We start from the raw sequence: 1,079,574 nt of genomic DNA on the forward strand, positions 1-1,079,574 counted from the left end.
TTAAATATTTCTATTTTATTTTAAAACAGTTTGGAGTCTTTTATGACTTGTAGTCAAGGAGTGTACATTTTCATTTTAGAAAAGTATGCTCTGGATTCAGGTTAGGGAAAACACCAGAGGGAAGGAGACAAATTCTGAAGCACTGGCAGGAATCTGGTTGATATATTATGGTGACCTGAACTAAAGAAATTAGTAGTGAATACAGCAGGTCAGATGGAGAGAAATCTATGAAGTGAAATGATTAAATACATGCTCATCAATAAGATGTGAGGACAGAAAGTTTAGGGGTAAATAATAATGACAAGGCTATATAGGCTGGATGAGTTGTCACCTGTCAGTACACAGAAGGAGAGTGAAAAAGATGAGATTAATGTAGCACACAGAAAACTTCAATCACTCTGCTAATTAGACAAAACTGTGGAAATAGATTCAGCCCAAAGGCAAGTGTTCAGAACTCTGTTCTAGAGTGAAGAAGGGAACCTAGAATGGGATCCCAAGGAAAGCCAACATTTCAGGGTAGACGGAAAAGGGAAAGCTGTGTTCACTGACAACTATTGGCCAATAATTGATCAAACTCACATAAACCTCATTTACCAAATATCACCTCAAAGAATAGTAAGTCACTGATTCTCTATGTACTGCTGATTTGTTAAACTCAGTTTGGTAAAAATCTTGTCCATTTGTGCACCCACATTTTATAACAGTTTCATTTTGTTGAAGATATCCAAAGAATCAGTCTTTAATTGCTAAAAAAGGATATTGCTACTATGTGATTTGAAGTTAGGTAAATTAGGAGTGAAGAAAACTGGGAGTGTAGTGTCATGTAATATTTAAATGGAGAGAGTGTTTCATAGGGAAGGTCTGCTCAGCAGTGTCAATGCTCAGAGTTCACAATGACCTTGCATGACGATGTATCATGAAGAATAGGAATTACTTAATTCCTATCTGCATTTCAGTATAGTCTCTGAGGCTACAATGAGAATTCCCTAAAAGTAACTTAGCTTAAGGACAGATGCTGGATCTGGTGGCAGGAGTTCATAACCCTTTAACCATTTTCCAACCACCTTGGTCCACTACCACTCACCACGCCAGGTCTCTCTGATCTAGAGTGAAATGGAATTCTGGGGTGTCAGTCATTTTATCCACCTACACTGAGTGGAAAGCTAGGTACCACTGTATGATTCTATAGGCTTCTATCTTATAGAAATTTATCAATTTTCAAATAAAACTTTTTCCAATTTTTTCATACTTTCACATTTAAAAAATTCTTCCATCATTTCCATGGGATTGTATTTCCAGCGCACTTCATTCTTTTTTCTAGATCCATATTTCTATCTGATATCAGTTTACTTGTGCCTGAAGGAACTTCCTTAAACATTTCTTAACAGTGTAGTCTGATGATGGTAAATCTTTTCATCTTTCAAATGTCTGAAAATATGTTATTACAATTTTATTTTAGGAATATACTTTCACTGAGTTTAAAATTCTAGGTTGAAAACTTTTTCTTTCAGTCCTCTAGAGATGTGCTCTATTGTTTCAGGCATTTTTTTTTCCAAAAAGAAACCTATGCTCTCATTATTTTGGTTTTCTGTACATAACATGTCTTTTTATTTTGTATGCTTTTGAGATTTCTTGGTTTTTAGCAATCTGATTATGATTCATCTTGGTTTTCTTCATATTTCTTGCACTAAAGGGCTGAGCTTCTTAGATCCATCAGTACAGGTCCATTTTTACTTTGCATATCAGGAAGGTGAGGAAGGCCCTATCTGATGGCTGCCTCTTTTTTTGTGAAGTAAGAGGTTGTTCATCTATCGTGAATGAGCTCAAAGCAGTATGTCAGAAGTTTGAAGAGATGAAAAATATTTACTGTGAAAAATGTAAGGGTCTTGTGGATATTTACGACTGCTAATGTGTAGTTTTCATTAGTCTCAAGCTTTTGTTATGTTCTCAAGCAGTTCTTTCCTTTTCTGATTTGGGCATCAAGGAGACAGTTGGAAAAAATTAAGATATAAAATTTGCCAGTTGATATACCCTGAGAAAACCATCATTCAAAAAGAGTCATGTACCACAATGTTCATTGCAGCTCTATTTACAATAGTCAGGACATGGAAGCAACCTAAGTGTCCATTGACAGATGAACGGATAAAGAAGATGTGGCACATATATACAATGGAATATTACCCAGCCATAAAAAGAAACGAAATTGAGTTATTTGTAGTGAGGTGGATGGACCTAGAGTCTGTCATACAGAGTGAGGTAAGTCAGAAAGAGAGAAACAAATACCATATACTAACACATATATATGGAATTTAAAAAAAAAGAAAAAGGTTTTGAAGAACCTAGGGGCAGGACAGGAATAAAGACGCAGACATAGAGAATGGACTTGAGGACACAGGGAGGGGGAAGGGTAAGCTGGGATGAAGTGAGAGAGTGGCACGGACATATATACACTATCAAACGTAAGGTAGATAGCTAGTGGGAAGCAGCTGCATAGCACAGGGAGACCAGCTCGGTGCTTTATGACCACCTAGCGGGGTGGGAGGGAGACGCAAGAGGGAGGGGATATGGGGATATATGTATATGTATAGCTGATTCACTTTGTTATAAAGCAGAAGCTAACACAGCATTGTAAAGCAATTATACTCCAATAAAGATGTTAAAAAAAATTTGCCAGTTGAATGATGGCCTATTCAATTTATATTACATAGAGAAGGAAATGAACAGAAGAGGGAGTTCAATGATGAGAAATTTAAGGAGGCAAAAAATGATAGATTCTGAGGTGATGAAAGAATAGGTATAGATGCACAATTCAGAGATCTAAAAGATTAGGACTCTAGGGATAAAATATGGAATTTAGCACTTCAGAGTTGCTGCAGTTCTGTGCTATGGCATGATCCAGAATGTGGCCATGAGAGAGCACTGCTAAAGACATGTGGAGATGGGCTCTCCAAGAGGTTAAAAGGCAGAGAATAGAAGAGATGATCCACATGAAGGTTGAAAGCATCCAGTGTATTAACTGGTGCTTTGGGTTGAAAAGAAAATCAGATAACCAGGTGTCACATCGTTACTAAATCAGGTGGAGTTCTAGGAGTTCAGTAGTTGGTCATCAAGGAAGAGAAGTAGACTGTGGTAAAGAGAGATGGAGGGGCCTTGAAAGGAACACAGGTTTTACAGGATGGTGGAGAAATAACAGGAGGAGAAATGGGAAGGTGAGCGCTCACTCCCAACATCTAAAGCAAGGAATGTGGGACATGGCTGAATGAGCAAACCCACTTGAAGGGGGATCATCTCTCAAATGGATAGAAAATGAAGTCAAAAGAATCAGCATTCTGTTTTATTGGTTAAAACATATTCTGGATGGAGCAGGTCATAGCACAAATGAATGAAAAAAAAGAATGAAGAGGAAAAATAAATCATATGGAGAAAAGTCCTACAGAAAACGGAAGAACATATTACATCTGCAGTAACAGGATGACGATAATTTGGAAAATAATTTCTCATAGAACACTATGAGAAAACATCAAGAAAATGTTTGATGTTTTAAAGTGCAACAAGACATGGATTCTATTAGATAAAAAGGGGAACATTTCAAGGATATCCCAAACAAGAAGCCACTGTAATGAGAAGCCTGCGCACCGCAACGAAGAATAGCCCCCACTAGCCGCAACTAGAGAAAGCCTGCGCGCAGCAACAAAGACCCAACGCAGCCAAAAATAAATAAATTAAAATAAATTTTAAAAATTCTTTTAAAAATCCACATTGGAGTCAGTAAATTGAATGTGTATGAAAAATGGACCAGAGAAAAGAGAAAAAATGATGATAAATGTGAAAGAAGAGTAATTTCTTCAATTAGGTTGAAAGTGCTCTCTGTGCTCCAGAAAAAAGAAAAGTATGAATAAAAATATCTAAAAGAAAGTCTTGAATTACAAGGATGCAAGCATCTCAGCAGAGAACCTGGTCACCCCAGTTTATACAAGTTTTGCGTTATGGTTGATTTTTTTTCTCTGCATGCATTTTATATTTTAAAAATTCTGGTAGTAAACACATTCATTTTATGATTAAAAACTCATTATTTAAAAAATGAGTGGAAAAGGAATGCCAAAAGTGTAAGTAGGCTTCTACGTAAAAACTGAAAAAATTTCTAGAAAACTGCATTTTTATTTTAGGTTTTGTTCAGCAAAGAAATAAATACTTGCTTCATAAACAGTCAAGAGTTGTGTGATGGCTGTGGAAATCTCCCTCTCTGAAATAAAGAGTATACAGCACAAGTTATTAAGTGGTGAAGTGGATATCATCAAATAGTCTGTGAAAAGACCTCTTAGTGTTATGGGAAAGTATCTTTACCTAATAGAAATGGGCTCATTCATTGTTTGGGAGTGCACCAAAGTTTGCTCCATTCCTATCAGATATCAAGGTCAACACTATTATTTCCAGTTAAACCCTACAGAGTTCTCACTGAACGTTAAATAAAAGTCACCTTGTTTCACTGTAGCTACCATAGTGATATTAAGAAGGTGGAAAAGTCTAAATCTGAAGTCTTTAAAAAGGTTTATTTATTTTACTGCATCTGATACAGAGCAGCACTGACTTCCAAACTGAGATTTAGGGTCATCTGAACACTGGGAACCAAACTCATATGTAAATAAACAGTCTTCAGTAAATATCAGAATGTTTCCCTCCTCAGAAAGAAACCCTTCAGAAAGACAACTGAAAGGATTAAATGAGGGAAAATGTTTTTGTATTATTTAAAACAGAGTAGAAAAATATGTTGGAGGATAAGAATCTACAGGATGAGTTGGAAAATATTTATCCCTAAAAAACTTCAAGTATTTGGGGGAAAGGACCTGAGAATAGAATATAGTATCAGACTTGCATGCTGTTAGTGGATAAACTAAATGACCTAAAACACTTTTCACATCAGTTGTCATTTCTTGTAAGATTCTTTTGTTCACAAAAATGGCAAGAGCACAGAGCTTCCTGTCACTGTTTTCAATGATTTTATTCTATGACTGAGAAATAACTACCCAAAAAAGGTTTTGTAAGAGGAATTTAGAAGGGCTTCTTGACCACCCACCCAAAAAAAAATACAATCCTCCTTTTTCAGTTAAGAACGTGGCAAAATACTATATCAGAAGCATCTAGGGGTTCTTACCTGCTATTTGCTGGAATGTCAGATTTAATGTGGTCTCTCTTTCTCCTGAGATGTTCAACGTTTTTTTTTTTAACAGTTTATAATCTCATTAATTTTCTCAAAATCCCTGTGAGCTATGATACTGATATTATTCTCTTAAAGTGAAAGAATTTGAGGCAGAGCTACAAAATGACTGATGATGAAGCAGCAAAAAACCCCTGCTTGGGCTTCCCTGGTGGCGCAGTGGTTGGGAGTCCGCCTGCCGATGCAGGGGACACGGGTTCGTTCCCCAGTCCGGGAGGATCCCACGTGCCGCGGAGCGGCGGGGCCCATGAGCCATGGCCGCTGAGCCTGCGCGTCCGGACCCTGTGCTCCGCAACGGGAGAGGCCACAACAGTGAGAGGCCTGCGTGCTGCAAATAAAAAACAAAAACAAAAAAACCCTGCTTATACAACCTCAGACAATCGGTGTGGACACCCAATTAATGAAACTCAACTTGTTCTTCGTTTTGAATGAGTCCCTGGTGCTATCACCAGTCTGTTTTAAAGGTCTCTGGGAATCTGGAGAAGCGAGCAATAACTGGAGATGTAGGTCAGCTCAGGAAATAAAATGTTATTTGCATGATTTCCTTTCTCCGTATTTCTGTGAAGCTCTATCTTCTTCCTAATTTTTAGCATGTTAGAATTTACAGATAAGTTAAAGATAAAATGGAAATGTATAGATGGGCAGAATAGATGGGCAACTGGAAAATTACCTATTTTCAGAAAAATTGGATTTTAGTCTTATTTTAGAGATAAAACAACTGAAGCCCTGAAGTAGATGACTTTTTTTCTTAGATCACTAGTTTTATTGGACAGCATCTTATATGGAGGGAAGGCATATGAGTTGAAGCCATAAAGGAATCTGCCTAGATTAGTGAAAATGGGAAAAATAAAAAGAAAGGAAAGGAGTTTAAGATTCAAAATAGAGTGAGTGAAATCCTATTTAGGGACTTCTCTGGCAGTCCAGTGGTTAAGACTTCTTCTTCAAATGAAGGAGGTGTGGGTTTGATCCCTGGTCAGGGAGCCAAGATCCCACATGCCTCTCAGCCAAAAAACCAAAGCAATATCGTAACAAATTTAATAAAGACTTTAAAAAATGGTCCACATCAAAAAAATCTTTAAAAAAAGAAATCCTATTTAGAATTTTTTCCTATTTTTACTGAAATTCATTTTAACAAATGATAGCTACTACTATTCATTGAACATTATGTGACATGGACTACTTTAAGGGCTTTACCCATATTAACTCATGTAACCTGAACAAATCCAAAGAGGTAGCCATTGTAATTTCCCCCCACTTTATAGATGAGAAAACTGAGGAAAATGAAATTATGTGTCTTGCCTGATGTTGAATGTGGAGCAACTTAGTTAGCCTTGCCCCAGGACCTGCATTTTTTTTTTTTTTTTACGGTACGCGGGCCTCTCACTGCTGCGGCCTCTCCCGTTGCGGAGCACAGGCTCCAGACACGCAGGCCCAGCGGCCACGGCCCAGGGGCCACGGCCCAGGGGCCCAGACGCTCCGCAGCATGTGGGATCTTCCCGGACCGGAGCACAAACCTGCGTCCCCTGCATCGGCAGGCGAACTCCCAACCACTGCGCCACCAGGGAAGCCCCAGGACCTGCATTCTTAATGGCTATGACATACTACGTGTCTAACGCTAAAAGATTATTTCTTTATATTGTGGTTAACACTGCTTCCAGTTCTGTGGAAGATGCACCAAACACTGTGATGCTTTCTCTGACAGCTCGTGGGGTTAAAATATAGCTTGGCAAATATCAAAGGCATTCTCCAGGTGTATCACCAACGCGGTTAGACTCGACTACTCCATAGGAACAACAGAGAAGAGGATCCAAAAGCATCTTGCCCACAGCAAATCAGCAGCTGTGATAATTTGAGGTGGAAAGATTTATCAACTGTGTGGGTTTCTGGGACCTAATGTGCAGTAGATATAGATAGATGGATGGAAAGACAGACAAATGATAGATCCATAGATCGATAGATCAATAGGTAGATAGACAGATAGATTCTGCCCAATACATTTATTTGGCTGCCATTCACATGAAAGCTCAAATCTTTCTACTCTGGGTAAACCTGCTTTATTTTAACCATTCAACATTTTCCGAGACACTGTCCTTTGTTCAGATGAAACAGCATTTGAACAAAATAATAGGGCACCACTCACTCTTGGAGCCCCACAGATATGCAGTGGCTGCTTCTACTGGGAGAGAGAGTCGGAGGACAGAAGGGTCCACCCACTTGACTGCTCCTACTGAGGTACAGAAACGTACCCCTGTGTATTGGTCCCTCATTGTCTTTTTGTTCATGGTTCCTGGGGCCTCTCTGGAGTTGCTTCTACTTTTGTTGGCTGTACTTTCTGGACTCTTAGAATCTGGGCTACTGTTTTCCTCTTTAATTTATTACTCTCTGCACTTAGTTTTGTGTATATTCTTTACGCTTTCTGGTCCTCAGAAATTAAACTACAGTACTATTTTAAAAAGTATCTTTCAATTATTTCTAGGGTTTGTGCTGAGGAAAGAGAACTCAGTGTGCACTTGTTTGCCATATGAAAAGTGAAAACTGGTATCTCTACTGTTAAAAAGTATTTTTGAAAATGCTGCTTTGAAACTGTGTTCAGACCCTGAAATACAGGCCTTGGAATTTATTAGTGTACTTTTTTTTTTCACCCTTTGGCCACAAGAAATTTGAAGTCAATCCTGGGTAAAACAGGTGATTAAATAGAATAAAAACATTATTGGCAGAAAAGGAAGTTAAAGAGTGGCATGGCCGTATAGTCATGAGACTGATTTTCTTTCCGAAGGTAGAGTTAATGCTCAGCATATCAGAATCCGCACTTATTTACTGGCTCATTTATTGTAGTTGTTCAGTAAATATTTATTATGTGCCATATATTTGTATGCATTATTTAGGCATGTATGTTCCCTGATCATTTTGAAAAATATTACAGTTGAAGATACAACCCCAGTCTTTATGGGTACAGAGTGTTTACAGAATACTTCTGTCTCCCAGGAGCACTGCCATTCAAGGATACTTTTCAGTTGCAATATTATCTCCAGAAAAAATACAGTGAGACTTTTGTATTACCCTATTATTAACAAACTTACTTTCACAAAGCTATAATGAAATCATGTTCTCTGTAATTCAGAGACATTCATGTTATCACTACTAAGCTCTTCAACCACGCTCAGATTACAAGAATTACAAAATCTTGTTCTTTGCAGTTGTCTCAGCTAGAAGTTAAACTCTTAAATTACTTATCCATGATGTCTAGTTGGTAAGTTGTGACTGTATAGCATTTTCTTTTATCTCATAGTATCTTTATTAGTGGGTTTGACCAATGCAGAGCTAAGACCTCAAGAGTTTCTGCTATTTTCCTCAAGTGTTAAAATGGCATTTGTGGCCCTAATAGCCTCAAAATTCTGGCATCTGAGTTTTCTGTTTTTTCTCCAGTAAAAAAATTATCCTGGTGGAAATGTTTTCTATCTCACACTCCACATACAGAATCCAGATGTACAATGTGTAAAAGAAATAACATTAGTGTTTTAATAAGTTGATAGTTAAGGAAACTATAAAGATACTGGCTTCTGAGAAAGTTTTATAAAGAACATTGTCACTCATATTTTGAGTGATATGGTAACAGAATTATGCATGTATATATGAATATGTTATGTATATGTATAGAATTTATGTAAACTGTCTGATTAATTAGCTCTGCACTAGAGGTTAGTATTTTACTAAAACATTTTACTCCTGTTTTCACTATGGCTTGCTATAGAAAGCTGTTTAAAATATACATTAATTGATTCTTTTCTGTGTGAAAAAATCATGAAACTGATAATTTGCTGCTAGTTTCCTTTTACTTTGTTAACAGAACAGCTTAAGCTTGATAAATAACTTACTCTTTATTTGATAAAGAATAACTTAAAAATGATAATGCACAATCTTAACCACCTATCCTCTGCAAAAACAACATAAGGGAAGAAATCCAATGTTAACCATCAATACAACGAGTAGCGTTAAATAATGCAGAAATCAAAGAAATTATTTAGATAAGTCATGTCTTATATAGTAAGACTTTCATAGTAAAAAGAAAAAAAAAAAAGCATTTATCAGCCAATCTAGACAACCACAATAATTCCCTACTTTGCTAAGATAGGTTTAAGATTCAGCAATCTCTAACTTTCAGATTATTCTTTTTGTTGTTGTTGTTTATTATGAATAATGCTGCTATGAACACTTATATACAGGTTTTTTTTTTTTTTTTTCTGGTATGCGGGTCTCTCACTGTTGTGGCCTCTCCCATTGCGGAGCACAGGCTCTGGATGCGCAGGCTCAGCAGCCATGGCTCACGGGCCTAGCCACTCCGCGGCATGTGGGATCTTCCCGGACCGGGGCACGAACCCGTGTCCCCTGCATCGGCAGGCGGACTCTCAACCACTACGCCACCAGGGAAGCCCCAGATTATTCTTTTTTTAAAATATTTATTTATTTAGTTGTGGCGGGTCTTAGTTGTGGCAGGTAGGCTCCTTAGTTGTGGCACGCAAACTCTTAGTTGTGGCATGTGTGTGGGATCTAGTTCCCTGAGCAGGGATCAAACCCGGGCCCACTGCATTGGGAGTGTGGAATCTTATCCACTGTGCTACCAGGGAAGTCCCTCAGATTTTTCTTAAGTGTTGTACTTTGAAATTTCCAACGACATCAAATACTTCTACGTTTGACCACTCAAATTCATGGTTTCAGTGTAAATTTGAAGTTACTAATCTATTTCATAATATTTATAATAATTTGAAGATTAAGTTTATCTTGCTTTTTGGCTTGGATTACTTTTAATTTGCCTAGTATATTAAAAATTGGTGGTGCACTGGTTAAGACTCCGTGCTTCCACTGCAGGGGGCACGGGTTCAACCCCTGGTTGGAGAACTAAGATTCCACGTGCCGCGCAGCACGGCCAAAAAAATAAATTAAATTAAATTAAACAAAATAATAGTATTGCTAGCAAAAGGCCAATAGTGTAAATGGGGTACCTCCCTTATTTAAGTGCAGCTATTAAACTATGGCCAACTTTAGTGAATATATTCAAGGAACTATATGTAACAGAAGGTAGTGCTTGGATTCTTTGTTTTCCCCAGGCTTTAGTGGACAGTGTAAAGATTTAGAGGGTTTTTGAGAATCATTTACTAAATTCTTTCTGGTTGCATTGAAAGAGCACCCCTTTCTCAGTACAAGGCTCCCATTGCCTATTGGGGCTGAGATAAGGTTTTTCTGGAATAGTGGAATGGTATCCTTTACCATTTGGAATCAGAGAGAAGGACGCAGAGCAAGGAGAGAGTGCAGTGTTCGTGAGGATAGCCTGTCTCCTTGCCTTCCCTCCTAGAGGGGTGATGAGAGGTGTGATCACCTGGCTTTCTTCCCTCAAGCTAAGGGATTGAGGCATCAAAAGAATCATTCTTAAAGGGATAGGCTGCCATCTCTGCTGGAAATCTGCTCAGCCCCAAGGCTACTAGTTTGCCCTGATGCTGCCAGAGGAGTGACAGATGCGGAGAGATGGCATAGGGGGTTGCTGAGTCAGAGTGGGGAGAAAAGACTACCTCCTCAAGCTCCCAGGCCCTGAGGCAGGTGGAAGATGGCTTCTGCTCGTGACACAGGCCCCAATGTGATGAAATTGCATGGGAACACTATAGGATGACAAAGACCCTGGCCCCTCAAAGCAATGAAGCATGGGGGCTGCCCAATGAGGATCAGCCAGAAAACGCAGCTGAGGCTTCCCAGCGTCCTCAGTGTCTACGGAGGCTGATTGGGATGGAGTCCTGGCTGGACAACGGGGCCCCTTGAGTCCCCTGCTCTTCCTCAACAAACATGACCTAATCAAAGGGACAGCAATGTAACCATGGACACTCTCCCAAGGAGAACTCTCTCTGCTCCAGTGCCACATGGGTCAGTGCAGGGAAGAATTGGAGGGGGGATGGGGATGAAGGGGGGTAAAGAAGAGAGCAGACCAAGAAGAGAACTTTGTTTTGACTAGGAGTTTGAGGTTTTTAAATAAAAGAAGCAAAGACTTTAAAACTAAAAGTGATAAACATTTAAGAAGTGGATTGATTTGTCTTTAAGGAAGCTCAATACCCAGGGAAAGAGTGAATAGAACTAAAGTGGTAACAATTGTTGAAAAAAATACCCCAAATCTTGTGGTTACTTTTCAAGTGTAGACTATTAGAGATGGGAGGACCTTAGAGACAACAACTTTCTCCTCTTTGAATGACTAACCCACAGTCTCTGCTCAATAGATACTGCTGAACAAATGAATCCTCATAATTTACCAACGAAGTATTTTCTCTAAATTCAGTTAGTAGGACGTGTCAGAAGAAAGCCAGGTGATCACCCTGGAACCATGTTACTTGATTCTCAGTCCAGTACTTTTTTAGCTTTAAAGTTAAGTTATATCTAAATTTGGATATAAACACTGTCTAGATTACTTTTTATTTTATTTATTTTATTTTTTAAAAGGGCTTCAAAAGCTTGGCTATTTATTTATTTATTTATTTATGGCTGTGTTGGGTCTTCATTTCTGTGCGAGGGCTTTCTCTAGTTGTGGAAAGCGGGGGCCACTCTTCATCGCGGTGCGCGGGTCTCTCACTGTCGCGGCCTCTCTTGCTGAGGAGCACAGGCTCCAGACACGCAGGCTCAGTAGTTGTGGCTCACGGGCCTAGTTGCTCCGCGGCATGTGGGATGTTCCCAGACCAGGGCTCGAACCCCTGTCCCCTGCATTAGCAGGCCGATTCTCAACCACTGTGCCACCAGGGAAGCCCTAGATTACTTTTTAGATCTGAATTAAAATGCTACATTAAAGACCTGAACTGTGGAGATTTTATAAATGACTGAATCTTCTGGACTTTGCTTTTTGATCATTGCTAACTTACATGGTTTAGTTAGAAAAACACAGGGACCACTTTATATCCTCCTGAAGAAAATCTTGGGTGTCATTCAAGGCTTCTCTGACCCTGCCTTGTGTATGATCTATGTCTTCTTAAGAAATACCATCAGTTACTATGACAATGTGAAGATGTAGAACTTTTTGGATGGTTCAAATTTAGAGACATCGGCATTAAGAGTTCCTGAATGTCCATCACAAGAATCTCTGATCAAATTAAAAGCTTATGGAAAGCAAAATAACTTTTCATTATACGGGGAAACAGTTCTGGGGTTCCTTGTTACATTTTTGAAGAAAAATGAGTAAAAATATTAAGTTAAAATGGGACTTTTGTATTATCCTGTTGGTGAAGAGAGCAGGATAGGAATATAATATAACTGAACACACTCTGATGATATTAGCAAAAACGTTTGGCAAGCCAAACTTGCAGGGCCCTAGAGATACCGATGATGAACTGTTAATGGACACATCATTAATTCTGCACTCTGTACTTGCATTTTTGCAGAAAAGCACATCCATAGACACTACAGACAACTTATATGGATACTGACAAAAATGTATCCAGCAAAATAAGTGGTGTGATATGTCCTGATCATTGCCACTACCAGCTTTCTTACTCCTAGAAGGAGTTCATGGTTTGGAAAATTTGAAATTATGGCACATTGTGTGATCTCCTTAGCACTCCATCTGCTGACGGTAACCTGCGCAGATGTCTATGTGCCATTGTCCTTCTTGCAACGGTGAGTTGAATTGCAATTGCTATACAATGGATAGGCTATACAACTGCAAAGGCTATACAATGGATAATTGACAACATAAATGATGCGCATACTTGTGAATTTTATAAATTAAATTCTACCTTTTATGAAGCATACAAATAGAATTAAAGTGATAATAACTTTCAGTAACAGATAATTCAGACACTTTTAACCACATTGCTAGACTGATTTAATTGCAAATATCCTCAAGGCTATTCTCAAAGCTCTATTATGTAAGATCATAGAGGAATTTTTCCAATATAAAAAATATATATTTTTGTAAATGGAAACTCTCAGAAGGAAAAGTTGATTTAAAAATAAAGTTCTATAATACAAAATCAAATTTCATGCAATTTGTTCCTATGACTGATTTAAATACTTAGAGTTCCAATCCAGCCACTTTATTTATAAGCCTTCTGCTCTATGGAAACCCCAGGAGGTAGCAGATGTTACTTAGGAAAAAGGCAAAACAAGCCAGTGTAGAGAGACAAAGCTTTCCCCAAACCTATGAAATTCCTTCAAATAAAATTTTGGTCTAGTTTTCTTATTCCTATTTCTTCTACCTTTAAATGTAGAGTGTCAGGAATGGTATCACCACTAGTTGTATGTCTGAGATGAGTATCTGAGGACCTTGTTCCTGGTGAACAGGTTTCAAGCATTTATCAAGAAGTAGAGAGTGAGTAATAGAATATTATCGTTTACTCTGTATGATATATTTTATTAATTGTGGCTCCTTACCTTTCAGGAAGTAGTAGAGAAGTCAGAGGTAAGTTGGGGACAAATAAATATGACTATTCATTGTGAAAAAGCATCACTATCAGGATGGTTATCAAGTACTTTCCAGGTGGAGGACCATATACTAAAGAGTAAACACGGTCCCATCACTACAAGAGATGGTATCATCCAAAAACCAATATAAGTAAATAGATCATAGATTAATAACCGATGATTGAAGTGTAAGTCTTGTGTACAGGCTGCATTGTTAGCTGAATTTATTCTGGAAGAAAGCAAGCATGTCCTCCCTTGGTAACCACAACTGAGGGACAAAATAAGGACTGGTCTGAATAAGATATATTTTTACTGGTCTTTTGTCACTGTGTACTGAACGTAGATGACATATAATGACAAATTCAACTTTAATTGTTTGAATCACCTAATCATATATTTGAGAAATTGAAATTGCATGCCTTTTATATATCCAGCACTGTGTTAGGTGCTAGGAGTAGCGTGATGAGGCTGACAAAGCTTAAAAGCTAGTGTGTGAGATAGAAAAATAAGTAAATAAATAAGCACTAAAATGCCAGGTACTAAGAAGGGCTCTGCAGAGAAATAACAGAGTGTAATGAAGTAAACAGTGACCAGAGGCAGCTTTAAGACTGAGTTGTAATGTCACTGAAGTACATTTAAACAGAAATCTATATAGTAAAGAGGAGCCGTGGTGAATGGGACTTCCTGGCAGAGGGAATGCACAGTATAAAGACTGTAAGGTGAGAAGATCTTAGAAACATCTAATAACAAGAAGGGGTGAATGGTCACCAATGAGGCTGGGTGTGTCATCAGGGGAATCATCACAGAGGATTATGCAGGGCATGGTGAGGACTTTGGATTTTATTATCAATTCAAAGGGATTCACTGCAGGGCTTTAATCCAAAGAGAAACAATTTTGTATTGGGGCTTTAAAAGGATTGTTTTGGCTGCTTTGTGGAGAACAGTTTGTTAGGGGGTGAGGGTGGCAACAGAACCAGAATCCAGCATTCCATTGCTGTAGTCCAGTTGAAACATGATGGTGGAAGTGAAGATGTCATTTCCAGCTTCAGAATAGGTGCTAGAATGACAGTAGGGGGGCTCTGTGGATGAATTAGGTATGGGTGATGCAGGGAGTGGAGGGAAAAGGTATCAAGGATGGTTTCTAGGCTCTCGGCTTGAGCAGCTTGGGTTGGCTGTGTAGGTGAGTGTAACGGGAAATTCTAGGAAGGAGCAGGCTCAAAGGTTTGGTTTTGAAATGGAGATGTTAGATGTGCAGCTGAATATAATGAAAATAATGAAATTAAGGGGTGATGAAAGAGCTGGAGAAATAGCTTTGAGAGTCATGTACAAACGGATGATACGCAAAGCCTTGGCACTGGACATTACTGATACAGGGAAGAAAAAGTGGCACGGGACCATGTATTGGGTCACTTCAAAATTTAGTGGCTAAGTAGAAGTGGATGCAGCCAGCAAAGGAGTTGCGGAGAGTCACCCTTTCTCTCTCCATTTTGGCCCAATTGCATGACATTACTCTGGGTCTTGGCCCAGAAGAGGGAGGATCTTACTTCTAATCACAACTTATCAATGTTTAAGCTCACTCACGTGATCACCCCTGCTGAATTTTCCACCTTTATCATAACATTTTAGCCCTTCATTTCTCTTCGTTAATAAAGGTTTTCATGTTCTCTTCTGTTTGTTTCCCTTCCTACTCTGGTCATAATCACAATACCTTTATCAGAAATATAGAATTCCTGACTCTCCTGAATTTCTCCTGTGCAGCCCTAGAGTCCCCAGCTCTGGATGAGTTTTATCACTTGATTTCATTGTTCCTTGTCCTAAACTGAGGAGCATTCCTTCAGTAATTCATAAAAGCATCTTGGAGCATCCACTACCAATGCTTGGTATCTTAACATAACTGATGGGCTTGAGATATGAGCTCTGTCCATTCCTAGGCAGTTTTCTATTTGCCCCTTATTGACTGTCAGTCCTACCAATCATCATCGTTTTCCAAAAATATGTCCCATTATTTTTTAGCTCGACCTCAATTACCTGTTCCCTCACTCTCAAAAGATGTTGCTTCTATTTTAATCTGATCGTGACAACATTTCTTCTGAATCCTTATAACTTTATGTGTCTTCCATTCAAATCCTTCCATTCTTTTAGTATTCTTTCATTTTGACCAGTTCCAACACATGTGCTCTATATTCCCATTCCTTTATTTTCTCTTAGTAATGTGCTTTGTGAATGACTCTCCCAGATCTCATTTCTAGCATATATTTCTTTTTTGTATGAGTATTGCCACCCTCTGCCTGCAAACACAAGTATTCCTCTCTCTTGAAACAATCTTTCCTTCAAGGTACCATTCTTCATTTCTTGTCTTCCTTGCCACACATCTTGAAAAAGTGGTTTACACTTGCCTCTCACACTCATTGCCACCTTTCCACCTATTATCATTTAATTCGTAGCCCACCACTTTAATGACTCCCTAATCACCGATTCTTCCCTAACCTTCCAAGTTTTCCTCCTCTTTCCTTTGTGCACCTGGTAACAACCTCCGCCTTCCTTTGTAAGTTTCCCTTGTTTCCAGAACAGTAACCTATTTTTCCCACTTATTTTTAACTTTTTCTTTCTTGTGCTTGATCTTCCTACTTTCTCTACATTCTATTTATTATGTTTTGCTTAAGTTTAATTTTTACTGTTACTGTTGTCGTCGTCATCATCATCATCATCGTTGTCATCATCTCCTCTTCTCTATGTTCACAATCTGTTCACCCCCATGGTCTCCTCTTTTCAGACGTGCTCTCTACAGAGTGCTTCTCTTGCATTTCTAGCTGTCAGATCTACTTCTATATTCTGCTGGATTTTTTATTAGTACATTAAACCGAACCGATATAAAAGTGAACTCACTCTATTTTCCCCAAACCGATTCTTTCTCTAGACTTTGACATTTTGATTTATAATAGTATCATTCTTTTAGTTACTAGGGCCAAAAACTGTTGGAGACATAGTTGTGTTTTTTGCTGTTGCTCACACTTCCCAGTCATTTCACCAAGCGGCCACTTTTTTAGATTCAAAATCCTTTCATCTTTATCTCTGGACATTGTCTTGCCTGTCTATTCTCTTTGCCGATTGCTAGTCCCTCTAGCTTGAACGTGTGCACAGTTTCCTGGGTTGCCTTTGATATTCCCATTGATTCATGATATAATTTATATATCCATTCCAATTTTTTATATATAACATCCATATAAATCTTCCCTAAGCACAGAATTAATCATTTAATTCTCCAATGCAAAATGGTTTTCCATTTCCCTAATAAATTAAATTATATACATCCAATCCAAAATATGATTACAATTTCCCTTTCCAAACTTATGTCCCATTACTTCTTTTTGTGTGCATTTTCCATTGACATTACAATATGCATCAAACTCTAAATACTCTTTGCATTTTTTCAAAACATATTCATTTATTAATTTTTTATACTATTTCTTCTGCCTGGTGTATTTCATTTTCTGTCTCTATTTATTGAAACTTTAAAATTGCCCTTTTATGTGAAGCCCTCCCTGATTTCTCCTGACTTCTGAAACTAGAAGTGTTTGCCTCTCTTGAAAAAGTCACTTTCTAATTAAAAGCAAGACAGAAAATGGAGACGTGTTAACAGGTAAACTAGGTGATCATCTGATCTGAAAGGGTAAATGGTAAAGCCAAGGTCAATTACTGGGTCTCTTAAACATAGATACTCTATACTAAATGGGGGCAGTTAATTCTATTGTATTGGGAAAAAATATGAGAAAGCAGTAAACTAAGTAATGCAACAGAGTTGATGTACTGTCTTGAATTCTAGTTAACTGTGTCATCCTTGTTTTCATCTCCTCTCCCTTTTTTTTTTTTTTACAATAACAAAGACAACAATTCTGATATCCTTTTCCATAATAGTGACTCTGACTCATCATGGCACTCATTGATTGAGACAGGAATGGGTCAGTAACATCGCCACAGCAGGGAACATATTCAAATCTTAGTAAAGGTGTCATGAATAGATTAAAGAAGATGCACGTCCACTCTCCCACTCAACTTTTCCCCCGGGCCAAAATACCCGCTATTGTATATTATGTCTTATACGAAATGAAAAATGTTTTGAAGGCAGGTATTATCCGTTATTGCATCTTCCGGATCACAAAATATAGTATATGGCACATAGTTGAGACTAAAATAATTTCTGTTATGATTGGATGAATAGGCGATTTGGATAAAAAAGTTCCACATAGTTTCTTTAATTACAGAATTAGGGTAATTTTTCCTACTTGAATATAATGTAAGATCTTCATTTATAAGGCTTGAGGGCAGATACCATGGTTTCATACTTTCTTCTGAGAATTATTTAACAAAATATCTTATTCTTCTCTCTTACTTATTGGAAAATTGAAGCCTGGAAAATCATAATTTTAATAATTGACAATGGAGTATAATTTTATTCCAGGCACTAGAGTCTCCTAATTTTTAAATTACTTTTCTTTGGTGAATATGATGGGATCTTAAAGAGGGAAGAGAAGAAAATATGAATGTGTGTAGCTGATTGCTTAAGATTCTTATTAAAGGGAAATTTATGCCTTATACAAATTATTTTGTTAAGAGACAAAGTGAAATATTTGACAAAATATCTCAACCAATATTTCATTTTCTTTTCAAAAACAATTTGATATCTATCAAAAGACAAGTCTAGGAAAAAATATAAAAGGGACTTAGTTTAAATGACATATTTTTAAGGAAGTATTAATAAAAATATCTGTGAACTTCTATCAAGCCCAAGATGTAATAAAAGCATCCCTCTTGACAAGCAAATTTTATATTATTTCTAATCTCAGACACATGCTAAAGAGTAATACTAAAATAATATCAACGATTTGAGGTCCCACTCTGTATCAGGCACTTTTCTTAGTATACTGCATACCCTATATTATTGGGTTATTAATGCTACCAAATGCTTTACTTATATTATCTCTAATAGCTCAATAACTTTGCAATGAAAATATTGTTATCTTCACTAGACATAATAAAACAATAAAGCTCTTATAAATTAGTGCCTGACTAGATATGGATATAAGTGTGCCTAACTCCGAAGATTTTTATGTCATCACAAAGAGAATATTTTCCAATTGTCCTGCAGGATTTGATGTAGAATGCTGTGTAAGTCTTAAGTATTCTATCTTCTCTTTTGCTTTCTTCTATGTTTAGATATAAGTCAAGTACAAGTAGGGTTAACAAGAGATGACTTATTGTCCACCAGTGAAGAAGCTTTCCTGTATAAACAGTTCTCTTGCTATACTATTACATCCATTTTGATTTGAATATTTTTAATAAAATGCTTCATACTCTCTCTCTCATACACACCACACACACATGCATATGCAAGTTATGTTTTGCATAGTTAGAATTCCAAAAAGAGGGACAAGAAAACTGGATATAAGTATTTCTTAAAGAGACAGGAACACAAACAAAATGTAGGCAAAAATTCAAAATCTCCAGTATAAAAAGAAGGTAGAATTTTTACTATACAAGTGCTCCAAAAATAAGAACATCCAAAAAGCTACCAAGTTCTACTAAACCACTTGAAGAAAGCACTTGCTATGTGCTGTTGCCTCATACACTGCATCTGAGTGAACCCATCTGTTATTAACAGATGTTTAGTTGCCAAAGAGAGGAATTAAGGCTCATGATTTATGGTGAAATGATATTATATAAAGCCATGCTTTATGTCATCATTTCTGAATTGATAACTATAACCATAAATTGGCCCAAGTCAAACGGTGATTCTTTTGAAGGGGTTGATAAGAAAAGAATCAATAGAGCAGGTGTTTATAGGGTTTGCCAGAAGAAGGCAAGGGATATTTTAGATGTCTCAGTCAAGAGAAGTCATTCAATAATTCATGTGCATAAATATAAATATGTTGTTTAGTTCCATGATGTTTGTTCATCTGCCTTTGTATGTGCGGCATCCTAAAATGGAACAAACTATTGGGGTCTATTAATAGGCCCCTCTCTACGGTAGAGATCTAAAATTAGAGAATCCACTGTTCACACATATGTAGGACAGTCCTGGGTGGATCCACTCACAAGCATGGGTCTTGCAGCCCTGCTTTTCTTCATTAGATTATAGCACTAAATCTGTCACTGTGACCCTGTCTTAGTCCACTTGGGATGCTGTAGCAAAAGCACCATAAATTGGGTGGCTTACAAGTAACAGAAACTCATCCTCACAGTTCTGGAGGATGGGAAATCCAAGTCTACACTGGCAGACCTGGTGTCAGTGATGACCATCTTCCTACTGTAATTTCACGTGGCAGGAGTGAGGGATCTCTTTGAGATCTCTTTCATAAGGGCACAAATCCCATTCATGAGGGATCCACCTTCATGACCTAATCACCTTCCACTTCCTAATACCATTACATTGGGGTTACGATTTCAACATATTAATTTTGGGAGGACACAAACATTCAGACCACAGTAGTCTCTATATAAATAAGATTCATATAACACAGTACAATTACATGAGTCAGGTGGAGGTTGTGCATTGTACGTAGAATTAACATAGAGAGATAAATTAAATACTTAATGATTTTACATCCACTTTGAGTTTAGAATATTTGGATAATATTAAGTAGATTATAGGTCTACATGCACTGTTGGGATGCTTAAATATAGCCTCTATCTGAGGGCATTATATTGCTAAACACAGACCTAACAGAATATGTTGATAAGGTCACATGATCTCTATGTATTTATTTTCCCAGAAGAAAACTACCAGTAGTTTATGGATTTAAAAAACTTATTGGTTTTATTTCAGAACAATGGTTTTGAAAATGTATTCCTGAGGAATAATGATTCTGTAAGTTGTTAGTAAACATTAGGTGAAAACTGGATTCTGAGGATAAATATATTTGAGAGAATATGGTTTAAAAAAGTTATCTTGCAGGACTTCTTAGAACTTTAAAAATGCTAATGAGGGGTGTGCTGGCTCTGGGTGTGAGTGTAAGCATGCCCATCCTGTCTCTCTTACTGAATGTAGCTTCAAAAATAAGGCAGAATGCATGGAGCAGCTATTTGAGATCTCTTAAAAGTAAATGGTAGCAGATGGATTGGGGAAGAAGGCCAGAATCAAAGTACCACTGAAACAGCTGTGAGTTTACCATTTTCACCCCTATTGTGTCTACTGGCCTGGAGTCAAGGCATGTGGAACGCTTGAGCGGACTTCTGTGTGGAAAAAAGGAGTTCCAGGAGAAGTCCTCTAGTTTACATTTGAGGAGTAGGAAAGGGATCCTCTGACAGTGACAGTGGGAACAGCAGGGACTTGCAGTCATCTACAGTTATGAAGAAAAGGAAGCTGCCTCTCCATTCAGAGGAGCTGTGGGCCAATAGGATGGGAATGAAATTTTTTATTTTTTTTTCTCTGTCCTGCTCCTTGGCTTCAGACATGAGTTCATTTAAGGTAAGTACATAGCAGAGCAAGGTAAATCAAGTCCCCGCTTTGTGACCAAAGGTCCAGAAAAGGGAGCCCTAAGGGGAACAAAAGTACCAGGGAGAGCACAGAGTTCAGAAAAGTGACCCAATAAAGTTGTTAATGAATTCCTGTGCTCAGCCCAGAGCTACACATGCAGGGATCTAATCGTACACAATGTATCAAAGACTTTGAGAACTGTAGTAAGTGATAGACTATCATTCAAGCCTTGGAATGGCCACAGGTGCTGCATACAGGGGACAGACTGTAAAACAGTTCAGAGACATCAAAAATAGAAATGGCATTGAAACAATAATACACAAAAAAGGCTGATCTGAATATGTGGCTGGAACCAAACTGTGTTTATGATTTGTTAAAACACAAATATCAACATTCTCTAAAGGATTTAAACCAGTCTCAAAAGATAATATTTAAAATGTGTAAGATACAGTCCAAACCTACTTGGCATACAATACCTACGAACATTTTGAAATGAATAGGGGAGGTTTTGGGATTGGTAAAAAGAGCAGGTGGGCTTTTTCTGCTTCTATAAAGGCTCAATCTGTAAGACAAGTTGTACCAGTTGTCGTCAATTTATAGGACAGTTGTTTTTAATTCCTCAAAGAATTGGGTTGTAACCTGAATGATATTAAGACATTGACCCATCCATCCAACTACATTATCTTCAATTTGCTTTTTTATATCAGAGAGCTTTTCAACTAAGACTGAAATCAAGAGTCCTATGTTCTAGATTTAGAGCTGTTTGTCTTTGGAATGTGTTCTTTTCCTCTGGGTACATGGTTTCATTTAGCTTAGGGCAAAGGCCTAAAGACAAGTTCCTATCAGGCTCTGAATATCATCTTCCAATTTGGCCAACTTCTGACCATAGAGCTACTTAAAAAAAAAAAAAATGCTTTCAAATATCTTGTCAGGTTTTAGCCAGTACAGATAGTAAATATTCATGGAAGCACTGAATGAGCTTATGGACGAAAGAGGCATCCCCCAAAAGAATGCAAAAGACACTACTCACCCAAGATCCAGAGCCAATCCCCAAAATAGCCAAAAGAAAGACTTAGACAATTCCCCTGACAGCTGGTAAGTTGGTAGGACCCAACCCACACTTCTGTCCAACCATATTTTCGGAACCCCAATATGACAGTTGAGTAGTGTGTGTACATAAGACCTGACAACCTGCAAGTCCCAGACAGGCAGAAAGCCAAGCCAAGCTCTGAGGACACAAAAGGAGCCAAACAAGAAGGCAATATCTTTTCCTAGGAATAAAGGTTTGGCAACCAATGGGTACCCCAAAACCAAATGCATAGGAGTCTGGATTTAGAAAGGAGGAAACAGTGTGAAATTTTACTTTCCTCTCTTAATGAGACACTACAGAGATCAGGGAAAGGTGACTCTGATAAGAATTCTCACCCTTTTCCAGCTTCTGCCAGTTTTCCCAGGATCCCATCTGTAGGCTCTGGAGAGAGTTGGGTTTAAAGTGGAGAGCGTAACTCAGAATCTGGTAAGATTTTCCATTAATATTAATTTCAGTTTCTCCTTGACTATTTAAGCGGTTTACCAGGGAATCTCTTGGGAGTCCCACTGACCCTGGGAGGGGCCCACATGGGGGCATTTAAGTTGGTGTGGAAGAATTTGACAAAACCTTGGAGAACCATCTTTCTTCCAGTATCCTAGTCGATTGAAGATGAAAGACCAATTTCTGGTCCAATGTTTTGATGATGGAGCCCTGGGAAGGTGCAGCGGGGGAAGCCCAAGTGTTTTAGGTTTCTAGCCTTGGAGCTGTTGCAGTTGTCAGGCCACTAACTGGGTGGCCTCTTGTTTTCAGTCTTATGGTCTCTTCAACGTGGGTAGGTAATTCAGAAACAGGACCAGTAGAATGAACAACAAGTAAAGGAGGAGAGGGGGAGTAGTAAGAGTCAGGTCGGTCTCCTGTCTTTTCTTTCAGGTACCTCTTGCATTTTTAATTTTTCCTTAGCCTTTGTAATGAAACTTTCAGTGAAACTCTTTTGGAATCTTGAAGCCTATTGGAAGCTTCTGCATGTCAATTAAAACATTCTGTTTGATTTGGGAAAACTCACTTTCAAGTTCCCTTTTTAAATGAATAAGTTTGTCTAATTGGAACGTTCCCAATTGTAATTCTAGACTGTCTTTATAAGACTTTGCTATATTTGTTGATAGCTACAGCTTCTTGGCCCACGGTTCTTTGACATAAAAGAAGCAGGTGTGCCAGAAGGTGCTGTGCTCAACTCTTTGAAACATGAGGATCCTATTTTGTTAGTTCAGTGTTGGGTCTCAGAGCTAAATTAATACTTAAAAGGGATGTGCCACTGGGTCAGGGATTATTTTGTGATGCTTTACGGTTACGTCGTCACGTGGAAATTTTCTTAAGGTGTTGATCTAGCCCTTCTGTGACCAACTTATCTGAGCATAAGAGTCTTAGAGTTAGGTGGTGAGCCCTCTAACAGGTTTAAGTGCTCTATCCGTGCCCAATTCCGTGGATTTGGCTTCTGAGATTTCCATTAGCAAGAGATCTAATATTCCTTCCACGAGATTTCTTTACTGTATTGGATGCCCTGATGACTTTTAATAGACTGGCTTGTACCTACTTAGGATTTGATTTTGATGTTCAAAACAATCTGAATTCCTTGTCTTAATTTATTTTCCCAGGTTCCCCAGCAGTTTATGTTATGGACTTAATTTTGAGGCTTCACGAGTCCCCTAAGGACTGCCACCCATTGTGAACTCCCAGTATAACTCTCCCAGAACTTTTCTGGGAATTTTAATAAACCCCAGGATCTTTCCAGAAACCCCAGAACCTTCCTGAGAAATAAGTAAATAAATAAATAAAATAGTTTTTTTTTTAAATAAAGTTTTTTTTGGATCAGAGAGCTTCACGCAAGGGAGCGGAGCTCAAATCTGAGTGACTTACCCCAGCCCTCCAAAATGATGAGAGGAACAGTGAACTCAAAGAGATCTTGCCCAGGTGTCATAGGCTGTTAGCAGTCAGATTCGAATCCCATTCTTCATCGTCAAACACTGTTTAAAAAATGGAAACAATTTAGGTGATACAACAAACATTAACACTTCACGAAGTGGGCAGTCTCCTGTGGAAAACTGCAAAATGGGGTGGAAGGCAGGATGCTTTTATAGGATAATGAATAAAGAAAAAGAAAGAAACAAATAGAAAATGTCTGATGGGCCGGGGTCACAGAGTCAACCTTGTTTGGGGTGAGAAGGCCTAGAGTTGGTTTGGCATCGGGGGATTGGCTGACTGGATATACTGTGTTTCTGGTCAAGTTTTGGTTTGCCGACCTGTCACCCCAGGCGGAAGTGGCTTCATCTTGGGTTCAGAAAGTTATTTCAACACAGGTGAGTTGTCATAATCTCATTTGAAATGTGTGCTGAAGCTGTAAGATAACTGATCATCCATTATTCTAGGTGAATAAGGGTTTAAATGGAATTCAACATTTGTTCAGGCATTAGTTTTACTGTCCATAAATAACAGAAAGACAATCGAGAAAAGGGAGGCCATGAATGAGACATAAATCTCCTGTTGGCTTTATGCCTAGAACTAATGAAGGAAAAAGAAGGTGGGCCAAAATGAACAATAATTCAAAAGGGCCAACTGCATATCCTCTAACTGATTTTATTCACAGGGTTCATAACCCTGAGATATCAGAACTTGTGACCAAAATTAGGGTGGGTCAAGTCCACAGCAGAGGTGTCACCTTGGGCACTATGCACATCAGAAACGTAGGTAGAAAATAAATTTTACACATACACACACACACACACACACACACACACAGACACAAAGTAATTTCTTGATAGTGACATTGGCCTAGTCTAGCAGCAGCCAACTTCCAGTCTTTTACCAGCATATTGGCCCAAGAGTTGCAATCTAAGATTGATGGCACTTTCCTTTACAATATGAGTCATGGTAGAAAAAAAAAGGCTTTTGAAAAACTACTTAATTTTTTCTGATACTCTCAAATAATTAGTTACTGCTCTACAGAAAAAAAAAAAACATTAAAACAAGCAGTGGCAACTACTTATATTTATCAACTCAATTAATTTACTTAGCTTTCAATTTTAAAAAAGTATCACTCCTTCTAAATAATCTCGGATAATCTCCTAATACTTGCATATGTTAGGAAAATAAAAAAAACCAAGAGGTATGATTTTAAGATCTGGTTTGCAATTAGGGGCCACAACCATAATACTGTGAAGGACATTTTAAGCATATTTTTATTAGAAGAGAAAGTGAAATGTAGAACATTGTTTTTAACTCTTCATTTCTTCTAGTTTACGGGGAAGGTTTACACATGTTTTGCAATACTTATTCCATACAGTGCTTTGTGTTTCCTTCCTCCACAGATTCTTCCTTCCATTTAGACAATGTTGTAAAAAAGCAGACATCCAGGGGAGCCATGTGTGCTTGGCAGTAGTAGTTCATCCTTTCCTAACTTCAGTTCCCTTACCTATAAGGTAGAAAACAATTTCTGTCCTGCCTACATCACCAAGTTATTGTGAGGATCCAATGAACTTACTGCACTTCATAAATTAAGATACCATAAAAATCTGGATTCATAGCGTCATCAAAATTGTTACCTCTTTTATATTCTCCACCATTCCATGCCTATCCAAATATGACTTTATTTTTTTTTTTAACTATTTATTTATTTATTTTGGCTGTGGCGGGTCTTAGCTGCTGCAAGCGGGATCTTCATTGCAGCATGTGGACTCTTAGTTGCGGCATGCATGTGGGAATCTAGTTCCCCGACCAGAGATCAAACTTGGGCCCCATGCATTGGGAGCATGGAGTCTATACCACTTTAATTAAAATTGCTTTGTCGAAGTTTATTTCTATGTGAACTTTACATTTATGCATTGTCCCTTTAATCCTGTTGTTTGGATTGCTTCTTTAAGGGTTCATACCGATAGAAGAATGTGTGTAAATGAATGTATAAGATATCAAAGCATCTACGGCAGTGCTCTGTACATCGCTTGAATTCAGTAAATGTTCATTACAGGAACCCAAGAACCCCAGTGCGAGGGTAGATATGTCCATTCCCTGCTGAAGCCTTCACTGGTTGTTTGCTGCCCAATCTCGAGCTGGGACAGAAGACTCTGGAGCAAGACCACCTGGGTCATATCCCAACTTGCTCAATTCTCAGTTGCGTCATCTTGGGCAAGTGACCTAAACTTCTTCGCACCCTGTGCAGCTGGTTGAAGGATGGGCACACGGTAAGTGCTTAACGGGCATTTGTTGTTAGTGGACATGATGGAAACCTACAGCAAGATTTTGCATGATTTGGCCACTACGTAGCTCATCTTGATTATTCTACAACCCCTGCGCCTCCACACCCTGTCCACACACACACATTTTGAGCCCAGCCATACCTGCTTTCATTAAATTCTTGGATCATGGAACTTGGACCACTTTATCCTGCCTTAAGACATTCGTACTTGCTTTGTCATCGACTTGGACTAGTCTTTCCACTTCCTAATTACTACTTGTCTTTGAGAGCTCACGTAAAATATCACTTCCCTGGGGATGTCTTCCTTAATTTACAAGATTGGGTCAAGTCTTCCTGTTAGTTAACATGATTCCCTGTACTTCTTTTTCGGGGCACTTATCACAAGTATCATGAAATAATTAATTTTGCAAGCCACTCTTTATCATCCGTTCTGCTAAAATTGTCTTATTTACTTCTGTATTCCTAGAGCGTAGCACAGGGTCCAATAAATTTTGTGGAAGGTATGAGTATAAGAATAAGTAATCAAACCACTGGGCAATCTCAAAGGCTCAACTTTCATTAAAAAAAGGCAAATTTTAAAATGTCTAACAACCATGGTTTAGAGTACATTTAAATTGTAAATATCAATTGAGTTAATACATGAAAAAGAACCTGGTATCTAGTTAATACTCTGCAAATTTAAAGGATTATTGTGATTACTATTATCCAGTATCATTCAATTTCCTTCAGACCAAAACAAAAATAGTTCATGACCTGTAAAATTTCCTGTATAATCCATGCTCCCCAGAAATGATGGAGGCTGGGGAAAGGTATCCCAAAGATGTCCATATACAGTATAGTTTTGGAAAATGAGCAGGTTGTTCAGAATATTTCTATAGCACACTTTGGAGGAAGCATAGTGGATAATTATTAAATAACACACCACTAGACTAAATTAGACTTGAACAAACTGATCAACCTCCCTTTCAAGGAAGAGATTTGAACAGGTTTTCATTAACATCTGGTATTTCCCAACTCACTTTTCTCATTATTAAAACCAATAAATGGCTCAGGTTGAGATTATTCTCAGAGGGTCTTTAGATAAGAATTGACCAGATCTATTTATTACTTGGCTTTCCAAATGTTGCCCAAAATATCCTTTGGTAATCAATGCATGAATAGCATTCTAGAACCTATTAAGAACAAAGAATTTGGAATCTGCTCCGCTCTAGGCTTCATTCCTAGTGGAAACTCTGTTAATTAATTTGCTAAGAAATCTTTTATACAAGAGACCTATTTACGATATTCATTCCTCCTTGAAATTCCATTCAAGTAAGAAGTTTGCCCTTGCATATAAACTTGTCTCTTTTTTCTCTGATTAATCATGAATTCTGCATAATTCAAAATATTTTCATTTGTTCTTTTGATACAATCGTGACTGACTGCAGCCACTCACTTACACTAATTTTCCATGAATATCTATATATTTACCACTTGCTGAAATTTTTTCATTCTCCGCTCTGTGTAATTGCCCTGTATAATATACTGTCAAATCTTGTAAGGAGCCTCAAAATCAAGCAAACATATGTCGATTCTAATTTAAAAACAGGGAAACAAAAAAACTGACATTAACGCTGTACAGTGCCTTTTGTACATAGGTGGTAAGTCCAAGCTCCAGACATTTCCTAAGTTTGCTTCATGTTTAATAAAGCTTTAAGAAAACATTATTACTTTCTTTTTCTGGCATGTAATAACAATTTAGATAAAAATATATGTTATGATTTTTTTCTGAAGCGTCAAGAAAGGGACATCACGGTGGTTTACTAGCTCTTAACTCCAGCAGGATTCTTTCCTTGTCCTCTTTTATATTGACTTGTCCTCAAGGATACGCCTCATTTCCAAGATGAATGGTATGCAACCAACCAACCACGTAGCAACTGACACCACAGAGCCAAGGAGATGCTGTCTGGAGGTAGAGCAATGAACTTTCCTCTTTCCCTTTCTTACAAATTACAGAAAAATGGCAGGGGATCCTGGCAGAACAGAAATACAATGTGATTTGGGGTCTGTCAGTGACAGGTTTGGATCCTAATTACTCCACTAACTACCATGAAATTACCCAAGATTCTTGACTTCTCTGTGCCTCAGTATCTTCTCAGTTAAATCCTGGTCACGCTATTATGAGCATTACATGAAATCATGTGTATGAATAGCCAGCCAGAGAGTAGGTGATTTCAAGGATTGGTTATTGGTGTTAGTGTTATTGCTAAGAGCATTGGTGATCTCTGCATGTCCTCTTTACTCTCTCCTCAGTGAGGTGAAATGAGGATGTAGGGGTTTTTGTGGTTCCAACATGGAACGAACTAAAATAAAATCCTAATTCAAAACAAACCAATAAGCCAACCAGTAAGAACCCTAGTATCTTTTCACTTATATGCACTACATTGGAGGCTTAAAAAAATTACCATGTAATAAACCCACTAGCCACAACGGGTCGAGGAGGAAATGTGTGTAAGCTTCTTTCACCAGTGTAAGCTTTCTCTTGGGCTCCTCCCAGGTCTTTGCTCTCACTGTGCCCCCTGGGTGTCTGGAGTCCTTCCTGTAGTCTTTACTCCAGGATCCAGTCTCTCTACACAAGGCTCTCTGTTAGTTAAGTTGACAAACTCACTTTCGGTGTGGTATTAATGGCTCACAGTGGATTTCTAGAGTGACCTTCCAGGTTACATTTGCATTTAAGTAACAATTTTGGCAAATAGAGCGGACAGCATTTTGGAATATGGGTCATTTTTGGTTTTACTGTGGCAACATTTACCAAAGGATTTTTTTTAACTGCATATTAATTATAAGAGATGGAACCAGAGAAACAATGATCAAATACATTGTAGAGACACTAGGTTAAACAAAATTAAGTAGATTTATACTATTCAGAGCTCTTAAGCAGCCATGTGCCTTGTGTACCAGGAGACACTGGATTATGCAAAATCACTAAGTGGGCAACAATTTATCGAGCACTTCCTGCGTATCAGGCACTGGTCAGTAGGTGCTGGTGATACAGTGTCAAGGCAGGTAAGATCCTTGCTCTCATGAAGCTGACAATCCAGTGTTAAGGCTTGCGGGGGGTGGAGAGGGGAGCAGAAAATGAATATGTCAACAAGTACATAAACCAGGTACTTTGAGAGAATGTTAGCTTTTAAGGAGGAAATAAAATACAGTGATACGGTAGAAATTAACTGGTGAGAAAAGGCTACTTTAGATGGAGTGATCTGGAAACTTCTCTGACTGAGAAGAAAGAGCTCTACAGAGTTCTGAAAGTGGGGGGGCGGGGATGAGCTTGGCATGATCACTGTATATAACATTGACTTTGGAAATCGCTTTCCCTGAACTTCACAGAAGAATAGTGTTACACAGAAAATTTTGAGAAAGAGTGTTCTATAGCTTAGGCATCCTTACACTGTTAAGTCCCTCTCTGCCTCCTGCTATCACCTGTGAGGTGGGCTGAAATACCTATCTCAGTGAAACGTCAGAAGATTTTTAAAAAGAGTCACACAGAATGTTTGGTACAAGTAGACACTCAAAACCTATTAATTTCTTTTCACTCTCTCACATTGAAGATCGTCTAGAAAGGAGATATTTAATGCTTAGTGCTATATATCTGCCCTGTTTACCAGTCTCTACTGTTAAGTATTATTGCTAATTTGTTCATGCTGTAATCACTTAATCTTATTATTAATAAAATCTGATTTTATACTAGCAATATCAGAGAGAGAAAAGTAAGTGTAAAGCTATAAAATGCATAAATACCATAATAAAAGATAAATTCTTTTTTCCCCACCAAATGGCATCCTCAGAAAATTACCACCGGGTTCAGATAAAATCCTAGAGTAACATACATTTTTTTTCCTGAAAGTGAGTTTTAATCATAAATACATGTATTAGTAAATACAGAGGGCATTCTAAATATAATTATAGAGGACCACTTGTTCTGTTAATCCTATAGAAAGAAATATGATCCCAGGTTATCTAAATTAAATCGAGTTTCTTACTTAAGAAAAAGGAAAGGGTATTAATTTTTCAATCTGTTCAAGAGGAAAATGTTAGGTGAACTTTTTTAGTGACTCATTTTCCACAGTTTCAGAGAAAAAAAAGTTGGAAATGGAGTAGGTTTTAAACGTGAACAGAAAATTATCTGTCAAAACAAATACTTTCATATGACTTAGAAAGGACCTATTTAAAGGAATTATAGAGATATCTGTCTAAAAGATTTTAATCTTAAACGTACAGTATTAACATGTTTCACACCTTTTATTTCCATTATTATAGGCAACTTAGAGGTAAAATAAGATTATGCTTAAGTAATTTGTTTTCATCTTTGCTGCCACAGAATTCATAGGGGGATTTTTGATGGGCAAATTAGTCAAATATGGATAAATGAGTACAATGGAAATGGAAGGGCTAGTGTGATAAAGCAAAGTTGTAAAATGACTAAGGCTTTTAAAAAATAAAATACTGCCTGCTCATCATTTAAATACAAAACAGTACAGAAATGTAGAAAGGGAAAAGTCTTCCATAGTCCCCCAACCCATATTACCACTTTGGAGGGATAGTCATTAGTGAGAGCATATTTTGAATGCTTCAAAATATCAAATATTTTTTACACAAATGGGTGTACTATTAAACATAATATTCATCTTTTTTTAACTTTTCAATATATTTTGGAAAATGTTTCTACCAGACACAGAGCCTAGCTTCTCCTATTAATGATACCTGGTTTCTACTTAATAGATTTGTAATAATTTGTTTAGCTAATCTCCAATTAGGGTGGGCATTTAATTGTGTCTATTGTTTTGCTTTGGCAAAAAATGCTTTTTTTTTTTTTTTTTTTTTTGGCTGCACCTTAGTTCCCTGGCCAGGGATTGAACCCAAGCCCTGGCAGTGAAAGCACAGAGTCCTAACCACTGGACCACCAGGGAATCCCCCCACAAACAATGCTATTCTGAAATTATATTTACAAGCCCTACCATGTTGTCTGTTGGTTGCTTTTAGTCCCTAACATCTGCCCAGCAGTATGTAGAGCTAGGCAGTATAGTCTACAGAAGAAGTGGCTAGAAAACACTTGCATGAAAATAGCTGCAACTGAGTGCAGTAAGAATCAGGAGAGGAATGAGGACGCTGGCTTTGCCATACTACCTCATTCCGTAAAGCTGTTACACATGGAGTACTTTTACTGTTTTCATACTTTTTCACTTGCAAGTCCATTGACATACTTGGAAGTAATTTTGTACCATCAGAACGTTGAAGGTAAATCCTAAACTAAAGGACATTGGATAAGCACATTTCAAGTTTTTCTACCCTCTTTCTCCAGTGTGCGCACGGGCGCGCGCGCACACACACACACACACACACACACACACACACACACCCCGCACTCACTAAAACCACCACTGCCATCACCTATCACTTTGGTATGCCTCAGTACAGGGGCTAGTCTATCGTAGAACAGCTTCCAGTGGAAGTGTCTTTCTACACACTTTTTGGCACCTCTTTTTGTGACACCATCCCCACCCCCACGTTTTTCAGTCCCACTTCTAGAGACGACAGTTCTCTAACTTGATGAATTGTGTTACTGGGTGTTAGAGCCATACAAGAGAATGCTTCCTAAGCAGTATCTGTGTTGTGCATGCAATTCAACAACTATAAAGTATGCAGCTACCATATAGGAAATAAATGAGTAAGGTAGAGTTCCCTACACTGGAAAAGCTCACAGTATAACAAGAGGGTGGCTGTAAAAGGGGATGGAATACAACAAGTTCAGAATCCGCTAAAATACAGGAAAGGGAAGGCGAACGCCGCTTAACGAACCGCCAGCAAAATTTGGTAGGGATACACAGGAGAGAGACACTTCCGGGATACACAGGAGAGAGAGACTTCCGGGATACACAGGAGAGAGACTTCCGGGATACACAGGAGAGAGAGACTTCCGGGTGCTGGTGTTAGAAACAATTGATGAAGGATCTGGCAGCTTACCTAGGTCTTGAGGACTCAAATATTCGTTTTTTTAGGAAAGGTAGTAGAGGCAGGCCATTCTAAACTCAGCAATAACATGAGTCAAAGGTGGGTATCGGGAAACTCTGAATGCAAAGCGATGAGTACTCCAGTTCTGCGGGAATGTAGGACGAAGAAGAGTAGTGGGAGAGCAGGTAGCAGGGAATTTGGCCCTCAAGGAGAAGTGTCTTTGACATGGCTCCTGGAGGTAACCTCTAAACCCTTGGATAGGAGTGTCTTTGTTAATCATGGGGGATCCCATAGACCCTTGTTGATAGTTTATGCTAAGGGTTGTCTTATGCTAGGCCCTTGGATAGTATCTGCTCACAAAATGACTTAGGATGGGGCTTTCCACAACAGAAGAACCAATGGTGTGATTAGAGGGTTGAGACTTGGGGGCATATATCACTGGCCTGACCTCCACAGAGGGGAAGGGGGCTGGAGACTGAGTTAAACCACATGGGCAATGATCCAGTCAAATGTGCCTACATTATGAAGCCTCAATAAAAACTTTGGACCCTGAAGCTCCAGTGAGCTCCCTGGCTTCCTAGTTCTCTGTGTGTATTCTCACACCTCAATGCCAGAAGATAACTTATGCTGAGGGTGACTGAAGCTTTGCACTTGGAGCCCTCCTAGATTCTGCCCTATATGTCTCTTCTCTTAGCTAGTTCAAACTTATATTCTTGGCAGAGAGAAATGTAGAAAGGAGAGTTGCTGTCATATTGTTAACGACCTTGATTGAGGCTGAGAAATAATAAATATGATATGTAATAAAAATATTTAAAGTTTTGAGCCGAGCAGTGGTATGTTATGATGTTCTCTCTCTCTGCATGTGCGTGTGTGTGTGCGTGTGTGTGTAATTTTGAACTGGGGGAGAAAATTGACTTAAAGGCAGAGGAGAATGAAGATAAGGAAAATAGTTGGGAGACTTATTAGTTTTATTTTTCTGCTGTAACAAATACAGCAAATACACTCAGCTGCCTAAAATAACAAGAGTCTGTTACCTCACAATTCTGCAGACCAAAAGCAAGGTGTCATCAAGGCTGCATTCTTTCCACAAGGCTCCAGGGAAAAATCTGCTTTGGGGCTCATTCAGGTGGTTGGCAGAATTGTAGTCCTTGGGGTTGTAAGACTGAGGTCCCTGTTTCCTTGCTGGCTGTTGCTCAGGGAACCATTCTCATCTTCTAGAAGCCAACTGCATTTCCTGGCTTTATCTTCAAAGGCAGTAACAGTGGGTCAAGTCTCTCTCATGCTTTGAATTCCTCCTGCTTCTTGCCTGTCTGATCTCTTTGACTGACTCTTCTGTTTCCCTCTCCCACTTTTAAGTGCCCATGTGATAATGTTGGGTACATTCAGATAATCAAGATAACCTCTTTAAGGATGGCATATTAGCCACCTTAATCCTACCTGCAAAGTCTATTTTGCCACAAAAGGTAAAGAGTGCGACATGAAGGGATGAAGATTATGGAGCCAAAATCCTGCCTACAGCAGAAATGAAGTGAAAGTTGTGGCCATGGAAATGTAAAGGAGTAGAGAATAAATGAGACATTGTAGAATTATACAACTAGGGATTGTTATCTGACTGGATGTGAAGAACAAATAGAGGGGAATCTCAGAAGTGATGCTCAGGGTTCAACAATAGGAGATTGAAAAACTAGTGATGACAATAATATTGATTAGTTATGATGAAGTTGATCAGTTGTGCTTTAGAGTTTGAGATGCTCATAGGTTATCTAATTGGAAATGGCCAGTAGGAAATTGATAATAAAGGATTCTGTCTTGAGAAAGGGTAAGCTTATAAATAAATATTCAGGACTCACCCATGTAAAGCTGGTAATTTAAATTGTGGAAATGGATAAGAGAAAAATATGGGTTCAGAACAAAACCTGGGTGGAATGTGTACATTTGTGGACTGAAGGAGAAAATATTATCACCCCATCTCTTCTAGATTATTAAATAGCTGCATAAATGTTTGTCTTGCCTACACTCTTACTCCATGCTCCAAACCATGCTCTAAAATATCAACACAAATTATTATTACAAATCTATAAACAATTAGTGTTTCTATCTCCCTCATAAACACAAGGTTCTTAAGGTGCTTTAATTCCCTGTTTAAAATCCTTATATATATATTGCTTCCTGGAGATTTACTTTTATCAAAAAAAAATTATTAGTTTTACTATCAACTATTAATTAAATTTTCTAACATAATTTTATCAATATCTTCATTTATTGATGTTCTTTTAGTCTCATATTATCCCTCTGGGCATACATTATTAAAAAAAATATTTGAGAAGATGCAAGAAATGTTTAACAAAGACCTAGAAGAATTAAAGAACAAACAAACAAAGATGAACAATACAATAACTGAAATGAAAACTACACTAGAAGGAATCAACAGCAGAATAACTGAGGCAGAAGAACAGATAAGTGACCTGGTAGACAAAATGGTGGAATTCACTGCTGCAGAACAGAATAAAGAAAAAAGAATGAAAAGAAATGAAGACAGCCTAAGAGACCTCTGGGACAATATTAAACGCAACAACATTCGCATTATAGGGGTCCCAGAAGGAGAAGAGAGAGAGAAAGGACCAGAGAAAATATTTGAAGAGATTGTAGTCAAAAACTTCCCTAACATGGGAAAGGAAACAGCCAGCCAAGTCCAGGAAGCACAGCGAGTCCCATACAGGATAAACCCAAGGAGAAACACGCTGAGACACATAGTAATAAAATTGGCAAAAATTAAAGACAAAGAAAAATTATTGAAAGCAGAAAGGAAAAAACGACAAATACCATACAAGGGAACACCCATAAGGTTAACAGTTGATTTCTCAGCAGAAACTCTACAAGCCAGAAGGAAGTGGCATGATATACTTAAAGTGATGAAAGGGAAGAACCTACAACCAACATAACTCTACCCTGCAAGGATCTCATTCAGATTCGATGGAGAAATCAAAAGCTTTACAGACAAGCAAAAGTTAAGAGAATTCAGCACCACCAAATCAGCTCTAAAACAAACGCTAAAGTAACTTCTCTAAGTGAGAAACACAAGAGAAGAAAAGGACCTACAAAAACAAACCCAAAACAATTAAGAAAATGGTCAGAGGAACATACATATCGATAATTACCTTAAACATGAATGGATTAAATGCTCCAACCAAAAGACCCAGGCTTGCTGAATAGATACAAAAACAAGACCCATATATATGCTGTCTACAAAAGACCCACTTCAGACCTAGGGACACATACAGACTGAAAGTGAGGGGATGGAAAAAGATATTCCATGCAAATGGAAATCAAAAGAAAGCTGGAGTGTCAATACTCATATCAGATAAAAGACTTTAAAATAAAGAACATTGCAAGAGACAAGGAAGGACACTACGTAATGATCAAGGGATCAATCCAGGAAGAAGATATAACAATTATAAATATATATGCACCCAACATAGGAGCACCTCAATGCATAAGGCAACTGCTAACAGCTGTAAAAGAGGAAATCGACAGTAACACAATAAGAGTGGGGGACGTTAACACCTCACTTACACTGATGGACAGATCATCCAAAATGAAAATAGATAAGGAAACAGAAGCATTAAATGACACAATAGACCAGGACTTTCCATCCCAAAACAGCAGATTACACTTTCTTCTCAATTGCACATGGAACATTCTCCAGGATAGATCGCATCTTGAGTCACAAATCAAGCCTCAGTACATTTAAGAAAATTGAAATCATATCAACCATCTTTTCTGACCACAACACTATGAGATTTGAAATGAATTACAGGGAAAAAAAGTAAAAAACACAAACACATGGAGGCTAAACAATACGTTACTAAGTAACCATGAGATCACAGAAGAAATCAAAGAAGAAATCAAAAATACCTAGAGACAATGAAAACACAATGATCCAAAACCTATGGGATGCAGCAAAAGCAGTTCTAAGAGGGAAGTTTATAGCTATACAGGCCTACCTCAAGAAACAAGAGAAATCTCAAATAAACAATCTAACCTTACACTTAAAGGAACTAGAGAAAGAAGAACAAACAAAACCCAAAGTTAGCAGGAGGAAATAAATCATAAAGATCAGAGCAGAAATAAATGAAATACAAACAAAGAAAACAATAGCAAAGATCAATAAAAGTAAAAGCTGGTTCTTTGAGAAGATAAACAAAATTGATAAACCATTAGCCAGACTCATCAAGAAAAAGAGGAAGGACTCAAATCAATAAAATTAGAAATAAAAAAGGAGAAGTTACAACAGACACTGCAGAAATACAGAGCATCCTAAGAGACTACTACAAGCAACTCTATGCCAATAAAATGGACAACCTGGAAGAAATGGACAAACTCTTAGAAAGGTATAGCCTTCCAAGACTGAACCAGGAATAAATAGAAAATATGAACAGACCAATCACAAGTAATGAAATTGAAACTGTGATTAAAAATCTTCCAACAAGCAAAAGTTCAGGACCAGAAGCCTTCACAGGTGAATTCTATCAAACATTTAGAGAAGAGTTAACACCCATCCTTCTCAAACTCTTCCAAAAAACTGTGGAGGAAGGAACACTCCCAAACTCATTCTAAGAGGCCACCATTACCCTGATACCAAAACCAGACAAAGATACTACAAAAAAAGAAAATTATAGACAAATATCACTGATGAATATAGATGCAAAAATCCTCAACAACATACTAGCAAACAGAATCCAAAAACACATTAAAAGGATCATACACCATGATCAAGTGGGATTTATCCCAGAGATAAAAGGATTCTTCACTGTATGCAAATCAATGTGATACACCATATTAAGAAATTGAAGATTAAAAACCATATGATCATCTCATAGATTCAGAAAAAGCTTCTGACAAAATTCAACACCCATTTATGATAAAAACTCTCCAGAAAGTGGGCATAGAGGGAACCTAAAGGCCATATACGACAAACCCACAGCAAACATCATTCTCAATGGTGAAAAACTGAAAACATTTCCTCTAAGAGCTGGAAAAAGACAAGGATGTCCACTCTCACCACTATTATTCAACATAGTTTTGGAAGTCCTAACCACAGCAATCAGAGAAGAAAAAGAAATAAAAGGAATACAAATTGGAAAAGAAGAAGTAAAACTGTCACTGTTGGCAGATGACATGATACTATACATAGAGAATCCTAAGGATGCCACCAGAAAACTACTACAGCTAATCAATGAATTTTGTAAAGTTGCAGGATACAAAATTAATGCACAGAAATCTGTTGCATTCCTATACACTAATGATGAAAAATCTGAAAGAGAAATTAAGGAAACACTCCCATTTACCACTGCAACAGAAAGAATAAAATACCTAGGAATAAACCTCCCTAGGGAGACAAAAGACGTGTATGCAGAAAACTATTAGACACCAATGAAAGAAATTAAAGATGATATCAACAGATGGAGAGATATTCCATGTTCCTGGATTTGGAAGAATCAACACTGTGAAAATGACTATACTACCCAAAGCAATCTACAGATTCAATGTAATCCCTCTCAAATTACCAATGGCATTTTTTACGGAGCTAGAACAAAAAATCTTAAAATTTGTATGGAGACACAAAAGGCCCTGAATAGCCAAAGCAGTTTTGAGGGGAAAAAACAGAGCTGGAGGAATCAGACTCCCTGACTTCAGACTATACTATAAAGCTACAGTAATCAAGACAATATGGTACTGGCACAAAAACAGAAACATAGATCAATGGCACAAGATAGAAAGCACAGAGATTAACCCACACACGTATGGTCAACTAATCTATGACAAAGGAGGCAAGGATATACCATGGAGAAACAACAGTCTCTTCAATAAGTGGTGCTGGGGAAACTGGACAGCTACATGTAAAACAATGAAATTAGAACACTCCCTAACACCATTCACAAAAATAAACTCAAAATGGATTAGAGACCTAAATGTAAGACTGGACGCTATAAAACTCTTAGAGGAAAACATAGGAAGAACACTCTTTGACATAAATCACAGCAAGATCTTTTTTGATTCACCTCCTAGAGTAATGGAGATAAAAACAAAAATAAACAAATGGGATCTAATGAAACTTAAAAGCTTTTGCACAGCAAAAGAAATCATAAACAACACAAAAAGACAACCCTCAGAATGGGAGAAAATATTTGCAAACGAATCAACGGACAAAGGATTAATCTCCAACATATACAAACAGCTCATGCAGCTCAATATTAAAAAATCAAACAACCCAATCCAAAATGGGCAGAAGACCTAAATAGACATTTCTCCAAAGAAGACATACAGATGGCCACGAAGCACGTGAAAAGCTGCTCAACATCACTAATTATTAGAGAAACGCAAATCAAAAGTACAGTGAGGTATCACCTCACGCCAGCTAGTATGGGCATCATCAGAAAATCTAGAAACAACAAATGCTGGAGATGGTGTGGAGAAAGGGGAACCCTCTTGCACTGTTGGTGCGAATGTAAGCTGATACAGCCACTATGGAGAACAGTATGGAGGTTCCTTAAAAAATTAAAAATAGAATTACCATATGACTCAGCAATCCTACTACTGGGCATATACCCACAGAAATCCATAATTCAAAAAGACACATGCACCCCAATGTTCACTGCAGCACTATTTACAATAGCCAGGTCACGGAAACAACCTAAATGCCCATCGATGGACAAATGGACAAAGAAGATGTGGTACCTATATGCAATGGAATATTACTCAGCCATAAAAAGGAACGAAATTGGGCCATTTTTTGAGACGTGGATGGATCTAGAGACTGTCATACAGAGTGAAGTAAGTCGGAAAGGGAAAAACAAATATCATATATTAACACATGTATGTGGAACCTAGAAAACTGGTACAGATGAACCAGTTTGCCAGGCAGAAGTTGAGCCACAGATATAGAGAACAAACGTATGGACACCAGAGAGGGAAAGCTGCGGGGTTTGGGGATGGTGGTGTAATGAATTGGGTGATTCGGACTGACATGTATACACTGATGTGTATAAAATTGATGACTAATAAGAACCTGCTGTATAAAAAAATAAATTAAATAAAATTCAAAAATTAAAAAAAAATTTGAATGAGGATGTGTGAGCTGTAAACTCTCTTACTTAGTGTTTGTGCATTTGAAATGCCTTTATTTTGCCTTTTGCTCTAAAATGACTATTTAGATGAGTGTAACACTGTTCTTTTCTCTTAGTACTTTGAAGATATTGTTCTATTATTTTTTAGTTTTTATTATTGCTGTTAAGAAGTCAGCTTCAGGCTAATTTGTGATCCTTTGTAGGTAATCTTTTTCCCTATGGTAAATTTCAAGAATTTTAAACAAAAATCTTTGATGATTTGAAGTTTTACAAGGTTGTCCCTATGTCTGAATTTATGTTTATATGCCATTCAGTTCCTGTAGCAAACGTTTGAGCTGAGATGCTGTTTTTTTAAAACATTCTGGAAAACTCTCAATTCTGCTCTTGACAGGCATAGCTTCTCTGTCATTCTCTCTTCTTTTCTTCTGAAACTGATTGAATATACTTTGCAGTCTTTCAATCATCTAACCATATACCCTAATTGCACTTTTCATATTTATTACCTCCTTATCTGTGAATAGATTTTTGGGTACCTATTATTACTCTTTTTCTTTTCTCTTCAATCAGGTCTAGCTTTGAGTTTATCTCTTATGTAGCTCTTTAATTCAAAGGTTATTATTCATATTTAAGATTTCTAAATTTTTATACCCATTTTTGTTTATCACAAGCTGATTTTTCAAGGATTTTAGCTTTATTTTTATCTTGTTGAGCTTTATGTACATACTTATTTTAAAATTGTTCTTTTCAGTTGAGTTGATTTCATGATCTGATTTTTAAATTCTGTTATCTATCTTTATTAGCTTTTGCCTGTTTATGTTTTGAAGTTTTCATTTGTGGAGTAATCTTGAGTGTTCATTTTCTTCTCTCCTTTCTGTCTTCATAGCTATCTAGTTGGTTTTTAGTTTTGTATGTGCTTCTCCTGCTCCCTCTTCCCATTGACACTCAGGCCAGAGTCACATCTTATAACATCTGTTTTATGGCTCTGGGTATATCATGGATGTGGTCACCAAACTCAGCTGCCTTGGCTAGGTCCTGGTCAATAGGCTATGTCTTTGTCTTCCAAATTCTGTAGGTTCACAGTTTTCTGTAGTCATAGTGTATTAGTTTTCTAGAGCTGCCTTAGCAAAGTACCACAAATTAGGTGAATTAAACAACAGAAGTTTATTGTCTCACAATTCTGGGTCCTATAAATCTGAGACCAAGATGTTGACAGTGTTGGTTCTTTATGAGGGCTCTAAGGAAGAATCTGTTCCATGCCTCTTCTCTGGCTTTTTGTGGTTTCCTGGCAATCTTTGGCATGCCTTGAATTTTAGAAGCATCAGATCATCACTGCTTTCATCTGCACATGGTTTTCTCCCTGTGTGCATATGTCTCCAAAATTTCCCCTTTTTATCAGGACACCAGTCATACTAGATTAGGGCCCACCCCACCTTAATGACCTCATTTTAACTTGATTGCTTCAAGGTACTAGGGGTTAGGACCTCAACGTATGCATTTGGGGGGGGGACACAATCTGATCCATAACACATACCCACAGGAAATTTTTGAAGGTATCCCCTTTTTAGCTTTTTTAACTTCCCTATGCTGCTGACTTTAAGCTACAAACCTAGCTTCAGACCCTCTTCTCAAGTGGAGCGTTGTGGTTGTCTTTGACTCACAAGAGCTGACCTTGGGTGCAAAGTGGAGTAAATTCTTAGCTTCAGCTATTTTTGTTATGTATTTTCAGTTGCCTTTCAAGTTTTTAATCTAGAGTTATTGTATGTTGGGGATAAAGAAGATATGTTGAAGTATGAACTAACACCAAGTTGATGCATATTTCTAGTTCAATTGCCCTAAGAATACTAAATGAATCATACTTTTGGAACTAAAGTTCACATAAAATCCATACAATCAAAGTAACTTTGGAAAAATAAGAACAACAGGAGAATGGAACTAACATGAACAGCTAGATATTAAAATGTGTTCCAAAACTTAGTTATTAAAACAATATGGTACTGACAAGAAGACAAATCAGTAGAACAAACTGCAAAGCTCAGAAATAGACCCATGTTCATGGAAATATTTTGGAGATATTCTTGGGGTGCAATTAAAATCAGCAGAACAAATATGGGTTACTCAATAAGTGAATGTATTTGGTTTTTGGAAAGATGAAGTTCGAACGCTACTTCATGCCTCTCAACACAATGATAATTCAATATTAAAAATGAATAAAATTACTTGAAAATATAGCTGAATATTAAGTAGAACATGGCTGAAAGGTGATTTTTTAAAGGAATAAGAAAAGAGAAAGAAACCACAAAGAGGAAAAGAGACATATTAAAACAACTAATAAATAAAGGAAACAATAAGCTATAAATTAGTAAACTCTAAATATGTGGAGAACACTTTCAAAACCCTAAGGATGGGATTAGAGTACCCACTGGAAAAGTGGGTGGTCATTTTATTAAAGAGAGCGAAAACAATAATCAAAATAATACAAAGTAAAACAAAGATGAAAGAAATACAAACAAAAGTAGACCAAGGACATTCACACATTTGCTGTTAGGAATTAAATTGAAACAGTCATTCTGAAGGGTAACTTTACAACATGAAACAGACTATTTATACCCATCAAATTTGCATGTTCTGTGAATTTACACCAAGGAAAAAGAAATCAAATATGTGCACAGTTTACTGTATAAGATTATTCATCAAAGTATTAAATATAGCAAAAGGATATGTAGTGGAAATGTGAGATATATGACTTATTAAATTATTAATGGCACATCTATGAGATATAATGATGAAACTAAAAATCATGTTGTAGAAGAATATTTATTGATTTGAAGATACGTCTCATGAAAAAAGTCATGTTCAAAATATCACAAATGTGTGTATATACATATATATATCTGAAAAAATATATACCAATGTTTCCTTTTGTCTGGGTTATCTTTGGATAATAGGATTATGTGTGATTTTTACTCCTTGATTTTATTTTTGCACTTTAAAAACCTTTCTGTGGGCTTCCCTGGTGGCACAGTGGTTAAGAATCCACCTGCCAATGACTGCCAATGCAGGTTCCAGCCCTGGCCCGGGAAGATCCCACATGCCGCGGAGCAACTAAGCCCGTGCGCCACAACTACTGTACCTGTGCTCTAGAGCTCCTGTGCCACAACTACTGAGCCCGTGTGCCACAACTACCGAAGGCCATGTGCCTAGAGCCCGTGCTTTGCAACAAGAGAAGCAACCGCAATGGGAAGCCCACGCACCGCAATGAAGAGTAGCCCCCTCTCGCCGCAACTAGAGAAAGCCTGGGCACAGCGAAGAAGACCCAATGCAACCAAAAAATAAAATAAAATAAAATAAAAATAAAAACCTTTCTGCATAAACTATACATATCTTTTGTGATGAGACAAAAATAACAAGTTTTACAAAACCACTGTCAAAAATTTTTTCCTTATTTTTAAACCAAACCTCTCATGTTACTGTCAAGATAATTTTTTCCCCTTTTTTTATCTGCAATGGAGATACAGAACAAGTAACTACTATTTTTGTGCAGAATATCACCTATACATTACAAACCTCAGGTGTTTTAGGACTGTTTTTAAATTGCCTTCAACGTTCTTGTTTTTTGAGTAAATTAATCAATTCTTCCAGAATTTTACCTTATGTATTATTTTCAAGCCTTTCCTATCACTATGGATTCACTGAACTTTCTGAACTCTTAGATAACCAAAAGTCTTTATTACAGAATCAGATAAAATAGAACACATGAAAAACTGTCAATATGGCAAATTGGAGATCTGCTCCAGAGTAATACCATAATAGAAAGTCAGTGGTTAATGGTAAGAATGTGTCCCCTAGCACTTCTGTGCATCCAGGCCATCCTGTATGGATGTCTCCTGGCAACAAATGGTACTCTTGGTGCAGAAAGAGTTAATGTAGCTTCCCAATGCACCTAATTTATTTCCAGAGACTGTTTTATTCACTTCTAGAATTTGGCTCATCATTATACAGGTCCTTTTGCTAACAGTATTTAAAAAAAAGAACAAAAAAACTATTTTCATTTTTTTATAGTTTACTGACATAATTATTTATATTTCTACTGCCCACAAATCAAGTTAGTTTAGTGCAGAAATTCTCATTTTGGGAGATTTTGAGGATTATCATTTCAGGCATGTTATAGACTTCTCTGTGAACGCAGCCTGGTTAAACTAACATTTCTGCCAGCCCTGAAATTTGAATGACGTTATAGAGAAAAACAGGTTGGTTTGTTAAAAAAAAATTTATTGACCTTGACATATACATCTGGTAACTTCATAAAGTTAGAACCAATCCATCATTGGATTATGGAACTATTGTTAGAATAGGCAAAGAAATTAAAATATATATTGCATGAAACATTAATATATTTTTAAGAAACACAATGGATTTGGAATTCATCCAGTTTTTCATTTAATGCCGTTTCATTTGATGCCATATTGCAATGATATGAAGGATTACTAGATTTGTTTATATAAGGACATCACAATACATATTTAGATAAATATCTATTATTAGGTTTCAAGTTCTGCAACTAGTTAGCAGCTTACACAGAAATATCTCAATTAACCTTATCTTTCATGCCAATCTGTGATGCTTTATATATTTGAGACGGAGTCTTCCAAACCAGAAAATAATCCCTGATTATAAATTAAGCCCCTTTCAAAGCAGCATGTAATATTTGAGACCATGATATTTCTATTTAAGAAACAGAAATAGCAGTTTGGATTGTGTGGCTAAGAATGTCACCCTCATTTTTATGAGAGAGATATAATGTTTTCTTGTGTACTCATCAACTCTTAGAATGTTGCTTATTGATTCTTAAAATATTTTTTCACAAGTAAAAGGTTCAACGCATAGAGATTTATACACCGTGAAAAGTTTGGTGTTATAAAGTTGGACAAAGAATTATTTTATACCTTTAGCACTTTGGCTATTGGATGCCGTGCTTCTATGTAACCACTCTGCTGTAACTTTATATGTAAGTCATTGTGCTGGTTAAAGATAACCTAAGAATGGTCTTTCTTTACAAAGAAATCTTCATGAGTTTTTGTATAAACTCAAATGGCTTTTTTCCCCCCATACATTGTATAGCCTTGAGCATGGACACTGACTGTTATCTTTTCTTTTAAGAAATGATAATACTCAGTGTTTTAGAATTTCTGGCGGCGTAGGAGGAGGTCATCAAGAGGACATGACCGCCAGACGACCCCTGAGCGCTCTCTCTTTCTCACTCGTGTCCTTGCAAAGTACGCTCCACCCACCCTTTCCACAGCTGGAGCCATTTTCCAGGATGTAAGCTTGAGAGAGTAATGTGTAACTGAGACCATCTGCACGGTATACCCGACTGAACACCGAAAAGGTCTCCCTATAAACTGTTAGGATTCTGGCGGGCCGATTCCGAGACTCAATTTTCGTCGCCCAAGACAAGCCTTGTTTGTAAGTTTCCTTATTAAACCTGCCACCCGCCAATCTGGAGCGGTTTGTCTCTTTTTTGGGGGGTGTGGGGGGGATTTCAGATTTCACCTGGGAAGCTCCCAAGGTTTCGAACCAAAGGGCAGTGATATAAATTTGAAATGTTCTAAGTGTCTTTGAGCTTTGTGGTTTCTTGCTGCCTTGAACTTTTGAGTATAACTGTGCATGTCTGAACAAGTTCCCCGCGTTTGTCTTACCTTCTCATGAAGAAGCCAGAAAACTTGCTTCCCATCTTCCTCGGAGGCTGGAGCCCAGACATGTGCCCTCATCTCCTCCAGGCATGTCAGCAGGATAGTCCAACGTGGAAGTAAGCAGTCTGAGAAAGGATGTCCTGAGCAGAATCCATTTTTTGGGGTGCGGGGGCTGGGGCGTGACGAGGGCAGGCACCTCCGGCTTGAGTGATGGTGGTGGGTGTCTGGTCTGCGTCCGAGTGCAGGAGCGGCATTCCGGCAAACACCGGGAGCAGTGGAGCAGTGAAGTACTCAGGTTCTTTACCACAAATTTTAAAAACCTGTGGTACCTGCAGCTTGTTAGTAGGAGTGCCCGTGGCAGTTGATTTTCTCGTTACCGTTGGGCGGCGTGGCTCAGAGCATTTTGTTTTCAAAGTTTAGGCTTAAGCCTGGTTCTCCAACCCTCTCAACTAATCTTTAGCCATTAAACTTCCTTTCTTTCTATCTTTCTCTCTCTCTTTCTCCCCTCCCTCTCTCCCTCCCTCCCTTCCTCTCTCTGTCTCTGTCTGTCTGTCTCTCTCTCTTTCTTGCTTGCTTGACGAGACACACTCAGCTTCTGTGGTTTCAACTGAGAATCCTGCCACAGATCTTTTTTTTTTTGCCGTACGCGGGCCTCTCACTGTTGTGGCCTCTCCCGTTGCGGAGCACAGGTTCGGGACGCGCAGGCCCAGCGGCCATGGCTCACGGGCCCAGCCGCTCTGCCGGGGCACGAGCCCGCGTCCCCTGCATCGGCAGGCAGTAGACACCTGATTTTACCTCCTCTCTTAGCATACCAACTTATACTTTTGAAACATTTTTTTACTGGTTATCGTAGAGTTTCCCTTACACTTTTTTAACCATTCCAAATCCATCTTCAATTAAAACTATCCTGCTTCATGGGTAGTGCAGGTACTTTATACGTGAGTGTTCCTAATATCTCCCTTCAGTGTCTTATAATATTTCTGCCATTTATACACTTACTCATATGCTATAATTGCACAAAAATGCACTATTGCTATTACTACTTTAAATAATCAGTTATCTTGTAGCTCAATAAAGAATAAGAAAAATGATAGATTTAATTTTACCTTAATTTATTACTTTTCCATACATAGCTCTTCCTTTCTTTGTAAGATGAGTTTCTGAACTGCGTTTTTTCCTTTCTGCCTAAAGAGCTTCTTTTAACAGTTCTTGCAAGGAAAGTCTAGTAGCAATGAATTCCCTCAGTTTTTTGTTTGTTTGCCAGAGATGTCTTTATTTCTCTCTCACATTTGAGGAGAATTTTGCTGGATATAGAGTTCTACGTGTTTGTTTGTTTTTTTCTTTTTTCAACGCTTTAAATATTTCATTCCACTCTCCATTAGAGCCCTTGGCATGTTAACCATAAGTATTTTAATTTCTGTTTTATAAGTCCAACGTCTATGTCATATCTCAGTCTTAATCTGATGATATCTTTGTCTCTTCAGGTTTTATTTTTTAATTTTTGATGTTATTTTTTGCTTTTTGGTACACATTGTTATTTTTATTAGTAGCTAGATGTTTCATGGAATAATGGGAACTAAGGTAAATAGGTCTTTATCATGAGGATTTTTGTTAATCTGGTTAGGAGCTGAGCTGTGTTGTTTGCTGTAGCTGTAGGTAGGAGAACCTTAAAATCCCTTTAGTGTACTTATTTTTGTTTCCCCTCTTGACTTTGGGCTTCCCTAAGAAATCCTTTTTTTAAAAAAATTCTTTTAATTAAAAAAAAAGATTTATTATTTATTTAATTAATTTAAGTTTGGCTGCATCAGGTCTTAGTTGCAGCACTTGGGATCTTCCTTGAGGCATGTGGGATCTTTTGTTGCAGCGCACAGGATCTGCATTGTGGTGCATGGGCTTCTCTCTCGTTGTGGTATGTGGGTTTTCTCTTCTCTAGTGTGGTGCGCAGGCTCCAGGGCACATAGGCTCTGTAGTTGCGGCGCGTGGGCTCTGTAGTTTGCAGCACGTGGTCTCTAGTTGAGGCACACAAGCTCAATAGTTGTGGTGCATGGGCTTATTTGCTCCCTAGCTGTGTGGGATCCTAGTTCCCTGACCAGGGATGGAACCTGCATCCCCTGCATTGTAAGGTGGTTTCTTTACCGCTGGACCACCAGGGAAGTCCCTAATTTTTTAATTAAAAAAATTTTTATTGGAGTATAGTTGCTTTACAATGTTGTGCTAGTTTCTGCTCTACAGCAAAGTGAATCAGCTATATGTTTACGTATATCTCATCTTTTCTGGAAGGAAATCCTTCTTAGAGTCTGAGTCTTGCAGCTCTTTCAGCTGTAATCCACGGTTATTCTGTTGGAGCCCTGTGTGCAGAGGTGAGGTGTGGGCAGAGGAAGCACCGCATAGTCTTGTGATTAAATCTTTTAGTGGGGCCTGTTTCCTACCTTCACAAGTTGTTGCTCTCATACTATAGCTTTTACCCCTTGAGGTGAGACAGGAAGGATAAAGAAGCCTGGATTGGGAGAAATGCCCTCCCCCCAGATAAAACAAGGCTCTGCCAAAGTTTTCTCCCCTGGAGGGTAAGCTTTTGTTATGGAGAACATTGGCTTTATTTCCTAATCATTACCCCTTTCCTCCCCCTGCCAGACTCCAGAGAGAATCCTTCTTCACCATAAGATCCTGGTGGGTTTCCCAGAGGTAAAATTCACAAATATATGAGGTCCCCTTTAAAAGTGAAGTCCCTGGAGCTTTTCACTGTCATGATGGTTTACACTCAGCCTTCAGCAGTTTGTTAAAATTACCAGTTAAGTGTTCCTGCTATTTTATAGTTCGAGGCTTCTGCTCCAGGTTAAGCAGCTATCACTGTGACTCTCCCGGTTCACCTGCCTCTCCAGATTTAGGAATGACTAACTGTCCTGCAACCACAGTTTTTTGATGTGTCCAATAAAAGTCACTGATTTTTAGTTTGTTAGAGTTTTCTTATTTTAAGGGTGGGAGTGACAACTTCCAAGCTCTTGCCATGTTGTAGCTGAAACCATATATCCCTGGATTTACTTTTTTTTTTTTTTGCGGTACGTGGGCCTCTCACTGTTGTGGCCTGTCCCGTTGCGGAGCGCAGGCTCAGCGGCCATGGCTCACGGGCCCAGCCGCTCCGCGGCATGTGGGATCTTCCCGAACCGGGGCACGAACCCGTGTCCCCTGCATTTGCAGGCGGGCTCCCAACCACTGCGCCACCAGGGAAGCCCTGGATTTACTTTTTATACATGTAAAGAGTGATGTTTTGAAAAGACAGATTGAAGAAAATCTATCAAATGTGTTTAGCTTTGGAAAAATACTATGTAGAGATATATTGGGAGAGATCAGATGAAATTCTAGATTAGATACATAATGGAAAGTAAAACTTGTACAGTAGGCTCCCTTAATCAGTGGAAATATTTTCTTATTCTTCAACCACCTTATTGGATGCCCACCTAAGGCAGAGAAGGTCACCTGAGGCCTTGCAAGGGGGTCTGATGAAAGTATTGCCTCCAACTGAGGTGTTTTCCCAATGCACTGGGTCACTGATGGGATTGTGAAGGGCTCACAACTTCCTCTCCAATCAAAATTGAAGCTTTTTATCAATATCATAGTGCTCTAAACCAAGGAAGTAAAACTAGAGCATTCAGGACCTCTTAGCAAAATCAGCCTCCCAGGGTGGTTTCAAAATAATGTGCCATGTCTTACTACTTAGTTGTGGATGGTTACTTCACTTTCAAGAGTCCACCTTCTCCACTTACACTTGATTTACAGCAGCAGTTTTAAAATCGTGTGTTCTGCTGGAATTAGTGCTTCATCCAGAAGTTAACCAGTGTTTGGTGCCACTTTTTTTTTCAGACCATTAGGAACATTTTCATAACCCCGTGGCTCAAGGCAGCTTGAACGCCTGTTCTCAGCATGCTGCAGTGTCACAAACATACCCGTGGTCAGCTTTTAAATTGGTGCTGTCGGAAAGGCTGTTGATTTTATTTGACTAATCCAAATTTACAAGACATATTAAAGGAATCCAACATGATATGTCTTAACGAAATTTTATTTTTTTCTAAGATTTATTTATTTTTGGCTGCGTTGGGTCTTAGTTGTGGCGCGCAGGATCTTCGTTGAGGCATGTGGGATCTTTCACTGCGGTGCGTGGGCTTCTCTCTACTTGTGGCTTGTGGGCTCCAGAGCGCATGGGCTCTCCAGTTTGCAGCATGCAGGCTCTCTAGTTGAGGTGCGTGAGCTCAGTAGTTGTGGCACGCGGGTTTAGTTGACCCGCGGCATGTGGGATCTTAGTTCCCTGACGAGGGATTGAGCCTGTGTCCCATGCATTGGAAGGTGGATTCTCTACCACTGGACCACCAGGGAAGTCCCTTAATGATATTTTAAAATGAGGGTACTTTATTGGGCACACCGAGCTATCGGACAGTTTATGAAGCCATCATTTACCTTTTCTCTTATTTTGGTGAATAATTTTAGGTTTGCAGACATATTTCTTTCATAAGGAGCTTTACTGTTCTTTTTTTTTTTTTTTTTTTTTTTTTTGCGATACACAGGCCTCTCACGGCTGTGGCTTCTCCCGTTGCGGAGCACAGGCTCCAGACACACAGGCTCAGCGACCATGGCTCATGGGCCTAGCCGGTCCGCGGCATGTGGGATCTTCCCAGACCGGGGCGTGAACCCGTGTACCCTACATCGGCAGGCGGACTCTCAACCACTGCGCCACCAGGGAAGGCCTACTGTTCTTTATTCAACACTATTACCCAGAGTAAAAGCCTAAGTCTGCACAATGGCCGAAAGTGCCTATTAGCTCTCTGATCTCACCTCCTTGTTCTCTTCCCCTCGTAACTTCCCTCTGTCTATGGCTTTCTTGCTGTTTCTTGAACATATTATGTGTGTTCTCATTGTAGAACTTTTGTACTGGCTATTCCTTCTGCCTGAACTATTTTTTATTCCTAATAAATGCATGTGTAACTCTCTTGCCTCCTTCATCTCAATTAGACCTACCTTGACCACGTTGTTTAATTTCTAACTTGCCCTCCCCTTGTTTTCTTTATCCCTGTTAATCCAATCTTTTTTCTTTTCGCCTGAGTCACTTTCCATGCTAACATGCTAATAATTTACTCATTTATATTTTAAAATTATTTTTTGTCTATTGTCTCCTGTTAGAACGTAAGTTTGAGGAAGGTGGTATCTTTCCAGATTTTGTCCCATGATAGAACCAGAGCATCTAGAACCCTGTAGGTGCTTGCTACACTGTGGTTGAATGAAGGAATGATCAAGCCTTTATACTGTGCTAATTCTATGTCCCAGGCACTGTGCTAAGGGAAAATGATGATGAATTAGACCTAGGTCTTGCACTTGATAAAGAGACCAGTGAAAGACATGACACTGGTAGTAAAAAGGAATATGGTTTGGAGAGTGTTGAGCAAAAAATGATGCATATCTAAACTAGAGCTATGGCAGTGGAGATGATTTAAGGATAAAATTCAGAGAAATATTCATAGGAAAAACTAAAGAAGTTTTGGCAATTGATTGGATGGTAGAGCATGAAGGAGAAACATGTAAAAATAATTCAGATATTTCTAAATTGTGATTAGCAATGTGGGGAAATAAACACACTTAGGAAGTGAATATATAGACTCAATTATATATATGTTAAATATAAGATTCTGGTGGTATGTTCAGGGGTTGATGTTAAATATGATATAAATGGAGAGCATGAGAGAAAGATCTGAGCTGCAGATGTAAACCTGAGGGTCATTACTATTTTGGATATTTTCAGAGATGGGGAAAGTGAAGTGGATCTAGATGAGCAGAGAGGACACTGAGAACAGCAATTTGAAAGGAGAAGAAAGACCTATGAAGGAGAGAATGGCAAGATGAACCTGGAAAGGTAAGAGAAAAATCAAAGAAGAAAGGTTCATGCGAGGAGCAGGAAATAGTGACAAAGTTTGCAGAGACATGCACACACCATGCAGAGATTAAATGACAGTACATTATCTGAAATATATCAACTTAGAACTTATATATCCCAGTTTAAAAATAGATGTGTTTGAAAGACATGTGTGCCTATGATTTTGGGAGGAAAGAGTTTTAGTAACATATGATTGATTGCAGTTCAGAAAATTCAGTCATAAAAGCTCCATGTACTCTGCTATATTGCAATATCATGCAGTGCTTATTATTTAATTTGGAAAGATTCTAGAAAGGATATGTTTTCATGAGCTGTCAGTTGATGGATTTATAGTGTGAAGAGTGCATCTTTCTATCTGATAGAAAACGTATATCTCTATGCGCTTTAAGTATATGCAAATGTGTATGTACAGGTCTTTTATCTATACATAGAGAAATGAGTGCCACTGAGGGTGATTCAGTTATTGTGTTTAATACAGTGTGATACTAGCTTCCTGGAGGAATTTGCCAGCCTTGATAATGAGGCGTATTGCTCTGAATGTTTAGTATGAATGTGAAATATTGATTATCTTTATTTCCTTGGACATTTAAAAGCTTTTCATGAAGAAAGGTAGTATGCCTTTACTGAACATTATAATGTATATCTTCATGAGTGTCAATGTTTATATGTTAAACTTCGTTATGTGGAGGCTCCATAAAAATACCTTATGCTTCTGGCATCTGGATTTTCACTTAATTTGTGGCTGTTTTCTCCATGTATATTACTGACTGAGAGGATAATAACAGGAAGAACACATATTGTTAATATTTCTTATTCTATCATTGGAGAGATTCTAATCCTGGCTTTGGCACTTTCTACTTTATATAATTCTATTTATGTATGCATCTGCGTTTTCTTTTTTTTTGTTTTTTTTTATAAAAGGAAGGTTTGCCAACATTGTCTTTCTTTATGGTCTCTGCCCAGTTTTTTAAAATTTTATGCTTCTACGAGATGGTATGCAGAAAAGTCAAAGGCGGAAGTGTTCCTTTTGTGCTTTGTTATGAACATTCCTCCAATAATTTGCTGGAACACACAGTGTCTGGAGATGAATGTTTGGAATAATTTGTTTTGTTTGCCTTGACCATTCTATTTCTGACCTAATGGGCTGTTTAACTATTAGGAGGTGTTCCCATTAGAGGCTTTTACTTTGGCAAAGGGCTGGCTTTTGTTAATAGTCGCAGGGCTTTTTTACTAGATCTGAGACAATGTTAAGAGCTCAGGGCCTGAGAGGTAGATGGTTCTCAATGAGTGTTTGTGAAGGAATACACCAGTGGGTGGGTGGACCTATGGGGTGTGATGAGCACAGGAGCGAATAAATATGCCACCTGCATTGACCTCCCAAACCTATGAATTTCTTTATAGTTTAACAACATATTTATGTAATTAAATAATATTAACCATATTAATATCTTATTCAGTTTTACATTTTTGCACTTAAGTCTATGGAACTAGACTCTGAATGCATGTATGTATACATTAATTTCAGTGTTAATGTAATTGTGTGTTAATCTGTATTTTTTTTTGGTTACAACCAACAAGTGTGTAAAAAATTCCCTAGAGTCTTGTGTTAGAGAATGCCAGTGCTCACACAGCTCCTTTCCAGCCACATAGCAATACTGCACTTCCCAGGCTCCTCCGCAGTTAGGCAGGGCTATGGGACCACATTCTGGTCAATGCAGTGTGAACAGAAGTGGTGTACGCCATTTCCTGGCTTGTTCCCAGGAGTCTCCCCAATGCCCATCCCTTTTCCTTAACTCCTAGCCGGAAACACCTAAAATGTGGTATTGGCTTATCCATGACAAGGGATCAGATATCAGACACTTAAAGCCTGGAGAGCCCTGTTATAGCACGTAAAAATCTGGTAAGACTGTTGCCAGTGATAGTCTGGAAGGCAGATCTACTGAGCTTTCAGCTCAAGAGGAAAAAGTTGGAAAAATGTCTGTAGTGTGCATTCACTAAAATTAGCTGCCTTTGGCAAAGTATTCTAAGGAAGAGATGTAAGGAATAGAGACAGTCCAGAAATTTAAGGCACCAAAAAGATAGAAATATCAACTGCTCTGAGGCCCCACAAAGTAAGAGATAAAAATTTTAAGAAGCTTTGTGTGGCAAAGGGTCAGCAAAAGTTTTCAGTTTAATAAACTTGAACAGATTTGTGGCAAAATTCAGATTAAGGGTGGTCTTCCGGCCAAGTCTACTATCCCTATGTCATCATATAAGTCACCCATTAGTTTAACAAAGGGGACACTAAGAAGGAAGCAAAGATGTAATGCACATCTGAGAGCTTTATCTTGGAAAGAAATTTGGATGTGGTCACGGACACATGAAATTAAACGGAAGGAAATAGACTGTAAGCCTACTAATAATTTGAGGGAATTTCACTGCCAAAGAAACAACCTTTAATATTGGATGTTCCAACTGCAAAACAACTGAGATTTTGTTACATGTTGAATTGTGTCCCCTCCAAGATTCACATGTTGAAACTCTAGCCCCCAGTACCTCAACATGTGATTGTATTTGGAGATAGAGCCCTTAAAGAGGTGATTAGGTTAAGATGAGGCCATTTGGTGGGCCCTAGCCCAATCTGACCGAGACCTTATAATGATAAGAAATTGGGACACACAAAGAGACATAAGGATACACACATACATATGAAGACACAGTGGGCAGGCAGCCCACTGCAGGTCAAGGAGAGATGTCTGGAGCAGATCCTTCCCTCACATCTATCAGAAGAAACCAAAATGCTGACACCTTGATCTCAAACTTCTAGCCTCCAGAACTGTGAGAAAATACATTTGTTTAGCTACCAGTGGGTGATATCTTGTTATGGTAGCTCTAGAAAATGAATACAGCTCCCAAATTATCTCCAGCAGGAAGTGGCTTGCAAAAGTGTCCCAGCCCCTAAGGAGAGCTTACTCCTCAGCACCCTTATCAGATGTGGACAGGAAGGATGATCAGTGCAGAATAAACTTCTAGGGTGTGCGGACAAGACCACTTATAAAATATATTTAGAAAATGTATTTTTGTGAAATTAGTTTTTAATGAAGACATAGAAAATTTGTATTTTGCTTCCAGGTCAGAAAAACAGTTAGAAAAATAGGTTTACAACATTACCATATGATTAAGAACAATACAGTAACAAAGAATTATGGAAGTGATTATAACATGAGCTATAATTTACCTTAGACGGAGACTGCTTCTAAAATGGATTATTGAAAGAAAAATCTAGAAGAGTGTTTCATTCTGTCTTTAATGTTCAGACCTCTAGTCAACATGCATTTTATCCATATGTACTTTACAAATCAAAACAAAAATAATCACAGATAAAAATTGTCTTTATTCTCTAGATGGAAGAAATTAACATGCCCAGTTATGTTTTTAGGGAATTTCGACCTTTCAAACATACATTTCCAAATGCATCAACTTTGAAAAATAAGGATGTTTGCAATCTTTATTATGAATACATTCTGAGGATCATCAGGAAAAGAAGCCAAATCTTGAAGTATTCAACGAGGAAGGTGACTGCATTCAGAGCAGGAAGTTTAAGGAAAAAGCTAAGGACCCCACATTTGGGAAGGAACCGTCTTGTCTAAAAGTCATTGCCAAACATATGAAATTTTATTTGCAATTAGGGCAAAGATAGATATTCCTGGGCTCTTTAGAAAACCTCTTGTCATGATGACATACGGCATTAGTCAGGCTGCGGCTTACGGAGAATTACTCTCAGTTCAATATCAAGAGTACATCAGTTAATGTAACGAAATTTTCACGCATAACTAAGCTTTTAAAAAACTCAAATACGTGCTCCCTAACTGGGTCCTCTCAACAGTCATAAATGGGTAGACTATGAAAAGAACCCAGGCGGTATCGTGCTGCATGGGCTTCAATGTTGCTATGGCTGATTAAGCAGTTTGGGGACCACTCGATGTAAACATAGTTTGTCATCCAAGATAGATGATTCCAGCTAACTCACGGCTCCATAAGCCTCCACTTTGCCTTCCTGCTTTATTTTTTTATTTTAAGCAAGTTAACGACAGTTTTAAACACTACAGAATTGTACTTATTTATTAATTTTTAATGTTTTCATTCTGTGTTCTTGGAGAACTTTAAAGTATTTCATATACAATAAGAATGTTAACAATGATCAAAAGACCAAAATTCTCCTTGGAGAAAATTGTCAAAATTTTAAAGATCCATGACAACACTACATATTGATGGTAATAGGAAACTGATTGCCAAAAGATACTAGTAAAATTCAACCTTGGAAAGTCTTTGGACCCTACCCCTTCTGCACAGTAAGAAAGAATTGAAAAAAAACTCAATCAAAATCTTATTATTTAGGGATACCATATTCTTTAGAAATCAACTTTATAGCTAGGTAATTCCTTAAGGTACATATCATAAGAGATTAACTTATTAAATATAATTCCATTCATTTAATCTTTATTTTATTTTGTTTAGTGCAGGCATGGGAATAAAAAGAGAAGAAATTTCACATTAACTAATTTCCTAAAAACAAGTTTCAAAGAACAATTGTATGCCAACAAACAACAGAAAAAACAATAATGTTCTATTTTATGGTATTATTCTTTGTTATTCTCAGAATAGGAAAAATTCCAAACTAGAAGTTAATTGAAAGTAAGGGACTTGTTTTAGAATTTAATCACCCTAAGTATTTTCTACCAGATTCCTTAGTATTTTTTTTTTTTCCTGTTCCAAAATTACTCCATCCAAGGCCGATGCTACTTTCAGTTCCTCCTGGCTATTCAGATCATTTTTTTAGAATCAGTTACTGTTTTACTCAATCTCTCACCAAATCCATGGCCCTGTCCCTCATATGTCTTCATTTCTTGTTAGAGTGATGCCAGTAGAACACATCAAAAGACTGACAGTTCATAAAGATTTTATTGTAGGTATTATATTGGTTTATCACTGTGTATATGGCGATGGCCTAAGAGTCTCAGGTTCTTCTGCTGGAATAAAAAATATTTTCAGAAAAGTCACTTTCCATCCACAGGGTTAGTTTAAAAAATTAATATTAAGCCTGTTTATAGAGGTTAGTTTTGCTAAAGAATTGAGCTCTTGAAATTAAATGAACTAACTTATACAGTCAATATACATAATGAAAGCCAAAGGCTTTCCTTTTTTTCCTAATAGTAAAAGATTTTGGATCTGAGGGTGAAGGTTGCAATTTAACAGATTCTGCAGTTGTATTTTATTTGGTGTGTGGTTATAATTTTAGGGTTCACTGTCTCTGACCTTTTAAAGCTTCTATGTAAACTGATAATCATTTCTGATGGGAAAGTGCACTGAGGATCAACAGTGCCTTTGGGCTGAAGAGTTCGACATGGTTCTTCCCCATTTATTTGTGCTTATATAATAGTAATGTGATATTCTTTGGTGCTGGCATGTTTCTCTTTTGTTTTAATTATTACTTTATTGTACTGTTAACTGCTATGCATTTGTTGTGAACTTTAATTCAAGTTTTGATCAGGCTTTTTTTTTTCGGTAGATTTGTTACGTTTCTAATTCTTATATGCCATACGAAGTTTAACACTGATGTGGGTTGTTTTTAAAATTTCCAACTATAATTACCAATGTTCATGACTCTGAGCTGCAATAAATAATGGTTTGGGGGATGCTTTTAAAACTGTTAGCATTAATCACAAATCTCTAAATTCTGCAAAGGAAATTCTCCATTATCGTTGATAAACTAATCTATGCTATACAAAGCATGTGTATTCTCATGACTGAGGTACTTTTACAATCATATGTGGCTAAATAATTAAGTATAATTTTAACTAAAAATATGCAGTTGCCTGTAGTTTTCGCCATTAAATCTAAAAGGAATGGGAGATGTGTTCCCAGTTTCGATTTTTTAGTAGCTTTAATTCTATATTCTGGCTTCTTGTTTATGGCCAAAAGCCATAAACAGGCATGTCTGTGTCCTCTTATTCTCTTTATCCTGTGCTTTCTCTTGTCTGAGCTAATCCTATTTTTCTTTTCCTTTTTTTTTCTTGAAGAAAATTTTGAGTAGGAGCGGGACCTAGGTTGAAGTTGAGCAGAAATTATTGTAACATAATTTCAACATTGATTTTTTTTTAAATAAAAAATATACATCTATGTTATAATAAAGGTTATCATTTGGGGGAAGAGCCAAAGGCTATCCTTTCCACTACATCACACTATTAAATGCTAATAGCTCGTTTAATTTATTATTCCTCATCTATTCACAGAAAAACAGTTGCATTTCTTATATAAAAATTAAAACAACCAAGTATTTTATATTTTCTGAATTTTCTTGTGCATATTTTTAAAACATAATGGAGTGAAGAGTAACATTTTTGAGAAATAAACCTTTTCTGTGACAAGTGTCTAGATCATATGAATACAAATGCTAATCACTAGAAGCTAACTGGGGCAACTATGTAAATAAGTTATTACTCTCTTTTAATGAATCATAACACATTACTTATCCCTTTAATCATTACAGGAAATGGAAATAAAATATGATCTTACTATGTAGTACACTAAGATACACAAAATGTAAAGCATTAAAATTTTAAATTTGGCTCGAGATTTGGGAGAGGGGAATATAAAGGCCTATAAAATTGAAAATTGTAGAAGGGTTTTTCAGGCATATACGATGAATAAAAATTATATTGTCTATTAGAAAAAAAGGAATCTTTCTGTTCCCACTTGTGTAAATTAGTTAAAATAAAGAAGCTCCTAATGGCTTGTGTACATTTCCTTTGATACCTTATGGTAGAAGGGGACATTGATGAATGTGTCCACGGATGAGTGATCCTGAAATGTAACATCTCATGACCTGCAGGTGTTTCCAAACTGCCTTTCCCCCTGCTTGGGGGTTGTAATTGCTATTTGCAGTTTGCCTGTGAATTATACATCTTTGCTAAAATTGAATCTTGCTTCTTCCACATACCCTGCCATGTGCCAGCTTGATCTCCTGGAGCAGCCATGGGTAGCTGTTCTTCATCTTAATATTGTGATTTCAGGACATCTAGATAATATTCTTTAACTCAGTTCGCTTCTCCATCTTTCCATTGCCTTATTTCAAATTTATTTAAAGTTATTTCATTTTCTTACATTGTCTCCCTTAATTACATGCCAGTTGAAGTGGAATCAGGTCCTGATTGCTTTGAAAAGTTTTATAAATATGTTTCAGAAAACCATATTTTGTGATCAATTTCATTTTTTACTTTTAGGAGTATTTAGCTTAATGAATTTGCATGGAAATTCATGAAATAGTAAAAGACTTGAAGTCTCTTGCTTTGTAGACATTTAATTATTTATTCAGTTATTTTCTGAATTTGAAAACATTTTTAAGTCTCACCAGTTTATGTGACATAATAAAATAAGAGGAGACTGTTTAAGTCCCTTCAAATTCCAGCTTTCATAAGTGAAATAAGTCAGACAGAGAAAGACAAATACTGTATCATAATCAATTATATGTGGAATCTAAAAAGAACAACAAACTAGTGACTGTAACGTAAAAGAAAGACTCACAGATATAGAGAACACACGTTTATCTGTTCCAGTGGTTTACACATTGAGGAAAAGGAAGTGGGGAGGGGCAATATAGGGGTAGGGGACTTAAGAGGTACAAAATATTATGTATTAAATAAGCTACAAGGATATATTGTACAACACAGGGAATATAGCTGATATCTTATAATAACTGTAAGTGGAATATAACCTTTAAAAATTATGAATCACTCTATTATACACCTATAACACATAATATTGTACAACTATACTTCAATGAAAAATATTTTTTAAAAGTCAAGCTTTTTTTACACTAAGACCTTCAAATGAAGAAAATGAGACCTTTCCCCACATCTACACCCTACAAGTTAAGCATACTCACCTGTCAAGATCTATTTAAAAAATAATTTTTCTGATAAAAGATTGCTTTCTCCTAAGCATCAGCACAGGACATTTCCTCTGTTTGTCACTTTCTTTCAAAGTCTTAAGTTTAAAAAAAAAAGTCGCTGACACTGAAAGCTGCAGTGATGTAAAGCAAAGACGTGTATGATGCACTCATGCGTGTTTCTCCCATATCTATGGGAACAAGATGAGGCAACATGCGAGATGAATTAAAAGGCTCGTCACCTAGTGGATTCTGGGCAGAGGACAGTCTTTAAGACCCAGCAGCATAGTATTTGTCTGGAGAGGAGTTGTTGCTTTTTGACAGATGAGAGAAATCCCCTTAGTGCTGGCTGTGGGAAGAGAGAAGGGATGTCAGTCCCCTGGTGGTGAAGTCCAGTAAAACAGCGAAGCAGGAGGAAAATTTTTCTCTTCCTCTCTGGCTTTTCTCTCTCTCTCTTTTATCTCCTCTGTAGGAGCCACCTCCTATTCTCTCAACTCTTTTAGCATAACCTTCAAAGGAGAACGTTCCCTTCAGACTTGATCATCTTGTTTTCCCCACTGAGAGAATACCTCGTAGCTGCAAGACATTTTTTAAGTCTATGCAGGACTTCGGGGATTTGGTTATCCTGCCACGGAAATTGATCATTGCTGAAGCTTGGGACTCACAGTGTGCTAAATTAGCTACCAGAGTAAGCCTGACCGAGGAAGGCTTTTATCGTATACTTCTGTTCAGTTTGAACACATTTGCTTGAAATTTGCCGCATGATGCTGTCCAGGGAAGCAGCTTTTTTTCTTGGGATGCAGCAATTCGCTGGTTTCTAAGCTTATTGCAGAAGAAGAAAAAATCTTAGAGTGGATTTTCCCCCGCCCCCCTTCGCGCCCCCCGCTTGATTCCACTGAGCTGTGTTGCACCGCGGTAAAGATCACCTGTCACTAAATCTTTGAGGAAGTAAAACAAAGTGAATTATAATTATTATTTATTTATTTTTATTATTTTTAACCGGCGGAGGCGGCGTGATCACGGAGAATGAGACTGAGAGATGCTGCCAGGGCTTGGAGGAGGATAAAGCTGAGTTTAGGCTGGAAACTAAAAGACTGACTGTTTTTTGGTACAACTTGCCCGGTCTCTCTTCACTTCCTTTAGTTTCGCTTCATGGACAGATCAACAAACCTGGACATTGAGGAACTCAAGGTACGTGATGTTCGGGGCTGGCGTCGTTCCTTCCTTCCTGGCCCTCGCCTGCTCTCTTGCTCTCCTGTCTGTCTTTTTTCTCTGCCTCTTCCTTGCGCTGCTGGAATAGTTGGTGGCCCCGTGGGACGGCGAGTGGGCATTTGGGGTGAAGTGTACCCGGGCGCCCCTCCTAGGCCCGAGGACGAGCATGGAGGGCGGCTTTCTGGAGTTCGGCGTGCACTCTCGGGCCAGGTCCCCCTCCCACCCCGCCCCGCTGCCTGCTCCTCCCGGCAACAGCCATCCTGTCCTCCCCTCGTCAGTTACAGCAGCACTTTGGGTTCCAGACTCGGCGCCGCGTGCCCGTTAACCTCGCCCGGGAAACGGAGGCGGCGGGCGGCACAGTCCCTGCCCGCTGTCGCCTGGTTGCCCAGCAAAGTTGCCCGAGCTGCGCGGCCACTTTGCCTCCTCTTCCCGCTCCGAGCTGCTTGTCGCCTGGCCCGACACGGGGACAGCCTCTTTCCGCTCAGAAATTCTCAGTACAGAGGCGTCTGCAGCGACGGCTCGTTATCATTCCGGCTCTTCATGAGACCCCTTTCTCCCCCGAGCACTGACACGGTCTCAGCCACAGTTGCATGGCCCTGGGCGCGAACTCGTGTGCAGTGGGGGGACCCGCTGCAATCGAAGGGACTGGAGAGGTTCCCCCGCTGGCCCGGGGGACGCGAGCGCAGCGAATGTGCCTGCCCTGAGCACCCAGCGCAGAGCGGGCCTGGGGGAGTGGGGAGGGGCCGGGGAGGCGGGAGTGGATCTGGGCTGAAAGGAGTGGGGCGGGAAGCGGTACCCAGGGAGATTCTGTGCATCCTTCCCACTGTTGGAGAAGGAGCTGTCCTGACCCGCGCGGAACCCACTCTGCCCCCACCACTCCGCTGGGTCCTCTCAAGGCACCCTCTCCCTCCCGGGTCCCCGGCTCCACAGAGAGGGGTTGGCTGACAGGCGCGTTCAGGCTGACAGTATGCCCCTCTGTCTGTGGGCACGGCTTTAAAAAAGCGATGAGCACCGCTTCAGTGCCCATTAAAAATTTTTTTTAAAAACATCAGCAAACCACAAAATCATTTAAATGTCCCGCTCACTGTAAATGAGAAAACAGGAAAGGGGGCAGTGCTTGGGAGCATCCTTTCTTTTTATTCTTCCTCTTCTTTACCCGCAGGCATTTTCTACCCTCTACTCCATTGCTTCAGGGGATTATTTGACACTAGAGATCAGTTCAGATGGACTCTGTGTTCAGGTGAGGACTTTCAGACGCATCCTCACCAACTGGGGAAACTTCACTAGCAGAGGTTTTCCCAGAAATGTCAGGAAAATGGGTTTGCCCAGTAAGAGGAAAGAGCCGGAGAAATCCCCTGTAGAGGGCAAAAGCCTCTTGTCTGCAGCCTGCTCTCTGCCCTGGCCACAGCGCATGAGCTTGCCCACCCAGGAGCCCGGTTCTCCTGGAACGTGCACCCCAAATCTCCTGGTGCTCTAAATTGCATATTAGGGAAAGGAGGCACAGAGAGAGAATTGGCCCTGCCACCCACTGTAGTTGAAGGTGGGGTGGAGGAAGATAATCAGAAGAACTAAGACACTCCTTCATTTAAGACTCGGGGTTTGTTGGAAAAAGCAAATAGGGAGGTGACATATTTGTTGCCCTAGTTAAAGTTGGGGAACAATAAGTTTTTGTGTTACGGCCAAGGTCACCATCCGTAGACCTTGGCCTGGAAAAGAGGTCTCCTATTATCCGTATACTAAGGTAGGACGCAATGCCTTTGTTTTTGAAAGGATCTCTTGCTGCCTTTTCCCAAGCATCCCAGTCTCTTGGGAGCGAGGTACATGAACAACATTTGTGATGTACATTTCGTGCAGAAGCAGAGTATCCAGATTATTTTTTTGTTAAAAATAGAATATGGTACAGAGATAAGCTTTTGCTCATGGGAAATGGAAGGGAAAAATGATTTGGGGTGATCACTTTCCCTGATATTCCATTAGTTTCCTACCAGCTTATCCCCCTCTGAACCCTGGCATCACTAAATTTTTTAAATCAGTGAAAGAGCAAACCCACGGTGGAAACTTCTGTCAGTTTAGTAGAAGATCCCAGCTTACATTCACTCAGGGCTTCTCACAGCCAGAATGTGCTAGACTCAGTAGAAACTGGAAGAGCTTGTGTGTAAGGGAACATTTGGGCAATGACCTACGGGGAAGAAATGAAGGAATGTCAGAGGCAAAGATTTGTTGAGGGTGCTGAAAAATTATGTGAGGGCCACAATGCTGTGGAAAGTCAAAACTGGCAAGAGAGGAAAGGTAGTCAAACCTTACTAGAAAACATTGAGATCCTCCAGTTTGAGAAATAAAATTTGTGTTGTCATGTTTTTGACTACACTCCTGGAACAAGGAGGCTTTAAAACACTTACACTCTGGAATATATACACTTTGCAGAAATGGGTGCACTACATGTGGAAAAACTTGTCTGGATTTCCTCTTATCAGCAGAATCCATTGGCTTGGGTTTTCTAGACCATTCCAGTTGAAGTTATTTTCTGGTGGCTTCTTGCTGAAGAGTCCCTCATGTGGAGAGAGGGGAGAAAAAAGCTGGGGATACTTATTTTTGACATTATTTGCTTTTTGGCTTTTCTTCCTGTGATCCAAGGATGCTCCAAGGATGCTCACTTTAAGACAGATTTGCATAAGTACTTTAGTTTCTGAGATGCTTTAAATACATGACAAGAAAAACAGTGTTCACTGGGATTTGATGGATAAATAAATGTACATAATACTATAAGAATTCCATTTAGCTTAGTTTTAGATCATTAAAGGAAGATTCTGCTAATTCTTCATCTATGTGCCCCACTATTTTCTCTTTATGAGATTTTTAACAAAGTATATATATATTTTTGCTATGCTGCATGTGTGGATATGGATCTTTAAAACTGCTGTTTAGTAAATAGTATTACCTTTTGCAAGTTTTTAAACTGAAGGTAAGCTTCAATAATTAAATGTTAAGCTATTGCTGTCATTATCATAAAACTAAATTTAATCTGCATATTAAAAGATTTACTGGTGGGAAACTAACATATAGTTATTTGTATAAAACTTGCTAATGAAGACAAGCATGTTTCATCTTCTCTTCTGCACACACGTGCCTGATGAAACAGATCAGTGGTGAAGGGAGAGAGTTCTCATTCAAAGAATTCTGGTCTTTCTTTTCCCTTTGATCTCTATCTGTTTCTTCCTCCAATAAATGTATAACTTTACTCTGGATTTTGCCCTGGTGTTTGTTTTCAAGAAGAAACAACATCAGACAACTCAGCATATGGGTGACTGCTTTGGAAATGTGAGTGCTAATGAATATTGATATTAAGGAAAGTACCCTCTGTCCTGGAATATCTCTGAGTTACAGAGTACTCTTAGTAGTTGATATTTAAAAGAATAACTTTAGCTTTTATTTTAGCTCTGGGGTTGCCCTCTTTTAAACTACATATCTTAGGCACTGGATCACAGAATGCCACTAATTTGTAGAGCTGGCACTTATACATTTGCTTTTTGTAGTGTTTATTTGTAAGAGATATTAGGCTGAGTAAATGGTATGTTTAAGTAACACATATGTCTTCGGCGATTCTTTTACTTAGCTTTTGAAATATGTTTTCATTCACTTGTATTTAGCAATCAAGAAATTATGCTTTCAGATGCTAAGTGTATATTTGTGGATAACGGTAATTTGCTTTGAGATCAAAAACATAAAACACATCAGGAGTATAGTACAATTTTTGCAGTATTATACCAGCTGTTATTTATTTATTTGTCAGGACTGTTCCCACTAAAGGAAATGGGATGATTAGCTAGAAGTTAAAAGTTAAAATGGAATTTTTCCATTACATGTAGAACATAAACAGTATGCTTCTGGAATATTTTCTTAATTATCAATTAAGGTACAAAATTATAAACTATATAGTTATAAACTACATAGTTAATCCTGAGGTGCATGAGACAACTTTTCAATAAATATAATTGTACTTGTTTGAGTTAATTAAATATAGTTCAGTCACTGTTGTTTAATTTCATCTCTTTCATTTAAATAAAATTCCATTTACCAAGAGCTTGAAACTTGCAAGGTAAAAGCTTCCCTGAATAATACAACTGGGTCATTAAGAAAGTACACGGGTGAGAAATGATAATCTAGCCAAAGAATGCATAGGCGTTTAAACAAGTGGTTGATTGAAAAATGCTGAGGTCTAAAACCAAGTCTCATAGTACATTCTTCTACAATTTCAATCAAATAAGAGAGTTGGCACTTAGAAGAATTCTAAAAATGTTTTTTTTTTTTTTTTTGCTTCATCAATAAACCACTCAGCCCAGGAAAGTCGGCTTACTGCAGTGTAGGAGGCTTTGTGATGAGTGTAAGTAGGTGGTATTTTTTTGTTAGTCATTCCATAGTGAAAAATAGTACTCTCCAACAAACATCATATTTTTAGCAACCTGCCTTATATATTCATTTCTTGGCTTAGAATAAGGAAACATAATTGTGAGTACTGAATTATTTGACCTCTTTCACATCTAAATGATTATAACTTTTGTCCATCCAGGTCGAGTTCCAATTCTCTTTTGATAACAGGGACCAGTCACAAAGATGGAGAAACAGTTAACCTTGATTTCTTTGTATGCAGAGTGTAGACTTGTTTCACTGAAGTTAAAGTAAACTTCAAGTAGCCCGAGGGAGACATTCATTTTTTTATATGGCTAGGAGGGATGAGGGAACACTTTTGATATAAGTGGAAAGAGAATTAAGAAAAATACCTTTGAGGGAAGTTGTGCAAATGATAATTGTAGACATATTCAGTGGGCCGCTGTCATCACTAAGCGTATATTCCAGTCTCTGTACTGGCTATTATAGTTTTGCTGATCTCCAGACTTTACCAATTGAAAATACATCAAATTTTGAAGGCCCAGTAAAAAAGAATATTTTAGGATTTATGAACTCAAAATCATAGCTACACAAGATGGCTTCATGCTGTAAGACAATAAATCAGCATGCGTCTTTGGGGGCTTGCCCTTTTATATAATATTTAGTGAGGTGTTTCTCGTACTGTATTGGAATTTCAGCTAAAATACGATTTAGCAGAGCTTACAACTTTAAGTTCTTAAGGAAAATGACCATGTACTTTTGTTCAAATCTCTGTGAAGTGTTTGAGTATATGCATTTAAATAGGTAACTGTATAAATGAATAAATGTTTTGTGTCAAAATACAGGTTTTTAAGTTTAATTGTTTAGAATGGTGCTTGATTTGTGACAAAATTCTTAGCTTCTAAATCTCTATGTGACTAAAAGTGAGCTACCTCATTTTATACAAGTACAGATTTTAACATACTAACATTTAAGTTTTTATTTTACTCTGTCTCTTCTTTTTCTTGGCAAATGTTTAGAAGCGTGAGGTAATCTTACATCCTCAGTGAAACTTTTTAGAGACTTCTAGGCCAACCACAGAATGAACAAACTTAAGGATTACCATCCCTCCAAGAGAATTACAGAGACTCCCATCCTAAAAATTAAAGACTGTGCTAGTGTCTTGAGAGTTTTTTTGATACTCCTAAATTATATTTTTGTAGATTGACTGAAAAATATTGTAAGCCCTTATCCGATCTTAGAACATTTATACTGCTTTGTTGGAATTAAATAGGTTATCTAGAGTGGTCTATGCCAAGTTGAGATTAGAAATCTTTTTTAAAAAAAGGATTTCATTATCTAGCCAGAAGAGCTTTAATTGCCATGGCAATGCCCATCAGTGAAACAGGAGCTGAAGCTTCAGCCTTAGATATTAATTGAAACAATCACTCCACACCAAAATGGAGTTCAGTGGCATTTGGAAGTCAGAAACAACCCAACGTACTAAATCTCTCACTCCAAATCTAACACCTTGTAACCTTTAAGGGGATTGATTGGCATGGTGGGAAGGGCACAGATCTTGTTGAAGGAGTACGTAGAAGACCTTGTTTAAACTCTGGCTTTGCCATCAACCAGAGGTGGCCCCTTGGGTGTATCATAGGTTTCTCAGGTGATGGTGGTATTGCAAGGTAGGAATTGGATTTGGTTCCTGGGTTTTGTTGTAATCATTTTTAGCCACAGCTAAAGAAGCTGTTCAAACAGAATTTTCTAAACAAGTGCAATATCTAATACCAATAAAAGGGGAGCAGTTCTGGTGGGGGCAGGAGAGGTTGGGGGCTCTGTCTAACTTCCCCTTTGCCCCTGCACTTGACCCCAGGACATTGCCTAGAACTGTAAAGACTGAGGAACACAAAGTAAAAACCTCAGGACCAGTTGATCTCTATCTTCCAAGTCTGCGAGTCTAGGGCTCTGAATACTTTTTTGAGAATGACATTTTTGTGCCCTCCTGGGAGAAAATCATTTTCAAATTGATAAATAAAGTTAATATGGCTTTTTTTATTCCCCAAATATAGCCTCATTTGAACATTGTAGTAAATTTGTCTGTTGAATATTATATTCTCATTTAAGGGTACCAAAATGGAGACTCAGAAAAATCAAGTAAAATGCCTAAGATCACAGGGTGAATAAAAAATGGAATAAGAACTCAAATCTATGCTCTCTATATCCAAATACTATGCTCTTATATGTAGGCTAGAATTCCAGGATGTTTGTAGAACTTTTTATGGTAGATATTTTTCACTGAATTTCTCTAATATTCTTGTTTCAAAGAAAAGTGACAGCATTTGAGCCATACTTAGAGTATTTATTCTTGTTACAGAAGAATTGTTATTTCATTTTTTTTTTACTAATATTCTCATTCCTAATCAGTTACTTTGGGTCAAATTACTGTTGGTTGATGGTTGTGGATAAAACCTAAGAGAAAGTGATAGATAAATCATGAATTCAGGCCACTGAGGAACAGTTTCATAACCTTGTTCCAGTCTTTTAAAATAAACCCTCTATATTTTGTCTAGCTCCATGAGTCTTCCTCATTATCTTGCCTCTTGAATCACTGCAAATAATTTTGATTTCGTTAGGACCATAAATTGGATCTAACCTCTAACATGGCTTTGGCATTTCAGCTTGTTGTATGTTTAGTATCAGTCTTGAAATTGAAAAAAACAATAGACCTAAATGATTATACTTACACTACAATTATTATGTATGTAGCTTTTATGATAGCCCCAAAACCTGGAAATAAATACCAGATGATTTAATCCATAATAAAACTAACGTTCTCACTGGCAATCCTTGAGACTTAATATACCAACAATCGCAAATGAAGATATACAGATAACTGAACATTATTTTGGAGGGACATTTCTTTTACATTCTTAAGGGGATCAATATTGAATAATACCATTTTTGAAGAACACTTTTCAAAGCCTTTGCAAGTCTCAACATTTAAGGGTCTAACTAGATGGTATGATTGTACAATAACACATATTTTCTGCCTAAGAACCATCATTTTCTCTAATTTCTTCCCTTTCATTGTCAGACCTAGATTTGGGCATCCTTCTAGAGAACACAGTTGTGACTGGTTAAGTGACACAACCAAGTTGATTTGAGCTTTGGCTTCTGGGTGGGAGATCAGGTTGACTTAAAATCTTAGAGTGTCGCACAAGCACACCTGCTTTGTCAGTGCCTCGGCTGAATTATTAAATTATTAAATGTTCGGCTGTAAAGCACGAACATTCTGGGTTACTCCTAAAGAATTAGAAATACAACCTTAAATCCAAGAGAGGCAAGAGCCTACCATCATCTTCTTTGCTGGAGGCATGTAATGCTTCAATATTAACCCACACATTATCATTATCTTACTTCTTTTCATATTGGTTTTTAAACTTCTGTCTTTGTTTAGAATGGCTAGAAAAAAACATATTATCTACCTGAGATAAAAGAGCCTTTGATTCTTTCTTGGGTAGAAACAACCAATTCAGCTGCCATGAGCAAGAGTGTTTTTGTGAAACATGATTTAATAAATCAATGTAATGAATGGGAAAATACTGTTATCACTGCAATTCCACAAGTTTCTATCTACTCAGAGTATTTGAGGGTTTTTAAAATCCAAGTCAGAAGGAGAAGCTAACTAATCCAAGTAAGAAATTGCTTATCTAAGACTTACTGAATTACATTCTGGGTTTCCACATCCCTCTCAATGTGAGACTCATGAGAGAGAAATACTATCTAGTCTGAGTACCAGAATTAGTTACGCTTCTAAGCAACCAGTTGGTATTCAATCTTAATCTTTTTCATCATAAAACTGATTGTGTTTTCTACTTTGCCTTAGTTGCTAAAAAGCTCAGAGGCAGCTTGTTAGAGCTTGTGACCCAGCTCTAACAAGTATACTTGTGTCTTAACCTAATTCGTAGCCTCATAATACGTTTTTCTCCCACTATTCTTAAATACTTTCATAAAGAATTAGTGGCCATAAATTTGTATATACTTAGAGATTATTAAGACTTTTGCAGAGACTCAGTTATTTTCATAATGTTTCAGTGGACATACCTCAGTATTTCTCATCTCTTCTGAGCAGCTTATACCTCTGTAGGCATTTACTTCCATTTGCCAGGGGCTACAAAGTTTTAAAAGTTTGAATGCATGCTGTGTATATCCAGTTATGCTGTGTGCATGATGTCCATTGCACAGAATAGCTGCATTACTTGTGAACCTGCTTGCCACAAAATGAAACTCACTGTACACCCAGAGACCGCTATTTAGCACTTACGGTATCAAAACTTCTACTTGTTCTAAGACATTCTGTTTTAAATCATTATTATTAGTTCTTAATGTTCTCAAATTTGGCCTTTGTGTAGAATGATCATCTACATTTCTAAATCTCTGCCTTTCTAATGCTTATGACTTTTGTCTCGTGTGGTGACATTATTTTAAGAAAAGTTAAAATAAATGAGCCCATCTGAATCAGCATATTGTTTAACTCTTTTTCAGATTCGCTTTGTAAAAAAATCAATGTTTTAATCAGTTGAATTGCTCTAGGCAGCAGAGGCAGCTGGACTTTGAGGTATTTTATCTCATCAAGTTTCTTAAAGTTCACGCTTGTGTCATGGTTCAAAGAGCAAGCAGTTCCACGAATAGTGTTGTGTCTTAATCATAGAGGTCCTCATTATTAAAGCATTCTTGGGACACATTTTAAGCATTTAGTAATTATGTATGTGAAATATACAGCTGGATTAGTTAAACACATTTTTGGCAGGTGGCGAGTACAAGTGAGGATCTTTCATTTGCGTCTGAGTCCAATTACTGTACAAACCGTATTTCATTTTGGAAATACTGCTATGTTGCTACATATATATTTATTTCACTTAGTTCCTAAATGAAGAGGAGCTCTTTGCACATAATAAAAACACAACTGACTTTAAAGCGTTTAGCATTGACAACTAGTCATTTTTTTTCAATACCTGTTTCATATGTATACACACCTGAAGGGAATTTCGGCAACCTTTGGAAAAATATGATTCAAGAATGCTAAAAATGTAACGTTATATGCAGTGATATTCTATCTCAGAAGATTAAGTAATTAATGCAATACTTTAACTTGGTTTTATAGACTTACATAATTGTCAAAATTATCTGTGATCATGCTCAGTGTATAATTTTTTGTCTTCTTTCCCTCATTTTCTGATGTTTAGTGAGACGCCCTACCCATCTTACCTTAAACTCAGTGCTCATTCAAAGTCGTAGAACTATATGTTAAGTGTATTCCAACATGCACAGTGCGATCAAAAATCTGAAGATTGAGATCTTGCTTTTTCCTTTTCTTGTTTTACGATGAATAGTATTGGAGTATGGATGAATGAAGATGACAAGAAGAAACATCAACTAAGATCTGGTAAAGTTATCAGCAGTTTAAAGCTTAATTGAAAAAGACAGAATGGCTCCAAGTAAACAGAATAAACGTGATGCTCCTCCCCCAAAAATATTTGACTTAACTGGTAATTCTCTTTCTCTTTGGTTTAAATAATCCAGTGTCTAAATTATTACATTACAAAACCTGTGATTCACTATGGTGTTAGTAGACATGACTCTTCTAGATCTTTGATATATGCATTACCCAATTCTTAGCAAGAATTTGTCTTTTTTATATTTTCAATGGGAATGCAATATATGAACTCTTCCAATTTGATCTTTCACTCTCAAAATCTTTACTTTTTACCCTAAGCTCCGAAGTTCCTATTGCCTGGGATTTTGTCCATGGTATTTTTCAGGTCCCTCTTTATACATACTTTCTAAGTGGTCTTATCTACTCATAGCTTCTATTTTTACTTGCAAGGCGATGATACGCAATAATACACATCCACCTTACACCTTTGGTGGCCCAAAGACCATATGCATCTCCTCTTCCCTAGTCTTCAACAATCTATCTAGAAATCCCTTTCTGGATATTTCACACTCACCTCAGTCTAACAAAACTTCTCCTCTGTTTGCTTAGTGTTTCACCGTTCACTTAAGCACCCCTGCTGGTGCTCTTGGGATCCTTTTCTTCTGATCCCGTTGACTCATCCCACTCATCTAATTGATCCGCAGGTCCATCATACCACAGAGTCAGAGTTCTCCCCTTTTACGCTTTTTGTTAAAACCCTAGATCAAATTCTCATCTTCTTTATTCTGAATTTTTGTTGAATGTTCTCTGTCTTATTCTGGAAATTATGCTGGTCTTTTTGCAGTGAATTCTAATGCGATGTTGCAGTTGTGGCCCTAGAGTTAGGGGTATAGTTGGAATCATGTTAAGGGATTTATACATTCTCTTTCTTATTCTTAGTAAGTCATCTCAGAGTAAGGTGGGAAAGAATGGAAACGGGCACACCAAGGCTGGGCCTGATGCTGAATAGAAAGGGATTTAGAGGTTTCTAGAAACGCAAAAAGGTACCCTCAAAAATGAAGAAAAGATGGTTTCTGGAAGCTAGACCTGATAGCAGCCACTGATTAATTATGACTAAAATGTTCAGGTTGGGAGAAGGGAGCCACAGATCATTTGTAGATAATTGTGATTCATTCTATAGTTTCTTTTTTTGTCTTGATGAAATCTTTGCATTACACTGTCCCAGAACCATGAATTATGTTTGACAATTTCCTTAGCTGATTTTCTGTATTTTTGACATTTTGATCAGATTTCTTATAGTCAAACATTTTTATATGCCTCTGGGAATTTGACAGCTCTGTCTCTGAGAGGTGGCCCAAGGACCATATGCTAACAGAGTAAGCCACCTAACTAGGCAGAGAGGCATAGAAAAAAATATGAAGAACTCTCAATAAATATAGGCCAAGGTGTTTGTATTCTGAAATGCACATCACAGCTAATGAAACTGGTTTGTTATCGACCTGTAAATCTCAGCTGTTGGTTAGATGGCTTCACAGTTATTTTATTTTTATATCCTTAGTCTTTCAGTAAAAGCTACTTAGTCATCACAGCTGTGTTCTATGGGACTTATAATATGAGCTAATAAGAGTGAGGTAACCTAGATATGCATATTTCAAAGTAGGAATGGGGAACCAATATCTCACTGAAGATGGCTGGTGATAACGATGGCTAGTGAGGGATCTCCTAAGAAAATGTAACTTATAAGAATGGGGAAGCCCAGGAAGCAAGATCTGTTCATAGTTCTTCAAAGGGAGATTATTCCTTATTAAGGAACCAGCCAGGTTTTTGACACTTTCTAACTGATCTTCCTTTGTCCAGCCTATTCGACAAGCAATCCTCATTCCACAATTCAGATTTCCCATTTAGGACAAGATAATAATATTCGGTCGCTCACCTGCTTAAAAGTCTTTGTCGATTCCCTGTTGCTTATTTTGTAGTCCATACTCCTCAACGTGATACAACATGATATAGAGATTGCTCTATGACCACTCTCCTACCTACCCTCCAACACACACACACAAACACACACACACACACACACACACACACACACACACACATTCTACAATGATGTCACCGAATAACTCACTTCTCCTTGATCATGCCAGCTCTGTTTCCTCTTTTATAATATTTTGTATTCACTTGCCTAGACGACATCTCTGCTTCTTTGCTGAAAGAACTTCTGCTTGTTGACTGGTACCTAGACCCAGGAAGAGATGGTTGTTTCTTTCTTTGTGTTTCTGCACACTTGTATATTTAACTCCACTCTACATTCTTAATTAAATTCTGTGGTAGAAAAAATGGTTGGTATGATAACCAGTCTTTTTAGGCTTGGTGAAAATTGCTTAACTGCCAGTAGAAGTTCAATATTTATAAATGTTCTGAGTTTCCTTGAAAAGAATATATATCTTTTCATTTGTTGGAGGCCAAATCCTATTAGATTAAGTTTATTATTTACATAGTTTTCACCTTCCCTAATCTTTCTATTTTGTTTGTTTAAGCTGTAATTATGAAAGAGATATATTAAAACTTCCTGTTATGATGGTATTCTTGCAGATCTCTTAGCTTTTGCCTTATATATTTGAGATTATGTTATCAGATATGTATAAGTTTAAATTGTTATATTTCTCCGGTGAGTTGAGACCATTATCATTATGTAATGACCTCTCTATTTCTGGTAATTTTATTTTTTCCTGATTTTAATATACATAGATCGCCTTTAAAGCAGTGTACTATTACACGTCTTTATTTTGGTTAGTGTTTCTGATGTGTATTTCTTTCATCCTTTTTTCAGCCTCTTTGTTGTAAGCGTAAAATGAAGGTGCTAAAATAAATAATTGCAAAGAATCTTTTCTAGTTTTGTGATAGGTAACTGCTGGTGAAAGCTAATACATTAAATCATTTATGAGCATTAATATCTTAGTGCAAACTTATTTATCAGATTTGCTAGCCGAGCAGGACTCTGGGGGCATTTTTTCATAGGATAGGATATTTTCCATGACAGAAAAGGAAGAAATTCCTCCCAGGTATTCTGTATCATATCATAACGTCTCATCTTCTCTTAGTGACAGTTTCACATTCCAAAGTAAGTTGTAAAAAATATTTTTGTTTATTTCTTTTCTTGCTATAAAGTGTATGTTCTGTGAAGTCAGTGATCTTGTTTGATCACTTCATTCTCAGTATTTAGATGGATGCCTGGCATAGAGTAAACGCTTAGAAGTTTTATTAAATGAATGAAGGAGTGAATAATTGAATGAATGAGGGGGCCTGGTATGAGGTCCTACATAATCAGAGAACAGAAAAAATACCTTGTAAGTGTAGAGAAAGGAATAGGGAAGGGAAAAGTGGAATGCTGGAAGTGGGTAATGCTAGTTGGGGAAAGTGACCTAATTTATGATATCATTTATGATTATTCCTGTGCCAGACCTGTAACATTACAGGAAAAATCTATAATAGGCTGTCTGTCTGCATCGCTGGGATGGCCTGCCCTTCTAATTTCTTGAGTCTAGCTACTTTACTATAGCTCATTGGGGCATGGCGATACATCTGAGCCAAGTGGGACCAATTAAATTCCTTCTCCATGGTATATGGGTGAAATAACTTGATTTCAACCCTATTGGATCCAATATTCACTTTTAATGGTGAATAATTTTTATAAAGCCTCCTTTAAAATTATCTCATAAAATACTTTGATAATATAACTTACTGGCAAATAATTTTTACAAAGCCCCCTTTAGAATTCTCTTATAAGTGCTTTCACAGTATAATCTACTTGCACATAATTTTGAAAATACCATGCCCTAATTGCAATATAAAAGAAAATAAAAGGAAATAAGAGGAAAGCATTATCTGATGAGGTTCTATGTATTTCAAAATGTAAATGCTAGGACACAGTGAATGCAAAAGCTACAATTTAAGATCGACAGAGATGTGTATGCCACTCAAATTCCAAGAGTGTTTTTTCCTGATGATATTTTTTTGAAGTTGTGAGGACCTCTTGGTAAATTCTGAACAAAATAAAAGACAGCAGTTCTTTCCATTTATATAGATGTTGTATTCCTGGACAGCTCATTAATTGTGTAAAAATTTACTAACTTTTATTTTTAAAATGTGTACAATGGACTAGGATTCAAGGCCCAGTTTGTACACAACTGTTCCACACATTGCTGGGATTTTAGTCTTCTCCCCCCAACCCCCAGCCCAATCACTATGACAACCAAAAATGTCTCAATACATTTTAAATATTCATTCTAGGGGGCAGTATATCCCCTGTCGGAATTTATTGGATTAGCTGATGATAGAGTGGACTTTTTTTTTGAGCATTGCTAGAATTTTTTTTTGAGTTTGGAGCAGAGAAAGGTTTATTGCAAGGCACGTTGCTAGAATTTTAAATGGCTGGAAAATAAGCTTTCAGTCAACTAAGTGCAGTGCACAGCTGTGGACTCTGCTGCTGAAAAAGAATGAAACCCAACAGAGAGGAAAGAATTCCATTCTGTCTAGAGTCCTGTTATATTTCCCTGAAAATAAATTTTGCTTTTTACTCCTCTTCTATCTCCCCTTCCTCATACACATACTAGCTTATTTTGATTTCTCTCACTTGGGATTAAAATAATCTGTTTTAATACTATCCCTCTCTTCTTAAATCCAGAGGAACTCTGGGGTTTTTCATATTGACTTCTACTTCTGAAAGCAAATAAAATTATTTCAATGTACAATAGTTTATGCAGTTTTCTAAAAGCTTATAGCCTAATTGAGTCTAAACAGTCCAGAAACTGAATGCTTAGGACCTGACTTGTCTCTGATTCTAACCAGCATTACCCAGACTATTAGAGGTGGAGGTGAGGCAGGACCCATTTGCTAGAGCCCTGTGGTTTTGATGTCTTCACTTCCTCTCTTTTCAGCCCCCCTTCGCCACTGCTGTAGATAACTGTTAGTAAGAAGGCATGCTTGCTACTATATCTATGATTCTCTACTTCATGGAACATGACCATGTAACGAGAAGTTTGGAGTAAGACTTTTATTTTTATGAACATTGGTTTATTTAAAGAGAGCTATAAAAATGACTTTTGAAATCCCAATTCCTCATATATTAATTAACTCAAAAACTTCTGGTTTTAGTATATACTTTTGACCAGTGGTCCCCAACCTTTGAGGCACCAGGGGCCGGTTTCGTGGAAGACAATTTTTCCATAGATGGGGGCGGAGGGGAGGGCATGGTTCAGGCATAACGAGAGCGACGGGGGAGCGGCAGATGCAGCCTCGCCCGCTCGCCGCTCACCTCCTGCTATGCTGGCCCGGTTCCTGACAGGCCGCGGACCGGTACTGGTTCTTTGGACTCTATTGAGAAAAGTGATTTTCTCTTAGTATTTCAGCTGCTAAGTATGTTTGTAGATGGATGTTTTCTATTTGTTCTTGAAATTATTTTAAGATTAGTATTTGTCAGTTATAAGTTTATATTACAGGTACATGCATTTCAAAGGCATCGTTAAAACCATACGTATGATCCTCATAAGAGTTATGTTAAACAAAATGAATACATTTTATTTCTTATATCTCTTTACAGCTACCATCAAATTATTTTTGTTACTATTTTTTTTTTGTTTTCTCCCCAACATCTAGAAAAGTGCATTACATATAGTAGGTGCTTAATAAATATTTGTCAAATTAATTAACCTTTAAATGAAAGTTGTTTTCTAATACTAATCTTACTGCTCTTCCTCCTCCAAATTCATTATGAGACACAAGTGAGTATGTGATTAGAAATGATCTATGTGCTCAGGACAGATTTCTCCTTAGTAAAGCACCTGGGTGAGGTTGATAATAGTCAACATTCAGGTAAATATGTCATCCACTCAGGCTACCGAGACACTTGCCCTGTTGTGTAATAAAACTATTGGGATAGGGCTTCCCTGGTGGCGCAGTGGTTGAGAGTCCGCCTGCCGATGCAGGGGACACAGGTTCATGACCTGGTCCGGGAAGATCCCACATGCCGCGGAGCGGCTGGGCCCCTGAGCCATGGCCGCTGAGCCTGCGCGTCCGGAGCCTGTGCTCTGCAACGGGAGAGACCACAACAGTGAGAGGCCCGCGTCCCGCAAGGATAAATAAATAAATAAAAACTATTGGGATAAAAGTGTCACACTTCATCCTGGGGTAAAATTCCCATCACCATCTGACAGGCATAAAAAAAAAAACACACCTTTCCCAAATGACCGATCTGTTGAATTTGGTATTCAATCTTTACCTGCGAGTACTAGGAAATAAATGATGGTATATGAAAGTAGAACCTTCAGTAGAAGCTTTGCATCGGATGCATCAGAGTTTATAGATTATATTGACTCAGCAGTGTATTTTAACACAGACAAATCAAGATTGTTAGTTTGTATTTTGTACAAATGACAGACTTCCATGTTTATGTAAAACATATCAAAACTGTTTTGGAGAAATACAAGAGAAAGTTAGGGAGAATAGTATCATGATGGCCACCCACACATGCAATCTCTGAGAGAGTTCAATCCAGAGAATGTTAAACTCTGAAGAAAAATGAATTTAAATAATAACTAATATACTATGAAGACAGCCACCCACTTAGCCAAATATCTTGTACAAAAAGTACTTAATCCATAGTTATTGAACAGAGTTTAATTTGAGTATAAAAGATCTTTACTTTCCTAATCATGGAAAATTCCTAATCATGGAGTAAATGAGTTGCAGGCTTCTCATTGAAGCAGGAATCTAATACAACCTAACAGCCTTTGAGAAGCCGATTTTAGCAGCCACTCTCTCTTTGCTCAGCTTTGGAGCCACATAGACGTGGGTTCATTTTCAGCTCTACTTGTGAGCCGTTTGAACTTGGCCAAGTTACTTAACTTCACTAAATGTCAATGTCCTCAAATAGCAAAATTGGATAAATAATTGTACCTACCCCTTATAGGTTGTAAGACTAAAATGAGATAGTTATGTGGGTACAGTCATCAGTGATTGGCACTGAGCTATCCATCTATATCTCAATTATTATTTCATTATTATGGTTAGCATGGTATTCATGAGAGCGGGCAAGCATGAGTGAAACATGATGGAGATGTAAGAAAAAATGAGTGTATTCACCTGAGAAGGGTGGCAGGTTCACCCTAGACAGAGAAGCTGATGAGCAGGCTGCCTGGGACAGTATTGCCAGCTGGCCACGTAAACATCTAGCTTTGGATGAGACTTGTATTAGTCTTTCCATGGTAGAACTAAATGAAAGTGCTTGAATTTAATAATATCAAAAGCTCTCCAAAGGTTCTTAACTGCCTAAAGGCAGCTTTTAATTTTAAACACTGAAAAAAGCCAATCAGCCTACACCTAAAAATATGCATTGGAATGTGTTTTGCATGCATTAAAACCTAATTTCACATCTCACCAAGTTTAACTACGTTTTTGCTCAACTAGTCTCAGATTCTGGGTATTTTATTTATTTATAATAGAGCACATAGGTTGTTTAAACTTACACAGGCCTGCATTAAATAGCTGTTCTGCCTATATGTATGCATGCTTTCAGCAATGTTGTTTCCTTGAGATATTTTAAAATCTAAAGGCTTTCATCAAAAACTTAAGAAAAACTATATACCATAAGTAAGTTCCCTCTCAACCCATTGGGGAAAGCAAAATCTAATAGAATAGGAAAATGAAATTTTATTAAAATGCATTCATTTTACATAATAAATGGTCTTTATTTTACATAGAATTTATTGCATGTATGTTTACCAAAGTAAAATTCAAATGACACTTTTATTCCGGTATGCAGAGCACTTCAATATGCAGAGCCTTTGTTTTGTAAATTTCATTGCTATTGCTTCACTTTGCTCAAAGACTTTATACAGGAGAATTTCATCTTTTAATTTGTATAAGTAGGCAAGCTAGTCTACTGGTGTATGCTGATATTTCAAAGCTACCAAGTGGAAAAGTGAATGCCTGCAAACTAGGAAAGAAAAAGAGAGAGAGAGAAGGCATTGCTGGTGATATTTTCTCCACATTTTTCAGTGTTGGGTTCGGGGCAAGGGGGGCAAGGACCTTGATTTTAGCCCTTCCAGGGATTGGTGTGATTTGTCATGACTGAGAGTCCAGCCTTATGGTTATGGGACTCAAGCTAACACTATCACTGAAATTTCCAAGAAGTTAGCTCAGTGAGTTCAGTTCTTATCCCAACTTTGTGGGGTTAATATGAGCTGTAATGATAGTCACTTTTTTGATCCTATTAATTTTGTAACATAACATAAGCAGGACATGATGGCTGAAAGGTAAAAAGATTCTCAGTCTTACCAAAAGATTGTCTTCAGTATGATGGTAGAATTCTTTACCCTTTGATCTTCCCGCCTGGCCAAATATCTTTCCACAACTTTCTTATAGCCTTGTATAAAAAGAAATAGTTCAAGAAAAGGTGAATTTTATTCTCTCCCAATTCTAGCGTTCTGTCTGTTAGTGACTCCATTTCTACTACAGCTGCAACTGTTATAACCATATTTTATCCTTTCACTTCTTTAAAATACGTGACATTTAGAAGATACAATTCCAGGAATCTAAAGTAACAAGATATTTTCTGTATTTTCTTTAATAGTGAGTTAATAACAGTAGTGATATCAATGTAGTCCTCTTGACAGTTTTCTGGGAATTCTGTATGGTGATACAGAACTTGTACAGGGTCTTTGACATGGCCAACTTCCTTTAGAACAATTTTGGAATAAAGTAGTACATAAAAACTTCCTTTTTCTTGAAACTGGAAATGCCTTTGCTTTCAACCTTATCCCTAGGGAAGGAATTACTGGCTCTGGGCAGATGTTACTCATAATGGGTACCAGAGTAGATGGGGCCATACAGATGTTCTGGACACTCCTGGGCGGCATTAGCTCCATTTCTTCCTAAACTACAAGGGTGCATTACAAATGGGCTCTTGAGGAAGGAAGGCTCAAACCAGGGTCAAGCATGAACTTTCAATATTCAACCATCATGAAGGAAAAGTGGCATTCTTGAGAACACTAATGACTTCTATCTTTGGATTAATATCTGTACTGCCTCATCACTATCTTACTTTGAACACAGACCCACAACATATTTATTTATTTTTTGGAAAAATGTGTTTAATCAGTTTACTATCTATAAAAGTGTGTATAATCCTTTTAATGAGTGACTGTTAGTGGTTTATTACTATTCCAGAGCTCACCAGAACTGATCAGAGATTGGCGAGGTCAGACTGCTTTAGTGGATGGTTTGGTTCAGCTTGTCTTGGTGATGCTTTGTAATTTGGACCAAGAAAACTTACACTTACTGCTCCTCTCGTGCTTAAAAAGACCCTTGGCAGCCTTCATGATAGTCTCAGATCCAGCTGACTCTAATCATCCTGAGTAACCATTAAGTGGCTAGACCAACCTTAAATATCTATAGACATCACTAGATGTCTTTAGTGATGTGGGCATCCATGGGGTGTGGGTGTGGACGTGGGCATCCATGTGCTCTAGACAGAAATCTGAAATCTAGACTTCCCCTAAAGCAAGTAAAACAGTGCCTGTAAAAATAACAAGTTCAGCAAGATTTTGGTTGTTTGTGTTATATTCAGATAATAGAATTTTCCTGAAACTTAAGTAAGTTTCTTTTTGTGGCTACCAAATGTGATGAATTTCAGGAAAAGTATTTTATAGGGAGTCTACCTATAACTATTTTTTTTAAGAAGAAAGCTTTATACAGATGCAAAGTACTCACTTATTAATCTCTTGAAGAGCAAGGATTATCTAATTGTAATTCTCATGTGTCTAGTTTAATGCCACAAGATGCTCCAATCTACTTCAGTTAACTAAGAGACTTATAAACTAATTTCTTACAGTGTTTGCATATTCAGCAACCTACATTGTCATTATTTAAAGATGAAAAGAGGGAGTTGTTTCAAGATTAAATGTTAAAAGTTGCAAACTAACATGCTCATTTAATTAAGGAATCATGCAGGTGAGTGTGTGGGAAGAATATCAGCCTTAACATTGTGTTTTATATATTGTATCTGCCACTAGTTTTCATCATAGTCTCATTATCTGAAACTTCTCATTTCTTTCTAATTGAAAGAACACCTGCTGTTCATTTCTTATTGAGTTTGCTCTTTTCATTTGCTCTTAGGAACATCTCTAAAGACCACTTACCAAATTATATCCTTAAACTTGCTTCTTCAGCGTTTGAATGGACAGCTACCTTAAAAAGAAGTTAAGTCAAAGTGTTCAAAATTTGTGTCTGAGGTTTCTTATATGTGACCTCTATAAGGACTATGCCTCTTTCAGGAAGACAAGTTATATATAATGTGAGCTCCCCCACTATTTAGGAAACTGGCCTGAGATTGCACAGGAAGAGAGGTACATGTCTAGCATGACAAAATATTCTGACAAAACCCAAGAACCAATTAGAAACTGTACAGAAGTTTTAGATTTCAAATCTAATTTTTATTAGCTAGTATACTGGATATCATATAAGTGATTATACTCACAGACACATCAAAGATGGAAAAGTCAAAATTACAACAATCAAATGAACCTCAGTGAATGTTAATTTTCAAAACATTAAATAAAAGAAGCAGTGTTGAGATTTTAGATTTTCCTGTAGAGTAAGGTAAATGTTTTAAATAATAATTATCTTTGCTAAAATGTGTGTTTTTAGACTCATATTTTGTGTATTCCTTTATGGTAAAAACAAAAAATATATAAAATTTTATCTACAATATTTTATAATTCCAAAAAACAAACAATTTTATGTTCTGGATCATTCATATTATAATGATTGTTTTTCAGTGTCACTTTTGGTGCCTAACTTTTATTATATATAAAAACAGACTTTCTTTTAGATGGCTGAGCATCAATTAGCATTTTTTATATTAGAATAAAATTATGAAAGGCTAAAGTGAATATACAAAAGTTTCTATCAGTCAATGAAATTAAACACGGGCACATTTTAAAACAAAATAGTGGTAACTTAAACAAATTAAAAACTATCTCTATTTTTTTTTTTTTTTTGTGGTACGCGGGCCTCTCACTGTTGTGGCCTCTCCCGTTGCGGAGCACAGGCTCCGGACGCGCAGGCTCAGCGGCCATGGCTCACGGGCCCAGCTGCTCCGTGGCATGTGGGATCTTCCCGGACCGGGGCACGAACCCTTGTCCCCTGCATCGGCAGGCAGACTCCCAACCACTGCGCCACCAGGGAAGCCCATCTATTCTTAAAGGTCATAGAGTACAGCTGAACACCAACAAAACACTTATAATTTTATGGTTTTAATAACCATTCATAGCCACAATGCTTAGAATTGTTCATTTTCTTTTTTCTTTTCCAGAGAAATTTTATTTATTAGGACAGGTAGAAAACATTCTCCTCCTTTTATTAAAGAGTATTCCAAATTTGGAAAAATTTGGAGTATTTTTGGAGTATTCCAAAAATAATTACAAATTTTGAGTTTACCACTTTTCTAACACATATGGCATCCTTATATTTTGTAGAACAAGAAGATCATGGGGTTCATGTCAAGCATCTTGCTTTTTTGCTATAGGAATCCTCTGAAAATTATTTATCAAATGTAAAAAGATTTCTATATATCCATGAGATTTATGAATCTATATAGGAATAACATTTAGGATTCATAACTTGTTTCACATGTAGACTGATGCTGTTTAGTAAATGGAAAGTCACTAGAGAGAATTTTAACTAATATTTTACATAATTATTATTAATACTAATAAGCCTATATTAGAAAATTATTTTTTCACAAATATAATTCTTTTTGGCTCTTCAAATGCTTTATATGTAGAAACATTGATTTTTTTCTGCAATAAATGTATGTATATTTTCTATATGATTTCCCAACAGAAAAAAAAAAGTGTGTATTTTACTTAGTGTATATCTTACTTCTGTATGATGTAACATTTAAAAAAATCAAAACCCCTAGAAGATACATCAATGTATTTAGGGGTAGAGTCACTCTTGTTGCAGTTATGTGGTTAAGACTTTATTTCCCTTAAACTAATTTATTTTAAACTTTACATGGGCTTATCTCCAATTAAGGGGAATTATTTTAAAAAGCATTTAGTTTAAATTATGCTCAGCTGATAGAATCAGTTTTCTCACTTCTTTCTTTATGTTACCCCTCAATGGTGGGAAAAAGGTACTAAATGATTTTATGCATTTAAATTGTTAATCTTACCAAATTCCATGTATTAGAATTCTGATTTTTATTATGAAGAGCACAAACATCTAGAGGCAAATATCTAATCCATGTTTCTATGCTTTTTCACTCCAATAGACCTGTGGTCAGCTATAATCTGTTGCCCCAAAGAGGGAAGCTAAATACCATCTTTTTTCTTCTTTTATGAACTAATGCATGAATATGGAGGAATGAATATACAAGAAAGTAAACATGACATTTTAATAAAGAAAAACGTGAAGAGACTAAAAGAAAAACACCCTATTGAAAGACAAGGACTTTTATATTAATAGAAAAATGTTCAGATGTATAGTTTCCAGGACATGGCTCTTCAGAAAAAATTGGAAAAGCAGTGCTGTAAATACAGGATAGGCCTGCTATCCCATGCAATGAAAATCAACAGAAAAGAGAAAACATTAACTGGGAGAGAAGAGTGTTATCTTTACTTTTTTATATATACAGCAGGTTCTTATTAGTCATCAGTTTTATACACATCAGTGTATACGTGTCAATCCCAATCTCCCAATTCAGCACACCCCCACCCCCATCCCCCCATGTCTTTCCCCACTTGGTGTCCAAACGTTTGTTCTCTACATCTGTGTCTCAATTTCTGCCCTGAAAACTGGTTCATCTGTACCATTTTTCTAGGTTCCACATATATGCATTAATATACGATATTTGTTTTTCTCTTTCTGACTTACTTCACTCCGTATGACAGTCTCTACGTCCATCCATGTCTCAACAAATGGCCCAATTTCGTTCCTTTTTATGGCTGAGTAATATTCCATTGTATATATGTACCACATCTTCTTCATCCATTTGTCTGTCGATGGGCATTTAGGTTGCTTCCATGACCTGGCTATTGTAAATAGTGCTGCAGTGAACATTGGGGTGCATTTGTCTTTTGGAATTATGGTTTTCTCTTGGTATATGCCCAGTAGTGGGATTGCTGGATCATAAAGTAATTCTATTTTTAGTTTTTTAAGGAAGCTCCATACTGTTCTTCATAGTGGCTGTATCAGTTTACATTCCCACCAACAGTGTAAGAGGGTTCCCTTTTCTTCACACCCTCTCCAGCATTTGTTGTTTGTAGATTTTCTAATGAAGCCCATTCTAACTGGTGTGAGGTGATACCTCACTGTAGTTTTGATTTGCACTTCTCTAATAATTAGTGATGTTGAGCAGCTTTTCATGTGCTTCTTGGCCATCTGTATGTCTTCATTGGAGAAATGTCTGTTTAGGACTTCTGCCCATCTTTGGATTGGGTTCTTTGTTTTTTTTAATATCGAGATGGTGAGCTGTTTATATATTTTGGAGACTAATCCTTTGACCATTTATTTGTTTGCAAATATTTTCTCCCATTCTGAGGGTTGTCATTTTGTCTTGTTTATGGTTTCCTTTGCTGTGCAAAAGCTTTGAAGTTACATTAGGTACCATTTGTTCATTTTTGTTTTTATTTCCATTACTCTAGGAGGTAGATCAAAAAAGATCTTGCTGTGATTTATGTCAAAGAGTGTTCTTCCTATGTTTTCCTCTACGAGTTTTATAGTGTCTGATCTTGCATTTAGGTCTCTAGTCCATTTTGAGTTTATTTTTGTGTATGGTGTTAGGGAGTGTTCTAACTTCATTGTTTTACATGTAGCTGTCCAGTTTCCCCAGCACCACTTATTGAAGAGACTGTCTTTTCTCCATTGTATATCCTTGCCTCCTTTGTCATAGATTAGTTGACCATAGGTACATGGGTTTATCTCTGGGCTTTCTATCTTGTGCCATTGATCTATGCTTCTGTTTTGTGCCAGTACCATATTGTCTTGATTACTGTAGCTTTGTAGTATAGTCTGAAGTCAGGGAGCCTGATCCCTCCAGCTCTGTTTTTTTCCCTCAAGACAGCTTTGGCTATTCAGGGTCTTTTGTGTCTCCATACAAATTTTAAGATTTTTTGTTCTAGTTCTGTAAAAAATGCCATCGGTAATTTGAGAGGGATTGCACTGAATCTGTAGATTGCTTTGGGTAGTATAGTCATTTTCACAATATTGATTCTTGCAATCCAAGAACATGGAATATCTCTCCATCTGTTGGTATCATCTTTAATTTCTTTCATCAGTGTCTTATAGTTTTCTGCATACAGGTCTTTTGTCTCTGTAGGTAGGTTTATTCCTAGGTATTTTATTCTTTTTGTTGCAGTGGTAAATGGGAGTGTTTCCTTAACTTCTCTTTCAGATATTTCATCATTAGTGTATAGGAATGCAACAGATTTCTGTGCATTAATTTTGTATCCTGCAACTTTACCAAATTCATTGATTAGCTCTAGTAGTTTTCTGGTGGCATCCTTAGGATTCTCTATGTATAGTATCATGTCATCTGCCAACAGTGACAGTTTTACTTCTTCTTTTCCAATTTGTATTCCTTTTATTTCTTTTTCTTCTCTGATTGCCATGCCTAGGACTTCCAAAACTATGTTGAATAATAGCTGTGAGAGTGGACATCCTTGTCTTTTTCCAGATCTTAGAGGAAATGCTTTCAGTTTTTCACCATTGAAAATAATGTTTGCTGTGGTTTTGTTGTATATGGCCTTTATTATGTTGAGGTACTTTCCCTCTATGCCCACTTTCTGGAGAGCTTTTATCATATGTGGGTGTTGAATTTTGTCAAAAGCTTTTTCTGCATCTGTTGAGATGATCATATGGTTTTTATTCTTCAATTTGTTAATATGGTGTATCACGTTGATTGATTTGCATATATTGAAGAATCCTTGCATCCCTGGTATAAATCCCACTTGATCATGGTGTATGATCCTTTTAATATGCTGTTGGATTTTGTTTGCTAGTATTTTGTTGAGGATTTTTGCATCTATATTCATCAGTTATATTGGTCTGTAATTCTCTTTTTTTGTAGTATCTTTGTCTGGTTTTGGTATCAGGGTGATGGTGCAGAGTGTTCCTTCCTCTGCAAATTTTTGGAAGAGTTTGAGAAGGATGGGTGTTTGCTCTTCTCTAATTGTTTGATAGAATTCACCTGTGAAGCCATCTGGTCCTGGACTTTTGTTTGTTGGAAGATTTTTTATCACAGTTTCAATTTCATTACTTGTGATTGGTCTGTTCATATTTTCTATTTCTACCTGGTTCAGTCTTGGAAGTTTATACCTTCCTAAGAATTTGTCCATTTCTTCCAGGTTGTCCATTTTATTGGCATAGAGTTGCTTGTAGTAGTCTCTTAGGATGCTTTGTATTTCTACAGTGTCTGTTGTAACTTCTCCTTTTTCATTTCTAATTTTATTGACTTGAGTCCTCTCCCTCTTTTTCTTGATGAGTCTTGCTAATGGTTAATCAATTTTGTTTATCTTCTCAGAGAACCAGCTTTTACTTTTATTAATCTTTGCTATTGTTTTCTTTGTTTCTATTTCATTTATTTCTGCTCTGATCTTTATGATTTCTTTCCTTCCGCTAACTTTGGGTTTTGTTTGTTCCTCTTTCTCTAGTTACTTTAGGTGTAAGGTTAGATTATTTATTTGAGATTTCTCTTGTTTCTTGAGGTAGGCTTGTATAGCTATAAACTTCCCTCTTAGAACTGCTTTTGCTGCATCCCATATGTTTTGGATTGTCTTGTTTTTTTCTGTTTGTTTTGTTTTTTGCGGTACACGGGCCTCTCACTGTTGTGGCCTCTCCTGTTGCAGAGCACAGGCTCCGTATGCGCAGGCTCAGTGGCCATGGCTCACGGGCCTAGCCGCTCTGCGGCATGTGGGATCTTCCTGGACCGGGGGATGAACCCGTGCCCCCTTCATCAGCAGGCGGGCTCTCAACCACTGTGCCACCAGGGAAGTCCTACTTGCTCTTTAATGTCTCAATTTACCCACTGCAAATGTAAGGCACTAATAATTAGTAAGATCCTAATAATACCTACCTTATTGAATTCTTGAGAGCTTTCAATGAGGTAACTATCACTAAAAATGCCTCTTCTTTCCAATACACTATGGAATAAGTTAGCTTTTGTAGGTTACTGTGTTAACAGAATCATCATGTTCTATACTATCTTGGGGGAAAAATCTATGAAAAATACATTCTGAGTGTCTGACAACTGGTTTATAAATTCATTTCTGGAAAACACTCTATTTATGAGATTGGAATTGCTAGTGATTAAATATAAAACAAACTTCAGAATAGATTACAAGAAAATTATTTGGATGAGTTAGTTCGAAATTATGTCTTAAATTATACCTGTCACTGGTAATAATTGAGTTTTTGCTATAATGTGCCATACCTTATGCTGGAAATAATCAATGACATCATTGGCTTGGCTCTGATGAGCCCCTCCCCATCTCTTTTCCTGCCTGAGGATCACTTTCTTTAACATCCTTACACATTTTTCCAAGGAAATCCTTTTGGCCTTGAAAGGACTTATCTTTCACTATATGTCTTCCAATGTAGCTTTACTGTTTTATGACTCATCTTTAAACAACAGAGGTAAACAATTTTTAGTAGACATCGGAACCTATTGAACATAGATTAAGAAATTTAAGTTAAAGGTTCCTGAGATTTTGGAGCAATCTGAAAGCACATTAGGAAACCAAAGGAAGCAGAAGGCTTCCATCAGTCATTATTTCTTAGAGCGTAGCAGTTCAAGGAACATTAAAATTGTCAATACTAAATATAAACTTTCTCTTAGAATAGGTGTGTTTTCTATGTCAAACTCCCTTTTAAACCTATCCAATTTTTTTTAAGGGTCTTCCTCACCTTCTACCTTCCCTCGTTGTATGAAAATGCTCTGGTTTCTCCTATCTTAAGCCCCTCCCCTAAATCTTATTGTTCTTTCAAGCTAATTTCTTTTCACTTCTGAAGTTTCTGGTCAGATGGGGGAAATTTTTGCTTCTATTTCTTCAATAGACCTTCTTTCCCAAACTCCTATGTTTGCTGCTGTCACCTCTGCTCCCCCGACCCCTCTCCCCAAACTCTCTTTCATCCCTGACTTCTACCCTCCAGCTCTCCTCATTCCTCTCGTAAACATGGATCTTTTGTCAGTTTCAAGTCTAACGTAATTTTTCTCGGTGCTCTCTTTTTGGCATACCTCCCTTATTCTCAGGACTTAAAAACTTTATCCCGAAAAATGATTCCCACTAAATGTGTAGTCTCTTCTCTCAGAGGTCCACTTTTCCAGTCACTAGCCTGCCATCAGCTGAAACGTCGTGTGTCTGGAATGAAACAGCTTTTCTCTTTGTAAAACTCCTTAGCCTCCTGACTTCCCTTTATCTCTTAGTGACTCCAAAATTCTCACTTTACAAAGATGTGAAACTTAATAGCTTTCCTTTTGCTCTGTCTGCCTTCTTAAGCTCCATATCCCTTCAGTCTTGGAGTTTCTGTGAATTATTTCTTGACAGTATCACTTGCATTTAATCCTTTTTTTTTATTGCAAGCTTTTCTACTCTAGATCCTTACTGGATAATATTTATCTTACTGCAGCAACCTTCCAGATCATATCCTCCCATCTCATCTTTCACTCCGGTTCTTATCCATTCTGCACTCTAAAGGTAAATTCATCTTTCTACAGTACTGCTTTGATTATGCCATTAAAAACAAAATCTTTGATGACTCCTATATTGGAAAAAAGTCTCTTTAGTCACTCATTAAAGACTCTTCCCAATGTAAAAGCAGCTTGTCTTCCTGTTCTTATCTTTCTTCACAAAAGAACCCTTTGCTCCAGCTAATTGGATCAGTCACCACTTGCATGAAATGCTGACGCTCTTATTGGCGCCTTTCCCAGAAGGCCCTTTGTACTGCTCACAACGAACTCAGCCTATAACAGGGAGCTCAGTTCTCACCTCTTCTGCAAAGCCTTCCTGGATCACCTGACACGACATAATCTCTGCTTCTGGAAACTTTGACAGCATTTGTTAACTGATTAATTCATTTTGCAGAGTGTCGTGTGCTGGCATGACAACCTATTCCATCATTATCTTGAACTACTTTCAGAAATCTGTTTTCAAGAACTAAATCTATTTTAAGTTTTACTGTAGATATGCTTCTTTCTGTGTGCTTAATTAGAGTAAAAGACCTTAATGACAAGCGCCATGTTCATTCATTCAACTTTTACTAACAATTTTCTGTGAAATTTTTGAGAAATATGGAGCTGAATCAAGCATGATCCTGCCTATGAAAAGTGCCACTTTGGTGGTACAGACTGGTAGATAAACGGATAATTGCTGGAGCTTGTTTTAAGTGTTATAATAAAAGTTATGTGTGGGATACAGTTAGGATGAAAAGGAGAGATGACCATCACGAGGAGTGTTTAGAAAAGGTCACGCTGATAGATGAGTCTGGAAAGGCTTTCTAGAGGGTAGTAATCAAGATGGGTCCTCCTTTTCTATCATGTTTTATTCTTATAAGGTGCTGTGAACATTTCAAAAGAAGGGGAGACCCCCGTTGGGTGAGGAAATATATCACAGGAAAGCTAACCCTTTAGATGTATATTTTCCAGTAAAATAGAATACATAAAAATTCAGGTCATTTTTAAGAATAAAGTAAGCTGTCCAGTTTGACTGAAGCGTGGTGTTTTATTGGTGGTGATAAAAATTAAAAGTAATATGCTTATGTATAATGTGGATACTTGTTACTTTCCAATACCTATCTAAAGTGACGTTTGTTCATGCATTTCCTTCTATAAACAGCTGTTGAGATAAAACCCTTATGTCTATTGTTTGCATTTTATGTTGGAGAAAACATTATTTGACTTTGGCTTTCTAGAATTTATAAATTGCAAAATCTACTCCAGATTATAATTCATAATTATTGTGAAACAATCTTAAGGTGACCATTTTTCTCTTTAATACCTTTAGATATAGAAAGTTTTCTTCAACAGTTTTCAAGAAACTAGAGATGTAGGAAAATAGGAAGCAGTACTTTTTAAAGGTGGAAGGAAATAGCTACTATAATTGATCATGGTTTGAAAAGTTAATAATTCTGGCCGTACGAATTTTTGCTTTCTCATATGTGATAAATATACAGATAAAGCAATAAGAAGATGAGAAATATTTTTATTGTGAGTCACCTAAAGGTAGCCCAAAGAGAATTTTATTAAGTAAGAGAAACTTTAGTTTTGTAGCCAAAGCTATATAACACATGAGTAGGAAAAATACATCAGTTTGAATTCTGTTTGTATAGTAGTAAATGAATTGCAAAATTATTCTACTTCTTTTAAAATTATTGTCATTTTTTAGATAAGAAACAAAAAAGGAAATTATTGATCCTTAGGTAGAAAAGGAAACGACTGACCCTGAAGCACATGTATGCTTTCAGTAGTTGTGGCACTTGGGCTTAGTTGCCCTGTGGCATGTGGCATCTTAGTTCCCTGACCAGGGATTGAACCCACGTCCCCTGCATTTTCAAGGCAGATTCTTTACCACTGGATCAGTAGGGAAGTCCTACGTGTATGCTTTTTTAATTGAAGTGTAGTTGATTTACAATATTATATTAGTTTCAGATGTACAGCAAATGATTCAATATTTTTAGAGATTATATTTCATTTAAAGTTATAAAATACTGGCTATATTTCCAGTACTGTACATTACATCCTCATATCTTCTTTATTTTATACCCGGTTGTTTGTACCTCTTGATCCTCTTCCCCAGTCTTACCCTTCCCTCTGTCCCTCTGCCTACTGGTAACCACTAGTTTGTTCTCTGTATCTGTGAGTCTGTTTTTGTTTTGTTACATTCATCAATTTATTTTCTTAGATTCTACATACAAGTGAAAATATACAGTAGCTGTCTCTGATTTATTTCACTGAACATAATACCCTCCAGGTCCATCCATGTTGTTGCAAATGGCAAATTTTCATTTTTTTGAATGGCTGAGCAATATTCCATTGTATATATACACACCGCATCTTCCTTATCCACTCATCTGTTGATGGACACTTAGCTTGCTTCTATGTCTTGGCTCTTGTAAATAATGCTACTGTGAACATTGGGGTGCATATATCTTTTCAAATTAGTGTTTTCTTCAGACATATACCCAGGAGTGGAATTGCTGGATCACATTGTAGTTCTATTTTTAATATTTTGAGGAATCTCTATACTATTGTCCATAGTGACTATATCAATTTACATTCCCACCAACATATTATGTTCTAAGTGAACTTCCTGATGGTAGGCCTTACAAGGTCTTGGTGACTTACTTTTTCTCCCTTTTATTTGCACTCTGTTTTTATCACCTACTACAGTAACTATGTGATATATATGAATACCACATTTCTCTATTTGAAAAAACAAAATCAAAACAAATTTAGGTTTTAAGTAGCCTGTGGCATTTGCATGAAGAATCAGTATGCTTCTTGCTGTATAGTTAAATCCACAAAGTCAAGATCATGTTTTACGTAAGTCCTGTGTACTCTGAGCCAAGGCTGATAAAAATGTCCATACGAAACTGCAGTTCTGTCAGGGGGTTTGGACATTCAGGCTTGACACTGGTCTAGCTGAGAGGCCAAATACAAGTCCCATCCCTATAGATTTTGTTATCCCAGTAACAGTGGAGATAAAAGGTAAAGGAATGTTTAGGAACCTTTAGAATATGCATATATGTTTGAATTTTGATTAGAATACTTACAATAGGCAAATATTCTTGCTGAGAGTGGAATGGAATACAGACTTCCAGAAGAGGCACCTAGGCAGAGTGTCACAGAAGCAATGGGCCTTTGGGGTCAGACAGGACAGGTTTGTGCTTTAGTCTAGCTTTCTACTAGCTCTCTGGCCCTGCCCAGGTTCCTTTCAATTTTTCTCATTTCTAAGTGCTGTTGATAGTTCCTACAATTTAGGAATATATATAAAATGTCTGGCTATAGAAAACACGAAATATTCCTATCAGACATGCTATTACTTAGGCAAATATTAACAGTGATAAAATATTACCTTTGGAATCCTACTTTGCTTTGAGATTTTTGACCCATGATCTTGGGTTGTGAAATTGTTATCCAGTTGATTATAAGGCATCTTAATATGAGAATGTTGTTTTTCTGACCCTTACCTGGACCCACTAGCAACAAGTGGTTGTGCCTGTGAAACAAGAGACCATGTCTCTAATTATTTTAGTCATACATAAAAAATGAAAACAAAAGTGCATTAGTGGATAAGCCCTTTAAAAGCACAACAAGTGAATATAGAAAGAGCATGTTTACTCTTAGGGTAAACAGAGAAATGATTCTGCTGTGAAAAACCTGTCTGTATCTTGATTTTTCAAAGAGGTTACCAAAAGGGGAAAAAGCTCAAATTTTATAGATTGCAATATGTGTTTCTTTTCGGTTGTATAATTGCAATGGTTGAGCATAATTTTCCCTGTGAGCTGAGGGCAGCAACATAGCAGTTTCACAAACCCTTGGACAGTGCCCATCAGAAAGCCTAGATGTAGAATCGAAGACTGTTAACTCAGGTGGCTCATGAAGTTCCAACACTGACAGGGGTTCAGGCTTGGCCTTGAACTAACAGTTATTAATCACGTGTCCTTCGGCAAGTTACATTTCTCCAATATTATCTCTTCACCTGTGAAATGAAGGGTTGATAATAGCTGCTCTACCTTGCTGGGTTGTTGTGAAGATTAAATTTGATTATAGATGATTAAATATGAAGAAAACTCTGAGTCATTGGCAGGTGTCAGGTCTCTTCTGTTCCGATCTTTTTATATGGATCTGATTTTGGGGGTGAGGTTGGGTGGAGAGTTTGCTATCCCCAGTGACAGTGGGGACACAAGAGGAAAAGAATGCTTAGGAACTTTCCAAATGTCCATTTATATTTGAACTTTGATTACAACTCTTATAAGAAGCGAATATTACTTCTGAGAATGAAATAGAATATGACATTCCAAAAGGGGGACTGACGTGCAGTGTAACAGAGGCAAGAGGGACTTTGGAGTCAGACAGACACGGGTTTGTATCTCAGCCTAGCTTTTTCCTATCTTCATGACCCTGCCCGGCGCTCTTTTCATTTCTCTCATCTCTTATGACCTTGATAGTTCCTACAACTAGGGAATATTGTTGAGGGAACTTCCATTTCTGACCTACTCTTTTTTGTTCTCTAACCATCTTGCCTTATTCCTGCTCACGTGACAGAAAGGACCCGAGGTGTTGTGACTACACATAACAGTAATTGGAGTGAAGAGAGAACCATGGAAGCTAAGTTTAGTAGTTACTTCTCACACATCATACCCTAAGGCCACCCCTGATGCTCCCTGACCCCTCTCCAGGGAACTCTGGATCCTGTTCATAGAATCCGTGGCACTCAGCCCTTGTGTATCTCACAGTGTTCATGGCAGAACAGCGAGATCATATTCTGATACCTTGTAGGAGGTACAGCGATTGCCAGGAACAACGTGGGAAACCTAAGGGCTCAAGTTCTGGTGGAATACCAGTGAGGCTCTTACTGAATTTTTCACATTTTTAGATCTGGTAACAAGAGATAATTTATTTAAATTCTAGGAACTTAAACCAGTCTGAAGCCACAGATGTAAAAGAGCACGTATGCCCTCAGAACTGACTAAGTTTGAAGATTCTGTGCAGGAGCTTTGAAAACCCACCAAGCACACACCCAGAGAGCTCATCCTGGATAGAAAGTAACATGTTTCTTTTGGTTAAATAATTTTCCCAACTGAAAATTGAAAACTTAACTTGGGTCATTTAAAATCAAGAGAAATGAAAGTATAGACCACAGCAAATATGCCACATCATCTGAAGGTGCTGTCCTTCTTCTTTACAAATCCTCCTATTTATTGTTGTGATTGGTACTTAGAGTTTCATCACGTTGTGATGGGTTGGGTAGAGAAAAAAAGCACTTAAAAATTCTTACCCTATTTCACCCAATTGAAAACAACAAGAAAAATATTTCACCTCCCCCTACTGGCTTGATACTTAAAGTAGATATTTCTTAACCATCATTTGTTTCTTTTGCCGCTCCGCGGCATGTGGGATCTTCCCGGACCGGGGCATGAACATCGCCTGCATCGGCAGGCGGACTCTCAACCACTGTGCCACCAGGGAAACCCCATCATTTGTTTCTTAATTGAGGGTTATTTTTTTCTGAAGTTAGTAAAGTATATCCTTTGGTTCCCTGAGAGATAATTTATATGGTAATTACTAATTTCTGCTTTAATATTATTGGCAGGTATTAGCAAACTGTGAATTTATATGTTCTTGCTTGTAAAGGAATATCAGCTGCTTTATCCCTTGTTTATAGGATGATCTATTAACTTACTTTCTAATCCTAAACGGAAGCCATTATTCCGTTCATGCTTTCCGTCTTGGCTGAAAATCATAATTAGTTCTGTTTCTAGCGTACTATGGGGTGACAATGATTTTGATGGATAATTCCTTGCTCAAGTTTATTACACAAATTGAAAAGATTAAAAGATTAAACATTAGACAGAAATAAATTCTGTGTTTAATGGGGATTAAATTGTTTCACTGGTTGAGAGAATTGCGTCTCTGATCTAGACCAAAAGTAAGCTTCAGATATTTGCTGTTTTCTGCTATCACTACCATAATGCACATTTTATTTATTCATTTTTAATTTTTATTGGAGTAAAGTTGACTTACAATGTTGTGTTAGTGTTAGGTGTACAGCAAAGTGAATCAGTTATATATATATATATATATATATATATATGGCACATTTTAAGATGGCACATTTTAAGAAAGGACTAGCATTATGTTTACACTTTGCAGTCATTCAAGAAGCATTTGTTAAATAAAGGAAGTAATGATGAATGAATGAATGAATTGGAAATACCATCCCAAATTCTGTGAAAATTCCAAATCCTGGGCATCATTTCTGTCCAAAAATGAATGTTTCTAAAATTTACAAAACTTTGGTAGCTAGTGTGTAAACAAGAAGGTCAAGAAGTATCTTTTAAACAAATCATTGTATTATAAAAGGAGATTTAAGTTACCTTGTGTGGTAAAAAATATATTAAATGTGCATTGCACATCGCGTAGATGTTCCATTAGCCTGCTAACCTGTGCTTTTCCCTGATACTCACATCCGACTGTAGACTGAGTTCCTTGACAAAAAACACAGTAGAAGGTAAAGAACAGAAGTCGCAAGGTCACACTGAACCTGAGACTGAAAGTTAGCTGTGCATCATTGAGCTAGAAGCATCTCTCATGCTCCGTGTTGTGTGCCTACTTGGCAAGGAGATGGGCACACAGTAATTCATAGTCAATAGTAGCCATTATTGTGGTGGTTATTTTCACTATTATATTAAGGAGTATATTATGATAACTCCTTTTAGGGCATACATTTAACCACATCTAAGGGGGAGCTGTAGCCATATGCTACTGTTATGCATCAATTTGAATTCTTTTTATTCTAAAGTATAATTATTCTTTTTGTAAAATTTTTACATGTATGAACTAACCCAGGTTAATGTCATACAGATGTTCAGATGACATTAATGTCATAATGTCATACGGATGTCCAGATGACATCTGTCATCTGGACACAGATGCTTAAAATAAGATGAGTATTTATTGTAATGGAAACATTTTTAATAATTTTTAATAATGCCTTTTGCATTCTTTTAAACACCATGTCCCTGGTCCCAAACATAATAGTTTCTTATTGCTACTGTAACAAATTTGTCACAAAGTTACTGCTTAAAACAGCATAAATTTGTTTTCTCATAGTCTGGGAGGTCAGAAGTCCAGAATGGGTTTCACTTGGCTAAAATCAAGTTGTCAGTAGGGCTGTATGTCAGTAAGCCTCTAGAGAAGAATCTGCTTCCTTGCCTTTTTCCAGCCTAAAAGCTGCCTATATTCTTTGGCTAATGGCCTCTTCCATCTGCAAAGTCAGAAGTGTAGCATTTTCGACCCTTGCTCATTATTTTTCCATCCTTACATCTTCTCCCCCTGACTCTGACCTTCCTGCATCCCTCTTATAAGGATCCTTATGATTACATTAGGCCTACTCTGCTATCTAGGATAATCTCCCCACTTCAATGTCATTAATTTAATGACGTCTGCAAACTCCCTTTTGCCAAGTAAAGTGACATATTTACAGTTTCATGGCATTAGGATGTGGACATCTTTGGGGGGCAAGTGGTGAATTATTGTGTCCACCATACTAAGTTATGTACCAATATCTGTCTGAAAGTGTAACCTTTCTGACCTTTATGATAGGGCTCTGATGCCTGTGATGAATGAGGCACCATCTCTTACAGGTTGCTTTACTAATGAGGCTAACTTCATTCTGGGTGAGTTATATCAAAGGGAGGGCTGTGTGTGTATGTGTGTTTAGGGGTGGAGCATAGGGAATAGCTCAGGTCAAAACCTTGCTGAATAAGAAGTACTAAAACTACATAGAAACTCTGTTTATTTAAGCAAAGAGAAAAAAAATATTTTTGCCTAAAAGTCAACTCAGAAAACATTAAATGTTAACAGGCCTGATTTTATTTTAAGCAAAGTGAAAAATAGCTTCATCAAGTCTATAAGTGGGAGCATATATTTTTTAACAAATTATATTGCCTAATTCAAGGGTACAAGAAGGCCAGTGAGAATTTTGTTCCACTTTTTTAGCTACTAGAACGTTAACATAGGAACATATTTGAGAAGTAGCAATTTTAAGGTAACTGCTTATATTTTATCTTAAAATGAGTTCCATGGTTTTACATGTAAGAGCTAACTCAGCTTTGTTTTATTCTTGTCTGCTTCAGCTAAATTGTTGGTTATGTATGGCCAAATGGTGCCACCAGCAGAAAAATATATTTATATAGAAGTATTCTACTATAGATTTTCCATGATAGTTACTAGCTGCTAATATTTCAGCCAGAGATGGGATTATGGAGAATGCTAAGAAGTAGCAGTTATAAGAGAATAATGCTTGAGAATATGGTCACCATGTGTAGACTACGTGAGTTCAAATTCTTCAGTCTACCATTGCTAGGTTGTGGGTGTTGAGCAAGTTATTTGACTGTTCTGTGCCTCAGTTTTGATAGATATATATTTTTATTTGCAAAATACCATTTGAGAGCAACTGCTGTATAGGATTGTTACAATGATTAAATGAGTTAATACATGAGAAGTGCTTAAAACAGCACTTAATACATAGAAAATACTTGATAAGTATTAATATAAATAGTCCAAATTTGTCAAAAATCCCATGTGTGGCGGTTATAAAGGTATTATCACAAGTGCCTTGGACCTAAATGCTTCAGCATGCTTGGCTAAGTATAAAATTATATTCAACACTATATTCAAATAATCTTCCATAATTCTGATACTTATCCTTCTACTGAATGTCTTCCATAATGCTCTTATGATTTCTATTCTTAGTCACATTGGAAAGTTGAGAGGAAAAATATATATTATCAGAATCAGGGAAACTAACCTGAAGGATGTTAGCCTTTTCAGTCAGATGCTTCAGCTGGGCTTACCTGTCTAAGTTAGGTTCCAGACAGCCATATCCCCAGTTTCCATTTCCACTCCCAGTATTTACCATTTTAAGTGGCAAAATTTTAGTGGCAGGCATGAAATAATTTCCACTAAATGAGCAATGTGTGCGAGTTGTAATGCCTCTTTAAAACACTTTTTGGTATGAATCTATTTCTTTATCTGGGAATTCTTATTTCAATACATTTTTTGAAAGTCATCTTTCCTCTATAGATATAGCTTAAAATAAACCAGTTCAGGCTGTTTTTGCTTTTTTCTTGGAATAAGAAACCACAAGGACACAGAATCCAGAAGGATTTCCTTAAAGCAGCTCAAAATTCTCTGTGAAGTTAACTGCGAGGGAGCAGAAGACTTGAACAAAAATGACAATTTTAGGAGCTGTACAATTCCAGAATAAGAAAACATCATAGAACTTCATGGTTGTGAAGCTGGTTTGTTTTACTACTAGTATATGGGATCTCTTGATGTGTTTGACATTGGTGGCAATCAACCATTAAACATTGATTCTGAGATTTTGGAGTAGAAGTTAGCAGCTTTTCCTCCCCAAAATGAAAATTTGGAAATCCAAATTTCAAAGTTGTAGAAGAGAGTAAAGAAGGAATCTTTTCAATTGTTGCTTAGTCACAACTAGAAGACATGCAAATGGAATGATATGATTCTGCTTTCAAAATATTTTCTAGCATCCTTGATTTACTATAAATTAAACTGTTAGGTTTCAGCCTTTTTTCAAGAAGATTCTGAAATACAGGTGTATTTTAAGAGACAGTAATGTTCATTCATTTTTTTCCCCCTATATTATTCATTAAAACAATGTTCTGAAGAAGCTAGAACTATGTTAACATCATTTGCAGGGATTTGGGCCATTGAAAGGAATAAAAGGATATCACCAGGGCAATTATCTATACAGGCAAGGGGATTCAGGAGCAAAATTTTACACTGATGAAGAAATAATACAAAAACCAGTAGCATTTTGGAGTAGGAATATTGCTGTTATTGGAGAAGGGGTTATCATGGCAGAATTAAAAGCACTGGACTATAATGGAGCTCTTATATTGTATAAAGTTCCATGTAATTTATACATATTAACTGATTTAATCTTCATAATCCTTTGATGTAGGTACTACTTTTATGCCATTTTTCAGATAAGAAAACTGAGACACCATTTTCCCCAGGTTTGTTTAACTAGAGCTGAATTTCAAAGCCAGCAATCTGGCCCCTTCAAGATCCTACCATAGAGTGTGGGGAGATGGAAGTGTAATATTTTTCTCCCAGGTTATTTTATCTTTAATATTTTAGAATAATTTTGTATAAGTAGCACTGCTGAAAATTTTAAACAAAGACTTTACCTCTCTCCTGAAAACGATACTTTACAACTTTTTTTTACTTTTATAATGTATTATTTTGTGCACATGCCTTTTTACTACAGGTAACATTCATGTGAGGCATATACTAAATATCAGTTATGTTTATATCCTTGCTGTCTGTTTTTTCTAAATCACACATTAACTACTTTCATATATAGTAAGAATTTAGTAAATATTTTTGGAAACAATGTGGGTAAAGAGAGACATGTTATCTAGGAGAACTTTAGGTCCTAACACGTCTAGTTTAAAAATACTAAGGATTAAAAAAAAATAACCCTTTAAAACCTTAACTCAAGTTGTTCTCAAGGTTAAATACGATTCACATTCTCAAATTTATAGTTTAGTTTAAATCCCTTAAGCAGTGACATTCAACTTGGTCAAACATACTTTCCACATCACTGGTTATGATAAGTTTACCTGCCTGGGCTAGGTATATTTGCAAATATGAAGTGAATACAAACTATTTTCTTTGGGAGAATGAATCAAATGAATACAGACTGGATCAGAAGAAAATTTCAAATTTTTCGGTCTTGAGCAGTGTATATATTTCAGTTTAGATCCCTTTTAATTCATCAGATGAATTATGTGCCAATAATAATCCTGGAAAAATAAACCCAAAGACTTTTATTTACATTGTTTACATATGTTGCATAATTATTAAGCTTTTACATTTATTTCAATTACAATTATTATTGTAATTAAAGTGTATTTGGGAGTTTTAATTTTTGGGACACTGTATTCTTTTTTTTTGCGGTACGCGGGCCTCTCACTGTTGTGGCCTCTCCCGTTGCGGAGCACAGGCTCCAGACGCGCAGGCTCAGCGGGCCTTGGCTCACGGGCCCAGCCGCGCGGCATGTGGGACCGGAGCACAAACCCGTGTCCCCTGCATCGGCAGGTGGACTCTCAACCACTGCGCCACCAGGGAAGCCCTGGGACACTGTATTCTTGATATTTAGAATAGAAAGTTATGAAAGAGTAAAAAGATAGGGGCCAGATTAGGTCATTGGATACCACTGAAAACTTGAAATAAATAATTGTACACCTTGTCCAAATGTAACTGCAGTAAAAGAAATAGTCATTTAGCTGCTACAAACCTATTTTGGAAACACTATTTCTCATACTATTACTACTGAAGAAGACTTTTTATTACATTGCTGATCTTTGTTGATTAGTTTTGATTGCTAGCAAACCAACACAGGCGTATGCACACACACACAATTTTAAATGAGGGTTTAGGCAAGCACTTTGATGACCTTGAAATAATCTGAAAAGTATCTGAATGGTATCAACCTATATGTATCATGCTTCATGCCGGGAGGACTCTGACATCTGAGACAAGCTGATTGTAGAGAGCGTTTCAAGAGGTCTTATTGTAACCAGGAAGTGTTTGGTTGGTAATCTTTGGATTCTTTGTTTCTCTGATTAGACTGTCAATTCAGAGCAGGGCTCCATCTTGTTTACCACTGTCTTTTCTGAGCCTGGCTGTGCCTGGTGCATGGTAGGTGCTTAATACATATTGGATGGATTAATGAATAAATAAGGGAGTTAGTTGTCCTTTTATCTCTCCTTTCCTGATTTGCCCACAAATACTATGCATAGACTGCTCTGTGAAGATGAGGACACTAATATCAGGGTTACATAAATCTGAACGAGCTATAGCATAACGGATACAAAAATAAATTCAGCCCCCGCGATGTGAGGGCGGGGAGCAGGGATTGAGTGTAGCAGAGGAAAAGCAGGCACCCAGTCATGGATTTGTGAAAGGGCCTAGGATGAGAAAGTCAGGTGGGTGTATCACTGGCAGTTTTGTGGAGAATGCCAGGAAATGAAGGTAGGTAGGTTGTAACTAGGTTGTTATGGGCCTGGAATGCAAAGGTAAGGCTTTTGGTCTAGAATACAGGAAGTCAATAGAGAGCTAAGGAGGAGATGAAATAAAGAGAATCTTGAAGATGGCAAGAGGTTTCACGTGGGAAAATGGATCACCGTCCTCATCAAATATTTTGAAATGATAACTGCACCTGAAGAGTCCTGAAACTTAATAGGAAATGAGTGCCAAGTCTGCTGTTTTGGCTATCGTGACTTAGGTGCCAGGTAAATATTTGGATGGAAAATTTCCCTTACAAAAACCTAGAATGACCATTTGAAGCAGGTGTTTCAAGGAAACATCCCTCGGGAGGTTATGAATCCACTGGTGAAACTTGTTTGCTTTTGTATAAAGAGTGTGTTAATACAATGAACAAATACAAATCATCATGGAGACCTAGGTCAAATTCTTTGCTCTTTATGGTTTTTTTTTAGTCCCTTGAAAAATTGACCTGCCAAATTTATTTTCTCTTAGAATGTAACCGAGTACATTTTCCTTACAGAAAATCCTACTTCTAAACTGAAAGAAATGCACATTGATCTATATTAAAGCAAAAACAAAATATGTTTTAGTAAAAGTATGGCCAACTTCCTGAACCACTTTCAATTAACAAATGTATTTATTGCCTACTATGTGCTACACTCTTAAAAGTTTTATAGTCTTCCATGTCTAAGAGCATATCCGTGCTACTTCACGTTTGAGTGAATGGAGATTCAATGTCAAAGTGGGACTATTGCAAAAGACAAGGGAAGATGTTACCATATTGTCTTCAAACTTCTTTCTTTCTTCATCCTCAGACCTCTTGCTATCTCTCTCTGTCTTCTTTCTTTCCTTCCTTTCCTTCCTCTTTCTTCCCTTTGCGAGTTAACACCTCCTGATACAATATGACAAAGAAGTCTTAAAGGAAACAAATACGAGTGACAATGAAATTGCAGAATGTATATTTATTATTCCTCAAGTGAAATGGCAGATTGAAAACCTTTAGCACATTAATTGTTTATATGCAAATAAATTCTGCTAAGTACAAATGATCCTTATCTTTTTATTGAAACAAGCACAACAGGACTTTTACTTGGAAAATGTTTTTCATATTTAGAGCTGTTCTTTGTAGGAAATGCTAAATGAGTCATGCTAATGAGTGAAAACAAAACAAAATAATCCCAACACATTTCATGACTACCAAATAGAAAGACAAAGACAAAAATTTTCCCCAGTAAATTTATTTCTTACACTGGCATATGTACACTCTGTGTTTACAGTTTTAGCTAATTTAGATCTATAGATACACTAAGAAGGACATTTTTAAAATATACTATAGAATATGTTTGTACAGAACAATTCCTCTAGTGACAGACATTCTAGGGCTAATTGAATTTAAAAGCTCATAAGAATGGAAAAGAGGACATGTAATCTACTGATCACATCAATTTTGGGGTGGTCCATTCTTCTTTATTTTATTCAACTTGTATAAGTCCCACTTCATTTAAGTCTCAGATTGATGAATTATGACATTTGGGGAGGTATGCTGCTGTTAAATTCTCTAAAGAATACTAGAACCATGGAAAGTGGAAATTATAATATTATTATGTTGATATGGTTAAGATTGCATATGCATATGTTCATTGTATTGTTCATGAGTAAAAAAGTGTTATATACAATTTTAAATAATTTATAATTATTATATATCATATACAAATGCATGATACAGACACACAGATATGTTTTCTCCTAATCCTTAATCATTTTCATCAATAATATTTGATGAGTTTTTTGTTTTATATCATAAACTAGTTCAAATAGTTTTCTTGGAGTTGAAATTCTACATTTGGAAATGTCATTTGAATTAAAAAAAAAACTTCTTCCCCCATCTAATAAACTGCCATGATTGATTAAACCAACCAGGAGCTTCTATATATACTTTTTAAAACTTCTGTCCATAGTTATCCTGGTGTTTAGAAATAGAAACAATATATTGGCTTTTAAGTCAATAAACTGTTGGTTCTTTACTTGGAGGGTGGTCTAGGGAGGAGAAAGAATGTGCCGAAAAATTACTATGATGTTAACATTTCTTTAGGTGATTTTGCATCTATTTCCTCCATAAATTTGAATATATATATTCAAATTTCTGGGAAATAGATGAGAAAATACCATTTTTTAAAGAAAATTCATGAGTGTCCATGTTTGGATAATATAATGGTTTTGTATCATCTACTTCAAGGAATAATAAGAATAATTGGACTTAATTCAAGAATCAGCTAGTAGAACTAAATAAACAAAATTGCAATTTTTTTTTTTTTTTTTGCAAAAACTTAAAACTTCTTATTGGCTGATGTACGCCTCTTCCTGGAAATCACTGTTCATAGTGTTTTATATCAGTTAGGTTAATTTTAGCTATGAGTAATAGAAAAATCTCCACTTAGACATTAAACCATTAAAAAAGTAATTATCTCATATAAAAAGTAATCCAGAGGCAAAGTTGTCCCAGGGTCTGTTAATTCAGTGGCTCAACAATGCAATAACGTTCTCAGATGTGCAGTTATCCTGTATTCCCTCTGACTCCCCTCATGGCTACAAAAACGCTGCAGTTAATCTGTGCAGATTCTGTGTATCCACTGCATGAAGAGAGAAGACAATCTTCCTCTCTTCTGTCTCTTTTTCAGAGGGAGGAAATTTTACCCATAGGCTGTTCCTGCCCCAAACTTTCCTTCAAGCCTTGTTTTTAAGATTTAAGTCACATGTACCTTTTTTGCTTTATCAGATTCTATCAGGATGTGCTTCTAATCATGTAGAAACTTGAATAACATTTGGATTCTACCATACAGGAAAAAGAAATGGAAATGGCTGTTGGGTGGGTAATGAGTATCTACTATATGAGTCTTAAAAAAAAAGAGAGAGAAAATAAACATTTTAAATAGCAGAATGGGAAATGTTAAGTTTTACATTTATTTGCTGATTCAAAAATTAAGAGTGTCAATAAAACTGAATACCAAGAGTCTTCAGCAAATGTTTGTTGAGTAATACTTGTGCACAGACATTTGCACAGAATAGGAATTGAGATTACTTTAGATAAATTTTAGAGCTATTAGAAAGAAAAAACAATGATTTACTAAATAATTACTATAATCATATAATTAATTAAATATCAGTTGATTGTATAATAATTAATTTATTAAATAATAACTTGTTAAAGGGGAGAGTATAACAAATACAACTTTTTTTTTGGTAAAATGCAAAGTTTGCTTTATTTCAGAGGCCGCAGCTGGTGGAGAGGGTGAACTCTTGTCCAAAGGCCCCCCGCCCGCCCCCAACAATCAGTATGCAAGAACTTTTAAAGGGTAGTTTCAGTCAGAGAGAGGTAGCTACATGCAGAAACAGAACAGTGAGCTCTGACAGTCATCTTGAAATTGGTCATGTGATGATCTGGTCAGCGTCATCTTGATTGTTTTAAGAACAGTTAATCTTCAGTTCCAGGGTCAGTTTGTTCCCATTTCTTTGATGCCAGTTCTCAGAATTGTGGCAGCTTATCTCATGGCTACAGTCTGGTCATCACATAGTTAACTTCTTACACTTGGTGAGGGTTTCAGTATCTACAAAACAGCTCTAATGATATGGCTTCAGACTATTATCTATAACTCTTGAGGAGGAACTAAAGGTCCTTGGCTTTGCTTAATGACTAAATTATTATTAAAAAATAAATATATTTTAAGTGATTTTTATCTAGTTCTTTTGTATTTAATCACAGGATTTCTTTTCACTTGAATAGAACTCTCAACCTAAAGTATCACATCTCATTGACCTTGCATAATTATGGTTCTTGAAATAAAATGGACCCCATTCTTGAAGCATTGTAATGGAAATGTAATCATAGCTTCCCTCAAACTGTCTCCAAAACTTCCACAATGTGCAATCTATCTGTTTAAATTTGAAGTCACGGACAGTTGAATATTAGGCAACAGAGCCAATAAGATCTGCTTAAATGCTTAAAAACACCAGTAGCTAAAAAACTAGCTTTCAAGGTTAATATTTTGGACAAAATCAATGTTGTAGACTTTTTTGTCTCTTAATTATAGACAAAAGTCTTATACAATTGTTAATTGCTGATAGAAATCAGAGTATTCAAATTAAAGTGAAATACCTTTCATTCACTCAATAAATATTGATTGATTGCCTAACATGTGCAGTTTTATGAAGTATGAGTTGTTTATACTTAGAATGGAATTTTACTGCCTTCCTTTTGAAGATAAATTAAAAACTATGACTATGAATTAGGAATTGATATTATTTCAAAACTCCAGGAGTAATGCTTTATAGATACTGACGATTTATAATTAGAAAGAGGTGTGTTCACCTGAAAATGAAAAATTCTACCATTATTTTGGAAAGAAAAAAGAATACCAAATAAAGATTTTCCTCCAATAGTAAGAACCTAGGTGCTTCCTATTAACCAGGGTAGGGGGCCCAACATTTGTAATTATCAGCACTTTGATTATTCTTTACTCTTAGCTCCCATGCTTGACCCTAAGTGCTTAACTTTCTCCCACTCTCCCCAGTCTTATTGCTGTGCTGTTGGCAAGAAACGAACATTCAGTAAATCTAAAGATTCTAGGGATGTTGTAGATGTCCCAAATTTACTTTTCGACTGCTTGGTCAGAAATGCTGTGAACTTACACAGGACACTATGTATAAATGAAAGCCAAAGGCTACATGAAGAGTCCTTACTTCCCTGAACATGGTGTAACACAAGCTATTAACTAAGAACATGTTTCCCGAATAAGGAAATAAATAAATGAATACTCAAGCTCCAAATCTGAAACTTGAAAGGAAAGGAATTCCTTAGTGCAAGATGTATCTTTCAAACAGTTTGAAAATTATCTCCCTTTACTAGTAATTTAAAGCACATCACAAAATAACTAATATTTTCACTGTGAGATGTTTGATGTGATTAAAGAACAGATGATTGAAACTTAGAAAATGGAGAAGAAAAGAGAAAGGCTGAATGTGGACAACATAGTCCATTCGGAAGTAGAAAAATATATTAGAGACATAATGAAGTACATTTTTGTAGTATATTACATTTCCATCCAATTATTGAATAGATAGCTATACTTTTTTACGTTTTCCAACCCAAACCAAGTATCTATCAACATATTATTTTCTAAACAGATATTTTAATTGTCAAATAAATAAAATCATCACTTCCCTACAAATCCTTGACAAATCCTTACTTGCTATAGATTAGACAAATGACTACTCTTTAGACTTGTAAATATCAATAGCAACTGTTTTAGAGGCTATATGCTTAAGAAAACATGCTATGCCTCTGATTTAGTGATTTTTCTACTTAATTCATTTTTGAAAACATAATAAATAGTTCAACAGTTATTTCAAATGGCTTCTCTTACTGTGATCCATTATACTTGCTTAAGCAGCTCTCTAAAGTTTGGGAACAAATCAGCAACACATGCAGAAGAAATGTCCACCAATTTAAAGGAGACTGTTGTAGTTCTTCTAATTCTATATGTTTAGTGTAAAATCAGCATGAGGTCAGTGGTCTCATATTTCAGCTAATAGATGGGGGATAGCAATTAGTGGAAAGGAAAGTTTGAGTGGAAGATGCATCAATGTGAACAGAGCAACAAGGCAACACTTCCACTTTCTCCCCAGTATTTCTTCTCTTTTTGTCTTGGAACAGAAGTGTTATTTGGGTCTATGGCCAACAACTAATGAATAAATTCCTCAGTCTTCCTGGAACCCAGATTTGGTAGTGCTATTTTGTTCTGAACAACAGAATATTAACTGAAATGATAGATGTGACTGTCTAGAGTGTGTATGCCCTTTCTCTTTCTCTTCTTTCTTTTTGCTGGAACAGCAGCCGGGATCATGGGTAAGATCACACTCACAGTCCTACTTAATTATGAGTAGAAGCCTGATTTGGGGATGGAAGATACTGAATCTTCCACTGAAGTCACCATATCAGCCCTTGGAGACTCTTTCTGTTTGGACTATTTTGTGTGAGAGAAATTAACTTCTATGATGCTTAAGTCAATATTATTTTGACCTTTGTTTTATTTTAACCGAAAGAAAAGCTAAAAAAAAAGATGCTCAATTTATTTATAAAGCATGCATGTTTACATATGAAGGTTTTGTAGGCAGAAAATATCATTAACCAAGTTGCAGATCTTAAGGATTTAGATGTCTCAAGTAGTGCAGTCCCAGAGAATTTGCCGTGATGATCTAAAGGGCTCTATTGTGTGCTGTCCAATAGGATAGCTATGGGTCCTTGAAATGGGGCTGAGGCACTGAATTTTAAATTTTATTTAACTTTAATTAGTTTGTGTTTTAGTAGGCACATATGGATAGTGGCTACCATAAGGACAGCGTAGGTAGAGGCAATGAAACATTTACAGAGTAGGGAAGGTGTCCTGAGAATAGCTGTTAGCAACGTAAGCAGCATGGTTTCAGCTGCTTCTCTGCCTTCCTCTACACAGCTTGCCTTCTCTCATCTCTGTCTCATTCTTTTTCATTTGCCATTTTTTTTGAGAAGGCATCGATGAGTAGGTAGATAGCTAGAGCTGTAGATAGTAGAGCGATAGAGTCCCTGTATTTCAAGTGAGTAAATACACAAAAGAGGACTTTAAACAAGTAGGAACCTATGTGTATATCAAGCTGGACAAATGGGAGTGTCCCAGTGAGCACCTAAAGCTGTATGATCAACATGCTGTGTTTTTCTGAAGTAGCAGTTTACCTAATTATTTTGATGGAACTAATTATTTTACCTTAAGAAAAAACTACGTAACGTAATTCTCAGACATTTATAGCAGAACTCAGGAGTTCTGTTTGTCTCTTCAGTATACAAAATCTATTGGCATTGCTAATCCCTCAGGGGAAACAATAAGGAACACCCAGGAGGCTCACCTCAAGCCCTGATCTTCCCTCTGTTTCTTTCTCCACACTCTTAAGTTTCCAAACTTTGTTTTAGAGGGTGTATTGGGAGGTTTATTCCGTCCCGAATTAGAATTCCCATTTTGTTTATATTGCTCCTAATCTGAGTTCAGATTTCCACTTTATATGAAGCAGGATGACATTTGCCTCTGGACCTAAAAGATACCCTGGGAGATAAAGGGGACCTTCCCAGTACAAGGTTGTTTTAGATCTAATTGCTCTTAAGACTCCCCAATTTTTAGTCTCCACTTATTAGTTAGTGGCCAGGCAGGAAACAGATGACTTGCTTATCTGGACTTTTGCTGAAAATTTAATAAAGAGACTATTTAAAGGGAACCAGTGAGAGATGCTGAGGCAGATAGAGATTAGCAAAAACTAGAAACCATCACAAGCCAGGGTTGAGAGGGAGAGTCAACATTACTAAAGCCTGGTGAAGACGAGATCCACGGATGCTGCTGCCAGAACAGCAAAGCAGGAAGGGAGTGGGTGATGGAATAGCCTGTCCTCTTTCTTCTCACTTCCCGAGTCTCTTACCGTGTCTCCCATTGCCTAGTGAAAACAGAGTGCAAGAGAGCAAAGGAAGTGGAACCCTGGGGCATGGAGCAGGACAACAACAGAAAAAGTAGAACATGGGGCTTCCCTGGTGGCGCAGTGGTTGAGAGTCCACCTGCCGATGCAGGGGACGTGGGTTTGTGCCCTGGTGTGGGAGGATCCCACGTGCCGCGGAGCGGTTGGGGCCGTGGGCCACGGCCACTGGGCCTGCGTGTCCGGAGCCTGTGCTCCACAGCGGGAGGGGCCAGAACAGTGAGAGGCCCACATACTGCAAAAAAAAAAAAAAAAAAAAAAAAAAAAAGTAGAACATGGATGGAAGGGGGCAAGCAAAGAATAACCAGCAGCTGAGTTCTCAACAAAACTCCCCAGCTTTGATCCTGCCACCAAGAAGTACGCGCAGGCTCAGCGACCATGGCTCACGGGCCCAGCCGCTACACGGCAGGTGGGATCTTCCCTGACCGGGGCACGAACCTGTGTCCTCTGCATCAGCAGTCAGACTCTCAACCACTGCGCCACCAGGGAAGCCCAGAACCTAGTGTTTTTTAAATGAGATGGTCTTTCCTATTTTGGAGGGATGTAGATGCACCTGTTTTAGCTTTTTTAATGCTGTGATACTTACATATTTGTGGCCGAAGTAGAAATGACACATTTTGGTGTTTTGAGTTTGAGTTTTAAATATGATTGGAATTTTTAAAAAGTGTTGGGTAATCTCTGTCGTGAAATGGGTTTTTGCTCCCTACCAAAAGTCTTCCAGATGAAGTCATATAAAAAGGTTTAGTGTATCATTTTACTTGAAATGAAAAAGAATTTATTATAATTATAATTTTCTTTTATGAGCAAGTGTGCTAAGGAAAAGTAAACATTTTGAGCATAATCATCTTTCAGAAAATATAGAAAATGTGTAATTGGAATGTACTGTTGAAATGGAGGATGAAAATAAATAAAATACATATATTTTCAGCACTGTAAAAGCAGCTAACTGCGTATTCACTCCCCCTTTAAGCATGTATGTCGATTTTGCTCATCATTCTTTCTTATAACAATTCTTTCTTCTATTTGCTTTACATGGACCTTTATTACTCTGCACTACTATGTAGTAATTATGCTTGATCACAGAAAATATTTTTGACTCATAAATGCTAGCTAGTAATTTTTATAAAATGTGGGTAGATTTTGTGAGAAGAAACTGTATTTTGTAACTAAGTATCATTATAATGTCCATCAAAGCATGCTCTCCTTTATCTCGAATCACGATCACTAGTAAAAATAAATTATTGGGAAAGCTATCTTGGCATATTTTAATCCTATATTTTCATAAAAGCATATATGTCAATAAACAAGCAGATATTAGTGATTTTTCTTCTCAAGATGGTAACTTAAATAATGTGTCATAGGATCATTTTGGATTAAACCCAATCCCCTAAAACTTTCACATTTCATTTAGAGCCCAATAATCACTAACGCACAAAATCACCCATAGACTATTTCAAGATCAGGTGACATCTTTTGAGTTTCCAGTTATGTTGTAGATATTTAGTATACTAGTAATTTCTATTATAGTGTATTCTTTTATAGTTTGATGATGTAGGTTTCGCGTAATCCTTTGTCAATTAATCTAAAAATTAAATTAAGGATACTATCTACATCTGGATAAACATTTATGAAACATCAAATACACATATCTGGTTTTGTTTGATGATGAAAAATTGTCATTTTTTTAAATAGAGGGGGCCACTTTGAGATTTTGCTGTTTCATCATTTTAGAAAGAATAAAGTGATTTCTTCATTAATCCTTTAAAGAATGTAGTCAGAACAATGGTTTATCTACTATCCTTAGAAGGCTTTTTGCCACTGCATGGGATGTACCAGAGGTTCAAAAATTGAAAGTTAAAAAATTCGAGGCATTAGAAGTTATCAAGAGAGTGAAGAAACAAAGTACAACTCTCCAAATAATCCTATTTTATTTTTTTATTCTAGATCCAAATATAACTTTTTATCTTACAGATTTCTGTCCATCTTTTACTTCATGCAGTTATGAATTATACACACAGACACATACACACATCTCTATAGATACTTACCTCATATAAAACTGTTCGGTTAATGACTTTTTGTCCTAACAATTCTTGAAAAGTTATCCTCTTTTTGGATGACATTTTGTTTTCATTATATCAAAATCTTCACTGCAGTATACATTAGGTAAGTATATTCTAAGAAGTTGCAGTTCAACATTATGGTTGTAGGCAAAAACACACTCACCAATTTACTTAACATTACAGTTTCCTATGAAAAATGTCTTATGGAACAAATTTCAATTTCGTGCTATGTATGTATGGACCAAAGCTTCTTGCTTTGCCAAGAGTTATGTTAAGAAGGCTTCTCAGTCTGATGGGCACACACACTATTTTGTAGGGGGGGCGCTGTCTAAGCTGTCTCCTGTTTAGTCTTTATTTTGGCCTTTAGGTGTTTTTTGTGTGTGTGCTGTATTCTTAAGTACAGTTTGAATACAAGATAAACTCTTAGAGGACTGAAAATTGGTGAAGAAAAAGGTGTGGAAAGTAAAAAACAAATATAATAAACCTTCATTCTATTTTATATAAAAACTATTTATTTACTTTCAAATTGTTATTTGTAACTTCCATAACTTGTTTTCATTATTCGCTGGATGTGTTTTTTCCTCAGTGACAATTGTTTGGGTATTTTGAAATGAAACACATGAAATGAAGCATACCATAATTTTTCCTCATTGAAATTAATGGAAGTATATTTTTTCACTTAATTACTTTTTATTGAAGTGCCTTGATTTTCAGGAATAAGTTAGTATTGCTAATTGAGAGATGGTGTGTGTGTGTGTGTGTGTGTGTGTGTGTGTATACGTGTGCGTGAGTGAATGTATTTTCATTGAGAATACATACACTTACTCTTTTATTATTTTAGTTTACTGTGAACCATGTAGGTTCATGTGCTGGCATTCTGTTTTGTCCTTTTCTTTGTCAACTTGTCTTTTGCATCTATGCTAAATTTGTGACTGCTTTTATGCCTAGATCAGAGTGAGTATTGCTTTTAATCAAAGATAGGATTTACATAAAACAAAGTAAAAGCAAATTTTTGGTACTTTTTGGACTAAGTCTTACTTTCAGTACCTGTTTCTGAGCCCCAAAGCATGTAATATTGCAAATAGTATTTCATAAGGGGTCTTATCAAGTCAGTTTATGAACATGTTAGTTCAACTGCAGTGTCCCTAATAGATTTACATGAGAGTTTTGAAATCGCCATCAAGAAAGATATGACTTCGAGTTCATGACAGTTGATCTTAATGGATTATCCTAATTGTCATTCATGTTTGAACATCTGTTTTGATTTTACCTTTCAGTGCTGTAGGAGGGATTTTTTTAAAAAAAATTCTAAATGGTTCCAATTGTTTTCAGTTAATCTTTTCTTATTAAGTTTTAGTTTTATTATATTCAGAAAATTTGCCTGAATAATTTCTACTTCCAGGAATTTATCATGGTTTACTTTAAGGCATAATATGCAGTCAATTTTTGTATTTATTCCATAGAAATTTGAAAACAGTGTTATCAAGTAAAAGTATCTTGACACAAATTAAAAAGCAGATATTGTTAGGCTGGGTTAAAAATAAAAAGATCCAACTACCTCTTGTCAATTACAAGCTGCTCATTTTTAATGTAAAGAAATAGGTTAAAAGTTAAAGGATGGAGTAGTGGTAAACATTTCTATAGTGCTTTTTGTATCTCAAGAACTGTTCTAAGTACTTTACATGTATTAGCTCATTTATCTTCATAAGCATCCGATTATGAAGGAGATATTATTACTGTCCCCATTTTACAGAGGAGAAAACTGAGTCAAGTAACTTTTCTAAGGTTACACATTGGTCACACGAAGTTTTAATTTTTATATTTTACAGAGCATTCAGTTACAATGGATTTAGTGTGAATAAGATTGTAAAGCAAAAAGTATACAAAAATTTATTTATATATCTCTGTAAGATAATAACTTTCTGCATCTTTGAAATACTGAGGTAAATGGGGAACGATAAAGTGTGGAATCTCTCTCCGTTTTTGGTGACATCATAATTTTAGTTCTGCTGGACTAGAAGCTAATGGTTTCTCCTTGTGATGGTGACCAGGGTCATTTTTCTTAAAACTACCTGTATAAAGGCTTGCCTGAATGTAGGAACAATAGGAGGAATCTGGGAGAGCCATCTTCTATAATCACTTTTAATCACTTTATACTATGTAGGAAAAAAAATATGTGTATAGTATAGCCAGGCTACTAAACAGAACATTTTGATCTGAATTTCACTGCTGGGATGGGAGCTGGCATGTCCAGTGCTTTGCACGGCTCAGTATGAATCAGTCCAGCTGGTTTACATTCTTGCAGGGCTATTGTTTTATATGGCACAGTTTAGCTCATACCTTCTTCCTAGCCTCTCTCATTCTGTTTGAGAAAGCTACCTTTACTTGCTTCTGCTAGTGATCAGATTAAGTGCCCTCCAGCCTGTTGTTATTTTGCCGCTTATCCTTGATTTCTTGTCATTCTCCTTGATTAAGTTGCCAGAACGATGCTGGTGAGGCTGTCACTTTTTTAGCCCTTAGGGTTACCCTCAAATAGTACTCATTTTCTTTTTCAGTCATAAGTTACTTCCAAAAGCAAAGGCTGTGTACATACTTCATACCATTTAGAATGTGGAATAATGTATTTCCCAGCATCAATTGCAAACTGTTCCCATTACTGAAACAATGAAAATTACTTGTGATTTTTGGTTTTCTGGTTTACAGTTATCAGAACATCTTGGGATCATGAGAACCCTTTAATGCTAGTTTTGGGGTGATTGCTAATCACAAATCATATATAGTATTATATCAAAACTGTGAAGTCCTGAAGAACAATACTAGAAGATACAAAGTCTGTCATCTTATTTTTTTCTTTTTCTTTATGATTTGTTTCTAGTTGAAGCAAATGAATTAGGACAGAGAGGTTTAGAGAAGGGGTACTTCACTATTCATTCACATTCCTCATTCCCTCTACCTAAAAGAAAAAAAAATTGAGATTACCTGAGATTACTTTTTATTGCTTTATTACTTGGACTTCTTCAGATAAATAGAATAAAAAATTATTTTTCCTTAAACATGTCAATTATTATTTAAATAATATCTCTAGACATTTTTGAAATTTGTTCTTTCAGGTTTATTTTCTTCTGAGTGTTTTAGGCAAAACAAAATAACTCTATAGTTTTATGCCTATATATATGTATAATTTATAGTTCTTTAATCTAGTACATCAACTTAACAGAAAGACAGTCTTACAATGTATCCACGTGATAAAACAATAGCTCAATATTTTTATCATATCATTTCTAAATTGACTCACCATGTTTAGTATTAACATTCTATATCCTCATTAAAAATAAGTAATATTTATTGGATAGAGTTTATGTTCAAGGGCAAAAGTATCATTTGTGAAACATTCGTTTGCCTCGCTGTGGACAAAAAAAATGTTGCCTGTCATTTCAGGAAACAGTGAATATCGCCTGCCATCAGCCACCAAGCCATTAGTCACTGTAGCCACCGGAAAGGTGTGCCCCGCAGGAATTTAGGAGAGAGAAAAACAGAATACTGGTCGTAGATAGTTAAGATGCATAATTAAGGAATAATTTCAACAAGCGCAGGCTCTTCCATCTTCCCATATATAGAAAAGCACTAAAATCATTAACTTGAGATGTCCGCTTTTTGTGATTACCAGTAATCATTTGATTTTTTTTTTTTTTTTGCGTTACGCGGGCCTCTCACTGTTGTGGCCTCTCCCGTTGCGGACGCGCAGGCTCAGCGGCCATGGCTCACGGGCCCAGCCGCTCCGCGGCATGTGGGATCTTCCCGGACCGTGGCACGAACCCATGTCCCCTGCATCGGCAGGCGGACTCTCAACCACTGCGCCACCAGGGAAGCCCCTATCTTCTGATGTTTGACTACATGGTTTGTTTGTTTTTTTCTCAGCAAAAACTTTATATGTTCTGGCTCCTTCCTAACTTTTTGGAACAGTTCCTCAGAGCTATCTGAGAGGCTGTCTCCGGGGCTATGGTCCTTAGTAAGGTCCCCAAATAAAACATAACTCACAACTTTTAGGTTGTGTGTTTTGCTTTTTTTTTCAGTCCACATCCCTCTGTATTTTTCTTCCCTGCATTTAATACCCTAGGCCAGGCTTTGTAATCATTGCCTCAGGGATTTGGATGGATAGAATGCAAGGATGTCTGAAGTCGATGGATTTCCCAGTCTTCAGTTAAAGCTCCAACACTCGATAGTTTGTAGCAGGTGTCATGCAGGTGTGGGAGAGAAAGAGAGTGCTTTAGAGAAGTTCCTTGGCAGAAAGAGGAGTGCCCCAGAGGAAGGGGAAGGAATGTTGTGGGAAAAAATCAGGGAATGCGAAAGGGAATGGTTGTATAGAGCTCCAGTTAAGGCTAGGTCTCAAGCTCAGAGCTGAGGGCAGAAGTCCTAGGAAGCAGTAATACCCACAGGGCAATGGCCATGTGGGGCACATGAGAAGGCTGGACCTTAGATTGGAGAGGGAGGTTCTCAGCTTCCACAAGTGTGTGGAATGGAAGCCCAAGAGCCTGCCCCTCTGAAGGGTCCACATAGATTGGTACTAGGGTGGCTCAGGAAATTTTCAGGATGGACTGATGTCATAAGTGGGGAGCCCTCATCTCTTTGTTTTTGGGTCATAGAACAAATTTACTTCATTGATGTTGCATATTGTACATTTTAGATCTTTATCTTTCCTTGAATCTTGACCTTAGCTCATTGTTTCTTTTTTAATTACTCAATTTATGGGTCTATCAGAAATTTGCAAATTTCTTTTATCCTTTTTCATGGGAAAAAATGACCACTTATGATGCCTCCTATTGTAAGATTAAATGTCTAATTTTCCTTATCAAGTAGTTGATATAGTCAACATTTATGGGTAAAACAAAATAAGGCCTCATAATCTGGAATGGTACTGGTCCTGGAAAATTGCTGGATTTCTTGTTAATTAATCTCTTAGTCCTATCAGGTGAGATCAGGCTTCAGCTCCTCTTTCTAGAACATATGGTAGCCCACCTGTTGCACTGGTTCCTATCAGCTGCTGTGAGAGGAATATCCCCCTACCTGCCCCCTCATGGCATAACTTTTACCATCAGGGCACATTGGCATGCCCTTTATTTGCCTTGTTGCGTTTCCTTTATTCTAGAGGTATGTTCATGATTCTATACTGCTATTTGATTCCGTCTATGATTCATATTTGATTTAATAAAGTTTTTCAAGAGCTTTGAGTTGTTATTCCTTAAAGTAAGCCTCACAAATTTTAAAGAACTGTTAACATATAGTTTTTTTTGATAAGATTTGTTTACCCGAGGAAACTATTTACTCCCTTGTGATAAGAAAATTGTTTAAATTTGTAAATCTTTCAAAGTATATTTTGCAATCATTTGCTTTAAATTGTTCACTAATAGTTTAGTTGGATCACATAATAATTATTCTATGAAACATTAACTTTGGAATTTCTGTGGTATTTTTTAGTATAAAGCTAATATGTTTAAAATCTATTCTTTGAAAATGATATATTCGTATACTGTGTTGTTTAACACAAGTATTTTTGAGACTGTTCAATTATAGTGTATTGCCACCAAACACTAAATATTTATCGATGTGAAATATTTAAGAAAAGAAAATCGATGTCTTTAAAATTGAAAATATGACATATGATGCATGAAATAAAAAAGAAGGATAATAAAATTCTATGTCAAAGGAAGAGATAACTCATAGCTGTGGGTTCCATTAACATATCACTGGAGAGTAACTTTCTTGCAACGGTGTGGAAGGTGGGCCAGCAGAAAGCCTCTGTTTTAAATTACCACATTTATTAAACTAAGCTTTCCATTTGATGTGTAAGAACTTTCACTTAACTAAAAATGTGATAGCATATTCATTATATTGTGGATAGTAAGAACATGTTTAATTTATAATTATAGAATTCCTTTTTGTTTTTCATTTTAAATAATTTTCAAAGTTCATATGGACGGTAAATTTTAGTAGAGTTAACCTCTTCATCTTGCTTTTCAATGCTGTACCCAGGAAGGCCTCAAATTATTTTTCTGTTCTTACCTGCAATTAGCCCATCTTCCTACAAACATCACTGCTTTCTGTTCCTGAAATGGCTCTTCTCCTTTTTAACTTTGTTCCTTCATTTTGCAGTCTTCCTCACCTAGAAGTCCTTGTCTTTCTCCATTTATCTAAATTCTGCCTGTGTTTCATCCTTATTTAGTAGGCTTCTACAGCTTGAAGCCCCATCTAGATATAATGTGAATTTACTTTGTATGCTCCTAGCACACCTACCCTACTGGACCTAGCAGGTCAGCTCTTGATGAGCTGTACTAATCCCTCTACTAGAGACTTCAGGATGAGAACACTGTCTTACTCAACTGTGACCACCAAGGCACTCATGAAGTGTTTTGTACTTCTTTGCATGAATTGCATCTGTTTGTAGAATATGCAGCATGATAAATGATGACTCATAACTGAAGTGCAAACGAGAAAGAATATTTAAATGAAATATCTATTCATGAAGAAGTTGTGTCTGAGAAGAAATATAAATGCCACTGAATAATTGTCTAGTCACCATTCTAAATGTATAATATGTGAATATGAAGGAGTGCTCTGTGTACTACCAAGGATAATTTTCAAATGAATCTCCAAGAATTCCATAAAAAATGAGCTTTTTAAAAAATGTGTATCCTAGAATTTTGTTTTCTTCCAGCTTTATTGAGCTATGATTGACAAGTAAAATTGTATATGTTTAGGGTATATAATATGATGTTTTGATATACATATATATTGTGAAATGGTCACCACAATCACTTGTATCACTTATATGTATCACCTTACAGTTATCATTTTGTGTGTGTGTTGACAATACATGAGACCTATTCTGTTAGCAAATTTCAAGTATACAGTACATTATTATTAACTATGGTTACCATTGCTATAACCAGAACTTATTCATCTTATAACTGGAAGTTTACATTCTTTTACCAATGTCTCCCCTTTTCCTTTACCCCCTAGCCCCTGATAACCACCATTCTACTATCTTACTATGAGTCTGATTCTTTTAGATTCTACATAAGAGTGATGTTATGCAGTGTTTGTCTTTCTGTGCCTGATTTATTTTATTTTTTATTTTTTTAAAACATCTTTATTGGAGTATAATTGCTTTACAATGGTGTGTTAGTTTCTGTTTTATAACAAAGTGAATCAGTTATACATATACATATGTCCCCATATCTCTTCCGTCTTGTGTCTCCCTCCCTCTCACCCTCCCTATCCCACCCCTCCAGGCGGTCACAAAGCACCGAGCTGATCTCCCTGTGCTATGCGGCTGCTTCCCACTAGCTATTTATTTTACGTTTGGTAGTGTATATATGTCCATGCCACTCTCTCACTTTGTCCCAGCTTACCCTTCCCCCTCCCCGTATCCTCAAATCCATTCTCTAGTAGGTCTGTGTCTTTATTCCCATCTTGCCCCTATGTTCTTCATGACCATTGTTTTTTCTTTAGATTCCATACATATGTGTTGGCATACGGTAATTTTTTTTCTCTTTCAGACTTACTTCACTCTGTATGACAGACTCTAGGTCCATCCACCTCACTACAAATAACTCAATTTCATTTCTTTTTATGGCTGAGTAATATTCCATTGTATATATGTGCCAGATGTGGCACATATATACAATGATTTATTTTACATAGCATAATGTCCCCCAGGTTCATACATGCTGTTGCAAATGGCAGAATTTCTTTCATTTTAAAGGCTGAATAATATTCTATTAATATTATATCTATCTGTCTATCTATCTATCTACCTAGCATTTTCTTTATCCATTCACCTGTTGATGAACATTTAGGTTGTTTCCATACCTTAGCTACTGTGTATAATATTTTAATGAACATGGAGTGCAGATATCTCTTTGATTTTATTTCCTTTGGGAAAACCCAGAAATGGGATTGCTGGGTTATATGATAGTTCTCTTTTTAATTTTTTGAGGAAACTCCATACTGCTTTCCATAGTGGCTGTATCAATTTACATTCCCCTTCTATCCCATTTTAAGACCTTTGGTTTTCACACCTCTTTGTGAAGACATACTACATATTATAATACAAAAGACACTTCTCTATTTATCATACAATGCAAGAGATTCATGTGATAATTCCTGACATTTAGTGGGTCCTAGGTATGTGCCAGGTGCTGTGTTATGTGCTTGATAGAGGTTATCTCATTTAGTCACCTTGGGAACATGATCTCATTTAGTCACCTTGGGAACATTTGCTCAGTGTCACACCACACCAGTAGTAAGTCAGGCTTATAGCAGTAAGTCTGGGCTTTTCAGTCCTGGATTTACTGCCATCTTCTTCTTGAGGTTGCCGCAAACTTTTAGACTCCAACAAGAAGAAATTAGTTGACCATTTCTATTTTTGAATGTTGTAATGAGTAAATCACTACAATATTTTTATTTCCTCCAAAAATGAGTATAAAATAGGCTTAAAATAATGATTTATTTGATTTTACCGGCTAATAGTTTTTAGTAATAAGTAATTCCTTTACTTTTTTTCTTTTTTGTATACAACTTACCAATAAAACTATCCATCTTTATTGATGTGAAGAATTCAAGTAAAATCTGTGTCTGTGGTATTGGATGATTTAAAAATTATCCACCATTGCCAAATGTTCTGAAGAGATAAAGCACACACTGAAAATGCTTCAACACGTTTCAGTAAGGGTACAATTCTATTCTAGGAAGTTTTTTAATAGACTCCAAGACTGAGTATATTTGTCAGGGTTTGGCACTCCTTTTGAGGTTTGGAAAGGGGTTCTTTGATGTTTCATTAGCCATATGTACAAATGAGTTGTGCACATAAATTGGGGGAAAGTCTTTAGATTAAAAAAATATTTTATTCATTAATATCATGAGATTTAGAGTGGTTATTAAATGGTTTGCTTTATTTCCTGAATCCTAATCCAGTGTAACTTCCACTAGTCATATCCATAAAATGTTTGGTTTCTATTTTACTAAAAAATAAAACTAAAAAGGATTATTTTCCCTTAAGACGAGGCAAAAGATAATGTTGAATAAGTCTGTTTAGGTTAACTGCATTTTGCAATTTGTTTTGCATAGCATTTGGCTTAACATAGAAACCTCCATTTTTAAGATATTAGTTCTCTTTGCTTGCATAAGGGATCAAGATCTCTTTTTTTTTCCTTTTCAATGGAGTGAAGATGCACACTTTCAATTGATTTGGCTGTTCTCTTGGCCTATGTTCAAGGGTGATCTCTGTAAACATAGGGTATAAGCCATTAGGTATAAAAAACTAGATGGGAAATGAGTATACAATAGCTCATGACTTTAGATGAAATTGAAGAAAGGTTTTACTACGGGTCCCTACAGTTCAGACCAAGATGTGGCATTTGACACACCCCAAAATCTAAGATTGCAAATAAACCATCTACAACAGGCTTGATATTTGCCTTAGTCATAAAGGAAGACCGTCAGGGGCTCACACATTAACAAGATTAAGAAGGAAAAAATGACTCAAACTGAAACCAAAAGACCTTCTAACGGGTGGAAATAAAGTTTATTGTCACAGAGAAATCTGAACTTAATAGAACTTTTATGTGATACCCAATTGGGTCTCCAGCTAAGAAGAGAAATAGCTTTCAGAGTATAAATGATGATCAGAGTTCAGAGGCCCTGAAGGGCTGGTGGTTTTTCAGTGGGTGCTTCTTCCACTCTAAGGAGATCACCCTTTTATCTCATGTGTCTGATAAAATTATATGAAATGCAAGGAAACATTTTAAATGGAAAGGGTATTTATGTCTCTAGATTTGTTTTCAGCTACTCAAGCATGATGTACTTTTTCATGAGGCTGAGCAACTCTGCTGGGAATCAATGCTGGGTTCTCTTACCCTGCAAAATCTGTTTTTTTTTACTTTAAGCTTTTAAAATATACTTCTTTGATTATGATAATGCAGGAAAGCTAATTACCTCCAAGACTACTTTATCTGTTTTCGATTAAAGGAGTGGGTAGCAGATAATATCTGCATCCAGAGTTAAGTCCAACAAGGAAGTATTTAGAGGTCATTCTCCTTATCTTTCTTCTATGTAAATTGGTTTTGTTGTTGTTGCTGTTGTTTTAAACTATTATTCTTACTTTTCTTTATATTTCAGAGAACCTTGTAATATTTTTGTTAGTCTAAATATCAAGTGTAACAATCAACACTTAGAATACAGACTGCTCCAAATAATCTACATTTTGTCATTTTCATTTCTCCAAAGAATTTCATAATAGTACGTCTCCTTTTGTTGGATTAAATGAGTTTTGCAATTTCATACCCCTTTCCTCAATTTTAAAGTCCATATCAAAACTCAGGTTAATTTTTTTTTATTCTGATGGATAACTTAGAAGTATTATATGGATACCCTGTAAGCCCTGTATACTGAGATAATTAAAAGCTATGTAATTCTAATTAAAGAGCTATCAAATATCTATCCTGTATAAAGCACTTTTCTAGTGGCTTTTGGAAGAGAGTGGCTAGAATGATTAAAAACATAGGGTGCCGGAAAAAAAAAAAAAAAGAAAGAAACATAGGGTGCCGGATTCCAGGGATGCATGATCTAGTGGACTCTTTAGTTTAAAATGGATTGTCAAATTCCCTAGTCTGTTGAATTAAAAGAAAAAGTTCAGTAGCTGGAGCACAAAGAAAGAATTTGAGCTACAGTAACAGAGGTCTCTAAGAGGTGACTTGTCTAAGCAGGTGTGGGCAATTGTCTATTAATCCAATTTCCTTTTAGACACGACTTCTTCAAGGCCAGGAAATTCTAATTTCTCTTTTCTCTTTATATCTTTGGGGAAGAGGAGGTGCTCAACATGTGCTTGCTTTATGAATGACTGACCGAATGAATGAAGAAATTGAAGCTCGAGAGCAAAGGTTTCACTGAGCAGTGATGGGCCGATCACGATTTTATGATTTCCATACATGTTTCAAAAGTCTCAGCGACCAGCACACTTCAGATGTTGGGCAGACATAGACAAGGTGGTCAGAGAGCAGATATATATGACTTCAGTTTACACGTGGACAAACGTAATTACTGATCTTCAGTTACTTATATTAATAGAAAGGTTTTCAGTTGCCATCTAAAACTTATTTTGGGGCTTCCCTGGTGGTGCAGTGGTTGAGAGTCCGCCTGCCGTTGCAGGGGACACAGGTTCGTGCCCCGGTCCGGGAAGATCCCACATGTGGCGGAGCTGCTGGGCCCGTGAGCCATGGCCGCTGAGCCTGCGCGTCCGGAGCCTGTGCTCCGCAACGGAAGAGGCCACAACAGTGAGAGGCCCGCGTACCGCAAAAAAAAATAATAATAATAAAATTAAAAAAACTTATTTTGAATGATTAACTTCTCAGTTATCCATCTGAAGTGTATCATGTAGCTGTTTCCTCTGACCACAACAGTTAAAATACTTTGATGCAATATTTTTATTGGAAACTATTATCTGTGTTGTTTTAAATAGCTTATTCTTTACTAAGACAGTGTCAAATAAGATATGTCAATCATAGAAATGGTAAACCGTGGTATAGGAAGTTAAATGTTTCCCTGGACAATGGGACCTAGTTTATTCTCTAAACCTCTGCTTGGCACATTTCACTCATATTTGGCTTATTAAAGGACAAACTGTCCTAAGTATTAGAGATTCTTAAGGGTAAAAGAGTCCTCCAGATCAGAGTAACAAAAGTAGTCAGCTAATGACAACTCTAAGCAAATAAATCAGCATTAAATTTAATACTTTACTTTAGGATCTCTAGTTAGGCAATGGGTAGTAGACCTTTTACTTTAAGAAATAGATAAGTAAAATCATTAAATATATTTATTACAGCTTCAAGAGTGAGTGAAGGAAAAAGAAAACACGAAGTCAAAGAAAATAGAGTGAAAGGAAGTTAATTAAGAAGGGTCTAGTATTAATATTTTCTAGCCTAAGAGCAGATATAAATTCAGTTTATTGTAATGGTCAATGGCATGGCTTCTGATAGCGACAGGCTTGAGGCCAGCCTTGGATCTGCCATTTAGTAGCTGTGCCTCTGTTTCCTTAGCTCTGAAGTGAGGCTAATAATGGTGTTTCCCTTATAGGACATTGTGAGAATTAAATATGTTCATGCTTATAAAGTGTTTAGAACAGTGGCTAGCACATGTTACATGTTATGTAAGTGTAGGCCAATTCTATTTAAATAATATGCGTGTAGCTCTTCGAATATGATCCTGAGTAAGACCTGCTATACATAGATGGCTATGTAACTGCTATGTATATAATAAAAGGTATATGACAAGTTCCCTGGTCATCTTTCTGCAGTCCCAGTCACAGTACGTCTGGAGATACAAGTGAGCATGAAAGGATTTTAGAAGAGTGCTTGAAAGGAGTTAGATTTATTATGTAAATGTACTACTATCTACTCTCACCACTTTTCTTTCTTTTCCATTTTCATCTTCATTTTCCTCGTCTAAGTTACTTAGGCTCTTTCAATGGTTTCACTGTTGCTTTACTAGTGTAGCATAATGCTTAGAAAATGTCTATTAAATGTTACTGCCAGAAACTCTCCATATAGGATTTGAACTCTTTAGAGGTAAGATGCTATAAAAACCCAATAAATGATTAAAAGCATGCAGAGACAATAAGAGGAGAAATATATGGAAGTGATGCATTTAGAGGATGGCAATAAGGGGTCCTGGGTATCATCCATTTCGGAGAGCCATGATTTTCCTAACTCTCATAAAAAATGCACATGATTCTAGACTGAGTGTGATTTCAGAGGCTGCTGCTTTTAGGGTATGGGTCATGAAAAGTTGGAGAGGGGAAGTTGTCTTCTCACATTGATGTTCTCTGAGTATCAAACCACTTTGGAAACGCAGAACTGAGTCATAAAGAAATATCTGTTCATGTGTCTTGAAGCTGAAGGATATGTAACTAGTCCTGAAAGTAATTTACATGTAGCTTGTAATAAATAAAAGGATCAACTTAGTAAAACGAGAATGTTTTCCAGTGACTCCATTTAAAATGTTCTTTTTGGTGAGGGCTAGGACAGGTGCTGACTAGAAGATTTTTGACTAGTTTGAAAAATTCTTGTTTATTTCTTCATCTGTCTTCAGTGTGACTAATATAAAGCTATGAGCATGTCTTGAGTTATTTGTCCACCATCTTACCAAGTCTAAGAAAACTTTTGCTCTTTTGAGTTGATAAAATGAGACACTCAAAGCATCATTGGTGTCTTCATTCTACACAAGTGTTGTCCAGAGTATAAGATTAAAATAACCTCAAGATAAACTGATTGTGTTAGGGTGAATCCCTACAATCATGAAGTCAAAGCTGTTTTCCTCTTTTCTTTTTCATAATTTCTTAATTGCTGACTATTTGGCAAGCCATATTTATATTTTGTCAACTAAATAAAATGCAAACATCTTAGTTGACACTTGCTGGTTTCCACTTTTTACAACACTTCTGCTTATCTCTCTTCTTTCCTAAAACTTCAATCTTTGCTTTCATTCATGCCTTCATTCTTACACATTTAATTAATTCAACAAAAACCTATTAAACACTCACTTGCTGCCAGGCACTGCTCACTGCTGAGAATACATTAATAGGCAAAACAGGTAAAATCCTGACTGTCATGAAGCATACGTTCTGGTGGTAGAAGATAGACACTGTCTAAAAAAAGTAAATAAAATGCATAGTATATTGAGAGGTGGTAAACGCTATGGAGAAAAATAAGGCAGGGAAGGAGGATGGGGAGTGTTTCAGGGAATGAGAACATTTGCCATTTTAACTATGGTTTTCTGGGAAAGACCTAACAGGAAAGGTGACATTAAGGGAGGTGAGAAAGGGAGCCAAGGATGATCTGAGGGGAGAGCATTTAAGGTGAACACTGTAAGGCTGGGGAAGGCTGGCATATTCAAGGGACAGTGGAGAGGGCAGTGTTTCTGGAGCTATATAAGGAGAGCGGGGAGTAGTAACGGGTCAGTTCAGAGAGACAACGGAAAACCAGATCCTGTAAGGATTTAGAAGTCATTGCAAGGTCTTTGGATCGTCCACAGAGAGGGAGGGTGTTGGAAGATTGAGCAGGGGAGCATCATGGTTTAAGTCTTAAAAGGTCCCTGTTGAGAATAGACGGAATAGGAGCAAGACCAGTGACAGGTGTTAGGAGGCCACTGCAATGATCCAAGTAAGAGATGAGGGTGGCTTAGACTAGAGGTGGTGCGAAATGGCTGGGATAAGGATATAATTTGAAGCTGCAATATATAGGATTTGCCAACAAAAAATAAAGAGAGGAGTAAAGGGTGGCATTGTGCCTTTTGGCCTGAGCAAATGGAAGGATGCTGTTGCCCTTAATTGATAAGAGACGAGCATCAATGGCAGCTTGATTTGAAGGGAGGATCAGATTAGTTTTGATGTTAAATTAGAGACGCTTATTGGAAGTTTAAGTGGAAGTGTCTGCTTTACTATATAGCTTTTATATGAAAATCTGTTTTCTACAAAGCTTAGACAAGTTTGGTGGTGGATGGATGGATGCAGTAGAAAAAAATTTGCGTATGTAACTCACATGTCTGTCTTTTCCTCTTTCAAGTTGTCCCTCTTGGGAAATAGGGTTATGTTGCTGGGTCAGTCTATGCTTATGGACTGACTCCTATTGATTCCTACTGAAAACTCTCACCTCACACCCATGTGCATAGAAGCATTATTCACAATAGCCAAAAGGTGGAAGCAACCCAAGTGTCCATCACCAGATGAATGGCTAAACACAGTGTGGTATATTCAGAATAAGGAATATTATTCAGCCTTAACAAGAAAGGAAATTCTGAACCATGCTATGAACCTTGAGGACATTATGCTGAGTGAAACAAGCCAGTCATAAAAAAGCAAATACTATTTGAGTCCACATATATAAGGTACCTACAGTAGTCAAGTTCATAGGCGCAGAAATTTTAATGGGTATAGAGTTTCAGATTTGCAAGATAAAGAGATTTGAAGTGGGAATGCACTTAAGACTAGTAAACTGTATACTTAAACTTGTTAAGATGGTAATTTTTATGTTACGCGTATTTCATCACAATTAAAAATGTAAAGAACACCTCATACCTTGATGCTGCTGTTCTCTCTTACTGGTCCATCCTGGACACCTTCTCTCTTTCATCATTCTACCAAGACCCCATCGGCATAAGATCATAGCTGCCTTACAGCTTGTAGATGGCAAGATTAGTGGGTAGAGAAAGGCAGGAATTAAAAGGTAGGAGTCAACCTCAAACTCGATGTCAGATGCAAGAAGCCCCAGAAAATTATCTGCCATTACCTGACACAGACTGATCATAACCCTCCTCAGACTTCACATCATATTTCTAGGGTCTTTCTTTCTCCTTAGGTCTTTGATCATCACTCTTGGTCGTTTTATCCCTCGCCTTCCATCTCCAAAGCAAATTTGTCCTTGGGAAATTCTAAACTCCTCTACTTTCATTTTGTAGACCATGCCTTGAAGGCCTTGCCATTTATATTCAAAGAGCCTATCAAGGTATTTTCTACATGAATTATGAATTCCAAATGAATTATAAGTTCTAAATGAATTTTTAAAGGAGAAGAATTATTACCCCTCCTTAGTATTCTGAATACACTTCAGTAGGCTTTAGCATAAAATAGTAATATTTTTTTTCTTTATACCACTCATGGAAAATATTAAATCACCCTGTGCACCTTGTAGATTAAATATTGAGGGAGTCGTTTTAACCCAAGTATATATCAAATGCTACAGCTCTAATTTCATATTTATTGCTACATGTGCATAAGAAAATGAATGAATATATCAGCTGTGTGGAGAACAACCTTCTTGGGACCTCAGATTCCACCAACAACTAGCGCAAAGGGTAAGAGTTGTGAGGGACATTTTGGCCTGTAGGACCTGCTAGAAAGGATGACAGGTGATGAGCAGGTAGAGAAACCTGGCACATGGTGATGTGGGGAAGAAAGTGATGCCCCAATGATTGAGGGCTTTTTTTTTTTTTTTTTGCAGAAAAGTAGGAAAGATCTGATAAAAATGGAGAAGAGAAGAAATAAGAGATAGCAGCAGAAGAGAGGAAAGACAGTGGCAGGCCTGAGAGATGACAACATTTGTGTAGGGGGTGGTCAGCTGCAGGCGTATAGACAAGGAAAAGAAAAGACAACCAGCAACAGGGAAGCAAAAGTTAGGGCAGCTCTGCGAGTTGCTGGGCAGGAAGAGGCCTGGGTGATGGGCAGGGGAAGGAATGGGCCCTCAGAAGGAGGAGGGACGAGGTCAGATCTCTCAGTGTCCCCTTTGTACAGCAAAGAGTTATCTTGTTTCCTTCGTGCATGTGTTTATAGAAAGAGGGCTGGGTGGGATGGCATATCCCAGATGGAGGGTCCTTCTTTGGCACAGCTCTCTCAGTGAAGCACTTCCAGTGAAGTGTTAGGGCCACAGTGATCTAACACTTTAGAGGTTCATTCGGGGTGTGTGTGTGTGTGTGTGTGTGTGTGTGTGTGTGTGTGCGCGCGCATGTGCGTGTGTGTGTTGTTTAGGAGGGGAGAACAAGAAATTGTCATGTGCTCCAGAATTATATGCCTAAAAGAACCCAGGGCATCAGTCTGAGCGTGTAGCCTCTTGGGCCCGCATAGTGTAAGCCAAGAAAATGTAAGGCATGAATCCTTCAAGTGTAGAATTTAAACATTGTATCAACCCCAAAGGTCTGTTTTGTTTGTTTTTAATTTTCTTTTCTTTGTGAAAGCAAAGGAAAAAGTACTGTGTTCCTCTTATAAGAAAAAAACCACATTGTGAGCAAAAGAAAAAATATTCATGAATAAGTATAAAATAAAATCATCTACCTATATGACGTGAGGCATTTGTCGGCAGAACTGTTTAATTATTCCTCTACTCCTGTATTATCTCAAGGGATAAATCAACAGCAGGTGTATATGCTCACCTAAATTTTAGGCCTTCTGCTCATGTACTTAATGAATGATTCTCAGAGAAAGGAAAATATTTGAGAGTTCTTCTCTTTAAATTAGTACTTTACTGCAATGTCAGAGTTTTGAGAAAATGCCCTTCACTAGGATATGGATGGGCATTTTCAAAAATATGGTTTTATTTCAAGCTGGGGAGGTGATAGAAAGTTAGTGAGAAATAGCAAATCATGACAATCAAAAATTTTGTAGCTTTTTAGGTATTTCTTTTGGAGTACATTCACTATGCAGATACAATGAGTCTATTCCTTGCCATGCTCGCTGAATTGTCTTACGGTTATGACAGTGGCAAGCAGTCCAATCCCCCTCACTTTTTCCTCTGTGGAGCATTCTATTTTTGTGAATGCATGATCATTTTTCAAACCAATTTTATGGCTTAATTATGACATTGTTTCTAGTTGGTTGGTTTTAGATACATTGCTGTGCTGGATATGCTTGTGAATGTATCTTTTGTGCTACTTTAAGAATGTCTAATTAGAGGAAATACCAAAAATTGAAATTTCTAGGTCAAGATAAGGATATATTCATGGTTTTTGACAAGTTTTACCAAATTTTCCTTAAAAGATATATTTATACAAATGCTGTCACGGTGTGAACCATTGGGGACCAGAGTCTTGACTGAAAGTCTCATTTGAATTACACAATATTCCCAGATTTTGTTTATAATTGCTTGACGTTCAACTTTAAGTGCAAAACCTTCTTGAATAATTTCTGGAGGCTGTTTGCTTCCTCCAATATTCGGTACAAATTGTTGACTACCTTTCACCTGTAGCCCAGGCAGGGTGTGGTGTTACAGTATTCTGCTCCTTCTAACTCTGTTAGTCTGTATTATTTGATCAACATACTCTCTGCCCTCTGAGCTGGGGCCTATTCCTACACGTCGCCTCTCTGGTGGCCCTCTCTATGGAAGGCATATCATTCTTACCCCTTCATGTAAGCCTTGTGCATGTGACACTCTGGCCAATGCATGCTGAGATTAAACAAAAGTTTTTAGTCCCATCTTTCCTCTTCTCTCCAGAGAATGGCCTGTTCCAGATAGGGGCCTCCTTCTTTAGCATGGCTCACCCAGTGGAACCAAGCATGGAACCGAGAAGAGGCTCACCCACAGCCAACAGGTGTTGTGAATGAGAAATAACACATTTGTAGCTTTGAGCCATTGGGATGTTATTAGCAAGACTAGTGAAAGCTGACTAAATGTAATCTGTGAGCTGTATCTGAATCTGACAAGCTGCTTTGGTATTCTCCCATTACTGAGGAGATGGAGTTAGTTTTATAATGCTCTGGTTGCAAATTCCACTTTGGCTACAACATGGCTTTCAATATATTTCTTGTGAATATTGTATATGAGATGTTTATTTTGGTTGCAGTTGCTCAAAAGTTTAATGTTTATTTTCAGTCCAGCCACGCAATTGGGTTTGCATGAGAATTAGCCCCTGATGGCCTGAGCCATTCACTGTCTGTGATGGGTTCACTTGTCTCCTCTCATCTAGAATGGTACTAGTTATATGCAATCCTGGTAGTATTGAGAAAATAGTCTTTCAAATAGTATTCTGTGTTCTTTAGTTCATGTGAAAAACCTTGGATAAGTTATTGGAGGCCACGAACAAAACCACTATTTTGTGGTTATGAAAGTGCACTATTCTACACTTTCATATATTTATTTATCTGAGGCTTAGAGAGTACAAGGAAGGACGCCAAACATATATAGTCCCTTTCCTCTACCAGGTAGGCTGGTGGTAATGAGGTTGACTGCCTTTGCTGGGAATCACTGTAGCAGTGAGCAGATCAGTCAGATATATTTGGGTTCAGGTACTTTTCCTCCAGGGAATACAATAATGTTCTTAATTGAGACATTAAACACAATTTGTTTTGCAAATAAAATATATATACCCTGGCACAGCTCCATAAAATTTTTGAGCTGGTAAGTTAAGCATATTAAAGAAATAAAGTTATCTCAAATGAATATGTCCTACTAAAGCAACCTGTTTCCTGTGATTCTGCAGTTCTTAGCTATATTGCTAACAGCTTGACACCCTTCATTATTAGAAGTTGGGTTCTTTTCAAGCTACTTCAGGACACCTCGCTTTTTAACAGAAAACAAGGAAACAAACAACACAAAAGTGATTTTCTCAGAAGGAAATTAAAATTTAAAAAATAAAAACTTTATGATATTTTCTTGTTCTTACTTGAAAGCTTTCCTTAACCACGATTCCAAAGGCTATTGAGGGGCTTCCCTGGTGGCGCAGTGGTTGAGAGTCCGCCTGCCGATGCAGGGGACACGGGTTCGTGCCCTGGTCCGGGAAGATCCCACATGCTGCAGAGCGGCTGGGCCCGTGAGCCATGGCCGCTGAGCCTGCGCGTCCGGAGCCTGCGTGTCCGGAGCCTGTGCTCCGCAACGGGAGAGGCCACAGCAGTGAGAGGCCCGCGTACCGCAAAAAAAAAAAAAAAAAAACAAAAACAAACAAAGGCTATTGAGATCAGTCACTTTGGGTTTTTGGCGTTTCAAATCTTTTCGCCTTAATATATGTGACTTATACACAGATTAACGGGTTCTATCACAAGAGATTGTTTCACAGCCAAGGGTTCTCTGAAGATAATAAAACTTATTAAAGTATATTGAGGGGTAATTATACAGTTGAAAAAGCAGTGTTGTTGCTGGATAATTTGTTCATTTACTAATTGATTCATTCAATATTTATTCACTGGTTTGATCTCATTAGTACTGTTTATGGATCAGTGTCGTTCCTTAATCTGAAATATTATTAAAAAGCAATTCCATGATACTTCATATTGTCTTGTCATGTGTATATAATATATATTTATGTAAATAGTGGATAGATAGATATATAGATAGATAGACAGATATTTTATACCCAGAGAACTAAGAATTACAAAATTCCTACTTAGACCTGAAATTTTCAATGTTTTCAGATTTTCCAGATTTTCACTGATATTATTCAATCATCTGTTTCTCTCACAATAGAATATAGACTTATTTCAGTGAGACTGTATATTTGCAGTCTATTACAGCATATTAAAATACCCTAGGATTTAGTGTCTTAAACAGCAAATATTTATTATTTCACAGTTTATGTTGGTCAGGATTCTGGGAGTGGCTTAGCTGCATGGTTCTGGCTTAGGGTCTCTCCTGCAGCCTCACTATTGGCTGGAGGTGCAGCGTCTGAAGCCCTGACTAGGGCTGGAAGCTGTCCTTCCAAGCAGCTCATTCACATGCTTCGCAGTTGGTGCTGGTTATTGGCTGAGGTGCCTTCTTACTCGTCCGTGTGGCCTCTCACCTTCCAAGGCCCTTCCAGTAGAGTAGCCTGGAGTTTTCTACATGGCGGCTGGACTCTGAGAGAAAGAAAGAGACAAAAAGGAGGAGAGACAAGAGTCAGAGAGTTACGACAGACAGAGAGAAAGAAAGACAAGACAGAGGTAGAGACAGAGAGAGAGATGGAGACAGAAAGACAGGGACAGAGAGAGAATCTAAGACAGAAGCCCATCACTTAGGGCCCATCACTTCTGCTATATTCCATTAGTTAGAAGCAAGACATGTTAAGTCCAGTGCACACTCCAGGGGAATGAATTACACAGGGTGTGAGTACCAGAAGGTGAGGGTCACTGTGGACCGTTTTAGAGACTGCCCATCAGAGATTCATTAGTTGCAAATGGTAGAAAGTCAAACAAATTTAGCTTAAGCCAAAAGGAGAATTTATGGTATCTTCCAGAAATGAATACATCAGTTTCTTTCTGTGGGTACAAATTTTCCTTATCGCTGCTTCTCTTTTGGCGTCTAGGTGGAAATAGTCTTCCAAAAATCCCAATATATCTTTTCAACTCAAGCACCAAAAGGGACCAACTTCAGTTGCTTTGGTCTGAACCAAATCCCTTTGAAAGAGGGATTAACCCAGTTGAATCTTGTTCCAATCAATTCTGTGTGTGAGTGGGTGAAGGGGGAAGGGTTGGGCGTGGAAGCGTGAGTGGGGATGCGGTCACATGACTTTATCTGTGCTCATTGGGGGTTATGGAGCATTTGAGAAGAGACCTTCTTGAGAGGGAAATGCAGGTCAATTAATTCACCTTTAAAATAACTGGCTGACTTAAGTCTAATGCAGGTCTGAGACATTAAACTGTATATGTTTGGCAAAGCAAACGATGTTTATTTTTTCTCAGTTGTAATAACTGTAAAAATTATCTTATCAACTTTTTTAGTATGTTCATTTACTGATTCCACTAAGTTTTAAAAAGCAACACACAAAATGCAAACAATTATACCAACACCACTGTTCAGACAGATCATGTGATGCTTTAAAACAGAGCTCTTGCATGTCAGTGTGATTTTCAAGATACTTACTTATCAGATGATATCATTTTTTTGTATCAGATTTTGTACGAAAGCTGTTTGGGGTGTGTCAGTGCCCAGTGAAGGAAAGTGCGGATAAGCTTTACATGAAATGTGACTATTGTACATATAAGTATAAATAATATGATAGTAGAGTATATATAATTATATACACTTATAAAAGCAATACGTTTTCCTTATAAACTATCCAGAGAATACATACTTTTGTAAAGAAAGAAGTGAAAATCACTTATAAATCCATGAGTCTGGATAACCACCACATACATTTTGGTGTAGAACCTTTCAGACTTTTTCTCAATGAAAATTTTCCACAGGTAGCTGTTCTGTAGCTTGCTTTTTGCATTTGCCAACATATTGCAGATTTTTCCTGTATAACTAAATATAGACATATACAATTAATTTTAATGGCTACAGTGTATTTCTTTGTATGGTGTCCCATAACATTTCCAGATCCCTATTGATGTACATTTTTTTTCTGGTTTCTGATTATTCTCTATTATCAGTAGAATATCCTTGTACTATATCTTTGAACACTCATCTGATTATTAGTGCGTATTTTTAGAAGTGGAATTGCTGGGTCAGTGAATATGCTTGAAGCAGATCGCCAAATTACCCTCCAGGAAGATTTTTTTGCAGTTGATGTTTCTACCAGCAGGCTTTGAGGGTTCCTGTTTCCTTCAACTTCCTTAAGTTGGCTAATATCAATGTTTGTAATCTTAGGGATGATATAAGTGAAAAGTGGTATTTCATTGTTGTTTTAATTTGCATTTAAAATCTTATCTTTAAAACAGAAGGGCTTGGCCAGAGCATATCAAGTTTAGTTTGCAGAGACTCTGGGGCCTGGGAAAGTGTGAAAAAGTGGGATATAGGATAACTTTTTGTGCCTTTTATCCAAATAATTTGCAGCCAGTGCATTGATATTAGGTGATCAAAATTGTTTGATTGTCCTGGGCACATTTGTGAGAAGTCAAGGTAGCCCTTCTGTCTTGTTGGGCACCTTTTATATCTTGAAACTATGCTTTGCTCTTAAACTGTGCTAAATTGGTGACCAGTTACTTGGTAAATTTGGGTTTCTGTCTCTGGGATCCACTTTTCCTTCCAGACCTTACCTCTTACAGGAGGAAGGATTATCTTTCAAACATCATCATGATTAATTAGTTGTCTAGTTAACAATGAAATGAAAGAAGTAATTGCTCCTTCCAATTCCAGTCTGGCTTCCAGAGCCTCTCATCTGCAGGTCAGAGAGGGGCCCACATCACCAGCACTCGCTCCTTCAAAACAGAGACTATGAACGGAGACTTCCAGAATGTTCTCTGATCACTTTCTGCTGCTTTGTGCCAGCTTTCTCAGGAAGGTAAATTCTGGGCAGTGTCCTGTGATGTTCCTCGCTTTGGTTCACACAGCAGTGGATCTGTAACATGTGGTTGGTCCTCCTGCTGGTTTCAGTGCTGATGCAATTTTATTCCCAGTTTTTGCTTCCCCTTGTCCTTCTCAGTCAGTTTTTTGATGACTATGACAGCACATGGAACAAGTGGTTATATGATTCTTTCACCATTCTCTTTCCTGGAGGTTAACATGTCCGAATTTAATCTTGTTATGGCATCCAACGTCCAATTTCTGTATTAGCTTGTGTCTGAAATTCAGTTATAAGTCAAGGATCCAGGCTTGCTTGGAGAACAGTATCAGTATCGCCTGACAAACTCGTGTAATGGGGAAGCATCTTCCGTCTTCACACCTACTAACCATAGTATGTATAAGGGAGACACAAGAATATAGTAACTTCAGGGTTATATTACTCGAGCAAAAATAACTGATGGTGGGCTTCCCTGGTGGCTCAGTGGTTGAGAGTCCGTCTGCCGATGCAGGGGACGTGGGTTCGTGCCGCGGTTCGGGAGGATCCCACATGTCGCGGAGCGGCTGGGCCCGTGAGCCATGGCCGCTGGGCCTGCGCGTCTGGACCCTGTGCTCCGCAACGGGAGAGGCCACAACAGTGAGAGGCACGCGTACCACAGAAAAATAAATAAATAAATAAAAATAATTGATGGTTACTAGACAGAGGATAGTGAGAACGACAGGGAGCATGTCTCCTTGCAATTCCTATCACTCTGGAGAAGACTGCTTTAACCTTTGATTTGCTAATTAATTATGGAGAGGGACAGTCATGCTATAATACCCAGGAGGTCACACAGCTGTACACCTAATTCACTTTTATGTGAAAGAAGCAAATGAGCAAAACTCAAGCTGACAGCAAGGCAGCCTTTTTTTTTTTTTTCAAAATGAAGTTCATTAACCATCAATGAGCTATTCAGCCTGTGTCCTGTATCAGCTTTATGCTCTCAAATCCTCAGTGTGTCCTAACAATTGTTGCCTCAGTTACTAGCTCAGTCATCGAGGACAGGGTGAATTGTTTTGTTCAATTTATTAAAAAAGGCATCCGTGTGTGTATCTTATTTTAGAAAAGTTCTTACTGCAAAGAAATTAGCTAAGTAGAAAATATATGTATTTTCACATAGTCTTTTAGGGGCTGCCTCACCTCTGCCCTAGCAGAAGCCTTTAGAGTAAGTGGCTTTATAATTTATCATCCAATTCAGGACCCTTCTGAGAAGGAAAGGCATCCCTATCCTTACTGATTCCAGGGCAGTAGGTATACATTTGGACTGCTGGACCGAACTGGAAGTTCTAGTTTTTCTACTTAGGAGTCTAGACTCAATGCTGTGCCACAACCCCAGGAAAGCAAGCCCAGCCCCGCCGTGTAAAATGAAAAACTGCATTTTATAAAGGTTGCCCAGAGGATTCAGAGACAAGTGTTCACATTTCTTCTTACGGAGAGATATGTAATAAACACCCATCTTTAGCATGTCTGCCCTTCCACACCAAAGTGCTTCCCCAGGGACACCCAGGAACATGGGCTCTGTCCTTCAAAGAGGCTTCCTGCACCGTGGATTGAGTTCTGGTCCCTGGCCCAGATCTCCTTTTGCACCCAGTCAGGTCTGGGAGGAACCGGCCTCCCTTGGAAGCCTCTTCTCAAGCATTCTCTCTGAGGGGCGTCCCCCACCCAGTCGCAAGTGGAATATCACAAATTAACCCAATAAAACAGATCTTTCTCTTTTTTCTTTTCCTTTTCTTTCTTTTTAACTTTTTTTAAATAGAAGATACAGATAGGTTGGGAGGTTTTACTGTCATCTTATTCAAGTTTTGGAGAGACAGAGGAGATAAAAACATGTGCTTAATCACCCGTGATTAATAGACATTTCTGTGCCACATTCTTTAAATCTTTTACTGAGTCTTCATACCAGTCTAAATGGTTGATGCTACTGTAACGATTCAATATGCAAGAAGATGGAAGTTCAGAAATATTAAGGGGCTTGATCGTTCAAATTTGTTCACATCGTAGATCTGGGATTTCAAAGCCTCAGTAGCCTCCAAAGCCCAAACCTTCCTCAGCCTGCATCACAGAACATCTTTTTAATATGAGGATACTGACAATTCGTAAGCTCCATGAAAAGTTTCCTATCAAAATAATATTTTAATTTTTGCCGTGTTTTAGATCAGTTTCATTGCTGGTCCACTTAATTTAATAGTTGATCAGACATGGGCAGAAAAGATAATATCTAACGAACATGTCTGAATTCCAGAATATTAAAGAATTAGCTAAAACCTTCCCAGAGCAGCCAGAAGAACTGAGGAGATGTGGCAGTACTTGGGGTACAGTGTGCTCTGATCAAAGGCTGCCTAGTGACCCTATGCAATCATTTGAAAATAAAACAAAATCTCCAAGTGCTTAGGGAACACTCAGAGAACAATTTATAGGGAAAAATCATAAGAGTTTATTATGCTAGACAAACTTGACTTCTAGTGTTTTGTAAAATGACATAGTGGATGAAGAAAATGTAAGCAGCAGATGGAAGGTATCAGGGCTTTCACACAACACTTGCTACACCAGAAAATGTTCGGTAAATAATTAATTAAAATTAGTGTCTCTCTAAGCATTGTTGCTTGCACTGAAAATTAACTGAAGTTGAACATAACTTTTAAAAGATGAATGTCAGCCTGCTGAGATGAAGAACATTTTCAAAAGCAAATGGTAGGACCACTTTTAAGCATGCTGCGTTGAATATCCTCATTACACTCGTGACCATAGATACATAAACACTTACAATGACCAGGTTATAAGAAAACCCTACCTTACTTTAGAGGTGGAAAAAGCAAGCCCGAGGAGATGGGTTAATTCATCTAGTCTCAAATATAGAGAGAAAGTTATTAAATAAACCATTAGTTTTTCTGTGTACTCTTGTTTTAATAAGACATGGTTTTCAGAATGGAATAATTTAGCCAAAACAAATTTAAAACGGCACTGTTAACTAATTTCCGAAGATTTGGCTATTATCAATACCTTTGTAAAACTGGAGAATGAGAATATTATGAACACAAAATGTCCCTTTATAATTTTCTTAAAGCATTCCATTTCTTTTCCTAAGAGAATTTACCTGACTTGAGCCATATAGAAATTATTCTGCTTTTGAGTACTAGAGAGAAGAAACATCTTTATTTCTTCAATAGACATTTTTGTATGCCTACTCTGTACTAGTGTTGTGCTAGGCTAGGGGTAGAGGGATAAACTAACATATCAGGTTCCTCTAATGTTGGAGTGTTCATTTCAGTGGAGAACTAGACTTTATATTATGGTTGTAAGCAGGCAATCTAATTAAAATTTTCCTTATTTCCAATGTCCAAGATTTCTGGTTTTCACAACAGCCATCACATAATTATTCTGACATTCTACACATATGGTATTACTAGATAGCCATGGCTGTGAAATGTGGTTCCTTAGCAACTGCAAATGTACCTTGGAAAGGCAAAGAAATTGTCATGAAATGCTCTAGGACAACAAGTCCTTATCCAAAACTGTAGGTTAACCCACAATATAATAGTTTTTAGTATGCGGTGAAAAATATTTCAAGTAGAAAGCATAATTCAAAATAGCATTTTTTTCCTGGTGATTTCTTAATGTTGGAAGTCACACTGTTGCCTAAATGAGACAGATAAGGTTTACCTTAAATTTTTTGCCCAGGGTTTGCGGTGTATGCGCGGCGCAGGGCTAGGCTTCCACATTCACTGTCTGCTCCTCTAGCATCACATTATTCTGAATTAAAATGATTTGAAGGGAAAATTCTTTAGGCTCTAGGTGCTCCCAATTTTACAGGCTCCACACTATAATATATCAAATATGTAAAAATGTACCACATCCCATATTAAATATGTAATTTATCGAGCATTATGTTCAGAAAGTAGAACTTCTCAGAGTGCAATCGGAAGCAGCTTCCCCACTGCCAATCTAAACACACTCTGGGGTAAATTCTTTCCCCACCCCTGGATAAAATCTTAGACCCCAGAACCCATCTGCTTGGTCATAGATGGTTAACTCTACTCTAGTCATTTTGTCAAAAGAATTATCTCATGTAATTGTAACAAATGTTGCCATTCCAGTGTGATGCTCAATTCAAACTTCAGAGTCGGAGGGTTTCTTTTCCTCCAGATTTGGCGGAGGGCCGTGGTCAACTCTTGCTCTTGTGGGAGCGTTTCTGAGCTCCTGAGAAACCCTCTCTGTTGACAGGTCCCTCTAACTGAGCTTTTTTCAGTGCAGTCAGTGCCTAAGGCTGTCCAAAGCTCTGCATTCCACAGCTCTTTTCACTGAGGTTTTCACTTTGCCCAAAGCCTTCTTGCACAAGACCTTGGACAGGACAGAAATAAGTACCCAGATCAAACACTTTACTCTGTCATCATTGAAAGCACCGTTACTTCCTAAAAGTTGTCCTTTTTCTGCAACTACTGGAAACTTCAGCTAACCACGGATGCGTAGACATCTTGTTCAGGTGTGAATCAGCTACAAGTGCCCAAAACTCTGGGTCCCACGTTTCATATAGCCCGGGCCCTAAGAGTCTGTATCCAAGTCAGCATGACTCATTGCAATACGAAGTTAGTATGGGAGCCATAGGCCCTACAGAGAAGGACCTGAGCTGTGAAATCCGACTGAACTGGGTTCAAATCCACAACCTCCAGCTCCAGTCTCTGGCATTGCGGGGTGGTGTGGAAAATACAAGTTACTCAGGTTCTTTGAGTTCCGAATTAGCTAATCGATCGTTCATTTTTCAGTGTTTGGCGTAACATATATATAAGTGAATGATTTTAGATGTAAAATTATACAGCAGGGTGAAAGTTAAATAAATCAAGAAATAAGGGCAAGCGAAATATGTGACCATAAATTTAAGATATAGTCAGAATTAATTTTAGTACACAAAGTGCATGTCATCAGTTTCCTCGTCACTTAAAGTGGAGCTATGAGTCTCTGACATGTAATAGTTACTCATTAGTTATATGGTGGTCATCATTATTGCAGGTATGCACAACTTGTCACTGCAAAGACTGCAAAGATGTATTTGTTTTCACTTTACACTCAGTTTTCAATTCTTCTGAGGTTATCATGAGAAGACAGAAATGAATGGATTTTGAAATCAGGATGGGCTGGGCAGAATGAGTGAGCTGTCTTGATGGATAGTAGATAAAGTGCAATCTGAACTAGAAAAGCTCTCAGATTATAGAAGCAAACAATAAAGGTAGAGAAGTAAATTATGCAGTTACTTATAGAAAAATTAAATATTTGTCAAAATCATTATAGGAGAGGAAGGAGGCCTTAGGGTAAACTATTTGGATGATTTTTATTTTTGTGGGTATTACTATTATTATTTTCAACTAATTTTTGTTGAATTGTAAATATGAGCTAAACCCTGAATGTGTGTTCTCACTTAATTCTCAAGAGTGAAAACATTTGTTATCTTCCAATAGATGGATGAGGGTATTGAGGTTCAATTTGCCCAAGTTAACACAGAATTCAAGTCCAAGACTGATTTTAAAGCACCTCTTAACCAATTACATGGCTTACATTATTTATAAGCCATAAATAAACACAGTAACCAGAGCCTATCCACCCACTTCTAAGGCATAAAATAGAGGTACAAACACTTTATCATGTAACTTGCTCTAGCATAGAATTAGGTATGTAGTAATGAATTTGACAGTAGCTCTTACAATGTGACATGACATGGGGGAACTTCAGTGACCACCATGGTCATTTTTAGCCTATCTCCGATAATAAAAAAGCAGTAGTCATCACAATAATAATGATGCTTTTGTTATGGACCACTGACCTAAATAATAACATCTTTAGGAAATTTGACCACATTTATTGATCCCTAACATATACTCTGGAAAAACAGTGCTTGATGTGTAAACATTCCTTTGAAAAAAGTCCCCAAGGCATACCCCTACCTTTCCCACATTTAATAAATATTGTTATCCATTGAGCTTTCTTTAGAGAATTCTGGAAGCATTAAGGGTATGAACTATGTTCAGGAAATTTTCATACTGAAATTACTAGAGGAATTTAGTTTTGGTGCTTATTATCTGATAATATTTAGCAGCAGGAACTGGAGAGCCACCAAGCTCTGGCCTGTTTATATTGATATTAATTTACCTTGTTTGTCAGGGAGGAAAAGAAAATTTAGAGAAATACATATAAAGAGCAAAATGCTTAACCCAGGTCATGCTTAAATTCAGCATTAACTATCAATCTGTTTAGAAATAGATGAAACCATGGAGCTGATACGAAACTATTTGATTCCTCTAATTGGCATTTTCAAGGTTACATGATTTAGACTTTCCTTTTCTATCTTGAACTCCATCCTCTCTATGCTTTCAGTTCAGCAAGGCTTCATTTTGGTTCTTCTTTCCAAGACATGTGGTATAAAACATTTCTAATCTGGGCATCCTTGTCTAACGACCACTCCATCCCACCATCACAAATAAGTCATCTGTGTATCATTACAAGGTGGTACTTGTAACGGAATGTGCTGGAGTGACACCTGATATTCAGAGGGCACATGTAGCACCTCCCCCATCACTGTGATATTCTCTTAAATAGCTTAAAGCATTGAACCATACAATCATGTTGGTTAGAAGCAGTCAGTTGAGGCAAAGAATGTTTAAATACCCACAGACCAGGTATAATGGTCCTGAGCAGGGGCGTGTACACGATCTAAACATCATTTGATATGTTCACCTAATGGAAATACAGAGTCACAATTTGTAAAAGCCACCATAATTTGTAGAAGGACACCACCTATACTTTAAAGACAAAAAAAAAAAAAGGTTTCTAGACCCAAATTTAGCTCCATCTATTAGAGTTGGTAAATATTTAGAAAACAGCATATACAGATATCTGCACATTTTAATAAGATACTGAATCTTGTTGACAAGGTGACTTTGTTTCCTTTATATGCTGGGAAAATGTGAATGGAAGAATTATAGAATGTCATTTTTTTAATTTAGCATCATTCTATATAGCCCTCTTTGCAAGTGAAAAGCTAGATTAAAATACAAAATCAGCTAAAATGATCCAGTTTAAGCAACTCTGCTTTTCTTGACTTGCTTATTTATCTGAAAATGTTCAGCAATATTTTAGGTGGAAAATATTATCAGGAATAGAATATCTGCCTATAGGGAAATACATTGATCCATTTAACATGAAAAATAAATGGTAAATTGAATGCTCAGAACCATAATTTATCTACAATTTGGAAAGGGTCAAAATTCAAGAAATAAACTTGCACATAATTTTTTCTCAGCTTGCTGGCTGTGGGGAACTAGATGTAGGACAGCATCTTGGATATTAAGATGCCTAAGTGGACCCAAGTCACTCTAATTTAGCTATTGAAGGGCAAAAATGCAAGCAAGCCAGTAACAGACTCTCACAATAACGGCATTTCAAAACAACACTTTTTGAAAAACTGTTGTCTTTCAAAAACAAAGAAGATATTCAGAACAAACTGTTTTACATTCAAATGTGTTTTGGAAACATTGAATACTATATTCCTTTTTTAGAGATTCAAAAAATATATTCATAGATTAAAAGCTGTAATGTATTTATTTTTGTTTTTTTTTCTGTGACACAGTTTTCCCAATTTGCCCTTTATAGCCTTTTTGGAATATCATCTATAACATTTTGTCAAACACAAGTGTTTCAAAAGAAATAACTTGAGAACTCTGAATTGGACTTTTTGGTGACTTTACCTGCATTACTTAAAAATCTTACACATTTACACAAACAGTACATGCTATATTGAGAGTTCCCCGAAGCTTGGTTTTAGTTGTTTCTTCGAGTCATATCCTAAAATTGAAAGGATTTATTCATACAAAAGGAAAAAGCCCTAATTTTCAATACAGTTACAGAAACCTCCTTACTGCTTAGTTAGGGAAGACCTGCTTGGGGATTGCGATTATTCATGAACGTGCCTTAGGGTATATTGCTTAAATTAGATTTTCTGGTGGTTTCGTGACCATGTAATTTAGTTTGTGTTCGAAGGCTAAAATCGACAAATGATTGGAAGTTAAAAAAAAAATTTATATTACTACTCTTTCCACTTTTGTGTATGTTTGAAATTTTCCATGATAAAAAAGTTAAAAAAATAGGCCCCCCCCCAACATTCCTACCATAAACATGTTTACGAGTTGATATTACCCATGGAAGTGACACTTTTCCAACTAATATCAGAAAGATATGTTTTTCTTTCCCTACTGTAAAGGGAAAGGCAGTGTAAACACAGATAATAAAGCTTGATTTAAAAAGGATGCTTAAATATTTATGGAATAGTCTTACAAAAGCCAAATACATTAATTGGTCTCAGTCGTATGCCTTAATCAAGGATATTATAGATGTTAATCGGTGTGTACTTAATGAAGCTGACAAATCTGATACTGTTAATATTAATTTTCTAGAATACTTTAATTTTCTTTGGTAATGCTAAATAACAGAAAATCGAAACAGATGCCTCATGGTAGGCTTACTCGGAATTAAGAATCCGAGCAAATATATACTTCAACCACTAACCTCTTTGGATATGGTCTGATTTTATTAGCTTTGCTGTAAAGGCTACTGTTTTGTTTTGCTGTTGCTAAACTGAATGGACATTACTCATAATTAAGGACAAGAAGGAGAAAGACATCACTTTGCTGTGGTTATGTTACGGATACTTTTTCCTCTACAAGTGAGATACTGCAAACGGTTCTGAATGCAGCATTCGAGAAAAGACTGAACTGGAATAGGTCCAGAAAAGAGTGCCTAAAAAGAGCTGAGGGGAAGAGCAGCAGTATAAGGAAAGTCTAAAATAAATAGGCTTTTTTCAGCCTGAAAAAACCAAGGCTGAGAAGGGATTTCATTGGTGGCTATAAAATCAGGAAGTGTATAGATAGAGAGGACATGGCTTGTTGACCAAATTCATTGACGTTTTAAAGACTCATTTGTCAACTTATTAAAAGAAGTACTTATTTACAAAATGACTAATATTCGTACTACAGTTAAAATCCCAAGAAGCAGACTTGATAAAAACATGTATACAAAAAGAATTTTGAAAAGAAAATGGTAATGGCACATCGTGAGCTGATTATTAGGAAGTTAGAAACATTGGGAATCCTCTTTTTTTTGGTCAGAGGCTTATGAAGGGCTTTGCAATAGTAATGTGGCAAACAGACTCTCAAAAAAAAAAAAAACCAAAAAACCCTGATTGTTAGCATTTGCTGATTTCCGTGGTGTAAATACTCACTCACCGTGATTGATTTCAAGCTACCAAGAGTTTAACAACTGGCTTCCACAACCCACCAAATACACCACTTACATCATATTTACAACCTGTAAACAAAGTCACTGTCAGAGAGGACTGTTATATTTAGACTGAGTGACCAGGAGGGAAGAAACCTACAATACTCCCATAACTTAGCATAATTGGGTTAAAATGGTCATTTAAAAATCAAATTTCATATGTCTTCTCTCCCATTTGTATGCATTCTTCCTTTGGTTTTCATTCACTCATTCACTTATTCAGTCTCTGTGTCTTCACCACCTGGCATGTGATGTGGGCTCAAGAACAGGAAGACTTGGCTGGAGAGAAGATTGGGGTGCAGGCCTCCATAGTCTGATGGTATATGTCTTCTTGGGTAATGAAGAGCAGTGTACTGGGCGGGCAGATATTACATACACAGCATCTGTTGGCAAGTAAAAGATGATGGTTCTGTGGGTATGAGAACCACAGGGCCTCTGGTGCACCCTTTCCCAAATATAATTGCTCTTGAGTCTCTTGCTTTCTTTAACTGCACTCAAGTATGCATGGTTCTTCCTAAATAAATGGCTGTGTTGAAAGAAGCTGTAGGAAAAAAATAATAGCAAGGCAATGACTTGTAGTTAACTGAGTTAACAGCTTCATGTAAGCAAAATGAACAATATCCAGGGGCTTTTCCACCAAAGCACTGAAAGAATTACGATTATACATTTGTTCTAGAAAGTGGCTGGAAGGAGTTAAATTTGTTTAGCTCTATTACTAATAAAAAGACCTGCTTAGTAATTAGCATCAAGGCATTCATTTCATAAAAGGGCATTAATGTCTTGTCATAAAATAGGAAAGATTAAAAATCGAAAAGATGAAGGGCTAGCAGCTCTTTCAGGCTGAGAGATATCTTTTACCTGTACCAAAACTCTATTCTTTTCAAGATGTTTTCAGCCATTCACTATGCCAGCTTCATGGTTGGCTCTGTGGGATGAGCAGGAGGTTGGCCTTTGGTGATGTATATGACGGATAGAGCTAGTTCAAACTGGAAGCCTCACTAACTGCTAGGAAGCAACTGTTTGTTGATTAAAAAAAAAAATTGCTTTCAGTTAAAGAAAGTCTTGTGTTTATTCAGCTAGTCAATATAAATTAGAGTGCAATGCTTAGATAAATACTAGTCCCTCAGAAATCAGGATTTCCTTTGGTTAAAATGTATAAAAGACCTAGAATATTTCTGACTTCACTCTATTTCTACATAAGAGTAACATGTTATGTGGTCGCACACATAAGATACATATTTGGAACTTCAAGAGGCAACATTATTTATTCTATGTCATTAAGTAATAACCTAATGCATCACGATTATTTATTATTAACAAATTTTCAAATATTGGGATGTAAATCCCAAAGTGTCCTAAACTTGCTTACAGATCACATTTTGAGAAAGCACTGGCAGCTTCGTGGTGAGACTGCAGGGCTTCTCAGTTCGTATCTCCATAAACCCCAAGCCTAGCGCAACGCTTGACAACTAGTGAGAGTTCCATGAATGACTGTAAAACAGATAGAATGTGTTCAGAAATATTAAGTAATAACACAGTATCTTCCAGTTGATGGATTTACTAATAATTTTGTCATTCGGATCTCTTCTGTAGACCTAGGTGATGAATATTCAGAAAACATAAGAAATGTAATCTTAGGTAGTATGCATAATTTTGAAATATAATCACTGCTTATCATGCTTACAATTATTTACAGTATTTCATAGCTGTGGAAAATATTTTCATCAGAGTTGTCACCACCCCATTATATCATTTATTCTTAAAGTAACAGACATTGCAAGGGATTGAAGTAACTTAACCAGTGATATAATTGAACAGAAGGTAAATATTGCTTTTCAAAGGTGAACGTCAACCAGCTGACATGAGGAACATTTTTAAAAAGCTTACTAGAGTTTAGCTTACTGTAGTCTTTATTTACTGTTGATACAGAACATTGCCTTTTTGTATTTGCTACAAAATTACAACACTCTTAGTAATCATGTTTATTAATCTTTCCCATTTGCAGGGTTTTGTTTTTCTTTTAGTGCATTCGTATCCCTGGCCTGAATCTGAGCAGTCTGGGCGTGTGGAGCTTTGTGTCAAGTGCTGAGGCTATACATTTGTGTCCCCAGGGGTCCTTCCAGCCAAGTGGCTTACTCTGAATTGTAGCCCTCATGGCTGATGAAGCACTGCAGGGCCGCTCAGCACCACACCACAGCCAAGCTGTGCAGGCTTCCTGTCCTTGGCTCTATGGGAGCCCTTAAAGCAAAGAACAAAGCATCCAGGTAGACCCAACACATTCCTGTGGGAAATGCCACAGCCAACTGGTAAAGAAAGTCCTCAAATATCGGCTCAGATAACACCCAAATTGACCGAAATATGATGTCTCATAACAATTAGGAGAGGAAAAAACAACTCATGCTTTCTGGCCTACTTAGTCATACAGGATGCATCACTGTGTCATTTTAAAAATACTGAGATTACTAAATATATACGTATGTATATGTATATATGCAATTGTGGGAATGTGTTTGTCTGACTTTATGAAACAAGCCCCCGTGTAGCTGTCTGGAGACACAGAGGAAGCACAGCAGAGGGGTACTCACTACCCACCACCCCTGGGTCCTTTCCCATGCCACCTGAAGCATAGCAGCTTCCTGCAAAGGGAGTGACACTTAGTCTAGGTGTTTTTGCAAGGAGATTGAAGGAAGAACTGTGATTTTTAAAAAATGCATCTCTGAATTTACCTAAACTGAATATTGTGAGCTTAATGCTTTTACAACTTCACATTAAATGATGCTGTCTCTACATATGGCTTGTGATCAAACACCTTTCTCAAGTAACAAGAAACACTTAAAAAATATATTATTATTTCTTTCCTTACTTGTGAGTTTCTGACAAATTCATTAAAATCTTTAAGACTTCCGTTCTGGATGTATGAGAGGCGAGGACATTTTGTGGCAATGAATTTGCGGTGTCTTGGAAGAATATTAGGTAAAAAAAATTGGAGATAGCCTTTAGGATTTTGACTACTAAAAGATATTATGGACTGAATGAATTTTAAAATAAGAAGGCCAGTGTAATGACTTGAGGTGCAAAGACTCCATAAGCTTTGAGAGGTGGGCAGGGTCTAGGGAGTCGTGTTTGGGTGTGGTTGTGAGAGTGTATGCCTCGATAGGTGCAGTTAGTGGGAGGGAGAGACAAAAACTACCCTAGGCAAGAGGAAGACGTCCATTCATTTGAGTTATGCAGGCAGAAACCTTAGTGGCCCATGTTGAGTAAAAAAATTCAGCGTTAACAAAGGAGAGACTGTATTCTAAAGCATTATTGCCAGAGAGGGGAAAGGAAATACTGCCATAGGAAGATTTCTCCAACCATAGATCCATAAGGGGTTTTCTTTTGTAAAGAGGAGTGAGTAAGGCTCAAAAGAACAAGGTTTAGGGAAGTGAGTGAGGGTTGCTGGTGGGTGATGGGGTGGTAGATCAGAGAATGGTTTACTCTGAGGTCAAGCCTACTCTCTAGAGGGCCTGTGAAGGATGAGTGTTGTATGCTGGCTCAGACTGAGGGTGGCCCAAAATTTAGGGGTTTGGGGAAGCAGAGATTCCTAGTGAAAGTTGGTTAATATTGTAAGTTTTGTCCTGATCGATCAGTTCATGAGCAAAGAATGGACATATGAAGGATGTCTGTGTGCCCTTGTCACAAGTAAACAAGGGCATCCATGAGTCTTAATCTAAGTCATGTGGGGAAGGGTGTTTTTTTACAGGGGCACATTTTTTGGATCATAAAAGGTTGGAGAATTTAACCTTTACTTTTTCCTAGGATGATAGGGCTCAGGTAAAATTCAGCATTTTCACCAGCCATGGCGGGGGCGGGTGTGCAGAAGATCAGTTGGGTCTGAGCTCCAAGAAGGACCAATGAGGGTGTCTGGAGAAACAGCGTGTGGTGATGGGGAGGAATCTCGGCACAGATGGCAGGCTGGGACCCAGGCAGTCAGGCCTGAAAAACATCCCTGGCAGGAATATGTATCCCAGCAGCAGGGTCTTAGGCGTAGGGCTGAAGATCAGAGGCAAAATTTCATTCCTCAGAGCTCAGGTGTTGAGAGTAAGATGGGGTCCCAAGTCTCAAAGTACGTAAAGTGGCTCCTGGCTTCTGGAACAGGAAAGCATTTCCATTTAGAGTAACCAAGACCTCAGTAGCACTGAAATAAATCAGAGGTATGTTGGAGTTTATTGAAAACAAAGCTTCTTCCAACAATGAGGGAAACTGATTCCCAACTCTGAAGCTTAGTTCAGCTTTTATGGGATGGGTGGGAAAGACAGCAGGCAGAACCTAGCACATACTATCTTTAAAAAGGAATTTCTTCTTCAAGAAAGCCAATTTATTTTCAGCCTGAATAATGACCCACTGCATCATGAACCTCTGTCATTTCCATACTAGATACTTAGGAATTTCTTTTTGTTTTTAGGTCAGCATCCTGAGTGTCATGTGGAAAAAGCATAGTTAAATTTAGGAAGGAAGTAGAATATAAATAGCTATATTAAAGGATTGTAAGGTTTGAAAAATTACACGTCAAAACTGAAAATGTATAAGTTAGTTTTTGGGGTTTCTCTATTTTTAAATTCCTATTTCTCCTCTGTTGATAACATTAATGTTGAATGCTGAGTTATTTTTATTCCAAATGTTGAGTACAGTTTTTATATGCAATATGTGAGACTTTTATAAACGTTATGCATGTGGTTTACCAGTTGCTTTCCTTAGGTTATCTTAAGTTTATTTAAATATCCCAGAAGTGCTGATAATACATAAACATGAATGTATGATAGAAAAGTCTGTTTTATTTTTTTAATTCATAAGAATATTTGTGAAAGTTTTATGTATGGGAAGAAAACATATCATTTTCCTGACCCTGTGTAACACAGTTCCCAAGGATAAATTCAAATACAGCAATGGCTTCAGAACTGCTCTCTCTGTATCTGGTCTAGTTAAGCCCTGGCTTATTTATTCAAATTTCAAATGTTTATTCAACATACAGAGTGGCTGAAGAAGATTTCTCTGATGAATGCTATCTAGTAGCATGTAGTTGTAACTTTGCTATAACACCTATCCTGATGTGACTTATATTTTGGTCATATAAATAGAAAATTTAAAACTTCTTACACCTTACACTGATGTAGGAATACATATATATCTCCCTTCCACATCAGTGTAAGGCTCAAGAAGTATTAGAGGATGATAGATGTACTTTTTTTTTGCGGTACGCGGGCCTCTCACTGTTGTGGCCTCTCCCGTTGCGGAGCACAGGCTCCAGACGCGCAGGCTCAGCGGCCATGGCTCACGGGCCCAGCTGCTTTGTACATATTTGACAGCGCTACAGTTCTCAGAACAGTGTCTCATTCACAATCAGCATTCATTATATGTGGTGATTTAAATAAAAAATTACATCTTAAAACGGAGTGTTATCCTTTTAATCCTATGCATTCCTATCAATCATTAAAACAATGTGTATAATTATGAATTATGCATAGAATTAGAATGTGTCTAGAGATGTGTATGAGATGTCAAAGATAAGCTGCCGGGCTCTGTCCCTTAGTTCCTGATCACAGCCCACCCTCTGGTCTCTGCTCCCTGTCCTGGGCCCCACTTCCTCCCCTTAAGATACGTGCACAGAGTGCCCCTGGAATTGGAGTCCTTTAGAGATCTGACCTCCGTCTGCTCCTCTAACATCAGTTCCTGATTTCCTCCACTTAGGCCCTATGCTTCAATCATCCTTAACCGTGGGCAGGTTGCTGAATAAGCCATGGTTTTCAAGCCTCTTCGGCCTTTGTCTACAGTGTTCCATTTTCCTGGTGAGCTTCCACACAACAATGGGCATTTTCTCTGACTTCCCAGGTGGAATTTGCCGTTGGCATCTCTGCATCCTCACTATACCTCATCCTTACCTCTGCTTTAACATTGACTCCTCTGTACTGCATTTACCTGTTCTTATTCCTGGCTAGCTCACTTCACCAAGAGCTCTTTGAGGATGGGGGTCCAATCTTATTCTGTTTACATTCCAGTCCTTTGCCTTGCACAGTGCCCTGCTGAAAGATTGTCAACGAGTTCCTATTAAATTAATTAATGAAAGTTTGTTTTTCAATATTTTTTTCTTCTATGGAATAACAGGGGTAGATTTAAGTAACTCGATGCCCTTGGAAATTATTCCTCAATATTATCAGATCTATGCAGATAAAAAATCCTATAAAAGTGATACTTTTAGCTGTTATGTATGTAAAATTTTAAGATATTTTGATACAACTAGCACTATGTTAATTCATCTACTTTAGTCAATCATCATACTTTAATTTTTATTTATTTATTATTATTTTTTTTAACATCTTTATTGGAGTATAATTGCTTCACAGTGGTGTGTTAGTTTCTGCTTTATAACAAAGTGAATCAGTTATACATATACATATGTTCCCATATCTCTTCCCTCTTGCGTCTCCCTCCCTCCCACCCTCGCTATCCCACCCCTCTAGGTGGTCACAAAGCACAGAGCTGATCTCCCTGTGCTATGCGGCTGCTTGCCACTAGCTGTCTATTTTACGTTTGGTAGTGTATATATGTCCATGCCACTCTCTTGCTTTGTCATAGCTTACCCTTCCCCCTCCCCATATCCTCAAGTCTATTCTCTAGTAGGTCTGTGTCTTTATTCCCGTCTTGACCTTAGGTTTTGCATGACCATTTTTTTTCTTTTTCTTAGATTCCATATATATGTGTTAGCATATGGTATTTGTTTTTCTCTTTCTGACTTCACTCTGTATGACAGATTCTAGGTCCGTCCATCTCACTACAAATAACTAAATGTCGTTTCTTTTTATGGCTGAGTAATATTCCATTGTATATATGTGCCACATCTTCTTTATCCATTCATCTGTTGATGGACAGTTAGGTTGCTTCCATGTCCAGGCTATTGTAAATACAGCTGCAATGAGCATTTTGGGACATGAATCTTTTTTTTTTTTTTTTGGCGGTACGCGGGCCTCTCACTGTTGTGGCCTCTCCCATTGTGGAACACAGGCTGTGGATGTGCAGGCTCAGCGGCCATGGCTCACGGGCCTAGCTGCTCCGCGGCATGTGGGATCTTCCCAGACCGGGGCATGAACCCGTGTCCCCTGCATTGGCAGGCGGGCTCTCAACCACTGCGCCACCAGAAGCCCCATGACTCTTTGTGAATTATGTTTTTCTCAGGATATATGCCCAGTAGTGGGATTGCTTGGTCATATGGTAGTTCTATTTTTAGTTTTCTAAGGAATCTCCATACTGTTCTCCATAGTGGCTTTATCAATTTACATTTCCACCAACAGTGCAGGAGGGTTCATTTTTCTCCACACCCTCTCCAGCATTAACTGTTTGTAGATTTTTTGATGATGGCCATTCTGACCAGGGAGAGATGATATCTCATTGTAGTTTTGATTTCCATTTCTCTAATAATTAATGATGTTGAGCATTCTTTCATGTGTTTGTTGGCAATCAGTATATCTTGTTTGGAGAAATGTCTATTTAAGTCTTCTGCCCATTTTTGGATTGGGTTGTTTGTTTTTTGATATTGAGCTGCATGAGCTGCTTGTACATTTTGGAGATTAATCCTCTGTCAGTTGCTTCATTTGAAAATATTTTCTCCCATTCGGAGGGTTGTCTTTTCATCTTGTTTATGGTTTCCTTTGTTGTGCAAAAGCTTTTAAGTTTCATTAGGTCCCATTTGTTTATTTTTGTTTTTATTTCCATTTCTCTAGGAGGTGGGTCAAAAAGGATCTTACTATGATTTACGCCATAGTGTGTTTTGACTATCATTTCCTCTAAGAGTTTGATAGTGTCTGGTCTTACATTTAGATCTTTAATCCATTTTGAGTTTATTTTTGTGTTTGGTGTTAGGGAGTGTTCTAATTTCATTCTTTTACATGTAGCTGTCCAGTTTTCCCAGCCCCACTTATTGAAGAGGCTGTCTTTTCTCCACTGTATATTCCTGCCTCCTTTATCAAAGATAAGGTGACCATATTATCCTGTTCCATTGGTCTAGATTTCTGTTTTTGTGCCAGTACCATACTGCCTTGATTACTGTAGCTTTGTAGTATAGTCTGAAGTCAGGGAGCCTGATTCCTCCAGCTCCATTTTTCGTTCTCAAGTTTGCTTTGGCTATTCGGGGTCTTTTGTGTTTCCATACAAATTGTGAAGTGTTTTGTTCTAGTTCTCTGAAAAAATGCCAGTGGTAGTTTGATAGGGATTGCATTGAATCTGTAGATTGCTTTGGGTAGTATAGTCATTTTCAAAATGTTGATTCTTCCAATCCAAGAACATGGTATATCTCTCCATCTGTTTGTATCATCTTTAATTTCTTTCATCAGTGTCTTATAATTTTCTGCATACAGGTCTTTTGTCTCCTTAAGTAGGTTTATTCCTAGATATTTTATTCTTTTTGTTGCAGTGGTAAATGGGAGTGTTTCTTTAATTTCACTTTCAGATTTTTCATCTTTAGTGTATAGGAATGCTAGAGATTTCTGTGCATTAATTTTGTATCCTGCTATTTTACCAAATTCATTGATTAGCTCTAGTAGTTTTCTTGTAGCATCTTTAGGATGCTCTATGTATAGTATCATGTTGTCTGCAAACAGTGACAACTTTCCTTCTTCTTTTCCGATTCAATTTCCTTTTATTTCTTTTTCTTCTCTGATTGCTGTGGCTAAACCTTCCAAAACTCTGTTGCGTAGTAGTGGTGACAGTGGGCAACCTTGTCTTGTTCCTGATCTTAGTGGAAATGGTTTCAGTTTTTCACCATGGAGGACGATGTTGGCTGTGGGTTTGTCATATATGGCCTTTATTATGTTGAGGAAAGTTCCCTGTATGCCTGCTTTCTGGAGGGTTTTTATCATAAATGGGTGTTGAATTTTGTCGCAAGCTTTCTCTGCATCTATTGAGATGTTCATATGGTTTTTCTCCCTCAATTTGTTAATATGGTATATCACATTGATTGATTTGCGTACATTGAAGAATCCTTGCATTCCTGGGATAAACCCCACTTGGTAATGGTGTATGATCCTTTTAATGTGCTGCTGGATTCTGTTTGCTAGTATTTTGTTGAGGATTTTTGCATCTATATTCATCAGTGATATTGGCCTGTAGTTTTCTTTCTTTGTAACATCTTTGTCTGGTTTTGGTATCAGGGTGATGGTGGCCTCATAGAATGAATTTGGGAGTGTTCCTCCCTCTGCTATACTTTGGAAGAGTTTGAGAGGATAGGTGTTAGCTCTTCTCTAAATGTTAGATAGAATTTTCCTGTGTCTCCATCTGGTCCCGGGCTTTTGTTTGTTGGAAGATTTTTAATCACAGTTTCAATTTCAGTGTTTGTGATTGGACTGTTCATATTTTCTATTTCTTCCTGGTTCAGTCTCGGAAGGTTGTGCATTTCTAAGAATTTGCCTATTTTTTCCAGGCTGTCAATTTTATTGGCATATAGTTGCTTGTAGTAATCTCTCATGATCCTTTGTATTTCTGCAGTTTCAGTTGTTACTTCTCCTTTTTCATTTCTAATTCTATTGATTTGAGTCTTCTCCCTTTTTTTGTTGATGAGTGTGGCTAATGGTTTATCAATTTTGTTTATCTTCTCAAAGAACCAGATTTTAGTTTTAATGATCTTTGCTGTTGTTTCCTTCATTTCATTTATTTCTGATCTGATTTTTATGATTTCTTTCCTTCTGCTAACTTTGGGGTTTTTTTTGTTCTTCTTTCTCTAATTGCTTTAGGTGTAAGGGTATGTTGTTTATTTGAGATGTTCCTTGTTTCTTGAGGTAGGATTGTATTGCTATAAACTTCCCTCTTAGAACTGCTTTTGCTGCATCCCACAGGTTTTGGGTCGTCGTGTTTTCATTGTCATTTGTTTCTAGGTATTTTTTGATTTCCTCTTTGATGTCTTCAGTGATCTCTTGGTGATTAAGTAGTGTATTGTTTAGCCTCCATGTGTTTGTATTTTTTACAGATTTCTTCCTGTAATTGATATCTAGTCTCATAGTGTTGTGGTCAGAAAAGATACTTGATACGATTTCAATTTTCTTAAATGTACCAAGGTTTGATTTGTGACCCACGATATGATCTATCCTGGAGAATGTTCCATGAGCACTTGAGAAAAATGTGTATTCTGTTGTTTTTGGATGGAATGTACTATAAATGTCAATTAAGTCCATCTTATTTAATGTATCATTTAAAGCTTGTGTTTCCTTATTTATTTTCATTTTGGATGATCTGTCCATTGGTGAATGTGAGGTGTTAAATTCCCCTACTATGAATGTGTTACTGTTGATTTCCCCTTTTATGGCTGTTAGTATTTGCCTTATGTATTGAGGTGCTCCTATGTTGGGTGCATAAATATTTACAGTTGTTATATCTTCTTCTTGGATCGATCCCTTGATCATTATGTAGTGTCCTTCTTTGTCTCTTCTAATAGTCTTTATTTTAAAGTCTATTTTGTCTGATATGAGAATTGCTACTCCAGATTTCTTTTGGTTTCCATTTGCGTGGAATATCTTTTTCCATCCCCTCACTTTCAGTCTGTATGTGTCTCTAGGTCTGTAGTGGGTCTCTTGTAGACAGCATATATATGGGGCTTGTTTTTGTATCCATTCAGCCAGTCTGTGTCTTTTGGTGGGAGCATTTAATCCATTTACATGTAAGGTAATTATTGATATGTATGTTCCTATTCCCATTTTCTTAATTATTTTGGGCTTGTTATTGTAGGTCTTTTCCTTCTCCTGTGTTTCTTGCCTAGAGAAGATATTTTAGCATTTGTTGTAAAGCTGGTTTGGTGGTGCTGAACTCTCTCAGCTTTTGCCTGTCTGTAAAGGTTTTAATTTCTCCATCAAATCTGAATGAGATCCTTGCTTGGTAGAGTAATCTTAGTTGTAGGATTTTGTCCTTCATCACTTTAAATATGTCCTGCCAGTCCCTTCTGGCTTGCAGAGTTTCTGCTGAAAGATCAGCTGTTAACCTTATGGGGATTCCCTTGTGTGTTATTTGTTGTTTTTCCCTTGTTGGTGTTAATATTTTTTCTTCATATTTAATTTTTGATAGTTTGATTAATATGTGTCTTGGCACGTTTCTCCTTGGATTTATCCTGTATGGGTCTCTCTGTGCTTTCTGGACTTGATTAACTATTTCCTTTCCCAAATTAGGAAAATTCTCAACTGTAATCTCTTCAAATTGTTTCTCAGTCCCTTTCTTTTTCTCTTCTTCTTCTGGGACCCCTATAATTCGTATGTTGGTGCATTTAATGTTGTTCCAGAGGTCTCTGAAACTGTCCTCAATTCTCTTCATTGTTTTTTCTTTATTCTGCTCTGCAGTAGTTATTTCCACTATTTTATCTTCCAGGTCACTTATCCGTTCTCTGCCTCAGTTATTCTGCTATTGATCCCTTCTAGAGAATTTGTAATTTCATTTATTGTGTTGTTCATCTCTGTTTGCTCTTTAGTTCTTCTAGGTCCTTGTTAAATGTTTCTTGTATTTTCTCTATTCTGTTTCCAAGATTTTGGATCATCTTTACTATCATTATTCTGAATTCTTTTTCAGGTAGACTGCCTATTTCCTCTTCATTTGTTAGGTCTGTTGAATTTCTGCCTTGCTCCTTCATCTGCTGTGTGTTTTTCTGCCTTCTCATTTTGCTTCACTTGCTGTGTTTCAAGTCTCCTTTTCGCAGGCTGCAGGTTCGTAGTTCCTGTTGGTTTTGGTGTATGTCCCCAGTGGCTAAGGTTGGTTCAGTGGATAGTGTAGGCTTCATCATGGAGGGGACTAGTGCCTGTGTTCTGGTGGATGAGGCTGTGTCTTGTCTTTCTGGTGGCAGGTCCACATCTGGTGGTGTGTTTGGGGGTGTCTGTGGCCTTATTATGATTTTAGGCAGCCTCTCTACTAATGGATGGGGTTGTGTTCCTGTCTTGCTAGTTGTTTGGCATAGGGTGTCCAGCACTGTAGCTTGCTGGTCATTGAGTGAAGCTGGGTCTTGGCGTTGAGATGGAGATCTCTGGGAGATTTTCACCCTTTGATATTACGTGGAGCTGGGAGGTCTCTTGTGGACCAGTGTCCTGAACTTGGCTCTCCCACCTCAGAGGCACAGCCCTGACGCCTGCCTGGAGCACTAAGAGCCTTTCATCCACCTGGCTCAGAATAAAAGGGAGAAAAAGAAAGAAAGAAAGAATATAAAATAAAATAAAGTAAAATAAAATAAAGTTATTAAAATAAAAAATAATTATTAAGAAAAAAAATTTTTTACGTAATAAAAAGAAAAAACGGACAGATAGAACCCTAGGACAAATGGTAAAAGCAAAGCTATAAAGACAAAATTACACACAGAAGTATACACATACACACTCACAAAAAGAGGAAAAGGAAAAAAATATATATATTTATGTATCTTTGCTCCCACAGTCCACCTCCTCAATGTGGGATGATTCGTTGTCTATTCAGGTATTCCACAGATGCAGGGTACATCAAGTTGATTGTGGAGATTTAATCCGCTGCTCCTGAGGCTGTGCGGAGAAATTTCCGTTTCTCTTCTTTGTTCACACAGCTTCCGGGGTTCAGTTTTGGATTTGGCCCTGCCTCTGTGTGTAGGTCTCCGGAGGGCTTCTGTTCTTCGCTCAGACAGGACGGGGTTAAAGGAGCAGCTGATTCAAGGGCTCTGGCTCACTCAGGCTGGGGGTAGGGAGGGGTACAGATGCGGGGCGAGCCTGCGGCGGCAGAGGCCAGCGTGACGTTGCACCAGCCGGAGGCACACCGTGCGTTCTCCTTGAGAAGTTGTCCCTGGATCCTGGGACCCTAGCAGTGGCGGGCTGCACAGGCTCCCCAGAAGGGAGGTGTGGACAGTGACCTGTGCTTGTACACAGGCTTCCTGGTGGTGGCAGCAGCAGTCTTAGCATCTCATGCCCGTCTCTGGGGTCTGTGCTTATAGCCGTGGCTTGCGCCCGTCTCTGGAGCTCCTTTAAGCGGCGCTCTGAATCCCCTCTCCTCCTGCACCACAAAACAAAGAGGCAAGAAAAAGTCTCTTGCCTCTTTGGCAGCTCCAGACCTTTTCCGGGACTCCCTCCCGGCTAGCTGTGGTGCACTAGCCCCTTTCAGTCTGTGTTCACACCGCCAACCCCAGTTCTCTCCCTGGGATCTGACCTCCGAATCCTGAGCCTCAGCTCCCAGCCCCTGCCCGTCCCGGTGGGTGAGCAGACCAGCCTCTTGGGCTGGTGAGTGCCAGTCGGCACCGATCTTCTGTGCGGGAATCTGTCCGCTTTGCTCTCCGCACCCCTGTGGCTGCGCTCTCCTCCGGAGCTCTGAAGCTTACCCCCTCCACCACCCGCAGTCTCCGCCCGTGAAGGGTCTTCTAGTGTGTGGAAACCTTTCCTCCTTCACAGCTGCCTCCCACTGGTGCAGGTACCGTCCCTATTCTTTTGTCTCTGTTTTTTCTTTTGCCCTACCCAGGTACGTGGGCATTTTCTTGCCTTTTGGGAGGTCTGAGGTCTTCTGCCAGCGTTCAGTAGGTGTTCTGTAGGAGTTGTTCCATGTAGATGTATTTCTGATGTATTTGTGGAGAGGAAGGTGATCTCCGCGTCTTACTCTTCCGCCATCTTGAAGCTCCTCCCCCATACTTTTTTAAGTAACAGATTATTGCACAAGAACTGTGGACATGGCACATCATGAAAATGAATATTTATTATTATTAATTAAATGGGTTTATGTGTACATATGTCAATATTATTTATACGTGTTTATATCTGTATCTCTATTCTCTATCATCTATTTCATTAAGATCCTATGAGTATATCAGAGAATATAAAAAATAGCAAAGTAAAAATGGCGTTTTGTATGTATCTATTTATGAACCTTGTAAATCAAAAGCATACTAGGAGAGTTGATGGAAGCATGCAGAAGAGAATAATTAATTCTTCTTGGAGAGATCAGAGAAGTTGGCACAATGGAGATAATTTTTAATTTAGGTCTTTGATGATGACTAAGACTTTTTCAGATGGAGCGCACCATTCTACCCAGAAAAATAGTACCATGAGCAACCGAAAAGTGGCTGATCACGCTGGGTGTGTTTGGAAAGCTGGAGCGCAGGTCAAAGGGGCCATGGTCCCAGTGTAGATAAGGGAAGATGAATATGGAAAGACAGAGAGGAACCAGTTGTTTAAAAAATCTTAGGACCAAAAAAAAGTAGCAATTATATGCAGATATCCTTTCTTATTTAGTCTAAAGAATAAAGGGTCAACATCCACAGAATGAATATAAATCTCTGCCGATTCTTATTAGTTTTACATTGTAAGCATTTTTCATAATGTATAAAATACCACGTTTGAGTGTGCTTTCTTAAAGCAACTACTGCTATGTGTAATACTTCAATACGGTGTCTATTTTGAGACCTCATTTTCAGAATTCATTGCCATAATATATTATGGCATGAAATAAAATTTTGTACTGATTTCTCTTTGAAGAAAAACTTACGAATTTCTTCAAGTAAACCACATACTTTTTGTGTTTTAAAAGATCATATTGCATCCTCTTGCCTATGTAATGGATGCATTTAGCTAAAATGCAATCACATTGTTTGACCTTGTTTTTCCCCTTTGGCATTTCCAGCGTTTAGACCTCATAATAGTTTAAAAAAATTAAGCTGGCACAGGAGAAACTGCACAACCGCAAAACTGGTTGGAATTGGCAGAGCAATCGAGAGCTTGGCTGATATTTCGGCGCTTGCTTTTGTAATTGAAGAGGAACTCTTCAAGTAAATAGACTATTCCAGTATTGGGGGTTTTGAGAATATTTATTCTAAAATTCTTTTCTATTTTGAATTAAGCCATGTCTATACGTGGCTAGACAAGCTGCCCGGGCATTGAGAACACATCTACAGTCCTCATCTGTAGTTGAGGACTGATGTCCTTACAACTCAAACACTTCTGCCCCATCAGTGAGTTGCAGTAAACCAATTCAATAATTAAGGTTAATAATCTTAACTCCCACAATATGAAATTCTTCCTTGCCAAGTTTTATTTACTTATCAAAGATAAACACATTCTCTTTTTTTTCCATCCTGGTAGTACAGATGCAATATCAAAGGCCTACTTTCAAAATATTAGAGCAGGCTCCCTCCTTTCTGAAATGCAATAATAAAGGCTGTCACTGTCTGTCATATGGATTATTACAATAGTCTTCTAACTGGTTTTCTGGCTTCTATCTCAGCCTCTTCCACCCTGTTCATTCCCCACTTCACAGCTAAAGTTATTCTAAAATACAAATTTGATGAAGTCTCCTTCCTACTTAAAATGTAGTAATAGATTTCAAAATAGAAATTGTAAATTTACTGGTAAGGCCATTCATGATCTCTCCTCACCTACCTGTCTAGTCTCTTTCTTCCCTGCTCCCAGTATGTAGACTGTCTTCTGTACCCCAACCTTCATTTTGTTAACTCACTCTTCTCTTCTCACATGATATATATTTATCTCCAGAAAGCCTCATTTGACTCTCTGAGCCTAGATAACTGTTGCTCCAGTGTACTTATGATAATGCTACACTCTCACATTATATTTACTATTTATTCTCTATTTCTACACGTGAAGCAGAAACTATAAGAGTGGGTGCTTTGTTTACCTTTTTTTCCTTGCGTCGTTCTTGTCACTTAGAATGTACTTATTTATTAAGTGGATGAGATAAGAAATGTGAAAAGCGTGAGATAGGTAAGTCACCAAAGTTCTCATCATCTTGTCAGCTGACAAGTCTTGATCGAATTATTTTAAGCTCTGAGACTATCCCCATTTCATCAGCTGTAAAATGAGGATGTCGGGATTACATAAATTCTATATCCCATCTGGTCTAAAATTCTATGATCCTATTTATCATTAAGCTAAAAACTACTGAGTATCATGTTTTCCCAGCAAAATGTTAGATATAAGATCCAATGCAAAATATTTGAAAGAAAGAAACTAATAATCTAGCTAGAGAAAGAAGGCCTGAATATGATAAACAACAAGAATGAAAGACATAAATCTTTATAAAATGTGTAAGTCTTTATATATTTGCCAAGGATTGGGAGCTAAAGAGTGGTAGAATTAGTTGGTTTTATTTTGAGAAATGTTCTTGGAAAAAACGTATGATGCTACATAAAGTTAGAAAATACCTTTAAGTGAAAAGGCAGTGTGGAAAATGACATCAGTGTCATGGCCGTGAGACCTTTACAACAGCAGAAGAGCATGAAAGCTTCACAAAATGGGATTTCCTATTTACAGAGCAGTATCATAGTGCTATTGGGTAACAAATATCTGCAAGTAGGTTTTTTTGGGGAAATGTTTTTGGGTCAGTTTACTTACAATGTAATTATAGACATTGACTCAATACGACTTGCATGGGAAGCTCCAAGTTTCCAAATAATAATAACCCTTTTGTTAACCTTAAACAAATAGACTGCCAGTTATTTCTCCAGTAAAAATGGGATTATTTGGGATCAGCAAAGAATTGAAATTCGAGGTTTGCAACCCGGGCGAGTTACTGTGCTAGTCCCGCAGAACAAGGAGAGGAGAACTCTCTTAAAGACGGGAAAAGGAAGCCTGGAGGGCTAGAGTAAATAAACAGTCCATTGGAGGAATTGAAAGTTCAGTGTATAGCGGCTTTTCATTGGCTGAGTTGTGACAGTCTCTCATTGGCTGAGCTCTTGCCAGGCAGGAAGAGGAAGTCTTTCTTCTTCCTGTTGAACTCTGCTATTGTTGTAGGGCGTGAGATCCTCCTCTCCTGGTCTCCTGACTCTATTTTAATTGAGGTTTCTGTTTATTCATTTTTATGCTTTTCATGGCCTAACATTATGAACAATATGTCACATCTATGCATTTTGGTATTTCTATCTTCAGTGGACAAACTTAGTTTTCCCAGACCACCTGAGTCCTGTGATACCTTTATAGGTAAAATTTAACAAACAGGAATTGTTACTGACTGATATTTATAGCTAAGCTTATTTGTAGGAATTTGATTTTTAGTAGTGTAAGGGGTCAAGACAGGAAATCTGGAAAACATTTATAATCGGCCTTAATTGTTAAATGAAATAGTATAAATGAAGCACCTAAGACAAAGAGAGACATATGCTAGGCACTCAGTTAATGTCATTCCCATTACTTCTTGTTTTCTGCCTTCTTGGTTAAGATAATGAGCCATTAAAATATGTGTATCTTCAACTCTTAGTTGTTTGTGCTTTTCCTTTTTTATTTATGACTTTCCTTTCCAGAAAGATATTCTATCCTAGAGATATCCTATCCTAAAGATATACTACAAAAAATTTCAGCTCCCAGGAAATAAAGTATTTGAATGCATTTTCTAATGTTTATGACTGGAAGATGATTTTCTAGAATGGAGGGAAAATGAAAAAACAATTTATCAAAGTTTCTAAGTCTTGAATGTCCCTATTTTCCACTTCACTTTAAATTTCTATGACACTTTGAGATCCTATTCAATGTGCCACAATTCTCATTAAGCTGTTCCCAAGTTCCTCACTTGGAAGGAATGGATATTTTTCACACCCATTGCAGATTATCTATCTATATTGCAGAGTTTTTATTTGTTTATTTATTTATTTAATATTTTTGAAATGCAGAGTTTTTAGGTTGAGTGAGCCCATGAAATATTAGAGCTGGGAGGGAATTTGGAGTTATTTTATCCAAACTGCAAATTTAAAAAATGAAGAAATAGTGCCAGAGAAATTAGTCGTTGTCTATTTTTATATAAAAATGTTCAGATTTTTGTATTAAACTTATGTGATATTCCTGCACATCAATATCTCTGCCGCTTTCAGCAACTCTAACTGGTTCAAAAGTTTCTCTAAAATTCTTGTATATCCAACTGATCTTTATTTTCTGCAACTGTTCACGAGAAAACCTCTTTTCAAGTCAGGAGTTTTTGTCTTTGTTTTTATTTTTCCAGAATATATTTTCTTCTTCCCACATATTAGCATCATTTTTGAAACTTTGCTTATTGGATTTTATTTGTTTTCTTGCTTGAAGTGATTTCCATTTATTTATCCTGCCAACCTACCTATTATTTAGGGCTTAAAGCCCTATTTCAGGTTATAGTGAAGCTTTCTAAATTATTGCAACATGTGGTCTTTGCTAAATCTTTATGCATTTATTTCCTGTATTATAAACTCCCACATTATTATATATGTATAGATTCATTCATTGGTTGTTTCATGCACTTATGCTGTACTCTAACAACTAGATTAATATATGCATCTTATGGGTGGAGCTTTTTGCCCAGAGCTGTTGTGTTGTGTGTGTTCAATGATTATTCAAAGCATCTTCTTGGTACTGGGGAGAATAATTTATTGGTCACATTTTGTAATCTTTGAGGTTCGATGAGAAGTTCTCTGAAATGTGTTAAAAGTTCTGTGCCTAGAGCCAATATATCAACTGTGTCTAAAAGAGATGTCATTTGTTGTAGCTTATTAGAAGAAATTGCAAAGATCTGAGAGGGAGGGTGAATGGTTTTGGTGTGATTAGGGTGAATGGAGATTTTTTTTGGACAATACTGGTTTGTAAAGCTATGAGATATAACTTCAAACAGTGCTTTGAGGAGATGGCTCACAGTAATCAAATAAGGGTAAAATGAAATTGTATCACACATTCAGTGTAAATACTTATTAACCAGTCTATGTTCCCATTACAAAATCATTGTGGCAACCTAATGAAAAATCAGAAAAAATGGTTATTTGAAACCGCTTATCCATTGGGTCACTTATCCAATGTGTTCAGATAAACGGAATCTGACAGGATTCCCGGCAGGGCTCTGTCATGGCACTGATGGTTCTGATTAGATACCAAAGAAGGCCATCTTCAGAGGCTGTTATTTGGATTAATTCCCAGGGCTGATTGCTACCTCAGTATCTTTAAAAAGAAATACTGTTACAAGGTATTCATATGCAAATGGAACAGTGATTTAATATTGCAAAGTTTGAGAGAATTGGGAAAATCAACAAAACCCTTCTTTGAAAATTTTGTTGTTATCTAGTTGAACTGAAAGAGATAACAGTTTTGTGAGGTAGACCTAAAGCACGGGTGATGGACATAGCATGTCAATTTATTGTCTCAGGGAGTATAATGGAGCCTTTATAGAAGTCTCTGTCTATTACATCACAGGATGAGACTTCTAAACATTAATACCAGATTGCTAACATTATCACTGTAGTGACTGTAACATCTGCTAAATTGAAAAGGAAGGATAAGCATTTTTTTTTCTTTTTTTTAAATCTGAAAGTGCCACTTTAAAAGAAAAATCCTTGGTAACAGTAGGTATTAACCACTTAAATTAAGTAAAAAATCTAAATAGTTGGAATAGTGGGGAAAATATAGCCTTGAACTGAAATATATTTGACAGTGTTGGGGTTAAATATTATACATATAAAATTTTGATAGAAAACATCTGAATAGACTTATGAAAGAAAGCTTAATTATAGTTGCATCTGATTTTCTCACAATTTACATATGCTTACAGTTTTTATCAAATGTGATAATCTCGAACAAAATCATAGGAATTTTTCAATCTACAAGATCTCATTTTGTATTTATTTATTTATTTTATAACTCTTTGTCAGTATCAGTGAAACATTGTTTGAAAAATATAAAAGCAGAATTGAAAGGTGTTAAGGCCAGAATGTTAAAGCATGGCAGTCATAGGGGAGTGAAGGAACTAAAATGAAGGGTAGGGAAAGAAGAAATTTCTGTGCAGGATGAATGCATCTGACAAAAACGCAAGAGGAACCATATCACTAAAAACAGAGCTAGTTGTGAGGGGAATTGAGCTGTCGTCTAACCTAAAAATACTCTGACCCAATTTTACCATGCATGGACATTTTCTATTAGAAAAATAAGAAGATTTTTAAAGGAATTATTTGCTATTTTAAACTGTCTGCTACCATATAAATATTTGTATAGCTCATTGCTATTTCTATCAGCTGTGCTCTATTTAGAGTGTTAACAAATGGTTCCTTGCATCCTTAAAACAGGGTAAGGACTAAAGCATAAAGATGTACTTCTGAAAAAAAATCGAATCATAATTTATTGCCTAGTGTAAGTTTCCGACAGAGTGCCTATTACTCAAATAGCAGTGAACTGGGAGAAAATGTTCACTTTGTAATTTAGAAAGCCCACATTAAGAGTAAAATCTCAGAGATTTTCTCTGTATAATGTACAAGATTTCATCTGGAACATATTTATACTCCTTTAAAAAGCCAGTACCGTAGCCACAGACTCCTTATTACTTAAAGGCACATATTTATAACTATTTGGAGATGATCTGCAGGGCTGTCCCATGGGGATAATAACCTGTCATAATATGGAAAGCTTGGTTTCCTAGGGTGCCGTTAAATTTTTTTCTAATATATTTCAAATTGGACAGAATAGAGATTTTATTCCCATTACAGTCTAAGCTCCTCCTGATCAGGGGTTCTCAACTTTATTTTTGATCAACCTATTAACTACATTAGGAAAAAAAGACTGTAAGCCTCCCACTCAGATGTCTCTGTATCTTTCACAAACACGAGCAGGCAGAGAGATTTACCTAAACTGGCTCCCTAGAGGGATGGAGAAAAAAAATGTCTGGACAGGGGTGTGCTTCATCTCAGCAGTGGCCAGGAAGGCAGTTCTGGGGGTCCTAGTTAGTGTGTCTGCTACCCCTTTATCTAGCTTCTTTCTTCCTTTGCTCTCTGGAAGCCACACAAAGACCTTAGAGAATCCAACTGAAACCAAGGATGGGCTTAAAGCCCCAAAACTTCTTGGTACATAAAAAAATAAAAATATTCTCCTGAAGACTTTTTACCACTTTCTTTGCCCTATTCAGAAATATAGGAAATCACTAGGAAAGACCTACTGTGTCGATTGAATATCAAACCTTAATTGCTTTTCTTATTTAGCTGTTGAATTCTATAAATAAAGCCTTGGTATATGATTTATAAATCTTATAGTAAAATGAGATTTGAAGATTATTTTTCTGCCCTAAATATTAAAGTGCTCCATGAAAATCTGACAAAGTATAAGGAAATTCTTATCTTTCATGATAATTTGGCATAGATTTAATCATTCCATTTTAGCTATATGCATATTACTATAAACAAATATTTTTCCAAGGATAAAATCCACATTTATTGCATCGAGCATAGCATTAAATACCTAAGGTATATCTAGGTAATACTGAGTTTTTGCATTTGTCCTAATATACAGAATATGTATTTGTTCTAACATATGGGAATCTTGGCCTTAAAGCACAGCTGACTGGTTACATGATATTGTTTATGAATGTGATATGGCAGTCATTTATTTCCTGAGTGGTTAAATTGTCAATTTAGTAAATGACTTTTCTTATCGAAAAGGGATGTTGGGGAAATAATAACAGTAACTCACATTTGTACAGCATTTTGCAGTGTATAAGATAACTTGTTTACAAGTATATTATCTTATAATATCCTCACAAAGTAATGAAAAGTAGGTAGAGCATGTGTCCTTTCCTATGTTTTACAGATGATAAGACAGAAATCAGAAAAGTTATAACCTGATCAACATCACACAGCTAATCAGTATCAGACCCAAGGATTAAAGTCTCATCTTCTGACTCTGCCTTCTGTTTTTTCCATTCTGCTATGATTGATTTATAAATTAATGAGATTTGAAAGGAGATAATATTTGCTTTAAAAAGTAATCAACACCCAGCATATTTGGAACAAATAATACACTTACTCTTACAAGTGACATAATTTAAACGAATTGTTACAGAGCTGTAATTTGAAGAAATAGCATTTTAGAAATGATATAACTGTTATTGTACTTGATGAATTGAGTGATGGCATGAAAATTCATGAGCATGGCTATCTTAAAACTTCCAATCTAGAAGAAAAATCATACAATGTACACCCCTAAAATTATACTTGTATAGAGAGCGTATATCTATGATTGCAGTTGTATTTCTAGAACAATGAGTTCTAACATTACTTGATGACAGTATTTATATATTACTAAGTTACTTGTAGTTTTAAAACTACTATATAATGAGTTTCTGATCCTTTAGGAATGAGAAAAATGATAAAGCACCAAACAAAAATATTTTGAGAGGTAATAAGCAAGCTCTTTCCACTGATATTTGTATAAAGTTGAATGCTTTCCCTTTATTCTTCACTTTTCATGTGTACTTTATTATGTATATTTTATTTGTGATATACACTTTTTTCTTACCATAAGCCTTCTCTTATACCAGTTTTATTGAGAAGCAATAGTTGAACGTGGTTTAATAAAGTAGGACTGGTCACTCAGCCAAAACACCCTTGACAAAATCTACTCTACATTTTCAAGCTGATTAAAAGCCATTTTTATCCAATATACTAAAATTTTTACCCATTTCTTGTTGGAGTATATTGTGTATGCAGGGAATCTATGTTTGAATTTAAACTAATAATTTAAAGACATTCTTTTAACCCAAAGCTGTCACTGGACTACTTTACACAATATGAATTGGAACAAAAAGTACATAACCCATTTGATCTCAATTAATTTTGAAATTTAGTGTAGCCAAATATTGCAGATAACAACAAATGTGTATAGTCTGCTTCTGATTTATTTTCCTTTTTTTTTTTGGCCTAGAGCTAAATTTTAAAGTGATTAGAAGCATAGTATCCAGCACCATTTCAGGATCGTAGATCAGGGCTTGCCAAACTATTGCCTGCAGATCCAATCTGGCCGCACCATTTTTTGTTAATAAAGTTTTATTGGAACATAACCAGTCTCATTTACTTACATGTTATTTAGGGTTGCTTTTATGCTATAAGGGCCAGATTGAGTAAATACAACAAAGATCACGTGTCCTATATAGCTTAATGTATTTACTACCTGACTTGTTGCAGACAAAGTTTGCTGACCCTTTATAAAAATTCCTATTTGTAGACTAACTGGCACTGTTTTCTACATTAATTTTCTTAATCATCTTTAATATTTTCCACCTTTGGAAATATGACTACTTTCAGCAGAAGAACAGGTTTTCATCTGTGAATGAATCTTACACTTTTTTAATATGTGAGGAAGCTCTGTGTTTTTAGTTTACATTTCTTCAAAAATATCATTAAATAGCAGTGATCTAAAAGACGTTTGAACAATAGAACATCTGAATCCAGAATAATTAAGACTGAGTTTTTATGTGCAAATTAATATTTCTTAGACATCTAGCAGTAAGCCCTGAAAATATTTCTCTCTGTGAACCCTGATAACATAGTGTATGTTTTGAGAGGAAAACCTCTGGCATATTTTTAAATTAATAGTCCTTTATAGCTAATGTGTAATCTGCAACAGATGATTAACAATTTATGTAGACATCCTAAGTGGATATGCTTATCCTAAAATCCTAGACTTCCATCAGGGTACACAGTCATACCATTTCGAGTAGAGAGCTTTAGTGCTTACATATATCCAGTTTTCTACTAGTCATGATCTCACAGGAAGAATCCACTTCCAAGATCCTTGCAGTTAGGTGGGGCTCCATAATTAGTTCTAGCCAATGAAATGTACCAGAAATCATGTGTGTGTCACTTGCTGCCAAGGCATTTAAAAGCCACTGTGCCTCTTCCATCCTCTGATTTTCCCTGCCTCTGATACCTCAGAAGCCTTGGGTAGAGATGGCAACACCACAAGATGGTGGAAGCCTGGGTCCCTGAATCACTGGATGAAGGCAAGGCCCTGTTGAACCGTCTGACTTTGTGTGGCCAGAAATAAAATTTCTCTTTTCCTTTTTCAAACTTGTCAGACACTTAGATTTTGGAGTGTATTGATTATTTTCCATGGCCAATTTTGTCATAACTAATGCACTATTGTATTGTAGCCTTGCTTGCAATTATTTATTAATGCCTACTTATTGTCTCTATTAATGGTTTTGAAATAGAATTTTTTCCTTTTTCTGTGCTGAGTTCAGAGGAACACTCATTGGATATAGAATCAAAAGTTCAGCGTTCAAGTTCGCTCTCTGACAGTTTTGACTACGTAGCTCTCTTTACTACTTGCACCTAGGTGATTTGAGATAGTTAAGGAAAAGAGCAAAGCAAATATCTGTATTCTAGGATTGAGAATCAGGGAGGCTACACTGAATATAAATGTATAGCTCGGATCCAAATATCTGTGTGGTTTGAGTAACTATTCTTACTTCAAGTGTCAGGGCAAGATTATTTCATATGTCCAATAATAGGCATAGCTCCCTATAGATATAGGTTTCTGAAAAACAATCACAATTTTGTTGCTGTTGTTACTCAAAGTAGTACTTTAAGTATATTGGAAAGGCTTGTTATCAAAGGAGTTTCTTTCTGAATCATCTTATAAATAAAAATACATTTATAAAGAGAGAATACTATCTTACTTTTTATTTGAATATTAGTTTGAGTTTTGATATTACTAGTCTCAGACTGGGAAAAATATCTAAAGCCATCTAATACAACTATTTGATTTTAGAGTGAAGCAAACTAAAGACCATGGAAGGAAAATAATTTGAGGCCATGCAGCCAGTGAGAGAGAAGACGATAACAAGAACTCAAATGTCTAGATATCCAGGACAGGGTTCTTTCTACTTTTAACCACAAAAATTATATAGGCCAGTGATACGCATTTCAATCAAAAACTTGATTAACTAGAGATAGAAGTAATATATTAGGATATATATGTATATATTTATATATGTATATGTCACATATATAATATATTGCAATCTTTTAGATGAAGTTTACACCAAAATAAGTAAATTAAATGTAAAATTTATCAGGAAACACAATTTATTTCTCTAATACTGAAGGACAAAAGGAAGGAAAGACAAATCCTCATTTAAAATTAGAGACAGATTGTGTTCTCTCAGTTAAAGAATGATTGCAGAACCATAAGCCTGGAGAAAATTGGAAAACAGGGCTGATTGACAAACAGAGGTATCTGGAGCAATGTGGGCTCCATGATGGAGCAAGAAGATGGGGCTTTGGGGGAAACTGTATAAAAGCAGGATGACAATATGGTGAAGAAAATGGATTGGAGGTGGATTGTGGAAAGTCAGGCTAACAAGTTAGGACCTTAGTAAAAGAGCTAGTGGGAACATTTGCATAATTTTAAGCAATAATTTTGGAAAGTGACTGTTAGGCTGCATGAGGAATTTGAGAGGGAAAGTTTGGAAACAGGAATACAGCTGACACCATTTGTATCTCATGGTGCTAGTTCAAGTGCAAGGGATACAACTTGGGCAATTAAAATAGTAATGAGAAAGAAGACACTGAAGCCAGAAATATTTTGAGGAGGAGGATATTGTATTTGGTTATGGGCTAGCCATTGGGCAAGAGTGAAAGAGAGAGAAAATGAGTGAAGTTTAGAGCCAAGTGTAAAGACAGACCAGTTGTTATCATTAGCTGAATGAAGAATTTGGGGGAGAAAATCTGGTATGTTTGGGAGAAGAGGCAATGGAATATATATATAGATGAGTAGGAACATTTGCTAAGGATTTTTGAGATGGAGTTAAATTACGGCTTTCACATGAAGAACTCATTTATGTTTTGCTGTTTAACAAGTGACCCCCAAACTTATGGCATCAAAGGAGGGCAATGATTTATTTTGCTTATGAATTGCAAGTAAGGCAGAACTTGTCAGGGGCACCTCATTTCTATTCCACACAGCATCAGTTGTGGCAGCTCGACTGTAAGCTGGAGGGTACACCAGTAAGGTGACTCTCTTACACAGCTGGTAAGCAGGTGCTGGCTGTCATCTGAGAGCTCCTTTGAGACTATGGGCTGGGAGCCTTATTTCCTCCCCAAGGGGCTGCTTGGGCTTCCTCATGTCATGGCTGGGTTTCAAGAGCAACATGCACAAGAAACAGGAAGTAAAACTGCCTGTTTATTACGGCCTGTGCTCCCAAACTGACATAGTATATTTTCCACTGATTCTATTTGTCCAGGACTCACAGAGCTGAGATTCAAAGTGAGGGGATGTGTGCTCCACATCTCAATTGAGAGAATGTTAAATAACTGTAAGGCCATGTTTTTAAACCACCACAAACAGAAGATCAAACATAAGATCTAATCGAACTAACAGAGAGAGAGAGAGAGAGAGAGAGAGAGATCACAGGACTAGTTGCTTTAATACCTATAGCAAAGCTTTCTCAGCAAGCTGCTGGCTTTTGACGTGCTACTTTGCTCACTGTGTACTAGGGACCAAGGAGGTGGCAGACTCAGGTGTCCTGTGGGGTGGGATGTGCACCCTTTGATTTACTTTGATTTCACTTTGGTGAACCCTGTGGCCTACACTGTGTGGACCAGAGGACCATAATTCTATGATGATAAGTAACTGAAGGCTCTCTGGCTATCTTGCTAGAAAACCATGCACATATTTTACAGTAAATACTGACTTTCATGCAGCATTCAGCTGGCTCAGCCGTCTCCATGGATCTTATGGGAACTACCAGATGATCATCTTGAACACAGTTTTATGAGCCTACATTTTTTACTAAAATCTCTAGAGCACAATGTATCTCATTAATAATTTTCTGATAATACTGCAGTACAGAAGTCTTTTGGAAGCAACTGTGGAGCCCTGAGGTAACTCACGGGTCATCTAGTTGGTCTGCTTCCCCCTCCCTCCAAAAGCAATAATGACCCCTTAAATGCTTGCGCTTTAAAGTAGTAATTTAGCTCCATCCAGAAGTCTCACGAGTGTTCCATTTGTTTTCTAAGTTCTCTCTAGATTTCTCACTCATGCTAGATTTTTTTTAAGTCATAAAGTGACTCTAAGTTATTAACTAATGAAAATGTCTCTGGGGCCTGAAGAGAGATGAAGAGAGACAGAAAGAAAACATTACTCACAAGATATGTATTTGCAAAATGCCCTATGGAAAACTGTAATGTCTATTTTCAAGATTCTTTCATTTGGTAACATATTAAAATTTTTAAAATATATTTTGAATATATACAGAGAATATACATATATATGTATGTATATTTCTATTATCTTGGTTACTTTTTTTTTAACATCCTTATTGGAATATAATTGCTTTACATTGTTGTGTTAGTTTCTGCTGTATAACAAAGTAAATCAGCTATACATATACATATATCCCCATATCTCTTCCCTCTTGTGTCTCCCTCCAACCCTCTCTATTCCACCCCTCTAGGTGGTCACAAAGCACCAAGCTAATCTCCCTGTCCTATGCGTCTGCTTCCCACTAGCTATCTATTTTACATTTGGTAGTGTATATATGTCCATGCCACTCTCACTTCTCCCTTCCCTCTCCCCATGTCCTCAAGTCCATTCTCTACGTCTGCATCTTTATTCCTGTCCTGCCCCTAGGTTCTTCAGAACTTTATTTTTAGATTCCATATATGTGTTAGCATACGGTATTCATTTACCTCTTTCTGACTTATTTCACTCTTGTATGACAGACTCTGGGTCCGTCCACCTCACTACAAATAACTTAATTTCGTTTCTTCTTATGGCTGAGTAATATTCCATTGTATATAGATGCCACATCTTCTTTATCCATTCATCTGTTGATGGACACTTAGGTTGCTTCCATGTCCTGGCTATTGTAAATAGTGCTGCACTGAACATTGTGGTACATGACTCTTTCTGAATTATGGTTTTCTCAGGGTATATGCCTAGTAGTGGGATTGCTGGGTCACATGGTAGTTCTATTTTTAGTTTTTTAAGGAACCTCCATACTGTTCTCCATAGTGGCTGTATCAATTTACATTCCCACCAACAGTGCAAGAGGGTTCCCTTTTCTCCACACCCTCTCCAGCATTTATTGTTTGTAGACTTTTTGATGATGGCCGTTCTGACTGGTGTGAGATGATATCTCATTGTAGTTTTGATTTGCATTTCTCTAATGATTAATGATGTTGAGCATTCTTTCATGTGTTTGTTGGCAATCTGTATTTCTTTGGAGAAATGTCTATTTAGGTCTTCTGCCCATTTTTGGTTTGGGTTGTTTGTTTTTTTGATATTGAGCTGCATGAGCTGCTTGTATCTGTTGGAGATTAATCCTTTGTCAGTTGCTTCATTTGAAAATATTTTCTCCCATTTGGAGGGTTGTCTTTTTGTTTTGTTATGGTTTCCTTTGCTGTGCAGAAGCTTTTAAGTTTCATTAGGTCCCATTTGTTTATTTTTGTTTTTATTTCCATTTCTCTAGGTGGTGGGTCAAAAAGGATATTGCTGTAATTGATGTCATAGAGTGTTCTTCCTATGTTTTCCACTAAGAGTTTTAGAGTGTCTGGCATTACATTTAGGTCTTTAATCCATTTTGAGTTTATTTTTGTGTATGGTATTAGGGAGCGTTCGAATTTCATTCTTTTACATGTAGCTGTCCAGTTTTCCCAGCACCACTTATTGAAGAAACTGTCTTTTCTCCATTGTATATTCTTGCCTCCTTTATCAAAGATAAGGAGACCATATGTGCGTGGGTTATCTATGGGCTTTCTATCCTGTTCCATTGATCTAGATTTCTGTTTTTGTGCCAGTACCATACTGTCTTGATTAATGTAGTTTTGTATTATACTCTGAAGTCCAGGAGCCTGATTCCTCCAGCTCCATTTTCTTTCTCAAGCTTGCTGTGGCTATTAGGGGTCTTTTGTGTTTCCAAACAAATTTTAAGATTTTTTTGTTCTAGTTCTGTGATAAATGTCATTGGTAGTTTGATAGGGGTTGCATTGAAACTGTAGATTGCTTTGGGTAGTAGAGTCATTTTCACAATGTTGATTCTTCCAATCCAAGAACATGGTATATCTCTCCAACTGTTTGTATCATCTTTAATTTCTTTCATCAGTGTCTTATAGTTTTCTGCATACAGGTTTTTTGTCTCCTTAGGTAGGTTTATTCCTAGGTATTTTATTCTTTTTGTTGCAATGGTAAATGGCAGTGTTTCATTAATTTTTCCTTCAGATTTTTCATCATTAGTGTATAGGAATGCCAGAGATTTCTGTGCATTAATTTTGTATCCTGAACCTTTACCAAATTCATTGATTAGCTCTAGTAGCTTTCTGGTGGCATCTTTAGGATTCTCTATGTATAGTATCACATCATCTGCAAACAGTGACACTTTTACTTCTTCTTTCCAATTTAGATTCCTTTTATTTATTTTTCTTCTCTGATTGCTGTAACTAAAACTTCCAAAACTCTGTTGAATAATAGTGGTGAGAGTGGGCAGCCTTGTGTTGTTCCTGATCTTAGTGGAAATGGTTTCATTTTTTCACCATTGAGAATGATATGGCTGTGGATTTGTCATATATGGCCTTTAATATGTTGAGGTAAGTTCCTTCTATGCCTACTTTCTGGAGGGTTTTTAATCATAAATGCGTTTTGAATTTTGTCAAAAGCTTTTTCTGTATCTATTGAGATTATCATATGGTATGGTTTTTTATCCTTCAACTTGTTAATATGATGTATCATGTTGATTGATTTGCATATATTGAAGAATCCTTGCATTCCTGGGATAAACACCACTTGATCATGGTTTATGATTCTTTAATGTGCTGCTGGATTCTGTTTGCTAGTATTTTGTTGTGTATTTTCAGACCTATGTTCATCAGTGATATTGGCCTGTAGTTTTCTTTTTTTGTGACATCTTTGTCTGCTTTTGGTATCAGGGTGATGGTGGTCTCGTAGAGTGAGTTTAGGAGTGTTCCCCCTCTGCTATATTTTGGTAGAATTTGAGAGGATAGGTGTTAGGTTTTGTCTAAATGTTTGATAGAATTCGCCTGTGAGTTCATCTGGTCCTGGGCTTTTGTTTGTTGGAAGATTTTTAATCACAGTTTCAATTTCAGTGCTTCTGATTGGTCTTTCTGTTTTCTGTTTCTTTCTAGTTAAGTCTCGGAAGGTTATGCTTTTCTAAGAGTGTGTCTATTTCTTCCAGGTTGTACATTTTGTTTTCATATAGTTGCTTGTAGTAATGTCTCATGATCCTTTGTATTTCTGCCGTGTCAGTTGTTATTTCTCCTTTTTCATTTCTAATTTTGTTGATTTGAGTCTTCTCCCTTTTTTTCTTGATGAGTCTGGCTAATGGTTTATCAATTTTGTTTATCTTCTTAAACAACCAGTTTTTAGTTTTATTGATCTTTGCTATTGTTTCCTTCATTTCTTTTACATTTATTTCTGATCTGATCTTTATGATTTCTTTCCTTCTGCTAACTTTGAGGGGTTTTTTTGTTCTTCTTTCTTCAGTTGGTTTAGGTGTAAGGTTAGGTTGTTTATTTGAGATTTTTCTTGTTTCCTGAGGTAAGATTTTATAGCTATATACTTCCCTGTTAGAACTGCTTTTGCTGCATCTCATAGGTTTGGGTCATTGTGTTTTCATTGTCATTTGTTTCCAGGTATTTTCTGATTTCCTCTTTGATATCTTCAGTGATCTCTTGGTTATTTAGTAGCATATTGTTAGCCTCCATGTGTTTGTATTTTTACAGTTTTTCTCCCTGTAATTGATATCTAGTCTCATAGTGTTGTGGTCAGAAAATATACTTGATACGATTTCAATTTTCTTGAATTTACCGAGGCTTGATTTGTGACCCAAGATATGATCTATCCTGGAGAATATTTCATGAGCACTTGAGAAGAAAGTGTATTCTGTTTTTTCTTTTTTATTGGAATGTCCTATAAATATCAAGTAAGTCCATCTGGTCTACTGTGTCATTTAAAGCTTGTGTTTCCATATTTACTTTCATTTTGATTGATCTGTCCATTGGTGAAAGTGGGATGTTAAATCACCCTACTATTACTGTGTTACTGTTGATTTCCCCTTTTATGGCTGTTAGTATTTGCCTTATGTATTGAGGTCCTCCTATGTTGGATGCATAAATATTTACAATTTTATATCTTCTTCTTGGACTGATCCCTTGATCATTATGTAGTGTCCTTTGTCTCTTGTAATAGTCTTTATTTTAACGTCTATTTTGTCTGATATGAGAATTGCTACTCCAGCTTTCTTTTGATTTCCATTTGCATGGATATCTTTTTCTATCCCCTCACTTTGTCTGTGTGTGTCCCTAGTTCTGAAGTGGGTCTCTTGTAGACAGCATATATACGGGTCTTGTTTTCGTATCCCTTCAGGAGTCTATGTCTTTTGGTTGGAGCATTTAATCCATTTACATTTAAGGTAGTTATCGATATGTATGTTCCTATTACCATTTTCTTAATTGTTTTGGGTTCGTTATTGTAGGTCTTTTCCTTCTCTTGTGTTTCCTGCCTAGAGAAGTTCCTTTAGCATTTGTTGTAGAGCTGGTTTGGTGGTGCTGAATTCTCTTAGCTTTTGCTTGTCTGTAAATGTTTTAATTTCTCTGTCAAAACTGAATGAGATCCTTGCTGGGTAGAGTAATCTTGGTTGTAGGTTTTTTCCTTTCATCACTTTAAATATGTCCTGCCACTCCCTCTGGCTTGCAGAGTTTCTGCGGAAGGATCAGCTATTAACCTTATGGGAAGTCCCTTGTATGTTATTTGTTGCTTTTCCCTTGCTGCTTTTAATATTTCTTCTTTGTATTTAATTTTTGATAATTTGATTAATATGTGTCTTGACGTGTTTCTCTTTGGATTTATCCTATATGGGACTTTCTGTGCTTCCTGGATTGATTGACTATTTCCTTTCCCATATTAGGGAAGTTTTCAACTATAATCTCTTCAAATATTTTCTCAGTACCTTTCTTTTTTCTCTTCTTCTTCTGGGGCCCCTGTAATTCGAATGTTGGTGCATTTAATGTTGTCCCAGAGGTCTCTGAGACTGCCCTCAATTCTTTTCATTCTTTTTTCTTTATTCTGCTCTGCAGTAGTTATTTCCACTATTTTATCTTCCAGTGCACTTATCTATTTTTCTGCCTCAGTTATTCTGCTATTGAATACTTCTAGAGGATTTTAAATTTCATTTATTGTGTTGTTCTTCACTGTTTGTTTGCTCTTTAGTTCTTTTTTCTGCATTTAATTGAATTATATTTAATTTTACTCTTTCTTTTATTTATAACATTTTTTTATTCAAACAGAAAGTCCCCAAAATTATAATCATTCTCATCAGTTCACTTAGTCCCATGTAATTAATTTTTTTTCATCTTGAGCTTTTGTTAGCACTTTTATGAATTCAGCAGTTTTCCATTAGAATTCTGAAAGTGCTTATTCATTCAGTTCAGCAGTAGAGTCAGTTACCAGAAACCTGTACTTGTCAGTCTTTTCCATGAATTCCTTGAAGATGAAACCCTTTTATAGGAACATTTTTGCAAAAGCATCAGAGTACACCCAGAACTGTCTGTAAATGACAAAAGACTTAAAAATGACCATGGTTCAAGATTTGATGAAAGTTCATAATAATGCAATTGACAAGGAAATTTAGTTATTTCTGAGATATACGTTTTCAAGTAATAACTAGAATTATGACTTATAACATTATACCTGAATGCTCGTTAGTTCTTCTAGGTCCTTGTTAAACTTTTCTTTTATTTTCTCTATTCTATTTCCAAGATTTGGGATCATCTTTACCATCATTACTTTGAATTGTTTTTCAGGTAGACTGCCTATTTCCTCTTCATTTGTTTGGTCTGGTGGGTTTTTTACCTTTCTCCTTCACCTGCTGTGTATTTCTCTGTCTTCTCATTTTGTTTAACTTACTGTGTTTGGGGTCTTGTTTTTGCACGCTGCAGGTTCGTAGTTCCCGTTGCTTTTTTCTGTCTGCTCCCAGTTGGTAAGTTTGGTTCAGTGGGTTGTGTAGGCTTCCTGGTGGAAGGGACTGGTGCCTGTGTTCTGGTGGATGAGGCTGGATCTTGTCTTTCTGGTGGGCAGGACTGTGTTCAGTGGTGTGTTTTGGGGTGTCTGTGAACATATTATGATTTTAGGCAGCCTCTCTGCTAATGGGTGGTGTTGTGTTCCTGTCTTGCTAGTTGTTTGGCTTGGGGTGTCCAGCACTGGAGCTTGCTGACTGTTGAGTCTTGCTGGGTCTTAGCCTTGAGATGGAGATCTCTGGGAGATCTCTCACCAATTTATATTACATGGGGCCAGGAGGTCTCTGGTGGCCAAATGTCCTGAACTCGGAACTCAGCTCTCCCACCTCCGAGGCTCAGGCCTGACATCTGGCCGGAGCACCAAGACCCTGTCAGCCACATGTTCAGAAGAAAAGGGAGAAAAAAAATAAGAAAGAAAGAATAAAATAAAATAAAGTTATTAAAACACAAGATTAAAAAATATATTATTAAAGTAGAAAATAAAAACAGTAATTAAAAAAAATGAAGAAGAGAGCAACAAAACCAATAAACAAACCCACCGATTGTAACAAGCGCTAAAAACTAAACTAAGATAAACATATAAATCAGAAACTAGTCAGTGGCATATAGCAAACCCCAAGTCTATAGTTGCTCCCAATGTCCACTGCCTCAATTTCGGCATGATTCGTTGTGTATTCAGGTATTCCACAGATGCAGGGTATATCAAATTGATTGTAGAGGTTTAATCTGCTGCTCCTGAGGATGCTGGGAGATATTTTCCTTTCTCTTCTTTGTTCACACAGCTCCTGGGGTTCAGCTTTGGATTTGGACCCACCTCTGCATGTAGGTCATCTAAGGGTGTCTCTTCTTCACCCAGACTGGTGGGGGGGCGTTAAAGGAGCAGCTTATTCGGGGGCTCTGGCTCACTCAGGCCCGAGAGAGGGAGGGGTACGGAATGAGGGGTGAACCTGTGGCAGCAGAGTCCCGTGTAACATTGCAACATCCTGAGGCGCACCGTGCGTTCTCCCGGGGAAGTTGTCCCTGGATCACGGGACCCTGGCAGTGGCGGGCTGCACAGGGTCCCAGGAGGTGAGGTGTGGATAGTGACCTGTGCTTGAACACGGGCTTCTTGGTGGCTACAGCAGCAGCCTTAGTGTCTCATGCCCGTCTCTGGGGTCCGTGCTGATAGCAGCGGCTCGCAGCCATCTCTGGGGCTTGTTTAGGTAGTGCTCTCCATCCCCTCTCCTCAAGCATCCTGAAACAATAGTCTCTTGCCTCTTCGGCAGGTCCAGACTTTTTCCCGGACTCCCTCCCGGCTAGCTGTGGCGCACTAACCCCTTCAGGCTGTGTTCATGCCGCCAACCTCAGTCCTCTCCCTGAGATCTGACTGAAGCCCAAGCCTCAGCTCCCAGCCCCACCCGCCCCGGCGGGTGAGCAGACAAGCCTCTCGGGCTGGTGAGTGCTGGTCGGCACCGATCCTCCGTGCGGGAATCTCTCCGCTTTGCCCTCTGCACCCCTGTTGCTGCGCTCTCCTCCATGGCTCTGAAGCTTACCCCGTCTCCACCAGTGAAGGGCCTTCCTAGTGTGTAGAAACCTTTCCTCCTTCACAGCTCCCTCCCACTGGTGCAGGTCCCGTCCCTATTCTTTTGTCTCTGATTTTTGTTTTGCCCTACCCAGATATTTGGGGAGTTTCTTGCCTTTTGGGAAGTCTGAGGTCTTCTGCCAGCGTTCAGTAGGTATTCTGTAGGAGCTGTTCCACATGTAATTGTATTTTGATGTATTTGTGGGGAGGAAGGTGATCTCGAATTCTTACTCCTCCACCGTCTTGAAGGTCCTCCTATCTTGGTTACATTTTAACAGAAATTTGTCCATGAAGACGTTTCTTTATTGCTTTTATGGGCTACTTAAATTATAGGTAGGGCTGCTATAAGAATAATCATGAAAAAAATTAGTACCACATGTTTAACACATATATTACTAATTAAGAAAGAATTTAATGGAGTTTATTAAAATTCAAATTAAGAAGATATTAAAAGAGCAACCAGTTGAACCCACAGAAAGCAGAAGGAATAAATCACCGAAAACAAAAGGGAAAATTAGTGAATTATCAAACAGAAAGTAGTAGAATTGATAAATAAATCAAAAGCTCTTTTGTAGGAGTGAAAAGAAAACTACTAGTAAATCTAATAAAAAAAAGAAGACTATGTAAATTAGAATGAGGTTGGCAGAATAATCACAGCTACAGAGTGAATTAAAAGCCATGTAAAAGCATAATTTGCCCGAGACTATTCAAATAAATATAAAAACTGAATGAAATAGATGACTTCTAAGAAAATATAAATCTCACAAGTTGGTCTCAGAAGAGATCCATGACCACGGAAGAAATGAAAAATGTTTTCAGTGAGTAAACCTCACAGAAGTGCTAGGCCAGTAGTTTCAGAAGGAAATTCTCTAAAATCTTTGAGGCATAGAGAACGTCAATTCTATTCAACTTGTTCAAGGCCTGAGAAAACTTAGAAGTATTAAAATATTTTTATAAATTAGCAGACTATGATGACAAAACTTTAAAAAGTGTACACAAAATTAAGTAAACTAATCTTATTTATGAATATGTTAAAACCATAAAAATGTGATTCAGAATTAGCAGTGCATTGACACATTATATCCTGATCATGTGATGAAGGGTATTTGTGTTAGGAATACAAGTGTAGGTCTGTGTTGGGCAATCTCTCAACATAATTTATCATATTAATAGGTTAAAGGAGAAAAATGCTTTATAAGTCTACACATAAATTAATCTGGCAAACTTCAACACCCAAATCCTGAATTAATAAAAAATATGAATATAGTAGAAATTGAAAATAGTTTCTTTCTTCTGATATGGAGCATAAAATATCTCATAATTAATTGTGAAACAGAAGATTTCTCAGTAAAGTCAGAAACAAGAATGATGACTACTATCACCATCACTATTTAAAATTACTAGGAATTTTAACTCCATAATTAGATAAGGAAGAAATATTAGAAAGTGGGGATTGAGATAGACTATTGGAATTATTTGTATATAATATGACATATACCAAAAGTTCAAGAAATACAACTACAAATGGAAATAGTGAGCAAATTGAATAATATGGTGAGTTATAAAAGATGAAAACATAAAAATTGGTAGTCTGTATGCAATAATAGGTGATAAAATACAGTGGAAAGAAAGTTTTTATTTATTTATTTTTAATTTTTTAGGATTCTAATTTTTAAATTTTTTTTACATCTTTATTGGAGTATAATTGCTTTACAATGGTGTGTTAGTTTCTGCTTTATAACAAAGTGAATCAGTTATACATATACATATGTTCCCATATCTCTTCCCTCTTGCGTCTCCCTCCCTCCCAACCTCCCAATCCCACCCCTCTAGGTGGTCACAAAGCACCGAGCTGCTCTCCCTGTGCTCTGCTGCTGCTTCCCACTAGCTATCTATTTTACGTTTGGTAGTGTATATATGTCCATGCCACTCTCTCGCTTTGTCACAGCTTACTCTTCCCCCTCCCCATATCCTCAAGTCCATTCTCTAGTAGGTCTGTGTCTTTATTCCTGTCTTACCCCTAGGTTCTTCAGGACATTTTTTTTTCTTAAATTCCATATATATGTTAGCATACGGTATTTATCTTTCTCTTTCTGACTTACTTCACTCTGTATGACAGACTCTAGGTCCATCCACCTCATTACAAATAGCTCAATTTCATTCCTTTTTATGGCTGAGTAATATTCCATTGTATATATATGCCACATCTTCTTTATCCATTCAACCGATGATGGACACTTAGGTTGTTTCCATCTCCTGGCTATTGTAAATAGAGCTGCAATTAACATTTTGGTACATGACTATTTTTGAATTATGGTTTTCTCAGGGTATGTGCCCAGTAGTGGGATTGCTGGGTCATATGGTAGTTCTATTTTTAGTTTTTTAAGGAACCTCCATACTGTTCTCCATAGTGGCTGTACCAATTCACATTCCCACCAGCAGTGCAAGAGTGTTCCCTTTTCTCCACACCCTCTCCAGCATTTATTGTTTCTAGAGTTTTTGATGATGGCCATTCTGACTGGTGTGAGATGATATCTCATTGTAGTTTTGATTTGCATTTCTCTAATGATTAATGATGTTGAGCATTCTTTCATGTGTTTGTCGGCAATCAGTATATCTTCTTTGGAGAAATCTCTATTTAGGTCTTCTGCCCATTTTTGGATTGGGTTGTTTGTTTTTTTGTTTTTGTGCTGCATGAGCTGCTTGTACATTTTGGCGATTAATCCTTTGTCAGTTGCTTCATTTGAAAATATTTTCTCCCATTCTGAGGGTTGTCTTTTGGTCTTGTTTATGGTTTCCTTTGCTGTGCAGAAGCTTTTAAGTTTCATTAGGTCCCATTTGTTTATTTTTGTTTTTATTTCCATTTCTCTAGGAAGTGGGTCAAAAAGGATCTTGCTGTGATTTATGTCATAGAGTGTTCTGCCTGTTTTCCTCTAAGAGTTTCATAGTTTCTGGCCTTACATTTCTGGCCTTATAAAATGGATTAAGGAATCCATTTTGAGCTTATTTTTGTGTATGGTTTTAGGGAGTGATCTAATCTCATATTTTTACATGTACCTGTCCAGTTTTCCCAGCACCACTTATTGAAGAGGCTGTCCTTTCTCCACTGTAAATTCCTGCCTCCTTTATCAAAGATAAGGTGACCATATGTTCGTAGGTTTATCTCTGGACTTTCTATCCTGTTCCATTGATCTATCTTTCTGTTTTTGTGCCAGTACCATACTGCCTTGATTACTGTAGCTTTGTAGTATAGTCTGAAGTCAGGGAGCCTGATTCCTCCAGCTCCGTTTTTCATTCTCAAGATTGCTTTGGCTATTCGGGGTCTTTTGTGTTTCCATACAAATTGTGAAATTTTTTGTTCTAGTTCTGTGAAAAATGCCAGTGGTAGTTTGATAGGGATTGCATTGAATCTGTAGATTGCTTTGGGTAGTAGAGTCATTTTCACAATGTTGATTCTTCCAATCCAAGAACATGATATATCTCTCCATCTATTTGTATCAGCTTTAATTTCTTTCATCAGAGTCTTATAATTTTCTGCATACAGGTTTTTTGTCTCCTTAGGTAGGTTTATTCCTAGATATTTTATTCTTTTTGTTGCAGTTGTAGATGGGAGTGTTTTCTTGATTTCACTTTCAGATTTTTCATCATTAGTATATAGGAATGCCAGAGATTACTGTGCATTAATTTTGTATCCTGCTACTTTACCAAATTCATTGATTAGCTCTAGTGGAAGGTTTTATTTAGAATAGCAAATATATTTAGACTATCTAGGCATAAACATTTAGCCTATGTGGAAATAAATATGGAAAAAGGCTTACAAGAGAGAGTTTAAAAATTAAACTAGAGTACATTAATGGGATTTGACTCAATGGGAAGAAATCTTATTCAAATATAGAAATACTCAGTAGTGTTAATATGTCAGTTCTCCCTAAATCAATTTATAGATGCATATAATGTCTTTGAAAATATCAAGAATTCTTGTAAAATTGACAAATGATACTGATGTTTATGTGGGAAAATAAGTGTATGAGATTTGCCAAGTAATATCTAAAAAAAGAAGAGTAATAAAGGGGATATCCACACTGATATTAGAACATATAACAATTCCACAATAATTTAAACAGTTTGGGATTGGTATCAGCAGATTAGTGGAACCAGAACTATTCAAGATAGTTGGGAAATACCCTCAAAAAAATACCAAGTTTCACAGGTTAAATTCATGGGGAACAAGATAGGCTATTCAATAATTATTCGAGAAGAACTGGCTAGTTCCCTTGGCAAAAAGTTAAGCCGGTGTTCTACCTGTGTTCCACTGTACAGGTAAATGAAGGATTTTAAAAGATGATACCACTGAATTATAGAAAATAAGTTTGGTGAAATTTGGTATATATGTGAGTGCTGTATGCCTTCGCATACATCATCATAAGCTCAGAAGCCATGATTAAAGACTGAGAAATTTGACCATAATCAGAAACATCTTCAGACATCTTCAGAAATTTGACCATAATCAGAAACATCTTCAGTGACCATAATCAGAAACATCATCATAAGCTCAGAAGCCATGATTAAGGACTGAGAAATTTGACCATAATCAGAAACATCTTCAGATAAATTTGGCCATAATCAGAAACATCTTCATCTTTCTGATTCTGCAGAAACATTATGCAGAATCAAAACTGCAAAAATTAAACTGGGAATATACTTGATTTTCTTAATATAGAAAGAACACAGCAAATAGTAAAAAATAATTAGTGAAAAAAATGTGCAAGGTCATCATGGACTGTGTATTATAAAAGGAATTTAAGTGGCCAGTAACTTTAAAAATGTTTAATTTCACAGCAAAAGTGGCAATTAAATAGTCTTTCAGGATAGCAAAGATTTTTTAAAATGACAAGATTCAGTTAGCAATAGTTGAGTGAAATAGACTTTCCCATACACTTAGGGTATAAAGGAGAGAATAAACTCTTTGGGTGACAGTTTGGTAGTATTTCAACAAAAATTGCTCATACCCTGTGATTCAGAAAATTTAAGTGGGAAAAGGATTAAAAAATGTTTATTGTGTTATTTGTAACAGCAAAAATTAGACAATCTAAGTAGGTACTAGTTAAATAACTTGTAGCATATGTGATAGGTTTATATGTGCCACTTTGGAAAACTATATGAACTCAAAAGATGCCCAAGAGAAAAGCAAGTTTTACATAGGGTCATATAATAAATAGGTGTAAAAATTAGCATATGACATATACATACTTATGTAATAGTTTATACATAGAAACTTTTTTGGAAAAATGTGCAAGAAACTCTTTAAGTGGCTATTTCTGTGGATTGAAAATGCAAATGAAGCAAGAATTTTACTTTTCACTTTTTAACCTTTTGTAATATCTAAATTATGAATTTAGTTTTAAGAACTTAAAAATACTGGATACATATGTATATGTAAATATAAAATGTATTTTCTTGTGTGGTTTGTCTCCTTTGATATTGCAGCCTATGGATGGTTTTCAATTTTTCTTTGTAGCCTTCATCTAATACTTTGTATACATTGCTTCAGACACAAATTTTCATTGTAAACTGACCTCTGTGTAAGAGGCTATATTATATAACTGGCCTCTGGGTGGCTTAGATGGAATGGGTCAGAATCCTGAATGAGGGATTATTTTGAAGATGACCTAAAAAAATAAATCACTGAAAGCAGAAGGAGGGGACAAGTTGAGGCAGAGCTGAAGTTCACCCCTGACGATTTCCTAATTGGGAAATGGGAGTAGTTCCTCTAATTTAGAGAAACATGCTGCTTGAAAGGGTGTTTCCATTGCTAGGTTGCTTTGTCATCTAGAGTTTCTGGTAATCAACACTTTGCATGACTTTGACACTTTTTCTGTTTGCTTCATATTTGTATGTGTTGCAGCACCAATTAGATTTAATATTATCTTGAGTGGGAACTGCTTTTCTTCCTTTCATGTTTTTATTTTTTCCTATTATGCTAGGCATTTCCTGGAGTGTTTAATAGTACCAAACTTTCTCTTGCAGTTTATTCTTTTATTAGCTTCAGATTTTATGCATTTTACCCTTTGATCCTGTTTATGATTCCTCTTCCCTGATTTCAACACTATGACCCCTATTTTATTACAGACTATGTATTATTGGCAAAAGTATACAGTCTTTTCAATTATTTTGTTGTTGACAGAAAGAAATTAAATATGATATGATACTAGGTATACTTAGTAATGTGCATCATTATGATTTTATTTAGTATTTTACAACTACTAAATATAAATTTTATTTAGTATTTTATCCAAGCTTTGGATATCATCTAAATCTCTGAGAGGAGGAATAAAAACTGACCCATACCTGTCTCAGAAAGGTGTTGCAAGCATCAATTGGGTAATGAAACTAAGAGTTTAAGGTCCCTAGAAAACCAACCAAAAAACTGTGCTGGTTTATTTACTACTAGTAGTCAATCAGATAAATCAATTTTAGGTGCCAGGCTCCTAAATATATATGAAAAAATATAAAATAAAAATAGTTTTAGTTCTTTTCATACCCAAATCACATTACTGTTCCTGTAGTCCCTCTTGTTTAGACTCCTTTATTAGCTTCTTATTACTTAAGGAATGAAACCCAAATGAAAATCCCAACTTCTTAGTGTCTCACTCTATGAGTCTAGTTATCTTTCTAACTTTAATACATTTTCTACAAGAGATTTCACTGCAACCAAACTGGTTTTGCCATGGCCCATTGAACCTGTTCATTGCCTCTTCAATTTCTCCTTCCTCAAATCCAGCTTTTCCACAGGCTGAAGTTTCATTTTTCTGTTATGAACTCCTCCATTTCTCATTTGACATTCAGCATATACAGCATTGTATTGTTCTTTAACATATTATACCTGTGTTTTATTTATACTACACTGTGTTTTATGTAATATATCTGCTTTCTATTTGCACAGAAAGACAATATGTTCCTTGAAGCAAAGAATAAAATTTATATTTCTTTGTGTTTGTAGCAACTACATACAGTCTTGGAGAAAAGAAGTTCTTGATGAGTGTTACTACATTAACAGTAGTTTGAATGAGGTAGTAAGGTTCACTAGAAATAGAAGATTTGAGAAAAAGTAGAGCTTCCATGCAAAGATATTCTTCTACACAAATCATGATCACTTTAATGAAAGTTTTAATACCTTCCTCCATAAATTGGTCCTTTTTACCAATATAACCATTCTAAGATGTTTTTTAAAGAGAATTATTAGATTTACGAAAAATTGTGCAGTAAGTACAGAGAGTTCCCATATACCCTCCTCATCTTCAGTTCTCAAAGTTTCTACATATTTATCATTCTGTCCACCCCTGAGCCTCTTCCAACCACTGATCTTTTTACTCTCTCCATAGTTTTGCCTTTTCCAGAATGTCAGATAGTTGGAATCATACAGTATGTAGCCTTTTCATACTGGCTTCTTTCACTTAGAGATATGCATTTAAATTTCCTCCATGGCTTTCTGTGGCTTCATAGCTCATTTCCTTTTATCACTGAATAATACTCAGTTGTATGGCTATACTACAATTTGTTTACTCATTCCTATTGAAGGACATCTTAGTTGCTTCCAAGTTTTGGCAATTATGACTAAAGCTGCTATAAACATCTTTGTGCATGTTTTTGTATGAACATAAGTTTTCACCTTATTTTAGCTAATTCCTAGGAGTGTGGTTTCTGGATTCCATGGTAAATCTATGTTTAGCTTTGTATAAAACTGTCAAGCAGTCTTCCAAATTGGCTATACCAATTTTAATTTTCAGTAGCAGTGGATGAAAGTTTCTGTTTTTCTATATCCTCACCATCATTTTGCTGTCAGTATTTTGGATTTTAGCTCTTTGGATAGATGTTTAATGGCATTTCATTTTTGTTTTAATTTTTGATTTCCTAATGACATGATACAGAGCATATGCTTATTTACCATCTGTGCATCTTCTTTGGTGATGTGTCTTTTCAGATCTCCTGCCCATTTTTTTAAAATAACTTTATTTTATTTATTTATTTTTGGCTGCTTTGGGCCTTTATTGCTGTGTGCGGGCTTTCTCTAGTTGCAGTAAGCGGGGGCTACTCTTAATTGAGGTGCGCGGGCTTCTCATCACAGTGGCTTCTCTTGTTGTGGAGCACAGACTCTAGGCACGTGGGCTTCAGTAGTTGTGGTACAAGGACTCAGCGGTGGTGGCTCATGGGCTCTAGAGCACAGGCTCAGTAGCTGTGGCGTATGGGCTTAGTTGCTCCATAGCATGCGGGATCTTCCTGGACCAGGGCTTGAACCTGTGTCCCCTGCATTGGCAGGCAGATTCTTAACCACTCTGCCACCAGGGAAGCCCCTGACCATTTTTTAACTGAGCTTTTCTTACTGTTGAGTTTTGACATTTTGAGTTGAGTTGTATATTTTGGGGTCTTTTATCACATGTGTGATTTGAAACGTTTTCCCCCAGTCTGTAGCTTGTCTTTTCATTCTCTTATCAGTGTCTTTTACAGAGCAGAAGTTTTAAATTTTCAAATAAAATGTTTTTTCTTAGATTATGCTTCTGGTGTTGTGTCTAAAAAGTCATCGCCAAACTCAAGGACACCTAGATTTTCTCCTATGTTATCTTCTAGATGTTTTATAATCTTGAATTTTACATTTTAGATCTGTGATCCATTTGGAATTAATCTTCATGAAAGGTGTAAGTTCTGAATGTTTTGCATATGGATGTGCCATTATTTAAGCACCATTTGTTAAAATGACTTCTTTCTCCATTGAATTGCCTTTGCTTCTCTGTCAAATATCAATTGACTTTATTTACGTGGCTCTATTTCTGGGCTCTCTATTCTGTTCCATTAGGTCTATTTGTCTAGTCTTTTGCCAGTAGTTAGTCTTGAATTTGGATAGTGTCAGTTCTTCAGTTTTGTTTTCTCAGTGTTGTGTTGGCTATTCTGGGTCTTTTGCCTTTCCATATAAACGTTAGCATCAGTTCGTTGTTAACTACAAAATAACTTGCTGAGGGCTTCCCTGGTGGCGCAGTTGTTGAGAGTCTGCACAAAAAAACCAAACAACTCGCTGAAATTTTGATAAGGATTGTGTTGAATCTATAGATCAAAATGAGAATAACTGAAATATTAAAATTTGAGTCTTCCTACCCATGAACATAAAATAGCTCTCCATTTATTTAGATCTTCTTTGATTATTTCATCAGCATTTTGTAGTTTTCCTCATATAGATCCTATATATTTTTTTGTTGTTGAATTTATACATAGGTATATTTTGGGTTCTAATGTAAATAGCATTATGGGTTTTTGTTTTTGTTTTTGTTTTTTGCGGTACATGGGCCTCTCACTGTTGTGGCCTCTCTCAATGCGGAGCACAGGCTCCGGATGCGCAGGCCCGGTGGCCATGGCTCACGGGCCCAGCCGCTCCGCGGCATGTGGGATCTTCCCGGACCGGGGCACAAACCCACGTCCCCTGCATCGGCAGGCAGGCTCTCAACCACTGCGCCACCAGGGAAGCCCTAGCATTATGTTTTAAATTTCATATTCCAAGTGTTTGTTGTTGAAATACAGAAAAGAAATTGAGTTTGTTTTTTAATCTTATAACCTGCAACTTTGCAATACTCACTTAACAGTTCCAGGAGGTTTTGTTGTCTATTCTTTGGCATTTTCCACATAGACAATCATGTCATCCTAGAACAAAGACAGTTTTATTTCTCCCTTCCCAATCTATATACCTTTTATTCACTTTTCTTATCTCATTGTATTAGTTAGGACTTCCAGTACAGTGTTGAATAGGAATAGTAAGAGGGGACATCCTTGTCCTTTTCCTGGTCTTTAAGAAAACATCTAGTTTGTTGATGTTGTTCTTTTGTTTTGTTTTTGTTTTTTTACCATTACATATGATGTTGACTCTTGAGTTTCTTTGTAGATTTCTTTTTTTATTACATCAAGGAAGTTTCCTTTTATTCCCAGTTTTATCACGAATGTATGTTGAATTTTCTCAAATGCTTTTTCTGAATCTATTGATATAATCATTGATTTTTTTTCTCTTTAGCCTGCTTATGTGATAGATTACATTAACTGATTTTTAATTTTGAACCAGCCTTGCATAAATGGAAAAAATCTCAGTTGGTTCTAGTGTATACCTTTTTATACATAGCTGGATTTGATTTGCTATATTTCATTGAGGATTTTTGGAGAGATGTTCATCTACAATTGTCTTTTCTTGTGATATCTTTGGTTTTGGTATTAGGGTAATGCTGGCCTCATAGAAAGACGTAGCAAGCGTTCCTTTCTCTTTAATTCTTTTGGCAGAGATTGAGGAGAATTGGTATCATTTCTTCCTTAAATGTTTTGTAGAATTTACCATTGAAACCATCTGGGCCTCTTGCTTTCTGTTTTGGAAAGTTATTTAATTATTGGTTCCATATTTTTATTCAAATTGTCTATGTCTCCATGTGTGAGTTTTGGTAATTGTGTCTTTCAAGGAATTGGTCTGTTTCATCTTAGATGTCAAATTTGTGTTGCACAGAGTTATTAATAATATTCTTTTATTATATTTTTAATGCCATGAGATCAGTAGTAATGACCCCTCTTTCTTTTCTGATGCTAGTAATTTGCAGTTTATGATTTTTTTACATTTATATTTGGTTACTCTATATTTGTTTATATTTATGTCTTAACAGATTATAAAGAAGACTTAGAATAGAACTTACCGTAGGTGATTCATGTACAGTACCCAAGGCCTGGTTCTCCTGGTGAATATATATGTGGTACATTACATACTCAAAAGCATATAGAAAATATGCTTTTTAATAACATTAAAAGTATGAGATCCATTTCTAATTGAAGAGTTTCGTTATTCAGGTACAAGCAATCACACATGGTCAGAAAGACAATTTAATTATTTATTTGCATTTTGGTTCTACAGAATTTATCAAGAAAAGACACCTTTGGTCAATCCATTTCATTTAGAAGTATTCAGTTGTTCAATAAAGCCTGCAGGAGTACTGCCTTTTATTCATTCATTTACTAAATCAGAATTGTTTTTTCCTAGTTTTATTGAGAAATAATTGATATACTTCACTGTATGAGTTTAAGGTGTACAAGATGATGGTTTGATTTATATATATTGTGAAATGATTACCACCATAGGTTTAGGTAACATTCATCATCTCATATAGATACAATAAAAAGAAAAGAAAAAAAATTCTCCTTGTGATGAGAACTCTTAATATCTAGTCTCTTAACTTTCCTCTATATCATAGAGCAGTGTTAACTTCAGTCATCATGTTGTACATCACACCCCTAGCACTTATTTATCTAATAACTGGAGTGATATATATATCACTTAGGTTGTTTCTATGTTTTGGCTATTGTAAATATTGCTGTGTGAAAATGAGGGTACAGATATTTTGGGTTAGTGTTTTCATTTCCTTTGCATATATTCCCAGAAATGGAATTGCTCGATCATACGGTAGTTCTATTTTTAAATTTTGGAGGAAACTTTGTACTGTTTTCCACAGTGGCTGTACCAGTTTACAATCCCACCAACCATGCACAAGGGCTTCCTTTTCTCCACATTGTTGGAAGCATTTGTTATCTCTTTATCTTTTTGATGATGGTCATTCTAATAGGCGTTTAATTTGCATTTCCCTAATGACTAGTGAAGTTGAATATATTTTCATGGACCTGTTGGCCATTCATATATCTTTTTTGAAAAATCCATATTCAGGTTCTGTACATATTTTTAAATTGGATTTAAAATTTTTTTTGCTATTCAGTTGCTTGGATATTAACCCCTTATCAAATATATGGTTTGCAAATATTTTTTCTCATTCCATAGGTTGTTTTCTCACTTTGTTGATGTGAATCAAGTCTTACTGAGTACCAAAATTTAAATTATTTCTATAAAGAGAAGTACACGGTATATTAAAATTTAAAAACTGGGGAAACAGGAGAAGCAGGTGAACATTTCAGAAATAGATATGCTTGAGTTCTTCAAAATAAGTATAACATTTATAAAGTGATGAAACCAGAATTTAATAGAAAACTCCAATTTGATGTTTTATAAGATAAAAATGCACATTCTAAAAGCAAAACACTTTTGTAAATAAAAAACTGGGCTCAAGAGTCAGGAGGCATGGATTTTAGAACTAACTTTTCCACTGACCAGCTGTGTGATACTGAGCAGGCCACAGTTTTTTTTTTTTTTTTTTTGAGTCTCACATATTTCTGATGATCTGTATGATTTTTTTCAGTTCTGTAAAACTCTACCTGCATCCAACATGCTCAGCTAACCCCAGGTCAAAAGAGTAGTGAAGATGTGAGGAAGGCTATGTGACATTTTAGTTTCACTCGTATTTCAGTTTTTTCTCCTTCATTTTCTCCCTTCTTCCTATTTTTACTTTTCCTTTTTCTCTATCTCTTCTTCCTCCTTATTCCTTTAACTTCCTTCTATAACACCTCTTTTCTTATCACCTTTCTCTATCCTGCTCTGTCTGTAAGAGGGGGCAGTTAATTATAAATGTAGAATTAGCAGTTAATATTCAAGGCTGGATAGATTTCCAAGCCACAAGTTTAAACTTAGTGTTAGTAAGGCTGACAGTAGTTTAATTCCCAAGGGTAGCCTGATAATGAGAGGAGATACATACCTGTAACTATTTCTAGAGAAATACGCAGCATCTGGTCTTCCAGCAGTGGGATTTTTTTTTTCAAACTTGGTGACAAATGGGTTAAGTGTGGATACACTGTGACTAGTTTTGCATGGAGGTCAGTCTGTTGTATGTCACAATTATGTTTCCATGTTCAAGAGCAGCTGAAGAGTTTGGTGCTTTTCTCCAAAAAGCTCAGAGACTCTATATTCATGTTTATATACATTATAAAGTCGGTGAAACTAAGGAGAAGCTGTAAGGCTTAGAGGTTTTAGATAATAGTGCCCCAAACAGTCTTTTCCTTCATCAAAGATGTTTACAATTTGTTATGCTTCATATTTCTCTGTGGGGAGATAAAGGATAATTTTCTAAAGGCTTCCTGGGCCTGTGCTTCATAGATAGTGAGGACACGTGTCCCAGTTAATGCCTGCGGTCCCTCCATAGTGGTTAATAGAGCCTCCTTTTAATCTTAAAAGTGTCCCAGTTTGGAAGATATATTATATGTTCCCTCTATTCATAGACCGTCTTGAAGCTGAAGGAGCTATTTCTTGTATGCATTAGATAAGGCACAGTTTGGTTTTCCTCCTCCAAGCAAAGGCCTTGCTGGTGAGTCCTTGCAGCCGAAAGACAGCACAGAGCCTTTTTCTTGCAGCGTATCTTGAGATATTTTCGATTGCTTCAAAATACTGAATTGCTCACTTTTGTGAACCAGTTCATCAGTCTGCAAATTAGTTGGAAATAGACGAAGTAAATTGTTTCATGAAAAGGCTTGATCCTTGTTGAAAATAAGCCTGATTTAGGGAGGAGTAGAACTTTTAGCTTAGTTTTCCTGGGAACATCAATTGGTTGAATTTGCAGAAATAAAGACACCTTTTCTTTGATTTGCCAGCTCTTTCATTACTATTCATTGAAAAGTGTAAAGTTTTAAACCTCTGAGCTATGACTGAATTCACCCTCCTTAACCTGCTGCTTGCTTCCATCAGATGAGTGCGCAAAAGAAACCCTGACTGATTTGATAGAGTGGAGCTTTTTGGCTGAATGAATTATGCTTGGTAATAGAAAACATTTGGGAGAATATGCAGAGTATATACTTTTCCAAAAATCTGAAGTCCTCATGTTTTAGGGAGTCTAATTTCATTTTAATCTAAAGGAAAACTGCTAATATAACTGTATGCAAACAATTAGGGGATAATTTATCATTATGAGAAAGGTATAGAAAGGAAAACCTAGTAAGGGACAAACAGAAATCGCACAACTGAAATGAATAGATCAAATGTTATCATATAATTAAGATGCTTTCTCAACATCTGTTTGAAATAGAAGTGTTATAGTTTTCCTGACTTCACAATATAGAGCCTATTGGTTTTGGGTAAAATGAAGGTCACATTGTGGCTCGTCTCATGCCCCTCTCCATCTTGCTTACCGTGGTCCAGTCACATGTCAACTCCCTGATCCTGGAATGTGCTAGTCTCCAAATAACTATTCCAGCTCATTCTTTAGGCCTTGTTTTGGTCACTGGTCTTCTCCTCCTCCCCTTTTTCCATTGCATGTCTCTCTAAGGTGCTGCTGTGTAATAACGTGCCATAGGAGGCGTAGGCATGCTTTTCAAACTGCAGGGCTTAACTGTCTGTATCTTTCGCTAGACTGTGAGCTCTGCGATGCTGGCTTATGTTTGCAGTAACTCTGGGCTTTTGTATTGTTATTCTTTATTTTGGGAGCTCTTTTCACAGGGATATCTCCTTTCTATCATTTAATTCCCAGCTCAAATGGCTCCTCAGACACGGTCCAATCTAGAGGAGTTTCCCAATCATTGTCTATATCAGCCAAGGGACTCTATTTAGATTTATTTTTAGATCTACTTAGTTTCTTTTCCCCCCACTAGCAGGTAAGGACCACTTGAGCAGAGGTCTGGCTTATCTTGTACATTGCTATACCCCAAGGACCCATAAAAGACCTAGTATACGGAATCTATTTAAATATTATTTGTGAATAAATGATACTGCTGTATTTCTCTAAGTTGGTAGTCATATGAAATGATTGAGCATGCATATAGATTGCTTAACGAATGGGTTATTGTTGCAACTTCCAGTCTCAATTTTATAATGTAAATTGTGCCTAACACATCAAATCATTACAAATCAATTAACCCTGAGGTCAAAATAAACAATAAAACACAACTTTTCACTTTGAGGTATATTAATCAAGTGCTAATGTTCTAATGTTCCTTAATGAAGGGAAATATTGTATGAAATCCCTCGTATGCGGAATCCAGAAAGACATGATACAAATGAACTTATTTACAAAACAGAAACAGACTCATAGACTTAGAGAAAGAACTTATGGTTACTGGGAGGAAGGGTAGGGGGAAGGGATAGTTAGGGAGTTTGGGATTGACATGTACACACTTCTGTATTTAAAATGGTTAACCAGCAGGGACCTACTGTATAGCACAGGGAACTCTGCTCAATGTTATGTGGCAGCCTGGCTGGGAGGGGAGTTTGTGGGAGAATAGATACATGTATACGTATGGCTGAGTCACTTTGCTGTGCACCTGAAACTGTCACAGCATTGTTAATCGGCTATACTCCAGTATAAAATAAAAAGTTAAAAAAAAAGAGGTACAACAAGCTATTTAAACCAAACACAACATTGGGAAATTGAGAAATTTTATACCTCAATTTATACAGTACATACTTGTTTCTCCTAAATGAATCTTATTCATGTTGACATACATGGGGGAAAATAACTGAAACATTTTTCTGAGCAGTTGTGCTGATTATAATGGAAAAATATTAGAAATGAAGAAAACAATCATCATGGTGGACAGACCATAAAAGAATGACTTTTAATGTGTATATCAAACTACTCTTTTGTTGAGTTAGGATAACACAGCCTTAATTCCTGCTGAGAAATATGACCTTCTAATAGAAGTCAAAGAGTGTCCAGTAAGTGTACATGCATTTGTGACCTTCCATGAAAGTCATCCAGGCTTATGTATTCTTAAAATCTATGCAGAAATTCTTTATCATGTTACCTGTGTCGAAGAAAACCTAACATTATCTTTTTCAAGTCACAGAGAACTTATTTCATTGTTTTATTATTATTATTGAGGCTGATGAACTACTAGAGAACAGGACCAGGGTTGAACTTTGTATTTTTATAATAATGGCCAAGTCATCTTCAGAAAAATTCTAACAACACCCTGGGGAGTGTGGTACTAAGAGCATGTATTTGTCATGTGTGGCCACAAGCGATCTGCAAATGATTTCCAAATGACATTCTGCATATCCAAGCTTTATTTTGATGCCTACGCATCTGCTCTCCTGTTAGCAGTATTATCAAGTAGCTTTAAGCGGGTGTACTTTAAATATTTGAAAGCTTTTACATTCTTCAGAAGCCCTGATAATGCATGTGATGATGATCTCAATTCTTTTCTGTTAGGATGAATTTTACAGGGCTTGATCAATATGTAACAGAAAGATATTAAAATATGGTTTTCCTGGTTCTTTTGAAATGTAGAATTTTAAAAGTTATATTAATAAGGTCACCAGGGATATTTTACAATGGTAGGTTGCTTTTACATCTTAAGTATACAGAAGTTAATACATAAAATAGCTTCTTAATAATTTGTTTTCTTTCTCTCAGTATAAAACAATGAATAATCACTTAATTTATATAAATGAGAATTTTTCTCCCAACACCTTTCTGATTTAATACTCAGGCTAGCTGTATTTTGTTAAAAAAATTCTTTCTCACTTCCAAACTATTGTAAACACAAAGTAAGCATTTAATAGTTATAGTGATATAGTTTGGTGATAGCAATAAATACAGATTTACACATAACTATTAAAAATTGATATATAATAAGTTATGTGTATCCAATACTAATTATAGAGTTCTCAGGATTTATAGTACCAATGCAGCAGTCTAGTACTAATTCTGGAATTCTGGCATGTAGGACTGGGAGAAAAACAGTCCTTAACTACTCAATGAAACAGATGGTTAAACCAAACATTACAGAAGTTAAAAGACTTGTGCAAGGTTGCAGAGCTACTAAGGCACAGGCTTTACATTCCAAGATTCTAAGTCCAGTGTTCTCACTGACCATATCATGTGCTTTTCATAGAGACATTATTAAAGTAGTGGGAATAACAGCAGTGCTTTAAGATTTGGAGTCTTCTTAGTGAATCTCAGAATTCAAAAGGGTGCATAAGATTTATATCAGATGGTTATTTAAAATAAAGATTTTTGAGTTCCATCTCCAGTAGGTCTGTGAGGCAATCTGTAGTAGAATCTGGGTCTTCATTTTTAACAAGGTTGTCTGGTGATTCTGATTAATTTGGTAAACATTTTGGCTTATGATCTTTACATTCAAGCATACTGTGTGTACATAAAATAGTATCTGAAACGTGCATCGAAAGCATAGGCTCTCTATGTGGCATTGGATGATTAAGTCTTCCAGAATGATGATTTCTAGAGATACAAGTGAACATAAAAAGTACGGATAAAATACAACTTTCTTTTTGAGATTCATAAGGAGCTTTGTGTAATTGAATTATCTCAGTGAAAAGTTTGTTAACAGCATTGCCCATCTACCATCCATCCTGGCCAAAAGAGGTAACGAAAAAGTGTCTATTTGAGAAGACTGATTACCTTATCAATTCAAACATGTCTATGGTAATAAATCAAAACATTTATTTTAATATGAAAACATTATTAAATGACTCCATTTTCTATTCTAAATATGTATATAACTGTCAATCAACAAGATGCCGCAAGATTAACGTGCAGAATCAAAGTAATCAGCCTTAATTGTTCAAGGAAAAATTCAGGTCACCTGTCAACCTAGAAGAAGAAAGATGTCCAGATTTTATTTTGGCTATTTAGCATTTCCCCTGTTAATTTCCTATTTTAATTTGCCAGCCTCCTAAATTAACTATTCAACATTTCACTATTCAGATTTCCACACACCTGTTTGGCATGAAGACAAAAAGGGTAAGAAGAAATGGTGTTTGTGAGATTAGTCCCAAACCAGCCCTTTTATCACCCACAAGTCATTAACCATCTGTTTGCTTCCTATCAGCCCCTGGCGGTATCTTCCTGCACCCACCTGCTGGAGCCCTTGCAGACAAATTCCTGTTTAATCAGTTTCTCTGGCTCTTAATCTTTCACTTAATTCCTAAAATGAGAGCGTATCTCTTCCTTTCAGGAATATGCTAAAGTTTGAATTGTGCTTCTGGAGATGCAGACCTTTGATCTGGATTTAGTACTGTCTGTGCACTGCCCCCTGAGTTGCCTCATTGGAAGTAACTTATAGCTCTTTCTCTCTAGCGTTCTTCGGGCTTGCACACCCAGTGATATTGTCATATATCGACACAATGTTCAAATATAGAAAACGCATAGATATTGGTCTTGGGAACTATATTTGGGGGTGTGTAAGTCAAGCCTCATACATTAATTCTAAAGACTAGGCAGTATAGTTTGACCAAACTATATGGTATTTTTTGCCATTACTGCACTTATAACTTTTGGGCTTGAACCCTGGGTCAGATTGTAAGTAAATGGCAAATAGTGATTGATTCAATTTCTTTCTCAGGGATATTATGACCTTTGTCTGAAAACTGTAAAATTCAACCAGTTTTTTTATCTGAGAACCAAATTTCCATTTTTAATGCACTCTGTCAGCAACTGTAAAGTTGGCAAAGAACATGTTAACTAATTACATAGAACAACACTGTACTAGAAGTGCCAACTATTTTTTCTACCTTGTTCAGACCACAGACTTTGAATTTAGATGGTCTGACAACTGTATTGTCTCATACAATATGTCTGACCCACATTTTGTGGAACAATGCTTACATACTTGATTTTTTTTTTCTCATTCGTCCTTCTCTGAACACAGTACGAACTCACTCAGCAGTAACTTCATCCATAAATTAAAGTTGCATTATTACATTTTGACAGCTGTATTGATAAAATATGACCCACAACAATAGCTGAGATTTATTGAGCGCTTAGTGTGTGCATGACACCATTGTAAGCACTTTTTGTTTATGTCCTCAGTTCCCACAATACACTTAGGAGGTGAGTACTGTGATTGTGAAACTGTGGCACACAAAGGCCAAGGAACTCACCCAAGGTCAGATTAGGTACAAAGTGGCAGAGCCACGTGTGTGAGTGGCCTAGAGCCAGAGGTCTTAATTATATGCATTTTACATCTCAATCTTTTGTAAAATTTTATTTTATTGAAGTATAGTTGATTTACAATATTGTGTGAATTTCTGCTGTACAGCAAATTGATTCAGTTATAGAAATATATACACACACACATATATATATTCCTTTTCATATTCTTTTCCATTATAGTTTATTACAGGATATTGAATATAGTTCCCTGTGCTGTACAGTAGGACCTTGTTGTTTATCTGTCCTATACATAAGAGTTTGCATCTGCTAATCCCAGACTCCCAATCTATCCCTCCCCAGTCATCCCTCCACCCTGGCAGCCACAAATCTATTCTCTATATCTGTGAGTCTGCTTTTGTTTTTGGTCTCAATCTTGAATATAAACTTGATGAAAGTTAGCTTTCCATTCATGTTCTTTCCGTGAGATGTATCACTGTATTAGAAAAATTAAATTTTGGTAAAAGTCTCAAAAAAGGCAGGAGAAGTGAAAGAAGTACAAGCTGAGTCAGTCTTTGAATGTTTAGAGGTGGGGTGGTTCAAGGAATTTACACTAATTTGAATTCAAGAAGTATTTTAGTTGTCCAGGTCCTAGACAGGAGAAATGTTGAAATTAGGATCACGCTTCTTTGAACATGTTAAAATCTACTCATTTCTAGTCAACTTAATGTACTAGAAACTAAAACAAAGGGGATAGGGAAATTAAAGAAATGCATACTAGCTAGTTACAGTTTGTTAAATAATTTTATATCAAATTATTAAACTTCAGTATATACAGATTAGTCATGTATGATTATAAAATTAGATTAAACATTTATATTATAAAACTTTGGCAATAAACCAATATTTTAATGTCAAATTTTCAATAGTTTGAAGGCATTTCTTCTACCTTTAATAGAGATAAAGTGTATTACAATTAATGTCTTACATGCAAATAAATTTAGACAAAGAGTGATATTTATTCTCATGACAGGAGCACCCATGACTATTGTTAAATTCTAAGCACCATTTACGCCATTGCTAAATTCCAAGCAAAAAGAGAAATTTAAAACACAGGTTCATTTTTTGTCTGTAGTTTCCAGAAGGAAAGCTAAAAGTGAAATAGCAGTTATTGGTGATTGTGATGCAAAAGCCATTTGTGATCTGAGCCTATTTCTCTGATTGTTTCTGGAGGACGGTGTATGTTTTATGATACATTGATGGTTTAGGGACCGGCATCTGTAAGGATGAGATCTGCGCTTGATGGCATACAAGCTGAAGAGGCTCTTGTGAGGGCAGTGGGGTGGGATGTCCCATCAGCAAGGCACAGCAGCGTTCTCACCCGGACCCTGTTCTTCTTTAGTGAGGAGAATGCATATTTTCCCTGGTTTTAGGTCTTGGCTGTCTAGTTCACGCCTAGCATCGTTCATTGTACCTCAACAATTCTCAACGCTGCAGTTTACTCCAATGATTAACATCTCCACTTATGTAAAACAAGTGAATTGCAACTGTGCTTTTTTGAGCAAGTTCAGGCCAAGTCATTTTTATAGTAGAGAAACAGTGAAATTTTCTGATGTGGTTGCAGGAAAATGTATTCCTCCTTTAAACATACAGCGTTAGTATAACCATACAGCAGAAAAGTAACTATAAACTTCCTCTGAAGGACAGATTCTCATGCAGTAGATGGAAAAGCATGGGCCAAGGAGATAGCTTGAATCTCAGCTCCAGTACGTTCTGTGTGTGTGAATTTAGTCACATCCCTAATCGCAGTTACCTTATTATGTAAAACGTGGATGATCAATAATATGATCAAACACCAACATATATAAAGTGTTGTATATGTTACACAGCACAGGAGTACTCAGAAAATGGTAGACTTATACTTTCAGATTCTTCTTCTATTCAGTGAGATTGGTGATTTGACATTTACTTTGTCTGCTGGACATTTACATTATTCCCTGCTGCTGTGTTAATAACAGGAGCTCAAAACGAAATGAAATATGAGGCATACGATAATTATGATGGTAACTGAAAAATAACATTTTAGTTGAATGTCATAAATTAAAATAAAGCCTCATTTTAATTTGCATGGTAAGTGTTAAGAAATCTAGGTTAATAGACTCATACTATGCATTATGTTTTCTTAGTTGTATGTTGTGTTAGGTATACTAGCTTATTTGCAGAAAATGCCTTAATACTCTGAGTAAATTTAAGGTTTTGACACTCTTCTTTAGCTCTTTTTTTCTCTAAGCCTTTGAAGCTTTAATGCTAGCTTAGCTGAACCCACGTAAAAAAGAGATTTACATTAATGAATAATTAATTACAGTACCTGAAATTAAAATCAGTCTCATTAAGTGAAAACTGTCAGCTTTTCTGGTAGATTATTTATAGACCCATGTATATAAGATTTATCCCAAATGAACATTCACTGATCACAATAGTATCTGAAAATACTTTGATACCAATTGGACTTTTGTCTATTGGTAGAAATTCATCAAGCTCCTCAAACTTTTGAGTTTCCCCAAAACAATGGGGAGTAAAACCAGTCTTTGAGTTGTTGAGAATCTGTCTCATTTCTGCCTTTACAGCAGAGATGTTCACAATGACATCTCATACATAAATATCCCAACATGTACGTAGGATTGTGTTGAGAAGCATATAGGAAAGACTGGAAAATTACAAGTCACCACCTCCATCAGATAGAAAAATCCCTGAGTCTCTTGATGCGTGTAGTAGATTCCGGTCAAAATTTACTATGTCCAGAAGAATGTCACGAATTAACAATTCTGGACTGCTGACTATCTGTTGGACACTTTTAATCTCCACAGTGGCTCTATAAAGTGAGTTTTATTACCCTCATTTTACAGATGAGGAAGCAGAAATACAGAGAGGTTAAGTGATTTACTCAATTTTACAGTTTTAACAGAAAGCTTAGTACAAATATGAACTAAATCCCATGTGTGAGTCAAAATCTCATGTCCTTCTATGTCGTGTCATCTTCTGAGAAAATAAGCTGATTAACCATTTTGCTAAAACTTGCTCTCAGACAACTAGGAAATATGCAAGGTAAGAAATTCAGAAATTCACTGACAGTTTGAAATTCCCCGTGACTAAAGTTTCCATCTGGCTGGAAAAATAGGTCAAACCCACTTTCAAGGAAGAAAATGTAGAGGAGAAAAAATTAATTTTCTTTATATTTGAAAACACTCAAGGTCCGCAAAGCTAGTGGAGAAATAAGTAAAGATTTGGGGGGAGGATGACATATAAAAAATTCCAGAATTATTTGGATTGTAGAAGAGAAGATGAAGCAAGGATTCATATGGTTAAAACTCCACAGCACGTACATTCAGATAACTAAGTAGTTTTCAAAATGTGCTGAATTGACTTAAGGGCAGAGCTGCCCAAATCTCTGTCTAAGAGACAACTGGATTAAGGATCATGAATGGTCTTTTCCAAACCTAAGCTTGTGTGTGTCTTTAGCAACTACAGTGTATTTTTAGGATTAAGGAAAATGTTTTCCTGATTTCTGAGCACAGAGATTTAAGGAGAAATTGATATATTGTTCAAACATTGCAATAAGAATCTTTCATGCTCCCCTAGGATTTTGCTATTTTGCTTATTAGAATGTGCCCTTTTTAAATAGTGCTATATAGTGTTTTCTTTGATGAATGATTACTAAGTTTAGATTTTATTATTCAACATCCATGGCATTTCACAAAATTGCCAGGTTCCAAATCAAGATGCAGACTTAAATATACATGTAATGTATCTTCTTAACCACAAAAGGATAAAATCTCATTTCAGAACCTCGAGTAAATGGAAACCTCAAAACCCCACACTTCGGGCTTCCCTGGTGGTGTAGTGGTTGAGAGTCCGCCTGCCGATGCAGGGGACACGGGTTCGTGCCCCGCTCCGGGAAGATCCCACATGCCGCGGAGTGGCTGGGCCCGTGAGCCATGGCCGCTGAGCCTGTGCGTCCGGAGCCTGTGCTCCGCAACGGGAGAGGCCACAACAGTGAGAGGCCTGCGTACCGCAAAAACAAACAAACAAACAAACAAAAAACCCCACACTTTGAATCATGTATAGGTTCCGTAGTGGGTTGGAGGGTAGGTGAGGCTGGATGTGAGAAATACTCCCAGGAACACGCAAACATGAGAGGCAGAGGCTGACTCTGATTGGAAACAACAGAAGAAAGTGTGACGACTTGTTGGCAAAATGTAGAGAGGGATCCCGGAAGAATGGCTAACTCATAACTAGGGGAGACGTGTGGACAGGAGTGCAAAAAGGAGTAGCAAAGCTGAAGGCTAGGATAGCAGTGAAACATGGAGCAAAATAAAATGTACGTGATGGTTCAGGCTGTCCTGGAAGTAATTTTTACAGAGGGATTGTGTGTCAGGTGTTATTTTCTTACCATAGCCAAGGTATCAGGTCACTTAAAAGTGCTGGTTTAGACTGAACACATGTAGACACGTGTCATTTTCCACATCCTCCCGTTTTAGTGAAATTGACAATGCCACTCCTGAGCAATTGATTTCTCTTTGGTTAGAAACTGAAAACAAGTTTTTTTTTGTTTTTGTTCTGACAAATGGAGCCACAGTGTATGTGTAGTCTTAGATTTCAGTGGTATATCTAATGGTTTACAGAATCACCTGTACTGATCATTACCCCTTTTTCTGTAAATCAAAGATAACTTACTTGAGATTCTGGGCATTATGGGAGCACAAAGAGTGTTTATATCTTCAAGGAACTCAATGTCCAACTAAGAATATAAGAGACTTAAGGACATGAAAATTCAGTAACCACGGGTGGAGTTTGGATTTTGGACTTAAACAAACATGGGTGGAACACTGGCCCCATCTCATTTGACTGTCTATGTTTGTCTAAGTTATTTAACCTTCTGAAGCCTCATTTCCTTCAGCAAAACCAGGATAATTGATTACGTACATCTCCTGCGGTTATTTTGAGGATACAATTAGGTAATGTGCATTTATCAAATTACTTGGTCGCTTGGCACGTACTAGATTGAGCACATACTCATAATTATCGTTACTGAATTATACTGACCATTGCTAATGGATCTACGAGGGAAAGGAGATGTATTTGGTGTGAGTTTATAAGATAAAATCTATTAAAAAGTCTTTGGTGTGTTGCTAAGTGAAACACATCATATTAGAGATTAATAACCAAAAATGTATTACATTAGCTATCAGGACTCTGATTTCTTTGGAAAATCTAATATTGCCAGCTTCATTGATTGGAACAACTTATTTAATGTCTTCATGTATTTGGTTTGCTCATCTGAATATGCAGTGATGTGTAATCAATAATCTTTGTGGTGCCTTATAATTCATAACAGACATCAAATGATTAATATATTAGTATAGGCTGAACTTCTTTGTTATCATTAAAATCATCATAGACATACTAATGAAAAGAAGGTATTAGAAGAAGATATCTGTGATATCTATGAAGAACATAGAACAGTGACCATGCACATTATTGAAATCAAAGACCTTAATGACCAAGATTCCACATTCTTCTTCAAAACCGACTTGCTCATTTGGAGATTTACCACAACGACAGGCAATCACTTCCTAAAAAATTGCAAATGGCATAGTAGATATTTTCAACTGTGTTCTTATGGCCATGAGAATATTTCATGATTATTTTACTGATTTTTTTTGTAAAATGGTCACTGAACATAAAGGACTATAACTTGGCAACTTATACGTCAAAGACTATGAAACATAAGGAAGAATTTAACACTTGAAAAAAATCCAATTCTCATAAGAAGAAATGACAGAAAATTATTCTGAATTTAATGAAATAGTAAATCCATTTTATTAATGAGAACCCCATGTTTTTAAAAGTCCATTTTAGTAAAGAAATATTTTAATATGTCAGATCTACCTAAGACATTTTTTTAAATGAGTAAAATTTAGGTTGTATGAATTATATCTGTAAAAATTAATGATTCTCATTTTTAAAGGGAGATGATCTGTTATATGCTAACTGATTCTCCAGTGATTACAAGACTTATTTATTTGATTTAGCTTTGATAGCAATATGGGAAATTAATAGATTTGTAACTGACCAAAGAAAGGTGGGAACTTGATATGAACGTTTATAATCTATGGTTTCTTTGCTTTCATGTTACAGTCCCAGTGTTCTCTACGCATCTATGTAATCCAGTATGTATTATTTTGTTTGTGGTAAGATCTATCTATCTGTTTACTTTTAAGGGTAGATATTTCATATGACCATGACTACTACATCATAAGCTACCGACGTAAGAGAGCATTCCTGTTCTCAAAAAGAAATTTGTCTGTAGAAAAAAATCAAATGAATAAATAAATAATGTAAAGTCCGACTGTGAAATACCGTGCTTTGCTCTTCAGTTTTGGGAAAAAAGAGAGAAAAAAAGAACCAGGAAGTTAAGTACTGTCTGAATAAACCTTTTGTACATAAACGATCTTCAATGTCAGCCTTTTAGAATAAGGTCATTTTCAGAAATGACAGAAAGTCAAGTGAGCAATAATAACAGAATTGTCGCTTGATTCAGTTAGAGCCCCATTAATGGTTCTTTAAGTCGTATTGACTTTATAAGAAGGTGGAAAGGGAAACAACCCCAAAGTACCAAAGGTCCTCTCAGGGGTAATAGATGTAAATTGTAGACAAATAAGTATTGAAGCATCATTCCTACTTCTAGGTCCCTGTTTACAAGAATGAAGACAGAGATCTCACTCTCTTTGATCTTTACATGGATTTAGTAATTTCTGTAAATCATCTAGTGTTTTGGAAACTCTCTCCCATCCTCCCTAATCCTCTCTCTTTCTCTCTTATTTGGCCAATGTGTGTTTATTGATACTTAAGGTAGACTAAATCCATGCTGTAGAGGGGGTGGGTGGGTGGTGGAGATTCAAAAGAAGTCAAACTAAGCCACTTTGTCTGTTTCAAATATGTATAATACATGACATATGGCTCTTATCATTAAGAAAGTCACATTCTATTTAAGGGCCCAGAGTAATAAAAGCAACAAATCTAAAGAACTAGAGAGGATAGTATAGAGCCTAACTCTATCAGGCAACTTGGGTGCTTACATTTTTTTCTCACTTAACTCGTTTCCTTTTTCTTCATTACAGTCAATTCCTTACCAATGCAGTCACATTCTGAGGTCCTGGGGGTTAGGACTTTGACATATGAATTTTGTGGGGACACAATTCAGCCCATAACACATACCATCAACCCACTCTTTGGAGGTGGGAATTATGCTCAGGATGGTACTTGGAACTTTCTTGGGCTCCCTTGACACTGAGAAGGTGTGGGTGAGGTCAAGTTCACATGGAGAGTCTTTAAGTGAGGCAGGATGGATGGAGGAGAGTTACTGGGCATTGTGAATACCATTGCTGCTTCCGAGAAACTGGCTGGAGAAAAAGAAAACATAAAAGCCACGTTCATAAAGCAAATCTTGTTGTGTAAAATCTCATTGAAAATCAGCATGGAACATGGCCTGGAGCCACCTCATCACTGCCTCCACATATATATGTGGTCCAAGACTCAAAGATGAGGAATAACTGATAGGGAACCGGCATGGAATTTTTACAGAGATGCCACCAGAAAAAATTTAAAAAAGAATAAGAGAAACAAATGGCAGACAAAAAAAATTCACTAGAGGATAGGCTAAAGAAGAAATTGGACATAAATGAAGGATTGAAGAGGATTAGAGAGAAAAAATGGCAAGAAAAATGAAATGCACTTTGGTGGTATCTCTGAATAAAAGAACTAAAATAAGGAACAGAAAACCTTTGATCAAGACAATTGAAGAAAATTTTCCAGAAAAAGAGGAGGCTTGAATCTACAGAATGAATGGACATGTCCTAGGAGAAATTAACAGAGAATAATTGATTGAGACATAGCCCAGTAAAATGTTTAATTGCTAAAGACAAAGATATTTGCCTAAGTAAACTTGTAAAATTCAATTCATCTATAAGGCAAAAAATTTAATTTAGTCTTATAGTTACTCACAGCAGTGGTCAAGACTGAAAGAAAATGTAGCCTATGAAGTTCTCAAAAGAAAAGTTTAAACCAAAGAGTTTAGACCAAAGCAAGCAAAATATCTATAAATGCAGCAGATAAACATTTTTTGAACATGTAAGAAATCAATGAATATAGTTTCCACCATCTTTGATAAAAACATGATGATAAAATCCAGCTAGTAATAAATTTAATAAAGACTGGCAATGAGAATTGAATCCAATTATGTAGGATAAAAGACTAAAATAAGTGTGAGAATTAAGGCTTCAAAACAGAATGTGAAAGTTATAAGCCCTGACAGTGTAAAATTTACATATCTTTAAAAGACTGAGCTTGGGAGAGGGAAGAGGAAAATAGTTCGGAGACTCCAAAGATGCAGATTTATAAAGCTGAGGGTCAAAAGATAAAATTTAAAACTCATAAATCAGGTAACATACGTATTAGCATGCTTAAATGGCATAAAGATAAACATTAAGAAAATTATATTCAATAAAATTGAGAGGGAAGGTTGAATATATTACTTAAATTCTTGCTTTAGAGGAACAAGAGAGAAAAGAGTATTAAGATACTATATAAAAGTATAGTTATAAGTGTAACCATGCAAACAAAAATAAATCTAAATTATCAGAAGAAATGCAAAGAAAGCAAAGACCGTACATTAGAATAAATATATCAGAGAATGTAACCTATGATGACAGAACTAAGGTCAAACACATGTCACATAAAAAAAATGTAGATAAATATAAAGGGACCAAACATCGTATTAAACCAAAGGACTCACCAATTGGATCAAAAGGCAAAATCCAGCATATGCTGTGTACAGCAGATATCAGATCCCTCCAATGGGGGTGGATTTAAAAGAGACAAATCTGGAAATGGGGAGACCAGTCAAAACACTACCACAGTTTTTCCGCAGGAGTGATGATGAAATATTGACCTGAGACAGAGAGTAGATTTCAGGAATCATGAGGATCTGAAAACAGAAGGATCTTATGTTACCCACCGGATGTGGTATTGAGAGAGAAGGAGGGTGCCTCCTAGGTTTCTCACGGGATCACCATCAACTGAGATGAGGAATATTGATTGGATAAGGATGTTGAAGAGAAAGATGGTCCATTTATCTTGCACCTCTTGAGTTGGATGGGTCTATGCACTGCCTAAGTAGATCTGCTGAGTGGGTAGTATCTACGTTAATCAAAAATCATTGGACAGGTCTGGGAGGAAAATATTAATTTGGAGCTTTCCCCAGTACAGGGAATAGAAGGAAGTTCATGTGTAGTGTGTGAACTATATGTTAAAGACAAACATTAAATGCAGGACTGTTCCTGGAGTTCAGCATAGAAGGAGGGTAACATTATAATGTTAGAATGAAGATGTTATAATGAAGATGGTAACTGGGAGAGAAAAAAAAAATCCCATTCTTCTTCCTCATATAGAAAAATTGAGTTTCTTTGATTGGTTGCCACATTTAATAGGTTTTTGTGACACACATTCATTTTTAAAATATGCAAATAAGTTAAGGATTTTCTAATATTTATGATAATCTGATTCCCATAGCAAACTCTTATTTCTATTATTTTATAGTAGAAAATCCGCCAAGCACAGCAAATTACTGCTATAACTGTTGTAAATACATGCAACACACTTGTGTTCTATCGCATGGGCTTATTCAATGTTAATAGCTTGATTTCTCTAATGTATTTCTTGTCAGATTCATATTTTGAAATGATTTGGTAACTGTTCTTGACTTCAAAGCCATTGTAATGCCTATTAATGATACAGTGAAGTCAAATATATCCTCAAAATACTCTGACTGAAATTCTCACTTTTCCTATTATTTATGACCAAAAAAATTCCATTTCATTACAGCAATGAGTCTCCATAAGGAACATTCCACACAAGTAATTTAACATTTCAAGTTGTTAAAATCACTTTGCTCTTGGCTTCATAACTTAAAATGCTACCCAAAGCACGCTGTAATTATGTAAGAATGCACAGCTTGTCAAATATCATAGATTTTAAACTCCCAATCAATTGAAATGAAGCATATTCCATGGAAGTCTTTGCCTAAATGATGTTCCTTATAGAGGGTGGCAGTCTAAGGAAATATCCCACTTTTTTTCTCTTTGAGACAGAAGAAGAGAATAGTAAAAGAGGGAATGCAAGGGGAGGGGAGTGAAGAAAGGGTGGCTGGACCTATACAGATAAAGACAGACAGGAAGGCAGAAGAAAAGATACTTTTTTGACTTCCTTATTATACTTAAGTACTTTTGGGAGTTGACCCTTGGTTTCTGTGTGGTATTGGTTCCAGGATCCCCTTGGTTAACAAAATCCGGGGATGCTCAAGTCCCTTATATAAAATGGCATATATAACTTACACAATCCTCCTGTATATTTAAAATCATCTCTAGATTACTTATAGTACCTAATATGATGTAAACGCTATATAAGTACTTGCTGGTCTGTGGCAAACTCACATGTTGCTTTTGAGAAATTTCTGTATTTTTTTTCAAATATTTCGGATCCGGGGTTGGTTGAATTCACAGATGTAGAACCACGGATATGAAGGGCTCACTACACTACTGAAAGGTTTGAAGACACAAAGTTAGAGCAACTTCTGCCTTCTGGCTGGATTGAGACTGAGATGCGGATGGGAGCGGAAGGAGGCAAAGAGGGCAGCGGAAGTCCTAGAGAACAGGTACAGGGTAGCATAGGATACAGGTTAGGAAACTAAAGTGATAGCTGACCTCAGTGCTAAAAGGACAGGAATGGAAGGCGTGTTTACAGTGCAGTGGAATTATGCAAGAAAAGTAAATGCTGAGTGATGTGCTCGTGGGAACTTTGAAGAGATCATCTAATTGTCCTCTTTTTTATTTATCGCCTTTCCAACTACTTGTTTTTTAACTTTTAATTTTATATTGGAGTACAGTGGACTAACAATGTTGTGTTAGTTGCAGGTGTACAGCAAAGTGATTCAGTTATACATATACATGTACCTATCTTCTTCAAATTCTTTTCCCATTTAGGTTGTAACATAATATTGAGCAGAGTTCCCTGTGCTATACAGTAGGTCCTTGTTGGTTATCCATTTTGAATACATCAGTGTGTACGTGTCAGTCTCAAACTCCCTAACTATCCCTCCCCACCACCCATCCCTCCTGGTAACCATAAATTCATTCTCTAAGTCTGTGAGTCTGTTTCTGTTTTGCAAATAACTTCATTTGTATCATGTGTTTTTTAGATTCTGCATATAATCATAACTTCTAACTCTTTTACTGCAGTAACAGTCTTCCCTCCCATCCCCTCCTTCTCTTTCTACCCCCTCCCCACTTCCTCCTGCCTGCTGTCTTTCTCTTTCCAATTGCCCTCTGGCCTCCATCGTCACCCATGTCACCTCTAACATGCTTCCCTTTCCCAAAAGTCCTGCAAATTTTCAGGAAAAAAAAAAAAAAAAAAACCCTCTCGTCATAGCCAAATGTATTTGGATGTGTTTAAGTTTCCTTCATCTTCTTAGACTGTGGAAGGGAAAAAGAGAACCCGTTGTATGTGCTGGCTTTATCTTTTAGGTATCTATTAGAAGTCATGATATTTCAGCAAAAGAGCCATATCTTTTACTTTTATCTATGTACAATGTTGGTTTTGTGAGAAATCATGAGTTCATAAGATGCTGACTTCTGTGGGGAGGGTCTGGTATATGTCTAGTGGTTTGTGTTTATACCCAGTACTTATCAGTGATTCATTGATGCTTACGTTGCTTTAGAAAAAAAAAATGATAGCAAGCACAAATTTCTTTCAGTGAATTAGGCTTTACAGCAGGAAAATATTGTCTCAAAATAGCAATGTGTGCAAAAAATTGGATACATTTGTCTATCTTTCAGGTAATACTAATGGCATTTTGTGTAATTGGTCTTGAACTATGAGTAGCTTATGTTAGTGCCTGGAGTAAAAAAGAGGTAACCGATGTGACAGTCTCCAGGGCAGAGTTGTAGTCTAGGTTCTACCACTAACCAGTTTTGTGCCTTTCATCGCTCAAAATCCTTGGGCCTCAATTTCCTCTGTTGCTAAAATCTGAGAGTACTATGCTAGAGCTGCAATGCCTCTTTTAGCTCTCCATCACCATGTTCCTTTCTAAAAGATGCTTTATAAGTTATCGTCATGCTCATTTCCTTCGTAAAGTTCAGTATGCTTTTAAAAGAAAATGACCCCATGAAATGTCAGGGCATTTTAAAAATGAATGCCACCTTGGAATTTAAGTATGTTCTATGTCTAAAGTATTTAGATACACTCTAAATATGGGAAGTGCATTTCTTAGCCTAGAAGCACCTATCCCTAAAGTAGGAATGATATCCCACATTTATGTCTGATGACTATATATTATAATTGTATTCTCTAGAACAAATGCAAAAAATGGTATTTCACATAATTTGAATTCTGAAGATAAGAGATATCTAAAGAAAGATGTTAATTTACATAATATATTATGAAGTTTAGTTTCCAAGGAGCTGAATGAAAAGAGAGTAAAGCTATAGGCATTTAATACAGTCTTGTTTAGGGCATACTCTGTGACAGCTGGTGGGTTAGGTGTTGAGAATGCAGAAAAGAATGAGACAATTCCACAGTCTAGCCAAGCAGACTGAGAGGCACAGTCGGATCCATAGATCCAGGGGCGGCACAGAGGGGGCAGTTGATATACTGGGCTGAGCTAAGGTGATGTCACATTCATCACATAAGGTGATGCCTCCATTCAGTTCAGTTAGAAAAGATGTAAAAGTGTATCCCAAGAGGCAAGAGGTGTAGGGGAAGAGGAAAAGTCATGGCAGGAAGATGACAGAGCTTGGGCAAAGGCCCAGATGCGAAAGCAGTGTCATGAGTTTGGAGAAACAGAGGTTTTATATTCCTGGAAAATAAAAGGCAGAGAACGTTTCAGTGGCAGGAGAGGAGGGAAGGGAACAAGCAAGGGTGCATGAGACTGATGCCTTGTATACTGTCTTAAGGAACTTAGAATTTACCCTGAGTGCATCAAGGAATGACGAAAAAATGATGAATGGGGTGGCTTTTAGCGATATTATTTTAAAATAGTATTGAGAGTAATGTGGTAGGGTGGAGGCGAGATACAAGGACACCAGTCAGGAAGCCCTTGTAAAAGTCTCTGGGAAAGATGATGAGCTATGACCTGTGTATTAGGGTTCTTCAGAGAAACAGACCAGTATAAAAAAGATTTTAAGGCATTGACTCATGACATTGTGGGGACTGGCAAGTCTGAAATTTATAGAGCAATCTGGAAGACTGGAAATTCAGGTAAGAGTTGACATTGCAGCCTTACGTCTAAAATCCGCCAGGGCAGGCCAGGTAGGCTGGATACTCAGGCAGGGTTTCTATGTTGCAGTCTTGGTTGAATTCCTTCTTCTTCAGGAAACCTCAGTCTTTGTTCTTAAGGCCTTCAACTGATCGGATGAGCCCCTCCCACATTATGGAGGTTAGTCTGCGTTACTCAAAGGCTATTGACTTAAATGTCACTCAGAGCTAAATATACCTTCACAGCAATATCTAAACTGGTGTTTGATCAAACTGGGCACCATAGTCTAGCCAAACTGGTGTGTAAATTAGCCATCACAGCTTGTCATTTTTTAATCTTGTTTATTAATTTATTGTGAATCATTACGCAGGATTTTCACGTGGGATTCATTCTCTCTCTCTCTCTCTGTCTCACTTCCTCCTCATATTAATTCAGAAAACAAAATTAGGTTAGCACCAAAAAATGCAAAATGAAATTATAGTCGAGCAATATTTTTATACGTTGTTATCAGCCAGGTTGTGAAGCTAGTCTGATTATTAAAGCGGTGAAAAAGAGCACTTCTTTGAATGAAAAACACAGTAACAGCAACAAAGATCCCACAATGATATGGGATATTTACAGTCACCTTCCTCTGTTGCCTTGTCAGCTCGGGAGCCCTGGCCTTTAGTATCTGCGGTCTCCACATGAAGCTGGTGCTGGGATGGGTTATGACCAGTTTATAGGAAACTGAACATGTCTCTGCCCTTAAAATGTGTCTTTTCTAGAGCAGCTCTGAATGGAATTGCACGTAACTCTTTAAAGGCTCAGAAAATCACTCCCAGCGTCAGAAAAGCCACAGCTCTGTGGATAGTCTTTGCAAGCCTAGGTGTGAGGTTCATTCTAAACTCTTGAAAGAACATCCTTCTAAGAGGCATATGTTGCTCTCTAGAAATAAGTTTTTCACTTGGGGGCAGAACATGTGTTCATTTGGACTAAAAGGTCATTTAACAGATTAAATGATTTTAGTAATTATTAAGTGGATAAAATCTATCATAAAGCCTCTTTAATCTTCCTTTTGGAGGTCTTTATTTTCTTTCTTCAGAACTCCCCATTGTGACCCCTGCCTCAATCTTGACCTTCTTGGTTTCATCCCGGTCCCCCACTGCTGGCCTCCATCCCCAGTTTAATGTTCTATATCCAATTTCTGCACAGCTAAGCTATAAAAAGCAATGAAATTAATATGTGACAATAGGTAAGGGGTAGGTCAGGATAGGTTGGTGTGCCTTAAATTTCAGGCAGTGTGTAAGCCTTTTAACCTACTGTCCTTGCAGAGAAAACGCTTTGACCACTGATGTGCAGTTAATGGGAGGGATTTGGAGTTTCAAAGAAATCTATTGGGAAGGGGCAATGGGATTTTGTTACTGTTCTTTTGGGTATTCTTCAAACCACACTATGGTATATAAATAATTTCAACTATACATTTCATTTTTTTAAATAATCAGCCCCACCTTGATGTCTGTTTCACATAAACAAGTTTCATATATAAAAACACACTTCCTAGATGTCCAGGCTCTAGACTTAATCTGAATTCCCTTCCTGTGACTGGGGATGAGACAAGTGCAGCATTACAAACTGCCTAGAAAATAAAGTCCAGGTGAGCGGGGAGAGTGGCCCCCCTGAAGCTTGATCAGTTGCTGGGAAATGAGGAAGAGAATATCAATGTGTAACCAAAACCAAGGAGAAAGAAACAGACTTCACATGCTGGAGTTTGTGTCAAGGGACTAATGGTCTATGGAGATGGATACAAGCTGGTCCCTAGTCAATGAGAGAAGTCCTGAGGAATTTCCTGAAAAGAAGGTGTCTGCCTCTGATTATTAAAGATCACCCCTCTGTGCCCTGTGGGAGGCCCAGGTAGGGCAGACAGTCTTTAATATTTATTTATTTGGGTTGCACACGAGATCTTCGTCGTGGCATGTTTAGTTGCGGCATGCGGGATCTTTAGTTGTGGCATGCGGACTTCTTAGTTGCAGTATGCATGGGGGATCAAGTTCCCCGACCAGGGATCGAACCTGGGCCCCCTGCATTGGGAGTGTGGAGTTTTACCCACTGGACCACCAGGGAAGTCCCTATACTCACTTTTGAAACCATCTTCCTAAGCTACTCCCTCTGAAAGGTCAATGAGATCAGAGAAGCAACCTATCCAAATATGCTACCCGTGGAGAACCACCAAAGCAGGTGTTTGTTTTGACTTTGAGGCTGGGACTCAAACACAAATGACACTATTACATTTCAGAAGTCATGGATATACTTTGAATTTATGAATGCTGATTTTCCTGAATTAAAATAAATTTTATGAATAAGATAAAAGAGCATAGTTGCATAGCTCTTTCAGACTGCTATATATTCTTTTATTTGATCCTTATACCCCTGTGAAGTAGACACGGCAAGTGTTTTGATCCAGTAATTCAGAAAACCTAAAGTATCTTGCTTAAGATTGCATGGGTAATAAATAGAAAAGTTGTGGGTAGAACTTAGATTTTTCTCAAGTTCAGTCTTGCTCCTTGCATCATATCTCATTCAGCTTTAAGGATTTCTCAAAGAAACCTAGCTACCCTTCAAAGAAATCATGGAATTCTATGCTAATTGTTCAGATTAAAGAACAAATAGAAAAACACTTTCTAAGAAGCTCGTAGGAAGAATATGATCATCTCTCATTTTATCAAGTTGCCTTTCTCAGTACTTAAAATTATAAAATATCAACTTTATTACTAAACACTATAAATTAAAGAGGAAACTTTACTTAAGTGATTATTAAAAATCAGGTTTTTCTAAAGAATTGTTTTTCCTTCCCTTGAAAAATGAAGAAGCTTTCACAGGAAGTCAGAATCTTCTTAGGTATTTCCTAGGATGGAAGTTACCTACCACTTACTGAGCATCTGCAACGTACATATTACCTCAGCTCTTCTAAAAGGGGTATGTTATTATCCCCCCATTTTAGTTAGCACTTTAGTAACGTGTCCGAGGACCCTTAGCAGAGTGGCAAGTCTAAGATGGAAACCTCAGTGGTTTGGCAGCAAATCCGGTGCTTCTTTCTGTTATACTCTACTGGACTGGTCTCTAAAACCACAAGGAATGAAAGGCTAATACACTCATTCAGCTAGAAGACTACATCATGTTTGTATTTCCAAAGAGTTAAAAGAAGTTAACTATAAAGCTTGTAAAATATTAAATCTAAATATCACACTGAGCCTTGATTTACTCTTTAAGTAACATCCCTGTGCTGTAAAAATCCATTTGCAATAAATTTTTATATGCAAGCTAAAGGATTTCAAACTCTTTCTGGAAAGCCCATGGGCCCTATGCAATTTGTACTCCTTACATTTTTTCCTCTGAGTGCTTAGAAATTCATTGTTAGAAGGGTTTAGTCTATTACCTTAAACTCAAGTTCCAGGCAATTACTACAGGATCATTTTATGTGTACAAGCGTCTTACTGTTCCAAGAAAAGCTACATATAGTGAAAGTGTCAGAGGTGCATTGTCAATAGCAGAACAATGAAACAAATCATGTGGATATAGGAGGACTTTACAGGGGTCCTTGTATACAGGAAAGCCTTCAGAGAAGATGACCCTTAAAACTGAGCTTTCATGATAATATGTAAATGGATCTAGTGTTTACAATTTTTTGAATTCAATATTGTGTGTATTGCAGCCCTCCCAAATTGTAATTATGGTGATCAGAGGAATATTTTGAAGCTTGCTGAGAGTAGCTAATATAACCATCAAAATTTTATGTGTCTTTTTTTTTGGCTAGTTAGTAGAAATGACATGTAACTGAGGAAGGAAAATGCTACACAGTTCACAGTGGAAGAATTTTTATTGGACATTGATAATTTTGCTCAATGTTGAGAGGCAGAAAGTCTTAACTCTACATATTTCTTGACCCCAGCTACTTCATCTGTCCGTTTCTTCTGCAGATATGTGTGTGTTTGTGTGTGCGTGAATGTACTTTCATACATGTGTCTAGGCATAATGAAGAAACATAAAATGAAACACATATGCACACATTTCTATAGCTTACAAAGAATAGAGTTTATTTTTTAAAGGAGATTTAAAAAAGGAAAGTGGAAAATTTCAAGATATATGTGCATTATTTAATATTGGGATGAGTGATCTGGAAAAGGATGTGGGAAATGCATTCTCTGACTTTGCAGGTGATATTAAATTCTTCAGGTTAATTCTACACCAACATGACCAAAATAAATGATGGATGTTAGAGAAGACAATGAGTGTGAAATAGTGATATTGAATTCCATGATGAGCAAAAGTGAAGCAATACATTTAGGGGCAATGATCAAAACTGAACTAACAGGATGTCGGAAGTGAAATTAACAATGGAATCCAGGAAAAGAAACTGCAGGTTACTATTTCCAAACACTCTGGGCCAGCATACTGCTGGGTAGCCTTAACCAGAAAGAATTTTAGAAAAACCATGAAGGCAAATTCGACTCCTATATAAAATCTTGAGGTGTTCACACATGAAAAATAGTAACACTTATGTGCATTTGTGTGATATTTATAATAACCTTGTAAATAGAAAGCAATTCTAGACTTTGAACAATAATGCTTTCAAAACTTTGCACTATCATAAATTATGGGATGAAATCTATATGACTGTGTTTTGGTACTCAGAATATGGACTTTTATTATCAAATTAAGAAAGAACTTTTTAGAAAATTGTGTAATGGTGCTACCTATCAGCCAATATGTCAACTTTAGCAGTAGTTTTTTTTGTCCAGTAAGATTTAATTTTTTGAATATTAGATTTCATTGTATTTTGATCTTGTTTCATAAAAGCAATTGTAAAATAGAAAAATAAAAGTGCTGACACTAGTATTAGAAGCACAGAGCCAGTAAACCTACTATGATAGAAAAAAATTGGACCCAAAGAAATCAGCAAATATTTAAACTCAGTCTGTGTCTTGCTGGGTTTAATTGAATTGACTGTGTAAAATGAGGAAGAAATGTTTTTTACAAAGATGTTTTATTAAATTAAGGAAATATCTTAAATGGTAGTAATCTACCTTTGAAGATTTTAGCAAGAAGGGACTTTCTTTTTATAAACGGTACTTTCTATTTTCAAGTTTTACATACTAGACTTTCAGTATTTTTTGCAAGAACACATTTTATGTTAAGGAGGTATGGGTATAAAAAGACCATGAATACAGAACTGATACTACAAGTTTACTAGCTATATGATTTTTAACAAATTACTTAACTTCTCTGAATATCAATATTCTCATCTGTATTTAGGGGATAAAAAGGACTATATCATAGGTTTTTATGATGATACATCAAGATAACAAATGTAAAACACTTAGCACAGTTTCTAATACTTTAGGTACTCAGATTGCGGTAATTAGTATTTTTACATGTTCTAACACTAAAACCTAAGTTGTTCCGAAGTGGACAGACTTGAAGATGGATATTAAATTCGAAAACCTCTGAGTAGGGTGATTACCATAACGTTAAGTCTCTTTAGAATGGGAGTTGAACCCAAGAATAAATATCACAGTGATGTTGAATGCTTTATGCACCAAATAATGGGACTAATAATAATAATAATTGGAATGAGGGATTAAGTCTCTACTTATTGCCTTTAGGACAAAAATCTAACTTCTTTTATAAGGATTTTAAAGTTCATGTTGATATGATCCCTGTTCACATCTTCAGTTGTATCTTTTATGACAGTCCTTTTTATATTCTATAACTTAGACATTCTAAACTACTTTTAGTCACCAAAATATGCCATGACCTCTGTGTATGGTACTTTCTATGCCTAGAAAATGATTTTTTCGGGTCAGTTGGCTATTCCAACTCATCTTTTAAGTCTTTTTTTGGTCACTGGTCTTCTCTCCATCCCCATTTCCATTCTATATCTCTCTAATATGCTCCTCTATAATAACATGGCATAGGAGGCATAGGGATAGTATTTAAACTGCAGTGTTTAATTGGTTGTATCTTTCACTAGACTGTGAGCTCTGTGATTATGGCTTATGTGTGCATTCCTTACCTTGCACAGTGCATGGCCTACATAGAAGGACAATAAATATTTATGAATGAAAGAAAGGATGAATGAATTCTGAGGATGATGATGGTAAATATATGTATAATCAAGGAAACTCATATGAAATAATTTTGTCAAGTTCAGAAAACCAAGAAGTGGTATAAATTAAGTATAAAATGTTTCAAAAGAAGACTTTGCAAAGTCAATGGATAGCAATTAGAGATATTTACATAAGCACTGTCCAGGGAACTAGGGAATAGGATTAAGAGCCTTTATGCTCAGACATCAAGACCTACTGTTCACTGGGTGATATTTGTAAATTCATTTAACTTTCTTTTGGCTTTAGTAAGTATATCTATAGAGTAAAGATAAGAAAATCTATATAAGCACAGGGAAATCAGCTCAGTGCTTTGTGTCCACCTAGAGGGGTGGGATAAGGAGGGTGGGAGGGAGACACAAGAGGGAGGAGATATGGGGATGTATGTTTATGTATAGCTTATTCACTTTGTTATACAGCAGAAACTAACACACCATTGTAAAGCAATTATACTCCAATAAGGATGTTAAAAAAATTAAAATAAAATAAAATAAATTATATATTAAAAAAAGAAAATATATATAACTAAATGCAAAAGGTTGAATAATTCCTTGAGATTGCTTCTAGTCCTAAGACACATAATTCTTTAGCTCAATTGTGAAGTTAAACACAAGATTTTGTGATATAAAATTTTCAGTATGCACATTTAAAAATTAATCATTATGAGGATAGCATGTGTATGTGTGTGTTGTATACATAAGCAAAAGCATATTGTTTTTGCAATGAAATAGGGTCCAATATGGAAATAAATGAATGAAAATTATACAAAGTTAAAAATTTTAAACAGACATAGTCATTTCAATATAAACATTATAGCTATTTACATGCAATTTACATATATATTTTAAAGGATACAAACTATTGTATATGCAACCAAATATTGAGATATAGTTCACAGTTATTTTAGTATTATAAAGAAAATGTTCTCCCTAGTTATTGATTATTTATATCTTATAAAAACCTCAATAAATACAGATGATTTGTATAAAGATATTACTTTTGAGAAAGATTGCATTTGCTTGTCAGTTCAGGTCATTTTTTATATACAGAGAAATCCTCCTGCTTTCCAACTGTAATATTCCTCCATGATAATGTATCGGGCTTGGTGTCAAAAATTTTCTGTGAATAAAATTCTCATAGTGAGAGACTGGGTGGCAGAATTTGAGAGTTATGAAATGGAAATAAGCTGGTCTAAAAGACCAGAGATGCACCTTTTTAAAAGAAAGAGAAAAGTAATCTATTCAATGTGCAGGAATTTTTAAGAAATGGAAAGTCCCCCACTTACATCAATGGATAGATCATCCAGACAGAAAATCAGTAAGGAAACGTTGGCCTTAAATGACACATCAGAGCAGATAGACTTAGAAGATAGATACAGAACATTCCGTCCAAAAAAGACAGAATACACATTCTTCTCAACTGCATATGCAACATTCTCCAGGATAGATCATATGTTAGGCCACAAAATAAGTCTTAATAAATTAAAGAGAACTGAAATTATATCAAGCATCTCTTCCATCCACAATGATATGAAACTAGAAATTAATTACATGAAGAAAATTGGAAAATTCACAAATATGTGGAGGTTAAACAACATGCTACTGAACAACAAATGGGTCAAAGAAGAAATCAAAAATACCTTGAGACAAATGAAAATGGAAATATAACATACCAGAATTTGTGGGATGCACTAAAACAGTTCTAAGAGGGAGGTTCATGGCAATAAACGCCTGTCTTAGGAAAGTCTTAAATAACCTAACTTTACACCTCAAGGAATTAGAAAAAGAAGAACAAACAAAGCCCAAAGGTAATAGAATGAAGGAAATAACAAAGATGAAATAAATAAAATGGAAGCTAAAAAGACAATAGAGAAGGCCAATGAAACCAATTGATGGTTCTTTGAAAAAGATAAGCAAAATTTGATAAGCCCTTAGCTAGGTTAACTAAGAAAAAAGAGAGGACTCAAATAAATAATATCAGAAATGAAAACGAAGATATTACAACTGATACCACAGAAATACAAAGAATCATGAGAGACTGCTATGAACAATTACATGCCAACAAATTGAACAACCTAGAAGAAATGACTAAATTTCTAGAAACATACAACCTACCAAGACTAAATCTTGATAAAATAGAAAATCTGAAGAGACCTATTACTAATAAGGAGATCGAATCAGTAATAAAAGAAACCTCCCAACAAAGAATAGTCCAGCACCAGTCACTTCACTGGTGAATTCTATCATACATTCAAGGAAGAATTAATACCAATCCTTCTCAAACTCTTCCAAAAAATAGAAGAGAATGGAATGCTTCTAAACTCATTTTATGAGACCAGCAATATCCTGATGCCAAAAGGACAAGGACATCACAAGGAAAGAAAATTGTAGGCCAGTATCCCTGATGAACATAGATGTAAAAATCCTCAACAAAATATTAGCAATCCAAAGTCAACAATACATTAAATAGATCATAAACCATGATTAAGTGGGATTGATTCTGGGAATGGTTCAATATTTGCTAATCGGTCAGTGTGATGCATCATATTAACAAAATGAAGGATAAAAAGCATATAATCATCTCAATAGGTGCAGAAAAAGTATTTGACAAAATTCAACATCTCTTCGTGCCTAAAAACTCTCAATAAAGTGGGTATAGAGGGAACATACCTCAACATAATAAAGGTTATATATGACAACCCCACAGCTAACATCATACTCAGCATTGAAAAGCTGAAAGCATTCCCTCTAAGATCAGGAAGAAGACAAACATGCCCATTCTTGTCACTTTTATTCAATGTAGTATTGGAAGTCCTAGCCAGAGCCATTAGGCAGTAAAAATAAAAGGCATCCAAATTGGAAAGGAAGAAGCAAAACTGTCACTCTTTGCAGATGACATGATATTATATATATAGAAAACCCTAAAGACTTCATAAAAAATTGTTAGAACTGATAAACTCAGTAAAGTTGCAGGATACAAAATCAATACACAAAAATCTGTTATTTTCTATACATCAGTAAAGAACTATCAGAAAAAGAAATTAAAAAAAAAAATCCCACTTACCACTGCATCAACCAGAAATAAATAACAAGGAATAAATTCAAACAAGATGAAAACCTGTATATTAAACAGGCTTAATAAGCCATTAATGAAAGAAATTGCTTTCCTGTGTGATTTCACCAGTGGTTGTGTACATTTCTCTAAATTCATGTTTTTAAATGCTAGTGGACATACCTATTTATGTTTCAAAAGCGCAAAACCACAAACGTCTCAAGGAGAATTCATCACTTACCACCTTAGGCCTTTAGTATTCCATACCTCTGTAAATGACACCATCATTCTTCATCACTCAACCCCAAAACTTAGCCATTCTCTTTTTTTTTTGTCTTCTCCTATCCAAAATTTCCAGTATGGGAAATTTTGGAGAACACTGACATTTGAAAAGTAGGTAGAGAGAAAATATATGACAGAACCTCAAAGGAGTGTCCTAAAATGTAGAAAATTTGAGTCTTATCTGAAGGCCTAGGTTATTATATGAGGACCAGAATAAAATATTAGAATAATGGGAAATAAAATAACTTCAGGGAATCAAATATTTTTCCTAATATAGAGAGAAATACCAAGGCAACCCTTAACTGTAAGCCTTAGGCATGAAACGAAATAAGAAAGATGAAGCAGTTAAAATTCTTAGAATGCAACTACAGTAAGTTAAATCTGAATAATACTGGTGACTCAGTTTCAAGGAGAAATGTCCCATGACCTCACCTAAGTCTTGTTCCAGATGTCTTTCAAATTGTGACAGTCACACATACTGGCTCACTGGGCTTCTGTGAAGCTCTATGTGCGTAAAAATACGTAATTTAAATCTTTGGACAAGCAATATTCAAAGTGCATTAAAGCAGCGGTCCCAACCTTTTTGGCACCAGGGACCGGTTTTATGGAAGATAGTTTTTCTACGGACTGAGGAGGGGGTGATGGTTTCGGGATAATTCGAGTGCATTACATTTATTGCACACTTTATTTCTATTATTGTTACATTGTAATATATAATGAAATAATTACACAGCTCGCCATAATGCAGAATCAGTGGGAGCCCTGAGCTTGTTTTCCTGCAACTAGGTGGTCCCATTGGGGGTGATGGGAGACGGTGACACCCAAAATGTGTTGCTTATGTCCAGTCTACTCTGTAAGATGCAGCTTAATTGTCACTTGCCACTCACAGATAGGGTTTTGATATGAGTCTGCAAGCAACTGATTTATGATGGTCTCTGTGCAGTCAAACCTCTCTGCTAATGATAATCTGTATTTGCCGCTGCTCGCCAACGCTAGCATCACCGCCTCAGCTCCACCTCAGATCATCAGGCATTAGATTCTCATAAGGAGCATGAAACCTAGATCCCTTGCATGCTCGGTTCACAGTATGGTTCGCGCTCCTATGAGAATCTAATGCCACTGCTGATCTGACAGGAGGCGGAGCTCAGGCAGTAATGTGAGCGATGCGGAGCGGCTGTAAATACAGATGGAGCTTCACTCGCTCGCCCCGCTGCTCACCCCCCGCTGTGCAGCCGGAACTGGTCCGTGGCCTGGGGGTTGGGGACCCCTGCATTAAAGGGATGTGTACTTTAAAAGAGGTTCTAAAAGATCATTGACAGTCATGAAGCAATACATTGGGCTACATTTTCATTGTGATAAAACTTAAATTATTGCCCAATGATTTGTCAGTAAAGTTTCTGATTTCTTTTGTCAAACTCAGTATTGTTGCTTTCTTTCTAATGTACTTTTTTCTACATGTAAGAAATTATTATGTAGGCCACCTTTTAACAAGCTATGCAAAAATTATTCCAATAGAAGAAGGACAATATTAAGCAAGAAAATAACCAATCACATTCCTGAATGGGGCCTAGTATTGCATATTAAATGTGCCTGTGTTAGTTGGCACATCACAATTTTGATTGTTTGTATATTATAGTAATTTTTACTGTACTGTGTTTTTTTCCTAGGCAGCTCCAAAGAAAATGAAGTTTGTTAAAATAGTGGGAAATCAGACATAGTACAATGGAACTGCATTAATATTGGGCCAGAGAAAAGTTTATTTATTTATTTTTACATCTTTATTGGAGTATAATTGCTTTACAATGGTGTGTTAGTTTCTGCTTTATAACAAAGTGAATCAGTTATACATATACATATGTTCCCATATCTCCTCCCTCTTGCATCTCCCTCCCTCCCACCCTCCCTATCCCACCCCTCCAGGTGGTCACAAAGCACCGACCTGATCTCCCTGTGCTATGCGGCTGCTTCCTGCTAGCTATCTACCTTATGTTTGGTAGTGTATATATGTCCATGCCTCTCTCTCGCTTTGTCACAGCTTACCCTTCCCCCTCCCCATATCCTCAAGTCCATTCTCTAGTAGGTCTGTGTCTTTACTCCTGTCTTACCCCTAGGTTCTTCAGGACATTTTTTTCCTTAAATTCCATATATATGTGTTAGCATACGGTATTTGTCTTTCTCTTTCTGACTTACTTCACTCTGTATGACAGACTCTAGGTCCATCCACCTCATTACAAATAGCTCAATTTTGTTTCTTTTTATGGCTGAGTAGTATTCCATTTTATATATGTGCCACATCTTCTTTATCCATTCATCCGATGATGGACACTTAGGTTGTTTCCATCTCTGGGCTATTGTAAATAGAGCTGCAATGAACATTTTGGTACATGACTCTTTTTGAATTATGGTTTTCTCAGGGTATATGCCCAGTAGTGGGATTGCTGGGTCATATGGTAGTTCTATTTGTAGTTTTTTAAGGAACCTCCATACTGTTCTCCATAGTAGCTGAACCAATTCACATTCCCACCAGCAGTGCAAGAGTGTTCCCTTTTCTCCACACCCTCTCCAGCATTTATTGTTTCTAGATTTTTTGATGATGGCCATTGTGACTGGTGTGAGATGATATCTTGTTGTAGTTTTGATTTGCATTTCTCTAATGATTAATGATGTTGAGCATTCTTTCATGTGTTTGTTGGCAATCAGTATATCTTCTTTGGAGAAATCTCTATTTAGGTCTTCTGCCCATTTTTGGATTGGGTTGTTTGTTTTTTTGTTATTGAGCTGCATGAGCTGCTTATAAATTTTGGAAATTAATCCTTGGTCATTGGTTGCTTCATTTGCAAATATTTTCACCCATTCTGAGGGTTGTCTTTTGGTCTTATGTTTTCCTTTGCTGTGCAAAAGCTTTGAAGTTTCATTAGCTCCCATTTGTTTATTTTTGCTTTTATTTCCATTTCTCTAGGAGGTGGGTCAAAAAGGACCTTGCTGTGATTTATGTCATAGAGTGTTCTGCCTATGTTTCCTCTAAGAGTTTGATAGTTTCTGGCTTTACATTTAGGCCTTTAATCCATTTTGAGTGAGATAAGTTTATTTTTGATTTATTCTCTAAAGAAAGGATTTTCTAGGCAAACCCAAGAGGTATACGAGATATGAGAAAGAAATTAAATGCCTTCAAACCATCCTCAAGTACATTGAAAGTGCCACTCTAAACAATTGATATTCTTCCTAGCATGTTCCTTGAGGACTCCTACTAGGCAGTACTTTGTTAACCAAGATCTCTTTATTGAGTACCCTTGAAAAAAAAATTAAAACTACATGTCCTTGAATACATTTCCTAGTTCTATATTTTTACTAACTTAAAGTGGCCAAATCAATTAATCGTATGTAGTGATATTTTACTGTACATGTGACACTCTTTGAAAAGGAAGAGGCACGGTAGCTTTTATAAGCCGATTAATCTGGCAAACTTGAGGATAGTAAAAGGCAGGTCACTAAAGTAATCCAAGTAGAAAATTATGAAGCTCTTAACTAAGGTCATAATTGGTCAGCCATCATTTTATGTCTAATGTGTGTAAATACTGAGTTAAAAACCCTGGGCTAGAAAAGACTGGAAAACTTGGGCATCCTTTGTGCCTTTGTGTTACTGTCTCCTAAGAAGCTGTACCAGGACCTTAGATATCCTTCACAGTGAGTGGCTTATGCTGCGTGATGCACATGACGCTGGGACAGTGACCCACGAGGCGTCCTTTGCTGAATTTTGTTTGGGTTTCCAGTTGTTTATATGCATTTACTTTGGTATCAAGTATTGTCAGACTTTCCTAGTGAATCATTTATAAAGTTTCTGACTCACTCAATATCCAGGTCCTTTCATTTCTTGACAGTCTCGTTGCCATAATCTAATGCTAGTCCTTGTCATGGCCAGGAATTGTACCATCTCTGGTTACGTCAGAAACCATTAGCTTAAGCAGAAAATGAATTTATCAAAGGATATTTGGTAGCACATAAAACCTTTGCAGAGGTCCAAGGCTTTGCAGTCTGATACAATGCCCAGATTACCCCTCAGGATGGCGCCAGAAGAGACAGCACGGCTGCTTTGCCTGGACTAGGGTAGGCCCCATGGCTGCGGCAAGGGCACTCCCTCTGCCGCCACTGCCTCTGGGAGCTAGACAAGCGTGTTGTCACATCTTCTGAGTGGATCTTTTAGGGTACATACTTTTTCTGACCACCAACTTTTAATTCAGATTCTGCCAGAAGGTCTCACTGATGGATCCTAGATCACAATGCTCCAAGGAGGCTGGGGAAGTGCATTTTAATATCTAACTTGGGGAAGCATGAACTCCTACGGTGGGGAACTTCTCAGATAGGGGAGGGATGGTCATTACTTCTTAGCAGCTCCCCCAGTTTGAGAGACAGAGAGGGACTGAGAGAAAAAGAGAGATAAAGAGAGAGAGAGAGGGCTTCCCTAGTGGCGCAGTGGTTGAGAGTCTGCCTGCCGATGCAGGGGACACGGGTTCGTGCTCCGGTCCGGGAAGATCCCACATGCCGCGGAGCAGCTGGGCCCGTGAGCCATGGCCGCTGGGCCTGCGCGTCCGGAGCCTGTGCTCCGCAATGGGAGAGGCCACGGCAGTGAGAGGCCACAACAGTGAGAGGCCCGTGTACCGCAAAAAACAAAAACAAAAACAACAAAAAAAAAAAAAATGAGAGAGAGCAAAAGAGAAGGAAAGAGAGAGGAGCCAATATTCTTAATATCTCTGAAATATTCATTCCAGCATTCCAGACATTTCACTGTCTCACAATCAGCTTTTGCTCTGTCTGCTCTTTTATTCTAGCACCTCTTCCCCAAAGTTCTGCAAGCACATGGGGACCTCGAAATCATTGACTCTACTACTTATTTATAGTCCGTGAAATATTCTTGCTCCTTTCTTATCCAGTTTATGTTGTTGCTGTTTTATAATTCCACCCCCTCAGATACGACTCCCATGCAGGCCACGCTCCATGGGGCTGGATCTGCCCAGGAGAGAAGCTTCTGCTACATGACCATTTTAGGATGTGTGGCCTGACCCTCTGCCATCTCAGGATTGAAGCCAATGCTTCATCGAGACAACCACTTCCTGGCAAACATGCTTTGCTCCCATGTTGATGTTTCCCTCTGTCCTACTCATCAGGCGAAAGCCCAGTCCTGGGTAAATTTCTCAGTGGGGCTGCTGCATAACTGCTGCTCAAAAAAAAAAAAAAAATTCACACAATTCTACTGATTCATTTCCCTTTTACTTAAGTGTTGAATTTAAATCTTCAATTAAAACCAAAAATCTTGAATAGTCTTTCAACACTGCCTGGCGTTTTACGCTATCCTTTAATAAGTCAGCACATGCAGATGGCCCCATACTCTCCTGGCTTTCTTTCTGCCCCTATTCAGTCTATTTCCTGCCCCTCCTCCTCACTTCAACCTCTTGAGATCCTACTGCACAGATTTCAGTCTCCACAAGTCTCCTCCAATTTGACAAATAAATCTCAGTCGTCTTTTTTGCTCAAGTGAAAATTAGGAGTTATCCTAAGTCCTGGTTTTCTCTGCCCTCATATCCCATCTCTCATGAACTTACCTACTTTGCTTCATTTCCATCACTTTCGCTCCAGAGGAAGCCACTGCTGTCTTTTCCCTGACCTTCCGAGTACCACTCATGGTCCTCCGGCTTCTTACCTTACCCCTCCGACAATCCACTCTCCAAGCATAACAGCCAGCACCCACTTCCTGTAGTGTAAAATTGTCACGTCAATCCCTGGTGTAAAAGCATTCCCATTGAACTTGAAGTGATAACCTTAATTCCCTAAGATGGTCTTAAAGTCCCACATGACCTATGGCCTCACTCCTTTCACTTGCTATCATATTCCTTTTTTTAAGGAATATGTCTAAAAGTATCTCGTGACTGATTGGTGTCCATGTTTATTGTTGGTATCTTCCCACTAAAATGTGACAGAAGCATCTACTTTGACCATCCTAACTAAATTCATCACCTAATGCTCTCTATTTTATGTCTTTGTTTTACTTTTCTTCACAGTCCTGTTGACTTCTGGATAGGATGTTATTTTACGCACTTATTTATGTGTTAAACTGTGTCCTGCCATAGCCAGAATGTGGGCTTAGGTGTCTTATGGCCAAAATGTCTCCACCACCTAGAACTATGCCTGGAACAGATTAGGCTCTGAGATTCTTGAATAGATGAAAATATTAATTAATACATTAACCACATGATAAGGGAAATAAAGAATATATTCATATCATAAAATTCATAACATTTTAGACATAGAAGGGGCATTTGTAATCATTTAGTTGAACATGATTAGCTCTGAGTGAGAAAACTGAGGCCCAGAGAGCACAGCTAATTATCAGAAGAATTGGGGCTAATTCCTTAGCTGTCGTCTAATTTATATGTCACCATGCCATATTTTGTCCTATGTAAGTAAATGAATCCCTTTTTTCTGGCCTCCAATTTTCTGCATGCCTAGGTCCATTATCCCTTCAATGTTTCTGGTATATTGGCATAAACTTGCTTAATTAATAAATGAATAAATAATGAATACTGTAGTAACATATATCTCAAATTTATGTGACCTGGTAACATTTAGATTCCTTTTGTTCTACCTGCCCTGGGAGAATCTTTGATTTTCTTCATATATGATATGACTGATCTCCTTCCTTTCAGTCACAGGAAGAGGGAGGTAGTGTTTGTGTGCTCCAAGGATACAGTTTTAAGTCATGGTGCCTAATGGGAGAACCAAGTGGGGAGTCCCTGAACAGGAAATGATCAGACTCTTTCTCAGACAGCAAGTTTATGCAGATCCCTCCTGCCTGTACATACTCAAGATAGGATATGATCATTCTTCAAGGCCGACTGCTGGCTGCACGGAGGGTGAAGCCACCCTTTGAACATCTGCACTTCCCACATGCTCTTCCCACAAAGTGCCGTGCTCCAGCCTCGTGCCGATCGGCCCACACATGGTGCTAATCAGGGCACAGCGATGCCAAAGTGTGTGCACCAAATTCAGGGCACTCCAGCCCTCACTGCCATCCTGGCTGTTGGCAGCGTGACCTCGTACCCTCAGAGCCTCGCACACACAATCTGGCAGAGGTCAGTGCTTGGCTGTATTCCGCTGTTTATACATCCATCCCCTTCACCTTCAACTTGCCTGTCATAAACCTTGCCTGTCAGAATGCTAAGCAATAGCTTCGAGAGGCGAACTGGGTCCGTGATGACGAACAGGTGCTGCATTGCTGATGTGGGCACAATTTGGGGACTTTTAAAGAAATAAATTTTTCCCAGTCCAAGTCACTAGAAAGGTGGATTTAATGAAGTGGAGCAATCTGAATATTGACATTTAGGCTCACATGAAACCTGCCTATACACTGAGTTTTGCAAAATCTCCTTCAGCCAATTTTGAATGTGACAGAGATCTTTATTTAGGAGAGGAAAAAAATGTTTAGGTCAAGATACAATACAACAAAATAAATGTAGGCATGTGATATCTGGATTTAGACCCTATCATATTTTAGTGTTTGTTTTTTCATGTACATTAAGGCAAAGAAGTCTTCAAAAAATGGCATTCATTCATTTATTCACCCATTTACTCATTAAATAATACATTTATTGTCCTTCTTACAATGGACCTGGCATTGTTTTTGGATGACAAAATTAGAGTTCCTGTTTTCAAGTCACAGAAAATATAATGGGAGGCACAAGAAAAAAAGATATCTTTTTTCTTTCTAATTAATGTTCACGATAGAACAGGAAATCGCATATTCCTCTCAGATCTGTTCATATTATCCTATGAAAGCACACAAAAGGATGAGAACTGTTCCTTGTCCGCAGCTGAAATCTCCAAAGGGTACTTCCAAGGGTCTGGAAGGAAAGAGTCCTTGTGATTAGTGTTATAAACAGCAGTACTTGACCTGGAGCTGGGGGCAGGGGGCGAGGAGGGCTATTTTAGAGGAAAGACATTCTGGACCAAGGCCTTCAGAAAGGAATTGAATTGTCCAGGGACAAAGCAATACTTAAGTACATTTTCTAAACAGGTTAAAAGTGAACAATAGGAAGGCATCTTTATCACTACATATCTTTACCCAGTTTTACTCTTGGTATAATTCTCTGAAGCAAAATATTTAGTTTAGTTATTGGATAAATAAAGGAAGGCAGAGATTTAGATGAAAAGGACAGGTCAAGGAGCATAAGCTTATGCCTTTCAGGCAGATGGAGCAGCAAAGGCTTGAAGAGGTATTTCCAAGGCATTAGGCTGGGTTTGTGGATGGAAATGCAACTCAAGGACAGTAATCTGTTCTGCTCACAAGCTTTGTTGAGCATCATGGTATGACTGAGCTTTGAGAGCTGAGTACACTCTGCTTCTCAAGATCTCCTGCATGATCCTCATTGGTTGGCAGTGGCAGCCAGCAGTGCTTACAGGAGGAATTTACATGGTCTCAGGAGCCTTGGGCAAAGGGGCTCCCAGGCTCTGACCCTCTCAAGCCCACCACCACTGCCTGGAAATGGTTCCTGCTTCCATGTAAACCAATAACACATCATGCCCTGTTCCCAGACCTAGCTTTCATGTTTCCTCTGAAATTCTTGTTCAGTCATACATTTTCTGTTCCTACATAGGACCTGGAAATTTTCCACTTATGTACACACAGATGCATGTTTTGGACAAGGCCTACCACAATTATGAAGGGTAGCAAAAATAATAAAAACAATAATACTAATAGCTAACATTTCTTGAGAATTTATATGTCAGACATTATTTCTAGTATAGTACCCATATGATATTATTAGAGTATCTAGCCTATGGATGTAGAAACTGGAGCACAAGAATTTACCCAAGTTGCACAGCAAATCATTGGTAATGATTGGGCCTAACTGGAGATGAGTGTGTGTTGGAAGGGTGAGCCCCATATTATGAAGAGCCCTGCATGCTCTACCACAAGGACTGGACTTTAGCCTGCAAGTAATGAGGAGCTACACAGGGATTATAAGCAAAGAAGTGACATGGTCATGTATAAATGTTCATACCTGTTGCTCTTAATCTTTCTCTCCTCCTCATGAGGAAATTTGATAACCTCCTAGGGACAAACAACCCAGCTCAAATGAACCCTTTCTCAACACTGAACGGTCTAAATGATGGCTAGATTGTTCCTCTCACCATCTGTGTTTTGACACTAACATTAGTGACTTCCATGGACACATCCATGCCGGTCTCCGTTTCTTGACAGCCTCGTCTCTAGTGAGTCTTCTTTCCCCTGCAGCATCCCAGTTTTGAGGTAAATCTAAACTAGGCTACCTCCTCCCAGCTTCTTCATACTTCCTATCCTTCCAGCTTAAATGCTAGACTGCACACCCAGAGGCAATTCTTCAACTCCAAGCTGCTTAAGACAGTGGTTTCAAACCTGGATGCACATTAAATCACCCAAGGAGCTTTTAAAAAAATGCTAATTCCGTAAAAGCTATAAAATTTTAAACCATAATGAGATATTGCTCACATTTATCATGAGAGCTAAAATGTAAAAGAATGACAATGTCAAGGGTTTGTAAGACTTCAGAGCAACAAAACTCTCACGTATCGCTGGAATTGGTACCGTTACTTCGGAAAACTATTTGTCAGTAACTCCTAAAGCTGAACATACAGCTCCCCTACCACCCAACAGTTCCAGTCCTAGCTATGTTCTCAAGAGAAATAAATGTCTATGTCCACCAAAAAAGGCCTAGAAGAATGGCCGTAGCATCATTATTCATAATAGGCCCCAACTTGAAATAACCTACAAGTCTGTCATTAGGAGATGACTAATTAAAAATTTTGGTATTCATACTACATCACAACTTAACAGAATAAGCTATAGATAAACAGCAACAAGAATAAATCTCATATGGAGTGAAAAAGGCCAGATGTATTAAGGATACATATTCTTTTCCGCTTTAGCTTTCCTCCCCAAGTCCTTTCCCCAGTTTTGCTCCTCTCCACCTCTTTTTCTACACTTTTGACCTCGATGGTGAATCATTCATTTATCACTTGGATGCATCTGAAGAGGTCTTTGAATCTCCACAGGTGAAGAAGGGTTTGAAGGAGAAGAAAGCTGCTGTCAGCAGTCTGGTCTCAGAATAAATCATCTTTAAGACTATCAAACCTATTATACGGCCAATTTTGAGAAGCTCTTAACTGAATTTCAATGAGTTATTGTACTAAAAATGTATCACATTTCTTGACTTTGCAACTTGTTACAGATGGCACTCAATCCCAGGAAGAGGAGCGTATTTGAAGAATAAATCCTAATAATAGATTATAACTCACTGAATGAGGTGAGAGTCCATGAGATCACATTGATATAAGTAAATAATTAAATAAAAAAGATTTTTGAAAATTAATTTTAGTGTCCATTAGCTTGATGTTTGATTTATTTTTCAGCTACTATATTTATTTTACTAATAACTTGAATAGTTGTTTATCTGGCACTTACACATTCTTCAATGATGCATGGTATGTGTGAAAAGTAGTAAGCATGCAAGATGTTAGACTTCTTTAATAGGAAAGTAAAAATTCCACTATTTTAGTGGTTTTTTTCCTTCTATTTTAGTTTTTTTAACATGTGCGCTATATTGTATTAAAAATGCTCTTCACTATGGAATGAAACTCAGTATGAACACAAGGAGCCAAAATAGAAAGTGCTCAATGTAAATAAGTGTACTAACAACATAATTTAATAGAATGTAGTCTACGTGGTATCAATATGTGAATGGATGTTAAAGACTATGACAGGCTTCTTCATTAATGTTCGAATATATATTTGAGTGGAAAAAAATCTATTGGCCAGTATCTGGGTGTTAGTTCATCTCATTAAACAGTGTGATGGAAAATGTTCCCTGTCCTTTTCTTCTAATTTGGTCTCGCCTTGGTCAGTGAGGGTCTGTCTGATTGGATAGTCTCTACACTGAAGAGAACTGACTACCGCTCTGATTAGCCACTTTGTCAAATGTCACTTGCAATCAATCTGGTTGAAGGAAGGAGCCTTCAACTCTGATCAGATATCTGTTTTGTCAGGGTAGCAGAGTACTGAGGTACAGATCAATGCAGTCACACTGGGGAAGTAAACATAAACAAAAGCGCTTTGCAAGCATAGATGATAATAAGTGATACGTGCAAACATGACATCTCAGAATTACTTTAACACTGGCCTGCTAAACTCATCTCAGTCTTACACCCCAACTACTGTGGCTCAGTCCCAAGAAAAAAGAATTGGTGGTTACTGATTTAAACTACACATATATGAACACATTTTAACTCAGGTCTCAGAATATAAAATTTGTTAAGCCATGTATATTTGTACTTGTCCCTGTCTGTAGGATGTTATTTTCTTTTCCTTTCCACATGAGACACTCACAAAACAAAGTCACTTTTATTCATTCTGAATTTACCAATCCTTTAAGGCCCAGCTCAATTGCCCTTAACTCTACAAAGGGTCTCTGACCCCTCCCCTAAATTCTGTATATTATTCCAAGTCTCTTCTAGTGTCTGTTGATCTCTCTAAAATAATATTTAATACATGGTCTGCCTTGAATGATAGCCATTTCTTTCTGTGTGAATTTCTTTCCGCTAGTTAGATATTTTACATTGCTTATTAACCCAGGTATGGTGTTTATTAATCATGTCGATAGAGAAATATAAAAGCTCATGACATTTCCTGTGTACAAGCCCTCTGTATCTACTACCCAAAATGTATACCCATGTCCGTATAAATCCAACAACCGTGAATCAAGGAGATTTTGTTGAGCTGTACTTTCTGTAGTCTAAACATACACAAAGCAACAAAATCGTTCTAATTTACTATTATATCATTCTGTATTCACTATTATAGCCATTATTATTCATTATAATGAAATAATTTAAAATTACTTTTACAAAACCACCTATAGCATTTCTTGTCTTCATTCTAGTTGTACTCGTGGTAAGTGCTAAGTTTTCCTAGCACTATCCAGCCCTCTCCAGCTCCTGTGAAGACTAACTCACCCTAGTCCATCCTAATCTTATCCATTTTTGCAATCCTCACAGCACCAAATGAATAATTTTCATCTAGCAGATCTCAATTAACACTTCTCAAATTGAACACAATTATGAGCACTAATATGTCCTGAACGCAATCCTAACTTTTATTCACTGTAGATATTTGGAAAACTCTGGAATTTTACTGTTTTTCATAATTATTTCTGATTCTCTATGTATTTGGGGGGAAAATCATTTCTTCTACTCCAGAGTAGAATATTTTCACAAAAAGGCAAAGGCAGACTCTATCGAGAGTGTGGCAGAAAACTACATAGAGAATACCCGTTAGATGCCTGACAAAGAGTTTCAACTTTCCCAGTGGGGCAATTCATAAGCTAATGAACCCAAAGGTAAAGTGAATTTTTCTAATTGACTTAATAAGAGTGGGCAGAACTAGAAGGATTTAACTGATGGAGAACCAGGTTTAACAGTGCATGCCTGCCAAATAGACATGTGGCAAACAAAAAATAATTCTGGGTTGAGTAGTTTTGTAGCCCATGGTATTTAGGTTTATTCAATATAGAACGGGCACTGTACATATTATATATGAAATATATATATATATACACATGCATACATTAACTAGATATGTTCAGTATGTATTTATATATATTTTATATATAATGTATATTTATCTACATAAAATATGAATCGGGGATAAGTTCACTAAGACTCAAAGCTATATCCATAAATAAATCAGCATCCAAGTAATATGCAAGTACATTTGGATGACAGTTAAGTTTCATTTTGCAGGAAAGCATGAGTGTGGGGCAGAGGTTGTCTGGAATGCTCTGCATTGAAGGGGAGGATGGTTGCCAATGGTTTTCAAACTGTTTTCTACAGGGAACAGAGAACCCTGTGCTATTTAATTTATCTTGGAGTAATTATGTAAGAAAAACCTGATTTATATATTTTCAAAACAACCCATTCTGTTGTTTGATGTGATTTATCTATATGATGAGCCATCTAAAATGGACCTGCATAAATTTATACCATTATAAGCATACATTTAACTAAGAATAAAAATAATCTAAAATGATATATATATATATATATATATATATATAAAAGCATCTTTATTGGAGTATAATTGCTTTACAATGGTTGTTAGTTTCTGCTTTATTAACAAAGTGAATCAGTTATACATATATCCCCATATCTCTTCCCTCTTGCATCTCCCTCCATCCCCCTCCCACCCTCCCTATCCCACCCCTCTAGGTGGTCACAAACCACCGAGCTGATCTCCCCTGTGCTATGCGGCTGCTTCCCACTAGCTATCTATTTTACGTTTGGTAGTGTATATATGTCCATGCCACTCTCTCATTTAGTCCCAGCTTACCCTTCCCCCTCCCCATATCCTCAAGTCCATTCTCTAGTAGGTCTGTGTCTTTATTCCCGTCTTGCCCCTAGTTTCTTCATGACCATTTTTTTTTTTTTTTTTTTTTTAGATTAGGGTCAAAACCACCAAGAAAGCTAGCCAGCATCAAGCCACCTTTTCTAATTTTCTTGAGACTGAAGCTTTTACACTGTTCTGCTAAAAGAGGGGGGAAAGAGTTATTTTATCTACTGATTTAAAAAATGAAATCAAAACAATATCCATGTCTTCTTTAACATACTGAATTCTTAAGATTCCCAGTTGGTGGTTGGAGAAGCTATGGTAACACATTCTGTGCACTCATTCTAGGCAGAGTATGTTGCCATGACAGCATTATCCTATGGTTAAGGGTTAAGTGATTAAGGAAATGAACAAGACTAACAAAGCTTCTAGTCAGGAAGTTCTAATATGCCTTTTGAGAAAGCGCTAATGACTCCACTTATTGAAGTACAAGGTGCTGCAGTTGAAGAACTAATGATACAGACGATGTATGCCCCCATGTAAAACAAAGTTATTCCCTCCGTTTTCCTCACATGGGAGACCTGGGTTTGAATGAGCAAAAACTAGCTATGTTTTCGTTTGATGTGGGAAGGGAGAAAGTGCTGTAAATACAAATAGCATTTATTATATATAACATTTCTCAAGAGTTTATAAATATGTTTATATTTAGATATGTACACAAAGAGCTTCATACCAAATAATTATTGAATTAGATGGTAGGAATATAGAGACTTTCTATACGGAAGAAAACTGTTTAAAAGTGGCAGTATGTTAACCCACATCAGGTAATACTCTGGATGGGGATTTGGTATATTATTTCCAAAGGACGTGTTTGTTAGTTTGTGTTAGGTCACCTTTAAATCTTGCTAAATTAGAGGAAATATAATGAGCTATTCAGAAATGAATTATTTTGAGACACAGTGGGGTGTATTACCTTGTAGTGCTGCAGCTGACTTGGCAGCTCCCCAAGCTGTGTTCTGATTTAAAACCTTGCTTACTCTCTCAGAAATGTGCAGCAAGATGACCAAGGGCTGGGGAGCTGACACAGAGGGTTGCGGACCCCAGCAGAGAGGCGTCAGCTCAGAAGGACCATCAGCTGTACTTTAGCTTTCTTCTGATCCATTGGTGGGGTTGATTAGAGAAGCAAAGGTTGGTTGAAACATGTGTGGATTTTTTATAGGTAAATTTAGGTTTGTTTTTCAAAAGTTTTTCATCATCTTAACTCAGTGCCAGAATGTGCTGGTAAAACAACATCTTTATCATCTTATTATGAACACAAATGATATTTCCCACAAAAATGACCCTTTCCCACAAAAACCAGTAAGAAAATTAATGTAGTCAGAAATAAACTAGAACATATATACTAATTATTTCCCTTCACATTCTTTAGCCTTTCCCATGTTCTTATATTCAGCATTACATTGTATTTCAGAATTAGTTGCATGAATGAGAACGAAATAGAAGGCACTGGGACCAGATCTAAATAGTGAAAGAATATATTATAAACTGATTAATCCTTTGGTCTCTTTTGGATAGTAAGTTAACATGTTCTATATTCTTGGATTTCAAACGTCTGGCTTATATATCTTTTGTTGTTTATAAATTAAAAAAAATTTTTATTTTATATTAGAGCATAGTTGATTAACAATGTTGTGTTAGTTTCAGGTGTACAGCAAAGTGATTCAGTTATTTTTGTTGTTTATAATTTAAAAAAATTTTTAATTTTATATTGGAGCATTCTAGCTTATATATTTCACTGGTGTATAATTGCGGACATCCGTTTGTTCCCCACATAAGGATTCAACAGTCTTTCCCCACATGAAAAGTTATTTGTATATTTGTGTGCGTGCTTGGATTTCATTATAAAATTGTTTCTTATTTTTGATAAAGGAAAATTATTAAATGCAATAAAGTCAAAATATGAATTTCTATGCAAATACTTATTCCAAATTTGACTAGGAAATGCTTTTTATGATTGTTTGTTTGGTTAACCCATTGCCTATGTGCTTTAACTATGTATACATAGCCAAATAAAGAAAATTATATAAATCGTATAATTATTATTATTATATGATGTATATTCAGCTTTATTTGATGATATAGTAGTCCTTCTTATGTGTTGATAAGACAACTAATAATTATTCCCAATATATATACTTTAAAACACATTTTATCTTGTGATTGAAATTATAATACATTAACAAGAATTGTATAATTTTCTAAGTTATATTGGAAATATATAACCAATATAATTATAACCATAATTTTAAAATTACTTTTTAAAAAATTACTTTTTAAAACTGATACCCAAATATTCATAAATATAATGATCTTATCTAAAAAGTTGAAACCAGTTCTGTGAATTTTTCTCATGGTGTTAGATCATGGTGAAATATCTATTTAATATGAACTGATTTAACGAAATTCTTTAGAAAAAAATTAATTTCTAAGGTTCCTATAATGTAAGCTACCTCATTACTATGAATAATAGAGGCTACATTTTATATATTTCATATTTAGAAAGTATATTTCCACTTGTTAATAATTTTTAATCATTTCATTTATTTCGATTCTGAAGAGAAATTAAATTAAGCACAAATGTCTTTCATAAACATTTTTTTCCGAGAATGTACTTGAATTGAAATTACATAGTTTGCAATCAAATTTTTAACAAAATTTACCAGTTTGCAATTTTATCAGTTTATCCTGACTTTGGTAAGCATGGAAACTTAAAAACAAAAAATTATCTTTTTATATGCTTGAAATAGATAGCAGCTTACCCTAGTTCGGTGATCTTTTCTGAGACTAGACAGATACCTCTTTCCATAAAAAAAAACAAAAACCAAAAAACAATTACCATGAAGAAGCAGTTTATTTAAAGTAAAGCATTATGATCAACTAAATATAATCATACACTTTCACTTGGAAACAAAATCACTTAAAAAGATAGGAGACTTCAGGTCAATTCATTAGCATGTATGATATACCCCTACTATACCAGTAGCGTGGAGAAAAGGAAATGAGGAGGAATGTGGTTAAAAGAACTGAAACTGATGTTTTCTTAGAACCGTCAGTATTTAAATATATGTCAAATACAATTGGGATCTATCCACAAAGCTACTTAAATAAAAAAATTGCTACTTCATTGTCTTATATAATAACTCATATACAACTGAAATAGACTTTAGGGAAATAGGTTCTACTGTACTGCTGGTGAGAGTGTGTGTTGCGTTGCTACACTTTTTTGGAGACAATGTGCTAAGAAGTATAAAAATTCTCAAAAAACATGCACACGTTGACTGAAGATTTCAGTTTGAATAGTGTATTCTGAGGAAATGCTTGAAGATTTTTACAAAGAATATATAGACTGTTGATTAATATAGGAAAGTGGAAATAAATGCCTTCATTTGGCCTTTTATAAAAAATGTATAGTATGTACAAATGATAAAAATCATTTAAATCAATTTAAAAAATGGCAAAGAACTGAATAGACATTTTTCCAGAAAGGAAAAGCAGATAACCAACAAGCACATGAAAAGATGCTCAAAATCGTTGATCATCAGGGAGAAGTAAATCAAAACCACAATGAGATATCACCTCACACCTGTCAGAATGGCCATCATCAAAAAGAACAAAAATAATAAATGTTGGAGAGGGTGTGGAGAAAAGGAAACCCTTGTACACTGTTGGTAGGAATGTAAATTGGTGCAGCCACTGTGGAAAATAGCATGGAGGCTTCTCAAAATAGAACTACCATATGACCCAGCAATTTTCGTCCTGGGTATATATCAAACAAACAAACAAACAAAACCAGAAAACTAATTTGAAAAGATACATGAACCCCAATATTCATAGTAGCATTGTTTACAATTGCCAAGATACGGAAGCCACCTAAGTGCCCGTCAACACATGAATGGATAAAGAAGATGTGGTGTATATATATATATATATATATATATATATATATATATATATATATATAATGGAATACTACTCAGCCATAAAAAGGAATGAAATTTTGCCATTTGCAGCTACATAGATGAACATGGAGGACATTATGCTAAGTGAAATATGTCAGACAGAGAAAGACAAATACTGTATGATATCACTTATATGTGGAATCAAAAAATACAACCAACTACTGAATATAACAAGAAAGAAGCAGTCTCACAGACTCACAGATATAGAGAACAAACTAGAGGTTACCCATGGGGGTAGGGGCATTATAGAGGTGGGGCAGTGGGAGGTACAAACTATCGGGTGTAAGGTAGGCTCAAGGATGTATTGTACAACTCGGGGAATAGAGCCAACATTTTGTAAATAACTGTAAAGGGAAAGTAATGTTTAAAGATTGTATAAACATTTTTTTTAATTAAAAAAATCAATGAAGCCATTAAAACTCATACTTTGAACAATATATAATGGGTATTTTTTTTCTTTGCTGAAATATTGGATACTAAATAGCATAAAAACCCTGCTCTGATCAAAGTAAGGTACTGGCAAATCACACAGCTGGTAAGCCACCTTAGACACAAACTTTCTGATTCCTAAGCCTTCTTACACTCTTAATCACTTGCCACAGATGAAGAAACTAATGTTAATGAACATAGCTCATGATTATAATGATGATAAGACAGTCATATCATAACCATAAATCTAATACCTTAACATAGTTTCTGTAATCAAGAAGCCTGCTAAAATGAAATTACGCTGGAGGATTATATTAGTTAATCAGTGTATTTTTATAGAAATGATTTTGAATGAACACATCTTAGAGAATTGCCTAAATCTCAGTATTACTTAATAAATCAAAGATTTATCCAGAGTGCAAACCCATATTCAGTATAAGAGTTTTTAAGAAAAAACATCTTTCGCTCTTAGCGATTTTACTCACAGGAATGAGCCATAATTTCATTAAACAAAAATATAACATGGAAAAATAGTCTTTTTTCTAATGTTCTAAGAAACCTTTATTAGCTGGTAAGAAACAAAATGTAATTAAAGAAATAATAGCAGAAGATTCTCTGTATCTGACTATATAAATAAATGGCTTATAGTCTATGACCCACAATTTTTTTTTTTTTTTGCGGTACGCGGGCCTCTCACTGCCGCGGCCTCTCCAGTTGCGGAGCACAGGCTCCGGATGCTCAGGCCCAGCGGCCATGGCTCACGGGCCCAGCCGCTCCATGGCATGTGGGATTCTCCCGGACCGGGGCACAAACCTGTGTCCCCTGCATTGGCAGGCGGACCCTCAACCACTGCGCCACCAGGGAAGCCCAGACCCACAATTATTAATATGGATTGTGTTTTTTTTATTAGGTAACAAAATACAGGTTTGAACTTATGTGGTCCATTAACTATGTATCAATAGCATTCTGTAATAGAGCATAATTACCACCCCCCAACACATACAGTAAAATTTTCTTAAACACACTGCTGTCAGGGTGAAAAGTACCAGATCTAGAGAATAAGAGTTATAAGATTTTCCTGAAAATATTATAATAAGCTATTTTTAAAAAGCCATTATAGAACTATAGAATTCACGTGGCCCTCTTCTGAAAATACATTTATTCAATATCTTTTTTAAAAAATCTCCATTCATCCAAACTACCCATTTCCTGCAAAATATAATGTCAAAGGAATACATGGAAAATGGAAACTCTACCTAATTCATGGGAAAGTAATAATCACAGATGAAATCCTCTCTTTTATATTCAAATAATTAAAAACAAAATTTGCATTTAAGATAGTATCCTAACTTATTTATTCATGTACAATGATGTATAAGCAAGCAATAGAAAATAACCTTTTGGAAGATAAGCTGTATGTCAGGCACTGAGCTAGGTATTCCGCTGTGTGTCGTGTTGGTCCCAGCCCACTGGTAGTGATGCTCTGGGCTAGGAATTGCCTAAGGCTATTTACTCTTAGTGAGCCCCACAGACATCCCTCCCAGCACAACCAGGGACAATGTTGTGGCTGGACTGGCCCCTGTGGTTCTTAATATGATTGCCGGAGGCACCTCGGCAAACGATTAGGGAACTCTGAAGAATAAGATTTATCACTCACAGGTTCTGGAGGGCATGCCATATGCTTGAGGACCACAAAGAGAGGGAGAGAGAGAAAGAGAGAGAGAGAGATATTAAGGAAGTATGGACCTGGGCTCTGCCTTTATTAGGGTTGGGGGTGGGGTGCCTAGGGTTTCAAAGTTTCACTCTTTATTTTTATATAAATTTATTTACTTTATTTTTATTTTTTGGCTGCGTTTTGGTCTTCATTGCTGCATGCGGGTTTTCTCTAGTTGCAGAGAGCAGGGGCTACCCTTTGTTGAGGTGCATAGGCTTCTCATTGTGGTGGCTTCTCTTGTTGCAGAACACAGGCTCTAGGTGCGCGGGCTCAGTAGTTGTGGCTCGCGGGCTCTAGAGTGCAGGCTCAGTAGTTGTGGCGCATGGCTTAGTTGCTCCGCGGCATGTGAGATCTTCCCAGACCAGGGATCGAAACGGTGTCCCCTGCATTGGCAGGCAGATTCTTAACCACTGCGCCACCAGGGAAGTCCCCAAAGGTTCACTCTTTATTTGGTGAATTTAAAGCATAAAAGGGGGAATTGGGACATGGGAAAGGAAGGGTGAGGCCATACAACAGGTCAGGTTTCTAGGTTACCCAGTGCTTTCTGAAAGGGGAAATTTATGTGTGGGTTTAGCCTGGTTCCTTATCTCCTTGTTTTGATAGTAGCGAGCCTAGTAGTGAAATGGATGTGGTTTTTCGTTGTTGTTTTTTTTAGCTTTAGAGTAAAATGTTTTATTTTTTATTTATCCTAAACTGGTTACCAACTTTTAATGATGATTTTTTAAATTTTATTGAAGTATAGTTACAATGTTATGTTAGTTTCTGTAATAACCTATATGGGAAGAGACGGATGTCTAAAATGAATGCTTCAGCAATCAGAAGCTCGAAGTCAGGAACTTATACTGCAATTAAAAACCTTAACGTCAGGCACTTATGATACAGTATGTCACCTCATTTTACCTTGCTTAGGCAAATATATGATACTTTATATATTCCCATTTTAGATATGAGGACCCTGAAGCTCAGATAAGTTATCTGTGCAAAATCACAGACATTGGGTTTTGAGCCTGTGAAACTCCCAAACCATACTCTTCCCTCTCACACATTTGGTGTGTGTTACACGGAAATGAAACCCAGTTAGAGGACTGCAGAATTGAAAACTGCTCTGGTGAATTCCAAAGTAGAGATGCTAGAAGTTGCGATGCTACATGATTCCTGTAGACTGTTTATGTGAATGGTATTTGAATGTGTATTACTACTCTGGGGGCATGACTGATATAGCTGCCACTGTGCTGTCAGTAATTTAGTGTGGCTGGTTGACAGGGAGGCTCTACGGCAAGACCATTTCCCCTAGAGTTCACTGCCAGGGTTGGAAGCCTTACTAGCTTCCAATCTTGTATACCTTCCTTGACTTTCTTGGACCTTAGTTTCTACCTCACAAGGCTGTTGTGAGGTTAAATGAATTAATGCATGAAAACTTGTTCTGTGGTGGGAAGCACTTTGTAAGTGCTTAATAAATGTTAGCCATCATTGATATTATGGATTTTGTTTCCATGGATCTTAGCCTAATGCAAAATAAATAAGGGATTAGGGATTCTTAAGGGATTAGGTGGAGATTTAACTCTCCTTCCTCGCTGATGAGTGGCAGACACCACTAATCAAACATGGCCCTCTTTACCTCCAGGACCAGACAATACCTTGGGATCCTTACCACAAATGCCTCAACCAAATATCTAAGAAGTAGTTGGGTTTGGCATGTAGTAGCGAACTTATTTTTTGCCATACTGGGTGATAAGACTTTCTTTTTTAATGAATAACTTCATGTACTAAAAAGAAATGCCACAGCATCCCAGTTAGAATAAAGCTACTTCAGTGCAGATTGGCTTTATGATGGACCTTTCTAATAGTTCTTTTTAAATGAGATAAGTCACACACACACTAATGAAATGTGGCATAATGATCTAAAATGAAATACGAATTTCATTCCTGAAGGATTCCCCCCAGGAAATTTGTCTCCATATATTGTGTTCTCCAAAACTGCAATGGGTGTGATCTGCATTGCAGCGTCTGTAGGTTGTTTCCTTCACTTAAACTGCAAGTCACAGTTTAAGTGACTAACTAACTCTTTATTTAGGTAACCTTTTCTTTGTTAGCGTCCCTCCATGTAATTTTGTGGCTCACCTCTGCCATTGTCTTTAATCACGTAATCATCACTTGGTAAGCTTTCTCTTTAGCCATATTGTGGGCTCTCTGAGGAAAGAAAATTGCTTTCATCTCTATATTCTAAGATCCTAGAATCATCCCTTGTGGGCAATACAAATTCATTTAATGAAGTTCTGGTGACTTTGCCTAAGTCAGAGGATACAGATCCTTCACATTTTTTCTTCAGACTTTACATCCCTTCTCATTATTTCTTCCAGCTCCTCCAAGTGCTTTGGACAGCTAACATATACTACTTTAGACACAAATGTATCCTAAAACTTCATCAGACATTACCGTGAAAATATGAAATCTTTACCATGAGGCTAACATTATCACATCATTGTTAAAAATCTTTATTTTACTATTCAAAGGATATAATAACTATTTAATTAAACCTTTTCCTTGTTGCCATTCTAGTATGGGAACATTGTCACAGAAGGAAATTAAATCTTAGTTATAGGAAGAATAAGATCTTTGGCATTAAGAAAACTTGTATTCATTCTCCACAACCCATCTTAGATATCATTTTATGCAGTTTCTTGTCTGCTCCTTCCATGGGGATTCTTGCCAATTTCTGTGCTGCTTCCAAGTCTGTACCCATTTTTTATTATTGCATGCACTACTCTCTACTGTAATTATTATCATCTTTTTAACTTTTTATTTTATATTGGAGTATAGTAGATTAACAATGTTGTGATAGTTTCAGGTGTACAGCAAAGTGATTCAGTTATACATACACATGTATCTATTCTTTTTCAAATTCTTTTCCCATTTAGGTTGTTACATAATATTGAGCAGAGTTTCCCTGTGCTATTCAGTAGGTCCTTGTTGATTATCCATTTTAAAAACAGCAGTGTGTACGTGTAAATCCCAGACTCCCTAACTATCCCTCCCCCCCCACCCCCATAACCATGAGTTCCTTCTCTTAAGTCTGTGAATCTGCTTCGGTTTTGTAAATAAATTCTTTTGTATCATTTCTTTTTAGATTCTGCATATAAGCGATATCATATGATATTTCTCTTTCTCTGTCTGACTTATTTCACTCAGTATGACAATCTCTAGGTCCATCCATGTTGCTGCAAACGGCATTATTTCATGTTTTTAAATGGCTAAGTCCTGTAATTATTATTTTAATAGATTTTATATTTAGAGAATTTTAGGTTCACAGCAAAACTGAGCAGAATGTACAGAGATTTCCCATATGCCCTGGCCCCTAGCCTCCTCCAGTACCAGCCTCCCCTCCACATCACTACCACCCAGAGACCATAGCTTAAGGTACACTCTTGGTGTTGTGCATTCTGTGGGTTCGGACAAATGTTAACGACATGTATCCACCATTATAGTATCATACAGGGTAGTTTCACTGCCCTGAAAATCCTTTATGCTCCACCTATTCATCCCTTTGTTCCCCTAATCCCTAGCAGTCACTGATCTTTTTGCTATCTCCATAGTTTTGCCTTTTCCGGAAGGTCATATTGTTGAAATTATATACTATGTAGACTTTTAACATTGGTTTCTTTCACTTAATAGTAACTATTTAACGTTCCTTTATGTCTTTTTATGGCTTTATATAGCTAATTTCTTTTTAGTGCCCAGTAATATTCCATTGTCTGGAGGTACCACAGTTTATCCACTTATCTGCTGAAGGGCATCCTGGTTGCTTCCAGGTTTTGGTGATTCTGAATAAAGCAGCTATAAACATCCACATGCAGGATTTTGTGTGGGTGTAATTCTTTTTCATGTCTATTGCCTTAACAAAAGTGTGTGCTCTCTGAAGTCACCTTTCATCTTTTTGTTCCCTGCACTGAAAACAGGGCCTGGCACAGAGTAGGTACTCGGGAAACTTGTTGAATTGATAGTGTGAAGCACAGTGAATGGAGTAAAGAAGCGCATATTCCATTGCAGATCCCTTTCTTGCTTTGAGAGAGGCTACATAAAGGATTTCTAATTCAGGATGATCTATTATCAACGTCTTGTGGAAGCCATTAGTTTCAGAAGGCATGATGATAGTTTTGCTGTGTTGAAATAGATTGTAAAGGCTTTGGCTTGAAACTCAGCTACTCAAAACAGTGAAAGCATAATCAAAAATTGATAAACTTGCAGGGAAACAAAAATGGGATTCAGTGTTTTTTCTTATTCTACAATGGACAAGGGAGGGATTTCTGGATTGATCTTTAAATCCTCAAATAACATTTTCTTCTCATGAGTAAAAGAAGGAATATATGTTCTTTTTTTTTTTGCGTTACGCGGGCCTCTCACTGCTCTGGCCTCTCCCGTTGCGGAGCACAGGCTCCGGACGCACAGGCTCAGCGGCCATGGCTCACGGGCCCAGCCACTCCGCGGCATGTGGGATCTTCCCGGACTCGGGCACGAACCCGTGTCCCCTGTATCGGTAGGCGGACTCTCAATCACTGCACCACCAGGAAAGCCCCAATTCTTTTTAACTATTCACTGGGGAATTGTTTCAAAATTTCAGTTGTTACACTAAAGTTCCTTGACCCAATTTTAAGAGCCCAGTCTAATTTAACTTTAAGCTTCTTTTTTGCATATATGTACAAACCCCCGTCCACCCCACCCCCGGGATATGCAGTAAAAACCTCATAGATAAAAAGAACTTTGCATATATTTGGAATATGGCCTACATGCAATATTATGTAATATTGTCCTAAATACATGCACATATGGGCATAAGTTTTGTTTCCATAAATAAAATCCCACTGTTCAAATGCTAATTCTGAACGCTTGAACTCCAGTTTTCCAAGGCATATTTATCAGAGTCTTCAAAATTATTTAAGCAGGATACCAGAGCTCAGTGAATTTTTCCTTTTCTATTATAACATGGTTTATGTTTGGTTTTGTTAGTATGTATATATTATATATAGAACATCTACAAGTCAAGATTTTTTCCATAACAGTATCTAATTTAGGATGCTAATCATTGTGTCTCCCAATCATCTCTGCTTAGGCATGTGTTATAATAGTTATGTCTCATGTAGACAGTGACTTTTAGTTCATCAAAATGCAGGAGAATGTTTTTCTCTGCACATTTATACTGATTCAGAAAACTTGAATTATGTACACCTTGCAACCTGGTCTTTAAATTTTCTTGGATATAGTCTAAATGAATAGAATTTGGAGGATTTACAGACCTTTAAGCGCCATGAAAGTACATGATTTTAGTTTAGTAATGTGTGAGGATGAACAATGCAGTCTTTGGTTTAGATATGCAGAACCTAACCTCATAAATAAAAGTACCTATTCCTTGCATCCAGAAAAGGAACAATTGAGCTAATGTTTTTTAAGTGATAGGTTATTTTTCCATATATATAAATTTATTTATTTATTTTTGGCTGTGTTGGGTCTTCATTGCTGCGCGCGGGCTTCCTCTAGTTGTGGGACTAGTCTTCCTTGCGGTGCACGTGCTTCTCGTTGCAGTGGCTTCTCTTGTTTTGGAGTATGGGCTCTAGGCGCATGGGCTTCAGTAGTTGTGGTACGAGGGCTCAGTAGTTGTGGCTTACGGGCTCTAGAGCGCAGACTCAGTAGTTGTGGTGCACGGGCTTAGTTGCTCTGCAGCACGTGGGATCTTCCTGGACCAGGGATCGAACCCATGTCCCCTGCATTGGCAGGCGGATTCTTAACCAATGCGCCACCAGGGAAGTCCCAAAGCTATTTGTATAAGAGTCATCTCTGAGATCAATGTACTTAGTTAGCATTTATACCATCATTTACAGGGTTTATATTTTATTGACTTGAATCAACATGACTGAAGGATCCGAGGAAGCAACAAGCAAGTTTATTTGGAAAATGTGTTTCTTACGAATCTGACTTCTACTAATAAAGACGTCAAAAGGAAACAAAGAACATCCATGACTTTCTGACGTTCATTGAAGCTATGGAATTGCTAGAATCCAAAAGATGAAAAACAAACTATTTAGGGCAGCCTCATTCTAAATTCTGATAGAATTAAATTTTTCTGATAACTATGATTCAAATTCTTATTATTTGACCAGTCAAGGGACAGTTGTAGTAACATCTTGTAATCTCTAGAAGTAGAGCAAAGCTGTTAGGCAGCATTGAACAGTGGTTAGAGTATGAGTGCATTTTTATGCTTTATTTAATAGGTGTGTGATCTTGGTCAAGATTCTTAACCTATTTGTGCCTTTATTATTTCACCTTAACATGGAGGTAAAAAAGAATTCCTGCTTCCTAGGTTTGTTATGAGGAGTAAATGTGTTAATAGATATTATACATGCTTAGAACACTGCCAGACACAGAGTAAGCTAAATAAATGTATACTATAAATAGATCTTACATTTTCAATAAAATTATGAGGTAGTATTGTTACCCCTCCCTCTTCTCTTTCTTTAAGGATTATGGTCACAAATCAAAACTAGTATATAGAACAAGGGATGCGGATTTAATAAGGACAAGGAATTTAATACAGTTTTGAAATTTGAAGGTACCATCTGATATTCAGCATATCTGAAGTAATAACTATCTCTTGCAATATCTTCAGATTTATTAATGGAATTCTGCTTCCTGTTACATAACTTCTCTGCATCTTTAGGTATAAATATTATTGTATATAATTAGAAGATAAGATATTTACCTGTAAGTATTCTTGAAAGACAGAGTTTTACTCAGAATGTGTCAAACTCAATACAATTTATGCCATAAAAGATCAAAATCTCTTGGTAGCAGAGTGTTATATGGTAGTGTCTCAAAAAGTATTCCTTTTTTTATTTGATCGAAGACAAATTTTGATTGTAACAAGGATTCTTTTTAAATCAACAATCCCTAAAATAACTTTCCCATTTTTGCTACATAAAGCATTGGGCTGTTGATTAGAATTAGGGAGAAGTGTTCTATAAAGAAACAATCCTACACTGAACGAAGACAAATAATGTTTCTTTATTCCAGGACTTCTTGGAGTCTTTAAAAAGTCAGTGCACATTATTACTCTGTAAGAGAAGGATCAAAAACTTATCTGATCCATGACGTCTTTGGGGTGGCAGAGCAAAAACAAAAATATCTCACGTGGCTGGGGGATTTCATAGAGACACAATAGTTTGTGGAAGCTGCCGTAATGGTGGCACATAGTACATCCTAGGCAAGGGAAACTTCATTTTAGGTGCAAAACAATACTGATGGCAGTTGTGCTTCTTTGTGTGATTCTGTCAGCGATGCTGCCTTTGTCCTTTGAAACCATTTTCAAAGGAGGTTAAAAGGATATTAACCCTCAATAGAACTGCTGATTGCTGAGTAACATGAGACTTGTTATGGCTCTCTGATATTCTACCTCACGTGTCTCCGCGGAAAGGAGACATTTAAAGTGATAAGGGAAATCCTCTGTTTAACTGTGTTTCAAAGCTAGAGTCCCTTACAATAAATAAGAGAGAAATTGTGCAATGTCTTGAGTTGTACAATGCAGGTTTGTTCATGGAGAAAATACCTGAAGTAGACACGGAGTTCCAGAAGCTTTATTAGGGAGTGGCTTGGGCAGTGAATCGCTCAAGCCAAGCTCTGACTGGCAGTCGAGTCCCTTTTATAATGTCACAGCTGTGCCCTAAGCTCTAGTGGTATCTGCGCACAGCTGGGATCTGCCGTTGACAATACATATAAATTGGAATTACGGCACTTTTGTTTGAACTTCTTCCTGCCTTACTTTGAGGCACGAAAGCAAACGTTTTGTCTACAATTTTTACCTTAATCCATGATTTGTGTTCCTTTTCTTTCTGGAAAAATCCACCACATGGTCATGACAAAATCCCCTGTGGATGATTTAAAAATTAGGATTCTTCTTCACCCAGAAAATGTCACTGCTTTAAAATAAACAGAAAATTGGAGGACATTAAGAAATCATGTCTTGCTCTCATCTTAGGTATTTTCTTTTAGAAAAGAGATCAAACAGGTTTTTCCCCCCTTTTTTGGATGAATCTAGAGGCAAATTTTGGTCATTCAAAATAGAATTTGATATAAACATTAAAAATACAATTTCTGTATAGAAGCCCTATTGGAGTACCATGGATGCTTAGCAACTGAAAAAATGTTGTTTTAAAGGATAGTCTACAAAGCAAGTGCATATAGTATGACCTTTGATATTTTAATTTTATATATTTAAGTTTTTAGGATTACCTTTGAAGAGACAAATTTTGAAGCTAGATATACCAGACTCTGTGATAATATGTAATATGCTTGCATGGTCTAAAGCACCAGGTGAAGTTTACATATGCCAAACAAAAAGTAAGACTAGTAGATAAAAGCAGATATTAAATAATTTCATATAAACATTTCTAAACATTACAGCTTAGAATTACTTCATATGTATAGATGATGCACGTGGAGCAAGATTTAAAGAAAAAAAAATGCTTATGTACAATCTGGTACCTTTCTCACTAATTTTTAAACTCAAATATTAGAAACTGTTCCAAGACTAATTTTCTCTCCATATCAAATGAGAATGTGGTTTAAAAATCAAAACCTGAATAAATCCTTGATTGGTTATGAGATGCTACATGGCTTATTAGTAGGCCTGGAATTTCAGGTGTTGGGTTGTCATCAAATCTCTAGTGGATTCTCAGAAGAATGGGATCTCAAACTAAGAAGCTTTTGACCACTATCTGCTTTCTTTCTCAATCTGTGGTTTCTTACACTCTTTTATCATCTTTTCAGCCTCTTCACCTCTCACCTAGCCCAAGAAAAACTGCCTGAGGAGGAAAGGTTTTATTTTCCAGGCTTTTCTACCCTTTGAAACTGTAGCAGAAAGAAGAAAAGAGGCAAAAATCCAATTATATGCCTTCAGGATGATAGCCTGAAACGCGTGTGTCTCCCTTGTCTCGATTAGAAAAAAATAGAGTAGTTCTCTATTAAAGGATGGAGAGAAATTTGTAGCAGATATGATTGACCTTCTCAGTTATATGCACACGTGAAGCTCACATTATTTTGTTCAACCGCCTCACAGGCCAGATGGGAGTCTCACATAATCTTTTTGTCTATTATTTAGTACTTTAGTTGTGGGCATACCAAAATGTATGCTTCTCAAATTCACTATGGCACAGGACCACTTACAAAAAACCAACAACAAACTTCCAATCTGTTGCATACCAATGTTTTAAAAAAAATGATAAAATTGTTGCATCAATGTCAAATTGCTAAAAAAAACCTCTCTAAATGCTTGCTCTTAATTTCTTGTTTTTTCTACATTTAAAATTATTTTATTTAAAAAATTTTTTATACATCTTTTTTGGAGTATAAATGCTTTACAATGCTGTGTAAGTTTCTGCTGTACAACAAAGTGAATCAGCTATATGTATACACATATCCCAATATCCCCTCCCTCTTGAGCCTCCCTCCCACCCGCCCTGTCCCACCCCTCTAGGTCATCACAAAGCACCAAGCTGATCTCCCTGTGCTGCAATTTCTTTACTTATTTTGTTGAATGGTAACAAATTGATTAGACACTGGCATTAGATTGAGGTCCGCACTTTGAGTGGCATGGGCAACCATACACTGAGTGTCTATTAATGGCCCATCTTAGAATCCTGGAACAAATTGGAGTCCAGGCAGAAGAGGCAGGTGTGAAGGCAAGAAGGCATGGCTGTTGGTATGTTATTGTCTCCTACTTGAGGACAAAATATAAACATAGCCACACTTTACTTGCCCAGTGAGCAGGGTTAACAGTAGGTTCTCCCTTCTAAGACCTAGTCACGAGCCAAGAAGCTGCTGGAGGAAGCTCATGAGGTACTGTGATAGTTGGTCTGCAACTTGTACATCAAAGCCATGAACTTGATTGACTCCAAAGCAGAAGCTGTCCCTCAGATGCTTTTTAATCTGTTCCATGCCCAATTTCAGCAAGCTTGATTATCTGATTTTCCAGCTCACAGAGTAGAAACAGATGATGACAGCTGGCAGTAGGAAGAAATGACTGTTACTGTTCTCTGGCAACTGGAGGAGTTGATAGCTGACTGAATAATCAGACAAAAGGATGAAGAAAATGTGCACCGTAGTCTAGGGCCACTTAGTGTAGTGCTAACAATTCCTATCGGCCTGTCCATAGCCTACTGTTCAAACATGGGGCTTTGCTGTGTGCTTGCTGAGAACCTTAAGTTACTTAAACTCTCTAAGCCCCACCTTCATCCATGAAATGTGGAAATTTCTATTTCATAGACTTTTGGACTGTCAATTAATACAACATATATTAACTACTTTGCAATTGCTAAAATAACTATATCACTGAAAGTTATTATAATTATTATTTCTATGTTTCAGCCTACTAGAATTGTGTTATTTAGTATACTGATCCTGTATCATCAATGTAAGTGAAATTTTGTTCTATTTAGAAATAATTCAACCTAAATCTCTTAACATTTCATCCTTAAAACAGTAGATTATACTAATTGAAATATTCACTTACCCATCACATAATACAGAGTCTAACAATTTTTTTATTTTTATTTTTTTTTTTATTTTTTATTTTTATTTTTTTGCGGTACGCGGGCCTCTCACCGTTGTGGCCTCTCCCGTTGCGGAGCACAGGCTCCGGACGCACAGGCTCAGTGGCCATGGCTCACGGGCCCAGCCGCTCCGTGGCACGTGGGATCCTTCTGGACCGGGGCACGAACCCATGTCCCCTGCATCGGCAGGCGGACTCTCAACCACTGTGCCACCAGGGAAGCCCCTATATGTATTTTTGACCAAAATTAAAGTATAAATAAATCAATGCTAGTAATTCATTTGTATGGAAGGCCTCATTCCCTGACAATGACCAATGGTAGAATTTGGAATTGCCAAGGCTTAACATTTTTTAGCCTGTCTTGTTATGAATGCATGACAGCACCCTCAGGGCCAGTTCATGGTATTATCACAAAGACCAAAATAGGAAAGGCAGTTTATAGGCAAGGTTATGTTTTTATGTTATTACCTTATTTCTATAGCATGGGGTCATCAGCATGTTTCTTGGGCAAAGTTATAATGTGAACTTGGTCTGAGAGAGAGTGAGTAATACTTCAGTAATCCCAGAGAATTATAGAGCGCCTTCCAGGCGGTGGTCAGGGCGCGCTTAATGGCTTAGAGGCAGTGATGCAGCTCACTTGCAAGTTCCAGGAACAACAACAGTAACAACAATATATAGATCATTTAGGTCAAAGGAATATGGAAGACTTTGGCAACGAAAGGAGGGCATGGAGACAAGTCCTAATGAATAGAGAAGTGTGAGTCTTGTAGTAGAAAGCCGGACACGTGTTGACAATTCACATCACATGGACAGTGGGTGGTGTTTCCTGTCATCTGTTCATCTCTTTCTTCTCCTAAATCCCGGTGGAAGAGTTTTGCAGCAGGTTAGTTGAGAGCTCTCAGTTTCTAGCCAGTTGTTCTAAACTGAGTAAGCCTTGTTCATTCACTTCTTGCTTGTAAATTGGTAGTCAGAAGGGTGTACCACCTCAGATTAGCCAGGAGATTCTGATCTACGTGCAATGACTGAGGTGCTTCAACACAAGTCTGAACAGGCCTTTCCCTTACACAGCTACCAGCGTGTGCAGCATTCGGGAGATTCGAGGCACTGTTTTATCCAGTTGTAGACAATGCCAAGAGGTTTGAATTCATCATCCTCTTCAGATATAATCAAGTTAATTTGCAGCAAAACATGAATTGCAGTTCTTTTGCTCTATTCCACAACTTACGGAATTGATATCAATTCTAAATCTGGCAGATATGTAAGCACAGCAGTATTTTAACTTGATACCAGTTTTAATATGGTTAACTTTCCAAACAATATAGCTCCTCATGTTGGACTATATTATTCATTCTACTAACATTTAAATCCAAAGCATTTTAGTCGGATGAACTTTCTGAGTTGAAATGCTGGCAAAGGTTCATGCATATATGACATCTCTTTAGCCAAATCCTGAAATATTGATGGATTTAAATATGTTTAAAGATCTTTTTGAAAAGAAAAAATGCAGTAATTCTGAATTTTTGGGCTATTTGATTTGATTTCAAGAAACTAAGCATTTAAAAAACGTAGAGACTTTTCTCAAATCCACTAAAATGATCACTTTTAGCTGAATTTTAAAATGTTACCCCCAAAATGGTATGAATAATGAGGTTTTTGTCTGCAGTAAGATTGCATGAGAAAAAGCCTACATTTATGGAAAGAGAAAACAAGTGTGACTGTTTTAAATAAGTACTGTTATGTTAACTACTTTTCATTGTTTATTAAGATATATTATCTAGGCACTTGACAGGTGGATTACTGACAGTAAGGAAAAGAAGTATTCTGTAATTAAGATAAATTGTAATCCATCCTGTTGATTACTGACAATGCCAACCATATTTCATATTGCCCATTCATGTACCATAACAGAATTGTGTATTTGATTGAGGTGACTTCAAAAGTTAAAGTTGCTATTTTCTGGTGTTGAACTGACAATGGATATATTTTAGTTTTTTATAATTTTTAAATTAATTAATTAATTATTTTTGGCTGCATTGGTCTTCACTGCTGCGCGCAGGCTTTCTTTAGTTGCGGCGTGTGGGCGGCCGTACTCTTTGCTGCGGTGCGCGGGCTTCTCATTGCAGTGGCTTCTCTTGTCTCGGGGCACAGGCTCTAGGCGCGCGGGCTTCAGTAGTTGTGGCACGTAGGCTCAGTAGTTGTGGCGCACGGGCTTAGTTGCTCCTCGGCATGTGAGGTTTTCCCAGACCAGGGCTCAAACCCGTGTCCCCTGCGTTGGCAGGCAGATTCTTAACCACTGCACCACCAGGGAAGCCCGACAATGGATATATTTTCATCAAGAATAATAATAAGAGCTAGAAAACTTGACAGTGTCCGTGAGCACATCTCCTCACGTATACATATACCTCTGTCCCCAGCCTTCATCGCCCCCTTCAGCTCTACATGAGGTAATCACTTAACCAGTGTGGGAGGTTCAGCTGCGTGAGTCTGTTCCTGTATTGTTCAGTAGGACAGATGTCTCCAATTACTATGGCAGTGTGCACCTTGGATGAGTCAGAGGTGAAGTGTGTAGGATTTTTAATTGAATTTGATTTGCATCAAATCATTTACACTGAGCCAGCCAAGGATAATTGCTGATGGGTTGATGTATAGGAGTACACCTGGAAGGCCTTCTGGGGTAGAGTGACTCAGCAGACATGATCTTCTCAGTCAGTTGGCATGGTGACACCCAATCTGGTTTAAAGAGTCTTATCGCTTCTAAAAAGTACAGTGATGTTGATGGCTGCAACTTGAATCCATTCTGGTTCCTGTTACACACTCATAGACTATATTTATTTGTTTAACAACAACTTGCCAAGAAAATCACATATGCATTTTTATAATATATCAACCAATGACTCTAAAGTCTACATCTCCACCTCCCCCGAATTCAAAACTAATCTTCATGACTCTTCTTGAAATATCCAGTTATCTGTCTTTTAACTCTAATGTGTCCCAAGCAGATCTCTTGCTCCCTGATTCCCCTGAATATGCTACCCTCCCAATATTTCTTCAGAGCATCCTGAGATCTAAGTCGATTAATAGAGAGACACTTGAGTCACAAAGATAAAGTGACAAATGCCAGGTTTGTTAGTGATCAAAGCCAGGTTGGAGGACAGGCTTAGTTGCAGAGTCATGGTGAGATTCCTATGACCACACCTGCTCCCAGGCTGAGCTTCGACCTACATCCCCACCACCTGCCTACCTACATGAAACACACAGGCTGGAGGGGCTGAGAATGTGTGCTTTCTGAAGCCAAGCAGCCAGGAAAAGCAGAAAGGAAGGGGCTGACTCCACATTGCTTAGCTTCTTTCAAATTTACCAGTCATGTAAGTCCAACCTCTTCCCCTAGAGAGGAGTGATGGGGCTGAGAGAGGGTCCTCAATTTGTAAATGTGCATCTATGAGAGAACATGTACCGCATTACGGTAAGTGGCTCTAAACTCCGCTCAGGTGCATAAGCCAGAAATCAACAGCGTCCTCGATTCCTCCTTTTTTCCTGATCTGCCCAAATCAAGTTCTGTTCCCCTTCTCTTCAAAACATATCCTGAATTCCTCTACTTCTCTGCACCTGGAGAACTACAATGGCCTCATACTGCACCCACCCCACCAACATCCATGCTTTTGTCCCAGCACCAAATATCGTATCAAATCTCATTTCTTTTTAAAACCCTCTAGTGGTTTCCACATTCCTTAGGATGATACAGTAGCCTCTATATATCCTCATCCTTGTCTCTTCCCTTACCTTCTCTCTCTCCCTCACCCGATTTTAGTACACTAGTCTTCTTTTAATTCCTTAAGTGCAGCAAAAAGCCTTAGGGCCTTTGCAACAGCTCTCTCCTCTGCCCTGACTGCTTTTGCACCTGATCTTTTCGTAGCTGGTTCCCTTCTCTTATTCAGATCTCAGCTTAAATACCTGCTCAGAGTGCCATTTCCTGACTATCCAACTTCAAGTAGCTGCGTGGTGATTTCCAATCACCATAGTACTCCTTCCTCCCTGGTATTTTCTTGTTCATTTTCTTCCACTTATTGCTTTCACCCATTCATTCATTGCTTATTTCCCTCCTCCCACCTAAAAATAAGCTATCTGTCTTGTTTATTTATTTAATTTTTTTTTTTTTTTTTTTGCGGTACGCGGGCCTCCCATTGTTGTGGCCCCTCCCGTTGCGGAGCACAGGCTCCGGACGCGCAGGCTCAGAGGCCATGGCTCACGGGCCCAGCCGCTCCGCGGCATGTAGGGATCTTCCCGGACCGGGGCACGAACCCGTGTCCCCTGCACCGGCAGGCGGACTCTCAACCACTGCACCACGAGGGAAGCCCTGTCTTGTTTATTTATGATAGCGAAGATATCTCTGAGCCTAGAACAGTGTCTGTGACATAATGAAAGCTTAACAACATGTGCTGAATGTGTAAGTATGTGTGTACAGGATAAAATACCTCGAATACCTCTGAAGGATGTCTTCTTGGTGCTGGGGAGTATGAGATGGGAGAGGAAAATTGATATGATTGACTTGTGCTTAGCTGTCTGATAGCATTTCAGCATCAGTATCTTAAATGGAATTCTTCTGCGTAAACTTTTGAGTTTCGTAGACAGCAGAGCATTTATGAAAAACAAATTCGGTTTCTACGTAAGTTAGTGGAGCCCAAGAGCTGCTCACTGCCTCCGGAGAGGGATACAATTTTAAAGAGTGGTGCAAATATCAGTTTGATCTTAGCCTGTGTCAACGTCTGAGATTTGGATGTGCCTATTGACTAGAATAATAGGCCTTTCAAAAATGTACACGGAGCTGAGGGGTAAATTTCAAAAATTTACCTGTGTCCAAAGCTGATCAGGCAGAATGGTACATATCCCGTGAACGGGTGCATAACAACGATAATAGAAGCTGTTTTTTCTTGACTACGTGCCTGGAAGCCTGCTAAGCTCTTTGCATATATTGTCTTATTGAATCTTATACAAAAATCCTCTGGTGTAGGTATAATTATTACTCCTACTTACTGACGAGGCAACCGAGTCTCAGAGAGATTAAAAAGCTTATCATGTGGGGCCTCCCTGGTGGCGCAGTGCTTGAGAGTCCACCTGCCGATGCAGGGGACACGGGTTCGTGCCCTGGTCCGGGAGGATCCCACATGCTGCGGAGCGGCTCCATGGCCACTGTGCCTACGCGTCCGGAGCCTGTGCTCCGCAACGGGAGAGGCCACAGCGGTGAGAGGCCCGCGTACCGCAAAAACAACAACAACAAAAAACTTATCATGCAGTGAATGTTTCCATGCCAGGATTCAAATCTAGGCTTGAATCCAGCAATTGATTTTTAAAATATTATTTCTCCAGATAATTTTCAAGGGTACTGGGAAAGGGTCTGTGAGGCCACTTGTGAGGTACCATGTTTTTGATCCAGTCCAAAACCATGGGGGTTTCTGAGTGTAGAAAGAGGAATGATCATAATGGTGCATCCTTGGTCAAACCTCAAGAAAGAAGTTGCCCGATTCTTTCTCCCATTCCTTCCCCCTCTCTTCTTTCTTTCACCCAGGTCACGCTACCTTGTGATCTTACCAACAGAGTGTGATACAAAGTGGGAGAAAGCCATTTTCCGGCATCTCCCAACCCACTCACCACCACCACCAGCATGTCATCCCCCTGGTAGAACAGTTAATGTGGCTCATTCTCCGCTTACTTGCCCGTTACTTCAGCAGCCACCACTGGCAGAGCTGCCACGAGTGTAGGAGACGTGGATAAGAGTGGGTCCAGCAGAATGGGCAGTGTGAGCCCATGTAAGGCACAGCCCAGATGAGTCCCAGGAATATTTAGGGGAAACTCTGTGGAAGCATGGAGTCCCTGGGTTAACTGTGGGTGGATAATGAGACCCATAAATTTTAGATTTTTTTGGTTGATTTGCAAATATAATGGAGGGCAGTGCATTTTTTTCTTAAGCAATAAAGGCTGTGAAGTGAATGTAAACCTTTAGCACCCGGAAGTACAGAGAATAAGAATTGTTGCAAATGTTTCTCGCACAGAAACAGAAAACAGTGGAAGGGAAAAGGAGAGGCTGAAGCAAAAGAAGCAGCAGAAAATCAGGATGAGACCATAAAAAAAGCGATCAATAAGTTACAAACAAACAGAAAATTTTAATACATTACAAGAAAGGGGGTGCTATGGTCTGAATGTCTGTGTCTCCCCAAATTCACGTGTTGGAATCCTAATGCTCACGGTGTTAGAAGGTAGGGCCTTTGGGAGGTGGTTAGGTGATGAGCGTGGTGCCCTCATGAGTGGAATTAGTGCTCTTATAAAAGAGAGCCCACAGAGCTCCCTAGCCACTTTCACCATGTGAGGACACAAGAAGTTTGCCACCTGGAAGAGGGCCCTCATCTGACCATGCTGGCACTCTGATCTCAGACTTCCAGCCTCCAGAACTGTGAGAAACACATTCCTGTTGTTTATAAGCCACTCAGTCTGTGGTATTTTGTCAGAGCTGCCCAAAAAGACTAAGGCAGGAGGAATTGGAAACTGATATCACAACCAATAAGTTGTTTATTACTTATTGCTTGTTTTATCTACTTACGTTTCAGGTGACAATGAATTGTACTCAGTTTTATTTTATGTTGTCCCTTCAGATATTCTCAAATAGTCCATTTATCATCAGTGGTTCTCAGTTGACAAATAAAATTTCAAAGTTTTACTGTAAACGTTTTATTCCAGTAGACTCAGAATTTTGAAGTCTGTAATAAGCAGACCAGTTCTTATGGAAGCCTGCTTGGGCTGGTCTATTTCTTCCTGGAGATACTGGCTCTGTAGCAGTCACTGAGGGATCATGAACTGCTCTCTTGTCTAGAGCTGTAACTGTCCCGACAGAATTGTGAGTGCTAATGCCTGTTCTGAAGAAATCAATCCTCTTAGAAGGTCAAGAAGGACTATTGGTCATGGAACCACCTCAATGAGTCATGTGCACTGAAGAGCTGTCCATATAGAGCCCGTATCAGATGGGGCGTTTTAGGGAAAAGAGCCACGTGTTTGTGCTGACTGGTCAAATGCTATGGACACCTGACCATAGGTACAGGTAGCTGGTGACCAGAGCCTAGTGTTTCTTGGGTAGAAATGTGTTGGGGCTTAAGGCCAGTTAGAACAGCCATATTGAAGCTTTTTCAGCAATAAGCACAGATTTGAAGTAACTATTTGTTTTAGTTCTCTGGGAAGAGATGAATCATAAACCGTCTTCACCCACAGAGAAACATACAGATGAAGACACCATTCCTGAGAAAGTGGATAAAATCATTCTGGACCTGCACCTGTGGCCACGTATAAAACCAGTGTGAAGGGCTTCCCTGGTGGCGCAGTGGTTGAGAGTCCGCCTGCCGATGCAGGGGACATGGGTTCGTGCCCCGGTCCGGGAGGATCCCACATGCTGCGGGAAGATCCCACATACTGCGGAGCGGCTGGGCCCGTGAGCCATGGCCGCTGGGCCTGCGCGTCCGGAGCCTGTGCTCCGCAACGGGAGAGGCCACAACAGTGAGAGGCCCGCATACCGCAAAAAAAAAATAAAAAAATAAAAAAAATAAATAAATAAATAAAACCAGTGTGAATATTGCCCAGTATTGATGCCTTGGGGACCTGACGCTATGCCCAGCACGTCTTTTGGCCACCATGGAATTGGTCTGTTTACAGAATGGTTGGACCATTTCTTTATTGACAGCTGCATACCAGCAGGTCCTGTCAACTGTGGTGGATTCCCAGCTGCCTACATAAATGCTGCAGTGCCTCGGGCTTGTTTTCTGTACATCCTTGAAGTGTTTCTTGAGACCACTCACCGTTGGCCTATTTACCCTTTCTCATTTCAGAAGGGAGATGTTTGAACAAACAAATAGCTTTTATTATCCTCACTAGCCCTGAGAAATTGAGTAGATTTTGACCTGTCTTGGATCCAGCTCCCAAATGGGGCTACATTTTAGGTTTTGCTTCTGGTCATCCCATCTTGACTGTGGATAAAAAGTAACAGTAACACGAATAGCATTTAACTAGGGAAGTGTGCACCTTAACTGTCTCTGCTTAGTGGAAGCAAACTGTTTCTTCTCCAGGTATCCCAAACATGCCTTATTGTGTCAATTTCTTCATGTTTTGTCAGTTTAACTTTTAAAGTGTATATATGTTTCTCCTTAATCGTAATGACTACTATTTATTGAGCATATAATACAGAACAGGTGTCTTTTGCATATTACTTCTTATTCTCAAAACAACCCTGCAGTGAGGAAAACTAAACATCAGAAAAGTTTGGTAATTGGTCTAAGTGCAGAGAGTTGGTAAGTGGTAGAGTCAAAATTTGAAACCAAGGTTGCCTGTTCTAATTCTGAGTTCTCAGCATAACATCATGCTACCTTTCACACTTAGTTCTTTTTTCCTTCCTAGGCATTAATTATCTCAAAAGGTTACTTTAGAGAAATCAAAGGATCAAAGAAGAAAGGAAAGAAAAAATGAAGGAAGGAAGGAAGGGAGAGGTTTATTGAGGAAAAGGAAATAGGCATTACTATAGTGATTTTAAGTACACTTAGAGGAACTATTTGTGGTTATGTATTCCTTTGTATTATACATAGTAAGGGAAAGATTAAATACTCCCCACTTTAATCGTGGGCATAAAATACATGCTCAAAGAAGCTCTTTCCATCCATAACAACTGTATGATTCCACTATTCAGATCATTTTATTTTCAGTCTACTGGTTTGTTCATAAGGGTTCATAGCTAAGAATTTTATTTCAGTACAACCGAAATGTATTGAGATAATCCAATGCATCAAGATTTTCATTTCAGGAAAGGGATATATATCTGTGCATCAAATAATCAAATAAGGGAGATAAGTCTACTCTATTTTCACTTAATGAGTCACCATGTGATGCATACATTTTTCTCTAATGTACACTGGGTATCATTTTTAAAATTTTACTATAACTCCATTCCTTGAAAATCCACTTATTTACCATTAGGAAGTTGGCACCAGACACCATTTCTGCAGAATAGCTTTTCAAAATATAAACTTAAGAGTGGGATAACTTTTAACATTTTATATGTGGTTTGGTCACTTACCAGTGCACGAGAAAACAAAATGAAATACCATATTCTGGCCTTAAAAATGAATTTTAAAAATCACTGGAAAGAAAATGCTTAGCAGTGATAAAGAATAAGTATTTAATTTATACTGTCAGCTGTTGGATTAATAGGTAAGCAGATAATATAATGTATATGAAGGGTATCATTTGAAACATTTCTACCCATCCAGTTAGTGCATTAATATGGATAAGGATGGATTTTAATAGCTTTAATAATGCAATGGAGTAGATACACAGAGAATTCTATATATAGGTTCAAAAATAGATGCAAATGTGACCTACTAATTGAGATCTCCCTGTTTTGATATAATTGCTTGGTAAATTATGCCAAGACTAGATGATATATTTTTACTGTTAATCACTGTAGTTAAAGAAAAGAATGAATTTATGGTATACATTCACTCATAATTTTGTGATTTTTTATTTGGCATCTATATAATTAACGTTATCGCATTTCATGTACAATGGATATTCAAGGTGATAATTTCATGCAACAATAAATATTTTGGAGAAATACCATTAAAATGGTATTTTAAACAGAGATGTAATTTTGCTTTTAGCAGAATAGACAGTATGGAGTTTGACAACTGTACAATTTTCTGTGGGAAAAAACATTTATTACCAATTACACATTACTAAGATGTGACAGAAGAATTCATTTTCATTCAAAATTGAGACAGTTTGGAATTTAAGTATTAAAATCTAGTATATAGAATTTCAGCTATCATAATTAAAAATATAATTTGCCATTGGCGGTCCTTAATATGCTCTTTCAAATGAGGTTATGTTAAATATTTGTTGAACAATTTTAGATTATTTCTTAATCTTAATCATTGGAGAAAGCCAAATTTAACTATTTTATTTAGAGTTTTCATTTGAGTAGTTAGAAAAGCAAAACTTGAATTACTTTAAATATACAAACAAAATCATCAGGACTTTTCCTGACAAACTCTATAATGGCAAATCGTTTCCTTTCAGGTCCAAAGAGACAGAGTATGGTTAACAGGCTTATAACTCTTGGGAGATTCTGGATAAACTTTAATAACCCCTATCCTAATATTCAGTTAAAAAATGCATAATCAGAGTTAAACTGCTTTGAACACATAAGGATAGATGAAATTTTTTCAAACATTTAAGCAAAATTTCTATGTTTACATGACTCTTACTGCCTTGAATGCATAAAAATATATAAAAATTAAAAGAAAATCAAACAGATAAGATTGGCTTTGTGAATTTTTGAAATTTAAAGACAAATAGTAGCAACAATAATCCTTGCTTAATTATGTTATGATTCATCAATAGATAAAACATCTGTATAGTAGATAAAACAGTATATAATGACTAAATTTCAGAAACCAGGGAAGAAGCTTCAGTGCCTCTCAAGTTTGCCGGAGAGCTAAGTTTTTGATAATTACCATGTACAGGAAGTGGCACCTGTGCAAAGGATTGTTTTGTACAGAGCATTTCTAAGCTTGAGGGGCACGTGGTGGCCTTGGATGACAAGGACCTTGGGAGGAGAACCAGAACATCTCTGGAGTTCCTCTGATGTGCTTTTCCAACAGTAGCTATAACTGAGAAAATGCTGGGTGGGTACAGAGCCTCTCGGCTATTAGAGTCAGTTCTGATTTCCTTTGTCTCACTTTCTGTGATGCCAATGTGGGAGCCATCACCAGGCTGTTGGAAAAACTTTCATTCCCATGGCTGTGTATGGTTAAGATGATATGCTTTCTGATTATTTTAAATGAATTTTGTCTTAATCAGAATCTTAATTTTTTTTTTTTTTTTTTTTTTTTTTGTGGTATGCGGGCCTCTCACTGTTGTGGCCTCTCTCGTTGCGGAGCACAGGCTCAGTGGCCATGGCTCACGGGCCCAGCCGCTCCACGGCATGTGGGATCTTCGCGGACCGGGGCACGAACCACTGTCCCCTGCATCAGCAGGCGGACTCTCAACCACTGCGCCACCAGGGAAGCCCCCAGAATCTTAAATTTTTATATAAATTAGTACTTCTCAGAAATGACCGCTGACAGAAAAGTAAATAAATAAATGCTACCTCTTAAAATTCGGAAGTGAATACAAGAAAGGTAACAATGTAGCTCTGAAAGTCTTGAAATATTTTTAATTGAGACGTCTATGCATATAAGATAGGTAGCATCCTACATTTTAGAAAAACTGCAGAAACTAATATTCCTGGTTAAATTATTCTCCAACTCATCAATAGGTAAAATATCAAAACCATAAATTAAGAATTTTAATTAAGGAATAAACAAATTATCTATAAACTATTTGCATTGAAAGTACTATTCTTTTTGTTTCTCTATAGAACAAATATTTAGATTTGTTTTCTTTTACTTAAACATTGAATTTCAAGGCCAATTTTTTTAAAACTATTATTAACAAGAGGCTAACATTATTCCTGTTGCTAGAGGATAATTATTGATTTCTCAATAAAATCACATATTCTGGGCTTCCCTGGTGGCGCAGTGGTTGAGAGTCCGCCTGCCGATGCAGGGGACATGGGTTCGTGCCCCGGTCCGGGAGGATCCCACATGCCGCGGAGTGGCGGGGCCCGTGAGCCATGGCCGCTGAGCCTGCGCGTCCGGAGCCTGTGCTCCGCAGCGGGAGAGGCCACAACAGTGAGAAGCCCGTGTACCGAAAAAAAAAAAATCACATATTCTCTCTTTTTATTAAAGGCAGCAGAAATGTATACGTACTACTAAATATTTTCTTCAAAAACTTGAAGCAAAGGTTCCTTTATAAATAAATAATTGTTTATTATTAGTATTATTAATAATTATTAAGAATTCTAATATTATTACATATTCTTACCTTTAAGCTTGAGTAAAAGAAGACTTTTTAAAAATTTGCATGGTTTTGGTCAGGGTTATATAATTATCTTTACTGAGGAAATTAATTTAGGATGCATTACTAAAATTATTTTAAGAATTACTGAAAAAAGAAATGGACAAATGCCCATCCATATTAGAAATGCCAGCTTATTCAAATTCTACATTTGTAAAATATGCCTGTATATCTTAAATAGTGATGAAGAGAGGGATGGGCATACACAAGGAACATTTTCAGGAGCCCCAGAGTTAGCTTCTGACCCAGAAACTTCTTAGGGCTTATTCTGTATGTCATTGGTAATTAGCTGCTAAGAAATGGTTACCTGATTTTTTCATCATCCTCACTAAATAGTTGTGTGACATTGTATGATAATTTGTTTCATCTATGAGGACATAGATTCCTAACGCTTTCCTGAGAAAATTAGACAGGATCTATCTCTAAATTTTCTTACTGAAATTGACTGCTAAAACTATGATATTGATGTAAATAGAGATTTGCACTAATTCCAAAAATAGAAGGGACAATTGTATAGTTTGAGCCAGGATTTGTGAAACACAGGAAATAGGGAATGTGTTACAACTTTGTCTGTGTGTATGTTTTGTTGGCAACAAATTTACTATGAGGACAGTTTTTTACTTAAGAATAATTTTATTGTCAGAGGATCGAAATTGTCCGTTTCTTGGTTCATTCTCTTCTTTTTTTTTTAACACACCCAGTTATTGTTTTCCAGCTTCTCCATTTTACAGTGGATGATCTTGGGCCAATGAAATAGATTTTGTTGATCTTTGAATTGGTTTTCATAACTGTGATCACATCTATTATACTTTTATTATAATTTCAAAGGCTCCTCAGATGAGAAATAAGAGGGAAGTAACCATTCCTATTGTGATATTTCCAGGACCCAAGTCTACTTGGAGGGTCTGCCCAGGGACAGGACCCAGGTCTATATGGGGGGGAATGGAAATAAAAATATCACAGTGAAAATGTCACAGTCATTGATCAAACATGAAAGAAAGGTAATGCACCCATTTGACAAACGTAAACAGCCCCACCAATTAATGGGGGAATACCTCAGCAGATACGAGAAGATTAAAAGCAAATTGAAGAGGACATGCCACTTGAAATGAGGGTCACAAGTGGTTGGAGAGATATAAAAAGGCACAGAAAATGAGATAATATCCTAGTTTAAGATCATTTTGATAAGAGGAGTTAGAATGAGGACTTTTTAAAGGGTTATTTTTCCGCTTAGACATCTTTACAGAAAATTTGGAAAATGCAAGCAAAAAGGCAATACATTGATGAAGTTAGAATTAATTTATTTGGACTTGGAAGATATAAAATTAGTATTTTGTGTGGAAATACTAAATAAATTAAAAGGCAAATGTGAACTGTATTAAATGCATATTTGAAGTGATTTTAAAATTTCCATTTGTAACATGTTATGATTCTATCTAACATATTTCCCATAGCTAAGTTTTCAATAACTTTATATCCTCAAGGTTATACAATAATAAATGGTGCTGTCTATTCCAAATAGTAGTTATACTTCAGCTAGTATTTTTAGTATGATACTTAAGCCCAATGTTTTTTAGTCATTTCAATATTAGTATACATGCATGTTCAGGGTATCCTTTCATTTAAATTTGTTATTTATCATTTAATAGAGTTACAACAAATGCTTAAGAATTTAAAATATATCAGGCATATTAATCCCATTTTACAGATGAGAAAGTTGAGGAACAGAGATGTGCCCAGGGTCACATAGTAAGCAAGTGCCAGAGCCAGAATGTACCCCCAGCCATAGGGCTTAAGAGACCATGGTTCTATCATTACCCTTTGTTGCATATCACACTATACTGCTACTTGTAAGAAATTAGAATAATTTTACAAAACTATAATGCTTTTTTTTAAGAATTTAAGGTAAAATTTGCAAGATCTTCTTTAAACAAAACCCAGAATTTTTCAAAAAGCATTTTGTTTTTTAATTTATTTTTTATTGAAGTATAGCTGATTTATAATGTTTCAGGTGTACAGCAAAGTGATTCAGTTACATATTTATGTATATATATATATATATATGTTATTTTTCATATTCTTTTACGTTATAGCTTATAACAATATACTGAATATAGTTCCCTGTGCCACAGTAGGTCCTTGCTGTTTATCTATTTTACATATAGCAGGGTGTATCTGTTAATCCCAAATTCCCAATTTATCTCTCCCCCCCACTTTCCCCTTTGGTAACCATAAATTTGTTTTCTATGTCTGTGAGTCTATTTCTGTTCAAAAGCCATTTTAAATGGCTTTTAACACTGTATTCTCTACAGTCGTTTTGTAACATAATATCAGAATCTGACATACAAAAATGGAGATAATTGATATCTTATCTAAACATACTTTTGTGTTTGAGGTGGGAAATGCTCATGGTAAGAGCATTTTGATATTGTAATTAACTGTCAAATGGAACATTTCCATTTTGTTTTTCTTTTACTGTCCTTTTGCAGATATATTTTTTGTTTGGAAAAGCTAATTGCTTGTCTATGGAGGACAGAATGTTTTCACTCAGCCCTTAAATTTCGGTACTAATGTTGCTGCAACAGTTAAATGTACCAGCCAAAGTGCTAACTTAGCATACTACACTTCCCTCTTTTTTTTTTTTTTTTTAACATCTTTATTGGGGTATAATTGCTTTACAATGGTGTGTTAGTTTCTGATTTATAACAAAGTGAATCAGCTATACATATACATGTGCTCCCATGTGTCTTCCCTCTTGCGTCTCCCTCCCTCCCACTCTCCCCCTCCCACCCCTCCAGGCTGTCCCAAAGCCCCGAGCTTATATCCCTGTGCCTTGCGGCTGCTTCCCCCTAGCTATCTACCTTACTACGTTTGTTATACACTTCCCTCTTAAGTTATTTTCAAGAGTTAGTATTTCCTTTCTTTGAAAATAACTAATAATTTGTTCCTTCACAACACTTTGCTCCTTGATATTTTAATATGCAAAAATCAGCATCTGTGCTAGCTTTCTTTGCATTATAGAAATGTCTAAAGAGGCACATTTAAAATTCCCTTACGGTATACTTTCCAATATTAGCAGTCTTGCGAAGTGCAGATTGAAAATTTCCGCATAGATTTTTACAATTTGTCTATGAAAATATCTTTGGATTAAAATATAATCACATTACAGAATTTTTAAGTGTCTAATTTATCTTCTGACACATTCCACCAAATTCCAACATGAATCCTATGATTTTCTATATTATTGAATATAAATTCATTAACTTTTGTCATTTGGGTGATGTTTGAACAGTATGAAAATTGGTTATCTTTTCTTCCAAGGGCCAGTAATTGAGCTTTCCTTTAACATCAATGGACTCATAATTTTCAAATGAAAATCAGACTTTCTCACTTGCTTGACTTTGTGTTTTTCAATGTTGGATGTCAAATCAGTATTTACCTTTCTCCAAATCATACCATTGGAGAGCAGAATTTTCACCATTTCTTATTCTGCTTCAGCATCAATAACTTTTTGATAGTATTGCCAGATACTGGTCAATATTAATAACAATAGTAATGACAACTATTAATGTTATTGAGCATTTAATACTTACGGGCAATGTTCTAATTTACTTATATTATTACCTTATTTAATTTTCTCTACAACCATTTGTGGTTGAGGTTAAGTAGCTCTCCCCGAGGTCACACAACCAGTAAGTGGAGAATCTAGGCTTAAACTCCGCACAGTGTGTCCTCAGAGCCCCTAATTTTCACTGTAGCCTCTCTAAATGATTCACTCTGACAATGTGACTTCATTTTCCACATTATTAACTTAAAAACTTCATAGGAATCAAATTGAACCTTATTATCGAAAGATTCAACTAATCCTTATTATGCTGACACCGGTCTCCTAAAATAAAATAGTTCTGACCTTATAAGGTTTAAATGTTTCATTGTAATGTGATATTTCAGATTCCTGGGAGTAATTGCTGTGCTATTTTATTTTAATTGCCATGCATAGCATACCATGGAATGGAGAATTCTTCCATCAAACTTGAACTCTCAGGTACTCCTATGATAATAAATCTTGGAATTTTAAATATTTGGTTCTGTTTAATTTATTTGGTGGTTGATGGTGCTCACACTGTGTTAGCACAGCTTACATTGACTGCAGAGTGATATCACCCTACACATTATTATATTTTTATACTTTCAGTTTATGTATTGTGGGGAAAAAAGTAGGGGGGATACAGATGAACTGGTTTTAATGTCTTCAAAAATTCCACAATATGGCAGAGCACTCTAAAAATAACATTAAACATGTCCATGGTAAGTAACTTTAGTCCCCAGCACATACAGCAAGGACTCTTATTGTCTGTAAAAGTCTGTTATTCATTTGCAGCTCTTCAGAACTGTGTCTCTATCTGACTGGAACTCTTTACTGCCTGTTACTGCTATCATACTGCAAACTTACCAGATGTTCCAGGAAACAGTGTATCTTTCTTTAGGGTTCTCTTGGTCTTACCCAAGTTTCTTGCCTTTTGTTAGCTGTAAATTGAACCTGGCAGCTCTATACCATGCATGGCCAGTTCCTCCATAGTAGAAAAAATAAATTACACATATTAATCAAAATTTAGTGGTTGTACTATAGCTCACAAGGTGATAACTCATGGCTTTAGGAAATGTAATATCTGTAGATATTCCTGTGGTATATTCAGAGATCCTTATGCTGTGTGATGACATGGATTTAGAGTGAATTAGAAGGTTGTGAAATTAGAACAGGACTCTCTCTTTTACTTAAGTATATGAGTGACTAGGTACAATATCTCACAATTATCTATAAACATCAGAAGCTACTTGAAATTTGGAATCTTCATTATAATGGTATCACCATTTGGAGAAGGACTGTGCCTTTCAAAACCAGGGACTTTACTTCTATTTATGAAAGTAATGTAAATAATCCCACCATAGGTAACTTACTAAAAGGTAGGATGCTTCTTAACCCCTTGGAATCCTGTGGCATCAGAACACCGTCTAAAACTATCTAGAGAGAAAAGCACAGGATAGAACCACAGTTCTCAGCCTGACTTCATTCACCAGGATCTACATGGGAGCTTATTTAGAAACACATATTCACAGATAACCACTTCAGAAACGCTGGATCAGAACTTGGGGGTGGGAGTCGGGTAGTGGTGAGAATCTGTATTTCAACTGTCCACAAATATATGTTCAAGGATTCTTAGGTTTCTTCTGAGGATCCCTTGGGAATCCCTGTTGTAAACTAGTGTTTGCAGTCAGACATCCTGATTTTGGATTCAGCTTTACCATTTACTAGCTCGTCAGTACTTCAGTTCCCCCTCTATAATATATACTTGAGGAGTGGTTGGGGAGAATGAGACATATTACATGTTCACTGCCTTCCACGAGGCTTGATCCCTATTATGGTTTCTGTATTGAGGGCAATTACTGTGAAAATTGTCATCCTCAGCTACACTTGTGAGGTAGGCATCACAGATAATACCTGTTGGGCCTGGGTATGAAGGCATTACATTCTTGGAAAAGAAAATGAATCCTCCTTTGTAACCACTCTGGAAGTTGAGACTTGATTCAAAAAACTTGATTTCTCATTTTCACTGGAATATATACATGTAGATAGATTATATCTATATCAAGACCATGAATCAACATAAAGGTTCTTTGTATGTAAATCTTTATTGTATAAAGAATCTATATGTAGGTCTTCCCTGCTGGCACAGTGGTTAAGAATCCGCCTGCCAATGCAGGGGAAACGGGTTCGAGCCCTGGTGCAGGAAGATCCCACATGCCACGGAGCAACTAAGCCCATGCGCCACAACAACTGAGCCTGTGCTCTAGAGCCCGTGAGCCACAACTACTGAGCCCGCGTGCAATGAAGAGTAGCCCCCGCTCGCTGCAACTAGAGAAAGCTCACGCGCAGCAACGAAGACCCAACGCAACCAAAAAAAAAAAAGAGATGTGTACTTAAGATTTAATGAAATTAATAATTTCCTTGCTTTATCAAGGACATTTTTAAAAAAGAATCTATATGTAAAGATTATATATGTATAAAGATTAGATAGATAAAATAGCCATGTCTTCCAAAAGCTAAAGAGTGATGTAAAAACTTATCTTTTTCCGAGTTCTTTTTGATATTCTATTTGTGCTGTTGGCTGTATTCATTCAAGGCAAACCATTCCATTTTCCACTTTGTATTGTTTGGTTTTACTAACTTAGTTTGCAGTGCTACAAGCAAATAACTTACGATAGCAACAACGTATCAATTTTGTATCAATATAACTTCTAGTGCACTTGTAAAATGCCCTGTTTAGCCATCAGTCATTTCTGTGAAAGGTTATCAGTGCCTCAGATGAAAGAGGTGGCGCACATCTATCTGGTTTTGCGTGATAATCCTGCTGAAATACAAAAGAGTATCTGTAGATGCAGGAAAGAACAACTTCTTGCTGTGGTTGTGGTTGTCCTTTAAAAATCTGGGTGGATTTAAGACGGGGAAATGGAAACTAGAGTTTCTTTGAAAAAAGCTGAGAAGGGTGATGGAACGAGCACATGTATCCTTGCCAGGTTTCCTTTTGCTGCTGTAGTCAGGCTTTCTTCTCACTTAAATTTTTATTGTGCTTCATGCAACCTTCAACAACTTGTCAATTGCAACCATGATCCTTCTGGGTTTCTATATCAAGAGTCATAACACAGCCACACACATTCCCAGAAATGAGTCTAACAACCTTATATAGAATTAAGAGGGCCCCCAATCCTCATAAATCAGATAAAAGGTACTATGCTATTTAACTTTTATTATATCTTACCTCCTTAGAGGAGAACAACCATGTAATTTGTATTCTACAAATGTCTTTAGAACTATATCTTTTAAAATATTAATTTAAATGATTAAATAATTACCTCTTAGCTTTCTTTTTATAAAATCAAATATCAGTGCACTAAATTTTTTATTGACTAAATATTGGTGACTTTTTATAGCTAACTTGTACATTGTCAATAACTTTTGTGCTCATTCTGTGATTTATATCTTATATGTCTTGCTATTCATTTCTTTTTTTTTTTTTCTTGCTATTCATTTCTAAGCATGTTTGCCTACCATTCACAGGGCAACTCTATGCAACAACTTTAAAGAAGAGTGAAACTTATTTTTGCTGTGTGCTCTCCTAGGCACTCAGAGTTCCCAAACTCCCTTCACTCTATATTGAACTTTCCAAAAGTGGTATCCTCGGGGACCAAATTGCCTGGTGTGAAATCCCAGCCTGATCACTTACTAACTGTGCAACCAGGAACTAGGTTGTAGCTGCTTCTTTATCTTAATTTCTGTGTATACAAAATGAAGATAATAATAGTATGTATTCCGTAGAAATGCTTGATAAATATCATCATTACACTCAGCTCTTTAATTCACACTAACAGGTACATGACTGATTCAGATTCCTTGTGATAAATATCCTGGTGAATTTGCATAGCATTTCCACAAAGCAAGCTCTCCCACCCCGCCCGGCAAAGGCAACATCAACCAGAGGCAGGAAGAGTCTGGGGGATGGGCCTTGATGTTCCACATTTTTGAAATCTTACCTTAGAAATGTGATGATGCAGTTCATCCTTACATTAGCAAACCATTCTCCATCTTGTCAAATTGTATTATTTCTGAATTTATTTCATCTGAAACTCAGAGAACCACTTTATCTCCTTAATGTTTGGTATTGACCTTGAATCCCAAGAAGCAAGTTGCTCTTCTGTCGCTGAGCTAGTCCTGAAGCATCACTCAGTCCTGTCAGTCCTTCTTGCCAGAGACTCAGTTTGGGTCTTCATTTCTTCTCACCTGTGATACAGAAACAACCTCCAAACATCCATTCCTGGATGGCTTTACCCCCTTGTATTAGTTTGCTAGAGAAGTCATGACAAAATCCCACAGACTGGTGGCTTAAACAACAGAAGTTTATTTTCTCATGGTTCTGGAGTCTGGAAGTCCAAGATCAAGGTGCCATTGGCTTCCTCTGAGACCTCTCTCATTGGCTTGCGATGCCTGTCTTCTTGCTGCTTCTTCCTATGGTCTTTCCTCTGTGTGTGTGCCCTTGTTACCACTTTGTATGTCCAAATTTCCCCTTATAAGGACTCAAATCAAATGGGATTAGGGATGACCCCCTACGACTTCATTTAACTTTCATTATCCCTTTAAATGCTCTGTCTTCAAAACAGTCCTGTTTTGAAGTCCTAGGGCTTTGGTCTTCAGCATATAAAATCAGGGTGGGATGGAGGGCATTCAGCCCATAGCCCCCCTTCTAATACCTTGTTCACACTTCTGTCCTAATAATGTTTCTAAAACAAGGGACTGATCTTGTTGATCGTACGTTTTGAACCTTTCACTGTCTCTCTCCTCTTCCACAGAAATCCACATGACTTTGTATAGCATACATAACCTGACCCTTTTAATAAATTAATTGAGACTGCCAGGGATGCTGTAATGAGGATTATCCAGGTGTGGATAAGACCATTCACTTGACATCAAATCCAGGTATACCCAAAAGTACAGAAGTAGCTAAATTCCTGCTAATAATCCTAAAGTGGAACATAAATTCAATACATTGTTTGAGTCCTATCATGAACCACTTTGGCTCGACAGCCAATATCAACAGCTATAATGATATGGATACATTCACAATCGTTTTTAGCATAATTTAAGAAATCAATTATCATATACAGACTTGCATTGAATGTGAGCATAAAAGCACGTTCAACATACTGCTGCATCCATATCCCTGTTTTATAAAAGAATTGCAAATCTGAATAAGACAAGACTCTGATATTAATAATTGCCTTCAAGTAGAGATTTATAGCTAGTATAATTCCTGGCTATTGCTGTTGAAATTTGTAATGGCAAATTAAAGCTGCTTTAAAGCCACAAGAGAAGTCAAGATGAGTCTTTGATTCTGACTCGTAAGTGGGATTGATCCTGAATGAAAAAGTTAACTTTTTAATGAATTTAACTGGAATTTATACTCCAAAGCACTAAATGCAGGTAATTAGCGATGCCATGCTACCTATCATCACCTTTGCTATTAAAAGCATGCCACTTAGGTACTGAATACATGTATAATCATATCATTTTCTAACTGGAAAGTTTATAACTGTAACCCAGGAGTTTATTCAGAGGTTACTTTCTACCAAGGAGTATTTGTATTTTTCACGTGAAAGATGCCTTACTCTTAGTTTAAAAGGCTTGTTCTATTCTAAACAGTTTATTCATTGCCTTCGCTGAGGAGTTGGAAAACATGGTTTATGTACAGTTGTTCACTTTTTTTCCCCTTGTAAGTTAGTGCTTCTGGGCCTTCAAGTGCTGATGATTTTGCACTAGTTACACTATTTCTCCATTATTTGTTTGAAAAAGGCACAGTACTTTAGTGTATCTCTTACCTCCTTACCTAAATCTTCTTAATGTTTCTGACAAAAGACAAGTACAGATGGGAAGTTACATTTCTTTACTTCATATGTTGAAAGCAGTGACATGACTAATCCTATTTATAATAGCACAAATTTTAAATATAACGACGCCTTACATTTTAGTGGTGCAGAAAATAATGGAAAGCTGATGCCCCTGATTAATATCATTGCATATTAAAAACAGCTACTTAGTTTTCAACTGAAGCATTTGCAGCTGGATTATATGATCTTTGAGTAAATTTTACTGTGATAAAAGGACCTGCATGCTAACATATTTTTGTTTTAATCTTTATTAATAATTAATTCACTCACAGAAACATGCGACTTATTTACAGAGACAGTATCAATAGGATTTTGCCGACTGCATCAATAGGATTTTTTTTCAGATGGGATAATATGTGCTTTATCATAAAATTGTATGATGGATAATATTTTCAGTCATCTGCTGGGATAAGCCACAAAAGACTGTATATGTATTTTTTATTTAAATTTTTAAAAAAATATTTATTTATTATTTATTCATTTAGTTAGTTTTTAGTTTTGGCTGCGTTGGGTCTCAGTTGTGGCATGCAGGATCTTTGCTGAGGCATGCGGGATCTTCCGTTGTGGTGCACAGGCTTCTCTCTAGTTGTGGCGTGCGGGTTTTCTCTCTCTAGTTTTGGTGTGAGGGCTCCAGAGTGCGTGGGCTCTACTTGAGGTGTGTGAGCTCAGTAGTTGTGGTGCACGGGCTTAGTTGCCCCACAGCATGTGGGATCCTACATCCCTGACCAGGGATCAAACCTGCATCCCCTGCATTGTAAGGCAGATTCTTTACCACTGGACCACCAGGGAAGTCCCTTGTACGTATTTTAGAGTAGAAAAATAATATTTTATCATCGATTAAAATTCTAATAATTTTAAAGGAAGTTCCTAGAACTGAATATTATTAGCGTAATGAATATGTGAATACTGAGAAGAAGAAACTGGATGGCTATGTGAATGTGGGGAAAGAAAAGAAAATTTTAAAATATGTAATCATAAAATAAATGCTTAGCTTTAAATATCATAAATATAAAGGGAGATTAAATTCTACAAAGAACACTAAGAAAGATACCAGTACCCTCAAGTAAAAAATTTAGCACCCCACCCATTTTTTAAAAATTTAACACAAAACAGCACCATCCTTTTACCACCTCTTGGTTGATAGCAATATTATGAGTATTTTCATTAAAGGCAAACTGGACTTAGAGCAGTAATTATGGGCTATTAACCGTGTACCACCCTGTATAACTGGGGGTACGTGGTGTAATGACTACATTTTAGAAGCCAAGTCAGAAATTTCAGTCTCTCAAGTGCACCAAGGAGTTAAGTTTGGAATGATTAACATGTACAGGAGTAGCACCTGGGCAAATTATTGCGGGGCACAGAGTGTTTCTTAGCCAAAGTGTCACTTTGTGGCCATGGATGACCAGGATTTGGGAGGAGAGCCAGAAGATCTCTGGAGTTCCCCTGATGCGCTTTTCCAACTGTAGCTATAACTTCGAGAAAAAGCCAGGTGGATACAGAGCCTCTCAGTTTTAACTTTAGAGTCAGTTCTGATCTCCTTCATCTCACTTTCTGTGATGCCAGTGTGGGAGCCTTCACCAGGCTGTTACAAGAACTTTCATTCCAGTCACCCCTCCCATGGTTGTGTCAGTTGTCTAAGTGCATGTTTAAGGAGATACGCTTTTTGGCAATTTTTAAGTGGATTTTGTCTTAGAATCTTAAATCTTTATATAAATTATTATTTCTCAGAAATGACCACTGACATAAAAGTAAATAAATAAATGTTGCTGCCTTCTTTAAAAATTAAGAATTGGATACAATAAAGAGCATAGTAATACAATGTAACTCTGAAAGCCTTAGAATATTGTCTATCAAGATTTCTATGAATATTAGATATCAGAGTACATTTTAGTAGTAATATTGATACCTGATATGTTATATAATGTACAGAATTTATAAAGTATTTTTCATCTGTGTTATTTAATCTTCATAATAAGCTATGAGGTACATAATGTAGTTTTTCCTATAATATAGTTATTATTATGCCATTTTACATATGGAGAAACTGAGTTCAGGAGGGGTTAAGGAACAGCTTGAGATCAGCATTCTCCAAGGATGATCTTCTTCTCTCTTCACTGAATTGCCGTTGAGTGGTAGCTACAGTTGCCAGAATAGTTCCCAGCGCTTTATGACATGAACATAGATAAAGGTAGTTTCCCCCTTGGATGTATTCCAAAATTAACCTGCTGGCAACTGAACTCAAAAACATGCTCTCTAGAGAGCTCTTCATCTCCTGGACTTTCTCACAGTTAATGGTACCAACATCCTTTCAATCACCCAAAGTAGAACCAGGAACCATCTTAGAAAATTCTTTTCCTTTGCCCTCATCCCCGATTAATCATCTCCAAGGACCACTTCTTAATTATTTTTCACTCTCTATCTTCCTCTGTCTTCATCCTGCTACCATCTTTCATCAGGTGGTCATCACCCAGCTTCTACACTGTTGCAGTGTTCCCTAGGTTGATTACTCTCTTTGTCTCTTGTCTCTCATGCTTGTCATCTATCCTACACAAAGATGCCCAGATGACCTTTCTGAAACATAAATATGACCAAATCATTCCCTAACACACTTCACTGTCTCCTTGTCCAAATGTCTCACCATGGCCCTAAGCTCTCCCATGACCTCTCTTTATTGACTTCTGTGGCCATTTCTCCCTTGAACTCCCACTTCAAACAATATATCCTAGAGATATTAAACTTCTCAAGGTCCTAAGCCTACAGAATGCCTATTTTTCTTGTTATTTTCTCCACTAGAGAAAAGAACACATAAAATTAGGGGAAGCTTCGTGGAGAAAGTGTTTTCTAAGTATGTAGACATGGACGATGTTTAGGAATTTTCCAGCTGACAGTGGCAAGTAGCATTTCAGAGAGGAAAGCCACTAATTGCCCAATATTTTAAGAAAAAAGGTATATGGTATTTGAGAAATGAAATTGTAGAGGTATTTAAAATATGAAGAGCTTCATCTGAATTTTATACTAGGAATAAGCACTCATAAGTTTATTCACTCAACAAATAACAAATGCTCATTCAGTGCCTAAGATGGGTGAGCTATGCTGTATTCTAGGTGTTGTAGATATAGCAGTGAGTACCGCCCCTCCACACACTCCATGAGGAGTCCCTTCCCTCATGTATCTTAAAACAAATAGTCACAAATATAAGTGTAAAGTTTGCACTGTGATTGAAGCACATGTGAAGAGGTAGTTCTAATACAGCCTATGATAGGGGATTTGACATGGGGAGGTCGGAGGGCTTTCCTATGGAAGAAAAATTGAACAAAGTTTTATTTAAAGAAAAAAATACCTTTGAAAGAGGTAACAATAACTCTTGGCAGCTTTACAATCAAAATATATCCAGAATCTAATCACTTCTCACTATGCCCAGAGCTACTACTCATGACCAAGCCCCCAACATATTCTCAGGTGGATGGCTGCCATATCTTATTACAGCAGCGTTAAAACCTAAACAAGGCCATGTCATGCTCTCACAAAGTTCTCCAATAACTTCCCATTTCATGTGGAGAAAAAACCAAAATCCTAACAAAGACCCATAAGAGTCCACCTTATCTTGCCCCGTTACCTAATTCCCACTCCTCCACTTGGCACCCACTTTGCTATAGGTACACTGGACTGCTTGGCTCCAATTAAACCTGCCATTCAGGCTCTCCACCTCTGGACATTTATTTACTGCTCTGCCTAGGATGCTCCTTCCTTACCCATTTCAGGTCTTTCCTCAAATTATGCTTTCTCAATGAGACTTTTCCAACTATTCTCTATGAAATTGTGAGCATATACCCCTCTTTAGTCCAAGCATTTCCCATCCTATCCTTTTCTTTCTCCTTTATTTTTCTTCATAGCACTCATCATCATCATGGGAAACTACTTATTTGCTCATTCGTGTCTGTCTCCATATGACTAGAATATAAGCTCCATCATTTTCATGTGTTATTTTAACCAGAGGTTTGCATCTATTATTTTGCTTCTAAATTGTCATTTCTAGAATAGCGTCTGGCTTGTGCACATGTAGTTAATGTTTAGTAAATATTTGCTGAGTGTATGAGAAGCCAACTGAAAGATGAAAATGAGGAGAATTTATGCAAAGGTAAGAAATATACAAAGGACCTGTGATAGGAGAGACCTAGAACTTAAGAGTAATGGCCATAAGGTCAGTGTGAGATTAGGCTAGAATAGCAGGTACGTATCAGATCATGAAGAATCTCATAATATTGGTATTTAACCTAAGCACAATGAAAAGATCTTGAATGTATAAGTGGGACACGTGACTCAATCAGCTTTGAATTTTGCAGAACTGTTGGGAACATATCAATTAGGGGTTGTAATATTACCTTGAGTAAGATGGGAGCTAGAAAGAAGCCAATGTATTCAAAAGCTAGTTTACAAGATTCAAGAGTAGATTGGATGTGGAGTATAGGTATGATATGGATTTTAAGGATAACTCTAGTTTTCTTCCATTACCCTAAGGAGGTCTAGAAGAAGGCCAGATTTGGGGAGCAGAAACTCATGAGTTAACCGTGGATGTATTGGGCCTAAGTGCTTTGGTGACATCAAAGGGGAGCATCAGGTGGTCAGTTGATACAAAGGTCTGGAGCTGAGGTGAAGGTAGATATTTAAGAGTCACTTGAGGCCATAGAATTTAGGAATGAAAGATCTTCCAGGGCCTCTCAAACTTTAATAAATCACTTGCAGATTTTGTTACAGTGCAGATTCTGCTGGAATAGGTCAGGGGTGAGTCTGATATTCTACATTTCAACAAGCCTTTTGATGATACTGCTGCTGGTCGTTGTATCATATTTTGACTTGCAAAGTACCTATTACTAGGTAGCCTGTTTAATTACTGAAAGAAATGAGAATAAAGACTTCCAGTGGGAGATAGCCTCCTCCACCAGAGGGCAGACAGAAGAAGCAAGAAGAACTACAATTCTGTAGCCTGTGGAAGGAAAACCACATTCACAGAAAGATAGACAAAATGAAAAGGCAGAGGACTTTGTACCAGATGAAGGAACAAGATAAAACCCCAGAAAAACAAATAAATGAAGTGGAGATAGGCAACATTCCAGAAAAAGAATTCAGAATAATGATAGTGAAGATGATCCAAGACCTCAGAAAAAGAATGGAGGAAAAGATCGAGAAGATGCAAGAAATGTTTAACAAAGACCTAGAAGAATTAAAGAAAAAACACATAGAAGAATTAAAGAGCAAACTAACAGAGATGAACAAAACAAAAACTGAAATGAAAAATGCACTAGAAAGAATCAATAGCAGAATAACTGAGGCAGAAGAATGGATAAGTGACCTGGAAGACAGAATGGTGGCATTCACTGCCACAGAACAGAATAAAGAATGAAAAGAAATGAAGACAGCCTAAGAGACCTTTGGAACAACATTAAACGCAAGAACATTTACATTATAAGGGTCCCAGAAGGAGAAGAGAGAGAGAAAGGACCCAAGAAAATGTTTGAAGAGATTATAGTCAAAAACTTCCCTAACATGGGAAAGGAAATAGCCACCTGAGTCCTGGAAGTGCAGAGAGTCCCAGGCAGGATAAACCCAAGGAGAAACACGCTGAGACACATACTAATCAAATTGACAAAAATTAAATACCAGAAAAGTTATTGACAGTAACAAGGGAAAAAAGACAAATAACATACAAGGGAACTTCCATAAGGTTAACAGCTGATTTCTCACCAGAAACTCTACAAGCCAGAAGGGAGGGGCACAATATATTTAAAGTGATGAAAGGGAAGAACCTACAACCAAGATTACTCTACCTAGCAAGGATCTCATTCAGATTTGATGGAGAAATCAAAAGCTTTACAGACAAGCAAAAGCTAAGAGAATTCAGCACCACCAAACCAGCTCTACAACAAATGCTAAAGGAACTTCTCTAAGTGAGAAACACAAGAGAAGAAAATGACCTACAAAAACAAACCCATAACAGTTAAGAAAATGGTAATAGGAACATACATGTTGATAATTACCTTAAACGTGAATGGATTAAATGCTCCAACCAAAAGACACAGACTAGCTGAATGGATACAAAAACAAGACCCATATATATGCTGCCTACAAGAGACCCACTTCACACCTAGGGACGCTGACTGAAAGTCAGGGGATGGAAAAAAGTATTCCATGCAAATGGAAATCAAAAGATAGCTGGAGTATCAATACCCATATCAGATAAAATAGACTTTAAAATAAAGATTGTTACAAGGGACAAGGAAGGACACTACATAATGATCAAGGGATCAATCCAAGAAGAAGCTATAACAACTATAAATATATACACACCCAACACAGGAGCACTTCAATACATAGGGAACTGCCAACAGCTATAAAAGAGGAAATCAACAGTAACACAAAAATAGTGTGGGACTTTAACACCTCACTTACACCAATGGACAGATCATGCAGACAGAAAATTACTAAGGAAACACAAGCTTTAAATGACACAATAGACCAGATAGATTTAATTGATACTTATAGGACATTCCCTCCCAAAACAGCAGATTATAGATTACACGTTGTTCTCAAGTGCACACGGAATATTCTCCAGGATAGATCACATCTTGGGTCACAAATCAAGCCTCGGTAAATTTAAGAAAATTGAAATCATATCAAACATCTTTTCCAATCACAATGCTATGATATTAGAGATCAATTACAGGGAAAAAATGGTAAAAAAGACAAACACATGGAGGCTAAATAATACGTTACTAAACAACCAAGAGATCACTGAAGAAATCAAAGAGGAAATAAAAAAATACATAGAGATAAATTACAATGAAAACATGACAATCCAAAACCTATGGGTTGCAGCAAAAGCAGTTCTAAGAGGGAAGTTTATATCAATACAAGCCTACCTCAAGAAACAAGAAAAATCTCAAATAAACAATCTAACCTTAACCTAAACGAACTAGAGAAAGAAGAACAAACAAAACCCAAAGTTAGTTGAAAGAGAGAAATCATAAAGATAAGAGCAGAAATCAATGAAATAGAAACAAAGAAAACAATAGCAAAGATCAACAAAACTAAAATCTGGTTCTTTGAGAAGATAAACAAAATTGATAAACATTTAGCCAGATTCATCAAGAAAAGAAAGGAGAGTATCAAATCAATAAAATTAGAAATGAAAAGGGAGAAGTTACAACGGACACTGCAGAAATACAAAGCATCCTAAGAGACTACTACAAGCAACTCTATGCCAATAAAATGGACAACCTGGAATAAATGGACAAATTCTTAGGAAGGTATAATCTTCCAAGACATAACCTTCCAAGAAATAGAAAATATGAACAGACTAATCATAAGTAATGAAATTGAAACTGTGATTAAAAATCTTCCAACAAACAGAAGTCCAGGACCAAATGGCTTCACAGGTGAATTCTATTGAACATTTAGAGAGGAGCTAACACCCATCCTTCTCAAACTATTCCAAAAAATTGCAGAGGAAGGAACACTCCCAAACTCATTCTATGAGGCCATCATCACCCTGATAGCAAAACCAGACAAAGATACTACAAAAAAAGAAAATTATAGACCAATATCTCTGTTGAATATAGATGCAAAAATCCTTAACAAAATACTAGCAAACAGAATCCAACAACACATTAAACACACATTAAAAGGATCATACACCATGATCAAGTGGGATTTATCCCAGGGATACGAGGATTCTTCAATATATGCAAATCAATCAATGTGATACACCATATTAACAAATTGAAGGAGAAAAACCATATGATCATCTCAATAAATGCAGAAAAAGCCTTTGACACAATTCAACACCCATTTAAGATAAAAACTCTCCAGAAAGTGGCCACAGAGGGAACCTACTTCAACATAATAAAGGCCATATACAACAAACCCACAGCAAACATCATTCTCAATGGTGAAAAACTGAAAGCATTTCCTCTAAGATCAGGAACAAGGCAAGGATGTCCACTCTCACCGCTGTTATTCAACATAGTTTTCGAAGTCCTAGCCACGGAAGTCAGAGAAGAAAAAGAAATAAAAGGAATCCGAATTGGAAAAGAAGAAGTAAAACTGTCACTGTTTGCAGATGACATGATACTATAAATAGAAAATCCTAAAGATGCCACCAGAAAACTACTAGAGGTAATCAATGAATTTGGTAAAGTTGCGGAATACAAAATTAATGCACAGAAGTCTCTTACATTCCTATACATTAACAACAAAAGATCGGAAAGAGAAATTAAGGAAACACTCCCATTCTCCATTGCAACAAAAAGAATAAAATACCTAGGAATAAACCTACCTAAGGAGGTAAAAAAACTGTACTAAGAAAACTATAAGACACTGATGAAAGAAATCAAAGATGACACAAACAGATGGAGAGATATACCGAGTTCTTGGACTGGAAGAATCGATATTGTGAAGGTGACTATACTACCCAAAGCAATCTACAGATTCAATGCAATCCCTATCAAATTATCTGTGGCATTTTTTACAGAACTAGAACAAAAAAATCTTAAAATTTGTATGGAGACACAAAAGACCCCGAATAGCCAAAGCAGTCTTGAGGGAAAAAAACGGAGCTGGAGGAATCAGACTCCCTGACTTCGGACTATACTACAAAGCTACAGTAATCAAGACAATATGGTACTGGCACAAAAACAGAAATATAGATCAATGGAACAGGATAGAAAGCCCAGAGATAAACCCACACACCTATGGTCAACTAATCTATGACAAAGGAGGCAAAGATATACAATGGAGAAAAGACAGTCTCTTCAGTAAGTGGTGCTGGGAAAAGTGGAAAGCTACATGCAAAAGAAAGAAATTAGAACACTCCCTAATACCATACACAAAAATAAACTCAAAATGGATTGGAGACCTAAATGTAAGGCCAGACACTATAAAACTCTTAGAGGAAAACATAAGAAGAACACTCTTTGACATTAATCACAGCAAGATCTTTTTTGATCCACCTCCTAGAGTAATGGAAATAAAATAAACATATGGGACCTAATGAAACTTAAAAGATTTTGCAAAGCAAAGGAAACTACAAACAAGACAAAAAGGCAACTCTCAGAATGGGAGAAAATATTTGCAAACAATTCAATGGACAAAGGATTAATCTCCAAAATGTACAAGCAGCTCATGCAGCTCAATATCAAAAAAACATACAACCCAGTCCGAAAATGGACAGAAGACCTAAATAGACATTTCTCCAAGGAAGACATACAGATGGCCAAGAAGCACATGAAAAGCTGCTCAACATCACTAATTATTAGAGAAATGCAAATCAAAACTACAATGGGGTATCACCTCACACCAGTTAGAATGGGCATCATCAGAACATCTACAAACAACAAATGCTGGAGAGGGTGTGGAGAAAATGGAACGCTCTTGCACTGTTGGTGGGAAGTAAATTGATACAGCCACTATGGAGAACAGTATGGAGGTTCATTTAATAATAGAATTACCATGTGGCCCACTACTGGGCATATACCCAGAGAAAACCATAATTCAAAGACACGTGCACCCTAATGTTCATTGCAGCACTATTTACAATAGCAGGTTGTGGAAGCAGCGTAAATGCCCATTGACCGACGAATGGATAAAGAAGATGTGGTACATATATACAATGGAATATTACTCAGCCATAAAAAGGAACGAAATTGGGTCATTCGTAGAGACGTGGATGGATCTAGAGACTGTCATACAGAGTGAAATAAGTCAGAAAGAGAAAAACAAATATCGTATATTAATGCATATATGTGGAACCAAGAAAAATGGTACAGATGAACCGGTTTGCAGGGCAGAAGTTGAGACACAGATGTAGAGAAGAAACGTATGGACACCAACGGGGGAAAGCAGGGGTGGGGCGTGGTGGTGGTGGTGGTGGTGGGATGAATTGGGAGACTGGGATTGACATGTATACACTAATATGTATAAAATAGATAACTAATAAGAACCTGCTGTATAAAAAGTAAATAAAATAAAATTCAAAAACAGAATAAAACTGCTTTAAATATAAAGTCTATTAAAAATTAAAGAAAAAAAGACTTGCAGCAGAATAAGGAAGTGATTATCTTTAACATCTGAAAAACATAAAGCAATAAATGACATAATAAATCATAACCTTTTGCTTTCCAAAATGTTAATAATATTTTGAAGTGGTATGATTGTGAGTGGGTTAAATTCATTAAGTTTTTCAGTCTTCTGCATTTTTAATGGTTTTCTGTATTTTCCAATTTAAAAAATGAGACTGTATAAACAATGTTATAGAAAAGAATTGTGTTCGAATGTAACCCACTTTCAGCCTCCTGGATGCCCCTAAATCATATGCTAAGTTGGGTTGGGAGTTCCAAAGTCCTCTGAGGTTTAAATGAATTTGGATCACACTTCTGCCTCTGTATCTCAAGAGACCTTTTATGTCGGGTGGGAGGTGCAGGCTATTCCTTGAGATTACCTCTTGCTCTGAATCCCACTAAATTTTCAGTTTATACTCTGATTTTCCACACCAAGCATGGTGGTCTGTTTTCTTAATGCATATTGTACTAAATGCCACTGCTTTGATCCCTTTACTTTACAAAGTACCAAAAGACATGATTAGTTGTGGGTGGAGGAGGCAACATTTGACTGAAGATTTTGGAACTGAGCGAGGAGGGCACTGGTCATCAGCAAACAACAAAAGAAACAGCTTAAAATTAAAATATAGACAATATGTTATTAATAGTGCCTCAGTAGGTCCTTCCTCCAGGGACTTTCCACCAGCCATCCCGCTATATAGCAGGAACCATCCCGCTATATAGCAGTACCCACACCATGGTACTTCTCTCATCCCTCTGCCGCTCAGCCTCCAACTCTCTTCCCTTTAGCTGTTCATCCAGAAGCCCAGATTACGACTTATTTCTGGAATGCATATGGATGCTTTTTCTAACAAGGACAGGGTATGAAAACAATGAAATTCTATTTCTCTTATTTTCTCTCTTTCTCTTTTCTCTATGTCTGCCTAACTAAGGAGTGTCCACTTCTGGTGATGACAGAAAAAATTACCTTGACAATGGAGGGTAACTAGGTTATTCTAGATTGATACATGATCAGTTTAGGGCTTTCCTCAATCAATTCAGGATTTTCATGGATCCATGCTTCCTTAGTGGACAGAATTCCTGAGGTTTCTTCTGCTCTGTGGACTCTGCTTACCCACTTCCATTCTCCTCTTGGGGCCCAAGAAACTTGTCTCCTCTTTCCTACACCCTATTAGGGAGCACAGGACACTGATGTAGGCACCCTTAAGATCATCCTAGCTCCCTCAATTATTACTGAAGTACCACTCAAAAATCATTTTGCATACGTATTCCCTATTGGTTTTACATCTGTCAAGTTACCGTTTTAAAATTGGGTTACAGATCCTTCTGTTCTGGGAATCCCCTGGAATTTCCATTGCTCTGGCCACTCCCCTTGGAATAAACCCAGGGAAATTTTACTCTCCTATTTACTGTCCAGAGTACAAACTCTGTGCCCAGAGTTCTTAATGAAAATCCATGCTCTTAGAGGCCCATGAAAGAACAATTCTTTCCTTCTTAAGAGACTGAAATGACAAAATTGTGTTTTGAAACTCTAAGTTAAGCAATTACTAATTTTTCTAGCCTCATAACCACCCTACCCACCAATGGCATTGACTCAATTAGCAGAGAGCCATATGGCAACTTTTCATATCCAGGAATAAAGATTAAAAATTTATCTGTTAATATCTCCAAAATATTTTTCCTCTACATTTCTTAAGAAAAAAACTATAGTCATATATTTCTTTCTTAGCCCAAAGTGTGTTATTTTCACAGTGAAACATTTCTATTGATATGTATTTTTACATATACAGTTCATGTTTTGGCACTATCTATGTTCAACTGTTAGAGTAACAGCCTTTTGTTTTATTTTTGTCATACTGTATGAAAAATGTTAAAAAAGAACACAGATTCATCAGCTACCTAAAAACTATAAGGTGATTTGAATTTCATTCAATTCTACCTCATAGTAAAAAGAAGAAAACTATTTTTGAATCACATTTAGGTTAATAATGAACCGCATAATATAGGAAAAATCAAGCTTGTCAAGATGGCTAGTGTAAATCGAAGTTTCCACAGGAACTCTAAGAAAGAGCATAGAAGCTGTCAGTTTTATGTGATCACTATTGCCTATAGAAAGTGTATTATACATATATCGTGTGGAATATGGGTGACTGTTAGCAAGCCTGTCCTTTATTTTTATTTATTTATTTTGCGGTACGCGGGCCTCTCACTGCTGTGGCCTCTCCCGTTGCGGAGCACAGGCTCCGGACGCGCAGGCTCAGCAGCCATGGCTCACGGGCCTAGCCACTCCGCGGCATGTGGGATCTTCCCGGACCTGGGCACGAACCCGCGTCCCCTGCATCAGCAGGCGGACTCTCAACCACTGTGCCACCAGGGAAGCCCCTGTCCTTTATTTTTAAAGGATGCGATATTTAACTTAAAATTCACACATAGTTGATTTTTATTAATATTACTAGCTAAACTAGTTATATTCTTCAAATATGACAGATTCTGTGTTTTTTAAAGAATGAGATGTTTTCATGTATCTCCCAGAATGATACGTTGAGAATCACTATTTTATAACCAGAAAAAATTAGTGGTATATGGAGGGTCTCTTGGGTTATATCATAAAAATTAGGATGGAACGCTCATAAGAAAAGTTAAATAGAACCATAATTACATTCTTAGTGATTATTGTAATTAAATTCACCCTGTGTCTTACTTGACATTGAGACGACACTGACAAAATTTCAGCTGCTCTGAAAGTTCAGGGGAAAATTAATTTTTCAAAACACTACTGGCAATTTAATACACATATTAGTTGATATTTAACTATATGCAGTGAAATTGTTCCCTGAAAAATTAATTACCTTATTCTCTATTTGGGTTAATTATGAAGCAATACAGCTTCAAATTAAAAGTGTAAACTGTTTTGGTTTAATTACATTGTGATCATTAATAGTGTAGGTATGTTTCTTCCACTTAAGAGACCTATGATCAAAGAATATTTTCTCCAAAAATTCTTGGAATATTTTTACTATATTTTGGAGAGGGATGCCTGGGTATATAAGTGGAAAATGAATATGTATTAATAAGAAAAGTTACCAGTGGGATTCCTATGCAGAGTCAGAATTTAGAAATTAACAGCCATTAGAGTATTTGTTAAGTACGATGAATTCAAGATTTAGTAGCAGGAACATGATCAGATTATCCTGTGCATGTCAAGTATTGGCAGAAATGTTGAAAAAATTATTCTATAAAATATATCACATACTATAAGAAGGATATGTAAAGAGCACATATTATTTTCCTGTCTCTAAGAGAGGTTTGATATTTTAAATGATTTCATTTCTCTTTTGAATATTTCCTTTCCTGGGGAAATTTAGCTCTGAAATTTTGAGTGTTTTGAGCCAATGCCACAATATATCTTCTTATAAAAAGTATACTTTATCCTTCTCCATAAAGGAAAAATTCTTGCTTTTTAGCTGATAATCTTTAAGTACCTGGAGGGATAACTTAGCAAATCATAGAAACACTGTAATTCACAGCTTTCTAACCAGCCACTTTTGATAATTTTTCTTCTTTAATATATTGTCTGTGTGGAACAGAAGACTTAAATTTGACCTACAGACCCTGAGACATAATATTTAATTTAAAAATTACTTAAACTCGGGCTTCCCTGGTGGTGCAGTGGTTGAGAGTCCACCTGCCGATGCAGGGGACACGGGTTCGTGCCCCGGTCCGGGAAGATCCCACATGCCGCGGAGCGGCTGGGCCCGTGAGCCATGGCCACTGGGCCTGCACGTCCAGAGCCTGTGCTCCGCAACGGGATCAACAGTGAGAGGCCCGCGTACTGCAAAAAAAAAAAAGAAAAAAAAATTACTTAAACTCATTTTAGGAAAATTATTTCATCATGAATCATCAATTTAAGTTTATAAATTGACCATTTATAGTCTCCTGTTTTAAAATTTTCCACAATTATATTTTTCAAAACCTTTTACACTTCACCTTTTACTGGACAGTGATAACAGAATTTTAATCCATGATCCTGCATATAAAAATAATGTGGCAATTTATGAAAAACTCAGGTAGACTACTTAAACTTTTATTATCAAATTGACAGGTCATGAAAGTTTGCCTTGGGCTTCTACAGCTTAGTCTTACATGGAGAAGAATCAGGTCGGGCAGAGTATTTTGCATTTGACATATTTTCTCCAGCTAGATTTCAAGCTGACAGTCTCTCTAAAATAAAAAAAGTTGTGTAAAATTTAAAAACATTGGATGATATAGCACTTAGCCTAAAGGTATAATTGGCAAGTATATAAAACAAATCAGCAAAACACTATTCCAAATTTTTACATATTCAGCAGGAAAATATAATTTACCTAAGATCAAATAATTCATCAAGTGCAAATCACTTCAGATTTGTTCAGTTACTACTAAAAACTTGAAAGTAATAACTAAAAGTCTCCGAGTAATTTACTCTACCATAGTTAATGTTGACAGTACTGGATGTTTTCACTGATAGCCTCCCATTTAACAATTTTGTTTTTATAGATATCTGGGGTATATGACAATAAAATATATTTTTTGCAATTTACCATAATAACATGAATAATACTTATATTTGTCAATTTACTATGTCAGTAATACTTACTGATTTACCACAGTTTACAATATAGAATATTAATAAATGTTCTATAATTATAAATATTGTTTATATTTAACACAAGTGGTTTCTAATTCAATAACCCCACATCTGCTTATTTCAGAATTTAATAGTCATTAGGTCCCCCAGCAAAGACCAAAACATCTGAAAGTTTTCACTTATTTTCTTCTACAGTTATTTCCTTTGGAAACTAAGCATTTGCTATTGGATTTGAAGCTTTATTGTCCCATAAACTTCTGGTCTTAAAATAATTCTAAATATTCAGTGAGTAGGTGTAAGCTTTCATTGGTGTTTCACAGGATGTTTTTCAGCTACCTGTCCTTTCAGATATTGCCTATGTTGTTTTTTCATGCCCTAAATGGACAACTGGGAACCCCTCTCCTTGAGCTCATCCTTGAATCATTCCTGGATGCTTTGACTTGTACACAATGCAACAATTCATTTCTGGCAGTGAACTGAATAGAATACATTAAGCACACATCCTGCATTCCAAACTGCTTTCTGTTTACTTTGAATTGTAATTCAAGGCATTGAGGTCAGGCTCTAAATCTCCGGACATTTTAGCCCCTAGTTTTCTCATAAATTTTTAGCCCTGTTTGCTCTGTCCTATGGCAGAAAATGGCCTGAGATAAGATGACTTCATGTGTGTTATTTGGGTGTAGGGAAAGGAACAATGCTCTCCTTTCTCCCTTCCTAGAGGGGCCTGACAATATGCCTTCTCACGCATAGAACAGGACATGAGAGCATGCCAAAGCCTGTTTTGTTCCAAAAAATTGCCAGATAAAGAGAGATGGTGGGGGAAAAATATCTATTGATTAAGGAGAATTAAGATATACAAAAAAGAATCTCTAAATGTGTACTTCATTTGTGTTTGGCTTAAAACAAGTATTTTTAAAAAAATGTTAAGACAGGGAAATGTGGATTCTGACTTGTGATTTGCTTATACAATGCAATTTTAACCGTTTCATGGATGATAATGGAATTGCAGTTGTGTTTTGTCAAAGTGCCACTATTTCATACTGAAATAGTTACAGACTAAATGCTATGCTCTCTGGAAATTGCTTCAGAATAATTTAAGAGGATTGGGCGTATGGATGAAACAAAATTGGCCATGAGTTCATGAGCTGATAATTATACATGTGGGGGGTCCATTATACGCTTCTCTATATTTATGTATATGATGCAATTTTCTGTAATAGAAAAAAGTGGTTCTTGAAGATAATTTTTTATGAGAATAGCATTGACATTAGGCTAAATGTTCCTATATCACTCCACTCTGGTATCTTTATAATGTTTGGTACTGGTATGGTATAGTTCTGAGAACCTGAGATAATAAAGAGTTTGTGGTACCTGTATAATAAAATATAATTTTATAAAGTTGAATATATAAAGAAACAGATGAATATAAAGGTATAATAGATATGGAGTATACTTCAGGATTTATTATGATATCCTAAAATAAAAAATACAAATCAACCTATTTACAAAACAGAAACAGGCTCACACACATAGAAAACAAATTTATGGTTACCAAAGGGGAAAGGGGAGAGGGGAGGGATAAATTAGGAGTTTGGGATTAACATATACACACTACTATATATAAAATAGATAATCAACAAGGGCCTACTGTATCATCGCACAGAGAACTCTGCTCAGTATTCTGTAATAACCTAAGTGGGAAAAGAATCTGAAAAAGAATGGGTAAGTATATATATATATATATATATATATATATATATATATATATATAAAACTAAATCACTTTGCTGCACATCTGAAACAAACACCATATTGTAAATCAACTATATGCCAATAAAAAAGAATAAAGAAACAGAGAATATAAAGGGATAATAGTATAGAGTATACTTCGGGATTTATTATGGTGTACTGAAATATAGATGAATTTAGACGATGAAAAAAACAGTCTGATGCCCTCATATGCTACTTGTCTAGTTAGGAAAGCCATTGAGCCCTCCAAGCCTCAACGTCCTCTTCTATAATAATGGTAATATGTGTGCCCACCTCCAAGGAGTACTGTGGAATTGAATATTTTGTGAAAGCTCCTAATGCAATGAAATAAGCCCTGGTACTTACATAACTCTTACTATGTTCTAAATTTGTTGTCAACATATCTTAACTCATTTAATCCTTACAACAACCCTGTGAGCTAAGTGTCTCTCATGAAGTCTTACAGACCAGTCAATAAAGGCACAGGATTAAAGGAATCATTCAGGTACGAACGGGTAGGAGGTGGCTGCTCTGGGATACACACTCTGCCATCTGACTGCAGAAGCTGTGCTCTTTATCTGGATATATGACATAGGGCAAAATGACGCATAGTGGATACTTAATAAATGTTTACAGGATGAGTAGCGGTGGTTGCTTTCAGTGGTAGGGTATGCATGAAAGAAGTTAATTTTTATATTGTTTTCGTTACAAAATTTATATCTTACATTTGAAAAGTTAAGGTAAAAAATTCTGGAATTTAGCTTCTCTATGGCAAACTGTTAACTTGAGCACTTACAATTTAACAATCATGGTACTTAACACTGCACATGTCAACTTAGTTTATGCGTCCAGCAGCCATAGCAGCCAGATAAGGTAGGAAAGATTGTCCTTATTGAACAGAGGAGGCAAGTGGAGTTAGAAGTTAGTGAATAACTTGCCAGACAACACGTAGCTCGTAAATGAGTGAAACTCTGTATACATGAAAGGTGGTAGAGTTGATTTAAAAGCCCATTTGTATAATTTTATTATCCAAGTATCTCAAGAAAGGATGAGAAACTAGCAATTAATGTGTACCTGTTGTGCCCCCAAATTTTTAGCAATAATATTACATTATACCCTTAATTATAATCTTCTGAGAAAGGTGCTACTATCTTATTTGTCTATGAGACTGAGGCTCAGTGAACTTAAATAATTTGCTTAAAATCACACAACTAGTAAATTGTGAAGCAGGTATTTAAACCCAGCTTAACCTATCTTCAAAGTCCAGGCATTTGGCACTGTATCAAATAACGGCACTTTTTGCCTTCCATCACTTGAGACAGTAATCACCAGCTCTAGTGTCCAGCCAAATATGATTAATTTCATTTTCATACGACGGCACTCCCTTTTGAAATGCTATTTTCTTGACTAGAGAATACACTTGATGTGGTTATTACATTTCCAAGTGGCAAATGTTTCATGATTAAAATAAGTCATAGGTCTTATTCACTAGGGCTTCTAAGCCCTGCTTATTAGTTGTCATGCTTGCTTCTCTTATGTGTACTTAGGCATATGCCATTCGTAGAATCATGTGTATCGCCTGTAGTAAACTGGAACCCTCAAGGTTTTGGATCATCTGAACAAAAACTCACCAGGATTTGAGTTGGGATACAGGAAAGTATAACAGGATATTATCCCAATCTAGTTTGTAATGCATTGCTTGAAGAGTTACGGTAATTTAATGCTGAGGATTATTCTTATGAATATATGTAACCACTCTTCTTGCTTTTTCACATAGGAAGCCTACAGAATTCCGTTTATTTCAGTAGCCTCCAGACTTTTACCACACGACTTTTTGTCCTCAGTGATTCAAGGAAGAGGGCCTAAAAGAAATCTAAATTGTGCTCCTTTCCTTTTGGCAGCGTCTTAATACAGATGGACAGATAAAAATAAAGTTATAAAAATATATTCCGATGATAATGAGAAGTATGCAAGATTAAGAAGCCAATTAATTGGGGGCTAATTTAATTGGGCAAAATTTGGTAGAAGAGTTGGAGTTTGAACTGAGTGGCTAAGGTGTAATTTCAGTAAAGGAGATATGAGGAGATCAGATTAGAAGGGCTTTCAGTGAAAGGCTAAGAGAATGTGCTTTATTCCAAAGCACATAGAAGTCGATAGTGATTCTGAGCAAGGGAAACAACCTTTTTTTAAAAAAATAATAAATAACTTTATTTATTTATTTATTTTTATCTGCATTGGGTCTTCGTTGCTGCGCGCAGGCTTCCTCTAGTTGCGGCGAGTGGGGGCTACTATTCATTGCGGTGCACGGGCTTCTCACTGTGGTGGCTTCTCTTGTTGGGGAGCACGGGCTCTAGGCACGTGGGCTTCAGTAGTTGTGGCACGTGGTCTCAGTAGTTGTGGCTCGCGGGCTCTAGAGCGCAGCCTCAGTAGTTGTGGTACACGGGTTTAGTTGCTCCGCGGCATGTGGGGTCTTCCTGGACCAGGGCTCGAACCCGTGTCCCCTGCATTGGCAGGCAGATTCTCAACCACTGTGCTGCCAGGGAAGCCCAAGGGAAACAATCTTACACAAGCCATATTTAAGTAAGATTTGGTATGGCCGTCTTATGTTCAGTGGATTGTGTCAAGGAGAGTTTATGAGCAAAGGGAATGCTGTTGTAGCCATCCTGATGTCAAGGAATGAGGTATGGTGTGGAATGGGTGTGGAATTTTGAAGGAAAACGGACTAAGGATGAGAATGTATAGGGAATGCATGCATGGATGATGATAGATGGACAGATTGATATTTCTAATTAATTAATTCTAATTCTAATAAATTAATTAATTTCTAATTAAAGAAAGCATAAAGATCTTATAATAAAAATTAAACCCTCAAAATATCGTGGCGTAAAAATGGTAGGAGAACATTTCTGGTTTTATGTCAGTACTCTGGGCTTCCCATTCCCAGGCTCTTTGATCAGTGAGAAGTAGTTTCCTTTCTACTTTGAACTCTCCTTTCCTCTAGGTTATTCTCCACATCTGCATGATCAAATTGGCACACTTACTTTCCTTAGTGTGGTGGAAAGAGCACAACCACGCCAAGAAATTTCCTTTACAACTGGTGAGACAGTGTCCTGTAATACATGCATCAGAGTCCACAGATAAGGATGCTGTCACAGAGCCATGCTGAGCTGCCAGAGAGCCCAAGCCGTGGCCTCTGTGCATTTACCTGATTTCCATCATTTTACTTCTCTAAATGTTGATTTCGCTATTTGTTACATATTTCCTAAGTTTGTTATGAGGAGTATTTGAGGTAATTATTCCAAAGATGATTGTTACAATTTTAAAACGTTGTACAAATATGTTGTTACTAGTGTTAAACACACAGTGAGAAAAAAATATAAAGCAAAAGATTAGCAGAAACTAGGAAAAGGCAAAACTGTCTTTTTAATCATTTCTTTTCATTTTAAGGATGATCTGTTAGCACCTACCCAAAGATAACACTATCTAGTCATATCCTAATAATCAGTCTAGCACATTTAGGAAAAAGTAAAAGAAGAACTTCCTCAGTGCTGAATGTTAGTTGATTTAAAAGGCATGGCTTTGAATTGTAGGGACTGGTATTAATAATGGTGCCTTTGATTCAAGTGCAGTTAGCAAACATCTTCTAAAATGCAGTCTTTGCCTCATTTACTTCTTTGAGTGAAGTTTTCTCAGGGGAGATAATGAGGTAGCAGTTAACATTAAAAAGCAACACTGAACAACTGTAGCAGAAATGATGTATAAAAGGCACATCCATTTGAAATTCCGAAGGGATTATGTAAGCATTTTGCATGTTCCTTTCCCATATTTGTAGATTTAATTTTTAATGGTTACAAATTTTCTGGATCCTGAATTATAGATGCAGATAATTGAATATCAATACTTCAAAAATGAAAGTTAGCAATTCCAAAATATTTATCTATTGGAATTAAACGTGTGCATGTATCTACGTGTGTGTGTGTGTTATGGTCACACACACTTACTGTTGTTATGACAAGAATAAACCCTCATTAAAATTCATTTTTGAGGTCACCCAGGTCAAAACCCTTGATTATTTTCAAGTTAGTTCCTTTTTAGTATTTTCATCATTTTGGATATTGTTCTGTACTTACGTCTTGTCTCTATAAGAAAATAGTAAACCCTCTGATAGCAGGAAATGGGTAATCGATTTTTTGGTCTTCTCTTTGTGTTAAGACAATAGTAGATGCCTCATAAAACCTTACTTTATTAAAGAAAAGTGTTTCATGGCAGAGAAAGGAGAGGAAAGAGATCTGAAGGCATGTTTCTGGTCTGCTAGAAGTTGAGGTGCAGGAAGAAAAACACAACAAAAACTAAATAGTGATAAAAGCTGGTATATAAAATTAAGCAAATGCCACTCTGACAGAAGTTTAGAGTAAAAGACATCAAAGGCAAGCAGATATAAGTTATGTAAAATAACTTTTAGGAACGAAAGCAAAATTTTAAAGAAATAGAGAAGAGTTGAGGTGGCATATGAGAAGCTGGTAGAACTCATTTAATGATAGCTGAGAAAGGGAAGCCTTAGTGCTAGAAATAGTATATTATGAATTGGGCGATTGGGATTGACATGTATACACTGATGTGTATGACATTGATAACTAATAAGAACCTGCTGTATAAAAAAATAAATTAAATAAAATTCAAAAATTCAAAAAAAAACCCTAATACTAAACTTTCTTTGGGTTGTTTGTATGGAAATATGTTAATATAAAAGTTTCAGACATTACATAAAATTCCTAAAAATCTTATATGTTCTGGTATAATGTTATAAGTCATAGTTCTAGTTATTATTTTAAAATGTATATCTCAGAAATAACTAATTTTCCTTGTCTATTGCATTATTATGAACTTTCATCAACTCTTTAACCGTGGTCATTTATAAGTCTTTTGTCATTTACAGACAGTTCTGGGTGTACTCTGGTGCTTTTGCAAAAATGTTCCTATAAAAGGGTTTCATCTTCAAGGAATTCATGGAAACGACTCTGACAAGTACAGGTTTCTGGTAACTGACTCTACTGCTGAACTGAATGAATAAGCATTTTCAGAACTCTAATGGAAAACTGCTGAATTCATAAAAGTGCTAACAAAAGATCAAGATAAAAAAATTAATTACAGGGGCCTGAGTGAACTGATGAGGATGATTATAATTTTTGTGACTTTCTGTTTGAATCTAAAAAAAAGTAATGCCACGATGAATATACACGTACATTAAAAAAAAGAAAAAGACAACTTTAAGTCCCCTGAGAAATTTTAAATAACTTTTACTTTAAAGAGAATACACTCCCCCCGACAACCACTAACCTGTTATCCATCTCTGTAATTTTATCATTTCAAGAATGTTATATAATGGAATCGTATGGTATATAACCTTTTGGAATTGACTTTTTTTACTCAGCATAATTCTCTTGAGATTCACCAATTTGTTATCCTCAAGGATAGGTATGGATGGGGACATTTGGAGGTGGGTATGGTTATAAAAGAGCAATTTGAGGGATTCTTGTGGCAGAAGAATAGTTTTGTGTCTTGACTGAGGTGGTGGATACATGAACCAATAAAGGTGATCAAATTATATAAACTAAATACACACACACCAATGAGTACAATTAAAATTGGGGAAATCTGAATAAGAGCATTGGATTGTATCCATGTTGATAACCTGGTTGTGACACTGCACTATAATTTTGTAAGATGTTACCATTTGATTTTACCAACTGGGTAGAGGGTACATCGGATCTCTTTTATTTCTTACTACTACATGTGAATCTATAATGATCTCAAAATAAAAGTTTCCAGAATACAAAAACAAAAACACTTAGGAGGAAAGCTAGTAGCATAAAATAATCCCCAAGTTGTAAGAAAAGATAAGTAAGAAAATTTATAATTTTGAAAAAAATAATTATTACACACACATACATAATACATGCATATAGTTTTTCCTGATTTTTAAAGCTGATAAATAATATATAATTTGCTTAATATTCCTAGAAAAATGTAACACAATCATTAGAAAGGTTTTTGTTTTTCCAAGTGTGAAGGGAAAGCTCTAAGCCTTAGGGCTGACCTTGGTGTGTTGTTTATATACTTCAGGCAGGTTTTTTCCATATCTCTACGTTTTTATTTTCCTGTATTTTAAAAGTTAATGATAACATCATTAGGTTTAAACGAGCTGACAAAGTACCTTATAGTGTGCCTGGCACATAATAAGTTCTCAGTGTTACAATGTAAGGAAATAGTATTATGATGATATGGATGAAAAAGGATGGTGTTGTAGCTATGGAAAATGATAAAGCACTATCGCTTAGAACTGGTGATAAAGTTCACCAGCATATTAAGTAAATATTAAAGAGCTGTTCAGTGCTGTGTGCAAGGATTCCCTGATCAGTCATTCAGCAAATGTTCGTTTAGTACCTCCTTTCTACCTTGTGGTGCTCTGTGTGCTAGTGATAGGGCAGTCAGCAAGCGGGGGGGTTCTCATTCTTAAAGAGATCTGGGAGCTGGAGGATGGGGACTCAACTGTAAGGAAGACATAACAGCTGCCTTCAATGAGTTCAGTCGAGCAAAACACTCTTACACATGTTTCTGCATCCGAGTTTGTTTGGGAAACTGTTTTTAGATGAATGAATGATATTGGTGAAAAGGGGTTACAACAACAACAGAAAGCACTAAATTTCCTGGAGGACAAATACTTGTAGACTCCTGTATTCTCTATATGCCCTAACTCTTTGATGTGCATCCTTCACAGAGAAGTGACAACTACAGATACTTTTAGGTAAGTCTAATTTTAAATGTCACGATATACTTCACCCAAATTTCCAAGCCAATTACTTCCAGAACTTACAGCACTACCTATGGTAGGTCCGGTGCTAAACTTGGCCTATCTACACTTTTTTGATTCTTAGCACTCAGAGATTCATACAAGTGGAAGAAGCATTGCAAGTTCTATAATTCATGAGTTTTACAGTAAGATTAACATTTATCTCAAGATTAACATGGATATGTGATAGTATGTTTTCACCTTTGTCATATTTTTGCACTATATATCTCTTCTACTTCTCCATTCATGCTGCAAGAAGTTTCCTACTAACTTGAGCGTAACTCTGCTATAAGTGAAAATGTGTTTTTGACCTTATGTGTTGGTGTCAGAAATTTCACAGCTGTAGCCATGTTGCAGGGGTTAGATGAATAAATATCTGTAACTATGTTTATGAGATACAAGGGAGATTATGAAACACACACAATAAGTTTAAAATATGAAACCAAGGATGGTAAAGGTAATTAAATGCAGTGATATTATTTCAGAGGGAATATTAGTATGTAAAAGTTTGTACATCTAGATTTTTTGATTATAAAACAGGGGAACACATTTGGGTCTGAAGTTACTGGTCAAAACACATAGGGAAAAAGTGGAATCACAAAAATTATATTGTCAATAAGATGAAAACACCATCTCCTATGGGAAAGCACAGCATTTCCTGACCCCAGAAACTGGGGAGGAATAGCTCCCATGGATTATCCCTGAAACATCTACTGAGTTCTATATTAGACAACCAAGGAACTTCAAATATTTCTTTCAGCACCTCTCAATACAAGCTGAAAACCCCATGTTAAAATATAATCCACTGAAAACAATCCTACAGGGTAAAAAAAAAAAAAAAAGGTCAAAGAGGGTCAGCTCTCCTCATTGAGAGAAAAATCTAGACTCCCTAGCATGGGAGCTTACATATGCATCCGATCATTGTTTATCTATATTATTTTATGCATCTAAGCTTTCGATAAGAACCAGACCCTGTTTTTCCCTCCAGGTTTGACTGATCATTGTTACACAATTCCCTTTTAAATGAGGCTGGAATCCTTTGGTATTGTCTCTTTTTGGACATTGCCATGACCTAGATCTTGGAGACATAAAAGGGGAATAGCCTGAAATCTTTTCCCACTTCTGAAGGCTGAGAATTTCAAATGTCCAGTCACTGGACCACCTAGATTGCTGGAGTCATGTCATTCAATTCCTTCCTCACTTACCTTATTTTTTCACCCAAGTGAATTTGCCGAAAGTAACTTTGTTTCCAAGTACTTTGTTAATTCTAGTATTATGGACCATAGTTTATAACAAGATGTATACCCCATAGGGTGGTTGTGCGAATCACCATGGAATCATGCATGTAAAGTACTGAGTACAGAGCCCAGCACAGTGGTTCCCATGATTGCACTTTGGAAAATCCGGGGCACTTTGAAAAAGACTGAGGCTGCTTTTCACCTCCAGAGACTGTGATTTAATTGGTCTGGGCTGTGGCCTGGGCTTTGGAAGTTTTAAAAGATCTATAAGTAATTGTAAAGTAGACAGGAATATGGGAATCACTGACCCAGCACCTAATAAGTGCTCCCAAGATGAACTCTCCCCTACTTCCAGGTATGCTTTGATGAAAACTGTGGTACCAAAGGCATCACATTGCTAATTGTAATTTCCCAGATGTGTTTTAATATTACAGCGGATACCATATAAAGCAGCATTTCTGTATTTCTGTTTAAGGTGAGAAGTTATACACACACTTTCTTAAAGTATCATAAAAATGTATTGTGCAACTTACACCATTAATCACATCTTTTTCTATATTGAAATTAAAAAAAAAGCAAAGCATGAGTCCAACGATTATGGGTAGTTCAAGAGCTGACTTTGCACAATGTCAACAAGTAAAAAGATGTGCTGAAGCATTCAGCAGTGATCTGCAAGTCAGCAAACAGTGATAGCAGTTGCTTTATAGGTAGAGGAAAATTGTACCTCGTTTTCACCCTCAGGGAGTAGACGTGTTTGATTCACTTCCTGTTATAAATGTGAAAATGTTCCTTAGACTTAAGAAAGCATAGTCTCATGTCATGTACATAAAGTTGATGTAAATTAACTGATTAAAAACATGGATACACTGGGTTAGCCTATAATCAGCAGGGCTCCAGAAAGAATAGAATCAGAGGTTCAGAATTCAAAGGCAAGTTTACAGGTCTCCTTACCCAATCCTCTCACGTTGCAGAGGAGGAAATCCTTTTCCAAAGTATGAGCGACTTTTTCAAGGTCATAAGAAGATCGAGTAGAAGAATCCAGGTTAATTCCATCTATCTTCTAAACCATTGAACTTTTTTGGTTATGTGATTGATGATGACTTCCGAGAAAGTGAGCTGCATTGGATGCCAAAGCTTAAAAGTCCAAGTCTAGATTCCTTTATATCAGAGAAGAAACACATTCATTAAGGTGGTACCAAAGCAAATACTGCATCGACAAAGTGAAACAAGCAAGAGACTTCATTCAAAGCAATTGCAGTAGGGGAGAGAGACCAGAACAGCGTCTAAGCTCAATTCTGCTGAAACAGAAGGTGGGAGTGGAGTGGGAGTGAATGGTGTGTGTGCGCGTGCGCTGAGCTGAGACGAACGCAGACCATCTTTGTTTGCTAATTGGCTTTATGCAGAGGAAAAGTAAGCAAAAAGTAAGCATTCTCTGGTAGTTCTACACCTCCATGGTTAGGTTCTTACCTTCCCACAGAGACTGGGAAGTAGGAGCACTAACTCTCTGCGAGGGTTATATCTCAACGAGATGGTGCCCAGGTCCTTGAGAAAGATATTATATAACTGTTAAGAGGTTTTGAAAAAGCTTTATAGCTCACAGGGGCAAAGAGAGAATGGTTAAATGGTAATAATAATAATAATTTTAAAATAACAATATATTTAAAATTTAAATTAAAAAAATTTAGGGGGCTTCCCTGGTGGCGCGGTGGTTAAGAGTCCGCCTGCCGATGCAGGGGACACGGGTTCGTGCCCCGGTCCGGGAAGATCCCACATGCCGTGGAGTGGCTGGGCCCGTGAGCCATGGCCGCTGAGCCTGTGCGTCCGGAGCCTGTGCTCCGCAGCGGGAGAGGCCACAACAGTGAGAGGCCCGCGTACCGCCAAAAAAAAAAAAATTAATTTAAGTTTTTAAAAAATTTTTAAACACCGGATTATAAAATTAAGTTTCTACTATCTCTCCAGTACCTTGAGTCTTGAGTAAAACATAACTTTTACTATCACTACTTAATAAAAAAAGAATAAAAAGAATGGACAATTGTAAGTTTTCTAGAGTAAATAAATGCTCTAAGAAAAGGCAGGTGGGGGGCGTAGAGTCAAGAAGAAGCCTGTTTAAAGTTCTGTCAAGCCAAGGCAAAGGTTAAAGCTGTTTTGGTCAGAAGAAATGCCCTGATTTAAGTTTAGATGATGCCATATTTTTAAACTCTTTGTATATTCATATCCACTTTCTTATTTGATTTTCATAGCAAGTTCTGAATTTGCAGCAACCAAAGTCATGCTTATTTAGTGGATTAGAATATTGAGTCACTAGGATATTAACCATCCTAAGTAAGTCGCAGAACTGACAGATGATAAAGCCTGGATTATTCACAGCCCAATGGCTAGAAGTCTTCAGAATAGCCAAAGATAGTGTTGGTAATTTTAAGCATGCACTATAGTAGGAATGTGAGCAAAATATGACTTAGTAGCATGCCATAGAAATCAAATCCTAACACTGACTTACTGCAGTTGCTGAAAATGACCTCCAATATATTATTTATGTCTAACTTATCCAATATGGCAGACACTAACTGTATGTGGCTATTGAGCGCTTGAAAAGTGGCTAGTCTGACTGAGATGTGCTGCAAACGTAAAATATGCACTGGGTTTTGAAGTCTTAGTATAAACAGAGTATACAATATATCATTATCATTTTTCTTATTGACTAATGTTGAAATGATGATGCTTCGGATATTTTGAACCAAATAAAATATTAAAATTAATTCCACCTCTTTCTCTTTGCATTTAAAATTTTTCTACTAGAAAATTTTAAATAACAAATGTGGCTTACAGTTTATTTCTATTGGACAACATTGGTTTTAGGCAATTAAATCGATATAAAAATTAAATAAGGTTTGTCATACAAAATTGCTTATTATGTGGATAACGAATCAAATGCTCTTGTGAATATTTGGGAAGCTATGACACCGATAGTGCATTTAAATGAAAATTAATTTTACACTGGCAGTTAAAGAAGACCTATGAAGAAGGTGAAGCTAATTTTAAATGCTTTGGGTGTTTTGAAACTGACTTTTAGTCGAATCATTTTGATGAAATGATTCCAAAAAAATTACATATATGAAAAGAGGTATCAAGAAAGGGTGGTAGGGAAGCTCAGATACACAGTCATACAAAGCCACAGGTCAAGAAGGCATTATATACGCAAAATAGCTGCTATAAGTGTGCCTGGGAACATTCACTCTTTAGTGCTAAATGTAAGGTGCTCTATAACATCATAAGAGAGGTGCAAAAGTGAGAAATACAGAATCTATACTAAAGTTTTAGATTCTTATTTCAGACATGCAGTTTTAACCAGGACCTTGACAGAGGGACCAAAGCATGTGCATGTTAAAAAATTTCTGGTCTATACATCAGTCATTTTAACTCTGTTAGACATTATACTCTTGTGCCCTTATAAAAATAAAATACATCTATAAAATAGACAATATTGACTCCATCTTCAGCTGACAGTTGATTCCATTTTTAGTTTATAGCCAAGATGGAGTAAAAGGAACCAGCTTTATTCTGTCACTTGAAACAAGAATAATGGACAAACATGTGAAACAACCGTTTTTAAGTCACTGTACAATAGACAATGGTTCCTGAGAGATGTGAAACCAAGAAGTAAGCCTTATCATTAATCTGTCTATGTTTCTTAAGAGAGTTCCCAGGCCATAAAGATGGGCAGTAAAAATCAAGGGACCTGGTCGACTCCCTGGATTGAGAGGTGGAGCTCAAAGTCCCATTTACAACTTATTCTATGAGGCGTGGAGTAACCTGAAAGCAAACACAGACAAAGGTATTTGGGGGGGAAAAATGCAACACTACAGACCAAGGTACCTTATTGATAGATTCAGAAACTCTAACCAAAATTTTAGCAAATAGCACCCAACAACATTTATTAATGTTAAAGTTTCATCACTAAATAGGATTTATCTCAGGAATGCAAGAGATTGGTTTAACGTTTGTAAATCAATTGTAATTTACTATGTTAACAAAATAAAGAAGCGCCACTGTAAAATCATCTCAGAAAAAGCACTTGACAAAATCCAGCATTCACTCCTGATAAAAACGCTCAGCAAACTAGGAATAGAAGTGAACTTTTTCAAAATGATAGAGAATACTTATGAAAAACCTTCAGCTAGCATCATGCTTAATGATGAAAGACTTCATGCTTTCCCCCTAAAATGAGTAATAGAATACAAGTATGTTTGCTCTGACTTCCTCTATTCAATATTATACCAGAGGTGTTGGCCAATGAAATAACGTACACACACACACACACACACACACACACACACACACACCACAAGCAAACAAACAAACCAGCAGCCAGCAGACACTGAGAAGGCATCTTCTGGAAAAGGAGATATTAAACTGTCTTTATTGAAAGATGACATGACCATCCAAGTGGACAATCAAATGGAATCTTTAAAAAGGCTTCCAGACTAATAATAGTAAGTTTGCAAGATAAAAGATCAATATACAAAGTTAATTGTATGTCTATAAACTAGCAACAAAAAATCGGAAATAAAAAAATACCATTTACAAAAGCATCAAACATATGAAATTCTTTGGGATAAATTTTACAGAAAATGTGAAAAACACAGAAAAATGTAAAATGATGCTAAGAGAAATGAAAAATACCTACATAAATGGAGATACATGTTGTGTTCATAAGTGGGAAGATACAATATTTTTAGCATTGCAGTTCTCCCCAAATTGATCTATAGCTTCAATGCAATGCCAATCAATATGTCAACAGACTTTTGAAAAGTGAAAATTGCCAAACAAAAATTCAGTGGAAATGGAAAGAAATTAAAACAGCAAAAATTACATTGAAAAAGAAGAACCAAATTGGAGGACTAACACTACCTGATTTCAAGACTTATAAAACTACAATAATCAAGCCGGTGTAGTGTTGGCACAAAGGTAGACCATTTATCAGTGGAAGTGAATAGAGTCCAGAAATAGGAACATGCATATGTGAACAACTCATTTCAACATAAAAACACGAGTAATTGTATAAAGAGGTGAGTCTTTTCAAGGAGTGGTGCTAGAACTGTCAGATATTCTTATGCAAATAGATGGATTTCAATCTGTACCTTGCACAATATAAAAAATAACTCAGAATTTATCATAGGCTTAACTGTGAAGTCCAAAATTATAAAACGTCTAAAAGAAAACTTTCTAAAAGAAAATATGGGGTGGGGGGGGTCTTCCCTGGTGGCACAGTGGTTGAGAGTCCGCCTGCCGATGCAGGGGACACGGGTTCGTGCCCCGGTCCGGGAAGATCCCACAGGCCGCGGAACGGCTGGACCCGTGAGCCATGGCCACTGAGCCTGCGCATCCGGAGCCTGTGCTCCGCAACGGGAGAGGCCGCAAAGGTGAGAGGCCAGCGTACCGCAAAAAAAAAAAAAAAAAGAAAAAAGAAAATATAGGGGGAAAAACAAGTCTTTTTGCCTTAGGCAATGAAGACCCAACACAGCCAAAAATTAATTAATTAATTAAAAAAAGAATACATAAGGAATTCTTAGAACTCAGTAATAGCAAAACAAACAATCCAGTTTAAATGAGCAAATTATTTGAACAGTCATTTTCCCAAAGAAGGTACAGGGATGGGAAGCATGCTCATTAAAAGATACTCAACATCATTAGATGTTAGAGAAGTGTGAATTAAAACTGCAGTGAGATACTACAATCCACCTATTAGAATGGCGAAAATTAAAATTACTGATCTTACCAAGTGTTGGAGAGAGCATGGAAGGACAAGAACTCTCATACAACAGGACATGTACAAGTGTACAACCATGTTGGAATAGAGTCGGACAGTTTCTTAAAGTTGAAACGTACGCCTCACATTTCAGTCCTGAGTATTTAACCAATATATTTGAAATGCATATATTCCTACAAAGACTTATACATGAGTGTCCCTATCACCTTTATTTATAGTAGCCAAATACTGGAAATAACCCAGATGTCCATCAACAGGTGAATGGATAAAAATTCTGTGGTACATCATACAATGGACTACTACTCAGCAATAAAAAAAAAGAATAAACAATTGATAGATGCTACAGCATGATGAATCTCAAAATAATTACGCTGAGTGAAAGAAGCCAGATTAAATAAAGAAAAGGTACATTCTGTATGATCCCATTTATATAAAACCATAAAAAATAAAACAATAAGCTGATATACGATGTCTTAAAGTAGATTGGAGGTTGACTGGAGGCAGGGGTTGGGGACTGTCAAGAAGAGAGAGGTATTACAAGCTAGCAAGAGAAAATACTTTTGGGTGATGAATATGTTCGTTATCTATCTTGTGATGACAGTGTTATGGTTGTACACATATGTCAAAACTTACCAAATTATACACTTTACATGCTGTTTATGTCAATTACAACTCAATGAAGCTTTAAAAAATGATGAGAGTAAATGTTTGAGTGTGCAGTTGTGGGAAACAGATAGGATAGGGTGTCACAAGACAATCAGTGACCTAAAAATTTAATATCTCATAGATATCCAAATTTAATAATGTGTCTTAATAACAAACGTATGTTGGAAATTGTGGGAGAAACATATTGGATTTTTTTAAACTTTTTACTTTATATTGGAGTATAGTTGATTTACAATGTTGTGTTAGTTGCAGGTGTACAGCAAAGTGATTCAGTTATACATATACATGTACCTATCTTCTTCAAATTCTTTTCCCATTTAGGTTGTAACATAATATTGATCAGAGTTCCCTGTGCTATACAGTACCTCCTTATTGGTTATCCATTTTAAATAAAGCAGTGTGTACATGTCAGTCTCAAACTCCCTAACTATCCTCCCCACCCACCCTTCCCCTCTGGTAACCATAAGTTCGTTTTCTAAGTCTGTGAGTCTGTTTCTGTTTTGCAAATAAGATTTATATCATTTATTTAGATTCCACACGTGAGCGGAATTTATTGGATTTGGATTTTAAGCAGCAAATACAAGCCAAGGTTCTTATTTAAAAGAGGGCAAGAATCTAATTTTAGTAGATGTAAGAGTACTCTGTTAATTGGGTCATAGTTTCTCAGTAGCTTTACATCTTTTCTAGCCCAGTCGCACTTGCCAAAAAATATAGTAGTATTAGAAGCAGGATGACTTAAATCTCCTAATGCTAAAGTAGGCTGTATGGGTAAAGGAAATATTCTGTACTTCACAATTCCATCTTTTATCTGCACAGGAAAATATTGTTTTTGAGAGAAACAAAGCCCAAGTGAAAAGTCATCCAGGTCATTAAAAGAGTTTACACTGCTATATTTAAATGGATAATCAACAATGACCTACTGTATAGCACAGGGAACTCCGTTCAGTATTCTGTAATAACGTAATTGGGAAAAGAATTTGAAAAGAACAGATACATGTATACGTCTAACTAATCACTTTGCTGGACAACTGAAACAAGTGCAACATTGTTAATTAACTGTACTCCAATATAAAATAAAAAGTTAGAAAAATTTTAAAATTAAAAAAATATTTAGAATGTCATAAAATTTGAAAGCCTTAGCCTCCAATTATTATTTTTTTTAAACATCTTTATTGGGGTATAATTGCTTTACAATGGTGTGTTAGTTTCTGCTTTATAACAAAGTGAATCAGCTATACATATACATATGTTCCCATATGTCTTCCCTCTTGCGTCTCCCTCCCTCCCACTCTCCCCATCCCACCCTTCCAGGCTGTCACAAAGCACCGAGCTAATATCCCTGTGCCTTGCGGCTGCTTCCCCCCAAGCCTCCAATTATTACCAATAGTATATAGACAAATGGAATCTCAAAATGTTTCCTCTGCCCAGATTGCCTTCCCAAACACCACGACCAAGAGGATATTTTCTTCTAGCCTTTCGATAGTCATATTTGGAGTCATTTTCTGAAGGTAGTATATTTAAACCTCCTCCCCATACCAATAGCATCTTCCTTAACTGTTTATGTTTCACTTTCTTTGTGTTTGTGCAACCATCTGTACAAACATCTTCTATAGCCCTGAGCCCCTTGATTTTAATTATCCATTGACTGGTCTGTCTTGCCCATTAGACTTTTAATATCCTAAGAGAATGCAATGTAATATTTTCATAACATCTTAATCTAGAATCTGCTATATGATAAATAAATAACTAAATGTTAACTAAATTGATCTATTTGGAGGGTATAACCCTGGTTTAGAGAAAACCCTGATAAATCTCACATTTTCTACATGCTTTTTTTGCCACCATGTCTGCTCTATAGATATAAATCAGTAAGTTTAAACAAAATGCTGAAGTTCTAAATGTTCCCAGCTGATCTATTCAAGTGATTTTAATCAATCTGTCACAAAAATCATACTAGAAACTACAGTCATGTCGTATACTATATGTTTGATAGTATCAAGATGAGATACCACAAATTGCTTGAATAAATCAAATGGAAGTGCCGTATGGAGTGTGGATCCTGATAGTAATTCAGCCACTCAACTAGAGTCACACATTCATTTTAACCAATCGGATGAGACACCAGAATTGTTACATTTTACTCTTATGCTTATTATACAGCCACGCCCAGACTGGGCTCAATAAGTTCCAGGTGGATTAAATTCTGTACAAGATGGGTACATTGCATCACCTATTTATTTAACTCAAACAGATGCGTACTGGACACTTTGTATTTGAAAATAATTTCCTGGTGGAAAACTGTATAATAGGACTGACTGGCTCTGGCGTGGAGCTTTAGAGCTCCTCTGGGTTATACAGTTATCCGATTGTAAGTACAGAGATGTAGGCACAGATCATTTTAAATTAACATTTTATTCCAGGTATTTCTTGAGTATTTACTTTGTTCAAATGCCATGCTAGTGCCTGAAATTAAATGAGAAATAAAATCAAGCACTGTTTCTTTCCTGATGGAGTTTACAGGTATCAATCAAATAATCATATAAAGCATGAGGGGAAACTCAGTTGTGATAAGTGCCCCAAACAAGAGGTAAACCTAGTAGGAGAGACTAATCAAGGCATTTGACCTACACAGGGAAGTCAGCAAAGGTTTCTCTGAGAAATTGATGATTAAGCTGAGATAGGAAGTGTCAATAGAAATTAACTAGGAAAAGAGAGGAGAACATTCCAGGCAAAAGAGAGAGGAGGTACACAGGCGTGTCCGGAGGGAGCATTGTGACTAAAGGTGATCAAAAGAAGATCAACCTGTCTGTGGAGACACAACAGAGGAAAAAGTGTTGGTCATAGACAAAACCTCTGAAAAATAAATGAAGAACAAGGCTTTCTCACTGTAAAAACAAGGCAAGCCTTTGGCTAGAGTGTTGCTGCAGTATGGAGAAAGGATTGGGTGGGATGAAGTGGAAACTCATAATCACTTGTGAGGCCATTTTTATCCAGATGAGAGATGAGTGGATTTCAGACCAGCCTGGCAGTAGTAGACGGGGAGAGAATGAATGAAATAGAAATAAATTTCGGAGGTTCAGTGGGCTTTGTGTGGATTGGATAAGGTGGGGAGTCTTAAGACTTTGCAGGGCTTTGCAGGACTGGATGCTTTAATGACTGAGATATGAAATGCTCAAATTGGCCAGTATTTTCTGATTGGCTGGAGGTGGACAGGTACACTGGTTTCACCGTTAGACATGTTGAGTTTGAGATGCTTTTGCAGATACAAAAGTTAATGTCCAACAGACAGCTGAGTAGGAGAATCTGGAGCTCAGAAAAGGGTTAGAGATAGTTGTGGGCTTTTTTCATTTAAGTCATAATTAAAGACAGAGGTGTGGATGAGCTCAGGAGAAAGTAAAGACTGAGTGGATAAGATGAAGATGAAAATAGGAAAAAACGGTTGGAAAATGAGAAGCCGTGTGTGCACTGTGCACCTTGGGCAAGTGGACTGGAGACAGAGCACAGGTTAGAGGCTCAATAACTTTGTACCTCAAACTATAATCAAAGACTGGTGATGTTGAGTAGGCATTCCAAATCTTGGATACCACAGGAGACCTGCATTTTAATAAGATCTCCAGGTGATTTTAATGCAAGAAAGTTTGAAAAGTGCAACTCTATGACACTCTGTACTGTAGAGTAGGGACTTTGCAGTTTACTCATTCCACTCCTTACAGGACCATGAGTGACTTAAAACGAGAGACTGACTCTAAACTGTGTATTCGTGGAGTTTAGCACACTTCCTGGAATATATAAAATTTGTAATAATTATGTAATGAATGAATAAATATATTCATGGGAGAGAATGGAAAGTGAATGAAGTGAATGAGAGCATCTTTTTTTTTAATCCACCACTTTTTTTTTCTATACTCCTTTCATAAAATTAACATATACCTTCACACAAATTTGACCCTGACTATAGTTTAAATTTATAGCTTTCCTATATCTCTTTGTCATTTATTCTCTTTCCTTATTCTATTGAAATAAAGCTGAGTTCCCTACCCTTCTCCATGTTGGACAGCATATCTCTTCTATGCTATTTCCTTACAACAAATAACCTCAGACCAATTTAGAGAAGGTGCATGCATGTTAAAATTGTGTTACATTTCACTTTTTAAAAAAACTTTGGAACTTTCACAGGAGCAAATCAGTGATAATATTATGCATTGCATTCATAACTAGAAACTGGTAAATATGGGATTATTAAAATGAAGTTTTAAAATATTTTGTTTTCCTTTGAAATTGGAATACTTTTTGGATATCTTGTAATTAATACTTGTACTTTACAAAAATTAATAATACACAAAATCCTTTATAATCTTATATTCCCCTAGAGTTAATCATTGTTAACAATTTGTGTATATACTTCCGGATTTTTAAAAAACATATACAATTATATGGTGGGATAAAATAGAACATTTTTCTTTGTTAAAAAATATACAGTTGAATGCAGATTATTTATGATGAATCTCTTTTTTTAACTTAAGAGCTTATCATCTCCTCTTGATCTGATTATTTATTTCCCTTTTCTTATCTCTGATAACATGAATCCATTTCCCACTCCTCCTTATTCTTTTCTTTTCTAGAATACATTCTTGCCCTAGTTTTGTCTATATTTTTGGTTATCTGTTTTTCCATGTATTTTTGTTTTCTAATTTATTTATTTATTCTGCATTTAAAGCCTTTAGTTTTTCGGGTGTCTCTTCTTGTTCATTTTTTCCAGCTTTCTGGAATTCATCATTTTAATGACTTACATAATGGCAAAAGGACTTAAGACAATTTTTTGAGTGCTCATTTGGAAGCATTCTATACATTTCTTAATCTAAGAAGTCTACCATTTTAATTTTTGTTTCCTCTTTAATCTAAAAATTATGGAGCAGTATTTTTCTTTTAATTCCAAATTTTAATTTAACATTATTATTAGATCCTCTGTTGTGCAGTTTGAGGTTATATCTTGAAAGCTGTCTACTTTTAGAATTTATCAAGATTGAAATTATGGCCCAGTATATGATGAACTTTGATATAATTATTGTATGAGCTTGAGAAGATTGTGTTACTTCACTGTTTTAGCAGTAAAATAGTATAAATAGAGATCTTGGTATTAGTACAGATAACCAAAATCATTGGTTGTATTATACAAATACTCCATATCATTTCTTCTCTACATAACCTATTGATTTATATTTTAAAAAATGGTGTCTTTGATTAAGACTGTGGTGCTTTAAATTTCTCCCTATATTGCTAGCAATTTTTCATTCCTTTTATATTGTAGTACATTTGCTAGGTGCGTAAAGATTTATGATTATTACATAATATCCTGCTTGTATCTATTTAACATTCTGGCCTAAAATTCTACATTTTTGATAAGAATTATGTATCACCACCTGTGTTTTCTTTTGTTTGCATTTTCTAATATAGTCATTTTGGCCTACTTTTATTTTCAACTTTCTTGTCATTTTTTTCAGGTGTGTGCTTCTCTAACCCCAATCCAAAATGGCATGTGGCTCTAGGAATTTTACTCTAGAAACACTGAGCAGCTACTGTCAATGGGCCAGATATGAGTGGTGCCAATGAGGAGGAGATACCAAATGAGTTAGGTTCATAATCAAGTCAACTACTGATCTCAACTGGCTTTACCTTGAATTCTGGGAATTGTGGCATGAATAGTTGTCCTCAATGGATCCCCTCCTGGATTTACAGATCATCCTAACACACTGTTATCTCCCCACTCCCAATAAACCAGTTATGTGACTTTTAGCATCATATACAATAATTGCTTTGGATTAGTATACAGAGGTGCCTCTCCTCTTGGGTGGATTAGAGCTAAGTGGGTTCATCCTCTGAGAAACCACAACGGAGTGGAGGGCCTTGGGGTTTATGAGCTTCATACAGTTTGAGGGACTCTGAATAGTGGTGACAGTAGAAGGGCTGGCACAGCTTTCGACCTCACTTTTACATGTTCATCAGTAGTGGGTGCTGTGGAACACCCCTGGATCCCTCTTCAGGACTGAAGCACTCATTCCTCTAGGTCTGGGAGTGTTGGAAGCTGACAGCTCCTAGCTGCCTCCTTCTCTGAGTATTGCTCTGGACTGAAAGGAGCCACTTTTCCTGGGGGCAGCCCATATCCGATAACTACTCAGAGCAGGGTTATAAAGAACTGTCCTCCTTGCTTCCGTTCAGGACAGTGCTTCAGAGCCACCGTATCTCCAGAGTTCCCTGTGGGATTGGCTGTGTTAAAATTCTCCTACCCAATCCTGTTTTCTGTACTCCCTACAAGTATTGATCCTAAGAGTTTGCCCCAGTAAAATTCCTACATGCAATTTCTATCTCAGAGTCTGCTTTTCAGGGAACCTGGCTAGCAACACCATCTCTGCAGAAATATGAAGCTCAAAAGGTCTAGGCAGAGCATCTTTCTGATTTATAGTGGTGGGAAAGTTTTTCTCTATATATGTTGAGTCATCTCTGTAGGGAATAAGAAACAAGCAGCAAAGCTGTATGTCAAGGATCCACCTCGGTCACACGTCTCATGATGTTATGGTTTATCTGTGTCCACTGTAATGGATTAAAGTGTTTTGTGTTGGAATCTTGCACAGTCGTCACAGTTAGGCTAAATCAGGGAAGAAAGATTTGGCTAGGTGACCAAGCAGTTCTGAGGGTGACCGAATCACAGAATGGAAGAAGGGGGTGGAATGTCAATTAAACCAAACCTTTCAATTTACAGACACATATGGCTTATTCTGTTCCTTCAACACGTGGCTTATAAGATCAATTTATTTATTCCTGTAAATTTTACATAGGAGTTAAAGGAGAAGGGTTTAATTTATTCTTGTGACCTTATGCCGTGTGCTGTCATTTTAGAAACTCTATTGAACAACTTAGAAGAAGTTTTATTTTCTGGGATAAAAAGAATGATTTTGACTTAAGAAAGCACTGGAAAGACATGAATAAATTTGAAGGAAAGTATGAAACTTTAAGACTGCAATGAGTGATCCCTGCTATAGAGGAATAAACATTATCTTAAATAGTGGACTTTGAGAAGGGCTGCAAAGTATGAATTGCCTGAAAATATTTTCCCTATGGCTCCTTAAATTCTAACAATTAGCAGTGAATTTCCTTGAGGTAGCTTGAACTCCGAACATTAGAAAATTAGAAAATTAGAAAAGGATTTTATACCTTACTGGGTAGCTCCCATTTTGGGGAATTTTTATCAATTTACCAATCTACTTCCGTTTTGTCATATGTATACATTTATTCAATAGATATTTACTGAGTACTAGTATATGTCTTATACTGTGGTAGGGCTACCTGCCTAATTTCTATTTCTCCAGCAGTATTAATTATGATTTCAAATTTGTGGGCATTGGGTTTAGTGAAAGACTGTAAGGGAAAAAATGTTTTCAAAGCAATGCCGGAACATGAGGCATCCTGGAATTATGGATTGGCCGTGATAGCAAATGATTCTAAGCAGCTATTAGGCAGCAAAAGAGCATGGAGACTGATAACTGGAGATGAGAAAAGAGGTTCTACTTGCTAGCGTGTATGAGAAAGGAGTAAGTGGGTGTGGTGGAATCCAAAGAAGACAGATTATAGGCTTTGGTAATTATAAGGGGATTCAGAGATATTTATTTTTAAAGGTAATCAAAATAAGATACAGATAAATTAAGAGACTTGGACAAACATGTTGCCATTTAGTTCAAAAATTGAAGAAAATGCAAAAATTTGAACTTTCAGTCCATGAATTTTTCCCACTCTGTTAACTAGTTCCTCCTCCTATTTCACAATTTTGTCTAGAGCAAGCCCTGAGGAGACCTACTTTTTACTAGAACAGGGCTAATGCCCTATTGCCAGTGACATTTTATATGGATTTTTTTTTTCATGTCTACAATGGAAAAGAACAAACTGTTCTCACAATATATGGCAGAAATTATTCAAACTTTCTTGTTCTGCATATCTTATCTCTGGTGAATTTCTTAATGTGGGACACTTGCCCAAGTGCAAATATCATTTAAGGCATAGTCCTTCTACTATGTTTAAACATACTGTTTAAATGTCTTTGTGCCAACCTTTCCTATGAAATCCAATTGATCTAGCATTTACTTAGATGACTAGTGATTGTGTTGCTATTCTTATTCAGTTACTATGTCAAACATACCAAAATGAATTTTCCGTATTTTCAAGTTAGAAAATATTTTCACATTGTAGTAATAAAGAACAGGGACACCAATAAATACTCAAGCTGGATAATGCTGTGTATTTTTTAAATTAGTACTTGAGAAGCTTCTTTATAAATAAATACTATTTATTCTATCTATACATAAAAATAGAATACTAATTCATTTTTCTTGTGCGCATGATAGATCATAAATTGTAGAGACATATATGTGATGACCTTGATCTAATTTTTTTTTTTTTTTTTAGTATTCCTTATTAGGAAGGGCAATGGCTATTAGCATCTGAGTCAACATGTCTTTTCTTAATCTCATGGTGCAATATACTAAAGAATAAAATTATAAACTACTGTCTGTATAAGAAACCCTCATCCCTTGAGGGGAAGAGAGACTGGGAAAAATAAATCAGAACTGATAGACATCATAATTCATACACCATTTAGGGAATTCAGTGACACACTCGATGTTGCAGGAGGCAAAGGAATAAAACTTCTTTCTTCCCTGCCCATTTCCTTGTCCTTCTTTCTGTCCTACATTTATCGAATGCTTATTACCTTGTCTTGAAAATTTCCAGACTAATTGGAGACGGAAACATACAATAAGATAAAGAATGATATAATAAATTCCCTACAAGAAGGGATAAGAAAAGTATTCAGAAACCCAAATGAATTACAAAATAGATTGACTTACTCCCTTGTCACTGTGTAAAGGGAGTGGTTTGGGGCCTTATTCCTATACACACTGAGGGCCTGCTTCCATGTTCTGCACTGGGCAATCTTGTACTGCCCATCCACTTCTACCGCTTGTGAGATTCTTTTCTCTATGTTCTAGTTCCTCCTGTGATTACACTTGTAGTATACATTCTGTTCCTCTGAAGTCAGCCTGGATTTTCCTCATGTGAGTCAAGAAGGCAACAACAGTTTTCCAAAACGTTTCAGAGAAGTTCACTCTTCCTACAACCAGCAACTGGTCAGTAGGTAGCTCCTCTGAATCTAGGCTGGTACTTAGGATTTGGAGAGATTTACCCACAGATAAAAATACTGATGAAAGGAAAATGATGGAGCAGAAAATGTTAGCAGATTGTTTAAGCTCATTTGTAGACAAAAAGTACCCACAGAATAAAAGGCATAATTCAGTGTACTTCAGGCATCACTGAAGCATTGATTCAGACCTTGTTGCCAAAGAGCTTACAGTTAAAATGGTAAGCACATAAAAGGATATCCCTGGATAGACAATAATACACTCTATTCTTTGGCAAAATGTAAAATTGGCTTTGCAATTTCTGTTTGTGTGTGTGTGTTTGTATAGTCACCATTTCCTTGGAATAGGAAGATGATATTCTTTGTTCTCTTCTGAATGGTTACAATTCTACTTGAAATGGCTATGCACTTCTGTTTTCATAGCACTAAACTACTTGCAGGGTGTGAAAATATTATTATTAATTTCTTTAATTGACTTAGTAGACAGTAACAACTATTGCTTGATGCTATATAAATGGGCTTCTTTAGCTATTTAGTTCATTGTTCAGAAGTGGTTCAGTATTTATGGGCACTGATTAATTATATAATGTATTTTATTACGACTTGATTATTTCACACTGATGTCTTGGTAAGGTACAAACTTCTAAGACAGGGATGGATTAATTTTCCTCACGCTTCTGGTACTGCATAATCCCTAGCCCAGAAATGTGATTATAGCAGTTGCTCAAAAGAAAGAGGAAGCTGTTCAAGATATAAAAGAAAGATTATGTTCTTCAATTGCTTGTGGTGGGGTTAAACAGAGATCCGTACATTGTAGAACTTCTAGTATATGAAAATCTGACTGCCAACATTTTCTTAGAATCATTGCATCTTAAATGTCAGTTCCTGCTGTCAGAAGTGCTCCTTTGGTACAATCCCCAATGCCATCAAAGAAAAATGGGGAAGCAACTTGTGTTCCATGGTATCTTAACCCATGGCTAAAAATAAAATGATCAAGCCACACAAATCATGGAATTTTATTATAATAAATAATAAATTTTGTTATAAAATAGCAAGTGATCCATGGGTCATAGTAATTAGAAAGTCTATAATGTAGTGACTTTTACAGAAAAAATACCGTCTCTTCTCTCAGAAAAAAAGCTCTGGTAAAAATTGTCATTTATTGATATATAAGTTGATATCTTAAAAACACTTTATGGAAAAACTTTCATCATATTTTGGTTTTGCACATGTATTTTATTCTTCACCTTTACAATCTAAACGAACTTTGCTTCTTGGTTGGTGCATGACTGATTTGGCAGCAAAGTAAAACTAAAGGCTATTGAAATGGCAGTATGAACTCTGTAATGAAAAGCTTTTGTAAAACTTTTGATTGGTTGCTTAATTCCATGGTAATCAAGTAAAACTGGCATTTCCCTCAGGGCATGCTGTAAGATCAGGAAAAGCTAATTACCTGTTCCCTGCATTTTGCTTCTACTCTCCTTTTCTAAAACAGTGTAGACTCTTCTTTTTTATTTGGAGTAAAGATTACTTTCAAATACAACCGGATAGATGGTAAAGAGAATGATACACTTACCAGTAGAATTAAAAAGTAAATAGTTATGTAGAATCTTTAAAATGCCATGTAGGAACAGTTTGTTCTTAATGGACACATGTTTTGCTATTGAACATATATATATGGTATTACGTGAACTTAAGTGTTCGATAATGGTACTTGTAGCTGCTGTGGGTAGATGTTAAACAGAAGAATCCAAAAGCCCATATATGGATATCAGATTTTTTTTATAAAATAGGCATCTGCATTAGGTAAAGTTAAATTATTTATTCATTTCTTTCGTATTTTTTAAAACAAACCATCCTATGTTATTAAGAAAAGATTACGGCACATATATCACAGGCAACATTGGATTTACTCATTCATTTGGGTATTACTTCATGTTTGATCTCTCAATTTTGAGTCGTTCTTTGAAAATTTACCATCTGCTAATTTTGAGTCTTTTCTTCTGTCTCACTCCCAGTGCACCAAAATCAATATACTGGTCAACCAACCAAGCAAAGAAAACAATATTATCATCAGTTATAAAGGAATCATGAATATGTAGCCTGCATTCAGTTTCACCTTCATTGTATCACTATGAATATAATGATTTCTCAACGAAATATCATGTCCATGGGCCTCTAGGTGAATAACCTCTCATGACGGTTAGACCCCTAAAACCTTTATGACTTGTTGCTGCTACATTTTGGTTTCACTGTTGAGGAAAAAAAGTCTTTGCAATCTATTGGTTAATATATGTAGTTGACAGCAGTGTTTATACAGTAAGTTGGCATTCATGTTTGCAAACCATAATGAAGAAGAAAATATTTGTTCCACATATGTAGTAGGAGTTATTGATATCTTTTTAATTTTGTTCAAACATGTTAGAAATGTTTCAAATTTATAGAAAGATTAAAGGGATTGTACAGTGAACCTATATACCTAACACCTAGATTCTAAAATTAATATTTTTTATCATCTTACACTTAAGTATCCATCTACCCATCTCTCTATTCCTCCATCAGAGAACCATGGGATTTTTATGTATCTCAAAATAAGTTGCAGACATCAGAGTGCTTCCTCCTATATATTTCAGCATGTACATCATACCGTTCAATACTGTTTAGTTTTTATGCTTTTGAGATAAATTTTACATACAATAAAATGCACAAATCTCAAGAGTAAATTTTCTGAGTTTAAGCAAATACACACAACCTGTGTAAATCAAATCCCTATCAAGATATAGATCTAAAGGCCTAAAATGTTCTCTCATGTCTCTTCCCAGTCATCTGCTCCACAGGCAACTGCTGTTCTTCTTCTTTGTTTTTTTTTTCCCACTAAGGATTAGATTTGCCTGTACTAGAACTTCATGCAGATGATGTCACACAGAATGTATTCTTGTGAAAGTCTTCTTTATTCAGCATTATGTTTTGTGAATTTATTCATGTTACCTCATATATCAGTTTTATATTTTTTTATTGCTAAGTATACCATTGTATGAACATACCACTAATTTTTTTTTATCCATTCACCAACAGCATTTAATTTGTTCCAGTTTTTGGGTATCATATATAAAGCTACCATTAACCGTCTTGTACCAGCAAATTTTTATGGATATATATTTCTATTTCTCTTGGGTGAAACCTAGGAGTGAAATTTCTGGGCCCTTTTCAAATTTTACTTATAAAAATAAATAAAATAAATTATTATTCCTTTTTTTTGCAAAAATATAAAAAAGGAAAGAACACAAAAATAGCCCAAATAAAATAGCCCAAAGGACCCCTACTGATTCTAATCATCATGATACAAAGTGAAATTATCCTTTCATGAGTAATGAGCTAAAATATACCTCAGTATGTGATGAACTAAACTCAGTTTTATGACTTTTAATGTGTTATTGTTTATTTCCTTAAAAGACTGTAGATTCACTTAGTAGTTGAAAGTATTTTGGTAAATTTATTTCAGAGTCTCAGATTCTCACATAAGATTTTCTATAAGTCTTGTTTTTATCTATTATTGAATGAATGAATGTGCATTACATAAGGCATCTTAGGCTTTCAGGTAGCAAAAGCTAGCATTTGGTGACTTGTTTCATGTGTATTTCTGACTACAGCATCTAACACGAGTACTTGAATTCACAATATGTAAATATATATCCAAAATATATTAAACTGAATTTGCAATATATAAAGTTACCATTAAAAATAAGGGACTAAAATAATTACTCTGAATACTACAGATCCCAAAATATCTTTAAAAATATGTGTCTGGACATCATCTATATAAGAAAGTTTAACAGTGTCCCTCACGTAAAACATGGAAACTAAGGTAGTTTCATCTCATTGCACATTACATGAATGATTTGTAAAATTCAGGCTTGGGAGCCAAACATGTATATTAATTATATTAAATATGTTTCAGTGTCAAAAATAAATCTATTTTTGAAAATCAGCAATAAACCAAGTAATTAGAAATGGAAAGCTTAATATATTTTTCCACAGCTTCCTTGAAAAATACATCTAAATAATGTAAATAGATATAAAATTTCCACATACATACTGCAGCTTACATTTACTTTACCACTAAAGTTTTATGTTAACCATTACATTTAAAGAGAAGAAGAAAATTTATATTCGCCAAATAAATTTGGATGCATATGTTAATACATATTCATTCTACTGAACAATATCACCATCTGTTTCCGTATTTACATGGTTTTTTGCATAAGAAAGATAAAACAAAATTACACATTTTTATAGAATTTAATGATAATAATTGTAATCAAGTCCAACTTTATGTGGAGACAGGTCTTCTTGGCACTTAAGTATTTTTCCAAGTCCTTCAAATTAATTTAACTGTAAAGGACAATAAAACTTAGCATAGTCTGCCTTTACATTGTATAAAGTTCCATGTTTATTTTTCCTTCACGCTAGGACACATATATTTGTGTGTGTGTGTGTGTGTGTGTGTGTGTGTGTGTGTGTGTGTGTATTGGCAACTCACCAAAACTGTCAAATGGTAAAATTCATTACCCTTCCTAAAAAGTAGAAGAAAAGAAAAAATATATTATTCTCTTAACAATTTAACAGAATGCAAAAACAAGGAAACAAACTGGGCATTGTACTCTGAGCTTAGATTCTAGAAATATTTTATAGCAAAATCTGAAAATCAATGAAATGTGAATTTAGTTGCATGATGACCTTTACATTAACCACTTACCTGTAATTTCATCAAAAAATAGAGTTTTATACATTGCACTGTATTATAAAAGGTTTTCTCTATCTCTTATCAGATATCCATGTATGAAATGTAAAAATTACCATATTTATTTCTGTTTGAGACCTAGCCTAGAGTTTTGCAATGTTGATTTCAATTACAGTTGTATCCAAGTACCTATCTTTTCTCCAGGAGGGTTTTGGGCATAGAGTAAGATGTGCAGAACACTTTGTATGAGACCTTTCCTTTAAAGAGTATTGCTAGGAAGAATTTCCTGGGTAACATTAAGTACCTTAGAAATTTAGGGTTCAAGGAAAATCAGTATTCTTGTCATTTTTTTGGTACTTATTTAGAACCTCATTTTAATGAAACCAAAGTCATGGAGACTATCTCCCATGAGCCCCTAAAATATCCTTCAACTTGGTCAGAGTTCTACTAGCTAAGCGTTATTACACATTCTATTAGTTGCTGGAGGATGAAGATGAAAAAGTGAAAAAAAAATTAAGGCAAATCCATCAACACTATCAAATGAAGGTCAACTTAATTACACTCACCTTTTTGATGATGGATCCAGAGCTTAAGTTTGGCATAAAAAATTCAGTGTCACCACTAAATCAGCACCTCCTGGATAGAACTGAAAATGTTAAGAGATTCAAATATAGATATACCTTCTAAGTGCTTTTAAAATAAACAAAGCCAGAGCAAAGATGCCTGACCTATGACCAAAACTGTGCCTATAACTTTTATTATCTTGGTGAAATGATAGTAAATAATTCAGATTATGCTTAGTAATAACTTGTATTGAGAAAAAATAAATTCAAGTGTTACTATGTAAGTTTAAGAATATGATTTGCCTTATAATTCTTCCTTGTATTTCACATCAAATATTAACACAGAACAATATTTAACTCAAGATGTATAAAGCATATGAGATAAAAAATAAAAATAATACAAATATGTTAGTTAAAAAACATATCAAATGAATTCAGAAGACTGGCAGGTCCATCAGATGTTTAAGAATGCCTACTAGGTAAACAAAAGCTTGTTTGAAATAAAAATAGCTCTCTTTAGAAGTGATTTGAAATGTTCATTTTAAAAAGGAGGTAGATTTTCTTCATTTGCTGTGCAGGACCAATTTATGTGTTTGACAACATGCTGGTAACGTAACTGAAAGGTTTTGCTATACGCAGGTATACAGATGTTGAACATATCCCATGTTCTTGAAATAAACTCTGAATTTGGAGGTGCTGCTACTTTTTAAAGCCTGTGACTATGTCTTTAATGACCATTCCAAATTGCAACTTATCACTTAGCTGTAGAGTTTTACACTGGTGATTAATTGTAATTTTTTATGTTAGACTGCTATAATGTAAACCTAACAATATTTAAACTACTATAAATTCACTAGTGTCAGATAAGACTTCACATGTTATGGCCACATTTGAGAATTATCTTGTAGTAAATATATCTAATATCTTACCGTATAATTTCATAGCAGTATTTAAGAGTAATTTAGCATGGCCAGCATGTAAAAAATAATCCTGTTTTCTTTCTCTTTCTAAAGACAATGAATTTGACATGCATCATAGGTATTTAAATTCACTCCCTAGAAATCTTGTTTATGTGATGTGAGTAGTATAAGGAAATAATTGTTTTTAAAGTTCCTAATATAATGCTAAATTTTTACAGCTTATTTCTTAAACTAATTTTGTATACATTTTCTACATAAAATTAATAATTTATATGTTTTAATTTGGCACCACAAATAAGATTGAGGTATAACTATAAGAAGTAAACTGTTTAGTCCAACTTCTGCGATAGGTGTTACTCTTTAAGATGTTAGGACCATTGTTTAAATAATGTCCTCTCTAATATAATACTCAGATTAAAAAAAATTTCGGGTCCTTCATCTGATTTTCTCCAGAAAATTGATGTAAAATGTTCATTTACATATGGACTATAATTTTCTTACTCTCCAAATTTGACTTATCTTAACCCACTTTTGAACGTTTTGACTTTAGCCCACAATATTCATTAATGTTTGCTCTTCCCATTTAAATTTGACTTTAAATTATTCTATTATCAACTATTTAGCTTTTCTCTTACATTTTTTATTAAAACACTATGGACCAAATTTTATTATAAATAATATCATTGATAATACAGATTTAATTTTAAATTGTTTCAGCTACATATCCTCATGTATACAACTCTCATTTATTGCTTGTTTTATTTTTGTTCATTTCTCAAATCATATCCCTCCTTCATGAATGCCTGTGTCTCTAGAAATTTTCACTGAATTATAATTTCATCGCCAACAGTCTAACTGTAAAAGTACCATTTCTACTGTCAAGTTGAAAACACAAACCCACTTAGACATATCCAGTTTTGTTTCCACCAAAGATGACTGCTAATCAAAAGATTATGTTAATAGTGGTTGTTACATGTTGTTTAACCCTTGACCTTTTTGGTACTTCTGAAGAAAGGAGAGAGAAGAAGAAAGAGGAGAGGAGAGGAGAGGAGAGAGGGAGGAAGGAAGGAAGGAAGGGAGGGAGGGAGGGAGGGAAGGAGGAAACCACATATATATTGATATTTGGCAATACAGAACTTTTTCTTTTGGTCTGTATTTATCAATTCCTATAAAGGCCTTCTGTCCCATTTTCCACCTTCTCTGCAGAATTCTAAGAGTGGCCATTCATTTATTGAATGTTCCAGAAAATGGAACTCATTTTGCAAAAGAGAATAGACTACTCCCGGAAAGAGGATAGTTTCATTGTTTGAGGAATGGTTTAGAATCACCTGAATCCTGATTTACTGAAATCTGTTTGAAAGCTTTTAATAGGGAGCCAGGTACTGTATTTGAGAAGAACAGAATCTGTGAAAGAAATAACCTGGTGGTTTCATTTACTGTTGCACTCAAAGATAAAATAACTCACTTTTATTTACATTTACAACATTGGTTTTAAACATGAATTACTTTAACTTTCCATCTTTTGCCAAACTCTTTTATACTTCCTTTGGATAAAATGGTTTTTGTTCTAGAATTACTACATTGGCTATAAACTTTTATTACTTCATTTCTCATCTGCTTTGGTTTTATTGATCACAGTTATAGAGCAGAACAAAACTTTGAAATCAAATGTTGAGTAGCATACATTGTTAAAACATTCGGCAGAGATAATCCGAAGAGATAATTTGTTTTCGTTTTAGACTGAAATGAAATGAAGAATGTCAGCAAAATGACCTCCCGAGTTCTCAAAGTATAAATTCCCCAATGCCCCAGTAAAATATCCTGCCTTCAGTGTTCAACTTACGCCAAGATTTAATGATCTCCAAAGTATTGATTTTATCTTCATTTTCCTGAAGTAATAACTTCTCATGATAATAAATCTTCATACTCTAGACAACTCATTCATGTGTAGTGAAATCCATCTTCTTTTTACACAATAATTTTTGGTCTATATAGCGAAGTCTTTTCTTTTTAAAGAAATAGGTGCCTATTTCAACGTTAATCATCTGTCCTTTTTATTCAATTTGCATAAAATAGTCTAAGGTCGAAAGTAAAGCAATATTTCTAGCTATTACTTTTCCCAGTAGAACCTGATCAGTATCTTCTTCCTTATAAAGTGAAAATATCTCATCATTGTTATTATCTTCATCTAAACTTATTATTTATTTATTACTTGGACTGCCATCCCTCTCACAGTTTAAAGATAAATGTGAAAACCTAGCTAAAATATTTAATACATAAACAAATTTTGTAGTTGTCTTTTTAGGTTGATTTTTGGGTTTCTGGCTGGAAACATGAGAGATTAAATTCTGAGTCAGTGCAAGTTTCAGTAGAAATAAGCTGAATGTATTTTGGACACAGTGAGTTGGACGTATGTGTAGGGAATGTTTGTGGATATGTCTGTACATAAGGTCACCTGGGGGAAATGAGGAGGAAAATAGAACACACAAATGAGGACAAAAGCTGAGAAACCCCAGCTTTGAAGGGTAGGTTGGAGAAAGGGAAGACTGAAACTGAGTAAAAGAATGAACGTGCAGAAAGAAGTAAGAAACCAAATGTCAGCAGTATGCCTTGAATGTGGAAGTCAGAAGAGGGTTCTAGTAGGAAAGAAGGGTTGACCTAGTAAAATGTTTCAGATGATGGAACTGATATTAGAAGCATCCACTGAGTTTGCCAAACAGGAAGTTGTTAATGATCTTGGTGGGAAGAGTTTCATTAAGAAAGAAAAATGGGGGACTTCCCTGGCAGTCCAGTGGTTAAGACTTTGCCTTCCAGTGCAGGGGGTGCAGGTTCGATCCCTGGTTGGGGAGCTAAGATCCCACATGCCTTGCAGCCTAAAAAACAAAACATAAAGGAGAAGCAAAATTGTAACAAATTCAGTGAAGACTTTAAACATGGTCCACATGAAAAAAATTCATTAAAAAAAAAGGAAAAATGAAAACCATGTGGAGTAGGTTACAGAATAAATGAAATGTGAGAAGTCAAGACTACAAACTTAGGTTCCACTTTGAAAGCTTGAGTGTTAAGAAACTGGGAAAAAGTGGTTATTTGAAGGAGATAGATTTGTTTTATTCTGTATTCCATCTGTATTGTGATTTTTTTTGAAACCAAGAGTATACGTTAATTTTTCCAGTAAAAAATTACTTAATTAAAAAATAAAAAAAAAAAACAAAAAAAAAAAACAACAAAAACAAACAAACAAAAAAAAAATAACAAAAATCATCTGTAAGCTCACTATTCAGAAAATGTGTTAACATTTTAGAGTCTATTCTTCTGGGCTTTACTTTAACTCATATATGGCATATGTCAGATAATGTAGTACAGCCATTTTGTCATTTGTTTTTTTCCCAAATAAAAATTTCTCATATGAAAAAAAAAAGAAAAAAAATGAAAAAGCTTGAGTGTGAAGGGAAGAAAAGTAGTAATAGCTAGGGTATAGCTCTTTTTCTTTTCTTTTCTTTTTTTTTTTTTTTTAGATGAGAGAGATGAGTTTGAGAACAATCTTTCCCAATACCTTTCTGTGAAGACAGATTTAATGATCTCTCCATTTCTTTCTTAGTACTGTGAGTAAATTTTAGGAGTTAGGTGGTCTGTTTAGTTTTAAATTTCCCATAGCCAGTATATTAGGGAGGAAGAATAATCAAGTGCTTTCATTTTTTTTCAGAATCCAAAATCCTTTTATAGCTTCTATCTCAACCAACTAAGAATGTTAAATATGATATTTTTTCATACATCTTCACTCAGCAAGTTAAATCTTGATCAGTCCTAGGATTATCCCTAGTGAGAGAATAAATACAACCATTCTGCCTACAGAAAAGGGGACAATGTCAGGGCTGTTCCTCTACAAGCCTGTAGCCCCCAAATCCTATGGCAGCTCCTTCCCTCTTCCCCTTCCCCACAATAAAAGTCCCAGAAGCCTTGCCTTCTTTAAGCAGTACAAAACTGCCTTTAAAAAAGCCTTTGCTTGTTGCGAATACAGCTTTAGTGGAGAGAGGTAGAAAAAATAATTGGATCAACTCACATCATGAGATTTTAAGGTACAATCTGATAAGTTTTATAAAGAAATTCTTGTTCCTCAGTAGCCACCTACAAGGCAAATCAAATGGCTTATTAAAACATCAATGCTGTGCTTGCAGTTAAAGTTATGCTGAATGAGATGCCCTAATGCCTTATACATTAAAATTACAGGATCCTTGTAAAATGGCATCATATTTAATGCTTTTTGCCAAGTGTCATCTATAATGGATTAAACACAGTGAATAAAATATCTAATGACATTTCCTCTTGCTCACCTTGCAAAACTGATTATTGGCATTGAAGAGGCACTATGTCTTTACTAAATAAGCATAAAAATTTTATGTTCATTGTAGTTATAGAGCAACGTGGACTCATGCTGCTCCCCCTACCTTCCCACTACACTACTTTTCCAGTAGAAAAACATCTTTTTTAAAAGGATCAGAGATCTGGGAATTTTAAAACCTTACAGGGATTGTCCACATCAGAACAGAGAAACAGTTATAAATGAACAAATACATTTAAAAGATCCAGTCAGAGTTCTGTGGGGTATCGTAATGTCTGAATCGATCTCACTCTTAGATTTCAGTCACTGATCAAAACAGTACCGTCCACCCAAATCCAGAGCTCTGCCTCACCTGTGGTTGGTTAACTGTCCGTTGAGGAACTTGAATTGCTTCCAAGACATTTTGTTTTCCTTGTGGTAGGAGCAACTTGTCTTTCCTCAAACACTCACAGCTACCAACACTCTCATGATGGATGGGAGTGTGCCTACTCAAAACTGGATTTGATGTACATACACTGGGGTTAATTTTTTTGAGGTGGGAGGGATAAGAAGATACAGAGGTTTTTGTTTTGTTTCATTATCTCAAAACAGGTTATTTTTTTGAACTCAATATGGAAAGAGGAAACACTTCATATTTCTAATAAATCGTCTGATTGAAGTATGAAGTGAGTTCAACCCTGCTGTTCAATAACATATTTGAACCCTGGATATGTATACAAGCACGGTGCCAGACACCCAGCAGAGTACAAACGGTAAAGATTTGTGTGCTGCGTGGTACTTTGCAACTTAGATGGAGAACCTAATTACCAAATGCAAATACCTGAAGCACTCATGTGAAAGAACACACTCATGTGCGCAGAAGATATCCTGCTGAGATTGGCCATGGAGCGGCTGGAAATGGAACATAAAGGACTATTGTTAGGTGCTGAGTGGATGTGGACAGCCCCGGACTAGCATCATATGAGACCGTAGGTCTGCAGGTTTTTACCTTTTCCAACTTATGGGTCTGCACTCTCTCTGGACTCTTTTGACCACTGTAAGGAACTAGGGAGGCTTCAGGGATCCACATGTACTCACTGTGAAAGTGATATTATCCTTTGCTCTGCTTGCTCTTCATTCAGTAATAAGGCAACATAAAAGTAGTCTTGAACCAATAATGAATTGTCATTCTTGCCAGTCTTTGAAATTCAGCCGTTTATGGTATTTCGAAGAACGACTTCCACGCACAAAAGGCTAAGAGTGCTAGAATACGCAATCTTATAATTATCACTGAATACCTACTATGAGTCTTGCACAGGGTGTGAGAGAATTCATTAAGAAAGACTAGCATGTGGAGAGCTCATAGAGGAAGTGGGGAGATTATAATGCAAATTTGATCTGTATATCTTTTTTTTTAAACATCTTTATTGGAGTATAATTGCTTTACATTGCTGTGTTAGTTTCTGCTGTATAACAAAGTGAATCAGCTATACATATACATATATCCCCATATCCCCTCCCTCTTGCATCTCCCTCCCACCCTCCCAATCCCACCCCTCTAGGTGGTCACAAAGCACCGGGCTGATCTCCCTGTGCTATGCGGCTGCTTCCCACTAGCTAGCTATTTTACATTTGGTAGTGTATATATGTTCGTGCCACTCTCTCACTTCGTCCCAGCTTACCCTTCCCCCTCCCCGTGTCCTCAAGTCCCTTCTGTACTTCTGTGTCTTTATTCCTGTCCTACCCCTAGGTTCTTCAGAACCCTGATGTTTTTTTATTTAGATTCCATATATATGTGTTAGCATATGGTATTTTCTCTTTCTGACTTACTTCACTCTGTATGACAGACTCTATGTCCATCCACTTCACTACAAATAACTCAGTTTCGTTTCTTTTTATGGCTGAGTAATATTCTATTGTATATATGTGCCAGATCTTCTTTATCCATACAACTGTTGATGGACACTTAGGTTGCTTCCATGTCCTGGCTATTGTTAATACTGCTGCAATGAACATTGTGGTACATGACTCTTTTTGAATTATGGTTTTCTCAGGGTATATGCCCAGTAGTGGGATTGCTGGCTGTATGGTAGTTCTATTTCAAGTTTTTTAAGGACCCTCCATACCGTTCTCCATAGTGGCTGTATCAATTTACATTCTCACCAACAGTGCAAGAGGGTTTCCTTTTCTCCACACCCTCTCCAATATTTATTGTTTTTAGATTTTTTGATGATGGCCATTCTGACCAGTGTGAGGTGATACCTCATGGTAGTTTTGATTTGCATTTCTCTAATGATTAGTGATGTTGAGCATCTTTTCATGTGTTTGTTGGCAATCTGTATATCTTCTTTGGGAAAATATCTATTTAGGTCTTCTGCCCATTTTTGGCTTGGGTTGTTTGTTTGTTTTGATATTGAGCTGCATGAGCTGCTTGTATATTTTGGAGATTAATCCTTTGTCAGTTGCTTTGTCTGCAAATATTTTCTCCCATTTCGAGGGTTGTCTTTTAGTCTTGTTTATGGTTTCCTTTGCTGTACCAAAGCTTTTAAGTTTCATTAGGTCCCATTTGTTTATTTTTCTTTTTATTTCCATTTCTCTAGGAGGTGGGTCAAAAAGGATCTTGCTGTGATTTATGTCATAGAGTGTTCTGCCTATGTTTTCCTCTCAGAGTTTTACAGTGTCTGGCCTTACATTTAGGTCTTTAATCCATTTTGAGTTTATTTTTATGTATAGTGTTAGGGAGTGTTCTAATTTTATTCTTTTACATGTAGCTGCCAGTTTTCCCAGCACCACTTATCGAAGAGTCTGTCTTTTCTCCATTGTATATTCTTGCCTCCTTTATCAAAGATAAGGTGACCATATGTGCTTGGGTTTATCTATGGACTTTCTGTCCTGTTCCATTGATCTATATTTCTGTTTTTGTGCCAGTACCATACTGTCTTGATTACTGTAGCTTTGTAGTATAGTCTGAAGTCAGGGAGCCTGATTCCTCTAGCTCCTTTTTTCTTTCTCAAGCTTGCTTTGACTATTCAGGGTCTTTTGTGTTTCCATACAAATTGTGAATTTTTTGTTCTTGTTCTGTGAAAAATTGATAGTTTGATAGGGAATGCATTGAATCTATAGATTGCTTTGGGAAGTATAGTGATTTTCACATTGTTGATTCTTCCAATCCAAGATTGGATTCTTCCAATCCAAGAACATGGTATATCTCTCCCTCTGTTTGTATCATCTTTAATTTCTTTCATGAGTGTCTTATAGTTTTCTGCATACAGGTCTTTTGTCTCCTTAGGTAGGTTTATTCCTAGGTATTTTATTCTTTTTTTTGCAGTGATAAATGGGACTGTTTCCTTAATTCCTCTTTCAGATTTTTCATCGTTAGTGTATAGGAATGCAAGAGATTTCTGTGCATTAATTTTGTATCCTGCAACTTTACCAAATTCATTGATTAGCTTTAGTAATTTTCTGGTAGCATCTTTAGGATTCTCTATGTATACTATCATGTCATCTGCAAACACTGACAGTTTTACTTCTTTTCCCATTTGGATTCCTTTTATTTCTTTTCCATCTCTGATTGCTGTGGCTAAAACTTCCAAGACTCTGTTGAATAATAGTGGTGAGTGTGGGCAACCTTGTCTTGTTCCTGATCTTAATGGAAATGGTTTCAGTTTTTCAACATTGAGAATGTTGGCTCTGTTTTTATCATATATGGCCTTTATTATGTTGAGATAAGTTGCTTCTATGCCTCCTTTCTGGAGAGTTTTTATCATAAATGGGTGTTGAATTTCGTCAAAAGCTTTTTCTTCATCTATTCAGATTATCATATGGTTTTCATCCTTCAATTTGTTAATATGGTGTATCACATTGATTGATTTGCATATATTGAAGAATTCTTGCGTTCCTGGGGAAAACCCCACTTGATCATGGTGTATGATCATTTTAATGTGCTGTTGGATTCTGTTTGCTAGTATTTTGTTAAGGATTTTTGCATCTGTGTTCATCAGTGATATTGGCATGTAGTTTTCTTTCTTTGTGACATCTTCGTGTGGTTTTGGTATCAGGGTGATGGTGGCCTCATAGAATGAGTTTGGGAGTGTTCCTCCCTCTGCTATATTTTGGAAGAGTTTGAGAAGGATAGGTGTTAGCTCTTCTCTAAATGTTTGGTATAATTCACCTGTGAAGCCATGGTCGTTGGCTTTTGTTTGTTGGAAGATTTTTAATCACAGTTTCAGTTTCAGTGCTTGTGATTAGTCTGTTCATATTTTCTATTTCTTCCTGGTTCAGTTTCGGATGGTTGTGCTTTTCTAAGAATTTGTCCATTTCTTCCAGGGTGTCCATTTTGTTGGCATATAGTTGGTTGTAGTAATGCCTCATGATCCTTTGTATTTCTGCAGTGTCAGTTGTTATTTCTCCTTTTTCATTTCGAATTTTGTTGATTTGAGTCTTCTCCCTTTTTTCTTGATGAGTCTGGCTAACAGTTTATCAATTTTGTTCATCTTCTCAAAGAACCAGCTTTTAGTTTTATTGATCTTTGCTAATGTTTCCTTCATTTCTTTTTCATTTATTTCTGATCTGATCTTTATGATTTCTTTCCTTCTGCTAACTTCAGGCGTTTTTTTAATTCTTCTTTCTCTAATTGCTTTAGGTCTAATGTTAGGTTGTTTATTTGAGATTTTTGTTGGTTCTTGAGGTAGCATGTAGTCTGGGCAGCCTAACAGGAATTTTGAGCCTGCAGCTCATGTAACTCGATTTTCATGACTAAAAATATTATAATATGGACATACATAAGTGTATATATATATATATATAGCTAAATATATGTAAATATAAGCATATATTTATTTTATTTTTATAATTTGGGTAATTGTTTACCATTACCAACTAGTATAATCTATCGGTCTATTGTTTTACTAGAAAACTGGGTTCTGTGGTATTTTACCTACATCTTGTACCTATTCTCTTTCATTAAGGTAATGTGACATAACTACCTAAAGTTCATTTTCAGGTTAATGATCAAAGAAAATATGTTTCAATTTTCCAATACACTCATGAGTCATATATTCAGTCCATTGTTATCAAAATAACACCCCTACTGGCAGACTGTGTTATATTGTTTTTGTTCAGAAAATCCAATCACAAATTTGGATTTGTGTCGGCTGTTTGGACAGAAAGGACTGTAGTGTCCTGTTACCTCTTCCTATTCATGACTACCTGGTGACACTACCTTGTGCAGTGACATACTTTGTGACTTTGAGGACTTATAAGACTAATACAGTTAGTTATATGGGAATAGGGCTTGTCTTATTAACACCCTACTGGCAACGAGGTTCTAAAGTTGAGGACTAAGATGTGCTTAAGAGAGCTGCCCAAATTGCAGCAGGACCCCCTACAACTTACCAAGAGGTGGAAGAGTTAGCTATGTTCAGCCTGCAGGCTCCCCATTCTCTAGTCTATATGATCAGAATGAAGAAGAGAGACAAAGGTTGGATCAGAATCCCAAATTCTCAGTTTAACAGGAAATGTGCTGGCTCTTCCCTTCCATTCTCAGTGGGGGGAAGGAGATTAAGAAAGGGCTAGTTAATTCTTGCTTGGACCCAGCAAGCCCCATAGAGTCAACATGCTTCCAAAGACTCCACAATTTGCTTGTTCCAAATGTCAATTGGCCTGACTTAGAATGTGAGGTACTTAGTGGTGTTTTTACCTTGTTTGACAGTTTAGGAGCAACAAACCTGTTTCACTCCACATCCTGTTTGTTACATGTTTACAGTGGAAGAATAAAATAATTACTTTTCACTTCTTCAAAGTATATAGCCACCTTTTAAAAATGTCACTTCCATCTTCATTCAGAGGCTCTGTTTTATATCTTTGAAAATGGATCCTTTGCTGACACTTAAATAGTCTAGATTTAGTGAGTCAAAGGAAGAGTACAAGTATTTTGAATGCAATGTTGTGAATCACTTTTTGTACATTCTGTTAATACTAGTGAAATATTACTGCATTATAAGGATTCTTCATTGTAACTAATGTTTTATTTTTCACTGTTGGAAGATATGAGTTGAATGTGTCTGAATAAGACTGGCATGATTCAGTAATCAATCTGAAAATACAGGTGCATATGTTAAGCAAGACTCTCTGAAGAGTATTTTCAGTATCTGGGGAGCTGCAATAAAATGCCTCTAAGAACAGAAAAATGAGAGATGTAAGATGGCATTTTTTTTAACTGCAAGACGAATACCCAATGAATCAATATGTAGGTATGGAATCGCCTAAAAGAGACAAAATTGTTTTTACCATAGCAATACTGGGGCTATAATGTGAATGAATGTATTAATATATTCAAAGGGGAAAATGTGGTTGAGAATGAGTTTGTCAGCCATGGAGACGTGGGAAAAGGAGTGTTTCAGAGGGAAAGCTGGCTCATTCAGATGCTGCCAAACAGAAGGCACTTTCACCAGTGGCCAGTCTTACCTTGATATATTTAAGTATTTGGTAATTTAATTGGCTTTAAATATCTGATTGCTTGGCTATCAAGCAGTCTTTTGCTTATACTTTGACTTCCCATTTATGTCATCCCACATTTCAATTTCTCTAATCCATGTTACTGTTATTTCTCATGGCAAATAAGTACATTAGGGTTTTGATTTTATTCTGATTGAAACTATGTTTTAAAGGAGTACATTAGCATTCTGATTTTATATATCTCTTTCGGTTGAACGTGAGCTCTCCCATGAGAGAAGGGTCCTTATCTCTACAGGGACAAAGCGGGGTTAAGGTACACTCAAGGTATAGGACCAGACCTGGGACGCAGACAATCCTCACCAGTCTAAGAGTCTTCTGTGAAAACAGCCCAGCTTCAAGGTATGTCTCTTGCTGAGGATTCCTAATGACATTCTGGATCCATTGTAAGGGTTTTAACCAATTCTTCTGGTTAGCAAGACTCCAATATTGTATGATAACATATATCAATAATAAATATAGTGAAGTTATATAACTATCACATTAGGCTCATGCATTTTACATTTTATATTTTAACTTTTACAAATTTGAACTACTTTATCTTATATGGTTGTTATATTTAACATATACATAATCTTTATTCCATACCCCATAATTTCCTACATATTGTGTTGGAGTTTTAGTAGTTGTTAGAAAAATACAAACATATTATACATGCTACTTTGCCACAAGTATTTATTTTCCTGTTAATTATACAAATACAAGTTTTAAGAGCACTTTTTAAATACTATTTCATAGTATGCTTGTACCATTAATGTATTTTTGATTCTGTCTAGATAAATATTCAGATGGCTTTCTGTTTTTGCCACCGTTAGTAAAGGTATAATAAGTATCCTTAAATGTAGATGCTTTCACACCATCATTTTTATATTTGTAGGATAGTTTCCCAAAGATGGTGTTACTATGTTAAAATTTGCATTTTTTAAAAATGTGAAAGCTATATTGGATTATTTTCTAAAATGAAGTTAGTGTTTCACATTTCTGCATGTATAAAAGAGTCCAATCCCCAGATTCCTCACCAACTCTCCATGTTAACTCTTTGTAAACTTTGCTTATATGATGGGCAAAAATGGTATTTTTTTGCCATCTTAATTAGCATTTTACTAAATATTAAAGAGATTACACGTCTACTAATATGTTTTTTTGAGGTGTGCATTCTCTTCTATAAATTATCTTTTCATATGCTTTTTTTCCGATTAGAATGTCTTTTTCTTATTAATTTGTAGGTGCCCTTTATTTATTAACACTGTAGTTCCTTTTTGGTTCATATACGTTGTAAACCTCTCCCCCCATTCTGTGGTTTCTGTTCTGACTTCATTTTTGGTGTCTTTGGTTATCTATAAATATACACATTTTACTCATACATAGTCAGATATGCTTATCTCTTCCTTTTGGCTTCAGGTTTTCTGCCTTACAGACCTCTCCCAACAGATAACAGAAAATTTTATAAATTTCCTATAATCCTTTATCCTTTTATTTATATGTGTAAATCATTAGCCCACCTCAATTTAAATTATATGCTTTGACTTAGGATTCTAAGTTTTTCTTCAAGTAGGTATATTATAGGTAGAAAAACTCAGAAAATTACTAATGATATTAAGATTTACATTCTTTGCTGCCTCTTGGTGTAGTTTTGAGAGCATAAATATAGCATCTAATCAAGAAATAAACTTATTATGTAAGTAAGTCTATTTAGACTACTGGTCTTCAAATTTGAGGACATGTTGTAAATATTTTATGTGATGCACAATGCATTAGGTAAGATGACAAGCATCTTAGGTGGCCAAAAGGTTAAGGTGGGTTATATTATTGTCCCTATAGTGATATGTTCCTAGGTTGCTGCTTTCCAGTTTATGAAATCTCAGGATGTTGCCAGGCTTTTTGGCTTTTCTAGGGTGAATCCCAAGAGCCTGGGTGGTTATGCTCCTCCGAAGTTTTGATTATCACCAGTATCAGAAGGTAGAATTAATAGATTAAAAGGGAATTTTTTCCCAGTGACTTAAGAATGGACCTTAAGCACATATCCCTATATAAACAAACAAAACTTATAAACAGCTGCCTAATTGAATTAATTATACCACTTATAACTATTCCATTAAACTAGGTAGGGGTGACCGTGACTAATACCTAGTTGAAATCAATGTGATTTTAGTTCTTTTAATTGTGACAAGGTGGGGTGGAAGCTAGAGTGGAGAGGATATCAGGAGAGTAGCATGTGGAAACCTTGAAGTCCCCAAAGCTGCTTCCCCTGAGTGAATACTATGTGCATTAGTCTTACCTGGCATTTCCTTTGTTTTCATGTGAAATACGTCTGTAGACCGGTGATGAATTTTCACCAGCTCTTAGCAAAATGAATATTTACAAAGGGCAGTATTAATCTGCAGTGGTCCAGTATTCTGAGATGATGTCATTTCCCTTACTGTTTTTTTGTTAAAATACCACTTATTTTATGAATCTATAGTGATCACTTTTGTTGCTTGATTAGTGCAATTTTGTTTAACTATCCTCACATGACAAAAAGTCTGCTCTGTTTTATTATCTTATTAAATTTGTTTAGGGGTGTGTCTGTATGTGTGTTTGTGTGTGTGTTTGTATGTGTGTGTGTGTGTGTTTGTGTGTGTGTGTGGTGGTCTATGAAATTCAAAAATTTGGAAACCACTGCCTCAGAAAGCACTATAGTCTGAGGTATATTCATCCCAACCATGTTTTGAAGAAGATATTGGCTGTAAGGTAGGTGCTAGGCAGTTGTAGCTAGTTTTAAATTTCTACTTTTGTACATATCAGGCTTACAGTTGGCTTTAGTGATCCTAAGAATATAAATCGAGACAAGAGTAGCTTTAAGTGCAGGATTCCAGCTTGTAGTTATTCTGCCAAAGGTGGCCTAGACCTGGAACAGGCATAACGTCTTTAGTCCCTAGTGTACACTGGAATAGGATCCTGACTGGCAAAGAGCATCTAAGTTGAAATAGAAATCAGGAATCCTGGAATGAAGTACCTGGAAAGTCTCTGGGGCCAGTGAATGAGTTCTCTGTGTGGGTGCGGGCTCTGACTCTGATTGGCTCCATTGCTTTGGTCCAACTTTGCCAGGGCTGAGGCACAGACTGAGAGGCACTGCAGCAGTGCTGGGCTTCGTGGGAAAGGCTGCAATACTTTGTTAGTAATGTCTCCTCTGGCTCAGCCGGGATGAATTGTGGAGAACAAGCCAGGTATTTGTCATGCCTGTTTCAGTTCATTCTTCTAAAACAGCTGATGCAACATAAGGAAATATTTTGCAGCATGGTAAATATGAAATAAATGAGAATATTTATAGTAAAAGACAGTAATTATATGTGGGAAATTGAACGAAACATAAACGTAATGAATGCAGAAAAAAATCAAAATTTCTTTTTGTTAGCTGAAAGTTTAATAATATAGTTATATATTTCAATTTTTAGAAATTAATAAAAATTTATTTATAGGGTTACGTGTGTTCAGAAGCAATAGAACTTTTAAACTAAAATATATTTTAAATCTTAATTTTCAAAAATTAGTTCAGTTTTTGTAACGTGTATCAGCTTTTAACCATGCTAGTATAATAAAAACATTAATAAAATAAATTTTAATTGGCTCTTTGAAAACAGAAAAATCAGTTGCTTCTGTGTCACTAGTTTTTAAAGAATATACTCAAAGTTCTATTACTGACAAAACTTTGAAATAAATTAACTTCCAAGATAAGTGCTAAAAATATATTTAAGTAATTTAATGAGCCTGTTCTTTAAAATGCTGACTATATATATATATATATATATATATATATATATGTATGTATGTATTTTTACATATTCAAGTCACACACAGTGACTTGCAAATATATGTATTTTTGGACTCATATCTGCTAATTTGCATTGCTGGCTTACTCTGTCTACCGTTGTTTCCATTATAGTTACACTATAAAATTGGGTGACTCCACTTTTGTTTAACACGTAAAATCTATATAAGCCAATGTACAACAATGAACAATACTAAAAAATCATTTTATAAATAAAATATACATTGTTATGTATATGCGTGTTAACGTATATATATATTTCTAAGAGTGGGTGAGTTATGGAGATGAATTTCCAATGCTTCAAGTATTTTCAAATCAAATATTTCTTTAGCTGACTTTGCAAAATTAAAGTATCTACTAAGCTCATAAATTGTGACCTTCTCCTATATTACTAGTAAAATGTATTATTTTACTTATCCCTTCATTATGAAATTTTAAATATCTGGTTTTATTCTCTGTAACATTTTTGATACTTCAATATATATTTTTATTTACTACAATCTCATTTATGAGATGATTTATGGATGTTATATGACATTTAAAAATAAAACTGACAAAACATTTACTTGATGAAAAGTGCCAATTTTTAGAAAAAGGATTTGTTAAATAAATTATGCTAAGCAAATACACAAAATACTGGCTATATTCCCCGTGTTGTACAATACATTCTCATAGCCTATCTTATACCCAGTGGTTTGTACCTCTTACTCCCTTACCTCTGTGTTGCCCTTCCACCCCCTCTTCCCATTGGTAGCCACTAGTTTTTTCTCTATATCTGTGAGTCTGCTTCTTTTTTGTTATACTCACTGTTTGTTGTACTTTTTAGAGTCCACGTATAAGTTATATCATACAGTGTCTTTCTCTGAGTTATTTCACTTATTCAATCCATGTTACTGCAGATGGGAAAATTTTGTTCTTTTTTATGGCTGAGTAGTATCCTATGGTATGTATATACCATGTCTTCTTTATCCATTCATCTGCTGATGGACACTTAGGTTGCTTCCATGTCTTGGCAATTGTAAATAGTGCTGCTGTGAACATTGGGATGCATGTATCTTTTCAACTTAGTGGTTTTTAAAAAATATACATCCAGGAGTGGAATTGCTGGGTAACATGGCAGTTCTATTTTTTTATTTTTTTTTTGCGGTACGCGGGCCTCTCACTGTTGTGGCCTCTCCCATCGCGGAGCACATGCTCCGGATGCACAGGCTCAGCGGTCGTGGCTCACGGGCCCAGCCGCTCCACGGCATGTGGGATCCTCCCAGACCGGGGCACGAACCCATGTCCCCTGCATCGGCAGGCGGACTCTCAACCACTGCACCACCAGGGAAGCCCGGCAGTTCTATTTTTAATAAGACATTAATATTATTGTCTAAAAACAAATCAGTCTATTTTAAACATGATAATTTCTTTTTACACCTTTCATGTTTCTATATGATTTTCATTATAATTTTCTTTAGTTAAAATATAATGTTTGGCAATTATCACCGTTTTGCTTTTATAAAATTGTCCTTTTTTTTTTTCTCCTTTTGTCTTCCTCTTTAAAACCTACTTTTTCTGGATAAACAATTCTAGGTTGACTTTTTTTTTTTTTACAGTGACATTATTACTTAATGACTTTAGGCTTTTGCTGCTCATATTTAAGAGACACCTCTCAGTCTAGCTCTCGTTCCTTTGTAGATAACTTGTGGTATTTCCTGGGATGCATTTGGACATTTTCCTTGTCTTTTGTGTTTTTAGTTTCACTTTGCTACTTCTAGGTATGATATTTCTTCAGACCTCTTGAATTTGAAGATTTACATCTTTCATAACTTTTTAAAATTCTCCTTGAACATTTTTTTTTTTTTTTGCTGTACGCGGGCCTCTCACTGGTTGTGGCCTCTCCCGTTGCGGAGCACAGGCTCCGGACGCGCAGGCTCAGCGGCCATGGCTCACGGGCCCAGCTGCTCCGCAGCATGTGGGATCTTCCCGGACTGGGTCACAAACTCGTGTCCCCTGCATCGGCAGGCGGACTCTCAACCACTGTGCCACCAGGGAAGCCCTAACATTATTTCTTAACATACTGTTTCTGCCTCATTCTGTCTTTATTTTACTTCTAGAAATGTAGGAAGTTCTTAATTATCTTTATGTGTCTTAACCTCTTTTTCATATTTCTCTATTCTTTAACTCTGAGTTGCAGCCTGGGTACTTACTTCCGCTCTGTGAATTCTTTCTTCATCTATGGATAAATTGCTGTTTAAACTGTCTAATTATTACCTTAAATTACTTTACTTTTTAATTACTAGAAGTTCCCTTTGGTTCTTTTTTAAATAGTCTTGGTCATTTTATAATCTCTTATTCCTTATTCACATATTCAGTCCTGACACAAATGTGTATCTTTATATTTGTTTATTATATACAGTAAGTCCCCTACATAGGAACCTTCAAGTTGCGAACTTTCAAAGATGCAAACGTGCATTCACATGTCCAATCATGTAAGTTAATTCACGCGGCTGGCATACATTTTCACGTATGTGCATCCTCTACAAGTGGTTGTGCTTTTGTGTACTTTACTGGACAGTACTGTGTAGAGTACAGTAGCAGAGTATCTTTATTTCAAGCCCAGGATGTCATCTATGATGAGAAAAAAAGAGCTACCACCCAGACATCACTGGATCGTTTTTTCAATAGGGTAGATAGAATTGAATCCAGCAAGGAACCAAAGCGTGTGCTATCAGCGTCAGGTGTGAGTGAAATTGCAGCTCGCCCTCCGTCTCCTGTTGTTGACTATCCCTCAGCTCTACCATCTCCCACCTCCTTTCCTTCCTCCAGTCAGTAACTCTTCTTTCAGATGCCAGCCCCGGTATGCCAGCTGTTGTACTGTAGTACTATACTTTTCAAGGTACTCCACTGTAAGATTAAAAACGTTTTCTTTATTTTTTGTGTTTGTTTTTATGTATTATTTGTGTGAAAAATATTATAAACCTGTTACAGTACAGTAATATATAGCCAATTGTGTTAGTTGGGTACCTAGGCCAACTTTGTTGGACTTACAAACAAATTGGACTTATGAACGCACTCTTGGAATGGAACTCGTTCATATGTAGAGGACTTACTGTGTGTGTCTACGTGTGTGTGTGTATATATATATATATACATATATATATATTCCATATATGATATTCCCAGTATTTAATGTTCATCCAGATTTGATTCTGCTGTCTACTATTTCTTATAGCTTTCATGCAGAGTTGCCTTGTTCCATTTCTGGTTTTGTGTTTGGTGACTTTTGATTGTGAGTATATGCTCTTTAGAACTTTATTGATGGGAATTATTTGAAAGTACTTATCTCAACAAAGGATATGTTTTTTGGAAGTACTAAGAACTTGGGAACATTTAACATGAATTATTGGGCATTAGGTCTTAGAAAAACAATGGTAGTGGTGAAACCATCTGGGGTTCTGTTTTTTAGAGGTCTTCTGTCAGACCTCTCTCCAGGATGAGACCTAGGTTCTGAGTCCTCTTGCTGTGTTTGGTGCAGTCTTCAAAAGGGAGGCCCCACATTACCAGATTTTGGCAGATGCCCTAGAAGCGAATGCTTGATTGAATGCTCTCTCACCACTAGATACATACATCTACTGTTTTATTTTAATCTCTGCAATGCATTTAGAAATTTTTTTTTAATCCAGAAATTTTAGTTACTTTGAAGTAAGAAGTTTGTTAATTTTCTAAAAATTACATACATTTTTGAAAGTAATGTGTATTCTCTATTGGATACACAAGTCTACACTATTAGCTCTTTCTGCTTACTTCTTTTTGTTTTGCCTTATTTAGCGGGTACACATTGTAAGGATCTTCATTCTTTGGGTAAAATATGTCATGATGTCAACAGCTAAGGTGACATACTGAATCGGCAATTGCTGTTTCCCTCTTTTCAAATTAAGTGAAAATTTGGAAGGCCAAATTCTTTATACAGAATGAATGTACCAACTTTATAGAGCATGAAGTAAGATTCAGTTTTATTGCATTCCTTGCATCATGATGGAAGATATTTTGCAATTCATCAGTTATATTAGAAGGACAAACAACTTCTGTCTTCTGAGATGAATAAATGAAATTGCTATTAGAGTTTGCCAGAAGCCACTTAAGAACAAACTGAGAACTTTTAGAACCAGTGGTCTTATGTTATTTTGAATCTTTAAAAATTTAAGCATTCTAACTTACATAATTTATTAATATGGATTTAATTTTATCAAGGCAGGCATAATTTTTAGTTATCACACTATATAATTTTCCTTCTTAAAGGAAATTTAAAACAAATTTCAAAGAATAAAATTCATAGAGGTCAGATTCAGTTGCCAGCAGGGCAGTGATAATGATGAGGCTATCACAACTGTAAATATTCAAGAAATAATTAATATAGTTTAGATTTACAACAATGTATGCTTAACCATAAACAATACATTAGGATGCGACTTTAATATTGTACAAGCTGTCTCCACAAAAGGCACACTTAACAAAACGTCTTATCAGTGATTGTTCCAGATAGTATTTCAAACTGGGGTCACAGCAGTGTCAAGGTTAAAACAAAAGTGACTAAAAAACAAACATGGAAACAAAGAATTTACTGAAAAAAGGGCATAATATTGTTGGAAGTAACTTATCCAAAAATTCCCATTAAATGTTCATCTCGTGGACAAAGGTATTTTTAGGACCTCTAAAAACAGCCGTAATATCAAAAGAAAGAATGTTTGAGCTACTTTATGAATTTTGTAAACTTCTGTAATTCACATATATAAAAGAAAATTAATATTTTCAGTGTAATAATCTGAAAATTATCTAAATGGCTTTACAGCTCACTTTGAAAGAAAGATGGAATCATCATCAGATTTCTTGCAAAGAAAGACCAGGTTGCTAAAATATATTAAGATCATTTGGGAAGGAAGAATTCCACTTTAGTCTATAAGGATGTATTGTACAAAATGGGGAATATAAGTAATATTCTGTAATTTTGTACTGTAAATGGAGTATAATCTATAAAATTGTATAAAAATTAAAAAATTTAAATGATAATAATAAAGAAAAAAGATCATTTGGCATGACATTTTACTTTTGCTCCTGATCTTTACAGTGGCACTAATCTGGGAATTATAAGAATGTAAAAGTGGGTTTCTAGAAACATTAGTAAATATGCCCAAGGTACAATATGAATATTTTTCTGGAATAATTCATTTTATCAATTATTTATTTTAAAACAGAAGTAAAGTAGAAGTCATTAAATTAGATGGGAATATTTGAAAATTGACCAAAAAAGTTGTAAAATGAATGAAAATTCATATCATTATGAAGCAACAAGCTATGAGTAAATAAAGTGATTTTTTGAGCAGTATAATTGAGATTAAATAGATGATGTGTATTACGTGATTAAGAATCTAAGTCCCTTGTGCTTCCCTGGTGGTGCAGTGGTTGAGAGTCTGCCTGCTGATGCAGGGGACACGGGTTCGTGCCCCGGTCCAGGAGGATCCCACATGCCGCAGAGCAGCTGGGCCCGTGAGCTGTGGCCACTGAGCCTGCGTGTTCTGAGCCTGTGCTCCGCAACGGGAGAGGCCACAACAGTGAGAGGCCCGCATACCGCTAAAAAAAAAAAAGAATCTAAGTCCCGAAAATTTGATAACCTACAAAAAATACAACAATTTCATGAAAGACACAACCTGCCAAAACTCACACAAGAGAAAATAGACAATCTGTATAGGCCTATATCTATTAAAGAAATTGAGCTAGTAAGTAATAATCTTCCAAAGAAGAAAGTACCATATCTGAATGGATTCAACTGGTGAATTCTACCAAACTTGTAAGGAAGAAATTATACTGGTTCTCTACAATCTTCTTCAGAGGACAGAAGCAGAAGGAATGCTTCCTAACTCATTCCATGAGTCTGGCATTATCCAAATACCAAAACCAGACAAAGCAATCATATGAAAAGAAAACTACATACAAATATCTCTCAGGAACATAGATGCAAAAATCCTTAACAAAATATTAGCAAATCAAATCCAAAAATGTGTGAAAAGAATTATATGCCACTACTAAGTGAAACTTATACCAGGTATGTAAGGCTGGTTCAACATTCAGAAATAAATTAATGTAATCCATTATATCGATAGACCATGATCATACCAATAGATGCAGAAAAACCATTTGACAAAATCCACTACCCATTCATGATTAAAAACTCTCAATAAACTAGAAATAGGGGGGAACATCCATAGCTTGATAAAACAATATCTACAAAAAACTAAACTTAACATCATACTTAATAGTGAGAGACTCGAGTTTTTCCACTAAGATTTGGTACAAAATGAATATAGTCAATTGATCTTTGTTTTGACAAAGGAGAAAATGTAATACAATGAAGCAAAGACAGTCTCTTCAACAAATAGTGCTGGAACAACTGGACATCCACATGCAAATAAATGAATGTAGACACAGACCTTATACTCTTCTCAAAAAGTTAACTCGAATTAAAGACCTAAGTATAAAATGCAAACTTATAAAAACCCTAGAAGGTAACAAAGGAGGAAACCTAGATAGCATTGGGTATGGTGAGTGTTTTTTAGATGTTAACACCAAAGACATGATCCATGAAGAAATAATTGGTAAGCTGGACTTCATTAAAATTATAAACTTCTGCTCTGTGAAAGACAATGTCAAGAGAATTAGAAAACAAGCCACAGACTGGGAGAATATATTTACAAAAGATGTATACAATAAAGGACTGTTATCTCACATATACAAAGAACCCATAAAACTCAACAAGAGGAACACAAACAGCCCTATTATAAAATGGGCCAAAGACCTTAACAGACACCTCACCAAAGAAGATATATATATATGGCAAATAAGCATATGAAAAGGCTCCTCATCATATGTGAACAGATAAATGCAAATCAGTGCAACAATGAGATACCATTACAAGCCTATCAGAATAGCCAGAATCTAGAACACTGATGCCACCAAGTGCTAGCCAGGATGTGGAGGAAGAGGCACTCTCATGCATTGCTGGTGGGAATGCTAAATTGTATGGACACTTGGAAGGACAATTTGGCAGTTTCTTGTGAAACTAAACATACTTTTACCATGGATCCATCAATCACACTTCATGGTATTTACCCAAAGAAGATGAAAACTTAGGTCCACACAAAAACCTGTACACGGATATTTATAGCAACTTTATTCATAATGGCCAAAATTTGGAAGCAACCATGAGGTCCTTCAGCAGGTGAACGGATAAATAAACTGTGATACATCCAGATGGTGGAACATTAGTCAGCACTGAAAAGAAATGAGCTATCAAACCATGAGAAGATATGGAGTTATCTTAAATGTATTTTACTAAGAAAAATAAGTCAATGTGTAAAAGGCTACATACTGTATGATTTCAACTGTATGGCATTCTGGAAAAGGTAAAACTATCTAGAACCCCTCCCCCCCAAAAAAAATCAGTGGTTGCCAGAGTTGGGAGGCAGAGAGAGATGTACAGGCAGAACACAGAGCATTTTTAATACAATGAAAGTAATGTTTGATATTATAATAATGGACATATGTCATAATACTTTTTTCCAAATTTATGGAATTCACAACACCAAGAGTGAACCCTTAAGTTAAGCTGTGGACTTTGGTTAATATGTTGTGTTGATGTATGTTCATCTTTGCTAAAAAATGTACCATTCTGGTTAATGTTTACAATGCGGGAGGCTACACATATGTGGCGGCCAGGAGTATATGGGAAATCTCTGTACATTCCTCTTAATTTGGCTATAAACCTAAAACTGCTACACAAAATACAGTCTTTTAAAAAAGTAAAAAATAATAAAATAATCAAAGAACTCAATGAAAAATTAATGCGAAATGGTGAAGGAAGTAATAGAGCCAATATTATATCTGAGAAAGATATCAGAAAACCCTATTCTAGATTTTGGATATAAAGGAATGTAAATTATTTGAGAAAGGTAAGCAAGAGGATTTATCCAAATCACATTTAATTCACAACTCATCTGACTCATAAACCATTCATGAGGTAATAAATAACAGCTCTGAGTTTTCTAAATATCTACTAGGACTCTAAAACAATCTTCTCTCAAGGTACAGAAATACCAGGATTTACCCCTGAAACTGGGAAATAGTACTGAAAATCCAAGTTTAGAACATTGAAAGAGCTATTATTTTAAAATTCAGTAACTCGGTTTCTGACCATAATTATTTGGTGAGTGACTGTCGTCAACTTTAGGTCCTAGCCGGTGCCTGTCGTTCTGTTGAAATAATAATGAGGATCTGTTTCTGCCAGATTCCACATCCTTATAATGTTAAAGCACCATCTGTTACTGAGCAAGAAAGACATTAATTAACCATGAAAACCTGAATTCAAATCTGCAGTGTCAGCCTTGGATTTCATCTGTGGTTTATTTCTCACATACCAAAGGACATTAGAATAGGTGGTCCCAAAATGTAGATTCAGAGACTAATGGGGAGCTGCTAGGTGTGTTTTCATGGTTTGGAAGACTAACAACAGGTTAACAAAATCTCTTCCTTTAGATTGATTTGACTCAGACCCTCTGAGGCCCATAGGCCAATGATCAGTGTGTAGGACCACCTCAGCCTCAGATTCTGCTGACATTTATAGAGCGTTTATTTTGCAGGCATTGTGTAAGGCACTTCCATCACACTGTGTCGGGCTGAGAATATAAGCTGGGCTTATATAATAACAATTATATAATAATATATATATAATTATATAATAACAATTATATAATAAATATAAAATAAAATAAAATATAAAAACAATTATATAATAACAATATAATAACAATTTGGTCTCCCTCTCGTATTCAAAGCCCACACCTCTTACTTGATACAGCAGCACAGTGTATCTACATTAGGGGAGTTTTAAGAATGCAGTTGTGAATTGAATATAATCAAGCTCCTGTCAAACAAAGGCATTTGATATTTGAAGAAATTTAATATTTGAGAGATGATCTAATGGGCATGGTAGAACTCCATTTCTCTATATTAAAATAACACATTTAAGTCTCTAAATTCAATTAGATCTCTAAGAAGGAAAATACATAGACTAAGTTGTCACAAGTCCTACATGTAGGAATACTTTAAAGTTGTTATGCCTTTAGCATTTATAGCAATTTTATATTTTAAAATGTCAATTTCTATAACAATTCTGTCTTTAATAAATCTGCAGTGAAATACTTTCTGCCAGTGAGGACCCAAACAATATGATTTTCTACAAGAATTTAATAAAATGAAAACTGTGTAAACCAATGTTCTCATTTTTTACCTTAACTAGCAGCACACCTAAAGCCAAATTCAGAGGTAAAATCCTAAGAATCAGCAAATCTCTTATGTCTGGTAATATATATTTCTTCTGTACCCTTCAGGAAGTTTCTATTTTATTTTTTATCTCCCTTTGTCTTATTTTATATTACTTTTCACATTCATATAATCAATTAGCTTAGAGCTCTGTAGGATATAAGAGATACCACAGTTGTATCATTAAGCATAGACATATTTATGGGAACAATACACCAGAATATTTGACTTTGAGAATTAATTAGTAATTCCAAGGCATATGCTCACCATAACTATAAGTTATATGCCAATATTAAGTTTTTAATATTTGATGTGGTCAGCCTTCAATCTTGAATGATGTCATTGATATTAATTTTTTATTACTTGGAAAAGTCCTGCCAAGAGATAAATGTATCTGAAACATCTAGGTTTTCAAAAAATATTTTCACGTGGCATGGGTGGCAGTGTGACAAGCCACTCAGAAGGGACCAAGACCTGAAACTGTATAAAGGCAGAGACATCTGGCAGATATGTACAAGTGATCAAGTCTCAAGAGGTCAACTAAGGCCAGAAAGAGTTGACTATGATAGGACATTTATCAATAATGGCCACGTTCTTAGGATGTTCCAAAGTCTTTAAATGTGTACTAATGAGGATGGTTGAACTCCATCGTAGCTGTTTCTCTCTATGCTGATTTGTGTGGGGAACCGTGGTATTTATTAGTATTGTTGACAGTAGGAACACATAAGGTAGAATTTAACCCCTTAATGAAGCAGGATGATGCTAAGTTACCGCATTTTGCTTTTAAGTCTCAAATAGAATTTTCCTTTTTGCGATATGCGAACGTATTAAAAAGATAAACACCCTAGACAAATTATTTCAAAAATTTTCTCAAATAAATATCCAGATATTTCCCTTCCAGTGCTCTACCCTCTTCCTCCTTATACCTCTCTTCCTCCTGCCTTTTTTCTATACTACTTTCTTTCCCCCTTTTTTCTCTATGACATTCCTCTCCTCCTTCCTTCTTTACTCTCTTCCTCCTTTACATTTATATACTATAAATAAAATCCCAGCTTTCAAGTTTTTTGTTTATCTTTTTGAGTTTAAGAATCAGATACTTTACTATGGCATATGTCAAATTTAAATTTTCTATCAAAGTAGAGTTGATACTGAGAGACCATCTATATGGTATGTCCATTGGACTCTGACTTTCGGGAAATTTAAGTTAATTCTTTTGATGCTCAGTTCTTTTTCAAAATCAAAGTTATCAACTGAGTTAATCCAGCAGTCCTAACAAACCAGGACAACAAAATATAGTGTCATTGTTTAGAATTAAGAAGCTCAGGGCATTTGAGGTGCTTAGATGAAAAGTATCCATGCTCCAGTAAGGTTTTCATAGGAATGATGCTTACCTAGATCCAAAAACTTAGTAAAGTCAAAAAAGAAAGTTTTTAGGGGGCTTCCCTGGTGGCGCAATGGTTGAGAGTCCACCTGCCGATGCAGGGGACACGGGTTCGTGCCCCCATCCGGGAGGATCCCACATGCCGCGGAGTGGCTGGGCCCGTGAGCCATGGCCGCTGAGCCTGCGCGTCTGGAGCCTGTGCTCCGCAACGGGAGAGGCCACAACAGTGAGAGGCCCGCGTACCGCAAAAAAAAAAAAAATTAAATTAAAAAAAATAAAGTTTTTAATATTAATGTTTCTATATATATTTATCTTTTCAATATAATTTAATGTGAAAACCTGGATTAGGTATAATAATTTGTATAAGTGAAACATGATGACAAAAATCCTTCCTTATAACCACTTATTATCCTGTATGCTTATTTTCTATAAAATTGGCTAAAATTAGCCTTACAAATGAAAGAACATGTATGTGCTTTTAAAAAACTTTCACTTAATATCTATGTTGCTGAAATATGAATTATTTTCATTGAAATCAAAGTTTAACCTTTACGACCAGTATTCTTCAGAGTGACTGTCCTATACATTAATCATAATTTATATTTTCCCTTGTGAATTCATCTGCAGTTTTCAGATGATTAACTTTAAGACCCATTGAGATAATCTGCACTTCAGCTATCTACTTGCAAATGATATCCTTGGTGTTCACCAGTGTAAAATCATCTCTGCTCTGGTATAATTATCGTGTTCATAAAATGTTGTCCAGTATAGTTACACTTCCCTTTATGCATTGTTTTTTTTTTTCTAAATTCCTAAGGTATCCCCTGTTATTAGACCTCACATTCCTTCTTTGATGCTCACAGAAAACAAGGACCGTGGTACTGATTGGTCTAAGTTTTTTCTGTCCATTTGGGGTGGCTATGGAAAAGTGAAGCCAAATCCAACCCCAGAAAAATAGCAGCTTTGTAGTGCCTGGACCAGGAATCTTGTCACCTGGACCAGCAATATCAGGGTTCTTTAAGGAGTTGCTTGCCTTTTCAAGCAACCTCAGGCAGCCATCAAGTCTCTGCCATTTCTGCCCATCTATTTATAAGTATGCATTTTCTTGAGAAGAAAGCCTTTGAGAAGCATCTTTTTATGAATTTCTCTATCTGCTACATCAATTCTTAAAACATGTCGATTCTTGGTATCTAAAAGTAAAGGACAAAACGCTTAGCACCTAATTTCCTTTTTTTTTAAGTTGGTACTCTCATGCTGTGAGTGCAGTAAAATTTCTGATATTAGGAAACTGAAAAATGCCACGTGAAGTAGAATAGTGTTCTTTTCAAAAGAGAATTTTGGTACTTCTTATTATCTTTGATAATGATAAGGACCATATTAATATTGCATGTGTGCATACACATACATTAAATAAGACAATCAAATTTTAAATTTAAGTGCTGCAGTACAGAAAATTTCTTAAATACCTAAAAACATAAGAGAATATACTTGAAATGAACATAATACAATATGAATATTATAACTATTAGTATTACTATTGTTGTTAAAACTTTTGTTTTTATTGTTGTTAAAACTTTAACAAATTAAGCTTTGTTAAAAATGTTGGGATTTTTAGCTTCAAAATCAGTTTGCTATGTTGAAAAAGACTTAAGGAATGTATTTCATCTTATTATTACCTTTCTGAAGTTTATTTATATAGAAAATAAAAACTAAGTAAATGTCACTAACAAATACATCTCCACTCTGAGCACTATTTTGTCTTATTTAAAGCATCTAGAATTATATGGATAAGACTGTGTTTCATGTAAATTGGAAGGCATGGGTTCTTTGTTTGTTTGTTTGTTTGGTATATAGTCTTGATTATTTGAATTATCTTCCTTAAAGGATACCAAAATATGTGAAACTCATGAATGGCTTTTGCTCTTTTATTTTAAGTTAATTTTTATTGGATTATAGTTGCTTTACAATGTTGTGTTAGTGGGCTTTTGCTCTTAATAAAGCTAAGTTACGTTTTTCTAATATCCTTCATATCTGTCAAATGACAAAATGGTGAGCACTCTAACACCTTTTAAGTGTTCCACCATGCCCGTCAATTTTGCAACTTTGGCTTCTGAGATTCTTATTAGCAGTAGATCTGTTATTTCTTTCGGGAGAAGGTTTCTTTATGGTGGTGACACCTTAATGGTTTTTAATAGTCCCACTTGTGCCTACTAACATTTTGATGTGCCATTGATCAAAACAGTTTGAATTACATGTCTTACTTCCCCAAGACCCTCAATGCTTTATTCTGTGGACTTACCTGAGGCTTTGTGAGTCCCCTCACCACTGCCATCTTGCCTTCTCAGATTGAGGGCTACCTATTTACTTCCCCTTGTTGACCCTTCCTAATTCAACCAGATTTACTGTTTCTGTCTGCCTCTGCACAGTTCTTTAGACCTTTCAGGACCTCCAGAAGGCACTACCTTGTAAATGAGGTCAGCCACAAACCCAAATGTTGTGGCCCATAGTCTCACCCAGAAAAACCTAGAATCTCTCACACCTCAATTTTCCACCAGGAAGGATTAAGACCAAGACACTCAAAGAGCTCAGATCACAAAATAAGCAGAGCTCCATCTGAGAAAAGCTTACTTGAAATTCTGAAGAGCAGCCAGAGGCAGCAAACCAAAATGGCTCTTCGGGTACCTTCACGCGCATCTAGGAGTCATCTCTGGAATCTTCAGCAACTGCCTTCCGGTTCCATCTTGTCACCAGAATTGTGAAGTGACAAAACTAAAACAAGTTAGCAACGAGTTTGATTTTCTTTATTCAAGGGAGAACAATCCAGGGGTTGGGGATTACAGTGGCTCACAAGGAGTGGTGTACTCCTCCCCACTGGCAAGAACAGATTTTATAGAGCTTAGAGAGCCAATGCCAGAACTGAGAACAATTGGCCAGGAGGTCAGGGATTTCCTTATAAGGTGATCAGGTCCTATTTTCAAGGGGAAGATAAGTTAGCCAAAGATGAGTTGGAGGATTGTGATTGGTTTCTGTTCAGTTTCCTTGACAGGCTGACTTGGGTTTAGATGTGTGATGTGAGCTGGGCCAATGGGGCAGCCTCCATTTTGTGGGTCCTGATAAAGGAATTGACTTTACTGTATCTGATACTTGAAATGCTGTTTATGTGCCTTGATTGCAATTGTCTGGGAGGAAAAATAAAACATATCTTCTACCCTCTTAGTTTACTAAATGTGAGCCTGTGAATTAAATTGACAAAAGGCGATTAACTGGAGAAAAAGATTTATTCATATACATGAAAGAGCAAATAAAAGAAGTAGCTAACTTGCTACATGGTTATAGTTGAAAGCATATGTACCCAATATAGTAGGGGAAAGGGAAGAAAAGACTTTTAGCAGAGGAACAAATAGGTTTCTTTAGGAAAGGCTAATGTGTTTTTAGGAGAACTAGCAGGAGATTAAAAAAAAACAAAACTGTGGTAATATTTATGGGAGTGCGACTGGTCTTCCTTCCCCCATCCCCAGAGAATATTTATGGTAGGTTTACTCTTGGTCTCTCTCCTGAGAGTAATTTAAGGAGGCCTCATCTTCTAGAAGTAGCTGCTTTTAGTCAGGTAAGGGAAGCTGTAAGAAAGCTTTTTTCTGCATCTGTCGAATTTCAAATGTCTTCGGCTAAAATAATGGTCATACCAACTCTGGGATTCTGAGTGGGCCCTACAAGGGTCAGTCTCTAATTCTGTGTCAGATGTTCTTGTAGCAAAATCACTAGCTGTACCGATGATTAATAAAATAAAATTTGAAAACATGAATCAAAAAAAGAGACAAAAATAAAAAAGCAAAAGACTAAGCTTTTGCTTAAACAGTAACAATTGTTCTCTTGTGACATAGTTTACCATGCAACTTTATGTTTCCAATGGATTTGAAAGTGTTCTTTGGCTTTGAGTTCCATCCCATACACAGTGAAGTACAGAAGGAATCTTGAAATGATTTTTAATAAATAGAACATATAGGGGTACAATTAATATATGACCTCCTGGGAGCTTTGCACAGTATCATAAAAAGAAATAACTTCTGGGACTTCCCTGGTGGTGCAGTGGTTAAGAATGTGCCTGCCAATGCAGAGTACACAGGTTCTATCCCTGGTCCGGGAAGATCCCACATGCCACGGAGCAGCTAAGCCCATGCACCGCAACTACCGAGCCTGCGCTCTAGAGCCCGAGAGCCACAACTACTGAAGCCCGCGAGCCTAGACCCTGTGGTCCGCAACAAGAGAAGCCACCGCAATGAGAAGCCCATGCACCGCAACGAAGAGTAGCCCCCGCTCACCGCAACTAGAGAAAGCCCGCGCACAGCAAAGAAGACCCAATGCAGCCAAAAAAAAAAAAAAAGAAAAAGAAAAAGAAATAAGTTCTTTCACTCAGTTTAACGGGGCATTTTGTAGCTGTAGAAAAATTCCATATGAGAAGCAAACACTATGGGAGCAATCTTCATTTGTTTAACTGCTACCATATCTATATTTTGTCTCTGCATATCCAATTCTGTTATCTTGGTAGTTCCGGACATACATTCAGAGAGGTTCATTTTTTTTCCCTGAAAATTAAGAAAGCTAAATTTACACATTTTTAGTAAAAATATACTGAACGGAGAAATTTCAATTTTCTATTAGAAATATCACAGTAGATAATATTTAGCAGCCATTCCATCAGGTCAAGAATTAAAGGACATCTGGATTAGTCAGTCTTCTAGATGCCAGTACTATTTTGCTTGTGAAAGCACACATCACCCAAACCACCACAGTAAGTCCCCTACATACAAACCTTCAAGTTGCAAACTTTCAAAGATGCAAACATCCATTTGCATGTCCAATCACATAAGCTAGTTCACATGTCTGGCATACATTGTCACGTGCATGCATCCTCTACAAGTGATTGTGCTTTTGTGTACTTTACTGTACATGACTGCATAGAGTACAGTAGTACAATATCTTTATCTCAAGCCCAGGATGTCCAGAAGCCAGCGTAAAAGCAGCAGTGATGTATCTGGTACTTGCCTGTTCTCTCAATGACAGCCCCTGCTTGATAGCTGTTAAGCTGTACTACTATACTTTTCAAGGTACTGTACTGTAAGATTAAAAGTGTTTGCTTTTCTGTGTTTGTTTTTTATGTATTATTTGTGTGAAAAGTATTATAAACCTATTACAGTACAGTACTATATAGCCGATTGTGTTAGCTGGGTACCTCCTTAGCTGGACTTATGAACAAATTGGATTTAGGAATGCACTCTCAGAATGGAACTCATTTGTATGTAGGGGACTTACTGTTTTCTGAACTTACAGAGCGATTTTAGTTGAGTTCACAGTTTCTTGCCAGAAAATGGTCTTTCAAACACAAACAAATTTTTAAATTCTAGTTCGGAAAAACATATTTCTTTTTTTTTTTTTTTTTTTGCGGTACACGGGCGTTTCACTGCCGTGGCCTCTCCCGTTGCGGAGCACAGGCTCCGGATGCGCAGGCTCAGTGGCCATGGCTCACAGGCCCAGCCGCTCCACGGCATGTGGGATATTCCCGGACCGGGGCACAAACCCGTATCCCCTGCATCGGCAGGCGGACTCTCACCCACTGCGCCACCAGAGAAGCCCACCTATTTCATTTTTAACAGTTTTAAATCCATTTGAAATACAAAGGTATAGCCTAATATGTAGAAGTTCAACTTGCCATTGTAAAATTAATCCAACCAGAGTTAGAAATTAATGATGGAAATTTCAGTTCTTCCTCTGTGGTTGAGTTTAAAATACATAAGTCTGTATAAGAAAACAACTTCTAGGAATTCCCCAGTGGTCCAGTGGTTAGGACCTCACGCTTTCACTGCTGAGGGCCGGGGTTTGATCCCTGGTTGGGGAGCTAAGATCCCATCAGCCTTGTGCTGTGGCCAATAAAAAAGACAACTTCCTCCAAGAACCTTTCTTTCTTTCCTTAACCTCCCTGGGTCTTGGCAATTAAGTCTTTATTTTGTTTCCTCTTGTTTTGTTCTCCATATTTAACAGATACATATTGCCTTGAAATGTTGTTTTGTCTTAGATATATGCAAAAGTACTTACATTCAATTGAATCACTATTTTCTCAAATAATATTAATTGAGCAAAAACATTTTGTTCTGAAAACACACTTGATGGAATGAATCATTTTAAAATTGAAGGCATCGTTTCTTAAAGATTATCTTTATTTAATCCTTCAATATCAAATATAGTAGGGCATGGTGGCAACAAGACTAATTGCCTAGCCCAGTAACAATGTCATAATAAAAGATAGTTGTAAGCAGTCCTTTCATACTTGTGTATTTCTCTAGCTGCTACTGCTTCATCTCTTACTTAGCTGGTTCTCCAAAGTCTGAAGCTGACTAAGGGATATATGAAATAAAGCAGCCAAAGCAGGGATAGGCATGACTTGGCATGGCTTCAAGTCCTATCAGCATCTTGGTGGTTAGGATAATAAAATTAAAGATATTCAGAGAAAGTAAACGTGAGTTGAATGCTCTTAAACCACTAGAAATGATTTGTTATTCTATAGCATTGCCTAAAGTATGTTTTCGTGAATTACTGTTGCTTCGTATGTAAAAGCCATGCCAATTGCTTAGTGCCATTTTCGCTTTTATTTTCTAATCTAGTGTTTCCATTGTTCAGCCAATCCTTTACATGTTTACAGCCCTTTCATTGGTTGAAAATATTTGGACTCCTATAAAAAGGGATCTTTTATTAAATTGTAACAAAATCTACAGAAAGAAAAATACAAGTCATCATCACACGAGTTGTTCAGTTTGTCGATTGTTGCAAACTTTTCGTCTGTAAAAGATGTCAGGGACTTGGTGCAGTCCCTCTGGAAGGAAATTCTGACCATGATGGCTTCAGCTTTGGGCGTGCCAGTGATTGACTGGAGTTGTTTATCTAGGGGAGCAAATGTCCACTGAGTAGCTTTTTCTAAAAATGTGGATTTAGAGAAGCACAGTTTATATTAACTTTACAACTCCAGCTAACAGTTGTTAAATATTCAATATTTATTAAGGATTTATGTTGTACACGTATGCATTATGCTGTTTAATCTTCACAACAATTCTATAGGTAGGGGCTAATAGTCCCCTCAACGTTTAATGGAGAAATTGCCTGAGATCACACAGATTGTAAGTGAGGAGCTGATAACTGAACACAGGTTTTCCTGACCTGAGTGTTCAAGATCTGACCACTCCACTCTTCAGGGGGACTTCAACCACATCTCATATTGTCTTAGTTTCTGAAAAGGAGGCTGGAATGCAGGTAGTTTCTGAAATGGAGGCTGGAATGCAGGGCCACTATTGGAGAGTGTTCTCCAGAACTTTCCTAAAGGAATGATGGAAGCTGAATTGGGCAGAAGGAGAGGTTGAACTGTGATGCAATTGTAAGTGTCCTCAGACTATCTGCAGAAGTTGTGAAGCTGAGATGGCCCTTCAGGACTGTCCTGAATTGAGGTAAGAGGACTAGGCCTCTTACCACACTCATTGGTAAATGGATGTGGGTTGCCTGGTACGGAGGGTGTGAGCTTGGGTGAAGCAGCTCGTCTTTTGTCTCAATGTCTTGAGTCTTTAGAAGCTAGTACTCTGACGGTGGGTTGGAGGGTGGCTATTGCCTCACTTCTGAAGAGAAGACACTGTGTCCACCACAGGGTCTCTCCAGTATGCTTTTAAAAAATAATTCTTTTTTTAAAAAAATATATATTCTTTTAAAAAATAAATTTATATATTTATTTTATTTTTGGCTGTGTTGGGTCTTTGTTGTGGTGCACGGGCTTCTTATTGTTGTGGCTTCTCTTGTTGTGGAGCGCGGGCTCTAGGCGTTCAGCTTCAGTAGTTGCAGCACGTGGGCTCAGTAGTTGTGGCTCTCGGGCTCTAGAGCGCAGGCTCAGTAGTTGTGGCACATGGGTTTAGTTGCTCCGCGGCATGTGGGCTCTTCCTGGACCAGGGATAGAACCCGTGTCTCCTGCATTGGCAGGCAGATTCTTAACCACTGCGCCACCAGGGAGGTCCCTAAAAAATAATTCTTAACAAAATACTCCAGAATAAGCAATCAATGATGTATATTAAAATGAATTAAACAAACACACTTAGGTGCAAAATTAAGTATCCTAATAATTTTTAATTGAATACAAGTTAACTGTATAACTTTTTAACTGCATAGCTCTGCTTACTTTCATCTTTCCTGTGTACTTCTAGGGTACATTCATAACATTTTCAGAGCTCCTTCCTCTCCGTTTGTCCATCTTTATTGGGTCTCTCTTCAGAGATGTTAACAGCCTCCTTCACACTATCCCTTAATTTATTATTATTTTCTCTTCTTTTTCCTCAAGAGTGTCTTTGGCCCATCTTCTGGACTAGAATGCTATCTTTCTGTTGCTTTTCTCTGAATTTTTTTTTTTTTAATTGGAGGTGCGTTGACTCCCATATGTTCATTGCCCCACCTCTACTGACATTTTCTCCTGTAAATATAGTCTTTGTAAGTGGTTCACAACTTTTTGATAAAAACAGTGAATTTCAACAAGATTGCCCAGTTTTCTTTGTAATGCAGACAGCGATATTTGAAGTGACAGATTTGCTGGCATGTGATCCAGGAATAATTAAGTGTCACTTTCAAGTCTTATTATAGCAGCACTTCAGTTTGGGTTATTATGATCTTCTGAGGATGTGCTCCTGGGTGTCTGACAGTCTAGCCCAGTAGAGAGCAATCCCAGCCCGGCACAAAGTTGTGAGCTAGAACGCACTCCATTTATTATTTAGTTCATCCAGCTTTCAAACAATATATAATTTACTCAAAGCAGCCCATATAAGTTGGAATCTTACCTCTACAATTTTCTGGTATTAGTTTCTACATTTTTCAAATGGAAAAATAAGCTGTATGTAAAGGATGATGGTGAAGCTAAATAGAAAGATGTATAAGGACAAGAGTGTAGTAAATATTACTAGAAGATGTTTAATAAATTGTAGACATTGTTAGTGTTAAAAATTATCACGGGGATAACGGTTGTAATTGTTTAAACAGAATCTGTATTTGAACTTTTAACATCTTTCTAATTCTGTTTGTGTGTGCTCTCCAAGATGAGTACAAAATTGACAATTGAGATATTTTTATTTGTTTGACAAACATAAATATTACCAGCATGTAAGTTACACTATTCTAAATAAGTTTTAAATATTAACTGGTTGAATCATCCTAACAATGTAAAAACTAAGTATTTTATTGTCCCCACTGATGTTTAGAAATGTGAAAATCTTACGCAAGGTCACAGAACATCGTGGCAGAGGCCTTGAAACCACTAACCAAAACATATGCTGCCTCCAGATCAATTAATCATATTTATGTACCAATTTACAGTTTTCAAAATATTTTCACAGCTAATTTTCCATTAGCTAGCTCTTGGCAGCAATCCTGTAATGTATGCTGGTCAGTACTGTTGTTCTTACAATGAGGAAAACTGAGTCTCTGATGGTAACTGGACATTCTTATGCCTCCACACAAAGCAGTAGAAGAAGCAGGAACCCCATCTAAGGTCTATGGGACAGTAAGGAAGCCCTCCCCAAATACATTAAGAACCAAAATTACTGGTTGTTTAATCGGAGGAACTAATCTCTCAGAAGTTTCAGTGAGAATGTAAAGTCCCGAGTTGCTTCCATTATAGTAAATTACTCCATTTAATTGATGGGCCACTTTATTATCATTTTTTTTTTGTTTACACATGAATAGCTTTAGACTTCAGAAGAGTATTGCACATTTCAAAGGGATAGGAATATCCTTCTTATTAAAGGACTCGGGTTTATAAAACTGTTATGTAAAATTTGTTTGAAAGTGAATTGATAAATTTTATTTTTAAATGACGTTGCAAGAGACTCTAAGAATACTACCCAGAGAAGTGTGTTTAATCCTTCATGAATTAAAGTGTTCTTAACTGTCCAGAAACTGTGGACTTTGTTCTGAGAAATCGTAAGATGAAGCCAACAGGTGATATATCAATAGATAGTCTGTGGCTACACTTACTTAAGATGCAGCAGTCTAATCACACTGTCCCTTAGAAGGATGAGTAAAAAAAACTGGGAAGAAGGAAATATGACGGTATTCATCTCATCTGTCCCTTAAGAAAACTGCACAGTATCTTCTTGAATCTCAAGTACAAAATTAGACAATCACTTTTAATGGAAGTCTTGGCTTTGCTACTATCTATATGACTTCTAAGAGGGCAACAATTCTTTGGTTTCTTTTTATGAATATATCTTTCATATTTAAGGGAAGTAATAATAACTAGTCTAAAAATAATTGACCTAAAATCTTACAGAAATGTACTATGGGTACCATGAGATAATAGAACTGAAATCACCCTGAAATGTTAAAAGCCAAACAAATACAGTGCATTATGACTTCATATTTTATATTCACCTCAATTATTCTAATGACGTGAGAAAGGTACAGATGATACAAAATGGAAAAGACAACAAGAATCATTTAGTTTGTTCTTTTTAAATGCAGTCAGAACATACACTTGGAGAAAAAATGCACTTTACAAATACATAATCTCCCTTTGACTTCTCCTTCAGTTCAGCTCTGTTGAGTGTTCTGGAACCGTATATACATGGAGTTAGGTTGCAAAGTTAGTGATCTATTAACACACAGTTCAGAACGGACAGAGTCTGTATTTGGTTGGTTAATTTATAATAAGAGTTGTTTGCCATGGATCAATAGATCACTGTGAAATGTCTACACCAAAGGAAGAATTGAAAATTTAAATAAAGAATCTAATCCTAGTGTTACATTACTAGGAACGATTTGGAAAGTCTCTTTTGCCCAGTAGTTTTATTGATTAAACTTTGTGAGAAACTGAATTAGAAATAAAATTGGTATTCAGGATCCCCTCAATAAATCTTCCTTCTACTTGGTTAAAGTTATAATGGAAAAAAGGAATAATCGTAGGTCAGCTGAAAAATATCTCATGTTTAAATGGGCTACTTTGTTATTGGAATTTTCAAAATTTCACTCATTTTAAGTTAATTTTCTCAATACAGCATTATATAAAATTAGAACATTAAGTATACGATTGCAGTGACGCTGATAAATTATAATTCAGGCAGAGAGAGATTTATTTGGCAATGTAAACCTTGATAAGCTAATAGCTATACCTGCTGAGTACAATAAGATATATTTTATCTAATGAATCTGATTACAACTGTCCCTTTTTAAAGATGTGATGACTTCCAAAATTATATTGCCTAAAGGAAAGTTATATTATGCTTTCAGTTCGACTGCTTTTTCTGGCACTGATAAACATATCTGTGCAGAAACCCAGCAGCAGATTAATACAGTAAACAAAGTTCATAAATAACCAAAGGACTAGGAATTGTTCTTTTGAAAATAGTTATGCCGTAGCTGCTGTATGCACCCATCCAAACCCTCTGATGTACCTACATACTTGTGAGTATAGGTTAATGCCACTTATGTATATAGGACTAGTTACCCAGAACAGCTTTCTGTAGAGAAAGAGGAACTTTGCTCACGTCTAGATGGACAAAGTTAAATCAAGGTAAAGTGCCATCTTGCAGAATGGGATCTTAGATGTAGAACTACAAAATATGAAGTCAAATTGCTTGTTTGTCTTTAAAGAAAGGTGTGTTAATATTTTTTTTTTTTGCGGTACTCGGACCTCTCACTGTTGTGGCCTCTCCCGTTGCGGAGCACAGGCTCCGGACGCACAGGCTCAGCGGCCATGGCTCACGGGCTCAGCCGCTCCGCGGCACGTGAGATCTTCCCGGACCGGGGCACAAACCCGTGTCCCCTGCATCGGCAGGTGGACTCTCAACCACTGCGCCACCAGGGAAGCCCAGAATTTTATATACAGATTACAAAATATAATCTTCCACAACCAAGTATTGCCTTATACTAGTTACGGTTCGCAGTGTGATACGGTCACTGGTAAATTTGGGACATACTTGAAAAAATAGCCTGGCACAGTAACAATTCTGCTGACATTTGGTTGAGAAAAACGTCTTCTTACAGTATGCCCCCTTACCCGCGGTGTTGCTTTCTGCAGTTTTAGTTACCCGTGGTCAACCAGGATCTGAAAATATTACATGGAAAAATCCAGAAATAAACAGTTTATAAGTTTTACATTGCTGTTCAGAGTAGTATGATGAAATCTCGCGAGGTCTTGCCTGAGACGTAACAGGGCTTGTTACGTCTCCCCTCTCCCCCGCATATCCCGACAGACCATTAGTTACCTAGTAGCCGCCTCAGGGCTTGAGGTAGAGGGGAGCCTCGTTTTAATTAATAATGACCCCAAAGTGCAAAAGTAGAGTTGCTGGCAGTTTGAACATGCCAAAGCGAAGCCGTAAAGCGCTTCAAGTGAAAAGGTGAAAGCTCTTGACTTAATGAGGAAAAAACAAAAGTCATACTCTGACATTGCTAAGATCTACAGTAAAACTGAATCTTCGTGAAACTGTGGAGAAAGGAAAGATTGTGCTAATTTTGCTGTCGCCCCTCAGACTGACAGAGTTACAGCCACAGAGCGCAGTAAGTGCTAAGATGGAAAAAGCCTTAAATTTGTACGTAAGATACTTTGAGAGAGGCCGTGTTCACGTAACTTTTATTACAGCTTATTGTTATAATTGTTCTCTTTTATTATTGTTGTTGTCAGTCTCTTGCTGTGCCTGGTTTATGAATTAAACTTTATCACAAGTATGTCTGCAGTGGAAAAAAACATAATAAGTGTCTAAAGGGTTTGGTGCCATTTGCGGTTTCAGGCGTCTGGGGGTCTTGGAATGTATTTCCTGGGGATAAGGGTTGGGGGGCACTTGTTTCTTCACCTTATTTTTGAACTATTTCCTTCTTTCTTCCATGGTGTGTGTGTCCTGGTAGCACTTCTATCAAGTATTCACTAAAAGTTATTGTTTATTGTTTAGCATGTCAAAAAGTTTTGGCTTTCTCGAGTACGGAATTTTGTTGTTTCTTTGTGCTACACCTGTGCTATCTAAACAGCATGACTATTGCTTTATTTCTAGTTATAAATGTTTCATAATCTTAAGGCAGTGGATAAGAAATCAAAGAGCTTTAGTAGAAGTCTGGCATATTACTTTGTTATTTACCAATTGCTCATTTTAAAACCTTTTTGAAATGTATCTACCATGCAAAAATGCTTTTAATCCTTGTAGTCTATAAGTAGTGCCATTATTATCTTATTCTACAAACCTACATGTATATTAATATACTGTGTGTTTAGGTTGTACTTTCAATACAAAAACTAGTTGTGACTTTTTAAAAATTCCCAACAATTTATTTATCAAGCTACTGGAGAACCTGTTAAAAATGTTTAACATTTATTGGAAATATGAGACTAGATATATTTTATTTCTCAAGTACTCAGTCTCTGAAGTTAAATTGCTGTGATAGCTGATGTACACATACAAATAGACTTTTGTTTCCCCAAATGGCTTGATATTGAATTTACAGATATTTTTGTATGGTGCCATTTATCTAGATTCATGATAACTGCATAAACTTTGTACATCTTTAAAGCTATGGAAGATATCCATACTTTTTACAAAAAAATCTCTGAACTCTTCAGGAAAGGGGATGGAAAAACAGTAAGATAGATATGAAAGAGCTTTTACTGTCTGAAAAAAAATTATTTTTACTTCAGTAAGAAACACAACTGAGATGTAGCAAATATGTGTCATGCTCAGTTCCAAGTGATGCCACCTGCCAATCCTCCTTTTGCTTGCAAAGGCTTTGCAGTGTTAGCAACCTAATAGAAATGATCTGGGGGCCCTTGGGTCGGCTCCCAGCAAAGTAACAAGTTCTTCTGCAATGTGAGACCTTCTGAATTGCATGTATAACAGTATTCCCCAAAATAGCTCGCCAGTGTGCTGAAAGGAATAATGTGTTTTCCAAAAGTATGTAAAGGAATTACTAATAATTGTGGAGAATATCTTCCCGTACCTTTGCCTATTTGTTTGATAAGATTTAGGGGACAACATTTGAAAGAGCATTTTACAAATTACTTTCAGTGCCTGTGTTATTTTGTATATTTTCTCCGTTGGATTTTAAAGTGTTATTCAGGTAGGGGTTATTCTTGGAATGTATGTACTGTGGCTAAAAGAACTCTCTTGATACGCCTCTAGTGTAGGCAGTTTTCACCGTATCTTACCTGTTTCCAAACAACCTTTAGTCAAATAGATTTCTTTGTTGGCCAGGAAATGAACAGAGGCAATTCCATGACTTAAAATCTTTCAGATGTAACCAGGAGCACAGGTATAGGATGATTGGGAGAAGCTAACGTTGCCAGTGTAAGAAGGAATTAGGTGTGTAATGGAGGGATGCAGAGGCTAGCATAGAGACAGAAATTGAAGTTAAGATATTGATGCCCCAGATACTCCCTTATTTTGTTTTGTTTATGACATCAGTACATTCATATTATGGGTATATGTATGCAGTGTGTGTGTACATCTTCGGTATATGTTTGCATAATATGTATGTTTGATTGTAGGTTGCACAATTTCTCTGAACACATTTTACACTTTAGAAGTGTTTATTTCTGAATAATCTTTTATACCCTTTAAAAGGAAAGCATTCTCACAACAATGATTATCCATGCATTTTTCTACATCCTAACTATTAAAAATGTGAAAAAGAAGATGGTCGCTATGTGAGGTGATGGATGTTAATTAGCTTGATTGTGGCTATTATTTCACAATGTATACATATATTATTGCCGAAATTCGGCCTCTGTACACCAGTGACGGATTAAATCTCGGGGCCAGAGTTTTGGGTGAAGCAGAACGAAATAGCTTGATTGCTTTGCCAGGCAAAGGGGGCCACAGCGGGCTTAATGCCCTCAAGACTGTGTGTCTTGCCCTGGAGGGGGTAGTGAGGAATCTTACGGTGTTCAAGGAGCAGGGCGTGATCAGCTCGTGGACATTCTTCTGATTAGTTGGTGGTGAGGTAATCAGGAGTCAACACCATCAGCCTGGTGCCAATCAGTCTGGCGTCTACGTGCTTGTGGGCGGCAGTTTATTTCTCCCACCTGGCGGGGGTTTTAGTATCTACCAAACAGCTCACAGGACGCGGCTCAGAACAGTATCTGTAGTCTTTGAGGAGGAACTAAAAGTCCTTGACTTTGTTTAATGGCTAAAGTATTATTATTTTGTCTTGCTTGACTGTTTTCCTCTTTCTGCATTTTCTCACTTCTCTGATTAAATTTATTCTTTGACTAAAGTGTTTCTACAGACAGAAGGCAGGCGGAAGACATGGGTGGGGTCTATTGTGGGAAGGCCTCCCAGGGGGTCCTGCTCGGTTACGATATCACACCATCAAGTTGTATACGTTAAATATGGACAATTTTAAATTGTCAATTATACCTGTATAAATGTGGGGAAAATGTGAATTTCATGAGTATGCTCTAAACTAGAACATTTTTGCTTATTCTTCTAAAAACTTAATTCTTATTTTTTGTCTCAAGTTTATGAAGATCAGCTGTCCTAGGGATTTCTCTGAAACAAGGTAGCTTTAATTTTATCATCCTAATGACCAGAGAGCTGTATTGATTTTTCTTTTAAGGGACTTCATTTGGAAAACCTGTTACTAAAGAAATCTTTGCCTTTCTGCCTGCTGCCATTTTCCCACATAGATTTCTGACTGATACCTTTCCAAGACCTGTTATTATATACAAATGTTTTTTAATGAGCATAGTACTCTCATTTATTAAATATGCCACATATAAAATTTACCATAATGGTTGCATTAATAGGTTTTGCTTATGTTCATGAGAAAATTAAATAAATGGGCAGCACTCTGGTGGAGGGAAGTCTGTCTGAAGGACACACTTGCTTCATACTTTGGTTGCAGACATCTTTGTATATTCTTCCAGGGAAACAGTAAACTTTTCAGGCCTAGATGATGAAAGTTTGTTATGAAAAAAGATGTTATGAAATAAACAAAGTTAAACTAGTATTGTTATATTTTTCTCTAACATTTCAAAGCATGCAAAGATGAATTAGAACTGTTTGCTGCTGTAGTTCTCCCAAATGTATTTAACGCAAGACCTACTTTTCAAAGACCCTATGGTTTTTAGCACACAGTTTAGGAAATATTGGTCTACATATTTAGAATTGTAATAAGAAGGTACTTAAGTACTTATTTTTCTACTCATTGTATTTATTAATTACATATAGTTTTTAAAGTCATGCAAATAAGTATTTGAGATTTTTATTAGTTAATGTCAAAATCCTAATTTGTAAAGGCTACACTGAACAATTAGGATGAGATTTTCTCTATTTTTAATTAATTGAAAATGAGTTATAAAAATATTTGCCAATACAGATATACCTTTCCACATTTTTGTTTCTGTTTACTACATTGGGCACACTTATTTATGGTAACACATATTATTAAAATTTATAAAAATATTTTTATTAAATAGAACAAACTAAATTGCAGTCTAAACCAAACAAGAATGATTAAATAAGTGGGTAGCTACACAGTGTATTCTCTCACTGTGGGGTGTTAGTCTTTTTCCCTTCTGGAACCCAGTTAAGAATTGGAAGCAGATCTGATACGAGGAGACGTTGTTGGTAGTCCTCCAAAGAAATCGAAAGATGTATTTCATTTCCTGTTGAGATCACAATCAACTCAAAATTTCATTTTTCATTAGTTCTGGAAGCTTCTGGGTTCTGGCAAAACAGTGGTGTTTCACATTGCAGCCAAGATCTGTATATAGGCCATCGTTTCTGACATTTTTAGCTTGGCGTTCTCAGGTGAGGGGTGACTTTCAGAATTTTGCCATGCTGTTGTATTGCTGACAGACATGGTCCTGTGAGTTAGAAACCTTATTTGACAAGCAAGTAATCCATGACAGCTTGGAAACATCATTACTGTATTTCACATTATTTTGTGAAGTGTACAGTTACTTAAAATGATTTTATTGAGATGAAACATTAGAAAGAATCTATGTTCTAAAATTTTATAGTTCTAAACATACAGTATAAAGTAATATTTAATGGTTCCTGTGCTGAAGTAAGATGGATTTTATATTCTTACAAAGGGACATTTTATGAAGTGTCAATCTGGAAGACTTTTCGTTTTGGAGTCTTAAGTCAGTTTTGGTGTATCGCGTATGCATAGCAAACCTATAAACCATAACTTCAGTTTTTTAAGTCATTAAGTGGAGCAACAACAACATGCGTCTGTCCAATGTGTGTAATCGTCAGAGAAGAATTTTGAAAGGGAATGTTTTGTTGTTATATCTCTAGTTTATTATTTAAGACACCACTCTATCTTTTAAAATTATTTTTTGATACTTAAGTGTCTATAAACCAGAAAAAAATATGTAAATAGATACAGATAACTAACACAGCATTAAAGCAGCTACTCTTCACCTCAGATATGTAAATGAAGAAACAGAAATAGCGAAAGTGATGGTTTATTAGAAGATTATCATTATTTAAAGTCTTTGACATGTGCAGGATCCTTTTATCATTTCAATAAAGAGATAAAAGTTACTTCATATTATTTTTTATTCTTTCAAAATTTTATTTGAATTTGTATGTAAGATATAAAATATGCTCAGTTTCTGAAACTAATTAGTTTTTTTAGGAAATAAACGACAAGAGAGATTGAAAGATAGAGGTAAAGTAGTATGTATACATATATAAAATACTTCAAACAGTACTTTATAGTCCTATAAAGATATATTCTCATTGTCACAAACTGTAATACTTCTACAATCAGTAAAGCATTTCTGCAAGCAGGTTTTGGTATGAAATGTGAAGTTAAATTTCTCCATAGAGCATTCATTATTTCTGAAATTTTATATTTATTAAAATTTTTATATCTGATTCTTAAATTAAGAAATGATTGGTAGTCCAGGGTTAGCTGTCAGGGATTATGTAATTGATAGCATGCTGTGTTTTTTCTTGTTTACCAAATGCTTGCGTGTGTTTGTGTGTGTGTGTAACTGCTTTTCATTTGATAGATACCTTAGTGTCCCAGATTTGATTTGATGCTGTCTTTCCACAGGAAGAATGGGCTGTGGTGTCAGCATATTCTGTGAGATATGGGGAGCAGGAAATCATCCAGGATCACTGTTTTTATTGGGATGTAATAGATTGTGGTAGATTAGAAATGTGAGCCATTAGGATCTAACTAATCCAGATCTGTACACCATGATCACTCTGACAATTTGAAGTACACCCACTGCCCACAGGCATTTTCTGCTCACTGCATCACTTCTCAGAAGGTGGAAAAATAAACCTGAACTATGTCAGAGAATTCGGAGTGCTTCTGGTCTGATGAACACGGGCAAAATTATCTCTAATCTAAACAAAACAGAATAAAACAAAAAACACATAAGAAGTATCATCTAATATATGGCATCATAATGAAATTTAGAATATTTCATCACTTATGAACAAATTAGTGATCTGATTGTTAGAACCTCTGAGATAATTATTCTGGTATAGATTGCCAAATGTATTTATTATATCTACTTTAGGGTTATTGTTCAAACTGACAATCATCTAGGATGTATTCTTCTACACTTCTGAAAAATACCATGTGGTTTTTAATAAGAATATTAAAGTACAATATAAACCAAGTTAAATAACCTTTCTAATGACTTACATAGCATGACATCACATGATTATCATCCTCTTTTCAGCATAAGAGATATACTAACAATAATATAAATTTGAAGAAATTATGGGCTAGGTAGTCTAAAGAAATCAGTAACTCAGTCTGTTTTTACTTTAGCATTTTCTGTTAATGTGTATTGTCAAATATATATCAATAGACTCAGACCAAAGTCAGACCAAAACTCTAGATTCAGCTACTAAGAAAAAAATATTTATTAATCTCAGTCAAAATTTTGAGAACATTATTAAATACAAGGTTTATGTGTACTTAAAAAAGATAGCAATAAGATTATAAATTTACTAAAAATAAGTTTTAAGGAAATGCCACAAATAATCAGTCATTTGGCAAGTTGTTCCCTAATATTCTTATGTGTAAAATGATGATTGAGGAATGTATAATGGAGTTTAACCAGTTGAATGAATTCATCCCAATATATGTTGATGACAGTAATTGCTAACTGAAGAGTTCTGTTTTAACCAATTGAGAGTTCCCTTATTAACTTTTTATCATCAGGTAAGTGAGGGTATGGAAACTATATCATTGGTTTTGATGATACAAACTTGAAAGACTAACTAGGATCATAAGTTTAATAGACTGCCATAACTTAAGTAAGATGAAAAGTAATTATAATAAATATAACATTTTATATTTAGATAAGACAGCTGACCAGTAAAGCACAGAGTGTGGATATAGTTGACGTGATAGAAGTTCATGTATTATAAATAGAGGAATTAGTGGAGTATAAGCTCTGTTAACCGCTAATAGTTACTAAAAGCATGATTCAATTTTTGGCTGTACATATAAATATGCTGTCCAAAATATCTGGTTTCGCTATATGTCTACACTGCTCAAAGAATACATGGAGAATTGTTGATTTCTAGGTGACAGGATTGAGGGATGTTTTTAAGCACTAAAATAATATAAATGGACAAGCCAGAGTTCCTAGAGGGGGGTGATTAGTAGTTAAAACCATGCCTTATAATTAAAATCATCATATTTTCCCAGATCAACATCTGACATGTTAGCTGACAAGGAATTCCTCAAATTTAAGTATTTATGTAAAAAGTTTTCACTTAGCATAATACCCTCAGGGTCCATCCATGTTGTCCCAAATGGCAAGAGTTCATTCTTTTTTATGGCTGAGTGGTAATCCAGTGTGTGTGTGTGTGTGTGTGTGTGTGTGTGTGTGTGTGTGTGTGTGTGTACGTATCTCACAAGTTTCTTTATTCACTCATCCATCAAGGGACACTTAGGTTGTTTCCTTATCTTGGCCATGTAAATAATCCTACAATGAACATAGGTGTGCATATATCTTTTCAAATTAATGTTCTTGTTTTGTTTTTTTTTAGATAAATATCTAGTAGTGGAATTGCCATCATATGGTAGCTGTAGTTTTAATTTTTTGAGGAACCTCCATGCTGTTTTCCATAGTGGTTGCACCATTTTACGTTTCCACCAACTGTTCATGAGAGTTCCCTTTTCCTACATCTTCAAATAACCATTAGTTGTTTGTTGTCCTTTTGATGATAGCCATTCAGACAGGTATAAGGTGATATCTCATGGTAATTTTGATTTGCATATTCCTGATGATTGGTGATGTTGAGCATCTTTTTATGTGCCTGTTGGCCATATGTATGTCTTTTTTGGAAAAATGTCTATTCAGATCCTCTGCCCAGTTTTTAATCAGATTACTATTATTATTATTTTTTTCTTTTTGCGGCACGCGGGCCTCTCACTGTTGTGGCCTCTCCCGTTGCGGAGCACAGCCTCCGGACCCGCAGGCTCAGCAGCCAAGGCTCACGGGCCTAGCCGTTCCTCAGCATGTGGGATCTTCCCAGACCGGGGCACGAACCTGTGTCCCCTGCATCGGCAGGCGGACTCTCAACCACTGCACCACCAGGGAAGCCATGTTTGGGTTTTTTTTTTGTGATTGAATTGTATGAGTTTTATATATTTTGGATAGTAACCCCTTTTTGGATATATGCTTTACAAATGTCTTCTTCCATTCTGTAGGTTGCCTTTTCATTTGGTTGATGGTTTCCTTTGCTGTACAGAAGCTTTTTGGTTTGATATAGTCCCATTGCTTATTTTTGCTTTTGTTTCTCTTGCCTTTGGAGTCAGATCCAAACAAATACTGCACTATCTCACCTATATTTGGAATCTAAAAAACAAAACAAAACAAAAAAACCCAGACTTAATAGATACAGAGAGCAGTTTGGTGGTTGCCAGAGGAGAGGGGTTTTGGAGGATGGGGGAAATGCATGAAGGAAATTAATAAGTACAAACTTTCAATAATAAAATAAGTCATGGGGATATAATGTACAGAAGGGACAATATAGTTAATAATATAGTATTAACTTTGTATGGTGATGGATGGTCATTGGACTTATTGTGGTGACCATTTTACAGTGTATACAAATATCAAATCACAATGTTGTACAACTGAAACTAATATGATATTGTATGTCAATTATACTGCAATAGAAAACCCTCAGTGATAGACAATAAGTACACTGTGCTAATTTTGTATAGCTTTCTTTCCATTTGCACTTGATTTTGATTTACATTTTTCTTTTTGGCGGGTAAGGGGCTATACTTGTGCCTTCTTAGTTAAAACTATTATGGCCTAAAAAGAAAAAAACAGTCTTAAAAGCCTAATACTTAAATCATATTTATTCACAAAATTTACTGAAAAAATAATATTACATAAAGTTAAGACTTGTGAATGTTTAGCATGGATAAACCAGATGTGGGGAAGTTAAGGTAATTTCCTCAGATTTTGAAAGGAAAAACAATAAAAAATTAATTGAGACATATTTCTAGTCAATAGAAGAAAGACATTACAAAATTAAAACATGGAATTACTTTGCTAGATAAAGAACTGTACATCAAGGAAAATATTAAATATTTTTAAAGGAATTATCTAAAAGTGATTTATTTGGGGAAGTAGAAAATTAGATTAAAACTCAGATAGGGGCTTCCCTGGTGGCGCAGTGGTTGGGAGTCCGCCTGCCGATGCAGGGGACGCGGGTTCGTGCCCCGGTCTGGGAGGATCCCGCATGCCGCGGAGCGGCTGGGCCCGTGGGCCATGGCCGCTGAGCCTGCGCGTCCGGAGCCTGTCCTCCGCAACGGGAGAGGCCACAACAGTGAGAGGCCCGCGTAACGCATAAAAAAAAAAAAAAAAAAAAAAAAAAACTCAGATAGCTTCAGAATCTAACAGTTTTTCCTTGAGGCCAGGTAGATATCAATACATAAAAAAAGCCTTGTTTAATTTGGGTTCTGCTAATTGAAAATTATAGTGATTGACATGAGGAGTGGGCTGGAAGGTAAGGTAAAATGATTAACTGAATGGATTAATAACATAAACAGGATGAGATACTTAATCAGTGTGATACAAGTAATTTGCAAACCTCTCCTTAGTAATTTTGGAAAAATTGATTCACATCACTAGAGTCCCTGTTTTATGCCCAGCATTGTCCTAGGTGCTATGAGAGAGATAATGACATATTAGACGTGGCCCATGTTATCAGAATCTTACAGAATAATTAGGGAGATAAACATCTGAAAGAAAAAAATAGAGGACACAAAACAGTGCAGTAGGAAATTAAGTAACCAATTATTGGTCTCATATTAGTATAATAAGAATCTAGGAATTCAAAATGGCAGAAACTTTGTTTTCTTGACTTATATTTGCTAACAGTCTGAATGAGGTTCTCTGAACCTTGATAAAAATCTGTTAACTTGACCAGTCATGTGTTTCTTTGTTTATCATATTCCCTAGTTGGATGTGACCTCATGGGGAGTTTGCCATGCCCTCAGTCAGTACCTGTTATACAATGGCCATTAGTTAAATACGTGTTGAATAAATAAACCTTTTTTTCCCCTTATTTTAAAAATTAGATACCATACCTATCTTTCTAAACTTATTGAACATTTTGAGTACCAATTGCCGTAACTTAGATAAAAATAATTTAAAAGAAATTGTTGTAATACATAAATATATAATTGTTATAAATTATTCCTATCAGCTTATCAAAGAGATGTGAAAAATTCTGTCAACAGTCTTTTTCAGTCTAACTGCAGACACAGTGTACAGCAGCCAGAAATTTTCTTTTCTAATGGTCCCTATTTGTTTGGTTTTGACCTGAAAATAAGTACACTGATTTCACATGATTTAAACTAATGTATAACTTCCCCTAGTACAAATTATCCTTTCCAAAAAGCATTAATTAATGATATTAATACACTGTTCCTAGCTCCAAAGTTGTTGTTTGCCCTTGGTTGTATACATTATGAATATTAAATATTATTTAGTATTTTTTGATAATAAGAGTTAGAATAGGTATAATTAGCCATCTTATTCCAGAAATGTTAGTAAATTGTGCTTTTTTTTTTTTTTCCCTATTCTCATAACTTACATACACCCCAGGGAAGAGGGAGAGATGGAAGAGGTAACAAATGAAGTCAAGCAGTTTTCATTCTTCATTAAGAAAAAAAATTTACTAACAAGCACAAGTTAGTTACTGGAGACATCTAGTCATAGGTGAAGCAGTACTTTTTAATAATTAACTGGAAGTCAAAAAAAAAAAAACTTTGGGGAAGATTAGACCCCATACCTTGGAGGTGCCTGGATAAAGTAAATTACCATCATTTTATAAACAAATGATTTACATTTCAATGATCCACTAACATGTATAAAACTAGTATCATGTTTGCAGGCAGAATAAAATTAAAAGAATATTTTATGGTGACAGTTTGTGTTATCTATGAGACATAATTTAAAGTTATTGAATTGTTATAAATTCAGAGTGGCAGAAATATCACTGATATTTGTATATATTTGAAAGTACTCTGACTTCATAACAAGAGCATAGTTTATTACCTTAGTTGCTCTATTTGTGACATGTACTACTCACAAAGAAAGGTTTTTCTCATAAGGACCCAAGTGAGGCAAACGATAATGTTCTAAAGCTAAACAGATCTATACACACCTCATGGATGGTCTCCAGTAGATTTCACAGAAGTAGGTGTGCATCACACAATGATCTGTGGTTTAACCTTCATTCTTATCAATCCTAGTTTGTTGATTTCAGTATGGATGAGAGACATAAAGTGTAGATTTAAGACAATTACTCAACTGAATAACTTTCAAATGTTTTAGAAGCCAAAGTCTTTCTTTAAATTAGTAGCAGTGTAAATTTTCATCGTTTGGTAGAAACAAACAAAATTACCCTTTGCTTGTGGATGACGTGATACATCTTCATAGTAGTTAAGTTTTCCAGAGCATGGTTTAAGAACTATTGGTTTAGTAGACACCTAGTATCTTTCTGAATATTTATTTTTTTTTAAGGTTTGTAGGCATTTATGTAAAAGTATTCTGTTTTTAAAAATCTTCAAAAAGTAACATTTATAAAATGTTCAAATAGTCTCAAGTGTTATTTGAATATGCACATTTATTATGATCCTCAGTTTCCACAAGCAGTTCATTATATAAAATAATAGGGGACATCTTAAAACTAATAAATTGTAGCTATTGCAGTATGTGAAACAGAGTGCTGATACTCAATATATTATTAGCCTTTTCTTTATTGCTTTTATTTTTCTTTCTATGTCTCAAACATACAGCATTTTATTTATCTCAGTGAATGGCACAACAACTGTGTCTTTGGGAAGCTTTTCTTTGGGCTTTTAAAACCTTATTTTGTTTTATATTTCACCCAAACCCTAACACTATCTCTTCCTCATAGGTAGACCCTTTATTGTATTTATAAATGTGCTTGCAGTGTACTTTTCTTACATGTACTGAGATATTTGTATATCCTTGTAAGTATGTATGTATGTATATATGTGTATGAATGCACATAGATGTTATTTTCTGTGTGTGTTTAGCTTATATAAATAGTTTTGAGTTTAAATTTTTATTCTTATTTTTTCCGACTCAGTGTTTAATTGAACATTTGTCCATGCTGTTACCATCTGGTCTGTAGCTTCTGACTTCTTATAAGTCTTTATGTGTGCATTTCCCTAGATGAATTCCTAGGTTGATTCCAACTATTTGATATGATGATTAACACCGTGATTAGTTTAATCATACACTACTTTTCATAGGTGTGTGTGTGTGTGTGTAGTTTCCCTGGTATATTTGAGAAATTTCTAGGTGATAGAATATACACATACTCAGTTTCAGCAAATACTGGAGATTGTGCCCCAGATTTATTGTTCCAGTTTCAACTCCAACCAATAGTGGATAAGGGTCCTTTGTCCCCTTTTTTTCTCTAGGATTTAATATGATCTGACTTATTTATTTTTCCAGTAATGAGAAATGTCATGTTAACATGATGTTTAACATAACATGTCATGTTACATTCTTTCATAACTATCATTAATCTATGATTGAGGTAGAGCATCTTTTTACCATGAACCATTACCAGCTTACATAGTTTTTCCTTTGTGCAGATTTCCTCTTCGTAATCTTGACAGTTTTCCTTTTGGGATTCCAGATCTGTTCCTTGATGAATGAAGAAGTTCCTAGTATATTTTAGATAGTAAATTCGTATCTGTTAACTTTGTCTGTGGTGTCATTACTTGACAAAAGAAAATATTTAAGCTTGAAGAAATGAAATCCATCAATTTTTCTCCTTATAATCTGTGACTTAAGAATGGGAGTGGGACTAGTGTTAAGAAGTATTTCCCATTTCATTAAGTCACAAGGATATTGTCTCGTATTTTCTTTGATTAGCTTTACGGGTTTATTTTTTCTTTATTAATATAATAATCTTTATTATGCAACATCTACTTTTGCCTAGATGTAAAAATTAACATTAAAGAAGAAACATCAGGAAGGTTAAAATGAAAATAATGGTTATCTAAGGAAGAAATAATACTCAATGAAAAATCATAAAGAAATGAAATAACAAAAGAAATACTAAAGCAGTTTTAAGAAAGAATTATTGACAGAATATGTAAAATAATTCAAAAAACAGGTGTCCTTAGCAGAATAACAGAATATCTAATATCTAATAACAGAATATCTAATTATAAAATATAAATACTGAATATTATCTAATTAAACTTTAAATTTTTTTAGAAGAATAGTTCATTTAAAATATATTAGCTTTAGGTGTATAACATAGTGATTCAAAATTTTTATAGTATAATACTTAATTTGAATTAATCTTATTGAGAAAATTTCTTTCACTAAAAACATCAACAAATTGTGCTGTTGGCCAAATTACAAATTCATCAGGAATTTTATTCTGATAAGAATATATAATTTTACAGATAAATTTTAAAACATTTCTGCTGAAATTATTTTTTAATGAGTTTGAGATATAAATGAAAGGTAAAATTTTCCTTCTAGTTCACAGAAAGGGGAAGTATGTATATTATTTGATAATGAGATGTTTTGCATGACATTTTGAACTATATCTAATCTTTTCTGAAAAGGATTAAGTTATTTGGGAATAACTTTGACATTTGTACCAAAACATTATGCTATACTCTCTATACTTGGAAGCAATGTTGTTTTCAGGGAAGACACAAGGGATTGACAGATAAAGTGTGTTTTCCCAAAGAAACAAAGTCAGGGGAAAGAATTTGTGGAAAAAGCAATTCAAGGGGTATTTTCCCTTATGTCCAGCTTAACCTATTTTAGGGTAAACCCATTTTACAAAACACTTTAAGGTAGATAACAGTGTAAGATTATAAATTGAGAAAGAATATGACTATTTTTACACAAAATTTAATAAATTATTTCCTTTAACTGACTTTGTCAATTATTCCAGACTCCAAATGGCCATTCCCTCATCTAATAATATTGAATAAATGACCCAAAATTCCTGATATAATATTACTAATTATGAGGAAGGGCATGATTAGAGTTTGTGTTTTAACCCTCCTGAGGTAAATGCATCCGATAAGTCTCTTCTTTTCTGTTATTTCTTCCATCTGAGTTCTTGTCACTTCTACCCGAGTCCAGCAATGTATCTCCTCTCTTTATATTTCTGAATTGTTTCATGGTCTGTTGTAATAATCATCATTATGGTCTACTATATAATGTAACCCAACTGGCCCTATATACCACTATTAAAGGCTACACGTAACTCTCATACCAGTTGTCCTTCAAATTCTGAGGTTTGAGTCCTTCAGGATAGTTTTCCTATTTTTTTAAAACTGAAACTTTTCTAATATTTTATCCATCTTAGTGGCTAATGTCTATCTATCCAGCTATCTAAAAATTATCTATCTGTCTATTCTTCAACAAGTAGACTCAAATATACCTTAAGTTACTTTAATAGCCATTCCATTAGCATATACATTTTCTGGTCAATACTTTTATTTGGAGGGGTCAGAATTTTAAGATTTATGTTCTGTTACAAACTAACCTAAGTCAATATATTATCTGGCTCTTTTTGATAATTACCGGTATCCTTCAGTGATTAGAGGTGAGGGTCGTAAGTTTTATGTGCTGCTGTATCACTATTAGATATGGTGGCAAGTCTTAGAATTTGGTACACATACCGTCATTTATTTGCCAGTGGTCTTGTGAACATTTTAAAACCTGTTGCTTAATAATGAAATTTCAGTTCTCTGTCCTTTTAGTTTCCCTGACAACATATTGCATGAAAGACTCATTGAGGCAAATGCTATAGTATCTAGAGGCAGGGTTTAGTTAAACTTACTGTGGGCATAGGCATTTACTGAGCAGAATAGTTTAAAATAAATAAGATGCCTCTGTTAATATTTACATTGATGTATATACTAAAATGGTGAATCATAATTACTGATAGATATTACCAATTAGTGAGTGATTTTTGCCCCCTCCAAAAAAATTGACTGTCAGCATTTATTCCTGGTACTAGATGTAAACAAGAATCATTTTCCCATAACTTGTTTCATGTCTTATTTTCACTTATTTTAGATAGAACACTTCCTTCTCTTGCACAGTTGGCTTACATTAATGTGACATTTCCTGCACATGAAAAAAGAAAAAAATATATATAAAATCTCTAAGTTGGACAATCTGTTGTTTAAGTCCCATTTGTATATGTGTCTGATATATTGCTTGGCACAATTTTATGAATTTTTTTCTCAAATAATTGCAGTCCTTCGCACATTGTATACATACAGTCTTCTTTAAGTAAAATTTTGACTTAGCAATTTTTTCAATCTGAAACCAGGTAAACTTTTAATAGTAACTAAAAATGCTCTTTTGTCATAGAGAAAAATTTTATACCCCTAAATTTTATTCTCTTAATGTCCTTGTTTTCTTACCAGCACAGGGCAATGAACTTGTGTGTGGTGACTCACTAGACCTGCTTGTGAGGCACCTCCATGGATAATGGAGAGTTTTCTTTTCATTCCTTCAACTCATCATAAAACTGCTGCCACCAGCGAGTCATCACAGGAGGATTTTATTGGCCAGTTACTTCCTAACTATGCTTATCTAATTTAGGGTTCATTAAGGATGATAAAGAGTCTCCCAACTAGAAGTTGTAACTTGATCCAAGATTTTGTAGTTCATATGTATAACTGAAGGAATATTTAGGCTGTGAATGTAACAGGAATTAAAGCTCTCTTCCTTTGAGTAAGCATTCTTTCCCAACATAAATTACAACTTATTAAACAAAATCTTATTGTTAATAAATTAGATTATAAACTCTCAAAGCCTGAGCTATTTAAACAGTCCACAGAGGAAAAAAAAATCATACTTGGTAGACAAGGTTTTCAATTCATGGCATAAATCTTATGAATCAGAGAGTACAAATTAATCAAAAACATTTTAATTTCAACATTCCTACAATGTGTTTATATGCAAAGTGCCTATTTTTTAAGGAATTCTGAATTTTGGAGTATGTTATCTTTGGAAATGTAAATAAAAGCCAGTGATATTCATGATTATTAAATGAATTCAGTTGAATTTTGTCTTGACTTCAGTGATCAAATATCTTCCAGATTTCCTACTGTAATCTAAAAATGAGACTCAGCATGAGTTTCACTGATGTCTAAATTGAAGTCAAACCTGATATTTAGTTTAAACTGACAAACCTTCAATGAGTTCAGCATTGATGAATAAACTGATTTTTTTAATATGGGCTAATAGATATAATCAGCGCTGCCATTTAGCCAGTACACAGCAGAATAGTTGAGTTGGTTGTTTAGGAAACAGAATCCTCAGTGCTATTGGTGTGTTGATTTTGATGGGTTGGTTTCTCTGTGCCGTACAGGTTACTGAATATCACTTTTAGGTATAAGCTTCCTGTGCAGTGTTATTGACAATAGTATCCCTTTCACCACGATTCACTCACCAAATGAATGAAGAAATGGTAGAAACTAGAATCACTGGAGATTTATCAAATTATTATTTAGGGAAAGTAAATAATTTGATTTTTAAATGTTACTTTCTGTTCATAACTTATTCCTTCTAAAATGTATCAGTGTTTATAGTTATCAGTGTTCTGTTTGATTTTCTTTTTTTAAAACTACTATCTATAGTCAAATAGATATCATTTATACAGATAAAGTTTTTATGGAAAATGTATAAAAAAGCTATTCTGATAGTTTGGAAGAGTTTATGGTATTCATAAAATATTCAACTTCTGGAGAGTAACTAGAGAAAAATTGGGTTCACTGAAGGGTCTCCTCTCAGTATGAGGAAGATCCCCATATCATACATTTTCACCAGTAGGGTACCCTGAGCTACAGTCACTCACAGGGTGTCCATGTCCCTTCATCTCCTTGCTCTTGTTGCAGTGTTTAAACATTCGCCTCTTCTCCTCATCTTTCTCGTCTCTTCCCTCCTTTTTCCTCCCTTCCTTCCTTCCTTCCCTCCCTTCTTCTGTCCTTTCCTCCCTGCCTCCCTTCCTTCCTTCCTTCCTTCCTTCCTCATTCTGAGGTATAGTCTTGTATATATGTTGCCTTATCTTCCTACGCCCCTCCTTCCTATTCAACCTCCCAGGTAAAAAAAAAACCAACAACAAAAACCTATTTTGTTGCTTAACTCCGTAAGCCCTCCAGATTAGACACTGATCCTAGTATAGCGATTTACTGCAGGGAACCTTAGAACCCATAACTGCTTTTCTCTGCAGGGCTGAGGGAATGAAAAGCTTTCTCCAGCTTGTCCAGTGCACCTCCCTTGTCTGTGGAGGAAATGGCTACTTATTTTCAAAGATCAGCATCTTTGCAGAGCCTTCGCTGAGTCATAGTCAGTCTTCCTTTATTATAGCAATTTACACATCTCTTAACTAGACTATAAAATCTTTAAAGGCAGGAAATCCTTTACTCATTTCATATATCTTCAAACTGTAGTAATTGTTATATAAATGTTTGATGGATGGAGGAAGGAAGAGAGGGAGGGAGGGGGGATGGAAAGACTACAGGAAATGCTTAAACTGCAAGTTGATGTAGTGGTTATGACAATTATCAAACATTTTAACTCATAATTTCTCCTAAAATATGTGTTCATTGCACCCAGTTGGTATTATGTAAGGATTTTTGATAAATTATGTCTAAGGTAGCTGTTATTAACCTTGTCATTAACCTTGATTCCAGGAACACAATGACAATTCCTTTTTAAATAAAATGGTTGTCTTTTCAAAAATAAATAAAATTACATATGGTAACAAACCTGTTATTCAAATAGACCCAATCATCTGGGCAGCCTCTTATTACTCTATATTCTCTTCATTCTCATACATTTACTTATTGATAACCCAAAATCTCCTAAATTTATTTCCCTAACAAATTTCTTCTCCAACTTCCAGGCTCAATTATTCAACTGCCTACACAACTTTCTCACTTGGATGCCTGTAATATACCTCTTCAACAGAAGGTATCACCCATCGAATCACCCTTTTATGTACCCAACAAGTATTCTCTATATTGCAGATGAGCACCCCTATTCATCCTGTCAACCCAAACAGCAGGGGATTATTCTTAAAGTATTCTCTCACCTCTCACATGTAAATATGTGAGAGCCCTCCTTTATCAAATGCCTTTGATTCTACTCATACACATTCTAGAATCTTTTCACTTCTACTCTTCTCATCCAAGTCCAAAAATCATCTTTCATTTTACTCTTGCTTTTTAAAATCTTTTCACACTGAAACCCAAAGAATATTTTAAGAAAACAAGCCTAATCATATCACTCCCCTGCTCAATACCTTCTCTTTGATTCCAGAATAAAGTGCCAAATCCTTAAATGAACCTGCATGCTTATGCAAAGTCCAGCCTTTCAAACCTCTCTCGTCCGCGCTTGGACCATGTTCCTATTGCTTTCTGAGATTCAGCCACTGTCCCCACTGTTGTTCCCTCCTGTCGCCGCACCTTGGCACAGGATCTTCCCTTTACACAGGTGTTTCTTCCCATCATTCTCTGCCCCTGGATCATTGCTTCTCTTTGGTGAAACTCATCCTAAAAGTTACCTCCTCAGAGTACCTTACTTGATGACCCAAATCTATATACCCTAAGCACATCTGTTCTTTTCACTTAATCATAGTGCTAATTAAATAATTTTATCTTACCATTAATATAAAAACAGGATATAAGATTCATGAGGACAAGGAGTGCATCTCTTTTGTTGATAGGTGTGCATCAGATACTTTCAAAGCCAGAGATATGTATACCAATGCTAAAAACTTTTGGAGAGGGTAACGATGGCCTTTAGTTGATAAGATAAAGTTGTAGAAAAATAAAGAGTTTAGTATCGTGGTTGTGTGGTCTATGCAGAGATATATGCATTATGTCTCATAATCTTCATTATAATCTATACCTGATGATTAGTCAATGGTTAGAAATAGCACTGAACTCTAATTTGATCTGTTCAATAATTAGGTTGAAGACATAATTTGGGAGCCTGCCTCACCATCCACATGTTGATGAGGGAAGGAACTCTGTGAAGACAGAAGAAATAAATCATCCCCACCTATAGGGTATCGATCCAAGGAAACCCTGAAAAAAGAGAGAATCTAGATGTTACAAACTATTCTTAGGGGAGATTCAGTATAGCAGGTTGGCTTTAACTGTTATTTCCTTTTATTTTTTTTTTAACATCTTTATTGGAGTATAATTGCTTTACAGTTGTGTGTTAGTTTCTGCTTTATAACAAAGTGAATCAGCTATACATATATATATATCCCCTTATCTCCTCCCTCTTGCATCTCCCTCCCACCCTCCCTATCCCAGCCCTCTAGGTGGTCACAAAGCACTGAGCTCATCTCCCTGTGCTATGCAGCTGCTTCCCACTAGCTATCTATTTTACATTTGGTAGTGTATATATGTCCATGCCACTTTCTCACTTCATCCCAGCTTATCCTTCCCCCTCCCTGTGTCCTCAAGTCCATTCTCTACGTCTGAGTCTTTATTCCTGTCCTGCCCCTAAGTTCTTCAGAACCATTTTTTTTTTTAAGATTCTGTATATGTGTGTTAGCATATGGTATTTGTTTTTCTCTTTCTGACTTACTTCACTCTGTATGACAGACTCTAGGTCCATCCACCTCACTACAAATAACTCAATTTCTAACTGTTATTTCTTAAGCTATGCTTTCAATGTTTGCCTATTATCAGATAAGAACTTCCTAGGGAACACCAGACATTAATTTTGTCATCAGTGGCTCATTATGTATATCGTTATGTGTTAATATTCACTGACCATTTACTCTGTGTTAAGCATTATATTAACCAAAATATTTACATGAATGTCTCATTTATTTCTTTGAACACTATCAAACTAGTACTATTACCCCTCTTTTTTCTGCAGATGAGGAAAGAAAGGTCTAGAGAACTTAAGAAGGTTTTCCATGATCAGTCAACACAAAATGTAGAGTCAGTATTTGCCCCCGATAACCTTGACTGACGTCAGAGCTGTCATCATGCTATATGTGGGGATAGGAGGCAGGCACCTGGGAACCAGGCACTCTTCTTCCCCTCAGATATCCTTAATTTAGGGGGACAAGAGGCAACTAAGGAGGTGCATTCTCTTTCTTGAAAGTCAACATTCCAGGGTAAGAGAAAGAGAACCTACAACATGACCAAAATAAAAGCAGATGAACCAAAATTCAACTCACCTACCTATAGTAATTTCTTCACCTCTTATTTAGGGAGATTAATAAAAATAGTGATTTTTTGTTTACTTGGAGTATTTTTAAAAAAATTTTTTTTGGCGGTACGCGGGCCTCTCACTGTTGTGGCCTCTCCCGTTGTGAAGCACAGGCTCCGGATGCGCAGGCTCAGCGGCCATGGCTCACGGGCCCAGCCGCTCCGCGGCACATGGGGTCTTCCCGGACCGGGGCACGAACCCGTGTCCCCTGCATCAGCAGGCGGACTCTCAACCACTCCGCCACCAGGGAAGCCCTACTTGGAGTTTTAATATACTTGTTAGCACACACTGGTCCAAAAACCTAAGTGAGTGCTGGATTGGGAGGATGGTTTGTCTTTCCTGTCTGCCTTTACCCTAGTTTTTTTTTTTTTTAATTTAAACATGTTAATAAAGTGATTGTCAACCCTGTATACACATTATAAGGACCAGAGGAGATTTTAATGCAAATACCCAGTTTCCACACTAAATAGATCACCTAGACTCTCCAGGGGTGAAACTCAGGCTTCGATGTTTTAATAGGCTGCCCTAGGGATACCATTGTGCAGTCTGGGCTGGGACTGCCATCTGCCAATTTAAGTTTACTATTTTAGGCTATTATTACCTATTTGAAAGCTCATAGCAAAGTGCTCAGCACTTAGTAATCTTTCGGTAGAGGTTAATAATTATTAATATTAGGCTAAGCCCTTTTCTCTTGGTACTTTTTTTCTGGCATAAAGATGCAACACCCAGAATCTTTGGTCTTCCTCCCAAATCTTTGGTCTTCCCAATTCAGCATAAAGTTTTCCAGCAGCTTTTACTGATGATAGATAGATAATTAGATAGATAGATATTTTTTGAAAACTCTTACTCTAAAGCTCTTCATTTCATCTTTAAATTTTTTATCACCCTGGTAACATAGCTGATAAACTTTCCACAGACTAGAAATATCATGTATGAACCACTCCCCGCCCCCCCGACACATACACTGCTAATGTTAGGAACTGTTCTATTATTTTAATTAACTCATTCAATTCTCACGCTATGCAATTTTAATCCAGTTTATAGATCTGTGCACTAAGAACCTGAAAAGCTAGGTAATTTACCCAAGATTACAGGGCAGAAGTAGGATTTGAATCCAGGTAGTATCCTGTCCTTAACTATCACATCAAATAACAGAACTTGTTGAAAAGAAATGTTATCAATAAAATCAAAATTAAGTTACTAATTATATGAAATTAATAATAAATATTAATTATAGTGATTTTTATTAATTAAAATTCTGTTTAGCAAATTCTATCAAAATCTGCATTATTAATTACTAATGTTATTCCCAATAAAATTTGGATTAAAGTAAGTAATATACCCTTCTTTTTGGTACTACCCTGGCCCTCAAAATTTCAACGTTATATCTAAAAGATATAAAGATTTATTTGGATTTAGAATCTACTTGCTTTCCAGTACTCCAGTTTTACAAACTATTTATATATATATATATTTTTTATATTTATTTTTATTTTATTTTTTTTTTTGCGGTACGTGGGCCTCTCACTGTTGTGGCCTCTCCCGTTGCGGAGCACAGGCTCCGGACCCGCAGGCTCAGCGGCCATGGCTCACGGGCCCAGCCGCTCCGCGGCATGTGGGATCTTCCCAGACCGGGGCACGAACCCGTGTCCCCTGCATCGGCAGGCGGACTCTCAACCACTGCGCCACCAGGGAAGCCCAAACTATTTATATTTTTAACGTACCTCTCTTTCATTCTATAGCCTTTGAATTGTCAAGAACCTCTGAAAAGAAATGTTTGTGTTTGATTTTAATAAGGTGTCATTTGTTTATTTATTTATGATTTTTGGTAGGTGACAAACATTTTACTTGAAGTAGTTTCCAAAACTACTGGTTTGTCTGGGAATTTAAAAGATTGCTCAGTGAGATCAGTAATGTCTCCCTTGGGTAATGTAAAAACTGTATCGCCAATATGAGAGGCCCAGCAAACATAAGAAACAAAAAGGAGCAAAAAAAGAAAAACTCATGTTCATTGTGACCTGAAGGAAGGACCCTTGCGGAGCAAATTTGTAGAATCCTTGTCCATTTCTGTCTGGACTCATTGTCAAGGGGACGCTGACAGGCTTTTTAAAAGCAGTGAAAGAGCATAGTCGATCTTTCCCTTTAAGTCTGCACATTGACATTCAATTATCTATGCCAGATGGAAATCGATCTTATAACGATGAATTCATATAGGTTTGAAGTATGCTGTTTGCGACAACTGACAGAGGTTATGACAGAGGCATTTATTTCATTAATTGTAGTGGCTTAATTTCTCAAAGCAGTTTTTCATTTGAAAACTAATACTGAATTTTTTTTAAAAAGTCTAAATAATGTAGAATCATTGCACATCTGCTATATTTACTGAATGTTTTGTATTTGAATTTTCTTAAGTATCTTAAAACTCATTTGCATGTTATAAATGTAAGCTTTATACAGCTATGTTTATTAAGTTAAATATTTCCCATGCTTTCTATGAGAGTGTTTCAGTCTTATTGAAAGGAAAATTCAAGCCAAGCAGCAGCTGCTTTTGATAACAGTTATTAATTATTCTCTGGACTTAAGAATTTACAAATGGCATAGGAGTAAGAATTGAGGGAGGAAACTGTCACTACTGCAATAATAAAGCTAAATAAAATAGCATGAATAAAGCTGAAGTTATTAAGTAAAGTTGGCACTTTAGACTTTTAACATCTTATAAAAATACCAAAGTCTTGTGAAGAGATGATTATTAGCGATGTTTTCTTCAAATCAGCAAAGTGAGGGCATTTAATTACTTAACATACTATTTAAGATTCTGTGTGACATTGGTAGGTAAGTTATATTTATCATAGCTAAAGAAGGTCATGAGCACTTGTCAGTGCAGTTCTTGTCTCTTGCCTGAGACTCAGTATTGGATCACTGATAAAGGACAGCAACATTTATAAAGCTTTATGAAAAACTTTAAAATTATGGAGATCAGATGAAAGCTTCAGCTAATCATTCACAATCTAGCACAAACCATTTCTTTTAAAGAGAGAAAATACATTTGGTACTTTTTTGGAATGTATTAATTTGTATTGCTCCTGTAACAAATTGCGACGTTTTATAGTTTAAAACAATATAAATTTATTATCTTGCTACTTTGGATATCAGAAATTTGACAAGAGTCCTTCTGGGTTAATCAATCCACATTGTTGGCTAGACTGTTTCCTTTATGGAAGCTCCAGGAAAGAATCTCTTTCCTAGCCTTTTCCAGCTTCTAGAAGCCACTGACATTCCCTGGCTTTTAGCTCCCTCCTTCCATCCTCAAAGCAGCAAGGTAGCATCTCTCTGACCCTACGCTTGTCACTGATCTCTTTTTCTGACCACTGACTGAAAAGGTTCCCACTTTTATGGACCCATGTGATTAGATTGGACCAACTTGGATAATCCAGGAAAACCTCCCCTTCTCAGGGTCCTTAATTTAATCACATAACTTAATCACCTTAGCCATGTAAGGTGCAGGGTGTGGACCCTGCCATCATTCTGCCAAACACATGGACTATATGGAAGAATAGCTCCATTGTAGTTGACTATTGGCTTAGCGGTTGTTATGTGTAGTGTGGGTACTTCTTTCTCTAATCACCACTCAATCATATCAGATTTTAGAACCACAGAATGTTAGATTTGGAAGGGAAACATAGAACTCAACTAGTTCAAACATTCCATTTTAAGGGGGAGATGAATAAAATTCACCAGTGAAAGTAATTGGTCACAGGAATTGTGTTTTCTTTTAAGACATTTTTAGAGCAGTTTTAGGTTACAACAAAACTGAGCAGGAGGTGCACAGATTTCCCATACATTCCCCATCATCACTCTTCCCCTTCAGAGTGGTACATTTTGTACAGTTGGTGAACCTGTACTGACACATCATTATCACCCAAAGTCTATAGTTTACATAGGGTTTATTCTCAGTGTCGTATATTCTGTGGGTTTGGATAAATATATAATTGTATATATATATCTCCATAATTATGATATCAGATAGTTTTACTGCCCAAAAAATCCTCTGTGCTCCTCCCACTCATCTCTCCTCTTTGCCAGCTGCTGGCAACCACTGATCTTTTTGTGATCTCCATATTTTGTCTTGTCCAGAAGGTCGTGTAGTTGGAATCACACAAGTACATAGCCTTTTCAAATTGGCTTATTTCACTTAGTGATATACACTTATTTCCTACATGACTTTTCAAGGTTTGATAGCTCATTTCTTTGTAGTGCTGAGTGATATTCCATTGTCTGGATGTACCATACTTTATCTATTCCTACTGTCTTAGTCTCTTCAGGCTGCTATAACAGAAAGCCATAGACTTGGAGAAATATAAACAGCAGAAATTTATTTCTGGAGGCTAAGAAGTCCAGGATCAAGGCACAGGCAGATTCCATGTCTGGTGAGGATCCATTTCTTCGTTTATAGATGGCAGTCTTTTTGCTGCATTCTCATTTGGCAGAAGGGGCAAGAGACCTCTCTAGGGTTTCTTTTATAAAGGCATTAATTCCATTCATGAGGGCTTTGCTCATGAATCACTTCCCACCAGCCCTATCTCCTAACACCACTGGAGATTAGATTTCAACATTTGAATTGTGAGAAGACACTAATTTTCGGTCTGTAGCACCTACTGGAGGACATGTTGGCTGCTTCTAAGTTTGGCAGTTATGAATAAACTGCTGTCAGCATCCGTGTGCAGGCTTGGTGTGGACAGGGCATTGACTCTTTAATGGTGATGACCATGTTTCCCAATTTAATTTCCTATTAAGTTGTTAAAAATTCATCATAATTTAAAAAATAAGTTCCAGTGCAGTTTTATGTGGAAACAAGCCTTATTTATTCTTCTATAGTATATTTATTTTTCCTCAACACATGTCTAAAACCTAGTGATATAGGTGTACCCGTAATATGTTGACTGATAAACTCTTAAGAAAACAAACATTTAATTTTGGTTTTATAAGAAAAGAGAACAGAACTTTGGCTTTTGCCAAAGAAGAGTGATGCAATAAAAATTTTTGTGTGTGTGTGATTGCTAGGATTTCCAGACTTCCCTTTTTAATGTTTCAGAGTTATTTTTTGCAGTCATATCTCACAGAAATCCGTTATTCAGAAGAATAGGCAGCTTCTTTTTCAGTGTAGTGAGCTCACTCTTATTTACATTGTGTGTCATGCTGTTGAATGAGAGAAATATCAGAGGGGAAAATGAGCTATGTTGTGATATACCCACACTCAGGAGATGCATCCTGATGTCACATGTTACATTACTTGATAACCCAGGGAGTGCTTGGAACTGTGGTCTAGGAAGGAGGAGGACTTGGGATACACTCATTGGAGAATATTTTGAAATTGTCTAGGAGCCATAATTTTTTAATCTAAGCTTAGATGTAAACTAAATTTGAGATAAATTCTGATTAGAAATATTATGCTTATTTAAAATGTATATACTAACACTATATGTTAGCATATTTCTTGAGAGCATATATATGGCAGGTGTTTTTGTCATCATCTTATAGATAACAGTTTGAGCCCAAGCGAAGTTACTTGCCCGGTCTTTGAACCCTTAACCACCCTCCCATTTTCCTTAACCAATTAGTTTGTGCGTATGAAGTAATAACCAACATAATAAATTAATATGAAAGAAATAGTGTGAACTCCATTTTAGAATTTCCTTATTAGGAGCTTTTACTCTATAGAAAATTAATATTAAAAGAATATTTTTAAATGCAATTTTTATTTTTAAAGATAACTTTATTGAGATACAATTCATATACCATAAATGCCAGTCATTTGTTTATTTATTTATTGACTGCCTTGGTTCATTCCTGCGCGTGGGCTTTCTCTAGTTGTGGTGAGCAGGGGCTACTCTTCATTGCGGTGCGCAGGCTTCTCGTTGTGGTGGCTTCTCTTGTTGCAGAGTACGGGCTCTAGGCGTGCTGACTCAGTAGTTGTGGCATGCAGGTCCTAGAGCCCACGGGCTTCAGTAGTTGCGGCACGTGGTCTCAGTAGTGGTGCACGGGCTTAGTTGCTCCGCGGAATGTGGGGTCTTCCTGGACCAGGGATCAAACCCTTGTCCCCTGCGCTGGCAGGCAGATTCTTAACCACTGCACCACCAGGGAAGTCCCTGCCAGTCTTTTAAAGTGTATAATTCAGTGAGTTTTTGTATATTCACAAAGTTGGGCCGTTATCACCACTCTGCAATTTCAGAACATTTTCACCTCCCCAGGGAGAAACCCATGCTCTTTCGCATTTGTTCCCTATTCCTTTTTCCTGCAGCCCTAGCAAGCACTAATCTACTTTCCTTTGTTTCTGGGGATTTGCCTATTCTGGTCCCTTCATATATTGGGTTGGCCAAAATTGCCTTCAGTTTTGAAGTAAAAATAAAAGGCACATTTTTCATTTTTACCAAGGACTTTACTGAACAATGTATTCACCCTTTTGTTCCACTACCTTCTGCCATTTTTCAGGCAACTTCATAATTCCATCTTCCCAAAACTTTTTACCTTCTCGAGCAAATAACTGTTCCAGGTGCTTTTTACAGTCTTCCAGGGAATTGAAATTTTTTCCATTAAGGGAATTCTGTAAAGACATAAATAAATGGAAATCCGAAGGTGCAGTGTCTGGTGAATATGGCGGATGAATCAGAACTTCCCAGCCAAGCTGTAACAGTTTTTGCCTGGTCATCAAAGAAACATGCAGTCTTGCATTATCCTTATGGAAGATTATGCGTTTTTTGTTGACTAATTCCAGACGCTTTTTGTCGAGTGCTGCTTTCAGTTGGTCTAATTGGGAACAGTACTTGTTGGAATTAATCTTTTCATTTTCCTGAAGGAGCTTATAATAGAGAACTCCCAATCTGACCATATATACAACATCACCTTCTTTGTATGAAGACTGGCCTTTGGTGTGGTTGGTGGTGTTTCATTTCCCTTGCCCTATGATCTCTTCCATTCCTCATTATTGTACAGTATCCACGTTTCATCACCCATCAAAATTTGTTTTAAAAACAGAACATTTTGATTACGTTTAAGTAGAGAATTGCATGTGGAAATACAGTCAAGAAGGTTTTTTTTTTTGCTTAATTTATGTGGAACCAGAACATCAAAGTGATTAACATAACCAAGCTGCTGCAAATGATTTCCAACTCTTGATTTGGATATTTTGAGTATGTCAGTTATCTCCCACGTGGTATAACGTTGATCTCAGTTAATGTCTCGATTTGATCACTATCAGCTTCAACTGGTCTACCCGACCATGGAGCATCATCCAGCAAGAAATCTCCAGCATGTAACTTCACAAACCACTTTTGACACAGTCACTCAGTCACAGCACTTTCTCCAAACACTGCACAAATCTTTTTATGCATTTCAGTTGGGTTTTTAACTTTCTTGAAATAATAAAGCATAATATGCCAAAAATGTTGCTTTTTTCTTCCATTTTCAATACTAAAATGGCTACACAAAAATTAACCAGTTTTGATGAGGTTTTTTTTTTTTAAGTGCATGCCGATATGAAAGCTGTCAAAACGCAATCTAACAAAATTGTTTCGAATGAAGTTAAAGACATCTAAGTGCTACTAGAGCTGTCTTATGGAAAAAAACTGAACCCAGTGAATGGAATCATATCATATTTGGCCTATTAGGACTGGCTTCTTTCACTCAGCATATTTTCAAGGTGCCTGATGTTGTAGCATGTGTCAGAACGTCTTTTTTATTGCCAAATAAAATTCCGTTGTATAGATATACCATATTTTATTCATTTCTCAGTTGATGGAGACTTGAGTTATTTCTCCCTTTTGCCTATTGTGAATAATGCTGCTATGAACATTGGTATAGAGGTTTTTGTGTGGACATTATGTTTTCAAATTTCATGGGCTGTACCTAGGAGTGGGATTGCTGAGTCATATGATAACTCTATATTTAACCTTTTTCAGGAACTGCCAGATTGTTTTCCAAAATGGCAGTTTAAAATGCCAGGAAGCTCACTGTTCTTAGCAAGATTTATCCATTTTTGTTCAATACATGCTTCTCAGAGTGTTTTAAACCTTTGGTTAATTTCTAGAATTCTGAAAGAGTTTAACAATTTGGGTTTGATAGCTTTTATGGAAGAGCAGGTTTTCAGAGTTCCTTACTTTGCCATTCCATAAATGTTTCCCAGGATCTCCTAAAATTGAAACAATGAGCCTAGGGAGAGGGAGAGGTAATTAGAGCCTCTAATTAAACCCAATTTTAAAAAATTCAATTACAGGCAAAATACTTTTTACAGGATTTTTATCTATCTACATTTTTTCGTTAGTCCTTCCTCTATAAAGAGGAGCTGAACTTGGTGAAAGAAAGCTGAGGGGGTGGAATTTAAAAATAGTTTTTTTTGTCACAAATACCACATATTCATATTCTGATGATATATTATACTCTTGGCATTTTTTTCTTTTGAGTAAGAGAAGGTATGATATTAAATGTTTTAAATTGAAACTGAAGAGTCTGTAGTAGATTCTAGGAGTATCATGCTTACTTCAAGCACTCTAAGAAAAATTGTTGGAGGTGGGGGAAAGGGATTGGGGAAATCCAGAAACTCATGCTAATTTGAGTCCACCTTGGACAAAGGTAAATGGACTAGATAATATTTTGATTCCTCTTAGATGATTACTTGAAATGTGCCCCAAGTTTTAGTAAAAGGGAAAGATCATGTAGCCATGTACCATATCATTTAAATTAAAATTTTAAACCATATCCATCACAACCTGCTAAAAAATAAACCTATAAGGGAAAATAATCCTTACTTCCCTATTACAGGAGGAATTGCTTTAAACTTGTGTAGTTTTGAGAAAAACAAACATGAGAAAAGAGACAGTGGATTTCACTGGCAGATCAAAGGCATTATGCTTTATTGAATGAACTAGAATTGGTATTTGTAATGTTCTTTTGCTTCGCACAAACAGTGAGGCAATTTAATATGCATTTGCATAATTACTTTGAAAGAAATCAATGTTTTCTTTGGTTCTTAGGCTAATGATTTATATGGATTCTTCTCATAAACTTTCTTTTTAAATTTTCTTTTTTTTGATGTGGACTATTTTTAAAGTCTTTATTGAATTTGTCACAATACTGCTTCTCTTTTATGTTTTTGGCTTTTTGGCCACGAGGCATGTGGGAGCTTTGTTCCCCAACCAGGGCTTGAATCCGTACCCCCCTGCATTGGAAGATGAAGTCTTAACTACTGGACCACCAGGGAAGTCCCTCATAAACTTTCTATGTCTTTCAAAATTATAATAAGGAGTATTATTGTTGTTTGCTTCTTTATTTTTTGCTCATAAAGTGATCATGCATACTTTCTATATTCAGTCTCTCACTTATGTTCCTTCATTCTTTTAATCTGATCAGACGACTTTTAAAAATCATAATCACTGAATAAGTGCAGGAAGGGTTGATAAAAGTTGGTGAGGTTCAGATACGGGCATAACAAAATGAAAACTAGAGGTTGTGATGAAATCGTGTTTGGCAAAAGAGTACCTTTTAGGTATTCACTTCTGTTAATCAGCTCATTCACTTCACCCACAAAACAGTGTCCTGGAAACTTATCAATTAACGTCTTTCTCATTTAAGAATAAATGTCACTATTTTGTGTATTGGTCCTTCACTTAACAAAAAAAAATTGTGATCCCCAGTTTATATTCTTTTTCCATTTCTTTTAAGAGCCTTAATGCTTTTCTAATAAATTTATATGAGCTTTGACTATCAAGATTATTAACTTTCCTGTCATACTTATTACAGCTGTTTTTCCATTTGTTGTTGACCACTGAATATTGTTTACATACACACAGGACTATTTTTATTGTTTTGTAAGTTCTTCTATTTAAGTTTAGAAATGTATTTCCCTAATTAGAAATTAGGAAATATTCTCCAAATTTCTTCTAGTTTAAAAAAAATATGGATATATTTTTACATAATTAATTACTTTAATTATAATTATGTATGTACTTTATGTTGTATTCAGCAGGAGGCAAAGAACTAAACTATTTTTTTTCCAAATGGAAAAAAATGAATTATTATTCATTATATCTTGACTCTCTCATATTTTCCCCCAATTTGTGATACCACCTTTGTCATATAGTAATTTAAATAAGTACAGTGGCCTGTCTGCAAATTTGTCTGTTTGTTTTGGGGGCCAGTATTGTACTAATTTAATTATTTTAGCTTCTACATATGATTAAATATTTAATAGAGGTAATGCTCCATTACTCTTAGGCCTTTTTTAAACCCATTTATCTTTTCAAACAAACTCTAGATTAATATTTTAAATATTGCAAAGTGGAATTCTGTGGCTGCGTGGATACATACATGTTTGTAGATTTTGCTATTTTTGATGGAATCATGTTCCCATTTTAGTGTCTAATTTAAGAATGTCTTCATCAATAATCAAAGTAATGCAAACTGAAGGTACAAAACTATATATGTATATGTAGTTTTTGTGCTTTAAGTTACCATGTCCAAAGATGCAAAATGATAATGCAGGCAGGAAACTTAAATTGTCACAATGTTTTAGGGAAATAACTTATATGAATTAATCAGGTAACGCCAACTCCAATATCCCAGGCATAGTTATTGAAATCATATGATGAAAAAATCTGAATAAATATTTATGCATGAGAGTGCTGTATTTTGAATATAATCTCTATGCTGAAGACACCCAAATTGGTAAGAACTTGTTCTTTGAATTCCAGATTCATGCATTCAACTGACTACTTGACATCTCCACTTAGATATCAAACTGAAGGATGTGGAAAATGGACATGACCTTGGCTCTCAACCTGTTCCTCTACCAATCTGCTTCTTCTCACTAAATGGCATCTCCTTTCTTGCAACTGCTCAAGCCTAAAAACCTGACATCATCCTTGACCCCTTTTATTCTCTCATACACCACATTCAATCTAATAATAAATTCCACAATTAACTTCTCCTTCCCACCTCCATCACCACACTCTGGCCCATGTCATTATGCCCTCCCCGATTTTATATCAGAAGCTTCTCAGTTGGCATTCCTGCCTGTGACTTTCCCCTTTCAGTCTATTTCATCCCAGAAGCAGAGTGATCTTGTTCAAATGCCACTTATATCGTGCTGCTCCAGTGACATCTCAGCTCGTTTAGAGTAGTAGCCAAGCCTGAAAAGCCAAAAAATGAGTCCTCCTGGGATAGCTCTGATTTTATCTCTTACTTCCCTCCTCCTCAATCAGTGTGAGCTTCTGCTGCTCCTTAAACATGCCAGGCATACTCTTTCTCAGGTCTTGCTTATACATTCTCCTGCAATTGGTCTTTCTCCCTTCCCCAACTCCACCCCATTTCAAGAAGATTTTGTTCCCTTACCTCCTGGAGGTATTTACCCAAATTTCTTTTCGGTGAGACCTTCTTTAGCCACTTCAACCCAAATGTGTGACCACCCTCTGACACTCTTACACTTCCCTCCTGTATTTTATTTCCCCTCAGCGTCCATTTCTGTCTAATGTAGCACATGTTATTTTATCATGCTTATTTTTTGTCTCTTCAATTAGTATGTAAGTTCTATGAGGGTAAGGATTTTTGTCAGTTTCTTCTCTGCTATATCCCAGCCCATAAAACAACAGAAAGCCAGGTACATAGAAATAATATGGTATTCATTGAAATAATGCAAAATTACTTACAGTTGTGAAAAATTAAAAAACAATCTGCAACAAACAGTATTCAGTTACCAAGGAAGTGGCTTAAAAAACCATGGGCATTTATGGGGTGGCATATAATGTTGAAAAATTTATAGTGATAGAAAATAATATGCTATTATATTAAGTGAAAAGGCTAAGTATAAAATAATTTATATGATATAAGGTTATCATTGGTTGAAGAAGACAGATTGGATGAAAATGTACTAAAATTCTAACATAAACTGATCTCCACTCTACAGGTAAATTTAATTCTGCTTTACATGTTTTTGTGTTCTTTCCAAAATTTTCCAAATACGAGTTGCATTATTTTTTAATCAGAAAAGTGTAAAAACAACAATAGCGACAACAAACCCCCCCCAGAGTTCTGTGCTTATTTTTAAAGGACTGATTAAAAAAAAAATCTGACTTTGGCTTGGCCTTTGTGTAATCAGGTACCAGCTCAGTTCTATAATTGCTGCACCTCTTCTATGTGCTAGGCACTGTGGGAAATATAAGATTGAAAAAAGACTCTTTCCTGCCTTCAAGGCCTAAATTAAGAGAGCAAGGACACATTCCATCAACTACAAGGGATCTCAATGCAGGCTGTGATGGAGGTTCAAAGAAGTGTCAGAAAAGGCAGGGGAAACAGTGATCCCATCTGGCTGAGCTATTGAGAATGAGATCACTCTTATTTAAAAAAATTTTCAGTCAAACAGGGGTGCAACCCAGGTAATTACACATTTTGCCTGACAGCATGTATTTGATGTATCATACTCAATAATCACACTACAGAGCTCTTGAAATGACAAGTAAAACTGGTATTAGTACACAGGCATAACAAATAGATAATATACTATTCTATCTAAAACCATAGGGGCATCCATTAATCCTACAACACCAAGTACCACTGTCAATCAAGCGCTATGCTGGGTGCCAAGGATGCAGTGCCGGGCAAGACCCAGTGCCTTTCTACAAGGGGATAACTGAACTGATTTGGAAACACATAGTCACATGGGAATATTAAATAGCAAGTGGTAAGTGGTACAAAGCGGGGATATCTAGCAGATTTTGCTTATGAAAACCCACTGGAACAACATTTAACCCAGCGTGGGATGGGATTTTCAGTAAAGGAGTCAGGGAAGGCTTTCCAGAGAAAGTGATATTTGAATGGAAAAATAAATACAATTAGGAGTTTAAGAAGGCAAGGGAGAGGTCATAGCAGTGGGTGGGGAATACTGTATACTTTCTGGAAGAAGAAAGATTATGCACAGGCTAGCTGAGACAGAGAGAGAGGGAACAAGAGAGAGAGGGAGCGAGAGAGAGAACGAGGACCTGCAAACAAATAGAACCACAGTGACTTCGGTATGATTGAAACCAAGAAGACTGGAGGATTGAAAAAAAGGACAAATAGGGAGACATAACTCTGGAGTTTTCTTTTAATATTAGTTATATTGTGATGTTGACAATTTGCAACATAAAATACAATGTGAAAATATGTATTAAAAGTGGTTAAGGGCTTCCCTGGTGGCGCAGTGGTTGAGAGTCCGCCTGCCGATGCAGGGGACGTGGGTTCGTGCCCCGGTCCGGGAAGATCCCACATGCCACGGAGCGGCTAGGCCCGTGAGCCATGGCCCCTGAGCCTGCGCGTCCAGAGCCTGTGCTCCGCAACGGGAGAGGCCACAACAGTGAGAGGCCCGCGTACCACAAAAAAAAAAAAAAAAAGTGGTTAAATTTTTATGCAACATATTAAACATCTAATTATCTTTTTTAAAGTAATTGAATTCTAAATGTTTATCCTGTTGGTATTATATACACTTAGGAAATCCCCAACACTTTTTTCTGCAAGCAGAAGGGCCTTTAAAAATCATGAACATAATACTGTTTCTAATTTTGATTGAGATTTACTTTGTAGAAACTTTTATATATGTCGATGTCGAGTCTAAACTAGACACTGAGTACATGTTAGTTCTTTACCATCCACCCACCAAGAAGGGAAGTGCATAAGAAAAAAAATCCTATTTATTTATAGTTGATTGCATAAGGAAATAGTTCGTTTACCTTCTGCTAATATGGAAATAATTATTTGTGAACGTTATTAATACAGATTATGTGACATTGTCCTTAACTCAGTGTCTTTATAAACCTTACAGTAGACTCAGTCCTATAAGATGCGTCAAAAACAGGACCTGTTTGGAAAGCTTTTTGGCATTAAGGGAAAGATGTGCATTGCATATCTTCTAGTGCATTCTAAACAAGATGTTTATATTTAGAATTAATCAGACTCTTAGAGAAACATAGTGATTGTTTATTCAACCCAACACTTCAAGTTATCTCTTTCCATGGTCTTTGAAACCAATCTGTCAGATAATCGTCAAGAGTAATTAGTTTATGCTAAACTCCCCATATGAAATTTAAGGATGACAAAACAAATGATTGGCTCCATTACAATTCATTTTGTTATTACTTGATTGCTATTCTAATATATAGTAAGAGGATAATGCTTCCATCATTATATCTATCCCAAGTTGCCTTCAAGTATTTACTTCCCTAAACATAAAAGATAACCTTTAATGCTACTGTCAAGGCCCATGACATTTAACGGTAGAAGAGAAACCAAGCAAGGGAAGACTGCTATTAGCAAAAACAGAAACCAAAACCAGATCTCAGGGAGAATAGCTATGAGGAATAGTTGTGAGCTTCAGGCCAGGTCAAAGCCACAGTCTTGCTTAGAAGGAGCTGGAGTCTAGAAACTGGGCTGGATTATGATTTCAGGAGACATAAGGCTACTAAAGCCAACAGCCAAAGAGCTATTAATAATAAGCTCTGAAATAGAGTAAAATATGAAGTTAGAGAATATCATTGGATCTTGGACAAGTGAATTCCATGCTGGGCCTGTGTATTTCAATATTAAGTGAGGTAAGGCTTAGTCAGTAATTTTCAACTCTCTGTCTCTTTTTCTTTCAGCAGGGAAACTCATTTTTTAAACTAAATATTACAGGTATTTAATACATTATATTTAATATGGTTGAAACATAAATCCAGGTGAGCCCAGAGTCCTGCCTTCTCTGTAGCCTCTCACCCTACAGTGGTCCCTGAGTCCTTACTAACCCAGGAGTCTAAGGAACACAGCTGAGAAACACAGGGAGAGCTTCCTTCTGGTTCTCACCTTGTGCTCTGGGGTTTAGAGATAGGCCAACACTAGTTGAAGGAGGTTCATAGGTTTCCCTGTTTATGTCAGAAGATGAAGTAGTCTGAAAGACAATGTATAAAATCAGAAGGAGTTTGCCTCTGAATTGAGAAAACAAACAAAAACATGAGACTAGGGAAGCATTAACCTTTTGCAATGTCTTTCCAAAAATGATACATATAATTTATTTCAAAAAAATCTTTATTTCTCCCTTTCATTTAAAATTACATATAATTTACATAGATGTAAAAAGAGATGCAATCAATAGAATTAGGAATGCTCAAGCATTACAAATCAACAATATTGTGCCCTTGTTCCATATCATCTATTTTGTTATATTCTGTGGGAAGACATTTGTAAAGTTGGACCTGACTCCAAATGATGCTGATACTGCAGTGGTGAAGGCAGATAGGAAAGAAGAGAAAGCCAAAACAGAGTGGAACTGGAGATATAAAACAGGAGGTGAACTGAAGAAGGGATTGGAAGGAGTCATGCTACTGTCAGGAACCACGCTAGTCTAATCAAACAGTGGGGCTTAGGGAAAAAATACAGACAGTGAGCAATATGCAAAGCAAACTGGAGTGGCAGAATTGCTGTTCTGAGCGATAGGTTAATTGATTATAAAACCAAAGCAGTGTGTGCGCAACGGACTAACCTATTTTATTTTAACACTATCTCTTCTACCCAGCAATGATACATGTGTTGGGATAGTGTCTATTGATACAGTACCAGCAGTGTTCATTCTATTACGTAGAAGGAAAGATAGAAAAGAATTTTATATTAACCAGATCTATGACTGTCAACATGGATAAATCTGACAGACATACACCAAAGGTAAAATAGAAACAGAGCGAAATATCCTACACAATGCCATTTATGTACTTCAATACATAGAATTCGGAGCCTCTGATGGGTACTGTGATACACTGTTGAAATGTCCCCTCAAGGAAGGACGAATTGCTCCAACTTCTGGGGATGTTGTGAGCAGATAGCCTCCAGCCATTTGTTAATCCCTTTAGGGATTGCCTTAACCACAGAGCGCCACCTTGCCCAAGGTCTCACAACCTATGACACATTGAGACTGTGGTATAGAGTCTCGGCCACTTGGCCAGTGCAGGGCAACTCTGAGGGGCCAGAGCTCCAGAGCTCCTCTTGAAGTTGGCTGAGGCTGCCATGGCCTGCATCCCAGCTGGACTTCTCCCTCTGTTCAAACCTGCTTCCCTTCTACTCTCTTCCATGGGATACTCCCTAATGAACATCCCATCCATTACATTGTGTCTCAGAGTCTGTTTCCTGGAAAATTCAACCAATGACAGGGTGTATGGAGGAGAGAGAGAAAGGGATTGGGAATAGAACAAAGGGAACAAAAAGTAATGTCTATTTGAAGTAAATACAAATAAAGTTTTTATGCACTAATTGATAATGATACTGTGCCACGAAATAATGACTATGATTAATCCATTTAAAGGCTCCTAAAAGAAATTGCATAATCTGAGCATAATATTATCATGGAAATTGTATTTTCATTTCAGTTTCCTTATGTAAAGTAAGTGGAAGGCATTATTATTTCCATTAGCTATAAAGAGGAAGCTGACGTTCAAAGAGGTTAAGTCACACAGTTAGTAAATAACAGAGCTTGACCTAAGACTCTGACTCCATATTTTGTGCTCTTATCTAAATCGTCCATGAGATAGTCCCATATTGATAAGTAGGGCAGGAGTGCATACAAGTTCAATGAAAATATACAGTTCAGTGGAGTTGTGCCACCATCACTAAAATCTAGTTTACTTTCTCCTTGGATTTGCCTGTTCTGGCCATTTCATATAAATGGATTAATACAATATGTGGCCTTTTGTGACTGCCTTTTATCACTCAGCATAGTATTTTCAACGTTCATCCATGTTGTAGCATGTATCAGTACTACATTTATTTTTGTGGCTCAGTAACATTCCATTGTTTGGGTATACCACGTTATTTATCCACTTATCAGTTGATGGGCATTTAGGTTGTTTCTACCTTTTCTCTATTATGAATAATGCTACTATGAAATCATGCAGGAGTTTCTGTGTTGTCCCCATGTTTTCAATTCCCTTGGATATATACCTGGGAGTGGAACTGCTGGGTCATAAGCTAACTCTGTATTTAACATTTGAGAAACTGCCAGACTGTTTTCCAAAGTGGCTGCACTGTTTTAACAATCCCATAAGCAATGTATGAAGGTTCCAGTTTCTCCATATCCTCACTAACTCTTATTATTTCTCTCTTTTATATTTTGGACATCTAGTAGACATGAAGTAGTTTCTCATTGTGTTTTGATTTGCATTTCTCTAATGATTAATGATTTGAACATCCTTTTATGTGTCTATTGACTATATGTCTTCTTTGGAGAAATATCTATTCAAATCTTTTATCCAAATTTTAATTGGGCTAGTTTTCTTTTTATTGTTGAATGGTAAGAGTTCTTTGTATGTTCTGTATAGAAGTTCTGTCATATATATGATTTGCAAATATTTTATCTTATCCTGTGGGTTTTCTTTTCACTGTATTAGTGGTGTCCTTTGACACAAAAAAAGGTTTTTTTTTAACTTAACAAAGTCAATTTATCTTTGTAAAAATTTTATTCCTTCTACTTTGTGTGTCATAACTGAGAAATCATTGCCTAACCCAAGATCACGAAAATTTACTCCTGTGTTTTTTTTTCTAGGGGTTTTATTGTTTTAGCTCTTACAATTAAATCTAAGATTTGAATTATTTTTGTGTGTGTGGTGTGAAGACTTCAAATTCATTCTTTTGCATGTGGATATACAGTTGTTCCAGCGGCATTTCCTGAATGGCTATATTTTTCTTTATAAATTATTCTGGCATCCTTGTCCAAATCAATTGTCCCTAAACGTAAGGATGTATTTCTGAACTCCCAATTCTATTCCATTGATATATATGTCTATTGTTACACTAGTACTATGATGACTTGATTATTGTAGCTTTGTACTGGGTTTTGAAATTGGAAACTGTGAGCTCTCCAACTTTTTTCTTTTTCAAGAAGATTTTGGTTATTTTGGTCCCTTGTATTTTTTCTATGAGGGCTTCAGATAAGGGGGTTATGAATTTGAGATCAGCTTGTAAATTCCTGCCCCTGCCAAAAGCTGGGATATTGAAAATGATTGTGTTGACTCTGTACCTCAATTTGTGAAGTATTGCCATCTTAACAATGTTAAGTCTTCTGACCCATGAACCTGGTATGTCTATTTATTTATAGCATCTTTAATTTCTTTCAATTGTTTTATATATTTAGTATATGTCCTGTACTTTAAAAAAAATTATTAGCAATTTAATTATTTTTATTATTTAAGAGTGTTTTATAAATTTTATTTTCAGATTATTCATTGCTAATGTATAGAAAGTTTTTGATTTTTTCAAAGATCCGACTTTTGGTTTTTTTGATATTCTCTATTGTTTTTCTATTCTGGATTTCACTTATTTCTAATCTAATCTTTATAGTTCCTGCCTTCTCCTTGATAAAGGAGAAGTTTGCTGTTCTTTTTTGAAGTTTAAAAAGAACAAAATATATAAAGTTTGATAAAGTTTGCTGTTCTTTTTTCTTGAGGTGGAAGGTGAGATTGATTTGAGCTCTTCTTTCTCAATGTGGGCATTTAGAGCTATAAATTTTCTTCTGTGCATGGCTTTACCTGTATCACATAAGCTTTGGCATAATGTGTTGTTGTTTTCATTTATCTCAAAGTATTTTCTCATGTGATTTTTTTCTTTGATGCACTGGTTATGTAGAAGTGTGTTGTTTGATTTCTACATATTTGTGTATTTCACAGAGATCTAAATGTTTGGACAGAGTATTAAGTGTGTTCTGGGGATGGTGCTTTTAACAGAGTTCCAAAGATGGTCAGATATCTTTACTGTCTGCTTCCAGATTTTGGCTACCACACCAAGGAGGTGGGAGGAAAGAATGGGAATAGTCCCAAGTGAAAATGTCACAGACCTTCTGTCTTATAGAGATTCAGCAGTTTCTCTTGAATAGATGATTTTTCATTTGTTCTGAGGCTTTGTTAATTACCAGGATTCTGAAATGGTTCATGGAACTTGTTTTGGCCATATTTTCATTGTTTTACAGAGTGAGTGAGTTCACAAAGTTCCTCACTGCCATCCTGGAAGTAAGTTACCCAGAATGACTCTTTTCACAAAGGGTTTTGAGTCATGGTGGTTTTATCCCCATTTTCAACCAAGTGAATCACAGTCCAGAAATGAAACAGTTTATTTAAGATCAATGCTCCTTGTTTACGACATAGAATTTAACCCAAGTCTTTTTCTCCTTTTCTCTAGTACTGTACTCTTTCCACCATATCATAGCTTATTCACTTTACTACTATTTAGTTAAATCATACATTTCTTAACCTGGAAGAAATCTCAGAAATAATCAGGTTCTAGCTTCTTATTTTGCAGTTAAAAACAACTGCAGTCCAAAGGGGTAAAGTGCCTTGCAAGAGATTTTATTGCTAGCCACTCTAATATATGCTGTTTGTATTTTATTCCCACTGACCCCAATTGAATGGTGAATTAATGAAGAAGTTTGTTATAGACGTAAGGAGACAATTATTATCTTCAAATGAATTCTTTATTCTGATTTGAGTCTCAGTACAGCCACACAAATTTCCTTTATCTAAAATGGTGATGTTCTATTTAGCTACATCATAGATTTATTAGTTTTCTACTGCTGTATAAAAAAGTTCCACAAGGTTTGCAGCTGAAAGCAATACCCATTTATTACTTCACAGTTCTGTAGTCAGACAAAGAAAAAAATCAATGTGTTGAAAGGATGCATTCTTATGTGTTACTTGGAGTACTCTTTCAAGCTCATTCACGTTGTTGTCAGAGTTTAGTTCCTTGCAATTGTAGGAATGAGGTCCCTGTTATCTTTCTGGATTTTAGCTGTGGACTGCTCCCAGTTCTTGCCCCAAAGCCATCAGTGAAAAATCTTCCTCCCACTGAATCCCTCTTACATTTTAAGTCTCTTTAGGAAGAGCTAAGCCCCTTTTAAGCATGAACTCACCTCTGAATAGGCCAGGATTATATCCTTTTCTAAAATCAGTTGATTTGGGACCATAATTATACCCAAAAATGGTTTCACGGAGGCATGTAGATTACTCTTTAACTGGATAACTGGGAGAAAATGAATGTGCCCAAGGGAGTGGAAATCTTGGGAACCATCTTAAAATTCTAACATAATAGATATGCATTTCTTTTCTTTTATAACAATTTTATTTGGCTTTCAGAGAACAGTACTTAGGACCATATGCATTCACTGATAATAGTACATCACCTGATACACGCTCTGGAATTCACTATGTCCAGCTGTCATTAGGTTTAAGACAGAAAGCTTAAGGGTCAGGCTGGATTTGATATTAGTAGATAGAAGAGAATCTGCATATCAAGGACACATAGGGGAAACAAAGTAAAGCATATATACTATAACATAATATTAAAACACATTATAATATAAATATAATGCATATTATAATATAAATATATTTTTTCCCTATTTTAATCAAATTTAGTCAAATTTAAACCAATAGTTTTTGTTGATTCATTAAACATCAGTTGATGAGTTAAAAAAAATCAACCCCACCCACAGAATTTATATTTGGAAACAAATTTCCTTCATAAAATTGTAATCAAAAATGATCTACAAAATTGTGCTTGTAGAAGATGTCAGGTAACAATTGCGACCCAATCACATTAGCTCTGGACAATTAACTTTTAAGCAGTCCAAGGTAAATTATTATGTTTAATTAAGCAATATAGCACAATTGTCAGGTTGACTATAAGAAGACCATTTTCTTTTCAAAGATATTGAAATACATGAATTATTTCCAGGGCAAACTAAAAAGTCCCATTACTGAAAACATTTTTCTTTGTCACTGAAAGAGAATGAAGTTAGAACTTCTCAAATTGCTGAATAGTATTTTCAGTTGAAAAGTATGTTTCTGACACTTACTACACTTTAATCTTTTTCTTCAGAATTCCAAAGATCAATCACAATTTTCCTTTGCTTTCAGCATTTTTTATAATTATTTTTGCCCTATAATATTGGTAAATCTTATGACTATGGTACAAGTAAGGACAAATGTCTTAATTTCATACCTTTCTTTCCAGAAGTTATAAATTCCTACTGCTTCCAAGCAGCGTAAGAGAATGATAGTGGACAAATAATATTATAGAAGCACCCTTCTGAAATTTAATTTCCATTTTTAAAGGTTGCTTTTCCTAATTAGGTATGCATGTGGCCAAGGGTTTTTAAAAGTAAAATGATGTTCCTTAAATAGTATCTGAATATTGGTTGACCAGCATCAGCTGAAGGAGCTGGGGTTCCTCATGAAATTCTAATGAAAATTAACCTCTTCTCATCTTTATCCTTGTAGGAACTGTAGTCAAATCTTGGTTGGTTGAGGAAATTCTGTTCTATCAGTGAGTTAGGTCCATGAACTTATCTAAGTGTTTTAACTCTGAAAATGTGTAATTCAGTAATGACTACTCTTGATCTCATGTAATGAACATCTGCATATTCCAACTTGAGGAATTTTTTCAGGACTCCAGCCACCCTACCTTGCAATCACTTGTAGGGTAGTTTATGACCAGTCCTGAAGTTCACAGGACTCTAGAGTCCCAGAAGTTGTCCAGAGGCAATCTACAACTCAATAATATTGAGGACATGTATTATAGACTATAAAAATATATGGTATCACTTTATTAAGATAACAGAATAAACCAACACATGAACTGAATATATAGTCGGCCTTCCATATATTTGGGTTCCATGTTTGTGGATTCAACCAAGCCCAGATCAAAACTATTTTTTTTTAAATCTGGAAATTTCCAGAAAGCAAGATTGAATATGCTGCATGCCTACAGTTATTTACATAGCATTTACATTGTATTTACAACTATTTATATAGCATTTACATTATATTAGGTATTATGAGTAATCTAAAAATGATGACTCTGCATTACTCATAATACTGAATCTAAGGTCTGAGGATGTGTGTAGGTTATATGCAAATACCATACCATTTCATATAAGCGACTTGAACATCTGACAATTTTGGTATTCTTGTAGGTCCTAGAACCAATACCCTGCAGATACCAAAGGATGACTGTACCCATCTATGCCCTTTTCTCTTTATAGCACTTAAAGAACAGTTATTGTCTCACAGAATCTAGCCAAAGATAGTCCTCTGCTGCCTCCAGGCATTCTTTTTCACAATGTCCACCAGTGGGAAACAGCTTACCTTACAAGAAATCCATTCTATTATTAGGTAACTGCTGTTATGAAAACAGTTTCCATTAAATTTACCCAAAATCTAACTTCATCTAACTTATGGCATGGATCTACATGGCTCTTTGGAACCACACATACTTCCAAATCTGCCAAATATTTGCAAAAACTGTATTAAACATTCATCCCCTGTTTTATTTCTAAGTCCCCAAATCAGTGAAATCTGCCCAAGTTTCTTTTAGTAGGAGTAGGTGACCCAAAGAAAACTGACTTCTATTTACTGAGAATCTACTGTGGTCAAGTCAGTGTGCTAGGAAGTGCGGTAGATAAAAAGATGAATAAGTAATATAGTGATATTCAAGGAATTTACAATTAATTCAATAAAGTATCCGACTCTGATATTTAAAAAAAAATTTCCAAGAAGGACGGAAAAAATTAGCTGATGACTCCAACCTAGCAGTGTGTATGGCGCCTTTAGGTTCCATTGAAATCTAATGTATATATACATTGTGTGGTTTAAAGAGCTGCCTACAAATTTCTAAACTGCATTCTGTTCATAGAGAATTAGGAGTCTTCTTTCTCCAAACCCAACTTTTCAGCTTTCATAAAAGATGCTGATTCTATTACCATTGTGAATTTCCAATTAATAGCATATTTCATCTGAAGAGTTCAACCACTCTAATATTAATAATAACCACCTTTGGAATAAAATACCCTCATATACAGACAGAACCACATAATAATTGTGACTACTTTGGAGAATAGTAGAAGAGCATCATAACTCTTATATTTCAGGTAACAAAATTGAGGAATTTTGAGGTTTATTATAAGAGCATATCATACTCATGTAAGAGATTACATTCATTGTAGCTTCTGTAACTTCACATTTTAAAATTCTGTGCTAATTGTCTCTTTCAGATCAATATGTGCTTTGCAAAGGCTTAGATTAGTACATGTTAAAACAGTATTCAGATTGAAATTCAATTTACTCTCCCCAGAAAAATCAGTTACGCAGTTTAGTCATTCTATCAATTAATTCATTCATTCAGTGCTAAGCACTGTGCTACTAATACGAAAATGAAAGAGATACAGCAAGTTCACTGTTTCATAAGGGAGTCAGAAATTATGGGAAATAACCATATTAAAAGCATGTTGGTCAGGACTATAATAGGACTCTTAAAGCTGTACCAGTGTCTCAAAAGAAGGATTGATAAGTCTTGACTGGACTGTCAGGGAACAAGTCCCCGAGAAAGAAGTACAAAAGGTGCAACATGCAGAGTTTGCCAGGGAAGAAGGATGCTGAGTCATGTGTGGGCAGCAACTGTGAATATCATATCATTTTCACTGCTGTATTCCCAGGACCTAGCACCATTCTCTGCAGAGAGTAGATTTCAGTAAAAATATTCAGTGAATATATGATTTCCAGGCAATGAAAATGGCAAAGGCAAAGGCATGGGAGTATGAAACAGTTTGACAGATTCTTAAAAGTGACATTAGCCGAGAATGTCTACAATATAGAGAGGATGCTAAGGAGGGAGGCAGAAACTCAGATGTGGGGCGTTTTCCAGGTCACATACGGTTTCCGGCAGAGATTTTCACCATGTGGTTACTAACTTCCTCAGGCATTTCAACTTGATTGTCTTAACATGGAATGCATGCACAAAGTTTAGAAACATATCTCTGTTTTTCCAAGAAAGAAGGAAAGAAAGAAAGGAGGGAGGAAGGGCAGGAGAATATCAAATAAATTGCATTTGTGGTAGGGATTGGCCTAGAAATTGGGAAATAAGATTGAAACCAAGAAATGGTTTATGGAAATTTTAGCTTCTCTAGAATTTCAAATACTTTTACCAAAACCACCCATATACATGTGTATCCTAGGTGCAACAAAACAAAACAAAAACCAGTGTGCTTACAGAGAAACTGCAATTTGGAGGCGATATCCTAGTGCTTGCTCTGATTCATCCTGCCCTAGGCATATTGATGAGTGTGTTCCTTTTCTTTTTTTACATTCATAGTACCAGCATTAATAACCACGTTTGTTTTCAAAGCTTTTGAATGTTGTTGATAAAATACTCAAAGTAAAACCAGAGCTTTAACTCTTAATCCATAGGAAGAATTCAGTTCCTCTGCCCTTGGGAGGAGAATTATTTTAAAAAGAAGAACAACAACAATAAACTTCACAGTAGACTTTAAAAATTATCGTTCCTTAGACTGAGAACAAAGTACCAAAATTTTGCTCCAAATCAAAGATATATAGGGCTTCCCTGGTGGCGCAGTGGTTGAGAGTCTGCCTGCCAATGCAGGGGACATGGGTTCAAGCCCTGGTCTGGGAAGATCCCACGTGCCACGGAGCAGCTGGGCCCGTGAGCTACAAATACTGAGCTCTGCGCGTATGGAGCCTGTGCTCTGCAGCAAGAGAGGCCGCGACAGTGAGAGGCCCGCGCACCGCGATGAAGAGTGGCCCCCGCTTGCCACAACTAGAGAAAGCCCTCGCACAGAAACGAAGACCCAACACAGCCAAAAATAAATAAATGAATAAATAAATTAAAAAAAAAAAAAAAAAAACATGAAAAAAAAAAGATATATAAATAACACAATAGACTCTTTCTTTTAATCATAGAAAACTTTTATTGCTTTTTTGCCTGAATCAAAAGGAAGTTAATGTTAGAATGCTACTTGCGGAGATTCTTTTGTCTATGCTATGCTTTAAGGCTTAAATAAGAAAGCAAATACAGTCTTATTAACATTCTTCTGTAGAATATCAAAATTAACAGCTTAAATCATCTACAACCCAATTTTCTCCAGAATCTTAGCGATTCCTTCTGAGTTAGGTGTTTACAGAGGCAGATTAATGACAAGGGGTCCCTAAATTTGGTGATACTGGAAGCACCTAACTCCATAAGTACTTTATAAATTAAGGGTTGGTTATTTGCTTTGCCAAAGAATTCTTCTCATTATAGGAAATTCACCAGAGGGTTTCTTTAATTAGCTAGCTCCCTAAGTGCATGTAAAATAGTAGAGAAGAAGGTTCCAAGCCTCATAGCTCCTTTTAGAAGATGATCCTGTTTCTAACTTTTTGGATTAAGTATTGTCTTTTTGTAGATCTCCTGCCTGATCCCTTACATGATCCAAGTGCACAGAGATTCTCTGAACATCATGCTAGGCTCTGGTTTAGGTCAAAGAGTACACAGAGATGAGTGATGCCTGTACCTGCAGTCAAAGAACAGATACACCGCCACCACCCTCTTTCAGGCAGCCTCATCCAGCTCTGTTGCCAGAATAATGCAGAGTGAGTTATTCACATGGGTTTATTGTGCTTCTTTTCTGTTAGCAGGGGAAGAAATTATTAACTTATAGAGGAGAAGTCTTTGGGTTTAATAGTAGACATCACAAAGAGGTGAGGTAGAGAGCTTTCTAGAAAGAAGATATGCATGAAAAATGAGGATCCTTATGAATCATGGGGTATGTTCTGACAGCAGTTTAGCTGGAAGTAAGGGGCAGAAGTGATATAGAGGTGGGACAATGGGATGAGAAGAGGAAGGTAAAGGAATGATAGTGTAGCTTGAGTCCGATGGTAAAGAACCTTGAATGCAATGCTGAAGATACTGTATTTTGCTTTATAGGTAGCAGGTATCATTAAACATTTTCAATAACTGAGTATTGTGATTATATCACGTTTTTCCTCACCAAAACTTGAGTTCTTGCAACAGAGTATAGGAATTAATTGAGGACAGAGAGAAAATTTCATAAAAGCCCATCTGAAAGAGAATAACAGACTTGAACTGTGGTATCAGCATTAAAAAGGGAAGATAGGGAACAGATTGAAATGCTGTATGAAAAGGAGAAGTGCAGAATTTGCAGACCAACTAGATAGGAATTGCGGAGGAGAGGGAAGAGACCCTTATGCTCTCTTGTCCTGTGACCACAAGACGACTGGCAACACCACAAACCAGGAAACAGACTAGAGCAGGAGGAGAATTTGATTTTTTTTGTATTTATCAAAAAGTTTTGTGTTTCTAACCATTTGTTAAACCATCCCTTCTATTTTATACTGTGATAATGCTAAAGAGAATGGTAGAGGTATTGTGATTTTAAAACAACTTAATTATAAAAAATAGGTATTTGACTATTTTTAAAAATCTAAAATAATTCATTACCTACATGCAGTTAAATTACTTGTTTCCCATTGTTTTGATTGAGATTTCTCTTCCCACTGGGAAATACTCTATTACAAGAGTCCATCAGTTGATTCTATTAATTTAATTGGATTTAAGAGTTGGAGAAATATCTTCTTAATCAGGGTAGAATTTCTCTTCTTGTATATGTCGCCTGTTCTCTTTACTTCTCTGACTCTAAGCAAACGTTAATAAGACTATATTTGCTATTTCAGAATTACCTGGGGTTGGAGGTGGGTAAGAAACACTGCTTCCTGGGCCTCATGCCCAGAGACTCTGATTTAATTTTTTAATTATTTTCTATTGGAATAACCAGCAGAAACTGTGGAACTAAAAGTTTTAGTCTTTACTTTGGAGAGAGCTTTACTATTGTCAAACTGTTCTCTAGAAAAGCTCTATTCAGTTACATTCTCAGTAGATTACAAGGGTGCCCAGCTTCTTATCAACAGCAGATATTACCATCTTTTAAAAAACTTTACCAAGTTGATATTGGAAAAATGTTCCTCAAGAATAATAATTTGCAGTTGTTTGGGAACTAGATAGCATTTAATATATTTGGTACTATTATCCATTTACATTTCTTTTTCTTTGAATCTCTTCACCTCAAACCTGAACTGTTGGCGGTTGATGTGGGACTTATGGCAGTATATACTATTGATGTGCCAGTATGGTGATTCTTCCTTTTGTTCTAATTGAATCATAACATAGCAGTCTTACATCATCTCTTAGCCAAGTTTTAAACATTACAAGACATGCGTTAAGAATTGAACTTATATCTTGACTCCAGGTACCATCCTTAACCCTGCCCTCAACTTAAATAGTTAACGATATGCTTTATTTCAATTAACTCAGAAAATACTAGTCATGGATTTAAACACTTCAAAGAAAAATTCTGGAGAAATTAATTTATAAAGGTTAAATTGATTTGTTAACCCTTGTATTACCATTAGGGCTGGTCTGCTAATAGAAATAAAACTGGTTTTTCCACTAAAAAAAAAAATTCTGGAGAAATTATGTACTGCAAAGAGGAAGTGAATTGTCAGTGACTATGTTATAGACTTGTTTATCACTGGAAAATGTCTTGCAAGATTCAGGTAGACCCTTATGAAAGGTTGGGTCTGTTCCTTTTGTGGCCCTAATCTCAAATCACCAACAGTGAGAATCATGAGAAACGAAAGCCTTAGAATTCTATTAAGTGAATTATATGCTGGCAAAGGTATCACAAGGCTGCCTTTGGAATTTGACATTACTGTTGTGTTACTGGGCACTATTATGTTTCTGCTTTCAAGCTCATGAAAACCAAAAGGGGAATATCCCTGGGAAAATTTCCTAAAGCCCTGCCTCTGTGGGCCTTTGCAATAATACAACCACAATCTGACCGTATGTTTCCTTTCAGAATTTTTGATAAGTTTTCAGAGTTGGCTTCAGTTAGTCAGTATTGATAAAAGCCACTAGGTACTTGGCAGAGGTGCTTCGAGATGAGAGGCCAGGAGTTGACCTTCCAGTCAAGGCTGGTTTTAAATTGAACCTCATGACTATCATCTGGACACTGTTGAAAGTAAAATGGGTATTGAGTTTGCATGAGAATACCAAGAGTAAACCAGGATGGGGCCAGGTGTAGTGAGAGCACTAAGTACAGAATTTTGATTCCCAAAGCGGGGAAAATAAGAATAGAGACTCTTAGGAATTCACATCGAAGCTGGATCCTGGAGGAAGAGTGAGCTAGCCAAATACAGGGAAGGTCAGGACGTCCCAGGTAAGGCCACAGAGTAGGACTGCTCAGTCCTTGATGACTCTGCCGGGTCTTATCTTGTGAATAGTGGTCATGGGCATTTGATGGCTGGGGTGGGGGAGACCCGAGAGGGGCACACTTTGAAGGGCTTATTGTGCCCAGCTAGGACTCTGATGTCAGTTGACCTACTCTCCCCATACCTTCTTGTTAAAGAAATAATAAAATGTTCAGACAAATGTCCTGCTGATGTTTCTGAGAAGATCCACAAAAATATTTATATAGTCAGAAGAACCAGTTAATCCTTGCCCTTTCTCCTGGGTAACATACAAACATATAGATAGGTAGATAGATAGATAGATAGATATAGATATTGTACATTTATCATAATCATAATATTTAGAAAGACTGTTGACAACAGCAAAAACAGCTGGTTTCCTATGATGAGAACAAACTTAGGGATTTTTGCATTTAATATATTGGTTTTAGAAGTGACTTAGTTTAACTTGGTAATTTATTCTTAGTATATATTGGTAAAATAAATGTGTACATTTGTAAGTTTTCTTACTGCTTTGAATTCTTTATAGAACAATGTGGAGTCTAACAAACTATAAGTTTTATATGTATATATATATTTAATTCCCATGTATTAACTCATGTAGTGCAAATTAACATTCTGTTTTGTGAATTTTGAACGAAGTGGTATGGTGAATCATTTTTCCTATAATTTTTAGAGCACTAACTCTTTGTTAAAAGCCCAGTGTATGCAAGGTGAAAGTCTTTGTGCCTAAGAATTACTGAATAGTTAAGGAAATGAGGTAAACACAAAAAAAGCAAAAGAACAATGATGTATTTCAGTTATACTTTGTGACTGAACTGGAAGAGATTATTAGAAGTTCTGACAGCATATGTATAACTGTCAGAGGAATCACAGGAAAATTGGCGTTGTTACAAAGTGGATGACTGTGGAGCAGATAACATTTGACCTTTAATATAGGCCTTGAAAAATGCTTGAAAGATGGGTATAATTTGTATTGGCAAGGAGGAAGGAAGGCTTAGGACAAAATGGTGTACAGGAAAGACATTGTATTTTTTGAATAAATTGGTCTTCTTATTCAGAGAAAGAATGGAAAAAGTAAAATTTCAAAGGCTGTTAAAATAACCTTTTTTATATTCCTCCCTTCCTCTCTCCTTTCCCAAACATTTCATTATTTGGTACCGATGTAGTACTAATTTCCCAGTGTTGTCATGCTAAGGGTTGTCAGTGATTGATGATGAGCTATCTAGATTCAGTTTATAAAAGGACAAAGCAAACCACTCTAGGGACTGACTTTTTTTTTAACCTGCTGTGTGTATTGTTTGATATGCCTGCATAATTTATCAAGACACTTCAGAATCTCCACGTCACCTGCTCCTCAGATCAGAAGGTGATTGTGGCTTTGGGTGGATATTAATCAGCCACAGCACTGCCTGGTCAGAAAGAGCAAGTGTCCTAGCCTTTTACCTCATGAGACCTTGTGTGTCCATCCAGCGTAGGTCCCAAGGGAACTGCATTTGGTGGACTGGAGTGGCCGGCGTGCTTCAGGTGAGATGCAAAGGACAATGTTTGACCTGTGTTTAGAAGCCTCTCTTTCTCATAAAGCAACTAATTGTTACAGGAGCACTTTTATTGTTACTTCCTCTTACCATTCTCTGAAAGTTTTATACTATAAAGAGGAGATGAGGTTACATGCAGAAGTTAGAAATCCATGGGCAAAACTATTTAAACTGCAAATAGCACAAATTTACATATGCATGCTTTCATTTTACTTTCTTTGAACATGAATGCTGATTTAATTAATGAACAATCAGGTTATTATTGGAAGACACTTTCTATGTATGCTCAGAAGGCAGAGATGGCTTTTTGATGGTGAATGTGGCTACCTTCATGAGCAGTGCATATCTTGTCTTCTATTATCAGATTTCCATTCTGTTTCCCATTATCAGGAAAGCAAAAGCCCCACAGAAGTATAAACATATGTTTTTAGGAGCTAACCCCTCAGTAGAGTTTAGCAAAGAGGATCTGGGAATAGTACCCCAGGTATCCAGAAAAGACATTGATAGAAATGTTTTTACTCTATGAAAGACTAGAGGTGGGAGATAAGCCAAAGAAAAATTTTTGGACTTTATAATTTTTCTACATTGGGTCCTGCTCCAACATAATTATACAAGCTTCAGTTGCCAAAAACTAAATATGATTAAAAATGGAAAAGACAAGATGTTTGTAGGGAAGATTACAGATACCTGGTGAGAAGGAAAAAAAGTCAATAAAATGTTTAATTGATATGAAAAATAAGTAATTATAGAAATGTTTTCAGGCAGTTGTTGAGGAGGCATTTCCTCAGGATTACATGTATCCAGTAGTAACTCTTGTTGAATGAAGTTTTCATTTTGATAGATTTTTACTCAATCATATAAAAAATAAGAGCTTCCCTTCTTAATATTTTCCTAATATTTAGAAAAAATCAGAATCTTCTATAGGCATACATCAACTGGAGACATATTTGAATATTTTATATTCTATCAACTATTTACAAAGTGTCAAGACTTTGTAAAATATTTTGTACTTTGATGTGATGTTTCTATGTTCCAAATGATTCTTAGACTTAAAGCTTAAGGCTATACTGTACATGTTCCAAATATTTAGAGGTATTATTTTGTACCACTTGGAGAAATATTGCACTTGAATGTTTGTGCTTTTATTTCCCAAGATGGCTTGGGCAGAGAAGCTTTAAGGTATGGTCTCTTTTAAAAATTTGATCATGGAAGTTTAGGGATCAACAGTACCCTTAACTGGAAAAACTGAGACAAAGGAACCTTTAACCTGAGGGGACAAACAGATTGCTGAAGTGTATTTCCTCGGTAGAAGAAATGTCAAAGATTGGTCTAATGAATATCCTTATGTCAAATACTTTACTTCTGTGTATTTTCAAGGATCACAGCTACCTTTGTTTTCCTTTAATAAAACTAGTTATCCTGTGCGTAATCCTCCTTTTATTCTTGGGGTGGGGGGAAAGAAAAGTCATGAAATTAGAGAAGATGGGCACAATTTCCTTTCTTAATCAACTTAGATTCCCAAGAAAGTGTTTCCTCTAAAGCCCAGAAGTGTCCAGCAATAGGCTAAGACTAGTAATTACAAAGAGGATGGATACAAATGGAAAACACTATTGTACACATGGATTACCTCAAAGATGCAAAAAGTTTTAAAATATATTTCTTATGTAAAATGTTATGGCCATCTCTTTAGTCAATAATGTGTTGTGACAGAACAACAATATAATGAAAGTATTTGGGTTTCAAAGTCATCAACAAATCATTACTTTAAAAGATTTAGATAAGCCATTGATAATTGGTAAAAGTGTTCTTATATTGTAAGAAACTAAGGCTAAACATTAATGTGTTAATTTCTTCTCCACATAGATGTGATCATACCACTATCTTGTATACTGCCCCACCAACTCTTACCCTTCAAAACTCAGCATATTTGGTTCTAATTCCAGAAGCCTTCTCTGAAACATACCTTTCACACTGCCAGCACTCCCTCAACTCCCTAGACAAAATTAACCATTCATTTTGTTTCTCACAATTCTGTCTATGATTCTCGATTATCATATGTATGATACAGTATATTAATTATTCATTTGAATGGGACTCTCCCCTTTAAAAGACTCTTAACTACTTAGAACAATGGCCGTGCCATTTTTCATTATTGTAACCTCACAACCCAGTGCAGTGCCTGCATAGTTTGGCTGCTCTTACTAAGTGAACATTTGAATGAAAAATTTACATGAATACTATGTATATGAAGTTTAACAGTGAGGGAATATGAAATTATTTGATATAAAGCAAACATCAGATATGTAATTGTCCAAAGGCACTGCAAACAAATTGTTTCTCTGAACACAAAGGGAGATATGATTTAGCCTATATGCAGAAGAGAGCAAATGGGTATATCATTTTGCAAAATCCAAAGTAGGACTGTTTAATAGAATACACTCTTCTCAATGACTATATAAAAAGAAGTAAAAAAAACCTTTAACTTTCTGTGTTAAGGTGATTTAAAAATGATAAAGAAAAAAGACACATTGCTGTTTTTATTGTGTTTAATTTAAAAATATTTCTATCCTAGGTAGGGGTAGGAGCTATATAATTTCCAATTTCAACCTTGCTTTGTTTTCTCTTTTAACGCCTTTATTGAAGCATAATTGCACATATTTAAAATGTAAACATTGATAAGTTTGATATAAGTATACATCCAGGAAATAATTACCACTTTCAAAATAGTGCACCTATATACAACTCACCAAAGATTCCTTGTTCCCTGCCTCTCCCCCACCTATGTGTTAGGCAATCACTAATCTGGTTCCTGTCATGATACATTAGTTGTCATTTTCTAGAATTTTATGTAATAGGAATCATACAGTATTTACTACTTATTGTCTGGCTTCTTTCAGTTAGCACAATTATTTTGAGATTAATCCATGTTGTAGTGTATATCACTAATTTCTCTTTATTGATGACTAGTATCCATTGTGTGGATATACCATAGCTTGTTTATCCATTCACTTGTTTCCACGTTTTGGCTATTGCAATTAAAGTTGCTCTGAAAATTAAGGTAAATGTATTTTTATTGACATATACTTTTATTTTCTTTTGGATAAATAGCTAGGAGTGGAATGGCTAGATCATATGGTTGGTGTGTATTTAACATTTTAAGAAGCTGACAGACTGTCTTCAAAGTGGATTTACCATTTTGCATTCCCACCAGTATTGTGTAAGAGGTTCAGTTCCTCTACATATTCAGCGCTGTTTGCCACGATCAATCTTTTTAATCTAGGTATTCCAGTATATGTGTAGTGATATCTAATTGTGATTTTTAATTGCATTTCTTTAATAACCAATGATATTAAGCATTTTTCTTTGTGCTTATTTGCCATCCATATACCTTCCCTGGTGAGCTGTTTGTTCAAATATTTTACTAAATTTTTAATTGGGCTGCTGGTTTACTTATTATTGGTTTTTATAGTCATTTATATATTCTGATACAAATCCTTTATGTGATGTAATAATTCTTTCCCATTTTTGTGGTTTGTCTCATTTTTTAACAGTCCTTCAAAGAGGAGATGTTTTTGACTTTGCTGATGTCCATTTTATCAATTCATTCTTTCATGGATCATAGTTTTGGAATTGTACCTAAGAAATCTTTGCCTGATACAATGTGACATTTTAGCCTATGCTTTCTTTTAGATTTTTTTATAGTTTTAGGATTTACATTCAGGTCTGAAATGTAAAGAAAAAAAAAAAAAAAAATATATATATATATATATATATATATATATATGTAATTTGTATATACAGTGAGAGCGATCAATCAGAGTTCATTTTCTTGCATATGCCTACCTAGTTGTTCCAACATCATTTATTGAAAAGATTATCTTTCTTCCATGAAAATGCTTTTTCATCTTTGCAAGGGATAGCCATATATGTGTAGGTCTGTCTGGTCTCTCTATTTGTTCCATTCATCAGTGTGTCTGTCATTTCTCCAACACAACATCATCTTGATTTTTATAACTTTGTAATATACTCTGAAACCAGACAGTGTTAGTCCTCCAATTCTTTCCTCTTTTTCAGTGTTATTGTGGTTATTTTAGGCCTTTTGTATTTAAACATGAATTTTGAATGATTTTCTCAATTTCTATAGAAAAGCCTGCTGGGATATTAACTGACATTGTATTGAAATTGTAGATCCATTTGGAGAGACAATATGTTGATGTCTTAACAAGGTATTGAGGTTTCCTACACATGAACACAGGCTATGTCTTCATTTATTTTTTGTCCTTTTTTATTTCTTTGAGAAATATTTTATAGAGTGTCTAACATTTTCCATCACATTTATTCCTAAGAATTTAATAGGCTATCATAGATAGAAGTTTTAGGCTATTGTGCATGGAACTTAAAATTTTTGTTTTCCAAGTGTTTATTGCTAGTTTATGGACAATTATTATTTTGTATTGATGTTTTATCCTGCATCTTGCTGAACTCACTTTTTAGTTCTGGTAACTTCTTTGTAGATGCCATCTAATAGTCTAGATGGATGATCATGTTGTCTGGAACAAAGACATTTTTGCTTCTTTTCCAATTTGGATGCTTTCTATTTTTTTATGAAATCACTGCTTAGCACCTTGAGTACAAATGTTGAGTAAAAATGGTGCAGCCAAAATAATCAAACTCATATATGTAGAGAGAGCAGATCGGTGGTTGCCAGAGGCAGAGGGTGAGGGGTGGGTGAAGGTCAGAAGGTACAAACTTCCAGTTATAAAATAAACGTCATAGGTCTGTAATGTACAGCATGGTGACTGTAATAATAATATTGTTTTGTAAATTTGAAAGTTGCTAAGAGAATAGATCTTAAAAGTTCTCATCACAGGAAAAAAATTGTAGCTATGTGTGATGATGGATGTTAGTTAGACTTATTGAGGTGATCATTTTATAATATATACAAATATTGAACTATTGTGTGGTACACCTGAAACTAATATAATGTTATATGTCAATTATATCTCAATAAAAAAAAATGGTGAGAGCAGACATACTTGACTTACTCTGATTTTAGGGAGAAAGCACTCAGATTTTTTATCATTGAGTATGGTATTAGCTCCAGGTTTTATATATATATATATATATATGTGTGTGTGTGTGTGTGTGTGTGTGTGTGTGTGTGTGTGTCTATCTATCTATATATGTTCTTTATCAAGTTGAGGATTTTCCTTTCTGTTTCTGGTTTGCTGAGGATTTTTATCTGGAATGAATTCTGGAGTTTTATAATGATTTTTCAGTGTCTAATGAGATGATCACATGATTTTCCTTCCTGTTTTTATTTTTTTCTTTGTGAATATGATAGATTACACAGATTCACTTAATTTCACAGTCAACCTTGCATTTCTGTGATGAACCTATCTTAGTTATATTACATTATCTTTTTTATGTTTTGTTGGATAGATTCAATTTGCTGAAAAAGAAAGTAGGGTTTTCGTACCTGTGTTCATGAGGGGTATTGGTCTGCAATCTTCTTTTATTGGAATGGCTTTATCAAGTTTGGGACTTAGAGTAATTTAGACTTAGAGAATGAATTGGGAAGTAGAACCTCTTCTATTTTCTGGAATTTTGTATAGAATTGACTTTTTTTTCTTCCTTAAATGTTTGGTAGTATTCTCTGGTGCAGCCATATGGGCTTGAAGTTTCTTTTCCTGTGGAAGGATTTTTAGATACAAATTCAATTTTTGAAGTAAATATAGGGCTATTCAAGTTTTCTGTTTCTTCTGGAGTGATTTTTAGCAGTTTGTGTTTATAAAGAAACTTTCCTATTTTTTCCTGGTGGTCAAATTTAGGTACAAAGTTATAATAATTATTTTCCTTTTAATATCTGTAGAATCTGTAGTGCTATGATCTCATTCTTAATATTGATAATTTATATTTTCATTCTTTTCATTCCTGGTAATTGGCTGGGATATATTAATTTATTCATCTCCTCAGAGATCCAGCTTCTTAAAAATTTTTCCATATTATTTGTTTTCTATTTCACTGAATTTCACTCTGATGTTTATTATATCTCTTTCTCTGTGTATGCTAGGTTTAATTAACTCTTCCTTGTATCTTGAGGTGAAAGCTAAGAAAATTGATTTACAACCTTTCTTTTTTTCCAACATAAGTATTTAGTGGATAAAGCATTCCATAAATGTAAATTAAGTAAGTGGGTTGATAGTATTCTAGTCTGCTAAAAGCTAACTGACTTTCTGTCTTCTTGTTCATTCAGTTATTGAGAGAGTATTAACATCTTTGACTGTAATTATGGATTTGTCTGTTTCTTCTCCCAATGCCATCAATTTTTGCTTCCTGTATTTTGAAATTCTGTGATTAGGTGCACAGATGTTGAGCATTGTGATGTCTCCAGAGGAACTGTTACTTTTATCCTTATGAAATGGCCATTTTATCTCTGGTAATATTCTTTGCTCTGAAGTCTACTTTGTCTGATATTAATATAGTCATTCCTTCTTTTTATTTATGTTAGCTTGTTATGTCTTTTTTCCATCCATTTATCACTGTGTCTTTATATTTAGAGTGCATTGTTTTAGGAAGCACATAGTTATGTCTTACTTTTTTTTTTTTAATCTCCTATGACAAATTATTTTCTCTCTGTGTTTTATTTTGGATAGTTTTTATTGCTCCATCATTGAGTTTTTAATCTTTTCTTCTCTATATCTAATCTGTCATTAATTTCATACTGTGAATTTTTAACCTCAAATACTGTAGTTTTCATCCCTAGAAGTTTAATGTATTTTTTTAAACATCTTCCATGTCTCTACATAAATTGTAGAACATATGGAATACTGTTAAAATGACTGTTTTAATTTCCTTGTCTGCTAATTCTAACATCTTTGTCAATTACAGGTAAGTTTCTGTTGAGTGACTTTTCTCATGATGAGTCATCGTTTTCTGCTTTTATGCGTGCCTGGTAATTTTTATTAGTTTCCAGACATTGTGAATTTTGCTCTTTGGATGCTGTTTTTTACATTCTTATAAATGTTATTAGCCTTGTTTAGTATGCAGTTAAGTTACTTGAAAATAGTTTGATCATTTCATCTCCTTTTAAAAGTTGTTAGGCATATCTGGAATAGTACTCAGTTTAGGATTATTTATTCCCTACTAATGAGGCAAGGCGCTTCTCTGTGTTCCAGTCAATACGTGTGAGTCATAAATTTTTCCAGTCTGGCGGAGGGAATAGGCACTTTACCCTAACCTGAGTGCTGGGCACCAAACCTCTTATCTTTTGGGTGTTCTTTACTTAGTATTGGGTAGTTTCCTGCTATGATTAGGTAACTGCTCATGTGGGAACTCTGCAGATTTCCAGAGATGTCTCTCTCAAACTTTGTATTGAAGTCTGCCTTTTTCACCCCAGAATCTATGTCCCCATTTTAGGGAATCTACTTACTTGGGCTTTCTTTGGATATTCTCTGCCTTCACCGTGACCTGGTAAAACAGGCCCTAAATCTCTTCATCTTACAACAACAATTTCTTTCTCACTCATGTTCCATGTCAGCTGAGGATCTCTGCTGCATGTGTGTTCTTCACTCCAATATCTAGGTGAAAGGGGCCGCCTAGTATGACAAACAATTTTCATAGGAGGAGGAAAAAAGCAAGGCAGACGGAACCAATGACATCGCGGAATTTGAGGCTACTTACATTTTGGCGTCATGTGTGTTACATCCCATTGGAAAAACTGGTCCCAGTAGAGAGACATGTACTCCTCCCACTGAGGTATTGTAAATCACGTGGCAGTGGGAAAGAATATATCATTCTTGTATAGGGAAGGGAAATAATTAGCAACAATAATATACCTATTCTTGTAACTATTCTTTAAAAGTATGTAGGGAATAAATATAACAATGAATAACAATAAATTGTTTTCCTGTACAGCATTTTAAATGCTTATAAGGGAAACAGCATCAAATACTTTTTCTTCCACAGTTACTTATCTTTTCAGTAGAACCCCTTTAAAATTATCTGAACAAAGAGAAATACACATTAAGTGAAAATTATGGAACATTCAAAGAATATGTAGATAAAAATCAGAATTGCATTGGTTAAGACTGTGCTGCAGTCTTAACCTGAAGAAACAGTCCAGCAAGGCTAGTTGTGGAGACAGACTTCTGAATTTAAATCTTTATTCTTCTACTTAGAAGCTGGGAAAACCTAGGCATGTCATTTAACATCACTGAGGATGTTCTCTCATCTGTGTAAAAGGATAATAGTAGTACCTGCCTCATAGGGTTGACATAAATACTATAGGAGTTAATATGTTTGGAGCACTTACTATCAAGCACAAAATAAGTACTTGATGCATATTTGCTCTTATTATTACAAAATAAAATAATTTCTATGACATCTTACTTTTACTCTAAATTATTGGGTTGGCCAAAAAGTTCGTTTGGGTTTTTCTATAAGATCTTATAGAAAAAGATCTATAAGATCTTACAGAAAAGATAAGGATACTCACCACCTCACACACCGATGGTCAACTAATCTAAGACAGAGGAGGCAAGGATATAGAATGGAGAAAATGACAGCCTCTTCAATAAGTGGTGCTGGGAAAACTGGACAGCTACATGTAAAAGAATGAAATTAGAAGACTCCCTAACACCATACATAAAAATAAACTCAAAATCGATTAGAGACCTAAATGTAAGACTGGACACTATAAAACTCTTAGAGGAAAACATAGGAAGAACACTCTTTGACGTATCACAGCAAGATCTTTTTTGATCCATCTCGTAGAGAAATGGAAATAGAAACAAAAATAAACAAATGGGACCTAATGAAACTTAAAAGCTTTTGCAAAGCAAAGGAAACTACAAACAAGACGAAAAGATAACCCTCAGAATGGGAGAAAATATTTGCAAACAAATCAATGGACAAAGGATTAATCTCCAAAATATATAAACAGCTCATGCAGCTCAATATTTAAAAAAAACAAACAACCCAATCCAAAAATGGGCAGAAGACCTAAATAGACATTTATCCAAAGAAGACATACAGATTGCCAAGAAGCACATGAAAAGCTGCTCAACATCACTAATTATTAGAGAAATGAAAATTAAAACTACAATGAGTATCACCTCACACCAGTTAGAATGGGCATCATCAGAAAATCTACAAACAACAAATGCTGGAGAGGGTGTGGAGAAAAGGGAACCCTTTTGCCCTGCTGGTGGGAATGTAAATGGATACAGACACTATGGAGAACAGTAGGGAGGTTCCTTAAAAAACTAAAAATAGAACTACATATAACCCAGCAATGCCACTACTGGGCACATACCCAGAGAAAACCATAATTCAAAAAGACACATACACCCCAATGTTCATTGCAGCACTATTTACAATAGCCAGGTCATGGAAGCAACCTAAATGCCCATCAACAGACAAATGGATAAAGAAGATGTAGTACATATATAAAATGATACATTACTTAGCCATAAAAAGGAATGCGTGGATGGATCTAGAGACTGTCATACAGAGTGAAGTAAGAAAGAGAAAAACAAATATCGTATATTAGCGCATATATGTGGAACCTAGAAAAATGTTACAGATGAACTGGTTTGCAGGGCAGAAATTGAGACACAGATGTAGAGAACAAACATACGGGCACCAAGGGGGGAAAGTGGTGGAGGGTGGTGGTGGTGGGATGAATTGAGAGATAGGGATTGACATGTATACACTAATATGTATAAAATGATTAATAAGAAACTGCTGTATAAAAAAATAAAATTCAAAAAAAACACAAATATGTGGTTAACATTTAAAAAAAAAAGGAAAAACCCAAGTGAACTTTTTGGCCAACCCAATAATTATAAATAATATGCAAATTATATATGTATATATACATATCATATAAATATAACTTGCAAATTATAAATTATATAAATAATATATATTTGTAAATAATATATATCATTTATATGATATATATTCCATTGGAATACAAACAAAACAAACTTCCCCAATAATATAAAACTTTCTTCACTTCTTAAAATTTATTTGGGGCATAATACAACTGTTCATAGGAAAATGGATAATATTTGGGCAGCCTTCTGTTGAACAGAACTAAGGTTAGGCTAGGAACACAAGTAATGTTGATTTTGATCAGGCTTAAAAGTTGATAAGGCAATATGAGAATAATAAGCTAAGTCTATCTATGAATATTTCTTAAATTCTTAGAAGTATTTCATAAATACCATATTCAGTCATTTCTTTGTAGTATTTGATTTTCAGTGTTTTTTTTCACAATTATGTTCTGTTAATTAGGATATGCTGTGTGTGCATATATATTCAAATTTCTCTATAAACAGACACATTTATTACTTACACATGTGTCTTTTTTATTCTAACTGAAACAATTTTTAAAATTTGACTTTAGAAGAAACAGGAATACTTAATTTAGTGTTTGGTTACCATGAATGAATGGACAGAATGATTAAAGGGCGTTTAGTAGACCCTTAACCACGTGCCACACACTCCACAAGGTATGTGTATAGATACTAAGTCATTTTCACATAACAGATACGTAGAATTATAATCAGTCTGTCTTGATTTTACCATTTACATATAAGACAGTAAATCAGAAACAATAAAAGAATAGTTTTGAGAATGTGGGTAATGTTTTAAACTCTTTGCATAAGTAAAAACGGCTTAAACTGCTTTTCTTGTTGCAAATATCTACGTACATAGAAAATTATTGTTCTGATAACTTGGAAGAAAATAACTACCACTGGGGGATGAAAAAAATGCAAGGAATCTCGGAGTCTCCCTGGGAACCTCTCTCTTCCAAATTGCCATCAGCACCAACCTGAACGGCTAAAATACCCTTTTCTCCCTGAAAGGTCTTCATTTATCCTGTGTGGGCTTTTTCACGTCAGCTGTACCAACTGCAAGCATAACAGCCTTTGCAAGATGCAAATTTGATCATGTTACTTCTTGGGCTTACACATTTCAAAAGTTTCTGGTTTCTCTTTCCATAAAGATAAAAAGCAGTTCTTAAGTAGCTGTATTAGTCAGGATTCTCCAGAGAAACAGAACCAAAAAGATGTGTGTCAGTGTGTGTGAGTGTGTGTGTGTGTGTGTGTGTGTGTGTGTGTGTAAAGAAATGTATTATAAGGAATTGGCTCATAAGATTACGGAGGCTGACAATTTCAGACTCAGAAGAGCTGAGGGTGCAAATTCTAGTCCAAGTCTGAGTTCAAGAGCTAGGAGAGCCGATGGTAGAAATTCCAGTTTTAGTCCAAGTCTGAAGGCAGCAGAAGAGTGATAGCCCAACTCGAAGACAGGCAGAGAGAGTGAACTCTCTCTTACTTCACCTTCTTCAGCGGATTGGGTGATACTAACCCACAGTGAGGAGGGCAATCTGCTTTACTCATTCTGCCAATTCAAATGTTAACCTTATCCAGAAATATCCTCACAGACACACCCAGAATAACATTTAACCTAATATCAGAGTACCAAAGAGCCTGGTACCTGGTGGCCCAGTCACCTTGACACAAAAAATTATTCACTACCACAGGCTTATAAGCATTGTGCATTGTAGACCTTGCCTGGCTCCATCACATCCTGTATGACTCTGCCCTGTGTCCTCTATGTCCCTGTTAAGTAAACTTTCTTCCTTCCTTTTTAAAAAATCTTCTTACCTACCCGTGGTATTTGCTCATATTTTGCCCTCTAAAACTCATCATCTGTTTTTTGGATTTTTTTTTTTTAACTTATCCTTCAGATGTCAGTTCGGGTATCATCGATTCAGGAAAATATTTCGCTGCTCTCAGTTTGCCTCTTCTAACTCCATTTTCTTCACAACGTTTATCCTCATATGTAATTAGCCACTGACAAAAGTTGCATGGCTGACTCCTTATCACTTTTGTCCTACCGTATTACTAGAGTCTCCTGCAGGGTCTGACACAAAGTGGATGCTTAACAGCTATTTGCTAAATGAATAAAAATTGTCTTCGCACACCCACACCCAGGTAATTCAGACCTGGAATGAAGGGCTGGTCAGGAATGTGGACCCTGATATGAAAATCAGAACAATGCAAAGAGCCCTTGGTTGTGTATTAGGAGGTTCAGTTCTTGGTTGTCCCCTTAACATTGACCTTTTGATTTGAATAAGAAAAAAATTTGTCCAGCTCTCAATTTTCCTCGCTTGTAGGATGAGAACCCTGGACAAAATGATTTTGGAATTCCTTTAATAGTCTTTGATTTTATGACAATTTTCAATTGATCATTTGTGTTTTCTGTTTCCATTTTACATGAGCTTGCTTTTTCCATACCACCCACAATGTAAGTCTTAGCCATTGACATTAAAATTCCAAGAATTTTTTAAAGATGGAAGAAATGATTATTATATGATATGAAACCTTTATTTTTTTCTGGAGATCTACTATTTAAAATTTTCTCAAGCTACTACATTTCCTGCTCCAGTAGCTGAAACTTCCCACTGACCAATCATGTAATTATGTGGAGAGTAGAATTCTCAGAAAGAATAGAATCTTAGTTTTTTAAATACCATGAATATGAATTCTCCCATTAGAATATTTGCAGAAATACAAGGTAAAATCCAGTTAATAATTCTAGATAGTAGACTTTTATAACTGTTTGTCTTTCATTAGATTAGCATGTAAGCCTTTTTTTAAGCTTGTGCTTGTAAATACAGTAGAAGAGAAGAATCTTTGCGTAGCTCTTTAGTTTGCATTTGAAGATTGTAAAATATTCTTTTTATTATTCTTTGAAATATTTTATTATTATTTGAAGATTCAATCAAGACATAGCATAGCATTAATCTATCTTTCTAGCAGCAATATTTATTTTTTACTTTTTTTAAATTGAAATATAGTTGATTTGCAATATTGTGCCCGTCTCCCAGCATGCAATATTTAAAGTGAAGAAGTCCAGTTTGTAACCTGGCTTTCTTTTTGTTCTTCTTACACCCTATTCTTAATAGTGTTAGAATGGATTCAGTTCTCCATTATCCTGCTCTAGGACCTCAGCCAAAATATTTGTACTCTCTGGTAATATTTCTTCATTTATAAGATGGAAATAGTTAAGACTAACTTCATAGAAATGATGGGAAGATTAAGTTAACATTCTTGATACAACATCTAAAATACAGGTACTATATATCTATATATAGATGTCTCCAGTACAATAATTATTGTTACAGAATTGATATCTTACTACCAAATGCACAAAAATGACACATCAACATATTTGACATTTTTTAGAGTCTTATAAGGCTAAGGTAAAAATAAATTTAAGATTTATCAAATCCCCTCCTTTTATAGATGAAACTAAGTTCTATGAAGATTAAACAGCTTATGAAAGATAGTTCCTGACAAGAAAATATGATTTAGATTTCCTTAATTTATGTGTCATGCTGTACGTCTCAGTGACCTGAAGGTAGTTCTCAGTAAAGGAGACAGGCTTGTTTTAGAGAAAGAAGATTGGATTGCTTTGACATTGATTCTGATCATCTTCTCCATTAGCCCCAATTACCTGGATACAGAATTTTAATGGGCAATATCAGAAATAATGTTTTCTATAATTTGATAAAGCGCTATGTATTGTGGTTTTTACTAGCTCTAGCATCATGTATATTATATTGCTTAAAATTGTTTTCTTATTACCACTGAGGCATGATTACTTCAAATTCAAATACTTTCTTCAATGTCTCAAATGGATATTTCCTTTTTGAATTTTAATACTGCTCTATCTAATACCTATCCCTTAAAATATAAGAGTTGGCAAGAGACTTTCCTGATCATTCTGATCAATAGTCAGTTTTCTTGTGTTTAAAAATCCTTTAAGCACAAGTAGTCTTTTCTTCACTTTCAAGCAGATAATTATATTCAAGTCATATCAACAAACTTCACTGGGCATCTACTATACTTAAGGCTCACTTGTTTGTCAAGATGTGTTTCATTAATTCAGATCTTTACAAAATGCGAGCAGCGCAGGTCTAATAGTGGTGTTTGGTTCCTTTGCATCAGTGCTGAAGTGCAAAGCACATGAATCTTTAAAAGGTGTGAAAAATCGAAGGAATCATACCATGCCCTTTGCTTTGGGATTACTCACAGGCTCAGCTGATTGCTTGGCAGTGATTCAGTAAGAGAGTGAATGGGATGGAGGAAGAAGCTACTTCTCTTTAGCAGTAACTGGGGCTTTATCCAATTCCTCACTAAAGTAATCAGGGCTCCCGGGGCGGCGGGGGGGGGGGGGGGGGGGTGGGGGGTGCGGTTAGCATCCTTGAGCCCTGGGATAGGAAGAAGACAGATAGGTATTGAGAGTATTCATAGATTGAAAAAGGATTTTCAAAAATAGTGTAATGTTTGAGTTTGCTATACAGTCGGTTTGAAAAGAAAGCAGACATACAGGACAGCTATCAGTGACAAGATGGTAGACAAAGATAATAAAGAAGAGTCAGAAAATGTGGAAAATGGTTAACTTGAAAACTTGGATGAGAAGCCTCCTTTGTGAAGTTGTCAAGCAACATTGTGAGAAGTAGACGAAGAATAGGATGCACACTACTTTTCAAAGCATACTGTAAATTATTAAATGGGTGGTGATATAACATGTGAAAGTAATAAATAGATGAGAATGTCCCTGATTGACTGAAGGGGACTCTCCAGTGGAGACTGAAAATATGTAAGAGTATGAAACCTCCATGACACAGATGTAATATTGGTACAATTACAAGAGTCATTGTAAAATAGTAGGAACTTTTTCTATGTCTATATTGTAAGGTATTGTACAGTCTAGTTTGTAGTATTATATACCAAACATTTAAATGCATCAAAGTTTCCTAGTTTCATATTTTATGCTTTATAAGAAATTATGACACTCAAGTGGTTGACAGTGGTTGCCCCTTCTCCACACTGTCAGCTTTGAGAGAGGTGGTAAGAGTGATAGCTCACTCCAACAGTAGAGAATGGATTGAGAAGAGGCCAATAGGTAAAATAAGCATTGCTAGTAGCATGCTAATCATTTCAGTGGGTGTATTTGTGCCACCACAAATTAAGGCTTTCATTAAAGTCCCTAATAAATTTTAGGACTCTGTCTGTAGCTAAGCCTTTACGGTCTATAGGTAACTGCTAATATCAAAGCTATAAATGATCAATAGAAACTGTACTCTAAGTATCCCTTCCTCCTCACCTGTCCAGCCACTGATGCCTTGCACACATTCATCCTTTTCAACCCTTGCCAAGTAGACGAATGCAAGTAAATAGGCTAAAATAGATGAATTAATAGGTACATAAATGAATGACTGCTGTTGTCTTAATCAAGATTCTTTTGGTTTGTAAATAATGGATACCAAATTGAGATGGCTTAAGCCAAAGGGTTATTCTTGGAATTCTAATAACTCAATAATTCTTTGAGTTATTAGAATTAACTCAAAATATCAGAGGAAATGTTTAAAAAAGTAAAGCTTTAAGAAGGATGGAAATCAGCATATCGCTGGGTGAATGGATCTTTAAGACAAGCCATTCATTGTACAACAGTGGATGGCATAAGAAAAGTGTTTACTACACTGTATCATGCAGATAAATGAAAAATAATATACTGTAAAAACAAATATGCATTCTATGGCCATAAATACACAGATACTTTGATGCCTCTCAACTTACATCTTTATTTTAACCTCTCTCCTGAACTCCAGACTTATAAATCCAACTGCCTACTTGACATCTATAATTGGATGTCTCAGAGACATCTCAAAATTAATATTTCTCAACAGAGCTCTTACACATGCCCCCACAAATGGGTCCTCTACTAATATTTACTCTCACAGTAAGTGGCACCTCTGTTTACCCAACTACTCATGCGTAAAACTTGGAGTTATTATCGACATTTCTCTCTCACAGCCCCATATCAAATATTGTTAACCTCTGAATGTCAGAGGTTTAAGACATTGAAACCATTCAGAATGTCATTGAACTATGACTTTGCCACATTTTCATCATTACTGTACTAATCTGTTCTGAGCGGCAGTCAGTTCTCAGGTAGGTTACTGCGTGAGTCTCTTGACTCTTGATGAGTTTAGTCTCCCACACCCCACACCCCACAGCCCCTTGACAGTCCTCTTCAGGATTATTCCTCCAAAATAAAATCAGTCTTTCTTTCTTTCTTTTTATTTTTCTTAAATTCAACCAGAATCTTTCTTTACTTGGTCTGCTTTCTTCCTGGCCACCTTTCAGAGACTTCTGCATCACTTCGTTCACTCTGTCCTAGCAGTGTTGACCTGGATTCATTGGTGCAAGGCTCTGGCATCTATCCTGAAGAACTGTTTTGTGTTCTTTTATGTGATGGTCAGTCAGGTGTAACCACAAGTGGAGGCACAGGAGACACAAGAGTATAACACCTGTTATACTCGCAGGTCCCAGAGATGGGGTTACCACATGCCATACAATGTCACAGAGACGTGCCAGGTTTTAGTCAGGTGGTAGAAGACAGGAGTAAGGGGAAAGCTTAGGACCTTTATTGGGGTTTTCACAGGCAGACAAGACAGAGCAGGGCAAACAGGTTACGATTGGGATTGGCTAGTTTGAATAATTTCAGAGGATTTTAAACTATAGGGGTGGTCGCTAGATACCTGGTACTTGGCCCTAGGGATGATTAGGGCAGAGGAGTTTTGCCTGCAGGGATGCATGGGCCAGATAGAAGAGGTAAGGCTATGAATTAGTTCATTTGCATATCAAAGGACATGCTTCCTGCTGAGCCATTTGCTTTTCTCTAAGGATTGGCTAGCCCCAGGAGGGACAGTCTCTCCCCAACCGAAAAGGATTTTTTGATTTAAAACATTATAATACACAAAATTTTAAAAAATATAGAATACAAGAGCACAGATTTTTCTACATTCAAATGAGGGAATAGAGGGTGGGGTGCACACCTCTTTTTTTTTACGATTTAGGCCAGGATGTGTCACTTATCCGTTTGGGTTTTTTTTTAATAGATCTTTATTGGAGTATAATTGCTTCACAATACTGTGTTAGTTTCTGTTGCTCAACAAAGTGAATCAGCCATATGCATACACATGCCCCCATATCCCCTCCCTCTTGAGCCTCCCTCCCATTCTCCCTATCCCACCCCTCTAGGTCATCGAAAAGCACAGAGCTGATATCCCTGTACTATGCTGCTGCTTCCCACCAGCCAACTATTTTACAGTCGGTAGTGTATGTATGTCGATGCTACTCTCACTTCGCCCCAGCTTTGCCCTCCCACCCCATATGTATCAGTTTTGCTTACATCTTATTTTCAAGAATTAGCCACAAGGACACAGATGTAAAGGATGCTGGGAAATGTAGTCCATGGATGGGCAGCCAATTCCCGGAAACAAGTCTACATTCTGGAAGGGGAGCACTTGAATCTTGGAATCTTGGGTGGAGCCCCCCATGCCTGATTAACCTTCCTGCTATTTCTTTAAAACACTAGGAATGTTCTCTTGTTGATCATTTTATTTGACATTTCTTTTGTTGGGAACACTTTTCTCAGACCTATTCATGGCTCATTTCTTCACTTTATTCTGTTCTTTGTTTAAACATCACCTATTCACAATGGTTTTCTTGACCACCCGCTGTAGCTCAATAGCACCTGACTCTAACTGATGCTGTAGCACATATTTACTGTTTATTTTCTCTGTCCCCAAGAGAAAGTAAACTCCACAATTGCAAAGATGACCTGTTTTATTTCCTGCCATATCCTCAGTGCCAAAACCAGCGTCTAGCAAATTCTGGGAGCTAAAAATATTTAAATTGAGAGCTTTGAAAATTAAGAAAAGAATGATTATTTTACATAGGGAAGGAAGTATAAATTCTTTGAACAAACATGCAAGGACTGATATAGTCTCAGAAGTGGGAAGTATGTATTCTAATCTCAGGCTGTACAAGTGGGTTCATACGAGATGCCATTCTGGACTGTGGATATTATTTTCCATAGAAGTAGTTAGTAGCCATACAATATTTTTGAGCAGGAAATTACATAATTTGCTATCCAGAAAAGTCACTGTGAGTGCGGTTTGAATGCACAGAGGGAGAGAAGAGAGTCTGGAAGAAGGGATACAGGGACTTGTATAGAAAAGGGAAGGAAAATGTATTATAACACCTCAATTTTCCAGACAGGATACTGAGGATTTAATAATGGTCCCTACCTTAATATGGACTCCCAACCATCTTGTGACATAGTCATTATTTCCCTTTCTTTTAAAGGTAAGGGCAACACATTTCAGAAAATAAGTAATTTGCTCAAGATTATAGAGTTAATAATTGGCTCAGATCTGTGTGCCTATAAATTGAATTTTTGTTTTTAGGAATTAGAGCAAACAGTGCAATAGATCCTACCAAGATTAAGAGGGCCTATTTATCAGTGTCAGTTGATGATGGTGTGGGAGGCGAATTGTGGGTGAGGCAGTGGAAAGGATGGGGTGAAGAGTTAACGGCACTTGATGGTATTAATCAAGATAGAGGGCTTACGGGAGGAATAGATTCACCAAGGAAGGCAAGGATGACTTCAGCTGCCTTGCTTTAGGTCTCAAATTCTGAGCAACTTATTCTGTGTTTATGTGTAGCCAAGTATTGGAAATTTGATTCCAACTACTAATTTACAGATGAAGATTAGTTAACAGCTTTATTCTGCAAGCCTTAGTTTCACAGATTATTATTTTTAAGATTTTGTGATTAATAGTCCTACCAAAACCATTTCCCAGCAATGAACACATAAAGAAATCTCCCATTGGACTGGGAATCACTGGCTTTTGGCCTCAACACTGTAAATACTTTCACACAGTCAGTTTTATCAAGAATCACAGAGATTCTGTTACGAGGCCAATCACAGGTTGGCTGAAGAACTGCAAACTAAGTAATGATAAATCATGGGATATCAAATTAGAACAGGTGTCTAGTGGGAGGCCTCGAGGATTGGTACTGGGCCCAGACTTAAATTTAACACTCTCGTCAATGAACCGGAAAAGCAGGTAAAGCAGTATGTCAAGCTTGAAGAGATGCTGTAAAAAGCAGAGGGGAATGCAATCACCTGCAGACACCTTGAATTCCAAAATACAGTCTAGTTTCAAGTGAAACAGTTATGCACTTTGGAGCTCTATTTAATTAGATGTATAGAACTGTAAATTAAGTAACGAAATATACAGGTCATCATTTGGATTAGTATTTTCCAACTTTTTAATACATAAAAGACATAACAGCATTTCTGTGGAACCCTAGTATAAAAGGAGGGGTCAGCTTGTTCGGGAAATGAGAGATTTCAACTGCCACAGGCTATGTCTAGCTGCTTAAGCATTGAGAAAATAGACATCTCCCCACACCTGTCACCCACCCATTCAAGGAAAAATGTGCGGGTGCTCTAGGAAAAATCCATTTTGGGAGCCAATCTCTTAGGAAGCTAATTCCTTTGATTAGATATGGAAATACACCTGTTCAGGAGGGAAGAATAAAATTTGGGGCCTTTTAACTTTATATTAATTTTAGAAAGATGTTTCAGAGCCACCAGCAGAGACACCTCAGTTATCTCAGAGGGCAATTGGGGAGATATGTTAAAGAGGAGAATTTATTTTTATCTGCTTCTTTGTTATTGTAGTTCCTCTGAAGATATTGCTAAAAATCAGGGAGAGGGAGGGGCCCCTTTTTGTAGGCAATCCAATCCTGGGCACTGCGAGACAATGACTTGCCCAGGCTCCTGTGTGGCAGGACTGGCAGAGATACAACCAGAATCTAGGTTCCTTGACCACCTGGTTCTATGCTCTTTCCATTTTATCAGGGAAGGTATGATCTGAAAACATTCTGTTTGCTTCCCTATGTTTCCTGGCTCCTTCACAATTAATTGGGGCCATGTGATGAACGTGGGTCAATGAAATGGGAGCAGAAGTTGTCTAGAATGAGACCATGAAAGGCTCATAAAATAGTCTCCAGTTTCTCTCTTCCCCTTGCTATGAGGAGTAGCATCTTTGCAGATGGGGAATTGTTTGACAGCCTGAATCCCTGAGCAACTATGTGTAGAAAAGAATTTGTTCAATCTGTGATGAAAATAAACCTTTGCTGTGCTTAGGAATTGATTTGTTAATTCAGTATTTCTCAGCCTGTTTTGGCTGATACAGTATGAGTAACCAAAGAAGGAAGTACAATGACCCTAACGATATAAACAAAATGGCTGAATTCAAACATTATAAGTATTTCACACAACTTAAATCCATGTAATCTATCCAAGTTAAAATCATTTATTTATTGACATCAGGAATTTCTTTAAGGAAGGACATAATTGTTCTGTAAAATACCAGTAAGTATTTACATTAATGTCTTAAGAGTCATGAGTCTTAAAACATCTAAACTCAACTTATTTATATTTTCAGTCTTAGTAAATTTCCTGTCATTTGTCCAATTTCCTAATAAGACACAATTTTAGTGTTTTGGAAATTATTGAATAAGGCTGTGTTCGTTTTCAAAGTAGGCTTCCCAGTATTTTTAGGTGAGGCTAAAAACATACTTTCTTCACCTTTTTTTCCCCCAAACTGTTGACTTTTAATTTTTTGTAGGCATTCTTGGATAGGAGAATCCATTCATTTGATTTGATTTAATTTAATGCATTTTTTCTTTCTGAACCATACCAAACTCCATTATATCTCCTGTTTTCCTAGACCTCAAGACTTCTACTCACCTCTTCTCTTTGGAGTTTATTCCCCTTCTTCAGCCCCTTTTGGTACCTCTCTCTATTCCAGGACAGTGGAATGCAGCTGCCTGAGTGAACTCTTTCCTTTTGCTCCATCTACAAGGGCATTCGCACTTTGTAGTTTATTCATGTTAACTGAGAATCAACTGAAAACCTGAGGTATTGAGGGTATTCTCCCTTTCAAATCATGTACTAAAATAAGTGAGATCAATCCTAGCAAGAATGTCAATTCACAGAAGTGCCCAGAAATTGCAGACTCATGTTTCTTGTACCTGTGCCAACTGGTCAGAAACATTCACTTAAAGTACATTATAAACAGGAACCTACAGGCAAGATGCAGCGTAGGTTTGTATTGTTTGGTCCTTTCAGAGTTTTAATAAAAGGTGAATTCTAGTGCCTCGAATTTTCCCTCTCCAGTTGACTTCATCTTCCACTGCCTGCAGCTATTTCAGTCATAAGTGACACTGTTGATACTTGAATTTATGATCTCTACCTAAACCCGCCACACTGCTACATTTTAATTTAATGTCATTGATGTGAGCTTATTATACTTTGCTATATTAATATACTTTTTTTTTTTTACATTAACTAAGAAAGAAAACATAGGAGGAGTTGCAGTTTGGAATAGTGGGGAAAATAATATTTTCAGTTTGGGACTGTGCTAATTCGGGGCTGTTTGTTGGTCTTGTAGGTGAATATATACAACAAAGAGTCTAAGGCTCACAAGACCAAACAGAATGCAGACCAAAACTTGGGGTCCATAAGCATAGGAACCATAGCTAGCAATTCAGAGTAGGAAGATATTGGTCCAGGAGAATCGATGGAATGAGAAGGGCAGTGGTAAGATGGACGCCTGGAGAATGCCCCTGCACATTTAAGGGGTTCATGTAGAAGATATTTGGGGATAAGGAGATCCCGGGAAAATAGGTTCAAAGAAGCACAAATGATCACACATATTAATGATCAATCTTGCCCCAAATAGCAGGAACATTTGTTAATAAGGTCTGAAAAGCAAAGGTTTTTAGGATTTAGGTCTTGCTAGACAAGTAGGATGTGAAAACAGGATGCAATTTATACATGGTGTTGGTCTTGACAAGGTAAGTAAACAAATGGGGTCTTTAAAAATGCAAATGGTCTTTGTTAGGGGAGTTAGGACATGTGAGAATTAGGAGATTATATTGAGGCTAAGATTCTGGATTTTAAGATTTATTATACAGAAAAATTTCAAGTGATGACAAGGTATATTTGGTTTTTGGTATGGGTGAGTAGACATAAAGGTTCTTGAACTTTAGAAAAGTAAGAGTCTGAGTTTCTGTTAGGCGCTAGATGGGTCATTCACAATAATTTTGAGGTTGCTTGTGATGGTAACAGAACCTAAGAATGCAAAACATTATAACCCAGGAGTCATACATTTCACTGATCATTAGGAAATACGAAGAGCCCAGTAGATGAAAAGAATGAATAGATGAAGAGATAAATAAGGACAGGGGAAGAGTGTATGCAGCATCAGGAACTTTTCTCTACAGCAAGAGTATGAAGGAGCATTCTGCAGTGAGACTGAGTGTGCAAAGTGTAATGAAGCACTGCGTGATTCTTGGGAGGGGCGAGGAAACCAAAGACACTATGGAGTGTGGGAAGCGCTAGCACCTCAGGTCGTAATATGGGTACAGTTTTTAATATGAATTTGAGGAATAGTGACATCATCTGACCTTCAGTTTCTATGTCAATCCCTAGTATCAATCGTGAATTTAGACGTAGTCATATTAAAAATAATTGTGATATATGTATATTGGTCTTAGGGCTGAAATTAATAAATGTTAACACAGAGAAACTTTCCTCTTTGTTCTATTGGTAGATGCATTTTCTTTATTCAGTACATTTAGCTAATCAAATGAGTCAGGAAGATATATGTCAGGGAGGCTATACAGAGCCTATAATTATTTTATTAGTAGACTTCCTGTGTTGGTGAATTCAGTATTGCTAAACTTTCCTCTGACTTTTATATGGTTTATTCTTATATTTCTTATATTCACCTCATGGTCTAACAGCCATGAACTGAAGCAGAGTAACTTATAACTAGAAATTAATGTCTTGAAAAATTTGGTTCATTTAAATTCATTTCCATTGTTTGCTTTTCATGATATATCATTTGCATATTTACTTATATTGATAAACAAAAAATTGGGTTTCATAATTAGCTATATACCTACACATGAAAGAAAAAAATTGACTAACCAATGATTATAGCATTGAACTCTCTGACTAATCGGTAAGGTCTGAGGTACCGGTATTAGGTACTGGTAACACATAATTTTAACTAATTTTCAGAGTCTTTAAAAAATGTCTGATTATTTGTGTTTCCTAGCCTAATGGGAGCACAAGAACAAGTAAAAAGATGTTGAACAGGTGCTATAGAGCTGTGTTGTCCAATCCCAATAACCAGTCACATGTAGTTATTGAGCATTTGAAATGTAGCTGGACTGAATTGAGATATGCCAGAAGTGTAAAATTAACACTGGATTTTAAAGAATTAATATGAACAAAGAAGGTAAAATATTTTGTTAAAAAATTTTAAAATACTGATTATACACTGAAAGAATTGAAATATGCTTGACATATTATGTTAAATAAAATACATTATTAAAATTAATTTCATCAGCTTTTAATTTTTCTAATGGGACTACTAGCAAATTCAAAATCACATATGTGGCTTGTATTATATTTTTATTTGACAGTGCTGCTAGAGAGGGTGAACTAAAGCCAAATATTGGCTTTAATGGATTAAATGACCTCGTGTTTCCTTTGAGAGGAATATGCTATTTATGCACACACCACTCTGAAGTCTTGAAAATCTCCTATATACTTTCCTACATAATACCAGTTTTCCTCTATAACATCACACCTAATATCACAGATTATCATGTGATATTCTAGATCACCTTCAATTGTGAAGGAATCTTCACCTGTCTTTCTCCCCCGTCTGCCTGGAAGCCTCATGCCAAATGGGATCGCTTTGCACTATCACTGATGCAATAGCTTGAACAGGAGGAGAGAGCCCAAATTTGCCTACTTATCCTGCTGTGGTGGTAGCAGTAATTGTTGCACAGGTAGTAAAAACTGAGGAATGCCCTACTGGAGTCTAATATTACTATGACATTTAAAGATAAAGTGCTGGCATAGCTGCAACAGTGTCTAAATATTCCAGAGAGATTTACTTCTGTCGGAAACACTGACAGAGGGATATTTTCTTTATAAAGATCTTATTCCCACTTCTCCATTGCTAAATAGATGTAGTTCTATTTTTTTAAAGTAGATAGTTATGAACCATATGCAAAAGATATCATACAAATCGAAAAATTGTCAAATGTTATAACAATTTGGCAAATTTTACTTTTACCATTTTCCACTAAAAACAAAGGTTATTAAATGGATTCGTCCTATGCAAATTTTTTATTTGCTTCTAAATTCTTTTTAAAAGTCTAAAAAAACCCCTGAGATATAACCTGTTCAGTAAGTGAATGACTCTGTAGAATAATCCAAGCAATCTATGAAGATACTGAGCACTTTCTTCCCAATGTACACTGAGTAAGTGAAGCATAAACAGACTGGCTTTTGACAGAATGTCATGTTGGGACAAATTGTTCCAATTAATAAAGTGAATTACCACACATCAGAGAATCTCAGCTTTAAAATCAGACACATCAGAAACAAGAAAAGGGGGAGGAAGAGCAAGTAATCAAGTTAGAAAGAGTAGTTTTTTTGCAATGAGCTATTGTGAAAACAGTAAACATTAATTAGAAAATAGCAACTATGTATATACATATTTTTTTTTAAACTACATTTGATTTACAATATTGTGTTTCAGGTATACAGCTTCAGATTCTTTTCCATTATATGTTATTGCAAGATATTGAATATAATTCCCTGTGCTATACAGGAGGTCCTTGTTGCTTATCTCTTTTATATATAGTAGTGAGCATCTGTTAATGCTGAACTCCTAATTTATCCCTCCCCTTCCCCTTTCCCCTTCGGTAGCCATAAATTTGTTTTCTTTGTCTGTGAATCTGTTTCTGTTTTGTAAATAAGTTCATTTGTATTATTTTTTTATTAGATTCCACATATAAGTGATATCATATGATATTTAAAATAATAGCTGTATCTATTAAAATTTCTATTTCTAATGTGTGACACAAATTGCTGTAAGTATAGAATTACCAGGGTTTGGTTAAAAAAAAAAAGCTATATTTCAAAGTCATAATACCCTCCTCAAATAAAAAAGGAACAAAACCTTAATTGACCTCTGCAAGATCATGGGGACATTTGGGGGGCAGATAGAACAACAGGCTTAGCTGGGCAAAGTGATGAGGCCAGGTATTTTTGGATAAGACCTACCAGACCTCTCTTCTCAGGACTTTTCTCTCTTGGAAGCCTCCATTCTTCATTCTCAGGGAACAGTGTCTTCCTCTTGCCTCCTGAATATCAAGGACTCTGTGCTACCCATGTGTAATGACTATAAATATTAGTGGACAAAAAGGTCATATATATATACACACACACACACACACACACACATATATATAAAATTTGGCAAGAAATACAATGCTAGCAAGTGCCTTCTGTTCTCTGGACCCTTACAAGAATTCCTGTACTTAGTAGGGCCAGGTAACAGAAGAGGTATCTGATCGATTTGTTCTTTGGCAACAAACACTGTCCCTCCTTCTCCACTCTGAGCAAGTGGAGCCGTAGCTCTGAAGCTCTGCCTTTTCCTCTCCCACCTGCTCCCCATGCGCAGGAGAAACTCAAACATGTTCCCTTGTTCTAGAGCTCGAGCCCCTCCTGCTCCCCTCACTCAGGCTCACTGTCTGCGGAGGCAGAGCACATCGGGTCGACTCAGACTTTCAGAACTAAGGCAAATATGGCTTCTTTGTTCTGAGATATGAAATGTTAACACCAGTCATTTCTTTCTGAGCTGTCTCTATTCTGTATCTTATCAGCGATTTAGGTCTCAAGGTGAAATTCTCTTTCCTATGTTCAGTCCTTAATATTGTTTGAAGTTATTTACTGTGTATGTTGTAGAAGACATGTCTAGTAAGTACTGGATACTGTGCTAGGGACTCCACACACAGCACCTAACTATCCTTTCCAGTACTAGTGGGTATTCAATGTTATTTCCCTCAGCTCACAGATCAGATAATGGTGACTCCAGAAGTTGAAAGGACTTGGCTAACCTCAGTGCATCGTGAAGCTCGAGTTCCAGAGATGGGCTTTCTCAATCTAAAGCTTTTTATGATGACGTTAGACTTTCCCTTTTACTTGACCTTACTTAATTTCATTATTATTAAACAAAATAAATATATATAGTTTCCCCAAAGGAACAAAGAAACATTGTGGAACTAAAAATTTCAGGATGCACATCCCTGAAGGGGATGTGGGTTAACCTGCCCACTCCGCCTTCCATGCCTTTCCCTGCATTTTCTCTATTCTCTTCTTTCTGGGAATGGGTGAATTAAGATTCAGAATTCTTTTCCTCACTCTTAAAATAGAGATTATAAAAGACCAATGAAATTTCAATGAAATGAATGAAATGTATATTAGAGGGGAAAATTTCAGATGAGTGATAATCCTCAGTATCTCAGGCTACTTTATGCATTAAAAACAAATCATCAAATTGGGAGATTAGGATTGACATAAACAAACCTACCATGTGTAAAACTGATAGCTAGTGGGAACTTTCTGTATAGCGCAGGGAGCTCAGCTAGGTGCTCTGTGATGACCTAGATGGGTGGGATGGGGGTGGTTGGTGGGAGGGAGGACCTAAAAGGAGGGGATGTATGCATACGTAGAGCTGACTCACTTCGTTGTACAGCAGACACTAACACAACACTGTAAAGGAACTATACTCCAATAAAAAGAAATCATCATATTGGAACTCTTGGAGGTGTCAGATAGCTGGTTATAGCTCTCTCCCAATATCTGCAATGCACCAGTTTTCCACAGCCAGCAAAATACCTCACACTCTTTATAGTTTTCAACTTTAAAAACACTTAACATTTCAATTATCCCAATATATTTTAGGCTCTCTTCAGATTTACTGAGACATAGCATTCAGGGCCTTGGAAAGACATTTCTTGCATTTTATAGCTCTGTAGGTCTGGCATATTTCTTAAGGACATTAGTGAGTATACTCAAAGGAGTTTTCTGAGTGCTAGTGTTAGAGGGTTTGCAAAAATGCAGTGCTCTTTTCAAAGTTCAGTAAGCATGCCTGATAATTGTGAAAGCTCATACATTAAATAAATGAGACACTCAGCAGTTACTATGAAAATACTGCTAAGTTAAATCTCCTAGAAGTTAGATAGGATAAAGAATGCAGATTAGCCATTTAAACGATCTGATTGTCTCCAGAATCATCTAGTTATTCATTAATTGTTATGCACATGGATCATATGGTATTTTAGCTGACTCATATAGTTTGGTGCTGTATATATTATACTTGGAAGCCATTTAGGTTATGATACTATCAAAACAAGATATTCAGTCTCAAATTATGAGAAGAATTCAAATGAACTAAGCCTTTGAGGAGCTTAAATATTCAAATGAGTTGCTTTCCTGAGTCATTCCATTGGGTCATATTCAGGGCTGCCGTTTTACATTTGTTGCTGACAGAAAAGTACACAGTCATATATTCAAAAGATCTGAAGGAACTGCATGATTTGTGTATCAATGTAGAGACATTTGAATTTTAAATGACTACCAATTGTTAATATTCTTCTTGCTTTATCAGGACAGAGCTTTTCTCCAGACACAGGTTAAAAGTTAAATGTGGATCATTGTGGCAAAAAATAAATTGTTTTAAAAGTAAATATTTTCATACCAAAATATTGTAAATTACTTTCAAACTTTGTATTATTTCAGTTGGGTTTAAGAAAAGTAATATTTGCTGACTATGAGCCTGGCCCCTATTTATCCCCATAACCATTTTCTCAACTCTTCTCCATAACCACTCCTGAAGCACATTTCATTGCCATCGTAGTACAGATGAGGACTACAGCTCAGAAAAATGAAACCATTACCCCAGGAGTGCACAAACTAAAGAAAAGGATATCCACCTCAAGACCTTTTGGGGTGAAGTAGAATAAAAACAGATAAGAAGAGGAAGCCACCATCTGTTAAACATAGATCTAATGCCTATGAGACTGAATTCTACTAGAATCAGTCGATGAATGGAAGGGGAAGAGAGTTGTAATTACTTTAAAACCAAAAGCTTATCTAAAAGTGAAAGACAAGGATGGCTACCTTTGTGGTTCCACTAAAAACATTCATTGTTCCAAGGTTCTGTTTCATCTGAAAGAGAATTAAGATAGCAGCTGTGAAAATGACTCAGGTGAATAGCTTCATAGGTAGTTTCTCAAATCTGTAATTACTCCTTTTTGACCATGAGCAGTGCATCTAACAGTCAGGAGCTGTGCTTTTGGGAAGAGGAGACAATGGGTGATTTTATTGGCTTTTCCCTAACCTCTTCTATGCAATTTGTGTGGGGAAAAGGTTTGTTCAAGCAAAGATTGTCCTGTTCTGCTATAAGAAATATGAAGTATAAAGCTTGAGTGTAGTGCGGGGAAAATAAAAAGACACTGTGTCTATCTGTGAGTATATTACTGTAGGTGAGTCACTTCATATCTTTGGCACCCTGTTTCATGTTTATGTGTGGTTTATGCTTAATCTATAAGCAAGGCAATTGGATTAGACCAATGCTTTTCAAATTTATTTAAGCAGTATAATTCCTTTATTCACATGAAGTCTTTACTGTAATTTGTTATATATAAATACCTAGTATACCAGTGAAATTTTATTAGTGTAAATTTTTCTTATAATTTCCAATTCATCATGTTTATGTATTATAAAGGCATTAAATGAAATACAACTCATTTTAATGAACATTAAAAAATGAAATTAAGTTTATGCTTAACAAATTATTCTATTAATATTCGATTCCAATTTGGTTTTGTATTCTATTTACAGAAAATCCTGCCAGTTTTTAAAAACTTGTTTTTCTTTTTTTAAGCTTGGCTTTCTATTTCAGGATACTCTAAACTAATCCAGAAATTATAAAGGAAGCACTAGGAAAATTTTATGTCAAAGTTTAGTCACTCACAATATCTATAAACTGCCCGCATTCCTCTTAAAATTTTTCCAAGTGGAGGGAATTAATGGCAGCTTTTAAGCAGGTTTAATTTTCCAAGTTATGCAGAAAACAACTTGAAATAGTTTGTGTTATAGTCAGTGATGTGTTGGTAAATGCTTAATAACAGGCCAAATAGAAAACAAACAAACAAAAGCCTGAAATTTTCTACAATTATATGAGGGTCTGTTAAAGCTGATCCAAAAGATATATTTTCTCATTTGTCAAGCATTTCATATATATGCCTGCATGAGTTCGTTAAAACTGAAAAACAGACCACAGGAAAATAGAAAGATTGTGAACATCTAAATATTTCACCAGATCAGTCAAATGCTAGTCTTCTAACTATTCAAAACATTTCTTCTGGCTTGTATTTTTAAACAACAGAATTCATTACACTTTTGTAGTGTCTTGCTAATGTTAACATATATGTTGTATTATCAATAGTATAGTATTGAGAAAGATTTTCCCTGAGAGTGAGTGATTCTTCCTCATGTATGCTGCAGTCACTTAACTTGCATTTCTGTCTTCATATTTAAATTACAAATGCATGAATTGTTTGATAATGTTAAAGCTATACACTTTAAGCTGCAGAGAACTTAGTGTCTTACGTTTGTGCTCTGTCCAGTTCTACCTTACAATGATGTTACAGTTTAATGGCAACCACGGAAATATTGTCAAAACGTTTTTCACTAAAAAAACTCAAAGCTGCTAATATTTATTACCATAGAAAGTGAAGTCTTTGACAAATTATATATATACAATTTAATAAATTACATATATACATAAATATAAATATATATTACATTATTATATAAATGCAAGTATCTATAAATACATATTTACTGACATTTATATAAAATATATCTAAATATTGACAAATTATAGATATACGTTATATATGTAAATATATAGTATACATATATCCTAGACTTGTCTTCAGGCGTCTGTTTTTGACACAAAACATCTGTTTTATATCCTTCTATCAATATTTCAGCATTAGTTAAAGAATCATTTGGTGCTAGTATAGTATAATTTTTTTCATTTCATCTTGAGCCTGACATATATGCAGTATGAACTTGTGCATTTATTCTTTCTAACCAGTTTATTCTTTCACAGGTAATTATTTTAGATTTTCCATTAAAGATATAACTCATATACATTATTTTATGTGTTATATAAGAACCCTCCCCCAAGCCCAAACTGAAAAGTGCTAAAACATTTTAAAATATACTAGTCTCAAGAGCCAATGTTTGTACATTCCTTTTCTGAGAAGGATAGGGGAAGGAAGAGTAGGTTCGATGCTGAAAATATACGCAGCCTATCTTATTTATGGAAAACAGGTCAACAGCAAGTGATCGTTACTGATTTTAATAAAATGGTGGTTTTGAATCATTGGACTGCTTATTTCCTTGCCTGTTTAAGGGAACGCTTCGTAAAATGTAGATACCTGCACGGGAGTGTATCCTGAATGTGGGTATCCGTGAGATGCCTCTGTTTAAAATTAGTTTTCAACGGTTGAATTAAAAAGTGATGTCACTAAAACACTAGCCTATTCAGATAGCTGGCAGTATTCTTTATTTTGTCAAGACTCTTTGTTTTTATTTAGTCACAGCTGAGGCACTGCAGCTGAGTGATTTACTTATTGACTAGCACCTTCTAAATACACTTAAGGGGTTTAAACATTTTCTCTTTTTCCCCTTTGTGAAGTGTATGGGAGTGGGCGGCAGCAGCTTCCAAGGTCTTCCTCTTGCCTTTCCAGCGTGCTTATGCCAGAGGTTGAATTTAACTCAAGATCTTCAACCTCCTGGTTAATACATGCCTAACCAGTTCATCATTTTCAACATTCCCTCTTCTTTGGGGGGGATGATTTGTTCCTATTCTAACACCATTCTCTTTCATAATTTCTTCTGCGAATTCTCAAAACTGGCCCTACCTAGGATTGAGCTTTGCTAGAGAAGATTACTTCTCTCCAGTTTGAACTGCATTTGATGTGATTTGGTTGGTATTTGGTTTCCAGTCTGTCAGATTATCCCTTGGATATATATAACTAGCCAGGACTTCGCATATTTTGGGTTGTCCTTATAAGCTTCCTCTTCTGTATTTTGAAACCCATAAAAATTCAGTGCTCTCTTCCCTTATCTCAACATTTTGATTTTTTGTCAGTGAATCATTTCAGTCAATTCTTAATTTGCTGACCACATCATCTTAATCCTTCTATCAATATTTCTCTATCCTTTTAGTTCTCTCCCTGATTTTCCTTCACCTCCAAATACAATTCAGTAATTTTTCTTTAGTAATTATTTTTGCTATCCTATACGATGGCTCTCTGATCTTCACTCTGTTTGTATTTTGGCCATTTCTTTCATCATCTTTTCTCTCTCTAGAAACAGAAAGAATGAAAATCACCATTATTTATCTACCTGTAACTTTTACATTTGGGAGTTTAAGCCTTTCAGTGTTAATAGGGAAATTATTGTTAGAAGATTTTGTGCTTAACACCGACTTGCCAAATTTATTATTTGCTTTGTAAACGACCGAAAATAATACTATTTTACCACACTTCACAGAAATTGTTGCTCATCTAAAATGATTCAGTGTTTCCTTAGTAAACAAATAAGATTACATATTCCAATAGTCACTGAGTGTCAATAGTATATGTATATATTCACTGTGGTAATGGCCAGCCTGCATAATTACTTTTTAACCATCTCTGTTTTAATGAACTGAGTTCCTGTACACAGGTGCACATACATGCATACACATAATACTCTAAGTTCCCCAGTATTCATAGATCTTTTGAAGGTTGGCTGGAGAGAATACCACTTTTCTTCTTTTACCTTGTAACCTGTCAGTCACTCAATGTCACTTAGAGATATTCATAATTAGAATTATAATTATCCAAAAAAAAATCAGGTCTAGTATTTGGACCCAGTTTCCCTTATTCTTGATCTCTTTTGGTGTTTATTATACTAAGATGAGCAGAGGATAGGGCCATTCTGATTATCTTCTTGTTTTGTTGATGTTTTTCCATTTGCTTGCTTGGTTTATAAATGAGACCAGCATTCTGCCTCTGTAGTTAGTTTAATGCTGAACAGGGTAACTAATGAAATTCAAAGTGATGTAAAGCAGAAAAGTGCCCCTTTCCATCTTTATATGTGCCACCCATAAACATATGGACCAGGATTAAACCCTACCCTATTCTTTTTCTGCTCTGTTTGTAGTATTAAGTATACACAGTAGGTATCAAAAATAATTTAGACACTCACTAGAGTGATAAATATTTTTATGTCTTTTTGGTGTTTAAAGTTCACCTGATTTCTTCTAAATACATATAATATGATCGTGTATTTCTAAATCATTATCTAAAGTTTATAGTGTTCAAATAGAAAAGGAGGGGAGATGTAAAACTTAAGTCTTGAAAAGCATGAATGCTGGCTCGATCATGAGATTTAATCCTGAAGAGTATTTTTTATTGGTGGGACACATAACAGTTTTGAAACAGGTAGTCCATGAGTAAGACAGGGGTTCACTAATTATGCACTCTTCCTCTTTAAAGATTTATGAATTAAATAAATACTTTTTTTCTTTTTACTGAAATGCATCCCTTTATATAACTTAAAACTCAGTCTAGTATTACAGAACCACAGAGTATTATCAAAGTATGATCTGCAAAGATCAAAGGATGATCCGCAGCTTATTGAAATAATCTTCTGCCTCAACTTCCATCTCCAATTGCCACAGTACTTGGTTTTCCATGTCTACAGATTAATTCTGTTATGTTAACACAGTTAATACCTGAGGGATAGTAATTCACAATTCTCCGTTAGCACATTAGGTAAATCAATTGATCCAAAATAACTTTACAGTCACAACTAACTCAGGTCACTCACTGGAAGGAGTGAACAATCAGAAAATCAACTTTTATTGGGTGGAGACAAAGCCATGTGGATCATGTAAAGTGAATGGACAGGTGTAAGCTTTGTATCTCTCTTGAGGAGAGAGTGTTAGAATAGGACTTTCTACTAGGATGTTAGAAAACACTCAAGGGCTTCCCTGGTGGCGCAGCGGTTGAGAGTCCGCCTGCCGATGCAGGGGACGCGGGTTCGTGCCCTGGTCCGGGAAGATCCCACATGCCACAGAGCAGCTGGGCCCGTGAGCCATGGCTGCTGGGCCTGCACATCTGGAGCCTGTGCTCCGCAACAGGCGAGGGCACAACAGTGAGAGGCCCGCGTATCGCAAAAAAAAAAAAAAAAAAAAAAAAAAACCCACTCAAGTTCTGGGAGGATAAGAATAATGAGAATCAAAGGGAATGTGTCAGAGACTGCTTGTTGATACCCAGCCTCTACTTCCCCTTGTTCTCTAGTAGAAGAAACATGAGCTCAGCTAGAAGACTGCATTTGCCAGCTTGGGACTGGATGTGGTCATGAGACTAACTTCAGGCTAGTAAGAAGTAAGCAGAGAGTGTGAGATTTCAGAGAAGGTTGTTTCAAAGGAGCTGATTTAGCTGGAAGGTCTACTTTTTTTTTTGGCAGGGGGGCCTTGTCCCTCACTCCTTACCCTACCTGCCTAGAATGTAGAGATGATGGCTGATCTTTTTATTTACTTCTTAGGGCAAAGATGACCTAGAGTTAGAAGCCAAATGCTAAGGATAGTGGAGTGAAGGACAGAAGGCTATTGAGTCCCTAATGACTCTGCAGTCTCCATGCCAGCACTAGAGTGGTTAATTCTCGATCTTTCTTTCATGAGAGAGGTAGTTCAGATTCTGTTACAAGTGGCAAATGGATTCCTATCAGATATGAAAGGAAAATAAGGGATGTCCTGAGACACCTTGTCTTAAAGCCAATCCTGATTTGGAGGACTTATTTTTACAAAATAAATCAAACTTTTGCTGAAGAGTATGTTAACTAGAAAAATCAAAAGTTTTAATGTGTCATTAAAGTCTGATTTCATTAAGCCCCCAAAACACTTTTAATTATCTTGATACAAGAGTAAATGGATTTGAATTTTTACGTTCATCAAACAATGTTTGATCCCCCAGAAGTAGCCAAGTATTTTTAAGGGGCATTGAATCTAGGAGGTACTTAATAAATATTGGTTCAAACATAAATGCATTATTTTTTTATTTTTTTGGTTTTCAGTGTTTTACATTCTATTTAATGAAGCAGGTTGGCGTACTAATAAATATTTTTATCAAATCAGTGTCTTAATGGCTAGGGAATTCCCTGGCAGTCCAGTGGTTAGTGGATTTCTCTGCTTTCTTCATTGTTTCTAAGGGAGTTTTTATTTTTATTATTTATTTATTTATTTTAAACATCTTTATTGGAGTATAATTGCTTTACAATGGTGTGTTAGTTTCTGCTTTATAATGAAGTGAATCAGTTATACGTATACATATCTCTTCCCTCTTGCGTCTCCCTCCTTCCCACCCTCCCTATCCCACCCCACTAGGTGGTCACAAAGCACTGAGCTGATCTCCCTGTGCTATGCGGCTGCTTCCCACTAGCTATCTACCTTACGTTTGGTAGCATATATATGTCCATGCCACTCTCTCACTTTGTCCCATCTTACCCTTCCCCCTCCCATATCCTCAAATCCATTCTCTAGTAGGTCTGTGTCTTTATTCCCTTTTTGCCCCTAGGTTCTTCATGACCACATTTTTTTTTTTTAGATTCCATATATATGTGTTAGCATATGGTATTTGCTTTTCTCTTTCTGACTTACTTCACTCTGTATGACAGACTCTAGGTCCATCCAGCTCACTACAAATAATTCAATTTCATTTCTTTTTATGGCTGAGTAATACTCCATTGTATATATATGTGCCACATCTTTATCCATTCATCTGTTGATGGACACTTAGGTTGCTTCCATGTCCTGGCTATTGTAAATAGAGCAGCAATGAACATTTTGGTACATGACTCTTTTTGAATTCTGTTTTTCTCAGTGTATATGCCCAGTAGTGGGATTGCTGGGTCGTAAGGTAGTTCTATTTTTAGTTTTTTAAGGAACCTCCAAAGTGTTTTCCATAGTGGCTGTATCAATTTACATTCCCACCAACAGTGCAAGAGGGTTCCCTTTTCTCCACACCCTCTCCAGCATTTATTGTTTGTAAATTTTTTGATGATGGCCATTCTGACCAGTGTGAGCTGATATCTCATTGTAGTTTTGATTTGCATTTGTCTAATGATTAATGATGTTAAGCATTCTTTCATGTGTTTGTTGGAAATCTGTATATCTTCTTTGGAGAAATGTCTATTTAGGTCTTCAGCCCATTTTTGGATTGGGTTGTTTGTTTTTTTGATATTGAGCTGCATGAACTGCTTGTAAATTTTGGAGATTAATCCTTTGTCAGTTGCTTCATTTGCAAATATTTTCACCCATTCTGAGGGTTGTCTTTTGGTCTTGTTTATGGTTTCCTTTGCTGTGCAAAAGCTTTTAAGTTTCATTAAGTCCCATTTGTTTATTTTTGTTTTTATTTCCATTTCTCTAGGAGGTGGGTCAAAAAAGGATCTTGCTGTGACTTATCTCATAGAGTGTTCTTCCTATGTTTTCCTCTAAGAGTTTGATAGTGTCTGGCCTTACATTTAGGTCTTGAATCCATTTTGAGTTATTTTTGTGTATGGTGTTAGGGAGTGTTCTAATTTCATTCTTTTACTAGCTGTCTAGTTTTCCCAGCACCACGTATTGAAGAGGCTATCTTTTCTCCACTGTATATTCTTGCCTTCTTTATCAAAGATAAGGTGACCATATGTGCGTGGAGTTATCTCTGAGCTTTCTACCCTGTTCCATTGATCTATATTTCTGTTTTTGTGCCAGTACCATACTGTCTTGATTACTGAAGCTTTGTAGTATAGTCTGAAGTTAGGGAGCCTGATTTGGGAGTTTTTAGATCAACCGAATGGGAGTTTTAAAAAATATTTCTGTACATAATAAAGTTTTCTAAAAATAAAATGACCAACCTACAATGTTATGGGAACTCTTGAAAGCAAACATATGTTTATTTGTTGCTTAAAATGTACTGGACACTGTACTAAAACATTTAATACAGAATTCCGTTAATGCACAGATACACAGCAGGATGAGTTCTCTTAACTAGCCTCCAATTATCACACAGCCTGGATGGTCCCTACTTTCAATATAGAATATATTGACTGATGTCCTTGGAACAACAAATATTCATGGCTAGTACTTTTAATTCCCTTAGCTCAATCCAGTTGGATTGTGTGTTTACTATGAGTTTTCTTTATTTGCATAAATCTGCCAATTTATATGGGATTTCCATTAAGTCATAAGAGAATACAATATTTGTACATATGTATAGAGAATTTTTATGAAAATTAAATTGAATGCTTTGGAATTATTTCATAATATAAATATTGGGAAAGAATGCATAAAAGTCTTTACTTGAGTGGTTCTCTAAAGAGAAATTGAAGCCAGAAATTGTAAGCAATGGATGTGGTTTATGCAAGAAATACTACCTGGCCTTCCAGTCAGTTTTTCCCTGTTCAGAGTATGTCCTTGGTTATGCATCAAAATATTGTGTGTGTGAATAAATATAGATCCGTACACTTTAAGTTAATAAAATGTTTAAGGAATAGATATACATACATTCTCACGTATCTTTTCTAATCAACATTTTTTTTTTTTTTTTTTTTTTTTTGCGGTACGCGGGCCTCTCACTGTTGTGGCCTCTCCCATTGTGGAGCACAGGCTCCGGATGCGCAGGCTCAGCGGTCATGACTCATGGGCCCAGCCGCTCTGCGGCATGTGGGATCTTCCTGGACCGGGGCACGAACCCATGTCCCCTGCATTGGCAGGCAGGCTCTCAACCACTGCGCCACCAGAGAGGCCCTCTAATCAACATTTTGATTAACCATTCAGTCATGCATCCTGATTTTGGGGGCTTCTACTTATCTTTAATCTGTGTTGGATCTCCCATTTTTCATACATGTTGAATTCTTATTTCTTGGTTTACTTCCTCATTTTTGTAAACCAAATTCTCCATTAGATTTTTGACCAAGAGCAGGGTGTTTATTTGAAAATGATAATATCCTGCTCCTTATCTTGGTTGATAGTTAACTGGGATATAGAATTCTCCATTGGAAATAATTTTTTCTTTTTAGAATTTGTAAGGCATTTCTCTAGTATTGTCTGACTTCCATTATTGTTGAGAACGCTGAAGCCATTTCATTGCTGATCTTTTGAATGAGGTCAGTTTTATTCCACTAAGATAATTCTATGGTATTCTTCTTAATCCCAGTGTTCTGAAAATTCAGAATGATATAAATTTGTATGAGTCTATTTTCATCCCACATGCTGGTTGTGTGGAACTTTTCAGTCTGGATCTCATATTTTTCACTCATGGAAAACATAAAGAAAATATCTTGATGATGACATCCTCTTTATTTTCTAAATTTGTCTCTGTGAACCTACTTTTATCTGGAAGGTAGGCTTCCTGGACTGGTCCTCTAATTTTGTATATATGTATATATTTTTAACATCTTTATTAGCGTATAATTGCTTTAAAATGGTGTGTTAGTTTCTGCTTTATCACAATATATTTTTTATATTGTATATTCCTTTGGTGGTGTTTATTTCAAATATAGTATGTTAATGCATATATGTGGAATCTAGAAAAATGGTATAGATGGTCTTATTTGCAAAGCAGAAATAGAGACACAGATGTAAAGAAAAAATATATGAATAGCAAGGGGGAAAGGAGGTTGGGAGGAATTGGGAGATTGGGGTTGCCATATATACACTATTGATACTATGTATAAAATAGATAACTAATGAGAACCTATTGTATAGCACAGGGAACTCTACTCAGTGCTCTGTGGTGACCTAAATGGGAAGGAAATCCAAAACAGATGGGATATATGTATACATATAGCTGATTCACTTTTCTGTACAGTAGAAACTAACACAACATTGTAAAGTTGTGTAAAAATTGTAAAAATTAATTAAAAAAATAAAATCCCTACGGTAGCTGAAAAGAAAAATTCTGGGAAATTTCCTCAATTTATTTTCCATTCCTTCTATTGAGTTTTCAGAGTTTAAAAAAAATTTTAATTTTCTGTAGCCCCTTTTGCCTCTATAGAAGAAATATTCATGATATTCTCTGAATATTCATGAAAAATTTCTTTTTAAGTTTTCTTCCCCCTGCATATTCTTTGTTGCTGTTTTCTTTGGTTCTCTTTTTATGCGTTGGTCTTTATCTTCCACATCAGCTTTCTTTTGATATTACATAATATTTTTGTTGTGTTATCTAGTCATGACTGAGTGGAGGACTCAAAAACTGATATGAAGCTCAAATTATATAAGTTGTATATGTTGATTTTGAATTTCTGTAAAGATGATCTTGGTGGGTTATTTATTGGGGAAACAGTCTCTATTATTTTGCATTCTTCTCTCCTGGAATGGTCAGATTTCCAAAAGTAAAGTATTTCAGTCTTTTTCCTAGAAGGTAAAATATGGCTGGCACAGTTCTGGAAGCAGTGTGGGAGAACCAGTCTGAAAGTTTTAGAATTTGGTATTCCTTAAGCATGTATTTTCTATTTCTCATATTTTGATATATCTCAGTTCCTCTAGTCCAAAGACTCTCTATTTTACCTTCTTTAAAGAGACTATCTCTAGGTTTCTGCCCAGGTGAAATACCGGTAACCAGTAGCCTCGAGGAGTGCAGTTGTCTAGTAATCTAGGTGCTTCTCAAATAGCTTTCACCCACGTGTCCTCATCTAGCATCCTCTTTACCCCAGGTTCCTAAGGTTCCTGGAGCTGCCAGTTCCCAGGACTTTTGAGTTATTGCCCATCTTCATTGGATTATTCCTCAGCTTTCCTCACTGCCAATTAAGAAAGTAGCTTTCTCCAACATGCTATCCACCTGCTTTCAAGTTTTCAAAAGTTTGTTGTTGTGTTTCCTTTCCTGCTGTACCATATTTATGGTTTGTTCATGTTTGAAATACTTTATTTGATGTAGTTTATGCAGTTTTTAAAAAGAGCAAGATTAGGAGTATTTGGTCAGTCCTCTTAATCTAGAAGTTCCTGGATTACATTTTAATAAATTATCGTTGGTTGCTCTGTGAAAGTTGGATTAAAATGGTACGAAAGTGGAAGCAGGGCAACGGTTACAGGTTATTTTAGTAGTTAGTGCAAAAGAGGATAATGCCTTGGGCAAGATGGTAGCAGTGAAGATAAAGTGAGTAGTTTCAAATTTATTTGGGAGATACCATCCAAAATTGCTGATAAATATTGGGAGTGAAAAAAAAAAAGAGAGTCTGGGAGTTTGGTTTTTTTTTTTTTTAATTTAATCAGCTGAGTATTATTTTTCTGAAATAGGAAAAAATATAATAAGAACAGGGTGAGGGTATAGATCAAAAATCGTATTTTGGATATTTTCTATTGTGATGCCTGTTAAAGATTCAATAGTGATGTCAAACAAATATTAGAGTCAATAGTTAAAGATTGAGAGATCAGAGCTGGAAATATATATTTGATTGTCATCAGCATGTCAAAGATATTTAAAGCTACAGATCTTCTTGAGATCACTTACAAAGAGAGTCTATCAAATAAAAGTTTTGGAGCAAGGTCTTAGACCTCCAAAATTTAAAGGTAAGGAAGAAAATGACAAGCAAGCAAAGGGAATTGGAAGGTGGTTAGTGAGAGAAAAAGAAAAGCCTGGAAGCCAAAGGAGAAAGTGCTTCAAGAGGGAGAGGATGTAGATTCTGTTGAAAGATGCTGACAGGTCAAGTAAAATGATGGCAAAAAGTGATTATTGGATTTTGTAACTTGGAACTTATTGTTACCCTTGATCAGTGTAGTGCAGAGGATAGAACCTTGTCTGAAAGGGGTTGGATATAGAATTGGTGATTATGAGACTTAATGCAGTCTTCTCTTTTATATAAAAAAGAAAACACTTTTTCCATAGAAAAAGAGTTGACAACAGGAACAACATCTGCAATCAGATGATGGATTTTTTCAAAGATATTGCTTAGGGATACTGAAGTCATCTTAATATTAAGAAAGGACATTTATATCCATATATGTTACAACTCCTTGCAGGACATTTAGTCCTATCTGAACATCCATGAGCATATTTGATCCATGACAAATGGTTTTGGAGAAGACTACATATCAAGGACTTTTTGGTGTGGACCAAATGTCTTAAGAACCAAATGTCTCACGGACATTTTGGACAGGACCAAATGTCTGCTAACTGTTATGACCAAATGACCATATGCTATATGGTTATAACACTTCATGGAAAATGTGACATTCAATTATAGATGAAATATGTCGATTATATATTTCTGTGCACAGTTGCTATTTTTTATGACAGTAGGTGAAAAAGCAGAATCTATGAAATCCTGGATTAATGCAATGTTTCCTTTCTATGTATTGGTAGCTGTTTTTTATGACACCCCTGAGCACCTGCTATACTGCCTTATTACTTTTTCAAATAGATTACATCATTATTTACATCCTATAATTTTACTTCATTATTTATTTATTTATTTATTTTTTTGCGGTACGCAGGCCTCTCACTGTTGTGGCCTCTCCCGTTGTGGAGCACAGGCTCCGGACGCGCAGGCTCAGTGGCCATGGCTCATGGGCCCAGCCACTCCACGGCATGTGGGATCTTCCCAGACCAGGGCACGAACCCGTGTCCCCTGCATCGGCAGGCGGACTCTCAACCACTGCACCACCAGGGAAGCCCTCATTTCACTTCTATTTTGCAAAATAATAAGCTTGAAGCTGTGCTTTGCATGTCAACAGTGTGGCTAGAATTGATTTAGGTAACCCTTCTACACCATTGTAATGCATAGCAGAACACAGGTTTATTATTGCCTAATTTTTAAAACAGAAAACCCTGAAGACGTCTAATTTGCTGGTGGTTCAGGACTGCTCATTGGACCCTATTGCTATTGCTTCACGGGGATTACTGAGAGTTGGATCCAAACTACAGAATCATATGAATATAAAAGTCTTTTGGTTTGCTGTGAGCCACAAAGGCTGCTGCTTATGTGCAGGATTGTTTAAACATAGAGTATTTACTTTGAGCTCTACAGTTGGTCATATTATAAAGTAAAACCTGAGGATGGGATTCGGGAGTGGAGTGGGAGATGGTTTAGCCAAATCCAGAGATGTCTAGTAAGTAAATGGTTTTAGACAGGTAACTACAGGAAGATATAAATTTCAGGCTGTCAAAAGACAAATAGAGAGTTGTTTTTGCCTGTGAACTAGTCCTGTTACAGAAAACTACTTAACAGCTGGTCATCTGCCTCACAGGATAACTCCAGGGCAGCATTTACATCATGGTGAGGTGAATGGAGCCTGCTGGTGCTTGCATAGAGCACACCTGGCACACGTGTCATGGTTAGTGTCTGAAAGGATTTGATTGAAACTCTTTAACTCAAGAGTAACCTCTGCAAAACTAAGAAATAATGCAGAACTTGAAGAATGTGGTGTTAGAATGAAAAGATTTTGAAAAAATAATGATTGTTCCAAGAATTAATATATACACATTATAGGAAGTGTTGAAAATTAAATGAAAGAAATATCCATGATCCTACCACTCAGAAACTTGTTTTTTTGGTTATAACAATAATGATGATTATAGGATACATAATATTTATTGTGTCCTGTTTTTCAGCTACAAGATAATCATTTTCCAGTGTTAGTATAGTTATTATCATTATTTTAAATGATTTTAGATAATCAAGTGATTACTTAACCATTTTCATTTGCTTTCTGTTGTTGACTTCTCAGTTTAAAATAAGCCCCAAATTTAGTACCAAGTACTGCCTGTATTCCTGAGTACAAGAAGGCTGTTATGTGCCTTTCAGAGAAAATGTGTGTGTTATATAAGCTTTGTTCAGACATGAGGTATAGTGTTTTTAGCTATGAGTTCAATGTTAATCAATATATGCTATAATGTGTCTTTAGACAGAAATGCACAGAAAACAAAGTTACATATTGTTTGGTTGACGATATGTATCAAAAATATTAAAAACATTCATAGTCTTGATCCAGTATTTTAACTTCTAGACCGAATCTCTCTGCCATCAGACAGAGTACTTACTAAATCGTTCACTAGAATTAAAAGTGATTCAGGTATTCACTACTTCATAGTTGATAGCAACGTTATAGAACATAACTATTATTAATAAAGAGAAGATACTGTATTTATTAAAAATAAGAATCACTAACATTTATTGTGCTTATAGATATACTAATTCTTTAACCCTCCCACCAATATATGAGGTTGGTATTATTATTATTACACCTCACGTTTTAATTGAAGAAACTTAGGAGCTAGGTTTTAGGGTAGATACTGTCCAAGTCAACAACAATAACAGCAGCAACAGCAAATGCAACAACAAAATCCCACCGTTAGCAGAATATTTTCCCTTTTCTAGGTCATTCAATTCCTACACACTTCTCTGAGGCTGATAGGGGACATTCTTTCTCCTAATTGACTAGGCAGAAAGCCAAAGCTTAGAGAATTTAATTGCCCAATTCCTTCTCCCAACACACCTTGTACAGGGCTCTTTTCCACACAGTCTACACTTCTTGGAGCTAAGATGTGATTAGCATGGAATACATACCCATATTACTTGCATTATGTGCTTTATTCTGGAGACCTTAAAAGAGAGAGTGCTTAGCTCTCTATCCCCAGGGGAAGGAAAAAGAATGAAGAAGTTTTTGAACAAAATACTTCCATGATTTGTACAAAAGTTAGGATCACAAAGTGCTTTCTTCCATACATAATAATTTCCCTCTTGGTAAACATGATGTGTCTTTATCCAAAATCTATCAACATTTCTGGAAAAAAAAAAAGTAAAGAGCTTGACTGGAAGAACAAATAATTGTGTAAAAGTAAGTTCCTCTGATCTATTTAATATCTTTTTAATAAATGGCCACTAGGGATTGCCTGAAGAGGCCTTAACTATGTTTGTATTTGCTGTTGAGATTTTTAGCAATATTTTTTCTATTATACAGAATAGGAATATTCCGTTTAACTTAGAATGAAACTCAGTTACTCCTTTTTTTTTTTACAAAACTGAGTGATTCTTGGAGATTATAAAATTTATATTTTTGAGTTTACTAGGTATAGTAAGTAATCTCAGGATACAAATTTAGCCATTTAATAATCTCCTATTTCTCAATTTAATATCTATGAAGAACCCCTATTCTGCTAAGTGACAAAATCATAATCTCAGTTCACCTTTTTCTTCAGGATCACGTATAAGTTCTGGAGGTTTACAAAGGTCCAAGTTATTATATTTTGGGGGCTCACTTGAATCTCAATATTCTGCACTGATGCTAACATTCCACAGAAGTTCTTGGTTTCTTCTGGTTACATCATCCCTACTGATCACGGATTTGTAAGAACGGGCTTTCTCTCAGCTCTTGAGCACATGGGGATCTTTCTGCTGCTTCCATATCATACTGCTCCAAGCAAACTTAAGTGGGCTATTGTAATCCATTTCCGTATATTTCTATGCATTCTATTTTCCTGCCATTTTCAGTCACACAAGCTCATACTGTTGCCCCTGGGTCACACTGGGTTATAGAGAATGTGGTTAGGAAGCTCGGGCTATATGTATCTTTTTCGATACACCATCCAGATATGCTTCCTAAGGAACTTGCAGGCTCCCAGATGCTCTAATTCCCCATACCTACCAGATATCCAGACATTTCTATTTCCACCCCCCCCATACACACACACTGCTCTCACCCCACCTCCCCCCCCATACAGTGTGCGAGAGGATTGTGTGTGTGCTTTTTTTTTATCAATGACCTTCTGAATCTATGCATTCTTTACCTCCTTTCTGACTCTTCCACTCTCCTAAAATGTGGAATCTTTATCTCCTTTCTGGGTTAGAAAGTCTTATTCTAACTTATGACATATTTATATTCCCTGAGTCCCTTTAGAGATGAGTAATTCCAAAAACCACTAGTATTAAAAATCCATCACATTTTCTGTGTGTTTACTTGCCTACTTATTTATTTATTGCACTGCATTTCTTCCCGGAGGCAGTGAATAGTTTAAGAAGGCTTAAGATAGCTTACATTTGAATGGAAAGGAAAAATAGCACCCAAATCGTTGGTTAGTATTTGAAAATGGTTGCACACTGCATAGCATCATGTTCATGTACACTGCAGCATTGTACATAAAACTGAACTGTGATGAAATATGGTCATTTTTTCTCAAGTTATATGGAAACTTATACACAAAAAGTGTATGTCATTTTCTGTGAAACTATTGTCAGTCCACTAGAGATGCTTTGAGTTGAACAGTTCTGTTCTGAATGATATATTTTCAAATCTTCAACATAGTTTCTTACAAATATTTCTTTGCTCAAATATATTATTGAACGTCTTTCACAAAACATACTAATTCTTTAGAGGAAAAGTTAACAGTATTATATATTGTCTACCAATATGCCAACCATGGTTTTAAAACCATGCCCCTTTGTATTGAAAATATTTAACAACACATTACAGGGCTTCCCTGGTGGTGCAGTGGTTAAGAATCCGCCTGCCAATGCAGGGGACACAGATTTGAGCCCTGGTCCAGGAAGATCCCACATGCCATGGAGCAGCTAAGCCCGTGCACCACAATTACTGAGCCTGTGCTCTAGAGCCTGTGAGCCACAACTACTGAGCCCACATGCCACAACTACTGAGCCCACGTGCCACAACTACTGAAGCCCACATGCCTAGAGCCCGTGCTCCACAACAAGAGAAGCCACCGCAATGAGAAGCCTGCGCACCGCAATGAAGAGTAGCCCCCGCTCGCTGCAACTAGAGAAAGCCCATGTGCAGCAATGAAGACCCAACACAGCCAAAGATAAATAAATTAAATAAATAAATAAATTTATAAAAAGAAAATATTTAACAACACATTACAAACCATTCTAAATAAAAACTATTGTCGAGTAAAATCTATCAAAGATACGTTTGAAAAAAAAATCAACTGATAATTCTATTGACCCAAGTTTAGATACTATTAAAGAAGGAAGATTTGAGAACTTAAAGTAACAACTTTATTTTATTTCTGTATACTACTTATTATCTGATAATGTTAGAAACTAGAAAACGTCTTAAAAGTATAGGAATGTACCTCTAAACAGAAATTTTCTTGCATTTTCATGTTAAGTATCTGCAGATTGTGAGTTACTCCTTTTGGAGATGATTTTTAAAATGGAAACTGGGTTCTGGGAATAGAAAAAAAGACATAAAGCAAATAACACAGCAGGAATAGAAATATCTGCAATTATCCTTAAGATAAAGGAAGAAATTTCAAGAAAGTCAAAATAAATATGTATACCACAATTCCCTGCCTGTTAAAAAGAACTGAAATGTACAGAAAAAATAACAAGTCAGATTCTATGCAAATCTGTTTATTTGGGATGGGGTGAGTAGTGGAAGTCTCAAGAAATACCAAATGGGCTCTGTTATAAATAGGATAAATTAAACTAAAACCTCCAAGATCAGGATACTGCAAAAATAGTCAGAATTGTGTTAGCCTTTTGGTTAAAGGTCCAGATGCTGGGGGCTTCCCTGGTGGCGCAGTGGTTGAGAGTGCACCTACCGATGCAGGGGACACGGGTTCGTGCCCTAGTCTGGGAAGATCCCACATGCCGCGGAGCGGCTAGGCCCGTGAGCCATGGCCGCTGAGCCTGCGCGTCCAGAGCCTGTGCTCCACAACGGGAGAGGCCACAACAGTGAGAGGCCTGCGGCATTCCGCAAAAAAAAAAAAAAAAATAAAGGTTCAGATGCTGGGGGTTCAGGGGATGAGAACCATTTACCTGCAACAAAGCAACAACTATTGATAAGTACCTCATTGAAACGTTAGGAAAGTTTCAAGATCAATTGTTGACAATTAGGCATTTTCAATAATGACTAATTTTAAGTTTCTTACCATATAATTTAAATTTTGATGTCTAATTTTTGAGTATGTGTGTGTGTAATAAAAAATGCTTAATAATAGAGGTTTTTAGTTTTCTTGCAACCTTGCATTCTCATCAGTGCATTATATTTAATTTTTCAAATTATCTACGTATTTAAACTAAGCTCTTATACTCTCATAAATGAGGAAAGACAACTATGTGGCTTTGTACCAGCTTGGAAAATGTGTACTTTGTATACATTATTAAAATATACACTTAATATTGAAAGTATTGTTAAATTATCAAAATATATATTGTTTATCTTATAAAGATCTCACTGGAAAATGTTAAATAGGAGCCTACAACAATAGCAATTATTATATTCAGATATTTGTTTAATCCAAACTCTAAATGTACATTACAATAGAATGTAAATTAATTATTTCAAATGATAATACACTTGAATTTCATTAAGTATGTAATAGTGAGAGATCAGATTTCTTAATAGAGAACGATTAATTTTAAGAATGGAACAAAAACTCCACTAATATATAAATGTGCTAAGTTACTCTTATGTATTATAGCTACACTTCTCACCTTCCACCCATGTCCTGACACTTCTTGTTTAGGGTTTGTTTTGTCAAGGATGGAAACATAGTAAATACAAAATTAGAAACTATTACTATTTCTGATGTTAGATTTAAAAAAAAAAAGAAGAGAAATGAACTCTGTGAATTCATCAACAGCTTCTAATCAGTGCTATATTTGTAGTGTGTGTGTAGATGTATAAATTTTGCATGTATGTATATACATATATGTGGACACATATATTTCATCCTGTTAAAGAAATGTATATTATCTCTTAAAAGATAAACTAAGGCACATTAAAATTTTCAAGACTTTATCTGAGCAAAATGTTGATTTAAATTGGGTAGTACCAAACAGGAAGTGGTTAGTGGCCTCCAGCAACAGGAGCTAGTGGAGAGGTTTTTATAGAGAGGACACAGAAACAAAGCAAGGGAATTATCAGGTTGGTCATAATTTAAGCAGTGGCATCAGTTGAAAAAGCCTAATTCGTTGTTTGTGACTAGTCATTCTTAAGTTTTATTTTCTCAGATTCTGGTGTATTAATTCTGGCTTAAGTTTTGGTTTACCCATGTTGGCTACGAGGGCGTTAGAGCCACCTCAGTCTGATGGCCCTCTTGTTTAATTACTTTAACATATCCCATTATTTACATAAAACATAATTTACAATTCCTAATTCATACATTTTTAACATGATAATAAGTTTTCATTGTAAAAAGCATTGCAGTAAGCAACCTTGTGCATACATCTTAACTTTTAGTCCAATACTTGTCCACTAATATTTATTGGATAAATTTTTGGTAGTAGAATTTGTATCATTGAGTCTATACTTGTGAACTTCATAAATTCATTTCCAGAAAGCAGTCAAGATAAACTCTGGAGTTATCATTTTATTCAGTTGCTGCCAAAATGATATGCAAAAGTCACAACTTATTTTAAGCTGGCATTTTTCATTTTCATTAAGGCTGAGTATTATTTCATATATTCATTGACCATATATGTTTCCTCTTTTGTAAGTTACCTATTTATGTCTTTGCCTATATTTTTGGATAATTTCTATTTTTCTCACTTAAAATTATTTGACATTTAAAAAGTAAAGGCATTAACCCTTTTTTGTCATATTATATCAAATGTCTCTCAATTTGCATTCATGTCTTTACTGACTGTGCTTTTGCATGTGTGGTAGGGGAGGCACTGGTATGTATTTTCTTTGCCATATATAAGTTTTAGTATAATTAATATTAATGATATTATTTCATGTAGATACATCTTCCTTTACCTTTAGAATATCAATTTTTGGTGTACTGATAAAAAATTATTTCCACATCTAAAGATTTTTTAAATAATATTTTCTATTTCCTATAATACTGGTATTTTTTATTCCAGATTTTAAACAATTAATCCATTATAAAATTATTATTGAGGATAATGCAAGTTTTATAGATTTTTTTTCAAATGGAGATCAAATTTTTCCTGATTTAAAAATGTCATTATGTTTAATACAGAAATAACTAAAGGCTTTACCTTGCATAATCATGGTGCAGTGTCACACTCAAGGAAATGTGGAAGTAAATCCATTCCTCTCTAGAACTGGACAGTGATCGGTGCAGAATGTTCAACTTGCAATCCGGAGTATCACTTCTTGAAAGCCCTTGTTGCTTTTTCCTCTTACTGGCCATCCTCCCAGCTGTACCATCTTTTCATTCTTGGCACAAGTTATAGAGTGATTTGCTAATAATTAATTTAACTATTTGTGTGTATAATCTGTATTATTTCCCATAAAATCATTTTGCTTATACAGCAATATAATACATTTTAAAGTAATGACATAAAACAAATACTAACATAATTCATTAATTTTCCCTTGATTACCACTAGATTAGTTTTCAAAATATTAAGAAATATTCAACATAATTGCCAGCTCCTTTAATTATTTATTGGCAATATATTCCTTAGTTTATTCAGAAAGGAATGGCCTTGATTATTGTAAGCTACTAATGTTGTTATTTATTAAATATCAAGCAATATTGATTTTTTACTAGAATAAAAAATTTTGCAGAATATTCTTAATCTTAATTTTCTATAGGCGAAGAAAAATTCACCAATCTAATTCAGTTAATATCATTTTAATAAAGTGATAAATACTACCACAGGGATGAATGAATAAATGCTAAGATATGTTTTCTTACTTAAAATTATAATTAATTCTATTTATGTTTATCTTGTTAAATTTATTATATGTTTAGAATGTGTTTATAATATATTTTGAATATATTTTGAACACTTTTAAAGGAAGATCTCATTGTGAATAAAACAATGTAATTCCTTAAAAGTGTTTATTGACTATTTTCTTGCTATCAATTGGCTTTGTATACTATTAAAACTCATTTCTTGATAGTCTTAAATTATATTGTATTTGTGGAAGCTATCTAGATTAATTCCCTCTGTCTTTTTTTTTTTTTTTTTTAGTTTATTTATTTATTTTTGGCTGTATTGGGTCTTCGTTGGCACGTCCCTCTAGTTGCAGTGAGCGAAGGCTACTGTTCGTTGTGGTGCATGGGCTTCTCATTGCAGTGGCTTCTCTTGTTGCAGAGCTCAGGCTCTAGCCTCATGAGCTTCAGTAGTTGTGGCATGTGGGCTCAGTAGTTGTGGTGCACAGGCTTAGTTGCTATGCAGCATGTGGGATCTTCCCTGACCCGGCCTCGAACCCAGGTCACCTGCATTGGCAGGCAGATTCTTAACCACTACGCCACCAGGGAAGCCACCCTCTGTCTTTTTTAAAAATGATTTTAAGTCAGGATATTTTCTGCTTCTAAAGCAGTATTACCGTGCATCTTATCATTTGTCTAAAAATTTTCATACATCAAATGTCAAGCTAACTCTTCTTAATAGTGGTACTACTAGTTAATCACTCAGTGACTGGTATGAGTTATATATGACTCCAGATCTATTTTATTCAAAATCTTAAACTGCTTTTTAAGATGACATGCCTTTTTCTGATATATGTATGTTAAATTAATTCATAAAATGCATACATACAGAGTTTATAAGAGAATTATTTTAAGATCCCCATATGTGAAATTGACCAATAAATCTGAAAAATGAGAATGATCCTTCAAATACTCCAATTTATTATAACGTAAGTTTTAAAATAAACTCCAAAATGTCCCATCTGGTATAGATTCTGCATTTTTCATCACTATATAGTAAACAACAACTTTTGAATAAAATTTGGGAAATTGAAAAAAATAAGAATTAGAAACAAAAAACAACCAGTGTCTCAGATTGCTAGTTGTTTCCAAATGATTGATGACTTTACTATCCTAGAAAGTAAAAAACCTAAACTCAGAACTGAAATTTAATCATTTAAGTGAAAAAATACATTAGCATATGTCAAATAGGTTTTAGCCCACACAAGAAACTAGCAGGAAACACTATTGTCAATATCTGAGGAAAATGCTAACATAGCACTATATTATAGTCATATTTAAATTTCACATTCAGTTGTTTTATTTTTAGAAAGGCTGAGTTTTCAGTTTTAATTTTGTTTTTCTTCTGTACTGTTCTTCTGCTTTTTCACTATAAGTTCACTCATTTATTTTATTTTCAGTTGTCTGTGACCACAAGCCCCCAGATTATCTGTGTTAAGAATGAACTTGTAAGATATTTGAATTTAAAATTATAAAACCCTAAGTTTATTTACTTAAATTATTCTGTAGAAGTATTTAAGTTTATCATATACATTATTGCCTGTGCTAAAAGCATATAAATAGAAATTATTAAAAAACACATAAATTTCTGCTCATCTTATTTCTAGACTACATAAGATACTGTGATGGTGAGTTTTATATGTCAACTTGACTGGGTTAAGGGATGCCCAGATAGTTGGTAAAACATTATTTCTGGGTGTGCTCATAAGAGTGTTTCTGGAAGAGATTAGTGTGTGCATTGGTAAACTGAGTAAAGAAGATCTGCCCTCACCAATGTGGGCTGACATCGTGCACTCTGTTGAGAACCCAAATAGAACAAAATGGCAGAGGAAAGGCTAATTTGCTATCACTTTTTGAGCTGGAATTTTCTTCTCCTTCTGCCCTTGGACATCAGAGCTACTGATTTTTAGGCTTTAGGACTGCAGGATTTCTACCAGCAATCCCCTCCCCATTCCTAGTCCTCAGGCCTTTGGCCTTGGACTGAATTATCCCGCCAGCTTTCCTGCTTCTCCAGTTTGCAGACAGCATATATGCCATACTTCAGACACGATAATTGCTTGTGCTAATTCCCATAACAAATCTCCTCTTAAATATCTATATTGTTTTATTGGTTCTGTTTTTCTAGAGAACCCTGACTAATGTAGACACTATTTGTGTATTGAATCACACCAACAATTTGATCAATGGCATAGACTCTCAGGGCTACAGTGTACCTGTGTTCAAGAAATGCATCAAATTACATTCGTAATAAACACCAGCAAATATAGTGTAGAATTTATGGGTGGTCTCCTTGGAGTGAGAAGTTTCTTGTTGTTTGTTTCTGTTCATTGTTGTCTCATCTGATAATAATTTCCTTCTATAACCATCTCAGTAGTTCATTCAAAACCCTTATCTTTTCTCAGTCTGGGTCACAGTTGGATTCTTTATTCATGTTTATATAGCAGATTGTCAGTGCTGGAATGAGTCTTGTTTAGGTGTTCCAGATGGTTAATTTCTTTATTTCTGCAAAATGTTGTGACAGTTCTGTGAGATGTATTTTTTTGAAGTTTGAGTTCTAAAATGTGAAGGAAAGGGACATTAGACCTTAGAGGAATACAAGATCACACACACACACACACACACACACACACACACACACACACACGAAAGTCCCAGAGACTCACATTATGATTCAGCACATTTGTGGTGAAAGGTAGGGCGCAGGGATTTGCATTTTTCACACATAGACAAAACCCGTCTTCATGAAATCTGATTTTCCTCATTAAAATGACAGATATTTTTTACTCAAATAATTTCAGAATATTACTGCAAACTAAGGAAGTGCTCAATAATTATTAGCATAGATCATAGATCCTAAAGTTTTATTCTGACAGGATATTCAGCAAATATTTAAACCAACTTCTTTATTTTATTGATAAGGGGATTGGGCCCAGATGGGTGAAGTTATTTGCTGAAGACATCAACGTCAGAGTGGCATCATTGAAACATGTTACCTAAGTCTCTTAGCTGCTAGTCAAGTAGTATCTATTAACTGGTCACTGTATATGTTATATTATTAAAAATGAATGAATCAGAATACCCAAACACTTATTATTAATACATAGCCATCAGAAAAAAATGATATTTTAAAAGAAAAGAGACTTCTATTTGTGTTTCAGACTTCTTAGAGACAGCCACTTAGAAGGTGGGACAGTGAATTCAATGAATTGTCTTTCTAACGATATAGGACAAGGGTACCACTATCAAAGGTCTGGTTTTATCCTTCAGGGATATGTAATGATTTAGTTCCATATGAAATATCTTTGAATTGATTAAGAAATTCTACTGGTGTAAACTAACTGTTTCAGGTCTTAGTTTCAAGATGATATCCTGTTTCTTCTATCTCTGACAACAGAAAATTTGCTTACTCATTTTCTTTAACTTTGAGCATTTTCTCTTTTCCTGAGAGGTTCTTCTTCCAATTAAATTTTATAATTCTTTATTCCAAAAAGAAAAATTAAATCTAGGTAATGTAATTTACCAATTTCAGTAGTGAAACAGAGAGGCTGAAAATATTCAGGACAGTGAATTGAAGTTACGCATATTAAAAAAAAATCAATCTTCCTGTTCTGTATTCAGATTTTTTTTTAAAAAAGAAAAATGTTTACTTTGTCTTTACTTGGGTTTCTGTGAGCAGCTCCTTTCCTGGAGCACGGGTTGATCCTGGGGAGCTTTAACTTTTATTCTGCCTGCTTCTAAAGGCTGTTTGAAAAAATGTTTAAGGAAGACAATTTAGGTGAATCAAACAGACTTTATTTAACACTTTATGAAGTGAACAGCTTCCTTGTGGAGAATTGCAAAATAGGACAAAAAGCAAGGAGTCTTCTTTAGGATAAAAAATGAAGAGCAAGGAAAAAAATAGAAAATATCTGACTAGTTGGGGAAGGTCAACCTTGTTTGGGGTGAGAAGACTCAGAGTTGGCTTTGACATTTGGCGATTGGCTGACTGGGTGTACTGCATTGCTGGTTGAGTGGATTATTTAAAGGGACGTGAGAGTTTTGGTTTGCTGACAGGGTACCTCGAGCAGGAGCAGATCCATCTTGGGCCAAGAAAGTTATGTCAATAGTCCCCTTTTTGATCATTCTCTCAACCATTCAAGCAGTTTGATCAAAAATACAGGTGGTAGGGCTTCCCTGGTGGCACAGTGGTTGAGAGTCCACCTGCCGATGCAGGGAACACGGGTTCGTGCCCCTGTCCGGGAAGATCCCACATGCCGCGGAGCAGCTGGGCCCGTGAGTCATGGCCACTGAGCCTGCACGTATGGAGCCTGTGCTCCGCAACGGGAGGGGCCACAACAGTGAGAGGCCCGGGTACCGCAAAAAAAAAAAAAAAAAAAAAAAAAAAAAAAAAACATGTAGTAGCATGACTTTCAGTTACCATTGCCTTTTCAGTTCTCAGTACTGTGTTCACAAGAAATGATGTCAGACCCCTATTCTTGGAGCTCGTTATGTTCTTCCGTTCCTTTTGTCATTCCAGTCAGAGAGAGACCATTTGTCTGTGGGTCAGTTGCTGCCCTCATGCATTTAAAAGTTTTGAGAGAATGTAGAGTATTAGGGAAACAATAATAATCATTAACAGCAAAACTATGCCCACGGTTTGGAGAGTGATCCTGAGAAAGGGTCCCCATAACCCAAACCAGCTAGAATCAAATAAGTCAAGAAATGATCCCAAAGAGAGGGATAATTCTTTAAGCCAGTTGTCCTATTTATGTATTTTGTGTAACTGTATCTCCACTTCCCCCAAAGTGTTTATCCAATGAGCTTGTTTCAGAGAATCCAAGGCACTGAGAATCAGGGAGAAATTTATAAGATCACCAGCATCATAGAAAATTCAACAGCTGGTTGGAGTTTGGAATACTCTCCTTTGTAGTGGCCTGAGATACATGAACAATGACTTTATTTTTTCAGGCCAGGGCAAGGCAAAGGGTGGACAAAAGAATCATAAAGACCTTCATGGTGTAAGAATTAGGAAAATGACGGTTAGAGAGGGAAGGAGGAATGGAAAGAAACATTCTTGATCTGACATCTTGGAAGGAACTAGTTTACCCCAATGTTGGCTACTTCTCTTCTCAGTCAGTTTGATTTTGAGGGTCTCCTGCAGATATCAGGTGAGGCCTTCTTCATTTGTGAAATATGTACCTAAGGTTTGAAACATTGTAATTTGGTAGTGGGGTCAATGGTCAAGAGTACATAATTTGGTAGGGTCCTTTTCATGAAATTTACTTTCATGCAAAAGCATCAAAGGAAACTTTTAACAGTCTATAAATAACAGAAGGCTTAAAAATGCCCAGTTAAAGATCTGATGAGAGTTCATTATAATGAAATTGACAAGGAAATTTGGCTATTTCTGTGACACAAATTTTAAGTTAATAACTGGAATTATGACCAATCGTACACCGGGATATATAAGATTTTTAGGAATTTCATATAATTTCTGAAACACTTATATTAATAACATATACAAATACAAACTAAGAAGCTTAAACATCACTTCTTATTTGACAGTGTTTCCTCTGTAATTTGGCATATCAAAAATGCCTAATAAGTTTAATAGTTCTCTTTGTATAAAGGTTAGTGAACAAATGATTTGAGATGTTCCAAGGGCCCTCTGGAAAATCCCAAATTTAACTCCAGGTCAAAAAGCTCTCATTTAGAATTTGATTTATGTGAAGTTTGTCAAAAAGTATCCATTTAATCAAAGTGACAAGTTAAGATTTTGAAGGCAAATATAGAACATCACATAGTTGTTAATAGAACAAAAACAAAAAACAACCCTTAGCTCTCTTGATTTTTAGAAGAACAGATTTATTTATTTATTTTTTTAAGTAATCAAAAGCCTGCTAAAGACAAGGTGAAGTACAGTAAATTATTCTGGTAGGACACAAAATCTTTGCTTTCCAGGCAGATTACTTAAAAGATAAAGGAAAAACATTATTTACAATTTTTTATTAAGAGCAGACCAATAATCTAAGAGAACTTTGTCCTTTTAACACAGAGAGACCAACATCTAATTTTGCACCAGTGTACTTTTGATATTAAAACTCTTTGTTTTGTAAAGTTAAATAATCTTAGCCAGCCTGACCACAGGTAAAATTCCTTTCCCAAGATTCATTCTTCACAAACCTTCTACAATTTTTTTATATCCATTCAGGTTTGTCCTTTTTTTTTTCTTTCTTTCTTTCTTTTCTCATTCTGGAACAGTCATTTCACTGTAGGACAAAAACCACTGTATTTTTTTCCTTCAAAACAGAGCACAACACAACAAAACGAACACTTATTTCCCATGCCTTTCCTACGTAAAATCCACAATCTACTTTCCATACCTACTTTTCACACACAGTTGTCTTATTTCACCCTTTCTTATTTCTAAGTAGCTTTAAATCGTTAGAATTCTTAACCCTTAAGATACTTAATTTCTTCTGAAAACTAAGATATAAGCAATTGTGGACCCTGTTACACTAGCATTCTGTGAACTGAAAAATTTATAAATACCTTTCATAATTTCTAGAAATATATTCTTCCTCATAATAAGATTTTTAATGTGGCACAAAGCATATTCTTTAGTTCCTCTGTAAAAGGAAGCCAAAAGTGGATAAATCTGTGTTCATTAAATAGTGTTTCAGTATTTTATCTTATTTAGAAATAATCTAGATATTCAATCAGTATCTATCATTTAACTTATCTCAGTATAACTTTAAGGTTTTAAGTTATCAAAAAGATTTGGGAAACTATTTTTAAGTAGACATACCATAGAGTATAATTATTGTGAAATGTTCATTTGTAAACTTATATCTTACTTACAGCCACTTAATTTACTTGTTTTTAACAATTATGTTTATATTACTCATAAAAATTTCACAAGACATTAAACAGCTAACCATCATCTTAAGTCATCTTCCTTGCTGACAAATTCTGTAACAGAAATAACATGAGCTTATATGACTTTTAATAAACATTGGTAGAATAAAAGTATCATTTGATGCTGATAACTCTAAACCAACAAACATAGACTAACTTTTATTTACCAAAAATTATCGTAGATCGTGTTGATCTCCAGTGGCCTCGGCCGGCAGTGGCTTGAAGCAAAATTTCAGTTCTCAGGCCAGAGATTGAAGTCAGGCCACGGCAGTGAGAATGCTGAATCCTAGCCACGACCAGTGGCCAGTGACAAGGCCCTGGCCCATCAGCTGTGTAGAAACGAATTTCCACAGAGAGAAAGTAGTGAAACAAGTAAAGTATTTATTAGGAGGAAAAAGGGTATGTGTGGGTAGACACACGGGCATGCTCAGAGAAAGAGTAGTGCCCTTGTGGTAGTTTGAATCACTTATATGGGGCATTACTTCCAGGTTTCCTTTGGCCAGTCATCTTGCTTTGCCTGGTTCTGAGTCCGTATCTGGTTTATCTCAGGGTCCTCCCATGTACGTGCACATCTCTTAGCCAAGATGGATTCTAGCGATGAGGCCTATGGGTAGGTTGACATCGCTCCCTTTTTGACCTCCAAGGAACCTTTCTACACATGTATAGTCAGGAAGGTCTCCTTGACCTCAGGAATAAGAAATATGTTGTCTCTTATCTGGGCGGGGCTCAGCTGCTCCCCCTCTTCATCTTGGAGTATCTGTCCACAGGGGACAAACTCCAGGTGCTCAGCCAGGGGCCCATCTGTCTCCTGCCTCAATGTAAACATTTGAGTTAGATTCTGTATTTCTGAGACTTTAAACTCTATTTTAAATGTTTGTCTGTCTTTAAGCAAATTAAATACAACTCTTTACACATTAATTTTGGCAATACCATCATGGGGCAGAAAATGGCACACATCTGTAACATACATACATAGACATACATAAACATACAGACAAACACAAACAGGGATCTAATACCTTTTGTTTTAAAATTTTAGCCATGAGACAGGTACAATAATGCAAAACTAGTCTATAAATAGAAGTGTTGGATCTAAATTGTGTTTCTGACAAATGAAATAAGTTAAGGTTACTTGCCCAGATGGCTTAAACTTTTCACTAATATTTATGTTGAAGATTTTTAAGACTTTTCCTTCACCTAGTTTCCAAATAACTTTTCTTTTTTTCTTTCTTTTTTCCTTCTGATAAGAATTACCTTTGTGGTTTGCATTTCAAAGGGATGCCCCTCAGTTCTTAGAAAAGACAGGATAGAACATTTACATCTCAAAAGATACAGAGAAAGAATGGAAGTTCCACCAAGAAGGACCTTTCTTCCCTATATCCAGATCTTTGACAGTATCTACAAGCCTTTTGAGATGAACAGGGGAGGTTTTGGAGACTGGTAAAAAAAAAAAAAAAAAAAGGTGTGCTTCTTCTGTTCTTGTAAAGACTCATTTTGTAAGACAAGTTGTACAAATTGTCCTCAGTTTGTAGGACAGTTGTTTTTACTCTCTCAAAGAATTGGGATGCAAGCTAAATGATGATCAAGTGGCTGGTCTGTTGATACTTATCCCACAATATTAGCTTCAGTGTGCTTTTTATATAAGGAGAAGATCTTCAACTAAGATAGAAATCCAAAGATTCCTATGTCTTAGATTAGAGCTGTTTGTCTTTGAAATTTTTACCCTTTTGTGTGCATAGTTTCATTTAGCTTAGGGGAGAAAGCCTAGGAATAGTTGCTGTCAGGCTCTGAATATCAGCTTTCAGTTCGGCCAACTTCCGACCATAGAGCTACTTAAACAAACAAAATCCTTTCAAATATCTTGTCAAGTTTCGGCTGGGACAGACAGTAAATATTCCTGGTAGTATTGACCAACCCCAGAAGTTGCTACCCTCCCAAGATCTAGAGCCACACTCTAAGATAGCCAAAAGAAAGGAGGACTTAGACAATTCCCCTGAGACCTGGCAACAGTTGATAGGACCCTAACCACAAATGGAGTGAAACCCACCTTTCTGTCCAGCCGTACTTTGGGGTCCCCAGCCTGAGACTTGAGCTGCCTGTGTATACAAATGTCGACAACCTGTGTGTCCCAGGCAGGAAGAAAGCTAAGCCAAGTTCTCAGGACAGAAAAGGAGACAAACAAGAAGGAAAGAGCTGACCCTGGGAGAGAAAAGATTGACCACCAATGGGTACCCCTAACGAAATTCACAGGAGTCTGAATTCAGAAAGAAACGGACAATGTGAAATTTTACCTTCCTTTCTTGACTGGGCACTGCAGAGATCCAGGAGAGCTGACTCTTGTAAGGATTCTCACCCTTCCCCAGCTTCTGCTGGTTTTACCAGGATCCAATCTTCAAGGTCCTGAGCAAATGGAGTTTAAAGTAGATAATGTAGCTCTGGTATCTACCAGAATTTGGCAAGGCTGAACTAGTGTGAATCTGACCCACTCTGTGACCAACTTATCTAAGACATGAGAGTCTTAGAGTTAGGTGGTGAGTCCTCTGACAGCTTTTAAGTGCTCTGTCTTTGCCCATCAATTCTGTGGCTTGGATTCCAATTCCCATTAGCAAAAGACCTATTTTTTCATTTCAAGAGATTTCTTTATGGTGGTGGACACCCTGATGGCACCCTCAAGTCCCCCAGTGGTTTATGCTATGGACTGAGCTTGAGGCTTTGTGAGTCCCGTAACAGCTGCCACTCATTGGGAACTCTTAATAGAACTACCACAGAAACTTTCCAGAACCCACAACATTTCTGGGAACTTTAACAAAGCACAGAGCCTTTCTAGGATCCCAGAACAGTTCTGGGAACAATTTTTATTTAAAATATCAAGTTTGCTTGGATCCAAGAACTGTATGCAAAGGAGCAGAGTTGAAATCTGAGCAGCTTACCCTAGGCCCTCCGCTATGGGGAACGGAAGAGGAGCAGTGAAGTCAGAGGGTTCAGTTAAGTGTCTCACCTGTGAGTCTCCTTGTCCCAAAGGCCATTAGCCATCAGCTCTTGATCCCATTCCTCATCACCAAGAGCTCAAAAGAATGTTTGAAGAAGACAATTTAGGTGGTACAGACAAACTTTGACACTTCGTGAAGCAGACAGTCTTCTTGTGGAGAACTGCAAAATGATGTGGAAGGTAAGCTTTTATAGGATAATGAATAAAGAACAAGGAAGAGAAAATTAGGAAATACCTGATTGGCTGGGTCCACATAGTCAACCTTATTTGGGATGAGAAGAAAGCCCAGCACTGGCTTGGCATTTGGGGATTGGCTGACTGGATATATTGCCTTTCTAGTCAAGCAGAGAATTTGCAGGGACATGAAAGTAATTTAAGTTTTTATTTACTGATGTAGTACCCTGAATAGGAGTTGCATCATCTTGGATCTAGAAAGTTATTTCAAGAAGGTAAATTTCATTATTCTTCCCATCTCTCTACCACCACCTGCCTTCCTGAGGAGCAGACCCTCTTCTTTTCATCAGGAAAAGTGTTTATCTTCTTTGTTACAAGTCTAATAGATACTATAAAATGATAAAAAGTAGATGCTAAATGATGGGTAATATTAAATTCTCTCAACCGAATATGTTTCTATCTCAGGGATAACTAGGGCATTACATTTTTTCATGTTCATTTTCCCTTTTTGAATGGCCAACCTCTGATAGATTATATCTTACAAAAATCGGTAAAGCACTCTGACTCTAAGGGTAATATTATTTTCCACCCTGCCATGTCCCTCAAAAACTCTCAGTGGATCTACAATTCACAGAATTCAAAATACACATAATCCCTGGCTGAGAAAACACTGTATTCTTTGGTCCATGCATGACTTTTTAAAATCAAATTAAACGTAATTATTAATAATTCAATGATCGACTATGAAAGCACTACTCATTAGAACATTGCTGATACATTTCTTCTATTTATGTGCTCCTCAACTGTTCAATCCCGTTTCCTTTGCACACAAAAAGTAAACATTATTCTTAATTTTTGATGTTATTAAAACAGTCTTACAGGATATGTATGTATGTTTAGCAATATTTAGTTTCAGTTGATTTTGAATTTTATAAAATTTTACCATAATTTAATTGGCATTAGGTATTTATTTCTGCTTATCGAGTACCTCTAAAACTTAGTGGATTAAAACAATAATTTATTGTTTCCTGGTTTCTGTGGGTCACAAGTTGGGAAGCAGACGTCATGCCTTGTAAATAGTTTAGTGCATGTTTCTTGTGAACATGGATATGCATGTGTCTTAAGCACCAAATTGCAACTATTAAAAGGCTAATGAAGCATTTCAGAATATATAAGATTAAAGATACGTGAGGACTAAATGCAGTACACAATTCTTGACTGGATCTTCAACTAAAAGAAAGAAATTCTTTTAAAGATATTAAGGAAAGTGATTTTAATATTTTTAAATTAAGCTGTGGTAATTTCTCCAATGGATTGCATTAGTCATTTAAAATCAAAGTACTTTTTTCCTCTGTGAACTGTGTAGAAAATACTGACACATTCTTTGTTATCCCAGTGTCTCTTTAAAAAACTGAATATGTCATTTATTTGATCAGCTGATCATATCTGTAATTATAATATTGCTATATATTATGGCTTCTGAAATAAGGGCATATTTCTTATTTTACTGCTCTAATTCATGTCTTAGTAATGAAATTTTTAGTGAAATGCTCTAGCTTCTATTAGGGTGTATTAATTCTAAATTTAAATTAAATTTATTAATTCTAAATAAACTTCCATGTATTTCAAATGCTACATCCTTAAGCATTTGCTAAATTTAAGTCACAATGACATAATCTGATAGTCTACATTCACTGTGGAGATTCACCACACTTGAGACTCATATCTTCCTCCTTGCAGGCCTAATACATGCGGCACTGCATCTGGCTCTCTCCAAAGCTGTCTAAACATTGGGTATTATTTAGTAAAGTGAAAATTGTATTTCATTCCACTGTCTTTTCTCTAAGGTGCACATCAAGTGATTGTGCTTTTCTGAGGCTAATCTACTAGTTACTCTACTACTTGACATTTAATTAATTTCAGTGTTTTAACAAAATGAAGAGTATAGCCATTTTCAGTTTCTAGATATTTTCTTTGAAAAGTAAATTAAAAAGCATAAAATAGGCCTTAATCTACCATATTAAAAATTCTGTAAAATACGAGTTTGGAGTTCACTTTCTTTCTCCTCCAGTCCCACTATCAGCTTTTAAATGCTTCAGTTTGTTTCCATATGCATCTCTTTAATGATATTGTTGTATACAAATTATAATGTTTCTATTTTCCCACGATGGACTTAGTTGGGGAAAGCCCATATGCAAGAGAATCCATCTTCCTTTCTCTCCCACCATCCTGCATCCTTCCATTACTGAAGCTGTAACCAGCTGAGGTCCATTGCCCTTTTTGCACATCTGTTTAGTGTAATTGTCTTCACAACTTAGTACATTATAGTTGTGAATATTTGTTTACATATTTGAATATTTTCATTGTAAGCATGTTTTTCTTCATGTGGTGTTTGAGTCAAAGTCACTACAGTGATAATTTTCGTAGACTATCGGAATGAAACCTTCAAAGATTCTTAGTATAACCATTACCTACATGTAAGGTAATTAAATGAGTACTTAATAGATAATCATTTGATTAAAGAAGTAATTAGGGAGCAAAACAGTAAGGATAATAAGAGATTAGGGAACCTTTTGAAAGCTTAGTAATACTTGTTCATATTGGCTTACTTATATCGCCTTCATGCTAACAAGGATCATTGGTTCAGTTAATGACATCTCAAGCTAATGATTTTTAAATACTTTGCACAAAGTCATATCCAGGATGTCCTCCAAACCTGGAGTTGATGAGGGCATCTATGGCAAGGAGAAATAATCATATATTATTCATTTTAATACAGGTATTTTTTAAAGTTGTGTTCATAGACCATGTGGATTGATTCATTTAATCAAACACTAAGCTCCTACCATGTGCCAGACATTTTTGTGGAAGTAGCCATAAAGGCAGCAAAATTTGGTTCTTATCTTAATAGATTTATTATTTAGTCAGGGAGGGAGGCATGGGCAACCCTTCACCTTAGCTGAAAAGAGTATGAACTAAGTTCCAGATAGCAATAGCATGTTGTGGGGTGTTTAATCAGGGTTCTCCAGAGGAAAAAAAAAAAAAAACAATAGGTTATGTTTGAGTATATCCACATAAATCTCCTATATACAGATGTATTTTTAAAAATTGGCTTGTAGAATTCTGGTGGTTGGCAAATTCAAACTCTGCAGATTAACCTGGCAGGCTGGAGGCTCAGAGAAGAACCAAATCAAGAGTGCAAGTCTGAACTTGGCCAGGCTGCAGAATTCCTTCTTTGAGGGAGGTCAGTCTTTTGTACTATTAAGACTTTCAACTGATTGGTTGAGGCCCACCCTCATTTTAGAGGACACTGATTTAAATGTCAATCTCATGCAAAAATACCCTCACAGAAACATCCAGAATAATGTTTGATGATGTATCTGGATACTACGGCCCAGACAAGTTGACACATAATATTAAACATCATGTAGAGTGAATATGTGAGATGATTGTGTTCTCTCCTCTTCAGGAAGATTGTGACATTTCAATTCAGATTTTAATAATGAAAAGGGTTAAAAAAAAAAAACAAGGATGGAGGCATTCTGTGTTGAGAGATGTTACCTGATGAATGAAAGCACAAAGTCAGGGAAGTATCTGTGGGTTGGTAGGTTGTGAGTTGACCAAAGAAGGTTGTTTGGAGGGAAATTCATTAGAAAGTAAACGTAGAGCCAATTTTGCAGCCTGATTACAAGGATGTACAAAACTCGTGCTAAAGAGAATGGACCACAGTGAGGTTTCTGAGAAGGGGAGTGATACTACCTGAGTTTTGGAAGAATCAGTCTGTCTGCATTAAGAGGGCAGAGGTTAAAGTAGATGAGAAAAGGGAGGGAAACCAACAAGCTAGTGTACAATGGCAACAGTGGAGGTAAAATAAAGTGAGGCTCTGAGCAACAGCGATAACAAGGCGGGTGGAAGAGAGCAAGGGTATAAGAAGGAGATAGCACTTGTCAGATCTCTGACTTTGACGGGATGTGATGACGTCGCGATGAAGTGTAAGGAAATCCTATGCCAGGATCCTGTGTACCTGTTTCTCGTTGAAAACCAGAAGAAACTAGAAGTGGTTTTCAATCAGTTCTTCCTTTCAATTTGTGCAGAATATATAGAAGTTAAAACTAAACAAAAGCAACTATAGGAACAAAACACTATTTCATCTGAGTTAAAATGTTGAGCTAGCTCTTTATGTTAACATGTAAAATGTAATCATTTTTACAGACTAATTGGTGGAAATATTCTTAGCTCTGTAGACTACTGTGAAGGTTATATGCTCACCAGGTCCACGCTAATTTAACTTTGGCTGCAATAAGAGAGGCAGTCACTTAGGAGAGACAGCCTTCAGTTGCCTGTTTCAATTAATACTGTCAGGTATTTAAAATTAATATTAAATACCTTCTTTGTTTAAACATAACAGCCCACTTCCTTTCTTGCCTTTTTCCAATTTTTAGAGAAATTGAGGCAATTGTGTGTGGAGTGTTCTCTTCCTTCTTTGTTTAAGGGGCTCTGCTATGACTTAATGGACCTTCACTCACCTTGTCAGTCTTACAGCTTTATATGGTGTGTGTTGCTTTTCCGCTTTTGTTCAGGAGCAGAAAGGATGCATTGTAGTGTTGGCAATATAGAGGAAGATTAGAAGTAATTTGATTTTTATCATTGTGTCTATTCTAAAAAATGCTTGTGTTACAGTGGAAGGGCATGACCCTTTCTAAAAAGAAAGTGCACTCTGTCCCCTGAATGGAAGGAATTAGGCAGGCACCAGAAGAGTTTGAAATGTTGATCACATGGCTTAGCTTCTCCCATCTGGATATATAATGGTATCGTTAATCTTGATAGAAAACCCAAGAGCAGGAACAACAGGGTTTTGTTGTTCCCTTTGTTTGGGCATAGAGGGCAAAAATGAATCAATATTACATATGAAAACTTGCAAGGGGGAATGTGCAAGAAGTTATGGTCCAGAAAAAATTTAGAGCACATTGAAAAGTCCATCTTATTCTTTGAAATATTAGGAGCCACATGTATTTTTTTTAAATTAAGATTGATGAAAATATGCAAATATTTATGTTCTTTTAAAACAATGTTTATAGTATATTATATGAAATATATATCTGAGATGTTAAAAGTATTCCCAGTTATGACAGTATGATGTTGATTCAAGTTGAAACCACTTGCATGAAAATTTCTCTAGAAAAAAATAACTTTTCCCTATGTAGTGTTCTAATACAAATAATTCATCATTAATGTATCTTTGGTTTGAATAATGGAAGTCTTTTTCTCCTTAAGTAGTGGAATATGAAACTATGTTTTTCCTGAGCCTGTCTTTGCAAAAAGAACAGAACATGTCACTGCTTCACAAATGCATTTGATTGCAAACATATTTTGATAACTTGATGAATTAAAATTTAAATAATATATCTTAACTAATATTTTACAGTGCATACTTTCAATATATATATACTGATATTGAATCAATATTCTTTTATGTTCTACAGAAGTTAAAATAAAAAGGGTTTAACTCAGAAACTTGGATTGAGTTGACATAGTAAATGTGACATGAAAAACTGAAACATTAATATGGTAATTCTAGAAAATCTAAAATGAGACTTTTGCCATATTTAATTGGATTTGAAGGTAAGAGATGTGTTTTTAGCACACAAAGTTCACTTCACTCCATGAACATAAACTTGCCTGGCTTAATTTTCAAATTTCCTATGTGATATTCAATATTATACACATTACTCTAAATTTTAAAAGAAGCATCTCAATCTTCTCGCTCCATAATATATGTAATATATATATAACTTATATATTATTTTATATTTACATTATATATACTATGTATTATTACATTTATATTTATATAATTTATATTATATGTATCTATTGCATTTTAATAATATATAATTATATATCATATTAATATATATATCATTTAATATTATATTATGTATACACAACATGATATATGCTATTAAACATTGTTTATTATATTATTAAATATAAATTTTAATGTAATTAGATGTATATAATATTGGTAATGACTATGAATATATAGTTTCATTTAGGTTTTTTTCTCTTTGCTGAGAGAAAAAAACATTGCAGTTAACATTTTACTGCATTTCTTTTCAGTGTAAAAACACACATAAACTTTATAGACTTGTATCTATAACTTTTCACTTAAAATTATATTGTCTTTTGCTGACCACTTTCCACTTCAAAATTTTGTCTATTCTATGAATTTTTAAACTGTGTAGTTACTGTCTTATTCAGTTTTACATTGTAATAGTTCTCACCCCAGCACGACCATGAATTTTCTGTAGGTGTACACCATGCCTCTTCTTTATTCTGTGACTCCCACAGCAGAAAGATAGACAAAGAGAATGATAGAAATGGAGAATTTATTCTATAATCGGCCCTGCACCAGGCATTTTATAGACACCATCTCATTTAATTTTATAATGGCTCAATAAAGCAGGTAGAATTTTTCTTTTATAGATGAAGAAATTAAAGATAAAGCCTACTTCTTAAAAAATAGCCCCAGAGAGGGTCATACCTTGTCCAAGTCACATAGCAATAAGGCCTGGTCTCACTGGCTCCAAAGTGTGTGCTCCTTTTTCATTTACACTACAATTCATTTGTGATTCAACTTAATTTAGAGGTAATTATTAAATCAATATGAAATAAAGAGCAGATTGCATCTAGGCTGTCCTGTATATAAGCTATGTTATGTCTAAATGATTCACTAGGTGTAAATGTTTTGGGGATGTCCTGTGGTCATTTGAATGTAACACAGTTCTATTGAATACCTTCCCTTTCTCTCATTCACTAGGTTATCTTCTGTTTTTCCCCTTTCCTTATCTTTGAGTAGTCCCAGAAGACTACTCAAAGGTACTACTCCTTTGCCGGTTCACCATTGATATGTGATTTAGACTTGCCTGCCTCTCCTTTTGCCCTGAGTCCTTCTTCTTGGGTACCAAAGTGTGTTCTCTTCTGAAAATCCTTATGATTTCTATGTGTCAAATCCTTATCATGAAATACCATACATCCATGATTGGAACTTCCACCTTCAGCTTCATCTTAACCTCTCCCTCACACTTTGGTTTTTGTTTTGACTTTTTGGTCTGAAAAAGCAAAGCTGCTGAATGCACTTGTGTTCCTGTAAAAGATGTTCCTCTTCCTGGAAAACTCATCTGTCATTCGGACACATTCTATTTATCTTCAATACTTCTTTCAATTTTCAACTTATTTATTTACAAAAATATATATTTTTATGAGTTCCCTGGATTCCCTGGATACACCATGCACATGTTCAATTACTTCTGCCTTTTTTGCCCCAAAAATGGCACTTTTTGCATTTTATTGATATCATTAGTTTATGTGTCTATCTTAACTGCAGAACTGTGAACTTTTTGGGGTAGACACCATGTCTTATTCTTTCTTTTTTAAAAAATAAATCTATTTATTTATTTATTTTTGGCTGCATTGGGTCTTCGTTGCTGCACGCGAGCTTTCTCTGGTTGTGGCGAGCGGGGGTTACTCTTCGTTGCAGTGTGCGGGCTTCTCACTGCGGTGGCTTCTCTTATTGAGGAGCACAGGCTCTAGGCACACGGGCTTCAGTAGTTGCAGCACACGGGCTCAGTAGTTGTGGCTCCTGTGCTCTAGAGCGCAGGCTCAGTAGCTGTGGCGCACGGGCTTAGTTGCTCCACGGCATGTGGGATTTTCTGGAAGTTTCCTGAATTAGTGAACAAATAATGGATATCTGTGCTCATGATGGTCATCTGTGCCTACTCAAACAAATAATGAAAATGCAAAAATACCATGGATATATTTTTAAAAACCTTCACAATATTTAACTTTAACTATGTAAATTGTACATGGGTTTACCTCTCGACCATCCCCCTCCCAATATACTGACTACTGGAGGAAAGAATAGAAAATAGTTAAATTTTAAATGCATTCATTCAACACATAAAGTACTCTGGGCACCACTTATGTATCAGGTTCTATATTAGACAAACTGAAGATAAAATTTTGCCAAGTATAATTTTTCAAAACGTTCTCATTTTCAACTACCAATGGGTTTAGAGCTCTTTTCAAATCTAGGTTAGCGTCATTGAACTATATAAACTACATTTTTAAGCATGCTTCAAAATGATTCTGTTATATATGGACAATTATTGTTTTCATTTTGGTTTTAACAAAGGGAAAAAAAAAAAACAAGCTTAAATGTTTTTAAAGGTCACAATACAGTCACTGTTGGAACTTGCATTCAACCCTAGTAAGTCTGACTCCAGAATCTATGTTTTTAACCACTACATATTTGTGAGCTGATATTTTCAAGGAATTCAGTTTTGAAGAAATGGTAGCTTGGAGAAAGGCAATATAAACAACAAAGTACTCTAAAATAAGGCAAAGGAGTACCTGGCCTTGGAGTGTATTAGGGACAGTTTCACAAATCAATATTTGTTTGAATTAGGGACCAGCAAACTGCCCTCCATGGGTCAAATATGGCTAACCATTTGTTTTTGTACTGCCTACTATCCCAGAATGTTTTTTACACTTTTCAAATGGTTATTAGAAAAACAAAAAGAAAAATAATATTTTTTGACATGCAAAATCATATGAAATTTAAACTTTGATGTCTGGAAATAAAGCTTTATTGGAACACAGACACACTCATTTGTTTATGTGTTATGGACAGCTCCCTTCCTGCTACAATAGAGTTGAATGATGGCAACAGAGATCACATGGCCTGTAAGGCCTAAAATATTTACTACCTGGCTCTTTACAGAAAGGTTCTGTTGGTACTAGTCTAGAGACTTGTTATTTTTCAAGTGAACTTTGGGAGGAAGAGTATGAGCAAATACAAAGTCATGGAGACATGAAGGAGTAAGATGTGTTCAGGAAACCACAGGTAGTTGACCATAGTTAATGTGACCAGCCAATTGAGTTGCAGCTTACGGAAAGAAATTTGATTTTTTTTTTTCAGCAGAGAGTGGGAACTATTGAATTGCTTTAATGGGCCAGTCCTTCCTTTCCTAAGTACATATAAATGAAAGTAGATTTGCTTTTTAAGCTTAACCCATGTTGGTTTTCTATCTTTTTAAAAAGAGTTCTTCCTTTCTTCTCATCTTTCTATCTTATAAACTGTGCTTCCTACCATTATCCACAAAATTTTCCCACATGATGAATGGTTTATCTGCAATCTGTTTGTCATATACTAAGCCCCTTATGAGTTTCTTAGATGAGACATGTCATAAAAAGGTATGTTCATTATTCTCATTATTTTTTTATTTACATAATTGTCATTATCATTACTAGCATAATTTGTCTTTCTCCATCTGTTTTTCCCTGTTCCCTAAGGTTTTTCTGCTACACTTTATTCCTTATTAGGAATTTACTTGGTAGATTTATCTTCTTTATTTTCTTACTGCCTTGTTTCCACCTACCCGGTGAGTGGGGGGTGTGTGTGCATATATATCAGAGGGGGTCCAAGCATGTTAAATAATTCATCCAGTATCTGCATCTGTGTATAATGGTCAGGACTTAAGATCCATTATGCTGCCAGTGAAGTTTCTGGATATTCATCTGATTTATAAGAAATATTTTGGCATTATTCCATCAGTTAAGTGAATGCTCTGTTAATGGTCTACTCACTGGTATCCTGAACAATGGCCACAATGGGACAAGCAGAGACTCATTTCAAGTGGGAGGTCTGTGAAGGATCAGCATAGTTCTGTTCCCTTCCTCCCTCCCCAAGTGTCCTGTGATGCTGTATTACAAAAAGAGTAAATCATATTCAAGGGTCTCTTTATGTAAGGTGAATGAATTTGATGGGACATGATGACTGCCTACAGCTTGGTTCTGGATCCTGATGGGCAAGGGATACTGGCTGATATGAGGTCATAGTCAAGAAACTACATAATGTTAACTGGCATTTATGATTACTGTTCTTGAACAGATATTTATTTAAATATCAAAACGAAATTTTAGGTTTGGAGAAATACTTTTAGATAGATAAAATATTATTTTCTTTCTTTCTTTTCCCCACAGTGCTTAAGTCATTCCTTGGTGTTGGGGTAAGCAATGAAAAGGAAGAATTATTTCAGTTCAGTTTCACTATAGGACACTACACAGGAGCTCAGTCAGTAGAAAAAATTATTGCAATTCACAAAGTCTCTAAATACATTTTTCTGAATAGTTCAGTCTTGGAAGAGCACAGCCTCTTCTTCATTCAGTGTTTTCCTTTAGAGAACAGTTGAAGGTCACATGTGAAAGCGTTTTATAGAATCAGAAATTTCACACAGATGTCATAAATCCCCATAATGTATAGGTAGGCGTAGTTAAAAATCATATGGACTTTGTTACTACTATTTTGTTGTTCTCTAGCTTTTTTCTCTGTATTCACTTCTCAAATAGCAGCCAAGGATCTGTGTCACACAGAGCATTGTTCTGGTAGTGGGGAAGAATCTAAATATGAATTAGATCATCTCTACTCTCATAGAGCCTTTAACTGTTCTCACAGTGCCTTGCACAGCATTCAGAACTGCAGAGGTGTCTCAGAACCAGCCCGTGGCTGTGTGCTGCACGAGGACTGCTTGTTGACACCCTTTCCTCTACTGTGACTGTAGACGTTCCATTCATGCCTAACTTCTGTATTAAGATGCTGAATAACGTTCATTTGAAAGAAGGGTGCAAAAAAATTTCTGCTAGAAAGTAGAGAGGCAGATTTCAGAATTACCTTCATCGCTCTGCTACTGGGGAGCTCATTATACATTCTCAGTCACATTCCTTTGTCTAACTAGTTAAATTATTCAGTTTCTTTCCCCAAAAGGCTAGCGTAAATTTGATGGTGAGTGATTGTAAAATTGAGAAAATATGATATTAATGCTACAGTCATGGTGTTGTACTGGCGTTGTTCCTGGGTCCACTAAAACCGTTTCTGCATTGTTGACAATAATAGCTTCCTTATTTAAATTTACTTTGGTCTAGAACTAAGCAGACTATGTATGAACTAAAGCACACGTCCCACAATACTAGCCTGGGTTTCCTTAAATGGCTGCACCAAGAGGGTACTGCAGGGTCTTGGAGGCCTAAGCTTTAGAACTTGAGCAGTGTCACTTTTGCCATAGCTCATCATCTCATGGGACAGAGTGGTGAAAAGCTAGCCCAGATTCAAGGGTAGGAGTAGCTTCTAAGTATTATGAAGGAAGATTAAGAGAAGTGTTTAAAAATACAACACTATATAATAGAATTTATATAATTCTACACCTTACTGTTAAGCATAGGGTTTTTTTGTTTGTTTCAAAATTAGCCTCTGCAAGAACTTTATATTCTTCTCAAGATATTTCTTTTCTAATGTGCTTCTCTGTAAAACTCCCTTTGATGTTAAACCAAGTCGAGCTTAATGAAAACGATATTAAAATGGATTATTGTTATTTTCCTAACTAAACAAATATCTATTGAGTTTATATAAGCCAGGAATTTTCTTATATGCTGGGCTAAAGTTGAGAAGATACAGTTCAAACCTTAAGAAGTTCATCATTCAGGAAAAAAGTCCAATACATGAACAAATAAATATATTGTTTTGAATTACAACATTTCGCTAGGTCATATGTAACCCTGTTAAACTATACCACAAGTAAGCCTAAGAATAATTTTTATTTTTCCATACTTAATGGGATTTCTTTAAAAATAGGAATATTGTACATGAGTTGGTCAAAAAATAATTGGTGAATATGGCAATGATGATGATGTACCTAGCATCTTATCTCCTCCAAGATTAAATGCCTCCTTTAAATGTTTGTATTTTATTCTTCACTTTGATTTTACTTTTTGCAGGATAAGTCATGGGCATAATTTGAACCATTTTATAGCAAAAGAATTTGGTGACTGATCTTTACCAAGCCTTTCTCCCCACACTTTGTCTCATCATTTCTGTTAGCTTTTGTCATGCTATAAAATGCACTTGTTTACTGAGGCTTTTAGATAATTGTAATTTTATGTCTCCTGCTTAATAGTTTTATGTATAACTGGTACTTTATTGTTGCACGATATTCTTCCCTGCAGGATATATAGTAGGGTGATATATTCATCCTGTCTACATATCTGCCTTTCCATTCTGTGGGAATCTCTGCCAGAAGACAGTGTGCACTTGTCTATGAATGGATAAAGGGTGAAATTTATTTAGCTTCATAGCAATAGAATTAAATTATATTTCAGGCTTCCAGTTACGAGTCTGTATAGGGCTCATCTCTATAGCATTTGAGAAAATAAAATGTTTTATATATTAATATTTTATATAACAGGCTTGCTCTTTCAAAAAATTTCAAAATATAATCACTTTGATGGAAAATTTTATTCTACTTATTTTATATTTCTGTCATAAAATAAGGTTATTAAATATATTTGAAACTTCTTTTTTGATGACGCTGGGAAGGTATAGGAGAATATACATCAGGTCTCTAAAATAGGTTAGGGACATCATTTATTGAGGTTGTAGGGAAGGCTGATTCATAGAAACTTGTCAGAAACTGTGAGACCCAGGACATCATACCAGATGTGAAATCTTGTGTACTTGGTATGTATCTAGCACTTTGCTAGGCATTTTACTTATTATTTTTATTTCCATCTTGTTTTTTTTTTTCTTTTTTCTTCCAGTTTTATTGAGATATAATGGACATACAACACTGTATAAGTTGAAGGTGTACAGCACAATGATTTAATTTACATTCATCATGAAATTATAAGATTAGTGAATATCCATCATACCGTATAGATACAAAATTAAAGACATAAGAAAAAAAACTTTTTTCTTATGATAAGAACTCTTGGATTTACTCTTTTAACAACTTTCATATATAACATACAGCAATGTTAGTTACATTTATTATGTTTTACATTACATATCTTTTACTTGTTTATCTTATAACTGGAAGTTTGTACTATTTGACAACCTTCATCCAATTCCCCCTCCCCCATCCCCTCTCCATCTTGTTTTGAAAACATTTTAAAGTTCTAGGAAAATTAAAAGAATAGTATAGTACAATGACCACCCTTCACCAGTTGGCAACATTTTACCACATTTTCTGTTGTCAAACCATTTGAAAGTAATGGTTCATACATTACTACAGACATCATGATTCTGCATGCATACAAATTATCCTAAGTATTTCTTAAGAAAAAGGAGATTTTCCTATATATTAGTAGCATGATTATCATTCTCTAATATGTAGTAGTGTCTCAATATTACCTAATTTTTAGTCCATGTTCACAGTTTTCAAATTGTTCTCAATTTTTAAAAAAATTTGGTCCAGGATCCAATCAAGGGGCAAGCATTACATTTGTTCATGTGTCTTTAGTCTCCTTTAACCTAGAACAGCTGCCCTTACTCCCACGATGTTTGTCTTTCTTGACAGTGACATTTTTGATGAGTTGAGGCCAGTATCTCGTATTTGGATGTAGCTTACGGTTTCTTCATGTGTGTATTCATTTTGGCAAGAATACTGCATTGGTGTTGATTTACACTTATTTTTGCACCACATCAGGAGAAATTATGTCTGTTTACTCCATTATTGATGAAACTGTGTGATCACTTGTTTAATGTGTTAACCATTAGATTTCCTCATTTTAAGGATGTGCATTTCCACCTATAATTAAGAAGTAATCTCTTAGGTAATACTTTGAGATTGTGTATCAGTCTTTTTCCCCAATAATCCATTGGTATTTTATCTGAGTTCTAGTATTACATCTGTGTTCAGTATCTGAAATTTTTTTGCGAAGAAGTGCTTTATTCCCCCCAAATCTCAAGTTTGGTTAGGGAGAATTCTTTAATGTGGCTCCTGCGTGCTTTATGATATGTTCCATTTTTAAGCATTTACTCACTTTCCCATTTAAGCATTTACTCATTTTCTGGTAAAACAAAATGTTTTTCTTATACTTCCCCTGCACCGACCTGGAATTAGCCATTTCTCCAAGAACACTTGATAAAGGAATAGTATTTAGAAATTAATATCCGGACACTAGATATACTCATTGCTGCTTGAGTGTCATTTCTTCAAGTTACTTTAATGGATGGTTTTAGGATGACTATATTCTAAGAGTAAAAACAACTTCAAAGAACTCTTGAGCTGTATAGAAATGATTGTGCATTATGCTCGCTGCAGTTCAAACCCAGCATTTATAGGGTTTTTCTTCACCTTTCCCATGCTGTATTTTTTTTTCCCAAAGTGAAACCCATATTTCCCAACTATCTTTGTGTATACTCATTTATAATACTCAAAGTATTTTCAGTATTAAATACTTCTTTGCAGGGGCTACATAGAACTAAGGTTATATGGAACTATTAGGTAATTCTCTCCTTTTGTGATTTAAATCTTACTTACTGTGGGTAGGTATTAAGCCATCACTGAATTTTCTTTATACCTGCTCTGTGGTATTAGTACATCTCCAGGTATTTACCAGTGTTCTCCATACTTATGTATTTGGTGAGCAGATATCAACTGGGTTTGGGAATTATTCTTCAAAGTTTTTTGGTCTACAACACAGTGTCTCCTCTGTAGACATTCAAAGAGCTAAGAACATCAAGTGCTTACTATCCAGAAGGAAGAGAGTTTCTGAGATAAAAGCGCAGTAGGGGGGCTTCCCTGGTGGCGCAGTGGTTGAGAGTCCGCCTGCCGATGCAGGGGACACGGGTTCGTGCTCTGGTCAGGGAAGATCCCACATGCCGCGGAGCGGCTGGACCCGTGAGCCATGGCCGCTGAGCCTGCGCGTCCGGAACCTGTGCTCCGCAACGGGAGAGGCCCCAACAGTGAGAGGCCCGCGTACCGCTAAAAAAAAAAAAAAAAAAAAAAAAATGCTCAGTAGGATGCAGAGCTGAACGTTATGACGGCCTGGAGAAGAAAGGGACAGTGAATTCAGCTGTGCTTGTAAGTGAGCAGATGTGAGGGATTTGGAGGCTCTGTGGCTTGTTTCAGCAACCCTGGAGAATGATCTTTTCCACACTATTAGGTTGGAAAGACACTGAGCTTCTTTTTGGTTCAAAATTTGACTGCAATGAATCATATTTCACAGGCTTGTAATAGCATAAAATGCTTCTAAAAGGCTGAAAGCCAGGGCTTTCCTAAGAACTTGACAAGCAGATCAATCTCAGAGACTGTGTTAACCAGTATCTGACTGTAGAAGAGAACCAAACATATAAATGACATTTTGAAGAACTTAGGAAATATCAGTAACTAGCTTAAATAACTTTTTTAAACTAATAAAGGTGGTTATTATTTTTTAACATTTACTATGTTGGAGATATGTGATTTTATCTAACCTATATACTAGATTACGAATTAAATGTTATTAATCCTGGTTTGTAAATGTGGATACTGATGATCAGAGAGGTTCAGCAAGTTTTGTAAGGTCACACAGCTAATAATGGCACAGATTAAATCTGAATTTAACATTATCTGACTTCAAACCCCATGACTTCTCCACCATACTCACTGATTGTTCTTTAGAATAGAGAAATATCTCTGTGCAAAGCCCACTGATGTTTACTTCCTCTATGATAACTTATACATATATAGTTCATTATTTATAAAAGGATCAAAGTAAACTGAGTATCCATTTATCCAGCAAATAAGCATAATGAACTTTAAAAGACAGAGAGAACACAGAGTTCAGCGGATCATAGGGTAGGAAATCCCTGCGCTTTTTTTTTTTTCGTATTTTTGGTTTGCCTTGAATTTATCATGATACTAACAGCTAGTTATGGAATCTGATTTTAGTTGTATTAAGATAGCTCTCAGATTTTTGTGTGATGTTCCTCCTTACTCATTCAGCACTTATACTAGGCACTGTACTAATTACTTTGTATAAATTAACTCATTAACCTCACAGCAAACCTCTAATATGTGAATTGTTATTTCCAGTTTACATATGAGGAAACTGAGGCGTGGTGAAGTTAAATGACTTTCTATCTAATAGCAATGTAAGTATCTGATCCTGTGCTCTTTACTTCTCATTTTATACAGCCCTCCTCTGTGAGATTTTACTGCTTTCTGGTCAATATAATTTTTAAAAAATTGCTATTCTTTTAAAAATGGGAAGTTGCATTGTATAATTAGATGATTCAAAGTACTTATTTTCAAATATATACTCTTAGCTGTGATCTGAATCAAAATATTATGATAATTTGGGAAGATAAAAGAGGCAAAAAATTCATTTTGTTTCTGGACAGTAGTTCAAATCAGATACATTGGTTTATGATATATTACTCTATTGAATCATACTACTCTGTTCTATCAACAAAGATTCATAATTTGTCTACTCTGGGCCTGGCACTGCTCTAGGCCCTGGAAAGGAGAAAAGCAGATAAAACACCTTCCCTCATGGACCTTACACACTTGTATGTTGTGTAACACTGATCTATAAGCAAGAAACCTGGAGATTCAGTAGATGTGATTTAGTCTTGATGTGGGTATTGACGTGGAGCTTTTTAGGTTATAGGTATTGACCCAAAGAAATTACACAACTGACCTCTAAAGAGGACTCTCTTTTAAATTATCTACTCTAATTAGAAAAAAGGATTTAACACCCCTTGAAATACATTGATAAGCTCTGACAATACTTCCTATCACTATATTCAAGGTATCATGGTTGTACCTTGCCAAAAATCATAAAAAGTCTGAGATTTTGCCTTCTTGCAAGCAAACATGTTGGCCTGCCACAGTTTCATACATGATGGTAGAAGATCAAGACTCCTGGGTTGGAGACAAAGTGCTTTATGACTGGCAAACAGCAAGCAGCATGACCTTTATGTTCACATCCGTTCCCTGTGCCTCCCAAGTCCCGTGGGGGCCATAGGGAAGCAGCTCCAGGAGGAGGAGTGATGGATTTTCATTACAGTCAAGGGACCTTGAGTTTAAGAAATTCGATGATCCTCTAGAAGAGATAGCAAGCTGCATATGTCCCAGAGGGAATTATTTCTTTATTATACTGGACAGTAAAAAAAATCCTGCCCCAGAGGAGGGGGAGACACTATCTCTGTCTTCCAGGGTTGACTGATACACAAATGTCTTTAAATACTTAATCTTCAAGAGAGGAAATCAGTGTTTATGCCCACAAAATGAGCAGAAATGAAAGCGATCCATAGAGAATTGTCTTCCAATATTTCCCTCTCTGTATTACCAGTTTGTCATGACTTGAAAATGACCTATCACTAAAAGTAATTACTTGTATATATTACATATAGGCAAGAATGACATATTTAGATCATGTATGTGATGGGATTGGTCATCATGTGTCTAATTTACAGGTGAGGAAAGAGAGGCTCATAGAGATACATTTATGACTCATCTCATATTTAATAAATCTCAGTGCCAGGATTTAATCCCATATGTTTTCAATAATCAAAAGAACTCAATATCCAGGATGTAAATATATCTCTGCAATCTCTAGCATAAATAGAACGGTTCGGAGCTGCAAAACAAAGCTTTCAAAATTTCATGTCATTGTGACATCCACATCTATTTGACATTCACCAACATCATCAGCTTTCACCTGAGGAAAACTTTCCATTATGTAGTTCAGTCTATTGAAAATGTGCTGATGTGAACCTCCTCTCACAGCTTCTTAGAGAAATTGGTGCAGTTCTGGGCTCTATGCAGCTAGAAAGGTGGTCTCTTCAGGGCAACCCACTGATGGACATTTTAGCCCTAGAGTAGTAAATGTGTTTAGATTAGAAACAGCTACAATTCATTCAAGAGTCGTAGATCAAAGCAGGACGTAATAACATCTTGTGGGTGTTGTGGAAGAAGAGCTTTTTTTTTTCAACATAATAAGGTTTGTTTTATAGAGTTTAGTAAACATTTAAGTGTCATTAGTGAGCATATCAGTGTTACTTTAAATATCAGTATATCAACTGGGAGCAGTTCAATATAATATTTACGGCCATCACAAATAAACTTTTAGAAATTGGCTTTGTTAGAGTAATTTTTTGTGTGTGAATTCTTTTTTTTTAATTAATTAATTTATTTATTTTGGCTACATTGGGTCTTCATTGCTGCGCGTGGGCTTTCTCTAGTTGCGGCGAGCGGGGGCTACTCTTTGTTGCAGTGTGTGGGCTTCTCATTGTGGTGGCTTCTCTTGTTGTGGAGCACGAGCTCTAGGCGTGCAGGCTTCAGTAGTTGTGGCTCTCAGGTTCCAAAGTGCAGGCTCAGTAGTTGCAGCGCGTGGGTTCAGTATTTGTGGCTCTCGGGCTCGAAAGCGCAGGCTCAGTAGTTGTGGTGCACGGGCTTAGTTGCTCTGCAGCATGTGGGATCTTCCCGGATCAGGGATCGAACCCATGTCCCCTACACTGGCAGGTGGATTCTTAACCACTGCACCACCAGGGAAGTCCCTGTGTGTGAATTCTTAAATTTCCCTTTTCCAGCTGACCAAAATTCATGCAATTATATATTTGAATTAATGAAGACCATGAAAGCACTGTGACAGAATAATTATCTTTAATTATACTAATTACATAAATGGATAAAAATTGATGATTAGGGCATTACTCTGTGAAAATAATAGCTTTATATTAATGAGTGGATCTTCCTGCAACTTATCTTCACCATCCCCCCTACTTCTTATAACCTACATTTGACATCTAAAAGTTTAAGAAAAACTTTGAACTGAAAGTCCTCCAAATATACCCTGAGTTTCTATGCTTTTTTGAATTCACTAAGATGACTCAGGTTGCCAGATTTAGCAAATAAGAATACAGAGCCCTCAGTTAAACTTGAATTTCAGATGAACAGTGAATAAGCTTTGTAGTATAAATAAGTCCCAAATATTGCAACATTAGAGATGATTCCTGTAAGGCAATACACTCAGTAACTGTTGGTTGGATGTGTTTTTAGAGGATATATATAACTAGTACTCTATCTACTATCCCCACAGAATATAAGAAGCGTTTACAAATTTTATTGAAATTTGAATTAGTCCCACAGGTAAATATTTATTGTTTAACTTTCAGCTATAAAAATAATTTGCCAGTCGCACACTACAAACAGGTTAAATGAGGGTTACAGGTCATTCTCTGGTTATGAAATCCACTCCTAACATTTTTTGTTAAATGATGTTTGTATTCTAGTGCATACATTATTAAGGCCAGCAAAAGCATCTGAGGATATATACTTCCTCCAATCTAGTTTTAAAAGAAGGACAGATATTTTCAAGATTTTCATTGATTAACATATGTTAAATCCCCACAAGTCTTTATCAAACAGCAGTTCTTCCATCGTGTTGTTAATTGACAGTCTTTGAATTATTTATCAAATAGTATTATTTAGTGATTTCTTCCTTTATTTACTTACTGAGTATAAATGAATATGCAGGGATTACCTTATTCCTATCATGCTCTGGTTATTCGGTGAAGCTAACAAAGCCACAAGTAATATCATTATTTCTGGGCATAAGGATGATTTGCTTGCATATGGGGTCTGAAATCTTGAAACACAAAACTATACATCTCCCCCTCAATTTGAGAGCAGTTGTGCTTGTCATGAAAAGAGAAGTTAAACTCGATGCATTGTGTAATGAAAATATACTTGAAACTCTACTGCAGACTTTAAAACGCCACTCAAGAGCTAATGATTTTCTTAGAAAAATGTTTCTAATTACAAGTTTTTAAATAAAAAGGAGATTTGTCCCAGAGTCAGGTCTTCATGACTGCTTTGCTCTTTTGATCCTGGGACCTGGCCCTCATTGTGGAGTTCTAACCTTTCTGCCTTTTAAAATAGCCCTGAAGCAGTTGTATTAAGACGTCTTTGTGGACTTTCACTAATGTGAGTTTAAATACTGTGGTGTCCTTTATGAAGGAGAGTTGACACACTTCCAAAGCTGTCACAACTGGTCCGATTCATAAGGGATTAATTGGCCATGGATGCTTGTGAGCTGAAATACTGTCACAGCGGCTGTAGATCTGTCACTTTGATACACAAGGTAATCAAGTCCAGTTAACATTCCGGACTCTCCCAGAATGTTAACAGCTTACCTGTTACCTTCTTAAGCAAGAAGTCCTCAGAGGCTGTTTACTCCACGTCATGTGGAAGAGCATAGTCTGGACTTTCAGTTAAAGATCATTTGATATTTTGTGGGATAAACTTCGTTTCCAAAACTGTACTAAAATATAAAATATACTCTGGTTGTCTTGAGACTGACTCCAAAGGGAAATGAAGCTTTAAGAACCTACGCTTCAGAAAACAACCTCAAACAGAAAAATAAAATAGAACTTTTTCTAAGTGCTTTTTTACTTTTTTTCTTTTTTTGGTAAGGGTTCAAACAATCAGAAAAAAATAGTTTACTTTTCACTTGTCTCCAGTTTTCTTCCCGGAGGCAACCTGGTTTCTCAGGTATGAAATCCTTCCAGAACACTTACTGTTCATTTACAAATAGAGTTTTACATACACACACACGGAAATAGATCTATGTATTCTTTTTATGTGAATGTGATTATAGTATACTTTTTTGGGCAGCATTTTGGTTGTCAGTACATGTAAATATACAGTCTTCTAACAGATGCATAATATTCCCCAAAGAGGTGTACTTTAATTTTTAAAAATACTAATTGCATTTCAACTGTAAAAATTTTTTCTAAGCAAATAATGAGAAATAAATTATTTAATGTCTAGGTTAGTTATCTGAACTATTATTTGCCTGTGCACCTGTCACATATTTTAATGTGTAAGGCAGAGTTTACTGCAGCATTGCACAATGTCCAAGGCACTGAATTTTTAATATGAAATTTCACACTTTGATTGGTATCCTAGATTTCTCAGGAATGATTAAACTTCTAACTGGATACCACTTGAGAATATTTGTCTGTGGCTTCTGTCCTTAGCAGTAATTGTCTTATGTTAGGAAATTATTGAAGAGAGGGGAGAATGCTAAAACCTATAAAGTGATCAGACAAGAAGCTGACTTGGCTGAAAAAGGAATTTCAGCACTTACAACGGAGTTGAGGAATATGGGCAATCCCAAAGTGCAGGGAGGAAGCTGTGAGGACTGCCAAAGGATTCCTGAGACTAACCCCCATGGGTGTCACTCGCTTAAGCACCACACCGTACAGGAAGAACTTATTACAAGACGTTGGCACATATTCTACATACAAGCTTTTGTAAGCCAGGTGAATGACTGTATATGCTTCTGTAAAGTTAGCATATCCGAATGTGTGCATAGGGAGAGAAATAAACACAGTTACACTTTATCAGCCATATAAGTAAAAAAAAGTAGCTACAGTAAACAATCAGGTAGAAAAAAATTAAAGCTACTGGATTTTAAATTTCTAAAATCTTTAAATGGAACATATAATTGGCTTATGAAATTTTGTTATCATTGTATTTTGACTCTTGTTAGTAATGAAGAATCCTAGTAGTTTCTTATTACTCCTAATGTGAAAAATCAGCTGGGCATTCAATATGTTTAAAAACAATTCAATTTGGAACACCTGTACTATAATAAATTGAAGAATTTAAGGCAATATATAAAACTGTTGTGTGAAAACAATAACAAAGTTACTGGAAGTGGGCATAATGGGATATATAGAAATATTTCTATATACTCCAGAGAAAGAGAACATTCCTAGAGTTACCGGGAGAATCGACACTTTTAAAGCATCTTCACACTTAAATCAAATTTAACACGTTTAAAGAAATTAGTATGGAAAGTTTTAGTTGTATTTGCTTACTAAATTGTGATTTCCATATTACAGTTACCACTCAGTTGATAGATCCTTATAAATGGGCACATATGTTCATAAAATAATAGTAAAATCAAATCTGTGACCGTTTGCTAGGGATCTTAAGGTTTATTAACAAAATGATATTTATTTTTAGGTTCTGATTATGTTTTGACATGCAGTTGTTTTAGCTGGTTAGTATTGTTATGGAACCAAAAGTATACTTCATTCTCTCTATTGTACTCAAAACAGAGGTTGGTCTGGAAAGTTATTTCTGCCACATTTTTATGTAACAGGCAATGACTGTTTAATTTTAAAGAAAAGATTTATATTGCAAGAGTCCAGACTACTCTGAGATATATATTCCATGAACCCTCAGGTGTAAGTGGAGAAGAAGAAAGAATGTCTATACTGGTTCCATCCATACCTCTCTTTCAGAAAGCCAGGCAGCCCTGGAAGTAGCCTAAAAAAATGGTGGCACCTGGATAGAAAGAGCTATAGTTGAAAAAGCAGATGACATAATGAATTGGTTGGTGAGTTAAGTGCAGAAGGAGAGAAAGACTTAGATGTGCTTGGGACATGTGGATATTTCCAGAAGTAATTCCATTATCTCAAACAGATAAAGTAAATATTCTGCAATTTTACAAGTTTGTAATAGCAACATTTTGTTGGAGTGTTATACTTAACCAGTGTGATACTCTTTATTCTCAGCTTTTTACAACTTGTGAGATTTCATGAAATAGTATTAACATCAGAACAATTCCAGATATATCTCCTGAATGTTGAAAAAGTACATTAGTTATGTTTTCACCCATCTGAGTCAAAGGTTTATTATTTTTGAACACAAAGGATAATTCTTTCCATCACCATTTACTGATCACCTTGCATATGTAGACAATGAAGACAGCTCTGAGAATAAAGAAAATGAATTAGACAAATGACTAGAGTACAGACATAGGTAGTATTGTGAGAAAGGAGAAAGCAGTATATGGAAGGCCTCTGAAAATTGGCTCTTCCACTACAATAATTTCTAATAGAATCCTGCATGCCTATCACAACTTAGTCCAGCCTGTATGTCTCTCCCAGTGATGCCAGTCTCCACAGATAAATAGTTACTAAAATATGACCATGAGAAACTCCTTTCTGAATAGTTAGGTCAGAGTTTAACTCTTCTTAGTAAAATTATCTTAGAATTTATGTGATGATTTTCCTTGACCTACACATTTATGTGATTATCTTGAGCTTGGTCTTAATGCACTAAAATGGAATTATCCTTAATTTGCCCCCAGTGTAATGTTCATCTCCTTTTTTCTCTCTTATTTATGCCCTATACATTGCAGAGTACCTGTTTTCCGTGTCTGTAGAGGACACAGACTGCATCTATAATTTTGTCTGTAAAGCATTCATCTCAGTTATGCGTAGTCAGGGCCCTTGGCAGAGCTATATTGGAGATGAATTTTACTAACAGAGGTCATGGACCTGATGTAGAAGTTTATGTGAACCTCATTCAATACTAAATTATTCCTTTGTATATATTTTCCTGCATGGTCCTATCACTTACGAATAAGGGCTTATCAAGAGTCATTACTCTTAGAAATTGAGGGCTTAAAAATTGCTGTTAAGAGCATATAACAAGAAGACTCTCACAGACAGTTGTAAAATATTGTTCCTTTGCACTTCCTGCTTGTGAGGAGACATGTGAACCTTCCCTAGAGTTTTATGAAAAAAGTAGGGAACACTTAAAAAAGCCAATCAGTAGAGCTACTTAATTGTTCATTTGGATTTATGCCCCCAAATAGAAAGTGCAGTTTAATGTGAAAATCAGTACACGGTAGAGATCACCAAAACCATAGCCACAAACAAACAGCAACCTAGTTTTTTTTTTTTAATCAGTTCAAACAACAGTTTGAATTCTATTATACTGAATCCATCCAAAGAAAGATTTTGAAAAAAAATGAGTCAATGGTACAAGTGAGACAAGAACAAACAAAAAATGCAGGAAATATATTCTCAAATGTACTTTGAATTGTGAATAAGACATAGAAACATTAAAACTCATTTTGAGATCCAACACAGTATTAAGGTTTATAAATGTAAATTTCTTAAATGCAATCTTTGGCAATTGAAGAACTGTAGCTGAAAAACTCTTGACTAATAATTCTTTCTACAAGTATTTATTGGGCACCTATAATGTGCCAGACATTATTCTAGATTTCTAGAGTGCATCTGTAAATAAAACAAAGAAACTCCCCCTCATGGAACTTAGATTTAACGGAAGGAGAGAGAAAAAAATAAGCAATATATATTATATAGCATTATATATATTATATATATAATGTTAATTGTGGTATCTGTTATGAAAAAAAAGTGTGGAGCAGGTTAAAACAATCAGTAATGACAGTGGTGAGAAGGGGAAGGTTGTCATTCTACGTGGGGTAACCACTGCAGCCCTCATTGGGACCTGTTGTTTCCAATATTAGAAGTACATGAGGGTCTTCTTAAAGTCATATATTTGTCAAGGGGATATAAGGGTAATCAGATTTAGCTATTGGCCAGAACTACTTCTTTCTCTCTTTGAGGCCCCTAAGATATAATCAAGGACAGAATGTCAGTTATATTAGCTAGAACTGTGGCTTCAAAATTTAATACAGAACTCTATTGACATGAGATGATCTCAGAAAAAAAAAAATGTTTCCCCTATGTTAGGTCATCCTGAATGGAAAGTGTAGATAAGGTCTGCTTCATCTATTTCTGTTGTGAAGATAACCACCCCTAGAGCAGCCCATTCGTATGCAAGGACAGTGCATTCATGTGTATGCCTTCCTGTGCCAGAGCAGCACACATACCGGGGGAAGTGATTGCCCCATTGCAGCTGGTACAAGTTGTCTGCCTTGAACCTCTCCATCTGGAACCATAAAGCCAGGCTTAGCTCTCACTGAGTGGCAAGAAAGAGAAAGAGAGACCACTCAGACAATGAGTCCTCTCTACTTTTTCACTTTGGATCATGAGAAGAAGGAAGCCATACAAACGGCACATCCCATTCTGGTGCTCCGCTAACTGTGGACTCATTCTGCTATTCTGTAATTTTATCAGCCAGACCAGGGAGCGGACTAAGGGAGTGGAGCATCATATTCCAGGAATCTGACTTATTTTAAAATGATATAGTAAGGAGAGAGGGCCTTGAGATTCCTCGAAAGTGAGGAAATAAAAACAATGTACGCAGTGTACAATGTATGTAGTGTATGCATATTTGAAAACAAGTTTTCTTGAAAGTTACTGCAGTGTCTCTCACAAACAATATATAGTAAATCTCTTTACCTTGTTTTTATTCTTTGTGTTTGAATTTTTTATTTTTTTTAATTTTTTTTACTTTGGCTCCTCTCCTTGTAGCAAAACACTGACAACAGTTCCACCGTATCCTAAAATCCCCTAAGATTTTAAATGCTTGGCCCACCTCAGAACCAGTGCCTCTTCTCAGGCAATGCTACACCTGAACTCCTCAAGTGGATCAGACCTTCCCAAACTGCACAGCTACTATTAAATGGGAAAGGGGGGGGGGGTGGGGGACGGGAATTGAGGAACTAACTGTAGACCAAACTGTCCATCTCTGTAACTAAGGGAAACAGAATAGTCTAGATCCTAACATATGTACTGTGTAAATGTTATGTGTGATTTTTATATCAGTTAGATTACAATGCTTATTGTGGTCTTTATGATTTTATTACCATTATGGTCAATATATAATAAATAATTGGCTTTACTTTTTACCAGAATATAGATGTCAAAAATACTCCAGATCCCACTGGTAAATGGACTAGTAAATGTTTTTTCTAATGAATCCTACTACTGATTCCATTCTTTTAACTGCATAGTGCTACTTTAGGAAGTAACCGACTTTTAAATTTTCTTTATAAAATACATGTCATGTGAAAATTCACCAAACTACCTGGAGAGAGAAAACGTGTCCCTCTCTATCACTCATCTGCTCACACTTTTTATTGATGATTTTAAACAAGATATACAAAGATATTAAGAACAATACATTGAAAATGTATTTACTTAAAGATAGGCTCACACCAAGAAAAATATCTTAGAATCTGTTAATTTTTCTTACTTTTATGTCCAATTTAAAAAGGAGAATTGCACACTTGATAACAATAGCAGATTTCATATTTAGTAAAGAAATGTCATATTAATTTAGTTTGTGATGATGCTTCAATAGAAACTCCTGCTATTAACCATGTCAGCCTGATTACTTTCTGACTGCAGTTTTCAATTAGACATAATCTGTTCTATTCATACAAAGGGAGGGAAAGAGAAAAGAATTCAGTTAACAAACCGTGAACTTGAATAGGCACTTATAGTAATACACATTTTGCAAGGCTGTTTTACTTTGTATGGAAGTGATTCTTCTTGATTTAAATAAATGTAGCTAACTTGATTAAAGGTGTTGCCTGGAGATAGAATCTTTTATGGTGCTTTCAGTATTCTAGTGTATAATCAGATGAGCTTTTACTCACGTTGCATCATGGCATCACTAAATCCCTGTCTTCTTTCTTGTTTAATGTGTTTTAAAGTCTTAAAAAAATAAGATTCTTGAAAGCTACGTTGATAAATATTCTACAATGGCAAGAAAATGAATGTCTGAGATCTCCCATAATAATAAGAGTGAGAAATAAAGACAGCTCTCTCCCTAGTTCCTTAGAGAGAAAGCTCTTACATTTCTACCTATTGAGGGAGAAATGGGAGGAAAATTGTCCTCTGTTTGCTCCAGCAAAGTAAATCTTAATCAGCTCTCCTACTCCACTAGATTCTAAAGGTATTTTTTTGTATTCTCTCTCCATTAAAATAAATACTTCTGTGGATTTTTAATATGTGAAAACTTTTAGATGACATCACAATATTAAAAATTACTTTTTCACCTGGGCCTAAAAGTAGCACTGCTTTCTCAGGACAGGAAAGAGGAAAGCAGTCTTTTTAGTTTATCTTATTTAATGATTTAATCTTATTTAATTATCTTATTTTATTATCTTATCTCTGCTTACCCTTCTTCCTCCCAGATGTAAAATGTCCTCCTTCAATCATACATCAAAAGGCATTATACATATCAATTTACTCAGTTTAATTCACTTGAATTAATAATTTCAACTATTGAGAGTAAGAAACAATCTTAAAGTTTTCTGTCTTCATAACGTAATTCTCCCAATTTGTTGTTTTTTTTCTAATTTATTTTGACTTCCTTTCTAACAAGTAGCTTGAGTGATAAACTTTAATAATACTTAGATTTCACAGATATATTGATTCAACAAAACAATGTGTATCTTGGATTTTTGTATATGATGTTCTTCATTCAGTTTGCCATTTTGGATTTAAATAGTGTTACTTATGTTGAGATTTTAACCGTAAAAATGTGTATAGGTAATATTTAAAGAATTCTTTTTACCAGTGGAGGCAAATCACAGACTTTGGGCAAAGATAATAAAATCTTAGTTTTTTCATTCTAAATCTTGCCTCTGATTTTATAAAATACACTTTTTTTTACTTATTTTTTTCTGTTTATTTCTTTGCTATGGTGACAATTCTATTAAACATGGGAGAGATATTTACCCAGTAAATTATCTGAACCTGGACAAATTGCATTTAAAATCTGTCCTACAAAAGCCATCATCATCCAAAAAAGTTTTGGTATTGCAGTGACACAGAACTGAATTTTCCAAATAAAACACTTCCAGCATGATAGTTCTCTGCGGGTAGGAACCCTACATTTGTTATTTGTTATTTGATTGTTATTACATTGATGTACTTTGACCAAAAGCCACACACACATACGCACACACGCCTGCACACACACACACACACACACACACACACACATATACTCACCAGTGGAGTGCTCATCCTAGAAGCTGTAGTAGTGAATTTGGGAGTATTTCCATTTGCAATTTAAAAAGTGACTTCTCGGGCTTCCCTGGTGGCGCAGTGGTTGAGAGTCCGCCTGCCGATGCAGGGAACACGGGTTTGTGCCCCGGCCCTGGAGGATCCCGCATGCCGCGGAGCGGCTGGGCCCGTGGGCCATGGCCGCTGAGCCTGCGCGTCCGGAGCCTGTGCTCCACAGCGGGAGGGGCCATAGCAGTGGGAGGCCCGCGTACCCCAAAAAAAAAAAAAAAAAAAAAAAAAAGTGACTTCTCTTGCTGGTTAACAGTGTGTTGGGAATTATAGTGGCAGAAGTAATATTACAATGTTAACGTTATGTTTTTTTAAGAAACATTTCAATTAAAAAATTTTTCCTTATTTAATGAAACTTTCTGCTCTAAGAACAAAATTAGAGTGAGGAACATATAGGACCATTGGAAGATTTTCATCATATCCACATTTATTGCCGAAGAAATCAGGCAGAGAACACTGTAACCATTTTGACCTGATTGCAGCATGGTTGGTTCATTTTGGTTTTAACATCATCAGTTGGGTAATAGAGTAAATCACATAGTAATAATAAATCAGACAGGTTTAGCTTTCTTATTTTGTAATGATAAATATAATCTAGGTTTTAAAGAGCGTAGGCTTATTGGCAAATTAAATATAATTTAATATTATAAATACAAGATTAATTTAATGACCTGAAGTATTATAATAAATTGGATGGAAATTAGATGAAAAGAAGTCAGCCTAATTGTTGTGTATGAAATCCTACCAAAATTTTTCACTTTTATATGTAAAATGTGGTATATATATATATATATATATATATATATATATACACATAAAATTTATTTTCTGGAATTCGGATACATTATTTAACCTACTCCAGCTTCCATTAAATCATTTGTAAAATGGGTAAAATAACACTACGTACCTCATAAACTGCTGTGAAGATTATATAAAATAAAAGCATGTCAGGATCATAACACAGCACCAAACACACCATAAATAGATATCACAATCGACTTTATTGCTGGGGTTAAACATGCACCGCTTTAAAATAGTCACTTAATTTTGTTTAGATTTCTTACTCATAGGTTATTCTTTTTCTCGAGGAAGCATCCCTTGCCCCTTTTAGCTTTTGCTAAAGATCTTTTTTAGTGGTCTCTTTTACGTATTTCCAGATAGAGAAACATGCATAAACATTTTAATGCATTTCCAAGGAGTGTATTGAAAAAGCTGAGTCATATTTTCCTGAGGAGTCCTTATGGTTCACAATGAATAAGCCTGGGGCATAGCTGAGCTGAAATTCTCACTCAGCTACTTAAACATTTTTAGCCAATTTTTCAGAGCCTAAATGGTAGGAGTCAGGTCAAACTCCCAATCTGTTTGTCAATCCAAGCCACCATATTGCCTCTGGGGATAAAGAATTTTGAGATTGTGCAACACAATACGTAAAAGCTTGGACATTGAATTCAGTTAAACCAGGGTTTGAATTTTGCCACTGGACCTTCTACTTAAAATTCAGATTCTTCAACTATAAGATGGAGATAATTATTACTACCTCAAAAAGCTGTTATGGAGACTAAATGAAGTAATATGTGTAAAGACTGTAGCTCAGTGATATATTAGAAGATCTTCATACATGTGATTCACTATTCATAAAGCTTGGGGATATGAGAAGCACTTGAAAAATGTATGTAACACCTCCATGCCATGTACTGTTTGGAGACCAGAGTCCTGGAAGGTGTTTGTCATGGGTTTCTATCTTTTTGAACACAATAATAATATATCAGTATTTGAACATCCAAAAAGTGTCATGTGCCCTCTCCCTCTATCATGAATAACACTGCAGATAATTCAGTCTTAATGGGTTTTTTAAATTGAAATATATAATTTATATATATTATATATATAATTTATATAAATATAATATAAATAAATAAATAATATAATAATATATAATTGATTTACAATGTTGATTGTATTTAATTGAAATGAAATATTGTATTTAATTGAAATATAGTTGATTTACAATGTTAGTTTCAGGTGTACAGAAAATTGAATCAGTTATACATATATGTTATAAATTTTCTCAATTATAAAAACAGTAATACAAAAATTTTGTTACTGTTTTTTCAATTGAGAAAATTTATAACTAATACATTAATTCAAAAACAATTCAAAATTGAATTTTCCTCCTTATTTATCACACACTTCTACCTACATTAGAGTAAAAGTAATTACGTGTTCAGGGATAGAGTATATTGTTAGAATTCTCTGTGTGTGTGTGTGTGTGTGTGAGCGCACGCGTGTGTGTTTGCCTCTCTCTGTTTTGTTATGTGTACTAGCTTTGTCAACTGTATTGTTGAAGGCTGCAGAAAATATGGCCAAGGCTACCAATAGCTCTAGAGTTTTAAATCTTAAAGTTTTAGTTGCTGTATAAGGGTGGCTAGATGCACTCACTGAGTTCCAGGTTCTGACATCCTGGGGACAGGGGATAAGTGTTCATCATGGGACTCAGAAGCTCTGGCTGTATTCAGGTACACAGGTCCTAACAAGGTGGCTCAGTGAGAAAGTAATTCCCAGGTGGAGTATCTTCAGCTGGGCAGAAAGTACCTAAACTACAAAAAGAAGCCAAATATATGGTCTTATCCTTATTGAAACAGCACTCTTAAAAGAGACATATCAAAAATAAAAATGAGCATCAGTCAGATTCAGTGCATAACTTGTTTCTAGGAAAACTCTTTGGCCCTCTAGGGAATAAATTATATGAGGTATGAACCCTCAAATCATTGAACTCATTTCATGAAGATTTCGCTAATGAAGTCACAGCTGAACTTTTGAATCAGTGGTGTAGGATGTAAAGTGATGGATACTTATATTGAGAAAAGTATGTCTGGATTCACCTGTCTTCATTTCAAAGGAAGTTGCTTTTCTTTAAAAAATTATTCTTTGATATATACAAAAATTCCATGTACTATTTTAAGTTTAAATGGTTTATGTTTGGGGAGTTAGAATTCACAGTACAATGCTGTTAAATTTTGAAATAAGTGAGAGTGTGTTTTTTTAGCATGTGTGATATCCATTCCATTTAATGTGTAATAAATTGACTATCCTTTATGCTAGAAGTGTTTCTATACTTCTTAATCTTAATTTGGAAGATAGGCTTATTCATTCCATTTATATTTACCTATGAAGACTATGGTTAAAAGAGGGAAGGAAGTAAAAGACTAAATGAGAGAATATGAATATTTTGATTTTGCCTTCATGTTGGTACCAAGTAACTTTAATTTAGTACTAAACACTGTATTGTTATTCACTACTAATGCAGTATTTGACTTGTCTATTATTATTGGTTAAGCTTATCAGCTACTTTAAATTTTTATTCATGTCATGAAAGTTAAGCATAATAAGTAAAAGACATTTTTAAGGAAAAGTGAGCAATCTACTTACCCTTTGTGAAACTTGAAAAATGTATATCTATAAAATATACTTGGATGTGGGTTTGGGGATGTGGGGAAGGTGGGTGTTAAGGCACTTCTAATACTGTGCTTAATGAGATAACTGGTCCTAGTCATCTGCCTATTGCCATAAAAAGAATGCATGAGTAGTCACATCATTAACATGAAATCATTGTATTAATAGAGATTTCTAAATGTCTATCAGAATGTAGAATTTTTCCATCTGCATATACTTTATTAAAATAGGTCTTTGACAGAGAAAAAAATTTGTGTATAAAATTTCTGAAGAATCAAAGATGAGAATAGAAAGGCCATGTTTAAAATTCTACTGAAACTAAATTTCCATTACTTTAAAAAATCTCTAAATTTCAATACCTCATTGAATGGAATCTCTATTATGCTGATGACTTTTTAAGGCTTGATACTGTATGAATAACCTTATGGAAAAGATGCATATGGTGGGAGGGGACCTTCAAGATGGCAGAGGATTAAGACGTGGAGATCACCCTCCTCCGCACAAATACATCAAAAATACATCTACGTGGAACAGCTCCTACAGAACACCTACTGAATGCTGGCAGAGGACCTCAGACTTCCCAAAAGGCAAGAAAATCGCCACATACTTGTGTAGGGCAAAAGAAAAAAGAAAAAGACAAAAGAATAGGGACAGGACCTGCACCTCTGGGAGGGAGATGTGAAGGAGGAAAAGTTTCCACACACTAGGAATCCCCTTCACTAGCAGAGACAGGGAAGTGGGTGGGGGGCAAGCTTCAGAGCCATAGAGGAGAGCACAGCAACAGGGGTGCAGAAGGCAAAGCGGAGAGATTCCCGCACAGAGGATCGGTGCCGACCCGCACTCACCAGCCTGAGAGGCTTGTCTGCTCACCCGCCAGGGGCTGGGAGCAGACGCCAGGGAGAAGACTGGGGTTGGCTGTGTGAACACAGCCTGAAGGGGGCTAGTGCACCACAGCTAGCCAGGAAGGAGTCGGGGAAAGGCTAGACCTGCCAAAGAGGCAAGAGACCATTGTTTCAGGGTGCGTGAGGAGAGGGGATTCCTTCCCTGTCTGCCCACAGAAAGCAGAGCACCACCTAAATGAGCTCCAGATATGGGTGCTCATTGGCTATCAGCTCAGACTCCAGAGATGGGCATGAAATGCTAAGGCTGCTGCTGCAGCCACCAGGAATCCTGTATGCAAGCACAGGTCACTATCTACATGCCTGGGAGCCTGTGCAACATGCCACTACCAGGGTCCCATGATCCAGGGATAACTTCCCAGGAGAACAAACAGTGTGCCTCAGGCTGTTTTCACTTCATGCTGGCCTCTGCCAGCACAGGCTGGCCCTGCATTCCAATTATAACTACCTAACCACTCCCACCCCCACCCCCCACACCATGGCATGAGTGAGCCAGAGCCCCCTACTCAGCTGCTGCTTTAACCCTGCCCTGTCTGGGCAGGAATACATGCCTGAGGGTGACCTACACGCAAAGGTGGGGCCAAATCCAAAGCTGAACCCCTGAACAGTGGAAACAAAGAAGAGAAAGGGAAATCTCTCCCAGCAGCCTCAGGAGCAGTGGATTAAATCTCCACATTCAACTTGATGTACCCTGCATCTGTGGAATACCTGAATAGACAATGAATCAACCCAACATTGAGATAGTGGACTTTGGGAGCAACTGTAGACTTCGGGTTTGCTGGCTGCGCCTGATTTGTTTCTGATTTTTATGCTTACCTTAGTGTATGTTTTAGTGCTTGTTATCATTGGTGGATTTGTTTATTGATTTGGTTGCTCTTCTGGTTTTTATTATTATTATTTTTTTCTATTTTAATAATTTTTATTTATTTTTTTTCTTTCTTTTTTTCCTCCCTTTTCTTCTGAGACATGTGGCTGATACGGTCTTGGTGCTCTGCCCTGCTGTCAGGCCTGAGCCTCTGAGGTGGGAGAGCCGAGTTCAGGACATTGGCCCACAGAGACCTCCCAGTCCAATGTAATATCAATTGGCGAGAGCTCTCCCAGAGATCTCTGTCTCAATGCTAAGACCCAGCTCCACCTAACAGCCAGCAAGCTCCAGTGCTGGGCACCCCATGCCAATCACATAGCAAGACAGGAACACAACCTTACCCATTAGCAGAGAGGCTGCCTAAAATCGTACTAAGTTCACAGACACCACAAATCACATCACCAGATGCGGCCCTGACCCCCAGAAAGACAAGGTCAAGCCCCACCCACCAGAACACAGTCACCAGTCCCTTCCACCAGGAAGCCTACACAAGCCACTGAACCACCCTCACCCACTGGGTGCAGACACCAGAAACAATGGGAACTACAAACCTGCAGCCTGCAAAAAGGAGACCCCAGACACAGTAAGGTAAGCAAAGTGAGAAGACAGAGAAATATGCAGCAGATGAAGGAGCAAGGTAAAAACCCACCAGACCTAACAAATGAGGAAGAAATAGGCAGTCTACCTGAAAAAGAATTCAGAGTGATGATAGTAAAGATGATCCAAAATCTTGGAAATATAATGGAGAAAATACAAGAAACGTTTAACAAGGATCTAGAGAACAAGAGAGTGAACAAACAATGATGAACAACAAAATAAATGAAATTAAAAATTCTCTAGAAGGATTCAGTAGCAGAATAACTGGGGCAGAAGAACAGAGAAGTGACCTGGAAGATAAAATAGTGGAAATAACTACTGCAGAGCAGAATAAAGAAAAAAGAATGAAAATAATTGAGGACAGTCTCAGAGACCTCTGGGACAACATTAAACACACCAACATTCGAATTATAGGGGTTCCAGAAGAAGAAGAGAAAAATAAAGGGTCTGAGAAAATATTTGAAGAGATTATAGTTGAAAATTTCCCTAACATGGAAAAGGAAATAGTCAAGTCCAGGAAGTGCAGAGAGTCCCATACAGGATAAATCCAAGGAGAAACACAACAAGACACATATTAATCAAACTATCAAAAATTAAATACAAAGAAGAAATATTAAAAGCAGCAAGGGAAAAGCAACAAATAACATACAAAGGAATCCCCATAAGGTTAACAGCTGATCTTTCAGCAGAAACTGCACACCAGTAGGGTGTGGCAGGACATATTTAAAGAGATGAAAGGGAAAAACCTACAACCAAGATTACCTTACCCAGCAAGGATCTCATTCAGATTTGAGGGAGAAATCAAAAGCGTTAAAGACAAGCAAAAGCTAAGAGAATTCAGCACCACCAAACCAGCTTAGCAACAAATGCTAAAGGAACTTCTCTAGGCAGAAAACACAAGAGAAGGAAAAGACCTACAGTAACGAACCCAAAACAATTAAGAAAATGGTAATAGGAACATACATATTGATAACTACCTTAAATGTAAATGAATTAAATGCTCCAACCAAAAGACATAGACTGGCTGAATGGATACAAAAACAAGACCCATATATATACTGTCTACAAAAGACCCACTCCAGACCTAGGGACACATACAGACTGAAAGTGAGGGGATGGAAAAAGATTTTCCATGCAAATGGAAATCAAAAGAAAGCTGGAGTAGCAAATCTCATATCAGACAAAATAGACTTTAAAATAAAAACTATTACAAGAGACAAAGAAGGGCACTACATAATGATCAAGGGATCGATCCAAGAAGAAGATATAACAATTGTAAATGTTTATGCACCCAACATAGGAGCACCTCAATACAGAAGACAAATGCTAACAGCCATACAAGGGGAAATTGACAGTAACACAGTAATAGTAGGGGACTTTAATGCCCCACTTTCACCAACGGACAGAACATGCAAAATGAAAATAAATAAGGAAATACAAGCTTTACATTACACATTAAACAAGATGGACTTAATTGATATTTATAGGACATTCCATCCAAAAACAACAGAATACACTTTCTTCTCAAGTGCTCGTGGAACATCCTCCAGGATAGATCATATCTTGGGTCACAAATCAAGGCTTGGTAACTTTAAGAAATTGTATCAAGTATCTTTTCTGACCACAATGCGATAAGACTAGATATCAATTACAGGAAACAAATGTAAAATATAGAGACATTTGGAGGCTAAACAATACGCTACTAAATAAACAAGAAATCACTGAAGAAATCAAAGAGGATATCAAAAAAAAATAGAAACAAATGACAATGAAAACACAATGACCCAAATCTATGGGATGCAGCAAAAGCATTTCTAAGAGGGAAGTTTATAGCAATACAGTCCTACCTCAAGAAACAAGAAAAATCTCAAATAAATAATCTAACCTTACACCTAAAGGAACTAGAGAAAGAAGAACAAGCAAAACCCAAAGTTAGCAGAAGGAAAGAAATCATAAAGATCAGAGCAGAAATAAATGAAATAGAAACATAGAAAATAATAGCAAAGATCAATAAAACTAAAAACTGGTTCTTTGAGAAGATAAACAAAATTGATAAACCGTTAGCCAGACTCATCAAGAAAAAGAGGGAGAGGACTTAAATCATTAAATTTAGAAATGAAAAAGAAGTTACAACAGACACGGCAGAAATACAAAGCATCCTAAGAGACTGCTACAAGCAACTCTGCCAATAAAATGGACAACATGGAAGAAATAGACAAATTCTTAGAAAGGTATAATCTTCCAAGACTGGACCAGGAAGAAATAGAAAATATGAACAGAACAATCACAAGTAATGAAATTGAACCTGTGATTAAAAATCTTCCAACAAACAAAAGTCCAGGACCACATGGCTTCGCAGGTGAATTCTGTCAAACATTTAGAGAAGAGTTAACACCTGTCCTTCTCAAACTCTTCCAAAAAATTGCAGAGGAAGGAACACTCCCAAACTCACTCTATGAGGCCACCATCACCCTGATACCAAAACCAGACAAAGATACTACAAAAAAAGAAAATTACAGACCAATATTACTAATGAATATAGACACAAAAATCCTCAACAAAATACTAGCAAACAGAATCCAACAACACTTTAAAAGGATCAGACACCATGATCAAGTGGGGTTTATCCCAGGGATGCAAGGATTCTTCAATATATGCAAATCAGTCAGTGTGATACACCATATTAAATAAATGAAGAATAAAACCTTATGGTCATCTCAATATATGCATAAAAAGCTTGTGACAAAATTCAACACCCATTTATGATAAAAACTCTCCAGAAAGTGGGCATAGAGGGAATCTACCTCAACATAATAAAGGCCATATACGAAAAACCCACAGCAAACATCATTCTCCATGGTGAAAAACAGAAAGCATTTCCTCTAAGATCAGGAACGAGACAAGGATGTCCACTCCTGCCACTATTATTCAACATAGTTTTGGAAGTCCTAGCCATGGCAATCAGAGAATAAAAATAAAAGGGAAACAAATTGGAAAAGAAGGAGTAACAGTGTCACTCTTTGCAGATGACATGATACTATACATAGAGAATACTAAAATGCTACCACAAAACGACTAGAGCTAATCAATGAATTTGGTAAAGTAGCAGGATACAAAATTAATGCACAGAAATCTCTTGCTTTCCTCTACACTAATGATGAAAAATCTGAAAAGCAAATTAAGGAAACACTCCCATTTACCATTGCAACAAAAATAAAATACCTGGGAATAAATCTACCTAAGAAGACAAAAGTCCTGTATGCAGAAAGCTATGAAACACTGATGAAAGAAATTAGAGATGATACAAACAGATGGAAAGGTATACCATGTTCTTGGATTGGAAGAATCAACATTGTGAAAATGACTATATTACCCAAAGCAATCTACAGATTCAGTGCCATCCCTGTTGAACTACCAGTGACGTTTTTCACAGAATTAGAACAAAAAAATTCATAATTTGTATGGAAACACAAAAGACCCCGAATAACCAAAGCAAACTTGAGAAGGTAAAATGGAGCTGGTGGAATCAGGCTCCTTGGCTTCAGACTATACTACAAAGCTACAGTAATTAAGACAGTATGGTACTGGCACAAAAACAGAAATATAGATCAATGGAACAGGATAGAAAGCCCCGAGATAAAGCCATGCACATATGGCCACCTTGTCTTTAATAAAGGAGGCAAGAATATACAATGGAGAAAACACAGCCTCTTCAATAAGTGGTGCTGGGAAAACTGGTCAGCTACATGTAAAAGAATGAAATTAGAACACTCCCTAACACTGTATACAAAAATATACTCAAAATGGATTAAAGACCTAAATGTAAGGCCAGACACAATAAAACTCTTAGAGGAAAACATAGACAGAACACTCTATGACATAAATCACAGCAAGATCCTTTTTGACCCACCTCCTAGAGAAATGGAAATAAAAACAAAAATAAACAAATGGGACCTAATGAAACTTAAAAGCTTTTGCAAAGCAAAGGAAACCATAATCAAGTTGGAAAGGTTACCCTCAGAATGGGAGAAAATATTTGCAAACGAAGCAACTGACAAAGGATTAATCTCCAAAATGTACAAGCAGCTCATGCAGCTCAATATCAAAAGAACAAACAACCCAATCCAAAAATGGGCAGGAGACCTAAATAGACATTTCTCCAAAGAAGTTATACAGATTGCCAACAAACACATTAAAGGATGCTCAACATCACTAATTGTTACAGAAATGCACATGAAAAGTACAATGAGGTATCACCTCATACCAGTCAGAATGACCATCATCAAAAAATCTACAAACAATAAATGCTGGAGAGGGTTTGGAGAAAAGGGAACCCTCTTGCACTGTTGATGGGAATGTAAATTGATACAGCCACTATGAAGAACAGTATGGAGGTTCCTTAAAAAACTAAAAATAGAACTACCGTATGACCCAGCAATCCCATTACTGGGCATGTACCCTAAGAAAACCATAATTCAAAAAGAGTCATGTACCAGAATGTTCACTGCAGTATCTAAGCAGCAGTATTTACAATAGCCAGGACATGGAAACAACCTAAGTGTCCATCAACAGATGAATTGATAAAGAAGATGTGGCATATATGTACAATGGAATATTACTCAGCCATAAAAAGAAACAAAATTGCACTATTTGTAGTGAGGTGGATGGACCTAGAGTCTGTCATACAGAGTGAAGTAAGGCAGAAAGAGATAAATACCATATGCTAACATATATATATATATGGAATCTAAAAAAGAAAAAAAATGGTTCTGATGAACCTAGGGGCAGGACAGGAATAAAGATGCAGACATAGAGAATGGACTTGAGGACATGGGGAGGGGGAATGGTAAGCTGGGATGAACTGAGAGAGTGGCATTGACATATATACACTACCAAATGTAAAATAGATAGCTAATGGGAAGCAGCTGCATAGCACAGGGAGCTCAGCTCAGTGCTTTGTGACCACCTGGAGGGCTGGGATAGGGAGGGTGGGAAGGAGATGCAAGAGGGAGGGGATATGGGGATATGCGTGTACATATAGCTGATTCACTTTGTTATACAATGGAAACTAACATAACATTGTAAAGCAATTATAATCTAATAAAGATGTTTAAAAGAAAAAAGATGCATATGGAAAATTGTTACAGATTTAAACATAAGTAATTTCTAAGCATGTAAATGATGCTTTCATAGTGGTTTCCTGGTGCTTTGCATTGTTAAATAGTATTTTTGTCAGTAAATATCTTCACTCATACTAACTAACGAAATCTGTGGACTATAATTTTTGCTAAGGATGAATCAGAGTATCCAGACTGTGTATGTTTATGGCAAAATATTATTAAAACAGAAATTCAAGTAAATTGAATAGATAATTTAGCTAGCTTACTCTTTATTTCCCTGAATGTCCTATACTGTAAACAGGCAGCGTGATTTGATTTTTCTACATTTTCTTGTTCACTAAATGGATATCATAGTTGCTTAAACTTTCCTCTTAATGCACACAAGTGAGTCTAAGAAAAGGCAACATGAGCAATTAGACTAAGTCACTGTTGAGTTTTAGAAGTTTGATAATTTTGCGAAACTAACATCAGTCATTGGCATGTGTGTGTGCGTGCACACGCGTCCGCATACATATGCACGTGGGCTTGTATATTTTAATTCAGGAGATCTACTGTGACTGTTCACCTGTGCTGTCAGTGTTTAAATATCCCCACAAATGGATCAGCAGGACAACTACAGATGGTATATTTGAATTGCATGTTTAGATTGTTAGTATGCTGAGTAAACTTTAAGCCTGTGTTTCTTCTCTAGAATATATGAATGTTTATAAAGTTAAATCTAGTTCTTCCCTCTAAATGCAGTACTCCAGTCATGATTTTAATACTGTTGCAATCATAGATCAATAAACAGTTATACTTTTGTATTCTGTATGTGTAAGACTAAGCAGATGGGAATATTTAACTAGTTATTTTGAACCGAGTGTATGTAGGAGTTGAAACAGCTTCAGAAAAATAGTTTTTTTAAAAAATTGAGCTGTTAAAATAGAAGTTGATATTGATATTATTCTAAGATCATTTAATTAAGCTTTACCAATGTAATTAACTCTTTCTATATCTTTTGCAATGCTTTGAACTTATTTAATGATTCATGTTCAAAGACCACATTTAATTTTCCTTTCAGACGTGCTTTTGGAAAAGCAATTTAGAAAACTATATTTTATATCTGCTCACATATTGCTCTAACGTGGTTTATTGCTGACCAATTCTGGCAATATTATAAAAAGCATTTATTTAAGTTAATATAATTTTCTCAAATGATACATTTAACAGATCTTTGAAATAAGAGCATGTTAATATTTTTAATGTAAATATTTATTAGTTATTGCCCATAAAATGTTATGGGGAAGCTGAAGTGCTTAGAATATTTGAAAAATTGTAAATGCTTATCCATTAAAAAATCTGAAATTATTATAGTATCATATATTTAGAAGAGAGGTAGAATAGAATGGAACAATGTATACAAGGAGCTGTTAAAGCTTCCCTTGTGAGGATCTACTATAAATACATAAACTTACAGTTAAATCAGTTGCTAATCTCTTGATTAATGTTGTCCACAGGATAGGCTTCATTTTAGCACATGTCAGTTGTGTAACAGTGGTTATTTCTCAAAATACAGTGTGAATCAAAGGAAGGGTAGGAAGCAGAATAAGTATATCTCATCTCCCTGGAAAGCAAGGAAACAATTATGAGCCAGAGCTATTTAACAGTTATAGACCCAAGATTTAGACTTACCCAGAGCTGGATTTTAATTTTCATTTAGCTGGTTAGCATAGATACCAGGAAAACTTTTGTTTCCTCATATGTTTTAGAGGTCAAATATTTTAAGGCAAAATAATAAGTACATAATTAAAAGTGCCAGTCATTTTTTATGACATATTTAACTGATTGCGTATGTTGTAGTATTAATAGTTTTCATGCTTTATCCCGATGTATCCATGTCATCTGAAGATTACTGGCAAAAGAAACAATACATATTCAGGAAGTGAATGGCTCCCTGACTCAGCACATGCCCTTACGTCTACGGGTTACTTTTGCAAAGATGATTTTTTTTAAATTTCTTTTGAGAAAGACTTCAGATCAACTCAGGGAAAAGGGGGCAATAATAATGCTCAAGTGGAATATGTAATTTTATTCCCCTATGTGATTCAAAGTATGTGGTAAGCACTCCAGTAACCCAGAATGACAGAGAAAGCACAGAGTTGACGAATATTAACTGTGTAGCCCCTGAGGAACCAGAGTTGTGCCTATGTCAGCTCTCAATTACCGCAGCTCCACACAGAGAAGGAGATTTTAAAACAATGGGACATCATTAGTGGACACTCATAGTACAGTATTTTGCCAGCGTACCAAATGTCTGTTTGTGAGCCATCCGCAGGGTCCCGCTAAAAAAGAAAGCAATTTCTTAGCTCCTTTGGTAGTCCTTGAGGTAAAACCTGGGCCACAAAGGTGGGGATATAAAGGGAAGGGGAGAGAAAAACCACACACCTACCCATTGATGGATCTGTGTTTGTTAGTAAACCTGACACGGTTCAGTGCGAAGTCAATATTAAATCACTTAAGGATATTTCTCTTGAATTAGCAATTTGAAGAATTCCAGCTATCTTGATTGAAAGGTAAGCATTTGAATATACCAAGGCTTTGATTTGGAATGCTTTTACGACATCTTCCAGGAGACAGTGACTCAGTCTAGAGTCAAGGCAGAAAGTAACCTCTTGAAGTTGTGAAATGCCCAATAGCTGCAGTCACTTATCTTTCAATATGCTCTCCAATTTTAACCCCACCCACAAAGGATATAGAAAGAATTTACTTTGCAATAGGGCCTAAGAGTGTGCTTGAGAAAGGAGCCAGGGAGACCATTTCCATATGCAGGTGCTGCTTATTATGTGTGAACTTAGGTATGTCTTTTCTTTTCCCTGGTACCAAAAGATTATGTTGTAATAAAATTAAATGTGAAATTGCAATAGCACTTCTGCCGAATAAAAATGGAAGTCTTTAATGACCTAGTATGATAAGCATTCCACCTGGAATATGCATAGAGATCACATCAGAGAATGCCCTTTCCTCTTCTTTTTTTATGTTGGGAATCTTTGTTAGTTAGGAGATTAATTGTAAGTAATATCATCATTATCAGCTTTGAGGATTCTGTTACTCATTATATGCATGGCGGTACAGAATTGGAACAGTTTTCTAAAAGGAAAACTAGTACAAGAAAAAAGGAGTATTTATATGAAAAAATGAATACGACTGGTCAGTTTCAGAGAATAGTTTTAGAATTCTGTGGTGTATAGTACCTCGCCATTGAATAATTTTTGAGTTCACCAACAAGGAGAAATAGAAGTACATGATCTCTATTTTCCTAAAAGGTAAGCTGGATAATTAATCTTCCAACCAGTTAGTGTGTGTGTGTGTTTGTATGTATGTGTGTGTTTTTATGTGTGTGTGTGTGATCTAAAGGTGCTTTTAAATCATATCAAATTTCTAGAGAATTAAGTTCAATTTTATTTTCCTATGTAGACAAACTTACTGAATATAAGTAAGTGCAATTAATAATTTAGTTAATCATCACTGGATAATATACTAGAAATCATTTGTTTTTATGTGTTCATTTTTCTTTTTCACTCTAACTCTCTTTGAAGATGCTAAACTATTTAGATATTAGCTGACCCCTTCTCATCATGGCTTTTACGTCCCATTTCCCACCTTAGAAATTAAAAGCTCTGAATTCCTCTAAAGTATCTATTCGCACAAAAAACAATAGTGAACAACATATAACTATTGAAGATTTTTCAGGGAGACAGATAAAGATGGGATGCATTCTACAATCCACAGCTAACACATTTAAATCCCTCACAATATATGCATATTCTCTGAGGTCCCTTGTCAACCCTTTAGCCACCAATGTTTGTTGTTGTAGTAGTTGTTAGTAGTTACATGTCTAGGTTCTCTCTCCCGGAAGTATCCTACCTGGTGAAGCATCTTATATACATTAGTCAAAACAATTCAATCCAACCTAACTTTTACCTGCCCCCTACACCCACTTTCATTTTTAGACTCCCTTTAGAAAAACAAACATTGTTTTTGTTTTTTAGTTAACAAAACACAGATGCCAGGACATCTTCAGAAATTACTGACTTTTGTTACCATTTTATGCCCTTGGGATATCTTCACTTCTCTTCATTTTGGCTCTCCACTGAAGGAAGGAATCTTAACGAATGTAATATTCTGTCTATTAAACCCAAAGGGGCTTTAGCAAGTCTTGTAAAAACTCTTTGCAAACCATCAGAGGTGTCAGAGGAGAAGAAAGAGTGATGTATCAGAGTAGTAAGTGCAGAGGAAATTTTATGAATTAGGTACACGGCTCCCAATGAGGGCTGGCTGAGAAAAAGGCTATTAGTTAAATGATCTGAGTTTCACTGGTGAAGGAAAAGAAAAAGTTATTTCAGTTGGGTGAAGCTGACTAGCTGACATCACTTATTTTTAAAGAGGTATTTGATAGTAAATGGAATGGGAAAGAGAACCTTTGAGAGTACTTTAGATCGTACACTATGATGGAAAAAGGAGACCATGAAAATCTGGTAAAAAGAAAGATTGAAGCTCTGTAAAAGGGGAATTTGTAGCACAAAGCTAAAGTCTTGTCAGTAAGGTAATATCTTTCTACTTTAGAAAGAAGAAAAATGATTCAAAATAATGTTGATAGATACAGAGAGGTTTTTGAGATGTAAAGGAGAGATTCTGAAGAAATTCATATAGGAGAGATTTCATCTAGAAGGTTAGCTAATCTCAATAACAATATTGGGTGGTTGTGAATAGCATGGGTACTGAAGTGAGAATGTCAGGATTTATACGTGAGAGCTTCTTCACTTACTGCCTGTGTGAACTTGGGCTAGTTATTAACCATCACTTTGCTTAATTTTCTCATCTGTAAAATGTATATAAAAATAGTGTCTCACAAGTTGGTTTTTACTATCAAATAAAATCATGTATATAAAGTAGTCTATCTTTTATGGACTGAATTGTGTCCCCCAAAACTTCATATGTTAGAGTCCTAACCTAGAGTACCTCAGAATGTGACTGTATTTGGAGATAGGTCTTTAAAGAGGTAATTAAGTTAAAATAAGGTAATTAGGGTAGGCCCTAATCCAGTATGACTGATGTCCTTATAAGAAGGTGATATCTGTGCACAGACAGGTTCAGGGAGAAGACCCTGTAAAGACACAGGAAGAAGACAACCATTTACCAGCCAAGGAGAGAGGCCTCTGAAGAAACCAACTTTTCCTAGACCTTAATTTTGGACTTCCAGCCTCCAGAAAATAAATTTCTGTTGTTAAAGCCACCCAGTCTGTGGTAATTTGTTATGGCAGCCCTAGAAAATTAATACAGTACCTGAATCAGTGAGCACAAAATGGATGTTGGCTGTTGGTGAAGTTAGGAAACTTGGATTCTCAGTGACAATGGAAAAGGTACATCTTAATAGGCTTCTCTCAAAAGAGGTCACATTAGCTTGCTTTCAATTGACCATCTATAATTCTGAAGTTTTGGGTTTTGTTAGAACTTCTGGGAATAACTTTCAAACTGACAATACTCTGTACCTCTTTTGAACGAGAATATAAGACTCTGAGAAATCTCTACTATCAAAGAAAAATATCAAAGTACCATTCATTCATTTTGCTTTTATAGATACTTTGCTTTTGGAATATTTTGAGGCAAGTTACTTTGTTTAACTTAACATAGAATACAACAACTAAGGACTAAGAAAAATGTAACAGCTACTTAAAGAAAACGTATTCCTCTTGGATATACTCAGGATTCAATTACATATGTTTGCACGGTACTAACTCTGAGATTTATGAGTTCTCAAAGCCCGGAGAGTAAACAGTGGTTTACTTGAACCTCCACAACATATGGACTGTATTTCACACTTCTGGCATGAGGTAGATTCAAGCAAGGGAGGATGGTCTGAAAACATATTAGGTAAAGGTACTTACAATTAAGGTCTATGATCTGAAGAAATTTAGATGAAGGCATAACTGCAGAGTAGACATCACAAACTGAGGTGGAATGTTCATGAAATCTCAGTCTGCTTTCTTTTTCTTTTTTAAATTAATTTATATATTGTTGGCTGCGTTGGGTCTTCGTTGCTGCGTGCAGGCTTTTCTCTAGTTGCAGCGAGCAGGGTCTACTCTTCGTTGCAGTGCATGGGCTTCTCATTGCAGTGGCTTTTCTTTGTTGCACAGCACGGGCTCTAGGTGTGCAGGCTTCAGGAGCTGTGGCGCACAGGCTCAGTAGTTGTGGCTCGCGGGCCCTAGAGTGCAGGGTCAGTAGTTGTGGCGCATGGGCTAAGTTGCTCCGCGGCATGTGGGATCTTCTTGGACCAGGGCTCAGACCTGTGTCCCCTGCACTGGCGGGCGGATTCTTAATCACCGTGCCACCAGCAAAGTCCTCAGTCTGCTTTCGATCACTGTATTCATCTACACTTATCAAAAGTTCTAGAGTTTATAATGGACTTTGATGCATGCATTGGTGCTTTTCCTCATGCTTCTCACTCAGGCTGGAATGGCTGTACTCATTCTTGCTGCCTCCACCCATGATAAATTCCTTCTCAGGTTGATTGTCATCAACTAACCCTGCCTTAGAGCATAAAGTAAAAATTTCCGTCATTTGTGTTTCCATGACATGTTGCAGTGATATATTTAATTAATATCATTCAATAATTCAGAAAAATTTTGGATCATCTACTTTGGGTTAGGCATTCTGCTAGGTACTAGGTATACTTCTGAGAAAGCATCAAAATCAATGTTTCACCTTCATTTCTTCTCAAATCTTTTTGTGAGATACTTCAGAGTGAAAAATTTATATGCCTGGCTTCAGTCTTTATATCTTCTATGACGAATGCTTATTTGGATAAACTAAGTTTATTTTTTGTAGTCTTACTGTTCTGAAGTTGATACTCTATTTACTGTATACACAAAGTATTATTCAGTATTTGATGGACCAGAACTCTCATTCCCATACCGAGCTGAGCAAGATAAAAGTAGCTTTATCACATTTTATGTAATTATTGAATGTTTTTATATTTTTAATCATGGTAAAATACATATAAATTTCTGTTATAACAATGAATGATGAGAAAATACCAGACTTTAAGTAGGACTACTTATTACCATTAAATATAATAGTAGACAGTTTTTCTTATTAAATACTGTATTTTCCAACATAGTTTATATTGTGGAGGAGGGTGTTTGGAGAAGGTGGTGGTACAGAAACAACACGTTTGAATTGTCTCTTCATGTATCAGTGTAAGTGAATGTGGTTATAATATCCCTTCAATATTCTATTCATACATTAGGCATTTAGAAAAAGAATGTTGGGTAAATACTTATGGACTATGGCAACAATACTAAGTTCCCTGGGGTGTCAGACCTTCATTATGCCTCTTGGAAGATTCAAAAAGATGCACTTTGTTGTAAAATTTCTGGGCAAATGCATATATATTCTTTATTATAGCCTTTCTTTGTACTTTGTTTAGATTAAGAGAGTCAAGTGCTCTGACTTCTTGTTGCTGGACTTTTCTTACCATTTATTATTCAGTGGTAGATTCCTAGTATTTTATTATATTTTTACAGATACCTGTCTTCTATTCTTATTTTTTACCTCAACTCACATTCTTGGGAATTCAATCTTGATAACACAACATAACCTTGTCATAGCCTTTTTTTAAAGCCAGCTACTGCAGTAGCAATGCATTTTGACATTTCCTGTTTTATTTCATAAATTTATGTTCAGAACCTGTGACACTCTCCTCTGACTTCATGTGTAACAGAATCCATGATTGCTGCTTCTGTTATAATGCCGAAGTCCTTTCAAGGTACATAAATGGTAAACACAATAGTTTAGAAAACTAGTTCATTTTTTCCATTAACTGATTTATGGACTGAAGATAGAAGAGGATAAAAAAAATCTTTCTGGTGTAGGTTTATTTTCTGCTTTGATTCACTATTCAGACAAGTGTCTAGTCAAAGGAAGAGAAAAATAAGAAATTCATGGGTATATAATTAACAAATATGATTCCAAAGCCTTGAAATTACTTTTCACTCATTCTATTTTACATCAAGTTTTCACAACTAAGTTAAAATTAATCCTATGGTCCTCTGTGGATTCTTACAGATATGTTTTAATGTTATGATTATTTAAATTCTCCATGTTTCCTTCATCTGAACATATCTGCATTTATACAAATTCATTTAAAATATTTTTGTAAACAAGTTGCAATTACAAAAAAAGTGATCAATAGTCCCTATTTAAAGAATTAAAATCTTGTAAAACAAGAAAATACTTGACAGAAAATGTTCAGAGAGCATAATTATTCTTTTAAGGTTACCCAGGACTTGTTTTCTAACAGGTGTGGTAAAATATACAGGCACTGTCATGAAAGGAGAAGTTTTTATAGTCACAGGTTCTTAGAAACAGGGAAGAACAGCATGCCACTCAAGGCCACACAGGGAAGCACCAGGGTCATGAGGAAAGGAGTAAGGGGAAAACATGGGCCAAAGACTTAATTGTGGTTACAATGGGAAGGAATGGGCAAGGGTAGCAGGCTTAGCAGGTTTAGGATTGGATAGTTAGAGTAATTTTGGCAGATTCTGGGCTGTAAGGACTGTCACTAATTGGCTGATCTCTGTCTCTGGGATGATAGAATAGGTGGATAGTGGCCCAGAGTATAAGCCTTCCGAGAGCCAAAGGATCTGTTGCGGGTATGGGCTCCTGACTGACTGGTTTGCATATCAAAGATATGCTTACAAGTGAGTTGTTTAGTACCTCTAGGAATTAGCTAGCCTTGTGTGGGGCATTCTCTGCAGGGCCAGTAAGTCATCAGATGTCAAATAATCTGAAATACACGGTTAATATGTGTTTAACATTGGAAACCTATGTACAATCCATGAAATCTGTAGATAAGATTTAAAAAATGTGTTTTAGAGCATGATATCCAAGACGTCATTGCTAGACCATTAGTTATACTGCCAGTATAAGGAAAATACAGTGCTTAGTTTCTTGTGCCTGAACTATAAAAAAAAAAAAAAAGTACAGTTTAGAGTGAGTTCTAGTTTATAAAAACTTACACAAAGTATTTTGTTTGTCGTGCCTCAAATCTTGCATGTGTGGTTTTTTCCCCATTATAGAGAGGAAGAGATATGTTTAAAGAGGTTAAATAATAGTGGTGAGAGTGGACAACCTTGTCTTGTTTCTGATCTTAGAGGAAACGGTTTCAGTTTTTCACCATTGAGGACGATGTTGGCTGTGGGTTTGTCATATATGGCCTTCATTACGTTGAGGTAAGTTCCCTCTATGCCTACTTTCTGGAGGGTTTTTATCATAAATGGGTGTTGAATTTTGTGGAAAGCTTTTTCTGCATCTATGGAGATGATCATATGGTTTTTCTCCTTCAATTTGTTAATATGGTGTATCACATTGATTGATTTGTGTATATTGAAGAATCTTTGCATTCCTGGGATAAACCCCACTTGATCATGGTGTATGATCCTTTTAATGTGCTGTTGGATTCTGTTTGCTAGTATTTTGTTGAGGATTTTTGCATCTATGTTCATCAGTGATATTGGCCTGTGGTTTTCTTTTTTTGTTACATCTTTGTCTGGTCTTGGTATCAGGGTGACGGTGGCCTCGTAGAATGAGTTTGGGAGTGTTCCTCCCTCTGCTATATTTTGGAAGAGTTTGAGAAGGATAGATGTTAGCTCTTCTCTAAATGTTTGATAGAATTCGCCTGTGAAGCCATCTGGTCCCGGGCTTTTTTGTCTGTTGGAAGATTTTTAATCACAGTCTCAATTTCAGTGCTTGTGATTGGTCTGTTTATATTTTCTATTTCTTTGTAAGAGGGAGGAGATATGGGGATATATGTATTTGTATAGCTGATTCACTTTGTTATAAAGCAGAAACTAACACACCATTGAAAAGCAATTATACTCCAATAAAGATGTTAAAAAATAAATAAATAGGGGCTTCCCTGGTGGTGCAGTGGTTGAGAGTCCTCCTGCCGATGCAGGAGACGCGGGTTCATGTCCCGGTCCGGGAAGATCCCACATGCCGCGGAGCAGCTGGGCCCGTGAGCCACGGCCGCTGAGCCTGCGTGTCCAGAGCCTGTGCTCCACAACGGGAGAGGCCACGGCAGTGAGAGGCCCGCGTACCGCAAAAATAAATAAATAAATATATAAATAAAAAATAAAGCGGTTAAGTTACTTATTAGAATCACCCTATCAGTAAATGGCAATAGAATCCCAGTCATCTGCTTCTGAATCTCAGTGTCTGACCCCACTGCTTTGCTGACTACTCCTCTGGTGAGTGTGAGGGGCTTAGCCTGCAAACTTAGATAGCTATGGGTCTGACTGAATTTTAGCAGCTTCCTGATCGTGCAAAAGGCTTAAAGAAATTGAAACCATTTTGAACTATTTTCCCCACTACTGTTTTATCTCTTCCATACAGCATCAGTCATCCATTTTTTATCTCTATCTATTTTTTCTTAGCTGCTATACTGAGAGAAGAATCAGTGGGTAATGAAGTTGGAGCTGAGAAGGGCGTAGAATCAGGGAGTCTACACTCATAATACTGTTCTCAGCAGGGCTGGCGATATCCCAACTTACTTTAATTAGAGTGAGGGCTGCGGGCAAGGATGGGCTTACAGGCTGTGAGGAGAGAGTTACAGAGAGTGAGAAAGCGAGGAAGAAAGGACCTGGATTCTGTTATCACTTAAATAACCTGAGTGTAGTGTGGTTCCGTTGGCCTTAAGACTGAGTTCAGAAGTAATATTACTTCTAAAGTAAAGGCTTAACAAGTTCTACTGGAATCATAGTTATGCTTGAGATTCATTTTAATTTTTGGTTTCATTAAGCATACTTCATTTTAGTATCATAGGACACATTAATGTTATCAAGGATGGAAAAGGCATGTGATTTGATACAATAGATATTTAAACGTATTAGCATGATAATGAGTTGGAGATGGTCTAGATATACTGGGGAGAAAGATTCAGGAGACTATCCAGTGGAGGAATACATTGCAGTATAAACAAAACTCAGATTGGCTAAGCATTTTAGTTTTTAAAATTTTATATTGATTTCGGAGATTTTGTGAGAAGTAGAATTTAATAACAGACTGGCCCAGAAGGGAAAGAAAGTGAAAATATGTAATATTTACAAGTATGTCATATGTACACTAAAATGGAGAAGTAAAGGTAGACGGGGTCTATCTTTAGATAGAGAAGACATGGTAAAACAAGCGAGTAGTGAAATACCATTTCTACAAGTGTTGTTGAATTGAACAGGAACACCATATTTATCCATTTTGTTAATTGGAAAATACAATTGTTAATTGCTTTTAACAACTATTCAGTTCTAATTCAACAAATATTTGTTGACCTTCCTGAGATAAACATAAATCCTAAATAATGGAGATGCAGTGATGAACATGCTGGCCACAGTTCCTGGTATCAGAGGGATGACATGCAAAAAAGGGTCTTAGTGATGCTTTCCAGAATGTAGTATCAGTGGATCAAATGTTTACTTAGAATTGTTTCCGGCTGAATGTTGTTCCAGATTCCCTTACTCTAACCATGTCATGTATCGAAAAAATACTAGCCAAGGCTTCAGGTATCTTCAGGCATAACATTTAGGGCTTCCCTGGTGGTGCAGCGGTTGAGAGTCTGCCTGCCGATGCAGGGGACACGGGTTCGTGTCCCGGTCCAGGAAGATCCCACATGCCGCGGAGCGGCTGGGCCCGTGAGCCATGGCCGCTGAGCCTGCGTGTCTGAAGCCTGTGCTCCGCAACGGGAGAGGCCACAACAGTGAGAGGCCCGTGAACCGCAAAAAAACAAAAACAAAAAAACCCATAACATTTAATAGGGGAAAAGGAACAAATTAGAACACGCAAGGAGTAATTGCAGTTTAATATTCTAATTGATTTTACTAATTTTTGCTTATTCTTTCCCACCCCTTCGCTCCACTCCCGTATGCATATGAACATATACTGCCCTTTTTTTTTCCCCCCCAGAACTTTGTTTCTGCCATCTGGACTTACATTTTAATTTTTTTTTTTTTTTGGCAGTACGCGGGCCTCTCACTGTTGTGGCCTCTCCTATTGCAGAGCACAGGCTCCGGACGCGCAGGCTCAGCGGCCATGGCTCACGGGCCCAGCCGCTCCGCGGCATGTGGGATCTTCCCGGACCGGGGCACGAACCCATGTTCCCTGCATTGGCAGACTCTCAATCACTGCGCCACCAGGGAAGCCCCTGGACTTACATTTTCTAATCAGTCTATCTTTATACTTTTTGTATTTATCTCCATATCTATATCTTTTTTCAAATGGATATACATTAATACATCAAACAAAGAAGAGAATATGCCAGTTGGAGCATAAAGCTTCTTGTGGCACTGCAGATCCCTCATCCAGTGATGATGTCTAATAAGATTTTCTTCATGTGATTTTGATCAGGGATCCAAACTTGTCAAAAGCTAAAGAGGTACCATTTATTTCAACCAGAATGGCAGGTGTTTTTTTAAAAATCTTTTAATTTTGAAATAATTATGCATTCACAGGAAATTACAAAGGTAGTACAGAGATAATCTGTGTATTCTTTACTCAGTTACCTATAATGTTACATCTTTTTTTTTTTGCGGTACGCGGGCCTCTCACTTTTGTCGCCTCTCCTGTTGCAGAGCACAAGCTCCGGACGCGCAGGCTCAGCGGCCACGGCTTACGGGCCCAGCTGCTCCGCAGCATGTGGGTTCTTCCCGGTCCGGGGCATGAACCCGTGTCCCCTGCTTCGGCAGGTGGACTCTCAACCACTGCGCCACCAGGGAAGCCCATAATGTTACATCTTATATAACCACAGTAATATGTCAAAACCAGGAATTTGACATTGGTCCGATGAGTGTGTATTGTTCTATATCATTTTACAGCGTGTGTAGAAAGGTGTAACCACCACTACAATCAAGATGCAGAATGATTCCATCCCCTGCAAGATCTCCCTCATACTGTTCTTTACAGTCACACTCATTCCTTCCCCTCCCCCATCCTTAATTTCTAGCAAAAACTAGTCTGATCTCCACATCTATAATTTGTCATTCTAAGAATGGTATATAAAGGAAATCATACAATATGTGACACTTAGAGATTTTTTTTTACTCATAGAACGGCAGGTTTTATAGCAATGTTTTGTATATAAAATGTATTAGTTTGCTAGGGCTACCATAACAAAATACTACAGACTAGGTTACTTAAACAACAAGAATTTATTTTCTCACAGTTCGGGAGGCTGAAAGTCCGAGATCCAGGTTCCTACAGGCTTCATTTCATCCGCTTGCAGATGGCCACCTTCTTGTTGTATCCTCACATGGCCTTTTCTGGTGTCTCTTCCTCTTCTAAAAGGATATCAGTCCTACTGGATTAAAGTCTGACTCTTATGACTTCATTTAGCTTTAATTACCTCTTTAAGGCCCTATCTCCAAGTTAGGGCTTCAACATATGAATTTTGAGGGTACAAAAGTCAGTCTTTCTTGATTTGCCTAGTGACAAAGTTACACAGTCTGGTTTACAAACTAGATTACTCAGAAAAATTGACTTAGCATGAATGAACATATCAAGCAAGTTTATATGATAGGTAACATTCAAATACTTTCTATAAAATTAGTTCAAAAATTATAATGCCTCAAATTTGAAGCATGTTCTGTTGCTTCAGAATTTACTGTATATTTGCTTCTCTGAGGAATTCTGTTTACCACTATAATTCAATTTCTTTCTGTCTACTCTTTTGCCTGATGAGCATTTAATTATTTAGATCTTGTTGTCTCTTTTGGTAGATTTATGTTTAATTTTATAAGACACAGCCAAACAATTTTCCAACATACTTGTGCTGTTTAACTTCTCAACAGCAATGAATAATAGTTTCAGTTTTTACAAATCTTCTCCAACATTTGGTATTGTGAAAAGTTCTTAATTTTTACTCTTCTAGTGAGTATTTAAATGGAACATAATCGTGGTCTTAATTTTTATAACCTTGATGAGTAAAGATGTTGAGCATTTTTTAATGTGGCTTTGACCATTTATATTTCTTCCTTGGTAAAGAGTCTGTTCAGCTATTTTTCTAACTTATTATTTGAGTCATATGTTTTTTTATTATTTTGTGTGTGTGAGTTCTTTATATATTCTGGTTAAAAGTCATTTGCCAGATAAGTGTCTTATAAATATTTTTTCCCAGGTTGTGGCTTAAGTACATAAACTCTTAAAGATGTCTTTGGGTGAAAAACAAATTTTAATTTTGATGAAGTCAGTTTATCAGACTTTTCCTTTATGGTTAGTGAATCCCATAAGTTTTGAAGTCTAGTATTTCTTTGTTATTTATTAGTTAATATTTATAATATTCACCAATTTTTCTTCTTCATTGTGTGGCAGAGTATATTTTTCAGTTTACATAAAAAAGTTTGCTTTTTTATCGTATTTTTTATTGTTGATATCTGAATTAGTTTACTTCATAAAAAAATCATACTAGTGCAGGGTTACATATTAAATTAAATTTTCTAATTTTATTATTGTTCATAACTTCTATACCCTTGTTAATCTTTTGTATGCTTAATCTTTCAATTACTGATAGATGTGTATTATAATCTCATATTGTGAATATTTATATTTTTTATTTTTTAATTGTCTGGGTTTATGGCTGGGAGGAAGCAGGTATATAATGGTTATATTTTCTCAGTCAAGTACCGCAGTGCCTCTCTATCATGAAAGCATTTTCAGTCTTAAATTTATTTCTTTTTGACATGAATATTAACTGATTAATAACTTTTAAAATAAATTGTACAAAGTACATGCTTATCTACTCTTTTATTTTCATTCTTCCTGTATGACCTCTTAATAACATGTACGGATTGTGTATCTGAAATTTAAAAATACAATGTGCTAATTTCTTACTTTAATGAAATATTACTTTATTTATATATTTTTCCTTTGCTGATTTCCAAGCTCTATGTGATGTTTCTAATTTTTCAGCAATTGCCTTTACATCTTTAAATAGCTCCTTAACTGTGAATTATTCTAATAAATGTAAATCTTTTGTATAACTCATTCTTCCTTTTAAGTAAGACAAGGGGTGATTTAGGGGTAAGTAATAATTACAGTGTGTGTAGAAAACCCCTTCTCTATTTTCCTTGGAATCATTATCTAGAATTTTAGTTCTCTTTTTAACTTAATACAGAAATAGATATTATTAATATTGAAATGAGAAAAAATGTACATTAAATTGGTATTCACACTTTTATACCAATTTTTTGTGCTCCCCATACCTCTGTCTTCTATTTTTTTTTGGATTCACTTTTCTGTTTGTTAAGTTAAATCATTTCATTGTAATTCTTTCACTCATGGCATGTAGGTGGTAAAGAAACTCTTAGTCTTTATTTCATCCTCACTCTGAATTTACAGATCATGTGTGAACATTGAATTAAAAGATGCAAACTAAATTTAGAGTAGTGGTTGCCTCTCAGACATAGAAGGCAAATGTGATTTTTGGAGGAGCAAAATGTGGATTTCAGCTCTAGCTAATGCTTCATTTTATTTAAAATAATTTTTGTAAACATAGTAAATCATTAGCCTTTATTAAGTTTTAATGATATCTACCTGGGTTTTTGTTATACATCTCTCTGAATTTTTATTTTTGGAAGATTTTATAAAAGAAAAGGAAAATAAAGTATGTATATATATTTTCATCCTGCCTTCTCTTCAGTACTGTTTCCAATCCCTTATATCTTTAAAGTAGTATAGAGCAGAAGAAAGTATTTAGGGTCAAATACTGGAAACCTTTGCCGTTCACTTATTTAGCCTTAGAATGATTACTAAAGATGAAGTACATTTTTTCTCAATCTCTCATTTTATGTCATAATTTAGTTGATATAGCTCTTTAGAGATTTTACAGACTTTCAGCAATTGTTTTTTAACACCAAAAACGTGAATAAAATAGTTGTTGCACGAAGCTATTCATTTTTCTTAAACATCAGTCCATCAATACAGTCAGAGCTCGTCCCTATCATGTTATGCTTCAGTGACCATTCTGTTGCTATAAAGGCAATGAAAACCTTTTGAAAGAGAGTAAGGAAACACTAAAATTTTATTAACATAATTTTGGAGATCCTTTTTACTGAATAATTTTTGTTGCATTTAAAACATTAAACATTGGGCTTCCCTGGTGGTGCAGTGGACACGGGTTCATGCCCCAGTCTGGGAAGATCTCACATGCCGCAGAGCGGCTGGGCCCGTGAGCCATGGCCGCTGAGCCTGCGCGTCCGGAGCCTGTCTCCGCAACGGGAGAGGCCACAACAGCGAGAGGCCCGCGTACCGCAAAAAAAAAAAAATTAAATATTTTATATATATATACATATGTATGTATAATATACATTCAGGTGTGTATATATAATATATATATAAATATATTGTAGATATGGGTACATGTATACTTAGATGCACTGTTTATATATATACACATATATAAAATTACATATATATAATACACATATAAAATAAATAAAATTTTATATGATTTAAACCTGTTTTTTTGTATCTGGTTTTAAATTTCTAGCTCTATGCCTTGTTTTATAGAGATTAAGAATTCATCTTTGTTTGACTCAGAAGGTTAATTAATAGTTTTAACATGTGTTTTCATGATTGCAGTCAAGTTCTTTTGAAAACATGCTCCATTAGAAGTAGGATCACCTGTTATTTTTTTAAACCTATATTGGCTGGTTCGTATGCTGTCATATTTCTGAGATGATGACCAACATCATCATCATTATACTAGTTAGTATACCTCCATGATGCCAACCACCTTACCAACCATCCTCACATCATTAACTTTGTCTTCAGTGAAGCAGATGTTTGAGAATGTGACACGCTTTGTGTAGAAGCAGTTTTAGGATAGGGAGAAAGAGAAAATTAGGGAATGTATTTCTTTCTCTTTTCCTCTACTGTTTCCACTTTTTCCTAACTCTTGCTGATAGAATGAACACATGACTAAAACCATTCAATAACATTTATCACTTCATTATATTAGCTTGGAATTAAATCATTTAAACATAATGATAAAGTAAACATACATACGCAAAGAAACCATGCCTCATTCTGGTGATTAGCTACTGTTTGTAAATTAACATTTACGTATTTCATCAAAACCTAGCCGGCAAAATAGACATACAAAAGAAACAAATAAAAGAGAGGAATTTGAAATTTGGGGTCTGAATGACTTGAGTTGAATTCTGGTCCTGCTTTCTATTGAATTGGTACTTGGATTATTCAGAGATTAAATCGTAGTTGGGTCTGTGTTTAGCAATGTAAAACTACAACAAATGTTAGTTCCTGCTTTTATACACATAAATACATGTGTACAGACTCATATGAATATGCATAAAAGCACAAATAAATATGCATATAGATCTCCCATTTCAGGGAGAAAGGTAATGAATATATAGTATACCCACAAAAATACATAATCAGTATGCACAAATACATGTATAAAAGTATTTCAACATATTGAGAAGATTCTATGTAGTTTATCAAATATTTATCAAATAATCATTATTATTTGATCATGCTTAGAAAGTCTTCGGTAATAAGCTTCCACATCTATTTTTATTTTATTCCACTTCTAAATCATGGCTGAAGTATCCGTTATTATTAGAGAAATAAACACTTTTGAAAATGATTTCATTGTTCTAAATGAAGACAATAATTTCATTTTTTTTCAAGAAACATTTTTTGGTCTCTCTCTACTGCCTATCAGATTATGTTCTAGTTAGTGGATTTAACAGTGGTTAACAAAATAATCATAAATATCTGCCCTTGTAGGAGTTAATTTTAATGGTGGAAAAAGATAAAATAATACATTAATGAAGTAAATGACATGTTAGATATTTATAAGTGCAAAGCAGGAAAAATAAAGAAGGAAAGGGGAATAAGAAAAAGCAAGAGGAATAGAGTTGACATTTTAGATAGATTGACCAGGAAAGATGACTGAGAAAACAGCTGGGAAAAGATGAGAAGGAAGTGAAGGAGAGAATCATGGAAACACATGAGGGAGAATATTCTAGGCAGAGGGAAAATAAAATTAAAATATGAAATTCATTGAAAAGGAATTGCTTTTTTATCATTATCCAAAAATGTCACTTCTATGCAGATTTTCTGCCTCAACATTCACTCTTTTTTGACCTTTATCAACCCAGGACTGATGAAACCTTTTCATGCATTATTGATAATGTGAATGTAACTGCACTTATATAAGGTGGACATTTTGAAAGTAATATAGTATTGCAGAGATTAGGCTTTATAAAAAGTTTAAGAACATTAAATATAAATACAGGAGCAATAAGAGTAGAATGATCATAAAATCTTCTGCTCTTTCCATCTAGAGTGCCAGAAAGTAAATGGAATTAAAGGTAAAACATCAGATATAAAGCTACATTTTCCTTAATAACCTGTGCATTCAGAGACTTGTAATGAGTTAACACTGTTTTAGCTATTTTTCCTATATGTAATGATGAGCTACAAAAATGTGTGAAGAAAAATATAAAATGGTTTGGTTTTAATTTTTCAATTACAAGCAAAGGACATTTTGAGTATAAAAAGAACTCAAAAGAAATTACTTTTAGTTTCCTATGATATATGTAAATGATGTAATTTTAATTTAAATTATAATTCCAGTATGTTATAAACCAAACTCACTGTTGAGGATCCCCCAAAATAACTATAATTGTGTATTCAGTTTTGGAAGATGTAAGTCCTTACAGCATGAGTAGTCAATTTACTATAAAATATCATTTCAAACATAACATTTGACAGTTTTAAAAATATACATAAAAACTACAAGGTATTTTTTTTTTAATTCATGATTTTTCTCTCAGGCAGTTCAAGAAAAAAAAATCTGGGCTCTTATTTTTCTCTTTCTAGTCTTTGTTTTCTATTTCATTTATTTCTATTACTAACTGTATTTTTTCCTCTTAACTTCTGTGTGTATTCTGTTGTATTTTTACTATATTCTAAAGTTTGGCTTAGCCCAGTTATTTTATTCTTCCCATTTTTTTTAACATAAGAAGATTATAAATTTCTTTCTATGTACCACTTTATCTGCCTCTCACGTTTTGCTAGGTGATATTTTCCTTAACATTTTAAAATGATTGAGAAATGTATTTGAGTTATCTTTTCATTATCCTTTGATACTGCTTTCTGATTTGTATAATATACAAAGCATGTGATCTCCATCATAATGATTCTCAAAACATTCATTGTGACTTACTACCCATGATGTTGTCATTTTTGTAGTTGTTTCATGTAGATACAGTTCTCTCTCTCTCCATATATATATATATATATATATATACACATATCTATACATATATATACTATTCAAATCGCATATATCCATCTTGATTTGTTTAATGGATAAATTACTAAGAGAAATGGTTAAAATACACTATAATGATGGAGATTAGTGACTTTCTCCTATAACTTCATCAGTTTAGCTTTTGAAGTTGGTAATTGGGAGCCATCTGCTTTGCAGTTGTTATCCTTTCTGGTGAGTTGAATATCTTAACAGCATATAGTGATGTCTTTATATCAAATTTTTGTGTTCATGCGTCTCACTGATGATGATGTGTTTCCCAATATATTTTGTGACCATTTTTAAGATTGTGAACTCCTCTTGATTAGATTTTTCCTTTGAAAATACATTCAGGCCAGTTTTAAAGTATAAACTTGTAGAACGGCTCCTAACGAGCCCATGTGTGTTGAGAGCTTCTGTGACTATCCTTCTGTGGGCTACTTTGCTATTCGTGACATGAGATAGACAGTTGCTGTGGGTGTCATCAAATCAGTGCAGCCGGCAGAGCTGGAGCTGGCAAGGTCACCAAGTCTGCCCAGAAAGCTCAGAAGGCTAAATAAATATTATCCCCAATTTCTGCCACCCCAGTCTGAGCCAGTGGTGGAAAAACTGTCTCAGAACTGTTTGTCTCAATTGGCCATTTCAGTTTAATAGTGAAAGGCTGATTAGTGGTTAACAATGCATTCTGAAACCTTCAAAAGAAAAGGAGAATGTTACATAGACCATTTGTTTTCTGTGTCGCAATTTTAAGTTATTAGTTTTTAAAATTAGGACTTTTTAAATGGAAACAACTTGACCAGAAATCTGTCACAGAAATTTGAACCCATTAAAACAAAGTTTAATGAGGAAGAAAAAAATAGCCATGGGCACTACCAAAACAAGATGACATTAATCTAAATTTTCTGCTTAGCGCTTTTTTGGAATTGAGATATAATTGCATATAACATTGTGTGAGTCTGTGGTGTAGTGTGTTGGTTTGGTACATTTATATATTACGCTATGATTACTACAGTAGAGTTAGCTTACACCTTTATCATATCACATAATTACCATCTTTTGTGTGTGTTGGGAAGAGTAAAGATCTGGTGTCTTAGCAACTTTGATGTTTATAATACAGTATTGTTGACTGTAATCACTGTTGTGCATTAGATTTCCAGGACTTATTTACCTACTAGCTGCAAGTTTGTACCCTTAAATGACATCTCCGCAATTCTGCCATACACCCCCCAGCCATATAGAGCTTTTCTAAGTTGTAGGAGTGGCAGGCTTATCTTTAAAAAATATCTGGAAAGTTATTTCTCCCCACTGTCATTAATCATGTTTTTCTACAGAGTCCTGAGTTTTGTAGTGGTAGAAGACGTCTTTCTAACCTTCCCCATGCTTAAAGCCCTAGTTTTTGTTACAGTTTTTTGTATGCAGGCTTTAGAGCATAGATGGATGAACAGGTACCTTTGTGAGTTTACATATTGCAGTCCTTGCTTAGGTAAGCTCTTTCCTGTTCTTTCTGGCCTCTAAGGAGTTACCTTACTCTTCTTTAGCTGACCCATGCATTAAAAGACTACGTGTGTGTGTGTGTGTGTGTGTGTGTGTGTGTGTGTGTGTTTCCAAAAGTTGTCAGTATACACTACTAAGAGGAGTTTTCTCTGAACATTTGGAGAAGGACCAAACCATATATGTTGATTTGATTTCTATTTTCATATATTTACCCTCAACCAAAAGCTCAATGTTTTTGAGCTTTTAAGCTCTCAACTATTTACTTGCCAGTTTCACTGAATATACAACACAGAGAAGTGTTCTTTTCCTGTTTAAAATTTTGTTAAAGAAAGCGGCCTGAAGCATACGAATTAAAAAAAATAAATCCACGTGCTCAAATGTTATCCTTAGGCCACACCAGACTATCAAAAGGCTACAATCTAAGACACCTTACAATGGCCCTTGAAAAATAACAGCTTTATTTATATTCTTGGCTTTACAGCAGGAAGCTACAAGGTTCGGCCACATTAAACCACCACATTTGATATAGTAATATCACTAAGGACATTTGCCACTTGTGTCTGTTTCTCACTTCTATAATGTAAAACCTCACATTGATTTAATTTTAAAATTTAGCACTAAGAAAATCTTCTGCATTTCCTGGTGAGTCTTCCAGTTTCTGACAGTGAGGATTGTGAAACTGACTATTTTTGCCCGCTAGGATGTTCAATTCCATTTGAAATTTAACTGTCCTTAAATATGTAAGCCCTATGACTTACTTTTTTTTTCTTTTTCTTAACGTTTCATTTCTATTTCAGGGTTCATTTTCCTGATCCTAATGCTTTATTTATTTTTTAATCACAATTTTATTCTAGGTATTTTCATTTGAATTCTTTTTTAATCGTATGCAAATTGAGGCACAGTATAAAGTAAAACAAAAACCTGTGTGTGCCATTAGAAAACAAAGTTATTATTGGCCAAGACAAATGAAGTGATTTAATAGGAAAACATTTTAGGAAACCTTTCTGGATATGACATATTATTTATTGCAAAAAATACAAACTATATTGCTTTTTTTAGAGGTATACTTAGTTTTTAATATCTGTTTATGTTGTATGAAAAGAAATCATGTTATTAAATCTTTGACTCAAAGTAATTATGAGCTTGAAATGAATATTGTACTTCAGCTGCAGCGTGGCACTGCTTCTTTCTTTAACCTTCACAAACTTTTTCAAACTTTTAAAACCTCAGCAAATGGTAAAGAGAATTTCAGTTGCTTTACTTATACCATAAAAACTAGTCTTTCAAAATAAACTATATGCACCAATTAAAAGAGTGATTTTCCTCAAAGAACCCCCAAAATTATACATAAAGTGTTACTATAACAAATTAACATGCATTACATTACTATACTGAATGTTTCTACTAGTACATGAATATTTCTGAATATGTTTTACTGTCCTTTAAAAATTTTTTTATTACTACTATTTTTCAAATGTTGGATTTTTCTTCTCTCTTTGATACACTTGGACATTTATTTAACTTCCTCCAGATTTCTAATACACATTACTAGGTATCTTATCTGAACCACTTTTGGAATTAAATCTGGTACTCTTGGAGATTTCATTAGTTCTAATCATAGCTAATTTATTTAAATTCCCAAGAAACTTTCCTAATAAGCTTGGAACTCTTATATGGTGCTTAGTTAATTACTTTTTAGTGAAAATGGGCAACTAGGGGGCTCACACAGTAGTTTAGCAAATGAATACATTTGTCACCCAGATGTCCTAGTCTTGAGGAGAAAGTGTTTTATGTCTTGGCAGTGCAGGTCAATCTCCTAATTGGCTTATTCTTAAAGAACCAGGTCATAATTTGGAACAGCCATTCTTCTATATGCTCTTCTGGCAGCACAATGGAGAATCCAATGACTCATTCCCTTTACAAAAGTAACAGTGAGGTCATGTTTTGAATATGGTTTCTGCAGCTTGTAGGAAGGCATGTTGAGTCTGAGTTTAGAATCTGTAAAATGCAAAAACAAAAAATATCTGTGCTAAGTAATAAAATAAATGAATCATCAGATAAATAAAAGTATTCTCAGGGCTACCTCATGCAGTTGTGTAGTGTGGTAATGCTCAAAGACACCCAGCTAAGGGGATGAATGGGGCCTAGAATCCAAGAGATGTTTCCCTTGCCAAGTCATGGGCTTGTTTCTGTTTTAGAGGTGCCATTTGTCTCCCCAGGAGGAGTTCGTTTTTCTAATATTTCTGCCCAAAACAGGAACTTTAAAAAATCAGTTCATAGGCACCCTACAAGCTTGAAGCAATCCTGTATAACCTTACATGCTGCATACTTGAACCTTTATGAACAGCTTTGAAATAAGCTAAATGTCTCTAATGATGCCTGGATAAAAAAGGTCTCTGTGAGATTTAAGTGAAAGAATATTAATAGAAATGTCTTCCATAAGTATCTAGTTCCCTGTCCATCTCCTGTCATAGCACACCAAATAAGATAGACTAGTGTTACTGTGTATGGTTTACTGTATTAGTAATGAAACCAGTATGACAAAGGCTCACTAACATTATTGCTACATGGTAAATATTACTCATTATATGTGTTCTCATTGTTTTCTACTAGTACAGTTGCCATATGCCATACATACTAATTTAATGACAATAAAAGGTTAAATGTTGGAATGAATTAAGATGAAAAAGTTAAATCTTTTTTATGTAAACTAAATTATCTCTATGATGTTCTATTTGTATTTTTTATTTTATTTTAAGATATTTTCGATAAATAATAAATAAGGAGCACATATAGTTAATATGCTAACTGAAAATAATTTTACAAAATCATTAAAGCAGTAAAAAGGTTTGTAAAAACAGCATTTTCTAAATTCTTGAACATGGACCAAGGATTGGTTACATCAGAAGCTCAGGACATTTTCTTAAACTGTAAATTCAAATTCTCCTAGTGAATTCTAAGGTCTCTCCAAAGACAATGTGCATTAATTTATTTTTAAGAAGTTTCTTCAGGATTGGAAATTTCTCACTGGCTGTGACAAATGGGAGTGGAATAGGATTCTAGTGTAAATACTGTGACTATTACCTGGTTGAAGTCCTAGACTTCACCAAGTAATTAATATAAAGATTATCGTTTGTCTTCTCATAAAATGGGGACACTATTTGCTTCATAAAAGTCTAGTGTGGATGTCAGACACCCATGGAAAAATTCCTTGCACATAGTAATCAGTAAGTGATATAGTCATCAATAAAGATTAGTGGCATTTGAATATAGCCCAATGTACTAATTTCCAGTCAATTCAATAAATTATTTCAGCATTACCATTTTTACTTCATAAAGAGTTAGTTCCAAATAGTTTGTCTCTCTCTTTCTCTCTTTTTTTTTTTTTTTTCTTGCAAACCTGGGTCACAGTAAATGAAATAGTTTTGTATATCATTGTGAATTTGATTTTTAAACCACTGTGAAAGATTAATTTTAACAATGATTTAACTCTGCATTCCTGCTTATGTAGTAAGGCCGTGAATTAGCAAAAGTGTTTATTGAGGTCTACACAATTAAAAAGGGCACCATTTCCACACAGAGCTGGATTTAGTAAATGATGTCCCTCCATTTCTTTCCCTGTCAATTATTATCCTAAGAATAACTGAGAATTCAGTCAATGATTAAATTACATGTTTGTGATATTATACAGAAAGAATATGCATTTATAGTTCACTATTTCAGCTAAATTAATGAGGTGTGGCTTATAGCTTTCACTTGGGCAGAGGGACTAGCTGTGCATTCTTTAAGGCATTCAGCATTTCTTGAGGATCAAATTTCTTATTTGAGGGTTTGATAGAAGCTAGATCAGTTCAAGGTGATGTACAGATAATCTCTGCAGTTGCCTGGTAATAGCGCAGTATGCTTTTAGATAAGATTCTTTTAGATCTTGACAAAATATTTATAATATCTGGTAAGAACACAAAAAAGAGAAGGAATAAAATTCAACTTTTCATTTTTCTCTGCATTTAATCACAATTTGGTTTAAATATTTGGACTTTGAATCTGTTGAATTAGAGTGTTTAGCCACAATGAAGGACTTATAAATCAGATTAAGGTTCATAAAATTCTGGGCATAAAATTTCTTTTCTTTTCCAATAGGCTGTTGTTGAAGCAGCTACTAGGCACCAAATGGGAAGAATTTGAGAGTATTAACTGTGAAAAAATTATTGTAGGGTTATAAAACTGATGAAAACATAATTTCAAATAAGTAGAAAGCATAATGTCAAATTTACCCGTACAGAAGCCTTTTCCTGTAGGACCTTGCCCATTTTTTAAAAACAACCCAGTACTCTTCTATTATTATAGAAAGCTAACGTATTTTTAAGCAGTAGGAAGTTTATAAATACCTGGGTATAAGACGTTTGTGTGTTGTCTCTGTGTATCCTATTATTCTTTTTGACAAAATGCCAAGTTTTCTGTTCAGTTCCTGAGTAACATTTTCAAGAAGTTGATCAGACACAGACTCAGGAATGTCAGAAATCTCATATATTCTATACACAGAATAATCAATAATAAATAGCAAATAGCTACTATGTAAATGCTTTTTGCTGTAAGTTAAAACCTAGTGCACAAATGTCCAAATTTTACAAAACAGATAGCAAATATAGGGATGATTGCTTGTTTTTAAAATATCTTCACCTAGGGTTGCTTTAAATGATTAAATCTCCTAATATATGTAAAATATTTATACTGATCAAACTGATAGGTATTTAATGCATTGAGAGATTCTTGGCACATAAATTAGCATTCTATGAAATATTCACAATTGCATAAGTGTTTTAAAGAAGTTGATATTTTGCTGAAAAAATCTGCCTTGTGGTTTTATAATTTCATTTTTTAATTTTAAAATATTGTAGACAAAATTAAGATTTATTATAATTTAATAAAATTAGTTAATTTAAATGTAATTTAAAATTACTACAGAAAATTTTAAATTATTATAGAAAAAGCATTGTAGAAAATTTGAACTTGGGTTTTTTTTTAAAGTGCTCATATTCCTACATACACAACAGATATTATTCTGTTTCATTTCCTTCCAGTTCTTTTCTTACCTCTGCCTTTTCTTATGTTGTTGGTAATTACATGTATTTGTGTTTTTACCTACTTAACACTACATTATAACCGTTTTCCACTCACATTATTTTAGTGGCTGCATCCTATGTTAATATAATTGAGAGTTAATAAAAGCTGGAGTTAAATCCAGTTGCAACAAAGATTAATTGTGATTTATTCCGCCTCGGGAAAATGGCAATAAGAAAGACACCGTGGGTGTGTTCTTATGGTCCAACGCTACTCAGATGGATTGGTTCGTTCCTTCAGCATGTGTTTTAAAAGTTGTTGATTTTAGTTTTCTATTAAATAAATGCTGTGATCATGGTTAGAGTTTTAGAAATGTTGCTATGATTTGAAATAAAATTGTAATCAGGTAGAAAGCAATCTTTTTCTCCTTATTCTCAGGATAAAAAAAAAAATCACAAAGAAAGGTATTTGTGAATTTTCTAATTTTCCAGTCTTTTATAGGAGCAGGTTTGAGGTTCTCTAGTTTTTTTTCCCTGATAGACTTCTGAGCAGTAACTGGAGCTGAAACTGAAATTTTAAAGACTAGTTTTGTTGGTTTTTCTCCTTGTTCTGGGAAATGTCAATCTTGTTTATATGTCCTACAACTATTTCTATAACATTTTCCATTATTAATCTTGCTTATCAAGTCTTCTAATCACTGAAACATATATGGACAAATGAAAATCCTTTATTTAAAAAACAAAAAACTCTGACCAAATGACAAAATAATTTCGTAAATAATTTTGAGAACTTTTCTCTAGATGATAAGAATATCTGGTTATATTTTACATTTATAATGAAACCACTTTCATAAACTTAGGGAAAAATTTAACACCAACTCAGTGTCATCTGGCTCTAACATAAGCACATGAGCCTTACATACAGGCAAAAGCATAGTATTGTGATATTAATAATCCTATAATTTAAAATATTTGAAATAACTTAAATCTTCTTAATGCATTTGCATTAGCATTGTAAGAATAATTCATTTTAACTAATCAGTAGCTTTGGTTTCTCCATTGCTGGCTAATGCCTGGTTTCTAATGTAGTAGACCCACAAGTTGGCTATGGCTATGGGATATAATCAGAGGGTTAGAACTTGAAATTCCAATGCATAATTGCTAAACCTGATAAACTCTAAGAAATTTTCCAACTTTGGTTATTAAGAATAAGAAATGGAACAACAACTGGAATACTTGGAAAAGATTTGTAGATTATGTCTTTAGTTATGAAGGCAGAACAGTAGAGTCTCTGAATGTAATTTAATTCCTACAGAGCTTAAGAACACCCTTAAGTAAAATTAAATATGACATTTGGTAAAATGTTGGCTTTTACAAACATCCCAGAGATTTCACCTAAAATATACTTGTCAAAAGAGAATCCTTATAGTGAGTTAGGATTTTGATTATTCTAAACAGGGTGAATAAGACTTTATTTTATTCTGGTTTTAAAAGTGGCAATTGACATGGGTTCATCTAATTTTTAATTCAGAAACTCATTTAGAACAAATGATTATGTTCTTAATGTAAAGCTAAGATTTCAATAAAGACTGGTCATTAAGCCATGACAAAAGAAAAAAAACAACAACTAGGTTTTGGAGGAAAGGGTTTTTGAATAGGAAATCATGATACTTTTTAAGTTTTTAATACATCTTAATTGGAGTATAATTGCTTCACAATGCCATGTTAGTTTCTGCTGTACAGCACAGTGAATCAGCCATATGCATACATATATCCCCATATCCCCTCCCACTTGACCCTGCCTCCCATCCTCCCTATCACACCCCTCTAGGTCGTCGCAAAGCACTGAGCTGATCTCCCTGTGCTATACTGCTACTTCCCACTAGCTATCTGTTTTACATTTGGTAGAGTATATATGTCAATGCTACTCTCACTTTGCCTCAGCTTCCCTCTCCCACCCCGTATCCTCAAGTCCATTCTCAATGTTTACATCTTTATTCCTGCCCTGCCACTAGGTTCATCAGTACCATTTTTCTTTTTTTTTTAGATTCCATATATATGCGTTAGCATATAGTATTTGTTTTTCTCTTTCTGACTTACTTCACTCTGTATAACAGACTCTAGGTCCATCCACCTCACTACAAATAGCTCAGTTTCGTTTCTTTTTATGGATGACTAATATTCCATTGTATACATGTGCCACATCTTCTTTATCCATTCATCTGATGATGGGCGTTTAGGTTGCTTCCATGTCCTGGCTATTGTAAATAGTGCTGCAGTGAACACTGTGGTACACGACTCCTTTTGAGTTATGGTTTTCTCAGGGTATATGCCCAGTAGTGGGATTGCTGGGTCATATGGTAGTTCTATTTTTAGTTTTTTAAGGGACCTCCATACTGTTCTTCATAGTGGCTGTATCAATTTACATCCCTACCAACAGTGCAAGTGGGTTGCCTTTTCTCCACACACTCTCTAGCATTTATTTGTAGATTTTTTTGATAATGGCCATTCTGACCAGTGTGAGGTGATACCTCATTGTAGTTTTGATTTGCATTGCTCTAATAATTAGTGATGTTGAGCATCATTTCATGTGCCTCTTGACCATCTCTATGTCTTCTTTGGTAAAATATCTATTTAGGTCTTCTGTCCAATTTTTAATTGGGTTGTTTGTTTTTTTGATATTGAGCTCCAGGTGCTGTTTGTATATTTTGGAGATTAATCATTTGTCTGTTGTTTCATTTGCAAATATTTTCTCCCATTATGAGCATTGTCTTTTCATCTTGTTTATGGTTTCCTTTGCTATGCAAAAGCTTTTAAATTTCATTAGGTCCCATTTGTTTATTTTATTTTCATTACTCTAGGAGATGAGTCAAAAAAGATCTTGCTGTGGTTTATGTCAAAGAGTGTTCTTCCTGTGTTTTCCATTAAGAGTTTTATAGTGTCTGGTCCTAAATTTAGGTCTTTAATCTAGTTTGAGTTTTTTTTTGTGTATGGTGTTAGGGAGTGTTCTAATTTCATTCTTTTATGTATAGCTGTCCAGTTTTCCCAGCACGACTTATTGAAGAGGCTGTCTTTTCTCCATTGTATGTTCTTGTCTCCTTTGTTGTAAATTAGGTGACCATATGTGCATGGGTTTATCTCTGGGCTTTCTATCCTGATCTATATTTCTGTTTTTGTGCCAGTACCATACTGTCTTGATTACTGTAGCTTTGTAGTAAAGTCTGAAGTCAGGGAACCTGATTCCTCCAGCTCCGTTTTTCTTTCTCAGGATTGCTTTGGCTATTCGGGATCTTTTGTGTTTCCATACGAATTGTAAAATTTTTCGTTCTAATTCTGTGAAGAATGCCATTGGTAGTTTGATAGGGATTGCATTGAATCTGTAGATTGCTTTCAGTAGTATAGTCATTTTTACAATATTGATTCTTCCAATCCAAGAACATGGTATATTTCTCCATCTGTTTATGCCATCTTTGATTTCTTTCATCAGTGTTTTATAGTTTTCTGAGTACAAGTCTTTTGCCTCCTTAGATAGGTTTATTCCTCGGTATTTTATTCTTTTGGTTGCGATGGTAAATGGGATCCTTTCCTTAATTTCTCTGATTTGTCATTGTTAGGAAAATGGTTCCTCGTATATAGGAATGCCTGAGATTTCTGTGCTTTAATTTTGTATCCTGCAACCTTACCAAATTCATTGATTAATTCTAGTAGTTTTCTGGTGGCATCTTTACGATTTTCTATGTATGGTAACATGTCGTCTGCAAACAGTGACAGTTTTACTTCTTTTCCAATTTGTATTTCTTTTATTTCTATTTCTTCTCTAATTGTCATGGCTAGGACTTCCAAAACTATGTTGAATAAAAATGGCGAGAGTGGGCATCCTTGTCTTGTACCTCATCTTAGTGGAAATGCTTTCAGGTTTTCACCATTGAGTATGATGTTTGCTGTGGGGTTATCATATATGGCCTTTATTATGTTGAAGTAGCTTCCCTCTATGCCTATTTTCTAGAGAGTTTTTATCATAAATGCATGTTGAATTATGTCAGAAGCTTTTCCTGCATCTTTTTAGATGAATCTATGATTTTTATTCCTTAATTTGTTAATATGGTGTATGACATTGATTGATTTGTGTATACTGAAGAATCCTTGCATCCCTGGGAAAAATTCCACTTGATCATGGTGTATGACCCTTTTAATATATTGTTGGATTCTGTTAGCCAGTATTTTGTTTAGGATTTTTGCACCTATATTCATCAGTGATGTTGGTCTATAATTTTCTTAATTTGTGATATCTTTTTCTGGTTTTGGTATCAGGGTGATGGTGGCTTCGCAGAATGAATTTGGGAGTGCTCCTCCCTCTGTAATTTTTTGGGAGAGTTTGAGAAGGATCAGTGTTAGCTCTTCTCTAAATGTTTGATAGAATTAGCCTGTGAAGCCCTCTGGTCCTGGAATTTTGTTTGTTGGAAGAATTTTAATTACAGTTTCAATTTCGTTACTTGTGATAGGTATGTTTATATTTTCTAATTCTTCCTGGTTCAGTCTTGGAAAATTGTACCTTTCCAAGAATTTGTCCATTTCTTCCTTGTTGTCCATTTTATTCGCATATATTTGTTGTTTGTAGTAGTCTTTTATAATCCTGTGTATTTCTGCAGTGTCAGTTGTGATTTCTCCTTTTTTATTTCTAATTTGAGTGATTTACATCCTCTCCCTTTTTTTCTTGATGAGTCTCAGACTAAGGGTTTATCAGTTTTGTTTATCTTCTCAAAGAACCAGCTTTTAGTTTTATTGATCTTTGCTATTGTTTTCTTTGTTTCTATTTCATTTATTTCTGTTCTCATCTTTATGCTTTCTTTCTTTCTACTGACTTTGGATTTTCTTTGTTCTTCTTTCTCTAGTTGCTTTAGGTGTAGGGTTAGATGGCTTATTTGAAATTTTTCTTGTTTCTTGAGGTGAGATTAAATTGCTATAAACTTCACTCTTAGAACTGCTTTTGCTGCACCCCATAGGTTTTGGGTCATCATGTTTTCGTTGTTCCTATGTACTTTTTAAATTTCTTCTTTGGTATCTTAAGTGATCTCTTTGTTATTTAGTTGCACACTGTTTAGGCTCCATGTATTTGTGTTTTTTTCCTATAATTGATTTCCAGTCTCATAACGTTGTGGTCAGAAAAGATGCTTGATACAATTTCAATTTTCTTAAAATTTCCAAGGCTTGATTTGTGACCCAAGATATGATCTATCCTGGTGAATGTTCTGTGTGCACTTGAGAAGAAAGTGTATTCTGCCACTTTCAGGTGGAATGTTCTATAAATATCAGTTAAATCAATCTGATCTATTGTGTCATTTAAAGCTTGTGTTTCCTTATTTATTTTCTGTTTGGATGATCTGTCCATTGGTGTAAGTGGGGTGTTAAAGTCCCCTACTATTATTGTGTTACTGTTGATTTCCCCTATCACGGTTGTTAGCATTTGCCTTATGTATTGAGGTGCTCCTATGTTGGGTGCGTAAACATTTATAATTGTTATATCTTCTTCTTGGATTGATCCCTTAATCATTATATAGTGTCCTTTCTTACCTTTTGTAACAGTCTTTATTTTAATGTCTATTTTATGTGATATGAGTATTGCTACTCCAGCTTTCTTTTGATTTCCATTTGCATGGAATATCTTTTTCCATCCCTTCACTTTCAGTCTGTATGCATCCCTAGGTCTGAAGTGGGTCTCTTGTAGAGAACATATATATGGCTCTTGTTTCTGTATCCATTCAGCCAGTCTCTGTCTTTAGGTTGGCATTTAATCCATTTACATTCAAGGTTATTATCAACATGTTTGTTCCTATTTCTATTTTCTTAATTGTTTTGGGTTTGTTTTTGTGGGTCTTTTTCTTCTCTTGCGTTTCCCACCTAGAGAAGTTCCTTTAGCATTTGTTGTAAAGCTGGTTTGGTGGTGCTGAATTCTCTTAGCTTTTGCTTGTCTGAAAAGCTTTTGATTTCTCTGTTGAATATGAATGAGATCCTTGCTGGGTAGAGTAATCTTGGTTGTAGGTTTTTCTCTTTCATCACTTTAAGTATATCCTGCCACTCCCTTCTGGTCTGCAGAGTTTCTGCTGAAAAATCAGCTGATAACCTTATGGGGATTCCCTTGTATGTTCATTTTTGCTTTTCCTTTGCTGCTTTTAATATTTTTTCTTTGAATTTAATTTTTGTTAGTTTGATTAATATGTATCTTGGTGTGTTTCTCCTAGGGTTTATCCTGTATGGGACTCTTTGCGCTTCCTGGACTTGTGTGACTACTTCCTTTCTTGTTTTAGGGAAGTTTTCCACTATATGCTCTTTAAATATTTTCTCAGACCCTTTGTTTCTCTGTTCTTCTCGCACCCCTATAATTCAAATGTTGGTGCATTTAGTGTTATCCCAGAGGTCTCTGAGATTGTCGTCAATTCTTTTCATCCTTTTTTTTATTCTCCTCCTTAGCAGTTATTTCCACCATTTTGTCTTCCGGTTCACTTATTTGTTCTTCTGCCTCAGTTATTCTGTTATTGATACCTTCTAGTGTATTTTTTCATTGCAGTTATTGCATTGTTCATCTCTGTTTGTTCTTTAGTTTTTCTAGATCTTTGTTAAACATTTCTTGTATTTTCGCCATCCGTGCCTCAATTCTATTTCTGAGATTCTGGATCATCTTTACTATCATTACTCTGAATTCTTTTTCAGGTAGATTGCTTATTTCCTCTTCATTTATTTGGTCTTGTAGGTTTTTACCTTGCTCCTTCATTTGTGATTGTGGGATGCCAAGCATTGTAACTGAACCTACAAGCGTTATAAGTGAACCTATGTCCTTAAAGAACTCATTCTGGTAGGAAATACAGGCTTAGTTCAAAACAATGGTATTATAGTATTCAGAAAGTCAGTATAGATATAAAATTTGTTCAAAGTTCTGTAGACTGACGAAAAGAGAGTAAAAGATTAGCCTGAAGGCAAATTAACCATTTAGATGTATTGCTTTCCATAGCTAGTGATACTTTTACTAACTTCTATTCAAAACCTCTGCTTCCCAGAATTCCATGTAATCTGAAGATAACAAAGTCTTTTTGATGCACTCATAAGAAACTAGGGCTCCAAAACACAGCATTCATTTGGAAACCAAATGCATAATCCTTCTCTAGGAAAACAGAAACATTTTCATCCACTTACATACTTAAAAACTGTAACTAAATAAAGTAATTTGAGACAAAGTTTGGGGAAAAAACACCAACACTCTGTTTTTATTGTATGGCAAACATTTTGCTTTTTACCACTTCTAATACTCAAGACACACTTTACAGATGAGGAAATTGAGAGTAATTTGATTAAAATCACATACATAGTTCATGTACCATAGCCGGGCTCAGAAATCTCGACTGTCAAACTTCAAAGTGAATGTTCTTCAAGCAGAACCAGTAGACCCAAAACCTTTATGCCTGTAATAAATGATATTAAAAACCATGTATTCTTTACTCCCCACAAAGTTACATATTGACTAGCAATATTATTTAACCTAGTCATTAGAATTTGCTTACGTACTTGTCACGAGGACAGTAAAATTCTTCTGAATGAATGAGCATTGACTTTATCCCTGAAATACTTTATTCCTGGTCTCCATTTGCACAGTTTTAAACTTTATAACTGGAAGAAAGATTAACCTTTTAAATTAAATATAACCATAAAATCGCTGTTTTAATGATTATTAATCCATGTGAACATTTTCTACTAAATGTGCATTTGAGATCTATTAAGGTAATCAGGCTTTTTGGACATTTGGTTTTTTTGTGAGCTTTTTTGGTGCCAGTAGCAATGAACAGAAAAATGATTGACAGTGCCTCAGTTCTTACAGTGTCTTTGAAGTAAGGAAGTTTGGCTTGCATATCATTATATTTGCAATATCTGGCATTTAATTTATGCCTAAGAAATTTTTTTGTAAAGAATGGCAGAATGAATGGGTCAGTATTTCAAGAAGTGTAGTGGAGTGGGAAAGAACACTTACTAAATGCCTGCCATGAGTCACCGTTTTATAAAAGTGTATGTAGTTAAGCCATACAGCAATTCTCTGCAACGGATTTACCCTTATTTTAAAGATGGAGAAATTGAGCCTTTGAGAGATTAAGCTAACTGCCCAAGGTCACAGTTACTAAATGACTGATCTGGTGTTAAATTCATTTATATCTGACTTCAAAACATATGATTTTGAGAAATGTACTTTTCTCTGCCGTAATCATCATGAAGGTGACTTCCTAAAGAGTGTATGAAATTTGACTACATGTGGGAGAAAGAAGAGTTTTGGCCTTTAAAAAAGCCTATCAAGATTAAAGTTTGGGGGCAAAAGCAGCATGATTTTAAAAGAGCATTATGAAGTGAACGTATATGTGTGAATTAGTACTTAAGTTTTTTAAAAAATGGATCAGTGGATTTTCCCCTTTAATGATAGTAAAAGTTGTTATATTAAAGAAAGAATTTTTAAAAGTATGTAGGGTGAGTATTAAGGGTCTTGGCAGTAACTACTGCTATTATTATTAGTTTACTCTCTTAGACAAACATATTAGAAAAACCTACGAATATGCATTTTTGTGTAAATGTGAACTAGTTACCACAAGGCTACAACCAGGGTATTGAAGTGCGTGCTATGTAATGTATTTAAACCCTATAAATCATATGATTTCTGATTTCTCACACTGGTGCAACTGATATATGTGAGTGTGAGTTAGAGGCTATGTGGGCTAATTTCTCATGAAGAAGGAAGTAGAGGAGAAATCACAATTATTAAAGCATCAATTCAGTTCACTGGCATCTCACTGCTTCAGAAAAATTAGAGGGAAAATTTCTGCTCATTAAACTTCAGAGCCACCATAGCAAATTCTAATGAGTTGCTTATTAAATTAGCAATTTTCTGTAACTGGTATGATTTATCAACTTCTCTTTCATTCTCAGTTTTTAAATTAATAACTAAAAGCCCAAATTGCTTGACATGGCTCTTCAATCAAAGTTATTGTTATTAAGAAACCACAGCCACTGAAGCCATTTTATATAATCAAGTGAAGAGCAATATTTTAGGAAACATTGTTTCCCAGCTGCTGTCCACAAAGCTTTTGGACTATATATGAATTTATGGCTGCAAGTGAGGCCGAAACTCAGCCTCTGTGCACTGGTGCCACATGTATCTTGGATACAGAGTTTTGGGTGATGTAGAAAAGACTAGCTTTATTGCTTTGCCAGGCAAAGGGGGACACAGTGGGCTAATACCCTCAAAGCTGTGTTTTCCAACTCCAGGGGATTGGGGGAGGAGTTTTATTGCAGTGGTTCAAGGGTGGGGTTGCTGACAAGGATCAGGGTGTATGCAGGGCCTGCCTTCCTCTAGTCTGGCCTCAGGGGTTCTCCTGATGAGGTTCTGTGGTTCTCGAGGTTATCAAACTGTGACCTCTCAGGAATGAAGAGTGCTTCATCAAGTAGTTAGCATCTTCCATTTGTTGGGGGTTTTAGTTCTGCAGAAGAGTTTGATGATATCATTATGTGTATCCCTTGAGGTGGAACCAGCTTCCTGTACCAAGGCTGCACTATTGTTTCTTGCCTGCTCCTTCCTCGTCTCTGCTTCACCTCCCTTCCCTGATTAGCTGTTGGAACCTGCCCTTTGAGACTCAGGGAAGATCATGGAGGCTGAAACTTATTCCCTACAATCAAGAAACGGGGGACACAGAAGGGTTTTCTTGCTCAGGAGCCCCACAGAGTCCTGCTCATTTTCACGAGGAATGCCATATGATTTATTTGCTCATTCAGCATTTACTGAGTGTCTTCTATGTGTCAGAGCAGAACAGAGTTTCTGCCCTCATGGAGCTTATGTAAAATAACATAAGGTAGTATTTGATGTCATGAGAAAAAGTAAAGCAGTGTAAGGAGACGGAGAGTGTGGAGGTGATACCTTAGCGCGCATAAATGGGGAAACCTCTCAGGGGCCTAATACTTGAGCAGAAATCCTAAGGAAAAGACTAAGTCATGTGAATATCTGGAATAAGACCATCCAGGCAAAGAGAAGAGCAAATGCAAATGCTCTAAGGTAACAGTGTGCTTGCTGTTTTCAAGGACCAACAGGAGGCCATTGTGGCCAAGGAGAGTGAGCAAAGACATAAATGATAGGAGATGAAATTTTTAAAAGTAGCCAGAGCCAGATTCATATAGTGCCTTAGAGACCAAAGTAAATATCTTGAATTCAGTTCTGATTGTGATGAGAAGCCGTGGAATGTTCTGATTAGACTGGTAACATAATCAGATTTAACGTTAAAGGAATACATTTGTTGTACTGAAAATACGTTACTGAAGACTAGTTATAAGGCTATTGCATCAGTCCCAGGGGAAAATGATGGAAGCTTGCTCCAAGGTGATAGTGATGGAGGAGGTGAAGATTGGAGATTAAGGATAGACATGAATTCCCCAGCCAGCAAAATTTACTGATATATATGAAGTGGCGTTTGAGAGAAGGTCATTAGTGATTCCAAGGTGTAAATAGTGGTGTCCTTTATTAAGATGCGTAACACTGAAGGGAGATTTTTTGAGGGGGTTGGGGGTGGATCAGTCTTTCTGTATTTGGACATAAGTCTGAGTTGCCTTTTAGTTATTCATGTGGAAACATTGTGTAGAAATCTGGATATAGCAGTTTGCAGGTCAGGAGTGGTGCAGAGCTGAGACTGCAGGGGTGTGTTTTGTAGCCATCAGTATAATGAATCTATACACTATATTATAGAGTACACTTAGAAAGGGTAGATTGAATCACCCAAGGCAGGTATATGTCCATAGGAAGCTGAGCCCTTGAACACTCTAACATTAAATGTAAGGAAGATGAAGAAAAGCGAAAGACACAAAGAGAAGCAGACATTAATGTAGGAGGAAAATCAAGAGAGCCTTTCACTTGGAAACATGCAAACCAAGTTCAGAGATTAATTCAACAGAGAGGAAGTGATCAATTATGTCCTTGCTTCCAAGAGATTGAGTAATATGGGACTGAGAATTCATCACTGGATTTGACAAAGTGAAAGTGATTGGTGAACCTGTCAAGAACAGTTTGGTTGAGTGGGGAGAGCCAGAGCCTGATGAGAGAATCCTAAGAGGAAATGGGACTAGAGAAGGTATAGGCACTGACTATAACAACTTTTAAGAAGTGTAGCCAGTAATAGGACACAATTAGGACATAGCTAGAGGCAAATGTAGATCAAGAAAGATTTGTTTGTTTGCTTTTTTTAAAGATGAGAGATATTTCCACATATTTTAAGCTGATGAGAATGACCAAGTAAAGAGAGAGAAAAAAAGCTGATATTGAAAGAGAGATAGGGGCTTCTTGAGGAGCTGTGTGGATGAGTAGATGAGATTGGATGGAATCCAGTGCTCCAGGGAGAAAGCTCATGTTAGGCAGGGGTAGCAGAAAGGCATGCTGTTAATGGTAGTGAGACAGCGTATAGAGCAAGGAGGCTAGTAGGGTGGTAGATCTGGTGGTGGCGAAAGAATTACTCTTATGACTGCCTCTACTCTCTCAGTATAAGGAGCAAGATAGCTACCTGACCATGAGAAATGAAGAAGAAGTTGTAAGATTGAGGAGAATGTATAGGTTAGGTGTCTTGGAAAAGTAGGAGAGGTCACTGACAAAGGGGCTATAGTAGCATCATTAGGGAGCCTGGAGGGATACTAGAATTTGTGATAATAAATTTAAAGTGATGAAACCAGGAAGCCTCGATGGTTGTTTTCTTCCGTACTCATCTACTTCAGAGTAGGTGCTGAGGAGAAGAGAATTGGTTGAAACAGGGCTGAGGCTTTATTTTAGATGAGTACATAAGGGGGGAAAAAGTTATGAGGGTAGTATGTTGTATTTAGTGGTCGTATTTTCACAATTTAAAGGAGAATTACTTTTGTCAATAAAAATATCGTTCATTTCTACAATACTTGGAAAATTTCTTCCCAAATAGTTTATATGACAGAAAAAAGAGTTAGAAGCTTGACAGGGTTCTGCAAAAGATGAATATTTGAACTATGCTATGTTGCAATTCCCTTTAATGAAATATACTTGTTCTAACATTTAATTTAGATTCAGTTTCTCAGAGTGTATTTTTTCTTTTGCAACAAGACCCATACAAGGAGTTTTGTTCTGGATATTGTATGCCTCTGTCTTGTCGTTTTACATAATTTCAGTTCTTTTCTGTCACTAAAATTTAATAACCCAATTAAAATATTTAAATAAAGGAATTAACTTCATGCTTGTGTGAGCCTCTTCACCTGCCTTTCTTTTAATTACCTATTACTCTTCCCCCATTCCTTCTTGCTAATTATTTTAAAAGTTTTCCCATCTTCCTCCTATTACTTACTCCCTGATAAGCCTTTTCTTTTACCGCCTTCCTTTTGTGGTAGGAATTAGCCTTTTATTAAAAAGAAGTACTACTTGTTTAAGAATTAACTTCTTTTCATGTACTTTATTGTATTCACAACGTGTTAGCATTCAAAATGTGTTAGGTATTCTGTGGTTGCTTGAGGAAGAGATTTCCTAAACATTATGCATATTCCTAATCTTATAAACATATTATAAAACTAAGAGTTCAATAATTGTCACGTTTCTTTTTAAAGAGTGGAATTTCATTTATGGAATGACATTACCAAATACAATAACAATTTCTACTTATTTGATCATCTACTATTTGTAAGGCATCATATATATATACACACACACATACACTCTCTAGGACTCCCAGAGTATATACTGCAAGGCCTGGATTCTAAACCATCAATGTACTTCTTTCATGCCATTCTAGTCTCTGCCACTGGAGTCAGCGATAGATGATTATACAAGAATGTGAATGATACATTTATATTTAACACGAGAAAATGTAAGACATAGATGAGAAATTTATAAATATTTAATATTATTTTCTAGCAAAAAAATGGTCAAAAAATACAAAATAGATACTGCTTAAGTTGATTTTTTTTGTTTTTAATAATCTTTGAGGGTAATATAATTCAAAGCTGAAAGGGATTTTCTCACCTCTATTTGTATAAATTAAAGCTAAAAAAAAAGAAAACCAGAAGAAAATGTGATATAGTTAAAGTGTACATCTTAATGAGTTGTGACATATGTATACATACATAAAACTATCACTGTAATCAAGAATATACACACGAAAGTCACCTAAAGATTTCTTTGTATTCCTTTTAAATATCCCCCACCTCTTTTGCCCTCCTATCCCAGACAACCACTGTTCAATTTTTATCACTAGAGATTAGGTTGTATTTTTAAGAATTTTATAAAAAATTAATAATAAAAAAAAAAAAGCTCAAGGTGCTTAAGTGATTCTCATAACATTGGTTTATTATTCTTTACTTAATTTTCTAACTTTTTGTTATATTCTATTACCATATTTTATTTTGTCTCCTATTACCATATTTTACCATATTTTATTACCATATTTTATTTTGTACGTGGGCCTCTCACTGTTGTGGCCTCTCCCGTTGCGGAGCACAGGCTCAGCGGCCATGGCTTATGGGCCCAGCCGCTCTGCAGCATGTGGGACCTTCCCGGACCAGGACGCGAGCCTGCGTCCCCTGCATCGGTAGGCGGACTCTCAACCACTGCACCACCAGGGAAGCCCTATTTTGTTTCCTTTTATTTACTTATGGCCAGAGGCTCTGTTCTGGTTGAGAATTCACTCCTTCAAGGCTTTCAGGATTACCCTGATATCTGGTCTGCCTTGGTTTACCTTTCTAGCCCATAATGGGTAAGGACAAGAACACATGTGTTTATATTGGTCACACTACTCTCATTTCCAGAAGTGCAACTCAGTTTGTTCCTCTTGTATCTCACTCGCTTCAAATACGGGATGGCAGCGATATGACAACGTCAAGTCTCTGGGTGACTTAGTGAGTGTCCACTGGCTCAGCCTTAGCGCAAAACACTCTACCCTGACTGAGAGCAGCACGTTTCTGAAGCTGAGGGTTATTTGGCTCTATTTATAGATTAGAATATAGAGTGTCATGTAGTAAACAATTATCTATATATGCACACGTGTGTATATATATCTATGATTTATATATACATATGTTGAATGCAGAAAACATGCAATTTGTTAGTAACAAGTTAGCTCAGTAATTAGCTACTTTTCAAGAAAATATTTTATCTAGTGCCAAATTTCTACAATTATATGATTTGGGTTATAATCAGAAATCATGCTTCTAAATTTTATGGTTTTAATAATATGAAATAACCTTTAATAAAATTTATAACCTGTATATTTTCTCATTACCCCTTGACTCTTGATATAATATTGTAATTAGTTAAATTCAAAAATTTGATATGAAGTTCAACTGTAGCAACTTTGGGTACCAGAAAATTTTGTCCAGCCATCTGCAATGTATATTTCACTTTCCCAAGACCAATGCTTAATGAGATCATATTAGGAACTATGATGTACTTTTTGAGGGTCTTAATAATAATATCACTTAGAAGCACATTTTATTAGGTTATTGGTGCTCAAACAATCAAGTCATATGACGTTTCATTCTTGCAGGAAAAGGAACACGTCTGTAGTTTGTTTGACCTCTGGGAAGGTGATCATTGGAATGATGAGTAGTTATTAAATAGGAAGGGATACATTTAGTCTTCAAAACTTTAAATGGTTAAATCTGATATGTTGCCTTTTAAAACAAGATAATACTCAGAAGCAAACTGAACAGTGAGCAAATACCAGAGTGGTTCAAACATATGCTTGAACTTTCTGATTGTGGATTCTAATATACAGGTTGGGAAGATTGGCAATGGAGGAAGAGAGAAAGTGATCAAGGATTCCAAAAGTCAGTAGTGAAAAGAGCAGATTTTGAGGCGTGAGGGAATAAGATGGCTGGAGAGACTGTTGTTTTTAATATAAAATAAGATTTTAGAGTTTAAGTGCTAGAGGTAAAGCTGTCGAAGATATTGTAAGATGCAGAGTGTTGGATTTTAGTGCATGTCTGTGGGAAGATGGAGATAATTGACAATGAGGTAAAGATTCTCAAGCACATTTTAGAAGGGTTTATTGGTGGATTTATTAAATTTAGTAAATAATATGTATGGGACAAGATGAAAAGAAAAACATGAGCTAATTGTTGAATTCACTAAAGAATTATATAACCAGCAGAAACAGGGTATACCTGTCTTACCTTTAGGGATTGCACCTTGTATGTTATGTCAGAATTTAGCATGGGGAGTGGCATTCAGATGTCTTGTGAATGGAGGAGCTAATATAATTTTAAGATAAGTAATACATTTACAAAGTATTATTATGTGCCTGGCACCATGCTGATTGCTTTACATGAATAGTCTCATTTAATCCTCTCAACAATCCAGTGAGTTAGGCATGATTATTTTTGTCATTGTCTAGATAGGGAAACTGAAGTTTAGAGAGATTTGCGAACAGTCATTTCTAGTGAGTAGTAAAGCCAAAATTTGAATCCAAGCATTCTGACTCCAGGCCCTTTCTCCTAACCAGTGTCCTGGCCACTTTAAAAACTGTATGGAATGAATCCATATCTATTACCTATCCTCGGTATATAATGTTTTGTTATACCACATAAATGGAGCGGGGAATGCATTTCTAGATTTTAATCTCTAGTACTGATTATAGAACATCGGACAATTCTCCTAAACCCTGTAGGTTGCTATTTCCCCATATCTAATGTAAGACTACACCAAGCTCATTTCTAGCTAATGTTCTAATATTTTCTTTTTCCTTTTTCACTTTACCAGTATTAAATTACCAAATTATTGTCTACTATAACTTTTTGGGAAAAACATGTATTTTTTGTCTCTGGACTTTAACACTGTGTTTTAGGATATATCCAAAATATACCAATGAATTCTCTGTGTTACTTGTGTTAAAGCTGCTATATAATATGCAAGATAAAATGGGACAACACGACAACTCACAAAAGCAAATTCACAGTGCAGAAAACGGAAGGCAGATGAGTGGGAGAAAGACTGAATAGAGGGTCATAATGATAAATCCCGAAAATAAAACCATCAGAAAAGAAACTTGGAAATGAGTATTTTTAGAACTAATTTCGAATATAACATAAGGTAATTTTTTGCCCCTTACTACAAATGCGAAGCAGCATTCTTTCTTGCTCTGTAATTATTTTTCCATGGATGTGTGAGAAGAGGCTTTGACATTCTTTAAGCTCAGGGAGGCTAATGCTTTAATGAACAGCTTGTTATCAGCTGGCTTTCACTTTGCCTTTCTTGCAATTCCCAGCCTCATTCAGTCAGGGGAGGATCTTTGCGATAAGTGTAAACATCTTTCATCCTGATACAGCCTCTGTTCGTTAGTCCCTAAAGTTCTCATACTTGGTATTTAATTATCTGTTAATTAAATCACACAGTTTAGAGGGGTTTTAGATTAAAGGAATATTAAACGTCTGATTCACTTTTACAAATGTGTTACAATGTCAACCCTTATACAATGAAGGCATTAATGGAAAATGCATTTTAGAAAAATGTAATTTCCTATAACCTGAAAAAGCAACCAAAATATAACTGCATCAATCAATTATTTATATAAAGCCACTATTAATTGTCACATAAACTCTCTGGAGATTTAAGGTGAAACAAGAAACTGATACCTTAAAAATTTCCTCTGATGTAGTATTGCTGTAGGAGACAAATTAGGTTTTAGCTTTTATTTTAATATTTATGTTTTCATCTTGGTTGCACAGATTTGAAGTACTCATGCTCCTCAGTTCATTAACTATTTTCTTTATTGGTAATGCCATTGTCTTGTTCTATTATATGTTCCCATTGTTTCTAGGACTCTTCCCATTCCCATCACCTTTGTAGGTAATCATCTCAATGAATTTATGTCTTAGATATGCATACGTCTTCGAAAACTATATAGCATTGGTTTGTGTATGTATGTGTCTAATTTGTAATGTGTAAATTATATTGTGTTATATAGATTTCAGACTACTTCTTACTTTTATCTTTAAACTATAATCAAAATATCTACTCATGTTGCTATATGTAAGTTAAGGTCATTAAATCTGATCTCTGCATAGGATGCCATCTAATGATGCACCACATTCTACTTATTTAATCTTTTGAGGATGATACCCGGGTTGTATCCTACTCCACGCTGCCCCAACAAATATCATGATATGTATCATCTTATATGTAATTTTCAACATGAGGTAAATTCTTTGGAATTTTGCTAGTGATGCTTGTTTCATGTACATTTACTGCTATTTCTTCTACTGTCTTACATAGTTGTGATAAACTGTGTATTCCGTTAAGAGTTTATTTTCTAACTTTCTTTATTGTTCTAGGTTATTGCTCTGTGAAAAAAGCTCTTCACAAGACAGTTGTTCATACTCTGTAATGGCAAAATATCATTAATATCATCACTACCACCATACAAAAATATCTCTAGCGTTTGCTATTACCTTATTTTTACACCCAAATCAGCTCTGATTGACCATTCTCTTTCCTGAAACATCTCTGGACATCAGTTTTCCTTGGGTGTTAGCAACTTTGTTTTCTTTAGGCAAGACAAGTAAGTTATTTTCCAAGCACTGAAAGTTCCTTCTTCTTTATTTCTTGTCCTGGTTCATGTTGACGTGTATGTTAAATTCCTACTGTAAGGTAACTTTTCAAAATCATTTTTGTTTCTTTTCTGTTCGCATTAAATATTACATTTTGAGTCTAAATTTGGGATGAATTTTGGAGAGGCAAACTGATTTTTTTTTTCTGGAAGGTATTGAACACATACTTCACTAACCTAGCAATCTTCTTAAGTGCGACTTTTAGATGCAAAAAGAATAATTTATAAAAATCAGCTTGAGATTTTTCATTTAATTAAGCATAACTCTGTAAGAAATTCTATATTGAAATGACAGTAAGATTTATTCAACTACAATTTACTGAGCCTGACACTCTGCTAAATGCTGGGGTGTTAAGTGTGAACAAGACAATCACAACCCTGTCCCCATGGAAATTTAGAATCTATCGGGGCAGACTGGAGGTAGCAAATCTTCAACAAGTTGGTTGAGTTCTAGAATCAAATTTCCCATTCTGAAGACAAAAATATCTCTACTTACTAGGATTAAAGGATGATCAAGCCTTGAGGGACTGATTCATGACAATTATAATGAGCAAAGACTGAAGTAAACTCTAGAATGCTAATTAATTAATTTACATTTAATATCAATTGTAAGGAGAATCTGAATGTGCAAAATACCCCAGATCAATAGATTCTCTCCATGTATTAAAGGACAGTCAACGTTTTAAAGAGCGCTTTTGTAAGAATAGAATAAAAGAAAACTTAACTTATACCATTTTATAGATTTCTCAGTTAAAATAGGTTCACCAAGATAGCTTTGCCCTTGGAACCAAGGTCATCGATATTGGCCAAAGTTCTTTTTTGCCCTCATTGTGCTGAATATGAACTAAGCATAATATATTTATCCTCTACCTGTTTTTTTTCTGTGTATTATATTTCATCAATTTTCTAACACATTTTCTCCAAATATTAATATCTGTAGATTTTTTTCTGTTTTGTAATCAATGGCATCTTCTAATTTCTATCAGCCAGGCACCAGTCACAATATATAGTGGTCATTGCCAACAAATGTGCAGATCTGGTCATAACTGTTCAATTGCGTGATGTGTGTTAATGATGAGATTAGAAATTAATTGCTATTTAAAACATCCTCAAAAAGATTAACACTGATTTTACATTAAAACAAACAAAATATTCTGCACACAGAAAGGCAACAAAATAGAGCTGCCTGATAGGATAAGAATCCACATCTAAATTTGCCTGAATAGCCCTTTCAACAAGTATAAAATAAAGATTCAAAGCAGTTAAGAAAGCGTTGTGTCAGAGATCAATTGACTGCATTTTTACTTTCTTGGTGAGACATAATATAATGTCGTGTGTTGCAGTCAGTGCTGGCTAAGATTGGATGAAAACCTCAGAGCTTAACATGTTGTGCAGCCTGGATTTGCCTAGAGTAGGTGTTTGAACTGAGGCATTAGGGAAGGATTTCTTGAAACTTCTGGAAATAAGAGTAAAACTTTGCATATATATATATGCACTTACTTCTTTGAGGAAATGGGTGGGTCAGAGGTTTCATAAGATTCTCAAAGTTTAGAACTGCAGACCTATAGCCACATGCTGACTACTGTCATGGACAACTTTCTTAAGTCTATTGTTTACGGTTATTATTTAGGGTGGTGTTTAGTTTTTCTACTCATATTCTCAGTTGATAATCGTGCCCCACCTCCTACAAGCGTTTAGGAAACACCCCTTTATACCCCTATATGCTGACAGTATATATCTTCAAAATACTAAGATATTAAATTAATCTTTTTTCTTGTAATGAAAGTGTAATTATTAAGGAACAAAATTATTGTAGGCATTTTAACATAATGGAATATTCAATCAATGGCTGTTTCAATTATTTTGCCAGTTAGCAGTCGAAGAATGTTTATTTACACAGAACACATGGAAATCACAATCGACTCAGTGTAGGTAACCTTTACCACAATACCTGTGTCTGCTTAATTGTTTATAATCCATTTAACTATGCCTGAATTGTATAAACAGAGAAAATCAATTTTGGAGCCACAATTGCAACTTAACTGCCCTGCTTTAAAGTTTTACAGGTAGCTCTAGGGATATTTTGACTATCACTCCATGGTCTCTCCTGGGTGAAAACCAATCATAGCAAATTTTCTTTCCATCAGGGTTGGGGATCGTTATTTGTTTCTGTATCTGAGACATCACACCTAGTGAGATCAGAAAATTGAAGAGTTCTTGTCCCAGGTGATACTCCATTAGGGAATGAAACACTTGCCATAATTAACTAACTTTAAACTCTGAAAGAAAGAATTTAGGTAATTTTTTTCAAGATAGGAATAAAATAATTCCAATAATTTAGGCATAGTTTTAAAATAAGCTTTGTTCAGTTTGTCTCAAATGACAATAAACCAAAGTTCAAGCTCTCTGTATTAGATAGCAATGTATATTTTTGCCAAAAGCAGTTACTTTATTCATATGTGCTATAAAGACACTTGGTAAAGACCAGATGAAAATATGCCTGAAAATTTTACTGAATGTGTGTGACCAGAAAGCCTTAATATTAAAAAAGAAGTTAAAATGATGCTCCCATATAGCTCCTCTTGATGTTTATGTGAATGTGTGCATAAAATAAATTTCTCTGACAAGAGTCCTAGTCATATCAATGGGACCATCTCGGCAGATATGCTAATTATAAATCACCTTTTTTCATAGATGCTTCATAAGGAATATCTTTAATTATGTTTCCCTCCCAGCTCATTTGATCATTTCCCATCCATTGTTTTAGTCGAAGATATATCTTTAACTTAATGATTTAAGTTTTTGAGATTCATAAAAATTAGTCATTCTTTTATAACATCAATTTTAGTATATAATTTAAGTATCAAAAAAAATTAGTGGATAGATGCAACCAGGATTTCATTGTTCTTACTTATACTTTGTCAGAAGAAATTCCTAAGTAAGAATAATAAGATACAATGTTGATATTTTTAAGAGATTTAAAAATAAGACTAGAAATTAAGTTTTCAACAAATTGATAATGAGTAAAAAAATGTTTCTAACCTTTTATATATAAATTATGGAAATGTAATAAACAAAATATTTGACAGAAACAGAAGAACATATGTGTAGAAGCTAAATTAGTGGTTTATTTTCTCAGAAAATAACTTTAAAGGCCTGTCTTAGGATAACATTTTTGTTTTGTTATGCTAACTTGGACTTCTGATTTTGCCTCCTTTATAATTACAATAAAAATTATCCCCAGTCACATTTCAACTTGTCCACTATTGCTATTTTGTCCTTCTATATGTGGGCATGATTTTTAAAAATGGTGTTTCAATTGACCAACATAAATCATGTTCTTTTTATTAATTAATTTTTACAGGAGTGTAGTTGATTTACAATGTTGTGTTAGTTTCTGCTGTACAGCAAAGTCAATCAGTTATACATCTATCCACTCTTTTTAAAATTCTTTTCCCATATAGGTCATTACAGATTATTGAGTAGAGTTCCCTGTGCTATACAATAGCTTCTTATTAGTTATCTATTTTATATATAGTAGTGTGTACATGTCAATCCCAATCTAACAGTTTATAGAAATATTTTCACTATAGTAATCAATTATTCCCCTTTTAGGGGATATTATTCATACTTGTGATGTTTAAGTTTAGCTCACCCTTTCCAAGAGGCACTTGTGCTTATTAATGTAGAAATATTTTGGTTCTGTTTGGTATTGCCTGTGTTCCACAATCATGCAAATTGGATCACTAAACATAGGAATTAAACAACTCTCCCAGTTTTCCAAATGGAATCTTCCTCTTTTGTTTCCTTTCTGTTTTATCTCATTCACAACTCATTTGGCCATTCATTAACTGAAATAATTTATAGATTCTCTGCCACCTAAGTATATTTATGAAAACTTCTGGCTTTTTTAAAACTAAGATAAATACTTCAACATTCTTTTTAAAATGCACACAACATGAGTATTTGTTTCTTCTGTATTTTTCAGATGAAGATCATTCAATCACTCAGCAAATACTGAGAATCTCAACCAGTATTATATACTCTTTCAGATAGGGTTCATCCATCACTGAAGAAAAAGACATTCTATTATGTAGGAGCTTAAGTATCAGTGAAGAGACAGACAATAAGATAATAAATAGGTAAATTTATAGTATATTAAAAAGTGATTCCTATAATAAGACTCATATTATCATCTTGATTCTTTCACATATTTCTCTCATAGATGTAGGTGGAATTCTAAGCTTATCTTTACCTGGAATATTGTCCATAATGCCTTTGTAATCTGAAATACTTTGAGTTTAGTGTTTACATCACGTACATAACTGTAAATCTTGTGACACTAACACAGTGTCTGGCCTATCATATGCATATGATCACAAATGCACAAACCCATATTCCATGAATAAGTGCTTGAAGGGACTTTTGAAATCGTGGAACTATTCAAACAATGAGGAGAAACTACTTGAAGATAAGATGCATGAATGATTTTCAGACCATAACATAACTCTTCCTCTGAAAACATTTAATGCACTTGCTGTAGTATCTTCTACACACATGAGGTGGCCAAAAATAACCTTTGTGGGAAGTCATAGACTTAGAAATGGCTTAGAAATGTTTGTGGGGCTTTTCTTGCATTTCCAGACCAATTCTCTATTCTAAAATCTTCCTTTAAAAGTGAGTGGATTCACCATAGTCTGGTTTATTAAACTTTTTTTCTAACTGTATTCTTTATCCTTTAATCGCTGGACTTTCTTGGGTAATTCTCTCAGTGTCCCGTGTAGGAGATAGGTGGCGTTGTCATAAACACCCAGTCTCCTCCCATTCTTCTCCCTGGTGGCTTCTGCACCCATGTCGCTCACTCTTTAACAAAGCCAGGATAATCCAGCAGATGGGGATTCTCTTTAGTTATGTTTCTGTTGTATTAATGGTTATCTTCTGCCTAGATCTGGAAGAACTGACAGTGATTACACAGTTTCATGCTGCATATATGAGCAGGTGCAGCTGTAAATAGTCCCTGATCAACAATTTCATTTAAATACTATAACAGATTTCTGTAGGGCAAATTACTGCCACTGGTAAGTAGGTGTACTTTTGTATATAATACAATTCACTAAATGTAGAATTTAATTATGTTAGCAATAACAAAGCCCTGAGTGTGCTAAAAGATTTCCAAATATATTGGCCCTTCTATCAAAATAACTACTGCAAAACGAATGAATTATTATTTGAAATATTACTTATGGAGTGAAATTGTAAATTATCTCTTATAGTCCTACTTCTGGGGGTCATGTGTTAATGGAATAAGAAAGAAATAATTGTTTTAATGTTAACATGTAATTTGTATTTTTTCAATATTAACTTTAATTATACATACTAAAGCTTCTAAATGAAGTAAAACGTTTGGAGATTTTTGAGAAATGTCACATGTAAGATCTTTCAATATCTGTTAGGAGCAGAATATGTTAAAATTAAAGAAAAAACTAAGGTTCCAAATATATAATTTGATGTAGATTGAAAATAAATTTGTAATTAAGTAAAAATGTTTTTACTTTAATTCATAAGATGTGGTCATCAACTAAGCAAATTGACAGTTTATTTTTAGAGCTGCAGACTGTAGAAGAGAAGGTTTAATTTTGCTTTCCCCTCTTCAGTTGTCTTGTTTGTATCTCGTGGCCTCTTTACTACTGTTGCAGATTTAAGTTTGTTTCTTCTCTCCTTTCATGGCTATACCACACAGTTTGCAGGATCTTAGTCCCCAACTACGGATGGAACCCGGGCCCCTGCAGTGGAAGTGGAGTCCTAACCACTGGACCGCCAGGGAAGTCTCTCTAGATATTTTTAATAAAATAAACTAGTAGGGCTTCCCTGGTGGCGCAGTGTTTGAGAGTCCGCCTGCCGATGCAGGGGACACGGGTTTGTGCCCCGGTCCGGGAAGATCCCACATGCCGCAGAGCGGCTGGGCCCGTGAGCCATGGCCGCTGAGCCTGCACATCCGGAGCCTGTGCTCCGCAACGGGAGAGGCCACAACAGTGAGAGGCCTGCGTACCGCAAAAAAATAAACTAGTAGTAGAATTAATAGATAAAATATATGCCCAATTTTTCACTTTTAATATCCATTTCAAAATTGCACTTAAGAAAGCTATCAATTATCTTCCCAGCAGTAGTCAAATATTATTTTATGTTAGCATTAAAATGAACTATTATAATAGCTTTAACAATTGAAACAAGGAAATTTACTCTGCTTGCTTTTAAAAAAAATATTTGATAAAATAGATTTTTCTGTAAGTTAGAAAAAGAGCCTTAGGAAAAGATGCTCAATATTTCAAGTCTTATTCTTATAATCAAAATTTTATTAAGGTTTTAAAATCACATTCATAACCATTTCAAAATAGAGTGTACAAATCTTGGAAGTAGACTGTTTTTTAAAAGTAGAGAATGCTAGGGATGGGGGCGTTGTTTTGTTTTTAAGTGTGACTGTGTAATCCTGTATCAGAAATAATGACTGAAGATCTTGTGAGGTGCAATATGAAGACAATTACAATTCATAGGCTTGGTTTAAAGGTGTTAATAGTGGTGTGCTGCCTTCTTCCTCCTGTTGGTGGTGCAGCCACATGGAAGTATCACCTCACTCTCTTTTGCTGTGTCATCTTCTTTTGGGCATCAGACCTTGATCATCTCTGTGATTTCACTAATGTTTATCATAATCAAACCCATGCATTAAAATATAGGTTGCTATTCCAAACTGCTTTCTTGAGCTGTTCTACACCACCATATATGAAATCTCAGATACCACAACATGTCTAAACGTGAACTTCCTATAGTACCCCAGATGTACTTCATCTTTCAGGGGTCCCTTCTCCTAATTAATAGTCCAGGACCTCCAGAAACTGAAAATCTGATGTCATCCCATCTCCCTGCACCTCACTCCTCCCGTAATATGACTTATTGACTACATCTATTCATGGCCAAATTTTATCAATTCCACTTTAATAACACCTTTGCTATCAGAACTCTTCTCTCTCACCCTTGCTCCTGATTTAGTTTCTGATTTCATTTTGTTTTATTTATTGTGTGTGTGTATATATGTGTGTTTAAAAATACATTGTATTCTTTAAGCAGAGAGCAAATGACTTATGAAGAAAAATGAAATGACATTTAATAAGTGATGGGTACTTAACTGGATTTATAAAATTCTATTGATAATCACTAGTTATCCTTCTAGTAATATACAGGATTCACTTCAACAGAACCAAAACTGCCATGGAGAAATTGCTTCTTATAGCCATCTAGGACTTTAGATTGTAGTAAAAGTTTATGATTTTGTATCAGGGCTTGTGAGATGCATTTGAGATTGACTGGATATTGATTCAGAGTAACTGGCAGGTATAACCGGATACAAATGAAATGTGTCTCACCTGGATTACAGTAGTAGCCTCTGAGTTTCTGATTTTATTACCTCTCAACTGAATTTTTCAAATAACCTTCTAATTGTTCTCTCTGTTTTTTAGAGTCCTGTACCTTCTGCCTGTTCCTTGTAAACATTTCTTTGCTGCTCCAAGCAGATTGATTTTTCTTTCATTTGTTGATGTATTATATGTTGTACATATCTCTATCATAGTGCTTATAACATAATACAGTAATTAATCATTATATTATCCTCCCTATAGCCTGAAAGCAGGAGTGGATTTAAGACTGCTTAATCAGTTCTAAATATATAATGTAAAATAATAGTCAATGAAGTGTTTGGAGGACAAGAATAACTTTCTCTATCAATTGTCCAGATTAGTTTTTATACAGAGCCACTAGGTCAGACGGATGAAAGTATGGAAGTTCAGTGTGGATGTTAAAGTCCTGGTTGAAAAGAAACATTCAGTTTATAAGAAGTAATTAATAGAAATATGGGCTTCTGTAATTTCTCTTTTAGACTACCATATTGAGGCTGAATATCTACAAGTTTAATTAGTGTAACAGCTAAACCCAAGCCTTGCTGCTATAAATTCTAGTACAATGGTTTGGGGAGGTAAACTAGGTAAATGCTTTTTACTTTAATGAATGCTCTGATAATTGTTTAGTGAATATTCATTGGTAGTATCACTTTGTTAACTTGCCAGTTTGTTTTTAAATTTATCTTTTTATTGAAGTGTAGTTGCTTTACAATGTTGTGTTAATTTCTGCTGTACAACAAAGTGAGTCAGTTATATGCATTCGTTTTTATATTCTTTTCCATTATGGTTTATCCCAGGATACTGAATATAGTTCCCTGTGCTACACAGTAGGACCTTGTTGTTTATCCATCCTGTATGTAATAATTTGCATCTACTAACCCCAAACTCCTAGTCTATCCCTCCCCTACATGCCCTCCCCCTTGGCAACCACAAGTCTGTTCTCTATGACTGTGAGTCTGTTTCTGTTTCGTAGATAGGTTCATTTGTGCCATATTTCAGATTCCACATATAAGTGATATCATATGGTATTTGTCTCTTTCTGACTTACTTCACTTAGTATGATAATCTCTAGTTGCATCCATGTTGCTGAAAATAGCATTATTCCATTCATTTTTATGGCTAAGGAGTATTCCATTGTATATATGTACCACATCTACTTTATCCATTTATCTGTCGATGAACATTTAGGTTACTTCCGTGTCTTGGCTGATGGCATAATGCCCCAGCCCATTAGGTAATGTCAGCTCTTAAAAATGGGTGTGGCCTTACTGAAGCATGACAGTGAATAGCAATGCTATTCACTATAGATATGGGTTACCCAAAGTATAAGTTCAGATTTTCATATAACAGGGTTCTGCCAGTACCATAACTATGAGATTAAAAAGGTTAAAAGTTGTTAATTTAGAAAAATTAACTGCCTTTTCATTTTTAGTTGTACTTTAAAATGTGCCTTAATAGCTCAAGCTAAACTTTCAATTGTGCCCAGTTCTCAACAGTAACTAAGAGATATTTCGTATCCTTCTTACTGTATAATTAGAAGTGTCTGCCCAAAACACTACATAGCATCTAGAAACTTTCCTTTTATTCATATGAATTTATTATTTTAATTGTTCTTGATATAAATAACTGCTTTTTCAGAGAATATAAAAATAGCCCAGCATAAATATTACTTGAAGCTTCAGTTTTCCTTCTGTAACAGTATCAATTTCATAATATTTAAACTTAAGTTCAATTAATATAGTTCAAATAATTTCTAAAAGAAATGAATCTCATGGTATAGTCAAGATGGTGAAGACTTGCCCCACAGATTTCAAATTAATCGCTTTTAACGATTATAAATCGTAATTCATTATACATGCCAATACATAGACAAAGTTTGGACATACGGTTAGAAATTTAATTACATTGGAAATACCACTGCATATTTAAACAGATGACCAGCCATTACAGCCCGCACAGATGACAGAACACCCTCCTCCACATGTGTGTTTCATTGAAGGCTGTGCTATCTATTGAAATGACAAGGACCAGCTGCCAACAGGGTATGAAGGACTATTGGATTATTTTTCTTTTTAAAGGGAATACTTCCTTGCAATAACTTCAGATGTGATGTGGTTTGTTAACTTTTTTTTGTTGTTGTTGCAACCTTATAATTTCTCCTTTAATGGCAATCAAGTTTAAGAAATGTACAGTTCAACTTATCATACTATTCCTTTATAAAAGGCAGATTTCAGGTAAGCTTCTAAATGCATGCATAATGTAGAGGCTAATGATAACACAACACAGTACTCTCCATTGTGTTATCATTAACTTTTTTTTTTTTTAAAGGTGGCTGAAAAAATTGCAGCCTGGACCCCACTCTTGATCAACTGTTTAAGCCCATGAAGACAATGGGTTAATTTTGAAATCAAAGACATTTTTGTTGCTTAGGAAATTTATCTGTAAATTCCATGTTTACAATAATAAGCATGAAACTTCATTATAACTAAAAATTAGATTTCATTAAAGAGGAGAGTTTTGGAATTGTGATTGGCCACCAAAATAAAGTTTTAAGACTCGTCACATGGGTTTTGCCAACAACTGCTTTAACAGCAACAACAAATAAATCGCCTCATTTATTTCTTGGAAGACTTAACCCAGTTACAACAGAAATATCCCCATGTTTGCAGAATGTATGCTCTGAGAATCTTAGGTAGCAAACCTCCGGCAGCTCCAAGAGCATCAGCCAGCTACAAGGTCCAAAAGCTCTTTTAGCCGCAGTCAGTGAGGGAGAGTACAAAAATATTTATTAACTACTTTTAAGTTATATGAAATGTGATTTAACAAACCCAAATGTGTCTGTATGTAACTGTGTTATCCTGACTTTTTTCAAGACTTTATTTTTCAGAGCAGTTTTAGATTAAAAACAAAAATGAGAGGAGTTATAGAGCTTTCCCACAAACGCTTTGCCTCCCCGATGTGTTGCGTCCCCTATTCTCGACATCACTCACCAGAATGGTACATTTTTATGAAGAGTGAACCTACACTGACATATTATCACTCAAAGGCAATAATTTTCCTTAAGTTTCACTCTTGTTTATTGTACATTCTATGGGTTTGACAAATGTATAATGACATAAATCCATCATTATAATATCATACAGAGTATTTTCACTGCCCTAAAACTCCACTCTGCCTATTCATCTCTCCCCCACTCCCACTCCTGGCAACCACTGATCTTTTTAGTGTCTCTATAGTTTTGCCTTTTTTAGAATGTCATATAGTTGGAATCATACAGCCTTTTCGTACTGGCTTCTTTCACTTAGAAATATGCATTTAGGTTTCCTCCCTATCTTTTCATGACTTGATAGCTTATTTCTTTTTAGTGCTGAATAATATTCCATTGTCTGGATATACCACGGTTTATCCATTTACCTATTGGAGGACATCCTGGTGTGTTCCAGATTTTGACAATTATGAATAAAGCTGCTTTAAACATCCCCCTTCAGGTTTTTGTGGGGACATAAGTTTTCAACTGCTTGAGTAAATACCAAGGACCATGACTGCTAAGTAATATGGAAAGAATAGGTTTAGTTTGGTAAGTAACTGCCAAACTATCTTCTAAAATGGCTGTGTCATTCTGCATTCCCACCAGCAACATATGAGAGTTCCTGCTTCTCCACTTCATCTCTACAGTGTGAGGTCAGTGTTCCAGATTTTGGTCATTCTAATAGGTGTGTAATGTCATCTCGTTGTTTTAATTTGCATTTCCCTGATGACATACGATGTGGAATCTGAATATTTTCATTTGCAATCTGAATAATCTCCTTAGGTGAGGTTTCTGGTGAGATCATTGACCTATTTTTTAATCAGGTCGTTTTGTTGTTGTTGTTGAGTTTTAAGAGTTCTTTGTATATTTGGGGTAACAGTTCTTTATCAGATGTATCTTTGCAAATATTTACGGTCAGTGGCTTTTCCCCTAATTCTTTTGATAGTGTCCTTCACAGACTTTTAAATTTTAATGAAGTCCAGCCTGTCAGTTATTTCTTTCATGGATCTCATTTTTGGTTTTGTATCTAAAAAGTCATTGCCATACACAAGGCCATTTAGATTTTCTCCTGTAATCTTCTAGGAGTTTTATAGTTTTGCATTTTACATTTAGGTCTATGATGCATTTGTGTTGCTTTTTGTAAGGGGTGTAAGGTCTGTATTTAGATTCTTTTTCTTTTCCATGTGGATGTGCAGTTGTTTCAGCACCATTTATTGAAGAGACTGTTTTTGCTCCATCGTATTGCTTTTACTCCTTTGTCAAATACCAGTTGACTTTATTTATGAGAGTCTATTTTGGGGCTGTCTGTTTTATTCCATTGACCTATTTTTCTCTTCTTTAGCCAATAACACACTGTCTTGATTACGGTAGCTTTGTAATAACTCTTGAAGTTGAGAAGCATCAGTCCTCCAACTTTGTTCTTCAGTATTGTGTTGGCTATTCTGGGACTTCTGCTTCTCCATGTAAACTTTAGAATCAGTTTGCCAATAGCCCATAAAATAACTTGCTGGGCTTCTTATTGTAATCGCATTGATTCTATAGATCGAGTTGGGAAGAACTGACATCTTCACCATACTGAATCTTCCTCTCCATCCATATGGAATATCTTTCCATTTATTTAGTTTTTCTTTGATTTCATTCATCAGAGTTTTGTAGTTTTCCTCATTATATCTTGTGAATTATTTTTAGATTTACATCTAAGTATTTCATTTTGGGGAATGCAAATGTAAATGATATTACATTTTAATTTTCAAATTTCTTTTGTTCATTGTTGATATAAAGAGAAGCAATTGATTTTTGCATATTAACTTCGTATCCCACAAACTTGCTAAAATCACTTATTAGTTCTAGAAGATTTTTTGTTGAATCTTTTGGATTTTCTCCATAGACAATCATGTCATCTGAGAACAGACAATTGTGTGTCTTCCTTCCCAGTCTGTATACCTTTTGTTTCCTTTCCTTTCCTCATTGAATCAATAAGGACTTCTAGGACAATGTTGAAAAGGAGTGGTGAGAGGAACATCCTTGCTTGTTTTTTATCTTAGTGAGTAAACTTTTAATTTCTCCCCATTAAGTATGATGGTATCTATAGGTTCTTTGAGGATATTCTTTATCAAGTTGAGGAAGTTCTCCCCTATTCCTAGTTTACTGAGTTTTTTTTTTATCACAAATGGGTGTTGGATTTTGTCAAATACTTTTTCTGCATCTATTAATATCATCACATGATAGATCTCATTTAACCTGATGATATGATAGATTACATTATTATTATTAATATTTCTAATTTGAGCAAGCCTTGCATAGCTGGGAGAAATCATACTTGGTTGTGATATATGATTCTTTTTATACTTTTTCAGGGTTTTTTTCTAATATTTTGTTGAGGATTTTTGCATCATGAGAAGTATTGGTCTGTACTTTCTTCTAGTATCTTTGTCTGGTTTGGTGTTAGTATGATAATTGGCTTCGTGAATTGAGTTGGGAAGTATTCTTTCTGCTGCTATATTCTGAAAGAGACTAGAGAATCAGTATGATTTCTTCTTTAAATGTTTGGTAGAATTGACCAGTGAACCCTCTGGGCCTGGGGCTTTCTGTTTGGGAAGTTTATTCATTGTGATTTAATTTCCTTAATAGATAGAAAGCGATTCAGATTGTCTAGTTCTCCTTGTGTGATTTTTGGCAAATAGTTTTTTTCAAGGAATTTGTCCATTTCATCTAAGTTATCAAATTTATGGGCATAGAGTTGATCATAACGTTTCTTGACTATTTGTTTAACGTCCATAGGATCTGTAGTGATGTCCCCTCTTTTGTTTCTGATATTAGTAATTTGTATCTTCTCTATTTTTTTCCTAGTTAGTCTGGCTAGAGGCTTATCAGTTTTATTGATTTTTTCAAAGAACCAGCTTTTAGTTTCCTTGATGTTCTCTTTTGATTCCCGCTTTCAACGTCACTGATTTCTGCTCTTATTTTTATTATATCTTTTCTTCTGCTTAGTTTGGAGTTAGTTTTCTTTTTATACTTTCCTAAGATAGAAGCTTAGTTTATTGATTTTAGATATTTTTTTCATTTCTGATATATGCATTCACTTCTGTGAATTTCCATCTAATCACTGCTTTCTCTGCATTTCATAAATTTTGATAAGTTGTGTTTTCATTTTCATTTAGTTCTAAACATTTAAAAATTTTCCTGTCTATTAGGTCTATTTGATCTAAGGTATAGTTCAAGTCCAATATTTCCTTATTGGTTTCTTGTCTGGATGATCTTCCCATTGTTGAAAGTAGGGTATTGAAGTTTTCTACTATTACTGCATTGTCATTTATTTCTCCCTCCATATATGTTACTATTTTATTAATACACTTAGGTGCTCCAATGTTGGGTGCTTATATATTTCTGATTGTTATTTCTCATTGCTGAATTGACCCCTTTATCATTATATAGGGATCTTCTTTGTCTTTTGTTACAATCTTTATTTAAATTCTATTTTGTGTGATATTAGTATAGCTACTTCTGCTCTTTTTTGGTTTCCATTTGCATGGAATATCTTTTTCTAGACCTTAGTTTTGAACCTATACGTGTCCTTAAAGCTGAAGTGAGCCTTTTGTAGGCAGCTGTTCTGTCTTGTTTTTCAATCCATTCATCCACTCTATGCCTTTTGATTGGAGAATTTGATTCCTTTATGTTAAGGTAATTATTGATAGAGAAGTACTAACTAATGCTGTTTTATTGTTTTCTTGCTGCTTTATAGTTTTCTTTCTTCCTTTTTTGCCTTCTTTCTTTGTGAATTGATGATTTTCTTTAGTTACATGCTTGATTCTCTTATCTTTAGTGAATCTACTATAGATTTTTGCTTTGTGTTTACCATGAAGTTTACATAAAAATATCTTAAAGATATAACAGTCTGATAACAACTTAACTTTGACTACATACAAGTATTCTACCCTTGTACTCCCCCCGTATTTTATGTATTTGTGTCACAATTTATCTCTTTTTATATTATACATTCATTAACAAAGTTTTGTAGCTGTAGCTATATTTAATACTTTGGTCCTTTAACTTTTGTACTAGAGTTTCAATTAATATACCACCATATTACAGGCTTCAGGAGCTGGCCTGGCGCTGGGCAGGCCAGCACTGGGGTCTGCAGTAAATTTGGGCACTCACTTCACTCTCCTTCTCCAAGGGGGAGGGTGTCTCTTTTCGTGCTGGGCTGCCTAGGGTTTGAGGAGGGATGATGCAGGTAATGTGAATCTATCTTTCCTACCCTCATCATTGCATCTTTTCTTATTTATATGTTTCACTGAGGTGCTGAAATTCCTTGTCTGGAGTCCTTAGCTCTTGTGAAAGTAGTTTTGCGCATGAATGATTTTTCAAGTTGATGTTTCTGGGAGGGGGCAGGTGCTAGAAATTCCTGTACTGCCATTTTGCTGACAATACACTATATGATTTCTATTCTTTTAAATTTGTTAAGGTTTGTTTCATGGCCCAGGAATCATTCTTTATCAGTGTAGCTCTTCACTGATGATTGTTGATTACACACATGGAAGTATTAAAAAAAACTAACCACCATCTTGTAACTCAATGCCTTATGAATATCTTGCAAGAATATTCTTTAAATAGTGCATCTGAGCAATCAACAAACATTTGCAGCCAGCCTATCAAATACAGAGTATAGACACAGAGTGTTAGATGCTTAGGAAATCACACATTACTAATAACTTATCCCCTGAGCAGTTTAATGGCCTCATATTTTAGATAGGTCAGTGAAATAGCTTTCAAAAATGAGTTTATAAGTAACTGATAAATCAATGGTATAGTTAGTACAATACTTGTTCAAGGAATTTAGAAGACACAGAAAACTCCTGGCGCCTTTTGAAATTCCTACAGCATTTTCTATTCTCAGAGCTATTCTCCTGTTTTCAAACGAAAAAGAGTCAAAGTAACTTCTGGGTCTGTATGTAAGATTTGTAATATTTATTCCAAAACTGGAAAATAGTCTTTGTTTTCAGTTTAGCTATGTCCTCAGCTTTTAGAAATGCTGTCTTATGAAATTACTAAGAAAAACTGGCAAAAGGCATTAAGATAATTAAATATGTATTATATTAGTATATTTACACTGGGAAAAAGATCAGTTCTAGGATTAGGCTGGATGGGGGAAATGGCCTCCAGTGTATATTTATAATTAATTGAGAATTAAAGCATTTATCCTGAGGAGGTTCTTTTTTTCTTTTGTTTGTGATTTGTCTTTTGAAATTATTCATATTATTATCCCTACTTTACCTACAAATATTTATTGGTAGTAATATGGCTTAGGAGTGAAAATGAAGGGTCTGAGTATTAAGAATATAAACTAGTCATGCTTAATTTATGAGTTTTCTTTTTTTACTTTCTTAATCATAGTCTTTATAATCCTCGCCCTTAGCTGGACACTCTGAAGTGAAATTTGTAATAGAAAGTTACACAGTAAGTCCTTCTTGAGGAAATTTAATTGTGTTTATGCTAGCCTATAATTATGCCTTTCCAAAGAATTGTAAGACCATTAGTAAAAATAGGCAGTATTGAATGTCTAAAACCTTTCAAAGTTGGCTTTTTCCTTGCCTGAGTAAAAATTAAAATCAAGTGATGTCATCCCATCTATTAAGAAAAGGAATTTTATTTTAACACCTGATAAGGAAATTTTATTAAATAAGTTGAGTCCCCAAAATTGAAGCCCAATTATGCAAAGCCAGAGCAGAGACAGGCAGAAGAGGCCATGCAAGATACATTACGTTGCACCGTTGTCAGACATACACACCTGCATATTTTCAAACATTTTGAGAGGTCACAGAAGAAATTAGTTCTATAGATGGATGACTCTGTCCTTCACATGTCTCAGTCTGCAGTACAGAGGACCTATGACTTGTATAAACTTGGAGGAATTAAAGGAGAGATAGAGGAAGGCACACTGGACTGCTGCTTTCCTTAGCTCCTGCCAGGCATTGAGGAAACCTAAGGGCTGGAAACTGGGCTTCTTTCTTTACACACATACAAACCAACCAGTTGTTTTTCTTCAGCCAGTCTCTTCCTTGGCTCCAACCTGTGTACTGTCATTAGCACTTCAGTGCAGTAGCTTAAGAACATGAACTATGTGGTCAGGTTGCTCGGATTTGAATATCAGCTTTGCTACTTACTAGTTGTGTAAACTTGGGCAAGTTATTAATCCCTTTGGACTTCAGTTTCCTCTTCTTTAAAATGAGGGACAAGAATATCACCCTCCGCATGGTTTATTTAAGGAGTAAATGAGTCAAAATATGCAAAGAGGGCTTCCCTGGCGGCGCAGTGGTTGAGAGTCCGCCTGCCGATGCAGGGGACACGGGTTCGTGCCCCGGTCTGGGAAGATCCCACATTCCGCGGAGTGGCTGGGCCCGTGAGCCATGGCCGCTGAGCCTGCGTGTCCGGAGCCTGTGCTCCACAACGGGAGAGGCCACAACAGTGAGAGGCCTGCGTACCGCAAAAAAAAAAAAAAAAAAAAAAGTAAAAAAAAAAAAAAAAAATGCAAAGAACTTAGAATAAGGCTCAGAACATTAAAAGCACCATTTTTGGGGTTATTGTTGCTTTTATTATTACAGCATGTGTCCCAATTCATATATTAGTTGGATCATTTTCCTCAGGTATGAGCACTTTTAGTAGTTTACATCTGTTGATATTTTGTTGGTCTCAGACTCATCTAACTGATTATTCCTATCCTCACTGGATTTCCTTGGCACATTGAAAGACTAAAAGACACATGAAAGTACTTTAACTCTGTTACTGCAAATAATTATTGACTTTACCATGCTCACTGAAGCATACCAATTTGAGGGACTAATGATAAACTGACAGTAATAGTATGCAATACAACTAAGACGGTATTAGATATAAACTGAAGTACAGACTATTCTGTTCTGATTTGGGGGTAAATTATAAATATTTATTCTACAAATTAATATATCCAAACCACCAAACACAGTGGGTGCACTACAGCCGCTATAGAAAACTTTACTTTTTCAGTGTATTTGGAAACACAGCCTCTCATTGATCTAATTCTAAAGTCTGGATTATAGGCAGGCTGGAGCAGTTCTTACAGATGCATGAACATATTGTGATTACTTCAACACAACTGCCGAAGGCAAATGACTTTTACAATTCCTGCTGGGATGCATGAACCAGTGACTGCTTTTGACAAACTATTTTAGCTAACAAAAACATAAACTTTGTTATTGCTTCCAAAATATCATAGGAAACTGGTATGTGTTGTTTAATGAGCAACAAGGGGAAGAATCTGTCCCCATTCCTGGATCTTCTAGTTTTTGTTGGCTTGGTTTCTTTGTGGATTGGAAAGAATACAATGATAATGAGACTGCATGATGCTGGCATCTTCACTCACCTCCTTATGTAAATCCTTTCACGTTAGCCTCTTCGCCGTTCTATGACAAAATAGTGCCTCCATATTTCCTCACATTTTCAGCCTAGGGTCATATCGGAATTTATTGCTTTTGGACAAAGGCTATTTTTTATAAGACATATAGAGGAAAGAGTAGTCAAAATTTAGATTTTAAAATAAGTTATGAAGTTTAAAACAGAGCTAAGAGTAAATTCCTGATTATAAATCTGGGTAGAATTTTAGGTTTTAAATTTTATCTAGGAAGTCCACAGCTCAATTTCATGCCTTTTTTTTTTTTTTAATGTCAAAGACTGAAACAACATGAGGTCTTATTTTTTTAAGCAACCAAAGCAAGTAGAGTTTAAAGTCAGGGGTGTGACTAAGCAGAAAAAATTATATGTTCACGTGCTGGATATGATCATAACAAAAATTTCTGCCTATGAACATGAATTGAATTTATCTGAAAATGAATCCAGGTTGCTTAGTGGATCACAGATCAAATTTTCCTTGAAGAGGTATATACAAACTCTGTTTTTAGGTATCCTTAATAGAGCTGAGCTCCTTATATGGAGGAAAAACATTTATTTTAACAGTGATCTCTTCATTATTTTTCGCTTTTTTTTTTTAATGACCTGTCTCAATTACTAGCCCTTTGATTCAAGGGGACATGTTTTATTCCTTCTGAAATAATAACAAAATGCTCCAAGCATAATGAAAATCAACAAATGTTCAATAATATCAGTAATTCAAAATATCATGAGTTTACTATTCTAGAGTAAGAACAGATTTTTGTATGTCTTTGTGGTCTAAACTGCATGTAAATGCACAGTATTCAATGCAGTGTCAGACAAGGAGAGAAAACTTTGCTAGTGTTCAATACTTCAAAAATAGAATAAGACTGTTTTATTAATATCTCTTTTTAAAAATAACAGTTCAGATATATTTCTCTGGAAGTTTATGTGGTGTGGTGAAAAGAGCTTTTATGACAACGTAAGGCCAGATACTACAGGGGCTGTGATCTCCCATATTGTTTGTACTTGGTTCCTAATGCGTCACATGATACATCATGAAATGATGCTTTGAAAGTATGTTCTATAAATATCTTGTAAGTGCAGTTTGGAAATCCACATCTCTAGTGTTCAAACAATTTTTCTAATTTTGTGGAAGGCTTATTTATGAATTAAACATGCCAGAGGGAACGTGTGAGATTGGTTTAGGAACTAGTGTCCTCCAGACATTTTGTATTACTCTCAGCTCTTCTCCCATTCAGAAAAATGGTTTAAAAAACATTGAAACTTTGAAGTTTTCATTTATATCATACCTACTTTCAGGGAAACTGAGTATTAAAGATGATACTGTAACATCTATGTATCTATCCATCCATCTATTTATCATCTATCTTTGTAGAGTTTATTCTTATATAATATCTTAGTATTTACTTAGATGGTAATTAAAATAACTCTGTTTTTTACTAAGGCTGAAGAGTTACTACCCCATACCCCCCAACCCGTAGATACAAGCACAGTGATGCCTGATGTTATTTCTCTCAACAAGATTAAAAAAAAGACTATTAAATGTACCCTAGCTTTATCTTTTTTCTTAGAAACTTATACTTCAGTTCTTTTTTGCAAGTCTTAGAAGCAAAAGATATGTCCTTGTCTCTCTGTCAGGGTATTGAGAAAATAACTTGTGCTCTCTTTCTCAGTTCCAAACTCTGGTAAATATGTTTTAGTTAATCTATGGAAAAAGCCAAGCAAAATATTTGTGCATTTATCTGTGTGCTGATAGGATATAATTGACATCTTATTTCTGATTTGCTTTTATAGCCTTCAACCTGCTGTTTGTTAAGCAGACAAAAGATTGTTAGGTTGAAAGGACACTAACACGTTTTCTGATTCACTGCAGCTGGTCACCAATTACGATCATAAAATGAAAAATATTAATTCATTTGCAAGACAGCTTTTTAAAGACCTTGCATGTGAGTTCTGTCATCCCATAAGCCCCTGATGGTGAATAACTGGTGAAAACAGCAATGTGGGAATTACCTACAATAGAGAGGGCATTTTTACTACTTCACATGCTGCCAGTATTTCTTTTATGCCCTACAAACATTTCAGTAATGAGATGCTTCATGGGATTTGGATGCAATAGAAGTATTCTAGAGACGTTTCAAAGGCAGGTGAATACTTGGCAGAAACATCAGAAGTCATGTGGTTTTTGTAGACGAACAGGGATGTTGTTTAAAAACTGAGTGGGAACAAATGATTGTTCATTTGCCAGGATTAGTTTCTTGTCCATGCTTATGTCCCAGGGACTAATGTTGCAAGTGTCACATGCTGCCCAGGAGGTGGGGCTGCTGTCCACGTCTTTTTCTCAAAGCACGTTATGTAGAATTATTTGCGTTTGTGAAGCTTAAATTCACTAAAATAGAAAGTGGAAAGCTTAACTTTTTCAATTCAAATAATCTATACACATTACTCCTTAAATTAATTCCTTTCATTTAATTTCAGAATTAACATAAGATTTTTGTCATCTTTTAGTGGCAGTTGGTAAAGACTAGTACACAGGGATTAAAACAATGGAAGAAGGAAATATGTACATACCTTATCTTTTCCTTGGTTGGTTGCATTAATACTCTAAAGATGATTAATGCGATATGGAAATGTCTTGGGAATTGATTTGATGTGATTTGAGTAAAACTACAAGGAAAACATTGCTTTTTCAGAAACAGGAATAAAATAACTTTAATGTTCATGGGATACTTATTGAATGGCAGATAGAGTTCTAAGAGCTTTAAATGCCAAGTGTCCTTTATCTCACTCCTAAAAATGTCAATGCCATTTTACAGATAACTTGGCCAGGATCATGTAGTGACAGAGAGTTTGGATCCAAAACTAGGTGACCTGGCGGCAGATCTAGCTTCCTTAACCGTAATCTGTATCTTAGAGCTTTGGAACAACACAAGATATTTAGGAGCAGGTGCTATTTACTTTTCCTGGAACATGTTTCTCAGAACATGGAATCCTAATTACTAATCCTAGTGATATCAACAGTTGATACAAGATTTTAAAATCAGCGATTTAATGACACTTAAGGGAAATCATACACTAACTGAGACCCATGAAAGAATGGAATGTACTAAAATAAGTCATTAAAAAAATTTAATACCACTAGTTGGTCTCACCCTGGTTTTAATGAGAAGAGTCTGAATTGATGGGTTGTCCTCTTTAAAGAGATGCTGATAATATGAATGTTATATTTGTTTTTCTGTTCAAACCCTGATTTCCTAGTTGAATCCCCATATTTTTATTTCTACTGCTACATACTCTGCTAAACAACATTTAGAGCCATGCAATTCAATTAAACAAATATTGAAATTTCATTTTTAAGACACTTCCAAGTACGAGGAAGATCACGAGTAAAATATGGCCTCTATCTTCAAGCAACTTAATGTAATTATAGTTAGAGATTCCCACCCCCACCTGCATTAGGAAAGTGCTTATAACAGACTCACTGAGGCAGGTGTGAACTGTGCCATCCTATCTTCATTCACTGAATCAGCGTTTTTTCTGTGTTCAGTGAAATGGCAAAATGTCTAATGCTGAGTTCAAATAGTATGGCTGGCTATTCTCTTTTTCAGGGAGAACAGCCAAATGCAATGATTACTTTATATACAATTTTATATTGGAATAGATATAATGTTACTATTTACTGTTATAATTAGAACTGGAAATCCCTATGTTTAGCAATTAACTTTGTGTTTGTTTTCTAGTTACAGAAAAACCTGAACTTATTTCACTTAACGTAATATCTTCTACTTCCGTCCATATTGTCACAGATGGCAAGATTTCATTCTTTTTTATGGCTGAGTAATATTCCATTGTATATTTATACCACATCTGCTTTATCCATTTATCTATCGATGGGCACTTAGGTTACTTCCATATCTTGGCTATTGAAATAATGCTGCGGTGAACATAAGGATGCACATATATTTTCAAATTAGTGTTTTTGTTTTCTTTGTGTAAATACCCAGAGTGGAATTGCTGGGTTGTGTGGTACTTATATTTTTTTAATTTTTGAAGAACCTCCGTATTGTTTTCCATAGTGGCTGCACCAATTTAAATTCCTAACAAAAGTTCATGAGAGTTTCCTTTTCTCCACATCCTAGCCAACGCTTGTTATTTTGTCTTTTGGATAATAGCCATTTTGACAGGTGTAGGGTGATATTTCATTGTCATTTTGATTTGCATTTCCCTCAGGATTAGTGATGTGGAGCATCTTTTCATGTGCCTGTTTGCCATCTGTATATCTTCTTTGGAGAAATGTCTATTCCAGTCCTCTGCCCATGTTTAAATCAGATTTTTTCTTTTGATATCGATATGTATGGTTTCTTTGTATATATTGTGTATTAACCCTTTGTTGGATGTATCATTTGCAAACATCTTTTCCCATTCGGTAGGTGGCCTTTCATTTTGTTAATGGTTTCCTTCACTGTGCGAAGTTTTTAGTTTGATGTAGTCCCATTTGTTTATTTTTGTTTTGATTGCCCTTGCCTAAGGAGACAGATCCAAAAAAATATTTCTGAGACTGATGTCACAGAGTGTACTCCCTGTTTTTTTTTCTAGATGTTTTATGGTTTTAGGTCTTAAATTTAAGTCTTTAATCCATTTTGAGTTTATTTTTACATGTAATATAAGAAAATGGCCCAATTTCATTCTTTTGCATGTAGCTGAATTTCACTTACATATGTGAAATCTAAAACATAACAAACAAACAAAACAGAATAGCAGCAGACTTACAGATATGGAAAGCAAACTGGTGGTTGTCAGAGGGGTGGGGGATGGGAGGTTGGGCAAAATAGGTGAAGGGGATTAAGAGGTACAAACTTCCAGTTATAAAATAAATGTTATAGGAATGTAATATACATATGAAATATAGTTAATAAAACTGTAATAATTTTGTATGGTGACACATGGTTACTAGACTTATGATGGTCATGACAGTTAAATTTGAATCACTGTGTTTTACATCTGAAACTAACATAATACTGTATGTTACTCGAAGAACTGAGCCTTAAACAGTTGAAAGATTAGTGCTTCTCATATCCAATAATTCTGGACGCATGAAGTCCAAAGTTTGGTGCTATTGCTCAAGGAGGATATCTCGGTTATAAATTCCTTCTATTCTCCAGTCCTTTTATGTTTAGCACATACTTTTTGTCTTTGGAATCACTTGATAGCTGTTGCAGCTCCAGCCATTAAGTCTGCATTCCAGACTGGAAGAATTAATAATCAATAAATGGTGTTGGGAAAATTGGATATCCACAGTAAAAAAAATGAAACTGGACCCTTATCTTAAAACCATACACAGGGCTTCCCTGGTGGCGCAGTGGTTGAGAATCCGCCTGCCGATGCAGGGGACACAGGTTCGTGCCCTGGTCCGGGAAGATCCCACATGCCGCGGAGCGGCTGGGCCCATGAGCCATGGCCGCTGAGCCTGCGCGTCTGGAGCCTGTGCTCCGCAATGGGAGAGGCCACAATGGTGACAGGCCTGTGTACCACAAAAAAAAAAAACAGAACACAAAAATCAACTTAAAATGCATTAAAGACTTAAATGTAAGACCTGAACCCTTAAAATTCCTAGGAGAAAACATAGTGAAAAGCTCCTTGACACTGGTCTTGACAATGACTTTTTGGATATGACACTATAATCACAGGCAGCAAAAGCAAATTTTAAAAAATGCTGCACAGCAAAGGAGACAATCAACAAAATGAAAGACAATTTTACAGGTCGGAAGAAAAACTGAGATGTAAGTGGGGAAGAGAGGGAGCAAGTTTAGTGTCCCTCTCTGTCTTCCTCTAAGATGAGTAGACCAGAAAAGGGCCTTCCAGATCATTTAAAGCTCCTAAACATTTCCTAGTCCAGGAATTATCAAATGAGTGAGGCGGGAGGCACACAGCAGAATCTCCTGGGAGGAGACTGACTCACGATGCAGCTCTTGACATGAACAAAAATTTTTAAAAAGGAGAAATAGAAATGAGAATAAACATAAAAAATGTGCCTCACAATTGCGAAGAAATCCAATGCTAAAACATTTTTAGAAAGCTTATCAAATTATCAAAAAATTTAGAAAAGAAGTAGTTGTAGTGAAGGTAGAGTGAGAGAAGCATTCTTAAACACTGTTGGGTGGAGTGTATATTGTTACAAAGTTTCCAAACGGTACTTGGGAATATTTTTTTCAAGACACATAATTGAAATCATTTGTTCTTAGAATTTGTCTTAAGGAAATAGAGGGGTGAAGGAAGATTTATACCCAGTGCTCTAGTGATACATAGCCTTATTTAGTGCAACATTAAAAATTAGGAAATGTTATTTAGATGTCTACAATTAGAGCTAATAAATGATGTTACATCGATTTGATGGAATATTATGCAACCATTAAAATGATGTTCATGAGTATAAAAGCAAAACACAAAATTATGTATACAAAATGATAAAAATTACATTAAAACATAGACAAAATACTGTAAGAAAATGTAATCCAACATTAAGAGTGATTTTTGTTCTCAGCAGAATTAAAAAAAAAGTCTGCATAGCAAAGGAGACAACCAACAAAATGAAAGACAATCTACAGATTGGAAGAAAATATTTGCTAAGCATACCTCTGATAAAAATATCTGAATTGTGTCTGTATTTGTGTTATCTGGAGATATGTGTGTGTGTGTATGCATGTGTATGCATACATGTATATATAGAGAGAGAGACAGAGACAGAGAAACTGAATGCTCTCTATATACACATCATATAGCTACATTTTGTATACCCATAGAGATTGATAGGCAGCTGGTAATGTAGATAAAATTAATCCAGGTCTGTAAATAAAAGCAATAAACTTCTTCATCTTTACATCTCATTTATGCCTTTTTATATTAAATATATGCCCTTTTATGTTGTATAATAGCACCTATTTTCTACTCAACATTTTGATATCAGTAAAACAATGAGATCATTGATAATGACAGAGAAATGTTATACATGTCCTATAAGAGAAGGTAAATGCTGGAGGATTATAGTCTCATTTCTTTGGTATCAGTCCAAAGAGCTATATTGTTTATCGTTAGTCATATCTCTATAAACACATTGTCTATGAAAACACAGTCTACATATTTCTGCCCAAATGAGATGTTGGAAAGATTGGAGTATGTGGGAGTGGAAGTCATGACATAAAACAGAGTTTGCAGATTCCACCAAAACGGGCTAAAGTAGTATGCCTCAAGGAAGCACTCCAATCTGAATCCCCTGGGCTTGCTTTCTGAAATGTGAGCCTAGAGACAGCTGGACCTACAATTCTGAAAAAGAATATTTGTCTTTATTTGCTAAATATTATTCTCATTACAAATGAAAATCCTTTAGAAAAGGGACTGTGTCTTACTTGCTTTCATATTCCTTGTTCCTGGTATATAGTTCATGCCTAAAATATATGTTCTGAATTGAAGAAGGGATGTATAAATTAATACTCAATACATAATGAATATACTTAATATTTTAATACATAATAGTATTTTTTAAATATTTGTACCACTGTTTCCAAAGAGCAACTTTTAGACAAAATATTTCTATTTTTTAGTAATAATTTATATAGTTTAGTAAACTATCTATATGTGACATTTTATTTTAATTTGTTCAGGATTCTGAGGTTATGAATTTCCAGTTTTGCTCATTTTCAAAAAAATTAATTAATTAATTTATTTTTGGCTGCGTTGGGTCTTCGTTGCTGTGTGCAGGCTTTCTCTAGTTGCGGTGAGTGGGGGCTACTCTTTGCTGCGGTGCGTGGGCTTCTCATTGCAGTGGCTTCTCTTGTTGTGGAGCACGGGCTCTAGGCATATAGGCTTCAGTAGTTGTGGCACGCAGACTCAGTAGATGTGGCTCACAGGCTCTAGAGCGCAGGCTCAGTAGTTGTCATGTGTACTAAGATAACAGTTTGAAGAAACCAAGATAATTACATGAAGTATTTTATGGAACATCTCAATTTAGTTGAATTAAGGCAATGCTTCCTTAATGCCGAGAAAATGAAATTTGTTTTAAATGTCTAAATATGCCTGTATTTTCAATCAGTGTATCAGTTAATCAACATATATTATTTGTGGACCTACTGCATAGAAGTTCACAAAATTTAAATTAATGGAGATTGACTGTGTGTATGTGTGTGTATAGGTAGGATATAAGAAGCAAATTAGGACACCTGGAAAGATCAGACACAAAGCAGGGATCATTTTTGATCTGACACTACTTAGGAAAACTTAGAAGATATCAGGAATATATTTTTATCTGTTTACTCATAACAGATTCAAATATATGTAATCAATGGTAATTTTGTAAGTGGTCCTATAGAAGTATGCAAATAATTTCAATCAAAATTTCATCTCAAATATTTATTTTGGGAATTGCCAACATGTGTTAGAAGGTTAAATGAAAGTTTTATCTCTAATTGTATTTTAAATTACAAAAAAAATCATTATAATTTCTAAAGCAAAAATATTTTTCACAATTAGAAAGATATTTTGTTACATTGAAAATTTTAACAACTTGTGGCTGTCGTAAAAACATTTTTCACAGCCAAAAATCTTCTATATAAATGCAAAAATCATTTAGACATTTTTTAATTTGGTAGTTTAAATTGCAATTTCAACTACCTTTAATACCTATTTAAAGATCAGTGGTTTTTAAACTTTGGTAGCGTAAGAATGCCCTGGGATGCTTGACAAATAGATAAATTGCTAAGTTCCTTCCACAAGATTTGATTTAGGAAGACTCAGATGGTACCAAGGACCTGCCTTTTAATAGACACCTCAAGTGATTCTGATATGGATACTGTATCTGGACTGTAGGCCATAGTCTAAGAAATACTGTTTGAGATGTTTTTCCTTTACTTATGTAACCATACAGCAACTTTATATGTATGTCAAGATGTCGGCATCTAAACAATGGGAAAGAGATGACTGGTCTTCTCAGTCATCAACTTATTTGACTAATTTCTCCCTTATATAAATTAACCAGTTATTCAAATTAATTGGCAAGTTCACTCAACAAGTAGAACTAGTCCTGTTACCTACCTAAGAAGCAAATTTTGAACCTCGAATTTACCCTAGTATCTTTAGATTTGCCTTGAGTTTTGACTAGTCTGCTAGAATTTACAAAGCATGGAGGAATAGAACCAGTGACCAGATAGGGCATCGCCTGAGATAAGAATTTGAGAGCCACAGCCTCCCTGACCCCAGTGCCCCTTGATTTGATAGCTACTGTTATCAAATTCAGAGTTCTTCAGAGATACAGAAGCAATAATAGCATATATACATATCCTATTATATGGAACTCTACTAGATGATCTATATGTGTATCTTATATGCTATGTATCTTACTATATTAATATCCTAATATAATAGGATAAATACATATTTAAATATGTTCATATATAATATATGCTAATATATGATATAAATATATAGTATATAATAAAATGTTACATGTAATATGTAGTAATATATAATAAAACATATAATAATAATGATAGTATAAAAAAAGAGAGAGAGAGAGAGAGAGGAGAGAGATATTTTATGGAACTGGCTTACATGATTGTGGGAGATGGCATACCTGTGGGGCAGCCTGACAGACTGGAAGCACAGGTAAAAGTCTGAATTCTACAGGGCAGCAGGGTTTCTGTGTTGCAGTCTTGATGCAAAATTTCTTTGTCTTTGGGGAACTCCAGTCTTTGCTCTTAAGACCTTCAAGTGATTGGATAAGTTCCATGCATGCTCTGAAAAATAATCTGCTTTACTCACAGTCAACTGATTTAAATTTAAATCTTATCCAAAAAGAGTACCTTCAGAGCAACATCTAGACTATTGTTTGACCAAACAGCTGGGCACCATAGCCAAGTTGACAAGATAACGTTAACCATCACAGTAATATAGATATGTAGATAAGTAACAACTCCTAAAAGGGATTTTTATTTTTATTTCAACTTGCTTTTGCTAGACCTTACATGCAGGAAAACTACTAGGTAGCAAATCTATTTTTAAGGATTGTAAAGGTATTGGTCTCTGTTTATTCATGCTGACTTCTAATAATCTTTTTATCTTAAATTGCATTTTTATTTATTAGCTTTTGGTTACATACAACTCTATCTCGATTTATTCATTGGATTGTGCTGTTAATAGGTTTCTGTGGCTCATGACAGAGGCAACCTTCATGTTCAGGATATGACTTTTTGAAGGGAATCAAATGAAAACTTATTATATTATGCAAGACAGCTCTGTTTTGTCTTTTAGTTATTTCCATGCTTTGATTTTTCAGTGCCTTAGAATGATTGTCATCAATACATATTAGTAATGTCCCAGCTAAATGTAATTTATCTATCATGTCTATCAGTATTCTTTACTGGGAAAAACGTTGGAGGCAGAGTCATTAGCACACAATACTTTTCTTGCAATGGATTAAGCTTCTCCTGTTTTGAATAATGTTTTCATCTTTCTGCCCTCTCCTTTTTCCCATCTGCTCATTGCATATGATTTATGTTTATAAATCTCTACTACCTCTAATTGTCCCAGCCACTAAATCTCTTTTACTCAGTCTTAAATTTGAAATTATTTACTGTACTTTGATTACTTGAGATATGCCCCATCTAACATTTGTGTTGTAAAATAGTTTTACTGTGCTGTATTACATTGCATTTGATACTCTCTCAATCCTGGCATCTGCATCTTCAGTTCCGGTGTTCCCAATGCAACAGTGTTATTCATTGAGGAAGTGAGAAAGAATTTTCCTGTAGAAACAGTAAGAACTATATGATATCGTGGAAACTTATTACGGACAGAGAATTAGGTCTGAAGAGAGACTACTTCACTAACCATCTGTGTGATTTAAGGAGCCACCGATCTCTCTACTATTGTTTCCGTGTGTGTGTGTGTGTGTGTGTGTGTGTGTGTGTGTGTGTGTGAAATGAGCTAGCACAAATTTATTATTAAAGCATCCTTCCATTGCAAATACACACTTTTTCAAATATGATGAAGTTAAGCCTCCAGTACCTCCTCAAATCACGCACCTTTCAGATATCTTGGTTCTGAGAAGGCTCTGCCATTCTTGATGCTCCTCTGAAAGCACAGAGCCAGTTGTGCTCCAGAGAAAAAGCAGAAATAAAAATGCCATTCCCCCACCCACACCAACTTTGGAGTTCAGGGCTGGTTATAGGGAATTTTTGAAATGGAATGCTCAGGATTCCATCTCTCCCTTTGCACTTCTTTTCTGTTTCCTGGAGCGTTTCCCACAATCTCAAAATCCAGCTAAACTCAGATTGTCTTGTATTTTCCTGGCTGGCTTCTTAACCAGGATGTTTTGAAATCACCCATGTTTTTCTTGCAAGAAAGCCTTTTATCTACTTGGTTGAAAGGATAGTAAATAAATTTTGGGTGCTAAGTAATCTAATTAAGCTACTTTATTAATTATTCCTTAACTTTCTGAGCTATTTGCATTTATAATAGACATTCATGAATTTACATAAATTGCTATTAGACAACATTTCAGGTAGAGTGACAAAGTAAAGTCAAAAGTAATAATGTAATCTGATTAAATTTGAGCAAGAATCACCACCTCTGAAGCCAAACTGCCTAAGCTGACTCTTTACCTTCAGTTACACTAATAAAGAACAGCTTTCTTACTTTACACTGCTTTTTCCCTTAGTCTATTTTGCTACTAATTTTCTGTTTAAATTTATTCTTTTGGAAGAAGAATATAGAGGGAAAAGAGAAGAAAAAATTCCATTGTAAGCATTAATACAATATCTTTCCTTATAAAAAAGGGCACCAAGTAAAAATATATTCATTTAACAAATATTACTGAGCACCTCCTATGTGCAGGTCACTTTTTCAGGGGCTCAGAATGTATCAGTGAGTGAAACAGAAATCTCTACACATTTAGGCTTACATTCTAGTGTATACTAAATAATATAAGTCAAAGCAATTTATTGTTCTAGACTTTACAAGACAATATAAATCCTCCTTTGCTTTATTGAAAAATCATGTGGTGTTTTCTTGGATATGCTGTTATTTATTTCCTTATAGCTGATAAATTTTTAAATCTGGCTAAGAAATTAACTATCTACATAAAAAAATAACCAGTTTCCAACGTCTAAATTGGTTTCAAATGGGAACAGCAATGAAAATAAGAAAGGAAGAAGAAAAATATTTGCTGTGTAGAGTTCCAAACGACAAATAGCACTTTCATCTGGTTGAGATTTGAGCCAAGGTGTTAGAAAAAGCACATAGGTGACATAACTAGTAACTCTCCATGATACTTTCTTACTTACTTTGGAAAAGAATCTTCCTAATTATCAAGGAAAGGACTATACATACAGATACTAAAAATGAATATGACTTTATATTTCACATCTCTTGAAAGGAAAGGAAGTAACAACTTATTCTGATTTATCGAGTATACATTATGCTTTCTTTATACTTTCCTACCAGTTGTATAAACACAACTAATAGAAATAAAAGTGATGCTGTTGCAGTTATTTTATCCACTTTGTAAATAATTTTATCTCGTGATTTTTTTTTTTCAGTACATTCCCATCTGAACAGAGAGCAAGGAAATACTCATATTTTCACTTTTTCATTGGCCATGACTCAGATATTTAACTGGGCTAAAATGTCATACTCTGAGACTCTGGGTGCTTTTCCATTATTAAAATACTCCCAGGTGAATTGGACAAACAACGATGAATATTATTTTTTAATTTGCCAAGTACTAATGAACCATTGATAAATGGATTTACTGTATGGCAGTAAAGTTTTCCAAGGTCCTTCATCCCTGGAAAGATACACCTTTAGGAAGCAGGTAGCTTTTGTTTCAGCATAACTCTGCCTGTCATTATCACCTTAGTCTATGTGATTTGCTTATTTTCACTACCAACAATTGCAAACAGTAGAATTACACTAAAACTGCCTCTTATTCCCAATGTGGTATTACAGGAATGGGAAAAGAACTCGAGATTTTTCCCTAGACCATGGTCCAGAAAGTGGGTTTACAATTTCTTGAAATTTACACTATCTAAACCTCATAGAACAGGTTATCATAACAATAATTTCCATATTCTTCAAGAATGAATAGGAAATAATGTATTTTTAAATGAGATATAGTGTGTTTTGAAGACTGTGATTAAATAATTCCTGAGTAATGTTTAGGTATTACCGCACATACAATGCATTGTTTCCGTCTGTGTCTCTGAACAAAGGACAAAGCAGAATGAAAGATTTCTGACTCGTAAACTCTAATACTGCTTTAAACGTAAGGTTAGCCTTTAGGAGACATGTAGAGTTCAGAATTGGTTCTAACGAATTACTGTGAGTTATTTCAAACTATTTGCTAAATTATGTTTCAAATGTTAGTTTTCTTTGCAAAAATAATGTTAAAATACTTTAAAAATATAATTTATATGAAAAGCAACTTGAATAATGGAGCCATTTAAGAATTTTATTTAAATATTATATCATATTTTATTTAAATATTATATTTAATTTTGTTTAAGTATTTGTACATATGTGTGTGCATGTGTGTTTTGTTGTTCACTGATTTAAAGTAATGCTGTAATAGTGTAAGCCTGGAGCCAAAACATAATTGACAGCATTGTTGCCACAGCAACTAAGGCACATTTGACACAGGTTGGGGAAAGAGACTTGAGAAGTATCCTTGGATTCCTACTTCCTCATTTTACAGTTTTTAGTTATCATTTAAAAGTTTTTAGTCCAGTTTGGACTATGGGAGAAGATAGGACCAGAGTATACTTGCCTGTTTATAATTTGCTAAAGGACTTCTCAGATTTATATTGTCTGCATTGCATAGAGCAAGGTTTTATACCAATGTTACCAATATCAGGAATGAGGAGCATATTTTAATGACTACTAGCCACATGTCTCCAGGTTTTATCCTAGATATGACTTGGGCCCCGGTTGGTTGGAACTCTTTGGTCCACCACATCCGCAGGATGCAAAAGTTGCAGGGACTCTAATTATCAGTAGAGATGAGATGTGCCTGCTTCTCTGGGCAGAGGATGAGCTGTCTGGGGGCTTTTCAAATTGGAACTGACTTTGATCTCCAAGAAATTCTCTAAGTTAAAACTCAAGCAATTTTCATTGCTTTTACTATTCTGCCCAATTTTCTGTTTCTTAATATCTTGATTTAAATCTAATCTTCCCTTAAAGTTAGGTTGTAAATACAGGCAATAAGTACTTAAAATTTATGTAACTATTTAAATAAAGCACTTTTATTCAGAAAAATTTCAGTGTAATACATGAATATGTGTAGTTTCTTCCCAGTGTGAATAAAGACTTGAGTAGGCCTAGGGCATTTATTTTTTTCCTCTAAGCTAAATACCCACTATCATTTTTTGACAGTATCTGAATTTCTCATGCTAGATCTCTAAGGAAAATAGCTCTACCTAGTCGGGCCTAATAGAATCACATGAATCACATGAATTCACTTTTCTTAAAATTCCCCCTACACCAAGAAGGAAAATAGCCTTTTGCGTGAGGATAATTTTCTATCTCATTATAAAATCCTTATCCGTTTTAACATATTTCTAGATATTTTTGTTAAAAGGAGTATTCAGGATTGTTCTCATACTTTTGGATTAAATATTGGACAATGAGTAATTAAACATTGTTTACATTACGTGACATTACATTAAAACGTGTAAAAATAGTGCATAGGTGAATATATTCATAGGCAGGCCTTCAAAATTATCCAATACTACATTAACTACTAATACTACTGAGTCATTAGCTTTCTGTGTTATATTTTGAAATCTACTGATTTTCCTGAAAAAAAAAAAAACAGGTACACTGGAAGTGATTCGATTTATCCTCTTGGTAATTCCTAATATCTTTATGAAGTAAACTATTCCCTTGTTAAAGAATATGGCCCTTAACAGCTTTTGCTCTTTGTCTTTATGAGTTCATTACTAATGCAGGGAGCTTGAAGAAAAGTCCTTTTTAACGGCAGTTCTCAGACGAGGAAGAATATATTCTTGGTAAATTGTAACACAAGTGGACGGTAACCGTAACTTTCAGCAGAATTTTCTGACTAACATAGTTGTTTTCCAGGTTTTCATTAAAACTAGTCCCACTTCCTTGAAGTGGTATTTCTAAAGATCCTTTTTCTGTATTCTATATCATTGTCTTACCTTTGGTATATTATTGTTGGTGCAAGTGTATTATGAGATTTTTACAGGTAATATATTTATTCTTTCACTAGATCAACTTATGTTGAGTGCCGTACATGACTTTGTAACTTTTCTAAATGTGGAAGGTAGGAAAATAGATTTTAAAAAAATATTTGCTTAAATTCACAGTATAGCTGAGAGTGATTACAGGTTAACTAACCACTAAAATCTCTAGAATCACAAAAGAGGGAGTGCTCACCTCTCTAGGTTAAGTAGAAGAGCTGGGATAACTTTTAGGGGAGATGGCAACTGAGCTGAGTCTGAGGAGAAATAGGAGTTCACTAGAGTGGGAAGAAGAGCTGTTAATACTAAAACATGCTAAAAAGTTTACCTTTGTATTGTAGGAGGAAGGAAAATTTGATTAACTTTAAGAACATGATTGAACCCATTAAATTTAAATTTATAAACTTTATACCAAATAAAATTTGGTAAAGTACATAAAAATTACTTTGACTTCAATTTAAAGGATGAGTCGGAGCAAGGAAAATGATTTATATTGGGTGAATTATTGAGAACACATTCCAATATGTAAGAAAAGAGTAATGAGGAACACAAACTCAGGTAAGGGCAGAGGGAAGAGGAATTCTTTCATTCATTCAAAAACCATCTTTGAACACCTACTCTGGACCTAGTGCTGTGATAATTGATGAGACAATGTAGTAGACTTCAAGAAATGTGAAATAGTGGAATAAGCAGGATTTCTTGACCAACTGGTTAAGATAAGGGGGAAAAGTGAGGAGCTTAGGCTATGACTCTGGGTTATACCTGCTTAACTTGGCTAGGTAAGTAGAGATTATATTAGTGGAAATTGGATATAGAAAAGGAGAGGGCAGGTTTGGAGGGAATAATGAACTGAAATACTAGTATTTAATTGAGAGGTTCAGTAGGCAGTTAGACTGAACTGGTCTCCCTCAATAGAGAGATCTGGGGTAGAGGATGTAAAATTTAGAGTTGTCCACATATAGGTGATAGGCAAATTCAGAGCTATGAGAAATGCTTCAAGAATGGGAGCATAACATGGTAAGTGGAGAATGTCAAAGAGAAAAGCCTAGGATATATAGACGAATAAATAGGAGTCTACAGTGAAGCCAAGAAGCAGAAAGATAACTAACATAAAAGTATTGTTTTAGAAGCTAGAATAATGGAACCACGTAAAATGTTAAATTCAGCCATGGTAGAGATATATATGGATTTAAAAGTGTCCAGTGGATTTAGTAATAAATTATTTCCATAGGTCTTTTAATCTTCTGAGTTTTCATAAGGACACTCTGTTTTGTTCTGAGGTTTTGGGTTTTTGTTTTGTTTTGTTTTGTTTTTGCGGTACGCGGGCCTCTCACTGTTGTGGCCTCTCCCGTTGCGGAGCACAGGCTCCGGACGCGCAGGCTCAGCAGCCATGGCTCATGGGCCCAGCCGCTCTGCGGCATGTGGGATCTTCCCGGACTGGGACACGAACCCGTGTCCCCTGCATCAGCAGGCCGACTCTCAACCACTGTGCCACCAGGGAAGCCCTGTTTTTTTTTTGTTGTTGTTGTTCTTTGATAAGTAAAACTATTTATACCATCTCAGCTGGAACTGTTCTTAGCATTTATTGTCATCCATTCTTTCAATCATTCAGTCAGTCATCCAGTCTCATGGCTTAAGTTACTTTCCAGGTAATACTGATGCTCAAATTCATTTCCAGATATACTTTCTCTTCTGAACTTCTGACACATGCACCAGCTGTCAAGTAGACATTCCCAGGGGGCTGTCTAGGTCACACCTGAGAGTCAAAATGCCCTAAATTGGCCTGTCATCCACCATCCGCTACACACAAGTTCTTCCTGCTGAAATTCCATTTGTCCAAACAAGAAATCTGGCATCAATGTAGATTGTTCTATCCCTCTTTAATTCACATCCATTTCATAATATTATCTTGAATTTGTCCTCTTCAATCTCACGATCACTGAGTTCACCATCTCTTGCCCTTAGAGTTCAGTAAACCTCTACCTGCTTCTCCTTTTTTCTGTTTGGAATCTATTGATTCTGTTATTTATATTGTTATATTATTTATACTGTAGTTAAAGTAATCTTTCTAAAGTGAAAATTGAATATTATCTTCCTGCTTAAAACCCTTAATGATTTCCTAATTGTTCTTGTGAAACAGCTCATTCTTAAGCTCCCAACAGGGTTCTCTGTAATCAGATTCCACTTATGTCCCAGCTTTACCTGTCAGGATGTTTCCTCTCACCTTCACTCTCCAACCACACAGAGCTTCTTTCAAGTCCTGAAACATCTTAACCTTTTACTCACCTCTAGCTCTTTGTATATGCTGTTTCAGATAATATCAGTATTAATAATTCAAGTACTTAATATTCCAATCCTCCCACTTGATTAATTCTTTCTCAGTCTTCAGGCCTAGTTTGGGCATCTTTCCTTCTGCAAGCCTTCGTTGGCTAACCAAGTCTTTGTTGGGTGTCATTTATCAACATTTAATTTATTTCTGAATTATCAGAGTTAGCAATTATTTCTTGATTTAGGCATGGGCATTAGTTTCTTGTTCTTAGTAATGCCAGGAAGGGTTTGTGGGATTTTATTTTTTCAACATGTATGTGAGAGTCATTCATTCCTGTCAGGTTTCTCTTAATATCCATGGGGTATTTCAGTGAAATTGAAGACCTCAATGGTTTTACTCCTTCAAGGCATCTTTCTTTCACAGTCATTTCTTACATGAATTACCTGGTTCTGCTCAACTAAGTAAGGGCTCAATCTGACTTATTCAAAAGGCTTTTACTAACATCTTAAAAGATGAACTTTTTTCTGAGTATTTTCTGTAATAATTGCTACACTATGGATTCATGAAATTTTAAATTTTATTTGTAAGTGGCCTAATATTGTAAATGTGTGACATTGAGTCTGGGTGGTTTAAAAAATATAAAACAAACAGGGAAATGAAACCAATATCCCTTTAAAATTGACTATCATTTTTTTTGTTCTTTTAAATAAACAACAAAGAACACTATTTCTCCTTCATCTGATGATTTAGTTTGGTACTGTAGACACAAATATATTCATTACAACTCATAAAAATATTGGTATGTCAACTTGACAGAAATTGGAGGTGGGGAATAAAAATTTATTCAAGGCTTTCACAAAACTTGCTGAAATGAAAAAATATCAATAGAATAGCTGTTTTTCTTTATTGCAAAAAGTAAAAAGTCAAACTGCATTTCATCTTGACATACTTAAATCATGTCCTTTTTGTCGCAATTTCTGGAAAATGTATTAGAATTATTTATGCTGATAGTCTTGGGTCTCAACCAAAAGCAAAAGGACTGTTAGTATTCACTTGTGGACTGCCAAAATTGATCCTTGCATTTACAGACTAAGAACTTTTTTTGTTTAATGGTAAAATAAGCAGAAAAGAAAGCAATTTGTCTGTGAGGTTAAATGAATGCTAATAAAACTGAATACATGAATTTACTTTTCAGATTTAACTTTTAACATCAGGATTTTTTAAAAAGATACAAAGTTGTATCTTTCTGCAAGCTGTACTTTCCCTGGGACTAAACTTACTGCTGAAGCCAAAAATCAAAGTAAAAAAGAGTTAACCAGAAATTAGAAGTAAATAAGCAAGGCATAAAATATGGAATAATTGCCCTAAGTAGATAAAAACAGCTGCATATGGTGGCCAGTGTATTTTCCTACACCCATACAGATGTATGCAACATACTTCCTATAATCATTTGCCAACATTTTTTCTAGTTATGAAAATAATAAATGCTTTTTCTTAAGAATGTATTTATTTTGTTGTAATAACTTTTCTTTCATGCTTGATAAATATTAAGCAGTATTTCATTTTTTCAAAACAGGTTGTGAGTTATTATGTCTATTTTAGGTGAGAGAAAACTGTAAAACCTGGAAGGGTAGCAGGTAGCTCGCCCAAGGTCACAGAGCTAATACAGAGAGAGCCAGAATCGAAACCTCAGTGTGTCCCATTCCAAAAATTAATTTCTTATCCAATAAACAATGCTCTCTATATATAGAAAAAAAGGAGAGAAAGATAAATAGAATAATGCCAGATGATAAATGCAGGTAATAAATATTAAAGGATGCATTTATTCATGAAATATTAATGCAATTTGAGTCAACAAACATTCATTGTGTTGCAAATATTCTGTAAATATCGTTGTTATGACAGTTACAAGACAGGTCTGGAGAGGGGATCCATGCTATTAGACCACTTTTCACCCTTTTTGAATCTAAATTCTTAAACAAAATTTCTTTTTAAATAATGTTATATATAATGAACTTATTGACAATTTAAAGCAAATGCAAAAAACGTTTTCATAGAGTTTTCAACAGTTTTGCTTCCTATTGAATTACTATTTGCTTACATATTAGCCATTTTTATATAATTTAAAGGACTTTATTGATGTATTTTATTTACCTTTATTCATTCATCATATTTCTATTTCTTCTATTTAGAGTGCTGTAAGTGCTGTAAAACTTTTCTTTACAACCTACTCCAATATGACCTCATCCTAACGTAACTACTTCTGCTATGACCCTGTTTTCAAATATGTTCACATTCTAAGGGGGTTAGTACTTCAGTGAATTGAGGGAGGGAGTCAAATTCAACTCATAACTACCAGGAACAAATATTAAATCTAAGTCCGGAGTTGTCTAAAGCCAGGGGGAAAAGGAGAGTGTATTATGAGGAAATTTGTGATTTTTAGGGAATGCGTGGAAGAGAAAGAGATAGCAAAGAAGTAATACTCCTGAGTTAGTTACTGCCCCTTTTGCCTTGTAAATGGACTTTAGCTTTGGATGAAATTTTGCTGCCTAAATTCGTTTCTTTAGGACCTCACCATATTTTTCTAAGCAGTTCAGAATGTTGTGAATTCTAGTTTGACCTTTCAAGGTGACGATAATTCTGCTGCTTTTAATGTCATCTTCAAATTTAATGAACCAACTTGGGATTCATCTGTATCAGTAATGTGGAGGCTATATATTACGATCCCCAGAATTGAAACGTGGGGAACTATTCTAAGACCGTTTGCCTTCAGCTAATGGTCAGTTATTGTTAATTAAAGGATCCTCTGGGTATAAAGCTCCAGCTAGACTTTCCTCCACATGTCGTCTGCCCATATCAAGCTCAAAGGATGATAAAAATACTATGCAGTAAAGCAAGAATAGCATGATACTCCATATATTCTGCAGGCTTGATCATGAGTTGCAGAAAAGCAGAGATTGTCTGCTTTCTTTCTGAAAAGCCTATCCTCTGCACCAAGTGGCCATGCATCAGGAGAAGCTGCTCCAGCAAAACGTCACCGGATGATCCATGAAAAGAAAACAGTAATCAATTATAAAGATTTCAAAATATGCAATTTAATCAAGACATATTGTAGTATGTTCAAAAACGTTTCAATTTTACCAAGAGAACAATTACTTGTCTTTAAATTATGGAGCACTTAACAAAGTGAACAGATTTAAATAGCAATGCATAAAAACTGCAACAACAGTATTGTCAGTTTAAATGTCAGAGAAGGTGGCAAAAGGGACAATTTGCATGTTTATTAACTGATAGTATAAAGCAGACTGTTTTCAACATTTAAAAAGTTGACGAATAGGTAGAAGACACGTACAATAAATGAAAATACCTAAGGAAGAATTTTAGATATAAAGGAGGTTGTGTCCCCTTTGTGGAACCTCATTTTTAGAAGAACTGATGTCAGGAATTTGATCATCGTGATGCATTACCACTTCCTTACAATTCTTTTTCTTTTATCATAGACATGCCTACGAAAAGCTGCTGGCTTTATTGATGCGTGTTTTCTGTGAGCACTATTATCTATCTTTAGTCAACTCCTCTATTATTAGCATTATTTACAGTCCACTAGTTTTATTTTCTATGCTGCCAAATAATTTGCAACTAATGTAGCACAACAGATACTAGAACCCTAAAAAAGTAACTTTTTTGGCATTAAAAACATTTGTCATTGGGGAATTTCTAAGGCTTTCGACAGAGATGAAGGTTCAGTTGAGGTTTACTTCCTTTGTGAGATTTTTTATTCATGTGCCTTCATTGGCCCTTTCAGAAGTTAAATATGCATAAAGTTTTCAAAAATTTCAGGACTCATAGAGGCACATGGGCATCTGCTATATGTTTATTGAATATATATTGGGGAAAAAAGGAAAAGAGGAGTAGACTTTATGTGCTAGGGACTTCTATGTGAATTGGTTAGGGTATATGCTAAGCTACAACAACAAAGAAACTCCAGAACGCAGTGGCCAAATATAACATTTATTTTTCACTCATAAAAAAGTCCAGAAATGGGTGTTTTATGCTGTCCAGGGTGGGGAAACAGTTCTGTTCCCAAGATCATTCAGAACTCAGGCTCTTGTCTTGTTGCACTGCCATTCTTTAAGTCATTGAGATATTCTACACGAAATTTGGCTGTCAGCGAGGTGACCGCATCCCAGCCCCAGGGGAGAAGACAAAGAGTAAAAGGCAATCTGCTTCTTCATGGAAATGGGTTGAAAATGGTAAACATCACTTCCGTTCAAAACCCATTGGCCACATGAAGGTACAAAGGAGCTTGGAAAAAATGTACTCTCTAATTGAGATTCTATAAAAAGGGAAGAGAGGAGCACATGTTTTGGGTAAAATTTTGACATCTCTGTCTAAGGACATGCGTGCTGATTTTTCACTTCTGTGGTCCTCACAAGGTATAATCATTTTTCCTATTGTCCTGAGAGTGACAGAGGTCAAAGAAATCTGTTATCTTTGCTTGTTATGTGCTCAGCAGTGGGATAGCCCCATGCTTCTTGGGTTGTTTTACTTCATACAAAGAGATGTTCCCTTTAATTACAAGAATATTCAAATAGCATTTATGTACTTTCTCTTTATTAATTATGTTTTGGTGCAAACTAATGTGGTATGAATGTTGCTTTCCAACAACCTAATTCATTTTTCAAGCTTGATTTGAATTTCTAATTTTTCTTTGTATTAACATTTTATTCTTTGTGGTGAGTTATTATGGTTATTTTGCCTTCTTGTGTCTGCACTATTTTAAATTAAAATAGTACTTTATGATAAGGCATTGCTAAATTTAAAGCGACTAAATTGAGTTCTAATAAGGAGGGCCCATGAAGGTGGCTCTTGTTTTGGTGTGTTCCCAGGGAGAATTCTGTCCTCTGAGGTATCAGAAAAACAGGACCTTTCAGTGCAGGCATGATCTTTTCTCTCTGCTACTGGGGAGACCAAGTAGATGCATGGGGCTTGCCTGAACACAGGAGAAGGTTGGAGCATTACCTGCTTTTATTTCAATAATCCACTTAGATAACTAATGTACAATGAAATGTTTTATTTTATTAACTAACTATGTTTAGAATTTTAAAAATACTTGAAGTCAATAATAACATCAGTATAAGTGATTCCAGTGTATCACTGGCACCGTTACTCTTCTGGTTTCCTGATGTACATCTTTTACATTATTTTCACATATCATTGTTTCTTCCTTAGTGTCACCCCAGGAACTTGCCAACTTTGAAAAGTCACTTAAATTATTTTCTCATCACATTTTCCCACTAGCTTTTAATCTTGTTTTTATTAAAAAAAGGAAAAAAGAACCATAAACAATAACACACGTTCATGCAATGACTGTTTATTGTTTCTAACTATTTAAAGTTTGTGTGATCTAACTGATTGAACCTCTCTGTATTCTGATAGCACTTTACCTAGAGAATGAGATTTTGTGACAGAAAAAAATAATGCACTTGAGCTTTTTCGATTTTGCTGAGGGACTATAGGACAAAGAAATAAATAAGAACACAGTCCTGCCCTCAAGAAACTCATACGAGGGTCTCATGATGTTAAATCCAATGGTCAATTCTCAGTAGGCAAAAGCTGCATTTGATAGTTACTCACTGCCCTTCCTTGATACATTTTCTTTGTTTTCTTCCCAGGGCAACACATACTGTGAGTTTTTCTCCGAATTCACCAATTAATCCATTTCAGTCACTTTTGCTAGTTTCTCTCCTCATAAACCTCTTCTCTTTGGAGGGCTGAGTCCTCGGGCCTCTTCTCTTCTCTATCTATACAAGCTCTTTTGATGACCTCATCTACTCTTAGGTCTGTAAACACCATCTACAAGATGATTTATAGCTCAGAATTTATATCTACAGACCATATTGCTCTGTTGAACTCCAGATTCATATATCCACATGGACATCCAAAAGACTAACTGGATTTCTGTTGTTTTCCACAAAACATGTTCTAACCCAGTCTTCCCCATCTCCAGTTCTCCTTACTTCATTATTCCATTTACCAAGGCCAAATCTTGGCATTATCCTTGACTCTTCTCTTTTCCTCATCCTCCCCATTCAGTTGGTTAACACATCCTTTGGGTGTATGTTAAAAATATGCTACATCACAGTCTGCTCACTTCTTGTGACTTCTGTGGCTATTCCCCTGGATGAACCTCTATCATCTTTTGCTTGAATTACTTCTTCAGCCTCTTAACGAGTCTGCCTAAGTCAGATCATGTTTCCCTCTTTTCAAAATCCTCCAATAGTTCTCCTTTTTACTGAGTAAGAGATAGTCTTTTTAATGTTTACAAATCACTGCATGAGCTGCTTGCCCCATCCCCACCCTTGTTTACCCTTCTGTCTCCCCCTGAATTACCCATACGTTCTTCCACCAGAGCTATCATGCTCTTCTTGTTATCCTTTGAATATGAAGGAGAATTTATCATTTAGGGCATCTGCATTGGCCCTTGTCTCTCCTGGAATTATCTTGGTTCAGATATCCGCATGGGCTCCTCTCAATAAAGAGGACTAACATATTTAAAAACGCAATGGGACCAAGTCAACCTGTCTTTCAAATGACACCGTATTCCTGCTCTGTTTCTTTCCTCTGAAGAATTTACATACTACATCATACAATTTTCTTTTTATTATATTTATTATCTGCCTTCCATAATAAAATATAGCCTTTGCAAGGGTAGATATTTTAATCTGTTTTATTGTTAAATTAGTCTAAGTACCCAGAATAGTGCCTACCACATGGTAGCCACTCTGTAAATATTTGTTGGGTATATGAAATGGCATGAAGTTAGAATTATTCCCATTTTACTGAGAAAAATCCAGGCTCAAGGAGGTCTCTGGACTGCACATTTTTACTTGTTACAGAGAAATTATATCTATTTTATTTACTTTCTAATGTTTCCTGATGGTGAAATAAGCCCAAGTTTCTGGAAGTAACTTTTATATTTTGAAGTTCTACACACAGGAAAAAGAATTACACAAAATTACTCTCTCACATTTTTCTTTTTTTTAAATTTTTATTGGAGTACAGTTGATTTACAATGTTGTATTAGTTTCTGCTGCACGGCAAAGTGAATCAGTTATACATATACATATATCAACTCTTTTTTTACATTCTTTCCCCATATAGGCAATTACAGAGTATTGAATAGAGTTTCCTGGGCTATATAGTAGGTCCTTATTAGTTATCTATTTTATATATAGTAGTGTTTATATGTCAATCCCAATCTCCCAATTTATCCCTCCCCCCTTACCCCCTGGTAACCATAAATTTGTTTTCTACATCTGTAACTCTATTTCTGTTTTGTAGATAAGTTCATTTGTACCCCTTTTTTTTATAGATTCCACATATAAGTGATATCATATGATATTTGTCTTTCTCTGTCTGACTTACTACACTCAGTGTGAGAATCTCTAGGTCTCATGTTCTTCAAATGACATTATTTCATTCTTTTTTATGGCTGAGTAGTATTTCATTGTATATATGTACCACATCACCTCTTTCCAGTCTTCTGTTGATGGACATGTAGGTTGCTTCCACATCCTCACTATTGTAAACAGTGCTGCAATGAACCTTGGGGTGCATGTATCTTTTCGAATTATGGTTTTCTTCAGGTATATGGCCAGGAGTGAGATTGCTGGATGATATGGTAGGTCTATTTTTAGTTTTTTAGGAACCTCCATACTGTTCTCCACAGTGGCTGTACCAATTTACATTCCCACCAACAGAGTAGGAAGGTTCCCTTTTCTCCACATGCTCTCCAGCATTTATTGTTCCTAGATTTTTTGATGATGGCCATTCTGACCACTGTGAGGTGATACCTCATTGTAGTTTTGATTTGCATTTCTCTAATCATTAGTGATGTTGAGCATCTTTTCATGTGCTTTTTGGCCATCTGTATATCGTCTTTGGAGAAATGTCTACTTAGGTCTTCTGCCCATTTTTCGATTGGGTTGTTTGTTTTTTTGATATTGAGCTGCATGAGTTGTTTGTATATTTTGGAGATTAATCCCTTGTCAGTTGCTTCATTTGCAAATATTTTCTCCCATTCCGAGGGTTGTCTTTTGGTTTTGCTTATGGTTTCCTTTGCTGTGCAAAAGCTTTTAAGTTTAATTAGCTACCATTTATTTTTGTTTTTATTTTCATTACTCTAGGAGGTGGGTCAAAAAAGATCTTGCTGCAATTTATGTCAAAGAGTGTTCTGCCTATGTTTTCCTCTCAGAGTTTTATAGTATCCGGCCTTACATTTATGTCTTTAATTCATTTTGAGTTCATTTTTGTGCATGGTGTTAGGGAGTGTTCTAATTTCATTCGTTTACATGTAGCTGTCCAGTTTTCCCAGCACCACTAATTGAAGAGTCCGTCTTTTCTCCATTGCATATTCTTGCCTCCTTTGTTATAGACTAGGTGACCATAGGTGCGTGAGTTTATCTCTGGACTTTCTGTCCTGTTCCATTGATCTATATTTCTGTTTTTGTGCTAGTACCATTTTTCAACATGAACTCCCTTTTCCAACTGGGAAGAGGTTTACAATATTGTTTTTCCCTTATATTCTTCTATCTCTATATCTTCTTTCTTGCCTTATGACCCTTTGCTTTACAACCTAGCTAAATACTACTTTTTCTTGAAAGCTCAGCAAAAGCCATTTCTCTAACTGGAAGTTTTCCCTGAATAATGTACTTCGTATTTATTTCTTTGTTCTCTAAACTTCAAGCCATTATAGTTAGGACTCTAAAGCTTAGAAACAAGCATCCCTGGATTTTTGCCAAAGTAAATTTCTGGAAACTATGTCATAAAGCTCATCGTTTGAAAGCTTAAAATTCTAAAGATAAAATTCTCTGACCAAGGACATAGCTTATATAAATAAGAGCTGTGACTAAGAGACATCATAAAAGTCCAGATAAAAGAGACATGATCATTTAGAACAGTAAAATGATGCTCCAAATATTATTAAATGGTGAAAAAATGTGTATGTATTGATTTTCCCAAGGTCCCTAATGTTCTTTATAGTTATGAATAACACACATAAATACAACTTTATTGTATTATAAATTTGGTAAAAACACATGTGGTAAATATGAATACAACTGTTAACGATATAACTAATACTTTTTATTTTCTTAGTATTCAGAAAGGCTTTGGGGAATTAAAAAAATCTGTCAAGGGAAGTTAAAATTGATACATTCTTTTCTTCACAGTTTTCTGTCAACCAAAATTACTCTATCTTTTTTAGAACTTTGCTCCAGTTTGGAATCCTTTCTTTCTATAAATATCTGGATTGCTCTTTTCTTCTTACTAAAAGGCATGATAGTATATGAAAGTCTATTGAAGGAGTGTGAAAAGTAGGAAAAAAGAGAAATAGATTGCTGTTTAAAATATTTGAGATATTAATGAAAAACTAAATGTAATTGTGCTGTGCCTCTCATTGAATTTTTAAGTTCTTGGGGACAGAGCTGAGGCCATTTCTTTGATTTAATTTATGTTCCCACTACCTACTTATCAGTGCCCCATGCCTCATATAGAATGGGGCATATGGTATTCTACTTGTTACTTATTGGATGATTACATAATTACTTTTCATTGTTGGTATAAAAATAAAACATTTTGATACTCATTACTTAACAATAGGAGAAAGAAAATTTTAAATGATGCATTGCGTTGCAGTGTCCCAATATTCACACAGTTTAAGTAAAATTTAAATATCTACTCAATGTTAATGCCCAAAGCCTGAGAGTCAGAAACCAATATAGGGATGCTGTTGCTGCAGGTCGGCTCCAGTTAAGACCCATGTTAGGAAAGTCTGGGGTGGGACTCTGAGCGGAAAGCGATAAGGGGCCTCTGTGTAGTGGGCGTGGGGATGAAGACAAGATGTCTGCGGTGGTATGGTGAGAACAAAGGTTACCAAGCTGAGAGAATTAATAAATGGGCATGGAATAGTAAAGACAATGAGTAAAACCATGATTGTCCAAGCCCTCACCAAATAACTATGAAAAGGGCTTACAGTGATCATCTCTGAAGCAGAACAACTTTCCTTTTCGACTATTATCTAGAATAACAGGATCTGCTGGGCTCTCATTCATTAGAGACAGAAGATGAGGTTCAGTTTGTCACTCTTCCAAGACCAACAGTACTCCAAGAGCCCAGTCTAAACCCTGAAAGGAAAAGGTTAAAATATTTTAATAAATGTCTGTGAAGGGCAATGTGTAAATAAAGAGGATTATAGAGTTGGAGGATGAATATCCACTTTCTTATTAAAAGTTATCCTACCTAGAGACATTCTAAAATTTATAAAGGTAAATTAAAGTTTATGCATTTTAAAACTGCAAATAATACCATTTGAGTTTTACTCCTGTTGGAGTTTTACAGTGTCCTTTATTGATTCTTGTCAAAGTTCTAAATCAGGATCTGGTTATATCTAGAGTAAATTGAACTTGTTCTGCAGAACAATCAATTGCTTTAAATAGTAGGCAATTATACCTCACTGAGGTTATTGAGAGGCTGGACCACACTTTGGCAGGAGGAATGTTTTAGACAATTTTCATGGATCATATAAGTTTTGCATTAAATTATTTCTATGTCTTGCATACACTAAGTTTATATGATTTTTAAGATTAAAAATAAATATTAATTCACTGTCCAAACCTCCTTGGTAAAATGTAATAATAGACTGACGACGCATGCATGTGGTAAGATTACTTTTTAGAGAACTAGAGCAGAGATAATGTCATCCCATTATTTTTTATCTTTATTGTTATGATCAATTTGCTTCTGTTTAGCAGTGTTTTTTACACTACAGTCCTGATCCATTAATGAGTCCCGTAATCATTTTGATGGGTTACAACTAGAAATTATTTCAAATAAAATAGAATAAAGTAGAATAGGTAGGAGAGAATAGAATAGGATAGGATGGAATGTCATGGGGTGGAACAGAAAGGAACCTCTGTAGAGTAGAATGGAGTAAACACTTGCAGAAGCAGTAGTTTTAACTGTGTACTTACATATGTAAATATTCACAGAGTCCTGATGTGAAATGCATTTCTTACTCCAAGTTGTGAAAAATATTTGAAACTTTAGTCTAGGTTGGAATAATTGTTGTTTTATTTAAGAACATTTCCCCCAAATCTGATGCGTAGTATTTTCTGTTTGGAAAAGATCCAGGTAGCAGAGATTTTACTGTTCTCTTCAAAGGTGGTGCTGAGATCATGTTAGAATCCATTATTTGTGAAAGAAAAAAAGGAGGTTTTCAGTGTATTTTTCTTACTATTGTCTTCATGCTGTTATTAGGAGAATGTGCCCAAATGTGTATACGAGTGTAATTCTTCTCCTTTATTCTCATAATGATATATATTTTAAATGATATTATGTTAACTGTAATTTTCATTACGTTAAATGTAATTATGTTTAATTAAAATTTTATGATAAGCTTTCCTTATACCTATGAAATGATAAAATGTTTGATCGGGTCCTGTAACATTGTAACGTTCAACAACAGTAGATACAATTAATATGGTTCATATTTCTTCACATATTTTACTGTTCATTTTTTATTCTTTTATTAGATGCTATAGATTTCAAATGTGCCCCAACTCCATGTTTTCTTAACTCTCTTCTCTTGTAAAATACTTAATAGTCTGTTTTATACCTACATACTGTCTTTCTACAGTAAAGTCTTTCTTTCTTTCTTTTCTTCGAGCATTGTCTAACTCTAACTACAAACCACCTGCAGTATCAACTCAAAAATGAAGTAGAATCAAAAATGTTTGAAGAAAGTTTGGAAGCTGAAGCATGTTCAGTCAAGCTGCCATTCACACACACACACACACACACACACACAGTATTTCAAATATTCCCTAGTGATGCATGTTGAAAGGCAAATAGTCACAAATATCTTTCTGAATAAATTGATATTAGAGATAAATAGAAAAACATAACCATGTTTCCTATTTAACTTATATACAGACCTATGTACATGTTATAAATTTTAGTTTACATGTTTTTTTTTCTTTTTTTTACATTTTTTTCCTTGTGTGTTGGTTGGAGGGGGATGAGAATTATAAATTTAGGTAAGTGGATGCAGGGAATATAACATTGTCAGTATTCTAATTATACAGAAAAATATGTGCTTCACTTTCCATTTTTTAATATTTTGCTATATTATTTTAAAATGCATTAGTTTTTCAAGGTTGTTTTGGGACATTTAATTCATTTTCAGTTCAAAAGGTAACTATAATTTGTATGCTACTTTTCCTTTCACTTGGATATCTGTTATATGACTGAGGCATTTGTCTTGAATTCTTATATGTCTATGTTCTATTGTTTTGTCCAGGAAAATAACAGGAATCTCTAGCTATAGATTCATTCATCACCTATTTGTTCTTTATTTAACACATGCTCACAGCACACCAAGTCTGTGCAAAATCTTTTACGGGGCTTTGGGAGAGATGCAAGGAATAGTGGAAGGAAAGGGGGATGTCTAAAGATAAATAATACATTTATTATGCCCTCACAATGCTTTTAATATAATGAAAATGTTTAATAATTAACATTGAAAGAGAAATGTATTAAAACAAAGCATAGATATTGAACCTTCTTTTAAGGACTTTATGTATTTCACCTTACCATTGTATTTTTGACATTTACTCTTTTCAGTTAGTTTAGTGGACATTTGACCATGGAACATTTCATCTGTTTCAAGGACTCCTTTGTTTTATAGCATGATAGAGTCTGAGTTTGCTAAAGCCTATTAAGAAACTTCACTAAAGAGAGAGAAAGAGGGCTTCCCTGGTGGTGCAGTGGTTGGGGTCTGCCTGCCGATGCAGGGGACACGGGTTCGTGCCCCAGTCCGGGAGGATCCTACGTGCCACGGAGCGGCTGCGCCCGTGAACCATGGCCGCTGGGCCTGCGCGTCCGGAGCCTGTTGCTCCGCAGCAGGAGAGGTCACAGGGGTGGGAGGCCCATGTACCGCAAAAAAAAAAAAAAAAGAGAGAAAGAAATTCCACCACAGAAATACTCGTCTGCAAACTGGTTACAGGTCTCGAAATGCATCTCGTGCTTTCACACTTTTATGCAGTTGCTTCACTCTGACTATTCCTTTTTTCCTTTTGAACTCCTTCAAGACTCACCTTACAGGTAACCTAATTTGTGAAGTCTTCACCCAAGGGAAGGGGCTAGCTATGTCATGTGCTCCCCTCTTTCTTCTTTCTACTTGCCTCTACTATGGAACATTTTTATTTCTGATCATTTGCCTCTCTGTCTCTTCTCATATGCCATGTCCTCCTTAAAAGCATGAACTTAGCCTTCATCACTCAGGCCTGGTAGAGTGTGAGGCATGTGTTCAGTGTTCCAAAAACCTTGGTTCATTAAATGAATAGAGTCTTTCTCTAAATTGTCCATATTTCCTGCCTGATTCCATCACTGAACACCCTCTTGAGCCATTTCTCCAGGTGGAAGAAACAGGTTATCAATTTCTTGACAGCACATTTAATCTAGATGCAAATGTTAGGAAAGTTGTACTAGATGACATAATTTACTGTACTTTAATCTGAAGGATCAAATCTACTACTAGTCATAGAACTCACTGTATATTTTCACATGAGGTTCAGTGAAGGACCTGTGCTTACTGAAGGCAGTGGCTGAACTGACATAGTATAAACTATCAATGATTTTAGTTTAAAAATATCAAGCTGTTAATGTCATTAACAAGTCAGTTGTTTGGTGGTAAAAGAACATGTGCTTGATTCTAATATTTTTTCTTTCTACTTCTTTTGAGAGTGTCAGTTGACACCATGTAAATAATGTGAATTGGTTGCCATTTTGATTAAGATTTTTCTTCTATCTATGGATGGCCAACTTCATCAGACTCTTGTTCACCCTCACATCTTACCCAAACCCTTTCTAAAATATATGCCTCCAAATCTTGGTAAATAGCAAAAATGATTCAAGCAGACTTGGTTCAGATTTTATCATCAATATCTCATGGCTGTTCTTTTCTACAGCCAGTTGCACAGTAAAAGATTGTACTTTCATCTCCCTAATCTCTCTCTCTGTGTTTGGTCTTTTTGTAGAATGCTGGCTTTCTGTGTATATTTGCTAGCTGGTTTAATATTAGCTCTTTTATTCCTTTATGTAAAGGGGTAATGCCTACTTTGTTTTTCCCTAAGCCAAGTTACATAGTTAAAATTAGGTTTTAAATGTGTAATTTAAAAGTTTATTATAGCTGTTGCATACTTTCATGTTAATTACCCCAACCCATTCAAACTTTATCTTTGCCTTGAAAGGTAATTATGTGAAGTGTGGTTTGCATATTATTTATAAAACCTAACGGAGTGAACTATTGCAAATTCTGCATGGACTGTGATTTAGGAGAATGTGTTTTTAGTGATTGAGGGTAGTAAGAAATAACTCGATTTGTACTTGGGAGGGCCCAGCAGAGTCCTGCTCAGTTTCATGCCTGCTTGAGCTAGTATGACTAAGCAAAAGCAATCGAATACAAAGTTTAAAGTATAAGACACTAATCCAGTATGTAGTCAGATTTGTTCTTCCCTATTACACATTGAGTTTCTGCGATGGACCAGGCATTGTAATTGGCACTAGAGAAACAATGATATTCCCTGCCCTGAAGGATCTTCCCTTCTGGTTTGCAAGGAAATGTTCTGGAGGCTGGGAAGTCTAAGATAAAAAGTGCTGGCCAATTCATTTCCTGAAGAACTAAAACCTACCTCACCTAGATCACCAGATTTTGGGGAGTTTCAAACAAGATGGTGGCTGTGTGGCTGATAGGGTCTTGGGACTCTGGCCGGGTGTTGGGCCTGAACCTCTGAGGTGGGAGAGCTGAGTTCAAGACATTGGACCACCAGAGACCTCCCGGCCCCACGTAACGTCAATTGGCAGGACCTCTCCCAGAGATCTCCATCTCAACAATAAGACCCTGCTCGACTCAATGACCAGAAAGTTCCAGTGCTGGACACCCCATGCCAAACAACTAGCAAGACAGAACACAACCCCCCCCCACCCCGCATTAGCAGAGAGGCTGCCTAAAATCATGCTAAACTCACAGACACCCCAAAACACACCACCAGATGTGGTCCTGCCCACCAGAAAGACAAGATCCAGCCTCGTCCACGAGAACACAGGCACAAGTCCCCTCCACCAGGAAGCCTACACAACCCACTGAACCAACCTTACCTACTGGGGGCAGACACCAAAAACAACAAAAACTACAATCCTGCAGACTTCAAAAAGGAGACCCCAGACACGGTAAGTTAAGCAAAAATGAGAAGACAGAGAAATATGCAGCAGATGAAGGAGCAAGGTAAAAACCCACCAGACCGAACAAATGAGGAAGAAATAGGCAGTCAATCTGAAAAAGAATTCAGAGTAATGATAGTAAAGATGATCCAAAATCTTGGATATAGAATGGAGAAACTATAAGAAATATTTAACAAGGACCTAGAAGAACTAGAGAGCAAACAAACAATGATGAACAACACAATAAATGAAATTAAAAATTCTCTAGAAGGAATCAATAGCAGAATAACTGAGGCAGAAGAATGGATAAGTGACCTGGAAGATAAAATAGTGGAAATAACTACTGCAGAGCAGAATAAAGAAAAAAGAATGAAAAGAATAGAGGACACTCTGAGAGAGCTCTGGGGCAATATTAAATGCACCAATGTTTGAATTAAAGGGGTCCCAGAAGAAGAAGAGAAAAAGAAAGGGACTGAGAAAATATTTCAAGAGATTATAGTTGAAAAATTCCCTAATATGGGAAAGGAAATAGTCAATCAAGTCCAGGAAATGCAGAGAGTCCCATACAGGATAAATCCAAGGAGAAACACACCAAGACACATATTAATCAAACTATCAAAAATTAAATACAAAGAAAAAAATAAAAACAACAACAAATAACATACAAGGGAATGCCCATAAGCTTAACAGCTGATCTTTCAGCAGAAACTCTGCAAGCCAGAAGGTAGTGACAGGACATTTTTAAAGTGATTAAAGCAAAGAACCTACAACCAAGATTACTCTACCCAGCAAGGATCTCATTCAGATTCAATGGAGAAATTAAAAGCTTTACAGACAAGCAAAAGTTAAGAGAATTCAGCACCACCAAACCAGCTTTACAACAAATGCTAAAGGAACTTCTCTAGGCAGGAAACACAACAGGAGGAAAAGACCTACAAAAACAAACCCAAAACAATTAAGAAAACGGTAATAGGAACATACACATCAGTAATTACCTTAAAAAATGTAAATGGATTAAATGCTCCAACCAAAAGACACAGACTGGCTGAATGGCTACACAAACAAGACCCATATATATACTGTCTACCAGAGACCCACTTCAGACCTACGGACACATACAGACTGAAAGTGAGGGGATGGAAAAAGATTTACCATGCAAATTGAAATGAAAAGAAAGCTGGAGTAGCAATTCTCATATCAGACAAAATAGACTTTAAAATAAAGACTATTACAAAAGACAAAGAAGGACACTACATAATGATCAAGGGTTTGATTCAAGAAGAAGACATAACAATTGTAAATATTTATTCATCCAACAAAGGAACATCTCAATACATAAGGCAAATGCTAACAGCCATAAATGGGGAAATCAACAATTTTTCCAGAAAGAGTTTCCCAGTCTGTCTCATACTTGCACATAAACACAGATGCATACACACTCCCTTCACCTATCCCCTGAGGTAGTGAAAATTTTCTCAAAACTAAAAATGATAGACTTGTTAATGGGGAAGAATCAATGTTTAGATATTTCATAGTGAGTGTCACTTTTGAGTCAGAGATTTAAAAATGAGAAATAAATTATTAAAATAAAGAAAACAAATAGACATTTTAGGTGATTCTAATACCTGGATCTCTGTCAAGCTGATGATTATTTTTTGACTATTTTGAAACAAAAGATTTCTTCCATGAGTTTTGTTTATATTTTAATTATTAAATATAACATTTAAGTTTTTTGTGGTTGGGAATGTCTATCAAATCAGTAAATTTAATTTTAAAAGAAAGAACTAATTTGATTTTTAAGTGTATGTTGTAAAAACTTTGGGTTTCAATCCCATTAACGTTTCTGAATATTGGATTATGACTATCTTACATTCTATTATTCAGCTTCACAGTTCAATTTCTGAAGACACAATCTGTATGTTCATGTGTGTACTCTTGTGAGCACTTAACTCTCCTGTTAATTCCTACAGATACGACTCTTTCTTCCCTTGCAGTAAGGTCTTACATATATCTTATCTATTTCTTTTAATGAAACACATTTTCTGCCTTATATCATGGTCATCTCTATGAACCCTCCTTCTCTACTTAAAAGGCTGGCCCCATGGGCTTCCCTGGTGGCGCAGTGGTTGGGAGTCCGCCTGCTGATGCAGGGGACGCGGGTTCGTGCCCCGGTCCGGGAGGATCCCACGTGCCGTGGAGCGGCTGGGCCCGTGAGCCATGGCCGCTGGGCCTGCGCGTCCGGAGCCTGTGCTCTGCAATGGGAGAGGCCACAACAGTGAGAGGCCCGCGTAACTCAAAAAAAAAAAAAAAAAAAAAAAAAGGCTGGCCCCTACCCTACAGTCAGAAGCTTGTCTTACTCATTGTGGATATCCAGCAGGACTTGAATCAGTGCCTCACACCTAGTAGATCTTCAAAATATATCAATTGAAGTAAAAAAAAAAAAAAAAGCTGTTGAAATCCTCACTATAAGCAGACTTATAAACACCAATACGAACCCAAGTCAATATTTTCTTATTTAACTTGAGTTTATTTGCTGACTCATTACACAAATCAGGGTAGTAAAAGCTGTCATACTCATTCCTTTATATATTAAGGAAGAGGAAAATTGAGAGCTCTGCTTCAACATGTTCCTGCTTTCTTATTTCCTCCTTCTGATTATTTCCCTTTTTGTACTACTTAAGAGGAAAATGAAAGATATATATGAACCAATGCTGTTTGAGAAAGCACACATTATATACCTCTAAAAAAACAAATTTAGCTCAGGATTCAGTTCTGGGTACCAGGTTTGAAAATGATGTATCAGAAATGCTGGTTTCTAAAGTGCCGAATAGCATGGCACCTATTTTATTTCTAAACCTTATATAGGCTTGATCAATGGATGAAATTTACCTCAATATAATCAGTTAAACTTTACTTTTTCATGTAGCACTTCTCATTATGCCAGAAGGCCTAATTAAGAATTTTTCAAAGAAAATTATAATATTATTTATCTAATATCTTCCTTCCAGGGATCTCCAAGTGACTTATAGACATCTGGTGGTAGATATTATCACTTGGAAACTTCTGTTCACATAATTTGGTACTGTTCCAAAGGAATTTTCAGCCAAGAAATGAATTCATTTTATTATAATCCCGGCACTGACGTAGTATAATATTAAAATAAGGGAATACATAAGTAAATAAATAAAATATCACCACCGGCAAAACTCCTGTTTACTCTTAAATATTAATGAGCTCATTTCCATATTATAATCTCAAATGGAATCTGTATTTAGCGACAGGCAGCCATTGAGATCTTCAAATTGTCTTTCCTAAAAATAAAATGAGGGCTTCCCTGGTGGCGCAGTGGTTGAGAGTCCGCCTGCCGATGCAGGGGACACGGGTTCGTGCCCCGGTCCGGGAAGATCCCACATGCCGCAGAGCGGCTGGGCCCGTGAGTCATGGCCCCTGAGCCTGCAGCGTCCAGAGCCTGCACATCCGGAGCCTGTGCTCCGCAACGGGAGAGGCCACAACAGTGAGAGGCCCACATACCGCAAAAAAAAAAAAAAAAAAAAATGATACGTAATTAATTAAAAGGTTTAACAATAGTTCATAAATGAAACACATTTAATCACTTTATTATACAAAACAAATGAAACAATACCAGTAAAGAATGCCTCCATCATTCATAATGAATTTTAAATATGAAATTGTTTCTTCTAATGTTTTTCCTACTATTCAGTTACTTCAGTTTATTTTTATCTAAATTGTCCAAATAATTATATTATTAACTTGGAGTACTAATGATCTTGGGGGAGGTTGGATCTTCATTTTGTCATTTTTTTCAAGTCCAAAACTTTAAAATGATACGTTTGCATTTAGGGCACCTTTTAAAAGAAGCCTCAAATAAAGCACTCTGAGTTGAAATCAATTTGTAAAAAGCTGTATTTATAGGTTATTTTCATTACACTTTGCGGGGAGTTTTGACACCTCATTTTTAAAAAGCAGTCCTTTAGAGTCTTTTGTACTGTAATTATATTTTAGTTGTGCTCACAGTAATCAAGTGACAGAGGAGGAGGATGTGCTTTTCTTCCTGACAATAATCGATCACAGTGCAGTCTTAGTTCTTATTCTTAGTATCATATAACCTTTCCTATAATCCATTGGAAACTCTCAGAAAGCTGGTTTTGTCTCTTACAGCAAGAACAAGTGTACAAGTGACCCAATCAGATTTTTAACTACGATTTAAAAACTGTTTTAGAGTCATATTTTGAAATCTTTTTGCTAATATTGTGGAAATATATTTATTAGGTTACACAAGGCACACTTGTATAGTTTGTGTACGTGCTTCCATCGGTCAATGTTAACGTAATGATCAAGATAAGCCTGAAAAGCCAGTTCTTTTGGACACTTCATTTTCCATTTCTCTTTTCTTGATTGAGTAGGTCCCACAAGTTGAGGTCAATAATCCTTTCTAGCTATTTGATAATTGTCACTTTACTTCTGTGCATTTTTCTGGGACTCACAGTTTGGATAGTTAATTGAAATTGTTGTCAATTTGCGCAGCATTCAAAAGTGCATGTGTTTTATAACTGCTGCCAAGTTTTCTTACATAAATATTATGAAGAATAAATGTACCATACTGGGAGGAAAATGATGTCTGTTTGAAAATGGATTATTTTAAATCAGGACATAAACTATTATTGAATTACCAAATTGAATGAATTAATAGTATAGGAGATCAAGTTTATCATAGACCTTGAAAGAGAAAGAGATTTTACAAAAATTATAGTTAAGCAATAATTATCTTGGTGCAGAGGAGAAAAATATCAATGCTGGAAATTTGCAATCTGAAGGACATTTAACACTTTGGCAAACAAAGGACACTAAATGTGTGCTGATGATCATTGGAAAAGAGAAGAGACACGTTTTATTTTGTTTAGTTCCTTTTATATGCCCATTGCTTTATGTGGACATATATATTTATAATTTTGGTCAATATCCAAAATGAGTCCATTAGGTAGAGGTTATTATACCCAATTTACAGATAAGAAACTGAAGACTAGACACAGTCAATGAATAGAGGAGCCAAGGTTTAAATCCAGGGTTGTTGGACAATAGGCCAATAATTTTTCCATTTCAGTATGCTCCCTGAATGTATGACGAATATGAAAACAGTATCATGTACTATTAGAAACAATGATATTGGCATTAGACACTGAATTATATCCTGGCTTCTCTACTTGTTAATTTGCCTAATATCTCTAATACTTAACAGTCTCAACAGTAAAAACTTAGCACAAATAGGCCAACAATCCATCACCATCACTAAAGACAGCCACACTATCATCGACAATAACAGTAACCACAAATAAGCCGCATCAGAGATTCTTTTTTAGTCATTCTTTCTACAAATACATATCTATCCCTTATTGTATGTCAGACATTTAGCTAGATACTGCAGGTACCGTGGTGAATAAAATATTCTACACCCATCCGTTTAGAAGTTTAGGGGAGTGAGGAAAATAAGAAACAAACACATTTTAATTGCAACTGCCGGAAGAACTATGATACATTAAATAGACTGCTATGAGAAAGAATGGAGGTTACTTAGGCGATGCGGTCATAGAACACACAGCAGCTAAGTTGATACCTGAAGACCTGGAAGGATGCGAAAGAGCCAGAAGGTTGAGAGGTCAGAGCAAGAACATAACAGCTAGTGGAAACAACACAGACTAAGTCCTCAAGGACAGAAGGTTTTTGTGGTGTTGAGGAACTACCAGACCTTTGTAGCTAAACTTGAAGAGAAAGGAGGGTGGTATGGGTTGAGAGGTTTATAAACCAAATAAGGGGTGCAATAAGAAAACTGCTGGTGGATATGAGGCAAGAAAATGGAATAATCAGATATATGTTTTGAAAGCAAGTCAAATTGCTAGATAAAAAATGGATTGGAGGAGATGGTGCCACTAATAAAGGGAGCATTTTAGCACTGTTAGTAAGGCTTGATTCTCTCTTGCATCTAGGCAGTAGTAGAAAAATTAAAGAAAAATACATGTATCAACGATATATTTTAACAGTGCAATTGGAAGAGTTGTTGATAAATTAGATGTGATGCTGATGTAGAGGAAGGTAAAATAATGAGTCTCAGTTTTCTGGCATATTATAAGAAGTTTCATACAAATTATAATTGTTTATTTCATTATATATAAGTAAAATAACAGAATTAGGAAGCAACATTTACTTCATTGCCTCATTTCAGCACAAAGATCCATCTCATTCATTGATTCTTTTCTAATCCTTACATAAAATTTCATTATGTTTTCTAATTTGAGGATGTTAGTCTTGACTACTATTCCTCAAAATGACCACATTACAGAATCCCTAGAGGAGCATTGCCTATATCTGCAAATTAGAAATTAAGTCAATTATCTCTGTAATTTTTTCTCTTTGATACGAAACATGAATGAGTGAAATTCCAAAATTTACCAAATATTTTTGTACCCAATGGAGATAGCATTTGCTATTACTTATGGATTGCTGCATTTCAAGGAAGCATTTTTCCAGGTAAAGGGGTGAGTATTCTGCTGAATCTTTCTGGGTGGTTAATGTAGCCAGAGTACAGTCCGAAATCAAGGGATTGAAAACAAGGCATCAGGAAAGTTAGATGAAGGAACTGGACTCAGGTTACTGAAACTAGGTTCAAAATCAGATATCAAGATTGGGGATAAAAGCAGATAGTACATAATAATAATAGCATTAATTAATATTCTTTTGGTACAAACAGAGAACTTTGACAGTTATTAGTACTTAATTTGATCCCCATAGTCACTGCTACCAAGTGGTCTGTCTGGAGATCAAAGCCAGATCTTATTCTGAAATAAAGGGACAGTAGAAGGCTGTGGAGTTAAACAATTACCTCTCCGAACTTCCATTTTTTCCTTTTTTGACATCAGTAGACACATCTGAATACATTTAAGTAAAAATAACAAATATTCTCCTGGCTATTTTTTTTCTGGAAAACTAATAGTCTATCCTTAGAAAGGAAACAGTAGTATGAACTGTGACATTCTCTTACTCTGACAGTAGTATCCTGGAAGAATGGTGATCCTGTTAGAGGTCTATTATCACTTCATTGGAGCATGTAGTAAGCACGGCTCCTAAAAGTCAGTGTACATTCTTAAAGTTTATTGTTCCTGTCATGACATTCATCTGGCAAGAATATGCCTATCTCTTAATAATTAAAATGACTACATATTTCAAGCTCTAGTGCACAGATAAGAAAGTTCATGGCTTATATATTGTCATTCACTCTCTTGTCTACCCATGGCAGACATCAATAATTGATCTTGGCTTGCTTTCCTGCTGAGCCTACACTAGGTTTCACAATTCCTCTCAAAAAAGAACACTCTAGGCAGCCACTGACAATTGGTTGAGGCTGGCAATGGAATGAAGGTGATTTGCCATTCCTCTTTTCTGGGAGTCAGTTTGTACCTTGCTTAATATAGACAATGACATCCTAACATTACATTAACATTTTTGATATACGTTTCATAGGTTAAAACAAAAGTAACAGATGAGAGTAGAATATTTTAAGTAAACAGTAGTAGTAGACAATTTGTCACAGAATAAGCAGTGTGATTTCTGAGCTTTAGTTGGGCTGCTGTGTTAAGGAAATTGAATCATTTTTAGGAGATATATATATATTTAACCATAGTAACAATGTGAGATTTGTTGCTATGCAGTCTTACTTTGACAAGATCAGCAGGTCATGTACAGCTAAAGCATTTCATCATATAGTTTTTGAATACTTAAAATGCAGTCAAAAACTGCATTGTATTTCATGAGAAGCACAAAACAGAGATAGGACTGGGGTCCTGACCTCAAGGAGCTTAATCACCAAAGCGAGTGGAATTTCCCAGGAGAAAGTAGCAACTTCACTTTATTTGAAAACCTGTGACAAATAAAAACCTGATATCAGGGAAATAAGGTAAATTTGTACCTTACAGCTAATAAAACTCAAGTTTACATCAGTGGCAAGAAAAATTAATCATATCTAAATTCCATTTGTGGATCTTTCTGTCTCACAATATAAACTTAAATGAAGATTTAAATTTTACCTGAAACAAACCCTAAAATCTTTATGATGACCTTGTTTAAAAAATTCCATTAATGTTAAATGCTGTTAACTTAAAGCTATTTGAAATCAGAAGCCATTTCTTTTATATATTTGTTGCTTAACCTTCTTTACTAGTATTTTTAATTAAAAGTTGGTTTTGAATGAACATAACTAAAATATTTACATAGATGACAACCATTCCTTGGCATTTTAATTTGATGTGTGACCATGCTCAAGTGATATAACTTATCAGGTTCGCAGTATTCCTGGCTGTAAAATGTAGGGTTTGTCTTGTGTTATTCTGAACTTCTGTGGCTTCTATTTCTGAAATCCTCCTTGTGCCTCTGAAGTCATGCCTGAATTTTTTCTTGGCTTGTTCCCTGTCTCCTTTCCCTACTGATTCTATTATTGCATGAGTACTATATGATTTCCCAATACCCTGTGACAACCATGCCTTGCTATTCGCTTGCCATTTCCTTAGGTAATGGTCTTACGTTCTTTTGTGCTGTAATTTCCTAGGTTTGCCTCTTAGGCACTGGACTTTTGGCTAAGAAGTGGTGACTAGGAGATACCACAGATATGCAGTTTAGGTATAGACTTTCAAGAAGCTTAAATTTTGGTGTGGGATATTATATTAACAGTTTTCACAGACAACTGCAGAATAGTACAGTAGAGTATAAAATGACAGCATAGAAGAAGAAAAATTTCAGTCTACATATAGAGACAGGCTTCTAAAAGAATTGGAATTTGGACTCTTGAAACATAGTTAAGATTTTAATATGCAAAACCTATATTAATTACTTACATATTATTAATTAAACTCAGTTGACCTAAGTGTCATCAATATAAGCCAACTTCATACCATGTTATGAGATAAATTTGAGTTAGAATCCAGGTTTTTTTCATTTATTAGCTGTGTAACTTGGGGACAGTTGTTTCTCCAAAGCATAAAAATTGATATATATTAGCATTCTAGGGTTTTGAGGATTAAAGAAGAATACATAAATCTCCTAGCATAGGACCTGAAACATAAAAGAAAGGCCATTTTCTCTGCATTCTTGTCTAATGCAATACTGGAACGTATCCTTATAGATTTTCTCAGATGTGTCATGTTGAAAAAAATTCTACTACCAATGAGAAAAGATAATCCCAGGGAAGGTCAGAAACTGCTTTTCTAAAGAGATAAATAGGAGGCACCGTTCAGTATGTTCCACATATGGGAATGGATTCAGGGGAGAATAATAACTTCTGCCTCTAAGCATAAAAGGCATGTGAATTGTCCAAAAAGTCAACTTTACAGACATTTCTTTATTTATTTTCACTCTTCTTAACAAAAAGGAACCAAACGCAAGAAACTAAGTGCATAGTTCTAATTATTTAATTATAGTAATATTTGAACCGACCCTTCTATCTTTCAGTTGCACTCTCTACGTATAAATCTAGAGAAAACCTCAAATATGTTCACAAAGAAGTATGGACTGGAATGTTTAATCAATTATATTTTTATAATAAGAAAGAAAGGAAAACATCTACCTGCCCATCAAAAGGATATTGAATATATAAATTATGATATAATCATACATGGGATTAGTAATGAAATGAATAAATTATAGCCACACATAAAACATGAATGAATCTCACAAATAATGTTAGCAGAAAAATAATTGTTTAGAGAAATATGGTCAGTATGTTTCATTTTATGTAAGTATAAGAGCATGTATTTTGTTGATCATAAAGACATATGTAGTCAAAGTATAAAAATATCATTGAAAATTTCATACTCAATTCATAGTTGCAATTACTCTGAAATTAAAGTGATTAGAAAAAGGTCATCAGAAAGCTTAGACTCTATTTTAAAGTTTTGTTTCCCAAGCAAAGTGTTGTTATACTATTCTGTAATTGTGTATATGCTTGATCTAATGTATAACTAAAGACAATAATGGATTAATTTGATTCTTTTTTAAAAACTTTGTACTTAAAAATAATATAGTACAAGGCCATCTGTAAAAAGATATATACTTTTTTTAAGTTAAATTTGTGACACCGTTATCACATACTTATTCCAGAGTGCAGAATGTGCTTTTGTTGCCTTGCCAAGGTCCTCTTTACCAGCCGATTTAATCATCTCCTAGGTGTACATATTGACTGCTATTACATTGTACTTGTACCTTCCTTTGGAGACTTGTGCTTAGCTGATGGGGACCTGCATATCAGGAAATGCCTGAGAAGTTTGAGTCCCCCGTATTGGGAAGGCCCTTGGCTAATGACCGTCGTCATAGGGTATAAAATTCCAACATTCTCATTTCCGGGCGGAACAATCTTTCTGGGGATAGATCCCAATGAGGATGTCGAGTAGGCAGTTTATCCCAGTAAAGATGATAGATCCCAGATTCCAAGGGAGCATATGGAGATTTATATTTCTGAGTTACCAGTACATATAGATGTGATATGCAAATAGATGGAGAAACAAACAAGACTGAGCCCTCAGGCACTCAACAAATCAGAGGCTGGGTGAATGCAGAAAATCCAGCAATGAATACTAAGAACATAAGGCAGTGAGGTAGAGTGAGAACCAAGAAAGAATAGTGCTCAGAAGGCCAAGTAAAGAAACTGTTGGAGAAGAAAAAAATAACTGGGTTATATGCTACTACCAAATGTATCAGGTAAGAAAGAAATCTTGTAATCAATCACTGGTGACTTCGAAGAGTTTTGTCCCACTAGTGAGGATAAAATCCTGGTATAGATGAGGTTTCAAAGAAAATGTAAAGATTACAACAATAAACAATTCTCTTGAGGAGCTTTTTTTGTTTAATTTTTATATGTTCGTTTTATTTGTTTCTCCCTATAGTATGAAGCTAAGAAACAAGGCAGTAGCTAGAGGAGATTGCAGAGAGTGTGGACTCAAGAGTCTTTGTTTTATAAAGTGGAAAATACAACATGTTTATAAGATGATAGGAGAGATTCTACAAAGAGGGATCCACTGGTGATTCGGGGGTGAGGACTGCTGTCAGAGCTTTAATAAGAAGAAAGAGTAAACAATGTGTCTTACAGGGGGACACAGATGGCTCATGCACTGAAGGAAGGACAGTGTTTGTGTGTGTAAATGAAAGTATGATTCCAGATTTAGTGGGGGGAAAGTTGAGAAGCTCTTTTCTGCCTTAGTCAGTTTTCTCTTATGAGAACGAAGATAAGAAGGAGATAGAGATTAGAGGAGAGAGGAAACTGATGTGAAATACTCTTTTGGCCCAGTAGAAGAGTAAACTGACAAGAGAAATGTAATGGGCCACTAAAAGCCACTGTGAGATTTGCTGTTGTGAAATTAATATGAGGTAGAATAATGTGGATGGCTGTGTGTCTTTCTACCATTACATTTACCTCTGAGAATGTATGTGCAGAGAATTTGATTTAAATATGGAAGCAGTTTTGATAAATGGGTGTATAAAAGCCAGCTTGGAACAAGGGATCTGAGGATATATGAAAGAGAATGATTACGATGATGAGCACTGCATCTAAAATAGGTGAAGATGGATATGAGGAAATAAGTGACGTGTTGGTTTAACCACTATATTGGAGCCCCAAAGAGAAGAGTCCTTGAGAAGTAGTTACTTTAAAAGATAAGAGGAAGTAGCCAAAGGAAAAGATGTTTGAAATTGAATTATGGAGAGTATGAAGATTTTGCCCATGACAAGGTTTTGCATATGATTCTGTTCTTGAATGAATGAGTTAGGGTAGAGTACAAAAATCACTGGAGGACAGGAGGACGAGGGTCTAAGATGCCAGAGTTTTGTAAAGATTATCTAAGTGGATATTGAAAGTATCAAAAATTAATATAGAGTAGGGGTGGAGAGAGACAGAGAGGATGTGAGCCTGCTGCTAACATCTTTGTCCTGGGTGGGTGCGGGGTAGGAGGTGTAGCCTGGAGTTCCCTGGCTGATTGCCACAAGGCGAATCAAAGTCTTAAAAAGTCTCTTTCAAGGTACAAACATAAAATGATACAAAATTAGGAAAGATACTAGCAATTAGGAAAATATTTGTAACAAATATGCAAAATCTTGATAAATTTAGTATATAAAGGGCATATACAAAATAGCAAGAGAAATCAAATCCAGTTAGTAAAATTAGCAGATTTAAACAAATAATTCAAGGAAGCAATATAAATTGCTAATAAATATATGAGAAAAATACCTCACCTGAAATCAGATAAAATAAAAATTTTTAGTATAAAATTATCTAAACACTTAAAATGATAATTATCAACCATTTTCCAGGTCCAATGAAAGGGGCACCATTATGTATAACATTTTTGGAAATCAGTTTAGTATATAGCAAAACCTTAAATAAGTTCTTGACTTTTGTCCTGTCTCCAATAATATCTCCTAAAAATCAGTAATTCAGACAAAGATTTATACGTATTCTTCAAAGGATTATTTGCAATAGGAATAATTGAAAACTATATAAATGCTCAGAGATGGTTGTGCCAGAAGGAATCCTTGTTTTGTGTATTTACTCTTTAGACCACTAAGGTTGGAGAAAGAAAAACGTGACTCTGTACAGTTTTACCGTTATGCACCTCAGTGCTCCTAGTTGAGTCAACCCTGGAGGAAAACGATGAAGTAAATAAAAACATAAATCACGTTTTCCTAGCCCGTTTTCCTGCGAAGAGACTTGCACCTCTATAGTCTATTGATTCAATTATTCATATCTGCCATTACTATTGAAAGCAGTGATATTAGCTTAATACCTTTACGCTCCCAAACTAACTTCAAAATCCTTGGACTTCTTTTATGTCCTCCATGGGCCTATAGGACTATGTTCCAAAGGTTCCTTAAGCAATGCTTACTGAATGCCTTCGTTGGAGAAATAAACCAGCAGTCCTCTCATAAAGCCTGATATTGTTAAGGGAGTGCAATTGCAGCTTGTTCAATTTAAAATCTTTTAACACATTCTAAAAATAGTTAAAACTGTCTAAGAATGTCTATAAGCAATTCATAGCTGCTTATAGTTTAACTTTTGAAAATGCTATAAATATTGGAAAATACTACACTACCTCAGGCATTTAAAGGCAACCGTGAGTTGTTTTGAATTCTCTAGTCTATTACCCTGACTTAGGTTTCAGCATTTCCAAAAGGTTGATGACAGTGTGGTTTTTTTTTTTTTGAGGGTGTTTATTTTTAACTGAAGCACATCAAAGATATTCTACACCCATCACTTAATGTTACTGAAGTTGCTGCAGTTACTGCAGTCCAAGGAAATTCTGGTTCAATTTTCAAAGAAGAAAAGAATAAACAATAGGTATTTTTATTACCAAACATTTTTCATAACCTGTTATTGTCATTTAAGCCATGTAGAAATATCTATTTATGGAAAATTGAAATAAAGTGTATATTTGGTATATCAATGCTAATGACCTTAGTTAAAAGTTTGAATTATTTTTTTATTATTGAATGATAAAATTATCTTTCTGCAAATATGCTTACACACAAATGAATTTATCCCTTCTTTCACATTTGCTCTGAAACACTTTCTATGGTAGTGTTATCCCATGTGCTGGGTAGAAGGAGGTTAATGCAAAACTTTTCACTTCTGCCAAGAGTACATGGTCTAATTGAGGAGGTTCTGTAAAATATCTTGCTGGAAGCCTGTCATAAAGAGCCACATCTGGGGCTGTCAATCCATTAAGATGAAAGGCTTTACAAATACTGCAGAGTATATTTTCACCTATCATTATGACAGATATTAAATGAGATAAAGACCACAGCCTGTCTCGAGGATTTAAAGTCCATCTGTCTGAAGGTAACAGGTTTTATCCTTCTCATTATTTAACACTGTAAACTGATTAGCTGGAGGACCCAGAGCTGCCCGTTTCTGTGGTGTCTTCTTGAACATGCATTTTCCATTCATTTTGAGTAGGTCTATTATTTTTCCTACCTACTAGACAACCTAAAATCTTTTCTTCAATCAAATTGTTATAGAGTTCAGGACATCTGCTATGTTAGCATGGCAGAGTTGCATTTTTGAAAATGGGAACATTATCAGAACAAGTGAGGCTTCACTTCTGTTTTCTCCATAAGCTATTATAGAAAGGATTTTGTGCCTTATTAATTTTCTTCTGAAGGCATTCTACTAAGGTCAAATCACAGAATACTCAAGGTGACAGGGTTTTAGAAGTTGAGCGTTTGGATACCCTCATTGTTATAGAAAAGAGATGAAGCTGCAAACAGACGGGATTTGCTTAAGGCCAGCCAGCTACTTATTGATGGAGCTCTGTGGGGTCTGAGAGCAGCCACCAGACTTTCAACCCACGGTTCTGTCTGTCAAACATGCTGTGTCATTATAGTTCTACCTATGGATCAATTCCTTTTCCCTTTCCAGCTGCCTGTCAGTTCATGGTGTGTGTGTGTGTGTGCATTCATGTTAAGTATTTATATATATGTGAGTATACACATACATACATATAGACACAGATACATATGTACTTGTTTTGATATCTTCCAGGTATAGATGTACCTTGACTTTGAGGAAATATTTAGTATATTTTCTAAAAAAAAATAAATCACTGCTATTTTGAGATGACTTGTATTTAACTTTGCCTGAAGGGCTTTAAATAAAGGGTAACGAATGACAGTGGTTCTCCAGGAGAAAATGGCCTAGTGGGACACATGAAAGAGCAGATCTAATCCCAGTTTCATTCATTATAATTATTGATGTTAATAAAATTTTCAGGTGATAATAAGAAGCAAAGAACACACAAATAAAGCCATTTATATGATGCAAAAAAGTTAAAATTAGATTAGGTATTATATGATAATTTAGTACAGAAAAAGTCTAAAATAAGAAAACAAATGTTTTACTAATTAAGATAAATAAATATCTCCTTTTCTCCATGCTGAGTATCTACTGAGTCTTCAATAATGAACTGTAACAATATAGATATAGCAATGTCTCTATAATAGTAGGCACAAAAATAATTTTTAAAAAAGGCTTAAATCGGAATGTTAACTGATTCTCAAATAAGGAAACATTGAATTATTAGAGTTCACATAATCATTATAATACCCCACACACACATACACATATGCACACACACATTTATGCATATTTTCTTTTTAATTTGAAAAGTAACCAATGTACATACAGAAAGTATGTATGGCAAGTAAATATTTAAAATGCCCATTCACAGAAAACTATGCAGAATATTAAATAACATTACCATAGGCATAAACTCCTGCCTTTTATTAATTATAGTCACTGTGTTTCTATATGACTTTACTGTCTTCATTAATTTTTATAAGTAATGTATTTGATCATTCCAGCAGACCTATAAGATTGTTTGGACAGAAAGGAAGCCGAAAGTCACTTGAGTTAAGGGATTACATAGCTAGAAAGTGGCAAATACATGAACCGAGATTTCTGTGTTTCATGTTTTTTCTACCACATTAAGGTTTCTTAAGGTCTGGTCTATAAACCAGCAGAATCAACATCATTGAAAAACCATTAAAATGCAAATTCTTAGGCTCTCGTCCCAAACTCTGAGGCTGGGGTCCAACCATCTGTATTTTAACAATCTCTCTGGTTGATTCTGGTAAACTCAAGTCTGAAGACTGCTGTCTCATCAAATAATTAACCGTGGATCCAAATTCAGCCTATTCCCTTGAAGGAGCAGGTATGACTCTGGGCATGAAATCCAATCCAGTGTAAGATGTTTCAACATGTAATACGTTCCAATATAGAATCATTTTTTTCAGAAACAGTATGACTTGTTTTTCATCATTTGTCTTCTGTAGCTTTTCTTAGGTTCATGTAAAAGTTCTCAATATTTTGGAAATATTTATGCTTTCACTGCTATAACAGTGCTTTTGCCAAATTAAAACTCAATTCATATAAGTGTGAGGACAAAAGAAAGCACTTTAATTTGGCAGTTTCTTGAAAAGCAAGTGTATTAATTTCCTGTTGCTACTCTAACAAATTACCACAACCTTAGTGGCTTAAACAACTCAGAGTTATTGTCTTCCCATCCTGGGAATTTGAAGTCTAAAGTCGAGGTGCTGGTAATACTGCATTCCTGCTGGATGGATGAGGGGAGAATCCCTTTCCTCGTCTTTTTCAGGCTGTATATTCTGCCTGTATTTCTTGGCTAGTGGTCTTTCCCTCAGATCACTGCAATCACTTGCTTCTGTCATCATATTGCATACATCCTACTGCTAACTCTGATCCCTCTGCTTCCCTTTTATATAGAGCTTTGTGATAATCAAGAATAATATTCCCCCATCCCAAGATCCCTAATTTAACTCCCTCTACAAAGTCTCTTTACCATTAAGGTAATATATTCATAGATTCTAGGAATTGGGACATGGACATCCTTAAGGAGAGAAGGCGTTATTCAATCTGAAACACCAGGGCAGATGTAGCTGGTACAATTTATTTGACGAAGATAATTCAGTACTTATCTGTAGGCACTATGCCAGAGGGACAGAAACAAGCAAGCAAAACATGTAGTAGACTTGTACATTATAAACTTCATGCTTGAATTAAATAGACTGTTGGAATACTCAATGATAAATGGTTTCACATCACTGGGCTAGGGAGCCTAGAATGACACTTACTGCACTATATTGTCATTATTTTTCTACTAGTCTGTCTTGCTAAACTCTGAGCGCCTTTAAGAGACAACCCCATTTCCTTCAATAATTTTGCAATCTCTGAACCCATCTCAGAGTCTGTCATGTAGTAAGCACCCAGTAAAATTTAGTTCAATACAATCGTAACATAAAATAAAAATTTTCCAGTAAAAGAGTCTTGAAATTTGGGGGTAAGAGAAATTTCATAACTATCAACCTTTGATTTGCTTGTTTGAAAGTGTTGTTTATTTTTTTCACAGACTTTGTTGCTTTTAAGAATAAGGAAAGTAGTGAAATGTGCCAATTTTTAAGACTTAATAATGTGCATGAGATATATCAAGGCAGATGGCAGAAAATAGAGAATAATACTCAGAAGAGATAAACTTTGTATAATTAAGAAAGAAAGACGTTAATTAGTATGCCGCTTGGAAGTAGAATTCTGGATATGAATCCTAACATATACAGTTTAAAGCTATGGTGGTGAGAAAGAATACTGGACAATATCAGCATAAGATGTAAACGTCAGTTCTGAAGTTGGTACTGTTATGAGCAAACAACAATCTAATCAAGAGGAATATTTCATTATTCTTCATTTTTACACATTTATTTGAAAGCATATCAGATATCCATAAATTCTAACTCCCTCAAATTTCACACTAGGAATCTAAGGCTTGGGGATAATATGCAATCTGAATTATGTCTAAGTGAATAAATGAGAAACAACTGATTTGTAGTAACCTTCCCAAATCAGGCTAATGGTAAAAGCAGGATTTCCATTGCATTAACATTTTTTAAGTTTGGTGGTCTTTTGTCTGGTGATATAATGGTATAGCAATATCTAAGACAGCAGCTTTTATTGCCCATTTGCAGACCATTGTTCCAATAAGTGTTTAATAGTGCTGGCATCATAGGAAGAAAATTGTATACCTCAGCTGCTCTCCTCCCTGTGGCTGTAATGAAGTCCCTGTAGTAATCTGACTGTATCGACTTAGCAATAAAGTGGAATTATAATTGACAGTATAAAGCCAAGCAAATTGCACTATCAGAACAGACATGCTGACTTAAGCCCCATTGACATGAATGTCAAAAGTACTTTTTTTAATGGCTAAAGTTTCCTTTCTCTAAATTATTCAGCTTTCAAACATTAAAATTATGTAGGAAACTTAATGTTTTGAGTTAAAACTTTCTATTTTATTCCTCACTGCTGTACTCCCATAGTGAAATGATTTAGAAGAATGTTGATGGATGTTATCAACATCCATTTATGCTAACATCTTACAAATCTGAAAAATATGAATTCAAGGATAAAAATAATTAGTGAAATGCTTGCATCACAGATTCTGATCCTGTTTTGTGTATCTTTGGGGGATATTGAATCTTTTCTATATTCTAAATATATATTCTATATATTTGTATTTCGTATATTTTTAAGTTTATATACCTAGGTATATAAATAGCTAGGTATATTATTTAATACCTAGCTATTAAATAATAGCTAGGCTGGAATATATAAAAACACTGCAAATCAGCATTATAATATGAAGTAACATATCAAGTGGTTTAATTAAAGGGGGCCTGGATTACTAAAGTTAGGAATTTCAGTAAAACATAAAGTTTAGTTTTTAAAGAGACATAGTTTGCAATCCCCAGAGAAGTTAGAGAAACAGTTGAGCTTTTGAAAAACAGAACCTTAGAGCTCCAATTTGATCAGGAATTTATTTGATATTATTAAAATAATTGTACTATTTTGAATTATTTAGTCATTATTTATGATGAGAGATAATATAAACATTGAATAGTGCATGAGATTTATCAGGTGATTCTGGCTTGTGGTTCCTTGGAATTTAACTTGGTGAAATTTGTGAAAGGTAAAATAATATTAAATAAAGCACTGTGTGTGTGTGTGTGTGTGTGTGTGTGTGTGTGTGTGTGCGTGTGTAATTATCTTTACAAAGAGAACACACAACTCAATAGGAGATTTTGGTGGTTTTGCCATGTGTTCCATTTTTATAAAATAAACTTTAAACCAAACCCTGATCCACAATTATGAAAATAATAGGAAAAAATAAAGACTAAAATAATAAATAATTTAATATAAATACGGTATATCTGACGAAAATGATAATTTCTTGATATTAATAATTCATCATAATGGGACACAGAAAATCATGTTTTGATCAATTAAAATGTATTCTTTACATCTTTTAGGAAACCTTACTGATTTTCCAAAATAGTAGTGATTTCTCCCTCTCTTTAACTCCTTTATCATTTTTTCTTAATCTCCTATTTATATTTTAAGGAAATTCTTTATTCTAACCCTTAATTATTCTCATTTACTTATTCATCTTCTTTGTCCTACTAGATAAGAAGTAATCTAATACTAGTTCTTCTTGTATTCAAGGGATGCATAAGATAAGAAACTTATTGAATAAAATAAAAACACGCAAATGCTCGATTCTTGTTGAGTGGCAGTGCATTTTTACCAGAGAACTTTCCTCATGTATTTGGGAAGGCAATTCATCCAAAGTACACACACGACTTAGGCAGGAAGGACAACTAGCTAGACAGATCAGCTGAATAACTCCAGTGATCAGTGAGATGACCATTGTTCCCATCAGATTGCTCTTATATCTGGGTGATAGCAATTACATGCTTCAGGAAAGAATACTGAACTAGAACATTGGTGTCAAATTCTATCAGGGCCAAATCCAGTTGGGCAAATTGTGGAAGATTTCTTCTTGGCCTGAGTTTCCATATATGTAAAATGAAGAAGTTGGATAACTTAGTTCAAAATTTATCCAGATAGATCTTTCTATTTTAATGGACTGTGCTGCATATTTTGTTCTTTTCCTCTAATCTTATTAATATTTAGTTATAGTTTATTAGAGAAACTTCTACCTATGACCTTTCAAATTAAAATCAAATAATGGTACTACGTGTAATAATAACATTTACTAAGGTTTTGAGATATACTTCTTCAATTTTAGAAAAAAGAAATTTGAAGTTTAAAGAGATCAAGTGATTTGTTCAAATTTCCGTGTGAAAGACTGGTCAAGCTGGTCTTGTCTAAAACTCATTTTGTCTGATTCCAACTATATTATATAGTTTTTGTCTTCTGACATTATTTATTATTTAATTATATATATAACACAAATCCTATACATAAATTCACAATATTATCACCCAGTCTTCTAAAAATCTTTGTTTAAAATCAGAAGCCACTGAGAAAGATGTGATTCATGATGTAGTCTATAAAATTCACAAGGGAACAGTGGATATCATTTTGAGTTGCTTACAAACTTAGCCAATAAATCTATTTATAACACAGCACCTTTGGCAAAACTACTTGCTGGATTATTTTAATATTTGTTATTTGGGGCAGGTAAAAAAGAAGGCTTTTCTTCCTTGATTCAATTTTATTGATTTATGGCCTACACTTAGGATTCAACATCATTTAAAAATCAGTGACCTAAGACATTACCAAAGTGATAGAGATGAAGTATAAGAACTGCTTCCTATTAGAGTGGGAGCATCTATTATATCGATGGCTGCAAGATCTAAGATATGCTTAGATTTTATAAGATTTTAAATCTTATACATCATTTTATAAGATTTTCACTCTGTTAAAAATTTAATTGAAAAATTTGAACAAGTTGAAGGCATATTTTAAGATGGATTTTGTCACAGTTCTAGGTAACTAACAGGCCTACTTTTATGGTGATTGTCAAAGTGTAACTGATGAATTGCCTGTTTGATGTTTTTATTTTTTTATTGTTTATATTTTTATTACTGGTATTATTTTTTTTTTTTTTAACATCTTTATTGGGGTATAATTGCTTTACAATGGTGTGTTAGTTTCTGCTTTATAACAAAGTGAATCAGCTATACATATACATATGCTCCCATGTGTCTTCCCTCTTGCGTCTCCCTCCCTCCCACTCTCCCCCTCCCACCCCTCCAGGCTGTCCCAAAGCCCCGAGCTAATATCCCTGTGCCTTGCGGCTGCTTCCCCCCAGCTATCTACCTTACTACGTTTGTTAGTGTGTATATGTCCATGACTCTCTCTCGCCCTGTCAAAACTCACCCTTCCCCCTCCCCATATCCTCAAGTCCGTTCTCCAGTAGGTCTGCGCCTCTATTCCTGTCTTATCCCTAGGTTCTTCATGACGTTTTTTCCCCTTAAATTCCATATATATGTGTTAGCATACGGTATTTGTCTTTTTCCTTCTGACTTACTTCACTCTGTATGACAGACTCTAGGTCTATCCATCTCATTACAAATAGCTCAATTTCATTTCTTTTTAAGGCTGAGTAATATTCCATTGTGTATATGTGCCACATCTTCTTTATCCATTCGTCCGATGATGGGCGCTTAGGTTCTTTCCATCTCCGGGCTATTGTAAATAGAGCTGCAATGAACATTTTGGTACATGACTCTTTTTGAATTTTGGTTTTCTCAGGGTATATGCCCAGTAGTGGGATTGCTGGGTCATATGGTAATTCTATTTGTAGTTTTTTAAGGAACCTCCATACTGTTCTCCATAGTGGCTGAACCAATTCACATTCCCACCAGCAGTGCAAGAGTGTCCCCTTTTCTCCACACCCTCTCCAGCATTTATTGTTTCTAGATTTTTTGATGATGGCCATTCTGACTGGTGTGAGATGATATCTCATTGTAGTTTTGATTTGCATTTCTCTAATGATTAATGATGTTGAGCATTCTTTCATGTGTTTGTTGGCATTCTTTATATCTTCTTTGGAGAAATGTCTGTTTAGGTCTTCTGCCCATTTTTGGATGGGGTTGTTTGTTTTTTTGTTATTGAGCTGCATGAGCTGCTTGTAAATTTTGGAGATTAATCCTTTGTCAGTTGCTTCATTTGCAAATGTTTTCTCCCATTCTGAGGGTTGTCTTTTGGTCTTGATTATGGTTTCCTTTGCTGTGCAAAAGCGTTGAAGTTTCATTAGGTCCCATTTGTTTATTTTTGTTTTTATTTCCATTACTCTAGGAGGTGGGTCAGAAAGGATCTTGCTGTGATTTATGTCATAGAGTGTTCTGCCTATGTTTTCCTCTAAGAGTTTGATAGTTTCTGGCCTTACATTTAGGTCTTTAATCCATTTTGAGCTTATTTTTGTGTATGGTGTTAGGGACTGTTTGATGTTTTGAAGTTCTAGATTTATAAACAGAACACAGATCACTTTGGCCTCCCTCCTTACTAATTGATTTTGCTTGTTTTTGCTTTTTTAACTCCAAATGCAAGTGTAGGTAATTCCATTTTATCATATCCATTCATGTATTTCTTAATGTTTTCTGTTCTATTTTTTTAATTATAAAATTTTATTTTTTAAAGGCCATGACATTTCAAAGAACATCTTGCTATACCCTCTGCTAAAGTTTCATTTGAACTCAATTATTTAGAAATCTTCTGAATCTCATAATGAAATGAGAAGTTTTTATATGACACATAAATGAAATATTCATTACAGATGGCATGTATTTTCTTTAATGCTTATGCCTAACTTTAAAGATTGCTTTCTCAAATTTGAACATAAAATAAAAAGTAAAAATCAAAGTTTGTCTTGTTTTATTCACTTAAGAATTAGGTAAGAATAATTTGCAAATATTTGATGTTCTAAATTATGTATTTTAATGAAATTGTTCTACAGGGTATAAAGACATGAACTTGTATAATCTGTATTTTAAGCAGGTGATTACCATCCTCAAATGACTTTGTCCCATCTAAATATAAATCATTTAGAAATAATATTATACACAATATTTAAAACATAGATATTCAAAACAGAACTTGCAGTGACAAACAGTATTTTTCTAATACAACTGTAGTCATCCCTGGATATGCCTTATTGATCACAATAATTAAACTTTGTGAGGTGCTTCACTGAGTAGCTTTGCTTTGCTTAATGACATCTCACTTTGCATTTATGAGGACTTATTTGGATTTTGTTCTTTGTCTGAGCAACTTGAAATGAAAGCAATCCTGTGGTTAGTTTCACTATTGCATTGTTAGCCAAGGGCAATTTAAATTCTCTTCTTGGAATACTCATGGTTTGCTAGTATATATACAGAATTGACAGTCACATGAAACCTTTGCTTTATTTTTAATTAATCCTCTTATCCATTTTGGACAGTAAGCATTTAATTAATCTTTGTGTATCAGATATATCAAGAATGTATAAGCATTTTTTGTTAAGTATTGAACTAATCTTGTATTATTAATTTCAACTGTAGTTATATTTTCAAGTTCAGAGAATGCACCATATACATTTTTCATAAATGAATAACTTTGTAGGGTGAGAGTAAAACTTTACAGGTTTCTGAAAGACTCTAAAAGGTTTGTTTTTGCCTTTGTTCCATGTCAACTCTCTTAACAATTATAGATGTTGAAACCTTTGAGAGAATACAATCTGCATAATATGGAAGTCATAATTATTAAAATAGTTGAGTGGCCCTACAATAAAGCATGAAAAAAATACCAAAGAGTCTAGGAATATTAACTCATCATTTTCAGAACTAAAAAGGTAGAAAAATAGACATTATAAAGTGTCATTCATTCAAAGTTTTTGTTAAATATTTGTGTAGCTACAGTTGAGGTTTCAAGATAAATAAATAAGGTGTGGTACATATATACAATGGAATATTACTCAGCCATAAAAAGGAATGAAATTGGGTCATTTGTAGAGACGTGGATGGACCTAGAGACTGTCATACAGAGTGAAGTAAGTCAGAAAGAGAAAAACAAATGCTGTATATTAATGCATATATGTGGAATCTAGAAAAATGGTATAGATGAACTTACTTGCGGAGCAGAATTAGAGACACAGACATAGAAAACAACCATATGGATACCAAGCTGGGGGAGGGGGATGGCGTGGATTGGGAGATTGGGATTGATGTATATACACTACTATGTATAAAATAGATAACTAATGAGAACAGACTGTATAGCACAGGGAACTTTACTGAATGCTCTGTGGTGACCTAAATAGGAAGGAAATCCAAGGAAGAAGGGATATATGTATACGTGTGGCTGATTCACTTTGCTGTACAGCAGAAACTAACACAACGTTGTAAAGCAACTAGACTCCAATAAAAAAAATAATAAAATAAAAAAATAATACAAATGAAAATGCAAACACTTCTTGAGGTTTTTATATTTGAGTGGGGAAACTAAAAACTAATGTTTATTGGTAGAGATTATCTAAATTCAGGGAATTACTTAAATATTGACATTTTCAGGATACTTTCATACTTATTTCATGACGCATAAGCATCCTTACCTTGCAACTCAAGTAAGTTAGAATTTTTCTTACTGTTTCCTGTAGCTCAAGATGGTGGAGAGTATCTGAGCTCAAGATTTGTGCAAACTTTTCAGTTGCTAATTTAAGACATAATTTGCTTGTCGAGTGATTCTGAATAAACTTTCTAACCTCATTTAGTCTGTTTCTTTATGTGAAAATGGGCATAATGAAATTATCTTCTAGGTTATTATAACATATAATGAGTATTGTATGTGAAATTAACTAGCCCAATGCTTACACAGAACATGTGTTTAATAACTGTTTTGCTATCTGCCTCTTTCCCATCCTTTTTTATATATTATGGAATTCTACTGTATTCTAGACATTGTCCTCAGTACTGTGAAAAAAAATTAAATTTATCCGGTCTTTGGCCCTAAACGACCCATAACTCTTTTGTTTTCACGTTTACTATCTTTGCTCGAAATCAATGTACATCAAAACCTAATCTTTTATAATAATCTTGTTTTCATGTATGACCACTTCTCACCTGTCTTCTGTTTCCTTTCCTTTTATTAATGTCACAACACACTAATTACATCTATCTATTCACTAGCTCAATTCTTCCAGTGTTCTTCATTACACACATATTATTTTTATCATAAAATTAAAATTTTTGCCTAAAATATAAGCCCTCCATGATCTAACCCAAGTCCATATCATAAAAATAAATTCATACTAATTTTCAGTCTACTTCCCATACAACCGTTACCTGCATGTTCCAGCTTCCATCATTTTCTCATGTTGTCTGGGCTTTTGGCCTCTTGAGAATCATGTCTTTTCTCCTGACAATCTATTCACATTCTACTTGTCTTTCAATGCCCATTTGTGACCCATCTCCTTCTCCAAGTCAAACACCTAATAATCGTTCTCACTTCTGCCTCATAAATATATGTGGTGTGTAACCCTCAACATGTGCCCAAATCTACACCTTATATTAACATCTAAATATACAAATACATTATAAACTCCTTGAGAAAAAGGACAAGATCTTATAGTCTTGTATCCCTAACAGAGTCAATTTTGGGAAAAACAAGTCCATTATTTAATACCCTGCCCTGTTACAGAAATAATTTAGAAAATCTTAACATAGATGTGTACCTCAAAAGGGGAACATAAAAGTTTTTAAAAGAAAGAAGGAAAGAAAGAAAGAAAATGCCTATATAAATTAAGAGGTAAATCATTCATTGATTGATATAAATTATGATTTATAATTTATAAGTATTTTTGATTGTAAATTGCATAATTATTTTGGATATACATTATTTTGGAAAGAAAGCTAGAGAATTTGGAGATGATAATTGAATATAGATGATAGGCATGATTATTGATGAATAATTGAAATTTTTCCTCTGAAAAATATTAAAGACAAATAATCACAGATTTCTCATCTTTCTGGAATTATTAAAGACTATGGTGATTTCATGAGAGTTTAATCTTAATGATAGACTCCAAAATATATGAGTATGTTATTGTACATGTATATGTGTCTATGTGCATATAGATATATATACATATATACACACTTCTTTTGTAATAATGTGTATGAAAAGCATTCAGACTAATTAAAAGTTTTTAAGGTTTTTAACTTTGCTTTTTGTTCACCAATTTCCCTTTGTTACCTTTATTGTAATATTCTCAACTCTTTTCAGAGTGTCCTGGCATAACTGACAGTTTGAAAAGTTGTAGGAAGTGCTTTGCTTTTTGTCTTTATGAAGAGCAGTAACTCTTGGGGAAGCTATCCAGACTCCAAAGCTGCATTATACAAAACATGAGTGATTCTGTTTTGCCTCTGGAAAAACTAGTATAATTCACTCTCTCTCTTCCCCTGAATCTATTACCTCATGCTGTGAGATTTGGAAGTTTATTATGGTCTTGGACTCTAATATATTCTGTCAATAATGTACACTGAGCACTGTGAAAAAAATAGTAACAAATGTATGAGACAACTCATTCCCTAACCTTGGAATTTTACCGTTTTAGGAGAAAATCTCACGGGTACATGTGTCTGTGTGGTGCAGTAGATACGAATCTTAAAAAAGGCATTTACTTTTGAAATTGTAGTGTTAATGTTTGATTACCTTCTTCTTTGAAAGTGAGAAAGGATGGTAAATAGGAGCAAGTGTGCTGGACTGAGTCAGCCTCCTGCACCATAATCATTCATTGTACTCCTTCCCCCAGAGTATGGGAGAAGTTCCCTCCATCCATCTCTCCAAGCAGCTACTACAGATTGATCAGAATGGGCACTTATGATATAACCAATTTGCCATCCCTATGTTAAACATCTCCCACAGATTGTTTAAACCATTTTTTTGTTTGTGTGAACCATAAAGATAATTACTTACCAAGAATTTTTTTCAAAATTTTTAAACTTCTATTTTATTCTAGTCCATTTATTGATAAATGTAACTCATTTCTGAGAAATCAATTTGTACTACTTCTTAATGTTTTCTCTGTATAAATATGTTTTATTTCTACTACTATTTACTTCTTTGTCAGTTTATTTATTTATACTACCATTATCCTCTAAATATTTCCATTAAAGTTTTCTTCAGATAATTAGTACACTGAATAAGCTTATAATCTCTTATTTTGAAGGTTTCTGTCATAAGGACCCTTCCATTTAAAGTATTATTATTTTTTTAAACTTCCAAAATTGTTTTCTTGAAATTTGTTTCAATGAGTGAAAAATCATAATTGAAATTAGCCCTTAATTTTATGACCTGTTTTAGTACTGATATTCTAAAGTATTTTGATGGATGGGATAATAATTTTATTTTTGAAAATTGTGGCCCTGGACATTCTTTTTCTAATACTTACCCACATTACAGTTTGTCTGTTCTTGCCTTTCCCTTCCACAGCTTACTGCGTGTCCTGTATTTGTGATTTTTTTTTTTTAATCAACTCTATCCTTCTCCAGGACCCTTTCTCCACACTGTCTTTCTGTTGGGTAGCAGTAGAACACGATATGCATGAGTAAATCTTCAACCCAACAGACCCACAGTACTTCAAAACCACTCGTAGTTAACTGCACCTTAAATCACTTCAGTAGACAACCAGAGTACTCAATGGAACAAAAATATTCATCTTAAACCATATCACTCTCTGGCATATATAACATCTGCTTAGACTCAGGGGAACTTACACAGATTTTTTTTTAGTCTGTTTGTCTATCTAGATGCAGAATTGTATTTAAACTAAATACACAAAAGAAAACCAACAGAAAAAATGATTATGCGTATACACACAAAATCCACATTTTTTTACATTTCCATATACCACTCCCTAGCCACTCCATAAGTCTCCGCTGATTTCCTTTGCCCAGAAGGCTCATTAATTAAGCAGCCTCAAAACAGCAAATTGGGACAGCTTAACACAACTGATTATATGGGATATAAAGGTTGCAAATAAGTGATTGTTAGAAATCCAATGTTCTCAGAAAATTGTGTATTCTCATAGTGCCATACTTGATACAATTTCCCAAAGGTTTAACTAATCTTGATAATGTAAAGAAGCAGTGGATTAATTCAGTATATACCCAGTGCAAGATCTTGATACTACATTATTTGATTTTAAAAAATAAGTGTGCAAGGCACAGTGCCTGATTAGAAAGAGTGTTAAGGGCAGAGGGACTGCATTGTTGGCTCAGCATGGGGTAAGGAGGGAAGAATGAGAACATGCACTTCTGATTAGGGTCTCTGTTTATACATTTGTTCATTTACACGCAGGTAAATTTTAGTTTTTATTTTCTAAATACTTAAACATACTTAATACATTCATTCCTTCGTATTTTCATGGGCGGCTCATTTAGTAAACCACTCCATACTTGAGATACTTTGGTAACATTGGTTGTTGACATTTTAGCTAATAGTGTATAAATAAAAAATGATGAGCTGGCCTAAGTTCTAAATACTTCCCTTGCTCTTCCTGTTTCTGGGGAGCAAACAGAAATTAATTATTTAAACATTTTCTGTGAGCTTGCTATGTGTAAATGATGATATTGCTAGAGGTAGGGATAAAGGCAAAAAATTATGTCACTGTGGATATTACAAATCTAGATAACTTTTCCAAAATGTAGAGCACATGCCCTTTTTAGATCCTAAAATAAACAGTAGAGTAAGAAAAAAATGATCCATAAAAACCCCACAGATTTTCAACAATAAAATTAGTTAAACAGTGATAAATTCACAAATGAGATATTATTTAGTAAGAATTAAGTTTTGTATATTCTATTTGTACACAGAGAGATAAAGTCTTAATGAATATGCTAGACCCTTACAGAACAGAGTTTTTCTTTTATGGGCTAATGAATCCAAATTTCATTCCCTTTTCTTCATCAATCTTTTTGAAGATATTTAATAAAATTAGAAGTCACCTCCTCATTCATTGCTGAATTTACTAAAATGGCCCTCACTGTGTCTACTAGAATTTATCAAACATTTAAACACTTATACATATTAATGTTAACTCTAATTAAATTATATTTACTTTTTCTAAATCTCCCAAACTGTTTTTGAGAGTAGTGATAATATATAATCTCGGTTGCAGTGAAATTCTAGAATAATACTTCTGATTGGTTATTCAGTCACATGGGCAGAGAAAATGTGACACTACCTGTAGCGAGTGCCCAAGCCTGCGAGGTAGCTGGAAGGAGGGGAGGCAGAGGAGAGCCCATCCCCTGGATCTGGGTGTTCTGCTGAAAACTGGTAGACACGGGAATGCCCCCCTTCCTGGGGTGGGCTGTGGAGGCTTAGGTATGGACTGGAAAAAGTGTGCACACAGGTGGTGGCTAGGGGGAGCTTGACACCTGTGTGAATCACCTAGTTACAATAAATGGTTCTATTTGTCATCAGACCTTTGCCATCTCTCTATCACCAAATCTGCATGTATATTTCCAAAATGTATATTGTTCCCCCAAATTCCACACAAATTTAATAAAATAGGTTTCAGAGTTCAAGGTGGAGTATAGGAAAGGAAAGGTATACAAGGACTGTGAAAGTCTGTCATAATTTCCCGGATCCCTTGTGTACTGTAGAGTGTACGTTATTGCAGTTCATATCAACCTCATGATGCTGCAACTAGAAACAGAAAAGTAAAAATTACTCACTAATAGAAACAGAAAGGAGAAAAGTGGTTGCCAGGGGCTGAAGGTAGGGGAAATACAGAGAGGCTGGTAAAAGTGTTAGAAACTTTCAGCTATAAGATGAATAAGGTCTGAGGAGCTCACATAAAACAGTGGCTATTAGTTGATAACATTGTATTGTATAGTTGAAATTTGCTAAGAGAATAGATCTTAAATATTATCACACAAAAAAGATAGGTATGTGAAGTGATGGATATGTTAATTAACTAGATGGGAGGAAATCCTTTCACAATGTACACATATATCAAATCACTAGGATGCGTACTCTAAATATCTTACAATTTTACATCAATTATAAATCAATAAAGCTGAAATTTTAAAAATCACACTCTTTCACTCTTTTCCACATTTTTTCAGTGACTATTCATTATTTTAATGAGTCAGGCATGGTTTGTCCCTGGAAATAAATAAGTGAACAGAATATGTTCAATCAGTAAAACATGACCTATTGGCTAGAAAGGACACATAAAATTTTACCCAATTCATGAAATTCAGATAAAAGCATGTATATATTTCATTATTGTGAGCAGATTAGAATGTTGAATATCATTCCAGTATATCATTGAGAATGTTTTATTTCTTTTATTTCTTTCTTGTTTGAAAGTACATAAAATAGTTGTAAAGTTAATTTGATAATATCAAAGATAAGATCAGGTAAAAATTGAAATATCTAAGATGTTTCTATATGATAGCAGAAAAATAATGGTAAGTTGTTTTTTGGTATATTTATCTATTTTTATTGAGTGGTTACTGAGTCCATATAGCACAATAGACTTATTTATTCAGTTAATGACTATTTCACAAATGCACTTAGCATGGTTTATAGGCTTTTAGTATTAATTTAGTAATCCAGTCCTCATTTAAATATCTGTTTTGGCAGTTAGAAATCTTAATCTATAAATAAATGCACCATTTAGATTTGAAACTTTATTTTTTGAAGCATTACTTAAAGATTTTTAATATAGTAAATCTAAAGTATGTTAAACCTTATTGGTTTCATAGCGTGCTTTCTCAGCGATGACTCTACAAGAACGCTCTGGTGGGTCATCTAACGAGCGTGAATGATTCATCGTTTTCCACCTTCCACATCCCTCCTTACATTAAGAAGGTTGCAACACTCTTTGATTTGTATCACTAAACTCAAATTTAGGGAACGATGGATTAATTGCTAAGCAGCCACCACACCCTTGGTGTATGCATCTACCCATGTTGTGTTTAGAGCACGAAACTTCTTCCACTGAAGTCGGATTCTGTCCAAGGTAATTGCACTGATCTGTGGCCTATTGCTCTCTGATCTGTTGTGTAAAAAAGATTGTAAAGAACAGGTGCATGAGAGCATGCCTATGGCTTTAAGCAAGCGCCTTCAGGTCACTGTTTTCAGAAGACTGCTTCCTGGAGCCCATCTCAGGGACACAAAATAAGTTCTTAGAATTGAATTCAATCTCAATTTGGCCATTTTTCTTAGGTGTAGGTGAATAATAAATATTCCATTCCTAAGAATTACCTTAGCCACCTTACAGTTAACTCTTACCCCTACTATATATTCCCTCACTCCACTCCACTGCACGGCTCCCCGTGTTAGGCAATACCTGGGTCTTCCCTTTTCTTACTCTGATTACAAATTTCAGTTTTGTTTTCCTTTAGAAGGCTCAGCTCAGGATAGACTTGCTTCATGGAGTAGCAGTAGACAAATTTAACCTCTCACCTGTTTTTCACTTTACATTTGTCTATATATTTTCAATACACGCTTAAAACAAACCCTAGGCAGATTTTCGTCACTCTCGTTTTACAGGGAAGGTACATAGAGCACAAATATCATGTCCAAGTTCACACATGGAGAGGAGGGTGGTAATAACTGCTTTCCAAACATCATTAGTCACTTTCTACAAACTTTATGATTTCCCCCATATTTATACAACACATATACCTCTATGCAAATAAAGCTATTTTTAAAGGAAATTTTAGACCAATACAGTAAACTGGAAACCTGTCTTGCCAAAAGACAGCATCCTAAAAGATAACTGGAAAGATACAGCCAGTTTCACCTGCTGTAAGGTAACAGGAAAGATAAATGCAACAAAAACAAAACAAATTTATTATATCCTAACTAGAGACATACTGTTTGACTGAAAACTTCCCCAACAGCTCTCTTTCTGAGGGGAAGGGCTAGAAATTAGTAATTTGCTTACTAGCATAAGAACAACTTTCCACATGATGTGCTAAGAAAGCTTGGAAGCAAATGTAAAAGAGAATAGATTTCACTTTAGGTGAATCAAAGATGTTTAATGTCATGCTTATTTACTGTCTGAAGTGTTTTCACAATTTCCTTACCACCAGTAGCACAGAATCTCACAGTGGAGGAAGCACAGATTACATTCATTTGCCTATTTGTTTATGGATACTAGAGATGGTTTGGTGTATACGTAAATGTATTTTAAATGCTTTGCATGGAGTAGGTGTTCAGTAAATATTTGTTGGGAGAGTAGTGTGACATAATTAAAAAAACCAAAACATCAACAATAACTCCCATATCCATCTCTACACCCGAATCAAAAAATCAATTTCCTACTCGTTTGTGGGATTTTAAGTATGTTAATTTCAGGGGCTGTAGATTATTAAGTACTAAAATGAGACTTGCAATAGTCAACTTCTGTAGAGTGGTGTTGATGAATACATGAGATAACCTAGGTCAAGGGCTGGCTGAGTACTTAGGCCATAGGCAGCATGGGGTCTCGCTGTGGTGGTTAGGATTAAATGAGTAACACTTGTTGGACATTACTATCTAGCACATGACAATCTCAAAGAGATCATTTTACTGTTACTATTATTATTGTTAGTTCCCTTTCTTTCCCTCAAATGAAGAATCATTGTGTTAAAACGTGGTTCTTTTTTCACTGAAAAGGATTCTTTTTCATTTCTTAATAGAAAGTAATTTGGGTGGGTATTATTTAAAGTAAACTAACTCATTTTGCTTTATTTTCAGATTACATGGAAACATTTAGCTTTCTAGTTTAGGAATATGACCAAACACAAGCTGGGCATAAACACATGTGATAGGGAGCGCTGAAGTACTGTTAAAATGCAAAATTCTGCACATGGCACTAGACCATGCATTATTGAAATTTCACCTTAATACTGTATCGTGAAAATAATGTAGCGAATGAGTACTTTGCAATTCATCATTAAATCCATACAATGATTCAAATGAATTAAAATATGTGGATTTTAGCTCTTTTAAATTAGATTTTTTTAAGTGTTTTAAACCAGTGATTTTTTTTTTTTTTTCGGTACACGGGCCTCTCACTGCTGTGGCCTCTCCCGTTGCGGAGCACAGGCTCCGGACGCGCAGGCTCAGCAGCCATGGCCCACGGGCCCAGCCGCTCCGCGGCACGTGGGATCCTCCTGGACCGGGGCACGAACCCGTGTCCCCTGCATCGGCAGGCGGACTCTCAACCACTGCGCCACCAGGGAAGCCCTAAACTAGTGATTTTTATTATTGTTTCTTTTCCTATTCATTCCAACGTACTTTTTCTAAAGTATACTATGTACTATAAGTAAATAATATAAAAGTATTATAAATGTATTTATATATACATATAAGTTATACATACATGTATACACACACATATATACACACACAAATATCTCAAGGTTCACCTTGGCTACTGATATTTTCAGTTATTCTTAGAACTAGCAATTGACATGCTTTTAAACATTTCTTTGATATTCTTCTAGTCAAACTATCTATCCCTGCAGTATCTTGACTGTAAGATGGGTACTTTTAAACTAGCTAAATGCAATTTACGAAGGTCACCAATTTATAATATGGCCATGGCCTTTTCAGATCATCAGGTAGAAGCCTAAATTAAGTATTGTGGCCTGGAATACAGCTCTCCAGATCTTTGGAGAGAATAAAATTATTAAAAACATATAATTTGTATAATGCAATAATAGAACAAGTGGGAGAATATGGAGTCTGGCCTCTAGGTAAGCTTTTCAGAAAGCTTTGTTTACCACACAGAGAAAGCACAGGGCGTGTCATACGGGAGCACAACAACCAGCTGTGTGCAGCCAGCTGGTTTCCTGCCCCATGGACCAGTGTTCATAGTGTGAGGGAGTAAAAAATAATTTTCTGTCTACACTTCTGAGTTCTTGGCTGAGGCCCTAGTAATAAAGGACAGATTAACAAGAGAGAACCAAACAGATTGTTAACATGTATCCCTCGTGTATACCTGAGAGATAGCAGAGAAAAATAAGTAACCCAAAGAAGTGGCTTAGAATTTAGGCTTAAATGCCATCTTAATAGGGAAAGGGGAGGGGAAAGTAGGCCTCTTAGGGGAGAGTAAAGATTTTTACTGAAGATGAATGGGCCCTTAGAAGAATAGATGGGAGGTGAAGATGGGCCCTTAGAAGAATAGATGGGAGGTGTGATAGTTTGGACAAAGTGTGTCTGGATGTGGTGTCACCTTCTAGTCTCCTCTCCCATGACAAGACTTAATCTTCCCTGGTTGATGAAACTCCTGGGTGTGGGGGGGGACCTGTGACAACTGAATTTTTGTTTGTCATCTTCACTGCTGCGTCTGTAGCTTCTAGAAAGGTGCCTTGTGAGTAGAAAGTGCTAAACTGACTTTTATTTAATATACGAATAAACATGATGGTATTTATGCTTTGGGAATATGTGTTGAGACTAAGCAGTAGAGGCAAGAAATAAGTCAGAAGGCAGAAAACTCTGATCTTGCTATGATAAATTCTAAAACAGAATGCTGACAATAAGGACCAATACAAACAGATATATGTGGAAAATATGAAAAATAAATAAAGATGGAGCTATATGCTCTCCACCTCCCAAAAAAGAGACATAGGATCTTAGCATCAATAAAATTCTTTGTTTTTTAAGTACAGTGACTTAAAATATTGTGCTATTATCAATAGAATCAGAGACACGGGGACGAATAAATAGCTCAATTGTATATACATAATTGGATTCAGAAGCTTCCGAATTTAGAGGGCTGGAGATTCAGAACTGGGGCTTATATTTGAAGTTCAAATTAGAGTTATGTTTTTAAGTATCATTGTCTCAAGAGGACCCCACTACCATCCCTGAGATATCATCTGATCCATTAAGGACATGAAAAAGCTACAGCTTTCCAATTCACGAATGGAAAAATTATGTCCACAATTTTATATTATTTTGAATCTCATATAATTCCATTCACTCTCACCATGTTCCCTAAATATGTTTCCAATTGCCTGAAGTCTATGCTTTCTAAATATATTCATCCATCCATAGAGTCAACAAATATTTATTGAGTTATTTAATGAAGGCCATGGACCTAACAGTAATATACTAAATGGCATCTTTATGATTCCTAAAGTGCCCCCTTTTCTGAGTTAATATAAAAATCAGTTTGATTTCAGCTGAATCAACAATAAAGCTACTAGTAGAATGCCTAGCATGGAGCAGGTATTCGGTAAAAGTGGGTATTAATCTCAATTTATCATTGATAGCATATCTAGCTCTCTGTTTGGTGCTAGGGTGACTATAAAAGAATTCTAAGCAAAGGCATTTATTGCGCGTGTAAAGCAGGAAAAATAATTTCCCCTCTACCCTTATGCATTCTTGGCTGAGAATCTTATAATAAAAAACAGATTAACGGGAGAAAAAACGAACAGAATTTTATTAAAATGTATCCCCCCTGCATGCCCAAGAGATGCCCAGGGAAAAATGAATAATTCAAAGAAGTGGCTTAGAATTCAGGCTTAAATACCACCTTAGTAGGGAAAGAAGAAGGAAATGTAGGTCTCTTAGGGGAGAGTAAATGACGTTTAGGAAAGATGAATGGGCCCTTAGAAGAATAGATGGGAGGTGTGAATAGTTTGTGACAAAGTGGGTCTGGGTGTAATGTCATTTCTAGTCTCCTGTCCGGTGACACGAGTCAATTTGCCCTGGTTGATGCAACTCCTGGGGAGGGGATTTATGACAATTGAGTTCCTTTTGCTAAATCCATCTATAGGCAGAGAAGGGGCGTTCAGAGCAATCCTCTCCCTGTATTTGCTGTTTTTCAAGTGCCAGTAGCTCAAAAGAATCAATGTGCCAAAGTGGCATATTTGGGGGTGGTATATTCTGCTACCCTTCCTCAGCTAAGACAAGAAACAACAATAAAACAACTGAAAAGAAAAGGAATACAACACATACATCATCACCAAAGCTCCTCAGCTGAGAAGGATAATGAGTTAATCTTATTTAGTTTTCTAATACCAGCACTGAAAAGAGCCTGATTTGCGGTGTATAAACTAAAATCAGAGTGCCATCAGTCCATTTCTCTTTCCAATTTTCACCCCTGGTGGACAGACAGGTTATACTCACAATCTAGGTGTGCCTGACCAAGGTTAGTATGAGTAATGATGGACGAAGCATTCACCTCTTCTCCTAGCCCATGCTCTCCCGAGTGGCTCCTGCTGAGATTCCACAGAGGGAGAGTCGGAGGATCAGGGCCGACCCTCAGGTGGCATCTCCCCAGCACTGATGGAGATATCTGTCCACACAGGTCCCACTTCATGATGACTATTCAGGCTTCTTTCTACACCCTTCCTTCATGGCATCAGATGCTGAACTGGTCTGCATTTCCTCTCTGCCACTAACTTGTTATATCAAAAATGGGCCCTATCTTTTTCCCCCACTTTAAAACAAAAATTCAAGAGATTTGAAATCTAATTATTGGCCCAGTGGCTTTGTCTTCATCCAGGTAGTGAACATTTAGTTATGCTGGGGATAAAAACTTTGTTTTGACGAGATCATGTGGATCTTTACAAAGTCATCTTTAATTCATTTAAAGCAGTACATTCTAAATTAAAATATATTCTCCATGAATCTCCTCTTTTCCTCATCTCCAAAACTGAGCTTAACCTCAAGCAGAACACATTTCTTAAGAGCTCATTACACGTTAGAGAATTTTACCAAAACAAAGAAACAAAACAAAACAAAGAAACAAAAACAAAACAAAGAAACAAAACAAAACAAAGAAACCCCAAATTTGACTATGCTATAAATAATTTAAATTACTGTAGTAAAATGTAACTAAGTTTGTGAAAGTGGGAAAAAAGTGACTTTCAAGAGAATAAGTATTTTGAAATTTGTTTTCAAGATTTTTCACAACCAGCGGTGCTTTCCAATTAATCATCAAGGCTGTGGAAGCCATACTTTATCTTTCTTGTTCTCTTGAAGTTTTTCTGCTTGCTGTTAGAAAAAAAGCCAATAAGCCTTACTCTTTCTCCTATTCTCTTTCTTACTATTGCCCTTTAAACATGTTTTCCTGTTGATCCTTATTGCTTTAAATATTATGGGCTTTCTAGTTGCCCAGTTAAGCTCTCCAGCCATGTTTCTGGCAAATTTGTGTTTCCTTAAAGATTTTTCCCTTTCCTCCTGCTGTGCACGTGTAGCAGTGCTTTCCTATGGGCTTCTCATGCATGCAGTCTTAGTGTGAATGATGCTCACAACCACCTATGTTGTTTATTGTTTTTTAAAATTAATTAATTAATTAATTTATCCTTGGCTGCACTGGGTCTTCGTTGCTGCGCCAGGGCTTTCTCTAGTTGCGGTGAGCAGGGGCTACTCTTCGTTGCGGCACATGGGCTTCTCATTGTGGTGGCTTCTCTTGTAGAGCACGGGCTCTAGGCAGATGGGCTTCAGTAGTTGTGGCACGCGGGCTCAGTAGTTGTGGCTCGCGGGCTCTAGAGCACAGGCTCAGTGGTTGCGGTGCACAGGCTTAGTTGGTCCACGGCATGTGGGATATTCCCGGAACAGGGATCGAACACGTGTCCCCTGCATTGGCAGGTTTATTCTTAACCACCGCGCCACCAGGGAAATCCCATACCTATGTTGTTTCATCTCTTGGTGATGATACAACTCTGAGTGGGCAAAAGACTTCCCAGCCTCCTTCAAAATCACTTTAATGGCTAAGATTTTCTGTTAATAGCACATGAGGGGGTCTGAGAATTGAGTGACTTTATTGTTAGGAACCTAAATCTAAGTCTGTGACTGAATAAATGCCAAAAACTGTGATGGAGTTTTCATCCAATTAAATACTGGAAAAGTATTTTCTATGTAAAAGTGCTTCATTTTAGAGTACATGAAATATGCAAAAATAAGCTCAGAAGGATGACTGGGTCATTCTCTGTAAACGTCCACATTTTTCTAAAATTTTTATTCATTTGGGAATGTGTTGCCCTTTTAATGTCTATTCAGGTTTCTTTTTTACTGTCAGCCTTGGCTGGAGTCCTCTTCTATTTCATCTCAAGAGGTAGCTCCATTTGACTGAGATATCTTTCATCATTCTTGAAATTCAGTTGCTAGGCTGCTACTTTTCCAGGCTGTAAAATCTGACTACAGCATTTTCCATAAACCAACTGGAAAAAAAATTCATTCCAAATGGACATTTTTCTTAAATAGAAATTTTTAACTGCCGTCTTCTTGGAATGTGCCTTTGAGAATTAAGTATCACAGATAGGGAGAAGTTTCAATTGCCATGGTAAGTGGACTTTATTGTTTTCAGTCTCTCTCAACATTAGTAGCTGTTTAGAGACTCATTTTCTGGGAACAGAAAACAAAATGCCTTTCTGCTGTGTAAAGTTAATGCCGTATAATTTGGACACTTCAAGCACCTAGTGTTTTAAATGATATTTCCAGCATGTCTTTTAAAATGAATTCCAATATAAATACTTATACGGCACTGAAGGAGGGGACCACTAGCTAAAAGGTGGAAGATCAGTTTCTTAAATGAGGATTTTTACTGTTTAAAAGGAAAGGGGAACTTTAGCATTCTACTTTTCTCCTCCCACGTTGCTCTTATATAAGTCAGTGTAACGTTCATTTGAGAGCAGAGGGCATTGGGGGAGAGGAAGGCTAAGTGGCTTGCCCTAGGATGTACAGAAAAGAATGGCCAGACTGGGATTACAGCTTGGCACGTAAATCTGAGACTGCACTTGCTGTGCCCATTCATTCCTTGTCTGAACAAATAACAGACAATTGTAGTGTTAAATCTAACATGGTCAACACTTAATAAGCAGTGATACCAACATGATTTACCACTTCTCCTGGAATCTAAGATATTCCCAGTGAGGAAGTTAAGGGGTTTTGGAACTGAGATTAAATTTTTATGGTCACAAAGCTGTTGCATATTGCTACTTGAATGTGCCAAGTGTTAGCTCTGTAATCAGAAATTAAAACCAATTTCCCAAATTATCTAGCTTACTTTCCAGGAGACACATGCTTCTCTTTTATATTCATATTTCCCATAACAGGGAACACAGGGAACAGGTCTGAGCAAAATTGAGATTCTTAATTTATATTTTAATTTTAAGGAATGAAATAGTGAGTTAAACAAATAATCTATTTCCTTCCGGTCTGTATGCTTACGTCTCTGTGTTATAGCCAGTATTGATGTGAGTAGTATTATAATAGTGTTAAATGTGGTATTTTAAAAACAATTACATCAATTATATGACTTGAAATATAAAATTGGGTTCTCTTTACACCTTTATCATCAGATTGACAATTTAGTGGTAAAATCTGGACTGGAGAGAACAGGTTCTCAATACCTGGGCTTGAACTAACTTTCTAATGCCCTCGTGCTTTTGGGCAAAGTCCGAGAGTCCTTTTTCTATTCTTGGTAAAACTCAGATTTAAAAAAGTGAGGACTTACAATTCACTTCCGTACTTCTCAGTTCTCACTGTCATATTTAAGTTGTTCAACCCCCCCCGCCCCCCGCCCCCCGCCATTAGGATCATAAGGATACAAACGTGAGCGTGTCACTTGATCATCCTTTCAGACAATATTTCTTCCTTACAAAACATAAAACAGAGCATTCCATTAATAGCTTTTATTTTTACCCTTAATTTAGCCATGGCAATGTAAAACAATTATCTCAGACGTTGTAAAAATCTCTTTTAACCTCTTCTTTTCTTCTAGTCTCACAAATATTAAGACATGTCGAATTTTCTTTAGCCTTTCCTGTCTAACTAGAGAGATGCCACGTCTAATTATATTCACAAACGCCCTCCTTTCTCTACTCCCAATTTTAGAAAATAAATAATAAAACCTTACTTAAAGAGAGGAAAGACTGTGGGGATGGAAAGGAGAAGATGGTACTTATACCCATGAGCATTCTAGGTCTTATACAGTGAAATCCAAATGGAGCAAGTTTGTAGTGATGGAGCCTCTGATTAAGTGTGCTGTGGAGCAGGTGAGTCTCAGTGCCACACGTCCCAGAGCCAGGCACCTGCAAACTCTAACCACGGTGCGGCTACCTTCAGTTTTGCATATGCTGATGTGAGTCAGAATACTAGTGCATGACTAAGACCAAGAACTCTTCTCATTGGATTATGATCATTATAACCTGTGTACTTTATTCCCACCTTGTAAAGCCCAGCTGCCTGGCTGATCTTCTGTCATTGTCACTAGTTCCTCGGCCACCACACCTCTGAGAATGCAGAACTTGTCTCTGTATCCCAGATTTCACTTCGACTATTGGTCCCACATTAAGTAACCTCATTGCTTTTCCATTTTCTCTCTCATATCCTTCACATAAACTCACACTGGTCCCTGATTTAATACTCCAACATCTGACTTCATATTCTCATCTGAAATCCCATTCCTTTGCTCTTCTCTACCCCTCAAAAACTGTCTATACTCTCTCCACTTCCTCATATTTCATTTTCTATTTAGCCCACTCTAATTTGGCCTTCAGATAAATCTTCAAAGATCTCCTTTAACTTTCTTTATAGAAGATTTCCATCATTTTAATTTCATCTTAGGTGTCACTTCCTTGGTGAGGCATTCTCCTTCTACCACTTTCAAAGTAGTTTCCCACACCCCCATTATATCACCATGCCTATTATCTTCATAGCCTCTATCACTATTTAATATTTTATTGCTTATATCATGAATCCATTATATTGTATTTATCATCTTCAGAACATATTACTATTTGATATGTTATTTTCTATATACACAGAATTTTTTACGTTATTGGTTTATTGTGTTTTCCATAACCATGTGAAATTCATGAGTGCAGCAAGCTTGAACTCTACCTGCACATAATTGTCACTAAAAACATATTTTATCGAATGAAGACTAGAGTCTCAAATACTGTGCCTTGCTCTGAGTATTTATACAAAATACCTAAATAATGATGCCAGGTAGATTGGAATATTTATAACGTTACCTTGGCTTTAGTATTTTGTACTGTTGTCCCCTTCTGTGAGACAGGGGAGTAGTAACCAATGGACTCTGATGCTTTAGTTAATTTTTCTCCCATTCCATCCAGCTCAGTAGACTTTACCAGAATTCTCCAGAGCTAGATTATTAGTGATGAATCATGTTTAGGTCATTAGTGATTAATGAATGATTAATTCATTCTCTTCTAGTATTTGCACACTAAGTTATTAAATTTACTGAACAAAATAACCCTTTCTGAAAACCAGATTTTCCATACCTTTGGAAAAAAATGTTGAAAAGTTCACAAGGTCTAGAAAGTGCAAAGTCCAGAATTAAATCAGCCCTTCCCTGAATGACAAGAGGATACAAATAAATGCATTTATCTTAACGTGAATGCTGATAAACATCTGGATCCAAGAAGGCTGAAAACTTCCTCAACCTTAGCTAAGAAAGACTGTGTTTTAGAAGTTATTTGACTCTAACGAATGCTTTTAAACATAAAATCTAGTATGAAATAGAACTGCAAAACTAAGATGAAGGAAGTCCTAATTATTTTAAGTAATAACCAATAATAGGGGTAGCCACAACCTTGAAAACCAAAAGAATTGCAAAGCAATAATTTGGAGAATGTTGAATTTATATTTCAGAAGGAAGTAGAGAGGACTAACCAGAGAGACAGCACAGTGATATATATTCTCTCAGGAAATCTTGGCCATTTCTCTTTCAGGAAGTTTACTTAGCTCTTCTGAGAAAATAAGTATATCTGCAAGTGTACGTTTGTTACATTCCTTTAGAATGACAATAAACACTTAAACAATTTTCTATTTTGTTTATGGAATTCTCATAATGCCAAGGGAACCAAGATATTTCAGAATATGTTTAATACTTGAAAATGGGTCAGCATTTAACATTTCAGGCGAAGGTTGTAAAAGTTTCAAATATAGGGTAGTTTGCTTAATCTCTTAAGCGTTGTATGTTGTTGTTCTCTACAGAGCACTGTAACCACTGTGAACGCTTTTGTGATCTTGAAAAACACTCAGGTCTGTGAGACTTAAGAAAGAAGGACATTTTTAAAGAAAACTCTATAGTCTTGTTGTCTTTTTGCAGCTTGGATATTCTGAAGTATTTTGTGATGAACAAAATATATAAAGTAATAATGTTAAACTCATCTTTATTTAAGAAAATATCATTGAATTTCTTGAGGCGGTAAAATAGTTTTAATTAAATAACAGATTTTTTTGTTTTCTTGACAACTTTTTCTCTTGGCTTTTTGTTATGCTATTTGCTTTTTCAAATTGTTAGAGGCATTTGATATATTTACTGAATTTCTGATGCTTTACCAAAAAAAATCAATTCTATTGTTGAAAGCCCATTTTCTTTGTAATGTGTGTTTGTTTTATTTCAGATACTTATTCAGTTCTCATTTCTTTTCTAAGGCATGTTAATCTCATCTTCATGTCTAAGCAGAATTTGTAGAAATAGAATATTGTAAAAAGGAAGTTTGCTTTAATATGAGATTAAAGACAGTGCATGGTCTGAATAGTCACAGCATTTTGCTTGTGACTTCAGAGACCAGCTATACCAGGGAAGGTCTCTTCCTTGTCAGCTGGACATAATCAGGTTTCTGGGCTCTTTTTCTCCACTCTCACATCCATACTCTTCCTCTTTTCAAGAACATGGCTCTTCCTTTTTCTTCCCTTTAACTGTGGTGGTCCTTAGAGTTCCCTTTATCGTCTTCCTATAATGTATTTTCTACTTTGTAATAATAGCCATTGTCAGAACTATAAAATCTCCACCAGAATCTTCAGGCAAAGTAAATTCCTGTGGTATTCTGTCACCTGTTGTATAACTTTACGTTCTGTAGCAGTTAGTAAGTTACACATCTCCACTCCAAATTGGAATTAAGGTCTGAAGCTTTTGGGCTACTTTCAAGAAAACATTAAATATTAATTTAAATAATAACAATGACAATAAAGAAAAAGGTAATTTTTTATATTATGAAAGAATTTGGTCTTAATCATCTAATAGTATTAGCTCTTCTAATACATTTTAAATTATAATTTAACATATGAAACTATTTTTATTTTCTTACATGTAATATACGTCACTCATAAAAAATTGGAGAGATAATATTTAACAGTACATTAATACAATTTGAAGTTATACCTCTAAAATAAATAGAAAAATGGGAGAAAGCCAAATAACTTGGATATTTTGCATTTCTCAGTATATAGTTCAACATTTTATTTAGTGTAGGATTAAGTCAGTTAACACCATAAATTAATAATCTTACATTATATATTTTGTACTACTTAATAGGTAATTTAAATTCTTTGTTATGTTGTTTTTATCATTGCATAATTTATTCAGCATTATTTCTGTTGGTGTATTAATTATTAATTGCATGCACAAGAAATCTGAGAAAAAACTAAAAATAAAAAAATGAACAATTATTGTTCTATAGAAAATCATATTTTATAAAATTTAAAGTTTCCATCCTTCAGGTAATGAATATATTATTCTGAAAATTGTATACCCAGTACATATGCTTTGACATTTCTTATCCATATTCTTAGGTTTTATCAGATAGTAAATAATGCATTTGCTCTTTGAAAGAACTGATTTAGAACCTAAATTTATATACTACCATAGAATACCATCTCCCCTTTTCCAAAACTGACTTCTGCTGATATCATTGTATTATGTTACAGGATAGTAAATATGCTGTTTGTTCTTTCAGAGATCAATTTTATACTGATAACTCATTGAAATACAACTAAAATAAATAACATTCTAAATAAAAGTTTTAATTAAGTAGTTATATCTATATAATTCTAAATAAAAGTGATTTTCTTTACATAGGTTTTTGCAAACACACTGACATTTTATTAAAACATATACACTGAGCTCCTTATATCCTGCTTTTTTTTTTTTTGCGGTGCGCGGGCCTCTCACTGCTGTGGCCTCTCCCGTTGCGGAGCACAGGCTCCGGACGCGCAGGCTCAGCGGCCATGGCTCACGGGCCCAGCCGCTCCGCAGCATGTGGGATCCTCCCGGACCGGGGCACGAACCCGTGTCCCCTGCATCAGCAGGCGGACTCTCAACCACTGCGCCACCCGGGAAGCCCTATCCTTCATTTATAAAGTCACAAAAATATCTTGTGGTACAGTTGGTCTCTGTCTACTCCGAAGAACAGATAAAATCCATTCCAAGAGTAGCATGGCTGTGCATACAGTTACTGGGCTTTAGACAAATGGAAGTATCGCTGAGAATCTTCACAGACTCCTGAGAGCAAAGGTCAATGTTAGGATTGGACAAACCCCGCTGAAAATGATACACATCTTAGAGATGTAACAGGTAGTTAAATAGCTTTGAAAAGCAAAACTAGTGATAAGCATTTGAGGGGTTTTATAACATTTCAATTAATTTTAATTAAATAAATTAATTTTAATTACTCATCAATAATTGTGTGAGCACTCACCATTATTCTTAGATATCTTGTGCCTTTTGATTTTAAAAAAATCTTTGGTTTTATTTTTGAATACTTCTTTTCTTTCTTTTTTTTTTTCTTTCAGATGACACGAGAACAGTACATACTAGCAACACAACAAAATAACCTGCCAAGGGCTGAGAATGCACAACTTTACCCAGTGGGAATTTATGGATGGCGAAAGAGGTGCTTATACTTCTTTGTCCTTCTGCTGTTGGTTACCATGATAGTTAACTTAGCCATGACAATTTGGATATTGAAAGTGATGAACTTCACCGTGGTAAGTACAACCATGATTTTATATCTGTTGCCTTTGGTTCAAAGAAGATATAGCTTTATTGTTTTTTAATTGACAGTTATTCATCTTAATCTTTACATGTTTGCCTTGAAATTTCGAAGACTGTCATATATTATTTTATGACTGCATTCAATAGGTAATCATGATACATATATTTTACTACCTGCCATTTGAGTGTGGGGAATTTACATCATGAGACAGCAGAGCACATTGATTTATTAGGAAGCTAGAAAACGTTTTATCAATAAGCATAAAGCACTGTTTGCGAAACATGGGAATCTGAAAAATGAGTCTGCTTTTAGAAATGATATTTCATGTTAAAATTAATATAGGAAATCACAAGTTCCTTTGAAATACTTTATACAGAATATTTACCTCTCTACATTTGCTTTCTATGTAATATACTGCATGATCAAATCTGAACCCTGGAATTTTCCTGGGCTGCATGGAACAATGTCTATAATTGTCATCACATGGTGATCTCATTCTATCAGAGAGCATGGCCATGGTAAATAAAAGATAAACCAGGAATTAAATCTCTATTTTACAAAAATCAGTAATTAGCAAAATCATTGTATAATGCATAGATGAATTTTGCTTCAGTTTTTTGACCATGTACAATAAACTTATGAGGATGTCTTATCTGGGAAAAATTAGCTGCTTCAGCAAAGTCTAGTTTAGCCATTTTATATTTACTGGCTAAATTCTTAAATTTCTCTACTCTGTCTTTAAACCATTCTGCCTTTGCTTAGAAACCTGGTAGCTTCACATCCAAGCAGGTATCTTTCTTTGCTGACCAAATTGCTATTATTCTTTAGAACTCTGCATCCTCAGGGGTGAGTGGAAAGCTGACTATTTAACTTCACTGATCTTCCGATGTGGGGCTGTCTTTAAAAAGAAAAAAACAACTCTGCTGTGTATTGATTTAGCAAGAGTAGTTTCTTTCTGACTTCACGAATACCGAATTCTGACTAGAAAATGAGCCCAGCATCTGTCCATAGTGTAGGGCACTGCGGTTGTGTGCAGTAGGAGCCTGGGGGGCAGGTGGCCTAACCTTCCAAAGAGGAAAAACTATAACTGTGCAAATCATGATAAAACAGCATATGCTCATGGAGAAAAATGAGCTCAGCAAGGGTTCCATGTTTTCCAATGCAGTGCAAATCCTGAAGGGTATTCATCAAAAAAAGAAATGAAAGACAAAGAGAAGATGGGCGGGACTCAGTGTGTTCCAGGATTAGAGAAGAATAACTGCTTCCTAGACATGGATATATGTTCAGGGTCATTGATCAAGGCCTGTGAGCCTGTGGGTGGCTAGAGGTGGAGCTGGGGGCTACTAGGCAAATGGTAGCTTTATGAGACTCTGATAACACATATGAACCATTCCTTTGTCCCAGGAGCTGGCTCATTCCCGTACCCACCACCCCCCGGAAAAAACAGTCTTGAGAGTATCTGACACAAATGTCATTAATTCTACCTGTCGTCTTTTTGTTCTTCTGAGCTCTGCTCCTGTGTTCACTTACTCATGCCTTCTTCATTTGTGGTTTGTGTATCACACAGTAGGGACAGTATGTACACCCCTGCAGATTTTTTTATGCTCTCTTAACTATCAGCCAAACTAGCAGTTGCTGACAGCAAGTTCTTCAACATCGTTTTTCAAAAAAATTTTTTTTTTCTTAAAAAGAAGAAGAGTAGATTTTTCTCCAAGTCTTATAATTTGAAGCATTCTTTTTCCTCTATCAAGAGACATCTTTTAAAAGCTCATGAAAAATAGGATCAACTCTCTCACCTTAGGGAGTGTTGATCCTATCCAGTGACCAGGCCACAGGAATTTTCAGATTAAATGCATGTATGTTTCTGAAGCATGTTTAAATTAATTAAGAAAATAGACTTAAAATGTGTAATTTCATGGCTGCATGCATCAGCCTCCCAATACCTTGCCCCATGCTGAGGCCAAAGCTGGATAAGCCATTCAGGGAAAATAATTGAACCGTCATCTTTGTCCTCCAGATCCACACAGGCCTCTGGGTCTCTGTTACCTATGGAGCTATCTAATTTGAATCTCAGCTGGCCAAAATGTAAATGTCAACATATTCCTTGGGATAATGAAAAGGAATTTATTTCTGTAGGAATCTTGACATTTATTTACTCATTTTAATTTAGGCATATCTTTCTTTTTTGTTGTTTTTTAAATCACAATTTTATTTTTTTATAATCGAAATAGAAAACTATCCTTCCTTTAGCTATGTAAGCTATTTATATGTACCTGAAATAAATGGAAAGATAAAGTTGTGGTTTTTGTATCAAGATAATTTTTATAAGGTAACATACTCTTTATATCCATGCAGAGATTCATAATTGTTCAGAAAAATTCCAAATTACTTAATTGCAGATTTTAGCAGTCCTAAATACTGCACATCAGATTAAGCTGCATGTACTTGCAAAGTGAAATAATTTGTAATCCTCTTACATTAGAGCAGTAAAAAAAAATCAATTTTAGTTTTCACTAGTACATTAGGATTGTATCTATCTCTAGAATGAATACCAAAAACCCCTTGCCATACTATAGTGAGAAGTAGTAAATGGTGTGTAAATTGTTTAGGGAGTGTTACTGATCTGCACAAAATGTATTTCACTTTCATTACAAGTGTTGCCATCCAATACATGGAAATATGTGGCCGTTAACATCTCTTATTTGGGCAAACTTGACATGTTATTGCTCTCAAGATATTGTGTTTTCAGCACAGCACGTGTAGCTGCCAACCTGTTCTATGATGCTTCTTGGGGTCCATCATTATGACCAGTATTACACATGATCTCTATGGTTGATATGACCTTATTCTGTTTCTCATTTTGTGGAAAATAATATCACTCTGTTATTGAGATATCCAGCTGCAGAAAATCAAGAAAAAGGAAATGACTTTATACCACAGGGTGAAAAACTGAGGGTAGATATAAACAATAATTTCCTGGCCATGAGAGTTGGTAAGTGTAGGCATGAGTTGTAAGGGAGAGATTTTGAAACAACATTCGCTCGAGATCAGTATAACCCAATTACATGCTTCTGTTGTTGTTTGGTTGTTTGGTATAATATCTTCGTGATTCAATATAATAAACTAGTCCAGCAGATCTATCAAGCCAGGCATTCTGCTGAGGCAAAGTTCTTTTCTTCCAGTGCCCATGGTAAGTAAATTAGCTCTATACTTGAAAGTTGAAAAGAATATAATAATAAAGTATTCATTTTAGTCATGAGAGTACTAAGTAAAAGTTGGTGGCATCCAACTGCAACTTAATTTGATTGGACATGTTAACAAGCCAGCAAAAGAAAGAATGGAAACTTAAGTGCCATTTATGAAGTGAAGATTGAGAGGAAGGTCATGAACGTTGTGACTGAAAAGTCAAGAGTACCCAGATATGGATAATAATTGAAACAATCAATTAACTGAATACATTAGAAAAAAATTCTTAGAGGCTTATATGATGAGTGGGATGAATGTTGGATGAAGGGAAATCCCAGGAGAAGCTGGATTGAATATCTTAGTTTTTAAGGATTGAAAAGGAACTGGGACATTTTTAGTTCAACCATCCACGTATTTCTAGAGCTCACTCTACAACGTTCTCTCTATTTGGTCACTCAGCATCTGCTTAAATCCTCCTTTGGATGATAAGCAAACCATCCCATTATATCACTGGATAGTTTTGTTGTTATTGATATCTTGGTATCTTGTTGCAATCTTCCTGTATGTTAACTCCAGTCTTAGGATCCTAATTCCATTCTTTCAGTCTGACATCAATTTATTAATTAATCAAGACAACAATATGTTCCAATATACACACATATGCATACATATATAAACAAACATGCACACGTATACACATGTATATACTTTTATACATATACACATCAAGGATGTATATATCTTTGATCATATTGCATTTTAATGTCTAAAGATCAGAATATGTAAGAGAGAGTCTTATGCAATCCCTTTGGTTTCCTTAGTTGCGACTTCCTTTTTTCATCTCATATTCTCTTTATTACATATTTACAAGTATATGTTTACAAGATGATCGACCCTTTTATATATCTTTCTGTTTATGGCCGTTGCCTATAGAGTCACTGATACCTTTTATCATATTTTCTTTTAGTGTACCTTTCTAAAGTTGAGATTGCACATAATACTATATTTAGCTTTCCGCTTTCTCACTTTTTAAAGCTAAATGTTTTTAAAGTTAATTCGGGCAGAATATGAAATAATATACTTTTTCTGATTCTTAAATCCTGTACTCCTTCTAATACTTTGGTAAATGACACATCACACATCCCCATCTCACACTTGTAACTATTTATTCCTTTTTTTAAAATCTTCATCAGTAACCAAGTGATGTATTATCTATAGCCATTTCCAATCTACCTAAGATGGCTAAAGTGTGTATGCGATATGCTATCATCTGTGTGTCCATCCAAAAACTTGCTACTCCCACAGTTTTCTTCATTTCACTTTCTAATAGGACCGTTACTTTGGAATGAACTTTTCCATCTCCATTTATCCAACCAGTTCTTATGTTTATCAAAGCTGTGTCCTAATCTCAGATGCATTTTATTTCTTACTCAGCATCTACGGATATGGATAAACATATGTGAAGCTTAAATATGAACTAACCATATTTCATTGATTTTTAATTGTTTTTTTCTCCTCTCCTTAGCATGTTTATCACAAAATATTTTCTTTCTATATGACCTTGTCTGTTCCCCTCTCCACAAATGGAATATAAGCTCCTTGAGGCCAAGGGTTTTTGACACTTTTTCCACTGCTGTATTCCCAAAGCAGAGGATAATCCCTTCCAGATAATTAGCCCTTCACAAGTATTTGTGGGATAAATACCAGTCTTTAACATTACCTGCGTTGAAAACCAGTTAGCTGTTCATTTCACTATGATGTGTGCCTTTCCAAAGGCCCAGCTTGACCTAGGAAGAATTGAGGCAAAACTACTAGTTATCCCAGGTCTCTTTGCTACTGTTTAAGGTCTCATAAGCACAGGGGATGGTTCGTGGTCTATGAAGTGGTATTTATTAACTTCTACATTGAAAAAGCAAGGCTCCTGATTTAAGAGCCAACACATTCCAGGAAGGCAGGCCCAACCTTGATTATCCATTATCAGTGGTACGGAGAGCTGCCATCATTAACATTTATTTAATATGAAATATTTTATCCTACAAAAGAATATACATATAATATATATTTAAGGCACAAATGATAATGATAACAATCATAAACAATGAAATGAACACTGTGCCACATCCCCCGGTTATAAAAATAAACATTACCAATGTCTCCTAACTCTATCTATAGAGAACCACAATCCTGAATGTTTTTTTCTTGATGTATTTAGTTTCATGTGAGTGTATGTGTGTGTATAAACCTCAAATATTATATTGCTTTTAGGTCAGCAATCTGTTTGCAAGATTTATCCCTGTTAATGTGTATAGCTGCAATTTATTTAGTTACTGCTGTAAATTTCATTATGAGTCTACCTTATTTATTTATCAATTTTCCTTTTGAGTTATTTCCAAAGTATTTTTTGTTGTTTAATTTGCTCTCACAAACAGTGATCCTAAGAATATTTTTGTATATTGATAAGTGTAGTTGCAAATGTACAAGAGTTTCTCTAGGTTCTAGATTCTAGAGTGTATGTCTAGAAATACTGGCTTTTAACATGAATTTTTTTCCCTAAAGTGATTGAGTCAGTTTGCTACCACCACGAGCAACCTGTAAGGGTTTCTTTTGTCCTCCTTAACTCTTAACAGAGAACTGCCAGCTAAACTAAACTGCTACCTCTTAAGCCACAAATTTGACAGCCAGCTATCTCATAAAGATCCTCTTTGTTTATTGGTTTGTTTGTTTATCTGGGTGTCCCTTTCTGACAGATTTATTCCTTTATTTTTAGTCATATGTCTTATCTCTGCAATAGGATGTACTATGTTGTATTAGATGTATAATTATGGTTCATCTAAATATGTACTCTTCTCCACTCATTTTCCCAAAACCCCATTAATGTGGGAATTCCTCATGGAGCAGAATCAGGTCTTATTATCTTTTTTATCTTGGTATCTTTGCCAGGTACATAGTAGGTAATACATTATTTTCAGTTGACCATTACATCACTTATTACAATCCCTCTAGAAAACGTAATCAGAACCTCACGTGTGAGAGAAATTCACTGTGTTTCCTGACTTCCAGCCTCTCTTGGGAGGGAACCTTCTGCAGTGGAGGCTCAGCCTGTCCACCACAATCATAACTTCCCCAAGTCTCTTCATTTAGCAATTGAAATCAATGGAATATTGAGATTGTCTAGAGAAATTTGTTGACCCAGCTTGGTCTCATCTTAAGGATATTTGCGATTTTCTAAATTTACTTTGATTAAAAAAAATAAAAAGATACAAATAAAAATAAAAGATACAAATAATTAGTGGGGACAAAATAAGTCCCCACTAATAATAAACTAGTCTCTGGTTACTGAAAAAAGATGAAATGGATCAATAACAGGAGAAAGTAGAAAAGGGGAAGAATTTTATTCAAGTGGCCCACAGGGCAAAAGCAGGGGTGTGGGTTTTTATTTGCATTTCTCACAGAATTGTTATAAAACATGGACTCAGAATCAGACTTTCAAAACTTCTGAAGCTTATGCTCTTTATTCATTCCTTTCAAAAACCCACAGACATATCACCATCTGTTTTGTGTATGCAACAATTTAAGAACAGAACATGAATTCATTTTTATAACCATAACTATTATATAAGCAAGGAGAAAGCTTGAGTCTCTACTACATATTGCTAAGATATTTTCCCACAGAAAATTGGTGTCAGTAGCAGATTCCCTTAGGTTGCTTGTACTGCCAAAAACACCTCTCATCATCCATGAGCAGTGGTTAAACGAATGAACTTTGGACTAGACCTTTGCATCCAAATCCTGGTTTTACCACTGATTCGCTATGTTACCTTCAACAAATTAAACAACAAATTGAACTGTGGTTCAGTTTCCTACTCTGTACAATGGGTGCAATATTATTCTTTTTATTAGATCGTTGTAAACGTCAAAACAATTAAAATAATGAAAGTTCTTCAGAAGTGCCTGGCATATCCTAACAGCTAAGATTTTGCTATTATTATTATTATTACTCTTATTTCTGCTGTTCTGACTTCTCAGTTATTCCATACATCATGTGAGTTAACGATTTTTTTCTATTAATGTTGAGCATAAAACAGTCCTAGAAATGTAAAAAGGTCTAAAAACATGTGTATTAATGAATAAGTAGTAAAGAAATGAGGGTGTTTATAATCTTGTTTCATACTAATGATATGCATAAAGGTTAAGAGCATGAGCTATGGAGACAGACAGCCTGATTCCTATTCTGGCTCCAGAACAGCTGCTTAGAAGGCTGGTCTTGTGTGAGTCACTTAACCTCTCTAACTCCAGTTTCTTCATCTGCAGAATGGTCAATGGTGTTGACCCATAGACATATTAGAAGTAATAAGCGAGTGAACTCTTATAAAAGTGCTTAATATGGAGCCTCAGAGTAAGTACTAATTAGTGCTAGCTATATGTAATGACCTACATTATTTCCAGGCTGTGATTAGCTGTTCATAATTAGTTATTTATTTTATAGGATACATTGTATAAGAGAAAATGTCTTACTTCCTTGGGATGATGGATGGATAATAAAGATTTCTTTTGAAATTCTAAGTTGACACTCAGATATAAAAATTTACCCAAAACTTTTAAGAGGAACAGTTCAGCTGTCAAAACGTCATCATGGTTTGGATGACCCTAAGACGTTTAGTTTGAAAATGTGCATTACCTGAAAGGGACCCTACTGGCCTGTCTGAATGATGGAGCTTATTTTCCAGAGAGAGCTAATCTCTTTTTTGAACCATTTTGACAAATATACTACTTAAAAATTGGATGACGGAGTGGGATTTCTGTTTTTGATCCTAAATGTTCTGAGTTTCTTTAACGTTCAGAGCTTTAAATGCTTACCTGATAGAGATATTGCATTCTGAATTATAGCCCTTAGGTTATAACCTTTAGATCTGGGAGTGAAAGTTTGAGATGCCCGGCAGCCCATATTTATTTAGCATGTAGTTTGTATTCAGCCAGATTATATGCTTTATAGACCAGACCTTACTGAATTTCACAACACTGCAAAGTAAATATTATATGCCCTTTGGCAGTTGAAGACACAGAGGCTTAGGGAAATTAGATAAACTTCCCCAGGTCACACTGATGAGCAAGGTTAGAAGCTTGGGCTCTACAATTTTAAAGTTCATGCTCTTTTTGCCACCTTTCATTGCATTAATGTTATCAAGATTCGGTTAAAATTAAATTAGTTCAGTGTTCTTCATTAAATAATTTACTTTCCTGTCTACTTTAGTGCGTTCACACAATACCATTAGATACATAACTATGACATCACTGCTTTTTAAGTATATTTAATATTCATTGGAAAAAAGATACCTCAGTCCTCTGAACTATTTTAATTTAATGGGGAAGCGTGCCTAATCTCTCATAGTCAGTGAGTAATTAGAACAGTGAAAACTCTTCTGTAAGTTCCAAACATGACTATGCTTTTGAGTTTGCCAGAATGAGCATTAAGCTTAATTTCTGGATAGAGAAATGGTGCTTATTAATGGCACCTTTATAAAAGGGACAATGATTTTCATAAAGGCTGTTTTATCCCAGTGTGACTCCAATCTAGTCTTTGCCCTCGTTAAACTATATTTTGCTGAGGAGTAACTAATTGCTCATGATGAAAAACCATTCTGAAGGTGATTTAGGACCATAGCTTTTGTCCACCTTTCTGGGCTGCCATTTCCATTTTTCCAGTTAATTCCTCACTACATGAATCACGGCTCCCGCCCCAAGCCAAGGTGGGTGGGGTGCTATCTTCTGTGGCATGACGACCACTCCACAGGGCGAGTGCCAGCAGTGGGAGCCCGCCTGCTGGAGAGCCATCGGGCCTGCACTGCCCCTCAGTGTGGCGTGTGTGGATTTACTACAGAATTTATGAGAGTGAATAGTACAGTTAATGTTGCAAGACTGCTTCCATTATAACCCTCTGTTTGTACCTCCTCATAATTTTCTGACAAATTGTCCCTCTCAGGTGAAATCATTCATGCTTAGTCCTAGCCTAGCAGTACATTTCCTTCCCTTGCCTTTAGAAAGAAAAATTTAGTCACTTTTATCCAAGTCCAAACAAGTACCAAGCAGTCATTCCTTTGACTGAATTAAAGTACAAAAACAGGGGCATAAGGTAAACCGTGAACTCTACATAGCATGTGCTAAATGAACTACATTAGAATACCGGATATTTTGCAGGAGAAAACAAAGAATTAAGAAAATTAGCCGTTGAATAAAAAGTTATAGCAAGTACAGACTTGTTAGTTCATATGTTTTTATAATATATAGAGATGGAAAAGACTTTTTTTCAGTGCCTGTTATACACAGAGAAGATGGAAATCCAGAAAGAGAAAATCACTCACCCATGTTGGTGACTTGCAACCAGACTATAAAATATGTTAGATCACATTGAACTTACTGTAATAAGTGCATTGTGCTTATCCTCACATGTAATAGCATATAGTATGACCTATACCTTGACTAATTTAGTAGGAAATTTAGAGGGAATTTTAAGTTTTAAAATGAAACAATGCTAATTACCTTAAGAAGAGTTAACATTTTGCTATTTTGTAAAAGAAATGAAGCAACCATTTGTTTCTCAAAAGCATAATTGAAATGTCATATTTGTTTCTAAGAAAATATATTTTTAAATAAAAGTCATCTTTTAGGCAGGGATTCATATGAATTTAATTTAAATAATAATTTCACCATAGACCTTCTTGTTAGTTTGTAAACTCATTCCCAGATCAAATATATTTTAGTACTACATAATAAATTAATAGTACTATACAACATGTTAATACTATTTATTATAAGCAGATTTAGTTTGCTGAATAGTTTAATATTTAGTTTTAAATCTTTCCAGAAATTCACCATTACAGCACCTCTGCAGATACACTGTTTCAGAAGCTGTTTATATCAGCTGATGGCTATCATCTTTGGGGTAGCTCCCAGCTTCCTTCCCAAAGCATGCATCATGGTCCATAATACAACTCCAACAGTGTTCAGCTGTATTCCAACTTGTAAATTCCACTGAATAATGTCACTGGAGAATTATATATCTGTGCTCTTGTGATTCACATATTTCTGCTATTGAAAATTTTGTATATTTCTGAGCTTAAGAAATTTTGAAATAGGCTAAGCCTCTGTTATCTCTCATATCCTCTTTATTTCTTCTTGATCAAGGGGTTAACTTAAACTAAACAGAAAAAGCACTGGGCATTTGTTAAAAGTCTTCATATAACTTGACCGAGTTTATCTCCTGATGCTAGTTTTAGTTTTAGTCGGAGGAGGGAAGTGTAAAACCTGAATTTCAGCATGACCCAAATATGCATGTGTGTGCACTCGTTACAAAAGAAGTATTTATTTTCAGTGTTCACTGAAGTCCAAAAAATATGATTATTAAGAAGCAATACAAATTGCTTAAACAATGTGTAAAACCTGTGTGCATCTCCGCTATAATATGCCTTTTAATCTCACTTCCAGTGAGTTGCAATTTTATGAATTGGACTCTGTTTTTCGGTTAACCTAGTTAATTTTTCTCTGATATGCTTCAGTCTTGATTGATGGCTTAAAAGCAATATTGTCACTTTATGTTCCTCTAAGAGCTCTGGTTAGTGAGATGCAAAAAAGCAGACAAAATAACCAGATTTGCACTAGGAAGACTCATATATATTTATTTAAAATACCTGAATACCTAGGTATTTAAAGAAACATAGGAATTGGTGTTAGTAAAGAAGGAAAGGGAACAAGTATTCATGCAACAGTTTGTTAGGTACTTTACATAGTTTGTGTTACACAGTAGGACATTCCCATGAGATGCATATTATTATCTCTTTTAAAATAAAAAACTTGGCCCAAATTCACGTAATTAAAAAGTGACTGAATTAATGTTTGAATATTTGTTTATCTAACACCGCAGGCCAAATTTGCTTCACCTGCTTAGGAATCATTCTACTGTTGATGTTATTCACACGTCAGTGTAGCCAAAATACAATTTTTCTACATAAGCAGTATTCTACTATTTGACAGTAATTTAATAAGTTCACATATAAGACCTCATACGTTTTTATAGGGGCATGAGATTGAATATTTTCTAGTTAATTTTGAAATGGGGTGAGGTTCTTACTTTACTGTCTGCTAATATTAGTTTATGTTCTGTTTCTCTATTTTTGATTCATTATCATATGCATAGTATATTAATTATAACAGAACTGCAGAGTCATGATACTTGCTATAACTTTTTCTGCCATTTGTACAAATAAGAAATGTGAGCTCTGTTTTAACTATAGGCATACTCAACTTTTCATGTACTAACAGGCATTTTAAACAAGTTCAATGTATTGGTGATCTGTTGCCACAAGAATGCTGTGTAACAGACACAAATCCCAGTAGCTTAAAATAATCAACATTAATTTAAATCGGGAATCTGTGGATTAACTGGGTGATTCCATCATCTGATGTTGGCAGCACTTCCTCATGGGTCTGCAGTCAGCTGTCCTAGCCAGCTTGTAGCTTGGCTGGTTTAGGATGCCTCATCCCCATACTTGACAGTCATTTCACTTGGATCACATGTCTTTCTTCCTCCAGTAAACTAGCCATTTTTAAACAGGTTAGAAGTTCCAAGGAAGAGCGTAGGTATATGCAAGACCTCTAGATGTCTAAGACCCAAACTCGTTGTCCGTCATCACTCAAGTCTGAGCCTTCTATTAGCCAAAGAAAGTCACATGTGCAGTCAAGATTCATAGGATGAATAGACTCCACTTCACTTGTATCCTAAGAAATGCAATTAAAACAAGAGCTAAATATCTCTTTTATTTTTAGAATTTCAAATAGGCTTGATTTTTTTTTACAGCATTTTTAGGTTCACAGCAAGTACAGAGTTCCCCCATGCCCTCTGACCCCACACATGTACACCATCAACATCCCCACTAGAGAGGCACGTGTGTTAAAATCAATGGACACATCATTGATTACCCAAAATGCATAGTTTACATCAGGATTCACTCTTGATGTTATACATTCTGTGGGTTTGGACAATTAAATAATGACATGTGTCAAACATGATATAATAGTATCATACAGAGCAGTTTCCCTGATATAAGATTCCTCTGTGCTCTACCTATCCATCCCCGCCTCTCCACTAATACCGGAAATCCCCCAAATCTGGCAACCCTCCATAGTGTTGCCAGTTTTCTGGTGCGTTTCATAGTGCGTTTTCTAGAATGTCATGTTGTTGAAATTATACAGCATGTAGCCTTTTCAGATTGGCTTTTTTCACTTGGTTAAACGCATTTAAGTTTCCTCCATGTATTTCATGGCTTGATAACTCATTTCTTTTTAGTGTTAAATAATTGCCTGGATGTACCACAATTTATTTATACATTCACCTACTGAAGGGCATGTTGATTGCTTCCAGGTTTTGGCAATCACGAATAAAGCTCCTGCAAACATCCATGTGCAGGTTTTTGTGTGAACGTAACTTTTCAATGCCTTTGAGTTATACCAAAGAGCATGATTGTTGGATCATATAGTAGGAGTATGTTTAGTTTTGTGAGAAACTGCCAAGCGGCCATCCACAGTGGCTGCACCATTTTGCATTTCCACCAGCGGTGAATGGGGGTGTTTGTTGCTCCACATCTTCACAAGCATTTGGTGCTGTCAGTGTTTTAAGTACCATTTTCAAACTTATCAAATTACCATATATTTATTATTTTCCCTTTAGTACTGGTTTACCTGCAGAAATATTACACACTTTAATATGTCTATATTCAATATATATGTGTATATATGTGCGTGTGTGTGTGTGTATCTATATTTAGATGCAAATACACCACATACTTACTTTTATAATCACCAGATATCCTACAGCTTAAAGATAGTTACCCTGAACTTTTATTAAAAGTAATGACAATATTAAGTCATTGCTTGACAGCACAAAAGGATTTTTCCTTTCTTTTATAAAGAATAATTTGAAACTTGTACCATTTTTTAGAATTCTAGGCCTTTAGAGTAACTTGACATCAGGTATGTACCCTAAGAAAATAATCAGAAGAGTAGAGAAAAATTTATGTCCAAATAAGTATATCTTCTGTATGTAAAAATCAACATAAAGATCTAAACACAAGAGGGAGTTAAGGTTATAGTAATAAATTTATGTATGCAATATTAATCATTAAAAATTAAGTTTCAAAATCATATTAATGATTTTGAATAAGTGTTTATACTATAGAATCAAGTGAAAAGACATATTTAAAATAACATATGCAGGGCTTCCCTGGTGGCGCAGTGGTTGCGAGTCTGCCTGCCGATGTAGGGGACAAGGGTCCGTGCCCCGGTCCGGGAAGATCCCACATGACGCGGAGCGGCTGGGCCCGTGAGCCATGGCCGCTGAGCCTGCGTGTCCGGAGCCTGTGCTTCGCAACGGGAGAGGCCACAACAGTGAGAGGCCCGCGTACAGGGAAAAAAAAAAGAAAACAACAACAAAAAAAACATATGCAGTATATTATATCATCTCTAAAAAGAGTTGCTTAGAAAAATATTGGTTTGGCCAAAAAGTTCGTTCTGGTTTTTGTATGTTACAGAAAAACCTGAACGAACTTTTTGGCCAGCCCAGTATCTTAAATAAAAGCAAAATATTAAATAGCAATTACCTTTTAGTGGTGCTCTTATAAGTTTCTTTTTCCAACTTTCTTCTTGTACTTTTTTGTAAACTTTATTCAGTGGCTATGTATTTTATAATCAGTAGAAATCTGTGTGAACCATAATGAGTTCACTATACTCAATATAAAAAGGCTTGTTTTCTTTTCTGGAATTAAATCCAAAAATATGGGTTATTAGTGAAAATCTAAACGTTTTAAAGACCTTATGAAATAATACTTAATGGGAACTTAAAAATAGTACTGTGCCAATTGTCTTGTTTTACTTAAGAAAATGGAGAAATTAGTATTTGATTTTCAGAGACAACAAGCTATTTTCTTTGGGGTGAAATTAGACTTTCAGCTGCCAAGATGGGACCAATCCATATTTTACAAAAGACACACCTGATCCTAGATAAGCAACTTTTTCTGATGTCTGCCTTCTAAAAATAATATTAAGTGCATCAGAAAAATCTTACTGACCTGGAAAAACCTATATGGAAATCTAATCTTTAGTTATGAGCCATTGAATATTAGATCAAGAAATATTTTAATTTTCCTCATCAATGATTTTTATATGAAAGTGAATTTAGTCCCTAGGAAACAGATTAAGCTGTGTAACTAGACTTCTGACCTCTATTTTCCCTCTGGGTGGGAAGAAGTCTAACCTGACTGCCCTGATTATATTTTATTAATGATGAAAGTACTTGACTTTCCCTCTGACTGACTAGGTCTGATTCCTATACATACAGTGATATATGTGCATATTTTAAAACAGGGCGTTGCTTTCTGCTTTTTTCAATTGGTAGCTTCATCCAGTTAACTTGACTTGATAATTTTGTTGTGAATACTCTTTACTTTTGCTTAGATCCAAAATAAACTTATAAGTCTTATAAAGTAGCAAAACTTATGTAGTTCTACCACAACCACTGTGTGGACTACCTCCTTCATTTATTTAACTGATGTATTGTATCCAATCAAGATTCCTATTTAGAATTCAATCCATGTTTTGCATGAAGAGCTGTGCTCATGAAGCCAATAAACAATATATATTCAGTTCTTCCTAAAAATCATGTTTAAAGTAGCAAGTGCAATATACTATTACTCTGAAATAGTTTTCCAATTGTAATCTTATTTTAATAAAAATTGTGAAAGATTAACAAATCATTCACTAAATAAACACTTTTATTTGTATTTCCCCCCTTCTAAAAATAAATAACAGTGGTTTATTTCATTAAAATTGTGGACAGGAATTCTTCCTGGGAATCATTTCTCTCTAGCTCTATAAAATTTCCTACTATTAATTCTCCTAGTACTTGAGTAATTTTATACTCATTTGGCCTAAGCTTTTTAAGTGTCTCCCAAATGGAGGAATACTGAGATTGGAGGCAAACAAAAATTGCTGATGCCTTACAAAGTTTCGCCAATCAGAAAAATCAAGCAACTATGGAGTTTGGTTGATAATGATGTGTTGATGTAGGTTCATCAGTTGTAATAAATGTACCACTCTGGCTGGAATGCTGATAATGGGGAAGGGTGTCCATTTATGGGGGTAAGGGGTATATGAAAATCTCTGTATCTTTCATTACATTTTACTGTGAACCTAAAATGGCCATAAAAAAAGAAAATCATTATAAAACATTATAAATCATTATAAAACATTATATATAAAATATAAATATGTATACATTTTAAAAATCAACCAAAACCATATTCCTGTACTTAATAGAGCTCTGGCCTTCCAATAGAAAATGTCATGCTTAGTCATATCTACAGTAAAGAATAAATATATTCCCTTGATTTGTTCACTAAACTATGAATCTTGAGTTATTCCAGGGGCATTAATGTTGTTCAAGTCAATTCAATACAACTATTTGTATTATTCCTTGTAGACAACGTAGAGTGTAATTGGCTGATTTCTTTACTTTTTAGTTAAAAAATGTGTTCTTAATGTTTTTTAGTAACCTGTTGATAGTTTAGGTATTGGTATGTCACCTTAAAGAAATAATTATGGAAAAGTTAGACCTGTTTTGTTGCCATTCTCCATATTGAATGTTGTCCCCAAAATCCTCCTTTAGCCCTTTAATTCAAGTCTTTGTGATACAAGTCTATACCTATAGAGGTTCATTTTGAGATATGGTAAGCTAATATTTGCAACCCTAATTTTGCAAATTGTATGGCTATTGGAAGAAATTAACATGCGATTCATATTAGTTCTCATTTTTTCTCCTGTAATCAATATGGAGACACTGACTTTACTCTTTTTATTTTAGAAAAAAAAAACTGCTATCATAGCATCTTTCCACCAAAGGCAACTGACACTCTTTTTTAGAGTCAGCTGTATTACCTTACAAATTGATTTCTGATCAATGATGTAGCTCCATATTCTCAAAGAAGTCATATAATTCAGTAAATGTGCAACAAAAAGTTTGATAAGTCATTTTACCTTAATAATTTGTTTTATAAACTTTTGCTTATAAATTTTGTTTCATAAAGCTTCTGTTTCAGAAGATGTTATTTATAAACAAATATAGAGGTTATCAATCTAAAATTTAAATCCATGATTCTGCGTCACTTCGGCATTGGCAGGGTATTGGTGATTAATTATTAAACATTGCTTTCCAGAATGCTGATAATTGGGTATTTGGGTAGCAAAATTGTAATTGCAAATCACCTATCCTTGAATTCCAGCATAATTCTGACAGGCTCTTGACAGCACACAATCAGTGTCTGCTCACGGCCACATCACAGTCATAAGCAAACACATAAACAACAGGAAATAAAATCTTCATTTTGAATCATTACAAAATTAAATATTTCAAGCAATACTACTATATTCCAACTAATAACCTGAATCTAAATTCTGAAACTCCAAGCAGAATTTAACAGTGTCAGCGATGCAAACCTGTCCTGACCTTTTGTTCGTTTTTGGTCTCTCAAATAAAACCCAGGAGCTAATTAGCCAGTGTTTGTGCCTGAGAGGAAGGAAGGGAAAGAGCAGTATATAATGTGTAAATTCTAAACTCCAGGTGCCTTAAATCTTTCTTGAATTTCTTGCTTTTTCTGCTTATTCTTTCTAGATTAGAACGAGAATAGAAATTAGCCCTCAGATAAAGCTGTGTTAATAAACTAAGGTCAGGTAAGTTTTTAATGTAAATTCAATAATTTACATTCTAATAATTAGCAGAATTGGGAATGGGAAATATAGATTGTTGTTTTGAATGTATGGTTAATATTTTACAGGTGTTTACTTTCTCTGACCTCTAGCTTCACACAATTCTAATTACATTTTAAAAATTTACCTCCATTTTATTGCATTCCTATACATGGACTCATTAATTCAATAAATATTTAGAATATAGCAAAAATGAATTCATTAAAGAACAGTGTGGGAAAATACACCTAAAATCAATCGAAACAATACTACATAAGGATAACTTTTTGGTATTAAATATTCATAATCAGCTTTTATAATCTGAGATTTCATGAATTTAAAATAGTCATTCATTAATGTTTTACAATTTTTATTTGGAAAACAACATTAGAATTATTTATGAGCTGACTTTTCTAAATTAATGGAATCTGCAAAATTAATGGAAAAGGTATATTTATGATATTAATGACACTACCATATTTTCTAGAGATCATTAAATTAAATTTGAAAATATACAGTATCTTGAAAATCAAATATGGAATAATATATTTTATCTTTATATAATGAATTTATAGCTTCATTTATTAATTGACACTTTGTCACATTATTTTCAGTGTAAGACAAACCATTATATTTCCCACAGAAATACTCTGGAAAATTATCTGAGCTGCCTGACTTAGAATTTATTATTTTCATCTCAGTGATTAAGCTAAGGATTTAATTCTCTTTACAGTAATCCCCTCCTTAAGATTCTGTGTTTGAATGGTATTTTTAACCTTGCTTACAAGAGTGCGACATATACTACTTATAATTACAAAGAATCAGACTTTTATAATCCTAATTTCTGAAGGAGATAGTTCTCTAGAGAGTAACCTAATAGAGAATGTGTCTTGTTTGAGTTTTTTAATAAAATTAATAATGAATATATCAAATTTGGCATTAAGTATATATATTTAATATATAAATGGACAGCTGCCATTTGCTATGAAAAGAAATCGTTTGCCAATTAAGCACAGCCTGAGACAATGCCTGTTAATATAAATGCATCTATTAAAAATAGCAGTGAATATTAATAGTCAAATGTTTTAGCTTTCAAAGAAACTTTTGCCTTTTTTTTTTTTTTTTTTTTTTTTTTTTTTTTCGCGGTACGCGGGCCTCTCACTGTTGCGGAGCACAGGCTCCGGACGCGCAGGCTCAGCCGCTCCGCGGTATGTGGGATCTTCCCAGACCGGGGCACGAACCCGTGTCCCCAGCATCGGCAGGCAGACTCTCAACCACTGTGCCACCAGGGAAGCCCACTTTTGCCTTTTATAATGGTAGCTTTAGTTATTCTGTTTATATTTAATCATGTAGTATCATAGATGGTCAAGATCTTATAATACAGTAAGTGGTTGGGATTATGTCTTTTTATTCAAGAAGTATAGTCTTTTATTTGGTGGATAACTATAATGAGTAAATTACCTCATTGTAGTCACTGAGGAAACAATACTAAATAATAAAACAGATAATTGTGAGAATTACAAATCATAATAGCTACTATTATTCACATGTTAACTAATTTCTCCTAACAACCCAAGAAAGCAGTTACTGTTATTAGCCCCACCTAGAGGTTAAATTAACTTGTCCAAAACACATGGCTAGTAAGTGGAGGAGCCAGAATTGTAACTCAGATCTAAGATGCCATACTACTGTGGTTTTTGTTTATTCTTTACTGAATATATCCAAGATTATTTATTTATTTCTATTTTTAGATGAATAATAACTTTAACAGGCCTGCCTCACCAGCTCTAAATCTCCAGTTTAGTAATGGTTCAGTGTTCTTAAAGTAGACAATCTTTCCTTTTTCCAATAAATTACATTTCATAATATATCTGGATTAATGTCATAATAGGGAAATGTTTTTGAGAAATGTTTATAAGCTCTCAATTGACATTTGAAACTAGTTAGAATTAGCAGGTTAAGAGACTAAGTGTACTGTGACAAATGGACAATAGCCAGACCACCTATGACAGCAGAATTCCGACTCACAGCCTCTATAGCAATTAACCCAGAGTGGTCAGGACTTAGTCACTGACTGCCAGCTTTTTTATCTTTTGCCCCAGCTTGGAACTCAAGACAAAATCAAAGCAATCACATAAAATTCTCCACATCTAGTTAGTCCACCTCCAGCTTTCCCAGCTCAACAGCCTGTAATGACAGCATATTGAAACCTTTTCTTTTTTCACTCTTAAGACTTCCCACTTTCCTATCTGATTTTGAGGCTCCACCAAACTCAAATGATAGTGACAGATGTCTTTGTTAGGTCACCATAGAGCATTAACCAGAGTTCCCTGTGCTATACAGTAGGTTCTCATTAGTTATCTATTTTATACATAGTATCATTAATGTATATATGTCAATCCCAGTCTCCCGATTCATCCCAGCCACCCCCCTTTCACCACTATTATTTAACATAGTTTTGGAAGTCCTAGCCACGGCAACCTACTTTTCTTTTAAAACCTTTAAATGACTTGATGTAGCCTACCCACATTATGGAGGGTAAACTGCTTTACTCAAAGTCTATTGATTTAAATATTAGTCTCACCTAAAAATATCTTCACAGCAACATCCAGACCAGTGTTTGACCAAATGCATGGGTACTGTGACACATGAAATTAATCATCATGTACTTCAAATAACTTCCCGATTGACCCACCTCAAAGTCATTCTTCCTTACTGGAATTATAATCAGCTTTCTAAAATGCATAGTTGATAGGCCTTAAAAATATTTCAAAGGCTTCTTATTGCCTAGTAGGTAAAATCAAGTGGCTCCTTAGTGTGGCGTACAAAGTCTTTTACAACCTGATTTCTGCCTAACTTTCCTGCCTCATTTGCACCACTGAATATCCAAAATTTTATGCTCCAATAATGGACGTCTACTGGTAGATGCTCTTCCTTTTATTGTTCCTTCCTCCTGGAAGACATTTCTGTGTGTGTCTAAGAGGAAAATCTTAATCATTCTTCTAACCTCTGCTCTGACACTAGCCCCTGGGGTTGGATTTATATTGTTCACATCCACAGTTTGGGTCCTTGGTGCTCCACGGAATCTAGAGTGTTCCACTCTTGCCCCATTTATATCACCTGCTTATGTTTCATCCTCTCCCACTTGACTATGGAATTCCTGAAGGCAAAGCTTGTCTGTTATTTGTATTTATATTCTCAGTAATTAAACATAGCTTCACATAAAATTGTGCACAATAAATCCTTCTTTAAAATTACCTCAGCTAAACATTGAAATCAGATGGAAACACGGCTATAAATAAGTAAAGATACCGAAAACAAACGTGGGATGGAGGAAAAGCTGATATGTTTCAATAACTAAACTATTGTAACAAAGGAAAATGTGTATTTGAAAAGATGTACAAGATAGACCATCTTGACATACATTTTAAAATTATGTTCTCTCAGAGTGAAAGACATCTAGTTGACCTAACCACTTTTAGGGGTATCTCTCATGAACCATTTAGAATGGAGAGGAGTACAGGAGTCAGATTTATGACTGACCTCATAATCTCTACGATGGAAAAAAATAAAACAGAACAATTGCACTTGTTAATAGACGTCTTCCTCTATTTTTATCTGTTCAATCTTATACTCCCCTTTCTCCTGACAAGGAAATATAGCTTGGCCACCCATGTTACACTCCTCCATAGAAACTATAACAGCTTTTTAGAGTTCACAAACATTTTTTTCTTGTGTTACTAATCTCTTTGTGCAAACACTAAATGACTGGGGATATTAAGTAAAACAATTGAATATTCAGATTCATATCAGCATCTTTGTTTTATCATATTTTGAAATAACTGCTGTAAATTGTCTCCTATTAACTGGTTCTTTAAACAGTAAGTCATAGTAAGAGAGAGTAGTCTCTGAGGAACAGGAAGAAGAAGGTAAAAAGAGATTTACCAGTTCAGGAAGGAGGTCTCAAGAAGTGAAAGAAGTTAGCAAGAGGAAGTTAGATGCTAGGGTTCTTAAACTTTTAATTTTTTAAAAATACATCTTTATTTCTCAAATTCCAAGCTTTATTTAGTGATTTCATCTGCATCATTTAAGAAGGTCAGTGACCATTACAAAGAGAAAACCTCACACATCCTAGGAGCCACTAAGAAATTACTATTTCAAAGGCTATGCAAATACAGAATAATAAGAAAGCTTCCAATTTAGTCTAATAGATATCTAACTTTTTGTCTATATTAAATTGGAGGTTAATGGATTAAAAACTCTTAGTCTATCTCAAGCAGCTATCTTTTAATCCATTAAAAAGAAAAAGACCAGATGGCTTAAGGTTTAAAACACCCATAAATCCATATTATTTTATATATATATATATATATATATATATATTAACATCTTTATTGGAGTATAATTGCTTTACATTATTTTAAGGACTCTCTCCTTAGTGGATAGTCTTCTAACCTTCCAATGCAAATACATATGACGATTTGCACCAACTCTTACTAGCCCAGGAAAATCCCCTAGCATTTTCTTTCACTTACACTTAAACTATTAAGTGGTAGGTAAGTAAGATTTAGAACTTAAACTCACAAAAGAAAAGTGTTTGGTTTCTTCATCCTCACTTTGGAGGAAGAAAAAGGATAAACTATTGAAATACCATCTAGATTGAAGAACACCAATTATATTTTTCCTACCTCTTTTTTGAATTTTGGGGAACCTTACACTGAGCCCCCACATTGATACGTGTTACTAAAGCAGAGTGGGAATGTGATTGGCCTGTTTAGGCAGGGAGACAGATGATAGATAGATAGATAGATAGATAGATAGATAGATAGATAGATAGATAGATAGATTAGATAGATAGATAGATACTGTCTTAAATCCCACTCAACAACTGTGTGATTTTGAAGAAATCCAGGAGTTCTTGTAGGCTTCCAAGAGAATAGAAATTAGTATGATGGGAGAACATATGACTTCCATTGGACTTCTGATGCCCTGGATGAGGTAATTCTATTATAGAGCTTGCAGAGTAGATATCTTTAGCCAGGAGGTAGATCATGAATATGTCTGGGGACTCAAAAGATCTGTGAGAGCCAGATAGGGTTATGTCAACAGCAAGAGTAATTGCACTGCCTTGATTTTGCCAAAATCACAACACACAATCCACCAAGAGTGAAGTAAGGCCTAATGCCAATATGATGTCCAGAAATAAGGCAGGACAATGGCCATAATTATTGTGGGCAAGAAAGGATTCTAAAAGACAAGAAAAAGATCCACATGTGCATGACGAGCCCCCGTCTCCAAGTTGATATGGCCACTTAAGCTCCCCTGAAGTTCACACATCATCATAAAAAATGACTGCTATAAAGCTGGACTATGAGTTGGCTGACTATTGTGCTGATCTCATAGGAGACTGTTGACACTGGAAAGCTGAAATAACTTTAATTGAAAAGTATATGTTATTTACCCTTCCTCACTCTCTTCCACCTCAACATCATCCATAGAAATTGGCACTCAAGAAGTTTAAATCAGTTATGTAAAGTACAGAAAACCTATATATTTATTTTTCATGTTTTTTTGTTGTCTACATTTTTTTATCCTCTTACACTTTAAAAAAATGTATTTGGAATGAGATGCAGACAAGTTAAAGTTGAAAATTTGAGTTAGCTGCTCTTTCTCTTATTCCATATCCAAAATGTTTGAACAACTAGACCCCAGAAAAGGTTATATTCTACCAACTTCCACATTCTTTCTCTTCATTTATTCTATAATGTTTGGCTGTTTTTATCTAATATTCTGCTCTTTTACAAAGCATCGCCTTCCTTACAAACTTTTCTTTCTCTCTTTTTCAAACACACGCACACACACACACATACACACATGCACACCCCTTATGCGTTTCATTTACCATTGGTCCATTGTTTCCATTTCTTTCAATCATCTTAATGCATATTTAAATACATGTTTGTAATTTACATTTGCAGAAATGTATTTACGTAAGCTAGCCCGTGTCTTCAGCTTCAAAAAGCTATTTGTTGTAAAGGGATTTTTTAGAAAACAAAAGAATGGGCCATTCTCAAGGCCCTGCTGTGCTCCTTTCCATTTTTTACAATTTATACACTGTAATGCCCAGAGCACATACTTGGTACAGAATGCAAGTGTAGAGAAATGGTTGTCTCTGAAATTCAGAAACAAAAATCCAAAAACAAAAAGCAAAGAAAGTTTAGAGTTTTGTGATAGTTCTTCACTTAAAGCAACAATGAGATAAGTTATATTTAAAGAACCACTTAAGTTTCAGTTTACAAACTAGCATGTGAGATTCTGACTGCCTAATGGATCAAATGAGTTGGAAAAGTTTGAGTGATGTGTGATTACATTTATCTGAGTGATATGTGATTGGATATTTTTTCTGACTCATTATTAAAAAACAAAACAAGACACAAAATGGACTCTTTGGATGCATAGGAAGAGTACCACCATACCTACATTTACATTTCTGTAGAAAAGGCCAGTAGCTGTAGAATAGTTCTCCTTAGCCACTGTTCACTCAGGACCATTCAATGTCTAAGGTGTTTGATATTATATACCACTAGAGCTACTTGTAGGTAGTAGGGAAAAGATATTCCTTCCAAATTGTTGGTGGAAAACATATACAGCTTCAAATTATATCACTGGAAAATTTTTCAGTGTTTCTTTGCAGATTCTAGAATTATTAATATTTTTTAGATATATCCCCTTTCATCAACTGAAATTTTAGTATACTCTTCATACTCAAAGAAATTTTGCTAGGTTTATAAGTTTTACAGGTACAATAAGCCACAGAGTTTATTCAGAAGTATACATCAAAGAAACATCAAATATCAAGTGGTCCAAATTTGATGCGTAACCCATGTAATTAATGAGGTGCCACACAATCAAAACCTCTCAATGTGGAAAACAGGAGCTGAAAGTCCATAAAAAGAGCAGAGTAGCAGAGTAGAGAGGTAATTGGAGGTAATTAGCAATGATTATATTTAGCTGGATAGGCAATTTATATGCATAACTTTTCTCATTATAACATACTTTAGTACTTTAGTGCCTACTAGTAACTAGAAAGATTTACAAAAATTCCCTAAAATTATGAAGACGACTTTGCTAAATGTTTCTACTCCTTAAGGTAATTTGAATGGATCATATTAAACTTGAATTCAGAAAATTCTTTATTTTTATTTTGGTAAGAAAATCAACTTTACAGATCCTAAGTATAATGCACAGTGATTAATAAATTCTGTCTAAAGAATTAACTGAGTGTTAATGAGGAACACTGTCAGTTGCTTATTGATAACAGTAACAAGAAATTAATATAATTGCTTTCATGTATGCCTTGTTGGCAAATTGTATAGATATATCGCACACAATAACATTATATTTAAGTCATTTTAACCAAGAAGTCTGATTTTTTCAGATAAAAGTGGCAGATATATTTATATTAATGTTAAGGTTATGAGTTTAGAGGATTTGAAAAACATTTAACTCATAAGTAGCAACAGTATATGTCTTTTGTAACTTTGAAATTGCCTATAAAATACACATTTGATTATTAGCATTGATTATAAACCTAGTATTGAGGTACTAGGCTTTGTGGATTACTGCAATATAAAATTGACATGATCCCTATCAAACTACCACTGGCATTTTTCACAGAACTAGAACAAAAAATTTCGCAATTTGTATGGAAACACAAAAGACCCCGAATAGCCAAAGCAATCTTTAGAACGAAAAAAGGAGCTGGAGGAATCAGGCTCCCTGACTTCAGACTATATTACAAAGCAACAGTAATCAAGACAGTATGGTACTGGCACAAAAACAGAAAGATAGATCAGTGGAACAGGATAGAAAGCCCAGAGATAAACCCACGCACATATGGACACCTTATCTTTGATAAAGGAGGCAGGAATGTACAGTGGAGAAAGGACAGCCTCTTCAATAAATGGTGCTGGGAAAACTGGACAGGTACATGTAAAAGTATGAGATTAGATCACTCCCTAACACCATACACAAAAATAAGCTCAAAATGGATTAAAGACCTAAATGTAAGGCCAGAAACTATCAAACTCTTAGAAGGAAACATAGGAAGAACACTCTATGACATAAATCACAGCAAGATCCTTTCTGACCCACCTCCTAGAGTAATGGAAATAAAAACAAAAATAAACAAATGGGACCTAATGAAACTTCAAAGCTTTTGCACAGCAAAGGAAACCATAACCAAGACCAAAAGACAACCCTCAGAATGGGAGAAAACATTTGCAAATGAAGCAACTGACAAAGGATTAATCTCCAAAATTTACAAGCAGCTCATGCAGCTCAATAACAAAAAAACAAACAACCCCATCCAAAAATGGGCAGAAGACCTAAATAGACATTTCTCCAAAGAAGATATACAGAATGCCAACAAACACATGAAAGAATGCTCAACATCATTAATCATTAGAGAAATGCAAATCAAAACTACAATGAGATATCATCTCACACCAGTCAGAATGGCCATCATCAAAAAATCTAGAAACAATAAATGCTGGAGAGGGTGTGGAGAAAAGGGGACACTCTTGCACTGCTGGTGGGAATGTGAATTGGTTCAGCCACTGTGGAGAACAGTATGGAGGTTCCTTAAAAAACTACAAATAGAATTACCATATGACCCAGCAATCCCACTACTTGGAATATACCCTGAGAAAACCAAAATTCAAAGAGAGTCATGTACCAAAATGTTCATTGCAGCTCTATTTACAATAGCCAGGACATGGAAACAACCTAAGCGCCCATCATCGGATGAATGGATAAAGAAGATGTGGCACATATACACAATGGAATATTACTCAGCCTTAAAAAGAAATGAAATTGAGCTATTTGTAATGAGATGGATAGACCTAGAATCTGTCATACAGAGTGAAGTAAGTCAGAAAGAAAAAGACAAATACCGTATGCTAACACATATATATGGAATTTAAGGGAAAAAAATGTCATGAAGAACCTAGGGGTAAGATAGGAATAAAGACGCAGACCTACTGGAGAACGGACTTAAGGATATGGGGAGGGGGAAGGGTGAGTTTTGACAGGGCGAGAGAGAGTCATGGACATATACACACTAACAAACGTAGTAAGGTAGATAGCTGGGGAGAAGCAGCCGCAAGGCACAGGGATATTAGCTCGGTGCTTTGTGACAGCCTGGAAGGGTGGGATGGGGAGAGTGGGAGGGAGGGAGACGCAAGAGGGAAGACATATGGGAACATATGTATATGTATAGCTGATTCACTTTGTTGTAAAGCAGAAACTAACACACCATTGTAAAGCAATTATACCCCAATAAAGATGTTTAAAAAAAAAAAAAAAAAAATAGAACCTCACTTGCAAAACTCTAGTATTTACCATGTCTTATGTGTTTTGATATGTGTATTAAAATTTGATATTAAAGCATGTAAAAAAAAAAAAAAAAATTGACATGAAAAAGAAAGCCAAAATTCCTTACATCCTTTGTAAGGTTGATATTATAAAGTGTGTATATGTGCGTATGTATGTGCATGCCTGTATGTGTGCTCTACCTGCCTAGGGTAAAAAATGATACAAAAGATTATTTATTATTTCATGAATTTACTTTAGTCTACACTATAGCCTTCAGGGTCACAATCTTGGAAAACTGACCATATTATCACACCTAGGGGGCATCCATTACTCAATATTAAACACATTCACTATCTTATAACCCTGATGCTTATACTCAGAATGCAAACTTATCAGTAGATGGGAAGTATAGTTGTCTTGGGTACCAGCAAACTCAGTGTCTCCTGCTGTTTCTCCTAGTAGGCAGATATATAAATCATACTCAGAAAGTTATATTATAACCACAGGATCAAAACGAGGAAAGTAACATGAATTCACTGTTTAGGGTCATCAGGATGAAAATACCGGAAACATGCACTGCCCAGGGTTAATGCTCCCCCATATGGATTGGTACTGTCAAAGTTTATCTCTGGGCTTTCTTTTCTCTGAGTTTCCATAACAGGGCACGATAGTTTCTGGTTGACCTAGTCTTTTACATAAATGAATATGTTCAATCTGTAAATCTTGGAAATTTCTGTGGGCAGTACTGCCAACTGGTTAACAGGGCCACCCCTGGAGTCAGATGTTCTGAGTGCACTAACTGGCCTTGACATTTCTAAGATATTTGACACAATATAAAACTTTCTGAATCTTAGTTTCCTTTCATATAAGTTGGGATGATAATACCTGCAGTATTAAGTGGCTAGAGGCAAATGCATAAGGGAGCGGGAATGAGGAGTAATTTACTAAAGGACTTCACAGCAATGAAAGAATTTGTGGTCAGTAAATTGCTATCTACTCATTCACCCAAAGAAAATAAAGTGCCTCTAATATTCTATGATTCTAAAAAAGAACTGCAAGAAAAATAGAACTTTGTTAATTAGGCTTTTCTGAAAAACTGTTAACCTTTTTCTAAAGCCACTTAACTATTCTTACATACGGGTTTTAGCAACTCAACATGTTTCAAATATAAATCTCTTTGATAGTAAACTCAAATATTTTGCCTTTTAAAAACCTGTGTGTTTGTGAACCTATGTAAATACATGATTTATCTTTCTCCTTGGAGGGTATGGAAAATACATTTTCTTGCTGACAAACTAACTATTTAAAATGTATGCACTTCTGCTATTTTCCTTATTGATATAGATTGTATCAATGCCTCCTTAGCCGGAAATGAAAAGGTAAAGAATTTTCTGAGGATTGTTTTTATGCTTCCCAAGAATGAACACAAACACTAATGCACATATGTGTATGTATAAAATGAACATATAGATACTATTACATATTATATGGAGGATCAACATTTATTTATAATTATAATTTTTAAATATTGCTGTATTTTGGATTAAAATTTGCATAATTCCCAAAAGATAGGGATATTTTAATACTTATATCAGTAAACATTTCTACCCACTATCCAATTTCTCAGTAATTACAAAAATCATAACTTATAAATGTGATATTGCTCATATACAGGGAAGAACATCCATAAAGACCAACAAAGTATTGATATATAATAAAATATTAAATCTATATTTTAAAAATACATAAAACTTTATAGCTTTTTACATTTGGCGTAACCTAATTTTTTCATTAAGTGTTCTTGCTTTTGCATGTTAAGCTGTGATGAAGTGCACACACATGCACCAATCTCAAAATAGCCCATCAATAGATGTAATTTTAAAAAGTCTGACCTGGGGTCCAGGCTCAATAGCAATAACTTTTGAAATCTATCTAATCCTCCAGTGAGTAATGGGTTAGATTTCAAATATTCTGTGATGAGATTTTTCTCTTTTTCATAAATATCCATTGCAAGTCCAGTCAAGGTTAGGTCAAAAGATTATCAAAGTGAATATGACTGGTTCCAACCCTTGAGGAGGTTTGAGAGCAGGTCCCATGATCAGAAGTAATATCAGGATGTGGTAAGACCAAAAACCAAAGTCATCCAAAAGTGCTAAGGATTTTTGTGATATTTCCTATCTTTCTGCCTAGTTTATCTGGAGTTGACTTCAATTTGTTTTCTAATGTTTGAATGTTCCCTATTGTTTGCCCCTATGTTACTTGCAGTCTGTAAGACACAGTGCAGCATAATGAAATGCCTGGCAAAAAGTATTTAATTAGTCAAGTAAAAGACAATACGATGTGAGTTCAGATTCAACAATCACTGGTTTAGCACTATGTTAATATTTTCTAATTCTTATGTAAGTTTTATTCCAGATAGTCTGGGAACTAGCACTTCTGAAATATATAATTTGCCCAAGAACTTAGTCATTGTCAGTGTTGTCAGATACTACAGGTTCTTATTGTTGTTGCTGTTTTTTAAGTGCTGCTCCTGCATGGTCTGTGTATATTCTGGGACATTGGAAGATTCTTTAATATTCTTTTTTAAATGTGTGTACTATTTTTTCCTACTAGATTATGAAGGGCTTTTGCAGTTTGACTATTTCTTGGCCATTGAAACTTTTCCTTGGATTATGACATTGGGCAAATGTGGAATGGGCCATACCTTGTGTCTTATGATTTACTATATAATTATACTTGGATTTGGTTTCTTTGACCACTCAGTTTAACTGTGCATTTGTAATTAAAGCTATTTTCATCATTACACATTTTAGTTAACTAGTTATTCTCAACTATACTGCCCTGCTTTCCAATAATACCCCTAAAAGTGATTTATCCAAATACATTTATTCATTCTATCCTTATAATTATCTTGTTTGTATTTTCAGAAAGTAGCAATATAATAAAATTATTTTTACTGGTATAATGTTGTTCAACTTAGACTCCTAAGAAAATCTATAATCAAGATAGAGTTATTATATTTTAGTTTAATCAATATTAAATGCATTCTGGTTTTAGAATGACTAGTGATTATATCAGACGCTTAACAATTCACAAATCAAATAAAAACCATATTATGACAAATTTTAAAGTCTTATGCTATAATCATTACTTTTTTTTGTAATCAAGAATATTGATAAAGTTTATATTGATTTTTATACTCCTTAACTTGTAATTAGATTGGACTACCCAGGGGCATCCCAGGGAGAGAAAATTCTGATGACAAATTATCAACATTACTGTGATAAAAATTGACCTAAAAGTCAATTAAAACAGTTGGCAAAAAGATACAGATTATTATTCTCAATAAATTAATTTACAGTTAAGTAGCAAATGACTAGAAATTTTCAACCCCTGTATTATATACAGATCATTTCAAAAATATTTTGTATCCCATCACATATTTATAAGGGAGATGATACTGTCCATTTTGTAGGTGTTTGTACATCTTTTTATTCCATAGTTATATGGGTTTCATTCACTTTTAAAATGTAAATATTCTGTTCTTGATCAAAGGTATGAAATGAAGGATACTTACATTTAATAATCAGTGAGGGTGGATTCCAGTTTCTCTTGCCTAAAATTATTTAGACTGATCATAGTAGAAGCTTGAAGACTCTCCTGCTCATATTCTCTTAGTTCTTCATTCACTTCTTTGCTCTCTTTAAATGAGTATATTTTTCTTTCCAATACCAGTGAGCATATAAGCAATGACCAAAGCCTCGGTACAGCTTTTTGTTGCAAAATGGGAGATTGAAAAAGAAAGCCAGTAACCAAAAGAAAAAAAAAAAACGAAGAAGGAAGAGACTTAGAGTAATGATTGACAAAGAGTCTTCCCTACAACCTATAAGCTGAAATTGTCTGTGCTCTCCACCATATAAATTCTCATCATGTTTAGGTGATAAGTATGAGTACTTTTAGTTTCTCTGACATAGTAGTTTGGCCAGGATATCTTCTTTAAGGCATTCTCTACTTCCAAACGCTTTGGCAGGTAGCTGCTTCAGAGTTTGGGCCTGTAAAAAACAGTCCTGAGTTCAAATTTTGTTTTGACAACAAATTATAAAGTATAACCATAAGCAGATTAGTTAAGCTCTATGAGTCTCAGTTGTCTCTTTTGTTAAATGTTAGTGATAATAGCTAATAGAATTGTTGTGAATATTCAATGAATACTAAATGAAATATTGCTTGAAAGGGTTTCTCCCAGTGCTTGGCAAATAGCAGATACAGAATACGTTTCATTAAGCTTTAGTTATTGATCCCTAAGGAACTGGCATGCAGTATAATTTTAACCATTGCCCCAAAAATGCTCCTATTGCTTAGAAAGGTCACTGCCTACTTTTACAATTCAAAAGGGGTGTTTTGAATCTCTTTTTATAGGATTTTGGCTTATGACCTACATAATAATTTTTTATAGCTTTCCAATAAGTAAAATGCTTTATAAGAGTCACTTCTCTGCTGGGCAGTGAAAACTGAAGGACAGTAAAAAGGATTGCTCCTATTTTTTTCTGGCACATGTACCTTTTCATTAACCCATGATGAGATTGAGAGTGAATGGGAAAAATATTGAAAGTCCTTGATTTGTTAAAATGTTCATTATGATCTTCTACACACACACACAGTATTTTGAGCATATACTAGAGTCAAAGAAATGATATCTAAATGCTTCACTGTCCTGTAATAATATTTTACTCAGAGAAAAAAGCAGTTCAAATCCTTTAGAGAGTTTCAGTTGGCTGGTATTATAGAAATAATTTTTCTAAAATTCCATTTATTTATTTAGTTATTTTTGCCTGCCCTGGGTCTTAGTTGTGGCATGCGGGATCTTTGTTGTGGCACGTGGGATCTCCAGTTGCAGCATGTGAGCTCTTAGTTGCAGCATGCATGTGGGATCCAGTTCCCTGACCAGGGTTTGAACCTGGGCCCCTGCATTGGGAGCGTGGAGTCTTACCCACAGTACCACCAGGGAAGTCCCTCCATTCATTTTTTAATTCAAAAACTTTATTTATTGACACCTACATTCCAGGGAATCAGTTGTGTTCAGTGGGAACCATGAAGAAAAATTAGATGTAGATCCTGTCTTCAAACACCAGACCCTTACTTTTAGATCAAGTTAGACGGTGCTTGATCATGTTGTATGTTCACATTATGATAGAGAAGGACTCTTCATAAAATCAGTCACTTCTTCTGATTTTATAGCAATTTCAGGCATAACAATGATTGTTTTATACTTAGTGTGTGGGCATATTTGCTTATTGATATATATATGATGAATTGGTGCTTATTTCTGTGATTTACTTGATGCTAGGTTCTTGGGTAGAAATGCACCAGTTCTGTATTTCATCCATAGTATATTTCTGAAAAGTATAGTATGTATGAGCAGAGTATAATTTTAAAAAGATAAATATGATCTACTCATACATACTATACTTTTCAGAAATATACTATGGATGAAATACAGAGCTGGTAGGATATTATGACACAGTTTATTTTTAAGACAGTGAGAATCAACACTGAGATTTAAATGTACTTCACCAGTTTGGGTTTTTTTTTTTTACTGATATTTATCGAAGTTATTGTCTGCCTTACAACTTCATTGTTTAATTATTATATGTTTTTTATTTTGTGATAGTTTAAAACTACAAGAATTTGTAACAGTAGTATAGAATCCCATGTATCCTTCACACAGATTTCCCCAGTGATAATATTTTACATAACTACCTACTGCTTAATCTCAATTCATGAATTTTTCTCTCCCTTAGATTATTATAACATTACCTAATTCATTACATTGTTTCTTAGTATCCCTAGAACATCCCCTAAAATGTCCCCAGAGCTATCTTGACATTTCACTGTCACTGTAAACTCATCTTAAGGAAATTTGGAGCAATCCTGAATGCACTGAATGATGTGATGGTAGTTATAAATGAAAAAAATATATCAGTGAGTTATGTAATTCTAATAGATTGCACTTTTCTTTTCAGAAAACTTGATTATTATGTAACACTACAAAACGAATTTAGTTATAGTAGGATGTCTTTGCTTCCTGTACTAGAAGGGTGAACACCTCAAATATAAGACAGCTTCTTATTTATCTTCCCATGCCTACATAGTGGCCTTCATGTATTAGATGATCAATAAATATTTAGTTATTGATTGGATGAAGGAAGGAGGAAGGAAAGCAAATAATGCAAATGACAATTCCAAACATTAAAGTGTGGTTGTCTTTCCCGGAAACCTTTAAGTATGAGGGAAAAATAATCACTTGTCTCATCTCAAATATTGAAAAGCCAAGAGAGCTTAGGCAGTCAGGAATGAAGTGGCTCTAGTAAACAGCTTCTCTACCATCTTTTTCACAGGTCTCTAATTATCCCCTTATCTCTCTGTGTACCTGCTCCGCTCTCCTCTCTGTGCTCCCTCATAGTGTCTGCTGCCTCACCTCTTCCACTTCCATCTGGCACTTCAAGACTTCTCTGGTCTCGACATTTCAACCACAGTTCCCACCACTCAGTAGTCAGATTCCCTTGGCATGTATGTGGGTCTGTTGAGCTCAGCTCACGTGTCTTCCTGCATCATTCGATGTGCCGCTGTGTTGCCCGTGGACTGACTGACTGCCTGCATCTGCTGAACACCCACCCCTGACAGAATAGGCCATGTCTCACCAGCCTTGTTCACATGACGCAGATCCTCTTACTCCGTAGTGGCCTTCTTTCCTTTGTACTTGCTCTCATTTTCGTTTTCATGACCTCTGCTAACACATTATCCTTTTAATGGCATTCAGCCACCATATGAACATGAAAATCTAGGGCCAGGTAGCCATATCTTACACAGAAAGTCTTCTGGAACTTTTCTGAATGCTACTCAAATTAATTCAGTAATTATTCTTATTCACAGGGGATAAACAGTTTTGATTAATGTGGTTAAAACTAATCATTGGCTATGAATTATAAAAACTGTAATGTAGGGCTTCCCTGGTGGCGCAGTGGTTGAGAGTCCGCCTGCCGATGAGGGGGACACGGGTTCGTGCCCCGGTCTGGGAAGATCCCACGTGCCGCGGAGCAGCTGGGCCCATGAGCCGTGGCCGCTGAGCCTGAGCGTCCGGAGCCTGTGCTCCGCAACGGGAGAGGCTACAGCAGTGAGAGACCCATGTGCTGCCAAAAAACAAAAAACAAAAAACAAAAAACTGTAATGTGAGGAGGGAAAAAATATCAATATATTGATCAAAACAACAGTACACTTAGCTTCCTAAAATGAATCTGGCTGTTCCCCAGATCGGGGTCCGCTCCATACACTATATTCTGTTAATTTTTGCATTTAGAGATTCAAACTTATGTCATCATGAATTTCCTTGAAGCAATCACTAAATTTATTCCATATTTCTAAGTTAACTGCTATCTGAGAATATTTTAAATATAATTATATTTCTCCTCTACATTACTTAGTAGCATAAAAAATTTTTTAAAAACTTTATTGATCAACCTGAATCAATAATAAGCAGTAAACTTCTGTATTATTCAATACTCTTTATTTTTTATATAACCTTAAAAAATTAAATTAATTAATTTTTGCCTTTAATTAATCCAGAATAAGTATGATTTATTTTCCAGAGTGGTTAATATGAAAATATAGTATTAATCACTTGACTTTCAAATTTTATAAGGATGCATTGGACATACACAAATATTTTGAAGAGAAAGTAATAGAGTTTTATTGTAGGGAGAAAAATTTATCTGGTCTGCTTGCTGTGGGAACTGGCAAACCTTCAAAGTTGTAAACGGACTTATTTGTGAAATGACATCATCTGACATTTCACGTAAACTAAGAGCTAAAGGAGGAGAGAGTTATATCGTTCAATTATCACTAGTGAATCAGGACTTGCTCCATGCTTTTGCAAAGTGGAATGGTTTAGTCTTCCTCTTCACTTATACTATTATGTAAACACTCTCCTATACACAACACACACACACACACACACACACACACACACACACACACACACACACACAGATAAACACACTACAAATTGACTGTAAGTCAGCTCCTGGCTGGTTTCCTCTTGTATTTTTCTACATTACCATTTTCTATGAAGGGGATGCTCTTCAACTTGCTTTCACAACGTTTAACTGTTAGCTCTCTTTGTCTCATCTAGATTCTTCTTCCAAAATGCCACAATTTTAAAATCTTGAGCCAATTCAAGGTCTGTGTCATTCACCCACAGATTCTATGTAGTTTTCATGGAGGTAACAGGTGATTACTTTGTTGGTGTCCATTTTCCACTTAACTTTCTACTGAAGGGTGCTAATACTCCATTTAGGTTTAGTTGAAGGTTTCAAGCTTCTGCTCCTTAAAAGTAAATATACTCTTGCAATGGAAATTTTATTTTCTTCAGATTCTGGGGCACAAATCATTTTCTTCTCCATGATCTTGATAGCTCTGTGATTTTTAATGCTGTGCCTTGGACACACAGGCATATCTGGGCCTCCAGGGTCCTTATATAATGCTATTCAGGTATTCAACAATATTTTCAATATATTAAAAAATTTTTTTTAACTAAAACAATTACCTGGCAAGATTTATAACATATCCTGTTTGCTAGAGGGAAAAGATTTTCTGTTGAAACCATTGAAATAATTGCTTCTATATATTTTTATGTGATGAAATTAGCTCTGTTTTAAATCAAGTTCTCTACCTGGGATTTTAAATGAGATATTTATTCAATTAAAGCTGGTTTCATAATGTCTATTAAGTTCTTCCCTAGAGATCCAAATATCTTCTAATATTGTTTAACTTTTAGCTTCTTCGCATATGATAATGTTAGTTGCATCAATGAAACTACAATCTAGTAGCTATAAGTTATGGTGCTCAGAAGTTTTGGATATGATTAGAGTTTGAAAGGAAAGGAAAATAAATTAATAGGAAAGGAGACAGTATTTGGGATTGGGAAGCAAAAGAGAGGAGAGTCTATTAATTGACATGCATTAGATTCCTTCTCATGATCTTTGTTCCTATTCTTTGCATCCTTTTCATAACTATCAGGGTTATTTCAGGATTCTTGTCTTCTTGGGAACCTCTAGACTGCCAGGTACCATAGAGTCTTAGGTCTCATCTGTACACATATAGTAGAACTTCACTTATCCTTTCTGGTCAAGAAAATTAATTTTCCACGTAAGTGAATTTTCTTGATAATGTCGTTACTACTCGAGTACTATTAAAATCATTCTTCATAAAAAGATTTTAACCTATATAGTTTCAAAGTAGTTTAACGACTTTTGATGACTCATTTTCATTATTAAATATTCCATAGTGAACTATACATTATTACAGGTATATGCCAACTTCATTGTCCCTTCAAAGAAGTCACAAGAACAATTCTGTATTTAATACATTTAAATGTTATCAGCTAAATGCCAGATATTCAGGACTGCTCTGCAATGTGAATGTGAAAGCTGAAATGTTCAGAAAACACTTGATCAATTTTATATAAACTGTTAATAAATAAAAATGTGATCAGAGTCAGATGATTCTTCTTATCAAAAAAGGGAAAATCTAAAACTTTAAATTAGAAATAATAGTGTTATAATTCATTGGTTGAATCATCTGTGAGAAGGTCATAAGTTATAAACAAATAATACATATTAGATTACTGATATTTTGGGCCAGATTAGAAGAAGAAAGGGCATTACCGTGTTTCAGGTTGATAAAATACATTTTCATTTATCTCCACAATTATTTTTTTCCTTAGACAGCTTAAGAACAGGCATATAATTTTTATGAGAATTCAAATGATTATCTATAATAGCATAATATGCAAATAAATGTTTCGTATTCTGGGAAATGTGGAGATATTTACTTAGAATCTTTCAGATTAACCATTTGGCAGATTAAGGATGTTTAAATTTTAAATGTCTTTATGTGTATAAAGCCTAAAATTAGACATTGCCTATTATGCAGCACTTGTGCATTCCTAATCTATAAAATAATTTTTGTTTAATTACCATTCCGGAGAGGAAACCCAAATAGATCTTATTTCAAAATGCATTACAAATTTTAGAAATGTGTTTCTGCAAAGGGGCACTAATACCTTTTAATTTTATTATTGTCTACAAGGAAGATGAGATTAAGGGAATGCTTGAGGAGTTAAAGTCAAAAGCGTTTATCAAAGCCTTTAGTGAAGCATTTTAAGAAGAAAGATAAAAACATACAGTAGTTGCTAAAAGGTGTGCTATTTGTCCCAGGAGATATACTTAACATTCAGATCTCATTAAACACATAGAAATATTAGGGCAAAATTTAAGAGATTTCTCTTTTGGTAATATAGGCATATTAACATTAAACCTCTCCATTGCATACCTAGGTGTCTTATGTGAAGGTGTGATCTTGTAAAGAGGAATTCTAGATGAAGACTAATGCTTCTTAGTAGAGTTCTCTACCGAGCTGATTGAAGCTGACAGCCCTGTGCTGTTTGCAAAGAAAACTTCATGGGGAGTTAGGAACAGATGCTAAACAACATGGCACATTTGATTTCATGCTGCTCACGTGTGCCAGCCCCTGGCAGTCTTTATGGGGTCAGAGGATTAGTAAAATTGTAATCAGCAGGAATACAGGGTATATAAGTGGAAAGAACCAAGCAGGTGTGCTGAAATGAGTTAGGTGTGGGCTTTCTGCAGGTGTGTCTTACTTGCCCTTCAGCATATGGCTGTAGGATCATAAGGGAAAAAACGAATGCTCAAATAACTCAATCCAAATAATGCAACCAGTTAGAACATTATACATGTTAAATATGAAATACACATATATGTTGGACTAAACATACTGAACTGAGTATTAATGTTTCTTTAAAAAATCTAAATGTTGATCATTCCTAAAAATGCATTAATATAAAACAGGAAATATATTGATGGCAAAGAATTCAGTGAAGGTTGTAAGCCATATTTGATTGAGATGGTTCTGATTTTCTTGGTTTCAATTTATTCATCCATAAAATTAGGATAGTCTGAGATCCCTTCCATATATGAAAAACCAATGCCTGTTTATAAATCTCAAAATTTCAGAGTTTTTTCTTTGTTATTTTTGTTTGGTTGTTTTTGTTTTGTTACATAAGGCGGGGTGCATCCAGTGGTCATCAACTTGGAGGAAGGAGGCAGTGCAGAAAAAGAAATTGGGCCAGGGAAGGAGATCATCCTCGGCTTCTTTCCACTACAAGTATCTGCTTTCTCGTTTAAGTTATTAACAGAAGTCTAGTCTGTAGTTTTGGGGTTGTGTTGGAGCAAGGGGCTGGGGGCATAAAACTGAGATGGCCACTGAGAGAGTTTGTTTTAAATAAGAGGAAGCTAAGGCCCTGAGTGACTAACTGTCCCAAAACTGGATAACGACAAATTCAGAGTGTGTATGACGTTCATTTGGTATGTGTGGCTCTATACCACCCTGCCTCTTTTAATCTACTTGAGATCCTGAACTAAGAGACAGAAGTTGCTTGAAGTGGGGTTCACACACACACACACACACACACACACATTAACTATAATCTTACAAAGCATTGTTACTAAAGTCGTGTGCTGCCTTTTCATCCTCTGTCTGCTTTTTCCTACTCTAAGAGAGCAACCTCTGAGAATAAAGGCAAACATTGCAGATGGTGCAGTTCATTTACAAATTCATTGTCAAAAGTTGTCACTGCCTTCTTTCCAGGACTTGAGAAGATTCTGGGTTTACAGTGATTCACTCGGTACATATCCATAAGTGTGGTTTCAGTCAATCTCCTGTGTTACTATTCTCTATAAAAACATACCACAGAGGGGACTCAGAACACAAGTATCATGTATACCAACAACATAAGGTCTAGGTTTGGATCGATTTTGTGAGACTGAGAAATTAGATTTACTTATGAGATGAGCGAGGAGTCACTTCTCATCTACACTTCTAGTTAGTTTTGAAATATGTAAGTTCGCACATGATGGAAAGCCTTGCAGCTACTGCTGCTCATAGCGTATTTCTGAATGGTATCTCTCCTTTTTCTTTTTTACTATTTTACTAACTTACAGAATTTTTTAAGAATCTCAACAATGATCATTTTGGCAGTCTAAATGTAGCATGTTAATAGGCTAAAAATGTTGTAGATATGGGCTGTATGAAAGAACTTTCTGACATGAAGGAAATGGTATTTTGTGCTGTGTTCGTTAGCACGTGTGTCTATTCAGCACTTGAAATATGGCCAGCATGATGGAGATACTGAATTTTTAATTTAATTTTAATTAATTAAACTTTAAGCTTAAGTAACCATGAGTAAATTGTGGCTACAAATTCCAATATCATAGTTAATAGATAGTGACATATCATTATTGTTATTGAAATCGAAGCATATGAGTAGTTTAAATGCTCACAACAGAGATTATGCATCATAGAAAATACACATCCAAAACATCTACTGACAATTCCTTATTTACCAAACCCCTCTTCATACTAACACTTTGTTTTCTAATTCAATGTTGCATAATCTGTGAAAGGAAGGGCTGATTACCTTCGAAGAGTATCATGAGAATTTTCATAACGTTTTTGTCTTACGTGAAATTTATTCACATGGTAGTGAGTACAAGTGAGTCATTTCTCGTTAAGAAGGTAATGACAAATGCCTCAGAATATTGAAAACACGATAGTGTTCAAAAATATTCATGAGTGCAAGTGGGCAGTTGACTGGTTATGCCTGGTAAATAATTGGCCAACGATCTTTGCAAAAGTCCCTGCAACCACAAAACTTTCAAGATGGTCACAGAGTAGAAGCTGCTAGAAGCTCAGTTTTGGGTATGTAGTATGAATCTGTCATAAAGAAATTTTCCTGTTTCAGTGTAAGGAGAGAAGATAGAAACCTCCTGAGAAGAAAGAGTTCACATACTAAGAATTGGTGTGATATGCATTTTACATCCTCAGAGCACTGAAACTGGTAGGGTGAGTCAGCAGCTTTACTGAAGTATTCCCTGGGTAACAAAAGGCTCCAAGAGATCAAGAAATGCACTAACTAGCTTGAAAATAGGTATGCATTTTTTGCTCAAAGGAAAATCATTTCTTATCAACTTTGTGGAAATTAATATAATCAGGGAAAAAATCACAATGTGTTTGAAGTCTGCAAATACTGTAGTTCAAAGGTAACATTGGTGTAAATTATATTTTTTAATTTAGGTTTATAGGTTTTCCATGTACTTGAGTTCTTTGTACAATAGCTGCTTTATCAGTTTCTTAAATCTACAGTTTTGAAGATTGAGGCACCTTTCCTCAAAGAGAAAACAATTACAGCTACTGTCACCTCAACTACTAACATTTCACCATATACTAACATATCTAGAAATAGAGGAGAGGCAGAACATACCAAGGTTATGTGAAAAATTTAAGATTTCTGTGAAAGTTACTGCTAAATATCGTACGCTTATGTGAGATTAATTCCAGGTATGAGAAATTGTTTAGTCATTTTTATAGGTGATAAAAACAACTAATGCATGTAAGTTTGACAGCCTAAGAAGCATAATTGCATTGTACACTCACATCAAAATTTTTCTGTCAAGTTTCAAAATACTATTTTTGAATATGGTCAGAAAAAAATATCTTACAAAATTTCAAATTAAGCATTACAAAAATCGAATACCAATACTTTATGATTTTTTTGTGACTGAACACTTTACCTTGGCCTTCTCTAACTTTAGCACATTTCTATTAAAGGTATTAATAGAGATAGTAAAACACTCTGCACCCTATTTTCCTCCTGTGGAAAATAATATCTGAAGACTAGATGTATAAGATTTCTGGAGTATCATATATTGTTTTTCATTTTGTGCCTACCTGGCTTGTGGGTACAGCTTGCTGCCTCTCTTAGAGTTGTTATTCAACAGTGACTGAGCTATTTAATATTAGTAATTAGCTAGATATTTCTTCCTTGCACAGGTTCAATTATTGGTGTTAAATTTGCTTTTTAATGTGTTGGTGAATGTTTTTCTTTACGTTGGGACCAGTTAACCATATAAAGAAACATGTAAATGGAGTTATGTGCAAATAAAAGTACAGGCAAAGGATCTGAAACAGTTTAAAGAAATATGTAATCTTTTTCATGAGACATGATAACTACCTTTACATGTAAACAATATTACTATTATACTGTTCAATTAGTAGTTACATATTAGGAGTGTGCTAGAAAGATGAAAGCAAAGTGCAAAACGGGAAATACACTTTTTTAAGAAAATGTTTTGATTTCCTTCAGAAGTTTTAGAATCAGTTACTAATAGGACAGAGGAAGACATTACTTTTATTTTGTGTGTTTCAGGAACATAAAATAACAGGAATATCTATCTCAAGAAGCAGGGGGCAAGGACAAGTAGGGAACTCGATTTCCAGGTTTCGCCTGCTTAAAGATGAAGTTGTTCTGTCATTTGATAATGGACAGTTAGATTTATCGATCTACTATCTACCTATCTATCTATCTATCTATTTATCTTGGAAAGAAAAAAAGGACAAAAACAGAGAAACTTAAAAAAAAAATACCTATAGGTAACATTATGGTTAAAGAGAGTGCTTTCTCCAGGAGATCGGACACAAGGCAATAGTGTCCCCACTCGCCACTCACTTAGTGTAGTACTGGAAGTTCTAGACAGTGCAGTAAGGCAAGAAAGACCTGCAGATAGAAAGGAAGAAAGAAAACAGTCTCCATTTTCAGAGGACATGAATGTCTATGAAGAAAATCCTAAGGAATCTTAAAAAGAATTCCTAGAATTGATGAGTCCAGTAAAGTTATAGGATATAAGATAAACATTACAAATCAATATTATTCCCGTATTAGCAATGGGCCTGTTTAAACCAAAATTTAAAATAAGTACCAATTATAATGGCTCAAAAATTAGATACTTAGGTGTAAATGTTTTTTAAAAATGTACAGCATTTTGTGTTGAAAAACAATGCAGATGAAAGAAAGAACGTCTAAATAAAGGAGACAGACATTGGAATGCTCACCATAGTAAATACGTCAATATTCTCCAAAATACACACACACACACACACACACACACACACACACACACACACACTTAACAAAAGTTCTGTCAAAATCTCAGAAAGATTTTTTGAAGATATAGTCAGAATTCTTCTCAAATTTATATAGAAAAGCAAAGGAACTGTAATGGTACAACAATTTTGTCAAAGTTAATTATGTAAGAGGAATTAGTCTCCTCAGCTTTCAGACTTATATAGCTACAGTAGTCAGGGTTGTGTGGTATTTGTGTAGAGATGGGTAAATCAATGGAATGAGAAAGAAAACCTGGAAATAAACCTACAAAAGCAAGTCAGTAGAGGAGAGATATTCTTTCCAACAAATAGTGTTGGAGTAATTGAGCATCTATAGACATAAAAGAAACAAGCTGACTAAAAACCTAGGCTTCAAACCTTCAAAAATGAACTAAAATAGATCACAGTCTTAAATATAAGATGTAGAACTATAAAACTTTTAGAAAAATACAGGAGGAAATGTTCAGGACTTAGGGCTAGGCAGTTTTTAGGCTTGTCACCAAAGCATGATCTTTAAAAGGAAATTTTATAAGCTGAATTCATCAAAATGAAAAACTTTTGCCCTGCAAAAGAATGTTAAGTGAACCAAGAGAGAAGATACTGACCAGAAGATGTTTTCACAACACTTGCTTGACAAAAGTGTAGTATCTGAAATATATACAGTATTATTAAAACTCACCAGTAAACACACACACACACATGCATACACACACCACTCAAAGTAGAAAATGGACAAAAGGCATGAACAAACATTTTGCTGGAGGAAATATATGGAGGGAAAATTGGCACATGGAAAGAGGTTAAATATTATTAGCTGTCAGAGAAATTTAAAAAACACAGTCGTATCACCACGTACCTTCCAGAATGGCTAATATAATAAAAAACAATGTCACTAGCAAATGCTAACAAGAATATAGAGAAACTGGGTTTCTCATACATTGTTGGTAGAAATGTAAAATGGTATAGGCATTCTGGAAATTCACTTGCAAGGTTTTTTTTTAATATATATGTAAAACTAAGCATTTAATTACCAAAGTAATTACGCTCCTGGGCACTTATCCTAGAGCAATGAAGATTTGTGTTCACAGAAAACTCGTACATAAATGTTTATAGTAGCTTTGTTTGCAATAGTCAAAATTTGGAAACAGCCCAAATGTCTTTCAATAGGTTGATGGTTAAACAAACTGGGACACAACCACGCTACAGAATACTACTCAACAATATAAAGGAATACATTATTGATACACACAAAATCCTGGATGAATCTCCAGAAGATTATGCTCAGTGTAAAAATCACCCCACCAAAGTTGAACTTTTTGTGATTCCATTTACATAACATTCCTGAAATGACCAAATTATAGAAACAGAAAAGAAATCCGTGTTTGCAGGGATTATGGAGGATGGAGTCAGGAGGGAAACATGTGACCGTAAAAGGCAACATGAGGGATCCTTCTGGGGATGGAAATGTTCTGTATCTCTGCTGCTCAATGTCAATATCCTGGTTGTGACTTTTTAATAGTTTTATAAGATGGATGTTATGAATGGGGGAAATTAAGTACAGTGTACAAAGGAACACTTTGTATCATTTTTTACAAACTGCATGTGGATCTACAATTATTTCAGGATAAAATTTTAATTAAATCAACTATATGCTAGAGAAAATATCTTCTTGATTTAACGTTTTGCTATTGCTGAAGTTAGTTGTTACATTTATAGCAAATGCATACACGCTTAGTATATAATATTGATTTTAGAAAAGTAGAACCCCAAAACGTATGCTGTTATTACAAGGAGAGAAATAGAGACAGAGAGAGTGAGAATTTCCCAAATTAACATTTTCAAATACAATAATAAAAAAGGTCAAAATTAGCATAAAATTAATGCATTCTAATATATATTCTGCATGCTCTCAGTTCTTTTTTTATCATCTGTCTATTTCATTTTCACATAGGAATATAATATGTCTTCATCCCTGCTTCACTTATTCTATTAAGTGACTGCTATATGACAATTTTTGGTTCAGTACTATCGCATCTAGGGAGAAAATTGATGTGTTTTATATTATTTTCCTTGCTGAATTATTTCCCTGATTAAGCATTCATTTATTAACATGCTTGGATGTTTAGTACATGCCAGCAATGTGCCAAGAGATATATCTAAAGCACTTCTGTCTGGTACCTGTGTCCAAATTAAATTTTAATGTTATTAAACAGTTTCAATTGCCATTGATTACAACATTCTCAAGTCTCACTGGGCTGACATGAGCTACAACAACTATGAATAGTAAGAGCTACTTTCCTGAACAGAAGATTCCTGTAGGGAAGCTGTCATTAGAAACCGTGTGACGGCTAGAGAGCACTTCAATATGTCAATTCCCCAATGTTCTGTAGTCATCAAGACAAAATCAAACTTTGTTTTCGTAGTTCAAATGCATTGTTAAATAGCGAGAACCAAGTTCCAACTTGGTAATATCCCTTAAAGGATTTTACAGGTTGTTCTATAAACCACGTTGTGTATAACCTGTCACTGTGGAATGATTGTTATTCAAATATTTGTTGTGACAAATTCTTTGTCATAATGAATTTATCATCATGCCTTTATTCTAAAGTTTCTTAAAGGAGAGCTAACTCAGTGTTTTCACAACCAGTAGCTCTTGAGCGAATGCAATATTTTAAACACTATGATATATGTTGGTAATATGAGGTAAGACATGACCACTATTCAAGAAGCTAATATTGAAGGGTGTAAAACAGCCTTGTATATACACATATATATAATATATAGTGCATATAAGCACAATGATATATATATGTGTATGATCAATGGTATGCTGTAGTTTATTTTAAAATGTTTGTAAACATAGCTAATGAAATAGCTGATTATACTTATGGAGACTCAAAAATAAAACAAATGTATTCTAAGACAGGACTTGAAAAATGAGTAGAAGAGCACAAAGGAGCTGTGATTGCAGATATAGAGACAACAAAGACTGAATTTTCAAGATATGAAAGTGCATGAAGAAAGGTAGAGGAAGCCAAAAGGTGTTCTTTTGTTCTTTATGGATTCTTAGTATCTAACATTCTCTAATACCGCAGATGATTTTTAACAGTATTATTTTAAAATATAAAATAAGATGTTTCTTAACATGAGAATTGAAATAGATTGAAAACTCACAAATAATGTAATAACATATTAAAATATACTCTAAATCATCCAACTTCAAAGCAGATCTTAGCAAAGCACTTATTTGATTACAAAACAACAACATTTTTTAATAAGTAATAGAGCCTAAGCTGCTGGAAAACTGGCTAACTCATGTACCATTATTGGAAGTGTAAATTAAAGTGTCCACCTTGAAATTCAGTGGACAATACCCGTGAATATTTTTAAACAAAACACATACCAGAAATTTTGTGTCTTACATATAAACTCACAAACAGATGCAAAGACATTTATATAACAATGTATATTGTGTAATGGTTTATAATACAATTAATTAGAGATACACTAAATGTGCATTAACAAGGCTAGGTCCATCTCTTTTGATGAACCCTTGAAATGAATATTTATAAAGAAATAAGGTGCTTTTACATCTGGAAATATTTATAGGTTTATTGAATATTTGTTCATGACAAATTGCTAATTAAAAACCAAGATACAAAGCAAGGAGCCATCGTGTTGTGTCTTCTGCTGGAAATATAATGCAGTTGATATCCTTTTTGCTATTGAAACTTCCTAATAGTGCTAAATATTTTATAATAGCTTTTCTACAAATGTTACAATACAAGAAGGTGTTTGAAAACCTCTGAGGCAGGAATACAGAAGGAGCACAAACTTAACGAAGCCAGTGAGTGCTGAAACCATCAGTTTGCCCTGAGCACAGCTATCACTCCCAGTGGCCTAGAACTTCAGGTTTAATGGAAGAGGGATGAGGACACATGAAGCAGTTTTAATGAAGTGACTCAACACAGCTCAGGCTGTTGGAATATGGACCGCCAGAAAGTTGGGACCAATAATTGGAGGGAGGATTATTTACCCTAGAGATAAGTTGACCATTTCGTATTTGTCATGTTCATGGTTGTGTGACATATAAAACCATATTTCTTGTACTCTAATTTTTTTCAGAAAACAAGGAAATTTCAATAACTGAATTATATGCTGTTTATTTGAAATATTCCACTAGTCGTTTCCCTAGGGTATAATATAATATAGAGAAAAGAAATCAAATGGAAGTCATATTTTAGTAATTTGTCTATGAGCACATATATAGCAAAGATACTAGTTTTAATAAATGGTAGATCAACACATACTGTCTCACTCTCTCCCCATACATATGTATATATATTATATATATATGTGTGTATATATATATATTCACATAGATAAATCTACCTAAAATTTATACATATAAATAAATATTATATATATATATATATATATATATATATATATATATATATATATAGTTGCTTACCAGCCTTGGAAAAAACCATACACTGATGATAAAATTAAATCAGAATACTGACTTCATCTCAGCTCCTGTTTACCAAATCATTACCATATTCTTGAAAGTATACATATTATTCTCATTTGAGCTTTACAAGGTTAGATATTATTCCTATCCTACAGGTGAGGAACTGAAAGATAAAGAAATTAGGAGTAGGTAGCAGAAACAGACTTCAAATTTTGTCTTTTTATATCTAAAGTCTTTTCCACAGTACCAGTTTCCCTCTTTATTTGTTGATATCTCTGATACCATTAGCATCAAGTGATTGCCTAAAATAGTGTATTTCTCTTTTTTATAAATGTATTTACTTATTTATTTGTTTATTTATTTGGTTGCGTTGAGTCTTCGTTGCTGCGTGTGGGCTTTCTCTAGTTGCCGCGAGCGGGGGCTACTCTTCGTTGCAGTGCGCGGGCTTCTCATTGCGGTGGCTTCTTTTGTTGTGGAGCACGGGCTTTAGGTGCGCAGGCTTCGGTAGTTGTGGCTCGTGGGCTTAGTTGCTCCGTGACATGTGGGATCTTCCCGGACCAGGGCTCGAACCTGTTTCTCCTGCATTGGCAGGCAGATTCTTAACCGCTGCATCACCAAGGAAGTCCCTAAAATAGTGTATTTCTAATGGTAGTGAATTAGTACTCAACACTTGAAGTGGTGCCATTATAATATTTTCAGTTTGGCCTATCATGTTATTAAGTAAAATATCACTCTTATCCATCTGGTTTTTCTGGCTTAAAAAACCCTCTCAGAGAAATTCATGGGCTTCTACCATCAGCGGCCACTCCTAAAACCTCCTAAAATACTGTTATCATTGCCCATCAAAGTCCAAAACACCTTAGTTGTAAACTCCCAAAATATTGAAAATGTGTCCCAGTTAGTTCCTCGTCAACAGCTTTGCCACAAACAATTCTGTTTCTTGAGAGCCCACTAAGAGAATAATGAATTTTATCTAGTTCACATCCCCCTAAAAATATTTTGGGAGGGTACAAAAGTCGTTTAGACCATTGACTTTTTTCAGAGGAAGATATAAATTACTTGTAATATATTGAGGTTAGTTCATATTTTTTAAATAGATCTTTATTGGAGCATAATTGCTTCACAATACTGTTAGTTTCTGTTGTACAGCAAAGTGAACCAGCCATATGCATACACATGCCCCCATATCCCCTCCCTCTTGAGTCTCCCTTCCACCCTCCCTATCCCACCTCTCTAGGTGGTCACAAAGCGCCGAGTTGATCTCCCTGTGCTATGCTGCTGCTTCCCACTAGCTATTTTACATTCGGTAGTGTATATATGTAGATGCTACTCTCACTTCACCCCAGCTTCCCCCTCCCTCACCGTGTCCTCCAGTCCATTCTCTAAGTGTTCTGGCCAGACTACCTGTATCCGAGGGACCTTTCTGAGGCATTATTGAAGGGGACTGGTTTTATTTGTTTCCTATTAAATCACTGACACAATCTTAATTGGACCGATCTTTAAAAAGCGTGCATCAAGTATGTACCTAAAGGATGAGATTCTATTCCTGGGTATGGCCTAGACTGAAAAAAAAAGCTGTAGACAAACATTCAGATTTATAGAATTGTTTTATAATGTATATTATAAATTATTTTAGGGAGGGCCATATTTAGGAATGAATTAGTTTAAAATATAGTACAATGGTTTATAGCCAAACATTATGGACTTAAGCGGTTTCTTTTTTCATTTTAGCCTTTGAAAACAAGTTTTCTCTAACACGGCTGTGTGCTAAAACAGAATAATTTTTCATGTTGAAATTGATGATAGTGCTCCTGTTCTTCTAAGGTTAATATTGCTACTTGCATTTTGGTTGCACAAGCAAATATGTGTATCAGTGTGGGGAAGTGAAAAAGTCACTGAATGCCAAATCAGGAGATGTGGGTTCTACTCTTTACTATGAGACTTACTGTGTACCCTTGGGCAGGGCACTATGTACAAAAAGGAATTGGAACTTGATAAGCTTTTCCTTATATACCCCTGATGACAGGAATTACTAGGGATGCTTCCTAACAGTATAAATTCCCAGGCCTCATTCCACAGTCACAGAAACATATTCTCCAGGGAAGGGAGCTGGGAAGATCCATGTTTAAAAAGCACCTAGAGGAGTCTTTAATGAAATTTGAGAAACACCAGGCTATACAATTCCTAAAGTTTCTTAAAGTTCTTAAATTCTAAAATTCTAAATATTAAATTTTGAGCATCAGCTATGATTTATATATTCACAAGGAACTATGGATGAGCAGGAAACACACACACCAAACAGAAAAAAAATATGTGTGTATTGGCAGGCAACAGGAATTTATGATTTAGTTAGAGATTTTTACATAGGTAACTGTAAAATGTTACAGTAAATGTAAAATGTTACTGTAAAGAGTGTAACATTTTTACACTTCTCTTATTATTAATTTGCTTTAAGAAAAATTTATCTACCTCTAGCTATCTCTATCAAAGTAAGATCATGTCTAGATTTTTATTGTCAACCAAAAACGTTTGTACTAATTTTTACAAACATTAATGATGAGTCATACTGACCCATAACTATTTATGTGCAAACCGTCTTAGATTTATTGAACAATTCCTAAGCAACGAATGGCAAGAGTTTTATTGTTCTACAATGAAAAAGGATTTATAGTATCTAGGCTTCTGACATATTTTTGAAAATTCATTTCTGTGTGGGTCAAGATTTAAATGTCAGTGATACACGATCCAAATATATTCTCCAACATGAGCTATTAAAATGAAACACCAAAGAGGTTCCCCAAGACACTAATTTATAATCTGTATGTGCAGAAGCAGGTTACTAGACCAAAGCACAGGGTAAAGGTGAGTAATTTATTTCTTGACTTCTTTTCCATAAGATGTTTCTCATTTCCAGTAACCTAAAAAGATGTATATTTCAAGCAAAGGAAAATGGACAAAAATGGATATAAATTTAAAATATATTGGTATCAGCTTTGCTTTATCTATTAAGTATATAATAAACTTGCATTTTCAAGATCTTATAACTCCTTTTTCATTGGAACGTACACAAATTCTTTAAAGACCCAAGAGCACTATATAGGGTATTACTACAATAGTGTCCTCCACTAGTAACAAATAACCTTAGAAACCTCTGTATACTCACCTCAACTGAATACTCTTAGGAATTTACAGGAGCATATATTGCACTAAGAGATTGTTGATGTATGATGTCTTTTCCCTTAAAAGTATTTTATCATTCAACCTGGTGGAGTGTGTATGCATGCATGGGTCTGTGTGTCTCTGTGTGTGTGCTTGTATTGTGATGTGTGTCCATCAAGGAGCGGCCATTAGGGGTTTGGAAGAGAGAGGATCATGACCTTGTAAACTTTCCTACATAATCACTGTAGGAAGTGTACCTAAAGTGGTCAAAAGTAGTTAAACCAAGTCAACAAAATAGACATTAAACAATTTTAATGCTGGATAGGAAAGAAGTCTTCAAGATCAAGAAAAATGAAGAAATATAACCAAAGACATGAGTTAGATTTTAAAAATTGATGAGTAGGGCTACCCTGGTGGTGCAGTGGTTGACAGTCTGCCTGCCGATGCAGGGGACACGGCTTTGTGCCCCGGTCCAGGAGGATCCCACGTGCCGCGGAGCGGCTGGGCCCGTGAGCCACGGCTGATGAGCCTGCGCATCCGGAGCCTGTGCTCCACAACGGGAGAGGCCACAACAGTGAGAGGCCCGCGTACTGCAAAAAAAAAAAAAAAAATTGATGAGTAGAGTGAATCAGAAATATTTTTAAAGTTTTTTAATATCTGATGAATGTGAGTATATTAAACTAGGAATAATGAGGTTGTCAATTAATTAAGAACAGTAGTTAAGATCTGAGCTAGTAGAACATGCCTCCATCATCTTCTACTTCCATTATTCTGTCTCAGAAACGACTTGTTAAAAGGAGGGATATTTTTCCTTTTGTGATTCTGACTACAAAAGACCTTAACAGCTTTTTTAAAACAATGGAATATGTGTATTTCTGTTATATACATGGATGTAAAAAATCCGTTGATTTCCTGAGCTCTTATCTACAACACAGCCTATAAATAGTCACTCAATAAATAGCTGTTGTGGTCTATAAATAGTCACTCAATAAATGGTTGTTGGCTGATCAAATCAACACATTGATTCCATGAATTTTAACTTCACATTGAAACTACTGAGTTTTTATATTCATCAGAGAGGGATGTGAGAGAAGGGGGGATGGAGAGGAAGAGGGAGAGAGGAAGGAAGGAGTGAAGAACAGGGGATAGACTGAGACTAAGAGGATGAGAATCAGCAGGCTTCCCTTTGCAGTGTATTGAGTTCTGTCATTGAGTTCCATTTCTGAGCCAAGTGAAACCTATGCTTGGAAGCACTTAGCATCATGCACCAGCAATATTTTTATTTCCCAGGCAGAATATGGAAGGTCACAGATATTCTATATTTTCATACTACAATAAATAACAATATAGTCCACTGAAGATGTTGACTTACAAACCGTTTCATTTATGTAAAATGTAGTTAAACTCGCATAAGCAAGATGTTAGACAAAGGTCAGTAATCGGTCTGAGTGTGTCTGTGAGATCCAGTCACATGTATTCCTTACACACTGAAGTCTCATAAAATGCCAATTACAAGTATTTTCACTAGTTTTTACCACACCATTGTTTCTTAGTACATATGTTTTGTGTATAATAAAAGTGCAACTAAGTTAACCCACTCCTCTTCTTCTTACTTTCCATTACACTTCCATTCACAGTGTAAACTGCCATTTACACACACACACACACACACACACACATGCATGCACACACACTGACCAAAATTAATTCAGATGGACAAACAGGGTCGTTGGGGCAAACAGTTTATTTAGATTAGTAGAAGTGTCAAGTCAGATTATATTTGTAGTCCTTTTAAGAAGAGAGATCTTGCTTAATTTTTTGAGGAGACTATTCTGTATCCATTTCATAATTTTGTGGCTGCTGAAGCAGATTTGTCTACCCACAGGCACAGTGAGCAAACTGAGTAATAATTTAAAATGAAGTTTTTCAGATCATTGTTCTCATTTTAATTTTTTTTTCTTTTTTTTTTTTTTTTTTTTTTTTTTGCGGTACGCGGGCCTCTCACTGTTGTGGCCTCTCCCGCTGCGGAGCACAGGCTCCAGACGCGCAGGCTCAGTGGCCATGGCTCACGGGCCCAGCCGCTCCGCGGCATGTGGGATCTTCCCGGACCGCGGCACGAACCCGTGACCCCTGCATGGGCAGGCGGACTGTGCCACTAGGGAAGCCCTCGTTTTAATTTTTGAATGCAGTCATAGCCTCTTACAAAATGGCCTTGTTAATCTAATTTTCTGATAATGAATTGTTAAGTAAAATGAGAATTCTGCGAGTATTTTTATTACTTTTTCATATTTAATAAAACTAAGAGCGTGAAAGAATGGATGTGTTCTGTAAAACTGAATTCTATTTGTATTCGAATTGAATTCTGAATTTCTATTCAGCTCCATTGGTTTGTGGTATTTTATCTTTGCATTTAAAAAATATATAATATATATGACTGGTGAAATTTTTTCATCTAGAAGATTCCACCACCTCCATGAATAAAAATGTGTAAATTCCCAGAAATTAATTTAAATTAATCTTTAGTTAAGTCTCAAAAAATTGCACTGGACAAAGTTAGCCAGTTTGAAGACTTTATTCAAGAGTACTGCAAGCGAGGAGAGAGATGGAGCTCAAGTCTCTTGAATCAAAGGGCAGGAGAAGATTAAAGGGCATTTAGAGGACCTGTGGGGATGTAATGGAGGATGTTAACAGGGAGGCTGGGCCTGTGATTAGGCAGAGGCATTTGCTAATTGATGTTAATGGAGGCTAGGCACCTACCTTCCCACAGAGACTGGGAGATGGGGTTACTATCTTTCTTGATGCTTACTTTTCAAAGGATGGTTCTCATGTCCTTGAGAAAGACATTCCTGTGTTGTAAAAGTGGCAGAAGGCTTGGAGAAGATTTACAGCTCAAAGGGGCAGAGAAAGCATTTACGATTGAAAGTTTTCTAGAGAAAATGCTCTAAGAAATAGCATTTTTCTAGAGTCAAAAGAAAATCTGTCTAATATTTATTCAAACTGAGGGAGAACTTTAATGCTGTCATTGGCATGAGCAACAAACCAAAAACAATTTGATTTAAACATGATGATAGGATACAGAATAATATTTCAAACTTTTATTCAAAATACAATGTAAGGCAAATATCAATCCATCAGTCTTTAGATTCTAATAGCAGAATAAAAATGTACATTTTTATATTCACTTTACATTTTTAAATTTTATTTTGACTGAGTTATTATTAACATATAATATTATATGATATTATATTAGTTTCAGGTGTGACTCGACATTTTTATACATTATAAAATGATCACCACTATATGGCAAGTTACTATTTGTCATCATACAAAGTTGTTACTGTATTATGGACAATGTTCCCTGTGTGTACATGACATCCTCATGACTTATTTATTTTATACCTGGAAGTTTGGACCTCTTAACTCCTTTCACCTGTTTTGTTGCTCCTCCCACCCGTCTCCCCTCTGGCAACAAAACAAAACAGAAACATACTCATAGATAGAGATAAATGTCTTCTTATTATCACCAAAGACTAATAAGATAGTAGGGGATAATCAGGCTGTGATCTTAGAAAGGACCAGAAGAAGCCAGATGAATCTAGCATTCAAATGTCTTTTCAAGTTGGGGTATTTGACCCTCTGGAGGAAACAGCTGAAAAACTAAAGTGTGCATTCAGGAGACTTGAGGATTTAGAGGGAGAAAAATTGTTTTTTATGGCCTGTCAAGAGTAGGGAACCACCCAGATGGTCTTGGGAACCCAAAGGACTGTGCCCTAGGAGAAAGCTTTGCCTTTTCCAGATGTATAGATGGAATCATATAATATTTTCACATTGGCTTTTTTCCCACTAAACAAATTCCTCCATATTTTTTCATGGCTTAATAGCTCATTTCTTTTTAACGCTGAATAAAATTCCATTGTCTGGATATACCACTGTTTATTCACTCACCTACTGAAGGGCATCTTGGTTGTTTCCAAGTGTTGGCAATTATGAATAAAGCTGCTAGAAACCTCTGTCATCTACAGGTTATTTTGTGAACATACTTTTTCAACTCAGTGGGAAAATACCAAGGAGCACAATTGTTAGGTCCTATGATAAGAGTACATGTAGTTTTATAAGACAACTGCTAAATTGTCTTCCAAAGCAGCTGTACCGTTTTGCATTCCCACCAGCAATGGGTTAGTTTCCATTGCTCCACATCCTCAGTAGCATTTGGTGTTGTCTGCCCTTCATTTTCAAGGTTCCGTCTCCATTATTTTCTTAAGACATTCAATTATTAAAATAAATTTCTTCAACTCATCCCCTACCTCCTTTTATGGACAATATTTAGTGAGTTCCTTGAATTCTAAAAAAACTCCTGGAAAAACAAAACAAAAAGCAAAAAATAATTGTTAACCCTATATAAAGAGCTAAAGATTGCAGAGTAAATGACAATACTAAGTTTATGATGACAGAAACCTCATTAGTTGGACATGCTCCAATAGCTGAAGAAGAAGTATGGCGTTTCATCATATGTTTCCTTCTCTTTTACATTTTTGAAAATAAGATGATATGGAGTGTTGTGTGTTTTGATGAAAATCAGAACACTTCAAAAAATTGCTTATGATGTTTAGAAATACAGACCTAATATTTTCATGGTTATTAAACCAGAGTAGATTTAGGTAAACATAACCATTTATTAGCCTGTTATACATATTGTTTTAGACAGGTTTAGTAGATGATAAACTATGTAAAGAGAATACAATAGTGTAAAACTACTATGAGGAGGTATCTAATAAAAATAATTGTGTCATTTCTACTACCCAAACTCAATTTAGAATACTAATAGGATATAAAAATCACTAGTATATAAAACAACTCACAGTGCTAAGAAGCATAAAAATACAGGTAGTAAATTTCAATGAATAATATTAACTTTCATTAATGAGCTCATAAAGTCAAATGCTTAAAACCAAAGTACTTCAGTATCTCAGAGTTTATTTGAAAGGTTTTTGCCAGTAGGTTTGGGCTTTTTCTTGCTAATGGAATGAAAAAGTAGCGTGCCAGTGGGAATTCACACAAGTAGTTTTATGGACAGACATTTTATAGAATTAAAAATTAATAAGTTTATAATTTATTAACTATAAATTACAGAAGTAAAAAGAAACAAAGCATGAACTTAAAAGGAAAGAAATATTATGCAAAGTAGAATAAATTGAATATACCCAAATTATAAATTAGGGGAAGAAACACTTACTAACAGCAGCAGTTCTTCAGAGATTTCCCAAAGACAAAAAAGTATTGTGTTCTGTGGGTCTTAGGTGGGGTATTTAGGAAAGGACAAGTAGGGAATTATAATAGTTTGTTAAAGAATAGATGAGTTTCTGCCTCCTTTTGTAAGTTCATGGAAGAGTTTGGGAACTGTTTCTCCAAGACAGTGAGACACAGGCAAAACACATGAAGGTAGAATTTTAAACAGGACTGGGTTTTAGTTCTTGTTTGGTTTTTAACTGTACAAGACTGGCAAGTATCTTAACTTGTGACAGCCCCATCATGTCATCTCAAAGTGGGGATAATAATAACTACTTCACCAAGTTGTTGTAGGAATCAGTGCATTAGCATTTATAATGGTACTTGTTCAAGGTTTGGAATATAGAAAATACTTGATAAATGGAAGCATATTATTCTTATTAAATTTTGATTAGCTATAGAGTTAGACAAAGAGATTTGATATCACATGGGTTTTGCTTTAATTATTAGTTCATTTAAAAGAATAAGCTATTTTAAACTTACGTATTATTTTAATAAATTAGACATACATATATACATGTCTGTCCAATATTGAACCATTTAAACTAATATATTTGTTGTGTCACCCATATTGATCTTGCCATATACTTCCTTAAATTGGAATTGTTTCTGATTATTTTATCCTCTGGATTTAAGACTGATTATAAGGTCCTGGAAAGTTGAAATAGGGATTTTGGCTTTATTGTACTTCCAACAAATAGTAGCACAAAGCTTTATTGTAAATAGAAACCAACAAATGGAGGTGTGAAATAAGTTAAAATATTAGCTTCACTTTGGACCATCAGTGAAAATTTAATCAGATGTATTTTCTTCTGTTTTAATGACAATCACATTATTAAAATGAATCATTCATGGAAATGTCAGTTGTTTAAATGACAACAGAAGGGAATTTCTATTTAAAAACTCATAAGTTAATGACTTTACTATCTAATCTTTTACTTTATTTTTTGGTTTTATTGCATTTGTAATAATTGTATTCTGGCACCAATCCCACAGTTCTTTTACTATGAATTGGAAACAATGCCATTTATGTAAGGGGATAATGCTTAGAAAATTGGTGTGCACATGAAATAAAAAATAAGATAAAACTGTATATTTTTGTTAATAGTATATTAAAGTATGATTGTTTTGTTCTTTAACACTACAAAATTAAATCTGTTCAGTTTGTAATGTAAAATACAGAGCTCTACCACAATATTATTGTATGATTTGAAATATTTTATTTTATAAAACAGTAATATAATAACTCGTTGAACAAATCCACGTTATGATGTCAGACTGCTGAAGAAAGAATATAAACCAGAATACTTAAATCTTTTGGTATTCAGCCTAGATTTTTGGCAATGTCAACTGTAAAGAAATCCAAAGAATGGCTTTCATTATACCATTATAGCAGATTTGACCTTTTCAAATTTATCTCACATATTTTGGAATGATGCACTTGCAGATTAAAGCTGTCTCTGACTTAATTTTTTTTTCAATATCTTTTTGGTGGTTAAAATCATTTGGATATAATAAAAGATTTTGTCAAGGGCAAGTAATTGATTTTTCAGTGTGAATCAAAATCTAATAGTAAATTTAAGTATTTTAGCTTCTAAATATAGTTTCGAAGTTCTTTGGAGGTGAATGTCTGCAATATATAGTTTAGAAAAGTATTTTGTTCTTTCTAATGGACAGATATATTTTAATTTTGCCTGAAGGGCTACCTCGTATGATTTATCTTTTCCGTTCTTGAAATTAATTCTTAGAGCTCTCTATAAAGTAAAAATATGCCTAAACATTGAAAGAGAATTATGATAACTGTTACTGCAAAATGAACTTCTGATACTAATTAAATGGGTTTAAGGACTAATTTCTAGCATTTCTTTCTATGTGAACACATGAGCTTGTATGTGTATTCATGTATGTATGAGGGTATGCCTATAAATTTAGGGGTACACAGACAAAAGAAAGCATCTGAATCATCCACACTAATATGCAAGACTTGAAAAATAACTTAGAAGTTTGGATATTTGCATGCACAGAAGGCAGATTAGGTATTATACGAATCCAAATTGAAAAGGATTTGATTGTCTGATTCATGTATTTTTACACAAATTGCATAAATCTTTAATACTTCAAATTTGAGTGCAAAATAAGCTTTTTAGAGAATGTTACATTATGTTGTTGCAAGTCACTCTTCCCAACGGCAGATGCCCTTCATCAGTGGAAAGGTTTCTATTCCTTTCAATTAGGGATTTCTAAATTTCATCTGTACATTTTTTTCCCCATATGGGGAAAAAATTTGGCAATGAATACTACTACACATGGGGAAATTATTTAAAGATATTATTTTTCATACAAGCTATTTTTACTTCTGTTGAAAATAGTAAGAACATTTAATTCTATTTATTTATGAATTTTCATCAAATGTTTTCACTAACACCTATGTAATTTAAAATACTGGTGGAAATTAATATTATTTTTGGTAGAAATATTTACTTATGTAATGAATTTATTATTTTCATGTTATATATACTTCCTTGCCTAATATTTATTCCAGGGTTAAGGATAGGAAATCAGCAGTGTATTTAATGAGGTTATCTCATATGTATATTGCAATAATAAAATTAAAGAGATTTGGTTAAACATGAGGGCAATAGCAGATGTGGAAGAAAGTTTTTTCATTCTTAATTATCTTATACATAAAAATGTAATTTGAGGGCTTCCCTGGTGGCGCAGTGGTTGAGAGTCCGCCTGTCCGCAGGGGACACAGGTTCGTGCCCCGGTCCGGGAAGATCCCACATGCCACGGAGCGGCTAGGCCCGTGAGCCATGGCCGCTGAGCCTGCGCATCCGGAGCCTGCGCTCCACAACGGGAGAGGCCACAACAGTGAGAGGCCTGCATACCGCTAAAAAAAAAAAAAAAAAAAAAAAAATAATTTGAAAATAGTTATAATTTTAAGCTATTATCTTATTGTAATAGAAATTTATTTCTGTAATAAGAGATAAAGAGAGTACTTCATAAACCATTGTAATATATTTTAATATATATGGGAGCAGGTGTGAATTTTATTACAGGTTTCAATTTATTCTAAATTGCCTTTGAATGTTCAGTGACCCATTCAGTTATTTATTTTAACTGAACATTTCTCTTAGATATTATTCAGAATTAGTAAAACCCATGAAATGTAAATGCTATGTATTTTTTATAAAGACTCACTGATTACCACTTCACCATCAGTAAGCACAAACTGGGTCATGCAGTTCTTGAAACACCATAAAAAGAGGGGCTACTTTGGTGGTTTAGGGTGGAGACCTTGGCTAAAATTACTTCAGGGATTATTATTTAGGAATGATGCTATCATCTTCTTTATTTTTTTTTGTATTTACAATAAGAAACAGAAAATTTTATTTTAGAGTTGTTTACAAAAACAATATTGGTTTATAAACCATAATACACACATGCACATATACATACAATTGTCTGAAGAGAATATTTTTATTTGTACTGGAAGAGCATTTACATATTGCAATATTCCTTCTCCTAGTTCAATAGGAATTATACTGTGCCTTGTGAGATCAGCATAAGACAGGAGAATCCTTTTAATATGGAGAAACATGTATCACCACATCTCATACATCACCGTTGAGTTTCTTATAATTTAATGATAGCCCAGCATGTGGATGAAATAAGTATCATGAAACAAGTTTGGGTTATACTATGTGTAGCTTAGACTTGACAGCATAATTATAAAGTGAATATGTGAATGTCAGGTCTTGAGTTCATCAACTCATTAACCATATTAAGTCTGTGAAGTGTCTACAGCTTGGAGACAATGATACTGTAGGTCTCTGAGAGGAGTGATGATTGGACAAGTATCTCTATTTGGCTTTTAATCCAATTAAAATCATGAACAAGCAGATTTATTAAGACATTAGTGGAGATTCATATTTTTTTCTAGTATATCAAAAAGTTTGATGGAAATTGTACCCACAGTAAAACTGCACAAACCAACTAAAGGTCAATGTGTTTGCTTGTAGTTGGAACCATTTAAAACTACTTATGTTCACATGCTGAAAACAATGAATACTGAAAACTGTGACAGCAAATTTCTTATGACTTGAGTAACGTAGTTTGATGGGAAAAGCCTTGCAAAAACAGGGGAAAATAATAAAAGCGGTCCTTAGAGAATAACAAGGAAAAAAATATTTGGAAATTAAAATTTACAGTGAATGAAACCTAACCTTGATGTATTTTTACATTAGAAATATGATAACAGGTTTAGGTAGATAAAAATCAAGTAAAAATGGAAAGAGCAAAGCAATGATGGGTTTCCAGAAAAAGGTGCAGCACACCAGAAGAGTTTTCACAAATCTACTTAATTTCTACAATTTCTTGGTGTTTACATCACAATTATTACCACTGTCTACCGTACTTTAGGATTATAATTAGTTCTGAGTTTAATGATGTGATTGTATATAGAAGTCTTTTGGAGCTCAAAAGACAATTTTTAAGAGAAGTGATTTATTATTTTTGTTTTACTACAGTGGTATCTTTGTTAAAAACAAGGTGTCTTTTGGAAGGGATCATGACCACTTTTTATAAAATTGAATATATTAGCTTATTTTTAGGTGGAGTGAAAAATGCTAGCCATTCTGTGACCCAACCTGTTAGGTAAAAAAATCACAAAAGTGCCATCAACTTGGGAAATGAACACTGATTGGTGTTTCCTGACCTTGGGTGCAATTATTTTTAATGAATATTATATAGAAAGCATAGTACTATTTTAACACTGACACTTTGATCTGATATTTTGACTTTGCTTTTTTTGAGTATATTTTTAATTTGTGTTTGTAAAACCAAAAATATTTTAATTTGAACTATGTTAACACCAATAACTGTTCATCAAGAAAGTATTTTCCAAAGTAATTTACAATAAGATGATATAATTTTGTGATTATTTTTATGATGTCCGGCCATTTAAAATGGTTTTTACTAGCATTTAAAAAAAAAAATCTGGATTAACATCTGTATATGAATATTTTACAATGACATTTTTTCCATTGATGTTTTTGTTCTTGTCAAAATTTATTGTTACCATTGTAAATTATTTCTGTCTTTTTCTGCCATATTCATCATTTCAAAAAGTATTTTTCATGTTCATATTGTACATTTAATCAATTTTTTTCTAACAGTTTTCAGTTAACAAGAAATCTTATGTTTATTGTGTGGTTTTTACTCTCACGTTGATGACATTCAGCAGTCTTTACGATTAACAAGGTAGTAATTCTTCTCAAGAAGTTTACATTCAAAACATTTATTTTTAATCATTTTATATTAAAATCTTATTTTTGGTAAAAATTATTATTTGAAATATGTGAATTTAAGGTTTATCCAGTATCCAGGTGACCCTCCTTCCATCTTGTTCCCGTACTGCTGTAATAGATAGTAAAAGGTCTCTTTCCTTAGTTCACCTTGAATCACTGTAGGACCCAAATTGCACATCTTAAATAATGAACAGTTGATCTGTATTACTGGTGGATTTGTGAATTTGTCTATTTGCAAAAATCATGTGTAACTCCCAGATCAATATTCGTAATACTTTGTGACTTCAGGAACATTTGAGTCACCTCAGGTGCACATTCCTAGCTGAGGAGGAACAAGGGGACTGAGCCTTAGTGTGGCAACTCTCATATGGTAAATAGTGTCCTTTTTGTCATCTACTTAGTACCAGGTTTGAGGGTTTTTTTGCATTTTTATGCTTTTTGTTGGCGAAGAAGCTGTTTGCAATGGTCTGGTGCTGGAGTGCTGTCCAGTGTCCCTAACCACAGGAAGACAGTGATGTGCCTTGCGGGGAAAATGCACGTGTGTTAGATAACTTTCCTTCCGGAACGAGTTATAGGGCTGCTGGTCACGAGTTCAGTGTTAGTGAATCCAAAATACATGCTAGATCTGATGTGTTAAAATGAGAAACAAGCATAAATCAGAGTTATGCATTGAGAGATTGACAAAAATGCCGTGAGCAGAAGCTTGAAGGAACTTAACCCTGGATTTCCCCTGGGAGCAATGTTTCTGTATACACAAATTGTGTTTACAGTGTTTTTATTACATAACTACTGTGATTTATGAGAGTCAGATTTAGGATAAGATTCTGTAAAATATTATACGCATTTAATTTTCTCTGAGTAATCTATTCCTGATACAAATAAATTCCTGATATATTAGAACAAATAAGAATATTGGTATTTTTAGGGCTTCCCTGGTGGTCCAGTGGTTAAGACTCCATGCTTCCGGGCTTCCCTGGTGGCACAGTGGTTGGGAGTCCGCCTGCCGATGCGGGGGACACGGGTTCGTGCCACGGTCCGGGAGGATCCCGCGTGCCGCGGAGCGGCTGGGCCCGTGAGCCATGGCTTCTGAGCCTGCGCGTCCGGAGCCTGTGCTCCGCAGTGGGGGAGGCCACAGCAGTGAGAGGCCCGCGTACCGCAAAAAAAAAAAAAAAAAAAAAGACTCCATGCTTCCAATGCAGGGGTCACAGGTTTGATCCCTCATCAGGGAACTAAGATCCCACGTGCTGCGAGCCTAAAAAAAATCAAAAAAGAATATTGGTAATTTTTAATGGTATCATAAGAAGGTAAATGAATCACTACATTTGGAGATAGTTTACATCTGGAAAAGCTAACGGGCATTTTAAATTATTTTAGACACCAATGTATTTATTTAAAATGATTAATTAGATGTGGATATGATACTCATTTGAACCCTTTGTAAATCTACTTACCAATAAAGTAAAATTATTCATTTATTTAGGATCATTATAATAGCAATTTTTGACAGATCTTTATTTGGTATTTAAATTGTATGTGGAACAATGTATTCAATTCAACATTGTTAAATGGGCACTAATATGGTTATTTGTATTAATTTAATAGCTTATTCATAGTATTTAGTAAATATTAAATTGGCTTTCAAATTTAGGTAGCTAATGTGACATTTGTGATAAATTACTTTTCAAGTGAGTTGGTAATAATTAGAGGATATACTGAATAATTTATTAGCAAAAGAGATCTTCATTTGAGGCAATTTGTATGGGAAGAATAACCTCCATTGACGTACTCAATCCAGAGATTAGGTCCTCCTTGTATATGCCATCAAAATAATTGAAGATTGTATCATATATTTCGTATTAGATTGGACTGATATATGTGGTTGCTGCCAGAAAAATAGCATACGTCTTATGAGTTGTAGTCAGCATCTTTAATAATATAGTCCCATTGCTAAAAAGTGCGAGTCATAAACTTATGCTAATTATTGTATTTATCAGCACTGCAAATCATTGTCTTCTGTCATACCAAGTACACTAAATGAGTAGAGTATAATGACATTCTTCATGACACAGATAGTCTACATTTCAAATTATTTAATCATTTTGGAAAACATTCATTTGCCATGTTTTCATCTATTACATTTTTGAAGAAAACAGTTATAAAAAGTTTATGGAGTTATTAAAGGTAATAAATATTCCAATAAAATAGGATGTAGGCTTTGCTTAAAGCAGGGTTAGAAAAAATTAGAATGTACATATATCTGTCTGCCTGAGAATATTTTTTTCCAAAGCATTCAAAAAAATAAAAGCAGGTTTTTTGAAGGCACTCTATCAGTCAGTCTAGGGTTTCTCCTACTAGCAATGGTGAAGTAATCATTGTACCTGGGGCCTAGATCATTAAAGATCTAATAAGCAGGCAGAATTGTTAAGACCACTTATTCCTTGTTAAGGCAACTATCTAAATACACCAGAGGACCTGCTATTTTAGTATCAGTGAGGGCTATGGCAAACCAGTCTTTTCTTAGCAGTCTTCCCCAAATGACTTTCTCTTGAGCTCTTTCAAAGAGGATGGTTTTATCACTGGCACTTTTCATCCACACCTTTCTGTGCTCATCTCTCTTCTGTATCAGAATGGTGTCATTTAATTACTGATTTTCTCCAATCATCATATATTTAGACCTCATTATATGCTCAGAAATGCACTAGGACAGAAAACTGTGTGAATAAATATATCAGAAGTAGTTTTCTAAAAGTGGTTTTCCAAGAATACAGAGGCCAAGACTAGTGTTGGCTCTGGAATTAAATGACTGTATTTCTTGCTCTGGAATTTTTTAGAAGTGACTTTTGACAATTTTTCATAACGTTTAAAAATGTTTGTTCACAAAATAGCCTTAAAAAGAAAAATCTTTAAAGGATGTATTTAAGCTATGTTTATTAGAACTTTACATTGAATATCTTGCCAGTCTAAAGCCTTTATGTATAGTGTGTGGAAGAGTTCTGAAGCAAGCTGTCACTCAAAAACTCCTCAGTGACCCTGGCGTGAGCTGGCTTTTAAATGTGGTACTGAAACTGCCACATTGACTCATGTATGTCAGGGCATCTTTAACTTTAATGGCAAATGAATCACCTGGGGATCTTGTTAAAATGCAGTTTCTGATTCAGTAGTCTAGGTAAGGCCTGAGATTCTGCATTTCTAAAAGGCTCTACAGACTACAGTGTGAGTGGCAAGAGCTAGCTATGAAGGTGATTAGACACATGTAAGTTGGCGAGATTCACTGAGGATATTATAAATGCTGCCATGCGTGAAAGCTGGACAAAGCTATATTCCTTCTAGAAAGGACAGAATGCTAAAACTCAGAGTGGCTCTGAATGGAAGCCATTAGAATTGAAGAAGATATATCCTATGGGACTAGCTGTTGACAGTACTGCTGTCAAGACAAGTTATCACCATGAGAGAATCATCTATAAGAAGTACAGGCAGGGCTTCCCTGGTGGCGCAGTGGTTGAGAGTCCGCCTGCCGATGCAGGGGACACGGGATCGTGCTCCGGTCCGGGAAGATCCCACGTGCCGCGGAGCGGCTGGGCGCATGGGCCATGGCCGCTGAGCCTGCGCGTCCGGAGCCTGCGCTCCACAACGGGAGAGGCCACAACAGTAAGAGGCCCGCGTACCGCAAAAAAAAAAGAAATACAGGGGCTACCGTGAATGGGTGCTGACAGTGAATCTCACAGCCAGCACATCTATTGAAAGTACCTTATTGTAGAAAGATAACATTCTGATCCACCAACCCACCATGAGTCCCTTTTCACACCTGTTATTAGGGTAGTGTGTTGCTTTTTCCCTATGCTAAGTAATGAGGAGAGAAAGTAACATTTTTTCTATTGGGAAATGTATTGAGATTGATCGAAGTTTAGGCTGGATATCTGATTTTAACAAACAGATATGCACCAAATAAAAGTGTTGCTTATCACTTTGCTAACACATTAAACAACATTTAAATTAATTGACATTGCTGTTTTGAAATGTTTATCTGAAATGAATAAGAATCTGGTACTCCCAACTTTAGCTCCAGGGTTAAGCAAGATGTCAGCACTCAGCTCTTTACCTTTTCACACAGTTTTAACTTTCCTAATCTAATAAACAAGGCCAAGCAGTGACAAAGTCTACTTCTTCAGACTTAGAAGGCCTTTCTGTATTCCTGTCAGTGTTTCTCAATGAGTGGGTATACTCTTGGTCTTTGGAAATGTCAGCTGTTACTGTACAAAACTTTCCTACAAACTGCAGAGCTATTAGCATCCCTGGCTCCTTCGTACTAGGCATCGAGGATCCAAGTAATCTGGGGCAACCATTCGTGCTGCCCTTCCTGATTTCCACGCGCTGGGAGTGAGCACTGATGCCCACTGAAAGCCATTCTGTTGTTAATACAAAATGTCTATGTAGGTTAGGGATTTCTAATTTTTGAATTCTCTTATATTGGTTGAGAGTTTGTAATAATCTTAACTTTGTGTGAATGTTTTAGAATATAATTGCACAATTCAGGCTTCTAGGTTTTCAGTTGTGCCTACACAGCTGTTTGACCTCAGGCAATTTGCATTACCTTTTCTTGGTCAATTTCCAGATTTTTAAATGTGGATTTAAAAAAGTATCTCATATTCTTTTTAATATATTATTTGAGGCAATTTTAGACTTATTGGAGAGTTGAAAACTAGTAAAAAGGGTCCGTGTATACCCTTTACCCAACTTCTCCTTATGTCAACAACTTATATAAGCATGATACATTTATCAAAATTACTAAATTAATATTTGTACAAAAATAGTAACTACACATACTACAAACTACTATTTGGATTTTACCATGTTTTCCACTAAGGTCTTTTTCTGTTTCAGGATATAAATCAGTATCCCACGTGGCATTTCTTTCTGTCTCCTTAGTCTTCTCCACTTGGGAGCACGGTAGCTCTTGTGTCCTTCTGACATTTCCTCATCTCTTTTCTGAGTGATTTTTATATTTCTGACACCACAAGATATTCCAGGTTCATCTGTATTTTCCTTCAGATCAACTACTCGCCTAAGTATGGACATTTAGCTTATTTCCAAATTTTTCCAATTACAAACAATACACAAATAATTTTTGTATGTATTATTTTTATGTTTTCAAAGGTATGCCTTCATGGTAGATTCCTAGAAGTGGGATGCCTGGTCAGAAAGCAACAGTGAGTGTGTATATATATTTATTGACAAACGTGTATAGGTATTGACAAATTTCCCTCCCAGACTTTTAGGCTGATGATCATTTTCACCAGCAATATGTAAGACTGCCTTTACCCAAATTCACCAACATCACACTTTTCATTTTTGCCCATCTGAGAGATAAGAAATTATATGTTAGTGCTGTTTAAATTTGGTTTCCCTAATTATGATTGAGTTAAAACTTTTTACCTCTTTGAGGGTCACTTTAAAATACGTATTTATGACTTGTTCATGTACTTAGTCCATTTTTCTATCTGGTTTTTATTACTCTGTCCTTTAAATTTCAGGGATTCCTTATATAGTAGGGGTTTTAGCCCTACAACCATGGTATATATTACACATATCTCCTCACTGGTTTTCAGCTGTCTTTTGATTTAGCTTGTGGCATGTTTTGGATGCATTTTCTAAAATGTGGAGTCAAATATATCAGTCTTCTCTCTTACTGTTTCTGAATTTGCGTTGTCCTTAGAAAAACTTTCCTATCCCAAGATCAAAGAAGAATTCACTCACCTTTTCTTCTCGTACTTGTGTGGTTTCATTTTTACAAACCCCTTTTAAAGGGAAAACCATTTCTAAACATATAGGAACATTCATTTAGATTAAACCTTTGAATTATTGGTCTTTTTACACAGGATGTTTCATGCTTCCTGTTTCTTTTCTTTTTAAAGACACTACTTTCTTAGGGCAGTTTTAGGTTCACAGCAAAAGTGAGCAAAAGATCCAGAGTGTTCTCACATACCCTCTCTCCCCAAAAGCCCATGGCCTCCGCCACTGATGACGTCCTCCGCCACAGCAGTACATTCATTACAACAGCCGAACCTACGCTGATTCATCATTATCACCCAAAGCGCATGAGTTTACATTAGGGTTTACTCTTGGTGTTGTACCTTTTACAGGTTCTGACAAATGTATAGCGATAAACAGCTACCGTCATAGTGTCATACAGAGCAGTTCCACTACCCTAAAAATCTTCTGGGCTCACCTATCCATCCTCGCTCCCCTCACCCCCCGGAAGCCATCATGTTTTTTTACTGTCTCCATAGTTTTGCCTTTTTCAGAACATTGTAGAGTCGGAATCATAGTATGTGGCCTTTTTGATTGGCTTCTTTCACTGAGTGTTTCCTCCACGTCTTTCCATGACTTTATAGCTCCTTTCTTTCTAACACTGAATGTATTCCATTGTCTGGTTGTACTGTGGTTTATTTGTCCATTCACCTACTGAAGGACATCTGGTTGCTTCCAGGTTTGGGCAATTATGATTAAAGTTGCTGTAGATAACTGTCTGCAGGTTTTTCTGTGGACATTAGTTTTCAATTCATTTGAGTAAATACCAAGGACCATGATTGCTGGCTTGTATTGTAAGAATATGTTTAGTTTTGTCAGGGTGCGGCCAAACTGTCTTCAGTGCAATGAATGAAAGTTCCTGCTGATCCACATCCCTCCCAGAATTTCATGTTGTCAGTGTTTTGGATTTTGGTTATTTTAATAGGTGTGTAGTAGTGTCTCGTTGTTTTAATTTGCAATTCCCTAGTGACATATGATGTTGAGTATCTTTTCATATGCTTACTTGTCATCTGCCTATCTTCTTTGGTGAGGTGCCCACCTCTTTTCCCATTTTTATTTATGTTCTTCACTTACTTATTGTTGAGATTTAAGAGTTCTTTGTATATTTTAGTTAACAGCCCTTTATGAAATATATGTCTTTTTACATTTTCTCCCTGTCTGTGGCTTGTCTTCTCATTCTGTTGATCCTGTTTCTTTTTAAACTTAGCTATGGGTAATTATTTTTTTATCTCATATTAAAAGTGAAAAAGTAACTTTCTCAAATATAAGCAAAAATATAAACTGTAAGGGAAACCATCTGTTTCTTAGTTTAATGATATGTCCGCTAGGTTGCACTGTACCCTGGCACATAATTGGATTTCACTGTTAACAACAGACTCCTAACAGATTGTATATTTTCTAGTTTAAAATCACTGAAACCTGTCATCATATAAATATTCATCAAAAATAAATATAGGACTGAAAAAAGGAAGACATGCAGGGAGCTAAATTTCCTATGGAATCTATTTTTGCTTTTATCAGTCTTCAAATAGTTCACCTTTAGTATCAAAGAGAGAAGTCTGTTTATAGATCCCTGAATGCTTTAAAAGAGACTCTGCTTTTAACGTGAGTAGTGAGATGGATAATTTTCTAACTGTGAAATCGCTAACTAGTTTTTGACCTTGGGGACCACTTAAAACAAGTACCCTCTGCTCTCCTGGTGGGCTTGGAGCAAAGCAGCTGTATTTGGCACAGCACACTGAATCATAATGGGCCATGTGCTGCTATGCGTGTTCATAAAGCTGCCATATTCTGCCTGCCCCAAGGTGATTCCAGTGGATGCTGCTAGAGGGATTTGAAATATCACTTTTGTAGCATCCTTGAAAAGAATACACACGTCAGGAAAAATAGATCTGGAGCCCAGGTAATTCTGTCCTTAGAGTGCACTTCAGAACTCTCCTCCAAACAATTTTGCCCTGTAGCAACGGCACAGAAATCCATTGTAATGGCATAGATGAGCGGTTTAAACTTTCTGAGAATCTTAAAATAGGCTAAATTAAAATCTAAGTGGTCACCGTGGTACGCTTCTACTGACTGGCATACTTCCTCGTATGTGAAAAGAACTGATCTAATTTTGTATAAGCAGAAGCGGTCACTGGAGATTGTGATTTCCTGATGATACATTTAACCAAAATTATAGCTGCTTTCATATTACTACCAAAGATACTGGGACACTCTTGATAAAGCAGAGGATTATATTTCAACACAGACATTTTCACCTATGCTTTCAAGTTAATTCAATACTGCTCATTACACTCCTGACCCTTTATGTTAAGCTATGCTGACTATAAAGCCTATTTCTTTGCACTTCGTTGTTTTTTTTTTTTATTCCACAGTGGAGATTGAAATCAAATAAGCATAGCCCACATACTTGCATGCTAAGGCATCCTTGAGATGCCTCTGTAGAAAGGATCATGATTGCTTGTGCATTCAACTGCTCTCATTGACAGAATGTTAGGTTGTTAGTATAGATCCTTGCTGGGGATTGATCCTTGCTGTGTATCCTGGCTTCATCATATAACCGTGGCCTTGCTGCACATTCACGGTGGCACCTCTGTTGACAATGGCTGGCAGATTCTTGTTTCCTTTCTGCTTCAGTGTTACACATTTTGAATAGATAGATTTATTTTTCACGTTTTCCTTTTTATTTCCTTTTTGTTCTAAAGGAGTTCTGGATTATATTATGTTACTATTTTATCATATATGTTATATATACATAATATGTGATTTACATTATGTTGTTCACATTATTATGTTCCCTTTTGTACACAGTAATTGCTCTGTTTACTACGGTAAGGGAGAGGATTTCGGGGTGAATTCAGTAGTATTCCATCTCAAGTTCAGAATCTGATCCTCATTATTAAATGCACGTCAAAGTTATTTTCTGAGTCTCTGCAGAAGGAACTGAGTCCTGGGGAATTCCCTAACTGCCCAAATTCATAAGAGTCTGATACACTAAGAATAATATCAGTTTCTTAATTTAATATTTGAGAGTCTGTCTAACATTCAACAGACTATTCATGGAATCATTTTTTCTGCATGGCACATAATATTTTTATGGATTCTGTTTTGCCTGTCAGTGAAAGAGCAACCTATCCTGATAAAGAATATATTCAAGAAACATCATCTTGAATGAAATCCCCATTCTGAGGGACAGTCCTGGAGATAATTTGTTGTATTTTTTTTTCTATAGACTTTATTCATGACATAACATTTTGTCATTGTAACACTAAATTAAGAAAGCTATTAAATCTAATTTAAATTATATTTTGTATGTTAACTACATTGATATTGCAAACTACTGTACATATTTTAATAGAGACATATTCAAAAAAAATTTCTTAGGATGAGTACTTTCAGAGAAGAGTTCTCCTCAGTGGGTACATGGAGGAGAAAGAGTGTTGCAAGTGAAGAGCATGGTAGTTTTCTAACAGGGCTGCTCTAAAAAGAACCACATGTAAAGTGGCTTAAACAACAGTGATTTTGTCTCGCAAAAGTTTTAGAGGTGAGAAGTCTGAATCCAGATGTCAGCAGGGTTGGTTCTTTCTGAGGGCTGTGAGGTAGAATCTCTTACACACCATCGTCCTAGCTTCCAGAATCCTCCTTGTGTCTTCATGTGATCTTTCATCTGTATGTATCTATCTCTGTGTCCAACTTTCCCCTTTTAAAAGGATACCTGTCATATTGGATTCGAGGCAGCTCTAACGACCTCATCTTGACTTGATCATCTGCAAAGACCCTATTTTCACATAAGGTCACATTGAGAGGTACTGGTGGATAGGACTTCAACATCTGTTTTGAAAGACACGATTCAACCCATAACAAAAGGTCTATAATCTGAAGATGAAAATTTCTGTAATTCTACAAACCCCATGGGCCATTACCCTTAGTAATTGGCAAAGCTGGAATGCAAATTAAAATTTTTCTAGTTTAGCATTTCTTGGACCTCACACTAAATCAGACACCTTCTTTCCAAAGCTAAAAGTGCAGTGATAATCTGAGTTTAAGCCCAGGCTATGTCCACAATTTTCATCTGGTCAACTGCCAAAAAGGGAAAACAAATCTCCTTTAGTGAGTGAGGAGTAGCTTCCTGCGTGGAGACCCAAGCTGGTTCTATCTGCAGGGCTATTGACAAGCTTTTTGTAAGGATGCTTCCTATGGTGAAGGGTGAGAGGCACAGGCACAACATCTGATCTAGATGCAAAGCCTTAATATGTCATCTAGGAAGAGTGATTCTGAGGCCAAGTGGTGACATGAATATGTCACTGAGTGTACGGTGGTGGTGAGTAGTAGAAGTAAGAATTAAAAGAATGCTTTCACCAAACAAAATCTATAAAATATTGGGACACAAACGTTTTGAATTTAGAAAAGAGATGCTCCAGGGCCAGTGTATCTATTATACAATGCCATTCAGATAGTATTCTTTGAGAATAAAGTGGGTAAGAAAATAGTACTGAAGTGGGAAACATTGAGCAGGGCTGCATACGGATCCTGTATTTTGTTTGGAAAGAGAACAAGGACGTTCATGACTGTGGCCTAACATGGAATTTGTTTAAAAGGTAGTAAGCAGACCGTTGAGTGCTGTTTAATGTGATAAACTCAGTAAGACCTCTATGCAGCACTCTTTCTCCCCAGCAGGCTCCTTGCTCTGATTGGATTGCAGGGACCTCCTGACAGGACTTACTCTGCACCCTGTGAAGAGCTAAGGAGCCATCAGGGAATATGTCCACTCACTTGTTATGTGTTAGTCTGGGATATAATACGTTTGTTTGCATGGCAAATATAATCAATCCTGAATGAAAGCCAAGTGGTCATTGGCATTAATCTTTGAACTCAGGTTAACCTTTTTGCTCCCTGCTAGTGTAAAGGGAAAGAGACATTCTCGTAAGTATCAAGCTTAGCTTTGTCAGTTTAGATCTCAAGTGCATACGCAGAGGTGTAGGGAAGAAGTGAAGGACAAACAGACAGTAGGGTGGTGACAGAACAATAGAGGAGATGGTGGTGTTGGCCACTGCATCACCCAGGATCATGGAGTCATAGCCCAGGCTAGAGGAGACCAAAATCCTTAACCAACCAATGCAGAGGTTGGTGGAAAAGCAGTGACAGCAGTGGCAGTGGATAAGCAAACAGCATCCAGAAAGTTCATAAGAAAGAAGCTAAACCTCTGTGACACGAGGTTTTTGACCCTCAGAGACACTAAGAAAAGATTCTAAGGACACGAATGAACTGAGGAAATTCCAATTACTGTTGTTGTTGTGGCTCCTATTACCGCATTCATATAAATAGCCACTGTGCCTAGCATAATCTTGGAGTTAGTTCTTCCCAAATTTTTTTTGGCTTTTTTAGTTATCAGACTCAACAACTGCCATGGGCTTAGCTAATATCACTATTTTGTGAATATTTATAGATTTCTCCTCTCAGTTCTGCAAAGCCGAGATTCATGGTTCAGTCTTTTTAGATAGATTATGCAGTAATTAAAAGGTGGCTCGAATTCACTGACTGATGCGTGAGGTCCAGTGTTACGGTTTTACTGTAGAGGAAGTTGGCAACATGTAGAGAATTGTAGTTAAACTGGTCTCTTGGTATCGGGAAAGTGTCTGCCATGTGGTCTTTTTTTGTGTTTTCTTAATATGGATCTTCATCTTAGCCAGTGGCAGTGGCCATATATAAGAGGTACTTGGCAACAGAGTACTACAGATGGGGATCCCTGAATCTGCTTTTTAGTAGCAAGAGCATCTGGAGTCTTATGGGTTTCCCTATTGACATCTTCTTAACATCTGTATACCATCTCTGGTCAGTCTACTGTTGTAACTGTTACTAGTTCCATAGCAATTCTTTCATTTGGAATGTACTTCGGTGTTATTTGTAGGCTCCCCTTCTTTTTTTCATTTTTTCACCCCATTTGCTACTATTCTAACATCAAAAAGAAAATTCACCTCTATGAGCAAGTGTGTACTTTGGAACTTGAGATGGTACATATATGTACATTTTCTGTATATGTTAGGTAAGCTGACTTATCTTTCCTAACATGACCTTTTATGACGGACCTTGTCAATTATGTATCCCAAAGAGATGGTTGTCAATGATTAAGAAATAGTGCAAAGTCTTTCATTACGTATGCTTCGAAACATTGCCAAGATAAAACCTGATGGAGTTTTCAACTGCACCAGCTACTTTTTTTTCTTGCTGCTACAGTATCAAGGGTAATCCTTCTTTAATTAATCTCTCTGGTTGTTCTAACTCATCTTTCATTGTGGGTTATGTGAGAGAAGGAATGAATGAATGCATTTAGGTTATTGTACATTTAAAAGCATATATTGATTGCTTTTACTTAATGCTATTAGAAAAATCAACTCATTTCATTAGTAGTGATTTGATTTTCTCTTACATATTTAACTTTATATTTTAATAAATTACTATAATTGGATTTTATTAGATGTCTAAAAATATTAAATTCCATCTTTTTTACCCAAGAGACATATTAAAATGACTCAAGATTAGTATGTTTTATCTTATACACCCCAAACAAATACGCATTAAGCCTCATAGAAAGCCCAATAATTTGAGTAACAGAGAATCTTGGTTTGGCAGATGGCTTCCTCTGTTGAACTGAATAAGCTGTTGAACTAAAATAAGTCACTAAAATATCTTAGCCTCAGGTTTTGCTTCACTAGGCTGGCTGAGTGAGTATAGGTCTAAGGCCTTTCATGATGTTTGGCCTATTGTGCGAGATTAATATTCTAATATCCTAAAGAGAGTTCACTTCTTATAAGCTTATATTTCCTGGAAAATGTGGAATATTTCTTGGAAAACTGCTTCAATGAATTATGTACCTTTCCTATTTTTATCTTTAATTCCATTACTTTCAAAGATCTAAAGCTTTTGCATAAAAATTACTTAATCTTTTGGACACAAACTGCTTTGAAACTAACATTAAACTATATTTCACTAGGGGTAATAAATATAAAGACTGATTTCTTCTAATCTTCTTGTTATATTTCAAAATATATTTCTCTCTTGCTTTTGGGAAAATAATAGCATAATAGTTCATATCTGTATTGGTTTTCACAATAAATTTGTCTGAGCCCTTAATTTATACCAGTGTGTAGGCTGACTCAGAGGCTGCCTAGTCAGCACAATACAAATGAAAAAAAAATAAGAGCCTTCAATTTCTTCACACCATTATGTCTAATATAAATCTTATGTAAAATAGAGAATCCTTTACATTCTTATAAATTAATCACAGATTCATATATAAAGTAGGCAGAGAAAAAAAATTAAACATTTTATAGCACAGTGAAATACACTTCTAAATTGACTTTGCATTGTGATGGAAAATACACTTCCTGAATACCGTATCAGAGTTTATCACTGCTAATAATTTAGAATGCTCACATAATTTATAAAAGCATGTACATAGATGCTGTACTTTGTCATCTAAACTATCTTTAGAGATAATATCCATCTGGATGTCAAAAGCTATTTTTGTATGAGATTTAACATTAGGTTAATGCCTGCCTTATTGTTTGTTATTATCAACAAACATTATGTTTGTTGCACCTGATTCACTTGAGCTGTATCTCCAGTTAGGGGTAAAGTAATATAAGTAGAGTTTATAGTTTATCTAGACAATGCCATGATTCTTTTAACTGGAGAGAGTAAGCATCTACTTACCATATGCTAAGAATAAATGTTTTTGTGTGCCGTATAAGAATATATACAACTGATAATTTGTGATGATGTAGCATTATTATTTATATCAAAGTTTACACCTCAGAAGAACTTATATTAATGAATAAACAGTTAAAAAGAAGGTAAACATTTCCTTCTTTATTGACTGCATGGAAATCACATGAAGATGATAAACGTCATTTTTTACTGTAAAATTACATTAGAAAAACAAATCTGAATCCAAACATGAATGCAATTAGTAGACATGATAGATAGGAGGAATTGGGAGATGGGGATTGACATATATACAGTACTGATACTATGTATAAAATAGATAACTAATGAGAATATACTGTATAGCACAGGGAACTCTACTTAATGCACTGTGGTGACCTAAATGGGAAGGAAATCCAAAAAAGAGGGCATATATGTATACGTACAGCTGATTCATCTTGCTGTACAGTAGAAATTGGCACAACATTGTAAAACAACTGTACTCCAATAAAAATTATTTAAAAAGAAAATAAGAAAGAGATTAAGATAAATTTTGGAGTTGGTTCTAAACAGTGTCTTTCACTTGCTGGGTTTCTTAGACTTTCAAATTTGTACACATTCGCTTAAAGCTCAGTTGACATTTAAGATGAATTGATCAGTCTTACTCAAATCTAGACTTAGGAGTTAAGTACATTAAATCTAAGGAATACCAAAAAATGGAAATAAATATTTTGTTTTACATATATTAAATGACATAAATAGAGGAATTTTGTGGGTGGGAGAAATGTCTTGACTAGAGTTACATGAGTATATACACATTAAAAAAACTTAGAAATACGTGCAATTAAAATCCGTACATTTTATATTATATAAATCAAGCTTCAAACTTTTTTTTTACAATGGAAGACTCTGACAAATGATGAATTAGATCGGTAGTTTTGTTGGGGTAAATATGTTGCAAGTTAGAAGCATTTAGCGTCAATACAATGAAATAAGTGCTGAGGCTTTTTAAAATTAAAATTTTATTTTAAAATAATTATACATTCTCATGCAGTTTTAAGAAATAATATAGAGACAATCCCTGTATCCTCTACCCATTCCCACCAAAGGGAGCATCCTTCAAGTCTGTAAACATCTCACCAGGATATTAACGTTGGTATAATCATGATGCAAGCATTTCTGTTAAAAAGGCATCGGTCATGCTGTCCTTTTATAGCTACATCTGTTTCTTTTATTCTCACACCCCCTCCTTAACCCCTGATCTTTTCTATATTTCAATAATTTTATTACCTCAGAAATGTTATATAAATGGAATCATATAGTAGGTAACCTTTAGAATTGGCATTTTTTATTCAACATAATTCTCTGGAGATTCATCCAAGTTTTCGTGTGTATCAGAAATTTGTTCTTTCTTATTGATGAGTAGCATAAACGCATTATGGTGGCATAAATGCATCCCAGCTTGTTTAACTAGTCACCGGTTGAAGGTGGTCTGAGCTGTTTCCAATTTTCACTATTATTAGCATAGCTGTTATAAAGCATTACTGTACAGATTTGTGCATGAAAGTAAATTTTCATTTCTCTGGGATAAATACTCAAGAGTGCAATCACTTGGTTGTATGATAACTGCATATTGAGTTTTATAAGAAGCTACCAAACTGTTTTCCAGGGTGGTTTTACCATTTTACATTTCCCCCTTTAATGTGTGAGAATCTATTTCTCCCTCATTCTTTCCAGAATTTGGTATTCACTATTCTGTATATAGGCTTTCTAAGTAGATATAAAGTGATATCTCATTGTGGTTTTAATTTGCATCAGGGATAATGATGTTGATCACCTTTCATGTATTCACATGCTATGTGCATATCCTCTTCAATGAAATATCTTTTCATATGTTTTGCACAGTTTCTAATTGGATTGTTCATTTCTATACTGCACATTTTGGGATATTATGTTATGAGACTATGGATCTTTTTTAAACTTTCTCTTTTAGCTAGCTTCCTTTGACACTATCCTGCCAAAGGGCAGGGAGTCCTCACGCTGTTGGATGGGATAGAACTCTAGGCCCCCCGCATGGTCTCTCCAGATTCTCTGTGTAGGGGGAGAAAGAAAGGGGAGGGACTACTTCCTGCCCTTGGTAAGCCTTGGCTAGCTTTTGTCCTTCTCCAGTAACAACCAACAGGCAGTGGAGGAGTTGGTATTGGTCATTACAATCTGGTTTGGGTGGAAGTTTGTGCTCCCCCCTTGGCTTTTGCTGCCCTGGGTGAGACTAGCACCACAGTGTTTTATTTTGTTTTTCTTGAGATTCTGACTGGAGTAGAGAAATGATTGCCTAACATTTTCCCTCTTGCTAGGCTGTTCCTTTCCTGGTCCTTTGGGTATAGAAAGAAAGCTTTTGTGGGAATTTTTTTTTTTTTTGGTCTGCATCTGTTTTATATATATATCATTTAGATATGAAATATCAAGTAATACTGAAATGTTGTTCTTTAAAGGACTAGAAATATCTGGAAATTAAAGGAATATTTGAGGTAAGATAGTGTTCGTGGCAGTGATATTTGAAAGTATTGCATTTTATATTAAAACAACGTCTTTGATTTTAAAATGAAGAGCTTTGAAATGGTAAGGTCAGTGAGAATAGAATGGGCAGCTTGCAGTGTTAAAGGTCAGCTTCACCTCTTTGAGTCATGCTTTTACAAAATGTTATTACAGGATTTGAGGCAGCATTTGCAATTTTCAGCAATTTTTCTTGAAAGCTGACTCTAACGGTTTTGCCTTGAATAATCCTGAACAGCACGGAGTAGACCCTGACAATTCCTCCACTTATTCCATGATTGTCTTTCAGCGCCTAGTCAATAATCCATATTTAGAGGGGTTTTCTTTTTTATATCATTAAATTCAAGGTACCACTTGATTTTCATTGCAGTTGTTATCACACCAGTGAGACAGAATACAGCTAAACCTAATCCTTTAAACAAAAGCAAGTCAATTTTTCTAAAAAAATTATATATAATATAAATAGATTATATATATATTCTTAAATCAGGAGATTAAAAGCAATTACATCACACTGAAAGTTCCTATAAAACTTATTAAAAACCTTAAATCAGTATTTTTCAAACACAGTTTCTCATTAAAAAATAAATAAAATCATTCCCTTTAACAAACATATAATGGTTAGAGGCAGAGCCCATGGGGGGGATTCAAATCCCTTCAACCTTGATGTCATAAAACAGCTCACCATGCCACTAGGCAGGGTTAATCCTTGGCATCTATAAAACTCTGCAGAGGACACTTTGTAAAAGATCCTCTGTCTTAATTATCTCTGGTCGTCTGAGATTTACAAAATATCCTTTTGGATTATAAAAGTATTATTAAAAGGAAAAGAAAGTGCCTGTTTCTGAAGTTCATTATAATACCATTGCAGTCGGAAAAAATGTTTCTTTTCTAACAAATAATAAGCTAAGAGTTTTGTGATAGATAATATAGTGTTGATATAATTACAGTTATGTTTTTCTAATTATTTTAGTATTACAGTCACTGTGTTTTACATTAGACCTAGGAATTTATATAGTATTTGTCTTCCTCTGATTTATTTCACTTAGTATACTGCCTGTAAGTTTCATCCATGTTGTTGCAAATGGCAAGATTTTCTTCTTTTTATGACTGAATAACATTCCATTATATATATGTATATATAATGGAATTTTATACACATACGGCTGTTTCTCAGAGAAAGTTTCAAATTTTTAAATTATTTTGGTTTCCAGGTGTATATAAATATTATGTTTAGTCTACACTGTAGTCTTTTAAATGTGCCATAGCATCATGTCTATAAAACAATGTATATACCTTAATTTAAAAATACTTTATTGCTAAAAAATGCTAACCATCATCTGAGCCTTCAGAGAGTTGTAATAGTAACATCAAAGATCACTGATCACAGGTTACCAGAACAAATATAATATTAATGGAATATTGCGAAAATTGTGAAAATATGACACAAATATGAAGTGAGCAAATGCTGTTGGAAAAATGGCACTAATACACTTGCTCAATGCAAGGTTGCCACAAACCTTCAATGCGTAAAAAATACAGTATCCACAAAGCATTAGAAAAGGAAGCACAATAAAATGAAGTACGCCTGTATTTACAGTACATGTCAATAATTTCATGTAGCTCTACTTCTGTGTTTTTTGAGATATAGCCTCATACAATGTTGCCCAAAGGGCACAAATCCTTTTATTGAAATTGTATTTTTCTTTTCATATAATGTACAAAATGTAGAATTATTCTGACTGTTGTATCCATTGTGGAAAGAATTTTTGTATACTTGAGGAAAATGAGGCTTATAAAAGTTAAGTAAATTGGACAAGGTCACATTGTTACATGGTAGAACTGAGTCTTCTTTTCTTAAAAGGATACTAGTCGTTGGATTTAAAGCTCATACTAAACCCAGTATGAGCTCATCTCAAAATTTTTACTATAATTACATCTGCAAAAATCATATTGCAAATAAGGTGACAGTCCCAGTTATGGGTGGAAAAGTCTTTTAGGGGTCGCTATTCAAATTACGACATGTGTGTAATACATGTAGTGACCCTGTGTGACCTGGCTCACTCTTACCTCATCTTCTCCACTGTCCTTCCCCACTCCGCCCTAGCCATGCTGTTGGCCTCCTTTCCATTTCTGGAAAAAAACATGTAGTGTTTGCCTTAGGGATTTTGCTCTGGCTAATTGCCTCTGCTGGAAAATTCCCCAGATAGCCATGTGCCTCACTCCACTTCCTTCAAATCTTTGCTTAAACCTTACCTCCTACCCTGACAAACATTTTTCAAATTGTAACCCTCCTCAAACTCCGTCCTCAACACCAGCATTCCCAATTCCCCTTAGCAGGACCTACTCTACATTTTTGTTTTTCATAACATTTATTGCCTCTTAAAACACTAAAAATTATTTGCTATATTATTTTTACTGTGGGCATCAGCCCAATAGAATGTAGGTTGCAAAGGGAGAGAGAGATCTTTGTCTGTAGTGTTCACTGATGCACCCCAGGAATGCAGGTTTCTTCAAAGCAAAGTTTGTAAAATGTACTAGGTCCTTCATAACACCTTGGATAATTAGTACCTTACACATAGTTAAATATTCAATAATGGTCTTATCATTGGTGTATTATAAGATAACAGCAGGTTTAGGTTATTATTTTTCACGGCTTATTATGAAATAAATGTGATTTTCTATTTTGGAAATAAAATACCTCTTCCCTAACCTAGTTTCCCAACCAAAATTAAAACAAAAATTTTTTTACCCTAATTCACAAATCATGTATTTAAACTGTGAAGGCATGTCATAAACTTACAAAAAGTATTTTAAATCAACATGTAGTGTCATTACATTTTGGTGTGAATTGATGTCCAAGTGCAGGAAATCAACAAGTGAAAGCACTGCTTGTCACTTCATAGTACTATTTCCTCTATGTATGAATTACCAGAGTTGTGTCATCTGCATGACCATCCATGTATCCCCGTAAATCGGTCTGACACAAATAACTAGCTCTACTTTTGTTGAATTTCAAACTGAACACATGATTTCATTTTGAATGTGTTTTTTAAACTTCAAAGTACCTTTTCAGAGATGAGGAGAAATACATTTTAAATAAAATCTCTAATAATAGAATGTTTTTAACCAATTATTAGTAAAATTACACTTCGTACGTAAAACTCATTAATGCTGATGGTATACACAAAAACATATTGTATGGTTAATTCCTTCTACATGTAAAAATAATCTACAATCACAGTGATGTACAAAGATATAAATACTGCAACATTTGGCTTCTTTATATGACTGAAAAGGAAAAAATGTGATTAGAAAGTAACACTGTAGATCAATCAAAGCCCCCGCATCCCCTCTGATTTGAAAACTAATTGAAAAATATGCACTGGAGTTAGAGGAGTTAGTATAATAAAGAAATAAGTGCATATATCTATAGATAAATAGTGTATGCATTTTTACTATTTTGATATATTGACCTTACATATAATATTAATGAAATGCAAAGTTAGAGACAACCGGAAACTTCCTTTATTTTAGTTTAGACAATTTTTCCATTCTCCTCATCATCTATTCATTCCCTTCAGGATATATTTCCAAATAATAGCGCTCTATTTTAAAAAACCACCTTGTACACTTTTCTATACATACGCATTGCATCATCTCTGGCTTCCTCCTATTAGAGGGTAATATTCTTTATCCTGTGTTCTCACATTTCATCCAGAGCCCAGTTTCCATTAATTATTCATTCTCTAGCTTTTTCTTCAGCTCAGAAACATGCTAAAGTTTTCCTTAATTAAACTAAACCAGAAATGGCAAACACATCCTCTTTCTCAACCTTAAGATCCCTTTCATCTCTTTCACCATCTCTCTCCTTTTCATTACTAAAACTCACCCAAGCATGTTTTCTCCTTCTCTGTTTCTCTAACTACTTATTCAACCCTCTGCCATTTGGCTTACACTACTGACACCATAATACATTTATTTTATGGTGGTCACTACCTTCTATTAACCAAATGGGTGGGCACGAATGTCCCCTCACCACCCTATATTAAAATGTCATTCCTTGGGCTTCCCTGGTGGCACAGTGGTTAAGAATCCACCTGCCAATGCAGGGGACATGGGTTTGAGCCCTGGTCCGGGAAGACCCCACGTGCCAAGGAGCAACTAAGCCCATGCACCACAACTACTGAGCCCACATGCCACAACTACTGAAGCTCACGTGCTAGAGCCCATGCTCTGCAACAAAGACAAGCCACTGCAATGAGAAGCCCGCGCACCGCGACGAAGAGTAGCGGGGAGAGAAAGCCCACGTGCAGCAACGAAGACCCAATGCAGCCCAAAACCAATTAATTAATTAATTAAAAAAAAAAAAGACGTGAATTTTGCCTTTAAAAAAAAAATGTTCCCAGTTGCTTCCCACACCCTGACAATTATCCCTATTCCCCCACTACCTGTTTTATTTTCTCTATAACACATTCGATGTGCCACAAATTTTATTTATTATCCTTTTATAATATGCCTTTATTTTCTAGAATTGAAGCTATACAAGAGAGGAATATGCTTCTTTTCTGTTCATGGCTGAATCTCTTGCATGCAAAAGAGGACTTAAAACATATTAGACACTCAATAAATAGTATTGAATGGACAAATGAATTCTGACCCTTACTAGGAAAACAACAAATAGAGTCCTTTATATATTAAATTACAGTTAGAGTTAATAATACTTAGGTACATATTTACTTTAAAATGTCTGAATCTAGGTTCTTCTTTTGGCTTCTTTAGCCTTATTCTCTTTTTGTCCTTCTAATTTGCTGATCTTTCTTTAATAAATGGTAACTGCTAAAAATATCTTCTTTATGTTATTATTATTCCTCACTCTTCATTTAATTCAGAGCGACATTTTATTGGCTTAGGCCGACAGCCTTTCTCACTTGTACTACTTTTTAAATTATATATATATAAAATCATAAATGTAACTACAGAAACTAAAAAAATAAATCTAGTAAAGATCTTATAAACTCAATAAATAAAAAATTAGAAAATAAAAGCCCTATTTGCAATACATTTTCAAGATGTACTTCTCAATCTTTTTCACATCATAGTACAGATAAAAAATGATAATTTTTATATACCAAACCAGGATAAACAAGGATCCCATTCTCAGCCAGAAGTGACAAGACCAATGCAGCTGACCTCGTCTTTAACAAGCCACTGTGAGGCTAAGGGAATCCATCTCTTGGCATTCCGTGCTATTCATGGAACACTGGGGTGTTTCAGTTCCCTAGTTAGGAAGCTCTGGCTAATATCCTTGCTGTATGAAGATGTTTACAAATTGATTAGAAATAGTTGATTATATAAATAAAAATAGATAATTAGAAAAAACTTAAAATTGGGAAAATTGGTAAGTAATCTTTTGAAAATATGTTGGTATTACTCCGTATGAGTGGTTAAGTTGATAATATGTGTTAATATTAAAATTGTTCATTTTTGTACCAGTTAGCTTACTGTGCAATGCTAAATGTATAACGAGTTAGAAATTTTTTAAAAAGGTTATTGTCTTTCACAGTATTAAAAAATTCAATTGTAGCATTGATTAAAATACTAAGTAATTTGGAAGTAAATCAGATGTTCATCAATAAATGAGTGGTTAGATAGTAATAGAAATATCGACATACATGTAAATATGTACCAACATATAAAATGTAAATATATTGTGTTAAGTAAAAAAATAAGTCAGAGAATGTTATAATAGTCCTAAATAAAGAATTCATAGTATGATGCTATATGAAATATATACATGCACACATGTGTGTATATATGTGTGTTTCAGTATATTCATACAGAAATATAGACCGAACTGTCTTTGTAATGGGGGTGGAAGAATGGAGTATTTTAGATAGAAATTTAATTTTCTTATTAACGTATAGTTGGAAACCCAACGTTTACTGAGCGCTGCTGTGTGTCAATCACCTTTTTAAAAGCTTTGCATATATTACCTCTCTTAATCTATAATCTTTGAATATTTTAGAAATGTGTCTTTCATTATAATGAGAAAAACAAGCTTTAATACCTAACATTGTGTAGATCATAATCTGATCATGGTGTCTTCTACTCTTTTGTTTATTTTTTAATATATTTTTTATTAAAATGTAGTTGCTATACAATATTATATGTTGCAGATGTACAATATGGTGATTCAAAATTTTTAAAGGTTACACTCCAGTTAAAGTTATTATAAAATATTGGCCATATTCCCTTTGTAGCTTATTTTATACCTAATAGCGTGTAACCTCTTATCCCCTATCCCTAAGCTGCCCCTCTCCCCACTGGTAACCACTAGTTTGTTCTCCATATCTGTGAGTCTGCTTCATTTTGTTATATTCACTACTTTGTTGTATTTTTTTAGATTCCACATATAAGTGATATCATACAGTATTTGTCTTTCTCTGTCTGACTTATTTCACTTAGCATAATGCCCTCCAAGTCCATCCATGTTGCTGCGAATGGCAAAATTTCATTGTTTCTTATGGCTAATATTCCCTTGTATACATACACCACAGCTTCTTGATCATTCATCTGTTGATGGGCACTGACATTGCTTCCACATCTTGGCTATTGTAAATAATGCTGCTGTGAACATTGGAATGCATGTATCTTTTAGGATTAGTGTTTTTGTTTTTTTCGTATATACCCAGCAGTGGAATTGCTGGGTCATATGCTAGTTCTATTTTTAGGTTTTTGAGAGATGTCCATACTCTCCTCTACAGTGGCTGCACCAATTTATATTCCCACCAGCAATGCATGAGGGTTCCCTTTTCTCCACATCCTTGCCAACATTTCTTATTTGTGTTCTTTTTGGCAATTGCCATTCTGACAGGTATGAGGTGATATCTCATTGTGGTTTTGATTTGCATTTCCCTGATGATTAGCAATGTTGAGCATCTTTTCACATGCCTGTTGGCTATCTGCATTGGAAAATGTCTGTTTAGGTTTTCTGCACATTTTTAAATTTGTGTTATTTGTTTCTTTGATGTTAAGTTGTATGAGCTGTTTATATATGTTGGATATTAATCCCTATCAGTCATATCATTTGCAAATATCTTCTCCCATCCAGTAGTTTGTCTTTTCATTTTGTTGTTGGTTTCCTTTGTTGTGCAAAAGCTTGTAAGTTTAATTAGGTCCCACTTGTTTGTTTTTGCTTTTATTTCCTTTAAGAGATGGATCCAAAAAATATATATTACTGCAATTTATGTCAAAGAGTGTTCTACCTATGTTTTCCTCTAGGAGTTTTTTTTTTTTTTTTTTGCGGTATGCGAGCCTCTCACTGTTGTGGCCTCTCCCGTTGCGGAGCACAGGCTCCGGACGCGCAGGCTCAGCGGCCATGGCTCACGGGCCCAGCCGCTCCGCGGCATGTGGGATCTTCCCGCACCGGGGCACGAACCCGTGTCCCCTGCATCGGCAGGCGGACTCTCAGCCACTGCGCCACCAGGGAAGCCCCCTCTAGGAGTTTTATAGTATTCAGTCTTACATTTTTAGGCCTTTAATCCATTTTGATTTTACTTTTGTATGTGGTGTTAGAGAATGTTCTAATTCCATTCTTTTACCCTCCTCTCTCCTTACATTTCAGAACACTAAGTTTTCTGTGAAATTTGTAATGAGTTGCTTTATTTCACGTGTCTGGCCCCTTGAAGCCTTTCAGTACTTCTCTAAATCAGCATTAACTTATACTATTTACTATCTTATCATTATACACTATAGGTTTTCTGTTTTGCATTTATTATACATTAATGATTCATGAATTACCTGAATATGAATATATCTGGTATTTAGCAGGGAAGGAGGGAGAAAAGGAGAAAGGAAGGAAGGAAAGAAGGAAGGAAGGAAGGAAGGAGGGAGGGAGGAAGGAAGAGAGAGAGAGTAAGAAAAGCAAAGTAGAATATTAATTGTAGCAGTGTATTTATTGAAAATGTTATTTTTTAATTAACAACATCTTCTGAAAATTTAGGAGGATAGAATTTGTAGTCAGAAAAATTCTGGAACACGTGATACTGCCAAGAAAGTGTTTAAATATGGGCACTGGTGATTACTAAATCAAAGTTAGTAGTATTAATAACTAGGAGAGATCTAGGGTAGCAAGAGCAATTGTTAGGTACTTCTGAGTTGTCTAGGCTGGTCCTGAAAACTACACTAGCTCATCTACATTTCCCCACAGGCCTTCCTTATTCAACAAATCCAGTAAGTCTATGCTCTTTTTTTTAAAGCATTATTTTTTATATAAGAAATCTTTTACATTATGCAGAAAAATAACTCAAGATAAATCTGAGTTTTCTTTATAGTTTCCAATTACAGTATTTCAGTCTGCTTTGCACCAATGAGTGCCTGAGGCATCTGTGACACACTTGAAGCTGAAATTCAAAATGAGATTTTCAGTGTTTAAATTAAGTAGTCTGAAATTGCCTGCAAGACAGTTTCCATCAAGGGAAGTAACATAGTGTAGCTAAGTCTTGCCTATTAAATCAACTAAATATAAATATAAATATATATATATATACAGTTGTATATAGGTATATATTTATATATGTCCTATCTTTTTATTTAGCATATTAAATCAGCATAAAAATAGCCTAACAGATCCAAAGTATTAAAGGAAAAAACCAAACTGATCTTATTGCTAGAGATTAAATACTTATCCCGTGAACATTTATTTAATCTAGTATTTTTGGATGAAGCATAAATCTCATGCACTTTGCCATATTTTGGATTATTTCCTGATGACAGACTTCAGATAGAGTTGTGTTTTCTCATTTTTGAAAATTTAAATTAACTTACTATTAAAAGCATGTGGGTTTTAAGCCTTTGCAGTTGAATGTATATCCAGGAAGTATGAGTAATTAAAAATATACGTATAGTTTGCATAACTGAGAGACTTTATTAAAACAAGACTAAAAACTTTGTGGTTAAAAAAGTCTTAGTTCATACATTTCCAATCAGAATTCTTAAAATGTTTCATTATAGAAATCTAAGTTCTAAATAAACTTTTCCACTTTGTGTAATCTATTTTTCCTTTAGTTTTTTTTTTTCTTTTTTTTTTTGCGGTACACGGGCCTCTCACTGTTGTGGCCTCTCCCGTTGCGGAGCACAGGCTCCGGACGCGCAGGCTCAGCGGCCATGGCTCACGGGCCCAGCCGCTCCGCGGCACGTGAGATCTTCCCGGACCGGGGCACGAACCCGTGTCCCCTGCATCGGCAGGCGGACTCTCAAACACTGCGCCGCCAGGGAAGCCCTTTTCTTTAGATTTTTAAATTTAAGAGATATTTTATGAATTGCTTATTGGGTATCAAGCTCTATTCTGGCCTCTTGGATATATGATGGCAAAAGATAGACAAAAGTCCCTATCCTCAGGGTTTATTCCTACACTCTAATTTCTATGAGTCTTTATATTTAAAAAATTATTTAACATTTATTGAAGTATAATTGACATGAAATTTTGAGATATAAAAGTGTGCATCATGGTGATTTGATGTATATGCATTGTGAAACATTCCCTCATTTAGTTAATTAACACATCTATTACCTCACACATTTTTCTTTTTCTCTTTTTCTTTTCTTTCTTCTTTTTTCTTTCTTTTTTTTGATGAGAACACATAAGCCCTACTCTCTTAGCAAATTTCAACTATACAGTGCAGTGTTATCAACTGTAGTTGCCATGTTTTATATTAAATCCTCAGACCTTACTCCTTTTATAGCTGGAAGTTTGTACCCTTTTACCAAACTTTCCATATTTCCTCCACCCCATAGCCCCTGGCAACAAATTTTCTATTCTGTTTCTACTTGACTATTTTATTTTTTTAGTTTCCACATGTAAGTGACTCCATGCAGTATTTGCCATTTTCTGTCTCTATCTAGCTTATCTCATTTAGTGTAATGCATATATTTATATAAATATTTATGCATATTTTGACTATTATAAATAATGATGCAATAAACATGGGATTGCAGAGCTTTCTGATATCCTGTTTTCATTTTCTTTGGACATATACCCAGAAGTGGGGTTGCTGGATTATATGGTATTTTGTTTTAATTTCTTGAGGAACCTCCATACTGTTTTCCATAGTGGCTGTACCAATTTGCACTCCCACCGGGAGTGCACAAGGGTTCCCTTTTCTCCATATCCTTGTCAACACTTGTTTTTTCTTATTTTTTTATTATAGCCATTCTAACAGGTGCAAGATGATATCTCATTATGGTTTTGATTTGCATTTCCCTCATGAATAGTTGCGTTGAGCACTTTTTTCATGTACCTGTTGGCCATTTATATGTCTTCATTGGAAAAATGTCTATTCAGTTCTTCTGCTAATTTTTTAATAGAATTTTTTGTTTTTGCCATTGAGTTCTTTATAAATTTTGGACATTAACTCCTTATCAGCTATATAGTGTGCAAATATTTTCTCTCATTCTATACATTGACTTTTTGTTTATGGTTTCCTTTGCTGTGCAGAAGCTTTTTACTTGGATGAAGTCCCACTTGTTTATTTTTTGCTTTTGTTGCCTTTGCCTTTGGTGTCAAATCCAAAAAAAAATCCTCACCAAGAGCAATGTCAAGTAGCTTACCACCTACATTTTCACTTAGAAGTTTTAATGGTTTCATGTCTTACTTTCAAATCTTTAATCTCTTTTGACTTGGTTTTTGTTTATGGTGTAAGATAGGGGTCCAATTTCACTCTTTCGCATGTAGCCATCCAGTTTTATGAACATCATTTTTTGAAAAGACTGTCCTTCCCTCAGCTGGGTGTCAGCTGCAAAAGCTGGGGCTCCAGATTGTGTACACAAGCTCCTTCCAGGGACACACTGGCAACCTGAAGCAGGCCAGAGGGAGAATGTGGAAACAGTGCCCACCCACCTCTCCATTCTCAGGGGGAGGATCAATCACCCTGACAGGTGTGCTAAATTAGAAGCCTGACCTTCAGGTAGCAGCTTTTGGAGTATGCAAATAGACCACTTTCAAGGAAAGACCAGGAGATATGCATTTCTATCTGCTCCCTTTGTACTGAGCCCTGGGTTACTAGCCAGAACTCGTTCTTGTGAGTCCATTAAAAGCTCTTTGTTTTCTGTAGGCACATGGGTTTCATGGACACAAGCCCTGGTGGCTTTCAGAGCTAGGTGTTCATTCCTCAGATGGAAGTCTTAAAAGTTAGGGTAGTAAATGTTGGGTCCAAACCTTTCTCTCCTCAGGGAGAAACTGGGAGCTTGAGTTTCCTCTCAATTGTATATTTCTGTGTCAGGGTGAAGTTTGTGGTGAGAGTGTATCTCAGCCTTTCCTATTTCATTGTGGGTATTTTCTTGTTTACCTCACATATAGGAGTTGCTCAGGTAGTTTCTGGATTTCTTTCAGAGGCAGTTGTTCCTTATTTGTTGCAGATTCAATGTGTCCATTAAAGGAGGTGAATTCAGGAGCCTCCTATGTTGCCACTGAAACCGCAGAAATGCATCTTGGGGGGCTCTGAGGAGCTCCAGTTCTTTATGTCTCAGCACAGAAAGAATTCAGCAATAGGCAAAATGATAGCTAAGAAGTGATTTATTAGAATAGGACACTTGTGAGGCTTACAGGCAGACAGGTGAGAGGGTGACACACCCTGAGAACATAGTGGGCTACAGTTTTATAATCAAAGGAGAAGTGGGAAGGGGGAAAAGACCACCTTCTTCCTTATTCTTGAGTAGACGTCAGGCTACCATCATCGGCTCCTTCTCCATGTCAGGTGAGGGAGTCTTCTTGTCCCTACTTGGTCAAGCCAGGACAATCATGGTGATATTTAAATTAGCAGAAGGGTGGTAACATATGCTAAAAATGGTATCAGGTTTTAGTATAATGTCACCTTTTCCTTATTTCTTTGTTTTTGGAGCACATGGAGGAGTGTGTCCTAGGAATCATTAACTTACTGAGCTCACTGGGCAGGATGTGGGTTTCATGCCACCATATTTTTTATCATTTGGGGGTATGTTTCATGCTTCTGTTGCCTGGTTTTGTTGCTAAGCAAGCCTGCTTGGTTTTGTGGTTAAGCAAACCTGCTTTCATGAGTGATCATTAACTTACAGGGTCTCTCATACTTTTTCTTTACTTACAATCCCTTAGTGGGATTAGCAATCTAATCAACTACCTTTTCCCTTTACTCTGTCCTAATTACCATCTTGAACCAGAACCCCTTGTCAACTGAGAAAAAATGCACAACCTAAAAGTAGAGAGTTATGTTTTATTCAACGGACATTCTGAGGACTTCAAGCCTGGGACACAACATCTCAAATAATGCTGAGAAACTGAGAAACTGTTCCAAAGATGGCAGGGGGTGGGGGGTGGGGGTGGGGGCTGGGGCAGGGGGAGGGCCAGGATATATAGGAGTTTTTGCAACAGAGGCCAGGTAGTCAGAACATCAAAAGATTATTGTTAACTAAAGAAAACCAGACATCTCAAGTTAATGAAATTAGCATTTTTTTATGTATGGGAAGATGCAAAATCTGGACTCATTGAAATCATTCCTTTGATATGCACCTCAGCTATCTGGGGCCCCTATCCTGTGTTTTCTCATCCTGAGTCTCCTCATTGTGCACCATCAGGGGTGGCTGCAGCAGTTGACTGCTAGACAGCAGGCATTCTTTGTTTCCATCCTGAGTTCCCTCAGGGCTTACCTTCAGGGTGGCTGTAATGTGGTGGCTTGATGGCTGCAACATCCTCTGTTTACTGATATAGCAGGTGGCATTCTTAGTTCATACCCTGTAGGAGTCTTTATTTTGAAGGTTGAAAAGATTAGAACAATTCTGTGGTCCTAACTGACTAAACTTTATATTTCTCTGGATATTTCGCCATAGATTTTTATGTCGTTTTCTGATATCATATATATGACTTAGGTGGATATGCCTTTTCAAACCTGGACTTTGGAATAAAAATGTCTTGGAGTTGTCATTGATGTAACATGGTTGTATTTGCTCTGGGACCCTAAGACCAGGTATGTATGCATGGTTTGATCCAGTGTGAATGAATCATACTTTTTAGAAAAAACAGTGACTCTTCTGATGTGGGGAGTTCTGTTAAAATTTTAGAAAATGTTACCAATTGCCTGGTATTGTTCTATAGGGTGAAAGGAAGAAAGAATGAAGAGTGGTGTTATTTAAAAAGAGAGTGTGAAGTAATGCTGAGCTCAAGTGGTATGATGATAGGAGAAGAAAAGGAAGAGTGACATCAGTATTTCTCAGACTTTTGGTATATATAATCCAATTTCAAATATGGGAATGTTAGACTATTCACATGAATGAGTTCTAACAAAATTCTCTCACATTTTTTAATATATATTTTTGATTAATGAAGGAAGAATGGAAAAGAAAATCACAATTCAGAATAACTTAGAATAAAGTCATCATATTAATTTTAAACCACTTTTATTACAAAGACTTCAGAGTGCTAACCGATTGAAACAGTGCAGTCAATCAATAAATGATATGTTATAAAATAGAATAAATGTATCAGGAACATCTGTTGGCCATTTGATTAAAGGTGGAAAGAACTGCATGCAGATGTAAAGCAACTAGTCCTTTTTTCTAATAGAGTTAAAATGCTCAAAATATTTTAATAAGGAAGAGAAGAATAAATAAGCCTATTCACTGGGGAAGACGTGGTATTTTACTGGACTTGCACAAACATACTCCAGCCAAGGCCTTGGGAGGCAGTTTGCACTTGTTATTGCTGGTGGCAAGTCCACACGTGTTTTCTATGGTTCTTCTGCTAAGTGGGGTCTGACCTCTCTATGTTGGGCAAAAAGGTTTCCAGGGTCAGAACTTCAGGGCTGTCAGTCTTCTGGTATCCATCAGGAAGCTGAAGAAGGAAAAAGGAATACATACAGGGAGATAAAATGTCGAAGACAATATTAGAGCTCCTGAAGAATAGTGAATATAGAAGGCAAAGCATTAAAATACACTAAAGCCAAAATAAATTTAAAAATGAATCAACACCAATACACAAAAGCTGAGATAAAAAGAGTTGAAATGTAAGCAAAGATTTTGCTGTAAGTAACAATTTGGGACTACTGTGAATAACAATAAATAGTAATGGTTAGTAATGGTTACTGGTCCTTTTTGTGCTAAGGTATAATATACTATGTGACTGCAAAGATTTACTTGTATTTTCTTTTGTAATATTTCAGCCATCTTTGAGAGGACTGAAAACAGAGAAACAAAAAGATTGAGAATTTTGAAAGTCAAATTAGGCGATAATATACTACAGAAAAAAGGTAGAATTATTATATGTTCAGAGTCATAAGCCATTCAATACAGTTTAACAGGCTGTATTATAATATAGAAGGTGAATGTACTAAATACAATAAGATTAGTATGATCTGTATAGTGGTGAGACTGGAAAGGGTTTTTAACAGCAAATAAAGAAAACATGCTTTCAGTAAATCACATTTGGTGCTCACTGTTCTGGAATCATATTGAGGGTGAGAAAGGTACGTGCTTTCTATCACTGTGAAAACAAATGCTAGTCATTTCAGCCTGAGGGTTGGACTTTGAATTCAGTAAAATCAACATTCAGTATTCTTAATTCCAATAAATTTATAATAGCATGCACTAATTAAGCCTAAATTGGAAATTTAACAGAAATGGAAATCAAGCCCACATTACTCAAAAGCAGGTCTACCTTGTTTGTCGTAAATTGGGGTAATATAGAAATGGGTGGTTGAGATTATTTTCATCAAGCACTATAGTTGCCATTATATTAAGAAATAATTAAAAACATGCAGTTTCTGTATCACTTGAGCAAGAAAGGGAATAAATAATTGAAATAAGTTTTTATGCTCCCTAGATTCACAAAGGAGACAAAATAGCTTAGGCTAACAGCAAAAGTACAATGAGACAAAAAAAAAAAACTCAGATGGAACAAAAATTTAAAAGAGAATTGATAAGAGGTGGGGAGAAAAGTATATCAACAACTTTAAATGAGGCAGGACTTACGGAAAGTTATTTCTTAGCAGTCAAAACAATGAGTGGAATCAGATGAGTTACATAACTCACATTATCTAGCTATTAGGGTATTTTTCTGTGTCTAAGAACTCAGGTGAATTTTTGTTTTCACTTCAGCTCGCTCACTAAACTTCTGGCTTTCCATTTCCTTTTAGCTTCTGAATTAACGTGTGTGGATGGTAGATCATTCTTTTTATTTTATGAGTTTGACAATATATTAAATATTGTTGTTATACTTTTCTCAAACTCTAAAGTATTTGCCCTTGGTCTGTCTCTGGGTTTCTCAGGCTGCCATGTGGTTGAAAGCAAACCTTCTGGTAGATACTTAATATTAACATATAGATGATATTGCCATGCAGTTGAATCAAAAAAGCCAGTAGATAGTTAACATTAAGATATAGGTGACTTTATTCCAAACCTGCATTTATGAAATGTACATTTGAGCCATCCAATGGGTGTCTTCCTGATATATTCCTGATTAAAATGCTTTAAACCCACAAAACTTTTGATTAAATTATATCTGATTTCAGTATGTTCTTGATTATATGTAGCAGCAGTGGTTCTGCTTCCTAAACTATCTGTGGAGAAGGATGCTTTTAATTGCTTTTCTTTATTTCATTTCTAGTTCCGTATAGACAAATACTTTCATAAAGCACAATAAATTTGTGTGGCAAAAGTCCAAACTTCCATGAAAGTTTCAAGCTAGAATTTAGTCTCAATTCTATATTTATCTTATTGTTGGTCATTAACCAGTAGTTCTCAGACTTTGAAAACCAACACCGTTCTGTGAACTATGTGTAAATAGTATTAGGTAAAACACTAAGACAAACTGTTTCGTAAACAAAGATTGATAAAAATAGGTTTCTTTCTGCAAAAGTAGTTTTTGTAGGAAGACCTCCTAATATGTAAACGTACTACAGGAGTGTGACTGTCACTCTGTTTTCTGCATACCTCTAAGGAGTCCCTTTTCTTGTACAGCTTTGAGTTCTTAGGACTAGTACTTCCACAAGCAGTTCTTCAGATCCACTCAATTTTCAGTTCTTCACTGTTGTTAAATATTAACTCTCAATTCTCCAACCTTTGAGAAGAATGCCTTAGAGCCCAAATCATGATTAATACGTTTAATGTGATGGAAAATGTCTTCATGGTATACACCTCCTTAAAATGCTTTTCTTTCTTTTTTAAAATTAATTTTTATTGGAATACAGGTTGATTTACAATGTTGTGTTTCTGCTCTACAGCAAAGTGAATCAGTTATACATATACATATATCCACTCTTTTTTTAGATTTTTTCCCATATAGGTCATTACAGAGTATTGGAGTAGTGTTTCCCTGTGTTGTGCAGTAGGGTCCTTATTAGGTATCTATTTTATATATAGTAGTGTGTATATGTCAATCCCAATCTCCTGATGTATCCCCCTTCCACCTTTCCCTCTTGGTAACTGTAAGTTTGTTTTACTACATCTGTGACTCAATTTCTGTTTTGTAAATAAGTTCATTTGTATCCTTTTTTTTAGACTCCACATATAAGCGATATCATATGATATTTGTCTTTGTCTGACTTACTTCACTCAGTATGACAATCTCTAGGTCCATCCATGTCACTGCAGATAGCATTATTTCGTTCCTTTTTACGGCTACTATTACATTCTATATATTTACCAGATATTCTTTATCCATTTATTTGTCGATGGACATTTAGGTTGGTTGCTTTGCTTTCTTTTTTTTTTTTTAATTATTTATTTATTTTTGAGTGCGTTGAGTCTTCATTGCTGCGCGTGGGCTTTTCTCTAGTTGTGGCAAGGGGGACTACTCTTCGTTGCGGTGCGTGGGCTTCTCGTTGTGGTGGCTTCTTTTGTTGTGGAGCACAGGCTCTAGGCTCATGAGGATCAGTAGTTGTGGCATGCAGGCTCAGTAGTTGTGGCACACAGGCTTAGTTGCTCTGTGGCATGTGAGATCTTCCCGGACCAGGGCTCGAACTGGTGTCTCCTGCATTGGCAGGCAGGTTCTTAACCACTGCGCCACCAGGGAAGTCCCTAGGTTGCTTTTCTTAATATGGTAAATTCCTTCCTTCCCTGAAGTAGAAGTTCAATGAAGGCAGGACATGTGTGTGTTCTTAACCTACCCCTGTATCTCCACCACCTAATAAAGAATCTAACACAAGGCAAGTATAGCCTACAAAACAGCTGGTACAAAAAGATGTGGCTCAGGGAGGACACTGAAGGATTAGGAGGGAAAATATGTTTCTTCAACAAATGATAGTAAATGCATCATGGAAAATTTGAATCTATGATAAAAATCTAAAAAGCCCACTCAAAATTCAAAGATAAACAAAAATTTAGAGGTCTTAACATTAAAAAAGGGACATAGTTTTAAAACAATTATTGACTATATAAAAAGAAGTCATTGGCCTCTAAGGCTAGAAACATTTTCCTTTAAGTGGACCAGGAAAATCGACATGGAAATAGTAAAGAAGAATACATCTAGCACATCTGACTTAACATTAAACAAAATTTATGTATTTTAAATAATGTAATTTATCTTCATTGGTTTTCAACTTTTTTTGCCGACATGTGGAGGAAAAACACACAGCTTTGTTATGGTTGTAGAAAGAATGTAAATATTAATGAGAGTGACAATGCAGTAAAAATGTAGCTGGCAGTATATATAAGTGACATTGAGGGAAGGAAAAATAGGTAATGATTACAGTTGATGGAACAACTGATATATATATATATATATATATGTATATATACATATCATATACATATATATATATATATATCCTCTCAAAGTTGAAAAATAATAAACAGATCAACAAAAATAATGATCATTGCAGAAATAGTTCAGAGGAAGAGTGGTGATAAGAGTGAGGTATCAGTACTTGATCAATAAAAAACTGTTATCATAAGCACCAGAGGAATACAAAGTTGAACCATTTAAAATTTGTATAAAGAAGAGAATATATGCCTCACTGCATAGAATTACTGAAGGAAGAAATGGATTGCATGTTTCATTTGAGACCATACTTGCCAGTTGCATTAAGAACTGAGTCAAACAGTCTTCGGTCGATATTCAAACACCTTACACATTAGAACTACTTTTCTAGGTACCTTCATTTTCATGTCTCAGAAATCTCAGACAGGCTCTTATAATGTGAGCTCAGAAACAGATTGAGCATGGAGGAAGAGCTCTCCATGTCCTCAGGTTCACTATCTTCTTGAGGAATTTCAAGCAGCCAGCATGATTCTGAGAACAAATATTAAAAATAAATAAACCAAAAATCATGACATAACCCCCAGCACTCCTTCCATAATCCTCACCTATGTTGACCTCATTGGTGACATGAAAACAGTATAACCTACATGCTATTTTTTCTCATAATAATACTTTATACATAGGATATAAGCACTTTTGTGTCCATATTTTATTTGATTTTCAGTAAGCTATGAGATGCGTATTGCTCTCTCCAGTTTACAAAAGAGAAAATTGAGACCCAGACAGACTAAATGACAGACATCATGCCATTAAGCTAATAAATTGGCAGATATGGTGCTAAATTTTGCCTGCAATAAAATTTTCCTTGTATAAAATCAGCGCACGTCTTCCAATAATGACGGGAAAAAACGCCTACGGTAAAAATGTAGCAAAAATTTATTAGGTCTAATTTTGATACGTTTAAACACGGAATTTTATTTTTGAATCCAAGTAAGAGAGTCATTAATATCCATGTAAAATTTTACTACTTTTGGCAAATTTGGGCAAAATTTTAGACAAGTAAAAATGTTATTTCTTGGCTCAACCTTTCTCTGTCTGGGTCATCTGGGGCCTCACCTTGCTTCCAGGCTGCTCAGACTCTTATCGGTGCCACTGTGGTCTCTAGATAATTTCAAGTACTTTCCCATTCTCCAGAACATGCTTTTACTATTCGTTTAATTGTCCTAATATAATAAGATTATGTATTCAGAGTATAAAATTCTACATTGAAATTGAACACTAAATGGAGGCCAAATATAAGATTTTTATATAGGACAACGGTTGCTCAATCTTATAAATACATTCCTCTCTAATTCAATGTCTAGGGATGTAACTTCCCACAGGAAATATCCATCTTTAAAGAGGCCTTCTGGAAATAATTTGTTTCCTCTCTTGGTATAAAAGTGTGTGTATGTGTGTGTGTGTGTGTGTGTGTGTGTGTGTGTGTGTGTGTGTGCCTGGGCGTGGGTGTGCGTGTGCATGTGCAGGAGTGTGTTTTAATTACAAGATCTGGTCTAAAACCAGCTCCTCTGCTTTACTCTATGAACATGCTGTATAATCTCAGGTAGTATCAGAATATTAACAGAAATTGCCTTTTCCAACTCACAGGGTTTTCTGGTGATAAAATTAAATAACTTATTGGAAAGTTCTTTGCAAACTGTAAAATAAATAAGCATGTTTCCATTATTGCAAAGAAGTGATTATAATGAATAGGTTTTCTTATATTCAAGCAAGTCAGGGAAGGATATAGCTTTTGGCAATCAGGGCAGTCCTAAGTCCTATGAGTCACACCAGCCAGCTTATATTCACTCAATCCACTGACTATGTGTGCAATGTGGTGTGACCAAATTCATGAACTCTTTTATTTCTGTCAAAGATTGGAAGTGGTTTATCTGCACCTTCTCTTAAATTTTAAGGTATGTTCTCACCTATTCCCAAGGGAAAATCTAAACAAACAAAATATATCTTTAATAAAGCCACTTTATTCTTGAGGAGCTATTCAAAAGTGTTAAGCCTGGATCTGAATCAAAGGAACTAAAATTCCATGGAAGATGTCAACTAATTTACTTACACTAATTTTCTTGTTAAGCAGACTGATAGGATTTCTATGACAACATGCACATTTTCCTTACTCAGTAATGCTTTATTTATTTCATCTTTGCTATTTTCAGGAGCTATAAGAGTATGGGTTTTTTTTTTTTTTTGCTCAAATATGCATTAATCATTCAAAAATATTCAGTTTTGAAATAGAGTTACCTGATTGTCTCCTTCTTATTTTTTAGTAATTTTCCTATATGTTTTTTACAGTTAGAAACGTGTAATGTACTTCTCCTGCTATTTCTGAAAACACTCATATTCTGTTATGATAAACTGAATTTTTTATTAGTTTAAAGACATTCCTTATAATGTAATTTTGATGCCTGTATGGCTGAAAACTTGTATTTATATTTAAATGAATTATGAACACTTGCAAAGCATTATTTAATGTTCTTCTTTTCATTAGTATCAAAGGATCCAATGAATCAAGTGTTATTTCTTTGAAATTCGCTGAAATTATAGAGAATTCCTACTTCAGGGCATTGTAAAAACATTCTCCTATTAATAAAAAAGATAGAAGTAGTAGGATAATTTTGTAATGTCTTCAAGTACCTCACTAAGCACAATTTTCTAAAATATTATTAAATGAGCTCAGAAATGAATAACAGTGATGTTTTTGTAGTGCTTTTCCAATTTTGGGTGTCTACTTTAATCAGCATTTCTAGAAACAATAATTTCAAAGTAGATTGTCAACTATATTAAATCTTCCAATTTCAATTTTATGATCACAATTCATATGTATCTTATTGTAACAATTGTTATGAAATATTTCAAATACTAACATATGTATTTATTTACCTACCTCTTCACATACTAGAAGGCACTCCCTCCATTTCCAAAATGTGCCTTTGGTTCAACACATTTGAGCATGATTGGTCAGACTTATTGTTATGCTATTATAGTGGGTTAATTATGAGTCATGCTTGTGCCTATAGTACTGGTTTGAGGTGGCATATCTCACATTTTTTTCTGCTCTTAAATTCTTTTTGAATTCCATTACTCATAAATACTCTTGAGGTGGTTTATAAGTTTATCAGGTAGTAGATAAAGTGATGATGGGTTTTTATTTGCCTAAATTTATCTTAGGTTTCAAAGCATAATAGTTAAAACCTTTCAGGTCCCACCCTAGGCTTACATAGTCAGGATGGGTCCTGAGAATGGAACCCAGGAATCCAACTTGAACTCTCTAGGGAGTTCTTATGCACACTCATATATGAGAAGTACTGATTTAAGGGTATGCGGAGCAGAGTGTCATAAGTATATGACCTATCTAAGCTAAATAACAACAAAATACAAATCGATAATAGGTTAGGAATATAAAATCAAGTTTTTATTTAAAAGATTTCTCTGTGTATGTTTCTGTGTGTGATGCTGCATTTTTTTCTGTTGTTTTCCTTTCTTTCTGGTCTCTTAAAATTCATGTGCAGGTCCCACTAAATATCTAAGATTGCAAACTCTTATCTGATTTTAAAAATAACAATCTTAGAGATACAGCTGTTGTGAAACATATAGATTCAAGCCATGTTAATTTATTTTTATGAGTTATGAATTGAGAAAAAAGACTAAATTAAATATTTAAATAACAGTAGAGGTAGAAACCAGTCTTACTAGAGAAGAGTAGATGATGTTTTTACTCATTGAATACATCTTCATTGTGAATTTACAAAGTTCTAGGAGTGTAGCTATATCAGAAAACTAAATAGACCAAAGAAAAGACTCTCTTCCCTAAGGCTTATGATCTATCTAAAAGACAAATATATGAATGGATTTATAAGACAGATTCTGTGTTTAGTATACAGGTGTCTTCTTATAAGGTTGCAAAGGACAATTAAGCAGGTAGATACAAAAGAAATCTGATTTTAGTGCTCTAGAAAAAAGGAAATGTCAGAGAGAGGTGTTGTGGGCGTTATCTTCAGAACATTTAGCAACTTAAAAGACTGAGTGAAATCTAAGGAATCAACATCGCCAGCATGAATGAGAAAGATACTTAACCTAACATTATAAAACAATGGCATAGAGAGACCTAACACATTTTGCTATGTACTTCTGAAACATCCATTTAGCTTGAACAAGATTACTGCATTCAACAGGATCCATTAGGACATTCACTTATGATGGGCATCTTAAAACATAACAGGAAATAACTTTTTTTTTTAACAAAGCAGGAAAAGATAGAAACAACAGAATTTTTGAACTTCGTAAATAGAGAGTAAGGGTAACTTTGCAATAAGAGAGGTGAGCTAATAATGTGTTCTAGAATTCCTTCCAATTAACCACACCCTTTGTGGATTAACATAAAGTAATGAGATCTAAGAGCCCATCAGTGCAATATCGTAGAAGCATATTTTCATATTATTATGTTGCTATGGTCTATGGTATTATCATGCTACCTTATCAACTGGAGGAAAGTTGTTGATAAAATTGCTAATGTTAAAATAGTAAGTAATAGTAAGAATGTATCATTAATAGTAAAAAAATTTTAATGGATTTATTTGATGCAAAGCATAATAATTCTAACTTTATCTTAAAATTTGAAGTAAATCTTGACTTTTGCAGCTTATAATAAGAGCTTAACATCTAGGTTGTAAATGCTATTTATTTGTTATGATTTTATTTTTCTCACATGCACCTGATTAAGTGCTACTCAACTAATAATTCAAACGATAAAAAATATTTTTTCTTACTTGTAGCCTATATCCATCAAGTTTTCGAATGCCAAACACTCTACTAATTCAACTATTTTAATGAAAATTATGTCATCCTTGTAGTTGCAGCTGAGTATTTTGCTACCTTGTCATGTGTACATCCTTAGTGAGCTTTTTAATATGCAGCATAGTTGTTTATTGAATACATTAGCCTCTGTGAGAAATTTCCACCATGGTTGGTTGTAATATTTGATCAAAATTAATAGCTCAAGAAAATGAAACAGTAAAATGTTAGCTTAGTCATTAAGATGCTCACTGTCGTGTACTTCTTTAAAGTTAATGCAGAGTATGTGTTTTTACCTGATGATTAGCTGAATTATTTAAACAGAACAGCTGCAGAAGGCAAACCCTGGCAGCACTTATGCTGAGATTATCTATTTAAACTGCAAATGCAATTCATTTGAATATTTCACCACATTTTTTTATCTATATGAATTAGACATTCATATGCACACATACCCATGGATCCAAAGGGAAACACACATAATTATAATAGCTGTTGTGCATTAGGTACAATCTATGTGCCAGACTGTCTACTGGTTGCTTTACATACATTATCTTTAACACCCCCACCTCAAATACCAGGGGATCTGAACTATCAATACTTTTTTTTTTTTTTTTTTTTTTTTTTTTGCGGTACGCTGGCCTCTCACCGTTGCGGCCTCTCGCGTTGCAGAGCACAGGCTCCGGACGCGCAGGCCCAGCGGCCGTGGCTCACGGGCCCAGCCGCTCCGCGGCACGCGGGATCCTCCTGGATCGGGGCATGAACCCGTGTCCCCTGCATCGGCAGACTATCAATACTTTTGAATTTTATGGTAGAGGAAACTGAGACTGGGTTTCTCAGTAGTATAATATTAAGAGTTAGGATTTGAGTGGGGTCTCTGAGAACACAGTCCATAGTATTCTTTCCATTACTAGCCCTCAGTGTCAATTAGAATTTGATACTAACCAAACAACACATGTCATCCTTTAATGCGAGTCGATTTTTTAATGTCAACTGTACGCTCAACACTGGCTTGGTGTTGAGGATGTACATACAATTACGAACAAGAGATGCATGCCTCTGCCTTTGAGGAAGGTGAAGTATATTTTCACTCATCACCTCCCTGCTGTCAACGTCTTTCAGCTTTCCTTCTGAGATACTGTGTGATTAAAATATGACACTTGCTGGCTCTCCTTCCCCTAGATCATCTGGGTATGTTGAAAGTATTTGTATTGGAAAGAGAACACATTTCTAAGATTTTGTTGAAGGGCTGTGTTTCATTGATGACTAATACTGAATATCTTTACATATAATCAGGTAATTCTAGCATGCTACTATTAAAATAGTGTTTATTTGTGAGACAGATATTTAATGAAGATTAACTATGTGCTAGATGTTTTATTAGACGGCAGGTTTACAATGGTCTACAATAATAGATATGGCCCATACCCTCAGGGATTTTTGAGTTTGGGGGAAGTAAGAAATATACAATTACTCTTTTGTAATCTTGGACTTTATATACTATAGGCAGCAAAGTGAAATTTTGTATTCTCCATCTTCTCTTGGTATGTCATTAGAGACTTGATCTTGGTTTCAGCATAGTTAGGCATTGTGTGAAATGAACCAAAAGTTTTCTAAATTGAAGGAGACACAAACTTAAGAGTTTTACTAAGTAACAGAATGCTAATGTATTTTTTATGTCTTATAGCTTAAAATAATATGACAATGTTTATACAAAAATTTAGCTTTTTGGTTTTTTTTCAAGAGGAAATATGTTTTAAGGATGACTCCTTCATTAGCATAACATTGTAAATCAACTATACTTCAATTAAAAAAATAGAGAAAAAAAGAATTGCAGAGTTGTTTCTAAGGAAAAAATGCTTATGTTCTTATAACTATCATTAAGTAAAAATATTTCTAATTTGAAAAGTAAATCGGAAGAATAGCAAAAAACAAAACCCATTGGTTATGTCAGTAATCACATTATTTTAATTGCATAATGCAATGGTTTGTGATCCAAATGCTCTTTAGCTTTTTAATTTTTTTTCTTCAGGAATCATAGTTGTTTTGAAGAACACAAACTTCTTGACTCTGTTTTTAAAATTGCTTTTGGAAAAAAATAAAGAAAAACACATTGAAGAAAAAGTCAGCACTATCATTTGATTTAAACTGACAAACTAAAGATTTCTATTTGTTTTAACTTTTCTGTTAGAGAGTAGCAGTGTGAAGTAGAAGCAGTAGAAGTGTGTTTGAAATGAAAGCTTCATTGAAACTCTAACTCCTGCTTATTTATTTATTAAATTTTTATTGTGTTAAAGTATATATAACATAAAGTTTATAATTTTAATAATTTTAAAGTGTACAGTTCAGTGGCTTTAAGTACATTCATTGTTGTATAACCATCACTGCTCTATCTCTAGAACATTTTCATCATCTCAGTCTGAAACTCTGTAACCATTCCTCCTCCCCTCAGCCCCTAGCAGCTTCTATTCTCCTTTCTGTCTCTATGAATTTGACTGCTCTAAGCTCCTCATATAGATGGAATTATATAATATTTTTTCTTCTGTGACTGGCTTATTTCACATAGCATAATGTTCTCAAGGTTCATCCATACTGTAGCCTGTGTCAGAATTTCCTTCCTTTTTAAGGCTGATCCTATTTATTTTTTATGCTAAGTTAGAATTATACAGAATACCCATGTTACGATCCCCAAATATAATTTTGTCCATTTACAGAATATGATACAGAGTCAATTATACATAGAGATCCATCTGGGTCACTAAAATCAACCCTTTCTTATCTTTCTTTATTTTGTTGTACAATTAGAAGTTAACTTTGCCTTTCAGAGTCATCAACCTACTGTATTCAAAGCCTGTATATCTAAGCAAGAATCTTCTGGTTAATTCATTGATTTTTTACTCTGTTTATCTCTTGTGAGAGCTATAAGCACACTTTCTAAGTGAGTGATTTTTTTCTCCCATATATTATCGTAGTTGTTATGCCTATAGTAATTGTTCATATTTTGAAATGGCATAGCAATATAGTCACACTGGTAATCTACTTTGCAAATCAGTATATATCTAAATCTCTTTTGCAATATATGCACATCAATATATTTCATGTATGTGAGTATTTTCAGAAGTATGCTGTTTAGCTTTAACTATTTTTACTTATAGATAATAGCAGGAGTGTCTTAAATAACAAATATGTTTCTAATATAATTAATGTAAATTTTGCATCTGGCCTTTCTGTAGAGTAAAAGTTTGACAATGTTCCTCGTCTCTGATACTAAGCTCAATGAGGTAGCATGTGGGACATTTTTATGAAAGTTAATCCACTTTTGATTAACTCAAGTTCTGAGCCGGACTTCCTCAATGACCAAAGGCTGGATGTCTAAACTATCAAAATAGAAGGTATAGAAATAGTCACTTACTTGATGATGTTCATGTCGAAACCACATATTTTGTTTGTTTGTTTTTATATATTTTTAAAGAGGTCCCCTCCTAAAGCCACATGTCAGAATATCTAATGAGGAAGTGTAATTTGAGTCGTTATTTTAAAAGCTTTGTATTATAAATGCTCATGTGAATTTCTCGTATAGATAAATGCTGAATAAATGTTTGTTGGTTGTTTGAATGAATGACTGGTGGATTTTTACCACTGTATCTCTGTAATAGTTGATTCCAAAACTTGAATTACACTACACTATTGAGAATTCATTAACAGCTAAGGCAGTGGTGCTCTGTGTTGTGTATAAAGGACAGAAAATAGGGACTTCCCTGGCGGTAGTTAAGACTTCACCTTCCAATGCAGTGGGGGTGGGTTTGATCCCTGGTAGGGGAGCTAAGATCCCATATGCCTCGTGGCCATAAAACCAAAAAACTAAAACAGAAGCAATATTATAACAAATTCAATAAACACTTTAAAAATGGTCCACATCATGAAGTGAGAGTGTGGCATGGACACATATACACTACCAAATGTAAAATAGATAGCTAGTGGGAAGCAGCCGCATAGCACGGGAGATGAGCTCGGTGCTTTGTGACCACCTAGAGGGGTGGGATAGGGAGGGTGGGAGGGAGATGCAAGAGGGAGGAGATATGGAGATATATGTATATGTATAGCTGATTCACTTTTGTTATAAAGCAGAAACTAACACACCATTGTAAACCAATTATACTCCAATAAAGATGTTAAAAAAAAATGGTCCACATCAAAATAATCTAAAAATATATATATGGAAAATAATCCTCACACTGAAAACCTACTTAATGAGGCAGACATTGACCAAATAAATGCATGCATAATTAAAAGTTTTGTTATGTTTTTTGGAGGAATATAAAAAATATCTTTATAAAAGAGAAGAATAATTCAGAATAATTCAGAATAGGGTAGGAGTCAGGGAAAGTTTCAATCATAAAATAATGTTTAATCTAAAACCTGATATTGTTAGCCAGCTCAAGAGTGAGAGGAATAACAAAGACCCTAAGCAGACAGAAACATGGAAAATTCACGAAAATGAAAGAATGCTGGAGCCTGGCAAGCAAGGTGCCATGTAGGACTAGCTGAGGTAGAGGGTAGATCTGATAACCTAGGTCCACACGACCATCTAATGGCAGTGAGATGTTATTGAGGGGGTTTTAAATAAGGGAGTCATATAACTGATTTATATAGAAAAAAGTCACTCTGGCTATAAAAAAAAAAAATGAAAAAGAATTGGAGAGAAGTAAATTTGGAGTTGTAAGAACGAGAAGATGTGCCCAGAAGTTCAGGTGAGAGATGGTGGCAACATGGGCAAAGGTGGTGGCAGAGATGATGGAGGGAATGAAGAAAAATTAAAAGATCTATTTAGTAAGGGTTGGATTTTGAGAATGAGAGCAGTGGAGGGAAGATGTATACCACAAACTCACAGGGTCTAGAAGGAGCTGCATATGACATTAGGGCATATCTATAAGTAGCTAACTTGTGTTTGAATACATCTTGTGGCCACAAAGTTTAGTAACTGTACAGCTGATGCTCCAAATCAAAAAGAGCAGTAATTCTCTTTGGGTTCCTTGAATTGTGATTATTGTATCTTACACAGTCTCCCTAATTCTATGGTGTCTGATTAGCCCCTACATTTTTTCTCAATTTCTACTTCTTTTAATTTATTATATAGTATATCTGTGTTCCACAATGACTAATGAGGTAGAAAAGGTAGTTGAGAAATGTGAAAAGGCAGTGAATTTCCAATTAAAATCAGTCTCTAAAATGCAATCCCCATTTTTCCCCCTCATTTACACATACTACCCTTTGCCCTTAAATAACTATCCCTCTACCTCCTGTCTACTTCAGTGCCTTGACTTAAGACAAACAATCAAGAGAAAAACCAAAAACGTGAGATTCAAGACCTTCCTTCTTTCCCCACAATCAGAATTCAAAGACTGCCTATAAGCATGTTAGGTGCTTCGGAAGCTACTTTGGAAAGAATGAACAAAGTCACCATTTTGAAAATCTCTCCTTGATACAGAGAAATATAGGCAAAGAAAACAATGCCTTGGCTGTATGTTTTTTGGAATGATTCTTCAGTGACAGATGGGCATGTTTTCCTTTTGGATGAGAACCTTTCTCAGTTTTTGACGTTGAAACTATACTATGCTTAACTAAATATTTAATAGGAATAGTGTATAATAGATGTGAATCATATGGTTTATATATTATATGCCTGTGTTGTGATGCTTTAATGCCTCTGATTATTATTTATTATCTAATGTTAATTAACATTGTCTGATACTTAAGGAAAGATATTATACAATAGGTGGAAACATGAAAGCAGTTGTATGGAGATCTTTGTCCCTAATCCTGAATTCACCACCTATTTGGGTAATATTTGGCTACCATGATAAATGTTCTGAATCTCAGTGTTTTTATCTGTAAAACATGACAGTTAGACCAATAGTTTAGTTTTAAATTAGCTAGGGCAGATGATTAAGAAAGTTTAGTTTTAAAATTAGCTATGGCAAGTGATTAAGAAACCTGTCATAACACATAGAATTGGTCTGTATTCTATGTTTATAAGATGCTAAGTCATAGGTCAGGTTTACTCAAACAGTCTTTTAGTGCCTACTATATGTCAAGTTCTGTTTGAGGAGATAGCCTTACAAGCAGTGAACAAGAACACACAAGGTCCTTCTTCTCATGGGGTTTATATCCAAAAGTTGGAAAATAATTAGGAAGATAAAAACATTCTGGAAAATGATTTCAGTGATCTATACTGTGGAAAAACAAATAAACAAAATCTCGAAAGAGAGTGACCAGCATGTGGAGTGTGAGATCATCCAGATCATTTAGTCAAGGAGTTTCTTGAGGACAGAGAAGCTGAGCCCTATGCTGGGAGAAAGAACCAGTCTTGCAAAGACACACAGGCAGAGGGAAGTGCAGGGACTGAGGCAAAGCTTTCTCTGTGGAAGGCATAAGCTTGCCATGTTCAAGAACCAGAAGGAAGATGGGCAACTATAACTTTTAAAGCAAGCGACAGTGTTGTGTGAGATGAGGAGATACAAATGTCACAGGCAAACAGCTGTTCACAGGAATGTAAATAACTGTGAAAGGTGAGCTTACTAGACTGCTCCTGATGCAACACTTGCCTGCAGCCCTTATTCAAAGTTACCTGCTTAGCTCTCATTGAAAGAAACATTTTAAGGAAATGCCAGTGGATTGAGATATTGTTGTAAAACTAATACTGAAATGTTCTAATGTATTCAAAATAATTTATTTGCAAACTTTTAATTCTTAACCATTATAAGTAGCAATGGTTACTTGACGTATGTCACAGCTGTGCAGTACAGTATGGAAATCACAGGCTTGGAAATCAGGAATTTAAGACTTTGATACTGTCAACATATAGAGAATCTTAAGGCAGAATTACTTCAACATTTCCATCACATTTAATTCTACACTTCATCTGTTTTCTAAATGTGCAAATCAGCCATAATGTAGGCAAGCATGATTCTAGACATAAGGGTATATTAAAAGCAAATTAGTCTCCCTGCCATCCTTGATATTCTGTGGAAGAGGGTGTGTTATTTAAATAAGCAATGGTGTGCACACTGAGGTGGATAAAAACAATTCACAAGTCAAAATAATTCCTTTATCCAATGGTAGTGTGATGGAATGTTATGTGTTCGTTTTAGTTTAAATCTTAATGGAATATGTGTGAGAAAAAAATAATAGTTTTCATGGGGAGGATATGTAAAGCAGTAATAACTCCACATCATAGGTTTAAAACAGGGATATAACTTGCAAAGCTTGTATATTCAGCTAAACTATATTTTATCCTGTCAGTCTCCAGTCAGAAAAACAGAATCCATGTTGGCGGTGTCAGCAGAGGGGATTTAGCACAAGGAACTAATTACAGAGGAGTAAGGAAGATAAGGCAGCTCAGAGTCAACACTTGCAGGCAGCCTTATCAAATCTAGGGCTGGGGAGAGGGAAAGGATTTGGTGGTCCCAGAGTTTCGGGAGCCAGCGCCACCCAGAGGGTAAAAAGTGATAAGCGGACACTTGAGGATTTAGGCAGGCGGGCCCACCAGGTTGGACCGTAAATCATGGGGAAAAGGTCACCTGGTCAGATCTGAAGTCCAAGATTTAAAGCTAATGCCATGATTGTCAAACGGCAAGAAGCAAACACACCCCTCTTTCCCTGTTGCCCTCTGGTCTCCCATCAGTGTCCCTTATTAGCCAAAACTAACTTGGAACTTTGTGGGCAAGGAAAACCTAGACAATGTCATTTTCTGGTTTCAGCTCTGTGACCTATGAGCAGAGCAAGGTAAAAACAAGGCATGGATCTCAGAGCCAAAAAGGAAAAGGACTGGCACACATGTCAATTATAAGATTAAATGCAGGATTGGAGAAAGAACGTGCCAGAAAATCTGTCCTTCCTTTCAGAATCAAAGTCAAATATCCTCATGAATTCTCAGTGGTGCCAAATCAGAAAGATCTTTTCTAAGGATTTAAGAAAAACAGTAAGTACAACAGGTAATTTGAAATGACAACCTGGGGCCTGACTTTTCTCACCTAATTTGAAAATCTCAATGCCGTTTTTAATCATTTATCATTATTTCTGAGTATGAAAAGAACTTCTAAGATTATTTGAATCCCCTTTTAACTGCCCCCCACCTCTTCCAATGCTCATAAATGCGCAAATACTCTAAAATACAGTCTTCTTTCAAAAGGATGTGCTGCTATTAAATTGATGCTCATATTTCACAAAAATGGACAGTATTTTCTTAGCATTTGCTAGGGAATGTATTTAGTACAGTATTAAGTTAAAGATTTTCTAGCAGTTTTATACACACTAAGCACCGGCAAAATTTTATATAGTTAGAAAAAGAAAATTGCACGAAATAAAAGTAAAGATATGGGGTGTTTACAGCTTGGTCTAAGTATATGATCATTATAACATGAGAGTGAAATTTAAAACTGAGCAAAGGCAATGCATCTGTGCTCCGGCACCTTCCCTCCTCTGATCTCATATTGTCTCTTCGTCTATTCTCTCTCCTTCATGATACTCAGGTGCATCATTTAATAGTCTCCCCATCCATCTTCTCTGTCTCCTTCTGGGTCTTCCTCTCTGAGCTTTATTCATGACACATATCCAGTTGCCAGAACACTCATTTCTCTTCCTCCACTTTCCTATCAAAATACTTTTCCCAGCTAAGACCTAGACTTCCTGCTCTGCCTGGTGATTTTTAAAGCTCTGAGGAATAAAAAGTGTCTAACTGACAAATTTAACAGATTTTTAGCTCCAGGTAAAACGATCTTTACACATAGTTTACATGACTATTGTTTGCATATTTTTCCTCAAACTAGAGTAGTGCACAGACCTCTTTGGGGGAAAAAAAGCATGCTAGTTTGAGAAATATTGACTTATGAAACTCAGGTTTTCTATGGAAACTTAGATAATTTATACTTCATAACTATGCTGTATTACCACAAAGACAGTTTTGTTTTATAATACAAATGTATGGGGTTTTATTTTTTTAAGATGATAATTGACGGGCTAGTAGAATTTTTTTTAAATAAATGTTTTTGTAGAAATTCTCAGACCCCAAAGAACAAGAAAAACGTTTTTATAAGACCTTCATTTTCTAAAACCTGTTGCTTCCAACCTATTGAAAAAATAAGACAACAATACGAGAAGAAAAGAATCAATGTGCTTTTCATAAGGGTCATTATCTACTATGAGCTAGGAGTTTTATTGATTTTATGGATAATGCAAAGAAAGTTAAGAAATAGTATATGTGGTTGCATTGCTAACGGGCAAAACTAATCTGGGAAAGTTACTAGTTGTAGGTGTAAAATGAGCTGTAACTTGAATGACTTGGATCAGTGGAGTAGAAGGAAGGCTATGCCTGGGGCATTAACAACAGAGAAAAATTAATGCATACGGTGGGACTGGCCTGCTTGCAGTGAACTATTGGCTTTCAAATTACGTTCCACTGACTGCCAGGACTTCAGATGTTATGCAAATGTGTGGTTAGACTTTCATCGTTAGAAACATATTTAACATAACCAAACAGAAATATAATTGCCACACATACTCAGTTATAAAAATTAATCTGAAGTCTTAGAAGATCAACAAATAAATTATGTTGCCAAGCTAACTCATTGTTGAATATTCCATGGGTGCAGGCCCTATTTCATCTCTGTACATATATTTTACTCTTCTGTAATTAAGCTATTGATTAGGAAGCTGTAGCTTTGCACTTTTAAAAATACAGATGTGAGAATGGGCACCCATTAAAAAATGCACACAATAGCACAAGCGTGCCACATTTAATTAAGACATGCAAGATTCATATATTAAGTACATGGTCTGGCCACGTACTAATATAATAGTCATGGTATAAAACAAGTGAATATGATCATTCAAATGATGTTTCTGTCACATTATATTTAATTTTTTCTTGGAATGGAAAACTCAGTATGTTCCAACAATTCCACTTGGAGGTACCAACCAACGATAAATGCAAACATATACCCACACAAAAATTTGCATATGTTTGCTCATAGCAGCATTATTCATAATAGCTGAAAAATGTGAACAGTTGAAATATTCATCAACTGATGAATGGATAAACAAAATGTGGTATCTCCATACAATGGGATATTATTTTTACAATAAAAAGGAATGAAGTGCTGTTACATGCCATTACATGAATGTAGTATCTCTAAAACAGTATGCTAAGTGAAAGAAGCTAGTCATAAAAGACCACATCATATATGATACCATTTACAGGAAATGTCCAGAAAAGGCAAATATACAGAGACATAAAGTAGATTAATGATTGTCTGGGGCTGCTTGGTGGAGGGGGAACGGAAGCGGAGCAGGAAGAGGAAGTGGGAACTGATAGCTAATGGGTACAGAGTTTCTGTGTGCTATGGTGGTAATGTTCTAAAATTAGATTATGTTGATGGTTGCACACCTCTGTATGTATAATAGAAATTGTTGAATTGCATACTTTAAATAGGTAAATGTTATAACGTGTGAATTATAGCTCAATAAAGCTGTTAAAATTAAATTTTAGACCTGCATTATCAGGTATTAGGTTCTTAGTACCTGAAAGAGTCTGATTAAGACACGTAAAATGTATCACCAATTAATTGAAAAGTATTGATTAAGCTCAAACATGGTGATGGGGTCTGAAGAGATTACAAACAACAAATAAGATTTGCCCTTGTTTTCAAGTAGCTCATTATACGTTGAAATAAAGATATATAATTTTGAAATTGCAAAGTACCAAAAAACATGTTGCAAAATGTCTCTCTAAAAGAAGGTCATTTTAACTTCCAGCTAGCAAGGTTATGAAAAAATTTCTTCATATTAATAAATCATCTGTTATGTAGGAAAGAACCTATGCATCTAGAACATAAATGAAGCTACCCATGAGAAAGTCATTAAAAACTTTTGGCCTGTCAGGTTTGATAGAACATCATTGGACAAAGGCATCGTAGGCATTATTAAAACGTGGGTGGGGGCTTCCCTGGTGGCGCAGTGGTTGAGAGTCCGCCTGCCGATGCAGGAGACACGGGTTCGTGCCCCGGTCCGGGAAGATCCCACATACCGCGGAGCGGCTGCACCCGTGAGCCGTGGCCGCCGAGCCTGCGCGTCCGAAGCCTGTTGCTCCGCAACGGGAGAGGCCACAACTGTGAGAGGCCCGCGTACCGCAAAAAAAAAAAAAAAAAAAAAAAGTGGGTGGATTCCCAGTCCTATGGGATTCTACCGGTGATGTAAAAAATTGGTAAGCAAATTCTGATTTACCAATCATCTAAGCAATTATAATCACAGGTTATTTTGTAATAAACAATATTATATAAAAATCTCTACAAAAATGTTCCTAAAGAAGTCTGATATATAACTGGAAAATAATATAACATTTATAGCCAACAAAATTTTAAATTCTGAAATACTGTGCTACTCAACAAAAGCAATGAGAGTGTCACCCTCTACTCGTATCTCAAAAGAATAAGGATCAAATCCAGTTTCTGAAGCCAACATATTTGGGAGATTGGAGCTTAGAAAAAGAAATGTTTCTTTTAGAAGTAATAAATAATTGCAAGTAAACACCTCAGTTTTATAGAAGTAAATATTCAAATTTATTATTTAAATCTCTTATTTCAGTAAGCATTTACACTTGTTGAAATGGAATTTCATAATTGATGTCCAAAGGCTTGTATATACTAAATGGTCCTAAACTTGATCTTTAGTGGGAAAAGTACAAAAACAGGACAGGATTTGCATCTAGGAGGAAAAGATACATCGATGACAGAGAACTATCAATAATAGGGTGCTTTAAAGATATAACTTTATGTAATCTAAAAAGCAATTCTAAAGGGTAGATAATGTTATTCTCATTTTAAAGATGAGAAATTGAGTTTTAGAACATTTGAATAACTTGCACACCTGTACACAGCCAAGAGAAACAGGTCTGTCTGGCTCCACATTCTTGTCCTTTCACTTTACTCTTGGTTTTTCCACTCAGGGAAAATCCAGATGACTTGATGTCAACTGAGGGTCACAAAAAGCTCTTACTTGAGTTGATGGCCTGAATCATTAACTTAAGTGGACATTCTTAGAGGAAGACAATTTCTTAGACCGAGGACATTTTTCAGGTGTTTGCCAGTAGTCAGAGCACAGGGCTTCGGGGAATGAAATACGGGGACAGGATGTTTTGATGAAGAGAAGTGATTTAAGTGTCCAAGGCTCTGCGCAGGTTGACAACCCTAAACAGGTTGAATTGCCCGTGAAACACCTGAGATGTTCCAGCACTTCTGTTAAAGACGCTGGTGACAGATGCTGAAAGGGGATCACTGATAAGCTTCTGTGATGTTCGAAGGATATCTTTGGATACCAAATAATTTTGTGAGTTCTCCATATTTAATCACTAGGAGAAATTATGAACATTTTTAGTAAAGGTGAGATTATGCTCATCTCTGACTGCCTGAATTATAGAGATTAATGTTATGTTTTATATGTTAGAATAAAAACATGTTACTACAATATTTATTATGTACAATAATATTGCAGGCTCTTGAATATCATGAAATTGGTAGTTATTTCCATTCTTTACGTAAAATTTAAGGTAGGTAATACCACAGCTTAATTAGAAGTATTATGTGTCAATGCAACAGAAAAGAAAAAAGATTATTCCTGTGGAGCAATTACTTCCACCATTTAAAATGTTGAATGCCTATTCAAGGCAGGAACAGTTATTTTAATTGAGAAAAAAAAAAACACAAAAAGTGGAACGTGATTTATGCAGTTTGACCTAACTGTAAATTGTCTAATTTTAGTTCTCATGCTTTCTGTTGCACCAGAAATGCTATTATTTTGGAATATTACTAGCTTCTATTATCAACTTTAAAAAAATATTTAAAGCCTCACATGTCCATAATATTTCTCAAAAGGGAGTGAAGAATAAACATCTCTCAAGGAGAAATGAGAAGTCAGTCAAAATTTTGTACCTCCCATTAGTAGAGAACACCAAAGCTCAGGGATTTCATATGAATAGGGTTAGGTAATATTATTCTCATTTTAAAGATGAGAAAATTTAGTCTTTGAAAGCTCAGATTACTTTGCAACGAGTGTTAGCATTCTTCTATATATTGTCATCAATTCTCAGCACGCTTATAAGGGAGGATGAGTGTGACCATGTTACCAATGAGAGAACTACTTCTTAATGTGAATAAGCAAATTTCCCTTGGTTAAAGCATGAACTCTGCAGTACACCAGTCTGTTCATTTGGCTTCCTCCAAATAGTACAGTATTGCTGTTTAATCCCTTCCAGATGTTCCTTAGGCATTTGGCTTATCTTGAGTATAAGGGATGAGACAGGATGACCAGAGTCAAAATAAGCCTCTTTGTAGACTCACCATGAAAATGCTTGTGGAAAAACCCTGAGGAATTTGAAAAGATGATGAATCTGTCTATTATATTAGCTATCAGTTAGTCTCAATGCAATGTTCAGTGAAAATAGGGACTTTGTCTGTCTTGTCTACCTCAATATACCTAGCACCAAGAAAAGAGCCTGGTAAAGAGGAAGTTCTCAGTAAGTGTGTACTGAATATTGAATGAATGAATAAATGTGACTTTATTAGGAGGCATAGAAGGGGAAAGGCCAGATAATATTTCTAAGGGCCCCAAGCTTAACGTGTCTAATTCTCATCGTTGTCCGTGAAGATTTGCTATCAAATAGGGATTTCAGTGAACAAATTGCCCACTCCCATCAAAGGTTAGAAACAGCAATAAGAAGTCAGAGCAATAAAGGGAAACATTCTCAGAATATCTGTATTTCCTGCTCACAAAATATGTTCATTTGAAGTCCTCGCCTTACACTAAGTTAAAAACATACTGCCCAGGACTTAAAAGAAGAAACAGAGAGTAAAGTTAGTCATAGATGACATGGGTAATCTTTCCAGCCAGACCTCAAGAGCAATGAAGAAAATATTGGCAAGGTATAAGCACCTATAATGGCGATGGTAAGAATTTCCAGGAAGAGGAAGCAATTAACACCCATACCCCAGTCTTACTTTAAAAAAAAAAAAGGAAATATTTTTTATTTGTACTTATCCTCTACCTTATCTTAAATATACATAAAATGAAGATACATTGAATGTAGATAATTTATTTTGATTCTTTTCCTAATCCTTTTGAAACTAGACGTGTCAAACCAGAACTTATTGACAAGCTAACAGTTATTGTTTGCATTTATCTTATTTGATGTTTCTACTTGTTTTGATAGCCCCTCAGTTAGACATTGTGTGCCAGATATCGTAAGTTTGCCCCTGCAAATATATTCTCCACCCTTCTCCCTGATATTTATTTTGGGTTCCTTGCCCTCTGATTTCTGGTGGTGTTCATCCAACGGGTGGCCCTGATGGGGCAGTAGAGGAAGTAGGGAAATTAGGTCAAGATATTTTGGATAGTTATTCCCTTGGCATCCTCCTTGTGTAGTCACTTCTGACTGGCTGTGTCCTGTGCTGAAGATTAATGATCCTTTTAACATTGCCCTTTCCATTAAGTGTTCTCCTTCTGGGTTAGGAAAACCATTCCCTCCTGATGTCTCTGGGCTCCACCATTACTAGCACTAGTGTGTTTCACTATTCCCTGTCATGTGGGAAACAGCCCTGTGTCAAAGATCCTCCCTTTCCAGTATTCCTTGTTTTAAATTTTCCTCAAACATCCTAATCTGAGTGTGCTTTCTCTTTCCTTCCGCTAACCTGATTGATAAACACAACCTCCTTCTCTTTCTATGCTATTCCCTTAACAGTAACTTCTAGTTAAGAGCATGAGTTTAAACCTCAAGGGCAAAGTCTGTTTGATACAGAAATTCTTGAATCATCAGGTGATAGTGGAAACCATCACAGTCAATAAAATGACCAAGGGAGATTATACAGACTCTGACCAAAAGGCTAAGGGCAGAATAAATACAGGTAGAATTTACTGAATACATTCACTGTCTCTTAACGTTTTCTAAGTACTTTTCCTATTTATTTTGATGTAAGGCTCAGAATTCTCTGAGGCAATAGTTATTATTATGGCAGCTTTACAGCTTTGAAAGTGAAGGTCCCAAATGGTTAAACAACCTGCCCATGCCACCATCTAGCACACAGATGAACCAGGATGAAAACCCAAGTAGTCTGACAATGGTGGCCTCGATACCTGCACAATAACATCCATGAATTGATAGAATACCTGGAAACATGAATGGCTCTGACGTATCCAAGGATGACCTTAGACTCCATATGTTCATTATTTATCCTTTCCCTTCCTGTTTTTTATTCTCTATTTAAAGTTATATCTCCAGCCAATCACCAAACTAAGATCCTGACCCCTTTTATATCCCCAAATATCTCTACTTGATCTCTTCTACAGTGCAAATTTAGGCCTTTGTCATTCTGCCCACAGATTACTAGCTATGAGAGGGTCAGAGATTCACATCTGTCAATGGATGAGAATCTGAGAGCAGGCACTTAAGCCAGACATGACCTCAAGTATTTGAGTTTGACTCAATTGGTATATGTGTCATCTTAAAAAGTGTTCTTAAAATATCAATATGTGCTTCGAGGATATTGACGATAGGGAAGTGCACAAAGTAGTTCAGGATATAAAAGTGTGCATTCATATTTTGCTTCTGTTTTCATACTAAACATATAAAACATTTAAAATAAAACTCAGCAATTGTTGATTGTTAATATCTGCGTTAAAGAAAAGGTGTTTCTAGTTAAAGCCCACACATTAATTAAAGGACAAGGCCAGGAAATTAATGCATATAAAAAAATTGGCCAGATTTGAAAGTTAATTTACACAAAGATGACAACTGGAAATTTCCTCGTAGGATTTTATGCTTTGTGCAATGCTCAGAGTTCATTAGAATCTATAAATTAATAGTCTTATTGGAATAATTCTGGGAGCATCTAAAGGCACAAGATATATCTGCCCTTGTTTATAAATACAAGATATAGCACTACTTTATTTCTTGTGTACAGGGGACAATTATGTTAAGCTGTAGGAAACAAAGATATTAAAATTTAGAAAGGTGACCAAATCAAGATAATACAGAAGTATTTTTCTACTCCTCCCCTCCATTAGGCCCGGACAGAAATTAATACATAGAATAATTTTCTAATTATTAGAAGTAGAGTTTGAGTTTTGTTCTCTATTGTATATCTTCTAATAAAACCCAAAGTATAATCAAAAGTAAATTAATATAACAGCAACTTGCTAACTTAAAGGACAGAAATACTAACTGTAACTTTATTTTTATTATTAAAGCCTGAAAATTATTTAGAAAAGTAGAACCCATATGTAAATATCAAACATTTTTGTATGGTAGAGTTTAATCTTTTTAGGCTAAAGGTATTAAATATGTATGCATTACTCAAAGGAAAAAAAATCATGATTAATATGTGTGATATTAACTTCCATGTAATTTTATTATAATTTCTTAAATTCAGAATAATTATACTTGCTCATTTATATATATGCTCAGAGAACTTATAACTGTGCACTAATGTATGGCTGTTATCGCATTAAAATAACTGATAATTGTCTTTGTGTGGTTTATCTAAAATATTAAATTTAGGAGATTAAGCCAGAACACTGGGAATCATTTAAAATTTCTCCCTCTCCCCTATTCCTTACAATAGTTCTATATGCAATGAATCATAAAATACTGTTCACTCTGCCTTTTACTGCACTAATTCATACCTGTCTCTCTGCAATACTCAAGTGGTCTCGTAACTGGTCCCCCTCCAGTAGACTGGCTTTTTTTGTATCCACCCATTTTAGTTCTGCCACTGAGCGCAGACATCCCTGCTTAAGTATGTCAGTAGCTTCCCATGGCTGTAGCACAAATCAATACATACAATATTAGTCTTTTTTGGATATATATGGAATCTCTTAAGAATATATGCATAGAATATAGACCGAGGTCTTAATAATGACTATTTCTACATTGTACGGTTATGCATGCATTGGTATTTTTGTTGCTGTTGTTCTTATTTATTTATATCTACAATAATTGTATGCTGCTTTTTATAAGAAGAAAAAAAATGTTAAAAAGCCTCTATCAGGAGACTGATCATCTGGGGGGAGAAATGTTTCCAATGATGAAATAAGATCATTTTGCTAGGTCAGTCTTACTGTTTCCAATTGTGAGCCAGGCATTGTATCAATCCTTATCCAGATCATCCCTGGAGCCTCAATTAAGGGCATATATACTTGACCTTCTTGAATCCTAGAGACTTGTTACTGGATCGTGTTGGAGATAGGGGACACATGTTTTATTTAATTCTGTGCACCTTGAAGTAGGACAGAAGTTTATTTGCCATCACTTTTCATTGAGTATTTCCCCCACCTTTTCTTCTTTCTGGGTTGAATGTATTCACTTTATTCCTCTGATTTCTTGCTAGGAGTATGGAAGTTATATCCTATAGTATTGTTATTTCAATAGCTACCCTTAATAAGTTTGAAAATAATGAATAGCTCTATCTTCTTCTAGAAAAAAAGAAACTCTTTAGAATAGTGTTCAACAATTCGTTTGCTAATATATGGTTAAGAAAATGAAAAAAAAGTATGTGTTCCCAGCATACAAAGTCAGCATCTTAAATATTTTTATGTATTTTAAATAGCTACAAATGATCTTTATGTAATATAGAATGACTGTAAAGCTATTTTAAATATATATAATGGAATCTACATACCATACCATTCAATCCTTACCATAATCTATTTAAATAATAAAGATTTTAACAGTCAGATTTTTTGAGTTTCAATACTGTTTTCTGAACTTTGCATTTTAATTTATTTTCTCATAGAATGTTATCCGAACATAATTATGCTTAAAAGTCTCATATATCTCTGCAAAAATAAATAAATTTAATTTTTAAAATCTTAATATTTTTCACCATAAGGCTGTAAACTTATTTTCCTTGTCAAATTATTTATTATTACAATTATAATTATAATAGGTTGGAAAGCTTTATATATAATACATTTTTTAAATTATTAAACAAATAATATTTCATTAGAAACAAACTTGAGGGTTATTTTATTATTGCCCCTCCAATGTCTCCTATATCCAAGGATATATGCTAGGGTAAAAATACATTTCAGTTGTATTCCCTTACTTGTTTTTTATGACTACAAGTACTGCATAAGTCCTAAATAAGTAGATGGGGAATGGAATTTTTATTTAGCAATCACAATTTGTTATAACAGTAATGACATTCATAGTGATCTACCTATTATTAAAGTTATTTTTAATGTTATACAACAGACATCTCAATTCAGTCTACCTTTAATTTTGTAGAAACGAAAAGAATTGAAACTGCCTCAACTGTAAGAATCATTAGTCTTTCAGCCTGTCAATACTGACAACCTACATCAACTTTCTTTACTTGGTGACTTACTGGTTCTTATGCTTTTGACAGTGGTTCAGGATTACTCTCAGTAATGTCTGGGCAGATCAGTTTTGGGGAAACTGAAACACAAAAACATAATTAAAAGCATTTCAAATATTAATCATACTTATTATTTTATATTTAATACTTGTTCAGTTTTAGACAACTGTTTACGAGTTTCTTTGATTTCCATTCCCTCTCACATCTTAACCCTTCTTCCTGGGCATATTTTTCTTCTTACTTAAGCATATCCTTTTATGTTTCTATAAGGATCTATGGAACAAATTCTCTTAGCCTTTGTCTAAAAATGTCTTTATTTTCCACTCGCATTACAGAGTTTCAAGTTTGATAGAATTGGAACTCCAAGTTGATAGTTACTTTGTTCAGCTCTTTGAAATTTGCATTTCATTGTATTTCTATTGTCACAAAAGTATTTTTTTCCTGTGTGACTATCACCACTTTTGTTAATCCAATTTTTTACCTGTCAGGTTAGTTTTATAATTTTCTTTTTGTCCTTTGATGTTAACAGTTCATCAAGATGTCTACTTTGAATTTGCTTCTATCTACTCTGAACATATTTCTTGTTTAACTTGAGCATTTATATTTTTCTTTAATTCTGAAAAAATTCTAGAGTTGTTATTTTTGAAACATTATTTTCTGCCATTTTTCTCTCTTCTACACTCTTGTTGGGACCATTTCTATTATATTCTCATTGATTTAGCAAAAAGCCCCATTTTACATCAATTTTCTTCAAAATTAGAGCTTTTTACTTTTGATACTGCAATTAACCTCTGAACGTTAATTGGTTTTATAAAACTAATTTTGAAATGGCTTATACATAACAGAGATTTCAGCTTGAATTATAGCTTTCTGACATCTACCACAGGGTTTATATTTGGAGGATGTTGGGCCAGACCCAATAGATATCATTCTTCATAAGGTTAGGAAAATTTCTGGGAATTGAACATAAGTTGTATCTCTGCTGGGTTGTAAACAGGCGCATGAAATTGTAGGGTGATTCCACGTGTTTTCTTCTGCAGGACAGCAGCAGCTTTCTGGGAGAGAAGTGATCCTGAGGGAAGAAAAAGTCAGACCTAATGAGTCATACCCTAGTATCAAAACTTTAGTCACTGGAGGACGTAATGCATCTTAGTACACAATTCTAGCTGTTCGATTTGAATCTGGTCTCTGGAAAAAACCCCTGGACACTCCTGTGTATTCCAAGGAATGAGAGGGCCATAAGTAACTTTACAAAACTGCTTCATGCAACTCAGTTATATATTTAATACTTTGCCCACTGGTGAGTATTCATATGTCACATTTATAAATCTTGTTGCTCTCAGCACTTATCTTTTCACCTAGCAAAAAATTTGTTGCTGTTTTCTTTCTTGGAAACTCCTCCTCAAATATTCTTGATCACTAATAATGACTGCTTGTGACACCTCCTTCTTCTGACTTTAAGGGTCCTATGTGAGCTGATGTGTGTAATAGGAGTCCCAGGGAAGGAGTAGACTCATATATATAATCATATATATAATATTATGATTATATATATGAGACTCATATATATAATCATCTCACATTCAGCTTGTGCCTGCTTTGTGCCAAACAATGGCCTATGTGCTGTGATATCATGGTATTTTACTTTAGTTGGTGACTGTCAGACAGTTCTATATATTTGTGAGCCTTCTCTCTTGGGTCTTAGAGTTTTTCCACAGGTCTTGGTTCTTATGAAAAATAAATGATACTGGTACAGACAGAAGCTCTGGGATATAAAAAAAGTTCTGTACATATTCTTGGAAGATCTCAAGGGGGTAATGATGCCTAATTCCATCATCAGTTTAACAGAAGCTTAGCTCTGGTTTAGCAGGAGGATTCCATTACACAAACAACACATCCCTAGGGTCCCTTTTATTATTGTGTAGTAAGAAAGGCTGGAGGGATTATTCATTCCTTCTGTCACTTTAACTCATTAATCTTTTCCCAAAAGTCAGCAGGTAAGGCTCAGGAAATGGTAAAGCTGTACAGTGAGCATGTGTGACCAAGAAGGACGATTCTCCCCAGGTCCTGAGAACTAGTGAGGTGTCAGTAGAACTGGAATACTTAGCAGAAAGCTAGAAGCATCTCTCAGGGAATGACTGACAAGTGAAACCATAACATATGTATGGATAGAACTCTGGGGCTTCATTACGTTTACGGAACAGACCCTATCGGACAATAAGTCATATGGGAACAATAGAGCAAGACATGGTAAATATGGATAATCATTCATAGTGTGACCCCCATCAATGCTATCAGGGTGGCTAGGCCTGAACAGTTTCTGATTTTAGAATATTGCATATTTGCATACTCAGAACCTCTTTCTAACTCTGTTCTCTGAACCTTTATAGCTTTTTCTGAGGATCAAATTATATGCTTCTTTGTCAAAGAAGTTTTGTAATTGCCTCTGGCCAAAATGTTAGCATTCAAACGTGACCATTAATACAATTAACACAAATCCTAAATTAATCACTAAATCCTAGGAATTCTTAGGCAGGCCAGTCCAAATTTTTATCAAATATTACAAAATATATTTTTACCACTTTTGCCCATCACCAGGTCCGATGACAAAATAAAATGGGTCAGAAGTTGACTCTAGTTATGAAAAGAAATAAATTTATATGCAGTAAAGAATATGTCAAGAATCATTGGGAATATACACTAAAAATGTTTAAAACGGTTACCTCTGGGGATTAGAATTGAGAGCAGGAAGGGTAGTTTTACATTTTACATTATAGAATTCCTTATTGTTTGAATTTTGATGGCTGTAAGTCTTAAAGTAGAACGAAAAACAAAATCATAGAGAATTAGTACATTATTTGGTACATTGAATTGGAAAAATTTACTAGATACTTGGAAAATATATTTTGATAACAGTTCATTATATTTCAAAATAAGTTCTAGATGGATTAGAGTTAAAGCTAATACTATGATATCCAAATGTCATGGGAAAATATAGATGATTATGATGAAAATATAGATGATATAGATGATTGAAGAAAGCCTTCTAACAAAACATCAAAGAAAGCAACGGTTAATGTATTTGACAATGTGAATGACATAATAATTGCAAACCTTAGACTGGGAAAAATATTCACATAAATTGGCCTGTGTAATGTTAATGTGACATACAAACTTGCATATATCAATAAGCAAAAAATTTCTCATGCCCTATGAACGAACATGAACAGACTTACAGAAGAGGAAGTTCAAATAGCTAAGATTAGAAGTAGTCAATGTTATTAGAAGTGAAAAATTAAAATGACATTCTAATTCTAATCTTTTAATAACTGGTAGGGCAAGACACCTCTTCCTCTAAGAGCTTTTTTCTTATGGAGTTTGCCTAGGTACTATTACCTACTTATTTATTCATATAAACATATCATCTAATTGATTAGGTCCAACAATAGTGTATCAGCATTTTATTGGAATATTATAAGTTATCATAAGACAATTTGTCATTTTTTTGATATTCAGTTATTCTGTCTGAGAGTAGGGAGATGTCCTTCCATTTGCTCAAGATTACGCTGTGACTTAGAGGAAGACTTGAATGTTTTCCTCATATAAATTTTGCACAGTTTTTAAGTTTATTCCTATGTATTTGATCTGTGTTTTGTTATCACAAATGGGGTTTTCTCTGCCATTACATCATCTATCTAGTTACTGTTTGTGTAATCTATGAGTTTACTTATTTCTGTAAGTTAATTTTATCTCTTGCTACCTTACTAAATTCTTTTATTGTTAACTGAAAATGGTGGGTTTGGAGGTTTTTTCCATTGATTCTTCAGATTTTCTAGGTATACAGCACTTAGAAATAGTTTCAGTATTCTTTCCCAGTTCTTAAGGTTCTAATTGATTTTTTCTGTTTGCATTTGGTGATACTTTTAGAAGAATTATAACTGGCAGTGAAAAGAGTGTGCATACTTGCCTTTTTCCTTATATTAGTGGAAAGTCTTTAGTTAGTCTCTATTTAACTAAGATGCTAGGTTAAGGAACAAGGTAAATATATCATCTAAGAAAGCTCCATCAATTCCTATTTTTAAGTGTTTTGTAAAGAAACAAATGGGTTTGTCAAAGTCTTTTAAAGTCTATAAAAATAATTGTATGTTTCTTAGGTCTATTAATATGCTATATTGTGTCAGTGGGTTTCCCAATATTTAAACAACATTGCATTCCTTAAATAAACCCTACTTGGTTATGCATTATTATTTTCTTAATGTGATACTGAATTCTGCTTGCTAAAATTCTATTTAGGATATTTACCTTGGTATTTACAAGTAATATTGTTTTGCACTTTTTTGTGCCACCTTTATCTGACTTAGATATTCATATTATATATTTTGCTAATAAAAATTGGAACTCTTTTTCAGTTTCCATGCTCTGGAAAACTATATGTAACATTAAGAACTGATCTGTTTTTGAAGGCTGAGTGAATTCCCTTGTAAAACAATCTGTCTGGTACATATCTTTCTCTGTTTCTTCAGTGGTAATTGATTTAGGTTTTCTATCACTAATGGAATTAATTTTCATAAACTGTGCTTTCTTAGGAAATTACACATTTCAGTTAACTTTTTAAATTAATTTACATAGAAGTCTTCAGAATAAGCTCCTTTTAATAAATTTGCTTTTGTTTCAACAGTTATTTTCCCTTGTTTTTTTCTTATTTTGTATCTTTTTATTTATACTTTTTTTTACTCAATTACATTAGGTAGTGATTTGAATATACTATGAGCTATTCCAAGGACCAGCATTTTGACATGACAATTGAAGTTCTCATTTTTCTTTTCTCTATCTTATTCATTTGTTTTTATCTTTATTTTTGCCTTTCTTATGATTTCCTTTAGCTTATTTGTTTTTCTGTTTCTGGCTTATAGCTGGGAATTTATTAATTTTCATTCTTTCCTTTAATTACTACACATGTTCAAGTCTACGTGCCTCCCTCTGATCGCTGCCTTAAATATTTCCCATATGTTTGGGTATGAAGTGTTTTTATTGTTATTATTTTATACCATTTTGTAATTTTGGTTTATATATCCCCTTTCAGCTGGAAATCCAAGTGTTGTTTAATAGGCAGATACCTTTATTTCCATAGTGAAGCCCTTTTAACTTTCTATTACCAATTTTGAATTTTATTACATTGTGACCAGAGTTTCATTTTAATAATTCTACTTTATGGCATTGACTCAATGCCTTTTAGAGATATAATGTATTATAAAGATCTCTAGATAGATAGATAGATGATAGATAGATAGATAGATATAGATATAGATATAGATAGATAGATAAAGATAGAAGGTAGTTAGGCAATCTCCTTAATGACTATGTTATTGATTATGAGGCTTAAGTCTTCTCTATCCTTATTTACACTTTTGGCCACTTGACCTGTCTTATGCTGAGAGTTGTTTTTTAAAATATCTAATTGTGAGCGTGTTTCTACCTACTTCTCTTTATATTCCCTGTAGTTTCCTGCTTTACAAAGGGTCTGCTCTGTTGTTCAGTGTACAAGTATCATATCTACATTGGATTTGTAGCTTTTAGCACTAAATATCATTCTTCTGTTTCATCACACTTCTTATCATAATCCATGCTAAATATCCACGTACTGGGTTGGCCAAAAAGTTCGTCCGGGTTTTTCTGTAATAGCTTACAGAAAACTGAATGAACTTTTTGGCCAGCCCAACCCAATAGATGATTGTCCCCATTTCCTGGCCTCTCAATTCCTTCATCTTTTCTTCTGCAGTGATTTTTCTCTTCAGTTCAAACTCAATGACTCACTCTCATGATCATCCCTAGAACTTGTAATTGCCCAAAACTGAAATCTTCCATAACTCCACTCCAAACAACTCCCTTTTTGATTTCCAGTTCCTACTATTGCAACTCATTCTTTTTTTTTTTTTTGGCAGTACGCAGTGCTCTCACTGTTGTGGCCTCTCTTGTTGCAGAGCACGGGCTTCGGACGCACAGGCTCAGCGGCCATGGCTCACGGGCCCAGCCGCTCCGCAGCATGTGGGATCTTCCCGGACCGGGGCCCGATCCCGTGTCCCCCGCATCGGCAGGCGGACTCTCAACCACTGCGCCACCAGGGAAGCCCACAACTCATTCTTTCTTGTTTCAAAACTAAATAATTTGACTTCACCATGATTTACAGTCAATTATGACATCTTTAAAGCTTCCATGACTCCGTAACGCTTTTTCACTGTATTATTCCCAGCAAACTCCATGGTCCATTCATATACCCTCAACAACCTTATCCTTCTCTTGCTTCCTTGTTTTCCTTTGGAAAACTGATTTTCTGTTTACTGCATCTCTATTCCCAAATAGATGAATTTTTCTGAGGAACAACATAGTAGCATGTGGTCTAGTCTCTCCATAAATTCATGGCCATTAATCGTATATTTACACTTACTGTCCAGCTGTCCGATGTGTCTAATTTTTTCTCTAGTAAATGTTTTACACTTTTTCTTCTTTACTCATCTATCTTATACCTGCTGTTCTCACTGACAGCATATGTCCATTCTTCACTGAAAAAAATATATTCAATTTGTTAATAATTTTATCAAATGCATTCTACCAGGTTGATGAACACTTGTGCATTTGTGCCTTCCCACTTATTGCTAAAGGAGATCCACTTATGCTTAGAAATATTTTAAAATATATATTTAAAATATATTTTAATTCAGGGTAAATCAATGCAGAAATTTATAGAGTGTCTTATTTTAATGAACATATTCATAAAACACAGACTTTAAATAGTTTTTATAGCAAAGATTTCTTTCTAAAACCAGAAAATGTTATCACTTTACTGAACTGACTTGCTTAGAAAAAGACTTTTTAATGTTTCTAATGATACTTGTTTCTGATCTCTTACTCAGGAGACTTAGTCACTAATTGTTCCATGAATATGTTACAGAAAATTATATTCTTTTGTGGACATCTGGCATTTTTGAAAGCAGAGTTTACCTTAAATTCCAAATTTGATAAATGCCAGAGATTTCCTAAAGGTGCCTACCATCTGGGAGGAATCTTACTTTTTCTTTGAATATTTTAAGCATTTTCATATACAACAAAGAGCAAAAAGGGTAATTTTATCAGCTTCCATAATGTAAAAGTTATACATCTCCTTTTCAACACGGACTTATTCACTTGTGTGTTTCATTTATAACCTCCATGGAATGATATATTCATGATTGTGAGCAGCAAAAATGCTTAGACATGTACTCAAGTTCCTCATTCAGTGCGACTTCCATATTACATTTGTACTAATGCCTAGTAAGACAAATGCAAGCTATATTTGTATTAGCTTAAAAATTTTAATTTTTACCTATAAATATAAGTTTTATTAAGTAGTTTAGTTACTGTATACATACTTATTCAGTGGATACTATATGCTCATCTTTGAGCTTGGTTTTTGGCACTTAATGAGTGGAAAAAATCAAGACATCTACCTGTATTACTAGTATACCTACTAGAGTTTCCAAGATGCTCTTTATTAATTAATTGTGTAAGTATTAATAAATAATTATTTTTTCAATATAAATATAAATAGAAGATATTTTGGATTAGTAATGAAAGAAATTTTGAGTTAAAATATTCAAATTTATTCAAATCTACTTATTAGTTGTATTATTTTTATGGAATTATATAAATTCTAAGAGCTTTATATTTTTCATATTTAGAATTTTGTCATTTATGTATAATTGATTTGTTTCAGAAACTTTAAATTTCTAAATGACTTACTGTGTTGTGCTTGGCAGAATACCTGATTTTTGATAGTCAATATATTTATAAAAATTAATAAAGCCAATTAAAACAATATACCACAAGCTGTTTAATTGAGGAGTATCAGATGATTGCCCTGACAATTTCATGCATTTAATAGCCAATTGATAAAACATGTCTTTGTCTACTATGCTCTAGAATCCTTTTGATTTACAGAGGACTGAGAAATGTGTTTCCATGCCAATTTACTCTTTGCCATTTAAAACTCTCCATTCTTCTCCTGTGCCAGCTCTTGTGTCAGACTTATCACCCCATCAGAACTAAAGGTCCTTTCAAACCCCCAGCAGAGCTCTGAAATTAATTTGTTGCCTGCAGCTGTGGGATCTGAACTCCCTCTGAATTGCTCTGTAACGTTCCTTAGTTGTGTACGGAGACAAAGATATGTCAGATTAGATTTGAAACATAATCTACATCTTAAAAAATATTTCCAGTGGACTTCCCTGGTGATCCAGTGATTAGGACTCTGTGCTTCCACTGCAGGGGGCATGGGTTCGATCCCTGGTCCGGGAACTAAATCCCCGTATGCCACTGGCATGGACGAAAAAAATATATTTCCCAGACACATCATTAGTTTTGTCTTTGTCCTTTTTTTTAAATTGCAAACATCATAACATATTTTGAACAGATTAAAACTAACTCTAAATCATTATGTACTGCAATCCCTAAGAGTCCCAAAGTAAACTTTCTTCTTAAGGATACGGTAAAAGCTACAAAATATTTAAGCATATTTAGTTCAGTATACTGTTCATATTATAAATATCACCTAAATTCTTACAGACCTAAATTTAAAAAAGCACACAGAATAATTCAGTTGATCTAATAAATTTTGAAAATTACAACTTTGCCTTTTTTTTTCTGTAGATTGAGTGTTTTGCTTACCACGTGTATGACTCTGTGAAGTACTTTCTGTGTACTACCTGATTTAATTTTAAATAACTCTACGAAGTATAGGAGTAAAGAGTTTAGATAAGTTAGTTGAATTGTATGAAGTTTCATGCCCAGTTAACAATAGAACTATGGTGCAAATAAAGTATCATGTGGCTCCAAAATCTATATTTTTAACCATTAGCCTATGATGCCTTTGAAAAAATAGGCCAGTATTTAATTTTGATTTAAAAAAAAGCCAAAATAGCTGGCTGGAATGAAGTATCCTCCCCAATTTAAGTAATTTGAGTGGGTGATAAAATCTGTAATCTATAATTTGAGTGTTCTTAAATTATAGGTAGTCATTTTTGCTTTTATTAGTTACTTTTGGTGAGATCTCACAGAAAAATAAAGATAAAAGCTTGAATGAGAAAAAAAGACTTAAAAAGATGAATAATGCTGCTTTGTAGTCAACCACAAATTAATATATAATACGTTTATAGTAATTCTAAACCATATAATCTGTATTTAATGTGATGTATTTTAATATTTAAGTAATCAAACCATACTAGATACATTATAATAGTTTGCACTTAATATACTTAAGAGTATCAGAATAGTTTTTAAAAGTACGGATGGATATAATTATGAATATTAATACAAAAATAATAACTTATTAGTAAACAGAATCCTAAAACATTTACAGAAAAAGCACACCATAACCAAGCAAAGGTCATTCTAGAATGAAAGGTTGGTTGAATACTAAGAAAGTTGTTAATATATTACATTAATATATGTACAGGTAATGGAAGGAAAGGTCTAAAAGTAATTTGGCAATATGAAACATTCACTTCAGAAAAAACTTCCTCAAAATAGTCATTAATTGATAGCTGTTAATATGAATATATCTGTATCTTTCTCTCCCTGTCTCAAACTCTATCTCTACCTTTATCTACATACCTTATCCCAGAAGCCAGGCATATTATTCAGTAGGGAAATAGAGGCATTTTCACCAACATCAGATACAGCTAGGGGTGAAACAGCCAGGGCTCCAATCTTTTTATTTATTTTATTTTTAATTGAAGTATAGTTGATTTACAATATTATATAAGTTTCAAATTCAATATTTTATAGATTACAGTCTATTTAAAGTTATTACAAAACAATGGTTATATTTCCCTGTTATATATATATTTCACTATATATCCTTGTTGCTTATTTATTTTGTATATGGTAGTTTGTGTCTCTTAATTCCATACCCCTGTCTCGCCCCTCCCTTCCTTCTGCCCACTGGTAACCACTAGTTTGTTCTCTATATCTGTGAAACTGTTTCTGTTTTGTTATATACATTCATACATTTGTTATATACATGTGTTTTATTATTAAGATTCCACATATAAGTGATAACATACAGTGTTTGTCTTTCTCTGTCTGACATAATACCTTTTAGGTCCATCCACATTGTTGCAAATGGCAGAATTTCATTCTTTTTTATGGCTGAGTAACATTCAATTGTATATATCGATATATACCACAGCTTCTTTATCCATTAATCTGTTGGTGGACACAGAGGTTGCTTCTGTATTTTGGCAGATTTATTTATTTGTTTGTTTGTTTGTTTATGCATGCCACGCAGCATGCAGGATCTTGGTTCCCCGACCAGGGATTGAGCCCATGCCCCCTGCAGTGGAAACCCAGAGTCTTAACCACTAGGCCACCAGGGAAGTCCCATTGGCAATTATAAATAATGCTGCTATGAACACTGAAGTGCATGTATCTCTTCAAATTAGTGCTTTTCTTTTCTATGGATATATACCCAGGTGTGGAATTGGTAGATCATATGGTAGTTCTATTTTTAGTTTTCTGGGGAACCTCTATATTGTTTTACATAGTGTGTGCACCAATTTAATTTCCCACCAACAGTGTAGGAGTGTTCCCTTTTCACCACATCCTTGCCAACATTTGTTATTTGTAGGCTTTTTTGTTGCTAGCCATTTTGACAGGTGTAAGGTTATATCTCATTATGATTTTTATCTGCATTTCACTGATGATTAGTGGTGTTGAGCATCTTTTCATGTGCCTTTTGGCCATCTGTATATATTCTTTGAAAAAATGTCTATTCAGATCTACTGCACATTTTTAAATCAAGTTGTTTGGGTTTTCTTGGTATTGAATTTTTGAGCTGTTTATAAATTGTGGATATTAACTCTTTATCAGTCATATCATTTGCAAATATTTTCTCCCACTCAGTAGGTTGTCTTTTCATTGTGTTGGTAGTTTCCTTTGCTATGCAAAAGGTTTTACGTTTTGTTAGGTCCCATTCATTTCTTTTTGTTTTTGTTTCTTTTGTCTTAGGAGACAGACCCAAAAAATTATTGATACAATTTATCTTAAAGATTGTTCTACTTATGTTCTTTTCTAGGAGTTGTATGATTTCAGGTCTTACATTAAAGTCTTTAATCTATCTTGAGTATATTTTTGTTTATATCCTATTTCTCAATGACCCTTTCACATGGTCTCTCTAACATGGGAAATCATAAACACTGAACTTTTGTTATGGTGGTGCAGAGTTGTATGTTCTTAGAGGGTCTCAGGCAGAGGCTGTAAGTCTGAAGACCCATAGGATCACTTCTGATATAGTTGTAGGTACATCTAGAGTCAAGGGGAGAGATCACCACCCCACCTCACAATGTAAGATGTCAACACTATATTGTAAGAAGAGTGTGTGAGCTGGGATATATTGAAGTGGCAAACTTTAGAAAATAAAATCTTCCCTAAACAGGTAGAGGAATTAATAGGAGTACAGATGTCATTTATAATAGTAATGAAGAAGATATAGTTTTATTGATCTTTGCTATCATTTCCTTCATTTATTTCTGATCTGATCTTTATGATTTCTTTCCTTCTGCTAACTTTGGGGGGTTTTGTTCTTCTTTCTCTAATTGCTTTAGGTGCAAGGTTAGGTTGTTTATTTGAGATGTTTCCTGTTTCTTAAGGTAGGATTATACTGCTATAAACATCTCTCTTAGAACTGCTTTTGCTGCACCCCATAGGTTTTGGGTCATCGTGTCTCCATTGTCATTTGTTTCTAGGTATTTTTTGATTTCCTCTTTGATTTCTTCAGTGATCACTTGGTTATTAAGTAGTGTATTGTTTAGCCTCCATGTGTTTGTATTTTATACAGATCTTTTCCTGTAATTGATATCTAGTCTCATAGCATTGTGCTCAGAAAAGATACTTGATACAATTTCAATTTTCTTAAGTTTACCAAGGCTTGATTTGTGACCCAAGATATGATCTATTCTGGAGAATGTTCCATGAGCACATGATGAAAAATCTTAAAGTGAAATTAAGAAAACACTCCCATTTACCATTGCAACAAAGAGAAAAAATATGTAGGAATAAGCATACCTAAGTAGACAAAAGACCTGTATGCAGAAAGTTATAGGACACTGATGAAAGAAATTAAAGATGATACAAATAGATAGAGAGATATACCATGTTCTTGGACTGGAAGAATCAACATTGTGAAAATGACTCTACTACCCAAAGCAATCTACAGATTCAATGCAAACCCTATCAAACTACCACTGGCATTTTTCACAGAACTAGAACAAAAAATTTCACAATTTGTATGGAAACACAAAGGACCCCAAGTAGCCAAACCAATCTTGAGAACGAAAAATGGAGCTGGAGGAATCAGGCTCCCTGACCTCAGACTATACTACAAAGCTACAGTAATCAAGACAGTATGGTACTGGCACAGAAACAGAAATATAGATCAATGGAACAGGAAAGAAAGCCCAGAGATAAACCTACGCACATATGGGCACCTTATCTTTGATAAAGGAGGCAAGAATATACAGTGGAGAAAAGACAGCCTCTTCAATAAGTGGTGCTGGGAAAACTGGATAGCTACATGTACAAGTATGAAATTAGAACACTCCCTAACACCATACACAAAAATAAACTCAAAATGGATTCAAGACCTAAATGTAAGGCCAGAAACTATCAAACTCTTAGAGGAAAACATAGGCAGAACACTCTATGACATAAATCACAGCAAGATCCTTTTTGACCCACCTCCTAGAGAAATGGGAATAAAAACAAAAATAAACAAATGGGACCTAATGAAACTTAAAAGTTTTTCCACAGCAAAGGAAACCATAAACAAGATGAAAAGACAACCCTCAGAATGGGAGAAAATATTTGCCAATGAAGCAACTGACAAAGGATTAATCTCCAAATTTGACAAGCAGCTCATGCAGCTCAATAACAAAAAAACAAACAACCCAATCCAAAAATGGGCAGAAGACCTAAACAGACATTTCTCCAGAGAAGATATACAGATTGGCAACAAACACATGAAAGAATGCTCAACATCATTAATCATTAGAGAAATGCAAATCAAAGCTACAGTGAGATATCATCTCACAGTGGTCAGAATGGCCATCATCAAAAAATCTAGAAACAATAAATCCTGGAGAGGGTGTGGAGAAAAGGGAACCCTCTTGCACTGTTGGTGGGAATGTAAATTGATACAGCCACTATGGAGAACAGTATGGATGTTCCTTAAAAAACTAAAAATAGAACTACCATACGACCCAGCAGTCCCACTACTGGGCATATACCCTGAGAAAACCATAATTCAAAAAGAGTCATGTACCAAAATGTTCATTGCAGCTCTATTCACAATAGCCAGGACATGGAAGCAACCTAAGTGTCCATCATTGGATGAATGGATAAAGAAGATGTGACCCATATATACAATGGAATATTACTCATCCATAAAAAGAAACAAAATTGAGATATTTGTAGTGAGGTGGATGGACCTAGAGTCTGTCATACAGAGTGAAGTAAGTCAGAAAGAGAAAAGCAAATACCGTATGCTAACACATATATATGGAACCTAAGGAAAAAAAAAAAAAAGGTCATGAAGAACCTAGGGTTAACATGGGAATAAAGACACAGACCTACTAGAGAATGGACTTGAGGACATGGGGAGGGGGAAGGGTAAGCTGTGACAAAGTGAGAGAGTGGCATGGGCATATATATACTACCAAATGTAAAATAGATAGCTAGTGGGAAGCAGCTGCATAGCACAGGGAGATGAGCTCGGTGCTTTGTGACCACCTAGAGGGGTGGGATAGGGAGGGTGGGTGGGAGGGAGATGCAAGAGGGAAGAGATATAGGAACATATGTATATGTATAACTGATTCACTTTGTTATAGAGCAGAAACTAACACACCATTGTAAAGCAATTATACTCAAATAAAGATGTTTAAAAAAAAAAGATATAGTACTTCGGAATAAACAAAAAATATGCAAAATTTACATGAGAAATACTTTCAATGGTCCCTAAAGACACAAAAGTAGACTTGAACTAATGGGAAGGCAACTCTTGTTCTTTTTAATAATCCAACACACCCTCCCTGACTTAATTTATAAATTAAATGCTAAGTGTATCAGAAACATTTATTTTGTAATACCTGCTGTTTTTCATGCTTCATACACAACACAAATTATACATTAATTTTTGTCTTTAGTAGTACCAAATTACTAATAACAATAGAGAAACTATCCTCTACTGCTACTGTTTCCAATATTTATTTTGAAAAAACCCTTCTATCCTCCCCCAATGAACACACACACTTGACTAACGCATAGTTAAGCCAAGAAATTTTGACATTTAGCTTTAGCAACCATTTCATGTTATTAATAGAAAATTTATAAATAATGTAGCTTTCATTTATATATTAACTAAAACATTCAATTTGCAATCCAACAATTAAGTTACTTAAATAATTGCATATAGTTTTAAACTTTCAGAAAATTTATAACAATATTTCAAGGATTACCCAGGAGTCCTGTGTGTAGGTCACAATATTTCCTTTCTCCTTTTTTCTGCCTTTCCTTCTCTCTCTCTCTGTATGTATGTTATATAAGTATACACATATATCTGTATATGTGTATATATAGTATATATCCATGCATTTTTCTAATGTGTATACATTTCTAATATATATTCATACATTTAATAATGAATTGAGAACATGATGCTCCTTTACTTCCAAATAGTTCAGCATGACATCTGATGAACAAAATAGTAATTTACATAAAACTACTAAATCAGTAAATCAGCATTAATACTAAACTATTATCTAATCTATAGACTTGCGTGTAGATTTTGCTACTTATCCTAATGTTGTCCTTCACATCACCCCTTCCTCCCCAACTTTAAAATAATCAGTTATAATCAGTTGCTATTTATGTTTAATATCTTTTCATAGGGAATAGTTCTAGACTCTGTCTTTGTATTTCATGGCATTGATATTTTTGAACAGTACAAGCTAATTATTTTGTAATCTGTCCCTCAGTGTGGGTTTGTCTCCTTCCTTCATGATTAGAATCAGGTTAAGTACATTTGGCAGGAATACTACAAACTTGAGGTGGGGTTATTCTCAGTGAATCTTAATATGTGCACATGCCATATATTAGTCCCTTTGCTGGGAATGCTAACTTTGACCATGATGTTTGCCATTGTCAGTTTTTGCCACTGTAGAGTTATTATTTTATTATCTATTCATTGCAGTTAATTAGTACCATGGAGGGAGATGTTTTGAAACTATATAAGTATCCTCTAACCTCACACTTCTACCAGTGAGTTTTTGCACCTGTTGATAATTTTGCTTAATTGCCAAATTGTGGACTTAATTCCATTCTTCTGTATTCATGAGTTGGCATTTGACTGTATGGGAGAGTGTTTCCTTCCCCTGAGTGTATTTATTTTTGTTAGTGCAAACTCATATATTCTTACTTTTATTAAATAGGTTATAACTTTCATATCATTAATTATTCTAATGTTCAACTTGTCCCAGATTAGACCCAGATTAACTGGATTCTATGTCTCTTTGATAAGTCCCAATCATTCTGTATTGGTCTGCTTTTTGGTACAAGAGGATATTTTGTGCTCATCTTGTTCTTTCCCTGCCCCAGCTGTGAAAACAGCTATTTTTCCCAGGTTATTTCCATTGAAAATGGTATTAAGAGAATGTCTGGGCACTGGGTGTATTCATTGCTCATTGCAACTAGCCTGTGCAGTGGACAGAACTGGGAAATAGGTATTTGTATAGACATGAACACATTCTGTGTGTGTGTGTGTGTGTGTGTGTGTGTGTGTATGAGTGTGAAAAGGGAGAGAAAGGCATATAAATTTTTTAAAAAGACACAGATAATGGAGAAAATCATTAAAGCCAGAAGTTAGTTCTTTGAAAAGATTAATAAAGTTGACAACACACTTTCAATATTAGTCAAGAAATATAGAAAAATACAACACTGTAATACCATGTATCAAAATGAGGAAAATCAATATGATCATGCACAGAGAATATGATAATAAGATAATTTTATTAAGTATCTTATGCCAATAAATTCAACAGTTTAGATAAAATGAACAAATTCTTTGAAAAACAGCATCTACCAAAAATGAAAAATGTAAGTTAAATGTTGTTGAAAGAAAAAATGTTACCTATTTTTCAATGTATTTGTTATTTCTAATCTTCTCAGTTAGATTTCCTGATACATTTCTCCAAATGTCTAAGTAAGGAATAACACTAATACTAATATTGATATTCCAGGGAATATCAACTATGAAAACAATTACCAGTTTATTTGATGAGACCAGTATGACCTTGCTTCCAAATCTTTGGCAAACATTATAAAAAATGAAATTACAAGTTTGCATCATGGACATAGAGGCAAACAAATTCTACATGATATACTAGAAAATTAAATCAATTAATATATAAAAATGATGGTATATCAAAACTTTGTCAATCGATTTAGAGGCCTTAGAGGTATTGAAGTAATTGTTCAATGGATAAAACAAAGTGCAGAAAATTTTGTGTATATGATTCAAAGATTATTTGAAAAAATAATTATTTGTTAGTGAAATGGCCAAAATGACACAGAAGGGTGTTAGAGAATGCATGTTTTTGAGAAACTCAATGCAAGTCTAAAATGTATATTTAAGTAAAAAATCTATGTGTGAGTGACCCATCAATAACTCTTTCATTATATGAGCCAGAGAAAATTGCAGAAGGGGATGTACCAAAATGTTCAGCATTGTTTATGTTAGCAGGCAGGGAGAAACGATCTAAAGTCCATCAACAGGGGAATGTGTAAATAAAATAAGCTACATATTTTTCATAGTATCTATATAACATTAAAAGCACTTAATTATTTGTGCACAAAACAATCTGAAATGATTTCAAAAGCACATATGGAAAATAGGGTGTGTATAAATATAAAACGCATTTACATAAATGTTGAAACAACATGTAGAAAATAATTTATAAACTAAATGATAGTATTTATGGGATAGAGAGGAAAAGAATTGGAAATTATAGTTGAAAGGGGAGATATGATTGCTGATGATAGTATGCCATGAATTTAGGGGTGGAATTATCTCAATGCTGTACTGAATTCAAAAAATTAAAAGGCAAACAAGGAAATAGTAATATGTAAACCTGATAAGCATTTTCTAAATAAACAATAATTAAAGGAAAAATATATCTGTCAAATACGAGTGGTATCAGAGAAATGTAGATCATGAAATTAAAATACCAGACAAATGTAAATGGCTTCAGACAGGAAACGTTGCAAAAGGAGAATAAGTAGTTGCCAGTGGTGCCATTTCCAAATAAAGTTTGTGCAGCCTCAATACTTGGTCCAGTCGTTGTCACAAAACAGTCATGCAATAACTGTTAGCTGAATAAAAATGAAGGATTGAACGTTTCCTATTTTTTGTTAGCCAGTTGGTAAGGTGAAATTTGGTAAAAGCACAAAGTATCACATCTTCTTTACTGTTAAAAGTAAACTGTTGCTTAAGGAAAATAAATAAATAGAAAAAGAAAAAGAAAATGCCATCTGGCTACAAATACCCTTCTGTTCTAACTGCAGGTCTTGCGCTTACTACCTATGAGTATAAAGCCAAAATGCCAAAGTGCTGCTTGAAACCCATCCAGAATTAAATAGTGCTGTATTGTAGCTTCTGGATGTGAAAGGTATCATCTCTAGATGGTAACTGTATGAGTTTAGTCTCAGCCTGAAAGTCAGTATCTTTCCCTTATTACGTGGCTCTCGACATTCACAGTATATAAGACTGCCAGTGAATGAAGAATGAGGGAAAAATAGCATGGTATGAAAGGTCTCATGTATTTCAAATTGTCTTTATAGAACCTGTCTACACCCAAGGTACAATATGTCACCTGTCACTCACACTGCTGTTTACAGACGTCTTTAGTCCTATGGAGGTAGCAAGGTAATAAAGGATGTTTTTGTGTTTAGACTCCCGATTAGGAACACTTTATCACAGCACAGTCTCTCCTTCCTCCAGACTGTCACCTTGAAAGTAGCCTTGACGATAACATGCAAAATTATTATCCCCATGTTCAGTAGTTTCCAAACATCTTTGATTTGCTATACTTTTTCAATCTTTTAATCAAATCTGTCAAGTAGAATGGATATACATGATAATTGAATTGTATGTTAATAAGTGAAATCTCAGATTAAGTGACTATACCAAGATCTTAAAATAGTGTATCTAGAGATTCAGAAAATCTGGATTTAAGTCGAATAAATATGCCAATTTTCACTGAAGAATAAAATAAATTTTTTGTTAGGTTTGTGAAATTTACCTCACAAATAGAAGAAATAAGCTACTACTCTTGGCATGATTAGCAATTAAATTATGAATTTATTTGGAATCAAGAATAAAGAGAATATATGCTGAGGTTTTTAGTACAAATAAAAATGTTGTCCTTGTTTTACTGCTGATCAAATATATAAATTATCTTGAATTCCTGACATGGTTATAGCAAAACATCTGCTTGTGGCTTATAAACCAGCAAAGTACACAAACACTATGAATGAATAAGATATGCAATAAAGATTGAAGAGATTGACATCATAAGTTAGATATAATAATAACACATTTGGATTCAACAAAATATTAGGACAAATGTCTTATTTGTAGCATTGGAATGCGAGCTTGCCAAATTAAATATGAAATATACTTATAATTTTTGAAAATATTCAGCAAATACATTTGTTATCAAAGGTGTACTACAGAAAATTGCTTGGGAATAAATCCAGATGCTTACAGCTCAATTATGTCAGCTATTGAGAGAATGAAATTTTTTCATTTGGATATGACTTTGTGTAACATTTAGTTGCCTCACGAACAAAATATTTGAGCATATAAGTGCTAAGAATTGGTCAGGAAATAGAAGTTATATGAGAATTTAAGGTAACGTTTTAGCTTCAGAAGTTCATGTCAGAAGTTTTTCTAGAAATTTAAAAAATCAGTCTATCAAGATAATATTTTATATTCTGTACATATATTTTTGGGAATACATAAATTACATATGTGTGTACACATTTATTTATTTAACGGTAATGCTTATGTGCTTAGGAATTCAATACTACACAGACACTATAATATCATGTTTTACTCATTTAGTTTATGTGTTCACATGTGAACGGTGGCGTTATGAGAATTCCTTTTTAATGCTTTTCTACATTTTTCCATATTTTGTGCAATAAAACATATTACTTTCCTAATAAAAACACAAGATTACTTTCTAATAACATTAATTTCAAATTATTTTCTTAAAATCTACACTGTCTAGTTAGTCACTCAGCAAACATTTATTGTTTTCCTTTTTCTAGGGACTGTATTAGCCACTAAGATTACCAAGTTTGACTTATTGTTTATTGTGGGAACAAATATATAAAACGTAATTAAATTACAGAGAGAAAGATGCACTTGTGTAAGTAGATATAAAATGCTGCTCTGCCTAAAATTAAAGAAAAAGACTTAGTGTCTAAGCTGGTAACTGAAAACAGGTAGAAAATAATCCACAAAATTGTTGAGAGAATGACTTTCCAGGTTCAAGGTGTACTTATCAGAACTTAATTCAGGGAAAAGCCTGACTTCTTCAAATCACGTCTGCTAGTCCAGAAAGCCAACCTATAGAATGGAAGTAGTTGAGGGGGAAATACATAAAGACAAAGCTAAAAATAAAAACAAATTCAAAGTGAGCTGATTATTTTTATCATCTTATAAATTTTGTTTATCATTATTATATTACTGGAGAACATCTAAAATTTTTAAAGAGGTTAATAACATGAACGGCAGTTCACTAATCCTAAAGTTCACTATCGTACTTCAGAATGAAAAATCCGTTGATAGTAGTTCAAGATGACGCAGTATTATTGACTCCAGAACCAAAGAATTTCAAAGTTACAGAAACTTTAAGTTTGTTCATATATTTCTATAAATAAATAAATTCCTAGGTTTATTTTTAGCTTCCCCTCCAGAATCCACCCCAGAGTAAATTATTTTCCAAAAAAATTTTGTGAAAATTTGTCCTAAGTGTCAGCTACTCTAAAGGATAATGAGCTATTTCATTGACGTTCTGTCACATGGCTCCCAAAGTTAATTTCATATATGACACATAGGATATATTTTAATCTAGAAATATACTCTACCTATTTGATAAAAAGGACTGTATTTAATCCTGACATTTACATATATATGTGTGTATTATTTTTCTCTTTTATAAAAGAATTTATAACAGCTTATTTTATAAAGCATCTGTAATTGGATTAGTAAAATAGAAAGTAAAATGTGTAGGATTAAAAATTAAATATAAAGACTATGATAATTTTTATGACTAAATGTAAAGTTTAAATGTGATAAACTAAAAGTTGAGGAAAATGTGATAGCTCAAATATGAGAAAAGAAGAAGCATACCATTTCCTAAGGAACGCATTATTTTTTCCTACTATTGTATTCCTAAGCAGGTTCCTTCATGTGAAAAACAATGGGTGATATAAAGAAAAGTACCCCCAGTTAAAGTTTTCTGGAAATTTTAAAAAGTGGAATTCATGTGGCTGGTTATTTTAGAAATGTTCAATAAAGTTCAAGACACTGCCTTGAAGTTCACTTCAGTGCAGGAATTCTGCCAGTGGCTATACTCATATTATCCCAATATGGAGTCCTTTGGCTGCCACACTCCACCAAATGCTAGAATGTAGACTTCTAAGAAAAATGAGTAGTTTTTCTTTTATATTATATTCCTTAAAACAAGAAAAACAAGTAGTTTTTCTTTTATATTATATTCTTTAAAACAATATAATCTCTGTCAGCTGGAATTTTGACAAGAAAATACAGCCTCTGGCAAGTAACTCAGGCTAATAATCTCTATGTTGATTAAGGACAGATAGATGAGTCTTCTTCAGCAGCTGTTAGAATTAGCAAGTTTTATAAATATTAAGAAAACAAACCTAATAGAAGACCTATTTACAAACATGTTGTCAAAAATTTCTGTCTTGAACAATTTATTTTCATTGGAATATTTATAAAATGTAAGAAAAATAAAGGAAACAACCTAAATTTTATTCTTAGTTTAAAAAAATACACATAGGTACAGTACACACACTCACATATGTATGTATCACAGAGAAAGATAAAAGATCATTTTTTTCTAGGCCATTACCCACAAAAATTACTAAACATATTAAAGTGTGCTTAGCTTCTTATCTTTAGTGTACTCTAATTAATCTTATAATTCAAAATAGCTTACTTTATTTCCCTTTAGTTGTGTAACTCCCATGTTATTTAATGCTTTGTGCTGAGATAAATGACAGGTATATTACTTAAGGCATTTGATATATACCTATTTTAAATTTTTTCATGCAAAATAAATGATATAATTCTATGGCTTAAAATAGGCAATGTATTTATCTGACCAGTCTCCTTAATCCCTTAATTTTATTTTTCATTTCTATGTATTTCTTTTGTTTTAACAGGCTTTACTTTTTAGAGCACTTTTAGGTCCACAGCAAAACTGAGCATAAAGTCCAGAGACTTCCCATGTATCCCCTGCTCGGTATGTGCACAGCCTCCCCCATTATCAACATCCCCAGCAGAGTGGTACATTTGTTACAATCGATGAACCTGCACAGACACCTCATTATCACCCAAAGCCCATAATTTACATTAGGGTTCACTTTTAATGTTGTACATTCTATAGATTTGGAAAAATTTATGGTGGCATATAACCATCATTATAGTATTATACAAAGTAGTTTCACAGCCCTAAAAATCCTCTGTGCTTTGCCTATTCATCTTCTCCCCTGCCCAACCCTTTGCAAACACTGATTGACTGTCTCTTTAGTTTTGCCCTTTCCAGAATGTCATGTAATTGGAATTATACAGTATGTAGTCTTTACAGACTTGCTTCTTATACTTAGTAATACACATTTAATGTCCCCCCCATGCCTTCTGATAGCTCGATAGTTCATTTCTTTTTATTGCTGAATAGTATTCCATTGGATGTACCACAGTTTTAAAAAATCATTCACCTACTGAAGGACATCCTGATTGCTTCCAAGTTTTGACAGTTATGAATAAAGCTGCTATAAACATTAGCATGCAGGTTTTGCAGTGGAAATAAATTTTAATCTGCTTTGGGTAAGTACCAAGGAACATGATTGCTGGATCTTATGATAAAGCTACATTTAGTTTTGTAAGAGACTGCTGAACTGTCTTCCAAAGTGGCTGTAGTATCTTGCATTCCCACCAACCATGAATGAGAGTTCATGTTGTTCCACATCTTCACCAACATTTGGTGCTGTCAGTCTTCTGGAATGTGGCCAGTGTATAGATGTGTAGTGGTATCTCAGTGTTGGCTTAATTTGCATTTCCCTGATGGTATATGATGTGGAACATCTTTTCATATGCTTATTTCCCATCTGTATATCCTCTTTGGTACCTGTTAAGGTATTTGGCCCATATTTTAATTTTTCTTTTATTGTTGAGTTCTAAGAGTTCTTTGTATGTTTTGGATAATAGCCCTTTATCAAGTATTTTACAAATATTTTCTTTTGTAAATATTTTCTCTCAGTCTGCCTTTTCATTTTCTTGACAGTGTCTTTCATGGAGCATAAAACTTTAATTTTAATGAAATTCAGTTTATCAATTGTTTCTTTCAACATATAATTATTTTTCACTGTTTTTTAATCTCAGAATTCTGCTAAATTACCCAACTCAGAGAATGCAAAATCAGTGAAGAAAATTAAATGTATATTGAATTTTGAAATCTATTTAATTTTTATATTGAAATCTATTTATATTGAAATCTATTTAATTTTTTTATTCTCAAAGTTATTAAAATATTAGAGTGGATTTTTTTAACACTAGATTTAATTTTTGAGTAGCTTTAGGTTTATAGAAGAGTGAGCACAAAGTACAGAGTTTCTATATGCCCCCTGTCTGCCTACCCATTTCCCCTATTATTAAAATCTTACATTAGTGTGATACATTTGTAACAATTGATGAGCCAATAGTGTTCCATTATTAACTAAGGTTCATAGTTTACATTGTTTCATTCTTTGTGCTCTGCATTCCAAGAGTATTGACAAATTTATAATATGTTTCCACCATTTATAGTATCATACAGAATAGTTTCCCTGCCCTAAACATCTCCTGCTCTACCTATTCATTCATTCCTCTCTTCCCTGAATTCCTGGAAATCACTGATCTTTTTACTGTCTCCATGATTTTGCCTTTTACCTGTTATATAATTGGAATCATACACATGTAATCTTTTCAGGTTCACCTATTTCCATAGTAGAATATTTATGTCATTATTCATAAATATTAGGATAACAGGTTTCCCAGATACCTTAATATACATGAGAAAAATATACCTGGAATGTATAATCATTCATATATTTATTTTAAATGGTCAAGCATATTTTTGAAGTGCTTTAATTAAGCAAATAAGAAACCTTGCTAGCTAATACAAGTGAAACCAAATAAATGTCAAATGAAGACAAATATAAGTCAAATGAAGCCATGGTATTGATAGTGCAGGAGGGGAATAAAATTATCATTTGAAGAATAACAGTACGGTTCTGCCTGACGCTAAAATCAGATCCTGGAAAGTTAAAGTAAGAAAGGACCTAGGTGCCTGTCTACTTCTATTTCCTAATTAAGCCAAAGAACTTGGAATGCAAAAAGATTTGATAAACTCACACACTAGAAAGGAGTACAATTTGATGTAGAATCCAGGTTCCTGAGGTTGCAATATTTTCTTTCTACTGAATCCAGTATTATTAAACTTTGGAATATCTACTAGCTTAGCCTAGGCTGCTTCGAAATCTTTTTCTCTTAAGTAACCTATCGGTCTTATTGTTCTTCCTGTGTAGTTAGTATCTTCTTTTTCTACTATGTTACTGATTTGAAGTTTTTTTTTTTCTTTTTGATTTTCAGAGGAGTTACGACACTGTGCCTACTATGGCTTTATTTGTATTTTTCCTTTTTGAGTTTCACAGATTTTCTTGAATCTGTTACTGGATATTTGCTTGGCAAATTCATTATCCACATTCCTCAGTTAAAATGTCTTAGATATTTTCCTCATGGTCCACTTTTGTGTTTTGCTATTTTCTGTATCTTTCATTCCATTTTCTGCTTTTGATTCAATCTGCATATTAGCTAATGGCCTCTTTTCACTTCATTGGTTCTCTCTTCAGCTGTTTCCAATGCCCTGCCCATCCATCAAGCTCTTAATATAAATTATTGAATTGTTCAGTTCTAGAATTTCCACTTCATTTTTTGTGTGGATTTCCTTGATAGTGTTTTCTATCATATCATATATTTTCTTGAATATATGAGTCATAATTATTTTGGATCTATAGCTGCAATCTCAAACAATTGGAACACTTCTTGCCTGTTTGCACTGGTTAGTTTTTTTTTTTTTTTTTTTTCTTGGTGTAATTGGTAATTTGGGATCAATTCTAGACTTGGTGTCTGAAAAGTTATAGAGGCTCTAGACAATGCTGTCTTTGTCTAAAAAGGATTTACTCTAAGCCCCTTTACTCAATAAAATCGAGGTGGGAGATTACTTGATGATAAGGTTTATATGGTTTGAGTCTCCTCTGACTATGGATTATGACCTCTCTAAGGTATAATCCTCTGCGGTTCCCAAATGAACTTTTCAGTGTTTACCTGAGTCCCCTTAGTGATTTTTGTTCTCCAGCGTTATACAACTGCTAAACGTTCCCATGAAATTCTCAGGCGTTTTTAGTTCAGCCTTTTAGCCTCACCCTGAGCAGTCTAATAGCCAACAAATGACTTAAAGAAAACTCCACACAGAGTCCAGGTTTCATTTTTCTTCACCTACCCTTTCTCCCGTATGTTAGTCCCTCAAGATCTAGGTGCTTTGACAAGCCTGGAATTTAATTTTTGTCTCCTCAGGACCATGAGATTACAGACAGCATTGTTGCCTCTCTACCACTTATCGATTCTCTTCTAGCTTCTTAACCTCAGCCTCTTGTCTTGAGCTATTTAAGTTGGCAAGTGCTTTGCAAGGAAAATAAGTAAACAAGAAGCTAAGCTATAAGTATCTTTTCTTTCAGCATCTTGGCCCTTCAAGTCTAACTATCTTGAAATATGTTACCCCTCTTCACACTAATTAGGATTGCTATGATATTAAAACACAAAGCAAAACAAAACAAAACAAAATAAGTAGAGAAATTGGAACCCTTGTGCATTGCTGATAGGGATGTAAAATGGTACAGCCATTGTGAAAAACAGTATAGGGTAACTCAGAAAATTAAATATAGAATTTAAAGAATAACACAGTCTATTATTGGATCCAGTAAATCCACTTCTGAGTATATACCCCAAAGAATTGAAAGCAGTGTCTCAAAGAGCTATTTGTACACACATGTTTATATTCATAATTGCCAAAATGTGGAAGCAACCTAAGTGTCCAGCCATGGATGAATGGATAAAGAAAATGTGGCATATACGTACAATGAAATATTATTCAGGCTGAAGAAAAAAGGAAGAGAATTCTGACACACACTACAACAAGGATGAATTTTGAAGACATTATACTAAGTGAAATAAGCCAGACACAGGAGCACAAATATTATATGATTATACTTACATTAAACACCTAGAGTTGTCAAATTTATAGAGAAATGAAGTAGAATAGTGGCTACTGGGGGCTGGGAGAGGGGTATTGGGAAGCTGTTATTTCATAGGTACAGAGTTTCAGTTGTGGACGGTGAAAATTTTAGATGATGTGTAGTGGTCACGATTGCACAATAATATGAATGTACTTAATGCCACTGAACTATGTACTTAGAAATGGTTAAAATAGTAGGTATTATATGATGTATACTTCACCACAACAAAAAGGTATGTTACCTTCAAAGACAATGGGTTTGCACTTTATTATTTTATTAAACATTTTGTAGATATTTTCAGTGGGTGCTTTAGTCTGCTATGAATAACTTTGCCATAGGCACTCTGATTACTCTTAGATATTATAAAAATGCATTTTAACCTCAATTGATATTTATCAAGGACTTACTAGTACTTGTGCTTGTATATACTGTCATTATGATAAATTCTAGAGATGAAAATAGTAGTGAAATAATACAAAATATACAGTTGACTCTTGAATGACATGGATTTGAACAGATCCACTTACATGTGGATAGTTTTCAGTAAATCTGTATTACAGAACTACACAGTCCTAGGTTGGTTGAATCCACAGATGTGGAACTGTGGGTACGGAAGGTCAATTGTAAATTTATGTGCAGATTTTTGACTGCAGAGAAGGTCTGTGTCCCTAACCCTGATGTTGTTCAAGGCTCAACTGTGTGTATTGATCTCTGCTCCTGGTTCCTGGCACAGAGCTTCCAGGACCCTTGTAATTTCCTGAGAAGAGCAGTAGGAGCATCTTGGTCCTACTATTTGGTCTTTGACCCTGGCTTCTTGGTGAATTTTCTGGTGAATTTCTTGGGTGATAGAAGTGTCTTTTGTTCTACTGAGGCTACTCTTCCTGGGCTCCTAGATAGATTCAGGATGGGGGCTGGTCATCAGAAAGACCAACCTATGATTAGAAGCTTGGAACATTCAACCTGACCCCCCTCCAAAGAATAGAAGAGGGGCTAAAGATTGAGGCTTACATGATGAAGCCTGCATAACAATTCCAAAATTACAAAGGTTGGAGAACTTCTAGGTTGGTGAACGTGTGGAGGTGCTGGGACTATGGTGCCTAGAGAGGGCATGGAAGCTCCGTGCCTTTCCCACATACCTGGCCCTGGGCATCTCTTCCATCTGGCTCTTCCTGAGTTATATGTTTTATAATAAACCAGTAATCTAGTAAATAACGTGTTCTCCTGAGTTCTGTGAGCTGCTCTGGCAATGTAATCAAACCTGAGGAGGGGCCATGGGAACTTCTGATGTATAGACAGTTGGTCAGGAGCACAGGTAACAAACTGAACTTGCAAGTGGCATCTGAAATGGAGCAATCTCGTGGGACTGAAACCTTAACCTGTGGAGTCTGTGTCCAGGTACATAGTATCAGAATTGGGTTAAATTGTAGGACACCCACCTAATGTCTTAGAGAATGCTTGATGTGTGGAAAACGCACATATCTAGTGTCAGGAGTATTGTGAATATAGAAGTAAAGGAAAAACACGAGATTTTTTCCAACTCAGAAGACATAATACCTTCTCTTAATAAAGACAGAACACAGTGAGAGATTTTCTAGTAAACAATGATTAATAAGGCACAAAGAAAAGGAATAGAATACTTTATGGGAATGTTTGTGAAACAATAAACTATTGTTGTTATTAAATCACAATTTACTAGAATGTGGTTTGGAATATGAAAGACATTTTTAGGTTACCTTTATCCTTGGACACTGCTAAAATAAAACTTGCTTTATAAGAGGATAAGGACATCAACAATATGAAAAAGGATTTTAATTGGGTACATTAATGATAATGAGGACATTTAAGAAAGTGAACAGAAAAGTGAACAAAAAGTGAACAGAAAGTGAACAAAAAAACTGAATTAAAACAATAGCAGTAAGGATAGACAAAGAGGGAGAGAGAGAGTTGACCATTCTGCAGCAGGTTTTACTTTATTTTTAAGTTCAGGTGCAGAAGACTGAGATAATTGTGTACATCAGTTATGGAACATTGTCACTATTACATCATTGGTCCATACAAATTCTCTCACTTACTGTTTCTATTTATTGTTTATTCATTTATTTATTCTTTCATTCCTTTTACTTATATCTCCATTTTTACTCCCTTTATCAGCACTTGCCCTCTCTTTGTAGTCATTCGTTGTATCCTTTTTGGTGATCCTCTGTTTTCTGAGAAATAGATTTCATCTGTTATGGAAACATTTTTAATTTATATAAATATTATTTTATTTCTTTTTGAACTTTCTAAGTACTGTTGCTAGGTGCACATTTATTCATGTGCCGCACATGGCTGCATGCTATGCCATATATTTCACTCATCCACTTTTCCTGGGATAGATGCTCATATTTTCTCCAAGTACCAAAACACATCCCAAGGCGCACACACACACACTCACACACACACGCAAAGAGACTACACAAGCCTATCCCGCACATAGTCATAGGACATGGCAACTGATTCATCGTGTGGAAGAAAAAGAAAGCATTTACCATGACTCTGAATTGTGTACTAAAAGCTAGAAACAGGATCAATAGTGAAGCTATTGCCTACAATAACTTCTAAATCAATACCCCACCAAACACCATATTTTATCTCTTAAAAGTTTCCAAATGTTTAAAAATTTGAAAAACCACAAGTCTAAGCAACCATTTTCAAACTTTTGATTTAACATTCAGGTGGAGAAGAGATGTCCTTTCTCTGGCATCCAGGTAGTTAGAAACTAACCCAGATCTACATTATTTGTTTGGACCTGAGTTATTATAAAAATTACAGGGACTTCCCTGGTGATGCAGTGGTTAAGAATCTGCCTGCCAGTGCAGGGGATACAGGTTCAATTCCTGGTCTGGGAAGGTCCCACATGCCACAGAGCAGCAAACACCATGCGCTGCAACTACTGAGTCCACGTGCCACAACTACTGAAGCCTGCACGCCTAGAGCCCATGCTCCTCAACAAGAGAAGCCACCGCGATGAGAAGCCCGCCCACCACAACGAAGAGTAGCCCCCGCTCGCCACAACTAGAGAAAGCCCACGTGCAGCAACGGAGAGCCAACGCTTTTGCGCTAAAAAAAAAAAAAAAAAAAGTAAAAAAAGAAATTTACCATTGTCTATAAACAAATATTTTAAGGAAGTCTGTGGTAAATGAATAACCACAGAGGAAAGACTGCAGTGCAGGCATTAAAGATAAAAGAGCTTTCCTGGTGATGACGGTATCTTAATAAAGCATTCTCTGGAAGAAAAAAAAATCATATTTTTGACTTCTCAATATGAATGACTTCTCATCTTATCCTACTTTTCTTCTCAACTGGCAGAAATATTAATGTACTGATTTCTCTAATATAGATTATAGTTCACTTTCATTTTTAGCATCAGTCTTAACCTTGCCCTAAGTTTTAATTTAATTTTTAATTTAATTTTAGTTTAAAAAGTATCATGGAGTTAGTTACATTTTGATTAAAAGATTTCTCAGTAATCTAGATAATAACATCACATCAAGCAAGCAGAGTTGAGCAGAGAGAAGAGAGAAGTCAAAGTGTGATGCAAAGGAATGGCAACCTTGACTCACCCCACAGGGACTCACCCCACAGGGACTCACCCCACAGGGAGCTCTGGAGCTAAAATAAACCTGAGAATTGTCCAGAGTGTTTCATATGGTGGCCAGATCTTTATATCCTCACATTGATCAATCAGTCATGAAAGCCATCCCAGGTGGGGTTTGGGGGACATGATTTTGGATGAGATGGATCTTTGAGCTAAGATATTTCCTGACAAGACTGAAAGTTAAAGGTTTTCTGCCTTTAGTAATCCCAGTAGGTGGGGTACATCCTTCATTGAAGTGAGACCTCAGTTTTGATGGATTTAGTGGCTCACGTGGCAGCATAACCAACATCCTCATTTCTGAGGAATCTCAGGCTAAGGCAGCTACACTTGTCCATTTACTGTCTAAATTCGGCAAGAGAGGTCATTGGATTCTGGGTCAGAAAATTGACTCATGACCAAAATTTGGCAAAGAATCATGACTTGTTGATTGGGGCAACTGCCTTCTGTGGGCTATTCATCCAATCTTGACACTCACCTAAAATCCCCTCAGTCCCAGGCTAATAGGATAGCTATAATTTTGGGTTCAGTAAGTTAATTTTACCTACCCTTCCTATGCAATTCACCTCTTCTAAATACACACACACACACACACACACACACACACACACACACATATATATACACATATACACACAACTTAGTTTTATAGAATGAGGGTAATTATAAATTAGTTATAGGAATAGGAAGTGACATATATATGCAATAGAAAGAATGTGAAAAAGTGAATTTTTTATTTACAGAAAATATTGTTTTGAGACTCCTTTAAAATGGTCTGTGACTGTAAAAATATCAATATTTTTTTTCTAGGGGGCTTCATTGTCAAGATGAACTTTGTAACTATTTGGAAGTAGAGTTTTGTCTTACCAGAAATAATTTGCTTTCAGGATACCATGATGCAGATCCAAGCCGAAAGAGAAATATGTGCTGGTAAATGAAGTCAGTGAGAGAAGGAAATTTTTTAAAAGTTAAAAGTCAAACAATCTAAGAAAGAAGAGATACGCATTAATTAGGAAATAATAATGAAAAATATTAGAACATCCTAATGGAGTTACATAATAAAATAAATTTAACTTACTTTTTCTGTCCCTACAGTTTGTTAGATTGACTAAGAGTGAGAGGACTAAACTTTAGGCTAACTTACTAGCTGCATACAATTCACTTAACTTTGTGTGTGTGTGTGTGTGTGTTTGTGTGTGTGTGTGTTTTAAATAAAAGGAGGGCAATATTGTTTTCTATTTTACAGGGTTGTTGTGGACAATGCACTATTGTCTCAGTAGCTGTTAAATTGCTCTATGAACTTAGCTCTTAGGATTAATTCCATAGTTTGGGTAGAAATTAAAGATGTCTTGGGCATTTAGAAGGAATTCTTAGACAAGACCTTACCATGAGGATTACCTATGTAGAGTTACCATACCCTGAGGTCTTATTCTTAATTTACAGGTCCAGAAATGTGATTTTGTTCAAAGTAAGAAGTGATTCTCCTTTTAGGAACTAAATTATCCTTATAGTAATTGACATATATATGCAAAAACTAGAGTTGTGCTCAACATTGCCTCTCTTTCTTATTGACAACAAGTTACATCTCAGAAGCAGCCCAGATTCTTAGCAGTGTTCAACATAGACTCTCCAGTTTTTAAATACAGCTGGGAAGCCGAAAATAAACAGAATTTAGTGGTATGATACATAGGCTCTCAATAAATATCTGTGGAGACACGGTAACTTTTAATTCTTTAATCACCTCTTTTTAAGCCTTCAAGCTAAACAACGCATCTTCTTTTTACATATATCTTCCTTCAGGGTTTATAAAATATAAGTGAACACAGTGTGTTCAAAGGGACATTATTCCACCTATTCCAAAAGATGGATGAGTGAGTGAGGGTCCCTTTGGACAAATGTTTAGGGAACTTTGTATTAGAGAAAGTAAAATATTTCTCTCCTCCAGACCTCTCAGTGTGTTGAGTATGCTAATATGCATTATGAATCTCTGAGTGGGAATACATCATGCAGTCATTTCCTAAATTTATTTGAAAACTAAACTTTTTCCACTGGGATTATTATAATTGTTACATACTATTAAGCATGTTTGGGAAGGACAGACACACTAATAGTGAAGCTTTAGGCTTTACAATTTGTTACACAGATTACAATGTGGATTTTTTTCAGTCACCCATTTACAGATGACTATCTTTAGGGTACGTAGTGTTATTATTAATTATTTATTATTTTTCTTAAGTAAATACCTAAGGTTCTTTGCAGCTGTCTCTACTTAACCACCAAGAAATATGATTTGTTATAATAGCATGTTTGGTTTTCCTACAGCACTCTTCATTAACAAATCTCTGTCTCTTGCGCATCCTCAGAGTGTAACTTTAACTTCATGTTAAAGTGGCACAATGCTGCTGCTTCCATGCACATTTAAGTTTGTATCATATGATTAATTGGATTATTAGACTGAGCCACACCAATTTTTTTTCCTGATAGTGATTCCAAAAGATGTCCTATAAAAGGCAAAATATTTATTCTATCTGAAGAGAAACTTAAGACTGGGATTGACATATATACACTAGTATGTAAAAAATAGATAACTAATAAGAACCTGTTTTATAAAAAAAATAAATTAAATAAAATACAAAAAGAAGTGCTGTAAGGATTTTTTTCAAAAGGATTATTTTTCATTGAACATAAAATGCTTATGTATTCAAAACGTTCTTAGTGGATTGAATAGCTATGTCTATTTCTCCATCATTTTAAGTAGTTTATATATGTGTGTGTATATATATATATTATATGTGTGTATACACATATATTTGCTGGTCCCTTATATGCATTCTTATTGGGTTTATTGAATGTATCTATTTTTTTCTCTATTAACCAGATAATTATAATCACATATGCCATGTCAGATTAATATAGTTTTGTTTTGGGTTTTATTTTGTATCAGCATATATTCACTATGATGATTTTGTTGTTAAACAATGACATGTTCTATGAGACTAGTGATAGGTGGATTGTTAGAAAAAGAAGGAAATTGTTTGTCAAGGAATTGTATCATAAGTCGAGAAAAACTTGGAAAACAAATTACATTTTATTTTATTATGCTTTTTAAAAAAATCATTCACATTGCCAAAAGAACACCAAATACTAGATACAAAGTACAGTATTTATTATCTTATTCAATATATCATCTATTCAAAAACTTTTCAAAACTCTTATAATTGGTGAAGCATAAATTGTGAAACGTAGAACAATTATTGGCTAAGAACAAAAAGAATTAATCATACTCTGGATGACAAAAGTTATGTTATTAAAAACAATCTCTAAAGATGTTTCTATACAAGCTGAATTAGAGGTCAAATTCCTAAGTCTATCAATCCTTGTTACTGTAGAGTTTATTTTCTAATAATGGGCAGGAATAAGGAAGGCCAATTAAAATGAAAATAAAATACAGGATTACAGCAAACAACATAGTAAAAACACATATATAAAGCAGGCTTCCTTCCAACTTACATTTTATTTGTTCTTTCTCTTATGCTTGAGGAAAAACAGCTCATTATAAATTATAAAAAACCTCAGCATAAAACAGGTAAGAAAAAGAAAATGCTTAGATGTTTTAAAGAGAATTTCCTCTTTTTAATTAGCAGTTGGATTTTTTATTCCTTTAGCATGCAGGAAAGAATAAATAACAAAAAGAAATCTTTTTTAACATCTTTATTGGAGTATAATTGCTTTACAATGGTGTGTTAGTTTCTGCTTTATAACAAAGTGAATCAGCTATACATATACATATTTCCCCATATCTCTTCCCTCTTGTGTCTCCCTCCGTTCCACCCTCCCTATCCCACCCCTCTAGGTGGTCTCAAAGCACCAACCTGATCTCCCTGTGCTATGTGGCTGCTTCCCACTAGCTATCTATTTTACATTTGGTAGTGTATATACGTCCATGCCACTATAACTTTGTCCCAAATTACCCTTCCCCTCCCCGTGTCCTCAAGTCCATTCCCTAGTAGGTCTGGGTCTTTATTCCCATCCTGCCCCTAGGTTCTTCATAACCATTTTTTTTTTTAGATTCCATATATATGGGTTAGCATACAGTATTTGTTTTTCTCTTTCTGACTTCACTCTGTATGACAGACTCTAGATCCATGCACCTCACTAAAAATAACTCAATTTCGTTTCTTTTTATGGCTGAGTACTATTCCATTGTATATATGTACTACATCTTCTTTATCCATTCATCTGTCGAGGGACACGTAGGTTGCTTCCATGTCCTGGCTATTGTAAATAGAGCTGCAATGAACATTGTGGTACATGACTCTTTTTGAATTATGGTTTTCACAAGGTATATGCCCAGTAGTGGGATTGCTAGGTCGTATGGTAGTTCTATTTTTATTTATTTAAGGAACTACCATACTGTTCTCCATAGTGGCTGTATCAATTTACATTCCCATTAACGGTGCAAGAGGGTTCCCTTTTCTCCACACCCTCTCCAGCATTTATTGTTTGCAGATTTTTTTGGTGATGGCCATTCTGACTGGTGTGATGTGACACCTCATTGTAGTTTTGATTTGCATTTCTCTAATGATTAGTGATTTTGAGCATCCGTTCATGTGTTTGTTGCCAATCTGTATACCTTCTTTGGAGAATAGTCTATTTAGGTCTTCTGCCCATTTTTGGATTGGGTTGTTTGTTTTTTTGATATTGAGCTGCATGAGCTGCTTGTAAATTTTGGACATTAATCCTTTGTCAGTAGCTTCATTTGCAAATATTTTCTCCGATTCTGAGGGTTGTCTTTTCGTCTTGTTCATGGTTTCCTTTGCAGTGCAAAAGCTTTAAAGTTTCGGGGTCTTTTTTGTTTCCATACAAATTGTGAAATTGTTTGTTCCAGTTCTATGAAAAATGCCAGTGGTAGTTTGATAGGGATTGCATTGAATGTGTAGATTGCTTTAGGTAGTATAGTCATTTTCACAATGTTGATTCTTCCAATCCAAGAACATGATATAACTCTCCATCTGTTTCTATCATATTTAATTTCTTTCATCAGTGTCTTATAGTTTTCTGCATAAAGTTCTTTTGTCTCCGTAGGTAGGTTAATTCTCAGGTATTTTATTCTTTTTGTGGCAGTGGTAAATGGGAGTGTTTCCTTAATGTCTCTTTCAGATTTTTCATCATTAGTGTACAAGAATGCAAGAGATTTCTGTGCATTAATTTTGTATCCTGCTACTTTACCAAATTCATTGATTAGCTCTAGTAGTTTTCTGGTAGCATCTTTCGGATTCTCTATGTATAGTATCATGTCGTCTGCAAACACTCACAGCTTTGCATCTTCTCTTCCAATTTGGATTTCTTTTATTTCCTTTTCTTCTCTGATTGCTGTGGCTAAAACATCCAATACTGTGTTGAATAATAGTGGTGAGAGTGGGCAACCTTGTCTTCTTCCTGATCTTAGTAGAAATGATTTCAGTTTTTCACCATTGAGAACAATGGTGGCTGTGGCTTTGTCATATATGGCTTTTATTATGTTGAGATAATTTCCCTCTATGCCTAATTAATGGAGGGTTTTTATAATAAATGGGTGTTGAATTTTGTCAGAAGCTTTTTCTGCATGTATTGATATGATCATATGGTTTTTATTCTTCAGTTTGTTAATATGGTGTATCACATTGACTGATTTGTGTATATTGAAGAATACTTGCGTTCCTGGAATAAACCCCACTTGATCATGGTGTATGATCCTTTTAATGTGCTGTTGGATTCTGTTTGCTAGTATTTTGTTGAGGATATTTGCATCTATATTCATCAGTGATATTGGCCTTTAGTTTTCTTTTTTTGTGTCATCTTTGTCTGGTTTTGATATCAGGATGATGGTGGCCTCGTAGAATGAGTTTGGGAGTGTTCCACCCTCTACTATATTTTGGAAAAGTTTGAGAAGGCTAGGTGTTAGCTCTTCTCTAAATATTTGATAGAATTCGCCTGTGAAGCCATCTGGTCCTGGGTTTTTTTGTTGGAAGGTTTTTAATCACAGTTTCAATTTCAGTGCTTGTGATTGATCTGTTTATATTTTTCGTTTCTTCCTGGTTCAGGCTTGGAAGGTTGTGCTTTCCTAAGAATTTGTCCATTTCTTCCAGGTTGTCCATTTTATTGGCATATACTTGCTTTTAGTAATCTCTCATGTTCCTTTGTATTTCTGCAGTGTCAGTTGTTATTTCTCCTTTTTCATTTCTAATTCTATTGATTTGAGTCTTCTCCCCTTTTTTTGTGATGAGTCTGGCTAGTGGTTTAACAATTTTGTTCATCATCTCAAAGAACCAGCTTTTAGTTTTATTGATCTTTGCTATTGTTTCCTTCATTTCTTTATCATTTATTTCTGATTTCTTTCCTTCTGCTAACTTTGGGTTTTTGTTCTTCTTTTTTCTCTAATTGCTTTAGGTGTAAGGTTAAGTTGCTTAGTTGAGATATTTCTCGTTTCTTAAAGTAGAATTGTATTGCTGTAAACTTCCCTCTTTAGAAAGACTTTGGCTGCATCCCAGAGGTTTTGGGTCGTCGTGTTTTCATTGTCATTTGTTTCTCGGTATTTTTTGATTTCCTCGTTGACTTCGTCAGTGATCTCTTGGTTAAGTAGTGTGTTGTTTAGCCTCCATGTGTTTGTGTGCTTTACAGATTTTTTTCCTGTAATTGATATCTAGTCTCATAGCGTTGTGGTCGGAAAAAGTACTTGATATGATTTCAGTTTTCTTAAATTTACCAAGGCTTGATTTATGACCCAGGATATGATCTATCCTGGAGAATATTCCGTGAGCACTTGAGAAGAAAGTGTATTCTGTGCTTTTCGGATGGAATGTCCTATAAATATTAATTAAGTCCATCTTGTTTAATGTTTCTTTTTTGTTTGTTTCTTTTTTTTTTTGTTTAATGTTTCATTTAAAGCTTGTGTTTCCTTATTTATTTTCATTTTAGATGATCTGTCCATTGGTGAAAGTGGGGTGTTAAAGTCCCCTACTATGACTGTGGTACTGTGAATTTCCCCATTTATGGGTGTTAGCATTTGGCTCCTGTATTGAGGTGCTCCCATGTTGGGTTCATAAATATTTACAATTATTATACCTTCTTCTTTGATTGATCACTTGATCATTATGTAGTGTCCTTCTTTGTCTCTTGTAATACTCTTTATTTTAAAGTCTATTTTGTCTGATATGAGAATTGCTATTCCAGCTTTCTTTTGATTTCCATTTGCATGGAATATCTTTTCCATCCCCTCACTTTCAGTCCGTATATGTCACTAGGTCTGAAGTGGGTCTCTTGTAGACGGCATATATATGGGGCTTGTTTTTGTATCCATTCAGCCAGTCTACGTGTTTTGGTTGGAGCTTTTAATCCATTGACATTTAAGGTAGTTATCGATATGTATTTCCTATTACCATTTTCTTAAGTGTTTTGGGTTTCTTATTGTAGATCTTTTCCTTCTCTTGTCTTTTCTGCCTAGAGAAGTTCCTGTAGCATTTGTTGTAAAGCTGGTTTGGTGGTGCTGAATTCTCTTTGCTTTTGCTTGTCTTTAAAGTTTTTAATTTCTCTGTCAAATCTGAATGAGATCCTTGCTGGGTAGAGTAATCTTGGTTGTAGCTTTTTCCCTTTCATCATTTTAAATATGTCCTGCCACTCCCTTCTGGCTTGTAGAGTTTCTGCTGAAAGATCAGCTGTTAACGTTATGGGGATTCCCTTGTATGTTATTTGTTGTTTTTCCCTTGCTGCTTTTAATTTTTTTCTTTCTATTTAATTTTTGATAGTTTGATTTATATGTGTCTTGTCATGTTTCTCCTTGGATATATCCTGTATGGGAATCTCTGTGCTTCCTGGAGTTGATTAACTATTTCCTTTCCCATATTAGGGATTTTTAACTATAATCTCTTTAAATATTTTCTTAATCCCTTTCTTTTTCTCCTCTTCTTCTGGGACCCCTATAATTTGAATATTGGTGCATTTAATGTCCCAGGGTTCTCTGAGACTGTCTTCAATTCTTTTCATTCTTTATTCTTCTCCGAAGTAGTTATTTCCACTATTTTATCTTCCAGGTCACTTATCCATTCTTCTGCCTCAGTTATTCTGCTGTTTATTCCCTCTACAGAAATTTTAATTTCATTTATTTTGTTGTTTATCATTGTTTGTTTGCTTGTTAGTTCTTCTAGGTCCTTGTTAAACGTTTCTTGTATTTTCTCCATTCTAATTCCAAGATTTTAGATCATCTTTACTATCATTACTCTGAATTCTTTTTCAGGTAGACTGCACATTTCCTCTTCATTTGTTAGGTCTGGTGGTTTTTTACCTTGATCCTTCATCTGCTGTGTGTTTCTCTGTCTTCTCATTTTGCTTAACTAACTGTGTTTGGAGTCTCCTTCTCACAGGCTGCAGGTTCATAGTTCCTTTTGTTTTTGGTGTCTGCCCCCAGTGGCTGAGGTTTGTTCAGTGGGTTGTGTAGGCTTCCTGGTGGAGGGGACTAGTGCCTGTGTTCTGGTGGATGAGGCTGGATTTTGTCTTTCTGGTGGGTAGGTCCGCATCTGGTGGTGTATTTTGCAGTGTCTGTGACCTTATTATGATTTTAGGCAGCCTTTCTGCTAGTGGATGGGGTTGTGTTCCTGTCTTGCTAGTTGTTTGGCATAGGGTGTCCAGCACTCTAGCTTGCTGGTAGTTGAATGGAGCTGACTCTTGGCGTTGAGATGAAGATCTCTGGGAGATTTTCACCATTTGATTTGATTCCGCCATTTCGCCACCTGAAAAAGAATTCAGAATAATGATAGTAAAGATGATCCAAAATCTTGGAAATAGAATGGAGAAAATACAAGAAACGTTTAACAAGGAACTAGAAGAACTAAAGAGCAAACAAACAGTGATGAACAACACAATAAATTAAATTAAAAATTCTTTAGAAGGGATCAGTAGCACAATAACTGAGGCAGAAAAACGAATAAGTGACCTTGAAGATACAATAGTGGAAATAGCTACATCAGAGCAGAATAAAGGAAAAAGAATGAAAAGAATTCAGGACAGTCTCAGAGACCTCTGGGACAACATTAAATGCACCAACATTTGAATTACAGGGGTCCCAGAAGAAGAAGAGAAAATGAAAGGGACTGAGAAGATATTTGAAGAGATTATAGATGAAAACTTCCCTAATAAAGGAAAGGAAATAGTTTTTCAAGTCCAGAAAGCACAGAGAGTCTCATACAGGATAAATCAAAGGAGAAACATGACAAGACACATATTAATCAAACTATCAAAAATTGAATACAAAGAAAATATGTTAAAAGCAACAAGGGAAAGACAACTAATAATACACAAGGGAATCCCCATAAGGTTAACAGCTGATCTTTCCACAGAAACTCTACAAGCCAGAAGCGAGTGGCAGGACATATTTAAAGTGATGAAGGGGAAAAACCTACAACCAAGATTACTGTACCCAGCAAGGATCTCATTCAGATTTGAAGGAGAAATTAAAACCTTTGCAGGCAATCAAAAGCTAAGAGAATTCAGCACCACTATAGCAGCTTTACAACAAATGTTAAAGGAACTTCTCTCAGCAGGAAACACAAGAGAAGGAAAAGATATACGATAAGAAACCCAAAACAATAAAGAAAATGGTAATAGGAACATACATATTGATAATTACCTTAAGTGTAAATGGATTAAAAGCTCCAACCAAAAGACCTAGACTGGCTGAATGGATACGAAAGCAAGACCCATAATATGATATCTACAAGAGACCCACTTAGGACCTAGGGACACATACAGACTGAAAGGGAGGAGATGGACAAAGACATTCCATGCAAATAGAAATCAAAAGAAAGCTGGAGTAACAATTCTCATATCAGACAAAACAGACTGTAAAAGAAAGACTATTACAAGAGACAAAAAGGACACTACATAATGATCAAGGGATCAATCTAAGAAGATATAACAATTGTAAATATTTATGCACCCAACATGGGAGCACCTCAATACATAAGGCAAATACTAACAGCCATGAAAGGGGAAATTCACAGTACCACAATCATAGTAGGGAACTTTAACACCACACTTTCACCAATGGACAGATCATCCAAAATGAAAATAAATAAGGAAACACAAGCTTTAAATGATACATTAAACAAGATGGACTTAATTGATATTTATAGGACACTCCATCCAAAAACAACAGAATACACTTTTACCTCAAGTGCTCATGGAACATTCTCCAGGATAGATCATATCTTGGGTCACAGGTCAAGCCTTGGTAAATTTAACAAAATTGAAATCATATCAAGTATCTTTTCTGACCACAACTCTATGAGACTAGATATCAATTACAGGAAAAAATCTGTAAAAAATACAAACACATGGAGGCTAAACAATACACGACTTAATAACCAAAAGACCACTGAAGAAATCAAAGAGGAAATCAAAAAGTACCTGGAAACAAAAGACAATGAATACATGACAACCAAAAACCTATGGGATGCAGCAAACGCAGTTCTAAGAGGGAGTTTATAGCAATACAATCCTACCTTAAGAAACAAGAAAAATCTCAAATAAACAACCTAACCTTACACCTAAAGCAATTAGAGAAAGAACAACAAAAAAAACCCCAAAGTTAGCAGAAGGAAAGATATCATAAAGATCAGATCAGAAATAAATGAAAAAGAAATGAAGGAAATGATAGCAAAGATCAATAAAGCTAAAAACTGGTTCTTTGAGAAGATAAACAAAATTGATAAGCCATTAGCCAGACTCATCAAGAAAAAAAAGCGAGAAGACTCAAATCAATAGAATTAGAAATGAAAAAGGAGAAGTAACAACTGACCCTGCAGAAATACAAAGGATCATGAGAGATTACTAAAAGCAACTATATGCCAATAAAATGGACGAAATGGACAAATTCTTAGAAATGCATAACCTTCCGAGACTGAACCAGGAAGAAATAGAAAATATGAGCAGACCAATCACAAGCACTGTAATTGAAACTGTGATTAAAAATTTCCAACAAACAAAAGCCTGGGACCAGATGGCTTCACAGGCGAATTCCATCAAACATTTACAGAAGAGTTAACACCTGTTCTTCTCAAACTCTTCTAAAATATAGTAGTGGGAGGAACACTTCCAAACTCATTCTAGAAGCCCACCATCACCCTGATACCAAAACCAGACAAAGATGTCACAAAGAAAGAAAACTACAGGCCAATATCACTGATGAACATAGATGCAAAACTCCTAACAAAATACTAGCAAACAGAATCCAGCAATACTTTAAAAGGATCATAAACAATGATCAAGTGGGATTTTTACCAGGAATGCAAGGATTCTTCAATATATGCAAATCAATCAATGTGATACACCATATTAAAAAATTGAAGGAGAAAAACCATATGATCATCTCAATAGATGCAGAGAAAGCTTTCGACAAAGTTCAACACCCATTTATGAAAAATAAAACCCTCCAGAAAGTAGGCATAGAGAGAACTTACTTCAGCATAATAAAGGCCATATATGACAAACCCACAGGCAGCATCGTTCTCACTAGTGAAAAACTGAAACCATTTCCACTAAGATCAGGAACAAGAAAAGTTGCCCACTCTCACCACTGTTATTCAACATAGTCTTGGAAGTTTCAGCCACAGCAATCAGAGAAGAAAAGGAAATAAAAGGAATCCAAATGGGGAAAGAAGAAGTAAAGCTGTCACTGTTTGCAGACGACATGATACTATACATAGAGAATCCGAAAGATGCTACCAGAAAACTACTAGAGCTAATCAATGAATTTGGTAAAGTAGCAGGATACAAAATTAATGCACAGAAATCTCTTGCATTCCTATACACTAATGATGAAAAATCTGACAGTGAAAGTATGGAAACACTCCCGTTTACCATTGCAACAAAAAGAATATAATATCTAGGAATAAACCTACCTAAGGAGACAAAAGACCTGTTTGCAGAAAATTATAAGACACTGGTGAAAGAAAAGATGATACAAACAGATGGAGAGAAAAAACATGTTCTTGGATGGAAGAATAAACGTTGTGAAAATGACTATACTATCCCAAACTATCTACAGATTCAATACAATCCCTATCAAAATACCACTGGCATTTTTCACAGAACTAGAACAAATAATTTCACAATTTGTGTGGAAACACAAAAGACCCCGAATAGCCAAAGCAATCTTGAGAAAGAAAAACGGAGCTGGAGGAATCAGGCTCCCTGACTTCAGACTATACTACAAAGCTTCAGTAATCAAGACAGTATGGTGCTGGCACAAAAACAGAAATACAGATCAATGGAACAGCATAGAAAGCCCAGAGATAAACCCATGCACATATGGTCACCTTATCTTTGATAAAGCAGCTAAGAATATACAGTGGAGAAAAGACAGCCTTTTAAATAAGTGGTGCTGGGAAAACTGGATAACTACATGTAAAACAATGAAATTAGAACACTCCCTAACACCATACACAAAAATAAACTCAAAATGGGTTAAAGACCTAAATGTAAGGCCAGAGACTATCAAACTCTTAGAGGAAAACATTGGCAGAGCACTCTTTGACATAAATCACAGCAAGATCCTATTTGACCTGCCTCCTAGAGAAATGGAAGTAAAAACAAAAAGAAACAAATGGGACTTAATGTAACTTAAAAGCTTTTGCACTGCAAAGCAAACCATAAACAAGACAAAAAGACAACCCTCAGAATGGGAGAAAATATTTGCCAATGAAGCAACTGACAAAGGATTAATCTCCAAAATTTATAAGCAGCGCATGCAGCTCAATATAAAAAAACAAACAAACAACCCAAGCCAAAAATGGGCAGAAAACCGAAACAGATATTTCTCCAAAGAACATATACAGATTGCAACAAACATATGATAGAATGCTCAGCATCACTAATCATTAGAGAAATGCAAATCAAAACTACAATGAGGTATCACCTCACACCAGTCAGAATGGCCATCATCAAAAACTCTACAAATAACAAATGCTGGAGAGTGTGTGGAGAAAAGGGAACCCTCTTGCACTGTTAGTGGGATTGTAAATTGATACAGCCACTATGGAGAACAGTATGGAGGTTCCTTAAATAAATAAAACTACCATACAAACTAGCAGTCCCACTACTGGGCATATACCCTGAGAAAACCATAATTCAAAAAGAATCATGTAGGGCTTCCCTGGTGGCTCAGTGGTTGAGAGTCCGCCTGCTGATGCAGGGGACGCGGGTTCGTGCCCCGGTCCAGGAGCATCCCGCATGCTGCAGAGTGGCTGGGCCCGTGAGCCATGGCCACTGAGCCTGCGCGTCCGGAGCCTGTGCTCCACAATGGAAGAGGCCACAATGGTGAGAGGCTGGCATACCACAAAAAAAAAAAATAAATAAAAGAGTCATGTACCACAATGTTCATTGCCGCTCTATTTACAATAGCCAGGACATGGAAGCAACCTAAGTGTCCATCAACAGATGAATGGATAAAGAAGATGTGGCACATATATGCAATGGAATACTACTCAGCCATAAAAAGAAACGAAAATGAGTTATCTGTAGTGAGGTGGATGGACCTAGAGTCTGTCATACAGAGTGAAGTAAGTTCAGAAAGAGAAAAACAAATACCTATGCTAACCCATATATATGGAATCTAAAAAAAAAAAAAAAAAAAGGTCATGAAGAACCTAGGGGCAAGACAGGAATAAAGATGCAGACCTACTAGAGAATGGACTTGAGGATATGGGGAGGGGGAAGGGTGAGCTGGGACAAAGTGAGAGAGTGGCATGGACATATATACACTACCAAATGTAAAATAGGTAGCTAGTGAGAAGCAGCCACATAGCACAGGGAGATCAGCTCAGTGGTTTGTGACCACCTAGAAGGGTGGGATAGGGAGGGTGGGAGGGAGGGAGATGCAAGAGGGAAGAGATTTGGGGACATATGTTTATGTATATCTGATTCATTTTGTTATAAAGCAGAAAGTAACACACCATTGTAAAGCAATTATACTCCAATAAAGATGTTAAAATTTTTTTAATTAAATAAATGGAATATAACTATATATCTGCCGCCACATTTTTTTTTTTTTTGCGGTACGCGGGCCTCTCACTGTTGTGGCCTCTCCCGTTGTGGAGCACAGGCTCCGGGCGCGCAGGCTCAGCGGCCATGGCTCATGCGCCTAGTCGCTCTGCGCGGCATGTGGGATCTTCCCGGACTGGGGCACGAACCCGTGTCCCCTGCATCGGCAGGCGGACTCTCAACCACTGCGCCACCAGGGAAGCCACACATTTTATGTCATATTGAAAATATAAGAAGAAAACACTGAGCTTAAGAATCAAAACTTTCCAAAATTGAATATGCATATAGCATAGGTAATATCACATTTAACATTAGATGTCCAATTCTTTTATTTTTAGCCATCTTATAAAAACATTTTTTAAGATTAATATTGAACTGGGAATTACATTCATGATAGAATTTGTTTCTCTTTACTTGAGATAGTCTAACATTTGCCTTAAACATTTGCAAAGCAACTCCATGGAGAGCGCTCCTGAACATTTCCTTTAGGCAGGCATTTGAGAATATACATGGACAGTCAGTGTGTGAGATTTAGCCAAGAAAATCCCTCTGAAACAAAATAATATTTTAAAGCCACACATCACTTTACATGTACTCTTATTCTAGGCTCTGTGCAATATACAGGGTTGTGTCTCCAGTCTACATCTGTAGCCACTCCTCAGGTGTTCTCTGGACCTCATGTGCGGAAATGTTCTCACCTTCAAGATCTCAAAATCTGAGTTTCCATTTTCTGATGATAAACCTGTCTTAGCATTTCTCGGTTTTTTTTAACTCCTATTGAACTTGATGGTTAATTTATCATCTGTTGCTATTCTTTACCCTGTGCTATTTTTGCAGCCAGACACAACTGTTCTGGCTTTACATGTCTCTATCCAACAAGAAAAAAATAATAACCTTTTAAGGGCATCATTTTTCTGTTACTTTAGAACACCACGTACCTATGACTTTCTGCCACTCCTATCTAGTAAATCCTCAGTTTTGAATCTCTCTCACCGTTAATTCTGCCTGTTTCTGTTGCATAATGTTGCAAAACTAATTAGAGCCAGTGAATGAACAACCCTGTAATTAATGTCTATATCAGAGACACTTCAGTTTCAAAAGTGAGAGAGGATATTATGAAACTGGTGTAAACTAGCTCTGTCTGTGAGAAACAAAAGTAGGCCTATTTTCCCATCAGAATTTGTCTTCAGGGATGCTTGAAATTTTCTTATTTTTAAAAACTTTTAGGCATTTCTAGTGTCAGCTTTAAGTTTAAGCTGACAAGAAGTTCAAGCTCAAGAAGTGAATTCCTCTGTCTCATCCCAAATTCAGTTCAACCAGAATCAATTCCTTTCTCCTTCCATGAGAAGACAGATCTCACCACCTCAAAATATTTCTCTCGGTCTTCTTAGTCCTTTTCTTTGTCTGAGTTTAAAAAAAAGTTCTTCAGTTCTTACTCAAAATTCTATTCATCGTTCTACTTCTTCTTTGGCTTTCTTTTGAGGTCAGAGCAGAGGGTTGAGGCTGGCTATCATAATCTCTTGCCTTTCCTCTTCTACTAATCCCAGCCTCCCTGGAGGTAGAAAATGCGTCTTCCCAAGCCACAGACCTAGGCGTTATCTAGGAGTCCCTCTTTGGTTTTATATACATTTTTTCCACACAGGACCTGCTCATCCATCATGATAGATTCACGCGAGACTTAAGCAACTGTCACACCCCAGCCTGCTTTCTACAGATGCATTGGTTGATGGATAAAATTCTTTTTTCCAGTGTTGCTACTGGAAGTAGTTAGAAAGTCCAAAGTTAGAAAGTTCAAAGCTGAACTTACTTTTTCCATTAAGCCTACAAGTTTTACTAGTCCAAGTGTAAAAATCACTACATATCCTTACATAGTCATAGTTGTGAAACCTTGGGTCAGTCATAAATGGCCCTCTTTTCAGTATCTCCAGATAAAATTAGTCATCAGGTCTTGAAGGTTGCTCTTCCACCACACTTCTCACACTTATTACCAAGGTGTGCATTATTATTGAGACTCTGTCAGATAGCTCCACATAGTACTTCTACCAGCTTCATCTTAAAGCGTAACTCTGATCATTTCAAGCCACTGAGCTATTCGAGAACAGTTTACATTCCTTCTCTTGGACGCTGTTGTACATACAGACCCCTTAGTTTGCATTCATGGCTTTTCTTTCTCTGGCCTCAAAACATGCTCCCAGTTGTTTTTGCTCACAATATTCCATGAGCCAGTTTGGATGGCATGCTATTTCCTAATTGTGACCAGAATGGTCATTTTGTTCCTCCCTCTAGGGACATCTGTTGAAACTCCGTATTCTTAAGGCCTTTATCATAGTCAGTATCTTCCATGAGAAATGGTTTACTCTCCAACCAGATGTTAATTCTTTCTTTAATTCCCATGTTCTTACTAGTTTTACTTTTTGTCTCATAGATATTATTTGTGTACTGTTTTACCCTCCTCATAGAGTATTATTTTCTAAAGAAAAGGATGTATGATTAACCCATGGTTAAAACACTGGGACACCATTCTTACTTACACTAGTCAATCATTTATTGCTTGTACAAATGTGACTAGTAGAAATATGTGTATAACTGTCATGTAAAAATAATACTAGATCTCTCTGCAAAGTTGTTTTCAATAATCAGGTAGTAAGTATCATTTTACCTAATAAATAGTTAAAAGGATTGATGCATGGAGAGAGTACAGGATTTATTCACAGATGAGTCCCAGTCTCTGTTAGAACTTGAAAGAGATACTAGGTCCTTTATAATCCTCTTTCCCCGTTCATTTTAAACAGAGCCCACCATATGCATGCAAACTGCTGCAATCATTCATTAAGTAGATTCAACCTCTCATTTTCCTTAAATCATCACTGATTTGAGCTTACTGTTTTCTCAACTTAGGCCTAAAAAAATTATGGCCAGTTATTCATTCTCTAATTAACCTAAAAGTGAACTATATTTCATTGCTTGTAGGATGGTATGGGAAATCTGAGAGTCACCAAGAAGGGAATCCGACTTGAAGGTATATCTGAGTTTCTACTTCCATTGTATGTGAAAGAAATTCATTCCCGAAAGGTATGTGATACTGGCTTTGGCTTACTGTAAAAGATAATTTAGAGGTTATGTTTTAGCTTAAAATAGGAGGACAGATACCCCTTATCTCTTCAGTATGCATTTAGTTATTTTAAGCTAAAGACTTATTTGAAGAAATCAAAACAATGAAACAATTGAAAAACCAGTGGAGAAGTTAATTTCAAACTGACAAATTAGAGAGCCATTTCCAATTAAACTGCAGTGTTGCTTTTGTTAGTCTCTAAAATATGCCCTTCTGTTTTCAATGGATGGACCTTAAAAATCCAGTTATATTAATTCCAAAAGGGGCATTTAACATATTTTGAGTAATTTCTGCGAGAACCTTGACTTGAATAAATAATATTAATTCAATGTATGTTACATCTTTTCAGCTTTAACGGACATGCATTTTCTAAAAGTGGTGACAAAAAGTCTTAGTACAGAAATTAACTTTATTTCTGGATGTACATTATTTAAAACCAGTAAGAATATTTATTCTTTCAAATGTATGTGTGTATGTGTGTGTGCTATGTGTGTTTTATCACCTAGCAGCCTGCTAAAACTCAAAACATTATAGCTTAGACATTGTTCATTTTGGCTTAAGTGTGTTATTTCTCAGAAGGTAGTATCTTTGGTACATCAGAATCTCACTAGACTCTTCCAAATGTAATAGGTTTTCCCCTGGGATATGTGTGTATGTGTGGAAATAAATTTAGTGAAACAGAATAATTAGAAAGATTGTTATATAAAATGTGGAAAGATTACTAACCTTATCTCATAAATATGAAAGTGTATTTTCGACTAGAATGTTTTAATATTAGCAATATTTTAGCAAGTGAGTTGCATAGTAAGCCAAAATTTTATAATTTGCTTCGAGGCTATTTTTCCCTTAAATATCAAAGTGAACACAGAACAAAGGATTCTTTTTCATAAAAATTCTAATTAGGATAATTATATTAAGTTTAAATTTTATTTTGTTATGTGTGAACTTGCAGAGCTTCCTAATATACTCTATTGACTGCTTACTCTGGGTACTGGAAATTTTTTATTAAGATTACTTTCTGGATTTAGGTCAGAGAATAAATAATACAATAGACACATGTATGAACACCTGACCTTACTGGTTAAACTATCAAAACTAATTAAACTTAAAATAAAAAGTTTGTTTGGTATTTTTATTTGATTTGATTGTTAGGAAAACTGAAAAAAATATAGCATGCTTACACATATTAACATCTTCCCTTTGATTGGAAGTTATCACCACTCTGTTATTTGCTGGTTCCTTCTTGTGTTTCACACCACTAAGCAGTTTCATATTTGAAGAAATGAAAACTCATACTTGGAAATAAAAACAGTACTTAACATAGGACAAAGGTGAGAGTCATCATAGGCGGGAACTTCTTTGAAAATATATCCTATGGATAAGTCTGGGGACGGCAAGAGAAAAAAAAAGATTTATCTTCAAAGCCATTTTAGACCAATTTGGAGCAGCTTCCTGGGAGTACAGTTTAGAGAAGGATTGCGAAGCCCTCTGCCAGCAGGAGGGTTATAGAATTTACCTTCCTAGTAGGAACATTTTTGAGGGCAAGCAACAGGTGTAAACAAGGATACTCCTGGGAAACAGGGATGTATGTTGACTCCAACTATCGACCAAATAAGAAAGAATTCACTGATGTTATAGCATTAAAATGTGAGGTGGTGGCAGATGGGCTTTCTAACCTTTATCCCTGGGAAAGTTCACAAGCATTTCTTTTATTTTTATTTTTATTTTTTTGCGGTACGCGGGCCTCTCACTGTTGTGGCCTCTCCCGTTGCGGAGCACAGGCTCCGGTCGCCCAGGCTCAGGGGCCATGGCTCACGGGCCCAGCCGCTCCGCGGCAGGTGGGATCTTCCCGGACCGGGGCATGAACCCGCGTCCCCTGCATCGGCAGGCAGACTCTCAACCACTGCGCCACCAGGGAAGCCTGTTCACAAACATTTCTAAAACTCACCGTATTGATGGAAATCTATATGCTCCCTTTCACATCCCTAGTCCTGTCGCTTCTCCTCTCCTTATCATTTGCCTCTCAGTAACTGCGAAGCATGATACAGCCCAGGCAGGTGGCAGCATGTTCCATCAGCAGTCAGACGGGAGGACTGATTTGAGAACAGAAAAAGGAGACTCATTTATTCCGTGGAAATGTCTCTACCCACATACCACACAAAAAAATAAATATTTAAAATAAAGAGAAATATATCTTTTATAAGCAGTCCCCATTTTAGGATTCTCTTGTCCATGAATGCATGCAGTTGTTTTTTCTCTGCCGTGAAGTTTATTCAGTGTTTCAAAAAGCCAGCCACAATGTTTCTGAGCCTTAGTTTTCTCATTAATAAAGCGAGTTTGGTAGAAACTTATCAAAATACGTGATTCTTAGGTTAAGAAAGAACACAACAAATTCAGTAATACTAGTAGAGGTGAGGTTTTACATTATTTTTTTAATTCCACTTAGTTCAGTCTTTCCACACATTTTCATGTATTCAAATGTTTTTATGATAAAATGTCAAAATTCCTGTAGGTAAGATAAAATCTATTAAATTCAACAGGTACTTACAAAGATTCAATTAAGCTGAGAAAAATAGTAGTGTACAAACAATTTTGATTTGTGCAGATTTTTTTTCCTGCAGTTTTGATTTGTGTGTGTGTTTGTGTGTGTGTTTTCCTGTGCTAATGCCGGTGGATTGCCTTCTTTCTATTTAGCCAGTATTCCACTCTGAAATAAAGAATTTTCTTATTTAAAATTATTTTCTGGTTACATAGGTATTTATTTAATCCTATACATGGAAATGTAATACATTTCTATTGGTCAAAAATGCAGTTGCCCACAGACACACACACCTAGCCTCCTAACTTAATAAACCATGGGCTGTTTCTACCCTACAAGCTAACTGTAGGGTAGTTGGCTGTCTCCACCACCAAATTTCTATAGATATTTGAAATTCTATTATTATCCAATGCAGTTTACTCTCTTTTTCATGCTTAAAAAAAAAAAAAAAAAACCTTTTTAAATGGTTGATCATATCAGCACACAGAAAAACATATTCTATGTTTAAAGTATCTTAGAATTCAATGCATCTTCAAAATTAACATTATTTTTAGAGAGTAGGTACTCACTGAACATTTGTGAAGTTAAATATATAGTTTTCTTTAGATACAAAATATTCAAAGAACTTGGAATTTGACCTTGCATATATTATAACGTTCTGAATGGGTCTTTAATGCATGTGGTCTAACTTTAGGTTAAATATTTGAAGTATCAGGAAATTAGGACTTGTAATCACCACTTTTTTAATGTAATTGAAAAGTTTCTCAAGGTTTCATGAATTCAGAGTTCTCAGGTGGTTAGATTATCTATATTTCACTGATTGTTACCAGAAAAAAATTGCATCATGAGTTCTCTAGGTCTATCTTAAGTATTATCCAACTTCATCTGATATTAGCTGAATACCTCTCTTAGTTTTTTCCATTTAAGGATCCTCAGTTAAGGTGGTACCTCACTATTGCCCCTCATCCCAGCATCCTGCATGACAGATTGATAATTGTGTCAGGGGAATGGCTACCAGATAATTCCAGTTCCTGTAACTCCACAGCAAAACAAAGAAGTCTGCATTTTTTTTAGGATTCCTGTGTTAGCAGAGCTGTGAGCAATGTTCTACCCTCTCTTCACTTCCAGTCATTTCACTTGGCTTCAGAGCTGTGATACTAACTGGGTTCTTCGTTACAATCAGTTTTTCATCTCCTGTGTTCAATTCTTCTTTATATAATTCAGACACAAAGCCATGGAGACAGGCAAGTTCAGCAGACCTCTTCCCTGGTTACACAACACGATAAATCTCCTGACCCTGTGTCCTTCAGCTACCTTGGCAAATCTCTTCTATGCAGGTTTCTTTCTCCCATGCAAACCAATCATAAATAGATATCTGCAAGCTTCTATAATCTTTTTATTATTATCATTCTTATTATTTCACATTCAGTTGTTTAATACTGATGAACTTTATTATTTACTGTAATGTCTTTATTCAAGTTAAAACACACACAACACACAAATCATCCCAAAACCTTTACACTCAAGAAAAAAACCTGTTAACATATGGTGAACATCATGACAGTTATATAATTATATATTTGCACAAATAAAAAAGATAAATATATAGGGAGACATGTACCTGCTATTTATAATTAGTATATTATACATAATTAAATAGAAGAAACATAAACTGACATAAATTGGAAAGAATTGCTGACCTTTAATATTTTTTTACCACAAAAATGTTTTTTTTTTAACTGTCTTTATGGTTAAGAATAAAAGACAATGAAAACCATTAAGAAGTTGGATGCATTAGCTCCATGTTTTCATTTCAGACGGTGTTCATTAACTCCCTGCAGTGCAATTTGGGGTGATTAGCTTCCCTCCAGTTTGTCTTCACCCCTATTCATTTTCAGGTTTTTCTGATAATTATATGATTTTAACTTTGTCAGAGTTCATAATATTTACATTCTGTTCTGCAAATTTAATTGCCTTGGCACTTCGGTCTTAATTCACAATACAGATGCCTGCCATCCTCACCACCAGTCCTTTTTTTATGGATTCTCCAGGGCTGAGTTCATTATTCAAATCATTCCTTCCTTTCTTGTATTTCATTGTTAATTAGTTTTGTGTGTTTGTTTGCTGATACTTGAAATGTTGCATGCGAAAGGTGCCTGACTGTTGTCTTTATTCTTTTCTGGAATGTTATTAACGGTTCATCCCTTCTTTTCCTGTTAGCTCATTGCTCTGTGGAATTCTAGCACTGAATATTGCCGTAAAGAGTCTCAGGAAAGTCTGGTATTTTTCTCCTGTTGATGACAAGCACGTTCTACCTGGATGTCTGATACATTTTTGCCATTTCATTTCTTTCATTTCATGAACCTTTTCTATATTATATCATTCAATATCTTTCAGTTACATTTGTTAAGGTTTTCAGAGAAAGCAATAATTCTTATGTTGGATCTTCTTTGTCCTCCACAGCTATCATAATTTCTTTAATTATTTTAAACTTTGTATGTTTCCTCTGAATACAAGTAAGTTAATATCTATAGCAGTGGTCCCCAACTGTTTTGGCACCAGAGACCAGTTTTGTGGAAGACAGTTTTTCCACGGACCAGGGTAGCAGGGGGATGGTTTCGGGATGATTCAAGTGCATTACGTTTATTGTGCACTTTATTTCTATTATTATTACACTGTAATATATAATGAAATAATTATACAGGTCATCATAATGCTGACAGGAGGCAGAGCTCAGGCGGAAATGCAGGCGATGGAAGCTTCCTTCCTTCCTTCCTTCCTTCCTTCCTTCCTTTTTTATTTCCTTCATGACCAATAGCCCCCAATACCATAATTTGAATAGTCCATTTTTCCCATCGCTGATTTGTAGTACAACTTTCCTCATATACTACATTCTTAAATGTACATAGATTTATTTATGGCCCCTCTATCTGTTCTATTGATACATTTGGATGAAAACCAAACTGTAACTTTAAGGAACTGTTACAGTAAGTTCTTTTTTATTGCTCTTTTTCAAAACCTTTTGACTATTGTGCATTTTCTCTTCCAAATGAACTTAATAATCAGCTGTCAAGTTTCATAAAAATTCCAATTGGAAACTTAATTATGGTTGCATTTAATTTGAGAAAATTGACATCTTTATAGTCTTGAGATTTTTCTATCTAGAAATATGGCTTCTCTCCTGATTTTTTTTTTCTTTTGAGAACTTACTTTGTGTTGCTCAGGAACATTTCTTAACATTCTTTTTCATATAAGCATTACAAGTTTCTTGTCAATCACTTTATGGTTCATATTGTGTATGGGAATGGGTTTTCCATTCCTTTTTCTCTTCACCTTTGTGCTTGAGGAGAAAAACTGTTCCTTTTGGTGTTGTGAATGTAAGCTGGCCATTTTCTTGAAAGTTTTTCATTTCTATTATATTTCAAATCATTTTTGTGGCTGTTCGACAGATAATGGTTTTTAACACTAGCTAACATTTCAGCATAGAGTAAATTTCTGAAGTCCAATTCCTGGCTTCAAATCCTGGCTCTGTTACTTAGCAGTTGTGACTTGTTACCTGATTTTACCTCTCTGTGCCTTACTTTTATCATCTGCAAAAGTTCATGGTAGCCCCTAATATTTTTAGGGACTAGAGTGTTTTGATTTTTATTAGAAGACATAAACGAGGTAAAACCTTTACCACAGAGTCCAACACAAGAAACAGTATTGCTTATTATTTTTAATGAAAGCCAAACATTATACTAAATCCTTTGCATATTTTTCATCCTTTGCATATATTTAATCCTCACTATGTGATGAGTATTATGATCAAAGACAGTGTATTTTAAAAGTAGAATATAAGGATTTGATAACACATTGCAAATGGGATGCGAGAATAAGAGAGAATCACATATGTATCAAGGTTTTTTGTTCTGAGTAGTCACTATTAGCCAATTTGGGGCAAAGTAGGGAGTGGGGGAAGATTTTGAGCACAATTTTGGAGCTAATAATTTTGTCTACTAGAAGAGCAGGCATTTCAAGTTAGCAGGTGGCTATCTGAGTGTAGATTTCATGTTGAGGTATAAGCTTGAGACACAAATTAGAAACATTTTTATATCAATATTAATATATATATCTATCTATGTATCTAATTTAAATACATGAGATCAGACAAGAATGTCAGTAATGTGGACAGAATACTGAATATTCTATCTATAATCACTATAATTCATCACTCCATTATTGAAGAGTTTGGAAAAAAGTGCAAGAACCAACCACAGACTAAGAAGGAGAGATGAGTGAAGTAGTAAGAAAACCAAAAGAGTATGGTGTCCTGAAAGGAAAGAGAAGAAAGTGTTTCCAAGTTGACAGAGTGAAGAACTGTTTCTGATGGGTCAAGTAACGTGAAGTCTGAAAATCCATCCTTCTATTATTAGCTTGATTATAGTCTAGTCAATGTAATTTTTATTATTTCTCTCATTTAATATATACAGTGGATTCCATGAAAAGATATCTAAATGTCAAAGCAACAACCCTGTGAGGTGAACAGAGCAGATAATTTTATTGCCATTTTGACGATACTTTACCTCAAGACTTAGGTAATTTAAGTGATGTGTCCAAGGTCTGAGGACTCAAAAGTAAGCCAGAACTCATATCTCAAGTCACTGCTTCTTGTTCTATCCACCTCGTCTTTGTAAAAGTTTCTTCTATAGTTGTCTCTCTGTAAATTGTAGACCTGCTGTTCTAAATAATTAATGACTGTAAATATTTACAGTCTGACAGCACTAGAAATAATAGGACTTTAAGTTCCTCATTTTTTTTATTATTGAAGTATAGTTGATTTACAATGTTGTGTTAGTTTCTGATGTAGAGCAAGATGAGTCAGTTATACATATACATACATCCACTCTTATTTTAGATTCTATTCCATATAGGTCATTACAGAGTTTTGAATAGAGTTCTGTGTGCTATAAGAATAGTAGTTCTTATTAGTTATCTATTTTGTATATATAGTACTGTGTATATGTCAGTCCCAATTTATCCCTCCCCCATTTTCCCCCTTGGTAACCATAAGTTTGACTCAATTTCTGTTTTGTAAATAGCTTCATTTGTACCAGTTTTTTAGATTCCACATATAAGTGATATCGTATGATATTTATCTTTCTCTGTCTGACTTACTTCACTCAGTATGATAACCTCTGGGTCCATCCACATCACTGCAAATGGCATTATTTTGTTCCTTTTTATGGCTGAGTAATATTCCATTGTATATATGCACCACATTTTCTTTATCCATTTTTCCATCAGTGGACATTTAGGTTGTTTCCATATCCTGGCTATTGTAAATAGTGCTGCAATGAATATTGGGTTGCGTGTATCCTTTCAAATTACGGTCTTCTATGGATATGTGCCCAGGAGTGGAATTGCAGGGTCATATGGTAGCTTTATTTTTAGTTTTTTAAGGAATCTCCATACTGTTCTCCAAGTGGCTGTACCAATTTACATTCCTCCGTTTTGATGAACTTAAGCTTCTGTTATATTTAACAAACATCTACAAATAATTAATCTGAGCCTCTTTATTGAGGTTATGTGTACATGCTGGTTAAGGAACACTAGTAGTGAATACAGAAAAGATAACACAAATTTGTGCAACAAAGTGCTTTTCAGTGTTTGTAAATTCAGACATCTTTGGTAAAATCCACTCAAAGCTGAGGAAAATATCTAAATACAAGGATAAAAATAAATAATTATAAACAGTTTTTTAAGTGGTTCATAGATGCCCCTCAACCATGTGTCAACAGATGAAAACACTGAAACCACCTATGTAACTACTCACTATAGTTTAATAATCCTGAACATTAAACTTTGCAATTTACAAAGCATTTTTATACATATTACCTTAATTCATACTGCTGTACAGGAGGAGATATTGTCTTCATTTGTGTATGACAATTTAGCTGTCTCAAGTTGTGCAAAGAAAAGTCTTAATACTATGACTCAAACCTAAATTCCCCATTCTGATTCATTGCTTTAAACAATTCATAAAATTAAAAATTATTCCAGGTAAAAGGAAGAATATATCTTAGGTAACTCTATAGATAGTCTCATTTGACCATTGAAAATTTTTATTTGAAAGAAAAATTAAAACCTTTGAGCTATCAGAAGATACATTTTAAGTACTGATTAAAAATATGTCTTATTGGGCTTCCCTGGTGGAGCAGTGGTTGAGAGTCCGCCTTGCCGATGCAGGGAACACGAGTTCGTGCCCCAGTCCGGGAAGATCCCACATGCCGCGGAGCAGATAGGCCCGTGAGCCATGGCCACTAGGCCTGTGCATCCGGAGCCTGTGCTCCGCAATGGGAGAGGCCACAACAGTGAGAGGCCCGCGTATGGCAAAAAAAAAAAAAAAAAATGTGTCTTATTACTTGTCCAAAATGAAAAAAATTATCTTTCATTACCAAATTAAAAAACTTTTTTAAAACAATTCATCGTATTCTCCAAAGTAATTTTTTTACATATTCTCCAGGAAATCCATATTTCTATTTCTGTGTATGGTGTTCTGGGCTAGACCCACAGAAGAAAGAATGTGAATAATTTGAACACAGTGAATCTTGTTTAAAAATAAGACAAAAAAAATAACATGGTAGGAAATCCTCATTAAGCTAGGACATGGTTTGATGTTGCTAAATATATAAGTGTAGGTGAGCTTGGTTATAGAAATGCAGTAATCCATGGAGTTAAAATAATGTAGGAGGTTCTAAAAGGAATTCTACTTACCATATATTTTTTCCAGAGATGATACTATTGTCCTCTCACAGGTGTTATCTCTCACACACTGCAGAAGCCTTACAAAGACATGGAGATTCCCTCCTTACCTCAAATGTAGTTGTTTTTATAAACAAACACATAAACCAATTACCTGCAGTGTCCCATCTTGTTCTCTGCCAAACACACACACACACACACACGTACACACTTAGCCCTACACTTATTTCTTCCTCCAGAAAAGATGTGAGATAACGAGATAGCAAACCTAGAACAAAAGGGAAGCACATTATTTTTTATTTTGTAGTTCCTTGTCCTTAGATGTCAGGCCTGAGAACTGAGTATGGGAACAATCTTAGTGACAATATTTTTACTTTCAGTTGGGCCTTCCATACTAAATAACTCTCCATGGGTTGTTTGTGTGCTTATGCTTATGAAAGCATATGAGCTGTACTTTGAAGAATGATTGAGATTTTGATTCTGAATTAGATAATTTGTGAGCAAGAAAATAGTTTATAGAAGGCATAGTTTTTTTCAGGAAAAAGGGAGTAGAACAATTTGGTTTGATTGAGGAATCCTGTGAGGTAATAGTCTCAAACCCAGGCAAGCATACCCCTGTGGGTGTTTCAAGACTATCAATGGGGAACTGATGCGTGGAGATCTGTTTCCTGAGTCTCAAGTTTCAAATGCACTTGTTCCTAAATTTGATCTGCCCAAGAATGACCCTGTAGCTGCTACTTCTCTTTCTTCCAACTTCTCTACCATTACCACGTCCATTTTTTTTTTTTTTTTTTTTTTTTTTGCGGTACGCGGGCCTCTCACTGTTGTGGCCTCTCCCGTTGCAGAGCACAGGCTCCGGGCGCGCAGGCTCAGCGGCCATGGCTCACAAGCCTAACCGCTCCGCGGCATGTGGGATCTTCCCGGACTGGGGCACGAACCCATGTCCCCTGCATCGGCAGGCAGACTCTCAACCACTGCACCCCCAGGGAAGCCCCGTCCATTATTTTTCAGAAGTAACAGATGACTGTCATCAGTCCTTTGTTTTTCCATTAAAAATTATATTGCTCAGGACATAAAAAGTTGAAAATGGGGGATGAGTGGTTGGTTAAACAAAGTGGGAGTATGAGGACACATTGCACCTGAATTAAAAGTAAAAAGATAGATAGATAGATTGATAGGTAGACAGATAGATGTAAAAAAGTAGAGAGAAGAAAGTACTAGTCACTAGATAAGAACAATTGAAGGAGAAGCCTATCCATCCAGGTTATATGGATGGCAAAATCTGTCTTAGAATTATAAATCAAAAATAAGTTAGTTATCATGGGGTAATATTAATATATTTATTTGAAATGAAACATTCAAATATTTTTCTGATAGAGAGTAAGACTGGGTTTACTGATGAATTAGGTTATATGGCAAACATGTTCTGTCATTTGGATAAGCTCAATGCAGGGCTCCACAAAGTTGGAGCATTCTACAAAATATATTTAAAATACATATATAATATGTGGGGTCAGCTATTTTATCCCTTGCAAAAAATAAACTTTTGATACCAAAAATATTTCAAATATCAGCTTAAAAATATTCAAGGACTTATAGTTTAAAAAATATTTTAGGAAATGAGTGAGCAAAAAAATATTTGACCAACATGGATATAAAGGAACAGAGAAACATTGATTTGGAATGCACCTTAGGGCTTCACACATGCAGGGTTTGAATGCTAAGGAATTTGGAATTTATCCTCAAGGCAATGAAACTCTAAAGTGCCTGTGTTATCTTATATTTGCTTAGTTTACTATATTTCAAATTAATGAAATGCATTTTTTTTTGCAAATAACAAAAGCTCTCCACTCTTTCCCCTTATTTTGGGTTACTGCATTTTAATGTGTTAGATAATCATTCTTTTAATATTTCTAATAGTGATAGAAATTTTATTAAAAAGCACTATACTGAGTCACAGATAAAGGCATAATGTTTTAAATAGAAGTATTCAGTATCTTAATACTAAAATTCGTTACTCAGTTATTACAAATTAAATATTGATTTTAGCTGGATTGATGGTTTATAAATGATTTGTAAACATGGGACTGTTCCATCAAATAAAATATTACCAAAAACTAAAAGCAGTATAAAGCAAACAGACATAGAGGCTGCCTGACCTGTGATAGGAATCTGTGAAACCTTTCATACTCTTGCCTTCTAGCTTGAAAAACACTGGTTTTGACCAATATCATCTTCAGTCTTGTCCTACACTTTACTCGTTGTACTCTCTGTAGAGCTATCATAATAAAATTCAATCACAAATATTAAAACTATAACTACTTTACTGTCCATATTTTATCATAGTAAGCTTCCTCATCACTGTAAAAGCTCGTAATTTATTATAGTCATGATTTTGCATTTTCACATACTTCCACCACACTTCTCTGAGTTTTCTTGGACTTGCATTAATAAAAAAAAAAAAAGGAAAGATTTAGGGTATAATCTCTTCTTGTTAATTTTCCATCTCCATAGCAATTGAAATCTCTTTTGAAGTAATAAGCAGCCTCCTATAAATCAGAATTTGCTTTAAATAAGCACATCTGTGGCAAAATATATAATCTTTATCACAAACTATGAAGACACATCAAGATCCTGAAATTCCCAGGGATTAAGAAAAGAAATAAAAAACTACATTCAATATAATTTTGGTTTTATGATTTTATCATTGCTAAGCAACATTTTCATTACAGTGAATCCATATGTTACCTTTGATCACCTTGCTTTTTAGAAACTTGAGAGATTTATATCCTGCAAATTTATTGAATTCGTTGATTAGTTCCAACAGTTTTTCAGCTGAGTCTTTAGTATTTTCTATATGTAGCTTCAACTCTTGTTCTGTATCCTATGGATGATTCAGTTATATCCATAAGATTTCTGTTTCCGGGGGCTTAGGTCCTCTGGCTCCCAGTATCTGTCACCATTTACTTGTTTTCCCCTATATGACATGAAATTTCTTTCCTTTGCCACGACATCTACCCAAATATGGATCTCTGTCATTTCCTAGATTTTCCTACTTTTTAAACTCTCTATAACATGCACATATATTCACACATAATTCTTTCTTCTGTAAAGACTTCACTAACGTCTTAAGGAGATGGAGTGTTTACATTGTGGTATGCAAACCATTTTCAATGAAATGTTAGACATACTATTATTTAAATGTATTTTGTCATATTGCTGAGTCCTTCTTGTTCTCCTGTCCATCCTCTTTTTCTCTTTCCCTCCCTCTCAAAAGCAACCACCAAAAAATTCTATCATCTATGAGAATAATTTATATATTTCTCTATAAGAAAAGAAAATAGTTGGAAAAATGCCCATCATTTTGTTAAGAGAATTTAGATAAGATAATGGAATTAAACATAAAGACAGGAAACAATATGAACTTAGTTACCTTTGTGTTTTTTAAATTATTACAACATGCATATATCACAGGACAACAATTTAAATTCAATTCAGGGTCCTAGTTTTAACACTATTCCTCAGAGCCAAAGAGCATCTTGTAATTAATTATCCTTAGTTACAGAACTAAAGAAGAAAGAGTCTTCTTTGCTAAATAAAGTTTAGGTCAACCTCTGTAATTTAGGAAAGGAGAAGAAAAGGAGAGAGAAAATGAAAATCTAGGAAGAATTAGAGGTATTTTTCAGATTCTGTAAAAAAGCACGCGGCAGAAAAAGATTCAGATTTTATTTTCATGGATTTAAGGTGTGCAAATAAAGTTTCCGAACTGCTAAAATTTACTTTGTTCCGCTGAACTGTTTCTTTGACACTGACACCAGTCTGAAGCTGAATTACATGTTTCTAGTCTTCAATTAGGTTACAAATTATTAACCTTAAAATTTGAATGAATAGGAAATAAGGAAAGAAACAGTAAGAGGAATAGTTAATTAAATGCCATATTTTTTGTGTCCCATATTCACTACTTCCACTCCTACTTATGCTCTAGTTGTGAATAGTAAAGTAAGTCATTTTAGCAGTGTTCTTTTATTTCCCTGATAAAGTATTTGTTAAATTCATGAATTTTCTCTTTTTCTTATTTCATGAAATGCAAATTACTGAAAATATTCCCCTTCAATATATTTTAGGTGTAATTAGTAACTATTTGCCATTTCATTTCTTTCTAGAAAGTATTTGAGAAGTGAATTATTAAAACAAGCTGCTTAAAGCTGCATCGTCTTTTTGTCTTTTATCCTCTGTACGTGTGGAAGATAAAAAAGCAATTTAATACCTGTTTGTTTGTTTTACTTTTCTTCTGTTCTTTTTCTAAGTTTAATTTTGATCTGATACTGCAAATTGCCTTACTTTTATTGTATCCTGAAGTGGGAAAAGAGGAATTTAACATAATTTATGCAAATGCCTTCACTTACTGCTTTTTTAAAAAAATCAGCACCAGTGTAATACCATGCCGTTCTTGTCCTCTTCATCTATCTATGATTTGCAATAAGCATCCCATGTTGTATTTCACTCAGCTTCCCGTACTTTTGCCATATTGGCTTCTTTTGATCATCACAAACCAAATCAGGAATTTAGAATCAAAATACTACTGAGCATGCTGGGTAGCAGAGATTATCAAAGAGAGAACTTGGGAGATCATCCAGTAAAGTAAAAGGCTTTTGTAGAGAAATTAATTTTAATATTTGAAGTGCTTTACATTTTATTTGGAGTATTGATTAATTAGCTAAATAGTCAATCAAACATCTAACCTTGTATATTATTTCAAAATTCATGAAATGAATGGAAAGTATATAGTTTCTATGGGGAAGCATAGAAAATATTATTTTTTGATTAAGAATTTTATGTCATTCTATAATGTCATCACATTTAACTTATTATTTTGCTCTGATCATGTTTTGTAGACTTTTTTTGTTGTTATGATAGTTTTGAAAAATAGTTGTATAAAAGCAATAATGAAGACTGATCTAGCTAGCTTTCGCTGCAAAGTAAAAGCTTTTGCTCAAAACTTAATAGGATAGAACCATACATTTTTTTTATTCCCCTCGAAGTTGTGAATAAGAAGCACTAGGCTGTTTTTCTAGTTTGTACTAACTGGCCTGGGGCTGGCTAATCTAGAATGTCCTCACAGGCGTGTCTCGGCTGGCTGTGAGGGCTGAGATGGTACACCACGGGGTCTCTCCTCCTGTGGGAAGTTAGCCCCAGGTTGATCACACGGTGACAAATGGTTCCCAGCAGCAAGAGAGGGCAGCCCTAACGTGGTGCAAATGCTCCCATTAGCCAGTAAAAGTCACAAGGCTGAGCCCAGATTCTAGGGCTGGAAAGTTGACTGTTTCCTGGTAGAACAGTAGACACTTCACAAAGCAGCGTACAGCAATGGGAGAAATCTGTGACCATTTTGCAAACCAACACAAAGACTCTCATTTCTTGTCTTAATAATTTAATAGCCTGTTTTTATTTTGTAGTTTATCAGTCGCACTTTCTATGAATGATTGAATTATGTACTTATGCATTTGTTTAAAAAGTGAACATTTTTAATTAAAACTTAAGGAGATTTTAATTTAAATTTATGGAGATGATTTTTTTTTCACTTAAAATCAGATAAAATCCCTAGATTTTTGCTATTCTATCGTATTTCAGGACTAAGAATAACATTTGAAGATATGGACAACCTGCTTATTTGAGTTATTTTGAAAGCCTTAGTTTTGGGGCACTGACTCTTTCCTGAAATTTTAAAATAAGCAATATAATTATTAAAATGTTGGATCCTGTGATCAAATCAGCACATGTAATTTATGTGGCATTACTATGATTCATAAGGCATCTATCATGCTAATCATTATTCATCTCTTTGAATTTATGTGATTATGTTGTCCTTATGATAGTAATATTGGTGGATTATTTGTTGACATTGATTTCCCTCTGAAGATTTATAGCTTGGCTTTATATTATATTAAGCACCAGCAGATAAGATATATGTCCAATCTATTTTATCTAGACCCTTTATACAATAAAGCACCCTAAGCTAGGATAGATCATTATAATATCTTGTATGCGCTACTTGTCTCAACACTTGATTTAATGAATATTATAGATTTTGATGTAATCACGACAGTTTATCTTTCCTAAATTATGATTAATTGAAAATTTCACTAAGGCTACAAATCTCTGAAATTTGATTCTCTTTTATTTTTTTAATCAGGCAATGTCTTATTACTGTAATATAAACAAATTATATCCGTAATTAATGTGAGAATAGGTATACTATTTCCAGAATGGTTACAATTTTCATTTTACCCAGTTAAAATAACCCGAAAGTTTGAAATTATAGCCATAGAGAACATTTATTAAATACTTTAGCCACTTTTTTAGGAAGTGAAATAAATCCCAAGAAGGATGATGCATTACCATAGCAATGGGATGCAGAGCCATATAATTATGAGATATATATTTTTTAGTTTTTTCTGGTATTAAAATATACCTATTATTTTCATTTGAAAATGATTTGTGGCATCATTTATAGGGGACCTTATGATTTTACTATTTCTTTTTTCACAAATGTAAAACCATGTTGAAACTATACCAGACTACATGAATTGTCATTTTCATTATAGTGTTTCAGAGAAATACTAAGAATAAATAGGAAAAAGAATAAATGATAGAGTGGAAATGAAAATTTCACTGTCTTAGAAATGTATTTAGGAAAGAAACTGTAACTGTTTGGCCAACTAAGTGAATAATTTCTATCAACAATGTAGCTGTAATGCAACTCCATTTATTATTCTAGTGATAAAAAATAACAGTCTCTAACATTATTGTAATTACTAAAAATGATTGAGTCAATAATGAAATGAACATGAAGAAATACTCTTTTATTTTTAGAGTAAAATATTATATTCATTGATATTTTGCTACTGAATGTAATTGGTTATCCATTATTTCCACTGACAATCAAGAGGACTCTGATGTTTCAGGATGTTGATGTGTTCTGCTTTGTTGGAACTTTTTTGGAGTCATTCACTTGTAACAAAAATATGTATGTATTTGGGGCTTCCCTGGTGGCGCAGTGGTTGAGAGTCCGCCTGCCGATGCAGGGGACATGGGTTCGTGACCCGGTCCGGGAAGATCCCACATGCCGCGGAGTGGCTGGGCTCGTGAGCCATGGCCGCTGAGCCTGCGCGTCCGGAGCCTGTTGCTCCGTAACGGGAGAGGCCACAACAGTGAGAGGCCCGCATACAGAAAAAAAAAAAAAAAAAAAAAATATATATATATATATATATATATATATATATATATATATATATATTTGGAGCACATAATTTCAGTGTGGCACTTCTATAAATCCACTGACTCGTTGTTCATTGAAGCAACATTTGCTTTTCCATATGAGTATTCAGAGTTTATTATCAGAGGCTTCTAGCCTGTTGAACGTCCAGTATCTGTGTGAGTGTGTATAATATTGGTTTTTAAACAAGCCCATGTCCTTTTTAATATTTAGAATTTCTAATCTTGATATTTTGTTTCTGTGTGAAATAAGTGAAAAATTACATTTTATTTTTAAAGTACCTCTATCCTCTGTATTTACGTTATTCCCCTCTTACATATTTTAGCTAGGGTTAATTAGTTTCCCTTATATAATACTTATTATGGCTTTGCTTTTTAGCTAATTTGAGAATACATTGAGGTACATTATACCTTGCAGATGCTACTTCCAAAATATGTGTGGATATTTTAAATAAGTTTGTTTTACTTTATATTTAAGAATATTTCGCTTCCCAAATTATCTCAGACAAAAGTGGCCTTTGAATGCCTCATAGGGTTAATGGCCTTTGATGAGGGTCTTATGAGATGATAGATAGAAAGAGAAAACTAGACAGAGGGAGAGCTTGAACAGGAGTCAAAGTAAGAAGTACAAACATGGCTGAAACTGGAAAGAAAGCATGAAGTCATGCTAGCTGTCCCTGTGAATATGAATCAAGAATTTAGATTTTACTCACTGAAAGCTAGAGAGCTGTTAAATACTTTTTGAGCATTTAAGTGACTTAGAGTTTTATTTAGGAATGAGATTCTGGCAGTTACATACAGAATGAATTTGAGGCAGGGAGAAAAATATTAAGGTCAGTGTTTCAGTGTATTTCTTAGCAAAAATAGCATTAGTTTGGGACAGATGAAGCTTGAGTTCGCAGAGAGACATTTTGATGGAAATAACTACAGGACTTTGGATAATAGTAGCTAATTAAAGCATACAGCTGGAGGGACAGGTGAGGGAACAAGCACATGATGAGATGGTCAAAACTCTCTAAGTGAATGACAATTGAGTGCGGTTGGGGCGACAGAAGCACCAGGTATGGGTTAGAACTTTGGGAATCATGTTTTCTTGGGGAGAAAAATATCTCTATGAGCAGTGCATAGAGAAGTAAGAAAATTAAAGTGTGAAAACAAAAAATATAAAATACATATAAAAATATACGTATATGCATATGTAAATATATAATAGAAGCTTCTCTGAATAAATACTGGGCAGATAAAATATACCTAATTTGATAAACAAGAAAACTAAACACCTAGAAGCATAGTTTTTATTTGTCAAAATCGTATGTTCAATCAACTCATGAGAAAATACCAAATACCCAATCCAGTGCTTTCACAGAAGTGCTTAAATTTCATGTCAGATGTTGTTATTTTATTTTCCTTTTGGGAAAGATTATATTAAAATGTTTTGTATTTTTTAAGAGCTTGATTTAACTTAAAAATTTTAAAAAGCGGTTACTAAAAGAGTGTAATAGATTCTCTCCTGTCTCACATTTTGGTCCAATTACAGTAATGTATGTGCCTTTAAATTGTAATCTTAGAGAAAGAGAAGACATTTTAGAGGCATAACTTCATTTTCTGTCCTCCCTTGAGGCTTTCTGTGTGAGTGTATATACATATATGTGTCTGAAAAATCACCCTTTATAAATCAGTGACTTCTTTTAATTAGTGCTTATAAAGCAGTTGACAGATACTTCTAAACAATTGGGGGAAAACATCAATGAGCTCTAAATGAAAGGCAGCCTTTGAAAAGAGGATTTTGAAAATGTTCACACAGCTACAAAATTATCATTTTCATCTGAAAATGCTTGGTTGTGCCTAAAAATCTGTTTTCTAAAGGAGAAAGATGAACAACAAAATAAAGTTATAACTTAAAAACTATGTGTGCAGTACTTGATAAATAAATATTGTAATCAGTTTCAAATGTTTTCCCAAACTTTCAACTTATTCACCTCAATGTAGTTTTATTTTTCTAACATTTATTCAAATGGATTTGGGAGCAGAGATAATACATTGAATAGATAGAAGTATCCAGTTAAACTGATGTCAAGTAAAATTATTCTCATTTTAGAAGAACAAAAGTTGAAACACTGAGAAATAATATTTCTCACTCTAGATTCTATGTTAAGCCAACTGAAAAGGCCCAAATTTTATTCTTTTGGTAAAAGGCTTCCATGAGATTTGGTATCACATGCTCTATAAAATATTAAAATAAAAATCAGACAAAGGCACATCTGAGTGTAAACAGGTAACGATTTATAGTTAACTCCAGAAAAGGAGTTATTAGACTTTTCAAAAGTCTTTGTGAGACTTGAATTCCTATCCAGGTAGAAATTGTATTACAAACCTCCATAATCCTGTCCTTTCTTTCATCAGAAAGCATTAATCAGCTTCACCAAGCAGTGGAGAAACTAAGGAAAATGTGTACAGACTCTTTTGTTTTGGAGATCTCAACAAGATAGTTGTAAGTAGTAAAACGAGATAAACCAGATATAGTGTGTGAGCATATAAGTGTTCCATAAATGAATGATGATGATGACTTCCTTGTATATCAAAGTTGATTCACACCTTTACAGTGGGACAGGAGAATTTTAGCTACATGAGTACGTGCTGGGTATACCTTTCCTGGTCTGATACTGGCTGGATCTTCACTCCATCTCCACTCCTTATTATTGCCTTTTTGATCCATGTTGTTTGGCCACCTTTAAGATTTGTGCAGTGAAACTGTCCTGTTTGCTGCAGATCCTGCTTCTGTGAGATTCAATACCTCACCTCTGTCTACTCTGTAGCTAGAATTCATAGTAGTCACAAAGGATCTCTTATTTTTTTCCAATTTACTGAAAGCATTTTGAGGTAATTTGCCTCAGGAACAGTAGTGGGGAATTAAATATTTTAGTCACTATTACACACTGAAATCCTTTTACTTTTTAAAACTTATTTTATTGAGGTATATTTGATTTATGATGTTTTGTTTATTTCTCTGTACAGCAAAGTGATTCAGTTATGCACATAAATACATTCTTTTTATATTCTTTTCCATTATGGTTTATCCCAGGACATTGAATATAGTTCCCTGTCCTATACAGTAGGATCTTATTGTTTATCTATTCCATATAAAATAATTTGCATCTGCTAATCCCACACTCCCGGTCCATCCTTTCTCCACCATCCCTACCTTTGCAGCCAGAAGTCTGTTCTCTATGCCTGAGAGTCTGTTCTGCTTTGTGTCATATTTTAGATTCCACATATAAGTGATATCATATGCTATTTGTCTTTCTCTTTCTGACTTACTTCACTTAGTATAATAATCTCTAGGTCTATCCACATTGCTGCAAATGACATTATTTCATTCTTTGTTATGGCTGAGTAATATTCCATTGTATATATGTACCACATCTTCTTTATCCATTCACCTGTCGATGGACATTTAGGTTGCTTTCATGTCTTGGCTATTGTAAATAGTGCTGCAGTGAACATTGGGGTGCATGTATCTTTTCGATTTATGGTTTTCTCCAGACATATGCCCAGGAGTGGGATTTTGGATCATATGGTAGCTCTATAAGTCTTTTAAGGAACCTTCATACTGTTCTCCATAATGGTTGTACCAATTTACATTCCCACCAACAGTGTAGCAGGGTTCCCTTTTCTCCACACCCTCTCCAGCATTTGTTATTTGTAGATTTTTTAATGATGGCCATTCTGACTGGTGTGGGGTGATACTTCATTGTAGTTTTGACTGAAATCCTTTTAATGGACTCCTTCCCCCTAAGACCTTTCTTAACAGTACTCATTGTCTCACCTCTACTTTAAGAAGATGTTTGTATCCCCACAGTGTACTCACTATCCATCACCATTATAACTGCCATCCAGCAATCATTAACTGGGATGTAGTCCAGTGTTAAAGACTTTTCATACGTATGTCATGTTATTTAATCTTCATAACAATTATGTTGTTTTGTCTTCATAATAATCTTACAAATATTATGAAAAGCTCCTTTATTTAGGTAACAAAATCAAAAATTAGACAAGCTTACTAATATGGCTAATGTCATGCTATAAGTAGCAGACCTGGAGGATGAACTGTATTTTATTAATCTCAGAGCCCAAGGGTGTTCCTCCTTCCCTCCCTCTGCATCTTCCTTCCTTCATTTGGCTGTAGAACTTTTTGTTAATTGAAATATAATATATGTACAGTGAAATGCATAGCTTTGAAATGTAATTCAAAAGTATATACTCTTGGGGCTTCCCTGGTGGCGCAGTGGTTGAGAGTCCGCCTGCCGATGCAGGGGACACGGGTTCGTGCCCCGGTCCGGGAGGATCCCACATGCCGCGAAGCAGCTGGGCCCGTGAGCCATGGCCGCTGAGCCTGCGCGTCCGGAGCCTGTGCTCCACAACGGGAGAGGCCACAACAGTGGGAGGCCCGCGTACCGCAAAAAAAAAAAAAAAAAAAAAAAAAAAGTGTATACTCTTGTGACCCACCCCAGTGTCAAGACAGAAACATTTCTGTTTCTCTAGAGAGTTCCCTAAACCCAAGCCTCACCCTGCACCCAGAGCAATCACTGTTCTGATACTACAGATTTATAAAAAAGCTATAGATCATTTCTGTCTGTTCTCGATCTTCATATAAATGAAGTCAAGGTGTGTACTATTTTGTCTTTTATCTCTCAGCCTAATATTTTTGAGATTTATCCATGTTGTTTCATCATTTAGTAGTTCATTCCTTTTAATTGCTGAGTAGTATTTTATTGGATGAATATGTCAACCTTTGTTTTTGAATAAAGATGCTGTGAACATTCCCAGAGATAGACTCTCAGATCATACAAATTATATAGCCTCATTTTCCTACCTCTGTCTTTCTGGTCTTTTCCTCCTCTGCCTACTGTGGATCAGAACCTGTGACCCCCTCCCCTCCTCTTAGTCTCCCCGAATAGAACTCTCTTATTTAGAACTCTATAGGCTTTTCCATCAAACCTGATTTTCAAGTCTGTTTTTCCTTTTTTTTTTCCCAGAGAAGTCAAGTGCCCACCCTATGCAACCCTACGGTAATCAGTGCCAGGGCCTAGAAGAGGGATAAAGAGGCATTCAACAAAGTCGCTATTATAGTGTCTCATGTATGGGGCTTCTGGGTTTTGCATTTAATGCAGGACCTTACGTGCTGTGACAGGAGTAGATTATTTGGTTCACTCTTCCAAGGAGCAGTAGGAACCACAGGGCAGGAGGAGGAACAGAGAATGTGTTTGAGCTGTTGTCTCCGATGATTTTAATGTAAATACCCACAAGTTTGTACTAGAAAGAATGTAGTAAACATTGTAAGGAACATCCAGAATTTACATTAAAATAAAATACTTTAGGTTATTTTTATTGTTCTTAAACTTGAGTAAAGTGAGCTCTAAGCTCATTCATACCAGAATCTTGAGGGACTTGGCCATTGTGAACCAAATCCAAGGGTGATTATAAAACTGAGAGGAGACCTAGGCTAGGTTCTGTCTGTTGTCATTTTCTGTCACCAGTGTGGGCCAGTAAGGAGGCAGCACGACATTTTAATTACTCATCTGGCTTAATTAGGTGTTCAATATCTATTTCTAATTCTCTCAAAAGGGTCGAGTTACATAGAAAGTAAGAAGATGCTTAATTATAATTCTCTTTGAAGAGGTTTCTCCATCTCAGGTCAATAATTGCCTATCATTTCATCATACTTTCAGAGATCCATGAACTTCAACAGATAATTGACCTCCTTCAGATGGCCTTTACTAGTTTGAAGATATTGTATAGATTGGAGCATGATTGAAATACATTATTTTATATTTATAAAACAGAGCAATTCCTAACACTATTTAGAAATCATTGGTGTATATATATCAAAACTAACTCATTTTGAGGGGATTAAAATTCCAAGTTACTGAAGAAGAGTCTATGTAATGTGAAATCATTGGTTGTCTGTAGGTAGACATGAGATATTTAATTTTGACCCTAAGCATTTTACTATTCCAAAGCTATGTCTTTGTGAAAATTGAAATATCTCTATTTTCTAGATCCTATTTGTCTATGTAGATGAAAACAAAAAAAAAAATTTAAAAAGAACTTTTGGGCACTTACACATGGCAGGCGTGGAGTCTGGATAAAATTTAAGTGCATTCACTCTTACATATATCACATTCATTGTCCACAGGGATTTCCCTTCATTTGCATTAGATATGTGTAGCTAAATTATGCTTTGTCCCATATTCTTTTGATTTTCATTTTCTTCAAAATGTCCTTCTTTAAATCTATGTAAGCTGAAAAGGCCATTTTTGGCTGTACATTTTAGATTACTTCTGAAAAGTTCAATAGGTAAATATATCTTTGGTAAATTATTATGTTTACTTTTCCTCGGATATTTAAAGCTGACTGTTTTTTTCTCTGTATCCTGAAACCTAAAGGATCATGAAAAGGCTTTTGAAGTTGTTTAGATATTATGCATTAATACATTCTAATAAATGTGTGATTTGTATACTAATGCTGGAAAATAATAGCAATACTCTAACGATGCCTGATATTTATTCATTACTGTGCATAACATAATACGTTAATGTATTTTTTAACTACTTGGTACAATCTGTATATTGAGACTCGAAACTGTTAAGTAACTAAAGTCACATACCAAGTGAGTGGCAAAGCCAGGATCTGACCCAGGTAGAGAGAAGTCTGATAGATTTCAGTGACATATGCTAAATTACCATGCTACATTGCTGTGTATATAACATATAAACATAGAATGTTTTAGGAGTTACACATAAAGCAGCCTTTTATTTCACCAACAACAGGAAGTCTTCTCACTTGCTAACTTGTTTTTTTATATTCAGGGTAGGATGAATTCCTTGTTGATCCCTGGTTTACTATGGTCTCTTGAATCAATGCCTTTGCATGTGTTGCTTCTTCTCCCCTTAATGTTTTCTTTGATTTCCCCTGACTCATCATTATTGTCATGTTACTAATTAGCTCAAGTTATATCCTTCACCAGTCCTTCCTTAGCTGCTTTTCCATCCATAATTGGGTGGGTGCCGTCATGTCTGCTCCATGTTAGCTTATGCAGATCTCCATGACCTTTGTGTATGTATTGTAATTGTTCATGTTTCCATTTCCTGAGTAGAAAAATTAAGAAAAACACACAGTCTCTTTTATTTATCTTTTGCACTTGAAAAAATGTTTGTAAAATTAACAGGTTAGTTAATGATGTTTTATAAAATAAAACTTGAAGTTGGGAAATCTATTTAAGTCTTGAGCCTTGAAGCTTTAAAACCTTCTTCTACTCATTGAATTGCCCAGAAAAATAATACATTTTCTCTTAAGATAATAGACAGAAATTGAAAAAACCATATTATCTCTTTTCTTCTGCCTGAGTGTAGTATTAAAGTAGTTGGGGATTTTACACAGAAGATGAGGGCCTAGATTACACAGTAAAATTCCTATTCTTTGAATGTGGGAAAACCCCAGGAAAGACAAGACAGACTCATTTTTTTTTCCTAAGAAAATATCTGTGATGCATAATTCTCATAAAGCCAAGTTTTCTTTGCATTTTATAATATAGATAATTGGGGAAACTTGCACATTAAGGGTCATCTTGTCACTCCAGAAAAAGGTAGCTATCACAAAGTTAAAATATATAAATTGAAATAGAGAAATAAACTATTAAATAGTTTAAATAGCATGTTAAATAGAGAAAATTATTTTCCTGAAACCAGAATAAGAACTGTGTTTTCTTTGTTTATTTTTTCATATCCTACAATTTAAGAGGTATTGTAATCCTAATTTTTTAGTGAAGCAACTAATACCTCAGATAGTGAAAACTATTAAAGATAGATAGAAAGATATTTTGAAATAAGTTTGCTGAGTTAGAGACCAAACTCATTAATATCTTACAGAGCAATAAAACTGTAACCTTTGGGGCTATTTTATTCTACTGGGTAGAGATCTATAATTTAATATGTATCTTCAGAAGGTCTAAGCCATTAATTACTAGTAAATAGCAAAGTCAAATAGAGGTACATTCCCCTAGATAATTAAATAATGTTAGCTAAGGCTTGTAATATAATGCCCTAAAATGACACTGAAAGGACCTGAAGACTACTTTCTGCCTTATCTTCCAGTTTAAATATTTTTAATGCTAAATGACTGTATATACATTGAAAAAAATTAATGATATTAAAAAGTAAAGACAGTTGGCAAATGGGAAATAATTTGCAACAACTAGAAAGTCTTTATGTATTTTTTAAAAAGGTTCTGTGCTTTTTGTCTACTTATATAACAATTACTTATGTACTTATAAGAAAACATAAGTGTCATATCAGAGAAATTGAAAAATTTACAAAGAAATCACAAGTAATTCACAAAAACATGTCTAATACATACAAAGAAAAAAACTAATGTCACTAATATAACTCAAAAATTTAACTCACAAAGAAAATGCATATTAAAACTATAATGACATACATTTGTTTACTTTTTGAATGAAATTTTTAAATGATGGCTTTGTCATGGTTATGATTCAGATGTTCACAAAGTGCTAATGGGAATATAAATGGCTTCAATCTCTCTAGGAGCAATTTCATGTATGTCTTAACATCTTTAAAAATGCTCAAAGACTGCTGTGTAATAGATTTATTTCTGGAAATTTATATACTAACAATATAATGAATAATTATAATATTAATTCTAAAAGCAAAATTTGAAAATAACTTAAATAAGATTAATATGATGCAATGTTAGTGTTTCATAAAAAATGATCAAATAATTTTTAATAGTATGAGATACCAATCATGATAAACCAAATAAGACTATTCTATAATGCCTGGTATGATATTAGATATGCAGTACTAGGGACTTCCCTGGTGACGCAGTGGTTAAGAATCCGCCTGCCAATGCAGGGGACACAGGTTTAAGGCAACTTCTAGGAATTAGCAGGACACTTTGGTATCCTGTGGAGAGAATACCATGCAAGCAAGTGGAGGACTCATTATAGAAAATTAAATACATATAAGCTTTAACACTGGAACAGTCCAATTTAAGGACTCTTTAGAGGAAAAGCAAAACGCACAGACAGCATTAGCATGAAGCCAAACTTCAAATGCAAAATAAATAAATAGTTTCTATTAGTAATAATTGATCCTGATAATCTTCCTTTTAGATACAATAGTAGTAAGTTATCTGGGGAAAAACAAACAAACAAAAAACAGTATGTGTTCCCTACAGTAAATGTTTTAATCAAGTTGTGAGAAAAAGTCTTCTCCTTTTTCCATAAAATTGTCCACAACGGTAGGAGTTCTTACAGTACATAATATGAACCACTGAAGGTTGCAAGATGAACCTCTCTTCAACCTTGACCCATAGATGTATGTTGACAGAGAACCCCTGCATTGTTTGTTTCTCCTACATGAACAAATCATAGATCGAGAATCATTAAGTGTAGAGACCTAGAAGCAGCTTCCTGGTGCTGTAGGATGGGAAGGCTTCTCCTCCTCCCCCTCCCCCTCCCCCCTCCCCCTCCTCCCCCTCTCCCTCTGCTCCCCCTCCCCCTTCCTCCCCCTCCCCCTCCTCCCCTCCCCTTCTCCTCCCCCTCCTCCCCTCCCCTTCTCCTCCCCCTCCCCTTCTCCTCCCCTCCCCTCCCCCTCCCACTTCTCCTTGCCTTCCTCTTCCTCCTCCTCCTCTTCCTCCTTCTCCTCCTCCTCCTCCTTCTTCTTCATTTTTCTAGTTTTGTTTTCTTCAGTTGCAAGAATCATTTCCTTTCGTCTTAACACACCAATCTCAAACACTGTAGGTGGGCCCGTATGTTTTCAATAGGTATTGTGAAATATTTCCTCATGAAATATGAAGCATGACCTCAATATCTCAATGTTTTATCTTCTAAGTTTCCTGAGAGGTGGTGGAGTACTAGGAAGTTTCCACTGTCATGGAGCAGCCTTTATGCAAGGCCCTTTCTATAGCTCTGGTGGGAAATTCTACCATTCTTACAGCTGCCTCATATAACTCATTTGACTGAGTTTTTCTCTTAAGAGTTGAACAGAATAGATCAACTTTATATTCCAAATCAACATTCTGACTATAATTGTTTTAGGCTAAATTTACCCAGTTTATTCATATAGTCTCCACTTGACAAGTTTATTTGTTTGTTTATTTGTCTGTAACACATCTGGGCTTAATCTCCCCTGGGCTAACTTCAGTCTGTGGGAGAAATCTAACTGGACTTGCAGCTGAAGTCAATAAGTCACATTTTACAATATTGATATAGCCACAGGTAAAACAATGATCTCTTATTCTCAACAATTTGTTTCTACTAATGTGACTGATTGTTTTAGTTTTTTGACAGCCATAACACCCTTATTTTATATTTACTTGCAGGCAATTACACACATAGGTCTTTTCACATGTACTGATAAGCCAATTCTTGCCCATTTGCTATATATATATACATTTTGTCACAGTGATGTATCACTTTAAATATATTTTTATTTAGTTTTATAAATGCAACACTTTTTGTTTTGAGATACATTACTTATTCCACTCTCTGATATAAACAGAATTTGATAAATATGTCTTATGGGCTTCATCCAAATACATATTTTTTAAATTTGAACAGGATAAACCAAACAGAGTACTCTCTAGCACACCTTGAGAAACGTCCTTTAAAATTGACATTAACCTTGCTGTATGAGTATTGAAAATGATTGTGTAAAATACAGTGAACACACTTTACTGTAACCTGCTCAGATCTCACTATCTCATGCAAAAATTGTCATGTTAGTCAGTCAAAGGTCTGGCAAATACTAGCATATATTTATAACATTTCTTTGTTCTAGTAACTGAATAATAAAAAATTAGTGACTTTTAACATCCACTGTTAAAGAGGACATAGGAAATTTCAGCCAACTAAAACTCTCACTGCTACAAATAGAATAAGGTGAATAAATTAAACAAACTTTTTAAAAACTTTTACAGATATGAGAGAACTTTGTAATCACTAAGGACTAAATGAATTGGAACTATACAGGGAGGTTTTATGAGGTAGACTGATGGTCCCAGCCCTTTTTCTTCCTTGGAATTAATTGAAAATTCCCTCTGTGAACTACGGATTTGGCTTATTCCACACAGATGGATTTTACCTGGAGAATAAGAAGCCATTGATGTTTTGTTAGTCTCACAGGTCTGACATGACTGGATGGAAGTATACTGATTCCAAATATAAGACTGTGTCTCCCACAGGAGAGCTAAAGTTTTCTGGAGCTAGAAAGCTAGGCTGGAAAGGTTCAGACATCAGAGTGAGTGCATCTAAAATCAGAATAAACTCTTTGATAATGTCTGGGTACTTAGAATACAAGGTTCCAATAGAGAGAGGAGGTCAGTCTCAAGCACACAGGTTGTTCCTTCCTTAAAACCTTTGGCAGGATTTCCATCTTGGAGGGTGCACTTCTAAAGGCAACCTCAAAAGCCCTCAGAAGGAAGAAAGGAATTTCAAATATCTTTTATGTGGAAGAGCAAGAGATTTATCCAGCTGTCAATAAAAGCCTAAAAAGATCATGACCAAGGAATTGACATTAACCCAGGGAAAGTTGAGATTTAATAAGCCTGAAGCCCAGCCTTCTTCCAAATCAAACTCTCAAAGGATTGATGGAATAAGTATCTTACCTTAACTACCTAATGTAAAAAAGAGAAAATATTTTCTGGTGTAAAGTATCATCTGGAGGCACCTCTCATACACCTTGTATACAATACCCAGCATAGAATTAAATATTACTGGACATGCAAAGAGGCAGGAATAACCAAAAATCAAGAGGCAAACAGCAGTATAAGACATACAGATGATCTCAGCATTGGAGTAAGCAGAAAAGGTCATTAACATAATTATGAATGTTATATCAATGAAAAATAATGGAGAAGATGCATATAAAATTTTCAACTGAAAGCACCAAATACACATTCTGTAATGAAAAAAATGTCAATATTCAAAATTATGGAAAAACATTGTTTGGTTTGAATAGTAAGATTGATGCAGATACAGGCAGGATCAATCTCAGCTGGGATAAATTGAAATCAAATAATAATACAGGTTTAAATTCAACCACTTCAATGCTAATATTAAATTTAAATGGCATGAACTCCAAGTGGAAGACAAAGCTTGTCAGAATGAATAGAGATAAACCCAGCTGTTTACAGGAGGAACACCTTAAAGTTAAAGAGATGCGTAATTTGAAAATAAAAAGAACAAAACATATACCAGGCACATAATTACAAAAGGACATAGTATAGCTATATTTAAATCAGATAAAGTCTACTTTAGTGTAAGAATATTATCACTAGAAACAAAAAGGGACATGTATTAATAAAATGGTCAATTCAAGAGGAAGATATAACAATCCTTAATTTCCAGAGATCTAATAACACTTCAAAATATGTAAAGCAGAAGTTGAAAGAAATAAAAGGTAAAATCAAGCAAGCAAAAAAAAATAAGTTCTAAACCAGAGAAAAATTCTATTACATTTTTTACTTGACAAGTTTGGGATATAAACTGTAGTTTAATTCAGGGCCTCCAAGTTGTTTTTGTAAATAAAGTTGTAGGAGACACAGCCATACTCATCGGGTTATGTATCACCTATGGCTGCGTTTGCACTACTACAGTAAAGTTGATTGGTTGTGACGGAGACCATATGGCCTACAAATCCTAAAATGTTTACTATCTGGCCTCCTGCCAAAAAAAAAGTTTGCCAATTCTTGTGTTAGATAATTGTATCTCAGCAACGTTGAAAATGCTGATTTGAAAATTGTACCATGGTTATATAAGAGAATGCTGTTCTTGTTGTTTTATAATACACACTTAAGTATTCAGCATACAGAAATGCAAAGTACTCAAAACACTCTCAAATGGTTCAGGAAAAGTAATTTTTATTTACATATGGAAAATCATTGGGATGATCAGAGGGTAAGTTTTCAGAGCACATGTAAATGACTGGGCATTTTAGTAAGTAGGGAGACTTTATCTGCTGAACATGAAAAATTTAGGTACTCTCATCTCTTGCATTCTCTTAAAGAGAACTTATAGTAATATGCTGAGAGAGTTAAACAGGGGAAAGGAGATGGAGGGTTTCTGAAAAGTAAAAAGGATTACAATTTAATTGAACAGAATGGGAAAAACGGATCTATGAGGATACTTAGGATTACTGGGTAATATTAAGTTTCTACTTGAGTTTGGTCATTGTGAACCCATTATGATATCAGCTTCCTTGTTTGTGTGATTATTTCCAGCAATTCTATTATGTGGGAAAAGACAGAATGTCACCTAGATATTCATTCAGAGTTGACATTTCTCAGTCTATATGAACAAATGGAGAAGGAGCAAACATATTGAAAGTATTTGAGAGAGAATGATTATAGTGAGGACCTAGAGAAAGGGGATTTGAAAAGAAAGATGGCATAGTCAGAAAGGAATAGGGGTAAGGAGAAGAGGACCATGCAAAGGATCGGAGGTCTTGATAAACTGAAGCTAAATATTGTAGTAGAGGCACTGGGGCAAGTGAAATGGATGAAGCTGGCAGTGAGAAGAGTGTGGGAAGCTTTATTTGTGATTTTGAGAGTCTATTTTCTGATTTCAGTGTGCAACCATAGAGGTTGGTGGCTGAGGAAGAGTTGAGGAAAAGTAATTGTACGTGGAGAGGTAAAATAAATGACACCAAGTGCTTAAAATACAAAGAATGATCACAGGAATACAGAGTAAGAGAGTGAGCTGGTTTATAAAATATTCATGAATATGAGTGTGTGTGTGTGTGTGTGTGTGTGTGTGTGTGTGTGTGTGTGTGTGTAAGTCACAGTGGGAATGACCAAGAGATGGTGAGTGGCATAAATGAGGACAGGAAGGGGGATGAAATAAATTGATGACAGGATTCTCAAAAATATATGGTATTTAGGAGAAAGAGGAACAATAGTGTGGATGTGGAACAAAGATATATAATGTACCTTCTGACTCTGAGCTACAGTGGTGTCTGAGAATTAATAGCTTTTAGGGAGGGATGCAGGAGGATCAGTATCCATAGGGGCTAATCAGAATTCAATTAAAGCAAAGAGGGAGAAAAATATTCTGAATAACGTTCAGGACATATGAGGATTTCCTTTGATCCTTCACATAGTTGATGTACAATAAACATTTGTTGAATTCCTTGTTTTGATAGCATGTAAGGAATAAAAAGAAGACTAAGTTTACTGCCTTTAGACAGAGCCAATATGGCTTGAAAACTGGTTTGATATAGAATAAAATGAATACATCTAGTTATATCAATCTTGGTAGGATATTGATGACATTCAGAAATATTAGAACACAGTACAAGGAAAATATGTATTTATTTGGGCACATTGAATTTGAGATGCAAAAAGAATTTTGTTTCAGGAATAATGTCCTTTTAAGTCTCAAGACTCCCACATATACCTACACATGTCGTGAAAGTATATTTGTATTATAATAAGGTGTCATATCATAGTCCCCTCTATGTGTTCTGGATTGACCCCAAGATTCTTTGTTTTTCTCTCAGATTATATATTTTTAATTCAGAAAGAGTGCCTTTTATTGCATATTTTTACTAAGAGAGTTGACTACGATCATCTTGTTTCTATTTACTTAGTGTTTAGATTTTATGTATCTCTATATGGTCTATACATTTGAGTCCCCACTTTTTAAAATTCAGTTTGATTGGGTAGTGAAAGGGTACTTTGCATCTGATTCTCAAAGATTTGTAATATAAATAAGTTGAGAACTACCTAGTGGATAAAATATTGCGTAAATTAAAAACAGTAGAAAACTCAAGACAGCAACATAGTAGAACTAATGGTGGTAGATTGCATTTAGCTATTTTAAACAATATACATAAAGCATTGTGACATACTACCTGGCACATAAGAACTCATGAAATAATTTATTATTAATATTATATAAACTTATTATCTCATTTAATTATACTAACTAATGAGGTATGCATGCTTACGTCAGTTCACTAAGTAGAAAACTAAGTATCATGGCTTCTCTATTTTAAATTACTATCTTGAATACACCCATTTTATAAAGCAATAAAACTAGGACACCATCCCAAGAATGTGAATATGAAATCTTTTGTCCCATTATAGTAATGAAAATCACGTAAGGTCTCAAAATTTATAGTTGTGATAAAATATAGACAGTAGCAAAGGAAAACTGTCTGATCTGTAATAGCATCAACCTCATCGTTTAAGGAGGGATATAATTATCAAAATATAAACACTACTTTTATTCTCTATTATGCCATTCTCTTTTCTTATATACTTTCCCCCTCTCTTGTCTTACCAGTCCTGCCATCACGCATATGATAACTGGCCAAGCAATTCATCTTTGCTATAAGCTTGGTGAAAAAGCCAAAACATATGAGCTAAGTGCACTGAAGAAAGGGTAAAATTAATAGCAACAAAAGCATAAAAACATGACTTCCTTGGTGGAAAGTTGTTCAAAGTCAATGTCACACAAATTTTCTTTCCAACCACAAAGGAATCAACAGTAATAATCATTATTGGTGGTGTTTCCCAATATTTAGTAAGACAGTGTATAAAATCTAAGTGCCTTGAAGAAACCACCAGAAATTTAAGATTTAAGGGCTCAGGAACAATAGTATTAAAAGAAGTCAAAGCAGTATTCTTCTTAGAGTCATACTTTATATGACTACAGTATTAATGATGAACTTGCATTTAGCCTAGTCCCTTAGAAAATTTGGTGTTAACAATATTCCTATTTTTTAAAGGGAAGAATTTAGTAGTGTTAGGCAGAGGAGTAAAATCTTACCTTTAGGTTACAGAAACATTTAATCATCTTGATTCTCTCCTACTCTGCTATAATGTATATTACATTAACTAGATTTATATTCCTACCTATCTTTGAAAATGCAATTTTTAAGACATTTTCCACGTTTTGTTATATGAGAACAAGCAGACCATTCATTTATATGGATTCAGAATAGGACAATCCTAGTTATCATCCATAGCATTATGTTATTATATTTGACAATGATGGAAGCTTGTGTATGTAGTATGCCTCTACCTGTAATAAAAGTAGATTAGATTAATTTGTTCCTAATTCAAATTTGATTCCATTTGAACAAAATCCCAAATCATATGGCTTGGAACAATGTCTGTATTTGACTTCCACAACTTAAAAAGACATTGACAAAATGAAAAGGAGTTGAGCAAATCCCCAAAGCTGATTAATATTTATATTTAGACCTAGTTCATTTTCACCAAGATCAAGTTGTTATTTAACAGACCAAGTTAAAGAATGAGTTTTCACCAGAGGCCAGCTAATATTTATTTTCTCTAAGGACTAAAAAATTGTAACCTGATACATGATGATTCAGATTAGAAAAAATAGAAAATGTTTTGAAATTTCAGAGTTATTAACTATCACAATGAATATTATTGAGGCTGTGAATTTCCTTTTCATATGTTAAGATTGGCCTCCTTCTATCATCCGTGTGGGATAATATATGCATCTTTAGCTGCCAGAAGTTGTGCAGTGAAAACAGCTACATTTAACATTGTGTTGTGATAATATACGCTATAGTTGAGGATTCTCCTTGTACCTCTGCTTTTTTGTTAATAAAGTAGATTCAGATTTTATTTTTATTGTGAAATAATTAGAGAGATTTATGGAGTCGTCTATCCTAGTCAGCTTGTTCTCTTTATTATAGAATGGGTTAAAAAGAAAGTTTAATCTTTAAAAAAAATCCTCTAAGAATTCAAGATTTGCATGCATGTCATTGTGGTAACCTGTAGCTTTTGTGTACCCGGTTGTCTACAGTTATAGTTTTGTTTTATTTTTAAAAAGCAGTAACAGATGAACCTGAACCTTAAATTATTTAACATATTGTAAAGTTTGTAAATGTATGTTTTAGGAATGTTCTGTATAAGTTCTCAAAGAAAATCAGAGATGAACTCACATAACTAGTTTTTGTACATTTCCATGAAAAATAGCATGTTACACATTGCAGGTTTTCAATCACTTGTCTGCAGCTACACTCAACATGCTCCTGAATATTTCGTTGCACTGGTTGTACATGTAGTTGTTGTTATTTTTAACAACAGCTGTGTAAAATAACCCAGAGGCTGAATTCAGGAAATGAAGTTGAAGTTTATTGAAATTTGAGGAAAGACTGTCCAGTCATATATAGAAACAAGAAAATAAGTTGATTTTGCCCTTTATAAATGAACAAAATTGACTAGTAAATGAGCCAAGTTGTCCTTCAATTCTGGAACAACTGTCCACTGAAAGTTTTGATTATTAAAATCTATACAATTAAAACATTATATACCCCTTGTTACATGGGTATACTATCAAAACCTTTACCTTTACCTTATTTCAGCAATAAGCATAATTGACAATGTTATAGCTCTGAGGTTTTATGTAGACATTAAAAACTCCTATAATGAAAATTAAGCAAAAATGAGGACTTTTTCAGTAACAATAATTAACCAAGTTTTTTCAAGTTAAAAATAAATGTACAATTTTAAATTAAATGACGAACTAATATGGCTACTGATTCTCTTCCTCTTAAAAGCTTAACCTGAGAGAGGTTCCAGAAACAAGAGAGGTTTATGAGTCTTGTAACCTAACAGAAAAACTTTGATAACACAGTTATAAAATGAGTGTAGGGCTTCCCTGGTGGCGCAGTGGCTGAGAGTCCGCCTGCCGATGCAGGGGACGCGGGTTTGTGCCCCGGTCCGGGAAGATCCCACATGCCGTGGAGCGGCTGGGCCCGTGAGCCATGGCCGCTGAGCCTGCGCGTCCAGAGCCTGTGCTCCACAACAGGAGAGGCCACAACAGTGAGAGGCCTGCGTACCGCAAAAAGAAAAAAGTGTAACTGTGTTCTAATAAAACTTCATTTATGGACCACTTACATTTAAATTTCATACAATTTTCATGTGTCATAAAATATTATTCTTAATTTTTTAATTTTAATTTAAAAATGTAAAAAATATTCTTAAATTGTAGGCTGTAGAAAAACAAATAGCAGGTAGGATTTGCCAAGTGAGCTGTAATTTACTGATCCCTAAGCCAAAAGGATAAAGACTGAGTCTAAGGGGTCTTCCAAAAGAGGGGTGGGATAGGGAGGATGGGAGAGAGACACAAGAGGGAGGAGATATGGGGTTTTATGTAAATGTGTAGCTGATGCACTTTGTTATAAGGCAGAAACTAACACATCATTGTAAAGCAATTATACTCCAATAAAAATGCTAAAAAAACAAAGTCATCAGAAATGATTGAAGAAAGAATTAGAAAAAAGTTGAGCTATGAAGTAAAAAATTATGTAATCTAAGTACCCGTCAATAAATATATATCTAAAATTCACACAGTGATCATTTCTAGAGGTAGGAATTTAGAATTCTTTTATTTTTTTCTTTTCTATTTTTCTAAAATCCCCATAATGAACATGTTATGTTTTTATTATTAGGAAATAAATCATTTTAAATCTGGAGAAAAAATTTGATCTCTAAATTTTTTAGTATCTATTTTTCCAATTTGCCTAGTGTATATATCAAGTAGTCATCAGTTTTCATAACATTGTTTAAGAGAGAAGTGGGACACAAAGTTTCAGATTAATGTATCTCAAAATTAGCTGTAGTCAGAATTTGTTTGGACAGTAGAGTTCATCTCTGGTGGATTTTAAAAAGATAAGACATGCCTACATCTGTTTGCTTTCTTTTTACCTCTAATGGTACCTCTGCAAATGCTCAATTAGGTCCTTGATTTTGCATTTTCAAAAATAAATTGGGTAGCTGCAGTTTGATGATCAGAAGCTAAAAGAACACCTCGTGTTATTGTTTAGTTTGTAGCCTCGACAAATACTTCTTCAGATTAAAAGCTCAAAATACTGCAATTTTTTTTTTACAGGAGATTTGGTTCTATTAGTGACCCCTGAATTGATCTATTCAACATAACTGTCCTTCTCCATCAGACGTCACCAAAATGCTGTGTGATTCACTACAAGTACTAGCACTGATTCTTTTGCCAAAAGCAAATGATGACGAATCACAGCAACCGTTTGTTATTAAAAAAGGAAAATTTATCATTTTGACCAAAAAGATACTTGTGACTGATGAATAACATAAACATTAGAAAATATGGTCTCCTTTTGAAGTGGTTCATCAGATTGGTACCACTCTTTGTGCCATTACTGCCACCCACTGTTGGCAGTCTATAACTATCCTTGCCTGGAATCAGGAAGGAAACTCCAGGCCAGAGTTTTGATGGTGAGAAGACGTGTGCATATAATCTCCAGATCCAGTGACTTCTTTTCCTTTTTTCTTTATTTGTTGCAATTCTAGAGTTTTTTGGTAAAACTGGGAGTGGATTGCCTATTTATTCTTGATTGGTCAATGGTCAACTCAAGAATGGTGTACAACTGCTTCCTCTGATGCAAGCAAACCAAGAAAAAAGTAAATAAACCAGCCATCTAAGGTAGTTAGATAAATCTCAGGTGACACTGGCTTTTACATATTGGTGTCATGAAAAGTCATGAGATAGTAGAGTAATGGGTTCTGTTTTTGCTTCACTATGGCTCCATCCATTCACCTGGCTTGCTAGAGGTCCCAGTGACTGCTTGTAATGGTCTCCAGTTATGCAGCCAGATCTCTACTGTTGCTGCTGTAACTGTTCCTACAAGAGATCGTGAAACCCCATGCTTGACATTGACAGAAAAAAGATCCCTGCAAGCTTGACTGACCAGTTCCATGAGAGCTCTGAATTCCTTAAACACAACCCAGGAGTATGGGGGGAGTTAGGACCTTGTGGCACAGCCTTTGATTAGTAGGGTGTAGGGAACCAGATCATTATTGCCCCCGACAGATGATTATCCTCAGATATCACTGTTTATAAGGCTTCTCTGATGATGAATGTCAATCAGTGGCCAGCTGGGTAACTCTTCTCATTATATGTGTTCTTCCTTCTTCCCTGTCTCACCGCTCCCCCCCTTCCCCGCCACTATTTCCCAGGGACAACTTGCACTCCTTAATTTAGTGTTAGCACATAAACTTTTATCTCAGGCTCTGATTTCTAGAGACTTCAAGCTAGGATAGGCAATTACGGTTAAATTAGGTAGCAAAACAAAAGTGGAGCAATGTCTTCCTATTGTTTCACTTTTAAGAGACATTTCCTCATTAAATGCCTAGACTGAGGACTAGGGCCATTTCCTTAAAACATCCATTTATCAGGGGAGAGACATGGCATTCTAGGGGTTTATGACAGCAACTGACATATTTTTGTGGGCTGAGAATTTAAAAGCATCCTGTGAATTGTTAGAGATAATTCTCATGGGCATTGTGTGTATTTTGAGTCCATCAAAAATGTGAAGTCCTATGTAGACGTAGAGCATAGGAGAACAGCAACTTCTTCATTATGATATTTTAATGGGGTACTACTGCTGTTAGTAAGCCAACTATTTGGTCTGGTAATTGCAAGCAGATTCAACTTTATAGCTGGAAGATTATACCTATAGATGCCAAACCTGTTGGCAGAATACATGCTGCTTGGAAAGTAGCGATGTAAAGAATACGGAAACCTCTGAGAGCCTGTTATCGCCATCTCACAATCTTTTATCCTCCTTTAAGACCTTTTCAGCTTGACATGAGTTGCCCGATAACAAGTAGTTGATCAGGAGAATCTTAATGCACTCGCTACCTTACAATATTGCTTCTATGTGTACTTTCACCATTGAGGTCATTTTGCTCCTTGTGGTCTAGATTTAACTATTTAGAGGTCTGAGTAGGAGGAAGCAGATCACTTAGATGTTGTGATATTCTAGTGGCTATTAAACTGTTTGAAAATAAGTAGAACTAATAAATATTATGTATTTTACAGAATCAATCCTTTCATTTCAATCTTCCCACTTATGTTCCAGCCGATACGCTTGTGATGTTTTTTCCTCCCATCAACATACTAACAATTTAGCAACTCTTAATTCATTGGTCATTTATTGATTGATTGATTATAATAATGAGACCACCCTTCTGTCAAGTTGAAAAGACAGATAGATATGTGAACAAATAATATAGTGTGATACCTGTATTAAAAGCATACTGTCTGGAGGTAGAAGAAATTAGGAAGTGACTATTTCTGAGTGGAAGAGTAAAATATCCTTTGTGCTGGCATTTGAAGTTCAGCAGATAAACAAAGAGGAAGGTATTTCATGAAAAGGAAGCAGGTTTGCAAAAGTTGGAAATTATGAAAGAACATGGCCCGTACAGCAATCTCTTTGTAGTGGAATATTGCTGAACTTTAAGAAAGTGGAAGTGGGGAATGATGGCAGTCAGTAATGGGGAGTTAGGCAGATGTCACACTGAAAATGTTGGCTGTATCATTCTGGGGAAGTTGGACTCTATTTGATATGTGAAAGAAAACCAGAAATGATTTAAACAGTGGGCAGACTGGTAGGAGTAGGAGAGAATAAAATGATCAAATTTAAATTTTTAGAATCATACCCTTGAAGACAGCATAGGGTCCTAACTAGAAGGAGGAGAAAGTATTGTAGGGAAATAGGAATGTTTTAGAACATCAAGTAAGGGGTAAGCACCTAAATTAACTCAGAAGATATCGCATAGGTGTGGAGGGAGACAAAGATTCTAGTGATAGAAAAGATGTAAAATCATTAAGAACTGATAAAAACTTTGTTGATGATCTCATGGGAGAGAAATAAATCAAGAATCACTTACATGTTTCTTTATGAGAACACATGGTACAGGATCTAAATTAAAAATCACTTCAATCATTCAAAAAAAGCACAGTTATTGAATACCTGCTACATTTCAGTCACTGTGATAAGCACTGGGGATGCAATAATGAATGCTACATGCTCTCCAAGAATCTATGACAAGATGATTAAATGGAATTCTTTTAATCACGGTTTCAGTTGAGACCCAAGAAAATACGCAGTACATTTCAAAGTGTAAGACTACCATACCGGACTTGTAAAAGAGGCATCGGAAAATAATTTATACTATTCATAATGCCCACCAAACTGAGTGTACACCAGTACAGGGGTTCTGTATAATAGAAGAGAATTTTTAAAGAGCTTTTCATGTATGAGTGCTCTGCTGTTCCCCAAAGGAGAAGTGTGCTCACCTCTAGCCCAGGGAGTGGCTCCAATTGGGGAATGCGATATGTTCCCTTGGACTCAGAAGGCAAAGTGGACCAATGTTTGACTCAAGCCTGAGAGATTAAAAGGTGAGAGGCTGGCACATTGGTTCCGCTTTCACTGCTGAAGTTTGGCAGACTAAGAATGCTGAGTGTTTCTCCTGAACCAGATGTCATCCTATATGAACGTGAGCTGGCTTGGCGCTGTCTTCCAGCTAAAGTGGGCTATCAGCAGGGATAAAGTAGCTTGTACACGCTGGGCTTCAGGATTCCCAGGTGTAAGGAAACAGTTTCAAACTACAGGCTGGAGGAGAAGCATTCCATTGTATAAAGGATCCTGCAAGGGAAGGATCTCCAGCAGCTGGGAGGTGTCCCCAGTGAATCAAAGAAACAAGTTTTCCAAAAAGATGAAACAGAGTCTCCTCTAAGCATCTTCAGTGGGCATAAAGTGCTAACTCCAGCCCAGGGCAGTATTAGTGAAGGAAGAACATGCCCTGTCCCTTCATTTCTTCCCCCACCCCCCTCATGTTCTGATACTTATTAGAAGGAAAAGGATGTGTAGAAGTGCTGAGTGGTCAAAGAGAGGAAGGAAATATATCTCCTCTTTTAAGTGTAAAGGCAGCTAGAGTTAGCAGTCCCCAGCTGAGGGAGAAGAGAGGAAGTGTGAAGCGCTTGAAAAGTACACCAGATTAAATGCATTGCTTACTACAAAGAGGACTTTCCATTTTCTGAGAGTATCCAGAAGATTCATTGGGCTTTGACTAGACTTCATCCAAAGGGATGGGGAAGAAGTTGTTCTACTGAGTGGGTTGGAATAAGCAATGGAGGAGAACCAAACTGAGATCTAATGTCCCTCCATGGGTTGACATTTGGTTTCCATGATTAGAAAGCTTGCAGTTTTCAAATGTTTGAATATTTGACCTTGATTAGTTAACTGAAATTTGACTATGAGTCAGGAGACCTAGGCACTAGCTCTGACCTTGGTAACTGTGGGCACATGGTCAGACCACCCCATGTTCTCTGTGTTCCCATGTGTACATTAAGGAGTTAAACTAGTTGATCTCTGTGAAGTCTCATGTAAAAATCTAAAATTCTGAGTTTAGATGAATAATATTTCTCTGACATATTTCTCTTGTTTAAGAAATGCTAATGACTGGAAAAATCTGAAGTAAGGATATGGGTCTGCCAAAAGTCTAGGGAGCAAAAGAATGTGAGGCCACAATTTGTACTTTACAGTCCTCAAAGAATTATTACTGTTATTCTCATAGCAGCTTTGCAGTTTATATAATAATGTCTCTGATTTGAATGCCTTGGAAACATGAATACAAAAGTATAAACAGCAAAATTTTTGTGGAAAAAAAAAGCATAGAGAAAGGACATATTTGAGGTTGTTGAAATAAATGTTTATGAAGTCTCCAAATGAATATCATTTGAAAGAAAACTGAATTTGGGATACCTTTTGAAGGAGACTGTCATATAATAACATGTTTGGAAAGTAAGAGAAGCCTGTATTAAATTTTGGTAACACACACACACACACACACACACACACACACACACACACACACAAGAACAGTTAGTGTACAGATTTTTAGTTTTTTATAACTTAAACCTGTAATCTAAAATCAAGCTCAGTTTGGTCTCTTCAAACGTTTCTAGTTAAAGTCCATCAGAATTTAAAACAAATGGCTTGTGCATAATTTAGTAAGATGAAATATTTATATAAATCAACTATTTCCTTTTGTGGGCAAAATTAGTCATAAACTTTAAAAATGCTGAAAGAAAGGTGTTGAATTCACTTGAAATTTCTATTAAACTCCTATTATTTTCAGTACTTTATTTTTTCTATGAAATGTTTAGAATAAAATTAATTTTACTATAATTTAAAACAGCAATAATAGTTTAAGAAATTGAGTTCTTAAAATTCTGTTAATATATACAAATAAAATATCAATAAAATAAGCAAATATTAAAATACTAAAATATATTTAGAAAGAGATTTAACAAAAGAAAGATAACTTGAAGACTTTCCCCCTGAAGCCTGTTTCTAACAAATAGTATCAGGAGAGAAGGCCATCTGTCTGAGTGCTTACTTGTTAGAAATCTATAGGTATATTTACTAAAAATAATCCCATCTTTCTTGTAAAACAACAAAAAGAATTTAACAACTTTAAAATCTCTAAGATATTGACAGTATTCAGGTTGCATTTGATATTGTCTGTTTCTTTTCTTTGTTAAGGATAAGTACTGAAATACATGTACTTAACAAGTATTTACCCAACACACATGAGAGTGTATTAAAATGCATGCTATCCCATCTCTTTGGATTTTATTGGTTGAAAGTTCAGGATAGAATATTTAAATATTCTAAACCTTTAAACATAGAGATTGGGTAGTGTGGTAGTGTAATTAGACATTTTAATTGATAGTGTTAGAAATCTACATTTAAATGCTATTATAAGGATTGAGAAATTTCATCAGAAGATTCGATGAGCACTAACTTCTGGGAATGTCCTGGGAGAGTGGGAAGACTTGAGTTGGATGTCCATCTCAGGGCTCTTTGTGTGGGAGAAATGTGTGGCATAAGAGCATCATTTTAGGAAGAGTAAGAGAGAGGATTTCTTCCGTTCAAAACCAGAGACATTTTACTGGAATATAAAGGAAGGAATTATTAAGTCCTTTTCAAGGTGTAATATGTGTTGTAAATAAAATATAATAACTGAGCCTAGGACTAAGCAAGTAGGAAGAATAACACAGAAGAGGAACCATATTCTATTGTTTTTATTTTATGTATTATAAACTTTTATAAATATTTTTTACCTATTTAAAAGTCTTAATGAATTATTGTCATTAAGGAAAAACTCTTTATTATGACACTTAGGTGATGAAAACATTCCACAAATAAAATTAGAAGATTTTATAGCACTCTTATTTTACTTAAATGTAAACTTCATTTATTTTTAATTTGACATTCACACTTATATGTTTGACTTGATGTATATGGGGAAATAGATTGTCATCATCCTTTCCATTTCAGAGTCAATCCAAGTTAATTCATGAAACAACAAATTTCCACATATGACATTAGGTTACAAGTCAAGATATGACTATTCAGAGCAAAGGAAACAAACAAAAATAAACAAATGGGACCACAGCAAACTAAACTTTTTTTTATTTGCTACCACAGATTCTTCTATCCAGCACAAGTCAAAGAGGAGGTTATAGCAAGCTGTTCAATATTATTATGAATACAGTACTAATATTTTGAAATAAATTTGGAGTCCTTCCCTAGTACGTCAGAAACATCCAGTAGCATAGTATTATGGTGAATATTATTTACTCTCCAAACCAGACGTGTTAAAGATTGAAAGAGTGTCGCACTGTTACCGAATTCAGGTTTGGCTGCTCGCCACCTGAAAGCCAGTACTCCAGACGCAAATGTTGGTAGAAACAGAAAAGGTGCTTTAATCATAAAGCCAGCAATCTGGGGAGAAGGTGGACTCGTGTTCCAAAATCAGCTCCAAAATTCTGCTCAGCCATGATAGATTTTAGATATAGTCACTGAAAGAATCTCGTCTACATCTGCTTATTCGAAATGGTACACTGTATCTCCCCTACTGCACGTTGTGTGGCTATGATAACACAGATCCCAGTCCTTTCTTCATGATGGCTGGCCCACGCCACAACTATTTCTGAGGTTACTTCGTTAATCCATCCACTCAGACATCATGGATTTTGCTCTTGGTTGCTTTGAGCATCGACAACAGGAAGGGTTTCAGAGGCTCATCTTTGCTTAGAAGATCCGAGCATGTGAGAACGGCCTTTCAGGTCCCCCATGATTTCCACACTCTTCACTACGGTTTCATGTCACAATCTTCTCTACAGTTCATTGTATGGAAGTGAATGGACTTCAGTTCCCCATTTTGCTCTTTTCCTTCTGCCTTTCCTTGGTCTCTTACCACTACCAGAAATGTCTTCCATTTTCCTTAGGTTCTTCCCTTCTCCTGACTAACTTCCACACCCTAGTTATCACTCAGTGTGAACATCGTGTCTTGAAGAAAACTTTCCCTACCTAAGTCTGGCTGTCTTCCAGACTTTGACATTTTCTTTAGCCTTTTTCAAAAAGAACTGTAGGACCAACAAGAAATAGTACTGGCCAAAAAATACATAGGACTGTGTGGGTTGTGGGTTTCAGACACTTCTAGAAAATAACAAACACTTTAATCCTTCTTAAGAAAGTAAATGAGGCAGGTAAATGAATACTGTCAATTAAATGTTGAGTTTGTAATTATGCTGTAAATCCAAAATGACTCAAAAAGTGTCAAAATTGAGATATCAGAAGTGCCAGAATTGAAGACTGTAGTGAAATGATATTGGTTTTCATAGTTGTGCTAGATATTCAAGGTTGGTACTCAAAAAGGGTCAGATGAGGTAGCACTGGACAGGGTTCAAATAGACAGACATATAGTGGTCCAACATAATTCCAGTAGACTCTTGCTGGCCAGGGCTGGCCTTCCCAGTTATGCTAAGAGCTGTCTTAAAGGTGCCACATGGAATCAGACACTAGTACAGGTTAATTATTTTTAATGACAGTTTTGATGATTTTGGTTAAGGATGAAATGATTGGTCTTATTGTAAATTCCTAGAGCTTGAAAATTGACCAAAAAACTAATTTTCTTGTCTTGTGGATGTTATCAGAGACAGCACACAGACCTCAAAATACAAATCTTCACAATAGTATTCTTAATGATGTTTACATCTTTTCATGGACTGAAACTGTAGTACCATGCCCTTCTGTATTTTCCTCTCATAAACCACTATACTTCTATGTGCCTTCTACAACTGGTTTAAGGAAATTTTCAAATGTTATTGTTTACTACATAGTGTTTAAGAATATTCCTGCTTCCATTAAACACAAACATAACAGTGAAAACAGAACTAAAGCAAAAAATATTTATTTTAATGTGAAGTGGTTCCAAAACAGATCTATCTTCTTACTCTTCAGAAAATGCTTATTTAATTTAAAATTTCAGGGTAAAAAATTGTGTAAAGAATGCAAGTGCAGATAAATGTTAGTATAAGAGAAGGTGATAAAGGGTTTCTCAATTTTGTTTTTGTTTATTTAGTTCTTGTGACACAGTGGGTACTTAGGGTATAGGATTATGCCTCTCACATCTGACTTTTTTTTAATTTAGAAAGGGGTGTGTGTGTGTGTGTGTGTGTTTGTGTGCGCACATTGTTTTTTTTAAGCATTGTTTGAAACACCTTTTGATTGGGCTTTGCATCTTTTTTTTCTAGGTTTTATTGTTATATATCATGATATATATTTTATGATGATAAATTATATATGGGTTATTCAAGGCCATTGACATTTTTAAATTTGAATACAGTAAAAAGGCAAAAGACTAATATAATAAATTATTTTAACAATATAAAAAAGATAATATATGTCTTTTTAAAATTGAACATAGAAATTAGAGGGAACAAATTCTTTATAGATGATACTTTGATGGGACTAGATAGTTCTGTCTAATTAATTCTTATACTTTCCAGTACTACTAGCCAAATGGGGTATTAGATTTTAAATTGATTGACATTAAAATTTTTTTAAATTACTTCCTCATTTGGTCAATATTTTGACAAGTAAATTTAAGGATAACTATAAATCATCTAGTTAGCTCAGTCAGCTTATACTTGACATTGATCCAAATGAACAGGTTAACTTTGCATTGTTCTACAGAGGCTGATAAATACTATGTGCAGTCAAACTTTTTAAGGAAGTAAACATTATAGACCTTTAGTAAAAAAATAATTTTTTTTTTTGCCTTACGCGGGCCTCTCAATGTTGTGGCCTCTCCCATTGCGGAGCACAGGCTCCGGACGCGCAGGCTCAGCGGCCATGTCTCACGGGCCCAGCTGCTCCGCGGCATGTGGGATCTTCCCAGACCGGGGCACGAACCCGTGTCTCCTGCATCGTCAGGTGGACTCTCAACCACTGCGCCACCAGGGAAGCCCTAAATTGAAATTTTTAAAAATTGGTGATCTGTATGACCTCAATACCAAAGAAATATTTACAGTAAACTCACACTTTAATAACAAGAACATAAACTATCAAAACATTTATTTGCTTTAAATAAATTAAATGTAATTGTTTAGAGAGGGTCTCTCTTCTTAAAATATTTTACTAAGTATCATTCCACTAGTTTCAAGTATCAGCTCAGTTTTTTATGTGTTAGAGGTAAGGGAATATAATTCTGCTTGGGCAATATCTGATGGCTTAACAATATAGTAAAATTTCATATTGCAAAATTTGGTTTTGTTTTCTAAAGGAATATAATTTGCCTTTTTCTTAAACATTTTTGTGGGACACTTCTATTAATGTGTCTTTTTTAATAAACCAGGTATATATAGTATATATGGTATACTGGAACACCCCATGATAAATTGAAAATTGGATTTACATTGTAAAATGTAATGTCTCAGATCCACATACAGAGGTTACATAAGGCTAAAAATGTTTCTTCATAACATAAATGACTAAACTGTAGAAGGTAGTGTTTTAGCACTCTGGAATCAAACACAAAGATGCAGCCAAGTGTGTGCCATGATGATGGTGAAGCTGCTTATTGAACATTTCGTAAGGTTAAAAACCTGCTCTCTGCCTTTGCATTATGCTGCACTACTTAGAATGTCTAATGATCTTTAGAAATCAGGTTGCCAGCATGAAGGAGGCAAGGGCATATTGTTGCAATAGTTTCTATTTCTCATTTATTTCTATCATGATACACATAATTCTCACACGTGAAGATTATAAAAGTTCACTTAAAATCCCTTAAGATGTAGAAACTAATTTAATGCCTGTTTTCCCTGCTTGCAGGTAATCACAAGCATACCACATTAATCCAGTGAAATATTTATATATTGTTTTATGTTATATGGAAGGCACTCTATGAAAGCTCACTCTCACAATATTTCTGAAGATCTGAATGCTGTTTTTTGTCAGTTGACATAAATCTCAGCACTTGTTTTATTTGGAGAAGTAGTAGATCTTCTGTTAAATTTCTATCTATCCTGTCCATTAACTTACTGTACCTACAACCTGTGAGCCTAATGTTAACCTGTAACCTGTTAACCTTGGCTCATTCAGAATGTCAAGTGGATTTCTTGGGCTAGTCTAAGGTTCTGGACTATCTTTTTCAGTGTGAATTTGACTTTGTTCTAATGCATAACTAGAAGCTTCCCAGGAGATTAGGGATGTATAGGTCATGTGTAGTTTTCAGCATGCAGAGGACTAATGCACTGCTCCGTATTTTTAATGAAATATCTCAGACTGGTGATTAATGGTGTAACTTTGGAGTCCAGAGAAACTCTGAATTGAAGGAAAAATTATATCCTTTTATTCCTCAAAAGGACATACCTACCTTTTAATTATTTCCATTATAATCTTCATATGTGGAGAAAAATAATATTTTCCTTAAATTATCTTAAGATGTGCAAATGATCGTCTAATATCCATATTCTCTGCTAGGATGTAAGGTAATCCTTCTTAAAATATAAAGAGATCTACTAATTAATGGTACTTCTTTTAAATAACACTACTGCATTACTTTGATTGATTTATAATTACAAACCTAGCATCATCCAAAATGTCTGCAAGGTTCTTATTTCAACCAATTACCAAATACCCCTGCCATTTCATTGTATAAGTATATTGAAGCAAATTATCCATTTGTTGATCTTGAATTGTTAGGTAATATATCTATTTATTTGTATTTATATCTAGACTTTCAGCATTGCTTAGTATCAGTTTAAATTGTCACAGCATTTATTATTTCATGTTGTGTTCATATGTGTAGTAACATAAATTTATACTATTATACATTACTTAACTTTTCTATTCCAGAAACTTAATATAATGAAAATGCACAAATATTTGGCAAAACATAAAAAAGAATACCAAGAAAGGCAGAACTAGATAAACTTAAAATAGAAATAGGACAAGATCAAAAACAAGGAACCTCATATGGTTTTTACCCTTCAGTTTCAATTTTGACTTCAAGAATAAAAAAGGAACAGAAACACGGTTGCTTACATGATTTTAGTTTCCAAAATAAAGAAACATAGCCAATTAATTAAAGAAAACAAAACCCTTCTTAACATAAATTGCCAAAGAAATTTGTTAAGTAGAATTTCATAAGGAGATCATGGAGCAAAATAGTAGAAAGTGTGAAAATAGTTTTAGAGTAAAAGCAGAAACATGTTTAATATAGTTTTATATTGTACCTTCCATAACATTTATGAGAACTTTTTTTTCTTCGGTACGCGGGCCTCTCACTGTTGCTCCGGTGCAGGCCCAGTGGCCATGGCTCACGGGCCCAGCCGCTCCGCGTTATGTGGGATCTTCCCGGACCGGGGCACGAACCCGTGTCCCCTGCATCGGCAGGTGGACTCTCAACCACTGCGCCACCAGGGAAGCCCTATGAGAACTATTTTTAAATTGAGCTAAATAAAACTGATTTTTGAGAAGGATTAACAAAGGAATAATCTTCAATTTATGTGTAATCAATCCACATAACTAGACAATAATAGATCTTTCAAGCAATCTTCTATAAATATTTTTCTCAGCTGAGATTGTAACAGGAATAAATATCAGAGAGTTTGATGGCATAGCTTCTGATAAAAGCCTGGAAAGATCATAATTTAGATTTGCTTGTTGTGAGTGGATTCATGTGATTGAGAACAACGCAAACAGATTGTAAGGTTAACTTGGTAGTGTAAAAATTTAAGAATACTTATCTGATGGAAAGTTTTAGAGGAGTTGGTGGAAGCAAAGCCAGATCTTCCTCGTGTAAAAATATGGATTTTACCTTTAAGATTCATTGTCTTGGTATATAAAAACCTTCAGAGTCAAAAAAAAAAAAAAAAAGAAAGAGAGAGAAAGAAAGAAATTTACAAACTGGGTGTCAAAAACACATGGTAGGATTTATCAATATATAGGGGATGTTATGTTAAGCAGGAGGCAAGTTGTTTTGAGACCTGAGATATTCTGAGTTCAATTATCTTGCATAACGGCACGGCAGGAGTGTTAACAAGTTCCCTAGGCATCTCATGTTTTCCAACCCTAGTTACCAAGTGCATCTTCTCTGAGGAGTGTCCTGTAACAAAAAAGTAAATAATGCCACAAAAGGAGACATTTATGGCACCTTATTTAATGTAGCCACTGGTTACACAGCAAAATCCATCTCATCTATGTATCTCTCTTATATCTTTCTTAGCCTTAGGTTATGAGGCACATTTTTCATGAATAGAATAAAGTAAATCTTAAGCTCCAAAGTTATGATAAAAAATGGGTGAAGCACATGCTCAAATAAAAGCATTTTATATATCACAAGCTTCAACCATCTCTGAACTTCCCCAACATATTCCAAAGAATATCGGATTAAACAAAGTACCTCTTGGAGAGAGAATAAGAGATAAAATAAACAATCATTTATTGAATAATTCGTTTTAGTAAAGTCTTCTAGGCATGCTTCCTAACAAATGAGAAAGGTAATAACTCTAATGGCTGGGTAATAGAATATTTTGCAAGTTACTTGGTTTCCAATCAACTCCTTATTGCAAAATTGAAGATGTACCTAATTGAGTTGTTATCAATTATAAGATTAATGATAAATTAGTGTGATGTGATTTTTTTTAATGTACTTCAAAAAGCTTTCAAAAATTAAGTAACATTTGTATAATGAATCTCTTTTTTTCTACCTACTTAATTATGAGAACAACTTTCTCAATCATACAGGAAAGGTAGAATATATCTCATGCTGAACCCTTTTAAATTCCAGCAATTCATTCACAAATATGTCAACTAATTGGGGGAAAAGAAGTATCTAAATCATTTTAAAAAGTAATTTTTATAAATTTCTGATAAGCTTTGGGGGGGTAGTATCTTCTTAAAAATTTTAACTGGGGTACGCATTTCTGATAAATATGTACTTTTTGAAGTTTATAAGCAAATTTGTAATATAATTGTCTTTTTATTCATTAAATATTAATTTTAATTTTACCTCAATCCAGAAGAATTATTTTTAAATCCAGTGTCAGGAACTACAAAGAGCAAGCTGAAAGGATAGATGTGGTGTGTTTTGTTGACTGGAAAAAGAAAACTGCACAACCTAAAAGTTGCAAATTATTCAGAGACATTACTGAGGACTGTAGCCGGGAAGGCAGCCTCTCAGATATCTCTGAGGAACTGTTCCAAAGAGCAAAGGCAGGATCCAGGATACATAGGAGTTTTTGCTAAAAAAAAAGAAAACATGTCGTCAGACATCAAAGGATTACTGCTAATCACAAAAAATGTACATCTCAAGTTAACGATTTTAGTGTTTTCCTAAGTATGGGAAGATGCAAGAGTCTGGACTCATTGAAATTATTTTTCCGTATGCATTTTTGTTAACGTCTTTATTGGAGTATAATTGATTTAAAATGGTGTGTTAGTTTCTGCTTTATGACAAAGTGAATCAGTTATACATATACATATGTTCCCATATCTCTTCCCTCTTGTGTCTCCCTCCCTCCCACGCTCCCACTCCCACCCCTCTAAGTGGTCACAAAGCACCGAGCTGATCTCCCTGTGCTATGCGGCTGCTTCCCACTAGCTATCTACCTTACATTTGGTAGTGTATATATGTCATGCCTCTCTCTCGCTTTGTCACAGCTTACCCTTCCCCCTCCCCATATCCTCAAGTACATTCTATAGTAGGTCTGTGTCTTTATTCCTGTCTTACCCCTAGGTTCTTCATGACATTTTTTTTTTCTTAAATTCCATATATATGTGTTAGCATACAGTATTTGTCTTTCTCTTTCTGGCTTACTTCACTCTGTATGACAGACTCTAGGTCGATCCACCTCATTACAAATAGCTCAGTTTCATTTCATTTTATGGCTGAGTAATATTCCATTGTATATATGTGCCACATCTTCTTTACACATTCATCTGATGATGGACACTTAGGTTGTTTCCATCTCTGGGCTATTGTAAATAGAGCTGCAATGAACATTTTGGTACATGACTCTTTTTGAATTATGGTTTTCTCGGGGTATATGCCCAGTAGTGGGATTGCTGGGTCATATGGAAGTTCTATTTTTAGTTTGTTAAGGAACCTCCATACCGTTCTCCATAGTGGCTGTATCAATTTACATTCCTACCAACAGTGCAAGAGGGTTCCCTTTTCTCCACACCCTCTCGAGCATTTATTGCTTGTAGATATATATATATATATATATATATATATATATATATATATATATTTTTTTTTTTTTTTTTTTTTTTTTTTTTTTTCCGTATGCAGGCCTCTCACTGTTGTAGCCCCTCCCGCTGCAGAGCACAGGCTCCAGACGCGCAGGCTCAGCGGCCATGGCTCACGGGCCCAGCCGCTCCAAGGCATGTGGGATCTTCCTGGACTGGGGCACGAACCCGTGTCCCCTGCATTGGCAGGCGGACTCCCAACCACTGTGCCACCTTGGAAGCCTTGTTTGTAAATATTTTGATGATGGCCATTCTGACCAGTGTGAGATGATATCTCGTTGTAGTTTTGATTTGTGTTTCACTAATGATTAGTGATGTTCAGCATTCTTTCATGTGTTTTTTGGCAATCTGTATTCCTTCTTTGGAGCAATGTCTATTTAGGTCTTCTGCCCATTTTTGGATTGGGTTGTTTGGGGTTTTTTTTGATATTGAGCTGCATGAGTTGCTTGTATGTTTTGGAGATGAATCCTTTGTCAGTTGCTTCATTTGCAAATATTATCTCCCATTCTGAGGGCTGTCTTTTCGTCTTGTTTACGGTTTCCTTTGTTGTGCAAAAGCTTTTAAGTTTCATTAAGTCCCATTTGTTTATCTTTGTTTTTATTTCCATTTCTCTAGGAGATGGGTCAAAAAGGATCTTGCTGTGATTTATGTCATAGAGTGTTCTGCCTATGTTTCCTCTAAGAGTTTGATGGTGTCTAGCCTTACATTTAGGTCTTGAATCCATTTTGACTTTATTTTTGTGTATGGTGTTTGGGAGTGTTCTAATTTCATTCTTTTACATGTAGCTGTCCATTTTTCCCAGCACCGCTTATTGAAGAGGTTGTCTTTTCTCCACTGTATATTCTTGCCTCCTTTATCAAAGATAAGGTGACCATATGTGCATGGGTTTATCTCTGGACTTTCTTTCCTGTTCCATTGTTCTATACGTCTGTTTTTGTGCCAGTACCATACTGTCTTCAGTACTTTAACTTTGTAGTATAGTCTGAAGTCAGGGAGCCTGATTCCTCCAGCTCTGTTTTTTGTTCTCAAGATTGCTTTGGCTATTCGGGGTCTTTTGTGTTTCCTTACAAATTGTGTAATTTTTTGATCTAGTTCTGTGAAAAATGACAGTGATAGTTAGATAGGGATTGCATTGAATCTGTAGATTGCTTTGGGTAGTAGAGTCATTTTCACAATGTTGATTCTTCCAATCCAAGAACATGGTATATCTCTCCATCTATTTGTATCATCTTTAATTTCTTTCATCGGTGTCTTATAATTTTCTGCATACAGGTCTTTTGTCTCCTTAGGTAGGTTTATTCCTAGGTGTTTTAATCTTTTAGTTGGAAAGGAAAATGTGATGTTTTCTTGATTTCACTTTCAGATTTTTCATCACTAGTGTATAGGAATGCAAGAGATTTCTGTGCATTAATTTTGTATCCTGCTACTTTACCAAATTCATTGATTAGCTCTAGTAGTTTTCTGGTAGCATCTTTCAGATTCTTTATGTATAGTATCATGTCATCTGCAAACAGTGACAGCTTTACTTCTTCTTTTCCGATTTGGATTCCTTTTATTTCTTTTTCTTCTCTGATTGCTGTGGCTATAACTTCAAAAACTATGTTGAATAATAGTGGTGAGCGTGGGCAACCTCGTCTTGTTCCTGATCTTAGTGGAAATGGCTTCAGTTTTTCACCACTGAGGACGATGTTGACTGTGGATTTGTCATATATGGCCTTTATTATGTTGAGGAAAGTTTACTCTATGCCTACATTCTGGAGGGTTTTTATCATAAATCGGTGTTGAATTTTGTCAAAAGCTTTCTCTGCGTCTACTGAGATGATCATATGTTTTTTCTCCTTCAGTTTGTTAATATGGTGTATCACGTTGATTGATTTGCAGATATTGAAGTATCCTTGCATTCCTGGGATAAACCCCACATGATCATAATGTATGCTCCTTTTAATGTGCTGTTGGATTCTGTTTCTAGTATTTTGTTGAGGATTTTTGCATCCATGTTCATCAGTGACATTGGCCTGTAGTTTTCTATCTTTGTGACATCTTTGTCTGGTTTTAGTATCAGAGTGATGGTGGCCTCGTAGAATGAGTTTGGGAGTGTTCCTCCCTCTGCTATATTTTGGAAGAGTTTGAGGAGGATAGGTGTTAGCTCTTCTCTAAATGTTTGATAGAATTCTGAATGTTTGATAGAATTCTCCTGTGAAGCCATCTGGTCCTGGGCTTTTGTTTGTTGGAAGATTTTTATTCACCGTTTCAATTTCAGTGCTTGTGATTGGTTTGTTCATATTTTCTATTTCTTCCTGGTTCAGTCTTGGAACGTTGTGCATTTCTAAGAATTTGTCCATTTCTTCCAGGTTGTCCATTTTATTGGCATATAGTTGCTTTTAGTAATCTCTCATGATCCTTTGTATTTCTGCAGTGTCATTTGTTACTTCTCCTTTTTCATTTCTAATTTTATTGATTTGAGTCTTCTCCCTTTTTTTCTTGATTAGTCTGGCTAATGGTTTATCAATTTTGTTTATCATCTCAAAGAACCAGCTTTTAGTTTTATTGATCTTTGCTATCGTTTCCTTCATTTCTTTTTCATTTATTTCTGATCTGATATTTATGATTTCTTTCCTTCTGCTAACTTTGGGGTTTTTTTTTTTTGTTCTTCTTTCTCTACTTGCTTTAGGTCTAAGGTTAGGGTGTTTATTTGAGATGTTTCTTGTTTCTTAAGGTAGGCTTATAGAGCTATAATCTTCCCTCTTAGAACTGCTTTTGCTGCATCCGATAGGTTTTGGGTCATCGTGTTTTCATTGTCATTTGTTTCTGGGTATTTTTTAATTTCCTCTTTGATTTCTTCAGTGGTACCTTGGTTATTAAGTAGTGTGTTGTTTAACCGCCATGTGTTTGTATTTCTTACAGAGTTTTTCCTGTAATTGAGTTCTCGTCTCATAGCGTTGTAGTTGGAAAAGATACCTGATACAATTTCAATTTTCTTAAATTTACCAAGGCTTGATTTGTGACCCAAGATATGATCTATCCTGGAGAATATTCCATGAGCACTTGAGAAGAATGTGTATTCTATTGTTTTTGGATGGAATGTCCTATAAATGTCAATTAAGTCCATCTTGTTTAATGTATCATTTAAAGCTTGTGTTTCCTTATTTATTTTCATTTTGGATGAGCTGTCCATTGGTGAAAGTGGGGTGTTAAAGTCTCCTACTATGGTTGTGTTACTGTCGATTTCCCCTTTTATGGCTGTTCACATTTGCCTTATGTATTGAGGTGCTCGTATGTTGGGTGCATAAATATTTACAATTGTTATATCTTCTTCTTGGATTGATCCTTTGATCATGATGTAGTGTCCTTCTTTGTCTCTTGTAATAGTCTTTGTTTTAAAGTCTATTTTGTCTGATATGAGAATTGCTACTCCAGTTTTCTTTTGATTTCCATTTGCATGGACTACCTTTTTACCTCCCCTCACTTTCAGTCTGTATGTGTCCCTAGGTCTGAAGTGGTTCTCTTGTAGACAGCATATATATGGGTCTTGTTTTTGTATCCATTCAGCCAATCTATGTCTTTTGTTTGGAGCATTTAATCCATTTACATTTAAGGTAATTATCGATATGTATGTTCCTATTACCATTTTCTTAATTGTTTTGGGTTATTATTGTAGGTCTTTTCCTTCTCTTGTGTTTCCTGCCTAGAGAAGTTCCTTTAGCATTTGTTGTAAATCTGCTTTGGTGCTGAATTCTCTTAGCTTTTGCTTATCTGTAAAGGTTTTAATATCTCCATCAAATCTGAATGAGATCCTTGCTGGGTAATCTTTGTTGTAAGTTTCTCTTTCATCACTTTAAATATGTCCTGCCACTCCCTTCTGGCTTGCAGAGTTTCTGCTGAAAGATCAGCTGTTAACCTTATGGGGATTCCCTTATGTGTTACTTGTTTTTCCCTTGCTGCTTTTAATATGTTTTCTTTGTATTTAATTTTTGATAGTTTGCTTAATATGTGTCTTGGCATGTTTCTCCTTTGATTTATCCCATATGGGACTCTCTGTGCTTCCTGGACTTGATTAACTATTTCCTTTCCCATATTAGGGAAGTTTTCAACTATAATCTCTTCAAGTATTTTCTCGGTCCCTTTCTTTTTCTATTCTTCTTCTGGGACCCCTGTAATTCGAATGTTGGTATGTTTAATGTTGTCCCAGAGGTCTCTGAGAGTGTCCTCTATTCTTTTTAGTCTTTTTTCTTTATTCTGCTCTGCAGTACTTATTTCCACTATTTTATCTTTCAGGTCACTTATCTGTTCTTTTGCCTCAGTTATTCCGCTATTGATCCCTTCTAGAGAATTTTTAATTTCTTTTATTGTGGTGTTCATCTCTGTTTGTTTGCTCTTTCGTTCTTCTAGGTCCTTGTTAAACGTTTCTTGTATTTTCTCCATTCTATTTCCAAGATTTGGTATCATCTTTACTATCATTATTCTGAATTCTTTGTCAGGTAGACTGCCTATTTCCTCTTCATTTGTTAGGTCTGGTGGGTTTTTGCCTTGCTCCTTCATCTGGTGTATGTTTCTCTGTCTTCTCATTTTGCTTATCTTACTGTGTTTGGGGTCTCCTTTTCATAGGCTGCATGTTCATAGTTCCCGTTGTTTTTGGTGTCTGTCCCCAGTGGCTAACGTTGGTTCAGTGGGTTTGTAGGCTTCCTGGTGGAGGGTACTAGTGCCTTTGTTCTGGTGATGAGGCTGGATCTTGTCTTTCTGGTAGGCAGGTCCACATCTGGTGGTGTGTTTTGGGGTGTATGTGGCCTTATTATGATTTTAGGCAGCCTCTGTGCTAATGGATGGGGTTGTGTTCCTGTCTTGCTAGTTATTTGGCATAGGGTGTCCTGCACTGTAGCTTGCTGGTCATTGAGTGCATCTGGGTCCTGGTGTTGAGTTGGAGATCTCTGGGAGATTTTCGCCATTTGATATTACATGGAGCTGGGAGGTCTCTTGTTGACCAGTGCCCTGAACTTGGCTCTCCCACCTCAGTGGCACAGGCCTGATGCCTGGCTGGAGCACCAAGAGCCTGTCCTCCACCTGGCTCAGAATAAAAGGGAGGAAAAAAAAGAAAGAATGAAGATAAAATAAAGTAAAATAAAATAAGGCTATTAAAATAAAAAGTTATTCTTAAGAAAAAAAAATTTTTAAGTAATAAAAAAAAAACGGACAGACAGAACCCTAGGACAAATGTTAAAAGCAAAGCTATACAGACAAAATCATACACAGAAGCATACACATACACACTCAGAAGAAGAGAAAAAGAGGGGAAAATATATATATATATCATTGCTCCCAAAGTCCACCTCCTCAGTTTGGGATGATTCATTGTCTATTCAGGTATTCCACAGATGCAGGGTACATCAAGTAGACCGTGGAGATTTAATCCACTGCTCCTGAGGCTGCTGGGAGAGATTTCCCTTTCTCTTCTTTGTTCACACAGCTCCCAGGGGTTCATCTTTGCATTTGGCCCCATCTCTGCGTGTAGGTCACCTGAGGGCGTCTGTTCTTCGCTCAGACAGGACGGGGTTAAAGGAGCAGCTGATTCAAGGGCTCTGGCTCACTCAGGCCGGGGGTAGGGAGGGGTACGGATGCGGGGCGGGCCTGCGGCGGCAGAGGCCAGCATGATGTTTCACCAGCCGGAGGCGCGCCGTGCGTTCTCCCGGGGAAGTTTCCCTGGATCCCGGGACCCTGGCAGTGGCGGGCTGCACAGGCTCCCGGAAGCGGGGTGTGGAGAGTGACCTGTGCTCACACACAGGCTTCTTGGTGGCGGCAGCAGCAGCCTTAGCGTCTTATGCCCGTCTCTGGGGTCCGCGCTGATAGCCACAGCTCGTGCCCCTCTCTGGACCTCCTTTAGGCAGCGCTCTTAATCCCCTCTCCTCACGCACCAGGAAACAAAGAGGGAAGAAAAAGTCTTTTGCCTTTTCGGCTGCTCCAGACAGTTTCCCGGGCTATCTGTGGCGCACTAGCCCCTTTTGGCTGTGTTCACGCAGCCAACCCCAATCCCTCTCCCTGGGGTCCGACCTCCGAAGCCCAAGCCTCAGCTCCCAGCCCCGCCCTCCCCGGCGGATGAGCAGACAAGCCTCTCGGGGTGGTGAGTGCTGGTCGGCACCGGTCCTCCGTGCGGGAATCTCTCTGCTTCGCCCTCCGCACCCCTGTGGCTGCGCTCTCCTCCATGGCTCCGAAGCTCCCCCCCTCCGTCACCCGCAGTCTCCGCCCGCGAAGTGGCTTCCTAGTGTGTGGAAACGTTTCCTCCTTCACAGCTCCCTCCCACTGGTGCAGGTACCGTCCCTATTCTTTTGTCTCTGTTTTTTCTCTTTTCTTTTGCCCTACCCAGGTACGTGGGGTTTTTTTTGCCTTTTGGGAGGTCTGAGGTCTTCTGCCACTGTTCAGTAGGTGTTCTATAGGAGTTGTTCCACATGTAGATGTATTTCTGATGTATTTGTGGGGGGGAAGTTGACCTCCGCGTCTTACCCTTCCGCCATCTTGAAGCACCTTCTTCCTTATGTATCTTAACTATCTAAGGCCAGTATCCTGTTTTTCTCCATCCTGAATTCCCCTCACTGTGTACCATCAGGGCAGCTGCAGTGGCAGATGGATTGATGCAGGCAACATTCGTTGTTTACTGAAATGGTAGTCAACATTTTTTGTCCACAGCTTCAACTGGAGCTAATGGAAGAGTTTCAGTTATTAGTAATGACAAAATCTTAGTATGATTACCAGGGAGGCTAATGCAGGGTATATGACAAAATCATGGGAGGAGGGACCAAGAATTTGACAATTCAGAGTATCAGAAAATTGTCTATGTAGTAATTAAAACAGCTGAGAGTTATGACTGTGATGATGCTGGAATGACGAGAAGTGAGTTAAGAAAAAAAATCTTCCAGCAATGAGGGCAACTAGGAGCAGTAGATTATGTAGTGTGATGATGTGAGATTCAAAGGTTAGGGAGGAGGAAAGAGGAAGGGAGGATTATCTGGAACTAGCTCTGAGGTGCACAGAAGATACATCCCCCATCTTCCTGCCCTAGAAAAGGGAGCAAAACCAGCTACAGTTGGAGAGATAATAGGAACTCCATATATGATTGTTCTGAGTCTACTTCAGTACTTCACTTCATAGATGAGGAAGTTATTTTTAACGTTTTGCAAATTCATAGTTACTAGATTGTGAAGAATTTTCCAGTGCAAAATGTGAATATATATAAACACAGATTAGTCCTGTACACTCTCTACAGATTCATTAAATTCATCACTCATATTTAGAATAATGAATCTCAGGCATTAAAAATTCCTCCTACAGATAACAAGGTAAATTATATCTTTCACTTTCTAAAATGGTAAGTACATGCATTTATTCTACTTCTAAATACATTCAGCAGAAGAATTAAATAGGAAAAGGTTTTTTATCTTGTATGTTATTAATCTAAATTATTAATGGGTAAACAATTAATATATTACTTTTGCATACACATAATGGGAGGTGAAACAAAATCTAACAACTGGACTCTTTTTAAAAAAAAGAGTTTTTGAACATTGTTCATTCATTCATTCATTCTTTTTTGACATAAGTAGAAATTCTGACTCCTTCCTTTGTATTCGACATCTGGTTGCCAATGGCGCTGGGTCAGGCTAGCCCCCGGGCGGACAGTACAGTACACCATTTGATTTGCCTGAATTTGAAACCAAATGCTTTAAACGAGTGTATTTAAACTTCTCAGAAAGAGAAGATTAAATACTAGTATTAGGGGAAAATATTTTTCCCTACAAATTCCTTGGCTTGCTTTTATCAGGCAATGAAAATTTTATAATATAGCATTTTTATTTTGCCTTAACTGCCAAGAAAGTCAAAGTAAAATTTGGGGTTCAACTCTAGCAACAAGATATGTGTTTAGACACAATTATTTCTCATGGTTTAAAAGGTCTTTAGTTCTGTTTGTAGATTTTAGTGCCCAATTTAACATTGTGTTTAAGTTTATGGCATGCTTAATATCTTTTAGGAAGAAGTACCGTTTTAATAAAACCATAAATATTTTATGTTTTTCTCCTCTTAGTGTTTGCTCTTCATATGGCATCTACCTTCTATTTTTTCATGAAAAACAGAACAATTAAGGAAAACTGTAATACTTTTTACACTTAAAAAAAATTCAAAAAGCCTGTGATAATTTTTCAACTAGGAAAGAGTTCACTTACTGCCCATATATCACTAATTCTATGTTTTAATAGAAAAAAAATGCCTTTAAATACAATATTTACTAATATTAAATTGGTTAATTTATTACATTTAAAAATTCCTAGCTGTTTCTACTTTTTAAATATAGATTGCGTCAAAAGATAAGAAATAGCAGAAGTAAAACAAATTAATGACTGAAGGAGTAATTAGTAAAACTTTTTTGTGCACACACCAAAAAGACTGTTTGAAAACTGGGAGCTTTCAAACCAAAACACAAAATGAGGCTCAGAGGGATATTGTTATAAAGCAGCTTATATAGTAAAGAGTGACTATCCTTCACAGTGATTTTGTCTTAAATGATAGGGAATTGGTTAGTGGTTACCTCATATCAACCTTGGGAAACAGTTTAAGTTTTGCTTATGATTTCCAGAGGCATAAGCAAGAAATGACCCAGTTCAAGCTAGTCTTGCAAAATAAGCTACATTAAGCTTTGCTTGTAGGACTGAACTGGTTTTGTCTGCTTAGGGAATTTTCAAGGCTGGTCTCCATTTTTAAAAATTTTAACAGTAACTTGTTTTGTAAAACAACTTATTCTTTCTCTGTGATTTAAAAATGTATTTTGAAAATAATGGATCAGCTTTAGGCACATATAAAGATTACTTTCTTCATATATGAAATCCACTAACCTTTCTAGGAAATAAAATTAAATCTATTTTTAAGAATGAGACTAACTAGGAACCAAATAGACCAGGTAACTGCTGTGCTATTATTGTATGTGATCTGGCAACTCAATAAAACTGTTGGAGTAGAAATACAGAAAAGATGATTGATGAAGAAATGCTCTCTCTCCTGTACCACTTCACATTCAAGTTAAAATGTGAACATGGAGAATTTGGAGAAAGCAGTTTAACAGCTCTAGATATTTTCTTGATTAATACTTCTACCTTAAAATACAAATTTCAACAATTAAATGATTTTCATTCTGAAGGAAATGGAATTTCAAGTAATTGTTTTAATTAACCAAAGAATTTAAAAACTACCTATTTTTCATCTTCTTAAGTGGGTCAAACTCTTAGGAAAGGAATGAAGTGGCTGCCTTGGGCAGAGACATGATGAATATAGATCAAATCAAAATGTGATATGACTTGTTCCACTTACATGGCTTTTTAGAAAGCTTGCTCTGGGTCAAAAAAGGAAAAAAATGGTGCAAGAGCTTGGTAAGTTTTGTGTGACCTGAACTCAAATTCAGGTAAACATATGTAGCCTGAGTGCATTAGCTTGTAAATATACCCAGTTCAGTTCACTCACTTAACGGACATTTATTGGACAGGAACGAGTTGCCAAGCAGGACACAAACTGTACTTTCAAAAGTCTGTGTTTGTAAAAGAAAATGACAACACACACTATGCTTTCAGGACAATTCAGTCTAATGGAGGGTATAAACAAAGGAATGATGGAAAGCAAAGCAAAGCAAAGATCCTGTGACAGCTACTGTGATAGACATCAACACAGATGGAGAAACTGGAGGGTGGGAGGTAAATTTGAACTCTGGAGGAGAGGAAAGCTTCACGGGGGACATATCTGAATTGGGACTTGAAAAATATCCAGTTATGGAGAAGTGGATAAGAATTTCAGGCACAGGGAACAGATGATGAGAAGGCACAGAAGTGGCATATTTTCAGAAACATGGAAATTTGGGTAATTCTTGCACGGTGAAGTGGTGTGAAATAGAGCTATAAAAGTAGAATTGAATTGTATCATAAAGTGCCTTATATAAATGTGAATTTTGTTCCAAGCAGAGATTGAGGAATCAAAAAATGTATTGTTTTGTTTTGCTTTAATTCAAGAATATCAATATTTTTAATTTTAAAATATTTTATAGGAATAACAGTGGATATGAAGAATTAATGTAAGGAGGAAATGGTTATTGTGATGTGAGCTACAAGTCTATTATAGGAGTGATCACAGGGAAAACATGTTTAAGAAACATCTCTGACATAGCTGATTGGATATTGAAGAAAAGGAAGATAGAGAGTTTAGTGATAATGTAGGTTTATTGAAAAAATGAATAATATCTATCAGTGAAGATAAGAAAACTTACTTGGTAAAGCTGTATAAATTCAAGAAATGATATATCAAATTTTTGCCATCTACACTGAACAATATGGGTATTCAATTATGCTCTCTTTTAGGATTGCAAGTAGGGAGACTCTCATAGGTGGTATACTTTAAAATATGTGTGCAGAGGACTGTTCAGAAGTACACTCTTCCTCTAGAACCTGAGAAAAATTTTTTAAATTTGCAGGGCAGGTATAGAGACACAGATGTAGAGAATGGGCATGTGGACCCTGGGGGTGGGAAAGGGGAGGGTGGGACGAAATGGGAGGTTAGAACTGACATATATACACCACCATGTGTAAAATAGATAGCTAGTGGGAACCTGCTATAAAGCACAGGAAGCTCAGCTCTGTGCTCTGTGATGACCTCGACGGGCGGGATGGCGGGGGCGGCATGGGAAGGAGGCCCAAGAGGGAGGGGCTATATGTATACATATAGCTGATTCACTTCGTTGTACAACAGAAACCAACACTACATTGTAAAGCAACTATGCTCCAATTAAAAAAAAAAAAATGAACCAGACTCTTACTGAAACGTAGATAATGGCAGTGTGAGGTTGTATCTTACCATTTAAGACCGTGCATGTATCAGATATTTATTTAAGAGACTGAAATGTTTAAAGGGGTTTTAAAATATATTTTGTTCAATTAATCTTTAAATATTTGCAGTTTAGAAAGCCTAGACTGTAATCACCCACCAGAGACAAAGTATCTCATAATAGTTGACAGGGGAGATTCTTTACCCATATATCTGGGTTCAAATACTTCCTGTTATTTATTAGCTGTGTGACTTAGAGCAAGTGACTTATACTCTCCTTGCTGAAGTTTCTTCATCTGTAAAACAAGAATGATAATAGACAAGACTATTATTAGTAGAGTACTGTAATTACAATGAGGAATAAATAATAAAAGTAAACACTAAGAGTGCCCTTAGCAAAGGCTAGTAAGCACTGATCTAAGCATTTTAATACATGTTCTTATTAATTCCTTATGAGAAGCCCACAGATTATGTATTATTACCCTATTTACAGATGAGGAAATCATGGGAGAGATGCTGACTGACTTGCCAAGTCAAGAAGCCAGTGGTTGGCAGACTCACTCTTTGAACTCAAACAGTCAGGGTTGTTCACTGTCTGTCTTACAACCACTTTATTTCCTGATTCTTTCATGGGTGATTTTACTTTAAGCTTTAAAGGTAGGTGAGCTCACATATGTAAAGTATTTAAATCTTTACATGTATGTCTGGTATTGACTAAGTGCCAGTAAATGTTAGTTGCTTTTCTCACTACTACTCTTTCTACTACAATTTAATAGTTAACCTAGGAATGTCAGAAACTGAAGTGCCTGATATACATATAACATCTTATGTGCATAAATGCACAGCATCTTCTCATCAGTGTAACTGATACTTTGTTAGAGAAGTCTCTATCACAGCAGCTTGTTACTAGTAGCATTCTCTCTCTCTTTTTATTTACCTGGTTTATTGTTTGTCTGCTTTAAACTACATAAGAGAAGAAAGTTTGTCTACCCTTTTTCTGTTTCATACCCAGCAAACAGCTGGACACGTCATAGGCCCTTAGTAAATATTTGTGATAAACAAAGGTGAACACAATAGAAATAAGAAGAAAAGGATCTTTTTCTTCCCTCAGTCCCTTGCATAGCCTATCAACAACATCGAAATGAGGACACAGTGCATTATTTTTCTATAACCATTAACAAGGTGACAAGCAGGCCCTTAGCATAAAGAATGTGAGCATAAAAGAATTGTAAGAGAGGGCTCTCAGGCCCCCTTAATGGTACCATTGCCTTTCTCCCTGGATTACCTACCTGCTTTGTCTCAAGGGAAGCGTAAGAAGGCAAATATATTTCCTAGAGTCGCAGCCAAGATGCAGGTCAGCTCCAGAAAACTATGAAATACCTGCTACAGGAGATTTCTTGGTTTTGGAGGAAAAATATTTGAATTCAAAGAAGAAATTTTTCTTCCTCCAAAAGAGATACGTATACTAATATATTGTGCAGAATAGTACTTACTTACCCTTATAGACTTACATAATCTTATTTCTATTTGAGAGTTAATACTACCAGATAACTTTTATCCCCTTCATGTTCTCAGCAAGAATAAACCATAAGGAGTATTGATATGTTTATTTTAATATCTGAAACTAGACCCTAGCTTTCAAAGTTTTGGAGCACAGAATTATAATATAAAGAAACATGAAGAGGGAATATTTTTTAAAAAGAGTGAAAACCAATGATTTATTAGTGGAAGTTATTTTCTTATATGGAGACCTTTGGAGAAATGAACACAAGAAAGAAGATATGAAACCTTCTTAAATGTCAGTTTTTTGGTAAGAAGTAATTTCTTGGTACTGATTTTCACCTAAGAATGTGTTTGCGATAAGATTTATAAATTGTTTAGGATTGATTGAAAGAGTTGCTCTTAGTCTTATCATATATATTTTTATCACATATGTATATTTTAATTAATCATGTTATAATTAATATATGAGTGTATGTTGTGTAAAAGGTCATGCTGTGGACCTAAAATGTATACACCATGGTTCTAATCCCAAAAAATGTCATCGGAGTGATATATCAGTATAATGCAGAAAGGACAGTGTGATTCGTCGGTGAAAACAATGCTCTTACATGCATTGCATTTTGTTTACCAACAACAGTTACTCGATTTTGACTCAGTTCACCTGATCACATTTTAATAAATCAGTAAAACATACTGATGTCACCTGAATACAGTGTGAAGAATTGTCTGTGACCTCTGATAGCTATATGTTTATAGCTTTAGTCAGTAAAATGATTGCTGTTTTTACCATAGTAGAATTTTAATCTAGATACAAAAATTTAATTCAGAGGGGAAATTTGGTGGAATCATGTAATGAAAAGGAAAGAATGCCAGGGATAGAACCTCAATAGGATCTCTCTGGTTAGAGTAAGAGAAAGAAGATTGATATGTTGTAAACAAAGAGACATGATGATGAAACTCTCAATTCTAACCCAGAGCTCTTTCTCTAGTAAATCAAATTAAATACTTATTGCCTTTTTAAAATGGACTTTTCTCTCATCTTAAAATATTTAATAAAGTAATACTTATTTTAATATACTTACATAGTTCTTATAGTGTACATTCTAATGGTTATGCTTTTTTATGCTACAGTTCACAGAAACTTATGTTTAGTAATTCAAATATGAGCATATAGTGTCATCAATTTTTTAAAATCTAAACAACAGTCATATATGTTATATCATGAAAATATTGAAATATATAAATGAAAATTCAACCAACATATTTTTACAATGTTTTGAACCATGAGGTGCTTTATAGGCTTCTGCTCTTTCTTAACATTCAAATTAATTTTATTTAATTCAAAGCTCCTTCTTTAAATATAGGGGCAACATGTATTTAATTTTGCCAATTTAAAATAAAAGATTTTTGTGCTTTAATTAGCCATTCTCTTTGTGCAGTATCCTTACTGGGTATACTGTAATTATTTGCAAATAGTCCTTACTGCACAATCCATATTGTAAACAGAATTTGAATACGCCCTTTGAAAGGAATGAGGGAATTAATTAAATATATTTCATATATTTTCAAAAATGAACGTCTGCAGCCTAGAAATACCAATGCAAAAAGGACTAGATTTTTTTTTAACTGCAGGTATAATACTTTTGATTTGTTGCAAAAATAAATGAGTTGCAATAAGAGACAGAATGAAATTAGCGTGGTTTTGTACAGCTGTGTCTCACGTCAGAGAATAAATCTATTCTTGAAAATGCAGAAAATTACTTTAAAAAATTAAGCCTTAATTTAGACATACTAGCAAACCCCACTTTTAAAGGAACATTTGTTTGTGTATGTGTGTGTGTGTGTGTGTGTATCTTTGCTCAGTGCTTTGCATATAGTCTGAAGGGACAAAACAACTTTAGGGGAAAAAAACTATAAAATCTTTATTATGTATATCCAAATCACAAATTTCAAATTGTTTTCTCGAAAGAGTTTTTATATGGCTCATGTATGAAAGCACTTGTGTATTTACATTGACATAGAAGTGACAAAGCACCTACATGTTGAGGATGGTATTGGGGAGATTTTCATAGAATTTCAATATCTAGATTACGAGCTCCATGAGGACAGGTACTGTTTTATGTTTTGATCCCTGAAATGTTCCAAGCCTGTACGTCGTACAGAGTGAGCACTCAATATATTCATTATTCTCGGAATACTTTTGTTGAATGAATGAATGGACAATTTGTAAATGATCACCATGCTTGTTTTAGATAATAAAAATGAGAATGTAACCAGTTGTAAGTTACTTGTTTGAGACAGGTAGTGGCAATACCTAATACCTAGGTTCCTAAGGCAGTGATATTGTCTTCAGTAAAATATTTTATTCTTAAGTACTAAATCAATGATAAAAGTAAACATCTAACCAAGGTTATTTGTACTAAAATGTTATACTCTTTTGTTCTATATACCTCCTTTCTTAAATCATCCTATGATTTACAAAGCATTTCTCCATGATCTAGATACATAAAGTAATATCAATTTTATTATGACAATTTATTTGTCCATTCAATAAACACTTAGTAAGTGCTTTCCTTCAGCAGTATGCTAAGTAGTGGGAATAAAATTGTGTACACGTGACTGCCACAGTCCCTGCCCCATGGACATCTCCTCTTGTGACAGAAACAAATAAAAAACAAGTAAACACATACATTAGCAAAATAAATTTGTCTTGTGATAGTGCTTTGAACAAAATTAATGGAGATTGGGGGTTTGGGGATTGAATGAATCTGTAGTTACAGTGATCAGGGGATGCACTTTCAAGGAAGTAACATTTAAGCTGAGATCTGAAAGTTGCAAGTTCAGCTTAAAAGTGACTTCCCCATTTGTATAGCGTCTAAAATTTCTCCAAAGGCAGGCATCTGTGCCACTGGGAGGGGGACAAGGAGAGAGGTTACTACAACTGTGATGTGCAGTCATCAGTAGAGTTGGAAATGTTTGCATCGAGTAGTTAATTCCTATTTACCAAAATGGAAACGTCCCTATTATGTCAAATAGTTATTATGAGGCATCCATATTTTTTATGTTGTTCAACCAATGTTTGGGATGTTAAAATAACTGCCTAATAGAAAACAAAGAAATAGAATTTTAATAATACCCAAGCAAGTGCAGTATAAATTTATATATCAAATCTTGACTATATTTCTATTTTTTATTTGATTTCTTTATTTTATACATGTTTCCCAGGATAGTCCACTGGTCTTACAGTCTGACAGGAATGTAACAGTGAATGCAAGAAATCACATGGGGCAGTTAACTGGACAGCTGACAGTAGGTGAGTGCTTTGGGGTAAAGATTGCTCATACCATCTTACTCCATTTAAAACTCTGTGGTTGTTTAAATTGGGAAAAGCAGAAGTATATTATTTCTCTAATATATATTTAGGCATCCCATTCCAGCCCAATTAGCTTGCACATGATTTGATTTGTCATAGGCTAGTTATGGTCATTGTTACTCTTGTCATTGTGTTATTGTGAGACTGAATTGCCTATATTTTGCTGTTATTACTCTTGAATTATGAAATGTACCACTTTCCTAACAATATCTCCCTAGTATATGTTAAATTATAGTAAATAGGCTAAAACAAACATGAGATGTAACATCTATGTATCATTTGTTCTAAACAAATAATTTACTAATTATTATCTGCTTATAAACTTAGAAAAAATAATACAGTAATTGAGTCTAAAGAATCTTAACATTGATCAATTAATTATAAATTTGATGTTGAAATTATATATATCTTAAGGTTTATAGGGTTTAGAAGTTGTAAATATAAGTTTATGATAAAATATTACTAACATTTTCTCATATTGTCAAAATATTAATTTAGAGATTCGTTAGTGGCATTATTATTTGACTGAAGTTTTATAAGAAAAAAGGGAAATTAAAAGTCAGTTGTAATCATGTAAAATGGTACAAAGACTTGATTTGTGTGTAATTGCTAAAATATTTTTAAAATACTGTATTTTTCTGTGGGAAAACTACCTAATACTTACTGATATTGTATATGTATGATAGTATATTATAAAGAGTAAATTGCAATTTTGAGGGCTGAGTTATCCTTATCTTGAGAAATTAATCATCATCTAATGCAAATGTATGTTTCCAGTATTTCTAATTAAATTACAAAAGAGTATGACATATGAAATGTGAGATTTATAAACATGAACTTGATTCTGTCCACTTATTTCTAGGTATATGAAACACTTTTTGATGTTACTCACTTTAATGAAGCCAAAAGTGAAACTTACATTGTGGCATATGTGTATTTTGAAAAAATATAGTTGCATTTTATTATAATTATTAAATTTTATTTTGCATTTTATTTACATTATAAAAGTTGGTCAGTAGATATCTATCAATTGCTACATTTGATAGTATTTTGTGACATGATATCAATTACAAGGGGGGACTATAGACAAATGGATTAAAAATTAGAGAAAAGAAGTATGTCTGTGGACACAGAACTGATTCAGAAGCACCAGGCCCTTAATTTAAATGTCTATGCCAATTTACTATTGCTATGTTGGAACTGCAGAAACAGGCCTAAACTGGGCAGATTTTCCATATCATTTTTTTTTTTAATGTTGAGAACTCTTTAGCTAGATAGAACTTTATTCTGCATCCTTTTCTTGGTTAAAAAAAACAAAACAAAACAAAAAAACGTCCACAGTGGAAATGCCAACCTATAAATTGAACACGCAAAGACCATATACCAATGTCCACTGTCACATGCAATCACTACATAACTACTGTACTACCTATTGAGCAAAGCAGCTGTTTGATTTTATGAAGGATAATCAAATACCATTTACATTTTGCTACCTGCTTTCCTGCAGTAAATAAAGAATAATAGTATTGTGATTGTGTTTTCAACCACTGTTCCAAGTTGATTTTAACGTAGAATCAATATTTTCCAATTACACGAAAAGAAAGAGAGAAGAATGAAGAGGAACAGAAAGGGTGATAGGTTAGGGAGAAAGATTAAGCTTAGTTTTAAATGAAGCAAGTCTATTTAATGATGCAGCATCTTATTTCTGTGGATAGAAACATACTTATTCCAGTGAGGCTTAAGCTAAAAACAGTTTAATATCCTGGTCCTCTGAGTGTACTGTTGGTGACCTCCATCTTTTCACTGCTTTGTATTTTTCAGTAGACATACAAAGAACAAAGGAAGAAGTAGATAAAGGGGAGTAGGTCAGGGATAATGTATTCATTTTTGGAGTCAAACCATATGGGAGTCCAAAACAATAATTATCTCTTGGAGACTCACTTTTCTCATCTCTAAAATAGAGATACGGACATTTATTTAGAATCATACATAAGAATTGGGGCAATTTCAGTGTCTGCAAATCTTAGGCAATTAAATCTCGAATTGGTTATTATTTGGATGATGGTGATTGTAATTTTTGGTATCACTTAAGTTACAAATACATTGCTATCATGTGAAAAATTTCATGATGCTTTTCTATCCAATGTGTCTCTGGGATAGTAGTTGAGGAATACATGCTGGATTATAATACTGTTACAAAGATATACTACAAAACACATCACAGAAAGTGTGCCTGATGTGTGGATAATGTTTTAATCATGTCATGATAAAATTATCTTTAGGTAGAATTTGAAGAGATAAATGGATGGATTCAGTCAGGATTCATTTTTAATTATATTGACATAAAGTAACTGTTTTAAGCCTCTTTTCCTATTTCCTTTTTTTCATTCTTTCAGTTTTTGTTTAGGGGCATGGTCTTGATTATAGTTTAGGCATGACATTACTTGGCAATATTTTTAAAAATATGCTACTGAAAAATAGACTAATATTTATGGAAAATAAATTCAGTTATTCTTCACTGTCTAGGTAAAAAAATTCTAATCTCTACCCTAAATCTGTCAATCATGATTAGGAAAATATAGTCAATTCTACCAATGTGACAGACTTTGAATATTTTTCCACATTTTATTTTCATTGTAAATGGGAAAAGAAAATTTCCCTTATCAGTAGCTACTTGTAACATTTTTCTCAAAAATACATATAAGATTGTTCAGCCAAGCAAATATCCACTGCCCTTGTACTCTGCCCTTCTGTTTTTGTTTACAAGTGTACCTTCCTACTGATCCAGTTCTCAGGGATACTTATAGTCCATGGCCTAGGCAGACCGGTGTGTTAATTCTAATCCAAACTCACTCTAAGAATATGAAACCAGATTATTTATAATCCAATAAGGCAAAGAAAATATTTTATATATATGCCAGCTCAGACATAATCAAAACTAAAACGAAACATTTTTAGAAATTCGGTAAATTTTAAAAATGACAAATATTGTTGTATGCTTTAAGTGCCAGGCTTTACGTAAATTTCTGATATATCGGAATCTCCCTATGAAATTTAAGACTATAATTTCTTTTTGACTCTCATTTATTTATATATTTTTAACATCTTTATTGGAGCATAATTGCTTTAAAATGGTGTGTTAGTTTCTACTTTATAACGAAGTGAATCAGTTATACATATACCTATGTCCCCATATCTCCTCCTTCTTGCGTCTCCCTCCCACCCTCCCTATCCCACCCCTCTAGGTGGTCACAAACCACCGAGCTGATCTCCCTGTGCTATGTGGCTGCTTCCCACTAGCTATCTATTTTACATTTGGTAGTGTATATATGTCCATGCCACTCTCTCACTTTGTCCCATTTTACCCTTCCCCCTCCTCATATCCTCAAGTCCATTCTCTACTACGTCTGTGTCTTTATTCCTGTCTTGGCCCTAGGTTCTTCATGAACTTTCTATTTTTTTCCCTCAGATTCCATATATATGTGTTACCATACGGTATGTCTTTCTCTTTCTGACTTACTTTGAATATTTTTCCACATTTTTTCATTGTAAACTAAACATTTTCAGAATTCGGGTACATTTTTAAAATGACAAATATTGTTGTATGCTTAAAGTTCCAGGCTTCACTCTCTGTGACAGACTCTAGGTCCATCCACCTCACTACAAATAACTCAATTTTGTTTCTTTCTATGGCTGAGTAATACTCCATTCTGTATATGTGCCACACCTTCTTTATCCATTCATCTGTTGATGGACACTTAGGTTGCTTCCATGTCCTGGCTATTGTACATAGAGCTGCAGTGAACATTTTGGTACATGACTCTTTTTGAATTATGGTTTTCTCAGGGAATATGCCCAGTAGTGGTATTGCTGGGTCATATGGTAGTTCTATTTTTAGTTGTTGTTGTTGTTGTTTTTGTGGTACGCGGGCCTCTCACTGTTGTGGCCCCTCCCGTTGTGGAGCACAGGCTCTGGATGCGCAGGCTCAGTGGCCATGGCTCATGGGCCCAGGCACTCCGCGGCATGTGGGATCTTCCTAGACTGGGGCACGAACCCATGTCCCCTGCATTGGCGGGTGGACTCTCAACTACTGTGCCACCAGGAAAGCCCTATTTTTAGTTTTTTAAGGAACCTCCATACTGTTCTCCATAGTGGCTGTATCAATTTACATTCCCACCAACAGTGCAAGAGGGTTCCCTTTTCTCCACACCCTCACCAGCATTCATTGTTTGTAGTTTTTTTGATGATGGCCCTTCTGACTGGTGTGAAATGATATCTCATTGTAGTTTTGATTTGCATTTCTCTAATGATTAATGATGTTGAGCACACTTTCAAGTGTTTGTTGGCAATCTATTTCTTCTTTGGAGAAATGTCTGTTTAGGTCTTCTGCCCAATTTTGGATTGGGTTGTTTGTTTTTTTGATATTGAGCCTCATGAGCTGCTTGTAAATTTTGGAGATTAATCCTTTGTCAGTTGCTTCATTTACAAATATTTTCTCCGATTCTCAGGGTTGTGTTTTCGTCTTGTTTATGGTTTCCTTTGCGGTGCAAAAGCTTATAAATTTCATTAGGTCCCATTTGTTTATTTTTGTTTTTATTTCCATTTCTCTAGGAGGTGGGTCAAAATGGATCTTGCTGTGGTTTATGTCATAGAGTGTTCTACCTATGTTTTCCTCTAAGAGTTTGATGGTGTCTGGCCTTACATTTAGGTCTTGAATCCATTTTGAGTTTATTTTTGTGTCTGGTGTGAAGGAGTGCTCTAATTACATACTTTTACATATACCTGTACAGTTTTCCCAGCACCACATATTGAAGAGGCTGTCTTTTCTCCACTGTATATTCTTGCCTCCTTTATCAGAGATAAGGTGCCCATATGTGCGTGGGTTTATCTCTGGGCTTTCTATCCTGTTCCATTGATTTATATATCTGTTTTTGTGCCAGTACCATACTATCTTGATTACTGTAGCTTTGTAGTATAGTCTGAAGTCAGGGAACCTGATTCCGCCAGCTCCATTTTTCTTTCTCAAGATTGCTTTGGCTATTCAGGGTCTTTTGTGTTTCCATACATATTGTGAAATTTTTTGATCTAGTTCTATGAAAAATGCCAGTGGTAGTTTGATAGGGATTGCATTGAATCTGTAGATTGCATTGGGTAGTAGAGTCATTTTCACAATGTTGATTCTTCCCATCCAAAAACATGGTATATCTCTCCATCTGTTTGTATCATCTTTAATTTCTTTCATCAGTGTCTTATAATTTTCTGCATACAGGTATTTTGTCCCTTAGGTAGGTTAATTCTCAGGTATTTTATTCTTTTTGTGGCAGTGGTAAATGAGAGTGTTTCCTTAATGTCTCTTTCAGATTTTTCATCATTAGTATACAAGAATGCAAGAGGTTTCTGTGCATTAATTTTGTATCCTGCTACTTTACCCAATTCATTGATTAGCTCTAGTAGTTTTCTGGTAGCATCTTTTGGATTCTCTATGTATAGTATCATGTCATCTGCAAACAGTGACAGCTTTACTTCTTCTTTTCCCATTTGGATTCCTTTTATATCTTTTTCTTCTCTGATTGCTGTGGCTAAAACTTCCAAAACTATGTTGAATAATAGTGGTGAGAGTGGGCAACCTTGTCTTGTTCCTGATCTTAGTGGAAATGGTTTCAGTTTTTCACCATTGAGGATGATGTTGGCTGTGGGTTTGTCATATATGGCCTTTATTATGTTGAGGAAAGTTCCCTCTATGCCTACTTTCTGGAGGGTTTCAATCCTAAATGGGTGTTGAATTTTGACAAAAGCTTTTTCATCTATTGAGTTCATCATATGGTTTTTATTCTTCAAGTTGTTAATATGGTGTATCACATTGATTGATTTGCGTAAATTGAAGAATCCTTGCATTCTTGGGATAAACCCCACTTGATCATGGTGTATGATCCTTTTAATGTGCTATTGGATTCTGTTTGCTAGTGTTTTTGCATCTATGTGCATCAGCAATGTTGGCCTGTAGTTTTCTTTCTTTGTGGTTTCTTTCTGGTTTTCATATCAGGGTGATGGGGGCCTCGTAGAATGAGTTTGGGAGTGTTCCTCCCTCTGCTATATTTTGGAAGAGCTTGAGAGGGATGGGTGTTAGCTCTTTTCTAAATGTTTGAAAGAAGTCACCTGTGAATCCATCTGGTCCTGGGCTTTTGTTTGTTGGAAGATTTTTAGTCACAGTTTCAATTTCAGTGCTTGTGATTAGTCTGTTCATATTTTCTCTTTCTCCCTGGTTCAGTCTGGGAAGGTTGTGCATTTCTAAAAATTTGTCCATTTCTTCCAGGTTGTCCATTTTATTGGCATATAGTTGCTTGTAGTAATCTCTCACGATCCTTTATATTTCTGCGGTGTCTGTTTTTACTTCTCCTTTTTCATTTCTAATTCTATTGATCTGAGTCTTCTCCCTTTTCTTCTTGATGAGTCTGGGTAATGGTTTATCAATTTTATCTTCTCAAAGAACCAGCTTTTAGTTTTATTGATCTTTGCTATCATTTCCTTCATTTCTTTTTCATTTATTTCTGATCTGATCTTTATGATTTCTTTCCTTATGCTAACTTTGGGGGTTTTTTCTTCTTTTTCTCTAATTGCTTTAGATGTAAGGTTACGTTTTTTATTTGAGATGTTTCTTACGGTAGGCTTGTATAGCTATAAACTTCCCTCTTAGAACTGCTTTTGCTGCATACCAAAGGTTTTGGGTCATCGTGTTTTCATTGTCATTTGTTTCTAGGTATTTTTTGATTTCCTCTTTGATTTCTTCAGTGATCTCTTGGTTATTAAGTAGTGTATTGTTTAGCCTCCATGTGTTTGTATGTTTTACAGATTTTTTCGTGTAATTAATATCTAGTCTTATAGTGTTGTGATTGGAAAAGATACTTGATATGACCTCAATTTTCTTAAATTTACCAAGGCTTGATTTGTGACCCAAGATATGATCTATCCTGGAGAATGTTCCATGAGCACTTGAGAAAAATGTGTATTCTGTTGTTTTTGGATGGAGTGTCCTATAAATATCAATTAAGTCCATCTTGTTTAATGTATCATTTAGAGCTTGTGTTTCCTTATTTATTTTCATTTTGGATGATCTGTCCATTGGTGAAAGTGGGGTGTTAAAGTCCCCTACTATGAATGTGTTACTGTCGATTTCCCCTTTTATGGCTGTTAGTATTTGCCTTATGCATTGAGGTGCTCCTATGTTGGGTGCCTAAATATTTAGAATTGTTTTATCTTCTTCTTGGATCGATCCCTTGATCATTATGTAGTGTTCTTCTTTGTCTGTTGTAACAGTCTTTCTTTTAAAGTCTATTTTGTCTGATATGACAATTGCTACTCCAGCTTTCTTTTGATTTCCATTTGCATGGGATATCTTTTTCCATCTTTTTCCATAGGTCTGAAGTGGTTCTCTTGTAGACAGCATATATATGGGTCTTGTTTTTGTATACATTCAGCCAGTCTACGTCTTTTGGTTGGAGCCTTTAATCCATTGACATATAAGGTAATTATCAATATATATGTTCCTATTACCATTTTCTTAATTGTTTTGTGTTTGTTATTGTAGGTCTTTTCCTTCTCTTGTGTTTCCTGCCTAGAGAAGTTCCTTTAGCATTTGTTGTAAAGCTGCTTTGGTGGTGCTGAATTCTTTTAGCTTTTGCTTGTCTGTAAAGGTTTTAATTTCTCCATCAATTCTGAATGAGATCCTTGCTGGGTAGAGTAATCTTGGTTGTATGTTTTTCTCCTTCATCACTTTAAATATGTCCTGCCACTCCCTTCTGGCTTGCAGAGTTTCTTCTGAAAGATCAGCTGTTAACCTTATGGGGATTCACTTGTGTGTTATTTGTTGTTCTTCCTTTGCTGCTTTTAATATTTTTTCATTGTATTTAATTTTTGATAGTTTGATTAGTATGTGTCTTGGCATGTTTCTCCTTGGATTTATCCTGTATGGGACTCTCTGTGCTTCCTGGACTTGATTAACTATTTCCTTTCCCATATTAGGGAAGTTTTCAACTACAATCTCTTCAAATATTTTCTCAGTCCCTTTCTTTTTCTCTTCTTCTTCTGGGACCCCTATAATTCGAATGTTGGTATGTTTAATGTTGTCCCAGAGGTCTCTGAGTCTGTCTTCAATTGTTTTCATTCTTTTTTCTTTATTCTGCTCTGCAGTAGTTATTTCCACTATTTTATCTTCCACGTCACTTATCCGTTCTTCCGCCTCAGTTATTCTGCTATTGATCCCTTCTAGATAATTTTTAAATTCATTTATTGTGTTTTTCATCACTGTTTGTTTGCTCTTTCGTTCTTCTAGGTCCTTGTTAAATATTTCTTGTATTTTCTCCATTCTATTTCCAAGATTTTGTATCATCTCTACTATCATTATTCTGAATTCCTTTTCAGGTAGACTGCCTATTTCCTCTTCATTTGTTAGGTCTGGTGGGTTTTTGCCTTGCTCCTTCATCTGCTGTGTGTTTCTCTGTCTTCTCATTTGGCTTAACTTACTGTGTTTGGGGTCTCCTTTTCGCAGGCTGCAGGTTTGTAGTTCCCGTTGTTTTTGGTGTCTGCCCCCAGTGGCTAAGGTTGGTTCAGTGGGTTGTGTAGGCTTCTTGGTGGAGGGGACTGGTGTTCTGGTGAATGAAGCTGGATCTTGTCTTTCTGGTGGGCAGGTCCACGTCTGGTGGTGTGTTTTGGGGTATCTGTGGCCTTATTATGATTTTAGGCAGGCTCTATGCTAATGGGTGGGGTTGTGTTCCTGTCTTGCTAGCTGTTTGGCATAGGGTGGCCAGCACTGTAGCTTGTTGGTCGTTGAGTGGAGCTGGGTCTTGGCATAGAGATGGAGATCTCTGGGAAATTTTCGCTGTTTGATGTTATGTGGAACTGGTAGGTCTGTTGTGGACCAATGTCCTGAACTTGGATCTCCCACCTCAGAGCCACAGCCCTGAAGCCTGGCGGGAGTACAAAGAGCCTGTCACCCACACAGCTCAGAATAAAAGGGAGAAAATATAAGAAAGATAGAAAAAAAGAAAGAAAGAGAGAGAGAGAGAGAGAGAGGGAGGGAGGGAGGAAAGAAGGAAAGGAAGAAAGAAAGGAGATAAAATAAAATAAAATAAAGCTAAATAAAAGAAAGTTATTGAAATAAAAAATAATTATTAAGAAAACATTTTTTAAAATATATAGATAAATAAATAACGGACAGACAGAACCCTAGGACAAATGGTAAATGTAAAGCTATAAAGACAAAATCACACACAGAAGCATACACATACACACTCACAAAAAGAGAAAAAGGGGAAATATATATATATCTTTGCTCCCAGAGTCCACCTCCTCAATGTGGGATGATTCGTTGTCTATTCAGGTATTCCAGAGATGCAGGGTACATCTAGTTGATTGTGGAGATTTAATCCGCTGCTCCTGAGGCTGCTAGGAGAAATTTCCCTTTCTCTTCTTTGTTTGCACAGCTCTCCGGGGTTCACCTTTGGATTTGGCCCCGCCTCTGCGTGTAGGTCGCCTGAGGGCGTCTGTTCTTCGCTCAGACAGGACAGGGTTAAAGGAGCAGCTGATTCGGGGGCTCTGGCTCACTCAGGCCTGGGGGAGGGAGGGTTACGGATGCGGGGCGAACCTGCGGGGCAGAGGCCGATGTGACGTTGCACCAGCCTGAGGCGCGCCGTGCAGTCTCCCAGGGAAGTTGTCCCTGGATCCCGGGACACTGGCAGTGGCGGGCTGCACAGGCTTCCGTGAGGGGAGGCATGGATAGTGACCTGTGCTCGCACACAGGCTTCTTGGTGGCGGCAGCAGTGGCCTTAGGGCCTCATGCCCGTCTCTGGGGTCCGCGCTGATAGCCACGGCTCACGCCCGTCTCTGGAGCTTCTTTAAGCGGCGCTGGAAAGAAAGAGGCAAGAAAAAGTCTCTTGCCTCTTCGGCAGCTCCAGACTTTTTCCCGGACTCCCTCCTGGCTATCTGTGGCGCACTAACCCCGCAGGCTGTGTTCACGCCGCCAGTCCTCTCCCTGGGGTCCGACCTCCGAAGCCCGAGCCTCAGGTCCCAGCCCCGCCCACCCCGGCGGGTGAGCAGACAAGCCTCTCGGGCTGGTGAGTGCCGGTCGGCGCCGATCCTCTGTGCGGGAATCTCTCCGCTTTGCCCTCCACACCACTGTGGCTGCGCTCTCCTCCGTGGCTCCGAAGCTTCACCCCTCCACCACCCGCAGTCTCCACCCACGAAGGGGCTTCTAGTGTGTGGAAACGTTTCCTCCTTCACAGCTCCCTCCCACTGGTGCGGTCCCATCCCTATTCTATTGTCTTTCTTTTTTCTTTTGCCCTACCCAGGTACGTGGGGAGTTTCTTGCCTTTGGGGAGGTCTGAGGTCTTCTGCCTGCATTCTAGTGGGTGTTCTGTAGGAGCTGTTCCACATGTAGATGTATTTCTGATGTATTTGTGGAAAGGAAGTTGATCTCCAAGTCTTACTTTTCCGCCATCTTGAAGCTCCTCCAAGACTAATTTCTTATGACCTTAATAACATAGGAGAAGATGAATGAACTCTAGATTTCTTCTTACAAATTTCTCTTCTTAGAATAAAGCTGAAAGAGAGGTATCGGATTGTTTGGGGGAAGTAGTTTAAGAAAGTACGGAATCCCAGGAGTTCAGACTCCTTGAAAACCAACAAGAACTTAATTCTCAGAATCCTTCTCCAGGTCAAATTTTCTATTTTTCAATCTGTAATTACTATGCTAGCAGGACATTCCTTTTTTATATAAGTGACAACAGTGTGTGATATTTAGTGTTATATGTTCATATGTGTTGATAGTACTATATTTTATATTTTTCAGGACATTTCCATCAAATAATTTAGATAAAAATGTGTGAATTATGCACCATTATTGTGAAGCTTATTATAGTCTCTTAGGAAACTGCTACAATGTGATATATAGAATAAAAATCATTTCCTTAGGGAAGTGCAGATGAAATATTGTCATGTAGTTTTGATATAGACATTGTTCATAATACTGATAATAGTGATAATTAATGCTGTAAGAATTAGATTTGCTAAAAATGTAATAACCTTTCCCACAGTATGATTCAGATAATGAGTTATCTTTTTTAACAATAATATTACATTGATCGATAATAGAAAATATTTAAACTACTTTCATAAGTAGTTTAAACAATATAAATGTTGATTTCAGCAAAACAATGTTTTCAGTAACTCTTAGCCAATTTGATTAAGGTATGAAAATTATATGTTGCTTTTTCTTACATTCCATTACAAAGCATTGTTTATCTTTGAAAAAGCAATAGCTGAAAAGTAATACTTTTTTTTTTTCCTTCTCTTATGCCTTCTGTCATCAGTCTATACCTGGAGGATAAAAGTAAAAGAAAGTTAAATTGAAAAGTTGAACAAGGAATGATAGTAATGTGTAGAACTAGTTTTTGTTTTTAATTCTTTTTATTTGGTAGCCTCGCTCATTTAAATTTCAGTCACAAACAATGATGTTTGAGCAACCTGGCATGGCTGTTATGTGGTCCTGTGTCATAAACATGATAAGTTCCACGATGACGTGTCTATCCTTATCCCAGTAAAACATTAAGACTGTGTATTAAATAATTGTATGTCATTGTTCTAAAATTTTACTTTTAAAATGTGTTTAAAATCACAACCATATGCTTCAAATGGAATCTCCATATGTCATCATAATTTTCCTTGTTGAGTGCTCAACACATATAGGAGAATCAATTAGCTCCTAGGAACTGCTCGCTATTATTGTCTTTGATATTCTTAATTCCATTTATCAAAAATCAGTGACATACCAAGTTATATAAAAACCTTAATTACAATCAATAACTCCTCATTTTTTCTTTCTTCCATACTTCTTCAGTGCCCAAAGTCGTGGTTGTCTTAATGTAATAAGAATGAATATTATTTGCAAGAAATTAAAGTATTTACATTTAGTGCTAGTTTTCTTTTCATATTTCAAATTTTGAGGATTAAACACCATATAATAATGAAAACAGTTATGGACAGCTTCTGCAGCAGGGTCAACTGTGGTTTCTTCTGAAGTCTGAGGCGCTTTCCTTCATCACCCTGAGAGGATTTATGAGGGAGCTGGACAGGGAGTGGGACATATAAGCAGCCTATGTGCCCGAAGAGAGGTGTCAGTACCAGTCCTTTGCCTTTTCCAGGGGCTGTCGATCAGCTACACACTTAAAAATCAAATTTGTTTTATTCTTGTTTAGAGAAGATGAGCTTGGTAAACAATCCTCACATTAGGATTCTGTAAGGCAAATATATTTTTATTTGTTTTCTTACCATTTTGGGTCAATATACACGAATAATACAGTCTATAGGATGATACAGTCACTTTTGAGATACATTAAGTTTAAAAGGAGATAAGTAAAAATGGACTAACATACAAAATTACGTTAAAATTAGTACATTGTTTATCCATAGGGAAGCTATTTGTATCCTATCAAGAGATTGATTAAACGGCATTGACCTTTCCGGTAGTAAAGGTGTAAAGGGAAATGTGACTAATGACATGATCCCACTATATTTAAGGAGAAAACATCTAAATATCTTATGGGAAACCCGGTATTTTTCCTCACATACACTGAACAAAAGTTACAATAGTTTAACAGAAAGAAATCGAGATGACATATTGTAGACTATTTTTAGCAACTCTATATCAAAAGAAGCATTGGGTCTGCTAATACTCTGGCAGAGTGCTTTAAAGAAGGCTGAGAACACAACAGCAAAATGCAGTTAGATAAAATCATTGTAGGGGGCAAGAAATAAAACATGTTTACTAGTTCAACTTAATTCAACGATGAGAATCTAGATTTATCTGCAAGAAATCATATGTGTGTCTTTTAAATATTCCTTAATTGACATATACTTTCATCCAGGCTTATTATTGGTCAAATGGGGTGAGAGCCCAAATAGTTAGTGATTTTTGCTGGCTTTTTTCATTTCAGAAATAAAGTGAACCGATGATAAAATTGACATCCTTTAGTAAAAACTGAAAACCCTAAGTCTCTTAACTGTGTTGATGCCTCTGCCCACCTCAGTACATCCCCCAACATCCAAGACAGGCAGACAGACAGACACACACACACACACACACACACACACACACACAGCACAGCACACAGGCCTCCCCACAGAACTGGTACAAGGAAAATTCTGGGAAGTAAAGCCAGTACAACTTTAAAGAAACATTTCTAAGTCTACTGCCACACACAGCAGGCTTCACTGACACATGAGCATTTTATTTCATGCAATATGCTACAAACTAATTTGTCTTGAAGCTTTTCCAAAAATCTTTGCTAGCCACCTATCACAGCAAAATAAAAACTCAGTAATGCAAGCAATGAGTACAATCACATAATTTTAAGGGAACTGTTACTAGTAAGAATTTAATATACACTTAGTGTGTATTAGATTGTTGAAACCACTGAGCATGTATTTAATGTTCCACAGACTTAAGTTAATCTATATATCCAAAGATTTCAGCATATCAGACACAAAGCATGCTTGCTAGAAAGGCATTTTTATTGTGACTAGTTACTAAGAGATGTTTTAGAAACCAAAAAAATCAGAGCATAAGGTCAATGAAAATTAATCGTTAAAATATAGGAATATATCAATTTTCCCTACTACTATTATGAAGATAATCATATGAATTATGTAATATATCAAAATGTTGTAGAAGGGTATGTTCACCTAGAAATCATAATTTCCTCAGAAACTAGTTTTAGGAAGAAATTATATTTTTATAGTTAATAACATAGATTCAGGAGCCAGCTAAATCCTAGATGTATCACTTCCAACTCTGTGACCTTATGCAAGTTACTCAGGGCATTCTCTCCAAGCTTCCATGGGGATAATACAAGCACTCATCTTATACAGCAGATGTGAGAATTAAATAAGTGAATATATGTGAAGTGCTAGGAACACTTCCTGGAGCATAGTACGCATTATGTATATGTTAGTAATTGTAAATTTTATTAAATCTACCTGTAAATAATTCTGTACACTTGACCAAACCTCTGGGTTTTATTTTCCTTATCTATAAAAGGAATATTATATGAGATTGTCTCCATGGTTCTTTGCTGTTCCAAGTCTAAAAGTGAAAAATTATTTTTTTACCTTTAAAGAAAGAAATTGGCTGATAAATCCTCTGGTCCATTAAATTCCCTATATTCCACACTCCTGACAAAAATGACATCTAAGTTGATTATTGACATCTTAGCCCCAAATTATGAGTACATATTTTTCATTTTAAATGACGAATGCAAATAAGCACAACTAATCAGCATATTATGTTTTCATTCTTTCATCAAATTTTGGCTTATAAAAAAAGTTTTTTTTAATGAAAGCTAATCTACAAAATAATTCAACAAGTGCAGTCAGCTTATTTTTGTCAATACTAAACATCAGCATGTTTTTTCTCTAAATGAATGGAGAAAAATGTAGATGAGAGTTTTATAATAAATATTTAAAGACCCCTAAAGTGGCATGTAATCTTGCATTAAAGCAGTTACTGTGAACACCTGGGAATCACTTAATTGACTGCAGATGTGGTGTAGGACATACAAAAAGTAGAAGGTTACAGATTATTCTCACGTACCAAATTTATGTTATTTGTCATTGACTCATTTTTTTTTTTTAACTTAGAGAATGCTGTAATAGTCGGGGACAACTTAATGAGGATGAATATTTTATGTAAAATGTGTTGTGCAAATCTTGAAGACTGAATCAACACAACACTTAGGATTAATATTACATGTACATTTTAAATGATTAAATATGTTGTTGATTTTTTAGTTCATTATTAATTCATTCATTGATATTAATTAAACTGCCAATTAGTTTAATTAATTAATCAGTTTGGGAAAATAGATGCCTGTGATATTAGGAAAAAGATGGCATTCTTATAAATTAGGACCCTAAATTGGTGTAACTCAGGTATAAAGAGAATTATAATGCCCGAAGAAAAGACAATAATGTACATGTTTTGAAACATTATATCACAGTATTTTATATCATGTGTTAACAGCCTGAATCATTACACTACCTTTTGAAGTTACTGCTTGTTATTACCTTAAAAAGAGAAAAATGCATTGTCTCAAGTATTTAGTTTAACTCTCAAGTATTTGTATATTTAGAAGTGCAGGATCAGGGCATACCAAGAATGTTTCTGTTGTTGTTTTTTTTTTTATGGTGAAATCATGGCTTTTCTTTTTTAACGTCTTTATTGGAGTATAATTGCTTTACAATGGTGTGTTAGTTTCTGCTGTATAACAAAGTAAATCAGCTATACATATGCATATATCCCCATGTCTACTCCCTGTTGCGTCTCCCTCCCACCCTCCCCATCCCACCCCTCTAGGTGGTCACAAAGCACCAAGCTGATCTCCCTGTGCTATGCAGCTGCTTCCCACTAGCTGTCTATTTTCATGGCTTTTCATTTATTGATACTTTATAACATATATGTATGTTGTATAAAACATAATTTTTCATTTCTAAGTATTATATTTTAAAACATAATAAAGTAATAATTACCAAGAATGTTTCTTCCTGGAGAACCTAGACCATTTTCTGAAATGAATGGTTTGGCTAGTCGTGTCCCTGTGCTGTGCTGGCCTCCGTCCTCCTTCTCTTCCAGGCACTCAGTGCCTTAGTCTGGGGTCAATCATTGCAATTCTGCTAGGCCAGCTCCACTTAACAGTGCTCTGTGTTATGGTTCTAAGGCCAGCCCTGCAAGGTGTCAGCCTCCACTTCTCAGAACCATGGGTAGTTCATCAGCTAGAATTGTCAGTGGATAACAGTGCTTTGATTGACAGGAAAATGTCTTTGAACTTTCTCCCCTTTCAGGCAAAATATATATTTCAAAATATAGTCTTTGGTAATAATGCCCTTAGTTGTCAAAGAAATAAATCTAGTCTTGAATATTTAGGCATGAGAGAAGATAAGATGAAATATGGTAATTCTACTAATATTAATGGTGTAAAAGTGGCAGACTCCTCCATCTTAGCACTCCCACGCCAGTCCATCTCCTTATATAATGATAAAAGGAGATTATATAGATTTTTTCAACAAATATAATGCAAGAACTTGTTAAGTGTTTCTAACCTTGTAATACTGAGGAAAGCACTGACGAGATGGATAATCATTTTGTTCATTCTATGATTACCTAAAGTTATTCAAAATATGCTATGACTAGAGCTCAGTGTTTCAATTTTAATATTAAGAAGTTGTAATGAAATTTTTTAAATGATATATTAGAGAGCTCATTAAAGGATAAAAGTAGAATAAACAAAATAGCAAAAGAGTGGTTTCTGCCTTCATATTTTAGATATTTCATTAGCGTTATAGCTATATGACTTGCCTGGAATTAACAAGTCTACAGTTTATGCACTGAGCCAAGCTTTGTTTTTAATGAGGCTCCATTTGTGGGACCTCAGAACTGCAGGTGTATTTGAGTTTCATATGTAATTGACTTATGGAACATGCAATTTTGTGTTAGCCAATTTTGTGTTGGTCTTTGGAAATGTGGTTAATAGGGCACACGGTTCACAAATGTAAGGTTATGAGACTAATTATCGGAAAACATCTGGTGGTAGGAAGCTAAATAAAATTTAGAGCTCCGTCTGTACACAGTAGATTATTTACTTCAGCGTTAGGGGCCTTAGATGACATCACAGCCAAACCCAGACTACTGAAGAACAATCCTAATTGCCCAGTCATGGAATAGAGGGAGATAAACCATCAGGGGCCCTTACTTATGATGGTCTAGGTCTATCAACTACATTAGCTTTTTTCACTTGAGATTCACTTTGGATTATGTCTCTATTTTTATGTGTTATTTTGGAGAAATTCCAAGTCAGATAATGCATACATCAGAAAAATAAAGTGAAGTGGGAATAGAAAATTGAGGATAGGAATAAGGGAAAAAATAAACCAGAGCAGTTCTTCTGTTTCCAAGTATTTATTGGACTTTGGACAACACCCTCCCGTAATGAGGAAAAGTTCCCAAAGTGTCTTAAAACTACCTTAAGATTACTATCAATCCCTTAATCTACATTCATTGGTTAAAGTATTTAATCAGCTTTGAATTCACTTGCAGCCTTTCCACAATATTATCTTTAGATATTTTGCCTTGTATTTGCCTGAAATCGGTAATATCTGCTCCTATACATTCCCTTCATGTAATGATTTTGGCATGGCTTGTTTTGAATCTTCCATCCTGAGGTCATATGCCTGCTGCTTTGTTTTCTAAACGCTCACAAACACATCAGTCTGATGTATGTTTAATATTCCATCCTCCTTTACCCCTTCCCAAGGAATTAAAGCATGTTAACAACTCAGACTTTTCGGAACTCACCTTCTCTCATGTCACAGTATCTAGAACAAAATCTCTCATTTCTAATCTTACATTGTTTTGCCATTCTTTATCATTCTACGAATATTACTGGATATAATTTACAGGCCAGTTGTGCAAGTGTTTTGCGGGGGAGGGTTGTGGGACAGGCGGCTCTAAAAGAATAAGCTCCCTTTCCCCATATCTCTGTCTTCTTGAGTCTTTGTGATTGTCTCCCCTTCCTCTCCTCACCTGCAGGCTCATTCCTCACCCAATCTGTGAACTACTTTTAACGGAATCAAAATTTATTCACAACCTAAGCCACACTGGAGAAGTGTGGGTAAATATATCTGGGGCATAAAGCCTTCAGTGTTATATACTGAGACATTAAGCATACATATTTCCTATTAATCATACATATTTTCACATTAAAAGCTCTGAGGAATCATAAACCATAATAATTGCAATTACTGAAATAAAAGATGCTGACAGTACCAAGTGCTGGAATGAATGTGGAGCTCCTGGAACACGTACACTCTGATGCTGGAGATGCAGAATGATACAGCCACTCGGGAATAGATTGTCTGTGTCCTATCAAGTTAACAAGGTCACTCAAGTCTTGTTAAATCACTTTAGGAAACTTTTGATAAAGTCTGTGGTACAGATCTAACCACAGTTCTTTCTCAGGTATCAGCAAGTGTATAATAAAGTGGCATTTGCTGCCAAGATCCTTATTAATTGTATTGAAATAACTGAGTCCTCCTTGTTGAGTGAAAGTGAGCTTAGTATCATTTCATTTTCAGTCTTAATATTGACATATATACACCACCAAATGTGAAATAGACAGCTAGCGGGAAGCTGCTGCATAGAGCAGGGAGATCAGCTCGGTGCTTTGTGACCATTTAGAGGGGTGGGATAGGGAGGGTGGGAGGGAGACACAAGAGGGAAGAGATATGGGGATATTTGTATACATATAGCTGATTCACTTTGTTGTACAGCAGAAAATAACACATTGTAGAGCAATTATACTCCAATAAAGATATAAAAAAGTTACTAAAATTATTTGCAAGTAGTTTCCGGTGGGCACTACCATCACTAAAGCTTGTTCTATCTGTTTTTACGCTGTCTATATCCTTTTTCTAACTAGGTTACATGATATGATCCTTTATCACACATATGTGGATGGCTACCAAATAAACCCCTCTAACTTTTTCTCTCTTTTTCCTCAATCACAAGAAACCAACAAGCCAACCATTCTTGCTGTGTCTACCTGATGATCATGCTGATCTCAAACTCATTGTGAATTTACTGCTGGCTACTTTCAAGAAGCTAACAATCTATATCTGCCTCCATTTTTAGTTTTAAAAGGCAGTGGTATCTGAGTTTCCTTTCAACATTAATATTCCATAGTTTTAGAAATTTTTTCTTACTTTAATGAAACTAATCAGCTTTCCTTCAAAAGTCAGCTCCTGTTTCCGTTTTCTCACCCATCAACTTATTATTTAGAATAGCCATAACTTGTTTGAGTGGGACACGAAATAGGATACCTCAACTTCTTAATAACCCCCTTAAAGCTCAATGAAAATAGAAATTATCTATGAGTACCATAGATAGTGTTGAAATGATATTGATAACAAAGGGAATGAGATGAATGCAAACAATGTCAACTACTGAAAATTAAACATGCTCTGTTGAATAGTTCATGGTTTTTAGGAATAAGTCGTTTCAAATGAGATTACATTTAGAATATAAAAGAAAGAAACACTGCAAAGCTGCTTTACTGTCGAATAGAAGTTCATGAGGTCACTGGCTGAGCACAGAGAATGATGAACACCAAATGTACCTTTCAAAATACACCAAAGAATTTTCTTTACGTGAGGAAATTTAACAGATGGAGGAAAATGTTAGTGGGGTCACAGGTAGGTATCAAGACTAAATAGTTTTGAAAGAGAATCTGGTAAGTGTTTCAAGGAAAGCGTATCCTGTTGCATTAGAAATAATTTAATAATGATTATGATCTTTAATGGGCTTTCTGGCCTCCTTTCGTTTTCTCTTTAATTGTGCCTCTTTCCCTCGAGTCATTTTATAATTTTTATGGTAACCTAATAAAAGCTTTTCTATGGCAGAATATCAATAGATCTAAAATTATACTTTTCTTCCTTTCTATGTAGCAGACACAAGCAAAGTAATCAAAATAAAGAAATACTATTTTAGCATAACTGAGCCTTTTCATATGGACATATTTAAAGAAGCACAAAGTTACATAACGTATACTAAATAGTGATGGTGATTTTTGGCTCAAAGCCGTGTAAGGCACCATTAGAAAGTCTAAGCACTTTTCTGACTCATGAACTCTGCATCCTTCTAGCCTTCAGAGCTAGAGATATTTTCCATGCCTTTGCCACCAGCTTTACCCCCACCGTAGTTTACACCCGCCCCCCTCTGCCCAGTGCTATCTTATCTGCCAACAAGGAGAATACTAAACTTACTGCAGTGTTACCATTGGTTCTGTTCTATCCTTGGTATTCCCATCCCCTAGTAAATATATTCTGGATGTATTCACGTAACAAATAATGATCTAGCTTGTCTGGAGAAATAATTTGTGTATGGAAGAACTAGGCTTAAACTTGAAAAACGGATTGGGTTTGAATTTTATCATTTTCAATGTAAGTCCACAACTCTGACCATTATTTGTTATGAAGAATCACTTAAAAAGGTTGAGCTCGGAGTGGCACAGTAGTATTAAGGATATGCTTTGTGATGTAAATTAGAAATAAACCAGCTAATTGGTACAAGTAGAGTATGTCTAGAAATGCAAGTATATTTAATGTGTCTGTGTTTGGTTTCCTCAAAATAGCCAGCTGTGTGCAGAAATTATATAGGGAGTGGTTTTGAGAGGCACACATGTAAGAGAATGAGAAAAGCAGGAAGACAGGACTGGGGGAAGGGAAGAAGCTGATCCTTAAGGCCCTGCAATTGAGGCTTCAGCTTATCCTGCGAGGAGGATCTCGGGCACCCAACTGCTGCTGGGAGTTCAGCATCAGTTCAAAGTTTCCTGGGAGCGAGGAGCGTGGACTCTGGAGCCAGACTACCTGAGTCTAAATCTCACGCAATCGTTTACTATCTGTGTGATTTGATCAAGTTAGTTAACCTCTCTGTGCCTGAGCTTTCTAACTGTGAAATGGGCATGATGATAATATTGTACTTGTCTTGCGGAATTATTTTGATAATTAAGTGAGCTTACGTAAGTGAAGATCTTAGCAAATTTTAAGCACTATAGCAATGCTGCCTGCTATCAGTAGTAGTAGTAGCAGCAATAGTTTCTTAAGGGGAGAACAAGCAGAAAACAGTCTTTACTAAGAATTATCCTGACTTATATTGGATGGTGTAGGTGATCACTCAAGGTAACGTTTCATTGTAGCATCTTAAGTTTATTAAGCGTTATCGCTTGATTTATTGGTATAGGCAGGTGCTTCCACATGTCATGACACTCATGAGGCTGCTGCTGGGCGATCAGCACAATTAAGTTACCCGTAGCATCTGGCCCTTTAACCAGTCACTGACAGGACATTAAGGTTTTATATTTGTTCCCTCTTAGTTTTCTGACATTCCAACAGCTCATTAATTCTGATTAAAAAATTACTATTCTAGATGTGAATATATTAGATGAACATAAAAATGAATAGTGAATTTCATATCTTCTATCAATTGCATCATTTTAGATTGATATTTATTGAATATATATACATTAGTAAACAATCTGAACTCTATAATATACAACTTTCTTTATTAAAATGATCAGCTCTCTCCAAAATTAACTTTAAAATGTAAAGCAATTCAAATGAAAATACTAATGGATATTTTACAACTGGATGAAACATTTCCAAAACAATATTATTTAAATGAAAAGCCTAGAGAATTTTAATAAGTGTACATCAAATATTATAAGCGCAATAACTAATAAAGTCAGGGATTAGAAATACCAAGAACAGTAGAGCATGATATAAAACTAAGAAAGATACCATGTATCTACAATAATTCAACATAAGATAAAGGTACATTTTCAAATCAACAGGGATGTGACAAGTGGGATTACTTATTTAAAAAATGATGTTGACATAATTTTTTAACAGTTTAGAGGCAAAAGTTAAATCTCTATGTCTTTAAACAATAAAACAATAAATTAACCATAAAGGTTTTATTTTAAATTTTAAACAAATAATGGAAAAATATGTTAGAAGAGCTATCTGATTTTGTGTAGAGAAGGTCTTCCAGGGTACACTCCACATCAGAAGCTGCAGAAAAAAGATCTGTTCATTTTACATGCATGAAAGTTAAAATTCTTCCGAAGGTCAATAGTCCATAAACAAAACTGAAGTAATTAAATATCAGAAAAAGTTCCATCTCACATGCGGTTTTAATGAAGGCATCCAGTAGGTGGCGTCATTCCTCTCAGTCTCCTAGAGAATTCCTGTTGCTGTCATGGTTTTCCCACTCTTCTGGTTTTGAGCCCCCACGCCCACTTGTGAATGGAATCCACTCTGCAATAGACTAATTGGGATTACATCTACATCGACGTCATGAGAATTTATGTGTATAAAGCATGATGCCTACTAAGTAGAAACCACTCCGTACTAGCTATTGTATTTTGTTATTATTTTTATTTTAGTGCGTTAGTTGAGTATCTTTATTTTTTTTAACAAGTATTTATTGAGTGCCACTAAGTAGCAGGCACTCTGCTAGGACTGGAGATAAAGTGGTGAGCAAAAACAACAATGGTTGTCTCTAGCGGGAATTACAGATGTTAATCAATCAATCATAAAATCACATCTAAATGTACATATGTGATATGTGCCAAGAAAGTATTTAATAATTCATCGATTGCCTTCCAACATACACTTTCCCAGTTTAGAACTACCATTTTTCTAGAAGATGACCAAATCTTCTTTTCCGGGTTTTACATACACATACACATGCAATGACACATGCACATAAGATGCTGAATATACACTATCTACAATTTGAGTTTATAGAAGAGATTTGTATTTCCATTTGTTGGCCTTTTTTTCCCCAAGGCTCCTGGCCTCTCTATTTTATGTCTCTTTCCTTAGTTTCTGCTTGAAATTTAATTTTCTTTTCCAATTTTCGCAGACCAAATGTATCCTTTACTCCAGTTTGTTTTTTGACCTCAGAGTCCCTGGCCAAGTACTTATGAATGTGCTATCTCAACAATTAACATAAAATAACTTGTACAGATTTTGAAATTTGCCTTTCCTTTTATGCTTCTCACAACTTTAGATGATGGAAGTAGCTACTTTTTTTATCATATTGAGGAAGCTCCCTTTATTTTTTTTACTATTTGCACCTTTGAAAAAAAATTGTTAGTGGATTCTAAATGTTCTGAAATACTTTTCCTTCATCTATTAAAATAATCATGACTTCTTTTCTCTTTTATTCTGCCAGTGGAGTGAATTACATTATTTGTTCAGACTTTTATTTTGAAATAATCATAAATACACTGGAAGTTGCATAGACGTGTCCAAGGAGATCCCGAACACCTTTCACCCCAGCTCTCGAAATGCCTTATCTTGTATAACTATGTTATATAATATCAAAGCCAGGAAGTGGACCTTGGTACAATACACAGTTTATTTAGACTTCACCAGTTTTACGTGCGCTCATTAGTTTGTGTGTGTATGTGTGTGTATAGACTTCTGTGCAATTTTACCACTTATGTAGCTTTGTCTAACGACTACCACATCAAGATACATAACTGTTCCACCCCAAAGTTCTCTTGTGCTCTTACAGCCCCTAATTTTTTATTGTCTTGTTTTGCTGACTAGAACATTTAGAACTACAGTGAATAAGAGTGGGGAGAGCCCACATACTTGTGTGGTTACTGATCTTAGGAGAAAAGTATAGTTGACCCTTGAACAACATGGGCTTGAACTGTGAGGGTCCACTTATAAGCAGATTTTTTTTCAATAGTAAATACTACAGAACTACACAACCTGAGATTGGTTGAGCCAGCAGATGTGGAACCACAGATATGGAAGAACCTCAGTTAAGGAGTAACCTTGGCAATGATGAGGGCAGACTTAAATTATACCTGGATTTTTGATTGCAAGGAAGATCATCACCCCTAACTCCCAGCTGATCAAGGGTCAACAGTATTCAGCCTTTCTAATGTTAGGTATAGGTTTTATTTTAAGTTGAAGAAGTTCTCTTTACTTCTAGTTTGCTGAGAATTCTTACCATGTATAGATGTTAGACTTTGACAAATATTTTTCTGCCTCAATTTATACTATTACATGATTTGTCTTTTTTATAACTTTCAATTTTTTAATTGAATTATAGTTGACATACAATACTGTATTAGTTTCAGGTGTGTAACACAGTGATTCAACATTTTATATACATTGTAAATTGATCACTACAGTAATCTAGTAACCATCTGTCACCATACAAAATTATTGCAATGTTATTGACTATACTCATTACACTGTACATTACATCAGGTGACTTATTTATTTTATAACTGGGTGTTTATACCACCTCATGCCTTTCTCCTGTTTTACCCAACACCCTATTCTGCCTCCTCTCTGGTGAATACCTGTTTGTTCTCTGTATCTATGAGTCTTTTTCTGTTTTGTTTGTTCATTTATTTGGGTTTTTTTTTTTTAGATTCCACATATAAGTGAAATCATACAGTATTTGTCTTTATCTGTCTGACTTCTTTCAGTTAGCTTAATACCCTCCAAGTCCATGTAAGTTGACCCAAGTGGCAAAATTTCATTTCAAAATTTTTAATGTCTGAGTAATATTCCATTGTGTATATATACAACATCTTTATCCATTCATCTATCGATGGACACTTAGGTTGCTTCCATATCTTGGCTATTGTAAATAATGCTACAATGAACATAGGGGTACACATATCTTTTCAAATTAGTGTTTTTGTTTTCTTTGGATAAACACCCAGAAGTGGAATTGCTGGATCATTTGGTATATCTAGTTGTAATTTTTTGAGGAACCTACATACTGTTTTCCATAGTGGTTGAACCTGTTTACACTCCTAGCAACAGTGTACCAGGGTTCCCTTTTCTCACATCCTCGTCAACACATTTTTGTTGTTGTCTTTTTGATGCTGGCCATTCTGACAGGTGTGAGGTGAAACTAATATAATATTGTAAATCAACTATACTTCAATTAAAGAAAGAATTTGAGGTTGACAGTTCTTTTGTTTCAACATTTGGGCAATGTTGTGCCACTTCTTTCTGGTCTCCATGGTTCTAGATGAGAAATCAGTTATAAGAATTGGTGTTTTCCTAAAGGTAATGCATCCTTTCTCTCTGTTTGCTGTCTAAATTTTTTTCTTTGTTTTTAGTTTTCAGAAGATTAATTATGTGTGTTTTGTATTTCTTTGCTTTTATCCTATTTTAGTTCCTTAAATCTGTAGTTTATGTCTTTCCCCAAATTTGGGAAGAATTCATCCATTATTTCTTTGAATACCTTTTCAGCCCCTCGTTCTTCCTCCTTTCCTTCTGGCACTCTGATGATACAAATGTTAGCTCTGTTGCTACTGTCCCACAGTGCCTGAGGATCTGTTTACCATTTCTGGTCTTTTTTTTTTTTTTTTTCTGTGTTTCTTATTAAATATTATTGATACATCCTGAAGTTCACTGATTCTATCTTCTCTTATCTCCATTCTTAGCCTATCCAACAGGTTTTTATTTTATTTTCATTATACTAGTATTCAATTTTTAAATTTCCATTTGGTTCTTTTTCATAACTTTGATTTCTCTGCTTAGATTTTCTGTTTATAATTAGTTTCAGGAGAATTTATACTTGCTTGTAGAGGTGATTTTATTATCAGTGCTTTAAAATCTTTGTCCGTTAATTCCAACATCAAATTCATCTCATTGGCTTCAATTGACTGTCTTGTCCCATTCAGTTGTGATTTCCCTGCTTCTCAGTATGATGTGTAATTTCTGATTGTATGCTGGACATCATGGATATTATCTTAAGAGATTTTCGATCCTATTTAAATTTTCTTTTTTAACAAGGAGTCACCCTCTTTAAGTTTAGTGCGTAGGTTCTGGGCTACTTTGAGGGATGTAGTTCCAATGACAATTTGGTTTTCTATGCCCTTGCAATGTTTTTCTGACCGACTTTTTTTGGGGGGTGGGGATGGGAAGGAGAGGCTTTTGGCTCTGCTTAAGCTCCTGCTTGATCCATACTGGTGCCACCTGAGGGGGCAGAAGCATTTTTCTGGGTCACTCAGTGTTCACAGGCAAGGGGTTGAAGATACCAGGCCCTCAGGGTACCTAGTGATTCCCCTGGCCTGTTCTCCAGCTGCCTGTTTCTCTCAGGCTTTTCGTCCGATCTCTGCTGGTACTGCCAGGAAAAGGAAGGGCCGATGTAAGCCATCTTCTGCTTCTGGGGAAGAGATCAAGAAACACCAGTTCTGGGTTGCTTTTTGCTATTAGGCAAACAGCTGGGAGATGCTGGGCCTGGGTCGCCCTTTGCTGCAGGATGGAGGAATGAGAGATTTGGCTCTTAGGAAGTAAAGAGAGCTCTACACAATGCAGAGATAGCAGATATAAGGAACAGCCACTGAACTACAACTGAGGTGGAACCCAAAGAAGGAACTCCCTCTCCCCAGCCCCTGAACTGAGATCCAGAACTTGTTGGAGAGGGCACAGCTGTGACTCGCTAGATGACTACCTTAATATTGGATGTGAGCTACCTGGCCACTTAGATTAAATACAAAACAAGACCACAAGCAAACAAAAGTGCTTATATTTGATTATATAGTTCTCTTGGTCAGGTTAAAATAATGCCCATTAGCTCATCTAGGAAAAGGAACTTATCCTCAGGCCCTGAACTGTAGACTTATCCTTCCATAAGGAACATCAGATGACATAATGGACAATGTTTTGGACCATAGTTTTAGGGGGAAAATACTGAAATATTCATCAATTGAACATTTCTTATATAACCGTCACATAAAATTCAAGGAATAGCATTAAATTTTAACTCTCTAAAAAGCATTTTATCAGGTTTCTAGGAAAATATGTTCCAGGTACATTGCTTTCTGAAGATTTGATAATATACAAAAGAAGAAAAGCCTGGAGAACATTGTCTAATGACTAGTTAGCATGTTGAGGGGGAGTCTATTTCAACTGATGTCTTAAGTGAATCTTTGACAAGTGTCATTTTGTAGTCTGCTTATAGACTGATTCTCTTTTAAAGAAAATTACTAAGACGCTACTTGGGTACATAGTTGATTAAAGGCTGACACGTAATTTTTAAAATGGATTTACATGATTTTAGAGTCCTGATAGGGAAGTGGGTAAAAAAAATCACATTCTTAACTACTGGAGAGCAGGTCAACACTAGTTTTGAAAGATTTGGGAAGAACTCAAATTCATCCAAGGTAGATTTGAGCTTCTCAAATAATCTATCTCTTAAATAAGAATGTAGAATTCCATGTTCTGAGTCATACTGGTATTGGTGTAAAGCAGAGACTTGGGTGTTAGACGAAAAAAAAAAAATCTGTTCAGAATGAAATGAGAAGAGCCTGAAAACCAAGATTAGTCTCCAAGTAACAGAAATGAGAGAAAAGAGAGGAAAAGCCAGTTACACTTGTCTCTTTCTTACCATGCCACATTTTTCCATACGATGCCCTTGATGGGGCAAAGGCTCAAAGGTTTGGCAAAGAAGGACAGAAACTGATACCAGATCCATAGATGGAGTTATTCTCCATCAAAATAAAAATGACTGCAGTTTCCACAGTGCACTAGACTCTCTCTATACATTTTCAAATCCTACTCTTTCTGCTTGGACACTCTTCTTCTGACTCTTTTCCTTGGTAACTCTTACAACAACCTTTACATTTCAGTTCCATGTATTACCTGCATGATGACCTGCTACAGTTGTGGGCACCAAAAGTGCCCTCTAATTCACCCTTTCATAGTGTTAATTTTATTCTGCTGTAATTACCTGGTTCTTTATCATAACCCTCACTAGGCCATAAGGTCCTTATGCCACCTGAGGGCATAAGGTCCTTAAGGACAAGGTCCTTAAGGACAAGAACCACGTTTCATTTGGCATTGCCTTCCTGGTGTTCACCTCCAGTGACCTCCAGTGACCTCTGTTTCTCTTCATCCAGACATTCCCATGGTAGCAACTTTGACCTTGCCATCACTGAAGATGAAGTCAGATATCTAATTTTCTGATCAAAACGCATTATCCCACTGTAGTTGCCAAAAAGTATGCCAAAAATAAAATTTAGGGTATCAAATTGATACTAGGAAAACAAGAATTTGTACATATGAGTGGGGGAGATTTGTTATGAAAATCAAGGGGAATAGATTTACAATAAGTATTAAAAACTTGTAAAAGTTCTGTGTTAACTAAAGTAAGTGGTTTTCTCCAATAGCATTACTCATTTATGAACCTAGATTAGAAAAGTTCCTCAGCTCTCTTCTGGTCTTACAGCATCTACCAATTTGTTTTGTATAGAATAGTATCAGTACCTTTGCTGATTGAACTTAAACTAAAAGCCAAATAGGAAAATATATCATTAGAATTATTAAGATTCGGAGAAATGCATTTTTATTCTATTTTAAAATGTCCCAGGGGACATCAATAAATAACTGGGTAGTGCACTGAACTACTTTAAGTTCTAGGAAAAAGGAAGATGAGTTTATACACACAAAGAAGGAACTCAATATAACTTCCATACTAGATTAATGCTACAAAATCACCAAGGGGTCCTTAAGCCTTTCATAAAATATCTTGGAAGGAAGTGAAATAGAAAATCCTTAATCAAATATTTGCATATATTCTCACATTAACATGGCTTTAGAATAAAACTTATTACATAAATCTGCCTTTCATCAATGTATGGTATTAAAAGATTCTCCTAGTATGGATTATTTTTCTTTTTTTTTTCTTTGTGAAACTCAGTAAGAAATTGCACAGAGTTGATAATTATCTTGAGAAAGAATTTTAAATATAAAACTAGTTTTATTCACTGTAAAACTGTTTAAGGAGCAATAGATAAAACCTTCTTCCAAATAAAATTGTGAATAGGGAGATCTTTAGCTCATATACAGGGATAATAAAATTACGATGAATTGTAGCCCCAGTCATCAAAGTTATGTTCAACCCCATATCTACTAATGTACTTACAAACAGATGGTCCTTAATGCTGCTTTCCACTCTGAAAATTTAGTAGGTGACATTGCTTTTGAATTTTCTTAATTAGATCTTTAAGCTGGTGAATTTAAAGAGGTTGACCATTCCTTAATTTATGTAAATTAAGAAGTAGAAAAATATGTAAGAGAAGTCTCAGAAAGTAATAGAAGAAAAAAAAAATGTACTGATAGCAGCCACCACATACTGAGAATCTACTAGGAATAGGTGGTGTGTTAGAAAATGTATTTTCCAATTCTTAAACAAACAAAATAAAAACAGAAACCAGAAACCAAACCTGGACTTCCAGTTTTCAAGCCAGCATATAAGAAGCGTAGGACAACACCACTGTGTTCTAATAAGCAAAAAAGCTGGACAAACTGAAAAGGCAACAACTCTTCTTAGATCTGTAAGAGAAGGGAAGTCACAGGGCAAACTGCTGCACTCAGAATTGGAGAGACCAACAGGCAATTACAGAGAATTGCAACTTAATGGAGTTTCTTCATGAGCTAAAACCTCTGGTCCTGGGGGAATCACTGCCAGAGGTAGGAAAACCTGAACTGTAACAGATGAATTGGGGGAGGCTAGTGTATACAATTCCTTTTATCACTGAGGAGTATTCCATTGCCCAGATGTGCCAGTCTGTTTATCCTCTGACTGGTGAAAGGACATTTAGATGTTTTCTGGGTTTTGGTGATTGTGAATATAAAGCCACTATAAGCATATGCATACAGGTTTTTATTTAAACGTAAATTTTCATTTGATGTGGGTAAATACCTAGGAGAGGGGTTACAACGTCATATGGTTAGTGTAAGTTTAACTTTATAGGAAGCTTTCAAACCGTTTTCCAAAGTGGCAGTACCATTGTGTGTTATTGCCTGCCTAAATGACCATTTCCACTTGCTCCATATCCAAGCCAGAACTTGTTCTGTGTTGTTTTGTTTTGTTTTAATTCTAGCCATTCTAATGTGTATGTAATGGTTTTGACTTGTATTTCTCTAATGATTAATAATACTGAGTTTCTTTTCATGTGCTTATCTTCTATTTGCATTTCTTCTTTGATGAAATGTCTCTTTAAATGTTGGGTTGATTTCTAAGTATTGAATCTTGAGAGTCCTTTGTATATGTTGAACAGAAGTTCAGATATTTACTTCATAAATAATTTATTCTAGTATGTGGCTTCTCTTTTCATTTCTTTTTTTTTTTTTTTTTTTGTGGTACACGGGCCTCTCACTGTTGTGGCCTCTCCCGTTGTGGAGCAGAGGCTCCGGATGCGCAGGCTCAGCGGCCATGGCTCACGGGCCCAGCCGCTCCACGGCATGTGGGATCTTCCCGGACTGGGGCGCAAACCCGCGTCCCCTGCATCAGCAGGCCGACTCTCAACCACTGTGCCACCAGGGAAGCCCTCTTTTCATTTCTTAACAGTGTATTTTAAAGAGCAGATGTTTTTAATTTTGATGAACTTGAATGCATCAATTTTCTAAAATGGATTATACTTGGAATGACATTTCTAAAAATATCATTGATTCATCCAAGGTCACAAAGATTTTATTCTATGTCCTACTCACAAGGTTTATAGTTTACAATCCATTTTGACTTTATGGCTTAATTTTCATATATATTGTGAGGTAGGGACCAAGTTTTTTTTTTAGTGAACATCTGAATGTTTCAGTACCATTTGTTGAAAAGACTATCTCCCCTCTTTTAAATTGCATTGGCATTTATACCAAAAATCATTAATTTTATAATATATGTGGTTCTATCCCTGGGCTCTCTATTTTGTTACATTGATCTATGGATCTGTCCTTTCATAAGTACCACACTGTCATGATTCTTGCAGTATTCTATGTGATTATTTATAGTAAACTATTAAATTAGTTACTGTAAGTTGTCCAACATTATTCTTCATAAAAATAGTTTTGAGTGTTCTGGATTACCTCCTTTTCCATAAAAATTTAGGATCCAGTTGTCAATCTGTACAAAAATTCTTGCTGGGATTTTTATTGGGAATACATTGAATACACAGATCTTTGGGGGGAGAATTGATATCTTAGGAATATTGAGTCTTGATACATGAACACAGTGTATCTCACCATTTATTTAGGTCTTTAATTTTCTTCCTTAGTGATTCAGATTTTTCAGCATACAGAACTTGTATGTGTTCAGTTAGATTTAAAGCAAGTAATGATTTGGGGGCTATTATAAATAGCATTACATTTAATTTAAATTTCCACTAATTCACTGCTAGTGTAAACATGTACATTTAATTTTTTTGTATGCTGACCTTATATCCTGCAAACTAGCTAAAATCACATTACTTTTAATAACTTTTTTCTAGATTTCTAGAATCATGCCATCTACAAATCCCTTCATTCTTTTCCAAACTGTATGCAAATCCCTTCATTCCTTTCCAAACTATATGCTATTTATTTATTTTTCTTGTTTTTATTGTTCTGATTAGGCCCTCCCGTACAATGTTCAATAGGAGTAGTGAAAGGAGACATTCTTTTTTCAGGCTTTGAAGATATTGTTAGCTTTAGGATTTTTATAAATACCCTTCATCAGGGAGAGGAAGTTCCCTTCGATTGCCAGTTAACTAAGGATTTTTATAATAAATGAAATTTGAATTCTGCAAATGCCTTTTTTCTAGCCAATGAGATGATCATATGATTTTTCTTATTTAGTCTGGCATAATGTACTGAGTTATACTGATTTGTTTACAGAAGCTGAACATTGATTTTTATGTTTATCCTGAGATAAACATCATGATGTATAATCCTTTTTATAAATACTGCTTGATTTGATTTGCTCATATATATGATTACATTGAAAATTTAGGATGTTCTTTATTCAGGACAGATATTGGCCTGTAGTTTTTTCTTCTTGTAATATCTGTCACGTTTTGGTATCAAATAATACTGGCCTTGTAATAAGTTGAGAAATGTCCCTTCCATTTCTATTTTCAGGAACAGTATAGAAATGGTATTATTTCTTGCTTAAATGTGTATTAGAGTTGGCTATTATACAAGTGAAGTTATTTGGACCTTATGTTTTCTTTAAGGAAACTTAACAGCTTTGTTGGTGCTTAATTTACGTAATATTAAATACATTAATTTTAAATGTATTTAAAATGTTTTTAAATGGTTTTTTAAATGTTTTTTAGTAAATTTACAGAGGAGTGCAACCATTGTCACAATCCAATTTTAAATCATTTCTATTACCTCCAAAAGGTACCTATTCCCCATTTGCAGTCATTTCCCTTTCCTATGTGCCTTCCCAGTCAATCAATAATTTATTTCCTCTATAGTATACAAATTTGCCTTTTCTGGATATTTGATATAAATGGAATCACATAATACGTGGTCCTTGGGGCTCATCTATGTGGTGGCATGTGTTTCAGTAACCCCATTACTTTTATTTCTGAATACATACCACTGTACAACTTTACCACATTTTGTTTGTTCATTCACCAGTTAATAAATCTAAGGATCATTTTCAGCTTGGGGCTATCAAGAATAACACTGCTGTGAAGATCCATGTACAAATCTGTGTGTATACTCAGGCTTTCATTTCTCTTAGGTAGATATCTAGGAGCGGAATTGCCAAGTAAATTTGTGTTTATTTAAAACATTACCAAACTGTTTTCTAAAGAGGCTGAAAATTTTTGCATTTCAAGGTTCTACACAAAATTGCCAACACTTACTCTTGTCTCTCTTTAGGGATAGTCATTCTAGTGGGTGTGAAGTGGTATCTCCTATGGCATTAATTTGCATTTTCTCACTGACTAATATTGTTGAGCATCTTTTTATGGGCTCATTAAACATTCTTTTTTTTTTTTTGGTGAAATGTCTATTCAAATACGTTGTCCACGCTGAAATTGGGTCACTTGTTCCCTGACCAGGGATCGAACCCAGGCCCCCTGCATTGGGAATGCAGAGTCTTAACCGCTGGACCACCAGGGAAGTCCCTACAGGAATGTTTCTAAACATAAATTCGTATCTTTAATAAATATAGGGCCATGAAATTTATCTATTTTTCCTTGAGCGAGCTTTTGTAGTTTGAATCTTTCAAGAAATATGTCCATTTCATCCAAGTTTCCAAATTTGTAGGCATAAGTCATGTATAATATATATATTTATTAACTTTTTAGTATCTTTTGAATCTGTTGCGATGCCACTTACTCATTACTGATATTGGTAATTTGTGTCTTCTCACTTTTTTCCTGACTAGATGTTTACCACTTTTACTGATCTTTTCTCAAACAATAAGGTTTGGTTTTATTGATATTCTCCTTTGTTTTTCTTTTCTATTTCATTGATTTCTACTTTGATCTTTATTTTACTTTTTTGCTACTTTGAATTTAGTTTGCTCTCCTTTTTCTAGTTTTTTGAGATGAAAACTGAGGTCATTGATTTTAGATTTTTCCACTTTTCTTTTTTTTTTTTTTTTTTTTTTTTTTTTAAACATCTTTATTGGGGTATAATTGCTTTACAATGGTGTGTTAGTTTCTGATTTACAACAAAGTGAATCAGCTATACATATACATATGTTCCCATATGTCTTCCCTCTTGCGTCTCCCTCCCTCCCACTCTCCCCATCCCACCCTTCCAGGCTGTCACAAAGCACCGAGCTAATATCCCTGTGCCTTGCGGCTGCTTCCCCCCAGCTATCTACCTTACTACGTTTGTTAGTGTGTATATGTCCATGACTCTCTCTCGCCCTGTCAAAACTCACCCTTCCCCCTCCCCATATCCTTAAGTCCGTTCTCCAGTAGGTCTGCGTCTTTATTCCTATCTTACCCCTAGGTTCTTCATGACATTTTTTTCCCTTAAATTCCATATATATGTGTTAGCATACGGTATTTGTCTTTTTCTTTCTGACTTACTTCACTCTGTATGACAGACTCTAGGTCTATCCATCTCATTACAAATAGCTCAATTTCATTTCTTTTTAAGGCTGAGTAATATTCCATTGTGTATATGTGCCACATCTTCTTTATCCATTCATCCGATGATGGGCGCTTAGGTTGTTTCCATGTCCTGGCTATTGTAAATAGAGCTGCAATGAACATTTTGGTACATGACTCTCTTTGAATTTTGGTTTTCTCAGGGTATATGCCAAGTAGTGGGATTGCTGGGTCATATGGTAATTCTATTTGTAGTTTTTTAAGGAACCTCCATACTGTTCTCCACAGTGGCTGAACCAATTCACATTCCCACCAGCAGTGCAAGAGTGTCCCCTTTTCTCCACACCCTCTCCAGCATTTATTGTTTCTTGATTTTTTGATGATGGCCATTCTGACTGGTGTGAGATGATATCTCATTGTAGTTTTGATTTGCATTTCTCTAATGATTAATGATGTTGAGCATTCTTTCATGTGTTTGTTGGCATTCTGTATATCTTCTTTGGAGAAATGTCTATTTAGGTCTTCTGCCCATTTTTGGATGGGGTTGTTTGTATTTTTGTTATTGAGCTGCATGAGCTGCTTGTAAATTTTGGAGATTAATCCTTTGTCAGTTGCTTCATTTGCAAATGTTTTCTCCCATTCTGAGGGTTGTCTTTTGGTCTTGGTTATGGTTTCCTTTGCTGTGCAAAAGCTTTGAAGTTTCATTAGGTCCCATTTGTTTATTTTTGTTTTTATTTCCATTACTCTAGGAGGTGGGTCAGAAAGGATCTTGCTGTGATTTATGTCATAGAGTGTTCTTCCTATGTTTTCTTCTAAGAGTTTGATAGTTTCTGGCCTTACATTTAGGTCTTTAATCCATTTTGAGCTTATTTTTGTGTATGGTGTTAGGGAGTGATCTAATCTCATACTTTTACATGTACCTGTCCAGTTTTCCCAGCACCATTTATTGAAGAGGCTGTCCTTTCTCCACTGTACATTCCTGCCTCCTTTATCAAAGATAAGGTGTCCATATGTGCGTGGGTTTATCTCTGGGCTTTCTATCCTGTTCCACTGATCTATCTTTCTGTTTTTGTGCCAGTACCATACTGTCTTGATTACTGTTGCTTTGTAATATAGTCTGAAGTCAGGGAGCCTTATTCCTCCAGCTCCTTTTTTCGTTCTAAAGATTGCTTTGGCTATTCGGGGTCTTTTGTGTTTCCATACAAATTGTGAAATTTTTTGTTCTAGTTCTGTGAAAAATGCCAGTGGTAGTTTGATAGGGATTGCATTGAATCTGTAGATTGCTTTGGGTAGTAGAGTCATTTTCACAATGTTGATTCTTCCCATCCAAGAACATGGTATATCTCTCCATCTATTTGTATCATCTTTAATTTCTTTCATCAGTGTCTTATAATTTTCTGCATACAGGTCTTTCGTATCCTTAGGTAGGTTTATTCCTAGATATTTTATTCTTTTTGTTGCAATGGTAAATGGGAGTGTTTTCTTGATTTCACTTTCAAATTTTTCATCATTAGTATATAGGAATGCCAGAGATTTCTGTGCATTAATTTTGTATCCTGCTACTTTACCAAATTCATTGATTAGCTCTAGTAGTTTTCTGGTAGCATCTTTAGGATTCTCTATGTATAGTATCATGTCATCTGCAAACAGTGACAGCTTTACTTCTTCTTTTCCAATTTGGATTCCTTTTATTTCCTTTTCTTCTCTGATTGCTGTGGCTAAAACTTCCAAAACTATGTTGAATAAGAGTGGTGAGAGTGGGCAACCTTGTCTTGTTCCTGATTTTAGTGGAAATGCTTTCAGTTTTTCACCATTGAGGATGATGTTTGCTGTGGGCTTGTCATATATGGCTTTTATTATGTTTAGGAAAGTTCCCTCTATGCCTACTTTCTGGAGGGTTTTTATCATAAATGGGTGTTGAATTTTGTCGAAAGCTTTCTCTGCATCTATTGAGATGATCATATGGTTTTTCTCCTTCAATTTGTTAATATAGTTTATCACATTGATAGATTTGCGTATATTGAAGAATCCTTGCATTCCTGGAATAAACCCCACTTGATCATGGTGTATGACCCTTTTAATGTGCTGTTGGATTCTGTTTGCTAGTATTTTGTTGAGGATTTTTGCATCTATGTTCATCAGTGATATTGGCCTGTAGTTTTCTTTCTTTGTGACATCCTTGTCTGGTTTTGGTATCAAGGTGATGGTGGCTTCGTAGAAGGAATTTGGGAGTGTTCCTCCCTCTGCTATATTTTGGAAGAGTTTGAGAAGGATAGGTGTTAGCTCTTCTCTAAACGTTTGATAGAATTCACCTGTGAAGCCATCTGGTCCTGGGCTTTTGTTTGTTGGAAGGTTTTTAATCACAGTTTCAATTTCAGTGCTTGTGATTGGTCTGTTCATATTTTCTATTTCTTCCTGATTCAGTCTTGGCAGGTTGTGCATTTCTAAGAATTTGTCCATTTCTTCCAGATTGTCCATTTTATTGGCATAGAGTTGCTTGTAGTAATCTCTCATGATTTTTTTTATTTCTGCAGTGTCAGTTGTTACTTCTCCTTTTTCATTTCTAATTCTATTGATTTGAGTCTTCTCCCTTTTTTTCTTGATGAGTCTGGCTAGTGGTTTATCTATTTTGTTTATCTTCTCAAAGAACCAGCTTTTAGTTTTATTGATCTTTGCTATTGTTTCCTTCATTTCTTTTTCATTTATTTCTGATCTGATTTTTATGATTTCTTTCCTTCTGCTAGCTTTGGGGTTTTTTTGTTCTTCTTTCTCTAATTGCTTGAGGTGCAAGGTTAGGTTGTTTATTCGAGATGTTTCCTGCTTCTTAAGGTGGGCTTGTATTGCTATAAACTTCCCCCTTAGAACTGCTTTTGCTGCATCCCATAGGTTTTGGGTCGTTGTGTCTCCATTGTCATTTGTTTCTAGGTATTTTTTTATTTCCTCTTTGATTTCTTCAGTGATCACTTCATTATTAAGTAGTGTATTGTTTAGCCTCCATGTGTTTGTATTTTTTACAGATCTTTTCCTGTAATTGATATCTAGTCTCATGGCGTTGTGGTCGGAAAAGATACTTGATACAATTTCAGTTTTCTTAAATTTACCAAGGCTTGATTTGTGACCCAAGATATGATCTATCCTGGAGAATGTTCCATGAGCACTTGAGAAAAATGTGTATTCTGTTGTTTTTGGATGGAGTGTCCTATAAATATCAATTAAGTCCATCTTGTTTAATGTATCATTTAAAGCTTGTGTTTCCTTATTTATTTTCATTTTGGATGATCTGTCCATGGGTGAAAGTGGGGTGTTAAAGTCCCCTACTATGAATGTGTTACTGTTGATCTCCCCTTTTATGGTTGTTAGTATTTGCCTTATGTATTGAGGTGCTCCTATGTTGGGTGCATAAATATTTACAATTGTTATATCTTCTTCTTGGATCGATCCCTTGATCATTATGTAGTGTCCTTCTTTGTCCCTTTTAATAGTCCTTATTTTAAAGTCTATTTTGTCTGATATGAGAATTGCTACTCCAGCTTTCTTTTGGTTTCCATTTGCATGGAATATCTTTTTCCATCCCCTTACTTTCAGTCTGTATGTGTCTCTAGTTCTGAAGTGGGTCTCTTGTAGACAGCATATATAAGGGTCTTGTTTTTGTATCCATTCAGCCAATCTGTGTCTTTTGGTGGGAGCATTTAGTCCATTTACATTTAAGGTAATTATCGATATGTATGTTCCTATTTCCATTTTATATATTGTTTTGGGTTCGCTACTATAGGTCATTTCCTTCTCTTGTGTTTCGTGTCTAGAGAAGTTCCTTTAGCATTTGTTGTAAAGCTGGTTTGGTGGTGCTGAACTCTCTCAGCTTTTGCTTGTCTGTAAAGGTTTTAATTTCTCCATCAAATGTGAATGAGATCCTTGCTGGGTAGAGTAGTCTTGGTTTCAGGCTATTCTCCTTCATCACTTTCAGTATATCCTGCCACTCCCTTCTGGCTTGTAGGGTTTCTGCTGAGAGGTCTGCTGTTAACCTTATGGGGATTCCCTTGTGTGTTATTTGTTGTTTTTCCCTTGCTGCTTTTAATATGCTTTCTTTGTATTTAATTTTTGACAGTTTGATTAATATGTGTCTTGGCGTGTTTCTCCTTGTATTTATCCTGTATGGGACCCTCTGTGCTTCCTGGACTTGATTAACTATTTCCTTTCCCATATTAGGGAAGTTTTCAACTATAATCTCTTCAAATATTTTCTCAGTCCCTTTCTTTCTTTCTTCTTCTTCTGGAACCCCTATAATTCGAATGTTGGTGCGTTTCATGTTGTCCCAGAGGTCTCTGAGACTGTCCTCAGTTCTTTTCATTCTTTTTTCTTTATTCTGCTCTGCAGTAGTTATTTCCACTACTTTATCTTCCAGGTCACTTATCCGTTCTTCTGCCTCAGTTATTCTGCTATTGATCCTATCTAGAGTGATTTTAATTTCATTTATTGCATTGTTCATCGTTGCTTGTTTCATCTTTAGTTCTTGTAGGTCCTTGTTAACTGTTTCTTGCATTTTGTCCATTCTACTTCCAAGATTTCGGATCATCCTTACTATCATTATTCTGAATTCTTTTTCAGGTAGATTGCCTATTTCCTCTTCATTTGTTAGGTCTGGTGGGTTTTTATCTTGCTCCTTCATCTGCTGTGTGTTTTTCTGTCTTCTCATTTTGCTTATCTTACTGTGTTTGGGGTCTCCTTTTTGCAGGCTGCAGGTTCGTAGTTCCCGTTGTTTTTGATGTCTGTCTCCAGTGGCTAAGGTTGTTTCAGTGGGTTGTGTAGGCTTCCTGGTGGAGGGGACTAGTGCCTGTGTTGTGCTGGATGAGGCTGGATCTTGTCTCTCTAGTGGGCAGGTTCACGTCTGGTGGTGTGTTTTGGGGTGTCTGTGGCCTTATTATGATTTTAGGCAGCCTCTCTGCTAATGGGTGGGGTTGTGTTCCTGTTTTGCTAGTTGTTTGGCATAGGTTGTCCAGCACTGTGGCTTGCTGGTCGTTGAGTGAAGCTGGGTGCTGGTGTTAAGATGGAGGTCTCTGGGAGATTTCCACTGTTTAATATTATGTGGAGCTGGGAGGTCTCTTGTTGACCAGTGACCTGAAGTTGGCTCTCCTACCTCAGAGGCAGAGCCCTGACTCCTGGCTGGAGCACCAAGAGCCTTTCATCCACACGGCTCAGAATAAAAGGGAGAAAAAGTAGAGAGAATTAGTAGAAGTATGAGGAAAGAAAGAAGGAAAGGAGGAAAGGAAGGAAGGAAGAAAGAAGCAAAGAAGGAAAGAAAGGAGGGAGGGAGGGAGGGAGGGAGGAAGGAAGGAAGGAGGGAAAGAAGGAAAAAAAGACAGAAAGAAAGATGATACAGTAAAAATAAAATAAAGTATAATATAGTTATTGAATTAAAAAATATTTAGAAAAAAAAAAAAGGGACGGATAGAACCTTAGGACAAATGTTGGAAGCAAAGCTATACAGAGAAAATCTTACACAGAATCATACACATACACCTTCACAAAAAGAGGTAAAGGGGGAAAAATCATAAATCCTGCTCCCTGAGACCACCTCCTCAATTTGGGGTGATTCGTTGTCTAAAGGAGGGAGGGAAGGAAGGAAAGAAAGAAAGAACGAAGGTAAAGTATAATAAAGTTATTACAATTAAACTTAATTATTAAGAAAAAGAATTTTTTAAAAATAGTCATGGACGGATAGAGCCCTAGGACAAATGGTGGAAGCTAGAGTATACAGACTAGATGTCACACAGGAGCATACACGTACACCTTCACAAAAAGAGGAAAAGGGAAAAAAATCATAGATTTCGCTCCTAAATTCCACCTCTTCAATTTGGGATCATTCCTTGTCTATTCAGGTATTCCACAGATGCAGGGTATATCAAGTTGATTGTGGAGCTTTAATCCGCTGCTTCTGTGGCTGCTGGGAGAGATTTCCCTTTCTCTTCTTTGTTTTCACAGCTCACAGGATCTCAGCTTTGGATTTGGCCCTGCCTCTGCGTGTAGGTCGCTGGAGGGCGTCTGTTTTTTCGCTCAGCCAGGACGGGGTTAAAGGAGCCGCTGATTCGGGGCCTCCGGCTCACTCAGGCCGGGGGTTGGGGGATGGGGGTAGGAGGGGCACTACGTGCGGGGCGGGCCTGCAGCTGCAGAGGCAGCGTGACGTTGCGGCCGAGGCCGGCGTGACGTTGCACCAGCCTGAGACCCGCCGTGCGTACTCCCGGGGAAGTTGTCCCTGGATCCCGGGAACCTGGCAGTGGCGGGCTGCACAGGCTCCGCGGAAGAGGGGTGTGGAGAGTGACCTGTGCTCGCACATAGGCCCCTTGGTGGCGGCAGCAGCAGCCTTAGCGTCTCCCGCCCGTCTCTGGGGTCCGCGGTTTTAGCCGCGGCTCGCGCCCGTCTCTGGGGTTTGCGCTTTCAGCCGCGGCTTGCGCCCGTCTCGGGGGCTCGCGCCCTCAGCCGCGGCTCGCGCCCGTCTCTGGAGTTCCTTTAAGCAGCGCTCTTAAACCCCTCTCCTCGCGCACCAGGAGACAAAGAGGGAAGAAAAAGTCTCTTGCCTCTTCGGCCGGTGCAGGCTTTTCCCCGAACTCCCTCCCGGCTAGTCGTGGCGCACTAACCCCTTCAGGCTATGTTCAAGCCGCCAACCCCAGTCCTCTCCCTGAGCTCCGTCCAAAACCAAAACCCGAGCCTCAGCTCGCAACCCCGCCCGCCCCGGTGGGTGAGCAGCAAGCCTCTCGGGTTGGTGAGTGCTGGTCGGCACCGATCGTCTGTGCAGGAATCTCCCCGCTTTGCCCTCCGCACCCGTCGCTGTGCACTACTCCGCGGTCCCGAAACTCCCCCCTCTGCCTCCCGCAGTCTCCGCCCGCGGAGGGGCTTCCTAGTGTGTGGAAACTTTTCCTCCTTCACAGCTCCCTTCCACTGGTGCAGGTGCCGTCCTTATTCTTTTGTCTCTGTTTTTTCTTTTGCCCTACCCAGTTACGTGGGGAGTTTCTTGCCTTTTGGGAGGTCTGAGGTCTTCTGCCAGCCTTCAGTAGGAGTTCTGTAGGAGTTGTTCCACGTGTGGATGTATTTCTGGTGTATCCGTGGGGAGGAAGGCGATCTCCGCGTCTTACTCTTCCGCCATCTTCCTCTTTTCTCCTGCTGAACTTTCTAAATGTAAAACACCAAGCTCTTATAAAGTCGCAGAGTACCGGATCTGGCCAGACAGCCTCCAACCGACGCACTCAGACAACTTCTGCCGCTCGGAATTTTTGCCCACTTTTCTTATATAGATGCTTAGTGTTATGAATTTATACAAATTCAACTTCAGTCTTAATCCAACACATATATTTTGTTTTCATTTTCATTCATTTCTAAATAAATACTTTCTATTTTGGTTTCTTCTTTGGCTGATGGTTCATGTAAAACTGTACTGTTTAGTTTTTTTTTTTTTTCGGTGGTACGCAGGCCTCTCACTGTTAGGGCCTCTCCCGTTGCGGAGCACAGGCTCCGGACGCGCAGGCTTCAGCGGCCATGGCTCACGGGCCCAGCCGCTCTGCGGCATGTGGAATCTTCCTGGACCTGGGCACGAACCCGTGTCCCCTGCATGGGCAGGCGGACTCTCAACCACTGCGCCACCAGGGAAGCCCCATGTACTGTTTAGTTTTAAAAATATTTGCTGATTTTTTGGTCTGCTTATCATAGTTATTATTGGGAGATGGGGCTTAAAATTTCTGACTGTAATTTGGGGGTTGTTTCAGTTTTATAAATTTTTCCTTCGTATATTTTGTAGCTCTGTCATTAAGTGGATAAACTTTCGGTATTCTTTTTGCCCCTTAGATGAACTGACCTTTTTATCACTGTAAAGTGAACTTCCTCATCCTTGATAATATGATTTGCACTAAAATTTATTTTATTTAATATTGAAACAGTCACTCCTGTTTTCATTTGACTAGAGTAATGTGGCATATCTTTTTAGTTTTAACTTATTTGTGTCTTTTTATTTAAAGTGGATTCGTTGTAGGTAAGGTCTTGCTTTTTATCCAATCTGCAAGTCTTTACTTGAGAGTGTTTAAATTATTTATGTCCAATTGATGTGCTTTACTTTAAGTCTATCATCATGCTATTTGTTTTCCACGTATTGCCTTCTTTGTTTCCTTTTTATTTCTTTTCGGTCTTCTTTTGGATTAGCTGAGTATTTCATATGATGCTATTGGTCTCCTTATTGGCTTATTTGTTTGATTATTTTTCTGCTTGCTTTAGTGCTTATAATATATATCTTTAACTTAAAACAGTCTGCCTTCAAGTGATAACATGCCTCTTCAATAGGACCTTAGAATAGTTTAATTTCATTTCTCCCCTCCCAGTTTTTAGGATACTGTAGTCACAGATTTTAGGTACACAAGTTATAAATTCCATAATACATTAACATTATTTTTGTTTAAATAGTTAATTATCTTTTAAACAGTTTAAATAATTAGAAAATTATACTTACCAAACCAATATAGTTACCATTACCCTTTTTCCTGCTGTATAGATCCCTATTTCCATCTGAAATTATCTTCCTTCTAAGAACGTTCTTTAACATTTCCTAGAGTGCAGATTGCTGATAATAAATTCTTCAATGTTTTACATCTTTTTTTCCCCTTTTTATGAAAAATATTTTCACTAGGCATAGAAATTTAGGTTGTTCTTCTTTTGGCAGGGGCAGGGGACAAGGGTTCTTTAAAGATGTCCATGTCCATCTTACCCCTTGCATTATTCCCAGTAAGTATCTGCTGCCCCTCTTATCTTTGATACTCTGTGTATAAAAAGTGTCTTTTATTCATGATTACTTTTATAATTTGCACTCCATCACTTGTTTTGAGCAGTTTGACTATGGTTTTATTTGGCATCATATTCTTAGTATTTTTGTGCTTAGGATTTGTTGAGATATGGGTTTATAGTTTTCATCACATTCGGAAATGTTCTGTCCATTATATCTTCAAGTATTTTCCTATCCTCAGTCCTCCTTCTCTTCTTCTTCAGGGTATCCAATTACAAGTATATACGCTCACGGGAAGTTATTTTAAGTAGCACTGATGTTATTTGCATTTTCTCTTTATATTTTACTATGGATCAGGCTCACTTTTCTTTTGCAACATCTAAGCTACTGCTAATCCCACTTAGTGTATTTTTCATTTCATTGTAGTTTTCATCACCAGAAGTTTTATTTGGGTCTTTTTTCAATCTGTGTCTCTAACTTTGGGGCATACAATTATAATAACTGCTTTATTGTCCCTTTCTGCTAATTTAAACATCTTTTTCAATTCTAAGCCACATTTTATTAGCAATTATCCTCATTATGGGCCATGTTTTTCTGCTTCTTTTCATGCCTAGTAATCTTTCAGGGTTTGATGTGAGGCATGGTACATTTTTTTTCTTTTGGTGCTGGGTATTTTTTGATAAATAGTCTCAAACTTTGTCCTGGATGTAGTTAAGTTAATTGAAAACAGATTTTTCACTTCAGCGTTCTGCATTTGATGTTTCTTTGACAGACCTCTGGCTTTGCTAGGTCTAGGGCTAATTATTTCCTATTATGACTGAAGATTTTCCTGAGTCCTCTAACCATGTCCAATGAATTATGATGTTTGTTTTATTTTGCTTGTTTTTTGATTTTGTTATGTTCAAATCTGGCAGGTACTATTCCGAGCACTCTGTGAATGCCAGACACTATTCCCTCTATTTCTTTCCCTGACCTGGGGTAGTTGTCTCACATACTTGCACTAATATGTAATCTGCTGATTATTTAAGGGCAATCCTCTGCAGATCTCTGGAGTTCCTTTCTCTCCGCATCTCTGTTCTCTTTGGTACTCTGTCCTAAAAACTACCTGTCGGGGCTTCCCTGGTGGCGCAGTGGTTGAGAGTCCGCCTGCCGATGCAGGGGACGCGGGTTCGTGCCCCGGTCTGGGAGGATCCCACATGCCGCGGAGTGGCTAGGCCCGTGAGCTGTGGCCGCTGAACGGGCGCGTCCGGAGCCTGTGCTCCACAACGGGAGAGGCCACAACAGTGAGAGGCCCGCGTACAGCAAAAAATAAAATAAATAAAATAAAACTACCTGTCATAGTTTCTGTTCCATCTCCACAATTCAGGAAGTCTGCTGGGTTCCACATGGGTTCCCTTTCTAGGCACCACAGCCTGGGAACTCCCTTAACAGTAACTTGCAGTAATTGTGTGACTCATCTCATTTGTTTCTGTCTCTCAGGTATCACTGTCCATCATTTCCTGAGGTCCAGTGTCTTGAAAATCATAGTTTTATATATTTTGTTGTGTTTGTTGTCATTTCAGACTAGAAGGTAAATCTAATCCCAGATATTCCATCTTGGTCAGAAGCAGAAAAAAAAAAAAATATATACACACACACACACATATGTATATAGTTTTGATTATTTTCTTGTCATGCCCAGCTATGTTAACATCCTTCTAAAACTTTAGAGTTCAAAAGGTAGCTGAATACACCAGCAATGTATAACCAAAATGTGTGGCACACTTATCCTCTCTTTATGTGGCACTCTTATTCATTCAAACTAAGATTACACTAGACTTCTGATAGTAGTTTTATTATATTGACTAATTGATTAATTTTATATCTCTTCCCTAGCAGTGGTGCTCTTACTCTGGTCACATTTTTAATTCACACCAACAATCAGCCATCACAGAAAGCCTGTAATAAAATGCAGCAATCCAGACAGATATGATTTGACCAGCCCAGAGTTCAGCTTGATCACTTTCTTGTTCATCAGCATTGCATTTCCATTTATACAGTCTAAGATGATGTTTACTCCTCAAACACATGGGGCATAGTTGTCTAACAGGTAAAGCACTTTTATCCCACAAATGTTGATAATTCTCCTCCCTCATATTCTGTTTTTGTGTCGCTTTTCAAAGGATATCTCTTGATACCTACGAAAAATATAATTTATTTATCTCCAAGTTTATTTTAGAAACTATTATCTGATCCCATCATGACTTGTCAAAATCCTTTGAAATTCTGATTGTGTAGTTATTCCTCCATTTTCTGTGTTACGTGAAAATTTAATTAACATGGCACCAATGTATTCACCAAAATGGTTAATAAAACATGTTATTGGACTTCCCTGGTGGCGCAGTGGTTAAGAATCCACCTGCCAACGCAGGGGACACGGGTTCGAACCCTGGTCCGGGAAGATCGCACATTCCGTGGAGCAACTAAGCCCGTGCACCACAACTACAGAACCTGTGCTCCAGAGCCCACGAGCCACAACTACTGAGCCCACGTGCCACAGCTACTGGAGCCCACGCACCTGGAGCCCACACGCCTGCAGCCTGTGCTCTGCAACAAGAGAAGCCACCGCAATGAGAAGCATGTGCACCGCAACAAAGAGTAGCCCCGGCTCGCCGCAACTAGAGAAAGCCCATGCACAGCAACAAAGACCCAACACAGCCAAAAATAAATAAATAAAATAAACAAATTTATTTTAAAAAATAAAATAAAAACCCACGTTGTTGAAGATAGGAGTTTCCTTATTAAACTATAAGGAGTCGCAACTTATCAGAATAATTTCATGCAAATATAAAATAAACACATGTTGAACCAGACAAAGCTAGACAGATTTGGGTGTCTGCATTATTACATCCCTTTATTCATTTAGACTGTCATGAGTTGAAAGAACATTTAAAATTGGACTACAATTGTTATAGGAAAAGCAATGGACAAACATTGTAGAAATGTGTATTTTGTTTAAGAAGGAGCTATATAATTGTCTGTGCTTCTATTTGCTAAAAATTAAAAGAAAAATTCAAAAGGAACCACAGAAATTTTCCACTTAGGGGAAATAGCAGAAAAGGATTTCTAGGGCAGAGGTAGAAGTGAGACTTCACTGGTGTACATTATGCTTTTAACTGTTGTATCCTATAAATGCATTATCTCGTCAAAAAAGAAAACTTGATTTATGACAATAATGTAGGAGAAAAGATTTTGACAGCCTATAGGATATAGTTTTCCATGAAGAGATCTTTGAAAAAGGTACTAATTCTGCCAGTGTAACTACAATTAATGTATTTAAAAAGCTATCTCAGCATATACATAACTGTGGCAAATTAAAAATATTATCATTTCTTTCAGTATATGCAGATATACATACCCATCATATACATATATCTAATTTTTAATAGGTGAGAGTATAGTCTCTTACAGCATACCTCTTAATTCTTTCAGGTTCTATTAAACTTTTTCAGGTTGCTTGCCATGATGATTTCATTTTCAAAATGAAAATTGTATTCTAAATTCAAATGTGTGCTCCATGAAGGCTATCTTCTGTTCTCCTTTATAGTAGTTTATATCTTAAATAGCTAGATATAGTACTTGAATGACATTAAGGTAATATTGAGAAACTACTGACATCAATTTCATTCTCATCTAATTAGTAGAGATGAAGGTTCGAAAGAAAAGAAATATAGAACCAGGTAAAAGAAATAAAGTATTAAGGATAGGCTTAGATAGAATTCTGGAATAAAAGCTCAAACATCATATGCAATTTATTCATGGTCATTTACTGGTAATTTTTATTAAAGAGTGCTTGGAGGTAGCAAAGCATTTTAACATCTGAATGTGATATTTTCCAAAATATACATGTTATGGGGAGAAATATTAGAGATTTAATTATAAAAAGTGAAGCGTGTTTAACAGTATGCAAATTATGTGTTATTGAGAAAAAAATTCAGATTGGATGAGGATATTTGGTGCTAATTATCAAGGACACCGCTATCAGCAATAGATACAGTGGTGTTCTTTTCCTTCTTATTATTTATATTCCTTTAAATGGAAAAAATGTACTAAAAGATAACATAGTGATTTGCTAAAGAAAAACAATAAAATTATCTATTTTCTGTTTTGACTATAAAGCACCACCCAGTTGGAATTTTCAGAGGAAATATAGCAAGTACCTTCTTATATATGTGATTTGTTTTTTAAAGTCATGAATTGTATGGCATTTTCTCAGTAAGTCATAAATATTTTGTATTAACAAAATACTGTGTTTACAAAGTACATATGACTGAAATCTAACTGGTTTCTGCTCCTGTTAGCCTTACTCTCTTTCATTTATAGGCAAAGGGATCAGTATTATTTTAGATTAACTAGTACGACTAAAATTAGGATGAGAAATCCTGCAGGATACGGAATCTAGGCATTAGTAGTAAAAGAATAGTAAGAAAGATGCATATAAACGTTGACTTTAGGGTTTTCCAAAGTCTGAGCAATTATCAAGATTAATTTCTGAAATGAAAGCTCTCATATGATGTTATAGATACCGTTAGTTGCTCCCTCCTCATAACTATTCTTTCCTTCTCTTTTAGTAATACAATCTCAGGTCCAAGCTGGGCATATGACTGCTCAACTCAAGACTATACGTCTCCCTTACAGCTAGATGTGCCTGAGTTCTAGCCAATGAGATATAAATAAGGTGGTGTGTACAATTTTAGATGGTGTCTTTTTAAAAAATGGACCTGCCCTTTATTCTGTCTTCCTGCTCTCTAGAATGAGACTCATTAAAATGACCAGTAGCACCTATATTGGTCTCCAAGATAGAAGCATAGTTTGAGAGTGGCAGAGAAAAAAATAGAAAAGGCCTGCATTCCCAAGACCCCATATCTCCATTCTAACCATGGACCACATACCAAACATGTATCAGAAAGGGAAACAGCCTAATGAGTATTCTGATATACAGTAATATCCAGAATGAATATTTTGGAAATATAATTTCAACTCTTAGATATGCCTGCCATAAATAAGTGATGATAAAAGAATTTTCCCTACAAGTTTTTCAGATATCCTAATAATATTCCATTTAAATTCATCATCAGATTACTTACATTCTCTGAACACCAAAAAGCTATTTTCAGGGAAAGACAGGTGGAGGTATGCTGGTGAGGGAAATTTGGACTAGTATTTAAAATGTGCTGCACATGTGGCTATAAAACGTTTTTTTCTTATTGAGCTGGATAATCTGATAACAAAGAGTGCTTTGAATTGGAAAATTCCCTTGGAGTTTAAAAACATATATTAAAGTGAAGGACAATATGTTGAAAAGAATTAAAAGCTTCATTTGGTTGATAACAGTGTAGGAAGTTACTTTAGATGACTCTAAAAACACACACACTCTTTAAAATACCTATTCTGAAAGGGGGAGATGAGGCATGAAAAGAGAATACACACTGAGTAATAGATATCAGTAAATAAGAAAACTAAAAGTCCATTTTGCAAATTATTTTTAACAAATTCAAGTGATCTCTACTGAAGCACAGTTAACTGCCTAAAAGCATCGGAAGTTTCTCCAAATATTTAATTAAATAAATGACTTCATCATATCCTCGCCCCAAATATTACTAGTATGTTCAAAAATTTAGCTTGGGCGGAGGGGCAGTTTAGTTATTTATAATTGTTCTTGAATATTTTGAAATATTCAGGATACCAAGAAATCTTTCCAGAGACTAAGGAAAGTAAGAATGTTATTAGAAAGATGAATGTACGGGAAAAGTAGATCTTAGAGAGATACTGGTTGTTTTATTTATCTGAAAACCCCGTTACCTTATTTAAATAACTCATTAGACAGCCGTTTTATTAAACTGGAAGAAAGCAATGGGTTAGAGACATGCTGTTTCTGAATTAACAGAAATTTTAATTTAATTTAAAAGACTCAATCTTTATTCACTACCTTTGCTTTTGTCATTCCGTTTTGAAAATAAATATTTCAATGTATTTACCTCTTTCTTTGGGTTTCTGTATCAGTTAGGGGCTTGGAAGAAAAAAGAAATGGCACAGAGGAAAAAAAGTGGAAGTGGGACCTGAGACAAACCTTGAAGGTAGAGAGCTAAACAATTGGGGTAAATTGTGGCCCTTCACTGAGAAGATTACTGAGGAAAAAATAATTTGGCAAGTGTGTGAAAATCAGGAGTTCTTATTGAGACAAACTATATTTCAGTACCTTTTAGACATCTATAAAAGGTGTTTATATAAACTTGGATTTCCAGGTAAATATTAGTGCACATGTTAGAAATCTTGGACTCAACACATACATGTTACTTAAAGCCATGATCCCGAATGAGAACCCCCAGATGCATGGAGAAGTGAGAGGAGTAAATAGAGGATTTCCTTCCGTTCTTTTTGGGTTTTTTCTTTTGCTCTGGAGACTTTTCACACAGAATACAGTTTAAGAAGGAAGAGATATGGGGATATATGTATAACTGATTCACTTTGTTATAAATCAGAGACTAACGCACCATTGAAAAGCAATTATACTCCAATAAAAATGTTAAAAAAAAAGAATCATTCTGACCTCTGAGACATGTAAATGTTTAGAGAATAGGAAGAAAAGAAGAAAGCAAGGATATAGCCTGGAAAAGTGTGACTAGGGAGCTAGTAAAAATGCCAAGAGTGTGGTTTCTCAAGTCTAATGAAAAAAGCTTTTAAGAAAAAACGTGTTGAATGAATCAGATGCTACTGAGAGATCCTGTAAAATGAGGTCTATGGCTATTAAATTTTGAAAAATATTTATTCCAGATCTTGATAAGACCAATTAGAGTGGAGTAGAGAGAATGAAATCCTGATGTGATTGACCATTTGAAGTGGAAAATGTTTGTAGTCCAGATGTGTAACTAAACTATTGATTAGGTATTATAGATTGAAATGAAACTTAAATGTTATAAAGCCTCATTAAAAAGAAAGTTACTTCCTCTTAGTATTAGTTCGTACATGTACACTGAGAAAGTTGTTGTTGCCATACAACCATTAGGGTGGGATACTCTATTTTAGAAAGTACTAAATCTCATTGTGCTCTAATGAATTTTCCGGTAGTTTCAAGTTAGAAATATACTTTTATTAAGCACATGTTGCTCTGGTAGTATCATCAAGTAAACTGATCCAAAATCACAAGAGATTACGCGTACACAGGGCAAATTGTAATCTATGGCACTTCTCTTCAAAGACATTTTCTTTTTAAAATATGTGGCTTTAGTTTAAAAAGCTGTGCTATTTAAAGCTGCTATTTAAAGTTGTACCTGTGAGGATGTGTACATTGATTGTGATGCCTCTAATGAGGAAGTAACACTGATAAACCTAATCAAACAATCAATATAGATTTTGGTTTATCAGCCTTGTATAATTGTTTAGCAATTCCAATATACTATAATCTCCTTGGGTACAAAACCCTTTTCTTCTTTATTTTCACATACTCAGCGTTAACCTAGTTTGTGAAATATAGTGAATATTTAATAAATACTTTAAAATTATTGATAATTAATACTTTGGATCATATAAGACTGAAAAAAACATGGTTTAAATACCACTTCAATGTAAATGAATGCTTCTTAGTGTGTAATTTGTGTCCAGGACAAGGGCGTATAATATAGAAGTGTTATTGCAAGAAGGATTTATCATCTACTGATACAACAGCGCAGACAACCTGTAGACTTTGGACTATACAAAACTAAACTTGGTTCCAAAACCTGGAATCAAGACTCATTCTTGACTATCTAAGCAGTATGTTAAATTCTTAATCATTTAATTATTTTTCAGTAGATTCTTTGTTATTCTTTAAATAAATTCTTATTATTTGAAAATGATGACAGTTTTATCTAATTCTGTTATACATAATATCATTTACCTTTTATTTTCTAAAATAAAATTGATATTTATATATTGACCTTGCATTCAGAGACTTTGATACATTGATTTCCTAATTCTAAGAATATCTTTGTGGATTCTTTGGATTTTCTACGTATAGAACTATGTCATCAGTGAATAATCTAGTTTTGTTTCTACCTTTACAATTCTTATAAATTATCAAACCATTTTCTAGTTGTATTCCACTGGCTATGATATCTAGAACGATGCTGAATATAACTGTTAGTAGTAGGTATCCTTTTCTACTTCCTTATGTTACAAGGAAATCTTTCAATACGTCGTTATTAAGTGTCAGGGGTTTAATATGTTTTTATGGATCCCTTTATCAGGAAAGGATACAAAGTTTTGTAAATGGTTTTCTTATGAACAATGTTGAATTATGTCAAAAAATTTTTATACCTCTATGAGCTAATCCTGTCTTTTCTCTTTAAAACTTCAAAGATAGTTAAATACATTTACTGAGTGTCAGATATAAACCACTCTTACATGCTTGGAGTAAACATGGTGGGCTAATGTGTTACTTAGGCTTTTTGATTTTTTGTTTATGAGTATAATTATACTGTAATTTTTACTCAGTGTGCTATCTCTGCAAGGTTTTCATGTCAGAATTATACTAGCTTCATGAAATCAGTTGGGGAGTGTTTCGTATTATTCTGTTCTCATTAAGAGTTGTAATTTGTATTCAAGTTAATTCTTTCCTGAATAGCACAGACTAGAATTTCTGTGTGTGTGTGTGTGTGTGTGTGTGTGTGCGCATGTCTGTATGTGTATATATGTAAAGATTTTAAACTATTTATGTAATTTCTCTACTATATTATACTATATTATAACGGGAATGCTCAGGTTTTCTGTTTATTCCTAAGTCAATATGGTAAGTAATATTTTGCAGGCATTTTTTCAAGTCAAACAGATTTTCAAATTTATTGATATAATGTTGCTATAAAATATTTGTACCATTTGAACGTCTATAATATCTGTAGTAATGTCCCTTTTTATTACTGATATGTATTGTTATATTTAAATATTTTATTAATTTCACCATAAATTGGTCTATTTTATTAGTTGTAATAAATCTACTTTTGACCTCATTGATCTAATATATTATAGATTTGTACTCTATTTCATTAATATTTGCCCCTCATTATTTGTTTCCATCTACATTTTGAGGATTTATTTTTTTGTTGTTTTATTGCAGTTGTTTTCTACTTCTCAGCATAGGGGGATGTTTGATCATTAATTTTTAGCATCTCTTCTCTTCCAGTATAGCTATGTGAGGCTAGACATTTTGTTGTAAGTACTGATTTAGCATATTTTACAAGTGCTGATAATAATATCATAATCATTGTTTAGTTTGGAACACTTTCTAATTTCAACTATTATTAGAATTTTGCCCATTGCTTATTTTAATGTGAGTTTTAAAATTTCTAAACATACGGGGATATATCAGTTAACTTTTGTTATTTAAGATTGATTGCAATATGGTCAGATAAAAATCTCTATAATTTTCATGCTGTAATCTGTTAAGATTTGCATTAAGCCAGAGTAATGATACACTTTTTAAGGTATTTAATAGAGTAGGTTGAGATAAAATAGTCAGATAAAATATTCAATTATTCCCCAATATATATGTCATTATGCTGAAAACTTTATACTTATATAATGTAGTAGACAATTATATTCCAATAAAATGGAAAAAATATTCAATTGAAAAGGAGCACTTTAAAGTATTTATTTTATTTGTATATGTATATATATATTTGGTTTTTGGTTTTTTTTTTTGGCCATGCTGTGTGTCATGTGGGATCTTAGTTCCCTGCCCAGGGAACAAACCCATGCCCCCTGCATTGGAAGTACAGAGTCTTAACCACTGAACCACCAGGGAAGTCCCTAAAGTATTTAGATTAAGGATTCAATGCACGACCAATATGCCAATGTTGATAAAAATGGTTTTAATTGTCCCATTATTATTATTTTTTTGGCTGTGTTACTGAGAAAAGATTTTATAATCTGTCAAGAATCTGCAATTGGCTAGTTTTTCTTGTAGTTTTGTCAAATGTTGCTTTGTTTTGACATCATGTTTCTACATCTATAATAATTTAAATTGCTAAATATTCATGGTGAATCAATTTTTTGTCATTATGAAGTAACATTTGATATATTATTAATGCTTTTTAAGTTAGAGGTACAGAGCATATTTTTTTCCTTTTAATTAAAGACTGATGAATTTTTTGTGGGGAAATTCAGTGATACTTAAAAGGTGGAACATTCCCAGAATTTCTGTTTAATAAAGATGAACATGACGGAAAGGAGAATACATAGAAACTTAAAGAAGAAAATAAGGAGTAAAAGAATTCAGCTAAAGGAAACCCAATTCAAAATTTATGAACTCTTCAAAATGAGTGGTGTCAGTGAGTAATTTATTGATTTCTAAAATTGGAAAGTTCAGAGCTTGATGCATTTGTTTCTGACTGGATCTGACTATTTAAGCAGTAATTTCAGGAATGTCTCTCTGTCCTTCTCTTTCTCTTCTTTTTTTTTCTCCCTCTCACTGATTGGCTGATTTCTCAGGCAGACTTTCTCCATGTTGGAAGTACAGCTAAAAGCTTCAAGTTTATATCATGCTCAGTGTCTGATCTCAAAGAAGAATGTGCCTCTTTTTCAAAACTTAGAGCAAAAATCAGGAGAGCATTTGAGTCACGTGCTTGTGTATGGATTAACTGCTTTGGTCTGAGAGAATAAAATCCTATGAGAACTGAACCACTTCTAGAGAAAGAGTTGGCCTCACATGCCCCCATGGACTGACCATGGGGAGTGTATTGTCAGGAAAGAGTCTGTGGAGCAATGGCATAAAAAAGATCTTTACTCCAACAGCAATCAGGGAATTGTAAATTTAAACCATAGTGGCATACCTTTTAACATGCAGATTGGTAAAAATTAAAGTCTTTTAACGTTCAGTGTTTGCAATGATGTGGAGTTACAGGAACACTCATACTCTCTCCATAGGAATGTAAATCAATACAACCAGTTTGGAAAGCAAGTTTTATTATTTGGTAAAATTAAAGTACACACTGCTGTCCAGCCATCCCACACCCAAGTAAAAGCCCTAGAACACATTTGCCCAAGTGTAGAAGGATCCTTACACAAAAACATTTATAGCATAATTGTTACAGATTCTGATATCCTAGAAACAACCTAAAAGATTTTCAATGGAAAATGGATCACTAATTTGTGGTATATCTGTATGATAGAACATCACAGTGAAGGTGAATAAACCAGAGCTACAATTCAACAAAATAAATCTAGTCACTGAAAAATACAAATAATATAAAATGGTGTGTCTGTGCATGTGTGTGTGTGTATCTTGTGCAAAACATGCAAAAATAAGAAAAATGTTTGACGGATACGTACATAAGTAGTAAGGTTATAAAATGGGAGTGATAAGGACTCATTTGGGGACATTGCTGACATCTGGAGCTCCCTGAGGATGAAGGGACATATGATTAAGGAAAGGTTACACTGAAAGATTCACCTATTTTGGAAATAGTAGATATGTATTCAGTGGGGTGGTGGGTAACATTATTTATATAATTATTATATGCATAAGTTTTTCATGACTTTTTAGAAAAGGATGACGGTGAGCAATAGTGTGTGATCGCAGGGATAGTATAGATGGACAAGGAAGTGATACACAAGGCTCAAAAGTACAAATGGTGGAGAGCCATGGAATTCATTTCAACTTAAAAACACACTTTAATTGAGGAATATTGTACACAGGCATCGGTCTAGACACAGGACTGTAGGGAGTCCCAGGTAGGGCTACAAAGGTGAATATAGCCTCAGAGTTAATATAACTACCTTATTTGCTGATGGAAGAATGGCTGCTCCTCCAGTTCCAAAACAGAAGGCAGTTCCTGAGGGTAGGGGGAAAGAAACAAAGGCTGATCTCTGGCAAGATGCCATGAGGATTGCAGATCCCCAAGGCTCAATGGCCCTTCTTCTGAGACAAGCTTCCCAGCCTGGCCCTGGTGACTTTCCCTTTATTCTGCTGCTTCTTCTCCTCTTGTCCCCCGTACACTCAGAGTGCACTTTCCACATGCAAGATTTTAATGACACACATCGTGTAAAATAAAATAAACCTCAGGCTTATTTACACTTATATTTCATGAAAGCAGCTTACTTTGTTTCAAACTTGGTTTGGTTTTTTTCCTGACCCATGATAATTCTAAATCAGCAATTTCAGAACACTGAATTTAGTTGACTGTATTGAATCTTGTTTTTGTTTTTCTTGTGGGAATTTCTAATCTTTTAATAATGCTCTTCTTTAAGACCTTGAAAATATTGACAGACATACAAAATTAGAGTTATACAGGAAGAAAGGATTCATCCTGCTATGCTTGAGGAAAACACACCAGACATATCCATTTTGATCTTTGCCTTGTTTTCTTTTTATTGAAGAAAACTTTCCAGTTCATGTCTTTGACTGATTTAACATAGAAAATGCAAAGCCAGTGCATAATTAACGGAGCCTCTCTATTTGTCTGCAAAACATGCATTTGGACACTAAATATGACTGTAAGAAATGTGAACCTTCCAAAAAGGGCAGTGGAGCCATCTCTGAGGGAAATAAGAAATTAACATTGTTGTTGTTTTATTCGTTTGCTTTTAAAGAATCTATACAGAACATTAAATGGACTAGAGAAAATATTAGGATATGTATTGAACACTTCAATCCTTTTAAAAAACCTATTATTTTGCTTACATATTTTCTTTTTTTCCTGCCAGTTCTCTTTTCTTGTTCTTTTTTAAGTTGAAGTATAGCTAATTTACAATATTATGTTAGTTTCCGGTGTACAGCATAGTGTTTCAGTATTTTTACAGATTATAGTTTATTGAAAGTTGTTACAAGGTAATGACTATGATTCCCTGTGCTGTACAATAATATATCCTTGTTGCATGTCTATTTTATACATAGTAGTTTGTATCTCTTAATCCCATATGTCTATCTTGCCCCATTTCCCTCCCCACTCTGGTAACCACTAGTTTGCTTTCTATATCTGTGAGTCTGTTTCTGTTTTGCTACATACATTCCTTTGTTTTATTTTTTAGATTCCACATATAAGTCATATCATACAGTATTTGTCTTTCTCTGTCTGACTTATTTCACTAAGCGTAATATTTCCTAGGTCCATTCACATTGTTGCAAATGGCCGAATTTCATTATTTTTTATGGCTGAGTAATATCCCACATCTTCTTTGTCCAATCGTCCATTGATGGACACTTAGGTTGTTCCATAATGTTTTGGCAATTATAAGTAATGCTGCTATGAACCTTGAGGTGCATGTATCTTTTCAAATTAGTGTTTTTGGTGTTTTGGGATATATACCCAGTAGTGGAATTGCTTGGTCATATGGCGGTCCTAGTTTTAGTTTTTTGAGAAACCTCCATACTGTTTTCCACAGTGGCTGCACCAGTTTACATTCCCACCAACAGTATACAGATGGCCAACAGGCACATGAAAATACGCTCAGCATCGCCAGAGTGTTTGCCTGGCTCGGTCTGGGGCACACGCAGAGGTGGTCATGGGAAACCCAGCAGCTCCAGAGCAGTCCTCTCTCTGCCCTCTCAGTCCTGCCTCGAGGGCGAGCCAGTGAGCACACTCCTCACCATCAGAGTCCAGCCTTCCCACAGCCCTCCTGCCTGTCCCAGAGGTCCTCCAACCAGCCAAGGCAGCTGGTGTTCCCCACATAGGACCCCAGGAACCAGGCACCCAGTCTGTGGCTCTCACCTCTCACTCCCCAGTGTGCTCACCTTTGTATTCTCCCTTTCCTCTGAGTCTCCTCCCGGGGAGCACAGGTCCCAAACTGATCCTTTTCTTCCCTTCCTGCGCAATTATGTGTGGATCTTTCTCACAGCCTTGGTTGTAAAGGAGTCCTTCTGCCAGTTTCCAGTTAGTTTTCAGTGAGAAATTTTCCACATGTAGATGTATTTTTGATATGTTAGTGGGGGGAGGTGAACTCCACATCCTCTTACTCTGCCATCTGGATCAATCTCCCTCTTTTCTTGCTCTATACCTAATCGTTCTTTGATTTTTGAAGTTGCTGACATGAACTTCTCAGAGATATTCTGAAAGAAGCACTTAGTCTTGATACTTTAGTTAGCAATTTGGTGTTTAAGATGACTAATAAAATATAGAGCTTCCAGGATAACTTGTCTCCCATGATCTATTTGCTAAGGAATCAGAGCTCTTTACCCAGAGACATTCAGACATATTGCTTTCCTGCAACTCTGGAGGCATCTTTGATTGAGATAAGGTTAAATTGGACATCACTGTCCCTCTGAACAACTGGCTCCTAAGGTGATCTAGCCTAGAGAATATGAGATGCTAACTTGAAACCTGAAACACAGAATAAGACAACACAAAGCACGTTAGGATATAATAAATTCAGTTCCATATATATAGCATATATATAGCCTAATATATTTATTTTAAACATAAATATTCACAACAATGCAATATATGTCCAATTATATATATTAAGTGCTTTCCATTTGCAGAAAACATACAGAAGCACAATACATTCAAAATTATTTTCTGACTTAAAATATTTACTTATTATCAATGCATTGCTAATTGCTTGCAATTTTGCCTTCTGTACTTATACTAATATGTTGAATAGAGTGTAGTCTGCTGTGTTAATTTATATATCTATTTTTCAATTGGATGAGTCTTTATCCATCTATTTATGGCCTAGATGCATCTCTTCTATTCCAGGTGCATAAATGTTTTCTAATCTGCTTATTTTCTTTTGCTTATTTAAATGCAATGAATTAAGATTTCAACTTACTTTGCCACATCCAGACACTTAACTTATATTTCTAATAGTTTCTGTGACTTATAATATAGCATTTTTATGTTAATAAATTGTCTCCCATATAACAACATTAAGTATTATGCCAAGAAAAGTCTTGCTGCTGTGTGTGTGTATATAGTGTGTAGGTATGTATGTATCTATAAGCACAGAGATCTATATACTTCAATGTCATTAAAGTCAGTGATATATTTTGTGGATCAATTCACCCAATAATTAAATATATTTGAAGGAAGCAAGGTAGTGTACATGTTAAGTTTTACGTGTATAGTATCTGTAATATCTTTTTGGCAGTTCATATTTAAGGTATGCCTCAGTGCACTGAAGATAGATTGAAACACAGAAGCCTCAAAACTCAGAAATCACTTTTATCAACACATGTGGCCTCAAACATGGCTTTTTGAACATCATCCATTTGAGTTATTATGGTTCAAAGATTAAAAGCTCAATACAGGAAAGTTAGGCCATGATGAGAAGAAAACAAAATCAACTGAACACAGGCTGCTGAAATAATGTTTGCAAGATCAAATGCAATGACTGGGACCAGGAACGATAGGTCTTCCATGGTTTCTCCAATATTACCATTAAATCCCATAAGGAAAGTTATTTGCTTAAAAAAACAGACTTTAAAATACAATTTATGCTGTCTTGAACTTGATAGCTTGCATGGTTAACACCATTTTTAAGTATTTACCATTGTTCTCATTGGAGGTTTTCACATTTTCTTTGTGGACCTGAAAACATATATGTAGTTTCAGAATATAAGAAAAATTTCTGGTTTTCAGAGAAATTATCCCACATATTACCAGTTTGGAATAATGTCTTCCTCTTATTAAGTACTCCTCAGGAGCTATGATGATGGGGAGGTGTAAGTTACTAAAGTGTAAGTACTAAAACCCATGGACTAGGGTTGAGAGTAGGGCTGAGGTGGGGTTGAGGACTAAGGAAATGGGAGGAAAGTTAAGTCTTGCACTCATTCACCTCTACAACATTCTCCTACTAAAAGCCTACTAGAAACTAGACACAGTTTTAAATTTAGAGGGTATTTTGGAATACAAATATAATCTCCTGTTTTGAATTCCTGGGGGTCATATAGCTAACAAAAAATGGTAGTACATTGTCTTACTCCATTTGGACTGCTGTAACAAAATACCATAGACTGGGTGGCTGAAACAACAGATTTTTATTTCTCACAGTTGTGGAGGCTGGAAGTCCAAGATCAAGGTGTCAGCAAATCCAGTGTCTGGTGAGAGGCTGCTTCCTGGCTTACAGAGAGCCAGCTTCTCCCTGTGTCCTCACTCCATAGACTGCATAGAGAGAGAAAGCAAACGTATTTGTGTCTTTTTATAAGGGCACCAATCCCATTCAGGAGGGCTCCATTCTCATGACCTAATTACCTTCCAAAGACCCCATATCGTAACACCATCACATTATGAATTAGGATTTCAACATATGAATTTAGGGCATACACAAATATTCAGTCCATAGCATATGTAGAGAGAAATGAAAAGAAATATGCACAAAGGGTGCTATGCCAGGTCCCTGAGTGGACCACATTGTACTTGCCAGGAGTTTCTGATATAGATAGCAGCAGAGGGATGTTCCAGATCTTAAGAGGAGGGGAAGATACAGATCCATATGCCAAATGCATTATGCCAAAAGAAAGAAATCACTGTTATGGAAATAGCAGTTCCTCAGCCCCTGACCAGTTTGATCTTCTTGCTGAAGCCCTGCTCACTCTCAAATTAATTATGTTTTCCACATATGGGAGCTGGCTTTGTGGATTGTGGATGAATCAATGTGCAAAATTGTCCAATAAATTGAAAATAGATTTCAATTGCATGATGTAATTGTATTTCTTTAAAATATTTTAATAAAGAAAATTATTGATTAGAAGATACATTGGAGAACACTAAATATATCTGTTATGTATGTATATATAGATATACATTTGCAATATTGAATCTAAAGTGGATTCACATTCAGTAGTAATAAAGAGTGAACAAATTGCAGTATTAAATCTATGAAGTGTAGAGTAACTAAAGGTTCACAACTGAATAATGCTTTATAAGTACCTTGTGATGTAGCAAGTATGGGCACTATTGTCTACTGGCAGAGAGAGAACACGAGAATCCTTCAGTCCACAAGTCCTTATAAAGCATCCAGCACATACCAGGTAAAATGCCAAGTCTTCAGGCTGCCACCAAGAACAAAGCAGACATTGTCTCCTTTGTGTATATGCAAAGATTTTCTAACTGGCTAAACCCACACAGACCTTGTCAGGACTATGTCAGGATTTAGAGGTCAGATGTGTACCCAACCAACCTAGCCCAGCAATACCTTACCAAATTAGATAGCCTCCTGAAAAGGATGGTAATTTTAAAATATTAATTTAGGTATAAAACATACTGTAGAGATTAAATAATATATGTATTTCTCTTCTTTTTTTTTTAAAAAAAATACATGTTAATGGTTTCCTGGATACCAGATTCATTTTTAAACCTTTCCTCTGACCATAGGAGCTGATGCTGTGGAAGCTCAGTGTAAAAGATTTGAAGTGAGGGCCAGTGAAGATGGCAGGGTGCTGTTTTCTGCAGATGAAGATGGGATTACCATTGGGGCTGAAAAGCTGAAAGTTACAGGTACTGTAGATGGAGGTCTTGGAACACTGTTTACTTCTTGAAAGAATACGCAACTGAACCAGAAACTACTTTTTTATATCTATGGTCCCCACGCCTGAAATTGAGTCTTGCATAATATCATGATATCACATCATTTGATTTTCCATTAGTCATAAACAGAAAGCTCTGGTCATGGTTGCAGAAGACACTATAAATATTAGTCTTAATGATATAAAAGCAAAGCTGCACGTCTCAGGCAGGGTTAGGTGGAGGAAACTGAGTGTGGATGGTGGAAGAAAAGGTGGGGTGCAAACAATGTTTAAGATTACTCAAGGTGATCGATAAATCCAATTTAGAGGTGTTGCTTAACAGTAAAAGATATGCAAAAGAAGAACTAAAATAGCAACTTTAGAATGAAGTAAGGGGAACGTTATAAGTAAATTAAATTCCTGTTCTTTAGGGCTCATAATTATCTTCAAAAGTATATAAATCAAGAAATAGTGCTAATCACCTATTACTGAGACATTATTAAAGTCATTATTCTAATGTTAGGGCCATTAGTGTCAACCACCAACTGAAATGAAAAAGCAGCAACAAGAACAAAATAACAGGAAGTGAAAAGCATGCTTGGGAATGGAGAAGAATTTTATTAATACTATTTTAAGCATTTTGAGTACAATCTCTTTTGAATAATTTGATTTACAACCACAACACATATTATTTTGATAAAATGTTTTTAAAAGACAAAGAGGCCTATATGAAAAAAATTAAATATGTTTGGCTTAGCATTTCCCAAATTTGAGTTTGGGGACAGTTCATGGGATATCTATCATATCTAGGTAGAACAGAGCCTGTGGGCCATGTGAGAGCAGTTTGCATGGTAAATGACCTCAGCTCTTGGGCTGTTTGGGTTAAATTCTGCCTCCACCATTCAATAATTTGAGTAAATCTATTTTCCTTCATCTAAATGATTTTTTCCTTCATCTATTTTCCTTCATCTAAATGATTGAAATGAGAGTGCGCACATGCCTGTGTGTGCGTGTGTGTTTTTAGAAAGTTTTGGGCACATAATGAAGACATTGTAAAGGTTAGCTTTTTGTTTTTATTAATAAAGCTAATATTGATATTGCCAATATCCCAGACACCAGGGTCTGCGTGGGTTTCAAGAAAGATACACTATTAAATAGCAATGAAATTCAACAAAGATTGTAGAATGGGGATCTTCACTGGGGATCTCTGGTCTGGCCCACAATCTACCACCACCATCCTTATTGTCCCCGAGGGCCTCCTTTTTTTCTTTCGTGAGTTTTCTGATGAGTAGCTGGAGCCTGCACCATTGGGTTAGTGTTTGGGCTGGTTCCCAGGACTGCCCATCAGCCTCATTTCTCTTTCTTAAGACTCCTTAAAAAGGTCAGGAGTAAACATGTACATGGGATAAACATTGGCCTTCCTAAGTCTTGAGTTGGCAGTCAGGGAGCCAAAAGAATTTTTTTAATTAAAAAATCATGAGGAGAGCTTCCCTGGTCGTGCAGTGGTTAAGAATCCACCTGCCAGTGCAGGGGACACGGGTTCAAGCCCTGGCCCGGGAAGATCCCACATGCTGTGGAGCAGCTAAGCCCGTGTACCACAACTACTGAGCCTGCACCCTAGAGCCCCTGAGCCACAACTACTGAGCCTGCGTGCCACAACTACGGAAGCCCGTGCACCCAGAGCCCATGCTCCACAACAAGAGAAGCCACCACAATGAGAAGCCCGCACACCACAACAAAGAGTAGCCCCTGCTCGCTGCAACTAGAGAAAGCCTGCGTGCAGCAACAAAGACGCAACACAGCCAAAAATAAATAAATAGATAAAATAAATTTATTTTTTAAAAATCATGAGGATTTTCCTTGGCAAAGAGCACAAACAAATCAGAAAGGACATTGACTTTAGGGCCCTTGATGCTAATGTCTGAGTTGCTAGTTGGTGAGAAAGTCAGGGACCAGAGTAAAAACGCACTCAGAGGGATTGGGCAGATGTGATTTTAATATTTAACAATCTTTAAACCTTGGTAGTGCCTGCAGTTATCAGCTTTGATACCAAAATAATCCTCATAGCTTTTAGGATATTACACACATAACCAAAAATTATTTCATCCATTTCAGATATTTGCATTGGGTACTTTGTATTCATAAGTGAAGGGTAGTTCTGGAGCTCTTGACGGCTTTTATGATCTCATGGAATTCTAACTTTCTCTGATCTTTATATTACCTTGATTTTTCTCATAACTATTGCAGTGAAGTACTGTCTTCACAAAATCAGACCCAATAACTAGTTTTTATAATTTTTCTTGGAGGTAGATGGATACTTACATTTATTTCCTCTTTTTCTTGGTAGCCTGGTTGCCATCTTTGAATTGTTAATTGGACTATTAAGTCAGAGGAAAAAGTGTTCCCTAAAAAATCTAAGGATTTTTTGCTTTTCAGTTAACTGTCTTAGGGCAGTCATCTCTGCTGACCTATTACTCATTCTTTCTCTCTTTCTCCCCTTTGTATGTGTGTGATGTATGCATGGTATATTGTATGATGTATAGATGGATAAATACATATATCTCACTCTAGCTCTGTTTTTCCATTTCTTTCTCTGTCTCAAACATATACACACAGCTTTGAGTTTATTTTTCATAATATTCTTGTTTAATCTATATTTTCCAATTATCTCAAAAAATTAATCAGTTTTACAATATGTTTATGTATCATATGACTCCAGAAGATCCTAAATAATAAACTAATACAATTTTGAGTTCACAATTATAGAATCCAGGCAGATTTTTGTAAAGGATGGAAGCATCACACAGGAGGGAATAATGAGAGTGTCTATAACAAGTAACCCTGGCTTTTAACCTGATGCGGGTATGCAAGGGCCACATCTTTCATAAATAATGCTAAGTTAGGGAATACTTTATTTTATTTTTATTTTTTAAATAAATTTATTTATCTATTTATTTCTTTATTTTTGGCTGCCTTGGGTCTCTGTTGCCGCGCATGGGCTTTCTCTAGTTGTGGTGAGCAGGGGCTACTCTTCATTGTGACACACAGGCCTCTCATCGCGGTGGCTTCTCTTGCTGTGGAGCATGGGCTCTAGGCACGCAGGCTTCAGTAGCTGTGGCACGCAGGCTCAGTAGTTGTGGCTCGCAGGCTCAGTAGTTATGGCACACGGGCTTAATTGCTCAGCGGCATGTGGGATCTTCCCGGACCAGGGCTCAAACCCGTGTCCCCTGCATTGGCAGGTGGATTCTCAACCACAGTGCCACCAGGGAAGTCCTAGGGGCGTACTTTAATATGATTAAAATATCCCTCAGTATCCAGTCACACTTCTGTTTCTCACAGAAGAACCCAGATAGACCCACAGACAAAGACACAAACATACACAGAGCGAGCCTCTGACTCTTCTTATAAGGTCACTAATCCTATAATGAGCATCCCGCCATCTCCCTCATCTAAATCTGACTTTCTCCCAAAGGCTCTGTCTGCAAATACCATTACACTGGGAGAGATAGCCACCACACATTTATTTTGAAGAGACTAAATTCAGTCCATAGCAATATGGTAAATTATTTTATTAAATATGGAAAAAATGCAGTATATAATATTAACTTTCAAACAACCCAATCCAAAAATGGGCAGAAGACCTAAACAGACATTTCTCCAAAGAATATATACAGATTGCCAACAAACACATGAAAGGATGCTCAACATCACTAATCATTAAAGAAATGCAGTTCAAAACTACGATGAGGTATCACCTCACACCAGTCAGAATGGCCATCGTCAAAAAATCTACAAAAAATAAATGCTGGAGAAGGTGTGGGGAAAAGGGAACCCTCCTGCACTGTTGGTGGGAATGTAAATTGATACAGCCACTATGGAGAACAGTATGGAGGTCCCTTAAAAAACTAAAAATAGAACTACCATATGACCTAGCAATCCCACTACTGGGCATATACCCTGAGAAAACCATAATTCAAAAAGAGTCATGTACCACAATGTTCATTGCAGCTCTATTTACAATAGCCAGGACATGGAAGCAACCTAAGTGTCCAACGACAGATGAATGGATAAAGATGTGGTAGGGCTTCCCTTCCCTGGTGGCTCAGTGGTTGAGAGTCTGCCTGCCGATGCAGGGGACACGGGTTCATGCCCCGGTCCGGGAGGATCCCACATGCCGCAGAGCGGCTGGGCCCGTGAGGCATGGCCGCTGAGCCTGCGCGTCCGGAGCCTGTGCTTCGCAACGGGAGAGGCCACAGCAGTGAGAGGCCCGCGTACCGCAAAAAAAAAAAAAAAAAAAAAAAGCTTGCAAAGATAACTTAAATGTAGTAAAAAGGTAATTCATGTAGAGATCTTGTTTTATTAATTTTCCACATCACATCATGAACTAATTTTTTATGAAATGTTTTGCAAAATAAAAAGTATAGGTAGTTCATTTGTTATCAAGTTATTTCACATTTTTATGTTTCAATTTCTGTTAGAATATGCACAATGGAGTGATCAATCAATTCAAAGGTAGCTGCCTTTTGATAAATCCATAACAAAAGAATCTTATGATTGTGTTTGCTAACGGTATGCTGTTGGTAACGCTTATTCATTTAAGATTTTTTAAATGGCTCAGGTGTGTATTGCTTCTTATTCCTTTAGTGGTTGTTAAGGTAAAGGGCAAAATGACAACCTTAGTAATTATAGACCTTGGAATTACTTATTATTTTCTGAAAATATATATCCTAAGAGTGAATGATGAAAGCTCTGCTTGACCTTCTGATATGCTTTTCCAAAGGTGGAAATTTGAAAGAGGGATTATTTCTATATCTTTTTCCTAGATGTAGTTTCCATCAAGTATCATTCAATTTGAACATTTTTTTCTTTTTTGTTTTCTCCACACACTTTTAAATTTCAGTTATTTTTTGCTTCATTAAAAGGAATAGAAGGAATTAACAAAAGAAGAGTTTTTTCCCCCAAAAAATCAGAGATAAATGCTAGAGAAATACAAGCTACTTGAAGGTTAGAAAATATGAGCAAGAAGGGTCTCTGCGTAATTTCAAATCTTGATATATTTAAGTTTAATTTTCTTTATTAGTGATAAAACATTTCATTTTTGAATATATTTCATCTTGAGGAAAATAGCTTTATTCTAATGTATTTTCAATCTGATCATCTAAGTATCTTTTCCATGATCTCTTTTTATCTTCTGAAAACCTTAAAAAGTTGAAAAGAGGACATGATTTGGCATCTGAGAGTAAATGCCTCGAGGTATTTTTTAAATTATGAAAACTGCTGACTGAAAAGTAAAAACAGATTTTGAAATAATTTATTTTCAGAAATATTGGCAGCTTATTCTCTGCATTCAAATGAACAACATGGTAGGGATTTGTTTCTGTTTCAGAGAGACAATTTAACAATACCGTTTCCCTGTTTTACTAGAAAAATGAACATTGAATAGGCTCATAATAACAGTTTTAATAAATTCAGATCATCACCTCAGAATATTAATAACCTGATTTGTTTTGAAGTATTAAATGAAGAAATATACTGGGAAACAGAAACTTAGCAAGATTTACATATCAATCATAAAATACTGCAGAATAATTTTTAATTTATTCACGCTTTTATTAATTTTTTCATTCCCATTCTTTCTTTCATTTACTGATCCTTAACTGTATATCAGAATTCAAGATCAGTACTAAGCATACAAAATTTATTAAGACAAAGTCCTTGAGTTCAAGGAACTCATAAATTACTGGGTAGAAGTTTAACGTGAATTGCAAAGCAGTATAACTGCTGTGTATAGTAATTTTCACAAGGAGCTGGGGAAGCTGAGCAGAAAGAGGAAAAGCAGGAAGGACACAGAAAATGTTTCACAGAGAAAATCATTTAGAATCAGATCCTGAAAATGAGTAGAGATGACCATTAAAGGGGCAAGAGAGGTATGTCGGGAAGAAGTGGTACTCTTAACAGTTTATAAACATTTCAAAATCTGCAAAAGTTTTATTGTCACTGGAATATAAAATGCAGAAAACTGCTAACAGGTAAGTCCTACTAAGGAATTTGGGTTTGACTTCCACAGACTTGGATTCCAGAAGCATTTTAAGTGAGAATTACACAGTCAGCTTTGAATTTCAGAACATTAGTTGGCTGTAGTATCGAGGAATAACTGGGAGAATATATAAGTGATACTGAAGTTGTAAAAAGAAGTAAACTAATAGGGAAGTTGAACAAGAAAGGGCATCTCAGTATATTTCCCCACTTCTGACTTGAGTTTTTAGGGCATAATTGTACCATTAATCAAACTAGGAGGGTTAAAAACAGGGGAAAAAGCTTTCAAGAAGAAAGTCCTTGAAATATTGATCCTTACCAATGTTTATTAATTACCTCACATATGTAAGATACCATGTTGCTCACAAGAATACAATGGGATATAAGGAACGTCTTTGATATATATATATTTTTTTAGCCTAGAGGGGGAGTAATATATAATTTAGCATGTAAAATTTCAGAATAGATATGATAGCTCCTCAATGAGTGCTCTAGGTAGTAAACCCCAAATATAGTCAGAGAATGAACATATTGTATTTACCTTAACAGGTGGGAAAATTAGTAAATAGATTTATAGATGAGTAGAGGAAAATAAGTCTGAATGAATGGATTTTGCATTCAAGCAGAAGTCTTGAATTGTGGGCAAAAGCGTTATACAAGAAAATAATTACAGGTTTTTGTACAGGTGAGATATCAAGAGGTTTGGTAAGATTAATATAGCAATGTATAGGTGGTATTTTGTGCAGTTAGCTGGAAGCAGGAGCACCATTTAGACTCTTAAAGTAACACAAGTAAGAGATGTATGTTGAAATGGGTTGACATTTCTCCTTTTAAAGGGTAATGATGCTTTCAGGATTCAGAGGAACTCATTTTAACAGAGTAAAAGATATGATAGTTAATAATTTACTTTTTTCAATATGATTATTCCATCCCTTCCCCCAAATAATTTTTCTGTCGATTTGCAGGGGCAAACTTGTTTCCACTTGTATTTAAGGAGAAATGAGAAGAGGTATACAGGTTTCGACACGTCAGAAAAAATTATGTAACTTGTGACAGTTAGAAATTGAAGGTACCTTAGAGATCATGTTATTTAGAGCTTAATTTTACAAATAACAATGGGGGGCGGCTTTAAATACTTGTCAAAATCAAAGAATGAATTAGAGGCAGATTTGGGAATAAAATGAAACTGTTCCCTGTCCAATCTTTTACTCTACCAATTTAGATCTGAGGGGAAAGAGATGCAAATAAAGAAAAAAGAAAGCAAAGTGTGAAGACTTCCAAAGAATTAGAAATATTCAGTAGCATAAGTTTAAATTTGAAGATAATAAATAAATAAGAATCCTTCTGGCCCTTAAGATCTAGATGAACTTACCCTGAACCTCATCCCTATTCTAGTGCAGGGATTTAAAATGCTGCCTAAGTTCCCATTAATTGTCAGGGGAAGAGGGCAGGCAGACAGATACTCATGCTCTCTTAACATCCTTTGCCTCATGCCTCCTATTATTTCTTCTGTCCCATATAGAGCTGGGTGTGACATTCATTCCCTTCTTTGTCCCTCTCCAAAACAAAATCTCAAAAAATACAAAGATCATGGTAGATTTTCTTGAAAAACTGAAAGCACTAGGAGATCTCATTGGCAAACATCAAGACAAATAACAATAGAATTTAACTCAACATTGTTTCTACTCCTCTTTAGCTTCTTTTCCCACAGGGTGCCCCAGTCTTTCTTCATTCCTTTGTTCCCAATCCACCTGGCTTTTCTCTTTTTTATTTTTCTTTCTGGTTTTCCAAAACAGCGAGCACTCTGTACCAGACCTTAGCCTCCTCCATTGAAGCCTTTTGAGCAGCATATGGAGGCCCTAGTGAGGACTGCTCTCCTTCTAGGCAGCTTTCTGCTGCTGTGTTCTTCATCTTACTTCCAAACCAAAGAAAACATTTATTTATTCAACAACTTCAGAGAGACATACTAATGAATGTCTATATTATACTAGATGAAGTGCTAGGAAGTGGAGCTACAGGAGTGAAAAAGGCTCCTGATCTCAAATAGAATAATAATTAAAAAGAAAATATTGCAAAGTGTCTTTCAATTTAATTAACCAAGTAATTTATATGCATTTAATAGCACAGGATCAAACTTGAAGATAATGAATAAACAGGAATATTTTTGTCCCTGAAATCTACATGAATTCACCCTAGACTTCAGCCCTATTCCAGTATAGCAATTTAAAATGCTGCCTACTGTTAATTAATTTTTTGATAAATTATTTAAGTCTCCTAACAATTCCATGGATTAGATAAGAGAGGTGGTATGGTTGACATTACTCAGATTCCTCTACCTTAAGCTTTTAGGTTGGAATTCTTACCAATTCATGACTAAAATTTCACTTTGAGAAGAGAAATATTCTAAGGAATGATGCCCTGTACTACTCTTTAACTTCTCCTTTGATTTTTGAATGGAAACTAAAACCCTGGTAGAGTTAATGACTGTTTTACCTACTACAATTATTCAAATGATATCATTTCTATTATATCCTGCACAAAGAACTAGTAAGTGTAAAACATGAAAAAAATCATCATCCATCCACTTTAGTTATTAAAGGCTCTACTATGCATTTTTGTTTTCATGTTTCCTCAATTTTTTAAATATTATGATGAAGTCAATTAAAAGTAAGATAATGCTGGACATTTTTTTTAGAAGAAACTTCGTTCTCAGAGCTCATTTGAGCATTGATTGATCTTATCTGGTACCTAAGCGGCTACATTAGAAAATTCCTTGATTTAGTGAAGAGAGTTTTGATTAATAAAATGCATTTAATATTTAACATTCAAGAATATCTTTTCAGTGTCTAAATTTCAGATTTGAAAATTCAGCATGAGACTATGTTACTTGAAGCTATGACATTTTGGGAATCGAGATTTCACATATTAATGAGTAGACCCATGCTGGGACATTAACTCTACAGATACAATGTGTACATCTTCTGTGGCTGACTTTCATAAAGGAAATTGATAGAGAGAGGGAATTAAGAAATACTGAATTCTTACAGTGAACCAAATATCCTATTTAATTAAAACCTAACCCAAACTGCAAGGTTGGCATTACTATACGTATTTGTATCAATGGAAATTGAAATTTGGAGAGATTAAATAACTTGCTCAAGGTCACTTAGATGAATGAAGCAGCTGGCATTGCTTCCCAAAATGGCTAATTTCAAAGTTCATAGTGTATCCATAAGAAAACCTGAACTCCAAGATTCTAGCCTCATCGATAAGATATTTACTTTCTCTGAGTAGAGCATCCTCATTTTTCAAGTGTAAACAATCTATTATCTATGTATATTAAAAATGTTGGTGAGAAAAAATTAGATAATTTATATAAAACTAATATTTCAAAGCATAGAGGTATTTTTGCCTTGCTTGTATATATTTTACTGATCACAGGTTCTTCTACACAAACCCAATAACCCCATAAAATAGTATCTGAAATTAACCACGGTAGAATTCATGAAGCTGGTGGCTGGAGAGATGCTATATTTCACAGAATTTTTTTTTCAGTTACTATGAAGTTGAGGACCTGGGAATACCAGGAATTTTTGGTTTCCTTTTCTTGTCCTGCCTTCTGAAGCAAATGCCTTCCCAAAGGATATATGGAGGCCAATGGGTTGATAATGAGTAGCTTAGAGTATAGCATTTAGAGTATAGATAGCCATACTAGGAGGGATACATAAATTTATTTTTAATGATGTTTTTAATTGGGTGAGATTATTTTATGTTAGGCATTTGTAAAGAGTAGCATCCTAGCATATGGCTAAAACTGTTTTTAAGTATAAAGTAGGACCATGGTTCATATATACTCTTTCTTCTTTCTAACAAAAAATATGCCATTCTTATTCTTTTGTTTAAAGGCTAGAAATCATCCTATGAATGAGATCCAGTATTTTTTGACCATGAGGTTTGCCTGCATCATTTTTCCTGACCATGACAAGAGTTAACAGTCTATGTTTCTCTATATCTTATAACATTGTCATCACTTTAAATTATCTGAAATATCCTTTAGCATCTATACAATCAAGCAAAACTGACATTGTGCCCTTTTGAACAGTCCTTTTCAAAAGCAATAAACAATAAATATTTATTTAGTCAATAAGTTTAAATATACATATTAATAAATGTCTATGTTATGTTCGTTTTTCTCCCTTTTCTGTCCGTCTTCCTTTTTGGTTTCCATGGTTTCTATAACTTAAGATGTGAGAATTCATCATACATTTTTTTTTTCCTGAAGTGAGGATAAAGCAGATCTTTACTTTTTGTTCCAAATAAATGTTGACTAATGGCTAGATTTATCAGGTAAAATATATGATGCCCAGTTAATTTTGAATTTCAGACAAACAACAAATGATTTTTAGTATAAGTATATCCTCTGCAAGTATTGCATACTTATACTAAAATATGTTTAACTGAACTTCAAAATTAATTGTGTCCAATATTTTTCATTGCTAAGTCTGGCAACCCTACCAATAGTCTGATGTTTGTAAAGTTTTCCCATTCATGGGAAATATATATTTATATATTTTTAAATTTTTTATGCTGTGAGAGTTTGTTTCTGGCTCAGATGGCTTTTATTTTTCCTCACTGATTTCCTTTTAAGATTATCAGCGCTGCTTATTAATTGTTGCCCTTTTGGCTCATTTTAGAACAAAAAGTGAGAGGATGAGATTAATTTTCTCATTATCTGGAAGTCTATAGTTAGTTAATTATTTATGATATTTTATGCAGTTTTCAATGTAGCCCCTTAGGTGGTATGATTATACATTTATTTCTTCAAGTATCTTTTTTTTTAATCATCAATAGTTTTCTATATTGATACTTAGAATCAACACCTTTATCAGTCTTTCATCCTCATTGTAAAATTAAACTTTTTTTTTTTTTTTTTTTTTTTTTTTTTTGCGGCACGCGGACCTCTCACCGCTGTGGCCTCTCCCACCGCGGAGCACAGGCTCTGGAGGCGCAGGCCCCGCGGCCACAGCTTACGGACCCAGCCGCTCCGCAGCATGTGGGATCCTCCCAGACCGGGGCATGAACCCGCGTCCCCTGCATCGGCAGGCGGACTCCCAACCACCATGCCACCAGGGAAGCCCTAAAATTAAACTTTTGATAACATTCTACTTTCACTTTCACTGATATATTCTGTACTAAGTTATTATACTATATGTGCCATTCTGTGTTTTAAAATAAATATTGCTACTGTTCTGTAATTATATTTCTGGCATCTTGTCTGGGAAGTTTTCAAAATTATAAAATAGTAGAAATTAACTTGTGAACTTTGCCTATGGATAGCTATCCCACTTGGAAATTATATCTTATTTTAAAATGCCAAAGGGGTCTGTCCTTGAGACTTAGAAATTTGTGCCTTAGAATGTTGTTTCAAATGCCAGCCCCTCCACAGTCACAAAATCAGAGTTTTATCTAAAACTGTTACTTTACTTTCAAAGACCTGTTTCTAAAAATTGTCCACTCACAGAAATAAAATATTTTTAAAAATACCAAAAGAGGAAACTCCTTAAAGAAATAATTGCTCTAAATTTGTGGAAACAGTTAAATAAATAAACAGTATATGGCTTACATATCCTCTCTAGGAAAAAACAAAACAAACAAAAAAACCACCAGCAACTAATAAAATCCAATAAGAGGTCAACAAATGTGGATAGCTTTTAGCTTATAAACTGAAATCTGCAATCTAAGGAATTTACTGGAGCAGAACCTTGTACACTCACCCTTAGAACCATAATATAGATGTTACAGACTGAAAAAAACCTCTTCCTCTGTGATTCAAGACCAAATCTGCATTGCTGTTTACTGTAGAGGAGTCCTCTGGTGATTCTAGCATATTTCCCTACATGTACACTTACTTTTAAGGAATTTAAATGTTAGCTCTAATTTCCTAGTGGCAATTTTTTCATTGCTTATTGAATCAATATATTTAATATTGTTCTTCATGATAAGTAGAAGAAGCTTCACTTTGTAGGTGTAAAATTTGTATTTTTTTACTTGCATTGTATTGTTGAGCTACTGTTGGGGCCATTGATGGAGCAGCCATGACATTCTTACACCGAGATGTTTGAAGATGATTAAACCAAAAGAAAATAAAGTTTATTCTGAAGGGAATGATCTCATTTATGTAAAATTACAAAAGAAAAAAAAAAGAAGGCTGTTTTTCATCATCTTTAACGAGTGTTTTTGCATTTGATTTTTGGAAAGGAAAATCATTTTATTTGCTCAGTTAAATTAGAAAAAGCTCTGTCAACCTGGAAAATCAAATGGAGTCAATAAATGAAAGTTTAGATAGAGTATCATTCAACTACCTGAGCACGTGACCTCTTCAGATAACTATGATCCCAGGTGAAGTCCACTCTAATGAACTCAAGCCGTTCATGGTTTTAGATTGAGCCTTAATTCCAGAAAGGTCAAAGTAAGGTGCCCTGTTCTCTGTAGTTCGATGATCACTCTAACTAAAGGCTAGTGCTGCTTGTGGGCAAATTGCTAAATGCCCTATGGACCTATGTCTTGAAACAATTAATACTATACTACATCAGAGCTCACTCTCCACACTTTCATTCAAGCTTTGCTGCTTGTAGAAAGAACTGAATATTGTGACCTATACCTCCCTCAAATTCACTTACCTGGAAATAAAGAAAAGGGAAGGAAATGGATCTTGCTCTATGATCAGAAGGTGAAAATTCTCACTCAGTCTGAACTTTTATAAATAAGATCATTTTAAAAAGGGTCAACACGGCGGAACTTAGATTTACCCTCCTTGGCCCTTCACTACCTTAAACTCCTTTTCCAATTTTTCTCTTTTATTTTCTGTACTTCTATTTTCAGTTGTCCCATTTTTAGAAGAATGTTTGGTTGATAACAGTAGTAATGAAAACCAGTGTGTCTGTACACTTGCTTATACTGACTCCTGGATTCACGTTATCCTCAGGCACTGAAGGAGCAGTGTTCGGGCACTCTGTTGAAACACCTCACATCAGAGCAGAACCTTCCCAAGACCTCAGGTAAGTCCTGGCATTTATACCTGTGTCATTGTTTCCACCACTGATGATGGTCCTTGATATGTAAAGAACTAAAGCAGAAAATATGCTACGTAACTGTATAAAGAATTGACATTCCCTGCCTACATGGTAAATAGATAATTGGATATTTCATTGAGGGTAAGAAAATGTGAGTTATTATTCTGTCCTTCTGTATAGTTTTCCTTTACAAACATACAATGGATATAAAGTAAACATATCGGACAGGAGGAGTGTAGAAAAAGAAAAGAAAAGGCAGTTATAGAGGATGTTGAGGGGAGGACTAATAAAAATAGGGATTTCAGAAAATCTGATATAGATAATGAAATATACGGCACGCATAGGCATAAAGAAAGGGGAGGCAGAGAGTGAGAGAAAGCTGTAAATAGTCAGGGAGGCTTAAGTAGAGGGAAATCAGAAACAAATGTAAACAGTGATCAGTAAAAGACAGAACTTAATTGCCCTGTGATATGTTCCTCAATTTAATATTTCCAGTGGAATAAGCTCCATCTGTCAGTTTGAGAGGACAACATTATAAGGTATTCTCCCCAGAATAATCATGGCAATCACTGATAAAAGTTGAAATACTAAAATCTATTAACTTATCTATTGTTCTTAATTCAATAAATATATATTTAATATATACTTTATATATTTTATATAAAATTATACCTATTATAATAACTTGTAATCATTTTGCGATATATACATTTATCAAAATCATTATGTTGTATAACTTAAACCAATACAATGTTATATGCCAATAAAAAAGATGTTTCCTCTAATTAATTTCAAATAGGTATCTTTTTTTTAACATCTTTATTGGAGTATAATTGCTTTACAATGGTGTGTTGGTTTCTGTTATATAGCAAAGTGAATCAGCTATACATATACATACATCCCCATATCTCTTCCCTCTTGCATCTCCCTCCCTCCCAGCCTCCCTATCCCACCCCTCTAGATGGTCACAAAGCACCGGGCTGATCTCCCTGTGCTATGTGGCTGCTTCCCACTAGCTATCAGTTTTACATTTGGTAGTGTATATATGTGCATTTGCTATGATATGAAAAAAGACAACCCATATTGATATTAAAAAATTAATTACATATTTAAAATCATTTTTAAAGCCGAATTAAATTATTAACCTGAGAGATAGAGTCTTTGTTTTGAAACACAATAAAATATTATGCAAAATACCCATTTTATTTCATAAAGAGCAGGCTCAGCCCTTCCTACTTGGATGAGCGGAAAAAATGCTCAAATAAAAATAGAAAAATAAAGTTGAAAAATGCTAATTAAAAAAAAAGTCATACTTTGGACTTCCCTGGTGGTGCAGTGGTTAAGAATCTACCTGCCAATGCAGGGGACACAGGTTCAAGCCCTGGTCCAGGAAGATCCTACATGCCACGGAGCAACTAAGCCCGTGCACCACAACTACTGAGCCTGCACTCTAGAGCTCGCGAGCCACAACTACTGAGCCCATGTGCCACAACTACTGAAGCCTGCACGCCTAGAGCCTGTGCTCCTCAACAAGAGAAGCCACTGCAATGAGAAGCCCGCACATCACAAGGAAGAGTAACCCCTGCTCGCCACAACTAGAGAAAGCCCGCACGCGGCAACAAAGAACCAACGCAGCCAAAAATAAATAAATTTATTTTTAAAAAGTCATACTTTTACAACAGTAAATATTGCAGACCTTTATAGTTCCATGATAAAATTCCTTAAAAAAACTCAGTTTTTCACTAGTTGAGTAGCCCAGATTCAAACAAGCTAGTTAAGAGTAACAGGAGAAGGTGCCCCTCTTCATGCGATCAGGCATTTTTTAATAAGACAAATATAATAATTATTTACTTTATGCTGAAATCCCAAGGATTTAGGAGGGTTGAAGAATATGTGAAAACAGTGTCTCATAGTGTGTTATAGTCTTGATTTATGACTATACTCATTTAGGACCTCTACATTTTTGTATAAATTGTCTTTTCCTTCTTTACTTAACAAGGTTGTGTTGCCACTAGAACGGGATCTATGTCTTCCTTGCTTATCTTTAGTTCAATAACAGCCAGCCACTCTATCTCACACATAATAATTTTATCATAATTGGTTAATGTGAATCACTGAAACTTAGTAAAACTGAATAATGAGGACGCTAAATGCCTGTATATAAGGAACGTGGTATCATTTGTTTCTGCATTACTAAGACATGTGACTAACATTGATTCCAACTGTTTTTGAGCTGTGTTTTAACATAGATACCAGAGTTTCATTCAATAAAAAAATTTTAATCACTAAGTTCTAAAAGAAACTTTTTTTACTTCTAACGTTTTAGTAATTATGTACTCGTTTCACAGATTTTCATTATGAAAAGCCTATTGCCAAAAAAGGATAAGAACCAACCGCTATTTTAATTACTTTACTGACATGTCTCAACACTCATAAGTGTGAATGTGAATTAAATTATAATTAGTATATCATGTCTCCAGTTTTTATTTTCTAATTATTCATAAATTATTTAAACATTGACCTAAGCGAGGCTTAGCTGCTAGTACTAAAAGCAGATTGGCAGCCCCCAAGATGAGTGGTACTGATCTAAATTCCAAAACAGAAACAGAAGCAAAGCACAGTAATGACGAGGTTATTCAATTATTCATTTGTGTACTGAAGATTAAAAGCAGTGTCTGAGGAGGCCTTACAAGTCTTGCTGACAATTTTCCTTTCAGGGCAATAAGAAGCACCCTTAGTTGACACCTAAGTCTAATCAACAAGGTGACATCAGTTGACCAAGTAAATAAAATGTAATTTAGGGAGTAAGAAGCCATGTTGTCTTTGATTTTGCTTTTGTCAAGAATAAAAGACTTTAGAAAGAAACATTTCAAAAAGTTTACTGTAGAGTTTAGGTAATATTTTGGTGTGGAAATGTAGTAGATTGCTATAATTTATTTACTCAACAGCTGTTTGATGAATGCTTACTATGTGCCAAGGTCTGTGCTAGTAGTCTTCATGTGCATTTTAACAATACAGGTGTAGATTTTCTTTAATTTTTTTTAATAGAAGGTGATATTGTTTTTCGGCAGGGACTTATTTGTTAAAAGGCTAAACAACAAATAGTAAGGACATCATAGCACTTTGCCTGAAATAGTCCAAGTATAAATGTTCTTTTTATTTTTTCTTAAATTAATATGTAGCTAAATTATTATAGCTCAATAGGATTTCTGCCCTCTTTGGTGGGAAGTGATAAAATCTATAATGTAATGCCCACTGTCCAAGGATTGTTTGGATCTGAGTGTTATTAACTGCTCCAAGAATAAGGCAAGAATTTAGACTTTGGTTTAGTAAAATGAGTTACTATTTAATGACATAATTGGTATCATTTCCATTCTTGTATGCATATAATTTAAAACTGAAATGTGAGGTTTGCAGGCTCCAAATTAATCTCTGGAAACACATAGCCTTGATTTACATAGTTCCCGTGTTCAAGGAAAAGCCACCATTTATTAAATGGTAAGGATTTTCCCTGAGACAATTTGTCAATAAAGGGGTAACATGCTTTACTGGTATTTTTCCACCTATGAGAAAAAAATGGTAATAAAGTAGTATTTTTCTCCTCCCCACTTCCCTTCCCCAAACCTCTCCTTCTCTCCCCTTTTCCCTTCCTTCCCTTTCTTTCCTCCTTCCTTCCTTTTATTCTTTCATTCTATTCTATGTATGTGTTTGTATATTAGAGTTTGTAGCAAATGTGGGTAATGAGAAGCTTGCCTACCCTTCCAGTCATGGGAACAGGGAGGAAAAATTGACCTAGGGATTTTTTGATCTAATTTTCAGGAAGAGACCATAAGGGGTGTGCAAGTGGGCAGGAAACAATACAAATGGTGGAAACAAAAACAATGTGATTTGCAGCTGAAAAAAGCTCAGGGTAGCCCGAAGTGATAAGACAGTAAAAGTGGTAAGATAGTATAAGAATATATGTTCAGGTCACAGTTTGCATTGGATTTTTTTTTCTAAAAGCACTTTTCTGTGCAATTCTTCATTTATTTCATCCTTGAAATGGCAAATAACGAGTGCCAACTCTGTCTCTGTTACTGTATTAAATATTTAGCAAGAACAAGGCACATGATACTCAAGTTCTGCTTAAGTTTCCATTTAGTAATTGCATCGTGCAACTTAGTTTAAGAGAAGTCTAGATCATTTTCTCAGAATGTTGAGAATTCTGGAAATCTAGGCCACTCATTTTGAAATTTGAAAATTATGTAACACCTTAAAAACAAAATCTTGTTATGGCTTCGGTATCTAAACACCAAAACTGAAGTGCTTGGAAAAAATAGGCAGCAGAGTGACTCGTGTTCAACACTAATCCTTCTCTCTACTATAATCCCTGGATACCCACTATAAAAACTCCTCTGAAATGCACTGCTGTGATTACTATAATGCTATAAAAATGAACACAATTGTTCTTCACTAATTCCAGTGACTAACTGCATAGAAATTCACGAGTTTTGCCAGTACATGTGGACTTCATTTTTCAACAGGCCTTTTAGAAAGTATTTTGTAGTAAAATAAATAGTTTAAGTATATGTTGTAAACCCTCAGTGGAAGCTTGAGAATTTCCATGGAGAAGAGAATCAGGGCATCATTTAACTGTTGATATTCTGTTACCAAAATTCTACTTAGTAGATGGTTCTAGAAGAAAATCCAGGTTTAGTCTGATTCGAGTTCCAAGATCTGAGCCCAGGACATTCTAGAGGGATTCTAGGCTGATTTGAGAAGTGGAGGGTATCTGGAGAAAACCAGTCCAACCAAAAACTGGCATTGTAAACTATATAAATTATTTTTCTTTATGATTTCTAGGCTTCAGTCTTGTTCCAAAGGTTTCCCTTTTCTAGAGTTGGATATTTCCTGGGTTTTGTCTTCTAATTTTGTTGTTTATTTTGTACACTAGGTCATTTCTTAGTTTTATATTTTGAGTAAATCAAATGGGAAATTATGTTCTGAATTTTCTTCCAATTTTCTATTGAAAATTACAGTCTATAATTTATTCGTTTTTATATTTTGAATAGATAAAACTGGAAATTATTTTTGCAGAGCATGTTAAGGATCTAATGTTATTTCTTCAGTATGGATAGTCAATTTATTAAGCATCATTTATTAAATAACCTCATATTTTCCACCCCAAAATGATTGCTACAACTTGTCAAATATTAACTTCTCATAAATACTTGCCATCTGTTTTAGATTGTATTGTGTTTCATTGACCAAATTTCCGTTTCTAATTTTGATATCATTTTTTAATTAAAATACCTTTATATTAAGTTCTAACTTTAAAAGGAAAATCTCCTACTGTATCTTCATTTAACAAATCTGGTAATTGTCACACATATTTTTCCCCTCGAAATATTTTGACATAAAGTTTTAAGTTTCAAGAGACTCTACTGAGATTCTCATTGGAATTTTATTACATATATTTATTATTTTTTTTATATTGGAATTTTCATGATATGGAAGTATAAATATGAACTTATTTTTATCCAGGAATACCTCAAACTCTTGAATTTTCAGGTAAAGTAAAGAATATCAGATATCCTTTCTAGGTATCCCTTTCCTGGAAATAATTATAAAATACAGACTTTGAATAATATAGCATTTATTTTAATATAGTGATTTAACAACAGGAATTACATATTTTTATAGTATCCCTGTATGTCTTTAATATCTTTATTGCATTGTAATACAGTCAATAACAGTCAAATATTAGCATCAATTAACAGTTTTCCTATTTAGATTTTCATAGTATACAGTTCTACAAATTTTACCAAAAAAAAAAAAAGATAATCCTGTAAGATCTGTGACCAGACTTTCTTTCCCGACATCGTATTATGAAAATTCTCAAACATACTACATGTTGAGAGTATCTTATAGAAAGCACCTATATAACACCCAGCTAGATTCTCCTAGTATCATTTTTCTATGTGTCTTAAATTATGTATATATTTCCACTGTCCATCCACCAGTATATCTTAATTTTTATGCATTCGAACATAAATTGTATAAATCTGTACACTTTTCCTGATTACTTCAGCATGTACATCATTAGTATCCAAGATCACTTACAGTTTCTTTCCTTTTGTTGTAAAATAATTATGCAATGACATTCACAAAGCCTAAATGCATATTTGCTGGGTTTTGAAAAATGCATACACCTGTGTAATCCAAATTCTTGTCAAGGTATAAAGCATTATCATCACTCAAGAAAGTTCCCTCATTTCCTTCCTGGTAAATCCCCACCACTACCCACCAGAAGCAAACTACTCTCATTTTTTTTTTACCCTGTATTAGATTAGGCTGATTTAGTACTAATATAAATTGATCATACAAGATGTACTTCTTTGTAAGATTTATGTCATTCCACATAATGTTTTTGAGAGCCATTCATGATGTTGTCTGTATCAATAGTTCCTTCTGCTTTATTGCTGATCCATTATATGAACATACAATATTTTATCTATGCATTTTCATAATTGAAGGATGCTTGGGATGTATCTGGCTATGTTAAGTTTTATATAAAAATTCCAGGGCTTCCCTGGTGGCGCAGTGGTTGAGAGTCCGCCTGCCGATGCAGGGGACGCGGGTTCGTGCCCCGGTCCGGGAGGATCCCACATGCCGCGGAGCGGCTGGGCCCGTGAGCCATGGCCGCTGGGCCTGTGCATCCGGAGCCTGTGCTCCACGACGGGAGAGGCCACAACAGTGAGAGGCCCGTGTACTGCAAAAAAAAAAAAAAAAAAAAAAAATTCCAGAGCTTTCCAAAGTGGTTGTATCATTTTACTCTTTGTCAACAAAAATTCAATTAACAATCAAGTTAAGAAGAATTAATGAAAGGGAATTTTATTCAAGCCAAATTGAGGATATAATCCAGGAGACAGACTCTCAGAAGCCCCGAGAACTGTTCCACCTATCAGAAGTGGAAAGCACAGTCATGTACATTTTCGAGACAAAGGATCATACATCAAAATGGCATACTGGTATTTTACATAAAGTTCACTGAAGATTCACAGTCCAGGTAAGCATAAGCGTCGTACAAAGGGAACAGCAAGTCATTATGACCCCCTACAGATTTGGGAAAGAATGCTATTCTTTTAAGAAGTTGCATAGCTAGTGTCAGAAGAAAGGAAAAAAAAAAAGATCTTTCTGTGGAGCAGGCAGGCATTCCCACCTTCGAGGCGCTCTGGTTAATGTTTAATGGAGATGCACACTGCACATTAGGGACAGAGGGAGGAGGACCAGACTAAGGGAGAGAATTTTATTTTTAAATTTTCTTGTCCTTCCTTAAAATAGCTTTTAGTGTATTATTATAAATATACGGCTAACACACTAATAAAGAACAGAACTAATGATGTTCTACAATGAATAAAATATTTTATGTTTAAGGTGCGCTGTAATTTTATTTATTAGGTAACAGCCCCAGTGAGGTTAACTGGATTGAAAATTTCTAGTAGAACTTGTGTAGAAACTATGAGCTTTTTATTCAAAGTCCTATGTTTAATTCTTTCATTAGACTGATGTAACTCTTGCTGAATTTCCCAGACTGCTTCTTGGAAATAACTTTCATTACTTCATAGTATGCAGCAACACTTTTTTTTTTTTGCGGTGTGCGGGCCTCTTGCTGTTGTGGCCTCTCCCGTTGTGGAGCACAGGCTCCGGACATGCAGGCTCAGCGGCCATGGCTCACGGGTCCAGCCGCTCCGCGGCATGTGGGATCTTCCCGGGCAGGGGCACGAACCTTTGTCCCCTGCATCGGCAGGCAGACTCTCAACCACTGCGCCACCAAGGAAGCCCAACAGCAACACTTTTAATACATAAAGGAAATACTTTTTCTATATCCTGCAGTTTATAATATAGCCTCTAGAAGTACCCAGCTTCTAGTAAGAGCCTGGGAAAATATTATTTATAAAATAGTCAATGAAATATATTATTACACCATCATCAAATCCTTTTGATAAATTGGGATAACTGGTAACATGATGTCTACTTTTTATTTTATATATTTTAAGTTTTGTGTCTACATCTACTTTTTCAGTAATGTTCTTTGGATAGTTAATATCATGATCATATGCTTACCTGATTTCAAAGCCTTTTAAAAGTGCCGCACTGTGCTTAAATGCAAATATTACTTTCTTATTGTCAGAATTCATAGAGTTTAACACTTGCAGTTTGGATGGAAATATAGAACAAAATTTGCACACCGCTTGTGAAAAATGTGTTTTTTCCTTATTCACCAAGTGATAGACCTAGAGACAATGGGCAGTTCTAGGTAGGTAATGTGTGTAAATGTAATACTTAAATGTAAGTCTACATGTAATTGTGAAGATTGATATTGGATGATTCAGGTTAACACGTGCATCTGTAAATGCTCACACTGAATGTATGCTATTCACAGTAGTGTTAATTTGAAGATTTTAGGTCTCCATATACATTGTAGTCCCGCTATGAAATTTTTGCTGCCCAAAATTTAGTTTATTTGCTTATGCTAAATAGGCAAGCTTGTAAAAACTAGTTTGTAGCTTACTTTAATTTTCATGTTCATAAGAAATATTTGAGTACCACAACATGTTCCTTTGAAAATAGAATTATGAAATCCTCCAAATGATCTAATAAATTTTTATTATATACTGTATCTGCACGCTCTCCATAATTAAAGTTCCTAGTGTATATTACTTATCTGAGTGATGGATACTATATAAAACAGTGCTATTTTTAATAAAACTTACATCATTTCTTAGTGATCACTACTTTTAATTTTATCAAGATTAGCAAAGCGTACAGTTGAAGCCTGTTTAATTCAAAGTCTTAATCACTTTCAGTCTTTATCACTTTCAGAACTTGAAGGATTTAGCAATACTGTAAAATTGCCATGTTTTTTATGTACCCCTTGATAAGTTTTATATATATACTCCTTGTTAAGTTTTATATATATATTATATATATCATATAACGTGTTTTATGTACCCCCTTGATAGGTTTTATATATATATATATATACACACACACATATATATGTATATATGTATATATACATATGGCAGGTATATATTGTCTTAGGGCACAAAATTATCTGTAGTAGAAATGAAAATATTCCTGTAAAACTTTAATTTACATGTATGGTCTCCATTTTACTCACTATCAGAAACTAAGCCCCAGTCTATTCACTTCTCTTCTTTCACCCTGGGGTTGCATCGTTCTACCAAGACGCTTACACTGCCTAAGCATTTGAGGTGACATTTGGTCCTTGGTAGCCTCACGATCCAACTGGCATTTGCCAAGACGTTCTTCTTACCGTCACTTAGTCCTCAGTCACTGCAGGTCACCACTCTTTTCTCCTTTGAGGATCTTGTGGTCTCTTGTCCTCAGTTATCCTGAAATATCACTCTCTCCTCAGACCTCTAACACCTAAAGAATAAAGGTCCCACAACCTAGGACTTGACCTCAGGTAGCAGAACACAGAGAGCCATTCAAGACCAATTCTGTTTATTTCTCTCCAAATCTTCTCTAGCCTGTGAATCAAGAAAACAGTTCCTCCAACTCGTGAAATAAACAACAAGGTCTTACTGATGTTGGTTTTCTTCTCTGTTTTTGTTTATGTGCTGAATCATTTTCAATACAATAAATGGCTAGGGTTTTTTTCCAACTCAAAACGTCTGTAACATTAGGAAACACGAAATATCTTTAACAGCTTCTCTGCTCTATCGTCCACCATTTTTGGCAAAGGATAGTGTTTAGTGAATGGGGAATGGCAAAGGAAGCAAGGAAATGGGACAGGGAGGAAATCCCATACATTTCAAACTACTATCCCACTACATAGCTATTTCCCTTAATCAGTTTAAGAGATTCCTTACAATCCTATAAGAAAACATTATAATTGTCAATTTTAGATATGATAAAACTGAAATTTATTGCTGCTGGCTCACTTTCCTGAACCCAGGTCTAGCCAGCTCTCCATCTTTACTGCCTCTTTGAATAGGGATCTTCTAAGTCAATGCTAGCAAAACACTCCATAGCAAGACTGGCAATGTGTACCTGAGGTCTAAAATGAAGATGAAGACAATTAAGATTTTTTAATTAAATAATTAGTAAGGATGAGAATGGAAAAACTCAAAAGCCCAGAAGTACTTACTATATTTTAATGCTCTAGCAGAAATAGGGTAAAAATATAGTATAAAAAATGTTCACACTTATTACAGATATTTTACTGTCAAATATATAAGTATCCCAACCCCTTATCCTTGGAAACAAGCTACACCATATCAATTATTTGATAAAATAAGCGTGTTTTTCCTTCCACTTACAAGTTGTGTTTCCTTCAGATTCATAATGTTTCAGAACATTAATTCATGTTAATTAAGTTCTTATCTGACTTCTGATTGAGTGGTTCAGTCATACCCAAACTTATGTAATTACATTTAATGTTATAGAAATGGTCTATAACAAGTGGAAATAGAAATGGTCACAGATATATTATTCAAGATGGTGAATATTTGGGGGTGTATCAGAGGACATCACTTATATATTTAAATATTCAGATTTTGAAATTTAGATACTCTGTGCAAAGTATAAACATTATGAATGAAAAAATTATGGGTGATTCTTTTTGAAGTTTTCAAATATTCTGTGAAAATGTGTAATTTGTGTTTTAAAAAAAACAAACAGACATTTCTTTAAAATATATATATTGAAAACCTCACCCTCAAGGGATTTTATGAAGATAATCCAAAAGGCCTATAGGGATGAAAGTTTCAAAGTTGCTTTAGTGAGTGAAAAAAAATTTAAAGTGTTGAAATCACTTCTTCAAAATGCTGGCTCTAGTCCTTCAAGATCACTTTCAAGTGTTTAAGTTCAACTTTACTACTGAGAGAGAGGGCTGATCTTCAGTGCTCAAACTATTTGATGTGATTCTCTCTGAGAAACCACACTGGGACGGTAGCCTCAAAGGAGACCTGTTGCTCTCGACGACGGTGAATGTGAGCCTGAAGGGACTCTTGTCCTGAAGTCCTGAGGTCACGAGGAACACAGGCAGTTACAGCCCCAAAGCAAGCTATTATCCAAAAAACGATCAACTCCAGGATAAGATCTCTTATCACACCAAGTGCTTTTTACGACTATATTCTTGTTTCTGTATTTTGCCTTCCTTTGCTCTTTCTCTACGTTTATATTTGGAGATAATTTTGAAAATGCCTCCCAACTATCTTTTTTGCAGGCACAGCTATCTGAAACACTCGTGTATCGCCCCTCATTTAATTCTTCTTTCTCAGACTAATGTCATTCATTCTGTGGACATTTTCTTGGACCGATAGAGGTCAGGTGATGTAGGAAATATCTTACGTCCTCATTTTAATTAATGTCTAGAAGTGTAAAAAGTCCCTTGAGAATTTTTTAGTTTACAGAATTTTGACTGGGCACATTTGGAAGTTTGCAATATTAATGATTTTCGTTAAAACTCTCTCATCTTTGCAAGACAAGGACACTTTACTGAGGGATACTTACATGCTAAGTTTCTAGAAATTTATTTAAGACTCCATCATTAATATTGAAAATGTGTAAAAGATTTAAACTAGTAAACTACCACGACCTACTTTTCATGTGCATTGTGAGGGGAAACAACACAAGAAACGGTTACTAAATCATTATACAAATTAGAGTAAATAATTGATGCTAACAAATGAAGAAAGAGCCAAAAAATAGATAAAGCAATCATCTTTCTAAAACTCATTTTAGCATTTTTTCTTTTTGGAAATGACAAGGATTTGTATTTATGCCTGCCTGTTTGTTTTAGTTGACTAACATTATCTTTGAGTCCAATGTAAACTTTTTTCTTATCAATATTAAGGTGTTTTTGTTTGTTTGTTTGTTTGTTTAAGGCTTGAATCACCAACCAGGTCCTTGATAATGGAAGCTCCCCGGGGGGTCCAGGTGAGTGCCGCAGCTGGAGACTTCAAGGCTGCCTGCAGGAAGGAGCTCCACTTGCAGTCCACAGAGGGGGAGGTGAGTTCTGAGGTGCAGACACTGGCCTTTTACTGCGGAGGGTGCTTCTTCTCAAATTATACGCATATGATTCCAGGAGAAACATAAGGAACTACTTCATAAGAGGGCTCAAATTATGAAAATATTAATACTTCTTAAATATGAAACTGGGTAAACCTAATGTTATTTTCATAAGTCAAAGCTCCATTTATTTTCTACTGAAAGATATTCATTCATAAGTCATTTATAAGTGAGGCATCTAAGTTCCTGCAGTTTCAAAAATCGACAGATGAATGGAATGAATATCAAGGTAATACCCAGAATGAAGGCAAGTCTTTGCTGTCTTGGTTCCATTTTGGTCTTCAAAAAGGTTTTCCAAAAAGTGCTTTGAAAGTTTGTGTGTTTGTCTCAGTAGAAATAGTACCTATGTTTTTCTAAAAGGGAAGCAAAAAGCAAAAGTTTATTCTGCTATTTCACCCAGTTATTTCCTAGATGAGATACATGCTGTTTTTCTTCCATGTTGCTTTATTTCACCCAAGAGTCTGTTTAAACTCTGTTGTCCTCATTCCTTTAAAGATCCTCTTCTTTCTCTTACTGCCTGATTTAAAGAACCCTTTGTCTTTGGGCTTCCATTCTTTCACTGGAATGTGATAGGCAGGTATTTATTTTGTCTCCTTTACTTGCTGTATACATTGTGACTATTGTGTCTGTAGAATCACATTTTTGTCCATTCTGGAAATTCCTCAACATTACGTCTTCAGATAGTCCCTCTCCCCCTTTTCTCTATGGCCTTTTTCAGACTCTCTGAAGAAATGTTATGTCTTTTCATTCCCTTACCTTCCAGATCTCTTAGCCTCTCCTTCCTCATTTCTATTTCTTTATTGCCCTATGCCTCACTCTGCCTATTTATTCAGATCCACATGCCAGGTTCCTCCTCAGTATCTAATCTCTTCTTCAATCCCTACATTGGGCTTTTAATTTCAGTAATTTTGTTATTCATTTCTAGGATTCTCATCTGTTGCTTTTTTTCAAATCTGCCTGGACATCTTGGTAGTTGCTCTCGTTTGCTTGTTTGTTTTTAATTCTACCTTCATTATTTCAAAGCCTTATGCATAATACATATTCGATTCTGTATATTTTTACCACAATTCCCGAAGTCCTTGAAGGTCTAAATCTGTTGTGCTGCTGTTTCTACCAATTAATTCCCTAAATATTTTCTTCCTTCGTGTGCTTATTTATTTTTTTAATGAGTTTATAAAGGTCAAGCTGAGAAGAAAAAGCTTGAAAGGATGATTTGAGAGTGACGCTCTGGAGCATCTCAGACCTCTTCAGATGTAAATACGAGGGCAGACATTAACAGAATCAAAAAGAGGATGTTCCTTTCTTACCTTTATACCAGTATCTCAGTTATTGATTCAAGATAAATTTGTATTACACATTTGACTTCCTTTTTATAAACAAACTTATTGCCAGGGTCATTAGCATCTTATCTGATATTACAGCTTAAATAATCTAGAAATATGTTTTATAATATTGAAAACATATATCCATATTACCTTTCAGGATTTCTCCCCACTACAATTGCAGACTACAATACTTTGTCTACCACAGCAAGAGAGAAATCTTTCTTAAATATCTCACATCTTTTTTAAAGCATTTTTATCATGCTAATCATTTCATTCAAATTATTCATAATGAACCATCTCATAATAAATATTGATGGTTATTAATCTCCATTCTGCTTCTATTTATGCTCCACTTTACTTATGTTCTTTTATTCAGAGTATCAGCAGAATCCTTGAATTCAATTACAGATTAGCATTTAATTATGAATTGAGTATTATGCTGTAAGTAAGTCACAGCCAAAAGCTTTCAGCTGTGGCCATTTTTTATATTAATAAAATAACTATACAGAAAAGCACAGCACTTTCTATTAGAATGAAATCACATGTAATTTTTCTAGGAAGAAGTATGAAATGATATAAAATCTTTCTCTTTGCTTCATTGACTATGCCACAGAAAGGCAGATCCACCAATTATTAAGTAATACAGAAAAATGTAAAGTCCCTACTCTTAGGTAGTGTTTAAATTAATTAAGATCAGGGCAAACATGGTGTTGAGGTAACCAAAATAAGTAAGAATGAAATTGCACACAAAGTTCTGCACTGCAGAAGTTTCATTCATTTCAGACACCGTATTGCAAGGAATTTCAAATTCGGCTCTGAAAACAACATGAATGACAATTGTAGGTAAAACATTGAAAGTTATAATAGCACATGCAGTGCAATAACTTAATAAAATATGTTACAAGATGACACAATTTTTTTATCTTGCAAACTGATTAAATGTTCTACTACAGGGATAGGTCTGATTTCAACAGGTAAGAATGGAATAAATGGATTCTTGGTAGAGAGAAGACAATGGGCTGTGACTTAAAAGCTCAGGGGTGTCATTCTGAGTACCAGGAAGAGTTTCACAACAAATGGATTATATGGTTTATAGGGTGATCTGGAATAGAAATGTCAATTTTAGAAGTTGGAAAGTGAGCAGTGTCATCGGAAGTGCCTTAAGCAGAACAGAAAGAGTTATGAGGGGGTCCATCCAAGCTGCAGAAGCCTGGAAAAGCTGAGCTACTTGGGGTTGGAAAGAATCAATATATGACACCCCTTTTTATCTCATAACTTCGTTTTCTGTCTCAAACCAAGAAAATATTTTTTCTCCCCTTTCCTTTTTCTTTCTTTTTATTTTTTAAATGTAAAGTCATCATTTATTCAATCTTTCATCCTTCTATGGATGGATGTTATATCTGTGAGGCTAACTTTCAAAATTCAGAATTTTATTTATATTCCTTCTTTTTCTTTATCCTTTCTTTGTTCCTTTATTATTTCTTCTTTAATTTTATATTATTATTGAGGTAAAAGTGGTATATAACACTGTGTAAGTTTCAGGTGTACAGCATTGTAATTTCACATCTGTATATACTACAAAGTGATCACCACCAAAGTTCTAGTTATCATCCATCCCCATATAATCAACTCCCATTTTCTCTTTTAAAGACCCCATTCATTTAAATTTACCTATTAATAAAAATCTACCTCCCATTTATGGGTGAAGTTACAATGTGGATCTCAGAAGATGATGGAATTGAGTATTGCCACATAGCCAAATATGATCAAGAGTCACCCGTAAATGGATACGAGAGCTGGAGGGCACAGCTCTAGCTAAACTGAAGCAGGCCACATACCATAAGATTCAAGGCTAACTCCACTGATAAGGCCACCACAGCTGGGCTTGCTTTCTGAGGCTGCCGCCTGCCATGTCCTACCTGTATAAAAACAGCTACTCTCCACATTTATTCAGTCAGGCTACACCAACGGAAAGGCAATCAGTTCCAAACTATAAAACCCAGCGATGTGGCCTGGTGTTAGCAAGCCTCTGAAACTCACCAGGGCTTGCCAGTAACACTTGCTTCTATGCTTACTAAGAAATGAACCACTGACAATATCTTAGAGTCATTTGATTAATCCTACATGAGCCTCCTTATCCACATGTTCTTTAGCTTTCCATGTTGCATTCTTTATTGTCTATGTCACAAGGTTTCTTGGACAAAACACCAGCTCCTAACACTTTTTCAGCATGAACTAACCTCCACATATGCAGACCTAAACCCCACAGTCCCAGAGCTTGTCTTTATAATATGTTTGGCATTGGCGAAGCTTGAGAATATCTACTCTCTGCAAGCATGCCAACCCCTCAGCAGAAGGGAAGAAAGGGGGATGTGCTGTGCAAGCCCAGTTCCTCTGTCAAACTCAACCAGTAAGAGGAATCATCCCTCCTCCCCCCGTGGAGAAGTGAGTGAAAGAACCCACAGGGTGTAGCAATTGGTGTTACACTCATTGATGTCCCTCTTCATGGAAACACAGAGCAGGAAGAAATGAGGCCCAGCATTTATAACCCAAAAATACGTTGTCATTTTTTTTTACTTAGTTTTGTGCACTTTTAACTTTTGAATCAGAAAAACAAAAATTCATCTTAAAAAAAATAGAAGTCCTTTCTCTTTGCTTTCCTGTAACTTACCATAGAAGAAATTATGAAGTAATAAATTTCAACATTTGATACCTACAAACAAAAACTTTAATTATTCTTTCTTAACTTTCAATACTGTTGGTAAATGCAATCATTTTTATTTCATAATCTATCCATTTATTCAGCAACTGTTTGTATTACATGGAAGCTGTACATACAGGGTCAAGCACTGTGAAGTTATAAAAAAATTCAGACTTAATTCTACCTTCAAGAAGGACATAGTTTATTAGAGAAAGTAATATATCAATATGACTATAAAATAAGCTACCAAGTGATGAGCAAAATAAGATATTAGTAATAAACTGCTACAGGAGAACCAAACAAGAAGAGTCTTTCCATCTTGGGGCACTAGGGAAAGGTCCATAGAGGATGAAGCAGATGAACTGGGCTTTGGTGGAGGGTGAAAATTGTACCCTAGAGGAGAGAGACATGAACAAGGTGAAGGAAAAGCATTACTTCATGCAACTTGTACTGGCACAATTCTATGCACTCTTCTATAGTCTTGAACCAATGACAGGCCCTGCCCTCATAGATAGTACTTGCAAGTAAGAGAAATAAACAGTAAATGAACAAATACACAATATAATGTTAGGAAGAGATTGTTACTACAGAGTAAAGTAAAGCTGGTAAGGAGAGATTAATGGATTTATGTTACTTTAATAGGGTGGTTAGGAAAGTCCTCTTTTAGAGTGTGACCTTTTAGTAGCGATCAGGACACATATGCTCACATCTAAAATTAAAGTTAATCTAAAGTATACATGTCTATGGTATAGGAATTCTTTTTCTGGCTTATTCTTAGTGTGCCATAGATTCCTATATTTCAAAAAAATTTAAAGCATGGAAAGGCAAACAGAGGAAATCTCCCTCCTACCTCTGTTCTCTAACCACCCTGTTAATATCTATCCCCACTTGTAAATATTTGGAGAAAAGTTTTTCAGGCTAGGAAAATGAGGAGTTAAAAAGCCCTGAGGCCAGGGTTGTTTTGATGTGTTTGAGAAAACGTGAGAGTTCGTGCAAGAAGAATTGTAGGAAGTATTGTTAGAGAGATAGGCCAGATCACACAGGGCTTGTGGGCCGTGGAAAGGAATCAAGATTCATTTTAAGCATGGTGGGAGGCCGTTAGAGAAACTTGAGCTGCTGGTAGGACATGATTTGGTTTGCATTTCTTAGATGTTCACTTCAACAGCATGTAAAATAGACTGTAAGAGGACAAGAGTGGCCACTGGGAGGCCAATTAGGGGGCTATTGCAAGAGTCTTAGTAAGAAATGATTAGGACTTAGGTGAGAGCAAATGTGTAGAAAATGGAATATTCTCTGGTTCTCTGGTCAATTTAGAGATGCCTTTAGGCCGTAATTAGCTACATAACAATAGAATCAAGACATAGCTAGAGAGAGTTTGTTTCTTTGCTCATTCAAATTCATGATCTAGTTTTCCTTTCTTTGGACCATTCCCCATGCATGTCAAAACCATATGATCCCTGGCCCTGAAAGTGTTGTGTCCATGATTTGGAATAAGTGAAGTAATTTTGCAAGTTAGAAGATTTAGCAACATGGGTGTTAAGTACAGGTCATATATTTCATGGAGTCTTCAAACCTGATTATATCTAATAGTTATCTGTTATTTACTATGCACATTATCTACTTGGTGTAGATTGGGAGTCAACGTGACTTTATGAGTATTTAAAAAAAAATTAAACCAGAGAGCAAAATTGTTTTAATTAATTGCCCATCACTTCACTAATGGCATCTCCATAAACATCCTTATTTCTTTGTATATTCTTTAGACTGGCATGTTTAAGTTAAATTAACTGACAGTCAAAAGCATTCATTTTCTGTGGTGTCTGAATAACCGAGTTGGCCCCTTAAGCAGATTATACAATCTTGCTTTTCATTTCGAGGGCATTCTCTCAGACTGTACCGTGTCTCAAAGGCTCAGGTAGCCACAGAGCGTTTGGGCTGTACCGTAGGAACACAATTTGTTGGTTCAACAAGGTTTGGCAGCTAAACCAACAAAATTGTTTGTCCTGTGGTCTTTCTTATTAGACCATGCTGTAAAGCTCTTAAGAATATAGGATGCTAAAAGGAATTAAAATGCAATTTCTTTCCCCCTAGATATTTTTGAATGCGGCTACAATCCGGCTGGGAAACCTGCCAACCGGCTCTCCTTCCTCTTCTTCACCCAGCCCCTCCCACTCTCGGCAGACAGTGCACGAACTGTGTGTCTGCCCCAACGGCAAACTGTACCTGTCTCCAGCTGGGGCCGGGTCTACCTGTCAGTCCAGTAGCAACATCTGCTTGTGGAGTTGAACTGACTGATTTCTCCTCACACCAGAATAGCCTTTTGTTCCCGTACGTCTCCTTCACAGTTCTGCTCCGTTTCCCTCGTGATCAGTCCAGAGCTTCTCCAGATGGTCCACAGAGCAACTCCTTCCAGTGTAAGCAGGGATTCGCACCACCTTCTCTCGTGATTTTCTGTACTGCTCAACACGGAGAGGGTGAGTGACAGAACAGTGGAAAAACCAACTTCAGCAGGAAAACTGGATCATAACTTTTGCTCAGAAGGGAGAATAACATAGGTGCCTTTGCTACATGAAGTGAAGCACACAGTTTTAGATTTTTGCAGGACCTGGATATGGACTGCCACATATATATGACATAGATGAAATTCCCAGTATCCAATGGCAAGATGAAATGGTTAACCCTGTAAGAAAACTAGTTCTACAGTCTGAAAGCACAATTTTCCATTCATCTTTTTGGATGTAAACTTTTATCCCTGAATTTTAAAATTTTAAAGCATTATGTAATGCTTGCTTTACTAAAAGTTAAATTCAATACATGGTTTTTAACAAAACAAGACAAGACAGAATCCCACCCTGAGTTTTATTTGTTTCTTTAAATTCAATGTGTTGTTACTCTTTGTCTACTAACTCTAGAATTTGATACATTAGGTAATTTTGAAAGCTCTCAGCAATAGAATCTTTACAGAATTAACAAAATGCCATTATACCATCATTTGTCAGATCTGAACGGCCTTATATAGTATGTACTTGGCTATTGCATGTGACGTATTTGCTTTTAACCAAACATCCAATTGATTGCAATATAAGGTAGGATTAAGAGGGACCTACCGATGGTGTGGAATCCATAGATCTTTTTTTTTTTTTAATTCACATGATATCCTTTACAGCTAGGTTCTAAGAGTACAATTTTTGTTTGCTTCATTCACTTTATACTTGACTCGGACTGCTAAAATTCAGACATCCTCTAAATAAATAAAAACTACTGTGATGCCTAATGCTGAGAATGAATTCACTTTCCATTGGAATGTCATCTACAGAATTGTATCTATGTACTTTTTATTGGAGATGAAGACTTAAGGACGGTAGAAATTAAAGTGAAAATCCCCGCTTAAACAGTAAGACATACAAATGTTAGCGAACGTGTTGAAAATGTGTTTACTCCATTAGATTCATATTTTAAGGAATTTAGTCACATTCCTTTGCAGCTCTTAATATTTGGTTACTTTTGTTAGACCGTTAAGCTACCCCGAATCAGAGAGCATAGTTGCTTCCGTCCTCTGTTGCTTCTTTTTGTAAATTAGCTGCTGATAAATAACTCCAGAATACTGCCCACGCATTTACTACAACACTCCTTAACTCGAACTCTCGCACCTTATAGAACCCAAGAACATAAAATTGTATTAGCTATTTCCTGTTCTGGGAAGATGACTTGATTACTATAAGGTAAGTCTTTAATTTTCACACGTCAGTCCATCTTTTTCTCCCCCATGCACACACGATTACAGGTGTGTGGAAGTTTTCAGTTTGGAAGTCCGTGACTGTAGAATCTTTGGAGTTCAGGATTCTGCAGCACAGGGTGAAGTGGGAGACTGGAATTTATAGAAATAATCTGATTAGCGAAAGTAAGAAATCTGAGTAAGGCAAGCAACAAAGTGAACCGTTTGACCAGAACTCTCTTGTTGGGATAACGTAACACATTGAATACCTGAAAAACCTCCATTTCACTAAATGTATTCTGTACTCAGCAGAAAAGTCAGAAAGCTAGTGCAGTTTTATTACTCTTAAAATAGAACTTGTGTTTGGGGGTTATTATATAAAACCTTAAGTCAATATTGGAGTAAAAGTTAAGATGTGCAATGGCTTAAAAAGTCATGTCCTAACACAGGAGTTTAATTTATTTAAGCTAAAACATTAGAAGTTACTATGAGAAATCCTCCCATTGGTTTTTGCATAATACTCACACAAAATATAACACAAGAAATTTTGATAAATTGTAGGTGCTAATCACTGTACGGACCTTTTAGGAAAATGCTATGTATTAATTTGAGACATATTCAAGTTCTAAATTAAAACAATGAGAAAGTTTCTTAGTCAAATGAGAACAATTCTTTTGATTGGTGATTAGCCCTGTTTCTAATCTCAGCTCTGTCTTCTACTAATCAGTAAACTGATTTAGGCAGTCTGGGAATATCTCCAGGCTTCAGTTTACTCAACTTTGCAACAAAAGCATTGAATCAAATGGTCTCTTAAGATTTCTTCCAGCTCTAACATGTTCTAATTCCAAGAGCAAATATTATAGAAGGTGAAAGGCGCCGTCAAAATTTTAAACTATATGTCATGAGAGGAGAAAAGATAAAAAGTGTTAAAACCAGTTCCAGTGAGGGGCTGTCAAATTTTGAATTCACATGTATTCTGAAATGTTATAAATGCAATTCAAAAGAAATGTGTAAGAGAGTTAGACTATGTCTAGATGATGTAAAAATATCTGCTCAGTGTGGTAGAAAAACATAGCACAGAGATACAGGTAGCTTTCCTACTCAGCACTAAATGGGTGGTTTAAATTACTTGACTTGCTGTTTTAGATTCCCTAGAATCTAAGTATAAACTCAGCCTCAGAGTTTGGGCTTCTGTTAAAGGCACAGAAGATTGCTCTGAAAGGTCCTTAATTTCCTCATAAAGAAGGCTTGATTCTTTCTTGATACAGAGTTTCTTTCCTTAATTGCAGACTACCCAAACAGATTCATTATCTGTTTTTCCAGTACCATTTTTGTGTTACAAAATACATCCAGTGCAGTTTACTTAGATGCAAATTTCATTTTTCCCAAATTAAACTCAGAAAAGTGATTCCTTTCAAATGTATTACATGGACCCTAAACTTGGTATCCAGTTTAAGTGGAGAAGGCAGGCAAACAGGCAGGAAGGAAGGATAGAGAGAAGGAAGGGGACTGACAGCATTCCTAGCCATTTAAATTCTTAGCTGAGAATGGACAGAGAAGTATTTGCACTCATGTTTTGAGAACCAAAGGAGAGAAGCAGAAAGGACAAATTATTTTTTTTCTTTCAGAATATTTCAGTAAGGCACTTCCAAAAAAAAACCTTCCAAATCTCCTCCAAAATTTCTATTCTGTACTTCTTGGTCCTACTTTTTTTCTCTTATTTTATTATGAACCATAAGCTGTATGATCTGGTGCAAAACTATTTATCTAAGAATTTAAGATTATTTTATGCTTCATATTTTACATTAACCTGGAAATCTTAGATTTCAGTACTTCACATCTCTGAAAATGGAGCCAGGAGTTCCAGTTGTGTTTCTGCCCCTCTACCTACTCATGTGACCTTAAGAAATATATTTAATTATCTTGGTCACCATTGACTTCTCTTGGGGAGGGGTACGCCAAACTAGAAGTTTTCTTTGGTTACCTTCATCTCTAAATGTCACTGATTCCCTTAAGAAAAGACTCAGCAATCTTGAGTTCAGTACCCTGCTCTGAACTTGTTATTATTGACCTCCTTCTATACCTGGACATTGTTGTTTATAAATGTTGAAATGCACATCTTTCCAGCAGCCAAACGCTATTTTTTTCTACACTCCCTTTCTTGCTCTAATCATTTGAACGTTAACGTCCCTTTCAGAAAACGATGCTTTGTTGACAGGCTTCAGTAATATGGTTAACATTAAAGAGAAAAAGAATGTATTTAGGTCTTATTAAAAATGACCATTTAGGAAATTAATAGAAGTATTTACCAAATATCAATACGCTGTTGATCATTCTATGATTACTTATCTCCATCAAACTAAAAAGCATTGGTCTTTTGAAGAAATGGTAATTTGATCACAAAGGTCGGTTGCTGAACTCTTTGTAACCTGTTATGCCATTCAAAATTCCTACATATTCTGCCATTTGAATTACTCAGTTGGACAGTGCCTCATTTGATAAAACTGACATTTGATACAGTAAAACTCCTAATGAATTATATCACTGCAAACCTGGCATCCCTGTATGAGGCAGCAATAGATAGAGAGATTGAGAGTGTTTAAGGCATTTACGTGCTGTATTTTATAGCAGGTAATATCAATATCGTAATATTAAATTATTAAAATAGTTGAAGATATTTAATGACCAAATTCTCTATGTAACCATCAAAACCAAACTCACATTCGAGTCTCTTATAAGTGAGGTCTTGTCACCTTATTCTTCCAGTAGCTTTGGTCTAATTAGAATTGCTCATGTGACCCTATTTAAAGATACTTGGATAAATGATTTTCCTCTGTGTACTAGTGTATATTATAGTAATGAATATTGCAAAATATTATGATCACAAAGTAAAATAATATTGCATTTTAATTCTTTTAAAACAATCATAAACTAATGAATGACCTCATTGAACACTGTTATTCCTATTGTTTTATACTGCGGTTCATTAGTTGCTTAAATGTCAAAGACCAAAGACTGGGATTTCTATTGTATTTAACCCTACAACACTGCTGCTTCTACTAATTTATTCAAATTAATAGGAGGGCTTATAATTACAACATAAGGTAGTAAACATCCTCCTTTGCAGGATTCTGAGCTATGGATCATGATTAATGCTTTTGCTTTAAAAGAAAAAATGTGTTAGTGTAATCCACGTACCTTTTATACATGCATAATAAACACCTTGATATTCATAAAACCGGTATATAAAGACTATATCCTAAAATGGGCCCAGGATGGATTTACTCAGCTGAGTTTAAACTTTCATTGCTTGCTAAAAATCCTTTGGAAAATATAATTAATTTGAAATCCTTTTAGAACTAGAGGGCTATTTTTTTAAGTGTTGATTGAAGCGATTCCATTCTTTGAGAAAGTCAGTGAAAAACATTAAAGGAAATGAGGTATAATGAGCTGCGATTCTTTTGATTTTTGCAGTCTTAATATCTCTGTTTGAATATTCATAAATAAAAGCCAAACAGGGTTAAAAATGTGCAAGGACATTTACTAACAATGGAAATATGTAATTTCAAGTTTGAGTGTCTCGTTATTTATACAGTTCTTTAAACCAGGTCCACTACTCATATATTTTGTTTTGTAATTTTCATGTAAATATTTTCTTGTATATAGAGAAATATGAAAAATGGAACTATTTTCTTACACATACTATGCAATATGTTTGTAAAATTGCAATATTACCAAAATTACAAAAGCTGTGCTTTTGTACTCTATCTTGCTTTATGTAAAATCAATCTTTTTCTATTTAAATGGACTATCTGTCCCATAAATTGTAGATAACATATCTATTCAAAACTCAGTCTATTGTATCTTTTGTTTAGTTTGGGGTGAATTGGGTTATATTTCTTTTGGGAGAAAATGCAGCAAAGTTTGGCAGTAGGAAACTTCTTTTTTTTTCTCAGAAAATGAGAACTTCGAAGCATGCAATGAGCTCATATGATTTAAGATCTCTCCTGTAATTCTTGTATTTTGTCCTAATTTTGGTGCTACTGTGTAACCATGATTAAATATGATAGTTAAAACAAAGAGGATCAGAACTCATATGCTATCATTTCATTCATTTTATTGAGAAAAAAGTTCAAAGAGGAGGGATATGAGTATTAGTACTGCACAGAGACCGTTTTTGATTATGCATTTTAAATATCAACTCCATTAAAATATACATTTTTGAAAATTTAGTTAATCTATATATTTATACTTGCTAAAGATGCTTCTCTTATGAAAGCTGAACATATTTTTCCCTTTAAATATATAACCAATGAAACTAAAGAATTCAAATTGATTTAAAAGTCATGGTCACTGCATTTTACAAGATGACTAGCTAATAGTTTATCCATTCTGAAACCTCAGTGATTTGATTTTGAGGATAAGACTAGACAAACTGCTGTTTGCTCAGACACACACCCTACATGATACATAGCATCACCCACAAATATACATGTGCAGCATTGAACATACATGCATGCTAATTGTCATTTACTTATTTGATGCTGAATTTCTTCACTTCCTTGTTACACTCAAAATATCAAGAACACGCATCAAGACAATAACATGGACTTTATTACCTTTTAGAGATGTAATTCCCAGTGCAATACCTTACAAGCTTTGAGAGTGACTGTATTCCTCTTAGGTTCCAAAAAAGCAACAGAAGCCATTGAAAGTTTTTTTTTTTTTTTTAATTCACTATTACTTTTTTTTTCTTTGCTGTCCAAATATCTCTATACACTAGTTTGGATATTAGAAATAAACAAAACCAGAATCATTTACACTCCTTACGAAAGCTTTCAAATGTTAAATCTAAATAGAAAATAAATGAGTGCTTTCACTTTGGGGAATCAAATATACATTTTATAGCTTTATTTAATCTACAACAAAGTTTTGGATGGTTCTAGTAAGCAACCAGACACTCGCAAACTTATTTCCAGCAGATCCTTCACACCATTTCCCAACGAAAGTAGTGCCTGGTGTTTGGTAAACTCTTTTCTCCATTAAGTGGGGTATTGGAGAATGGAGATTGGCAATGGATATTAAGCCAGATAATTCCAATGCAATATTATACTAGTGTTTTCAGAACAATGGCATATTGCTAAAGGAACAGCTACTGAAGACAACTTGTATAAACTGAAATTGTTGCTGTTGTTTCTTGTTAGTTACCAAACAGAAGTTTACCTTCTTTTCTGTGTCACGTGAAAAATTTTAGAGACAAGAGCTATCACCATGCAACATTTTATTGAGAATGATTCTAGAACTAAGTTCAAGCTCTCCAGGAAGGAGTGGCATTGTGGTCTATCATGTCAAAGGTTCTGGAGTGATTGATTAATTGCACTACCTCTGCTCTATTCTAGCAGTGAGATGGTCTCAAGGTCTTTCAACTCAATACAGGGCCTAGCTTTCCCAAAATGTAAACTAAGGGGGTTAAATTCAAAATATCTTTAAATGCATCAATGTTATCTTAATATCCTTTAAAATATTAATGTTTAAGTCTGTGCTATATAGAATTTACTTTTACACTAATGTGGAAGTATAACATATAGAATAATGTACTGAAATGAAATAAACAAGGAACAGAAGTGAGGTGTTGTCAAGCCCTTGATAAATTATGGTCCATTACATAATTCAGAGCATGCAATGGAATTACCTGGGTTATGAGAGTTATCTGAGCTCCAGATAACAATTTTACTTGATAATCAACTGTTCAAAGAGAGAAGTACATGAACCAACATTGGTTAAGCATATGTTCTTTATTTTACACTGAATTAAGACAATTTATGTTACTCCTTTAATTATAATCTCATATATTTTTGTATTAAATTTAATTAATCCCAGTTTTATAAACATGAAAGCTGTGTTTAGGAGTGGTTAAGTAAATCACCTGTTATACTTTTTTGCGTTTTAGTTTTAGTGCATGCATTGCTCATTTATTTACTAAATGGTAACAAGTATCTCCATGTCAGGCACTATTCTACTATTCTAGACACTGGTAAACAAACAGTGGTTTACCAAACAGATAGAGAATTCCATGACTCTTGTGGAGTTTTGGGGCTGGTAAGAGAATGCAAAAAAATTAATAAACAAGATAATGTGGTAATATGAGAAGTTCTATGGAGAAAATAAGCAATGAGATATTGATAGGGTGAGTCTCACTCATTATGGTAAGCAGTTTAAGAAGAAGGAGAACCTTATAATTTCAAGTCACAAAGACTTTTGTCATTACATTTTCCGGGTGTTGTGCAGTAGGCTATATGCCAACCCAACCACTTGAATACCAGGATGCCAATTTGGAAAACAGTCATGAGAACAGAGACTGAGAAAATTGATTAGATTTCGATAACATAAACAATGTTTTACTGCTGAAATATAAAGCAAGAATAAATGTACACTACAGTTTTTAAATCTACAGCTGGATTCTAAGTCATAACATGATATCACAGTTTTCATCACAATCTCTTGTGAGATTTCATGTTTTGGCTTTGGACATACTCTCTTCTAACACAGACCATTATCCCTGTTGATTTCATCTCCTGGCTGCATGTGGGAAATTATGCTTGCTTGAGTGTGAGCATGATACATTACTCAGCATTGACAAAAAGTTTTGTACTATGGAATGCCTCTCCCCATCAAAATAAATCTCAGAACAGTATTCTAATGATAAAAAATCTGAGCTTTGATGTCCTGGGGGGGAAAAAAAAAGACCGCTAATTCATTGTGCAATCACATTCTACCGGAAGGATTCTGGTAGAGTCACAGTCTACTTTTGGAATCTAACCCATGCAAAACGCTTAAAACCCTCAGTGTTGCTTATGTTACGTTGAATGACTTATTAGTTGCTTTTCCTTTGATGGGTCTGTTAGAATAAGTTAGTAAAACTGACCTGAATATTATCACAAAACATATCCCAAGCTAAGGCAGTTTTGTCTCTCTCTGGGACGAATCTGTTGAGTCAGGTATTCCTATATTATTCTGGAATATTTTAGGGATAGTTCTAACAGGGAGTTGCAAGATTCTCCTTATGGTTTGACAAGATTCTTTCTATCCCTGCAATTCTATAATGATTGAATAGTAAATTATCAATCTTATTATGTTGAATTTCTCTGAAGGCATTTTAAAAATATTTGTCATTGAACATAATAAATAATGAACTTGTACCTTGGTCATGTGCCCCTAAGGGAAAGTGGAATCATATAAGTGGGGTAGGGTTTGGGGTACTTTGTTCTTTTAAAATTGGGCATCCTAAAGTTTTGTATTGTTAAGGTGACCCCAGAGTACAGTCTAATAAATCTTTATGGCCAACCATATTGATTGATCTAAAAATGGTATGGTATTTGAAAGCTCCAATATTTAACTTGCAAAATATTTAACAAATTATATAAAGACATTTAGAACAGATGATTGTCCAATTCAGAAACTTTAGATTTTATGGTTTTTTAAAAAGAGTACACAGACCAGTTCATTTTCCTGAATACAGCTTGTTATTATGTTGGTTGGTTATCTTAGCATGGTTACCATGGAAAAATTCATGGTGGTAAATACTTATTAATTGGAACAATTAAAACAGAGAAAAACAATTGAATCAGAGAACCAGTATTTAATATTATCAATTTGTAGGTAACTACCATTTTCATTGCAATAACTCTGTGGTTTTCAAGGATGATTTAGATTCAGTTTGAAGCTACAACTATTGTCAATGATGACATGAAAAATATGTTTCCAGGCTCTGACTGATTCATCAGCTTCCCACACTGCTTTAAAGAAAATTGACCTACTATATTTTCACCACCCCCTGAATGTGTACAACTGAATAATGCAAATATCCTCTAGACTTCTAAAAAATATACATGTTTCTTCTAAGAAGTGGTAAGTGTCATTTGATAACTTATTTTAAGTTATTTCTTTAAAAGTGGCCCAGAATAATCTCCTGTCAATATTCAGATCATGATTATGAAGGTCAAAAGATCATTTATCTTACCAAAGATCAGGAAGTGGAAATAAAACTAATCGAACTTATTCTGCCTCAGCTTTCTCTATTTGTTTTTGTTCTGTGTTATTTATAATCAAAGTTTTATTCTGCAGTTTGCAAATGCTTATATAGGATAGTTCTCTACTTTACATATTTCCAGAGTTGAAGTAAGATTGATCTAGGTGAATTAATGTGATAATGTGGTAAATGCAAAAACTGTTAAAATTTTTTCCTGGCGTAAACTCTTAAGATAAACTAGAGGAATATTTTAACATGGTGGCTACTTTGTCTAAAATGTATAGTATTTTTTAATGTAGTTTAGCCACATATTTTCAAATTTAAGATGTGCTGAAAATGTCAAAGAAAATTGACATTATATCTGCAATGTTGTGTTAAATTGTTCTGCTATGGTAGGGAAATATATTTTAATCCATTTTGTGTAACGGCAAGACTTGACCTGAATTGTCAGGAAATGATTTTAGGTTTTGGCTTACCTACCATCTCTCTACATTCTGTAGTGCTGTGCAAATGGATAGTCAAAGGGAATTCAGATGCCTATTTACTGATAACAATGTTCAGTCATTGTCCATAAAACACACTGTTCAAATATGGGAATGAATTATAGGAACTATATTACATTTTGAAAATTAAAGGGAAATGAATAACCAAAAAATAGTCAAAGATTAAAGGCAGTTACTCTCATTAAAATGCATAATTTGCTTTGAGCTCAAAGCCATTGTTTGCAAATATGATCTTCTCTATGGTGGCTTCAACAAATTCAATAATATATATTGAGAAAATAAAAGGCAAATGATATCCTTCCAAGTGTTGCAGTTTCTACAGGCTTAGTTTCTCAGTGCATAGTGTCTGGATTAGCTTGGTTTTTCATGACCTCAGAAAAGATGAATCATTTCAAAAATCAATAAACAGAAGGAAAAGCACATGGCTGAAAGCATTAATTATTCATTGTTTGAATAAGTTGCATTTTTCTGATTATCATGTTCTGAAGATGTATCTAAGTAATAATAATCTGGTACTTTAAAGTTTTAATTTAATCCTCTGAACTTCTCCCCAATTACATTTATCCAATAGATGAAAATATAATTGGGACACTTTTTATTACCCAGAGAATCCAACAAAATGGTCTTAACCTCAAATACCCAAATTTCCTATTTGAAAAATCTAAGGACTACAACAAAATAAAGCTACTTTCCAAAAGAAAAGATTGAATTGCCCTACCATAAAATAGTTATTGGAATAACATTTAAATAGAATTCCCTTAATTGCTTAAGTATAGAAAATTAGATTAGTTGCATCATATATTCGTCCTACACTAATAGAGACATGCTGTATTTTTATCTGAAAAATGGGCTACTTGAACTCAAGTATATGGCTTCTCAACAGAAATGACTTTGTGATTATTCAAAATGTATAGGAAACTCTTCAGAATACAATTATGCTTACCCAATATTTATATTATCTAACACATACACCCTTAGTTTCCTTTGGGAAATGTAGGAGCAGTGTGCTAATTCTTCACAAGGACTTTCATTGGAAGGTCTATGTTTATTCATGATTAGAAATTTTGTTTACAGAAAAACACATTGCTTATCTTAAGAGTGTGCTGGAAACATACCACTTTTTTTCTCTTGGTTATTTTTTTTAACTTCTTGTTTCAAAACCTTACGTATTTTTAAAGCATGATTAATTTTTAATTTTTCCATATATAGAGTACAATTTATGTTTTTTAAGAGACTGACAATATTATACCTAAATACAAAAACAATAACTGCTATGTACTTTTTATAACAAGGAAAAAATAAATTTTGGCCTCATAACTCTACTTTCTGGGACAATATAATTCATATCTGTAGAGCTAATGTCCCTATATAATTTTAAGGTGTATAAGCACTTCTTCCGAAAGTATAATATTGTACAGTTTAATTTTAAAATATCACTTTAGTTAAATTATTGTTATAATATTTACATTCCAATAAAATCTCTAAATAGTATACTGTATACTTTTAGAAATATGTTTTTATTGGGATTATTAGAAAAAATATACATGTAATATATTGTAAAATTTTAAAATGTACATTACATCGGATTTTTAAAATAAATGTAAATAAAAATATTTAGTAAATATAGTCAAATGTGATAACTTTGTCTCTCATATTACATGGAAGGCTTTGCCATGTAATAACATCTTTTATTTTAGGAAGAAAGAAATTCCCTGGAAAAATAGTAGTAAATAAATTATATTATAAAGAATTAAAACATCTACCAAAGTGAATGCCAGATTGAAATAGTCACTCAAAATACAGACTGATCCTTTATTTCTTCTTTGATAATTATGCCTTTTAATTTTCATAAGTGAGGATGTTCTGCAAATATGCACTTTCTTCAATTATTTTTTCTGTGAAACCGCATCCTATGAAAGAAGGCAATATTTACCTCTAAGAGGAGTGGGTTATAAATCTCTTAATGCAGACTTACATGTATTACATTGAATCAGTGTTTCCAAATGTTTGTTTCGTTGCACTCCATTTCCACAAAATATAAACAAGAATGTGAAAAAAAAAAGTCATCTGGACAAAAAACCAAAATGAAACAAAAATGCACAGTGCTAACAAGAAAATTCATTGGAAAGAAAGTCATACCACATTTTTTTACTTGTTAAAAGCCTTTAATAACTATATATAAACATTAATTTTTTAACATCTTTATTGGAGTATAATTGCTTTACAATGGTGTGTTAGTTTCTGCTTTATAACAAAGTGAATCAGTTATACATATATATATGTTCCCATATCTCTTCCCTCTTGCGTCTCCCTCCCACCCACCCTCCCTGTCCCACCTCTCTGGGTGGTCACAGAGCACCGGGCTGATCTCCCTTTGCTGTGTGGCTGCTTCCCACTAGCTATCTATTTTACATTTGGTAGTGTATAATACATTTTGCAATGCCTCTCAGTTATTAAACCAAAGAAATCTGTTTTTACAGAAAATGTCATACTGAAGCATATCTTGGGAAAAGCTGCTCTAGGTTTTTCGGCAGTGAACCATACACTTAATTGAGATTTCACTTACATAAGTCACCGCATTATTGGACAAAGAAATACTCTCCAGCCACATGTCCATAGCACACGCAGGTAACTTAATTTTTTTTAAGTAAAAACTTCTAATTTACTGTAAGAATTTTTCATCTGTTGTATTTACCCTGCCAGTTTGAATTCTGATCTTCTCATCTCTCTGCCTTTTGACAGTCAGAAGGCTTCTTCTATGCCTGCTTATTGATGGCAAGCATATTTATATATTTCATAAAACTTGTCTTAGATCTGGATCATTTTTTTTTCTTTAACAAGAGTTCAGATTGCATCTTGACTAAGGCCAAGATTTTGTGAATTTGAAGTATGACATTTTAATATTTAGTAATAACATATAGAGCTAGCAATGCTATAATCCCATAGTTATTTCATAATACTTTCCTTAGACAGTATATTTAAAAATTATTTGTTCCCAGAGCACCTTTTACTTTATTTATTTTTTTAAATTTAGATCTTAAAAGGCTTTTGTTAAAGATTTATGAGAATAAAAATCTATGGTCTTTGATTAAAATATTCTCTTGTGAAGAGGTAAATGAGGATAAACCCAGCTTTGAAGATAAGGAGAGCCAGTAGTCAGATAATCTCTTATTCACTGATTCAAATCTCTGTCTTCCTTTTACATTATTTGTAAGCATTAATAATATAATGTTATTACTTCTAGACTGTACCTAATGAATTAGGATGCCTGATGCCCTTGCAAAAGGATACCAATAACATTTTTATTTTTTAAAAAACTTCCCAGTATTTTAAAAAAACAATTCATTTACATTATTATGATGACATCCAAGAAGTACTATTTCAAGCAAAAGGTGCAGAACAAAAACAGCATATTTCCAGACTATGAAAAGCCCAGCACTCTCATAAAATATACATATTAAATAATTTTCTCATTCCTCCCTTTTGGAATCATAAACTGTTATAAATATATACTACTTCAAATTACATTTAAAAAGGAGGAAACATCAATCCAATAATACAGGAAAGAGCTAAGAAACATATTCAATATATGTGATGGTATGAGCATATATATTGGCAGGAAAATAGAGCAATATATATGAGAAAGAGTTAAAAAATACATATTACAAATAGTACCAAGTCAGAAATAGATTATGGATTGATTTAAAGTTAGAGACATCAATGTCCTTCAACACAGTTAGGGCCAGATTATTTTACCACTGACTACTACAGGAAATATTTCAATAGGACAAAAAACCAAAGACTATCTGATGTCAAAAATGTTTCCACTAGCGTGAAAGATATGCAAAAGTAGCTTATCTTTGTAAAAAACTATCCATAAAATAATCTTTCAGTGCAACTTAGTTCAATTTACAGATATTGTTTAGGGAAAAGAACAATATTGCAAGGATAACTTCTAATAAATGTAACATGAACAGAAAGCAGAATAACCAATGATGGGAAAAATGTGTACATTTGACAGAGTTCTCAAGAAGCTGAACAACAGTGCCTCCTGAGAACAGAAGTATGTACTGTATATGCACAGGGTCTGAAGGATAGGAAAACCAATTTAGTTATCTGTAGGAAAAAGAGTCAACACTCTTTCTCTGCATTAAACATGTACATAGGTGGCATAATGACCAATACTCTTAGGAAAGAGAATCAACCTGAAAAATTGTCAGGCCTGCCCTACTCTTATGAATACAGTAATGACAATAATGATAAAGTAATATTAATGATACTCGATTACTTCTTATCCAATGACTACTACGAGTCAGCCGTTCCATAACCATTTTCTAGAACACAAACGACACTTCAAAATGGATATTACTAAAAAAAAAGGATATTATTGCTCCCATTTTACAAATAAGGAAAAATGAACCTGAGACCAAGAAGCAGAACTGTAAACACAAGCTGGTTTTACTAGTCAATGGTATTTCAAAGTTGTCTAAAAACCACTTTGGAAACATAAACAACAGGTTTGAGAGAAGGAGGTTAGAAGTCTAGAAATGAGCGTTAATAACTTTTATCTTTTCTAATTAAAGATTATTACTTAATTATTTTCTACCTATATTGAGAGAACACATGGTAATGGTCATTTGTTACGTTTTCTGCCTACTAAGTGCCTTTTAAATACTCTATTTGGGGAACCTGTCTACCTTATAAATTCTGCTCACTGAAAGTGGAGACCTAAAAGCTAGGGCGTGAGCATGTGATATAGATATGGATCAAACACACCCAGGCAAAACTGCTTTGCAAGCTTGCTTCCACGTGAAATCCATTTTCAGGCAAGGGCATTACTGAAGGCACCCATTCTCTGACAGAAGTCATGACATCCTGTGCCCAGTGTCATCAATGCAATTTCTTGTCTTTACCTGGGATCAGTGGTGGTCAAGTCTTCACTTTGAAGCTGAGTGCTATTGAATATCCTTTAATAAGTTCCATTGTGGACTAAAGTGGACTCTGGGTTTATTTTTCTAAGCTGCTATTTGTATTTGTATGCATGTGGTACATTAATTATATCCTCTCGACGTTGGAGAAGTGGCCCTCTGTAGGAGGCATCCTAGATGTCCCAGCAGTGCACTCCCCTCTCGTCACCCAAGCTATACGCTCCAGGGGTTCCCCCTAAGAGGGCTGCGTGGGTCCTTCTGTTGTGGTGGACTGACTATGTGGGTGGTCTGGCAGGCTTGGTCGGCCGTAGGTAGTCCGGGTGGCTGCCAGGCCCTGTCCCTGCGGATGCTGCCAGCTGCTGTTCAGCGAGGCCTGGTCACCAGGCGTCTGGTTGTGGAATCCTCGGGGCCCCTGGTTAGCGCTGGCTCACTGGTGGCGTCCCAAAGACTCTGGGGCTGTTGCCCACCCCCTAGCCGGTAAAGCCAGATGCTGGCGTTAGTGCCGGACTACTGGCAGGCAGAGCTGGTTCCTGGAGTCCGGCTACAGGGCCAGGCATCCCAGAGCCCGTTTCAGATCACTGAGGGGGAGGCCGGTTCCTGACCCAGTTGGGTATGGGGTCCAGGGTGTCCGGAAGGCAGGGCTGGCCGGCTAGTGGGCGGGGCGAGGGTCCAGCTGGTCCGGGTTAGGGCCTGGCCTGCGCTGACGCTCAGAGCTCTCTTGCTTCCGGCGTCTGTCTCCTGGTGGGCGAGGCTTCCTGGGGGGAGGGACCAGTGCCTGTTCACTGGAGGTGGAACTGGGTCTGGGCCCTCCGGTGGGCTGGGCCGTGATTAGGGGCATGACCAGAGGCAGCTGTGGGCACGTTAGTCTTTACGTAGCCTGTCTGCTGATGGGCCCAGTTAGCTGTGTGGCCCGAGGAGTCTCGGGAGCTGGGGGGAGGGCCCCGGGCATGCGCCAGCAGCGGCTTCCTCGGCTTCCTCAGCAGGAGGAGCAGCTCTCGGGAGCGGCTGCCGCCAGCGTCCGTCTCCCCAGAGGCAACCACAGCCGCCCTCTGCCGCCACCTCTCCGGGAGATTCTCCGAGACCAGCAGGTAGGCCTGGCCCAGGCGCCTGTCAAATTACTGCTTTTGCTTGAGATTTTGTGTGCGCCCTTTAAGAGTGAAGCGTCTGGTTTCCTCAGTCTTGTGGGGCTCCTGCAATGAAGCCCGGCTGGCCTTCAAAGCCAAACGCCCTGGGGGCTCGTCTTCCTGGTGCCGGACCCCCGGGCTGGGGAGCGTGACGTGGGCCTCTGAACTCTCCTGTGGGAGAACCTCTGGAGGGTGTAATTACTCTCCAGCCTGTGGGGGGGGGGGGTCGCCCACCAGTCGGTATGGGATTTGATTATACCGCGCGTCTGCCCTTCCTACCCGCGTCTCCTTGTGGTTCCCCCGTGTGGTGCCTGTCTTTAGTGGTAGGAGATCTTTTCTGGTAGGTTCCAGGGGGTTTTTTGATGGTTGTTCTGAGGATAGTTGTGATTTTGGTGTGCTCCTGAGAGGAGGTGAGCTCTGGGTCCCTCTACTACATCATCTTGGCCTCTACAAAAAAAAAATTGGGTTTATTTTTCCTATTTGTCTTCTGTCTGCTTGCTTGTTTTTTAATTCATAGCCTTTATTTCCTGAGATTTTTATTTAGAAAATTCAAGAATATGTTAAAAAATGCAAGAAAAAGAACCCTCCTAGAATCCCACCACTTAGAGATACACACTGTTAATATTTTAAGCACAGTCTTTTCCAGTATCTCTATATGCATTGAAATGTTATGCATATACTCACCTACATATGCATACTACTCATAATTGTATGTTGAGATAGTTCCTATTATATATTTGGGGTGAAGTCCCAGTGATGCTGAGAACATAGGCAAACAAGTAGCACGTTAATTAACTTAACACATTAACAGGTGTTAAGCATATTGACAAATGATTAATTAGAAGATATGGTCCCCCCTCAAAGACCAGATCCCCACTCCAGGATCAAAACATTCATTCCCCCAAATTCCAATTTTTGGCAGCCTGAGTGACTCTCCACAACTTATACTTGGCTAAACAAAGCTGGCACTTCCTTCTTCCCAGAGGTGACCCACACCCAATTACTAGTTGATGAAGGATTTAAAAGGACCAGCCTTCTTACATCAAATTGAGACAACTCTAGACGGCTTTCCCAGCTTTAGAGCTCTCCATAGGATCTGCTGAAGCCCTTGCTGTGACTGAATCACAGCTAATCCTCTCTCTGTCCCAAATCGCATTTTCTTCACCCCACCACACATGTTGAAATCAATCCCAGTAAACTTGTGTGCTACACTTCCTATAAAAGCCTGCTTCCCAGGGAATTCTATCTGCAATGATAGCAAACCATTCCTGAAAACCAATCAAAGAGAAGATTAAACACTTGGGGCATGGGACCCAGGTGGGGTGAGTGTAGGAATTCCTAAGCTATAAACAGTACAGCAGTGTTTCTGTTTTCCTCTCCATGAGAGAAGGGAGAAGCATTGTTTTTCTAATACACTTAGGCCAAGCAAGTAGGACACAAGATAAAGAACTTGGATAAAAAGAAGAGGTTGGGAAATTGTGTGCCTTCAAGAAAAGCAGGAGAATAAATCTTCCTCCCTGGTCCATTGCCTGTCTGGAGCTATTCTGAACAGCAGAATGAAAAGAGAAAGAGTGATAGCTGGCTGCCACCTGCCTTTGGTGGCTCAACGGTGTGTGAATTCCCATGTGCCACAAGGAAGCTGTCAGATGTGGCTAAGTCACTCATCTGAAAAGGACCTTACCACAAAGAGCTTCCTGCTGGAGCAGGTAGATGCTAGAAAAGAAAGGTTATGTCATACGATTAAAGAATATTTAAAGAAAGAAAAGGAAAACCATGACTCATATAAAATAAACATGTACCAAAGATTTTAGATTTTTTTCCTAATGAGGAAATCAGTAAGTGATCACAATTTAAAAACAAATCCAGGGCTTCCCTGGTGGCGCAGTGGTTGAGAGTCCGCCTGCCGATGCAGGGGATGCGGGTTCTGTGCCCCGGTCCGGGAAGATCCCACATGCCGCAGAGCCATGGCCGCTGAGACTGCGCGTCCGGAGCCTGTGCTCCGCAACGGGAGAGGCCACAACACTGAGAGGCCCGCGTACCGCAAAAAAAAAAAAAAAAAAATCCAAAGAATAGACGAATACGTAAGCCCACTGGGAATGTTAAAATTAATCCATTTAATAGATGCAAAACTGGCAACAATTCACCAGACAATGATGTCCATTCCACTGGACAAAACTTGCATTTCTATGGACATGAATTATTCGCATTACTATCAATTTTCTATAACTTATAGTTGTAAAATAGAGGAAAAGATACTCCGATGAGTGACCTATATAGAAAACCACTAGTATTCACATATCACCAAAGGACAGAAGCTGAGGGACATCTCAGCACAGCAGCAGAAGAGTGCAGGGTCCATGGAAAAGGGCATAGTTCATGATGTGAAGGTACCCAACCGTCCCACAAATTGCCCATAAGTGAATGATTATTTTGCGGTACACAGGCCTCTCGCCGTTGTGGCCCCTCCCGTTGCGGAGCACGGGCTCCGGACGCGCAGGCTCAGCGGCCATGGCTCATGGGCCCAGCCGCTCCGCGGCACGTGGGATCTTCCCGGACCAGGGCCTGAACCCGTGTCCCCTGCATCGGCAGGTGGACTCTCAGCCACTGCGCCACCAGGGAAGCCCCATGAATGTTTATTTTGGATTCTTGCTGGGACAGTGAGCATTTATCAGTCAAGCAAGGGCAAGAAACAACATAAGAAAAAGGATCTGTATCCTCGTCCATTCTTATCCCCCAGGACCCGCCCATCACTGGAGAAACCAGAGGCAACACAATGCGTGGGGAAGCAGAAAGGGGAGAAACTGCACAATACAAAGGCCACGGATGGCCCCTATGGGTGGAGAGGGAGGAGCTTTAAACCAAATGTAAGCTGGAGTTTTTATATAGAGTGGACTTGACTTTTTAACTTGAAAATGAGACTATTTTGCTGCCTAAATGTTGCCCCAGTGCTCTGTTGTGCTGGTTATTCTATGTTTGCACCTCCTGACGCATTCCTTGCTCTTTCCTGCCCAGCTTCTTGCCCAGGAGGCCGACCCCTGCATTTCCCTGGCCCCCATGTCCTTTGGCTTCTTATTGTGTCCATCCAATTAAGGCACCAGCAAGACCTCAGAGAGAGGGAGGAAAGGGAATTCAAAGTATTTATTTCACTTACACCCTCTTTACTGGGTGTGGCTTGATAATGTCTGGTTCTTACCCATGTGGACAACCCCTGTGGAGTTCCATGGCTATGGTTTACTGCTTCAGGGGTTCAAGTAACTAACTGTTCCCTAACCTTACCTCTGAAGGCATACAGCTGGTATTAGTATCCACTGTTGGGAGCCCTGAGAGCATCACTATCTCTTCCTAGTTTCCTTACTCCTAACATTATCTCTGTAATACCACCGTATTACACTTCCTTTTATTTCAGTGTTGAGTGCGCCATCTGCTTGCTTCCTGATGTGACCCAGACTGATGCATGTGGGATCTGTCAAAAATATCATCCAAAGCCACTGAATATCTGTTGGAATGTGATTGAAGCAGTGGGCTGAGAAAAAGCAGTTTTCTTTTTCCATCTTCCTGTGTTAAGCTGGTTCAATGAAGGAGATTGTATATGTATATATAATTTTTACCTATATACATTTATGTATTATGTTTTTAATATTAAGTATATTATATAAAATTTATATTATACAAGAAAATAATGTTTAAATATTACTTAAGCACAGTAAATTATATTATAAATGGCATAATACAGCCTATCCTCTTGTAAGCAGTGTTTTCCACCCAAAAAAATATATCAAGGAGACCTTTGATATACAGTATCATTTGTAATGGCCAGTAGCATCCTGTTATATTGATATACAACAATTAATTTAACTGTTTCTCTACTCATAACTGTTGAGTTCTTTCCAGTTTGGGGCTAGCAGTCAGAATATATTTTTAAAATATAAATTATAACAATTTACATCTCCAACAGGATCAGATGTGAGTACAGTACTAATTTCTCCATATCCTCCACAAGCATTATGATAAACAACTGCTGTTAATTGAATGTTTACTATATAATGTAAATTGTATTAAGAGTTTTATAAAATCACTTTAGTGTCATACTTTATATAATTAATCTTGTTAATCCTTGTTTTTTTCCAGTCTGGTAAAGCAAAACATTAACACCTCAGTTTTTATTTGGAATTTCCATAAGGCTATTGTTACAAAAAGTGGGGTTGGGCTACTTGCAGCTTAAATGCCAAGAGGCAAGGTTGGTGGAAAGGAAAGTTTGCTTTATTTCAGAGGTCTGCAACTGGGCGGGAGGGCAGACTCGTGTCCAAAGGCCGAGTCCATCCCTGACAGTCAGCGGGCAAGAGCTTTTATAGACAGAGGGAGGGGGCTACATGCAGAAACAGCAGAGTCAGCTCTGACAGTTGTCTTGAAATTGGTCATGTGGTGGTCTGATCAGTGTGGTCTTGATTGTTTCAAGTACACTTAATCTTCAGCTCCGGAGTCGGTTTGTTCCCACTTCCTTGAGGCCGGTTCTCAGGATTGTGGTAGCTTATGTCATGGCTACAGCCTGGTCATCATGTGGTTAACTTCTTCCACCTGGTGAGGGTTTCAGTCTCTACAAGACAGCTCACAGGACATGGCTCAGAATACGATCTATAGCCCTTGAGGAGGAACTAAAGGTCCGTGACTTTGCTTAATGACTAAACTATTATTATTTTGTCCTGTTTGCCTGCTTTCTTTTGCTTTTGCATTTTCTCACTTCTCTGATTAAACTTATTCTGTGACTAAAGTTTTTCTACAGACAAAAGGCAGGCAGAGGACATGGGGGGATGGACCATAAGGTCCTGCTCTGTTTCACTACTAGTTAATTAAATATCAAGAACTTGTATTTCTTCTCTAATAATAGCTTGTTTGTGTGGGTTATTATTATTACTATATATAATCATTTTCTTTCAGCTTGTAAATAATTTTATATGTTGAAAATATCAATGCCTTGTATGGCATGTTTGTCTCAGAAACATTTGTCATCTTTTCCTTAGTTTTATTTTTATTTTTATAGTACTGTGTCATATGAAAGTTTTCATTTATGACTTCAAATTTAAACATGATTAATTTGTGGTCTATTAGTTATCTAAAAATTTGAATGTTTCTGAACCCCAAAGATTATGAAAATATTCACCTATGTTTTTTCCATCATCTTCATGATTGAAATTTTACATTGGAAACTGGACTCATCTGTTATTTGTTTGCTCTGGCATGTTTTCTTTTTCCACAAGTAGCTAGCTAGACATTTCATCACTATTGATGCAATTGTCTTGAACCAAAAGTGATTACCATATGTATTGTCATCATTATAAAGTCCTATGAGCTCAATACAGTTTGAATGAGAGGCTGGTGTTGAAATTGGTTTCTATCATAGCAAGCAACTCCTAGGTAGATACTGCTTGTAGTCAGATCCCCAGAACTGTTACATTCTCCAGGAAACAAGTGATTATGGTGGGTAGTCTATATGATTATAAACCATAAATAAAAGGTCTGATGAATATGTCTATGTTAAAATGTAAAACCTCTGTTTGGGGTGAAAATTCCCAATAAAAAGAGAAAGACAAGCCAAAGGCTGGGCATATATATGGCAGAGTCTTATTTTCACAAGTGTACTGGAAGTGAGATGTTATGGTGAAAATAATATACCAATTAACATCCATCAAATAGACCAAAAAGAAAATATCTGACAATACAAAGTTTTGGAAAGGATGTCAGAGAGAAGGAGAAGCAGTGGGAGGAGTGGGACTTGAGCACTGTCAATACTTCAGTTTGCAAAAGAAGTCAAACACCAAAAGAAAGGGTAAGAAATAAAAGGAAGGGTAAGGAAGGGATGGGAGGTGGGTGACCTTTAAGGGATGAGCAAATGAAGAGGAGGCTTATTCCCCTTCCTTTCAATGTCGTCAAATTTCTCCAGTTAAGACTCACAGTCTAATTTATATTTGTATTTATTCCCCTAAATACTTCCCAGTAGTCTAGTATTTTTTTTTTTCCTGACTGCTCTTCAAAGTAATATAATAGATTCTGTTTGGGTTAAGTCTTGAGCAAAGTGTTTTAGAATCAGACTAATATTCCACTTCACAGAGGGTTAATAAATATGGACCTAAGCATTTCTGTGTATTAGAATGGATTGAATTGATACAGTATCCACTCCTTCAATGATACTACACTTCTCTGATAGAAAATGTCTGTTGAATCTATAATGATTAAAAAGGTGTAGCTACTGAGTGGCATCTAAAAGTTGCATATTCATAAAAAAAATTCACAAATGTCTCCTAATAGCACAGACAAATGAGGTCGCTAGTCCACAGGGCATTTTCATGGTGATTTTCTGCACTCCAGACAGGAAAAGCTGCCACTTGGAACTGACATATCTGATTGATGATCACCTGCAATGAGTTGACAGGCTCTTTCTGAGCAGCTGACACATAGTGTGGTTTTGCTGTTGTATTTGTTTGTTTTGGGGTTATTTTTTTGGGGGGGCATAGACTACATTTTTAACACAGTATCTAAAATCATTCCAATTTGGACCTGTGCATTTTGTAACTGTGATGGGTTATTTAAGTACATTATTAAACTGTTCACTATTACTTTGGAAAGCAAAAGGTAGTCTGGGAAAACGTCCCGGTGTTCAATCACTCTTAATACTTATGTAAGAAAATGAACAATTCTGGCTTCTGGTGCTATCTAACCACCTGAGACAGTGGGCAGTGGGCTAAGTTCCTTAACTTTGTGTCCGATTGTCTTTATTTTAAAGGTGGGGAGGTTGTACATGTTGAATTCTAGAAACATATCCAGAATGAACAAATGAGTAGCAGGGATGCGAAATCAAAACAAATCTCACTGTAATCATTACCTTGTTAAACCTTTTCAAAATTCTCCTGAATTCCAAGATACATATGAACTCTATAATTCCCAGCCTACACCTTCAGACTCATCTCTTGCTATTCAATATATGAAGTCCTAAAAATATTCCTGCCTTCTGGATTTCCACACATGTCCCTCAGGAAATGACATCCCTCCTCTCTTCTGGCTAACTCTTACTTATTGTTGGAAGCTCAGTTCATATAACACCTCTTCTGGGAAGCCTTCCTTGATTATAACATCAATGTTCCTCTTATGTACTCCCATACTCCAACATGTATACTTCTGTAATAATGCACTATCATTCTTCTATCTATTGAATTTAGCTTATTTTAATTAATAGGGACTGAGCTACCTTATTTGTTTCTGAATCTTTGTTGCCTCGTAGAGTTCCTAACACATAGTAGCCATTCAAACAATATCCTTTGAATGAATGTATGGAGAAAAATGAAGTCAGATCTACTCCCTTCATGCTCCCATCGGTCTTATTTTGAAGATAAAGAATTACATTTTATCCAAGTTTAAGTATTAGATACTTAGTTATTGTTCTCTCTTTCTAATTAGGAGCGTTTGGGTTGAATATAGAAGCTCAAACATTAAATTAGTATATGTTGGTTTTGCTCAGTTGTGACATGCTACATCATAAAAAAGAAAAATACACATAAGACAAACACGCTTATAAGGGAAACCCTTATCCATTAATATAAACTGTTACATTTATAAAGAAAGTAAGGTTTTATCAAGTGTCTGAAAATTAAACACTATTTCTTAGCATCACATTTCTCCCATATTCACATGAGAAAGCATGAATAACAACAAAGCAAGAAAGAGGATCGTGACCAAACAGATGGAAACATAAGGATGAAGACAAGAAAATAAGAGTCCAATAAGCTATGACCACACTGCAAGTAATATCACTATTGTAATTTATTCTTCTCAAATATCTAAGTCTTCAGCATAATTTATGTTTTTCAAACACCAGTATCCACATATAAATTCTGGCAGAAAATAGATTATTTTTCATTCAGGTGATGGAAAGACGTGTTTATGGGTATGTAAAATTAGGAACACGCTCCTGCTAAAGAGGGATTGTTAATGAGGTATGCAAACAGGTCTCTCGTTTGCTTTTGGAATATTCCTAAAAAGCAAGTTATTCATCTAAGGAAAATACAGCCTCCATAAAGCATGTCAGGAGCATCTTCCGTCTTCTTTACAGTTAAGAAGATACAGTACCCAGTGATGGTAGAGAATGCCGACGTGAAATGTTTGGGGCAATTTATGCTGTTGGTTCATTTTATTTTCCATAGAGAAATGTTGCTCGATTACAAATGGAAGCCTCTTTCCAATAGGCATTAGTATTGAGATTAAGAGTGTCTAAGGCTAAAGCATTTATAATTCAACAGACTCCACTCTATTAGTCTTTTATGTCATAGTTTCATTCTGTGACCAAAGAGTACATTGCTTTGAAATCCTTCCTCAGGGCCGCAGAATACACAATGCAACGATGTGAAAGAGAGAAGGAAACTTGTTTATCCTTGCTTTTGCCTTTTTAAAGTAAGAGGGGAATGCCCATTTCCCGGAGGCCCAACTGCTTAGTTGGGTGCTTCCCACACCAGGCATTAGCACTGGACTTCCTCCGCCTGATCCTCAAGGTGGCAACAGTCCTCCTTGGGCATAAAAGTGTCCTTGGCACTTTGGAGAAGAGGTGGTTGTAATGGTGTTGGTGTTAGCGCCCTTCCTGCTGGGCAGTCAGCTGTGCATCCCTGGTGCAGGGTAACTTCTCTTTTACATGAAGACTAGGAGATCAACAGGAAGTTAAGTCTTGGGTGCAGGTGAGGGGGATTCTCAGACATTTCACATGAAAGCTAGTGGATTCTAGCAAGCACTATGATCTATTCCAACTGGATGACTGGAACTTTGGGCCTCTTCTAGTTAGCAAATCATCTGGCACTTTCTGGATATATGGGGATAAAGAGAGGAAGCTTCTAGAACAAGTGGCCAGAATCAGGTCTCAAAGCTCTGTAGGATCCCTTCCAACAAGCCTCTGCTTGGTAGGTTCCCAGCTACCCAAACTTGCAACTTATCACAGAATGTAATTGATCATAATGGCCTGTTCAACCCAAGCCCTAGTCATTAGTAAGGACAAGGCAAAACAAAACAAGCAAACAGACAAAAAATTCTGAACAGGGAAGGCTCACTCTTCAAACTCTCCCTTGAAGTATCTGGGAGCAGATTTGCCTTCTCCAATTATGTTTTGGCTTGTGTGTTTACAGAGGTCCTAGGGGTTGCCAGGAGTTGAACTTTCATACAAAACAAGGTTGAGAGTCTGAACATTTGTTTTCCTGTAATAGACATTTAGATCTTTCTACAAGCCTGGCAGTTGAATCTTCATAGCGACCCTATGAAATGGGTACCATTATTATTAAACCCATTAAAACATCACAATAACTCATGTTTATAGATGAATTAACTGAAGTTTAGTGAGTGCAAGTGACTTATCCAGACTCATAGATTTAATAAATGGCAGTTCCTGGACTCAGTTAAGCCCTATTTAAATATAAAGTTGCTGGTCTTAACCACTTCGCAAACTTTCCGTTTCCATCTCTATAGATTTTCATCTTGTTCTAAGACAGTAGTAAGCATACTGTTTCTGTAAAGGGCTAGATAGTAAATACTTCAATCTTGGGGACAAACAGGCAAAATTGAGGCTATTATGTAGGTATTTATATAATAAGATAAAACAATATTCACAAATTTATATTGATGAAATTCAAAGTAGAATTATGATCATTGAGAACATTTTTTTTTCTAGTACAGATCTACTGATGAGAAGAATAGAATTCATTGGTGACAGGGGGAGGATAAATTCCACTTAAATGAGGTTCAAAGTTAGTGTTCCTTACCATCAAATCTATTATAAATGTGAATCTGTAAAAAGCATTCTTAGCCTTACAAAAAGAGGCAGCACCAGATTAGGCTCATGGGCTGTATTTGCTTTAAAAGCATTTGCATTGAAGTGAGCTGGGGATCTGTTCATTTTCCAATTATAAATTCACCAAGATGATTTCCCTAACAGTTTTACCCAGAACACGGAATATTTCTTGGTACAGTGAGAGTATTTCTTATGCATACACTTTGCCTGAAATTGACTCAGCCTTGTCATCTACTCAGCACACAAAGAACTGTTCTTTGGAGATCAAATCATAATTACACAGCATTTGCTACCTGTTTTAAAAATCCTGCACTATTGATAATACAAAATTTAAATGTATAAGCAAAACTCACACTACATTCAAAGCAAAGTATCTTTTATTAACTTATAAAATATATCAAACACTTACAGGAAATTTAATTAGCTTTAATTATATACAAACTACTGACTAAAGAACAATCTCTTAAAGCCAAGGATAATTCAAATATTTGTTGAGCTACAGTTGCAGAAATCATCTAATTCAAGAAGATTGTTAATTTCAAACGTACATTACTGAATTTTCCATTCTGATGATCCAGAAGTTGTTTTTGTTTTTTTTTCCATTTATAAACTCATTTATTTCTTTATTTGTAACATCTTTATTGGAGTATAATTGTTTTATAGTGTTGTGTTAGTTTCTGCTTATAACAAAGTGAATCAGCTATATGTAAATGTATATCCCCATATCCCCTCCCTCTTGCATCTCCCTCCCATCTTCCCTTTCCCACCCCTCTAGGTGGTCACAAAGCATGGAGCTGATCTCCCTGACCTATGCCGCTGCTTCCCACTAGATATTTTACATTTGGTAGTTTATATATGTCAATGCTACTCTCTCCCTTCATCCCATCTTATCCTTCCCCCTCCCTGTATCCTCAAGTCCATTCTCTACATCTGCATCTTTATTCCTGTCCTGCCCCAGATACATCAGAACCATTTTTTTTTAGATTCCATATATATATGTGTTAGCTTTCGGTATTTGTTTTTCTCTTTCTGACTTACTTCACTCTCTGTGACAGACTCTAGGTCCACCCATCTCACTACAAATAACTCAGTTTTGTTTTGTTTATGGCTGAGTAATATTCCATTGTACATATGTGCCACATCTTCTTTATCCATTCATCTGTCGATGGACACTTAGGTTGCTTCCATGTCCTGGCTATTGTACATAGAGCTGCAATGAACATTGTGGTACATGACTCTTTTTAAATGATGGTTTTCTCAGGGTACATGCCTAGTAGTGGGATTGCTGGGTCATATGGTAGTTCGATTTTTAGTTTTTTAAGAAACCTCCATACTGTTCTCCATAGTGGCTGTATCAATTTACATTCCCACCAACAATACAAGAGGGTTCCCTTTTCTTCACACCCTCTCCAGCATTTATTGTTTGTAGATTTTTTGATGATGGCCATTCTGACTGTTGTGAGGTGATCCCTCATTGTAGTATTGATTTGCATTTCGCTAATGATTAGTGATGTTGAGCATCCTTTCATGTGTTTGTTGGCAATCTGTATATCTTCTTTGGAGGAATGTCTATTTAGGTCTTCTGCCCATTTTTGGACTGGGTTGTTTGTTTTTTTGATATTGAGCTGCATGAGCTGCTTGTATATTTTGGAGATTAATCCTTTGTCAGTTGCTCATTTGCAAATATTTTCTCCCATTCTGAGCATTGTCTTTTCGTCTTGTTTATGGTTTCCTTTGCTGTGCCAAAACTTTGAAGTTTCATTAGGTCCCATTCGTTTATTTTTGTTTTTATTTCCATTTCTCTAGGAGGTGGGTCAAAAAGAATCTTGCTGTGATTTATGTCACGGAGTGTTCTGTGTTTTGCTCTAAGAGTTTTATAGTGTCTGGCCTTACATTTAGGTCTTTAATCCATTTTGAGTTTATTTTTGTGTATGGTGTTAGGGAGTGTTCTAATTTCATTCTTCTACATGTAGCTGTCCAGTTTTCCCAACACCACTTATTGAAGAGGTTGCCTTTTCTTCATTGTATATTCTTGCCTCCTTTATCAGAGATTAGGTGACCATATATGCGTGGGTGTATCTCTGGGCTTTCTATCCTGTTGCATTGATCTACATTTCTGTTTTTGTGCCAGTACCATACTGTCTTAATTAGTGTAGCTTTGTAGTATAGTCTGGAGTCAGGGAGCCTGATTCCTCCAGCTCCGTTTTTCTTTCTCAAGACTGCTTTGGCTATTCGGGGTCTTTTGTGTTTCCATACAAATTGTGAAATTTTTTTGTTCTGGTTCTGTGAAAAATGCCATTGGTAGTTTGATAGGGATTGCATTGAATCTGTAGATTGCTTTGGGTAGGATAGTCATTTTCACAATGTTGACTCTTCCAATCCAAGAACATGGTATATCTCTCCATCTGTTTCTATCATCTTTAATTTCTTTCATCAGTGTCTTATAATTTTCTGCATACAGGTCTTTTCTCTCCTTAGGTAGGTTTATTCATAGGTATTTAATTCTTTTTGTTGCAGTGGTAAATGGGAGTGTTTCCTTAATTTCTCTTTCAGATTTTTCATCATTAGTGTTTAGGAATGCAAGAGATTTCTGTACATTAATTTTGTATCCTGCTATTCTGCCAAATTCTTTGATTAGCTCTAGTAGTTTTCTGGTAGCATCTTTAGGATTCTCTATGTATAGTATCATGTCATCTGCAAACAGTGACAGCTTTACTTCTTTTCTGATCTGGATTCCTTTTATTTCTTTTTCTTCTCTGATTGCTGTGGCTAAAACTTCCAAAACTATGTTGAATGATAGTGGTGAGTGTGGGCAACCTTGTCTTGTTCCTGATTTTAGAGGAAATGGTTTCAGTTTTTCACCATTGAGAACGATGTTGGCTGTCAGTTTGTCATATATGGCCTTTATTCTGTCAAGGTAAGTTCCCTCTGTGACTACTTTCTGGAGGGTTTTTATCATAAATGGGTGTTGCATTTGTCCAAAGCTTTTTCTGAATCTATTGAGATGATCATATGGTTTTGCTCCTTCAATTTGTTAATATGGTTTATCACATTGATTGATTTGCATATATTGAAGAATCCTTGCATTCCTGGGATAAGCCCCACTTGATCTTGGTGTGTGATTCTTTTAATGTGGTGTTGGATTTTGCTTGCGAGTATTTTGTGGATGATTTTTGCATCTATGTTCATCAGTGATATTGGCCTGTAGTTATCTTTTCTGTGGCATCTTTGTCTGGTTTTGGTATCAGGGTGATGGTGGCCTCCTAGAATGAGTTTGGGAGTGTTCCTCCCTCTGCTATATATGTTGGAAGCGTTTGAGAAGGATAGGTGTTAGCTCTTCTCTAAATGTTTGATAGAATTCACCTGTGAAGCCATCCGATCCTGGGCTTTTGTTGGAATATTTCTAATCACAGTTTAATTTCAGTGCTTGTGATTTGTCTGTTTATATTTTCTATTTCTTCCTGGTTCAGCCTTGGAAGGTTGTGCTTTTCTAAGAATTTTTCTGTTTCCTCCGGGTTGTCCATTTTATTGGCATAGAATTGCTTGTAGTAATCTCTCATGATCCTTTGTACTTCTGCAGTGTCAGTTGTTACTTCTTTTTCATTTCTAATTCTGTTGATTTGAGTCTTCTCCCTTTTTTTCTTGATGAGTCTGGCTAATGGTTTACCAATTTTGTTAACTTCCCAAAGAACCTCAGCTTTTAGTTTTACTGATCTTTGCTATCATTTCCTTCATTTCTCTTTTCATTTATTTCTGATCTGATGTTTATGATTTCTTTCCTTCTGCTAACTTTGGGGATATTTTGTTCCTCTTTGTCTAATTGCTTTAGGTATAAGGTTAGGTTGTTTATTTGAGATGTTTCTTGTTTCTTAAGTTAGGATTGTATTGCTGTAAACTCCCTCTTACAACTGCGTTTGCTGCATCCCATAGGTTTTTGGTTGTCATGTATTCATTGTCTTTTGTTTCCAGGTACTTTTTGATTTCCTCTTTGATTTCTTCAGTGGTCTCTTGGTTATTAAGTCGTGTATTGTTTAGCCTCCATGTGTTTGTATTTTTTACAGATTTTTTTCCTGTAATTGATATCTAGTCTCATAGAGTTGTGGTCAGAAAAGATACTTGATATGATTTCAATTTTGTTAAATTTACCAAGGCTTGACCTGTGACCCAAGATATGATCTATCCTGGAGAATGTTCCATGAGCACTTGAGGTAAAAGTGTATTCTGTTGTTTTTGGATGGAGTGTCCTATAAATATCAATTAAATCCATCTTGTTTAATGTATCATTTAAAACTTGTGTTTCCTTATTTATTTTCATTTTGGATGATCTGTCCATTGGTGAAAGTGTGGTGTTAAAGTCCCCTACTATGATTGTGTTACTGTCGATTTCCCCTTTTATGGCTGTTAGCATGTGCCTCATGTACTGAGGTGCTCCTATGTTGAGTGCACAGATATTTACAATTGTTATATCTTCTTGGATTGATCCCTTGATCATTATGTAGTGTCCTTCTTTGTATCTTGTCATAGTCTTTATTTTAAAGTCTATTTTGTCTGATACGAGTGTTGCTACTCCAGCTTTCTTTTGATTTCCATTTGCATGGAATATCTTTCCCCATCCCCTCACTTTCAGTCTGTATGTGTCTCTAGGTTTGAAGTGAGTCTCTTGTAGGCAGCGTATATGTGGGTCTTGTTTTTGTATCCATTCAGCCAGTGTATGTCTTTTGGTTGGAGTGTTTAATCCATTGACATTTAAGGTAATTATCGATATGTATGTTCCTATTACCATTTTCTTAATTGTTTTGGGTTTGTTTTTTTAGGTCTTTTCCTTCTCTTGTGTTTCCTGCCTAGAGAAGTTCCTTTAGCATTTGTTGTAAAGCTGCTTTGATGGTGCTGAATTCTCTTAACTTTTGCTTCTCTGTAAAGGTTTTAATTTCTCCATCAAATCTGAATGAGATCCTTGCTGAGTAGAGTAATCTTGGTTGTAGGTTTTTCCCTTTCATTACTTTAAATATGTCCTGCCACTCCCTTCTGGCTTGCAGAGTTTCTGCTGAAAGATCAGCTGTTAACCTTATGGGGATTCCCTTGTATGTTATTTGTTGTTTTTCCCTTGCTGCTTTTAATAGTTTTTCTTTGTATTTAATTTTTGATAGTTTAATAATATGTGTCTTGGCGTGTTTTTCCTTGGAATTATCCTGTATGGGACTCTCTGTACTTCCTGGACTTGTTTGCTTGTTTCCTTTGCCATGTTAGGGAAGTGTTCAACTATAATCTCTTCAAATATTTTCTCAGACCCTTTCTTTTTCTCTTCTTCTTCTGGGACCCCTATAATTAGAATGTTGGTGCATTTAATGTTGTCCCAGAGGTCTCTGAGACTGTCCTCAATTCTTTTTGTTCTTTTTTCTTTATTCTGTTCTGTGGTACTTATTTCCACTATTTTATCTTCTAGCTCACTTATCCGTTCTTCTGCTTCAGTTATTCTGCTATTGATTCCTTCTAGAGAAGTTTTAATTTCGTTTATTGTGTTGTTCATCATTGTTCGTTTGCTCTTTAGTTCTTCTAGTTCCTTGTTAAATGTTTCTTTTATTTTCTTCATTCTGTTTCCAAGATTTTGGATCATCTTTAGTATCATTACTCTGAATTCTTTTTCAGGTAGACTGCCTATTTCCTCTTCATTTGTTAGATCTGGTGGGTTTTTACCTTGTTCCTTCATCCGCTGCATATCTCTCTGTCTTCTCATTTTGCTTAAGTTACCGTGTTTGGGGTCTCCTTTTCGCAGTCTGCAGGTTTGTAGTTCCTGTTGTTTTTGGTGTCTGCCCCCAGTGGTTGAGGTTGGTTCAGTGGCTTGTGTAGGCTTCCTGGTGGAGGGGACAGGTGCCTGTGTTCTCCTGGATGGGGCTGGATCTTGTCCTTCTGGTGGTCAGTGCCATGTCTGGTGGTGTGTTTTGGGTGTCTGTGAACTTGGTATGATTTTAGTCAGCCTCTCTGTTAATGGGTGGTGTTGTGTTCCTGTCTTTCTAGTTGTTTGGCATATGGCGGGCGTCCAGCACTGGAGCTTGCTGGCAGTTGGGTGGAGCTGGGTCTTAGCGTTGAAATGGAGATCTCTGGGTGAGCTCATGCTGATTGATATTACATGGAGCCGGGAGGTCTCTGGTGGACCAATGTCCTGAACTGAGCTCTCCCACCTCAGAGGCTCAGGTCTGACACCTGGAAGGAGCACCAAGACCCTGTGAGCCATGTGGCTCAGAAGAAAAGAGAGAAAAAGAGAAAGAAAAAAATAAAATAAGTAATAAATTTAAGAATTTTTAAAATTATTAAAATAAATAAAGAGAGCAACCAAATCAGTAAACAAATCCACCAATGTTAAGAAGCCCTTAAAACTAAACTAATATAAACATAAAAATCAGGAACAAATCTGTCGCAGACAGCAAACCCCAAGTGTTCAGTTGCTCCCAAAATTCACCATCTCAATTTTGGGATGATTCGTTGTCTATTCAGGTATTCCACAGATGCAGTGTACATCAAGTTGATTGTGGAGCTTTAATCTGCTGCTCCTGAGGCTGCTGGGCGAGATTTCCCTTTCTCTTCTTTGTTCGCACAGCTCCTGGGGTTCAGCTTTGGATTTGGCCCTGCCTCTGCATGTAGGTTGTCTCAGGCATTTGTTGTTTGCCCAGACAGGAGGGAGATAAAGCAGTGGCTGATTAGGGGGCTCTTGCTTATTCAGGCCTGGGGGAGGCTGGGGTACGGCAGTTATAATTGGAATGCTGGGCGAGCCTCTGGTGGCAGAGGCCGGTGTGACTTTGCAGCAGCTTGAGGTGTGCCGTGTGTGCTCTTGGGGAACTTGTCCCTGGATCGCGGGACCCTGGCAGTGGCAGGCTGCACAGGCTCCCGGGAGGGGAGGTGTGGATAGTGACCTGTGCTCGCACACAGGCTTCTTGGTGGCAGCAGCAGCCTTAGCCTCTCATGCCTGTCTCTGGGGTCTGCGCTGTTAGCCGCGGCTCGCGCCCGTCTCTGGAGCTCCTTTAAGCAGCGCTCTGAATCTCCTCTCCTCGCTCACCAGGAAACATCGAGGGAAGAAAATGTCTCTTGCCTCTTCGGCAGGTCCAGACTTTTCCCTGGACTCCCTCCCGGCTAGCCGTGGTGCACTAGCCCCTTTTGGCTGTGTTCATGCCACCAACCCCAATCCTCTCCCTGCGCTCCTGCCGAAGCCTGAGCCTCAGCTCCCAGCCCCGCCCGCCCTGGCGGGTGAGCAGACAAGCCTCTCGGGCTGGTGAGTGCCGGTCGGCACCGATCCTCTGTGCGGGAATCTCTCCGCTTTGCCCTCCGCACCCCTGTTGCTGTGCTCTCCTCCACGGCTCCGAAGCTTTCCCCCGCCGCCACCCGCAGTCTCTGCCCGCGAAGGGGCTTCTAGTGTGTGGAAATCTTTCCTCCTTCACAGCTCCCTCCCACTGGTGCAGGTCCTGTCCCTATCCTTTTGTCTCTGTTTTTTCTTTTGCCCTACCCAGGTACGAGGGGGAGTTTCTTGCCTTTTGGGAGGTCTGAGGTCTTCTGTCAGCATTCAGTAGGTGTTCTGTAGGAGCTGTTCCACATGTAGATGTATTTCTCATGTATTTGTGGGGAGGAAGGTGATCTTCGCATCTTACTCTTCCACCATCTTGAATGTCCACCCCGATCCAGAAGTTTTGATCCCCAAAAGTAATATGTGCTAATAGTATTGTAATCTTAAAGTCATGCAATTCAGATTAATGGGTTCAAAACCCAAATATACTTTATATTATAGATGAAGTTAATTATATACTCTATTTGGTTTCAATCCCTAAGAGAGGCTTTTCCTTTGTTTTAAAATATATTATTAGGGCAATAGAATGCTCAAGTTTCTGATTCATTATTCTTAATTTACTTCGATTGTTTTAAAAGACCGGTATGATGTCAACGAAGCAATTAGAGATTCTTAACAAGCCTTTTAACACTATTTTCTTAACCACAGGATGTGACTTTGATTTGTTTCTCATGTAGCATGCTGAGAGGTTTTTTTCCCTAAGAATGCTTAATAATTTTAGGTTTATGTCACAATTAACAAGATAAAAATGAACACATTAGAAAACTGGATGAATAATTGTCCTTGTCATAGTGCTGCTTGTCGAATAATAAGGAATTGCATTTCTGAGGTTAAAAGATATTAAGTGCATTTATGATCTTGCAACAATGTGTTAGTGCGGATGATATGAAGATAGAGTTTAGCAACTACCTTCCACTCCTTTCTAAGCATCTGGATGATGTTCTAGATCTTAAGGGTGGCTGTCAACTATGTAAGAGCTTACTGAGAAATCCAAGGCTTGGGTGCTAAGTCAGTGGTACTAATTTAGCCTACAAGTGAAAACAAAAAACTGATGTTGGGCCTAACATTATTTTTAAGACAACCATGAAATGAAGTGCTTGCCCTGTGACTGGGCTCGGAAAGGCAGACCTAAGGGAAATCATTTAGTGGCCTAATAAAGCACTGGGTGATCAGCAATGATTGATTTACAGCAGGCAAGGGGATATGGAAACCTGCTCAAAGAGCTCACAGAGAAACCAGTGATGCTGAAGAGCTGCAGAGATGGACTTAAGAAAAGTATAGAAGAGGCTACAGATACTTTTTCACAGATTTCTTTCTTCTGAAGTTAAAACTGTCAAAAATATTTTTCCCCTTGGAAAGTCATAAGTTACCATATATCACTTGAAAACTTTTGGGAGAATTTAGTGGGGCAGTTGAAAAGTCCCTTTCGGTTGGTTAGATCTTCTGGAAAGACTGCATCAGGATCAATTACCCCAGGTTCCTCTTGAATGGTGGCAAGGCAACTGAGTAGGGGAATGATTTATAGAACTATTTAACAGGTGTCATGCTGGGTGGGTAGTATCTATGGGATGTGTCCATGGAGGAGAAAATAAAATCAATTCTGTAATGAAATACTTGGCCGTAGTTGGCAAAAGATAAATTTCAGAAATGGAGTTCCCCTGAAGCAATTCAGTAAGAGTTTGGGGAGATTGTGTATTCTAGATAAAGAGGAGAAAGCCACAATTCATACCAACATCCAAGAGAGCCAGCTAAAGAAACAGCTAATGGAATTCACGAATTGTCAATTACTTAAAAGCCAAACAAAATAAAAATAGGAAATGCAAACCATGGCTCAGCTAGTAATAGTGCCTAACAGCCCCATCCTCGGCCCCGGGTCCTAAAGAGCCTTCCTGTCTTTCTTGATTATAACACAAAATACTTCTCCAGATCAGTTCACTGTACTAATCAAATCAGAAAGCAAATCACGTCGTTCTCCATTCTGTTCACCTCTGTGTGTGTGTAGACTCAGCTATAGAGTGCAAGTTTTTCTTTTTAAATATTACTGATATTTTCTTGTTGTGTCTACTTTTTTAAATAAAAGCATGACAGCTTTATTAATCTCCAAATAATCATGCTCGTCAGATAATTTTCTTGGAGAATTTTAACTTAGAATTTTTTAGACACAGCAAAGGGTTTCTTTTGCATCATTCCCAAACTATATGACAAAAGGTAATTTGCTCTTAGAAAAAGCACAGTGTTGACTTGAGGCAGTGAAAATAGCAGTAAACTAGAAGTCCTGGGACCAGGTTTACCTGAAACACTAACTAGACAGCCAGATGCCAACAGTCCAAACAAACAACAGACCAAAGCAAACATTTGATTGGTTGAATGTTTAGCTTATTTTTGATAGAAGTGCCTCTTTGATAATCCCGGCGCTCAATACATGCATAGTAGTAAAATGTCCTTCATCTTTTCTTCCCTCAATATTATACTCCCTTCTGTCCTGTTCAAATAATACTGGGACTGTTCTTTTCAAACGTACTCTAAATATTCTTTAAGAGTTTTATTTTACCTCTGTATCTTATTCTCTGTGTTCTGACAATAGATGCATATACTGCTCTTTAAATATACATTGTCGGCCTACTGTAGTTGATTTCTTCAAATGATTGGTCTTGTTTCCTCTTTGGATCTTAAAGTAATTTCTGAAAATGAATGGGAGGGGAAATCACTGAGTTTGCATAAAAGAGAATCTGTAAAAATAAGTGTTTTGCTTGTTGGTCGGATTTGTTCTTCTGACAGTTGTCACATAATATCTTTATTCACTGCTTTATTTATGACATTCTTGTCAATTTAAAAGAATTCTTTAAATATAATAACTATTAGCCCTCTATTATCTGTATTCAAAATGTTTCTAAATCTGGTTTGTCTACTGATTTTGTTTTTGACATCTGTTAGCTATTTATCTTTTATTTTCCCTAAGTGTCGATGTTTCTGAATCTTTAGAATCATGTCCCCAAAGCTTTCTTTCCTTTCCTCCCCTCCCCTCCCTCCCTTCCTCCCTCCCTCCCTCCCTCCCTCCCTCTCTCTCTCTCTCTCTCTCTCTGTCTCTCTCTCTTTCTCTCTCTCTCTTTCTCTCTTTCCCTGGAATATTTTTCACAAGCTTCATGTTGATTTTCTTCTGGTTACTGATATTTTAATGACAGAAAATCGTTTCCTTCCTATTATTTACTAAAAGCAGGGCATGTGAATCGTCCTGGACCCCATTCACTAAGCACTTGAGTTCTGATTTGATACTCTTCACAGTGGCAGCTTGACATGCTGAGATTCTAAAACACGCTTAGCTCTGATGGACTCATATGATTTCTGGCCCACTATCATTTTTATGATTTTGTATTCTTTTGCTTTGCTTGTTGAACCAGGACTCATCTGAACTCCATCACAACTAACAGGTGACGAGGCTTTATTCCAAGGACTGTATTCCTAGGATGGGACTTACCACCACCAACTTTCACACACACACACACACGCACGCACCTCCATTTTCTCCCTTGCCAGTCTCGCTTCTTCCCTCCCCGCCCTTTTTTTTTAATATACTTTGACAAAATGATTTTGGAATAGAGTCAGTAAAACAGCACTGAGTGTGACACAAAAATCAGTAGTCACATGGTTTTCATCTTTGGAAAAGATTGTATTGCTGAAATAAAGGTCAAACAGCAAAAAATAGAGAGATGGGTCATCTTTGTAAATGCATGTGCGTTCATCTGGACATGTTTACGCTGCTTCGGAGGAGAGCAGGGAGTTCTGGAATTACTCGATCCACTATTTATGTCAGCCCTGCAGTGAGTGGACTCTCTCCCTTGGGTTGGTTCCTAGGCCTAGTTCCCAATATTGCTGTGAGTTTTCTTTCTTTCTTTTTTTTTTTCTTTTTTAATGTTCTGCAGCTATTTCAGTAGGAAGCTCTGAGAGGTCTCATTTGGAGCTTCTAGGAAAACCCTTTTTCAAAATGATAAAAGTATATCTATTACCACAACTCTAAAACATGTTCCCCCACTCTAATCATTTCATTTCATTTGAAAAATACATAACTCACATTTCACTCTAGATATTGTTGCTGTCGTGTGAAACTTAAGGAAGGATGACCCACCTCTATTAGAAATAAGTGAGAACAAAAGATGTGAGGCTGCTGGGGCCATTTGTAAGGTTATTATTCTAAAAGCATATTAAGTAAGGAGAAATGTTAAAGGAAGCAGGAAATGCAAGGGCGTCCACAGTGCATTAAGCCAATGATCTCTGAAACCCCTGCCAATATTCACATTCCAAATTTAAGAGAGTTATATATGAAAGCACATGCAAGGGATCCATCAACGTTCACTATTAAGTAGTACGGTGGTAGACAAAATTGTGAATTGGTCCCTAAGATTCCCACCCCTTGGTGAACATTTACTTCAAGACCCTCTCCCCTAGAGTGTGGGCAGGACTTGTAGACATGGTGAGATGCAGTCCCATGATTAGGTTACACTCTATGGGAAAGATAGCTTTAAGATGCCTAAGTAGTTGACTTTTAAGTAGGCCTGACCTGGTCTCAGGAGGTCTTTAAATCTGAGTCAGATAAAGTCAGAGCTCTGAAGTGAGAGACAGAGAGAGGCTCTTCTCCTGGCCTGGAAAACAGCAAAGAGCCAGGTAGTGAATGGCATGTGCAGGAGACCAGGTGACCGGCATCCCTAGTTGGTGAGAGTGACCCTCAACCAGCAGCCAGCAAAACAAAACAGCAACACAGGGATATCAGTTCTACAACTGCAGAGAACTGAATCCTGCCAACTACCTGAATGATCTTGAAAGAGGACCCTGAGCCTCAGATAAGAAGAACGAGAACCACAGGCTCATTGCAGCCTTGAGACCCTGAGCAGAGGACCCAGCTAAGTGAGGGTGCAGACCCCTGACCCATGGAAACTGTGAGGCAATAAATGTGTGTTGTCTTAAGCCACTAAGCTTGCAATAACTTGTCAGGAAGCAGTGGAAAACGAATTTGGGTACAAATGCTGATGCTTCGTAATTAAATGAGCTACAGTATGTAAAGTCCCTTAGCGCAGAGACTGGTACAGAGCAGCTACTTATGAAATAATTGCTCTTATATCCACGTGATGTTACCCTTGTCTCAGGCAATATACAGTAAACATGATCAAAGTAGTATTCTCCAGTACTGGCATGAAAAAAAATATATATGTATGATAAATTCTGAAGGGCTTGCCATTGGTTGTCCCCAACACTGTATCATATGGTCTTTGTAATGTAGACTGTGGTGGTGTTAGAAATTATAAGATTTACCTTATTTTTCCAGTTTAATGACAAGGAAGAAGGGATGTGGTTATCAAGTGAATGGGGAAGCTCCATGGTAATGCTCACTAATGGCCATAAACTGAGGAATTGGTTTTTCTTTGTTTTCCCGTTTCCTTTGTTTTACTGCTTTTTCAGGTGATGGGCTTTGAAATTTCCTTCTCTAAGGAATTCATGTCCTAGGACTGCCGTAACACATCACCACAAGCTGGGTGGCTTTAAACAACAGAAATGTACTGTCTCACAGTTCAGGAGGCTGAAAGTCCAAAATCAAGGTGTCAGTGTGGTTAGTTCCTTCTGGAGGCTTTGAGGAGGCAACAGTCCCATGCCTTTCTCCTAGTTTCTGGTAATTTCTGGTGATCGTTGGCACTTCTTGGCTTGTAGACACATCCCTCCAACCTCTGCTTCCACTGTCATTTTGCTTGCCCTCTGTGCCAGTGTGTACTTCTTTTTTTTTTCTTATCTCTCGTAAGAATCATCTCAGTGGATTCAGGACTTACCCATATCCAGTATTTATCTTATCTTGATCCTTAACTATATATGTAAATGTCCTATTTCCACATAAAGTCATATTTTGAGGTTCCAGGTGGACATGGATTTTGACCCACTACATACAGTAACATCCACAGAGCAAAACATTCTACTGAACATATATTGCTTCTTTAATTAATATGCAAACAAATTGATAAAATAATGTGAGCAATTATGTAATTTAATAATAATTTGTTATGTATTCAAGAGGAAAAGAGTTAAAGACATAAGAAAATAGACTGTGTTAAGTGGAAAGGGGACCAGGCTAATTGCAAAGCAATCTTTATTTAATTTCATCAGCAGGTTAAGATTATTAGCAAATTTCTAAACTCTCTGGGTCTCAGTTTTATCATTTATAAATTAAATGGATTTTACTCGATGACCTCTGAGATCTTTCTAGTTCCAACATTCTGTGATTCTGTTAACCATGTCTGTCAATCATTTAATTAATTTGTGATGGTAAAAAGGCATATATGCAAGTTGGGAAATATTAGTGTCATTTTTATACTAATTTTTATGTTTATATTGAAAGGAAGGAAAAGATAGCTAGCTGTCCTCAAGGACTGGTTCTTATAAGTTCATACAAAATACATTGAAGGAAACTTTCACATTCTGTAAAGTATCGTACAAGAAGGAATTAGAATTTGGATTAGTGCCTAGAGACTAATTAGAATTCACTAGAATTTCATTCATTCATGTATATCTAGTATCAATACATGTTTAGAAACAAAAATTAATAGGTTTAGATAAGTGTATGTTGCTCATGACTCTTTTAGGGCAGTTATGGAAAATATGCATCCTAGGTAAAGGCGTGATGTGCTTATTTACCCTGAACTTCTAAAAAAAAGAACAAAGACTTTATTTAGAGAATGGTATAGGAATAGAACAACCTGGGCTAGAAACATTTTATCCCTCTCCTCCTCATGCCCCTGGTGAAAAATGATAAAAATTAAAATTCTAGCTCCCATAAATCATCACAGGTATTACCTGCCCAGCGATCTTGCTTCATTTCCCAGCCCATTCACCTTTCCCCTCTCCTAGGTCATTAGTTCTAACTTGTACTTATGCCCTCAAATCTTTAACCACTCCCCACCTGCATTCTCAAGTAATCTTTTTCTGTTTCACTGAGAAAACAGCAATGATGAAAAGAAACATCCAGGGGAAATGGATGAAGGTGGCCAAAAGGTACACACTTTTAGTTATGAGATAAGTAAGTTCTGGGATGTAACGTACAAGATGACTATAGTTAACAACGCTGTGTTGTACATCTCAAAGTTGCCGAGAGAGTAGATCTTAAAAGTTCTCATCACAAGAAAAGAATTGTAACTATATGGGCTGATGGATGTTAACTGAACTTATTATGGTAATATATACATATATGTAATCATTGTATTGCATGCCTTAAACTAATACAAACTTATATGTCGGTTATATCTCAATAAAACTTGGGAAACAAAAGAAAATAGAAAAGTAACACCCCCGTGCACTCAGCAACATCCCTTTAGCCCGCGCCTTGGCTCTGCCTGGCTTCCTTGTCACTGTGACCTGGCTGGTCTAAACAGATGGCTAAGCCAGTCCCCCATAGGGAAACAGGTTCTCATTTTAGATCCTCCAAGACATGACACCAGCAATTCTCTCCTCTCTCTCTCTTGAATTTTCAGTTCACTTTTCTCGTTAGCGTTCAAACATGTTATTTCTAACATTTTAAAAAACAACCCCCCCCAAACTTCTGTATAACAACCCTCCTGATCCCACAACCACCTCCACTTATTACCCCAATTCCCTGCTTCCGTTTGCAGCAAAATACCTTGACAGAGTTATATGGTTCTCCTTTTCTCAATCACGATTTCTCTCTGAACACTTAACAGCTCTTTTCGAGGCCAGGGTAACCTGCGTGTTGATAAACCCAGCAGTCATTTTTCGGTCCTCACGTGACCTGTCAGCAGCCTCTGGGACAGCGTCTCAGCCCCTCCTTTAAACACTTGCTTCCCTTGGCCTTCAGGACGCTGCTCTTCCTCACCTCTCCCGCCATCTCTCAGCCACTCATTCTCCCTCCACTCCTGACTCCACCTTACATCCCAGACTCCTCAGTCTGTGTCTCTAACTTCACCTCTTTATTATCTGTGTCTTCTCCCTATCTCTTCTCCTCTTTCTCTGTAGACAAACTCAGTCTGTCTCTCAGATCTTAAGTTTCTAAACGTCTGTCTCCTCTTAAGCCCAGACCGAAATACCCAACCTCTCGCATCTTTGTAGCTGGTGGCACCACAAACTTAACATATCCCAAATGTACCATGGAGCTCCTCCACCTCCGATGCTGCCACCCTGAGCCAAGCCAGGGACATCTCTTGCCCAGACTATTGCAATAACCACCCAGCTAGTCTCCCTTTGTCTGTCCCCTCCCTCCCCCAGGCTCTTCCACAGGGGAGCCCCAAAGAGCCTTCTAAAGAGTGAGTCAGAGCATTCCAACCATCTGATAATGAGTCCTTTTAATCACAACCAAGCCTTACATGGGTGGCCCTGGCTACATCTCCCCCTGCTTATCATACTCTAGCCACACTGGCCTCCGTGTTGGTTCATTACCACAGCATGCTTTCTTCTGCTTTAGAACCTTTATCGTTTCAGTTCATTCTTCCTAAAATGCTCTCTGCACTCAGTTCCTTCATATTTCTGTTCCAGTGTTATTTGGTTATAGAGGCCTTACCTGAACACTCTAAATAAATATCAGAACAAGGCTCCCGACCCCAACACTCATGTTTTTCTTAGCTTTGACATGTTTTCCACAGCATTCTCCCCACTCTGGTGACCCGTACTTGTTTACTTGTTTATTAATTGATTTTTTCCCATTAGACTATAAGTTGCATGGGAACACTTATCTGTTTTCTTCCTTGTTGTATCATTGATTTCCACCTTAAAATCTCACACCTTGTAGGTGCACAACAAATGTTTGTTAAATAAATAAATCGCACAGATAGTGGCAAATAAATATCATAAATTCTGCAATATGATTTCAAAATCTATTTCAACTTATAACTAATCGTTTTCTAATCTGCATTTCACCTTGCTTGGGGGGACTCAATATGTGATGGGAAAGATTGAAGCCTTTGAGAATATTGTTGAAGAGGAAGGAGATGTTTATAGCTAAATGGAAACAACCTTTTCTCCTTCCCAGTGTTTGGACAGTGAAGTAAGCAACATCTAGTTAACTTCTGTTCAATTGATTTTTAAAATATACCCTCTGTATTAAATAGCCAACACATACTGGAGTAGCTTTATCCAATTTCAACAAAGTAAATTCAGAAGAGCACAATTAACATGCAAGCCAGCATCTGTGACCTGGATAAAGCAGGCTGACCAGCTGGAAGGATAATTAGCTTTGGAAATAGATCTGGATTCAAATCTCAGCCCTGCCATCTACTAATGATAAACCTTGAATGAATTATTTAATCCTTCTGAGCTCCATTGTCCTCAGATGTAGGGATTTTCCCTCATATGTAGGAGGTGCTTAAAGCATGCTAGCTTGTCTGTATGTTTTTAATAATACCTAGCTCCATCATTTTACTTAATCAAAAGAAATGTATCTGACCTCTATCTGCCCTAGGTGGCTCATTTTAATATCTAACCAAAATAAAGTGTTCTGGCATGGAATTTTGTTTTCCTTTCAAAGAGCTCTTACAAAATCTCTCTCCTTTTAAATGTAGATAATATTGTCCTACTGTGTATAATTCACGTAACTGTTATTACACAAATACTTTGAAAATTATATAAGGAAAACTTATAAATTGTTAAGATTAAGGGAATTTAAAGGATATCTAACCCATTTTATGGGCAGTGGATATGCTCCAATATATGCCTGCTGAAAATGGAAATACCAAGACATTTATTGTAATGAATTACTTTCCTAGATCGCATACAGCAAGATAATAAATGTTACAGATGACTACCAGTATGGAATCCTATTGAAACTGCTAATCTTTGAATTTTCCCTAAGCAATACAGATAGTCCTCACTTTGCACTGAATTAGCAAGAACATGTGCATGTCACAACAGCATGCATCTCACTTTGTAGGATTCCCATGTACAGGGAGATCCACCAATGCAGTGCTGTGCAAATTGAGGACTGCCTGATGGTGCAGTGGTTAAAGTACAGATTCTATAGCCAAACTTGCAATTCCAATGTTATCATTTTTATTGCCTAGCTGGATGCTTTCAGGGAACTTATTCACTCTTGTTTTCCCTTGGTTCACTCATGTATAAAATGAGGGTAATAATAGTGCCTCCTCATGTGTTGTTGGAGATTTAAATGAATTAATAAAGTAAATCTTTTAGAACAGAACCTGGCACTTTGCAACAGTCTTATAAATGTTAGTGATTTATTTTATTCTTGTTATTAGTGGCACTAATCCTCTGTTGAGATGTCTGGGTTGATGTAAAGATTGAATACCAAGAAATAGTACAGTATTCTTTACTTTAAAAAAATGACATCTATTCTTTATCAATAGGAGGTATGACTTGGGCATGTGTATAGCGATTGACTGACAATAAAGTGCGTGGAATGTACTATAGTCCGGTCTGATGTAAAGAAGACAAAACTAGTGGTGTGCCCTCATAGCTCATATATAAATAAAAACTGTACTAGCAGCCTACTTGTTTTACTTTTGTTTTTAATATAAGCTGTTTAGCAATAGTTTGAAATAAAGTTCCTTGGTGAGTGCAGACTGCTCTTGACAAAGTTAGACTAATAGGAACTCCCCTTAAACATGTATGTGCAGTGGAGAATCTTCCCTTCCCCCAAAATGTTCTAATCCCTGGAGCCTGTGAATATGTTGTTATATCACAAAAAAAGACTTTGAAAATGTAATTAAGATTACAGACCTTAAATAGAGAAAATATCCTGGATTATCCCAATGGCCCAATCTCATCTTAGCACCCCTTGAAAAGCTGAGAACTTTCCCTTGCTGGAGTCAGAGAGGCTGGCAGCAGGGCAGATCACAGATTCAAAACAGGAGAACTAGTTCCACTAGTGATGACTTTGAATATTATGGGGACCATGAGCCAGGGAATGCAGGAAACTGAGACTGAGCCTCAGATGACAGACAGCAAGGCCACAGAAACCTCAGCCCTACAGTTCCATGGAATTGAATTCTGCCACAGCCAGAATGAGCTGATTCTCTCCCTCCACTGATGGAAACCTTGATTTCAGCCTGTTGTGAACAAGAGCATCGAAGCCAGCCAAGCCCAACGGAACTTCAGGAACAAGCACTGAAATTTACAGAACTGTGAGATAGTAGCTTTGGATCGTTTTAAAAATCTGAGTCTGGGCTTCCCTGGTGGCGCAGTGGTTGAGAGTCCGCCTGCCGATGCAGGGGACGCGGGTTCGTGCCCTGGTCTGGGAGGATCCCACGTGCCGCGGGGTGGCTGGGCCCGTGAGCCATGGCCGGTGATCCTGTGCGTCCAGAGCCTGTGCTCCGCAAGGGGAGAGGCCGCAGCGGTGAGAGGCCCGCGTACCGCAAAAAAAAAAAAAAAAAAACCAAAAAACTCAGAGTCTGATCATTTGTCAAGGCAGCAGTAGAAAACTGGTACAGTGTAGGACTGAATGGATGGACTCCTTTTAACAATATCTGAAGGCATTTACTGTAAGGACTTTTTATCCGCTAAGGTGGTTGTTGGCCGTTTGTTTTTATCATTTTCCAAATTGTCCACAAAGGCATTCCCCCACCCCAAGAAGACATAGTGCTTTTTAGTGTAAAGAGATTTTTAAAGTCTTGACAAAAAAAAAAAAGTCTAGAATTCTGTCAAAAGTCAATTTTCTATTTCATGAGTTAAAAACTAAGGGAGACTTACAGAGAGCTTCATTTATTTTCAAAATCACGTTACCCTTCTTTCTTCTGGGGCAAAACAGCCTCTACTTTAATTAGGTAAATCTTCCCCAGATTTTGACGTTGGATAATAAGTTCATATATCATAAGCCTACCCACTATATTTAGAGATCGTTTTTCATTAAGGATGTAATAATGCTCACACCTTCATTAACTCTGTTTAGCAACACTAATTACAATGGATGCAAAAGATTCTCATACATCATTTTTCCTCAGTGTCATCTCATCAAACCGAGGACTCACAGCTAAAATATAATGAATATATAAGTATATATTTACGTAACACACATTCTTGTTACTAGTATCATGACCTCTAGATGGGTTACAATTTTTCTGATTAAGGTCATAAGGGCAGGAGCCAAAGCTAATGTATCAATGTCCCAGTGCCTGGCTGTTGGTCCTCAACATTAGATCTCATGTCGTAGAACATTTGCATTCAAATAAGTCTATAAAAATGTCTGTTTTTTGGTCATTCATAATATACAATAATAACTCAATGTCAAAGGTATTGGTTTAATATCTTTTTAATGTTCAGTAATAAATTTTGTATGGACTATAGCAGTGCAGAAAAGTACATGGAAGCTAGTTTTTTCACTTCTCTTGAAAATGACTAAGTAGCGTGATAGAATAAAAACATTCTAGTAGAAATTAAGAGATCAGAGGTTGAATCTTTTTTCTTTTTTTTCATTGAAGTATAGTTGAATTAAAATGTTGTGTTAATTTCTGCTGTACAGCAAAGTGATTCAGTTATACATATATATACATTCTTTTTTTATATTCTTTTCCATTATGGTTTATCATAGGATATTGAGTAAAGTTCTCTGTGCTATTCAGTAGGACCTTGTTGTTTAACCATGCTATATATAAAAGCTTACATCTGCTAATCCCAACTTCCCACTCGATCCCTCCCCCAAACCCCTCCTCTTTGGCAACCCCTAGTATGTTCTCTATTTCCATGATTCTATTTCTGTTTCATAGATAGATTCATTTGTGTCGTACTTCAGATTCCACATATAAGTGATATCATATGGTACTTGTCTTTCTCTTTCTGACTTACTTCACTTAGTATGATAATCTTTAGTTGCATCCATGTTGCTGCAAATGGCATTATCTTGCTTTTTTGTTTTTTTTTTAATGACTGAGTAGTATTCCATTGTATATATGTACCACATCTTTATCCATTCATCTGTCCATGGGCATTTAAATTGTTTCCATGTCTTGAATATTGTGACTAGTGCTGCTATGAATATAGGGATGCATGTATCTTTTTGCTTTTTGTTGTTGTTGTTTTTGTTGTTTTTAACATCTCAATTGGAGTATAATTGCTTTACAATGGTGTGTTTCTGCTGTATAACAGAGTGAATCAGCTGTACATACACATACATCCCCATATCTCCTCCTCTTGCATCTCCCTCCCACCCTCCCTATCCCGCCCCTCTAGGTGGACACAAGGCACCGAGCTGATCTCCCTGTGCTATGCGGCTGCTTCCCACTAGCTATCTGTTTTACATTTGGTAGTGTATATATGTGTGGACATATATCTGACTTTTTATCTCTCTCACTTTGTCCCAGCTTACCCTTCCCTCTCCCCGTGTCCTCAAGTCCATTCTCTGTGTCTGTGTCTTTATTCCTGTCCTGCCACTAGGTTCCTCAGAACCATTTTTTTTTTTTAAGATTCCATATATATGTGTTAGCATCTGGTATTTGTTTTTCTTTGTCTGACTTACCTCACTCTGTATGAGAGTCTCTAGATCCATCCACCTCGTTACAAATAACTCAGTTTCATATCTTTTTATGGCTGAGTAATATTCCATTGTATATATGTGCCACATCTTCTTTATCCATTCATCTGTCGATGGACACTTAGGTTGCTTCTATGTCCTGGCTATTGTAAATAGAGCTGCAGTGAACATTGTGGTACATGACACTTTTTAAATTATGGTTTTCTCAGGGTATATGCCCAGTAGTGGGAGTGCTGGGTCATATGGTAGTTCTATTTTTAGTTTTTGAGGAACCTCCATACTGTTCTCCATAGTGGCTGTATCAATTTACATTCCCACCAACAGTGCAAGAGGGTTCCCTTTTCTCCACACCCTCTCCAGCATTTATTGTTTGTAGATTTTTTGATAATGACCTTTCTGACCAGTGTGAAGTGATACCTCATTGTAGTCTTGATTTGCATTTCTCTAATGATTAGTGATGTTGAGCATCCTTTCATGTGTTTGTTGGCAATTTGTGTATCTTCATTGGAGAAATGTCTATTTAGGTCTTCTGCCCATTTTTGGATTGGGTTGTTTGTTTTTTTGATATTGAGCTGCATGAGCTGCTTGTAAATTTTGGAAATTAATCCTTTGTCAGTTGCTTCATTTGCAAATATTTTCTCCCATTCTGAGGGTTGTCTTTTGGTCTTGTTTATGGTTTCCTTTGCTGTGCAAAAGCTTTTAAGTTTCATTAGGTCCCATTTGTTTATTTTTATTTCCATTTCTCTAGGAGGTGGGTCAAAAGGATTTTGCTGTGATTTATGTCATAGAGTGTTCTGCCTATGTTTTCCTCTAAGAATTTGATAGTTTCTGGCCTTACATTTAGGTCTTTAATCCATTTTGAGTTTATTTTTGTGTATGGTGTTAGGGAGTGTTCTAACTTCATACTTTTACATGTACCTGTCCAGTTTTCCCAGCACCACTTACTGAAGAGGCTGTCTTTTCTCCACTGTATATTCTTGCCTCCTTTATCAAAGATAAGGTGACCATATATGCGTGGGTTTATCTCTGGGCTTTATATCCTGTTCCATTGATCTATATTTCTGTTTTTGTGCCAGTACCATACTGTCTCGATTACTGTAGCTTTGTAGTATAGTCTGAAGTCAAGGGAGCCTGATTCCTCCAGCTCAGTTTTTCTTTCTCAAAACTGCTTTGGCTATTCGGGGTCTTTTGTGTTTCCATACAAATTGTGAAATTTTTTGATCTAGTTCAGTGAAAAATGCCAGTGGTAGTTTGATAGGGATTGCATTGAATCTGTAGATTGCTTTGGGTAGGATAGTCATTTTTGCAATGTTGACTCTTCAAATCCAAGAACATGGTATATCTCTTTATCTGTTTGCATCATCTCTAATTTCTTTCATCAATGTCTTATAGTTTTCTGCATACAGGTCCTTTTTGTCTCCTTAGGTAGGTTTATTCTTAGGTATTTAATTCTTTTTGTTGCAGTGGTAAATGGGAGTGTTTCCTTAATTTCTCTTTCAGATTTTTCATCATTAGTGTATAGGGATGCAAGAGATTTCTGTGCATTAATTTTGTATCCTGCTACTTTACCAGATTCATTCATTCAAGACCCTGTCAGCCACACAGCTCAGAAGAAAAGGGAGAAAAAAAAAAGAAAGAAAAATTAAAAATAAAGTTATTAAAAGAGAAAAAATTATTATAAATAAAAAGTAATAAAGAAAAAGAAGGAGCAACCAAACCAAAAAACAAATCTACCGATGATAGCAAGCGCTAAAAACTATATTAAAAAACAAAACAAAACAAAACAAAACAAAGAAAACTCACAGTCAGAACCCTAGGACAAATGGCAAAAGCAAAGCTATACAGACAAAATCACACAAAGAAGCATACACATACAGACTCAGAAGAAGAGAAAAAGAAAAAATATATATATATATAAAATTTAAAAAGGAAGAGAGCCACCAAATCAATAAACAAATCTACCAATGATAATAAGCTGTAAATACTAAACTAAGATAAACATAAAACCAGAAACAAATTAGACACAGAAAGCCAACCCCAAGTCTACAGTTGCTCCCAAAGTCCACCACCTCAATTTTGGGATGATTCATTGTCTATTCAGGTATTCCACAGATGGAAGTACAACAAGTTGATTGTGGAGATTTAATCCGCTGCTCCTGAGGCTGCTGAGAGAAATTTCCCTTTCTCTTCTTTGTTCACACAGCTCCTGGGGTTCAGCTGTGGATTGGGCCGCGCCTCTGCATGTAGGTCACCTGAGGGCGTCTGTTCTTTGCCCAGACAGGACAGGATTAAAGGAGCAGCTGATTAGGGGGCTCTGGCTCACTCAGGCCGGGATGAGGGAGGCGTACGGAATGCGGGGCGAGCCTGTGGTGGCAGAGGCCAGCATGACGTTGCAACAGCCTGAGGCACATCGTGTGTTCTCCCAGGGAAGTTGTCCTTGCATCACGGGACCCTGGCAGTGGCCGGCTGCACAGCCTCCCCGAAGGGGAGTTGTGGATAGTGACCTCTGCTTGCACACAGGCTTCTTGGTGGCTGCAGCAGCAGCCTTAGTGTTTCACGCCCGTCTCTGGGGTCTGCGCTGATAGCCACAGCTCACGCCCATCCCTGGAGCTTGTTTAGGTGGTGCTCTGAATCCTCTCGCCTTGCGCACCCTTTTAGGAAGTCTGAGGTCTTCTGCCAGCGTTCAGTATGTGTTCTGTAGGAGTTCTTTCATATGTAGATACGATTTTGATGTATTTGTGGGGAGGAAGGTGATCTCCACGTCTTACTCCTCCGTCATCTTGAAGGTGCTCGCGCAGACCAAGTTTATACCTGTTCAACTGATCAACGACTCATCTCAGTGAACACACTTTTGCCACATGCATCGTTTTGAATTATAGTTGTGTCTGGATATATGCCCAGGAGTCGGATTGCTGGCTTATATGGTAATTCTATTTTAAGTTTTCTAAGGAACCTCCATACTGTTTTCCACAGTGGCTGTACCAGCTTACATTCCCACCAACAGTGTAGGAGGGTTCCCTTTTCTCCACACCCTCTCCAGCATTTGTTATTTGTAGACTTTTTAATGATGGCCATTCTGGCCAGTGTGAGGTTGTACCTCATTGTAGTTTTGATTTGCATCTCTCTAATAATTAGTGATATTGAGCATATTTTCATGTGCCTATTGGTCATCTGTATTTCTTTTTTGAAGCAATGTCTATTTAGGTCTTCTGACGATTTTTCAGTTGGGTTGTTTGTTTGTTTGTTGTTGAATTGTATGAGCTGTTTGTATATTTTGGAAATTAAGCTCTTGTCAGTCACATCATTTGCAAATATTTTCTCCCATTCTGAGGGTTGTCTTTTCATTTTGTTTATGGTTTCTTTTGCTGTGCAAAAGCTTCTAAGTTTGATTAGGGCCCATTTGTTTATTTTTGTTTTTATTTCTGTTGCCTTGGGAAACTGACCTAAGAAAACATTGGTATGATTTATGTCAAAGAATGTTTTGCTTATGATCACTTCCAGGAGTTTTATGGCATCATGTCTTATGTTTGTCTTTAAGCCATTTTGAATTTATTTTTATGTATGGTGAGAGGGTGTGTTCTAACATCATTGATTTCCACGTGGCTGTCCAACTTTCCCAGCACCACTTGCTGAAGAGGCTGTCTTTTTCCCACTGTATATTCTTGCCTCCTTTGTCAAAGATTAATTGACTATAGGTGTGTGGATTTATTTCTAGGCTCTTTATTCTGTTCCATTGATCCATATGTCTGTTTTTGTGTCAATTCCATGCTGTTTTGATTACTGTAGCTTTGTAGTATTGTCTGAAGTCTGGGAGAATTATGCCTCCTGCTTTGTTCTTTTTCTTCAGGATTGCTTTGTCAATTCTGGGTCTTTTATGGTTCCATATGAATTTTAGGATTATTTGTTCTAGTTCTGTGAAAAATGTCATGGGCAATTTGATAGGGATTGCATTTAGTCTGTAGACTGCTTTGGATAGTATGGCCATTTTAACAATATTAATTCTTCCAATCCAAGAGCATGGGATATCTTTCCATTTCTTTGAATCATCTTCAGTTTGCTTTATTAATGTTTTATAGTTCTCAGTGTATAAGCCTTTTACAGAGGTTTAATCTTGATTAAATCCACAAATGGCTGTATGGCAAAAGAAGAGTTATTTGCTGTTTTCAGCTGGCAATTTGTCCATCTCTGATAATGAGAATTTAGACTAGTATTCTCTGAGAGTCCATCCATATTTATGACTATCTGAATAAAGCATCTTGTTAAAGTAGCTTCAGAAACCGGTTTTATCTGTTAAAAGTCTGGCCCAGATAGATTGCTAACCAACCTAGAAAATGGTACTGTGCAAAAGAAAATCTTTATTCTATTATATATGTTGTATTTTTACTCTCCTCGTTATCATTTTAACATGATGACCAGGCTTGGAAGACTCAGGAGGTTATCAACCATGCAGCAAAAATTCTAGTAAAAAATAAAACATTTAATGTTTGCAATTTTTGCATTAGGTTGGATGAATAGTCAAGGTGACTTTTTTTTCACTTGATTTTTTTTTATATTTATAAAATAGTGAGTGGACTTTGCTGTTAATTATCTCAGTTTAACACAAGTAAATTGATAAATTATCCATTTCCTTTAGATCATCTGGAGCAAGACAAAAGATGAGTTCTTTATGACTTTGTGATGTACATTTTGACAAACTCTAAATTTCAAAATTTTGTTAGTCAGCATTTCAAAACTAATTTTGTTTCACTATTTACCATTTGGCAATCTCACCTGTAATACTGATTTTTTTCTTCTGTTTTACCAGAAATAATATTTTTTATTTGTAAGATTTAGATCATGGAGTCAATTTTTAAACTACTATTGAAAAAAAGATTTGCGAAAAAATTTGTTTTAAAAAAAACTATTATTTTGAAATATTAATTAATCAAAGTATAATCAAATATACCTATTTGTCATATCACTACAGGTTAACACCATACTGACTTTTAGCTTTTATATAACAAATTCATTTGCGGTCTTTTGGCAAAGCCATGTATGTGAATTCTGGCACAGAAATCTTTCAGCTGTCTCTTAAATGAATTCCAGACACAGCATAAGTATAAATGTTGTAAGGTATATATTTAGTAAGATTTAGAGCTATGACAAGAGTTTGTCTCAAGTCAGTATCAGTTATAAACCAAACACACGTTCATATATGTGGACTTTATGGTTAGGGAGACACCATGCCCAACCTATGTGCCTTTCTCCTTAATGTTTCAGTGCATGTCTTTCATTCTTCTGGCTTTTATCTCCTGCATTTCTCTGCCTGAGGGTTTGTTTTTTGCCCAAAATTCCTGGCTGGCCAGGTGAGTAAGAAAATGAATTCCCTCAGGATCACCTCTTAATATAAACAATCTAGTTCCCTTATGCCTTGGGCGAGATAACTTTGAAGTGAGAGCTACACATTTTTCAGAGTTCCCAAGTTAGATTAACTTCAGTATTTGTTTTCATTCATTATATATCTTTAACGTGCCATTTTATAGTTTACTTATAATACAGTTCTTTTATATCTGTATCTATCTGTCTATATAGTGTTGTTATTGTCAAAGAAGGAAAGGATAAGTACCAACAGAAATTCACACTAAGTACTATGTGAGTTAAATCCAGTTGTTTTAGAAGGTATAAATATAAAATCTAGGCTTCCTGCACTTTTAAGAATTCTTTTAAGAGTTTTAGTTTTTAACACAAGATATTCATGAAAATAAAACTAGAAAATGTCTCAATTAAAACTATTTGAATGCTCTTCTTTCTTCCCATACAAGTGAGTTATTTAATAGGTTAGATTATCGCCCTGAAGCTGGAGTCATTGATAATTACGTCTTGCTTATAGAATTAAGGAATGGAAAGTTGTTTTTTTAATCCAGTGATGCAGTAATCTTTTAATTAAAAATTAATTTTTCTCCTAATGAAGACAAATAAAACATCAAATCTAATTAAGATTGTGTGAAAGGTTGTGTTAGCCTCAGTTAAGAGGCCTAACAGACAACAAGCTTCATAAATACCAAAACTCATCTTGTTCCTTTTCCTAGAAGGTCCTAGGGGTAAAAGCAGATGCAGAACATTATTCCTCCTTTTGTTTTAATTGCCTTTAATAGATGAGCTAGAAAAAGCATTATAAATAATGCATCACAATGCTTTGCATAAAGCTGAACAGAACAAATGTGCCAGGTGACAAGTTTATGACAGTATATTTTAATAACCAGGCTGTTTTTTTGATTATATTTTACCTCTCTCTATGTCACTCAGCTAAGAGAAAGGGAATTATAAGACAGACGGGGGAAAAATGAACAATAGAAGCAATGAAAAGGCACTAATGATAATTAGGAAATAATAACAAAGAAAGTCAAGGTATGTCAAGGGAAAGCCTTTTTAATTGTCTTAAAAATTACCTAAGTTTGGGATTTGTAAGAAAAAAGAATGGTGATAACGATGTAGTTAGAAGACTTTATTTCCACACATTTTCATTGAAACATCCACTAAATTTTAGGCACTAGGTTAGGTTCTAGGGTTATGTGGATGACTAAATAATGGACACAGCCCTTAAGAATTCTCAGTTTAGTACAGAAGGCAGAGATGTAAAACAATTACCTTATGATTTTTAAAATACCAGAATAAAAGTTTGTTCAATGTGATGCTGGAACCCAGAGGAGAAAGGACTAATCTGTCTCGGGGAATCAGAAATGTTTAATAAGAAAAATATAAAGAAGTTCCTAACGAGTAAAAATGTCTTACTTTTTAAGTAATAAGTAATATGTTTTCCAAGCAAAACATATTAGGCAGAGGGCACAAACACTTTGTGTATGATATTTTCATGGTCACTGGAGCAACATTGGAGCAATATTTGAAGGGGAGAATGGTAGATGGTCAGTCTTGAAAGTCATTTATTTTATTGGATTGCAAAGAGACACAAATGTCACAAAATAGAGGTTGGAACTACAAAGCAACAAAAGTTTTTGGAAAATACGTGTGGTAGGTTTTTTATCATATGAAAGTTTTGTAAAATTTTACGTTTTCTAATTTTGGTGTGTGTCCAGATTCTTATTTCAAAAGACAGCTGTTGGCATTGCTCAATTGTTGGCAAAGAGTGTGGCCACAGCTGCTGTGTTGCACAGAAGCAAGGTTCCAATACTCGTAAAAGGCTTTAACAAATTTTATTTGAATCATATTTTTAAAACTATGAATTTTTGAAACCGTTTAATACAAGAGAAAAAAGCACCCTACTGAAATTTTAAAAATATAAAACATTTAAATCATCTGTTTATGTAAATACAATAAGTTATTTACATCCATGTGATGTCTTCACTGGAATAAAAATCAACATTTTGGCGAAAAATTAAGAAAACCTTGGAAATATGTTATAAAAATGAATCTAAATTCAAATGAACTTGATTCTTTTATTTTGTTTTAAGCATATTTGGGCATGACACTGAGATAAAACTACATGATTAAATCTGTTCAAATTTTAAAGAGCTTTGGTATTATAAGCTTTGAAGTTAGACGTTAAGATATAGCTCTATTTATCCATCTCTTCATGCTGATATTCAGCTTGTATATTGGTTGTTAAAATATGGACACAGTTCTTTACTGGTTGTTAATATTAGCGTTAGGGTTAGGGTTACTAACCCCCTGAGTTCCACAAGTTCCACAGTGTTCCCAAGCTGCACTGGCCAATCTCTTGGACCTCTCTTAATTCCCCATATTTCAATACCCAAGAGTCAACGCCTGACATAGTAAGAGAGCTCCAGTACCCGATTTTGTTGGTAGGTGCGTGCCCTATACCAAAGGTTAAATGTTCACATCTACATTTGTTCAACAAATATATTTCAAGTAAATGATATAAGCCATACACTATACTAGTCACTTGGTAAAACTGAATTAGGATAAAGGAACAAACAAGCAGAAATTGTTCCAGTCTTCATGAAACTCCAGCAGGAGATCAAACATTAAGTGAATCACTATAAACTAGGTGCATAATTAAAATAATAAGTACTAAAGAATTAAAGAACAGGAAACTATGAAAGAATAAAAGGTTGAGCATATTTATATTTAGGGGTAGGATAAGCCATCAGTGGCAATTTAGCTAATCCTGAAAATTAGAGGATATTAACAAAGCAAAAAGTGTTTGGGCACAGCTAGTATGGTCCAATGCTTGAAGTACATTTTTGGTTTCTGAGTCAAGAATGGATAAGTAGAGGAAAGCCAAAAGCAAAGGATTATAAAAGCAAAACAACTTTTGTTTTCCAGGATGAAAACTTCTTTCTTGGCTTTGGTGACTGGACTTCATTTAGTCATTTTTTTATTCTTGTGGACCTCAGTTACTTTCTCTGAAAATTTTACATTATCTTCATCAAGGCAACTAGTATGTAGATCCTATTGATTACACAGGGCCTGAAGCATAGTAAGTGGTTAATAACTGTTTTTTGGATAAATTCATGAAATGAGAATTAAAATAATTTGAAGAGTTGTAGTGAGAATTAAATTTTTATGTGTAGTAAGTATACATGTATGTATATATATAGTTGACCCTTGAACAAGGTGGGGTTAGGGGCTTTGACCCCGTACAGTTGAAAATCTGTGTATAATTTATAGTCAGCCCTCCTTATCCTTGGTTCTTCCCTCTCGAGATTCCACATCTTCAGATTCAACCAACCATGGATGCTGTAGTACTGTAGTATTTGGTGAAAAAAAAAATCCATGTATAAGTGCACCTGCACAGTTCAAACCCATGTTGTTCAAGGATCAACTGTATTTCCACAAACATATATGCATTGCTTAGAGTGGCTGATTCAGAGTAGACGCTATTTGCTTCTTACTGTTCTAACAGTTATCTACAAAACCCAGAAACAGACCAATCAAAAAAAAATTCCATATATGACTTTATGCCATGGAGGCATTTTTATGTCCAGAAGTACTTGGTACTACAGGGAATGTTACTCTTCATCGTTGCTTTTTCAGAATCATTATCACCTTTTTTTTATAGACTAGCTTTCGGTCGGTAGGACTTTAAGTCAGCAACAAATGCATTGTGATTATGGAACTTTGCTTTTATTTTACTTAACCCAAGGCACAGCTTATATGTGAAAAAAAGTTTTTTCAAAAAGTTGATGTACTAGTTTTCTATTGCTGCTATAACAAATTAACACCAACTTGGTGGCTTAAAACAACATAAATTTATTATCTTTTAATTGAGGAGAACAGAAGTCTGAACTGGCTCTTACTGGGCTAAAAGCAAGTGTCAGTAGGCTGCAGGAGAATCTGTTTGCTTGCCTTTTCCTGCTTCCAGAGGCTGTCTCCATTCCCTGATTTGTGGCTCTCCTCCATTTTTAAAGCCGGCAGCACAGCTTCTTCACATCTCTGACTCTGAGTCTCCTTTTGTCTCCTTTCTCTATGAAGGATCTCTGTTATCACAGTGGGCCCACCTAACCAGTTCAGGATAGTCTCTCTATCTCAAGATCCTTAACTTAGTTATACCTGCAAAGTCCCTTATGCCATGTCAGGTAACATATTCAAGCTTCCGGGGATTAGGATATGGACATTATTCTACCTACTAGAGTTGAGTAAAATTTATGTAACTCAGCTTTATTTCATTACCAAATATGACTTAGCACATAGTTGAAATAACTTCTCGTGTATCAGATTCTTGTCAAAAGTCTTGATGAGAAAATAAAAAAAAACAAAGTCTGTCCATTTGCAAGTATACCTGGCAGGGAGTTTCTTTTTATGTAAAAAGCTTGATTTGAAAATATTTTCCCAGCATTTTGGATCCATCGCAATATCAACTTGAAGTTTTTCACAAGGTTAGCTTGCAGATAAAAGAAGCCTCAGATTTTTTAAGAGAACTTGGTGAAGCTGTGAGCCATGGATATGTTGCTGATCTAATGCTTGAAGCAAAGAAATAACACTAAAGAAGCAATTCTCCAGAACTTCTGACGTTTATTTTGATATGGTGATCATGGAATAATGGACCATGATGCCACCTAATCAGAGCACAAAAGATGCAACAATAGTGACATTCAGTGTAATCACTGGCTTTCCACATGTGTATGTACCAGTATTAGGAAATCTCTTCAAAAATTCTAAAATATTTTATCTACTGGCAGGTAAATGCTCAATTCATCCAGTTGACCTTTGAATTCCCATCATTTTGAGAATTTTTCTCAGGAAATAGGTCCTAAATACAGTGTTCCCCTCTATTGCACAAAATATATTGACTTTTCAGAGAATAATCTTTTAGCCATTTATTGCTAAATTTGAAAACAACTCTGTACTCTTTTTGAATAAAAAAATATGATTTTGAGAAAAATTTTCCAGGAACAGTTTCACTAATTATTCATCGAACAATGGACATATGTGGCTTCATAACTGAGGTAAATCTTTTGGTTCAAGCCCACATAAATAGTACCAATTATGCTGCCAAAAAATCCACAAGCTCATTTGGTTAATCTGCCATTTTGGAAGAGGTGACTGGAGGAGACAACTTTGCAAAACTTTCCAGAGCTTCAGAGGATTGAGCTGCACAAAGTATTATTAACTTGGCTGCCCACAGAAATCTTCTGATACTTGGACTAATGCAGAATGCCTTCAAACATTACTTTATCTCAGACAACCTAAATATTGAAACATGCATTCATAATTGTGTTCTTGCTGACGAAGCCATCATTGGCAGAGACATTGCCAAACTAGACCTCATTCATCTAGGGACAAAGTAAATGTTAGGACATAATTTCAACTCAGGATGATTTTCTTCGACACAAGCCTACCCTTATATAGCAGAGTCAGCAACAGAAGCCCAGATTCTATTTTCTGTAACATACCTTCAGGAGTCAGGGGTTTCAGCACTGTATTGCCATTAAAAATAAGAGTCAAAATTGATTGGATTTCAAAAACAGCTTGATCATTGTCACATCAGAGATCTTGCTACAATTTCAAAATTTTATTCATGCCAAACAGCAGTAGCTTTGTCATTAAAGTTTACTTTAGGTTAGAATTAAAATGTACTTCCCTGTTGTATGTATCCAATTAAACCTATTTCTTTTTTCAGTAGTGACAAATTTTACATGAAAAATAATAAGAATCAAAGAAACATTTTATAAATACATTTATACAGAAGACAGTTTATATACAAGACATGTATTTCCACTTCAATCAAGTAAATAGCGTAAATATGATGTTGGGCATATGCCATCATCCGTCATTTTTTATAAAGATTCATAGTTCCATCAGATTCTCATAAGGGTCCATAACCTCAACATATTTAAAAACTAGTTTAAGAAATGATCTTTATATATACTTATTGAAAAAATATATATTTATTTCAAATGTGTCCTCAAAATTTGTGTACCTTAGGCGGGTCAATTACAATTAAGTAAAACCTACATATGTTAGAGACAAGAGATACTAAAGTCTGTGTGCTCCCAATCAGCCACAGATCCTTCTACCTCCCTCCAGTCCTTTAGTCTATTAGAGAATTCAGCTCTTAACAGCCTTGTTTGGGTCTTTTGTGATAAAGAATATGGATAATGGTTAAAAAGAGAAAGGATGAGAAGTGATAAAAGAAAAAATATATAGCCAGAAAGGCTGTCAAGCTATACTTGGGAAAGAACAGTAGAGAAAGGAAGAGAGAGACTGACAGATCCAGAGCATTTTGGGGTTGATAATTAAACAATTTAACACATGTAAAGCACAGAGAACAATATATAAATAAATAAGACTCATTTATTTACCTAGTAAATAAATACTACTCATTCTCGTTATTTGCCTTGTGGCCATCCTCTTCATCAGCATTATAACTGAGAGCTGGGAGACTGAAATGTGAGAGGATTGAGGGAAGTGGAAAGATGTCAGGGACTGTGAGATAAGACAATAGACACGGAATCTTGAAAACTGCTTTCTATAGCGTACATTTTTGGCTCCCCTTCAACATTCTCTGAGATATTAAAATGAAAAGTAAATTTCTTTACTGTTAACTGCAGGTCTAGCATATTTAGACACATCTCTGAGCAGGCATCAGGCCCTAGACAGACCCCAGGTCTTGTGTAGATTATGTTTTGAAAGCTGTTGCACTGGATTTGGGACCTAAATTTCAGCCACAGTTCGTATTAAGATTGTCAATCTTCAAAGCGAGAGAGAGGTGTGGACATATATACACTACCAAACATAAGGTAGATAGCTAGTGGGAAGCAGCCGCATAGCACAGGGAGATCAGCTTGGTGCTTTGTGACCACCTGGAGGGGTGGGATAGGGAGGGTGGGAGGGAGGGAGACACAAGAGGGAAGAGATATTGGAACATATGTATATGTATGGCTGATTTGCTTTGTTATAAAGCAGAAACTAACACACCATTGTAAAGCAATTATACTCCAATAAAGATGTAAAAAAAATTTTTTTAATTAAAAAAAAAGATTGTCAATCTTTACTGAAGGCAAAGTTTCATGTGAGAGCACAGAGGGAAAGTCAAGCAGGTAAGAGACATTATGATTCTCAGAAATCAAGAGCCAGGTTAAAGAAACATCCTGCAGATACACTTTAGTCAAGTAAAATTAGATTTTCTCCACCTTATAAAAGTTTACCAAAATTCCCTCATGAAGTTATAAACTGCAATTCGATTTTTCTTTTACCCTCCATCAAAATCCAGTTTCTTATAAAATTAGTGTGTTTGCTGTATGCAAGAAGAAGGCAATGTCAGTTCTGTGCTCTAAGTCTATAGCTTTGAAGACTGTATCTCCTAGGCATAGGGCTGCTACAGTAAGATTAAAAAACCTTTCTAACCAATGGCTGAAGTTATTCCTTTTCAGAAACTAAACCCCCATGTCAGTGACAGGGATAGAAGATTTTGAATAATGGTGACTCAAATGATTCAAGGATAGAGAGCTTCAGAACCCGAAAAATGCTAGACATTACAGGATAACAAAGTCACCAAGGTGTTTCCACTTCTGGGGAAGAGTATTTTTGTTTGTTCTAGAGCCCATATGGAGCTTAGTGGATGATGTTTGGACTATTTATGTCAAATGTTAACCATATGCCAAACAGTTTCATGAATATGTTGACTCTGAAAGAACTGCCACAGCAAGTCACTTGTCCAGATTGGGACAGGAGAGATGGGTGGCTAAGTATTGTATAGGAGCAGTGTCAGAGCTTTAGCAAATTTGAGAAGGATGATATGATAGCTTCACAGAATCCTCACTGATGATACAGCTATCGACTGTGAAAATGCAATGTGAAAATTGTGGGCTTGAGCAATTGTGAGTGAAGAAAGTATTCTTTTCTTTCAAGAAATCTGACCTGTCCAGTGAGGCCCTCATGTGTGTGAACACATATGTTGCCCACCATTGACGTCTCCTCCCTGAGGCACCCAGAACTGGGGTTGGAGACTATAGCAGCTGATTTGCTTTCTCTCTGGCAGTTTGAGTCACAGGTGGAATTGGCAATAGCAGGTGCTCATTTGTTCCTAGATTTTTATAGATTTCAGCCAGAAAGAGACAAAACAAGTTGGCCCACAGTCAGCCCAAATCTTTGGTGTCTATATCATTTTAGCAAGAGGAACTACACGATTTGACTACTCTCAGAAGGGTTAAGAATCCAGCGTGTCCATGATAGTCCTTAGTCAGCGTTTTGAGAAACATCCAATAAATAATATGCTGATTTTTTATCCAAGTTCTAAGTCAATTTAAAAATAAGACAAAAGTGTAAACACATAAGAGCCAAAATATCACTTTAATTTGTGATAAAGCAGATATTAGAGAATAGAGCTTATATTTGCAGAAAGCTGAGCTTTCTAATACCTTATGCCCGGACCCAGGCAGCCAGCACTGCATGCACCAAGGTCAGCTACTCTACCCTTACTTCCAGACACAAAGCCTGCCCTTAGGGGATCCCAGCGCAACTCACTCTCCAGAAACAGCTCACTTTCAGAAAGAAATGGGAAAAAAAAAGGGCCGGCTCTATGTGGTAGGGTCTTCCTTTCAAAGTCCCCAAGTGGAATATGCGGAACTTCCTCCCTAAGCAAACAGTGAATGAGAAAGAGGTCTGCCGAGTTAATCCATGGAAGAAAACTTCCCACAGTGTTAGGGAACAACCCCCAAGCCCACCTGCCCCTTTGATAGCTCTTACTTACAGGGACACAAATTTTGGAAAGGGAGTGGATTAAAATCCAAAACAGGTATTTCTTGCCCAGGAAATAACCCATTTACAAGATTCAAAAATTTTCAAGGGGCTTCCCTGGTGGCGCAGCAGTTAGGAATCCGTCTGCCAATGCAGGGGACGCGGGTTCGAGCCCTGGTCCGGGAAGATCCCACATGCCGCGGAGCAACTAAGCCCGTGCGCCACAACTACTGAGCCTGCACTCTAGAGCCTGCGAGCCACAACTACTGAGCCCACGCTCCTAGATCCCGTGCTCCGCAACAAGAGAAGCCACCGCAATGAGAAGTCCACGCACCGCAACAAAGAGTAGCCCCCGCTCGACACAACTAGAGAAAGCCCGCACACAGCATCGAAGACTCAATGCAGCCAAAAATAAATAAATAAAAATATTTTCAAGAAAGGGTCTTGATAGGCACAACTTGAGTCGAGCTTAGTTGTGTTAAATTAATTAAGCAAGGAGGCCATGGGACTGAGGTGGCTCTAGTGCCCAGGCAGTGGAGGTCATCAAGCTACAACCTAAGCCTATAAATGCTTCTAGGTTATGAAATCAAAATGCTAAGGACAACCATTCACAAACTGCCAACTAGGCTTTAAGCCATAGCCAGTCAATAATTTCTTTACTTTGCTTCTGCCTTTTCTCTATAAAAGTCTCTCCCAAGCTCCTGTAGGTGGAGTGCTCCTAACTAACCCCTTCTGGTTTGGCACTGCCAGATACCAATCGATTTTTGCTCAAATAAACTTCTAAAATTTTTTAATAGACCTGTTTATCTTTTAACAGCTTCAGTGATCTCTTGGTTGTATCCTTTTGCAGATGTGTGCATAATTTAACCATGGGACAAGTGCAATGGGGTCACTAATTATTAACTTGGGAGCATGTCCTCCTTTACAGTGAGGAGTGAACAGTCAACCTATTTCTAAGCGTCCACATCTCAGTACACTGCAAGGCAAACGCTGATTTCAATATATGTGGCTCTCACTTGCTTGTAATTAATTTTTTTCATTAAAGTGATAGGTTTATCTATTTGGTTTGTCTTCTCAGCCTGCCAAACCATCCTGAGATAGCCAGTACTGTAGCATAAGACATCTGGATCTATCATCACATATTACTGATTTGAGGATTGATTTGGATATGGGGAATGAGAGCAAATTAAATTGAGTTTGCAGTGGCTGTTTTGCCAGAGAGGAAGGAAAGGGAGTCTTGAGTACTAAAATGAGTGCTCCGGGGCTCAAACTAAATGAGAAACAGAAATAAACCTGTCAAAACCTGGGATGTACTGTTCATACCTCTGTTGGAGGACAAGATGGCCTCACTTGGGTGGTGCCAGTTCAACACACCATCTGTCAAATGCACCCAGTGACACCAATTTCTTTTATTAAAAGATAGTTATCTTACCTCCACTCATTTAATGTTCAGCTTTCACAGAAGCTGGGACAATTTTTCATACGTTTATTTGGGAAGGCTCTGGCAAAGACCATTCCATTCCCTCCTCGTTTATCGCTCTTGAAAGTCTAATTTCCTTTGATGAAAATCAGTTTTTTCCAATGACAGAAAGAAAGTAAGTATGTTCAGTCCATAGCTAACTTATCTCACTGGCAACCATCTAAATAGCTGAATAACTGTGTAAGGGGAGTAGCAATAACATAGCGATATGAGTTGCAGGCAGTTAGGGGCCTGTGATTTGTCCCCCTGGACACAGCCTGGTGTTGACTCTTATGATCAGAATGGGTATAATGACTCATATTTACAGCCTGTGAGTTGCGCCCTTCTCTGTCACACAGTGATAACAAGCATAGCTGAAATAATCTGAAATGAAGTGTGTGACAAAGCTATCTCCATCTGTTTGAACTAGAAAACCAGAGATCAAAGTGTTTTGGCAAATAAGTCTCCAAACACGGCTTTGGCATTTTGTTTTAATGTTTAGGCTTCATTTTAAATGAAGATTAGCCATTCAAGGTTTTGTTTAAAACAAGACCACTGCTTACTTGTGTAATTTAAAAAGCTAAAGGAGATGAGAATTCACTTAGTTCATGACTATTGAAAGAAAACGGACTAATTTTACTGGGAGGTCTTTCAATGATACAGTTTCAAAATTGGATGGAGAACACTCAAAAGGTGTAAGTGGTAAACCTGTTCTGAAATAGACTTCCTTTGAAATTGACTCACGCAGAGATTGTGGCAGTGCTGTAGAAATGACTTTGGAAGTCAGTGGGTGCACTTAAGCACATTGGTTGCTTCCTGTTTGGGTCATCATCTTTTGAAGGATCAGATTAAAACTACATATTTTCTCTCTTCAAATAATCTAAAACCTATATAATCATACCATTTACATAAAACTGTACATCATTTACCATACTCTAAGTCCAAAATAATATATGGATCTTAGCTACCAAGAGAAAAATGAAATGCAGATTTTCAATTAGTAAGATGGGTTTTTAGAGTAATTATTATTTTTAAAATTTTTATTTTATCTTGGCTGCGCTGGGTCTTAGTTGTGGCATACGGGATCTTTATTGCAGCATGTGGGACCCTTTTTTTTTTTTTTTAGTTGCAGCATGCACACTCCTCTTAGGTGTGGCATGTGGGCTTCTTAGTTGCGGCATGAGAATCAGTTGAGGCATGCATGCGGGATCTAGTTCCTTGACCAGGGATCAAACCTGGAAGCACGGCATCTTACCCACTGGACCACCAGGGAAGTCTCTTTAGAGTAACTATTCACAAATATTTGGGTTTTAAAAAACACCCCTATAGGCTACAGCATTCAGATGTGTACTTACCACAATGCCTTTGTAATATAGGTCTGCCCTTCCTACGCTGGGAAGTATGCCAGAATACAGTGAGTAAAGGTAATATTGTCTTATGTATAGCAATGTACATGATTTATTTTTAAGCAGGTGCTTTGAAAATATTAGCATATGAAATATTGTCAAAAATAATTCCTTCACCACTTCTCACATGTCATAAAACATGATGATCTTTGCGTAAGACTATTGAAGTTACAATTTATCTTCTTGTGTGGGAAGTGTTAGGGATATTCTCTCTGTCTTCTGTTAATTCTGCTTCGATAAATGTAAAAACTAAAAGAATGTTTCTATTCAATTTATACTAGATTACCCTTACTCTACACTTGGAAAGGAATAACACTAATGAGAATCCAAAACTTCTCACCACTTAATCCTTTCTACAGGTTTCGTAGCAATGTTCCTGGCTGTCCTTTACTTCAAGCCTAATCGCAGCAGGTACAGAAAAAGATGTTACTAATATATTTTATGTGGGTAAGATACAGGTACCGAGCTATGAGTAGGGAGAAATTATTCCAAACCAGGTCATGTTTGAGAGTGGATGGGACACTATTATAAGAGGCAAGTGGCAAAATCTGAAGCCATCTTGGACCCACCCTGTGACTTAACTATTAGTGTTATCAAAATCCATGTTTTGGGACTTCCCTGGTGGCACAGTGGTTAGGAATCCGCCTGCCAATGCAGGGGACACGGGTTCGATCCCTGGTCATGGAAGATCCCACATGCCACAGAACAGCTGAGCCCGTGTGCCCCAACTACTGAGCCTGTGCTCTAGAGCCCACAAGCCACAACTACTGAGCCCATCTGCCACAGCTACTGAAGCCTGCGTGCCTAGGGCCTGTGTTCCACAACAAGAGAAGCCATCTCAACAAGAAGCCCGCACACTGCAACAAAGAGTAGCCGCTGCTCGCCACAACTAGAGAAAAGCCCATGCAAGGAAGACCCAATGCAGCCAAAAATATAATTAATTAATTAATTTTAAAAATCCCATGTTTTTGGAGTTAATCTGTTATGAGTGGCTTTACTGAGGCTCTCTTTCTCCCTCAGTTCTGCTTTTTCTGGGCATGATATCATCAGGGCTTCATTCACAGGTTCACAGATGCCCTTAAGTCTCTCTCTCTCTGCTTGTTATTGCCCGGATTTACTCCTCAGAGAGACAAAATTGTTACCAAGGTCTAATCTTCCTAGGTTAAGAAGGCAACTTCTCTTTTCTCAAAGACTGTGTAACAATCCCAGGAAAGACCATTGGGTCTTGCTTTGGTCACATGCATCTCTCTGAACCAATCAGGGAGGCAGGGTTTTTTTGGGGGTTTTTTTGTTTGTTTGTTTTTTCCTCACACACTGCAGTGGGGGGGTGGGATATGTGATTGATTATCATGTGAGGACCATGGAAGAAGCAATTCTGGGCAAATGTGAAATCACAAATACTCACTCTTTGAGGATCACACCTGTAAGTGATGTAGATGGGATTTAAACCTACATTCTGACAATAAAACCCTTGCTCTTTTTAATACACCATGCTATCTGTTCTACACGTAAATAAATGATGACAAGTTGTAGGCAACACATTTTTAAATAGATTTCAGTTTGTTCGGATTCTAGTGGCTTTATTGATGTGGTTCTCCATATGCTCTTTGACAGTGATGTACCGTTTTATTAAGACACGGTTTTTTGTCAGTTTCTTCTTTTCTGTGTTAGTAACTGGACTGTAGTCAGATCACAGGATGTGATGGTTTGGGCTGGCAGTGAGTTGAGTGTAGTCTTTTCCAGGTGTGGACTATGAACCAAAACTTCTTCAATTTGCTCAATATTAAGGAAAAAAATATCTACAACCAAAATAAAACAAAAACTCGGGTTTGAATTACAAGCCCACTGTTATATCTGGTTCTTACAACACTAAAATTCAGTAGAGGTAGATGATGACATATTCAGTGATTAAAGGTTAGATAAGAGAAAAAAAGGGAGATGTCTACAGTTTAGCAATAATTATATGAATAGCCAACTTGTTTTCAGGTCTTAATCTAATTCATGAATGTGCTAAACTCAAGTTCAATATTATACAGTATTTACAACCTTATATTAGCCACATTTCAGATGGGAGGGGACAAGAGAAATTAAGAAATTTGCCCAAAGTTACACATCTGAAAATGGCAGAGGCAAGATTCAAACCTACAAATTTCTGACTAAACAGCCAGGGAACTTCATTCCCACTCTGTGGGCACCGTGGGAGCCACTTGCTCTACAAAAGTTCCGGGCTGCTCGAGGTAAGAGTTGCTGTGGCGCTTACCCCATGATATAGTTACAGTCTGTCCCCACACTCAGCTGTGACTGTCTTACGGGAAAGGATCGTGTCTACATCTCTGCATCCCCAGTCTCTAGCCTAGTACTTACCTCATATGAATGATTTACAGAATAAATAAGCAGCTGTCCCACTGACCTGTATTCTGGCACATATATTACTTTGGATGAATAATTTTGTTTAAAAATGCTCTAAAATTAATTTAGCAGATATCAATTTGAATTTTATTTTTAAGTTTTCAGTTCAAGAATAAGATTTATTTATGATTTATACTTAGTGAAATAAGTCAGAGAAAGACAAATATGGAATGTTTTCAATTATATGTGGAATCTAAAAAAATGAAACAAATGAATCAATATAACAAAACAAAAACACACTCATAGATACAGAGAACAAACCAGCAGTTACCAGAGGGGAGTGTGGTAGGGGGAGGGGAAAGAGAGGTGAAGGGGATTAAGAGGTACAAACCACTGGGTATAAAATAAGTTACAAGGATGTAATGTACAGCACAGGGAATATAGACAATATTTTATGATGACTTTATATGGAGTATAACCTATAATATTGAATCACTGTGTTGTATACCTGAAACTGATATATTATTGTAAGTCAACTACAATTTTAAAATGTTTAATTAAAAACTTTAGTTATGATTTTCATTCAATTAAAAATAGAAATATCCCAGCTTGTAGATTTTTCTCATTATGTAGTCATTTCTGTTAATAGTAGGAAACATCATGTAAATGCATCATAACATTTCAAAATGATAATCATTTCAGTATTCAGCAAATCCTTGTGTCCACTTGAATAAGCTAAGAAACTAACTAGAGGCTGAGGAAGGGTGCCCCTTATACCAGAAATATAAAGTAAGATACAGTTCCATGTGAGGGATAAAAATAGATGCATGCCTCCTTTTTATTTACTTAGATCTTCATTACTTTTTAAGTAGAATAGCCAGACTATGGGTTTATTCTATTGCAATCAGTGTGATTCTATTGAATCAGTGTGGTTATGTTTCAATAAAGCTTTAATTACAAAAACAAGTGGTGGGCTGGATTTGTTCTGTAGGTTGTGGTTGGCCAAAGTACCAAAATAGGAGATTAATTTGGGAGCTTTGTAATTTCCCTTCCTATCTTCAGTACAGGTCCTCCCTCAGGACCAGTGACATCAAGATGCCACCTAAAAGCTCAGCAGTCCCTTCTACCCCCACTCTCCCATCACACCTCAACCAGCTTTTCTTTGTATACTGGTTACCTTTTCCTCACAGACTCTGCACACGCTCTGTAGCCTCTTCTAAAGTGTATTTGTATCTCAAAAGAAGACTCCTGGTGACACAGTGACTTGGCCCAATGTAATTGATCTTTGATAAAAAAAAAAATTCTAAACCAATAGTCAAGGTATTTTGGAAAGTAGAAACCTTTTGGCAATGTCTTTTATGAAATACAATGCAGGTAATTGTTTCCTCTGCTAACTTTGGAAAACAATTATTGCCATACATGTTTATATCAAATTGAATATATTTTTTATGCCTCTACCATCTGTTTTATCCCATTAGGCTGATCTGGTTGGAGGGCCTATTTTGAAAGGCCATTTTATCCACTTTTGTAATGCCCAGTAGGGCTTAAAACTGATGAACCCACTTCCTGTGTGTACACGTAGGATCTCTCCAAAGAATCATCACTCATCACAGGCTATCCATTATTCTCTTCGAGTGACTTAGATCTGACTTAAAAAGCAGCACTGGCCAAATATGTACCCAGATTGCCCAATGAACATCCATACACATAGCAACACTTCAAGCCTTCTGGGAGAACAAGACTAGGAAGTTTTCTTATCTTTTCCTAAGAGGGTCCATTTTCAGTGGTATATCATACACAAACAGGAAAAAATAATACTATTATGGATATTGTTTGTCTATGTAATCATTTTAAATAAGTGGTTTTCTTTGATTATTTTAAGTTCTGCTAATATAGACATTAACTTCAAATATGTTAACATTCAACACATATAACATTTCTAGTTTGTGGGTGATTATTAATTTGTCTATATGACATATAGTATGCTGGATATGTCCTACCTGTTTCACATTTAATTGCTGTAATTACATCATTTAACTTTATGGTTACTCAAGCTCTGAACACTATAATAAAAACTTCAACTTCCACCATAATTTAAAAATTTTCAGGTCCTTTTTTTTTTTTTTTAGCATAGACATAAGGAAAAATATCAACAATTGTGAGTTTAGGATCTTTGAAATCATCACTGTGTGACTAAAATATGTGCTAGCAGGAAGTCATTGACTTGAAAGAGGCTTTTAGTCAGTTGCTACTTTAGGACCGTAGTAGCTAGATTCTATTTCTCCCGAGATCAGTGAGGACCCCTCCCTAGGACTCTTCAGTACTCCCTGTAGACCTTTACTATATAAACTTTCTTTTAGAAGCATCAGACCACTTGCTATCCTCCAGAAAGCCTGGTTTGTTTTTTTTTTTAGTTTTGCTCACTGCAGATCTGGGGTAGGAAAGTTTCATTACGAAAAGTCTCTTGCATTGACTCAAAAGCATTCTTAGGTTGTTAGCAACTCTAGTCTATAAACAAAACAGATTTTCAATGATTTAGGTATATGAAAGTATTTTGTAAACTGTAAAGCATTTAATAGATACTATGAATTACTATAATTCTTAAGCCTCTTCTGGAACTGGAAAACATTAGCACCTAGATGTCATTTATGATTTAAGTGAATACCAAGATGTATTTCATTGTTCAAAATATGATAGTATATAATATTTAGTTTGTCTAACTGCATCACATAAAGATGGGAAACAAGAAAATGATTTAGAAAAACACTTAAAATATGATAGTCATTATAATATAATCATTATCATTCCATTCCATTGTATTATAATTATTTCAAGTATATACTATTATGGAATATCATAATTATTCCATAAATAGTCCATTTTAGCAATGATTTGAAATATAATTGAAATCATCATTGAAATAGCATTTCAGTGGTTTTCCAGAATGAAACTCACAGATTATGACATTGAAGTAGCCAAAGAACAAACATATACCTTTCTAAACACCCAGTATTCTGCCAGATACTGTTCAAGAGGGAAAAGGACTAGATGACACACGTTCTGCCATGAAAGTGTATGACTCTTGGGAAGACAGGACAAATAGCTTGCAAATGACACAGGAAAATATATACCAGATTGCATAATTTACCTTCAAATTAGTTAAGGCTGTGTTATAAAGGACTTACCAGGCAGATATAGTATTTTTGCCAAAAAAAAAATAAGAAAAAAGATGATTATTATCAGATGAAGGGTATTTTGATCAGGAAAGGAGGGGATACATTGACAGCTCCATCTTTCCTGCCGTGAAGACTACTGCCTTGGGATAATACTCATTTTAGGATAAACATTTCTTGTGCCTACAACACAAACTGAGTCAAAGAGGTCCTTTACTAAAGGGAGATTTTCATTGAATAATTATCTCCATTTACTAGCTTGTGAGATTTTGCCCTGTAAAACTAATTCAGTGTAGATATTGTAACCATAATTATCATCAACACTTCCATGTGTTTCTAGTAATTGAATGTCTGTAATAGAAAGTGGAAATTATCAGAAGTATTCTAACTTTACACTATTTTTCAACAAATCCCAAGTTATTTAGTGTTTTATTTTGAGTATAAAGAGTTAAGAATTTCTAGAAACTAGCTGGCAAATTCATGGAGAAACTTCTAATCTTAGGTAGTCTGTTTCTGAGGTGGGGACAGTCGAGTCAATAATGAATGAATAATGGAGATTTAAGGCAACAAATGTACCTTCTCTGATGCAGGTAAAGAATATGCACATAGATTTATAGACTATTGACAGAAAGAAAGAGACAGTGCAAATAATAAAGATTTGACTTTGTTGTAACAATAAAAGAACTTCTGTTTTTATTGTAACACTTTAAAATTTCCAAAAGCCCTTTGGGATTGATCATAATTCTTCTAAGCATCTATTTGAGTACAAACATTTCAACTATGTTTATTCTTGTCAATGTGTACTTCAATGTATTACAGAGTCCTAGTATTGCTAGTTCTATCATGCATTTCAATTTTCAAGTTTACTATTAGCTTGATAGTAAATGATAAGTATAAACCACAAATTGTAAATTGGTCTGCTCATTTTCTGGTATTAGATCCTTCATATTCGTTTAACAATTTAGTAAGAAAACAATCTAACAAACACTTAGCTTCCACTATCTTATTTTCTAAAGAAATACATTTCAATCAACTGAAAAATTGTAGTAAAATTTCCTACTACATCACAGTCTCTGTAAAGGGAGGGAAGAGTAAAGGGTGCGTTTTGTTTTCGACTATATTTTGGTAACAGCACTTTCTGCCATAATTATATAGTCCTGATTTTAAAGCTTCAGTGCCTGGGATTTGCATACAAATTCCTTATTCTCTGAGAAAACCAGATAGCTGAAATCTTACTCTAGTTAGGACTTACCCTTATTTTCAAATTCAGCTTAGTCTAAAGGCTGAGGTTCTATAAAACATCTTAAGTAGGTATCTCCTACAGTGAGTTTAGCCCAGATACTATATTTTTAGGTATGACTTGTCATGCTTTCTTGCTATTCCTTCTTTCGTTTTGCCCTTGAAAATATAAAAACTGAAATTGTTTTATTTTTCCAAAAGCAGTTTTTCTATTCCACAGAATGGCTATCGTCCTTTTTCTATGTTTGTTTCAACTGTCACTCTTTTTTTTGGCCTCTTCCGTTGCGGAGCACAGGCTCCAGACGCGCAGGCTCAGCGGCCATGGCTCACGGGCCCAGCCGCTCTGCGGCACGTGGGATCCTCCCGGACCGGGGCACGAACCCGTGTCCCCTGCATCGGCAGGCAGACTCTTAACCACTGCGCCACCAGGGAAGCCCCAACTGTCACTCTTTAAGGCCAGCTTAAGGAAGTTTAAAAAATATCTTCAGTGCCTTTTTGGCCCAATGCTGGGAGTAGTGTTGGTTTGTTTCTCAAGTGTCAGCCGTTCTCATCACATCCGACCCAAGGAACTTGAAAGAAGTTTTCTACGAAAGCTTGACAGAAAGGGAGAAAGTCAGCATCATTTTAAGTGTGCCACTGAAGCCTTACAGGTCCTGATGAGACAAATATTTGAGGACCCTGACATTAGTGCTGAGATTAAGCTTGCTACTGGATCTGAGATTACAGTTCATTTGCAACTCCTCCTGAATATACAGAGCCACAGATGGGTGACACAAGGGACTTCCAACGTGCTGTCAGAGCTCTCTGTGAACCCTCTTTCTAGTGAAGTGAGGGGACTCTCTTCTAAAGTTGACTTTTTCTCTTAAGCAAAAACATTTGTATATATTGTCAGAAAATATTTTTTTAAAATAATCTTTCCTCTCTCCTTTGAGTCTGTAAGTGAGAAGATACTTGCGTATCCAACTAGGGCAAGCTGTGTCCATCAGCTTCACCTTCCATACCTACTCCCTCGGTGAGTTCATAAACTCTGTGAGACTTTCCTAAAACTTTACTCCCAGATAAAGTGACCTTTCACTGCAAATTTAGCAACATGATTATTTCTGAGGGCTAGAGAGAGAGAGCTCTCTCTGTCTAGCTCTCAAAAATAATTATATATAAAGAGATAAATAAATATATATCTAGAGAGATGGATAGATATAGATGTACAGAGAGATAGATGCATATAGATGACAACTTTTTGAATCCAAATGTGTTATATTCCCCCAATCCAATCTTTGTCGCCTGCTCCTTTTCCCCAGCGCCCTTACTTTCAGTATCCAGCTTTAATCACTCAGACTGCTTTGCCCCATGGATATAACCTCGGGACAATTTTGCTTTTTTATAATGCAGTTGTTGGACATTAGCATCTCATCAGATATTTAGGATTCAGTACCATAGGAAGAACTTTCTAAGCAGTACCTAAATCTTCTATTTTCATGAGGAATGGAAGATGCGGGGGTACAAATTCTCATTCCAACTCAACCCTTCAGAGGAGTTATCAATACATAGTGCCCATCCACTACATACTCTCAGTGCTTTATTCCTCTATTCTTCTACACTGAATGTAAAAGACTAACTCATTGTTTGTTATGTCCCCTTCAGTACACATGCCCGTGTCTAGTCATAGATGTAGTAAAAGCATTTTTCTAAACCCCAGTCTTATCCTCCCTTGATAGTGAGCTTCCTTCCTAAACACAAATATTCTACAATTGGAATGTTCTACTCTGAACCATATTTGCAGTAATTGTAGTGACCTTGACTCACAAAGGTACAAATATCAGTATGAACTGTCTAATTAGATCTAAGTCCCAATGGAGGTGGTGTAAAATACTGTGGGGGTGTAAAAACCTCATTCCTAAGTTAACGTTCTATTACACTTAACAGTAATGTAGCCGATAGTGGGGATCTGGCTGCTCGCCGCTCAGAAGTCAATAAAGAGGCAAGTTGGTGGAAAGGAAAGTTTGCTTTATTTCAGAGGCTGGCCACTGGGTTGGGGAAGGGCAGACTCCTGTCCAAAGGCCGACTCCCCCCATGTCAGTCAGCGGGCAAGAGCTTTTATAGACAGAGGGAGGGGGCTACATGCAGAAACAGCAGAGTCAGCTCTGACAGTCATCTTGAAATTGGTCATGCAGTGGTCTGGTCAGTGTGGTCTTGATTGTTTCAAGTACACTTAATCTTCAGCTCCAGAGTCGGTTTGTTCCCACTTCCTTGAGGCCGGTTCTCAGGATTGTGGTAGCTTATGTGATGCTACAGCCTGGTCATCATGTAGTTAACTTCTTCCACCTGGTGAGGGTTTCAGTATCTACAAGACAGCTCATAGGATACGGCTCAGAACATTATCTACAGCCCTTGAGGAGGAACTAAGGTCCTTGACTTTGCTTAATGACTAAACTATTATTATTTAGTCTTGTTGGACTGTTTTCCTTTGTTTCTGCATTTTTCTTCTCTGATGAAACTTATTCTTGGGCTAAAGTTTTTCCACAGACAAAAGGCAGGCTGAGGACATGAGGGACAAAGACCATAGGGTCCTGCTGTTTCGGTATCAGCTGCAAACATTTTACTATATTGTGTGTCTATTTGGGATGCAAATGTGGTCATGAAAGACCAAGCTTATTTGTATAAAATGCTTGCTTCTTCAGCCAAATAGTAATATGTCTACAAAATGTCCTTAAGTGTTTTAAATACATAAGAAAAAAATATAATATTTATTGATAGATTTATGAACTATAGTTAAGATTTGATAGATTTATAAACTATAGTTAAGATGTAGGTTACTGATGTTGAATAGAAAGGAGCAGATTTGACTAAAAAAATCTGCAATAAAAGATTGGGTAATGATCACTTTAGTTTATTAAACACCAAACAGAAATAGAGTCTGAATTTTATATTGTCATTAAACCAATCTTTATTTTTCTCCAAAACCATGAACAAAATGTCTACTCTCCCTGACTTTGTATCACTAAAATTTCAAGTTTGAATTATTTTTCTTCCACACACTTACCTGTGATTTTTAATATTTGTCAATTCTTTTGAATTTCCTTAAGTAAAAGTTTTTGGAGACAAAAGGATTACAAGAGTTTATACTCAACATCAAGTTATAAATTGTGTGCAGTTTGTCAAAAATCATGATCATAGTTCATTTTTAAAAAGCAAAGTATAATTTGGCTTTTTGGGGAGAATAATCATACCATGTTGGACGGCCTGATTCCAGGCAAGTCTACAAGTCTACCTCAAGAACTGTGAGAACAGAATAACACATTTAAGATAACACTGTTTACTTTAAACACATCTCTAGGGGAAACAACTGTGCAATAACCTTAAATAATGTATTTTTATAAGTCAGAAAGAGTGAGAGACTAGACTTGTAGTTTTCTTTCCAATTTTCTCCAAAGCACTAGAGGATATCAGTCTCTTCCAGGTGCCTGCTTGGCAAAAACATAAGTTTCTTTGTCTCTCTCTCTTTCTCTCTCACTCCTCCCCCCACCTCAATTAAATGCTGCACAACACACCTGCAATTCATGCTCTAGCACTTCATCACTATTTTGACTTTTTACTTTGACAATCTACTTTTCATTTGGAGTTTTTAGTTATTTTATAGTTAGAAGTTTTTTTAAAGCATACCCTGTCAAAACCACTATTATTTGAATCAACATTCTTATAATAATAACTTGCAGGTTTATGTATTTAATTTTTCATGACATTTTCACATTGTCATCTGATTCAGTTTTGGGGAAAAAAATTGTGCTAGAGAAGTAAAGTATATGTCATAATCCTCCTGTTAGAGCTGAGGGAAATACTGAAATACTAAATGCATTACATATGTTTACAAAACTAACTAGTAGTAGAAGTCAGGTCTCCTAATTCTACACTTAGAAAAATTTTACATCAATTTCTGTGTTTCCAGAAGCATGCTTTTTCAGTCTATTTCTAGAGGCATCCTTTTTCATTTTTAATAAAACTCCTCTCAAAAAATGTATTCTTCTAATTCCAAAGCCATTCTCAGTTTTTACTCATTTTTCTACTGGATTTGCTGAAAAGTCAGTAGTACAGCTGAGTACCCTTTTTTACATTCTCACTCCCCTTTGTCTCTGAAACGTCTGACTTTTTAAATTATATATGAAAAGTCTCTTTTCTTTGAATTTACTGGCTGCATACTCCCTGCCGACAACTAAATGTTGTCCATATCTGTACATTCTTTGGACTGCTTTTGTTCTTCCTTTTTACTTTCTCATTGTCAGTCTCATTCATCTCAATTACCTAACAAGGGGGAGGTATTGAAGGGTTTGGAGCAAGAAGACATCATGATTTGTTTTTATTTTTATTCGACATGTGTTTGTTGAGAACCTACCGTCTTCCAGGCACTATTCTAAAGCTGTGGGGAAGATAATCTTGCCCATATGTAGCTTGCCTTCATTTGGGAGAAGACAGACAATAAGTATAGGCACAAATAAAACAGGGAAGGGGATGGGGTGTGACAGTGGTATGTAGAATAAATGTCGATTAAAGTTCTCCAGAGAAACAGTACCAATAGGCTGTATATACATACCTTTCCGGGACTCCAGTCTTCTTTCTCAGTGGCTTCAACTGATTGGATGAGGCCCATCCATGTTACAAAGGGTCATTTGCTCTTCTCAAAGTCTACTTGTTTAAGTGTTAATAACATCTTACAAATACCTTTACAGCAACAACTTAACTGATGTTTGATCAAACAATGGGCACTGTAGCCTAGTCAGGTTGACCCATAAAATTAACCATCACAGATAATAAATAAGAAAATGTGCAAAGACCCTAATAAGACAGGGGCATCCTGGTTAACATGTGGGGTTCTGGGGGAAAAGCAATCACACTAAAGGAAGACAGAGTAAATGCCCCGTGGTGGGTACTAAGTTCAGAGAGAGGCTGATCCTGCACATCTTTGCACCAGTGTCAACTTCTGGCTTTTCTCTTAGTGAGATGGAGAGACTTGGGCATGTGATCTGACTTAGTTTTAACATGATCTTTCTGGTTGCTATGGTAATTACAGGCTGTAGGGAAAAAATGGCAAACACAGGGAGCAACCCTAGAAACAATCCAGGTTGGAATCCATGGCGACTTGAAACAGGGTGGTAGGGCAATGGTGGTGAGAAGAGATGGGAGTCGTGGGAAATATGGTGGCCAAGGGCTCTGGTGAGCTGCCAGGCAAGACCTGTACTGCCCAGGCTGGAATTCTCACTGCCTGATGTTTTTTTTTTCACTTCTAATTGAACGCCTTCCCAAAAGGTAAAGAGCTGAGTGACTTAGCTTGTCAGTGTACCATTACTGCAGAGCTCCCCCACTGATGTGCCACAGCTGTTTCATGATATACCCTTCAGCCTCGGCACATACAGATGAGGTGTGGGGTGGCTGGAACCACTGGGTCAGTTGTCTGTATCTGCCAGCAACCTTGTCTGGGGCTTTGAGTCTCTTCCAGTTTACCGTTCGATGCCATACAAGTAGTATCATTTGTGTGTGTGTGTGCACTCTGGAGTGAAAATGCTGGGGAAGCACTGCTCTATTTTATAGAGTGAATCGCCTTTACCCAGAGTTTTGAACCAGATTCCCTACCATCCCTTTGGCATTTTTTGTGCTTGATAGTGTTTTACGTCTATAGAACGCTTGTTATATCCTATGCGCCGCTCCAAGTGTCTTACATGCATTATCATGTATAATTTAAAAGAGAACCATATTCAGTATAAAGCACAGCAAAGAAAGGTAATTTCCCCAAGAGGTTCATCCAATAGAATATTGATGTGAAGGTAATTCCTTACCTCTCAGAAGCCAGACTGATCTTGTCTCTCACTCTTCTGTGGCTCTGTTTCATGATATATTCAAAATGTTCTCCATTTTGCCTTCCTCTTTTTAAATCCTATCTGTTTGTCTGCCACCTTATGTATTCTCCCTGCTTTCATTCTTGTCTTATACCTCGTATGCAATTCTTCTCAGCTTTCATGGAAAGCTTGTCATATGACAAGCAGGTTAACTGGGAAAGAAGGAATACCAGGGGTCAGAGGCATTAGCCCCTAGTCAGTCAGAGCCCCTGCTGGGTGGGAGATTGGCCAATCCCATTGCACCGGCATCACATTCCACACTGCCCTTGGCCATATTAATCCCTGTTGAGGGCTAAGCAGAACTAACTCAAGCTTGCTCTTGGTTCAGAATTATTTTGAAGACCTAAGGCTCCAGAAGGATAGATATCATTTAGCAGAGATTTCTCTTTATCCTGTTTGCCTAAATTGGTATACCATTTAAAGATCATACAGTTACATTCTCTTTTTAGAATTTCTAAAATTATAGGTGAGCTTATATTACCAGGCATTCACAGGCACACGGTATTACTCAGATATCACCATCAAGAATACAGGAAATATTCTAGGTACAGGCACTGCAAATCAAGCCATGCAATCACAGGAATAGGACAGCACTTTTATTAGAAAAACATGCCAGCCACTACCATGTGTGCTGTATTTTGCTATGTTTGTTCTACATGAATAGGTTATTCTCACAGAGAACTCTTTGAACTAAGATATATAAAAACATGTAGAAAGGATTCTCATTTTAGCTGGGTTTTAACATATATGAAACAATCTAGGTATTAGAGGCATGCTTTGCAGTATAGCAGGGGGATCGCAGCATGCGCTAGAAGCTTGTAGATTTGTGGGAATAATCAGTGAGGGATACCTTAAGAAGTTGGTCCTTAGACTAGAGATAAAAATGGGGGTATACTTTGATTTTTCTACAAAGAGCATATATTACCTATTCAAATAATGAGCTCACTTTATGTGTGTGTAATGATCTGCCTAAATATATAAAGTAATTAAATAATGAACAAAAGTGGAGAAGTAAATAATTTACAGAACTGAATAAAATTAAAAGCAAAGGGACGGAGGCACCAAGGAGAAGGATAAAAGTTATTTCATACTTTTGGCAAAACATAGGCAAAGGGCTTCCCTGGTGGCGCAGTGGTTGAGAGTCCGCCTGCTGATGCAGGGGACGCGGGTTCGCGCCCCGGTCTGGGAAGATGCCACATGCCGCGGAGTGGCTGGGCCCGTGAGCCATGGCCACTGAGCCTGCGCGTCCGGAGCCTGTGCTCCGCAACGGGAGAGGCCACAACAGTGAGAGGCCCGTGTACCGCAAAAAAAAAAAAAAAAAAAAAAAAAAAAGGCAAAAATACAGAAATAACATAGTGGATGAATATGTGTGGGTTCAGAATAAACTGTGTACAAAAAGAAATGCTTGGGCCGAGCACTGCAGCATTTAGATGTGGTTTTTTTTTTGGGGGGGTGGGGAGGGCGTGAATGTTCAGCAGCCGCTTCCTTCGGGTCTCCCTCCAGTAAGAATCTAGCTGACAGCCTCCTGCTGCAGTGCCTTGGGGATCTACCCCGGTGTTCAGGTCAAGGGCATCTTACTTGGTAACTGTGAGCCAATAACTGAGCACAGTGGGTGCCTGGGGTCTGGCCATTCCTGCCCAGTCTTTATGCTGAATCTCCCCATCGGGCTGCCCAAGACATTCTCAGAGCTGCACCCCAGTTTCCACTCAATGACCCTTATCCTTTTACAAGTGTCAGAGCTGCATCAATGTCTTAAGACACTTGACGACTCCTGCTCCCCGTCCCCTTTATCTTTCTCAGGTGCTCTTTGGCATGTGCTTCCCGGAGTAACCAAACTGACATAGATTTCAAAGAGTCCTCCTCTCCACAAAATATCTCCTCTGACAAACCAGAATATTCTCCCAAGCCGTAAAAATTCCTAATAATATGCTGGTACGTTTTGAGAAGAATTCGTAGCCATTTCCCTCTCAGGTAAAACTAACTCAACAATTAAAATTATATATAATATAAGTCAGTCGAATAGGACTTAGAAGAGGTTAATTTGGTTGATGGTTTGAGGACTGGTGTGGGAACGGTTAAGTTAGACCTAGTCCACTAGAGTCATAATAGTGGATTGAACGGAGTGGATTCATCCTTAGGAGGTGACATAATGAGACAGTTGGGGTGCATTTGACAGGGCAGCTCTGTCACACAGAAGTAAAGAAATTGCGGTAGAGAAGTTCTGAAGACTCCTTTACCCACTTCATAGTTTTGCCTGAATCTCTTCTGGGATGTGATTCAGAGTAAGAAATTAAGTGCTGATAGTAATGTTCTGGCATTGAAAACCTTTGAAAGCCATAGTAAAAGGTCTGGTTCCGATTTTGACTAGGATGGACAGGGACTGGTTTGTTGAGGATATTTTAGTAATATCTAAAGAATTTCATCTGTAGTGATAAAAAGATACGTGGAGCATTTTGAGGTTGGAACACTGGCATGAATACCAGTGACTAACTATTTCCTTGAAATGTTTAGTATTCTGTTTTTACTTAATATCAGTCTCTTCTCTCTACTTTAAAATGCCAAAAGGAAACCCATCATTTGCCTATTAATATCTGTATATGCATGTCACCAGAAATATATTCAGTATTTAAATCATATCAGTTTGTAATTTTGGAGGTGCCTTGAAAACAAATGGTATCATATGCTCTTTTAAGGCATTCTAACTCCAAGGAAAAAATGTTATATCAATTTTATCAGTTGAAATTATTTTTATTTAAAATATGTTTCTGATCACTAACATGAACTAAAATTGGACTAATTCAACCACTTTTTGGTTCTTATAAGAAAAAAAAGTTGCTTGTTTCTCAAGATGAAAAATTTTACATAAATCTCAAATAATGATGAAAAAGCCTTGACAGGAGCACTGTTTTTAGATGACACTGAACAAACGTCCTCAGAAAATTATTGACTAAATTTACAGAGAGTAATCATCTTAAGGATTTTTATTTTGCTTTGTTTTGGGTTTTTTTCTTTTTGACAGTCACAAGTAGAATTAAACTGACAGCCTTTAAAGCATCAGATTAATTAAAATGTCAACTTTCTTATGTTGCATGAGACATTTAGGATAACTTTTCTGTGCTGCTAAAGAATGATGGACACTCCAATAATTATAAATGTCGAGATAGTAAAGATAGCCTTTGAAGCAAGAATTATGATGTCTTTGTTTATGATTAACCTAGGTATCTGCTGGTGCTCATATTAATAATAACCTCTGAGTTTCTTTCAGTATAGAGACCGTTGAGCATTTGTGCTAACTTTTTAGCAGACTTGGTGCTTCCAAGGAAATTCCCTCTAGCTTGCCTCTTTGACTATATAGATTAACCATCTGTAAAAGACCATGTAAAATAGAAAACCAGAAAGCAGAGAAGAAGAGAAGATAGGGAAATAACAAATGAAATGGCACCAACTTAAATGTTGGGGAAAATATAAGTAAATTTAAATTTATCAAGTGATACCCAGAAAATTTAGCTTTCACAATAAATGTACATGCTAACACACACATATGTCCTTTGAGTTGGTGTCATTTCTTTTTTGGCAGGGGTGGGAGTAAGGCCACCGTTGTATGTTCTTTGTATGTTCTGTGTATGGTTAAACTAGAGGGGTAGCTCATTACTGTTCCCGCATAGCATCTACAGACTCAGTGGATGAGTGTGGCTTTGTTACTGCAGAACCATGCAGTGGGCTTCCTCTGATATCACCTCAGCTTGAAGAGAAGGGGTGCCTCGTTACCACTGGGTGGGGGAGGTCCAGGCTCACCAGCTGTTCTCCACTGACACCGTAGGGTGGGAGTCGAGGCTCATTCCCTCCTGGCAGAGATGAAAGTTCACATCCCAACTCCACCTTCTCTGACACCACTCCAGTACAGGTGTTGGGTCCTCACTACAGCCTGGAAGGGGTAAAAGTCTACCCTCCACTTACTGTCTTTGTTGGCAGGGGTGGGAGTGAGGCCACCGTTTTTTGTTTGTGTGTTGTTTTTTTCTGTGTATGGCTAAACTAGAGTGGTTATTGCCCAAAACAAATTAGGTTGACTGTTTCCTCACCTTTGGGATAGAGAGAGGGGGCTTTTCTTGGAGCTCTTTGTTCTTTTGAGTCTGATGGTGTTTCTGGATTGCTAATTTCTCCAGTACACGAGGGAAAAGAAAACCTGCAATTCCTCGCCAGTCTACCTTCTTTTCTCCATCTAGCAGAAGTTTTTTATGCTTCTTTCATATAAATATCCAAGGTTTGTAATTTTCCTTAGCAGAGGGAAAACGAAAAAGTACATTTAGTTTATCTTTCTGGGAGTGGAAGTCTCTCATTGAGTTCTACAATTGAAATTATAGCAATAACCTTTGTTATATACTTCTAATAATTGCATTAATCTGGTTCTAGTTACACTAGATATGAGACAACTCTTTGTTGTCTCACCCATCCTGTTAATTTCACAGCATCTATGACATTTCTAAGTAACTTTAAAAACATTTATTTGAGCCCTGTCTGCTTTTCTACCAATAATCTCTGCAATAACCTAAATTCTTTGTCCTTCAGAGTGATTATTTTCACCTTATTTCTATTCATGTATTTGTCACTTAACTCTATCCTCTGAATAATTTCTCAAATTTGTCATCTATAACGTTGATTCAGTTTTCCACAATATCAAGTATATTAATTGTTGACTTTATTTCTGGCATTGCATGTTAAACTTATTTGTAATCTTTCCCCATTCTGTTTCATTATCACATAATTTCATTGTTGTTTTCACAGATGTTCTTTTTTTAAAACATTTTTAACATTCTATTAAGAATTCCTTAGCATTCCTGACATTTTCTTTTAGAAGCTGCTGCACTTACTCATTTCAAGTTATTTTAAATTCAAGATAATTTAAAAATTGTTTTATTGTAAATTACCTTTAATATATCTTATGTTGATTTTCCCTCTTAACTTAAATGAGGCAAAATGAAGCAAATACAGTACTTGGCAATGGGCGCTGTAGTGGGTTTCCCTTCGCCCCTTTTCCATCTCCTATTGCAATCTTTAAATAATCTCCTTAATCCATAAATGGCATTCACTGTATGGCTAATTCTCAGAAATTGGGAAGCTTTTGACTCGTTTGATTTTTCTTTGAAGAGGAGATAACTTCTTTTACCCTCTGCCTTAGTCTGCCCAGACTACCATAACAAAATACCATAGACTGAGTAGCTTAAAAAACAAATTTATTTTCTCACAGTTCTGGGGGTTAGCAATCCGGGATGAAGATACCAGCAGCGTCGGTGTCTATCAAGGCCTCTCTTCCTACCCTGTAAATGACCGTATTCTCCTATGTCCTCGCACTGCCTCTTCCCTGTGCAGACGCAGAGGGAGAGAGATCTCTGGTATCTCTTCCTCTTCTTATAAAAACACCAATCCTATCAGGTCAGGGCCCCACTCTTAGGACCTCATTCAATCTTCATTACCTTAAAGGTCCTATATCCATATACAGTCACATTGGAGGTTAGGACTTTAACATTTGAGCGGGGGGACTGCATTATTCAGTATATAACACCCTCCTATCTGGTTTGTTGATATTCTGATTGTACAGATCACATGAAGACAATCATTCTTGATACACATTGCTCCCCGTGTTCTTCTCCCCACTTTAACCCTTTGTGCTTTTTGTGGAGATTATATATGTCTCCCATGAAGCAAATACAGTGCCCTTTCTAGCCACTGCTAACCCCTAACCAGTACACATGCACACACAACTTCCTTCTTAGTTGTTCACTGGTAGTTTCAGCAAAGATGGTCGTTGGGGAAAAAAAAGAAGATTATTACTTTGGATACCTCAAAAAAAAAAAAAAAAAGCAGGTTACACAGGTTAAGGAAATAGCTTTCCAATTTAGTGTCAAACTCTGGTTTCTGAGGCATGAGATAGATTCAGTACCTTTCCATCTTTCATGTTATTTTATCTTTTCCAGTAGTTTCTCTTTCACGAAGAAAATCCAGATGTCCTGAGGGAAAACTACATTGATTTCCTTCAATTGAACATTGTTTCCTAAGTAATTATTTGAGCTATCTCTTTCCCAATCCTTCCTCAAATTTCTCTGTCCTCATTTTGTATTGCGGTGTTGGTTTTCATCTTAGGAAGCTGGGAGAGACCGTGTCAAGTGCACTTACACAGATGTCATTCAAAAGCAGATACTGAAAAAAGGATTTTTACTGCAGAATATTTAAACCACACAACTTTAGACCTTCACCTGACCACTAACATAATTACTATCCATAAATTTTTGCTCTAGAATTATAGTAGACAAAAAATAAGACTGCATGATCTGCCCTGGATTCAAATATCTTGTTCTAGAAACAAGATAAATAGGCAAGAAGCAATTAAAAAGAAGCAAATATGCAAGGAATAGCTGTATGTTGCCACAGGAGGGCTGAGGAAACTCATCAGAGCATGTTCAAGCTTAACCTACCAAGTCCTTTGGCAGAAGATGTGCCTTATTTTTTCTCAGCACATTGTTTTTCCTGCCAGGTAGTAGCAGTTTAACCGTACTGGTAGAAAACTTCTGCAGCAGTTCTCTTCAATGCTGCACAATGGAAAGGGGCCTACCCTGCACAATGGCAGAAACAACTGAGAATTTACATTTAGTTCTGTCTGTTCTTACTGTATGTTTTATAATCCCTCAGACCAAGTGGAGTAGGAGATAGAATTGTTGGGCCACCTCAAATAATGATGCCCGCTGACTAGCTGCCCACCCTCACCATGACCTTAAAAGAAATGATTCCTCACATTCAAGGTCCCCAAATTCTTCCAATGCCCTTGAAAAATCAAAATGAGGAATAAAAATAAAATCTGTTTTCTTTATAGGTTTTTAATACCAATAAATTTAATTTAAATCCTTTGAGTCAATAAATAATAGTCGTGAACATTTAAGTTTAATGTGAATGTATAAATGTAAAAGAAGTAGCAGGGTGTAACTTCTGAGGATATCCAACTTGACAATTTTATTATACATTAGTACTTGAGAGATGTAGGCCAATTATGTATTATTCAAACACAGTACTTATTTGCAAACTTAACAGAATGAAAAATGTGTACAGATATCCATCTGCTTGCTGTATTTGATTTTTAATACAGAATCTTATTTCAGTATTCTCAAATTAATAACGTAATATGATACACTACCCTTCAAATTAGAGTATTACAAACATTAAACAATGAAATAGTTTTCAAAATCAGTTATGAATTGAATAATATATTATTCAGATAAATATAAATGGCATAATAGCTAAGTGTAATCACAAAACTTAGGTCCACGTTTTCCAATAGCAAAGACTGCTATTTAAGAGAGTCATCTCTTTAGAGCAATACATCACTTTAAAATTAGGACAACCACTCTCCTTGGGATTTCACAATAATGCTCGAAGGGATTTGCCTACTTAAATTAAAAGGAAAAGTTAAACATCAAGCACCAATGCCTTCTAATGTTACTGATCTCTGAGCTCTCCTGTCACTCATAAGCCATGATAAAAAATTCATTTCATGCTTGTCTACTCTGATAAAACTCATGACTGAATTGTTTGAAAATACTGAAAACAGGGAATGGTTATAGGAATGCCCCAAAGTGTGGGGCACATTGGAACAAAAATAGGTCCTTTGAGCTACTGTTGTGCTGGCCCAACTTCATATGTCAGCCGGGCTAGAATATTGCTAACCCTGGATACAGCAGATAGTTTACTTACACAAATTAGGGATAAACCATGAAGATTATAGTATTAATAAAATACAATGATAAAATTTTTACAAATATGCATATGCAAAAGCGCATTTAAAAAACAGACCATCAAATGTTAGACTCCACTGATCCTAATTCCCTCCCCGTGTTCCCCAGTGACTGATAATGGAATCCTTCTCTAGGATTCACTTCCTGTCTACGCATGAATTTGAGGATGAAAGAGTACTCTCACATTAATTACTATACTGTTTCTGTGTGTGTCACTTCCCTCTGGTGTACAGTAAGTAAAACCTGTAGTCATGAGTGTAAGAGGCTCCTGGAGGGGTTCACTTCCATGGTTTCGTTCTTTCCTGATTTTTCCTTCATAATTCTCTAAACACTTTTTAACATTCTCTAGTTTGAAGTCTTCCACTAACCCTTTAAATGTGAGTATTCCTCATTGTTCTGTTCCTGAACTTTTATTCACCTTACTCTGTACGTACTCTTTGTCTGAGAGCTACACATCTTCTCTACCAGGGACCTGTTTTCTTCAGCTCCATATTGTGAACTGAGTATTGGGCATTCCCAGCCATAGGCTCAAAATATCAAAAGTTAAATTCACGGTTTTTATTACATCCTAAAACATACTTTTTTTTTCTTATTCTTAATTATAATAGATTGAAACACCACCTTCACAGGCATTCAAGCCAAAATAATTAGAAGTTTAAATTAAAAAATTGTTCCTCATAACTAGCATCAAGTTAGTCATGATGATTGATCCGTATACCTTCCTCAAAATATATGAAATAATTCAATAATTTTTCCATCATCACTGTCTTAGTTGATAATTTTATTATTTGCACTAGAATTTCTACAATGGCGTACCAATAGGTTTCCCCAATGCTAATCATTGCCCCCTTGATTTAATTCTTCAAACTGTAGCCCAGATGGACTTCCTGAAATGAAATTTGATTAAATAACTCCTCTGTTTAAAGACTGTAATTGCTCCCCAGTTGCTTTTGCAATGATATTCAAATATATAAAGTATGTGTCTAATATCCTACGTGACCTGGTTCAAGCCTTTCTTCCAAGCACCACCATTCATTGATTTTCCTTTTTCTCCTTTCCTTGTTAAAAGTTTTACTCCTTGCTTTATTCATACAGAACTGTGTCATCTTCTTTGGGTCTTTCCTGGAAACTCTGTAGACTTAAACATGACAGTTCTGCTTGTCACTATTATATGCTTAGTATACAATACTGAAAGTATAAATTTTCATATCTGTATTACTGAGACCAAAAGCACCTTGAGAGTGGAAATGGTTATCTCTGCATCCCTAGCTCTTATTGCAATGCCTGGCATAATATAGGTTCTCAATAAATATCTGTTGAATCACTTAAGTGCTTAAGAAAATAAAGATATACTATTCAGTGATGTAAGCACTGTTTAAATTTGTATTTTCTAATTACTGGTGAGGTTGAGCATCTTTTCATATGCGTAGGCATTTGGTTTTCACATTGTATAAACTGCCTAGTAAAAACTTCTATCCACTATTTTTAAACTGGATTGTCTTTGTTGGTTTTCTAATCATTGAAAAAATATATTTAATAGCATAGATATTAGAGAAGTATATGTTTAATTTATACTTAATGAGAGCATGCATTAATTATAAAATTAAATCTTTGGCAACTGATGAATAAATATATGCAAATAGCTTTTAGTTCACTTCAAGTTCAGAAAAAATTGGTTTCAGTTCATGTTGCAGTTTTAAATTCTATTACATTTTTTCTAACTTTCAGAAGCTATTTGAAATTCATTTTGGACTGTGTTTTAGATGTATGACTTTTTTTCGTCATGCATGTGTTTTTGTATGCTAAGCATGTGACCGTCCAAAGAAACATAACTTATATGATTTTCTGCTTTTGTAGAAATCATAGTGAGTAAGTGAACATATTTGTTGTCATCTGGGCTGCTACTACATATGTCATTATGCCAAGTACATACAGAATCACATGAGAATGCCTGCTTTCAGGCAGCTAAGTCACCCTTGCCACTTTTCATTAAGTTTGCTCTGGTTGAGGAGGTGCTCATTTAAAATCTAGTTAATTCAACTGAATGCCATTTTCTTTTAGATTAAGGAACTAGAAATGTAACCTAAGCAGAAATGACAAGTATAGCACTCAAGTTATATATTAAATTATCTCAACACACTATACATAATATTTTGCATGCTGTAAAATTATGTACAGTAAGTCCTCTACATACAAACCTTCAAGTTGCGAACTTTCAAAGATGAGAACCTGCATTCCATCAACGTCAGGCGTGACATTGCAGCTTGCCCTCCATCTATTGCTGACGATCCTTCACTCTACCATCTCCCACCTCCTCTCCCTCCCCCAGTCAGTAACTCTTCTTGCCTGTTCACTCGATGCCAGCCCCTGTGTGCCAGCTGCTGTGCTGTACTACTGTACTTTTCAAGGTACTGTACTGGAAGATTAAAAATGTTTTCTTTTTTTGTTTGTTTATGTGTTATTTGTGTGAAAAGTATTATAAACCTATTACAGTACAGTACTATATAGACAATTCTGTTAGTTGGGTACCTAGGCTAACTTTGTTGGACTTACAAACAAATTGGACTTACGAATGCACTCTCAGAACGGAACTCGTTCGTATGTAGGGGACTTACTGCACTGTAGTGTAAAGAGCATAGATTTTAGAGTCACATGTATTTTCAAACCCTACTCCACTATTGAGTAGCATTATGAACTTCTACAAGTTCTGAACTATAAATTTCTGAAAGTTTCCTTACAGGTAAAATGCTAATATTAATATCTGCATCATAGGTATTATTTTTGTTATGATACATTATTGTGAAAATTAAATGCAATCACAAATGCTCTCCCTGAATTTTCTTTATTTTCTGTTGAAATGTTAAGCTAGGGTTCTGTTATTTAGAGACAGATTTACTCCATATATTTCATTTAAGTACACTGAACTTAAACAAATCAAAACATAATTTTGGCACATTAGTAAACTAAACTAACTTTTTAAAAGCTTTGTTAAGGTAAAATTGTCAAATATGTTTAAAGTGTATATGATGATTAGATATACATATACATTGTGAAAGGATTCCCCCAATCAAGTTAATTGATGTATCCATCACCAGAAATTTATTTATTTATTTGTTTATTTATTTACGTGAGAACATTTAGGTTCTACTCTCTTACCAAATTTCAATTATATGGTACGGTATTATCAACTAGAGTCATCATGTTTCACATTAAGACCTCAGCTCTTATTCATCTTATAACTGAAAGTCTGTAACCATTGGCCAGCCTCTTCCTATTTTTCCCACATTCCAGCCTCTGGCATCCACCATTCTACTCTCTGTTTCTGTGAGTTTGACTCTTTGTTTCTTTTTTTTTTTCTTTTTGATTCCACATGTAAGTGATACCATGCAGTAATTGTCTTTCTCTCTCTGACTTATTTCACTTAGCATATAATGCCTTCTCTCTCTGACTTATTTCACTTAGCATAACGCCCTTCAGGTTCATCCATGTTATCACAAATGACACTATGTCCTATTTTATGGCTGAGAAATATTGTGTCTATAAAACACAAAGTTTCTGCTGAAAAATCCACTGATAGCTTTGTAGGGGGTTCCCTTGTACATAAAAAAAAGTTGTTTTTCCCTTGCTGTTTTTAAGATTCTGCCTTTACCTTTTTGACAATTAAATTATAATTAATAATAATGTGTCTTAGTGTGGGTTTTTTAAACTCATCTTATTTGGTACTCATTGGGCTTCCTGGATCTGGATGTCTGTTTCTTTCCCCAGGTTAGGGATGTTTTCAGTTATTATTTCTTCAAATATATTTTCTGCCTCTTTCTCTTTTTCTTCTATTTCTGGGACCCTATAATGTGTACAGTGTCCACTTGATAATGTCCCATAAGTTCTTTTTTTTTTTTGCGGTACGCAGGCCTCTCACTGTTGTGGCCTCTCCCGTTGCAGAGCACAGGCTCCGGACGCGCAGGCTCAGCGGCCATGGCTCACGGGTGCAGCTGCTTCGTGGCATGTGGGATCCTCCCGGATCGGGGCACGAACCCGTGTCCCCTGCATCGGCAGGTGGACTCTCAACCACTGCGCCACCAGGGAAGCCCGTCCCATACGTTCTTTAATCAGTCTTCACTCTTATTTTTTTTCTTCTCTGTATGAATTCCACTGCCCTGTCTGAATTCACAGATCAATTCTTCCAGTTGATCTAGTCTCTTGAACTCTATTTAAGTTTTCAGTTCAGTTATGGTATTCTTCTGCTCTATGATCTTTGTTTGGTACTTTTAAAATATTTTCTATCTCTGTTGAAGTTCTCACTTTGTTCATGCATTGCTCTTCTGACTTCAGTGAGCACCTTTAATGACTGTTATTTTGAGTTCTCCATCTGGTAAATCACTCACCTTTGTTTGATGAAGATCAGCTTCTGGAGAGTTATCATGTTCTTTTATTTGGAACCTCTCCCTTGTTCTTCATTTTCCTTGATCCTCTGTGTTGGTTTCTGCTCATTGGATAAGATAGCCACCTCTCCCAATCTTGACAGACTGACCTCATGCAAATGAACCTTGTCAATCAGCCAGACCCAAACTTGTGGTTGTCTGTCAACCTTTGTGGTTGCCTAAGCTGCCATCTTTGTTCTTTGTGGCTCCTAGTAAGTGAGGGTATGTGAAGACCTGTCAGTGTCCCAGAGGAAAGGATCATAGTCAGCACCTAGATGGAGGCTGATTAGAAGCCAGACTCTCAGGCAGCAGCTGGGAAACTATGAAATTAAGCCACTCCCAGGAAGAAACTGGGAGATAGGCATTTTTGCCTTCTCTCCCTTTGTGCTAAGCCAGGGTGTGTAGCCATGGGGTTGGGGGGGTATTGCTCCTGTGCCTGGTTAAAAACTGCTTCTTTGTTTGTCCTGTGGGACTCATGAATGCAAGCCCATTGGTGATCAGAATTAGGTGATTTAGGATCCATCCTCAGGTGACATTCGTAAAGTTTGGGGTGCGAGATGTGTCAATAAGCTCCTTCCAGGAAGATACTGGAGACTTGGTTTTATTACTGGAGAGAAAGCTGAAGGGAAATGGTGGGGGAAGTTCACACTGGATCTTTCAGGCTCCAGGGAGGATCACAGTCAGCACCAGGGTGCTTTCTAATTAGATGTTGCATTCTCAGGCAGCAGCTTGTAAAGTAGGCAATTAAACTCCTTCCAGGGAGTTTGGTGTATATACCTGCTCCCTCTGTGCTATGCCCTGGGGATCAGGTGCCGGGAGTCCCTTTATGTCCATTAAGAACTGTTCTGTCTTTGCTATAATCCTGTGAGACTTGTATACTCAAGTTTCATTGGCTTTCAGAGCTGGAAGTTTTGGGGGCTCATAGCTCAAATGAGAGTCTTTAAAGATGAGGGGCTATGTGTGTGATCCAAATCCTTAGTTCCTCAGGGAGAAGCTTGGGAGTTGCATGTTCCCTCCCATTTGTAAGGTGCTGTGCCAGGACTGGGATTGATAGTGAGATCGTGTCTCAGCCTTTCCTTCCTGTTTCCTGTCTCTCATTTATCCAATATACAGAAGTCACTCAGATAGTTTCTGGATTTTTCTCAGAAGGAATTGCTCTGTGTGTAGCTGTACATTTAATACATCTATGGGAAGAAGAAATTCCAAGAGTGTCCTAGGTCACCATCTTGGTCCCTCTCTCTAAGTATTAAGGCAGACTTTGGTCCTAAAAGAATGCTCTTGAGTAAAGACACTAGTGTTTCCCACAGAAACAGTTCACAATGTTCAGGGTTAATATTAGATGGAAAAAAAAGTTGAATTCAGCATTTACTTAAGAATTTTTTTTACACACTTTAAGAAAAGGCACAGTAGGTTAATAGGTCTTCAGGGAAGCTCGTGACCTATGTGTGAGTTCTTGCTCTCCTTGGGCCTTTGTCTTTATGTTACCCTGTTGTCCTTTTCAAGGCACCACCCTGCTGCGGAACCCTGAAACCAAATGCCACATCCATTTTTCTCAAAAGTGCTTCTTTACCTTAATACCTTGGCTCTTTGATACGTGACTATATTTTTTTGTTGTTGTTAATGGTTAAACATGGTTATATTTAGCTAAAATATTTGCATATTAACAGGAAACTCTAATTCTTTAACACTGAAGTGTGATTGATGATACACATCAATAACATTGAGATAAATAGATGGTATGAATATTATATAGATAGAATATCCTTTCATTTCCTGTGAAATCAAATTATGTGAGTATTGGATGGTACCCTAATTCTGTCCGAGTGCTTTTCCTTTACGGACATGAAAGAAGTATCAAAACAGTACCTGATTATTTCATATCAAATTAGTTATCTTAACTCATTAAAGTTATAATTCACTACATCTATACTGTCCTTAAAAATAAAAATTATGTGATTTTTATATTCAAAGTCATACAGTTAAAATGGCTCTTATTCATGTTCATTTGCCATTTCAGGCTTAAATGTGACTCATACATTTGGAACTCATTTCCCTGGCCCTATATGTGTAAATTAGGTGTGTCAGAAATAGGGTTCCTATATGAAATACATTTATGGACCATTGTAACCTCAGAGAATCTTTTAAAATTCTCTGCCAAGTTAAAATAGTTTTGTTTTTTGTCTTTTTTTTTTTTTTTTTGCGGTCCTCTCCCTGTTGTGGCCTCTCCCGTTGCGGAGCACAGGCTCCGGACGCGCAGGCTCAGCGGCCATGGTTCATGGGCCCAGCCGCTCCGTGGCACGCGGGATCCCCCCGGACCGGGGCACAAACCCGCGTCCCCTGCATCGGCCGGCAGACTCCCAACCACTGCGCCACCAGGGAAGCCCTAAAATAGTATTTTTTATATATTTTAAAAAGTTAAAGTATCTAATAATTAACTAATGCACTTACACCTCTACATTAAAGCTAGTATCATTTTTTAATCCAGACCACTGAGATTGTCTGTTGCTGTAGAATTAGTCTGAATTAATCTCGAGATATTAAATATTTACACAAATATCTTTTGATTTTTCTGCCTAAATACATTTACATTGCAGTCTCTGTTTCTCTTGCCCTTCAATCTTTCATATTCCATTTTTATTCTTTATTGGTCTAGAATTTAATTCACATTTTCTCACTTAAGTGTTAGCATCATGAGTCAGTCTTGCTGTTTGACAACTTACATGGACTTTGAGTCACAAGTGTCCACAGTTAATTACTTTTTAAACTTCACTATCCTTGTTACTATTGTATTATACATAGTTTTTTAGTTGGTATATTTTTGGAGGCATGAGCGGCATATTTTGTAACGATCCATCCATCATCTTAAATGTAATTGCATAAATGCAGAAAATAGATTATAAATTATTATACACTGATAATTTATCATTTTGATCAGAATGAATTGTGTATTAAACTAATAACAACATAAAATTGAGTTAATCTCTCAATAGTTTACTATCATAAAAAGCATGTACCCTAGGGATACATCATCAAAAATAAAATAATTTTACAAATATAAGCAATGTCCTAGGATAATTCAGGAGAGAGAAGCGTGTTTACTCAGGATCTTGGATATCCTTACAACAGTTTCTATGCTTTGGTTGATCTTGTGTGTTTGTAGTTGCATATTTGAAATGATGAAGTCAAGCTAAAAAATAGGCAATATGTGGCATTGTAAATCTGTACTGGCTTATTTTTTTTTACCTTCAACAGAGTTAAACTTCAGTTTACACCAAACTCTTGCAATCCAGCTATCTTAATCATTCATCTTTTGCACAAATAAAATTGAATCATAAAATGTCAGTTTGTTTCACAGTGAGCAGATGTAGGTATACATTACATGGCATCCCATCTGTGACCATCATATATCTCTATGTCTCATAAAAATCATTGGTTCTCCTAAAGAAATGTTCATCAGTTGAAGATTCTGCACCAAGAATCTAGGTCTCAGCTATTCAAACTCACTCTCTTTTAACACAATGCTTAGGGCTCCCTTAAAGGCACTGTGGTGTAATGCCAGACATTCTTCTAGACATTTGACGCTATAATGGTGAGCAAGAAAAATCCAATTCCTATCATCTCAGACCTCACATACTAGTTAATAGAGCATTGTATATAAATAATATAATTGCTACAAGTGCTAATTGCTATAAATAAAATAAAACAGGATGTTGGAATAGAACATGAGAGTCTGGGGCAAGGGGGCATGTAAAAACCTTGGGGAGAAGCATTTGCCTAAAAAAAAGAGCAAAAACATAATCTCTGAGACAGGAATAAACTTGGTGTGTCCATAAGCCAGGGTTGACAAAATATCAGGAACTAGTGTAAGTGGATGAGGTCTTGAAACATAAGCAAGGGACAGACTAAATGGGGTCATTGTAAGGGTTGGGATTTTATTTAATTGCATTGGGAAAACATTGAAGATTTTTAAGCAAAAGAGCTGCAAAATCAGATTTACAACTTGAAAGGCCATTGGGGTCTGGGAGCTGGGAAGAGAATGACTGACTCTAGGAGTTGCAGGAGAAACAGTATAACTAATCCTGATAGGAATTCATGAAGGAAGAGATGATGATGGCAACAACTTGGATTACTGATAGGGAAAATGTCAAATTCGGGGAATATTTTGGAAATAGAGTGACATAACTTGCTGACTGATTAGGTATATATGTAAAACAGAAAGGAATCTCAGATGACCCTAACACTTTTAGCCTGAGCAAGGGCAACTATAGATTAAGGCACTGTTTTATCTACTAAGAAATATGAATAAGGGAGGATCAGTTTTGGTAAATGGGGATTGAATTTAAAATTCTGTTTTACACAGTTAGGTTTGGGAATCTCACATGGCGTTTACTATAAACTATTACAGAGGAATTAAATCCTACTGTGGAATTAAGATTGAAGTCAATCAGCAAGGTAAAGATCATGTATGATTATTTTTTGAAAATCTCATAGGAATACCAATATTGAGCACATAATTATTTTTTCTTCATTAAGTTCAACACAGTGTTTTCCCAAAATATTGGAACACTTTACTATTTACAGGGGAGGAAAGGGCCCCATTTCATTTTCATGCTTTTCAAATGAAAAAAATATACTTTTTAATACTAGAATTACACTCAGCAGAGTAAGAGACTCACATTTGGAAAGGTACACAGGAACCGAGAACAACTGAGGGACAGTTCTTTTATGTCCTCTATGTCATACTCATTCTAGGCCTCTAGGGATGAAACAATTGTTCAACATAAACAAACCAATCAGTGTGATACACCTCATTAACAGAATGAATGACCATCTCAACAGATGCAGAAAAAGCATTTGACAAAATTTGACATCCTTCCCTGATAAAAACTCTCAACAAATTGGATATAGAAAAAATGTACCTCAACGTAATAAAGGCCATATATGATAAGCCCACAGCTATCATTAGAGTCAATAGTGAAAAACTGAAATCTTTTCCTCTAAGATGAGGTGTCCACTGTCACCAGTTTTTTTCAACATAGCACTAAAAGTCCTAGCCAGAGCAATTAAGCAAGAAAAAGAAATAAAAGATAACTGAATCTGAAAGGAAGAAGTAAAACTGAATCTATTTGCAGGTGAATTAATAGTTATTTATCAAAAAACTCTAAGGACTCCACTGAAAAACTGTTAGAATTAATTTTTAAATTTTAATTAAAGTTGCAGGATACAAAATCAATATACAAAAATCAGTTGTGTTTCTATACACTAATAAAAAACTACCAGAAAGAGAAATTAAGAAAACAAGCCCTTTACAGTAGCATCAAAAAATATTTAGTTTAAATTTAATCAACGGAGTGAAAGATCTGTGCACTGAAAACTATAAAAGTTAATGAAAAAGATTTGAGAGGACACACCTAAATGGAAAGATATTCCATATTCATGGATTGGAAGAATTAATATCATTAATATCATTAATTTAATATCATTAAGTGTTCATTCTACCCAAAGTGATCTACAGATTCAATGCAATCCTTATCAAAATTTCAATGGTATCTTTAACAGAAATAGTGAAGGCAATCTTAAAATTCATATAAAAAAGAACAAAGGATTCCAAATAACAAAAGCAATCTTGAGAAGGAAGAACAAAGCTGGAGGCATTATACTTCTTGATTTCAAACAATACTGCAAAGCTACAGCAATCAAAACAGTATGGTATTGGCATTAAAGAAAAGATATATGTATATCTCAGTGGAACACAACAGAGAGACTAGAAATAAATCCAAACATAAATGATCACCTAATTTTCAACAAAAGAGCCATGACTATACATGGGAGAGAATAGTTTCTTCAATAAATGGTGTAGGGAATACTGGATATCTTCATGCAAAAAAATTAAACTGGATTCCTGTCTTATACCATTTGCAAAATTCAATTTAAAATGGATTAAAGTCTTGATTGTTAGATCTTGGTTGTTAGAAACGTAAAACTCCTAGAGGAAAACAGGGTGTAAGCTCTTTGACGTTGTTCTTGGCAATGATTTTTTTGGATTTGACAGCAAAAGTCAAGGCGATGAAAGCAAAAATAAACAAGGGGACTACATCAAAATAAAAAGCTTCTGCACAATGAAGGAAACCACCAACAAAATGAGAAGGTAACCTATGGAATGAGAGAAAATATTTGCAAACCGCATATCCAGACTATGCAAGCAACTCATACAACTCAGTAGCAAAAAGAAAAAAGAAAAGAAAAACAGATTAAAAAATGAGCAGATCTGAACACAGTAGAAGACATTTTTTTCCAAAGAGGACATACAGATAGCCAAAAGGTATGTGAAATGCAAATCAAAACCATAATAAGATATCACCTCACACCCGTTAGGATGGCTATTATCAAAAAAACGAGACAATAAATGCTGGCTAGAATGTGCAAAAAAGGAGAACCTTTGTGTACTGTTGGTGGGAATGTAAATTAGTATAGGTGCTATGGAAAACGGTATGGCAGTTCCTCAAGAAATTAAAAATAGAACTACTATATGATTCAGCAATCCTACTTCCAGGTATATATCCATAGGAAGTAAAACCATTATCTCAAAGAGATATCTCTACTCCCGTGTTGATTACAGCATTATTCACAACAGCTAAGGTACAGAAACAAAGTTTCTATTGTGGGATGAATGGATAAAGAAAGAATAGATAGATAGATAATTATTCAGACAAAATTAAAAAGAAAGAAAATCCTGTCATCTGCAACAGCATGGATGAACCTGGAGGGCATTATGCTAAGTGAAATAAGCCAAACAGAGAAAGACGAATAATGCATGGTATCACTTATATTTGAAATCCTGGAAAAAAAATAAAGTCAGACTTATAGAAACAGAGAGTAGAAAATTATTTGCCTGGGACTGGAGAATGGAGGGAATGGGGGAAATAGGGAGAGGCTGGTAAAAAGATACAATCTCAGTTATAAAATAAATAAGGTCTGAGAATCTGATTATAGCATGATGACTATAGTAGATAATACGGCATTGATGGGGGGACTTCTTTCACAATGTATACATATAGCAAATCATGACTTTGTACACTTTAAATATCTCACAATTTTATTTGTCAATGAAACCTCCAATAAAGCTGAAAAAAATTACAAAGTAATAAAAAATTGTATTAAATAATCCATAAGAACTGGTAAAATAAAAACCCAAGATTAATTTCAAAGAGAATAAATGCCATCAAAAATTATCAGAGTAAAAATATACTAAGTTATTCTTATGAAAGATGGGTGAAAAAAACTTCTATGAAGCAAAATTCCTTCAACTAAATAAAATCTCGAGCAGAGAATAAATTGGAACTCTGCCAGGATTTTAACTCGGCTAGAGTCAGGATGCATGAAGCAGCATATTGTAGGGAACATTCTGACTTGCCTAAGAATTATGAGACCAGACAGTCCAAGGAGGATGTGGGAAGACTGGCTGAGGGAAGAAGGCAGCAGGACCCAAGGGAATACAGGCTGCAGAGAAACTTGGAGGTAATTAGTTAAAGATACTATGAAAGGTGCCCCTGAAACTGACACATTTAGTAATGGAATAGTTACAGGTAAAACAAAAGGTAAGGCAAGGCAAGGCAGCATGTTTGAATGAACTAGAAAAGAAATTATGAAGGTTTTCACTGTATTTTTGCTGATGTAAATGCATATCACTGCCAGAAAAGTTAAAGCAAGCATTTTGTAAAAGGATTTAAGAGTATAAAATTGGAAAAAGCTTTTCCTTTTGGCATAACTCTTAGACAATAATAAACTTTTGTTAGTTTTATAAAATTCTACCTGAAAATTGTAAGTGAACTCAGAATGTCTTGAAAATGTGAATGTCTTGAAAAGTGAAAACACAAAAAAGGATGTTGTTTGGTAACATGCCTAGGACTGTCTTCTTCTGGGGGGTGCAGAACACTGGACAGTCTGTCATTGCTACAGAACATATGTCAGAAAATATTAGTTTAACAGAACTAGGAGAGAGGCAAACTTATGGAGTTAGAAAGGCTCTACGCTTTCCAAGACTTCTGATCTTTAATACCAATTCTCCAATTCTATTTGTGAATAATTTTCCTCTATATGTGTATCTCATTTTCATTTTCTTGAAAATAAAGCAGGCAATTATATATATATATATATATATATATACACACACACACCTATCAATCTTTGTAAACCCATAGTTTACATTATTCAAGAAAAATAAGGTTTTCTTTTCCCCATACGCTTCAAAGTTTTCATCTAAATTCAGGTAACATAAAATCAGAGATTAGTGTTAGAGGCTCCCTGTATCCAGTGATATGTTCCTCAAGCTTGGATACTTGTGAACTTTGGGGATGTCAGAGATGTCCTAGGCAGTCCTCATAGCCACAGGATAAAGACGATGAGTGTAAAATATAAGTTTAAGTAAATATTTTGGAAAAAATATATTAATATTGAAACAAGCAAGGATTTACTATTAAATCGAGTCCAAAACTCCATACTTTTTTTTTTTAAATGAACATTAAAAGGCATTCCTCACTTTAAGTATCTTGGGATCTGCTACCATCAGCAATTACAAGGGCTTCACCTAGCGGGATCACTGGGGAATGTTGCCCTCCCCACCCCAGACTTGGTGCAGAGCTAGTGCACTGCATTCTCTGAAGAGAGTTGCAGTCAAGGACTCTGGACCCCCCACCAGGCCAGGCTCTTAAGAATATTTGCATTCCTAATTCAAGTGCCTTCATTCCTAGGTTTCTCTACCTGGATCTTCTGCTGAGGTCTTCTTCAGCACTCCTTATCAGGGGAGGAGGGAGTAACCCTGAAGAAGCCACTTGTCCCCTATGGGACTCCTACCGCTATTTTTCCAGTCCTAGCCCTCCCCCCACCCCAGTCCCCACCCTCACCCCAGGTCCATAAAAGTATAGGAGCCTTTTATTCCCACTCCCTTGACAGCGAGATAACTTCCATGTCTGTGCTGGTCAAATTTATTCTGAGAATACAGGGTTGACTTAACATTAAAAAAAAAAAAATCAGCGTAATTCACCACATTAACAGTGTAAGAAAAAACATGATCATCTCAATAGATGCAGAAAGAGCAGATGACAAAAATCTCACGACCATTCCTGAAGAGGGAGAAATAAGCTCAGCAAACGAGGAACAGAAGGAGGATTTCTTATCTGGCAAAGAGCATCTATGAAAAAACCTACAGATAACATCATACTCGGTGATGAGAGCCTCTGCTTTCTCCCTAAGCAAGTGGAACAAGACACAAATGTTCACTCCCACCATCTCTATTCCATATTATACTGGAAGTATAGCCTAGGAAAATAACCTAAGAAAAAGAGATAAAAAGCATCCAAATTGGAAAGAAAGAAGCAAATCTCTCTGTATTCACAAAGCATTTTGTCTATGTGAAAAATCCTTTGTAAAATGTAGAAAGCTACTAGAAGGTATAATTAAGGATAACTGCAGAATACATGATGAATATACGAGAATCAATTCTATTTCTATATATTAGCAAAGAACAATCAGAAATTGAAATTGGTTGTAAGAAAACATCAACAAATATGAAATAGTAAATGTAAATCTGACAAAGTTTTGCAAGTTACGTACATAGAAAACTGCAATATTGCAGAGAGATGTTAAAGAAGCCCTATGTAAATGGAGAGGCATGTGGTGTTGATTTATCGGAATATTAATATGGTTAAGATACCAGTTCTCCCAAAATTGATCTATAGTTTAAAAGCTATATTAATCAGAATTTCTTCAGACTTTTTTTGCAAAATGTGACGATGTGAATTTGCTATTCCATGAGATCTTCACTTTCTTTGGAAGATCATCAAAGAATGAATGCTGACTTTCTATTTAAAAAAAAATGATTTTCTAGATGGGATCTAGACTCAAAGCAGATCCCTTGGTGGAGTAGACAGCAGGTATCGTGACATATTGTGTACGAGAGCAAGAGGGGCTCAGGATAGCATCTCCCACTGGAAAACTGCCATGGTTATTATTTACATCAAGGTTACCATAGTCAGTGGGATGAACCACAATCACACCTTCCTTCAACAAAGGAGTTCTCAGAGATTTGTGATTACCCAGAACCTGAGTATCTGGAATCTTCGTGTGCTGTGGTTCCCAAAGGTCTTTAACCAGAGAACTCCCTTCTCACAGAGCAGAAAGCAACATGCCAGTGTTTCTCTGACAGTGCCGTGAGAAATGGTGACCCAGGACATCAGTCCAGCAAATATTTACTGTTTAATTTATGCCAAGGTGTAAGTTCTAGATACTTGGGATTCAGTAGGGAGTAAAACACAAATATCACAATTCTAAACAAATTTTCATTCTAAATATGGTTTAAACGCTCAAGCCTTTTAAATGCTTGACACCTAATACCGTGTGTTCAAATCCAATTTTCTGCAGTTTGGCCTAAGTGTATAATTTTTAGTTAAAGCACAGACTAAGGAATTTTACTTTTAGATTTTTTAAAATACTATCATAATACTTACTGAGAAAAAAATGACACTGGTAACACCACAGTTCCAGGTCTGGCATTTAAAATTGTGATCATTTATTCTCCAAAACCTCATTTATAGAAAAGAATTACTTTCTATTCTTTAAGTATTCAGTGTATCAGTAATAGCAAATTATAACCTCAATTATCTCACACTTAGATCTTCTTTTCATATCAATGTCTAATAATTTTCAAGTAAAACCCTAAGTAATGATACGAGTAACATAAAGTAACAAAATAAATGGACTTCATTCCTGTGCCCTCCTGTGTTTCTACCCCTATATCCCCTTATTTCCATTTTTTTCTTTTCATTTATAAATTCAGACATTTTCCATTAATATGTATCCTACTACTTTCTTTCATAATATTTGATACCATTGAGACTCATTATAAGTATTTTAAACATTTTTTTCTTATAGATTTTCTAATGTACAATGTTGAACAGAGTCACTGCTCCCTTTTTAGAGAATGGTATTTTATGTAGGAGAAGAAAACTACAAAATGGATCCACAGCCTTAAAAATCTCAGAAAGGTGGCTCTCAAATGGTACGACTTGCTAACAGGCATAAAAATCAAGGATCTGCTAAAAGGTCATTTCCACTCTAAGTTTTTATCTGTTCAAAGAATAGCCCTGTGGGAACATGGGGTATCTTAAAAGGCAGTAATATTTTGATGATGCCAGGAGTTAGACTGGAAAGGCAGAAAATGTAGGAAACTACAATGACATTAAATTCACATGGAAACTGAGTATAGAAACAGCCTATAAGCTTCAGAACCAGTGCAGTGTGGTATGAAGATACAAGTTTATTAATGACACTGGAGGCTGAAATTTCCCAGTGTAGTGAAAGAAACTCTATTTAAAGAAGGAAGTTAAAGAATATGATGAACCAACTCTTAACACATTACATTTCAGATCTACTTGATTAAGGAAGGATTTTGCACAAGACTCACCATAGAGAATGTATGTGTGTGTGTGTGTGTGTGTGTGTGTGTGTGTGTGTGTGTCTAAGCTGGTTAATTGATTTTTTTTTTTATGTTGGCATTTCTTTGGTTGACTCTATTTAAGCCTGGGAATGAAACTGACATAAAAAGAGATGGAACTGTCAAAAAGCAGTGATAGTTAGTTTTTGGAATGTCCCTACAATCTTATTCTTCTCTCAGTAAATAGAAATGAGAATGTACCAACTAAGAGTCTCTCCAGTCTGGAGAGAGAAAACTTAGATGAAAATATATTGAGCCACCTTCTTGTAAGCTGTATGTTGAAGTCATTTGTGTTCAAATACTGCCCTGTGTTCAGAATCTGCCTTTGATTTGGACTGTATTCACCACTGAATTGTAATGTCAAAGATTTCTGTCTGCAGCAGAGAGAACATAGGGAATGGAAGGCATAGAGGAAACACTCTCTCCCAGCACAAAAATTATCCACTCTGCAGAAAGAAATCCTACCAAGGATCATTCGTGAGTTTCCATGTAATATTTCCCTGCACTCTTCTTTTAAAAAACATACATATTCCTAGATGCAGTGACTCATACAGTCCATAAAATCCTCCAGCGGATGGATTTATGGGATCTATGTGAGATAGCATGGAAACACAGAATCAAAGGACACAGGAACAAATGATAAAAACAGAAGAAAAACATCAGAAACAGACATGAAATTAATAGAAAGGCAGTGGACTAGGATTCTGTGATTCCTAATTCTCAATCTCATTTCTCTCATTTTGTGACTCCAAGGAAGTCCATGTTATCTTCACCTCCAAAATGAAGGGACGGGGCTCTCTAACCACAAAGATCATTTTCAGCCTACAGTTTTATGAAACTGGTTATTTCCTTATATTTCCTGGAGCTAATTCTGCTTTCCACAACTCTAAGTGAATTCAGGATGGATAGTCAAGTGTATACTCTGTTACTACCCTGACAGCAGAGTCTGGAGTAGCCAGCCCAGCTTAAAAGAAAGGCACAGAAAGGGCTCAAATGTGCCTTTTCTTACCTCTAAACCTGGATGGCTTAAATTCTGTTACTTTACCAAGAAGAAGGGGGCATAATGTTTCTAGTCTAGTAATAGGCAGTAAAATATACTTTCAGTGCTCTTTAAGTTCCCTTGTGGCCTGCAAAAGTTACCGCAGGGTCTAAAGGCAGTTTCATACAAGGATATATACATTGGAAGAGCTGGCCCAATGCTTTTCAGAAAGCTGATCAATGTATTTACACAGAGTGCACAAGTGTAAACCCGTTCATCTCAGCTTTCTGTCAGTTTTATTCTAACTGCTTTCTCCATATTTTTTCTTGCCATCACCAATAGCAAAAAGTTTTCCTTGGGCAGACGGTAAAAGAGTTTTTAAAATAGCTTGTTCATCTCTCTGATAAATACAGTTTCATATGATTATGGCAAGTTGAGTTTGAGCAGAGGAACATTTGCTTTTGCTGTTTCTAGAAGTCTTTGTCCAAGCGTAATTTGCACTGGACAAAGTAAAACAGGTAAGGAAGACTTTGCTCAAGGTTAAGGCAGAGAGGCCAAAACTCAGTCTGAGCTCAATTCCACTAAGACAAAGAGCTAGAGAGTTTTTAAGAGATGAGGGAAGGGAGAGAGAGATGGGTGGGGAGAATTACAGGTCATCCATGTTTACTAATTGGCCTTGCCCAAAGGAAAAGTAACTTTCTCCCATTTTCATGTTAAGAGATAGTTTGCAACTTAGAGCAAGGTTCCCTGTGGGAATTAGGGTTCTAACTTCACAGAATCTGGAAGATGGGGCCCTAACGTCCATGAGAATTACATTTCAGAGAGGTGGTTCCCAGGTGCTTGAAAAAGAGAGTCTTAGGTTGTAAAGCTGGCAAGAGGCTTTTAGAATGATTTCCATCTCAAAGGGGCAGAAAAGGAATTTACAGTGCTAAGTTTTCCAAAGTCTGTGCTCTAAGAAAAGGGAGATCAGGGCCTAGAGTACAGAAGAAGCCTAGTGACCATGAATCCAGCTGAGGAGAACAGGAACATACTTCAGTCAAACTCAAAATTTTTTCCAAAAAACTTTTTTTTTTTCAAAATCTGAGAGTTATAATCATCATTATCAACAGAAACAAACAAGCACAGAGTTTAGTAAATGTTAACTCCTGCACGAAGTGTTGGAATATAACCAAGTATAAAATGTAGTTCCTGTTCTCTACATGTTTCTAGAATAGAAGAGGGAAATTGAGATACTGATCAATACAATATAAATTTGTATATTTTGAATAGAAATGAGAAGGACTGATAGTAAAAGCTCCCCAGACTCAGCCAGGAAGAGATAACTCAGGCATGTAGACAGGCTTGCCTGTGTTAGGTTTTGTCCAATTAACCTTCAAAGAATTTTATTGTTCATGAGGTCAGAGATACTTTTGACCCTATCTATATTGAACAAGAAAAATGGGCCAGAGAATTCTGGATGTATGACTGATTTGAATATGGTTTTCAAACTGGGTTCCTGGAACCCTGGAGTTCCATGGAGTAACCAGGGCATCACAGAGAAATTTAGATGGAAAAGACAGCATGGAGCTTCAGTACTCCTCCCTGACAAGGCAAGCCAGCAGCTCTATTTTTATGTCTTCTATATGAGGGTGATACATTTCTCTGATTGGAAAAAAAGATTTCATTGCCTTCAGAAGGAGCTGAAAAACTATAGAAAACAAAACAAAAAATTCCACACAAGGAACAACACGTGCAAAGATAATCCAATGATAGTTTAATTTTCATTTGTGGTGACGTTCATGTCTGTAATTCTGCCCCTCCACTCTGCCTCTCTTGCACGATTGCCTCAGGCTGATCAGATAGTCGTTCTGCCTTCACAACGCAGGTCACACTGCTGTACTGATATCTTTGTAATGGTCTTCTGAGAAGTAGGGGCGTGGATAGAGGCCAAAAGATGTAAGCAGAGAGTTGAAAACATCAAAGAGATCTACCCCCAATGGTCGTGTTCTCGGGGACCATTTCAAGCCTTATTGGTGCAATAAAAGGGAGTGAGGCAGTTGGAATCAGGGACCTAGGAGGACTACACAGTGAATCAGAGAGCTGCAACCAGAACTGGCCACAATTCCCAATTGATGTATATACCCATCCACACGCCACACATGAATTGTGCTGACTACCTGACAATAGTAAAAATGTAGGTTAGGGCAGAATGGGAAGCCTTGATGACAGGACTTGGATCTAAGTGTGCTTCTTTTTAAAATTTTTTTAGTTTCCAGAGACAGATTTTATTAACCTTTTATTCCCCACTGTAGAATACTTTCAACTCATCAGACTTTTAAAGGGCATTTACTTCATCTGTAGTATTAGACTGTTTAATTTCTATTCAAGAGCACAGACATACTTCCTAAAACTAAGCATTTTTAATTTTTTTTATTTAATTTTTATTTTATATTGGAGTATAGTTGATTTATAATGTGTTAGTTTCAGGTGTATAGCTAAGTGATTCATACACACACACACACATTCTTTTTCAGTTTCTTTTCCCACATAGGTTATTACAGAATATTGAGTAGAGTTCCCTGTGCTGTACAGTAGGTCCCTATTGATTATCTATTTTATATATACTACTCTCTGTATGAAGAATCCCAAACTCCTAATTCATCCCTCCCCCCCTCCACCTACATTTCCCCTTTGGTAACCATAAATTTGTTTTCGATATCTATGAGTCTGTTTCTATTTTGTAAAAAGTTCATCTTTATCATTTTTTAAAATTAGATTCCACATGAGTGGTATCATATGATATGTGTCTTCCTCTGTCTGACTTACATCAACATCACTTACTATGATAATCTCCGGGTCCATCCATATTGCTACAAATGGCATTGTTTCATTCTTTTTAATGGCTGAGTAATATTCCACCATATATATGCAATACATCTTCTTTATCCATTCATCTGCCGATGAACATTTAGCTTGCTTCCATGTCTTGTCTATTGTAAGCAGCGTTGCAATGAACATTGGGGGGTATGTATCCTTTCAAACCATGGTGTTCTCTGGATATATGCCTAGGAGTAGGATTCCTGGATCATACAGTAGTTTTATGTTTGGTTTTTTAAGGAACCTCCATACTGTTCTCCATAGTGGTTGTACCAATTTACATTCCCACCAACAGTGCAAGAGGGTTCCCTTTTCTCCACACCCTCTCCAGCATTTATTGTTTGTAGACTTTTTGATGATGGCCATTCTCACCAGTGTGAGGTGATACCTCATTGTAGTTTTGATTTGCATTTTTCTAATAATTAGCGATGTTGAGCATCTTTTCATGTGATTTTTGGCCATCTGTATGTCTTTGGAGAAATATCTGTTTAGGTCTTCTGCCCAGTTTTTGATTGGGTTGCTTTTTTTTGATATAAAGTTGTGTGAGCTATTTGTATATCTTAGAGATTAATCCCTTGTCGGTCACTTCATTTGCAAATATTTTCTCCCATTCTGTGGGTTGTCTAAGTGTGCTTCTTTAGAAATAAAGCTTGATTTTCAAAACTCTCACTGAGATGTAAAGATACAAGTACAGAAAATGGAGTGGACTTGTTCACAAATTTATACTGATTTTACACTGATATTTAAATGAGATGTTGTAGGGCAAGCAATTTTTGAATATGGGAAGAAATCAGATAAGAAAAAAAGGATAATATTGATGCACATCTCTGGTGAGAAACTTTGCATCTAACCTGACACTCAGTGGGTTCTCTCAGGACTTAGGAGAGAAGAGGTAAGCTGGTAGCTGGGAAAGAGGTTAACAATCTCCTTTGCAACTTTTCATGGAGCAGAGATGGGGCTGGTGTTGGTTTGATCATTAACCTGAATGCCAACCGAAAATTCCATCTGGAAAAATGATTCTGACAAGTTTAGTTTTCTAAATTCCTTCTCTTCCACTCCGATGTTTTCTAACATGTTTTTTTCTTTCTCAAAGAGAGAAAGCAAAAAGAGGCCAGATTAACCTCCTTTCTATCCATCTTCCTTCTCTTCTCCTCAAATGCCTCCTCCCTACTTCACTTCCCCTGTGTGTGATCATTTATTCCCTCCAGCTAGGAGTTTCCCAACTGGCTTCATTTAAATACGCAGGAATGTGAAGGAACACACATTTCAGGAGTTTCGCATTTTGCACCTTTTGCTACCAAATGTAATTCAAAGCAATGACTAATTTCTAAAGCCTCAGAAGTACACTGGGGTATTTTCAAACTTAAGGGTGGCATCTTTCCTTCTGCACCATCACAAACTTCAAACTGATCTAACAGAGCCCATATCCCTTGATTAGAAAGCATGAACCTACAGGGCAAAATATTCTTTGCCAACTTAATTTGGCAAGTCCAGATCCCCTTACCTTCAGAGGAAGCTTTCAGACGTGTCATTTTTAAACAACGTATTTTATGAGTGATTTCAATACTATTTACCGTTGCTGGTTTTGTTTCATGTATCCTTTCCAATTGGTAGTCTTAGGTATTTGGTGTCCTGCATTAATTTCCCAAAGAAGGTTGCCACTTAAGAAAAATCCCATAAATACTTAACTGACTGAAACACAGTTGAGACCTTATTATCTCTGTATAGCCGAGTAGTGCTGGAATTTAGCTTCTGTACTGTGTTCACTTTCAGCACTGTCTTGAAAGGAACCAAAATGCTTTTCATTTCGGTGTGATAATAAATGAAGGGCAGAGCTCCTCCTCCACCCCGGAACTATGACTGAAACAATTTAAGGAGCCTGTTTGTTCCCAGAGAAGTGCAGGGGGGTGTTTGGTGTTGGTCAGGGGTGCGCTCTGCAGCACAAGTAAGTTCATGCTCAGACTGAATTTGTGGTAGGAGAGTTGGAATAAGGACATGGTTTCTAACTCCCCCGTTTCTAAAAAGAAAGACTCAGTTGAAGCCCACTTCTATATTTAGTTCCTGCACTATTTCTTTTGTTTCTTTACTTATATATTGGCTGAGTTTAGGGTTGTGACAGTATTCTACACAGAAAGGGAGTAGCTGTTAATTAGTAGTGTTTTTTCCTATTTTAAATCATCTGTTATATATTCCTAACCTCGCCAGATCACTACCAAAAGCTGCAAACTTTGATACTATAAGGATAAAGACAAATTAAAACTAAGAGGCTGAATTCTCCCTGTTGAAAATAAGGGAGTTCCTTCCTTTTCTTTTGCTTAGCACATCTATTTTAGAAAAGTCGCAGGTATAAGTACAGTCTCCTCCCTTTTAAATGTGTAAATCCTTTTGGAAACTAGATATGCCTTTTGTCATCTTTATGCCATAGTGTTATCTTTCTCAAGGATCCGGAAGCCATCTCTTTAAAATGTAAATATCAAGGGAGATAGTCCCCCTATGTCCCAGTTTGTGTGGGAAGATAATAGCCTAATTTTGGTGGGTGCCTTGCTACAACCTGTAAGTTTACCTCCTGCCACAGAAACATGAAAACTTTTTTTGTTTTTTTAACATCTTTATTGGAGTATAATTGCTTTACATTGTTGTGTTAGTTTCTGCTGTATAACAAGTGAATCAGCTATATGTATACATATATCCCCATATCCCCTCCCTCTTGCATCTCCTTCCCACCCTCCCTATCCTACCCCTCTAGGTGGTCACAGAGCACCGAGCTGATCTCCCTGTGCTATGTGGCTGCTTCCCACTAGCTATCTATTTTACATTTGGTAGTGTATATAAGTCCATGCCACGCTCTCACTTCGTCCCAGCTTACCCTTCCCCCTCCCCGTGTCCTCAAGTCCATTCTCTATGTCTGCATCTTTATTCCTGTCCTGCCCCTAGGTCCTTCAGAACCATATATATATATATATATATATATATATATATATATATATACATACATATATATATATATATTTAGATTCCATATATATGTTAGCATACGGTAGTTTTTCTCTTTCTGAATTACTTCACTCTGTATGACAGTCTCTAGGTCCATCCACCTCTCTACAAATAACTCAATTTCGTTTCTTTTTATGGCTGAGTAATACGCCATTGTACATACGTGCCACATCTTCTTTCCTGTGGATAAAGCCAATTAGCCAACACAGGTAGTCATTTCAATTACCAGGTGAATTTAGGATTAACTGTGCGTGACAAACGTGCTGTCAAGTCCATTTACTGGAGGGCTTGTTACTGCTTATCTTGAAAACACTGATGTAAGTGGATTGTATCGGCTTGGCTATATTAGAGGAGGAGATGTCCTTCTGTCTTTGCAACCTCTTAGCTGATTGCCTATGATGCAAATCACTTTCTGGTTTAATACTTACACAATATTAAAATTGTTTTCTTTCTCTCCTACTTTTCTGGAGAGGTTTTCTGAGTTGGGCAAAGATTTTGTTTCTAATATTTCCCCCAAAATGCCAACCCTGATTTTCCAACGTGGAGGCAACTAATGTTTTCTACTGGCTGGAGAAGGCAGATACTTGGAATATACCAGCATTCTCACCTCTCAGAATGTTTTCTCATATTTACTTCTTCCCTAACATGTTTAGGTTAAAATATGTCTTTTTATACATATATTGAAGTTCATCAAACCATGAGTAGACATGTTCATAGTCAACTGGAGTTGGGTTAGTAATTTTTTTCCATGACACGTTCACATTTAAGTCCTGACTCTGCAACATTATTAACATAACACTAAAGGTAAACACCATTCTTTTAATCGCTGCTAATTAACTCGACTCTGTCATATTCTGTAAAAGATGAATTACTGAAAGCACATCCTATATTACAATTAATTTTGTGACTAATTTTTGTGTAACTCTAGGTAGATTATGGTTCTCCAGTAAATAGTTAATGATTTACAAAATTAAAGGAAACGGTTGAAAGTGGAGAGTAAAAAAAAAATAGGTAGACGTTAGAAATTATGAAATAGTTCATGACCATCACACTACACAGCTGCCGTATTTGCCTGAATTGTTAGAAAGTTAATTGTAAGTAACACTAATTGGGTATCCATGGTATGTCGCATTGTGCTGCGTTCTTTTATGTTTTCCAGATATTTACAAATTAGTGATGCTTTTAAAAATTCATTGTGTTTTCTTCAATGTTATTACTTGGGGAGTATTTATATTTGTCCCAGACATGCTGCCATCCTTGGAATAGTTTTAGAATTCCATAGAATCCACCACAAAGTCTTATTTTGTGTGATTTTTTTTTTAACCTGCTGTGATGCTCTGGGATCAAATGTTCATGGTTAAAGGTAAATTAGCCCTGGGGAAACACAAACTCGGTGATGACCACATCTGGCATATCAAAGGAAGCAAGATGTAGAATATTACTTTTCATTTAAAACGTCTTTCGAGTGTTACTAAATCATAATATTTTTTTCCACATGTGGTTCCTTAAGTAACTCTAAAACTGGTCATTTCAACTGAAGGCATGGCATAGCCAGGAGTTCAGCCCTATCAGTGCCAGCTGCAGCACAGTTTTTCATAGGAGCAGGGTGAAGAAATGAATAAAAATACAATTTCAAGAACAAATTTCCTCATTTTTTGTTTGTCTGAGAAAGTTATCCTGCAAAAGTGATGGAGAACTACATTCTCAGACAAACAAAAAGTAAGGAAATTTGTTCTTCAAATAGACCTGCCTTGCAAGAAATAGTAAAAATTTCTCTGAGAGAAGGAAAAATGACATAGGTTAGAAACTCAGATCTATACAAAGGAAGAGCATTAGAAAAGAAATAAGTGAAGGTAAAATAAAAACTTTTATTTCTCATTCTTAATTGATAGATAACAGTTTGTCCAGAATAATAATAGCAACAATCTATGTAATGATTTTGTTATTAATTTTTATTGGAGTATAGCTGCTTTACAGTGTTGTGTTAGTTTCTGCTGTACAGCAAAGTGAACCAGCTATACGTATACATATATCCCTTTTTTTAGATTTCCTTCCCATTTAGGTCACCACAGAGCATTGAGTAGAGTTCCCCGTGCTACATAGTATGTTCTCATTAGTTATCTATTTTCTACACAGTAGAGTATATATGTCAATCCCAATCTCCCAATTCATCCCACTCCCCTCCTTTTCCCCCTTGGTATCCACATGTTTGTTCTCTATGTCTGTGTCTCTGTTTCTGCTTTGCAAATAAGATCATCTATACCATTTTTCTAGATTCCACATATATGCATTAATATATGATTTCTATGTAATGATTATAGCTTATATATGAATGAAATGAATGACAGCAGTGGATACAAAGTGTGAGGGAAGGAATCAGGAATACTTTGTTATATGAGCTACTTGTACTACCTGTGAAGTAACACAGTATTTGAAAGTGGACTTTTATTAGTTATAAATGTATATTGCAAACTCTAGGGCAACCACTGCAAAACACTTTTTTAAGTACAGTTAAGTCCCTTACATACAAGCCTTCAAGTTGCGAACTTTCAAAGATGTGAACGTGCATTCCATCGACGTCAGGCCTGAGTGAAACTGCAGCTTGCCCTCCATCTCCTATTGCTGAAGATCCTTCAGCTCTACCACCTCCCCCCTCCTCTCCCTCCTCCAGTCAGTAACTCTTCTTGCCTGTTCACTCGACGCCAGCCCCTGTATGCCAGCTGTTGTACTACTGTACTTTTCAAGGTACTTGAAAAGGTACTGTAAGATTAAAAATGTGTTCTTTGTTTTTTTGTGCTTGTTTTTTATGTATTATTTGTGTGAAAAGTATTATAAGCCTATTACAGTACAGTACTATATAGCCGATTGTGTTAGTTGGGTACCTAGGCCAACTTTGTTGGACTTACGAACAAACTGGATTTACGAACACGCTCTTGGAATGGAACTCGTTTGTATGCAGGGGACTTACTACTGTACAAATTACACGCTAAGAAAGGAGAAAAAAATCAAATCACATAAAATGCTCAATTAAAACCACAAAAGGTAGAAAAAGTGTGGAAGACAAAAGTAAAGACAATGGAGAGAAAGCATTTAACATGTGGTAAATTTTAACCCCTAACATCCCCAATCCCACATTGTTCAAGGGTCAACTTACATGTCTTTCTAAATTTCAAGGGTTCTCCAGGATACAAGAGAAAATGCCTTACCCAAGGAGTATATATTGCTACTTATTAAAAAGATTTTTTTGCTTAAGGCCACTAAGACAGTGTTTACAAATAATAAATTAAACAGGTAAATAAGTGCAAGATTCTATTTCCTATTAATTAGTATTTTATTGTAGAGAAAATAAAATTTAAAACTATTTGTTTCTAATATTGTGACTTTTTATTTATGCCATTAAAATGATAACTTCCTAAACTCATTGCCAGTATTCAGAAATTACTCTGAACAAGTCTATGCTTTCTGAAATGTTTGAACAGAAGTTGCTTAAAGGATGTGATTTTCAGTCATGCTGCAGGATAAAATCTCTGACTTTTAAAATGGAATATTAGAAGTCTTTGATCCTCAGAGAATAGAATTTAATCAGATTGAAACAAGATAGCTGTGACGGACAGTTATTTATTTAAGAGTAGTATGACTTTTTGGTTTTGATAAGCAGAGTGCCCTCTTTTAATATTAAAGCTGACAACTGAAGTGAACTTACTTTTAAGTTCAGAAGGTAAGATAATGCATTTTTACAGAACCCTAGGAAGGTTTTTGTTTCACACTGGAAAAAAAAAAGTGACCACCTGGATAGTTAGACCACCTGGATACCAATAAAACTCTATCACAGAATTGTTCTCAGGGAATTTTAAACCACTTCACTGAGCACTCAGAGGCCCACCAGCCAACCCCATCCCTCTCTGTGTTTCTGAGTGCCTCACACGATACCTGGCCCACAGGATACAGTCAACAGATAACTGTTAACAGAAAACAGACCGACAAAAAGTACGGAGCAACTGTAGGATACACCATTCTATAGGGATGTACTTTTGTCACTAGAAGCAGTATCTTTTTTTCCTCTCCCATAAAAAAGTGTTTCAAGGATTCATAACAAGATTCACAGGATGTTACTAAAACTACTGAGTACTTTGTATATGGCATACACTGTGTTAAATGGCTTTTTGTATATAATCTCATGTAATCCTCACAGTAACCACAGGAAGCTGTAATCACTGTTAACCCTTTTATAAATGAGAAAACTGAAGGGCAGAGAAGTTGAGTATTGCCTCCAGCCAGAGTCCAGGGCTTTGAAATCAGATATTCTGTTTCTACAGACCAGCTCTTACATCAAATTGCCTCCCAATAGAATCAAGGCTTTCAATGCAGATAAAGATGGATTCACGGATTCTAAGAGAAGTTCAATATGATATCAAAAGAAAATATATGTACTGAAGAATACAGAGAAAAAAAGGAGGTGGGAAGTCTTAGCTTACGTGTAACTAGACTTACAGAAGTAGAAAAGAGAAATAATGGGACAGAAGCAACTTATAAAAGATAAAGACCAAGAATTTTCCAAAATTGATTTAAAACACCAAGCCAAAAATTCAAGTAACTCAAGTATAAGTCAAGAGCACCACACACCATACTAAAACTGCTGAATACCAAAAACAGAGACAAATTTTGATGCAGTCAAAAGGAAAAAGCATATCACCTTCACAGGATTAACAGTAAGATACAAAGCTGACTTCTTAAAGGAGATTATGGATAAAAGGGTAATATCTTCAGCGTGCTTTCTATACATTATTTCTATACCCAATGAAAATCTCTTTCAAAAATGAAAGCAAACTCAATACATTTTCAGAAAAATAAAACTATTCCACCAGCAGACCAACATGAAAGGAAACACTGAAAGTTTTTTTTGTGACTTTTGACCACATAAGTAATACTACTACTAATAATTATAACAACAGCAGCAATAAGAAAGTCAACAAAGAAAACTCAGTCTAACAGAAGGCAAGAACAGTGCAGAGATCAAGAGGAAAGCATGATTTAATTATCATGATGGCATAAATAAGCCCATACATATTAGTTATTATAATAATTGTGAGTATGTTACATTAATCTTGAGATAGAGAGAGAAAGAGAGATTTTCAGAATAGAGGAGCAGATAGAGGTACAGATAAAGGAACAAAGGCTTTCCAAATGAGGTTTAGCTCTGGAAGGCGGTGAGGTCCCTCTACACTGAGGGACCTAAAATCATTATTTTTCAGGGCTGCCAAATAGCCATCGTTGAGAAAATTATCCTTTACAGAATAATTCTGGCTTAGAAATGTGGAATTAATGGGAGAATTATAAAACCTTGATTAAAAAAAAATTTTTTTTATTGAAGTAGAGTTGATTTACAGTATTGTGCCAGTTTCTGCAGTACAGCACAGGGACTCAGTTATACACAGAGACATTCTTGTTTTATATTTTCCACTATGGTTTATCCCAGGAGATTGGATACAGTTCCGTGCTGTACAGTAGGACCTTGCTCTTTATGCATTCTAAATGTAATAGTTTGCATCTACCAACCCCAAACTCCCAGTCCATGCCTCCCCATCTCCCCCTCCCTTGGCAACCACAAGTCTGATCTCTATGTCTATGAGTCTGTTTCAGTTTTGTAGATAAGTTCATTTGGGCAGTATTTTATTTTATTTTTTTTTAACATCTTTATTGGGGTATAATTGCTTTACAATGGTGTGTTAGTTTCTGCTTTATAACAAAGTGTTATACATATACATATGTTCCCATATGTCTTCCCTCTTGCGTCTCCCTCCCTCCCACTCTCCCTATCCCACCCCTCCAGGCTGTCACAAAGCACCGAGCTAATATCCCTGTGCCATGCGGCTGCTTCCCACTAGCTATCTACCTTACTACGTTTGTTAGTGTGTATATGTCCATGACTCTCGCCCTGTCAAAGCTCACCCTTCCCCTTCCCCATATCCTCAAGTCCGTTCTCCAGTAGGTCTGCGTCTTTATTCCTGTCTTACCCCTAGGTTCTTCATGACATTTTTTTTTCTTAAATTCCATATATATGTGTTAGCATACAGTATTTGTCTTTTCCTTTCTGACTTACTTCACTCTGTATGACAGACTCTAGGTCTATCCATCTCATTACAAATAGCTCAATTTCGTTTCTTTTTAAGGCTGAGTAATATTCCATTGTATATATGTGCCACATCTTTATCCATTCATCCGATGATGGGCACTTAGGTTGTTTCCATCTCCGGGCTATTGTAAATAGAGCTGCAATGAACATTTTGGTACATGACTCTTTTTGAATTTTGGTTTTCTCAGGGTATATGCCAAGTAGTGGGATTGCTGGGTCATATGGTAATTCTATTTGTAGTTTTTTAAGGAACCTCCATACTGTTCTCCATAGTGGCTGAACCAATTCACATTCCCACCAGCAGTGCAAGAGTGTTCCCTTTTCTCTACACCCTCTCCAGCATTTATTGTTTCTAGATTTTTTGATGATGGCCATTCTGACTGGTGTGAGATGATATCTCATTGTAGTTTTTTTTTTTTTAAATTCAGAATGTTGATTCCTTTTTATTTTTTATTTTTCTTTTAACATCTTTATTGGGGTATAATTGCTTCACAATAGTGTGTCAGCCTCTGCTCTACAACAAAGCAAATCAGCCATACACATGCTCCCATGTGTCCTCCCTCTTGCGTCTCCCTCCCTCCCACTCTCCCCATCCCACCCCTCCAGGCCGTCCCAAAGCCCCGAGCTAATATCCCTGTGCCCTGCGGCTGCCTCCCCCCAGCTATCTACCTTACTACGTTTGTTAGTGTGTATATGTCCATGACTCTCTCTCGCCCTGTCAAAACTCACCCTTCCCCCTCCCCATATCCTCAAGTCCGTTCTCCAGTAGGTCTGCGCCTCTATTCCTGTCTTATCCCCAGGCTCTTCATGACATTTTTTTCCTTAAATTCCATATATATGTGTTAGCATACGGTATTTGTCTTTTTCTTTCTGACTTACTTCACTCTGTATGACAGACTCTAGGTCTATCCATCTCATTACAAATAACTCAATTTCATTTCTTTTTAAGGCTGAGTAATATTCTGTTGTGTATATGTGCCACATCTTCTTTATCCATTCGTCCGATGATGGGCGCTTAGGTTCTTTCCATCTCCGGGCTATTGTAAATAGAGCTGCAATAAACATTTTGGTACATGACTCTTTTTGAACTTTGGTTTTCTCAGGGTATATGCCCAGTAGTGGGATTGCTGGGTCATATGGTAATTCTATTTGTAGTTTTTTAAGGAACCTCCATACTGTTCTCCATAGTGGCTGAACCAATTCACATTCCCACCAGCAGTGCAAGAGTGTCCCCTTTTCTCCACACCCTCTCCAGCATTTATTGTTTCTAGATTTTTTGATGATGGCCATTCTGACTGGTGTGAGATGATATCTCATTGTAGTTTTGATTTGCATTTCTCTAATGATTAATGATGTTGAGCATTCTTTCATGTGTTTGTTGGCATTCTGTATATCTTCTTTGGAGAAATGTCTATTTAGGTCTTCTGCCCATTTTTGGAATGGGTTGTTTTTTTTTTTTGTTATTGAGCTGCATGAGCTGCTTGTAAATTTTGGAGATTAATCCTTTGTCAGTTGCTTCATTTGCAAATATTTTCTCCCATTCTGAGGGTTGTCTTTTGGTCTTGGTTATGGTTTCCTTTGCTGTGCAAAAGCTTTGAAGTTTCATTAGGTCCCATTTGTTTATTTTTGTTTTTATTTCCATTACTCTAGGAGGTGGGTCGGAAAGGATCTTGCTGTGATTTATGTCATAGAGTGTTCTGCCTATGTTTTCCTCTAAGAGTTTGATAGTTTCTGGCCTTACATTTAGGTCTTTAATCCATTTTGAGCTTATTTTTGTGTATGGTGTTAGGGATTGATCTAATCTCATACTTTTACATGTACCTGTCCAGTTTTCTCAGCACCATTTATTGAAGAGGCTGTCCTTTCTCCACTGTAGTTTCCTGCCACCTTTATCAAAGATAAGGTGTCCATATGTGCGTGGGTTTATCTCTGGGCTTTCTATCCTGTTCCATTGATCTATCTTTCTGTTATTGTGCCAGTACCATACTGTCTTGATTACTGTAGCTTTGTAGTATAGTCTGAAGTCAGGGAGCCTGATTCCTCCAGCTCCTTTTTTCGTTCTCAAGATTGCTTTGGTTATTCGGGGTCTTCTGTGTTTCCATACAAATTGCGAAATTTTTTGTTCTAGTTCTGTGAAAAATGCCAGTGGTAGTTTGATAGGGATTGCATTGAATCTGTAGATTGCTTTGGGTAGTATAGTCATTTTCACAATGTTGATTCTTCCCATCCAAGAACATGGTGTATCTCTCCATCTATTTGTATCATCTTTAATTTCTTTCATCAGTGTCTTATAATTTTCTGCATACAGGTCTTTTGTCTCCTTAGGTAGGTTTCTTCCTAGATATTTTATTCTTTTTGTTGCAATGGTAAATGGGAGTGTTTTCTTGATTTCACTTTCAGATTTTTCATCATTAGTATATAGGAATGCTAGAGATTTCTGTGCATTAATTTTGTATCCTGCTACTTTACCAAATTCATTGATTAGCTCTAGTAGTTTTCTGGTAGCACCTTTAGGATTCTCTATGTATAGTATCATGTTATCTGCAAACAGTGACAGCTTTACTTCTTCTTTTCCGATTTGGATTCCTTTTATTTCCTTTTCTTCTCTGATTGCTGTGGCTAAAACTTCCAAAACTATGTTGAATAAGAGTGGTGAGAGTGGGCAACCTTGTCTTGTTCCTGATCTTAGTGGAAATGCTTTCAGTTTTTCACCATTGAGGATGATGTTTGCTGTGGGCTTGTCATATATGGCCTTTATTATGTTGAGGAAAGTTCCCTCTATGCCTACTTTCTGCAGGGTTTTTATCATAAATGGGTGTTGAATTTTGTCGAAAGCTTTCTCTGCATCTATTGAGATGATCATGGTTTTTCTCCTTCAATTTGTTAATATGGTTTATCACATTGATAGATTTGCGTATATTGAAGAATCCTTGCATTCCTGGAATAAACCCCACTTGATCATGGTGTATGATCCTTTTAATGTGCTGTTGGATTCTGTTTGCTAGTATTTTGTTGAGGATTTTTGCATCTATGTTCATCAGTGATATTGGCCTGTAGTTTTCTTTATTGTGACATCCTTGTCTGGTTTTGGTATCAAGGTGATGGTGGCCTCATAGAAGGAATTTGGGAGTGTTCCTCCCTCTGCTATATTTTGGAAGAGTTTGAGAAGGATAGGTGTTAGCTCTTCTCTAAACGTTTGATAGAATTCGCCTGTGAAGCCATCTGGTCCTGGGCTTTTGTTTGTTGGAAGATTTTTAATCACAGTTTCAATTTCAGTGCTTGTGATTGGTCTGTTCATATTTTCTATTTCTTCCTGATTCAGTGTGCAGTATTTTAGATTCCACATATAAGGGATATTGTATGGTATTTGTCTTTCTTTTTGACTTACTTCACTTAGTATGATAACCTCTAGTTGCTTCCATGTTGCTGCAAATGGCGTTCTTTCTTTTTTATGGGTGAGTAGTATTCCATTGTATATACGTACCACATCTTCTTTATCCATTCACCTGTCAGTGGACACTTAGGTTGTTTCCATGTTTTGGCTATTGTGAACAGTGCTGCTATGAACATAGGGTGCTGCTATGAACATAGGGGTGCATGTATCTTTTTGAATTACAGTTTTTTGTCCAGGTATATTCCCAGGAGTGGGACTGCTGGGTCATATGGTAATTCTGTTTTCAGTTTTCTGAGGAACCTCCACACTGTTTTCCATAGTAGCTGTACCAACTTACATTCCCACCAACAGTGTAGGAGGGTTCCCTTTTCTCCACACCCTCTCCAGCATTTGATAAAACCTTGATTTTTTTTTTTTTTTCCTGCAGTACGTGGGCCTCTCACTGTTGTGGCCTCTCCCGTTGCAGAGCACAGGCTCCGGACACGCAGGCTCAGTACCCATGGCTCATGGGCCCAGCCGCTCCGCAGCATGTGGGATCTTCCCGGACCGGGGCACGAACCCGTGTCCCCTGAATCGGCAGGCGGACTCTCAACCACTGTGCCACCAGGGAAGCCCCTAAAACCTTGATTTTTAAGCCATGAAATAATGCTGCACTGATAAACTGGCCCTCTAAAAAGAAAAACTCTGATATGTAGGGTTTGCTGATTTTTGTGGTGTAAATAATTCTATCATGGTTAATTTCAAGCTACCAAATCGGAGTCTTTGAACACGGAGTTGCAAAGAAATGTACGTAATTGGCTTTTATGAGCCGATGGAGATAGACTCCAGCACACTACTGGGAATAATTGATTTAGGCAAACTTTTATCAATGTATGAAACCATCTGAAGACAGGTTAATGAGGAATTTTATGATGAAAGGACAAGGTTTTCACTACATAAAGCCACTGACCAATCTCAGCATTATTAATAATGCTACCATCAGATATTAAGGACCTTCTGATATACATGTGAGTTACACAGCAGCTCCTTCTTATTGACTGTTCTTGAAAAAAAGAATTGAACTGGATCTAGTAAAACTTGTGGAACTAATTTGAAGATTAAAGGACAAAGAAAACAGGAAATACAGTAAATGGCACCATTAGGAGGCAAATAGATTCAGACTGTGGGATGTTCTACAGGTCAGTTGGCCTGGTTTCTTCACCAAATAGAAAACATAATTTAGAAAAACAAAGTTGGGAGCATAAATTCTTTAGAACAGGATAAAAAGACTTAATTCTCTAATAAAGGGTAGATCTTGTCTGGATTTTGATTCACACAAATGATAAAATGACATTTTTCTTTTTAAATTAATTTTATTGGAGTAAACTGATTGAAAATGTTATATAAGTGTCAGGTGCACAGCACAGCAATTCACTTACACACATACATATATTCATTCTTTCTCAGATTCCATTCCCATTTAGGTTATTAGAGAACATTGAGTGGAGTCCCCTGTGCTATACAGTTGGTCCTTGCTGCTTATCCATTTTATATATAGCAGTGTGTGTATGTTAATCCCAAGCTCCTAAATCATCCCTGCCCTCCACATTTCTCCTTTGGTAACTGTAAGTTTGTTTTCAAAATCTGTGAGTCTGTTTTGTAAATAGGTTCATTTATATTATTTTTAAAATTAGATTCCGTATATGAGTGATATCATATGATATTTGTCTTTCTCTGACTTCACTTGGTATGATAATCTCTAGGTCCATCCATGTTGCTGCAAATGGCATTATTTTGTTCTTTTTTATGGCTGAGTAATATCCATTGTATATATGTATACATCCTTTTTATCCATTCCTCTGTCGATGGACATTTAGGTGCTAAATGGTATCACTTATCATAGATACTAATTTTCTTTGTGCTAATAGCATTTTAGTTACGCATGCAAATGTTCATATCTTTAGAGATGGCATAATACCTGGAATTTTCCTTAAAACAATTCAGAAAAGGAAAACATCCTTATAATTTTGGCATATGTGTGGTGGGCATACAGAGGGTACTTACGTTTTTCTGTCTTCTTTTATGCATGTCTGGAATGTTTTAAAAGTAAAACTTTATTACAATTTAATAACATAAGCCTCAAAATAAATACGTGGGAATAAATCTGAGGAGTTTGTAAGATATATAAAGATAATGATAGCAGTTTTTTTAAAACACTTAAGAGAAAACTTAACTAGCAAGAAATACTATTTTCCCTAATGAGAATAATCAATGGTAGGTGATTCCAGGAAACAGGGGCAAGGGCTCAGGGAGAGTAAGACAGAGAAAATAAAACCAAGTGTATGTGTGTGTTATTGAGGTTGCCATTTTGGAAAATACCAGATGAATGATGAACAGTGTCCTGACAGCTCTTTGCAAAGAGATCCTCCTTATTAACTTCTTCAGCCTTTTAATAAATTAGTTCTGTTATGTACCATGGAGATGGGTACTGAGCATAAGGGTCTCGTAATTGATTTCTCATTCTCTACATATGTCTTGAGTAGGTGATCTGGCAGCTATTTTAATCATCTCACCATTTTGCCTTCTGCCCAAACTCCATGAAAACAAGAAAAATCACTTTATCTTATTCTATTGTATTTCTAGTAATTCAAAATGAAATACTAATAGCAAATTAGTTAACTCCCTGTCTACCAAGTGTTTCTTATGGAGGAGTTCAACTAATTTTGTCTACTGAGTTTTATCTTAATGGCTGAATTATTTTTCCCAACATTACTAGTTAAAAATTAAGGAAACTGGAAAATGCCGAGTATGACAGTCTCAAGTGATTCAGTATCATTATAAAATACAATAGAACATCCGACTAGTGCTGTAATATCTTAGTCAACTGTGCAATCCTGAAAGAATTTGACATATAGTTTTACACAATAAATTGAAGTTACTTCAGAATAATATTTGCAACAATATGTAGAATATGCAAAGGATGACAAAAGCCAATTATCTTTTTCTGTTTATTCCACTACTGAGTTAAACTTCAGTTAAGCAACGTCTTTAACTGAACTTCCCAACAATGCTGGGTAACTGTGGTGTCATTTTATCTTTGTTTTAATGTAGTAATAATGTTTATATAATTTTATTCCAGTTTGGAAGTTGTTTCCATACACTTCTCTCCGAAGTCGAGTGATGGAAAGAAAATCTAGAATAAATCTACCTTTGATTAGGCCTGCTTTATAACTACGTCAGTATAAGCTAGACTTTATCAGGCTGCCTGAGAAAAGAGCATTATAATGCCTATACTTTTTATCTACTCTCTTACAGGCCAATTTAGATTGTATTTTTATCTCAAATGATTGAGGTATTACTGACCTTTCAATTGCTTCCTAACATGAAAAACATAATCTCTTCAAACTGCTTTGAAGTGCTTTTGTCAACAGCCAAACTGCTGAGGAGGCTTGAGTGCAGATTTTAATTAACATATTCTACTGAAGTCTTTCAGAGGAATCAACTTTCCTGTGGTTATTTGACACAGGTCCCTTGCTGTTTCAAATATCTTTCTCATCTCAGAACTCAATAGTTTGTGGACAGGTCCTGGAATTCAAATGCAGCGATACATAATGCCAATTTTAAATCATTTTTCATTTTACAATAATGGATTTCCCTGCTAAATTTTCTCTTTAAAAGAAGACAATTAAATGAGGACATACTATGAAAATAGGTAAAATAAGGTGTTTGAAATAGCTTCTCCTTACAGAAATATTTACTACTGTTAGTTACGGAAGTTTCAATCAAATATGTTGCTGTAAGTTTTAATTTGAACGATGACGTTATCTCAGGAGGTAAACGAGAAGGAAAATTAAGTTTACTCATAAGAGGAACTCTAATGAGGAAACACTGAGGGAAGTTAAAGGGAAATGTGGTATAATCATAAACTAAGTTTTGCTATCTGTTAGGTGGTTACATTGTAACTCATACTCTCCAGTGGAATAATACCTGTAATTAGGG

The 1,079,574-nt window shown here is 35.8% G+C and overlaps 1 protein-coding gene and 1 long non-coding RNA gene across 2 annotated transcripts; one reads left to right on the top strand and one right to left on the bottom strand.

Annotated features, from left to right (window-relative positions):
* The first annotated feature begins 60,093 nt into the window (after positions 1 to 60,093).
* On the top strand, positions 60,094 to 959,349 carry SGCZ (sarcoglycan zeta). The gene is made up of 8 exons (XM_032618431.1): positions 60,094 to 60,235; positions 638,853 to 639,047; positions 802,167 to 802,268; positions 867,928 to 868,015; positions 927,640 to 927,762; positions 940,792 to 940,864; positions 952,780 to 952,903; positions 959,081 to 959,349. Exons 1-8 carry the CDS (start codon positions 60,197 to 60,199, stop codon positions 959,273 to 959,275), a joined length of 939 nt encoding a protein of 312 aa, XP_032474322.1. The 5' UTR covers positions 60,094 to 60,196; the 3' UTR covers positions 959,276 to 959,349.
* LOC116746754 lies at positions 506,890 to 525,876 on the bottom strand. The gene is made up of 3 exons (XR_004347861.1): positions 525,865 to 525,876; positions 515,205 to 515,214; positions 506,890 to 507,032 (listed from the first exon to the last, which is right to left on the bottom strand). It is a non-coding gene; the product is annotated as an uncharacterized LOC116746754 (long non-coding RNA).
* Positions 959,350 to 1,079,574: the final 120,225 nt, after the last annotated feature.

The sequence above is a fragment of the Phocoena sinus genome, chromosome 21 (assembly GCF_008692025.1).
Source record: "Phocoena sinus isolate mPhoSin1 chromosome 21, mPhoSin1.pri, whole genome shotgun sequence".
Classification (NCBI taxonomy): domain Eukaryota; kingdom Metazoa; phylum Chordata; class Mammalia; order Artiodactyla; family Phocoenidae; genus Phocoena; species Phocoena sinus.

Excerpts from the sequence above, each read along its gene's own strand:
- SGCZ (XM_032618431.1), top strand. The coding sequence starts at position 60,197 with ATGGACAGATCAACAAACCTGGACATTGAGGAACTCAAG. Across the intron at positions 940,865-952,779 it reads GAACCTTCCCAAGACCTCAG|GCTTGAATCACCAACCAGGT; the intron begins GTAAGTCCTGGC and ends TGTTTGTTTAAG. Across the intron at positions 952,904-959,080 it reads TGCAGTCCACAGAGGGGGAG|ATATTTTTGAATGCGGCTAC; the intron begins GTGAGTTCTGAG and ends CTTTCCCCCTAG.